At 35.7% G+C, this 1,153,433-nt stretch overlaps 1 protein-coding gene and 1 pseudogene across 1 annotated transcript; both read left to right on the forward strand.

Annotated features, from left to right (window-relative positions):
* Positions 1-260,643: 260,643 nt before the first annotated feature.
* Positions 260,644-265,345, forward strand: DMRTA1 (DMRT like family A1). Its single transcript, XM_069472124.1, has 2 exons — positions 260,644-261,304; positions 264,498-265,345. Exons 1-2 carry the CDS (start codon positions 260,644-260,646, stop codon positions 265,343-265,345), a joined length of 1,509 nt encoding a protein of 502 aa, XP_069328225.1.
* Positions 265,346-982,462: 717,117 nt separating this feature from the next.
* Positions 982,463-983,548, forward strand: LOC138387324 (ribosome production factor 1 pseudogene; annotated as a pseudogene).
* Positions 983,549-1,153,433: the final 169,885 nt, after the last annotated feature.

A 1,153,433-nucleotide genomic window follows, 5' to 3' on the forward strand; every position in this document is an offset into this window, starting at 1 on the left:
AGGTATAGCACCCTGCTTGTCATTCTGAAAGGGCTTAACAAATATTAGCTATTCACCTATTAGTACTAATCTAAATTATAAAATTTTATCATTTAAATCTTTTCTAGTAGTGTTTCTAAATAATATCTAATGACTAGGCTAATACGCTATGTGACTCCTTTAAGGTTTAAGCATTGTGGTTGAGCATATTAGAAACCTTTCCCAAGTCAGTACTGCTTTCTAGAACAAAACTGGAGAGATCTGTTTGGAATGTATCTAACGCCAAAGAAACCATCTGAGGTAACAGGTGAGGGATCGGAAACAACCACCTTTTAGACATGAACCCTAATTGAATAAAAGTTCCCAAGCAGTTCATTGCCACATCTAAAGAATAGCTTTAGTCTAAACAGAATGTCTGGAGAGTGTAGGAAAAGTTCTTCCTGTTCTGCCTGAAAACAAACCTCTGTGGCATTTACCAAAGAAATGCAGTCCTTTAAAACTGAGTATAAGTCCCAAAGATGCTTTCCTCATGAAGCTTCTTTTGCCCTCTGCTTTTAGACTCTTTCCTCACATTGCTTCTCCTATGTCAACCCTCAGTAATCATCCGCTCTTACACAAGGGGCCACACAGGGACTGGCCCACACACCAGCCAGATCACAGGGGCCAACTTTTAACAGCAAAGCAAGATGCTACAGCCTGGGGTAGAAGCAGAAGGGAAACATGACTTCCTTCAGAGAGCTAGTATGGCTCTGACTAAGATCAAACACCCTGAACTGAGACAGACCTGAGTTTGAATCTCAGTTCCAACAATAAGTTTGTTTATACACTTAAGGCACCACATATAATGTTGTTATATAATGCATATTTCACAGGATTGTAACGTAGAGGACACAAAATAATGTCTGTAAAGTGCTTCATAGATAGGCCAGCACATAATAAACAATTAATGATCGGTGGCTATTAATTCTTTTTTCCTCAAAATATTTTCTCTGGCCTCCTAGCTATCATAAAAGGCAGTCTCATTCACACTCCATGACTAGGATGTGAAGAAGAAAAAGAGTCTGAACAATTTATATGATGTCTTTTTCCTTCAAACCAAGGGATGCATTCTTGTTCTAAAATATCCAGATTGTCCATATCATGTAACCAGGTAATTGCCAAATCTACATTTCACTTTTAGGCAGTTAGAAAACATTAAAAAATTACATGTATGTACTGTACACATACACACATATCTTCTATAGCATTTAACTCATCTCTTCTCTCCTATGACTTTCTGTATAACTCTGTGAGCTAGCTTTTACATTATCTTATTTTACAATTGAAGGAAAAGGGAACACAGAGAAGCAACCTGGCTTGGTCAAAGGCCTTGCAGTTGGCTAGGGATGGAACTGGGGTGTTCTGACCCCTTTCCAGTTTTTATCCTCTGTACTGTGCTGATAACTGTGGAAGTGATGAAAGGTAACCAAAGGAGAGGAGTATTTTGAAGCAGCATGGCTGAAATCCAGTTAAGAGGTAAAATCTTGCTGGGCAATTTCTCCTTAACTGATGACAGGAATTGCTGTCACTGCCCTGTCTAGCCATTTTGCAAACAGTAGGGCTGTTAGCAAGAGCTCCCGTGAATGCTTCCTATGGGAGCAATGATTGCTTTGGCTAGATTCTGCTGTAGCAGTGTTCTGGCGGTGAAGAGTCTGTAGTATGTAGTAAGACAATCGGAGGCGGTAACCATTTTCTAACAACCACCTCAGGTGGTTTTGGCACCTAATTCTTTGGCACTGTCTGGGGAAGCTCTTTATGCAAGTTCATGCTCCTTGTCAAGTCTACCTGCTTATCTAATTTTGCTGGGGAATCTGATGCTGCCCTTCAAATATTATAGTTCACCTCAGTGGAACCCAGTGTGTGCCCTGCACAGTGCTCAAGGAGTCCGATCGCCTCAGACAAGCAAAATGGCAGAGACAGGTTTAAAAAACGGCCTCTGTTTTTGCAGCTTTTCCATTGTAGTGTTTGAAATCTGAATGTGGTCGTGAGTTAATGACACAAGGAAACACTCGGATGCTTGTATCATCTACTTGGTTTTCATGACCCTCACCTGGACTGGCTTTATCCTGTTTCAGAGTCCACAGCTCTGTTTTCCTCTCCACTTCCTGTGCGGGCCTTCCTCTGGTTTGTGGGCTCTGCACTTCATCTTGCTCCTGTAAGGGGCACACCCAGCCAAGGGTGAAAGAGACTTTTTATGGCTTCTGCTACCTTCTTATCATCCAAACCCAATCTCACGTTTTCTTTCCCTATTTTAAAAACCTGAATAGCTCTTTTCCAGCTTCTCTATAACTTTTTCTTTCAATTCTCTGCCCTTCATAGTAATTAAGCTGGGGGTAAGCTCCTATTCCAAGCCTTGCTTTTGTAATACTTTTATTTATGCTTTCAGGAATCACATAAATATGTTAAACTCGGTATTTATTTGATGATTTAATAAACTCCAGATTCCTTGACAGTTTACAGGTTTTTCGCGAGGGCTTTCTAAAAATCTCTGCTAATCTAACTGAATTTCCCTCTTAAGGCAGTTATTAATACATACAATGCCTCTTAAAATTAATTCTCTGTATTTGCAGTTTGGCAGCCTCCTCCTACTGGGACTCATGGAGGACTTATTCTGGAGGGTTAATAAGTCATGAAGATCAGGTCTTCATATGGGAAGCATGAAAGCTTGGTGCAGATAAATACTAAAGAAGACCCTAAATTTCAAGGAAGGTTGGAGATTTCTGTGGAAACCTATAAAATGCTTCCTTTATGTCAGTTATTACAGTGAAGTTTCTCCGTCTAGATTATATCGTACTCATATTGAAACACTCCAGGGCTTTTGTTTTCAGCCTGCATATACTATATATGTTTTTCACCTGGGTAGATAAGCCAGCCTTTAAAGGAGATTGCATCAGCTGCTGCTGGGAAGTTTTTCTTGAGTGAGTGAAGATCCTGTGAAACAGCCCTTGACATTTCACCAGCTGAAGTTTGTAATAAAATCGACATTAGTCTGGGGTTAAATGATAGCTGTGGTCCTCACAACATGGTAGGGGACCCTGGTGGCCAGATAAAGAAAAATCCCTTATTCTTATTTCTGACTTCCTTACAAACTTATATTGTGACCTTAATTGAAAGACTTCTTGCCTCTCCTACCAAAAAATTGAAAATTTTAATAGTTTCCCCAGACCAAGAAATAAAATTATAAACATTTTATTATTTTGTTCAGTGCCCTTGAACTTATTAAGTCTGGCCTGGGGGTTTCCTGAGGGAATGAACTGTGTTTGACTTAGTCATTGTTTTATCCACACAGCCCTACCTGGTCCCTAGAGTACAGTAGGCATTTAATAAATGAAATGAAATAAATGAATGGGAAGAGTCACATTTTAGTAGCCTAACTGTATATCTTCAGGGTAATTAGTATTTTAAAAAGGACACTGATAATATGACTTTTTTTCTTTTGAGACAGAGTCTTACTCTGTTGCCCCAGGTAGAGTGTAGTGGCATCACGATAGCTCACTGCAACCTCCAACTCCTGGGCTCAAGTGATCCCCCTGCCTCAGCCTCCTGAGTAGCTGGGACTACAGGCCTGTGCCACCACACCCGGCTAATTTTTCTACTTTTAGTAGACACTGGGTCTCACTCTGGCTCAGGCTGGTCTTGAACTCCTGAGCTCAAGCAATTCTTCTGCCTTGGCCTCCCAGAGTGCTAGGATTACAGGCGTGAGCCGCACCTGGCTGATAATATATTTCTAAAAGGAGATTGATGACAAATATATCTAACACTTCTCAAGAAGAAGGAATTCAACTTCTATCACTTGATCTAGGTTTTCAATTACAGAAGCATTGAGAATTCCCGGAGGCTGAATAAGTGTGAATCTTTAAGGCAAGTTGAGGGCTCAGGCTGCCCTCGTGGACATCAATACTCCCATCGAGCACTTTCCATGAAGGAAAGTGTGGAATTGCTGTCTTTTCATCAAAACTCCCAGAATTTGGCCGACTGCCTGGTTTATCCCAGGACATTAGTCAGCCCACAAATCCCACATTTGTTTATTCAGTCCAGAGCAAGTGAATGCTGCCATTCTCCCATCTCCTTTGTTGGCAAATGCTTTGTTAACCTAAATTTAGTTCTGTAACACAAAATGAAGTGACTAATCTTGTGGGGGTTTCCCTCTCCTAGGTTCTTGTGTGAGCAACTAAATCTCTAGACCACAAAGACCCATGCTGTCGTGTTCTCTCATGCTGCCCTTCTGCTCTGATCCTCCACATTGTACTGCATGAAACCAGTACCTTCCAGATTGTGGTTGAACTGGCGCCACCATTAAGAAAAGAAGGTTCCTGGACTCTTTAGTGTTGTGAGAAAATGTTAGAGGCAAAGGGAGGTTAGGTTGATTATTTATACTTACGTAGTTTTCTGCTACGCATTTGCAGTAGTCATCACCTTGCACTCTCAAGAAGTTTTCTAGCTCTGAATATGTGGTCCTGTGCGGGAAGTGAGAATCTTAACACAAAAACAGCTTGGATTATCACATGGGTTAATATGTGGTGGATCTGGAATATGAACCTAAACAGAATGTATATTCTTTATCATAGGCTATTTGTCTATCTACAAATGTCTAGAAAGACCTGGACTTTTTAGCAAAAGTTTGCGAATCTGTGTTTCTAATGTGTCTAAATTTCTGTTGACCATGAAAGTGCTTAGTTTTGGAAGACAATTGGGATGTAACATAGTGCAAGATAGAAGAGGGGAAAAATAAAATCACAAAACTTACCATTTTTGCCAGAAGCCCCAGCCCACTTTTATGGCACAGTGCACCTAGTAGCTTGGTAAATAATTCTCATTGATTATTAGGCCTGTGGAAATTCTATTTGGTTCATAAAGTTTTGACTCTCACTATGTTTACCATTGTTAACCTGTTTTTTTTTTCCTCCTTCTTCCCTTTTCCTCCAACTCTTAGCCAGAACTACCTTCCAGATGACTTCTTCCTACCACTCTCCTCCTCCCCAGTGTAAGAGAATGCAAGTATGTGCTGATGTTTGAAGCAAGAACATTCAAGAATTTCCTTATTAATATAACTTCTAATGGAAATACAGTATACTGGTATGGAGACTGTAAAGAAGAAATAAAGCAACACATATTCATTTTAGACCTGATAGCTGTCTTTTATTCCTTAGGCCCTCCTTGACGTCTTGTAGACAATTAGTCATTAGCTAATTGTCATAGTGACCAAAAGAAAAAAACAAGGATTTTTTACCTACTACATACATAACAGAAGAGGAGATGGTTTAGTAAACAAGCACAGGCTTTGGAATCAGGCAGCCCTGGATTTGAAAAGAAAGTTAAAGCATGACTAGCTATGTGACCTGGGATAAGTTACTTACCTTCTTTGAATCTGAGGTTCCTAATTTGTAAAATGGAAATAATAATCATTAGCTAGCATTCATTGTGAACACCTTCACTGACATCAGAAATGTAAAGAGAGAAACCAGAGAAAACCATGGGACCAATAGAATTATTAGAAACATTTTCCAGGAGAAGAACAATACTTTGTGGCCATTTGAATCTTTATTTCTTTCTGAATTTGACAGTGAGGGTATCACACAAGCCCAAATGCAAACAAAAAGAAAGAGGTTGAACTGGTCAGGATAAACAGGGTTATGCTGTGATACCAAACAACCTCAAAATCTCAGTGACTGCAAAAGCAAAGGATTATTCTCACTCATTGCACATGCCCGTCCCTGGTCTGCAGGTGGCCCCTGCTCACTGAAGTCACTTAGGAATCTGCATGGTTATAACAATTTACTTAGGAAAGTTCAGCCTTCTAGGTGCCAAGATAGCATTGATCCTGTACTGGGAGTTTGCCAGGTGAGTGCAATATAGAGAGAGACAGGAATGGATTTGAGGGTGCTGGTGAGTGACTAGTTCAGATGTCAACTACTTATAGTCTGTTTTGGGAAAGGCTGATGGCCTGTGAGAAAATGAAGACCCAGGAGCTGGAGCTGGACGTCTCAAAGAGTTTGAAGAGCAGGTGTGTACAAGTGAGGATCCTGAGAGCACAGGAGAGAAGGCAGCTGAGGTAGAGAATGGGATATTTGCAGTTATGGTATTGGGTGTGGAGCCATTCTTGGTGGTGATAAGGTTCAGGATGTATCCCTGGAAGTGGGGAGGGAGGAGTATAAGTTGAGTGGAGGCAAGATCTGTCATTGTGTATTTGCAACCAAGGACAGTATATTGAGGGTGTTAGGTAGATTGCTCATAAAGACACTGAAGTTTTCTAGGATGATGGTAGAAGTTGGAGTTGAAGGGAGAAGAGGATTGTTTTGTCTTGAAGAATGTGACCAGGAGGTATTTCTGATGACAGAAGCATAGAAGTGTACACTGTGGTATAGTCAGCTGGCATGAGTACCAAGGTGGAAGTGTGGTGGTTCCAAAGTGGCATTAAGGAGCCAACGAATTGTCATCCCCACTCTCACTTCTGTGGTAGATGAAATACAAAAATACACAGCATAATGTGGGGAGGAAATGTTGAACTTATTGGGGAGGGGGTCTTTTACATAAGGCAAGAAGATTTCAGAAGATGTAGTGGTTAGAAGAGAGGAGAAGCCGAACAGAGGAAGAACAGAATAATAAGGAGTTAAGAACAGGGGAGGTGAATTGACTTTCTTTTGGCATATGTGATTATAACAATGGAAGCCTTAATTGGAATTAATTGACCACAAATATTCCAAAGATGGAATGAGTCATTCAGTGACAAAGATGTCTGAAGGTCCGAAGTGGGGTCTGGCTCAGATGTGTGGGTGGGTTCACTCTGTGGGGACTGGGTCGTGAAGGGTCTGGACACAGGCTGCCTCCTGTGTGCAGAGTGGAGGGGTCAGGCCTGCTCTCCCTGGGGTGGTCTCATGATGTGCTGAGTGGCCACACACAGGATAGTTTTCATTTAGCATCCTTTTTCCAGCCTAACAATAAACCTAAGAGGTGGGCCGAGCGATAATGTTAATAAAATATCTGCCTTTTTGCCATCCTTGGAGTTGTGAAGCTTCAACGCAATCATTTCTGGGAAAGCACTTTAACAACTGTAAATTACTATATATCTGCGCAAGTTTTATTGTTGCCCACACCTTTGATGTACTTCTCTTTGTGCTCTCACTGTATCTGTAACACATCCCCTAGGATAATTAGGGCTTCCCCTTAACACAGCCAAGATTCCTTATTTACAGTATTAAGCTGGCACCTGGGCCAATTCTCTGCAGTGATTATGTAGTCTTGATGTGGGCTGGCATCTTTCCCTGCAGTGTGAGTACTTCCCTCAGCAGCTTCTCCTGGCCAGAAACTCCATCTCTGTGTTTTTCTATCACAGAGTCCAGACTCCCATCTAGGCCACCCACCAGGTTCCTCTTCCTAGTCTTCAGCTCCTGGCTCAGTTGTGAAGCTGAGCTGACTGACATGCCCTGAGCAAAGATTGCCAACCTGGTATAGTTTTCCAAGTTCCCCTTGATGATTCGACAAGAAGGTAACCACTAGACTCTGAGAATTGCAGTTTTACAATGCCCACAGTTGTTTAGATTTTCATGAAGAGAAGCAGATACGGTTCTAACCAAGAAAAAGGCATTCTTTTATTAATACTGCTGATCTTCTTTGAAATTGAACAGACTTTTCTGGAGTTTTTAGATGTTAGATTTTCTTGGAAAGGGAAAGGAGACTTTTGTGATGGAATAAACTTTTTGTTAAGGTAGTTCCCAAGTAGATTCCATAGCTTCGTTCTATCATCACTTTTCTACTGACATTGATTTTTTTTTTTCCTTTCATGGTCTGGGATATGGAGACTGTCTTTTTGCAGAAACTACATCCCTTGGAGTGATGGGGTGCACCTATCTCAATTATTCAGTGCAGTACAACACCCCTGGTCAGCTATTAAGAAGTGTGTATGTTATTTTTAGAAAATGTGATTCAGTCTTGGGAGGAAAAAACTATGCTATATGTTCTCTTTACACATTTGGTTTATAACACATTGTGATGTATTCTCCTTCTATTCAGCATTTGTTTGTACCCCGTGCCCCTCATTTCTTTATTCTGAACATGAAGCCTACATTTTGGCTTCAGATAGACACTCTGCTTCAGGAGCACCCTCTGGACACAGAAATTCTTTGAACTATGGTGGCTTATGTTTGAGGCTTTACATGTTTCCCTGGAAGCCTGATTAACCTCAGTGCCTACTTTCTCTAATAGCTCATATTGAATTCTCTCCATTTCTCTGATTTAATCCTTTTGAAACACATACTAGTTTTCTTTACATGTCTAGAATTAGCACCATCTGGGCGATGAAGAGCTGAAATCTACTACATAAACATTATCTTGTTTAAAATATTCATTCAACTTACATTTTATGCTTTAATAATGCTGCTTTTCTGGCTTCTTGAGAATTTCCAAAACTCTATGATAATCCTTTATCTTGTCATTCCAAACTCCACGGGGCATCCTATAAAAGCATAAAGATTTAGGAGAAGAAATTTTTGTTATAGCCCCTCTCTACAGAGCCAGCTTCTGTTAGCAAAACTCCAATCATCAAGAATAAACAACTTTTTGATCATCCTCCTTTTCTTTTTCTTGGCCAGTGAAAACTTAAAATATGAGTGTTCTTTGTAGAACTGCACAGTCTGTAATATTCAAGTGGAGACTGGCATGGTTTTTCTTACCATAAGAAAAAAGATCTAGAATATTGTATCTTTTATTCAGGAGACTGGACTTGATCATTCTCATCTTTAGTACTTAGTGGTGCTGCCAAGGTAATGTGGTCAGAATGAGGATGGGATGTTAAAATAAATGAAGCTTCATAGAACACAAGTAGGGCTGAGTCATATAAGCAAATATCTCAGCTTTCTCACCTAACTAAGCACTAAAATGTGTTATTATGATTACAGAGTGCTGATTTAAAGGAAAATAAAAAGGATAAACACACACACACACACACACACACACACCAGCAACTATGTGTCTAGGAAGGATGTGGAGAGCTAAGATATGAAGGCAGGATAAAGCATTTCTTACAGCCTTTAGTGGTTAGCATGGTGGTGGCCACGTAGCATGGGTTTCATAAACATTTATTGATTGAACTCTTTTTAGAAAGAATACGATGATGTACAAAGCAAAGAGCCCAAAATGTTTTCATAAACCTTAAGAAGTAGGCTTGTATATTCTAATTCAGCTACAAAACACAAATCCCAAAGTAGACTGTACATTAGGGTTCAGGTGAAGAAGACATAAGGAATCAATGAAATTGACAAAGTGTTGAAAGTCTGTCTTTTCTCTCCAATTTGTCTTTCTCTCATTCCTTTCTCCCATTTCAGGAATACAACTATCTTGTTTCATCAACCTTTTGTTTTCTGGCTCAAATAAGATAACAACAATAATTTATTGAGAAAGTATCATGATTTCTTGGTTTTTGCAGCTCTTAAGCATCATAGTCCAGTACCTGACACATAAGAGGGGCTTATATATAGTTTAAATGTGAGTTTTATCCTCACTTCTCCTTTCTTTTCTAGACATCTCCCTTTCCCCCTATTTGTATAGGCATAAGGAAAATTTTCTCTTCTTTTCCTCCAAGTTTAATCAGGCTACTCCACATTCCTGCTTCCTTGTTCATAACTGTGAACAAGATAGGATCCTGAACCTCATGGACTTTTCAGTCAATCTGGGAAGGCAAACATTGAACAAATGACTTCCAACGTGATGAGTGTTAGAGAAGGAAAAATTCAGAATGCAAGGGGGTATAATCTAATCCAGGAGATCATGAGGAGTGTCACTGGGAATTGGGAGTCAAAGGGAAAATAAGATTTGACTAGGGGAAATTGAAGGATCAGGGAGCCAGTGGGTGGGAGAAGGGTATTTCAGGCAGATGGGACAGTATGCACCAAGCCTGGGTTTGAGAGAGAGAACATGCTAAAAGGTATAGTTTCCATAGCAGGAGTATAAGGGTATTACTCTTAAGAGGCTTCTATTGGACTCTTTTCCAGTGGCGTAGTGTGTGGTCTCTAAGTGGCTTTGCAATGATAATAGCATCAGTATTGCAGTACTGAATGGGCTCTTTTAGTAAACATGGATACATGCTTTCTGAATCTACTTGTTTGTTTGTTTTTCCCAAGTCATGAACAGTGAATCAAGCAAATGAAACATCAGGCTTGGGTGGTATCTTCTACTAAGTTCCTTGGTCTTAAGCAAGACTGGCAATAAACTGCAGTCAACCTATTAAATGAGCTTTTACAAGTAGTAGCTGCCATATACAAGTCAGCAATGCAGCTTATCAGGGCCCCTGGGCTACAATGAATCATGGGAATTCTCCCAGGGACCCACGTTCTGGGTGCTTTTCCTTGCTGGCAGCTATAGATGTTATCAGAAGTTCGTTTGTACACTCCCGTAAAAAAGACAAGGGCAATGGTTGGCCTCTTGTCATTTGTATGTTACCTTTCTTTTCCCTTTCGAGGCTTTTTCAGATGCCTCTTTTAAATTTTATTTTTCCTGTGTAAAAACAATGAGGTAGGAGACAGGCAGGGCACACAGAGTGCTAATCCCACCTGAGCCTCGGTCCTGCAGCTCCCTAAATAAAGTTTTGCATCTTGTATTCTTCTAGCATAACCCCTGGCAAACCACAGACTAGCAGGAATATTATGATTACCTGATACCTTCACAAAGTTCATAGATTTTTTTTTTCTCAAATTAACCACCATGCCTGAGGAATATTGATTAGTGACAAAACTGTACACTCAACAAACTCTATTAAAAATATTCCAGTATTCTCATCAAAGAACTTTTAAGAAAATGATTCATTTATACATATACATATTAAAATACACATGCATATGATTGTATAGGTATTGGGAAGCACATCTTTCTTTTTCCTTTTTTTTATTTATTTAATTCATACATTGTAGTTACACATATTTATGGGGTACAATTTGATGTTTTGATACATTGCTATGTTGTATAATGATTCCCAATCAGGGTGGTTAGTGTACTCATCACCTCATGCATTTATCATTTCTTTGTGGTGACAATATTCAAAAGCCTCTCTTCTAGCTATTTTGTAATATACAACAGCTTACTGTTAACCATAGTAACCCTACTGTGCAATAGAACACCAGAATTTATTCCTCCTATTTAACTGTAACTTCGTACTATTGACCAACCTCTCCTCATCCTCCCCGCTCTTCTCCCCTCCCCAGTCTCTGGTAACCACTGTTCTACTCTCTGGGGAAGTATATTCTCCATATTTAATGGTGGTGAATCTCACTCATTTTATGAAAACCAAATGAACACTTTGTCCAGACAATTGATAGTGTATGTAGTCCAGTTGAGGTAGGTAGGAAGGTGTAAGTACAATTGGGTGGTCAATTTCACTACAGGGGGAGAGCTGTAATGGGGAAGTTTTGCCAGGGAAAGTAATGCTTGGGTAAATGAGTAAGCATTTTCCAGAGAGACATGGAAGGATAAGGGCATTCCAGACAGAGGAGAGAGTGTGGACAAAGGCAAAATGACATGTGACGACAGAGTACATGAAGGAAACTACAATAAGGCAGAGCTGAAGCATCGGGCACATCGTGAGGGGCTATTGCTATTCCCAGCCATGGCAGTTGTGATGGAACAAATACCTGCCCTCTGGTGCACAGAAAGATACTAAGATTCCTCAAAACAGTTCACATGTTTTTATGAGCTAGGTTGGACATTCATAGGAGCTCACAGAATCAATCAATGCATATGTAAGTTACCTGAGAGGCATTTTGTCCAGCAAAAGCGTAGACTTTGCTTGACTCAAAGAACTTGAATTTGGGAGGATGCAGGCCTAGAATAGCTGGCAGCCATTTTGTGACGCATGAGCCCTGAAAGCACAGCCAAGGTAGAGGAACACAGCAGACAGATGGGAGAAGATTGGGTCCCGATGACATGATTCCAGCCACTGGATTAAGCTACATCTCAAATGTATTTATTTCTGGGCTCTTTAGTTACAAGAGATAAGTCAGTTTGATTTTTTTTGCTTAAATCAGTTTGATTTTTTTTGGCCAATTATAACCTAGTAGACATATCTGACCTTTTCATTTTACGGTTTAGGAGACTAGCACCCAGCATGGCAAAGTGACCTGACACCAAATGGCTAGTTAAAAACTGAGACTAGAACCCAGGTCTCTTGATTCAGAGCTCAGGCCTAGAAATATCCAGCATTTTTTAAAGTATCTGCATGTGAGGGCTTAAGTATATAAGTTCCTAGAAATCTGTTTTGCAATAACCACATAGTGTGGTTAAGTTTAGCATAAAAAATTATATTTCTAAGTGATAACATTGTAGGAAGAACATTGAATCAGGAATCTGGCATTTTGGGCTCATGTCCCAATTTTGCCACTAACTATCTTTGTGATCTTGGGCATTTCTCTCTGGGACTCAGTCTGTTCATTGGATGTGAGTATTTCTAAATCCTCAACTTCTATGATTCTAAATGTAAGTATACTCAATTTTAAGTTACTCATTGTGGATTTTACATACTGCTACATATCCTGAGGAAATCTTCCCTTTGAATTTTTTTATATTATTGTGTTTGACTCCAAAATATGTACTGAATACCAGTTATGGGCGGGGTGTTGCAAAAGTGAATAGTTATTTCTAATTGGTATGGCTTACTTTTGTATTCTACAATGCAGTTTGATATTGTTTGCAGCTTCGAAGAATTAAACAATGCCTTCTATTCCAGGTAATGTGTGATCCCAAATAAGAACAGAATTAGAGAGGGGGTTAGACCATTACTTTACGTCAGTATGAGAGGCAATACCACAAGTGCCCAGCAGTCAGAGGCAGGGATAGAGCGAAGTCCTGAGAAGTGCAGGTGGATTAAGAACCAAATGTGTGTACAAAAGCACATTCCAATCTAAATAGAATTGGTTTGGGATCTTAAGTCTTTAGAAGGTCTGCACCATCACTATGGATAACTTTGGGCTCATTCAGAGTGGTTGCCTCTGAGAGTCATAACCACCTGCTAAAAGCAGTTTTCTCTACATGACATTATAAGCACTTAATTGCTTGATGAGTTCTTTTGAATAATCTTTTTGTAATGTTGCAATTAATTTGATTCACCAAAGCAATTTTCTAGTTTATATAAAGACCAGCTCTGGTCTATTCCTTAGCCTGTCCATGTTTGAATAGTTCCATTGCTGAAAAATGACCCTGGAGCTCTACATTCTCACTTGAAGAGTCTAGGGGAGGGGCAAAGATGCTAGTTCTGCAGTTTATTAGAACCAAGTTTCATTTCCTCTCTAAACATTTTTGCCCGTGTGAGCCTGCACACATAAGCTCTTTAAGCCTTAGTTTTGTCATCAATAAAAGGGGAGTAATAATATCTCCCTCTAAGGATTGCCCAACATGGTGATTATTTACAGCAAGCCTAAATAAGTGTTATTAGGTAATATAGTCTCATTAAAGTTTTCCTTGGGATGTGTTCAAGTGATATATTAGGTTCCAAAGAAGCAAAACGGCAGGACCACAAGATAGCCTAACTTGTAAGGCTAGTATACAGTATGAAGATGTACCACAGATTTATAATTTCAGTTTAACAGAAGTGGTAGAATTTGTCCCTGGTGGACTACTATCTTGCTTTGTAACTCTGGGAAACTTATTTAACTTCTCTAGACTTCTATTTCCTCATGGTTAAGAATAACATTTCTATCATATTTCATATAAACTAAAAGGAGATAACAAATATGAACATCTTTATGAGAGTAGAAAACATGAGTGTGAAAGTTCATGCTGATACGGTACAGTTGACATTGAAAGTTAATATTGCAGACCATTCCTTATTTCCACAGTACAAATTGTTTTATATCCTATTGACCCTGTCAGTTATTTAAACATTATTTTTTCTGCTTATTCATTTCTGTGAGACTAATATTGCCTTCATACTTTATAAAGGGACCTAGGAAACCAATGTTTGTCTGATGTTTCAGGTAAAAGCGTAAAAAGGAATAGCTACATTGTGGAAAATAGATGGCTATTGTCAGTATTTTTTTCTACCAAGAAAATAATCCCTTCTCTATAAAGAACTATAAATATTACTTTATAGAGTAATATTTTCACTATTCAAAAAGATCATTTGAGCATGAGTCCAATAATTACTTACCTCTGCAAAATATTTTTCTAAAAGCATCTGTACATCTAGGCTGGGAAATTAGCAAAAATCCCCTAGCATTTTCGCATCAAGCCACGTATATTTGATATACACCACCTCAAAGGGGAACATTACCACCCTAGCACCGTGCAGTGTAGAGAGAACAGAGAGATTTCTAAGAATATATGGGTGTAATTTTCTGTTAACTGAAAGTAATTGACAATTCTTAGAAATCTGCCTCCAAAATAACCTGCTTAAAACACCCTTAGTTTTATCTGGTATGAAGAAACTGCTTGTTGTTGACCCATTTAATTACCAGAAACTCTGTATTTATGCTGTCTAATTCCCTGTAGTCCTTGGGCAATGACACAGAAGGTGGAAAACCTAAGGGACCACCACCCAGCTTAAATAAAGGAGCAGGAATGTGAAGGAATTTCTCTTTGTATTTAGAACATTCCAGAAATGCTCACATTTTGTTGTCTTGGAGTGTTAGATCAGGAAAACTTTGCATTTCTAAGACTAGGCCTCTGTTCAAATCCTGCAACACAGTACTTCAAGTTGGGAGGGCAGGGAGCAGTGGTGATCCTGTTCTTCTTGGCAGAGTTTGCATCTTTCCTTCTAAAGTTAGGCTGTTTGATAGAAATGTCAAGTACTGGCAGCCTTGGATTGTAGAGGTTTGAGTTCCTTTTCAACATAAACAAAAAACCAAAAATAATATACTGTCTCAAAATAGTATAGAAAAGGGTTGTCTAATAGAAATATAATGTTAGCCACATACGTAACTAAAAAAACTTAAGAGCCACCTTACAAAAGTAAAAAGAAACAGATGGAATTAATTTAATTTTTAAAATAAATTTTATCGTGTATGTTTAAGGTATACAACAGGGGCTGGAGCAGTGGCTCATGCCTGTAATCCCAATACTTTGGGAGGCTGTGGCAGGAGGATGGCTTGAGGCCAGGAATTCGAGACCAGCCTGGGCAAAATAGTGACACCTCATTTCTACAAAAAAAAAAAATTATCCAGGTGTTGGTGGTACATACCCGTAGTCCTCTAAAGTCCCAGCTACTTGAGAGGCTGAGGCAGAAGGATTGCTGGAGCCCAGGAGCTCAAGGTTAAAGTGAGCTATGATTGAGATTGTGCCACTGCATTCTGGCCTGGGTGACAGAGCAAGACTCTAGTCTCACCCACAAAAAAACAAAAACAAGAAAAACAAGGTATACAACATGATGTTATGAGATATATAGAAAGAGAGAGTAAAATGGTTGTTATAGTGGAACAAATTGACATCTCCATCATCTTACATAGTTAACCCATTCCCCACTCCCCCTTCAGTTGGAACGAGCAGCTATAATCTACTCATATGGCAAATATTAAAAATATAATACACTGCTATTAACTTTAGTCCTCCTATATATCTGCTACTTTGTATCCTTTGACCTATGTCTCCCCATTTTCTCCCCCCACCCTGCCTTCGGTAACTTTTGTTTTATTCTGTTTCTGTATATTTGACTTTTGTTTTTAAAAATACTATATATAAGTGAGATAATGCAATATTTTTCTTTTTGTGTCTGGTTTATTTTACTGAGCATAATTTTAATAATATAGTTCACTTAGTTCAATATATTTCAGATATCATTTTACATGTAATGAATATAAAATATTGAACTATTTTGCCCTCTTTTTTCATGTAAATATTAATATTTGATATTCGAGTTGCATTTTCCAGTTACAGCACATGTCCATTAGGATGTTAACTTGTCATTGGAAATAATATTTAGATTTTATAACATTTGCAGTTGAAAAAGCAGATTCATATATCCAAGTTGTTCTCAACATACTCAAAGTTTTCCAATAACTGAATTAAATGTCAGTTTAATATAATTAATTAAGTTAAATGAAAATAAAAACTCAGTTCCTGAAGTCCACTGGCCAAGTTTCAGGTGTAGAAAGTCACACAAGGCTAATAGCAGCCATATTGGATCATAAGGATAGAAAAAAAGAATCAAAATCATTTTCTGGGTCACTTTTAACCTCTTTTCTTCTGAGATGATTACAAAGGTAGGAATTTCATATAGGAAGTCAGGTGATAAAAGTATGTTGAAAAAGGCACAGACAGCTTCATTCTATGCTAGGCTCCATCACTGATAAACTATATGATATTTTTCTCTATTGTAATTTGAGGAGAATGATACCTGCTTATCTGCCTTGTTGGTTTTTGTAGAGGATGCTTTGAAGATCCAGTAAAATCTATAAACAATGAATCTTTGGAGTTTGAATGGTCCTCAAATATCTTGACCAATTGTTCTCAAATGCTTGTCCACAGATTTTTTTTTTCTCTACATGAAACTCCTCTATATTTTTAAGCTTTTTTCACCAAATCTATTGTTTTAAATGGGTTTAACATCTCCAAGTCCTTAAAAAAAATTTTTTTTTCCCCTAAAACACGATTTCAGTTTTACTTTCCTGGCTTCTTCCACTGAGCATATTCTTGTTTGTCTCTATACTTCTTGTCATGTCTTGAACTGATTGTAGTTACAATATCACTTGACCAACGTACCGTAGGGTAGGGCAGTCATCTTTCTTGATCTAGACACCATGCTTCTATCAGGCAGTCTCTAGCTGTTGTATTTGCTTGCTTTCAGTTTTTTTTTTCATTTTTTTTGGTAGCCACAGTCACTTGACTCATATCAAACTTATCAGAAACTACCACCCCCATTTTCCCTCTTCCTGTACTTATTTGACTAGTTTTGTTGCCCTTTTTGAAATGCTTCACTTTTTTTTGACAAAAAAAAAAAAAAAAAAAGAAAGAAAGAAATAGTCGATTCTGTCTCTGTACTATTTGAGGCAGTTAGGGCTTTTCTTAACCCCCCCAACATTTTAAGCAGTATTGCATTCAGTTTGAACCGGCTAAGTAAAGGGACTTGGGGAATCTTAGAAGAGTGCAGTCTCAGGCTTTAGCAAACAAATCTACAGGGGAACTCATTAAAATGTAAATTCTCATTCAGCAGGTTCGGGGTAGGGTCCAAGAGCTTACATTTCTAGCAAGCTTCCATGAATTATATTTTGAGTAGCAAATTATTAGAGAATCTGAAAGGTTTCTTGTTTGTTTGTTTGAGACTGAGTCTCATTCTGTCGCCCCAGCTAGAGTGCAGTGGCGTCATAATAGCTCACAGCAACCTCAAACTCCTGGGCTCAAGCCATCCTCCTGCCTTATCCTCCTGAGTAGCTGGAACTATAGGCAGGCACCACCATGCCCAGCTAATTTTTTCTATTTTAAGTAGAGACAGGGGTCTTGCTCTTGTTCAGGCTGGTCTGGAACTCCTGAGCTCAAGGGATCCTCTTGCCTGGGCCTCCTTGAGTGCCCTGGGTGCCAGGATCACAGGCATGAGCCATCGCACCCCGCCTTTTTTTTTTTTAAATAACTGATCTCCCTTTCACATTTTCTTATTTATCAGTCGAGTATAAATTTTCTCATTTTGTAAACCAGCTCTGAAATCTTTTAAAATCTTAGCTGGGCTTAGGTATGCAGAGTTTTTTTTTTTTTAATTTTTAAATTTTATTTATTTATTTCAGGACATTATGGAGGTACAAACATTCTGGTTTTATGCAGAATTTTGAGACTCTCATCTCCTCAAGAGAAGGAGCCATTCATAATCTTCTTTTGGGTTTCCCCTTGGCCTGGTAAAATGAAGAGTGTTAATAAATGACACTGATTTTTACTGAGTTTGTTTGGATTCCCTGTAAGAACTGAAAAAGGCCACAATTATGGAAGCTTTATCAAGAAGACAGGGGCAACTAACACCATAACAGTTGTCAATCTCTGGAAAATATTTGTCCATTTGGCCTTATATCTAATTTCATTTTTATCTTCCTCAGTTCTGATTCATTTTGTCAAAGCTAAAAAGAAATCAATGAAAAACATAAAACATAAAAACATAAATATTAGACATCATTTAATTTCATTGGAGGGTGGAAGGGAGAGGAAGGCTGAAAGAAAGTTCCTGTCCTAAGTGAGGGAACAGTTTGTGGAAAAGTGGATTTGGGCCTGTTGGAAGATCTGGGGCTCCTCAATACTGTTTACACTCTCAGGTGCAGACCCAAACTGAGGTAAAAAGGAAGTGTTTTCTTTTTTTCAGAGGAGAAATTTACTCTAGGTTTTCTTACTCTTCTCTTGATGTCTTTATCATCCCTTGATCTATATTCCCCTTGGATGCTCCTGTCCCTCCTCCACTGTCATAGCTGGTTTCCTTAATCTTCCTGTGTTCCTCTAGGCTCAATTGTCACATTTCTTTGAAAACCTATCCTTTGTCAAAGTGTCTTTCTAGTAATCCAGATACCCCCTCCCCCGATGCCTTTGATGTGGTTTGGGTAGAGTCATATAGAGCAGCACTGCTTTATGAAAATGAATTTGACCGAATCTGCCGTTCACCAAAGGAGGGATGAGAGGACGTGGGAAAAGCCAGCTGTGCCCCACACTTACAGGTCTCCAAGGAGCCCTTTGGGGTGTCTTGTGTTCTCAACGAAATCTTAGAGGTGGTACTGAGAGAATAATTGCTGAAGGCGTGAGACGTTAAGGAATCCCAGTTTGACTGGCTGTGTGCAGTCAGATGCAGCCAGCCCTGTTTGTGTGTGAAAGGATTGGGTTTTCCCCAAGCTGTTTGGTAATGTTGCAAGAACAGACTTTCCCCTCCCTGGCTCCCTGGAGTAACATGGCTGCCAAAGTATTTTGGAACAGAGACTTAAAAATGTACCGACCACTGGAAGAGAGTAACAAGGGTCCTTTGATATTTTCCATGTTCACTATGATCAAGCTGGCATCTGTTTCCTTCTGAGGTAAGGATTCTGAGCTGTCATTGGCTGTTGCAAGCTTGTGACCTGGCTACTTCTGTACAGAATACGCTGTAGGGAGGCAGCCCTATTTGGATTGGGAGTCCTTAAGAAGCCCTTTACAGATGAGTTCTAGTGGAGCCCATCAGGGAGAAGAAGGAAACCAAACACAACGGGAAATGCTTAACGATTAAAACCAGCCTTTGCCTGTGTGGTCCTGTTTCACCACATCACTCCGTGGAAATTGACTGCTGGGAGGAAGACGGGGTTTCTGACAGCCTATAAAGCCAAAGAGCTTGTTGAAAGCTCTTTATAAGGTGGTGAAGAAAATTGTAAAACCCTCAAAACTTCAGGGAAGTTACTTAATAGGTCTGATGACCACAGGCTACCACACTGCTGGGTCTTGGGATCATAGCTCCATGACAAAGAAAACAGGAGGGTGGGCTGAGCCAGACTCAGAAACAGTTCCTAAAATGTATTAATGCTATGACTTTCCAGGAAGCCAGTTCTTTCTATTTAATTTTTTTTTTTGCATTGAGAATTAACCTATGTTCATGAGGAATATCATAAAATTCCAATAAGCAGAAAAATAAGCAGTTTAACCTCTGCTCCCACTATCTAGGCTCAACCTCTGTTCATATTGTAGCATATTTTTTTCTTTTAGTTTTTTTCTATACTTTAAATAAAAACATAGTTATGTCCATATAGTAGATATAATTTTGACCCCTTTTTAAATTTTAGCTTCTGTCATAAGTCTATTTTATGTTGTTTCAAAGTTGTCATGTATATTGTGTCATGGAAGTTTTAATAGTTGCTTTTGTGGGGCTGTGCCTAAAGTTACTTATTCATTCCCATGTTAGATATTTTGTTGTTTAGCACACACATGCGCACGAGTGCGTGTGTGTGTGTGTGTGTGTGTATGTATTATAACTAATGAGGTAATGTGTCTTGAATATTTTGTTGGATTAAGTCTAGAATTGATTCTAAGGGAGATTATTCACTTTAAGTGATGGGCAGAGTCTAGTGGACTTATGAGCTAACTCGTGTGTAATTTGAAAGGATAGGGTTGTCTAGGCCAGTATCTGAAACTGTCTTGCCAACTGAAGTTGACACTTGAGTCGCTGAAGTCCCTTTCTGCTCCAGCCCCACCTGCAACCAGCAGGCTTGGTCCTGCCTGGCCTGATCCGAGGAAAAGGGATTTTAAGGATTAGAGAAAGGGGAAATGGTTGTTGCTCTGAGCACAGTAGGCATATTGATTCAAAAGAGCCCCTGGGACAAGTCCATAATCAGTGAGCTGAAACTCCCTCTTCAAGTGCTCTTATGATTGGATTCCTGCCTGGGGAGTTTGTTTACTAGCTGTGCAATATTGAGCAAGTCCCTTAACCCCTCCCTCCCCGAGACTCAGTTTCCCTATCTGGCACCCAACCTCTTACAGGGTTGTTGTTACAATTAGACAAAATGTAAAAGGATTAATGTAACACCTAATCTATAATAGATACTCAATAAAAGTTAGCTATCATCATCATTATTGCTGCTCTTGTTGTGTCCTGCTAATTTATTTTCCCAGGAGTTTTACTCTGCCTCTTTCTGTCCTCTAAATACTGCCCACCACGGGCTGGGGTCCTGCTTCAACCACAATGTACGTTTCTGGAATCAAAAGGTTTCATCTACTGTTAAAGATATTGACCTCTTGATCTGATTCTCCAGACTCACCTACCCCCAGAAAATGATCTTTCTTCCAGACTGGTCCCTAGTTAGCTTTTTCCCCTGAATATTTCAATTTACATGATCAATCACCTTCCTTACAGGCAACTTTACTGCAGGGTTGATTTTTATAGTTCTAATCCTATTGCTTTGGTTGTACCTTTCTCTTCCTGCTGGTCTTCTAGGTATAGCATACCTTGAAAGCAGTGATATGTTGTGACATTGTCATGACCATCATTATTGTTTTTTATATAACAATAGCAGTACAACTGTTTGTTGAACATTTCTTGTGTGCCAGGCACACAAATGTGTTAGGGGCTCACTATTAACATTAATCTTATGAAGAAATATTATTTCCTCCTTTTATTGGTAGTGATATGAAGGCTCAGAGACATCAAGTAACTTGCCAAAGATCACACATGTGGAAAGCTGCAGAGCCAGAGTTGGAACTGCTGAGTCTATTATATCTAAATCCCAATGCACTCCAAAATTTGTTTAATGAAGGCATGGATAAACATATCATCATTTTGAATTATAATCTTTATTTCTATCCAAGCTTAACCTTTAGATATTGGTTAAGAATCACTCAGAACTTTATTTGGAGGGAGGAGCTTATAATTACGTATATCATATACCTGTGGGCACTATAAAAATGTAGTAGGATTGTGTAGTGGATTGTGTTTCTTAACTTCATTTAGAGTCAAGACACCTGACTCTAGTTACAGTGATCATCAGAGGTCCAGGATGGAGAAGGGCAATTGAAATCAAAAAGGCCTAACCTTGGGATTTGCTCACTGTAAAGGAGGCTGGTAGCAGGAGGAGGACATGAAACATAGGAATCACATGATTAGATTTGTGTCACCGTGACAAAAACAACAATGACAATAATACTAGTAGCTTGCTATATTCCAGGCCCTGTACTAAGATCTTTACATATATTATCCCATCTAAACCTCATTTAATAGGCTTTTGTTTTCCTGATGAAAAATTGCATCTTACAGAGATGAACTAACTCGCTCCAGGTTATAGACCTGGTCATTAGCAAAACAGGGATTTGGATTTAGATCTGTTTTTCTCTAAAGCCTGGCTCAGATAAATGGATCTGGAGGCACCGGGAAGGATAAATTAATGGGGTGTATGGGGGCACTGGGTGTAGACTGTCCACTGGTGGTGTGATTTCAGCATTCTAGAGAGACAGGAGGGCTGAGGTAAGGGTGCTGCAGCAGGGACAGAGCAGAAGGTACAGATGTAAGATATGGCAAGGTGCTCCACAACAGCAGCTCCCAAATCTTTCTGAGTTTCCAATTCTCATGGAAGTTTTGTTTATTTATTTTTAAAGATTCTCACGGCACACCTTGGCCCTTCTGAATTACAATCTCTGGGATGCAACTTGGTATTTTTACAAAGCATCCTAGGTGACACTGAAGCTCTGCCAGGTTCAAGAACCACAGCTCTATTGGCCTTGACTTCGATGTTTGGGGTGGAGCATGAGAGCGAGGGAGGAATGGGAAAAAATTTGCATGCTACACATCCAATAAAGGGCTGTTAACTAGAATCTATATAGAACTCAGAAAAATCAGCAAGAAAAAAATCAAACAACCCCATCAGAAAGTGGGTAAAGGACATGAATAGAAACTTTTCAAAAGAAGACAGAGTAATGGGCAACAAACATATGAAAAAATGCTCAACATCTCTAATCCTCAGGGAAAGGCAAATCAAGACCACAGTGAGATATCACTTAACTCCAGTGAGAATGGCTTTTATCAAAAAGTCCCAAACAATAAATGTTGGTGTGGATGTGGAGAGATAGGAACACTCATATGCTGCTGGTGGGACTGCAAACTAGTACAAACTTATGGAAAGTAATATGGGCATACCTCAAAGAGGTAAATGTAGAACTACCATTTGATCCAGCAATCCCATTACTTGACATCTACCCAAAGGAAAAAAATACATTCTATAAAAAAGACACCTGCACTAGAATGTTTATAGCAGCACAATTCACAATGCAAAGATGTGGAAACAACCCAAGTGCCCATCAATACATGAGTGGATTAATAAAATGTGTTATATGTATACCATGGAGTACTAGTGAGCCACAAAAGACAATGGCGATCTAGCACCTGTTGTATTATCCTGGATGGAGCTGGAGCCCATTCTATTAGGTGAAGTATCGCAAGAATGGGAAAACAAGCACCACAGGTACTCACCGTCAAAGTAGGATTAACTGATCAACACTTATGTGCACATGTGGTAGTAACATTCATAGGGTGTGACACTGGCGATTGTCTCTGAAGTTCTCTTTCATTGTTTGGCGTCCCAACTTGTTTTGCAGGGTGTATCCAACTTTCAGTTGAAACTAAAATGGGCTCTTGGTAAACCCAGTTTGAAAATATGTCTCAGCACTAACATTGCTTCTCTCAGGTTTGGATAAACGCAGCCATCTACTATGTCTTCTTGATAGTACTAGTAAGAATGAGAAAGGCTGGTGAAAAATATGCAGACCATTATGAAGATTGGCAGGTTAAAATTGATACACTCAAAGAAATTGCATTCTTTTCCACAAGATGAGTCATATAGCTGAAACTGTGTGGTATCATTTGGACCAACAACCATAATAATGACACTTAATCTCCATAAGTGACAGATATCTAAGCTAGCACTGACACACAGATGACAGCTCAGGGCACCACTGTTGGGCATGAGAACAGAAGAAATGTTAATAGAGTGATCATTTCTTGAGGGGGACCTCAAATATGGTAACACTGTCATAACTTTAATAATCCCCAATAAATTGTGGTCACTAAAATTTATGAATAAAAAGAACTTCTATCTATGTATAAAACATGGAAATATTTGGGCAATGATGGATGAGAAAAGAGTTAGTTAATTAAGAGTTAGGTAGCTAGTTTGCCCCCAGTCCATCTGTGTTAGTTAGGTAAGGGAAATTTCACCTAACTGGGAAAAGGCAACCTTACCATAAAGGTATGCTTTCCCAACTCCACCCTGCCTGCATTCCTTATTCCTTATTCCTCAGGTGTGCCTGTTTATCCCCAACTCCCAGCCACACCTGCTCCCTGTTTTGGCTCCATACCAAGGAACATATAAAAAGCCCCTCCCTTTAGATCTCAGGGTATCTTGGAATCACTATTGGTTCTGACCTCCCTCCCTTCCCCCACCATGTCTAGACGGGTATCTCAGGCTCTTGTCTGTTCTATGCCTGATATGTAATAGGTGCTAAATGTGTATTTGTTCGTCTAAATTTGGTTTTGACTCTTGTTTTTCTATTCCTTCATCTCTCTTAGGCCATTCCTTTGATTCCATTTCACAACCTCTTGATTTTTCCCTTAAGTATTGGGCTGCACAAATCCTCAGGAAAGAACATGGGCCTTGGAGGTCAGAAAGGCCTGAGTTCAAATATTTGTTCTACTATTTATAAACTTTGTAAACTCTAGCAAATCACTCTCTTTAGCCCTTAATTCTAAATCTTTAAAATTGGAATAAAGATGTCTATATGGTAGAGTTATTGTTGTGATGAAAATCAGAATAGATACAAAGAAGCTGGCACCCCTTAGGTGCTCAATCAACTGCTGTTGAATGGCTTTTCTTGTCTCCTCATGTATCAGTCCAGATCCTTCTCAGCCATTTATTTAATTACATTTATTCTGGAATAGGCAATAAAGCCAACAATTATGCTTGGAAAGCATTTAAAACAAATAACTTGAGAGAGGTAAATTGGAGGTTTATATCTGGTCTCATTTTTTGGAGCTAAATTTACCTGTCAGAGCCAGATTAAAACATTTACAAGTTATATGCAGAGGTGAGATAAAGATGCCATATCCCTGCATATCCCACATGTAAGTTAAAATAACATAGTGAAAATGTCTAATAAAGTCCAATAATGTTCTTATTTTTTCCCCATAACTACTCTGAAGCTTTTAGAAAATGTGAAATTCTTAAAAAGAATAACAACCACCCTCTTTTTTATTACCCTGGTTTGCCCTATCGTACATTTCCTCCACTCACAGGATCTGAAAAGGCTGGGGTAGAGGAGAAGGATTGTCAGCGAATCAGTGTTTTCTGAACCCCAGAGACTACTGATTTATTTATTTAAGGTTCCAAACTACATCTTCTGTGTGTATTTTGTCCATATGGCCTAGGTTTGCATTACTTATTTGTGACACTAAAATACTATTTTTCTCTAACATTATTTCTTAGCCTTGCTGAATTCCCCAGAATTGTTAAGACCTATGTTAATGCATACTTATGGCAAACAATGGGGATTGCCTCCCCAACTGCCATTTCTGTCATTTTTACTTGCCAAGAGAACCCCAATATTGGTCAGTTGGTCTCATGACCTTCACTGGCCCCTCCTTAGCCCCAGTAGGTGAATCAGGATTAAGCCAAGGCAATCCTGGCAATTCTTTTTTCTTGGCAATGTTTGACTTAGATATGGGCATGAAATGCAACTTTGCTTATGAAATGGGAGGGCAAATATGGGAAACTTTTGGGTAAATTTCCTTTGCTTTTACAAGGGGAAAAAGACAGTGGTTCACATTTTCCTGAATCTGGTTACTGTTGGGTGAGGAACTGGTGCCATGAAAGCCATCTTAAGACCATAAGGGGACAAGTCTGAGGACATGACTGACAGGCTATGGATGACAGAGGAAACTATCAAGAACCTGCGTCCCTGATCATGTCATTGAACCACTCACTGAATCTACACTGGGGCCATCAGGACATAGTCCTTATTGTTTAAGATGCTTTCAGTTGTATTTTCTACTACAAGTAAATGCATCTCTCTTCACTTGCATAATACTTATATTTCAGAGATGCTTAGGAGAAATTTCTATTGCTGATTATATTTGTCCTAAATAGATTAAATTTTCCAAAAGACTGTCAATCTCTTTAAAAATGAAAGCATGACTTGATTAGCAATTGTTTCATGTAGTGTTTTCCAAATTTCTTTTATTTACGTATCACTTTTATGATTTTGTCATATCCTTGTATCACCTGTACTAATAGAAATATTTTTCCTTAGGTTGTGTCTCCTTTTAAAAATTAAACCCATTTATTTTAAAGAGAAAATTTATCACTAACTATAAATTGAGAACCAATATCATTTGCCTTAAATGAAAGATTATCATAAAAAGAAATATGGTGAACAAAATAATGTCATTAAATTCTTGCCAGATGCAACTTCTTGTCAAGAGTCTGAGCTCCAGACTTCCTCTCTCTGTTGAAAGGGGAGATGAAGGACTGTTATAGAAATGGTAAAATAATCCCACCACTAACTGAGACTATTTCCTTGCCATACGCAGAACTAAAAGAAAGGTAGATATCTGTTACTATCTGAATTTATCTAAATGTCATACTGTATCATCTAAAATCACCTGGTGTGCTCTGCTTCCCCCTGGAGCTGGCTTAGGCAGAGAGTCCTCTCAAGGGCCTGGCATCCCAAGCCATATGTACTGGAGTGAAGCTCTGGGTAACCCCGAGAAGAGGAGAAAGGCCCAAGAATCCCAAGATTGCTGGGATTAGAAAAGTCATAAGAAGTGAACATTGCAATGTTTTATTACACTTGCTATTAAAGCAAGGACAAGTAATCATTTATTATTCTCTTTATGTTAGTGGTGTTTACCTTTTTCCAATCATATGCCCCACTGAGAATTTCTAGAATGCTATGGTTCTTCTACTCAGGAGAATGCACAATTGCATACATGCATAAGTGCACACACACACAGAGTTTTCCCAGAAGTTCAGAAGGTCCACGGGCCCTGGGCTAAGAACCAGCATTCTATCTATTTTGCATGTGTTCCATTACAACTCACCATGGGATTCAGTTCACTGCAAACTGCGGTTGAGTGTGAAACATGGTGGGTTTTTTTTTTTTTTTTTTTTTTTTTAATATATCTATCAATGAGTAAGAGTTGTGTGTTAATTTAAATGCACTAAATTGGAGAATTACTCTGCCCTCAACAGCTCCTTTAAACAGACATAAGTTACACTGATGTTACTCCTGAAGCCTTTCAGGAGGCTTCAAGAGATGAGGTCAGGCTCTATAAAAGAAAATCAACCAACCCTATAAAATCATTCTTGTGAACTTTGAAACACCACTGAATGTACCTAGTAAAATTGTCCCTGGGTAGGCAGACTCCCAGGCCTGGGTGGAGTTCACATGGGTTCCTTAGCTAAAATAAACAAAAATGACTGGGAACTTTGGATTGCCTTTGTCTGAGCTTGAGTGTCTGGATGGATTAGCTATAGCAGCATGCCACACACCTGCTTATCAAGCCGAAGAGAAATGCAACTAGGCATTTGTTTTTTACGTTGTCAACTGAGCAAAAATATCACATGATTCTCATTTTTGATGGCCCATTAGTTTTTAAAAACACACCCACGCATTTTTCTAGCAAAGTAATTCTTCCTTTAAAAGGCACAAGATGAGTAACATGATGAAGTAGGCCGTGTCAGTCTCTAATTTAAAAAGATAATATTTAAAAATTCAACTGTAGGACTAACACATTAAATATGTAATTAAGACCCAGAATAGTTTTAAGGACAAATTTCAATGGGCTATGAAATTAAGAAAATCATAAACTTACTAAACTTTTTAAGTTGTTTTTCCCCTTTAAGTTTCGTATTAGATTGAGCCAATGGCAATTTTAAACATTTATAAATGACTAAATTCAAACATGTTGCTTCCAAATATTGAAAGGAATGTTTGAATTAAAAGTACTTGATCAAGGTAATGCTGAAGAGAAAATCTTGAATTGGTTACATTCATCTGATATAATTTTGCATGTGAAAAATGTCAGAAAAATATTAGAAAAATTTTATAGAAGATCAGATGTTCATTATCTCCAAGTGATGTTACTTGTTTTACATTAAGACCCACCCACCATTTTCCTTTAGTTTTTAATTTACTTGTAGCTTGGCCAGAAACATCTAAAAACTATCAGATGTCTGAAATATCAAATGTCTTTTTTTTTAAGGTCATCAAAGATGAAGTTATTTACCTCATTGGATTATGAGCTTAAATATGTCTCTGCAAGGATTTGACATTTAATTTCTTAATAGTACCATGGAGCCATAATAGTAGCCACAAGTGAAATAGGAAAATTTAATTTTTTATCTTTGAAAATTCTTTTCTCCAAAGCAAACACAGATTGACTAAATTTGGTTGATGACGGACATGTTCCAGGGAATTGGGCACAGAATCAGTTTAATGACAATTAAATTATAATGTTGCCTTTCTTTGTGACCTGTGAAAATATAAACTCTTTTTCCTCAGCTTCTTAATCTATGAAATGGTGCTAGCCATGTATAAATTTTCTTTACCAATATTAAAGGTGTTTACTGGGTGAGTTTTGTGAAGTGTAGGAAAACATTCCTGATAAATGTGTGAGAAATATAGTTTGAATAAAGCAAGGTTAGCATTCTCTGGGTTATAGAAAACATCAATTCATTATCTTTTATGTAAAAATGTGTATATATTTAATGTGACTATGTACATTCCAACAGGGGCTGAAATTTAAGATTAGGCTGTATGAGATAACAAAAATAGACTAAAAGTTCATTTAAGGAAATTCAAACTGCTGAGACCAATGTTCTCATGTGCATATATACCACATATCTATATCTACATCTGTATCTATACACACATACATATACTTTTCAAAGGAGTGTCTATTTGGTTATTGATTTTACTCTCAATAATTAAACTGTGTGATATTTGCACAAATGCTTTGAGTTGATGAGCAATGATAAATATTTCCTAATAAATAAGCCCCTTAAAGCAAAAGTCAATCTTAAATCTTACTAAAAATCCCATTTAGATTCTTAGAAATAATGTTGGTTTAAAGCAATAAATATACTAATTTAATCCCAGGGCAGTGTTTTTCAGTGTGGTCTTGGGGTTACCAACTCAAAATCACCTGAGAGCTGGTTCAAAGTCTAGATCTTTGTTTCTCTGGGCCACATGACTTTTCCATTGGCCAGAATTTCTGAGTGGTTCCCTGCTGACATCTTAATAAATACCCCAGGTTGTTTAATGCACTAGAACATTGAAACTGTTGGCCTAGAGGGTTAGTCACTAGGGATTCAAGCCATTTCCTTCCCTCAGCTTTTCCATATCTTATAGCCCTGGAAGGCAGATGGTAGTTTTTTTAGGTGAGAAGGGAGAACTGAGCTGAAAATATTATTGCAATGCTTCCTAATCCCCTCCTCTTCCTTATCATCACCATTGCCATAGTTGCTGCCATTATCGAGCATTTACCATATGCCAGGCACTGTGCTAATTGCCTTTCAAACATGATGTCATTTAATACTCATATTGGGTTTTATGATTGCCAGGCTACAAAGGAAACAGGAGTTTCAGTTCATACAGCTGGTACAGACAGGGCTGGGAAGGAAACCTTACGGTTTTCAATGATGGCTCTTAAGTTACTGTGATGACCTGAAAATAGCTCGACAACTAGCTGGAGGAGAGAGAGAGGCAACATTTGTTATGTGAACACAGAATTCTTTGCCAACTAACTCCAAGGACTCAAGCTAAAGGTAGCCTGAGATGATTTTAGGATATAAAAAGAACTGCTTTGTAGATGATTAGTTAACCATGAAACTAATTAACTTCAGAAGTGATGAAATATAAATAGCTTCAATAAACAGTTAAATTTCACAAAGACATTATGTGAATGTCTGTTATGATTGAGGCCTAGGCTGGAATGTGTGTTGAGGAAGCAAAAGGGAACAGTCCCGGCTCTCTAGAAGCTCAAAATCTATATGCACAAAAAAATTATAATGCAAAATACCGTGAATGCAATAAAAAACATATGAACAAGAAAGTCCATGACTAGAATCAAGGAGCAAACAGGTGAAGAGGAGGCTTTTGTGGGTCAGCAGGGTGGCGGGAGGCATGGGTATTACAAAAGGTGTCCTCCCCAGGGTAAACTCTGAGCGGAGTGTTGAGATACAATTGAAACTCACAAGATAGGAAATAGGGGCAGGGCATTCTAATCAGAGAGGACAGCATATGAAAGGCAAACAATACAGTGCATTTGGGGACACTATACAATTTTATTGTTATAGGACAGGTCTGGGGGAATGTTGGGAGGTGGGAGTGGAGCATGAGGCAGAAGTCAGAATTCATTCCTTTATTCAACAGAGCTTCATCTGTCACCTACATTGGGCTAAGTACAGCATAAACACTAGAGACAAAAAAGATGAATGAGACTGAATACCATTCCTTCATTCATGACTGTCTATTGGGCATTGTACTGGGTGCCGGAGATATAATAATGAGAAAACAGACATGCTCCCTCCCCTCACTGAGGTTACCAGTTTGGTGTGGAGACAGACAAATGCCTAATGTACTGTAAGGGAGGTGCTAGGGACACGGTGCTCAAATCCACAACCTACGTGGCTATGAGAATGACTCTTCTACAACTTAATCTGATCTTGTTATTCCCTGCTTAAAATCCTGCAGTAGCTCCCAGTCATTCTTTTATGCTAAAATTCAATCTATAGCATGAACTCACAAGGTCCTTTGTCATCGGGTTCTGGCCACTTCTCTAGTCTCTCACCATGGTCCTGGTCCTGTCCCACTGGTATTCCATCTCTAGTCACACTGAGCTATCTGGAGTCATTGAAACGCTCTGTGTTATTTTGAGACACAGGGATTTAGTGCCCCAGCATGTCTTGTTCCCTCTCCCTTCTCCAGCTTGCCGTCATCTCCAGCTCACTCATCCCTCTACCAGACTCAGGCATCACCCAGTTGTCCTTTTAACCCTGCCCACCTCCCTTCACCTTGCTGGATCCCATGCCTTTGCGTGCCAGCTACCAGAGCTCCCTGCACTCATTTCCTTTGCCTGCTGGGTTAGCAGTGTTTGTGGCCTGTGCAGTCTGGAAAGCTGACTCAGGCTACTACTTCTCCGGGCTTATATGGTCGTCCTGTCTTCCATTCCTATCTAAGACCATCAGGAAGTTTCTATCCTCTTCTCCAGCCTATTCTTAATCTTCCTGATTAAACTTTCTTCAGTGTGCATACAGGACAAACTGGGTCAGGGTGACAGTAATTTACTGGGCACATGATAGGTGAACTTGCTGCCTGTGCTGACTGAGCCACTGGATTTCCCTGAACCAGTCTGTCCCCCTGCTCACATGCAGAACTTCAGTAAAGGCAGTAGCAGTCAGGGATTTGGGAGTGAGGAGCATAGAGGCTAAACCGGGGCCCTTTGTATGAGAGTTTAAGGACTTCATGTGCCAGAGTCAGGAGATGTCTGAGAAAAAAATCAGAGAAAGGGAGAGAGGATATGAGCAATTTGGGCCATAATTAAACTTGCCAATGAAATGAAGCTCCATTATTCTAATATCCACATTTTGCCAAACATTTAGTAACCTTGTACGTGTAACTTTATCATTTTCTGTGTGTGATCAACAAAATTGAAAGAATAATAACAATTTATAAAGCCCAAAACACCTCCTTATACTACCAGGTCTTGCTTTCTATACAGACATAGCCTTAAAAAAATGTAGATCTTGTTCTGTACCTGAGCCACAGCCCTAAAATGGAACTTGTTTACAATTCTAAAAAAAATATTTTCTTTTAAAGGTGAAGGCTCGCTGGAGAGCATGTCATTCATAGGATGAAAACAGGTAGGAAATGGTAGTGCTAAAGACTTAACTAGATAAGATCTAGCAAGATCTCAGTGAGATGAGATCTTTGCAGCCCTTTCAGCCTGGTTGCTATTTCTTTGACCGTGGTCTGATATAACAGGCAGACTTAATCTTTCACTGTTTTAGTCATGCAGTTTCTTTGTGGTTCCCTTGAGAAAGAGTTGAGGCTCTGAGTCAAAGCTTTTACCTCTTGCTTATAGTTCAGAGTTGTGATGTGAAGCAATAAATAAAATCCTTCTTTCCAAGCACTTGTCTCCTTGACTGGAATCATTCTAGGCAAACTTAAAGGGTCACAAAGTCTATTTAGATACTAAATGAAAAAAACAGCACCCAGATGAGTATATAGATAGATAATAGAATATATGTATGTGTAAATATATATTTTCTGTATAAAAGAGGCTAAAATAATATGTCTTTATATGGGTTTGTATTTATTTTAATTATAAAATATGGGAAGGATCTAAAATCAACTATTACCTACTGGGGTTCAGGGTAATGGTATGGGAAAGAATTGGGTATAAGTGTTTTTTTTTATTACCTTGATTTCTGAAACATGATATGTATCACCTTTTCGAAAATAAAATAAAAACAGAAAAAAAAAATCCACTCAGTAAATACATGTCAGTGGCATGTTTGCTTTCAGGGAACATAACATTCATTCTATGGCATAGGATGTTCCAGTCAATCTAATAAAAGCTGTCCTGTTTCAAGCACCAACTCTGTGCATCTATTTCAGATGCTTTCTCTCATTTAGTGCCTTCAACAACCCTTCTAGACAGGTACTATTTTTCATGCTCTCAGATGAGGAAACCAAGTCTCGGAAGCAAAACTGACTGAACTAAGATCAGAGAGTTAAAAATGTCAGAGTCTATAACTGGCATCTTCTGACTTCAGATCCAGCATACTTTCCCCTATACTGTGCTGATTGCACCACCATTACTGTAGATGTGTTGATTATATCTAGGGGCCAAAGTATACACTCATTTGATAAATGCTTTCTGAATGCTTACCATGTGCTGGGTACTGTGGTGATCCTTTGTAATGCAAGAAAAATAAGAGTAGTGAAGACAGGCCAGGAAACAAAGAAGACTAATACTAGGCCAGAAGTGCTTTTGAAGGAGTTAAGCACAATGAGGGTGGCAGTACAGAAAGGACATTTAATTGAACTGGAAAAGTTCATGGCAGCTTTCCCAGATATGAGTCTTGGAGGACAAACGGTATTTAGCTAGGAGGAAAGGGGGTCAAGTGTATTCCAAGGAGAGGGAACAACATGACCAAAAGCACAGCGTTTTGAAAGAGCACTCCATTTTTGAGGAATAGCCAATAGTTGGGCATGTCTAGAGCATAGGGTAGGGAAAGGGGGCCAGAAATGGGAAGGGTCTTACATGCCAAACTCAGTTATTTGGAGTTCATCCTGTAGCCATGGGAGATCATAAAAGATTTTAAGTAGAGGAATGAAATGATTACATCTAAAACTTAGAAAAATTACTTTAGCAGGATAAGAGACTATGAATTGAAAGGGAGATGGGGTTGATGTTGGGAAACTGGTTGGGAGACTAGAAATAACATTTTATTATTTCTAGATGCACATAGATGTACCTTTTTAACATTTTAATTTTTCTGAAATTGGGATGCATCTTACAATCAAAGGTATGTCATAATTTAATTGGCAGCATTATTTTGTCCCTTAATTGGCCCAGATAACAGTGTGTCATATAACTGATGGCATCTCAGATTAGACAAAATACAGTGGTCCAGGCAAGAGATACTGAGGTTCTCATTCAGTGCCCTGGCAGTAGGGCAGTAAAGCAGGAAAAGATTTGAGATACATCCTGAAATAGTTTTAATTATTAAGTAAAAAGAGAAATGTGCAGACTACTGTGTATAGTATGCCACAAGTTGTGAAGAAAAAGCATGTGTGTGTAGAATATTCATGAATATATTAATGAAATTTATGTTGCTGCATAAAATGTCTCTAGAATGATATACAAGAAACTCATAACACTTGTTGCTTCTAGGTAGGGGTATTGGGTGGCTGAGGAGAGCAGTGGTAGGAAAATTTTTCATTGTGTTCTATTTTGTACCTTTTCTATTTTGAGCTATATATAATGCACTTGAAATATGTAAAAAGATAAACAATAAGGCAATATTTGGTAGGGACAATTGGCAAATTTGTTGACAGATTGGTTATGGGATAGAGGAGAAAAAGCATTTTATGGGTCATATTTTATTCTTTTAATGAGTCTGCTAATTTCTTGAAACAACTTTATGGAGGTATAACTTACATTCTATAATTTCAGCCATTTTAAGTGCACAATCCAATAATTTTTAGTAAATTTAAGGAGTAGTGTAACTATCACCACAATGGTTTTAGTACATTTTCATCATCCCTATAAGATACCTCATACTCATTTAGTTAATCTTAATTCCTACATCTAGCCCTTCTAGACCATACTCTGCTGTCTTTTTTTTATGGCTTTGCCTTTTTTAAATGGATTCATACAATAAGTGGTGTCCTGTATATGTTTTTTAGTTTTATAAATGTTGTGGCAAGTATCAGTATAGTACTTCATTCTGGTTTTATGGCTGAATAATACTCTGTTGTATGGATATAATACATTTTGTTTTTCCATTCACCATTTGAAGGATGTTTCAGCTGTTTCCAGTTTTTGGCTCTTATGAATAATGCTGTTATAAACATTCATGCTCAAGTCTTTGAGTGGAAGTATTTTTTTCATTTTTCTTGGGTGGACACCTAGGAGTAGAATGTTGTATGGAAAATTAATATTTGACTTTTGAAGAAACTGTCAAACTGTTTTCCAAAGTGGCTGTATTGGTTTACGCTCCCACCAACAATGTTGGAAGTCTCCTGCTTGGCCACATCCTTGCCAATACGTGTTGTTGTCGGGCTTTTTGACAGCCTTCTGCCTGGTGGCTGTGAAGTAGTACCACATTGTGGGTTTGATTTGCATTCCTCTAATGACTAATGAAGTGGAACATCTTTTCAAGTGCTTAGTAACCATTCCTATGTCTGCTTTAATGAGTCTATTCAAATCTTTTGCCCATTTTAAAATTGGGTTGTTTGCCTTCTTATTATGGAGTTGTTGGAATTCTTTGTATCCTTAATTTTGATTTGACAGAGGATAATTGTCTATCAGTAAGGAGACTCATTTCTTTCTGTATTCCTAAAAATGTTTAAATTCCTTTACCTTTTAAAGGGATCCTTCACACTCTCCCCTACTTATTTTCAGAGTTATTTTCATAAGAACACAAGGATTTATTGGAAAAATTGATGACAACTTCCCCTCCTCACTGCAGACCCAACAGTTGTAATATAAATTTTTGTATTATTTTCATTTTTGTAATATTTTCAATGCTTATAATAATCTTCTTAATCACTTTCATAGACAGACTGAAAAAGTCAATCTAACTGAGCTATGTTTTGCTTTATAATGCTCTGTAGGACACTTACTGAAATTGAGAAGTAGGTAGGTAGCTCTGAAAAGGTGATAAATGGCCACAGAAGCAAAAACCTTTAATAAATTAAATAGAGAGACTGTGTCAATTTTAAGATGTCTCAGTTTTATAGCTTGTTATCAGACCGAAATACCAAAGCTTTAGTAAAATATCTATTAATGCTTTGCTACAGGAAAAATGGCTTTTGATTTTTAGCTCTCCCTGGTGAATAATTTGTTTTCTTTTATTTTTATTTTATTTTTCCTTTTAAAGTAATCACACATTACATTGCAAAGCCTCCATCTCTAACCTTCTTCAATACACACACAGACACAGACACACACACACACCCCTTCTAGATTCTAAATGGACAGAAGGCATATTAAGTTACTATAGAAAAACTAAGAGGAGAGGCCTATGAGGAAGAATTAGATACACTATCTCAGGTTTCAACAAAGTATTTCTCCCTAGCTACACCAAGGATGGGGAAGAGCTTGAATGTAAGTGGCTTGGGCTGGTAGACTGAAGTTTGAAGGAGGACAAGAGGGCCCTGTTCTTGGTCTGTCATGAACAGTGTATGGCACATGCCTGTGGGAAGGGTCAGTAAGGTCCAAAGGCTGCAACTGACTGCTTATGGTCATAATTCAGCCCTTAAACACATTCGGTTGTGCCCATGGAGTACTGTTTGCCTGTTCGGTTTTTGAACCAACACTTAAAATGTAGGAGATTTAAAATAAAAGTCTGATAAAAATGGGAAGATTTGACCATATTAGACTTACGTTTTCACATGTAACAGTGAGATGGATCTGAATGACGGGCACTTCCTTTCGAGAGCACATTTGTTCTCACTTTTACCGTAGACCACTTTCACTTTCTGTTCTTTCCCTGACTTTGAAACTATCAGTGTTAGTACTGAAAAATTATCTAGAATGCTAAAACCAGAATTTCCCTACTAGACTGCTTGCTTATTGCATTGCATTACTTTCATGATTCCTTATCAGGCATTTGAATTTGTGACTGTATTAGTTTTCTAAGGCTATCATAACAAATTATCACAAAGTCGATGGCTTCAACAGAAATATATTTATAGTTAGCACCAGGTATTTCTTGGCTGTGGCTGGATCAACTCCAACATCTGGTCTTCATAATGTGGCCTTCTTCTCTCCCTTAGTCTCTCCTCTGTGTTTCCTATAAGAACACTTGTTATTGGGTTTAGGGCCCACCCAATCATCTAGATAATCTCATCTTCAGATCCTTAACTTTTTCCAAATAAGGTTACATTCACAGGTTCTGGGGATTGCATACAGACATAACTTTTCTTTTTGTGGGTGGGGGGTAACATTTAGTCCACTACAGCAACCAAACTGGAGAATCCAGGAGGACATTCTAGCAGAATGAGAAGTTGAGGTCAGTGCCATTCATCAAGGTAAAGAAATAGAATGAGAACAAGATTGTAGAGAGTAATTTTATCTCAAATCTTAGTGCACCAAGAGAATCAAACAGCCTTAAACTCTGGGATTTCCACGCTTTAGCAAGTTGAATGAGGGACAACTTAGCTTCTGTGATTCATTGATTCTACTTTGGCTTAACATACTGGTGTCATTGCTTATTCAACCTTGGCCATGGTCCTTAACTGGCTATACTGTTTGTCATCCACTTACTGCTTTCAGTTGCCTAAAACCCCAAGAGTCATCTCAAAGTTTCTGAAAATATGAACATTTTAATGAACTTAGAGCTAAGATTCTTTTTCTGCTAAATGAGGGTGCAGAGAATAGGAGAAATGTGAAACTAGGTAGTTAGTAAAACAGGTATTTGCAGAACTCAGCCTAGCCTTGGTGTGGCAGGCAGCTCTCCCCTGCCAGTTCTCTCAGAAAGCTCCCAGTTCTCTCAGACAGCTCCCAGTTGTCTGAATCCATGGGGTCATAGACTGTTAGAATAGAAAGGATCTCTGAGATGGTCTTAGCTCTCACCTGAGGCTTTAGTTGAAGCAGTCAGAAATATGGGGAAATTGAGGCAGATCAAACAACCAGGAGTACAAATAGCACACAGTCCATCCGGAATCTAGAAATCTTGCTAGTGCCTGTTTATAGACTCCTTTCTGCATTCTGGAGTTTTCCTTCTAGAAAAGACTTGTATGTGTGTGTTGGAAGGGGCATCCAGAAAACCATATCCAGTCTCCCACATATCCCAACCAAAACTGGGCACTTACATTGCTATCACCACTGACATATGGCTGAAATAATTTAGTGTTGCCCTGCTAAGACCTAGATTTTCTTTGCTGGCGCATGGTGTCCAGGGCATTGAGAAGCCCAGCCAGGAGGCTGGTCAGAGACTAATCCCAAATAGCTTGGCTTAACTCTGGGCTACAGCTGGGGGTTGCCAGAGAGAAGTGCCTGACATTCTTGCATGCTGACATCAAGCCTGGAAGCTGCTGCCCTCTGGTGAGTCAACGGCAAAAGGCCCACATCGTTCGAGAGCTGCTGCCCAATCAGAAGATGTGGTGCCACACCTCAGAAATCTTTCTAAACCTCAGCCTTCTGCAAGCTTCAAACAACTCCTTCTGAAAAAGAATGTAGAAATGATTCACGCTATAAAAAGCACAGTAGCTATAATAATAACAATAAGATAAACTCCACATTTGCTTTTAAAACAATTTATGACAGTAGGTAACCAACTTTCTGGATTTTACTCATTCAAAAAACATTTCAAATGTCTTCTTTTATGCTGAGGGAACACACTAAAGGACTAGCTGGTGCACTGAGGTTTTCTGGGTATTGAAATCAAGATGTACTAGAATGGCATTGATGTACTGGAATGGCATTAACTTCCAGTGACAGTTATTGCAACTCAGCTGGCATATTTGTAGATTATTAGCTTTTATCATAAGAATTTTATGTATAAATATGCATAAGTATAAATTCTATCATGAAATTAAATGTTGAATCTTCTCATATTTCTTATGAATTTGTGCTGTTGTCTAGTAATTTCTCTCAGTTTCTCCATTGAGCAGAAATCAGTAGGGAAATATCATGCATGAGGCAAGAGGTAAATTATTTGCTTAGTGCAACTCAAACTTGCTTATCAGGTAAGAGCAGAGTCCCTTCCATAGCATTGCCACCATATGGCATCGCCATATCGTGGAGTCCATAAAGAGGAACTGTAAAGATTAACTGGATTTTACTTGGCAAGGTCAGGCACCTAGATGGCATGTTATAAAATGGTTAGAGGTGGAAAGGGACTCTATAGCTGGAGGCCATGTGAGATTCTGGTACTGGCTTTCCCTATAGTGCTACCTTCTGGTTTCTCAAGAACTAAAAGGTTCACTTGCCCAGGTGAGGATGCTCTCTGCATGGTTTTGGGGATGAAGGAGCCTCAGAAATAATGTCTGTGGTACTGTAGCATCACTCAGAAAAGAGAAAAGAATTGGACCTGACATGAAGAAAAGCATATAGCCAGCACTAAGACTGCTTTCCACAGGACTGGAGATCTCTACCATCTTGCCTCTCCTACATGCTGGGTATAAGAGGTTGAAGGGAAGCTAGGTTATACTAGCCTATTCATTCATTCATTCATCCATCCATTTATCAATTCATCCATTTGTTCATTTATTTGTTCAGTCAAAAAATATGTTTTCCATATCCTAGGTGCCAGGCATTGAGGATATACTATTATTATTCTCTAATGACTAGCAGTTTACAGGAGGAAAGAGAGGAATAAATATATATTTGTGATGCAAAATAATTAGTTCCCTAATAAAAGCGACATATATTGAATACTTACTAAATACCAGGAACTTTGCCAGGAGCTATAAATTAATCTCTACCATACCTCTAAGATGACATTTTTCTGTTACTTCCTTTTGGATGAAACAGAGGTCTGGGGAGATTAAGGCCCATAGCCTGTAAGGTGTGAACAACAGAAACATTAAGCTTAGACACTTGAAGTTTTGGTCCTTAACATCCACTTACCAATTTGTAGAAAGATGATTGAAATTGTAACATCTACAATGACTCTTGAAAGCAAAGTGACACATAAAATGAGGGAATGTGTCTGCCGGCTGGGGTATTGCGGGCTGGTGATGACTTGTAGACAGACGCAACCGTACAAGACCATGCAAGGTGTATCATCAGGGGAAATGAAAGTGATTAAATGGTGTTGGAGGTTTCTGCGGGCATTCTGGTTTTCTATTACTGCATAACAAAATACCAAAATTTAGTGGCCTTAAGTAACCATGATAATTTATTTAGCTCATGAATCTACAATTTGGACAGGGCTTGGATGGGACAGCTCCTCTCTGTTCTATGTGGTGTCTGCTGGGGCTGCTTGAAGGAGAGCTGGGCAGCTGGGGCTCTTCATGCATCTCCATCTTTATGTGGTCTCTTCACATGATCTCTCAAGCATGGCAGCTTCAGGTAGCAGAACTCCTGATGTGGAAGCTTGGGCCTCTAAAAGCGTTATGTTTTAAAAGAGAGAGCCAGGCAAAAGCTACGTTGCCTTTTGTGACCAAGTCTTGGAAGTCATAGAACCTCACTTGTGCTGGACTCAATTAGTTGAGGTGATCATAAGGTCTTGCCCAGGTTCAAAAGAGAACACAGATTCTACCTCTAAATGGAAAAGTGTCAAAATCTTGGAAAAGCATTTGGGACCAGAAATACCATTACAGCAATTTTTTTTGAAAATCAAGTGTGATAAAGGCAGCATAGTATAGTTATAAAAAAAAGATTTGGAGTGTGATGGGCTTTGATTTCCACTATGGGCTCTACTACCTGGGTTTCTTTGGCCAAGTTGCCTAACTCCTTTGAGTCTCAGTTTTCTTATCTGTAAAATGAGGATACTGGTATTCACCTTGCAGAATTGTTAAAGATTAAATGATGTATATAAATCCCTTGGCATTAGAAGCTGGCACAAAGAAGGTATATCATATAAAAGAGCTATAATTATTGGTGTATCAGTAGCAAGACAACTGGAAAGGGAGAAGAGGCCAGATTGTGGGAGGGCCATTGTAGCTATCAATAGTAAGTCAGTGAAATAACAATTGCAGTAATGGCCGAAAATTACTGAAAACCAGATATAGTGCTAAGTTCTTTAAAAGGAATATCTCCTTGATTGTTAACAACAAACCTATGAAGAAGGACTATTGTTATCTCATTTTATAGATGAGGAAATTAAGGATCAAAGAGGTTAAGCAACTTTCCCCCTTTGGTAAGTAGCAAAGATAGGATTTGAACCTGTTTTTGAAGGGAATGGTTTTTATCAGAACCTGTACTAGGATAGTCCACATTTAACCCGAAGACTATCAGAGTCCACTACAAATTTTTAAACAAGGCAGTCCTGAGGCCAAATTGCTTTTTGGAAAGGAGTACGGAGTGTTGATCAGAAGCTGGCAGCAGGGAGAACAGTTAGATGGTTGTTCTAGTTTAAGTGAGAGATACTGAGACATCTGAACTATTGAAGACATCAGTAGTGTGGGGGAAGTGGAGGAGGTCCTAAGAAAGTAGTGGCAGTCATGCTTGATTGTTGATTGGGTGTAGAGAGAGAGAGAGAGGGAACATCAGTACCCATTAGTCAGCTCTGGGTGCAGGTACTGGCATGTGTCTTATTATCCAGGGCTCTAAGTGGAGAAAGAAAACAACCCCAGGGTGTCTTCTAGCCTAAAGCATATTTCCTAAGCCTTTGCACTCTCAGTCTAGACTAAAAACAAACAAAGCAGACTCTTCTGAAATACTGGAAACCCTCCCCACTTGAAATTCTCAGATCTCTTACCTTGCAATTCTAGCTTTCAAATTCCATGCTGAACTTCCTTTCCCACACCCCATGTCCTTGTACTGGGATTACAAAGATCATTTGTGTGTACTAGATGATTGTTCCTTCCCCTTCAGGGGCCTTGTGTGTAGGGGGATGACCTAAAGCTGCTTTCTCCTGTCTTGACTTCCTCCATCCAGCACTGCAACTACACGTGCAATTTGCTGGTTCTTATAGAGGATGACTGAGTGGTCATCCTAGTCTTCCAAAAGGATCAGAGATTGGTGCTATGATGTGGTCTTCAGGCAGCCAGGAGGAACCTCTGGATGAAATATTTACTGACTATGTTATTTAGTTTCATGATGAACTTCCTTTGGAGGGACCATATGTGCTTAGGACAGAGAAGGAACACATGTCCTTAGGTAAGGCATTCCATATCTCAGATCAAGAACTTCAATCTATTGCTGGGTCAAGGTCTAAGAAACAAACCAGCCATCAATGAGAGAGTTAATTAAAACAAGCAAAGAACCCAACAGACAACCCCAAAATCCTAGTTTTTCTGACTATGAAAATATTGGTTTTTACAAATTATTTTCTTAAACTGGAATAATTTCTGAGATTTAAAAAAAGTTGCCATGATCTTGTCTGATAGATGTATGCCCTGTTATTTACTTGTTTGGCTCCTCTGTATCTTTCTTATTGTATTTTCTTTATATTAGAATTAATCTCTGAAAAGTAATTTACCTTATTCTGATGCTGCATTTTGACTAAGTCACTGCCTCTCCCAGAGGGCTATGGAAATTGGAGCTTGATTGAACAGCTTTTTCTTTAGGTGTAGTGGGTGCTTCATTTAACTCAGTGTTCCTGACAATAAATCAGTTGAGAAGAGAGCATTACTCTAATTGTTTGAACGCTTGTCTCTGCATGTTGCTTGATCATTCAATAATGGTTATTGACTCTGCCTCTGGCTGTGCCAGTCTCTGAAGTTACAAGGTGGCTAAGCTATACCAGTGCCTACTCACACAGTTTGGCCATAGTGCTACCCGAGGATCTCGAACCCACCTTCTCCTAATAAATAGGGAGGCTTAAATGTGACTTTGTACACTGCATTATCCCTTTAGAGAAATTATTTACTGTACCTCTAATATTACTCAACATTTTTATTTACAAAGAAAGAAAATTGAGCAGTTTTATGATTTAGAAATTCCCCTGAAATGGATATTTAATTGTGCTTTTCTAATGCAACTCACTAAATTGGTGAATGGCAGTGAGTGAATAACTGATGAGATCATACTTTCTCGTTATGGGCTGCTACGAACACTGTGGAGCAGCAACATATGAGAATATAAAACACAGACAAGGTTCTAGCTTTTGTCTAGAGGCCTTTTTGCTTGTTAAAGAGGTTCCCAAACCACTGAACTTTAGACTAAAAAAAAAAAAAAAAAGAGAGAGAGAGAGAAAATCTCAAACAAAAGCAGTTTGATAATCTAAGCTACTCTCCCTTTAATTAAATTTTGCATTTAGGGGATTATTTTTCTTTTTTTCCCAGAAGGAAACGTCTTGCTTAAGACAGCTTCAGCAATTTAAGCACATTTTCTGAGCATATAGAGCAAATAAGAGGCAATCATTTGTCAGTCATAAAGATAAGCCAAGGAATGGAAATGCTTTTGTAGGTCACGTCACCTGACAGAAACTTTGGACTGATCCTTTCCTGGTTCAAGAGTTCAGCCATAAGACCCACTTTCCCTATCAGCTGGCTCAAGCTGATAAGGTAGTGAAGAAGCAAATGTTCCTGGGAGTTATTTAATTGTCCTTGTGACATAAGGGTTGGGGGATTAGTCTGTACAGAGTTACTTCTGGTTGGTGTATTTTTCTTTCAAATAAAGTGCTGTCTCCCCTGATGGGACAGGGTTAATGGAGTTTGTTTAAGCACTTTTTGTTGAATTCCTAGTGCCTAGTACAGAGCTTTTAGCCCTGCTAGGTTTCCTGTGAGTACTTATTGAAGGAATAATTATAAACTCGGACTCAGATTGGTGATTGACTAGGGATAAACATGATTCAAGAGCAATTAAGTAAGATCAAGTATTGCATTGTATACCCATCACATATATTAGAAGCAGTGATGGAGGTGAGAGTAGGATTGAGGGTGAGTTCTTTGAAACTGCATCTGAGATGTTATCTGTTATTCAGTATTGGCTGGGTCTGTCTTCTCCCAGGAGTTTGGCCTAAAAGGAGTTCACTAAAAAGTATTGCCTCCAAAATGCTCTGTAGGGAAGCTTTGATGAATTGCAGCTGCCACTGTCATTTAAATGGGGGTTGAGCGCTGGATCTCCCATACCTGATTCAACTCTTTTTCCCTTCCACTCCCACAGGCCTCCCATCTTTCCTTCTATTTCCTGGTCTGGTAAACACCAACAGTGGAACAGTTTCTGCAGCTTCCATCCTAACTTGAATTCTAGTCATGTCACTGCCACAAATGTGGACCTAGAAGTCAGCTGACTTCCATGAACCTTAGCTTCTTCAGCTGTAAATAAATAATTGAATAAGATGATGGTCAAGGTGTTTCACTAATTCTAAAATTTTGTTATTTTGTGAACAGACCCTAGTTACAGTAGCTCGAAGTAGATACTTGATCCACTATTATTTTCTCTACTAAGATGTAGTTACTACTTGATCATTATTTTCCTTAAAAGCTGGTCTTTATTCTCTGATGTCTTATATTTATTAGTATAAATATCCACTGGGTGCCTGTTATTTAACCAAGTAGATTCCTTAGCCAAAGCTAAGGAATCTAAATATCCCTTCTGGCCCTATCCCTTGAGTGAGTAAAGTCTGAAAATCATCAAGTTGGATTCTCTAATAGGGCTGTGGATTCAACATAGATCCCCAGAAGTCTTGGAATATATAATAACAGTGTCCACGGACAGAGAAATAGTACTTTTTGGTATTTTCTTCTAAGTAGTACAAATACCTGCATGTCATAATGTTATTATTGTGGACCTTATATTTTCTTGAGAGCTTAGTGTATGTTAGACACTGTCAGTAAGGATGTTGGATATTGTTTAATTTTTTTCAAAATGTGGTATTTAGTTACTATGATTATTATTTTTGTTTTTGAATTATCATATAAGTGCATAAATATGTGTGCAGTTTATACAACAATCAGAATGCAAACATCCTATACACAATTCTAAATTTAAAAAATACAATTTTATTAGTCCCCAGATGTCCCTTTCTGCCCTTTCCAATCTCATCCCCCTCCTGCCCCTAGAATTTTGTGTAAACCATTACTTTGTTTTCTTTAGCTTTGCCATCTACATATGTATCCCCAGATAATAGATAGTTTCATTGTACTTGTTTTTGAATTTAATGTACACAGAACCCTATAATATAAATTCTTCTTGAACTTGATTAATTTATTAATATTTCGTTTTCAGATGTATGTTTCTATAGTTTATTCATTACTATTGCTTAATAATATTACATTGGATGATTTTGCTACAATTTATTCTACTGTTGGTAGATATTTGGGTTGTTTCCATTTTATTTTATTTTTTGCTGTTGCAAACGATGTGGCCTTGAACATTCTTGTATATGACTGATGTATGTATGTTACATATGTATGTATATATGTATGTCTGTCTCTGCCTGTCTGCCTGTCTGTTTTAAAAAGTATTAGAAAACGAAGGCCCAGAGTCACCAAGCCACTTGTTTGAGGTCAGGGTGAGTTGGTGGTGAGGCCAAAGTCTGAACCCAGCAGCCTGTTACCACAGTTTGCTTCCTTAACCACAATACTCTGGATCCTCATTTTAAAGAAAAGCATTTGGGGAATTTAAAACAACCTCCTAAAGATCAGGGATTCAACAAAGGTCAACCTGACTATTGCCTTCCATTATTATTATTTTTTTTATCATCCAAAGAACATATTATGATTCTATTTGTGAAACATTAACCAATCACAAGAGAATGAGTTCACACTTGGCACTATTATCTCTTTCTTACAAGTGAGCAGATGTCAAAATGTGAAAACCACAGATTTCACATTATCCATAGGTATGTTTAACTTGAAGTTATTATAACAATTTTTCCTTTAAGAAAATACATAGAAATAAGAAAAAAGCCAGGTTTTCTCAGTGGAATAGATTTGTTTTCTCTTTCTCTTTTAGCCTGCCAAATCTCTTTAGCAATATGTAACATCTGTAAACTCATTTACTTTCAGCGCCAATTAAAAATGTTCAAAAGTAGATAACTAGATAAGTGAGACAAGTGTCCAATAAGCGTTTATGATTTGACACCGACAAATGACAGTCTGCTATAATCAAGATAGTCTTAATAACTTAAAAATGTTTGTATGTACAAAGCATTTGAGAAGGAGTGTGTGGCTTGCAAAGTGTTTGGTGTGTTCTGGCAATCACAAACAACCCAGTGAGTGTGGCAGTTGGTGTGGAAGCTCTGGTTTTGACATGAAAGGAATGAAAATGGAAGCCCCACCGAATCACCAGTATCCTGGAGAAACTTGGATGGTTTCTTGGCTAGAAGTTTTTCCCACGACACAGTAAGTATTTTCAAGGAAAAACAACACAAAATTTCTCTGCTGCATGAGTCATGTTTCTGTTGGTTGCAAGTGGCTGAAATTCATCTTGAACTAGTTTAGGTAAAAAGAGAAACATACCGGTTCATGGAATACGAGGAACGAACAGACAACGAATCCATGGAAAGGACAGGAGTGTAGCTGGACTCCAGAACAACTGAAATGGGGGTCCATCACTATCAGGGGGCTCTCTCCAACTCTCTTTCCTGCTCTTCTTCTTGGGCTGGCTCCCTTCTCATGCACTATAGATCAGTTTCTTCCACATGACAAGAAACATGGCTTCCAACTCTTTCTGAGTTCTACATCCTACAACATCCACACACTGGTGATAGGTTAACTTATAATTTCTCTGGTGAAAAGTTAAAAATTACTAGGGGAAGGTCTGATTGTCTCAGACTAGAGATATCATCCATCTCTACACCAATATAATATTGTCTGGGAGTGGCAGGGCTATAGAAAAACATGGCTATATTCTTGGAATCACTTGGTTTTATTCAGAAGGAGTGCAATTTACAGAAGGGGTAGAATGGACAGATAAGACCTTTACTATATTGCTCAAATAATCCCCATGACAATTTTAGTATATTATGAAGAGAATTTTAGAATATTTCCAAACTATTATAGCAAAATTAATATTATATCACTTTCTTCTTGGGTTATTTTATTTATAATTTACCTGAAATAGTTTCAAATAAACAATTAACATGAGAAAATGAGAGAGCTCTATCTTCTTGAAAAATGAGTTAAAGCTTCAGGCTTAGAACCAAAGAAAGGAGGTAAAGAGTAAAATAAATCACTCTCAGAAAGCTAAAATTCTAATCAAAAATAAATTAGCAGAACTAGAAGTAACTGTTGCTTTTCAGCTTATTGCTATTTTGTTAAGAGTAAGGGTAGTGCGGTAAAAATCGTGATGAAATCAGAAAACTGGTGTGTTAGTTTTCTGTTGCAGTGTAACAAATCAACACAAACTTAGTGGCTTAAAATAATGCCCATTAATTATCTCACAGGTTCTGTGGGTCAGAAGTCTGGGCACCAGGTGACTGAGCTAGCTTCTCTGCTTAGAGTCTCACAAGATCAAAATCAAAGTATTGGTGGGAGCTGCAGTTCTCACCTGAGCTTGGGTTGCTGTCTAAGCTCCCAGGTTGTTGGCATTATTCATTTCCGTCTCACAGCCGCCACATGGCCCCCTCCATCTTGAGGCCAGCAATGGCCAGTCAAATCCTTCCCATGGTTTGAAACTCTCTGACTTCGCTTTTTGCCATATCTCTCTGTGACTGCTCCTTTTCTCTTCTGCCACCAGCAGAAGAGGCTTTTAAGAGCTTATGGGATTAGATTACATCCATCTGGATAATCTTTTTCTTAAAGGTCAACTATGCCATGTAACATAGCACAGTCATGGGAGTCAATGATGTCTCATCACATTCACACATTGCAGGGATTGGGTATGGAATCTTGGGGTTATTTGTGGGAATTCTGCCTGCTACAGCTTGATTTCTGGGTTGGACTTTACCATATATTTGCTATCTAACTCTCCTGAGCCTCAGTTTTATCATTAGTAAAAGTAAGTTTTAATGTTATTTGCCTTTCTTACCTCATAGAATTTACATGTCAAACAATTCTCAATTCAGTTGTACAAACATTATTAAACCTCATTGGGGATACAAAGTTTCACACACTTGAAAATTTTAAAGGAATATAAAAATTTAAGTTATTGCTTTTATAATAAGTACATTCCTATTGGCTGAAAAATTTCAATATCTGATACAATTAGTCAACTTTCTATTTTACTTTTTTAATTACATAAAATTTTGTAACCACAAACCTAAAAACTACAAGCCACATGCCCCTAAAGCCAAATAAAAATTTATAGAATCCGCTTAAAAGGACTGTATAGAGTCCAAATAAAAACATATAGAGTCCCCTTAAAAGGATCCAACCATTTATATCAACTGAACTATCCATGTTGTCAAAAGCAATAGAACCTTTTCAGATTCTCTAATTGGCCTTTAGAACTAATGTCCCATCAGACAGGCAAATGAACAACTTCAGACCTTGCTTACTCTCACCTCTACCTCTGCTTTCCCCAACACTTCTGTCAAAGCCTAGTTATTTTCAGAATATTCCCCTTATATCTGATCAAACTTCTTCTCTTATGATCACCTGTGACTCTCTCTGTTCATCTTAGAGCAAGTAATCCTAAATACATTAAATGTCCCTTAAATATATCCCTACTTGAATCACTGTGTTAGTTCAGGTTCTCTGAGAGAGGCAGATGCCAGGACAGGATTAGATGTGCAAGAGATTTCTTGGGGAAAATCTTGTGGGAGCTGAAGGAGGCTGAGCAGGCTGTCAGGCCATTGTTCAGGACTGATCGCTGTGCAGGAGACAGGGAAGGAAGGCAAAGAGGGAAGGCCTAATGACTCCAATTCTAAGAGAGAGTCCTTAAGACAAAGTTGCCTGTTAAAGGAGTCCTGCATTTTTCAGGAATGGGCCTGCCTTAGTTTTTCTGTTGCGCTTAGTCATTGGTTGGCAGCAGCCACAGAAAGCACGGCCTCAGAACAAACATGGTAAATTCAGAGGACAGCAGCTAAGACCCTCAGTCTATTATAATTCCTGCAGTAGCCATTGTGGTTACTACCCGAGCGAACTGTTTGGTACATTCATGGGATCATGACCTTCTCTTTCTTGCCTTCAAGAGCCATGCCATTGAAAGGGCTGATTATTCAAATTTATGCTGCATCCCTGAATGAATACTTTCCATTTACCATATTTTATTTTAAAATACTTTAACTAGTTGCCTTGATGGTGGTTAGCCTATCCTTACCATCCTGGTCGCCTTTTCTGTCTTCTCTCTATGTAGACGTTATTGTAATGTATGCAAGGTGGTCTGGATCCTGAGCCCCCAGTCCTCAGTGAGCACCAAATGGTGATGAGAGATTTCAAACTGTAGGAATATATCAGACAAAGGAAACTTCATTAATATACACCAAGTTTGTACCCCAAATGCTTTTGTGATCTCCTTAATGGGTGAATTAGACTACAATCCATCTGAGTCACAAGAATTCCTTTTCCTTGGTGGCTTTAAAGTTAGGCTGAAAGATTTGCATCATGTTGTCTATGACCCATTAGTGTGGTTCCTACTTGCCCTTTTAAGGAAGGAAGAGTGGGGAAGGTGTCCTATGGCGACCATACATTATACAAATGAAAAGAGGGTACTACCAACACTTATGCCAGGACGCATGTGTAAACTAGGATGGCCCCAAGAAAAAACTGGGATATATGTTCACTAGTGTCTCTCCTCTCAGGAGCAAGGGGACTTAAGGACTCTTATCTCACCAAGCACATGGAAAGACAACAAACAAGGAAGTGACTCAAAAGAGAGGTCCGATAAGATAGTGATGCAGAAAGATAGACCCTTTAGCCTTTTTTTCTCCTCAAAACTTTGTACCCCTTTTCATTCTGGGTTCACTTCTGTTGCCTTTGTACCAGAGCTCTTTCTTGGGTAAGTTGGGGGCATGATGGGAGCAAATGGGTGGGGCAAGAGCCTTGGGTGGGACCTGTGCTCCTTTTAGATTCCTCCAGAATCATTTCTAGATGATTGTCAGCTTGGATCACATGTACTTGGGGATTCTTGGTGGTTTTCCAGGGTAAACGGGGCTCATCTTTTTGGAGGAAGTATTTTTTTTCCTCCAGCAATTTTGGGGAAATTTCTTTTATATTAAATTAAACCCAGATATATAATGAATTATAAAACAAAATTCACCTGAATTTCGAAAATAAGTCATGGGACTTCAAAGATATTTTGTCCTTGGGGACCACTTTATACTCCTCTTCAGATCCCTCCCACTAAACATTATTAATTACCGTTTTCAGCTAATAGCTAAAACTTGTTGACAAGTTTGGAAAGAACTGCCTAAGGAATGAAGAATGTGTTCAACATTCTCTTAGCTCTTCTGGCTCTTTCCCAAAATTGGATCAAATGACATTGGACATTATCAACTTCTTGGTGTTTTGACAGCCATCTGAGGATACCATTGTAATTGCATTCAGACTGGATACCTTAATGTGTAATAAGACACATGCAACCAGGACTCTGGAGATAGATGGAGATGAGCTTTAAGTAGGTGTGGAGATGAGCTAGGATTTATTCCTTCAACAAGTATTTATCGGCTGCCTCCTATGTGCCAAACGCTTTTATGGAAACTGTGATACAGCAGTGAACAGATAAAACCCTTCCTTCAACAGAGCATAATGGACCTGACAGAGAATGAATATATATAAAAACTGATAAATAAGAAAACAAATAAAAACATTCAGTTAGTGATATAACTGCTGGGATGAAAATAGAGCAGGAAAAGGGATAACAGCCTGGCTTGGTGTGGGAGACAGGGGTGGCCTCTCTGAGGAGGAGACATTTGACCTGACACCTAAATGAGGAAGAGACAGATGAAAAGGGAGGGTCGGGCACGGGGGCTCACTCCTGTAATCCTAGCACTTTATAAGGCTGAGCCAGGAAGATTGCTTGAGCTCAGGAGTTCAAGACCAGCCTGAGCAAGAGTGAGGCCCTGTCTCTACTAAAAATAGAAAAATTAGCCCGGCTTCTTAGTGTGCACCTGTAGTCCCAGCTACTCAGGAGGCTGAGGCAGGAGGATCGCTTGAGCCCAGGAGTTTGAGGCTGCAGTGAGCTACGATGATGCCACTGCACTCTACCCAGGGCAACAGACTGGGACTCTGCCTCAAAAAAAAAAGAAAAAAGAAAAAGAAAAAGAAAAGAAAAGAAAAGAAGGGAAGTAGCAATGGTGGCAAGTGCAGAGAACCTGAGACAAAGCCAGTGTGGGGACCACAGTGGGCCAGATGGAGGCTGGTTGGAGAAATAGGCAGAGCTGAGGCCATATAAAGCTCTGTAGGTTATGGAAAGACATTTGGATACTACTCCAATGACAGTGAGAAGTTACTGGAGGATTTTGAGCTGGGGAATGTCATAATTATCTAGATTTAGCCCAATAGTAAAACCATTTCTTTTTGAATAACTTGGCTAAAAGAATATTATGGCTATGGATGTGCATAAATATTAAGCAGAACATTTTAAAAATGTGTTTATTGGCCATTTGTTTATCTTCTTTTGAGAAGCTTCCATTCATGTCACTATTAAATTGGAACTAACTGATGAGCACACATGTGCACACAGGGAAGTAAAACTCAGTGGAAATCAAGCAGGGGGCAGGGGGAAGGAAAGGACGGGAGAAAATCTACGTAACAGGTACAATGAACGTTATTTGGGTGCCGTGCACGATTTTAACCCTGACTCATGCATTACAAAAGTGATCAGTGTAACCAAAAACATTTGCACCCCTGTAATACTTTGAAATTAAAAAAAAAGAAAAACTAAGGAAAAGAAAAAGATTAAGCAGAACATGAAAAAAGGCCTCAAATAAAATTGACCTCACTTAAATACAGGAGGAGGACCAAATGCGAGCTGAAGTGTTAAAAGAATGTAAGGGTAATGACTTTTAATAATGAATAAAAGCCTACATTTTATTATGAAGAAAAATGTTATATATGTTGTACACACAGAGGAATTCCCATTCAAAAGAACTGAAAAAACTCTTGGGTGTTTACTATGATACCCCTTTTAAGACACATAGAAAATGCACATACGTAGAGCTTGATTTCTAAAGAGCTCATAGTATATTATATGCTGTGCAATATTGTTTATTTGTAATTTAACCTAGTTGAGTCCAAAAACACATGGAAGTTTAGGGAATACGAATAACCATTTAAAATGGCCATTTAAATATTAATAGATGCAAAGTTAAGAGTATCAGCACAGGGTTTCTTTGATGACAACCCCACCTCCCAGGGCATTTAAAATATGAGGGGGCAAAACCTCAACCTGAAATGGAGAACTCTGAAATCACGTTTCCAAGGGAAGAGAAGTGAAATATGAAAAACAAAAACAAAAAGCAGCAACTCATTTGGAAACTCACAGGAGAGGCAGAGAAGAGTTCACCCATCTGGGGCTGATTTGTTTCATCCAGGGGATCATTTGAATATTAATAGGAAAAACCAGGGACTGACTCAGTAGGAGGAGCCCATTCTTGCTGTCCCTGCTGAGCTCCTCACTTGGTGTGGCCCTCCTCGCTGCTCTGCTCTGTCACTGTGGACAAACAGGAAGTAATATTTATTAACAACACTGACTGGGGTCACACCCAAAGCAATATCCGATTTTCACCTCTCCTGGGCCTGGAAAGAGGTTCAAAGATCAAGGACGAACTTCTGGTTAGAGCGAGAGGCAAGTCCAAACCTCTGAAAAATAGACCCACGTCCAGTGTTTGACACAGGCCCTAGAGTTTACCAGAGCGTGTCTGCCTGTGCGGAGTCTCATCAGTTCCTCCTGCCATCTGGTGCAGTTTTATGAACTAAAATAGTGAGGCAACTAGAACATCAACAGGGAAGGAGCTCGCCCATGGCTACAATGTGAGTAGCACTTGGATCCTGACTTTCTGACTCCCAAGGCTTTGCTGTCTTCAGACCATCACACACCTTCTTGGCAGGTGTTTATAACAAAGGGGAGAATTGCCCAGGGTGGCCTCTCCTAGCTCCCTTGTCATGAGCTGTTCTCTACACATTGCCTTTCAGTTGCACCATATAGTCACCGTAAATTAGCTCTGGTAACAGGGACACCCCTGTGTGACTGAGATGAGCTGCACTAAAAGTGAAAAAGGAGAGAGAGAGAGAGAGAGAGATTAGTTCATATTATGGCATGTTCTCCACCCTACCCCACTCCACTCCCTCTCAACAGGGAGAAAGTATCCAAAGAAAATTATTGCTATGAAGGGCATAACCAGCTGAAGAGTTGTCACCCAGGCTGAAAAAATCTCAGAGATGTCAACAAGCCACTTGAGACAACAAGGCACCTGCTTTTCTGTCCTTATTCCTTATCAGTCCCTGGCTTTGGGAAGAGGAACTTTCTGGAAGAAGAACCTCTGTGGAATTAAAAGTAGGGAAAGGTTTGTTAACTTTAGCCACTGAAACAAGCCAGTGACAGTGGTTACACAGGCTGACAAATTTCCCCTTGCCTTTCCTTTTTAACAGCTGTACATCTTGTAGTCACAGACCTGAAGCACAAGTAATAATAAGAATAAAACGTAATCCCTTAGGTATATTCACCATAAGTCGGCTCAGTGCAGTCCCAACACTAGTGTGGTCTGAGATTCAACGGCTGAGTGACTTTGCTGCCTCATGTTATCACGGCAGCCTTTGCTCTGTGGCATACACCAATCATTGTGTCCATTTTCATCACACCAACTTCTTAATGGAGGATTGTTTAAATGGATTGGGAAATCTTATGAAAACTATTAAATGAAACAGTTCTTGTTTAGGAGCACATACCTGCCTGTTTGATCACTGTCCTGAAGCAATCAGGAACTTGCTTTGAGAAAGCGTGGGCGTTGGAGTCAGGCTGCTGGGTATGAATCCTTATGCTATCTTTTTTTTTTCTCTCTGTGACATTGGGAAAGTTACATAAACTTCTTGTGTCTCAGTTTTCTCATTAAAAATAAGTGTATTAACTGTGCCTATCTCATAGGATTGTTACAAGGCCCAACTGCAATAATGTATAGTGCCTGGCATCTAGTGTCTATTAAGATGACAATGAAGATAATGGAAATGTATCTTAACGTGTGATTATGACTTTACCTATTCAGAGCAAAGTATTCTGATTTAATGGAGTTGACCAAACATAATAAAATCTCTTGGATTTCAAGACTATTGCTTCATTGCTCCCTCATTTTTATGCTACTTCCTTTGAAGAGGCAAAAGGTTCCAATTGAATGACTTAGGGCTTTTTAGCAATGTATAGTATACTGACTTCACTCTCATGTGCTCTTGGGGCCATAATCCATCAAATCAGGGGAGCAAAGAAATGTCTTGGTGGTAAACAAATGAGAAAGAGCAAGGAGGAAAAAAAGAGTCATGAGCTTATTCACTGCCAATATTTATTATATGGAACAATGATCACCCTTCAGATGTGTTTGTTCTCTGTTGTACTGTAGATATGGAAGAATTATCATTATTTAATAGCTGTCTCAGTTACCTACCAGGTAGACTTGGGAGGCATGGCTATCTCAGGGTGCATTTGAAATATAGTGATATTTTTGGATTGACGTTTTCATGATGAACGCCCCTGTAAGGATGATTGAAAGATATCGCCATCTATAGGCTAGTTGCTTAAAATATTAATAAAATAAAGTTCCTCATTGCATCGAATTCTTGGTACCATTTCTCAGGCAGAGTTCTTCAGTAAGCTTGAGGTTTAGCAGCAAAGTTAAAACAATAACCAACATCCCAATCCCAGTAGATCTCAAATCTCAGTGAGGCAGCATGGAACTTTAGCATGAACTTGAGCTTTCAGTTCAGCGAGACTTTCATTCAAATCCTGATTTACAATTAGTAAGCTGTGTGACCTTGGACACTGATATTGAAGCTCTATGAGAAAATTATCTCTGAAATATGGGCAATAAAACCTTCCAGTTAGGTTTTTGTGAGGACTTAGTGAAATTTACATTATAATGATCTATATTGTAGATGTTCCATAAATGCTAATGCCTTTGTTTTATTCTTTCCCTGTCTCTTATAGATAGCAAGTGGAACAATAGGGGAAGCATAAGCTATTCAGGCCTTTGAAGCTTTCTGCTAAATGGAGGGCAGGACCACAGTCAGCATTTGTACTTGCAGCACATTGGTCAGCTGTTTTAGCAAATTAGCTGAGAGCGTGGGAGCTACTAATGAATGTCTCCCAATGGGCTGCTGCATATATATGTGCTTTATAAAGTGTCACAGGCCTTAGGATTACATGGTATTACCATTACTATTGTCATTTCTCCCTTTTTCTTCTCATTTTACAGAGTAGGAAATTAAAACACAGAAAGATGAAAAGCGATTTGCTCAAGCACATAGGTTAAGGCTGTGGCAGAGCCAGGACTAGAACCTATCTATATCTCTCAACTCCCTCCTTTTAAAAAAATAACTTTGTTGTTATTTTAAATTTCAAAAATACTAAAAAGTCACTATTAGAAAGGTAAACATGTGGATAAACAAAATGAAGAAAATAAAAATTACCCAGAAATAACATATTGGCATGTTCTTCTGGTTTTTCTTTCCTATTGTCATCATCATCATCATCATCATCGCAGCAAACACATAGTGCTTACCTAGCGCCATATACTGTAGGCATTTCACATGTGTTATTGGTAACTCATGTAATCCTCATACAAACCTTATGAAGTAGTTACTATTATCCCTGCCTTATAGATGAAGAAACAAGAGCATGGAGAAGTCACATAGCTGTTAAGTGGTTGGGATTTGAACCTAAGCAGTCTGGCCCCAAAGTAATGATTTTAACAACTATGCTATACACATATATGTTTAAAAAATAAAACTGGGCGTAGACAATGAATACACTTCTCTTTTTATGTTGTGATGCTTTTTTTTACTTCATAATACATGTTGATTAATATCTTAGTAAGCCTTTGAGAATGTTTTAAAGATTGAAACAACGCACATAAAATGTATTAGTTACATTAAAAGAGGAAATAGTTACTAAAGTTGACCAAACTAACCTGGAGATATCTTTGAGGTACTCTCCTATGGGGATGATGATTGCAGCGGTGTAGGGTAGGTGGATAGAGGTTGTTTAACAAGAAAAACAGGATATATCTTTTAAAGCCCAGCCGAGGAGAGAGATACAAAGAGTAAAAGTTCAGTAGAAGTTGAGGAAGAGAGATGAGTTCATACTGAGGAGGTGAGAGATGGAACTGAGGGAGGCCTTGATAGGTGAGAGAGGCCAAAGAGTGGCAGGTGCTGCTATTAGGACGGCCAAGGACCTGGAAATAATTGCAGATGAGAAAATGGACAAACAATAACAACAACAACAACAGCAAAACTAAAGCTGTTTAGCTTGGAGAAGAAAAGAGAGAGATATTAAAGCTTACTTTTAATATTGTACAGGCTGTTATGGGACAAAGGGATTAGATTTGTCTGTGTTGTATTAGAGAACAGAAGTAGGGCAAATTGATACAAGGAGAGTGAGGAAGATTTAAAACCCAAATGGGGAAGAACCTTCTAAAATCACCTACACTGACAGTAAACAACACAGCAGAAAGGACTATTTTTCCAGTTCTTGGCCATTACAGATAGATGTATAAGCACAGGCTAGGTAACCATTTACTGGAAATGTTGTAAAGGGAAACACAGCAAGTTGTAGAACAATAAATATTGTATTAGTTTCTTTTGTGTCTTATATATATAAGTTATATGTATCACAACAAACTGACAAACACTTGCCTCATATAATCTTTTTTTTTCAGTTTTCTATGAACATATATAACTTAATTAACTTTAAACAACTTGACATATATATTTTTTTAATTTGGAAAACTTAGGAAGGTTAATTACATTTTCTCAAGTCACAACTAAAAGCCAAGATTTGAATCCATCTCTGTCTGACTTAAAGCCTAGTCTTTTAGTTTTTTAATTTCAGAATATTATGGGGGTACACATGCTTTGGTTACATAATTTGCTTTTGTACAGTTTGAGTCAGAGTTCTAGGTGTGCCCTTCACCGAGATAGCATGTATTATACCCATTAGGTATACATTTACCCAACTCCTCCACTGCCCTCCCACGTGCTTGATTTCCGTTGAGTTATTTCCAGAAGTGCTCATAAGCATTCATCAATTAGTTCCAATTTAGTATTGAGTGCGTGTGGTGTTTGTTTTTCCATTCTTGAGATACTTTACTTAGAAGAATAGTCTCCAGTTACATCCAGGTTGTTACAAAAGATACTAGATCACCATTTTTTATGGCTGTATAGTACTCCATAGTAGACATATACCACAATCCACATATTAAGGGATTAAGAAAGGAATAGGTAGACAAAACATGGAGGAAGTAGGTATAGAGTACAAAGTTGTAAGAGATTAGGCACTTTTAAAATAGCAAACAGACAGTTTGAGGAGTGGTACTGGAAAGTGACAAAGAGGACAGTTCATTCAGTTGGAACCAAATTGTGACCAGACAGGGCTGTTGGATAATGAGCAGCCAGGGTGTGGCCATTCTGGCAAGCAGCAGATGTAGAATAGAGATAGATTTGTTTCTGTTTCTCCCTTTAATTTGAAAGTCCTTTATAACAAACAAATATTATATTTATTTCTTTTTTAAAATAATATTTTTATTTCTTAGTAATTTCTCATCATTTAACAATCTTTTTAAACTCAATTTTATCTTTTATTTTTCTAGTTAAGCTAGAAGTCATCTTTATTGCTAATATATGGAACTAGAGGAGATCCTGGCTACTTGGGAACAGGGTGGAATCCAGCCATGTTGGGGCAGAAGTCTTCTTAGCTAAGTTAGAACCCGGTACCATTGTTTACACAACAAGTGTGGCCTGCCTTCAAGACAAAGTGGGTGTTTTATGACCACAGGCTTTATGAGTTGTAGCTATAAAACAATCAGTCTTTTAAAGCAAATACACACACCACAATGTCTACATCCAAATGGGAGTTGTCCTTGAGAGCCATGACCTTGGAAAACTTTTCATACACATTGGTGTAAAACATATTTAAACTCTTCACTGGAAATATTTTTCAGACTTCATCTCTCTCTCTCTCTCTCTCTCTCTCTGTGTGTGTGTCACACGTGCACACACATTATTTTAAGATAAAACTTATTTTTAATGAAAACCATGTGTCTTGCTGGTTACCAGTCTTATTTCCCAGGCAATTTGGCTATAAATGTCTTCGGTTATCAGGAAAGTCAAATCCATCATTAAAGACAATGTTACAATGTTACCACTGAAAAAGCAAAAAAACCAAACAAAACCAAAACCAACTAACCAAACAACAAACAAAAAACGAGGGCAGCTGACTCTGAAGATCATACCCAAAGGAGAACTGTAAAGATATTTGGAATATTAGCAGTGTCCTTAAAATAAAGAATGACCTTCTAGGATGCTATTTGGAAGGACGTGTTTAAATGTCTAATTATTAAAATACTTATAAAATGAAAATTAACCAAATCTGCTTAATATCCCAACTTGTGCACCACACCTCTTATGTTACTACTTCATTCCGAATTTACAGTCGCTACCCTGCTGTTGCTCCTCATACTGAATACGTGATCAACAGTTTAAAAGCAGCCACACCCGTAGGCAAGGAAGATACATGCTAAGTACTGTGTTGGCAAAAATATGCCATTATGAGTTATTGGAGAAAATGTAAATTGAACAAACTTTTTGGAGGATAAATTGAGAATATAAAAATTCAAAATGCACTTTCTGTTTTACTCAGCAATTGTGATCTTAGCTCTTCGTTCTATAGGTATGATCACACATATACACACATTTGCGCAATTATGTTCATTGCAGTATTGTGATAGGAAAATACTAAAAACAAACCAAATGACCATCAGTAGGGAAATTGTTCAATAAATTATAGTATATCTAAAGAATTAAATAATATACAACAATTGAAAGAATAAAATAGTTTTTATATGCAGATATATCAAGACCTGAAAGACACATAGTTAAATGAAAAAGCCAGGTAAAAAAACTTTATATTTCTCTCTCATACTGTACCCAAAGAAAATCCAGAAAAAACTATATACATCTGTGTTCATATTCCTTGTAAATATCTGAAAGGGTACGTAAGAAAATGTGGTAGTAGCTACCTTTGGAGAATGAAACAAGAGGTCTATCATAGGTGAGAAAGTAACTTTTTATTGTATACTCTCTTATAGGTTTAAATTTTTTATCAGGTGCATGTATTCTTTTCAAAATAATATAAACAATTTAAAAAGATAAAATATATAATAGGGGAATGTATTGGCTAAAATGTAGTTGAGAACAATGTGTGGTCATCTTTCAAAAGAGGTGAACTGACTTTTGATTCTTGCTCTTTGGGTATGCTTAAATGGGGATTGAATGAGTGAATTCTAGGGAGTATTGAGAACAGTGATCAAATAAGAAGGTGAGGGAGACGTCTTTTTAATGTAGGTGAAGTATTAAGCCTAGAAGAATGGCCTTCTGCAAAAAATCTGTCTTTTATATTATTTGACCTCTTTCACTTAAAAACAAAACAAGATACTTTTTTTTTTGTTTGACATTTGACATTAGTAGCCTGTTGGGGCTAAATGTTTTCTTTAAAAGCAAAGTAAGTATACCTAGATGCATTGTCACTTAGTAATTTCTTTTTTTGAGATAAAGTCTTGCTCTGTCTCCTGGGCTAGTGTGCAATGACGTCATCATAGCTCACTGCAACCTCAAACTCCTGGGGTCAAGTGGTCTTCCAGCCTTAGCCTACCAAGTAGCTGGGACTACAGGCATGTGCCACCATGCCTGGCTAATTTTTCTATTTTTTGCAGAGACTGGGTCTTGCTCCTGCTCAGGCCAGTCTAACTCCTGGCCTCAAGCAATCCTCCTACCTTGGCCTCCCAAAATGCTAGGGTACAGGCATGAGCCACCTCACCCAGCCCTCACTTAGTAATTTTTAAGAATGAATTAGCTTCATTACATTGCCTCCCCTTCTTATAGCTGATGGATTAGCAAGATACTGATTTTATGAGAGTGTTAATGAAGGATGGAGGGCAATCATTTTAGAGGAAAGGATGGTTTGGGTGAGCATTTTTGTGTTTTTGGAGGGGAATTTTGAAGGCATTCAGTGTTGTGTAAGAGTCCACTGAGAATTTTGAGGTAGGGAAAAAGGAGGGTAGGAATGAGAATAAGGAAGGGAGACGGGAAGAGCTCAAAGACCAATTTTGACTGCATCACAGTTATAACAAGGGTGGATTCTGGAAGTGAAAGATTGTGATTCATTGTATGAGATGTTGAATCATGAAAACTGTGAAAACTCACTTCAAACTGTTAATCAGGATGGCTTCCAGTAGCAGATGTCCTTTGTCTACTTCTCTAGTACAGAAGTCAATGTAAGGGGAGTAGAATTGTGAAATAACGGTGTAGACTGAACACCTGGGTTCAAAATAGGATTAAGACACTGCAGTTGGTTGGCCTTATATGAATGATTAATCCTTCCATGCCTCAGTTCCTTCATTTGAAAAATGCCAAGTGTATTATTTCATGTGATTTTTGTCAGGATTAGATACAATATTAAAAAATTTTCTGGCTCCTATGAATTTATTGGATCAATATACATTTTGCAATAAGGGATCAACTTTTTATTAATGGTTTAGTACTTGTTTCATAACGTGGGATTGTTTAGTTCTAATTTACTATTATCATTATTATTGTTGTTGTTACTACTATTACTACTCCTTATGAAGTACCTAATATGTTTTAAGCCTTGTTGTAGGTGTTTTCTTATGAAGTATTACTAAACCTAACAGGCATCTATGATGGCTAGGTCTAGCTCATGTCATAGATGGGAAAACTGAAGCCCAGAGAGGTAGAGTAAGGAGTAAGCAGTAAGATCAAGGTTTGACTTGGTCTTCTGAGTAACTAGAAGCATAAGGCAATGGATTCCAGGTTTCCACATGACAGAGAGAGGCATTAGTTTGGCCAATAGGAGGTAGGGCATGAAATTAGGGGACCCCCATAAACTACAGTGGTGAACTACATTTGGGAGCTGGGAAGACCACATGGCTAAAGCATCATTAGACAGGAGCCGGAGAAAGGCAGATATAAGGCTACTGGACTGAGTTAAGAGATACCATGGCAAGTAGAAAGAAGAGCCTGAGAGATTTCTGAAGTTCTTAGCGTTAGAGCAGCTTCACTATGGGGAGACAGGCAGAGGCTGGGGTAAGGGAGGAGGGACCTCTTGAGGATGTGGAGTATGCCTGGTACTTTGATTATTCTTTTTCCTTATTCTTTCTTATTCGTTTCATTATCATTCTACCCAGGTTAGATGTTAAACATTTCTTGTTGCTTAGTCAGGCTTTCTTTTCTAATTATAAGACTAAACAGTAAGATTTCATTTGTAGATATAATTACCAGAGAATTTTGATAAGATTTTCAAACTGTGTTCTCTGGGTTTACCACCATGTTCCCTGTCTTCATTACTTCACAGTTTGGTCCGAAATTACTGCCAATCTTGGAGTTTCCATAGAGAAACTGGGTGCAGGGTACATGGAAAGAACAAATTTTAGGGAGCAAAGCCTTCCCTGTCTGGTTTCTAACTCAGAGAAGCAAACATATCCTACTTTCATATGTATAATATCATAATTAGAGCTGAGCTGCCTTTAAAAACAGATGATTTTTCTCTTTTATCTCTAATAAATACTGGTGCTTAGAGCAATGTGTGTTTACTGGTACTAGATTCCACCAATGGGTGTGGTATAAAGTTGAGCATTTGTGGACTGTGCAGTTTCTGCTATTGTCTACGGCATTTCCTCTCTTGTCTCAGAGGTTCATACTTTCTCAGGCAAGCACACTTTTAAGTTCAGATAAACGTCTGGGTTTTCCTACTCCAAGGATAAGAGGGTGGGGGTGATAGGGTGGTGGCGGTAGTTGTGGGGTTGTCTTTCTGGCAGGGATTCCATTGTGGGGAAAGTCTGTCTTTTTTTAAAAAAAAGTAAACTGGAACAACTAGTCTCATCAGTTAAATGATTTTCTTATTGACACGAGGTAAGGAAAAGAACAATAACTTTTAGGGAAAAAAGTGTGAGGATACAAAGGAAGAAGAAAAATAAGGAGTTGAACATTGAGGAAGACTCATGAGATAAAGTGTAAAGACAGATAATTTGCTTTTTCAGTTTGGCATGGAGATAGTAAGATAATCTTTTCCTAATAAACCAATAAAGCCCTTGTGTCTGTTCTTTCTGGGAGCACCAACAATTATATTGAGCCTCTAAATGAAGATAGCCAACTTCCATAAGTGTTCTAAATCCCGTCTTGTGGAGAAAGCCCTGAAAATTGTAACAACCAGAATCAACGTTAACAGTGTATGCATAAGGGGCTGTGCCTCAAGTAGGATTAGAGGCTATTCTGGCCACCTTCTGTTATGGGTATTGTTTCTCTGCAAATGTTGTTTGGTATCACACCAGTTCACCTGATTTCTTTTTTTCAGAATAAAACTGCAGGTCCTCTTTGAGAAAAACTCAATCTAAACACTGGGAATACACACACACACACACACACACACACATTTAATTTGCACATAACAAAGGCAATACATGATGCATACTGCAGAGTGGGTTAAATACTAACAGCAGTTTGTTCTCTATTCTGATCCATTAGGATTATAATATATGTAGTCTGGAGAAGTGCTTGAACTAGGTTGTTCTGTTTGTGTGTTTGTTTTTTCCTCTCATCCGGGTCACCTGCTGATCTGTGTCTGTGTCAGAGTGCTAGGTCACATCCTGCATGCGTTGTCCTGGTTTTATCGGTCATTTTCTTGAATCAAAGTTGATTTTCCACTTAAAGAGAATTCTGTCTCCTTTTGTAATTGTTCAAAGTCTAGAATCTCAAGTGTAGAATCTTAGCTGTATTTATATGCATTGTGCAAGCCATTTCTTTTTGTAGCTTTGACTTCTCCAGATATGTGATATGCTGGAGGTGTGATTTCTCTGTTACTCAAGGGAGATTTGCCAATTGTCTTGGCTAATGCACCTGCATAAGTTGTCTGCACAGGACTGGGACTGTCGTCGAAAGGGCTTCAGAGACGTTTCTGGCTTTTGATGAATAAAAAAATCAGTTTCCTATTAAGAGCCACCCAGTCCTTGCAGCCCTTTAGTCTGTTCCTGAGTTCCATGTTGCCCCCATGACTGCTTAGCCATACTGAATACCAACCATCCTCTTGCTATTTTGTTAAGATTTGGGGACAGGGACAGCCAGGTGCCTGGTGTCTCTGACACCTGAGATTACACACACTATGCTGGGCTTTGGTTAATTTGCAGGTACTTGTTGCATTACATTCATAATCCTGCTTTCATCATGGTAAAAACAATAATAATCACACAACACAACTATTTACAGTGGCTTCTGCCTAAGGCCATCTGATACAGAGTCAAAACCTCCTATTTGTACAGTGTTTTACTTTGATGAAATCTAATAAGGGTAGTTTTCATATCTGAGGAAAATCAAACTGATCTCTCTCTATTTAATATAGTGACATATCAAATTATTAATTTCATATATTTTAATCAGTCTCTATATCTATCATTCTCTATGTTTTAGAAAGTAAAGAACTTAAAATTACTTTCAAAATTTTCTTCTCCACAACCAAAAAATGATTAGGTGTCCCCTTTCAAAGGCAACAACTTCTTAAGGAGAGAATAGAGATGAGAATTCATGTCCATAACAGGGAGTTCACTGTCCTTTCTAATATACCATGCTACCTGGTGTCTAATCTGTCTAAAGACATGAGTTCCTCACCTATTAATAGTTCTTCTACTAATTGTACAGAGGCTTTGGATATGCCAAACTGTTACTAGTGATTTGGGGAACTAAAAATGTTTCCAGAGTTATATCTAGAAAGTCATTGGAGTTTCTTAAACATGTTATATGATTAGCAACAGAAACTACTATAGGAAGGAAGGAAGTTAGCATGCATCGAACATCTATTATTTGCCAGACATATCAGTAGGCACTTTACATACAATAACTTTGTGAAGCTGATATTAACTTCACTTTCCAAAAATAATAGGTCAGAGAAGTTAGAAATTTCCCCCCAATTGTACAGATAGCAGGATTTGAATCTAGTCTAAAACTAAAGCTTTCATACCTTCACTATCCTGTATCTATCTAGTTTGAAAAATGTATGATATTTCGTGTCTAGACCATCTAAACAAGAAAATTGGGCACTCTCTCACTGAAGTAACTCACACTAAAAACAAGCAACCTCTTCTTATGAGCTTCCCAAGGTTGAAGAAAGGAACTGTAGAGCTCTGCTATGTCTAGGATGCTGCCTGGAGGATTCTGAAATCAAAGGATATCATTCAGAGCTGTAGTCCTCAACCCCTGGGTGGTAGCCCAGTACTACTCCCTGGCCTGTTAGGAACCTGGCTATCCATCACTGCCTGAGCTCTGCCCCTCCCCCACCCCTTCCATGGGAAAGTTGTCTTCTATGAAACTTAGGTACCTGGCCTCACAGCAGGAGGTGAGTGGCCAGCGAGAGAGGGGAGCTTCATCTACATTTATAGCCATTTCCCACCTCTGCATGCATCACCGTCTGAGCTCCGCCTCCCTTGAGCTTGCTTCCCCCACTTCCTGTGGAAAAATTGTCTTCCATCAAACCGGTCCCTGGTGCCAAAATTGTTGTGGACTGCTGATTTAGAGCACTTTTTTTTCTTTTTTGAGATCATCTCTATGGTCACATATAAATTTTAAAATTATTTTTATGACACAAAGTTTCAAGCATACGCTAAGTAGAGAAAATAGTATAATGAACAACTGGGTACCTAAACTTGGCTTCAATAATTTTCTATCTAATTTTATGCTCTGTATGATATTGACATAAATTGTGACTTTTCTGTATTTGGTAGTGATTACATAGTGGGCCATATGCTTTATTTTTTAGGCCCTAGTTTTTAGGTCCCAGTATAGGATGGATGTTTTTTCTTCCAATACAAAGTCTTAATGGGTTTTCAAGTGACATTTTAAAAAGCACAATATGAGATATAACAATAAATAAGCTATCAAAATAAGATAGAGTAGGGCTATAAATATTTCACCTTGGAAATAAAGCAAAGTCAGGAGAGGAGTGTGAAGAGTATGAAGATTAGGAACATGAAAACAGAAGACCATTGGGAGTCATTCTGTACTATTCAAGACTGGGAAGGGCAATAAAAGGGAATAACCACTAGGATAAGAACACTGGATTACCTGAGAAACACAATTGTCCTTTGCCACATGGAGTGTCTGCCCTCAGTACCATAGCTCTGAGAGAAATGATAGGCGGTACATGGGCAACGTATGTAACCTGAACTTTTGTATCCCCATAATAAGCTGAAATAAAAAAAAAAAAAAAGAAATCTGTTACTGTCTTTTTCCAATTATCCACATAAATGCTTGGGAACAGGGGCACAGATTATAAAAGATGGAAGATAATAGCAAGCATTTGTATTTGACTTTGGAATGTATTGTACTTATATTTGTCTATTCTGGCCATCTTTAAAGAAGCCATTCTATCCTGACCAGATCCTGTTGGAGTTGTTTTTTTTTTTTTTGCTCCACCAACCTTCAGCCACACCTTTCTCTCTCTCTCTCTTTCTCTCTCTCATGTTACCTTAATGGCAGGGTTTCAAAATGTTCTAGTCCTTACTTAATATAAATATGCATTTAAAATAGTGACAAAGTTGCAATTCAGCAGATGAGGGTCTAAGAGGTAAGCTGGGATTTTCCAAAACAATCCTGTTAACAGACTTGAAAGCACTTGTCGATTGTCCTCATAACGAAGACATTAGAACACCATAACTCTTCTGGCCCATTTTCCTTGTCAACAGGAGTTCCAGCTCTGTCAACAACTCACTACCAGGTACAGTTTTCACACGGTAGTAAGTCTATTTCCACCCTGATCTGTGGGCCCCTCCCACCTGGGACTGGGAAGGTTTTTCACCCTGATATTGTCCGCAGAACAAATTATGGGAAGTGAAGATAAGGTTTTCTTTAAGAGGACTAAGCTAGTACACTGCACAGGTGTCTGTATTTATGCATCCACACAGGAAAGAGAAAAAAAAAAAACTTGTCTCAACTTGTCCATGAATTCATAATCCTGCTCCAAACAATTCAGTCCTTTTCTTAACTTGTGTAAACCTGGCATACTCTTATCTGAAGACTCAATCTATTAAAAAAGCAAAGCACAGGGCTTATACAGTGATCTTCCCCTCCTGAATCACCTGACAGTGTTTTTATTTCAATGCTTCTGTTCCTTTGCCATGTAAGTGCATTTGATTTGCCAGATCATTTACCCTGATTTTAGTTCAAACAGTGCAGTTGCTATACTTACAGAGTGATACAAAATAATGTAAAATATATTGCTTTTGCACTAGACACATTGCCTCTGTGTGGATGAAATAAATATAATAATAATAATTAATATTTATTGTGTCCTCACTCTCTACAGGCACTGTATAGAATGCTTTACTTTCTTTCTTTTTTTTTTTTTTAAGACAGAGTCTCGCTCTGTTTCCCCGGGCTAGAGTGCCGTGGCGTCATCCTAGCTCACAGCAACCTCAAACTCCTGGGCTCAAGCTATCCTCCTGCCTCAGCCTCCCAAGTAGCTGGGACTACAGGCATGCGCCACCATGCCCGGCTAATTTTTTTCTATATATATTTTCAGCTGTCCATATAATTTCTTTCTATTTTTAGTAGAGACCGGGGTCTCGCTCTTGCTCAGGCTGGTCTCGAACTCCTGACCTCAAGTAATCCTCTCTCCTCGGCCTCCCAGAATGCTAAGATTACAGACGTGAGCCACTGCGCCCGGCCCTAGAATGCTTCACTTTCATTACCTGATTTTGTCCTCACAATATCCCTTTTAGGTAAATTCTGTTATAATTCCCATTTTACAGATGGGTGCACTGAAACTTGATGGGGTTATTTACTGCTTTATAGTAGAAGAGCAGAGCTCGGATTAGAGCACAGGATGACAGAATCCAAGCTCTTACACACACACAGAACAACTGCTGAACATAGATCCAAGGCAAAATATCCTTGAATAGAGGAGCACTGTGTGAGTGGAGCTGTAGGGCTAAGGTGGGGATAGCCATGAACAAGGCTGGCTGGAATTAATCAGGATGATCTCACTGGGCAAGACTAGGTTGAAGGAGGCAAGAGAGATGGGAAATGGTGTGGAGAGGAGGGGAAGTATGGCCAGTGGATTAGGTGGATAAAGGTAGTGGAGGGGATTCAGGTACAAGTAAGGGGTTGAGGACAGGAGATAATAGAAATCGCCACTCTAGAGTACAGGTCACTTTAAGATACGTGGTGGTCTATTGTTTTGCTTTTTAGTAGCAACATACTTATATAATACACTCTTTTAGAGGCTCCCATCTCCCCGGATTAAAATTGACTTCTAATTTCCTTTTCTGATGTTGTGATCTGAGAAGTTTCCTTCCTATTGAACTTTTCTTTTTACACAACTGAAGGTTTAAAAAACCTATGCTTTTTATTTTGGTGACTAATATTAATTGCCATATATTACTAATTATAAGTTCTCCTTTTGTTGAAGACTTGTTTGAAAGCACACTGGGTACATACATAAAGGTAGTGACCTTGAAAGTATGAAGGCATCCTCTATACTCGGTCCTATGACACTTTAACATGTACTTGACCCATTTGATAAAAGGCTTTATCTGTTAAGGTTTTATTTGAGTAGATAACTTATCCTTTTTTAGGGTACATTTTACTTTGTACCAGGGAACTTGATACCAAGGTAAAATGTAATATTTAAAAAAATGCCTATGTAGGCTCTGTCATATATAATTATATTTAGGGTTGATTCATATCTTAAAATATATTCTAAAATATAAAAAACTATGACATTTTAAAATTACTTTATCAAGTAATTACTTTACCAACTCTTTGATAATACTTGTTTACCTTTAAAATCTTGATCTTTTCCACTGAGGACAAATTATTATGTTTTTAATTGTTAAGCTTTCTGACCATATGAATTCTTTTCATGTTTCATTGAAGTCGTATGAAACATTTTACTTCAAAGGAAAAATGCTCTGAATTTATAGAGCTTTAAGAATTTAAAAATCTGTTTCCTATTTTGTTTATTAAGACAGAGAGGCATTGATTGTGAATAAATAACTTGCTATGTTGAAAAGAAAATTAAAGATTCTGATGTTTTTCTGCCAGATAGCACAAAAGCTAAGAACATCACAGGAATTTTTCAACATTATTAACCTCTTGACAATGTGTGGGTCGTATAAAGGACAAATGAATGTTTTGGAGGAACTGAGAATGCCAATTTTAACAGACTGTCCAATCACTGTAGACAAATATTTGTGTTCCTGGGGATTATTTGATTTTTATCAAAGCAAATTGAATTGGAAACATAGCATGTATTAAGTCATTGCTACTTATTGTCTAATTTTTCCCATAGAAGTTTCTATGCACTAATAGAGCACTAAGTCATCAGTTAGACATACCATGTAATGATCTTTATCATATCCAGACAAAATAAAAGCCTTTTAAGAAGCTACTTCACAAGACAACTGCATAGCTTTCCTCACAGGAACTTGTTAAACAAATAATGATTATTGAAGCAATTGGGTCGATCTCTTACACCAAGTTAATAAGAACAATTCCAAGATGTCTAGCCCATTCCACATTCCATGTGACTAACTATGGTATCCAGAGCTTGGAAAACATCCAGGCAACTCACAGTAGCTTTTCTTAAATGGTTTATGGACACTGAAATTTAGGGAAAGTGATAGAATTAGGTGAACAAGAGGAAAATATTCAAGCATACCCACTGCCAAGGTTGTAAATGACCTCAACTGTATCTAAAATATTTCAAAAGTACCCATAGCTGAAATATTATAGATTTAGCTCCTATCTGTATTGAAGTTGGTAAATGCAAAAATCCTAATTGTTGACATGGAGATTTACAGCATTCAATGAGACAGATACAGTAAAAGTTTTGCACAAACTGACAAGTGTCTACTGTGAATTGGAATGATTAACCTTCAAAGATGTTTTCATGTTAACCACCCCTTTATGCTTACAGTCATGCCAGGATAGAAGAAGGAAGGAAGATTTAGAGTGGGGAGACAGGGCTAAGGAATAGGGAAGACAAGAGTTGAGTCAAACAAGGACTGGCAGGCACATGATCAATTCTGCGGTTGTTAAGGAAAGTAGGAGCAGCAGGTATTATATTAATAACATTAAGTACACAAGTGGTCAAGTTCAGAAAGGGAGACCAGTTGATACTCTAGGTTGGTGTTTCTTGTAAGCAAAGTCTGGAATCCAGAACTGTGGAGATAAGTGAAGAACCCAAGATAAGAGACTTTAGAATAAAGTGTAACCCAGGCAAATAAATAATCTGGATAACAGAACCAAGGGCCTAGGGCACCAGCACTAACAGGTGACTGAGGCAGGTGTTTCTGCATTCCCTGAGTCAAGTTCAAACTTGTGAAGATTTCTGGAAGGCTTGAGCCTAAGGGTTTATTTTTCATTCAATTCATATTTATTAGGCATCTTTTATGTGCCAGGCATTGTATTAGGAGCAGGGACTATTAGTGCACTCGATGGACATATTATCTATTTTTATATAGAAGACATACAGAAAACTAATAAAGCAAGAAATGAACCAAAAACTCTAGTAGGAAATAAACAGGGTGATAAGTCTGAGAATCTGGGGAAGTGTTTTAGATAGACCGGTCAGAGAAAGCCTGTCCACAGAAGTGAAGTTTGAGAATAAGAATTAAGTTTGAGAATGAGCAGATATTTGAGTTAGAAGAACACTCTAGAGTCCAGGCCAAGTGGAAAGGCCTGAAGGAGAGAAAAGCCTTGGCATGTTCAGGGATCAGAAAAAAGTGGATTTGGAGAATAGCAAGCAAAGGAGAGAGTAGTGTGAGATAGGGGATACAGTATTTAGCAATAACCAGATCATACAGGTGAAGGGAAAAGCCACTTTGCTAGAGTAAGGGATGGGCCAAGTATTCTGGTCTAAGAACAGATATAAGATTACTCACTGTTCTTATGGTTGTAAACTGGAAAATAGATAACAGGGGCTGAAAATTCTCCCTAAGCAGTCCATACATTGTGAAAAGTTTACTAAGGAAATTTCCTAAAACAGAGATGGAAATAGGAGGCAGACCATTAATGTTAGATCGTGGTGCTCAAATTAGTTTCTGGAGAGCTCAGGGTTAAAAATATGTAGCTTCAGGGCAAAGCATTGAAGTTCAAGAGAGTGGTGGTAGTAGCCAGAGGGTTTTTTCTTTGGACGATAAAGCTGTTCTTCAAAGGACAGCGGACAAAGTAGGGTAGTGAGTCACCCAGCGTGGGCTGATTTGAGGCAGAATATAATGTGGGGAACCTGGTGGGCACATGAATAGCAGGATGGAAGAGACACAAAGCATCATCCTTCTTAGGATTTCCTTCCTTCCACAGAGTCAGCTAAGTCATAGATCCCCTGAGGAGGTCTTTCAATTGGTTAACAACATAGTATGCTATTCTTTTGAATTTTTAAGGTAAATATGAAAAATTGTTAATAATCATAGCCAATCATAGCAGTATCTTGATCCCTCTTATAAGTTTAATTTTGTCCCCCCAAAAGATTAGTTGAAGTCCTAATCCCCAGTACCTTAGAATGTGATGTTATTTGGAAATAGGGTCACTGAAGATGCCATTAGTTAAACTGAGATGAGGCTATACTGGAGTAGCATGAACCTTTACTCCAACACAACTGGTGCCTTTCCAAGAAGAGGAAATTGGACACGGGAACACACACAGTGGGAAGATGGCCATGTGAAGGCACAGAAGGAGAATGCCATGTGATGATGGATGCAGAGATTGGAGTGATGCATCTATAAGCCGAGGGATGTCCAGGATTGATGGCCATCATCACAAGCTAGGAGAGAGGCATGGAACAGTGTCTTCCTCAGAGCCCTCCAAAGGAGCCAATACTGTTGACACCTTGATCTCAGACTTCTAGCCTCCAGAAATGTGCTACAACAAATTTCTGTTGTTTTAAGCCATCCAGTTTGTGGTACTCATTACAGTAGCCCTAGGAAATGAAAACAACTCTTTTACATTCCTCTTGCCTTATTCTCTTCCACCATTCTCCTTCGCACACTACAATCCATGAAAACCAAACAGCCCTTTTCTACTACTTGTATGTGCTCTTTCTGCCCAGAGTAGCCTTTTTTCCTTCTTTGTCACCAGGTACCTATTTTAAAATAGTTAAAAATTTGTTTGTGGAATATTTCAAACACACGCAGAAAATAATATGGCATCTATTCTTCCAAAATCTAGATTTATCAGGTAATTTTTTTGCCGAATTTTCTTCAAATCTCCTCTTTTTACTCTAAAAAGAAAATATTACTGATAAGCCTAAAGTTTCTTCTCTTCCTACTCTCTTTCACTATCATTTTCTTATCCCCAATTCTTTTTTTTTTTGGAGACAGCATCTTGTTCTGTTGTCTGGGCTAGAGTGTAGTGATGTCATCATAGCAACCTCAAACTCAAGCGATCCTCCTGCCTCAGCCTCCTCAGTAGCTGGGACTACATGTGTGCACCACCATGCCCAGCTAATATTTCTATTTTTTGTAGAGATGAGGTCTCACTATTGCTCAGGCTGGTCATGAACTCCTGGCCTCAAGCAATCCTCCAGCTGTGCCTCAGCCTCCCAAAGTGCTAGGATTACAAGAGTGAGCCACTATGCCAGGCCAACACAATTCTTATTTATTTTTAAAGTAGCATCCAGAACATCACTTTGTAAAGTTTTTCCTTTGTCACCCAGGGCTACTTCACTCTATCACCTGTTCTTACAATATTTTATATACCATTTATATTAGAGTAATGATTATATTGTAGTATGATTGTAGTATCTTTTTCTCTATAAGAAAAGAAAATGACTTAGTCATTTTCAGTCCTTATCTGGTGCCTATGCAATTACTAACTCTTGGTTAAACTGAATTTTAGTTTAATTGTGTCTACATAAAACCATTTGACCCTCATAAAAGCTCTGGCACCGTCAAGACTAGAATTGTCATTCTTTTTTTCCAGAAATTGAAACTTTATGAATTTTACTTGTTTAATGTGGTAGATCATATTATTTGTCCAAAATTCTTCCTTCCCTCCTCATCCGTGGTGTATTGCTGGGGGAGCACATTTCCCTGCCCTCCTGAAGTTGGGCTTGGTCATGGGGTTTGCTTAGGCCCATAGAATGCAGGTGGCAGTGACACCGTGCCAGTTCCAAGCTGAGGCTTTAAGAGCTTCATGTGTATCTGCTCTCCTCTTTGTGCTTCTGCCATTCACCATGAAAATATGACCTGATTAGCTGCTGCTCCCAGAAGGAAGATAGATTTAGAGCCAACCTGCACCCAATCTGAGGCTGAATGCCACCAAGCCTAGCAGAGTCACAGCAAACCTGCAGACTTGGGAACAAAATTGAATGCTTGCTGATGCCAGTTACTGGGATGTGGGGTGATGGTGTGCAGCATTATCACGGTAGAAACCTCACTGGTACACCTAGCAAATTGACGATACAGCCAGAACTAGAAGACTCATTGTCTGACTAGTAATCCAGAGTCTTTCTACTAAATTATTTTGTTATTCATCTGTACATCCAACAGATCTTTATCATGTATTTACCGTGGAAAACAAAGTGCAACATAAAGCAGACAGACTATGGTCTCAGCCCTCATGAAGAATTTGTTTCTAGTGAGGAAAACAGACAAAAGCAAGTAAATTTAAACTGTAGAAAATAGCAAACTCTTATACTAGTACAAATGTCCTTTCGAGAGAGAATAATGGGTGAGGTGAAGGAAAGGAGATGAGCAGATGCCACCTTAAAGGTGACAACAAAGCAGAGCAGTGGCTACTAGAAAAAGAAATAAATCTTTCTCTCCCTGGAATGGTCTCAGATAATGGCTTTAGTTTTTCATTTTCCTTTATTTATGCAGTGTCAGCCCAACTGTGTGCCTTTGCTCTAGGCTAGCGAGTTGTCCTTGGTTTGCATCCTGTGTATCCAGAAAGCTAGTGGGTTGTTTGTAAGTTCTTGGAAGAAGACTGAAAAAGGCTTCATTTTCCCTTCTCCAAAGGGAGCAATTACATACTCTCACCAGAACAATAAACTTAAGTCCTAGGCTATGAGTGAAATCTGATTTCTCTCAGGTGAGAGGTATTTTGTATATGGAAAATTAAGAAAAAAATGTGACTTCAGTAATACTGCGGGGAACTGTGGTCAGCACTGAGCTGATAAAGACCTTTGTTTTCCATGTTTTGTTTGGCCTGGTGAGAAGCCTGCAGCAGCTCGCACACCCATCTGTGTCCACACTAGTGGGACAGAAAAGTGCTGACCTAGGATTGCAGATCGGCTCCTGTGGCTTGCCAGGGTAAACTTGTGTAATGCACTGTACATCCCTCCTGACAACAGTGATTCTTTTGTCACTTAAACAGAGGCTATTAAGAACATGAGTCATTTAAAAGGGCTTTAGAAAAGCAGGCAATGTTTTCCAATACCGTGGCTTTAGGCCATCCTCGGAAAGTATTAGAAGCTCCAGACGAAGTGATGCGTTTCATTAATAATTAACAATAGACTCAGAATATAAATCTGATTTGATTAGAAAAAAAGTAATATTTCAAAATGTAATTTCTGGATGTTAAAAAAAGCCCATTAGTTTTTATGGAGAATTGGATGAAGAATAACTGAAATATTTTCTTGAATGTCTATAAATATCACAAATGAGAATACTTTCAAATCTCAAATTGGCCTGGGAATCTCCAGCTTACTGATAAAAACGCATATCAAAGAAACTGGCTTTAGGATTTCTTTTTCTTATTTTTAATACATAAATTCCTGCAGGTGTAGGAACAATCAGGAAAAAAATCTTTATTCCACTATCCAGAGAAAAAGCTGGTTAACAATTTAATGCTGTTTCTGTTAGTATTTTTCTCTGCAAATGCTTTTTATGTAGTTGAGATAATACAGTATATGTAATTTTGTTTCATGTATTTTCTTTCACTTTTGTTATTCTTTATTCAGTGGTTGGAAAACCATGGTTCCCGGTCAACTCTGGCCTACTGCCTGTGTGTTGGAACCCAGCTACACTTACTAATTTGCATATTGTAGATGGCTGCTGTCCTGCCACCACAGCAGAACTGAGTGGCTGCTACAGAGCCTGTGTGGCCCACAAAGCATATAATATTTCTCTCTGGCCCTTTCTAGAAACAGTTTGCCCATCCCTAAAATAGATTATTAGAGTCATAAGTGAACAATAATTTTAAGGATCTTATAAACATATGATAAAAATTTATGCACCCATTGACACTTTCACCACCATTATCTGATGAAACTACCTGTTTTATTTCCTATAACCGTATATATATATGATTATAAATACATAATCATACATATATAATAACCAGCTATACATATTATATGTATCATTTTACATATATAATTTTGGAATTTAATAGACAGAGTAGTACTGTATCTCTTTTCTGCTTTAATATTTTTCTTTGAGTAGCACTTGGACAAAACAATTTTATAATTTTTTAGTACTTTAATTTTTTCTGTTTTTTTAATTGTCTTCTTATGCCCTTTGCCCATTTTTAAACAGAGATATTTTTGAAAAAGTAAATGTGTAAGGGCTCTATATAGATTCAGAGTACCTACTCTTGTTTATTGTTTTTACTTTGAATATATTTTATCAGTTTTTTCTTTTGCCCTTTAATTTGAGAGTGTAAACTTTCTGCTGTGATTTCTTTCCAAGCTTCTAAGTTTAGAAATTTCTTCAATATATCATGTTTAGAAGTACCTTATTATTTTTAATTTTTAAAAAAGTTTATGAGGATTGATATTTTATAAAAAGTTTCTTCAGTGTCTACTTATTTTTAAAAAATGGACTTTGGAACAATTTTGGACTTTGACAAACAAAAAAATTGAGACAATAGTACATAAAGTTCCCATAAACTCCACACCCAGTTTCCCTTACCATTAACATATTTCATTAGTATTGTACATTTGTTACAATTAATTAGCCAAGTTGATGCATTGTCAATAACTGAAGTCCATATTTCATTTGAATTTCTTTAGTTTTTACCTAATATCCTTTTTCTGTTCCAGGATCTCATCCAGATACCATCATTCATTTAGTTGTCGTGTCTCCTTATGTTCTTTTTGTTTGTGACAGTTTCTCAGACTTTCCTCGTTTTTGATGATCTTGACAATTTTACAAAGTGTTAGTCAAGCATTTTGGAGATGCCCCTCTATTAGATTTTGTCTGGTGTTTTTCTCATGGTTATGGGTGTTTGGAAGGAAGACCACAGAGGTGAAGCACCATTTTCATCACATTATATCAAGGGTACATGCTATCAACATGACATACTATTGCTGATGTTGACCTTGACCACCTGATTGGGGTAGTATTTGTCAGGTTTCTCCATGGAAAAGCTACTCTTTTTCCCCGCCTTCCTATTTTGCCCTCTTTGGAAGGGAGTCACTATGAGCAATCCACATTTAAGGAATAGGGAGTTATATTCCCCCAGGTGAAGTAGTTGTGTAAATTATTTACAATTTTTCCTGAATGGGAGATTTTTCTCTATTCCTTCTTTATTTATTTATTCAATCATTTATTTATAACAGTATGTACTTGTGGATATCTATTTTATACTTTGGGTTATAATCTAATACTTCTCTGTTTATTTTGTTGCTCACATTGTTCCAGATTTGACCATTGGGAAGTCTTTCAGTTAGTTCCTGTATCCCTTTGACATACCTTGGTCAATGTAGGATTTTTGTTTGTATTTTTTTTTTAAAGCACATTCTTCATTCCTGGCACTATGAGATAATCCAGGATCATCCTGTATATTTTCTGTTCCAGTCCTAGAAGCAGCTATATCTCCAATGAGTCCTGATACCTTTAATCAGTTTCCTTTTATTAGAAATGAAGATCTAGCGACTAGGTATGCTTATAGTTACTTCTGGGCCCCCTCAGCTGACAGAACAATGAAATATATGTGTGTATGCTAAACTGCATATATACAACACATAGGTGCAGAAAAATATATATATATACACACATATTTGCATAAATAGCCATCTGTACCAATATTGAGCTAAACATGAATTCATACTGAAGTCTCCAACTCTAATCCAGTACCACATATATCATTTTAGCCTCCTCCCGTGCTTATCTATAAACTCCCATTTCAACAGTGAAAAATCTTGCTCCCATCATCTGCCAATTCCAGTATATATGTACAGCAGTATTAGAATTGTTAAACTGCACCCCCATAAGAAATAACTTTATCAACTAGAGTACAGTGCTTATGTTCAGTTTCTTTTACTTTTAATCTCAGAGACTCATTTCCAAAGTTATTTAGGTCTGTCTCCTGATTTTCAACTCTTGCTTTTACTGCATTTATAATCAGGTTTTATTTCCTGTTCCTGGTTGTCAGCCCTAAAGCTGACATGGTGGTAAAGGGAACAGGTGGTATATGTGAGAGATTTTCAAATTCCTTGAGGTCATAAAATATATGTTTATGTGCATATATTTAAAATAAAGCCTTGATCAAGCAGAAAAGCTGATATTACCTTGAAGATAGAAAATGGTATGAAAAATGTTTATGTAGAATTAATCCCACCAAAATATGTAAAGAAGTAAGGTTGGATGAAAGTTGTGGACATTATAATAAAATGTTTCTCTACATTTAAATCTGCTGCTTGTCTGTTTAAAGCAAAATAAGTGCAGCTCTGTACCATTAACTTTCTGCCATGTATATTGCTTGTACTTGGGAACAAATACTATATTATAAGGTAACGATGTGTGGGATTTTGTTTCAAACATTAGGTAAGGCAAGTATAAAAAATCCAGATAATATCACAAACACCTCATGATAAGTCATCTTTTAAGTGTTACCCAGAACTCCAACTTATAAACAGTTTGATTATCAGTGAAGTATCTGGTTTTCTTGAGGTAGTCCTCACACTAAAAGAGTAAATGGAGAGGAGTTTGAGTACATATAATTCCAACATAGTGCAGTTCAAATCATCCTCCCGACTTCTCTGCTTCACTTTCTGTTCTCTTTACTCATTATTTTTTTCTTGGTTTTTAGGCTTTTTTTTTTTTTTTTTTGGTTGAGTGTCTATTTAATTATTTAGAAGTTAAATGCTATCTTCTTTATCAGGTTCACAAATTACTCACTGAATTTAGCCAATCAAATGGTTGCTGTATCTGAACTAGAAAATGACATTTTGGTACTTGAATTTATAGAATATAGTGGCTGAAAAAGCATTATAAACAAAATAAACAAACCAAAGAGAATAAAATTTCAATTTAGTTTATTGTAATCACACGATAATAACTCACGTTACTGGCATATTGCTTTTGGTTCACAAAGCACATAGAGTCTGGTGCATATTAGACATGGAAGGAACTTATTGTTTATTGAATTAATAAATGCATGTGTGAATGAATAATACTGCAACATAATCCTGTAGCATAAGTAATATTCCCCCTACCCCTTTTAACAATAAGGAGGTTGAGGTTCAGAGAGATTACACTGTTAGTTAATTGCTCAAGTCAGAACACAAATCTAGACCCTAACCATCAGAAGGGCAAGTACCACATCCACCTATGTTACTAATGATAGTATTATCAACAGTCTAGCACAGTGGTACGTGGTAGCTACTTATTTAAAATTATTTATATTAAAAAAAGAAAAGCATAGTGTTAGATATTTGGAGGAATAAAAAATTTACAGAGGAGAATAAAGATATGCATACATTCATTTGATAAGTGTTCAAATAATAGCTAAAGAAATGCAGAGGATAGCACAAAGCTCTATCAGAATTGAGAAACTGAAATCAAAAGATAGACTTGTTTCTGTCTTAAATGACTGTTATATGAAGTGACAGACTTTGGTGCTTTCGGCATTTCAGTGGCATTTGGTTTGTTCCAGCAGCTTTTCATACATTATTTTTTATTTCCTTGTAAGTCACTCTCAAAAAAATACTTTTTTCAGGTGTATAGCACCAAATTTTCCGAGGATAAGAGACAAGGTTTTTTTTTTTTTTGCATGTATATATGCATAGGGAGGAAATTCCATTTTAAAAGTTTCCAATGTCTTTATTTTTTCCCCTGATTTTAGAACCTAATGTTAATGAACAGCCTAAGTCCTCCGGTGGTGGTCAGCCACCATCTCTATACATGACATGATAGACAAACACTGATAGAATAAGCTGTAGTCTTCACTGCTACAACTGGTCCTGAAGTTGTTTTATATTTACCATCTCCTTCCTCCACCACCTGTATTATATCTGAGTGGTACAAAGTGTAGGCTGTGTGGGTTGTTTTTGGCTTCCTGACTCATTCTCCTGGCCTCCGCTCTGATTACAGTGAAGATTCAGTGGGTAGTTTGTCTCACATCAGGCTGACATCTTTCCTCTAGCACTGGATGTTTTGCGCTTTTGCACTCAGGTTTTTCCAATGCTGCGATTGCCATTGGGAAGTGCTCTGTTCAAGCTGGTATCCTCAGTCTGGAAGTACACAGGGGTTTACAGCCCCAAAGCAAACCTCAACTAATGTGGTATATAAGCTGATGGATAATAATAGTCAATCCTAGAGGAAACAATTCCAAAAGGCATTCTACATATTAATTAGAAGATTCCAGACAGGACTGAATGCCAGTTGCCTACAGGGGTGATAATAATAATGCATCTGTGTATTTGCCTTTCCACTTTCCCTCACTCTTCCCAGGCTCTCACTCCTGCTCCCTGTTTATAAGTTTTGGACTCAGGCTCTGCTTTTGGGAAAACTCAGGCTAAAACAAAAATCCTAAATCCCGATATGTTTCTATCCTCCATTTTCTACCTGATTTTGTGCTGCTTCTCCTTGCTGCTTCCCTGATACACCCCAAGAAAATAAATGGAGAAATGGAAGGGCGGAACTGTCAACAAATAATTCAATAGAATTTCCAGAAGCACTTAAGCTGTCAAATTGAAAGGGTCCACTAAGTAGCCCAGAAAATAGTTTAAAAATAGTTGAAGGTTTTTCTACCTGAGTAGTCTGTTTTTATCTCTACATCTGGTGTACAGCTGTCCTTTACTATCATTCTCTTATGCCAAAACTTGTTTCTTATACCCCACTCTTTCTTTCTTGGAGTACCTTCTTAATAGTTTTAGAAAGGATGCATGGGAGGTAATTCTTTTTTGAAATCTTGAATGTCTTAAGAAGTTTCTATTTTTTCCTTCTGCATGATTGAATTATTATGGAATTACAGGTTAGAAATTATTTTCTTCAAATATTTGAAGGCAAGCTATTTTGCCAATTTTAGAACCAGACTCTACTCTTATATAGCTCTTACCATGCCATGTATCTAGTTAAAAAACTTTAGTGGCTCTTCATTGTCTATCAAATAAAGAAAAGTCCTTAGACTGCATGCTATTTTTTCATTGTTTCCTATAATGTACCCTACATTCCAGCTAAACTGAACTGGCCTTCAAATATTCTCTTACACTATGTTCCTTTGCTCAACCATTTTTTCCATCCAGAATACTCTTTCTCCTATGTTTGAACGCCCCAAACCTGCCTATTCTTTAAGATCTAACTCCAATGTCAACTCCTCTATGAAAGCTATTCTTATACCCCCAGCTTGAAGTGATCTCATTATCCACTAAACTACCTCTTTATATTTCATTGTTTCACTCATTTAGTAAGTCATTAAGCTTGTCAGAAATAATGGTAAGCACAAGGAATTACAAGATGAATAAGATATAGTCCCCACCCCTGAGAAATCTCTGCTCTTACGGTGGTGGAGAAAGCCAAGTCAATAGGAAGGTGGTAAGTGCTGCAGGTAGAATTTGTTGCAGGAAGCCCTGAAGAGGGAAGGGCAACTCAGTCTAGAGATATCAGGGACAACTTCTTGAGTCAAGTGTTCCTAGACCTGAGTCTTGAACACTGAATTATCTAGATTAGATATGAGGATCAGAAAAGGAAGAATATTCATGAAAAGAAAGAATATTCATGATTTGAAGGCAGAGAGTTATGAGTGAATATTGTCTGTTTAGGGAAATGCAAATTGTTCTATATGATTTGCAAGAAGTGCCTTATTCTCTCTCTTTTTTTCACCCTTTATATCTAATCCATTTGCCATAAATTGATTGCTTCTGTATTCCCCAAATTCATATGTTGAAACCTAATCCCCAATGTGATGGTATTTGGAGATGGGGCCTTTGGAAAGTGATTAGGTCACGAAGGCAGAATTCTCATGAACAGGATTCATGCCCTTATAAAAGAGACTCCAGAGAGCTTCCTTGGCCCATTCACCATGTGAGGACACAGCGAAAAGGCAGCTGTATATGAACCAGGAAGCAGGCCCTCACCAGAACCTGACCATGCTGGCACACTGATCTTGAACTTCCCAGCCTCCAGACTGTGAGAAATAAATTTCTGTTGTTTATAATCCACCTAGTCTATGGTACTTTGTTACAGCAGCCTGAATGGACTAAGACACAATCTGAAAGTACATTACCTTCTTTTTTTTTCTCATTTTACCATCTTTTTCCAAACCACCATCAAGTCTCTCTGGACTTCTGAAATACTCTTGTAACTGGTCTCCTTGTTTCTATTCTTGTGCCCCTTCAAATTTTAGTCTTCACACAGCAGCCTAAGTGATCTTTATAATATGTAAACAAAATGGCATTGCTTTCCTGCATATAGTCAGTTAACAGCTTCCCATGACACTCAAGTAGAACTCTTTCTTTGAAGTAGAGTCCTGGCCGTGATCAATAAGGCACCTTACAAATAATGGGCACTACCTACTGCTTTGACCTCATTTATTACACTTTTCCCTGCCTTAACATGTTCCAGAAGTATTTGGCCTTTTTCATAATTCTCAGACACTCTAAAAACCCTTCAAATGTCTACCTCAGGACCTTTGCATTTGCTATTTCTCTTGCCTAAAATTCCTTCCTAATCTTTACAGATGGCTCCTTCTTATCTGTAAGTTCTTAGCAAAAATATCATCTCCTTAAATGGACTTTTTACCTCCTTAGTCACATCCTTATTTTAAATTCCTCAGAACCCCCATGATTATCTGAAGTTATCTTATTTATTTAATTTTTTTTTTTAGACAGAATCTCACTTTGTTGCCCAGGCTAGAGTGCTGTGGCATCGGCCTAGTTCACAGCAACCTCAAACTCCTGGGCTCAAGCAATCCTTCTGCCTCATCCTCCCAAGTAGCTGGGACTACAGGCATGCACCACCAGGCTCGGCTAAATTTTTCTATATATATTTTTAGTTGTCCATATAATTTCTTGTTATTTTTAGTAGGGACAGGGTCTCGCTCTTGCTCAGGCTGGTCTTGAACTCCTGAGCTCAAATGATCCACCTGTCTTGGCCTCCCATAATTTTTTTAATGTCTCTTTCTGCCACAGAACCATATATATTTTAAAAGCAGTGATATGCTATATATTCTTTATCCTGCTGACCTCTAAGAGCTGCATCAGCTGGGCGCCCCTGACCTCGGGCTTCCAGGTGAGTTCACTTAAGTAGGGGATGAGAAAGAAGGTAGCCGTATGCTTCTATGGAAGGCCATAGCTCCTTAGCTCCTTTTAGGCAGTCCTCGCCTGCAGCTTTTGGGGTATTTCCTCTCCCTGATGATTTAGGGTGACAAAGTTTGGCTACTTGGCTTCTCTTCCTGTCCTTACTGTCGCTAGCCTCAGGGTACTTCAGTTTCCCTTAATGTTGTTCACACCCTTTACAAGTAGACCTTTCATTAAACTCCCTTTAATTATCTGTTTCAAGTATGTCATATCTTTCTTTCTGAAATTTGAATTTTGTTCTTCAAAGTATTAACCAGTACCTAGCACAGAACCTGGTATGCATTGTTGAATTAACTAACTAGTTAATTAATGGGCTCTTTTGTTCTTCAATCAGAATCCATTAAGCTACAAGTTACCTTACCATTTTAAAACCAAGATTCAATTTTTATTTTTTTTATATTTTCAAAAACCTCTGTTATTACTTATAAAACATTTGTTCATCATATTATAATTAGAAGCATACACACTGGAGCCTTTCTTTGAAAACTCTTTTCTCTTTTTAATCTTTCAATACAGAGAAAACTTTCCATCACCTCCTTTGCTTTAAGCTGGACAATTTGAAGGACTCAATTTTCAATGTTATCTGTATTGATGTTCCCAGAGAAACATGTATGGAAGTTCTTTCTTGAGAGCATAGCTTACCTATAACATTTTAAAATCTAAGCCTAAGATTTAGTGAAAACAAGCATAGTTTCTTTTCTTTAAGGAAAGGACTGTATGTTCAGGTTTTTGTGAGGATGATGTGTTATTTTTAATATTTGCCATTTCTTGGAATTTTAATTCTGGAATACATTGTAAACAACATTCACTCTTACAGGTAAAGAAACTGAAGGCCAGACTTGAAGAGCAATTTGTCTAAGGACACTAAGGTACTGGAACAAATTTTCCTTTCCAGTTTTTGCTTTCTGGATGATATCAGTTTTATTAATTACTAAGTAAATTCTTAAGTAAGACTTACCCCAAAGTTACCTTACCCTATTAGCCATCCTTTTCTCCAGTTGCACTAATTTGCCATTTCATTCTGGTGATCAAAGCTCTCTTCAGAAAAGATTTGGGAGGCAGCTGCCTCTGAGTTCAGATTTTGACCAATTATTCTCTCACAGAGGCCCAGTTAAACTATGGATGGCACCGAGCATTCTGTCCTGGTGCTCGGGCCTCCTTGTAGATGGTAGATGCTGTGGCAATTTACCTCAACTTCCTGCCCCTCTGGATCACCTACCACATGATTCCTCACTCCTGGCTTCTACATGGTCTGCCCTCTCTGAGGTCCAGCTTGCTCAACCCACCCTTTAAGGCTGCAAAGTTTAAGTAGATGCTGGAATCATCTATACAGAATCTTTTTTATTCTAATTAATTGGCTGCATGTCTTGTTATGACCTGATTGTGGACAAGGACTGTTTGTTGTATGCTTTGAATCCTTAGAACCTAGCAGAGTGCTTTAGTACTATTACTGAAAGCTTGGCACTTATCCATGAGGTCACATCAGAAGAACGAGGACAGTGGTTGAAGAGAGGGAAAGAGAAGTTTATTACTTTGCTAGCAAAGGAGGAAAATGGTAGACTCTCATCTAAAAAAATCCAAATTTTCCTGAACATAAGCAGAAATACAGAGCTTTTAAAGGGAGGGCCCTCAGTTCTAGGTACTTTGTTAATGACTCCTAATCATCCAATCTCTGCCAAAGACAAAGCCTGTGATCTCTGCTCACCTGGGCCCCCTGGGGCCCACTTGGGAGACTGGTGCTGGCCTGGAATGGCTGAGCTCTCTCCTGTAACAGAAAGAACAAAAGACCTTCTCCCTGCCTCAGGGATGCAAGCCAGGCAGCAGTTCCCAAAAAGAGCAGAGGAAGTTTTAAAGAGACAGAAAATCTCTCTACTGTTTTTTTCAGATCATTCACTCTGTTACAGTACTTAATAGTCAATCATTTAATTCTATTGAATAACAGAGAAAATTATTCTAGCCATAAACTTTATACCAGTATCATCTCTCTCTCCCTCTCTCTCTCTCTTTTTTTTTTTTGAAACAGAGTCTCACTCTGTTGCCTGGGCTAGAGTGTTGTGGTGTTAGCCTAGTTCACAGCAACCTCAAACTAAACTCCTGGGCTCAAGCAATCCTCTTGCCTCAGCCTCTCGAGTAGCTGGGACTACAGGTATGCACCACCATGCATGGCTACTTTTTTCTATTTTTAGTACAGATGGGGTCTCACTCTTGCTCAGGCTGGTCTTGAACTCCTGACCTCGAGTGATCCTCCTGCCTCGGCCTCCCAGAGTGCTAGGATTACAGACGTGAGGCACCACACTTGGCCCCAGCATTGTCTTTATTCCAGCTCATTTAAGCATGTTCCGGGTTGTGAAATTTAAGAGGATATTTAAAAACTTGGAATAAGTTCAATAAAATTATACATCATGGTTACAATGCTAATGATGTATGTATATGTATGGAAGAGGGGCAAGAACAAAAAGAATTGAAAATAAATTGTTTTCATCAGGGAAATACAAATTAAAACCACAATGAGATACCACCTTACTCCAATTAGCATGGCCATTATTAAAAAGTAAAAAAACAATAGACACTGGTATGGATGCAGTGAAAAGGGAACATTTATATACTGTTGGTGGGAATGTAAATTAGTACAACCTCTATAGAGATCAGTATGGAGATTTCTCAAAGAACAAAAAGAAGACCTACCATTTGACCATGCAATCCCACTACTGGGTATCTACCCAGAGGAAAAGAAATCATTATATCAAAAAGGTACCTGTACCTGTACGTTGATAGCAGTACAATTTACAATAGCAAAGATATAGAATGAGCCTAAATGCCATCATGAGTGGAGTGGATTAAGAAAATGTCTCATATATACACACCATGGAGTACTACTCAGTGATAAAAGAGAATGAAATAATGTCTTTTGCAGCAACTTGGATGGACCTGGAGGCCATTATCATAAGTGAGAGCTAAATTATAGCTATACAAGGGCACACAGAGTAGTATAATGGACACTGAGGACACCAGAAGGGGGAGAGTAAGAGAGGGTGAGGTTTGAAAAATTACCTGTAGGGTACAATGAATGCTACTCAGGGTGCTGGGCACACCAAAAGACCAGACTCCACCATCATACAGTACATATATGTAATGTAATTCAACTTGTACTTCCTAAATCTATTAAAATAAATAAAAAATATTTACTGGATTAAAAATAACACGAAGTTTAAAAAATTTATTAATTTATTTAGAAATAATAATAAATAATTCATTACTATATTTTTAAAAAGTTAGTGAGAAGAGTGGCATTGTTTTACATTTTACAATCTTTTTATTGTCTGACTTTTAAATAAAAAATAGTTGACTCTTAAGAAATAACAGAAAATACATTGTTTTAGTGTAGTAAAATTATTGAATAATTTTTATTATTTTTACTCTTTTAAAAAATAATTATTTTTGAAGGATATTTGAAATGAAATACAAGATTGGAGAAATAAGACTGAAGAAAATCATAGGTGAGTAACAACAATGATTGGAGAGCTGTGAACAAAAAGAGTTAGAAATCAAGTGGCTCCTGGTTTGCAGAATTTGGAAATAACCTAGTGTGAGGAGCTTGATCTATGAAGGATGATGACAATCTCCATTAGGGACCAGACAGGAGGCAACAGGCTTAAGTTGCAGCATGAGGGATTTAGATAAGAGAAAAGGAAAAATTTTCAGACAGTGAGGTTTGGTAGACACCGGAATGTGTAACTGGGGAAGCTTGTGGAATTTCCTTCTCTAGAAGTCTTTTAAAAATAGGATAGCGTCTCATCTGCCTGAAGGATGGACTCTATTTGACCTTTCAAAGTGTCTGCTGAACCCAGAAGGTGTTCCACAGCTTGGAGAAGAGAGCTTGAATGATCCTGGGTAGCTTGAGTAATGAATATAGGGTGAAAAATTCATTTTATTTTGATTTATATATATTATATGTAAATTATGTCTGCCATAGTTCTTTCTTTTTCTTTTGGTTGAATGTTTTCATTTTTAAGGCCTAGAGATTAGTTTAAGTAAAAATATTATAGGGAGGGGAGGAGGAACTCTTTTATCTTAGAGAGTATTTTTACAGGGACATAGGCAAGCAGAAAAGGATACTTTGGACATATTTGATTTTGATTTCACTTCCTATTCTAAATTAAAAAAAAAAACACTGTTCTTTCTATTGGCTTTAGTATTTTAAGGGTAAATTTTAAAAAATTAATTTAGTCTAAATATTTCTCACAGTGTTTTTGGCAGAGCAAGTATCCTAAACTGGAAGAGGTTCTCTGTATTTAATTTCCTGTCAGGAAGTTTACCTTCCGAAGTCCAAGTGTGAGGTCAAGCTTTGGGTTGCTGGAAATGGTAATGTCCTTTACTGTCTGAGCACCCAGACAACACTTAATGAAACATCCTACTTTGTGGACATTGGTAAGGATTAAAATGCTCTGTTTCTTCCTTTTTTGATTTGTGATTTCTTTATCCAGTCTTCTAAACCTCAGAAATAAAACTGTATGTAAGTAAGAGCATCTGTATTCTCAGGATTCAGCTATAACTGTAAATTTTCAGTTACAGGTGATATTCATCTTTTTTTTTTTCTCCTAAAAATCTCCTAAAATATACTGCAGGCCAAAATGGAGTTAAGCTTTAGAACTCATTATCTACTTCAAGCAAAACAATTCCATGGTATTCTAAATCTGATTTCTTTCTAAGTCTGTTTTAGTTGACCTGAGGACATTTACGGGTTAAAGCAGTGAATTATTATAATAAATTCCCATATTCATGTAGCTCTTCATGTTTGTCAAAGTGCTTCCTCATCTGATATCTAATTTGATTTCAATAGGAGCCTTGTGAATATCATGATCTTATAGATGGCAAAATATCTCAGTAAGAAGATATAATTTGCTCAAGATGACAAAACTAGAAAATGCAGAGTTGGAACACTTCTGATTTCAAAGCCTGGGTCTTTTCCAGTGCCCTATGCTATGCTGTTTCTGAGAATCTGTGATTTTTCTGGTGTTGTACTTATTTTCACTATTGGTGAGATTTTTGCTTCTCATTTATCCTGAATCAAAATCATATTAGATACTATGACACTAAAGTCATTGCCAAATAGAAAGTCGTGCTAGTATTCTTAGGGAGTAAAACACAAAAGGTTTTCAAAATATTCTGCCATTCCACATAGTAAGTCATGTAAATTTCTGATAGGACAATCTTTATGAGATTACAACCCATTCTAATTCATGCCAGTTATGGATTATGAAGCAGAATTTTGTTTTTATTACAAAATATATTTTAATTATTGCATCTGTCTCTGACAGAATATTGAATATACTTCTGATAGTCCCTGGCACTCTGTCCTGGGTGTCTTTGGGGTATAGTGGCTTTATTTCCTTCCCTAATAGTTCGGAAGTTTGTTTAATACTGACTCAGAGGAAGCATTCTAGCTGAGTCCTCACATGGTCTTGTTTACAGCTCCGGAGTGTACATAATAGATAAGCTACTGACTTCCACAAGACCCCCGCACTTCCTGGGTGCGTGGGTGTGTGTGCTTGCGCTTGTGAATTAAGATTGTGCAATCTCCCTGCTAGCTGTATCAGGTTGCAAAGTCATTTCACATCTTTTAAATATTCTTCTAGTGTGCCTAATTTCATGATCCAAAAACCATTGTATTCCATGGGAGGTATGCTGGTAGCTAATTGTAAGCACTGAAAAGCCCGTAAGTTTATAACAAGATCAAACCTGATATTGGGGCAGGGTGTAGAAAAATTTGCCTAAGGAAATATTGTGAAATAAAGCTGCAAATGGCTACAGATGAACATTGTTCCATCTGTAGGATTTGTTTCCTTGATTGTAATTATAATTACCACTTCTATAGAGCCTAGTCTGTGGCAAGAACTTTGTTGGGCCAACATCATCTTAATTGCGTCTAGTGGTAGCCTTAAAAGGTAAATATGGCTTTAGCACTTTTATAGAAAAAAAGAAGACTGTTGAATTCAAATAATATGTCCTGTGTTGCACTGATGGTAAATGATTGAGTGATTAATGGAGCTAGGATTGTTTGACCCCAAAGACCAACTAGGTTCTTTCTATATATCTCTCTTTGGTTCCTTTTTTTTTTTTTTGATATGAATTTGCATGAAATGTAATTGTAGGTTACATAAGATATTGTAGAGTTCATTAGAAGAACTGTTTCTGAATCTTAAGAGGGTTCAGGCTAACGATGTTTGAAGGATGATGATGGTGTGCTGAGAATAGCTTCATCAAACTCTTGAATGTTTCAGGGAAGGTGGACTCAAGGCACAAATGTCACATAGATCCCAGATCATTCTTGCCTAGAGAAGGAGAATGTACCCATGATTATGTATGTAATCTGTCTGTGACATAGTACTAAAGTGATTAAATTCATCATTAGTGAATATTGATATTAAAAATCCAGATGAAAATTTTCTTCAACTCTTTTCATCAAAACTAAGCAGGCTTATCATCTTAAGATAGTGCTTGCTAAATTTAGGCACTCTTTGTACCTCTTAGTTGTATTAAATAAAAGCCATCATAACTCTTTCTCTTTGTTTTCTCTTTCCAGCTGCTGCTGCTGCTGTTACTACTGTTGCTACTGCTGCTGAAATATGAGGCATGCCTTGCACCACTGTTGCAGAGGACAGCTTTGTTTTTGCAAAATGCATGGAATGGAGTTTGTGGGTATATTGATTGCAGGCAATGAAAGACCTGAATAAATATGTAAGAATGACCACAAGGCACCAGACGTGGGTGTATTTATCCGCTTGCCTCATTACTAAGAGGTTTTAGTTCCAGAAAATATCCGGAAGGATTTAGTTTGGGGAAGTAGGGAGGGAGAGGGAGTGGAATACAAATTTTGAATTTTTACACAATTCATTTGAGCTTCTAATTAAAATATTCTAATTTCTTTGCATTGGAATCAGGATTTCTTATGGAGTAGCTGAGGAAAGATTTTCTTATCTGTGTCCATAGGTATTAGAAATTGATTAGAAAATTTGTTTAGTATGTGAATTAGAAGGCATTTGATTGAAAAGAAAATTGGAAATCAGAAAGTTAAAGATTAGCTATTAAAACAGCAATTAAGAGTTTTGTGGTTCCAGAACTATATTTGTCTTATTGGTATCTGCTTTGCCCCATTTGCAAGCTAAATTGTGTCCATACAATCCTGTCTGGTATTCTACTCCTTAAATATTAAATAGTTCATGTAGTTTCATTGATAGAGGGTAAATGAAGTCCATTTTCATTCTTCAGAGACAGCATAGGACAATGATGAGGATATTTAGCCCTGGAGTCAGACTTGAACTTAGTTAAAAATCAAGTTGCACTGTATTAAGTTTTGCAACCTTGGGCAAGTTAGTTAAGCTCTTTTTGCCTCAGTTTTTTCATCTGCAAAATGGGGATGCTAACGTTACATATTTCATGAGGTTATTATGAGGATTAAAATGAAAGAAATATATAAGTATCTGGCACATATTAAGAGAGAGAGTAAAACCATAATTCTTTTAAAAATTTTAATTTCTGTATAGTAGTATTTGCCTTTTTTGGTCTACAGTTCTATGAATTTTAATATATGCAGAGAATACTATAACTATCAACACATCAACACAATAGGATACAGAATAATTTCAACAGCCCAAAGAATTCTCTTGCTGCCTATTTATAGTCAGACATGCCACCTCCTTCACTGTGCCTCCAGATCCTACCCCTTAGCTAATCTGATGTGTTTTCTGTTCCTGTAGGTTTGCCTTTTTCTGAATGCCATACATAAATGGAATCATTGCTTATATAATCTTCTGAGATGGGCATCATTCACTCAGTATCTATATAATACCTTTGTGGTACAACCTGATTAGCCTACAACCTTATCTGAAGAGCTGACTTCATAGAGAAAGGATTAGATGAGTTTTTTTTTTTTTTGGATCATTAAGGGGAAGAAAAAACTCAGATTGACGTTATCCAAAAGGTGAATTTGGCTCTGTATGAAAAAGGAGTTTTTTCAAAGTTAACAAAATATCAAATAGGATGTATGTTCAAGAGGAAATTATTTTTCTATCATTAGAGCATTGAGACATAAGCTAAAGAGTCACCTGGAATTCAAGGGGTAGAAAAAGAAATGAGTCAAATATAAATTAAATGAGAGAAAAGTATTGATATTGGGGGTGTGTGGTGTGTTTGTAAGGGTGGTAGTGGAGTGGGACAAGGTGTGAAAGGTCACAAATAATCCCAAATAATCCATAAATTTAACCAGAGTAGTTCAGTATTATCTGGGGGCAAGTTAACTGTTGTTGGGGGTCTAGAAGGGGACTTAGACCTTAATCACCTCCCTATGAACTACATGAGCGGGAGGTTAGGCAGCAGCTACTATAAAAGGGGGAGAAGAGGGCTGGGCGCGGTGGCTCACGCCTGTAATCCTAGCACTCTGGGAGGCCGAGGCGGGTGGATCGCTCAAGGTCAGGAATTCGAGACCAGCCTGAGCAAGAGCGAGACCCCGTCTCTACTAAAAATAGAAAGAAATTATCTGGCCAACTAAAATATACATAGAAAAAATTAGCCAGGGATGGTGGCGCATGCCTGTAGTCCCAGCTACTCGGGAGGCTGAGGCAGGAGGATCTAAGCCCAGGAATTTGAGGTTGCTGTGAGCTAGGCTGACGCCATGGCACTCACTCTAGCCTGGGCAACAGAGCGAGACTCTGTCAAAAAAAAAATAAAAAAGGGGGGGGGGAGAAGAGATGGAGTCTTGACCAGGACTAGGAGAGGGAAATGTAGCTGGGGAGGGCAGGAATGAAGTAAGGGAAGGAGCTGAGGGCGAGGCTGGGCAGACAAAGTTGCAATGGGTGCAGTTGGAGCTGTAGGTCAAAACACTGCATGTTTTATCCTGGAAGCAATAATTACCATGATTTTTACTGCATAGTCTCCTAATTTGTGTCTGCGTGTGTATACTAATGAAATATATGGTGTTTTATGTGTAAATGTGTTTTTTCTTTATGTAATAATTATTAATAATTATTAGCCTATTTTTTGTTATTAGTCATTATACCTTGAAGGATTTAATTACATAAAATCATGGTAAAAATTTTTCCATATTTTTTTAAAGGGAGAGTCTTCCTATGGACAAATTTTCTATTTATCCTACAAATTTACCTTAAATTTTTTTTTTATTTCAGCATATTACAGGGTACAAATGTTTAGGTTACATATATTGCCTTTGCCCTGCCCGAGTCAGGGTTTCAAGCATGTCCACCCCCCAGACTGTGAGCATCGCACCCATTAGGTGTGAATATACCCATCCATTCCTCTACCCTCACACCTGCCCGACACCCAATGAATGTTGCTACTATATGTACACATAAGTGTTGATCAATTAATACCAATTTGATGGTGAGTGCAGGTGGTGCTTGTTTTTCCATTCTTGTGATACTTCACTCAGTAGAATGGGTTCCAGCTCTATCCACGATAATACAACAGGTGCTAGATCACCATTATTTTTTGTGGCTGAGTAGTACTCCATGGTATAAGTATACCACATTTTTATTAATCCACTCATGTATTGATGGGCACTTGGGTTGTTTCCACATCTTTGCAGTTGTGAATTGTGCTGCTATAAACATTCTAGTGCAGATATCGTTTTTATAGAATGTCTTTTTTTCCTTTGGGTAGATGCCCAGTAATGGGATTGCTGGATCAAATGGTAGTTCTACTTTTAGCTCTTTGAGGTATGTCCATATTACTTTCCATAGAGGTTGTACTAGTTTGCAGTCCCACCAGCAGTGTATGAGTGTTCTTATCTCTCTGCATCCACACGAACATTTATTGTTTTGGGACTTTTTGATAAAAGCCATTCTCTCTGGAGTTAAGTCATATCTCATTGTGGTTTTGATTTGCATTTCCCTGATGATTAGAGATGTTGAGCATTTTTTAATATGGTCATTGGCCATTAGTCTTATTTTCTTTTGAAAAGTTTCTGTACATGTCCTTTGCCCACTTTTTAATGGGGTTGTTTGATTTTTTTCTCCCTGATTTTCCTGAGTTCTGTATAGATTTCAGTTATGATCCCTTAATCAGATGTGTAGCATGCAAATATATTTTTTACCATTCTGTAGGTTGTCTGTTTGCTCTTGTGATAGTTTCCTTGGCTGTGCAGAAGCTTTTTAATTTGACCACAGGTCCCATTTATTTATTTTTGATGTTGCTGTGATTGCCTCTGGGGTCTTCTTCATAAATTCATTCCCCAGGCCAATGTCTATAAGAGTTTTTCGAACATTTTCTCCTAGAATTCTTATAGTTTCATGCCTTAGGTTTAAGTCTGTTATCCACCGTGAGTTGATTTTTGTGAGAAGTGAGAGGTGCAGATCCTGTTTCAGTCTTCTACATGTGGCTATCCAAATTTCCCAGCACCATTTATTGAATAAGGATGTTTTTCCCCAGTGTATGTTTTTGTCTGTTTTGTCAAAGATTAGATGGCTATATGTGGATGGTTTTATATCTGGGTTCTCAGTTCTGTTTCATTGGTCTATGTCTCTGTTCTTGTGCCAGTATCATGCTGTTTTAGTTACTATAGCCTTGTAGTTTAGCTTGAAGTCTGGTAAATTGATGCCTCCCAATTTATTCTTTTTGCTTAAGATTGCTTTTGCTATACGGGGTTTTCTCTGGTTTCGTACAAAGCATAGAATTATTTTCTATCACCATTTCTATTCAACATAGTGCTGGATGTCCTAGCCAGAGCAATCAGACAAGAGAAGGAAATCAAGGACATTCAAATGGGGGCAGAAGAGGTCAAACTATCGCTCTTTCCTGAAGATATGATCTCATGTCTAGAAAATCCCAAAGATTCTGCCATGAGACTACTGGAATTGATAAACAGGTTCAGCAAAGTCTCAGGTCACAAAATCAATGCACACAAACCAGTAGCATTCCTACTCCAACAACAGTCAAACTGAGAACCAAATCAAAACTCAATACCCTTCACAATAGCAACAAAGAAAATAAAATACCTTGGAATATATTTAACTAAGGAGGTGAAAGACTTCTACAGGGAGAATTATGAAACACTGAGGAAGGAAATAGCAAAGGACATAAACAGGTGGAAAACCATACCGTGCTCATGGATAGTCAGAATCAACATTGTTACAATGTCTATACTACCCAAAGTGATCTATAGATTCAATGTCATCCCTATTACAATATCAACATCATTTTTTGTAAATGTGTTTTTAACTTGATCCATTTTTAAGTTGCGAATTGGTTAACTTGCTTCTGAAAATTTGAGAGTTTACCATATCAGCTACTATTTTCTGGGCAGGTATAGGGTAACTTAAACACTGGTTTACTCCTTGAGTGAATACTCTATGGGAGAAATTATTCTTTCCATTTTATAGTTGAGGAAACTGAGATTTTGAGAGGTGAAGTGACATACCCAGAGACATACAGATAGTAAATACAGGCAGAGGCAGGACTTTTTCTCAGGAATATCTATTCATCTTCAGAGTGCAGGCTTTGTCTTTGCTAGGCTTTTGCCTGTACTCTGCTTTTACCTGGTGGTTAGATTTGTACGCTTTCAAGTCTTCCTTCTAATTCAAAATCTATAATCTGACTTTAAATATGAAGGAAAACAATATCTTAATTTAAAGTATATTCTATAATGATAGTCTCTCCTTATGTGTTTTGTCATTACTAACTGAACTTAGCAGGGAGCTGAGGAAAGGAAGGCCAAGCTATGGAAAGGCCTTAGAATCAGAGCATCTAAGTTAAAATTTCAGTTCTGCCCATTATAGCTGTTTGAGCCCTCTCAGCCTTGTGTTCTTTGGTGAATTTGAGATGATAATACCAACTTCCCAGGCTTATTACATGGTTTAAATGAGAAAATTTATGGGCAAATGCCTTGCCATGCTTATTACATGGTAGACATTTAAAAGGAGCTTGAGAAATTAGCAGAAAATGTAATTAAGATACATGTCTAATTTCAAGACTTAAGTATAAGAGAAAAAGAGTACGGCTTCTTTTTATTTATTTAGACTGTAGTCAGTTTGGGGCTCTGGTTTGTGCTTGGCGGTTTTAGAGACGGATGCACATGACAGTGTTTTGTTTACATCCAATTCAGTCTTCCACATAACAAGTATGAATCTAGCTAGATCAACAGGGAATACATTGACTGAATTAAATTTAGATACGAGATGGTGTGTAGATTCAGTTTTTTTCCATGATAGTTCACATCTAAATAATATACTTTTTATAACATTCCTCCCTTCTTTTAATTGCTCTCAAGACTAATAAATTCCTCTGGAGATTTTACTAATAAAAGTTAAAGAAGCCAAGCTAGGTTGAAGAGTTAATTGTACCTGCTTTATTTTAGCACTTTTTTTTTTTTCTTAAACCTCATCTCTCTGATCTGTGGAAAATGCAAATGCGAGTAGCCAGGGAACTCATGTTTCATTGGACTTCAACCTTAATATAGTTTATTGGCTGGGGCTGCATTATCCTATTTTGAGACTGGTATCTTATATATTTTTTTAATAGCACTTTTTCTGCTATTCACTGAAATTCAGTTCTACTTATCAAATATGTTTTTTGAAAGTTTGCTTCTAGCAACTCACATGCTGAGACTTATTGACATGAGGATAAAGCCAGGCACACGAAGTGAGGACACAGAAGTTTGGGACGCCAGCAAGGAGTGAGCGCCTGGTCAGGCGTGAGAGAAGAAAAGCCAACATGGGTAGGATTGATGATTGACGGTTATGAGAGCACGGAGCTCAGGTGAGGTGGCTGCAAAGTTGTTAAAGCAAGGGGAAGGAGGCAAGCACTCCAAATTACTGCTGGAAGCTTGGCTGCTTCCCCAGGACCTGCTGTGTTTCATTCCTCCTGGCTGTCCCTGCGTGTACTCCATCCATCTTTGCAAGGCACAGATCACAGGTATGATGCCATAGGCCTGGAACCTACAGATTTGTTGAAATTAACAGAGAAGAGAGTTTACGCAAATCTCACTTGTTGAACGTGCTTTTAATGACTGTAAGCATGATATTTGCCCTATTTGTTTATGATTATGGTGAAGATTTATCTCTTCTCCTCACAGTTTCTCACCATACAGGTGAATCCAAGTTGGTCATTGCCAAGGCACAAAGTAACAATGTTAGATTTTACTCCATTCCACGCTTCAGTCAAATTAACCACATAGAAATGAGGTTAACTGTAAAAACTTTTGTTTTTTGCAAAAATTTAACTTTGTTAATGATGCAGAGCTCCCCAAAGCTAAACAAGATCTTTTGTGTGTGTTTTTTAACCCCCTTGGACATAGCTGCCAGGTACCCATTGGCCCAAAAGTTGGCATCTTTACTCCAGAAATTACTGAAAAAGACTTGGCAAACATCTTCAGTGTCTTTTCAGTGAATTCATTGTTACTCTTTCCCACAGTATCCTGGGCATTATCAACATTTCTGTTTTTAATTTTTTTAAATACACTTTTTTATACCTTACAAGGATTTTTTTTAGCTCTCTCTCACCTACATTTGTACCTTACAGGAATATAGATACTATTATCTTCATATAGATATTATTATCTTCATTTTGTGGTGGAGAAGACAGGATCAGAGAAGTCAGAGAAGTGCTTCATCTAAGAACACACAGCCAGTAAATAAATAAAATTAACTTTTGAATCTTTTATACACTGACTCTAGAATTTCTCCTCTCTTTCCTAGAGAATAAAGCTTTTATATAGATGCTGACAAAATATTGGGCGATGATATCTACTGAAATGAATTTATTGCTCATGCTATAATAGACTTTTGCCCTCTCCTTGTATCTCACTTTCTTTTCTAGTTTGTTTAACAAATCTGTCTGTATTAATAAGTTATAGTGCAGGCACAACATTCAATAGATGAAGCCATGCTACCAGGAAGGTCAGAAACATACCAGAGTGTTTAGAGAGATTTATTAGGTCAGGTGGTATCTTAAAGTAGTAGGAAAAAGGAAAAATGATTAGTTTACTATTTGGAAAATAATAAAGTAAGATCCCAACTGACACCATAAGCCATATAACAAAATGAATTCCAGATGTATTAAAAATGTAAAAGTAAAAAGTCATTAAAAAACTATAATAACATGAATATTCATCTCATCTTAGGGGAGGGCAGGACTTTTTAAGCATAAAGATCATGAAAGAAATAATAGATAAATCTCTATAGATAAAATCACATAAAAATTTACTTCTGAATATTTATAACATAATAAAGGTCATATAAATGGAAAAATATTTGGCATCAGATAAATAAAGGGTTGTTATTTTTAATATATAAAAATCTCTTACAAATCAAAGACAAAAAGCACCAAGACTACAATGAAAAATGGATAAAGGATACACTCAGACAATTCAATAAAGAAGAGATACAATTCACTACTTTCTATTAAAGGATTTTCACCCATTTTGTAAAGAAAGGACTAACTATAACATACACTTTATCAAAATAGAATGAATGTTTGATATATATGTTTAATTTTGGTTGTGGTTTAGTGAAATGGACACATACATATTGGTGGGACTATAACTATAAACTTTCTGAAAAATACTTTTAAATTAGTTTTTAAGAACCTCAAAGAAGTTCATGTCTTTTTTTTTTTTTTAGAAGTTCATGTCTTTAACCTCATAATTCTCTTTCTAGAAATAACACTCTGGTTTTAGTGGACATTTCAAACAATGACATATATGTACAAAGATTTTTATTTCAATGTTTTAAAAAGCTTTTTCTTATGGACACATCTTCCATCAACATAAAAGTAGAGAGAATATTATAATAAATCTCTATGTACCCATTACCCAGTTTCAAAAATTATTAATATTAATATTTTTCTAGTCTTGTTTCATCTATTTCTCTCTCACTTTGTGCAAAATTATCTTGAAGCAAATCCAAAGCATCTTATCACTTGATTTATAAATACTTTTGAATGGTACAAAGTTTAAAAAATAACTAAAGGCCATTATTAAGTCTAAGAGAATTGAACAAGTTTATGTTTAAGTTTCTTGATTGTCTCAAGAATGTCTTTTTTGTAATTGTTTTGTTTGCATTAGAATCCAAACAAGGTCTACATATTGCATATGCTATGCATATGGCCTCTTAAATTTCTTTCAATGTATAGCAATCCTCCTTTCCCTCTTTTTCTTGTTATTTATTTGATAAATAAACTTAGTCATTTGTCCTGTAAAATGTCCCATATTCTAGATCTAGGCCATGACTGCTTTATGGTACCATTTGATTTTTTTTTCTCTATACCTCTTATAGCCCGTAAACTAGTATTTTGAGTGAAAGGCTTGGTTAGAGTAAGCCTCATTTTTATTTTTATTTTTGGACAATATGTGTGATATTCTGTACTTCCTGTTGTACCACACAAGAATGCATAGTGATTACTTCATAGTGATTACTTCACTTTTAGTGAGGCTAAGATTGATTAGTAGTTTTTTGAGTCCTCCTTTGAAATTTTACATAGTTGTTATAACATTCATTAGTGATCACTGCCTAGACCTATAATTTCATTAGGACTTATAAAATAATAATTTCTAATTCTGTCAATTATTTTGCATTAATTAGCTGGTAATTTTATATAAAATAGAACTTTCCCTCTCTAACAGTTTGGTTACCCTAAAACAATTATGCTGAAAAAACATGTACATACTTGTTTCTTTTCCTTATTTATCTATTTTCAGAGTAATGAGTTGGTGCCCTTGCAACCTCCATCTTGTTGGTTTATAACATTAATAATAAAAACTGATAAGAACATAAATGTCCAACAATAAAAGCTATACTATGGTATGTCCATGTTATAAAATCATGTTATAAATATTGTGCAGTCTTTACATTTCAAAGAATATTTAAAACATAGAAAAATATTCAGAATAAAACAATAATGAGAAAACCAGAAAGTGTATATAGTGTGGTCCAAATATTATTTAAAATACATACATTGTAAAATACTGTCTTAGCTTCAGATACTCACACGATTACCATAGAATAGTGAGTTTTAGGGTCTTCCAACTTGTAAAACTTGTGTCTTTGTTTCCTGTAGATCCTTCTATAAAATATATTACTTTTATTATTAAAAGAAAATGTAAATTTGTTTAAAAGAAAGGTGTCTGGATAAGTCACTATACTTGGAGCAATTCATGGATGTTGATCTTTGCTCCGGCCTTGACTTCTATTGTAACTTTGGACCTTTCTTCTACCTCTAACTCAGTCTTTATGGTGCAAACCAAACAATCGCAAGGATTGAAAACATGCTAAACTGTGCAGATTCTGAGACATCTTTTTCATTAAACAGAGCCTTCTCTGTTGACTCATAATCAGTAGAATAGTGTCTATTAAATTGAGTCATACTCAACCCAATTTGACCAGTTCAGAAGACAGCTGAAGTGAATTGCTGGTCTTTGGGTCTTTGTTTTTTTCACATGTGTGCATATGTGTATTTTATCAGCTAGCCCATTGGTCCATATCAGATGAACAGATGGACCACAACCTCAAGATTAGGTCTTCTCACCAAGGTCAGTTTAAGACACTATATTTACTTGTTGCTTAGTTTCAAGATGAATGAACATACCGGCTTTGATTTAGACAAATTCTTAGTGATCCCTAAGAAAGTACCTGATTCTCTAGGGACTACCCTTAGGCCTGGTTCCTACCTCTGTCAAATGGGGATTAGATGATTTGAATCATAGGGTTGTTTACAGCACAATGCTTGTAAAATTTCAACCATAATCTCCAACATTCAACAGGTTCTTAACAAACGCTAGTTTTCTCTTGTCGCTTCCAAAGATAAAAGGAAGCAGTCTTTTCCACCTTTACTATATTCTAACATTAGAGAGCCAATTCTGGCATCAGGCTGTCTAGATTCAAGCCCAGCTCCATTCTTGGCCTTGGGCAAGCGATATAAATAAACTCTTTGTGCCTCAGTTTCCTTATTTGAAAATGGGGATACTGTTTATAATAATGCCTCCTTATAGACTGTGTGCACATTAAGTGAGTTAGTAAATGTAGAGTGCTTAGAACTTTTTTTGGCATAAAATAGGAACTATTTGAGTGTAAACTATTATTATCTGCCTAGTGGAATGAAATTTCCAAGCTCAAGGTTCAAGGCACTTCCCCCTTGAGTGATGCATAAGATACACTGACCACTTCTTGCTTTTTAGTTCTCTTTTTCTGGGTCCTATATAAACCTCCTTCCTTCTATTGATACATTTAATATTCACAGCCACACCATCTGGATTTTGATTAAATAGGTCAAGATTTCCTCCTGCTATTATAAATAATTAGGATTATGTGAAGTTTGTTCCTTTTCCTCATTGTCGTTGTAGTGGCTGTGTGTGTGTGTCTGTGTGCACACTCGTGTGTACTGAGGTCCTGAGATATGGTGGTACAGCCACCCTGATGGATTTTGGCCCAGCTACAACTTTTCAGACATCCATTTTCTAATTAGTCTTTTGTTGGGTAATTTCTAGAGAGTTTTGCTTCTGTTATGTAACATTTTACTAGCATATTGCACTATGCCTGGTAAAGGATGGAAATGAGATGACCTAAGCTCTTCCAAAGATGTTGACAGTGAAGGATTATTAGATGGGTTTAGGAGAGGCTGCTGAATGACTCATAGATAGGGACAATCCACATGGCCATATTATTTAAGGAATATGATGCCTAATCAGTGCACAGGGAGCATGAGGTCCTAAATGAGAACAATATTTTCCAATTATAGGGACTGTATCAGAAAACATTTCCCACCCAAACTGAAGAAAATAGATAGAACCAAAGTGGATATAACATACCCTCTGGGGCAGTAAAATGAAAGATAAGTTTCAAAATGTGCTGCTGATGAGACCAAGATGGCCCTCCTATTTAGTCCTAGGCACCACAGTGTTTTTCAAGTTCCACCAAAGTCATCAGGGTGTGTACTTCAGGAAAACAGGACAGTTGTATTCTAGCATACCTGTGGAAATGTCATGTTGTTGAAACAGATCCAATTATAGAAATGGAATTTGAAGAAATGAGTGCCAATAAATACTCTTCTCATTGGGCAGCCCACCATTCTCAGAGTAGAAAGTAATCTAATCTGAGGGCAGGCCCCAGTTGGCTGGATGGAAATACCTACAGAGGAATTGGACAATCCACCCAGATACTCTACTTTACTGAAACTATTGATTAAGAGCATTTATATCCAGCTGTTTTGATTCTGTGTTCACAAGGGCACAGACTGAGGCACCCTTTGTTCTACTGATTGTTCATACCTAACAGGAGAAGGTGATTTGTGCAAATGCCTGATGACAGTGATCCTACTGGATGAAACTTCTATCCCAAGCAGATCACACAGGGCCTTGTATGCTGTGCTAAGGATTTGGGGCATTGGGAAGCCATTTGTGAATTTTAAACAAGGAAGTGAGAGAAAAGTGGGGTGATATTTACAGATCTTAAAAATATGAAATTGGAAAAACCATCTGCTTGAACTATTTTAAATTGAAAAGAGAGGTCACTTATTTTTCATTCACCAAAACTTTAGAAACATGCTAAAATAGGGTATTAGGGTGCTCTAAGACACAGAAACAATAGGATATATATATATATATACACACACACACACACACACACACATATACATACACACACATATATAATAACAATAGGATTTATGTATCTTATTTGGGGTGTGTATGTGTATATATATGAATTGGCTCATGTGATTGCAGGCTGGAAATTCACATTAGAGTTAATGTTAGAGTCTTGACTCTGAATTCCACAGGGCAGCAGCCTGGAGACTCAGCAGCCAGAGTTTCTGTGTTGCAGTCTTGAAGCAAATGTCTTCCTGTTTAGGAAACCTCAGCCCTTGCTGTTATGGCCTTTAACTGATTGAATGAGGCCCACCCACATTATGGAGGGTAATCTGCCTTACTCAAACTCTATTGATTAAACGTTAGTCCTATCTGAAAATAGCTTCACAGCAACATCTGGACTGGTATTTGACCAAACATTTGGCACCATAGCCAAGCTAAGTTGACATACAGAATTAACCATTGCAGATAATAAAAAAATTTACGGTATTACCCTTAGTTTAGAGGTAACTTTGTTAGCCCAGGAAAGTTAATAAACCATTTTTGCTTTAGGCCTGCAATCAATAAGAGAGAAGACCACTCTCCTTATCTGCTTCACACTTGGAAGGGGAAACATAAGGTAGCTAGAGCACTTTATAGCCCCTTGGAAATCTGAGGTGATAAGCACCATGATTTGAACACTTCCCTTTTTGTTCTATTATCACACAATCTTTTTATTACGTGACAACCTAGTGATAAGGGCTAATGCCCCTTAGCTTCATTGTTGACATTACAGACCTACTAATTGATGTTTTGTTAATTAACCGGAATTTGCCACTTTAAAAAAATGAATGTCTCCATTCCTAATGAACAATCTTTTCTTCTTAGAAGGCAGTATTTACCAAATCCCTATGACCATATTTAAAGAAGATGAAAAAGGATGTGGGAAGGGGTTTTGGAAGGTTAACACTTTCATGTGATGACAGAGAAGGGAGAGTTTCCTTCCTACTTTCTAGTTTTAAAAGCCTTTCCCTGTAAGTTTTGGAGCCATAGTGATAAGTATATAATGGCTGGTGATAAATACACCAACCAACAGAAAAACATATATATATATATATATATATATATATATCTCCAAGCTCATTAAATATCACCAAACGTTGACAAGAAAAAAATTTAGTTTCTTAGAAAAAAAATTGTCTTATCATTAAATTACAAAAAATTTAAAGGTCACTTTGTGATTCATTGTGTGAAAGAAAAATAATCATAAAAATGCCTAATAATCTTCCACAAATTTTCATTTAAACTCTGACTGTAAAAATCATTCAGATTAAGTTTCAACAAAACAAATATCACCAAGGGCAAATGATTTATTCCAACTGATAGTGTTCAATGCTAATAAACATGAGTTTGATCTTTACATGGGCCATTTGGTTTCAAGGCCTATGCTTTAGGCTACATATGAAGGTTTTAGCCTATGTCTCTAACTCTCTGAAATATATCTTTAGTCACTAAGGGGATTTAGGAAGAAGTTATGGGTAAATTAATATACACAAATGCTCCTTTGATAAAGAAACTCAGAGGTGCAGGTTACTTGCTCAAAGTAATCACAACTTTGATATCTTGAACACATTTATTTACCTCTGTAGATCTTGGTTTCCTCATCTATAAAATGGGAATATGAATACCTACTATGTCACATAGTTTGATTATTAAATGAGATAATGTACAGAAAGCCCTAGCCTCTGTAAGTGTTCAAAAAATATTGATGCTTTCTAGTTCATGTATTACCAGATTTGGTATGTAAATCTGGACTTCAGAGATTATAATGAATTCAAAATCTTGGTTAAATCAGGATTTCCAATTACAGTATACTTTAGCAAACAACAGAGCATCTAGCACCTGAAAACCTTCGAATTCCATTTTCTTTCCTTTCTCCTCTTCCTCATGCTTTCTCAACTTCTGGAAAAAATGCCAACAAACAATGAAGCATCTATAGGAGGGCATTAATGGCAAGGAACACTCATAAATTCAAACTCTTAGTAAGTGGGAGTTGGTCTTTTGCATCTTTGCTCCTGGGATTAGATATTTGCCTATTTGTGTTTCACATATCATTTATCAGCTTAAAAAATATAACTTATTTTTACAACATTTTAGAATATATCCAAACTTCTATCAACAAGGTTTTTTTTTTTTTTTTTTTTTTAAAGTTTAGAGGGAATTTTCAGTTTAGGGGTGAATTAATAGCAGCTCTATCTCACAGTGTCATTGTGAGGATTCAATAAATAATACATGATAATTGTGCTTAGCACAGAGTAGCACTCAATAACTGTTATCTGTGATTCTTAGGACAGTTATATTTCCAGTATTTTGAACATAACCAATGCTTAGCAATTTTTTTTGAATTGAACAGAGTAGTTAATGGTCATAAGAAAGGATTTCATGGAGTAGGTTAATAATTGAAAAGAAAATGTTTTAAGTTACACAATGTTTGAATGTGAAGTGGAATTCAAATTAAAGGTTTTTTTTTTATCTAATAAACTTTTCTGGTGTGAGATTTGGTTATGGCAAAGTTAAAAATTATTGACTCAAATGAAGCTTTTGGTTTTAGCCTCAAGTTTATGTTTTACTCATTTTCCTTATTACCAGGAATCAATGCCTGCAACCGAGAGTGTGAGAGGAAAGTCATACTTTTGAAGTGTACAAATTTTAAAGGTGTTTCATAGTCCCCACAACTGTAAATGAAACCCACATCCTTTCTTTCTGGCCAAGATGATGGTAAAAACACCCCAGAAAATACATTTGATAAGCATTTATTTTGTACATCTTTGTCAAAGGGACAGTGTTGTGAGAACCACACATCTAAAGCTGGTGGATGAGACAGCAGAGCTCTGCAGGCTTGGCAGCATCAGATACCCATGTTGAGCGCTATCCGTTTGTGGCTGGGGCAGCTGTGGGAGGGGAAGGAAAGTAGGGAGGCTAGAAAGGCTGGGGCGGGGGAGGTGTGTGGAATTCACTGGAACCAAGGCTAAGGCAGTAGAAAATAATTGAAAGCATGATAAATCAAGGTCCATTGGGGGAAATCTAAGGAACAAACATCAGGAAAAGAACTTACAAGCAAGACCTGTGAAGATACAGGCAAGGATGGAGGCTGGGTCAAAGAGTGAAGAATTCAGAACTGAGTAAGGAACATGAGAATGGTATAGAACAAGTCCAATGTCCTCAAATCCCATTGTGTTTGCAGATCAGGCATCGCAAATCCACCACTAAAACACACGAACTAGCTTAATACTCTGAGGCAGGGCAGATTACTTACTGATGCAAGGCTTGGCATATGTTAGCAGAAGACTCCTATCAGTTTAGAAGAGATGAGAGATTTTCAGGGATAAGAGGTTTTATACTTTATAATAAGATATTTCTGTACTGCATCTCAAATCTATAGCAGGATAAAAGATGAAAATTAAAATAGTACAAGAGAAGAATTATTCCACCCCGTCTTGATGGTCTTCTCAATCTCTGTCCCCAACAAAGAACATATTATAGGACATATCATGGTAAGAGCAATTTTTTGGAAGGTACTTTTTTGTGGATTGATGTTGATGACAGTTATACAAAAATTTTTTTCCCATCCACAACTAATGGGAGCACTGCCTTGTTTAACTGAGAAAAATTCTACCGCTTTTGAAGATGTCATTCTGTCTGATTTCTTTAGGACAATGTTTTTCTGTCTGTAAAATGTATTTATTAGTAACTGCCAACACCATTCCATTGACATTTTAAAAATGTTATTGTAAAAAATCTGAAACATACACAAAAGTCAAGAAAAAAGTAACATAAATTCACATGAACCTATCATTCAGCTGCAAGAATTATCAATATTTTGACAATCTTGTTTCATTTAGTCCTCCATTTTTTTGGCTGGGGTATTTAGGCAAATTCCAAACATTGTGTCAGTTCACCCTTTTTTATATGCATTACTAATTGAAAGAATATGTTTTATATACAAACCATGTCATCACAGCTCACAAAATTAACAATATGTTAATGTAATCTAATACTCAATCCATATTTAATTCAATCATCTCTCACATTTTTAGCAGTATATCCCATTTATTATAATTAAGCAATGATTATGTGAGAAGTAAGTGACTGGAAATCATAAAAGACACTATTTAAAGAAATATTTATACTATTGTTAAGAATTTATATTAATGGTAATATGATGACAATGATAATGATAGACTTGTGATCTATTGTAGCAGAAATAATTACTATCTCTGGGATTAAGTTACAAAAGTACTTGGTTTTAAATTAAATATTTTAGAAAGTCAATTTAAAAATTCTTGCTTTTTGATTTTTATAAAACTTTGATTTCTTAATGATGTTGAATAATTCATTTTTCTTTTGTTTTCTATTTTATAATATTTTATTTTTGTTCATAAAAGTAATTCATATTCTTCAGAAAAATCTTGGAAAAACAGTCATAATTCTATGACCCAGTGATGACCACTCAACATCCTGAAATATTCCCTGCTGCCTTCTATGTGGATATGTGTATATGATATATACAAGTGTGTATAATGTACATTAGGATTTCTTTGTAACCCACTTATTTCAATTTACATTTTACTTTATGCATTTCCCAAGTCATTGGACAGCACATAACATTTTCATTAATCTTTGTGTTAATCTATGACTATTTCATAGCATAATTCCCCAAAATGGAATTATTATGTTAAAGAGTATAAATAGTTTTAAGATTTTTAATATCTGTTGCCTGATTAACCCCCAGAAATTGTCTTCTAATTTCCAGAAAATGATTACTTTTTAAAATTCAATTGCATCATTACAAAATATTAACATATTTCTTTTTTTGATTAATTGATGTATGAAATATTGCATCTCAGTTTTCTTTAACTTTGAGAACAAGATCCTTTTTGATGTTTTTTGAAAATTCTTTTTTAAATGTTTATATCTATAATAATAACTCTTTATCTATTCATGATGTTTGCCCAGCTTTCTATTTCAGGGCTCATCTTATGGATTTGTAAAACTTTTGTCTATAGTAAAGATATAAACTATATCTTATATTAAATATTTTTTTTTTTTTTTTTTTTTTTTTTTTTTTTTTTTTTTTTTTTTTTTTTTTGAGACAGAGTCTCACTTTGTTGCCCAGGCTAGAGTGAGTGCCGTGGCGTCAGCCTAGCTCACAGCAACCTCAAACTCCTGAGCTCAAGAGATCCTCCTGTCTCAGCCTCCCGAGTAGTTGGGACTACAGGCATGCACCACCATGCCCGGCTAATTTTTTCTATATATATTTTTAGCTGTCCATATAATTTCTTTCTATTTTTAGTAGAGATGGGGTCTCGCTGTTGCTCAGGCTGGTCTCGAACTCCTGAGCTCAAACGATCCGCCCACCTCGGCCTCCCAGAGTGCTAGGATTACAGGCGTGAGCCACCACGCCCGGCCAATCTTATATTAAATATTTTTTCTAGCTTTTTTTTTTTTTTAATTCCATTTGTTTTTCCTAAAGAATTTTACAGTGGCTTTTATTGTTATTTCTTTCAAACATTTTTACTTCGAAAGTCCTTCTAATTCTAAGATAATAAATATACACTTAAATTTCTTCATGTTCATTTATGATTTTTAAAAATACTTAACTCTTTATTCCCTCTGGATTAATTTCAAGAAGATTATCTGAGGGGAGGCACTGACAACTTTTTCCAATTATTTCATTTCTGTATCATGTAATAAATAATTTTTCCTTTCCCTATGGATTTTTAAGTAGCAACTTTATCACATACAAAGTTTTAGGTTCACTTTGGAACATAACAGTGCATTGATCTGCACATCAATGGGCTGTCTACAGCCTATCTTTCCTCAGTAGACTGTCAGTACCACGTGTGTACTCTTTTGCATTTCCTATAGTACTTTGAACACAGTAGTCAAAAATTTGTTGCATGAAATGAACGATTAAAGAGTCATTGATATGCCTGGGAAAGTATTAACTTTAAGATAAATAAACGTCTGTTTTGACTGGTTTAAATATTTAACTTTTGGAAAAAAGGGCACCGGGCCTGACCGGTGCTTTAATGACCATTCCAGTTTATGATGCTTTTATCTAACATTCAGACAGTCACTTTCTAAGTCAGAGCATCGAGTTAGGTTTTGATGGTCCCCAGGATCAGGACCAATATTTGGATCCAAGAGATTTTAATTGAGTATTTTTCCAAAGCAGTTGTGATGCAGAGGGGTCTGCATTTCTCAAACCCTAGTAATGGACAAACACTTTTGCAAAAAACCTTTGAAGATTGCACTGCTTTGTCAATCCAGCAAGATTTCCGTATATCTTAGATCTAGAGTATCTCTACAACATTCTCCTAAAGAATTTGCTTCTGGGGATTCTTTTTTAGCGCGCGCGCGCGCGCGCGCGCACACACACACACACACACACACACACTCCCCTTCATTGGACTGTAAACTTCATCTCCACAGGGAGCGTATCATCCATCGCCTTTGCAACTACCTGCGTATTGCATGCACTCAACAGACGCTTGCCCGGTGTGACAGCGCCCGCACCTTGCGGAGCTCCTTTGCTCAACCCGCGCGGCGCAGCCCATCTCTGGCCACCTCCCCGCCTCCCAGAGGTCGCTGGGTTCCAAGGGGCCGCCAGTCTTTGGCGCCCTGGCTGTGTGTCTTAACCAGGCTCGCCCAGGCTCGCCCAGGCTCGGCCCAGGGCTCTTAGGGCGCTAGTCAGTGTTGAACGCCGGGACCGCTCAGCGAACAGGTGCGGGGGTAGACCCCCCCCTTCTGGGACTCCCTTCTCCTCCCTCCCTGCCTTCTTTCCAGTGTTGACAGGATGTATTCAGAAAGCTATTTTTGTTTCATTGCTTATTAAGTACCGCCTTTGCCTCATACTGGAAGTCCGCAATATCTGGCCCCTAGTTTCCATTGAATAAAACCAGAGGGCTGAATAGATGGGTGGTTTTCAAACTATGATTGAGTCCCTGGGAATGAAGAGGTGCCGGGGCGGGGGGTGGGGGGTGGGGGGCGCTGTTTAAAACAATCCAAACAAACAAAACCAAGACCAAATAGCTCTCCGACCACCCCAACAGCCTTGTAAAACCACTGAGGTAGGTAACCCTCCAGTGTTCTTTCAGTGTTAACAGATGCTTTCAAATTTTTTTCTTCGTTTTCTCTACTCTCTCACTGACATTACAAGGCCTAAAAAGAACCCATTACTTGCTTCTCTTTTCAGCTGAAATGATTTTCGTAAATTGAGAAATTTACTTCAACAATTTTTTTACACAGTCGTCCCTTGGTTTCTGCATTGGTTCGAAGACTTGCTTCCCTCTTAGATACTAAAATCCACGGATGTTCAAGTCCTTTATATAAAACGGCATAGTATTTGCATATAACCTATGCACATCTTGCCATAGACTTTAAATCACATCTAGATGACTTATAATACAGAATACAATGCAAATGCTATGTAGTTGTTATACAGTATTTTTAAAAATTTATATTATTTTTATTGTTGTATTGTTATTTTAATTCCCCTCCCGAGTATTTTTCATCCACAGTTGGTTGAAGCGTGGATGTGGCACCTAGGGATATGGAGGACCAATTCTGTACTTGATAAATTGTGTTCATATCCATTAGCTGATTAAAGCAGCTTACATAAAAAAAAAATCAGCATCACACAGATTCTGTTTTGAAGAAAATTCTGGAATTTATACCAAAGATTAGAGTTTCAGCCCAATGTGTACCGGTATTTTATATTAAGCAATTCATTTAACCTCACTTTTGATTCTGCAGAATTAGAAATCAAATTAGTTAGAGAATTCCTCCCCCCATCCCTTGGGCTTTGGCTACCCCTTCATTGGCTTTATCACTACTGGGAAGCAGAGTGAGTCACTTGCTGGTTAGTGGGAGTTTGCAGTGCTCCTGCCTGATTCCTAGGAAGAAATCCATGATCCCATCCTATTCTTAAGTGAACAGGTAAAGATCATGTACTTTCTTTCCTTTATGATTATGCCACTCTTCAAAATCTACTAGTTTTCTGTCTGTTAACTATTGTTGGCAAAGAAACTATAAGTTTGGTGCCAAAAAGTTGAATCAAATGAGACAGGATGCAAAACAGGAGGTCACCTGGGATGAACAAAAGTGTACAACTGGAATCTCCTTATATGATCAACTTTCTTGGATTAAAAAAATTCACTTAGTTATTCTAAGAGGTCAGAATGAGTATTAATGGCAAACTTTCCATCTAACCTATAGCCTCGTGATCTTCTTCAATAGCTTCTACCTAATATAGAAAAAGCTTGTTGAAGCAAAAGATAGATATGTTTTCCCCATTAAGACTACTGTTTACAAGTTAATTATTTCCTAAAAAGTTTCTTCAACAACATAAGTATAGACAGAATATTATGTCTTTAAGGATATTGACATTTTTGCTATCCTAAAACCCAATAAAACCCAATCAACAGCTCATTCCTGTTGTGAATTGTAAAATAGGATTCTTTAAAGATTTTAGCAAGTTATTTGACAAGGTACTCTAGGAATTTGATTTGATTTAAAAACATTCAAGTTTGAGGGTACTTATGTGTCATACAAACAAATTTGGAGAGCATTTGGTGATCTTTAAAGATTATTGTTAATAATGATATTCATTTTTTAAAAACTAATTAAAAGTGTTAGTTTGAGCAGTGAAGACTGGTGGCAAGCAAACTGAGATTCCTAGTTCCCTTCAGTGGGGATGGTATCAGGGATTAAAATCTGGACACTAGATATGTTCAATGTCACTATGGTTTCTTTGTCTCTAGACCTTCCTATTGATAGAGCTAAGAAATATATATAGGCATATAGACATATATATACACACACACACACACACCCCTACATGTATACTTGCTACATATGTATATATACATAAATAAATATACATGTACACATATACATGCATATATATGTGTGTACATATATACATATCTATTTAGAAATCTTGAGTCCATGCTGACATCACCAATTCTGATCCATCCTCACTGGGTTCTTATCTTCCCCATTTTATATTAGTTTGTCTCCTTTTTCACAGTGAGAAGACTCTGACTCCCAGCAACTTTGATACATTTACTCATTTGTTCAATCTTACAATATATCTGAAATAATTTCAGAATTGCTTTGCCCATGGCCCTGAAAAACCAACGTACCAAAAAGATTTCAGGATGTGTCTGGTGTTCTCTACCCCTTACCTACACCTTGCCCAAAGCTGAGGGTTTATAGTCAAGTACTGTGATCATAAGCTATGCAGGCTCATGCTTTCCTTGCCACCACCCCTGCAGTGTGGCTACATTTTTCTTTTGAAATAACATTGGGTTCATTATTGCAGTTGCTTTGCTTTCAGTTTTAGTTTTTTCCTTTTCTTATCCTTTTTTGATTTATGGTTATTCTCTGAGTATGTAGAATATTAATATGATTTCATGTTAAAGTTACAAAAATAGGAATTCTCAGAGAAATGTCATACTTTGTGTATTTCTTTTACTGTCTTCCCCTCACCCCTTGTAAGTAACCAAGTAACCAACTTCACGGTTTACATATTTCTTCTTTCTTGTTTGTTTCTGTAAAGATATGCAGGTACAGGTATGATTTCTTCCTGGTCTTTTTTACACAAAAGATGGCATGCTATATATGTTCTTCTGCACTGTGCTTTAAGTCACTTATCATCTCCGGGAAATTGCTTCGCATCAGTTTATAGAGACCATTTTTATTCTTTTTTTAATAGCTGTATGCAACAGAAAGCAATAATGAGCTAGAGAGTCAAAGAGGGAGAGAGACAAAAGCAGAGATAAGGCTACTGTTGTATGATGTGGGGATATGGGGGAGGAAGATGGGTGAAAAACATTTTTTGGAAGTTTTCTCTGGGTTGTGAGGTGTAATTCACTGTACTTCCCCATCCCTTAAGAAAGCTTACAGAAAAGCCCACTTTTCTGTTCTATTGGATAGGTAACTTTGCTGAAGTAGGTTTGAAAGTGGAAAAAGAAGGTTGGATTTATTTGAGTTACAGGAGAACATAAATGATATCATATGGCGACTCATGTTAAAATCCCGTTTCAAGTGTGGCTAATGGTAGAGCGTCTCTCTAAGTCTAGCTCTGCTGCATGAAAAAGGGCAGTGGATGTCTAAATCCCTGTCCTCTGGGGGATTTTGGTGCTATTCCTAGACAGAGAGACTTCTCACTCAGGCAGCGGAGACTGCAAAATTAGCTGATGAGCATGGAGCCACAGAATCAACATGAAATAAAAATTTCAGTAACAGCCTGGGATCCAGAGGGTTAGATGTAGATGTCAGAGCTGGGTTATTGTGCCAGAATCTGAGAACTGAAGATAAAAGGAGGCCCAGACATTTCAAGAGTAAACAGGGAGGGACTCAGGACGATCTTCCAGCTAGAACAAGCACTGCTGTTCATAGCTTCTTTTGAAGTTCTGGTTGGGGTGTGGTGAGTTTAACAGACCTGAGACACAAACACATAAGAATCTAAGACCTAAGATAGAATGGCATAAAGAAGGTCCAGAGAGAGTTAAAGTGGGTGAAATATCAGCATAAAGGGAAAATATTTGAATTTCACTTTTATATTTTGGAAATAGATCTAGGACAAGACGTGGCAAAGTAACTTTGTTAAACAAAGCACAGAATACCCAAACTCAGGCTCTTGTGTGAAAACATTTGAATGCTGAGTTATATTTCAAATGTCAGGTACTAGGCATAAGTAATTTACTTCCCCAGGAGATTGACAATATGTGTAGTTTGCAGTATCAATTCTTAGGTGAGTGGTATAGAATTAACTCAGAGAAAGTAGAGGCATTCAAATAATTTTTTCTCTTTTTTTGGTAAGAAAGGAGATCAAAGCTTGTAGTTTGATCAGTTGCAAAATATCTCTCCCACTTCTTCTTTCTCTTTACTCCTTTCCTCTTTCATTATTGAATTTGTGACAGATATCTATAATAAAACCTGAAAGCCAAGACAAAAATATATCTAGATAAATCTTATTAATGAGCTATATTTAAAGGTTATTTTTACAGTTAAAAAAAAAAGGGAAATTAATTTTGATTTAAATTTTCAGATAGTCATAACATTTTTCTGAGTTTTAAAAAATTTTAAATTAGCAAATAATAATTATATATACTTATGGGGTATAGTGTGATGTTTTGATATGTGTATACATTTCTGAGTTTCTTTTTGTAGTATTGTTTTTAACCTTTCTTGTGCCATGGATGCTTTTGACTGTCAGATGAAGCCTAGTAATGCCTCCAAATAATGATGTTTAAATGGATAAAATAAAATGTACAAGACTACAAAAGAAGCCAATTTTATTGAAACATAGCTATCAAAAAATAAAAAATATTGGGATATAGTAATATAACACTATAAGGTAATCTAGGGAAATAACTATAGGTCTATAATAATGGGTAATATACTGGTTAGTATCAACAGTATTTTGTGATATCTGCAACAATTGTTGTATATGAAAATATATGAGATTTATATTGGTGAAAATGTCAAAGTTATTGTTATCACTACTGTGTTTTGCTGTTTACACTCATAATTGAAAGAAATGCTCCATTCCAGTTAGTGAAAATAAATATGTAAATTTTTCCTATTCAAATTCACAGACCCCTGAATTCTCACAGTTATGGACCCCAGTTAAGAACCTTTGCTCTAAGGGACCATTATATTTTAGGATATCTTAATATGAAAAATAGGGACCAATGATACAATTCTACAAAAATAAACATGTCCTCTTGTATTGGCTGCCCACCACCTTAGTGCATTTCCAATTTCACTGATGACATTTTTCATTCTTAGGAATTTTATTTTATTTAAAAAAATCTACCTGGTAATTTTTGTGCCTTGTTTCCTGTTACATATTTTCATACCTATTTATTTCTTTAAAAATATTTATCACATTTATTTAATATTTTGATTATTTATTAAAATAGTCATTATTTCTACTGACTTTCAACCATATGGCTGGTTTCACTGTATGGTCTATTAATTCTGATTTTGAACACTACATATCTTGCCCCCTTACCTGTAGAAATTCTTTGAGGCCTGAGTTTAAAGTGACTTTTCTCTAGAAAGAATTAATATTTACCTCTGTCTTAGCGTCTAGGGGCACCACCAATCCAGGAACCCTTTAAACTAAATTTCCAGCTTCCTTTTGATTTTTAAGGTCCACACAGGTATTGTGACCAGAACGTCTTAAATCTGCATGAGTGTGGAATTATGGTTAGTTACTTTCTGGGTCTATTTTTTTTTTTTTTTTGGTCCACCCAGATCTAAGGATGAGTCAAGAAAGCATCTCAATGTCCCTTTCATGGTGTGGCCCTTTGTAAATCCCAGCCACAGGGGTCTTTTCCCACTTTATTGGCTCCCTAATCCGGGGTCCTCTGTGGCTCAGCAGAAACTCACAAGGCAAATGCTGTGGCTCAAGCATTTGCTTAGCTCTCCAGTTATGTGTTTTCTCATTGTTTTTGGCTTCTGAGAATTTCCCCAAATTTCTTGCTTACTCAGCCATGCATTAGTTTATAAAAATTACTTTATAAAGCTTTTTTTGAGGGGGTAATATTCTCTGCTCTTGGGATTTCTTTGTACAGCTAGAACATTATATTTTCAGACTTGGTTCTGATTGAGGTTCTATCTTGTTTAACCTTTACAATAATCCTGTGAGGTAACTCTTATGTTACCTTTAATTATAAATCTGGAAAAGAGAGTTAGCAAGAGCAGCTAACCTAGTCAACATTATGCAGCAAGTTGGTGGCAACATTGGGATTTAAAACAGTGTCTGCCAGGCCACCAAAGCTCATGTTCTTTCCTTTTTGCTCCCCTGGTTTTTGTTCCATGCCTTGACATGGCATTTTATCATGCACATTATACTGGAATGTTTGGTCTAGTAAAGATCTTTGTGTTTTGCCCCCTCACACATCCAGCATCTAGAGCAGAGCTGGCACATAAGAGAAAGTCAATAAATATTCAAATAAATACATTTTTATGTTACCAGGTAATCTTCCTGATGCTAATTTTTGAGATTGTGTAACATACCATTGAGTTGATTAAGAATCCCCTTTTTTGGGGAGCAATGTATCTTTAACTTACTTTTTAAAAAAGAAAAAAATGTATGTATACTAAGATATCATTGTAATATCTGTCTTACAAGTGAAAACAATTTCTTAAAAACTGGTTATTTTCTTTTCTTGCACTGCCTCTGCCCCATATTGCCAAAATCCTTTTCAGTGTGTGTTTGTTTTTGTTTTTGTTTTTTATAAATCAAATCAAATCACATCACAGAGTTCCTGCATTTCAACCTGCCACATGGGCTGATAGGTTCCCTGCTCCCAGTTTTGAGATCTTTGGAGGTGGCTCCCTTTCATCTCCTGCACTATTCTTTGTAGAGATTAGTCACAACAGCAACGTGATCTTAGGCATTTCTTCTGCTGTGCAGCTGACCGTGAAGCAAAGTAAAAGGGCAAACTATTTATAAGTCAAGCGGTTACAGGTGCAGAGAATAGATAAGAGTTTAGCTTTGTCCAGGTTGGGAGACCATTCTTACTGAATTTCCTTGTTTGGGCTATTGTAGTGCAGGCTCAAATTTACAGGCAGATCCAGGACTTTTTAAAAAGCATGTAACAGAGCTGAACTTAATCCCACCTAAAATGTTTGAGAAATCTGTCATTGTCAGAGTCATACCACTGGTTGATTTTTTCCAATCAGCAACTGTTTATTAAGTTCTGTACCTGCTATAAGCTAACATCATGCTAGGAGTTGATAAAATCGGCAGGACCAAACAAGGAAATCAGTAATATATAAGAATACTTGCACTGACTGTTCTGCGTGCAGCCATGGGAGCATCCAGTGGAGAACTGCTTCCCTTGGTGTGGACAGAGATGGCCTCACAGACTTGCCTTTAAGTTGGCAAGGAGTCAGAAAAGTATCTCGATGTCCCTTGAGGTGTGGCCTTTAGAAAATCCCAGCTTTGAGGGTCTTTTACCTTCTCTTACCTTCCCCAACTACCCCCAAATGGCCTTTACAGGCTCATTCTTCTACAACATATTTCTCTTCCTTCATCCTTTTCCTCACAGCCTGGATTTGTATCTGCTAATTATGAATAGATATTATCAATTATTGTTTGAAATTCAGTCTTTTATTTCTCCAGGAAGAGAGAGGGACAGCTCTGGTTTTACCTCCTCCTCACCCCTGATGATCACTTGCATTAAGTCATTCAGCATGCACCCCCCCCCCCAGGAAACACCCTTCCCTCTCTTGTCCCTGAAAAGCTCTCTTTTCTGTTTCATATATTCAAGTCCCAACAGTTCTTTGATGCTCCCCTACTTTTGTTTATTTGCTTGTTTATTTATGTACTTGTTTGTACTCTTTCCCACCACTGTCTCTCTTGCCTCTTAAATTACAGGAGCATTAACTATGCCATTCTTTGCTAAATTAGCTGTTTGATCCTACTACAAATTCAGTATTTTTATCTTGAAAAACTTTAAAAAAAAAGTGTGAATCTTTTCCCAATTAATTCTTTTGAGTTCAAGGGTTAGGTGTTATTTATGTATTTTTGCTATTGTACACAGAATTGAGGTTTACAGTTTAGTTTTAGATTTAAAATGTTAATATACACACAAAATAATATTAAACTGCTTAGGTTCATAGAATAAATATTGATTGGCCAGAGGTTTGAGTTTTTTCCCCTTCCTTTTTTATTTCCTGTATTGCTCTCCTATAACCATATATTTATGCATTCTTTATTTCTGTAACAAAAAGATTCCAAAATATCTGTCTTTGTTCCTAGCACTTTGTAGGCACAGGGTGTATACAAACTAGTAAGTTTTCGACTCTGCCATGGAAGATGGGAAGACATGCTATTTGAATATATTAAGAAACAAGAGCCGGTTTATGCTATTTTTGTCCAATATGCATTTCATGATATATTTGACTCTTTCTTTGATGTCTGTAAACCATCTATTACTTTGGGAGAATTTTGTTACTGAGTCAAATTTTCTGCCTAAGGGCCTTGAGATTCTGTGACAGACATCTTGAATTTTTAATAAAGCTTGAGTAAGACAAAGTATCTTTATTGAGGTTTAACGCAGCACATTCAAGAACACTGGTCTTTCTGTAAGGAAACAACCCCTTCACACCCTGATCCCAGACAACAGGTTTTCAGATGCATTTGGGAAATCTGGTGATCTTTGCTACTTGTTATCTCTGAGTGTGACTAAACTGAGTTGAATAAATATTTATTGAGAGGCTACCAGGTAAGAAGAACCTCCCAGCTTCTGCATTAGATTTGATATAGAGGTGGGCTGCAATATGAGAGAAGAGCCGTCAGAGGAGACAGGAGCAAACTCATGGTGGCAAAAGAATACAGGGATTTGTGGTAGCTGGGGTCTTAGGAATATTTCAGGGTATCAAAAAAGTAAGTTGATGGACAATTTTTGAAAGGGCTTTGAATACTTGGCTAGAAACGACAATTTACATCTGACCAACCTGATTATGCTTTGGCTCTTCATGCAATAATGAGTCAGTGTCTGGTGAGGCTCTGACGCACTCGAAGTGTTATGCCAGCAGACATGTGAAACCCTGAAGAATAGTCTCCATCTGATCTTTGGTTGTGATATGATCAGAAGGGGGTAGTATGAATTGTGGTGCCCACTGAAGACTTCAAACAGCATCCTGTTTAGCAAGCTCTCGTCTGGAAGGTGGGAGGGGTTGTGAGGGTCCATCACCTGTTCAGGCCCCCATCTAATCACCAAATCACAAAACATTCCCATGTAGTTCTTCTGGTGCTTCAAGTTACATATGTAGCACAAAGACCACCCAGATACTTTCCTTTTCATTTTGGAAATAATGTCCATTGAGGGTAGGAAATATGGTTTCTGAGGTTCTTTGGCCACTTGGTTTCAATGTGGGATTGCAAATCACTTGCAGAATAATTTCAAGGTAATGAAAAGGCAAAGTATAGTCTATTATTAGAAGAAAAATCAGGAGTCTGGGAGATCTTCTTTATCTATGCCACTGTTGCCTTTCTAACCTTCTTTGAAGGTACTGGCAATTATAGCTAGATAACTCTAGGAGGCCATCAGTGGCTGAGCCTAGATCTGTGATTTCCCAAATTAGGTCCTAATAGGGTAGGAGTATGGATACAGTGGTGTCAACTGGGGGTTGGATACAATAAATCCTAAAGTTTTAATGTGTGTTCCAGCTATTCTCTTAACAAATATGCCTCAAGCACCTACTATGTGAGGGGCTCTGTGCTAATTCTTGTCAAGAGATGTGAAAGCATATAGTTTTGCATGCCCCTTAATCACCTGTCAAGACTGACAAGTTCTTTCTTTCTCTCTCTGGGATTTGAAGGTTTTCTCCTGTTTCTCTTTTCCACAATCTCTTAAAATGAAAGTCTCTGTGTCCTGTGAGTATGTATTAATAGTAAGCAAAGAAAGGAGTTTTCTGACTCTTAATTGTTTCAGAATAGTTTTGAATAAATTAGTCAAAGTATTCTATTCATGATATTTGAACATGAATAGAATATCTTACATTTTATGAAGCATGTCACATACTTGTTTCCACGTAGTGTTTATAATAAGGCAGGCACGGTTAATTGGCCCCATTTTGTAGATGGTGACTCAGAGGTCAAGTAAACTCACTATAGCTGGTCAAGTGGCAAAACCTGAACTGGAAAAGGGAAGCTGGTGCCCTTTCCATTGCATTACATTTCCTTCATAAATGTCAAGGGCAGCTGAAGTTGGCATTCTTTTCAAACTCCCATCAAAGTGACTTTTCAGCAATTGGGGTTATTGTTTGAAATATTTCTAAGTTGTTTGTTTTGTATCTTTCCTTCATAAGAAAAGGAAAATATGACATGTAACCATGGTTGAAGAAAACATGTACCTTGATCTGCAAAGACATCTACAAAGATTCTGATCACTACTAAACTACACCAAATAAATTTTTAAGCTGTTTATTTTTTAAGTTAGGGTTGCTTTTATGGATATAAAAAGTCTGGCATTGTTGACACTTATCTTTCTTTAAAATTTATTTTTGGAAGAATCAGAACTTCCCAATTTTGGTGTAGTTGTATTTTTTGATTAGTTGTTATTTGCCAGGTATGGTTACAGTATTATCTTGTTAAGCTGTCACAATAGCCCTGTGAGAAAAGGACTATTATTGTCTGATTTTTTTGTTTTTATTGGAGACAGAGTCTCACTCTGTTGCCCAGGCTAGAGTGCCATGGCATCAGCCTAGCTCACAGCAACCTCAAACTCCTGTGCTTAAGCAATCCTCCTGCCTCAGCCTCCTGTATTATCTAATTTTTATAGATGAGAAAATTGAAGCACAGAAAAATTAAGTGACTTGCCCAAGGATATACAGCTAGCAAGTAGGAAAACTGGGATTTGAACATGGGCTGACTGGCTCTGGAGCCTATGTTTTGTAATCACAGCATTATAATGCCTTGTCTTGGCACTGCACTGATGAGGGGTATCACCTTCCTTATGTCAAATAATAGCTTTGGTCTTCAGATTTATTATTTGCAAAAAACAAAAAGAATCACTAACTTATTTTTTTGTGCATTACCCCTTGTTTGCTGCATACATGCCTTTATTTAATCTTTACAACAACCCTAGACATAGACAGTGTTATAAACATCCTCATTTTACATATGGGAAATTAGGACTTAGAGAGGTCAAGAAATCGCTAAAGGTGGCGTAAGGACTGGGATTCACATCCAAGATTTTAATCACTATACTTTACTACCTTTCCTGTTTAAGGGCTTAAAATTCGATGCATTAAATCCTGGCTTTTTATTTTAGAGTCATAATGGCCACAGGTTTGTTTCCTAAGGCCTTTCATTTACAATTCTTCCAAGAAGTGACCTAGTCTACTAATGGCTGCAAATGTTGGAGAACCATTGACACAGATAATAGCAGTCTTAACAATGAAACATTGTGCTATTAATATTATATTATTATTTTTTTGAGGAGTCACATGTGTAGCAAACAGGATGTAACCGGACATGTTAGGCAAGCTGTTGCTAACCCTGAAGACAACAAGGGATTAGATTCTCATTATTACTCACAGTTAGTCCCCAAATATCTGTGTATGTTCAGTTTCTCAGTTTCTTCAGTTTGGCAGGAAGTTTTAAAGAACCAAACAGCATGCCCTTCCGCCCCTGGCATATTCATAAGCTATTTTGGGGTGAGTCATCGGAATTCTGTGGTTTGTATATCCTGAAGGGAGAGAGGAGACACTGTATGGGGTTAGCATTTTTTTTGAAGCAACTAGTTGGAAAAAAAATCCTTTGGTAAAAGTTCAACATTAGGTATGACATGTCTGCGGAAGGATCTTTCCATTGTTACGAGATTCTGCTCATATTCACATCTCTTGGAATATCATAAAAATTTAATTCTTCAGCCTGTGCATATTCACGGAATGACCTAGTACATCCAGAAGCTCTGATCTGGTGTTTAGCTGAGGTAATTCACAGGGACTAAATGATTGGTTGAACACATCTTCCGTCCTTGAAGTGTCTGTTCTCTAATGTCAAAGCAATGCTCTAAGCTGGATAGAATTGCAGATATATGAAAACACAGAGACTAAGCCAAACCTCTGAGACCTGTTGGATAATATCAGTAATATTATAATTGTGGATTATGATTTAATCACTGTAACAGTAAAAAATAAGTGCATGAGAATTGACAAGGTTTTTCTCCTTGTAGCTACAAGGGAATCTTAAGGGGAATTCCAGTAATTATATATTTTTTCCTATCATATTAGGAATAGAAACTGATTATTAACAAAAATAGAAAGAAAATATAATTTAGTTGGTAGTTTATGGCAGATGCTGCACTAGAACTTAAAAAAAATCTCATAGAGACCATTCGGAAAATACTACTTTCAAAAGTTGAAGTGAATCTATGGCTTACAGCATCAGTGGTCCATGAAACATGGTATAAGGAAAGGAAGTGGTGGTATTCGACACTTGTGTTCAATTACGGTTACCCATTTGATTATGACCAAGTGATTGGTGACTATAGACAGACACAAGCATGGAGGACTATTACAAGTTGGTCTCCAAGTTGGGAGAGTCAAAATGGTGCCCTGTTTTCTAGAATATAGAGTGACTCCTGTTGGGTTATTAAAATGATTTTAGATGGGACATAAATTGGGCATTAAATAGCATTAAAGTACAAAATGAGAGAATGCTTTCTATTTAATTTCCTATCAATTTTCTGAGTATGTCTAGTAAGAAGTTTCAGTTTGGTGTTAGTGAAATTTTAACTCTGCTCAGAGACAGCAATGGCATCTCTCTAGACCTTAATAAATACTTATTCATAGCACTTGTTCTTAGAGTTACATTTCATTTCTGGAAAGTGAAATTGGCTTTCCATATATGTGAAGTAGACATTAAAAATATACTCATATAAGTTATTAGTTGAGTTAAAAATATAGGCTGGGTGTGGTGGCTCACTCCTGTAATCCCAGCACTTTGGGAGGCTGAGGCAAGAGGTTGCTTGAGCCCAGGAGTTCAAGACCAGCCTGGGCAACATAGTGAGACTCTGTCTCTACAGAAAATTAGAAAAAAATTAGCCAAGCATGGTGGTGTGTGCCTCCAGGCCTAGCTACTCAGGAGGCTGAGGTGGGAGGATGGCTTGAGCCCAGGAGTTCAAGGTTACAATGAGCTGTGATTGCACCACTGCATTTCAGCCAGGGAGACAGAGCAAGACTTTGCCTAAAAAAAAAAAAAAAAAAAAAAATATATATATATATATATGTTGACTAAACAATACATGTAGTGAGCTGAATGGGCAATGGAGGACTGCTCTGGAGAGGTTGCACACCATATAAAATATGTTTGGTGTTTAAGAGGCAGATGGTTTCATAAATGAAAACAGAAAATATAGTTTGCTTAAGACCTATCTGCTTGTCCAGTGCAGTTGTCCTCAAAATGTGGTCTATAGACCAGTGATAGATTGTCTGTGAACTCTTTGCCCATCTGAAAAAAGGTAAGTACAGAAATTACCAGTAATGATTTAGAAACTTTATAGCTTATTGACATTGCTTTGATATCCAATCACATGAAATATTTTAATAATATTTAATAACATAAAATAATAATAATTATTTTTTTTGTATTTTACAAAAGCATTGGTTTGTGATAGGTTAGGGAAAAAGCCTAACAATTTGAGAAACAGTTGTGTTTAGAACAAGAACATAACTAAGAAAAGTGGCAGTCTAAGCAGTTATGAAAAAAATATCTGTTGGTGGAAAGTATGTGATCATAATGAAATCTAGAAGAATGGTAGTAAAAAGACTAAAATAATAGTACATTTGTAAGGGCTGGGTCTATCTCACTTTTTTTTTTTTTTGGTTATATTCCAAGGATTCAGCACAGGTGCTGGGATATAGTAAGTAGTCTATAAATATTTGTGGAGAGAATGAATGAGTAAATGAGTCAATGAATGGCTGGCAGGCAGGTCTAATGCAATCACCAGAGGGGAGGCTCTATTAAAACGCAATAAAATTCATCTTGCTTTTCCAAGTATCTCACAACACTCTCCAGCTCCCTTTTCCCTCCAGTTCCCTTTGTTCTGATCATATAAATATCAAGTCAACTTCCAAGCATGTACTAGTTAGGTGGTCAACGTTTCTTGATTCCAAGAAGGTGGTGCCTGAATTTAAAATAAATACTTTTTGTCCAGGTTGTATATCACAACAGGAAGCATAGACTAGGTTATGTTTCAGTGGGAAAAATACCAACATCTCAGTGGCTTAATCCAACAATCATTTGTTCCTTTCTCACACACATGCCCAACAAAGGTTGACATGGGGCTTTGCTCATTGTAGTCATCTCAACCTATGTTTCCATGATAACTATAACAAAGGATGTGGCAAATAACACGCTGCCTCTTAGAGCTTCTGCCTGGAAGTGACGCATTTTACTTCTATTCACTTTTTTTTTTTTTTTTTTTTTTGCTAAAGCAATGAGTCCACATCAAATATCAACAGGATAGGAAATTGCAATCCTACAACATACAAGGAAGGTGGACAGCTAGGAGTATTTGGTGGGGAACACTAATAACCAGCATATACACCACCTCTTGTGAATTAGAGTAACAATAGTTATTCTACCTCTAACTAGTCCTCTATGATTGTACCAACAGCACTGAGTTTCTGCACTGCCAGATCTCTGGACTGTATCTTGAATATAGTGATGCCATCAACATAGTGCCATTTATACACTTCGGTCTCAGCTCTCTGCTTGCCTACTTTAACAGCTCTGTTTTCTGTTCTTTCTATATTATTAATAGTTACCTCTGCCACAGAATACCAACTCCTTTGGTTTGAATTCTCTATCAACCAAACTTGACATCTGAATCTCTCTTCCCAGGAGAAGGAAGGTGATTGACCTTCAATCTTGGTCAAGGAGATTCCTTCTAGTGAAATTTTAAAATAACTGTGAATATAAACTTTTTGTAAATATTCTTGTGTGAGATTATTAGGTGTCAGGTTCTAAGAGGCTGATCAATCCTGAGAACATTGGGTCTATCAATTTTCTAGACTTTTAAACTTGAGAATGAGGTTTTAGGTCCTAGTGGTCTATGGAGTCATCACGCTATGAGAGCTCAACATTTCCTACCTATTATCTGTCTATCAATCAATCTATCATCTATCTATCTATTTTCTGACACATGACATACCTATGTATCTAAATGGGGCCAGAAAGGATGCTTCTGAAGTATATGAAAACTTTTACTCTGTAAAGGAATATAAAATATCTCCACCCTTTACAAATACTTTTACATAATTTGCTTATAAACTTACCAGGAAAAGAAGGATTTGCTTTAAAAAGATGATCTTTTCATAGACATTGTCAGTATTATTTGAACTTTCAATATTAGTGGAATCCGAATCTAAATGGGTAAAATATGACAACACACTTGAGAAGCCCATAATTTTCAAAATTATAAATAAAAATCAAAATATCAATAACTGCCTCTGTCTACAAACAGACTACAGAAGGAGGTAGAGGTTTGAGACTTCTAAATGTGATTAGCATAAGCAGTAAAATCAGATTACTGAGCTTCTCCAAAGCCACTTCCAGGAAGCTTTGCCCCCAGCTGTCTGTATTGAACACATTAACAGAATGATTTCTAGATATTTGCAAGCTTGTGTTGGTGGACACCGACAAATCACCCAGCCGATGATGAGGAAGGGAGGAATCTTTTATTACTCCTAAGTTAGCTGTTGCACATCTAGAAGTGTAGCTAATCATTTGTTAGCCCCTAATTTTGGAGGCTGGCTTTAGATGATAAACCTCATAAAAAGGTAACAAGGAGATGCCTTTGATAAAGTGGTAAATCATTAAATAAAGAAACAACTAATTGATTTATGACTTATTGAAATACTTTAGACTGTGGAAGATAAACCTCCATTTCTGTTTTGTAAATGATTTCCTGCTGTCCCTTAAAAAAATTAAACTTGGATTACATGATGCAAAAAGAGCACATTTCCCTCTAGTTTCAGAGATTCTAGTTGAGTGGCTAAACTCAAATCCTAATTCCAACTTTCAGAGTCTACTTAAATTCCTTAAAATAGGGTCTGTATCTTTAGATTAATCAGCCTGGCATTGGCATAGTAGGTGCTCTGTTAGTATCTTTTGGTTGTGTACATCAATTTTGTGTTTAAAATGTAAGATTATATGCACAAAATATTACAAAAAACATTTTTAAAACTCCTTTTTAAAAAATCAAACATTTGATCCAGCAATAGCACTATTAGACAGGAACAAAAGACATTCTATAGTAAAGACATCTGCACTCGAATGTTTATGGCAGCACAATTCACTATTGCAAGGATGTGGAAACAACCCAAGTGCCTGTCAATCCATGAGTGGATTAATAAAATTTGGATATGTATACGATGGAATATTACTCAATTACAAAAAACAATGGTGATCTAGCACCTCTTATATTTTCCTGGATAGAGCTTGAGCCCATCCTCCAAAGTGAGGTATAACAAGAATGGAAGAATAAGCACCACATGTACTCGCCATCAAATTGGCACTAACTGATCAAAACTGAGGTGCTCACAAGGTAGTAATATTCATTGGGGGTAGGGGGGATGGGGGTGGGTAAACGCACAACTTATGGATGCAGTGAGCATTGTATGGGGCTGAAAGGGCACGTCTCCAATCCTGGCTTGAGTGAGGCAAAGTCATAACATGTAACCAAAATGTTTGTACCCCCATAATATCCTGAAATAATAATATAAAAAAAAACTGTATGTACTTCCTAGAGTATTTGGAAGAATTTTATGAAATAACACAGTAAAGCACTTATCACAGTTCCTGCACATAGTAAAAAAAAAAAGCCAAACACATTCTTCATGTTTCAGTTTCAAGACCTTTGTATTTCTCATTCCTTCTAGCTGGAATATCTTTCTCTGAGATATTCTTATGGCCTGTTTCTTTATGTCTTTCAGGTCTCTATTCAAATGTTACCTCCTTGGAAAGACCTTAGTTGGCCACCTTTTCTACAGTATCACCTCTCTCACTCTCTAGCCATACTGCTATTTTCTTCATAAAACTGAATTGCACTTAAACACATTCATTTGTCAGTCCATTTATTGTCTTTTTTCTCTAATAGAATGTAAACTCCATGGGATGGGTGGGGTAGTGGTATGAGAAGTACTTCATATCGTTTATAGCTGTTTCTCTAGTGCTTAGCTAGATTAATGCTTACACTGACCTACTGAGCACTTAATAAACACTTTTAAAAATGAAGGAATGGATAAATGAATGGATGAGGTGATTAATCCATAAGACTGGAAAATTGCTACAGCTTCCAGGAGCATGATTTTTTCTCTAAACTTAGTTAATAGGTAGTAAAATCAGAGCTTAAAATAAGTTCCTGTGGTCTGTCTTGCTATAATTGTCATAGAATATAGGTTTCTCTTATGAAAATAATTATTTAGTTCTTTTTTTCTCAATATGCTGTATCCATTTTTGGACTAAAGTGGATTAAAAAGGATTCAATTTGGGGAAAATTAGGGTCTCAGAATAACCAAGTAAATTCTAACAGCAAATGTTACCTCTTATCAATTTGTAGTGAGAAAATCTTAGCCTCTTAAAGTACAAAAATGAGAACTTTAAGACATAGCTAATTGGTGACTGCTAAAACTTTTCAAAGTAAAGCTCTAAAATTCAGATTTTTTTTGCTTGTAAATAGACCTTAGGAACTCATGACAAAGGGATATTTTTCAAAAATAATGTGAAAGTTTGAAAATGAAATCTCTTTTCCAATCCTAAAAGGACTTTTCTACCATGCTGAGAGCTCAGAATCTCAAAAGACTACATCTCTCCTGCTTCTTAGAAAATTTTTATTTTCTGTAAACAAATGGACTCCTATACAGTCTTTCAGAATTCTAATTGCATGTTCACAGAAACACTTTTAAATTGGGCAGGAAAGCATGGCAGACAGTTTTGAACCTGAGGCTGGGAGAAGCACTGAATGCAAGTTGCATGTCATATCTCACAGGGTAACTACCAATTTATGGAAAGAAATTTGAAAAACAAAAACAAAAAAAACCCATATTAGTCAATCTAGTGCCTAGGACTTTAGAAATCCTCAATTAGAATACATGCTTATTATCCAGTTCTGGTGTTTTATTTCCTCTCTGGAACACATAAATAGGCAGTTTGGAAATATTTGTGCCAATATTTCCTTGGGAACAGATAAAAATTGTAGAAGTTATGAAGAATAAGCACATAAAAGCAATGTCAGTTTGTGATAAAATACAATTTATAGCTGTGTTCAGCTGAGAATTTTCTGCAATATGCATAATTTTGTTATAATTCAATTAGGCATACATAGCAAACAATTCCTAGAAGTGGCTGTGATTATTATTTATACTCTCAGGTCAAGTTCTTCAGGGTAACTTCCCCTCAAGGTGTGTGGAGAAGGGGGAGGGATCATGATGTGTGAAAGTGGATTCCTACTGGGGATCTGGAAGACACAATATGTAGACATGAGACAGTGACAAACTAGTGAAATCAGGAGAAGTGTCCTTACTATTAAACAGTCATTAGACCCTGGGAAAGACAATTGTTCTCTCTGGTCTTTTTTGTCTCAAGTGTAGAGTGGGGATTTAACTCTATGCCATTTAACCTGCTATGATATATGATTCACTTTGTGAGACAACAACATTCTTATGTGTGTAGGTTTATGCTGGTAAAAACATATTCCTTCCTACTTTTCCTTTATTTTATAACCAATTTTTTTCTTGTCTTTAATTACAAATAGTATTCACGAATATAGGTGCTTTAACTTTTTATGGAATTAAAAATTTACATTAAGTGTTTTTTAACTTTAATGATTTAAAGCCATTCATATATTTATTTGTCAATCATCCATGAAATCCCTGCTAAACACTAGAATGTACATTCATTAAAGACACAGATATGGCCCTTGTTTTTGTAAATGTTGCAGTCCAGTCCTAGGTATATTCTAATTTTCATTAAGATTTTTTTCTTTCATCCTTCAGTTGTTTAATAAAGTATGTTTATGATTTTCCCTAAATCTATTTTCTCATGATAATTATTTTTACTGATTCACAATATAATTGGATTGAGGACATACAACATGGTATGAATGATGCTTACTGAAATTTACTGAGTTTTCTTTATGGACTAATGTGTGATCAGTTTTCATAAATGTTCCATGTGTGCTTCAAAAGAATGTATATTCTTCAATCATTGGATATACAGGGTTTAATTTGTGTCCATTAGATAAATTATTAATTTTGCTGTTAAAATATTCTTTATTCCTCTGACTACTTTGTTTTGCTTTATCTACTCATCAAGTAGAAGGTGTATTAAAATTCCCGCTATTGATGGTGGATTTTGTCAACTTTTCTTTGCAATTTTGTTAATTTTTCTTTTGCTTTATATATTATGAAGCCATGTTAATAGAAATATACAAGTTTAGAATTTTTATATGATCCTGGTGAATTAAACTAGTCAAGCCCTAGATTATTGCAGCATTGGCTGACAGCATGACAGCCTCATGTGAGACTCTGTCCCAGAACGACTTAGGTAAGCTGCTTCCAGATTCCTGACACTTGGAAACCATGAGAAACAACTATGCTTGATTAAGCAGCTAAGTTTTGGGATGATTTGTTGCATGGCAAGTAGATAACTAACACAATCCCATTTTCTCTATTATTTTTTCTATATTCTCTTTCTGGAACTCTAATTGAACAATTATTAGACTTTTTTCATTCTATCCTCCACATCTGTTAGCCTATCATTTCCAACTCTGTCCCTCTGTGAATTGCTAAGTATAATTTATTCAGATTTTTAAAAAGTTAATTTATTCAGATTTTGCTCCTAGTTCACCAATTCTTTCTTTAGCTCATTATAATCTGCTCTTTAAATCGTCTAGTGAGCTTTTAACATTGGCAATTATATATTTCATTCCTGGAAGTTTCATTTCTTTCTCTCACATCTTTTTGCTCCTTTTTGATAACTTCTTATTCCTCATATTTTGCTGATTGTAATTTTTTTTGACTACTAAGGGGACTAGGATGAGGATGCCCCATGTTTCAGAAAGCATTTGTGCTTCTCTTTGGCAAGATCCCAGAGTGTTATCAACCTACAAGCACATTTAACTTGTTATATTGACTTCAGGGTTCCAGGACGTCTCCAATATAGAAACTAAACCTCCCACTGCCCAAACTTCCTGATGAGAAGCTTAGGATTTCAAAATTCTTAGTGGAGAATTTTTCCTCTCTGAGTAAAGGCATGAGACAAACAGGTTACAAATTACATTTGCTCACACTCTAGTCAGGGTTAGTTGCATTCTGAGAGCAGAGGATTGAGGGGACAGTTGTTTCCACATCCTCTGTGTCTCCAAGAATCCTGGGTCAGTCCTTTTTCATCCAGGCAATAGAGGAAGGGGAGTTCTCGGAGTTGGTCTCTTCAGGTACAATTATAGAAATGCTCACTGGGTTCTTTCTTTTACAAGATAGGCAGGGAATAGCTCTGACACTTATCAAGAATGGCTAGATACTCTGGGACTGGACTGTTTGAGCTTAAGTAACCCACCATTCTTTAAAAAAATATGCAGATAGTGGCCACTCACATTTCTATATTTCATTTCAAATGTAGCATTGGCATCTAAATTCAAAAATTACTATAGTTGCATCAATTAATTTTATTTTCAAAGTCTACAGACTCCAAGTACTTTAGAAGGTAGTATGTTGACTGAAGGAAAATATCTCTTAACAAGTAGCTTTTGCTTAATGATGCTTGGGCTTTATAAAGGAGACCAGAATCACCTGCTAAGATGGTAGTGAAGTAAACTAGTGCTTCGGAAGCTATTTGTAGGGATGGATCAATTTTTAGTTTTTATTAATTCTGTTTCTTCCTTCATTTTGTTTAAATTTAGTACTTCATGATTTTTCTTTTTTCTCTTGGTTTTAAAAAGAACAAAGTTAATCAGATTTTGACTTAATTTATTGTTTCTCTTTTTTTCCCTTCCTAATATAAGCACGGAGAACAATAAATCTCCTTTAATTGGCAGTATCCCAGATTGAGAGGGGGCAATTTTATGATTTTGTTCTTTAAATATTTTATTGCCCCCTAAGCGTCTTCCCTAATAAGGGTTTATTTAAGAGGAATTCACTCTGCTGAATGCAATAAAACACAGAACTGAAAAAGAGGTGCAACTAGAGGGTGGAAACAGAAAAAGATAAATTTTTAGTTGTTGATAATGTGATATTATGCCCAAGATAATCAAATGAAAAACTCTTAAATTAGCAAAAATTTAGCTAGCATGAATAGATAAAAAAATAAACATTCACACATTGTTTTCCTTCTTCTATACCAACAATGAGAAAATAAAAGGATGTGGAAAGACCTCCATACACAATAGCAACTGTAAACATAAAGCAGCCTAGGAATTAGCTTACAATACATATGCAGAAACTATATGAAACCACAAAATTTTACTATGCATTATAAAAGAAGACAAGAAAATAGAGAGGCACGTCATGCTTATGAGTGAGTAGAATTTTGGGGGGAAACGTGCCCAAATAATTCTGAAGCTTATCTGGAAAAATAAGTAGAAATAATTTTCTCACTTTTCCTCCCAGGGGGGTAGAGGGCTGGGCTGGGTGAGGAGGCTGTAGATGGCAGAAAGGAAAAGGGGCAGGTTGGAGGCAGAGGACTGGCCACCACTGGGTCTTGTGGTCTCTGAGCTTTCAAAGTGGTCCCAGGAAACTCCTGGACAATACTTCGGGCATTTCCCACTGAGATGGATGAGTGTAGTTCCATCATTCAACAAATATTTATTGAGCATCAGGCATGATTCTAGGAAGTAGGGATGCAGCAGTGAACAACACAAAGCCCCACCCTTGAGGTACTTACGTTCTGGGTCTAGGTGGGAAGGAAGACAATACACTTGACTTCTGTTGAATGATTCTTAAGCTTTATAAGGGAAACGTGCAGACACCTACCAAGACCCTAATGAAGTAAACTAATGTTTTTTAAACTGTATGTCAGGAAGGGCCAAGTGTTTTTATTTCCAATTTGAGGCACACAGATATTTTGGGACATACAAAATCTTTTGCTTAGATGATTTGATAATATCAAAGGTTTCTACACACATTCAAGTTTTGTCCTTATCTCATTGTTGACTGTTAGTAAACAATTGATGATTGGCAGAGGTCCTTAGACCATGGTTTAAGTAGCTCTAAAATAATCAATCACAGAGAATGTCTTGGGGATGGGCTATAGTAATATAGACAAGCTAGTTTTGGAATGGGAGTTAGCTCTGGAAGTCAATTTTCTTCATTCCATTGCATTTCATAGTTGCTCCTTTCCATTCATACAAGAGCACTCAGATTTTTAAAAGTTTCAGTCTCCCTACCCTTAAAAATTGGCTCCACGGCAGCAGCATGAAGGGCACCAACAGTGGCAAGTCTATCTAGCAGAGTAAAAAACTAGCCTCGTCAAGGCACTGGACTGAACTGCCCTTGGTTCAAATCTTGGGCCTCCGCCTACCAGCTCTGTGCCCACCGATGCTCTGGGAAGATTTCACTCTATGGGAAATGAAGCCTATTGCAACAGAATATGGGTACTATTTTAAAAGAAAGAAAGAGTTAAAAAGAGAGGATGGTCCCTTCTCAGTATAATGAAATATTGGGCATTCTAGTTTCTGAAGATCCAAATATTAATTAAAAGTCTAATTTCCCATATTAACTTTGAATTCAGTTTTCCTAATTCCTGAGTCTCTCAGGCTGAGGTACGTTCAGGGACTTGGTCAAATTATGTCAGAAGAAATTATTGTTCCCTTCAAAGAAAGTTTCAAACCTCTCTGAGCATTAGTTTTCCTATTTGTTAATAGACATAATAATTGTATACACCTTTTAGTGTTGTTGAGTAATAAATGAACTAATGCTTATAGAGCCCTTAGCAGGGGTCTGCAATATTCTAAGTGTTCAATTAATGTTAGCTGTTAATCTTAGAAACTAAAATTGGCCAGGTAGTTATTTGTGTGTATGGTTTACTTTGTGTCCAGGATTTCTAAATTCAGGACTCCTATGCACACTCTCAGAAAAGAGTTTCTTGATTCTGTTTCTTTTCTCATTCTTATATAAAAAGAAGAGGCATGCTGGTATATGATTGTTTCTAGGGTTTGGTTAGCTTTTACATTTTGAATTAAATCCTGTGGACCCAACTTTTCTCTTTTTTCAAAGACTTGCATTCAGTAACTTTAGTTAGAAAAATTATCCTAGGCTTGAGGGAGAAAAAGACATAACATGTTCCCAAAGGGCAACCTAGAGCCAGCTGGGATCAGTGAAGGGAGCGATGGCTTGATGAGCCAGGGGACCAGCTTCTGCAAGGAGACAGGGTACTCCCCCCAAAAACCTCAGTGCTTTGTGGCCCCAAATAAGGTCATCTCTGACTCATTTCAGTCTCTCTCCCTAGGCAGAAGCAAGCCTAAGTCCATGCCCATATTTCCTTTGATTTGGAGATAGTCTCTGGCTGTCAGACATAACTATGTCTGAAATTAAGATTAAGGTCTGTGAGTCTTTGGTGAACAAAATGGAAATAAATGCTGAAAATTCCCCTACCTACCTTGAAAGGGTACCCTGGAGTGAGAGATTGTTTTCTCAGTTAAGGTTTATCTTTCAGGTGTTTTGTAGAAGCCTAAAGACTCAGTCAGTGGGTATTAGTCATCTAGCTGTGGTAAGATTAGAAATTCCTAAAACATGATATAGGAGTCCAGAGTTTGAGGCAGGGATAATGAAGGGGAAGCAGCCTCCACGGCTCTTATCTCCCACCTCCTGTCACCCCATAACCTTTCCTGGCTTTGGTATCACGGTGATACTGGCTTTGTAGAATGAGTTGAGGAAGTTCCCTCCTTTTCAATGTTACGTGACAGTTTCAGCAGAATGAGTGCCAGTTCTTTGTAGGTCTGGTAGAATTCAGCTGTGAATCTGTCTGGGCTGGAGCTTTTTTTTTTTTTTGCTGTTGTTGGGAGATTTTTTTACTGTTTTAATCTCACTACTTGTTATTGGTCTGTTCAGGATTTATATTTCTTCCTGATTCAGGCATGGGAGGTTGTCTGTTTCCAAGAATTTACCATTTCCTCTAGGTTTTCTGGTTTGTGTGGATAGAGGTTTTCATAGTAGTCACAGATGATATTTTGTATTTCCCTGGTATCAGTTGTAATGTCCTCTTTTTTATTTCTGATTGAACTTATTTGAGTCCTTTCTCTTCTGTTTCTGGTTAATCTAGCTAGTGGTCTATTGATTTTGTTTATCTTTTCAAAAAGCCAACTTTTTATTTTTTCATTGTTCCTTTGTGTGTGTGTGTGTTTCTTTTTTTGGTCTCCATTTCATTTAGTTCTTCTCTGAGCTTGTTATTTCTTTCCTTCTGCTAGCTTTGGGTTTGGTTTGTTCTTCTTTTTCTAGTTCCTTGAGGTGTGGTACTAGGTTGTTACTTGTTACTTTGTGATCTTTCTGTCTTCATGATTGAAGCAATTAAGGCTATGAACTTTCCCCTTAGCACTGCTTTTGTTATATTCCATAGATTTTGGAAGCTTCTATTGTCTTTGTCATTCAATTAAAAAAACATTTTGATTTCTGTCTTGATTTCATCAATAAACCAAGAATCATTCCGCAGCAGGTTGTTTAATTTCCATGTATTTGAGTAGTTTTGAGAACTCCTCTTGGAATTGATTTCTGGTTTTATTCCACTGTGGTCTCAGAAGAAACATGGTATGATTTAAATTTTTCTAAATCTGTTGAGACTTGTTTTGTGGCCTAACATACGATCTACCTTGGAAGATGTCCCATGTGCTCATGAGAAGAATGTATATTCTGCAGTTTTTGGGTAGAACGTTATGTAAATGTCTGTTAAGTCCATTTGTTCTAGAATCCCATTTGAGTCCAGTGTTTCTTTGTTGATCTTCTGCCTCAATGATCTGTTCAGTTGTGTGTTGAAGTCCCCAGCTATTATGATGCTGCTGTTTACTTCTTTGCTTGGATCTAGTAGAATTTGCTTTATGAATCTATGAGCTCCTGTGTTAAGTACACTTATACTTAGGACTGTTATGTCTTCCTGTTGAATTGATCCCTTTATCATTATATGATGACCATCTTTGTCTTTATTTACCATTGTTTACTTAAAGTCTATTTTATCTGATCTGAGAATAGCCATTCCTGCTCACTTTTGGTTTCCATTCATGTGGAATATTTTTTTTTTTCCACCTCTTTACCTTGAGTGTATGAGAATGTTTGCAAGTTGAATGGGAGACAGCATATATTTGAGTTGCATTTTTAAATCCATTCAGCCAGTTTATGTCTTTTAAGGGGGGGGCGTTAAGACCATTCACATTCAATGTTAGTATTGATATTGATGTGTGAGACACTGTTCTGTGCATCATTTTGATTGTCACCTAGTTGCTTTGTTCTCTCCCTTGTGTTACTGTTTATAAGAGCTGTGAGTTTTAACTTTTGTGTGTTTTTGCACTACTGGTCATAACCTAATTTTCTTTCTTAAATTTTCAACAGGTACTGATAGAGTCACTTGTTTTCAATCTTTCTCTCCTCTCCTTCTTCCTCCTCCTCTTCCTTTCTTCTTTTCTCTACTCTTCTTTTCCATTTCCTGATTCTCAAAAGCCATGGCAAGTACTTTCTATTTCAGTTGAATATATACAAGACCATAATCAAGAAATTGATTTTTGTGTGTAAAAATGGTGGACTTAGATATTGCTGAAAAGGGAGAAAATGGAAGAGGAGAGACAGAAGAGGTAGAGATGGGAAAAAGACCTGGAAAAGAGAAAGGGACTAGAGGGAAGGCATGGGGTTAGGAGGACAGGGGCCTCTGAGCCTGCAGAGACCAATGGTGGAAAGAGAAGTCTGAGTAGAAAAGACCAACTGGGGACATACTCTGCTAATTGTGCTTTTTCACTTGCTGATGCCATAACTAACAAAAAAACAAGGGCTTTTGCAGCTTCTGTTTCAGGAAAAAGCAATTGCTACAATCTACCTATTTAAACTATTTTTAGATATTTAGATGTTAAAAATCGACCAGAGTACAGTTTCTATACAGTTGAAATTGCTATGCAGCTTCTCGTAGAGGATGCTAAGCAGGCCCCAGGTGTTCTCTTCCCACAGTGCTCCTCAGGCAACTGGTCAATTTGGGTGAGGGCAGTGTTTCCATCACCCATTCAAAGTTTCCTTGGCCTGCTTTCCTGAGAAGAGTAATACAAATTCTAATCAAAAATGAAAACGAGCAGTTACTAAATGCTCTTTCCTTTACAGAACTCCATTTCATTTACAGAGGTTGGATGTTCCTTTTTTAACTACTAAATCTCTGGGAGCTCAGGCTTCAAAGAATCTTGACAGATATGTCAATTTAGTTCCTAAAAGTGGTGAAGTACTTTTTCTCCCGTGATTATTTTTACTTTGAGGACATCTAGTGGCAGTTTATTGGCTGTGTTCTTCAAAGGCAAACTGGGGAAAAGCAAAACAAAACAAAACCTCCAGGATGTAGCAGCCTGGGGGAACCTATTTTTTTCAACACCTTCACACTTACAGCTAGGACCTGTCTTCAGCCTGAAGAGGAAACTGCTAAGGCCCCTGGTGATAAACAGGCTCCTGCAGTTAATTCTCCCTCTCACCTTACACTGTTCTCAGACAAAATTCCCCTGGCCTAACAGTTTCACAAGTGGTTTTTAATGAGCCCATCCTTTATTGACACAAATAGATCTCTTTTAAAGACTGCAGAATGGCCACAATCTGGCCAATTCATCAACTAATTAGCAGATATTTACAGTCTGCTTTGGACAGACATTTTGAGGGGACTAGAAGATAAGACAAAGATCTAGGTAAAAGGGAATTTTTGGCCCCTTTATTCTGTTTGGGCTTGAATTTTATTGGGTAGCATCTTGATTAGTGGAAAGAGGGCAGGTCTTTTTGAAATCCTGGCAGTGAAGGACTTCTTTCCAGGTGTGTCTTTAGAGTCAAGGACCTAATAATCTGAGTTTCTTTTTCCTCATCTGTAAAGTGGAGGTGATTGTACTTAGTTCATAAGGTGGTTATGATGATGACATGAAACCTGGAGACGACTTCATATAGTGTCCAGTATCTGGAAGATACTAAGTAATTGTTAAAATCCCGTCTACTCCCTCACTTCACCCCATGCCTTGGACATGGCCCTTGCTGTAGTTGTCTGGATGGAAGTGTTTACCTCACTGCCTCACCTGACACCCTGCAAAAATGGCATTCTGATCCATCCCCACCTGAATCACAGGAGCTAAATATATCTCACAGCTTTGCAGTTCAGATTTACTGACTTTCCCTGGGTTTTTCTTACAAATCTGTTCTGTAAGGTCAAGGAAAATCACACAAAATTAAAACCATGTAGGCAGAGTTTCTGATAGTTATGATATGCAGCATCAAAACTGGCTGTTTTAGTAATAAATTCCCCAACAGTCATGGGTTCAAGAAGTGACATGGTCAACTTGATGCCATGGAAACTGTTGATATCTATTTTTTTTTTCATTTGGCATAAATTTAGAGAAGATGGGTTCTAAGATCCTCACTGCATATAACACAAAGTGCGAACATTTTAATATGGCCTCAGGGAGCCACATAATTTAGTCTCAGCTCACCACTCCAACTTTACCTTGAGTCACTCTTGTCTTGCTCATTATATTCCTACCCATTCATTTTTTAAATCTTTTTTGAACCGACTGAGCTCTTTTCTGCCTTGTGCCATTAGCTCACGAGTTTTCTTCTTTTTGGACCCCTTGTTCTCCTGCTCTGCATAAGGCTAACTCCTTCCTACTCGTTCTTTAGAATCAGCATAAACGTTGCTTTCCTCAGAGAGATTGTTCTTAACCCTAATCTAAATTTGGTCTCTTTCTTTATTCTCTCTCCTTATACTTCTCCTTCCTAGCACCTATCATAATTTCTAACTATGTGTTTATGTTTTTATTTGTTTGGTTATTGTCTGTGTCCCCACTAGAAATGCGTACTCAATGAGAACAGGGCCATGCCTGCTTTCTTTCCTGTGCCTAGCAAGGTGCCTGGTTCATGCAGGGCATTCAATACTGCATGGCTGAAGCCCAGCCCTTCTAATAAAAAAGTCTATGGCTCCATGACTCATTTCCACACACTACCATGCCCCAAATTTCCCTTGACAAAACTTTTTATTTTATTCAGCAGCCCTCTGGGGAATCCCCTTTGCTGCCTCAGAGATTATTTTTGGTTACTAATAATTTCAAATGAGCAAAAATTGGTTTATAAGAAACATTCTTTATAATAATCTTTATCTTTCTACCATTTAAAATTCTTTTTCTTCTTCTTAAAATAGGCAATTCTATTTATGCTTTTTACACATCTTTTGTGCAAACTTATAACAGCACAGATCCCATTGGGACAAATTCCTATCACAATAGATATCCTTGTGTAATGAAGAGATTTTTCAAGCTCTCAGTTTGTGGGCTGAGAACTAATCCAAAAATCCAAGTCTATTCTTTAGATTCTTGTCAGTGAACAATGCACAATTCCATAGACCTCCCTTTCTCTATGTGACTAAACCTTGCTTACTAGTGAACTATTAAGAGAGGTATTAAGGATTGCTATAATTTGGTAATCATAAACACCAATACATTAATAAAGTTTATCAAGGACTTGAATTTCTTGTTCTTTTAACATATCTGGCTGGCACAATGTCTTGACAATTGTAAAACTCCCAGGTAACTGGAATTTCTAGAAGTACGTATTATTAGTTTTCGTAGTGTAATTTTGAAATTGGTTTTGTTTCATTTCCTATTAACATTGCTTTTGTAAAATTAGAAATTGCTATCCATTGGTTTTGATTCTTTTTTATTTCACTTGTGACTTGTTTGGTTAACCTTAACAGTATGAAGAGAGGTATATTTAGATCACTAACATTTTCAGTTCATAATTTTTCAAAAACTAGTCTTTCAGATTTGTACACATTATAATTCAAATATGAATCATTTTGTCTTGGTTTGGCTTCCCAGAAAGCAGAGCCTGAAACAAAGTCTTTCATGAAGGTAGTTTATTCGGGAAGTGATTTCAAGAGTGAGGGAATGGGGAGAGTGAGGCAGGGAAGGAGGAAAATCCAACATGAGGATGTGTTATTGAGGTTGCTGCCATGGTCATGGTGGCTTAGATTCACCTGAAACTTCTTGAGAATCTTAAAGGTTCACCTTAGGCAACCCTCCTGATGATTCCTCCATACCTCCACCTTCCTTACTTTCTTAAATCAGACTGTGTATGACCCTGTCTTATTTGAGGATTGACCCTACGGGCTTTAGGGCACTTCCAGGCTGCCCAGCAAGTGTCAGTGAAGGTTCTGAGGCAGAAAGTAAGAAGACTCATAGGGCTTTTGGAGGGATCCTTTCAGCATACAGTTGAGTTGGGTCTGAGTTTGTATGGAGCTATCTAAACCACAGCTAGGCTGAAATCAGAGGTGGCCCGAGGACTTGTGCTGCAGGGCACCAGAGGCGACTGCTAACTATCCATACCCCTGTTGATAGAGTAAATGTACATGACTAATCTCATGAATCAGAGCATAGAATAATAATAAAAAATATTACTATTGTTGATTATTATTTTTATTCAACAGGAATAGGAATAGGTCAGTATATGAGTCTGGGAGTCTTTTGCCCTGCCTAAGATGCAGTTGCAATGTGCAGAACCATGTTTTACCTAAAAGTGAAACTAACTGAAATTCCTTTCCTATTGCTGCCCTCACCCCCTTAGTTTGTGCTTACATGATCTCTCCCATCCACGAATATCACATTTCAAGGAAAGTCTTCCTACATCCTTCTAGTCAGAAGGAATTTATCATTTTTGAACTCTTGTAGTCTCTTGTCATACTTTTTAATAGCTTTTATTAGACTCTATCGTTCAGATATTTGGCTATTTCATTCAACTCTCAATTTTCTGCTGATTTTACTTTTTTGGGTGTCTTTCTCCATTTAAAAATTGCCTAACTGCTTTATTCAGTAATCTTCTAATTCCCACTCATCCTTTAAGGTTTAGCTTAGGCAACCCTCCAGGTGACCTCTCTTCTACCCTCTCATCTTCATTGCACATCCAGATCACCCTGTGCATGACTCTGCTGAAACATTTACTATGCTGAGCTGTCAATTTAGTTTATTTCTCCCCACCAGAGGTGATTCTCAAAGGAATATAGCCTGTTTTTCATTAGCACTCAGTACCATTGCCTTAACATAATACATGTTCAATGTAGTTCAATACAGTTGTTTTCCCAACTAGACATAAAACTCCTTTAGGTTAGAGATTATGAGCAGGATTTTATTCAATCCTGTATTTCACCATCTACCATAATCTCTTAAATAACACATACTTTAAAAATATTTGTGCAACTCTAAGGGGAAACCCCTAAAATCTCCCCTTGCCTCTGTAAGAAAATAAGGTTATAAAAACATCTCTGACTCAGTTTTTGGCATCTGCAGATTGCATTTATATTTAAGAAATTCTAGAAATAAAAATATCAATGACAAGTTGCTAGGTGTCTGCAGAGAGCATTTCTTTTGTAAATTTTAAATCAAAATAGTGATTCAAGCTGTATCAACAGAAGTGAAAAATGAGAAAACATGTAGATAATGCACTCATTGAGTCGAATTAGATTTAGAATGAGAAACTAGTTTTGAAAGCAGTCATTGCCTATCTGAAATTCTCCTATCATGTATAGTGGTACGTACAAAACAAAGGTATTTTTTTTTTTTTGAGACAGTCTCACTCTGTTGCCCCAGATAGAGTGTGGTGGCATCATCACAGCTCACTGTAACCTCTAACTCCTAGGTTTAAGCGATTCTTTTGCCTCAGCCTCCCAAGTAGCTGGGACTACAGGTGTGTGCCGCTACATCCTGCTAATTTTTTTCTTTTTTCTTTTTTTGTAGAAATGGGTCTTGCTCTTGCTCAGGCTGGTCTTAAACTCCTGACCTCAAGGGATCCTCCCACCTTGGCCTCCCAGAGTGCTAGGATTATAGCTGTGAGCCTCCATGCCCAGCCAAATCAAGGGTATTTTGATGTGTGTTTGGTTGACCTGAAAAAGTGACCTCAGATATTGTAAAAAGAAGGTTTTGAATTGATTACATTACAATAACTTTTGTAAAGCTTATTATATTTTCACATAATCCTTAATATTTATTTCCCTTTTCCTTTTTCTATATTTATAGCTCAGCTTTGGTGGGATCTAAAATGCTCTCACAATAAAAAAATACATTTCTGTTAGTGGAAAAAGTAATATACAGAGTTTCTTAGGGTCAAACGCTAAATTCTTAGGGTGAAAATTATCATTTTCTTTTTTTTTTTTTTTTTTCAAAATCTGAGTCTTTACTCTCACTTAAGTCTGGCCTCTTGTGTCCTTATAGGAAAAACAATTGTGGGTGTCTGAGGATAGTGAAGATAAGGCTGCAGAAATGAGGTGAGGTGAGGTGTTCTTAAGAAAAATTTAGACTGCTTTATATTTTATTCAGGATTAATTCAAATTAACAACTTTTTCAAAGTCAGATGTTTCTGGGAGGATTAGGTAAGTGTGTGTGTGTTTGTGTGTGTTTGCAGGTGTGAGTGCACACGTGTGCATGAGTATGTTTGGCAGAATTATAACTGTTCTTTATATTAATGCTGACTTGCTCAAACACAAGCACACATATACATACATGCACATGCACAGTTTTTATTACCTAGCTGAATTTAGTTGGTTTGAAAGAACAGCTATTTAGACAGGAGGTCTGGGTAGGGGAAAGGGAGGATAATTCTGAGCATGGAATAGCTCATGGGAAAGCCAAGTGTGGTGGGCCCATCATTCTGAGGGCTGCTAGAAGCTTGAGCGTTCAAGGAAAATGATAAATGTGGTAGTTAAGATGTGTCAGAATTGCAGCTTTTCCACTTAACAGCTATATGACTTTGGGTAAGTTGTTCAATCTCCCTGAGCCAGTTTCTGTTAGTTTTCTCATTTGTACGATGTGAATAATAATAGGACTATCTTATAGGACTGTTGTGCTAATTAAATGCCATTAATACATATAAAATTCTTAAGACATAAGCATTCAATAAATATTAGTCGCTCTCCTCCTCCCCTTTCTCCTCTTCCTCCTTTGTCCTCTTTTTCTCCTCTTCCTTCATTTCCTCCTTGATCCCCAACATATCAGGAGAGGCAAGAAATATCAGAAAATGAAGTCAGATGCAAGAAATAATTCCTCTGAACTGTGGTCTTTTTGTCACACTTCTATCATCCTGTCACCATCCAGTCACTTCTGTCATCGATCACCCTGTCAATAATCCTCTGTCCTAACAATGAGAAAGCAGCAGGACCCACAAAGTCCTCCACTCGGAGACTCCTGGCCTCATGTAATCACAGAGTCCTTGGTCACCTCAAAGACTATATACAGGTGCTGGTAGAGATCCCTGGTGCATCATTTGGTGACTGCCTCCCCTTCCATCCATGTGTGTTTATACTCCAGCCAAAATAGTTACAGCCAATAAATGCTGAACACTTACTATGTACCAGGTACTTTTCTAAATACATTGGGCATATTTTCTTTCATCCTCACAACTACCCTATTTGAGAGATTATTATTTGTTAAACAGTAGTCCTGGTTTAACAAATGTGAAAACCAAGCCACAGAGAAGTGTAATAGAATCAGCACCAGGCCCGTCTGGCTTCAGAGCCTCCCTGTGAACTATTACATCTCTCAGATGCCCCTGCCATACTCATTCCCTCAAAGCCCTCTCATTCTGTGCTTAAAAGCTATCATAAGGTTGTTTATTCTGCAAGACATGCCTTTTCCCCTTGATTCTTCACTTAGGCATCCCTTATTATTCTTAAAAGTCAATTCATTCAATAAACACCTATTATACTCTATTGTATTTGATTACTTATTTCTCCCCTCCACCAGATGTAAAGTCTTGTTTCCTATCCCTAGTCCATAGTACAGTGCCTGGCACAAAGGAGGTGCTCGATTAGGTCTATGGAATCAAAGAATGATTTGTGTATTGGTTTGGATTTCTTTCAGAATGTGAGTATGTAAACATATCCAACCATGTGGGGTTGTCATAAACTTTGAAGTTTACAATGAACAAAACTGCATCACAGCTTCTATTTTTGGAGACAAGGCTAATAATTCCCCAAGTGGTAGCTTGCTTTTCTAAGGAAAAGAAGAAACCAGAAGTACAACTGGATGCCATGACTTCTGTCAAGTTAATGGTGTCATTTTTGATTGGTTGGCACTAGGTGGCGCCAAGGAACCTTGCAGGGAAGCTCAAAGACACATGATAAACTACTGTCACCAACCCTCAGATTGTGCTCAAAATAATTTAAAGATTTTTTTTTTTAAATTTGCAAACTGGTGCATTATTTGAGCCAGTTATTTAATTATATTCATTCTCCAATGCATTTTTTGCTCCACTGGTTATCTTATTCTTTTTGAAGTGGAAAGGTCTTATCCTTTATTTCTTCCAGTTTCCCAATACTTAGATTTTTCAATATTTAGGTGCAGACTCTATTTGGTAGTTGAGACCCAAACCTCAGACCGTTCTCTGCCCCCTACCCTAACCCCTCTACTTTTAAAAAGTGCAATGTGGTTGCAGTCACCAGAGGTCTGGCATGCTGTGAAAAAAGCCCTCGACTAGCAGTGCAGAGTTTTCTTTTTCTTTTTCTCATTTTTAAAAGAATTTTTGTAGGTCAAAACAGTGAATATCAGCAACTGCAATTGGTTCAACATAATAGTTATGACTCTTCCTTTGACTTTCCTTGTGACCTTCGTAAATCACCTGTCCTCTTTGTGCCTCACTTTTTTCATCTGTTAAATGGTAGGAATAGGTTGTCAATTTGAAAGACTTATTTCAAAAATTTAAATTTCTCATAATTTTGGTTCCGGAATTATTCTGATCTGTGTTATTAACTGATTTCTCATAGTTTTGTCCAGCATGTGTTCTTGCCCTTATTAGGTGTTGGTTAATTATGGACTTTTATTAGATGTTTGTTAATTATGGACTACTGGAGACCTGATATAGTCCCTCTACATAGACTTGAGTTCATTGTTAATTTCCTGGCTTAAGTTCTTTACAGGATACAGAGTTACTAAGTCAATTTAGTCCAATTAAAGGAATACGATAATAGAAATTTGTGTTTCATTATTATGTCACCCTAGGTTTTCCCTTTATGATTAGCTTAGTGAGGTAGCTGGTATGGTCTCTAATTATTTCTGTGGAGTATGTGATGATCTCTTTGCAGAGAGGTATTTTACTCCAGTAATTTTAATCTTTCAGCATAAGACTATTACGTGGTTAAGTTGAAGTAAACCTTAACTTTTCATTTTTATCATTCACCGTGGGTGAGATGTTGAACTAAATCAGTTTTAATAGGTTTTCCAAATTTCAGTGTTCATAGCAATTAATAGATGGTTTTTATACTATTTCTATGTGGTACTATACTTAACTAGTAAAAACCAGCTGATGATTCCAATGGCTAACACTGTATTAATAGATGTTTGTAAATAAAAATAATACTACCTGCTAGATCAATAATTCCCCCAATAAGCTCCTTAACATGCAAATCCTAAGAAAACTCCCTAAGGAAGTTATCTGATGATTAAATAGCTTAGGCAACATTGCATATTATATATGGAAGTTCATAATGAATAACATAGTAAAGGCTTTGAGAAGGCCTGTAGTAATGTTTCTTGTTTAATTTTCACCTACCATTTCTAAATTTCTGTGGCTTCCCTCCCCCCCCCCTCCATTATAGTGTGCAGAGTGTAGGATCTATGGAACATATTTTATACTCATTTTTCCTTACTCTTAAAATTTTTTCAAGTCTGGTGTCTGTATTAACTTCCTATATTAGCCAGAGTTAGTATTTAATCTGAGGACCAAGAAAGACCACTCAAAATTTAAATACTCTTTGAAAATTTATTTACTTAGAACTAAGTAAAGGTGAAATTATGGTTGGAAATTATAATTTGAAATTGCATTTTCTTCCATTTTGATGGAGATTTCCATGACCATAATTCTTTACTGGTTATCAGTGGACAAGGTAGACCTGTTTTCTGTACCGAACACGATGGAGAAAGGTGCACAATTTTGAATCAAAATGGTGATATACTTCACTTATGCTTTTCATTTCCCTGAGGGTAAAACTCTTCTCCTTATATCAATTGGAATGGGTCCTCTTACCATCTAAGGTCTCTGCTTGAATTCAAACCCTGACTCACTGCTGTGTGCCTTTTTGCAAGTTAACCTCTCTGTGCCTCATTTTCCTCATCTGTACACTGGAGATAATAGTATCTATGTTAAGAGGTTGTTGTGGGAATCAGGTAAGTAAATACACACAAATGGGATTTTTTATTGAGTTGTTTGAGTTCTTTGTAAATTCTGGATATGAGTACCCTGTCAGATGAACAGTTTACAAATATTTTCTCTCAGTTTGAAGATTTTCTGTTCACTCATTGATTATTTCTTTTGCTGTGCAGAAGCTTTCTGGTTTAGTTAAGTCCCATTTGTCTATTTTTGTTTTTGTTGCTTGTGCTTTTGAGGTCTTAGTCATGAATTCTTTGCTGAGACCAATGTCCAGAAGAATTTTCCCTAGGTTTTCTTCTAGTATTTTTGTGGTTTCAGGTCTTACATTTAAGTCTTTAATCCATCTTCAGTTGATTTTTGTATATAGTGAGAGATTTCGTTTTCATTCTTCTACATATGGCAATCCAATTTTCCCAGCATCACTTATCCAAAAGGGTGTCCATGCCCCAGTGTATGTTCTTATTGATTTTGTCAAAGACCAGTGACTGTAGATATGTGGCTTTATTACTGTGTTCTCTATTCTGTCCCATTGACCTATGTGTCTATTTTTATACCAGTATCTAAAAGTGAGGTTGATGCATAAAAGGCTAAATGCATATTTACTTTTACTAGATGTCTTAGTCAATTTGGGCTGCTATAACAAAATGCCATTGACTGGGTAGCTTATAAACAGCAAAAATTTATTTCTCACCATTCTGGAGGCTAAGTCCAAGATTAAGGCATTGACAGACTTGGTGTCTGGTCAGGGCCCACTTTCTTGTTCATAGATGTTGCCTTCTCTTTGTGCTCACATGGTAGAAGGGACAAGGAATCTCTCTGAGATCTCTTTTTATAAAGGCACTAGTACCGTTCAAAAGGACTTTGTCCTCATGATCCAATTACCTCTCACAGACCCCACCTCTAAGTGTCATACCCTTAGAGGTTAGGATTTCAACATAAGAATCCTGGGGAGATACCAACATTAAGGCCATAGCACTAGATATCACTAAATTCCTCTTCATAGGAGCCAAAACATTTACAATCCTTCCAGCAATGTATGAGAGTGTCTGTCTTCCATCAGTCTTTCTAAAAGAGTATGTTGCCAAACATTTGGATTTTTGTCTATCTGATAAGTTAGAATTTGTATTATAGTGTAGTTTTGATTTTTATTTTGCTTATTATGAGTATGGTTGAATAACGTTCAAATGTTTGGGGCTTTTGTATTTCTTTATCTTCAAATGTTTATTCCTATTTACTGTCCTATTTCTATTAGATTGTTTCTCTCTTTTTGCGAGCTGTTTATTGAGTTATAATTTACATATAATAAACTTCATCCTTTATAGATCTACATTTTAATAAATTTTCACAAGTGTATATGGTCATGTATAATCATTAACTGTCACCATAATATTGAATCCCCAATGGATTTGTTTCTTTCTGATTTTGAAAATTATCAGAATTTTTAATATATTAAGGATATTACCTCTTTGAGATAAAGCTTGCAAATATTTTTTCACAGTTAATTTTGTTCAGGCTCGGTGTGTGACACATGCCTGTAATCCCAGTACTTTCAGAGGCTGAGATGAGGATCACTTGAGGCCAGGAGTTTGAGACCACCCTGGGCAGCATAGTGAGATCATGTCTGTACAAAAAATTTTTAAAAAATGAGCCAGGCTTGGTGGTGCACATCTGTAGTCCTAGCTACTCAGGAGGCTAGGCAGGAGGATTGCTTAAGCCCAGGAGTTTGAGGTTACAGTGAGGTACAACAATTGTACCACTGCACTCCAGCCTGGGTGACAGAGCAAGACACTGTCTCTAATAATAATAACAACAACTTTTGTCTAGTCTTTGCTCATGGTATATTTTGCCATACAAAAGGTTTTTGTTTTAAATTTTATTTTATTGAATTTATCAATCTTCCTTTTTATTTGTTCTAGATTTGGAGCTTTTCTACTCTCTGTTTATAAAGGAAACCACTCATTTTCTTACAGAACTTATAAAATTTTATTTTTTTAAATTTAGGTCTCTGACCCATTGGTAATTTATCCAATGTATAATATGAATTATGGATCAGATTAAATTTTTTCCCAAAGTTCTATTCAATTTTCTGGACATTTTTTAAGGTCTATTTTTTCCTCACTAATTTGAGTTGCCACTTTTATCACATACTGAATTTCCATATGTACTTGAATCTATTTCTATTTTGTTCATTATATTCCATTAGTTTGCTTGCCTATTCAAAGGTCATTCATACCTTTAATTATAAAGAATTTATAGAGATGACACATTTTATGTCATCTCACCTGCAAAGGCGCAAGGCCTCCCTTTGCTCTTCTCATCACTGTGAGTGGTATGAGTGTGTATGTGGGAATTGTACCTAACAGGAAGATCATGGTGCCTGTTTTCTATTTGTATTTTCCTGATATGTGTATATTGAAGGTGTACAAGATTTATTGGGGAACAGTGAGAGACAGATTTGGAAAGGTAGGCAAGAATTTTTTCTAATGTTAAAGACTTAACATTTTGTCCTAAAATTAATGGGGACTACTGAGGGATTTTAAACATGAGAGCATTTGTCATCATGAACATATTTTTTGGAATAATCGCTTTGTCAATATTGTGAAAAATAGATTAGAGATTGGTGAGAGTAGAGACACGAAAAGTGATTAGGAAGATGTTGTCATAGTTAAAGATATTGGGGAGGGGAAAGATAAGTTATATACTTAAGAAGATAGACTTGACAGGAATGAATGACTGATTAAATGTGGGGGCAAGAGAGAAGAAGAGTTCACAGTTGTTTCCCATTAAAACAAATGTTTGGGTAGTTGATGCCCTTCATAAATACTGGGAATGTGAGAAATGTAGGAAGTCTGATGAGGAGATATCTGAATCTGGATTTGGACATATTGAAGTTGAGGTAACAATGGAACACACAGGTGAAGATGCCTTATTGATAGCTGTCATATGTAGGAATTGAGGAAGAAGATTAGAGATGGAGATAAAGATTTGGGAATCATCAAAAGACAGTGCTTGAAACCATTAGAATAGATAAGATTACTCAACAAAATGTATAGACAGCAGCAGAGTCCAATAAGACTAAGGCTGAATATTGATGGAGATCAGAAAAATTCACCCCCAAATATGATTCCTTGGTATAAAGAGTATTTTGAATTAGAGGCCTTAGAAATCAACAGGCTTTGGAAGGGGCTTTCCCTCTATTTGCCTAAACTGGAATGACCCATCAAAAGAACAATGGACTTTTCTTCCCTTCCCTGTTATCTCACTATATTGCGGGAAAGAAAATCAAGAATGCAACCAGACCTGGCCCAAATCATTTTAAGCATAATACCTGTCTCTCAGGTTAATTTACAAGTCAATCTGTTTTCCCCATCCATTCATCCTCCCTGGCAACCATTTATTGCCCCCAAACAGAATTACCTATATTCCTCATCTCCCCCTCCCCTTTAAAAGGAGGGTATAAAAATTTCTGGATGCCATTGGGATATTGGGTAATCACTCTTTGATTCTCCCCATGTGAAAGTAAATAAACCTCTTCCTCTTATTAATCTGCCTTAATTTTGAGTTGGTCTTTCAGCGAACTTTCAGGGGAAAGGGCAAGTTTTCCCTCACCCCCACAATGTATATTCCTGGGCTACAGAAACATTTAAAGGAAAGGAAGAGTAAGGAGGGACCTCAAAGAAGGCTCAAAACTAGCAATCATATGTTAATGAGAATGGTTAACATGGTAACATAGAAGTCAAAGGCTGGAAATTTGGGGAAAGGTTTGATTAAAAGCATGAGATGTTGCAGAGAGAGCAGATATGTAAAGAACTAAAATGTTCCTGAAGGATTTATTAACAGAAGATGGCTGATCACACAGCACAATTCTGATGGTGTGGCGAGGATGGAAGGCACGATGCAGTGGCCTGAATGGTGAACAGGATGTGAGAACCTGGAAACAGCAAATACTAACTACTCTTATTAAAAACTTTGGGTTGAAGATTAAGAGAGAGAGGGTAGAAAATACAAAGCAGTACTGGCATACAGGGAGGATTTTCTCTCCTTCTTGCCCTCCCTCCCTTCTTTCTTCTCTCCTTTCGTTCGTCCCTTTCTCCCTTCCTTTTCTCTCCTCTCTTTCTCATTCTCCTCCTCCTCCTGCTTCTTTTTTCTGTCTCTTTGTCTCTTGCTTTCTCACTCACTCTCTCCCTCACTCCCTCTTTCTCTCTTAGTTGACTATTAAGGCTGAGGGGAATAAGCTGTTGGTGACTGAAGTGTGTAAGTGAGAATGGTTTCAGAGCACAGGTGGAATCTGTTTCCTCCTTTGTAAAATAGGGACAAGGATAACATTAATGTCACATTCTTACTGTGAAAATCAAATGGAGATACAATTTGGGAAAAGTACTTTTCCATGGGAAAGTCCCATACCAATCTTAGTTATTGCTACCATCGCCCCAGCAGTCTGCCATTCTGAAGACAAACATTACATTGTAAAGCTATTTTTCCTTGTATTTAATTTGAAAATATTTTCTTTTTAAAACTTATAGGTTGGAGGTATGATAATAATTTTCAGGCTCTATGAAGTTTCATATATGAGCAAAGATGAAAATACCTTCAAAAGAAAAAGAAGTATTTTTCTTAATCCAAAATGACCTCATTTGCTGCAGTTCCAGAGAATTTTATTTTAACTTTAGTTCACAGATGCTTTAACAAGGTTAAGCTGAAGCAGTGGAGACAGCTTTATTAATTGGAATCTTTCATTATAGTCATGCTTTCTTTGCTAGGGAGGCAAGTAGCTTATATTTTTAAAAATTCATTAAAATGCCAGTGTGCATCAATCAGAGAAATCATTTGAAAAGTCTTTTAATCTTAAAAATAGGGTAAAAAGAGCCTTCACACATATTTCTTTGTGCCAACAAGTAAAAGCTCAATTGAACAATGTCATAAGTTAGAGTCTGGATTGTATACACTGGCTGAAGAACTACTGGTTGATTCAGTTTAATGCATAATTTTTCAACATCACTTGAAATTACAGAGCCAAGGCAAAGTTTAAAAAAATACTTACATAAGAGGAGAGCAGTCTTTGCTGATTGTTTGCCAATTTGTCCTTTACAGGATAAAGGCATATATAAAAATGCAATTTTTACAGGAGTTTTGACAGGCCTGAAATCCTCATTTTTATTTAGCCTAAGGCAGTAGTTCCTACCTTTTCTGGTGTGTCTTAGAGCATCTTGAGAGCCTAAAGACAGAAATTGATCCTCTCTCCAGAAAAATGCTCATATTTACAATATTTTACACACTATTTTGGAGCATTCTTGATATACCACCTCCCATGAAGTCCACAGAATTCAGATAATAAACTACTGGTTTAGGTGTTCAATCCCCAGAGATAGTCATTTGAAGGACAATTCAACTTTTAATCTTGAGTTTGATCCTTTATATTGACATAAAAATATATTACACTTTTATTTGAAAAGATCTGAATCTCAAGGGATGGTGCAATCTATATGTTAATATATCTACTCATACTTAACTGGAATATATCCATTCATACTTATTTTTTATGGTCACTCAGAAAAAAGAGGCAGACTTTCTATTCAAAATTATTTTGTAAAAACCTAATTAATGAAAAAAATCAGACTCTCTAGGGGATGGATATTGGCAAAAGGATGATGTTTGAGATGCATTAGGCCATGGAACATACTTGGCCACTATCCAGAGTGTCCCTCCAGCTCCCAGCTGGACAGTGGACACCTTGAGCCTCCACTTGAACAACAGCAGGTAGAAAGGGCTGGGAAAGGGAGCACTGTGTTCACTCTCTGGAATATATTTTGTGTTTCTAAATGCATGTCCTCTAATTCAGAAATTTAGTTTCCACTTTTTGCCTCAAAATAGGTCCTCAAATTTTATTGATTTTATTTTTAAAATTCAGCACATTCCTTTTCTTCATCAGACATAGCACCATCTGAAGTTTGCTTCAGCAGAATTGAGGGTGAGTACATTCCTAAAATAGGTCTGTGTCAGGGAAACTTGTACTATTTTAAAATAAATATATGTAGTTTCATAAGGAGACACCCAGAATGGCAGCCAGTTTACTTTCCAATGTTCGTATAGCACTTTTAGTTCATAAAAGGTGTTCACATTAAGAACTTGTATTTTGAATAAAGGGCAAACGTTACATTGCCAACCTCAGAGGTGAGGAAACTGAGGCTTACAGAGTCGAGATGTACGGTTGGTAAATGACAGAGCTGAGAGTTCACCTGAGGCTTCCCAACCTGTATTTTGATGCATAAATTCTCAAATGTATTTTAAAAATCCATTTTATTTCCTTATACTTATGTTGGTAAATCGAATGACTATTTAAAGCACGTAACTATTTAGCAACAATATTTGTCATGATTTAATATCACGATGGGTTCATTCCTGGCCTTATTTCAGTCAGTCCTACCAGTAGTTAACCACCTACCTCTTCTGTGGATTCTAAGCCAGAATTAGTCTGAATTAGGATTCAGAACAAGCTTGCTCTCATGAGGAAAGGAGTTCTTTTGTTTTTCATCATTATATGAATTACTGCTCCATTTCATGTTACTTTTCAGAAGAACAACTTGCCTGTGAAAGGTCATCTCAGATCAGCCTTACAAAAGAATACCTTTAATTTCCCATGATCTAGTTGTGTAAAGGGCTACAGTTGCAATAAAAACCCATTACCAAGAATGCCAAAGGGAATGCCTCTTGTGTGTGCACACTGTCATTTCTAAGTTCCTAGTGCCTAGCACAATGCATGACACTGGAATGTCTGTTTACGTGAACGATTTCACAACGTCAAAACACAGGCCTTGTGGAAGTAAGATTTGAATTAAGAAACAATTTCCTAAAGTTCCTAAGCTTTACAGAGTCCTTGGCCTCTGTAAAGGAGAAAAGTCCTAAACTGAAAAAGTTTTAAAACTATAGAACTTCAAAATATACTTAACCCTAATAACATGCACAAAATACAATAAGGAAAAAAAATAAAAGGAAGCTCAGCAAACACTTAAATCTGCTATGCACTCAACTGGACTTTTCATTGAACACGAAAATCAATGCCTCTTTATTCTTATTTTTTGCATCTTTGCTTCTAAATGCTGACTGCCTGCCTGTAGATGAAGTATGTTTTTGCTGCTATATGTTAAAATACACACACCACACACACACACACACACACACACGTGCACACATGTACACATCCTGCAATGCTGACAGCAGAAAATTCATGCCTCCATGGTCTTAACAGCTCAAGCAATACCTTTCTTTCAATTTAATGTAAGATAGTGCTGTACCCTTCTTCTATATCATTAAGCACTAATTGCCCAATTACGGTGCTTTGGGACCCTGTTAAAATTGTGCCTGAGGCTTTTCAGCAAATTCAGCTTTAAAGCAAATGATCCCAGTAGTCAAAATTATTTACTAAACACAGTACAGAGTTTCTTCTAGAAAGATTATTTAAGGCCTATTACACTTGCTAGATCCCTATATTACAAAATACTTGGGTACTTAGTGAGGCTGTTGCCTCTTCTCTTGAGGCCTTTTTATTTTTCCCCCAGCACCAAAATGTGAAAGGAATATTATGTATTTGGGCTGAGCAGACCCATGCAGATATTCTTAACCTGAAAGCAGTTTCTTTATCTTAGGCCATTTTGAATAACAGATAATGAGGTTTTATGCATCAGAGTATCTTTTATAAATACAGAGTTAAAAGGTTTATTTAAAAAAATACTTTTATTTTGTTAAAATTATATATTGCCATGTAAACTACAAAGGATTTGAATATGTTCTAAGTCATTCCATTATTTGGGTGTGCTCCCTTTAAAATCTCTGTGTGGGAAATTTTATCAAACACTTTGCATTATTGACAATAAACAATAACCATTGAGAACTGTGTTAGGCATTTTCTCATATGTTTCTCATTAGTTGTCTCAACAGTTCTCAGCTAGCTATTCTCAACTCCATTTTACAGAAGAGGAAATTGAGGCTTTGGATGGGCAAATAGCGCCCCCAAGATTATACTGCTGGTAAGCAGCAGGAGAGTGAGTATGAAGCATAGGTTAAAACATTAAAAACCATGGTGTAATTTATAATATTTACAGAAGATAGGAACAAAAAAGAAAGTTTCAAATTCTAAAATGGAGATAGCAACAATATACTGATAAAAGTTAGATATATGTATTTAAAAATTTTGGACATATTTTTAATATGATATTTTAAAAATCCTGTAGTGAATTCTTTTTTAAATCACTAATTCATCCTTTATAATAATCTAAGTTTTTAGAATATCACATTTGCTTAAGGTGTCCACCTGCATCATTTGGAATGATAACCATGTGACACTTGAGAAGTGGGCCATCCTTTACCATATATAATCCATACAGTTCACCACTCGTGATCTTTTTAGTTAATGGAGACTGTGGTGGTCTTTATTGTATTGGTGACTTATAATGATATTTACATCAAACCTAGGTGACCTATAAAGTCCTTTTATGCCTTCTTCTGATCTATTTTATTTGACTCTATAGCCAAATTGTACACATAATTATATAGTTCAAATGTAACATTAGAAATATTATTGACTTTTATTATTAAATTTATCCTTTGGGGAAATTTTTTAAAAGCCTGCAATTTTGTTAGTTTATAGAAAACCCAAAAGGAGGTAAATTTACTCAGAAGAAACATCTTTGAGGCTAGTGTCTATTCATATTTAATTCATAAGACCAATGAAACCAAACCAACCAAAGCAAACCAACAACCAAACAAACAACAGAAGTAATTCTCAAAAAAAAAAAAAAAAAACAAAAAACCAAAAAAACCTCAAGGAAAAACTTACTTCAGTGTAGTTTCAGACTTGCCTTACACATAGTAGGACACAAAAATATTTGTTAAACTGAGTTAAATGGGTTGTTTCTTGTGTCAAGGACATTTCTTTTTAGTAATCTTGACAGTGATGTGTGATTTGATACAATTACAGGTTGGATTCTCCAGGAAGAGACTCAGGTTGCAAGTAGTGTATAGGAGGTTTACTAGAGGGTCTTTTCTGGAAAGGAACTAAGGTGGGCAGAGGGAGAAGTATATCTGCAATGCAGTCTCTCCAAAGCCTTCAGCCAACCCCTTGTGGAGCTTTAAGGCTGGTTTGGCCCTTCTGGTTTGTGTCATGTTATGATGAGGAGCACCAGGTCTTTGTAATCCAACATTGAGAAGTCATTGAATGTTGGCTGCTCTCCTTCCTCCATGGGCGAGGCAGCTCTCTCCAGCTGAGGGCAATTTCTCTAGAGGGCTGCCCATAGAGATAGTAGGATTTCTAGAAGCTTATGGAATAAGTCTTGGCACCCTGAATGGAGATGCAAGAGGTGTAGCACTGTATCCATACCCACTACAAATACGGCAGCCAGTAAGTGAAATGAAGCAAAAATGGCAAAAAGGAATATTTTGACTATGCTGTTCCTTTCCCCATATCCCATCTTTCAATCTGTAATTCCGTTAAAGGACGGGCATTTATGTTTTATTTTTCCTTTTTTTCCCCCTTTCATTACTCTCAACTCACAGGTAGACTTGTGAGGTCTGACTTGGCTAATTATTCTGACAATTTCCTATTCACTATTTCACATAGCAGGGAGCCTCTTTGGACCATCAGCCTGTAAATTTATGATTGCACATTAATCAGTGGAATATTATTGCTAGCTGCTGCCTCTAGGCTTGGGGCACACTGTAAATGCCAGGATATATACAATTAGCCCCAAGGTTTGCTTAGGAGCATTTGCCCATCCAACAAGAAAATGAGCATTACAGTAATTGAGAAAATGAACACCTTGGGTTTTTCTCTTGCTGGCAATGGTTAGAAACTCTTATCATTGAATTGCCCTGCTTTGTTTCTTGTTTCTTATTATTTATCAAAAGCATTGTGAGGCAAGAAGCTATTTTGCACACATAGAATTTTAGCTTGTTTGGGGTGAGGAAGGTGAACTATAAGAGGAAAAAAGGGTTGAGTCCTAATGCCTTACAGACTCAGCTGTCAGACTTTTCTCTTTTTTTTATAGTGTTTTTTTTTTTTTTCCGTAGCTGGGCAGGAAGTAGAACTTGACCTGTAACTTCTGGAAATCTTCTAAAAGTGTATATATAATTTTGGCTGTATATATACCTGTACAGTTTACTTTTCATTTTTTCCCAGTCTGTAGCTATCATTAGATGCTCAAAGTGGTCTATGATAGCAAAAGTTTAGGAATTTTTACACCAGAAATGAAACAAAATAAAACAAAAAAGACTCATTTATTCTCTGATTTTAAGCTATCATCTCTATATCTCTGCCTAAACATGTATTTGGACACACCACGTGTATTTGGACACTCATTCAACTTTTTGGCAACTACTTCATCACAAGTGAGCCCAGTCACTTTTTTCTCTATTTCTCTAAATAATATCATATTCATTTAATTTTTCAGTTTAGAAATCTAGGCATTAGTTCCTTCTCTTCTGCTTTGCTCCCCACTTCTGAAATTCATGTACTTACATGGCTGAAATACAAAGTATCTTCTATTCTGGATTTCTTACTTAACCTTGGTGGTTTCTTTGTGTAGCATTGCTAAGAATGCTTCACGAGGTCCCATTTGGTGACAAAATGGTTTTGGGACAGGTAATCGTAAGGGAGGATTAGAAAATGTTTCTTTATATCAGGATAGAAAGAAAGAGCTGGTAGCTTGAGTTTGTGAAAAAATGCTTACATAACCTTACATTCACCTTTTCTTTGAGGTGAATGAATTAAGAGAGCCTTTCACAGACCAGTGTGAATGTTCCTACCTTAGCTGTAGCACAGTGATTATGAAGGGAAAGGTACCTGTGCTGGAATCAACCACATGTAGGCTGGGTCTGGGAGGCCAATAATCTTTGAGGTACTGCTCTGCTCAATAGCAATGCTTCATATCTAGTGGGGCAAAAGGACCAATTCAAATTCATAGTTTTTAGAAAATATAAATAAATACCAGATGAGCAAAGAAAAGGCAGGACACTAAAGCACAGGTTCTTGCCCCTGGTAAAGTGAGGCAGACTTTCCCAGTGTCTTATGAAGTTTGCTACACATTCCTGAATAGGAAATTGTTCTCCTAAGTTCTCCCTTTTCTATTTCCCATGTATCCTGACAGTAGGTTCATCCTTGCAGGCAATTTGTGTACCTCTTCCTTAGAACTCTCAAGAGGCTGACCTGCTGGAACCTCTCTAGCTAAAAGGGAACATTCCCTGACAATGAACTCACAAGTGTTTACTGATGCCTGAAATTCCAGTAACAGCGTACAAAGCCTTTTATTCCACAAGGAAGGATAAGGAATAAGGAAGGAAAAGAAGGAAGTCCACTAACGTTTGCTGTGCATCTGTCATGGCTTAGCACTATGCTAAGCTCTCTATTCAGATGATCTATTTTTGTACTTGATTCTACTTTCTGAGGTAGATGCATTTATTCCAGAAGAGGAAACTAGGGCCCAGAGAGTTTATGCAAATTGCCCAAAATCAGTCACTTTTTCCTTAGGGGAATTTGTCATGACTATGACACCAGCACTTAAGTCACTTAATGTTTGGTGCTTAGGGAAGCCTATCATGATATTTACTTCTATCCTTTTGGTTAGATTAGGACTGGGAGGGTGGGGAGTGGAGCATGGAGCTAGCCGTGGAGGAGAGAGGACATGTGGAGTAGGACTGGTTATTTATCTATTTTCACTCGGCTCCAAGTCAACTCTCCTATGATCCACTCTTTGAAACTGCTGTGAGGCCCTGAAAACTACATTTTCCAGACTCCTTTGCAAAGGTAATTCTCTTATAGAATCTGCCAATAGAGGAGTATAACGGAGAAACTGGAAAGTAGCATGCAGGGGAGAAGGCATTTCTCCGTACTTTTTGCCTGTTTTTACAGTGTTGGGCCAGAGACAGTGGGTGGCCCTAGCAGAAATTGTGGACTCCAACCTCTGATTACTCTCAGTACTTTAAGAATCAGTCTCTGTGTACTCCCTCAGAGGTACCAGCTGTGGCCAATGGTGTGCTTCCTCCTCAGAGGCCTGAAAACCGGCTCCTGGTCCAAGTGCAAAGGTTTTTGTAACCCCATACCTCTTCCCTTTCCTCTTTTAGTCTTAGAGTGGCAGCTGCTTCCTCCTTGTGCTACCTTAAGGCTCCCTTATTGCTCTTCCAGTTTTCAATGCCTATTGTAACAAACTCCCTATATAAATTCCTCTTTATTTTGAAATGCTGCAGTGGTTTTTGTTTTCTTGACCAGATATTGATGGTGTGTGTTTCTGTCTAATGTGGGGAGTGGATAGACAGACAGTTATGAATACCATAGGCTTGAGAAAAATAGAATAGTCTCTGATCTTGTGCAGCCAACTGCTGGTTGCATCAAGGGATTGTTAGAGAAGGCATTGCCTTGACAGAGAAGCCATTGGAAGAAAAATGTCTGAATTCCACATCATACACAATAAGAACATTTCTTAATGCATGGAAGCATGAAGTCCAGATAGAGGCTCTGGCCATTATGTCTCTTTAAAGTAAATGCAAAAGGTCACACAGAGTGTATCTTAGTCTATTTGTGCTGCTGTAACAAAGTACCTTAGACTGGGTAATTTATAAAGAACAGAAATTTATTTTCTGTTCTGAAGGTTGTGAAGTCCAAGATCAAGACGATGAGGCTTGCTCTCTGCTTGCAAGATGGCACCTTATTGCTTCATATTTTGGAGGCGAGAAATGTTGTGTCATCGCATGGCAAAGGGGACGGAAGGGCAAAAAGGGGCAAATACTTTTAGTCAACCCCTTTTATAAAGGCACCTAATCCTATTCATAAGGGCAAAGCCCTCATGACTCAATAACCTGTTAAGGGCCATACCTCTTGATACTGCTGCATTGAAGGTTAAGTTTCAACATGAATTTTGGAGGAAACAAAAACATTTAGATCATAGTACAAAAAATCCAGATTTCCATATTGTAGTCTCTTTTCACTAAGTCAACTGGTAAAAGAGTTACTTGCAATTTAATCTCTTTTACTAAAGAAAACAAAGGAATCTGCTCTCATGTGTCCGATCTGTCTCTCACCTTCAGAGAGTTTGAGATGAGATGGTGTGCCAAGTCTGATCCTCTCTCCACCACAGAATACTTGGGTTTCCTTTTTACTCAAATGTCTGTGAGTGCTTTCAACTGGTTTGTAAAGGAAAAAATTACCTATTTATTGAAATGAGTTAACTGTAGCTTGCTGACAAACAGTATTTCATTTTCAGGAGCAGCTGTCAGACTTTTAAAACATTAAAATCCCATCAAAAACATTTCAGGAAGTACAGCCAAAACCTTACAAGTGACTTTCTAAAATCTGTTTTGCTCAGATGTATTCAAGATAATTGGCATAGTAGTTTTTGTGTTCTGGGCACAAGTATTCTTTTAAGCTAATAAATGTGTTTAGAAGTTTTCATGGATATATTCACCTTAAATTTAACAAATGTGTACCATGTGCAGTGATGAAGATAAAAATGACCATAGTAAAATGGAGACATATAATCTGTCCAAAGGCGATGAAACCTTGTTTCATGCTGGGGTGATGGAAAAGCACCATTATTTAGCATTCTCCCTTGTTTAGCATTCTTCACCCTGGTCTCCAAACATGTTCTCATATACAGCTTTTTTGGGGCTCACCAGATGGAAGGATCAAAAGGCTGCAGGTGGGAGAGTCAAAAGATCCCTAAATCCTAAGCAATCTGAAATGGAAAAGGTCTGAAATTCCAGCTGCATTCCCATTTTCTGAACTGTATTTCATGTAATCTTTTCCCATAGTTACTCAATGAAAATAAGATTTCCACGGCCAAACAAATTGGGGGAGTTAGGCATTTTATTACTTGTCCCTGGAGATTTAGCATGTAAATCACATGTTAACGGTTTTGAGAAGTCCTGAAGTAAAGAAACCAGTTTAACTTTGTGGAAGACAGTAGTTTCCAAATTTATGTGACCATAGAACATCTTTTATTTTTTACATTTTGTATGACTAACACCCCAACTAATTTTCCTTGGACACATTTTTGGGAATAGTGCACATAAATGAAAGGAAGAAGATAAAGACATTTAAAGGTCTTTTAGCAAAATATTAATAGTAAAGCCTAGGGAAAGATGAGATTCTAGTAATATTTACTTTTTTAAAAATATAGGGCATCTTATATTAGGTCTCTTTGTTGAAAGTGATAGAAAAACCATTTCAAAGTGGTTTAAAGCAAAAACGTGAATCGAATGTTTCATATTACTGAAAAAACCAAGGGTAGACTTGGCTTCAGATGCTGCTAAATTCAGGAATTAAGCAATGTTTTATTCTACCTCCAGTATTACCATTGTTCTTAGGGTCCTTGTATAGTCTTTGGAAACCCATCTTCTCCATTTGTGGCTGCACAATAGCTGTAGAATCTCTAGTCATTTACATTTTCAGGATCTAGTGCAGTGGGAAAGAGAGCCCCTCTTTGCTGGAATGAGTGGTAGATACCCATTCAAGTCTCCTAGACTGAGTACATCTACCTGGTCTATTTTTATACTCTGCTGATACGAAAAACACCCTAGAATATCTTTAAAAGTTATGTGTGCTTACTGGAGCATCAGGCAGAGGGGATAAGCTTGGAACATTGACTGGATTCCCATATCGCATCGGAACATGTTGGACAGAAATCCTGTTTAGAAGCAATCATTGGTGGAGCAGAGTATTAGGGTTCTCCAGAGAAATATATATCATATATGCCATATATATATATATATATATATAAAAAACATGTATATCTCATATATATCATAATTATATGAGGAGATATGTTATGGGAATTAACTCACATGATGATGGAGTCTGAGGAGTCTCACAGTATGCTGTCTGCAAGCTGGAGAACCAGGAAAGCCTGTGGAGTAATTCGGTATAAGCCTGAAGGCCCAAGAACAAAGAGCTCTGATGTCTGAGGGCAGGAGAAGATAAATGTTCCAACTCAAAGAAATAGAAAATTCATCCTTCATTCATCTTTTTGTCCTCTCTAAACCCGAAATGGATTGGTTAATGCCCACCACATTGATGGTGGAGGATCTTCTCCACTTAGTCTATTGATTCAAAAGCTAATCTCTTCCAGAAACATCCTCACAGACACACACAGAAATAAAGTTTCAGCAGTTGTCTAGGCATACTTTAACCCATTTATTCAAGCTGACACATAAAATTAACCATCATAAGCAGAAAGGAAAGAGAAGCTCTCAGAAGAAAAAGTGTGTATGACTCTTGAACTCTCCTAGATCGGCAATGTGGCCTTAGTAGTTTGCACTAGCAGGAGCCCTCTGAGCCAAGGAAAGAAGAAAATGAAGAGAGAGAAGGAAGAAGGGAAGCCCATGGCTGACCCTTACTGAAGCTCCTTCCTTTGCTTCCACCATTTCTCCTCATTCTAAGGTCTATTTCCTCACAATTCTCCATTACTTGGAGGGCTATCTGTGTGTGTGTGTGTGTGTGTGTGTGTGTGTGTATGTGTATTTTGATGATTTTGTGGATTGTTGCCCAAAGTACCCCATAGACTGGCTCCTTCCACCCTTCCAGTCTCCCCTCTCATCTCTGCCTGACTTGTACTTTCTGCTGCATCAATGCAGGTCTTCCAAAAGTCCCATGCATTCTCAGGCTGTGTACCACTGTTTTGGGTTGGGTTCCCTGGAAACAGCCTGAGATGGCGATTCTGTGCCAGTGATTTATTAAGGGAGTGCTTTCAGGAGTAATGTAGCAGGGAGTGAGGGAAGCAGGGTAGGACATGGAAAAAAGTCAGGAAAACAGGAGGGTTCAGCTAATCCTATGGGGAGCTTGACAGCATGAAGCATACCACAAAGTTTTTCTATCTTGAGGTAAGGGGACTAGTCTTTTATTTCACCACCATCAGTCAGTCACTGGCTGGGGCCACTTTTGGAAATGATACAGCCTTCCAGGTATTCCCAGGTGATCCATTTCTCATAAGCTGAGAACAATTCAGAAGAGTGAATCTGTGAACTGCTAACAACCAACACTCAGAGCAACTGGAAGATCTACTACAACTATTCTAAGTGTCCAATTATATAATTCACTTCCTGAAAAATCATCAGCCCCTGCCCCTACTCTATTGCCTGAAAACTTGCCTTAAGACAGTGGTTTTCAAACCTTAGTGTGCATCAGAATCACCTGAGGTCTTGTTAAAAGTCAGATTGCTGACTCCTGCCCCAAGAGTTTCTGTTTCAGTGGCTGTAGGGCAGGGCTCAGCAATTTATATTTCTAACAGGTTCCCAGGTCATGTTGATGCTGCTGGTCTGAAGACCACACTTTTTTAGGATAAGTGAAATAATAAATTATCCATATTCTTTATGAATCAATTGAGCTATCATGTCCTTCAGGAAAGCTTTCTATTTATATCCCCCTCATCCTTCTCCATCTTGGGTGAGTACCTTTTTGCTTCACTAACACCTTAGGCACTTATCATACTATTAATACATTGGAACTGCTTACAGAAGAGTCTTTGTACCAGGTACTAGGAAGGTGGTAGATGGAGGGATATGAGGAGTCCACCAGTAGAGTGAAGAATACATGCTTAAACTCCCAAGGAAAAGCTTTGAATGCATTTCCCATAAAAATAAATTCTGTCTTGTTACTGTGTAAGTCCTTGAGGACATCACTCTGTCTTATTCATCTTTGATACTTAGCTCTTAGAACCTCACCTGGTGCCTTATAGGAGTCCAATAACTATTTGTTGACTTAAGCAATATCAATCTTACTTAGGATTAGTTTTATGGGGAAACATGTTTAACTCACGTAAGTTAAACACATGTGTTTAACTTACTTTTGGGAAAATATGTCAACTTACAAATAAACTTTGTGGAAACATAATTTATCTTTTAGTTGAGGGTTGCCTTGTCCAGCACACTCCATCTATCTCTAAATGTGTGTAGAGAGGCATTAACTTGACCTATCATACACACATAAATGAGTCACTTCAAAAATAAGCACCACTTCTGGTCCAACACTTAATTCATGGACCTATAATTTGCTCTTGGAAAAACCATCTCATAAAATGATGATGACTTGAGGTTTAAGAAATCTGGCAGAGCTAGAAAAAAGGTAAACTTTGTGACAACACTGCAAAGAAAATTTAAGCAGCATTTAGTGTCATTAGCTATTAAATGTAAGCATTCACTGTAGCAGACAGTCTTCCTTTAGAAAACACAGGCCAATGGCAGAAGATAACAAATGCCGTTCTCAGTGAAAGTATGAGTGTTCTCTCTAGAAGAAACACGATAATTGGGGAAAAAATTAGCGAAAGGTGACTTTGGAAGATTTGCTAGGGAGTATATAATGTAATGGCTGTTCAGATATACTTTCATCAAAGCTGTTGACATAGTTTTCTTAATAGCTAATATTTAAAATGTTGTTTCAAGGAAATAGTGCATCTGTAAAGTACTAGAAGCAAGAGAGTTTGGAGTGGTTGCCCTTAAACCTCTCTGCTAATTGGACATACCAGCCACTCCTACATTAGTCTGAAGCCTTACCTGACAGGCTAACCCAACTGACTTAACTGAACATTTGAAATTAATGTGTTTACTGTAAGAAATATAAAGTCTGATTCAATTAGCATCCAAAGTCATGGAAGCTGCAGCATTTAATGTTGAATGTTTTCTTTGTCTCTCTCTCTTTTTTAAAATTGTACTCCACTCCAGTGTTCACAGAACCCAAATTAATGACGAGCAGATGTATTTTTTTTTTTTTTTTTTTGGTCTTGGAGGCTGAAAACATAAAAAATTGGATTAAAACTGTGAAGATACTCTGACATGATATATTAAGAACTTTGAATAATGCCTAGGGATGTAGAAGAGGAGAGAAACACTTGAGTAAGTAAACAGAGTTTATGAGACTTGTTTATGCCAGGAAAGCAGGATGAATATTTCTGACTTAAAGTTAATTAACTATTTTGCCTCAGTGAGCCAATTTGTCGTCTTATGCTTTGATTCATTAACTGCAAACTGAGAGGATTGCTTCTTCCTTGGTGTACTTGTAGACTGAGTTTGTGTTAAATGGTGCTGTGAGATATTGTCTGTTCTTTCCAATTCAAACTAACTGAAAAGGCTATTACAGTGAAAGTAAGACTTTTTAAGTGGCAGTAAGTAGATGGGTACTCTTTCAGAGCAAAGCGTAAGAACTATATGGCTTAATTGCAAAGCTAATCAACCCTTATTAAATAAAACAAAAGTAAATCCAGGATTTTTGAGTCTGCACATTTAATAGGGCATGAAAGTTGCCCATTCAGCAATTCTGAAGTTTTAAGACTTGTAAACTTATGAGTGAGTCCCCTTCAAGTTTTTCCATTTGGAGACCGTTACCTTTTTTTTTTTTAATATAAATCTTTTGTGTTGAGAATATAATTATTCATTTGTCATGATATTCACTATGTCTCTAGTTGTTACATGTTTTGTGAAAGCCCATTTGTCAGATAAAGAGCTTCTCTGGGTTCATGAATGGGCAGCTGAAAAGGAAAGAACATAGAAGGAAAGACTCACAACTAGATTCCTAGGATAATGATCTTTGAGATTTTAATCACAGCTAAAGAACATATATGAAGAGTCAGAATACATGTTTTTAAAAGGAAAGTTACACTCATACATGACTAAATCTATATCATTGGACACATCTGTGAAAATTCATGTAACTTAGATAAGTTGAGTCTGTAAATCTTGATACAAATAGAAATAGAGGAAATATTCTTCACAAGAAGTGATCACTTTTTTTTCTACAGCACACTACATGAACTGTCTTGCACTGACTGTCTAATCCTAGTGTGAGAGACAGAGAGCCCTCTGCCTCTCTTTGTGAGAATTCTTCTCATTAGTACAGAAACTAGAGCCCCTTGAATGTGGACTAGACCATAAGTTCCACAAGACTAGGGACGGTGTGCTTATAATTGCACACTTAGTAACTAGAACAATGCTTTTTGAATGAAAAAGGGAATGACTGAACAAATGAATAAATGAATTGGGCATTTTAAAATATACTGAGGAGGTTATAATCTTGCTTTGGTGAAATGAATGAGTTACACCTGGGTTTTCTGCAATGCTCTTGGATAAGCATAGAATTTGTGGTCAGATGAGTTAAAATCTTTGCTCTTCTACTTATTAGGTAACTTTGGGTAAACTAATCTCTCTAAGTCTTAATTTCCTCATTCATAAATTAGGGTTAATAATGATAAGACCTTTCTCATAGGCTTACTATAAGGAATGAAAAAATTAATGTTTGTAAAGTGCTTAGCAGAGTGCCTGATACTTAGGTGTAAGAATTTATGAAGCTGCCATATGCTATGAGGTGATTAGTCCCCAAGTGGAATTTTTCTCAAAAGAGTGTTAGAAAATACCACCATCTATAGTTGAGGCTTTAGAAAGACAGAAAAATTTAATTAGTAGAAATTTACAAAATAACTTTTGCATTTTCAAAGATTGCAGCTTGTGATATATAATGATAATGAATTACATTGATATCTGCTGTTTTGACTCAAGAAGAAATAACAAAAGTTGAGCAATTGGATGTGTTTCTTAATATATAATGAACACAGGCATGTATGACATTAGAACAAATAGCAAGGACATCTACAAAAATGGACAGAGCCATTATACAGATTAACTGTCCAAAAGTTTTAAAGTTATCAGCAGTGTCATCCCAGTGGTGAAATAGAATTTTTTCAAGATTCCTGAGGTGTTTAACTTTAGAATAGGATAGTGCATTGTGTGTGTGTGTGAGTGTGTGTGTGTGTGAGAGGGAGAGAGAGGGAGACTCTGGGGGATGGATGGCTAAGACTTTCTGTTGGACATACTGAGAAATACGGAGCTTGGACTCTCATGGAGAATATAGCACAATAGGAATATTCTTTATCATTGACAAAGCAGTTTCATGTGTTATCACAGGAAATGATGGCTGCAACCTTACATAGAACTTGCTTTTTAATCATTGTAACTTGTAGCAGGCTCCCTATCTTTGGTCCATAGTGGGTACCTATAAGTTCTTTATGGAGGGAGAAAGAGGGGATTGTCCTTCATTTCTTCCAGTTGGGTTATCTCTATGGGTGGATTCTCCCTGCCACTCCATCACCCACATTAAAGGGTCATGATACGCTGCTAGTACTTGGGTTAGTTGTGGTGGCTGTTCATGGCAGTTTGCTCCTCTCAGCCAGAAGAAAACATATACACACACACACACACACACACACACACACACTACTGAAAAAGGTCCAAGCAGTTCTTTTTAAAAAAATTTTCATAAAAAGCACATAACAAAATTTGCCACCCTAACCATTTTTAAGTGTACAGCTAAGTAGTGTGAAGCATATTCACATTGCTGTGCACCAGATCTCCATAACTTTTTCATTTTGTGAAATTGAAATTTTGTACACATTGAACAACTCCCTATTTTCCCCTCTCCTTTAGTCCTGCAGTCCCCAACCCCTGGACCACAGACTGGCACCAATCTGTGGCCTGTTCGAAACTGGGCCGCACAGCAGGTGAGCAGCGGGTGAGGGAAGCATCATCTGTATCTACAGCCGCTCCCCATCACTTACGTTACCACCTGAGCTCTGCCTCCTGTCAGATCAGCAGAGGCATTAGATCTCATAGGAGTGTGAACACTACCGTAAAGTGCGCATGCGAAGGATCTAGGTTACACGCTTCTTATGAGAATCTAATGCCTGATGGTCTGAGGTAGAGCTGAGGCAGTGATGCTAGTGCTGGGGAGCAGCTGCAAATACAGATTATCATTAGCCAGAGAGGTTTGATTGCACAATAAATGTAATGTGCCTGAATCATCCCCCTCGATCTGTGGAAAAATTGTCTTCCATGAAACCAGTCCCTGGTGCTGAAAAGGTTGGGGGCCACTGTTTTAGTCCCTGGCAATTACTATTGTATTTTTGGTTTCAATAAATTTGACTACTTTAAATACCTCATATAAGTGGAATCATATAATATTTCTTTTGTGACTGGCTTATTTCACTTAGCATAATGTCCTCAAAGTTTAACCATGTTGTAGCATGTGATAGGATTTTCTTCTTCTTAAAAGCTGAATAATATTTCATTGCATGTATTTACCATGCAATGACACGGTCATTTATTTGTCAATAGACATTAGATTAGCTATTGTATATAATACTGCAATGAATGTGGGCGTGCAAATATGTTTGAGATCCTGCCCAAGCAGCTCTATATTCAAGATTCCTGGTGAATAAAATTCAAACCAGAATGGAATGGGGTAACAGCATGAGAAAGTTATCATTGCTTGTTTTAATCTAGTGAATTCCTTCATATTCAAAGAGTGTGGGGGGCTCACTGCCTAGATCTCTGTGTGATCCTTAATGGATTTTTATTACTATTATGCAAAAATGGCCCCTCTTTGTTTCTCATACCACCTATACCCATTTTCTTATATCTCAGCTCTTATTCATTATTTTGATGCTTCTAACGTACCTGCTTCATATCCTCCCTTTTTCCCGGAATTTGATCTTTCCTTTTGTATCAGACAACTCCATAGCATTCTCTTATATCCTTGAGATTTTAAATTTTCCCATGAGTATTCTGAGTCATAGGTGTTCACTCCTCTACCCATTTCTGCTGTTTTGAGCCACAGGTGTGGAGATAAGAGATCCAGGATTCAAGACTTGGTACTCATATTCTTGTCTTGTTTTCATACAGGACAAAAAGGTTGAAGCATCCGTGTAAGACTGTCCATGTACTGTCAGGATTAGGAGGTTCAGCTACAGAGATGTGGCAGGGCCAATGATCAAAGCAATGGAAGTCAGCTTGGTGGGGGCAGGGAGGGCGCTCCGTGGGGCATTATTGGTCATTACTTTTGAGGTCCAGAGTGTATGGTGAAAGGCAACAGTGATCAAGAACAAAGACTGAAAGATGAGGACAAAATGGGTGTATGCCAAGAGAGATCAAAAGTAGGCAAGATGTTTGGGTGTCAGGAATAGGACAGAAGCAGCAAGAATGGAAGCAATAATAGTGTTCATGGGTTCATATTAATAGTACTATTAAGAATTACATTTGGTGACTACTTAGTCAATTCCAGGTACTTTTAAGCACTCTTCGTGCATTGTGTCATTTAATCCTTACTACAGTCCTATGAATAAGTTCTACTATTTAATTTTACAAATGAGGAAAGTAAGTCTCAGAGAAGTTAAATAACTTACTCAAGGACACAGTAATTGCAAGAGTTGTTTTTCAGACTAAATACTGGTTTCTGGTTGAAAGAAGATATGATCTAGACTGGAAGAATCAGGGGATAAGTAAAATGTCACTTAGCTCCCTGTAATGAGCCTTGTAATATATTTCCTGGTGTGTAACAGGTATCATTTATCATTTGACTAAGATTCCATCAATGACCTTGTTTGCATAAATGAGATTTCAACCTAGTTTCCTACAAATCTGGTACCTGTTTCTACATAAGCAAACAAAAATGAGTACAGGAGCTAAAATCTTTAGTTTCAAATATTTGGGAGACTCTGTTTTCAAACATTTTGTTCGCAAATGTAGTCCCACACTTACTAAAATTATCTTAAATTGTTGTTCAAAAATATTTTCACTGTGGAAAAAGGTATTAACATTAACTGATGCACATTTTAAGAGTTAGAACAATTGGCTTTTAAGCCAGATTTTTAAAAAATTTGCATTTACTTATCTGGTATAAAGTTTTAAAGAAAGAGACATTGGGGGAGTGATCTGAGACTTTGAAACTTGAGAAAGAATCTCACCCTGGCAGGAGCAACTGCAAGACTGTGCAAGTGCAAGGGCAAGGGTTGGGTGGGATGGAAAAAAATGTTAGATTTACGTTTTTCCCCTGTTGACGCCAAACCTGAAACCGAAGATGGTAAAACCACATTTTCAGAGTTAGCGTGTGATTTAAATGAAATAATGTTATATAAATATAATTTGTAAAATGTAAATTTAGTAAAGCAAATGGTAGGCATTTATTGTTGCCTTATTTATGCTAAGGGGGTCATTGACAGAATCTTAGTCAAATGATAAATGATACCTGTTATATAGCAGGAAATGCATTAGAATGCTCACTACAGGGAGCTAAGTGACATTTTCCTTATCCCTGGATTCCCCCAGTCTAAATCATATCTTCTTGCAACCAGACCCCATATAAATAAACCCTTTATAACACTTTTTCTAATGCATAATAGTGGTTTTATTAATCTGAATAATCATAAGGAGTCTCTGGTGCAACTAAGCATAGCTTTAAGCAGAGATTGTTACCTTGAAAATATGGGACAAGACATCACACTTTCTTTCAGATGCAAAGACTGAATCACAGATTCACCCACCTGGACTTCCAGTGACTGAAGCTTCAAGTTTCAGAAGTGACTTTCAGGACCCACAAGAGGGAGCTCATGCACTTCCTAGACACTACTGGTTAGCTTTTCAATATCATTCAAAACAGGTAGTTTGGGAGATGAGGTGTGATAGAGAAAATGGATCAAGGGAAATGAACTCCTTTAAGAAAATTTATTGGGGGATGCAAACTTAAATCCTTTAGTGGGTTGGGAAGTACTTGAGAAAATTCTGGTCAGAACCTCTTTTCACAAGCTCCCTTAAAGGAAAAGGAACTACTGCTATCATTTCCAGATTAATCTTTCTGAATTAACACCTATTCAAATAGTCTTTTCCTGGAAGAGAGCATTGAGAGTTGATAATCCAGTAGAAATGTCATTCAACTCTATTTAGCCCAGGCTGCTCTGTGAGGCAGCTAGGAATATCACAGTTTTGGCACTTGTGATCAAACTCTGATTCAGTTAAAAATCCAGAGAGCAAGAACGGAGAAAAGGTGAATGCTCACAAATTTAAAAGCATATGAATGCCTGAAGCACTTTTGTAAAAATTGTCAGAGACTAGGGAAGGAGTCGTGTGTGTGTGTGTGTGTGTGTGTGTGCATGCACGTGGGTGTGGTAGGGAGCAGGGTTGGGTAGAAGGCATCATGGAACAATGACAGAGAAGAAGCCCTCAGTTTTGATGTTATTCATTTTATGATGTGGCACTTTTAAGGGGTGGCTATAAACATGACAAAAAATGAACTGTCTAAAAAGCACTAACTCACCTGCATACAAAGCAACATAGTCAATGGAAGAGACAGATTTTTGGCTACCAGTGTTTTATTATAAATATTATATTACAATTGAAAAGTAGGTGTAATTATAAATTCAGTCAATGTATTATAAGCATTAATCATTTCATGGAATGCTTATTTTCCAGAAAAGCTTTTTGTAAATTGAATTGGTATCACATGAAATGGAATTTTCTCATTAAATTTTATAATAAAATTGGAAATGCATTTCGCTGTATACATTTTTGGCTCAATACATAATGAAATTACTAAGGCAGTAAATCTTTTAAAAGGAAACAATTAAAGGAAAATAATGGTTGTTTTTCACTAACCATTAACAAGGAAATATTTTGCTATTCCTTAGTAAACCACTGTCATTGACTAAAATGTCATTATCCGGTACACAACTATACTTTCTAAATTGCCTTCTGTAGATGAGAAAACTGAGGCACAGAGATAATTTATCCAAGAATACACAGCTAGTCACTGGTGGAGCTGACATTTGAAACCAGGCAGTGAGGCTCTAGGACAGCCCCATGTTCTTAACTGCTACACTCATAATTAAATAAACATGAATAGAAAAACTGAGTTCTAATAAATGTTATAAAGAAAATTTAAAAAGTTAACGTGCTAGATTTGCTTTAAAATGCAAGCTGGGAGACAGAGAGTGGGGCCCTTTATGGCAAGGGAACTCCTTGGTGGCGGTAAGCTGGAAAAATACCATTCCATAGATTCCATAAAAGTCCACAAGCAAATTTTATATCTGAGGCAGTATTCTAGCATTGGTTTCTTACTTTTTACTGGATATTTTTAAGAAAGTGCAGGTAGGGGAGTGGGAATTTGGCATTTATTCTTCTCCTCATAGGTCATTTGAAGTTTGGCCATCATTTCTCTTTTAGGGTTATGTTGAGGAAGCAAGTTTTGTGCACCTTTGTGATCTTATTGTTAGTTGTTTCTTTCTTGAGAATAAAATGAGACTGCTACATGGTCACCATTGTCTAGATACCCAGAATTCTTCTCACTTCACTTTATCTGGTACTTTTTGCCTTGGGTTAAATTATCTGTGATATGCTTTTTAAAAGGAAATACCTACTTCCCTTGATAAAATAAAACTTTGTTCCTTAAGTATTGTAATTAGAAGAAAGGCTTCATGTGAAAAGATCAGCTAGACCATCACATCTCAGTTTTGACCTCCAGAGAGTAATCTTTAATTGGGAATATTTTATTGTTTCTGCTATCCCACTTTGATGGCTCAAAGGGGAGAGTCTGCTTCTCCTTTTTAGCACTATTGGCTAAATGTCTTACTAGACCCCTAATTTACTATGCTGGTTCTTAAAATTAAGACTATGTGTGAGATTTAGGTAGTCATAAAATTTCCTGAAATGATATTCAAAATTTTTTGTTCAACCAAATGCAACACATAGATATTATTTGATTTCCGGGTTGAATAAAATAGTTGTAAAAGACCTTCTGTAGTGTAATCATGGAAATCTGAATATGGAATTATATTATATTAGATCATATTTAGGAATTCCACTTGTCACTTTTTATACAAGTGGTATTAGGTATTGGGATATGGTGGAAGATGTCCTTAATTTTTAAGTGATGCACGCTGAATTATATGCTAAAAAAAAGATGTTTCTAGTCTATTTTAGAATATTTGAGTAAATATGGCGAAGTGTTAATCATTGCTAAATAGAAGTAATGAATACATCATTGGCATCAGGGTTCTTGATGCTGTTTTTTCTACTTTCATGATTATTTGAACATAATAAAAAAGTTTTAAAATTGTGTAATTGTGTGATTTGGGGGAGTGGAGAAAATACATGGCTTTTTATAATATGTTTTTCAGCTTCTTAAAAAAAGTACATCAGCAAACAAAGGGCCAGAACTACCGATTTTCCATAATGTAAGTACAAGGCTGGTATATTTTAATGAGGCTGCACCAAAGTCTTAATGCCAGATAACATGACTTATATGATAGCTTGAAGCTTCCATCTACCCTGAGGAAACCTTCCTACCTAACTCTAGATCTCCTCCATTTATTCCTCACTCTATTAACATGGCCTGCTCCTACTTTGTGAGGAGGAGTCCTAAGAAGTAAATGAGAAATGAAAATTGTTCCTGTTTCCTCTAAGACTTGTTGCTGATTTCTGTCTGCAAGATGGTTCAACTTTTCTTTTGATGACCGACTTTAGGGTGTTCATCCCGCATTCAAACAAAACTACATCTGTGACCAAAGTGGCTCTACCACCACAGGTACCAAATAGTTAACTGACATCTAAATTACTCAGTAACACAAAATATAATATAATGAACACTTGGTATCTGAAGGACAATTTTGTGGTCTTGTATTTTTTTTTTTTTTTGAGACAGGGTTTCACTCTGTTGCCCAGGCTAGAGCGCCATGGTGTCAGCCTAGCTCACAGCAACCTCAAACCCCTGGGCTCAAGCAATCCTCCTGCCTCAGCCTCCTGAATAGCTGGGACTACAGGTGCATGCCACAACGCCTGGATAATTTTTCTATTTTTAGTAGAGATGGGGTCTTGCTCTTGCTCAGGCTGGTCTCAAACTCCTGAGCTCAAGTGATCCTCCTGCCTCGGCCTCCCAGAGTGTTAGGTTTACAGGTGTAAGCCACCACACCTGGCTTCGTGGTCTTGTATTTCCTGCTAGCAGGATAACCAATTTTCTTGGTTTCCCTAACAAAGAGGTTTCAGTGCTAAAACTGAGAATGCTGGGACCTACTCCATAGAGTTTACTGGTAGATCCATATTTGATTTTGCATCCCTAGCACCCTGAAGGATGTTAGAAAAAAGAATAGGTCTTTAATAAATGCACACTCAATGCAAACATAAATAATTTATTATTGTGGTTTAGAGATGGAATAAAAGAAGAGCAAGGATTCTCCCACAGACTTTTTACAAAGGATTTCATAAATGGCAGATATTGTCTAACAATGGAATTAGGTTAGCCTCCATGGCTGCTAAGTGATCTGAGAAACTGTCCTCTGAGTCTATGGCCCAACTTTATTTCTTACTCTCTCTAAGCCTATATTTACAAGGGCTTAGAAGGAAGCTTTCTTCTAAGGGCAAGCCCAGAGAAGGAGTGGCCCAGTTTCAACTTGCATTTCAATAAGAGTTTTCTACTTATTTCATAATATATTTAATTACATCAAATAAATGAACATTTGTACTAAATCTTCTATGAAAAAAGAAAAAAATTTAAATTTCAAATAAATATTTGCAGTAGCTTCAATGCATTTGAGTAATTACTAAATATATTTTAAGTTATTTTTTATTAAAGGAAAAAAGTTAGAAAAATAAAAATTCCAGAAATCCTGGACTTAATTGCCAAATGAAAATCTGTTTACAGTAGGCTTCAGATCACATTCACATTATTTACAATTCACTTTGCTCACAGAGAAGGTATTACCTTACATCCTCATATTTACTGATCAGTACAAACAGTGGTACTGGTATGTGACCAAGAATGATTAAAATGAGCTTCTGGTTCTGATTTTCTCAGGATGATCTTATTTATTTCTTCTTGAATGATGATATATGCATATTTGTCATGAGTATGTGCCTTGCATAATAGGAGTACATGAGATGTGTTTCAGAATTTCGAGTTGAAACAAGAAATCTGTTTTTGCTTTCGTTTTGAAATTCCCATTTGAATCAAAATAATTCATATTTAAGAACTAGCACCTAGAAATTAGTTCTTAAATCTCGTTCTCTGAACTCTAATGGTACCATGAATATTACTTAGATATTTTACCCTAGATTATAGTTATTTATTTTCTTTCCCTTCAGCAAGTGGATGGACATATATCAACACCTTTGAATGCCTAAGCCGCTGATTTATAAATCATAAATCATAAATTTAAGAATCAGACTATAAACTTAATTGTGCCCCCCTCACACAAATTCATATGTCAAAGGCCTAAACCTCAGTACCTCAGAATGTGACTATATTTGGACATATGGGCTTTAAAGAGGTAATTAAGTTAAAATGAGGCTGTTAAGATGGGCTCTAATCAATCTGATTGGTTTTCTTATAAGAAGAGGAAATGTGGATACACAGATCAACACCAGGTATGTAAATGCCCAGAGAAAAAGTCCATGTGGATACACAGATCAACACCACGTATGTACATGCCCAGAGAAAAGCCCATGTGGTGGCCATTTACAAGTCAAGAAGGGATCCTCAGAAGAAACCAAACCTGCTGACACCTTAATCTTGGACTTCTGGCCTCCAGAGCTGGGATTGGGTAAAAATAAATTTCTGTTGTTTCAGATACCGTGTGGTTTGTGGTTTCCTATTATGGCTGCTTGAAATGAATAATGTATATCATTTTCTTAAGTGTTGGCCAGTTGTTTCACAGGTAGCTTTGCTTTCTGCATGACTAGTTAAAAGAGCATCTGTTACTTAGAACCATGGCCAGATTTAGATATGTGTGCATCTTGGAATGTCTAGTAACTTGGTGTTCCTTCAAATCAATATCATCTAACTATTTCTCAAACATTTATTTGAGGGAAGACTATTTGGGGGGCAGAGGAGAAGAAAGTGTGGTCTTTACGACTCTTTCCTGACTCTGAATTGGAATAGAACATTCAGGAACAAAGTATAGAGGTCTTATAGTTTACCATTCCATTCCCAAAAGGCAGTTTGGCAGCCTGCTACTATTACTTGAAGATATCCCTGGTGATGGCCTTTTTGATGTATCAATCTGGCTAAGCCACAGTCAATGGTTCTTCAATCAAACACTAATCTAGGTGTTGCTGTGAAGATATTTTGAAGATGTGAATAAAATACATTATCAGTTGACTTTAAGCAAGGGGAATCGTATCAGATAATGTGGATGGGCCTGATTCAATGAGTTGAATAGCTTTAAAACCAGAGCTCTCTTCCCCAAAAGGAAGAGAAAAAACTTCCACATGCTGCCAGCAGCTTCAGCCCATGCCTGCCCTCCCTGAAGGGCCTGCTGTATAGATTTTGGACTTGCCTAGTCAGCCCTCACAACTGTATAAAGTCAATTCCTTGTCACAAACCTCTTAATGTATATCTTCTACTGGTTCTGCTTTTCTTGTTGAAAGCAGAAAAGATACAGTGATACTGTGTTTGGTACTGGAAGTGGTTCTGGAGGAACAAAACCTTAAGGATTAGTTCTGAGTTTTCTGGAAACAATTCTCTAATCTAATTAGATTTGCACTTATGATCCTGTTTTCAGTGGTAAAGAGGGCATTGGCTGCTCAAAGCATGATGTGGCAAAAAAGATATACAAAATATTAGAATAATCCTAATCAAGTACCTATAGAAGGCAAGTTTCTGGGTTATCATGTATTGGCTACGTTAGAATATTTTTGTCAAACTAAAGAGTATTTAGGATTACTGGTTGTTCCTAATGCCTCTGGAGAAAGTGGGTAAAGAAAAAGGATGAACTCAGGGCTTCAAATTCCTAGCTCAAGTTTCACATAGATGACCTAAAATCTTCTATACCTGTTCTGAATGAAACTCTTACCTCCTGAAGCTATGGGGCTGAGATTTCTGAAAAGCAAACACAGAATCTCATTCTGCAAGTGGTTGAATTAAAACACCAGTTGAATTCCCAACATTTCAGGATGTCTTCTATTAAAGTTAGGGCATTGATAAGAAGAACTGGGATCCTGAAAATTAGGATGAGCACATATGTGCAGATCACAGTGAAGCTGGGGACTTTGAACCTCTAAATTCTGCCAAGTGTTCTCTGCCAGTAGAAGTAGCCCTTCAAACCCTCCTTGGAAAGATTAGTCCTCCTTTGCATGAAAAACCTATAATGGCACTGTTCTCCTCAACACCTACTCCTACCACCCCTCTTTGCTTCTAGATCTAGTTTTCTATTGTTGCTATAAGAAATTTCTCTTTTCCCCGTAAGCTAACATATTTGTATGTTCTGGATGTTAGGATGTGGATATCACTGGGGAAAGGGTGTCATTATTCTGCTTACCATATCCCTGTGGAGGTGGAGGTCTGATTCCCCATCCCAAGTAGCTGAGCAATTATTTCTTCCATAAAAAGAAGGCTGATAATTTTTTCTTCATTTGGTTCCATTTTTGTAAAATTTAAATTAAAAATTTTAAAATACCTGGGAATATACTTAACCAAAGAGGTGAAAGATCTCTACAAAGAGAACTATGAAACACTGAGGAAGGAAATCGCAGACAACACAAATATTAATTTATAATATTGTTAATCTTATTTAACCTCAAAAGACTTATTCCTTTTTCTCTTTTTCTTTGCAATACTTTTATCCTTCTGCAAAGCCAAGAGAAAAAGTCATAATTATGGATCCTAGAGAAACAGATAGAATGAAAAAATTTTTTCTATTTCTATTATTTTCAGATTTCCCCAAATAAGTACCAGAAAATAAATCCAACTTTCAAAGTTTCTTGCTTTCCTTGCAGCTGTTAATTCTATTTATCTTTAGAACACAAAGAAACTGAAGCTGTGAGGTTTCTAATCTTGTTCTTGCTTTTAAACTCATCCTTGGTAAAGTATTCTAAATTTTTAAAAGTTAGGCTATAGGCTCTAAGAACTCTGGACCTTAAGGCTAACTTGATCTCAGTATGTAAAAATTTCTTTTCCCCCTCATACCTAGTGAAATTCACACTCAGGGTCTGCTCTAATTAGCTGCATTTTTAAGAGCCTAACATGGGATCATCAAAGTAACAAGTCTCAACTGTACAACTTGACATCTCATTAACACTCACTTTGTAACATATGGTGCTTGGGTGCTCTGAGTTAATGTGGTTGCCAGTAAGGTGGTGGAGGTGGGTATAGACAGTCACATTTTCCTGGCACTTGACATGTTACTTTAAGGAAAATAGTTGTTACATTTTCTGTGCACAGTAGATGATCACGAATGTAATAGAATCTCTGGGTATAACAGTTCAGATAAACTACAGTGTAAATGATCTTGAAATTAAAGTTGAAACATGCCTTAAATCAATATGACTAATAGAGAACAATATAATTTGATGAAGAGCTGTAATGCTTCGACATATTTGTTACAATGGTAACTGGTCTAATCAACTTCATTACTTGCATATACACATATAGTATTTATAGTTATAATTATTTTTAATAGTCTCTACAAAAAACTCACATTCTTTTTCATGCCTTAGAATGGGATATTTTGACAAATTGCCAACCACAAATTTAAACAAGTTTACTGAATAGACCATATGTTTATTTAACCTTAGATATGCCTCATTTTATGGAAGAAGAAAATGAAATGCTCATATTGCTGGTTTTAAAAGTTAGGCCTATATTTGTTAAAATTATACTAATTAAAAATCTAAATGTTTAAAGGCTTTTACTTTTTCAATTTATAAATACTTTTCAATTATTCTGCATGGTAAGTACTTCACTGTATTCTATAGCCTGAGGTGACCAAATGGTAGAATTACGGGATTTGGAGCTCAAGAAAACCCAAAAGTCATTTAATTCAACATCTTAACTTTGCATAGCTAAAAACTAAGCCTCAGAACTGTGGCTTAAATTTTTTAAACATCAGTTTATTCCTTTATGAAAGAGCTTTAGAGAGACCAATGAAACTATAACGAATACAGACAACTGATTTGCTTATGACGTTGTATTTAACATTCAAATGAAAATAGAACCCATGTGAAGAGTTATGATATAGAGTGAATTAAGGCCTCAATGTCACAAGGTATGCAATGACATTGCTGTAGGTAGTGATTTCTAATTTCCAGAGAAGACATATCATTTTCTAAGTAACTACGATTGGTTTTTAAAAATGAGAACTAGGATCTCAAGGTGTATATTCTATACAGTAATATAGTCTACCATGGATTATACTCTATTATGCTTTCTCATTCTTCTTTTTCACTGCTTTACCTGCTTAAAGCTCTATAACTGCTTCTCATAAGATTTTCAATGCTATAGTTTTACTTTTTAGATTCTTTTTTTTCAATCAAGGACTGTTTCCATAAAAATACCTGATAGACTTTCAAAGTAGCCCTTTAAACTCTAGAGATGTTTCACTTAATCAGAATGTTGTCTTATTTTTTGTACAGAAATTATTCTCAGGGATAGATTGTGATCTGGGGAGGAAGAAAAATAGACAGATATCACATGATGTCTTGAATTCTTTAAGATTTATTCATGTAGTGTTTGGTAATATGGAAGTAAGGAAGAAGATCTTAGGACATACAAAAGTTCTGGGAGATTGTTAGCACTCAAATAAATGATACAGGATTTAAAAATATATGTAAGAGTAATCTTACTCTTTCAGTTTTCTTTTAATTCCTTTGCAGTCATTTCTATTTTCCTAATGTTATAAACAGTATATTTTCATTATGAGAATGTTCGGGAAGTACAGAATATAATTAAATATGTTTTCTGTAATTATAAATATCAAGAATAAAATATTACTTAATGATATTACTTCTTGAGTATGAGGAAAACTTTGGTGTGTAATTATTTTATTCCTTCCTTCTGTACCCTCTCAATTTTTTGATGTTAGCTGGAATTTAGGTCCAGGTTGGTGTTATTTCTTTCAAGTGACTCATTTTTAGACACCATTTTGATATTTATTTTAAAGTCTAAGAACCTTACAAATAGTTACATTTGAATTACAATGGTTATAATAGTCATAATTACAAAGAGTATTTGGATCATGTTACTACTATTAATTCTTTTAGACTGAAATTTTCATAGTTGGATTCTTTATATGAGTTTATTTCTTAGTTTGAATATATCTGAGTAATTTCTCAAGAACAGAATATAAGTGTCATCGTCTTTGAGTCTGAGTCTTTGCTCATCTGAGAGAATTTTGGGCTACTTTTAAACATGCAAGACAAATTGGGCATAAGATTCTTGTTTCAGAATCATTTCCTTTCAAAATCATTGATTTCTGGTATTTTGTGCTATAGAGGAACAGTCTAACTCCAAAACAATTCCTTTTTTTGTCCTTTTTTAGGTAAATTTTCCATTCTTTTATTTGCTATAATTATAAGCCTTTGAAAATACAACACTTTAAAAAATACAAGATTAAAAAATTTATTCCTACCCAGTGTATATCTAGGATTTGGCCTCTTGCTAGTACTTGGTAAACCCTTTTTATGTCATATCTTGCTTCATTCTAGTACTTATTTCTTTATTCTTTAACTATTGGTCAGTAACTTGTATGTTATTTTGTTTCTGGTACACATAATTGTCCTCCAAATCTCTTTTCTTTCATTATATTTTTTTATCTATTAATTAATTTTGAGTTTTGAGAAAATTTCAAGAATTCGTCATTTTTTTTTTTTTTTTTTTTTTTTTTGAGACAGAGTCTCACTCTGTTGCCCAGGCTAGAGTGAGTGCCGTGGCGTCAGCCTAGCTCACAGCAACCTCAAACTCCTGAGCTCAAGGGATCCTCCTGTCTCAGCCTCCCAAGTAGCTGGGACTACAGGCATGCACCACCATGCCCAGCTAATTTTTTCTATATATATTTTTAGCTGTCCATATAATTTCTTTCTATTTTTAGTAGAGGTGGGGTCTCGCTCTTGCTCAGGCTGGTCTCGAACTCCTGAGCTCAAAGGATCCGCCCACCTCAGCCTCCCAGAGTGCTAGGATTACAGGCGTGAGCCACCGCGCCCGGCCAAGAATTCGTCATATTTTTAATTGCATTATTTGTGTTCTTGTATGTGTTATATGTGTTACATACTATCTCTATTGTATTTGTTAATTTTACAACAGAGTTTTTAGTTTCCACGCCATTTTATCCAATCTCAGAAAGAAATATATTTTTATGACTGCTTACTTTGGTATCCAAAGCTGCAATGTTTTTTTTGCATATTATTGAGAACACAAATCCAAACTTTCCTTGCATTATCCTGTGTTTCTTGCTGCTCATTGATTTTACTGAAAGCATTTCCTGTGATTCTTTATATCATGATCCTTTTCTGTTGTCTGTTCATCTTGATGAATGGAGATAGCTGCCATTCTAGCTCTCTTCTTGCCTTCTCCTGACCATTGACCCTGAAGGAGGCTTCGCCCTATCATCTTTGGCCTGACATTTTCTAACCCCTCTTAGTCCAAGTTTCAGTTAGAGTTTCCTCTACTCATTGATCTCTGTCTCTTAATCTGTCCCAGTCAGTCTGTATTGTACCTAGAGAAGATCATTATATTTCAGACAGTTGGACAAAATTCTAGTTTTCACAGTTCATAAAATTTATTGCTTATTTTTAAATTCTGTAGCCTTATGTTTAACTATGGATGTCTAGCAAGGCACCTTTCTTCTTACAACGTAGTACATAGAAGTGTCCAGTATTTTCTATAGAAAAATTACTCTTTACTTTTTACATCTGAGTAAAATAAACAATCATCTGGCCTCTGATTCTCTGGCCTGTCAGTTTCTCATGTCCTATAATCCGTGTACTATACTGTCCAGCCATATGGAACCACATGTTGTGGTCCAGCCATATGGAACCACCATTCTCTTGTATCTCTGCCTCAAATGTGCCTGGAACACTCCTGAAAAGACATCCATCAATTTTTAGATCAAAGGCCTTCTGTCGTTTCCTAGGTAGATCTATTCCCCATTAAAATAATTATCCTATTGTTTAGTCATTATTGGTATGCCTGACATGTGGACAGTGCTTGAATGAATGGAGGGATGGATAATTGAATGGAGCAAGCCTATCACAAGCACTTTGGACAAGCCAGTCAATAAATCATGTTTAACTGCTGAATGTAGAATGGTGCACTTTGGTCATTGGGTCACAGAGGAAAATATCTAAAAAAATAAAGTCAACAATTGCAAACCTAATGGTTATTCTTCAATGGAGTAATGGAATAATGCTGGAGATGTAAAGATTTAGTAGCTTACAACCGGACATCTCTCTTACATCTTTCAGAGGCCTCATAACTCTTATAGGACAAACTTGTATGGGATTTTAATTTTAGTGTGTAGTAATTTTAAATGTATATGTATCTATATGTTATAACATTAAATCTATAAATAAATATTATACATCAGAGAGGCACATTGGACTAAGGAATATGATGGACCTGTATTCAAATCCCTCACCCAGTATTTACTGGTTACATGACAGTAGACAATATTTGAGCCTCTCTGATCATTGTTTCTCTTTGCTTTTAAATCTGTAAATGGACACAAACATGATTGATATATGGTACTGCTTTGAAGATTCCTTTTCCCTTAAACCTATAAAATAGGGAAAGTATATTCTTTCTTCAGATTAATTCTGTGAGGAGTTTATATTTGAAAATAAATTAGTGGCATTAATACCACAAAATTAGAAAGATGACTCTCAGTCAAATCTTAAATTTGACTTGTGCTTTTATGATTAATGGCTGGGATAGCATATACATCCCATTAGTTATAGTGCACATACAGTATTCAAAGTTTATCAATCACTAAATATTTATTTATGAAATTTCAGATGGTCTGCCCCCTTGGTGCATCATTTCATGCTAATAATGAAATGACAGCTACCTTGTTTTATAACTTTACAGTTTTCAAAGCTCTTTTACAAACATTTAATCCTTTGATGTCAGCTGGTAATGAAACGTTTTCTAATTATTATGCATCATTGGGCAGGGTGAGCCTGAAGGCCAAAAGCAGTTAACAGGTACTAATTATAACCATTTACTATCCTCTGAACTTTAATTGACATTCCCACAGGTTAAAATCTTAAATCTTCTATACATTTGATTCTTTCAGTTTCTCCTTTATTGATTTATCTTCTAAATATATTACACATTGTTCAATTTTTAGACTTTTGTGGTTCAATACAGGATGTCTCCTATTGCAAGTGATTTAATGCAGATGAAGATTTCTTTGCTTTGTATTGAGCATATAATAATTTGTGATGGAAACAGAATAAACAAATGTCAAAAATGGTTATTGAAACTGAAAACAGTTAAGAAAGACAATTTTCATATAGCCCAGTCTCATAGAGATAGTATAGTTGGCCAACATCATATTGATTTGGAATTTATAGAATATATGAATCATTGCAAATTAAAAATTCAAAACCAAAGAGCTATGTAGGCCTTTGCGAAGCCATCAAGTTCAGAGGCACTCAACCTTTCCCACCGTGTAGACCCTAGTCATACTGTCAAGAACTTTGGGTTTCATCATCATGAGTAAAAAAAAACCTCTTTTTCCTCCAAGAAGATGAATGATCTTATAGTTCATCTTTAATTAAATATTTAGTTTATGGTAAACATAATGACATGCAGTTGAGGAGCAGTAGTATTTGGAATAGATTTTAGTACTATGATTTATGCCAAATAGACAAAAATGCTTATCCTGTTTGAAGTTGAACACTAGAATAAGAGTGCTCAGTATACATTTTCTAATTTATAAGTATAAAACAAAAAATAATCAACAGAAAATGTCAAAAATGATTTTTGCAGATCAACATAAAATAGAATAATGTAGGGAACAGATTCTTTACAAATGCCATGAAAACCCTACATTCTAGCTAGACTACTTTTGTATCTAATTGATAGTACATATCTTCTACTTTGACCTTTCCATTTCCTCATCTCTTATAGTACATTGCATATTGGTTCTAAACCTTCACCTTTACTCTTCTTGGTACACATGCTTTTTGTGTGGGATTGGGGTTCCTCCCATTAAAGAGGCAGGGCCTATTTCTCCGGCCCTCACTTTAGGGTTGGCTGTGTGATGTGCTTTGGCCAGTAGAAAAAGTAAGATGTAACAATGTGTCAACTCTAAGTCTAGCCCATAAGTGAACTTGCATGCTATCCCCAACCATGCACTGTTCTGACTAGCTGATTTCCAGTGGACCCACAGCGGTATGAGTGAACCGATCTAACTAAATACACTATGTATCTGTCTACCTACCTATCTAGCTAGCTACCCATCTTTTTATGTATCTACGTAAACTTTAAACTCTGTTGTGAGTTAAAGCTTGAAATCTTTATGAATCTAGATTTCTCACAGGAAAACAAGAGATTATTTATGCAACACTCTCCTGTGGACTGTGGATAGAAAGCAAGCAGAAAGTGGGACAGTAATCTAAAAGAACGTAAGTACACATATTTCTTTATAAAGATACTTCCCAATTTCAAAGCAACAAGGACTAGAGGAAAAAAATTAATGTTTCAAATGGTTTTGATGTGTTTCACAGTATGGAAAAGAACCTAGAAAAGCCTGTTAGATCTTAGAGTTAATTAAACCAATATTTATTGAGAACCTATTTTGGGAAGAATGTACTAGAGACCTGAATATATAGTGACCAACAAGGGACACACTTCCTGCCATCTCAGTTTGGTGGAGAAGACTGATATTAATCCATAAGTGCACTAATAATATATAATGACTAATTGTGATAAATGACGAAGGAAAAATGTGGAATATCATGTTATAGTATGGGGGGGGGTTTCTTATAGAGTGTAGAGTCAGAGAAGGCTTTTAAAGTGGCCTTCTACCTAAATTTGAAAAGTAAGTGGGAGTTAATCAGGGCAGAGAAAGTGTGGTTGGGAGAAGAGCATTTCAAGCTAAGCGATAAACTGTACAAAGGTCCAGAAGAAGGGAAGCACAGGGTGTATTCTCAAAACTGAATAAATAAGCCAGGGTGTCTTCTCAGTGTCAGTCAAGTGAAGAAGAAAGGCCTGTAATACGGCTGGGTATAGAGGCAGAGGACATATCATATAGAGCCTTGTAGACCATTTAAAAATTGGGGCTTTGTCTTAATTTCAATGAGAAGTTGTTAAAAGATTTTAAGCAGGTAGAGTTATATTCCAATTTGTATTTTAAAAGATCACTCTGGATGCAGTGGGCTAAAAACCATACAGAGAAAAATGGACATAGAGAGACTAACTGCAAAGGGGTGGCAGGTGTTCAGGTGAGAGATGAAGGTGGCTCAGATTAGGATGGCAAAGCAATTTTGGACATAAACTTCAGAATTTTATGGTGGGTTGTGTATTGGAGGTGCTTATATTAACCACTGCTGCATAAAAAACACCCACAGAATCTCAATGGCATACAACAATAACCATTTATTTAGTTCTCACATCTGTGGTTTGGCTAACTATGCCGGGCTCAGTTAGCAGCTGTGTCACGTATGTGCCTTCCTTTTTCTGAATCTTCATACACTTTTATTTATCAAATGCTGGCTGGTTTTTTGTTGTTATTGTTGGTTCCTAGTGTAATCCTTTGTCTTTCTAGTATACCACGTTATGCTTCTTAAGAATTTGAACCATTGTTTATACTTCAAAAGTATTCTTTAATGTAGTTAAGTGTATGACTAAATAAATGGTAAGCGCTTAATAAATATGGCTTGTCTACCAATTTGTATAAAGCTAGAGTAATGCTTCAGAATTTGGAAGGGGTATATTGACTTGGTTTCTAACTGGTTGATTGAGTAATGCATTAATGTATAAATTTGCCCAGCACTTTGTTAAGTAGTCATTGTTTAACTGTTAGTGTACTAGACCTAGTGTACTAGGTCCTGGAGATGCAGAAAATTCCAAAAACCCTATTCTCATTCTCATGAAACTCAGTCTTGCAGGGGAGAGAGACCTATGAAGAACAATGATTATGTGCAGTTCAGAGTCAAAATTGTCACTGAGTACCATTACTCCACCATTATAAAAGTCATATTTAACACATTGACTGTCACACTAGAAAAAAAAGTTTCCTTGGGGCAACAGTGTTTTATTATGAAAATAGAATTAAAACTTTGAAAACAAAATGATCCTTTGTAATTTAATAAAAAAGTTGTTATTTTTAATTGTTTTCTGCACGTGAGTTATATGCAACTTGAAGAATAGTTCACAGGGCTCCCAAGGTGAAGAGACGTGTAAACTACATACGCTTCATGAGGCCCGAGGCTCAAAACCAGCGTGTTAAATACAACTCACTCGGCAGTTAATGTGTTAAAATATGCTCTTGCAAAATAACTACTAAAACCTTAGTCCAATAAGTCTAAATTACATAGTCCAAAGGCAGTAAACTTTGTCCACATCTCAGAGATCAGTTAGCTTCACTCCAAACTCCTGGTCAATAGCTTAAATTTAAATTAGAAATTCTCCCACTTCTGCCTTCCACACATAAACCTGTACCTTGCCTTTGCTCCCATTCATTTCCAAAGACCAACATTCAGTGAGTAGTGTTGAAATTAATTTTATCCTTCATCAGGAGCTCAAAAATCAAAATGCAAGAAGAGAAATAATTTGACAAATTCTACATAAGCTCCCAAATGTTTCGTAATTCCAGGTGTTATATGAGCATTGTGAAGATCCTTAAAGGTAATACACACAAACAAAAAGAGAATTTTATGGATTCTGATTAGAATTAAAGAAGAAAAAAACCTTTCTCGAAAAGATTTTATAATACAAAAGAATGACGATCTCTGTTGTTTCATTCTTCAGTATTATTTAACATCGAGTACTGATACTGAAATCCTACAAAAACTTGCTTTCAACTATTAGTTCTGAAGAGTAATACCAATGTAAAGTAAGAGATTACCTCACCTTTAACTTTTTAAAGAAAACTGTAAGACTACCCTGTTTGTAGTGTTATTTTATAGCACTAGTGAATAAATGGTGTCTACAGAAAAATGTGAAATGCATTAGCTGGCTTGTATATTAGATTATGTTAGAAAATCTTGCCAAGTATGAGTATGATGGTTTTCTGGGCCAAAATAGAGGAAAGATTTACATCAATTATTTTTGTTATTCATACTTTAAATTCATTTGGTCACAAATATCCAAGTAACTGAAGCTAAATTAGAATTTTTATCCATGCAATGAGTGCTAAAATGATTTAAGGTCTAGTAAAGAGCTGGGGTAAAATTTTAAAAGAAACATTTCCATGGCTAAGTGTTTCGAGTCTTTTTCAAATCTCTAGATGAATGTTTTATTTTTTTATTTAAATATTTTACTTTCTTGGTTTTGAAATTTAAGGAAAACCAAAGGAAAGTGATTCTACATAATTGGATTACTGTTGAAGTGCAAATGTTATGCTTCAAACACAATATTGGTCACCTAGATTTAATCCATGCTGTAATTTCTTTTGATGAAATTTACATGAGGGACGGGAGATATAATTTTTTATCTAGGTGAAGATTACTAAATTAGAGAATTTTTATTAGCAATGTTCAAAGGCTTTCTTTAGGCTTATTGGATAAAGTTTATGTACCTTAAATTAGCTGGTAATTGCACACAGAAATGATAACTTAAAAATTTGCTGTATGCCTTATAAAAGGTATTTCCATTATCAAATAATAGCTTGCTATACATTATTTCATTAAGTTCATCAAGGGCATTTGTGTTGTTAAACACAGTGGACATTATTTTACTTCTCAGCCTACTTTATTGTTGATTACTCTCTTCTTGAAACCTTCTCTTCTTTTGGCTCCTGTACCATAGGTTTTTCCTGATTTCCTTCTGTCACCTGGCCTCCTGTTTTCTGCCTCTTTTCCAAGTTCATCTTCTTCTATCTGTCCATTAATATTGAATGGAATACCTTAAGTTTCTCCTCTTTACTCTTTTTATGCAGATGTTATGCATTTATAGACTGCCAGGACTGATTTTTTTCTTTCAGCTGCCTGAACATCATCTGCATCCTTGTCATCACTTCACGGATGCCTCAAAGGCATCTGAAAATAAGCATGTTCACAACTAAACTTATAAACCCTCCCCCCAATTTTATCACCTTTAAATATCAATAAATACCACCACTACTTATGTCAGCCATATACTACACCACCAATCTTATTTTGCCCACTTCCTCATCTCGATATTTAATCTATCACAATGTCCTGTTAATTTAACCTCCTAAATATCTCACTAATCCAGCCATTTCTCTATCATAAAAAGTTTAGTTCAAATGAATCCACAATCTCTTGCTTGGAATACTGTAAGCAGGTTTTTGTGCTCATCATTACCTATGCATTCACAGACACACTCTCTTTCTCATACACACACACATTCACATACATACATATGAAAAGTATAAACGAGATCTTAAAAACATGCATTATGAGATGGGGAATTGTTTTGTTAATAGTTTATCTTGATGACTTCTTAGTGTCAGGCTACATAGACATATAACATTATTTGCTAAGTGCATTGCATTTCATAGAACTGACATACCATGATTTATTTAGCTACTCTCCGGTCCACAGAAATTAGATTGATTTATATATTCTTAAAAGAATATAACAGTAAAATTCCTCATACATAAACGTGCATTTCTATCAGCTAACTATATAGAAGTAAAATTCAAGCACGCAGTTTATAGAAGTGTTAAATTTTGACAGATATTGACAAAAGTGCCCTCTAAAAATGGTTTATGAAGTCAAAGTCCCAATGATGGGTTATAAAAGTGAATGTTTATCCATACTTTCCCCAAAATCTATACCAAACTTTAAACATTTATATAACCTGATGAGTAAAAATATATGACAATATTGTTTTTGTTCAATTTCTCTGATTACTATTAATATGACTGTTTGGCATAATTTCACATATATTTTTAATACTGTCTTCTGTGAATTTTTTCTTTGTATCTTTTATCCATTTTTATTACCTTTTTCTTATTAACATAGGGGCTATTTATATACAATAATAATTACTACTTTTTCTCTTAAAGTTTTTGCAAATATCTCTCCATATTGTCTTTTATTATTATTGTTATTGATGATGATCATTGTCAAAAAAAGTTTTAGGATTTTCACATCGTCAATCTGTTAATTATTTACTTCAGTTGGTGGTTTTTATATCTTATGAAGTCCTTTCCCAATCTTCAAGATTAAAAAGCTAATGTTCTATTTAAATTTAAAATATTTTTATATATAATAGTTTTAATATTTAATCATTCTGTATTTTATTTTGTTTATGGTACTCAGTAGTGTTCTAATTTAATCTTAATTTAAGGGACCAACTGCATTTATTTAATAATTCAGTCTTTCTATGCTAATCTAAATTTTCATTTTTTTGTATATTAATATACACACACATGTGCTTTTTCTTCTGGACTCTTCAGCTTGTTCTAGAGATCTACTCAGCTATTACTGTGCTAATACACTGCTTACATTTTCATACCTTTGCAGTATGTTTTGATATGTTATGACTAGTCACCCCAACTATCCTTCCCATATAGCCCTCTCTAGTTGCATAAAAATTCTGATATAAATTCATTTGGAATTATGTTGAATCTATAATTATTTCATGGCGAATCCTTGTCCCTTTAGTACTGAGTGTAGTGACTCTTGGTTGTGCAATTATCCTTATGCTTGAGATTTCCTGTTTACCTCTTTATTGATACCATTTCTATTTAAGCTGCTATCAGATTATGCAGAAGGTATAAAACATGTTGCTGGGGTTGCCATTAGTTATCTTCTGGGAATGGGGCTTCTTGTAATCACAGCTACCTGGAGCAATGTTCTGCCTATTTTGCTTCAGTGACCATAATCCCAGTTTTCCAGTGGGTGCAAATGTCATTGCTCCCTGTAGTTCTCCAAACACTCACCTGATGCTTTCCCCAAAGCAAATGTGATGTCCTACATCTATTAACTTTGAAGATTTTTCAACCATTCCTATCTCTACAATAATTTTCACCTCTATGTATTTTGAACTGTGCTTTCTTCTGGTTTTGATTTTCTGAGACATAATTCCATCAACTTTCTCTCATTTTTTGTTTCTCAACAATATCATCGTTTTATTGGATTAAAAAATTCTGCCATATTTTTGGTAATTTTCAATAGAATAGTGGGTACCCTTCTTGTCACATTTTCAGAAAGTCACTTAAAATATTTTCTAGAAGAAAGAAATTAACAAGGGCCCTGTCAGATTCAGTTTCTGTATTTGTAAAGCAAAGATGATGATATACAGGGATATTTGGAATTTAGATGAGACACAAATATATCTTAAACTCTTATCATAAAATGTACTCAGTAAATATCGAATAGTTTCCCTTTGCTTTAATCTTAACAAAAACTCAACTTCATTTTTAAAATAATTCAAAGCCAAGGGTTGTGAAAGTGTTATTGCTGCAAAATAGATCATATTTTGAAAGCATCTGCAGTATCTGAAATTTGTCAGGTAGAATCTGCTACCAGAAACACTGCAGGCAGAATGATAGGAAACTGAAATTTAGAAAGTACTACAGATAGGTTTAGCCCCATGGCTATAATCTAATAGTATCAAGAAAACTTCATAAGAAAAATGATATTGGGGTATTCCCAAGAAATAACAGTGGTGCTGTTTGTCCTGTCAAGCTGCTTCTCTGTTGTGTAGCTGCTGCAGTAGCAATTCATTACCTCAATGACATCTCAGTGAAGAGAGGTCCCAGAGCAGTAGTTAAAGTATCATCCCAGAAAAGGCCATAAAATATCAGTCACCTCAACATGATAATATCATAGTAGCCAACTTTTAAAACTCTGATGGTTGATTATTCTAATTAAAATTTATTTTTTAAAAAAGTCATCGGTGTTGTTTGTAATCATAATCAAGTTATTACATAACTACATACATAGAGCTTTTTATTTTTCAGTTTTAAACTCAGACCTGAATGCATGTAAAAAATGGAGGCTTGTAGCAGGTATTAATACGATCATTATCAATGGGAAATAGACAAGGTGAGTGATGGTCCCTGAATAAAAGTGTGGTAAGTCAGGGTAAAGCATGGGTCTATGATGGGTTTTACTGGCGTTTAGACTAGCACTTTCCTCTCTGGTCTGTAAAGCTGTTTTTCTTTTCCCTTTTTGATGTACATGAAGGTCATTTGCTCTGATGCTAAATATTGCACATTCTTTCCCCGCAGAGTTGGCATCCAAATCAAAACATAAATAAATAAAACAAAAAAAGAAATACTGTACGTGTCTGGAAGCATCTGCAGTGAATTTGAAATTTCAAGGACAACTTGGAGGTACCAATGACTCATGAAACAGGAATGTTAGCCAACCCTGATGTAATATTTTAATATGAAGGGCTTTTCATTTACAAAGGTCTCGGTATTTAGCAAACTTAGCTATCCTAAGGCATTCATTTCATCCTCTACAGACTAATGATGTGCAAATCGGATTGGATAGACCAGAGACCAGAGTCATTTAACATACAGTAAGCATTTATAGCCACTGAGCTAAGTGGATAAAAAAGACCTTGTTCTTTTAAAACTACAGGGAAAGGCTGTAAGCTGGCGGCCACAGGGATCCAGCTAAGCTGACTATGTTCAGGACTCCAGGCTGCAGAGACACCACCATGGGCCAACTGTATTTGCTAACCACACATTAAAAGTTATGAAATGTTTATTTTTGGCTCCTTAGGCTAGGGAAAGTTAAAGATCATATCTGTAACCAAATAAGCTTAGGAGCCCTCCATCCTTCAGGCCTTCTCTGTAACCTAAGTCTGTGCAAACAAACTCAGATTTATCCCTTTTATAAGGGAGAAGAGATTATCATTCCTTATTGGTAAGTTACCATAAGTGCTGAATTATATACAGCTGGTAACATCAGAATTATTTTGAGCCTTATGCTTTTGTGAGGCTAATGTTGTGAGGACCATCTGTCTGTCTCTGGGAGACCAAGGTTTGACTTGCTTCTGTAGAAACAGTTCTTTTTCCTTGGAAAATAGCATGCTAGTGCCATATGAGAAACTGCTGATGTCAGGTTTTTAAATCATATCAGGGAACCCACTCTGTTACAACCAATCCCATGTCCCTACAATGTGGAGCACAGGTAAGCTATACAGATGTATACTTTGCTCATATAGCCCATCTGGTCCTCAAAAGAGAGATTTGTACATTTTCAAATTACTCTCTCTAGAAGTATTTAACACATTACCTTTTTGTATTCTTAGTTTTGTTCTGGACTCTATTCCTAACGCCAGATTAAATTGGAATATACAAATGACAAAATCTCATTGACTTGAATTTATGGGAAAGGGAGGGAGGATGTTACTGAGAAGTATAGATTATTTTAAGTGAAATGCAATTTTACTGTATTCAAGTACATATGGCAATGAGAATCAGGCTAACAATATTGCCTATGCATAATTTGATGAAAGAATAAAGAATGCACTGTAATTTACTCACAATTTGACATCTCTGCAAAAGCTATGGTGGAACACAAAACGTAGTCCAGAGTTTTCTGACAGCTAAGACAAAAAGGGAAAACTGTTAGAATATATAGCATTCATTGTCACATAAGTAGGGACACAAAATTTTCTGAGCAGGGACAGCATTTTTACTGACACAGAACTGAAGTTAAAGTTATTGTTCTTTATATATTTACTAGTCCAAATTATTAATAGTTAATTAAATTTCTTCTTTTAACATCTCCTATGTGGTCAGGTATTGTACAAGGTATTGAGGTTTATAGACAAATAAGACAAAGTCCCTATCTTCAAAAAGCTAACAATCTATATAAATAAAATGATACATAATTATTTCATAAAAGTGCAACTTTATTCAAATGGTTTTATTTTTCTTTTTCTTCATAAACCTGAGGACATGATATTGAATCCTAATTTATGTCCATTATTCTTTGGACATTTGAGGCGAAGTTTCAGGACTATACATTTAATCCAGAGCATAGAGAATTGAGAACAACAATAGCTCTAGTGTTTATTATAATGTTTTTCTCATATATCAAATGTATAAAACAAGTGTTTGGCAAAATTTGGGTCACAGACTAGTCACGGTTTATTTCTCAGATACAACCCTTAGTTAGGTCTTGAATATTATGTATTGTTGATTGAAGACTTTAGATACTAATTATTTAGACAGTAAATTTTTAATTTTCTTGTGAAACTTTAAGAACCCAATTGGAGTTTTTTTTTTCTGCCAAGAAATTGGAACAGTCACCATCTGTTCTTCCTGGAACTTATGAGGACCAGCAGAAAGGACAAATATTCTTCTCAAATAGATTTCTGAATCTACTTGAGCCCTTCGACATGCACTTGGTTGACCTTCCAGAAATTTGTGCCACAGAGCACAAAAAAGGTGATTTGAGATAACTCATTGAAATGCTTATTAAGGGAATGAAGCCACAGCTTATTCATACTGCATCCCTATTACATAATGTACTATTTGGTTCATAGTGCCTAATAAACGTTTGTGGAACTAAAATAAAATTAAAAGTAGAAGTTAGCACAGTACGGGACGTACAACACTGAATGTTCAAGTAACTCAATTATTTTGGTCACCAGAGTACAAATGCTCACAAATCCTGCTCATAAGGAATTTCCAATGCTTTCTGGGAAGTGAGCATTAAAGACTACAAAAGGGACTGTACTAGAGCTAGAGCAGCACAAAAGAGATTTTGCCTCAACACACTGGGGAAGGCTTTACACTCTTAAGTAAGATGGCATTTGGATTGTATCTTTAAAAATGAGAGAAAAGTAATCAGGCAGAGAAAGATGGAAACGTATTCATTTGACGCTATTTCAGGTATCTATTGCTGAATAACAAAACCCCTAAAACTTAGTAGCTTACAACAACAATTATTTATTTGCTCATGAATCTTCAATTTGAGCAGGGCTTGACAGGGACAGCTTATTTCTACTCAGCGTGGCTTCAGCAGGAGTAGCCTGGCAAGTTGTTGGCCAGTTGTTGGTTGGCAGATCAAGTAGGGCTGGCAGTTGGAGTTCTTTCCATGAAACTTCTTGGGCTTTCTCACAGCATTGCAAGTGGACTTAAAGAGCATGTATTCCAGCATACAAGAAATGGAAGCTGGGACTCACTTAAGATGTCCCAGAAAGACAACCTGATTGACAAAATTCAAGGAGATGGGAAATAGACCCCCAGAAATTTTGTGGCCATCCTTCCTTAATCTACCAAGATTATATCTGCAAGATAAATCTATCTGCAAGATAAAATACTATTATTGATGACTTACTAAATGCAGAATTTGGTTGGAGAATGTAGAAAAACCAATTGTGACAAGTAGAGGAGCACACAGATGACAATGGAGAGTGTGGAAAGATGATTTTGGAAGTGGCACATTTATGCAAGTTGTGAAGAGATTTTTATACTGTATTTTGAGTTTGCAATCTTTTACCTACAGAGAATTGACCTGATGATTTCTGTATTTAGAGAGGTAGCAGTGTGGAGGATTGACTAGAGGGAAGGGGCATTGCAAATAGTGTGAATGAGCAGGAGCACTTGTAATTGCTTATGAGAAACGTGATGAACTTGGGCAGAAATGGGAGTAAGGCACTAGAAAAATAAAGATGGATTCCAGTGAAAATTCAGATATAAATTTAGATATACCTGGTTGTATAAATGAATGTGTAATTAGGAGATAAGTAAAAACCAGGGTGGCCCTGAAGTTTCCAGCTTCAGAAATGGGAGAAAATATAAAACACAGAAAAAGATAATCATGTTTGGGAAAAGGGAGAGGAGGTGATTGGTTAAATTTAGAACATGCTTTCTTTGAGACACATCTGGCATTATTAGGATAAGAAGTTTAATAAGCAAATGTTTCTATGAATAATAAATTCAAAAGAAAGGTTAGGTATGAAACACCTAAATTTGTAGCCATAAAACTCTAAGTGACTGTTGAAACTGAAAGAATAAATGAGATCAACATGAAAGAAACTATATTTTGACAAGAGAAGAAACTTGAAGGTAGAATATGGAGAATAAAAATACTTGACCATGATGATAACAAGACTGATGGAAGGGGAAAATGCACCAGAAATAGGGAAGTGCCTTATTGATCCCATTAACCAGAATGAGCACATTTCATTATAACTGTGTCATAAAGAAAGTTGGGTAAAAATACCATATTTCCCAAACTACTTTTTATGATCCATATAAAAGCATGAGCAGGTAGGCACGCAACTTGTCTTAGCTTTCCCATCATTGTACATCTGCAGCAGTTTTACAGGAGGTGCTCCATGGTTGCAAATGCAAGGACTTTAAACAAAATTATTATTCTAAAGCTACATCAGCTTTCAAAAAGTCTATAAAATAGAATCTGATGTTTCTTCATATAGGATGTACATGGTTCAACCCTTCTAGAATAGCCATCTTCCACAAATAGCTTCTTTTATTTTTAGCTATCAGGCTCACTCATTTGGCTATGAAGTTACTAATTCATCCTAAGACCTAACATGCAGCCAAAAATTCAGGAAAAATATCATTACTTAAATTAAAGGGCTTTCTCTAAGCTGTGCCATAACTCTTGGATCATACACTATTTGGAATTTAAATATTGACTTTGAATATTAATAATGAAGGCATCTCAAGATCCCCTTTAATGTTTCCTTTACATGTTTTGTGTGGAACTATTTGGAAGTCATGATTTCTACATGGTCCCCTGTGAACCATAGAGTCACAGAAACAAGAAAATCTGCTGGTAAGCTCTCAGTAAAACTGAATGTAAACAACTTGGGCAGAACCTCTAGGTCCTATACCACTGGGAGCTACCCTTACTAAGTATAAAGCTCACTTTGAGTCAGTCAGGATCTTATGCCCAGCTATGGGGAATGACTGAATGTGGCTGGGCATCAGGTCTGATTCCCAAAGGATGGTGTTAGGTAGACTCATCTCTTCCTGACTCAACTTTAGGAACCTATTACCAACAACTAGATGACTGAGCAGGGGCATTGCTGTGGGTAGCTCTTAAAGGGTAAGAGGGAAGGATATATGGAATTTTTGGCTTAGGTGACATGAATAGTTATAGTAGGTCAGGAATATTGCAACTATGAAGGCTAAGGCTGCTATTGACTTCAGCCAGCACTGGCAGCGGTGGAGAGAATGTCAGACTTCAAAGTCTCTATCCTTTTATAGTTCCATTCCAGTAAGTCCATTATCAACTCTTAAAATGAGTACTTGCTGAACTTTATACTTTATGTTCTAGCCATTTATCAATATATTCTTTTCTTTTATCTTCACAGTTATTCTCTGATGGTGTTCATTGTCTCTCTCATTTTACCTATGAGGAAATTAAGACTCATTGAGGTGAAATAAATTGCTCAAGAGCACCAAATTGAGAGGAGATTTAAACTAAATCCATTTGACTTCAGAGTTTATGTTCTTTCTACTATGTGACAATGTCTCTCTAAAGTCTTCCATCCTATATGCCTAACAGAAAGGGCTAACATTTGTCAAGATTTAATTTACATATTATAAAATTCACCCATTTTAAATGTGCAGTTCAGTGATTTTCTAAAGTATATTTACAGAGTTGTGCAATTATCACCATAATTTACTTGGGTGCATTTAGTGCAAGAAAATATTTAGGATTATTTATGCTTTGCACATGGTAAGTGTTTAATGACTAATTTTGAGTAAGTAAATGAAAGATAGGTTAGGAGGCAGAGATTTCAAGTGGGGCCACTTTCAAATATTTTGACTTGAATCAGCACCTCAGATTTCTTCGAAAGGGAGGTGTCTGGGACAAGGTTAAACATATATATCTATAGGATATATACATATATGTGTGTGTGTGCACACACACACCCAAAGTCACAATCCTCTGCTTTATTTAATCTAAACTTTCATTGTACCCTGTATTATATATTTAGTATTAAATTATTCTTTGGAAATGTATAAAGTTGAAATTATTTCTCATATTTACTTCTGCATTTCTCTGAATTATTTTTCTGACAGCCTGAAAAGCTATATAAGACAGTAAATATTGAAGAACATGAATTTAACAACTAACCAGTAACTTGGGAGCAATAATGTCCCCACTCCCACCAGATCTTTAAACTACCTGTTTAAATAAACCCATTTATTTTCTCTGAGCCATACTTTTTTCTCATCAATAAAGTGATGCTATTACAGTTTACTATATGGAGATATTGTGTTTCATACAGGATTTTTTTTTTTTTCTTTTAGTGTGCTCTGGCCATTTTCCCAAAGGAAGCTGTATAATATAGTGGATGGGGCATGTTACTAGTTATTTGATTTTAGGACAGATAATCAGCTTTATAAGCCCCTGTTTTATGTAAATAAACTATGGTCATTCTGAGGCATAAGAGGCTTATGTAGGTGAATCTAGGTGAATCTCATGTTTTGGTACCTGGCAGATGGTAAGTCCTCAAAAAATACTTCTGAATGAATGATTCAATAAGTGAATGAGTGAGGAATTTCTCTGGCTCTATGAGTTATTATAAATACCTCTCTGTACATGGCAGTGCAGCGATTCTGTTACGGGGAGAGGATTGATGGCTGAGGGGAGGAAGCAAAATGGTTTATGTAGAATTAAATTGGATGGAAAAAGAGTTTGGTAAGTGCAAAAGGTGGGAGTAGAGAGAATTGGTTTCACATTCTGGTTCTCTATGAAATGTAAAGACTTACGTAGTTTACTTAACCTCACCACTTTTAACACTTAGTTTTTTGTTTTCAAAGTCGAGATGACCCTGCCTATATTACAGGGTTGTAGTGAAGATTAAATGAGTTAACGAATAGAAAGCACATGACATGAGTTTAGCTGATTGTGGTATTCAGTAACCATGAGTTTCTTTCCTCTCTTTCACCCTCTCCCTTTTTCGCAGGTACTTTGTGACTTCAAAATGAAGAAGTATTTATGACTTTTTGACATGCAGAAGTCATGAACATTTGGAATTTGAAGGAAGCATTAACATTGTTGGTAAGCACTGGGACAGGAGTGGGGTTGTGTTGTGAAATATCAAAGACACTTATGACTTTGGGAAAGTTACTTAAACTCTCATTAGGTTTCTTCTCCTAAAATAGAGAAAATAAAAATGCCGTTTCATAAAGTTCTTGTGAGGATTAAACAAAACACAGCATTGAAAATCATTTCACGAAGAGCTTGGAACATAGTTAAGCCTTCAATAAATAGTAATTTCTACTGTACTTTCCCACGCTGCATTCCCATATTTAGACTGGATTTCCAAAGTTAGAAATGGTTGTTTTTGAGAATAAAATAATGTTGAAACACAGATACTTAATCTGATTGAAAATAACCACCAAATTAAAATCAGTAAGGCAGGAGATTAAGGATCCTACTAGAACCCTTTAAATTAGGGTAGGGAAATATAACTTACGAGTTGTGGCCAATTCATTTTACTTTTGACACTGTGCTGGAGACAGATGAAAGCAGCCAATACTTACGCATTTATTTAAATTTCCCTCCATTCTTCACATTCACCAATATTAATTATTCTTTCATTTTGTTTCATTGTTCATTTATTGAGAAGGGTGATTTTGTACCTGAGTCAATGCATTGCTAAAAGCCATGGCACATTAACCTTGTATAATTTTAAGTGGCAGCGTTTAGAGATAGCATTTTCTCTGAAGTTGTATTATGACAGTAAGTGATGGAAAGTCCAAAAACAATCATAATCACAAATTCATATTCCACATGAAAGGGTTTTGTTTTAATAAAGAGGAAGAGAGGTAAATCTCTACCAAATGTGAGAAAATACGCTATTTCCCCAGAGTATTTCCTGGTAGAAAACATACCAGCAAACCAGCCCTGCGTGATCCAAGTTGTCTAGAAGCCTGTGTCTCTTGTAAAGTGGGAAGAAACCACTCCACAATTCTGCTATTCTCTAAGCTTAATGAAATGCTAGCAGGCTGCCCTGCTGTTCCCCATATCTTATATTTCCAGGCCTTGCCACCTGTGCAACAAAAGCAAGCAATCTATTTAGAAGAGTGTTTTTCATTCTCTTAACTCTGAAGGTCTTTATTCTCAGCATGAGATTATTGCAACAACTTAACAAGCCGTGTTTTCTCCCCCTATTTTCCTTTCTTTTCTTTTTGCACCTATGTCCTTTTAAGTCCATTCAGGCCTTAGGGAAACATTTAGTACTTAAGCTTTGGTTTTTCAAGCTCAATCGGGTAGAAAATCTAACACAGAATGTGTGCACAAACGATAGCTCTGCACAATAGGGACGAACAAATAGCACAAAGAGAAAGGAAGAAAATGAGTGTTCAGGGAGCAGGACTGCACTTGAATTCAATTTTCCAACAGCAGACCTGATGCTTTCTCCCAGGATTCCCAGGTTTCAAATTGGTCATATATTGAGAGCCAGTTACCTGGACAATGAAGGGAAATGGCAGTCAGTAATTATGATCTTGGTTTCTAGGTTGTTAGGAGACTAATATTAATCCTGAAATTGTATGAGGAATGTGTTCATCTGGCCATAATGGTATAGTCTTCTTCAAAGCATTTACCAGCAATGCTAATTTAACACAAATCACCCCAGGGGAGTATTTCTGAGCTAGTGGGGTTGCCAATTTGTTGGTTAACTCAGGACTCTTTCTTCAGAGCAGGAATAGCAACAAGAAACGCACAAAAAGATACAGGTATATATTTTCATTTTCTATCAGGTGAACAATTCAGTGTAAAGATTATCAGAGCATGTATTGTTCTTTGAAAAACATCGTGCCTGTGTTGGTTGGCTGGTAAATGATTGTGAATACTACTAAGTTATATGCAATTAAAAGCATAGTGAGATATTAACACGAGGAGATAAAAAAGCTGTTTCCAGAAAACACATTCAATTTGAATAAACACATCAAAATGTTGTCTTTCACAGGGAAATAGCTATGTGAAAGAATTATTTATTCTATACTATCAATCTCCCTCAAAATCAAAGCACAGATTATAGATGCCTTGTTTTTGTTTTGTTATTGAGAGAAAAGAAGATTACAAACTCCAAGAAATTCCAAAAGCGCTACATCGTTAGAAACAAGATAAAAGAAATGTAGCATTTTCCTAAGCTTGCTTTGTAGGATTATTTTTATTGTTCACAATGAATATTATTTAATTTCTTCTTTTGTTCTCCAATTGTTTGCTTATTTCATCATAGTTATTTGATGGATAAAGTCATATGTACAATTATTATGTATCAATACCAAATACATAAATAAGGACACAAAAAACTCAAGTTTCTAAATTTTGGGGGAAAAGTTAGTAGATTTCATTTTTGAGGCAATGTATTTTTGAGATTTTTAGAGTGTAATATGACATTAGGTAATTTCATTGATTAGGGTCAATTCTGTTGTACATATGGTTGGTTAAGGGGATAATACTCTCATAAATTTTATACAGATTGGATTGGAAGAGGAACATACCAATATCCTCAAAAAACAATTTGCTTTATCTATTGACATGATGTTGCTATTAAGTTTGTTTCTATCACTGAGGATGATGATTAGGCATCTTAATAGTAAGCAAACACCAGGAATAGTAGAGACAGAATATTAACATAACCACCAAAACAAATAATCCAAAAAATGGAAAACATGAAGAAAAGCCTTTACCCCACTGATAAGTTATTTTAAATGTTAATATATATTTGATTAAGGTTATCAAAATAATTTCTGTATGTGGAAAGCTGAATGGTTGCATAGTGGTTTTGTTGGAGGAGAATTAAGTAAAATTCCAAACTTGTTTTCCCTATTAGGAGCAGGTGTGCATAAATACTTGGGAAGGTAGAATTGTCCTAGTCTCTTGGATGTGGTTCATTCATGGTATAATTGGATCCTACCTACTCTGAACAACTTGGTGTTCCTAAAAGACTATATAAGGAGCAGTTGTAATCACATGTGCCTTTGTTATTAAATAATTCAACATGCTGTTTATGGTCAATACTACAAATCCAAATGATAAGAATCAGTTAGCTATTCATCAAGATAGAGTTTGAATCTACATCTGAAATAACATAAGAAGCTATCATAACAATTTTGTGTAATTATGACTCATATTCCTCTTCCCAGCTTGCTAGAAGTGTATTTTTACATGTCAGTATATGTCATTATCATTCACTTGGCCATAAATGCTAGAAATCTAAGAATTATGTTTGACTACTTCCTACCCTCAAGCCACCACTCCCAGTTTGTCATCCAGTTCTCCCAATTTTAACTCAAAACACCTGTCCCATCTTTTCTCCTCCTACCCACACTTAATTTAGTGTCTTATCTCAAAGCAATGGCCTCTTAACCAACCTCCTGTCTTCACTCTATGAAACTCCAACCTATAGTCAACATGCTCCTAAGAATAGCCTTGCCAAAACACAGAAGTTATTTCCTTGATTGTAAACTTTGATGATGCCCCATTCTGTGTACAATCAAGTCCAAACTCCTAATGAGTCACCAAGACCCTGAATCAGGACCAACCCTGCCTTCCACAATCATGAGCTACCATCCCCTTTCATGGACCCTATACTTCAGTTGTATTTCTCTGAACTTACTTTGTACTTTATTGTCTTTGAGTCTTGGATTTACCTTTTACTTATCCTGAATTGACTTTTCTCTCCTTTACCCAGAGAATCAGATTCATCCTTCAAAGCCTTTTAAAACATCACCTCCATATAGCCTATCATCCTTGATTCTCTCAGACAGAAGAACCAATTAATCAGTCTCCTGGGTTAAGTTTATTACCTCTATTATAAAATTTAATCTTATTTTTAAATGTTTGCCACACCATATAACGATGAGATCCTTGAGAGAAGAGACTGAGTTTTATTCGTTTTTATGTCCCTATTACCTAGCTTACAGTCTAGCACATAGTGAATGCTCAATAAGCATTTGTTGAATGGATGGATGAATTAAAAGCAACCAGAATCACTCAACACTAGATGAGGTTATGAAGCAAGTAGCAGAGGCTGCACCGCTGGCCATCCAAATAGGGATTTCAGGCTGCCTTCTAACTAGTCTCGATGTTACTCAAGCCTCTCCTTGGTGGAGAACTCAATTCCTCTTGTTTCTCCAAAATTTAATTGCAGTGAAATGTAGTTAAAAACATGGGTATCAGACTGACTGCAATCAAATCCTGGCTCCATTATTTGGAAGCTGTGTAAATATGTCCAAGTTATTTAATGTTCTTGTGTCTTAGTTTACTTATCTATAAAATGTTTCCTTATATAACCAATATCATATCATTGTGGTAAAAATTAAATAAGTTAATGTATGTGAAGTAGTCATATTTGTGCCTGGCATGCCTTCAGTAAACTTCAGCAATTTTTAGCTGCTATTATTTATTGCTTCTGGGTCTTAGTTTTCTCAGGATTCATTGATCAGTGACTAGTTGGTCTCATAAGTGCACTCCAATTAAGATCTTAATGATTGAGAATAATATGTTGTTCTCTATTTCATCATGATAATGTTTGCACTTAAATAGTTTTAATGAGACATGCTTAAGAATGGTTAATTTGTGGGAATTTTTAGCACTATGAAGTGTGAAGGTTTTTTTTAGGTGACATTACTGAGTTTTTTTTTTTTTTTACATTTGTGGGTTTTTTTTTTTCAGAATATTATGGGAGTACAAATGCTTTGGCTACATAAATTGCCTTTGCACCACCTGAGTCAGAACTACAAGTGTGCCCATCCCCCTTACAACACACACTGCACCCATTGGGTATGAATTTACCTATTTCCTTCACTCCCCCACCATCTGCCTGACACCCAATGAATGTTACTTCCATATGTGCACATAAATTTTGATTGATTAGTACCAATTTAATGGTGAGTACCCATGGTGCTTGTTTTTCCATTCTTGTGATACTTTACTTAGAAGAATGGGCTCCAGCTCCATCTAGGATAATACAAGGGGTAGTTCACCATTATTTGTTTTTGTGGCTGAGGAGTACCCCATGGTATACATACACCAAATTTTATTAATCCACTCATGTATTGATGGGCACTTGGGTTGTTTCCACACCTTTCCAATATTTCCCCATCAAATCACAATTTCCAACTGTGTATGAAGGTAGGTACTGAGGGTAAAGAAGAAAGAATGAAAGAAAAAGATAAGATCCTATCAAACAGTGCAAACAGTTTTTCAATATAAGAAACATATTTCTGTAGAAGGTTGGACTTTAAATGTTATAGAAATTTAGAGAGGGTATATAGCAAGTTTAAGATAGTTGTTGAAAGCTTCTTGGAGGAGGTATGTTAAGAGAGAATCATTACTGATAAATAGAGTTAGGATGGGCGGGTAAGAGACACAGAGAAAAGAAAAGGCACAATACAGGTTGTAGGTGACAATGCCAGTAGAATCTCTTAGGGTGCATTTCAGTTCCTAGGTCTTATTCAAAAGTCTTAAGATGAAATATGATTTCCTACCTACCTATTACCATTTACATATCAAATGGTGGTTACTACAATGTGACTACAGAGAGTGGAAAACATGCGAAGAATATACATAAGATGTATTCATATTTTCTTGGTGGTAGGTAGAGTAGATAGGAGAAGAGGGATAAAGACTCTATAATTTATCTTCAGAGACCCCTTCCAATTCTGAAATGAGTCTCTGATAATAAAGGTTTACAGTACTATGCTTTGATTTTTCTGGACATATATTGCATTTTTGCCTACCAGTTTAAAATAATCTTCATGTGTTCTTTGTTGGGACTTTTATCCTCTTCATTTCCTAAGGATAATCTATCAGTGCAAAATGACTCTGGAAATGAGCATTTATTTCTAAAGTATTACTGAGCAATAAGGGTGAGTGGTCTTTTATATTTCTATAACTCCTAGAAGGTCTTTAATCTTCAGGAAATGCCCTACATCTTCATCATTATTTTTCAAAAAGCTTGATTTTCAAGATAAATTAATGTAGTAAAGAAGCATCTAGATCTTCCATGATTTTGGCCTCATATGTCCAAATGACTCATAACGTCATTCTGTTTATACATTCTTACCAATGTAGAGAATGTTTTTGATGGTACAATGGCTAAATCACATTGCATCATATTTTTTTCTTTCAAATGACATTCTGATTTTCCTTTAAGCATTCTTACTAGCTTGGTAATTAGCATAAACTGATGGCCTTATGTAAGGCATCTTAAAAATCTATTGTAGCGTGAGCATTACCAGTTAGATCAAGCAGGACAGGGCATATGGCCTGCTATCAAAAAGAGACCAGTCACTTTATACAACTTTTAAATTAAAAGAAGGAAATTTAAAGATAATACTTCTCAGTTCTCCATATACAAATATGAGCTTTGAGTTGTTTTTATTATTACATATATATGATAGAAAACTATATGGCAGCCACAGATTTGCAAGTCTGACAGCCCTGGGTTTGAGTCCTATTTCCATTCTTACTGATCTATAGTCTCCCTGCTTCTTCATCTGTAAAATAAGATTAAATAAGCCAATGTGTATTAAGGCTTAGTCAATAGCATTACTCAGTGGAGGTGGGGTGGGAGCCAATATGCAGTGCCTTCTGTCTATAACTTCATAATTTATTTTGTGACTAACGGCAACTACTGATGAAATAATATACTTTTTCAAAAACACTTTTATTCATCTGACCCTCAGGGGCTGAACTCAATGAATAGAACAGAAATGTGATTACTGCTTTAATTAAACTTTAATACAAAAGCCTGATTGAGGACCCTACCTGAGTGTGTCCATTTGGGGCCTCTTCACCATGTGAATAGGAGAGAGATGCCTTCATTGTTTGATGTGCCCCTTTTATCACGTGTATCATTTGGCCAAAAGCCTTGTGGGAATGGGTTTCTACTTACTAGAATTCAATAACTTTAGAATCTGATTAATCTCTCTATGCCCCTATCAGTAAAATTGAAGAAATAATAATATCTATATCATCTACTGGAACATGAGCATAAGGAGAAGATGAGATTATATAAGTGATAGCAAGTAGTTGGAACGTGCCAGTTACAGTTTTGAGTGCTCTGCATGTATTAACTCATCTGTTCTCCCAGAATATTTTAAAGTGGGCACTACTCTACATCCCAATGGGGCAGTTGCAACACCTTTCTTTTCTAATTTGTCCTACATGTCCCACAAAGACTCTTCATGTTTAGCCATTTACAACTTAATAGTAGAGCTGGGATATGGATTGAGGTAGTATGGGTCCACACAACACTGACATTTCAGAGCTTTTGACAACACTTTATAAACAGTAAATAACAAAGAACTGGAATGGTCATGCACACTTAGGCTTTCTACCTATATATAAGAGGAGTCTAGGTGGACTGGGGATTCCCACTTGGAATTCCATGAGGGAAAGAGCCAAAGGCTGGTTTTCTTTTGTAGTAGTCATTTTAGGAGGTCTATGAAATGTAGTCAGCCTGAGAATAAGATGCAAAGAGTATAGAATTGAAAACCAAATTTTATATGCAGCAGAACTTGAAACATATACCTATTTATTCATTCATTAAAATGAATGGTAATGCAGAGATGAATAAGACATAGTTCTTTGCCTTAAGGTGCTCACTGTGTAGTGGAGAAGACAAGTGCTGTCTGTCATTCTGAAGTCTATGGCATGAACTTGAGTGAGTCACTGAATTGCTCTGATCCTTTATTCCCTAATGTAAGGATAAAATCTCTTACATTACAAGGTTTCTGTGTCTACTAGAGACAAGCTGCATAAACTTCCTGAAATAAGCTGCCACTGAATAAATAGCTATTATTGTTATGAAGGTGGCACGTAAAGGGAGTTGAAGTTAGAGAACCAACTTGCATACTCAAGGGCAACAGGGAACCAATGAAGGATGTTTAGCAGGCATATGTGATATCATATTTTCACCTTGGTAGCAGGACAAAGGTTGGGCTACTAGGGAACTAAGTTGAAGGATAAGATATCTATTAGGAAATTATTTAAAAAGAGGGAGAGGGCCTGTAAGGTAAAGAGAGGTTGTGGACATGGAACAAGAGAAATTTTGGAAATAGAATAGATTTTTCTATTTTAAATATTAAATATATCTTAGGCAGAGCTATTTTATGGGATTTAAAAATAGAATCTTTGGGAAAACCAAGCACAAAAACCAGGACAAATCCTATTTAGAACATTTTTCTTGTCTTTGGGATAGCAGAAAGGTAGGTATTCTGGATGTTGATTTTCTGCCTTTGCGCTCTCTCCATCCCACCTTCCTGAGAGTCAGTAGGGATCACCTTATTTTGACCATTCGACACCCTTCCACAAGGTTCTTTCTAGCGCATACCTCCCCACATACGTTGCACTTATTTTTTATGACTGTCTCCCCCAACAAATGGAGAACTCAGTTAATGAAGAGTGCCCTTTTCTGAATCCCCAATATATAGATGACACATGGCCCAAAGAAGGAATTCAGTAAATGTTTGTGGTATACATGAATGAGTAAACAAATGAGAGCATAGAAGTTAAGCATGAAATCCTTGGAGTAAGACTGACAGGTTTTGAATCCCAACTCTACCACCATTTACTGGCAGGACAACAACCTTCAAAGCCCATTTCTACATCTATGAAATGGAAATCACAGTATCATAGACGTGCAGTGAGGTTAAATGACATGAACATATGCAAAGTGTTTAGCTTTCTTCCTGACATACAGTGAACATTCATTTACTTAAATAGAGCTGCTACTATTACTATCAACATTATTATCATGAGACAACTAGACTATTAATCCCTGACTGTTTTCCCTCTTCTCTTTACTCTCTGCTGCCCAATATAACTCTGCTTTGGAAAATCGCATTGATGGAACCAATGACTATAACTAAACCTGATGAATAGTAGGATAGATGGATTTTTATTTTCTTTCATTATTCTAGCTTAGTCTCTCACTCTCTGTCCCCATGCAATCAAAACCCTAGGAGACATAGCTATATATGCACACACACACACACACACACACAAACACACACCCCTTCTGTGTATACAGTCTGCACATCATGTATCTCTATATATTTCCTTGCCCTTGCCATACATAGGGAAATATTAAAGAAGATCTGCTCACTGGGTATCCATAAACAGAAGCAGCTTAACCTTACTGAAGTAGATTGAAGTATTAAGGCAAGAGCTGCCTTTGAAGAATTAGACCAACATAAGCGGGAGTCACTGGGACAATCGGAAAGTAGTTTTCACAGCTTTGTTTTCTTACCAACTGACCAAACATTAAAGATGAAACCCAATATGTGGCAAAGACTCCCTTTATACCCTCTCTCCAGCATCTTTCACATTTCCCAAATTATTTGTTTGAGAAGCACACTTTGTGCTTTTTATTAAACACATGATCAGGCTGGATTTTTCTGTATTAGGAGACTTAATTTGCCAGTGAACTATAGCTTCAGGTTGGCCATCTGGAAAAATAAACTCCTCAATAGCCATGTAATTTGTCTTTTGTCTGGTTTCAGGCAGTGGATTTTGGGGGATTAGTATTGAGCAAACAGCAAGCAGGCGCTTTTCTGGCTCCTTGAAGCCATCTCCCTTCTCAGGGCATCTTGCTAAGTTACAAGTTAACAAATGGTTCTTACTCCTATAATGCTTTTGTCAACACTATGTATACATGAACCTAATTTTCAATAAAACAAAACAGCTTTCCTTTTCTACTCAGGGATGCAATGCCATATGGACCAAAGCCTCAGGTCAGAAAAAGCATATTGCCTGGAAGGCAGGCTGATGCACCAGCTGTGCCTTTGCACCAGAAGGTGAGGGGGTAGTAGGAGGAGACCTTTCTCTCTCAGCTCATAATGCTTACCTCCCACCCCCTCCCCAACCTACCAAGTTACTAGCCTGGTTGTTTGGGAAATGTCACAGGAGACAATTCCCATGTTTTCCTAAAACTAATTGTAATTTTTCCCCAAAGCCTAAATAGCAGGTCGTCTTTACTAGAGCTCAGCATGTAAGAAGTAGAGCTTGACAAGCCAATGTCAAAAACCCTGTGTGCTCGGATAAACACCACAGTCCCTAATAACCTGCACTTGTTACAAGTCCAAGTATAGCTGCAGAATTATTCTCCCCTTTCTTTGACAAAAAAGCAACTAGAGAGACATTCTAAATGTGGTTAAAACATGGGCAAAGGGACCATGTAGACTGGGTTCCTCGCCTGGTTCTGCCACTTATTAGCTAAATGACCTGGGCTGAATTATCTTATGCTCCAAGCCTCAGGTTTTGTATTTGAATAATGGAGATAATATAACTAATAATCATGGACTCCTTTTCAAAGGATTATGATGATTATAGGAGGTCATGTAGGCATATAAAAGTGCTAACATAGGTTTGGCAAAAGTACTCAATAAATTTTAAAAATAAAATTAAGTAGGACAAATTTACATTTGTTAGGCTTTTATCACATACTGCTATACACTGTGCTAGGTTTTTAATCTAATAATCATACATACATTTTAAAGTTGCATTCTGTGTCAAGAATTAGGCCAAGGACTTTATAGCTACTATTTCTATGATATAGGAATTGTTGAAACGCAGAGAGGTTAACTAGTATTCCTAAATTCACTCATGGAGCCAGGACTTAAACCTGGATGCTCAGCCGTTGTTTTTATCATATTACTAAACTCCAGACTATAAGAACAATTATAAAACTACCTTCAATTGCATTAGTGTTTAAACAATGATTTAGTAATTTCATACTATTTCTTATAGTCTTCATCGAACAATGGCCACAGGTACTTTAGCCAGTGCCTTTCCTTATTTTCACTTAATATGTATGCCAAGCATCTTTATCCAAGTCTAGTGCCTAAGAAATCGGTTATCTTCAGATATTTCACCAAAGAGTTTCACCAGCAAAGTCAAAAGTTGTTGTATTCCATAACTTTGTATTACTGTACTAAGGCTGCTATCACAAAGAACCACAAACTAGCGGCTTAAACAGCAGACATTTGTTGTCTCATAGATCCAGAGGCTAGGAGGATGAAATCAAGGTGTTGGCAGGGTTGGTTTCTTCTGGGGGCTGTGAGGGAAGGATCTGTTCAGGCCAATCTCCGTGGCTTGTGGATGGTTGTCTTCTCTGTGTCTCTTCACATTTGAATTCCATTTTGCATATCTGTGTGTCCAAATTTACCTTTTTTATAAGAACACCAGTCATATTAGATTTAGGACCCACTTTAATGACTATACTTTAGCCTGATCACCTCTGTAAAAATGCTATCCTCCAAATAGGGTTATATTCTGAGCTACTGGGGATTAACACATCAACATATGAATTTTGGGGGGACACAATTCAACCTATAACAGACTTATCAGTGGGACTATGCCTTGTCTGTTGACAAGTTTAACATGTGGGTTGAATTAGAATGAAGGACACCATCAGTCTCAATCTTTAACCTCAGGGCCATTTTTTATGGGTCTACTCTCTTAGTTTGTCACCTCCCATCCCACCAAACCCACCAAACTCACCAAACATTAGTTATTTATGTGAAAATTCTTTTTACCTGCGACTTTTCATTTCCCCTTCTAACTCTTAGGAAGGGTTCTTGTTGCAATCTCTAGCAGAGAATGTTGGTTGCTTACCCTAAAGCCATTTTCCCCAAAAGTCTCTTCCTTATTGAGACAGTTTGCCTCCAAAATGCCACATGAATGTTTCCCTTTTTTCCCACAGCCTTTTTTTGTTAATGTCTAGAGGCAAGATTTCTCAACCTTAGCACTATTAACATTTTGGTACAGAGAAGTTTTTGTTGTGAAGGGCTGTCCTGTGCATTATAGGATGTTTAGTAGCATCCCTGACTTCTACTCACCTAGATGATAGTAGCACTCTCCTAGTTATGACAAAATTATCTCCAGAAATTAATAAATATGACAGTGGGGGTGGTGGTGGTGACAGAATTGCTGTTGTTTGATAACCACTGAGCTAGAGAGCTAGAGTATAGGCACATGACATGGTCTAGCAAACTGGAAGAGACATTGACTGAGATGTTTCTGGGAAAGGCTTACGTCCCTATTGAGAAGAACCTCACGAGAGGCAAGGCCCCTTTTCATTTTTGCTAGAAGAGGTTGTGTCTGCCCAGAATGACTACAGCCATTTTGCCATCATAAGGAAAGACCCAGCCATCATACTGAGGATGGGGGACTGGGAAGCTAGAAAACACCTGTGTCCCCGCTGACATTTTTGTGATGGCATTGTCAAACAACTGAACTAACCCTGGAACTGTCCTCTCTCTAGACTTCTTGTTATGGGAGATGACAAATGCTATTATTGTTTAAGCCCAACTTAATTTGAGTATTCTATTAGTTGCAGCCAAATACATTCTAAATGATATATATCCCAACAGGGCAGTTGCAACAACTTTCTTTTCTAATCCATTCTACGTGTTTCAGCTAGGAAACTGTATTTTCTAACCATTTATACACAAAGATATAGCAATCTGTGCTATTTTCACTGATTTTCCAGAATTGGTGATTGATTTCTGCTTACCTACCCAAAAATGTCTTACTTTTGCCCATTAAGCAAGAGCAATCATGGTCTTGATGGTGAGTTTCAGCAGGTTTACAGTCTCCCTGATGCCCTCAGCAGTTTAGTTGCCATAAATAGAAATGAAGCTTTGGGCCTTGGTATTATTGTGCAATATATTAATCACAGCAGGTACTCAACTGTGGACACATCAAACTCTTAAAGTGTGGCTTTAAGACATTATCTTCATTTTGTAACATTTCTGCAGCATTTGACACCATTGGTTGTTCCTTCCCTCAGAATCTCTCTCATCACTAAATTTCATGACCCTGTATTTTTTTGGTTATTTTATTACATTTCTCAACATTCTTTCCTGTTTCTTCTGTTGTCTCTTCTTTGTCCTTTGAAGTAAAGGGATAAAAGGAGAAAGATGATGTGTTTTGGAGTCAACTATATATTCTATGTTATTGTTTAATATTAATATTAATATTGTTTAATATAATAATCTACAGTATTATATTAAAGTGCATACATATTTGGTCTCAACTTTGCTCAATTTTAATTCTCCAATATGTAAGATGGGGGAAAATTATGTCTACCTACAGGCATTCTGTGTGGAAAGAATGGGGCAATACATGACAGATTGTCAACACTCAAGAAATATTTCCCTTTCTAACATTTCCATAACTTTGGATATTCTCCAAGTCTCTGTTTTTAGCTTTTGTTTTCAATAAATGTTTTCACTTAAAATTTAATAATGTCATAGAACTTCAGTTTTATCCTAGTATGGGTTTCAAAGATGTCCTGTTGATCTCTCCTTGAAGTCTTCTCAATGCCCTACTAGACATTTCTATTAGATTGTCCAGTCATCACCTTAAAATAAACACACTAATGAAACCCACAATTTTACTTACTCAGAAACACTTTCTCTCCTAATTTCATTATTTTAAATAATTGAATCACTTTGACAGCACATAAACTTGTGGGGCATAAGTACATACAGCACCTTAAGCAATGTCACCTCTGGTGAACCTGGGTCCATATTCCACCAGCTGTTATGGCCAGGTCATGTAAGCTCTCTGAGCCCATTTGTGCATATGTAAGTGTAGTTGTGAGGCATAGGAATACTATATATTAAGTGAATAACACACTTATTAGGGCATTAATAAATGCCAGATAGCACTGTTTTATTATTAATGAGGTTAACAATTTTATATAGAATAATTTCCTGCTTATCATCTAAAAGTTGACATAATGAGTAAGTTATATACAAAAAAATCAAATCATAGAGGTAAATGGAGACAGAATAAGAAACATTAAGTATATGTGCAATAACATGTACTGGTTATTTATCACATATTTATCATGTGTCAGGAACAAACTGAACCTTCAAGTATAGTATGTCGATGCCTTTGGGGTAATGGAAATAATACAAAATTGGAAGAGCACACCAAGCTCTGACAGTAGTTATATGATCTTGGACACATCACTTAGTCTTTATGAATCTTAGCTCGTTATCCACAAAACTTGAATAATATCTACCTCATCGGGTTTGGTCATGATGAAAACACTGGAAGGACAAAGCATTTTGTATGACTAGCAGAGACTCACCTTTAGCCACATGGTGTCCTGGTTGGATACCATAGATTTCCCCAAACTATGTTGTTACAGAGGGCCCAAACACTTGCTATTACCTATTTCATCAGTAAGATGGTCATGGTAGCATATTTCAGAACTGTCCATGTTAGCCCAGACTGGGGAATCTGAAAATACAAATAGAATGCTAGAAAGCACTCTCTACAGAATGTTTAACACTAAGTCTAGGGGGTTAGGGTCAGCAAATGTGAATTCAGGATAATTCATGAATTTTCTGGGAAAATCTGAAGTATCCTGAAAGCTGACTCTTCCTCCTAACAAGGTGAGCACAGGCCAGCTGGAGCCCAACTCCATGCACCACCCGCCTTTGTTATTCCTTATCACTCACTGGCATTAGTGCTAGTTTGGGTGATGGAAAACCTGCTATTTGCTGCCATAACACTTTTTGAGAACTTTGGTGTCATTTGATACTTCCAGTATGATAAGTTCCACTTAAGTGGAAAAACTCTTCTCCTGTGAATCGTGTATCAACTCTTCTAATTCTAATTTAATTCAGAAACTAGAACGATTGGAGAACTGCTTGTCCTCTCTGAAGTTGGGCACCATCTGGAAACGAGGCCACCATCTGGAGCTCAGAGATTCTCAGCCTAACAAGTGATTCTTCACATCTACAGGGCTTCAAGACATTTTGAAACCCAGAAGGTAGCATTGACCACCCCCATACAGTGCAAGGAAGAACTCTTAGAAGACCACTTCTTTTGTTTGAATAAGCAAGAGAATGACATGGGGTTATTGCCACCACAAGCCCACAATGCATTTGGAGTGAATCTTCAGAGGATTTGCCAGGAGGAAAATTTCATCTGAGGGGTGAAAAGAGTTTCTGAAGGGAGCAAGATTTGTTTGAACCCACATACTGATTGATTTCTCAAATGGCATAGAGGGTGAGAGAGGGTTGGTGGACAGCAGGGAGTGGGAGAATAGAAGAAAGGCTGCCTTTCTTGTACATGCTAAAGCCTGTCACTTAAGGGCATACGCCCATTTTTTTCTATTTCATGCATCAATGCCCTGTTTGCTGAAGGTGTTGTGAAAAGTTGCCAAGAGATAAATTCAACTGTTATGAGAATCATTATGTGGTTCAGTGTTTATTTCCCTGGCACCCTCCAAGATGTATAACTTGGAGCTGAACAGCTGTTTTCTAGTGCTTGTAAATAGAAGTACTTAAATAGGTCTTAACACATTGTTTGAAAAAATGTATACAAACAGGATGCCTTTCTAGCAACAGGGAGCCTATAAGAAGAAGAAAAGGAAACTTTATCATTTGACTACTGCTAACATTTATTGTGTGACTGGGATAGTGTTACATTCCCTTAGTGCTGGTTATAAAGATTGTAATTAAGTGGGCGGTCTCTGTAGACCAACTGAGAAACACTTCTCCTTCTCAGGTTTCAGTTACTGCCTTCTCCAAGTGGGAGTGGGAAAAGCAAAATAAGAAGACCTTTGAAGCCACACAATGTTTGCTCTGTTTGGGCTAACTGGGTTGTGATATAAATGACATCATAACAGGTAGCAGGATAATTCATGTCAGAAACAAAACAATTCCACATTTTATTTATAACAGATAACAGAAGGTGCATTGCCATACTTCTGGGCAACCACTTCCTCACTGACTAGAGAAAATGATGGCTTGGTCAACTATTGACCTGAAAGTAGTATCAAAATAGCTATTGTGTAGTACTAGTTCATCAAAGTAATATTTATAAACCTGAGCCTTTTAATTACAAAGGATAAGTTCAGATGTTCCTCTTTTGCTTTAGCTAAGCTCCTAGAAACATGTCTCATGAGTCCTAAAATGCCATCCAGTCTGGTTCTTCAGCATGTATGTAAATGGCAGCCAAAGCCTACTGATCATCAGGGTGGGGGTAGGGAAGCTATGACTTACCTACCAAGGATGCATCTGTGTTTAGCTGAGAATCCAGTGATCTCCCAACTTCTTTAGAGAGGAATATTTCTATACCTCTCTGGTTAGTTGGGAAGATAGACAAAGAAATGAAAAATGAAGTCAAAATTGCCACTTTTTTTGTATAAGAAAAGGGATTGTTAGGACTGTGAATTTGTGGAATAAAATCGTACTGAGTCAATTCCTCTCTAACAAACTTGTTAAACTCCTGAGGTTTGCAGCAGTGCCCTTTTTGAGATGGACAGTTTAGCTTTGAATCATTTAGCTGGGGTACAGCCTATTCTATATGGCTTTTAGTCTTACAGATTCTTGATACGTCCTGAGGGCATCAGATTACCTTGGGTCCAGAACTATTTGTCAGGACCCTGAGGAAAATTTGCTTAATGACAGTAACAATTTTGGAGGCCTCTGCATCCAAGCCCATTTCAAACCAGTATTCAAGACTGCAAAATGCCAAATGCCAGCCTGACCATGTATTATGCTAAGACCTAACGAAACCCTTTCATTCAAAAGGATGAGTTTAAAAGAATGAAACCAGGGGAAATCATCACTTCCTCAAATCTAATTGAAGGTTGAGGGGATCAAGGGAAATTTCAACAGCTTGAAAGCTAGTCGCCAGGAAAACAATGGATAGGGCCTGGAAGAAAAGAAAGGACGCCTTGCTGATTAGCTTCCCCTGTGGAGAAAGTCTCTGCCACTTGGCTTCCTTTGATGAGATTACAGAATCCTGAAACTTGTTCCCACCAGGAAAGTAGACATGTTGAAAGAACATCCTTTTTAAGTAGGCAGGGAACACATTCTCTGTCCTTGGGAAAGTACCCTGTTTTGCTCTCTGGAATGACTTGATCACGTTGTCAGCCCTGAAATCAGAGCTGTGCTGCAGGAGGTGCCGAACCAATCTAGTCTAAGATGAAGGTTGGGTTTATCTGGGGAAGTTGCAATAATTCCAGACGGCCAAAATCATGGTATTTTTTATCTTCATATAATTTCTCAACAGGGTAGAGAGACATTAATGGTTTTCTTATTAATACATTTCTTGTCCTTGATATTGCTCCAGTGATATTTTTCCATGACTCCCTCTTCCCCCAATGTTCCATCCCTAGATGGGGAAAGATCCAAGCTAACTTTTTATTGATTTGGATACCATAACCTAACTAATCATTTCAGTTTCAGGGGACCTTCTTCCGTGACCTTAAACCTACTTTGGTACGTTCTGTCTTTAATTCACCATCCTCCACATATGCCCTCTCCTCATTTCTCTGCTTTTCCCAACCTCAAACATCTTTCAAAGCCCAGTTTAAATTCTATCACTTCCTTAAACTAAAGATGATGGTATAAACATATAAATTCAGTAGAATCATAGAATCTTAGTCAGTTAAAACCAAAAAAGAATGTACAAGTCTTCTAGTCTGTCTCCTCATGTTACAGATATGAAAACTGAAGATTATGGAGGTCTTATAAGAAAGCAGACCATACCCTATATTTTGACATCCTTTTATTGCAGTCTTGAACAATATATATATTTTTAACACTGCAAGTATACCTGTATTATTTCTCCCAATTGCAAGCTTCTTGAAGGCAAAGATTATGATTTCTGTGTCTATAGTTTGCATGGTCGCTTATATATACTAGGTTGTTCTAACTAAGTGCTGTCCAATAGAACTTTCTATGATGGAATAAATGTTCTATAATCTGCACTGTCCAATGTGGTAATCACTAGCCACATGTGACTTTTGAGAACTTGAAATGTGGTTAGTACAACTGGGGAATTTAATTTTTAAAATTGTTTCATTTTAATTACTTTACATGAAATTTAAATAGCCACATATTGCTAGCTATTACTGTATTGAATAGTGCAGCTCTCATTCATTTGTTGATTCACAGCAAACAGTTAAAAATTAGGGTACATTTGTTGATTTGATAATGCCTTTATCTTTGACTTACAATAATGGAGGTCTAAAGATGGAAGGGGCAAAGTCTCATCACCTCAATTAATACCCCCAGAAAGATGAAAGCATTGGTTCAACGTCACATAGTTAATTAGGGACAAAGCTAGTGTCAGGACCCAGGTCTGGCTATAGTTTTTTAAATTTTTTTTCTTCTTTGTCATAATGCCTCAGGGAAGGTAGGAGGAGGAATCAGGTAGTAAGTGGAAGGGAAACAGAAATTAAAAATATATATATATGGATATATGAAGAAAGAGAGGAACAATGAGGATTACAGAGAAGGAAGAAGAAAAAAAAGTAAGCCACGTATTAGTGGAGAAATTTGTCAATACCAGAGAACAGAGATGAAAAAAGAAAGAAAAAAAGCTTATACTCTCATTCATGAGCCTGTGTATAAATGAAGAATTCCTTTTTAGAGGCAAAACAATGTTACTGTAATAAATCAGGGACTACTGCATAGGTGTATCCAGGATTATACAATGAAGAGAGCTTAGTGGTTATTGAACCATGACAAAGTCTTCATACTAATGAATTACATTCCTCAAAACCCTTGTCAAATCAATCAAAGAACCCTCTCTGAATGAGCATGGAATGTTAACATCTGGTTTACCAAATAGAGATAACAGTTTCATCCATCCCAAAGCCTTAGCTAGTCAAGCCTTTATCCCTCCCTGTTGCTGGTTGATCCTACTTTATCCTTCCTCTTACTTTGCAGCTGCTCAATAAAGGATAGACCTTGCGGAAGAATGGTGAATGCGGTAGCATGTAAGAGGCTGGGGAAGTAGAGATTGCCAATGGAAGTGAATGGTTTGGAAGACTAAAAAGGGCTCCAGATGCCCCTTTTCCATACCAGGTCCTGATGAACTTAATGGCTTCAACAATCTCTCAAGAGAAATCGTGTGGAGACCGTAGCTTATCATGAAATAAGAAAGCAACTAGCTCCCAAAAGCTCAATGGTGTCAGAATAGGATGCTACTTTTGTTTGTTTGTGTCCCAGTATTTTGTGATTCATTAAGGGAAGGAAAAACTAAACTAAAATTTGTAAAATCATGATATGTAACATGCATTTTGTTTCCTTATATATTTTTCCATTCTGTCAGAGGAGTAAAATGACACTGGGATTTTCTCAGAGTGTGTTGACACTTATTTTCTTATTAATTTAACAGTTGTTCAGTTAGGTCATAGGCATAGGAAGCTTCTCCTTTGCATCATGAACACTACTTTATCTGTTGATATGGCGCCATTCTCAAAGTCATTGGCACAGGTTAGGATTTATTCATTTATGATTGCAAGGTGAGGGGCAATCATCAGTCCCTTCCAAATCTCATTATCTCTTTCTTCCTCCTACTCACTTTTTCCTGAGCTCCCCTATTTCTGATTAATACCACTACCCATCCTGATCAATTATATTTGATGCCTGTGGGGTATTTGGCTATCCCTTTTTTCTTATGTCCTACCTCTAGATGATTGCTCCATCAAGCAGCAAAGTGTCTCACATTTGTCCCTCGCCTTTTGATTTCACTGCTACCCTAAATCAGAATGTTGCTGGTTTTCTCTTTCCTGTTACCTTACAAGCTATATACTGTCCCTTAATGAGTTATTCTAAAGATCAGGATTAATTATATTACTCTATAGCTCAACATCTTAAATAGTAGAGATAATTAAAAAGAAGGAAAGAAGAGAAAGGAGAGAAAGAGGAAATGAAGGAAGAGGGGAAGAAGAAACAGGAGGGGAAGAAGGGGGAAGAAAGGGAGGAGGAGGAGGTTGTCACTAGAACAGAATAGAAAGTTAGGAAATTTTGCTATATACAAGAATTGAAACATAAAGTACCAATGACAATTCAGATCAATGAGGAAACTATATTCCATGTAATAGCTGTGAATACTTTAGTTGCTTTAAAATACTTAAGTTGGATTCTTACTTTCCAACATATACGAAAATAACTCTCAGATTAATTAGAATGCTACATGTAAAAAAAATTTTAAATAATTGAAAAAGGTCAGAAATAATTATCTAACATCAAGATTAGACAGATCTATATAGTATGAGAAAATACTTAACATCACTAATCATTAGGGAAATGCAAATTAAAACCACAATGAGATACCACCTTATCCCTATCAGAATGGCCATTATTAAAAAATCAAAAAACAGTAGATGTTGGCATGGAAGCAGTGAAAAAGTAACACTTACATGCTGTTGGTAAGGCTGTAAATTAGTACAGTCTCTATGGAAAACAGTATGGAGATTACTCAAAGAACTAAAAATAGACCTACCATTTGATCCAGCAATCCCAAACCTGAGTATCTATATAAAGGAAAAGAAGTAATCTTATCAAAAAGATACCTTGTACCTGAATGTTTATCACAGTACAATACACAATTGCAAAGATATGGAATCAACCTAAGTGCCCATCAACTAAAGAGTGGATAAAGAAAATGTGGTATATGTATACCATGGAGTACTACTCAGCCATTAAAAGGAATGGACTGTCTTTTGTAGCACTTGGATCAAACTAAAGACCATTATCCTAAGTGAAGTATCTCAGGAATGGAAAAACAGATACCACACGTTCTCATTTATAAGTGGGAGCTAAACAGAGTATATATATAGTCATAAAGAGCCATAATGATATTGGAAACTATGAAGTGGGGGGAGGGAGGTAAGGGATAAAAATCTACCCATCAAGTACAATGTATACTATTCTGGTGCCAGGTACCCCAAAAGCCCTGACATTAGTATGATACAATTTACCCACATAACAATAAACAGTTGTACCCCCTAAAGTTTTAGAAATAAAAACCTGTAAAATAAAATAATTTATTCACTTGAAAAACAAAAAATGGTGAACTAGTATCTCTTGTATTAACCTGGATGGAACTGGAGACCATTATTCTAAGTGAAGTATCACAAGAATGGAAAAACAAACACCACATGTACTCGCTATTAAATTAGAACTAATTGAACAACACTTAAGTGCACATTTGGAAATAAAACTCATCAGAAATCAAGCAGATGGAAGGGGGGGAGAAGGGTATGGGTAAATTCACACCTAATGGGTACAATGCACACCATCTGAGTGATGGGCACACTTATAACTTTGACTCAAACTGTACAAAAAGAATTTATATAACCAAAACGTTTGTACCCCTGTAATACCCTGAAGCAAAATAAAATTTTTAGAAACCGCAATAAAAGAATTCTTAAAAGAAATGACCCATAACATGAAAAGAAAGTCATCAGATCTATTGCACATTTTTTCTCTGTGTTTTTCTGTTGTTTTATGCTTATAAAATTCCTCCTCATTTCAAGATTAGTAATTTTTCTAGCTCATATTTTCTTTTGTATTTAATATTTTAAGTGTCTTAAAATTTATTTAAATGCATGCTCTAAGATAGTAGAGTCAATTCAAAGGTAATCTTTTTCCTCCTTTCTAGATTGCAAGCTCCTTGAGGGCAGGAAAGATGTGCTACATTTTCTTAGACCCTGCAGCATGTAGTAAGTGTATGGGACAAAATCATCAAGTTAGGAGAGGTCAGTTTTGAGAGAGGAGTTATCTTCTGAAGTTAGCCTAAAACATCTAATGTATTTTCAAGATATGTTGTTTTTTTTTTTTCCATTTTGTGTATATCTTTTGAGTTGAAAATGGCTTAGAGGCAAGGTAATACGACATAAGGAAAGGAGAATGGTTCTGAAGAAAGACAAGTGAAGATTTAAATTCTGACACGGTCAATCATTTGTGTCACTCTGAGCCTTGTATTCCTCATCTATAAAATAGATATACTGATTACTACTGGCAAGGTTGTTGGGAAGACAAGAACCCATGCTTGTAAAATGATAAGCATATTGATTTCATTTCCTTCTTACTACTTAATTTTTCTGCTCTTTCCAAGGGACACTTTGCATCCCTTAGCCTCTTCTTTCTGCAGGGAAGTAAAAATGTGGTAGTGTATGTGAAAACATCTAGCAACTGGAATGCTTTTTAATGACATAAAGTACTATTAATTTAATATTTTGGTATATATTTAAGGGTAAATCCCTGGCTATGCTTTTGTTAATGATAGATTGAATGGAAATGATATTTGAGTGAGAAGATTCAGAATAGATCAATGGATGTAAGAAAACAGCAAACTCAAATGTGAAAAACAGGTAATTAAAAAATTCTAATGCATTGGAATCATGTAATAGAAATGGCATGGGGTTTGGGGTCAGAAAAACATGAGTTTGAGTCTCAGCTTGCCACCAACTCTGTTCAACGCTGGTTAAGTTACTTGCCCTTACTGAGACTCAGTTTCTCCACCTATGAAACTGGGATTGATAACATTCCCACAGCAGGGGCATTGTGAGGACCAGTGAGATAAGTAAATAAAAATATATATCACAACACTGACACTTGAAAAATGCTTCTTTTTTGCTTGTTTTCTTTCCTGTCAGACTAAGTAGCCAGTCTGATTCATCATAACACCTCTAGGTATTTAGGTGTTTAAAAGACCTAAATATGATTTCTTAAGTACCCAACCACCAGTGAGTGACTTGGGCCTCAGGGAGAATAGATGCTGCTTTTAAAAATGCATTGAGACTTGATCTCTATGTTTACAAAAGGAATTTTGGGTCCATGTATGTCTTGTGACACACAGTCAAAAGCTCTATGCATATTCAGTGAGTCATCTCAATTTGTCTTGCAGGTACACAGCCGGCATTTTGCTCTTCTGAAGACGGAGAACACCATGTACCAACTTCTTTGTTTTAGAGGGCTATCATTCCATCTTATCAGTGCCTGCTTTGTAAATTTTGTGAGCTGTAAAATGAAGTACTATATATTCCTGGGATGCTTTTTCCCACTGAGAGTATTTAAGTTAAATGTTTTTTTTTAATGTCTGGGAGGGCAGATTCTGGAAATAAGAGGAAGCATTTGAAATTTTAAAAATAAGCAGTACATTTATAGCAATTATATAGGGATGTTATTAGTGATTAAATATAGTGTTGTAGAATAATATATCTAGGGCGAAAAAATGCTAATCATTATATCTCAGCAATTTCTCTAGTTCTTTTGTTTTTTAATAAAAGAATGCTTATATTTTAGGATGAATAAAGCATGACCTACTACATTTGCTTCGGTTTATTTAGTGTAATAGGATATAGTGCAGTGCTTACATTGCTACTTTATCATTCAAGTTGTTAGTTAAGAAATCTGATTCTAGCTTCTTTTTATATTCTCTTTAGATGTGGCTTTGAATGCAAAGAGGTAACACCCCTTTTCTCCAATGATGAAACTCTCCACATACTACTTTCCCTTCCTTTCCTAGGCTGTGGAGATAGGGGTTTGCTGTTTTCTCTACCTGTGTGTCTTGGCTCATAACTTTATCTGTCTAGGAAGAATTTAGTAATTAGCTTATCTGTCTTAACCTCAGATTTGTTTTTGACTATGAAAAAAATTGATGTTTGCTTTGAGTGTAATATGTCCATTTATATGCTTTATAGAAATTATCTCATTTAATTACTTAATTTAATTGATATAGGTTTGATTGTCCTCATTTCCTAGCTAAGGAAAAGGAAGCCCAAAGAGCTTTCATCAATTATCCTACATTCTTATCTTATGAGTGAGTTGAAATTATAACCTGCGGCTGACTAGCTATAAACGTAAATTCTTTCCAATCCAGTAGGCTATTAGAGTTTTACATTTATTTGCTGGAGTTCTTAAATGGCTATTTTTGTGATTAAAATATTATGTAAGGGTAATGATTCTTTTATATCCAAAAATAGGAAACAGAGATGGAAGAGCAGGGTCTTGAAGGGAGAGACAAAGAGCTTGGTTTTTAACACGTTCTTCAGGTGTCTCTCATATACCCAGGTGGAGTTGAATACCTAAAACCTAATCTCCAGAGAAAGCAACCAAAACTGGAGAGAGAAGTTTGGGAACATCAGTGACATGTAACAATAGATGCAAAGCACTTGCAATTTGGCTTCCTTTTGGCCTGTTTTCCCCATTGTTAGATGGTTGGTGGGATTATGGAACTAAGAGAGGACTTATTTGACATGCAGAAGGCTCTGCTGTAAAGAAGACAGATACAGCCAGGATATCTGAGAGGCCATGCCCTTAGGAGATGTGGATGGAAGTCAGTCCATGTTCTTAAAGATTATCTAAGCCAGAGATTCTCAAACTTTGGTGTATATCAGAATCACCTGGAGAGCAAATGAAGAACAGAGGCCCAGTAGGGTAAGGCCTGGACCTCTGTGTTTTTTACCAAGTTCTAGAGAAGCTTCTGACAGATTGTGAAGTTTGAGAAATACGAATCTAAATCATAGTTTGAAACTCCTATCTCATAGTAATGATTATAAAAACAATTATATATCCGTTTTTATAACTTAGAAGGATCTGTTGTTAATTTGAAACTTGAACTAAAAAGCTTTTTAAAATATATTTTTTGCAATTTTTTGAGGCTGATAAATACATTCACATGATGACATCTTCCTAAGATAATTCTATCTTGACCCTTCTACAGAGGGTGAGGATGAGCATGTCCAGACCATCTGAAAAATTATTCTTCTCAACTTGGCTCTCCATATGGGAAAAAGGATGAGGAAAAGGAAATGAATCCCGATCCTTCCTGGGGGCAATGCTTATGTGTATTTTGGAATCTGAGGGGCAGCTGCCATTTTCACCTGTGGGCAGGAAGTACACATCCGTTGGTTACTTGGTTTTTAGAAATAGACTGTATTTGGCCAGATTACAAGGAACACTTGCTATGCCATCAAAGAAGGAAGCTGACTTACATGCAAGTAATCCTTATTAAAGGGGATTTTAGGAAGCCGGACACTTGAGAAAAGGAGGCAACTGTGAAAAGAATATCTCCTGCTTACCTTTGTACAAGCCAACAATTACCCCCAAATTGGGTTGGGATTAGATAAGGCAATCAGTTGTAATAGAGTTGATAGCTGGAAAGGGGGAAGTTTGAGTCATTCAGAGATAAACCTCTTATTATCCTCTTCCTTGATCATCTTTATCCTTCCACTCCACCCCTACCTTTATACCTAGTGGTCACTGGTGGGGTGAGGAAGGAATGACTTTGGAAATGCTCCTTAACCAGGCTTTTGTATGCATTGTCCTAGGCTCACGGCTTTCTCATCAGCAGGCTTTCCTGCCCTGTCATTAGGCCTCGTGGCAAAAGAGCCTCATTCTCATGAACTGACCCATGTTGCGAGCAGGTCACCTCAGATGGAGGCTTGCTGCTTTATTCAGAGGCTTCTGAGATTCCCAGATGTTGAAACAAGATGCAAATATGGAGAAACACTTTCATTGCCCCTGGGTTTGAAATGAGGTTCTATCTGATGACCGAATGCATGGTTTCATAGGGGCATGGTGGAGTCTTACCTTTCAATTGCAAAAAGAGTCTCTTTGTGAGAGCAATAGTTAACTCTCTCTGAATGTTATTACAGTTTAGGGAGAATAAGTATTTTTCCTTCTCCTTTATATTTCCCCTTCACTTATGCTTAAAAACAGGTAATTGGAGCAGGGCTTCGAAGTGTAATCTTGCCCAAAGGCTAAGCTTGCCACCTAATGACACAGGGTTGTTCTTCTTTACTGAAGCAGTCTTGCACTCATTATCTCTAAATTAGTTCCCTTTTCTCCTTTGCTTTATTATTCATCCACCTCCTCCTTTTTCATTTGGATTTTTCCAAGTGAACCATGACAAAGTGTGTCTTTGTGAGGTGTGTGTGCAACAGTGCGTCTGTGTGAGTGAGTGTGCCCCCCTTCCCCATGCCCCTCCTTTACATTAAGTGTTTATTTAAGCCAAGGCCGTGGAAAATTGACAAAAATCTTTGGCATTGATTGCCTCATAATGATCTCACATCAATCTGGAGAGGAAAATCTAGCTGAAAGTGGAAAAAGCTGAAATTCAGTTGCAGGTTTTCCCTTGCCAAGGCCAGATACAAGCAGCTCAAACTCAGAGAAAAGAAGGGAAACTGGTTTTGAATGAAGACTGTGAGAATGTTTGGGTAAAAGTATAATTAAAACTTTAACATCCTGTTCTATCAAAAGAAAAGTTTTATGCACCACTTACGTGATATTTATATCCAGTTGGAAATAGAAAATGAGGTAAAGACAAGAAAATACTGAAATGGCTTTCTTTTCAAACCTGGGTTGGAATTCCTACTTTACCCCAGGTAACCTGGTATTGTGTAGCCTTTCTATGCCTCAGTTTCCTCACCTAAGATAGGGATGATAACCCTGACCTCACAAGTTTGTGATGAGGATGAAAGGAGATGATATTAAAAGTGCTTAATACAGTGCCTGTTATATTGTAGACAACAAATTAAAAATTGGCCATAGTTCTTAATTGTCTTATAATAAACTGAAATATAGCTTGGAAAGTTTTGGCTTAATAGCCTGAGAATATGAGCTCAGACTTTTTTTCCCTCTCTGGGACCATTTCTTTCTTCAGCTTGAAAAGTGACTGGGCATTTCTGCTCCATACCTGGCATTCTACTTGGCAGTGTAATATTATCAAATACTTGTACAAACTCCACAAAGCCTTAATATTATTCCCATCTTGCAGATGAGTAGGTTCAGAGGGGTTAAGTAACTTGCCCAAGGTTTCAAAGTAAGTGGTGGAGCAGGTATACAAACAAGGATTTGTCAAGTCCCAAAAGGGTACAATATAATTGAGAATTAGGGTCTATTTTATTGGTCGAAGTTTGCTTTGAGACAATTATTTCCCCAAATAACAAAATCTTCTGATTCAGAGGGTTAGTGGACTTTTTTAGTCTGTGCAGGGGAGGGAACATTGGCAACTTTCCTGACTGCTTGATTACTAGGGTAAATATGTGAGATATATACACACATACACACATATATTTTTTCAATATAGAAAACTTACTCTTGATATTATTGGATAGGTTCAATTACCTCCTCTTTACCAAGATGATTTCCTCCAGACACATCTATTTCACTGTAATCTTATACTATACAAACTGCAAAGGCTTATTGTTATTTTCATCTTGCAGATGAGGTCTACATCTCATAGATCACATTCTATGCCCACTTCTTTATCCTACTTTAACATTCCAAGGGTAATCATCTCTCCTTGCCTTCACTACATTCCAGCTCAAATCTCCTTTCTCTTCATTAGCCCACGTGTACCTCGGTGTTCTTCAGCCCGTATAGCACCGGTAACCCTGGATTGTTGCTATGCTGTGTTGCTCCTTACACATTATTATCCTCTTTCTTATCCTTCAAAGTCACTTCCTCCTCTACTTTTTATCCTTGTATGAAACCAGAGTTACCTGGGAGCGAATGCCGTAGAGTATCTGGGTGTAATGGGAAACATCAAAGTTCTGGTTCTAGCTGAGTGGCCTTGGTAAGAGATTTAATATCTCTGTGCCTCAGTTTCTTCACCAGTAAAAACTAACGATCCGCTTGTAACTTTCTAGGGTTCTTTCTTTGCCATGGCTCAACAAGCTGCACATGCAGCTTTTGTGCGATGACCCCCAACAGAGGTACAGCATCTTACAAAAGGAGAGAGTTGGTAGCAAAAATAATATGTATAGATAGCCTTTGTATTCATAAGAACAGGGTGCAGACATCATTTTACTTGTTCCTTCCAACACAGTGACTTGGGCCAGGTCACCTAGCTACTCAGTAGCAGAGCAAAGGCCTCTGAATATGGTCCTCTCCATTCTGAATCTTGCATTCTCTGCCCTGCACCTCAGGTGGGTAAGGCAAACTGGCTGGGGCATGAAGAGAGGGAGATCAAAGGGTTTTTGTATGTGTCTCTATGTGAAATATGCTGGGGGAGTGAATGGGTAGTGTGGACTAAGTATAGAAAACTTAAAGGTAGAAATGATGGTAAGAATTTTTCAAAAAGAAAAAAAACTTCCTAATTAATTATTGTGTCAGGCTTTGCAGTTTTCTGTAAACATCTGCAGGACATGATAAGAAGAGAGTGTGCTAAGAGTGAAACACAAAACATAACTTCAGCTTGAAAATCCTAAATTTTTGAGTTAAAGAACTCATAGCCACAGAATGGGTCATTAAAAAAACAAACATTCCCCAGATAGGGGAATGGACACACTTGAAGCTCTGACTTGGGGGGCTGGGAGGGCAAGGGCAATATGCATAACCTAAACTTTTGTACCCCCATAATACGCTGAAATAAAAAAAATTTAAAAGAAAATAAAAATAATAAACAAACAAACAAACAAACAAAAAAAACCCTCAACACTAAAAAATGCAATGCAAGTTACCTTAGTGGCTTAGGGGATTTTCTATGCTTTCTGGGTGATATTTTTCCTAAAATAAAAAATATTCCTTATTTTAAAATCCATTCTATAGTTTCATTCAAAGATTAGATTATACAGTCCCTTGAGTATAAGGCTACAGACTTACAACTTTTTTTCATGTCAAGATCAATAACTCCTTCTCAAATTGACCCTGTCCTGCCCTTGTGAGATAAATCAAATTTAAATCTGTCTATTGTGTGCTCAATAGCCTCTTTTGGCCACAAAATAGTTCATTCTCCATTAAAAGGACAGTGACATATTCCAGATTCTTTGTGAAAGAATCAAATATATTTCTCTTTGTTCAGGAGGTGATTTGTTAGCTGGGAGCTTGAAAGGGGAACAGGGAAATGTTGGCTAGTTTCATCATATGTCATAGAAGTCTAGTGTAACGCATTTGGCCTAGCCCTTTCTCATTTAAGATTTAAACCAATATTTATTTCTGAAAGGAAATTCAACCCATACATATCTGCCTCAGTAGCCTTGTTGGCTTTTATTGCTAGGAATCAGGAAATGAATTTTGCCAACCTTACAAAAGGCCTAAAGATCAAGTGAATTTTAATCTTGACAAATGTAGCTTCCACCCTGAAAGGTGAAACATAGGTTCCAGGTAATAACAAAACAAAGATAAACATTATCCTTAAGTGTCTTCCAAGATAAGAAGGGCAGAGAAGACTGAGCAAGTTCTAAGAATTACTGATTGTTTCAGTTTGTCCCAAAGCCAATGTAATTTGTTCTTTAATGCAGATTCTCACATGTGTAAATGATGGCACAATTTGTCCAAGCAATTCCAGCTATAGATGCTAAAGGTTTAGTGTAAAAAGAAAAGAAATATTGTAATAACATCTTTGGTTTTGATTATTCGTGCCTTTCAAAATAAAAATTATGAATGCCTGCTGTTTATCCCAAGGAGACTCACCGTTTGAATGAATATTTTTTCATATAAAATAAAAGTTTTGGGGAACAGAAGGAGATATTTTTTACATCATCCTGAAAAACAAACAAAAAAACTACCTTATACTATCTTTTAAGTTGATTAATTCAAGAAAAAATGTTTCACAGAACATATGCATTACTTTTTCTCATCTACTATAAAAAGTTGATGCTTTGGATTGTTCTGAATCTGTGTTTACATATTTCAGCCTAAGATTTATCCATGGAAAAGTGTTTTCATACTGACTCTCCTTGGCCCAAATAAGGGCTCTCAGGAGTGGTGGGAATATTGAAAACCAAGTTATGCAGATCCAGTGCCAAACTGATTATATGATGCAGACAGATAGGCACAAAATTTGGTGTCTTTCCAGAGGCAATTTGCGGCACTTAGCTGAAGCAGGAGTCCTAGACCAGATGAAGTTCGGAGGCAAGGTGTTTAGTATCACGAGAACCTGAGCACAGAGTAGGTCTTATTTCTAGTTGGAACTTAGCCAGGATCTGAAAGCCCACTTTGCTCATGTGCTCTTGATAAGTAGACTGTTCACAGGATAGTTCCCTTCTCCCAGATCCTAGAAGCATCCAAGCAAAAGTCACATTGTAATAAGATTTTCTTTGGCTGAAGATATTTCTCTAAGAAGTGGTTCTTAAAATGTGGTTCCCCAGACCAGCAGCATCAGCATTACCTGAAAGGTTGTTAAAAATGGACATTTTTCAGGTCTCACCTAAGAAATAATCATAAACTCTGGAATGGGGTTGAACAATTTACATTTTAACAAGCCATCCAGGTAATTCCAGTGCATGCTGGAGTTTGACAATCACTGCTCTAATGTAGTTGACATCTTTAGGACTTTGGTGTAAAACCACAGTATAACCCTACTGTAGTTGCTTGAACTTATGCATATTTCTATGAACTTAAGCACCAATTCTACGTGGGCAATTAGCTACCAACCACATGTTTTGAAGCAATGTATGACTTACTTTTTCGCTGGGAACCTTAACCTCTAACTCTCTGGTCAGTTTACTCAGCTCAACCTCTAAGCAGTGGTTACCATCTATGTGTGATTAGGGTGCTTAGATCCTGCTACCATATCATTCTCCAAAAGATTCAAGCTAGTTTCAGGTGGCCCAATATGGAAACAGTGCCTGATCTTCTCTTTCTAGAATGTTCTTAGGCAATAGTTCATATAGTTCTGCTACTGTTGCTGCTGTACCTTCTGGGATCCCTAATGGAAGTTCTTACTCTCCTTGGGTAAGAAAGAACCCAGATTTTCAAGAGCCCAAAGCTCTTGGGATAAGGCTCATCGCCTTCTCCACTACCAGATTGTACAGTAAACTGCCTGGAATGTTTGAAAAAAAACCCTGTAACCTTAAATTTCCCTTTCAGTAAAATTTCACTGAATTTCCTTTCCTACTATTTGAAGTAATGGCAAATAGCTTTAAACCTTCTGTTTTGGGGCATTTCTGTGAGTCTATACTTTTAAACAAAAGCCACTCATCTAAAGAGGCACAAAACTATTCTTGCTCCAACTCTTGCGTCAGAGTCAGTCCTGACTTTGGACCCTGATGGATACATATTCTTCAGAGGTCACTCTAGGAAAAGGAATTATTCATGGCCAGTTGGGCCTTACTTTCAAATTCCTACATGGCCATGTGGCTGGAGGAGTTGGGGCAATGCTACCTGTGAGCCCCAGGATTGATTTGTCAGTTCTAGCCCAGGCTTATCTTCTGTTCTCAGAGCCCCACCTTGGCGTCCAGTTCAGCTCACAAGAGGAGAGACATCTCCTTTCAAAAATGTAATCTGAGTGGCAGCCACCAAGTGAGACTGGTATAAGGTAATCATCTGACAGAGGTTTAAATTTCCTGCTGGGAAAGGAGCCAGATCCTACCACTGGCCAGCTTAGGCAGAATCTAGTCAGTGGGTGTACTTTGTTGGAGATGGATATGCTCAGAGAGAGATCCAGGTCCAAAAAATCATCCAAATACTTAACGGATGATTTTCTACCATAACATAAACTCAAAGAATTGATTGTCAAGCATGTATACATTACTCGAGGTATTTAATTTAATCCTGACATCAACCCAATGAGGTAGGAGGGATTATTATAACCCCTAGTTTGCAAGATGAGTAAACTGAGGCTTATAGAGGTTTGGTGAGTCACTGTCAAAGAGCAAGTGAAGCAAAAACTGGATTCCAATCCTGGACTATTCTTTTATAAACTCCATGCTATTAACCACCACATCAGTGGTTCTCAATATATCAGACCCAATACTCCCAATCCCTTTATAGCAAATATCTGAAAGACTCCCTGAAATAAAACGTCATCTATTCACACACAAAACTTTAAAATTTATAAAATGGAATACTGCTCAGCAACAAAAAGGAGCAAACTACTGACACAAAGCAACATGGATAAATCTCAAAAACACTATGCTGAGTAAATTCAGACACAGGAGTACATTCTTTGGATTTCACTTGTATGATATTCAAAAGCAGGCAAAATTGATCAATGGGATTAGAAATCAGAACACTGGTTGCCTTCAAGGGTAGAGAAGGGAAAAGACTGACAATAAGGAAGCATGAAGTGAGAAGAGTAACAGAAATGTTCTATATTTTGATGGGATATTGAATGTATGATATACATATTTGTCAAAGCTCATCAAAATGTGCACTTAAAATCTGTATTTTACTGTTTGTAAATATAGGTCATGAAAATTAAAGTCAATATAATACTGTTAATAGTAATTTATAGGTGAAATAAAGGATTTTAAAATAATATATATTTCAATATATAAATGTTTGAAGACAAAATAAAATAGATACTTTCATCTATTGTTCTGGGAAAAGTTCAAAAAAATTCTTAATCTTTCCTCAATTTATATAGTAGTTTTAATTCTGGAAAATTCAGTAAATAAACTATGCAATAAATATTTTGGGCTTCTGAATAAAACAGAGTTGGATTTAAATAGTAGATACATTGGGTTTTTATTCATAAGAATTTCCAGATTTTAAAAAAACATGTGAATTGCAGGACACATCATCATTGTGCAGGAATCTCCTCTCATGGCAGGAAGTCTTGTATCCCTAGCCCTTGTCCATCAAATGCATATAGCACTCTGGCTAATCCAAATGCCACACATATTCCAAATTCCATAAGGGGAATGGTACTAATTGAGTTGAGACTTCTGCCCCAGACAGTACCACAAACTTAAAGGTCCTTCGCAAGTGCTACCTCTTATGCTAAGTCTTCTTTACCTTTTCCAGGCTCATTAACACATCCTTTTCCATTCTCTTAGAATCACAAGGATATTTCTATCTTAGAAATTATTTTTTTATTTTTAGTAATTGTTAGTCTACATGTCTGTATCTTTTCCTAAATTATAAGGTCCCTGAAGTTGGAAATGTTTTTATCTCTAGCACACAACACAGTTCAGATATGTGTTTGCTGAAAGAATGCATGATGGATTAATAGAATTATGAATGCAGACATTAAATCTACTGAGTCAACATGATCCACAAAAAGGACTGAATTTATTTTTGTTTTGTTTTATTACTTATTACATACATACTATTATGCTAGCTATTATGCTATAAAGTTGGGCTTTTTTAGGATTAGAACAAATTTAGATTGAGAAACAAATAATTCTTTCAATAAGATCTGTTTCTGAACATGGTACTGGCATTAAAAAGGTAAGTAAGTAGGTAATTACATAAAGACATCCTTATTTTCATTTCCTTTTACTGAATATTAAGATGTGATGATAAGTGCTGTATCAGTTTTTAACCCCAAACCATCTCACTATTATGCAATAAACAACAACAAAAAAGGCCAGATTACATAAGGAAATTTGTATTTATTTGAGAAGACAAAATGTAATTCTTAATGTACTGCTGTGACCAATGGGAAAGAGTCCCACACAGACCATTATGCCCAGAAGGGCAGCTCTGCTACCTCTGTACCTGAATCCTTATCTGGGTTCTTATCTGTTGTTATCCATAAACAATCTCAACCAGGCTGGCATTCATAGCTGCTAGGGGCATAGATATGGGACTTTCCTAGTCATGAAACTGTGATTAGACAGACTTACCTAACTTCCAGTCCTTCTTGCTGTTAAGAAGACTGAATGTCCTTTCAGACTTCTCAGCTTTATGGAAACAAAGAGGTACAGTGTAAGTATCCACCAAATCTCAGACATGCTACCATGGCTTTGCTCTGCAAATATGAGAGTTGGATTGTGTATGTTTATTTTTCTCATAAACCAATAAGGCTAATAGAATTAAGATTCCCAGAAAGACTTAGGCTTTGAGATATGTTTTACTATAAATGTGAACAAAAATAAAACACTGGAGAAAGATCACAGTTACACTTCTACACAGTCCCTTTGGAAGATTTTTTTCTTATATATGAAAGCACAGAATTCTGATTTCATTTGGGGAAGCCAAGGCCAGATCTTTTATAATCTTCTATATCATATTTTGGAGTGGTAGGAAATTATTCTTGACTATAATCTGATGAAGTCCTGTCTAGGGCATTTTGGGGACAAATTTAGTGGACCTTTTGGGACTTCCACGTATTTGGACTCAGAGCTAGGATATTCTAATTTTGTCATTCTATTTGGGGCATTTTACTAAGAAGGAATCTTTAAAAATAAAAAATATAAGAGAAAAAGGAAGGAATCTGTAAAAATCTCTTGGGGGAGTAGTTTTAGGGCCAACTAAGAACTTTAACATATACTTAATGTGAAAAAGCCTTTTCTTCCATAGAGTTCAAGGTAGTATTTGTTCAGGCATTTCATTTCTCTGTGCATTTATTCTTTACCCACAAACATTTGTAAAGATTTTTAGAAGGTAGTTTGAAAAAAATATATGGAATCTCTCAAACAAGGGGAAATATTCTTATGATATCTTTATTAATAATATTTCATTGTTAGTAATAAAACTTGTAGGAGAAATAAAAATGATCCCATAAAATTAGATAAGACAAGAGCTGTCAATATACAATTACAGGATGGAAACAAGAAAATAAAAGGTATAAAAATTAACTAAGAATATAAAAATTATTCTAAAGCACTTTCTAGTCACATGACAAACTAAGCTAATATAGACTTCTCTCTCCCGTTACACTACACATGATCAATCTCAAAATAAATAATGGGCAATCCACAGGAGCCAGAAATTAAAAATGAACTTAAAGCCAGAGCTCCAAGTGTGCAAGTTGGTACTTTGACAGGCTAGGATGGTGCCCATGGTCTATACATACCACAAACACTAGAGACCAGGGATTTAATGCTAGGGGATGTGGTCTTGGCCAACAAGAGGTGGGGAGTTGAAACCAAGACCCATGTATAAAGCTGCAAGCCTAAAAGGTTTCATACTTTTAAAAAGATTTCTAGAAAAACTACTCACTGAAACAGAGATTTAGGGGCTTGGGGTTGTGATGGGGAGAAAAGAATTCTTCTACAAGTAATCAAAACCCAAGCCTGATCCACAAATGGAACCCAAATTCACACTACTTGTATTGCATAGGAGTTGCAAGCTGAGAAATCAGCATACATTCCTGGACCAGTGAAACTCCTGGTGTTTCAAACAGAATGAAAAGCAAAATGGAGATGTTTATATGACCCCAAATCATAAAACTTTTAAAAAGAGGTAATCTGAATGGAAGATGAGTCCATAACAACAATAATAAAACACTAATTCACATAAGAAAACAATTAATTGTAAAGGAGAGTCAGTAGACACAAAAACAGGAAAATTAGCAACTCTGAAAACTTGAGGAAATATAATAAATTGAAAAGGTTTGGAAATAAAATTCAAGAGGGAAAGATGGGCCGGGCGCGGTGGCTCACGCCTGTAATCCTAGCACTCTGGGAGGCCGAGGCGGGTGGATGGCTCAAGGTCAGGAGTTCGAGACCAGCCTGAGCAAGAGCGAGACCCCATCTCTACTAAAAATAGAAAAATTAGCCAGGCGTTGTGGCATGCACCTGTAGTCCCAGCTATTCAGGAGGCTGAGGCAGGAGGATTGCTTGAGCCCAGGGGTTTGAGGTTGCTGTGAGCTAGGCTGACACCACGGCACTCACTCTAGCCTGGGCAACAAAGTGAGACTCTGTCTCAAAAAAAAAAAAAAAAAAAAAAAAAAAAAAAAAAAAAGAGGGAAAGATGGACTAGAAACTGCAACAAAATAATAGGATATATACAAAAAAAAGAATTGATAGTTTTGAAAAAGAGCCATACAGAACCTCTAGAAATAGTTTTTGAAATTTAAGTTTAAAAATACTCTTAAAATAATTATATAGCAGACCACACAAAGCTAGAACAAGAACTAAGAGAACTAAAAATAGGTTTGAGAAACATACCAGGATACATAGAAAGAGATTAAAAGATACAAAGGATACAAAGAATCTGCAATACAAGGGATAGAATCAAGAGATTTAATGGCATAAAGGACATTTTTAAAAATAATGGCTGAGAATTTTCCAGAATTGAAGAAAGTCATCAGATTGAAGAAGTACCTTGAGCCCCAGGCAGGAGATTTTATATATATATATATATATATGTATGTGTGTGTATAAAAATAAAGAGAGAGAGCCCTAAGCATGATACACACACACACACACACACACACACACACACGGTCACCTAGAACAATAAGCAAATCTGAAATTTAGCAGAGACAGATTCTACTTAGTGCAGACCACTCGTAAGTGGCAACAGAAGCCAATAGAAAATGAAATCACATCTTCAAATGTTTAAAATTCTATGCACAGCTAAATGTCTCCATATAAATAATGCAGAAATGATGACATCTTCAGACAAAGTCAGAGAGCTGACCACTGATGGGCTCTCACTGAAAGAACTAATAAAAGTTCTGATTCAGGTAAAGGGAAATAGAATCCCAAAAAAGGAGCAAGATACAAGAAGCATATGAGTCTCTATAAAGATGCATTGTTAAAAATAATGGGTCACTTTGTGGGTTTAAAAAGACATTGAAACCAAATATATGTATACATATGTATATTAGAACACAATGTAATAAAGTCTTTAATATTAAAGTTCTAAGGTACTTTATTCAGGAGAAGGGCAGAGATATAGATTACAATTAGATAGTTTTGAATCAACTATGTAGTTAGAAATATAAGCATAAACATTGTGAGGAATAGACTAAAGTCCATAGTTTTTTTATTATTATACAAATAAATAGAGAGTAAAACAAATGAATACAGAAAATGTAATCACAGCAATGGAAAGTAGAAAAGAAGACAAAAACTAAGCAAAGAAAAAATTTGGTAAATTAAAACTAAAACACTTATAGTAGAAACAAATGCAAAATAATAGTAATTATAATAAAAAGCAAATAGATTAAACTGAGTCATTATAAGACATTTTCACTTAGAAATTCTTTCTGAAATCTCAGGGCAGAGATTAGGCAGAGGCCCTATTTGTATGTAGACAACTCATTTTGGAGGTATGAATTTTATTAGATTTGTACTTTTTTGTTTATATGAGTTTTGTATTTGCATTTCAATAAGGAATATAATAAACAAAAAATAAAAGTAAATTGTAAGCTTTGGGCTCTCTAGAAATTTTTTTTTTACCTTGCTCAATTGAAAAGCATTGTCCCAGTCTCTCCAAAACAGGGGTTTCACCTTTTTAAAAGGACAGTTGGAAGGGGTTGGTAAAGCAGATAGATATAAACTATGAAGGTTCTGGGGTACAAGTCAGGCAAGTAGTGTTATTAAATTATAATGGTACTATAAAAATGTTATAAAAGAGTGTTTTAAACCTGAATTTATAATTTTACAGGTCCAGGAATATCTCAGCTATTTTTTTGTTCAGGAAATTCCAAGGAAGTTGGCCTCATTTTCCTACTGAATATTTTCTTTCTCCCACTGAATGAACATCTGCATCTGAGATTTGTTCTCTTAGTAACAAACTTTGTTATGAGCTTACTTTTTTTTCCCCAAATAGTACAACTTTAAACCAATGTCAGATCACTCTAGATTATTTAAAACATGATACAAATGTAACTTCCTTTTTTTCCATTTTAAACTTTTTCTCTTCTTCCTCCAATATCTGATGTGACATTCTTGTACATGGACCCTAAAATAACTCTGAAGAATTAAGTCTTTACCACAGTCCTTTTCAGCTATTCCACTACAAATGTTCTCTCTTACCCCGAATTTAAAACAACAGAGATTATCCTGACTTCAAAGGGAATTCTACATGTTTATTTTAACCTGTAGAAACACAGACTTATTTAGAATATTATGCCTAATTTGCTCCTTTAATTCAAAGGTTACAAATGGATTAACAAAATGTTATAAAACACAATTTTCTCTTTTGCTACCACAAACATTTTCTCTGTGGTCACATAAATATGACTTTATGTTTTCTTAATGAGAAGGAAAAAGAAACTAATATTTACTAAACATAGGCTATTTTACCAGACTGTAGCAGGCACATTACATAAACAATTTAATGTAACATTCTCAACTCCATGAGGTAGTTTTGATTTTCCACATCTTTTAGAAGGAGAAAATGAATATTAGTTACAATATTTTCATCTTTCACATCTCAGTCTAAAAGGTAAGATATATATTTCATTTATGGGATATTTTGAATGAAATTTTTTTTTGCTTTTACTGCCAGCATAGTCGCTTTATAGGTGCTTGACTTTGCAGGCTAGAGAGTTTATTTTTATAATAAGTTGATAGTTAAGAATATTTTCTTATTTCTATATCCTAACCTATTTCTATAAACATTTAGTTTTATACATAGCATTTTCTATTTTGTGATAGTTTACGCTGTAATGTCTTATTGGAAGATCTCAGATGCAGTCATCCAATATATTATAGTATTTTCTAATAAATTATATTATTTTACATGGATAATGCAATGTATTATTTTAGAGAACATAAATGTAGAATCCATTTGTGGTGTATATATATGTATAGATTTTTTCAAGTAAAATTATCATATAACAAACTGCACAAGTTTAAAGAGCACAACTTTATAAGTTCTGATATATGAAGGCATCTGTGAAATCACAGCCACAGTCAAGACATAGATCCTACACAAAATATTATTCAAAATATCCCGTAAATGATTTCCTGCATCTTACCTTATAGACTGAGATGTGGAAGGTAAAAATATTGTGACTAATACTTATTTTCCCCCTCTGGAAGATGTGGAAAATCAAAACTATTTCATGGAGTTGAGAGTGTGACATTAAATTGTTTATGTAATATGCCTGCTACAGTCTGGTAAAATAGTTTCTTCCTGCACCCTTGTAATGATCCTTTCCTTCATCCTGTTCTCTTCTCTCCTTCTCTAGGCAGCCACTGATCTGCTTTCTGCCACCATAGATTACTTTTCATTCCCTAGAGTTTTATATAAATGGAATTCATACACCATGTACTTTTTCAGGGGGAGGACAGATTCTGGCTTTTACCACTTAGCACAATTATTTTGAAATTCTTCTATGTTGTAGCATTTCTCAAGTTTATTCCTTTTTACTTCTGAGTAGGTATTTTATTATATAAATACACCAGTTTGTCCATTTACCTGGCATTAACTGATATTTGGCTTGTTTCCAGTTTTGTGATATCACAAACAAAACTTTAATGGCCATTCATGTACAAGAATTTTTATGGACTTATGTGTACTTCTCTCAGTCAAATAGTTCACCAAAGAGTGGAATGGCTGGATTATATGCTTTGTGTATGTTTACCTTTTTAAAAAAACTCTCAAACTGTTTTACAAAGCAGCTGTATAATTTTACATTCTCATGAGAAGTATATGAGAGTTGCAATTTCTGCAAAATATCACCAAAACTGGTACGATGAGTCTTTTTAATTTTATTCATTCTATTAGATATATAGGGGGGTATCTCATTGTGGTTTTAATTGGCATTCTCCTAATGACAAATGATACTGAGCATCTTTTCATATGTTTATTGCCATTCACACATCTTTGATGAACCATCTATTCAAATCTTTTGCCCATTTTTTTATTGGGTTGTTTGACTTATTATTACAGGCATACCTCAAAGATATTTCATGTTTGGTTCCAGACCACTGCAATAAAGCAAATGTCACAATAAAGCAAGTCACATGAATTTTTTGGTTTCCCAGTGCACATGGGAAAAAGTTATGTTTACACTATACTGTATTCTATTAACTGTGCAATAGCATTATGTCTAGAAAACGTAGTATATACCTTAATTAAAAATATCTTATTGCTAAAACACTAATGATCATCTGAGCCTTCAGTAGTTGTAATATCTTTACTGTATAGGATTTTGTCTCAATAGTGATAGCTGCTGATGGATCAGGCTGATAGCTGCTGAAGGTTGGAGTGGGTGTGGCAATTTTTTAAAATAAGGCATGAATGAAGTTTACCATATCTATTGACTTTTCCTTTCATGAAAGATTTCTCTGTAGTGTTGCTCCTTCCTCCACTGCAGTCTTGAACCCCGTAAAGTCATCCATGAGGTTTGGAATCAACTTTTTCCAAACTCTTGTTAATGTTGATATTTTGACTTTCATGCATGAATCACAAATGTTCTTAATGGTATCTAAAATGGTGAATCCTTTCCAGAAGATTTTCAATTTACTTTTATCTGATTTATCAGAGTAGTAACTATCTATGACGGCTGTAGCCTTAAAGAATGTATTTCTTAAACAATAAGACTTGAAAGTCAAAACTACTCTTTCATCCATGGGTTGCACAATGGATGTTATGTTAGCAGGCATAAAAATGTTAATTTCCATGTATTAATACATCCCCATCAGAGCTCTTGGATGACCAGGTGTATTGTCATTAAGATCGAAGCTCAGACTCGGGGGGATGGGGAGGCATGGGCAATATATATAGCCTGAACTTTTGTACCCCCATAATGAGCTGAAAAAGAAAAAAAAAAAGAAAAGAAAAGAAGCAATATATTGAAAGACATCTTTTTTCTGAGCAGTAGGTCTTGACAGTGAGCTTAAAATATTCAGTAAACCATGCTATAAACACATATGCTGTCATGCAAGCTTTGTTATTCCATTTCTAGAGCTCAGGAAGAATAGATTTAGAATAATTCATAAGGGTTCTAGGATTTTTGGAATGATAAATGAGCATTGGCTTCAACTTCAAGTCATCAGCTGCATTACCTCTAACAAGAGAGTCAGCCTATCCTTTGAAGCTTTAAAGCTAAGCATTGACTTTTCTTCTCCAGTTATCACACTCCTAAATGACATCTTTTTCCAATAGAAGTCTGTTGCATCTTCAACAACATTGAAAATATGTTGTTTAGTGTGGCCACCTCCATCAAAGATCTTAGCTAGATTTTTCTGGACAACTTCTTGAAGCTTCTACTTAGCACTTGCTACGTCACCTCGCACTTATATAGTGTGAAGAGGGTGGACTTGTTTTATTTTGATAAAGTCCAATTTATCTTGAAACTAAGTAATTACTCATATAATTTTTGTTCTTCTTAGTCAAAGTTATTTTGTCCCTCTATATCCTTTGCATTTTTATATGAATTTTTTAGTCAATTTGACAATTTCTCCAAGAAAGAATACTGGGATTGTGGTGAATCTATAAATTAATTTGTGGAATAATTGACATCTTAATAATATTGAATATTCTGACCCCTGAACCTGGTCTATCTCTTCATTTTTTGGCCTTTCTTAATTTCCCTCAGCTAAATTTCATAATTTTCTTTATACATATTTTTGATGCTTTTCAAATTATATATATTTAAAATTTTAACTTCTGATTATTTGTTGCATGTTTCTAGAAATACAATTAAGTTTTATGTACTGATCTTGTATCCTACAACCTTGTTAAACTTATTTGCTATTTCTTGTAACTACTGGTACATGTAGCAACATGGGAGAATCATAAAAGCATTGTGTTAGGTATAAGAAACCAGACACAAACGCCACATGCTCTATGTGTCCATTTACGTGATATTCTGAAAAAGACAAAACTATAGGAAGCTTAACCAGTTAATTATTGTCATAGGTTAGGAATGGGGATACGGGGTTTATTAGGGCCATGGGAGAACTTTTTGAGTTGATGAAAATGTTTTCTATGTGGATTCTTGTGGTGGTTACATGACTACATATGTTTTTCAAAACTTATTGACTTGTACACTAGTTAAGGGTACATTTTACCTTATTGTTATCCTTGAGAAGTTCACAGCTTATTTATATGGATGGAAGAAAATGATGAGACACTTTGATGTACTTTTTATACCACAGTAAGCCTGACAAAGTAAATATCATGAAGGCGCCACCACCTTTTCTTCTCATTTGTTCTAATATAATCGCAAATATTCATTTCAATTTCCCAAGTAATTTCCTGATGAACAGTCAGGAAACTGCATGACTCATATAGTCATGCACTCTCATATAGTCACTTACTAGATTTATATGGATTTGGGAGGGAGGTTAGGGATGTAAGGTCAACAGCTAAATGAGGTGCCAAAGTGCAGGAAGCACAGGAAATGCCACACCTAGAATAATTCATGTCCAAAAGCCCCATTAGGGGCATAGTGCCCAAAAGACAAACACAGGAGACAGTTTCCATTCTGATTTGAAGAAGTACTGAATATCTAGCAGTGTCTTGGTTCTTTCTCCAACACCCTCATGTCCTGAAGCAAAGGAGGTGCCATGTCTGAGGGTTTTTCCTTCCTAGGTTTTGGAGAGGTATATATTGTAGTCTTTATCCAAGGCATCTAGAGTTAGGAGAGCTCTCTACCCCAGTGCAGACAGATGCACTTCTAGTCATGCTTGTAAGTTCACACCCCTGTAGCCTACAATAAATAAACAACCAATCATGATTAGCCTGAATTGTTAGAAAATTCCATATACTGTTTTGAAGTTTCCACTTTGCAAATGTCCCCCAAAGTGGTACAGAATACATCTGATCTATTTTCTGGCTCTCTGAAGAAACTCAATACATCTCAAGCAAATCTTGATCATCTTGCTCTCCAGACATAATCAGTTCAGTTCAACAATTACTTATCGATCCCTTATGACATTCCAGACAATGGAGAGTAAAGGGTTAAGGTTCAAACAATGAAAGACTTGGTCTCTATCTTCCAAAAGATCACAGTTATTACTAGTTTTGAAAGGAAATCTTCAGACAATTTGATATATTCTGTAGGGATATGATTATGTATGTGGCAATTTTTGTTTTGACTCTATTTTTTTATTTTCTTTTGTATTTACAGATAAGAGAACAGAGGCCACAAACGTTTTTATTCATTCCATCTTTGATCATTTTACTTAACTTTCCTGGGTTTTGTTTCTATTTTTCAATAATATATTTATGGAGCACATTCTATGTGCCAGTATTCATGAAAGGAGAGCCTCATTCCACGTTTTTACATTACCATTGAGGGAAGGTAATTTCTGATCCAATCCCCCCAGGTGGAAGTACTAGAATGAACATCTTCAACGTATCTATCCACTCATTAGGAACATGAGTAACTGTTCTTGTTAAATTAGTAAGACCCTGCTATCTATTGGGTAATGTATTCTAGAGGGCAGAGTTAGTCCATTAAAAGGCCATTTGGGGGAGAGGGTCCATCTCTTATCTCTGGCTTTATTGTAATAACTCTACTTGCTCTATGTAAGGCAAACATTTCTGCTTCAACCAACTAAATTATAAGCCTTCTAGATCTAGGCCTTCTGTACTGGAAAAGCCGAATTTTACAGAAGCTCTTTCAGATACTTTCTGACATTCAGAAAGTATGTCAGCTCACACTTGTCCTACAGCCTAACTCTGTCCAGCTCAAGACTGAATTCACCAAAGGAGGTACATTCACAAATTTAGCTCTTTTGGGGGGCACTATGTTTGGGGAACAATTATTCCACAATTAATAAAATAAATACTTTTATTTTTATTAGATTGCTTGTTACTTTTATATTTATTTGATTCATTGAACAAACTTTTATTAAGTATCTATTATGTGCTAAGTGCTGAAAATACAGTGGTGAATGAGATAGGTTTTCTGAAAGATTAAAAAAGTTCCAAAAAACCCCAAGAAAATGTAAAGTAGTAAAAATAGAACAAAGTCATGTGATAGTGAGGTCTGGGGAGCTCTTTAAATTGCATGTTTAGGGAAGTACTCTCTGAGAGGTGACATTTAAGCTGCATCTTGAATGAATATGGAGGAAACATGTAAGGGAAGATCTGGAGAAAGAGTGACATTGGGGGAGAAAACAGACTGTCAAAGCCCATGAGCTTAGTGTACTAGAAGAGTGACCAGCAAGTGTGGGGAAAGAGACAAAGGGCATGGGGGGGGGGGGCGGGGGGCAAGGGCAATATACGTAACCTAAACTTTTGTACCCCCATAATATGCTGAAATTGAAAAAAAAGAACCATAAAAAAAGGGATAAAGGGCATCACCCAAAGTAATTTGTAGTGTCACTGTTCACTCTCCTTTTTGTCCCCCTCTTGTGTTTATTTCCTATTAACATCTCCCCAGATGTTCTGAATCTCAATTTCTTCACATATTATAAAACTCTCTGACATAGCTAATTTTTATATATAACCCTTGCACATAAAGTCAGAATAAGTCATATTTTTCTTTCCTGAAAGATTTTAACAAGAGTGTAACAATACGTATTTTGGGAATTTTATATTTATTTTCATCCATATCACTGAATTCAAAATTATTATCTCTGATTAATTTGAACCTCATATATTTTTTGTTTTAGAATATTTTTGAAAAAGAAGTTTTAAAAACAGCTACACATTTTAAAAGATCTATGGATTATTTTATGAAACCCATGCTCTTCCTTGTACTTTCTATTATATATAACATTTGGGGCTTTCTTTCTTCCTTTTTTCTGTCTTTAGGTTTCTCTGGGTTTTATTCTAGTTCTGCCAATAGTTATTCTTCTCAGCAGTCACTCCACTATACAATTGCAGCAACTGACCCTTAACATACTCATAACATTTACAGAATAATGGTTCTTTATCCAAGTATTTCCCAAAAGAAAACTAATCCTTGGGTGTGGAAGTGGGATTCCTCAGTTAAATGCATGTTTGACATAGCCAGGTACTTAAACAGACAGTTGTTCCACTACAGAAAATTGTCTGAGTGGAATGCCTCAGCGTTCACGGTGGTCTTAAAGGAAAGTAAGAGGCATCTGTCAGGATCTTCCAAGCAGTTCAACTTTCTAATCAGACCATCTGAATTCTTGAGTGAAAGATAAGAAAGAACCCTGCCTACCCATAGGGTAGTCACTCGTCAGTAATAAAGCAGATGTTTAAACAAGGCACACTTAGCCATGTCTGTCAGTCTGTCATTTAGTGAAGAGGTGGAGGTGCAGTGGAGAGAGAAGAGGGAAGAAGGAACAGATGGAGGAAAGGAAGCAGAGTCCCGCCAAGCCAAACCCAAATGCCTGAGCAATTGATATGCAGACATAGAGGCAAAAGCTTAAAATAACAATGTGGCAGGTTAAGACATTGTTGCAGTCTGAAACAGTAGCTGTAATTTATCGATTTTGAAAGATGTCCAGACAAAAAGACCAAGTCAGTGCTAATTAACCTGATTGAGATAGAAGGTATTTTATACTGTTTTTCTTTCATATGCATTACTTTGGTGGGCACTAAGGACATTTAGCCTAGGTATATAAGTTTTTGTGGTGAATATCCAGAAAATAATTTTCCTAAGGAGCTATTTTGATTTGTTTATTTGTTTGCCTGTGGTGTAATGAAAATTATTTGTTTGGTATTTGACAATGGGAAAAATCACTCAGTCTTTCTGAGGTCTGATTTTCTCATCTGTAAAATAGTGGCAATAATTGGGATAAGAGACTGTAACTACAGCACCACTGACCACTGGGGTGTATACTAGGGGATATTTGCATTTAGGGATATCTAAGCAATGTGGTGGACTTGTCGCTCAGTCATTCAGTTCATTTTACCAGGGGGATGCTCAAGTAGGAGGGTTAATGCAGAGGCTCCTGTGTGTGCACACATGAGTGTTTTATAAGTTGATGAATGTGCATAGGGACGGGGCTGCATCTGCCTTTATGCAGGCATCTGTTCTATGCAAACTACCTACTTGTTGATGGGAAATTTCAAATCAAAAACAAAGTAATAGGACAACTTTCAGGTATAATGTCATATTCAAACTCAAGGTTTTAAAATCTGCTGTTAATGTAGCCCTAGAAGATTCATAGGAGGGCTTCAGAGGTTCCTTGGAACTCATGGAAATTGTATGCAACATTTTATATTTGCATTTTTATGGTACTGAATTTTCATAGTTTCTATTTTAAAAAGTTTTTTGATCATAAAAGTTAAAAATCCCTGCATTATGTTATAGAATTAAATACAGTAAAGAAAATTGATTGCCCTCAATAGCTTTTGGATGTCTGATGTTAGTGGACAGGTGTTCTCCTTCAATTGGATCTATTTATGTTCTTCAAATCACCATCACCAGCAAATCAGTAGCACTAATCAAGTTGTAAAAGATCAGCCTGAAATATTCCCTATGGTTTCCATTTAGCACTTTTTTTTTTTCAGACTCCCTTCCTGTTTGGTTCCTCTTTGATTTCTAAATTTTTAAAATTCAATTAGGGTGAAACTGATTAAAGATGAGTCATATAAGAACAAGTGGAATAAAAAGAGAGCTAGCTGGCTGAAAAGATCTCTAGAGAGTTTTGTGGGAATTTATGAAAAATCTGTCACATTAGGCATAAAAATAGTTTGAGAGCTGATGAAATAAGGACTGACTCACAGAAGTTCCTGCCAGGCAAATTGTATGCCAGCTCATTGCTCCTGAAGAATCAAAAGAAGTCATTCCTACACCATGATTTTGGGGGGAATATCTCTTTAAGAATTCAGTCACCAAGTGTAAAGACTTGCAATTTTTTTTTGCCCTAGGAGACAGTAATATAAGACATATATTAAATTATCTTATTTAATCTTCACAAACACATTTGATGAAGAAACTACTACTTTATTCCTATTTTGAAATTGAGGAAATTGATTAGATTAGGCAACTTGACAGATTGTGCTATCATAAATGGTGGAGTCAGAAATCAAACTCAGTTGGCTCGTTACACATAAGTGACTGTAAAACCTCAATTTACATAAGTAGCTAAGGAACATAGTGCAATTACATTGATGATTAATATCAATAATGCCAATGGACAAAGTATTAGCTGTAAGATGGCCACAAAATTAAGAAAACTGGCTAGCAATAAGACGTTCAAATCAAAAAGTCACTAATGACTCTGTGCCTTTGTATGTTTACAGCCATTCTCACCTCCCACTGTGCATACTATATTTATTATTTTTAATTTCTTTCATGGATTTCAATATAGTATTGTTTAATTTTAATCTGCTTAACATCATTTTTGTAAAGCACATTTTAACAATTGTACAGGTAGGTGTAATAAATTTGGCAGGTCATTCTAACCTTTCTTTTTGGTCTGGGGAGGCAGGTATTCTGAAGTCTGTGCAAGTGACTAGTATCACAAAGCAAGAGACATATGGACAATGAAACACAAAGGTAATGAAGTGTCACATTGTTCCATTAGAGGAAAACGAGAAACTATTATCTTTTGCAATTGGGACATGGGCATCTTTCATAAACAAATACTAGTGTATTTTTTATGGAACCAAAGTATTGATTCAGAAGAATATTTTAAAGCATTATTAAATATGAGGAAAATAATATATCTGCAGACTCTATGCAATAAAGCATAGTTGAATATTTTAATGAATATTTTTAATATCAAAGACATCTACTTAATTTATTCTTACACTCACACATTCATTCATTTACTTAATAAACATTTAATGAGCACATGCTATATGTCAGGACCTGTATAAATGTCCAATAATAATGTAAAAAAATAATAATGTAAAAATGAAGTAGAGAAGATCCTTGAAGGAAGGAGTTTATAATTTCTCCCAGTCACAGGAAAATAGTGCACAAATAAGAACATATTTTTATACATAACATTATAAAATGATGAGACCAGAGAATCAGAGTTGTTAAGCTGTTTCTGGGCTTCTGATGGAAACTGGGTATGTTCAAAATGATGCTATGTTACCACATAGCTGAGGCCTTGATCTATCCATTTCTCAAGTGATGCTTCCACAACATACCAAGAAATAATTACAGTACTTCTCTTATTTCTTTCTCTTTCTTTTCTTTGATTTAATAATATGGTAGCACTTATGGCCAGGGCTAAAACTATGAATGAAAAGTACATGTGGTGTTTTGCCTAAATCATCACTAATTTTTTTAAGAATGTTAGTGGAGTGCTGAAGTCCTTGGCAATTACGATGCTACCATTTAACTCTTTGCTTAGATCTAGTAGAATTAGCTTTATGAATCTGGGACCTTCTGTGTTAGATACATATATTAATATATTTAGGATTGTTATGTCTTCTTGTCAAATTTCTCCCTTTACCATTATATAATGGCCATATTTGTTTTTCTTATTCTGTATTCTCAGGTCAGAAAACAATTGCTCTCTTTTGGTTTCTGTTTGCGTGGAATATTTTTTTCCATCCCTTGACCTTGAGTCTGTGAGTCCTTCTGGGCTGGATATGTTTCCTGGAGACAGCAGATACTTGGAGTATTTTTTCATCCTTCAGCCAGCTTGTATCTATCTCTTGACTGGGGCATTCAGACCATTCATTAACTGGGCGTGACAGAATTAATATATGGGATGCTGTTTTGGTCATCATGTTGATTAGTACCTTATTACTTTGTTTACTATCTTGTGCTATTGCTTTATATGAGCTGTGAGCTTTAGCTTTTGGGTGATTGATTTTACACTGATGGGTATCTATTGTGCTGACCCTGTATAATGGAGTTCTGAGTATTTCCTACAGGGCAGATCTAGTCATGACAAATTCCTTCAGTGTTTGCTCAGCTGGAAAAGTCTTTATTTTTTCTTCATATATGAAACTTAGTTTTGCAGGATGCAAAATTCTAGGCTGGTAGTTGTTTTGTTCATGAAGACTAAAGATGGGGCCCGAATCCCTTCTGGTTTGTAAGGTCTCCACTGAGAAGTTTGGAGTTAGCCTAATGGGTTTTCCTTGATGTTTTCATCTAATGACTTGTAGGAGTTCTTCCTTCATGAGGACTTTGGCCAGTCTGATGACTCTGTGTCTTAGTGATTGCCTCTTTGCAATAAATCTCCAGGTGTTCATTAAGCATCTCATATCTGGATGTCTAAATTTCTAGCAAGACCAAGGAAGTTTTCCTCAATTATTCCCTCAACATTGTGCTTTTTCTTCTTCACCCTCAGGGATGCCTAGGATTCTTATATTTGGCCATTTTACATAATCCCTTATTTCTCATACACTTTGTTTGTTCCTCTTGATTCGTTGTTCATTATTTTTGACTGACTGGGTTAATTCAAAAGAGTTATATTCATGCTCTGAACTTCTTTCTTCCACCTGGTCTCGTCTATTCTTAAATCTTTTCACTGTATTTTGTATTTCTTTAAATGTATTTTTCAATTCCAGAAGTTCTATTTTGTTGTGTTAAAATATGTGTACCTCTTTAGTAAACTTTTCATTTATTTCCTGAATTGTTTTTCTGATTTCTTTGAGTTGGTTTTCCAACTTGGATTTCATTGAGCTTCCTTACAATCTATATTTGGAATTCTTTATCTGTTATTTCAATATTTTCATTTTGGTTGGGATCCATTGCTAGAAAGGTGGTATGTTCCTTTGGGGGTGTTCTTTCATTCTGATTTTTCATACTTCCAGAGTTCTTTCTCATCTGGAGCAGCTGTTGTTTTTTTGTTTTTAGATTTTCTTTTGTTTAGATGGGACTCTCCCCCAATCTTAAAGGTGCATTTGTAACATATGTTGAGTAAAGAACTTTGGCTTTGCTTGTGGGCACTTTGATGTGGGTCCAGGTTCTGGATTGGTACCTTGGTTATAGATATCCTTAGTGTGGTGGTTTTCTCAGTTGCTTGTTATTTTTAGCCTGTAGTCATGGTGTACTATATGTATGGACAGATTCCCTGTCTCTTATTGATGAGGGAAGATAGATGTCTTTGTAATCCTTTCTCTTTCCCTAGTTCTATGGTCTTTTTAACAGTATGAATTATATTGCAACGTTCAGTTTAATCTCTGAGCCAGTAGGTGGTGCTTGTGGGTAAGAATCGGCCATGCTCTGTATGACTGAGTCAGTACATGCTGTAATGGGCTGTACAAGTTGCCAGTAGGTGGTGTTTGCCAGAAAGAGCCAGCTACAGTGTTGTTTTCTGGGACCTGTGACTGTTTCTAGTCCCTAGGAAAAGGATTTAAATGCCCCACATGGTGAGCAGTGTCCTGGAGCTCCCAGGGCACTCCTTATTCTCCACCACAGCAGAGGCAGCTGGAGGAGTGAGGCTGGGCATGGCTGGGTCTTCAAGCTCCACAAAGGGAGGCATGAGAGCTGTCTTGATAGGGGTGGAGGGTCCACTCCCAGGTTGGGGAATGGGGAAAGCCAGCAGGGAAGGGCTGAAGTAGCCCCGCTGGGCCAGAAAGTCTGCTCATTGGGGAAGGGCAATCTGGGATTCACTGTCTGGCTGTGGGGAGTGGGTTTCACTCTTCTCCCTCCTCCACTGTCTGTAGGTCTCCTTATGGTGTCTGATTGCAAGCAGAAGCCCAAAATAGCTGAGGTTACTGGAAATGGTGCTTTGGGCTGGGAGCTTCCCTGCCTAAGATTCTGCCCTGGACAGAAAGCATGGCTTTCCTGTGGAGGGAGAGGTGCTCTGTGAGTATGCTGTGGCTTGTACCCACACTGCACTCTCCTTTCAGTTCTGCCCACATGGGCTCCCTTATCTCCCGAGTAATTCACAAATCTCCCCTCTGTGTTCCTTAGGACATGGGGGAGCAACTGCTCTGCCCACTCCCTCCTCAGCCTGTCATGGGTGATGTGAAGCCTACTGCTGCAAATCCAAATGCCATGCTCCTGAGAGCTCAGGATGGCACCAGTCACAGAAACTCAGGCTCAGAAGCCAACAGATCCCTGCTGCACCTGCTCTCCAATGCAATGTCTCTGCCTACCTTCTAATCTTGCTGAACAGATCACCCCAACTCTCTCTCTCCTATTTGGGTGTCTCTAGTCTCTTCTCTGATCATTTACAATGCTCTCTCCAAGATGCGGCATCCATAGGTGAACCTTTAACCACAATCTTTAATTTTCTCCATGAGATCAGCCACTGAAGGCTGCTTCTAGTCCACCATCTTAAAACATTATTATAGATACTTCCAGTTTCTTTCGATTGGTGTTGCCATGGTTAATCTTTCTCTATCCCTTTATTTTTAATTGATAGGTGTTTTTATATTTAAAGTGGGTTTCTTGTAGACAACATATAATTGGGCCTTGTTTTTTAATCCACTCTATCTCTGTCTTTTAATTGTATATTTAGATCATTAAAATTTAAAGTAATTATTGCCATCATTGCATTAATATCTACCATATTTGCTAATGTTTTCCACTCATTGTCCTGGTTCTTGATTCCTGTTTTAGTCTTTAAGTCTTTTTCTGCCTTTTGTGGTTTATTTGAACTTTTTATATGATTCTATTTTCTCTCCTTTCTTAGCACCGTAACTCTACTTTTTTCTACTTATTTTAGTTGTTCATAGAGTTTGCAATATACATTTACAACTAATTCAAGTCTATTTTCCAAGTAACACTGTATCATTTCATTTGTAGTGCAAGCACCTTTCAATAACAAAATATTTCTAATTACTTCCTCCTGTGCTTCACATCATTGCTGTCACTCATTTCACTTACACATAAGCTGTAACTATCAATACACATAATACATTACAGCTATTATGACTTTGAACAAACTATTATCTATTAGATCAAATATGAAAAATAAGATAGATATCAAATATGAAAAATAAGTTTTTATTTTACCTTCACTTATACTTTCCCTAGTGCCCTTCCTTCCTTTAATTAGATCTGAGTTTCTGATGTATAGTATTTTTCTTCTCTATGAGAAACTTTCTTTAGCATTTCATTCAAGACAGATTTACTGGCAACAATTTTTTTAAATTTTTGTTTGTCTAAGTTTTTATTTCTCCTTCATTTTAAACCTTAATTTCATAAGATACAGAATTCTAGGTTGGTGTATTATTCTCTCAACACTAAGTATTTCAATCTGCTCTCTTCTTCCTTGTATGGTCTCTAAGAAGTGGGATATAATTTTTATCATTGCTGGTCTATAAGTAAGGTATTATTTTACTTTGGCTTATTTTAAGATTTTTTATTTTTCTTTAATTTTATGCAATAATTGATTATAGTTTGCATGGAGGAGCCAGTTACCAAAGTAATCTATTGTGCCCGAGGTAGCCTCTGGTCCCCCAGTTGGGGCATACCAATGCCCCAAGCTTTGGAGGGGCCTGGTAGTTCCCAGGGGTTGCCTGGACCCTGCACTCCCTGATGAGGTGGAGGGAGGAGCAAAAAATAATAGATCATAGCTGGGGTGTGAGCCTTGGTGTGGAGCTTTGCTGAGCCTCTATGGGACTCAGAGGTTGCATATTGGCCGCTAGGGAGAGCTGCGGATATGGAGTTCAGGGCTATCTCTCCAAGCTTGGAGTGTGACTCCTGAAAGAAGGGGCCTAATCATGTGACTGGTGAAGACCCTAGCAAGGCTTTTTCCCTTCCTGTACACAAGCCTGGGCACTTTCCCCTCTGATCAATCCACCTGTGTTCCCTCTCTGCCCAAGACCGGTTCTTCAGCTGCCCCACAGTTCATTTGCCTGACCCACTGGAATGCATCTCTATGTGACATTGGTGGATAGGGGATCTCCAATTGTGCACCCCTTTTCTGCCACTAGACCCCAAGGGAAGGCAGATGGGCCTCTCTATCCCCAGGTATCTCTGTCAGGGATATGTCCCCACCAGGGGAATACTGGCGGCTCAAGAAGCTCTTAGATCAAGCTGCACTACAGAAGTGAGTGGTGGGTGGGGCAGCTGCTCTGATTCAGCCTGCCACGCCCAAGGCATTCAGTTGCCATGTGAACCAGTACTTATGCAAATTCAGTATCAGTGCGGCAGCCTACTAGCAAAGTGTGGTTTTCCAGTTTTCCCACTGGCTGAGGTGGGAACTCCTGGTGTGTGTGTGTGTGTATGTGTGTGGTGGTGGGGGGGCACTGGGTCCCGCCCTTCTCTCTGAGCCGCCATCGGTGAGGCTACACTCTCTGAGGCTGGATTGGCTGGGAATGTGCCCCCATTGCAGGGAGCCAAGTCTCTCAGTGCAAAGCACTTTGGCAGTTGCTATGGGAAGGGTGTGGCCACATGGCTACTAGTGGGCTAGAGCCAAAATTTCTTTCTGGGGTGCCAAGAGTGGATAAGTTGCAGAGGAGGTGTCATCCAGATGCAGGGATGCTAGCTCTCTGGTCCCTCCTGGCACTCCTCCACAGGTTGAGAGCCCTGTGTTTCCTTGCTGGCCTGAGGCACCCTGAGGCACCCAGGTGGGGAGGGGAAAGACCACTTCCCCTCCCCTGGGATTCAGAACTCCCTGGAATTCGTTCACACTGCAGATTTCTCTTTTCTATCCTCTTCTCTCTCAACTACACAGTTCCTCCTGCTGGCGTCCCTGGACTCCACTGGTGTCTGTCCCTGTGGTCCACTTCCAAGCAGCAATCACTCTATGCTCTCCTCAGTCCAACGCTCAACTCTTCTGTCAGGATATTACAACAAGCTGTTTCTCTAGTTGTCCATCTTGGCTCTATTTCTAATTTTATGCAGTTTTAAAATGATATAACTAGGTGTAGTTTGTTTTCTTTGGGGAATTTTTTCTGCTTGGTGTTCTTTTAGCTTTCTGGATTTGTGGTTTGTTGTATAATGTTAATTGGGGGAATTCTTGGTCATTTTTCCTTCAAATATGTCTTCTACTTTTCTCTTTCTTCTCCTTCTGATATTCCCATTACCTGTATGTTACACCTTTTGTAGTTGTCCCACAGTTATTAGACAGTCTGGATTTTCTGTTCTATTTTTAAAATTTTTGTTTTGTCTTTTTTTCTTTGCTTTTCAGTTTTGGAAGTTTAAATTGACATGACCTCAAACTCAGAGATTCTTTTCTCAGCCATGGCCAGCCTACTAATGAGTCCATCAAAGACATTCTTTATTTCTGTTACAGTGTGTTTGATGTCTAGTATTTCTTTTTTATTCTTTTTTGGAATTTTCATCTCTCTGCTGACATCTATTTTTGCATGTTGCCTAGTTTTTTCCAGTTGATCTCTGAGCATATTAACTAGAGTTGTTTTAAATTTCCAGTCTCATAATTCCAATGTTCTTACCATATCTGTATCTGATTCTAGTGTTTGTTCTGTTTCTTTAAACTGTGTTTTTCGCCTTGTAGTATGTTTTGTGATTTATTGTTTAAACTTAGACATGATATACTGGGCAAAAGGAACTTCAATAAATAGGCTTTATTAATGTGGTAGTAAGGAGTGGGGAAAGAGGAAGTGTTCTATGGTCCTTTTTTTAGGTCTCAGTCTTTCGGTGAACCTGTGTATCTGGGTGGTGAACTTCACCAGTGCTTCTCATCCTTCCTCCCCTCCCCTCTTAGTAGAATAAGGTGGCTAGAGGGGCTGGAGTTGCATATTCCTCTTCTCCCGGGTTATTTAGTCTTTGATAAAACTTCAGCAGGTTAGGCTCTCATAAAATAGTTTTTCTTGAGGGCAGACTTTGTCAATAAGAACAGAATGCTCTGTTGTGTTTCAAAATAGCTATCCTCCCCAGCCCTCTGCCAAAAACAAGAGAGGATATTTCTCAACTATTCCCTGTAAGAACTTGGTAGAGATCTTAGAAGTAAAACACACAAAAGTGTGGTGCCCTTCTAGTGTATTTAACTCTCAGACTTGTGCACATTGAGCCTCCAGCAATTCATAGAGTTTAGGTTTTTCTATCCTTTCACTGGTTCCTAAGGAAGTTTCTACTCTAGAGTTTCTTCTTTATTAAGCGTGATTCTCTGTGTCCACCAGTCTCTCCAATTTTTGGAGCAGCAGTGTGCTCTGTGATTTCACTTCTCTAATGGATCTAAGACCCTGTCGATTTTTCAGTTTGTTCAGCTCTTTAACTTGTTAAGATAGAGCAATGACTTCCAAACTCCAAACACATGAGACTGGAAACTGGAAGCCTCTGAAAGTAATTTTTATTTATTCACATGCAATGCTCTTTGTGATACTGATGTTTCTAGTTTTTCCAAACTTTTACCATCTTAAAGAATATGGCAAAAAATTGCCTGTGTTTTGAAAAGTTTTGCAGAAGGAACAGGATAACTAGCATTGCTGACATAACTAAGCCAATTCATATTTTCTGAATGCTTAAATATGTCAGGCATTTCTCTAGGTATTTTGACATATATTATCTTATGTAATTCCCATGTACACTATTCATTTTTACATGGGAGGGAAATAGGTTGAGAGGAGTTAAGAGACTTGATAAATTTATGCTATTGCTGGATGATATTTGGGTTTGAACTTGGTCTTTATGACTTATGTTATTTCCAATTGAAAATCATGCTTCTAATCTGAATACTTTTTTCTCCATTTCCTAAAATAGCCACAGTTGTCATTGATCTTTCAGAGGAAAAGAGATTATCTTCAGAAGCTTAAATTTACAGAGAAAGAGAGAAGATTCTTTATAATTCTTACCTTTTATCATGGTTATTAGGATGAAGAATTATAATGGCTACTGAAAACAAATGGCAAAAATTAAAAGTTATTTCTCTAAAATTATGATATCAATGGCCTGTGCACCTTGAGAGACAGCTACTAATATTCTACATTTGTTAACCCCAGTTAATCTAGCTATTCTGCCTCTTTTTATTATTTTTAATCACTAAAGGATTAGTTACTGTATTTTTGTTTTTTAATTGATACTGCTCTCTGCTCTGTAAATCTACTGTGCATTTTCATGATCACAGACTGAAGTAGTTTTATTCTGAGGCGGTTAATAAGAATTCAGAAGCAAAGTGGGCAAGAGGATGTGATCTTCAAACTTTTAGAAATCATATACCAGTTTTTAATTAAAATAAAATAATATAAATTATTATATTAATAGTATAGGAAAATTTTTAACAGATATACCTATTAAAAAGGCAGATATATAAATACAGGTTGATATTTTGGCAGCCAGATTTCATTTTAACTAGTCCAGACCAAAATATAAGTCATTTTGAAACTAATGGAGTGTAAAATTAGAATTTAAATTCAAACCACTCTAAGTAAATCTACAAAATGATAATAGTTGAAAGAGACTGTTACTATTAGTTTTATTTTGGTGTTAATATTATTCCCATAGAATTTTACAAGCATTGAATTTCATTGTTCTAAAGCAAAAGATTCAGGTAGACATCATAATTCTGCCATGATAATATTCATCACACTTTGTTGAAATTTCTGTGAGCTCTGAACACCCTTGCTCAGGATACTTTGTTTAAGAAATATTCTTTTGACATTTGGGACCAAATGGTAAAGTACCGAGATACTTGAAGTAGGAATACCTTTCTAGTCCTAGAATTTCTCCTTGGCTTTAACTGAAGTATGCCTTCTAGCATATTTGATTCCATATTTGATGATACATGAACAACTTCAAGTTGCCCTTCTTCATAGTAAAACTAAACAAATGTGCAGGTCCAATAGAAAGAAATGAGTTTTGACATGAGGCAAATCTGGATTCATATATCAACTTTTTGTATCTGTTTTGTCACTTCAAAATAGCAGGCATGGTAACTATCTCATTGGAATGGTACCAGGATTAAATAAGATCCTGTAACTAAATATCTCCAAGCATGGTTTTTGGCATATAGTAGACATTTGATAAATGTTTGTTGTTTAAACAAATAAATGATAAATTTATATAAAAATTAACACAGCCATCTTGCTCTTAGCAAAGAGAAGATGCAGAGTGAAGAGTTAAATAGCAATACTAAAACATAAAACAAAATAGTAGTTTGAGAAGGACAATAATAGACACACTGACTAAAAAATAGAAGTGTCTAAAACACTCATTGCCAAGTTCATAGGACAGGAAGCTTACTATTTCAATATGGAGTACAAGAATTCTTTGAGAAAGAACTAGTCAGAGAGGGCAGAGATTCTGCCTATATCCCCAATTTTAGTCCAATTTTTGACACACTGATGCTCCACAAACCTTTGAATGAACACTTAGAATTTAGAAAACAACCGTGCATTGCCATAAAAAGAGCTACTATATATGTATTTGTGATTTTTGAAAAAAATCTTATAAATTATTTTGACAGATAGTTATGAGGTCAATTCTAAGAATGTACCTCTTGTCCATAGAGTAATGTTACAAGCTATCTCATTCACATATTTAAATGTGACTTACAGAAATCTTCAGACCGAGGAAGCCACAAGAATGTGTTACTCAGCTCTCCCTTTAAGAGATAACCTGTTGCAGGGAAGGCTCCACACAACAGTCACACTGACTTCACACTCTGCCCAGGCTTCTCAGCAAACGACCAGAGTCAGGCCATTTCTGCTCAAAGCAGGATTCCTCTGAGAGGCAGTCTTGAGGATCCCTACTGGCCTGGCTGAGACTTTCTCAGAGCTACACTACAGTCAAAGGCTCTTTCTACCCAACCCTCCTTCCCCTTCTCTGTTTGCAGGTGTCAGACCTGCATCTGGTAGAAGGTCTGATGTTTTTCCACCTACTGTTGTTGCCACTCCCCTTTATTCTTCGCGGGTGTTACTCCAATGAATGTCTTGCCCTTTTAAATCTGTCTTGATGTCTGTTTCCCAGGGGTTCTGAATTGACCACAGATAGAATGCTAAATAAATATGTTTCTATAGAATTAATTATTACATAGCAGTAATTAATGTTATGTTTTTAAAATTTTCCATATATACCCTTTTATATCAATAGAGTTTACATTGTTACTAAATTTAAGGTGTTTTTTCCAAGATCACACACTTAAAGCATTCTGCAGTGAAATGAACTGCTTTTCCATAGTCCCCTAAAATGACCCCAGATGCCCATGAGAACTGTCACATCTTGATTTTTTCCAGGCCTTTTCCATTTATTTCACTAACTCATGTTTAGTGGTTATAAAGTAGGTGATCAAGGCACTGAGAACACAGTGGGAGACAAAACAGTCCTGTTTCCCATTCTTATGGGAGGAGACAGACATTAAATAATCATAGCCACAGAAAGCAACTATGACAGGTTTATAAATGAAAAAGGAAAAGAAAAGGATTGAGCAAATAAGATTGAGAAGTAGGAGGAAAAACCCAGGAAATTATGATGTCATGGAAGTCAAGAGAAAACTCTAAGTACTCTGAACTCAATCGTGTTGAATACTCTCCTGAGAATATTCAACACAAGCAAGATAAAGACTTTAAAATGTCCTTTGATACAACAGCATGGTAGTTGTTGGTGACCTTACCAAATGTGTATTGGTGGACAGAGGGATTAGCGACCTATTTGATATGAGTGGGGAGTTAATATGAGATGAGGAAGTGGAGACAGGGTATGCAGAAAACTCTTCTGTGATTTGGCTATGAAGGAGAGAGGTAAGAAGGAATGACATATGAGCATTGAAGGACTTTGCAAGATACAAGATAGCATGTTGGTGGCTTATGGCAAGGAATCATTCAAAAGCAACAGACTAAAGAGATAGTAAAGAGAGGCTACCTGTTTTGTTTTGTTTTTTTCCCATCAGAATCTCTCCTCTTGCTTTTCATCCCAAAACAAATTTCAAATGTCCATATCTCTGTTGAGAATCCCAAAATCTCAGAAATTATTGACATAAAGACATGTCTCTCCATCTGCAGAGTGTGTGAAGTCTGATAGACTTTTCATTTTGTTGAAGAGGTGAGCAGGCATTTGAACAAGGCAGAAACTGCCCCCAGATAAAATGAAATTGGACATATTTTTAACAGAACACAAGCTCAAATAATTTAGTAATAATTAGTGTCTAAAAGTTTATGCCATTCAACTGATTATTTTAAATTCTACAAATACAGAAAACATTAAGAAAGAATCCCTGGGAAGCTTGGAATTTGAGACTAGATCGTGTCCCTCTACTGATTTTAAGATTTCAAATGGTTGTAGCCATTATTGATAATAATGTGCATTTTGCTCTTAAAATTAAAGCTTTGTGTTTTTCAATTCATTATTAATGCCTGGAAACTTGAATAATCTCTGAGGAGTTCAACATTTGCAGTGTGGTGAGCACCAACTGGGGAAAACACACTTATTTTGTCTCCTTACTTGTTAAACAGTTTTCAACTCAATGAGAATTTTGAAGATGATATAAGAAGACTATGAATTCAAGAATATGAATTATTTTTATTGAGCCAAAATGGATAGGTGTTACTTTTTTTCAGACTTATTTTCTCATTTTGTTTCAGACCATTGGTTTTTTATTAAAATACAAATGTGGATATTACTAATTGTCATCCAGCAATGAGAAAACTAACCAATACTACGGACACTTTGAACTCTAATATACCATGCTGTGTTGAATCCCATCCATAGTAGGCCTCGAAGACTTGGTCTCAGTTTTGCACATGTGCTTTATGAGTTAGGAGGTTTTGTATTGATAGAATTTTAGAAATTTAAACCAGGAAGGGACTTTAGGAATCCTTTATTTTATGGCTCTCAATCTCAAAGTGGGCTTAAAATGCTATGTAAAATTTTGTTTATATGTGCATATCTTCATATTTTCATGGCTTTCATTAGATTCTTATAGTTCCTGACATTAATAAAGCATCTAAACCTACGTTTTACAGAATAAAAAATCAATGCCTTGAGAATCAAGGCCTTTCTCCAAATCATACAAAGATTTAGTGGAGTGATTTATATTATTATGACATAAATTCTGCTCTTAAGCCCATAAAATCAAACCAGACATATTTAGACTTTCTTTATTACTCAAGTCATTTATCAGTTTCAATTTGTCTGCTGCATGCTCTACTGGACTATTTAGGTACTTTGGCAAAGCTTTAATGTTTTCATGAGAAAAATTTAAAGTTAGAGGAGATAGGCATCTTTGCATTTACTGGGAAAAATAAACAAAGGCTGTTAAACTAGTTTGTCAAATTAGATACTGAGAAGATGTATTCACATTTTGCATTGCACTGATCCCATGCTAACATGATCAGTTCAAACCTGAGAATAAATGGAATGTGTCCACTATTTTTGTTTTTTCTATTTCAAAAGTGGAGTGAATAGACATTCTGATAGAGTCCAGCTGCTATTCTCATTGACTTAATGAATTTCTTAATGCATCCCATTGTGCCTCAGTATCAAAGAAACATATGGCACATGTAACTTTTAAGTATGAATTAATTGAGTTTTTATTGTGTTGTTTACACCTATGATTTTATAGTTTCTTTAACAAATTATCTTATATATATACATATGTAGACAAATATAATATGCCAATTGTGCCCTTTTAATGCATATATGAATAGCTTTATTTTCTTAGATACTACCAATAACTTCATGTTATAGAGTAACATAAAAACACCCTAATTCTAACACAATTGTAAATATTGAAGACTTTTTGGTAAAGTACTAAGAATATTTAAAAAAGGGTACATCAGAAAGGTTTAAGGTCAGTAACTTTATTAGGCACAATGTCATGAAATAATTGCATAAATGGCCTAAAAAATTAAACATGGGCATTGTTATAAAAATAAGAGATGTCTTAAGTGGCCAATAAAAGACGTCTTAAGAGGGAAATGCAATCAATTAGAGATTCAGAAAAAATGGAGAAGAGAAACATCAATAAATAGATCGGCTTTTTAATTTTTCTTCTGGTAATGATTTTTTCTGAACACCATTTGATAATGAATTTCAAGTTATATGTCTTCACATAAACCTTACTACACTGTTATAAATGACTAATTATGGTAAAGCTTACCATGAGAATTAAGTCATTCCCTGGGGCCACCTGAAAGAGTCCAATGTTAACTGTATTATGGCACTGGGTTTTGATGTGCAGCTATTATTTTTCCAAGCTTTGACTTTGAAGACATTGATCAAAAACTACCACCTTCTACCATGCACAATAACCCTGTCAGAGGCTTGACAACACCTCATAACAACCACCTTATGCTCACAAAGAAATGAATTTCAAAACCAAAAGATGTGAATGGCAAGGAGCCAGGGAGGAACTGATTTAGCAAACGTACCTCTTATTTAGAATCCTTGTTGTGAATGGAAGCCATTTTTTACTCACACAGCTTTTTAATTGGGACACTTCTAATAAAAGCTTCGGAAGACAGACTCTGCCATGGCAAAAGACAGAAGACAAAAAGGCAGAAATGTGTAACATCTTTCAAAGTCAGTTTCATCATATTTTATAACAAAAATGAGCAAAAATTATTGTTTTAGCTCCTATAGCAATTCCTCCTGAAGAAATAAGGATTTGAGGATATATGACGAATTGATTTACATAACTTGCATATGTTTAATCAATAAAATATAGTAGGACGTAACACATTAAAATACATCTTTTGCTTTAAGTTAACCAATTTGGTTTCCAAAATGGGCATTTATGAACTTCTCTTTTGCAAATTTTTATTTTATGAAAGACTTTAACTATTTTTCTAATGCTGATCGGCAGGGTCTCACAACAGTTACCTTGAGAGGGAAAAGTTACCTTTGAACTCAGTATTAGGTTTTGAAAGGAGTGAAATGTATCTAATCTGGCTTTCTTTACTCTTGAGAGTAAAAGGAAAACATGTTTCAAATTTCTAGTTGTATAAATACCAGCACAAAGTATTGATTTCTCTTTTACTATAATATTATTTACATGGAGTATGGGGAAGAAAGAGAAAAACGGAAAAAGAACTCTATGTTTACTAAGAGAAGATATGCAAAATATAGAGTTTTGAATTTCTCTCTCTTTTTCCTTTTTTTAAAACTTCATACATTCTTTTAAAAATGGGACTGTTGTTAACTGAAAGAATAGATGCATTTTTAAGGTTGCTAATGAGTCAGCCAGTAAGTGCCTTTTCTGAGTAACTCTGTCATAAACAACACTACCTAACTGGTTTCTTTGTCAATCTGTATTACAGTGGGAGCTCGTCTGATTTCTGGGGAGAAGCATGAGTTTAGTAAGGAGTCTGAATGTTAGACTACCTTGAGGACTTATTCTCTTTGAAAATCTGTTTTCTCATTTGTAAAATCAGGATAATATAATTGGTTTCAATAAGGTGACTGTCAGGATTAAGTGACACAATATATCTAAAGCCCCAAAGAGAGTGCATGATGTATAATAAGCAGCTCTTAAAAGTTAGCTATAATAATTAGAGGGATATCCATCATACATAGAAGATCTTTTAAGATGGTAACATTTTATGAGAGAAGTTTATTGATTAGTAGCTATTTTTTATTCTTTTTGATTAATTCACTTAGGAAGCAATTTTTAAGTAAACTTCTTACTAAAATACTTCAATGTTTAATATGTGCTATTCATTCTGTTACAACCTTTAACAGTCAAATAAAGGCTTTTAACATACATTCAGATTGAAACTATGCTGCTGTCTGTTTGTTTAAGGACTGAATTCTGAGGAAATGTTTTTGCATATATTAATTTATGAAGGTGGATTCTATTCAGTGTAAGACAAATCTCAAAGCTTACTTCAATGCCTAGGCATGAATTTACTTTAAATATCCTACAAGTTAAAAAACAAAACAAGCATTTCATAAGTTTTGAGCCATTTACACAGTAGACTTAGATCCATTAGAGTAAACTAAACACAGCTTTTGAACATGTGGATATGCAATTAAGCACAATGGCACCAAGGTTTCTTGTTATAATCTTTAGGTCAATAACACTGCTTTATAAAGAATTGTTTAAATCAGCAAGTTCACAATGGTCTGTGTAATTTGCTCAAAGAAAGATCTGGGTATGTTTCAATGATTGGACCTTTTGCCATGCTTTACTTCAATTTCTCCCAATCATACTTGACCAGAGATTTGCAAAATGGTATTATCCTCCTATGAATTGATACCTTATATAACTATTTTCTTTGTGGGATTTTGGGTTATCACTGTTATTTCAGAAAGCAGTACCAATTTCCTGGTAGGGAAACCACTGCCATTTATGATAAAAAGAAAGAATACATGGGATAATGATGGAATGAACTGCATATTAGAATTATAATTCATACCACTCTGTCAGTAAAAAATTGATAACATAAATCAAAATCTTTAAAAATATTTACACCTTTAATTCAGTACTTGTATGCATAGGGATTTATCCTAAAGAGATACTTTGAAATATAGAAAGTGTTTTGTGCACATCTATTCATCACCTTCTTATTTAAAACAGAGAGAAAATAAAACAATATAAATATCTAAAACAAGCAGAATTAAGATATGACTAAATAATGAAAAATTAGATAGCTATCAAAGTTGATGTTTGAAAAAAACCTGTTAAAAATGGGAAACATTTATGTTGTAAAATTAGGTTAATGTATTATATATAATGCTACTTTTATATGCAGAAAAACCATAGAAGTAAATACACTAACATGTTAATCCATCATATTCATAAGCAACTTTATGTGCTTAGATCTAAACATTCTGAAAAAATACTGGAATACAATCATTGGCATGAAAACTGTAACTGTAAAGTTTCATAGGACTTTTCCTTTAAGAAAAAAATTGTCCTAAAATATCTTATTTAACTTTAAATAAAACAAAGTAAATGATAATCCATATTTAAAAAGAAATCATACTCCAGCTCATATAAAATCAAAGGAGGAAAAATAAGAAAAAATTAATTTTTAGTGCACTAGAAATTACTTCTCAAACATTTCGGAACATAAAGAAAAAATAGTGATATTAATGTCTATTCAGTCAACTTATAAGTAAGTACTGTGACATCCATTCTTATTTTCAAAGGTATAGGGAGCATTTACTATATACTATATATTTATAAAAGGATATAGAAAGAAAGGGTACATGTGCATTTCCTATATTTGTTAGTTGCTTAGGATTCCAGGTAAGCATCTTTAATTTGTGTCAAAAGAGCTTGTAAAGCAACAAAACACATTCTACTCTATTTTACAATTTGTATCTCCTTGATAGTCAGAGAAAAATGCCTATGGTCTCCGTCTAATTTCTAGTCATCCCAGAGCAAGGCATCAGAGATAATGTCCTCCAAGGAAGTCCTATTTCCTAAGGGCCAAAATGCTATGGTTAGTTGCAGTTTTGGTGTAATGAATACTCTCTTCCCAGTCTCATGGTATCCTAGGAGACTGTGTTTACTGGTAGGAATTGGTTCTTCAGGAGTGACACTTCTGGGCCTATTATGTATATCACCAAACATGGCCATCCTTCCTACAACAGCACCCCAGGAGAGGATATATCCCAGAGGAGGCCTATTTCTTCCCAGACCTATGGTGTCTAGCCATCTGATGAGCCACAGTCCAAGGGCTAAAATTTATTTCATCAAGCAAACTATGGCTTCCTCATCTTGATGATGTTCAATTGCATCTTGAAGAACTTCAGGAAAAGAGAAATGTAGTTCAAAATTCCTCCAGAACTGACAAACCGTAACATTAGCATATGCATTCTGGCTCTGGAAAGTCTGGCATTAAATGGACCTTATAAGGTGTGCTTTCATATATTCTGAAGCCATGGAGTGAACTGTACATGTTTATGTTTGACACAATAGGCAATATAGAGCCATTCCTTCTAAATCCTCAGTCCTCTTGCAAAAATCTTCCACCAAACTAAGCATATACACTTTATTTTTCCTTTATCAACAGGTTAGCTGTGGATATTCTACCATCTTTCTTCTTTCCAAGTCTTCTTTCTGTCAATTGCCTTCTAGGCTCAATTTCCTGTGAAATTCTGCTTTTCACATTCAGTTATATCTAGAGGTAGGCCTTCTTTGTATCTAGGCCCGTTTTCATTTTCCCAAGGTTGTCTATAACTTGCTTTAAAATATTCCCCAAATCTAAGAAGTATTTGGCAAGTGACCTGGGAGTTGAACAACAGTTAAGTGAAGAAATATCAGAACACTATTTCTTTACTTTTAATTGTAGGTTGTGGAGATAGAGCTAATATTAGAAGTCTGGGCAAAACAGCATGAAAACTTTATAGACAAACTATAGGCAGAGAGAGAAAATAGAAGTCAGGGTGTTTTGTCTTCAATGAGGCCCTTACCTAGGAAAGAATGAACCTGTGACAAGAAAAAATGTAGTTGAGACAATTTCTCCCAGGAGAACCAGGATATTTCTAGTTTATTGGAAGTTCAGGTAGCTATAATGACAGATGCTTTGACTGAGGCTATAGAGGGGTAGCAAGGAGGTTCTTTAGAGGACAAGAACATTAATGAAAAATAACTTCAGACTAGATTTGACAAATGAAATGATCCACAGACTTAGAAATTTCCTTGAAGATAACTTAATGTTTTCACTTGCCAATGGGGAAAGCGAAGCTGAGAATAAATGACTTGCCTAAGATCTAATAGCTAGTGAGCATCAGAGGCACGCCTATGTAGCAGGTGCTCGAATAACTCATTTCGTTTAATATTGTTTCCTTTTAAAGTTGATGAGAAAAAAATAGATCCCTGGCCTAGGCTAACTTGTGTGGAGTTTTCATGTTTTCTTCATGTCTGCGTGGGTTTTCTCTGGGTATTGCAGTTTCCTTCCACATCCCAAAGATGTGCACATCAGGTGAACTGGCATGTCTAAATGCTCTCCGTCTGAATGAGTGTGGATATGTGTGTGTGAGTACACCCTGCAATGAACTGGTGTCCTGTACAGAACTGGTTTCTGCCTGGTGCTCTGAGCTTCCAGGGCCTATCTGGCCACCTGAGACCCTGAACTAGAATAATTGGCTAAATAATGATCTTGTCCTTATTAATCTTTCTTAAATGTATGTATAGCTCACATTTAAAGTTTTAATATTAGAAGTATTTGTGATTTTTATTTAAAAGTTTGGTAATGTTTTTGTGACTAGAAATATACTATAGGAACTTACCTCTTGTTTATATCAATTAGCCTATGATAAAATTGGTTTCATTATACATTGTTTTGCTTAAAGTCCAAGAACCTATTGATGATGGTAAGTGAGGACTTACTGTATTTACAAATGTAGATTCACCCTTCCACTCTTCTATGCCGAACGGGTGGTATGGTGGGCCAACAAAAATATGGCAGTTGACTCCAAGAATCTGGGTGGACAAGAGGTTAGAGTAGAAATGAATAATATATATATATATATATATATTTAAAAAGCAGTACGCAGATGTTTTTGAACTTGGGAAGAATTATATTTATTAGCCTCCTTTCCTTCCTTCTGATACACCTCTACATTTCCCATTTATCAAATGAGTCTTTTTTTCTTTATTTAGAACAAATTTGGAAATGATACATTTGTGATACTTGCACGCAGACTAATTAAAAATATGTTTCTTCTTTCGCATTACCTTTTCATTTGATGAAACGATTGCTACTGCTAAATTGCAGCTGTTAACATCTTCTCAGTGACTTATAGGAATAGTCACAGTATTCAATTGTTATTATATGGAGTAAAAGGAAAAAAAAAGTATACATATTTTGAGAAAAAGAGAGTACAAAAAGGACTATTATTAGAAGAGATGAGATTCGGGCTTTCCACTGTATTTGAGAAGAAGATATACAGGTGTTAAAAATCATTGCTAAAATCATTACCACAATTAACTGATACATTCATCATCCCCAAATATTGTCTTCTGATCCTTTGTAATCTTTGCTGCCCATCTTTCCCTGTCCCTCCACAACTTGTTCCACGGGACCACTGATAGGCTTTCTATTGCCATTGATTTCTAGGGTTTTATTTCAGAAAAACTTGTTTTAATTATTTTAATTCAATTCCATTATACTCAGAAAACATGACTTCGTATCACTTGAATCCTTAAGCCTTGTTTTTATGGCCCAGAGCCCCAGAATAAGGTTGAGTGGTAAATGTTCCATATACACTTGAAAAAGATAAGCATTCTGTAGTTGTTGGGTTGAATGATCTATAGTTCAGTGGGTCAATCTAGCTGACAGTGTGGTTCAGATCTTTCTTGTCTTTACTCGTTTTCTGTCTATACTATCAATTATTAAGAGAAGAAGTTGACATTTGACTATAATTGTAGTTGTGTCTATTTCTCTTTACAGTTCTGTTTTTGCTTCTTGCATTTTGAAGCACTGTTATTAGCTGCATAAGTATTTAGGTTTGTTATGTCATCTAAAGGCGTTGATGTCCTATTATTATGAAGTGAATATTATCCCTGGTAATATTCTTTCCTTTGACATCTACATTGTCTTGTTGTACTATATCGCTACTCCAGTGTTAGGGTAGATAAAATTATTTTTTCATTTTATTTTATCTTGTTCATTGTGCTGTTTATTTGAACCTTTCTATTTTATTTCCAGGGCAATAATCTTTCCTCCTCAAAGCACTGTCACTATTTAGGCCAATAAAACAAAATTTAAATTGGGATATTAACTATGGAAATAGTTGCATTTATTATACCAATCTAACTTTAGTTTACCAACAATTTTGGATACCTATTTTACCTTTTTCTATATTAAGGTAGGAAAGTTTTTCTAAAATAAAATAAAATTCTAATTTAGCATTTGAAATAGGATTCCTAAATATTTATTTTACATTTTTATTACTAAAAACAATAAACATTTTATTTAAATACATTTACTTAAAAATATTTTCACTTCCTTGGATGGAAACCAATATTACTTGCCATAATTGTAAGAGTACTTTAAAAATCAAATAAAAACAGAAAAATACTGCTAAATTCTAGGTAAACACTTTACTTGCTGGGCCTCTTTGTTGTTATTATTGTTGGAAAGCATAATTAACAGATCTTAGAAAAATTTTAAAAATATACTTGCACCAAGATGAACATTTATTTCTCTTTGAGTAACTAGAAGATCTTTAAAAAGAACAGAAGAGGGGATTGCTTTTCTACTAGGTAATTCATTGTACTTTAATGATCATGTAGAACTAAAAACTCATCTGTTATATGATGAATTTGAGTTCCAGTTACAAAGTCACTAGATTTTAGGCAGGAGTGACTTGAGCAAAGATAAAGAGGTGAGAAAGTTTGGGTTAGAATCCACAGAGGTTAGAAGTTCCTAAGGTGGTAGTTCTAAACCTTGGTTGTACGTAGTCATCACTTTGAGAGTTTAAGACTCAGACCAAATGAATTAGAATATATACCTAGATTGGAGTATCTATATTTTTAAAAGTCCTCTGGGTTGTTCCAATACTTGGGAAAGGTAGAAAGCCTCTATGATAGGATGTCTGTATGGGAATTTGATGGTGGTGGTGATGGTGTAGATGGCCAGGCAGGAGAAAGTCCCGATAAAGTAGCAATGTCTGCTCTGAAAGTGAATAGGTGGAGTGGTAAAAATACCACTAGCCATCTTTGGGCTAGAATATGAATTGCTTGTCAAGGCAGTTGGATATTATCTTGAAGAGCTGACAGAGTGCTGACTCACTTTTCCATGAAGAATAAATTCCATGAATTTTCTGTTTCAGATGCTCTTTTGGTTTAAAAGCCTTATGATCTTTTCTTACAATTAGGGGCATTAAATACATATTTCTAGAACATATTTTATGACAGCATATTTAAAGAATGATCTAAACCTGAGGTCTCCAACCCCCGGACCACATACTGGTACTGGTCTGCAGCCTGTTAGGGACTGGGCGCAGACCTCCGCTGCCCACCACTCCCCATCTCCCTCCCTGCCCTGCCACCCGTGGAAAAATTATCTTCCATGAAACTAGTAAGGGAGGGGATGCACAGCAGGAGGTGAGCTGCAGGCAAGTGAGTGAAGGTTCATCTGTATTTACAGCTGCTCCCCATCGCTTGCATTACCACCTGAGCTCCGCCTTCCCGCCCCCAACCCCTCCATGCCTGGAAAAATTGTCTTCCATGACACCAGTCCCTGGTACCAAAAAGGTTGGGGATCGCTGATCTAAACGACCGTTCCCAATACTTCACAATAGACATGTGAAGTATTCTGGAAACAGCTTTAACACAATTGCTGCCTATAAGTAGTTCCAGAGAAGATACTCACAACGACTTCTTCAAGCAGCACCATTTCAAAATATAATACACACAATCCAAATTTGTATGTATAAAGAGAATGCACGAGAGAAAAATCTGACTGTGACTCAATGATTTATCCCTTAATAATTTATCCATTGTTTTGTTGCATTCCTAAAACCCATTTAAAATAAGGCATCTTTCCTGTGGGTAACAAATTTGTAGCCTGCCATACTGTGGTGATGAAGACTTCATGTGGGAAACCAAAGGACAGGGAGAGCTCAACATGTAAATCTTCAAACTTGCTTAGGAGAAGCATAGAACTGGGGAAAGGAGAACTTCAAATCTTGCTTCATTTAAGAGGGGCCGTAAGAGAGAGAGGCTTCGACGACTATTTCATAAAGTTATAGTTGAGGAAGTCATGAGGAAGCAAATGGGAGAAAAGGGCATCTTTGGGGGGAGAGATGCATCTTTGCAGCCCCTCAGGACGGTGTCTGGCGTCTCCCACCGCCCTCCTCCCCGAAGGCCCCCACTCTCCGCCCCCGGCCCTCCGTCGGCTTCAGCGCTTGGCCGAGACACTGGGTGGGCGGGGTGGCCTCTCCCGCCGCGCCTTCTGGGGCTCAGAAGCCGCGCAGAGCTTAGGGGCATTAACGTAGCGCTTCGGGACTCTAAGAGGCTCACCGGGCAGCTGCGGCTTTTAGCGTCTCCTGTTCGCGGTCGTCCCAACTCTGGGCGGGAAGGGTGTAAAACTTTTGTCGGTGTGTGGGTGGGGGGCGCAGCGGGACCACAGCCCGCCCTCACCGCCCCCCTACCCCTCCGCAGACCCGCAGGGTTAGCTGAGGACAGCGCACTTTCTAGTTGCTACCCCTCGCCAGAAACTTCTCGGGAATGGAGCAGTCACCGAGTGTCAGCAGGGACCGCAGCGGTAGCGGCCGACCCCACCTGGCCCCCGGGCTGTTGGCTGCAGCCCCTGCGGCCCCGTCCCCGGCGTTGCCGGTACCTTCGGGGATGTCCATTCCTCCAGCGTTCCTGCGGCCGCCCAGCCTCTTTCTGAGAGCGGCAGCCGCCGCCGCTGCCGCTGCCGCAACGTCCGGCGGCGGAGGCTGCCCGCCGGCTCCCGGGCTGGACAGGGGCGTGGGCGCGGTGGGCTGCGGCTACCCGCGGACGCCCAAGTGTGCCCGCTGTCGCAACCACGGCGTGGTGTCGGCGCTCAAGGGCCACAAGCGCTTCTGCCGCTGGCGGGACTGCGCGTGTGCGAAGTGCACGCTGATCGCCGAGCGCCAGCGCGTCATGGCCGCCCAGGTGGCGCTGCGCAGGCAGCAGGCGCAGGAGGAGAGCGAAGCCCGGGGGCTGCAGAGGCTCCTGTGTCCTGGACCCCCTGGGCCCGGGGCTCCAGCCTCCGGAGGCTGCGGCAGAACTGAAAATCCCCAGGCCACCGGCGGCACTGCGACGGTGGCTGCGCTGGGACGGTGTGCGTTGCGTCAAGCTTGTGGTCTGGCGACCCCCGCTTTCGAGGTTTTCCCGCAAGAGTATCCTGGGGCAAAACAAGGTGAGTTGATCCTTCATTTTGCTCTTTGCACAAGAAAATGGTTGTTCTGAAGAGAAACATTTTGAAACAAGCAGCCGCACCCTCGAGGCGGGCGGGAAAAGTTTTTTTTTTTTTTTTTTTTTAATTTATTTTTATTTTTAAAGAAGCACTTATTTAAGTTCTGGGAGACTGTTCTGTAACATGGACGCTAATGAGGGTGTCAGAGACCCATCACCTTCACTTTGGAAGGGCTCAGTGTTCCCTTAGGGGATAGGATAAGATAACGTAAAAGTAAAGCATGGGTGATCACAAATGAGCATCTCGCCTGAAGCATGGAGTTATTTGCACGCAAGTTGATTTAACTTTGTGTGTGTAGAACTTCAAACGGGCATGAGCGAGAAACTTAGTGAAGGTGCTCTGTTTTGAGCTCTGTGCTGTTTTCAGCTCTAAAACCAGAGTTAATCTGATCTTGCCTAGAAACTCACTGACGGTTGGGGATGCAGCTCTTTACCTTTGGGGCAAACCTTTGGCGCCAGCTACAAGTTAGGGAAGAGAGTGAAGTCTACCAAAGCATATTTCCCCCTCCAACTTTCCCTATAAATCTTTTTGTAAAATTTATTTTGTAATACCATTGATGAGAATTTCAGAGTTCAATATTGGATATTTCTTTTCCAAGGAGTTTTAGTTTTTCTCTTAATTATTGACTGCAAAGCAATTGGCTATGTAAAAAACTATCTCAAATTAACTTTTCCTATCAATGTAAATCCTACTGTATTTTAGTGAATTTCATAGTCTTCCTCAGGGCCTTCTAGCAGTGAAAATGTCATTTCAATATTTTTGTATAAGTCCAAGCCAGGTTGTACTAGGTGAAATTATATGACAATGATACAGTAAATTATTAATTACTATAGAAACATTCCTTGAATTGTGAAAATTGCAGCTTAACACTACAGATGTACTTTTCAAAAAAGACTATTCTTTGTATTGAAATGAAGTACATATAATTTTGTGCTTGCCTATGCCAACTTTTTGCACACGTTCTAGTTTATTTAAGTAGATGAAATAGACTTTAAAAGTTTCTCATGAAAGATCGAGGAGTGCTGAAGAGTAAAGTTTTAAGTAAAACTGCTATAAAAGGGAAGTAAAACTTAGAATTCCTTAAACTACACCAATAATAAAATCTGACTGACAGCTCCCTGCAAAACATTGATTTTTGTGGGTTTTTTTGTTACTAAAGTGTTCTGTTTTATAGGGCTAATTATTTTATTTTATTTTATTTATCTCAGATAACGCTCTATAAAAAGCAAACCAATTTTTGAAAGGCTACTTCAGTGGCTTTCTAAATTGACTGCCTCCTTTTACACAATAGCAATGAACTGTAGTAAGATAGTCTGTTTACTCATTCATTAGACAAAGACTAACAGTGATTCAGAAGTGCATAAGATATTCCTACATAAAATGACCTTATATTCAAAATAAGACAGACTACACGTATCCAAAAACTACAATACAAGGCATAATATACAATGATAAATGCAATAGAAGAAGTAAAACAAGCTATCGAAGTAGAGAGGACAGAGAGGATATAAATGGTATATCACAGTATTTTAAAGACACCTTATTTTCTGATACCTTATGCAATTGGTATTTCACTACATGTGTTGTACTGTGGGTGCAATATAACAAGAAATTATTCTATGTATAAATTGCTATAGAGATGAAATTTCCATACTTTACATGTCCAGGGGGCATTCTTAGTGAATCATATTTTTAAGTAAAATGTAATGGAAGACCAGTGGCAATCTATCTCCACTTGGCACATTTCATTAGGAAAGTTTTATTGTATTGTTTAAAGTTGAAAATACTATAGAGTCTATAATTTTACAGTAGCAGCATCCTTTCTTTCAACATATACTTGATATAGTGACATTTTGACCCTCAAAGTGCTAAATTGTACATACATTAATTTTAAAATAAACTATAGATATGTCTTTAGAAGTTAGGACTGGTTCTTAAGAAAACCGGAGGGAACATGAGAGTACTGCAAATCATGGTGAAAATCACTGCTTTAGGCAGTATTTGTCCAAAAAAAGTTGGACAGAATACCCCCACTTAACAATTTACCCTTACCTCTAGATATATAAAATATATCTATACGGTAAGAGGAAATGTAAACCAAAGTAAAAGTTATTTAGTGAATATGTGCCTTGTTTTTATTTTCCTGGTGTTAGCCTGGCAAAAGAATATTAAAATATTTTTGTTTCATTAATATGCTCAATGTGTTGGGATAGTAAAACCAGATCTTCATGTAAAAATATTTTTAGAAAATGCCCTTAATATTGGAGGACGGGTATGATTTGAAGCAAATGCCTAATAGGTCCATACAGATTGTAATAGTGGCGTTTATAATTTTCTTTCAGAAACAATTTTGTTTTAAAATCTTTTCTTGATATTTCTTAGGGGCTGTAAAAGAAAGTGCATCCTTCGTGAAGGATTATGAAAAAATACCAAGTCTATATAAATATAATCTCTCACATAAAAAAAATTATGCAAACTCTAGTATGATTTGAGATCGATACAGCAGTAGTCATTACTGGTTTAAATTTGAAATGAAATTAACAATTTTGGTCTTTTGTAACATTATTCAGGTAACTTAATTGAAACTTGATATGTGAGCATAAAAAACCAATTGTTGAAATTTGGCATTAGCAATTAAATAGAATATTCATTTCAGACTAAGATTATTCTTTTTTTAGATTATCTAAACCTAACCATTTTATTGAGTTCTTTTTAATAGTGTCATTGTGAAAAAATATCACTTAGATAACAAAAACTTGGGTGACATTTAGGAAGATCCCAAACTGCCAACATAGGGCAAACAGTGTGCCATATTGGTGTTTCTTAATGTTAACACATTTGGGTAACAATTGACTCTCATCTTCTAATTCCTAAATGCAACTGCATTTGTATATTGTATATCTTTGTGATTCTGAAATGATATAAGATATAGCATTTTCCCACTATTCTAGTACCTGCATTTCTGAATTATCTTTTAAATTTGAGTTATTCATTAAAATGTCTTAGAGAGTATAAATATTACTATTATATTATGAGTGAAAGAACTATTTTATCCAGCATTATTTTCACATGAGTAGTACCATGTTCTAGGAAATTTTCCCTATATTTGATTCTTTTTTTCCCCTCTCTTCTCCAGGACAAAAAGAGAGGATATGTGAGTCATGCCAGAGTGGACAAGAAGAACTGATCTCCAAATCCCATCAACCTTCCCTGGGATCATCTCCTAGGTCCAATGGTGTCATTGGGAAACAAAGCATCAAGTCATCTATTTCAGAATATTCAAAGAAGCAGGATAGCATCCTATCTCCTTACCCTGGGGAGCAATCAGGAGGTGAAGAGAGTCCCAGGTCCTTATCATCCTCTGATCTGGAATCAGGAAATGAAAGTGAGTGTGGCAAAGACTTTACTGCTACCAGAACCAGCCTTCCCACAGTGTCCTCAAGACCAAGAGATCCTCTAGATATCCTTACTAAGATTTTTCCAAGTTACAGGCGCAGCCGGCTAGAAGGCATTCTACAGTTCTGCAAAGGGGATGTGGTCCAAGCCATTGAACAGATTTTAAATGGGAAAGAACACAAGCCAGATACCAGGAATCTGGCAAACTCAGGGGAACTGGAAAATACAGCCTTTCAGAGAGCTTCAAATTTTAGTTTAGCTGGAATTAGTTTTGGAACTCTAGGTAGTAAATCAGCTTTCTCTCCTCTTCAGACCACTTCTGCTTCTTATGGAGGTGATTCAAGTCTCTACAGCTTAAATCCTAGACTAGGTATCAGTCCATTACGGCTGGCATATTCTTCTCCAAGAAGAGGGCTATCTGGTTTTATGTCACCCTACCTAACGCCTGGGTTGGTACCTGCCTTGCCTTTTCGGCCAGCTTTGGACTATGCCTTCTCAGGGATGATTAGGGATTCTTCCTACCTTCCTAGTAAAGATGCAGTAACTGGTGGTAGACTGTATTCCAGACTGAATCAGGACAATCTGTAATATATCTGCCCATTTTCCCTTTCTGGAGTATTTCTGTAAGCATGCAACACACACACACACACACACACACACACACGCATACACACATCTATTAATGTACTTCAATATGTATGTAAGTGGATTACCAGGACTTGAAAATGCTATTTTTTTAGAAGCAATATAATAGACTTTAGATCTCAAGATCCTTCTTTAGCAATTATTAAGTGAAAGAAGCATTTGAACATTGTATAATACGTGCCTTGAATAAAGCTACTTCAGGAAATATTTTTACTTGAATGAATTTTTTTCTCTAACTTACCATTTTAAAAATTCCTATTTTGAAAGTATACTTGTTTTTATTTTATTGAAAAGTGGGGTTTATTGTTATAAAATATATCTGTGAGCGTAAAGCAAAATGAACCAAAAGTAAGAATTGAAAAATTTAGGTAATTCTAGGTATTACTATTTTAAAACTTTTTCTTCCATTTTGTTCCTTGTTCACAGAAAAGTTAATTCAAATTTTATTTAAAGATACGTGATGAGTAATAAGTGAGACTTTTGAGAATTTTTAAGTTTTTATTTTTTATGAATGTCTTATTTTTCATTCTTACCTGCCATTTTTGAAAACAAGTGTCATTAAATAACATTTCTCTTTAAAGATAATGTGATTTACACAAAGGCCTGGAAAGTAAATCTTAGGAAATGAAACTTCGCCCTCTTCTGGTTACTATCACTAATTGCAACTCAGTTCGGCAGAGTACATGAATTAGAAATGCAATGTTTCCTAATAGTATAAGCTAACCGTTTTTTGAAATAATCACTTTGGATCATGCTACATTAAAATTTTCATGTTGCAAAGTGCACATATACTGTAGATGAAAATTTTAATCTTTAAGTGTGCTTTCCCCTGTACCTGGGGAAATATCCCTATCCATATATGTTTGGGACAGGAATATGGCAGCCATTCTCAAAGGTAAAAATAATTGTATTCAGAAAACTAAAATAGCTGCTCACATAAATAGTGACTGAATATAGACAGATAATGCTGAATGCATTGAGGAGAGGTACAAGATTTCTAAAGGGGAAAAATTGCCATTAAATTTTAGAGGTATCCTTGAGATTTTAAAAATACCTTGTGTTTTCCATCTGGAACATTTGAAAGCTATTTATTTCAGTCAGTGGAAAGTCCCTGAGGAAACTGCTTACAAACAAGTTTATGAAATTTTCTTTATATGCCATCATTTTTTTGAAGGACAGTTGCTTCATTGTTATTGTTAGGAATAAATGGAAACCCAGCTGTGGTAAAAGACAGTTGACAAATTAGAGGTGGTTTAAACAACTTGAGCAGCATGACTCACTAAATATTTCTTTAATTACTATTACTTTTAGAAGGATTTCTTTAATTATATATGTGTACTTCTGTGTATATATATGCACATATATAAGTATCTATGTAGACATACACTAAAGCCATATTGGTTCTATTATCATGAAGGCTTTTCTATGAAGCCATTAAAAATATATTTCCAAAGCATATTTTACCAGAAAATGTCATATTAAATTACTGTAGAGTAATTGATGTTGATTTAGGATGTAAACATGTTTAGTAGATTATGGATTAATTTTAAAGGCGTGGATGTGAGAAACCAGATCTTGTAAAATTTTGATGCACTCAGTATTCATTTATTACAAAAACGTTTTAGATTCTAAACCTAAATAGTACAATGCCTGGCAAGTAGTTGATATTCAATTAACATATACTCAGTAAGAAACCATTTTATATAATAGATCTCTTTGAGACTCTGATAAAACTGAAGAACTCTACAAAATGGCCTACAGATACACAGTTTTGCATACAATTTCATGGGGTTCTTGCATCTCCTAAATGCTATTCAGGTTAAAATCCTTGGTGATTCCTAAGTTGTTTCTATTGCATTAATCTGTTTACTGAATGCTATTCTTCTGAAAAGTGTTAGATCCCATAGAGGATACCGAGGGTAAAATATTGTGCTCTAAAGGAAGTTACATTATACAATAGAGATCTGGTTTAAGACAAGAATCTTAGAGCTGTTAGATTATTTATGTGGTTTATATAATGATATGCATGTATCTGTTTGAGAAACTGAACTACTTTTGAACTGGAAAGAACATCCATTTGGGCAGTATTCAAATTATTGAAAATAATTTTATGATCTTAAAACTTAATTTACATGATGCCTTATACATTCCATACCCGTTATAATAATTTAAGGACTTATTAAATAATTTTATAGGTCATTTGTCCAACCACTAAGTAGTGTGTGAGGAAACTGAGGCTCAGCAGTAGTGTTGTCCATCTCCAAGATTAACAGTATGGGTCATCCGGAGTGGAATTACTGTACTGACTTCAGCAATTCCAGATGATAAGGTCTGAGGAAGGATTCATGTCTATTTTGTCCATTCTCAGCTTTGTACAGTGGGTGTCTGACACATAGTGGGTGCTCAAATAATAGGTTTCCACTGACAGAATTAAATAAAAGACAGAAAAGAAAGAATTAGCTTAGGAATTCAGTCATCCAACATCTGTTTATTAAACATCTACTTTGTGCCATGCACTGTGCTAGATACAAGGGATAAAAAGATTAAAAGATCTCGCCTCAAATTGTTCACAATCTTTATTGTCATGTGTATAAAAGCAACCAACTATTTGACAATGTTGGTATATCAGTGAGGTCTTTGTAATCTTGACATTTATGCCCCTGGGTGCTGCTTGAAGCCCGAACTCCTAAGCCATTAATTAGGGGTGGGTAGGAAGAGGGGTAAACATTTTGAGAGCTACCACATGACAAAAATGAATTAGGTTTATTCTGTATCATGTAGAGGGCATAGAAGATAGAAATTTTATGGAGAGAGAATTCAAAAGAACATAAAGAATGATTTTTTTCACAGTTAACAACTGTCCAAGAGTGAAATGGGCTGCCTTGTATGATAATGTATCCTGTACTCATTGAAAATACCAGGTAGAAAATATCAATCAGAGACACAATTGATGGAATTTTTCATTACTTCCTCAGTATTAATACTGAATAGTTTAGTAGCTAATTGGAATCATGATAAATATTTCTTAAATAAATGAATGAATGAATTTCAATTCTAAGACCATGTGAATGAAAATACACTACCATTATTCGTCAATAAAACACAGTACAGCTTTGCTCATCAGAATTTTTTTAATGTGATAGCCTCCTGGGAGTAAGCAGAAATGGAAAAGAGAGAACACAGTGCATGATTTACAAGAGATTCAGACTGGTCGAGGTTCATGTGAAATATATATGCATGAGGAAAAAGAAGAGGGCTCAAAGAGAGCATAGAAGAAGGATATCAACTACATACCAATATATATTCCTGGAAAGAGCACTTGCTTTGGACTTCAGGAGACCCAACATGGACTTACCAGCTGTATGACTTGGGCAGGTTACTTAAATTCTCTGGACGTTGGTTTCTTCTCAGAAAAACAGGATAATAATAACTAACTTGTGAGATTCATAGAGATAAAAGATAGCTTACATAAACTGCTGGATACAGCAATGCTTATATACTGAATGGTAAATAAATAACTCTCACTGTTAGTACTTTGTATTAAAATATCTTTGCCCCCTGGTGGCAATCCTTCAACACGGAGCATTATAATTGCATTTAATCCAGTTAATGGACGTGGAACCCAGGAGCTGCCATCACCAGAGGAACATGCAGGCTTAGGTACAGACTTCCTGTTTGTTCATTTCATAGGTGAGCCACCCTTTCATAACATTATTGTATATGTTACTTGGATTCTTTCAAGGGCTCTCTGAAGAAAATGAACAGCAAAACCATAGTTTTGTTCATGCTACATTTACCAATCAGAATTCAGTCAGTAAACAGAGTCCCTGTCAGTGTATATGGAAATAAGGGAGTTATAGAAATTTGAACTAACACAAGTAAAGGAGGAGCTGAGAAATGAAAGTCTGGAAGAGGGAAATTGCAGATCAGGGAAAGAGACACTAACTAATCAGCCGGAAGCACTGGTGTGGGTGGACAAGTGGGAACTTGCAGAAAAGCTGTGAAGTCCAGCATGCCCAGTCACTCAAATATTCCCAAGGGGTCTGTGAGAAGCTAGTGTCTGTGTGGCTACTAGCTCTGTGGGGGTGCGAGTAAACACCTGGTAGTGGGTCTGCACCACTGTGGGTCAGTGGGGTCTGCAGGCACGAAGAAAAGTGGGACGTGGAGTAAGAAAAAGTGAGGACAGCCCGGAAATCACTGGGTATCTGATTTTGATGACTTCTGTCTCGTTTCTACCTTACAAATCTCACCATAATTCCTGTTTGGGCCAACTCTCACTCTGAAAAAATACAGGAAGGGGAATTTTGGGAAATGTATTAATAGTTCCTAGTCAGCCAAACTGACTTAGTGTGGTCCAGTACAGGTACTCCTTGCCAGCGTGGCTTTCGTACTCACTTTTATTAATCATATTTATTTTGGAATATGTGCAAAAACAAAGTCATTCTTTTACCTAAGATTGTTGCATCAATAATCCTCTGTATAATAAAAACATGCTAACCCTCTCCCCAAAAGAGGACCCACAAAGTGATTTATCTATGTTGGGTTTTGCTCATTCCTCTTTTACCTAGTCAAATTGTCCTTTGAATATCATATAAATTTAATCCTGAGATACAGGTAACCACTATAAGAACAGTTCTGTTATAGTAGGGAATTGGGAAAAGGGGAAACACACACACACACACACACACACACACATACACACAAATATATATATACTTACTTTAAAGCAAGGAAGAAATAAATGTTTCTATTTACTAGTGCTGTCATGTTTGGTCATGGGACCATAACTTGTCATGGGATCAGAGATGGTATTTATAACTTCCTTCTTCTACTACCCATTTCATGTTTTCTTTGCTCCCAGAAAGTCTCTTGGTTAATTGTGGTTCCTTACTGGGTAGAGCAACCCAAATCCTCATTCCTGAAGAGTCTGTGCCATTGACAGTCCTGCCTCTAGTAGATTGATGTGGTTTTCCACTAACTTTTACCATGAAATATTGAGAGACGAAATGACACTCTAGGGGCTCTCCTGCATACTGGAGATTCTACCACCTACCTCTTTCCTGTGGTTTCAGTGACTTGAGGTGCTCAAAATAGCCAATAGTAGTTCCAGGTTCCAGTACAATGTATGCTCTTATGGAATCATTTCTCCTTTGGGAAGTAAGACCTCTAAACCAAAAAAAGCCACAAATTTTAGAGAAAGAAAACAAAAATATTTATCAGCAAATCGTAAGGATTAATATGAAAGGAGTCATTCCTGTATCTACCTGTGATTCCCAGACTCATGAATCCTGGGTATAGGAGAAACATCACCACATATTTATTACTGATTCAAAGCCTATCTTCCATCCAGAAAAACATTATTCTGGCCCCATAAAGTGCTTTCACCAGCTGGTGCCATAACTGAGTTCTCCAAAGGCCATTCCATAATTTTATTAGGCCAGCTGTTTCAGGATGAGGAGAACATGATGACACCAGTGAATACCATGAGCATGAGTCCAATATTGTACTTCATATGCTACAAAATGAGTTTCTTTGTCAGAGGTAATGTTGTATGGATTACTATAAAGGTGAATAAGCCATTCTGTAAGCCCCAGATAGTGGTGGTTTTAGCAGAAACATTAAGAGTGGGAAAGGTAAAATCATATCCAGCATAAGTGTTTTTTTTTTTTTTTTCCAGTGAGAACAAAGAGATGTTCCACCAATGATGGAAGTGATCCAATGTAATCAACCCGTCACTGGGTGGCTGGCTGGTTCCTCCAGGGAATGGTGCTATTTCAGGAACTCAGTGTTGATTTTTGCTCTTGGCAGTTTGAGTATTAAGCAGTGACTTTTGACAAATTGGCTTTGGTGAATGGAAGTCCATGTTACTGAGGCCATGCATAAGCTCCATCTCTGCTTCCATGATCATTCTCTTCATAAGCCAATTGGGCAATTACAGAAATAAAGGAATGGGTTACCTAGTGCATACGATTATTAAGATACTCTTATTTGGAGGTTGCTCTTTGGTGAGAATTTATATAGTACAAAAATATCTTCATATTTTGTATTTTGTGCCTATCTGGAGAGAGCTCTTTCCACAGACCTTTTCTCCAGACCTTGTTACTGATTTTCCAATCATATTTCTTCCAAGCTGCTGACCATCCAGCCACACTGTTAGCCACTGCTTATGACTCATTCTAGATATGTACCTCTGTTCTTTCCATTGGAAAAATTTTCCTTACCACTATACTTCAAGGCTACACCTGTAGTGGTGCAGCTGCCTACTTCAGATAGTCCCAGAATAGTGCTCAGAACCATTGTGAAGAAGCATCAGATTGTTCTTTTTTATTCTGTTGTCATAGACAACTCTACATAAGAGAGAGGAGACAATGTGGCAGGAATAGGAGCCATGGGCATTTAAGCCACTTTTCATGCAACTTATTTGTGACTTCAAAACCTTTGGGGAAAAGCCCATCTATTGCTTCCACTTTATGGTGTGCTGCTACATAAGGCTCGGCGAGTCAGACAACATCCTGTGAACCTGAATAAGGTCACATGGTTATTTGATGGCCAATACTGAGTGTTAGAACTCTATTAGGACACTGTAAGAAGGGGAAGCTGTTTCTTAAAAGGAGAATAATTTTCTGCAGAGAAAGCAAAACTTTTCTCCGAAGTCCAAGAGGGGTGCACTGTGATTTACTTATAAGGGTCTGCCAAAGGTTTCCCTAAGGATTCCTAAATGCCATAGACACTTCAAGCTCTAATGAGTCTGCTGGATTATGTTGCCCAGGTGGCAGGACAGGTTGAATGGCAGTCTGGTTCTGTTGCAGAACCTCCTTTTGATCTGGGCCTGACTCAAAACTGACAGCTTATTTGGTAAATGGGTTGAAGTAAGATGCCCAAATCAGGTACTTATAACCAAAATACAGATGTCCACCTCTAAGAGGTAGTAGACGCTGTGCGCAGAAATGTTCTTCATCTGATAAGAGATATTTCACTATGCACCAGACCACTGATCCCTAGAAATTTCATAGATATGGCATACCCCTGAAATTTTATGGGGTCAATTCTTCCAGCCCAGGCATGCATATGTTTTGACATATCTTCAGCGGTCCCAACCTTTTTGACACCAGGGAGCAGTTTTTCCACGGATGTGCGGTGGCTATGCGGCTTCAGATCCGCCTCAGATCAGGCGTTGGATTCTCGTGGGGAGCGCGCACATCCTGGATCCCGCGCATGCGCAGTTTGCAGTGGGGTTCATACTCCTGTGAGGGTCTGATGCCGCTGCTGATCTGACAGGGAGGCGGGGCTGGGGCGGTGAGGCAAGGGATGGGAAGCGGCTGTGGGTGCAGGTGGGGTTGAGCTCACTCGCTCGCGCTCACCTCCTGCTGTTTGGGCAGGGTGCGGGGGCGGGGGGGTGGAGATTGAGGACCACAGATCGGGAGTATTTGCCACTTTCTGTTTATCAGGTTCAATAAGCATGATATCATCTATGTGGTAGGCTTGCCTGCTTGATGTCCTGTAGAGTGGAGAAGCAAACACTTTCCTGGTAGACTACATTTTAGCAGAGGGATGGAGAGTTGATACAGCCCTAAGACGGGGTATTACACTGTGTTACTGCTGCTGGTGGTTCTTACTAACAAGTATAGAGAAAAAAAATGTTTATGAGATCAATCGTCTAAAACTAGAAAAAAAGAAGCTTTGTTGATTTGCTCCAATGAAGCAGCCACATCTTGTCATAGTCTTCAATCCATAGGTCAGGGTCCAGTGTGGGAATTCTACAAGTTGTTGAGTATGGCTCTTCACACTATCCTTTTAAGAAATGAGGAAATAAACATAGGATAATTTTGGAAACTCATTGGTCTAACTTTATGATGAACCTGAACCAAAATGTCATTGATGATTAGACCTTAGTCTCCTCTTGAAGCTCTATCCAGCCTGGTGGACCACCATGGCAATTTAGGTTTCCAGGGATTAGTTATTTGTCCCATAAACTCTGAAAAAATATGATTATTTTCCTTTCCTCAATGCATAGTCAGCTGGTAAATTGGTTTAGGTAGGAGGAATATTTACATTGTAAAGTATTGAAAGCAGGGTCTCTACTTAGAAGGACCTATCCTCATTTTCTACAAGAGGCTCTGGGCCTATAAACAGGTTCAAGGCTAGAAATATGTTGAGGGGCCATGACTTTCTCTTGTGGTAATTCAAGACAGACTTAGTTTCATCAAACCTATTGCTTTTCCACTTATACAAATTAAGTATGACTTTGACAAGCTGCCCACCTATTTCAGTCCTAGAAACACAATTATACATTAGTCAATGCCAAAGGTCTCTGCAAGTCAAATCATTCTGATTACTGCTTCAGCTCAGTTTTTTTTTTTTTTAAATAGAATTCATCCCCAATCTTATATCTAGCATATAAGTGCCACTACTTTCATTTCATGACTCCTGGATCTCATTATCCCCTTTGAATTCAGGGAGCCTATTTTACTGGCAGGAAGTTTCACAGATATCCCAGGCACAGAGAAGAGCCACAACTGAGGACTCCAGTGATGTTGGCGCTTTCCTCATCAAGGGAGTGCCATTTTTTTTAGAGTACCTTGGGGAACATAATTAAGATGTGAGTGAGCAGTTAATGCATAATAAATCCACATCAACATTTTAATCTCCAAAAACCATTGCAGTTGATCTCACCACAATGGCGTAATAGAGGGACACTTATGGAGGCATCTGTAGATAGCAGTTTTCTCTATGTAGCTACTACTTCTGTGAGTGCTCAGCCAAGCACCTGCTGGCAGGAATGGGGTTGCTCTTGGTCATCAAAAGCAGCAATCAGGAATATAAGCTCATTATGGAGTGGGGGAAATCGAGGACAAGTTAAGACCTTCTGGGCACATCTGAATCTGTCATTGTGTTTTACTGTAATACTTTCTCTTGTAATGACTTCTGCTTCCCTTCTGCCTTGTAAATCTTGTAGAGTTCCTCTTTTGGCTGACTCTAACTTGGAACCACACAGGGAAGGAAATTCTGGGAAATTTAGTTTCTAGCCTTAGCCAAGTTGACACAACACAAATGAGCATACAACATGTTGTAAAATTCGTATGTTGTCAATTTTTTTCAATTTTACAGCTTTATGAAATTATATTTTTTCTCCCTCTAAATCAAAGCTTGGGCATATGTTAAATATGGGGAACCAATAATAGTAAATGCCTAGTTTGTGTCTTTAATTACATGTCCTATTATTGATTTCACTCTCTTTAAAAATATATTTATTATGGGATAATTTAAAAATCACATGCCATTGTGACAAATGATATAGAAACATCTAATATACGCTTTATCCAGTTTTCCCCAGTGGTAACATCTTACCTGATTTTAGTACAGTGTCACAACCAGAAAATTGAAATTGACATAACCCATAGATAATGCATGGATTAAATTCAGGATAACATATAAAGTCGAGGGGATCTTTGGCACAGGAAAACATCATTTGACATACATTTTTAAAAAGATAATTCTAGTCGTGTTGTGGGGAATCCACTGTAAGGAACAAAGAAAGGAGCCTGAAAGCAAATTTGGAGGTTATTGCATAAGCCAGATAAGAGATGATTGTGGCTTAGAAGAAATTGGAAAAAGGAATTAGAGGTGATAGGTAGTGGTTAGATTGTACATAGAAATTATAGAATTTGCTTATGGATTGGATGTGGGCTATAAAAGAAAGAAAGGGACCAAAGGTACCTCCAAAGTTTTAGTCTAAACAACTTAGTTGAATGGTGTTCCCATTTACTGTGATGGGAAAGAGTGTAAAATTGTTCATTTTTATGCCACTCAGGTAGTCTGAAAAATTTCAAAGAATGATTATTATAATGGCCATTTTTCTGGCCACAATGGGGTTACACTAGAAATTAAAAAAAAAAAAATTAAGGAAAAAATTGTCATCAACTTTCTTCCTCTTACCTCCTCTTTACACATGTTAAGAAAGTGAAAAAAAAAAACCTCAAATAATTAGTAAAAAGTAAAATTTCATTGAGTATTGTGAAAATACTTAGAAGTGAGTGATAGCTACAAATTATTCTACAGCGTAATGCAGCTTAAGAGGGTGAGAGAAGAAAATTAGTAGCTTTAAGTAAATTAATTAATTTTAAAAAGTTTAAAAAATAATCAAATAATTTAACTTAAGAAGCTAGCAAAGCATATGAAATGAATTTAGGAAAAGGAAATAGGATTATACAGGTAGAAGTAGGAATTAATACGATAGAAAAAACTAACTAAAGTGCAGATCAAAAAGGCAAAACCTATGTTCCATGAAAAGATTAATAAATAGACAAATCTTTATAGAAAAGCTCACTAAGAAAGAAAGAGAGAAGGCATAAATAAATAATTTTGCAAATGATACAGGAGACATTAGAGAAGAATTACATCATGTCAATATGATGAACGCTATTTTTTTTGAAAATTTACATTAATTGTAAACATTTCTAAAAATTAATTAAAAATTGGTGGAGTTGAGAAATCACCATTAAAGAAATAGAATATGTAGTTAAAAAAAATGCAGCCCTTTATTCTCATGAGAACATATCAGATCCACAGAGTTTCTGGCAAGGTTTACCAAACATTCAAGAAACACATAATCTCTATGTTATGCAAACTCTTTAATAACAAAGAACAAGAGAGAACACTTGTTAAACTTGACATCTGAGGTATATCTTGATACCAGAACATGATAAGTGCTGAAAGGGAAAATTTCTTTATACAGAAATCTTAAAGGAAATGAGGAAATCAAATTCATGTGTGTATCAAAAAATCTAAAAGTACACTGTAGCCATGTATTTCAGGAATTCATAGATAGCTTAAATCATTAAATTTATCAATATAATTTTCCACATTAACAAATTAAGCAAAAATATTATTCATATATGTAGGAAAAATATAATGTATTTCATGCTAATTTATAAGAAATCTTTAGATAAGTAGGGATGGAAACTATGAGTAGGTTCAGCTACTAGAAACAAATTTAAACTAACTTTTACCAAACTTTGACTTTAAAATTATTGAATGGGGGGAGGCAAGATGGCATATGGGAAACACTTGCAGCCAGAGTGTCTTTACAAGAAGGAAAGATTTTAGATGAAAGTGAAAAAAACAAACAGGCAGACAAACATAGATCGGATGAAGGTCAGAAATAAGGGTGCCTGAACCTACAGGAGACTCCATGGGAAGAGCTTTTGGAGCAGAAGTGGAAGAACAAAGGCACTGGCAGGGTCTAAACCCTGAGAGGCTTGGAGACCAGAGACAAGGGTAGGTGGAGCAGTTAAATTTCCCCTCCCTTGCATCTCGGACTGCTGGTGGGCTCCTGAGCTGCTGGAGAGACCTGCTGACACCAGCCCAGAGACAGCTGCTGCCAGTGAGCGGTGAGCCTCTTGTGGACAGGGCACCAGACTTCCAGCTTCCTTGGGGCACGTCCCACCCCACAGACCAGAGCTGATGGGCAGGCGCCATATTGCTTCATTCTCTCCTTCCCCTCCCCAACCGGAGGCTGCTGAGACAGACAATTTAGCCACCACCTGGAGACATCCACAGGGAACAGAACCTTTCCTTTTGGGGCCCTGCAGTGGACTGAAGGGTACTCAGACTGTGAGCTCCCTACTCCCCAGCCCTCCCTGGTGTTGTTTGCCTGGTGACTCCAGCAGAGCAGCGCAAACCCTGAAACAGAGACATTGCTCCAGCTTGGGCACATTGTGGGTGACTTGAGACCAGCATTTTTCTCCCTGGCAGGGTCAGAGATTGATCTCCAGGTCCCAGGGGAAAGGCCTGCAGGCCAGATCCTGTACACCCAGGTCTCCATCGCCGGTTGGGGGTGGGGGGCGGGTGGCAGAAGAGGGGACTGAGGTGTGTGTGCCTTTAGGGGCAGATCAGAGTGGGTCCTGCTGCAGCGTGCTTGAGGGGCAACTCTCCCCCCCACAGGAGGGCCGAGCTCCCAGCTCAGGCTGTGATCTTGGGTAGGGAACCTCCCAGCTTGCATCACAGTCAGAGGAACTCTGCTGGCTTGAGGTCCTGCTTGCTGGCAGAGGCAGGGGAGAAACCACGGAATAGGGGAGAGTAGAAAGGAGCGAGGGTTGCTCTAGACTGCAGATCTCAGACTGCCCCACCTCCACACACAGACTTTTGGCTGAATGGGGCCATTTCAGCCCTTCCCTGACAGCTTTGCCCAGAAGCAGAAAACAGTCCTTTGACCCCTGCTAATAGCATTGTGGCAGGATCCCCCAACCCAGCCCCACCCAGTCCCACTCCCCCACTTCCCCCCACTGAAGTGGAGAATAAGGACACAAATGGAAGTCCCAGGGCCCTACCCACCACTGAGGCACTAGAGTGCTTCTCCAGAGGAATGAGAGCTGGTTACAGGACCCAAAAACAACACTGCAGCCTGCCCCTCCTGGCAAGCACCACCTAGTGACAGTGAGGTCAACTGCACACTCTTTTACTGCATTTTCTGACTCATCACACAGGGTGTGGTCAAATCTCACCCACAAACATCGCCTACTGGCTGAGAGACTAAACTGGGCTTATCATTATGTAAATGCAAATCTAAAGGTAAGAAGTAACAGCTGCTCCAGAGGGGAAGGAATCAGTGAAAGAACTCTGAAAGCATGAACAATCAAAGTGAAAGCACACCCCCAAAGGGGAACACTAGCTCTCTAGCAATGGATATCAACCAAATTCAGAACACCAAAATGACAGAAGAATTTCAAACATGGATTATAAGAAAACTCAATGATATGTATGAGAAAATGGATACTCAACACAAAGAAACCACACAAAAAATCCAGAACTTAAAGGAAAACTTCACTAAAGAAATTGGAATATTAAAGAAAAATCAAACAGAACTTCTGGAAATGAAGAATTTATACAAGGAATTACAAAACATAGTGAAAAGCCTAAAAGCAATAACATATCTTCATTAATCAATTTAACAATGAGCAGCATTAAGGCTCTGTAACTGAAACGTATGATTTTTAAAACATTTATAATTTAGATGATAAACTCATTTTTTATTGGAAGATGGCACTACACCACACAACCTTGTGCTTCATATTTATAGACGGAGACGGCTGCAGGTCTGAAACAACTTCAGCTGTGTCTCTTCCTAGCTGTGCTCTCATAGTTGTACTATGTTATTTACACTTACTTGCTCAGAAGAATGGGTCAACTCTATAAAGCGTGATTTTTGAAATTTCCACTTGGGGGCGCTGTCTACTTCTGTGCAAATTGAAATACCACAAATGTCCAGTTACACAAGGAACCTTTTTCAGGAGCTCAATTTAACTTGTACCATATTTTCAATTTATTCTGGTGACGTGTTAGCTTTCCTTATTGATTGGTGCCTCAGGTGTATGCCATCCTTACTTGTGCTGAGCACTTTATATTAGACATTTCATTACATTTCATTAATCCTCTCAAATATCTTGAGAATACTTATCCCAATTTATAAATGAGTAAATAGCCTAAGAAAAGTTAAGTAATTTTCCCAAGTTGTGCTAACAGTATGTGATATAAAACCTAGACTTAAGTCTGGATCAATCTAACTATAAAATTAGTTTATATCTAGTTTACATTTTTCCATGCTGTTTCTCTTTCTTTTATATATATATGTATATGTATATACACACACACACACTATAGACGCACATTTATATATGTGTGCATATATGCACATGTATATATACAAATTTATATATGTCTGTGTGTATGTGTATATGCATATATGTGCATGTGTATGCATATTTATATATATAATTATAAATGTAGATTTATAATGCAGTAGGCAAATATATATCTTTAAATATTATATGTGAATATTATTTTTATATAATATATAAATGCTTAATTGGAGAAGGACAGAAGATATTTTTGTGTGTAATATTATATGTAAATATTACATATAAAAATAGTTGCCCACTAAATTGTAAAATTATATTTAGATTATATTTTAAAACAAGTCCAAATCAAATATCTTAGTGAAGAAAACACACAGATACAACTGTTTGCCTGCAGAGGAAATTCTGTTTTCTTTCTGTATAATGTAATAAATGTGCTAAAGCAGAGCCAGCATGCCCAACTGTTGTATCACATTGGCAAGCTATAATAAAACACCAAATTACTGTCAAGAGACAAAATACAGTTTTGTTGTTACCAAGAGTTGCTTTAACTAAAAGGAAAGCACCTCAGCACATTTAATAGGTAACTCCCCCCTTCTATTTCTTAAAAAATTGAATTAGGTAAAGACTACATTATTATTTGCATTTATAGGGAATCAATTCCCTGAGCACATTAAGCCACTAATTTACATAAAGTTACTAGTTTCCAACATAAGGAAAAGCAAAAGAGATAGTATACATTATTATTCCAATTATGTGTAAATATATAAATATTCCTCCAAGTAACTCCATTGGTGTTTGCTACACTGCCCCCTTTTCAAATGGTATCCATATGTGATGCACTTTTTTCAAACTTTCAAACGTGAGTGATCTTATGAACAGAAAGATAACTGAAACATACACTGGGGAAAAGAATCCTTATTCAATAAATGATGCTGGGAAAATTGGATAGCCACATGTAGAAGACAAAACAGGATCCACACCTTTCACCTCTCACAAAAATCAACTCACGGTGGATAACAGACTTAAACCTAAGGCATGAAACCTTAAGAATTCTGGAAGAAAATGTTGGGTAGACTCTTACAGACATCAGTCTAGGTAAAGAATTTATGAACAAGACCCCCAAAGCAATCATAGCAGCAACAAAAATAAACAAATGGGACATGATCAAATTAAAAAGCTTCTGCACAGCCAAGGAAACTATCATTAGAGTGAATAGACAACCTACAGAATGGGAGAAAATATTTGCTTTCTACACATCCGATACAGGACTAATAACAAGAATCTATATAGAACTTAAGAAAATACACAAGAAAAAAATCAAACAACCCCATTAATAATGGACAAAGGACATGAACAGAAACTTTTCAAAAGAAGACAGAATAATGGCCAGCAAACATATAAAAAGTGCTCAACATCTCTAATCATTAGGGAAATGCAAATCAAAACTACAGTGAGATATCACCTAACTCCAGTGAGAATGGCCTCTATCAAAAAATCCCAAAATAACAAATGCTGGCGTAGATGTGGAGAGATTGGAACACTCTTATGCTGCTGGTGGGACTGTAAATTAGTACAACCCTTATGGAAAGTAATTTGGAGATACCTCAAAGAGCTAAAAATAGAAATATCATTTGATCCAGCAATCCCACTCCTAGGCATCTACCCAAACGAAAAAAAGACTTTCTATAATAAAGACATTTGCACTCGAATGTTTATAGCAGCACAATTTACAATTGCAAAGATGTAGAAACAACCCAAATGCCCATCAATACATGAGTGGATTAATAAAATGTGGTATATGTATACCATGGAATACTACTCAACTACAAAAAACAGTGTTGAACTAGCACTCTTATGTTATCCTGGATAGAGATTGAGCCCATCCTTCGAAGTGAGGTATCACAATGATGGAAAAACATGAACCAGATGTACGCACCATCAAATTGGTACTAATTGATCAACACTAAGGTGCTCACTTGGTAGTAATACTCACTGAGTGCCAGTCAGGTGAGGGGTAGAGGGAGTGGAAGGGTAAACCCACAGCTAATGGAAACGGGGTGCACTGTATGAGGGAAAGACATCCTTGTAGCCCTGGCTTGAGCGAGGCAAACACATTTCATATAACCAAAATGTTTGTACTCCCATAGTACTCTGAATTAAAAAGAAAAAACAACCACCACATGTATTCACCATCAAATTGGTGTTAACTGATCAACAGTTAAGTGCACATACAGTAATAACATTCATTGGGTGTCTGGCAGATGGGAGGGAGGTGGAGGGGATGGGTACACATCTAATGGGTGCAGTGCACACTATCTGGGGGATGGACATGCTTGAAGCTCTGCCTCAGGTGGGCCAAAGGCAATATATTTAACTTAAACATTTGTACCCCTGTAATAAGCTGAAATAAAAAAATAAAAAGAATCACTAGATCAATCTAAATCAGTGATCCTTAGCTGTGATTGTACATTAGCCTCACCAAGGGAACTTTCAAGATCGCCATGACCATGACACACCTAAGACCAATTAAGTCACAAATCTTAGGGCTTAGACACCAGAAATCAATAATGTTTAAATGTCTCCAGGTGGTAATAATGAGTGGCCAAGGGTGAAAACTGTTCTTTTCTGTGCCATCTTTAGCATATCTGAGAGTGCCACCACCTGCATTTCTAGTCTTTTGTTATGCATTAATATCATTCCAATAATATTTAAAAGGATTGAGGAAAGAACATTTATTTCCTTCTACAAAGATGGCTTGGGTAAGCAGGACTATGTCAGGTGCGTGGTCATAAGTGTTTGCTGTGGTCTTGTGGCCTTGTAAAAAAATTGCACATCTTTATTCTATGCTTTGAATGGCAAAATTAAATAATTAATCTTTCACTTACCCAGCAAAATAAATAATGTTTATAAAAGCCAAAAAAATAAAAGAAAGATAACTAAGAAAAGCATCAAAATAATTTTCTTTTGAGCTTTGTGTAAGTGATCACTTTTTCATCACAATCAATAGAAAGCAACTATTAGATGGCTGTTGTGTCTGGGGCATTGTGCTGAGCAGGTATAATGCCCTTTTTGAAAGTAGGGCTTGTGGGGGTGGAACAGAAGTTATCCTTATCTGAAGGGCAGGCTGTGGGCTGAAGGGAGGTGGACACCACAGAAAGGCTCAACCTTGACCTGGATGTCCACACTTCATATAATATTGGCAGTATAGTGCTTTGTTATATCCAACAAGACATTTGAAGGAGAGAAAATGGCCTTGCATGGCAATGGAGGTGCATTTCGTCTCACCTTTTGCTAGTTTAACAGGCAGCTGGCTCAGTAAGTCTGAGTTAATTCAAGAGAAGAATAGGCTTATACCAGAGGCTGAGTCCTCTCCACCACCCCAATTATTTCTAACAGGGCTACTTCCCTCTCTGGAAGACCACTGTTGGTTTTGGGGAGCCTAGGTCTTCCCTGTAGTACTGCTCTGAGCCTTTTAATCTATGTAGAAGGTTATGACTGTAGACACCTTGCCTGGAGCTTTTCCTTGTTGTATGTAATATTGCTATGCCCAACCTAAGCATAGTCACCATGGTGGAACAGATGAGACTTTGAGGGATTGCATACGCTATACTACTTCTTTGTTTTTAATTAAAAAAATACATCGTAGCTTTAATGGTATGTGTGATCATAGCCCTTTACATGACAGATTTATTTATAAGATTCTAAGTGTTAGTAAGTAAGGAAAAGACTACCAAATCAGTTATAATTAGAGTAACAGCAAAAATAATATTTTCTCCAAAGTCTAGTACATCATCTGTGCTCAGAACCGGAGAACCAACTAATTCATAACCTGTGGATGTGTCTGCATAAATATTTCAATAGATTGACTACTCTGTGCTTGCTGTGAAGGGACACATTTAAGAACCCAGATCATGAAACAAACTTTGATTCAGACACATCAAAGTGGAAATTTTTTTGAAAGTATATCACTGGAAGTGTTAATGTTAGATAACAATATGTTATAAATTTTAACATTGACCTTTAACATTTCAAGAGCAGGAATTGCCTGAGGCTTGCTACTGTCATTGCCTCTAGTTCTAGCTGAACAAGTTTCATTTGGCCCTCCAGAGGCATTACTGATAAAATCACTTTGAGAAGTGTCAGAATTGGATAAAACATTTTCACACACATTGGGAATGACAGGCAAACCTGGTGGGCTAATGTCAAAAACATAAAACCATATCATGAACTTGTTTGAAATGCCTTTCCTTTCCTCTCTGCAAATATAGAGCCATATAAGATTTAACTTCCTGACTGACACCTTACACTTCAAAGGAATATAGGATTGATATCATCGATGACTGCTGGGGCTCTTGGAAGGAGATTTTGCTTTCAAAAATCTGGAGAGCAAAAGGGAAAATTACGATCTTCTTTTTCCGTAAACAGAATTGTATAGTTCTATGAAAATTGTAATCAGAGGACTTCCAGTTCTAAAATGGCAGTGTAAAGGAAAACTGGCTTCTCTCCCCTGCTACAAAAAACAAAAACAAATATGCAATGCTGAGATCTTCTCCAGCAACAAAAACAGACCTCAAGTGTGAGGATGAGACAGTTTCTGGGACCACAAAGAAATGAAAACATTCAGAGCAGTTGGTCAAATAACCAGACTTCCCCATCCATGATCTCTCTCCCCTCAATTCTACCAGGCGCCAAATGTGAGAAAAATCTTTCCTCAACTCATGATTCCTACGTAGGGAAAAGTGAAATTGAGATGGTCAACCAGAAATAATAATTCAAATAGTTCAAAGAAATAATTGCCAAAAACTTTCCAAAACTTGAAAAATATGTAAATATTCAGCTACAGGAAGAGCTTAGAACATCAAACAGATTCAACCCAAATAAGACTAGCCCAAGGCATTTAATAGTCAAATTCTCAAAGGTTAAGAACAAAGAGAAGAGCCTAAAAAGCAGGGAAGGATAAGAAGCAAAGAATATATAAAGGAGCCCCAATTTGTCTGCCAACAGACTTCTCAATAGAAACCTTACAGGCCAGGAAGGAATGGAATGATATTTTCAAGGTACTCAAAAAAAAAAAAACAAAAAACCTGCAACCCCAAAATATTGTATTTGGCAAAATTGCCATTCACATTTGAAGGAGAGAAAGTCTTTCACAGGCAAACAAAAGCTGAGAAAATTCATTACCACTAGACCCATCTCTTAAGAAATGCTTAAAGGAGTTTTTCAATTTGAAAGAAAAAGCACTAACATGCAAAAGAAGATTTTTCAAGGCATAAAATCCACTGGTAAAATTAAGTACATGGACAAACCCAGAATACTCGATATTACTACATTTGTTTTGTGCAATCCACCCAGAACTCTGATATGAAACCCAGCAGACAAAGCTATCAAAAGCAATAATAGCTACTGCAAACTGTTAAGAGACAGATATTTCACAAATATGTGAATTGAGACAACTAAGAGTCAAAATATGTGTAGAGGGTGGAGTTAAAATGATTATTTTGTGGAGTTTTTTCTTGCTTTTGTTTGTGTCTATTCCTTTATTTGTGTGGGGTATATTATCATCTTAACACTGTTAAGTATCTGATGTGTGAATATGGAATGCTTTCCTATTTGTTTAGATTTACTTTTATTTCTTCAACAATGTTTTATAGTTTTTAGAGTGTAAGTTTTACATTTCTTTTGTTAAATTTATTCCTATTTTATTCTTTTTGATATTGTTACAAATGATATTTTTGTTTTTGGATTATTCATTGCAAATGTATAAAAATACAATTGATTTTCGCATATTGATCTTGTATCCTGCAAACTTGATCATTAGAAACTATTAGTTCTAAGATCTATTAATCCTTTTTAGTGGATTATTTAAGATTTTTTTCTATACAAGGTCTTACTGTTTATGAACAGAAATTATTTTCCATATTTTTTCCCAATCTGGTTGCCTTTTATTTCTTTTTTCTTGACTAATTGACTTAGTGAGAATGATCAATACAATGTTAAATAGAAGTGTTGAGAGTGTTTGCTTTGCCTTGTGTCTGATCTTAGGGGGAAACATTCAGTCTTTCATCACTATGATGAAAGTCTTTCATTAGTATGATGTTAACTGTGGATTTTTTTGTAGATGTCCTTTATGAGGTTGAGGAAATTCTCTTCTATTTCTGGTTTATGTGGTGTTTTTATCTTGAAAGAGTGTTGGATTTTATCAAATGTTTTTTTCTGCATTTATTGAGTGTCTATGTAATTTTTTTATATGATGTATTACACTGATTGATTTTTGGATGTAAACCAACCTTGCATTTTGGGATATTAAAAAATCTCACTTGTTCATAGTCTATAATTCTTTTCACATGTTGCTGGATTTGGTTTGTTAGTATTTATGTGAGGTCTTTTGCATCTATAGTCATAAGAAATGTTGGTTTGTAGTTTCTTTTCTTGTAATGTCTGTCTGATTATGGTATTAGGGCTATACTGACCTTAAAAAGGGAGTTGGGAAGTGTTCCTTCCTCTTTTGTTTTCTAGAAGAGTTTGAATTTGTATTAATTCTTTCAACGTTTTGTAGAATTCAGCAGTGAAACTGTATTTGCCTATGCTTCTTTGTGATTAGATTTTTTATTATAAATTCAGTATCTTCACTTTTTATAGTTTTATTCAGATTGTCTATTCATGAGTCAATTTCAAGAGTTTGTGTCTTTCTAAGAATTTGCCCATTTCTTCTAAGTTGTCCAATTGTTGGTCTACAATTGCTTACAGTATTCCTTTATAATCCTATTTTTTACGTAGGGTTGGTAGTAATGTCCACTCTTTTATTGCTGATTGTAATAATTTGAATCTTTTCTATTTTTCTCTTTGTCAAACTAGGTAAAGGCAGCCAATTTTGTTGCTCTTTTAAAATAATCTATTTTTCTATTCTCTATTTCATTAATTTCCACTGTAATATTTAACTTTCCTTTTGCTTACTTTAGGTTTATTTTGCTTTTCATTTTCCAATGTCTTAAGGTGGAAGTTTAAGTTATTGATTTGAGGTATTTCTTCTTTTTAATGTAGATATTTAGAGTATATTTTCCTCTAAGCATTGTTTTAGCTGTATTCCATATGGTATGATATATTGTGTCTTTATTTTCATTCATCTCAAAGTGTTTTTTGATTTTCCTTTTGATATTTCTCTCTTGACCCATTGATTGAAGGTATTGTTCAATTTTCACATATTTATGAGTTTCTCTAATTTCTCCTTATTGATTTCTGTTTTTTTTTTGTTGTTGTTGTTATTGATATTGTTATGGATAGAGAACATACTTTTAAATTATCCTTTTAAATTTACTTAAGTTTGTTTTATGGTCTAGTGTATGGTTTTTTGGAAAATGTTTCATTTTCACTTGAGTAGAATGTCTATTCTATTGTTGGGTCAACTGTTATATACAAGTTTGTTAGGTCTGGTTGGTTTATGCTGTTGCTCAAATCTTCTATTAATATTTCCTTCTTGATCTTCTGTCTAGTTGTTTTATCTATTATCAAAAGCAGGATATAAAATTTTCAACTATTATTGTTGAGTTGTCTGTTTTTTCTTTCATTTTGGTCAGTTTTTGCCTTATATATTTTGGTACTCCGTTATTAGGTACATATACACAGATAATTGTTACATATTCTGCTAGATTAAAATTTTATCATAAGGATTCTCTCTATCTCTGGTAACATTTTTTTTTTTGTTTTGAAGTCTATTTTGTCTGATATTAGTATAGCTACTCCAGTTTTCCTATGGTTGTTGTTTGTATTATGTATCTTTTCCATCCTCTTACTTTCAATCTGTCTGTGTTTTTGAATGTTGTAGATGACATAAAGTTGGATCTTTAAAATCCAGTCTAATAATCTTTGCCTTCTGGTTGGATTAGTTAATGCATGCAAATTCAATGATATTATTGATGTAGGTAAATTTATGTCTATCATTTTATTTTTGTTTTCTATATGCATCATATTTTTTGTTCCATTTTAACTTCATTAATGATTTTCTCACTATTCTTTTTGAGTTATAATTTTTAGTGTTTTCTCCAAGGTTTATCATATACAATTAAATTTATAAGAATCAGTCTCAGATTATTCTAGCCTAATTTCCATCATATATAGAAATGTTATTTCTATATAACTCTATTCCCATTTCCACCCTTTTTGGTATTATTATTATTATACATGTTACATCTATCAATGTTACAAACTCAATGATATATTATGTTAATTATTACTTTACCATATCCTATTATTTCTTAGCCTATTATAGCTTTGCTTTAACCAACTTCTTCTGTACTGCTTTTGGCAAATATATTACTCATATATTACATTTCTATATGCTATAACACCAACAATACATTCTATACATATCATTTTATATAATTGTTTTTTAAAAATCCATTAAGAAGAGAAATAAGAAAAAATATACAGCTATAGTATGTTTTATAATTACATAATTACTTCTACCAGTGCTCTGTGTGTCAATTGAATTGCTTTCTGAGGTCACTTGCTTTCAGCCTGAAGAACTTCTTTTCATATCTATCGTAATGAAAGTCTACTAGCAACAAATTCTGTTTTTTTTTTATTTGTTTGTTTGTTTTAATATGGTATAGTCTTCATTTCACCTTCATTTGGGAATGATAGTTTTGCTAGGTATAGTATTCGTTGTTGACAGTTTTGTTTTTCATTGATTACTTTGAATATGTAATCTCATTGCCTTCTGGCCCCCAATATTTCTGCTGAGAATTCAGTTGTTAATCTTATTGGGGTTCCATGGTAAATTGTGCATTGTTTTCCTCTTGTTGCTTTCAAGATTTTCTCCTTGTCTTTGTCTTTCAGCATTTTTACTATAGTGGATTTGTTTGTGAGTCTCTGCATGTATCCTACTTAGAGTATGTTAAGCTTTCTGGATGTGTAGATTATAGTTTTTTAAAATAAGCTTGGGCAGTTTTCAGCCATTATTTCTTTTTTTTTTTTTTTTGAGACAGAGTCTCACTTTGTTGCCCAGGCTAGAGTGAGTGCCGTGGCGTCAGCCTAGCTCACAGCAACCTCAAACTCCTGGGCTCAAGCGATCCTCCTGCCTCAGCCTCCCGAGTAGCTGGGACTACAGGCATGCGCCACTATGCCCGGCTAATTTTTCTATATATATATTTTTAGTTGTCCATATAATTTCTTTCTATTTTTAGTAGAGACGGGGTCTCGCTCTTGCTCAGGCTGGTCTCGAACTCCTGACCTTGAGCGATCCACCCACCTCGGCCTCCCAGAGTGCTAGGATTACAGGCGTGAGCCACCGCGCCCGGCCGCCATTATTTCTTTAAATATATTTTATTATTTCTTTTTCCTTCTCCTGGTATTGTAAGTATGTTGGTGTACTTAATGTTGTCCTACATCTCTGTGAGTCTTTACATATTTTTCTTCATTTTTATCCTTTGTTTAGGCTTGTGTAATATCTGTCAATCTGTCCTCTAGTTTGCTAATTCTTTGCTTTCTGCAAATCTATTAAGCCTCTTTAGTTATTTTTTTTTTTTAAAAAATTCAGTTACTGTAGTTTTAACTATATATTTTCTATTTGGCTTATTTTTTTAAAAAGGCTTCTATCTCCTTATTGATATTCTCTAGTCAATGCGGCATTGTTATCATATCTCCTTTTATTTCTTTAATCATGCTTTCCTTTAGTTCTGTGAACCTATTTATAATGGTTACTTTGAAATAATTTTCTCTTAAATTTGACATCTGCTGGTCACTTTGCCCTCCTCCCCAGTGTATGGATTATTTTTTTCTGTTTGCTTGTATATCAGATAGCAGATTTTTGGAAAATGGGCATTTTAAATAATATATTGTATGAATTCTGGGTAATCTTCCCCTTTTTCCAGGGCTTTTGTTATTTGCTTGTTTATTTGGTTAGTAAGTGGCAGGATTATTTTAACAAAGTCCATTCTTCCTGCCTTTCAGTGTTAAACCTCTGATGTTGCTCTTCAGGAAGGCACAGGTTTCGGTATGCCCATGGTTACCCTGAGATAGCAATAGTACTGGTAGAATTCTCTTCCACTCTTTTCCTGACCACATCAACCTATTAAACTACACTGATTTCCATTTGATTGCTTTATTGTTTTCAGCAATACTTTGGGAACATACATTCCTTTAAAAGCTAATTAAATAAAATTATAGCTCCTTCAATGGTTAGAATAATTTCTGAGGTTACTGTTTGGATATTTGTTCTGGCCTCATAAGGACTTATCCCAGTTTTCTTATTTCTCAGTTGTTTGCTGTGGGATTGCCAGCCAATAGTCTAGGCTGTACCTTCATTAGATCCATGCATCTCCTTTTACCACAACCTCTATTGTTTATGAGAGTGCCTTCAGGTTTAAATTTCTCCATGTTCTATTGGAAATGAAGCCAGTTCCTTTGGGAAGAGATTAGGAGCCATCTGTTTTACAGTTTGCTGGCAAAATTTCTGAGCCATGGCTCTAGAGCTGGCAGTAGGGACAGTGGCAAATATTTCTCTAAGTGACACCCCTGCTCTTGGAGCTGAGTGCTTGGTGAAGGGGATGCAGATAGACTAGAGATGAAAATAAAGATTATGGAAAAGTAAGGAGGAACCCTGTGGTATTGGCTTAGAATCATATCATCTCACACACACACACACACACACACGCAAACACACACACACACACACACACACACACTCCTACATATAATTGTTCATTTATTGGGTTTTTCTGGCTTCTTTTCTGTTTAGGGTGCTTTGGTGAGACAGAAGAGCATCTGTATAGTTGTAATAGTTAGGCTAATAATATATATGGCTGACTTACTTATTGTATTTTGCATTAAACCAGAAACAAAGGATCATTCCCTCAGCATGCAAGTTGATTTTTCTTTGCCATAGGATGTATGCAAATGTATTTCCTCATATGCACAGAAGACCAAATAAAAAGCATAAAATGAATTTTTATTAGACTACTTAAAGAGGATACAAACTCTATCTTCTCCCTGACAACTTTCAAAGATCAACAGAGTATAGTTTCAAAGTTAAATATAAGTTTAATCTTAAAAGAGTTACAAGATTTTCATGGATATGAAATTTGCTTTTTGTGCAGGATGGATGATTTGCATGAATCCCAATTTGACATATGTTTTTCACTACATTAATGAACCATTCACACTATATGTGGCAGGAAGCAGTGAAAAATAGAAAGCAAATGATGTTAAAATGAAGGGCCTTAAAAAATCTTTGGTGGATATAGATTTGCATTATTGACCTTGTATGAGAAATGAAGGTTACCACTTCCTTTTTTTTGAGAAATTTTCAAAAACCTGGGTGAAAGGAGAGAGAGAGAGAGACAGAGAGACAGAGAGTCATGAACCAAGCAAAATTTTTGTGTATAAATGGTTGAGGTAATAAAGGAAACATTTAAAAAAAATCTAATTGATAGCTTGATTTTTGTCACACAGATTATGTAAAACAGGTACTTCAAAATGAAATATGATACATAATAAATATTGCTAATATTATTCCTCTATTTTAATTAACAAATAATCTACATGTGTTAATTATATAAAAATGCAATCATATCAAACTTGTCCTTGAGGAATTTATTCATCCCCAAATATTTCTGTGTATCAAAAGAAAAATAATGAATAAAAATAATTCTCTTTAATACGGAACCATGTTCATTGCTTGGAGGAATTAATTTACTCCTTAACCATATCCCAGAAATATTTTGGGTTTAAATTTGGAGTAGCAAATTTCTATCCAAAGAAAAACTGTGGAAGTCTATGAAGTACGAGAGAAGAAAACCAAGGTTTTTCAGTAGAAGTATTTCCATCATTAAACCTTTAAAAATGTCAGTCAAAATCTAGTTATTATTTCTGAAGCTGGAAAAACAGAGTGTGGCAAATTCCCCATAGTACATATTCTAAACTTTGGCATTCAGGTGGAACTGTTTGAACACCCACATTTTGTGCTTCACTTCCTTCCTTTTCCTGAGTTCATTCTCTTTTATTTCTATTGGTAGCTCTCAGACTGATCCTCCCTGCTTTGAATAATTCACCATCTAAATAAAAGTAACAACATCAAAGAATCCCAGACTTAATACACTCCATTCCAGCGTGGGCTCCCACGGGTTGATCTAAAGGAGACTGAAGAATTAATCACCCAGGATAAGAGCCTCAAGCTTTTCATACGTTTAATGCTCAAGTCACTTTCACAAAAAAACACTCTCCTTCCCTTTTGTTTTGTGTTTAGTTTTCTAAACACTGTCATTCTGTTTCCGCTTCAGCTCCAGATCCCCAGGATGTCTTGGCACCAAACACATGTAAAACAAATAAACACCTTCTTGCACACTCTAACAAGTGCAGCAATTAGTCTCTGAGCACAGCTTGCTCTCCACCATGGCAACTCATTTGGTGCTGGTTGTTATCATAGGAGAGCAACTTTGAATTAGCAACATTTGTTAGATTCCCCAGTTTTCACCCCTGTTGGCATTGCTGCTTCTGTACATCCTCTTTCTATCTCGAGTTCTGTGCCCCTACGAAATGAGCGGCCACCTAGCTTACAGCACTTGACTCCCGCATGCCACCTTGCCACACTCTCACAGAACTTTCAGCTGTGGGTGATCTTCACTCCATATGGACTGTAATAACGACTTGCCATGGTGTGAAATACAGATGATTTCAGTCTGGACGTTGTCCCCCTTCTTTTTGTTATACAATAGTATAAACTTAAAATATTAATAACATTAATAATCTTTGGTATGTATTTATGAGCAGCCTGCATTCTAAGATGCAAAATGTTGTATGTTAAGTACCCAAGATGGTATGTTAATATTTAGTAGATAAGTGAGAAAACATTTTGCTTCCATTTTCTTGATGCCACAGAGACGCTAAAGATTTTCTCTGAGTCGATGCAGAAATTGGAAAGTTAGACATAAAACCTTTATCTGTGGTTTATTTGTTATACTACCATACTTTCCCAAATCTTTCATTTCAGAAGTGCTAGATTTTTGGAGGAAGTCAGGGGGACTAAAGCACGTTTTAAAATGCTTTCTATTCTGATAACATGGTATAATAAATTATGAAACAGAATGCCTGCTTTCATCAGTGATATATAGTGAACCAGATTTTCTTGTGTAAATTAGTATTATTTGGAAGCTAAGTCAAGTATTTCAAACTATAAGAAAAATTGCCATTGAACTTTGTTTTAATGTACTAACTTCTGCCTTCTCTCAATATTGTGGTCAATTTCCCTAGATCCTTTGTTCAGTAATGAGGGATACAACTAAATAAAGTTAATAATGCTCAGTCAGTTCTAGTCCCAGCTCTGTGGCTAACTGTGTGACTTTGGGTAAGCTGACTAACCTCTCTGGGATTCAGGGGGTCACTGGCTATACAAAATGGTTAAACTAAATGGTTTTCTAAAGCCTTTTCCAGTTCTAAAATTCCAAATTTTTATTCCTACTGAATAATTTGAGCACTTGGAGGATTTGATTCTAAGTGATATCACAACAAACTCTGCTTGATTTTTCTGTGTAAATTACAAAGAAAATTAACTAGTTACACATTTAGCAAATATTTGTGGCAACTCTACTATGTGCTAGGAATTGTGCTAAAAGCTGGGTAAAGTGAGTGCCATAAACAAGACATGCATTGTTCTGCCCTCAGAGAGATTATGTTCTAGTGTATAAATAGACAAGTAAGTAACCAGAAAAATATTATACATTGTGGTAAGTGGCAAGAAGGAAATAAAGAGTTGAGACTGAGCACAGTGGGGATAGATGGGAGGTACTTTATATAAGGTAATAGGGGCAGCTTTGCAGATTTAGGTTTCTTTAGAAATTGTGGTCACTAGAGAAAACCACACTGACTATTCTTGCTTGTGTTATACTCTCATTCTTTTCAGAGGAGAGGATAGTAGTATGGGAAGAATGTGAGGTTTCATTTTAGAAAATGTCAGTGGAAACATGCCTTTGCCTTGTGCTCACCGGGTATCTTGGACAAGTCTCTTAGTCACTTTGGACTTGTTTTCTGCTCTGTTATGATCCTTATAGAGGTACCTATTCACTAAACTGCTAAGAGGTACAGTTGCAATGGCAGAAAAACTCCTTCCCTGCACTTTTAAATGAGTGCTGAGTTCTCAGATTTTTTAACGTATATTATTGAGAGAAAAATTTAAAAATCAGCAGGCAAAATTTTTTCCTTTTTTCTTAATTTTAGCAAGAAGCAAGAAAAGCCACACACTAGAAAGGCACAGTGAAAAAGGCCAAGAAGGAATACAGAAAAGCAGGCAGGTGAAGGAAAATAGGTTTGCTGTGGTCAAGAGATAGTTACCTTTTTTTTTTCCCCCTTCTTTAGTCCAATTTCTACCACTATACCCACATAGTGCTCCTTTTCTGATGTAGGGAAATTTTCCTATTTTATTCCGTAAGTTGTGAATAAGGATTTCCTTATGGGGATAAGTTAGACTTGAAGTAGAATGTCTTTCTGCATTAACATTGCAAGGCCTGTAAATATCACTTGTGAAATAGTTGTATGAATGAACAGGCCTTCAACTGGAATTACAGCACAAATTCAGAAACAGCTTACAGTGTTCTTTTCCCAGAGTGAGAATTTATCATGGATGCCATCTCTTAGGTTTCTTATGTTACAAGCAAGCTCCATCTAGTTTTTTTTAGTTACTAAACCAATAAGAGATGCTTCTTATTTATTATCCATTTACCATATAAAGAAGAATCCCATCTTGTCCACTTCCTTGAAAATGTTATTATTAAAACGCCAAGCCAACTGTTCAGTGCTGATAGGACTGCATTTGATAACAGCATTTAGCAGATCCTTATTGCTTCTGCATATGGCAAAAGCTAAACGTGCCTTGACAAGACTTAACCAGTTTAGCCTATGATAACATTAGAACGTCTGCATCTATAAATGTGTAAGCCAGGCTTAGGCTTTCAAAGATGCTGATTAAGAGGTACAGCCATATTTGCTTTGAGAAGAACAGAATGAATTTTGTTGGTATGTGATATAAAGTCAAACCTACAAATGTGTGGGAATGTGTAATAAAGCCAAGTTATTTCCATAGTCTTGGTTCCATCCTGGTGGGTTCAGCATTCTCTAAACACACACTAGTGTTTCAGCATACTATGCTGTTAGATGATGTTAACTGGTTGAGGATATTAGATGAATACCTCTCAAATGCTATGCACAGAGGATTGCATGATAAATATCTGATCTCAAAGATGATAGGAAACTTGAAAGCATGGGCCCAACAGTTATAGACAGATGAACACATTTTCTAGATTACAAGTATTTATCTGCTTGTATTTATCTGGTTGTCTTAAACAAATGTCCAGTATGGCAATCACAGTGTACACATTGGTACTCAGCTCTACCTTCAGTGATATTTTTTTCCATTCATTCTTCTTCTTCATTTCCAGTAAAATGATTCTATGATAATGTTGTTCTTTTGGTGTTAAGAGATCAAAAGAGGGATTCTACCAAATGCTCTGAAATGTGCAAAAATATGATTTACATTTTCTAAAGCATCCTTGGGAGCTTTTTACATTTATTTAGTTCTTTAAAAGGTATCTGTTACACACAGATGCCAAATTCTGGCTCCGTATATTACTGTAGAATATCTGTAAAAGACTTATGAGAAGAGAAACAAAAGATTAAGTTAACTATGTACCAGGTATTATGCTAAATTTTTTACATTACTTCTTAATTTTAAACACTCCTTGGTATCTAAGAATAAGTTACTTTCCCAAGATTTTACTACATTTAATTATTTATTATTTTTTATTTTCAATTGACATACAATACTTGTACATATTTATGGGGTACAGAGTGACATTTCAATACATGTATATAATGTGCAATGATAAAATCAGGGCAAATATCATATCCATCACCACATTTATCATTTTTTTGTGGTGGGAACATTCAAAATCTTCGCTTCCAGCTATTTGAAAATACACAATAAATTATTGTTAACTATAATTATCCTACAATGCTATGGACCATGATCTAGCTGTTAATATAATTTTAACTACTCTTTTTCCTGACAAAATTCTTCCCTTCCTGGAGAAAAGCTGAGATTTTATCATTTCTTGGGGAGCTGTTGGGTGAGGAAGGGATTGAAGAGACACTTGAAATAAAACAAGAATCAGACCTCTTCTTAGTTTTAAGAAATTTTGATAAAAGCCAAATATATATACACTTGTATATTTGTATGTTCTAGTACTTAAGACTAGGAGAAACTATCATCTTGAGATTTTGGTTCCTAAGTTGGCACTCTCTAGAACTTTAGATGTGAATCTGAACTCAACTTTTCAATGTGGAGAAAAGCTCCATCTGCAAACTGTCAACATAAATAGCAAACACATATAGGCTTTCAAAAATAAAATGATACTTATTCAGGAATAGGGCATTGCAGTGGGTACATGTGTGCTATAGGAAACTCTGTGCATATTCAGGGAGGTAAATGAAGACCAAGGGTTTTAAAGGAAAACTAGGAAGGATTACTATGTAATTGTTTTAGTGGCTTTGAAATGATTATCCTTGGCTATAAAGATCAGTAACAAGGGTGACTCCAGTCTGAAGTTGGATAGGCCATTGCTGAACAGATGTCTTCGCAGAAGTATTTTTTGTGCAAGATTGTGATGGCCTTTGTGCCGTAGAGTTTTTTATGATAGTTTTTGTTATCAGGTTCACAGAACATATTCTTTACTCCCAGAACATTTTTTTTTTTATAAACTCAGGACTTTTTTGGAAAATAAAGTTTATGAGAATGTATTGTTCAATGTAAGTTTTATATGTATATATATGTAGTGAATTTATCTGTATGTTAAGCATAAGGTGAAGACTAAAATTTCCCTCCCTACTAAGCATTACCAAGTCAGAGGGCAAGAGTAGTACAGAAGGTGAGTGAGGAGGTCCTATGGACAAAAGAATTGAACATATACCTTAGCTCATTTCTCAGAAGGAGTCTTAGAAATTAATTTTGAATACTCAGGAGGATATTTGAAGGCATACACGTGGGGAAGGACATTACAACCAATTCTACACATGGATATTAAGGAGTAAATATGAGATAGGGTTGTAACACTCCATGCATTCAATGACACATAAATGTCTTTTAAGTTTGCGATAGCAATTGTTTCTTATTTATAAAATATCTTCTGAGATTCCACAGCCCCAAATTTAGACATAGGAAATTAAAGATCTTTTAGGCCAAAGCAGAGGAGATATGTATGTGTATGTGTGTGTGTGTGTATGATTTATGCTGGTTTGCAGGATAACTATCTCAGTTGGTTCTATTTTTTGTTCAAATAAAAGTAGAGATATAGACCTACCATTTGATCCAGCAATCTCCCTACTGGGTATTTACCCAAAGGGGAAAAAAAAGACATTTTACCAAAAAGATGCTTGTATTCAAATGTTTATTGCAGCACAACAATTCACAATCGCAAAGGTGTGGACTCAATTCAAGTGCCCATCAATTCATGAGTGGATTAATAAAATGTGGTATATGTATACCATGGAGTACTACTCAGTCATAAATAATAATAAATTAATACCTTATGTAACAACCTGGATGGAACTGGAGACCATTCTTCTAAGTGAAGTATAAGAATGGAAAAACAAACACCACAAGCACTTACTATTAAGTTGGAACTAACTGATCAGCATTCATGAGCACATAAGGAAGCAAAATTCAATGGAAATCAAGCAGGTGGGAGTGGGGAGAAGGAGATGAGTGAAACCACACCTAATGGGTACAATAACCTCTATCTGGGTGATGGACACACTTATAACTTTGACTTAAGCTGTAAAAAAGCAATACACATAACCAAAACATTTGTACCCTCATAATATTCTGAAATAAAAAAGCAGAAATAAATATTGCTACCATTTATTGGACACCTACTATCTTCCAGCTACCTTGCTGTGACTTTTTCAGGGGTGTGTGTAACTTTCCTTGTTGAAATGAGGAAATAAAATTTGTCCACATAGCAGAGACACTAGGACTAATCAAGCTTTTACAAGATAGTACAGAAACACTATTAATAAATTAAGATACTTAATTCAACCTGTACAAATTTATATTGTCTTTGCAGATTCCAAAATGGGGAGTGCAGATGTTATAGGAGGAGAAATGTCTTGATAAAACTCAATTTTAATGCTCTCGTGGCATTTCCTTGGCTTTGGTAAAACTCTATTTTATGACTATTTTTCTCCCTTCTGACTGTAATTTGCTTACCTTGGATTTGGATGGTTCTTATTTCCAATATTTCTACCAAATCTGTATATTCCCAACTATTCTGCAAAGGACCCAACCTATTTTATGTCTTTCATTATCAGTACATGCATATTATTTTAAAAGTTCTTTTCCCCATTCTTGGCTATCATCTGTGCTGATATTCTTTCCTTACCAACTGTCTGCATAATAAGTCATTATTCTAGCAGCTTCTCAAATACAGTAAGTGCCAAGCTAAATATACCATTATCATGTGCTTTCTTTCCCCAGTAAAAGTGTTCTCTTTCTGAGTTTCTCTACTTTTGTCTCCGATATGTAAAGTTTTTTCCTGTCAGTAAAGTCATTTTGGTTTTTTTTCTTATCTTCACATTTATTATCAAATCTGTTCCTAAGTGCTATTATTTTTTTTAAATCAATTACATCTCTAATTTACTCCATTTACTTTCCACTTGTGGCTCCATACTTTAGGGCTTCCAAATCTATGTCCAAATTATTTTTCAATGAGTACTTTTGATGCCTTTCCTCATTCTGTTTCTTGTACTTAAAATACTATCCTCTCTTCTCTGAGTATATCTACATACATTCATCTTCCAAAACTCAACTTAATGCTGTACTCTTCTCTGATGATTCCTATCCCTCTAAACCTCTGCTTTGTGTAATTGAATACTGAATCTTAGACATGAGATCCATTTAATCCCTTGGGGTCCTTATTTCAATGTTGCATTCTCAGAGAAATTGTGACTTCCAGGAAGTCAGGAACTGTACTTCTTTTGAGTCCCTTTGAGTTGCAGAAAAGCATTAGGACATGGTAGAAATTAATAAACATAAGTTGGCCAAAGCCCTTTCTCAAGACTGCAGAGAAAGACTAAGACATCTATCCAGGCCTCAACATTAGTCCCCACTTTGATTCAGTGTGGTGTGGCAGTGAAAAACATAGGTTTTAGAACAAGGTAGACCTCAGATTTTATATCTTGGCTCCACTACTTGGCCAAGGTAGTTAAATGCCTTAAGCCTAAATTTTATTATTTGTGAAATGAGGGTAATTTTATCAACCTCCTGCTGTTTTATAAGGACTAACTGAGGTAAAGATACAAAATTGCTAACTAACCTTTATACATTGCTAATACTATAACTGAATATTTCACATGGGTACTTAATGCCTATGATTAATTTAATGCCTATGATAATCCCTTGAGGAACACTGAGGCAGGGGCCATTATTATCTTCATTTTATGAGGAAACTAATGTTTAGGTATTAAGAAACTTGCTCAAGATTATGTAGCTCATAAACAGTGGGATAAGATTTGAACTCACTGTAGAGTTCAAAACTTATGTTCCTAACCAGTAAATGATAATGTATGTAAGCTTTTAACATGATACTCAACTTATATTAAAAATTTGATATAACAGTTTTATTAGCATGAAAAATGCCTTTGCTTAACATTTGAGGGCTTGCTGAGTGAATAAATTACACATTCTAGTCTGTCTTTCTATTATTGTCACAGACATTCAGAAACTCTATACTACTATTTAGCAAGGTTTTCCTTTTCTATTAATGTATTCTTCAGTAAATGAAAAAAATTAGAAAATTACATATTCTTAGTCCTATGTTCAAATAGTAAATCAAACATATCCTCCTCTAACAACTTCATAGCATTTGGAATAAGTATTCCATATTCTCATTTGATTTCTAAAAGAAGAAATACTACGATATCTAAATCTTAGCTATGGAATTAGCTAATGTTGTGACCATCTCTTTGAACATATTATTTTGGCACTCCAGGTCTTCTCCCCATTTTAAAAACATATGCTTGTGTTATTGCATTATTTTTTATTGTCTTATTATCTCTTACCTCCCCCAAAGGTTTTAGATTAGGTCTAATTAAAGAATTAGGACTTTGGGTAATCACATATACTTTTGTTTTTGAAAAAAGAAAGATCCCCTATGGGAACATTAGTTTTCAAGTATTGTAACAGTTTATGGCTCTTTATTATCTGTCTCCACCAACATTTTACTTTTTTAGTTATTCTAACTGAAAGCTTTTCATTTTATTTTATTTTTTCTGAAAATAACCTGCAATCTCTCAGAGCAGGGATTGCACTTCTAACAGTGATTTACACCCCATCTCACTCTTCTTTTTTCATAGGTAAATGAAAGAACAATTTCAGATGAAGAGAATGAGAGAACAGAATGCAAGTGTTTGGCAAGATTGCCATATTTACGCTCATTGCTGTTTGTAGTGTAGTTCTCCAACCTGTTTCAATAACAAAATTATTAATAATTCATTAGAACCTTTCCTTTCATGAGTAATTAGTCAAGCAGCACTGAAAGAAGGTTCTAAGGGGATGGCATTCATAGACCAAGAAGTCTAGGTGTAAATGATGATTATGATTATTTTGGAAAGCAACAATATGAATTTCTTATTTCCTCCACTCAGAGGCCAACAATGGCAACATTGATGGTTTACCTGAGCTGTACTCAGGTACACTTTTACATTCAGTTTTACATTCAATAAAACTGTGTAGTTACTATGGCAACTGGAAGTCTATAGGGTCTGTTTCAAAACCTGTTCTTGGCAGTATATGTGCATAAATCCTCTACACATTGATATGAGGTTCTAGTCCTGTGTTTTATTAATTTGTATTTTCTTTGTACCTCAGATGATGTTTTATTTTATAAACTATGAAGTAAAAAAGAAATTGGCTGAAGAAATAATTTCTCTGGAGAGTCTAACCTTGGAGCTTTAGAAAAGCCCGGCGTACTAGTGTGAAAACGAAGCACAAAGCTTGGCAGTCCAGAAATCTTACATAAGCATTAACACTAATTTCTTTTACAAACTAGGGCAAAGCATTGGATCTTTTGCAATTCAGGTTCCTAAGCAGCAATAATTACTTCTCTCACATGGAAGGTAGAAAACCAAATACTTGTTTCCTAAGAAGAATGAGCAGCAACGGAATGTGTTTTTCCTCTTCATATTGATAAATAAGACCTTACACTGAGAGTTCTTTGGAACGATAAACTCTTCTCGTACAAGTGTACTGAATCTTTGCTGGCCCAGAAGAAAAAATATTAGAGAAAAAACTTCACTAACACTTATGGTCAATACAGCATTAATAAACTGAACTTTCTTAATACATTCCTATATGTTTCACAATCTCTTATAATACTTTTCAGTATTTTCTCCAAAAGATACTTGAACCATGCTGAAGAAGTGTTGTTGGTGTGGGTCATTTTTCTCTCTTTGTACATGCGAGTTTTTAGTGTGAGACAGAAATGGGTCTGAAACGTGATGCTGCTTCTCGTTAAGTATATTACCTTTCTGACCTTCCTGAGCCTCAGTTACTTCATCTGCAAAAATGCAAATAAGAATATATATTTATATTTACTGGGTATATTTGCTGTACATATTATTATTTTAATTGTAAAATATATGTAAGATAAAATTTATCATTTTTACCATTTATAAGTGTTAGTTCCGTAGCATTGAGTTCATTCACACTGTTGGGCAACCATGATCACCATCCATCTATAGAACATTTTTTTATTTTGCAAAATGGAGACTTTTGTAGTTATTAAGCAAAAACAAAAACTCATTTCTTTCTCTCCCCAGTCCCTGACAACCACCATTCTAATTCCTATCTTTGTGAATTTGACTATTCTAGGCACCTCATATAAGAGCAATCATATAGTACTTATCCTTTTGTGACTAGTGTATTTCATTTATCACAAGGCCCTTAAGTTTCACCCATTTTTTAGTATGTGTCAGAATTTCTTTCTTGCCGTATTTTTTTTTATCCATTAATCCATCAGTGGACAGTTGGTTGCTTCCACCTTTTGGGTATTGTGAATAATGTTACTACAAACATGGATGTAGAAATATCTCTTCGAGTCCTTGATTCAGTTCTTTGGGGTCTATCTACAGAAGTAGAATTGCTGGATAATATGGTAATTCTATTTTTATTTTTTTGAGGAACAACCATATTCTTTTCCATAGTGATTACACCATTTTACATCAGTCATGTATGAAGGATCCAATTTCTCCACATCTTCACCAACACGTTTTATTTTTTTTTTCAATTATAGCCATCTTAGAGGGTATGAAGTGATATCTCATTGTGGGTTTGACATGCATTTTACAGATGATTAGTGATGTTGAGAATCTTTTTATGTGCTTATTGGCCATTTGTACATCTTATTTGCAGAAACATCTATTCAACTCTGTTACAGACTAAATTATGTCCCCTTAAAATTCATGTATTTAAGCCCTAACCCCTAGCACCTCAGAATATAATCATATTTTGAGATAAGGTCTTTAAAGATGTAATTCAGTTAAAATGAAGTAACTTTTAGAAAACTGAGTTTTCAACTGAATAGCCTTCTTTGCCTGCTTCCTGCTCATGAAGTTTAGAATCTAAAGGCCTATTTTTATTTTGCACTGTCTTCATATTCCTTATTCCAACTTGGTGGTGCTTCTGCCAGACCAATCTCTTAAAAAACTTTGTGGGTTTTCTATAACTCTTGTTAATGTTCACTCTATTAGACAAAAACTACTCCCATCCATCTTTTTGAGATAAATCTTTCTCTACCTTGAGGTTCCTGTGAGGGGTCTACAGGATAATTCTGTTAAGATTCTTAGAAACCCTATTGTTTAATGAAGAGGATCCAGGAAGCACACCCTTAAGATGCATAAGGGGCCTTTTGTGAAATCTGTATGCTGCTATGAGAGTGTCTTAAAGTATATTGCAGTTTCTCTTGACATTTGGATTTTGGTTTGAGTCATTTTCTTAATTTGAGAATAATTTGGTGTTTGGAGAATTTGTGAAAGAGAAACAGTTTTATTTTCTAACTCAGTATGTCCTAGATCCTTTATGTTTAGCACTTCATTCTTTGGTTTATCTCCTTCTTGAATTTTATCATAGGAAGCAGAAAGAATCTAGGTAGCACTTTCAATGTTCTTCATGAAAATCTCCTTAGCTAAACCATTCAGTTCAACAGGCATCTAAATTCCATTTTTCATATTCCTGTGGGCATTTCAAAGTTTTCTGCTAAAGGTTCCTTTCCTTTTGTTTCCCTTAATATTTTTTTCCACTCTCCTTTAGACCTTTACCAATAGCCTTCCTGAAGCTGAAGCTCTTTAAGCTTTCACTAGTAGTCTTCTTAAGGCTGCCCAGCTTCTACCAATCTATTGGTTCCAAAACCAATAGATGGCACATGTTTGACTTTTTATTATGGCAGTATCTCATCTGCCATATCAATATTTTAATAGCTATCTTTCACTAAGTAACAAACCAGCACAAAAGTTAGTGGATTAAAAAAACTACAGAAATTTATTTTGTTTATTAATCTAAAATGTGGGCAAATCTCTGTAGGGAAAGCTTTTCCCTTCTTCACCAGTGTCAGCTGTGATTACTTAACTGGGGCAGGACAATTCCAGGTGGCTCTTGCATAAGCCTGGCAAGCGGTGCTGGCTTAATTCAACAAATCACATCACTAAACCATTACTTTTTCGTATACATATGCTGTGACACTAATAATAATAGATAATAGTGGTTGAGAGCTTACTTTTTGATAGATGCCACACACAAATCATCTCATTGAATCTTAAAATCAGTAAGGTAGGAGATGGTGTCTTCATTACACCTGTAAGAATACTGCAAGTTACTGCAGTAAATAATTTTTCTGTGGTCGTGTAACTACTGAGGGTAGAGTTGGGATTTAAAAGTAAATAGTTTGACTCCAGAGAATGTTCTCTTAACTACTGTGCTAAACTGTTTCCTATTTGTATGTATCAAAGTCTTGAACCAAAACCAAGTGTAAATTAGACTGTACTTGTTTTATTACAATTTTATTTCTTGTCAAAAAAGATAATTGATTTTTGTTTCTCTCTTAGACATGAATTGGTCTCAGCTGACAGCAAATTTTAACTCATCTCTACTTTATAAAAAAATAAAAGATGTGAAATAAATAAGACAATTTGAGAGGATAAGAGGTTTGCAGTTGGAGTACCAGAGAGAGGGCTGAATTTGGGAGCACAGAAAATAAGATCATTCTTCTCACATTCCTTTAGATTCAATACAAGCCAAGAATTATTTCTTAACTATAAAGTATGTGTCTACGATCAACCTCCTGGATGCTGTGAGGGATGTAAAGACCCAAAGGATACGATCTGAGCACGTTTACACAAAAAATAATTAGTTTAGAACTTAAGACAGTCTAAATCAGATAATTCATATTGGATTAAAATCCTGACTTTGTCACTTACTAGTTATGTGACACTGCACGTGTTTCTTAATTTCTCTGTTTCTGTTTTTTTCACATGTAAAATGGAGATATTTATAACCCGTAGCTTGCATGGCTGAGGTGCAAATAATATTATTCACATAAAGCTTTGAACTTGAGGTCTGGCAAATGAAAAGTGTGAAAGAAATTTTAAGCATTATTATTGTTTAAAATATTCAAATACTTCAATGTATGTTCTATGAGAAGTCAAAAGTGGAGGCAATCAATATGGGCTTGAATATGATGGAAAGTTTCACAGAGGAGGTGGCCCTTGAAAGATCTAGATAGTTGGCATTGGAAGGAGATATTTCAGGATGATAGAGTTAAGGTATGAAAAACATAGTAGTAGGAAAGAGCGTGATGTTGGGTGACAGGCTCTGTTGGATGATGATGTTGGATTCTTAACAGTGCTATTCTGAATGGTTCTTCTAGGTCATTCATGTTTTTGTGAGAGAGCCCAGGTTGTCTGTCAGTGATGCTGTGTTTTGTGTGTATTTTTATTCATATAAGGGTTAAATTAATCTAATGGTTAGAAATATGTATTTATGCTATTTATTGTTTTAGGTTATTGTTGGTCAAAATTTAGTGAGGCATTATTATGTTTTATTGTTATGTTGTAAATATTTCTTTCAGCCTGTTTATACAGTTCTCTAAAACTGTTTGATTTACATATGCCTTTCTAAGTTAGGACTGCATAATTGATCATAGATGACAAATTGATTTCATTAAGATATTTTAACATGTGGTAAATTGATTGCATAAGAAGTATGATTGATTTTCTTTCCATCTGAGAGGCAGTTCAGTCTACTAATCATTGAAACCATTGCTGAAATGAGTTAGCCTGCTTTGTTTTTTCTTGTCTATATGCACTCTGAGGTTGCATATTCACTGACAGGAGGTCTGCTGTACATCAAGTATGTTTATTGGGTTGTGTATAAGTCCATTAACCACACTCTTACAGAGCAGCTAGTGAATATCATCTCTTTAGTAACTACAAAGACTTAGAATCTAGAAAAAAATAATTTAAAGAAATGTATAGACTGAGATAGATTTGATAAAACATGAATTTTTATACATGTGCAGATCATTTTAAAAAGTACATTTGGCTTTGGTTTTTGAGATTTGATTCATGGTAAATTTATTTTAATACAGGTTTTAGTAATGCTTTTAAAAATATTAGATGGAATAAAGGGAAATCTACTTCATTCATTTTAAAGATTATTTTAATTTCAAATGATAACAGTGATAATTTGATATCATAACTATATAATAGTGATAGTGAATTGATAGCAAAAGAAAAAAAATTCTCATTTAGGTTTTCTCTTGTTATCACAGTGATGAAGCTCTGGCCTGAAGTTGATGTGTTGTATTTACTGCAAAATAATTGGTGATCATGTATATCATAGATGCTATACATAATAAATGTGAGAATTTTTATAACTTTAAAATTCTGTGAGATAATTCTGTGGAAATTTATGAATTTATTTAGAATGTAGATATTCAGTAATTCAGGTTGTAGATATTTACCCAATTCAGAACTGGGTAAATTCTAAGTAAAAACAAAATCTCTCAAATTCAAGGGCTATAAATCTAACACTTATAAGTGTGGAAAAAAATTATTCTACTGTCTTGCTTTGTTTTTGCTGTCGTATTGCCTTTGCCATCTCCTGGTAATGTTTGAAAGAAATAGGCTAATTATTTAGAAAACCATTCATTTTGACTATAATATGCTAAGTTCCCCAGAGGTAAAACACAGTTAGTTATTTAGACCAAATAACACTTAGTTTTATCATATCACTGACATATTGTGAAATTTCAGTGGTTATACATTCATCTTCTCAAGATAGGAAGAAAGTAATAATCTATTAATTGTACCATTAGGAATTTGACCTCTAAACGTGTGATTAATGTGCTCTAGCTAAGGTCATTCCTGGAGAATGCTACTCAATTCTATACTCTCTTTGTTGTATTAATAGTTACTTCTCTACAGAGAAGAAACATAGCCTTCATCTCAACCCACTTTTCTCTCTAAGACAGTAAACCTCCCAGCATTATCTTATTTTAAAGCGATAGGTGATTCAATAATCAGTAGCACTAAAGATATCTGTCCCAAATTGACTAATCTGAAGCTATATGAAGAAGTCAACTCCATCTGGAGTTCAATCACACTTTCCCATATGGTTAATCACCAGCTGCTTATGAAAGGGAGTGTTGTCAGGGGTGGTAGGCCTGAAATTAGCTGTACAGCTGCATTTCAGCTTTAGGCAAACCCTGTAACAAGATGAGAATGCATGAAGGCAAAGATAGCTTTGACTACTGTACTCATTTTTTTCCATTTCTAAAAGTGCTATATTAATTTTAAAAAGTATCTAAACTTGTAAGAGGCAGTCTGCATAACTTTCTGAACTCCAAAGTAAAGCCAAATATTATCAGCATGTACCTAGACTTGAGGAATATTAACACAAGTCCGAAGACTTTATAGCTGGCAAATGAAAGTTTCTGAATTTTATTTTTGTGATTCATTTTACTCTAATACATTTCTCCTGATTAGAATAATATAGTTTGTTTTTTAGAAAAATTTTTCTGTTTTTTTTTATAATTCACAAGCACTGTCTTATACATTTTGAAAGTTAACTTAGGGGGACAATTGTTAGATTAGCCTGCTGTAGAATGCTTTTGTGTATGTGCTGCCTAAGTGAGCACCGTAAAATGCTTTTGAATGCCTGGAATTTAAAAGTTAGTATTAGCAATGATTGTATATTTTGGTTGATGTCTAGTTACTTGAAGATATTTAAAATGTATAGACCCTTCAAATGACAATTGCTGAAATTATCATTAATTCTCTATTTTGAAGTTTTAACATTTCTTTTTGAGTGTTTTCAGAAGTCTTACCCATAAATAGGAAGAGAAGACAAACAATTATTCCATTTTACCCAAGCAGAAAATTGAATTTAGTATCTGGTGTGTGTTACATAGTGACTATTTGGTTAGGGATATTGGACCTTGCTTTTGTCCAGTGAAGCATTATGGGAATTAATGCCTTCAGACATTTGCTACTGAATTTCTTATATTAGAACACTGCTCCAGATCTTTTGGGGATCTTTCTTATATTGAAACATTGGACCAGGTCTTTTGGGGGACTCTTTCTCCAAAGTGGCTATGGGACAGGGATCATTCACTTCCATTGTGACCAATAATCAAGGTCTATGTTTGTTGATTATATCTGGGAGGTTTTTCCCCCTTTAATGCTAAACAATTGCCTGTAAAGGAACTACATTGAAACTGTAATGACTTTTGAAATAAGCTTTTTCCTATAGCAGTATAATTTAATGCAAAAAATACACAAATCTTTGCATATACAGCTTGATGATTCAGAAACTGATGGTTTTAAGTACCTGTAGCCCATTACTGATTTGTGAAATAAGCACAGGAGACTGGAGAAGAAAAGTTTCAACAAAAATTATCATAATGGAGTAACATATTTTTAAAATGAGAATAATTTAGGGATGCATTTTGGCACAGTTTAGGTAAACATACACATGTTACAAAAATGACATCATATACTTGTCACACGTATGCATATTGTTAGGTTAAAACATTTCACCAAAGGATCCTTCTCTTCCAATTGTTAACCTTCCTTGCCAGAATTGAATATTACTCCTTGACCATTTAAGCTAATAGAAGGATGTCCTGTTGAAAAGTATTCTTTGAGTGCTACTTGCTTTGGAAACACCTATAATGATTTAAAAAAATGAAGATTCTGATCACATTCCACACCATCCACATCAGATGCTCTGGGGGTTTAGACAATGTATTTTAATTAACTTCTAGGTGCTTCTTAATGAGAACTGTTGTGTTACAGAATAGTGATTTGATAGTAGATCCTGGCATGAAACATTAGAATGCCATAGTCTCAAAGTTCTCAATTATTAATATAAAACTATTTTTCAGGAACTATAAAACAGAAGTCCTGTTGAATTAAATAAAATCCTAACAATTCAAGAAAATGAGCAGACAAGCCAGAGTGGGGGAAAATATTTGCAAAAGACACATGTGCAGCAGTGGTCCCCAACCTTTTTGGCACCAGGGACCAGTTTCATGGAAGACAATGTTTACACTGACAGGAGTTGGCGGGGTGGGGGGGGGGGGATGGTGAGGAATGGGGAGCGGCTGTAAACAAAGATGAAACTTCACTCACCCCGCCACCCACCTTACCTCCTGCACCATACCAGTCTGCAACCTGGAGGTTGGGGACTTCAGTGACAAAGGACTGTTACTCAGAATATACAAAGGACTCTTAAATCCCAACAATAAGAAAACAAACAGCACAATTTAAAAATGAGCTACAGATCTGAACAGATACTTCACCAAAAAAGATACACAGATGACAAATAAGCATATGAAAAGATGCTCCACACTACCCATCATCAGGGAATTGCAAATGAAAACAATGATATACCAGACACACCTATAAGAATGGCAAAAATCCCAAACTCTGACAAAACTAAATGCTGACAAGGGTATGGATCAACAGGAACTCTCATTCACTGCCTGTGGGAATGCAAAATGCTAAGTTATTTTGAAAGACCGTTGGCAATTTCTTACAAAACTAAACATACTCTTACCATATGATCCAACAATTGCACCCTTTGGTATTTACCCAAAGGGGTTGAAAACTTAGGTCCACACAAGAACTTGCACATAGATGTTTATTGCAGTTTTATTCATGATTGCCAAAACTTGGAAGCAAATAAGATGTCCTTCAGTAGGTAAATGGATAAATATAAACTGTGGTACATACAGACAAGGAATTATTCAGCACTAAAAAGAAATAAGCCATTGAGCCAGGAGAAGACATAGAGAAACTTTAAATACATATTACTGAGTGAAAGAAGCCAATCTGAAAAAGCTACTTACTGTATAGGACATTCTGAAAGAGGCAAAATTACAGACTGTAAAAAGATCAGTGGTTACCAGGGGAAAGGGAGGAGAGAGGTATAAATAAACAGAGTGCAGAGGATTTTAAGTCAGTGAGACTAGTCTGTATGATGCTACAATGGTGGATACATGTCATTATACATCTGTCCAAACTCATAGAATGTACAATATCAAGAGTGAACCATAATGTAAACTATGAACTTTGGACAATAATTATGTGTTAAAGTAGGTTCATGGATTGTAAAAAATGTACCACTGTACTATAGGATGTTGCTCGTGGGTGAAGTTGTATGTGTAGGGTGGTAAGGGCTATATGAAAACTTTCTGTACTTTCTGGTCAATTTGCTGTGAACCTAAAACTATTCTAAAAAAATAGAGTCTCTGACATAAAACCCTGATGATTGATTGGTTTCTTCATTTATTTATTCATTCAAAAATATTAGTTGCATGCTCCTTGTGTGTTTGGCATTCTGTTTTCCACCAGGCATACAAAGATAAGTAAGCCAGTTTAATTGAGAGACAAATCAATAGATTATAACATAATGTGATAAACAGTGAACTGAAATATTAAAAAATTGCTTCGTGGTCACTGAAAAGAAAGCTGCTCACTCAGTTTTAATCAGTTATTTGGAGAAGAATTTCAGAGGATGTGAGAGTGGAGTTAGGTATTGAAGTATGAGTTTTCCAGTTAGTCTTTCAGGAAAAGCCAATAGAGGCATGTGAAGAACTAGAGCAAGCATGAAATATGATTGATCAACTCCTAAATGTCATCCACTGGACCACTATCATCATTCTAATTATGGTGTTATAAGGTTATTTTCTTGATGATGGCTCTACATATGTAGTGGGAAAATGAAAATACTGATGATTACGAAAATTACTATTATCTAGCTCAGGTGTACTGAAGGAGTTTATATTAAGAGATCTACTGAAATATTGTCAATTTTTCTTTTAACAAATCTGAAATATGTCTTTTTCTAGCTCTTCTAATTCATTTACCTAGTTTATATTTAATTAGGCTAGCATGGAGTATAATAGGACTTCTGCATTTGTTCAATAAATGAATGTTTTAGTCAATAGATTGTTTTTTAACAGGGTGTTTGCTTATAATGCTCTTTATATCAGTGATTAATCCAATCTAACATCCTAATGGAGATGTCTGTTTCCTTTCCAGGTAATGTGATAAATACCAACAGTTCAGCATCAACACCTTAATTACATACACTGAAGGCTAATATTAGGCAAATTGTATTCTGTTGACTACCTTCGGTTCAGTAAACTTCAACAACTGAAATAAGCTCTTTAAAGACAAAGAAATGGTGCACCTGCAAAGTACATGAACATTATTATTGCCACAGAATTGGACATAGACTTTTCACACAATCATTCAGTATGGCAAAGGCTTTAGATTTGAGAGCAGTTAACATTTGCTGCTACGTGCTTGGCTGTGTGTTAGGCACATACCATAATCTTTACTCTGTTTTACTATGTGTTATCAGTAGGCAGCTGGTATTTTTATATTATGCAGCCTTACTTTGTGTTTTGGGAGGTCAGTATGTGCAGTCATCTTCCTTTAAAGAGTAAGTTCATCACCCTCAAAAAACACTCTTCCCACATCTTCCTAGGCAATAGCTGATCTATGTAATGTCATAAAGACTGTGATCAGAGGGAAGACTATTTTCCATAATGAAGTTTTTAGTAAATAATGCACGTGATATGTGTTTTAAAAATGATTAGAAACTAAATGATGAAACAAGTCATAATATATTAAATCTAGGAATTTAGGGCAAGTTGCTATGTAATAACAGAGAAAAAATAACTAATGAAGCCTCAGTATATATCTAGAAATTTTAAAATCCAATTTTACTGAGGCAGCATCTTTTTTGCAAAATTATAAAACATCTTAGGCTTTTAAGGATCCACTATCAAAACAGTAGTAAACTGAGGAATTTAGCAATATTTCTTTCAAATGAAGCATGAATGCCCTCAACGAATTTTACAAAACATTTTTTAAAGGGTTGTTTTAACCCATTCACAAAAACATCTGTTGAGTCCTCATTGTGCACCTGGCACTGTGTTTCGGAGGTGAAGGTCATGCACCTGGGCTTCAAGGAGCTCATAAAAAAGTAAGCCAATCATTACAATAATAGCAACAACAACAGATTACTGTGCACTTTGAATATGCCAGGTTTTGTTATAAACATTTTCCATGTGTTATATCATTTCATCCTCACAATAATCTGAAATTATGGAAACTCTTAATTTCACTTTGCATATGAGAACACAAAGGCACAGAGAGGATGAGAACATCTGCCCAAGATCTCACAACTAGAATGAGGAACAATTGAGCATTAAACTAGGATCTGTGTGCTCCCAGAACCCATGTGGTTTACCAGCTTATTATTCGACCTTGTCCCAGTGTGTAGGGTTAATGGCTATGGTGGAGGAACTCCCAGGGTAATGAGACCACCTAAAAGAAAGATAACTAATTTTAGACAGAAGAAATAGCATGGAAATATAAAATAAATTAGAACATAAGGGGAACTATAAGTAGTTCAGTGTGGCTTGGGTATAGAGTTCATGAAGGTTAGGAAAGGAAGAGAAGTTTGGGATGGATTGTAAGGTTATGGGAAACTGTGAAAGAAAATTGTGAGAGTAACATGTTTGAATTGTATTTTAGATAAAATAGAAAAGGAATAAACTGTGAACAGGTGAGTCAAGTTGGGACGTTAGTAGCACAATCCAAGCAAGAAGACCTGAGGGCCCAAGCAATGGCAGTAGAAATAAAAAGTACAAAAATTTTCCAGAGATATTTCAATGGTAGAGAGGACAATTCTTGATGACATATTTGGTTTGCGGTGATGAGGGAGAGAAGTATAGTCTAACTTCCAGGTTTCTGGATTGGAAGACTGGGTAGAATGTGATATCTAGACAGTGAACCTGGAAGCAAAGCTAGACTTAATATAAGGAGAGGGAGGAAAAGGTGTTGTTTAAAATCGAGATTCACTGATTTGAGTTGGCTAATTATGGGAATCCAGAACAAAAGAATATCCTGGCCATCAATAGCATATGGGAATTGGGTAAAGCCAAGGATTCATATGAAGTCATCAGGGAAAATTCATAGTATACCAAATATTGAGATCCAAGGTAAAACCCTGCATAATACTAAATACTAAAGAGGGGCAGAAAAATGAAAACCCCAGGAGAGTGGTGTAAAACGAAGAAGGAAAACCAGGAGAAAGGGGTATTAAAACAATTTCTCTTGGTTGAGCATAATGGCACATAGAGAAGAGGTGCCAATTCAACGACCTTAAATACTAGTTACATGAACTTGTCTATGTCTAGTTTCTCTAAAACTGCTTTCCCAAACTTTCCTGTACCTACTCATTAAAATACCTCTGATCTTAAATCCTATAAGATTCCCCCCAAGTCAAACTCTGGATTCATAGGAAGGTGAAATTATGCATTCATATGTGGACGTGCTATAAGCTCCGAGTAAAAAATCTGGCAACACACAGCATTCTCTCGGCATTCTGTATCAGATACCCAGAAATATTAATCTTAATTGCTATCCAATCATCCTTGCACATTTCTAACCCCTTCTCCAGCTCATTGATATACCAATACCACCTTGTTAAGTGCAGACAGAGGATGATAGGGAGGAACTATCTCACTTCTCAAGAGAGAAAAAAAAGATGAAAGGCAAAGTTGGGCATAATTTTCTTTTGGAACCTGCACGTGCTACATTTCCTGAAGCCTAAAATGGCCTCTGCTGCTTCGGCTACAGCTCTAACCATCTGCTGAGCTGCAGAGAGGTGATCGGCAGCAGCTGAAAAGCTCTACAAATGCTTCAAGTCAGGCTTGTTGGCATGGTGAGGAAGCCAGGGATGTATTGATGCCAAATGCTGGTCCTACTTCTTTCCCTTCGCTGCCATGAAAAAAATTAACCAAGGCTTTAAGAGCTGCCGTTGACATAAACATGATTTAATGGCTCTTTAGCCTTTCCAGGACCACAGCATTAGCAAGAGTCTTAGAGATGTTTAAGAGTGGAATCTCGAAACTAGTTCGCTGGCAAGCTATTTTAAAAGCAGATGTCATGAGCGTACTTCAGTGCAGCTGCCTATTAGGTGGCAGTACTTCAAACACATAGAACGTGAAGGAAATGTACTTGCTGTTTTCTTTGTAGAATGGCAACTGTCACCTGCCTCTCTTAAGTGCGGGAATAGATTTTCCTGGTTGCTGCCTGCTCTCCCTTCCCTTTTTCATGCTTCTCTTAAGCATGGTGTAGAAAGACCTGGATAAAGTAGGAGAGCTATCAGTATGAATCTATAGATGCAATAATCTATGCAATTATTTATTTGCATAATCACCTCTTTAATTATATAGGGAGCTTCTTGGGAGGTAGGGCCTGGTCTTATTTAGTTTAAATCCTGATTATACTTTTTACTAGTTTGTAAACTTGAGCAAGAAACTTAGCTGCTCTGAGACTCAGTTTCCTCATGTGTGTCTCACTGGGTGTGTGACGCTAAAGAAATTAGCTACCTTTTTCAGAAGTACCTAACTGGGTGCCTAGCACATAGTGCTGAATAAAAGAGTTACGTGATTGTTAAAAAAGATTATCTTTAAATTGCAAAAGTATATAATAATTTTTTTTGCATTTTATCCTGCTCTTTATGTTACAGGCAACCAATTGCTATTCATTTATAGTCTTTCTAGAAGTTTCCATTGTCATGTGAATGTGATAATATGCATTACATGCTTGCCTCTTAATTGTGTAATTGTATAATGGTTCTTCCTTCACCTATAAAGTAAATCTGTGGTTAAAATCTGAAGGGATATGCTTACTTGCTGGCTACGTTGTCACAGTCATTCAGAGAATTCAGAGGAGTCTTACCCTGCCACTCCCTTGAAGAATTGGAGAGTTTGGGCATGATCCTTGTTTTTAGGTTCTACCTATATCCCTGTTCCCCTGTCTTATCAAAATATACTTCTTTTTTTTTTTTTTTTTTGAGACAGAGTCTCGCTTTGTTGCCGGGGCTAGAGTGAGTGCCGTGGCGTCAGCCTAGCTCACAGCAACCTCAAACTCCTGGGCTTAAGCAATCCTCCTGCCTCAGCCTCCCAAGTAGCTGGGACTACAGGCATGCACCACCATGCCCAGCTAATTTTTTTCTATATATATGTTAGTTGGCCAGATAATTTCTTTCTATTTTTAGTAGAGACGGGGGTCTCGCTCTTGCTCAGGCTGGTCTTGAACTAATGACCTTGAGCGATCCACCCGCCTCGGCCTCCCAGAGTGCTAGGATTACAGGCGTGAGCCACCGCGCCCGGCCCAAAATATACTTTTGTTTTAAGACGCTGCTCACAGCTAGCTGTTTCTTAGAAAGTTGACATAAAAACTAATTCACGTGTAGCTAAAAGGGCTAAAAAGGGCTTGGAGAGGTGCTTTTTAACTGTGTTCTAAGACTTCCTAGCGATTATTTGACGGAATCTGATGAATAGCTGCAGAGATCTGGAGCTTTAAACCATTGAGACTCTGGGTACTCCACCCCTACCCCTAATTTTAATCAGAAACATTCTACTTTAAAAAATAAATTATAGATATAAACTATTTATTTATATGTTACATATGTATTTTTTTAAATTTCAAGAATAGGTTTTACCATTTAAAAAAAAAAGTTAGGATTCCAGACTGGTATACCACCTTTCAGCACCATTACACTTTTGTCATGAGACTGAATAACTGAAAGAAATTCTTTAAATCTAGAATCCTAGCTAGTGATAGGAAGTGCTAGTCACTAGGGATCACCATGTGGTCACCAAGCAAATGAAGCAGAGTTACCTCATCTCTTTCTTTGATAGAGTTATTAGATTGGAGATAAAGCATTTTGACATGGAGTATTTGTACTCCAATTATTTATTTAGCAAAGTACATCATGTATTTTCTTGGATAAGAAGGGTGAGTATGAAGTGAGTGTCTTTACAATTAAGTGAATTAGTTAATGACAGAACATTAACCAAACAATCTGATTTATAGTTATATATCTGTCTGGAGAGAAATTTCTATTGACAACCTCAGGACTGTGTCATTCTATTCATTCATTTTATAATTAGTGGCTTGGATAAAACTGTAGAGAGAAGTCTCATCAAATTGCAGATGACAAAGCTGGGAGGGATACAGAATGTGTTTGATGGCAGAATTAGAATTCCAAAATATCTTGACAGGCCAGAACATTTTGAGCTGAAATAACATAATGAAATTTAACAGGGATAAATGTGAGGTCCTGTACTTGGGTCAAAAAACAAATGCAACTGCAGAGGGTGAGGGAGTTATAGCTTTTGAGCAGAATGTGTGAAAATGCTTAGAGGCATTAGATGACAGTCATATCTTTAGAAATCAACAATGGGATGTGGATGTGCCCAAAGCTAATATGGGCTTAGGAGATGTACGTGTCGATTGAATAAATAGAATTTAGAATGATGGGCACCAGCCCACCTTTTTAAAGACTGTTTAGATTTTACAGTGAGAATGTATTGAGAGGTAATTAGATAAACTAAAACACATCTAGAACAGACTGGAGAAAAAGAGGCTTCAGGTTCTGTTGCATGAAGAGGGTTCAGGCCCTGAACTTCAGGGAATACATTCCATACGGCCTACAGACAAGAATAGGGTACACCAAGTTCATGATCTAAAAGTATTTAAAATTTTGTTATTTGAAAAATTTTGGCATAACCCTAGAAATCATTAGATTAGTAGGTAAAAGTTAAAAAGATATTATCTAAATATAAGGAAGAAATTTTTAACAATCAGAACCATGCAAAAAGGGTGCATTCTCCACAAGGTGATTTGTTCTTCTCAATGAGGATGCCAGATTAGATTTAACTCCCATTGACAGAGATATTGTAAATACAACATTTTTAAAGATAGCTTAATGGGATAACTTGTGATATATCTTCTAGTCTGGGATTTTATTATGATTTTTAAGAGAATTTAAGACACAGTAACAAATGTGTGGGATGATGTTTTAAGGCAGAATGGCATTCCATTCGTCCAAGCTTCCTTCCAGCTTGGAAGTAACTTTATCATTATCTCTTCACCATATTAGCTAAAAATATACTCAGATTTTAAAGTTAGAATATTATCAAAATTGTGTTGCCTTTTTTTAATTTAAATTTTTGATTCCATAATGGAAAAATGTGACTGAATAAAATAATATACCCAGACTCCAGGCAAAGCCAAATGCTTTAGAAGGCCCACAGTTATAAAATTTGAACAGATTCTTTCATTAAAAAATCTCAGTAATTAAAAAAAATAAAAACAAACCACAATAACATTGCCTTCTATAAAAGTTTCATTTTACAGACTCAATTTGGAATAAAAGGTATTGAAAAGAAATGCATTTTGATTTTTTTCATTTATGTCTATGTAAAAGATACTCTGACCTCCTCTAGTTTTTCTTTGAATCTGTCAAACCATATGAATCTCTTAGTACTAGTATTGGCCTTTAATTAGGTAGCCCAGCAAAATACAGCTTCCTGATAAAAGCAAATAGTGATTGGTAGATATACCAATCAGAGCCCTTAATTGCAAATAGCAGAGAAGGGATTCTCAAATTTGATCATGTATCAGAATCACCTGGAAAGCTTGTTTAACTACAGCTTGCTGATCCAGTAGGTCTAGGATAAGACCCTATAGTGGGAATTCCTTACAAGTTCCCAGTGATGCTGATGTTGCTCGTTCTGGACCACATTTTAAGGATCATATATTAAAAGATATCAGGGTGCTCTAAGAATTGCTGGGAATTCTGGAGGAACAGACTTGACACCAAACTTTTAAGAACAATGTCCCCTACTATACTGGGCTTGATGAGGAAAACATTGCCTGTTCTGTTGACACTTTCAAGCGGTACATTTCAACAACTAGATTTTATGAAACTATTAGTAATACCAGCAACAAATGCCAACGTTTTATTTGGAATTCAACTTGCATCCAGATGCTTCTGATGTTACCCACATCATGCTCATGTATGAATGAAAAGTCTTCCATGGACGACCTGATCAGTGGAGCCTGGATCACATTTTCATGTTAATTACGTGGCTGAGAGAGAGGCTGAATATCTTAGTTATTTCTCTTACTTTGGGGAAACAGGACTCACATTTGCAGAAACTTATGCGCTAGTATTAGAAAATTCCACTGCTAAATTAACATCACTGGTACATTTTAAAGCTTAGTTTAATTTACTGATTTTCAGATTTCTCCTCCTATGGAACAGCTGAACTCAGGGAGGACAAATCTCATTTGGAAACTGCCATGTGTGATGCTGTGAGAAGAAAAACAGTGAAGCTATGTGAGTTCTTCTAATGTGACCCAATTGGGGTTCCATAAAAGCATTTCTAAGGTGGTTAGAAATACTCTGCATACCAGGAATTGTGCTGGGTGCTGAGATATAAAGAAAAATAAAACATGGTATCTCAAGTTAAGGAGCTTGCAGTTTTATAAGGGAAATAGTCAAGCAAATAGAATATTTCAATATAGACACTTATTTTTTACTTATAAAAATAAGCTCTAAGGAATATATTGCTTACATAAGTTCATTTGTTCAAAACAACTTATATATACATATCTACAGTTATTGTGAGAACTGTAAATGTTGATTGAACTTAACTTCTTTTCCATCTTCTATAAAACTGTAAATATAGATGGTTGTACTTTGAATTTTACTTTTCATTACAAACAAATGTATAATAAAACAACACTCAAATACGATACATATGCAGCAGACCAACAACCTATTCAAAGGCCATATCTAAACTAAGAGGACAATCATTGCTGCTGTGGAGATGATGGGCCAACTTGACATTCTTTTCCTTTGTCCTGTCCCTTTTCTTGAATTATTGAATCCTTGTAACCTGGACATTTGTTAAGAAGAGGAGCATCTTTATAATATGCAGAATGTAAAGACAAAGATAAGACAAGTGCTAATGGAGCAGAGAAGGGTCTTGTCATTTAGTCTGGAAAATGAGGGATGTTTTCTTGGAGGATGAGGCACCTGAACCTAGTTTTCAATGAAGACTGTCAATTAATCAGGAGAAATAAGAGGACAAGAAATTCACAGGCAGAGGCCTAGAGGTGTGGAATGGTGTGATACATACGGAGGAAATACTGGTACATGAGAAACTTGTATTACGGGGGTCAGAAGAGGAGGTGAGGTGAGATTGTGGAAGTGAGTGGAGGCCAGATCACAGAAGGCTTCTCTTATGAGTGCGCCTCCATGCGATGGTAACTGTAGCAAAGACTGCTAGGTGTCCTCTGAGATCCAGTTCCCCTCTGGCAGGGAGAGCAGTGACACCAGAGAGGTGAGCAGAGGCAGGTCATGCAGGGCCTCCTATGCCACACCAGACAGTCTGTGTGTCCTCCTTGTGATGGTGGATAATTGTTCTCTAACGTCTCTTGCCCCTTATTCTTTTTGGTAATCAAACCCTCAGAGCTTTAGCTGGACATGTGGCTGCTCATTGAGAGACTACGTTTTCTGGTTTTCTTCGAAGCTAGGTGTGGATTGATTAAACAATAAACTTTGTCAAGTGCCCACTTTATGCGGGGCTTAAGCCACAACAAATGTTTCTTTGTGCCACAAGGCTATGTTTCTCTATTTCCATCACCCTTTTTCTATTTTTTTCTCTTTCCCCTCCCTCCTTTTCTACCTCCTTCCCTCCCTTCCTTCCATCTTTCCTTCCTTGCTCAAGAGACAGCATTTACAAAGAAAAAATAGACAGAATGACTAACACTATATTCTTCATCCTAATGACTGGACTGCTTGGAGTTGCCTCCATATACTCATTAGTAAAATTGGCTTTATGAGATTACACTATGAATGTCTCCAAGGCAATACTACCCTGCTCTATAATTTCTTTTTAGTTACTTATTTAGTACTTAAGATTCTAAGAATTGAACAATAACGAAAAGAATGTAAATCCACTGTTTCTCACTGTATACATTATCAATGCCATTTTAATGATTTTTTCATGCTCAGGAACATGGGTTTCTGTAAGTAATGAGTTAGTCATTCTTTATATTAAAAGCTGATGCTTTAAAAATTCTTTCACCTTTAGCATTTTCTGAATATTTAGAAGCTTTTTTGCAGTGGCAGGATTTATTTAAACATAGTATACTCTTATTAATAATCATTTATGTTGCTGGGTTAATGTAGATTATTTCTATTATTTCTATTCAGTTTTAAAACACCTAATTTATAAACGGAGAGACCAAGTGAGCTTGATGTGGCCTTCCTTCTTCATGCTTTGTAAGGAAGTTCTGTGATGCCACGCTTTTGCCACAGAGGGGCATTACTGGACTTCTCTTTTGTGCCAGCCCTCTCAACAGCAAGAAAACAAACCCCTAGAAACTCATTTTTCATCGCCTTTAAAAGGAAAAACAATACATTAATACATTAAAAAAAACCCTCAGAGCTAGTGGCCACTTACGAGTTATACGTGATTTTTAAACTAGAGAAATAGCTTCCTGAGTAGATTATCTCAGGCAGCGTAATCCTTTACATTTTCTCATGATAGAAGTAATTATTATTTTTTTTCTAGCCATACCAAATTTCCTTATGTAAAATACTTCAATTTTTCAAGAAAGGCTATGACCTTTATTTGAATAGAATTCTGGGCTGAATAGGACTGGTGGAAACAATGCATCTCATGGGTAGCAACGGCCACCTGAAAGAGAATGCGACTTTCATTAGAGCACAGTGGAGTTAGAAATATGTTTTTAAAATGTGGTCTCTATTCCCATGCTACCACCCTGTCCCCCTCCCCACCACCTCCCCAAATTGCTGGTACCTGTACAGGGTGCTCTTGCTGCCTCTGTACGCCCATATCAGGTTTCAGAAAAGGGAAGGAAACCAGGAGGAGGCAGAAAGAACACACCACTAATAAGGTCCTGTGTTTGTACAAAGCTCCCAGTACCACTGGCACAAACTTGATGCCTCATATCAAACACTAGGTAACGGAAATGATTATTCAGTCCAATTTGAGTCTGACTCTAAATATGATCCTAATTAAGATCATGTTCACAAGATCCACACATGTATAATACTTTCAAGCAGAGCATAATTAAAATAGCACTAAAGAGATAGTCTTTTGATATTTTCCTCTAGAAACAAAAGAATTAACACAGCTGTGGAGTTGTTCATTGTAAGTTCCTGTGATAGGAACAGCAGTGCAAAGGTCATCGTGTAGCAGCTAAGCGGTAAGCTCAAATAAAATGGGCAAATATCTTCTTTCCCTCCAATTTGGTTTGGGTTAATCAGGCTTTGATACTTTCATTCCCCTTCTTCCAGACACACAGTGAATGAGCAGTTGATTATACATTCAGTATCAGTTTGCTGTAGCTGGTTAATTTCATTTCATGACCTCAAATTAAGTATTATACTTCAAATAAATTAAAATATTTTCACGCCAATTGTCTTTCAAAATTCATGAAAATTACAATTTCTTCTTGCTTCATTACCTTTTCTTACCTCGTCTAGATAATCTTTCCATGAGCACTTCCCTTTTCAGCTGTTTGCCTTCATTTCCCTTCCAAAGGATTCCTTCCCACTTATGCTGGTCATCATTACTCATCTCTTCTTGAAAGAAGCAGCAAGAAACTTACCCCAGGTGCCAAATCTTTTGGCACTTGTTAGGGCCACCAAGAAGTTTACAGCTCCTTGATGTCTGGTGACCTTGTATAGGAATGTCTGTGGGTTTAATCCCAGACAGACTTGGGGAAGCCTGGGGCATTTATGGAAACTGTTGAATTCCAGTTTGATATCATGATGAACCTGGAAAACTCTTTGATGTTGGAATGAGCTCCCAATCTGTAAGCTGGGAATCAGCTCTCTGGCATTCCCTGGGGATTCAGAGGTGACCAAAGGCATTTTAAGGGGTTGATTCTTCGAATTGGAAAAAAAAAATATATAACTCTGTTCTGAACTTTGGCTCCTTCCCAGGAATTCTTGGACTTTTCATAATGCCTGATTCTGGACCTAGATTTCTCAGCTTTGAGCCTTTATCTTGTTTCTCCCATGTGTGATTCTCCCACATTCCTACTGCAACCTACACACAAACTGCCCCCAGATATAGGCTCAAACAGGCTTTGGTTCCAAGCCCATGTAGGTAGACATGTTTATAGCTTAATCACACCCCAGCCACCCCAGCCACCTTGGGATTAATTCATATGCCCACATTCAGAATCTGGAAGCAAGTCTATATTGCCAGGCATCTGTGTTACTCTTCTCACTTTATTTCACTGCCAACAAACATTGGAGTTGTCTTCCAATTTGCAGTACTCCCTTCTTCCCCACTTATCCCAGTATCTTCTTGGACTTATGACACAGGATGAGGCTTATGTCTAGGTGCTCCTTCTTCCTGTCTAATACCCTACCTTCTCTTCTACCCCACCTTCTTCAAAGACTGAACCCTACGCTGAAAACTGAGCGCAAAGTAATCAGTGTTGGGACCACATGTCCATTCTCCCTTCTTTCTTTTTCTTTCTTTCCTTCCTTCCTTCTTTCCTTCCTTCCTTCCTTTTCTTCACAGATCTGTAAGAGAGTAGTCACCCCTCCACCCATAGATATAGAAGGGTAATATTGACGGTGGGAGGTGGGGTGGGCAATGTAACAGAACAAATGCCTTGAAAAAATGGCAAAAATGTTTTATGTCTCTTTAAAACATCCCCCACTCCTTTTGGAGAACTCATTTATACATTTTAGAACTTGAATTTCCAGTATAGTGCCTTATACAAACTGAGACGTTGAGAATTATCTGCTAATTGTAACTTAAACATAGTGACAGGTATTCCTGGTTTCATGAGAGAAAAGAAGAAAAAAAATACAATACAGTAGTAGTCAGCCATTCCAATTAAATCATATTAAGCTATAAGGGATATAAAACCATAAGGTTTAAACTTATATGTGTGCATATATATATAAAATAAAGACAAAAAATGTGTATTTATGTGTTAAAGTCATTATTGCTTTTGTTGAGTTTTAGCGGGAGGAGTGTAAATTTTATTGTTTTAAAATTTCCATATTTTCTATGTGAACATAGCTCACAGAACAAAGTTAAAAGTATTTATTAAGTTATTATTAAAATCATATTTATCTAGTACTTACTAAATGCCAGACAATGTACTTAGCCCTGATGAACTTTGAGAAGACAAGACAGACATGAAATTCTTGATTGTATGAAACATGTAGTTTTTATAGGGGGAACTAATGTTAAATGAATATTTAATTAATTAAAATTCACACAAACACAATACAGTTCCATCAGAACATATATCTGATCTATCAGGAGTAGCTTCTCTTAGGAAATTATTTTTAAATGGTGATCTAAAGAATGAGTAGAATTTAACCAAGCTGAGACTTGGGGTAAGAAGGAAGAAGCATTCCAGACAGAGGAAACAGCATGCTTCAAAATCTAGAATCAGAAAGGAAATGTATTCAAGAAACTAACATAACACCTTAATGTGGACAGCCAGAGAGTGCCAGAAGATCTGCCTGAAGAAGTTGGCAGGGACGGAGTCCCATAGATCAAGCTTAAGAGCAATAGGAAGAAAGGAAGGACTTTTGTCTGCTTGTTTGTTTGTTTTTGACTAGGGTGTACCCTGCCTAGATTTTGATGATAGAAAGCCTATCTTGGTTACAATGGAGAATACATGTGAGGTGGGCATAAACAAACAAACAAACAGCAAAAAACAAAGAGGCTAAGTAGACAAATTACGACACTATGAATAATCTAGGTAAGAAATTTACAGATATGAAAGTTTCACGCTATCTGAACATCAGCAACTTCTAAGGATGCTTTGACACCCTCTATTAGCTCTTTGGGAATTTCATGTTCTGGTGTTAAATCTGGCTAGGGTAAAAATGGTAGCAAAGTGATTAATAGCATGGGACCTTGAACCAGATTACTTGGGTTCAAATCCTGCCTCCACCAGACCAGTTTGGCTACTTTGGTCAAATTATTTAACCTTTTTCTCCTTTAAGGTTCTCTTTAGCAAAATAGGAATAGTAACAATAATAGTACTTACCTGGTAGGGTTACTGATAGGATTAAACGACTTAATATATGTAACATGCTTAGGATGGGCTTGATATAGGGTAAATGTTGTGTATTTGCTTTTATTATCATCACAGTTGTAGACACATCTAAAACATTTAGACAGCAGAATATGTGGATTCGGTGATGAATTAGATAGAAGCAGGAGGCAGGGTGGTTTTGTAGAAGGGGAATCAAAGACAACTGTGGAGACTATGCTGAGAAGGTAAGTGAATGTGACACCTGTTCATAAACTGATGAAGCCTGGAGGAGGAACAAGCTTGGGAATCAAACTCATGAACTCAGTTTGGGGTACATTGAGTATAAAGTGCCAGCAAGACATCCAGGGAATACAGTTGAGTAGGCAGTGGAGTATATATGGTTAGGATTTTGTTTATAAGTAGAGCCTAGGTTGGAGATATACTACCAGAAAATAGATTGTAATTTAAGTCAGGAGATTACAAGAGAATTTCCAGAGAGAGAAAAAGAGAAAGAGAGACTATAGAGGGACAAATAGCCTGGGATTTAGCCCGGGTTTTAGCACCCAGAGTTTGAACTATAGCCTGGGATTTAGTACCCAGAGTTTGAACAAATAGGATTATATCTTTAGAAATAAAATAAATTCTGACACAACTAGCATGGATTTATTTCTGGAAATACTTCATAGAGCTTTAAATTCTATATTATTATTTAAAAACATTTCATGGGGGAAATGTCTTAAAATCCCTTTGCATGTGATTTAATTTATATTCCCTAGCTACCTAGGATTTAAGATGTACAGTTACCTTTCCACAAATGTGCTACCTGTAAGTCTCACAGAGATCATGACTTTGGACATAGGCGCAGTGAACTCTCCATGGTGGTTTACCTTGTGTTCTCAGCTTAATTGTGGGCGTGACAAATAACTTGTACAACTACCCATTTTTCAACAACCTTGGGGCATTTTGAATGCTTTATCTAAACAATTGTATACTCCAAAGTTTAGCTGAATGGTTACTATATTATGACTTTTTCTTGTAGTTTTTCTCAGTTGCTAATTATATTGGGAACGTTCAGTGTTAGCTTACTTTTAATTTTTATATTGTTGTAACTTTCCTCTGAAGAACTCACAGCACTGCACACACTTTGCCTCAATTATCTGGTTCTATACTTGCACTTGTAACTAATCCTCTCATTCTATTCTCCAGCTTTCAGATGCTTGTTATTCTCTTCCCAACTGCAATTTCCTTATGAATCCCTTTGCCTTGAAATTTTCCAAGACTGCTTAACAGGAGTGCCATATTTAGCTTCTAAATGTGTCTAATTCTCCTATACAAGATTGTTCTCTTTTCACTTGGCGTCAAGGGATTGACTCAAAATAACTATCCTTTTGTTACAAAGAAAGAGGAGCAGAACCAAAGAAATTCACTAAAATGGAGGCTTCACAATCAGTTTAAAAAGAAAAGTCATAAAATGTCTGAACACAGCAGCTTCCAAGGATGATAGTTTTGAGGCCCTCTATTTGCTCTTTGGGTATTCCATTTTGAAGAACTGATTTGATTTATGATGTCACATTGTGTGAGAAGGGAGAGAGGTTAAGTACTAGGCTTCACATTTAGATTGGAGTCATAGAGACTAAAGCTATTATTAATATAAGGCTTATTTTTAGTATACACTATTATATAGCTTTCTTCTTCAGCACTTCGTACCACCAATGTGGCATTTATCATATATTTTGATTCTTATACACCTGTTTTGTCTTCCTTACCAGATTTGAAATATCCTCTTTTAAGACAACTTGTGTTTTTTTTATTTCTCAAGTGGCCTGATAGGGCTTTTAAAAAATAATCTATCAAATGAATAAATATGAATTATGTAACAGCAAACCTCAGTTTTGGCTTTCAAAATCAGAACTAATTCAGATCTAGGAAAAGAACCAATGTAGATTGTTCCTCTAAGCATGCCTTTTTTAAGTAGGTGAAAAATGACCTTCTACTTACCAGCCCATCTCTACCAACAAAGGGACTCCTGAAATTGCGGTATGAATAATTGATTTGGGATGTTTCTCTACTGGCCGTGTAAGATAATGCCGCTGCTAATAATGAACACAATAATGGCTGGTATTTATGAGCAAGCACTATCTATGGCTTAGTGCCTGGGTGGTAGTAGGAACTCAATAAATATTTGTCAAAAGAATAAATACAATGTGGTTTATTAAGTGCTTTGTAGAAATGATCTCATTTAAGTATCACAATAAATTTGCATAAAAATACGATTTTTATTCCCATTTCTCACAATAGGAAAATAAAGCTCAGAGAAATTAAGTACTTGTCCAAGGTCACACTGCTGGTATGTGACAGAAATGGCTTCATAGACTCCAGTGACTCTCACCACAAAATCAGAGAATCTGGCAAAATATCACATACAGGCAGAGTACTTCTCAGCGATCAAGAAAAATTAAGTGGGTCTGGTGCTCCATCTTACTCCAATCCTATCCTGTTTTTTTGGGAAGCAAACCAGGTGATTTGTTGTTCAATTTCACCCCCCTCACCCTCCAAAAAAAAATCAAATATGTAAGGAGAAAACTAGAGAAGAAACTAAAGCTACAGAATAAAATCAGACTAAGAGCATACTGGGCTGTGTAATATATCTCTCCATTGTACTTTACCTACAATGAAAATATTAAAGAATGTGTCAGATAAATTGTAAACATTATTTCCATCATGACTCACCTGTAGAATCTGTCAAATTCTTTCCTTTGATTAGGTTATAAGCTACATACTGTGACCCAAGGCATCTAGAGGGTTTATTACGTTTTCATTTTGTCCCTGTTTAAATAAATATGCTAAGAAGTGCTTGACTAATTATTCTGAACAGTCTTTTTAGATTATAAGTCTCCAAAAGGATCTGTGATTTTCTGTTGTTTGTTTCAAATTTCTGGGTACCACTTAATATTTCTTAAACTCTCAAAATTAAGTGTTTTGTATGTGTGGGTTATCTCAATATCTCATATATGTTTAATTGAACATTTGTCATGGTGTTACTGGACATAAAATATTTAATTTAGCACTTGATTCTTTCAATTGATCAATGAAAATAAATCCATAATCAAGAGAATTTGATAAAAAATAATTACTATTTTTCCCAATGAGCAAAAAGGGGGTAAAAATTAGAATCATATGGATGACAAATTAATTCTAGCTAAAAAAATACAGCACAATGATACTATAACTTTTCAATTTACAACCTATGGTTATTAGTTATGGCTATTACTTTTCTTTGCATTGACAAAATTTTGAAAATTGGAAAATGTCTCAGAGGTCATATATTCCAACTTTGTAATCTTATAAATAAATAAACAGCAAATGCTAAAATCACATAGATAATAATTGGCATAACAAGAATCGAAGCTGAGTCCTTTGATGACTGGTATTGCCATGAATATTAAATTTTACATGATACACATATTACATATGTATTATCAGTAATTTCATCAAGAAAATACTGGCATAACTCAAATTTCTTTATATAGTTCTCCTATGGCAAGAGAGGTCTCTTGGTAAGTAATATCATCAAGTGGCCAACTAGGAAACTATAAGTGTAGAGTTACCCAAGTAGTGTGACTGTGAAGAGATATTTAACCCGTCTTACACTAAAATACAAACTTAATGAGGGTTGGGACAACACATTTTGTCTACTTCTTTATACCTAGTTCTAGGACAGAGAAAAACACTGGAGTATAAAAAGAGATATTTTTCAGCCTAAACCACAGTTACAGAGAATTTCTCCTTTTTGAATGCCTCTGTCTCTTCTTTTTCTTTTACATTTCTAAATTAAAATACCCCTTTTATTTGGAGTAAAGTTGCCTTTTATAAAAAGCTAAATTTATTCACTCTGTAAAAAAATAAGAATGCTATCCTGGAGAAAGAGGATATTATAGATAATTTTCTATATTTATCTGAAGAAAAATAATAAACATGGTGGTAGTCCTGTGATATCATTTGATTGGTAGATACTAAAAATTAGATATTGTTGCTTTTGGAAACCAAGGATGGTTTGCTTTCAAAGAGTAATCATAAAGGTTTGAGGTAAATGAAAACCTGAATCACATAATAGTACTGACATCTTAGATGAAAGAACATTATTATTTTAGATGTTTTATAGACACAAGATCCAAATCTTATGAGAAGAATCTCATTTTTAGAAGCCACAATATGAATTTTAAAATGTCACCAATACAACAAAAATAGACTAATCAGAAAATTTATTCTAGCTTTACAAACCTCTGTTGGGTTTGATAGGTGGTTTCCAATGCTTACAAAGTTTTTAAAAAATATTATATCATTATCCTCAAGTGATAATAACTTAAAAACAGGCATGGCTAGGCTAGTGACTTCTGTCTTTATCTCACTGGCCAGGACAGTCAAATATGTGTGCCTAACCCTGAAACTGGATATTTTTAATTGCACTCCTTTGCCTTATAGAATAAAATTGAGGTTGTTAGTAAGGAATGGGAGAATGGTTATTGGACAGGCAATTATCTATATTTGTTGTAATATCTCTTATTAATAAATAATTATCAATACCAATAGAAAACACTAATATGTGTTATAAATGATTTATTATTTATTAAACCAATCTGTGCAGTGGCCTAAGAAAGCAGACACTATTACTATTAACCCATTTCATAGATGAGAAAGATGGATGCACAGAATGATTAAGTAACTTGCCGTAAGTTACACAGCTAGCAGGTGCTACAACCATGCTAGTGTTTGAACCTAGCAGTCTGGCTCCCAGCAGTGCTCTTAATCACTACCCTAACAAAGTTTAAAAGTATGTGAAGACAAATCTTAAAGCTCATGCATGTGCATTTGTATACTTTAGCGCTAAAGATCAAGCTTCAACTACTGTCAAGATGCAGAACACATTGGGAAAATGCCATTATGTTTTTATTTACTTCTTCACTGTTTTTAAACCTTTTAAGATTATTTTTAAGAACTTTTTTAATTTCAAAATATTAAGGTGATACAAATGTTTTTGTTACATGGATACCTTGAATAATGCTGGAGTTGGGACTTCTAGTGTGCCCCTCACCAGAATAGTGTTCATTGTACACAATTTTTATTTCTCACTCCTCTCCCACCTTCCCCTCATCTTGGTTTTCAATGTGCTTTACATCTCTTTATACCCATGTGTGCCCATCTTTTAGTTCCCAGTTATTAATGAGAACATGTGGTGTTTATTTTTACATTTCTGAGATACTTCAGTTAGGATAATAGTCTCCAGTTCCATCCAAATTGCTGCAAAAGACATTATTTCATTCGTTTTAATGACTGAGTAGTACTCTATGGGGCATGTGTGTGTGTGTGTGTGTGTGTGTGTATCACATTTTCTTTATCTACTCATATATTGATGGACACTTAGGTTGATTTAATATCTTTGCAATTATGAATTGTGCTGCAATAAACTTTTGAGTGCAGATGTCTTTTTGATAAAATGACTTTTTTTTCCTTTGGGTAGATAATGAGTAGTGGGATTGCTGGATCAAATGGTAAGTCTACATTTATTTCTTTGAGGAATCTCCATACTGTTGTCCATAGAGGTTGTGCTAATTTACAGTCCCACCAAAAGTGTATAAGCATTCCTTTATCTCTACATCCATGCCAGCATCTATGGTTTTTTGACTTTTAATAATGGCTATTCTAACAGAAGTAAGGTGGTATCTGATTGCATTGGCTATTTGGGGTTTTTTTGTTGTTGTTCTAAATGAAAGATAGAATTGTTTTTTTCTAGATCTGTGAAAGATGACATTTGTAGTTTGATGGGGATGCACTGAATCTGTAAATCACTTTGGGTTGTATGACATTTTAACAATATTGATTCTACCAGTCCATGAGCATGGGATATTTTTCCATTTGTTTGTGCCATCTATGATTTCTTTCATCAGTGTTTTGTAGTTCTCCCCACAGAGATCTTCCACCTTGTAGATTAATAAAATACATTTTATTTTATTTTATTGTATTTGTAGTTATTGTAAATGGTATTGAGTCTTTGATTTGACTCTCAGCTTGACTGTTATGGGTATATAGAGATAGTACTTGATTTGTGTCAATTAATTTTGCAACCGGAAACTTAGCTGAATTTATTTATCAATTTCAGGAGTCTTTTGGTGGAATCTTTAGGGTTTTCCAGATACAAGATCATATAATTGGCAAAAATGGATAGTTTCACTTCCTATTTCTTAATTTGGATGCCCTTAATTTCTTTCTCTTCCCTGATTGCTCTAGGTAGGACTTCCAGTACTATGTTGAATAGAAGTGGTGATAATGGGCACGCTTGTCTTATTTCAGTTCTTAGGGGGAATACTTTCAACTTTTCCTCATTTGATATGATGTTGGCTATGGGTTTGTCATATATGGCTTTTATAATTTTGAGGTATGTTCCTTCTATGCCTAGTTTGTTGAGGGTTTTTATCATGAAAGGGTGCAGGATTTTATCAAATGCTTTTTCTACATCTACTGAGATGATCATATGTCTTTGTTTTTGCATCTGTTTATGTGTTGAATCACACGTACTGATTTACATATGTTGAACCATCCTTACATTCCTGGGATGAAATTTGCTGGATCATGGTGGGTTATCTTTTTGATGTGTGGTTGAATTCAGTTTATTAGTGTCTTATTGAGGATTTTTGCATCTGTGTTTTTAAGGGATATTGGTTTGTGGTTTTCTTTTTTTGTTGTGTCCTTTCCTGGCTTTGTTATCAGGGTGATACTGGCTTTGTAGAATGAGTTAGGGAAGATTCTTTCCTTCTTGATGTTTTGGAATAATTTCTGTTGGATAGGCACCGGTTCTTCTTTGTAGGTCTGATAGAATTTAGCTGTGAATCTATCTGATCTGGGGCTTCTTTTTATTGTGAGATTTTTTAAATTGCTGCCTCAAATTTGTTGCTCATTTTTGATCTGTTCAGGATTTCTGTTTCTTCCTAATTCAGGCTTGGGAAGTTGTGTGCTTCCAGGAATTTATTTTTTCCTCCAGATTTTCCACTTTGTGTGCATAGAAGTTTTTGTAGTATTAATAGATGATATTTTGTATTTTTGTGGTATCAGTTGTAATGTCTCCTTTTTCATTTTTGATTGAGCTTATTTGAGTCCTTTCCCTTCTATTTCTGGTTAATCTAGCTAATGGCCTATCAATTTTGTTTAACTTTTCAAAGAACCAACTTTTTGTTTCGTTGATGCTTCATATATATATATATATATATATATGTATATATATATATATATATATATATATTTGGATTCCATTTTATTTAGTTCTGCTCTGAGCTTTGTTAATACTTTTCTTCTGCTGGCTTTGGGTTTGTTTACTCTTCTTTTTCTAGTTCCTTGTGGTGTGACACTATGTTGTTAATTTGTGATCTTTCTGTCATTTTGATATAAGTATTTAAGACTATGAACTTTCCCCTTAGCAATGCTTTCACTGTATCCCATGGATTTTTGAAAGCTTATGTCCCCTTTGTTATTCAGTTCAAAGAATCTTTTGATTTCCATCTTAATTTCATCATTGACCCAAGGATTGTTCACCAGCAGATTGTTTAATTTTCATTGACTGTGTGTGGATTTGAGTGTTTCTCCTGGAGTTGATTTCTAGTTTTATTTCACTGTGCTCTGGGACCACAGTGGTATGGTATGATTTCAATTTTTTGGCATTTGCTGGGACTTATTTTGTGGCCAAGACATGATCAATCCTGAAAAATGACCTATGTGCTGATGAGAAGCATGTGTATTCTGTAGTTTTTGGGTAGAATGAAGAACTTATTTTTTAAGTAAGATATATTAATAAAATAAAAGTTGACATGGTATAAAATGGAAACTATAATAGATAATATATACAGAACAAACTGTGTGCAATGATAATCAATTCTTCCCCCTACCCTAAATGCCAAGTCTTTAGTCTCCCTTAAGAAAGGTAATCAGTCTCCTGTCAAAGTCTGTTATTATCACTCAGTATACAAATTTGCTTTATTCCTTTCAGTTAACTGACATCTAAATTTTATTTGATTGCATGGATGCTTGGCTCAGCAGTACTCTTTTCAGTCTTCCTTGTAGCCAGGTGTGGACATCTGATTAAACTCTAGCCTATAGGATGCTAGAGATGTGATGTGTGTAAATACAAACTTACATGCTTTAAAAAGGAATATTACTTAAATTCTCTTTTATCTTTTTCCCTTTCCATGGATGGTGAAGTAGCTGAAGTTGGTGGTGGTTCACCTAAATTATTCAGGCAATGGCAGAGCAAGTGGAACTTTTCCTAGAGTGGAGCAGAATTCACCCATTTCCTCCTTGTAGCTCAACCCTGGATCATTATTGAGGAGAGAAATTAATTTCTCCTGTTTGAGTTAATATGCAGAGTAAGTTGATGTAACAATCACCAAAACAAAAGTTAACATTTTTTTTTGTTCGTAATTCTCTAAATTATTTATCAATTCATTTTGCAAAGACTGATGACAATATGTAAATACATGTTTTGGTTTAATAAATATCTTTGAATTTCTTAAGCCTTTAATTTCCACCAGAAAATCCTGTTAGTCAAATTTCTCATATGTCAACACTCTTTTTCAAGAGATAAGGTGTATTTTAACATGTTCATTTCTCAAAAATAAAATGTGAAGAAGCAAGAAATAAGAACTTTGATTTTCCTTTATAGCTGAAAGTCTGCCTTTTTAGAGTAGATTTTATAATGTGGACTTTAAGGATTGGACACTGTTGTTGTTTTTTTTTTAATCTTTGCACATGTAGTAATCAAAGGCTCTGATATTATCCAAGCAGAGAGGAAATTGGCTTTGTGTGGCGTGTGTGTGTGTGTGTGTGTGTGTGTGTGTGTTTGTGTGTGACTTCATAGATACTTTAATATCAATTGACCAAAACAGGTCAAATGTGTCCCACATTAAGAACTTGTTTCTTCTTATTGTCATCAGTTTTAATATATTTATGAAGATTATTTTTCAGTTTAAATAATTTTAAAAGTAGTAAATTGACTGACAAAGTTTGAATTGGTTGGACTTATATTTGTTACTAAGCGCTCACTTCCAAGCCAGCTGGATCTGACTTCTGTTATTTTCTACCTTTCTATGCTCAGAAAATGCAAGCATTTACTCTTTTTTTTTCATTGTCCTTTTTTTTTTATTCTTATTTCAGCATATTGTGGGGGTACAAAAGTTTAGGTTATGTATATTGCCCTTGCTCCCCCGCCCCCCAAGTCAGAGCTTCAAACGTGTTCATCCCCTAGACAGTACACATTGCACTCATTATGTATGTATACATCCATCCCCTCCCTACTCCACATCTGCCTGACACCCGATCAATGTTATTCCTAAATGTGCTCTAAGGTGATGATCAGTGAAACCAAGTTGATGGTGAGTACATGTGGTGCTTATTTTTCCATTCTTGGGATATTTCACTTAGTAGAACGGGTTCCAACTCTTTCCAGGAAAATATAAGAGGTGCTATATCACCATTGTTTCTTATAGCTGAGCAGTACTCCATGGTATACATATACCATATTTTATTGATCCACTCATGTATTGATGGGCACTTGGGTTGTTTCCACATCTTCGCAATTGTGAATTGTGCTGCTATAAACATTCGGGTGCAGATACCTTTGTTATAGAATGTCTTTTGTTCTTTTGGGTAGATGCCCAATAATGGGATTGCTGGATCAAATGGTATGTCTACTTGTATCTGTTTAAGGTATCTCCATATTGCTTTCCACAGAGGTTGCACTAGTTTGCAGTCCCACCAGCAGTGTAAGAGTATTCCTGTCTTTCCGCATCCATGCCAACATTTGTTGTTATGGGACTTTTTGATAAAGGCCATTCTCACTGGAGTTAAGTGATATCTCCTTGTGGTTTTGATTTGCATTTCCCTGATGATTAGAGATGTTGAGTATTTTTTCATATGTTTGTTCCCATTCTTCTGTCTTCTTTTGAAAATTTTCTGTTCATGTCCTTTTGCCCACTTTTTGATAGGGTTGTTTGATTTTTTTCTTGCTGATTTTCTTGAGTTATAAATACATTCTAGTTGTCAGTCCTTTATCAGATGTGTAGCATGCAAACATTTTTTCCCATTCTGTAGGTTGTCTATTTACTCTCGTGACTGTTTCTTTGGCTGTGCAGAAGCTTTTTAATTTAATCAGGTCCCATTTATTTATTTTTGTTGTTGCTGTGATTGCCTTAGGGGTCTTCTTCATAAATTCTTTGCCTAGGCCAATATATATAAGGGTCTTTCCCACATTTTCTTCTAGAATTCTAATAGTTTCACTCCTAAGGTTTAAGTCCACTGTGATTTGATTTTTGTAAGTGGTGAAAGCTGTGGGTCCGAGGAGAATCAAGATGGCGGATGAGAAAAACCGCCAGCCAGAGTGTCTCTGTGAGAAAAACAGATTTTAGAAGAAAGTGAAAAAAATAGTCAGGCAGACGAACATAGATCAGACGAGGGTCGGAAGGGAGAGTGCCTGAAACTACAGGAGACTCCACACGAAGAAGCTGCGGAGAACTCTGAGGAGAAAGGCCCTGAGAGCTTGAAGACCAGCAACAACGGTAGGTGGAGCAGCTACATTTCCCCTCCCTTGGGTTTCGGATTGTGGGTGGGCTCCTGAGCGGAGAGACCTGCCCACTCCAGACCAGAGACGGCCACGGCCAGTGAACCTGAGCCTCTTGCGGACAGGGCACCAGGCTCCCATCTCTCTCAGGGCACCTCCCGGTCTGCAGACCCCAGCTTATTGGCAGGCGCCATATTGCTTCATTCTCCCCTCCCCCTTCCCTACCGGCTGCTGCCGAGAGAGACAATTTAACCACCACCCCGAGGCATCTGCAGGGAATGAGACAAAGCATTTACTCTTAATGATCTCTGAGATCTTGCACCAACACCATAGGGAACAGGGGAGAAAATAAAAGACAGGGATCAAAATACGTTCAAGGTCTTTTTATACGCAATTTTATATCCTTTTTATCTCTATTTCTTTACAGTTTTTTCTATTTGTTACATAAGTCTGTGATTATTTTTCACAGGGGTAGCAATTGTTTTTTATATACAACCAAACACCTAGAAAAGAGAAAAGTAGTTCAAGGTCGGTTCAGGAATATGAGGACTAATTAAAGAAACTATAAGGAAAATAAGAACCTAAAGGCACATGGCTATTTCATATTAAATGCAAAGGGTGAAAATTTCTTTTAGTTTCTCAGTATATTGTTTGTTCTGTTTATAATTTACTAAAATTGATTGGCAAGGTTGGTACAAGGAAGTAGGGTTAAATTCATTTTACTTGTCCATGGATTCATATTTATTAGAGAGTAAAATGTCTATATTTGATGGGCATAACAGTCAATGTTCCAAAGCTCCAGAATGTGCTGTACAGAACTGAGTCATTTTCACATCCACTGATTCTGCTGGTAGTTGAATATACAAGGTTGAGAGAGAGAAGTCAGTCATATTGAAGCTTCTGAAACAGATGTCAGTCTCAAATTTTGAAGTTACTATAAACATGTATTTAAAAAGGAAAATTAAAAAAAGATTTCAATAGTCTTTCTTGATATATTTTGGCTCCAATATGGAAATTTCTGGGTGAGCTTTAAGTTTTCTTCTCCTGTTGCCGTGGAGGGGCCATGAACTTATTACTTATAAATTTAGCCTCTACCTGGTTTCCACTAATGTCAGAAAGCTAGCATCTTTACTCAGAGGGTTAGTTTTGCAGAGTAAGGAGAAGTTGACCTACCACCTTTAGTTTCTCCACCATCTGTTCACCTCTTCCTCCCTCCTTTCTGGCCACTGCCAGCAACCCCTGCCATGCCCTGCAGCACCTCTTAGAACTTTTAAGTGAGTTTGAGAGAGCTATTTGCTCATAAACCAAAAGTTAGCAGTAGTGCATGTTAGTAAATGAACATTTTATAAGTATGCTCTGTGATTTTGGTATTTTTAAATAATTCTTTCTAGATTTTTCAGTATTTATGTCTTAGCAGTATTGGTATGTATTCACCTCTCTTTCTTTCCCCTTCCTTTCTTGTTCTGTAATTTAGCTGTACTGTATCTGTAGCTATAGTGCCTCCTTTTATCAGTGTTTCTCAGTGGAGGTTCTATTGGCAATTTGGGTTAGATAATGCTTTATTGTGAAGAATATTCTTTCTCCTTTTTTTGATATTTAGCAACACTGGCTCCCACTCACTAAAATGCTGTACCAGTTCCTAACCATTGTAAAAAGTAAAAATATTTCCTTGTAGTGCCAGTACCTCCTAAGGAGTTGTATCAGCCCTTGTTGAGAATCACAGACAGATTGAAGCTCCACAAGGACACTTGTGAGGGCATGTGCATTTCTGTTAATCAAACATTAATGTTTACTTTGTGGCTAACACTGTGCCAAATGAAAAAGCATATCAAAGACAAGATATGCATGCAAGACAATTAATGAACAAGCTGAGGCTCCAAATTTATTCACACTATAATTCTCACATGGAACAAATATATAGGTTATTTACACTGTCTGCAAGTGCTCTGATTTTCCTTAAGAACTTTAATCCATTGGATAACAGAGAAGGCATTCAGTCCTATCTTATGATCTCATGACAAAACAACACTATTATTATTTTTTTATGAAACTCAAAACTCTTTTTAGATGTCTCAGAAAGGGACTCAGTCTTTCAGATTTGCTCCATTCCCAGATAGTGTTTGGGTACATAGGGAAAAGGAAGTTTATTGTGTCATGATGGCACAGAGAAGATGGAGCCCTCCAATCATCCCACTGTTCTTTGGCTACTTATTCAAGTGTAGTCTGGCCCTGGAACAGGTGCCTGCTGCACTGCTACTGGTTGTTTCTAGCTATTTGAATAAACCTGCAGTCTTCCTTGTGGAGCCCCAGGGCTCTGGCACCATTGGTCTTAGAGCTTATCTAGAGACTTGCTTTCTCTTTGCTACTGTGCCACTTCCTGGATGTGCTTGGCCACTCCTCTACTTATCTAGCAGTTTCTAAATTTTACCCCTGTCCCACATTTTACCCTCAATTCTCTGGGACTGCAAGGGCCAGGAATTTCCCTCCTTCCTCTTTCTTTCTGGACCACTCTAATATAAACTAAGATGTATACCAAATTTATTTCAAATATGCCAGGATTTCAAAACCTATTTCTTGCTGCAAAATCTTATTTTGAGTAAGGGAAGCTGAATACTAGCTATTCTTTCTATTTTTATTCTTCTCAGTGATTTTAATAAGCTCATCCATGGACAGATGGCTATATTTGGCTTTCAGGGGAGAAATTTGTACGTAGGGAAATACATATATATGTAAATGCGTATAGGGAAACTTGTACATAGGAAAGAACACACTGTTTTATTTTTGTTATTAGCATCATGTAACAGCCATGTGATGCATAATTATATGTATACAGTGAACGAGATCAGGTGAGATTTGCTGGTGTTATCTGGAAGTGCTATGGAGCATGTGAAATTGAATTAAATCTGACACATAGGTATTGAATAAATGTAAATAGAAGGGAGAGAGGGGAGGTAACAAAATGAGTGCTGTTTATATTCATTGAGCATCTCTGGTAATGTAACTTAAATAATCTGAAGGGTAACTATATAAAGAGATATAAAGGCATAAAATTAACTATTATAGGGCCTAATTATTTTCTCTCTCCAAAATATCATAGAAAACCTTTACAACCATGTAAAAATAAGAAAAACTGGATGTTAAAGTAAGGAAGATATGTTCCTGATAGTGGTTTATTTTACTATTTCTTAAAAAATACTAATTTTTCAATTATTCAGTGATTTTGTTGTCTGCTAGCATTTAATAGGAGAAATGTGGCAGCAGGTGCCAAAAGATTTTCTAAAGGGAGGAAAAGTTAAAATTGGAAAAACATGTCTTCAAATAACTTACATTTTTACCCCCTGAAAATTTAAAAAAAAAGAAAAGATCATTCTTATTCAGTGTTAAGATCAGAAAGCCTCCCTAGAGCTTGGGAAATACTAGAGTTTCCAGAGAATAGATTGAAAGTCACCACACACTGTAAAGTTTATTCTCAACAATTGCTTATTTTAAATCTAAGAACATTATTTTTTTTCTTTTTCTTTCCACTTAATTTGGTTCTAATCTTGTAGAATAATGTTTATCCCTTGATTTAGGTGTAAATTTTGACCTAGGAAATACAATTTTTCTTAAGAATTTTTATATGTATGCTTTTTAATTTATGTGTTTATAAAGTAAAGGTATTATATATTAAAGTATTATATATTAAAAGTATTACAGATTTTCAGGACTATTTCCGTATCCCAGATGTTTACTTATTAATTCATTGAAGTTTAAGTAGACCATGTTAAGGTGTGTGTGTATGGTAGGTAAAATAGTGTCATCCCCAAAATGTCTATGTCCTAATCCCCAGAAACTCTGTATATTTTACATTGCATAGAGATAGGAGAATTAAGGTTACCAATCAATTAACCTTGAAATGGGGAGATTATTCTGGATTTTATGGATGGCTCCAATGTAATTCAAACGGTCCGTAAAAGTTAAGGAAGGAAGCAGAAGAGTCAGAATCAGAGTGGTGCTGTGTGAGAAAGACTTGATCAGCAATTGCTTGTTTTCGAAATAGAAGATAGACCCAAGTCAAGGAGTATACACAGCCTGCAAAAGATGAGAACAGCCAGAAAATGGATTCTTCCCCAGAGTCCCCAGGAATGAATGCAGCCTTGCCAAAAGTTGATTTCACCCCAGTGAGATATATTTTGGATTTCTGACCTCCAGAACTGTAAAATGATAAATTTATGTCGTTTGCAAAAACTTAATGGTTTTTGTAATTTGTTACAGCAGCAATGGAAACTAATGCAATGTATTATTCAAGTAAGATCATTTGACTTGGGTGGGTATCTAAAATTGAGTTGCAATTCACTTGTTTTTAAATCTGAACTATATGTTAAACACTTATTATGGGCTAGACGCAATTCTATAAACTCTTGAAACCAAAATTATTGAGAAAAAATTAAAGTCCCACTTTTTCAGGAGTTTATATTCAAATCTAGAAAACAGATATTTGAAATGAACACATTAAAATAGAAGCCCAAGGGCACAATCAATAGAGCAAATAGATAACCTATAGAATGGGATAAAATATTTTCATTCTATATATAAAGGGCTGATAACTAGAATCTGTATAGAACTCAGAAAAATCAGCAAGAAAAAATCAAACAACCCTACTAAAAAGTGGGCAAAAGACAGGAACAGAAAGTTTTCAAAAGAAGATAAACTAATGGCCAAGAAACACATGAAAAAATGCTCAATGTCTCTAATCATGGAGGAAACGTAAATCAAAACCACAGTGAGATATCACCTAACTCCAGTGTGAATGGCTTTTATCAAAAAGTCTCAAAACAACAGATGCTGGTGAGGATGCAAAGAGAAAGGTACACTGATATACTGTTGATGGGACTGCAAACTAGTATAACCTCTATGGGAAGTAATATGCAGATACCTCAGAGAACTAAAAATAGACGTACCATTTGATCCAGTAATCTCACTTCTAGCTATTTACACAAAGGAAAAAAAGACATTTTATAAAAAAGACACTTGGACTCCAATATTTATAGTAGCACAATTCACAATTGCAAAGATGTGGAATCAATCCAAATGCCCATCAATACATGAGTGGATTAATAAAATGTGGCATATGTATACCACGGAACACTACTCAGCCATAAAAAAAATCAACAATCTAGTATTTTTTGTAACAACCAGGATGGAACTGGAGGCCATTCTTCTTAGTAAAGTATCACAAGAATGGAAAAACAAACACCACATGTACTCAATACTAAACTGGAACTAATTGATCAATACTTATGTGCACATATGGAAGTAAAACTCAAGGGAAATCAAGTAGGTAGGAGGGGGAAGGAGGGCATGGGTAAATTCACACCTAACGGGTACAATGAACACTAACTGGGTGAAGGGCACACTTAAAACTTTGACTCCAACTGTACAAAAGCAAATTATGTCACCAAAGCATGTGTACTCCTGTAAAATTCTGAAATAAAAATAAATATACAAAATAAAAAGATATTATTATTATCATTCTTGAAATAATGGAAAATTCTTAGACAGTACCAAAGGATGTACTAAAAAAATTCTTTGGAGAGGTTGTATATTAGATGGGTCTGGAAAGTTGAATAAATTTTGCATGGTGAATATTAATAATAAATATACACATCTGCAGAAAATATGCCAGACATTTTTTTAAAAAGTTTACATAATATTTGTCATACAAATTGGCTGTCTCAATATATTTTTACTCAACATTGGTTTTGAGATCAATTCATGTGGAGATGGTCTTATTCCATTGATAAATTATTGAGAGATGGTAAAAGTAAATTTAAAATTTAGAAATTAATATAGCATTTCATATAGCAATGAAGAAATGATTTACAATACTGGAGAATATTTAGTTGTGGTAGCAGAGGATACAATAAGAAATAGCAATTTGTTTTAATTCAAATCAGCAAAAGTCTTGAAGATATTTGGTTCATTAAGTACCAATAGAGTTGATACATAAGTTCAAAAAGAAAAAACATGCAGTAAGTAATCTATAGCTTCATTAGTCTTGGCCATTATTTCTTAATCTTAGGCACAGGAGAATATTCACAATCATGCTGGAGGGCTGAGGCTAAGCATAATAAAGGGATTTTCTTCTCTATAACAGTACCAAAATTAGAATGTAATTTCTCAGTTATGAATTATAAACAAAATGAATTATGTTTTGAATAATCGTGGTATTTCTGTTCTTGGTACTTTATTATTGTTCCTAGGATTTTATTCCTTATTTTTTTCATTTAGACTTTTAAATCTGGACTTTCTTTTCCTATGCATTTTATTGAACTTTTATTCATGTATACTGAACTGATTTAAGTCCACATGGCTTCAAACAGTGTTTCTTCTCCTAGATGATTATTTCCTCAAAATTATTTCTTATTTTTTCAATCTTCTGATTCTTAATTGGAATTGAGCTTATTATATTTTCTCTTTTTTTGCCCCTTTCTCTTTCCTGGTACACTATCTTCTGTTTCTTAAGGGTAAAATAAGTTGTAGGATCATACTAACTGTCATATGTTTACCTCTAGATAAATAACAAAATAACACTTTAGGACTCTCATATTTGCCAAATGTTCAATGTAAAATAATCTAGCAGTTGGAATGGAATTTCTCACTCTCCTTCTGTATGTGTTTGTATTCATTAGTTATGGGATCTGATCATGTTTTCCTTAAGTGTATGCCTTATACTCATATATTAGTGAAGACCAAGATAGAAGTTTGAATGATCATAAGATAGATAGAATGGCATAATAGTAAAAACAGAATGGAAATAAATTGACCTGGATGTCCAAATGCTTGGTGTCCTTTCGAATCAATGACCATTTATTAGAATCAATTTCTTCCTAATTGTTTATGCTAACATGTTAGTTTGGCATTACCTTGGTCTTCCACACACAGATTGGAAACGACCAACCATCACAATCTCAATAAACTTCAATTTTGGTTCTATATTGAGGTGAATTGAAGAGCAATAACTCCTAATATGATAAAGGAGGAGTCACCAATCAATTGGAGACAGATGTGGCTATTTTAGTGTGGGTCTGGCATTTCATTTATTGCAAAAATAATACACACACACACACACACATACACACACAAAGCTGGTTCCTTCTTTTACAACTTAATTTTGTGGTCTTGGAGTAAATATTTAGTTAAGACATTACCTAACATAACTAGTTGTAACTACCTACAGATAAATTGATTTTTTCAACAACAAATAGTATGCAGAGCTTAAGAATCCTTACTAAAACTCAGGCTGCCTTGGTTTTAATTCCAGCTCTGCTATCAATTACCCCAGTGTATAACTTCAGCCAAGTAAATTGCTTAATCTCCCTTGGCATCAATTTTTACATGTTTAAAATGAGTTTGCATGAGATAATTTTTTCATTTTACATTCCAGTTTAATTTAAGTATTCATACTGAAGAAGTTATTTTATACCCAGGAAAATATGTCTATTGGCTAACAGCTGGGGCACAGCAATGCTGGGGCTAAGCACAATGAGTTATGGCAACAACATTATTTTAACACTATTTTATAAAATGGATTGGATGTGGATACAAATTAGCAAATTCTCTCAATATTTCTTGTGAACATAATATGAAATCTCAACTAGGAAGCAGCTATCATCACAAGTAGAAAGGAATTGATGTGAAAAATTGTGAAGAAAACCCACTAAGTTTTTTATTCCTTTTTAAGTCACAACTGTGTGTTAATACTTCAATAAAATTTGATATTTAAAGAGAAATACACTCCCAATTTAAAATCAATAGCATATGGCATGTTATACAAAATCTGTATTCTGTTTATACCTTGTAGAAGTTTACCCTAAAATCAAAAACATATGTGTTTCACAGTTTGATAGAATACATATACTCTGGGAAGTATAACTTATATTTTAAAAGCATATAATTTTAAAAGTACATTTCCCAGTGCTTTATATATCACTTTTAAATATTTCCTTTTTATTTAATATTTTTAACAGCTGTCTAAAATATTTCTTTTTCCACAGATGAGGAAACTAAAACTGAGGGAGGTTAAGTAGCCTCACAAAATTGATAAGTGGTAGAGCTATGACTCAAACTGGTAAGAATCTGTTTCTATATCTGATTCTATATCACATGAACTTCCAATACTCCACACTGTCAATTAATGTGAGAAACATCCAGCAAAATTTCATCCCTAAAACTAATGCCCATGAATAGAAGCATCCTGCTCCATATTTCCAAATAAACAGCTTCCACCAGAATCTTGGAGCATCTTAAAATATGAATACCTATAAAAAGGAATTTAACCATCTCTGGAGATATAAAGGCTATGTAGGACCGAGGGAGCACTCTAGATATCAGGAAGAGGTAACCAGAACTGTGACTATAAAGAGATATAGGAGATAAGCATCATCATTGAGGAAACAGTCATTTGTATGACATAATCTCTTGTTTTGTTTTGTTTTTTTAATATCATTGAAGACAGCATGTCTATCTAAATTATTTGACTCTCAGTTTAATATTATGATGGGCAGAATAATGGCACCACAAAGATGTCCACATCCCCATTCCCAGGACTTATGAGTATGTTACCCTACATGGCAAAAGGTAGTTTGTGGATATAAAACGGGTTTGGACCATGAGTTGGGGAGATTATCCTGGATTGTTTGGGTGGGCCCAATCTAATCACATGAACCCTTAAAACCAGAGAAACTTTCCCAGCTCTGGCCAGAAAAAAACGTGACTACAGAAGAATTGTCAGAGAGATGCAATATGAGAAGGATTCAACCCACTGTTGCTGGCTTTGAAGAGAAAGGAAGAGGGGCCATGAACCAAGGAATGTGTATAATCTTTAACATCTGGAAAAAGCAAGCAAATGGATTGTAATCTAGAGAATCCAGGAAAAAATGCCAACACTCACCTTAATCCAGTAGACCCATGTCAGACTTCTGATATCTAGAATGGTACGATAAATTTATATGGGTTAAGCTGCTAAATTTGTGGTAATTTGTTATAGCAGCAATTGAATGTTAATACACATGCCATGTGTATTTGGCTCTTAAAGTTATTTGTGGTAAATATTTTTATCAAATAAAGAGAGAAGTGGCATGGTGCGTTAGGAATAGTTTTTGTCTCCTCCAATTTTGTAAACATGGGACCCAAAAAACTGACTCAGTTTGAAAGCTGAACTTGGAAACAGTAACATAATATTGTCACCATTTAATTTTACTGAGGATAATTTGTTCTGGTCTCTATCCATGATAAAATGATCATGTGTAATGCACCATGATGAGTGATTCTTCCAATTCTTTCTTTCCTACTTCTCATAGACGTTTGTCTTTGGTTACATTCCATCCACAGAGTTCCCTTACCAGCACCCGCCACATCTCATCATGGTTTGTTGTTTGCAATTAGATTATGACCACAGATAATTCTTTTTAGCTAATCATAAAGAAACACTGATTCTCTGAACTAGAGGCAGAATGAGTAACCCAGGCCAGTTTTCCTTATATATCCTAATATAAATTCTACCGCTCATTAGCTCAAAGGAAATCATTCTCTAACTAGGAGTTATCAACCATTTTATCTTACACAACTCATGTTTTGGAGAACACAACCAAATTTTAAAGGGGAAAATTGATGGAATAAAGCAGATTGAGAAAGAGACAATGCATATTCATCAGAATGATTTGTAATCAGAAGTATTAATTTATCATTTCAAACCATTCAACAAGTCTTAGAGAAAACATAAGATACAAGAGTAGGGTAACCATGATGGTAATTTATTTTGAAAATTGTGACATTTTGAGAGTTAAAGTGGGCACATTAATAATAATTCTGCTAGTATGGAAGACAAATCAAGATATGTAGTCACATTAGTAATATAAAATTTCCACTTTGTAAATATTGTATAATAAAAATTTTTTCATTCATAAAATGGGAAATATATATAAAAATTCAAAGTTTATGTCTTTTAACAAAAACAAAAACAACATACTTGCCACCTACCTCCAAACTGATTTCAGTGCATCACTATTGAGGATCAGAATCAAGAGACTTCTGAAGATTGGCTCTGGAGTCAGAAGGCTTGAGTTCCACCTCCTTGCTTTATGATATTTGGTGGCAAAGGTCCAGATTAAATTTTATTTCTATGAAAAAAAGATATATTTGCTTGTATTTAAGTTTTCTATAAGTATTGATATAGGTTTCTGTAGAAATAAATATCAGGAGAGCTATTGTGGTTCTTACCATTATTGCCTGGGCTTTGGTTTTCTATAAGTGCAGTTCTCCTCCCTTGGGATATTTTGGAAATTTAGAGGGATAATATTCATTGTTCTGCTAAATGGAGGCAGCATTACTGATATTTAGTGGGTTGCACTAGGGACACCAGATGCTTTTAATGATCAAGAGTCTTCAGCAATAAATTGTGTTCTTTTCCCTCACAACTTCTAAATGTTTCACAAGACATCAATGTACATGAAACACCTGTTTATAGTTTTTGAGCTGAGAAACAAACTTAATTTGATATATAAATGCAAAATAATTTCACCCAGTTTGAACATAAGTGAATTTCCTGGGAATGCTACTATTGTGAAAGTTGTATTGAAAATGTATTTTATTTCATTCTTTACCTGAAGTTATTCGTCATTTTAAAAATGCATGTCACTCTCTGTAGTGCTGCTCATGATATGACAACACACCTGAGTCAGCCTGCACCTGTAGCTGTAACATTCACGGTTATTCTATGCACATGTGCAGACATTTTACTAATCTGGTGTAGCTATGCCCAAACGTTTATACTGAAATACACAATATTTTAAAATATATTACTTTATATCACAATCACTTTGCTTTTTTAAAGTTATGTGTGTAGATAGGTTGTATTATCCATGAATTTCATTTTAGGAGAGTAAAAGAGAATTAAAATAGTTCTTATATAAGAGGATATGAAGTCTGATAGGATTGATAGCCACAGCCTTAGGGTATGGAAAACCAGCTCAAAGCATTTCAGTAGTGAGAAGAAATTTAGAATTCAGCCTAGTATAGTGGATAGAGTATTGGACTAAAGTTTGAAGGCTTGAGTTGTAATCCCAGTTCTGACACAAGTCAGATTACTTTTACAAATTGTAGTTTCCTTGTATATAAATTCAAAAAGTTGGATAACTTATAATGGAGGGAATAGACTTTTTCTGTGTTTCTTTGAAACAAAATTAAGTGGCTAGAAAATACAGGGAAATACAATATTAATTGGAATAAATTATTTTTGGAAAAATTCTCAAATAATTACAGCTATGCAAAAATGGAACTAGCATATATTTAAGGTATTCAAGCTATGTATGGTTAATCAATTGCTGTGGCCAGTGTGTTAGGAAGAGGTTGGATTTGATAAAAGGTACTCAACTAGAGGTGTGCATCAAAGTCATCAATGGAGCTTTTATAAATCAGGAACCAAGGTGGTATATAGATATTCCTAATGTTTTACATATGTCTCTGGTACCCTTTCCAGCTTAAAAACAAAGGAGTTAGATGATTTCTGGTATGCGCTCTAGTTAAAAAGTTATTTCCTACCATATATAGAGTTAGCTCTAAACTTAGAGATCTTGTTTTGAAGATAGACTAGCAATAAATAACTCATCAAGTACTATTTAACTCATGTATCTCACATAATTGCCAGGCCTAGTTTTTACCTCCAAGTTATTCTTTATCTCAGAAAGTCTGGATTTTTTTTCATATATATACATTTATTTTATTTTATTTTATTTTTTATTTCAGCATATTATGGGGCTAAATATGTTTAGGTTACATATATTGCCTTTGCCCCACCCAAGTCAGAGCTTCAAGCATGTCCATCCCCCAGATGGTGCGCACTGCACCCATTAGGTGTGTATATACCCAGCGCCTCCTCCCCCCGCCACCTCACCGACATCTGATGATTATTACTACTATATGTGCACATAAGTGTTTATCAGTTAATACCAATTTGATGGTTCTGATTACTCTTTATTAAGCATGTTCTTATTTTATATTATTTTTTTAAAAAGGAGAACGAAAACTACTCAAGTATTTCTAGTTTGTGGGTATTGGCAAGGTCATATTATTAATATTACTTGAAACTTATTGTTAGCCCCTGTTGTGTGACAATACTTCAGTCCCCAATTCAGAGCACTGTGTTATCTCAAGTAATTTGGGGACTCCCTGGGACACGTCACATATTCTACCAACTGAGTCTGAGGCATTGCTCACCCTGACCTGCTTCTCCCTCAACATTTATTTATTTCAAAATCTTAGGGGCGTTATCTCAAGTAATTTGGGGAATCCCTGGGACGTTATCTCAAGTAATTTGGGGAATCCCTGGGACATATTCTACCAACTGAGTCTGAGGCATTGCTCACCCTGACCTGCTTCTTCCTCAACATTTATTTATTTCAAAATATTAGGGGCATACAAATGTTTTTGTTAGATGGATACCTTGTATAATGCTTAAAATGCTCAATTTGGGGCTTTTAGTTTGTCAAGCACCAGAATAGTGTTCATTGTACCCAATAGGTAAGTTTTAACCTTCACTTCCTCCCATCCTCCCTTCTTCTTGGTTTTCAATGCCCTTTACATCTCTTTATGCCCATGTGTAACAATAATTTAGCTTCTAATTTTTTTTTTTTTTTTTTTTTTTTTGAGACAGAGTCTCGCTCTGTTGCCCGGGCTAGAGTGCCGTGGTGTCCTCCTAGCTCACAGCAACCTCACACTCCTGGGCTCAAGCAATCCTACTGCTTTAGCCTCCCGAGTAGCTGGGACTACAGGTATGTGCCATCATGCCCAGCTAATTTTTTTTTCTATATATTTTCAGTTGGCCAGATAATTTCTTTCTATTTGTAGTAGAGATGGGGTCTTGTTCTTGCTCAGGCTGGTCTTGAACTCCTGAGCTCAAACGATCCACCCACCTCGGCCTCCCAAGTGCTAGGATTATAGGCGTGAGCCACCGCGCCCGGCCAAGCTTCTAATTATTAATGAGTACATGTGGTGTCTGTGTTTCCATTCCTGAGATACTTAGGACAATGGTCTCCAGCTCTATCCAAGTTGCTGTGAAAGACATTATTTCATGGCTTTTTAGGTCTGAGTAGTACTGCATGGTATATATATATACACCACATTTTCTTTATCTACTCAAGAATTTATTGGCACTTAGGTTGCTTCCACATCTTTGCAATTGTGAATTGTGCTGCAATAAACATTCAAATAAAGGTGTCTTTTTGATAAAGTGACTTCTTTTCCTTTGGATAGATACCCAGTAGTGAGATTGCTGGATCAAATGGGAAGTCTATATTTATTTCTTTGAGGAATCTTCACACTGTTTTTCATGGAGGTTGTACTAATTTGCAGTCCTACCAACAGTGTATATGTGTTCCCTTCTCTCTGCATCTATACTGGCATCTGTTGTTTTTTGACTGTTTAATATGGCCATTCTGACAGTGGTAAGGTGGTATCTCATTGTGGTTATAATTTGCATTTCCCTGATGATTAGTAATGTTCATTTTTCTTATGTTTTTTGGCCATTTATCTATCTTCTTTTGAAAAGCTTCTGTTCATGTCTTTGCCCACTTTTTGAAGCGGTTGTTTTGCTTTTTGTCTTACTGATTTGTTTCTGTTCTTTGTAGATTCTGGATATTAGCCCTTTGTTGAATATATAGTTTGTGAATATTCTATCCCATTCTGTATGTTGTCCATTTACTTTGGTGATTATTTCTTTTGCTGTTCAGAGAGCAGGAATAGCTATTCTCATATCAGATAAAATGACTTTAAAGCAATAATGGTAAAAAAAGATAAAGATGGTCATTATATAATAATAAAAGGAGCAATTCAGCAAGAAGATATCACAATCCTAAATATATATGTGCCTAACACAGGAGCTTCCAGATTTATAAATGAAATACTACTAGATCTAAGCAAAGAAATAAACAATAACACCTTATTTGCAGGGGACTTCAACACTCCATTGACAGAACTAGACAGATCATTGATGCAGAAAATCAACAAAGAACCACTGGATTTAAACAGAACTCTAGAAAAAATGGACCTAACAGACATCTACAGAATATTCTACCCTAAAACTGTAGAATATACATTATTCTCATCAGCACATGGAATATTTTCCAAGATAGATCATATATTAGCCCACAAAACAAGTTTTAGCAAATTCAGAAATTGCAAAATCATTCCATGTGTCTTCTCACATCACAGTGGAATAAAACTAGAAATCAACTACAAGAGGAACTCAGAAATCTACACAAAGTCATGGAAATTCAGCAATCTGATGCTGAGCTATCCTTGGGTCTATGATGAAATTAAGATGGAAATCAAAAGACATTTTAAACTGAATGACAATCATGGCACAAGTATCCAAAATCTATGGACTACAGAAAAAGCAGTGTTAAGAGGAAAATTCGTAGCCTTAACTATCTACATCAAAAAGACAGAAAGATCACCTAATGTCACACCTCAAGGAACTAGAAAAAAAAGAACAAACCAAGCCCAAAGCTAGCAGAATAAAAGGAATAACAAGCTCAGAGCAGAACTAAATGAAGTGGAAACTAAAAAAACAAAACAAAACAAACAATATCATACAAAGGATCAATGAACAAAAAATTGGTGCTTTAGAAAGATAAACACAATTGATAAACCTCTAGCTAGATTAACCAGAAATAGAAGGGAAAGGACCCAAATAAGCTTAATCAGAAATGAATAAAGAGATATTACAACTGATACCACAGAAATACAAAATATCGTTTATGAATACTACAAAAATCTCTACATGCACAAACTAGGAAACACAGAGAAAATACATAAATTTCTCAACCTTTAATCCTTGTTGCTCAGTTCTAATCATTGTGCCTGATATTTTCATCACATAGGAAAAGTTATTGGAAGTTGGAAGGAGACATTCTTTAATCTCCCCTGGCAATTTGGTGTCTTTGAATGTCCATATTTTTGTCAGATATTGCTGTGATATTATAGTCCAGCTACGCATGTGACTGAGTCATTCATCCAGGAGAGTCCCCTACCTTCCTTTAAATCATGGTGTAAATGTGGGTTGAGCAGTACTACTTAACATCACTCTATCCAAATCTCTGATCTGCCTTGAGACAGGACCACCCTTGCACTCTTACCCTAGCCCAGGCATATAACTTACCATGGTAAAGTGTGGGAAAAATGAGTTAAGGTTTAAAGCAACAACTGAATTTTAGACCAGACTTTGCGGTAAATTTTGTAATCTTAAATAAATATTTTTATTTCTGTGACCTTCATTTCTTCATCTACAAAATATCAAAGGTCTGAGACAGGTCTGTAAGTGTCCATCCAGATCTAAGAGTGCATCATTTTAGGTATTAACTCATTGACATTGGAAATTTATGCTTCTTTCTCATTGTCCTCATTCCAAACCAACAGTGTTTTTTATCTTAGATCTTTCATTGTGGAGTGGTTAAAGCTCTCAACTGTGAGTACAGAGGCTTCACTTTGAGTTTCAGCCCTACTCACACTGTTTTGTGACTTCAAGCAAGTCGCTTATTCACTCCATAATTTTTACCTGTAAGAGAATGCTCTTGAAGGTGCTTTATATCTCTGTTATTTATATGCCAAGATAAGAAGATAACTCTTGGACATTTTTCCTTTGTTTAGCCTCTTAGCTTGTCAAAGGATATCTCTAAAGGAGATTTACTCAGGTATCAAATCTCCACTATTTATTGTCAGTGTGATATCTTCTTCCACTGAGTGGGAGAAGAGAAATTTTAAATTCTGAGTGTGAATTATGTTTACTTAGAAAGGCTTTACCTTTTTTTTTTCCTGGTTGTTTTCCCCATGTCTCTCTGTGATGCACGCAGGGGGCTTGCATTAAGCTTATGATGCCCGGCATGATTGATTGTATTTCCAGTGGCTGGACACTTTGCTGGGAGCTGAGATTATGTCTTGGAAAATCACACTAATCGAATTTGAAGACACTGATGTGCATTCTCAAGTAAGAGCCTGGCTCTTGGGGGTTTCATCTAGGTCAGGCTTTATAAATTAAGTGATTTTTCCCCCCTTAAGTCAGTAAGTAAAATTCATCAGTGGCCTTACATTGCCTTCACACTTCTGCAGTTCATCCAACCTATGAGTCAAGCAGCATTTTATCCACTTTAAAGCTAATGTGTTTTGGTAGTTGACAATCCATTTATTAAAGGCAGAAGACGGGAACACAGGGTAATTTGAGAACTATTTCTGAGATCACTGAAAAACTAGAGAAAAATTATCTTTAAATTTGTGTCTCAGAAATTGTTAAGGAACATATGTTTTACTATGATTTCTTTGGTACAAAAAGTAATACAAAATTTTCAAAGATCTCAGATCAAAAGCAGTCTCAAAATGGCAAAATGATGGTATCTTTTATTTATTTTTTTTTTTTTTTGTTGAGACAGAGTCTCACTTTGTTGCCCAGGCTAGAGTGAGTGCCGTGGCGTCAGCTTAGCTCACAGCAACCTCAGACTCCTCGGCTTAAGCGATCCTACTGCCTCAGCCTCCCGAGTAGCTGGGACTACAGGCACGCGCCACTATGCCCGGCTAATTTTTTCTATATAGATTTTTTTTAGTTGTCCATATAATGTTGTTCTATTTTTAGTAGAGACGGGGTCTCGCTCAGGCTGGTCTCGAACTCCTGACCTTGAGCAATCCACCCGCCTCGGCCTCCCAGAGTGCTAGGATTACAGGCGTGAGCCACCGCGCCCGGCCGATGGTACCTTTTAAATTTTACTTTATTTATTTGTCTATTTATTAAACATATAAATTAAATAACTACTTTGTGCTAGGCACAGCATTACATGATATAGTGGAAAGCACATGGGCACTGGAAACAGACATACCCATATCTGAATTGTCTTGCCACTTATTAGCAGAGTGATAACACATAAGGAAAATAACCTTTAAAACCTCAGGCATTTTTTAAGGCAGTAGAGTTGGAGGAAGCAAAGCAGATATGAGAATCAATCCATAGGGAGGATAAAAATATTAGGGTAAGAAGTTGATGTCTTCAGGTATGCTTCTCATATAGTAATACCGAGAAGATGTAAAAAACTATGAAAATTAAAATGTGTGGTGCCTGGCTTAAAACAGGTGCTTGTATATGTTGGTATCTTTTTTCTAATGAGAGATAAAGCTAAAAAATGTAGATCGATCTCAGGTCACAGAGGATTTTGAATGCTGTGGGACCATGTTTGTATTATTGATTGCTGAATCCTAGAACAGGGCTTTACTAAGCACAGTGGGTACTTAATAATTTGTTTGTAATGAGTGACAATGAATAAATAAGCAACAGGGAACCATTAAAGATACAAAAAAAATCTGTTGAGATGTAATAGGCAGAGATCTTGTATTAGATGGGTTGTTGGTCTGGGTGATCTTTATGGGAAAAACATTTGCAGAGCCAGAGGATATGGACAGATGATCAAAGAGTGAAGTGTGATTTATTGAGGAAGACAAAAGCAAAGACTCAGCAGGACTCCCAGGCTCTCATTATCTCATGGAGAGATGTGCTTGGCTGGAGCGCAGATAGATATCAAGTGGAAAGTACCACAGCAGAGGGATCCTATTCCTATCCTGATTTATGCTCTGGTAGAGGAGCTGAGGGAGGGGCCACGAGCACCTGACCTATACTGTAATAAAAGTCAGGAAGAAGCAAGCTTGGAGCTTCTGGAACTCACACAGCAGTAGCCTAGGTTAGATTCTACAGAGATGGAGTGCTTCTAGACTACTCAAAGGAGAGAGGGAGCCAGAAAGGTTGCCCAGAAAATAGAGTGATTGTCTCCTCAATGTCATTGTTTCTGCTTTAAAGCTGTTATAGAGTCCTTGATGTTGCTGGGACCCAGAACTCTTGGTATTAAGGAGGACCTTTAGGTTTGCCTCTCCTTAGTCACTCTTTTAATGATTGTGTGGAAAACATGACTGTGAAAGACTGCTATTTATGGGGAATTTCTTGATATAATCTGACTTTAGACAAAAAACATAGGAAGGAGTTCTTAGGAAGTCACTATGTGAGGATGGAGAAAGCAAAGTGGATGTTGAGAGGACATCTACAGAAAGGATGATTATATTAAAATTTCACATTTTAAAAAATACTTGATGTCTACGTTAATATAGAAATAAAGAACAGACTACAGAATGTTGGCTACATTGAGGATGGATTTGCCTGGGTCTGAGGTGCCTACAAATATTAGGAATATATATGTCTGTGTGTCTATATATGTGTGTATGTGTATTTATGTGTGCGTGTGTATGTATTTGGAGGCACCCCTTAAAGTTACTACTATTTATATACATGGACTCACTATGTAAAACATGGATTAGACCCTAATGGGTTCCCTCTGTGTGTTGAATTTATCTTCAATTCTGGGAACTTTTCTGCCGGTGGAAACCCAAGGAAATTAGTGATATTTCAACATTTTCACATAATAGATTCAGGATAATCTTGGACATGATTTGTTTCTCTTGGCTAGCTAAAGCTAAGTAAAACTAAAATTTCTACTGTCAGACACTTTTTCTCTTAATTATAAGTGCTCGTATGGAAAGTTAATTTGTGTGGGTTTAATTTATTTACATATATTTACATTTGACTCATTAAAATGTTCCTTCCAAGTGTTGTTTGCAACTGTTTGAGCATTTTAAGTCCTGTTGAAAAATGAAAATATTCTTTTTGCCAATTGAGAATAAATTTAGAAACCCCAAAGTTTGGGTTGTAGCTTACTAGCTTCTAAATATGGAAAAAATATTTTATGTTGTCCACACAATACATAGCCACCAAACAAAAACAGAGGTCCAAAGTAAGCAATCAATCCCTTCTGTCGTATCTGTATTCACATCAAAACTTTATAAAAGTGGTAGATTCAATGTGAAACGTCATCACCACACAAAAGCTTGCAAGAAAACTTCAAGATGGGCACTGAATTTCAGCTTCATATTTGTAAAAATTCAGTCACTTAACAAGCATTTATTAAATACCTACTTTGTACAAGACATGGAAGTTGCTCTAAAACATCCCAAAATTGTATGAACCACTGTCCTTGCTCTCAAAAAAACTTATTATCAACTAAAATGTCAAAGGGTTATCTTTAGATCCTAATACAAATCTATCACCCCAGACATTCCTGTTTTATTTTTTATCAGTCCTATCATGAGCTAGTAGCAGTTGTCATTTGTTGAACAATTACTTATCACTAGGGACACAGCTAAAAGGTGTTATATGCATCTAAATGATGTTATATGCATCATCTCATTCAAATCACCAAATGGTCACCATTTGTGGTAGATACTATTATACCTGTTTAACAGACTGAAGAAAGAGACTTTGAGCAATTGATTAACTTTCCTAAGGTCTGTCTGAAGTGAAGCCTTAACATATTATCATTGTCTTCTTTCAAGTATTTGGATGAGTTAGCATATCCTAGGAATGAGGTCTAGATATTAGAGGATTTTAAAGGACAATTTTTCATATCTAGAAAATTGTATTTTTTAATAAGAAAACAATATGATAGAAGATTCTCAGTGAAACACACAAAAAAGATTCTAGTTATAGAGCAGAGGCTATGGGTACAAAAAACCAAATATTTAGAAGAAAAGATAAAGTTTGATTGCTTTGTTTGGGATATCTTTATGAACAGTCTGATGCTGCTAGATGATTTTTAGCCTACATCCAAAGAGCATTGAGCTGATTGAATTAAATCGATCTTTGTTTTTCTGGCCACTTTATAATGGCCAGGTAAGAAATTCAAATAATTAAAAGATCTTTGCTTTTATCTAAACTTCCATGTAAACCACCTCATTGGCTCACTGATGGGTGAACATTATGATCTAGGGGAAAAAAAAATCAATCCTGTTAAATTCATTATCTGCCTTTTTGCCTGAAACTGGATTGAGCAGAAAGCTGATTGTTTTCACCCACATTGTTGACTTCTGAATCAAGGATGATTTAGGCTTTAGAAGTTAGATCTCAAAACACAAAATTCAAAATAGGCTCTAGGGAATGAGGCGAAGCTGTCACTTTCCACTAGCATAAAAGAAATAGTATTAGGCGACATAGTTCTTAAGAGACTCAAATAATTTTGGCTGCCCCAAAGGGTTTCAGTCTTTGTAGTTTCATCTATTTCCTTCTCAGCAATGATGTTTATTGAAATAAATTCATGATCTTAAGTCCAAAGAATATCTGCAGTCTGTGGTTATGTTGATCTTTCTTTGTTTTCACTACAGTTTTCATTATGTTTTAAATTTTGCTGGTATAATATTTTAGAAGGAAAACAGATTGCATGTCAATCTAAGCCTATGACTATTCCAAATAGAATTACTTTACTATTGTTGAATTACTTGAAAGAAAGTTTCTTTTGCAGTACAGCAAACAGATACCTGTCTGGTTAACATTTATCAGTGGTGCTGAATCATTTTACCACTTGATCATTTTATTTTGTTTTTCTGAAGAAAAAAATAGTCAATAAAAAGGTACAAATTTTCGTAAAAGTAAAAACAGAGGGATCTCATAAGAAATTAATGCCTTCCATTAACCTTGACTTAACCAATCATACTATCTATAAGCAGTAATAAAAATAAATAAAACATAATTTAATTACAGGAGAACAAATAACTTGCAACAAATATTGAGATGGAAGTGTTTCTTTCTATATCAGTCAGCACAGGCATATTAAGGTTGTGGTAATAAACAACCTCCAATTTTACTGGCTTAAGTAACAAGTTAATTTTTTGCTCACCATAGCTTTCCACTGTGGGTAAGTGAGTGACTCTATCCTTATAATCACTTAGGGATCCAGACTGAGAGAATAGCCACCTTTTTGAAAATTGCCAATCCTCAGGCAAGAGGGAGAAAGGATAGTCTTGCACTGGTGATTAAATTTTTGCCCTATAGTGACATGCATTACTTCCACTCAGATCTCATTAATGAACATTCATTATCCCTCTCTTCCTTCTCTGACACACTACTAAGGAAACTAGAGGGGAAATCATGCCAATGATCTAAAAGAGGAAAAAAATTTGTGGATATAGAACTGATGACTAACACAAACACCCTTCTTGTCACCAAATATTTGATTCATCTTCCTTTTTGCACGTGAAATTCACTACTTCCTTTCCAAGGAAGACAACTCCAAATCACCATTCTACTCCTTCAAGCTCAAAATCCAGGATCACTAGTTGATGCAAGATAGTTTCTAAAGTAAATTCAAATATGGCTCCTCCGGATCCAGGGTCCTATGGACTAGGGAGAAAACTTTCCCACTCTCAAAAATCTAATATGCCCTTGAGGAACCACAATAAGTATTTTCATTGAGAAAGGAAAAGATTAGGAGAAACACAGAAATTTTTCTGCTTTGCTGAATATAAAATCCCACTGAGGAAATATTTTAAGCTCTCCTTTCCTGGGGATCAAGAATGCTGATTAATTAGGTCCTTCATCACTCCCCAGTTCAACATTCTTTATGACTCGTAGCTCCATGATCTGGGGTTTTTCTTTTTCTCTTTTATCCACCTTGGCCATATTTTGGCAGGGGGCAATGGAGGATATGCTTTTATTGATGACAGAACAAGTTTCTCATCCTGCTTCCTGCCTGTAAAAGAGTAGGTACCTATGAGTCATTTTAGATTTTAAGTAGTTGCAGTATCTTCTAGTTCAGACTGATGGCCCTTTTTACCAGAATAACCCATTCAGAAATATATTTAGTTTTTCCCTATTTTTTTCTAGCCAATAGCCAAACCCATGGTCCTCTTTGTGAGATCTCTTTGCTTATCTTCTCAACTTAATGGCAGGTATCTTGAGCCCATGAGGCTTTGGTGGGAGAAGCACATTTCCAGGGCCCATTTTGCAGAACTACTAGGATTTTCCCAGTACCACTTTACTACATTCAATCTGTTTATTCATTCAGAGATTTTAAAAAAATGGCTATGATGATCAGGCTCTTGGTTTGATCCTTGCCACAGGCTGAGACTGGATTGGCCTTTGTCACCTAAAACATTTTATAACTTTTCATTCACTGTTTTCTTTTACAGTTGTTCCTTTAGGTGATACAAATCCCCAGATTTTGGAACTGTCCCATTCTTTTTCATTCCCCTTTGTAAACTGGTCAGTTTTTAAAAAGCAATTCTTATAATACTCTGTCAAATGCTGCCAATGACAGCCACTACATATTATTCCATGTTCCATTTTTCCTGTAAATCTAAAAGTTCATTGGGTTTAATTATCTGCTTTTCAAGTAACCATAGGTGACACTTTTGTATAAGATAAACTATCATCTTTTTACTCTTCAGTATTACCCTTTCTTCTTTGCATGCCAGCCAGTCATCACCAATGCCATACATTTTAGGTTTTATTAGAGCAGCCCTGTATTTCTAGGGAACATTTTTTTAATCAATAAGGAAGTCTAGGTTATTCTCCTATAAGAATCAACCCCCAAATCTCAGTGCTCTAAACAGGCAAGCGTTCTCTCTCTCTCTCTCTCTCTCTCTCTCACTCATGTTACACGTTCACCAGGAGTCATATAGAGTCTTGGGGTCTTTCCTCATTTGGTGAAGGAATCACCATCCCAAACCTTGTTGATCTCTGTCCTAACTGAGGGGAACAAAACAGGAACTCTGGAGGGCAACCAGCAATTAAATGGTCACCCCACGACGGGCTTCCACTCATTGGCCAGAATTAAAAAAAATCTGATCACAAGGGAAATTTTACTGTGTGCTCTGAAAAATGGAGAACAGAAATATTTGGGGACCATTCTGATGACATTCACACTCCTCTCATACTTTATATCCAATCTCTCAGCAAGTCCTGTTGGATTTTGATTTTAAAAATATCCGTAATGTGACCATTTTTATCACTGCTATTACTGTCATCCTAGTCCTATCTTATTTCAATATCCTTCTGACCTTCCCTTCGTAGCATTGTTATATAATTTCCCTTCAATTTAATTGGACAAACTTTTAATGCTTCTTAGATGCAAGCCATTATTCTATCCACTGGGAGAAAGATTGATGTTAGAGAAAGGAGAGAAGAAGGCAAGGTACAAAAATGAAGAATACAAAGGACCTAACATCTAAGATTTTATAGTAATATATAGAAAGTGCTTTTATAAGTTTCTTCTTCCAAGCCTTACACTTTCTATGTATTATAAAATCTAAAGAAACATTTGGAGTCATTTATTAGGTACATAATTCATGGTTGTGAATGAATTTCAGAGTTTAAGGAGGTTTTTTTTTATTATTTTGCTGACTTTTCTTATTATTAATAAATAGGTGGGGAACACAGGGCTCAAAGCACAAAGTTATCATAAAGTAGATGGGCTCCACGTGGGATGTGCTGGCTTAGCGGCAGCAGGCAGGTGGGGAAGGGGAGAAAGTACATTTGAGGAGTGAACTGCATTGGAGGAAATAGCATAGCTCACAGCTTTGGTATAGGATACACCACAGAGGGGGTGGAGAGCGGGGACACGCTTTTATCAGGCTACGGAAAACAGACAAGGAAGTCAAATATGGTAGAAAAGGTATGTCATCAGGAGATACATTTACGTAGTATATCCTCATGGGCAGGTGAGTGTTATTAATTTGCCATAGTTCGTCAGGCCACAGGAGCGTGATCTTAGAGATCTAGGGGCAGAGGCACGATTTTTGGTCTGCTTGTGGGGTAAAGACAGGACAGGGTAGACGCTAAGCAGGGATTTAGAGCTTGAGCTAAATTCAGTAGGCTGCCACTGTCAGTAAGACCTTCACGCCAAGTAGTTTCAGCCACACCAGGAGCCAAGTTTAGGATGGAAAGGCCTCCAGTAAAGCTGCAGTTCCCAACCTCCAGGCACAGCAGACCACTACCGGTCCGTGGCCTGTTAAGGTAGGAACCTGAGCTCTCCCGCTCTCCCTTTCCCCCATGGAAAAATTGTCTTTCATGAAACTTAGGAACTGCCTGAGCTTTTCCCCTCCAACCTCCCCCCTCACCCTCCGTCAGTGGCAAAATTGTATTCCACCCATGCCAAAAATGTTGGGGATCGCTGCCTTACGGCAGCCTACACATACGGCTGATTCTGCAAGTTGAAGCAAAGAACTGAAGAAGTTGAGAAGGCAGTGACTGGCACACTCATTTGTCCCAGATTATATAAAGAGTTGGTGAGATCAAAAGAGGAAAAACCTTGTTTTTCTGACTATAATTTAGTTTGGGCACTTTCTACTCTACCATGCTTTTCAAAGACATTTAAAAGAGAGAGACAGCCAAAACAAAGGAGAAGGTAAAATAAAAATTATTAATAAGCTTAACTCTTTCATAACCTTTTCAAGTCACCTTAAATATGAGGGAATGGAGTCCCTGTGGGTTCCAGTGTTTTGCCCGGGAAGGTCATACCACACAGAAGACGATATGCCTGACTCTCCTGCTTGCCAAGACTGAACATTCACCCACTGTGCTGCCTCTCCCAATTTTAATTAAATGCACATATGTTCTTGTTTTGCTTTTGTTCTTTCTGCCTGAACTCATCATTCCCATGTTTTGACCCTATTAATTACTCCAAAATGTCCTTAGAGTGGCATAACTTTAAAATATCCTATTATGGGATTTGAACTCATATATGTTTGAATTCAACCCACTTGGGCAAGATATTTAAGATTTCTGATGTATTTTTCTCAAATGCAGATAATACTACTGGTGGGTACTAAAGTACCACAGAGGGGAGGGGGCTCTACTGCTTAAGGAGCAATGGTGTCAGGGCCACTGTCTGCTTTCTTTTTCCACATCTTACTCCATTAATGGAGAAGCGGGAATAGGAACATTTTCTCTCTCTTTTGATTGGAGAACAAACGATCTTCAAAATTAACTTCTGCTTTTTTAAAAGTTTGATGTGGCCTGGTCCTTGCATCCTGATTTTCATCTGTTTACCAGGCAAGTCACAAGAAATTCTAGTCTTTACCCCTGGAGTGAAGAGATGGGCGGGGAACTAGGGGGAAATTGTGGTGGATCAGATACTGGGACCTGGGGGGTAACACAGATCCAGAGGGAAGGAGTAAAAAGACCATATTCCCTTGGTAGTCATCATTATTATTACTATGGTAGTGACTTAAATACCTCTTCTGCAGGTTATTGAACTTCTAGTTATTTTGGTGATTTCTAAGCTTTATTGGTCTTGCTGTATCAATTCTAATTGGTTCATTTATTTTCTCCTTGTTTTGTTGTGCTCCCCAGTACTGTCCCCTTTTTGATTTGCTTATACTCCCTTGCTGTATGTTTCCATGAAATCCTCTGTTTTTTATTTTATTGTGCTTTACAAATATTTATCATATGTATTTATAATACTTATCACCTGTGTTTATCTTCTCCGTCAAATGTAAGCTCAAAGAGGGAAGGGACCATGTCTACTGTATATCTTCATAGCATCACCCATGCATAGCATAATGCCTGCAAAACAGTAGGGGTTCAACAAATTCTTATTGATTTCAATCATATTTCTCTGTCACTTTTTCTACTCTGCACATTGCACATTCCTGACTTTACCTTATTTTGAGTGATTTTTGTAGCTTTTACTCCCTTAAATCTACTGTTTCTCTACTCTCTTTATGCTATAATTGCATTCCATTGTTCTGAAATTCTTGGTTATTATTATAAATTCTTGCAGAAGCTGGCCCCTAGGAAACTTTGTTGTTTGAGTGGGAAAGGACTGATTTTCTGCAGTGCCACTAGGAAGGGAGTCATCCTCAAGAAACAAACCAACAAATAAAAGCATTTATCTTGGATGCCCACTCTTCTGTCACTTTAAAAATGTTTCCAAGTAGCTGCCCAAGAGGAACACAAGATTGACTATAGTCTGAGTCGGACTGCTGCCTCAGCACTTTCATTTATAACCCTTTACTGCCCACTGTATGAGTTACACTGGCACGTTATGATCTTAACTGCCTTTTAATGGTAATGATACAGTCCTGCAAATTGAGAAAAAAAGAGGTTGGCTGTTAATTCTTAGGAGATTATAGGCCCAATAACTGCTGTTATTAGTTCCAGGATGATTGCCAATAATGTAGTATCACTTTGGCTCCATTATGTGCAATCTTCAGGGCTTTAAGAACCATCTAAATTTGCTGAACCTTTATGTTTAACTTAGACCAGGACAATGATGATGACATACACAACTGGGGTTCCATCAATGGATATTTAAATTGGGAAATAATTGTCTTTTTAGTAAAATGTCCTTTTCAAAAATAAGTTAGAAAGGGTTTCTAAGGGTTAATAGTGGTAGGAAAACAAATGCTACTTTTTTTCCTCCTGATAGTCCATAAGCCATTTTTACACAAGCAAGACTGAAGGAGGTTCAGCATGCTGTCTTATTAGTGACTTTAACATTAACCTTGGGAGCCTCACAGTCACTCTTACGTATGGAGTGTGGAGATTTCTGTCTGTTATATGGATTGCATCAAACTCAGTTCATATAAAGCATCAGTGTGAATGTGGATGATCCTCCTGATGTGAAACAGCATCTTTTGGTTATTCTAATTGGGGACTTTTTACTTTAGTTTCAGCTAAAGAACACTAACTCATACATGTATGAGATGATGCCACTACCTATTCAGAAGGAAAAATGTCTGAAAATCAAAAAAATTCAGCTTTTTCTATAAAAGTTTCTAGGGTTTTTTTAATGTATAAAACTGGTAGTGTGGTATACCAGAAAGAATATGGTTTTGAAATTAGATACATCTACTTTGATAGTTTCTAGATATATTTTTTTTTTTTTTTTTTTTTTTTTTTGAGACAGAGTCTCACTCTGTTGCCCGGGCTAGAGAGTTTCTAGATATAAAGCCTTGAGCAAGCTGACCTCTCTGAGACTAATATTTACCTTGCCATATTATTATTAGGGCTAAATAAAAAAATTTATGCAAAGGTTTCAGAGCTTGGAAATTCAGAACAATAAAGAAAAGTGAAGAGAAAGGAGGAGAAGGGGTATATGGGTTACGGATAGGGGTGAGTGTTGCAAAGACTTTGGAAGTTTTGAAGCATAGGAGCAACAGTAGCATGAAATGAAAATTAGAGGCAAAAAAGACATTTTAAAGAAGCGTGATTATGGTTTGCAAATACCCTTCATTGTGCTAGAAAAATGAAAGTAAAGATTTTAAGTTGTTTTGAATTTCTTTTATTTCTAAACTCTGTTCCTAGAGTGAGACTTTGCCTTGAGGTTGTATTGTTGAGATTGATATAAACTTTTACAAGACCATAAGTGTTTCTCTCTTCACCTCCCCAAATATTGGTTGGTTTACAGGATACCCAATGCAAAAAACATGGTGTACAGCTACTGGTTTGGTTTCATAAGGTTCCAGGCTCAAGTTCTTACTTTTTCACTTTCTCACCTAATATCTTAAAAACGTTATTTCGCCTGTCTGATTTTTATTGTCTATTCCATAAATTAAGGAAAATAATACCTCACTCAGTTTTCATAGTGATTACGTGAATTCATGCATCCAACAATGCAGCATGAAAATGTATTTTATATAATTTGATAATATGGATGTTGTTAAATTCAATCAAGAAAGAGGGTACCAGAGGAATAGACTGAAAGCAGCCATTTCAACTCCTCATCGCTGCTGTGTGGAAGATTTGCTACTCCAGAGACTAAGTTGACAGGGACCCTATCTTTTCTGACCTTGTGTTTCCATTCTATTATTTTTCTCTCTTGTTTTATATAATTTTTTTTTAAAATGTCTGTTCCCAGCTTCCTTCATCCTTAGGCACATAAGGTATAATGTACTAAAAATGAAAGTAAGAAGATAGTCACATTTTGATAATTTTGTTCCAATCTGGAATATTTTCTCCATTAATCTCAACATTCTAATCTATTTTGTATGTATCCAAAATTGTGTGATATACTCTATACAGTAAGACAACACAGAATCAGGACTATTTTCTTAATTGATTCTGTTTGTAATAGCACAGCCTACTAATAGTACTGTGAAGATAATCACATTTATTAAGAATGACCAGTAATTGTAACATAATTGTTATATTAATAAAATAAAATATATATCTGAAGATTGCTAAAGATAGGTGTTTCCCAAGGGAAGAAATCCAGTTGTAAGAAGCTGCTGACTCCAGCATTCTACTCTGAACTGACATTGTAAACCCAGCTCTACCAACTACCTCAGTATTTCTCATTGGTCCTGTCCTTGGGTGGATTTCTTATTGTACCTCAGCCTCAGTTTCCTCATCTATTAACTAAATTGTGTCATAATTTAATCTAGATCTTGCTAACTAAGAGGAAAAATCCATAATTGCCATGTTTAGGGAAAGCATAGGGAGCAAATAGCATAGGGGAACCAGATTGTTAAACTGAAACAGAAATAAAAGGTAAAGTACTAAGAATAACACAGACAGGAGCCCAGGCATGCTTGAGATGAATTTACAGTGTTGCAATCATGTGATGCAGTCTTGAAAACAATACAGATGGGCAAGGTTTTGACAGCAGCTTAGGCTCTCTGAAGGCTTGACTTGGTCCATTCATGGCTACTCCTTTGATCACAAATGTAAGTCTGATTTCCAAGCAAGAGTCTGATAAATTGTTTATACTATTTCCTCTAACTTTCCAAGTGCTGTGATTCTGAAAAACAAACAAAACCCAGGACAAAACATATGTTAAGTGGAAGGTCATTTGATGACAACATATGGTGGATATGAATGAGTGAGAGTTAAATGGTTGTCAAACAAGTAAAAGTCCTGGAGCTCAAAGAATTCTTGAGTTAGTTATTCCTTGACTCTGAAGGAAAAGCTTAACTAGATAGAGGTAGTTTCCCAGAGTGAATGATTCTTAACTTGGGTATACCAATTTAAATGCAAATCTCATTCAAAAACATCCTCACAGAAACATGCAGAATAGTCCCAGCCCACAATAAAACATATAATATACAATGACCCAATCTCAATTTTTCTTTATCCATATCTATCTCTTTATCCATCTAGATGATATCAATAAACCAATCTCATAAAATATTTAATATAACAACCAATCTTATATGTGGATGCCAATCATAATCTTGAGACATAATCTCGAACACCATAATCCTGCAGGTTGAAATCCCTAATGATCAATATCCCTAATATCTAAAATCCCCAAAATTATAATTCCAAAAGATTAAAATGTTGAAGTCCTGAAAGCCAAATCCTGGGGAAAGGATTAGTGAGTTTTCAGCTGTATGCAGGATAGTTGCAAAGGAGATGCACATGGGTGCCAAGTTGACAAGGGATGGATTTGTGGACTTAATTTAAGGTGTCAATTTGACTGGATTAAAGAATTACCAGAAACCTGGTAAAGCATGATTTTGGGTGTATCTGTGAGGGTGTTTCCAGAGGAGATTAGCATATGAGTCTGAATGAACTAGGTGGGGGAGATCTGCCCTCAATGTTGGTGCCATTCAATTGTCCAGGAGCCAAAGAGAACAAATACAGAAGGTGATCTGGTCTCTCTCTGAGAGCTGAGACAGACTTTTCTCCTTCTGCCTTGGAAATCAGAACTTCAGCCTTTAAACTCTAGGACTTAAATATCAGTGCCTGCCTGGGTCTTGACGGTTTCAGCCTTAGATTGAGAATTACACCATTGGCTTTCCTAGTTCTGGGGCCTTCAGACTTGGATTAAGCCATGCAACCACCTACCCACGATGTCTAGCTTGCAGACAGCCTGTCAGAGACTTCTTGGCCACCATTATCACAAGAGCCAATTCCCCTAATACATCCCCTCTCATATATCTATATATGCATATCTTATTGGTTCTGTCTCTCTGGAAAACCATGACCACTACAGGTTTGATATTGGGGAAGATGAATATCATTCCTTTTTACTGTATTCATTACAACACAGTGGAAGAGGTCTGTGAAATTGTTTCTTCACAAAAAGGCTGTGAAAAGTTTAAGTGTACAAGACTACTTAATGGCGAAAGATAAAAGTTTAAAAGCTAATTATTATTGGCACTGTGAAAGCAGAAAATAGCTTAATTGCAATGGCTGACAAACGACCAGACTTTCAAATAGATGGCATATACTTGCAAAATTTTTACACCCAGCCACTCTCCAAAGCAGCAAGTGTTTTGAAGATCATAGAAGTGAAATCACAGACAAAAAATACAAAACTCTCCTCCGTCAAATTATTCTGTCATGTATGACTTCTGCTCCTTCACACAGAGCACCAGTTTGCCATGCTATGACTTTCATCTTTGTATCATTTCCAGTATTGGAGTTATAAATTGTGTAAAGACTTTTAGAGCATTCTAATTTGTTTTATGCATTTTTTTGCAAATTTGACTCCACAAAAATACATTATCACAACATTGACTTTATGTATAAGCATTGTGCTTATATGTAAAAATGTTGAAACTTTCTTACTAACTGAAGAGTTGTTGTTTTTGTACATCTACATTTGTGAAAGATCAAACTTCTTGAGATTTGGGCTCTTTGGGCAATTGCATATGCCATGTGACACATCACAATTTTTAATTGATCTCCTCAAAACACTTAGGTGATCTTTTGTATTATTTTAGATAACTGCCATTATAAACCTGGGTGCACACAATTACCAACCATAGTGATGTGTATTTATACATTTCACTTTTTGACCTATTTCTCTATGAGTATGTTTCATCTGCTCATAACTGTTATATTCATGACTACCATTAGTATACCTGAATGTTTATGCTTGCAAACATATGCATGCATGTTATTATTACCTATTTTAGTCTGTAAATTGGCCTATAAAGTGTTCTGTTGTGTTTTTATCTGTTTCTGAAATAAATCCCCTTTTAAAAATGTAAATAGATATCTTTATTTACATGTATGATCTATTTTATTTCATTTTTATTGATACATAATAGTTGTACATATTTTTGGGATATCTGTGGTATTTTGATATATGCATACAATGTATAATGATCAAATCAAAGTATTTGGCACATTCCTCACTTCAAAAATTTATCATTTGTTTGTGCTGAAAATGTTTCAAGTCTCTTCTAGCCATTTTGAAATATAAAATAAATTATTGCTAACTATAGTCACCCTACTGTCCTATCAAGCCTAGAACTTATTCCTTCTAGCTAACTATGTCTTTGCATCCATTAACCTCTTTTCGTCTCCTCCACCGCCTCCCTGCTCCTTCCCAACTTCCGGTAGCCATCACTCTACTCTCTGCCTCTGTGAGATCAAATTTTTAGCTCCCACATACAAGTGAGAATATAAGATATTTGACTTTCTATGCCTGATTTTAAATAAATGTCTTTTAAAAAATTTTTAAATTATTTTTTTCAGAATTATATTTTCAGAATTTTGATCTTTTGAGATTGTAATTTTCAGGATTTTAGACTTTAGGAATTTTGACCATTTGTGACTTCAACATTCAGAATTATGGCATTTGAGATTGTATACATATATATGTATGTACATATCAAATTTCATATATATAAATATATAATGAAATATTTAATGTATACATTTGTGTGTAAGAATTCATATATAATGTTATTTTATATTAATTTTTCATTTTTTCACTAATAATTGGTAAAATCTCTAGCCAAGTATTCTGATTTTCTTTGTATCCTCTTTTTGTGTTGTCTTGGGATGGCACTATCTTCTAATCTTTTTTCTTTTTTCAAATACCTCCCTGTCTTACATTGAAATGATTTATTTATGTCAAGCTCTAAATTTGAGCATTATACCATAGTGGGCTGTGGACTTCATCTGTTTGTTTTCAAATCTGGCTTTAAAGAGGAGATTGCTTACAAGAGGAGATTGTGTGCATCTCTTTCTAACTCTGTGTTCAGAGACTTTATGCTTGTTGGTACCTTGTAATTGGCCTTGATGGGGGTATTTATAATACAAAAATTGGTAAATGCTACAAAGCAAGTTTTTTTTTGTTTGTTTTTTTCCTAGGGAGCCAGTTAAATGTTAACTAGTATATTACTGGCCTTAATGTTTATAAGTGATGTAATCTTAGACAAGTAACGATTGTATGAGTCAGTTTCCTGTGTTGGAAATAAGAAAATTATAATTCTTTCTTTTTTATATTATGATAATGTATATTAAATATAATGCAATGCCTTGTACTAAAAAAGCTTAATAAATGCTTTCTTTTATTAATGGTAGAGAATGTTAGGCTTCTATATTTAATTATTTAAAGTTAACACTTTAAATACAAAGTCTTCATCACTCTATTTATGTATCTTTTGTTTCTGTTGCCTGCATCAAATTTCTTGCTTCCTAGACATATGCAATGCTGGAGCTTAACAATATTCAGGTTTTTTTCTAGTAGATTCTTTCTATACAACCAAAATATAATGATCAAAATCAGGAAATTAGCATTATTTATTACTGACATCTAATTTCCCATTCAAGTTTTAACTGTTCTCTTAATAATGTCCTTTATAATAAAAAGACACTTGTGTTTAGTATTTTTGACACTTTAGTTTCTTTAAATTCTGGAACACTTTCTCAGACTTTTCTTAATTTTCATGACTTTGTTGATTTTGAAGATTGCAGGCCATTTGTTTTATAGAATGTGCCACAATTTGGATTTGGATTTGTGCTGTATTCTTATAAATTACATTTAGATTGTGTCTTTTTGGCAAGAATATGACAAAAGTAATGCTATATTCTTCTTATCCCATCAAATGGAACATATGAACATATTTTTTATTTATTGCATTACAAGTGATATTTATTTTGATTACTAGATTAAGGTAGGATCTGATAGACATTTCTACTCTTTTATAAATTTATTCTTTTGCCCTTTGTATTATAATTACTGTTTTGTGAAGAAATACTTTTAGAGGCTTTGCAAAATTCTGGTCCTCATCAAAAATTTCAATATATTCATTTATGTTTTTATATCACTACAGACTCCTGTAATTCAATTTTATTCAACGGTTTATAATATCATTTATTATGTATACCCAAATTGTCCCAGATTTGTTCAGTAGAAACCTCTTCAGTCTTGGTTTTGTGTTCTTTTGACCTGTCCTCATAGTTCTTTGAGCACTCATAGTCCTTACTTTCTGGCACAAAAATGATGTCTCGGAGTCACCTGGTATTTGCCTGCTCCCACACTGGAATCAGCTATTTTCCCAGGGAACCATGGTTTCTTCATGTGGAGAATAGCATTTAGAAAGCAAGATTTTGGAAGCAGGCATGTTTATTGTTTGGGGGTATTGCTGATTTTCTCTCTCAGTAGGCAGAACTAGAAAATATTCTATCTATTCATATATATCTAACTATATTTATTTGTCTCTATGTATCTTTACACAGTTCTACATCTACATGTTTTACACCATGAGTTGACTCCAGTATCTGCAATTTAAATCCAACACTGAAGGGTTTGTTCTAGGTTTCTGCTTTCTCTGACATAAGAAACTTGGTTCCATTTATCCCCAATATAGTTACTTACTTGAGTCATTTTTCGTTTTGGTTACATATTCAAGCAATTATCCAAACTGCCGTTGCCATTGCTTCATCGACTTTACCTTGCCCCTAAGATGTCCTCCTTAACACTGTTTGGGCTCTGGCTCCCTGCACATCTCCACTTGAGGAACACTCTACTCACCTCATTCAGGCTTTGAACACAAGGCCACTTGCACTACTTCTCTTTGAGTGGATACCCTCCTCACTCTACTTGGGCTCTGCCACCTCCCCCTAGGATGTCCTTCTGCATTGGTACCCACCCCCTTTTCTTTTCTTGGCTCTGGGGCACTTTTCTACACAAAGATGATAGCTCTCTCTCTTGGGTCCCAGCACCCATGCCAGGCTGCTTTGACTTCCCTTCCTACTATGTGGATGACCACCTTGGCCACCTTGTGAGGTTCCACTGATGCCCTTTGGACTGAATTATTCAAGAAGGGGAGGGAAGGGAAGAGGAGAGAATGAAATGGAAGGAGGAAGAAGAAGAGAAAGAGATATATTAATTCTTAAGAATATTGACCATCAGAATTAGAATGTGAAAAATGATGACACTCTTTTATTTCCAATTATTTGGCAGTTTGTTTTTACATTGTTTTTAATGCATTTAATTAAGGGAATTGGCACCATGGGTAAAGTAAATCTGACAGGCAAAATTAAGTCCTGTTGACTAAATGCTTCCTGATACAGGTAGCATTCTAACACATGTTAAAAGATGTCAAAATTAAGATTTTATTGGATAGAGTGCTTCTAGAAAACGGTTTCCTTGGTCACTATAATCAGTAAAACTTCAACCAGTCAATATTCTGGGAACAAAACTGGATCTATACCTTAATCTGTGCACAGATGGAGTTGGCCAATGTTTTGGTTCTCCTGGAGCGAAGTGTATGGGGGCCCAGGCTAATATGAAATCCTTGGTGCTCTTTTAGCTACAGCCTATAGTACAATCCAGGTCAGTTTTTCAGCCCAGCTCATCTTTCTCTGATAGACCTAGGAAGGACAACATTAACACCAAATTACTTAGACTCCCTGACCATAGCTAATCCAGCAGGAGTTTACCCTTTGGCTTGCAAGTAGCTAATTAGATTCTTTATCCCAGGAATTCGGAGCTGGGGTACAGTAACTCTGGTCATTCTTTTCAGGACACTTAACAAATTGCTGAACTAAGAAAACAATTTTTTTGCTTGGGGCCACGGTGTTTTATTACAAAAACAGAATAAAAACTTCGAAAACAAAATGATCCTTTTTAATTTAATGAAAAATTTATTATTTTTTATTGTTTTCTGTGCGTGAGTTATATGAGACTTGAAAAATAGTTGGTGAGCAGACGTCTGAGTTACATATGCTTCACAAGGCCCCGGGCTCAAAACCGGGGTGAATTAAATAAACTCACATGGCAGTTAATGTGTTAAACAAGGTAGACGCGACCAGCAGTGATTCATAAGAAAGTAGATCAGAAAAAGCTGGTCTGTAGAGAAAAATAGAGAATAACAAAGAGATGTTTAGAAAAAGGCAGGGAAAAAAAAAAAAAAAAAAGAGAGAGAGATCATGTAGCTGCAGAGTGTTGTTATTTTGATTCCAGCCGTCTTTCAATTCCTAGTTCACTCTCTCTTTCTGGGGTTCATTGAGATTTTTGTGGAATTTTCCAACAACTCCCTTTCTCCCTCCATTTAACTTAGTTGGTGTGTCTGTGTTTCTCTTCCGTGCAACCAGATAATTACCACTGAAGAAAACCCTTTCAGGCATGGGCAAGACCTAAGCCATGTTTAAAGGGAGGTCATGTTCACAGTGCTCAAACACCATTACTTACAGCACTTCCACTCTGTTTCTTTTATGCATGGAGAATTGTTCCAAGAGAAGTGGGAGAAAGCTAGAAGGCTGCTGGTGTGGGAAGGAGTGATCCCTTCTCTTCCCTCTCCTACCATGCTTGCAGTTCTAATGTTTTACTTGTTCCTCTAAAATTAAATGTCCTAGTAATTAAGCATTTTTAAAAATTTTACAATTTTTAGGCATTTTTTATAAATATTCTTCAGTTTCTCTTCTATTTACTCCAGTAAAAAAGCTTTAATGAAAAACTATCATAAAAATTCTTATGAGACAAAGGTTTAGTAAATTAACAATTGATAGAATAATTTTAGGCTGCATTTGAAGGTAGATATAATAAATGCTTATTAACAGAAAAAATATAGGCAGAGAAAAGCAAGGGTAAAGCAGTTTCAGTTCTTTGTCTTTTCTGTGCCTAATAGCCAGGGTTGCCACAACCTCTTAAGCTTAATCTCTCATTATTTATTGTTTTCTCAATTCCACAAGCATGTTTCCTCAGAAACAAATGAAACAATAATTTCTTGTCAGACTTAACATTTTACCAGTTTCACAAATATTTACTAATTAGTTATATGTATTTCAATAATATTGGGAAGTGCGATCTTTGTTTAGTTACCTACATTATTCCAGCTACTTAGATAGAAATGGTAAAGCACTAGACTGTGAGTGAAATATTAATAAAACAAGCATAATATCAACAGCAGCACAAAAGTCCATTATGCTGTGGTGCATAAGGTATTTCATTTTCACTTTAATAAATCATCACTTTGGCAACATGGTGAATTTGTTGTTCAGGAAAAGCCTAAATCAGATTTTAGAAAAATCGTTTCCAGATATCATTTAACGAAAAGAATGTGCTGTGGAGAGTGTTGATATTTAGGTGTCTGGGGATTTAAAGAGGGAAATGCTAGAGAGCCCAACATAGAGTTTGCAGAGCAGAGATGGTCCAGTGCGCCCCTGCACTTTCCCTCTATCTTTTCTAATACAGAGGGTTAAATAAGGGAAGAAAGGATCTCATTTTGGAAGAGGAAGATTTGGGACAGGGCAGTATTGCGGAGCAATAATGCTTGATTCCTTCTACCTCCTCTCATCTTTCAGAAAAAAAAGATAAATGTGAGTTTGTATTTCATCAAAATTTGAAGTCATATCCAAGATGACGAATCTGGTAAGCTATTCCCTGACCAGAGTTTTCTGACAGTCTGGAGATGCAGACCCATTTCAAAAATCTAAGACCATGGGGAAAAATGCCAGAAAGACGGTGAAAGAGCATAACATATGGGAAGGAAAAAGAAAACTTTCCTCCCCTTCCCTCCTTTCTCCCTGATTCCTTACAATTTCTCTGTGGCAAGAAAAATGATCCCACCAATTCTTATATATCTCCCAATGGGGCTATAGACAGCAGATGGGGGTTTATAGGTTTATCAAAGTCCACCTTAGTGAGGGGTAAATAGGCACTTCCATTAGAAGAATGCAGAATTATGGATGGGCAACCTGTGGCCTTGGGGCCTCATGTGGCCTTCTGGATCCTTGAGTGCAGCCTTTTGACTGAATCCGAATTTTACAGAACAAATCCTTTTATTAAAAGTGGTGCAGCAGAGAAAGATGAAGCTTTTCCTGCCTCCTTTGGTGCTTAAAAAAGAAAAATCTTGAAATCAGAAGGCTGCAGGTCCCCCACCCCTTATCCATACTTATTCTGTGGACAAGACAGTGAGTTGGACTAGGATCACAAGCCAGCAGGGAAAGATATGGAGTACACTCTCCCCACAAAGAATGTAAAATATCCCACTCTGCTCTCATTTGTTTACAAACATAAGCAAGAATATGAGAGGAGAAAAGGAAGGAAGGAGAAGGAGTAGATCTTTCTACTCCAATCCATACTCATCTCTGAGGTGATTCACTGCAGATGTTTGCAATTTCTTCCTGATGGGAACTCAGAAATGACAATAAGAAACAGCACAGTTATTGGGACTGACATATTACCAGCCCAAATCTTTAAGATACATGTGTTATAGGGGTGTGGAGGATCTCTGCCAAAAAAAATGATATAGATTAAGAGAAATAAAACCTATACATGTTTGTGTATGGCTGAATTGATACTTTTAATTTTACCTCTGACATTAGGTTTGGATCTGCTGTGGTTTGAATGTGTCCCCCAAAAAGTATTTGCTGGAAACTTAATCCCTACTGCAACACAGTGTTGGGAGGTGGGGCCTAATGGGAAGTGTTTAGGTCATGAGAACTCCACCCTCAAGAATGGATTACTGCTGATCATAAAAGAGTTTGAGGCTTTGAGGTCAATCTCTTGCTCTCTCTTGACCTTTCTTTGCCCTTTCACCATGGGATAACATAGAAAAAGGCCCTTGTGAAATTCCAGCCCCTTTATCTTGGAATTCTCAGTCTCCAAACCATGAGCCAATAAATTTCTGTTCATTATAAATTATCCAGTCTGAGGTATTCTGTTAGAGAAGCAAAAGAATGGTCAAAGAAAATTGGTACTGAGAAATGGGATGGGGATGTTGCTATAAAAATATCCGAAAATGTGGAAGTAGCTTTGAAACTGGGTAATGGGTAAAAGCTGGAAGAATTTGGAGGAGCAGGTTAGAAAAAGCCTAGATTGCCATAAACAGAGCACCAAGGACAATTTTGGTGAGAGATCAGATGGAAAAGAGGAAGAAAGTATCGGAAACTGGAGTAAAGGTCATCATTATTACATTGTAGCAAAGACCTTGGCTGAATTGAGTCCATGCCCGAGGGCTTTATGGAAGGCAGAATGTGAGAGCAATGTACTAGAACACCCAGCGGGAGAAATGTCTAAGCAAAATATTGGAGGAGCTGCATGGGTTCTTTTAACTGTATACAGCAAAGTGAGAGAAGAGAGACATGATTTAAAGACAGAATTATAATTAAAGGGAAACAGCATTTAGAGATTTGAAGGATTCTCAGGCTGACCATGTGGTAGAGAATGAAAAGAACACTTTCGGGAGAGGAAGCCAAACGTGTGGCCAAGCAATAGATTGATAAGGAGATCAGTATGGACAAGAACAAAGCCAGAGGCTATTCATCATGAGAATGGGAAAATGATCTCTGGAGTCACTTTGGAGATGACTGGTGTCTGTCTTCTCATCACAGGCCTAGCTAGGGAAAGAAAATATGTTAAGAGAAAGGCCAGGGGGTCACGGCACAAGAGCTGCCTCAAGTCTTTGCTCCTTGCATTCTGGCTCAGCACTCCTTAGTTCCCCCTTAATAAGGCTCAGGTGTGGCTGAGGCCTCAGCTTTAGACGGCACGAGCAGCAAATCTTGGCAGCATCCACGTGGTATTAAGTCTGCGGGTGGGTGTGTAGAATGCAAGAATTTGGAGCATGGCTTCCTCCACCTAGATTTCAAAAGATGTCAGGGATATCCTGGGAGTCCAGACAGAAACTTGTTGCATGAGGTGGGGCCACCGCAAAAACTAGGGCAATGCCTAGAGGAGACATGGAGGTGGGGCCACCCTCAAGACCCCACAACTGTAGAGCTACCAGTGTGCAACAGCAGCCTGGGGAGCTGCTGCATGGGCTGCATCAAGTAAAGCCAAAGGACAAGGCTGCCTGAGTCTTTAGGTGCCCAGCCCCCACCCTAGTGTGCCAGAAGGTAGGACATGGATTTTAGAAAGATTATTCTGAGCCTTATAATTTAATGTTTGCCCTTTTGAGTTTTGGACTCACTTGGGGCTAATGATCCCTTTCTTCTTGCCTATTTCTCCCTTTTGGAATGGGAATGTCTATCCTATGCCTGTCCCACCATTGTATTTTGGAGGTAGATAGCTTGTTAAATTTCACAGGCTCACAGCTAGAGGGAAATTTGCCTCAGGATAAATTTTGTCTTGACCACCCATAGTGATTTAGATGAGACTCTGGACTTCGGACTATTGAGTTGATAATGGAATCAGTTAAAACTTTTGGGACTATGAGATGGAAGAATATATTTTGTATATAAGAAGGACATGAATTTTGGGGAACAGGGCAGAATGATATTGTTTAAATGTGTTCCCCCAAAAAGCATGTGTTGGAAACTTAATCCCCAATGCGACAATATTGGGAGGTAGGACATTCTGGGGGGCATTTAGGTCATGAGGGAAGAACTCTCCTAAATGGATTAATGCCACTACAAAAGGGGCTGGGGGGTGGGTGTTGCTCACTCTTGCCCTTTGGCCTTCCACCGTGTGTGGGTGCAGCAAGGCAGTCACCAGACGTGGGCTCTCTGATCTTGGACTTCCCAGTCTCCAAAACTGTGAGAAATAAATTTCTATTCTTTATAAATTACTCAGTCTGTGTTATTCTGTTATAGCAGCACAAAACAGACTGAGACACACATTTAAATGCACACAAACAAGTTATAAAATAAAAAATCATTCTAAATTGAGTTGTCTTGATTTATATTTATTTTTCTTATCTTCAGTACTACAGAGTGTTTCTGTTTACCTGTCCTATAGGAAATCATCAGTGATTTGAGTCATCTTTAGAAGAAATCTTGGTGTATTGTTTGCCTTGGTAATTTTTTGTGGCTCTTTGGATAAAGAAAAGAAACTTTTTGTTTCAGGATTATTTCTTATAGAATTTATTTTCTTCTCTACATAACTCAAAAGAAACATGTGAGCAGCAATTGACAGAATATCCCAATTATATTGTGTTTAAAGCATCTGCAGACTTGGTCCTGGAGGCTTGGGCAGGGGAAACCACAGCTGTGAAGCTTTGCTCCTGTTTCTAGCACAGATGCCAAAGCAGATGGAAGGGCAGGGATCATCTGCAGAAAGACTTCAGATCTCCAATGCGAGTAAAGAGTGAAAGGCATAGCGGGCATTGCTGAAATCGCTAGATTGATAGGCTCTACACTCCCAGGAGCAGCAGAAGCGACAAACTCTCCCCACTTGGTGCCTCAGACAGAAACATGATGGATGGTGTGCGTGCAGTCGTCTTCAATCCTTTTACAGCTTGTGCTCCTCTATTTCGACAGGCTCTCATTTGGTGCTTTGCCTGGAAATTGTTCTGATGCTGTTTGTGTTTCAAATGCTTAGAAAAACAGTTCTATCAAGGTTGCATGCCAAAATACCGGCTACTCTGAATAACAGGAAGGATGGAGTAAATTTAGGGCTGCTAATCTGCAAAAGAAAATATTAAATATGCTATCTCTGGAGAATAATAACGCTTTGCATGTTGCTGTGCTAAATTTACTTCAGGACTATGAGTGTTAAAACACCAGCCATGTAAATGGGCTATGGGGTGGTGAAAGGTTGACAGGAGGATTGTGCTTGAGGGGCCACTGTTACGTATGTCCTTTGGACAGTAGTTTGGAAGAGCTTCAGAGACACTAATTAATTCTGCCCCACAGTGAGGGGTGGTAACCAGTAGCCCAGTGGGAGGCTGAGCTAGAGAGCTCTGTCTGAGGTCAGAGGACCAGGAAAACACTTCAGGGTCTGTCTAAGTTGATCCTCTAGAGAAAAGCTCTTTAATCTTACTTAAGGTTACAAAGTCTTTGGCCTCATGCAAAATATTTCATCTTGTGCAATTTTCAGCTGTTCTTATCATTTGAATAAAGTAATAGGATAAATCAAGCAGCTCAAAAAGACCAGTGGAATCTTATTCTTTTAAAATGCTAATTATAGCCTAAGAATATCAGTTCCTAGTCTCTTCTAATCATCAAATCTCTTTCTTGAATACAATTTATATTCCTCTATTGAATTTCTTAAAACTCCAATCATAGGACTCATTGGATTTTTTTTCCCCGAAATTCCCAAACAGGGATAGTTCTAATTCTTGAAGGAAGTAATGAAAAAACTCTAATTTTCTGTGCAGAATACAGACATTTCTGGATTTATGATAGGATTACATCCCAATAAGCTCACTGTAAATTCAAAATATTGTAAGTTGAAAATGTATTTAGTACACCTCACGTGCTAAACATCATAGCTTAGCCTAGTCTCCCTTAAATGTGCTCAGGACACTTATATTAACCTATAGTTGAGCAAAATCATCTAACACAAAGCCTATTTTATAATGAAATATTGAATATGTCAAGTAATTTAATGAAACAGAATGGTTGTATGAGTACTCAATATATAGTTTCTGTTGAATGTGTATCACTTTCCCACTATCGTAAAGTTAAAAAATTATAAATTGAAACATCAATAGTTGGAAACTATCTGTAGTGCTATCTATAAGCTACACTGGACACACAGCACTTAAGAATAAGGAGCAGCATAGTTTTTCAATGGGTGAGTCTTTTGGTTGAAAATTTTATTCTAGATTTTATGTATTTCAAGTATAACTTGATTAACACATATGCACTATTCTTATAACAGTTAATAAAGACAGCTAATATTTATTGAGCATTTTGTCAAGGCATTGTGCTAAGTACTAAATATAAATTATCTGATTTATTTCTCCCTTGACTAGTAGCAGTGTGTATGAGGATAAGTTGGTAAAACTTTCATAAGAAATACTTATATAATTGAGGTATAGTATTGTAATATGTTTTGCAATATTCTGGCATAAAGTTAGGTTGGATATAGTTGGGTTTCAGTGATAGTAATACTCTTTTATTTGATATAGGCATGGGTTTTATGGCAATAGAATTGTTGGTACTTAAGCCTTTTCTTCTTATCTATTTATATCTTTGAGGCAGTAAGATAAGTCAGGGTAAAGAAAAAGAAAGGAAAAAATGGAAGGAAACAATAAAAAATGAGACAGGGAGGGAGGAAGTTCCAAGTACCAAATTAATAAGGCAAGAATAATTTCAGTGGAATGAATGATTCATATCTGGTAGAACATAATAATTTCTAGGTAATGATTAACATAACAATAGGACAAAGGATTCCATGTCATTAACATGTACTACACATTAACCTTTACAAATAAATTTCCATTATGTACTCTTTTACTGATTAATAGTACCCTGTCTTCAATAATCTGAAAAAATTTAAAACTCTTTATTTGAAATTTGAGTAAATGGACTGAAATTATAATTTTGTCTATCTTTTCCATAACATAGATACATAGATGAATATTTTAAAGTGGATATAGTCCAACGAGTGAAATTTTGGTGTGATATATCACATTGTACTGATTTGATCTCTCCATGAATTTGGACTAACCATTTAAGTATAATATGACAGAATTTCATTATCTGTAAATTGGGGAGGGGATTAATAATTTCTTCCTATCTTCCTTTAACTTTCTTCACAGTGATATGGTCAGAATATTAATATGGAAAAAAACAAAACAAAACATAAGCCCTCTCAAATAAACTATCCCCAGGGACTATTTTATGATCTTTCTGAAGAGATTTTTACTCTTTGGGGCTTCATGAAAATAGTTTTCAAAACATTATAGAAATTTTTTAAGTATGGTTTATTGTGTCAACATGGTATTAACCACAAACTTTAAAGAGTGGAAAAGTGCTTGTGATATAACATTAAATAAAATCAGAATACAAGTGTAATAAATACTATAATTACATCCCAAGTATTCAGCTGATGTTCCCTTTTCCATAGTCCTCTGTGTCCTTTGGGGACTCCATCTAGATACAATGGTGAAACATGGATCTAGATCAAGCCAATCATGTGTCCCATCTTAAGAATTTTCATAGAAGTTCTGTTACACAAATGACCTTTCTTCCCCTGGTATGGTGTGATACATACATGTAATGCTTAGAAATGCTGTAATCATGTTTCCAACATAAGGAAAGTCAACCAGGCAATGAAGCTGACACACAGAAAAAGAATTAAACCAAGAGAATCGCAGAGCCAGAACCCTGATCAAACATGGTTGAAGCTCATCCTTCTTGTAGGCCTTTAACATTACATGAAATAAGCTTGCTTTGAAATCATATTTATCTGATAGTGAAAAGAGAAGAAAATGTAGCATTTCTAAGAGCAGTCTTTTCAATTTGAAGCCTGAAATTCACATTGACTGAGAGGCTGTTGATTTAGAGCTTGGAGATTTGGAAAAGCCAAATTCCCTAACCCAAGTTAACAGTACTAGCAGTTGCAGGGAGATGGAAGATAAAGTAGAATGTTAAGATTGAGGTCCTTATCAATCCTCTCTGAAGTAATTTCTTTTAAATATTTACTTGAAAAAGGGAACAATCACTCTCTTTGTAGAGATTAAGCTGCAATTCAATTTTGAGAAGAAAATAAGCCATCTATCCTATGATTTAAAATTGCATTACAGTGTCACTTCTGCTCTGCCCATGCTGGAATAATGGCTAACTTCTCTAGTCCTCCTGACATAAACAGCTATAAAAGTTGGACAAACTATTAATATATGAAGCTATAGTTTCAGGAATTTTACAATAGGTAGTGGAGAACTATGATGATAAGAAAAGGATGAGCTTCATGATTTCCCAGGATTTAATCCTGGATTCAGGTTCTGGACCACAGTGCAGGAAAGTAAGAGCCCAGGTACATCATGGTGGTTTCACTGAATTGAGAAGTTGGAGATCTAAGTTTGGAGTTTTGGGTGCAGCTCAATTTGGTATGGGCAGATTTCTAGAGAGATGAAAAGTGCACAGAATGAAAGCTTCAAAATTGTCATAGAAGTAACATTAATTTTTTGGATTACAGAAGAAATTTTGATAAAGCATGGCAGAGAACAACTAGAAGGGAGATGAGTTGAAAAGAAATTCCAGAGGTCCCAAAGTACTTGAAAATGCAGGAGGACTGACCAGCCAGCATGGTGAGAGCTGGAAATTTAGTTGAAAGCCCCTTAAAAGCCATGCATTATGAATAGGACTACTCCAGCTCTCGATGATGGGCCATAATAAAACTTCCTCATTAAAGTTTAAAAAACATTTTGATACACTGGTAGATTAACTGTTCTCAAAAACAAAACTCAATATTTTTGAAAAAAGACAACAGAAATCGATACACTCATCATTGTGCTATTTATAATGTTCAAAATACATTGCAAATTACTAGACCTATATAAAAATGTGACCCCAGAAAATGTGATCTAAATTCAGAAAAAAAAAATAAAATAGGATAGAAGAAATGTTAGTATTAGCAGAAAGAAATGAATTTTAAAAGTTTAAAAACAATTTAAAGGAAAAAATGTACATAATAAGTGAACATATGGGTAAGTTGAGAGAAAGATAAAAACTATAAAAATGATTAAATTAAAATGTTAGAATTGAAATGTGTAACATGTGAATTTAAATAATCACAGATATGTTTAATAACAAATTGAACACTGCAGAAACTAAGGATCAATAAACATGGAGAGAAATAGGAATTGATACACAAACCAAAAAAGGCTATTAAAAATAAACCAAGCCTCAGTGATATGAAAAAAAACAAACAACAACAATAAACCAAAAATTCTAGCATATGTATGCAATTAAAATCCAAGAAATATAGGAAAGATTGTGGAAGAAAAATTTTAAAGAAGTAATGGTTGGAAAATTTCCAAATTTGATAACTATTAAGGAAAGCTAAGAAACTCAGGTAAAACCAAGCAGAATAAACATAAAGAAACCCACACTTACACACATCATAGTCAAATTGTTAAAAATAAAATATAAAAAGAAAATCATAAAAACAGAGAAAAAGACACATTGTATGTAGGGGAACACTAATAAATAATTATATTTACTTTTCATAAAATCAATGCAAGGTACAAGACAACGGGAAGGCCATCTTTAAAGTGTCAAAATTAAAAGCTAAATTTGTCAACCTAGACAATGTCTTCAAAAGTGAAGGCAAATTAAAACCATTCTCAAATATATAAAAGTGTCAAGAAATTTTCATAAGCAAAACTATGCTACAATGAATACACAAGAAATTTTTTGAGGCTGAAAGGATGATACCAGATGGACACTTAGATCCATGAAGAGGAATAAATAGTGTCAGAAATGGTAACTATGGGTCAATATTTTTATTGTTTCTTAATTTTAATAGGTAATAGGCTGTCTGAAATAAAAAGTACTATGGAATTTATAACATAAGTAGAAATAAATGACAGCAATATTACCAAAAGTAGAAATATAAGAGAAAAAAATATGACTTTGTTTCATCTGCCTATGGTTTATTGAGTTTCTTGGATCTGTGGCCTTCTAATTTTCATTAAATTTGGCAAATTTTCCCCATTATTGCTTCAAATACTTTCTTTTGTCCCTTCTTCTCTGCCTCCAATTATTCTGTTAGATTGCTTAATATTGTCTTCATATCATTGTTGCTCTGTTAATATGTTTCTGGTAATTTTGTTTATCCTGTATGTATTTAATTTTGGATCATTTCTTTGTATCTTCAAATTCAATAGTTTTTCACTTCTCTGATCTGCTGTATATCATATCCAATGTAGTTTCTCTGCAGTTATATTTTTCATCTCCATAATGTCTATTGGAGACTCTTAGCTCTTCCATTTCAGTCCCTATAATGACCACATTTTTCTTTTTATATTTGAATATGTTGTTTATAATAGCTTTCTTTCATAATTAATTTTGCCATATATGACATATTGGGGATCTTATTGTTTGTTTTTCACCCTTGGCATTGTCATATTTTTTAACTTCTTCACATTCCTAGAGAATTTATGGTATATTAGGTATTATGAAATTTATATTATTGGGTGTTGGATGTTGAGATACTCCTTTAAATATTGTTTAGTTTGTTTTATTCTAAGACTAATTTGGGCTCACTTTTAATGCTATTACACTCTGAAGAGTTTACCTAATGTCCCCTGTATTAGGAGGTCTTTCCGCTTTGACTGGTTGGAAACACAATGTATTTTCAAGTCTGTGTGAAGTCCAGAGATATTTTAGCCTATTCCTCTTTGTTGATTCTTTCTCTAATGCCATAGTTTTAAATATGTTGGCCCAGATCTGTGCTCAGCCAGTGACTCAAGGGTTTCCCTCTGCCTCAGTCTGGAGCTCTTTCTCTTCTTATTGCTACATTTCTCTGGTATTCTTTGAAAAGATAAAGAAAATTGACACACCTCTCACTAGATGGCTCAGAAGCAGAAAAGAAAGGACTCTAATAAGCTCAATCAGGAATGAAAAAGGAGGAATTACAACTGATACCACAGAAATACAAATGCCATCTCTGAATACTACAAAAATCTCTATGCATATAAACTTGAAAACGTGGAGGAAATGGACAAATTCTTAGAAACACACAATCACAAATAAATAAGCACATGAAAAGATATTCGATAACCTGTTCATCAGGAAAATGTAAATTGAAATCACAAAGATATGTCCCTAGAATAAAAAGACTGAAGGCTGACATTACCTCGTGTTGGCAAGGATGTGGTGCAACTGCTGTTAGGAATATAAAATTATACAACCACTTTGAAAAATAGGTTGTTATTTTCTTATGAAGTTAAACATACACTTATCATATGATCCCTCAATTATACTCCTAGGCATTTACCCAAGAGAAATAAAAATACATGTCTGTACAATATGGTACTTAAAAATTAAAATGAAATAAACAATACTATATATAATAACATCAAGAGTCTAATAGCTTTATTTATAATAGTCCCAAATTTGAAACAAGTAAAACACCTATTAACTGATGAGTGGGTAAACAAATTACGATATGTCCATACATTAAGACACTACCAGCAATAAAAAGGAAAGATCTGCTGATACATGCAACAAGAACATAGATAAATTGCAAAAGCATTATGCTAAGTGAAAGAAGCCAGGGACAAAATACTATACACTATATGACACAATTGTTGTGAACTATATAAAAGGTGAAACAACAGTGATAGATAGAAAACAGATCAATTGATGCTAAAGGCTATATTGGGGGAGGGCTTAGCTTCAAAGGGGCATGAGAGAACTTTTCAGGGGTAATGAAAATGTTCTATATTAGCACTATCCAACAGAACATTCTGTGATGATGATATTGTTTTATGAATCTTCACTGTCAAAATGCAATAGCCACTAGCTACCTGTAGCCATCGAACATTTAAAATGTGGCTCATGTGACTGATGAAATGGATTTTACATTTCAATTTTAATTAAAACATTTAAATTTAAATAGCCAGTATTAATTAATTTAGGTACACCACTTCTTACATTTGTCAAAATACATCAAACCATACTATTAAAATTGGTAAATTTTATTATCATATGGTAATTATACTTCAATAAAGATGACTTGAAAAAACATTTTGAATATTTACTAATTCTAGTTTTCTAGTTAGTGATTGCTTGCAATCTAAAAGGAAATCAATCTCCAACCATTCTGTCTTCTAGTCCAGTGATTTTCAACTCGTGGGTGTCTAATCACTAGTAGTGAAGCAAATACTCCTTATGATACATGGTTTTCTGATCACATTCTAATCAGAATGTGTTATTACTCTATCCTGATTTTGGAGCTCTGTTGTCCCACATTATTCATTTTGCTCCATTTGTTTTAACTAAGGAATCAGATTTTTTTTTTAATTTGTTCTGTCATATCAAAGTGTCTTTAATATGTTTATCCCTATGACCATTTGCCTGCTTCCATTTCAGGTATATTTCTGTATCTTCACAGGGGTAAACACTATATAAGGTAGACCATAATATTCTGTGGTAATAAACAACCATAAATGACACAAATTTATAAGCAATTTAAATTTTTTATAAGCAATTGGTTATAAATTTATAAGCAATATAAATTTATTTTTTTTACACTAAATACCTATTTCAGTTCAACTGAGAGCTCTGTTCCATGTCTTCTGACATAGAGATCCTGGTTAACGGAGACTCCATCATTTGGAGCATTGGCAATTGCTGTGACAACAATAAAACAATATATGGGGAGTCACACTACATGTTAATACCACATTTTTCAAGAGCACTATGTCAATCACAGCAATCAAACCTCTAAGCAACCTCATCCCTGACTTTTGCTAACCAGATCCCTGGACCTATCAAGAGGTAAGAGAATAATTAAAATTCTGAAGGCTCTAGTTTCCATGTTGCCCTCAGTTCACCAGATTTTACTAAACTGGTATAAATAGACATAACATTTACTTACTGTTTTGTCAATACCCCTACCACTTTAAAACTCAATATTTGATGATATAAGAAAGTACCTGAGCAAGGTTGATATTTAAGTGCCATTTTATGTTGCTGCAAAATGTATTCAGGTGAGTTTATACAAAGACAAGGTATGTATCATATCATATCTAATTGTTATATTTGGTTATTTTTAGGTTTGAAATTTGAAAAAAATTACTTTTATTATTATTATTCTTTTTGTGTCAGCGCACTCTTACTGAGATAAATGTCCTTCTACTGTTTTGGGTTGAGAATATCTATTCTATTTTAATAAGCTGATAAAGGACGTGGTATTTATTTTCATAAAAGCCTTTCTTGGAAAAATCAAAATTTGGCAACTAGAGGTACACAATGGTTTTTGGTTTATGTTGAAATTTTACAAAAACTTTTTTTTAAGCATAATATCTTGGAGCCCACACATTTTGTGGCCCATAAAATGGCCTCTTTGTGCTTCATGTCTTTCTGGGCCAGTCTTAGTCTAATGCCACAGAACTTGTAACTAGTAACCTGTAACTTGTGTATCCTATTGAGTGAATATCTTTATATCATGACTCATTATATTTTATAAGTCCTTATGAGACCTCATGGAGAATCTATGATGCACCTTGAAAGATATAAAATATGAGAGACTCCAGTTCTTGAAGCTTTTGATATAAAATTTATACTCCACAAACTTATTACAAATTTAAACTACTAATTGCATTAATTTTGTTTTCAGTGTGCAGCATAGCAATTTACTCCTAACCATATTATGTCTTCATAACTTAAATTGATGTGAACTTGAATTTACTTGAACTTTCCATAACATTTGTCATCCAAAATGGATACTTTCATTAGTTATTGGGGTATTGTTTGAAATCAGTCCAGACAGCTGCATAAACTGATATGGTCCTGGGTAAATTGTACCCTATGGTCATGGTAGTTATAAATCTCATTATAGAATGTTTATGAATACATATAATCTAAGGATATATACATATATATATTCTAAGATGACTATACACACGCATATACACATGCAGTATGCAGACTACTTTTATACATACATAGACACGCAGTGGATTCTTATTACGTGTGTGTGTTCTGAGTGTATGCATGCATGGTGTATAGCCATCTTAGAAATGTGGGCTTTTTATTTTCCCATGGTGAAATAGTGTAATAGTGGCATCTATTGTGAATAGTTGAGAAATATTTTTCTTATAATCTTTCCCTTCACATCCTTCAACATTGGACTCTTAATCTCCTCTTTAATATTCTAGCAGACTTCATAGACTGGGCTACAGTGGCCAGGGATGTGGGTACAGCTGAATCTTATGCTTCACAGAGTTGTCATTTCTCTGATAACCACCATTTGATCAGAGCTTGAGTACTGTGAATGATTTGGGCATTCTATTTCTGATGTCTTAAGAATAGAAGAAAAATATTTGAAACTGGCTTAAGCAAAAAAAAAAAAAAAAAGTTTAAAAAGAAAGGATCCTGGGAATCTTACAAAATTCAAGGACAACTGAACTGTCAGGAATCCAGGAGGCTCTGTTCTTTCTATCCTCTGTATCTATTTCTCACTGCTTATCAGATGTATTTTTCCCAAATTTGCTTCTCTAATTTTTCGTATACACAACTATCTCAAATATGTCTAGTTTCTGCCATAGAAACTTGAATCCATCCAAGACTGACATATTTTTTTTCTGAACCATAATTCCAAGTTTCTAAGAGAGAGAACATGTTTGGCTCAATTTGGGTCCAATTTACTTCCCTGACTCAATAGAAGGTGAGCAGAATCACATAAAAGGACACAACTCTCAGAAAAAGGGGTCACTGTGAGCTGAAAAGTTACCACCAAAGGAATGTTCAACAACAGCCCAAACTGAAAAACATGAAAACATGAAGCTAGATTCTCATAACTTAAATACAAGCTTTCAAAGTATAGGAAGGAGGTGACTACACAATAAGTAATACTCTTCTGTTCTTTTATTTAGCGTTCAATATATGCTGGCATAATTTTTTTGTACTGTAAAAATTAAAAAAGTAAACAACAAAATATAGTCACACATATTGGATTCAGTAACAAAAGAAGCACCAAAATCATATAATACCCACCTAAGTATCTTTTGGTACTAAGAATGGCAATCACTGTACTTAAAAAACAAGTTCAGGACCTTAAAAACTGCATTTCTATCGCAAAAAAAAAAAAAAAAAAAAAATAGACCGAAGTAAATCCACTACACAGAAGAATGTGAAGGAATAAAAAGACCCGAGAAATGTGTCACTCCCAACATCAGTCAACCGCATTTTTTAAGGTTTAAATCCTGATGCCCAGCTGACAGAGATTGTGTGATTACATTTGGTACAAATGCCATTTATATTTCCCGGTTACTAAAAAAATTCTTTGGGGAATGTGGCTGAATAAATGTTTTGGGTATGGCAGCCTTCTCAAATAAATTAGCACAGGATTCTTATTTCAAAATGGAGCACCAATAATAACCTAGATGATGTGAATGTTTTTACATTTATGTTGGTCCAGTTTGTAAGTGACCCCTGGGACTGAAGGCAATATGCCTGAGAAATAGCAGTTAGACACTACTGTGAGCACATAGATTGACTACTAAGCATTTATATTGCATTGTCCAATGGAGAAAGCAGAGAGCTAAGAAATTTGACCAGTATGCCTATGATTATAACTACAAATACAAAAAAATAAAAAGCCTAGGGATTGCTATTGGGAGGTTTGTATAAGGGAAGTACTGAATTTTTCCCATTTCATGAAGCACTAATATATTTCAGAATTTGCTATAGAAAACTCCCTTTAAGATGAACCAAGAAAGTATGTAAACTAAAAAAAAAAAAAACAAGACATAAAAAAAGATTAAAGGACAAAAGGAATAGGGTCTCAGAAATTAATGATAAAAAGTGGGAGTCATAGGCCTACAAGCTGCTCCATGTCACTGGATACATTACCATATTATTTGGTATAGCTTAATTTGCATAATGACATCAGCCTTACAAAATCATCTCATGTTCATCATAATACAAAGCTCCGTGACTTACTATTTAAGGCAAAATCGTTAATGATACAATATTTTGTTTTTGGTAGAATACATGGCATTTAAACTTTTTTTTTTAAACTTACACCAATATATCTGTATTTTAACCACTTTGTTGAGGTATAATTAATATACAAAGAACCACACATACTTAACATGTACAATTTGATGAGTTTGGGCATATGCAAACATCCATGGTTTACTTTTTAAAAACACTTCTATTTCAAAAACATCACAAGCTTAAAGAACGTTGGAAGCACAGGGCAAATAACTTTTTTCTTCTGAACCATCTGAGGGTAAGTTGCTGTCTTAGTTCATTTTGTGTTGCTATAACAGAATGCCACAAACTGGTATTCTGTTTATAAAGAACAGAGATATTATGGTTCTGGAGCCTGGGAAGTTCAAGGTCAAAGGGCCCACATCTGGCAAGGGCCTTCTTGCTGTGTTACCTTTTGGGGGAAGGTAGAAGGACAAGAGAACACAAAAGAGCAAGCAGAGGCTGAACTCTCTTTTATAACAATCCTCCTTTAAAGAACCTCCTCCTGTATTAATGACATGAATCCACTTATGAGGGCAGAGCCCTCATGACCTAATCACCTCTTAAAATTCCACATCTCAATACTATGGTATTGGGGATTAAGTTCCTAACACATGAACTCTGGGGTATGCATGCAAACCATAGCATTTCTCTCGTGGCTTCACCAAATTCACATCCTTCTCACAATGCAAAATATACTCATTTTATCCCAGTAGTTCCAAAAGGGTTAACTTGTTTCAGTACCAACTCAAAAGTCCAAAGTCCATGATTTTCATCTAAATAAGATATAGGTGAGATTCAAGGCACAATTCATCCTAAGGCAAATTCCCTTCCAGTTATGAGGCTGTGAAATCAAAACAAATTAAATGCTTCCAAAATACAATGGTAGGACAGGTATAGGATAGACATTCTCATTCCAAAAGGGAGAAATGGGCAAAAAGAAAGGAGTAACAGACTCTAAGTAAGTCCAGAACCCAACGGGGAAAAGCATATTAAGTCTTAAATCTGGAGAATAATCTTTGATTCCATGCCCCACATCCTGGGCACAATTGGGTGGCAGTTGGGCCCCCAAGGCCTCAGGCAGCCTTGCCACTATGACTTTGCTGGGCTCAGTCTACAGAAGCTCTGATGGTTTGGACTGTTGTGCCTGTAGCTTTCCCAGGCTGTAGTTGCACACTGGTGGCTCTATAGTTATGAAGTTTCTGAGGTGACCTCACTCCCATGGCTCCACTAGGCATGGCCCTAGTGGGGACTCTTTGTGGTGGCTTCACTCCTGAAACAAGACTCTACCTGTGCCCAGAGGCTGTCTGTGACATCCTTTGAAATCTAGGTGGAGGCCACCATGGCCTCACAGCTCTTGCATTGTGTGCACCTGCAGAGTTGGCATCATGTGGACACCACCAAAGTTTGACACTTGTGCTCTCTGGAGCAGCAGCATGACTGTACCTGGGCCAAAGAGCACTGTGCTGAAATTCAGGGAGCAAAGACTTGAGGTGGTTCAGGGTAGGGAATCCTGAGGTCCCTCTCTGATCTCCCTCTCTGAAATACCTTCAGGGTCATTCTCCTTTCGTATTGGTGAATAGCACCTGGCTCCCTTCCACCCATACTTCTCTTAGTGAATGGTCATTTGGCCATACCCTCGTTTACTCTCCTAAACACCCTTTTCACTGTTTATATGGCCAGGATCAAAATTTTCCAAATTTTTCTACTCTGCTTTTCTTTTAATTATAAATTCCATCTTAAAGCCATATCTCCATTTTACATCTTAGTGCATGCAGTTAAAAGTAGCCATGCAGCTCCTTCAATATTTTGCCTGGAAATTTCTTCCATCAGATATCCTCATTTATTGCTTTTAAATTCTGCCTTCCACAAAGTCTTAGGTCACAGACACAATTCCACCAAGTTGTTTGCAAATATACAACAAAGGTGACCTGTACTCCAGTTTCCAGCATCTTGTTCCTCAATTCCATTTGAAACCTCATCATAATGACCTTTCCTGTCCATATTTTTACCAACATTCTGATCAAGATCACTTCCTTAAGAAGATTTAGGCTTTCCATTTAGTTCTTGTATTCTTCTGGGCATCATTAGAATTGCCCTTAATATTCCATTCATGGAAATCTGAGCTTTTTTTAGTCATCTGCTTCTCCAAATTCTTCCAGTGTCTACCCATTACATAGTTCCAAAGCTGTTTCCACATTTTCGGGCATTTGTTATAGCAACAGCTTATTACTCAATACCATTTTCTGTCTTCATTTTGTCTTTCTATAGTGGAATACAACAAATTTGGTAATTTATAAAGAACAGAGATTTATTTCTTGCAATTCTGGAAGCTGGGAAGTTTAAGATTAAGGGGCTGGAATCTGGTGAGGACCCTGTTTTATCCTATGGGGGAAGTCAGGAGGGCAAGAAAGCCCAAGAGAGCAAGTGGGGGCCTAACTCACTTTTATTAAGAAAAACAAAAAACCTTTCCTCATAACAAACCCACTCCTATGATAATGACATTAATCCATTTATGAGGGCAGAGAACTAATCACCTTTTAAAAGTCCCACCTTTCAACACTGTTGCATTGGGGATTAAGTTTCTAATACATGAACTTTGGGGAATATATTCAAACATTAGCACTGTCAAATAGATGTCCCAATCACTTCTGATTATTTACTACACACAAATAATTCTTCTACATAACCACAATACAAACATAAAATCAGATAATCAAAACTGATGCATTACCACTGTTTAATCCCCAGACCCTATTTGAGTTTTGCTAACTGTCCCACTAGTATTTTATATAGCAAAATGATCTGGTCCAGACTCTTCGCATTACATGAAGTTGTCATATCATTTTAGTCTCTCTTAGTCGGGAAAATTTCTCAGTCTTTCCTTTTATGACCTTGACACTTTTGAGTTTGACTGGTGTTGCCTCATGATTAGATTCAGGATACACAATTTTTATAGGAAAATATGACAAAATAGATGCCACACTTTTATTGCTCCTACTAAGTGGTTTGTGCTTTTCAGTTAACAAATATTTGGTAGGGTTTCATTCTGAAGCTATGTAAATATAGTCTTCCTTTTCATCAGACTTTCAATGGGTTAATTAATTTAATTATACTTGCATGGATTTGTGGTTTCTAATTTTATTCACTAGGTTATAATCTGTTACTATTGTTATTTACAGTTTATTCTCATTATTCGTGGTAGTTTTATGTCCTATAAAGTCACTGTGAACACTGAATTAGCAAATACTCAAGCATCGCTTCTAGGGGAAAGATGAGGTTAGTCTTCTCTGAGCCTCAGGTTATAACATTTTAATAAACTGATTAATAAATAACCTTGTTTTATGTGTGTTTCTGTTTAAAGAGAAAAGAGCTTATTTAATACATATTGTTGATTTATTAACACTGAACTCATACTCAATGCAGCACCATAACTCATGATTGATCAAAGCTTATCTAACATATATCTTTCCTCTCTCAGGCAACATCACATACTTCTAGTGCCTCGGAACACTAGACCGAGCTCCAGCACTATGTTTGGGGGCCATTTTAAATAGCAAATTCACCAACAAAAAAGCACAAAATTGCAAAAAACATGTCACTAAATAAACTGTGGAGAGGACACTTGTTTATAGTATGAAAACTGAAACCAAAAGTCAGAGAGTGTTGCCATGTTGGATCTCAGTTGGGAACACGTGCATCGGACAGCTCAAATTTTTTTGCTGCTCTGTGTATGTTTGTGAATGACCATGACAATGCCATGAGTATTGATTTGGGGGTTACAAATAAATTTTAGTGAGTATGCAAGTTCACAAATATGGAATCTGAAAATAAAGAAGATTGACTATATTTGGATATCCAAAAGAGAACATTTAGCAATGGGAGCTGATGGAAGTTGATTTTGAAGTTCTTACAACATGCTTTCACAATTTTTTGATTATTTCTTTGATTCCTGATGTAAGAAGATATTCCAAGTGCATATTATCTTATAAAGCGCTGAAATTAGGCATGTATCCAACTATGATTTCATTTAGTGTAAAATTGTATTAGGAAACCGAAATCTACAAGCTTGTTGTGCTCATTGATAGTGCTTATAGCTATTCCCAACCTTCCTATAGGACAGTTTTAGGGAAGATAGTGTTTAATTGTGGTGTAGGTAATATGATTATACCCAAGGAAATCAATTCTAGGAACACTGAAGTTATTCATGGTGATGATGGGAGTTAGGATAGAGAGAAAGTATGGGGACCAGATGCCATCCATATCCTTAATAAATATAAGGAAATAATGAGGCACTGAAGGTAATAAAGGTAATAAGGTAATAAATCCTGATTTCATAAACCCCTATAATGGAGGATAGATTAGTTAGAATTTGATTCAAGATAAGAATCATAAAGCCAGGATTATAAGACTTTGATTGTTATTATTACAATAATAAACACGACTGAGTTTACTTCACTTTTGGGTAAAATTTTAAAGTAAGGATTCTAGGGAAAATAGGGCAATCCATTGTGTGATACTTCATCAGTCTTATTGAGCTTCCTTATGTACCCTCCACTTCCAAGGTCACTTCATGGTTCTAGGTACTGGTCCAGTTCCACTTTCTAGCTACTAGGAAAGAGGAAAGAGAAGGGGTATACTTCCCTTACCAAGAAAACTTTCTGTAAATTGTACACACACTTCTATTTACATTCCATGAGCCAGAAATGATTCACACTGAAATTTAGTCTCTATTCCAGGTAGTCATATGCCAAACTAAAACAACACAATATCTATTTCTGTTGAAGGAAAAACAAACACTGAGATAATTGGCAGTGTCTATCACAGAGAGGGATTCAGGCAAGATGAGGAAAATGAATAGCTTGAAAAGGGAAGGGGAACTAGAAGCATGTGTAACAACTTTTTCTCACTCCATGTTAGGCAGAATGAATATTACTCTCCCATTTCAAATTATCCTTTCTCTCATTTCTTTTGTCTTTTGCTTGACTTGTTTTGTTTTACACTTTGTTTGCAACTGTGATTTGCTATCTTCATTAACGTTTTGTTTGCCTCTATGTCTGTACCTATCCATCTCTTTTATTGAAAATGAGCTTGTAGGCAGAGAATATAACCTTATTGTTTGTTATTTTTCAGGAAAGCAGTATTAGAGTAGCACTTAAGAAGCCAGCCCTGCAAAGAAACAGTTCTATGTTCAAATCCTGGTTCTGCCACTTGCCAGCTATGTTACTTGGACAAGTTACTTAACCTCTATAAAGCTTCATTTCCTTATCTGTGATGACACATGTAAAGTTGCTAATATAGTACCTAGAAGATAATATGCAAAATTAGTATTAGCTATTATTTTTGGTATTCACAGAAAATCACACAAAGTGCCTTTCAAATATTTATTTGATTGGATAGAAAGCTTCACTGTTGTTTTCAGATGTAACAGCCTGTAGAAGTAAGAGGTCTGTTGCCATTTAACTAGAAATGTTATTAAAAAATTAACTTTACAGCTCAGGAACTCAGACTCACTGTTAACAGATTTCACATCATTTTTGCTGCTAAGCCAAGTGCTTGATTATTACTAGATTTCTTTTTCCAGTTAGCTTATTTCACACTGTGATGAAGCAGTGGACAGGAGTGTAATGGATAATTTCAAGGAATTTAAGATGAGAAAAGGAGACACCATGTACACATCATGGACCAGTGATCAGAAAGTAATTTACATGCTTGTCCTGACACACTTGGTCATATTCTAATCCGACAGATCTTCCACCCTAAGTTATATGGTTAACATTATCAGTGTGCATGGAATTCACAAGGATAACTGTGTTCATCGGTAGTTGAGGTGAGGTAGAACAGGGCAAAAGTTTTTGTTTTGCTTTTTAATTTCCTTTGGAAATGTTTAAATTTTACACAGCAATCTTGATCAGATGAAAATAGCTCAGGTCTCCCATTTATGGCAGGATGGGCCAGATCATAAATAGCTTAGTCTTTACCCTACTTCCCTTTTCTTGTTCACAGTTCCTGCATTGGGGACTTTTTGATCCTGACTACTTGCCTGTTTGACTGGCACAGAAAACCAGACATTTCTGAGAGGACTTGCAAGAGAATCCAGATATGTTAAATTCAAAAACATGAATAAACATTCTAAACATGCAAACAGCAACAAAAAAATTCCAAAATGGGGAGCTATAGACCAAATACGAGATCTGAGATAAGGGTGCTAGATCATGTGTTAAGTGTAAATAAATTATAATCTCAGCTTCAGGGGAACTGGGATTCCTAGGAAGGACTTGAAGTGTTTGCTTGAAAACTAGAGGTTGAATATATTAATTAAATTCATGGAATCTGGATTACATATTACTCAAAACCATGTCTTTTTTTTTTTTTTGTAAAAATAAACTACTTCATTTTGTTATGTCTTTTTAGTTTTAAATGAAAGATTATTGAGAATCTATTATTAGATTAAGCAAATTATAATTCATTTAGTCTAAGTCATTGTTCCTCATTTGTGAAATAGAGCAATTTCAGTTATGTCTCATAGTTGTCAAGAAGATTAAATGGGATGATTTATGTAAGGCACCTTCCATGGTACCTGGCACACAATAGGTCTGCAGAAAATGTTTGGTTATTAGTTCAGCTAGACTTTACCTAGTTGTTTTATTGCATGTGTGTATTAATTGCATGGGTAAATCCTAGCTGAATTAAGTTGAAATGGAAGGAAAGACTTTTTTTAAGAGGTGAAAGAAATGGCTTCTCTAAGGTCAACATGTGAAATGAAAAAGAGCCATGCGGTTTCTTAAAATCATCTAGTAAGCAGAAAGCATACACCTAAAATATTTCTAATCAGCCTATCATACTAGAGTAATTATATGGCCTGGTAATCTGCTATGTAAATTAAAACACTTACCTTCCAAATAGCCAGCCTCCTCAGATCACTTTACAAGAGTGATATGTTGAACAGTGCACATGATTCCAATTTTAGCAATTATACAGCTTTTAAGAGAAAGAAAATTGAAAATGCTGCCTAATATTACTATAATCAGGGTTTCAAACAGAAGTGAAGCATGAAGGAGGAAAAGAGACCCCACTTGTGAGACAGACTCTGTAAATTCTCTACAGCGTTGGCACCCCAAATTAACTTATTTACTGTATTTTGAGCAGTTTCTACATCTCCCAGTGGATCTTAAAACAGACTGCCTATACTACAGAGTTGAGTGCAGGATCTGAAATACAATTTTCAAGTGTCTTTTTCTGTAAAGAAACAGAAAACACAGCACAGTCTGGTAAAAATAAGCAGCAGTTTGCTGTGAGGCAAGGAATCCAGAGGTCTGCATCAGGCGTGCTGTTGTCTCCTCTTCTTTTTAATAAAGTCACTTTAGAGTTATATCCTGCATTGCAGAGATATGACACTTTTCTCATATCCTGCATCATAGAGAAATAACCCTTTTTCTTAGAATTCTCACAAAAAGCATATAAAGACAGATAAGGAGGATCTAGAAAAGTACTTTAACTCTTTGGAAAACACCTATGGCATGCATTCCTCTCAATATTTAATATAGGAAAGCTTTGAAATATCACAAGATTTTCAAAATGTTCCCAACAAAATTGAAAGCCATACATTGTTACATTATGTAAAAATGGGACTTGAATACCAGAGAATAATTTTCTAGGTCATAAAAATATCCACAGTCTTACTTCTTCCTCATTAAAGTAACCCTACCAAACCTTTCAGTCTCAGACAGACCTGGATTCAAATCTGATTCATTTAGCTCCAAGCCTCAGGCATATTACTCTGTCTCAGAAAGTTGCTGTTCCTCATTTTGTCCTCACTTGTCAAATGGGACAACTTTAGTTATATCTCATGGCTGTTGGGATGATTAAATGAGATGATGTATGTAAAGTACATTGCATGGTTTCCAGTATGTAGTAGATGCACAGCAAATATTTGTTTACTAGGATTTACACATGCAATTATTAGACCAGTGCATTGAAAGTTAAATTCTCCACTGACCTATCAAATCTCTAAAATTCTAATGGAAGCAGAGAAATTCAAAACACAGGGTGCTATAACTTGCTATACCCAAAAAGTAAATATTGATATTAAATGTTCCAATATCCAATTCTTTTATTTTTTTCATTTTTAAATTTATATATACACACACACATTTGCTTTTGTATGTAAATATAAATATATATTTATATATTTCAATGTTATTTAAAACTACATTAAATATAATATATATATATTAAGTAAAATATATAAATATATTAGAAATTATTAATTTAAATTTGGATGCTACTAGCCATTTCAGTGATCAGAACTTGAGATTTTCACATTTCAACCATCAGGCTTTTACTGCTTTATTCTCTGATAATATAATCTAACAATTTTGTTTCAGGAAAATAGTATTACGTTTACCACTACTAATTTGTGACCTCCTGTCTGGCAGCTAGTGCCTCAGAATCATGTTTATAATCATCGGGGATCAGAACTCCAGCCAAGTCATTCAAATTCATTTTTAAAACTGCTCCTTTTCTAGGCTTTCCAAAAGATGCTAATAAATGATAATTAACTTCAGTTATTAACCAAAAATTCCAATTATGAAATTTGGGAACATATTTGTTACCATTCTAGGTACTAAGTTCCCTTCCCAATCAAAATGATAAAATCTGTATTTTTTTTCCATTTTGTAATCAATTTGTTCATACAAGAAAGCTATTAAGTTTGTTCTAGTGAAAATATAATAACATAGACTAGTATTTCGTGAGCTATCATGAGCTCACCACTGACTAAAGCAGTTTACGTGTATTCTCTCACTTAACTTCAAATTATTTACTATTTTTCCCTCTTCTCAGAGAGGTGAGAAGTGAGACCAACATCACACATCTATGGTTGCTGTAGAGCTGGCACTCAAAACCAGGTATTCTCACCACAGAATCTCTGCTTTTACATAATTTTTAAAAAGCAAGAAATCCTTAGGGACTCCAGTGAGACCTGTCTAAGAATATCTTCTTTGACCACATTCTCTTAATGTTAATGTTTCTTCAGGATTCTCACCCCCCCCACCCCCGCCACCACTGACTCTTACCTCTCACACTCAATTTCCTACCCATACTCAATTTCTTTATCACTTCAAATATGCATAGTTTCCCCTTCTTGGGTAGAAGCCATGGTGTCCCTAAGTAACAACAAACAGTGCCTTATACAAGCAATGGTATAAATAACTTGATACTTGTTATGGAAGGAAGTCAAATAACTCAGAAACACATGAAATCTTACTTTTAATATTATAAAAGGGCTGTTATATAGAAAACAGCAGACTAGAACCCACTGGAGGAAAATAAAGGAATGAACATTTTTCATTCAATTCAAGAAATACTTTTTAAAAAGAAATGTAATTAGTATTATCTAAATCATAATTGAGCAGTCTTGGAAAGCAATGAGCTCTCTATGAATCAACTCATAATCTGGAAGGCAATAATGCAAGGATGACACAGAAAATGATGTAGCAACAGATGGGACTAGAAAAATATAAGCCTATAGTTACACAGTGAGTGCTAATTTCCTACTGATTATCAAGGGTTGGTAGAGAGGTAGAGAAGAGGACATCACAGGATGCTATGGACTAAATGTTTGTGGCCTCCAACCCCCAAATTCATATGTTGAATCCTAATCCCCAAAATGATGGTATTTAGAGGTAGATCCTTCAGGAGGAAATTAGGTCACGAGGGTGGAGCCTTTATGAATGGGATTAATGCCCTTACAAGAAGGGACATGAGACAGCTTGCTTCCTCTCTGCTTTCCTCCATATGGGGATACAATGAAAAAGTGGCCATCTGCAAACCAGGAAACAGGCCTTCAGCAGACACAGGATCTTCTGACACCTTGATCTTGGACTTCCCAGCCTCCAGAATTGTGAGAAATAAATGTTTTTCATTTAAGCCACCTAGTCCATGGTATATTATAGCAGCCCAAACTAACACATAGGATATCCAAAATTTCAAATAAGAGAGGGCAACACAATGAAACACAATGAAAACATAAAAAGAAAAGAATAGGGAGTATGAAGCCAAACTTCAGGGACTTGACAATTATACTTGACAATGGACTCTTTTTGTGTCTCTGATCATACGTTGACAGAATCTGGAAATACTTTTGTCATATCCTGCTACACTAGGGCAAATTTCAATATAGGCACCATAATTGAGCTTCTGATAGGAGCAACCATTCTTTGTTTGACTTGTAAAACTTTCTCTTAGTGAGTTTTTCCTTAGCATGGATGATTTCCTAAAAAAACAAAATAAAACAAAACAAAAACAGTAAATAATGTTACTGATAAGGTATCTAGAATTCATCTTATTTGAGGTTTTATCACCAAATAGTTGACTATTAATTCCCTTTTCTAAAAAATGCTTTATAATGAAAGGCCACAATATTTATATCTCAAGAAATTTCTCAGGTTCTTTTTCTAATAACTAAACTTATTTTACTCTTGAGCAGCAGTATTTTTAATTTGCAGATATTCATTATATTGCTTATTTGGCTGTTTCATTCCAGAGAAGCCAATAAACTTAAATCTAAGCTAAGAATAAATTTTATATTGACATGTACTAATAGTAATATGCGGAAAAGTTTTTAGCTTTAGCTACCACAAGAACACCAACTTACTAATTAAGAGTTGAAACTGTCGGGAACAAGTATTTTGTGAATCTAACTTAGTGCAATACAGATTGGTTATCCCTTATCCAAAATGCTTAGGGCCAGAAGTGTTTTGGATTTCAGATTTTTTGGGGATTTTGGAATATATGCATATATATTGTGAGACATCTTGGAGATGGCACCCAAGTCTAGACACAAAATTCATTTATATTTTACATATACCTTATATATTAATACATAATATGAAAGTAATTTTATGTAATGTTTTTAATAATTTTGTGCATGACACAAAGTTTTGATGTGTTTTGACATGGCCCATCTCATGAGGACAGGTGTGGAATTTTCCACTTGTGGTGTCCTGGCTCTCAAAAAGTTTCAAATTTTTGGAGCACTTTGGATTTAGAATTTTTAAATTTGGGCTGCTGACCTGTATTTTCTACAAATTGTCATTACAGAAAATCAGAGGCTTGATTATGGCTTAAATTTTACAATCTAGAATTGCTAATATCATTCAGTATTTTCAACATTTTTTCTAATAGTTTCATATTGGACTGCTTGCTCCAAATGCATGCATTCACCTAATAATTGAAAGCTGGTGGAAAGAATGATCATATTAAAGCCTTAATTTTCACTAAGCATAAGTTAATAGAGAATAAGGAGTGCAAAGAGAGGCACCAGGTGGTTCATAGGACCTTCAGGTAAAACAAATGAGATTTTATTAGGCTTACAGATACAATTTTTGCCTGTGTGTCAAGGGATAATAGGAGTGTTGATTTGAGTGGCTTATTAAACAGGCATGTTTAGCTCAGCAATGTTACTCATCACTCTGCTTTTTAATCTGCCAAGAAATGGGTACCATTTGCACTTATGAACTGTGTGTAATTATGGTGATTCAAGTTTTGGCTTATAATAAATCTTCCATCACAGCCTGCTCTCTCCTTTTTTTTTGTTTTCTGTTCCTCTAAGTGAGGAGAGACCAAAGAGAATTCTACTTTGACTCTGGTTTAAGAGTGGAATCTATAAAATATGTGGTTATATGAATTTTTAATATTTTTAACTTGCATTTTCTCTAGGTTTTATATTTTTGGTGATAAGAGAGTATCATCCAAGATAAATGGATGAAGGAAGTTCACTTCTTTTTAATTATTTTATACTGATAGGTAAAGCAAAATAGGAACAAATCCTTATTTAACCTTAACAAGCTGGGACTTCCTAGAAAAATGGAAAATAGGTTCTGTGCATCTGATCATGCTATACATTCTTTTAAGCTGCAATCTCTGCTGTTAATACCCACAACTGAGACTACAGCCCCGTATCTGAATTTACTTCCAGTTAAACCATAATTGGTAGGTGGTATTGGATAGAGCCCTGTATCTCATCAAGTTCAAACTCTAATCTTTGCAGTTGAGATAACTAAGTTTCTGAACAGTTAGGAAAGTATTAAAACCAGTAGTAGGGTTCCTGACCCAGCCTGTGATCCAGTTATTATAATACTTCATCTGGTCTTGGCCAGTAATCTAGTCCTCTTTTCTCTTCTCCAGTCTAATCTCTCTCTTTCCTAAGGCTGCTGTAATTTCTGTTAATGTAGTAAAGGATATAGGACTTAACGGTATTTTGCCTCCTGGGGTCTCATATAATTAAAAAGAAACTCTATTCAAAAGAATGATCTTCACTACTGGATTTTTCAGAAACCATGATAGAACAGCGGGTAAAACTTTTGCACGTGGGGATTTTTTGGGGGGAATTTTTTTACCCCCAATCCTGATATTTCTTTCTAAGTGAATGTGGCCGTACATATGCTATACTCCTGTCCTCTCTCTGCTCCTTTTTTCATGACCCATTGGGAAGATGGGGTGACTTACTCTGATTAATGAATTTGGAAAAAGAATAAATTAGACATGCTTGGATTACCTCCATCCATTTTGTCTTGGGAGACAGCTGCCCTCAGAGAGCAAGATTTTACTTGAAAAATGGGTATACTTGTCCTGGTTCAGTATTGTCTGTAACTGGAAGGCATCATCTGCATAATTCTTGAATTATTATCATTCCAGTGAGTTCTCATACTAAACTTTGTCCTCCAAAGTAATCTTTTTCATAATAAAATTGATGTTTTTGTTTGCATCTACTATGTGTTAAATTGATAGGTGAAAAATGATACTTCATTGTGGCTTCTAGATAGCTTTTTTGTTACTCATAATATTTTTTCAAATATATTGCCCGTTTGTGGTTTTCTTATGTAAATTGCTTTCTCATGCCCTTTTCCTATTTTTCTTTTCAGGCTGTTTTTAAAAGTACTTTGAAATACAGTTTGGTGATGATGGAAAAGTATTCCAATTGGACAAGGGACAAGGATTAGTTCTGGTTGACATTAGCATATATATGTAGGAATGTCGTCTCTCATAGTAACATAATGAATATGTTTGTGTGTGTATGTTTGTAGAAGAGAGAGAGGAAATAATGCTAATATTAAGAGAATTACATAAAAATTATTTTAGGTTTCTGACAAAAGGATTGGCATGAACAAATGGACACTTTAAAGAAAAGATTGCTACTTAGCAATGTATGAATCAAACAGATAGAAACACCAGAATTTGATGTGAGATGGCTAGAATGCTGGGAAAGCATGAACTAAATAGTGCTGTAGAGCACAAGTTTTAACATCAACCCCATATGCTCACTCTTACCCCTCTACCTGGTGCAAACGTTTTTTTTAAAGATGATACATTCTGGAAACTTTGTATATGACATATACAAGTGAGCAATAGTGCTTTTGGTGTATGAGGTAATAGATTCCCTGCCCCTTGATTTCCTCATTTCTCCCCTTTCTGCCTCCCTCACGTAGCCAATAATGCAATCACGAAGAAACGTTAGGAGTATACAGTCCTCAAAAATATACCACTGCAGTAGAAGAATGGGTTTGCTTTTTCAATCAGTTCCTGAAAAGTCTGTTACATAATCACTTTGTCTCAAAGCAGTGACTCTTGCGTACATCCTGTCCTTGGGCCTGACCATAATTCATATTACACCGTATTACATTCTTTTTGTAGTCCCTGATTCTAAGATGGATACTATTGGTGACCCACATTTCATTACATTTTGAGAATTGTCAATAAATAAACTTACTCATAGGCACCATGAAGAGGTTCTTAGGAAGAAAGATCTAGTCTTCAGAAAAATATCATTGACATTTCATAAAATATTTATACAAAGCTTAGGAGGATAACTTTCTGACTGTTAAGCCTTATTCAGCTACCACTGAATCAAGCTCACACGTCATTTTCCTTTTGGTTACAATTATTCTATAGATTCTGCACTCCCCCTCAAAGCCTAAAGAAAAAAGTTTTAAGGAGCTATAACTTAAAAATATATATATATGAACCTTCACATGGGCTTCCAGCCTTTATTGAAGATACAATAAAAAAGTAACGGAATCTGATTGATAAACTCAGAACCTTTTACATTTTATAATGAAAATTTCTACGTATAAAGATTCAAGCTCTGTGGAGACTTAGATTTTAAGGAAATTCTATTTCTTAGGCACTGTAATTTATTTATAGCCAAGAGAAAGAAGATATGTTTAACTGAAAACATTTAGTGACAATGTTGTGATAGGAGTCAGAATGTCTCTAGTTGACATATGCGTAGAAAAAGAACTTTGTGGCAAAACACTTGCAGCTCTGTTTGCAAAAATAGATGGCTAGCGGATATTTTTGTTCTCTGTGTTATACTAATGGATAAAGGCATGCTGATAAGTCAATGTAGCAGTGTGAGGTTAATGCCAGAATGGAATACCAGAACTGTACACTTCCTTAGGAAATATCAGATTCTTATGGACGCTATTACAGCATATTTTACAGACAAACTACATTCCCTCTAGAATATATACTGTAGCCACTATTTTCTGCTTTTGAGTTCTATGACACTTTCTCCTAGAACTTCCCAATTTCAATAAAGCTTACCATGAAAACTTTGGAGGGTCTTATACCCTTTCTTATAACTATTCCTCTGCTTTTTCCTTTCTTTTCTGGCATTTCTCTTCTATTTCTGTCTGGAGAATGCATATGCTTTAAAGGCAGTTAGCCTGAACTGAGATCAGATTTTATGTTGGTCACATATAACTCAGGAAAAAATATTTCTTTTCTAAAACATCTCTGCTTCCTCATATGGAAAATGGAGATGATATATAGTCTACAGGGTTAGAATTAACTTAGATAATGTATGTAGAACATCTAACACAGGGACTGATATGTAGAAGTCCCTGGCATATTTTCTTCACCTTTTTTTTTTTTTTTTTTTGCTTCCCAATCAGCTCAGTTCCCTGTAGTATCCAAGGCAGCTATTAATAGGAAGAAGGTAGGAGTTTTCAACTTATCAATTTAATACTTTCAAGGACTATACAATTATGTCATACACATACAGGTACCTAAGCAGCATATAGAACAAGAATTCCAATTAGATTGGTCTGTCACACTTTTGCAATTTCCAATAATTTTGTTTTTATTAATAAAAGTGCTACCCTGAAACTCCAAATTGACAGTGAAGCCCTGGTTCCACTACTACATGCCAGAACCAAAACACATAACATGATTACAGATCCTGAACAATAATATCTGTCTTCACTGGCACTTTGAAATGGGGCAGGGTTTCATTTTACGTTACATTCTTAAGGCATAAGAGTGTGCCTCCAGAATTCAGACTTGTAGACAAAATACTAGATGTGTCTATATTATAGAGCAATGATCTTGGAAGTTTCTCCAAGCTTCCTTCTTGGACTAAAAAGTTGGGGACTCTTCTAACTACATGAATTTCAGATCCATCTCTTTCAAATGGGGTACCCTTACAACTTAAAGAGCACAGATATTAAGTCACCATTTCATAGTGATCAATCCAGAAGAAAAAAAAAAAAAACAGTTAAAGAAAGCATTGCCCCGATGGATCCCCAAATATCTGTCATTTCTGTTAAATTGGTAATTCTCAAATTTATGAATAAACAAAAATCATACAAGCTTTTTAAAATGCAGATTATGAGCCTCACTTTTAGAGAGTCTGATTCAGTAGCTCTGGAGTGTAGCCTAAGACTATGCTTTCTAGGGAATCCTGATGTAAGTAGTTGAACTTTACTAAAAACTTTGCCCTACACCCTGCCTTATAAATAAGTTATACAAGTGCTTCTTGGGGCTGCTATGCAATGGAGTCTAGTGAGATAGTTGCAATTTCTCGTGCCGAGAGAAAGAAATCCAATTAAGAAATGTAAATTCTTCTTCATGCTGAGAGAATATGAGGCAATAAAAATATGAATTTCTTTATGTTGCATAGAAGCTTCTGAGAGCCCATAAAGGGCGAGCAATCCTTACCAAGCAGCTGGACTGCCATCATCTTCTCTGGCTTTTATGGGAGAGGATGAGGCACTTTGGGCACTTTTCTGAAAACAATCTCTTCAAGAATTTCTCTGTAGCCTGCAAGGCTTTTTCCTTTAACGCTTAAAATTCATAATTAACTATTTAGAATGGGTGAGGAATGTTAAAATATGCAATGAGTACAATCCTTTTTTAGGATGATTATCTGATTTCTAATTGTGCAAAAAGACTGGTGGCTGAGGATGAAGAAAGGGGTTTCCAGTAAGTTTAGAGGGGACTCATTAGTGCTTTAAAAAAGAGAGAACAATTCTAATCACTACTTATGTTCTAACATGGTTGTGTGACCCTGAAGCAGGCCATGGGACAGGGCTGGAGCCCATGGGATACCACTGACAAGAGCAGAGGGAAGGAGGAAGATGAAAAAGTGGGGATTTGGTGTGAGAGATTCTATTGCCTTGATATTCCCATGGAAGCAGAGTTGAGTGAGGGAAGCTGTTTTTATCATTGGGAGGTTCCTTTCATTTGGTTTCCTGAGAGAATTCTATGTGAGCGTTAAGATCCTATCTACCTCTTCAAATACTATCTTCCTTCCCATTTTTCTGTTACATGTAGTGGACTAGTTCAGATAACCTTTGCAAGTATATTTCTGGTTGTGTTTTCTTCCTCATTCCCTGGCTTTTGTAAATTCAGCCTCTGCCTCAATGATTCTAAATCCACATCAGCCATTTCTTCCATAAGCAAATATATTTTGTTCAAGATGTATCCCCAGGAAGCATCTTCTATATCCCTTCTCTCTGTTTTTCATTATGTTCTTGATTCTTGATTTAAAAGATGCTATTTTGGGAAAACTAATGTGCTCTAGGATTAACAACAATCCCCTTTGTAAACCAAGCCTGTTAAAAAATGCATTTCTAAGAGCCCAGTATAACCTGAACCAGCAAATCTGAGCTATTGCTTCTGTGTGCAGAGAATGCTAGGCCCCTGTATCCCAGGATTGCTTTATTAGCCACAGAGAAACAGCCAACTGTGGAGATTCCCAGAACAATTGTAAATGAATCATTGAATTTAGAACATGATTTTCAATCATTGAACAGACTTAGTAAGTACAAAGACAACTCAATTCTGGTGTGTATCTCGGCCATTTAAAGATATTCATAGGTTTAAAATTTAATGTTTTCTTTTTATTTAGAGTGAATTTATGGCTGGCAGAAAATGCATGAGAATCCAGCATTGAGAATTAAGTCTTCTTTTCCCTACATAATGGATCTAGCAGAAATGGTTAGCTATTTAGGATTCACTAGGGCTACTCTGCCAGTCTACATTAGACATGATTTGGGAGGGCAGACTGAAGCCAGGATGTATTGAACTTTGCAAAGTATATAAAACCATCTTGTGTCAGGGCCTTGTTTCGGGAAGGAGAACTATGAATTTGGCTAAAAGCACAACAATATAAGGATTGAATATCTCAGCAATTTATCTCAACCATAATATCTCATGTCTTTTGTTCCTTAGGTTAGGGCCCATTACCTGGTTTAGCGACTCCAAATTACTTTTTTTGACGGGCTCTAGTTGTCCGACATATTGCTTATTTCTGTGAACAACCACAGAAATATTCTAGCTGCTATGTTCTTTCCTAGAGGAGGCATCTTCAGTGTAAAAGTAAGAAAATCCCACCATATCTGAGATCCAAAGCAGTGCTGTTCCTGGCCTAAGGTCACCTCACTAGTTTGTGGAAGAGTAAAGACAAATTTAGATTTTAGGAAAAAGAAGCAAGGTAAAATTCAGACAAATGTTGGAATATGTGGTGTAGACTTGGCTTGTGAATTCAGATTAGGTATGGCTTTCTCCATTAGTTTCTATGGAAAAGGTGAAAGGGAAAATTTAGGGAGCACACAGATTCTGAGTCAGACAAGAGAGGGCTCAAATTCTGTCCCACTACTTAAGAGATGAGTGATTTGGGGGAAACTAATAAACCTCTCAAAGCCTCATTACCATAATTTATATAATAAAATGGGAATAATAATAATATTATACACCATAAGGATTTGCAATGCTATTTATAAAGAGGTTGGCAGAGTGCCTGCGCAATGGTAGACATAGTGAGGGCTCACCTATAAAGCCTGTACTCTCTCCACCGTACTATCCATCTTTCCTATTGGCAACATCACTATATTTGTCATTGTATATTGCCCCATCCACTCTAACAATAGTCATGAGACAATTTCCATTATGAGATATCAAAATTTCTGAGACTGGGTTATTAGTTTGACCAATAAAGTTACACAGGAACATAAAAAATACTGTTATATTTTTATAAAGTAAGATTTTAAATGAGATCATTGAAAGTCTACTTGTTTATCTTTAGGGGACGATTGGTGAGTCTTTTTTTCTTCCCAAGTAATGAATTGTTATATATTTAATTGCTATTTTGAGAAAGGAATTCCTCCAAATGGCCATTAGGGAAAGAGGACAGATTTTAATTAAACCATTTAATACACACTGAATAACCCCACCAGGAGGCATGATAAAGGTATGCTTAATTGGCACAGAAAGATGGTAGTAATGTGAGAACTTCAAACACAAAGTTAACTGCAGAGATAATTTTACATCTATCTCCTAATCAACAGCAAAGGAAACTACTGAAAATTAAATAGGCAATGCAAGGAAATCAGAGACTAGGCCAGACTTTCATCCAATTTGTCTCCCAAAGGAGTTTTCTCCAGGTGTGTACGTATGTTCTATTTTGGGAGTAAGTCTACATGAGGAAGGGACTTTTTTATTCCTAAGGCTGTCTGATAGCATGTTTCCTTGAATACTCTTTACAATGTGTCTGGCAGTGTTTCTCCTTCTCTCATTCCGTTTATTCTTTCCTCTATTCAACCTACAAATTAATACTTTTCTAAATGTCAATGCCAGCATATGGGCACATAAAAACAGGGTGGAGAGCTAAGATTGGGTATCCCATGTACCTATTTGTCACCATCAGGCAATGTAACAGGTGAGAAAGTCAGGTAGACAGGTCAGAGAATGGGACAGCATTAGGACCAACTGCAGGACAGTTAAACAGCTAGACAAATAGATGGCAAAGTAGCTACCTGAAGTCAACTATGTCCTCAAGTTTGAAAACCAGAAGACTGCAAGAGATCAACTAAAAGAGCAATAGAATTGAGAGAAGAAGGCAAAAAACAATTCAGTTCTATTTAATCAGAATGTAGAGAGTGGCCATTGTATGCTAGGATTTGTGATAGATTATAAAGCCTTTGAATAAACTTTGGAATGAAAGGTAAAATAAGCTTAGACTTGTTCTTTTAAGAGATATTATTGACTACCAGAAGAGACATGTGTATGAGCAGATTAAATAGAAAGAGGATGGCAAGTCATGTCGCAGAGGTTTGTATAAGGTGTTAGGGAGACACACAAAATGGCCACCTACTCCACATTTTTTAATTTTAACTTTCATGATGATTGTTATTTTGGGAATAACAAAAAACTTGATGACATCATTCTTTTATCTTACTTGAGCTTTTCTAGCAAGAGTGTTTTTAATGTGGATCTTTCTATAGTAAAACTTCTGACGTCTGTATATCATCATTTCTACTTCTATTTTTCATATATTTTAGCTTTGATTTTATAGCCTCCCTCTTTTATTTTTTTTCTTTTACCTTCTCAGAGTTTTCAATATAATCTTCCAGTTCACATATTTATTCTTAGGTTTTATTATCTTCTTTTATCAGCTCTTATATTCATCTTTTCCACCAGTTTATTTTTAAAATATCTTTTTGTTATATTGCTAATATCGTTTCTTCTCTTCTAAAGTGTTACACATATTGTAAATTATTAATCCATCCATTCCATTGTTCAGAGGGGTTACTAAGTTTTGCTCTCTTTAAATGTCCTTATAATCTTCATATGTCTAGTTATTAATATCTTCCCTGGGTACTCATTTTACCTTGAAGGTATAGTTACTTGGTCTACTGATGTATATTGTGGAAGGCCTAAAGCCATACCCCTCTCTGTGTTCATCCAAGTGAATTAAATAAGAGAGGAAGGGCTGAGCTTCAGGGTTATTTCTCTTTGCTGATTCTCCACTAGACAACTCCTGTTATTGGGATTTATTATTAATACCTTAGGAAGAAGCAACACTGAGAAATGGTCATTTATCTAGTGTGTCATCTACTATCTTGAAGTTTAGAGAAAGAGGGGATAGAAAAGAGAGCAACTCAGTTGGGCTGATCTCTTCACATGAATAGGACTTTTTAAACTACACAGGTATTATCTAGATAACGATACAGTGACCGCCTAGACCAACATTGTGAGTGAACTTGTAAGCAAATTCTTATCCAAACTTCCAAATGAGAATGTGCACTCCCTGATACTTTGTTGTCAGCCTTGTGAAACCCTAAGTGCAGGACCCAGAAAAGCCATGCCAGGACTCCAGATCCCCAGAAACTATGAGATAATAAACGCGTTCGTGTTTTTCTCAAGTCTCTGAGATTGTGGTAATTTGTTACACAGCAATAGATAACTGAATCATCAGCATTCCTTGGAGAGGGAATGGCATGTAAAGGAAAGAGATGTGAAAAATCATGACTGTCTTCTGAATTTTTAAGGAGCTTTATATAGGTAAACCGCAGACGGCATGGTGGGGGAGTAATGGAGAATGTACTGTGTTGATCAGTGTGCCACCTGTTTTCCACGCATCTTTCTATCTTCTCTAAAGGAGTTTGGAATCATTGTTGCCTTTTTACAAATTGGGAACTTTGCTTAGAGTAGATCTTTCTTACTTCTATGCTGTAGCATGTGCAAATAGGCATGTGCTGAGATGTTGATTTCCATCAGCAGAAGGAGCAGTAGAGTGAGAGTTGGAGTGTCTGGCTACAAATTCCCTTTAGTGAGCCATAAAAAACACCATTAATTGCTGTGACCTTTGTTAGAGTAGCAGACTAGGAGACAGGGCTGAGAAGGGATGCAAAGGCTTGAAGATTGGGTGCAGGTGTTAAAGTAAACAACCCTTAGGCAGAAGCTAAGTAGGAAGGGCTGATAGCCACAGGCAAGAGCCTACTTCAATGGACTTGTTAGCTATCTCTGCCAATTTACATGAACTTTGGCTAATTATAACATAATTTACATTTTGGTTTTTAAATTTCTCTACCATTGAAATGGCTATGATAATCCCCAAACAACCATATAAAGTGTGAAAATGGGAGGGAAACTAATTCTAGAAATTACTGTCCAAATTCTTAGTAAAAGGCAGCCCCTTAGCATTGAATATTCCTCCCCTCAATTGATACGACTTCAAAAGACCAAAGCCACTTCCTTTCGGAGCAGCTGCTCTTTTGAGCCTGTCCACTCTCTTCTCTTGAGAGCATACTTTTACTTTCAATCAATAAAAAGCTTCTTGCTTGGGTTATGTTATGTTCCCTGATGATCACCAAGAACCTGGAAAAACCTCCACTAGGTGAAGAAGTTTTAGAAACACTTAGAGAGAGGCTAAGAAATTTATCCAATTTATCTAAGCAATTTAAAATCTTGCAAGTAGATGGCAGGTCTTTCAAACCTAGACAGTTGACTCCAAACTTTGTGTTCTTTGCATTATATCGTACTTTCTAAAGTGAAAGATGAGCTTGATAGGTAGGAAGAAGCCAGCTCATTTAGGAACTATTAAGGCATATAAATAATACAATACAACCATTGAACTTGTATTACAAGTTAGGTATTGAGTTCAGTGTTTTACATCCGTCCTATCTCATTTAATTCTCACAACAAAGCTGGGAGGCAGGACAAGGTCACAAAGTCAGAGGCAAATTAAATAAATTTCATGAGTTTTCCATCATTTATTTAAGTTATTAAATGGTGGAAAATAATTTAAATACATTTCTGTCTAACCCTAAATACAGTAAACTTTGAGAAAACAAAGAACAAAGATGCACATTAGAAGATAATGATTTCAGGAGGAAATATAAACAATCTCAGCTATCCAAACTACATCTATTTTTACAGTTCCTTTGCAATACATGAAACAAATCTTGTGCTTATTTTAAAAACAATAGAGACTAAGAGAGGTCCAACAGTTTGCTTGGCTACTAAAAGGAGATAGTAAAAATTCAAAGAAAAGAAACTGGAATTTGAAACCTAATGAAGAGAAATTTCTTTTCCAGTTTTGTGTGGAAGGCCAATATTTAAAGATTGAAGGGCCAATAGCACATTTCTACTTGAAAAAGAAACAGTGACATCAGGAAAACATGATTTATAAACAAAAGAAAATAGGCATAATTTTTCATGAGTACTGTAAATATAGTAGTGAAATAGAAACTAGAACAAAGATGTAAAAATACTGAAGGAACTGCAGTGATAAAATAAATTAGTAATAGAAAATACCTATGCTCAACTCATTAATAGAGTTTAGATCTGTGACCTACTTAGAAAGAAAGGTTTTCTCTCTTAGTGTTCAGAACCCACTGAACAGGCTGAGATCGGCATGTATAACTAGGACTATATTTCCTATAGTAAATCATTTAAGCTGTATGTTGTGCCTGCTATCAAAAGGCAAGTGAGGAATTCATTCATAGGATATGCTGGTTAGGGATCTTTACAGAAGCCTGATTTTCCTACCACTAAGTTTATATGCCTTCAGCATTTGTTGTTCTCAAATTCAAGAAGCCATGCTAATGCTAACAAGGTGGCTGGCTTGGTAGATCAATCGAAGAGGGAGCCTGGAGTATTATCTACTTTGGAAAGGTAATTTAAAACTAAATCCACCTCTACAAGTGAGTGTCCTCTTTGGGCTTAGAAGCTTTCCTACAGGGGAGCACTACATTTGTTTGCTAACAGCAGGGAAGACTAAGGCTAAAACCCAAAAGGATAAGACTTAGACAAGAATGAGCATATGGCTCTGAAGTTTTAATCACTAAGAAAGGAAAATATAGTTGCAGCTGGTAGATAAACAATTCTGCTTTATAAAAAGCTCAGATGAGTATAAACTTGGTTATAAGATAATCTAGTTAAAAACATCAGCCATTTAAAGGAGCAAATCAGTTTTACATGCTTACATGACAACAGCAACACTCAACTAAGGAGAGGTGAGACTAAAGAGAAAAATTCAAACGATAGAATAAGTTGGTGCAATAATCAGCTATAAAGTAGGTTTCCTGAAGTATTTTATTAGTATCTGTGGTAAAGCTAAGAGGCAGAATTTCAGGCACCAAGTTTAAAAACAGTTGGGCACAGTCATTGCGAATGATATTAACAGTTCTGAAGGTATAAGGAAACAATTTCTTGCACAATCTTGGAGCATCATATGATTCACATTCTAATGGAATTTTCATGGTAAAACTGACAACCCGTTGGTGATTTTTCTCACTTTCAACATAAGATTTCAGATCTCTATTTTTACATAGGGGTAAAGTGCAACTTGTCTTTACAAGAAGAGCTATTATAAAATATTTTCAATTTTCAAAATGTTATCTTATTGCCTGACTATACATGTTCCTTTGGGAGCTTTGACCAAAATCCATTATCCACTTGTAAAAAGTTAAGGTTCAGTAATAGAATACACAGTACTCCTAAATGTGCTGGTCAAATAAACTTAAGAAAGGTTGATATACATTTGTTTAACAAAAATAACTACTTAAACAAATGTAGATAGTCTTTCAGAAAATACATAAAGGATATGTACTTTAAAATAGGTAAGCATTGTTCATTTTGTGAAGTTATAAACTTTTATTTATTTATTTATTTATATTTCAGAACATTAACAGGGTACAAATGTTTTTGTTACATGGATACCTTGGCTAATGCTCAAGTCAGGGTTTTTTTTTTAGTGTGCCCATCACCAGAATAGTGTTCATTGTATCCAACAGGTAAGTTTTTACCCCTCCCACCCTCCCCTCTTCTGACCTTTACACCTCTTTATGCCTGTGTGTGCCCATAATTTAGCTCACAGTTATTAGTGAGAACATATGGTGTTTGGTTTTCCATTCCTGAGATACTTCACTTAGGATAATGGTCTCCAGTTCCATCCAAGTTGCTCCAAAAGATATTATTTCATTCCTTTTCATGGCCGAGTAGTACTCCATGGTATAAATATACTACATTTTCTTTATCTGCTCATGAATTGATGGGAACTTAGGTTGATACCACATCTTTACATTTGTGAATTGTGCATTTGAGTGCAGGTGTCCTTTTGGAAAAATGACTTTTCCTTTGGGTAGATACCCAGTAGTGGGATTGCTAGATTAAACTTCATTATATATTTACCATCATATCTCTCCACATGCCTTAGCTTCATAGCTTGTGCCACTCGTTCCTTCTGTCCTTCCTTACTTTTCTTCCTTTCCCCCTTATTTCCTATATATCTTAAGTTTCTTTTATATGCCAGGCAATAAATGAATAAAAGTGGACTTGGCTATCTCAGAATTCACAGAAAGTGGGAATTGATAATGTAAAGACCAAATTACGGCCCCAAACATCTGAAAGTTTGACTCATACGCTAAAATATTAACAACAGACTAAAAAGCAAGAAGCATAAAACAGAACAAACACACACAGAAAACCCCACTTACACTTTTCTTCATTAAATACTGTGCTACATGCTCTAGGTTGAACATATTCAAATGATTAAGTCAACCTTACCCACGTGAAATACACATATATTAGAGGGGAGGTGTGGATACTGATGCTATACTGGAGGATATTTATAAAAAAGTTCCCAAGGGTGTTGTATTAATTTTCTGTCATTGCTATAACAAATGACCATGGAACTATTGTCTTAAAAGAACCTGCATATATTATTTTATAGTCTATAGTTCAGAAGTTTCACATAACTTTCCCTGAGCTAAAATCAAGACACTGTCAGGGATGTGTTGCCTTTTGGACATATTTCATTTCCTTTGCCTATGAAGGGGTGTGTATGTGTGCGTGTGTAAATATATATTCATACCTAACTATCTATATCTATATCTACATCTATATCTATCTATCCATCTTCTATCTATATCCCCAGTAGCGGGATAGCTGGATCATATGGCATTTTTTCATTTATTTTTTGAGGAAGTTCCATACTGCTTTCCACAGTGGCTATCCTAGTTTACATTTTCACCAAAAGTGTGCAAGTGTTCCATTTTCTCCACATTCTCACCAACACTTGTTATCTATTGTCTTTTTATTTTTTAATTTTTTAGAGATAGGGTCTTACTCTGTCACCCAGGCTAGAGTGCAGTGGTACAACCGTAGCTCGCTGTAACTGCCAACTCCTGGGCTCAAGTAATCTTCCTGTCTGAGCTTCGGGAGTAGCTAAGACAACAGGTGCATATCGCTAATTTATTATTATTATTATTTTTTGTAGAGATGGAGTCTTGCCATATTGCCCAGGCTGGTCTCCAACTCCTGGCCTCAAGAGATCCTCTTGATTCTGCCTCCAAAAGCACTGCAATAATAGGTGTGAACCACCACCTGGCCAGGTGCTTTTGTCTTTTTGTTAACAGCCATTCTAATAGGTATAAGGTAATATGTCACTATGGTTTTAATTTGCATTTCCCTGATGTTTAGTGATGTTGAGCATTTTTTCATATATGTGTTGGCCATTTTTTTGTCCTTTTGAGAAATGTCTTTTTAGGTCCTTTGCCCATTTTTAATCAGGTTATTTGTTTTCTTGCCATTGAATTTTTAAAATTTCTTATATTTTTTGGATATTAACCCCTTATCAGATGTATAGTTTGAAATATTTTCTCCCATTCTGTAGATTGTCTCTTCACTCTGTTGATTATTTCCTTTGCCATGAAGAAGCTTTTTAGCATGTTGTAATCTCATTTATCTATTTTTTGCTTTTGCTGCCTGTGCTTTTGGAGTTATATCTAAAAAAGTCATTGCCCAGAGCACTGTCATAGAATATTTCTCCTATGTTTTCTTCTAGTAGTTTCAGTTCTTACATTTAGTTCTTTAATCCATTTTGAGTCTATTTTTGTATATGGTATGAGTTAAAGATCTAATTTCATCTTTTTGCATGTGGATATCCAGTTTTCCCCACATCGTTTATTGAAGAGACTGTGTCTTTTCCCCATTATGTGTTCTTGGCATCTTTGTTGAAATTCAGTTGTCTGTAAATGTGTAGATTTATTTCTGGGCTCTTTATTCTCTTCTACTTGTCTATGTGTCTGTTTTTATGCTGGTATCATGCTGTTTAGGTAACTATAGGTTTGTAGCATATTTTGAGGATAGGTAGTATGATGCCTCCAACTTTGTTTGTTTTGTCTAAGATTAATTTGGCTATTCAGGGTCATTTGTGGTTCCACACAAATTTTAGGACTTTTTTTTTTCTATTTCTATGAAGAATGTCATTGTTATTTTGATGGGATTGCATTGAATCTATAGATTGCTTTGGGTAATATGGACATTTTAACAATATTAATTCTTCCAATCCATGAACATGGCTTATCAGTCCACTTTTTAATGTCTTCTTCAATGTCTTTCATCAGTGATTTATAATATTCAATGAATAGTCTTTCACTTTCTTGGTTAAATTTATTCCTAAGTATTTCAATTTTTGTAGCTGGTAGAATTGTTTTCTTGATATCTTTTTCAGATAGTTCTCTGTGAGTGTATACAAATGCTGCTAATTTTTGTATGTTGATTTTGTATTCTGCAAATTTACTGAAGATGTTTATCAGTTCTAATTTTTTCTGTGGAGTCTTCAATGTTTCTTTATGTATAAGATTCCATTATCTGGAAACAGGGACAATTTGACTCCTTCCAGTTTGGATGCTTTTCATTTATTTCTCTAATTGACAAATTGCTCTGGCTAAAACTCTGCCTGAGACTTTCTAGTCCTCTCCTTTAGTATTCATCCAATGTCACTTCATCAGAATAATATTTTCCATCTAATTCAATTAGAAAAGAATTCTCTAATTGAATTCTTATATAATTCAAAATAATCTCCCCATTCAGTCCCTATCACTTCATTCTTTTAAATTTTCCTCATAGCTTTTATCACTCTTTTGTTTACTTATTTATTCTCGTGCATACTGCCATCCCAGCTTCTTCTTCAATGTAAACTCCATGAGGACAAGGCCTTCACTGCATATCTTGTTCATTATTACACTTCAAATAATTACTATTATATGGTTGACAGTCAATCAATATTTTTTTTAAATTAAAACATGGCATGTATGTAGGAGAAGTTGAGCCAGATGTTGGATGGCATCTGGTGGGTGCTGTACCAATAGTAATATTTTGATGTAATATCTGAAAGTAACATTGTATCAGCAAGATTATATTATTCTCCAAAAGTATGAACAAAGATATGTTAATGATAATTTTATTCCTGAACATATATCTTCCTCTCTACCAATATTAGAACAGAGAGTTGCATTTCATAGGCACTCCTTTAAAATTTATTTATTAAGTGAACATGAGACTTATTGCTTGAGTTGTTTCTGACCAGGGTAAACAGAGGACAGTTATAATCAATCCTTTCAACCACAATATAACCAAAATAGAACCAACCTTCAAAAATAGAGGAAGATGATCACATTTGTCTAGGGGTTGTAAAGTTAGATCAACCTTAGATAAAATCCAATTTTGTGTATAAATCGGTATGGAAGCTTAGTGTAGGAGAAAAAGCAATGGTTTTAGTGTTAGAAAAGGTGATTTAAAGTTTGAGGTTCACTTATTACTAGACCTATGACCTTAAACAAGTTGCTTTTTGTTTGTTTTTATGTTTCTGAACTTTGGTTTCCTGAGTAGATTATAGTAACATATTTGGGTGACATCAGTGAAAAAGGGAACTGTGGGGGCCACACACAGTCAGATTTGAGATACTAGCTATTCTGAATGAAGCCAGAAGACATGGATTTGCTAAGTTTAAATATTTCCAGTTATGTATGTAACATTATATGCCAAATACTACTTATTGTGGTCATATTCATTTTCCATTTGTGGCATTGGAGAACCTGAAGCACAGAATCCAAGGAGTAGGTTAACAATGTTAATCCATCCGAATTCTAACCTGATGTTTGTTCAGTGCCCTTCCAAAAGGATACAATGTGATTGTTACCACAGCATGGAGCTGTTCTGAGCTCTTTGCCAGAATATCAAATAGCCTTCTCTGTTAGAAGAAGACTTCTGGTCTAAAAACCCAAGTAGATGATACAAGTAGAAGTGTGGTATTACACCAGTAGCATATTTGTATCGGTGCCGCATTCATGGTGGGCATTTGTACCCAACTCCTAAAACCTATTAGAGATAAATTATGTTTTAATCCAACACACTTAGATAGAAAGATATTCTGAAACTTCTCAACTGTTTCCTCTATATTGTTGAAAATGATCTTTGTAGACTGTAAAGCCTCTTTAACTTGTAAAATATATCATTATACTTTGCTTTGAGTAATGTGCAATTTAATATCCCTCCCATCTCAATCATAACAATCCCTCAGCCAACTGTAAAAGATCCTTTAATGATTATTTTCTCTGCTTAATGCCTTTTTTTCATCTGGGGTTAGACAACTAGAGCTGGAGTGCCTTGCCTATGCACTATCATTTGAAGGGAGTTCACATAGTACTAACCAATAAATTAAAAGTGCAATGCAATAAAAATAACATTTCAAATTCAAAAAGGCTTATCTCATGAAAAGATGTTCTAAATTTTCACTCTATATAAAACTGTACAATTAACAAGGAACTCAATATGCTAATGGCTTTAAAATATTCATTTTAGGCTTATAGTTTCCAGTTTGTACATCTTTTGGAGAGCTTCAAGATATAAACACTACAACAATTCATTTAAAATGGTATTTTTTAGTTTGCTAAGTGATTTGGATACCCAAGTCATCTTGAAAAGAATTTCTTAGTATGATAATTAGGCAATGGTTCAATTTATTCCAAATATATAGTAAAATTCTTCCTATTAATTACATCTTAATAAAAGCTTCCAAGTGAATCAAAATTTTAATGTTTCAAAGGGTTATAATTTTCCTGGTCTTATAAAGAGAAGCTAAAGTTAAAGAGAGTAAATCTGATAAAATGAAATTCTGACCTCATTCTCCTTTGTGCCTAAGTTTACACCAGGGCATGGGTGAGAACAATGAGGCCACCAGCACTGGTGTTAGGGAAAATGGTTTTATTAGTGGGCATCTGCTGGGTTGATCTTGATCTTTTCCATTTTACTTGCCTTTTCCTCCTGAATTTTGGTGTTACTAAATATCCTGGTAGCATTCCACCCTCACTCTATCTCAGTAATCAGCCTCTAATTTCCATAAGTTTAGAGATTGTTTCTTATTCTCTCAGTATGTCCAATAGTATATATAATATAACATAGCTACTGCTTAACTGCTTGACATTTAAGTAAATGTGTACATATGTGCATATGTGTATGTGTATTGTAAAATAAAAAATTTCTGGTCTTTGTCTCAGATTCCTGAGGTAGAACTTCTAAACCCTTGGAATTTCCCAAGGGATAAGAGTGTCTTTGTTGTTCATGATGGTCCCCTGGGATCACATCTGAGTTTACGATCATGAGGTGATTTATGGTGGACTTCTAGATAACTTATGGTAACAAGATGACTCAGGATGGGGGCATGTTATGCCAGAAAGACAAACTATGTAATAAGATAACTGGGATTTTGAACCACATGATATGAGACTGACCACATGATATGAGGGAGAGAGGCTGGAGATTGAGCCCAGTTATGTGGCCTATGATCCAATCAATCACACCTAAATACTGAAACTCCAGTAAAACCTCTGGACACTGAGGCTTAGATGAGCTTCTTGGTTGGGAACACTTCAGTGTGCTAGGGGCATGACATGTCCCAATTCCATGGAAAGAGGACCTTCAGGACACTTCCAGATCCTATGTGTCTCTTATTTTGATTTGTCTTGGTTTGTATTATTTATAATACTCTGTAATTTTAAGTATAGTGCTTTCCAGAGTTCTGTGAGTCATTCTGGTAAATCATTAAACCTGAGGGAATCATGGGAACTTTCAAATATACAGCAAGTTGGTCAGAAATGTGGGTGGCCTGGGTACTCCTGAACTCACAGCTGGCATCTAAAAGGAGAGCAGTCTTGTTGGGGACACTGCCCTTAACTTGTGGAATCTGCACTAACTCTGGATAGGTGCTGCCAGAATTGAATTGCAGTATTACAGTATTATAGTGCGTGTGTGTGTCCATGTGTGTAAAAATATATAAATATTTCTATCTTAGAGTCTCTAATTAATGGTGGCGGCAAAGACTCTCAATCCTTAACTTTTGAAGTAGAGATTTAAACCTTTACTGTGAAGTGCTTTTATTGTCTTGCCCAATCTTAGAAGAGTCAATACACAGCTGGTACTATTAATCCCCTCAGTAAACTATCATTCTGGAGTTTCAGGAAGGCTTTAAAATGTTCTACTACTCTATGTCTGATGAAAGTACAAAATAGAGAGACTGCTTTCACAGACAGAGGACTATGAATAGACTTTTGGAGAAGACGAGAAGGCTTTATCATGGTCTATTAATATATTCTGTCCTTCCTATGTCCTTTTCCATTTTGTGACTTAGATTTCTTACTTTCCATTACCTTTTCTTCATATCATTTCCTTTTTAAAAGAATGGACATTATATGCTCATTTCCACTAATGTGTAAACAACTAATGGGGTTTTAAGTGTTCTCTTTCCTCTAGGCAGAGTTCTCAGTTCCCTTACCAATATGTCAAGAGACCTCACTCCCTATACTGACCCCACAAAATTGATTCTTATGACACAGTTGGACAAAACAGACTTGCCTTCTCTGAATCCTGTCCCCTTTGTTCTTTTTATAAAAGTAGCAAAACAGTTTATTATGTCAGACTCTCTTTTTTTTTTTTTGAGATAGAGTCTCACTCTGTTGCCTGGGCTAGAGTGCTGTGGCGTCAGCCTAGCTCACAGCAACCTCAAACTCCTGGGCTCAAGCGATCCTTCTGCCTCAGCCTCCTGAGTAGCTGGGACTACAGGCATGCACCACCATGCCCGGCTAATTTTTTCTATATATATTTTTAGTTGGCCAGATAATTTCTTTCTATTTTTAGTAGAGACGGGGTCTTGCTCTTGCTCAGGCTGGTCTCGAACTCCTGAGCTCAAACTATCCCCCCGCCTCTGCCTCCCAGAGTGCTAGGATTACAGGCGAGAGCCACTGCACCCGGCCTCAGATTCTCTTTTAAATGTTTCATATGTGTTAACTCTTTTTAATCTTCAACAAACTGTGAGATAGGTGCTGCTATTTTTTTTTTTTTTTATCATTTTATGGATGATTATGTGTGAGTCAGTGAGTTAAAAGCATTTACCCAAGACCACTTGTCTATTAAGTGGAAGAACCAAGATTCCAGTCAAGGCTATTTTATTCTGGAGCCCATACTCATTGTCGCTGAGCTCTGCTGCCTCACTAATTAATAGTACGCTTTTCAGTGTGTGGAGAACTGTGCTCTTGGTCTGTCCTAGGAAGAGTAGTAGTTCTTTAAATATGTGAGGGTGTTCTTCCTATTTCCATAGTCTTATTTCTCAGGACTTTCCCACATGCACTCTCTTGCCACCACATTGAATTCCTTGCTATTTCCCAAATGCCCAGTATTTTCTGCACCTTCCCACCTGCTGTTTTCTTTGCTTGAAGATCCCTTCCCAATTTCTCCTCACCATGTACACCTATTAACTCTTCAGCTCAGCATGCAAGCTTTCCCTGATGTCCGGTGTGGGGAAGTAGCCACTTCTCTGTCCCCTCAGTATCTGCAGGCTTTCTCTGCAGCACTTATTACAGCCTGTGGTGATCTTTCCTTTACTTCTGTTTTTCTCAGAAGATTAAAACCTACTTGGAGGTCTTTTTATCTTATATATCTCTATTTCTCAGCCTAGCATGAATTCTAGAACATAGTAAGCATTCATTAAAATTTATAAAATAAACAAATTAATAAAACTAGATAATAATATTGCAATGTTTCTGAAACTTAAGTTTGTAACCAAAGATTTTTAATTTGTTATATCCTATGCATTTCTAGGGATTGCAAGAAAAAAGGTCATACTCGTGGTGGACTCCCTTGGTCTGTGCTTATGCCATTGCACCTGAAAGTTTATCTTTATCTCAGACAATGGACTGAGGTTACAGTGGAAGAAAAAGTAGGTAAATAATCTCATCTCCTTACCCAGACTTTCTCAACTTTATCTAGTCTTCATAGAGTTTTAAGATTTCTCAAGTCAAGCCATTACAATTGTCAGATTTTAAATATTTCATATATACACTCATATCCACACACACACACTATGGATATATACCCATTGTGTCTGTGTGTGTGTATTGTGTGTGTGTGTATTTCCCCATACTCCCATGTAGAATGTTTTAATATCATGATAAAATTACTGTTTTAATATCATGATAAAATTAAAATTAATTGTCACTTTTAAAGCTTTGTAATTTTTTTACCCCATCATTTTAACAGCTGTAATTCAGAGATTTGGGGGAGTTTTTTTTTTTTTAATGACTTCATCTTTGATTTGGAAATTCAGTGAAAAAGTCAAAAGGAAGAGATGTATCCATGATTCCAGAAGAACAATTTCCTTTATAAAAATATTCACATTTATCTCTGTCTGTATATCTTGATCTGTATCTCAGGATGTAAGACTCTGTTTGTAGAATGAAAGGCTCTGCTGTATGGTATGAGTGAACTATTCTAATAATGAAAGAAGATTCATGCTAACATTAAATCTGTAACTTCATGGCACTGACCAGGGCAAGCCAACTTGATGGATTCTGACTAGAAAAGCATGACAGCCTCTATTTTGTGGTTGTTTTTTATCATTTTTTGCCTGAGAAGTGACCGGAGCAACTGCTAAATAGTTTCTCTATGTCTATGAATTCCCAAAGAATGCCCAAAACTAGTACTTCACAGTTCATGCAGATCATAATATGGCTGGCTTCTGTAAACCACAGAAATAGTCAAACCCTAACATAGCCAAAAGTTACTTTTGACCTAATGTGGCCCAGAATTACCTACTGTTGCTCTGAAGACAGGCCTAAATTTTTCCTAGGACACTTAGCATATAGCTAGTGATTAGTATTCCTCTAGTTACCTTGTAGTTGAAATTCTCTTATACCTTCTTTGTAGGGTATAAATTCAGATTTTATGTAAATGCATATCAGTAGGGATATTAATTTAAATTTGGGTTTGGTTATAGAACAGTGGTTATATGATGTTACTACCTCATTAGTTTTGTAAATTGCTAATAACTTTCCATTTACATAGTCTTTACATAATGGATGGAAGTTATCTGGCACTGACAACAAAAAATAACAAATGCCATCATTTCTTGAGGACTTAGTTGATAGCAAACTTTGTGCTAAGTGTTTTAAATGTAATTGTTCATAAAATTATTATCCCAATTCTCAGATGAGTTTGATGAGATTACACAATTTGTTAACCTACCTAGGGCCACACAGCTAGTAAGTGGCAAAGCCACACTTCAAACTCAGGGCTTGCTGAATTCCTGTACCTGTATTCATAAATGTTATGTACTATAGAAATGGGAGGCCTTTATATTACAAAAAGTAAATAACAGACAATTAATGATGACTGCATAGTGGAGAAGCTTTTTTTTTTTTTTTAATTTTTGTGAACGGTACTCAATCAGGTAGTTCTTTATTTGCCAAAGAACAATATGATTTACAAATCCATTCCTGTTATTTCAAGGAAAACACAGTATGGTTTCCAAAAGTAAGGGGACAATCATTTCTGAGAAATATGTAGATGGTTTTGGCAGAGAATACTTCTGAAGAATGGACTTTCTTGAATATTAGTGTTGTCTAGATCTGTATTGTAGAAAATTAAGAATAGCTAATGTTTCAGATATGCAATCAATCAAGCGCAAATCTGAACATGAGTAAAATGATGACAGAGACACCAAAAATTATGTTTAAAAGCTGTGATAATAAGGAAGTGATGATTGGAATACAAATTGGAACCATATGGATCATTGAAGCAGATTCATGAATAATGCAAAACTATGACGATGAAAAATGATTTAAACAGGGTGATGACAGAGATGATTTTGTTATCCTATCCTGGCAAGGGATTAAAATTAGTGCCTGAATTTAACTGTACACATTTTCAGCTTCTGATTATATATGTGTTTACACATATGTGTCTACACACACTTTGTTATAAAACTGAAATTTGCTCTTCAAGATATACTGCCCCTATCTTCAATGTGACCCAAAGTTACCTGCAGCCTAGTCTGAAACAACTGCCAAAGTTTTCTCTAGAATGTCTGTGATATAGCTAGTGATGAATCATTCTACCCATGACTCTAGCTCACTATGCATTAACTCTATGTTTAAACTGCTAATAATTCCTTTCAAAGTATAGTCCTACTCTCAATGAAGCCTTTCTAGTTTGACTGCAAGGTCTGAACAGAAAGGTCTCTTTCAGGTGTTATCAACATAGAGTGGAGTATCCAGGTGACAAATGCAGTCCAATATCCAATACTCAGATGGAGTAGACTATGAAAAGGAGCCCTGTACTAAAAAGGAAGCACATCAAGGCCCACTCCCATCTGGGAATTAGGTTAGTTAATGTATACTGCATCATGAATTTGTCTCCATATAACAATTGTTGTTAGCACCTGTCAGAATTCCCAATTCATTTTTACATTGTCTAACCATAGAATCACTGATGAATAAATTTTTCTAATGGTTCAGCTTTTGTGTGCCTTTTCGTTCCTTGCTCTCTCTCTTTCTCTCTCTCAACTCCCAACAATTCATCTTGCTATAGGAAGTGTTATTAGACCCACTCTAGTTCTGCTTTTCGTACAGTTATCTTCACTTTGGCTTATTCATTCCTTTTTGTGAGGACTCTTAACCTATCCTCCCCTTCTCTTTGTTGTTGGCAATTTATCCCTAAGTCCTATACTCACCCATCCTAATAGCAAATTTTAGCAGACACCTATGCTTTTTCTGTTTAATCCTGTTAAGTTTATTTGTTTTTAAATCAAGGAAACAAAATAATAGGTAAATAGTAGCATCATTAAAAACTGATTTCTAAAGCATACAGCACAAAAGTAACTTACACGGGAAGAGAACTTTAATGTCATTTTCTTATAGCATTTGTATTTTATTTTTTCACGAGCTTTAATTAATAATTATCAATGAATTTAACAATGTCAAATTTCATCTTGTTCAACCCCATATAGAAAAAAATGATACTAAAAATGAATTTTTTTTCTTTTTTTTTAATTCTTATTTCAGCATGTTGTGGGGGTACAAAAGTTTAGGTTACGTATATTGCCCTTGCCCCCCCAAACCCCCGAGTCAGAGCTTCAAACGTGTCCATCCCCTAGACAATGCGCATAATGAATTTTGATTGAAGAGTCGAGCAGCTTCCTGATACTGTTCTATTAAGTTCCAGCATGCCATGAAGAAGGAGAAGGAGAAAAAAACAGAGAAGGAGAAAAAGGGAACTCACATGTAAGTTATGGCTCTTTTTTGTATTCATGTTGTGCATTAAAAAGATTAAAATTAAGCAAACACAAAACATGCATTGGCTATATCACTACCCTTCCTTTTCTTTAAATCACTGCTAAAATTTCTCTTCACCCTTTAATCATTTATTTTAGTTAACCATCAGAATCATTAATTCACCATATTGCCTAAGAACCTTCCTTTAAAATGGTATTTATCTAGCCATATTTTCTATTGATTAATGTTGAATGTCTACTTAACCTTTACTGTGTTTTAGTATACATCATTGTTTTCACAAGTGCCTGTGTTTTTGCCATTTGGGTTATGAAGAAAAGATGAGTCCCATATTTCTATGAGGAATCAACAAGTTCTGATGGCCTGTTGCTAAAAAATCCATTGACAGGTGTGGTGTCATTTCCACAAACTTTGATGTGATTGAAGATAATTACCATTAAGGTCATTGAAAGAAAAAAATACAAAATAAGAGCTTTTGAATAGACAGAAGCCATAAAATCCCAAATTATAGTCTTTAAAAATGTTTAGTTATATATGCTCTATTGTACCTTCTTTGAAAATTAAAAAAAACCATCTTTCATTTTTTATATTCATCTCTGTAATATTTTCAAATAATAGTTCATGAAACTAATAGTCACTGTGAAACAATAACATTTTAAATAATAATTTTTATTAAATGTGCATTCAGATGGAGAAAGATTAAACTTTTTTCTTTAATTATAGTTTCTTCATAGGTAGTTATTGATGAATGATAATTATCACCTTGGTTTTCCACTTGAATTGGCATCATCACATTGGGTAACAGATATTTTAAGTCAACCATCCGAGAAGCCAACTTAATGTCAGCTACAAAACTATCTGATTGAAACATGTGGAGTTCTAAAAGCCATTAACTTTTATGTGCAGAATGAAAAGTTTGCTCCATTGGCATATAATTTCATTTTTATAGTCAGGAGATAACAATAACATAAAAACATTACTACCAATGGAAATATGCTGATGAAAAATAGAGAGTGGAAGAATATGAAAAATTAGTTATTCTGAGATAAGTGGCTTTGTTTACATAATAGAAAACAAGGAAAAAAAATGAATCTACCCAAGCAATTGGATGATGACAGCACTTGAGAATAATAAATATAATATAATCTTTAATAAAAAAGTGAAATGGACAAAGCATTCAAGTTTTTTATCATCAATGCACTTGAAATTCTCTCTTTTTCCATTCATTGATATGAAATGGAGAAAAGAGGACTTTAAAAAGAATAGCTTATTTCTTGAACAATGGGTAGAAGCTAAGTTAAGTGAGTCAACATTGACAACAGTGTCTAAATTAATAGCAAAGTATTCCCCGTTCTGCATTGATCCTTGCAATTATCTGCACTAGATCATTTGCTCTTATTATAGCTTCTTTCCATACCATTAGAGATATTTTACTCTTCAAGTTTTCTTCAGAAAATTAACTTTGTACAGCAAAGCCCTTCAGAATTATTAATTTTTTCTTTTGGTCCACATTTTTATGCATAAAAATATACTGCTGAAAAGTATTATTAGTCCTCAACATTTTTCTTATATTATGCTTTTAAAAGTCTCACTATTAGATAAATCTTTATTTCTTCACCATTAAACACAGTGATAAGAATTCTAATGAGGTATTGTGAATGGTATAAATACCTAATTCAAATTTATGGGTGCTAAGGGTTATAGAGATTTTTCAAATAATGAACTTTGTATAGTGCTTTCCTTTTCACTAATTCTTTCATGTATATTATCTTATTTTATCTCCTGAGCAACAATGAATGTCAGTTTTGTTATTTACAGATGAAGAAATGAAGGTTTTTAGAGATTAAGTGACTTGTTCAAGTTCATTCATTTCATAAGTAGTTCAATTCAAAGGCGTTTATTAGGCACAGGCTATAGAATAGGTGATTTTCTAGCCCACTGAAAAATTGCAAACAATTTTTGAAAAGTACCTACACACATGGGATTAATCTCACATGTGAAGGCAGAGAGGTAGAATCCCAAATATGTACAATTTGAAATATATTCAAAACACAAAAGTAGTAGAAGGAAAGAAGTAATTGTATTGTCTGCAAGGGTCATGGGATACTTTACAGAGGGGTTGGTTCCTGAATCGCATTTTGTTTGGTGAGTATGAGTTTGTCAGTTAAATAAAGGAAGGGAGAAAATGTTCAAAAGTAGATTTCGTAACCTATAATCTAGTACACTGTTTACTATTTGATATCACCACTACACCATGCTGTCTTAGTTTTCTATTGCTGGTATAAAATAATTACCACAAATTTAGTGGCTTAAACAACACAGATTTATTATCGTATGGTTCCGTAGTTCAGAAGTCCAAAATGGATCTCACTGGGCAAAAACCAACATGTTATCTAGGCTGTGTTCCTTTCTGGAGGCTCTAGGAAAGACTCCATTTCCTTACTTTTTCCACTTCTAAAGGGCACTCACGTTGCTTGGTTCAGGGTCCCATTTTCTATACACAAAGCCAACAACAGTGGGTTGAATTCTTGTGTCATATCCCTCTGACCCTGCTGTAATTGCCATCACATCTTTTTCTCTGACCACAGCCAGGAAGTGTTCTCAACTTTTAAGAAACCGTGTGATTATATTGGGCTGATTTTATAGTAGGAAAATCTCCCCATTTCAAGGTCTTTAACATTAATTATGTCAGCAAAGTCCGCTTTGTCTTGTAAAGTAATATATTCACAGGTTACATGGATTAGGATGTGAGTATCTTTGGAGTGGGGAGAATTATTCTGCCTACCACACATGCCATTGGTAATCTTAAATTATTTCTTGTCTCATGTAAATTTAAGCAGACTTCTTTACCTATAAGAACTAAATTATTACATGTTTTTTAATGACACTTCAATAAAGAGGGATGAGGAAAGCTCACATCTGTATATTCTTTCCTGTGATCTTAGATTTTTGAAATATACAACTTTGGAAACACCCAAGGAGATGAAGAAGGGGTTTGACCATTCTATATGGGCTTATTGACTCAGATACTAAATATCTTTCTTGTTTGCCATGTTACTATTTCCTGATAACTAAAAAATCTCTATCTTTAGCTCAGATATTTCTTCTTATCAATCCAAATGCCTACTGATTCTCTATACACTTTTAAACTCAACACACCCCATGTTGGACCATTATTTATGCTCTTGTCCCACTTCTAATTCTACTCTTCTTGTTCTGTTCCTGACATCAGGGAAGGCAAAACTATCCCATCGATTGCCAAAACCATAATCCTAGAAGTCATCCTGTCTTTAATCTCAAGCAAAAACCCACCAAATTCTGGGGATTCTATCAACTAAACATTTATTAAATCAGTCCATATTCCTGTTTACCAATTGTCATGTACTCAATTCATCATCTTCTATTTTAACTGTACAACAAATTACTAACTGGCCTCCTTGTCTCAAACATTACTTCTGTCCATTTAAATATCCAGACTGCAGCCAGAAGATTTGTTCCAAAATAGAAACTCACTATGTTACTTTACTGCGCTACATCAAAACTATATAATGACTTTCTACTCTGTCTGCATAAATTCCCAATTCCCAAATCACTCTGATTAATTGTTAAATTTCCTGAGATTCCTGTATTCTTTCTCACCTTCAGGTCTTTGCTTATATTATCCTTTCTTTTCTCCCTTATCCTCTTTGTTTTCATGCTCCAAAAACTTTCTCTTGTTTTTCATTACAAAATTTGAATTATCACCTCCTCCAGGAAACTCTTTCTCTTTTCCACAGCTAGGTTCTGCCTTACTTCCTTGGGGAAGAAAGTGTATTGGATTAAAAATCTAAAGGAAAAGAATGTTTATTGAGGCTTATTATATGCTAAGGCTTTGCCTAGATGCTTTAAATAGAATATATGCTAAATAACTCTAAAAACAATTTTGTAAAGTGTTTATTAAAGAAGTTACAAATAGAAAAGTTATATGGTACATGACAATGCAGAATGGAGTCATCTGGGAAATGATAGCTGGCTGTGGAGACATAGTTTGACCTTGACTCTTACGCATTCACAGTCAGGGCTTGCCTTTCACCCATGCAGGCTCCAAATGGAAGTTTCATCAAGTTTCCCAATTTGATCATATTCAGAGATGCTAATTCCTATTAACAAAGTTCTCATGAAAATAATACAGAAATATATTAGTTTATAGAGATATTTTCTCAATAATCAAACTATCACAGGAAGTCACATCAGTAGAAGTTTGTACACAACAGAAAAGGAGCCATTGGTTGTAAAATTTAAATGCTCAATGCATTTCAGACTTTGAGGACCTACCATGTTCATTTCTACATGTTTGTTTGTCTAGAAAATCAAATCTTCAGGTCAGCCTGACAAAGTGCCTCTTTTCTTGGGCATTGCATGAATGGTCATTGCTGATGATGGCACAAATTTCTTCTTTTTCCATACCTCTGCCCTAACTAATCTAGGACCAAAAAATTGCTCCCATTCTGTAGCTGTAAGTGATAACCGATTGAGTCTTTCTGAGTGAAGTGATAACTTCACTTTTTTCCAGTACTGATCCATTTTTTTTTTCATATCAGAATTTCAAGAAGGCAAGTTTGTTTGCCTCATTAATAACTTCTATGGGAGCACTCCTTTATCCTATTTTTATACTGTAACTCTTCAAGTTTCAAATATAGGTGTTTATAATTTTGTTTTACAATTGGAGAATTTATATTCGAGTTTAAATAACTTTTCTTAAGACAGAGTTGGTATTTGTAGAGTTCCTCTGACTCCAGAGCCCTTGTGCATTCAGGCCTTGCTTCCTAGTCTTAGCTCTGTTTCTAAGTAAATGTTTGCCACAGGCAGATCACTAACTCTGGCCTGTTTTGTTCATCATAAGGGTGAGATGTTGCCCTGCATTATTTCCAAATTATTTTACTCTTCCAGCTCAATTTGTTCTTATTAATGAAAAGCAATATTATTTTCCTGGTTTCTTAAGTCTACCAGGTAATCTCTTTCACAATGCAAAACAGAAATATACTGCAAACTAAATTCCCTTTTTCCAGGTGCCCAGATATTGGCGTGAGGTTGACTAAAATCATATTTTTCAGTATTGTGAGCTTTCATGTTTTTTTTTTTTATTTTTGCTTCTGTATAGTTAATTTAATGAGAGGTTGGTTGGTCCCATTTCTTATAAAGGAAAGAGATTAGAGTTTGGATGGCTTCTTGAGCTGCTTTTTAATTATCTCAGATTTCACATTTTTTTTTAAGAAGAAATGGCAGTAACTTATTCAAGGGGAAGAAAATTTTGGGATGCACATTATAACTATAGTAGATCAGAGGCCTCATTTTTTGCACTGTGCAGGTGTAGAATTTCTGTGACTGAAGAAGATCCTCCATGGGCAGTAAAAAAGGGGAAAACAAAATTACATTGGTTTCACACATTTCCTTTGCAACATCTGTTTAGGTGGAAGGCATTTTGCCTTCCGATTTATTGAGGAGTTTGGTCATGACAAGCCATGTCTATCTATTTCCCTGGTTATTTTGAAAGCTTTGAGTCCAAAGGGATTGAAGTAGCCTAAATAAATTGCACTGATGCCAGTAAATAGTGACTTTGTAGCAGGGGCAGAGTGAGCATCTGCTTTTCCCAGAATTCTGAAGCCAAGTGTGATGTCTGGGGACAAGGGGTAGAATTGGACTGACAGCTTAGTTTCTCTGCTGCCCTGAATTTACTAAAGTTAGCTGTGAAAATAGCCCAACTTAATCAATGTAGGCCAGTTTGTCATATCATTGTTCCCTGTGACATTGGCTTTTCATCAACACCTGAGACCTAAGTCAGTGCTTCCTCCTCCCCATCTCACATACACATAGCTGATGGATTGCCATCTTTACACAGAGACCTCTTCAATAAAAATTTAACCTCCCTTTAAAGTCCTATATTGACAAAAAGACCATATGGCTGTTTTGCTAACAATTCTGGATATCTCCAGCATCCAGGCAACAATTTTTCTCTCTCAGGAAGAATGAAAGAGAGGGACGTAGGAAGGATTTTTGTTACTGGCTAATGAAAAGCCAAATTACTATTTCACAGAAGGAATCACCATAGACTATAAACAGAAAAAAAAAAAAAAAACCACCCCAGAATTACACAGTCACTGCACTCCTAGCATCCAACCCATTATTTGGTAAATTGCTCTGAGACCAGGGGTGCGTGAACTAAATATTGTAAAGGAACCAGATTCATTGTTTCTACATTCTAAATGATTCATCAATAGCTAAACTCTGTAAAAAAATAGGACAGCTGTGTACATCTTAGGATGCAAGACCAATATTAAAAAATTCAGAGTGTCATTGCTTTTTTTCCCCCCATGCTTTAAGACCAAGAAATTGGGGGTAGAAGGAAGTAGGACTAATTTTTGTTTAATTATTGGCATAAATTCAAGCGCAAATTTCAGCAAAATGATTACCTTAAAGATGTGCTTTGGACTTGTCCTTCTCTACAACCTATCTTCAAACATACTTGGAAGCACTATTTATCCCTAGTGGATCTTCAGAAGGGAGCTGAAAATCACCTGATTCTTTGTAGAAATAGAATCTGACCTCATTACTTTCTAATCAAGGAGTAACCATTATCTTGAACCCAATAAGAAAGCTGATTACTTATTTTCTTAAACCAGTGGGGACACTTGACTCAGGTGCCTTTATTTGCATTGTGTATCTAGTTTTCCAGATGTCTTACCGATGAATAGGCAAATGTGTTCTATAGGTTCTGTGGAGTTACGTGCTTTCTCCATAGAGATACTCAGCTGACTTAGTTACTGGGCATTGTACCTGGTATACACTGGGTCTTTGACATTTATTATGGCAGATACTCTAAGTAGGAAATTGTTTTTTCAGCTCAATTGCTCCCAAATATACAATATCCCATTTGGTATAGTATAAACAAACAGTAAGCACAGCAGGCAGAACAAAACAAAAGAGTAATTGAGAAGTCCTTGTCTTAAGGACAAATTCTATCAGTAAAAGTATGTGATATCTCAATGAGAAATGAAAGTTTTGCTTAGTCTAGTCACTTCCATCAACAAAAATTTAATATCTAGATACCTACATTTTCCATCACAATGCTATGCCTCTTTAGAGGAAATTATGTATTTATTTGTTCAGAAAACTTTCTCAAAATTAATTGTATATAAGTGAAATGAATACAATTACTGCTTATGAAAATTAATCCTGCTGGCTTCATTTCAGAAGTTGCAACAATAAAAAGTGTTTCAGAAAGGAGTCATGAGTAAGGAAGCTGAAAAGAATTGTAGAAGCTTAATACTAAATAAAGAGAAGGAAAGACAGTATGAGTGGAGAAGTTTGTTTAAAAACGTCTATGCTCCTATACCATCATATAGCATTCATCTCCTACTTTAATAAAAGCTTCATGCTTTGTGTAATGTGCATATTTTTACTCCTCAGCTTTGCACTGAGAAGCTAACATTTAGCAAAGAGTTTTCTTATTGATTTGGGGCTTTTGGTATAATCACTTCACATCAGCTGATCACATTTGCTCTTAAATGACAATTTTGTCATTGTTGCTGACCTGAAGCAGGTTGTATTTTTAATAGGGCACGTGAAGAAAAATGGAAAAGATGCAAAAAGGTTATTACCTACTTACCATTTTTAGAAAGTCATTTTCATTATTTGGAAAGCAATTCTATAGGCTCCTTCACTCACTGGTGGTAAGATCTCCGCAGTGAGAAAGTTGTGAGAGGGAAGGATTAAAATTAACCAACTGTTTTACAAAACAATTCTTGTATGTCATTTTGCTCCATAATCTCTTTTTTAGCCATGTGGATTGTCAGTTTATCAGCTCTAATTTTCTTATATTCTCTTTGTTGCAAACAACCTGTATGAGTCATACCTTAGTATAATTTCTGCAGGTCAGTAGCAGCCCTGAAGTCTCAGAACAATACCGAAAGGACATAAGGAGGGCATGATGCATTTGGTAAGTTCCTTATGTAAACCACAGAAGATGATAGAGGCAAAAATTTTTCCTTTCTTGAGGCTGTGAAGTTACTGCATATTTCATGTCACGGAAGAAATAGATAACAGGAGGACAGGAGGAAATTTGCTACTTTTCACAGTGTCCCTTGAAAATAATTCATTGAATTGGGATCCTTTGGAAACACGCACATATTCTGCATACGTTTTTACCAGACACATTTAGCATCTTAATGGGATAATAAAAGCTATCATCTGGGAAATATACACATTGCTCCTACCAGAGTGCACAGTGGTGTTGGTAGGTACTGACGGAGGAACAGATAGATGTGCCCTGAGGAAGTCTCTGTCTTGTCTCCACACACATTTAAGTCTTTCGCACATTTGAGCAAGGACTGGGGGAGGAACATGGGGAAAGGGGGCTGGATGTGGCTGGCATCTTATGAGATTTATGAACTGCTAAATTTAGAAATGTCATTTTGTTATTGCCAGTGAACTGCTGGCGTCTTTGTATGAGTCACTAAGAAAAAATAGCAATCACCTCCTTTGCAAGAGCTAGTATGAATAACACAAAATGGGTTCAATTAATCATTTTAACCACTGAATTCACTCTGGATAAACAAAGTGTGTATCAGATGATATGCCCTAGAAAGGTAGTCATCCTTACAAAATGCTACTGTCTGCAGCTATGCTCTGCTCATTATCGTATTGCAAATAGTTTTCTGAAAGAAAAAACTGTTCAAGCAAAATATTAAACAGCATTCATTTGTCATTTTCCTGCGGGGACTAGGCAGCAACCTGCTGTGGCTGAAAATATGTGGTCATTACGAAGTGGTATTGAACTGTTTGTTTATCTTTAGCAGGGGAGAGAGGTTTCTGTGATGTTACTTTTTGATTGGTAATTTCAGGCACTTCTGCTTTCTAGAGGCATATCCTCCGTCCAGAATTGATATTAATAGATGAGTGTATAAACATGCTGTTTGTGTGTGTGTGTGTTTTAATGTTCATATAATCTTCCGTGCCACAAGCTCTTATCAACATGGGGAGTGATGAAGAGTTTTATTTTCTTGTTAGTGTATGGTGTTCTGTATCACCGTGAGTCAGGTTGCTTGCTCTTTCAGAGACCTGAAGCATTTACCACAAATGAACTGAGCTCGGATGTCTAAGACACCTTGTTGACTGATGTCAGTATGGCTTTGGTAAGGGGCTAAGAGGAGAGTTCAGTGTCTACATGTGGTTCGCTCTCTCTTTCATCCAACCACAGGAAGCAGCAGGCATTTTTTTAAAATGCAGAGATACCTTGGTTCTTTTCTTCTCATTTTCCTGCTTTTCCATCTTTCCTTCTCTTTTCCTACTCTCCTTTTTCCCCCCATAACTTCTTCTTGCTCTTGTTATTCTCTGCACTGATTCATACTAAATTCATTGGAAAAAAAGTAACCTGAGATGGGAAAGGCTACACACATCTACTCAAATCCCCCACACAGATAAGAACCTAGTCCACTTAAAGGTAACTTTAGATATCCTTACAGAACCCATGCCATCATTCAAACCTTTGCCGAATGCTTTATTCTGCCATTTAAATCTGTTTCATTTTATTACATGCTTTGAGAGCACAAGAAAATTATCACCATTTTCTGAAACATTCCTTACTCAAAGACTGAAAAATCACCCTTTTAGCCTGTTTAATTGGAAGGAGAATTACACCTTCCTTAACTTTATCTCTAAACTTTTAATCAATTTGTGGCATTCTTTGGATCCTTCTTTGCAGTTTTTCAGATCCTTTTTAAGTCAGAGAATGAAGAAAGGTACATGTTACTCCAAACGATACTTGCCCAGTGCAAGGAAACGGTAAAGTTCAGAATAATAGGGGGCCGGTTTATGTTCTCCAAACTCTTACCGTCACATATGCCGTGCATAGCATGATGTTTATTAAATGTGAGGGTTTGCTAGTCCAAGATTCTAGTATGGGAGACTACTTGACTGCCAGAAAAGAGTGCAATACATAGAATAGAATAAAAAACTTGACTGTCCTTGGGTGTTAGTTACACTTTTTGCTTCATATTTAGGAGAGCAGGAAAAAGCAAACTTTGCTGAAGAGCAGAAAGTTGAGCATCAATGAGAGAATTCTGTTCATTGAGGTTGTTGCAAGTAACACTTGTTCTTGGAGAAAGTACTCAACCTGGCTATGTCTCAATAATATTGATTTGTGATCTTTTCAATTAAAAAATTCCTTTCAGAGAGTCAGGGGAGGACGGGAAAGTGCAGAGGAGAAGAATTAAAGTTGGATCAAAATCTCACCTGTTCAATAAACTATAAAGTTGTTCTTCCAGGCAGAAAGGAGAGACAACTGTGGGTTTTATTACTGTCTGAATGAAGGGGGTTTAATTGCTCAGATATACTGCTATGCTTCTTTGCCTCATTAAGTGTATTAACAGTCTGATCCTTCAGTGGGAGAAAACAGAAAAAAAATTAAATGGGGTAAAACCATGAGTTAAATAATTAGCTTACAGCAGTATACATCCAAAACGATTGATTCTGACCTGATCTTTTTTCTTTCTCTCTGATATGTGATGTGACTTTTTAAAAAAGCTTTACTTTTTACTCACTGTCTCACAAAAACATTGCTGACCATCCAACACAAGTAAACTAGAGTAATTGATACATAGTAAATCAGCAGCCACCATTTATTCAGTTGCTACTATGTGCCAAATACTTAATGTACTTAAGGTATATTATACTTAATATACTGTACGTAATTACCTCTGTAATTACTTCATCATTCAAAAGTGTTACTATGAACGAATAACTGTATGTCATGTTCTAGGGTAAAGATATGAGCCCTATGATGTAGGCATTTCTGTCCTTATTTTACAGACGAGAAAACTGAAGTGCAGAGAAGTTGAGACTTGCTGAAGTACCATAGTTTGTCTGTGGTAAAACTTACTTTTGAACTGAAGACTCTCCAGTGCTAAAGCCGAGGTTCTTCCCAATACATCCCCATTGCTCTGCTGGACTTGTCAGATTTATCTTGCTTCTCAAAAAAATGCACATAAGAGAGCCAGTTCCTCAGCCTTAGCAATTCCTCTGAGAGAGATGAGGGCACTAAATTGCAATGACATAATTAAATATTTTTGGATTTTTTTTCCTATCAGAGAAGCCCAGAGAGAGTCATTAAAAAAAAAAAAAGCCAAAGATACACAAGAGTTGAGGCTTCTAGAATTTTAATATACAGTCTATTATGAGCACAATGTCATCTTGGCCTATAAGGAATTATCACAATCATTATAGTATTGTTGCAGTTGTTGGTTTTAAAATAAAATACTAAGTCCCAGCTATTTAAATATGATTAAAACATTTTCCTTTATTAGGCTCTTATACTGTGTTTGTGTGTTTCTTTCTTTTTCTCTTTTTTTTCCCCGTCTCTTCCCTTTGGCATTTTATGTGAGTCACAAAATTACAGGTCGTGTCTTATTGTACTTTATGGTTGGGTAAATTAGGCCAGGGTGATAACCCGAGGGAATATTAATAATCCTTGTTTTAACAAGCCTAAATTTATACCATTGTCAGAAGTTAATTGCTCAGTTATACTCCTGGTGCTCAAGATTACTGAGTACTAAGGGATAGCGGTAGAAACAAAGGTTTTCCTTTTTTTGCAAAAGCTACCTCCCTAAGATTTGTGTTTCTGGGAATGAGGAGATAATTACTCCAGAATACTTGACATTTTATTGAACAAAAACTGGAAGGTGTTTTATATAGGTACTAGATAATAATTCTGAGGTCCAATGTCATGTGAGCACATACAGCAAATGTTTATAAACTTAGAAAGTACCTGAGTCTGGATGTCTGGGTGACCTGAAAACACTACTATGTTATTATAAAACTGTACAACAATGATTCTTTTTCAGAACAGCTGCAACCAGGTGACAGAGTTTACCTCCTAGAACATGTTATTTCCTTTGTGAACAGAAAAGGCAGAAAATACTTTGATTTTGATCCTCTCCATGCTTTCTTGGAAGCTGAAATGCATCTGCCTGATATTGGACCCACTTGCCTGGGACCAAGAATATATGTTAGAGTCAGGAAGAGGGACAGCCACAAAAACAGATATCGAGAAAGAGATTATTAGTAGATAGTATAACCCTCTGGAGCCTCTAGGATAGTCATTCAATCACTTTTTCCTTTTGAAAGTCTAATTAGAAGTTTTCTAACTGGTTTGTCACTATTTTCTCATTCAATCATTAGGTTGTAAGAAGGGACCAAGGCTTCAATAACTTTATTTAATTTCGTTACCTGAAAAATGGGAATAATTAAACCTATCTATCAGGGTCTCATGCAAATTTTTAAAGTAGCATTTGTGAATGTCCCTACGATGTCATCTTTAACAAGAATATAACAACAAGAATATGATTGCTTGCTGGGGCTTAGCAACAGGGTCCAGTTCACACTTAGCACTAATTAAATACTTTATTGAATAAATATAATACCAAAAAAAAATGCATTCAAATGCTTCCAAAAAAAGAAAAAAAAAAAAAAACAATTTTAAAGGCCTTTCTAGTAAGGCTAATGACAAACACAATAAATATGCTATTTTAAAATAACTGTCTGATTTTATACAGTACCTATATCTTTTATTCCACAAGTATATTATTGAATGATAGAGAACATCTTAACATAACCATTTCTACAGAACTAGGAAATAAATTTCTGAGAAAGATTTTACAGACCTCATCTTTTATACCCACCCCAACAGTCTAACTCCAAAGAGGATAAAGCCAATGACTTTCCTCACAAGAGCTCATGACTAATGTTGTTTTGCGATCAAAATCTGTATTTCTGATCCATTAAGAGCATTGAGACAAGATTCAAATATTCCCAAAGAAGCACAATGCACATTGTGAATGCCTGTTCAGCAACAGCAAGCACTGTATTCAAAACTATCTCATCCCAGGAATTCAATGAAGTCAGCCACATTCATATGCATTTCCTCCACTGTGGTATGACAGAAAGTCTCAATGTCATGAAGCATCCTCTTGTCTTCTTCAGTAACAAAATGTATAGCTGAGAGGTCCTCCCAAATTGACCTCCTCTGCCAATTCTATGAATATAGTTTTCATAGACAAAGACACTGGTTGCACATCAGTCCCGTGACCCAACAAGTCAGTAGTGATCATAACACGGCTTGACCTTGATTGGAATTCCCTCATGGTAACATCTTTTTCCTTCTGGTCCATGTTTCCATGCAGAGCAGACACTGTGAAGTCTCTGGCATGTCCTATGACCCAATGATTTCACTCTTAGATATATACTCATAACACGTGAGTGCATTTTACACCAAAAGACATGCACACGAATGTTTATAATAGTTTTCTTCATCATAGTTAAAAATTGAAAAAAATAAATCAAAATTAGAATGGATTAGAAAAATATGTATAATATCCAAATAAAATATTATACAGTAATAAAAATGAACAAAATATTAAAAAATTCAACAATATGGATGACTCTCACAAAATAATATTGAATAAAAAATCCAGGTACAAAATGCTGATATTGCCTTCATTCTTCTGAGAATTGTATTCTCTCTGTTTATGAATCAGTTACTTAAAAAAAAAAAAAGCAATGCATTTAAAAATCAGTACTAATAAATGACACTGGAGTCATGCTGTCTGGCTAAAATGAAAAAGAGCAACGTTTTGGAAACTGAAAAAAAAAAAAAAGGCCAGCTACAAAAGAGAACATACTCTAAGGCTGTTTTTATATAATATTCTTTTTCTTTTATTTTTATTTCAGCACATTATGGGGGTACAAAAGTTCAGGTTACGTATATTGTCCATGCCCCCCTCCCAGCCCTGAGTCAGAGCTTCAAGCGTGTCCATTCCCCAGACGGTGTGCATCGCACTCATCATGTAGGTATACACCCATCCCCACCCCCCACCCCCCCCATCTGCGCGACACCCAATTGGTGTTATTCCCAAATGTGCACTTAGGTGATGATCAGGGAAACCAGTTTGCTGGTGAGTACATGTGGTGCTTATTTTTCCATTCTTGGGATACTTCACTTAGTAGAATGGGTTCCAACTCTTTCCAGGAGAACATTAGAGATTCTATATCACTGTTATTTCTTGTAGCTGAGTAATACTCCATGGTATATATATACCAATTTTACTAATCCACTCATGTATTGTTGGACATTTGGGTTGTTTCCACATCTTTGCAATTGTGAATTGTGCTACTATAAACATTCGAGTGCAGATGTCTTTTTTATAGAATGTCTTTTATTCTTTTGGGTAGATGCCCAATAATGGGATTGCCGGATCAAATGGTAGGTCTACTTGTATCTGTTTAAGGTATCTCCATATTGCTTTCCACAGAGGTTGCACTAGTTTACAGTCCCACCAGCAGTGTATGAGTGTTCCTGTCTCTCCGCACCATGCCAACATGTATTGTTTTGGGACTTTTTGATAAAGGCCATTCTTACTGGAGTTAAGTGATATCTCATTGTGGTTTTGATTTGCATTTCCCTGATGATTAGAGATGTTGAGTATTTTTTCATGTGTTTGTTGGCCATTCTTCTATCTTCTTTTGAAAAATTTCTATTCATGTCATTTGCCCACTTTTTGATAGGGTTGTTTGATTTTTTCTTGCTGATTTTCCTGAGTTCTAAATAGATTCTAGTTATGGGTTTCACAGCAACTAATTTTTGACTCTTAAGTTTCACCATCATAAGATGTATTCACATGTGTGTTTGTATATATATGTGAAAGAAGTTACATCTCAGCATGAGGTTGTTTATTAATCTCTTTAAATTCAACTTGACTTAATTGTGACTGAGTGCAATTCTACACTAAAATTGTATGATTGGATAGGAAATTGAATGTTGTCCAAATGGACTATTTTTTCAAGAAATTATAATCTTCTAAGGAAAGTAAGAAAAATAAATACAAATGTGAACAGATTCACATCACAAAAAAGGCATTTATGTAGACCAAAATATGATAGTAACTGGGAATATTATTAAATACTTTAGGAACGGGGAAGCACTTGAAATAGGTCAGAAAGAGTATCTGGTATATAGTAAGTTCTCAGTAAATATTGCCAGCATTACTGGTGCAGGTTTTCCTTAATTGCTGCCTATCTGAATACAAATGGGAAGAGTTCAGTAGCAATGGCTAAACATTGTGCTTTTAAATACTTAATCACTTTTTTCCCTTAAGGCAACATCAAAATGATGAATCTTTTCTTCATTTTATAGAAGGAAAGAAGGAAGGAAGAAAGGAAGGGAAGGAAGGATAGAAGGAGGGAGGAAGGGAGGGAAAAGGAAAGGAAAGGAAAGAAAGAAACATCTCTCAAGGTGATGAAAGCAATTTTCCCAGGTCACACAGTTAGTAGACCTGAGAACAGGGATCTGAAGATAAGTCTTTCTGGCTAGAGAGTACAATTTTATTTTACTATTATCATCCATTATTGCTAAAAATTGCTATAAATTATGAAAAATTACTCTAAATAATTTACTGTGAAAAGAGTAATTGTTTCAGAATACACAGCATTGCTCTTGGAGTAAGATGTTACTGGAGGAAGCTCGCTAGCACAGAGCAGTATAGATATACCAAGCTACTGAAGAAAGAGGAGAGAGAGATATGAAAGAGAAGGTAGGCAAGTGGGCAGAAACTAGAAGCTAACTTCTCTTACTTCACAATTGTATTCAGGGCTATCCATGCTTTTATTTTTTTTTTCTTTTTTACCTTTCAAGAGCGTTATATAACTAGATTTCTCTTCCCAAATGTAGTGGCTTGGTTTCAATGACAGAAGAGGTCATTACATTTTGAAGATAGCCCAACCACTATGCATTTAAATAGATCAGCAACTCAGGAGAATTCAAAAGTTCAAGGGTTTGGGAATGAAGCTTTTTTCCCTTAGTTGCCTTTCAAAGTCATCCTAGCTTACTGATGGCTCCAAAATATTATTTTCTTTCACATATTTAGAGAATGAAAAGAACTATATTGACAATTTCAATGATTTACTTAGACCACAAATAACCATATTATGAAAAGGGTCTAGAAGAACAAGTTATATATCCATCCATAATCATTGATTCAGGGCAGAACTGGCACTTGCTATTGAATAATGATTGCTTCATCACTATGTACTTTGAAATATTTAGGATTTCAAATTACTATTATGTAAACTCGTTGTTATTTACTTAGAAGGAATGAATGCTAAAAATGTCTCTTCTGGGACTTTATGAACTAATCAAGATGAGATATTGATTGTTGAACATTATAGCACTTAAATTTTTAGAGCTGTAGGATTTCAAAAGACTTTTGCACAATAAAAAATACAATCCTGAGAAGTATATCATGAAATGACAATAAAGAATACCCCACAAGATGATACAGTTGTAGGATGGACTGGAAAAAGGGAGAGAATGGGGGAGGGACCAAGAAGTTAGAAACAGAGAGGGAGGTAGTGGTCAGAACTTCAAAGCAAAAATTAAATACCTGACTTTGGAAATGTGTATATTGTGACATATGTACTTGCAAACCCTCAATTTAAAATTATTTCTCATGTTTCATACATTTATATGAAGTAAATTAATGATATTTTATATATATTAATATTATGTAATACTCAATATAATACAAATACAATATAATATAAATATAAGTTAATCCTGGCTATGAGTTTCCGCCTCTGTCATCCAAGATAAAAGTATATTGCAAAGATAATACCAGTCTTGCAAGTAAGATTCTATCCTAATCTATTGATCCATAAATTATCACAATGGCAATCGTGGACTCAAATAATGGACTCAAAAGTCTTTCATAAAACCTTTCAATAGGTTTAAATTATTTTATTCCTCTAGAAAATATGGAGATTTTGAAGTTAACCTAAAAAACAATAGATTAGCTGGAAATTCATATCCATTATAAGGCCAATGCATTGCAAGTTTGTATTCTTTCTTTCACCCAATTCCAATATTTGTTAATCAAATAATATGAAATATTTACTTCAGTACAGAATCACTTAGGCAATATAGCCCTGTCCATTAGCTACTTTCTTCTTAACTCTGCACTTCCTTTGCTCATTAAAGTATTTAAATACTGGACATGGCCATCAACCACTAATTTCTTTTCTTAGTACTGGGTTTACTAAGTGAAACAAATATTAAGTGAAAAAATGGCTCAGCGTTTAATTACTAGAAATTGCTACCAATTGCTAAACATTGCTACAAATTACCTGCCGAATAAATAAATAAGTGCTGTTTTTGGTAATAAGAATTTCAGTGTGTAGCTTTATTTAATTTATTTCTTAGATTCCACTTTGGGCATAGTTTGCTCCTCTTTGGGCAGCTTCAGCAGAAAGCTAAATGAACTCAGAGATTCTGCCTCCAATTTGGAAGGATCTAAGCGAGAAAAAGGATGCATCTTGGGGAGGTAGAGGTAGATTTCTGGTTCTTTTCTCCAAGAAAATTGTGGTATTGGTTTGAATATAAAATGATGAGTATTCCTTTTCTTAATCTTCCATGCCTTTAACAAGCATAGTGCATTATTTAATAAAGGCAATCTGGCATGATGGAAAGAACTAGAAGTTAGGAACCACAGCCTTAATCACAATTCTCTCACTATAATACAGTATTGCACCTAAGCACCTTCCTCTGAACACTAGTTTCTCCATTTGTACAAAGAAGAGTGTATTATTAACTCTTTTAGTACCCAGTTCAGAATAGTTCAAGCCTAAGAATGTAATCTATTTTCTCAGAAAGCCGAAGTTCAAGAATGGCCAGAACAAACCATATTCACCAGAATTCTCTGTCTGTATCTTAATTCTTTCTTTGTGTGTGTGTATATATCTACTATTTCTCATGGCATTTTCTTAGTTTAGGTTAACTTTATTCAAAGTAAGAAATTTACCATGCAGTAGGCTTCAAAATATGTAGGTTTCCTTACAACCAAAAATCCCAGCCTAAAAGGTCTCCCCAAATCCCTGAAATTTAGTTTCTGTAGTTAGAGAGATAGAGTGCACTAATGAGTTAGCACTGAATCACATAGCAAGACATTAATTAAACAGAGGGCAGGGAGTAGAAAATTTGTAGGTCCATTGGGAAAGTAGAAGTCCTGCTATTAGAAAAATGTGGAGAGAATGTTGAGCACACAAAATAATGTATTTTGTAAGAATACTGGTAGATTTTCATTCTTCCATTCAGTTATTTGTTCTCTTAAAGAATTGTAATACAATAATGGTCAAGGAAGACAATGGCTCTTGTTTTCATGTAGCTTACAATAAATGGATGACAGATACATTAAAATGAAAAACTATAAAGCTATATAATTATATGTAAGACTCTTTCCAGATCTCATATTTTATGACACTTAGTTTGGCACACTTTTCAGTATCCAACAAAACCATCTCTCATTTGCCTATAGTATTTTTTCTAATTTCTCACAGACCGTTGGCCTTGTGCTAATTTGTGCTCCTATTTCCAGACTCTGGGTGGAGTCATTTGCCCTGAAGCTGCTCTTTGTCATACATGATCACAGAATACTTTCAGAGAGTGATTTCAATTCCCAAAGCATTCAGCCTGGCACCATTTGGAATAAAATGGGATCCAAAAAATCGTTATTGTTTTGGTGACTATACAACTAAATTATTTCTTTCTCAGAAATTGACATTGTGAATCTTCATTAGCTGTTTTCTGAAATTACTAACAGAGTTGGTTGACTTTCTTAGGAAAGGGTGAATTACAAATTTTGCCTCTTTTGTTTTTCTAAGGACTTGGAGTCTTTTCTTAACATTAGCTTTAGAGTTGCACCTGGTGTCTTTGGTACATTGGTAATTATTTTTGTCATTTTACAATGTTTATAATTTTGTGAACTTTCATAATGGCAAATGCACATTTGGTGGACCATTTTGCTCCTATACTTTGCTACCTAGCATGGTGGATTATTATTTTTGTTTTTTAATCAATACAAATTACCATGCAGATTATTAGAATTACCAAAGGTAGGCTGGAAAAGATTTTTATAAAACAACATCATCCTTCTGGTCAGAATAAGAACATAGGGACAAGCCATAATCCTGATTAGTTACACAGTAGAATTTGCATACCAGTATCTACAACTTTTGATGGGGGATGGAACAAAATGACAAATCATCTGATACAGAGCACTCTTTTAGTTGGTACTTGGCATATAAAAATTGGCAGATGTATTTGGAAATAAGAGTTAATAGAAATTTTTAAAATTGTCCAAACTTTATGAAAATTCTTCAAAGAAGTGATGTTTAAGCCAAGACTGGCACGAATTCTTCCTTCATTAAGAGGACTCATAGTTGGCACACGTGTACCTTTTTGAGAATTTTCAATAAGCACATCCTCTGGTTGGAGGAATTTCAAAAGACATCCCCCCTGTGGTTAGACCCACTCCCTGCAAGCATGTCAGCCCTACTCACTGCCTTCAACTGAATGAATAAAATCTTAGCTTGTGGATTTCAGATCTCGATTTCAATACTTAATTTTTAGTTGAGAGATCTTGGGCTAGTTACTTACTTTCATGAGTTTCACTTTTTCTAATCTGTAAAATGAGTTAACTATACTTAGTTTATAAATTGTGGACATTAAAGAGATAATGTAGGTAAATTGTCCAGTGGATGGCCTACCATAATCTAGACCAAGCATTTGGTGAATACGAGCTTTAATTTTATTATTTGGTTTATAATAATAATAGTAGCAATAATACTAGTATTCTAGTACTAAGACTATTAATATCTTGGTCTCTGCGATCATATATCAAGTGATTATTCATATATTTGGTTTTTCACTTTGCTGTTGCACAGTTGTCAGTTTTATGATTGGGCATTTTAATAATTCTCACTGAGAAGATGGGAGGAATGAAGTGAGACGAAAGCTGTAATTGGTGAAAAAGAAAAAAAAAAAAACCCAACAGGCATTCATATTAGTTAAGACAAAGAATATTTTGTTATTTCTGTGTAACATCTACAGAATGGTTTTGGCTTAATCCATCGTGATCACAGAATGGCTTTGTCTTATTCTGATATTCTGTGAAACTTTTTACATTCAACAGAAGGACACCATGGCCTCACTGTGAGTGCCAGGCCTGGTCATGGCTGAGAGAGGTTGCCTTCCTCTTCCTCACTGTGCAGCACACCACATTGCAATACAGCTATTGTACGTTAAAACCATGTTCCAAGGGTGTGACCAGGGTAGTGAAGGATTTAAAAACAATATTTTATGAATAACACCTTAAAGGATTTGGATTATTTAATACTGAGAATTGAGAACTTTGGTCACAGAGAAGTGGGATCATTGAGTTTGACTGACTGGTAGCTGTTTCCAAATATGTGAAGGTTAGTTACACATATAAGGTATGTTCAGGGTGATTACTAAGATGAAAGGAAGTTTTTCAAAAGAAAGCCCTTATTTATTTTTTATACTATTAGATTTATAAAGGAAGGGAATGAGTATTTCTTTTCCATGATGGGATTTGCTGTCACTGGAAATGTTCATATAGAGTCTGAATGCGCTATCTGCCAGAGCCATTGTTGTAACATAGCCCTGCATCAATAATTGCATTGAATGACACTATTGTATTATGTTTTAACATCTCTGGCTACAGAAACAAGTGAGATGAAATACAAAGATAAACTCCTGGATAAAACTAAGGCTCACACTGAGACTTTTGTTTTATTCCATTAAAACAGAACATTGTCCACTTTTCTCAATGTCTTATCTCCTCCATTCTCCATCTGCCTTTCTCTGAGTAGACACAGATGAGCTATATTTGGGGATTTTTAATTCTTCTGGAATGGCTAGTACACTGACATTCTCTCTGCCAATGATGATATTGCAACTTCATACTTGTCCAAATTTCATTCATTTACTGAAGGGCAAGTTGGAAACAGTCCAAGGAATTAAAACTGTCATAACCATTTGGTTAAGCTGTCAATAAGCTTTCCAGGAACTCTGTGTTCGGCTTAATTGGGGAGAGTAGCTTTTTCCCTGCCTTGCTCTTTGGGTGTCTGGGAATGGGTGACCTTGTGAATCATTTCTTGATCAGTCATTATAAGACTTTCAGGATGGAAACAAATGGGAATGTGGACCTTGAGAGGGAAATTTGAAAGTCTTTTTTTTTAATTCTAAATAACTTTGGGATTTAAATATTTCTTTATATTTCATTCTAAGTTTTAAAGATTAGTTCAAATATTTGGAGGGTCTCTGATGACAGATTTCTCTCTCTGATGAGATCTGTCATCAGAACATCTATCCCTGGTGTTGAACAGGGAATTGGCGATGGAGAAGTGGCAGCAACTCTGAAGGGCTGGTTAATGGAGGCCTTAATGAATCTGACCTTTTTTTACATTGTGCTGTTTGCTTTGGCTGCCATAGCAATTGTATTTTCATTTAACTGCTTTCCTTCCTATTCTATCCATAGTTGTGTTTCCTACATTTCTGATGACAGGGTTACTGAGATAAGACTTGACCTTAGAGGGGGGATTGGGGTTTAATATTAAATGACATTTCATACAGATTCTTTGAGTTCTTTTTGTCCTCAGCCACACCCCTGAGAGCAGATTGAGTGACCAGTTATATACACAGATGACACTCACAAACTCCTCCATCTGAAAGGAATTCCCCAACAATTGATACCACTCTCCCATTGTACCTTGCACAATAATCAGCAAATAGTACTAGTTTAACACATTTAATAAGTCATAGTTAAATGTATTTTGGGATTCTCTGCACAAACAATGTATTTACTCTTCTGATTTTATTTACAGTTTTCTTTGTAAAATTGTAAGACTATCTGAAGAGCTATTTATAATTTTCCTGAGACTTCTCTATTTTGTTCACTTTTTCCTAATCTAAAATTTTAAGATATTATATTAATAAGGTTACTATGACTACTCTTCTATTAATAAAGTCTAAATGCCTTGTACTATCTGGAGAAGGAAGATGTTTGCTGGTCTATAAAGCAGCAAACTGGGAGTCATTACTAGGGAACATAAAGAAACCTTAAATCAAACTGCTTAATTCTCACCAACCATAAAATTAAATGACAATATTTTCTGTATTCCTGAGGACTAATAAGAAGAGCAACTAACCACATAATAAAGCACCTGGCACTTGCTATTTAAATGTTAAACTCCCCACATCAAGCTCACCATGATTACCCAAACAGGCAGCTGTAGAGCAATGGTTAAGAGTGAGGACTTGATGTTAGACCACCAGGGTTCAGACAGCGTGTGACCCCAGATTTCTCCCTGGGCTTCCACTTCTGCAGGTGTACAATGTGGTTAATTCTATCAACTTCACAGAGTCTCCATGGGGATTAAATGATATAATAGTATAAAGTATTTAAAACAATGTCTGGCACATGCTAGGTATTCAATAAATATTAGGTATTGAAAATGTATAAGAAAAGGTTTAAAATTTTAAAATATCCAAACTTTTAGTCATATGACTAAAATGCATCCTCTTTAGAACAGCTGTGGACATGTGGCACCTCAACAACAACAGCAGCAGGACAGAGCTGGTAATTCAGTTCTATCTGAAGACTCCTAGAAACATTATACATCGTGCTCAGAACTAATATATCTGTTAGAGACATTGTGACTACCATAATTAGGTCCCTAGTGTCTATTCTTATAGGAGGAAAAAAAAAATAGATTGTTCCTATTCAGAAAACACTACTCAGCATGGAAAATGTGAAGGGAAAACCAAAGAGAGCAATTTTAAATGGAAGTCGGTGCTTTGTGACTTTGACACGAGAGGGTGTAAATAGTGACCAAAGACGGCATCAAATAGAAGTTATTCTGGGTTCTAGGGAGAAACGAAGTCTGATCAACGTGGGGACATATCAATTAGAAGTGAAATGAATCTGCTTTAGGACAAAACTTAAAGGGATCAAATTCAAGCTCCTAAGGATTTTCCACCTTTTACACTAACAACTAAAGCTGAGATTTACCCTGTTTTTCTCCTTCAGATTGACAATAGGAAGCAAAATTTAGAAGGACATATTATATGTATATCCTCTCACTAGGTCGATTAAATTGAACCTTGATATGGGAAGGAGGCAAAAAGTTAAATCCTAAACCAAACAACTGCAGAGAGCAGAAGAGAAGGAAATAGAGAAACAGAAAAAGAGATATAACATTTTAGAAAGAAAGAGTGGGAAGTGAAGGAAAGAGGTAGAAAGGAAGGGAAGATGTAAGAATAAAGGGAATTAAATAGGAGATTTGGGAAAAAAATGATTCTCTTTTACAAACATGGACAATGAGACTGATGATGTAGGGGAAAATGACAGAACACAGGAAAAAACAAAACAAAACAAAACAAAAAAAACCTTAAGCCTAAATGGCCCACCTGTGCAATTGTACCCAATTGATCTGTCAGATTTTAAAAAGCTAAGGAAAATGTGTTGTGAGTGATTCACTAGGGGGTATGCATCTGAGTCAGTGGTGATTCGCAACCTCAGTGGGGTATTAGTGAATTGAGCTTGTGGGAGGTCCCATCTCTTAGATTAGACATAAAGAATCATGGTCATTAAAGTCCCATGGTATTTTGGTTAACATAAAGGAGTTAAGTTTGTACACTGGGCAGCGTCCAACAGAGAAATTATGTCTATGTTCTGCATGGGGTGTGTGTGTGCATATTTTAAATAAACTGCATTGAAGCTGTAGAAAAGTATCCTCCTCCATCTTCTTGACTTGTCAGGGTATTTTTCTTCTCTTTAATGTTTTAATATTGATAAAGGCAGAAATTCATAATACCTAAAGTTGTACTTGCAAAGAATAATATTCACAAACTCTTTTTGTGGTATTTGGGGTCTAGTCTGTTTGGAGGGCTACTAAAACCAGAATTAGTATTTTCCTCTTCAAGATATTTTAAAACATATAACAGGTTTGCTTTCTTGTAATGTAAAAAAAATACTTCTAATAAAATTTGATTTTAGATTTTATATTTAAAATTATGCTAGAGAATTTAAGCTATATCTTCATATTGTAAAATAAGTGAGCTTTAGTTGATAACATTGTGTAGATTTTCTTAATTTGGTTTCTAAATATTTGCCAAGGTCTTCCAACCAGACACACATTCCTTTATTCACAATTCAAAATATAGTACACTCTGTTAAGCCTTCAAACAGAAAAAAGACTATTTAGGGACAACTTCTGTCCTTTAGAAGCTTAGACTATCACAGATATTTATAGGAATAATTGATGAACTTCTATATTTGATAATATGGTAGATGAGATGCACAAAGAAACTTTTTCTTAGAAAGTACCCATGAAATGTGTAACATAAGCTTTCAAATATGGAGCAGAATGTAAGGGAATCCCTCAAAGGACACAAATGACAAGAAATAATACATAGAGATAAAAGAATGCTGGAGGCAAGTTTACCTCCAGAGATATCTAGCTAGCTTAACAATATTATATATTCTAATCCATAGCAAGATGATATCTTTTCATTTATTTACATCTTTTAAAATTTATTTCCACAATGTTTTGTAGTTCTCAGTGTATGACTCTTGAAACTTCTTGACTAAATTTCTTCCTAAGCATTTTATTCTTTTCAAGGGTATTATACATGGATTTTTTTTTCTTGTTTTTCTTCTTAGATTGTTAATTGCTGATGTACAGAGACACAACTGACTTTAGTATGTGGATCTTATATCCTGACACTTGGCTGAATTTTGATCATGTTTTCTGTGAATAGAAATAGTTTTATTTCTTTTTTTCAAAAGTGGATGTATTTTGTTTCATAAATTCCTTGCAAGAGCTTCCAGTGTAATATCAACAAGAATCGTCAAGAGTCAACATCTTTATTTTGTTCCTGATCTTAAGGAGGAATCTTTTAGTCCTTACCCATTAAGTATGATGTTAATTTTCAGCTTTTCATAGATACTCTAGAGGAGGACAGGTCCCTGAATAATCTGACCCAGCTTGTTCCTTCTCTTGCTTGCAGAATGTACCGAGAACGCAATATTCTGAAGTAAGGAGGAAATATTTGAAACACCTGGGCTATGTCCTTGTTTCTTCCAGAATGGGGTGTTCTGCAATGGTTGAGTTCAGCAATACCAGTTGTACCCAGGGTATAAAACCCAGACCCGAGTGCTTCCAGGATCTCTCAGCTGTAGTGTGACTTGGTACATGCACAGAAGAGACTCTATTTGCCTGAACAGCTTTCCCGAGAGTTGGGGAATTAGCTCCACATGGAACCTACAATTCTGTTTATCCTTGCTGTCTGTCTGTTAGTAATATACTTGCTTTGCCTGACTTGTTACGCCAGTGCTCCGTCTCATCAGACTCATGAAAGTGGTAAAGATATTGGAGCTCCTTCTGCTCCTCACAGCTGTTCTCATGGTGCTGGGGCTGCTGGGTCAGCGGATCTGTTTTGATCTCCTACCAGGCATAAGAATCCTCGCAAAAATTGTTTTTAACCTTCCCATACTCTTTATTGGATTAAGGGAGTTTTCTTCTATTTCTAGTATGGGGTGGTTTTGTGTGTGTGTGTGTGTGTGTGTGTTAATCACAAAGCAGATTTGGATTTTGTCAAACCATTTTTTTATATTTATTGAGGTAATTGTGTGGATTTTTAAAAATTCTATCAATATGGTATATTACATTAATTGACTCTTACATGCCAAACCACCCTTGCATTCCTGAAATAAATCTCACTGGGTTATGGTGTATAATCCTTTTAATATGATGCTGAATATGCCTTGCCGGTATTTTGCTGAGGATTTTTGCATCTGTATTCAAAATGAACATTGGTCTACAATTTCCTTTTCTAATGATGTCATTGCCTGACTTTGGAGTTGGGGGGAACACTGTCTTCATGAATCAGTTCAAGGGTGTTCCTTCCTGTTCTATATTTTTCAAGAACATTAGAAGGATTGGTGGTAATTCTTCTTTAGACTTTTGGCAACATTCACCATTGAAACCATCTTATCCTAGGCTTTTCTTTGTTAGAAGTTTTTGTTGTTATCTCTACTATTTACCAGATTTATTCAAATTTTCTCTATATTATTAAGTCTTTGATAGTGTATGTGTTTCTAGGAAGTTTCCCATTTTGTTTAAGTTATATAATTCATTAGGAACAATTGTTTATAGTATTCTTTAAAATTTATTTTATTTCTTTAAGGTTGGTAGTAATACCCCCATATTCACTTCTGATCAAAGAATCAAATGTTAGTTTTGGGTCTTTTTGATATAATTTTTTAAAGATCATTTAAAAATATTCTCTATTTAATTGATCTTTGCTCTAGCTCTGATCTTTAGTCCTTTCCTTCTGTATGCATCGGGTTTAGTTTGCTCATTTTATTCAGTTTCTTAAGGTTGAAGTTTAGATTAATGAGTTGAGATCTTTTTTAATATAGGCATTTGCATGTACAAAACTCCCTCTGAACACTACTTTTGCTCTATCTCATAAGTTTTGGTATGTTGTATTTTGATTTTCATTCATCTCAACATATTTTCGAATTTCCATTTTGATATCTTCTGTGACTCATTGATTGTTGAAGAGGGAATTGTTTAATTTCCACGTATTTGTGTCTTTCCCAAATTTCCTTCTGTTATTGTTTGTTATCTTTTTTCTTTTATTGTCAAAGAAGATATTTTGTATAATTTTAATTTTGGTAAGTTTACTAAGATTACTTTTATGTCCTAACATATAGTTTATCTTGGAGAGTATTTCTATGTGCACTTAAGAAGAATGTGAATTATGCTGTTGTTGGCAGTAGGTTTTATTAATGTCTGTTAGGTCTAGTTGTTTTATAGTGTTTTTTCACACTGTGACTTAAGACCTACTTGCATCTTTATATTTCATGGGAATCTCTTGTGAACAGCATATAGTTGGACCATTTTTAACCCATCCCGTCCATCTGTTTTTTAATTGTAGTATGTAACCATTTATAATTTAACTAATTATAATGAATATAATTATTGATAAGGAAGAAGTTATTTTTGCCATTTTGTTATTTGCTTTCTACAATATCTTTTTATTTTTGTCCCACATTTCCTCCTTTCTACCTTCTTTTTTGTTAGATAACTATTTTTAAGTGTACCATTTTGATTCCTTTCTCATTTTTATTACTAAGTGATTTTTAGTTATTTCTCAGTGGATCCCCTGGAGATCACAGAAAACATTGTAATTTATAATAATATCCTTTGAATTAGAGCCATCTTAGCTCCAATAACATACATTAATTCTGTTTCTATCCAGCTACCTCCTCCTTAGGTTTTTATTGCCTCACATTACATTTTTATTAATTGTGTGCACATTAACATAGATTTATGGCTATTTTTTCTGGATTGAATGGTAGATCTACTTTTAGTTCTTTGAGAAATCTCCATGCCATTTTTCATAGAAGTTGTACTGTTAATAATTTGCATTTCCATTGATCTGCTGCACAGGTGGGGAGTGGGGATAGGGTCAAGTTAAATTAAAACAAATATTTATTACTGAGACTCAGCTTTATTTTTCTTGATTAAACACTTGCCTGGTTACTGGAAATCCTTGATTAATTTCCAGAATTCCAATAAAGGAGATTCTGGCAATTCTTACCAGTTCATTCACTTCTTTTGTGGAGGGACAGGCTTTTATAGTTCCTTGCCCAGCCATTTTCACTATCTAGAAAAGTTACTTAAATTATAATTGATTATACTTATCCTGGGTTTTTTGTTGTTTTTGTATTTATCCCCAGAAACAACTCTTACCCATTTCTCATTTTATTTTTACTATCTTCAGTCATTGTAACTTATCCCAAATCCTTTTTTAAATTTTTCAATATTTTTGATTTTTAAAATGTTCATCCTTTTTACTATCTACTAATATTTCTATTAAAGCTTCAATCTATTGTATTTACTGTTCTTAAATGCTCTTTAGTTTGGTTTTCATATCTGAGAATATTTTTCCTTTATTTTTAATTATATCTTGAGTTATTTTATGTAATTCTGGATTTTTGCAACTCTTATTTATGTTCTTTCATATTTTAGACCACTTTTTTGATGCTTTTCCAGCTATAGTGGTATGAGCCATGGCTGTTCAATTCTGAAAGGCTACTTCTACCACTTCTCACAAACCCCTGCACTTATCCACTTTTGCAATAGATAAAGCTCTTCTTGAGTTTAGTTGCTGCGCACAAATAGATCTGTTGTGATTTTGAGATAAATACCTTTTGGCTATTTGAGTTTTTTTCTAGTCTGAGGTATATTAGATTTCCAATTACTTTCCTTTGCTTTTTCCCCCACAGACACTGATAGTAGGTGGGACTTCTAGCTATTATTATTTTTTCCTCATTCACTTATATTTTGGGCTCCATGGGAATACCTAATAACTGAATTTTATTACAAAAGTTCCCCATAAATTTCTGGCTTTTCTGTTTATATAGTTGCTGAGTCTGTATTTTGTCTGGGGATCTAGGAGTATTGAAAAACTATGACATACATAACTGCCATCAACTTCCCAGAAACCCTTCAGTCTAATGTTTATCCACACATTTCATAGAATTCATCTTAACTAATATTGGTGAAGTAATACATAAAATAGTTGTTGGTCTGTACGCTAATGTGAATATACCCTCATCACTTTAGCATTATTAACATAAAAGTTTATTTGTGATACTTTGTTTCTGTATCCCACAACAAGTCAATCTTGGTGTCATATGTTATTGTGACACCAACATTGATATATGTGTGTGCATGTGGAGATACATACATATATTTACACACATATATACACACATTAATACATATGTATACACACTTTTATTAATATATATTAAATACAGCTAAATGCTTCCTCAAAGGGGAGTAAAACTTAAAATTATTTTTAAGTTTTAAAAGAAATGTATTTATTCTCATTAATACATTGATGGTTTTATAATTTGAGAATAAATTCCCTGCTTTAAATAGTATCTTCGTATACAAAGTTTTGAATAATGACATATTTTTAAATTCCTAGGCATTCATGCACGCTGATATTCATCTACACACAAAAAAATTAAAGTTCCAAAGAGATCTTTTTAAAAAGTTCAGCTGCTTAGAGAGAATTTTATGGCTTGATTGGGCAGTTTTTTCATTGCTTCCTTAAATTTCCCGTTATAGTTATAAAGCCCAATTTATGGAAAAGCTACTCTAGAGTCAGGAAAGCTACAAGGCAATGACAGAAAAAATTGCATAATTTCCACTTCACTAAACTCAGGAAGAAAGTTAAATATTGTTTTTGTGTTCTAGTCATGTATAAACTTACTATCACAGAGCACACTCTGCCCAGATATTACTGTGCTTTCCTGGTAATGGCACTGGTAATGTTCTCTCTTGAATAGCAAAATATTTCAAAGTCTTTGTAAGAGTAAGATTTTAAACCTCTAGGAACTATTTTAAAGGAAAAAGAAATAACTTTAAATAGTCTTATTAATAGCAGAAAATGAACAGGTTTTGTACTTTAACTTAAGTACTTGAGAAAATGTTTCATATGAGATGATTAACTACTTTGAATACATGTACTCCTGCTTTGATCAGGTATTTATAAAACCTTCAAAAGTATATAACTAAGTTTGATAGTGGATTAACTGTCAAGTAAATCACTTGATTTATTTTGATATGATTTATTTGAAGACCACTATAGTGTCTTTTGGGCAGCAATACTAAGAATGAAAAATATGTAGAAATAGAGATTTGTTAAGAACACCTAAATACTTCTTGAATTAATCAGGTTTTAGAATAGTGTTCCAAGTTTATCATTTTGTATAGTTTGCCATATGTTCTGGTGACATTAGCTAAATTTTTGTTGTGTATTTTTTATTATAGTAAAATAAGCAAATATTTATTTATTCTTCTTTATACTATTACTTGTGAGCAACAAAAGCCTTTGTAGTCAGACTGTGTCACTACTTGTGCTGTGTTGTGCTCACTGAATCTCATTTTTCTCATCTAAAAAAAATGAGGATTAAACATAGAGAAGTAATGCAAAAATGCTCAACAGTATGTCAAGAATAATCTATATGTAGAAAAATATTAGTTTCTTCTGTCTTGTTTCTACATAATAAAATATTTATCACAAACCAATTTTTACACTATAACCTTACTTCATTATATACTATTCCAACACCTTCCCAAAGAGCAGTTAAGTCTTAGTTTTTCAGCAAGCAGGTATTTACCTTTTTTAGACATTGGATTATAAACAAAACTCTCTTTATTTTTACTATCCAACCTTTGGTGCTTCCATAGGCATGTTCACTTCCTTTCAAGTTAGTCAAAGAAAGAATAATTTGGTCAGTCAAATACCTCAGTAAGTTACAAGAAAGTTTAGTTATATGATTTCTACATCACAAATTAATCCATCAAAAACAAGTTTCTTATTTTGGTGAGAAAGATAAAGGAATTATTTTTTTCAGGTGCTAAAAAGCAACATTTTAGAATGTAGTGTTCTGTCCAAAGGAAGATGTAAATATTGTGAATCTATAAATATGTCTTTCACTAACTTCAAGACATTTTTAGCAATTATTTATTTAAATATTTTTCTCCCCTACTCGTTCTCTCTATCCTCTCTTTTAATAATTACAGTTACATGTATATTATAGCTTTTGTTATTGTTTCACATGACTGGACTGACACTTTTTCCCAACAGATTTTATTTTTGTCCCTCACATTTGACTGTTTCTATTCATCTACTTTATGTTCTCTATTGCATGTATAATCTTAATCCTTCTGTAAAGCTTGCCAAGTATACTTTCAATTTAAGGATTTTTTTTATTTCTAAAACTTCTGTTTGATTCTGTTTTATTATTTTTATTTTGTGATGAGATTTTTTATCTTTTCATTTATCATGAGTATATTTTCTTTTATTTCACTAAGCATAATATAATATCTGTTTTAAAATATTTTCCTACTAACTCCAATGTCTGAGTTATCTCAGCCTCAGTCTAGATGCTTGCTGTTTTGTTTCAGGACTAGGTCACATTTTCTTGGTTTGTCTGTGTTTTTAATGAATTTGGATGGTATTCTGGACATTGTGAATATTATGCTATAGAGACTCTGAATTGTGTTATATTCCTCAGCAGAATTTTAATGTTTGTCTTTTCTTTTTTCTCTTCCCCTGCAGTGTGTGGCAACTGCAATCTCAGTTAAGTTCTTTTGTCCTTAATTGAGTTTGCTGCATGCATACATGATTCTGAGGTCAGCCAGAATTTGGGGCACAACATACACAGAAAATTTTCCACTTTCTCTTCCTCTCCTTGTTTCTGGGACTACAGCCAAATTTCCAAAGGCTGTGGTTACCTCTAACTCTGTCTTTTGGTTTCTCTGTCCAGAAATCTATGGGCTTTCTATCAGTATTATATGTGTCTTTCCCAATGCTGAGTTTGGCTTGCATTCAGGATAAAACCTATGAGAAATGGGAAACTATTACGTCAAATCTTCACCAGCACTTTTTGTCTGTCTTATTTATTAAAGCCATCCAATTGGGTGTGAAATAATATCTTGGGGTTTAACATTCATTTCTTTAACAAATAATGAAATTGAACATCTTTTCATGTATTTATTAACCACCTATATATCTTCTTTGGTAAAATGTTGGTATATATTTTTTCTCCATTATTTGATTGGGTTGTTTATCATCTTATTGTTGGGTTGTGAGAGTTCTGTATAAATTCTAAATACACATTTTTATTGGTTTTGTGTTTTACAGATACTTACTCCAGTCTCTTGCTTGTCTTCATTTTCTTAATGGTGTCTTTTGAAATAAAAATAATTGAGTTTTGATAAAGTCTAATTTTGGTTTTTCATTTATAGACTGTGTTATCTGAGATTTTTCCCTGTATTTTTTCTAAAAGTTTTATTGTTTTAGCTTTTTTATTTAAGTCTATGATTCATTTTTATTTCACTTATATATAACTTATACGTTATATATGAAGTGTGAAGTAAGAGTATAAGTTTACATTTAAGCATGTGAACTTCCAATTGTACCAATATCATTTGTTCAAAAGACTGTCATTTCCCTAATGAATTGCCTTGGGATCTTTGTGAAAAACAAAAAAAGGAAAAAAAAAAAAAAACACCAATTGACTATAAATATAATGATTTATTTCTCAACTTTTAATTCTTATCCATTTTCTATCCTTAGGCCAGTAGCACACTATTTTGATAACTGAAGCTTTATAATAAATTCTGAAATCAAGAAGTGAAAGTTTTCCAAATTTTTCTTTCTATTTAAAAATAGTTTTAGCTATTCTAAGTGTTTTACATTTTCATATGTTTAAGATTTGTTTGACAATTTCTGCAAACAAACTTTCTAGGAATTTTATGGAAACTGCATTGAACCTACAGATCAATTAGGGAGAATTGGCATCTTAGCAATACGGATTCTTCAATCCATGAGGATAGAGTGTCTTTCCATATATTTAGATCTTCTTTAATTTCTGTTAGCAAAGTTTTGTAATTTTTGTGTATGTAAGTCTTTAATTTCTTTGCTAAATTTATTCCCAAATATTTTAATTCTTTTTGATGCTCTCAGAAAGAGAATTATTTTCTTAACGTTTTTTTGATTATTTGTTGCTAGTATGCAGGAAGGTAATGATTTTTTTAAAGTATTGTCTTGCATCTTGCAACCTTGCTTAATTTGTATATTAATTAATATTTTTTTATGGATTTCCTTAGGATTTTCTACATATAGGATCATGATTTCTATGAATAAAAACAGTTTTACTTTTTCCTTTTCAGTCTGAATGCCTTCTATTTTTTCTTTTCCAATTGCCCCAGGTAGAAGCTCAAGTACTACATTGAATAGAAGAGTTGAGAAGAGATATCCTTGCCTTGTAACTGAATTTAGGGGAAAACTTTCAGTATTTTACCATCAACAATGATGCTTTCTGTAGGATTTTTGTGGAAGCCCTTTATCAGATTGAAAAAGTTATCCTGTTTTTCCAAGTTTTCTAAGAGCTTTTTTTTTAAATCATGAATAGATGTTAGATTTTTGTCAATTTTTTTTCTCCATTTATTGAGATAATCAAGTGGTTTTTGTCTTTCATTTCCATATTATGATATAATAGATTAGTTGATTTTTGGATGTTAATCCAATCTTGAATTTCTGAAATAAATACTCTACTTTAAAAAAATATGTTTGGATTCAGTTTTCTATTACTCATTTGAGAGTTGTTCAACCTGTATTCATTAGGGGTATTGGTCTGTAATTTCCTTTTCTTGTGATGTCTTTGCTTGGCTTTGGTAACAAGGTGATATGGGGTTCATAGAATGAATTGGGATTGTCTGAATGGATTTTGAAGCTGCTTGATCAAGAGAGCTAGACATAAGATAGAGAAATGAAGATTTTATTTACTTGATAGAACTCTCTCAGGATACAATATTTTTATACCTTTTTTCTTCCTTCCTTCCTTCTTCCCTTCCTTTCTAAGTTATAGCCTTCTAACACAAATTATATTAGCACAAATAAATATCTAAGACAGATCTTGCTAATTGGATCCAAACGGGTTGTTCATTATTTGTAGTAAGTAAAACTTTAAGTCCTTAGAGTTAATTACAATGAAAAAAGGAGGGAAATAAATAGTACCTGGAAAAACAGCATCAGAAGCTGGAAAGCTAAGTTTATTAAAGATTCATTTTACTTATGAAAATAATTTAATTGATAATTATTATTAGCCATAAGTAGATGAAGCTAATATTGAGGACTAAATATTAATATTTACCACATACATTAGACAGTTTTAATTTTGATAATTTCTAGTCTATTTACAGCAACACATAATTTATTAAACACATCAAATTTCTGAACTGCAATATCATAAAACACATTTTACAGAAAATGCCATAAAACTAAAATGAATCATTTCTTAAGTAAAGATAGATGATGACTAATTGCTTCAGAAGGGCTATGAAGGCCAACATAGATAATGTAATTGGGCTTTTAATTAATTTAATTTGTTTTAAAATTGCCATATGTAAATTGCTATTATCACAATTCCTTTTTTATTGTTAAAAATTTATAGTCATATAATTGATCCTTAAAATGTGAGAGATAAAGTAATTAACTTTTATGAAATACATTTCTATCTATTCCCCTAGAGATACTGATAAAAACAAGTGACTTTTTGGAGACTCTTGTATAAATCTGTTTGGGTTATGTAGAATTTTAGTGAACCTTCAGAAAATTATAGATAAAGCGTATAGAAGAGAGTCCTTATTAGGGTAGCAAATATTCTTATCATATACAGCTTAGGAAAAAGTATTCTAGCTCTCTTCCCAATTCAAAAGGTTGCTACTAAAATTCATAATCATAGTTATGGATTGAGGTAAATATGGTTGGATGAGAGTGTAGATACAAATAACCTTAGAAAAGATTGTAGTAATCAGAAATAAGAATAATAGAATCTTCATGCAAGTCCAGCAATTGGCAGAGAAGAAACATTTGCTGTTAGGGTATGTTAGTTATGTAACTCTTGACTGCTGAGCACTATGATTTAATTCAGTAAATCTGTTTGGGCTCCATAAATTTTCTGCAGAGTTATACAGTATTTAATGGTAAACTTATCTTAGAGCTTAATCTAGGACTTTTAAGAATGAATTTTCTATTTTCTAATTTATTATAATGAAGACCTGGCTTTCCTGCATATTTTTTGTATTTAGCTCAATAAGGCAAATGGTAAATGTTTCAGGCACCAGTTTTTGGTTCCAATTACATAAAGGCCAAGAATGAGATTCATGTCTTACAAATGCTCTAAAAAACAAAAACAAAACAAAAAAAGTCCTCTCTGTCTTACATATTCTCTTTACACAATTGGGAATAATGTTCTCATTTTTGTCTACTACTTTAGTACCTAAAGAGAGTTAAAGGGTTTATGAAAAACAAGAAAGAGTGAAACCTTGATTATTTCAACAATCCTAGGCATGCTATTGTTTGAAAATATTACAGGAGTCTAAAGCTGATGTAATTATTATTAGCAATCTATAAAAGGAAACTGTTTAAAAATCAGAATGTCGGTGAACTGTCTGAGTGCCTAAACTATTTCATTTTTCAATCTACAAAACATAGGTAATATTTGCCACCCACGTATCTCAGAGGAATGACATGAGGAAAGTGCTTTGTACTTTTGTCATATTTAGCCTTCATTCTAATCATCTTATTAACCTGCTTCTTAGTCATTACAAAGACATCCCTGACAAAGTGACATGCCATTGTTAAAACACATTCCTTTAACTGTCATACTGCATCTCTTTGCTCCCAGGAAAAATCTGTGCCTAAGCACGGTACTTGGTATTTGATTTAAAGAGACTTTTATTTAGATTTTTACTACCAAGTATTGGAGCCATTTTAACTATTTTATTCACACACACACCCTGGATCAGAAAACTCTATCAATGAAGCAGTTTTTTTTTAAGTACTTATAAATACTTATGGAAGTAGTTTCTATATGCATATATGCAGAAGCTTTATTTTGAACTAAAAGATAAACATCATTTAACAACAATCGTTATAATGCATAAATTATATATACTAAATTTACTGTTCAGGTGCTACCTAAGCAGAAATTTAGGTACCATAAAGAACAAATAGTTATTTTTTACTCTTCTGCATTTTCTCCCTAATAATTAATGTGTATTGTTCATTAATTTTAACTTTAGACTAGGTTGAAAAATGGTTTAGAGTGCCATTTTAGATTTTGGATTAAAAGAGAATTTTGCTTTAACTCTAGATAGTGTTACTTATTGTTGGTTTGGCAGAAAATACCATCTGTTCCAAAAGATCTAATTTCTTTTCTTCTGTTATACAGACTGACAGGCTAAAATTTCCAGATTCCTTTGCAGTTAGGTTTGGCCACATGACTGAGTTCCAACCAAGGAAATATGAATAGAAGGTTTTTGCACCATTTTGGGCCCAAGAGCTTTAAGAAGCAGGTGTGCCCACTATTATCTTTTCTCTTCTACTGGCTTGGATATTAACAAGTATCTAAGAAATGTTAAAATCATAGATAGAAAGGGTTTGGCCACCTGAATCACCATGTGGAAAAGAGTCACTTGCAAGCAAGGGAAACTCATGTTAGGTGGTGAGACACTGTGAAATATATATTTGGTCTCTGTTCCTATTTCCTGGCATACAACTCCTAAAATCCTGGGAATCTCCAAAGTTCTGTCTTTTTGTAGGCTAATGTTGACTGATAGCTTTAAGCTGAGGCTCCTCACCAAAAGACAAAGGCATGATTAGAGGAGTGGGACTCCTAGCCCCAACCCTAACCTTTGGGGAGGAGAAAGGAGCTGAAGATCAAATTGATCACCCATGGCCAATGTTTTAATCAATCACGACTGCGTAATGAAACCTCCATTAAAAAGCTGAGAAGACAGGATTCGGAAAGTTTCCGGATAGCTGAACATGTGGAGGTACTGTACTGTGGTGTGCCCGGGGAGGACATGGAAGCTCCACGCCCCTTACCCCACACCTTGCCTTATGCATCTCTTCATCTGTGTTCTTTGTAATATCCTTTACAATAAACTAGTAAACATAAGTTGAGTGTTTCCCTGAGTTCTGTGAGCCAAACAAATTAATTGAGCCCAAGGAAGGGTTTGGGGGAACCCCAGCTTAAAGCTGGCAGGTCAGAGTTCTGAAGGCTCAGACTTGTGTGAGTCTTTGAAGAAAGTGAGATTTTTATCCAACTTCTTTTATATAAGCACATGACCACTCATTTTATTCTCTGAATCTTTCCCAGATGATAAAAATTAAAAGATTTCTCGCTCCCAGACTCTAGAACTTTGTATTAGATCACATTCCCCTTTGAAATTAATACAAACATGTAGCAGCACTATGACATATGTTTTCACATGCATCTTTTCATCTATCACCCATAACAATTCATGTACTCAAAACTGGCAGTGTAGTCAAAATTAAAAAGAGCATTAGTAAACTGGAATTGGGGTCTGAGGAAGTTATTCAGAATTATCCAGAGAAAACAGTGAACAAAACATGAAAGAGAGGTTAAAACACATAGATGATAAAGTAAGAAAGATTCACATTTGTCTTCTCAGAGTTTAGGATAATAGAAAAAGTGGAACAGAAACAAGATTTGAAGGGTTAATAGCTGAGATTTTTCCAGGATTGTTGCAAAACACTAACCTCAGATCTAGAAAGCCCAATATATTTCCATTAGAGTAAATAGAAAGAAATCCACACATAGACACAGCACAGTGAAGTGACAGAACATAAAAGATAAAGAGAACCTACGTAGTAAACATGTTATATTGATAGTTAATGTCTTTTTAGCCTAATAGAATAATATCTTAAATATCTTGAGGAAGGATTACTGTCAATTTTAGAATTGTACAACCAGTAAAGTATCTTAAAGAATGAAGGCAAAATTAAGATGTTTCTTTAGAATACAAAAACTTCTGGCTTCCAGTATACACTTAGTAACAAAATTTTGAAAAATAAGTTTAAGGCAGAAGAAAAATGGTGTCAGATTGAACTTGTAAAATGCAAAGAAAAATGGAGCCTTGATATTGATAAACATGTTGGTGAACCTAAACAAACATTAACTGCATAAGACCACAATAATAATATTGTCATAATTATCAATTAATTATGTACAAATAAAAAATTAAATGCCAACAACAATGTCATTAAATGGGGGAAGGAATGATCAACTTTAAAGAATTCTAATGTCTTTGTAATTTTAGAGACACTCTGTAAAGATATAAAGTAAAGATATAAAGTAAAGATATAAGTATCTTTACTTTATAATAGTAAAGATATAAAGTATCTTTATTTTTTATTGAATTAGTATATATGATAAATTAGTTAAGGTTAACACCAAATAAATAGAATAGAGAGGATGACTTCAAAAATGACAACAACAAAAAAATATATAATTAAAAAAGTAAAAAAAAAAATTCAAGAGAAGACACCAAAGAAAAAAACCACAAATAAAAAACAATGACATAAGCAAAAAACCCAAAATAGAATAGTAGAAATTTGTACAGATATATTGGTAGTAATGGGACTAAGCTCTCTAGTGGAAAAGATAATTATTTTTCAGACAATTTAAAAAGAAAATCTGCCAATATACTCTTTACATTAGAAATACCTGAAATATAAAGACACAAAAAGGTATATTTTAAAAAGAAATTTCATGTATTTATATTAATTTTAGACAAAGAGAACTTAATTTAAAATCCATTATTAGGTAAGCATGGGATTGATTTCACCAGGATTACATAAATATTCAAACTTGAATTCATGTTCTCACACAGCTTTAAAATATGTGGAAAATTATGAATGGACAATTCTATAATTATAAGCAAATATTCTAAAATATTTAGTAATTGATAGATCAAACTGACAAGTGATAGGCTTCTCAGTGTTCATTTTATAACTTTTTCCTTTATTGCAAACAGAAATTTAAAAGGATATTTACTAAAAATCTCTATGAAATATTGCTGTATACAGCACACTGCATTAGAAAGTAAGTTACAAACTTAAAGCAAATGCAATGACAGTTTGAACTTATGCTCTTCCTTCTACATGAAATACTTCGTCTTTTACACTTCACGTAGCTAAATTGTATTCATCTCAGAGTTCTCAGTTTTCTCAAAGAAGTCCTTTTGAGCCCTTAGACTTAGTTTGGTGCCCACGCACTTGCTTTCATTACACCCTGTAAACCTCCAATTATGACACTCAATGAGCTTGTGATTATTTGTTTAATGTTTTTTTTTTCCCTGACAAATAGATCAAATGCATGAGGCCAGGACCATGTCATTCTAGTTCATTCTTCTCTATCCAGTTCTAGCACAGTGCTAGCCTTATCATAGTAGTGATGGATTGATAATTGCATATATAAAGGAAGGAAGCGAGGGAAAAAGAAGGGATGTGTTCTGTATTAACTTTAGTGCATTATTCTAAAACCTATGGGAATTCTAGCACCTTGGAGGAGTAGGAGTGTTGCCAGAGATAGGGATGCCTAATGCTCCCCAAGGAAGCCAAAACAAGAGAGAAGAAATGATACCTGTCATAGAAGGATGGGACTTATTCAAGAGCAACTATGAGATGCCCACTTAGAGTCTCCCAGAAACGATTGGGTTAGAAAAGGCCACTTTGCGTGGGCCAGAGGCCCTGTAATAAATACCAGGAAAATATACACATTAGTAAAAATAAGGTTATTACTGTTCCTGTGATCCCACACTGACGTGGCATAACCCAATATAGATGACAATATAACCACAACAGGGACGCTCGGGGCATAAGCTATTTGACACCCAGGTTACCATGGATGTATTTTATTACCAACAAGAGAAGAGGCATTGGATATACAGAAACTAACTTAAAAATTGGCTATGTCACCAGCAGTTAGAAAGTAAGGCCACAAAAATAACAAAAAACAGTGCTAAACTTAATCCGAAATACAGAAACTACAGAAGATGGATAGAGGCACATCTGCTCCAGATGAGATTTTCAATGAGAAGCAAGAAAAAGAAAAAAAGCTTTACCCTGAAGACTTTTAAGCCTGGCAGAGAATAAACACAACCATTACCCAAGTTCACAGCTGTAACCTTGGGGAGCTGAACTGGAACATGGAACAGTTGCCACCTGCACAGCTGAAGAAAGACTAATAGCAGGAACTTAACATCAGATCAGTGATTTCTTGGCTGCAGAAAAGGTGGTATCTTTCATAAAGCAAGCTGTTTTCTTGCTTTTAGTGACTCCAATTCTACTGAAGATTGTTGTTTTATAATGGAGAAAAACCCTTGCTGGCAACATTGCCTATATACTGATCTGTCATAACAGACTCTAACAGATGCTCCTGCCCAGTCCCTCTTGTGACAGAACATTCATTGTGGGTAATGTTTGCAGCACATTCTGCCCATGAGAAGCTACCAGTGATGCATTTCTTCAAAACAACAAGCATTGCATGCTGAACATCTAGCACATCTCTGAAGATTGTTAACCCATTACCTTTCATAAAATAAAAGTCACATTCAATAATTTGCAGAATAAAGAATAAAAATAGGAACACATAAATTGGACACTCCTTTTCCTTGGCAAGCAAACTGCTTGCAGTATAGTGATTAGAATTTTCCTTGATATTACTTTGTCGTTTTGGAGAAAACAGCTACTTGTTTTATAGAAGGTCCCATATTCTGAACCATATTCTGAACTTGAAAGATTATTCCCTCATGATTAGGTTTTGAGCATACATTTTTGGTAAGAAAGCTCTCAAGTGAACTATCTTTTAGTGCATTGCATTATGAGGAGTGTGGTCTCAGTTACCCCACTGTTGTTGAAGGATGTGACTGCCAGATTTACATATTTCTTCATTATAAAGATACGTTTCTCTTTGTGACTGATGAGAGGAAGGGTGCCATGGAAGGAACAGTTTAAAGAAGTGAGGATGGAGGGTGAGACTGAGACAGACAGGTAAGTTAGGGAACTAGTGCATCCATGCAGGAAATTATCAGAGGTTAATAGAGTAGTGGCCAGGTGGGGTGGGGTAGAGAGAAAGGACTCCAGAGATGCTAAAGTGGCTGCATCAGCAGGACCTGAGAAGTGATTAGATACATGGAATGGGCAAGATTTTAAGAATGTGACAAGGAGTGTAAGTTGAATCTTGGGTTCAGGGTTGCAGGACAAAGATAGTGGATTTCTTTTTGGACCTGTTGAGTATTAGATTGCCCTGAGAATTTACAATGTAGATATCAGGCAGACATCTGGAAGTAAAGGAGGGTACAATTTAAAAGATATTACTATACACAAAGTATTTGCTTTACTTCCTTCCCTCTTGTTCCTGATGGATCCTATTTCATGCTAGTGGGTGAGAATATTTGAAAAATAATAATAAATAAGACATAAAAGTGATTTAATCCATGTTTGTAGCTCATGTTTATGTATCCTCACAACATTTATATTGTTAATAAATAGCTACAAAAAGAGATATTTTACCACCTTCCTTTGATGACTCATTGAAGCAGCTCTACTTATTATAAAATTACGATTATAATGGAAATAAACTTTTAGTACCTGATTATTTGAATGTCTTTCTACCACTTGATTATCTTCTTAGATAAATCTATGCATACACATGTATTGCATCTCACCCATATAGAAGAATGTTTTGTTCTTGTTGATATCTATATTCCATGAATAAAAACAAAAGGGAAGTGTATGTCTGTTGTCTTATGTCTATTATTCTGTAGATGTTTCACACATTTTATTCTAACAAAATGGTGAAACTTCCAAAACACATGATTTATTTTATGCAAACAAAGCTTAGAACAACACAGTTGAGGAAAGATGTTGTTTTTTTATTTCAAAATATTAAGGGGGTACAAATGTTTTTGTTACATCGATAGCTATTGTAATGCTTAAGCCTGTCCCTATCATTGTACCCGTTAGGTAGGTTTTTACCCTTCCCTTCCTTCCCCCTTTTCCCCTGCTTGATTTCCAAAGACTTTTATTTCTGTCTGTCCTCATGTGTGCCCATGAATTAGTTTCAAATTATTAGAGAGTACATGTGGTGTTTGTTTTTGCATTCTTGGGATACTTAGGATAATGGTCTCTAGTTCCATCCAAACTGCTGTAAAAGACATTAATTCATTCCTTTATATGACTGAGTAGTACTCCATGGGGTGTGTGTGTGTGTGTGTGTGTGTGTGTGTATATATATATATTTTCTTTATCCACTCATGAATTGATGGGTGCTTAGGTTGATTCCACATATTTGTAATTGTGAATTGTGCTGCAATAAATATTTGGGTGCAGGTGTCTTTTTGATAAAATGACTTCTTTTGCTTTCGGTATGTCAGAATTCAGGTTTGGGCACCAAGGATGTCAGGGTGGCAGTCTGCCCTCAGTTCTTGGTGTACTCGTGGCCAAAGAATGACCAATAAAACAGTGTCAAATCCAGACTATTATCCTTTTCCTCTGACTCCTTTCTTGAAAAAATCACCAGCAGAGCCAATGCAACAGAGTAACCACAGACCAAGGAACAGTTTCACAAGAGTAGTTTATGGTAGAATAAAATGGGTGTCTGTATCTGAGAGTGAGAGTGGAGAGAGACAGACCAATTCACTCACTGATCCACTCACTTACTCCTTATTTCTCAGCTTGTTTCCTTTTATTAGCCCGGTCTGGAGGAGGGGTCTCGGGAGGTGTAGGATGTTATCAAATGATCAACAGGTGTCCTCAAAATTCCATCCACATATGAGCTCCCTCTAAGAAAGCCCACCTGGAGAGGGTGAACCACAATGCACGTTAAAACTAATGGCATATTAATTACACTAGGTCACTTTCTAAATCTTAGTATGCCTAGAATGGGGAATTCCTAGATTGATAAAACATGTTCTCCTTCCCCAGGTGTAGCAGTTGCTCAGGATAGGATTAAGGGTGGAGCAACACCAACGTGAAGTGCCCGCCCTTATCCTTATCCTTCTTCCTGGGTGGAGCAATTGCTCAAACAGCACCAACGCCAGGGAACTCTTATCCTGAGAGGAGCCTGAGATCCTAACTATTTACCTAACTGTTAGATATCCAGTAGTGCGATTATTTGGTCGAATGGTAAGTCAGTATTTATTTCTTTAAGGAATCTCCATACTGTTTTCTATAGCGGTAGTACTAATTTGCAGTCCTACAAACAATGTATAAATGTTCCTTTCTCTCTGCATCCATGCCGGCATCTGTTGTTTTTTGACTTTTTAATAATGGCCATTCTGACAGGGGTAAGGTGATATCTCATTGTGGTTTTAATTTGTGTTTCCCTGATGATTAGTGATGTTGAGCATTTTTTTCATGTGGTTGTTGGCCATTTGTGTATCTTCTTTTGAAAAATTTCTGTTCATGTCTTTTGTACACTTTTTAATGGGATTGTTTGATATTTTTATTGCTGATTTGTTTGATTTTTTTTTTTTTGTAGATTCTGGATATTAACCCTTCATTGGATGTGTAGTTTGCAAATATTTTCTCCCATTCTGTAGGTTGTCTCTTTGTTATTTCCTTTGTTGTGCAGAAGCTTTTTAATTTAATACAGTCCCATTTATTTATTTTTGTTGCTGCTGTAAATGCCTTTAGTGTCCAATGATTTAATATTTATCTACTTTTGGAATTAGGTGTTCTGTGATGTTCAAAAAACTTGTAATTTCATTGAAGGTAGAAATCAGGAATTTTACTGTTTACAGAAACAGCTTAATCACACTGTATGTTGAGCTATTTGGGCATAACTTATAGACCACTTAACAGTATCTTATTAAATTTTCATTACAACTTTTTTAAGTAGGCAGTGTAATCCTATTTCAAAGATAAAGAAATTGAAGCTTAGAAGTCTCAATAATCTGGATAAAATGGTAGTTCTACTTTTAGCTCTTTGAGGTATCTCCATATTAATCTATGTAAGGCCAAACAACCAGTAAATCAGAGAAAAAAAATTAAGCCTAGGTCTGTCTCACTCCAATGTCTGGACTCTTCCAATTCTGTCATAACAACTGTCTTCAGTATGCCTTAAGAAATTCCCTTAAGAAATTCATTTAACTGGATCAGATGGGTGTTTGTTTGGAAACATATTCAATACTCAATTCTCCTCAGAAATCTCCAGCAAGACAGTTCTTCTGGCAAAGTAATGTCATGCTCAGCTCTCCACTAATAGTTAATCTCTTAGTCTTATGCTTTGTCACAAATGTTCCTTTGAATTTTACATCTTATGTTAGACTGTGCATCAAAATAATAGATGGAACTTTAAAAAACTAGATTCCTCTATCTCACCCCTAGATATTCTATTTCAAAGTTTTTTTTTCTTATGCTAAAACACATAAAACCGTTTCAATGTAAGAATGTCTTGAAGTACTGAGTAATGAAATTATTTGTAATAACTTCCAAAACTTGAGCCATATTTCCCTAAATTGGGGCAATATTTGTGCTTTCGGAAGATACACCCTGTTTGGCTCATTACTTAAAGCACAGCTTCGTATTTATAGTTTTCAGCTGTGAAATCTCCAGTGGTAGGGATTGTGCTTGCTTCTTGTAATCTCCAGTGCCTGGTATCACCCTGGAGCCTTTGAGAGTCCAATGTTAGTTGAGTCATTGGTAGATGAAGCATTAATGGTAGAGGGTCTTAAAACTAATAGACTAAGGGTATGGATTTGATCATTTATTCTTAAATTTAAGCAGCTATCTTATAGTAGCTTGCTTATGCTCTAGTCCACAGATGTAACATATAACATATTTAGGGATATTCATTATTATACAAACTTATAAGAAGGGAGAAAGAATGAAAAGGAAGAAGGACATTACACCTGTCAACAATTTATTGATGATATGAACAGAAGGTGGCAAAAACACCATCAGGTGGGAAAAGGCTAAGGTTGGTTAGTAAATTCAGAGAAATGCAGTGGTCTATTTAAGATGCTTGTGAAGGGTGTGTGATTTCTGCTGGCAAGAACACTATTTATAAATGTCAGTTTCATTCATCAGTATTGTCAGGAACATAATTAACATTTTTATTAACATTCACTCAAGTAACACTCTATACCTTAGCTAAATTAGAAAAGTAACTTCTTTCTCAAATAATCCCAGAATAATTTCAGGTTGTAGAAACTAGTAGTTAGCAAATTATGTCCTTGTCATAAAATAATAATATATGAGAAGCATACGTGAGCAAAAAGAGGAATAAGGAAGCCAAGGTAAGAGTTTGGCTTAAATAAGTTCTCATCATTTTGGTTTGGAGTATACAAATAAATGCTTGAAAATCTGACAACTTCCCTCAGCTCTACGATTAGATACTCCATTTTCCTGCCAGACTGTTTTTACTAAGTTGGCAGATGCTTGTGTCTCAGACACGAGGCTGCTAGTGAAAGAAGTACCAGAAGAGACAGAACCCTAGGTATCCCATGTGTCCTGGCTAAACAAGAATTTCATTTGGCTTGTTCCTAGAATGAGGAAAACTGGGCAAAAATTGGAGAATAATGGATTGAGCTCATGGGTATACATTAGTGGTCTATAAATCACTTGTCTCTTCATAAAACCAATATGTTATATAGAAATAAGCTATGGACAAGAGTCATATAGAAATATCCTTTCACATTACTCCCAGTCAGAACATTAAGCAGTTGATCTTTCACAACTGAATGTAATTTTCACTGAAAGAAATGAGGACCCATCTTTTTCCTCAATACTTCTGTGCTAAACAGAGAGACAACGTCCCAATTTATTGGTGTACACAAAATTAAATTGAGTTACTTCTTGGGCCCTGCTTCCATTTTATCTGCTATTGAATCATTTAATTGTAGGAAATTTATTTTATCCTTAATCAGATTTTAGATCCTAGATTACTGGGCTTTAAACTTTTAAGGGTTCTCATTTTTTTCTTCTTATTAAAAACCTCAGCATGATACTAGCACACTACAGTAAAAAAGGGCCAAAGCAGAGTTCTCCCTGGAAAGTTTTATTTGGAGCATGTGTTAGGCATAATAAAACGCTCCCACAAGCTTAGAAAAGTTTAAACAGTATACATAACAATTTTATTGTGAGCATACTTCCTAGATTCAAGTTACAGTACCATCTGGCTAAAGGCATTCTCTTCACCTTTAGATCATTCATAAATTTCGTGGGAAAAATATGTTTCAGTGACTACTGCTCAGTCACCACATGAATAGAGAAGATGGGTGTTTCTTCTCCATCTGCCATCATGGAATTACTTAGTAAATGCTATATATTATAATATATAGCCCAATCCATATTTTATATCTATATATTGGACTATATATTATAGCATTTACCAAATAAGCATTTACCAAATTTGAAGCATTTTCAGAAATCTTTATTGACAGTTCTCATTTCCGTTCCAGGTAGAATCTATTCTGTTACATCTGTTTTAATCCTAGTTATTATTGACAACCAGATTTCTGGCTGGCTATTATATTCAACAATGCTGCCCCTCCCATCATAATGATAATGGAAAGCTTGTGGCTAGGTGATAAAGGCGTTGCTTGTGAAATGTAACTCAATACAGTACATTTTGGTTTGTTAGATGTGCTGCTTTGGTCTTTTGACAGTTGTTCTGGGAGTAAATAACATCTGCCATACAATTGGCTGGCAAAACTCATTTGTAGTATAATTAAACAGCCATCATTTTGTTGGAGCGTAAACACGAAGATAAATAGTCCATGGATTAGCAAGTGCAACATCATTTGACAGCTCACAGCTAGGCAGGCACAATATAGATTTTATATATATGCAAAGTGTCTTTACCAAGACAGCTAACAAAATGAAAAGCAGAGGCAGTATCTACAATTTTCAAACTGAAGGTAAGAGTGTTTGGATAGCCTTAGTAATCTTACTTTTACCATATTTTGAGTCCTTTCCTTTGTCTAGCATGGTGACAGGTCCAGGTGACCTTCTTCACCTATAAATTATAGTTTAAAGTTATTTACTTTTGGCATTTTCTTTTCTGGAATTGTTACTGTTTCTTCATTAATGAATCAGTGCTAGAACTGAAACTAGAAGTCCACTCAAGTGAGTTATTATTAGCCAGAGGTATTTATCTTCTCCCTAGGCATCTGGTGGAGTGATTTAATTCATGTAAAGGTCATAAAAGAAGAAAAAACTTGTGGAAGTTTACACTTTATTTCTGTGCTCTTTCCCAAATGGCCAAGGGGATTGCCTATGAATAGCAGGCCATTTTAATGCAGGTTTTCAATTTACAATCAATTCTGTGTTTTAAAGAACTGATTGCACAGTGGAGTAGTGCTAACCTTTGCTGTTCCCCCTTCTCTTTGGTTCTCTGCCTTTCGTCCAATTCACTGGGCTTTACGACTGTTGCTTATAGAAGGGCAAGGAGATAAAATGAAAAAAGTGTTCAAAGCATGGTGAGGAGGGAATAGTGAAGCCAATTGTCAGTGAATTTTTTGTATTCATATTGTCCTCTACAATTACATGGTTGCTGATCTCCCTTTAAATGCAGATACATGAATGTTTGTATAATTGTTTTGTAAGTGAGAAGAGGAACTATTTTGTTCATAGAATGGGATACAGTTAGTAGTCAATAAATATAGGTTGAATAGAAGAAAAACTAATTTATTTCAAGTTGCTTTCTTGGAGAAAATTTTCTTTACTATCACATTGAAGATGCGATCTATGAAATTTAATGATTGTTAGCAATTAAATAAAACGATTTCATATGTGTTGTTATGCTTTTGATCTCATGCATCACTACTCTTAATGCTTATTCAGTGTGTATCCCTGCCCTATGTGTTATAACAATACTCCATTGATCTATGTAAAGATCTATTATTTCAGTATTATTTGTGATAGGAATGTTGTATTTCCAACTTCCATGATTATTATTGGTTGATTGGGTTGCTCTATGCTGTAGTAACCAATAACGTTAAAGCTTCAGTGGCTTCATAGAAATGAGTTTATTTGCTGTTTATGATACATGTATAACATGAGCCACTGGGGCCTTTGGTCCACACAGAGTTTGGGAAAGTGGGCTGAGAATGATGCCACCGTCTTGTAACTGCACCATCTGGAGCAGGAGAACACCACGTTCAATGTTTGCAGGGAAGAGTGAGTGAGCTGGAGGGTTATGCACCAATTCTTTTATGATTTGGCTTGAAAATGGCCCAGGTGACTTACACTCACAGCCCATTGACCAAAAACCTGTCATATAGCCCTGCCTAATTTTAGCAGTGGAGAAGTTGGTGATGAGAACAGACGGACTGTGATGAGCGCTACTGCCCCCGACCCACTGAGCAAAGTTATGTGCCCTCTGGAACCAGACAGGAAAACACAGCTGACATTGCTTTACTGAAATTGGGAGTCCGAATCCAGAAACTTACATTATAGACAAGCGTGACACACATCAAAAGATATTACAGAAGAAAAAGAAACCTACATTATCACAAAGTAGAATTTATCAATAGAGGTAAGATTAGTTTAACATTTGAAATTGATTAACATAATGTACTAATGAACAGAATAGCAGAAAACAATAATGTGGTCGTACTAACAAATCTATAAAAAAGCATCTGAAAATTTTCACATTTTCCTGATACAAACTCTTAGCAAACTAGAAATAGAAGGCAACTTCCTCAACCTGATAAAGGGCATCTACAAAAATACAGAGCTGACATTACACTTAATAATGAAATATTAAATGCTTTTTCCCCAAGATTTACTGAGAAGGTAAATGTGCTCTCTTTTACCGCTTATATTTAACACTGTGCTAGAAGTCACAGCATATGAAGGCAACAAAAAAGTTACAAAAGAAATACTGCTTGGAAATAAAAAGTAAAAACATTTTTATTTGCAGATAACATGACTGTTTATTTGAGAAATCCTAGGGATGCTAAAAAAATACTACAATTAATGCATAAATTTAGCAAGGTCATAAAATATAAGATCAACATACAAAAATCATTTGCATTTCTGTATACTAGCAGCAACTAATTGGAACATAAAATTTTAAAATGATGGCATCAAGAATGTAAAATACTATACTTAGGAATAAAGTTAAAAAAATATCTGCAAGATTTATACAATGAAAACTACCAAAGAATGCTAAGTGCAATTAAAGATCTAACAGACAAATATACCAAGGTCATGAATTGGAAGACTCAATTTTGGGAAGATTTGTTTATCCTCAAATTTATCTATAGTTTCAGTACAATTTGAGTCAAAATAATAACATGGTTTTGAAAGTTGTTTCTAAAGTTTGTATGGAAATAAAAAAGAAAGGCCTAGAATTGCTGTAATAGACTTGAATAAAAGAAGAAAGGTGTGGGGTATAGACTTATGAATAAACAAATAGATCAATGGGCCAGAACAGAGATTTCATACTAGGCAAGAAACCAAGGTAGCCTTACAGGAAAAGGAGGAATGTTTCAGTAACTAGTGCTGCAGTAGCTGGGTGTCCAAACGTAAAGACTAAAACTATAACATGTCTAAAAGAAAATATGAGAATACTTTCATGAACTTGGAGTAGGTAAAGACTTTTTCGAAAGAACACCAAAAATGCTAGCCATAAATAATAATAAACTGAACTCCATTCAAAACAAAAACTTCTATTCATCAAAACATATTGTTAAAATGAAAAGATGAGACACAGGCAAAACAAGCAAACAAAAACCTAAAACGCTTCCCTAAGTATTTTGTGAGACTAATGACAAGGATGACAAAATACTATTAAAACAATGATAATAACATGGCAACAAGGATAAAAGAAATATTAGATCATAATCTACTGGTGCAACTGTGAACATGGAAACCATTTACTATGAATAGAATCATTTGCGTATCCATTTCAGAAACAGTTGGTGAGAAATGCAATGATTAAGATTTTAGAACTGATGAGAAAAACCCAGCGATGGTTTAAAAAAATATATAGTTTCTCAAGTGAGAAGAAAGAGTCTCCTTTCCAAAGCAAATGTGATCATATTTTTTATTCTACTTGTGATAAAGGCAGTGAGGCATTTGTTTGGGGGAATGTCCAAAATATCTATGATTCTACTTTTCCAGCCAAAACAATTCTGCTTTTCTGGCATGTATTAATCAATATGCAAAACATTTTGAAATGTTAAATGTTATTCCACATCACACTACCTTATTCCAGTTCAAAAAGATTCAGAGTGCCAATATTTCTAGTATAATCATATTTTTAATGAGTGAGCATAAAGAATTTCTCTCATGAGAGCATAACATAGTAGAAAGTATATATTAGTTGGGCAAATGGAACAAAATAATATAAAGTTACCAACAAACAAATAAACAAAACAAAATGAGCACTGGGAACTTCTGGGATATAAGTAATTTAATATTTATAGCTGGATATACACTGGCTAGACTATTGATAAAGAAGTCATTTACCATCTGCACAATTAAACAGCCATCGAATAACACTCTGAATTGTCTGCCATGGAGCTCGAAGTCCTTTATGTATCATCCTTTGATTTAACACCTTAGAGTGTTAAAGTCTTCTGACTTTCCACCTTAGAGTGGAAAGTCTTTTGAATCAGATATAAGTCCATGGCCACATTATTTCATGTCTGTGTCATCTTGAAATTAACATATATATCTCTAAATCTTAGTTTTCTCATGTATATAACAATTGGGGATATTAAAACAATTTATTCTATATAAAACTATATACCTTTAATGTAAGAATAAAAGTAAATCATCAAGGTAAAAATACTAAGCACCATGCTTGATGCTTAAGTACTAACAAATCAGACAAATTTTCTGGTGTCACTTATAATTGCGTGAGGTGAAAGGGGATCAAATAAAGGAGATAATTAATAAATTATTTAATTAACTCTTACCTTGAAAATTAGGTGCAAGTCTCTGGAAGAATGATGCATTAAACAAACGAGTTTCAAAACTGAGAAAAAAGGAAATGGGCCATATTAGAATTCTTGGTAGAGAAAGGAAGGGCAGGACAGAAGGCAAGTCATTGCAGTAAATGGTTGTTAAAAACAGAGGAAATATACAGGAATAGAGAATAGTGGAATGGGACAAAACTGGAAAGGAATAGGTTGAGGCAAGAAAAACTAGACTTCTTTCACAATTTTGCCTAGGGTTGACTTTACAGCCTGCATTTCAAAACAAAGGGTCTCTACTACTATACAGATATGGATAAAAGGTATGTTTCCTAAGCCAATGGTATGGATTATTCACATTGATCTAGTTTACAATTTTTGCAATAGGTAAGATCTCTGTCAACATGTAAATGGAATGCTACTTAGTTCTGCTTTCTGACTTTTTGATAATCTAAGAAATTATCCTCATTAGAATTGAAGCATTCAGGTTGGATGTGATTTTTTTTTTTTTTTAATGGGCAAAGCCTACTTCTTTGGGGTGTAAATTTTAGATTATCTATTTACTTCCTCCAGCTAAATTTTGACTGATAATTTTATTTTAAGTAGTAAATTTTACAAAGTGGTTAAATTATTTGTACTTTATACAAGAATGGACCAGAAAACACAATGTCTTATTTAGGCAGACTCTGCCCTTCACTACTTACATGAACTGATGAGAAGAACTTACGTTCAGTGGTTTTTGAGTAGAAAGTTCTGTACATGTCTGTTAAGCCCATTTGTTCTACAGTCCTGTTTAACTCCATCATTTTTTTGTGATTTTCTGTTTGGAGAATCTGTCGCATTCTGTCAGTGGGGTGTTGAAGTCCCCAGCTATTATGATGCTGCTGTTTATCATTTTGTTTAGATCAAGTAAGGTTTGCTTTATGAATCTGGGTGCACCTGTACTAGGTGGATAAATATTTTAGGATTATGTCTTGTTGAACTGTTCCCTTCCCCATTATAAAATGACCATCTTTGTCTTTTTTTACTTATGTTGATTTAAAGTCAATGTTATCTGATATGAGAATGGTTACATCGACTTTCTTTTGGGTTCTATTTGCATGGAATAGTTTTTTCCATCCCTTCACCTTGAGTCTAAGTGAGTCCTTGTGGGTTAGATTTGTTTCCTGGAGATAGCAGATACTTGGTTTGTATTTTTTTATCCATTCAGCCAGCCTATGTCACTTGAGTGGGTAGTTCAAGCCATTCACATTTATTGAAAGAATTGATAAGTAGGGTGGATTTCTGTCCATCCTGTTAGTAGAACTTTATTGCTTTGCTGTACCCCTTGAGCCATTATGGTATATGGGCTCTGAGATTTAGCTTTTGGGTGATTTTACACCAGTGGGTGACTATTGTGTGATCTGCATATCTGTATCAGAACCGTACAATGCAGTTCTGAGTACTTCTTGCATAGCAGGTCTGGTCTTGACAAATTCCCTTAGTGTTTGCTTGTCTGAAAAAGTCTTTATTTCTCCCTCATATAAGAAATGTAGTTTTGCAAGATACAAAGTTCTAGGCTGGCCATTACTCTGTTTGAGAAGACGGAATAATGTTTGGGGGCCCAGTCTCTTCTGGCTTGTAAGGTCTCAGTTGAGAATTTTCAGTTAGTCTGATGGCTTTCCCTTTGTAAGTTACCTGTTGCTTTCACCTTACAGGTCAAAGGAGTGCCTCTTTTATGTTTACTTTGGTGAGTCTGATGATTATGTGTTGTGGTGATTGCCTTTTCAGGATGAATTTCCCAGGACTTCTTTGAGCTTCTTGTACCTGTATATCTAGGTTTCTAGCAAGGCCAAGTCAATTTTCCTCAATTATTTCCTCAAACAGGTTTCCCAACCCTTGTGTATTTCTTTCTTTGCTCTCAGGGATGCCTATGATTCTTACGTTAGGCTTTTTTCATAATTCCATATTTCTTGTAGGTTTTGTTTGTTCCTCTTTTTTCTCAGTTCTTTCTCTTTGACTGACGTGTTTAACTCATCAGAGTTGTCTTCAAGCTCTGAAATTCTTTCTTCTGCCTGATCTAGCCTATTCTTAAGGCCTTCCACTGTGTTTTGTATTTCCTTGAATGAATTCTTCATTTCCATAAATTCTGTTTGATTTTTTTTTGAAATAATTTGATTTCCTTAGTACATTTTTCATTCATTTCCTTCATTGTTTTTATGGCTTCTTTGTGTTGCGTTTGTATTTTTTCTTATATTTCATTGATTTTTCTTACAATCCATATTTCAAATTCTTCATCTGTCATTTCAATCTTTTTGTTTTGGTTGGTATTCATTGGTAAGGAGTTGTTTCTTTTGGAGGTGTCGCTTCACTCTGATTTTTCATGTTTCTGGAGTTCTTTTGCTGATTCCTTCTCATCTGGCCTCTCAGTTGAGATGTGGGGTTGCTAGGCCTGGCTTATGGACTTGTCTCTGGGTCCCTAAAGATCAATTGCTGAGGGTGCCAGGGAGAGGAGTGCTGGTCCTGAGTCACCTGTGGGGTATCCTAGAAGGTTTGGTGTACCTCTTGGGTTACAGCTTACCTGCTGTCTTCACCTCTTCCCAGCAGTATGTATGGCTTCTCCCTGTTTGCTTGATTTGGCAGACACTATGCTTAGCTATGGGGTTGTTGCCCTGTCATTGATTGATGTTTTCATGGAAAGGCCAGCTGCCAAGCTGGTCTTTTGTGCCCATGGTAAGCTTTGGTCCCCCAGGTGGGGCATATGAATGCTCAAGCTTTAGGAGGGACCTTGTAGTTTCCAGGGCTTTGCTTGATCCCTACTCCCCCTGAGGTGGAGGGAGAAGCAAGACAAATCATGGCTGGGTTGCAGGAGTCTGAAAGGTTTTGCAAAGCCTCAGGGGGCTCAGAAGTTGCTCTTCTGGTCACTAAGGGAGTTTCTGGTAAGGAGGGTCAGGACAAGTTCTCCAAAGTGTCAGGACTTTTCACGGAGGAAGGGCCTAAACACATGTATGCTAAGGCCCAGGGCTGGCATCTTTCTGCCCTTATCCAGTAGTGCAGTTTTTCTGTGGGGAGGGGTAGGTGCTCCCCCAAATGGCCATTCCATGTAGAGGAAGAAAGTTTTCAGATAACTCCGTTGTGCACATGAGAAAGACAAGAAATTAAAGGAATGCTAATAAAAGATATATCCCAATATTACATAGTTTATATCCCTGGATTAGAGATTCAAACATGGAAGAAAAATTATAATGGATAAAAAGTTTAAATAAAATAATATATCATTCATAAAATAATTGACTACTAGATTTTAAAATAAAAAAGTACACCACAATCCAGAAAAATTTGACAGTGTTACAAACCCAAATATTTCATCTTTGCATTATTGAACATTTAATGAATTTTATAAAAAATAATGCTTCAGATATTTAGGGAGAACAGGCAACATGGTGGGGGGGGCATTGGAAGTCTACTTTTTTACCTTCTACTTCTCTACAGCAATTTTTTTTAGACAATGGGTTAATATCTATGGGGTTTTTAAAGGAAAACAAGTATAACCCAACTCTCTACAGCTAGTCAAGATGCTTTTATATTCATCTCACTCACCATCTGTATATACATACACATGAAAAAAGAGTTCAGCAAAGATGATCATATCAATGATTTTTTTTCAACCTTTTGGGTTTGTGATTTGAAGCAGATTTTATTTACTTTCTTTCTTGTATTTATCTATCTCATTTAAATCTATTATCATTCTATCTTCATTATTATAAACATTTAACACTTTAATAAAACCAAAGTGACTTTTTTTCTGTTAACCAAAAACTTCATTATTTGATGGTGAGCAATTTCACTATATTCTTCCATTCTAGACTCTCCTTATAGTACGTTTAATCAATAAAATAATCTAATGTATGTAACGTATCAGCTATGTTCTTTCAAGGTCGATAGCATTTATTTTTCTTTGTGTTACTTACTATGGCTGGTACATGGATGCACTTGATATATGATTGTGGAGTGAATAAATGCATAAGTGAATGAATGAATAAAATTATAATCTTTTAAGCAATAATATATACTTTCCCTTTTACTTTGGATTTGGACAAAAGATGTGTTTTTTAAAAAAATAATTATATACCTTGAATTAAAAAAAAACTTTATTACACAAGCCTCTAAGAAATTATTAATAACAAAATTTTGTTTACATTTATAGGTATATCCATTCACCCATTCAAATAGGGAGGTTGAGACATTATAATTTCCACTTATCCAAAGACCTGACATTTGGCCACAATTTTACATAACTGTCCTGATAACAAGTTATTGGATCTAACATATCTTTCATTTGCTATTATATAGTATAATAAGTTTATTTTTGTTATACTTGGTTTCCATATTTCTCTACCTTTTCATGTATTCTGACTTGCACAATTTGTGGTCTTCCAAAAGTTATCTGAACATGTGCGTTCCGTTCTAATCAGTGCGAAAATCATCTTGTATCTTTTCTAGCACTTGTACTGAAGAAAAAGCCCTAGTTTGACTACAATAGAGACAATAACAAGGCTCAAAGGTTGAAGACAAAAGACTATGCAGAAATTAAAGGAAAAGCTGCTAAACGGCATGGCAGCTCTTTTTGTTATTTTCTGGGCTGTAATTTGTGAAATCAGTTTTCATTTTGAAAGTTTCCTAATTTTCTCCCACTTCAATCTAAGATATATCACATATGACTATTGAAGACAGACAGCCCCTCAAAATGGTTCAATCAGGTCGTATTTGTAATGAAGCTGCAGGCTATCACTTGGATTTCTTTGTATTAGTCTTCATAATCTTCTATATTTAGCTATAGAAAACTGTTTGTAACAGTTCCTTAAACTCAGTTCACTAAAATGGATGCAACAAATTCTTTTTGGAATTATGTATTCTCTGTGATTTCTAGTTATGAATGACTTGCTTAAAGCAAATTCCCAATCCTGTATGCTCCAGCTCCTACACAGCTCTCTTTGTACTCTCAAGGGTCCTTAAGAAGGGATAGAGGCTGTCATAATTCCTCTTTGGTTTAAAACAAATGCTATCAAACTTACTGTATTATCAAATGTGAGAATGGCTCAGAGGGAGAGGATGAAAGGAAAAGAGGAGAAGAGAGGAGAGAAAGATCCTTTACTATATTAAGGAAATAATCTATTTCTATTAAATAATTTACAAAGTCTTTTAAACACACTTATTGTGATTAATTCATAGTGTCTTTCATCACTCTATTAATTATGATGATATATTTTCTTCAGGTAAACTGTCCTATTTCTTTAGGATGATATGGTTTTGAAATATTGAATTTAACTTGCTTCAATTTTATTATTTTTGTATATATTTTAAGTGAGATTGTCCTGTAGTTTTATTTTAGGGGGTCTCTTTGTTAGATCTTGGTGTCCTATCATTAATAGTTATATTATGTAGCTTGACATCATTTTATATACTCTGGATCAGTTTGTGTTGGCTGGGAATTATGTGTTCCTTAAAAATTTGAAAGAATTCACAAGTAAATGAGCTTTAACCAGAGTATCCTTTGGAATTTTTTTTCAAATAACTATTTTCCCAGTTTCTTCCATAGGTCTATCGGGTTTTAGTCTTCAGTCTATTTAGGTTTTATACTTTAGTCTATTCAGATTTTTTTGGCTTTTATTCCTCAGTCTTTATTATTGATCACTCTGTATTTTCTCAAAAAATGTCCCACTTCTTGTATAATGTCAAATGTATTTACAGAATTATACATTATATTACTTATTGTTTCCCTATTTGCCCTGTATCAGTTTTAACACATAACTTTTAGTCCTAATTTTAGCTTATTTGATTATGGGAGGTTTGAGTTTTTTAAGTACTGGTATAATTGGTATTAATGTGCCAGTAAGTACCAGAAATATACAATAAAAGAAACTTAAAAAAACAAAGTGGTATTTGTCTCAAGAGGTAGAAAGATCTCATACAGAAGTTACAGCCCAACTTTAAGAACCTCTTTCCTTGCTTTCTATCTGCCATCAATATTCACTTGTTTGTCTTCTCAAAGTCAAAGCAAAGTTATTTTATCTTTAGAAATAATTTCTGAAGAAAGGGGAAGTACAAAAAGCAAAAGGGCTATATTTCAATTGCCAGCTTGTAGCTTGCCCATTTATATTCATTTTGTCCCTTTTTAAAAATTTTTATTTTGAAAAAAATCTGAAACTTATAGAAAAGTTACAAGACCAATATATATATTAATAATTTTCTGTAAGAATAAATTTCTAACCTAATGTCTCATAAACCCCCTAGTAGATTACTGTGCATTTTCTGCAAATAAGTCATTTTCCTATAAAATCCAATACAACAAATGAAATCATGAAATTAAGTCGGATCATTACTAACATCTAATCTTCAGGGCTTGTTTAATTATCTGGCTTGTTCTTGTTATTAAATATAATTAGATTGATGTTCTCATGTTGGTTAAGTTTTATTTTCATGTTGATGGATTCTGTTGCTGTTAGTTTAGAATTCTTTTATCTGGTTTCATCAATTAGATAGACCTATAATTTTCTTTTTTTTTTTTTTTTTTGAGACAGAGTCTCACTCTGTTGCCCAGGCTAGAGTGAGTGCCGTGGTATCAGCCTAGCTCACAGCAACCTCAAACTCCTAAGCTCAAGGGATCCTCCTGTCTCAGCCTCCCGAGTAGCTGGGAGTAGAGGCATGTGCCAACATGCCCGGCTAATTTTTTCTATATATATTTTTAGCTGTCTATATAATTTCTTTCTCTTTTTAGTAGAGATGGGGTCTTGCTCTTGCTCAGGCTGGTCTCGAACTCCTGAGCTCAAATGATCCACCCACCTTGGCCTCCCAGAGTGCTAGGATTACAGGCGTGAGCCACCGCACCTGGCCTATAATTTTCTTTTCTTCTGACCTTGTATAGTTTGATGTCATTGTAATACTTGTCTTAGAAAGTAGGTTTTAGGAGTGTTTACACTTTTTTTGTACTGTAATATTTACTATTGGTGTAAATTGTAATGTAATATTCGATAAAACACAAACTGGCCCATGCTTGTTTTTTGGTAACTTATATTTCTTTTAAGGTTTATTAAAGTTTCTAAATTATAAGGTATATAAAGTCTATTAAAGACTAATTACTTCATTTGTAATGTCAAATTTATTTACAAAGAATTGTAATTTATTCTTCTGTTGGTTTTTACCAGGTATATTGTTTCCGATGATAGTTCATTTCATCTACATTTTCAAATTTATTACTTTAAATTGTTCATTCTGCTCAAATCTTTCTTAGCAGTGTATATTTGCTTATGCCTCTGTCATATCACATATTTCTTGATCAATCTTAACAAAGTTTTCTATTAATCTTTCCAAGGAACATCATTTTTTATCTTTTCCCTTACCTTTTATTTTATTTCAAATTAATTTATATTATTTTTATATATTTTCTTCTGTTTTCTGAGTTACTTTTTTTCCTCAGTAAATAGTATTTCCCTTCTGTCAAATGCTGAATCTCAAAACTCGAAGTTTTTCTTTATTCTCTCAAAATCACATCTAATCCAGTAGAAAACCTGTCAGCTCTGTTTTCAAATATATAGAGTGCAGAACTTTGACTTCTGTGAATGATAGTGTTTTTTATTATAAAGTAGTGCTCCCACTGAGAATAATTAGAAAAACTTGATAAATGACAAAAAAATTAAAATCATCAATGAACTAAAGCCTAATTTGTTTCATATAAGTACAGCCGCATCTATTCTTTTTAATTTAGATTTGCAAGGATCTTTTTACATCCCTTTGTTTCCATCCTCTGAGTGTAGGTTCTTTCAGGTTCTTGGTGATCATCAGAAGAAAAGTATTTCAGGATGAACTACATAAACCAAAGCAAGCAGCTTTTGTTGAAAGCAAAAGTGATCGTACACTCTCTAAAGAAAGAGGGAGCAAGCAGGCTCAAAAAGAGCAGCTGCCCCAGAAGGAAAAGGTTTTTGGTCTTATGAAGTTTTACTAATGGAGGGGAGGAATATTCAAGACTAAAGGGTTGGTTTTTACTAAAAATTTTGGGTAGTAATTCTTACAATTGGATTTCCTCCTATTTTCATATTTTATATAGTTGTTTTGGAAATGTCATGGCAATTTCAAGGATGGAGGAACTTTAAAACCACAGTGCAAATGATATTGTCATTAGCCAAAGTTTATGTAAAGTAGCTAGATAGTGGACAAGCTGGTGGAAAATAATTCTTGTCTGTGCTTATCAGCCCCGCCTTAGACTTTAACAACTTTAGACTTTAACACCCACTCTATAAGCCCCTGCATCTGGCCTCAGCCCTGTCTCTTAGTCTCCTACTCTACCACCTTCACTTTTAGCCTATGTATATTCTTAAAAATAAACTGAGTCTCTTGTAGTTAGCTTATAGTAGATTTTTTTAATCCACTTAGCAACTCTAAGCCTTTTGATGAGAGAATTTAATCCAATTATGTTTAAAGTAATTATTAATATTTAAGGGCTTACTGTCGTCATTTTGTTAATTGTTTTCTGGATGTTTTGTATTTACTTTGTTTCTTTATTTTACTCTTGCTGTCTCCCTTTGAGATTTGATGGGTTATGATAATTCTGTGCTTTGATCTTTTTTGTCTTTATCTTTTCTGTTTCTACCAGAGGCCAGGCATGATGTATCAGGTAATAGAAACTGAGGTGAATAGGCTTTTAGTGTCAAGTTTTATTGTTATTGTTAATCTGTCTCTGACTTTGGACTGTGTTTAACATTTGGTGAGTTATGCTTAATATTTATGTATCTGTAGATGTCAGAGGTTTTAAATTCCTCTAATCCCTTTATTTTTGTCTCCACTATTGACTTGAGCTTCCCTAGATATTCCTCGTTGAAGAATCTGTGTCTTATGGCTCTTTCAGCTGAAATCCAGTGTTATGATTCTGGAGGCTTGTTGTTCTTGTGGTAGGTTGTAGACAAGAGAAAGCATCTTATAATGTTAAGATTAAACTTTAGTCTTTTATTGGGCCTGTGCTCCTGGACTGTGACCTTCACAGCATTTCTTAGCTTCCTTCTCTCACCTTATGTGATACAGGAAGGATAGAGAGGGTGGGATTGTGAGTAAGGCCCTTTCTCCAAGTGAAATAAAGCTATGGCAAAGGCTTGTCTTGTGGACAGTAGCCCTCTGTAATAGAAGATGCTCTTAGTTTACTTTTCTTCTCTTACTCCTGTTAAAGCCACAGCAGGATCTTTCTCCAGTCTTCACTGTGAAGTCCTGGGAGGGTTCCTGAAGGTAAAATGCACACTTGTCCACCCCACCCCCACCCCATTGCAGTACCAGCAGTTTCTCACTCTCAGGATAATCTGTACACAGCCTCTAGTGTTTCATCAAAATAACCATGTAAGTGCACCTATCAGTTTATGGTGCCAGTGGCTTTCACTCCAGGTAAGCAGATTTTGACTGTGACTCTCTTGATTCACCTGTCTGTCTCTCCACATTTTGGGGTGGTGGATTACTTTGCAAACTTGCTTCTCTAATGAATTCAAGAAAACTTGCTGATTTTTAATTTGTTCATTTTTTTTCCTTTGGTGTAAGGGTGAGAATTGCAACTTCCAAGCTCTTTACATATAGGAGCTGAAACCAGAAATCTTTATTTCTTTTGAGATTTTATACCACTGTTTTCTAACAATTTGATTATGACATGATTTAGTGTGATTTTCATTGTATATATCCTCCTTGGAATTTATTGAAATTCTTAGATAAGTGAGTTAGAGTTTTCTTCAGATTTGGAAACCATTAAATGTTATTTTTTTCAAATTTTGTATGCCCCTCCTCCCTTTTCTTGGATTCTACAGACCCATATGTTAGACTACTTGATATTGTCTCACATACCATTGAAGCCATTTATTTTCAGTCTTTTTACCTTCTCTTCTGCAATGTCTAATCTAATGTTAAACATATCCAGTGAATTTTTTATTTCATATTTTTCCATCCTAGAAGTTCTATTTCATTCTTAAATAATTTTCATTCCTATTTACTACTTTCTTATATATGTTTAAATTTTTGAGCATATTAAATATAATATTTGTTTTAAGGTTATTCTGTGATAATTTTATTACATAAATTTTCTTCCTGGATAAGGTTTATATTTTTCCTGCTTCTTGTTTTCTTTATTTTATTGGAATTGGAACATTTTAAGTACATGTTGTTGAGTGTTAGGTCTGTTGTCTTCCTTAAAAGTGTTGGATTTTGTACAGACATGTAGCTGTTACTTGTGGATCAGTTTGATTACTTCCAGGCTTTTAAAGCTTTTAAAAAGGGCCTATTTGGAATTTTCTTTACTCTAAGTCTAGGTAATCCCTACTACTATACCAAAACCCTTCTCTGATCTCTCCTGAATACCCTGGGTGATCAACAAGTGTTCTTCACTCTGGCTTTCCAGAGCTCAAATGACTCTCCGCACTATGTAAGCCATGAGCATTTTTTAGCTTACTGGTTCCTAGGGGTTATTTTACAAGTCTCAGAGTTTCACCCCATCCATGCATAGCTTAGTATTCAGATAAATACGCAAGGGGAATCATATACAGATTTCTAGACTCCGTTTCTTGAGGAATTCCCTTCTATCTACAACTCTGACCCAAAGTTTCTAGCCACCTCAGCGTCCCTCAAATCTGATCCCTGTCTTTTCAACATATCCTCACATGTTCTCAGTACATCTCCTGTGCTCTATTTGTCATCCTCGTTAATTACCATGGTTAAGAATTTGCCTCTAGAAGTAAAGCAGGTGTGATCTGAGGGCTCATCCTGCTTGTTTGCCTTCTTTCAGTGATCACAGTCTTCTGCTGTTTGGCATCCGAATTCTAAAAACTTTCTGTCCTATATTTGTATAGTTTTTGGGTTGTTTTCGGTAGAAAAGTAAATGCAGCCCTGTTACTTCATAATGTCCAAAGCTGATATTTAATTTTACTTAAATTTAGTAAATCAAACTTAAATAAAAATAAAGGAATTATTGACTTCCAATTAAATATTTCTTTACCATATGAGGTTGTATCTTAAAAGCTTTTTCCTCCCTAAGGTAAGAAATGAAATGATAAAGAAAATTGAGTGCTTGTAATCTCATTTTTCTTAACATGGTATTTCAAATTTAAACATTATCTCTTCACCTTGTGATATGAAAAATGAGGACATTAGATCCTTTGCTTCATGTCCTTAGTTTACTTATTCCATTCTATATGTTTATAACATTAACATTTAATTACATAGCCACAACTTCATAAATTATCTCCTATCAGTTCTATATTTAAATGGAATCACACCTCATCTACTATAATTTTATCATAGCTTTTTTCATTCCACTGTTTGTTATTTTGATTTTTGATTTACCTCTTAATTAGCTCAACTTCAGCACCTCTGGGTTATTGTTTTGTTTTGTTTTTTTGTTGTTTTTTAAGAAGGACTCATGCTATATCACTCATTTATGAATTTTTTCACTATTGAGTATCTCCAACTTTATCCTGTACCAGAATGAGGTTTTGTCTGGATATGATGTTGGATCACAATTGGTTTTCTTTAATATTTGGTAATTATTTCTTTGTCATCTGCTATTGATGGTTTCTGTGGCAAATCTGATGCCAGTATAATTTATCCTTTGTTTGATTAATTTATCTTTAATAGCAGCTTAGCTGAAGTATCTTGATGTTGTATGCCTAATTTTATATTTTCCTCGAATCTTGTACCTTCTTGATTTTCAGATTTAGTTCTGTCCTCACTTTAGGTAAGCTTACCGTAAATATTTAAATATATCTTCCATTTCATCTGATGACTTTTCTTCAAACACACCTACTTTCCATAAGTTTATTTATATTTCATATTCATCGGGTTTTTATTCTGAGTGCCTTAATTGATTTACCTTTTACATTTACATTGGTTACAGTTATCTCAATCTTTTTCTCTGTGAAATGATACCAGTTTCAGAAGTAGCTATTTTTTTGGCTATGTTTATTTGTCAATTTAGGATTATTCTTTGTTGGTGAATTTCTATGTTTTTGTAAGTCTGTAATCTTAGTTAAATTACTTTTAATCTTATATTTAAAATCTCAGTTTACTGAATTATACATTTTGAAGTGATTGGGAGTAATTCTTGATTCATGAATTTTTTTTCAGAACTGGGCACTTTGCCTATCCTTTGCATGCTCTTTCTGTTTGTTCTTATTTGATACCTATGGAGCAGAATTGTTATACCATTTTTTTATATTATTTATGTTTGGGCGATAGCTTTTATATTCTCTTTTCTCTAAAGCAGTATTGGTGATTTTTTACCTCTCTTCTCACGGGGTTTGAAACCATTTCCTTGAATGAGCACTGTGTTGTGAATGATTATTTCTGTAGCTTAATGGGAGTGGATTATGAAAAGATGTTAAAGAAAAAGATAAGCATTTATTTTTAGAATATCTTAAACTCTGTTCTTCCTTCTAAGGTTTTTTGTTTGTTTTGCTTTCTAATGTTCTGTACTAGGGTTTAGAACATTTAGTCCAAGAGAAAAATTCCATTATTGTGAGGGGACACTTCCAAGGCCTGGGTCACTCGCACAGTATTGTATGTAAGTCTAAGTCTTTAATTTCATCAGGGAGAAACAGTCTCATGGTTTACTTCTCCCTCTCTTTTACCTCCCTCTCTCCCTAGTAACTATTCCTTTATACCATCATATTACATATACAAAAAAGACTGTGGCTTGGTGAAAATGACGCTGGATTGTGAAACGAGAGTTCTAATTTGAAGATCTGTTTTTGACTCTAGCTACATAACCTGTGGCAAATTCCATTCTCATGTGAAAAATGTTTGCACAGGAAGAAGTCTAGAATAAAGTGACTTGAACAATATGATTTCCACGGTTTATTTCAGTTATGGTATTCCATAACTATGAATTTCTGAACTTCCTGAGTCAATGGCTAAACATAAAGGTGTTGAATCCATAAAAACTTATGTGGGTAGGAAACAAGTTTTAAAAAAGTCTAACCTTCATATATATTATCTATGATAGCAAATGCCTGGATATTTAAATGTATCGGAGTAGGTTCACATACAATACTATGGTCTTAAGTGTTGGAGTTTTTATTCATAGAGATACATAAACACACTAAGGAGTTTTCTGGTATTTTTGTCTCTGTAATAGTTTTACCTGAAATTTAGGCAAATAAACACTGGCAAATACTATTGTCTAAGCAAACCACTTGAGTTTCCATGCTTAGACAAAGTGATGCCTACAAAAAAGCAAATAAACAATTTTGGTAGGATAAAAGTGCAAGCCAAACTACATCATATTCAGATAATGTTTCCCTTTGTCAGCACCTAGACCTCTTTCTTGACATTTTACTCCAGATTTAAATACAGATTATTCTTTTAACTAGCCTGCTCCTTTAGAGTGATGGACACTATGTTGTGAATTAATCCTTTGTGAAGTTTCTTGTCAGATAACTTGGAAAAACTCCATATTACTTCACTTTTAGGAATAATAAAAAGAGGGATTTGGGGGGTTGATTTTTGTCATGTGGTAGTGGCATCACACGCTATTCCCAGTCTGATCATGCCTGAGTGACTTCAGTGGAAGATTTATTCTGGGGAATATTTTCCTTACTTAAAACACTCTGTTCTTAAAGTAAAAGAGTAAGATATGGTTCTATTTGTAAACAACTGAAGCATAATATCTGCAATACATCATGTAAAGGTATAATCACTGTCAAGGTGCCAAGGTACCATCACAGAAAGTGACTGCTGTAATTGACAGAGATGGTGATCAGGCTCCAGAACCACTTGCTGATTGCATATTCATGATTCCACTTTGTAATATGCTACAGTTCCTCTGTGAGTTACTCTAAATGGATGTTTAAACATCACTAGACTGACACTATGTATTTTGAAATTTGCAAGTCTAATCTTTAACACCTCTCTTTCTGCTTTGTCTTGGAATGTCTAACTTATGAAACGGGAGCTTAACTATGGGCCTGGAGAAGAGTTTTGCATGTGTATGCCATTGTCACAGCGTAGTCAGATAAATGCAGCTCTTTTTTGAACTCAGTCCTCCAATTGTGTTACAACTTTAAAGTAAACATTAGCATTCAATTAAAACTAACTTCTAAATGCAATGGTTCTCTTGTCAGCCCCTTTACATGGCCAATTCTTCGGTCTCTCACTGAGAGGTACTTATATAGGTGTGAAAAATAATTACCTTAAATATCATTCCCCCCGTAGAGTCATCTCTGGTGTTTTCAACCTATGCGTCATGTAGGTTGACAAATTGATTTTGGAATGTATTAAGAAAATCTCTAAATTATTCTCAAAGAATATAGAAAGTTGATTTCTAAAATGTAGATATTTCAGTTCTACCATGGGAAAAAAATGCAAATAGCAGAGGGAACAAAATATAATGTGTCCTAATCCTGAACTTTAAGGTTTAATTTCTTTTCCTCAGTATGGTAGGAAAAACTGACTGGATTTATGAAAAAATTCATAAATATTACCAAGACATTTTTACTAGGCTGAAGTGGAGGCTAAGAGGAGATGTGGAAAGCCAAGAAAGCATTTTATGACACTCAAAGGAAAGGAGAAGTAAGTTTTTTTTTTAAAAAATTAAAGTGTTTTCAAAATTTTATTCATGTTACCAATTTAATGTAACACAAGGCATTTCAGACTGGTTAATAGGTTTTAAAAGGAATAGGAATTAGAACAGACACATACTTTCATTAATTTCAAAATTTTATGCAGTATTTCTGATGTGTTTTAATTCTCTAGGAACATACACATAAATAGTACATTCATTTTTAAAATATATATATTTCATTAAAGTATGGTATACACATATATAATTATATAAGCATAAAAGTATATACACAAAAGAATATAAATAAAGAATACATGTCTCAGTACACACAACCATGACACTTTGGATTTCAAAATTATTCTATAAAAAATTACCTAACTTCCAAGAAACTAAGAATACAGGATTATTCTAATTAGGCTGTTTTTACAAACTCCTTTCCCATAACATTAGAGTCAAGGAGTCAGGTTGAAATTATCTTCACGGTAATTTTAGAGTAAAACGAATGATACCTCTCTAGGTCATTTGCCTGTAAGAGACCTGGAGTTTTTTCAAGCCAATAGACTTTTCTGTCTGGCAGTTTGGCAAAGCCATATTGGTAGAAGCAATTACGAGTGAGTCATGTTAATCTTAATGAAACTTGAGAGATAATCCTGAAACCCAAATTATAATTTAATTTCTACAATTACAATTAATCTTCCCAATTAGGTAGACACAGCACATCTTAATGATCATATATTTGCTCCATAGCTTTATGCAGATGCTGCTTTCCAATCTTTATATGTACCTGAAGACTGCCATAATTATTTCAAAAGCACTGAACTCCACTCTGTATTGAAAAGACTACTTCCAAAAAATTACTTGAATCAGTAAGAATAGATTAATTTTTCCTACTTTTTAAGAACAAGCTAATATCATTGGAAGGAGACTTCTCTTTCATTTATTTTCTAGGACCTATTGCTAGTTTTCATTCATTTATCCATGCAAGAAAACTTCTACTGCATGCCCTCTATATGTCTAGCTTTGCATTAGGTGCTGAAAATTTTTTTTTAAATGATAGCAGAGTGCTTCACCTTATAGAGCTTACAGTCGCTATAAAGATATTATGAAGGTCTCCATTCATCTACTTACTCAACAAATAATTATTGAGTTCCTGTTACATGCCAGGCAAACAATAGGCATTTTGAATTAAGCATTTAATAACATAGACAAAATTCTTACCCTTTAAGAGCTTATATCCCAATAAAGGAGATTGATGATAAGCAAAGTGTACAGATAAGCATGTAGCATGATAAGTTGATTACATTTTTGGCTTTAATAATTTTCTGACTATATCCAAGCCCCTCTGCAATGTGGTTTTGCATAGCCCTTGAATCTGGGATAATTTTTGAATTTGTTTTGGAAAATAGAATGAGATGGAAGTGACAGTGTAGTAGTTCCAAACACAGGCCTCAGAAAGCCCTGAACATTTTTATTCTCTTCCTGGATGCTAGCTCTCCCATGAGATCAAGCTGAAGCCATCCTGGACCAGACTTCCCCTATCCAATTCCACAGTGGACCCCAGATTATGTGAACCTAGCTAAATCATTGAGTTCAATGCTAATCAGCAGAGCCATCCAGGTTACCTATAAACTCATAAGTAAAAATAAGTGTTCATTATTGTATGTCATTGAAGCTTTATGATTATTGTGCAGAATTATTAGGGCACTAGATAAATGATATGGACAGTACATAAGATAATGAAGATTACTAAGGAGAAAAAGTAAATCAAAACAGAATAGTTAAAATAAGATTGAAGGAGAATAACTTTGGAGGACCGACACTACCCAACTTCAAAACTTACTATAAAGCTTCAGTAATCAAATAAATGAATGGAGGCAGAATAAGAAGTCCACAAATAAACCTACATAAATACAGTCAACTGATCTTTCAAAAAGGCAATACATTGGAGAAAAGATAACCTTTTCAACAAATGGTGCTAGAACAACTGGACATCTCATGCAAAAAAGAATTAATCTAGACCTTACCTTTCACAAAAATTAACTCAAAATGGATAATAGACCTAAATGTAAAACAAAAAAATATAAAACACCTAAAAGATAATGTAGGAGAAAATCTAGATGACTTTGGGTTTGTTGAGGACATTTTAGATATGACACCCAAGGAACAATCCATGAAAGAAAAAAATCAGTAAGTTGGATTTCATTAAAATTAAAAAGGTTAGCTCTGTGAAAGACACTGTCAAAAGAATGATAAAACAAGGCACATTTACTGGGAGAAAGGATTTGCAAATGACATATCTGATAAAGGACTGTTATTTAATGTATTCAAAGAACTCTAAAACGCGACAATAGGAAAATTAAAAATAAGCCAATAACTTTAACAGACACCTCACTAAAGAAGATATACAGATGGCAAATAAACATATGAAAAGATGATTCACATTATATGTTATCAGGGAAATTCAAAGTTGAAAACTTAAATCCACAAAAAACCTGCACATGGATGTTATGGCAGCTTTATTCATAACTACCAAAATGTGGAAGCAACCAAGATGTCCTTCAGTAGACAGAAAGATCAATACACTGTGGTACATCAAGCAATAGAATTTTATTCAGCATGGAAAAAAAAAAAAAAAGAGAGCGCTAACAAGCCATGAAAAGCATGAAGTAAAAATCAAACATATTACTAAATGAAAGAAGCCAATCTGAAAAGGCTACACATTATATGATTTCAACTATATGACATTCCAGAAAAGGCAAAACTGTGGCGACATTGAAAAGATCAGTGACTTGGGGAAGGGAGGGATGAATAGGGAGAGCACACAGGATTTTTAGGGCAATGAAAATGCTATACATGACACTATAATGGTGGATACATGTCCTTATACATTTGTCTAAACCCACAGAATTTACACCAGAAGTGAACCCTAATAAACCCCTAGTGAACTTTGAGTGACAATGTCAACTGTAACAAATGTACCACTCTGGTGGGACATGTTGATAATGGGGGAGGCTATGCATGTGTAGGGGCAGGAGTTATATATGATATCGCTGTACCTTTCTCTCAATTTTGTTGTGAACATAAAACTCCTCTTAAAGTGTAACATCTTAAAGAAAAAGTAAATCAAGCACAGGGTATGCAAAGATCAGAGTGGGGTGAGGGAATGTGGAATTTTTAAAGAGGATGGCCTGGAATGCTTTAGGGAGACGTTCACTTTTTTTTTTTTTTTTTTGTTGAGACAGAGTCTCACTTTGTTGCCCAGGCTAGAGTGAGTGCCGTGGCGTCAGCTTAGCTCACAGCAACCTCAGACTCCTCGGCTTAAGCGATCCTACTGCCTCAGCCTCCCGAGTAGCTGGGACTACAGGCATGCGCCACTATGCCCGGCTAATTTTTTTTCTATATAGATTTTTAGTTGTCCATATAATGTCTTTCTATTTTTAGTAGAGACGGGGTCTCGCTCAGGCTGGTCTCGAACTCCTGACCTTGAGCAATCCACCCGCCTCGGCCTCCCAGAGTGCTAGGATTACAGGCGTGAGCCACCGCGCCCGGCCCACTTTTAAGTAAAAATCCGAAGCAAGTGAGGGAGTAAGTCAAGTGGGTGTCTGGTGGGGAGCCATTTCAAGCATAGGAACAGAGAGCATAAAGGCCCTGAAGAAATATAATGACTGGAATATTTGAAGAACAGGTGGGAGTTGAATGATGTAACATTAGAATGTACTAAAAAGAGAGTCAAAAGAGATGAGATCAAAATCAAACAGAACAGGAAAAGAAGGCCAGATCATGTAGGACGTGGTAGATAATCATAAGGTATTTTGGTTTTACTTTGAGGTGATATGGGAACTTTTGGGGGGTTAACTGCCTGATGGAATCCAATTTTTACCGGTATCACTCTGCACCTGTTTCAAGATTAGACTATGGAGAAGCAAGGAGGTAGAAAGACCACTTAGGAGGCAATTACAATAATCTAAGGAGAGGGTAGTGGCTTGAATCAAGGAGTTGGCTTTAGCTCTAGTAAAAATTTTCAATTTATTTAGAAGATTAGGCTAATATGATTTTCTCCACAGAGATGAGACTTTGCCTAATTTTTTTTAAGTGACTAGATGTTCTTCATGCAAACATGTATTTGAAACATGTACCCATGGAAAGGATTTTCGAAGTCGGCTAAGAATACAACATAGAATATTCAAAGGATTATAAATTGTTACGTGTGCTTAATGTATGGGTTTCTGAGAGTGGGTAGAGAATGGAGGAAGTAAGAGGACTTAATTTTGGAATATATGAATATCCCTAATCTAAAAATCTGAAATCTTAATTGCTCAAAAATCTGAAACTCTTTGAATACCAACATTATGGTCAAAATAAATGCTTATTGGAGTATTCTGTATTCGAGTTTTTGAATTAGTGAACCAGTTTTGAATGCTGAACCAGTAATATTAATACAAATATTGCAAAATCTGAAAGAATCCAAAATACAAAACACTTCTGGTCAAAAGCGTTTTGGATAAGAGATGCTTAACCTGTATGATACTGAGGTTAGATGATGAAGGACTTTGTAAACCATGCCAGTGAACTTGTAAATTTTATTGTATCTAATGGAGAGACAGAGGAAAATTTGGAATATGGAAGTAGCCAGGTATGATTTGCATTTTTGGCAGTGTGGAGAGTGGAGAGAGGAGTAAGTGAAACTTAAGATGTGAAAAGCATTGAGAGGCTATTTCAGGAGTCTTAATACGGCATAAAGGAGGATGCAGACATTAGCAATGGGAAGGAATATATACACATATAAAATTTAAGATTATCTCTGTTTTTAATTTCTTACTGATTGCCCGTTTGCTCACTCAGTTCCAGACATATGGGTCTCTCTACTGTTGAGAGATATGGGAAGTTTGCTCCTAATTTAGTCTTTATACAGGCTGTGACCCCCGATGTTCATGTGGCTAATACTCTTACCTCCTTTAAAGCTTTGCTCAAATGTTATCTTCTCAATAAGTCCTACCTTAAGTTTGCATTTAAAATTGCATTCTACCATTTTCCACTATGGTATATTGTATTATTTTTTTCAAAACATTCACCTTTCACAACTATTAAAAACTACACACATTTATCCATTAGCCTGTGACTTCAAGTGCTTCACTGTAAGAGGAACAATCATTCCTGCCCCAGTGACCCTGGATTTGGCCATGTGTCTTATTTGGGCCAATGGAGTATAAAAATACATAAAGCATGTTGCATCCTAGGAGAATTTTTTTTATATCCTCAGAAATATTCGGCTCTTGTTCTTTTTCACTCTGCCGTTAGTATAGTATTTAAGCCTGGATCCTGAAATAAACAAAACACATAGGGAAGAACCATAGCAAACTAGAGCTGTTGTGATCTAATTAAATATGAGAGAAAAGTAAAACTTTACTTTTGTAAGCCATTTGTTTTACTACAATAGAAAATACTGTAAGTTGACTGATAGACAAAATGGTAAGGAAAAGTAGATTTCTGCCATAAGAAAAATCCTACAATTTGTGGGATTCAGTGTAGGTCTTGAGTAAGCTCCTGATGAAGGCTCAGAAGAAGGAAACCCATGTTATCCAGTGACAGAATATTTATTAAAACTGTTACCTTTAATATTTTTAAAGGTAAATAATAAGTTGATGACTACAGGGCTCTAGGTTATATCTGATAAGATATTTCAAAGAAGAAGCAAACTCAGAAAAGAATGAACTGGTAGGCAAGCAGGAGGAAAGGGAAAAGAGAATCTGAAAATTTGGAAAGATGTAACTCTAACAACGAATACATAAGAAAAATTAAGAAATGCTTTGAGCAACTAAGACAAATCAAGACAAAAGCAAAGACCTCAAAGCAAAGACCAAATTAAGGGCATGCAAGTCTTCTTATTTGCTACAACCTCTGAATAAATTAAGTTAACCCATGATAAATCCTTTCAATTGGTTAAAATGGCTTACTGGAAAAAAAAAAACAACTAATAATGAGGTTCTTTCACATTATCCTGATAGATTCAAGATAATGAAAATGAAACTTACATAGTATGTCTCAAAAGTAATTTGCGGTATGGCTATTAGCATGTAGAGGTAATTGCCATCAAATAAGTAAAAGGCCAAAGAAATGTTGTCAGTGAGTTGCACTGCCAAATGAGCCATCAGCTAAAAATGAAAGAGACTGTTCTTGTCAAATTTTTAAATAACTCTTGAATTCCTAACCTTCTATGGGCAGAAATATGTTAAGAACTTTGCTCATCCCCATAGAGGATATATCTTCCTTTTCACTTGTGGCTAAGAAGAATAATGAATTTCCCCAGAGGAGAGGCAAGATTCAAGGAGAAGAATTATTTTTAAGAAAATTCCTTTCATCCAGCATACAAAGCTCTTACAAATATACATCTTGCCAGGTTCTAGAATTTTTACCCATCAGTAATGAGAGTGTTGCTCCTATTCTTACCTTTTCTCAAAGGAAGTGTTTATTATCATAAATGTCCTTGTTTCTCCATTATATATTGAGTTGGGGGATATAACTTTTCATTTTATTCATATATCTCTGGACAAGAAAAACCATATCGAAAACATATGTAGAAACTATATTACTCTTGAATATGCAATATAATTTTCCTATTTATTATGGCTATTATTAATTATATGCTGATTTCTACCAGAATATCAGCTATAAGAAGTCAGAGATCCTTTTTTGTCTTGTTCAATTATGTATCTGGAACACCAGGAATGAAATATGCACTCAGTAAATATTTGTGGAATAAATGAATCATGCTGTCATAAGACTTATAGAAAATAAACGCAAGGACAAAAAACATTTCGAATTACCCAAGTTCACCCTCAGAGATAACTTCTACTAAAAATTAGAAAATTTTAATATATAGCTACAGTAATCAAGAGAGTTTGGTATTGGTGGAGGGATAGGCAAATATATCAATGGAATAGAATAAAGAACGCAAAGATAGATCCATACAATGTGCTTAACTGATTTTTGAAAAAGGTGCAAAGGCAATTAAATTGAGGACACATGGTGCTAGAAAAATTGAACATTCATAGGCAAAAAAGAAAAAGAGAAGATATCTTTGACTTTATCTTCACAATTTCTTCAAAAAACCTTACTCAAGATGTTCTCCTGTGAGCACATTTCAGAGTATATCTATTTACTAAAACACTCAACATTCCTATTACCTTGACATTTTAGAGATAAGAATTTATCTCTAAATGAATATATATTCATTTAACCAACATTTCTTAAAAACCTACTATGGGCTGGGGATCAAGGGACAGATACAACTAAGTTTCTGCCATCAGCTTTATAATCCATTGTGAGAGACAAGCATATAAACACTTTAAAATACCAAATGCAGTTTAAAATTTACCAACCCCAAGAGACCTTTCCAGAACCCTCAGATTAGTTGGTTCTTCTTGTTTAACACCACTAAATCACCTTACACTTATCCTTATGGAATCGAGAGTCATTCACTCATTCAGACAATAAATAAGTTTCAAGTACCACTTAGTATATTCTAGACATTACTCTAGCTACTGAGGGGGTGCCAAAAAAAAAAAAGAAAAAACAAACAAAAAAAAAAAAACAAAAACAAAGTCACTGTCTTCATTGAGCTTACCTTTTATTGTTGGAAAAAGAAAAGCAATAAACAGGTGATATAATGTCAGGTAGCACTAGTAGTTAGGAAGAAAAACAAACAGGGCAAGGAAATAGAAAGTAATGGAATGGGGATTGCAGTAGATATGTGTATTCCAAAAGGCCTATTTAAGGAAGTGACATTATTCAGAGACCTGAATGAAATTGAATTACTTTTCTATTGTTGCCATAACAAATTACTACAAGCACAGTGACTTAAAACAACATAAAGTTATTATCTTACAGGTCTGTGGGTCACAAGTCAGACATGGTCTCACTGGACTAAAGGTGTCAGCAGGGCTGTATTCCTCTGAGGCCCTAAAGGAGAATCTGTTTCTTTGCCTTTTCTAGCTTTAGAGGCCTCCCGCATTCCTTGGTACGTGATTCCCCTAATCCGTAAAATGGATCAAGTCTTCACATTGCGTTTCTCTGACCCTTCCGTCATCATACCTTTATTTCCCCTTCTCAAAGTCCTTAATGTTAACCATATCTTCAAAGTTTCTTTTGCCAAGTACAGTATTAATAACATATTCACAGGGTCCAAGAATAGGACATGGGCATCTTTGCTGTGGAGTGCATCATTATGCCTATCACAGAAATGAAAAGGTGATATATGTAAAGATCTAGAGGAAAAACCTTCAAGGTAGAAGAATTAGACAAGTGCAAAAACACTGAGAAACAAATAGATGTGCTAACATTAGACTTAGTTCCTGAAGCAGAGTAAGCCAACAATGAATTTTATTTGGCCAATAAATGAATGAATGAGATGTGTTACACACAGTAGTAATCAATAAATGTCTCCTTGTCTCCCTTCCACCCATCTTTCTATGTTCTCGTCTCCCTCTCTTTCTTTTCTCCTTCTCTTTCACTCTATTAGGAATAAGAGAGCTGTAAACACTTAAAATCAAATGCCTAGGAAATGCCAGTAATGTCTATGGGATAGATGCACAGTTATTTGAAAATAAAACAAGATTCATCTTATTGCCAAGAAATCAGCTCAAATCTGATGATTCTTCATGATGCATGTCTTGCTAGTTTAAAAGTTATGGTTTGGCCAGAGGAAGTACTGCAAAAAACAGATATAGAAGATTCTTTGCTATTCTTTTGATCTACTTCTATGCAGTTTGTAAAATTCACACTTGGATTGATTGGTTCCCTTAGAATTTTCAGTTTTATCGGTTGAAGTACCCTGTAGCCCTTGTCACACTTGTCAAGACTACACATCAAATGTGAAGACAAGGTTAATACTTATCCCTTTCAATTTATCATAAGCCATGTTGAAAATCTCCTTGCATATAAACTTTAACTAACAGTCACTGAATGACCATTATATGCTGGTTAGGCTAGGCACTTTATATGCATCATTTTAGCTAATTTTTATCTAATCCTTCATCAACTTCTTAACAGGAATTCTCATTTTACCCATTGTAGAAAATCAGATATAAAAGGATTAACAAAACAAGATATAGAAGTTATATATAATATGCTATTGTTTACAAAAGAAAAGAATACAAATACGTGTCTGTTTATGGAATAGGCATAACTTATTGTTTTTATTTTACTTTAAGATAGTTTCTTAATACACAAGCTAGTATTTAGGGGAGATAATGTTTCAAAAACAGGAAGGTTTTGAGGTAAAATGGAAATTTAATAATCATATTAATTTCCGTGTACCCATGAATGCAGAGCATGATATCATAGATTGTGAGCTCCCTAAGAATTGCAGGGATACAAATGTTTTGGTTACATGGATTGTTTTTATACTGCTTGAATCAAAGTTATTAGTGTGCTCCATCAATCAGACAGTGTACATTGTACCCGTTAGGTATGATTTCAACCATCTCCTCCTCTTCCCTCCCACTTACTTAATTTCTGTTGAATTACACTTCCATCTGTGCACCTGAGTGCCGATCAGTTAGTTCCAATTTAACAGTGAGTACATGTGGCACTTTTTTTTCATTCTTACAATACTTTACTTAGGAAGATAGTCTCCAGTTCCATCCAAATTGTTGCAAAAGGTATTCCTTTTTTAACAGCTGAGTAGTACTCCATGGTATACATGCGCCACATTTTATTAATCCATTCATGAATTGTTGGGCATTTGTGTTAAATCCAAATCTTTGCGATTGTGAATTGTACTGCAATAAACATCCTAGTACAAGTGTCTTTTTGATAAAATGACATTTTTTTCCTTTGGGTGAATACCCAATAGTGAGATTGCTGGATCAAATGGTAGGTCTGCTTTTAGTTCTTTGAGGTATCTCCATACTATTTTCCATAGAGGTTGCACTAGTTTGCAGTCTCACCAATAGTATGTAAGTGTTCATTTCTCTCTGCATCCACATCAGCATCTATTGTTGGGGGACTTTTAAATAAAAGCAGTTCTTACTGGGGTTAAGTAATATCTCATTGTGGTTTTGATTTGCATTTGTCTGATGATTAGTGATGTTGAGCATTTTCTCATTATGTTTATGGGCCATTAGTCTATCTTCTTTTGAAAAGGTCCTATTCATGTCTTTTGCCCACTTTTTAATGGGGTTGCTTGATTTTTTTTTTTTCTTGCTGATTTGCTTAAGGTCTTTGTAGATTCTGGTTATTAGCCCTTTATTGGATGTACAGCATGGAATATTTTCTCCCATTCTGTAGATTGTCTATTTGCTCTGTTGATTGTTTCCTTGGCTGTGCAGAAGCTTTTTTCATTTAATCAAGCCCCATTTATTTATTTTTGTTGTTGCTGTGATTGCTCTTGGAGTCATCTTCTTAAATTTTTTGCCTAGGCTGATATCTAGAAGAGTTTTTTTCCAACATTTTCCTCTAGAATTGTTATGGTTTCATGTCTTAGATTTAAGTTTGTTATCCATCTTAAATTAATGTTTGTGAGTGATGAGAGATATGGATCCTGTTTCAATCTTCTACATGTGGCTATACAATTTTCCCAGCACCATTTATTGAATAGGGATTCTTTTCCCCAGTATACATTGCTGTCTACTTTGTCAAAGATCAGATGGCAATATGTGAATGATTTTATATCTGGGTTCTCTGTTCCATTGGCCTATGTCTCTATTTTTGTATAAGTCTCATGCTATTTTGGTCTCTATAGCCTTGTAATATAGTTTAAAGTCTGGCAAAGTGATGCCTCTAGATTTATCCCTTTTACTTGATGTTGCTTTGGCTACTCAAACTCTTTTCTGTTTCCAAACAAAGTGTAGAATTAATTTTTCTAGATCTGTGAAAAATGATGTTGGTAGTTTGATGGCAATTGCATTGAATCTGTAAATCATTTTGGGTAGTATGGACATTTTATCAATGCTGATTCTACCTATCATGAGCATGATATGTTTTTCCATTTGTTTACATCAACTGCAATTTCATTTCTCAGTGATTTGTAGTTCTTTTTGTAGAGATCTTTCACCTTCCAGGTTAAATATATTCCTAGGTATTTTATTTTCCTTGTAGCTATTGTGAAAGGTATTGAGACTTCAATTTGATTTTCAGCTTGACTGTTGTTAGTGTATAGGAATGCTACTGATTTGTGTACATTGATTTTGTAACCTGACTTTGCTGAATTTATTTATTGGTTCCAGGAGTATCTTGGTGGAATTTTTGGGGTTTTCTAAATGTAAGATCATATTGTCAACAAAGAGTGATGGTTTGACCTCCTCTTTCCCCATTTGGATACCCTTTATTTCTTTCTCATGCCTGATTTCTCTGGCTAGAACTTTTAGTACTATGTTGAATAGAAGTGACAGTGGGGATCCTTGTCTTTTTCCAGCTCTGAGCAGGAATGCTTTCAGCTTTTCCCCATTCAGTATGGTGTTGGCAGTGGGTTTGTCATATATGGCTTTTATAATTTTGAGATATGTTCCATCTACACCTATTTTGTTAAGAGTTTTTATCATAAAACCATGCTGAATCATGTCAAACGCTTTTTTCTGCATCTGTTGAGATGATCATATGATCTTTGTTTTTGCTTCTGTTTATGGGGTGAATCACCTTTATGGATTTATTTATATGGAACCATCCTTGCATCCCTGGAATGAATCTCACTTGGTCGTGGTAGATTATTTTTTTGATGTGTTGTTGAATTTGGTTTGCTAGAAATTTATTGAGGATTTTCACATGTATATTCCTAAGGGATATTGGTCTGTGTTTTTCTTTTTTGTAGTGTTCTTTCCTGGCTTTGGTGTCAAGGTGATACTGTCTTTATAGAGTGAGTTGTGAAGGATTCTTTCCATATCAATGTTATGAAATAATTTCTGCAGTATGAGTACCAATCCTTCTTTGTAAGTCTGATAAAATTTGGCTGTGGAACCATCTGGTCTGTGCCTTTTTGTTTGTTGGGAGATATTTTTACTGCTGCTTCATTTTCATTGCTCATAATTGGTCTGGTCAGGAGTTCTATTCTTTATGATTGAGCCTTAGGAGGTTGTATGTTTCCAGGAATCTGTCCATTTCTTCAACCTTTTTCAGTTTATGTGCATAGAGATTTTTATAATGGTCACAGATCATATTTTGCATATCTGTGGTAAGGAAAAATTAAAGTCAAAAACAGAAGTGGTTTTCTATTGAGAAAGCAGTTACATATAGAAAAGAAAAGATTGCTGGATTTGGAAAAACGTTAGATTTCTCTAAGTTAATTATTTGTAGATTTGACTCTGGAACTACATAAATCTTTTAAATGATTTTACAACAAAATTAAATGTTATAATAGGAATCTAAAAAGTGATAGCACAATGAAATAAATAAACCTATCTTTTAAGTTATTTATGTGGCGTGACCACAAAGAGAGATGTTATTTCACATGATTTTAAGATATGATAATTTGACTGTATATTCTGAGAATGAATAGAATAGAATAAAAAATCTTAAGCTCTTTGAATAATTATATTATAAGCAGTAGTGTTAGCATTATTATTCTAAAACTTTTATGTGTGCAAAGTAGAAAAGAAAGAATGAGTAATTATGTTGTGTTTCTGGGTTCTTGAATTTCTCACCCTGGAAGAAAGGATAGATGAGATTGGTGAGATTAACTGAAAGTTCATAGTCCTGAATTTGGATTAGAATTACCAGTATGAGCTCTTGTCATATTTTTTTTCTTTAAAAACAAATAAACAAAATAGCTATATATTAGATCTGCTAGAAAAGATCAATGGAATTCAAGCCACTTTTTTGCTTCCAGTAAGTGGTTAGTAAATACAAGCTATTATTCTCTCAGTTTTGAGTTGTATTACTAAAATATCTTACTAAAAAAGAAAAGCTAACATTCAAGCATAACTAGCCGCTATGAAAACATCATTTATGCTTAAACTCTTTGATTAAGAGTACTCTAATTCATAGTGCAATATTACCAACCAGAAACAATAATCTTAATGAAATTAATGAGTTCTTCCTTCTTCATCTCAGTAGAAGCTGGGGCCAGATAATCAGGTTTATCAGGAAATCTTATTTTAGCCAATAAAATTTTCATACCCTTCTATACCTAGGCATTTTCCAAGATCTTTCAGGAGATAGGGTCAATGTATTTTTACTTTCATTTGTAATTCTTTTTCCCACTATCTAATAGAAATTATTATGCAGATTTCCAAGTCCAAATACAGGTCTACATGAGAGAGAAAAACAAAGTTAGCTAAATGCCTGCCAGGTAAGGCAGTCCAAACCACTCCCTGCCAGACCATAAAATGAGCATGAAATAATGAAAATGTCTTACAAACATGTTTTTTTTTGTTGTTGTTGTTGTTCCAGATGTGTTTTTCCCCTGGTCTCATTCTTACTAAATTTTTTCTTATCTCTGAAATCATAATCTGAATCTTAACTCTGATCCACTGTATTTGGTACAATACATGATGTCCCAACAGCTTGATTCTCAGCTATTCTTGCAGATTTTGCTGGATTTTGTTTGAAAATCAAACAAAGCTGTTTTTTCATGTATCTTATGAAAGTGTGTTTATTTCTATCCACAGCCATTTTGTCAGTTCATCCAAATATGTTCAATGTCTATTTCTCTTGAGACAGTTCTAAAGTTCCTATCTTACAACTTTTGGAGAGTACATGGGCATGACTGTGTGAATATACTTGAATGCATATATGCACGTATAGGTGAGCATTATATATAAATGTATAAAGGAGAAGGTTAGGCAGAAGGATAAATGACTGTTTGCATATTGCAGACCAAAGGACTGAAACTTAGAAAGTTTAATGACTTCTCCAAAGTCCAATAGCTTGTAAGTGCTATAACTCAAACTTAGGACTCTGATACCAGAGCTCCACTCAAGTATCATGCTACACTGTCTCCCTTATGCATAAGTATAATATTATAGTAATAATAAAGGTAGGGAAAGAGTGCTAGAATGTTGTCTCTTTTTTTTTGGATCTAGAAATCAAAGAGAACAGTTCTTTCAGGGAAAGGTAAAGTGACATTTAAACTTGGTGTGAAAATGTAGGCAATTGTCAAATGAGAAAAGGGTAGATAGTAAGGTCTACATACAGAAAAGGGAAAAGGGAAAGGATAGTTCAGAGAAAGATAGGGTTAGTGTGACTGGGTTTCAGAATACTCAGACTAGAATGATAAACATGAGGAAAGGATTCTATGTATTAGACCAGAAGTATCAGATTGGGGGAAGAGTGTAAAAAATCATATGTTGTAGTGCTTCTCACATTTTAATGTGCATGTGAGTTACCTAAGGTGCTCGTTTCAGTGAAGACTGTGACTTGAAAAGTCTGGAGAAGAGCCTGATATTTTGCATTTCTAACCAACCCACAGGTAATGATACTGATATTTTAGTAGTCACAATATATACCATATTAAAAAGCATTGATATTATTGAATATTGGATATGCTATTGAATTCTTATGGGCAAGGAAAAAATATAACAAGATTTATATTTAAAAAATCATTTTTTTATCATTTTTCAGGATGACTTTCCTACCTTTCATACAGAAATATATAGTATCAAGTAAGAAATGTTAGGGTTTGAAAGTACCTATTGTCAAAATACACTAGGCATTATTAGTTAGGATGTTCATCCTTCCTTAATATGTAATCTTTTCAACACATACTGAAAGATAAATGAGATAGGCACTCAATGATTCTAACTGAAATCTCAGATACTAAATTGATTCATATCTTTGTATGATTTTTTTAGTTGCCAATAAGCATGATTGGATGATTTTATGCATTGATAGGAGTCTACTGCTTATTTGCCAAATGGGAGAAATTTAGGCTTGTGAAGGAAAAGAAGACTGTTGTGCCTGCCAAATGGTTTAGACACAGCAAGCAGAGACTTAACCACTCAGCAGGGTCTCCATCCAATAACTGTGCCTGCTGTGTATGTGTATGTCCTGCACTTCAAAAAAGCCAAATTTGAAGAAGAGCTCTCAAGATTCATAATCAGTAAGTCCTCCAGGCTTTATAAAGATATGCACCATTTGGTTCAAAAGCATAGCAGTAGCAAAGTTGTAATAGGACAGGATATTTCTTTTCCCCAAAGGGTGATGAGTCAAAGAAACATGTATGAATTATTATTGGCAAGCATACAAGTCTTCTCATTAAAATCTAAAAGGGACTTTGGAAATACATTACTGCTGCCATTTACAAATCGGTCACTTGATATACACATAAAAATATTTGCTCCAAATCACAGATTTTTAACATGGAGGGTTGGGTATAAAAGACTAATTCTTACATTTATGGGAATTTGGCATCCTTGAGGATAGAAATAGCACTGTGATTTCTCCTGTGATATAGGCTTTTAATTTTAAATACTTAATGGATATTTCCACTTTGATGTCTCTTCAGAATACTCATGTTCTCATACTTTCATGTCCTGAATTTAACTTGTTAGACTTCTCATTACACAAAACCAAACATGTTCTCCTTCTTTCATATTCTTCCTCTGATTGCAACATAAAATACATCCAGCTGCCCAAAGCCAGAAAACTCAAAGTAAGCCCTGACCTGCAGATGCATGGATCTGATCTTAATTGGCATACAAATTGAAGAACTGAGCAAACGTATATACCTCCACACAGTTCCCAGTCTGAACTCTGGGATGCATAAGTGGGGAACTGATCTGAATAGCAGGGCAAACTCTTTAAAAATTGAACTGGTATTTGAACATAGCCCACAGAGTTGAGTTTGTGGTCTGAACCTGCAAATGTCTGCAAAAATAACAATATTAATCATAAGATTTTAAAAACCCAGAGTCTCATAATATAATATTCAGAATGTCTAGGATACAATTTAAAATTATTCAGCATACAAAGAATCATGAAAATCTCAACTTGCATGTCGAAAGATAATCAACAGATGCCAATGGCAAGATGATACAGATGTTAGAATTATCTAACAAAGACTTTAAAGCAGCACCTTTAAAAATGTTGAGTCAGCAACTTTAGAACAAATTTAAAATAGTACATGACAGCAAAAATATAGGAAATATAAAGAAGAATCAAATAGTAAGTCAGCAACTGAAAAATACAATAGCCAATATTTAAAAAATGTTCACTGGAAAGACTCAATAGCAAAATGCAAAATGCAGATGATAGTTTGTGAATTTGAAGATAGATCAATAAAAATGTTCAAATCTGAATAACAAAAAGAATAACGATTTTAAGAAATAAATAGAACATCAGAAAACTGTCAACACAATTTTTAGACTTTTCAATATTATTTATCAGGGTCCCAGAAGAAGAGGAAAAAAAAGAGTATGATTCCACAAACTTTTGAAGAAATAATAGCTAAAAGCTTACCAAATTTGTCCAGTGCGTAAACTTATAGGTTCAATAGGCTTAGAAAACCCTAAAGAAGGTAACCTCAAAGAAATTAATGCCTAAATATATTGTAATGATAATGGTGAAACAGAAAGCAAACAAAACATGTTGACATCTTGAAAGCATCCAGAATAATGATACAGTACCAATAGGGGAACAATGATTCAAATAGCAGTATATTTCTCATGGAGACTAGAAGGAAATGGCACAATATTTTTAAAGTGTTGAAAGCAAAAAGCTGCCATCCCATAATTCTGTATCCTTAAAATATTTTTCAGGATGAAGGTGAAATAACATTATCATATGAAGGACAGCTAAGATAATTTATAGCTATCACACCTATTTTAAGAGAACTGCTAAAGAAAATTCTTCAGAGAATAGCAAAAAGATACCAGAAGAACACTTGGAAAATAAGGAATAAAAAAAGAATACGAGAATTATGAAATAAATCAGTAAATTTAACAAACTATTTTTCTCTTAGCTAAAATACATTTGACAGTTGAAAACAAAATGTATAGCATTATCTTATGAGGTTTTCCATGTATGTAGATGTAATGTACAAGACAATTACATCATCAAAATGAAATAGGAGGTCCCCCTGTTGTATCTTCCTACAGAAATAATAATTTAGCAGCCATCCATGAACAAAAGTCTTTGTGGGAGCTTTGGGATGCAGATAAGAGTTTGCAAAAACCCAGTAAAGCCCAACCTAGGAGAGCCATTTTGAGAAGGCAGGCTCAAGTCCAGGTGGCAGGGTCACTGATCATAGTCCTGGCTACATACCTACAAACAACCCTTGCCTCCTATAGACCCAGCTATAGCCCTATTTATCCTTGCTGCTGCCATCAGTGCATTCCACTAAGAAGCCCAGGAGGAGTCACCCCCACTAAGACTTGAGTAACAGGCCTTCCAAGCTCAATCCCTGTTACTGGCTGTGGACCCTGAAGTGGACCAGTAACCTGGATTCAGTTCCTCCCATGGACAATCTAGGAATAGTCTTGCCTGTACAGGGAGCCACTGGGAGACAAATTCATCTGTGCCCATGGAGGCAGACCTGAAAACCATGGTTTGACTGCAGATCCTGAAGTAGACCTGTGGTTCAGTATCAGCCCCTTTCAGCCATGGTCCAGGGCAAATGCTTGCCCAGGGATCTTCCCAGTGAATTGGTAGGAACCCTTCCAGGGATCTGAGAGGAGGCACACCCATCTGTGCATGTGGTAATAGGCTCACCATCTGTGACTCAACTATGGACCCTGACCCTTGTCCCATACCACCCATACCAACAAAGGTGCAAGAAGCAGTCCTTTCTTCCCAGAAACAAGATAGGCTTTACATCTACTCAAGCCCCTCTTAACAACCACAGACTCCACTGCAGAGCAGATCAAGCAAAAGCCACATGACCAACTCCAACCCTACTTGACTGTCATCCCAGAAGTAATCCCATTAGCCCAGGCACCCACCCAATGTGAGAAGATATTTACATGTCAAAACCAAGGTGTAAAAACTAGAAATGGTGTTACCTTCTTCAAATACAGGCACCAATGCAGGGCTACATGGATGACAAAACAACAAGTAAAATTGACACCACCAGAAAAAACTAATAAGGATCCAGTAACCAAACCCAAAGAAATGAAGACCTATGAATTGTCTGACAAGTAATTAAAAATAATCAGCTATTTTAAAGAAGCTCAGTGAGATGAAAGAGACACAGATAAACAACTAGACCAAATCTGAAAAATGAACAAAATGAGAAATTTAATAATGAAATAAAAACCATAAAAAAGGACTAAACAGAAATCCTGGTGAGGAAGAATACCATGAAACAACCAAAAACATTTAAAGTTGAACTTCAAATGCAGATTTTATCATGCAAAAGAAAAAATAAGCAAACTCAAAGACAGGTCATTGAAAATAACCAGTTAGAGGAACAGAAAGGAAGGAAAAAGAATGAAAAAGCATGAAGAGAGTACACAGGACCTTTGGAATACCATCAAGCAAAAAATATATATATATATATATATATATATATATATATATATACATTTTAAAATTTCCAGAAAGAAAAGAGGGAGAGAAGAGGGAGCAAGGCTTATTTAAAGAAATAATGGCTGAAAACTTCTCAGATCTTGGGAGGAATATGCACATGCAGATTTATGAAGTTCAAAGGACTCCAAGCAACATTATCCTGGGACACATTATAATCAAATTGTCAAAGGTAATGACAAAGACAGAATTTTGAAAGATGCAAGAGAAAAACAATTCACTACACACAAGTCTATCAGTGGATTTCTCTGTAGAAACTTTATAAGATAGGAGAGAATGAGGTGATATTCTCACATTGCTGAAAGAAAAAGAAGTCAACCCAGAATACTATTCCCAGTAAAAATGTATTTCAGAAATGAGGAAAAAATAAAGACATTCTCAAAAAACAAAAGCTGAGGGAGTTTATCACTATTAGATTTGTCTTACAAAAATTACTAAAGGGTAATCTTCAAGTTGAAACAAACATAACAAGATGAAAATATATGAAAGCATAAAACTCACTGGTAAAGATTATTATATGGTTAAATTCAGACAATGGTGCATAAATTATTTTTAAATCTAGTAAAAAATTTAAAGGCAAAAGTATTAAAAATAACAATAGCTACATGCTATACTCTGAATGTGACCCCGGAAATTTATGTGTTCAAACTTAATCCCCAGTGTGAGAGTATTAAGAGGTAGGGCCTTTTGGAAGGGACCTGCCCTCATGAATCAGATTAGTACCCTTATAAAAGAGGCTGAGAGGAGGACTTTTTCCTCTTCTACCATGTGAGCACATATAGAAGGTGTCATCTATGAGGAACAGGGCATCACCAGACACTAAATCTACTGATGTCTTGATCTTGGACTTCCCAGATTCCAGAACTATATGCAATAAATTTCTGTTGCTTACAAATTATCTAGTCTAAGGTACTTTGTTTTAGCAGCCAAAATGGACCAAGATGCTATAATAATTTGTTGATGGATTGTTTATTCCATTCATGCTGCTATAACCGAATACACAGACTGAGTAATTTATTAAAAACAGAAATGTCTTTCTCAAAGTTCTGGAGGCTCAAAAGTCCAAGATCAAGACAACAGCATTTGGTGAGGGCTGTTCTCTGCTTCTAAGATGGTTCCTTGAGCAGTATGTCCTTCTGGGGGCAAGAAACACTGTCCTCACATGGCAGAAGGCAAAAGGGCAAAAAGAGGCAAACTTACTCTGTCAGGCCATGTTATAAGGGTGCCTAATCTCTTTCATGAGGGCTGAGCCCTCACAACTCAATTACATACCGAAGGCCACACTTCTCAATACTGAGGCATTGGGGATTGAATTTCAACATGAATTTTGGAAGGGACAAAAACATCCAAGCCATAGCATTCCATCCTGCCCCACCCCCCCCCAAATTCATGTCCTTCTCACATAAAAAGTACATTCATTTTAATAGTCCTAAGTGTTAACTTATTCCAGAACAGACTTTAAAGTCAAGTCCAGAGTCTCATCTAAATCAGATATGAGTTAGATCCAAGGAACAATACATCCTGAGGCAAATTTCCCTCCAGTTGTGAGCCTGTGAATTCAAACAAGTTACGTGCTTGCCAAACACAATGGTGGGACAGGCATAGGGCAGACATTCCCATTCCAAAAGAGAAATAGGCAAGAAGAGTAACAAATTCTACGTAAGGCCAAAGCCCAAGAGGAAAAACAAAATTAAATGTTGAGGCTTGGGAATAATCTTTGACTCCATGTCCCACCTTCCAGACACACTGGAGCAGGGGTTGGGCCCCCAAGGGCCTGGGCAGCTCTGCACCCATGGCTTTGCTGGGAATAATCCATGCTGTTCTCATGAGTTGGAGCTGGTTTCCTGTATCTGTCCTAGGCTGACATGGCATGCTAGAAGCTTTACTGTAATAGGGTCTCAGAGGTACCTCTGTACCTACAGCTCCACTAAGCATTGCCCTAGTGGGGACTCTCTGCAGAAGCTCTACCCCTGTGACAAGTCTCTGCCTGGGCCTAAGGCTCTCCAAGACATCCTTTGAAATCTAAGTGGGGGAATTCATGCCTCTACAGTTTGTGCAGTTTATGTGCCTGCAGAATCAATATTCCATAGATGCCATCAAGGCTTTCTGACTATTTTCTCTCTAGCAGTGGCTTGAGCTGTACCTTATCCCACTTGAGCCACACGTGGGGTGCCAAGGAGTGCTGTGTTGGAATGGGGAGAGCAGAAACCTGAGGCAGCTCTAGACAGGGAGCCCTGAGGTCCCATAAGTACCCTGGGCCCGTCTCCCAAAGCTGTTCTGCCACCAAAAACACTGTACTGTGGGCCTATGATGGGTGTGGCAGCCTCAAAATCTCTAAAATACCTTCAGAGTCATTTTTCCATTGTCCTGATGAATACAGCCTGGCTTCGTATTATCCATACTAATTCCTTAGCAAATCCTGGTCACACCCTTAATTTTCTCTCCCAAACACGCTTTTCTATTCTTTACATGACCAAGGTCAGAATTTTACAAATCCTTGTGTTTTGTTTCTCTTTTGATTATAAATTCAGTTTCTAAATTATTTCTCTCTTCTCACATTTTACTATAAGGAATCAAGACAGGACATGCAGCATCTTAAACACTTTGCTACTTAGAGATTTCTTTTGCCAAATATCCTTGTTCATTGCTCTTAAGATCCGCTTCCACAAGGTCCTAGGATATAAACATAATTTAGCAAAGTTTCTTGCCAATTTATAACAAGTGTGGCTTTTCCTCCAGTTTCCAATACTTTGTTCTTTCTCTCTAAGACTTCATTAAAATTGCCTTTACTACTCATATTTCTACCAATATTCTGATTAGGACAACTTAAGTAACCTCTAAGAAGATTCAGGCTTTCCCCATGACTCTCCTCTTCTTCTGATCCATCACCAGAATAATCCTTTATGGTGCAGCCTCTACCTGCTACCTAGTTCCAAAGCCACTTCCAAATTTTTAGGTATTTGTTATAGGAACACACTACTTCTGTGTAGTGTGTACCCATTTCTGTCTCTGTCCATTTGTGTAGCCATAATGAAATACCTGACACTGGGTAGTTTAGAAATAATAGGAATTTATTTCTCACTATTCTGGAGGCTAGGAAGTCCAAGATCAAGGCACTGGCATCTGATGAGGGCTGCTCCCTGCTTTCTAGATGGCACCGTGAATGCTGCATCCTTTGGAGGGAAGAACACCATGTCCTTACATGGAAGAAGCTGGAAGGTTAAAAAGAGGCAAAATCCCTTTGTCAAGTTCTTTTATTGGTTACCTAATCCCATTTATGAGAGCAGAGCCCTCTTGACTCAATCACCTACCAAAGTCCACACCTCCCAATGCTGCACTGGGGATTAAATTTCAATATGAATTTTGGAAGAGACAAACCAAGCTCAAAGTTAGCAGAAAGAAGGAAATGATAAAGATTAGAGCAGAAATAAATAAAGACCTGAAAGAAAATAGAAAATATCAACAAAAACCTTCTTTTTAAAAAATAAACCAAATTGACAAAGCTTAGGTAGACTAACCAAAAAAAAAAAAAAAAAAAAAAGAGAGAGAGAGAGAGAAACCTCAGATAAAGAAAAATATAAGTGAAAGAGGAAACTTTAAAACTGATACCACAGAAATACCAAGGGTCATAAGAGAGTCCTATCAATGATTATATGCCAGTGAATTGGATAACCTACAAGAATTAGATAAATTCCTAGAAACATTCAACCTACCAAGAATGAATCATGAAAAAATATAAAATCTGAAGAGACCAGTAATGAGTAAGTAGGTTGAATCAGTAATCAAAAACTTCCCAATAAAGCAAAGCTCAGGACAAGATGATATCACAGGTGAATTCTATCAAGCATCAAAGGATAATTAATGTCAATCCTTCTCAAAATTTTTCAAAAAATTGAAGAGGAGGGAACACTTCCAAACTCATTATATAAGGCTAAATTTACTTTAAAAGCAAAGGCAGAAAAAGATACTACAAGGTATATATACAGGCCAGATTCCTGACAAATGCAGATGCAAAAATCCTCAACAAAATACTATCAAACTGAATTCATTAGCACATTAAAAGAATCATACATGGAATATGTAACCTTTAAAATCCAGCAAAATAAGCCACACATAGTTATAGACAGCATTTTTTCTATTAACAAAAGAACACAAGAAGTCACATACATGTGTTTTAAGCTCTACAGCTTCTTCCAACTTCTTCTTTCCTTTAGGTCTCGGTACCATTAGATTTTTACAAAATTACAAATAAAGTCAATACCAATACAACAAAAAAAGTGAGGAATTTGGGAGTAAATGTACCAGATGGAGTTCAAATGGGCCCCATTGCATAAAACCAGAATGTACTCTTTTCTCAAAATTAATCACAACATAAATAATTGTTCAGCAAATTAGAAAAGAAGTAACTGCAGTAGTGATCAGGATGTTGTACAGAATTACAAAATAATTTAGTAAAATCAATTTTGGCTAAAGAATTTGAAGAGTTAAATGTACATTATATGACATTATCTTATAAAATTTTAAAATATATTTTCATTCTTTGCAGAGAAAACAGAAACCCATGCACTTGACCTTCTATTCAAATTATTGTGCTGCAGAGGATTTATGTTACTGAAAACATTCAACCTCAGTAGCTGATTTTATCTTTAATTCACAAGAAATTTTGTTAGGATCATGAACAATAAAAATACAATTGTATTGTAATCTGTAACCCTGAGTTTTAGTATTGGTTTTGATTTTTTACTGATCTGAAATTGAGCAGAAATTTAACTCTTTTGAAATTCACTTTCCTAAAGTAACAATGCCTATACCATAAACCTGTGTGGGGGAAAAAAATAGTATAATGACATAAGAAAACTAATATAGTAGTTATTCAAAATATATGCATTTATGTATGTATGCATACATTCATTCAAGTTTTGCCTTATTCTATAAAAAATTTGGAAGAGCCTGTAGTAATTAAAACTAAAAATAGAATATTAAGTTTGGAGAAACAAAAATGTGGATCAGAAAAATTAGGTCAAGTTGGGGAAAGATGAACAATACACAATTGAACAGATCTTAAGGACTTATATAAGTCACATAGCTGAGTCATGTATTTTTCTCTGTTTCCTGAAAGTCAAAGTAAAAAAGGGAAGTATATTTAGCTACACAGTTTTGATTAGTCATTCAAAGAAACTACATCATTTTCTTGCAGTTAGTTCTAAAATTATTTAGTGTTTTTTACAAAGTCCATCAAAAACAGGGGGAGGCACTAAGCTATATAAGAGACAATGAGAAGTGAGCAATCACCTGACAGGCTGCAACAAGAAAGCATCTTGTAGTAACTCTCCAAGAAACCTACCATCTCACTAAAATGCAAATTATTGAATGAAGTTCTGCAGGGCTCCGACACTAGATGGTTCAACTTTTACCTTTTTGTTGGTATATTATTATCTAACAATGAGTCATAGGCTATCTAGAGGCATAGATGACCTATATGTTCTTAACTCCCACAATTATTACCTTTCTAATGAGGCTTTCAAAAACAGTTGGACCTCAGACACTTTGAAGTACATTACCTGAGATGGGTATTAATGCCTGGAGTACAGAAAGTCTGATTTAGTGTGTTTAGCAAAACTCAGATGCTTTAGAGATCAAAGAATATATAGGAGTTTAGAAAATGCTGTAAGACTCCTAGTGTGATTAAACAGATGCTTTAAAATAAGGCTTAAAAGCAAGGAGTAATTTTATAATTTACAAACAAAAAATTATCAAATTCATCCATGCCTTGGAATTGTCTTATACTGGGAAGCCAGAGTATATGAAATATGATTGATTATTTGAGAGACTAATTTAGTAAATAAAATATATACTACCAATAAATCACTCTTGATAAGTGCATGCATTACTACTTGAATAAAAATTAATACTTTTCTTTTGACACCTGTGCCCTCATTACCTTGCCATGATCAAATACTGTTTCCTGTCATACCACTGAAAACAAAGAGAATGCCTCGTGCTTTAAAAAAAGATACTGGATAAGAACATGTAAAAGCCAACTTAGAGTTCCTCATCTCCCATAACTGTCTGTGTGACTTTGGGTAAGTCAATTACTTAAACCTTAGTTTCTTCGTCAGAAAACTAGGACCTCAAATTTTATTATACCCAATTTTTTTTCTAGGTTTAGCACTCAATGAGTTACTAATCTTATGAAGGCCTAACATAAATATAGATTCATAAGTAAGTCTGAGGGCCAAAGGAGGAAGGATGAAAATATATTTAGAAGACAGTATAATTTGAAGACAGAGTGTTTAAAAGACTCACTGACGATCATAGTAAAGAAGCCATTTTGAGATTTTTCAAAGAATACTGTATAAATGCAATCTTGAGATTGTGAGTAAATATATTAAAATCACATTCAAGAATTATGATAATCATAACCTAATTTATATTTTTTGTCAGTTTAAGACAGCTAGTTCAATTGTTTTCAGCACAGTGGTGAAGTCAAGGTTGTGAGTTAAATCTAAACACAATCCGTTTATATGAATAACCCTCTTTGTCTGTCTTTGTTGGGTTAAAGTCAGTTTGACCTGATAGGACAGTGGCTACACCTCACAATGTAACTAATCATCAGGAAAATGAAAATTAAAACCACAATGAAATATCACCTTATCTCAGTTAGAATGGCTTTTATTAAAAAGTCCAAAAACAATAGATGCTGGCATGGATGCAAAGAGAAAGGAACACTTATACACCGTTGGTGGGACTGCAAATTAGTATGACCCCTATGGAAAACAGTATGGAGCTTCTTCAAAGAACTAAAAGTAGACCTACCATTCAATCCAGTAATTCAACTACTGGGTATCTTCCCAAAGGAAAAGAAGAATTTTCATCAAAAAGACACATGCGCTCAAATGTTTATTGCAGCACCATTCACAATTGCAAAGATGTGGAATCAACCCAAGTGCCCATCAGTTTATGAGTGAATTAATAAAATGTGGTATATGTATACCATGAAGTACTACTCAGCCATAAAAAGATGAATTCATAGCTTTTGCAACAATCTGGATGGAACTAGAGACCATTCTCCTAAGTGAAGTATCTCAAAAATGGAAAAACAAAAACACCACACGTATTCACTATTAAATTGGAAATAAGCAATGAGAATACATGTGCACAGAGGGAAGTAAAACTCAGTGAAAATCAAGCAGGGGGGAGAAGGAAGGAGGGGAGGGGTAAAAACCTATCTAATGTGTACAGTGAACACTATTTGGGTAATAGGCACACCTATAGATGTGACTCAAGCATTACAAAAGTGATCCATGTAACCTAAAACATTTGTGCCCTCTTATTATTTTGAAATAAAAAAACATAAACACATTCCAGTTAGTTTGAAAAAGAATACATAGATGTTCTTTGATTTAAGGGCAGGCACTGTGGAAGCCACAGCAGGGACTGGACAAAGAGTGAAGAAATCGAGGCAAGCTATTTCAAATAAAACAGATAGTCTGTGACTATTAAATGCCTCCACACCTGCGTATCAAGGGTATTGAGGTATCATTAACATGTATAAAGGCTATCATAGGTTAGTTTGCAAAGAAGTAATTTCAGATGAAATATTTGGGCAAAACATACTCTGTGACAGATTACAGAAAACCTCAAAAAATTGATCTCACATTCTTCCCATTTTTGAATACATCCCCTTTGCAATGTGACTTTTTTTGCTTTTCCTGTAAAGTTGTGGAGTCTTTTCCTCTACTTTTTCCTATACCTTTCAATTTGGGCTTGATTATTTGACTTGGATTTGGTCAAGAGGACATCAGCAAACCTGAAACAAGAGGTTTAAAAGTACTTGTGCATTCCCTATTTCCCTATTTCTGTTTTGGGATCCCAGAGTCAGATGAAGGACCAGGGCTGGCCTCGTGGTGCTGGAGACATGTGCCCAGTTTCTCTCGTTGTCCCAGAAAACCACAAACTCATGTCGCTGAAGCCCTTCAGAGCATGACCAGGAAGTATCCAGACAACCCTTAATAGAAAATATAGAGGAATCCGGGACAGCAATTAATATGGGCATAGGCTAGAGAATCTCAATAATTTGAGAACTGTGAAAACAAACATACTCTATTAAGATGTATCTTAACCATCTTGATTCAATTATGATTTCACTAGGTGCATGTCCTTTAACAAACATAAGGAAAGAGATATTGCAGGGACTAAGTAATCAATTAATTTGCAAATTAATCTTAACTTGTTTGTTATAATTTTGGCTATTTAGGCAAGTCACTTAATATTCTAAATCTCACCTACTAACTGATCTCCTGGCACCAAGTCTTGACTTTGAATTTATAATCTGCAAGGACTACTAAAGAGATCTACTTAGAACCTAAATCTGATCGCGATAATCCTCAGGTTTTAAAAAAAAAAAAGGTCTGGTTCCTTCTGTTGACAGCAGAGTTATGAATTTTGCGTTTTAGCCTGAATAGGCTTTAATTAAGTAAAACATTAGACGTCAATGTAAATGAACACGAGTAAGCAGAAACTGCTCTATTTGAATAATAGGTGGGACTAGAAACCAACTCACTATTTTGTTGATGTATTTAGAGAGGTTACCATAAGGCACATTTTGAAAATAATTTGGTAAGAAATTAAATTTCAAGATCTTTTATATGTCCAGTGAGATTTAAGCTCCTCTGTAGCCTCATCTCTAGCAACTTTCTGTCTTGCATCCCACCCTTCACTAGTGCCAAACTACGTGTAGCTCCTGAGAAGCAGCACGCTGTTTCAGACCTCCATATCTGTGCTTTTGCTATATTGATTCTTCTGATTAAATAATCTTTCCCTTCTTTAGAATAATTTCTGTTTGTCTTTTAAGATGAACTTTAGGTGCATATTCCTTTTTTTTACTCTGGATGACTTACATGCATCCCTATAAGCCCGAGCCAGATCTATGTCACACTGTTTTTGAGTTATCTTTTACATATTTGTAAGAAGGACATATATATTATTAAGAGCAGAGCTGTGTGCTACCAATTTCTGGCAAATTTTAGATGACCTATGAATGTTTGAGAATACAACTTTGAGTGAGTGCAAAACAAGTATTATAAGTAAATAAAGTGATCTGAGAAGTATGAGGAATGAAATTTCATAACAAAATAACTACTGTCTCTGCTCTACCAACCTGCCATTCTAAAAAGTGCATTCTATTCTAAGAGATTCATTCTTTTGATAATTAAGGTTTTATTGGCCTGTAAGAATCCATTATGCCACTGGAAGGAGGAATGCTTTGATTCTCCTCTAATATTTCAGTGTGATTTAGTTTATAAGTATGAACTTTTTGAAAATATCAAGATCAATCTGAAATGACATAAATACATGGGAGGGAGAACTAAAGGCTGCAAGGAGAAAAGTATCTATTCCAAAGAAAAATAACAAATTGAATTAGAGATGAAAAAATCTAACAGTTATGTCATACACATTTGAATGACCATAGATTTGGTTAAAAAGTAGAATCTTGTATATCTGCAACCATTAGTGCTCAAATTTATGTTTCTCAGACAATATCATGGCAACTATGTTTCAGCTGTAGGACAGAGATGGGAATTCATTATCAGCATGCAATGTAGAAGTTATGATTCTTGCAAAAGGGAGCATTATTATAAAATCTCCCCATGTGTGGCTAACGACACTGAATGTGGAATGAATGCATGCTCTGATTACACTCAAAGATGTCTCAGTTATGTAAAACAAGGAACTGACATTTTTGAAGTACATTTTGAAGGAAGTAGACCCTACTGGAGGATGAATTTTCTGTTAGTTAAAATAAAAAACTTGGAATTATTGCAGAAAGATACAATTTTAAGTAGAAACGAGGGCCTTATTTCTCCAACTACAAATTGCTATGATACTGGAATATCCTGAAACTCAATGAAGAGATCCAGCAGAATTTGAATAATATAATCAGAAACTAAATCTGGAATACATTGAAACTGAATCAGTTCTCCTAGTTACATTTACCAAAGGGGTTTTTCCAATTTCTTGGAAGGAAAAGTAAGAAATTCAAATTTTTATTGCATCTTATATTTATAGATTTCTGTTAACTGAATATTGAACCATATGTAGTATCATTCAATATGCCTTGCCTACTTATTCTCAATTAGTTTTCTTGGTGTTTTTATAATGCCCTAAATTAAAGAATAGTTTTGATATAGAGCAGTGGTTCTCTCACCACATATTAAGATCACTTGGGGAATGTTTAGCAATTACTAATGCTAACATCAGAATTCTGATTTAATTGATCTACAGTAGGAACTATTCATATGATATATTTATAAATGTTCCCTGTGACTCTACTGTGCCTCCATGATTACACTGTTTTATAGGAATTTTCAGACAAGGAAGATAATGGCAGTTACAAGATTCAGGTCTTAAGCAGAGCACAAAAACTTATAGCATTAGATCTTATGTGATCTTATTTTTATCTACATGCTTTTTAAGTTATAGTAATACTTGATATCCTCCAAGGCATTAAATCTTTGGTCACAGAGCACCTTAGGTTCAAATAGCTATGTTTTTTCTACAACAGAGATTGCACATGCCCAGAATGTGACAAAAAAAAATTTGTCATTGAACAGTTTAGTATTTATAGGGAAAAAAACAGCTAAAATTATATTAGTGAAGAGGATAAGAAATCAAGATGTTTAAGAAATTGGTTCTTATTTAAATAAGAGAGGCAGGATATTGGAATGGAGAGTTGCTAGTGGAGTGTTAGAATATATAAAAGAACCTAAGTAATATAAAAAATGATAAGAAAACAGAATGATTAATAATTAGCAGAACAATTCAACCTTAAGCACAAGAACACTTACAACACCCTATATTGCAAGAGTTAGGAGTAGCCTAATATCTCATCTAATACTGTGGATTTAAATCTAAGGTGCACAGAGGACGTAGATGATCCTCATTGAAAAACCCGCTGGATTTTTCCTTACCTCTTTAAAAATTAACATTCCAATTGTAGGTCTAAAAGAATCTTCATGTTAGATATTTAGGTTTATTTAAACTTAAAGACTTCCACATGGTGGCAGTAAGAAGCTGTTACATTCAAGGAAAAGAACTGGCAAATGCTTTGTATGTCCATGTACTGGAAATCTCTGCTATGATATTCTAGGGAATTCAAAATCATGGTGAAAACCCCATTTTTAAGTTGCTCTCTGAGACCTATGCATTGGTACACATATGTTACAACTCTGAGTATATGGCAAGACCAAGAACATCTGGCATCCACAGTGAGGAAAGACGTCAAGATTCTTATACTTTCTGGCTCTGCCTACCTTTCCAGCGGTGTTATTTGCCAATTCCATGAATAGCACTTGTGCTATAGTACAATAATTTCAGTACCTTGCCTCATCTTTATGACTCTTATTAAGCTTTTTCCAGATCTGGAACATCACTTATTCCTTTCTTCACATGACTAAGTTCTATTCTTCATTTGGGATGATCATAAGGAATCTCATTTCTCTCAATTTCAATTAGGTATTCTTCGTATTAATGTTTGCCTGATCATATACTTAGCACTACCGTAGTGCTTGTTCCCCAGTATTTTAATCATTTGATTCTCTGATATAATAATAATTTGGCTAAGATTTTTTATCTCTGAAATATCTTAGCACCCATCACAACTTCAACCCAAAAATTACTCAATTTACAAACCTTAATTTAGATTTGGTTTTCCCTATTAAATGGTCTAATGGAATCTAGTGATTATTTTCATTATGCCACTTCTAACAATTATAATTATACAGTTTTTCCATCATCACATCTTTTTTTTTTTTTTTTTTTTTTTGGAAACAGAGTCTCACTCTGTTGCCCAGGCTAGAGTGAGTGCCGTGGCGTCAGCCTAGCTCACAGCAACCTCAAACTCCTGGGCTCAAGGGATCCTCCTGTCTCAGCCTCCCGAGTAGCTGGGACTACAGGCATGCACCACCATGCCTGGCTAATTTTTTCTATATATATTTTAGTTGGCCAGATAATTTCTTTCTATTTTTAGTAGAGACAGGGTCTCGCTCTTGCTCAGGCTGGTCTTGAACTCCTGAGCTCAAACAATCCGCCCACCTCGGCCTCCCAGAGTGCTAGGATTACAGGCATGAGCCACCGCGCCTGGCTCATCACATCTTTAATGTCTCTCTTCAGACAGACTCTAGCCTTTGTGAGGTTAAACATCATGTGTGTTTTATTCCTTGTTCTATCACCCACCACTACCACAGTTCCTAACACACAGGAAACATAAGTTTTCTATATGTCAGACATTTACTCTTGTTAAATAATTATATGAATGAACAAATGAAAAATATATGAATCAAAGAATGAATAGGCAATATGAAAGATAAAGTTGAGATGATTATCCATCTGATAATTCAATAAAATAATTATAAATTACTTTAAGTAATTGATAAGGCTTATTTCATAATCAGGCTATTCTTTTCTGCCTCTCATACTTTATCCTTTATTAAGTACATCCACTATGAATTTCCTGGATCCCTACAGAATTTACAAATCCCTGAAGATTATGCATATTTTCAGTGGAGTATAAGTGATCAATAGTTGTTTAATTAGTTTTGAGTGGGCCTGATCCTATCATATCTAAAATTCAGTTTTCTGCCTTCAACAGAAGTTACTTAAAAGTGAAAATACATAAGTGGACAGTCAATTTATGCAGATATCTATATTCTCATGTTCATTTGGATAAACAGAATACATATGTCACATTTCTTGATGCTATGGATTACATGTTCATATCTCTTCCAAAAATTCATGTTAAAACTTAATCTCCAATGCAACAGTATTATAATGTGGGGCTTTTAGGAGGTGATAGGCCATGAGAGCTCCACTCTCATGGATGGGATTAGTGACCTTATAAAAGGGCTTGAGGGAGTGAGTTTGGTCCTTTTAGACCTTCTGTCTTCTGACATGTGAGGACATAGCATTTGCCTCTTCTGCCATTTGGGGACACAGCAACAAGGCACATTCTTGGAAGCATAGACTCAGCCTTCACCAGACACTAAGCCAGCCAATGCCTTGATCTTGGACTTTGTAACATTCAAAACTGTGAGAAATTAAATTTCTGTTCTTTATAAGTTACTCATTTTCAAGTATTTTTTAATAGTGGTAGTAACATACTAATATATTTGAGCAGGAAAAAAACTAATATAATTTGCTGAAGTAAATGTCTTTTTTCTAACTTTTGGTAAGTTAATTAATTAATACTGTTTAGTGGACATTTATAAATGCTTTTGTATTCCAGGCTTAAAACTTATTTTGTCTTAGGTATTGTCATATGTAGCTAAAAGTGGGTGATTGGTGTACAGATGGCAATGTAGCACTGCTTTATCAAGATATGAGCATAAAAGGTCCTGAGTCAGAGGAAGGGGAGTTAGAGGGACTCTTGTAGTAACAGGGGTAATGGTGATATAGCTATGAGAAACATTCTCTCCCACCCCCATCCTGCCAACAAGTACAGTAATCACAGATGCAGTTCGAAGAGAATTGTGATAAACCAACATGCAATTCCTAGAGAGAAGGTCATCTAATTGAGGGAGAAGATTTGAAGGGGTAGGTGGAGAACTTAAGAACTGAGATGTTAGGAGCCAGAAGATCCCAAGAACAGCCTGGAGACAGGACTTGAAGAAAGTAAGAGGGTATAGCTACTGGGCTAGTGTACACACAAGGCTTTCACACAGATGAAAGGACATGAATTTGCAGTTGCACAAACTTCAAATCTCACTGATTTATTGTGCAACTTTAGAAAAAAATATTTATTCCTCTAGGCCCCAATTTCCTCCTTGATAATGTGAGGATAATAGCATTACTCAGAGCTTTTATGACTATATTAATAGTAGGGACATCATGGGTCCTTGATAAAAATTCCATTTCCTTTCCCTGCCATATAAGATAAAAGTCATAACTTCAAGTTTGTTCTTATTCACTCCAAGAACTAAACTGATTCTACAGACTAGTTTTCCATAATTACCTGTGACTGATTTTCTTTCTTTCTTTTTTTTTTTTTTTGAGACAGAGTCTCACTCTTTTGCTGGGGCTAGGGTGCAGTGGCATCATCCTAGCTCACTGCAACCTCAAACTCCTGGGCTCAAGTGATCCTCCTGCCTCAGTCTCCCGAGTAGCTAGAAGTACAGGTGCATGCCACAATGCCTGGCTAATTTTTCTATTTTTAGTAGAGATGGGGTTCTCACTCTTGCTCAGGCTGGTCTCAAACTCCTGAGCTCAAGCAATCCTCTGGCCTCGGCTTCCCAGAGTGCTAGGATTACAGGCGTGAGCCACCCAACCCAGCCTTGGGACTGATTTTCATTGAGAATGTATTCTTAGTCAATGGTTGAAAAGTAAGTAGATCCTTTTACATGATGATGAGGGTTGGAATAAGTGCTGGTAATAATAGCATATGCCTATTTCCCTTTAAGCATGTTGACAGTGTTTTAAAATACCAGGGCTTCATTGTTGTAACACTTCACCTAAATATTGTACAGGCTTTTCACTGAGAACTTATCCTGAGTATGTGCATTACTGATCCTGGAAACAAAGGAAACTGTGATTCTACATTCCCTATCACAGTTGTTGATATCCAGCTTCTTAAACAAAATATTCTAGATGGTAGCCAATCGAGGTTAAGAATGGAGGACACTCAAGGTAATCCGTAAAAAAGAAACTTTAGCAATAAAGGCAGAGTAGCTGATCTTAACACTAAAAAAAAAAAAATGGAAACAATAATGAAGAACTGAGTGAGGTTTTGAAATCCAATATACCCTCTCTATTCCAACAGAGAAAGCACCTAACAACAAAATGTTTCCTTATCTGTACTTTAAACTTAATACAATGCTTTTCCTCAATTTACAAAATATTTCTTGTAACTTATGCACTCTTCAACAAATAACAATGATCTCAAAACGAAATAAATTGCTTAAGGGGGAAATATAGCAGCAACCAAAGTATTAAACTAGCTTGTAAGCCTGCATTCACTTTTGTAGTGATAATCATATTGAAATCCCAAGGACTTGCTGGGGAATTAATGTTTAAAGATTTTTAAAAATAAATCCTATTCTTGGTTATACATCCCATTTCTATAGCTCTTTCTTATACTTTTTCACAACTTAGTAACACATATGATTATAATGTAAGGTTAATCTTGGAAATCCCTGGCTTGTTTATCATTTCTATCATAGAGGAGACATCTGGGAAAAAATGATTAAATTGATTAGGTGGTAGAAATTTACTAACTTAGATTACTGCTCAGGTCCTTGGAGGTAAACTTGAATACACACGGCTAGCCTGAGGGAAACTAAGTAGACAGCAAGAGATAGGAGCACTCATACACTGTTAGTGGGACTGCAAACTAGTAAAACCTCTATGGAGAATAGTGTGGAAATACCTCAAAGAACTAAAAGTAGAAATATCATTTAGTCCAGTAATTCCACTACTGGGTATTTATTCAAAGGAAAAAAAGACATTTTATAAAAACGACACCTGCACTCAAATGTTTATGGCAGCACAATTCACAATTGCAAAGATGTGGAAACAACCCAAGTGTCCATCAATACATGAGTGGATTAATAAAATGTGGTATAAGTATACCATAGAGTATTACTCAGCCATAAAAAATGGTGAACTAGCACCTCTTGTATTAACCTGGATGGAACTGGAGACCATTCTTCTAAGTGAAGTATCACAAGAATGGAAAAGCAAACACCACCATGTACTGGCCAAATTGGAACTGATTGATCAACACTTATATGCACATACGGAAATAACATTCATTGTAAATCAAGCAGGTGGGAGGGGAGGAGGGGATGGAGAAATTCACACCTAATGGGTACAATGCACACTATCTGGGGGATGGGCACACTTGTAACTTTGATTCAAATGGTACAAAAGCAATTTTTGTAACCAAAATGTTTGTACCCCCATAATATTCTGAAATAAAATTTAAAATAGAAACAAAAAAATGAAAATCAAAGACAACTATATAAAGCAAAAAACAAAACAAAACAAAACAAAACTATTACCTCATTTAAAGAAAATAAATTATATAATTGGGAAGAAATCTAACTTCACCCTCTTTAGAATTTTCCCCATAATGTATTGTGAAATCAACAACAACAACAACAAAACAACAAGCAAACAAGAAAACTCAAGAGTTATTTAAACTCAAATCTATAAATGTCTCTTACATGAACACTTGAATGATTTCATGATTTTAAGTCCTAATATTTCTACCTCCTTTCCCTCTTCCTGTACCCATGGCTACTGCCTTAGTTTAGGCTTACAATACATTTTACCTGTGATGTTGAAATATTCAGACTGATTCTCACTGTTTCTATTCTCCCCTGTCTATTTTCTCCACCACAGTGAATTCAAAATGACTATTTCCCAACATCTAGTATGCTACCTCCAAATTCCTAAGCCTACCATACAACTCTGTGATTTGATTTCTACTGATCTCTTTGACTTTGTCTCTTGTCATGGCCACATGTGCACTCCACATTTACTGAACATGTACAGTTATTAAAACACAACTGATTTAGATTATGTTTTTAACCTCAGTGCCTCCAACCTCATGCAACTTCCTCTTTTGGCCTTTCATTACGCAGTCTACATATTTCCTCCTTTGAGAAACAGTCACTGATCACCTCTTAAATAAATCTGTTCACTCTACTTTTTGTGCTGTATACTATATATTATTTTAAGATTTGCCATATCATAATCAAGTCATTTGCTTATCATCTTCTGTATCTGATGATAGCCCACATTGTCCTGCACCTCAATCAATGGTATAAAATGAATCTATTCAATCACAAAAAACTTAATAAAATAATTGAGCTGATCTTTATGCCAATTGTAGAACTGATATTGCATATGCTTATTCTGCTGAGATATCATACTGAATGAGGCAAGAAAATACATTCTGTGTCTTCCCTACCGCTGGTGTAGTTTACCTTTATTTTTCTGAATGAAAGCAGCTGCAATATAGCCAGAGGGTTTAGGAGTATCTTTGTTGTAAAGAAGCTAGTCACCGAGTTCTATTTGTTCAAGGAAAAGCATACTTTAGAGCTGCTCTTTTTGAGTCATTATGGTAACAAGTTGATATTGTTGTTGCATGAATCAATGAAGAATAGTCTGATAATGGCAACACTCAATGGGGATACTTGCATAAATGCTCTGTTTTGTTATATTGATGTGAAAAACTCTGATTCTCTTTCATTAAGGCTATTTTTGTACAGAGCATTATGAATCACACACATGCACACACACACACACAAATCCATTTTCTCTTTCCATTCAAATTTTACTGCATCTCAAGAGCCTAGGATATTTTAGTATGGAAAAAGCAGCAAGAGAGAACCAAAGCTATGGTTGCTAAAATTATAAAATGATCAAAATATGTCACCACTATCAACCAATCTAAGTTACCCTCAGCAACTCCATCTTTGGGTTAAAATAGAATTTAAAGGTTCTGAACATTTTGACATAACAGTGTTAATCTTCTAAAAAATAAAATTTAAAGACTTGTTTAATGTCTTCATGATGCTGTAGAAACCGTATAAAGGAAACAAAATACTTGGAGGGTGAATGTCTGGTTTTGAAACCTGACTTCAGAGACTTAGAAGCTATGTGATGTTTTAGCAAGTCATTTAATATCTCTGAAATTTATTTTCTGTATCTGTATGTAATAAAATTGACTTCACCAAGTTAGCTAGAAATTCAACGAGAGAGGCCGGGCGTGGTGGCTCATGCCTGTAATCCTAGCACTCTGAGAGGCTGACGGGGGAAGATTGCTTGAGATCAGGAGTTTGAGACCACCCTCAGCAAGAGCGAGACCCTGTTTCTACTAAATAATAGAAAGAAATTGAGATGGCCGACAAAAGTAAAAGATCAGGAGAAAAATAGAGAACAAATGAATCATATTGGGAAAGAAAAATATGTAAATATAGATATACACATTTACAAAGTCATGAGACTACTATCTATGACTGTATCCCAATAAAATTAAAATTTTAGATAAAAGAAAAACATTTCTATAAACATAACTCCAAAAAATTAGAAGAGCTAAATAAACATATGGTCTTTTTTTTTTTTTTTTTTATCATTTTCAGGAATTTTATTCATTCAAAACAAATTTTTGTCAAAGCTTTTTTTTTTTTTTTTTTTTTTTATTTCTGCTTACTATGGGGGTACAAAAGTTCAGGTTACATATGTTGCCCATGTACCGCCTATCCCCCCCAAGTCAGAGCTCCAGGCGTGTCCATTCCCCAGACAATATGATTCATTTGTTCTCTCTCTATTTTTCTCCTGATCTTTTACTTTTGTCGGCCATCTCAGTTGCTTGTTTTCAATTTCACTAATTTTTGCTCATAGCTATATCTTCTTTCCTTTGTATTTTCTTGCATTTACACTCATTTTTTTCCAAATTCCTGGATTAGATGTGTTCATTAATTTTCAAACTTTCTTCTTTTTAGATGTGTGTCTATAGATGTGTATGTATGTCTATAATTTTCTTTCTGTAATATTGCTTTAGCTACATCTCATGATTTTGATATTCAGTTTTCTCTTAGTCATTCAGGTCTAGATATCTTAAAATTTCCATTACGATTGCCACTTTGACTCATTAATTATTTAGAAGTGTTTTTAAAGTTCCAAACATGGTTTCTTTTTTTAGTTTCATTTTTATAATTTATTTTCAGTTTAATGGCATTTTGAAAGGGAATGTGGTCTGTATAATTGATTCATTTGTTATTTTTAGATACTTTTTGTGGCTAAGAATGTGGTCATTCAAAAATAAGCTCAATGTGTATTCTCTAATTGTTAGGTACAGGAAATGTTATGTTCAAGTTATTAAATGTGTTGTTTCAATCTAAAAAAAAAAAAAGAAAAAGAAATTAGCTGGGAAACTAAAAATAGAAAAAATAGTGGGGGTGTGGTGGCTCAGGCCTATAGTCCCAACTACTTAGGAGGCTGAGGCAGGAGGATTGCTTGAGCCCAGGAATTTGAGGTTGCTGTGAGCTAGGCTGATGCCCTGGCACTGTAGCCCTGGTGACAGAGTGAGACTCTGTCTCAAAAAAAAAGGAAATTCAATGACAGAACATATGGGGAAGTATTTTGTAGACTGTAAATTGGAAGGGATTACATATTAATCATTAAAAGATTATATGTTAATAAGTCATGATTATCACCTATAGTAAAACAAATTTATAATTAATAGATCAACTATTATGATATTCTGGGTTGCGGTTTCCCACTTTTTCAACCATGCAAAAATCTTTTATAGTAGTATCAAAACTTTTTGTGGATTAACCCTTGAAATAGCATTGATAGAGAAAGAGTATAATGGCAGAAAATATTATAATTTTAGTAATATTGAATTACAAAGCATTTTAATCAAAGTAACATACATATATATTTTGGGTATACAGTACACCAGTGTGTGTGTGCATATATGCTTGATAGATGGAATGGATTTGTAAGCCACAAAGCCACAGTAGCTCAGCTCAGGCATTCTTGATTTGAAAGTCAGAAACAGCAGTCCTAGATGAATATGCATGAATAGATTGCAAAAAATCTATCTGCTTTAATTTTTAACAACTTCCTCAGTGTCCTTTCATGACTTAGTAATAGGTCGGTATGGTTTGAATTCTATCAACCATTGTTTTCTCGATTATTATTGTTTTAATTTCTTGACTGTTCACAGATATAATAATACTTGAAGATTCCAATTTCCTCAATGCAATTAGATTGCTTTTGTTACCAAAGCAAAGTCCTGACAAAGTATTTGATGCTTTATTTGAGATGTTCATACAATGACTGGAGTAGTTCAATTTAGATCAATGGTATGTTTTATAAAGCAAAACTTATCATAAATATGGATTGGATCTGCAACCAGATTCCATTAACTTATCTATGGGGCAGCAATTTTTAGAGATCTTTCTTTAAAATATTCGTCCCACTCTAAAATTTTCAGAATAATTTTGGTATTTGTATGGAAACCTCAAAAGAAAATATGTGACTAATTCTATATGTTAGTATTTTCTTATCTGAAGTCTAGAGAGTGACATGTAATGTCAGGCAATGGCATCTCTATCCTCTCAGCCACCCAGAGTCAAAACCTCAGTCATCTTAACATATTATTCTCTCTCTTACTTTTCATCCACCAGGCTTCTAAATGTATGTTTATGGATGTTATCTCTGATATAGTAGTCAAAGCCATCCTGCATTGAATTTGTAAACTGATTTGAGAATAATTGAAATCTTTACATTATTGAGTCTTCTAATTCATGAAGATGATTCCTCTGTATATTTGAGTTCTCTTAAATATCTGCCATAAACTTTGTGATTTTCACATTGATAATTTATTCCAAGGTACTTGATATTTTTGTGCTATTATAAATTTTTAAAATTATATTTTTGACATCTTTGTGCTACTGCTACATAGAAAAACTTTAATTTTTTATGTTAATGATGTTTTTCATGTCTTCTATATTCTTCCTGGTTATTTTTCTATTTGTTTTATTATATTAACTACCCAGGAATGTGTGTTGAAGTCTCACACTCTAATTGTGGATTTCTTTGTTTGTCCTTTCAGTTTATCATTTTTTTGCATTATACATTTTGAAATTGAATTATTGCCTGCATACAGATGTAATATTGTGTTATTATCCTTGTGGAGTAAATACATTATCATTTATGGCATGACTTTCTTGATATCTAGAAATATCAATTGCTTCAGTTTCTACTTCAATTTTCCTAAAAAGACACCAGTAAACTTTTTTTTGGATAGGGTTTACATTATACCTTTTTCATTCTTTTTCTTTTAATTTTACTATGTCTCACTTTTTAAGATTTAATACTTTAAGAAGCATATCACTTTTTAAACTTGCAACCTTAGCTATTTCCAAGTATATTTTGTTCATTTATGTTTGTTTGTTTGTTTGTTTGTTTTTTGAGAGAGTCTCGCTCTGTTGCCTGGGCTAGAGTGAGTGCCGTGGAGTCAGCCTAGTTTACAGCAACCTCAAACTCCTGGACTTAAGCTATCCTACTGCCTCAGCCTCCGGAGTAGCTGGGACTACAGGCATGTGCCACCATGCCTGGCTAATTTTTTCTATATATATCTTTAGTTGGCCAGATAATTTCTTTCTATTTTTAGTAGAGACGAGGTCTCACTCTTGCTCAGGCTAGTCTCGAACTCCTGACCTCGAGCGATCCACCCGCCTTGGCCTCCCAGAGTGCTAGGATTACAGGCGTGAGCCACCGCGCCTGGCCTATGTTATTTATATATATGCTTATATTTAATATTTCATCTTGCTGTATTTCTTTCTGTTCTACTCTATTGTTATATGTGCTTTTTTTCTCCTTTTTTGCCATATTTTTGGATTGATCAACAAGCTGTCTTACTCCACTATTTTTCATCTTTAACATTTTATGTAGTGTGTTAGTCTGTTTTATGTTGCTATAAAATATCTGAGGCTTGGTAATTTATAAGGAAAAGGGATTTATTTGGCTCACAGTTCTGCAGACTGTACAAGCATGGCACCAGCATCTGTTTATGGTAAGGGCTTCAGGAAGCTTCCAATCAAGGCAGAAGGCAAAGGAGGAGCAGGTGTGACCCGTGCATGGCAAGAGAATAAGCAAGACAGGGAGGAGGTGGTGCCAGGCTCCTTTAAACAACCAGCTCTCACATGAACTAATACAGGGAGAGAACTCATTCATTACCATAGGGAGGGCACCAAGCCACTCATGAGGGATATTTCCACACAACCCAAATATCTCTCACGTGGCCCCACCTCCAACACTGGGGATCAAATTTCCACCTGAGATTTGAAGTGGCCAAACATCCAAACCATATCATGTAGATCTCTTACTTTTCAGTTATTATGCAAAAGATACATCTTTAAATTAGTCTAGTGTTGCAAGTAAAGATGACTTTTTATCTTTTCCTAACAACGTTAGAACCTTGGACTTTTCTGTTTACCTCCTTCTACCCTTCATATTACTGTTGACATGAATTTTATTCTATTGGTAATAACCTCAGAAGAGATTATTACTGTTTTTAAGCAAACATTTACTTATTTTAACCCATATATGCATAGTTTTCTTATTGCTTTCTATGCCTTCTTACAATTTTATTTTTATTTCTGTGACCATTTTTCTTCTGCCTGAAGAACTCTTAGCTTTTCTTTCCATTCAGATATGCTAGCAAAGTTTCTCTCAGTATTTGTCCTCTAAAGTTTCTTACATTATTTTTATTTTTTATGTCACTCAGAAACAGATCACTCAATACCTGGTTACATTTGGGTTCTGTCAGTATAGGGTTCACCCCTAGTCCTGGGGTGTAGATTTCCAGGTATCCAGCTGAAAATCAGGATTGCTCTTGGTTCTTTTGTAAATGAGAAAAAAAGCCACATTAAAACATTATAAAGTCTTTGTAAGTTTTTCCCAGATAGTTAACAGAATAATAAACAAAAAAATTTAGGGGGGGGAGGGGATGGGTGTATACCTACATGATGAGTGCATTGCACACTGTCTGGGGAATGGACAGGCTTGAAGCTCTGACTCGGGGAGTTGGGTGGGACATGGGCAATATATATAACCTGAACTTTTGTACCCCCATAATAAGCTGAAATAAATAATATTAAAAAAAGTACTCATTATTTACTATAATATTACCATATTAAAATGTATAAAGTTGTATTTATTAAAAGTTAATACAGATAACTTTTAATAAAAAGAATAGGTAATCCCCAAAATAAAATATTTCTAAACTGAATTGTATAAAAACAGTAGAATAAATTAAAAAATATTTTAAATAAAGATATTATCTGTATATCTTAATTTTATGTCATATTTCAATGTATTTTCATGATTTCCCATTGCCCTATGGAAACTTTTCTCATTTTACATATCACGTCTTTATTTATTATTGATTTATTTTCCAAATATTTATCAATCTTGCTTTTTTCCATATATATTTAATTTCCAATGTACTGATTTCTTTGTTGTAAAATGACATTTTTTCATACTTAAATTTTTCATTTGGCTTTATTTTTATGATTTCTATTCTTGCTTTATATTAATAATAGCATCTTTATCTTATTAAATACATATATTACAGTATTTTCTATTATTGTTCCACCTGTTTCATTAAATATGGTAGAATACAATGGTATATAATAGTTAATTTATCATTTTTTAAACAATATTTGAACTATTCAGATGTCTAGCTACTTTATCTTGTTGAGGTCATGGTCCCCAATGCTATAAGCTACTTTGTCTCATACATAGTATCTAATGAAAAGAGGCTGATGGTCAACCCTAGTCTGTGTTAGTCTTGGTGAGTTCAAGGAGATAAGAAAGATTAATCTCTAAAGCAGATAAACAAAAGCACAATAAACCCAGTATTAATAATACCAGTTTGCTTTTCTTTAGTCAAAGTCCTATGTTTAAACTCTTATAGAGAAGAAGCAACAGAATGGCAGTGCCTTCTGATTATAATTTACCAATCTCGAGAAATTGGATACAGAGGAAGGCAGAGAAAAATGAATGAGTAAATATTTCTTAGTCATGTTAAGCCTTCACCTTTTTCATTAACTTCCAACTCCACTGTCCAAATTGGCCACACAGATGCCAGCCAACTTGACTGTTGCTGCCAATAGTCGGATGGAAATTACAGACTGTTATACTTTGAGTACAGTGCAGACGAAAGGTTAGAGAAAAAGAATTTTCTTTCAACATTTCCTCTCATTTTTGGTTTCCTCTGACTCTTACTACAATTATTCACCTATCCATGAATTTATCAGACTTCATCAGATTTTTCACAATTACCCCTGTTACATTTTGGAGGGTAAGGAAGTCAGTAATCCATACATGCTTCATAATTTTATAGTTTCTATGGAAGTGTTTATGAGAAATGTCAACAGTCTGTAATAAATCACCATGTTGCCTGAATTACTTGAGTTTTATTTTCATAATTTTATATTTTTGGTGTTTAGTTTATTCTTTTAATAATTATCTAGAATTTTATGTATGTAAAATAACATAGTATGTACTCTTTTTGGTCTGACTCCTTTCACTTAGCGTAGTTATTTTGCGTTTCATTCCTGTTTTTATATTAATACATATCTATATCCCACTCTTTTTTTATTGCTGAGTAGTAGTTCATGGTATGAATATATCACGCTTTATTGATTTACTGTTGATGAGCACTTGAGTTTTTCTCAATCTTTTGGTTGTTACAAATAAAGCTGATATGAACATTTACTTCTAAGTCTTCGTTTGGATATCTCTATTAATTTCCCTTGGGTAAATATTTAGGAGTAGAATGGCTACCTCATATGGCAGGTGCATATTTACTGTTTAAAATAAACTTCCAAATTTTTTTCCAACATGGTTGCAACATTTCACATTCATACCAGCTATGGGTAAGAGTTGTAGTTTATCTGTCTCCTGACCAAGACTTGGTATAGTCAAATCTTTTTGATTTTAGACATTCTAGCCAATGTGTATTATTTTCTTAATGTGGTTTTAATTTGAATTTACCTAATGAGTAATGATGTTGAAGAAATTTCCATGACCTTATTTTCCATCTATATAACTTCTCTTGTGAGATGTTGCTTCAAATCTTCTGTCCATTTTAATGAGGTTGTTTGGTCTTCTTTAATTTTTAATTTAAATCTATTGTTGTCAGAGACTATGCCTAGTATAATTTTAAAGCTTTTAAATTTGTTTAGTCCTGTTTTTATGACCTAACAGATGGCCTCTTGTGGAGAATTTTTGTTGTGTACCTGGGAAGAATGTGTATTCTGTTGTTGTTGGAGGGAGTGTTCTATAGATATCTATTATGTACAATAATACTATATAGTTAATGTCTTCTATTTTCTTGTTGATCTTCTGCATAGTTGTTCTACCTAGTATTGATAGTGGATTCTTGGAGTTTACAGATATTACTGATGTATTGTCAATTTTACCTTTCACTTCTTTCAGTTTTGCTTCAAGGTTTTAAGTCTTTGTTATTGTATGCATATATATGTATAATTGCCATGCCATGCTGTTGGATTTAAACTATTATCATTACAAAAAGTACTTCCTCATCTCTAATAAAAAATTGTCTTAAAATCTGTTTTGTTCGATACTAGAATAGACACTGTAACTCTCTTTTTGCTATGACTTGCATGGAGTATCTTTTCTTTTTGTTCAGGTGAAAATCACATATTAACCATTTAAAAGAGTAAAATTCAGTAGTATTTAATATATTCACAATGTTGTTCAACTACCTCTTTTTTTAATTTCAGAATATTGCGGGGCTACAAATATTTTAGTTACATATAAAGCCTTTCTTTCCCTTGCCCAAGCCAGGGCAGCAAGTATGCCCTTCCCCTATACAGTGTGCTCTGCATCCATTAGTTGTGTATTTATCCAATCCCACTGCCCCCCTGCCACCTGACCAGCACCTAGTGAATATTACTTCCATGTGAGCACCTTAGTGTTGATCAGTTAGTACCAATTTGATGGCAAGTACATGTGGTGCTTGTTTTTCTATTCTTGTGATACCTCACTTTGAAGGATGGGCTCAAGCTCTATACAGGAAAATATATGAGGTGCTAGTTCACCATTTTTTTTTTTGTAGTGGAGTAGTATTCCATGATATACATATATCACATTTTATTAATCCACTCATATTTGATGGACACTTGGGTTGTTTCTACATCTTTGCAATTGTGAATTGTGCTGCCATAAACATTTGAGTGAACATTCTTTATTATAGAATGTCTTTTTGTCCTTTGGGTAGATGCCTAGTAGTGGGATTGCTGGATCAAATGGTATTTCTATTTTTAGCTCTTTGAGATATCTCCAAATTACTTTCCACAGCCATTGTACTAATTTGCAGTCCTACCAGCAGTGTAAGAGTGTTCCAATCTCTTCACATCCACACCAGCATTTGTTGTTTTGGGACGTTTTCATAAAGGCCATTCTCACTAGAGTTAGGTAATATTTCACTGTGGTTTTGATTTTCATTTCCCTGATGATTAGAGATATTGAGCACCTTTTTATATGTTTGCTGGCCATTATTCTGTCTTCTTTTGAAAAGTTTCTATTCATGTCCTTTGCTCATTTATTGATGGGGTTGTTTGATTTTTTTTCTTGCTTATTTTGTTAAGTTCTATATAGATTCTTTTTACCAGCCTTTTATCTGATGTGTAGCATGCAAATATTTTCTCCCATTCTGTAGGTTGTCTATTCACTCTAATGATAGTTTCCTTGGCTGTGCAGAAGCTTTTTAATTTGATCAGGTCTGATTTATTTATTTTGTTGCTGCTGTGATTGCTTTTGGGGGTCTTCATAAATTCTTTCCCTGGGCCAATGTCTATAAGAGTTTTCTTGATATTTCATGCCTTCAGTTTAAGTCTGCTATCCATCATGAGTTGATTTTTGTGAGAGGTGAGAAGTGGGGATCCAGTTTCAATCTTCTGCATGTGGTTATCCACTTTTCCCAGCACCATTTATTGAATAGAGATTCCTTTTCCCCAATGTATATTTTTGTCTGCTTTGTCAAAGATTAGATGAGAATATGAGGATGATTTTATATCTGGGTTCTCAGTCCTGTTCCAAAGGTCTATATCTCTGTTCTTGTGCCAGTACCATGCTGTTTTTATTACTATTCCCTTGTAATAAAGCCTGAAGTCTCGTAGACTGATGCCTTCCAATTGATTCTTTTTGCTTAAGATTGCTTTGGCTATACGAGGTCTTCTCTGGTTCCATACGAAGTATAGAATTATTTTTTCTAGCTCTGTAAAGAATTATGATGGTATTTTGATAGAGAATGCATTAATTCTGTAGATCACTTTAGGTAGTATGGACATTTTAACAATATTGATTCTGCCAATCCATGAGCATTGTAGGGTTTCCCTACAATTTGTTTTCTCAGTATATTATAGTTCTCCCTATATAGGTCTCTCATCTCCTTCATTAAATATATTCCTAAATATTTAATTTTCTTTGATGCTATTGTGAAAGGTGTTACATCTTTGATTTGATTTTTGTCTTGACTGTTATTGTTGTATATGAATGCCACTGATCTGTGTGCATTGATTTTGTATCCTGAGACTTTACTGACTTCATTTATCAATCCCAGGAGTCTCTTGGTTGAATCCTTGGAATTTTCTAGATATGATATTCTATCATCAGCAAAGAGTGAAAGTTTGACCTCTTCTGCCCTCATTTGGACACACTTAATTCCCCTCTCTTGTCTGATTGCTCTGGCAAGGACTTCCAGTAGTATTTTGAATAGAAGTGGAGATAGTGGGAAATATTTTCTGGTTCCAATTCTAAGGAGGAATGCTTTCAAATTTTTCCTGTTAGGTATGATATTGGCTTTGGGTTTATCGTATATGGCCTTAATAATTTTAATGTATGTACCATCTATGCTTATTTTGTTAAGAGTTTTTATCATAAAGGTGTTCTGGATTTTATCAAATGCTTTTTCTACATCTATTGAAAGAATAATATAGTCTTTGTTATTGCTTTTATTTATGTGGTGAATTGCATTTATAGATTTGTGTATGTTAAACCATACTTGCATCTCTGGGATAAAGCCCACTTGATCATCTATTTCTTGGAATGATGGAGGAAAACTTACCTGGGTTGGCCAAAAATCTAGATATCCAGGTACAAGAAGCACACAGAACTCCTGGGAGATTCAATGTGAAAAACCAATCACCACATCATATAATTACTAGGCTGGCAAAAGTAAACATGAAAGAGGCAGTCCTTCCATCAGTAAGAAGAAAACAGCAGATAACCTACAAAGGAAAACATATCAGGCTAACTGCAGACTTCTCAACTGAAACCTTACAAGCCAGAAGTAACTAGGGACCCATCCTCAATCTTCTTAAACAGAATAATGGCCAACCTAGAAGTTTTTACCAAGCAAAACTAAGCTTCATCTATGAGGGAGAGATAAAGACTTTCCTAGTCAAGCAATCACTGATGAAATTTGCAAAGACCAGATCTACCCTGGAGGAAGTACTCAGACCAGCATTATATACTGAACAGCTCAATAGACGCCCAGCAAAGTGAAATCATTCAAAAGTTAAAGTACAGAACCTTGATTCCACAATGGCTTGAGAAGTAAAACAAAACAATAAGAATTTATCCAACAGTATGAACAAATATGTACTCCAAATATCAATTCCCTCAATAAATGTAAATGGCTTGAATTGTCCACTGAAGAGGCATAGACTGGCTGAGTGGATTAAAAAACACAAGCCAAGTATCTGCTGTCTCCAGGACATGCATCTAACCCACAAAGACACCTTCAAACTCAAGGTCAAGGGTTGGAAAACAAACTTGCAGGAAAATGGAAGCCAAAAGAAAGCTGGGATGGTGTTCTTATATCAGATAATGTAAACTTTAAAACAGCGAAAGTAAAGAAAGACCAAGATGGTCACTATATAATGGTGGAGGGAAAAATCCAACAAGAAGACTTAACAATTCTTAATAATTATGAACCCAACGTAGGAGCACCCAGATACATAAAACAAATGCTGTTTGGTCTAAATAGCATGATAAACAGTATTGCCATAATAGCTGGGAATTTCAACACCCCACTGACTGAACTGGACAGATCCTCCAAGCATAAAATGAGCAAAGAAATAATGGACTTAAACAGAGCTCAAATGGGTCTAACAGACATCTCTAGAACATTCCACCCAAATAAAGCCGAATATACATTCTTTTCATCAACTCATGGAACTTTCTCTAAAATTGATCACATTCTAGGGCACAAATCAGATCTCAACAAATTTAAAAAAATACAAATTATATCATGTATCTTCTTAGACAACAGTGGTATAAAATTAGAGATCAATTCCAGCAGAAACATTCACCACTTCACAAAGTCATGGAAATTAAACAATCTCTTGCTGAATGACTATTGGGTCAAGGAAGAGATCCAGATGGAAATCAAAAGATTCTTTGTACTAAGTGATAATGGGGACACAAGTTATCAAAATCTGTGGGATACAGCAAAAGCATTCCTGAGAGGAAAGCTAATAGTATTAAATGCTTACATCCAAAAGACAGAGAGTTCACAAATCAACAAACTAATAAACCATCCCAAGGAACTGGAAAAGAAAGAGCAAATCTATCCTAAACCTAGCAGAAGAAAAGAATTAACTAGGATCAGAGCAGAACTAAATGAAATCAAGAACAAAAGAACTATACAGAAGATTAATAAAACCTAAAGTTGGTTTTTCAAAAGGATAAACAAAATTGACAGCTCTCTTGCTAGATTGACCAGAACTAAAAAGGAAAGAACTCTAAAAAGCTCAATTAGAAATGAAAAAGGAGAGGTCACTATAGACATCATGAAAATACAAAACGTTATCTTTGAATAGTATAAAAATCTCTATGCCCCCAAACTATAAAATGTGCAGGAAATGAACAAATTTTTAAAAACACACAACCTCCCTAGGCTCAATCGGGAAGAAATAGAATTCCTGAACAGACCAATATCATGCACAGAAATTGAAGTAGTAATTAAATATCTTCCAACAAAAATGTCCCAGACCAGATGGTTTCACACCTGAATTTTACCAAACTTACAAAAAAGAACTCATACCTATACTACAGAAATTATTCCACAACATTGAGAAGGATGGTATCCTCCCCAACTCATGCTACAAAGCCAATATCAACTACCTCTTCTCCCTTGTTTCAAAACGTTTTTATCATTTCAGAAGAACATCTCATACCCATTAAGTTTTCACTCTATATCCATTCTCTCCTATCCCTGCAATCACTAATTGGCTTCTTGTCTCTATGGATTTGCCTACTCTGAATATTTCTTATAAAAGGAATAATACAATATATGATCTTTTATACCTGGCTTATTTCACTTAGAAGATGTTTTCATGGTCCATCCAAATTGTAGAATGTATCAGTACTTTCCACCTTTTGGCTATTATGAATAATTCAGCTATAAACATTTGTGTTGAAGTTTTTGTTTAGACATATGTTTTTATTTCTTTTGAGTGTATACCTAGGAGTGGAATTCCTGTGTCAAATAGTAATTCTGTTTAACTTTCTGAGGAATTGCAAAACTATTTCCTACAGAGGCTGCCCCATTTTACTTTCACACCAACAACGTACAAGGGCTTTTACTTGTCTACATTCTCACTAACATCTAATATTTTCTTTTTTTATAGTCATCTATTGGATGAAGAGATATCTCATTGTGGTTTTGATTTGCACTTCCCTAGTGACAAGTAACAGTGAGTATCTTTTCATGGTTTGTTTCCATTTGTATATTTTCTTTGGAAAAATGTCTATTCAAGTTCTTCACCCATTTTTAATTGGGTTTTCTCTTTGTGTTTGAGTTGTAAGAATTCTTTGTATATTCTGGATACTAAACCATTATTAGATAAATGATTTGCAAATGTATCTCCCATTCTGTAGGTTTTCTTTTTCATATCCTTTACAATATCAATGCACAAATATTTTGATTTTGTTAAAGACTAATTTATCTATGTTTTATTTTGTTGATTTGCTTTTCATGTCAAATCCAATGTTGTAAAGATGATTCGTCCCTATGTTTTCTTCTAATAGTTTTATAGTTTTAGCTCTTACATTTAGGTCACTGATATGTATTGAGTTAATTTTGTTTATGGAGTGAGGTAGGACTTGATCTTTATTCATTTACATGTGGTTAGCCAGTCCCAGCACAGATTGTTGAAGAGACTATTTGTTTCCCTATTTAATTGTATCAGTACCTTTGCTGAAAACCACTTGAGCATTGATGTTTGGGTTTATTTTTGACCTCTAAATTCTATTTCATTGGTTTCTGTTTCTATCCTATGGCGGTACCACAGTCTTTTGATTACTATAGGTTTTTAGTAAGTTTTAAAATCGGGAATTACTAGTACATCAGCTTTGTTTATCTTTTTCAATATCATTTTGTCTATTCAAAGCCCTTCAAAATTCTATATGAATTTGAGTATCAAATTTTCCATTTCTGCAAAAATAGGCCATTGGAATTTTGGGGGGATTACATTGAGTCACTAGATCACTTTGTAAAATATTACCATCTTAAAAATGTTAAGTCTGCCATTCCATGAACATGGGATATATTTCCATTTGATTAGGTCTTTATTAATTTTTTTAGTAATGTTTTGTAAGTTTCAGTGTAGAAATATTTCACCTCCTTGGTTAAACTCACTCATAGGTATTTTATTCTTTTGAATGCTATTATAAATTGGATTGTTTTCTTATCTTCTTTTTGAGATGGTTTATTACATAGGATATAACTAACTTTTGCATTAATATGTTGACATTATACCCTGAAACTCTGCTGAATTTGTTTATTAGCTTTTATAGGGTATTGTGAATATGTTGGTTCTTTGGAATTTTCTATATAAAGAATGTCATCTACATAGTTTTTTCTTCTTTTCCCAATTTGGATACATTTTCTTTCTTTTTCTTCCTAATAACTCTAGTTAGGACTCCCAGGACAATGTTGACTAGCAGTGGTGAGAGAAGAAATCCTTGATTTGTTCTTTATATTGGGGAAAAATAGCAGATCTGCTGGTGACAAATTTCTCAGTTTCTGTTTGCAGAAATAGATTAATTTCTCATTCATTTTGAAAGACAGTTTTATCATATTAAAATCCTAGTTGAGTTTTTTCTTTTAGCACATTGAAATTCCATCCTACTATTTTCTGGTCACTATGGTTTTTGATGAGAAGTCTGCTATTTTTCTTGTTGATGGTCTTGATGTTGAAGTTATTTTTCATCTGATGCTTTCCAGGTTCTGTTTTTGCTTTTGTCTTTTGCCTGTTTGACTGTGATGTGTCTATACGTGGATCTCTTTCATTTGGCCTTCGTGATGTGTAGATAAATGTTTTCACAAATTTGGGTTGTCACTCTTTCTTCAAACATTCTTTCTGCAATTTCTCTACCTTCTCCTTCTGGTATTTCTATTATGTGTATGTTGTTACACTTGATGGTGCCCCAAAGGTTTCTGAGGCTGTGTTTATTTTTCTTTTTTTCTATTTGTTTCACAGACTGGATAATCTCCCCTGAGCTATCTCTTCAGTTTTGCTGATTCTATCTTTTGCCACCCTACTTTACCTTTGATCCCCCAATAGTAAATTTTTATTTTAGTTATTGTACTGTTCAGTTCTAGAAGAATCTCTATTTAGTTCTTTTTTTTAAAAAATAACTATCTCCTCATTGATTTTCTCCATTTAGTGAGACATCATTTCCATTCTTTCTTTTAATTTTTAGACACATTTTTCTTTAGTTTTTTGAACATATTTATAATATTGACTTAATGTCTTTGTCTAAAAAATCCAATGTCTGCACTTTCTTAGAAATAGGAAAAAGCAAGTAATAAAAACTATGTGTAGGACCTAATTTTCTAGGGTTTTTCTTTTTTGCATGTCTTATAATTTTATTATTGTTGTTAAGACTAAACATTTTAAATAATATAATGTGACAAATCTGAAAATACTTCCTTCATCTCACATTTGGTTTTGTTATTCTTTATTGTTGTTTTTATTATTGTTAATTTTTTAAAGGGAAATTCCCAAGTCTTTCTGTAAAATCTGTATTGTTTTTGTTTGTGGCCACTGACATTAATTCTTTTAGCTTAATGTCAATTAATAATTGGACATAGTTTTTCTTAAATGCCTTAAACTAGTAAGTTTGTTAGGGATGATCTTCAATGCGGCAGTAGGCAGTTTAATGCTCTGTGCTTGTGCAAAGCATCTAGGTCTGCCAGAGGTGGCATTAAGGCCTTCTCAGCTCATTCTTCCTGGACATGCACACAGCCATGCATATATATATGGTCTTCTAGTTTCTTAGGAATATGTAACAGTCTTTCAAAGTCCTCAAGGGACATTTTACTTCCCAGGTTTTTTTTTTTGGTTTTTTTTGTTATTGTTGTTGTTTAGCTTCTTTTTAGTCCTAACTATTATTGCTGCCTCAGGCGCTTGCAATGTGAAACAATTGCCACTGAGTTCTATCAACAAACACTGTAGGGATTAGGGTTTTCTCTGTAAGTGATTTTTAAGTCAGATCAAGTAAAGTCAAGCCCTGTGAAAGGTGCTTTTCAAGAAAGCTGATAGACAGATCAAATGGTGACAAATATCTCAGAATGTACCTTTTGGGGAACTCCAAACTCATTTTGCCCTCTCCAGTGTGTTCTGGCCTACTGGTTTTCACTGCTGCTATGGCTCCAAGACTGCTGGTTTTCAAGGCTAACATGGAGCTGGGGAGAGGAAAATAGGAATGGAGAAAGTTAAAATACTAGAACTCTATCATTCTTACCAATTTTAGCTATTTGTGAGATGAAGCAGAGACCTTAGGGGCCTGCCTGGCCCCCCAAGCATGGAAATAAAGGAAAATCTTGAGTCCCATCAGGGAATTTCTGGGTACCTAGCTAGTGTTAAAGAGTGAATGGGCAACATGATGAGTAGGAAGATAATAATAACAATGGCCCTTCAGGCAAGCCAGAGTCAGAAGGTGTTTTTGTTTCCAGTGGAAACTAAAGATGGTATCTTAACAGACATGTAATGTAGATAAGAAGGAACTGAAGAATTGAACTCTGATCCCAGTTCTTTGTTTTAAAGTTCTCCCTGAGGGGCCCCGAAGAGAGTCACACCACACCCATCTTAAGATTTCTACTCCATGTACTGATGTACAATTTTGCCTGCAACTTGTGCTTTCCTGAAATGTACCCCTGCCTTTAAAAACTCTTGCTTATAAGCCATCAGGAAGTTCTGGTCTTAAGTGTTGGCTGTCCATTCTCCTTGCATAGCACCATGCAATAAAAATACCTCTTTCTCCCACTGCAACTCTTGGTTCTAATGTCTGGTTTTGCTGTACCGAGCAAGTAGATGCCAGTTTAGTTTGGTAACATCAGTCTTAAATAAATCCAACTCATATTGTTGTAGGGTCTTCTTAATTTCCAAACTTCTTAATTTTATGGCATGTTCTCATTGCTTTTATGGAGAGCAGAGGAACTTATGCCACCGTTCTGAAAGTGCTGTATTAGTTATTTGTTTCATATTAAGTTTTAAGAGTTCTTATGTAATTTGAATGTGAATCCTCTATCACATAACAGAGGTAAAGTTCTGAAAAGGGGTAAGGAAATGTTTTACAAGTTGTCTTTTTAAAATCCCCCATTTAAAAAGCCTTGTTTTTCAGTTTAAAGCACAGAGATGGCAGTCTTTGAGAGAGTCCACTGCCCTCCTCATTTGCCATCAAATTAATAAACTTCTCTTTCCTTTCTCTGAAACCACTTGTCCTCATTCTTTATTCTCACTGATTCGATGTCAGGGAGAAGTATCTGGTAACAAACAGATATGTGATTTGGAAATATATTCTCCGATTCTGTAGGAATCATTCCATTTTTTACAATGTCTTTTTATGAGAGAAGTTATCTTCATGAAGACTTTTTAATAAATTTTTACATGAACCTTGGTTTATATATTACATTTAATTTTTTTTGCCTAACAATGTCACACAGATGTTCAATTCCGTTTCCTTAAAAAAAAAAAATACATATAGTTTTACATTTCACATTTATGTGTTTGGACCATGTCATTTGTTTGTATATTATACAAGGTATAGATCAATGTTTATATTTTTCAATATCGATATGCAATTGTTCAATCATCATTTGTTGAAAAGAGGACCTTTCCCCCACTAAATTGCATTAGCGCCTTTATTGAAAGTCAATTTATCATATATGTGAGTCTCTTTCTGAACTCTATTATCTTCAGTTGCTCTATTTGAATATGTGGATGGCAATACCATACTATCTTTGTTACAGCTTCAGTGTCTGTCTTTGCTGCAGCTTTATATTACTCTTGATATCAGACACTGTAGGTCCTTTCTTTTAAAAGAAATTTCAAAGTTGCTTTGCCTTTTTAAAGGTCATTTGCATTCCCATAAAAATTTTAAAATCAGCTTGTAGGTTTATTTTTAAAAACCTGCTGAGTTTGATTGGAACTGAGTTCAAGATACATATCAATTTGGGAGAATAGACATCTTAATGATATTGAGCCTTTTATCATTCCTAATATTAGTAATTTGTGTCTTTTAAAATCCTGATCAGTCTGGCCAGAGGTATATCAATTTGATTGTCTTTCTCAAGAAACTAACTTTTGATTTTTTAAATCTCCATTGTTATGCTGCTTTTTCTGGCTATTTGATGCTTGTTCTATTTTTCTGTAATTTCCTTTCTTCTGATTATTTTGTATTTCATTTGCTCTCATTTTTCTAGTTTCCATTATAGCAATGGCAAACAATAGAAAATATATTTATAGAATAAAAAATACAAATCTCATTTTCTAATATCAACAAATACGCTAGAATAAATGTAATAAAAATGTTTAAGTCCTTTATCAAGAAAATTATAATTAAAGCACATTCAAGAACACTTAAATTAATTGAAAGATGTTTGTCAAATATTGACCATGTTTTTTCTCATTTCCTGTTTAATAAATTATTTCTTATTATGAGATTATGAATATATATGTGTACATATATGTTCTTTTAAATGTGTATACTTTTGTCATTCACACTTAAATATTTAATCTGTGTAGCAAGTTTTTGTGTTTGTTGTAAGGTAAAGATGAATATATACACACACAGACATACACTCACACAATTGTCTTATTGCTATTTAGTGAATTGTACATAATTTTCTCTACTATTCTACAAGGGCTGTTCTGTCTATATCAATTTTTTTGTTATAAATTAATGATTTTAATTTTAGGGTCTCTATTCCATTTACTTATTGATTCTTTGGACTCTGCACTAATAATGTACTAACTTATTTACTATGGATTTCAGTGAGTTGTGGTACTACAGAGTGTTTTTTGTTATTAGCCTATTCTTTTTCATAAAAATTTAAGAATCAGCTTATTTAGTACCATAAAATATATATGGGATTTTTATCTGAGATACACTAAACTTATTGAATAATTTGAGAAAAAATGACTGCTTTACAATATTGAGGCTATTTATCAAACCACATAGTTTATATTTATTAACTTAAGTTTTCTTAATGTCTTTTCTTTGTAATTGTCTTGATTAACAAAAGCTTAAACAGCCTTTGTTAACATATTCCTGTAATTTACAGTTTTGGGTGCAATTGAAAAGGGTAAGATTTTTTATTATTTAAATAAATTTTCTGGCTAACTTTTGTTTTGTGATAAAACATCAATTGACTTTTTCCTATTGGTTTTATATCCAGAAACCTTGTTAAATTTCCTTCTAAGCTTATCTGTAATTTATTTTGAATGTACTGTATAGAAAAATAATATATAATCTGCAAGTAACTAGCAATTTTTTTCTTTGAAATTCATTTTTTTATATTTGTGAACAAATAGCATTCCTAGAGGAATACTGAATAAGAATAGGTAGCAAGCATCTTGTTAAAGGAAATGATTTTGATATTTCATTATTTGTATCTTCAATATATTTTTTATTAGACACATTTATGCATTTAAAATTTTTCTCTTCAATACTGAGTTTGCTGTGAGGATTAGTATTTTTTTTTAATTTTTATTAATCATGGTTGATTTTGAATTTTATTAAATGCTTTTCTGCATCTAGTGAACAGAACATATGGTTTTTTCCTTTAAATTGTTAATAGTGAATCACAATAATCAAATATGTTCTAATATTCAAGAGTATTGTAGGGAAATTATAGTTTACAATAATGTATTGTATATTTCATAATACTAAAAGAGAAGAATTGTTATGTTCCCAACACAAAGAAAAGATAAATGTTTGAAGTGTTGAATACTCAATTACCCTGACTTAATTATTACACATTATGTACATGTGTTAAAATATCACATGTACCCCCAGAAAATTTATACCTATGATATATTAATAAAAGAGAAAAAAATGTAAAGTAACCAGAGAATATCAATGACAGGAAAATGGTGGTAGTGGGGAGGTGCTGTCAGCGTCTGAGAGTGTACACGCTGTTTCTCTGCTGGAGATGCCATTGTGACTGCGGTAGGTGCTAGAACTACTGACAAATGACCAACTAGGTTAGAGCTCTGACCACTGAGCAGAGGCTACTGAGGCTGAATCTGGGTTCATCAAGGGGATTCAGAAAGTTTGAAACACCCCCAAAGCAAAGGGGTGGGAGGGAGTGGGGGAGAGAGAAAGAAGACTGGTAGTTCCTCTTCCTCTCCTACCTAGTGTTCTCTGCCAGAGCCTCCCACTGAGAAACCAGATAGATGGCAAGGGAACCTGGAAATGTAGTTTTCAGCCTTCTAGTCAGCCCTTACAGAGTAGAGCAAGAGGAATGAAAAAAAATTACCTAATATGATATCAATTTTTCATCGCCAAAACAAATATTGTTATATTAACTTTTGTAATATTTTCTTTAGGATTTCTTTATCTCTTGCATCCATAATCACAAATGAGAATGAACTGTAATTCTCCTATCCTGTCTGTGCCTCTGTGGTCTTGACAATACATTTTTCTGCAACTATTAATGATATAAATAAAAACGATGAAAAATAGTTCCTCTTTTTATGCTCTCTTAACAGTGTGTGTAGTTTTGAAACTGCCTTACGCTTGAATATTTGGTGAAACTCTCTTATAAACTCATCAGGGCCCAGTGTTCTATTGAACCTGATGAAACTTCTGATAGAATTATTTTATTTTGTTTTTATATTTTAAGCTTGTTTGCATATTATAGACAATAACATCCATTCCTAATATCCCCTTACTTTAATCTCTACAATATCTGTGGTTATATAAAATTTGTTCCTGATATTGTTTGTTTATGTCTTGTTTCTTGTTTTCTTGCTTAATTTTGCAAGAAATTATCTATGTTAATAATCTCTTTAGAACCTATTTCTCACTGTTGATCATTTCTGATTTGTGTGATTGGATTATGTAATGTTATTAAAAAATTTTTTCTTACCTATCCTTATTTTCTTACTTAAACTTTCCTTGGATTATTTTGTTATTCTTTTACAACTTGTTAAATTCAATTTTTTGCTTATTAAGTTTAGCCATTCTTTCTATAGAGTTTCTTATTCTCTCAATTTATGTTTAGTAGCATCCCAGAAGTTGTTAAATTCTATGCATTTTCTAATTGCACATAAGACCTCTTGTTTGAGGCATGAGATGTTAGAACTATGATTTTAAATTTCTAAATATATCATTTTAATTAAATTACATTGTTATTTAGTAGTGTTATTTCAATAACAACAATCCTTTGAAATTTGGTAGGATGAGCTCTGTGGCTCTGAATGCAATCATTATTTTTTTTAAATGTGTGTTAAATGTGTGTTGGCATCTTTTATGTTCTTCAAGTTTTGTCTGTCACATTCCATAAAAGTTAAGCTAAATAATTGCTTTGTTTAAGTCATCATGGTAAATTGAATAGCTCTTGAAAACTGAAATTCTTTTTCATTATTAAGTGAACTGCTTTATTTTTAGCTTGTGTTTTTTTCCATATTGTCAACTTATTTCTCAGAAAGTATTGTTTAGCATTTTCCTGACTTACATATGTCCACACACTTTGACTTTTTTTTTTTATTACTGCAACCTTTGTTTTATGTGCATTCCATAAATAACATATAGATAATTTCTAAATATTTATTCTGGCAATCTTTGGTTTTAATTTTCTATGTTCAGAGCTGCATCTGAACATGTTTTTCTACTTTATTATGTGATTTTTATTTCTATTTTGAGTCATTTTTGTTCTTTTTATCATATTGAATGTTTTATTCCTTTTCTTCTCTACACTCTTTCTTTCTTCTATTTTTCCTTTTATTTGTACAGAAGTTCTCAAAACTATGTCTATTTGTATGTAGTCAAAACATTTTAAAATGCTTATACAACAGTGTATAAGCATAATGTCTTTACCCTACATTTGAATAATAGATTTTCAAATTATTTTAATTTAATTTCCACATTCCCATGTATAAAATGTTTCATCCACTAACTGTAGCCTTTATACTTTTATATCAGGGATTATTTTAGCATATAATCAATGCTTGTAGAGATTTATCTAAATAGTTATGGATGTTCTTGCTCTTTGCCACTTTACTTTTTGTGATGTACATCCTTTAGAATTTTCCTAGTGTGGGCCTTTTGGATATAAATACAATTTTTGTGTGTCCTAAGGTTTTTTATTCTGTCTGCTGCTATAACAAACACACACTAAATTTCAAAGCCTGATATCATAGAAATTTGTTTCTCATTCATATTAAGTAGAATTGGGTATTCAGCAGACAGCCATCCATTTGGTGATTTGGGTATCCCTTCTTTGCCTGTGTCTCTGAAATCCCCTACGATATTCACATTTTTTTGCTTTGTAAAAGCATATGAGAAAAAAAAAAAAGAAAGAAAGAAAAAAAAGTAAAGGACTATTCAATCATTTATTGTGCCAGGAAGTTTTATAGGTAAGTCTTACCTACATTCTATTGCCCAGAAGTCAGACAGAGTTCCACCTAATTTCAAGCAAATGCAGGAAAAATAATATAGCTATGTACCCAAGAAGAGAAGGGTCAAAGTTTTGCTGCAGAGCATCTTCTGCCCCATCTTTCTTTTAGACAGATAGGTATGTGTATGGAATTCAAGGTTGACAGCTATTTCTCTCAGAATGTTGAAGATACTATTTCATTGTCTTCTTTTCCCAATATGGCTTTTGAAAAGTCAGTTGACAACCAAAATACCCGTCTAAGTGGCTCATAAGTGTTCTTTGATAGTTTTAATCTCTTTATCTATAAGCCATACTGGGAGATTCTTTTAGTTCACTAATGTATGCCTCTCTCTCTCTCTCTGAATGTATATATGTATAAATACACGCACACACAGCATGTCCATATAAATACATATGCACACGTTATACATACACACAATATGTGTATGTGCATATAATTTTTAAGATACTTAGAAAGATCTTTAGTGAATTATTTTTAATTAACATCTCTAGTAAGGTATAATTCACATACCATAAAATTCACTCATTTAAAATGTATAATTTATTGGCAAAAATTTCAGTATATTAATAATGGATTCCTTTTTGAAGGAAATCCTGCCATTTGTGACAACATAAATGAACCTGGAAGACATTATGCTAGGTGAAATAAATGAGACACAGAAACACAAGTACTATGTGAACTCATATGTGGAATTTAAAAAAGTAAACTGATAGAACAAGAGAGTGGAATGGCAGTTTGCAAGGGGCTGGGACATGGGGGAAATGGGAAAATTTGGGTCAAAGGGTACTAACTTTCAGTTATAAGAGAAATAAATTCTAGAAATCTAATAAAGAGCATATTAATTACAGTTAATAACACTGTATTATTGAAATTTGCTAAAAAAAATATATCTTAATTGTCCTCACCACGCACACACATACACACACAAAGAGTTAACTATATGTGTGTGGTGATGAATATGTTGATTAATTTAATTGTAATCATTTCACAATGTACACATCTGTCAAATCATCACATTGACCACCTTGAATATATATAATTTTTATTTATCAATTATCTTTCATTAAATCTGGAAAAAAATGAGTTCTTTTTAACACCTATTTCATCTATATTTTATTTATATTTTTCTTACTAATTTCCTAATCCTTATAAATGAAACTTATGCATGTATTTAAGAAACATACTTGTTTCAAAATAGTTTAGAATATGTTGGACTGTTAAACTGTATTAATTTTTATTTCTATGGAATTCATAACCCATTTACATTGTGGTCTTTTGTTTTAACATTATATTTCTTTGCTTGCTTTGCAATTGAAGGCTAATTTTGAAAGGGATCTTTTTGGTTCATTACTTTTTAACTCTGTTTTTCCTTCTCCATGTCAAGTAATCCTGACTTTGCTTTTTCATGACACTTTTATTCTCTTTGTCCCATGGGCACTGAAATCCTTAATACCACATACTTCCAAACAACAGTGGTTAGCAAACCAGGGGTTCTGTCCATTTAACGGCTTTTCATTCTTGCTCTAATTCTAGTCTAAGTAGGGTTACTAGGTAGGGTTGTCCCATGTAATATTTGGAACAAGCTTAAACTAAAAAATTTTTGTTATTTATATGAAATTCAAATGTAACCTGGCATTCTGTAATTTTGTTTGCTATATCTGGCAACCGTAAATCTAAGTATATGCTTCTTTCTTTTTCTCTCTTTTTTTTTTTTTCTTTCTTTCTTTCCTTGGCAACCTTCATCTCTTTATCTTTTCTAAATGTTTGAAGAAGGTGAGATGTGTCATCAAATGTAAGATAATTGTGCCATTCTAAACAGTAATACATTACTTTTTTAATCAGAGATATGTAGGCCATATAAAGAGATACAACTATCTAAAAACTGAGGCCAAAAAAGCTAACAGCAAGTGTCCACAGTCACCAGAACAAATAAAAAACATAGACTTTAACCCAGTGGATTAGTGAATAATATTTTCAGGACACTAAATTCTTTAGTGGCTTTTGATATTCCCAGGGCTGTAAAAGCTCATTCACGACGTGCAGTGGTTCAGCCTACTACAGGCATACCTCGGAGATACTGTGGGTTCAGTTCCAGACCATGGCAGTAAAGTGAATAAAGTGAGTCACATAAATTTTTTGGTTTCTCAGGGCATAAAAACTTATGTTTACATTATACTATAGCATATTATGTGTATAATAATATTATGTCTAAAATGAAATGCATATACCTTAACTAAAAATACTTTATTACTAAAACATGCTAATGATCATCTCAGTCTTCAGCTAGTCATAATCTTTAGGTGGTGCAGGCTCTTGCTTTGAATTTGGTGGTTTCTGAAGGCTGGGATGGCTGTGGCAATTTCTTAAAATAAGACAATGAAGTCTGCCACACTGATTGACTCTTCATCTCATGAAAGTATTATCTGTAGCATGCAATGCTATTTTATAGTGTTTTATCCACAGAACTTCTTTCAAAATTGGAGTCAATGCTCTCAAACCCTGTTGATGCTTTATCAACTAAATTTATGTAATATTCTCAATCCCTTGTTGTCATTTCTATACAGCATCTTTACCAGGAATAGAATTCATCTCAAAAAACCACTTTCTTTGTTCATCCATAAGAAGCAACTCCTCATTCACTCAAGTTTTATTATGAGATTGCAGGAATTCAGTCACATCTTCAGGATCTCCTTCTAATTCTAGTGCTCTTGCTATTTCCACCACATCTGCAGTGACTCCCTCCTGAAGTCTTAAACTCTTCAAAGTCATCTTGAAGGTTGGAATCAACTTCTTCCAAACTCCCGTTAATGTTGATATGTTGATCTCCTTCGATGGATCATAAATGTTCTCATTAGTATATAAAATGATGAAGGCTTTCCAGAAGGTTTTCAATTTACTGTGCCCAGATCCATCAGAGAAATCACTATTTATGGCAGCTATAGCCTTATAAAAAGTATTTCTTAAACAACATTTGAAAATGAAAATTGCTCTTTGATCCATGGGCTGCAGAATGGACGTTGTGTTAGCAGGCATGAATATATCAATCTCCTTGTATAACTCCATCAGAGGTCTTGAGCTACCAGGTACATTGTCATAAACAGTAATATTTTTAAAGAAATTTTTTTTTCTGAGCAGGAGATCTCAACAATAGGCTTAACATATTCAGTAAACCATGCTGTAAACAGAACATGCTGTCAATCAGGTTTTGTTGGTCTATTTCTAGAGCATAGGTAGAGTAGATTTATTAATAGCATAATTCTTAAGGGCCCTAGGATTTTCAAAATGATAAATGAGCATTGACTTCAACTTAAAGTCACCAGCTGCATTAACCCTTAACAAGAGAGTTAGCCTGTCCTTTGAAGCTCTGAAGCCAGCCATTTACTTTTCCTTTCTAGCTATGAAAGTTTTAGATGACATCTTCTTTTAATAGAAGGCTGTTTAATCTACATTCAAAATCCATTATTTTGTGTAGCTACCGTCAATGATCTTTTCTAGATCTTCTTGGTAACTTACAGCTTTTACATTAGCACTTGCTGCTTCACCTTGCTCTTTTAAGTTATGGAGATGGATTCTTTCCTTAAACCTCATGAACCAACTCTGCTAGCTTCAGACTTTTCTTCTGCAGCTTCCTCACCTCTCTCAGCCTTCAAAGAATTGAAGAGAGTTAGGGCCTTGCTCTGGATTAGGCTTTGGCTTAAGGAAATATTGTGGCTGGTTTGATCTATCCAGACCACTCAACCTTTCTCCATATCAGCAATGAGGCTCTTTCATTTTCTTATCATTCATGCAGTCACTGGAGTAACATTTTTAATTTCCTTCAAGGATTTTTCCTTTGCATTCACAACTTAGCTAACTTTTAGGCACAAGTGGCCTAGCATTTGGTCTACCTCTACTTTCAACCTATCTCTGCTTTCAACATGCTTTCCTCACTAACCGTAATCTTTTCTAGCTTTTGATTTAAAGCGACAGTTGTATGACTCCTCCTTTCACTTGAACACTTAGAGGCCATTGTAGAGTTAATAATTGGCATAATTTTAGTGTGTCTCAGGGAATGGGGAGGCATGAGGAGAAAGATGTAGAGAATGGCCAGTTGGTGAGCAGCCAGAACTCACACAACAGTTAGTGGTTAAGTTCTCTGTCCTATATGGACATAGTTCAAGGGACCCCAAAACAATTACAATAGTAACATCAAAGATCACTGCTCACAGATCACCATGATAGATATAACAACAATGAAAATGTTTGAAACATTGTAAGAATTACCAAAATGTGACACAGAGACATGAAGTGAGCACATGCTGTTGGAAATAATGCTGCCAATAGGCTTGCTCAACACAGGGTTGCCACAGATTTTCAATTTGTAAAAAAAAAAAAAAAAAAAAAAAAAAACATACAATATTTACAAGTGCAATAAATCAAGGTATGCCTGTATATGAATGGCTAAAACTTGATGTTACTGTGAATTCAGTTTTAGTATTTAAATCAAGCTATGAGATGTGCAAGAAACTCTGTGTAAAAATTGTACCATTTTTTGCAATGGGATTTGTGTTGTACTGGTTTATTTGCAATTTGATTTTTTTTGTCATTTTTGCTCTCTTTATGCTTTCTAAAAAAAATCCGTTGATTTTTTTGCAACGTATTGATAGGTCCTAGAAGAACTCTCATGTGCTACAAATATTAGTTAAGTTTGCTTTTGTGTCCTGATTGGTTGCTTTTCTTTCTTTTCTTTTCATTTTTTGTGTTTTTCTCTTTTGGTGTGTACTTTAAATGTATTGACTTATTCATCATTAGGTTTAGATACTATCTTATTGCTTCTTTTTTCTTATGCTAATATTTTATATCATTTCTGAAAGCCATGAGCTTTTATTATTCCTCAAATAATCCCTAAGATGCGGAGATTTGAAGAGTGCCCTTTATTTTTATAATCTCCGTGACTAGTGCTTTGTCATTTTCACTGTTACAGCAAAATAGCTTTTTGCATCTCCTTGATGTAAGTAGGAATAGAATGAGATGAGATGAACAGATATTGGACAGTCTAACTCATGCAGTGTAGTCATGGTTACCAACAAAATACTATGGCAAATGGACGACCCAATCTTCAAAGAATACATTTATTAAAGAGTATATGTTGGCATTTTTGCTAACATTTCCCTGAAACATGCACATTATTGACTGGAAAATATCTTATCTTATTGACATTCATTGAGAATGATATGGCATAGATGGAAATAAAATGCAGAATATCTTATAGGAAGACATGAAAAGGGAGTACTAAAGATTAGCCTTAAGAGTCTTTCTTTCACAAACACATATTCAAACACTTCCTAATATTATTCGTCACTGCAGTGTACCAAAAGCTTTGTGTGATATAATGTCACTAAACGTTGCTGTTCCCCATGTGTTTAGGCAATACTAAAATCCTAGAAAAAGACATTTATTTTTATATAACTGATGATTACATTTAAATAATCAACAATGTAATTTGTTGACAGTGAAGAATGCAATATATTAAAGTGTAGACCAATTATAATAGCATACTGAATTTAATATGGATAACATTAAGGTAAAACATGCCTTTTAAAGTCAAAATAATATGCATTTTTATCAGTTTAACAAATATTTATAAATGATCTACCTGGAGAAAGAAAACCAACTAATCCAAGTGTATACTATTAATATGTTTTGTGTAGAATTAAGAATGTTATATAATTTATATATTGAATGTCAAAGCCTATCGTATTTAAAAAGTTGTGGACTTCTCTCTATCAGTGTAGGTAATTGGCAACTGAGTAAATATGGGTTAACACATTCTTAACAAATTCTCTTATTTAAAGAAACCATGTGTATATTATATACTCCTGGGACTGTGGTTAAGGGATTCAAAGTAGAGAGATTCCCTGCCTTCGAACTCAAAATCTTCTCCGTTCCTGTTCTCAGGAATGCTCAACTGAAACTGCAGTATTGTCTGCAGGATTAGCCTTCACCTGAAGTAGAACTCAGGAAACACTTTGAGGAAATCTAAGAAGTCAACAGAACAAGTGCCAAAGTGACGTGAACCTATGTTCCTGATCTAAATTACAGGAGCAAAAGAGAAAAGTGATTGCATGTTAAATTTTAATAATGAATTTGAGAAATAAAAATTATTTTATTTCTTAAAATTGATATTCAGAGCAGCAAAAAATTTATACTATATCAAGGTAATATATGAAGATAGTAAAGCAAAATAGATAGATCAATCAAAATCACTATAATCTTTTTCTATGATGCTGCCCTGGGCAATGAGTCTAGGAACTCTTTGATGTCCACTCTTTCAATCCAGCCTACTTTACCTTTCAACCTAGAAATTAGGAATTATTTTGTTGATACTTTCACCGATTTATTTTTTGAGGTGAAGAAGGAATGGTTGAAATAGCTCAGAAATAGACTTTACTTCAACAATTGACTGTGCTTACTTTTTTTGGTACAATACCTTCTTAAACACATTAGTTTGTTTGACTATGTATAGTTTTTGCTGATATAAGTAAAATGTACAGGTTTTGGACATAATTGATAATATTCCAGATTTTTTTTGAAAATATAGTTACAGTCAATATAACACAAATGTATTTAATTAGTACAATATACTCCTGTTTTATAAACAGGAATAAGTTGTTATCATTGTAAGTACAAAGTGCTCAGTAGGCAGTGGTTAAAGTTGGCAGGAAAATAAACATCTATAGAACACCATTAGAACATTTATAGAAATATCTATAGAACATCGATGTGGCTTTATCTTTTAAAATGAAATGGGAATACAAATGTGGAAGCAAATATTCTTAGATGGGGTATGAGAAAAATATTTGGAAATCCATAAAGAGGAAAGGATAATGAAATTGGGTTGGACAGTTGACTAAGTGTTGTATCATATGGGAAAACATAGTGAGCGTCATTCTAGAAGGAGGTGCAGCACTAACAAGGGAGATGCGTAAGGAGGAAACAAAATATCCCTTTGCTTCTTGAGCATACAAGGAGAAAGCCTGAAGTTAAAAGCCATGACCCCAGTAAGTTTTTTAGACAAAATCAAAATATTTGCATTTTTTTCTTATAGCCAATTGAGACTTACTGACTTTTTTTCTTTGCTACTAATGTTACAACATGATCACAGATGTTTAAGAAATCAGAGGTGAAGTGTTGTTGGCACAGATGCACTGAGGAATAAACTAGAGAGACAGAGACCAGGGAGATGATACTTAGACCTTCGGGATAGCTAGAAAACATATGCAACTTTCTATCAGTATGTAATGACTAGGATGCGGTTTATCTCTAAGTTCTGTGAGGGCAGAAACTATGTTCATATTTATTCACTAATGTATCAACAACGTGTAGTACAGTGTGAAGCACATAGTAGGTTTTCAGGAAAGGTTCACTGTCCATCCCACATGAAGTTTTATTGAATGTGAAATGTTCTAAATCTTCTAAAATGGCCACATCACTGGATGCCACTTTTAAATGCACTTTTAAATGTACACTGCCCAGGCCAAGAACCTGGAAATAACCATACTGCATGATAAATTGCAATGATTATGTATTATATTTGGAAGAGGGGTTTGGAATTTTTCTCAGGATGTGGGATACAAGGATTGTCTAAAGCATTTTGAAAATTTCTTAAGGCAGTTCATGAAAAAAAGATCGATAATATGTTTCCTCCTAGTGAGGTGTCAACATGTGAAATTGTAGTCGCTGCACAGCCAGTGGTTCTCAGTTCAGGGAGAAGGGTGAAAACTCATTGCAGAACTCTGTTGCCCACTAGTTTTGTGGGAGAAGCAGAAAGTTAATGAGAAGAGCCCTTTGTGTTCCAAGCAATCCACTGGCTGCTGCCTGGGCGCACAGAACACTATTAACAGAGCCACTGCAGTTCCACCTTTCCCTGGCAATTCAGGGTAGGCGCTTTGATGTGTTTCTTGATTTGCCCCCTGTTGCTTCCTCTTCAAAAGCTTGAGGATGACTGAGCTGCTTTCTCACAGCCACATGTGAACCTCAGTGGAGCAGCATTTCAAGTTTGATACCCATCTTTGAAGTGTAGTGGCTTGTACACATTAAAATTCTTGCCCCCAAAAGACTTCTTTTTTTCTTGTCTTTCCTTCCAAGTAACCATACATCTCCTATACCCAGGTGAATTTAGAGGCTGCAGGGTGAATCAGTAACCTTAATAAAATGCCTCCTACTTTTCCTCATTGCTAGAAGTACCACTAAATTTCCTCCCACCCCAGCATCCAAACATAAAACAAGTGCAGTACAGTATTTGTTGATTCACCCTCTGTTCATTAATTGTATTTAGTCAAGTTTTCCTTTTAAATATGCTTTGTGTCCATCTATCCTTCCTTTCTATCCTTAAAATAGTTGACCTTAGTTAGCTTATACTCAAAAGTAGAATGACGTGACAAGAAGTTGAGAGTTTAAGAAATGATGCATGTCTAATTCTCTACTTAAGCTTGTGACTTTCAAGGAATCTCTATATATTGTATTAACAGATAATGGATGCTTCTATATTAATAAATAGACAATCCATTATCATTTCTGTTCATTTCTTGGTGATCATTTAATAGATTATTGTGTACTTGCTTACTCAGTTTCTTGGGTTCAGAATGGATAAGAAGCTGAAAAAAATATACTAATAAAATAAGCAAAGAAGCATTTAATATATAAGATGAAGAAAATCACACCAAATGATATTAAGAATAAGTCATCATAGTAAAAACAGCTTATTTTTTTCAAAGTATATGAATAAAATAAATATTAGTTAGCTAAAGCCTTGGGATTAGCTATTAATGTAAATGGGTCCAAAATATTCCTCCCTCCCTCCCGCCCTTCCTTCCTTCCCTCTTCTCTTACTTCTTTCCTTTCACCGTTCCTCCCTCTTTCTTCCCTTCTTCCTCTCTCTCTCTCCCCCCCCCCATCCTTCCCTCCCTTTCTCTCTCCTTCTCAGTAAGGAGAGTAATGCAAAAGGAGTAAAAGAGTATACGGTGAAAAATACGTCCACTGTCCATGTCTGCTACTTACCAACCAGGCAGTCCCCAGAAGCAGACAATGGTTGCCAGGTTCTTGTGAATTCTTACAAAGATAGTCTATATATATTCAGGTATGTATGAATAAAATAAATTGTTTTTTAATGATCACATTATAGACTTGGGGAAAACAAGGTTTTGAAAGAGTTAAATGATAATCCACAGGGTTATGCAAAAAGTCAGCAATGGAGTTGGGGATGAGCCCAGATTTTATATTTTTCTCTAGGCTTTGTGCCATCTTGCAAATTTTTATCTTCTATATGCCAATATTTCTGCCTTTTGTATGGATGGGCACATTTCCAAAAGTTTTAAATGTGGTTTTGATTCAATAGCTTACCCTAAGAATAAATGAAGTATGTGAATCTCCTTTGTATGCAACATTTCAAACTAAACAAGTAGGTATGTCAGTTCAGTACTTTGTATTTTGGGGGTTTGCGCTCCTACGAGAATCTAATCCCACTGCTGGTCTGACGAGAGGTGGAGCTCAGGTGGTGATGCGAGCAGTGAGCAATGGGGACCAGCTGTAAATGCAGATGAAGCTTCACTCACTCACCCACCACTTACCTCCTACTGGCAGCCCAGTTCCTAACAGGCCACCAGTCCACAGCCTGGGGTTTGGGGACAGTAGACACATTGTACACATGTCATCAAAATATTATACATACCCCCATAAATATGTACAATTATTATTTGTCACTTAAAATTTTAAAAATATAATTTACTATTAAATAATTAGATAACATAACTAATATAATATAAATATATTTAATTATATAAAAATTAATAATAATTAAAAACTCTGATACAAATGGTTACATAAAAATGTTAAATTTAAAATTTGTATTTAAGAGCACTATGCAGTTAAAGGAAAATCATAAACCAGGAATATTGTTTGCAATATCAGTACCAAGTAGTTGATATTTTACATACAGATACTTTTTTAATAACAATAATGTGTAAATATATATTTATGATATATGTATTATGTACTACTTGACTAATAATCTAGATGTTGGAGCTACTTTTCCATTGAGATTTTTGTGTGCTTTTCTTCATTTTTCTAATATTCTTTTCTGTGCCTGATACGTCCCATATATAATACAATAAATGTTATTAAAGTTAAAAATAATATCTTAGGTGGTTTCTCAAAACAACATTTCCATCAATTATAGATATAGAGATAAATTGGATAAATATGGAATATAAAACAGCAAGGCTTGCATTTATTTGCCTAATGTTACTATATTAGATATATCCTTAGGCCACAATAGCCTGGGGTACAATTTAGCTACAAGATAATAATAAACTCCTTCATACTTGGGAATGCCTGAAAAGCACAACTTTTCTCAAAAGCTTACATTCCTCTTAGATTTCAGGTCACTGTGTGGTATTCTGTGTGCACCTACAATAGTTGAGCAGTGTCAGAGCAACTGTCCAAAAACATGTGATGCATAATATTTCATTTGCTTCTATGTTAAATGCCTGCTTGGACATTATGCCCTCAAGAGAAGAATCTTCCATTCTTCACACCAAGAGCTGTTCTTGCATTTTGATAATGACTTACATATAAATATATATATTCCTTACTCTACAATGTAAACTATATTATAAATGGAGAACTTACTATATACATTTAAACTAACAGAACAACAATGAACATCCAACTAACCACTGTAACAGAGTAGTCGCCCTTCCTCCCATAGATATAGAAGTATAAAATTGAGAGTGGGGAATGTATAACAGAGGGAATGGCCTGGGAAAAAATGGCAAAAGATGTTTTCTGTCTCTTTAGATCTTCCCCCACTCTCTTTGGGAACTGAGGCCTGCATCCCTGCCTTGGGCAGGTGGTAGGGAGGGCCAGGGGAATGTCCTTTGTTCTTTGTGTTAAAGGAAATAGCTCAGCTGAACGTCCTGCTCTGTCCTAGACCTTGTGGCTCCATTCCAGTCCCAGTGCCTGGCAGGCCAAGATCTGGGTGGACCTCCCAGGTGGGCGGAGGTCACAGCTTTGTCTTTGGCAGAGATGGGTTGGCAGAGATGGGACAATTAGAATCATTAACAACAATAGCCTAGAAATGAGAGCCCTCCCTTTAAAAAGTCTGTATTTCTGCTTCTGCACAGGAATTTGAATTTTGAGACAATAGTCTGACATTTTCCTTTTTGCCGGAAAAGTAATAAATTTCTCTTTCCTTTTCCTCAACCACTTGTCCTCATTCTTCTGATGCAGCCTTGTGGGCAAGTGCCAAGCTTTTGGTAACACCACCACAGATGTCAAAAAATGGTATATTGTTTTTACCCCAGCAATGTATCTTATAAACCTTTACAACTCTAATTCTAACTTAAGAAAAAATGCACTATTTTGTCATTGTTGGTAGTCATTTCTTTGCTTTTTTGTATAGCTTTAACCTCTATATCAATTCTCATATAATTTAATTTAAGCTTTCTAAAATCATTGTCGTATATTGTTTTATATACTTGTTCTATATCATTCAATTTTATGTTAGTAAGATTAATGCACTATTATTAGATGTAGCTCATTTTCATTGTTGCAAAGTATTTCTATGTAAAAATATAGATGTTTATCTCTTTTGCTAGTGATAAACATTCATATTATCTCCATATTTAAGCTATCGCTACCAATGCTGCTGTGAAAATTGTTTACAAGAATCCTGGTGCACATGCACATACCTGAAAATATAACTGCTGGGTCACATGAAATGCTCATCCTAATTTAACTATGTAATGACAAACTGTTCTCAAATTCATACCAATTTAAAGCCACACCATTAGGATGATCTACACCTTTAGAATCAATTAGTAAACAATATTAAACTTATTCATGTGTAATTACATATTCTTATATTACTAGTTATAACTGTAATTTCTCCTATTGTTAATGCAGTTGAATACTTTTTCTTATATTTATTTTTCATTTAGATTCCTCTTTTGTGAAGTACCAGGTCAGTCTGTTGTACTTTTTCTAAGCATTTATAAATCTTTGATAATTTTTTTGCTTACTTTTTTTACTTCAAAATATTAAGGGGGTACAAATGTTTTTGGTTACATGGCTTGCTTTTGTAATGCTTGAGTCATGGCTATAAGTGTGTCCATCACCAAAATACTGTTCATTGTACCCATCAGGTAGGTTTTTGCCTATCCCCTCCTCCCCTCTACTGGGTATCTACCCAGAGGGAAAAGAAGGCATTTTGTAAAAAATGACATCTACATTTATATGCTCATAATAGTTGCAAAGATATGGAATCAACCTATATGCCTATCATCTGATCAGTAGATAAAGAAAATATATATACATCATGTAATACTACTCAATCATGAAAAAGAATGAAATTATATCTTTTTTACCAGCCTGAATGGAGCTTGAGTTCATTATTCTAAGTGATGTAACCCAGGATCAAAAAACTAAATACTACAAGTTCTCACTTATAACTGGGAGCTAAGCCATGGAGACACATGGTCATACAGAGCATCTTAATGGACATTGGAGACTCGGAAGAGGGAGAGGTAAGGGGAGTGTAGGATGAAAAATTACCTCTTGAATACAGTGTACACTATTTAGGTGACAGGAAATTAAAAGCCTAATCTTCTCCACTATGTAATCCACCCATGTGACAATAATCTACCTGTATTCCCTAAAGACACTTAAGTAAAAAAATGAAAAAAAGTCATATAGACTGAGTGGTTAAACAACAGAAGTTTATTTTCTCTCAGTTCTGGAGGTTGTAAGTTCAAGATCAGGATACCAGCATTTTTAGATTCTGGTAAGGGCTCCCTTTTTGATGTGCAGATGGGAGCCTTCTCACTGTATACTTACATGGACTTTCATCTGTATATACGTATGGGGAGGGAGAGAGAAAGCTCAAAAGTAAGAGTGAGAAAGAGAGAAAGTGCATTCTGGTGTCTCACCTTGCTTCAGATCTTAGAGAAAAAGCTTATAGTTTTTCACGCTTCAATACAATGTTAGTCACAGGTGTTTCATAAGTTCCCTTTATCTTATTGAGGAAGTTTTCTTCTATCTCTGGTTTGTTGAATGTTTTTGTCATGAAAGGGTAATGTATTTTGTCAAATGTTATTTCTGCATTGTCTTAGTCAGTTTGGGTGGCTATACCAAATTATCATAGACTGGATGGCTTAAGCAATATACATTTATCTTTCAAAGTTCTTCAGGCTAGTATTCTGAGATCAGGGTACGCATATGGTCAGGGTCTGGTGAGGCCCCTACTGCAGGTTGCAGACAACCAACTTATTGTATTCTCACATACCATCACATTGGAATTAGGATTTCAACATATGAATTTTGGAGGGACACATATACTCAGTCTATTGCATACATCAATTGAGAAAATCATGTGGTTTTGTTCCTTTATTCCATTAATGTGTTTTAGTACTTTGATCAATGTTCATATGTTGAAATACTTTTACATTCACCTATTAAAGGACATCTGAGTTGTCCCTAGTATTTGACTATCACAAATAAAGTTTACATAAACATTATAGAGGTATTTGTATAAATGTAACTTTTAACTTTTCTGGGATAAATGCCCATGTATGCAATTGCTTGGTCATATGAAAATGTTTAGTTTTGTAAGAAACTGGCATTCTCTTTACCAGAGCAGCTGTACCATTTTACAACCCCATCAGCAATGTATAAGTGATCCAGTTTCCCCACATCTTTACCAGCATTTGGTGTTATCATTACTTTATATTTTAGCCATTCTGATAGGGGTCTAATGATATCTCACTATGGTTTTAGTTTGCATTTATCTAATTGTTAATGATATTGAATATTTTTTCACATGCCTATTTTTCATCTGCATATTATTTTCAGTGAGTTATTTTTCATGTCTTTACCCATTTTCTATTAAAATTGTTTTTACTGTTGAGTTTTGAGAGTCCTTTACGTATGTTAGATATGTGTCCTTTGTTAGGTATCTGGTATTTCCTCCTAGCCTGTAGCCTGTCTTTTCATCTTCTTCACAAATGTCTTTTACAGAGAATTTTTTAAAATTTTAAAAAGGTCAACTGTATCATTTTTTTCCTCTTATGAATTTTGCTTTTGTTGTAAAGTTTAGGAAGACTTTGCCTAGATCTAGCTTCTAAAGATTTTGTAAAAGTCTTTTTTTTGTTTGTTTTACTGAAAGTTTTATAGTTTTATACTTAAGTCTATGACCATTTTTGATTTAAGCTCTGAAGTTTAGATTGAGTCTCTCTTTTTTTTTTTTTTTGGCCTATAGATTTGTAATTGCTCCACTTGTTAAGATAGCTATCCTTCCTCCATTGAATTGCTTAATAAACATAAGTATATGGAGATAGACAAAAACACTTCTGGAATTCTAGTTGGGACCAAGAGAAGGGCCACACTAGTAGATTTCCACAGTAACTTTTGGTTGTGTTAGAGAAAAGGGAAATTGAAGCTGTGAGAGGCTCAGGAAAGAAAGAGAATAAATAAATTTTGCCCATAGTAACAGAATGGAGAAAATAAGAAATAAATAATTCCTGTTCTTTTTCAATGGTGGGAATAAGGAAGAAACAACAGTGACAAAGCGGAAGGTGGGAGTTGTAAGATTCTGGAAACTGTCCCATGACTACTGTTCTTTATTATCATCTATTACCCGTTGGTGATTAGTGATAAAGCTCTTAACTGGAAAGAGCCTCAAGAAAGAAGGAAGCCAGTTCCACAGAAGAGAGAAATACATGTAAAGTTTGATAAGCTGCAGTTACAAAATAAGAAATGAATGAGAAGCCAGTTTGGGATCCAGAGTGTGATCTGGGAAATCACTTAAATCCTCAGAGGTCCATGGAGGGTGTGTAACCATTTATAGCTCACTAATCTAGATACTTCAGTTGGTTTAATATATATAATAGCATCATTGCAAATATATCAGTGAGATTGCAAATGTTAAAGATTATTTCAATTTTTGTTGCAATGTACTATAAATGGAACAAAAGCTAGTGAAAAAACAATTATATAACAGATGTATATATCCTCAATCCTACAGGAAAAAAAAAATCACAGTAAAAGTTCATTAAATAGATTAGAAAACTTCAAAATATAAAATTGGTATAAATGTAAAGTTTAAAATAAGTGAATGTGAATCTACATATTTAAAATGCTAACATAGAAAAATCTGATATAAACACCCATTTGCATGCATAAGGTTGTTTCCCAAAGCATTTCAAGTGAAAAAAAACAGGACATAATTTAAAATATAAAAACATATGTTTGGATGGAATCTATGATTTTTAGTTATATGATTTTATCTTAGGTTATAAAATATTCAGATAATATAAATTTAAGATTGTCTGAAATATTTGCCTATGTGAGAGGAATCATATATTTGTAATAGAAGTCCTTCATGTGCAATAAATATCCTTAGAGACTCAGTACTTAGAGTCTTGTAATAAACGGTAAAACTTACCATATGTGAAATAGATTCAAGATAGAGATGAAGATAAAATTACAAAGTTTTTGTTATTAATTCTGAGCATAGAGTAATAGTTGAATAATTAAAAAAAGTGAGAAAAGTACTCCTTTCAAATGTCTGTTTTTCTGTAAAGAAATGTAATCAATCATACATTAATGTTTTAATTACATAAAAAAACATAACATATATATTGACAATATAAATGTTTTCTAATATTTAAAAAAATATATTTGGAGGAGGAAATAGCCCCATTCTTCCCAAATACTCCCTCTTACAACTAAAAACCCTTGGACATAACAGCACAAACAAGCAGAATAAGACTCTGAAAGGTGGAAAGAAGAAAGCAGACTGCCTAGAGACTGTAGGACCTGATGAGTGACATGGCAGTGAGTTCCCTGTGTTTCCTTATTGCCCCCCATATATCCCAGAAAGGGTATTGCAGGAAACTCCAACACAACCACCAACAGTCACAGGTAGAAAAAGACTCCAGGGAAAGCCTTTTCCTTCTAATTAAGGGACCAGGAAAAGGGTGGCCTAAGAGAACAAAAAATGTTTGGGCAATATCTATCTTATTCTACCCAAAAAAAATGGAAAAACTGCTCCCACTCCATGGCTTCAGTCAGGGGAATGGGACATAGATATTCTACTTTGTCCACATACCACCAGCCTCTATGAAAATAGAAAGTAGCATTCTCATTTCCCCACTTAGGTGGTATTGAGAGAGTATACAGGAAGCTGATCTGCCCCTGCCCAGAAGAAGCTCTGTTCTGTTTCTTCCACCAGAGTAGCATCCAACAGAGTTCAAGGTGACTTGAACCTTCACCTCCACATAGCAAGGAGACTTAATGAGGCAGTGAGAAGAGTACTAATTCACTTCACTTCTTCTCTGCAGATGTTAGTGGGACCTAGCAGAAAGCCCACTTAAATATTCCCAACTGATTTTTAGAGATAAACAAAGCAATTTAATGGAGAAAGGATAATAATTTTGTTAATAACAAATGAAGCAATTGGAAATGTATAGACGAAACTTTTAAAAAGAACCTAAATCTATACCTCAGACCTTAACTCATAATTCCATCATAAACTTAAATATGTAGGAACTAACACTAGGCAAAGTTCATAGACTTAAACTTGACACCAAATTAGAACAAATGATCAAAAATACTTCATATTAGTTATCTAAGCATTTAAAGAAAAAACAGAATATGAGTATTCATGTATTTTAAACAGTTTGTTGGTCATATCTTTTCAAATAAGGATAGCAATTTTAATATTGAATATTCCCCTAGAATTTCCTGCAAAGTTTTCTTAAAGTTGAAAATTTTGTGTAATAAAGTTGTTTATTAAAAAAATTATTATATTATCTACTGTAAGAAGAACCAATGTCATATTGGCTAATAGGTAAATAGATCAATAAGACAAAAGAGACCAGAAATAATCTTCCACACATATAGAAAATTGATTTTTGTTAAATGCTCCAAGATATTCCAATAGGTAACAGAGTTATTTTTTCTACAAATTTTTCCTGAACTTCTGTATATCCATATGGGGGAAAATATTTATTTTTCTTGACAACTACCTAATACCATACATAAACATCTGGAATAGATCATAAACATAAAGTCTAAATGTGATGACTTTTTTAGAAAACATAGAAAAATATCTTCTTAATCTTGTATGGAAAATTTATTTGACAGGATGAGAAGATACCAAACATAAAATTTAAAAAATAGATAAATTGATCTTCACCAAAATTACATGTTCTGCTCATCAAAAACACTAAGAAAACAAAAAAAAAAAACCTATATATTCAGGAAACTTATTCTCAGTGCCTATATCTCAAAAAGGATTTGAATCCATAATATATAAAAATATATAGAAATCAATAGACAACCCCATTTAAAAGGAGACATGAACAAATACTTTAAAAATAAGTATATGATAAATTACAGTTTCTTTCCTAGGAATTTACTCATAATAAATTAATAATTATGGCTTTTCAAAGACTTGTTTATGAATATACAAATACATGAGAATATTCACAACCATGTGCTAATGTTCATATAAATTCTACTCATATTACCCTAAATGTAGATATAGTCCAAATATTTCTTCAATGGGAGAATAAATAACCTATTTCAGTGTAGAGAAAGATTTCTTTAACCATGTAAAAAAGCAATAACAATCGAAGAAAAAATTAACAATTGGCCTTTATCAAAATTAAAGTATTCTGCATTTTTTCTGATACCTATTAATGTTGGACACCTTTTTATGCATTAATTAGCCACATCAATAGATATCACATAAATGCAAGTTAGAAACAAAATTAAATATTACTTCACATCCAAAAGAAGAGTAAGGATTTGGAAAAACAAACTCCTCAGTTTCTGTTGGGAACATAAAAAGCATGACTACTTTGGAAATAAGTTTGACAGATTTTTGTAAAATTAAACATAAACAGATCTGTGACCCATTAGTTTCTCTCCTAGACATTTACTCATGTGAAATGAAAACTTATGTCCATACAAAGACTTGTAGTTAAGTGTATGAATATTTATAGCAGCTGAACTAACTCATGATACCCCCAAACTGGCCACAATCTAAATGTTCCTTAACAGGAGAATAAGTAGGAAATCGGTGGCACATTATTACTATGGAATACAAAACAGCTTTAGAAACAAAAACTACTGATACACGCAACAATATGGATGAATCTCCAAATTATTACCTTGAGAAAAAGTTAAATATGTACATATATTTATACATGTACATAAGATGTACATACATGTACATAAGAAGTACATACTGAATGATTCCTTTTGTGGAGGTTAAGATCAAACAAAAGTAATTTGATTATAGAAATCAGAGTGGTGATACCTTTGCGAGTGGGGATTAATTGGAAAGGGTATAAGGAAACTTTCCAGTCTGATAGAAATGTTCTATTTCTTGATTAGATTGATGATTACTCACCAATGTGAGTACTAAAATGTGTACACTTTATTTTATATAAATTATGACTTAATGAATAAAAACATCATTAAAATGCTGTTATTTTGTGACATATGCTGTATTTTGCAAGTTATATGATATCTTTTCTCGTTCTAATACATATTTGGTTTGTACCTGTATTTGCAATTTTATATTCTTTTTCTAAAAGATGGTCTCCATAATTACATAAGCTTAAGGGCCCAGAAAACTGAATACAAAATGAGTACAAACCTTTTCCACAAATATACTGTTTAAAGATACTTCTCCTTTCTGTCTTATATACTCAACTCAAAGTCAATGTTGAGGAAATTTTTTGCTTCATTTTGCTTCATCTTTATTCCTCAAAGTCTACCACTCTCGCATACATCTTCTTCATCTAATGAAGTCACTTTTATAAAACTTTCCTTACTCAGAAAATGTTATGTGTTTCAGTTATTTTTTCTTATATCTTCTTTAACATATATCATTTTAAATCATGGCCATAATTACTACACATATTAACCATTCTCTCTCTTCCACTGCAGTGGGGTTTTTTCAAGGACAGAAACTATCTTTTCATATTCCTTTGGCTTTATCAAGCACCGTCTTTAACATCTTCTTCATCTACTTAAAGCAACCTACCACATTCTTCACAGTTGTCTACCATGTAGTAGGATATGATGCAAAATCAAAAGATTATTACGTTCATCTTGTTCTCTTTTCTTGTAGTCCAATGTTCAGAATTATCATCTACATTTATGGCTCCTCAAACTACTTAGATTCACAATTCATGGATTGCTTTATGAATTTATTCAAAAAGTTGAGACTGAAAGGAAAGGAGAAATTTACCAGGTAAATAAGTCAGAGAGAGGCATTTAAGATAGAGGAAATCGTTTGTGTAAAGGATGGAAATAAGAAAACTAAAGTTCGGCCGGGCACGGTGGCTCACGCCTGTAATCCTAGCACTCTGGGAGGCCGAGGCGGGTGGATCGCTCAAGGTCAGGAGTTCGAGACCAGCCTGAGCAAGAGCGAGACCCCGTCTCTACTAAAAATAGAAAAATATTGGCCGGGCGCGGTGGCTCACGCCTGTAATCCTAGCACTCTGGGAGGCCGAGGTGGGCGGATCGTTTGAGCTCAGGAGTTCGAGACCAGCCTGAGCAAGAGCGAGACCCCATCTCTACTAAAAAATAGAAAGAAATTATATGGACAGCTAAAAATATATATAGAAAAAAAAAAAAATTAGCCGGACATGGTGGCGCATGCCTGTAGTCCCAGCTACTCGGGAGGCTGAGGCAGGAGGATCGCTTGAGCTCAGGAGTTTGAGGTTGCTGTGAGCTAGGCTGACGCCACGGCACTCACTCTAGCCTGGGCAACAGAGTGAGACTCTGTCTCAAAAAAAAAAAAAAAAAAAAAATAGAAAAATATTATATGGACAACTAAAAAATATATATATAGAAAAATTAGCCGGGCATAGTGGCGCATGCCTGTAGTCCCAGCTACTCGGGAGGCTGAGGCAGGAGGATCGCTTGAGCCCAGGAGTTTGAGGTTGCTGTGAGCTAGGCTGACGCCACGGCACTCACTCTAGCCTGGGCAACAAAGTGAGACTCTGTCTCAAAAAAAAAAAAAAAAAAAAAAAAAAAGAAAACTAAAGTTGGTTTAAAACACTAAACATGCTTTGTCATGGCTGGCATGCAGGTAGTGTTTAAATAGAGGTGAGAAACTATAGTCAGGACGTTAGTGGCTTTACACATAATAGCAAGGAATTTGGATATTATCCTTGAGATTTGGATTTAGTGTATCAGTACTACTCAGTCAAAAAAGATTAGCTAAATTTATATGAAACAATCTCTGCCTTCTGATACTCACCATTAATGGAAAAGACAGATAATAAATAAATCACTAAAATATAATAAAATTATTTTAAGCATGTAGTTGCTGTGGAAAAAAATATTTATAATATTTCACTGAATACAGTTGTCCTACACCAAGCTTGTGTGTGAAGCAAAGATACTTGTTTTGTTTGGTCAACACTGTTTTCCCAGCATCTATTACAGTGTCTGATGTATAATAGGTACTCAACAATTTTTGCATGAACAAGTAAATGAATATTTGAATTGAGCTTTATTGAATGAATATGAGTTAGTTAAATAAACAGTGGATTAGCATTTAGCTAGGGGTGAAAAGCCTACAGGTATAATAGCCTAGGACAGTCTGGTGAATTTGATATGTTCAAGAACCTGAGAGAAGCCCCATAGAGCTAGAGCGGAGGAAGCAATATGTAGAGTGTTAGGAGATGAGGCTGGAGAGGGAGGTATAGACTCTGTACCATATAGAGTATTGTAATCCATGTTAAAGATTTTGGAATTTTTTCTAAGGCAATGGGAAGTTATTCACCCATTTGTATCATGGGAATTACAAGATAATTTTGCAACTTTAAAAAACAATGTTAGCATTATTATGGAGATTATTTGTGATGATTAGGAAGTGGTTAGAAGTCTATTTGTGCAGTTTAGGAATTGAAGTTGGGAATTGGGGGGATGGAAATGAGGATGGAAAACAGTGGATGAAGTAGGATCAAATGGATCTGAGCATTGATGAGTAAGCTAAATTTAAAAGGGGCCAAGGCCACTAATGGGTTCATATATTGAGCAAATTCAAAGGATAGATGTTTAGGAGAGTTTCAGAAAATGCAGGTTTTGAACATGTTCTTTTGAGATTTCCCATGGGGTTTCAAGATAAAATGTTTGAAATGACAGTTGTATGTAAATACACCAAAGATGGTGATAACCACAAAAATAGATCAGGGAATGTAATGGTGATTCATACTCTAAAAAAAGATGCATTGTCCTAGGAAGAGAATAGAGGTATAAAAGTAAGGGACTGAACAAAGCCTCAAGAAAATACCATATTTAATGAGCAGAGCCTTAGGAGCACAATTGTGGAAGATAGAAGATACAGGAATGTCAGAAATGTCAGGAGGCTAAAATGTTTCTGGGAGAGAGTGATCAAAGATCTTTAAGTAAAAAAGTGCTAAACCTCACTCTAGGCAGGAGATTTTTGTCAGCTGTTTATATAAATCAAACCAAGGGATTTATGGCAAAATCTCTAGAGGAAACCCAGCTATCATGCATTGTCATGTTCAATAACTGGGTAACATTTGCTACTTCTGGTCTTCAAAAACAAAAACAAAAACAAAAAAAGTAAGAAAGAAAAGAAAAAAAGAAAAAGAAAAGAAATACCAACTGTGATTATGATTCTCACATGTTACATAGGCTCCAATATTGGAGCAATACTGAGCTAGTCTGTAAATACATGCCAAATTAGATCTTTTATCTTGCCTTTTTGAAACAAATTGCCTACTTTTTATGACTAAAATTATTCTCCTTCATAAAGATAATAAAAATATAAAATGTATTATATTAATTTGATAATGAGAGTCAAACATTCCCATTGTTTAAAATTTGGCAAACAAAAGAGAAAAAAGAGAAAAACTAATAACGTAGTACCTAATGAAAACTATTAATACCCTTATATAAAAATATATATTCATTGCACACATGTAAAAGCTATATTATAATACATTATATATGCATACATATAATTAATATCATAATGTACACTACATTTTATAACCTGTGTTTAGGAATCTTTGAATATCTCAAAGCTTTATTAGTAAGTAATGTAAGTGAATTTTTAACATTCATAGCATGAAGATAGGAATCATGATATCCTTCCTGAATCAACCATTATAGTGAACAAGAAATCCTCAATAAATTTTACTAACTGGTTGACTGTTATCCAAATAATAGTAATAACAACAAATTATTTTTCACTGACTTAATAAGTCTCAATAAGAGTGTAGCATTTATGTTTCACAGCCCTCTTTTGGTCTCCAACTTTAAGCAGTTTGCAATGAAAAAAAAAAACCATACACACAATAATTGGATGTTCTTCTATAAGCCTGATCCTTTTAAGATTTACCTGTAGTCAATTTCTTTTTTTTTTTTTTTTTTTTTTTTTTTTTAGTAAACGGACTTTTATTTTGTACCATGTCTGTTTTCTATACTACTTACAAGTTCAATTGGGAGTTTCTGTGCTATTTTCTTCAGGAATGAATTTACTAAAACTTCAGGAATTGTCTACAGATAAATTACTTTTAATTGAAAATTGAAGAGAAAAGGAGAATGTATATGGATGTAGAAGAAAATGGCATCATTCTATTTTTATTACATTTGTGTTTTGGAGCAAAACCACTCACTTTGAGTAGATGGTGCAACTGTAAATAAAGTACAAATGGTACCCAGACAGAAGAGTGATCAGGAGGAGGTTGCATCTCAACACAAAGCTGAAAAAGCTGATTCTTTCCAGTAGGGGCATGTGGAGCTTTGTTTGCCATATTAAATATTTTTGAAGACCACATATTCTTGCCATTGTAAAAATAGGTCAAGCTTCAAAGGAGATATTTTTATGCTTAAAGTTACAAAACAAAACAATTTTCATGGGCATTGTTTTGTTTACTTAGTTTTAGCTACATTTACTACAAGTAAAATTTGAAAGATTTATGGGACTAGCTAGAGGCTAAAGTCATTATGGCAACTCCTTCCTAGCAAAAACTGTTTCTCATTGGGTATAAGGTTAAGATTAACGAAAATGTACTATATAGGATATGAGCATTGGGGGACTTTAAAGTTCTTATACTATACTGTGCCCTTTCAGTTCCTGGTCCTTTAAACATCATTGACAAATTGAGCCTGCACCAATTCATATATTGACTCTATAAATGATGATAGTGCTTTTCACAATTATTTCTTGACTCATCAAAAAGAGAAACTAATAGACAACATTAATTTACTACTGACTTTTCTGGTTTGAGCAATGAAATGCAGAGTCTACTCAGCACCCAAAAGTGCTTAGAGCAGAATAAGCACTCCATAAATATTTATATAAAACAATGGATGGCTATTATGATTAAGAACATTTTTTTCTTTTTTATACCTTGTCTATGCAGTTAACAATAACAAACAAACACATGAAATCTATTTGTAGAGCGATATACCAATGTATCGAGGTATGACATAGAACATCTTTTTTTTTTTTTTTTTTGAGACAGAGTCTCACTCTGTTGCCCAGGCTAGAGTGAGTGCCGTGGCGTCAACCTAGCTCACAGCAACCTCAAACTCCTGGGCTCAAGCGATCCTCCTGTCTCAGCCTCCCAAGTAGCTGGGACTACAGGCATGCACCACCATGCCCGGCTAATTTTTTCTATATATATTTTTAGCTGTCCATATAATTTCTTTCTATTTTTAGTAGAGATGGGGTCTCACTCTTACTCAGGCTGGTCTCGAACTCCTGAGCTCAAACGATCCGCCCACCTCGGCCTCCCAGAGAGCTAGGATTACAGGCGTGAGCCACCGCGCCCGGCCGACATAGAACATCTGTGTGTGTAAAAACATAATGGAAGGTATCTTAGTTTGCTTAGGCTGCTATAAAAATACCTTAGACTGGGTAATGTATAAATAACAGAAATTTATTTCTCATAGTTCTGGAGGCCTGGAAGTCCAAAATTAAGTTGCCAGAAGATTTGGTGTCTGGTAAAGTCTTGCTTTCTGCTTCATATATGGTGCCTTTTTGGCATATGCCACGTTTCTCGCTGATGGAAGGCAGCTAGCAGGCTCCCTCACCTTTCTTTATTAAGGCACTAATCCCATTCATGATGGCACTGTCTTCATAACTTAATTACCTCCTAAAGGCTCCACCCATTAATGCCATCAGCTTGGGGATTAGGTTTCAATTTATGAAACTTGGGTAGGCACCAATACTGAGACCATAGCAAAAGGTGTTTCCATCTTCATGAAGTTCCTAGGTTCTTCCTCTTCAACCTCCCATCTGCTCTTCATGTCCTGACATGGCTATAGTACCTATCTTTAAAATGTCCCCACTTGTGCAATCTCTCTATAATTAATCCCATGTATAATCATCTGCCCATTCCCTTTTAAAGCAACGAAAGCTCTTAACAAATTTTTTTTACAAATTTGAGATAGAAAAGAAAATAGACAAAATGCATTGTAAGATAGAGTCCGATGTCCAGGAACTGCCAGCTCTGAACAAGTTTACAGTCTGATCCCATTGTGTGTGGCTCTTCCACTCTCAGACATCTGCCAACATGCCCAAGATTCAGTTTCCTTATTTAAAGAGTGAGTTTATCACAATAGATGATTTCTGGTCTCCTTTCTCAACTGTAAAAATAATCTGGAATTATTTTTACATAAATATTAATTTTTTAAAAAGTCCTTCTCTGAACACCTTTGACAACAACATGGCATAAGCATAGCCCTTCCTGGAAAAAGAGGAGGAGAGTTAAAAATATCTAATTCCCAGGGCTCCTTTTAGACCAAATTTCTTGTTATTATGGTTTCATGAGATGGACACTGATGTTTGCTTCAAGTTCTGTGGGCTAACATTTATATCCAACAGTAATTATAATTCTAGTAGATAAATAAGAGCTACAAATTGTATTTTGTTAATGGACTAGGATGCTGCTCTGAGTAAAACATACTATCTATGACAAGTTATAATTCAGACTTTAACTTTTCAAATCATGCCTTTACAATTCAATAAGCATACCAAGTAAAAACAAGTATACCTTTAACTCTTCTCTAACCTTTGGTAATTTCTTTTTTATGCCCATAGGTTCAAAGCCTTTGGCAAGCAACAGCATCAACGTTAAATTTAATAACACTGTTTGTATTGATTATATTTATTCTTGCAGTTACCTTCCTTTAACAGCAAGTGATGCTTTCTCCCAATTCACAATAGTGATATAAATTTTCCTTCAACAAAAAAGAGTGAAATTGATTTTAAACATAAACTATGTAGTTCATAAGTGGATAAAATAAGAACAGTGAAAATGATAATTAGATGTCTGAAGATTTAAAAAGCATATCCTTGGAAGTGGATGTGATTTATTTGCAGCTCTCCTAATCAGAACGGATCTCTTAGGTAATCACAATAACCTTCTCCTACTTGGCTTCCAATATGATTTGCTTGCCACCCTGCTGTATGAAAGTCTCATTCAGGGACAGCCAATATGTTGAATTTGCATGCTGATATGTTGAATTTTGGAGTTGACTGTTTAACAGTGCTTTTTGTCTTTGGCTTAGTTGAAGATCAGAGATATCTGACCTAATGAGTGTTTGTAAATGGGAAAGCCAGTTCAGGTTACATGTTTCATAACCTCCCCAAATTTCTCTTTTCTTGAAAGGCATCTGGAGCAAGATACATATTTCTCTTTGTGTATAATCTTATACTGAGGATATAAATGTAAATTTATATAATTCCTCTTTTTTGCTAGCAATTGTATAACATATATCAATATTTTAAGTCATCATAGCTTTTTTCTCAAAATTCTACTTTTGGAAATTTGGTCTACCAATAAAAAAACTATTACAGGGGATATCCATATAAGAATGTTTATTTAAGCATTATTTGTATAATAATAATGGGATTTTAAGAAAATTTCCTTCTCTTTAAATATTTCCTACTCTTGATCTCAAGAATACTTCATTCATTCTTCCAGTTTTCCTCCTACCTCCCTAGCCACCACTTCCAGACTTGACTGCTTCAAACTCTTAATGGTCAAGTGCTTTAGGGCAAACTTCTTTCAACTTTTTCTTGGTCTACCCTTTATGCTTTTGTATTTTATCCAGTCTTAAGGTTTTAAATAGTCTTTACACATTGTTGATTTACCTCTTTCTCTCTCTCTTACTTGTTCCATTCCTCTAAAATCAAGGTTTATATATCATTTTGATCCAAAGAGTGGTTCTAGAGGAAGAAAATTTTAAGGATAAGTTTTCTGAATTGACTTTGGGATTTCTGGAATTGGATCTCTAATCCTATTAGATTTAAAGATGCTAATGACTCTATTTCCAGTAGTAAAGAGAAGCTCTGATAGTCCCAGGTGTGAACCATTTATAGAGAGATGCAAAATATCCGCATCAGGCACTTCTAATCAACCTCTTATAAGAAGCAAGGAGCTAAATAGCTCTGTATGTGATATAATTTAAAACATTTTTGGAAAGCTAATGTGAAGGATAAGTTGTTTTCATATGACTCCTCCTACAATCAAGAAAGAGACACAATGCCCAGTGGGCCCATTTGGAATTTGAAAGTTGAGTGTGTTACTCTAGATTAATTTACTGAATGAACTGAAAAGCTGATAGTTTTCAATGGGGCCCAGAACAAAAGAAGGTTCTGCAACAGGTCTAGGCTGCTGTGCAAGCTGCTCTGCCTCTCAGGCCGTATAATGCAACAAATCCAGTGGTGCTTAAAGTGTCAGTGGTAGGTGGTGATGCTGTTTGGCGTCTTTGGCAGGCCCTGTAGATGAATTACAGTGCAGACATTTAGATTTCTGGAGCAAGGCTTTGCCATCATCTGCAGATAACTATGCTTCTTTTGAAAAACAGCTCTTGGCCTTCTACTGGGCCTTAGTAAAAAACCAAATTCTTGACCTTGGGCTGCTAAATGACCATATGACCTCAGCTACCTTTCATGAAGGTACCCACCAAACCATAAAGTTGGGCATGCACAACTTACTCCACCATCAAATGGAAGAGGTAGATATGTGATAGGGCCCAACCAGGCCCTGAAGACACAAGTAAGTTATGTGAAGAAGTGGCCCAAATATCTGTGGTCCCCATTCCTGCTAAACCACCTTCTCTCTCCTAGCCTGCACCTATGACATCATGGGGCATTCCCTATGATCAGTTAACAGAGGAAGAGAAAAATCAGGGCTGGGGTTGGTAAAAGGTTTTGCATGACATGCAGGTTTCATCTAAAAGTGGAGAGCTGCAGCACTACAGCCTTTCTCTGGGACATCTCTAAAGGTCAGCAGTGAAGGGAAATTCTTCCCAATAGGCATAACTCTGGGCAGTGCGCCTGGTTGTTCACTTGATTTGGGAAGAGAAATGGCCATACATGAGATTATATACTGATTAATGGGCTATAGCCAATGGTTTGGGTGGATGATCAGAGACTTACAAGGACCATGATAGGAAAATTAGTGACATTGGCGATAAAGAAATTGAGGGAAGAGGTATGATCTACAAAGACATCTCAAAATAGGCAAAAACATGAAGATATATGTGTTCTGTTTGAATGCTCACCAAAGGGTGACCCTAGTAGAGGAGCGTTTTAATAATCACATGGATAGGATAACCTATTCTGTGCATACCAATTAGCCTCTTTCCCCAGCTACCACTGCCATGGCCCAGTGGGCTCATGAACAAAGTGGCCACAGTGGCAGTGTGAGCTTATGCATTGACTCAGCAACATTGACATCGTTTGGCCATGGCTGATCTGGCTTTAGCCTATACTGAATGTCCGTCTGCCAGCAGCAGAGACCAACACTGAGCTCCTGATAAAACACCTGGGGTGATCAGCCAGGTACCTTGTTGCAGGTTGATTACATTGGACCACTTCCATCATGGAAGAAGTATCATTTTGTCTTTATTGGAATAGACACTCTAGATATGAATTTGCTTTCTCTCTTTGCACAGAATTCTTCTGCCAAAACTACCACTTGTGGATTTACAGAACACCTTCTCCACCATCACAGTATTCCTCAGAGCATTTCTTCTGACCAAGGAACTCATTTCACAGCCAAAAAAGTGCAGTATTGGGTTCATGCTCATGGAAATCACTAGTCTTATCATCTTCTCCACCATCCCAAAGCAGTTGGCTTGATAGATGATGAAAGATTCATCATCTATCAAGCTTGAAGATTCAGCTGTAGCTCTAGCTAGGTGGTAATATCTTGCAGAGCTGAAGCAAGGAGATTCCTTATGATGTTTCTAAGTATTGCCATGCCCTTTGATTAAGGGCAATGGAAAATTACAACAACTCAGTTCAGTCGGGACTACAAATAACCAAACTCCAGAAATGAAAGCAAACGAAATATAGAACAGATAGTAGAAGATGATGATTATAAATATTATAGTAGCTACAATTACATGAGCAGTTATAGAAATGAGGACTATAATAGCCTTGAGTAGTTCTTCCTTTTTTATGAATATATTTGTGTGTATATATTAAGCAAATATCTTTTTTATTTCTTATTTCATTATCATGTAACATAAGATATATTGATTTATATTAGTTTTAATTTCATATCATAGTGTTTAAGTTACAGGATATCAGGAGAAGAGTAAACATCACTCAAAGACTTTACCTTCTCTTCTGGAGAAGAAATTAGTGCATTTTTGGATGTAAGCAGGATAGTTGTAACACAGTAGGTGGAATTATGACCTTGTTGTTGCCTTTATTTGGAGATTAAGTATGGTTTGGAGATGCATATGGATGCCAAGCTGACAAAGGGTGGACTTGTGATGGTTAATTTTATATGTCAACTTGATTGGGCTAAAAGATTCCCAGATGGCTGGTAAAATATTATTTTGGTGTGTATTTGTGAGGGTGCTTTTGGAAAACATTAGCGTTTGATTAACCAGTAGACTGAGTAAAGAAGGTCCACCTTCACCAATGTCAGCAGGCATCATCCAATCAGTTGAGGGACAGGATAGAGCAAAAAGGTGGAGGAAGTGTGAGTTCTCTCTCTTATTGAGCTGAGACAGCCATCTTCTCCTGCCCTTGTACACCAGAACTCCTGGTTCTTGGGTCTTCAAACTCTAAGACTTATATAAACACCTCTCATCCCCCACTCCTGTCCAATTCTTGTGTCTTTGGCCTTGTATTGGGATTTATGCATCAGTTTCCCACTGGTTTTCAGACCTTTCAACTAAGACTAAATTACACCACCAGCTTTCCTGGTTCTCCAGTTTGCATGTAGCATATCATGGGACATCTCAGCCTCCATAATTGCATGAGCCAATTCTCATAATAGATCTTATCTATATATCTGTCTATCTATCCTTTTTGTTGTTTCTCTGGAGAATTCTGACTAATATAATATGTAACTGATTACTCTTCATATCTACTTGTATATCTGTCTCAAACTTAACATGTTCAAAACTGAGCTCTTGATTTTATAGCTCCTCTAATCTCCCTAGCATAGTAACTGCATTCCAGTAAGCTGAAGAGTCATATTTTACTATACTTTTTAACCATTGCCACATCAAATCTGTCATAAAATTATGTTTGTTCTACCTTCAAATAAAACGGAAGCTATTTCAGCACCATCATGTATAAATTGATGTGTTCAAAGCTTTCCCTTTGAGATCAGGAACAAGATAAGGTTTCTTGTTATCAGCTTTCCATTCTTAGGCAGCTCATTAAAGCAAGAACAATAAATAAGAAACAAATATACTGTAGATTATATGCTTGTATATATAGAAACTCCTAAATAAACCGCTAATAAATTATTAGAATTTACAACAGAGTTTTTATCTATGTTACTAAATTCAAACTCCATTTATTCCTGTATGCTAAGAATAAATTTAGAGGAGAATATACCATTTACATAAAAAGTAAATAATACATAAGAATAAATAGAAAAAGATGTATAATTTCTCTTTATACAAAATTATAAAAGCTTATTAGATGCAGTAAAGAAGATCCAAATACAAATTGTTATAAAGATGTCATTTCTTTCCATTTCCATTTCAATATACAGACATTGAAACATCACATGAAATCCCAACAATAATACAAAAGGCCAGATTAGTCAAGAGGCACTTAAATAAGTATCTTAAATAATCTCTTTTATTTAAGAAATACTTAAATAAAAATATAAGATTGTCTAGATAGCAATACTTATAAAGGTTTTATACTTCAGACAAATTATAAGAGTATACTCTGGCATAGATGGACACCCTTGCACGGTGCATCTGGATCCACACATGAGAATTTTCACAGCAGCATCACTGGAATAACCGAACACTGGCAGCTACCCAAGTACACTTCATCTGTAGAATGAATGAATACTTTTAGCATATTCATAAAATGGCAAATAATGCTGAATGTTTATCTCTAGAAAATGAAAGAATAATATGCAAACATACATAGTTACACATTGACTACAAAATTCTTACCAAGAGTAAGTCAAAAGACCTCTCCTTATGATGATTGTCTTGGTTTCCTATTGCCACCGCATCAGATTACCACAAGTTAGTGGTTTAAAACAACAGAAGTTTATTACCTCATAGCTCCTGAGTTCAGAAGTCTGAAGTCAGTTTCACTGGGCTAAAATCCAGGTGTCAGTAGGCCTCCTTTCTGTGGCTAGAGGTCACCAACTTCCTTAGCTGTGGTCCCTTCTTTCATCTTTAAAGCCAGTGGCATTGCATTTTCAAACCTCTCTCTCCTTCCATTGTCATATTGTCTCCATCTCTCTGATCTACTGCCTCCCTCAGGTTAAACCTCTTGTGATTACATTGGACCCACTTGAATAATCTAAAATCTAAAATTATGTTCCTACCTCAAGATCCTTAACTTAATCACGTCTACCATATAAGCAGTCCCTTTTGCCATTTAAGGTAGCATATTCACAGGTTCCAGGGATTAGGACACAGACATTTTATGGGGAGGCATCATTCAGTCTATCACAATGATATACTAGATTATATAGTCTACAACAGCACTAAAATGTTCTTACATTGAAAAGAAAAATTTGTTCTAAAGCAATTGATCAATATCTCTGTAAAACTAGCAAGAAAAAAATTTCTGTTCAAATATTTCCATTTCATCATCACTAACAAATATTAATTAGCACTTCAGCATTGGAGAATGAAAGAACTTTAATAATGTAGGCTCATGTCAGATACTAGCATCTTTTGTGTGAGCAATAATCCCATCAAATAGCGTTTCTAAAAATGTATACAATCCCTTTTACATTTATTTACAAAATCTTTAATGACTTTTTAGACTCCTATACTCCAACTTACTCAGTAAATTTCTTCATAAGCTCAAAATCCCTTACATGTAGAATTCGAGAAAAAATTTTAAGAGCTGTTTCTTTCCAGCCAAGTGTTATGTATAAGCGTCAACATATATTCATGAGCTCTCCTATTATAAAATTCCCAGCCCTATTTATTCATTTTGTCATTTATTTTGTCATTTTTTTCCATAAATATTTATTGAATGTCTATTATGTATCAGGAATTATGGTAGATTCTGGGGATATATCATGGAAAAAGCAACATACCTACCTTCAATTTTTCACTTAAGTGTCATAACAAATGAGGGACAAAGATATTCTTACAAGCAGAAAAAAAGACAATGTATTGTGCTTAGAATTATAACAGAGATATAAACCCACTGTAATGAAAAGAGGGTAAAAGAAGCTCTTACTTGTCCCTGGGTGATTCAATTAAGGCATCAAAGTGGAGAAGACACTTGAAGATAATTCCAGAATGCACGGACCATAATATGCAGCTGAGCAAGGCCAAGGAAAAATTATTCCTGACACAAAGAACAGTAAGTTTATTCTAAGTCAGTGGTTTTCAACTGGGAGAACTTTTGTCCCCAAGGAACATTTGTCAATGTCTAGAGATATTGTCTCTAGACAATGGTTGTCACAATGGGGATGGAGGGACAGGTGCTACTAGTATCTAGTAGGCACAGACAAGAGATGCTGGCAAACATCCTACAATGCACAGAACAGCTCCCCATAACACAGAATTAGCCCAGAATGTCAATAGTGCCAAATCTGAGAAATCTTGTGCTAAGCTGCACAAGAAGAAAATAGCATATCATGTTCTGTAAATCACAAGAAGCCTCCTTTTACTGTTTGAATGTAAGGACAAGTTGAAATGAAGTTAGGGAAATGGGGGGGATCTTCAAAGAAATATTAATAATTAGTGGACATAATGATAAAAACTTTCATAAGGATATGAGGTAAATGATTATACATTATCAATAAAACATTATCATTTAAAAATCCCCCCCAAAACAAATTATTTAGCCATTGAATTAAGCCTAATATACACTGGTATAGGGTATCTTCCCTCAAAAAGTACATTGCAGAGATTATATTTAGAAAAATATGATTTATGCAGTTACTACTATGGAAAGCTGGCTTGGTTGATTATCGTATTCCAAAATTAGGCATCTAGATTCTTGCAATATGAATATTTGTTTTATATTATGACCTGTTTTAGAGATATATTATTTTTAAGATTTGTTTACTTTTGGCATCATGCAGATAGTATGCTAATTTCTTATCAGTTTCTAGAAGATAATTCCACAAACCAAAAGATATTTTCATGATTTAATATCCTCACCATGTTTGTGATCAACTCTTTAGGGATCCAAAAGACAAAGTATTCGAGTGTCTGAGAGTGTGTACAAATCACCAGATATAGCATCAGAAACATGCCAAGAGTATTGTTAATTGTTTTATGTGCTGGGGAAAAGTTTCAGAAGCCACGTCAAGGTTGAAATAAAATTCAGAGACTTTATTATATATTCATAATTGTGTGCGTGCTTGGATATTGCTTTTAAAAAATGCAGGGAAAACTCTATTTTGGTTCACAGTCCCCTTGGAGAAGTAACTTGTCAATTATGCTGAATAGTGGTGTGGTTTTCAATGTGTAGAAAACAGACAGGGACTGACCTTAGACTCCTTGAAGCAATGAGCTCAGCTGGTTATAAACCCAGATCCTTAGGGTGTCAAGGCAACTGTATTACCCTCCGCATTAACTAGCCCTTGTGTGTTTACTTCTATTGATGTCCTATATTGTGCTTTCTCAGACAGAACCCTTAAGTTGCAAGTTAGTGTCCTTGGTGTTAGAACTTTAGAAAATGTCATTGCAATTTAAGCAACAGTGATCAAAAGTAACTATCTCATATCACCAGGAGCCAGTTCTAGTTTTTAAACTAATCCAAAATAAATAAAGAACATCATGTTCAAAGGAACTATTTTGTACAAGATTTGACTTTTAAGTCTGATGAATTTGTGGTAAAAAATATTCCTTTTGATCTGAGTTCAGTGGTTGTTACCTCATATCTGAAAAGAGTGGAATAGATAATAAATTAGATTGGAATTTAAAACTGAGAAGGTACAAGGTAATAATTTCTATAAAAGTTTGGTCTCAGGAAAAGTTACATTCAGAAATTGTCCAGATTCCAAACCACAGGAACCAGGCTGCAAAAGAGAAGGAAATAGAAATTTGACATTTGTGGAAATCCTCCCTTTTGGAAATCACAATTCTGTTTCTTTAGTCATTAGGAGATCTACTTATACATCTAGAATCAGCTTTAGGTCTTTAATTCTTATTTTCTCCTGAGACTTTTTCATGAGTATATATAACCCTTTTCCTGTTAGACAAGCCCTGCTGAGCTGCCAGTCTCACAGGCATCCATCCTAGTTTGATGATGTGCCGCTGACAGAAGTCTGAATATCTGGTTTCTATGATTGGAGTTATATTATACAGTTATCGACTTTCTTCCCTTGAGGTCAATATCAAAATGTATTCGAACAAAAAATGCTGTTCAAACAAATTCAATTTTGACCAAGAAGTAAAAATCAATACATTATATCTCTGTGTGTATCTGATATCAGTTTATATGATAAAATGAAACAATTCTGGGGATAATAGTGAAGTGGTCACACAAGTGCATGTGTCTTTTATACTTGACTGGGAAAAAAAAGATGACTTGATAATACTTTTTGGAAATATTTCCAGTTCACTTACTCCTTTTATTAATAAATTGTAGCAGGACCAATGTGATCATCTAAAAATTAAAACCAAGATCTTTAAAAAAAAATAGGAAGGTAAGATTTGACAAGTTATTTGTGATAACTCAGGTTAGTTTTTACTGCCTTTGTGATTAATCTTCTCTGAAACATTATTCACACACTCTAAGATTTCAATGGCTAGTATGTTCTGAAATGGCCAAGGAAAACATCTATTGATTAGCAGTTTTAAACAAAGAATAGGTATTTAAAGACTTAGAATAAGGGCCCTAGCTCTGTCCTTTCAATCCAGTAGTCATACTGGGATATCACAATGAACTGAAATTAAATGAAAAATTCTATATTTCTTTGCCAGTAATGCCCAGCAATCAGAACAATATGTAGCTGTAAGAAGAGGCTGAGAAATGCAGGCCTACTTGGGCAGTGGTGTTCCTGCCATAATTCATTCACTATGAAAGAAGGGGAGAAAGTATCTAGTTTTAACAGCTAGTGGTTGCTACCACATAACTTGTTTTTAAAATTAACAATTAACTGATCTCTTTTCTCTAAGATGTTTTATTCTATCAAGAAATTCCATGCAAATATACTCCCTTGAATCTGCCTCACTAGCACATCAAAAATTCCCCAGAAATATCACCTATGTTCAAAAATGTTTGTACCCCCATAAAATTCTGAAATTAAATAAAAAATCTAAATAAAAATTTTTTAAAAAGAATTACTAAAAAAAAATCCAATAAGGCAAGACTTGGGTGCAGAACAGTGTGAGTCAGGAGACTTTGGTTGCTTAAGTCTCCTAATTGCAGTATTTTGAGTTTCAATTCTCATCTACAGTGAGGGTGTTACACTAGGTAATCTCTTGGCCTTTTTCTTTGTCTAAACTTGTAGAATTCTTAACAGATCAAGGGAGAATTTACTGTGAAATGAATCAAGCCTAAAATAAAATTGAGAGGGTCTTTAATCTTGTGTGTAGGGAAGGACCCTTGCAATATGTTATATGGTCATATGATTTCTGTGAACTTTGCAAAAGAAAGAAATTTTAATTGCAATAAGTAAAATAGCTGTCTCTGTCACATTTTCCCTTGTGTTGGAAGCAATGGAGAAATGGATATTTTATATTAGTAATTTGGATTTCTTTTTTTTAAGGAATCTCAAAATTTTATGAGCCTCAGGCTCCATAAAAACTGGATGTGCCTCTACTTATGATGTCTATGATTTCTTTCTTCAGATATCTTAAACATAACAAGATGGTTGAAAATTTCAGCCTATCATATAATAATAGTAGCAGTAAAAATTAGAATAAAAGCCTCCCTAAACTCCTTTCAGTCTAAAGGTTCTTCTCACCTTTACATGGCAGGAATGTAAGTTGTTTCAGAGTCTATGGATCAATATTTGTATTCAAATAGCAATTATAATCCTAGATGGAATTGTAAGAATTGAGAATAGTTTTCCTTTGGTTAGCAGTCTATGTTGCTGTATCTAGAAAAAATACAGTATCCATGGAAACTTGATGTTCAACTTGTAACTTTTGAACACTTTGCTTTTTTATTTACCTTGTTATTGATTTATAATCACACTAATGACCTCTCAGTTAGGCATTTTCTGACCATTAATGGCAGGCTCCATTAAGAGCCCCTAGATTCACCTGAGACCACCAATGCTTTCAACTGGCCATTAATGCCAAGAACATAGCCAACCTGAAGGTCATTATTGCTTAAATAATGCCTTGGAAAGTTTGCAAGGCTAACAATTAGGTTGGCTTTTAGATAATTTAAAAAAAAAATCTGTCTAAAACACTGCTATCAGACAAAATAACAATAGCGAAAGTCCAGACCACTGATAAAACTGAAGAAAAGGTAAAACATTTCTTTTCAGGATGTTGGCCTTTTAAAAATAGCTTTGAGACTTTAATGATGTGAATTATATACAGTCTGGAATTATTGACTTCCTTACTCTTCCTTAGTCTCCCATTAAGATTCCACCTACTCTTCTAGGAACTGTCTGCCCTAGAATGCATGTCCTGCTGTGTTAATTACCTTGGGAAGTCAAGGGTATTACTGGCCTGTTTATGTTAATTGCCCTTTGTCGTTTTACAAGTGAGAAGAAGAGAACCAAACATTAATGTAGAAAGCTCTTGAGTTCTATGAACAATCCACTGGGCTCATGTTTTAAAAATTTGACTCATTCAACATGTTTTCTTTCTCCTATACAAACAGCATAAACTACAGCACTGACAAGGGGCCGTTTAGGCCACAATATATGTTTTTTCCTTCCTGCTCTTGTTGAATCTCTTCACTTACTTCGTTGAAACCTCTAATCTGACCCTCACAATTTTCTTTCCAAAATATAAAATGTTTGTAAGTTGTTCTCCTTTTAAAACTGACAACCTTCTATGCCCTGCTCTCTTCGCAGAAATTCCCTTTTATTGTTCCTTTAAAAGCAAACTTATTAAAACTGTAGGCTGCCATCACCATCATGTCCCTGTCCCCCTCATTCCTCAGCCCACTGTAAAATGTCCACCTCCCTTATGGTTCTGCAGCATCACTCCCATTACTGCTACCAGAGATACCCTCTTCAAGTCTTGGCTTATGTGAACTGCAGGATCCACTTTCAACCTCAATCCTCCTTTTTTAATCACATAAGTGTATTAATATTACAGTTCCCTTCTCATTACAAAATTCACTGTGAGTCCCATTCTGATCATCGTTTAAATGCTGGTGTCTATAGAAATCTATCCTGTGGGCTCTCCTTATTCTACCTGTTTTTCCTGGTGATTTATCCTAATTTCATGGGTTAAAATGCCACTTACATTCTAACAATACACAATTTGAACTCCAGCTGCTTTCCTCTGACCCAGTCCTTTATATTCTTCCATTTCCTGTAAATATACATTTGATTTTCCACTATCAACTTAATATCCATTATGCTAAAATTATTTTGCTTGCATATATTCTTCCTCATTGAATATTTCCATCCACCCACTTACCAAAACTAGAAATACAGAAATCATCCTCCATTTTGTTTTTCCCACACCACTCACATCCAATTTTCAAACCCTGTAAATTCTCATGTTAAGATTTCAAAAATCTCTCTCTAAGAGCCATACCACTGATGTGACCTTGGTTACATTTCTAACTAGTCACAAAGTTTCTACCTGTATACACTAAATCCATTCTCAAACATAGTCATCTTTTAAAAATACAAATCTCATCATGTTCCTCTTCTGTATAAAATTTTTCAGTGACTTGATATTTGCCCATATGATAAATTTTAAATTTCTTATCATCATTTAAAAACTAAGTCAAATGTTAGAATATTAGCTCCATGAGAATAAATTTCATGTCTTTTTATTTACCATTTTATTCTCAGTCTAGATCTAACTAGACCTCACAGCAGGTAGAGGTTGAAGAAATGAAAGCCTTTAAACAGGGCTATTATTATTTCATTATCTAGCTCACTTTATCTGTCTCATCTCTTAATGAGCTTTCGTTTATACCCTATTTTCCAGCCATTTTGAACTCTTAGGTCTGAAGTTTCCTGAATATGCCACTTGGGTAATACTTCTGGGTTTTGCCTCCTTTGTTTGGACTACTCTACACATTGGCTCTGACTGCAAATGTTTGTTTAGTTTTTAAGGTTCATTGTATGCAATACAACTCCTATGAGGTTTCTGTGAAATGACAACTCAAGTACAGTCTTTACATTCTTCTTTCTAGTATCTTTAATACTTTATTACACTATTAGAAATGTATCTGTTTTAACTATAAAAGTAGTAGATTTAATTAATTACCTGTCTGTTTTGTTAATAAAAGCACATTAGAACATTCCGATGAACATATTTTTTAATACAAAAAGGACACAATAGAAAATTATAGATTTTTACTAGGCTAAGAGTCATTTTATGAAATTTTGTTTCAGACATACACGCATGTACAACCACACAAGTTATGTATATGTGAACTGCATGGTAAAATGTAATAAAATATATTTCATACCATGGACATGGTCAAAAAGATTTTAAAAAGTCACACTCAACTGAAATTTCCTCAAAAATAGGAACTAGATCTATACAAGTTTTTATTCCTGGCATAGAGAACTTTGCCAGGTACATATTATTAATAGTTGCTGGAAAAATAATTATTATTAAAATGATTATCCCTTAAAAAAGCATGATTTCCAAAGCCTCTAGTGGAGTCATAGTATAAGGCTAAGGTGAGTTCTCCTCTGTGGTACACATAAAAATGGCCCTGCAAAATGTTCACACCCTAATCCCTGGAACCTGTAAATATGTCACTTTACATAGTAAAAGGGACTTTGTTGATGTGATTAAGGATCTTGAGATGGAAAGATTTTCCTGGATTATCCAGGTGAGATCAATATACAGTAATCGGAGGGGTCCTTATTGGAGGGAGGTGAGTGGGTCACAGAGAGGAGGTGTGATGACAGAAGGAAAGGTTTCAGTGATGTGCTTGCAGGTGGAGGAAGGGGCCTGAGCTAAGGGGTGCAGGTAGTCCCTAGAAGCTAGGAAAGTCAGTGAAATGGATTTTCCTCTACAACTCGGGGAAGACACTAGCCCTGTCAACATTTTGATTATAGCCCATAAAATCTATTTTGAACTTCTAACTTCCAGAATCATAAGATAACACTTTTGTATTGTTTTTATTCCACTAACTTTACGGTAAATTTTTACCGCAGCAATAGGACACTAATATACCATCTCACCCAAAGGAACACCCTACACACCAACCACTGCATATTTCCCTATTGTTTGGAAATGCTAAGCTGAATATTCTGGAGTCTAACCCTAAGTTTCAAAACATTTCCTTAGAAGATCTTTTTCCTTAGGGAATCTAGAGGACTCTAGTTGCTGCCTCTGGTTTCACTAGACCCTGATTTATAATACATATGTTATATCATCCCGAAGGACTGATAGAGCCTGAAGAGGAGGGATTACTATTTACACAAATCACAAAGCACTTTCTCTTTGTTGAATGGTCAATTCTACACATGATTTTGCTTCAGAAGACATTTATATTCTCCTGGGCAGTTAGTATTTATAAACCTGGATATGACCTAAAGAACCTTAGAGTTTTGAATTTTGAAATCTGGTCGTTGTTATTTTTAAAGAATTTATATTAATATGTCTAATAACTACTATCTTTTAAATTCATGCATATATGATGTTTGCTTTATTTTATTATTTGAATCCTGATTTAATCTACAGCCACAGCCATTCTGTCTTTGTAATGCCAAGAGGCTCTCAGTTCTGACCTGTGTGCAGAATATTATCTTAGATAAAAAGAAGCATATTCATGAGATAAGCACCACTCATGAAGAAGAATAAAAGTGAAATGAATACCCATAAATGGCAAAAGCCATAAAATGGGGAAGAATCCTGGTATAAGCTTAGAATATCAATTGGCATTTCTCCAACCACATGTTATGCAGGCTACTATTACCTGAGAAAGATAAAAAGTGTATGCTTTCTCTTTATTGCAAGTTTATTAACATATGCTTCCGTGAACTCCAAATAGCTCACCATTTTAAAATCTTGTTTATTATCTGATTGTTTTTGTTTGTGGGTTTTTCCTCCCAGTGTCCAATAGCCCCTAATTTTGTCTGAGGTAGCCACAATCTGTCCTGTCAGCCTGGCCATTATGGGTTCTCATCCCAGAACTGAAAAGCAATGATGAAAACCTAACTGTACCCCTTAATTTTGAGAGAAGATGGTTTTTCTTCTTTTCCTCAATATCTTCCCACATAGCTAATGCTTTTCAAAGAGAAGAGCTGGAAATTTGCCATTTTGAAAGTTATATATGGGGTTATAGTAATATGCTGTTCTTAACGTGGTATAGGAGTATAGGTCTATATACTTTAAGTGTTTCTGTGATTCTTTAAAGCCTAAACAAAGTGCAATTACTAGGATTTAAGAGTGGAATCTGGCATATCTGATTGGTCTTTCTAGTAATAAAAAATTGAATCCTTGTTCTAAAAAGAATATAAAGTCCAAAATAACATTTGCTGAAATAAAAGCTTGGTTGACCTTTTTGACTTCATTTCAAAACTATGTGAGCCCTCTAATTGCTTTGTTAGCATTTCTGGCATGGGTTATATCACTACATTATCCCAATATTGTTTGTTGTACTATGCTTTCTATATTTGCCACTATGTTATTTTTGACATTAATGTACCACACAAAAAATAAGTAGGAAAGAACAGGTCATTTTTGCAAATGTACTGTAATTTGTTAGCTTCTATGAATTATGTATCAGTCTGGCCGTGGTTTTATTAGTATTTGTAGATACAGGGAACAAATGCCTCATTAATTTAAAAAAAATGCTTTTCTGTCCTTATTCTCTACAGTAAGGTTCTAACATATAAAACAATGACAGTAATGTGAGAGCATAGATTATGAGAAAAAAAAAAACTTATTTAAGTCATAGTGGGTTTCATGTAAGCACTGAACTCTGATTTAGGAGCCGTGGGTTTAAGCCTGTTACTAACTGGACATCATTCCTAGGATTTGTAGATATTATCCCGTGGCCCTAAATTTGCTCATGTGAAAAATAAAATAGTGGTTAATTTATAAGTGACATAGCATGGTAGAGTGCAAAACACATAGGCTTTAAAGACTGATTTGTGTTTATACCTTTCCTGACATGTAGGACTTGCATGAAATTGAATGAGGTTTTTTTACTTTTTACTCTTTGAGTATTGACTTCCTCACTTGTTAATGTGGCTCCTACAGTGTATCTATCACTGTGAGAAGTAAATAAAAATGAAACAAAATATGATTATATCCTGTATCCTATGAATTTCCATTATCCATCATCAAAGTTCTTATTCTTTCTAGCTCATACAAATATAATAATGATAATAACAAACACATAGAGCTATTACTATGTGCCAAGTCCTAGGCTAAGCAATTTACATACGTCACGTCACTTACTTTTTATAACAACTTAATGAAGTAGTAACTGTTATTAAAAGCTTAAGTTAATTACCTAAGTCTACTCAGCTGGTAGTGGCAGAGCTGGGACTTGCACACTCATAATCTGGATCTAGAGTCAGGGCTCTTCATTGTTATGCTACGCTGGCAACCATGAAATAGTACCATCTACCATATATTATCATAAACATTGTTTCTAATTTTTAAGTATACATGGTATATTAGAAGTAGAATTTAGATAAATATCAAGAGAACTGGCTTTTGGATTTAGCATGTCAATCATTAGCTATGACATGTAACCGCTCTCTCCATTTGTAAACCCTAATGATACTTGCCCTCTCGACTTCATAATTCAATTTAAATAAAATGAGAAAGATAAAATTAAAATTATTTTTGTGGGTTATAAAACAATATTAAAATAAGGAATTTGTAAATGCAATCATGAAATCAAATCGCACAACTCAGACAATAAATAATTAAATAAATAGATAACCCTTGTTTCCTTCTTAATTATGGTCATTCTATCAGTGACACTCATACAAACAAGTTGGTTATATAAGGGGGAGGGAATGAACACTTTTTTAGCATCTGGATTTGTGGAACTTTGTGTCATCTCATTTAATATTGATACTAAAAAAAAAATATCAGGTCTATATGGTGTTTCTAGAGAAACTCACCTGCCAACTTTCATCAACTAAGGGTTAGACTCAAGATTTGTACTTAGATACTTTCTCTTTATATTAACTATAAACTCTTTGTTGGAGCAGAATCAGGAGAAGACAATGGTATTGAGCTTAACTTTGAGAAAACTTTTCAAGAGCAAACTGGAATAAAATTTTGCCCATTAAAGTTAGATTAACTTTTTTCTCAAAATACATTTTGGAGGAGTTGAATGTTTCTCATTTTATATCATGAACAGAAATAAAACAACAAAATTCAAGGAACAAAAGACTTTTGGGGAAATGTCTCATAACTTATCATCATGCCTCTTATCCAGAAATATTATGGAATTGGTTTCTGAGTTTTTCCCAGAATTCATCAGATATTTTTTCACACATACCATAAAAACTAAAGGCAGGAAGACTTAGGGAGCACATCTAGCAAGAAGGAGAAGTACAAAGAGTGACCTAAGAATAGAAGGGAAAAAAGTTAGGTGACAAAGACAAAACAAAAGGCATAACAGAGTGAGAATTTGTAAGTGATCAAAAGATGTTAAGGTGGGGCAAGAAATAATTAAGTAACTTCATTTCAGAGGCTTAAAATGCTCTTAAACTTTAAAATTGGCTGTGGAAGTTGTAAGGGTAAAGCCAAGTTGTAAGGATAGGAACATGGTATATATAAGAGTCATTTGCCTTTTCTCCCTCATTATTGAGAAGTTTTGATAACTTTGTAAAAATTATTTTATTTAAATAGTGGATTTCTTCCTCAGGGATTATTCTTCAAAGAATATGTTAGGATGATGGCTGTATGCCCTAAAGAAAAATGTGACATTATAGAAAAATAGAATCAACTGACTCTTTAAACTGTATTGAATGCAGTCCCTGCTTCAGTCTGATTATTATTTCTTGTTTGATTTATAATAGAACTTTTGAATCAGTGACAAATATCAGGCTACATCTTGAATCCAATTTGTGGTTCAAGGGGTTGCCATAAAAAATAGTCTCCCAGTTTTTAAATGTGATATTTATTAGTTTTGGTGAAAAATGTTCTGGGACACCTCTGGATCATTAGCAATTGCATAATGTCTGGTATCAAGTATAATTTATAATGTAGGAAGTACAATCGTGGAAGGAGCTAAAAAGAATAAATGAAGAATTGGGGAAAATTGAAATTCAATAGCACTAGAAAACATGGTACCCAACTGGCTTGTTGGACACACATCTGCACATAGTGCATCCTAGAAATATGATGTCCTAGATCTTTGACACCTAGACTAATTCAAGAGGATACTCATTTAAGGGCTACATGGTTTAGGAGTACTGTGAATGCTAGTAGATTAAACCGTTTGAAGTCACTGATATTTGACAGATTTCAACCTCCAAAATAGTTGCATACTCTATAGGCTGGACAGTATTAAACCTGCTTATAGACAGTATATTTTGTTAGCAACAGTTCAGCACTTATCCCCAAGGCTGCATCAGAACAATGAGGACAAATGGTTTAAGGAAAAGGAAAAAGAAGTTTATTAATTTGCTGACAAATGGTTTAAGGAAAAGGAAAAAGAAGTTTTTTAATTTGCTGGCAAATGAGGATAATGGCCGACTCGTGTCTTAAAGTACCATAGTTGTCTCTATAAACAGAAATACAGACCTTTTAAAAGGTATTTTCAGCTTGAGGCTATTGCTGTTTAACTATGGTTGATGGTTGTGATTGACCCCATCTTCTGGCAAAGACAATGTCATGACTTCTGCCCGGACAATTCCATTGAGATTTCTCCTGTGGTACAAAGAACAAAGGTCACTGCCCTGCCCCTTCGATTACTGGCCTCCCACAGGGATGCAAGTTTTAATTCCCAAAAAGAGTGAGGGAGGAGTTTTTAAAAAGACAGCTTGTAATACATTTTATCCTTTTTCAGCCTGTTCCCTCTGTTACACTTTGATTCTAGCTTGGAAGAGGTAGGAAAGCAGAGGCAGAAATAATCTACTCAAAATGGAAAGGTGTTACCTTAGTGTATGAAAAGAAGATGTCATATAATAAAATAAAATGAGCCACTCTTTTCCCCTATTGTACAAGAAAAGAAACCATTTAATTTTGGAATTCTTTATAAAACAATAAAACTAATAACCGTGACACTTGAAATACTCTTGCCAAGGTTTTACTGAGTCTATTCCAACTGCAGCATGTTTTTAAAAAGGAATGATTAGTTATCTTGGTCTACATAAATCAGACCTCTTCTCCTTTCAGAAATATGCACATTCTGACTTGAAAGCAAAAAAGAGAATGTAACTGTTTAGTAGAAGTTAAATGACTGGAGGTAACGATCTGCAAAACACATTTTTACTTAAGGAAATATGACTTGGGGAGATACCACAACATATCCAATCCCATTGTAGGACTCGAAGAAGGGTGTGCTCTCTTTCAGTCTTGTCCTACTTAAAAAGTATAATTGAATACACTAGCTGCCATGTTACAAGGCCCAGTAGAATAGTAGTAATACCACTCAACCAAAATGTTTGCGAACACTGGGAATGACTTCTAGTTTTAATCCTCCAAAAGGATGCTAAAACGGTTTTATGGAAAACATGAGAAATGTTACACAAGGCAAAACATGCTACTTTGATTATCTCAGACATAATAAATGGGCTAATTTGTACTTTAAAAGCTTCCTGTAGCACATTTTGTATTGAAGATTTTCAATTCCAGCCGCCTTTGCATATCAGCTTTGGAAGTGCTCAGGGCTATGGCCATTTTTTCAGATTAGGTCTGTCTTCAGTAGATAAGTCTATCAGGTAATTTGGTACACAAGGTGGAAAACATAATCCTTTTGATGCTCTTAAATTAGGAAATATCTCTTGCCCAATTAATTAATGTTGTTCTTTTTAATTTTCTATTTAAGATTTGTCTTATTTTTCCACATGCGTAGACTCCAATGGGTAGCTTCAAGATTTTTTTCCCCCCAATTGTGCTTGGTAAGAGATACTTCTGAGGAGAAAGCTGCTCTTTGTACTAAATGAGTATCAGGTAAAAGATTTATGTCTGAGATAAAGGAGTGATGATTAAAACCCTAGTCTTGGGGCAATTAGACTTTGGTTACAGTCCCCAAATTCTATTTGCTAATTGTTTAAACTCTCTACACCTTAATTCATTTCCTTGAAGGATTAACAATAGTAACACTTTCATAGAATTTTTCTGAGGAATAAATAAGATTATACATATAAAATGATTAGTACAATACTTGTTCCTTTAGGGGTGAGAGGGAAACTTCTCCTTCCCCCTAAAATTTTGCTGTACAATCAACCACATTTAAGGAAGATTAATAAGAGGAAGAAGTTTATTTACTGTGCACACAGGCAGAATCACAGAGTGATCCCAATGGGATCCAGATATTTTATACCTGTTTTCTTAGAGGGGAGAGGAAGATGAGGAGTATAACTAATTCTGTTTAGGGGTAATAAATAGTTGCTAGGGAGGAGGAATGGATGGGGGAAAACAGATTATCTTGTAAATTAACTTGAGAGACAAGCATTATATTTAAAATAATTTGGGCCAGGTCTGATTGCAATCTTGACCTTCTTTTTCTGCAATATATTGAGATACCAGGGAGTGGAATGGAAGTTGATTGTTCTTTTGATGGGTCAGTCCGGTTTACGGTTTATGCAAATAGAGGGAAAGCCCCCTTTCCTATGCCTTTTGATCTCAGAAAGCCCTTAATTCAAAATATTCTTTATACCAAGGAGTTGTATTTTGTGGTGAAATTTCCTGAGCTCCTTCAGTCTATAGATATTTGTGTTCTTGTTGTTATTATTTAGGTTTATTGGTGTGTCTTCTTACCTCTATAAGGATATAACAAATTCTCCTGGAGGGGAGACAAAGAAAGCTCGAATATAACTTTTAGTTATTGAGAATTTATCCCGAATGAGCTGTTTCGAAATGAAATGAAAGTGTTTAAATCACAGGAAGCTTAGTTTTAGTTAGTTGGAAAACTTTTTGGGAGAAAAGGAAATAAGTCATAGAGCATTAAAAATTGCATTTTATTACCACATTAAGCTTGTCACTATTTAATTTGTGTTCCCTCCTTTTATTTAAAGGAGATTTTTGTATCATTTATTCAGAAAACATTTACAGACATTTCTGTATATTTGGTGGACAATTCTATATTTAATAAAATAGACTGAGGTGATCTCGGAGTTTACATTCTAATTAGAGAATAAGACATGCACACATTCCCTCATCCAAATTAAAGTACACATGGAAAGAAAGAAATAACTTTAATACAAAGAAGCACCAACATTGAAAGCCAACATGAAACAAATGATTCAAAGAACTAAGGTACTCATGAGAAAGTAGTGAACCCTATTCCTTTAGCTTTCTCAAAAAAAAAAATTTGTATGTAGAAATTGATGTAAGACTGGCTACATAGTTACAGTTTAAGAGCTCGGTGCAAAATGAAAATGTAGAGTTCCTTGTTAAAAAATTATGTAGAATTTCACAATGGCATTAGAACATTAAACCAAGCATGGGCTCTTCTGAGCACAGAGTCCTCTGCAACTGTACACGTCTCATACACATGAAGCAGGTCCAGCATTGATCAGGACTCAGAACTTAAGACAAGGCTTGATTAGTTAGAGAGGATATTTCAGGTGGAAAAGAGTGTCAGTTTGAGTCCTCTGAGAATCAGAAACTGAGACAAAGTTATGTGTACAAGAGATGTATGGGTGGGGGTCAGGCGGAGTGGAGAACAATGCCTTTTGTGAAGGATAAAGTAGGAGGAAGCAGGATTGAGCAGGGAAACCCTTCTAATTGTGAAGAGACCTGACACTGTGGAAGGAAAGAGGTTGGAAAGAAAAATTGGGCAAGGAGAGGTTCTGATTGTAATACAGATCTGACAAAGTCTGAGCCAAACCAGCAGAAATCTTCAAAGCAGGTGGCCCATGAGAGGGGCTCTAGGACAGTTGGAAATGGCCAAGCTTAGTCACTGGCTGGGGGCTTCTGGGAAGAACATGGCATTGACTCTAATGCCATGGTGGACACTGAATGTGCTGTAGCTAGAAGCTGTCAACTAACTGCACTTCTCACCACAGAATGTGTTATTGAAAACTTGGCACTTGTCCATGAGGCCAAATCAGAAGAATGAGGATAAGTGGTTTGGGGAGGAGGAAAGAGAATTTTTATTACTTTGCCAACAAAGGAGGAAAAATGGTGGACCTCATCTCAAAATCCAAATTTCCTAAACATAAGCAGAAATACAGAGCTTTTAAAGCCTAGCTCAGTTCTAGGCTATTCTGGTTAACTATTCTAATTATTCCATCTGTACCAAAGACAAAGCCTGTGAACTCACCACCCACCCACCTGGGGGGCTGGCACTGCCTGGAATAGAGTTATCTCCTTTAACAAAAGACTTAACCTGCCTCAGGGATGCAGGCCAGGCTACAATTCCCAGAAAGAATGAGGGAAGTTTTAAAGAGACAGAAAATCTTTTTTTTTTTTTTTTCTTCAGTCCTTTCTCTCTGTTAATATTCCCCACTCTTTTTTTTTTTTTTTTTTTTTTTTTTTTTTTGTTGTTGAGACAGAGTCTCACTTTGTTGCCCAGGCTAGAGTGAGTGCCGTGGCGTCAGCTTAGCTCACAGCAACCTCAAACTCCTGGGCTCAAGCGATCCTCCTGTCTCAGCCTCCCGAGTAGCTGGGACTACAGGCATGCACCACCATGCCCGGCTAATTTTTTCTGTATAGATTTTTAGGTGTCCATATAATGTCTTTCTATTTTTAGTAGAGACGGGGTCTCGCTCAGGCTGGTCTCAACTCCTGACCTTGAGCAATCCACCCGCCTCGGCCTCCCAGAGTGCTAGGATTACAGGCGTGAGCCACCGCGCCCGGCCCAATATTCCCCACTCTTAACTTTCCACTTCCATATCTATGGGAGGAGGGGAGACTACTCTGTTACAAATGCATGTTCTATTGTGAAAGAAAGGAGGTCTGAAACGTGCTCCCCTGCTGCTGTCACAGGGAGCAGCATCAGAACTTTTTAAGTGAAAGAGAATTTAAAAAGGAATTGAAGCTCCAAATCCTGTTTCAACTCTAATAAAAATTTTTATATTTATCTATTACTTTATGATTTTCAAATCCTTTCACATTCATATTTCTAACTTCATCATAAAATTATTTGTTGCCAGAAGGTTTAAAAGTAAATGCCTCAGTTTCAGGTTGCTCTTTGACTCTCTTCTACATTTTCCAGCAGGGAGGGTGACAGTGCTGGGAAAGGGCTATGTCCTATTCAGAGCATTGCTTTGCCATCTCTCTTATCTTATTGGGCTATGCTGAAGATTTCTTTCACATGAATTATACATATGTGCAAATTTCAACAAATTTCAGCAGAAAGGTAATTTAGAAATTGCCCAATCTACATTCTTTAAAAATGTTATTTTTCTCCTCTCTTTCACCTTATAATCAAAAAACCAATCTTGTGGTTGAAAATAATTTTAAAGGTTGCCTAATGCATTCATTCATGCAATCATTTAGTCACACATTTATTCGGGTCTGGTATGCATTAGATATTGGTGATAAAATGATGAACAGTAATAGTACACAGCTTCTGACTTTTAGTACAGTGATTTTTATACTTTAGTTTGTATAATTATGATAGAATCTATTAAAATGCAGATTCCTGGGCCTCAACTTCAGAGATTTTATCTAGTAAATTTGAAATTTGATCTATGACTCTGTACTCACCATAAACACCCCAAGGACTTTTGATAAATATAGCTCTCAGAAAACTGTTTGAATACACTTTACTATTGACTGAAGGAGACATTTTAAAAGATAGAAATTCAGTTAATACTATGCGTGGTAAGCTGAATAATGCCCCTCAAAGAGGTCCATGTCCTGATCCCAGGAACCTAGAAGTATGTCATCTTACATGACAAAAAGGGATTTTACAAGTACAATTAATAAGGATGTTGTGATGGAAAGATTATTCTGGATTATCTGGGTGGGCCCAAAATAATCACAAGCATCCTAATAAGTGGGAGACAATTGCATCAGAGTCAGGACAGGAAGGTATAATTACAGAAGCAGAGGGTCATAGTCAAAGAAGGATTTAAACACTATACTGATGGTCTTGAAGGTGGAGGAAGGAGCCAAAAGCCAAAAATTGAAGTAGAAACAGATTCCTAAACCCTTATGGTCCTCCAAAGGAATATTGTCCTGGGAACACCTTGATTTTGGTACAATGAAGCCAATTTTGGACTTCTGACCTTCAGAACTGTAAGATAATAAATTTGTGTTATTTTAGGCCACTAAATTTGTGGTAATTTGTTACAGCAGCAATATATTAAGAAATACATAAAACAGAATGGGGCCATGGAGAAGGGAATACTTAACTGATTTTAATGAACTCAGAAAGCCTGTGTTTTGCATGTTTGGAGTGAATGACATTAAGAAATTTCAAAATTAAAAAAATTGACAACATTATGTCTTGCAGGAGTTGGAGTTGTTAGGTGTACAAAATAGTAAAAACATATTTAAGGGTAGAGGAAACATTTACAAATGATGGAGGAGAGTACAGGCCAGGAGCTTTTGGAGAATTGTAGTTTGAGTGGCAGGGGCATAGTATGAATGCAAATAAGCCAGGGAAAGTAGACAGATGCCAAATTAAGAAAGATGTGAACAATGTGTTAAATATTTTGCTTTTATTTTACCCTGAAGTGGATAAGATTGAAAGATTTTAAAGATTAGCACAACAGGATCATAGTTGTGCTATAATTATGGACTGTGGAAGTTATCTGGACAATGACTGAAATAGATTAAATTCTGCTGGAGCTCTCCAGGTGAAAAATGTAGAGGAATTAAGACATCCTTGGTGAGGATTGAGAGAAGTAGTTTTAATTTACACTTTCAGAGACCCTACGAACTGTCCTACATGTGAGAAACAAAGTAACACATTCTCAACTGTAAGATAGGAGTCATATCTTTATACTGAATTTTGACTTTCTTTCTAGATTTTCTGATTGCAAAGTTCTGGGTACATTGATAAATCCTGAACTGTGTGTGTGTGTGTGTGTGTGTGTGTGTGTGTGTGCGCGCGCCTGCGCGTGCGTGCATGCATGCACATGCATATGCATATGAGAGAACATACTTGAATATGCATAAACGTTTGATTTTAGCTGTTGTTTTAAAGATATTTAATCTGTCTCTTGGGTAAGGGGAAGTAACAGGAAATATTTAGAAAATGGAGTTGACAGAGTTGGGAAAATAGATTTTGAATGTGAGGAAGTAAAATATGGAATACAGATGTTTTACTTTTGTTTTCCTTCTATGAGGTACCTCAGGTAAAATAAGAGTCAGATTAAAGATTTCCTGCTAGATTTGAATTCTAAAATCATAATTTGTTGAAAACACTTTCAGTGGAAGAGTGAGAAAAGTCAAATTGTATTGGACTGAGAAAAAATTGAGATGAATTGAGAATGTAGTGACTGTGGGCTTATGATAATTAATTTTTTTATGTGTCAACTTGGACGGATCAGGGGATGTCCATATATCTGGCCAGTCATTATTTTGGAGTGTGTCTGTAAGTGTGTTTTTGGAAGAAGTTAGCATTTGAATTGGTAGACTGAGTAAAGCAGATTGCCCTCACCAATGTGGGTGTGGCATTATCCAATCAGTTGAGGGCCTGAATAAAACAAAAAGGTGGAAGAAAGGAGGATTCAGGGGCTCCCTATATACATATCTCCCATATTGCTACTGCTTCTCTGGAAAACTCTCACAAATACTGGGCTCTAATACAGGATTTTCCCTGCCACAATATCAACCTATTTCTGATAACAGTGAACTCTTTCTGTCAATATCTATTCTGTTGCTAGATAGCTTTAATTTTACTGAGTTAAGCTATCCTTTTTAGCTTTAGTAAATAAATTTAATCCCACATTTAAATATATGAATACTTGAGGAGAATTATTATAGCCTCTTTTAGTCACGCTTTAATAGCTTTGTTGAAATATAAATCACATACCATATAATTCACTCATTTAAATTATACAATTAAATGCTTTTTAGTATATTCACAGAATTGTGCAACCAATACTATAATACAATTAATTTTAGAATATTTTTATCACCCACAAATTTCTCTGGTACCCTTCATCTATTACTACCCATCTACCCATCCCTCCGAGCTTTAGGCAACCACTAATCTATTATACTTTCTGTTTCCATAAATTTGCTTATTCTGAACATTTCATATAAATGGAATTATTTAATATGTCATCTTTTGTGACTGGCTTCTTTTTTGTAACAAAATGTTTTCAAGTTTCATCCAGGTTGTACCATACATCGATACTTCATTTGTTTTTATGGCAGAATAATATTCTATCACATGGATATACCACATCTTGTTTTTCCATTCCCCTGATGAATATTTAGCTGTTTTCCACTTTTAATGATAATGAAAAATGTTCTATAAACATCTGTACACAATTTTTTTGTGCAAACATATATTTTCATTTCTCCTGGGTATACGTAAGAATGGAATTGATTGGTCATATGGAAAGTCTATATTTAGATATTTGAGGAATTTCCAGACTATTTTTCCAAAGTGGTTATACCATTTTATATTTCCACCTTCAATAGATGAACTTTCAAAATATTCCATATCCTTGTGAGCACTTCTTAGGATCTGACTTTTTGATTATAGCCATTGTAGTATGTGCCAAGTGGTATTTTATTATAGGTTTGTTTTACATTTTGCTGATGACTAATGATGTTAAGTATCTTTTCAAGTACTTGTTTATCTTCTTTGGAGAAATATCTATTCAGCTCCACTGCCATTTTTAATTGGGTTACTTGTTTTTTATTACTGAGTTGTAAGAGCTCTTTATGTACATCAGATAGAAATTCTTTATCAGATACATGATTTTAAAATATTTTTTCCAATTTTGTGGGTTTTCTTTTTGCATACTTTGTAGTGCTCTTTGAAATACACTAGTTTTAATTTTAATGAATACCAAGTTACCTATTTGTTCTTTTGTTGCTTATGCTTTTGGTGCCATATCTAAAAATTCATTGAAAAATTTAAAGTCACAATTTACTCCTATGTTTTCTTCTAAGGGTTTTACAGTTTTAGGTTTTATATGTAGGTCTCTGACTCATTGGGATCTTTGTATATCATGTAATATAAGTGTCCAAACTCATTATTTTGAACTTTTATGTATACATCTAATTTCCCCAGCACCATTTGCTTAAAAAGGATGTTCTTTCCCCCACTAAATTGTATTGGCACACTTGCTGAAAATCAATTGACCCTAAATATATAAATTTATTTGTGGAATCTGAATTCTATTCCATTTATCTATATATCTATCTTTATGCCAGTACTACCTTTTCTTGATTATCATGGACTATTATTTATGTTACTTCTTAATAATTACTATGAGCTCTTTTCTTATGTGCTATAATTCAAATCTATTTACAATCTTGATTTCTTTACCCAGGAGGTGCTGGAGTTTGTCATTGTCATTGTTAGAATATGGAATCCAAACACAAACCCAATAAAGAAAGTAAATTGAGAGTTAACTCATAATTTGTCATAATTAAGCAGACCTTATTTCCCCAAGGGCATACTCAAGGTACTTAGGCTCAAGTAATAAGGTCAACCTTAAGAGAAGTGGAGATTGATCTTGAAGAGACACAGAATAACATAGCAAAATGGCAAAGGAGAGAAAGTTAAAGAAATAGTAATGCCAATAAGCCATTTCTATTATTTATGACCTGGCCTCTAAGCCGGAGGAAATGGTAGAGATGGAGAAAGGTGGAAGAGAGAGGGGGTAAAGCTTTGGCAAGTTTATAACACAAGGTATTGGTCAATTTTTTTTTATTTTAGGTGCATTTATTTTTTTTTCCAGCATATTATGGGGGTACAAAAGTTTAGGTTATGTATATTGTCCTTTCCCCGACCCCCAGTCAGAGCTTCAAGCATGTCCCTCCCCCAGACGGTGCACATCCCACTCATTATGTATGTATAAATGCATCCCCTCCCCCTGCCACCTGCCTGACACCTGATTAATGTTATTCCTATACGTGCTCTTAGGTGTTGATCAGAGAAACCAATTTGCTGGTGAGTGCATGTGGTGCTTATTTTTCCATTCTTGGGACACTTCAGTTAGTAGAATGGGTTCCAGCTCTATCCAGGAAAATACAAGAGGTGCTATATCACCATTGTTTCTTACAGCTGAGTAGTACTCCGTGGCATACATATACCACATTTTATTAATCCACTCATGTATTGATGGGCACTTGGGTTGTTTCTACATCTTTGCAATTGTGAATCGTGCTGCTATAAACATACAATGATTTTATAATATATGTATATCTTATATCCATACATATACATACATACCTCTGCTCTTATTAAACAAACAAATAGGATCATATTCTACTGTGAGAAATTTTTGCATTGATCAGAATTTTCAAAGAAAACACAAAGTGAAGATTTTATTAGCACACTTGTGATGGTGAATTAAAGTACTATTTGATCCTTTTTCAGCATTGTCATTCCAAGATTAAAACTGCAAACTCTATGAGTCTATGAGAGTGTGATTTACAAATGTCCATAGGACTACATAATTAACAAAAACCGCAAAAATATTTAGCTTGCTAGTTGTTTAATTCAGCCAGTAATTTCACTAACATGGACACAGTGTTTTATCTCCACAAGGAAGTGTAACCACATGCATTACTCTAGACCACATCTCCTTCTGTCGGCAAAATGAATTAGAAACACGTATATTAACAGATTGCAGATTACCTGTAGCCATGAGATTTACTGTCTCCTTTCCAGACAGGCTACAGGGTCAGCCCCTCTATTAACGAAGCCATATTTAACACATCGGGGTATTTCTAAAGCAAAGAATAAGGGCCATCTTACACAGCATTTTTATTGAAGTGATGTAAGCCTTTGATTTAGTTAGAAAATTTTAACTCTATATTGTGGTTTTAAACTATTGAAAGAATACTAAAAACATTCTTGAAATCAATTTTTTACTGAAGAAGAAAACATAGATTTGAAATCTGTTCTTTGTGAACTTATATTTCTCTTGAATATTTTATATATGGAGTGCTAATAAATAAATATTGAAATTATAAAAAAAATTACAAAACTAAATGCATATATGTCAAATACATGTGCTATTCACAGATATATTATACATACATACCTTTGATTTTATTAAACAAACAAATGTGATCATATTCTACTATGAGAAATATGCATATTTGTGCATGTATTTCTTACACATACTTAGGAAAATACAGAAAAAACGTACACAAAATATAAATAAAAATTACTTCTGGATAACATAAATTTAAATACTTCATTTTTTACAGTTCTAAAACTATCATAGATTACTTTTGAAATCAGAAAAATGACATAAATTCCATAAAATAAGAAATAAACATATTTCCCTTAAAAGAGTTTGCAAGCACTTTAATATATATGCTCTTGTTGAAGTAACCAAACAATAAAAGTAAGATTTATTCTAGGCCCACTTTGTGTTAAAGAGGTGTCTTGACAAAATTCAACATGTAGAATCATGATTTGAAGTTTTTATCACCGATATGACAGTCCATGCAAAAACAATGAAAACTGTAGATTTGATTCACTGACATACAATTCTGATTTTTTTGACCTGAAATACTTCCACCAAGAGAACATAAATAAAAATCAAAATAAAACTAAGAAAAACAGAAATTGGGATCTGGTATAACAGAATACATCTAATTTCTCTGGCATTAGTTATACAACTATTTTTATTTGCCATTTTGTAGCCACCTGAGGAAAATTTTATTATATATATTGGAGCATTTTTACATCTTTTAAAAATATTTTGTATTCCTTGTAGAACATGCATGTGTTGAGGGCTTGGCAATCCCTGGGAGGGACCCTAAGTGCCCTTGTGGCTCCATAAGCCATAACCTATACCTTACATCATATACAAAAATAACACAAATGGATCATAAACCTAAATGTACAATATAAGACCATAAAACTTCTAAAAAGCATAGAAAATCTTTGTCACAAAGATTTCTTCGATGTAACATAAAAAGCAAGAAGTACGAAAAGAAGGTAAATTGAACTTTGTCAAAACTAAAACTTTGGCTTTTTAGAAGACACTGTTAAGAAAATGAAAAGACAAAACCACAGATTGGAGAAATGTTTGCAAAACACATGACTGATAAAGAATTGGTATCCAGAATACATAAAGAGCCATTACATCTCAATAATATTATAAAAGACACATAACACAATATAGAAATGGGTAAATGACTAACAGATGCTTAAAATAAATACACACAAAGCATAAATAACTACATAAAGAAGATGCTCATCATCACATCATTAGGGAAGTGTAAGTTAAAATCATAATGAGATATTAATGCTTACCTATTGAATGGCTAAAATAACATTAACATAAAAATAATAATACCTGAAAATATCAAGTGACGACAAGAAGGTGGAGTAACAGGAACTCACATAATTTGTGGAAATACAAATGGTATGGCCACTTTGGAAAACAGATTGATAGTTTCATATAAAGTAAAACATGTTTATCATATGAACCAATAGTCCAATACCCAGATATTTGCCTAAGGGAAATGAATGCCAAAAAATCCTTGCAAATATATGTAGCAGCTTTATTTATAATTGCAAAACTTGGAAGCAACTCAATTACCTATCAACTGATGTTTATGTATAAACAAATGTGGCATATATCTATAGAAGGAAACATAATTCAGCATGGCAATAAAAGACAATGAACTACTGTAACAGGCAATGGCATCATGACCATCAGATGCATTATGATACGTGTAAGAAGTCTGGCTCAGAAAGCATATACTCTATAATTCTGTTTATAGGACATTCTGGAAAGGATTGACTTCAAAGGGTTCTTTTGAGGGTGATGAGAGTGTTCTATACCTTGATTGTAGTGGTGGTTACTCGACTTTGAGCATTTGTCTAAGTTAATTAAAATGAACACACAAAAATATAGAATTTTATTTCATGTGAATTATACCTCAACAAACCTAATTTTAAAATATAGGCTCCAAGGAAATGGATATATGGCTCCAAGGAAATGGATATATCGCTAACTATAAGTAAATATGGTGAAATCATAAATATTCAGTTTTGTTCTGGGGCTTTATCTTACAGTTTATTCTGTAACTCAATTTGGGTGGGGTTTTTCTTTGTTTTTGTTTTGTTTTTTACATTTCCTAGCGATCTGTGAATACACTTTATTTATTTATTTTTGCAACCTCTAGACTCTAAATGATTTATTAATAGCAACTTTCTTGATGGGTCCTTTCTTAGGGGAAATTATCTAACTTAACTTCTTGCTGTCCTTACGTATATGTCAAGTCAGAATGATGTAGACAGATCTTTTTCTGGACATCTTTCAATTTTCTGTGATCACTCTTTCATCTGAGAGAATATATCATAACAGCCTTAGTTTTCATCAGCAAATTTCCAAGATGAAGAAAGCTGATCTGCCATCAAAACTTCTAGAAAGCTCTGGAGAATTACTGCTGAAATAGTCTGTACTTACTTTTATTCATTATAGCTTATATTATTTCCTGTATAAAGGTAGCTTGGAAAATCCACATTATGCTAATGTGTGGGCTGTGAATGAAATTTAATTTTGTCAAACACAATATTTTATCCTGTAAGCAAAAAATGGATTTAATCAAACATTATTTATTCCACACAGGGAACCCATTTCATCATTGAACATATTTTAGATACTTAACATTGTGGTCCCTCAAACCCATGATTTAATATTATGTACAGCCTGTTAAAAAAAAAAAAAAAAAACTCTCATTACATTAAAGTGAAAGTCCACTGCTTCCTTCCACTGAACTAAAAAGAGTATCCAATATATTGCAATCTCAACTAAATATATCATTTCTTTTTTCTTGACATAAAATCATACCTAAAATTTACATTCCAAGTCGACCATTACTTCTGATCTTTAAATTACATAGCAAGCTATATACAACTAAATCAGAGTTGCTTGCATATAACAAATTGAGTACATGCAATATGCAAATATGTATGTGTAGTGACTATTGTGATTTTTTTTCCCTCATATGTTACTCTACAATTAAAAATAAATAAGTTTAAGATTTTCACCCCAAAATGACACTATAGGTTCCTACTCCTGCTTTCAGTTTATATGTCTTTCACATTGACTTCTAACAGAACTTTCTAATCCAAAATGCATTGGTGTGACATTAGGAAGGGGCAACATTTTGGAATGTTGTGGAGTTACACTATAGAGCACATTTCTCATTTTTAGCCTAGGAATAATGTGCCTTCCTGAAATTAGACCAGTTAAGTAAAACAAGCTCAAGGCCAGGTGTAGTAGCTCACACCTGTAATGCTAGCACTCTGGGAGGCCGAGGCAAGAGGATTGCTTGAGCTCAGGAGTTCGAGACCAACCTGAGCAAGAGTGAATGAACAAAAAATAGAAAACTTAGCTGGCTGTGGTGGCGCACACCTGTTGTCCCAGCTACCTGGGATCCCTTGAGCCAAGGAGTTTCAGGTTGCAGTGAACTGTTATGATGCCACTGAACCCTAACCAGGATGACAGAATGAGACTTTGTCTCAAAAAAAAAAAAAAAAAGAAGTTAAACAGGCTAACTATGCAAGCATATGGTAAAATAATACACAATCTGGGGATCTAATTCAATGTAACTTTTAATTTGCTTTTGAAATTTTACTTCTATTATTTAAGGGGCCATATTAACAATGAATAAAATCTAGGACAAATCAGAGTTTCTCTGTCTTTGAGTTTGGGATGGGGTACAGGGTATAAACGCTTAGACCCTTAGGTTGTATGGTCATAAAGAGTTGTAGGAAAAGATGATATACAATTTGAAATCTGAGTGAAATGAATAAGCAACCTTAGGAAAGCCTGAGGTGAAGAGAATACCAAGTGGACAAAATGTCAGTGCAAAAGACCTAATACAAGGACAAGTTTGCTATACGTATTTTATTTTTCAAATGGTTTAGTCAGGAGACAACTGACAGAGGTGGATATTATGTCAAACACCTGAAGTTCAACATCACTGTTTATGAATCAGAAAAAGAGCTTCAGATTTTCTCCCGCCTTTCATATTTATTTTTTAGTGGTTGCAAAGGTCTAATTCCTACTATGTCATAGCAAATGAATCTTATTGTTAGACTCAGAGTCCTAAAGACCTGCATGTGAAGAGGCTTTAGCAAACTTATCTGCTTTTGTGGAGCTTCCAGTCGTTTTAGGTTTTGGAAATCCATATTATAGCCTATAAGGTCTTCTTCTACTAGATGTTTTCCTCTACTCTTTGGACAAAGAAAAGGGAAAAAAGGAAGGAAGGGAGGAAGGAGAGAAGGAAGGAAGGGAGGGAAGGGAAGGAAGGAAGGACGGACGGACGGACGGATGGACGGAGGGACCACTCAAATGAGAACATACAAAGACTATTTATTCAGAGCTTGCTATAGCAAGAGAGCCAACTGCCATCACTTGTATTTAGCAAAGATAAAAAGGTAGGCAGAAGGGTGGGAAAGCTTTATAGTGGTGGAGGTGGAGAGGGAAAGCTTCAGGTATGTCCTGCTCAGAGGTTGCTGACGTGGAGAAGATAGAAGCAGGGTAATTAGAAATGCTCATCCAGCGACTGGTTAAGAGGAACATGTTTGGCTTTTTCTCGTTGATCCTAAATTGGAAGCAGGACAAGGTGGGGGAGGTTAGGAGGGAGAGACTCTGGATTTCCACCTCCACCTGGTTTCTAATCTTCTCCCAGTGCCTCCTATTGGCCAAACTTACGTGGAAACCAGAGAACGTAGGAAGGAGCATGAAAAATCTGTGTCCCTGCAATACAAAGCAGAGTACTGGACGGGCAGAGAGTGGATCTGAGTGTAAACAAAAATATACACACAAATAAAATGGTCTTAAAGTATTAGGAGTGATCGTGAATTATCACGGGTGTTTCAGATTCTCAGTTTTGCTTTTGTTTCCTCATGTTTTCTTTGCCATGTCTCAGAATTCTACCTCTTATTCTTTTAGTTGTGTTTCTATTTGTGATATTTTTAAGTCAGTTTCCACCACAGACTTCAGCAGATATCACAGCAAATGGTCAGTTGCTTTGATTGGTTATCTTATTACTTGTAATTATTCCACATTCTTTCCCTCATGAGACACTAAACTCCAACGTGTATATCCATGGTCCTTTGCTGAGAAAAATTACTTTGGTCATGGTTCCAGGTTATTCATTTCTAGCATTGAACTTTAAAACATCCTGCAAGAAGTGTACCTCAAAAGATATTTTCAAAACTCTGAAAATTTTTAAAGTTTCTGATTCCTGATGTAAACAAATATTACTCTCCTTGCTCCTTACCTACATCCATCCAACTTCCCATAACATTTTTAGACACAGATTAACTCCCAATGTCAAATTAAGTTTTGGGGCCAACTAAAAATATATATAGAAAAAATTAGACAGGCATGGTGGCGCATGCCTGTAGTCCCAGCTACTTGGGAGGCTGTGGCAGAAGGATTGCTTGAGCCCAGGAGTTTGAGGTTGCTGTGAGCTAGGCTGACGCCATGGCACTCACTCTAGCCCGGGCAACAAAGCGAGACTCTGTCTCAAAAAAAAAAAAAAAAAAAAAAGATTAAGTTTTGGTTGCAAAATGTGCCCTTGCTAGGTTTTGCTATAAATATGTACATACTAATATCTAAAATTGAAATATAATTTTAGATAAGCATATGAAATTGTCATTTTTCTTCTCCAAAGGCCAGTATGTGTGCTATCCCTAAAGACACCTATTTCCATTTTTAAAAATCAGTAATTAATATTTTTTTATTTCAGCATATTACAGGGTACAAATGTTTGGGTTACATATATTGCCTTTGCCCCACCCAAGTCAGAGCTTCAAGCCTGTCCATCCCCCAGATGGTACGCACCGCACTCATTAGGTGTGAATATACCCATCCCCTCCTCCTCCCTCTCATCTGCCGGACACCCGATGAATGTTAGTGCTGTATGTGCACTTAAGTGTTGATCAGTTAAGTCAGTTAATACCAATTTGATGGTGAGTACATGTGGTGCTTGTTTTTCCATTCTTGTGATACTTGACTTAGTAGAATGGGCTCCAGCTCTATCCAGGATAATACAAGAGGTGCTAGATCACCATTGTTTTTTGTGGCTGAGTAGAACTCCATGGTATACATATACCACATTTTAGTAATATGGAGATACCTCAAAGAGCTACAAGTAGAACTACCATTTGATCCAGCTATCCCATTACTAGGCATCTTCCCAAAGGAACAAAAGACATTCTATAAAAAAAGACATCTGCTTTAGAATGTTTATAGCAGCATAATTAATATTTTTAAATGATTTCAAGAAGTAAGAAATATTCTAGATGAGGTTGGTATAGTAAAAAGTTAAGTGAAATCATCTCTTTGGCTTAGGAAGTCATGGCTTTAGCCTAGACTTCTCCTTCTACTTTTTTATTATCTGAATTTTTTGCTTCCTTCATAGATATCATGATATATCCCATCAGCAATTTGGAAATACAGTCTACCAGGTCACTTGAAGAATAATAAAAGCTAATATACATAGTTACTACTACGTGTCAATTATATATATTACCATTTAACTCTTGCAGCAATCCTAAGGTAGCTACAATTATCACAATATGCTTAAGACAAAAACCTGAGACAAAGGGAAGTTAAGTAATTGGCCCAAGTTCACACAGCTAATAATTAGCAGAATTAGAATTCAAATGAAGAAAATCTAGCTCCAAATTTGTGCTCTTAATCCCTACATTCTACAATCTCTAACAGTTGGCATTCATATTGTCAAGTTACATGAATCAAGATAGGGACAAGAGTGTAGACAAAATGTTGACCATCAGGAAACCATAACAGATCCATGCAGCTACCGGATAGCTTGAAGGTCAGTGGGTCACTATCAGAACCAGAGAAATGTTCGTCTTATGGTTTTTAAGAGACTTGGTGAGGTGCATATATAAACAAATATGCATGCAAGAAGGAAACTTTTCTCAAGTAAGTTCAAAGAGAATAAGAAAACCAACAATAGCCCTTGCTAAGAAGTTCTATTATAATCAACCCAATCATTTATGGGAACTCCCATTGGACTAGTTTGCTATTCTATTTTCTCTCTCCCACTAAAACTGGCTGTTCATTTTCATCTCATTACTCCCTTCCCACCTAGGCCAATTTATTTTTGCTCCCAGCTCATAGTACCTGATATAAATGTATAAACATAGCCTTCAAAAACACATAATCACAACATCTAATCACTATACAGTACTCTAAAACATTCAAGTCATTTTTAAAACATTAATTTAGAACATCCATGAAGCTTATTGTGAAAGATGCCTTTATCCTCTGCTACTAATGCCTGAAGTGAATAGTATGATGTTTCCTCTAAAAGGTTGGGAACCTCTGACTTACTTTGGATGTCTAAAATTCTGAAACACATAGAGATACGATATAACATTGCCTTCAGTCATATTTAGTCCACTTTTGTTTTCTGTCATCATAATTTAGCTCTTACAGGAATGGTTAGTTGAGTTTTAACTGCTGTTTATAGACCCCCAGCTTTTTCATGGCAACATGTCTAACACCTGTCAAGAAGGAGAGTAGCTCACTGTCTTGAGAGCCCCCAGCTACATTTAGGCTCCAGTACCACAGTATCTAACAGCCCTGCCCTAGCGGGAAATGAAGGGAAGCTGGATGGTGATGTTTACAGTGTGCTTTTCACAGGATATTTTTTTTTACTTAGCTTACCTTGTGGACGGCCTAATGTCTAGTTTTCTGACCCCCAGGGGGCCTCTCACAGGAAATACTTGTTTATACTGACACAGGTGCCTGTGTGGCTGTCTGGCCTATGTCCAGTGTATACCTGCTTGGTCATCACTCTCGCACTGGGAACCTGACTTTATGTTCTCTGTACCATCCCAGGGAAAACCTGCCCTGGGACAGCCCCCATTTCTTCCAATGGAAGGCACGACTGTAACACACCACCACAATAGGAAACAAGTTCAAAGATTTTTACTTACAAATCCTGGGCAATGAGGGCATAATGAGTTGGGAGGACAATCCATCCCCAGGCCAGGAATACAGAGAGAAGTACATGGGTAACTAGCAAAATATATAAGGGAATAGGGTCTGGGTCACTTTAAGTTTGAGGACAAGTGCCTGAATGGTTTAAAAGAAGCAGGGGGAAAGTAGGGAGCCCAGGAGACACGCCACTGAGTTCTTATCTCTGACCACCGGCTTGAGTCATGTCAGTGTGGTACAGAACTGGCAACTGTCGAGGGTGACCAAGCTCTTCTTTGGTATGAGAAGTTAAACTTGTATTCGAAATGGATAGTGAGGCAAAATGAAATTTTAAGAATTCACCACACTCACATTTAAAGTATTTGGGTAATTTTAACTTGGCACAATTCATTCTTTATGAGCGTTGGACCCAGTGTCTTTGCTGCTTCCTGAAAATTACTCTCAGCTCTAAAAGGTAATGCAGTCTGCCGGACTTAGAGGGGCAAGGCAAAGCATTCATTGTCTCAGACTGTGCTCTAGCACTGTGCCAGAGTTGTCACGTGTATGTCAAGATATTTCAGATCAGAACACACATGCACCAAAAATGAGTTCATTTCATTCCTTCTCTTAACTAAGAACTACTGAGAATGTTGGTCTTATTACAAAGTGGGGGAGATTTTTTGCCATGCAGTGTTTTCATAGGCTTTGAGGGGTTTTGTCACCTGGACTTTTTAATATGAATGAAAAAGCCTCCCCCTACAGCACATACCTGTGTGTGTGTGTATGTGTGTGTGTACATATAATTTTTTTCTGTGTGCTTAGCTGCAGTCATTTGAATGTGTTTGACCATCTGGCTGTCAGATTTTATAAGGTTATGGTGAGAGAGCTAAATCCCAATTGTTTTTATCCTTGGTTCGTCAAATGTAAACAGTTGTGTGGCCAGTGAGGAATGGCCTCTCTGGTGAGATAACTACTGCGCAGACATCTAGCGTACTGTGGAGCCAAGGTTAAGAAAACGAAAAAGATACAAATCAGTTTTAGTATCAAAAAACAGCTCTTACGACCCAAAGGGGACTGAGCAGACTGTATAAACATGAAGCAATCCTGTTGTGCCATCCTTGCTGTATGAAGTGAGGTGGCTAATTAAGACAGTAGGCGCCAATCAGGCTGCAAAGAAGTAGTTAAGCAGGGAAAAATGCGTAATGTTGCCATGCAAGTCCTTGTCCTTACTGTGAGCGTTCAAAGACAAAGTGCTAACACTCACTCTTTCTACAGGTTCCCACACATGCTTTCTTTCATCCTCTTTTGAACCCCAGGAGCACACAGTGCTGCTTGTAGCCAAAAGCTCCTGAGAAGGCGGCCTGCTGCTGCCTTCGGTTCTCAATATTTTTATAATTAGGTTGATGCCCAAAATGATTTGAGGACAGTGTCTCTCCAAATGCCTTACTTTCCAGGATGCTTGGAGAATTCTAATCCTTCCCTTTTTTATTATTACATTTCTTACCATTTCCTCTCAAAGGGCACAACCCTAGGTTTCCTCTTAATAAATAAAAGCCTGCCAGTGCCCACAATTACGACAGCAGGTGACATGAAGAGCAAAGGGAGGGGTTAGTTTGACAAGAGACTGAGGCGTGGAATACTTGCAAAGAAATGTAATCCTGGAGCTTGGAAAAAGAATGTGGAGCTTTCAAAAAACAAAAATAGTAGTACTAGTCCCTTTCCAGTCTAGCTAGATCCTGCCTGTGAAGGCCTAGGCAGGCAGGTTCACACACACATACGTAGACACTCAGATCGCCGCCGTTGCCACCACCGCCACCAAGCAACCCCTGTACCTTGATTCTGTATAATTAGAGGGGACTCACAAAATAAAGACCAATAAATTACTTACACTCTACACCTCTGAGTCCAATTGGAAGGCAAAGTTCACATACTGTGACCCAATCTTCCACATTTAATTATCTTTTCATGTTGCCTCACAGAAGAATTTTCAAAATATTTATTTTTTTTCATGATGATGAGATAATTTAAAGATTAAAAGCAACTTGATTTGTTTTTTTTTTTTTTTTGCTTGAAGTTTGACTTACAGAATTGTCAGATTCCTCAATATTTGTAAACTATATCTTTGAGGAGAAAATACTAGCTTTGGAGTGGACTTGAAGGTACGTTAAGTCATAGGCACCAAAGGGCTGCTTTTCAATAAGTGAGGTCCTTTAACTGCATTCATGAGAGTCACTGCTCTTCCAGACTCCCAGTTTGCCATTTTCATTGGTGTTTTCATATTACAACCCAGGCCAGTAAGTACAGCCTCAGTGTTCACTATTTATAACTGCCAAGCACTTGCTACTTAACCCTGACCTTGCCACAAGCCTTCACTGAGCGGCACTCTTCAGAAACCAAGGCACTTAAATCTTCCACGCTGTTTCAATCCTTGGCACCTCTGCTGAAAACGTCAACGGTGGTGACAGCTGATGTCTGTTGTGGTCACAGCCACCACAAACACATTTCAATTAGCCATTGACAATGTACATATATCATTGATTTTCTGAAGCCCTAGATGATGTTCAGCTGAGATTTTCTACAAATGGCTATTCCTTTCATTACTTTTTTAAATCCTATTTCTTCCTCACCATGTCATTATAAATGGTGGCATCAGCAACAGCAGCAGAAACAAGAATAACAGCAATAATTTCTACCATTTACTGAATATCTACTACATACCCAGCACTATTTAGACATTTTTGCTTACTTCAATTACTCATTACAACAATAACATGATCAGTATTACGATAATTTTAATAACCTCTGTCTTTTATAAGGTGGAATTAGTCTTTGCACATTTATTGTGACCCTTTATATGAACTTATTACTGACTTACTATTTTGTGTTTTAAAATTATTTTCCTTGCGTCTTTCTTTCCTCCCTCCTCCACTCTTTTGGAATGATAAAGTTGTATAGACAACTTTATTCCCTTGAGTCCTTTTGCTGATTTGAAGGCTTTTGATTGATTTCTACTCAGTGTTTTCCTTAAAGATATATAATTAACTCTAATTCTGAAAACACAATTTATAGTTGTTAGTATGTCTAACCTCCTCCTGATCTCAACCTCTAAAATCTTACTATAATTATTTCATTTTAGTTTTAGTTTTTTCTTTAATGCACATTTTTTATTACTTGTTTTGTAGTGAATATTTCATCAATTTTCCTGGTCACCATTATAACTTGTTTTCTACACTGTCCTGCTTTGTCATTTCTTCCTGAAATGCATATATTAATTTTTTTGTGAGTTTCAGTGAGCAGTAAGATTTATTAGACTTTGCATGTCAGAAAAATGACTCTATTTGGCCTCTACTTTTCAAGGTTTATTTGGCTGTACATAAATTTCTGTCAAACAGTTATTTTCACTCGGTGTTTTAAAGATATTATTCATTGTCTCTTGGCCTCAATAGTGGGTGGCTAAGAAGTGTACCATCAGCCAAAGTGTTCTTGTAATCCATCTTTTTGCACTATTAGCTTTGGAGACATGTCCTCTAATCATGAAGCTCTTTGATTACATTATAATAATTCTATGTACAGTATGGATTTATTTTTATTTGTTCTGTTTAGCATATTCAGTGTACTTTTAATCTGAAGATTCATGTTCCTTAAACTGTAAAATAATTGTAATCATATTTTGATTCAAGTATTGCTTGTCTACCGTTCATTCTAGTCTCATCTATTAATACCTATTAGATCAGTAGTCAGTAAACTTTTCCTGTACAAGATCAAACAGTAAATATTTTAGACTTCGAAGGTCATAGAGTCTCTGTTACCAGTACTCAACTCTACCATTGTACCATGAAAACAGTAAGAAGCAATATATAAATGAATGGGCATAGCTATGTTCAGATAAAATCTTACTTACAAAAACAAACAGGTGATATGAGAATCAGAGAGGAGTTAGCAAATCCCTGTGTTAGATGAATGCTACAGTATTTTCATCTATACTCCATGTCTCTTAAGTGCTCTTTCACCTCACTTCATCTTTCTGTCTTAGTGAAGACATTCTTAGTGAATCTCTCCGTAGCCTCTTCCCATTCACTAATTTGCTATTTAGCTCCACACTGTCAAAAGTTTATTCCATCTCTTTTTATCTTTTATTTTAATAACTATAATTTTTCTTTATTTCAAAGTTTTCTCATGATTTATTTTGCATATTTTTCTCATAAGTGCTTTTGTTCATTCTATCTTATTTTATTTCTCCATCTTTATTTTATAGTTTCTCTTTCTTCTTAGATATTTGTCCTTCGACCATCTGTAAATGCTGCTCCAGTTATTGATTTTGTTGGCTGTCTTCTTGGAATTGGTCTTCTTAACACAGTTTGAATTTTTGTTTGCAGGACAATCTGTTGTTTTCTTTTCTTCCTATGAACATAATATTGTAGCATAGTTCTTTTTCAACTTCCACCTAGCTCTCTGGGGTTACTGACTCCGTGGGGATATTGGGGTTATGGCAGATCTATTCATAGAGACAGAATGTAATTTAGATCCATTCTCGATATCTCCAGAGTGCAAAAGCAGGAAGCATGCCCCTGATCCCCATTGCTTATACACTAATTTTAATCCCACTTAACCTTCAGTGACAATTTATGACTGCTACTGCTTGCTGCTAAAGCCCAATGAGTAACTCTATCCCTCATTCTTTTATACTTCTGTTCCATTTTGTCACTCCTTGCAATTTTTACCTTTTATACTTGAGCTCAGCTTTGCTATTCTTTTTTTAATTTAATTTTTTATTTTAAAAAGTTATAGCAAAGATGTTTCATAGAGTCCTAACTCACTGCTCAATGTTGACTCCAAATTGGGTATTATTGTTAACATAAAAAAGTAAAACTAAGGTTGACAAATATCTGTATAATTTGTACTTTGCTTCAAGTTACTAAGTGGCTGAGAAGTGATACAAACTACTTAGCTTGTGCCTCTCCAACTTGCTACAAAGGTTACGGAGATAATCAAATCTGTCTCCCTTATTATTTGCAATTAATTCACTTTTCATTGGCAGGTTGGTTCTCAAGTTAATATTATAGCCAATTTAAAAATGGATGCAGCGTATGTCTTTATTACAGAACAAATAAAGGATATTCACCCTGGGAATCTCTATAACGCTATGGTCCCCAACCCCTGGACCATGAACTGGTACCAGTCTGTGGCATGTTAGGAACTGGGCCTCACAGCAAGAGGTGAGTGGCAGATGAACAAAGCTTCATCTGTATTTACAGCTGCTCCCCATCATTAGCGTCACTGGCTGAGCTGTGCCTTCTGTCAGATCAGCAGTGGCATTAGAATCTCATAGGAGCACAAACCCTACTGTAAACTGCATGTGAGGGATCTAGGTTGTGTTCTGGGGAGCAGCTGCAAAGAAAGATTATCTTTAGCAGCGGTTTGACTGCACAGAGACCATAGTAGGTCTATTGTTTGCAGATTCATATCAAAAACTTATCAGTGAGTAGCAAGTGACAATGTAATAATAATAGAAATGAAGTGCACAATAAATGTAATGTGCTTGAATCATCCCCAAACCATACTTCCTCAAGTCCATGGAAAAATTGTCTTTCATGAAACTGGTCCCTGGTGCCAAAAAGATTGGGGACCGTTGCTCTAAGGCATTATGTCTGCCAGTTAGCAATGGCTGGGTGATGTGAAGACTAAAGCAAAAGACGCTGAGTCCCATGGATTTCAGGAAAGGGAACAAAGTGAGGCTGGCTGCTCTCCTTGTGTGCCGATAATTTGTAGATGTAGGTGTCTAAGGTCTCAGTGCCAATAAGACATCTTTATAAGGCTTGTATGTCTTCTTTTGAGAGGTGTCTATTTAGATCTTTTGCCCATTTTTATTTAGATTATTTGATTTTTTTTCCTATTGAGTTGTTCAAGGTCCTTATATAATCTAGTTATTAATCCCTGTCAGATGGGTAGTATGTAAATATTTTCTCCCACTCTGTGGGTTGTCTCTTCACTTTGATGATGGTTTTCTTTCCTGTGCAGGAGCTTTAAAGCTTGGTGTGATCTCATTTGCCCATTTTTCCTTTATTTGCCTGTGATTGTCAGATATTACTCAAGAAATCATTGCTCAGTCCCATGCCCTAGAGCATTTCCCCAATGTTCTCTTTTAGTAATTTCATAGATTCTGGTGATCAATTTATTTCTTTAAGCTATTTTAAATTGATTTTTCTATATTTCAAGAGATAGGGGTCTAGTTTTATTCTTCTGGATGTGGATATCCAGTTTTCCAGCACCATTTATTGAAGCAACTGTTCTTTCCTCAATGTATGTTCTTGGCACCTTTATGAACAATAAGTTCACTATTTATGATGATTTATTTCTGGGTTCTCTATTCTGGTCTGTTGGTCTATGCATCTGTTTCTGTGCCAGTACTGTGCTGTTTTGGTTACTACAGCTCTGCAGTATAATTTGAGGTCAGGTAATGTGATTCCTCCAGCTTTGTCCTTTTTATTCAGAATAACTTTGGCTTTTCTGGGTTTTTTATGGATTCATATAAATTTTAGAAGTTTTTTATTATTTAAATCCTTGCTAAATTTCTCTGATAGGATTCTGAGTTTCTTCCCTCTGTTGTTCTGAAGTTCAGTGAGCATCTTCACAGCAGCTATTTTCAATTCTCTGTCTGAAAGATCACATATATCCATCGTTCTGGGTGCCTTATGAGTTCATTTGTTGAGGTCATGTTTTCCTGGGTGTTCTTGGTGCTTGTTGATGTCTAGGCATGGAATAGTTAGCTATTTATTCTAATGTCTTCAGTTTGGGCTTGTTTGTACCCATCCTTCTTGAGAAGGCTTTCCAGATATTCAAAGGAAATTGAACGTGTGATCTAAGTCTTTGGTCACTGCAGCCATATCATCACTAGAGGGTGCTTCAAGCCTGGAAATGCTGCAACTCTTGCGGGTCCCGGTAGTATCACCTTGGTGAACTTGGGTAAAGTACAGGAAAGTTCCCTGGATTACCAGGCATTCTCCCATTCTCTTCCCTCACTTTCCTCCAAATAGAAGGAGTGCTTGGCTTCCTGGAGTTGAGGGAGGGCTGATGAGAGCACTCCCCCAAGGCCAGCACAGCTGGGACTGCACCAAGTCACACCTGAAGCCAGCACAGTCTCGGTGAAAGCCCATGGCAACTACTGCCTGGCTACCACAGATGTTTATTCAAGGTTCAAGGGGTCTTTAGTCAGCAGGTGGTGAATTCTGCCAGGATTGGGTTTCCTTCAGTGCAGTGGGTTCCCTTCTGGCCCAAGATGTGTCTGGAAATGTCCAGGAGCTAAGGTCTGGAACCAAGGGCTTCGGGAATCTGCTTGGTACTTTATTTTACTGTGGCTGAGCTACTCAAGTTGTAACACAAAGTCCTCTGTACTCTTCCCTTTCCTTTCCCAGAGCAGAAGAAAATTCTCCCTGAGCTGCAGTCTCTGGAGTTGGAGGAAGGGTGACACAAGAACTTGTTTGGACACCACCACTGGTCATGTGCACCCCAAGTCCACTAGCTCTCAGCTCAGCACAGTAGCAGGACTTGCCCAAGGATTGCAGTCTCTGTGGCCTGACTGCCTTTCAAATTTATTCCAGGCCCCTGGCCACTTTCTGGGTGGGGTTGGAGCTAGCCAGTAGTCAGGTTCCTACAGCTGCGGCTGAGGATTCCCCTCTGGCCGGGGCTGCTCTAAATGTCTTTTCTATGCTCTTCAGTCCTTCTTTCCATGATTTTTTAATGTTAAAACCAGGTACTATGACCTCACTTCATTTCTGGTTTTTATGAAGGTATTTTTTTGTATGGATAGTTGTTCAATTTGTTGTTCCCATGGGGGGATGATCCCTGGAGGATTCTATTTGGCCATTTTGCTCCATCTCTTCTCCTGTAATATTTTTGAAACAAGTTTTTATTTTATAAGGGGAATTATTAACCCAAATCTCAGAATTTTGACTTTTAGTTGGATCAACCTGAATCATTTGCCTATTTTGAACAATTCCTCAAGGGTCATTTAACTTAATATTTCACACAAAAGAGGAAAAAAAATCGGGAATAACTTAGAATGGCTTAACCGACACTGTAAAATGACCTATGTGGTTTATTAAACTGTGAACTGAAATATAAATATGTACTGAAAAACATAAACAATTTAAAGTGTGGTTCTAGTATTAATTGCAGTCCTTCCTCTCTAAAGAACTTTTACAACTTTCTGCTATATGTAGTTGATAGAATTGATTCTGTTATGGTTTTATTGGAGCTCAAAAATTCTGGTATATTGTTTTGTGTTATAGTATTTGCTGACCTATCTCAGTGTTTAATACTGTAGTGTATCTCATTTGATTCCAAACAGCATGGTTGATCAATACATTCATACATATACACATTTTATAAGTTTTTGTTGGACACCAATCATGTGTCAAGCAATTTTTTAGTCATTGTGGATATATCAAAAGATAAAAATAAATTCTCTGCCTTCATGAGACTTACATTGTTGTGGGAAAATATAGACTATAGGTGAGTAACTAAAGAAAAAAAATTAGGTCATTAAATACAAAATGTCCGATTTCGAATCAAAAGTGTAATTTTTATATCTCAAACAAGAAGCATTACAATTAATCAAAGTATGTGCCTAAACTGTTGACACAGTTTTGCCATCTTAATGGTAGCTTGTTTATGTCAGCAGGGAGGAAGCCTGGAGAGCAGTGGCAATGAAATTGCAAAAGGCATTTTCCACAGCTGGTTGAAAATTGAATACTTTTCCTTGCAAGAAATGGTCCAAAGCCTGGAAAAAATGGTAGTCAGTTAGTGCAAGGTCTGGTGAATACGGTGGACAACAGAGAGTTTCCAAGTCCAGCTTCTGTAGTTAGAGCAGCGTTGTTTGTGTGACATGTGGTTGAGCATTGTCTTGTAAGAGGACTGGCCTGTCTCTATTGACCAATCTTTGCTACTTAGTTGCAAGCATCCTCATCATTTGATCCAATTAGTTGCAGTAGACATCTGCTGTAATCGATTGACCAGGTTTCATGAAGCTGTAGTAGATAATACCAGTGTTGGACCAACAAACAGACATCATTAGGGGTTTTTTGATGAGTATTCAGGTTTGGACTGTGTTTTGACACTTAATCTTTATCCAGCCATTGTGCTGAATGCTTGTGATTGTCAAAAAGAATCAGTTTTTATCACACATAACAATACAGTGTAGAAATGGTTCACCCTTATGTCATGACAGCAAAGAAAGGCAAGCATAGAGACAATTTCTCTTCTGATGCTTATTTAATTCATCCTGAATTAAACATCTATCCAGCTTCTTTACCTTGCCTATTTATTTCAAATGGTCCACTATTATTGGAAAAGTAACATCAAACTTTGCTGCTAATTCACACATAGTTTGAGATGGATTCGCTTCCAGTATAGCTTTCAGCTCATTATTACCCACCTTGGTCTCAGGTTGCCCAGGTGGCTCATTTTCAAGAAGAAAATTACCAGGATGGAACTTCTCAAACCATTGACATACTATGAATTCATTAGCTACATCCTTCCCAATCACTTCCTTGAAATTTCGAGCTGTCTGCGCTGCATGGGTTCCACCACGAAACTCGTGTTTGAAAATAATACCAATTTTTGACTTATCACATGGTTTCACAAAAAGTGCCCTAAAAAATTTTGAAAGATAATCACAAGCCAAAACATGCGTTTGAAAGACTGAAGATGTACCTTCACGATAGACATAAAAGTGTCAAAGTGAAATGTCAGAGATATCAACTATCAAATTTAGTACTTAAGGAAATCGGACATTTCATGCTTAATAACCTAAGTCCAGATGACCATGCACGTAATGGTGAAAGATGAGCAAGGAAAGGAGATTGGGAATGGCTCTGTGGTGTGTGAGTGTGGGAAGAATTCCTAAAGTTTTACATATGGTTTTCGGGGAAGGACTCACTGGGAAGGTAACATCTGGAGGGACCTGAAGAGAGAGGAAGAAAAATAGGCAATGCAAAGTCCTGCAGGTGGGCATGTGCCTGAAAGGTTTGAGAAATAGCAAGGCATTGATTTGACTCTTGGACTATTTTTAACTTCCATTTATTATTTCAACAAACATTAATTGAATGTTCAGTGTGGCTCAAACACAGTGATAAGTTCTGAGAAAGCAAGTAAGGTAACTACTGTCCTTAATAGTTGGTTGTATGCACCTAGTAAAATCTCTACTGCTAAAAATTAAAACTAAATAAATAACTAGACATAGTAATGACACAAAGAAAGTAGTTTTAGTTATTTCTTCTGGCACTGATTTGTAGAAGTATAATGGCCCATGAGAACCACTTAAAGCAGTAACTACAAGACACTTTGATTAAGTCACCCTTCCCTATACCTAACCCCCAACCAGAACCACTGGAATTTTCATTTCAACTCCCTACCAGTACTCTGAATGGGTTTAATGCTCTTCCCGGCATTTCCTAAAGCTACTCTTCACTCAGGGACACTCTGCCCTATGTTCACCATGTAGAAGATTTTTACAGAAGCTATTTCTTCAGTCACTACTTCACTGCTTCCATGCCAGGCCAAGCCACTGATTTTGTGGGGGTGGAGGCCAATGCTTTAAATTATATTCAATCCTTCTCTCCAGAGGACCTTAGTAAAATTTTCTTGGACTACATTAAGTCTATATGGCCCTACGAGCTACAATATATCAGTGACTGATGTAAATGGGTCATAGAATCTTACCAGTGCAAAAAGAGTAGTTCATCTGCAAATGCATTTGTAGGGGTTAGTATTGCCACAATCCACAGGAGCCCTGATTTTCTGTTAGGAAAAGCAGCTCATCTATTGTAGAGACTAGTACTAAGCATCAAATTTGATCATTTTAAAGCTATCTTGTCAAACACAAGGAAGATTAAGTAATTATATCTATATGATGAATGCTCACATAGTTACTAAGGATCATGTTTTCAAAAATATTTAGTCATGAGTAAATATTTATTTTAATTATGAAGCAAAATATGAAGAATTTAATTTGAATATTTACTATCTTCCCAACCATGTAAAAATTATAAATAAAAAATCTGGAACAAAAACACTAAACTGTTGCTAATTGTTATCTCTAAGTAGTAAAATTTAGTTTTTTTAATATTCTTCAGACTTTTCCAAATGCTCGACATGATCTTTTAAATATTTATAATAAACATTATTTACCCAAAAAAATCCCATAAGAAGCAAAAGGCAATTCCTCTTTTTTCCCTAAAAATGGAAGCTACTACCTCTGTATATATAGAAAATAACAGTGAACTAGATATTCTTTATGGCACTCTTTTTCACCAGGGTATTTTGTGGAAGTGATATTAATCTGAAATTTAGATAGTATACTGACTTTTAGATAGGTTTCCTAACAGTCAGTGCTGAAATTTGCTATTACTTGAAAGAGCTGATTTTGAAAAGCAAGCCCAACATATTTATTTTTTTCTTCTCAGGCATTTTGCCTACATTGGTAAAAGTTTCCATCAGATGAAAAGTGGAACATTGGGATGATTCAAAGTTTAAACATGAAGTTCAGCTTTGGCTATTAATAAAAGATGAGAGCTTAACGTGCTTCCTTTGTTTTGATGTTTGATGCACAATTCATTGTTATAAAAATAATTATGCACTAACACTCTATTCTGCATTTATTTTACAAACAAAGTCAAAATACATTAAGGTTCTCTGTCCCAGATGTGACTGACAAGCCCAGAGCATCAGCATCACCAAGAAACCCATTAGAAATCTTCGCAAATTCTCAGGCCCCAGCCCAGACCCACTCCAACAAAAATTGCAGAGGCAGCTCAGCAGGCCATGATTTAACAAGCACTCCAGGTGAATTACTTCATGCTAAAGTTTGAGAATTGCAGAACTGAGGGAAAGAATTTAAACAAATACAAACAACTAAGCTAATATAGACATTGTTACCCTCTAAGCTCAACTCTTATTAAAAACTGCAGCATAAATATTGACTTTCTGCTCTTAGAAAAATGATCACAAATTTTTCCTTCTATATTTTGAGGTATTGAAAAGACTCCAGGCTCTAAGTTTGTGCTAAACCTTCCCCACTTAAATTTGAGTGTGATAATGGCCTTTACTGATGACCAAACTGAGTGAAACTTCAGGCTGTCTAACTAATAGCATCATATTTACCTGGCAGACCATGGATTAAAGGGCATCTCTCCTGGAGAGAATTATGGGAAGAAATGAGAACCCTGTATGACTCCTAAGTTTTTAGCCTGAAAGACTAGTTTGTATTTCTATCAATAATTTAAATCGACTATTCAGTCTGAGATTTGAGTAAATTAAACACCTTCAATTTCAGCCTCAGTATCGTGAGTCCAAAAAATAACTGGCATCCCTTCTCAGATTGCCTATCTAATACCTAAGATGTTCTCAAGCTGCCTTTTTCTGTATCCTATTTTTCCTTATTTTTTTGTCTTCAGTTCCAGAAACAAAACGAAGATTTTTAAGAGATCATACAGTCCTTTCTGAAAATTACCTTAGCAACAGAATTACTCACTCAATTAACTCGCCCTTCCCTTTTTTATAGGTATTTAATTTGCATTGAATTGCTTATTTCTAAGCTCAGCAGTTACAAGGGCAATTCCTACCTGGATTTTTGTTACTCTTTAAAGGGATTAAATTATTATCATGTAAATTTTAAAAATAATTTAAAATGTATTTGTAAAACCTTCATGTTATCCAAAATTATTTCATAGTAATTTGAAGTTACCTATATATACTATATAGGTGAAAACCTATATGTAATCTCCATGAATTTTAAGTAAAACTTGATTAGCCCTGAAACTACTTTGGGCAATCCATTTATCATTTGTGCCTTTAATTGAAATAAAAATAAATACATATTTCCTTTGGGAATCCTAGAAATACCCCTCAATTTAAAAATATGTAAACTGAGATTCTTCATCAGTTTCCAATATTTTTAAAAGAAAAAATAATCGCACCAAAGAAGATGAGCAGAGAGAAGTTGATTTTATTTCTATGGTATTGTCAGCAAAAGGATAAGTCTGGATACTCAGCTACCCACCACCCTCACCCCTTGCCCCAAAGGGCTGGAGAGTTTTTAAGAGCCGAGTGGGGCCACTTGAGTTTGCTAATTGGAGTTACCCAAAGTAAAACAGTAAAGAGTAGTTTTACAACTGGGAACAAAGGCAAAGTTAGGCTTCCATCCATCCACAGAAACTGAGAGATTAGGGTTTTATCTTCCTTGATGGTTACATGTCAAAGGGATGGCTCTAAGGTCCTTCAGAAAATCATTCCTGAGTTCTAAAACTGCCTAAAAGCCTTTTTCAAAATTTTACATCTCAAAAGGGCAGAGAAAGGATTTACAATTACATGTTTTCTAAAGTAAATACTCTAAGAAAAGGAAGGTCAGGGACCTAGAGTGAGGTAGAAACCTGTCTAAAATTCAGTGAAATGGAGGTGGACCATAAGGCTGTCTTCAACATTTACCCTTTTGGGGGATTATATATATATAAGCATGGAATTATCTCTTTCATGATTTCCGGCATTAGCTCACTAGATAAGGGACAGGTCTTAGGAATCTTTTTACAAAGGAAATATTTTTTTCATAATTGGGGTAAATTTTAATAAATAATATAAACCAAATATTTTCCCTTATAGGAAAATTGTGGGGTTTTTTATAAAATGATGGTTGACTTTTAACCAAATTTAGTTCTAAAAATTTCTAAATTAATGGAGATCCTAAAAAAGGGCTTCATGGGCTTGAATCCTCTCCCTTTCTATCCCCCTTCAAACAAAGTCCACCAGGTGTTTGTTTGTCCAATAACCAAATAACCTGGATCGGATCAGTGGGCTCCCACTTCAAATGCATCTTCTAAACAACCGTCACTCTCATGATCTTCCTCCATGAATTTTCTAACTATATTTTTGCCCTAAGCCCTTCCTACATCAAGATTCTGGGTTATCCATAATTGTCTTATTACCACAGAGAAATTTCCTTTTTTACCCCTTAATAATCACACCCTCTCCCTACTCTAACCTTCAGCAGCCAACAATCTGATTCTGTCACGTGGAGAATATTTTAAGAATGGTATGCACAGTATGTAATCTTTAGAGATTTTTTTCATTCAGTATAATGCCTTTGAGATCTATCCACACATATCGTTTTAATCCTTCAATTCTCAACTTTACAGAGGCTTTGATGAATTACTTTTTTCTCTCTATTCTGAAACAATTTCAAACTTACAGAAAAGTTGTAATTATAATGCAAAGAGTATTTTTCTCCAAATCATTTGAAAGTTACTCACCTTTTGCCTATACCCAAATAATTTAGTGTGTATTTCTTACAAATAAAAGCATTCTCTTTATTTCTCTCTTACATAACCTCAATATAACCATCAATATCAAGAAATAGCATTCCATTTCTACCAAACTATAGACTCCATTCAAGTTTTGTCAATTGTCCAATACTGTCCTTTTTTAGAAAAAAAGAATTAATCTGAATAGGACAGGTTATAGTGCCTGGGGCCCAGTTCAAAATGACTGTGGGCCTGTTCAAAAACAACAATAATCATCAGGGAAATGCAAATCAAAACCACAGTGAGATATCACTTATATCTAATGAGAATGGCCTTTATCAAAAATCCCCAAACAATAAATGTTGGCACAAATGTAGAGAGATAGGAACACTCATAGACTGCCGGTGGGACTGCAAACTAGTACAAATTCTGTGGAATGTAATATGGAGATACCTCAAAGAGCTAGAAGTAGAACTACCATTTGATCCAGCAATCCCATTACTGGGCATCTACCCAAAGGAAAAAAGGACATTCTATAAAAAAAGACATCTGCATTAGAATGTTTATGGCAGGACAATTCACAATTGCAAAGATGCGGGCACAACCCAAGTGCCCATCAATACATGAGTGGAGTAAGAAAATGTGGTATATGTATACCATGGAGTTCTACTCAGCCACAAAAAACAATGATGATCTAGCACCTCTGATATTATCCTGGACAGATCTGGAGCCCATTCTACTAAGTGAAGTATCCCAAGAATGGAAAAACAAGCACCACATGTAGTCACCATCAAATTGGTATTAACTGATCAACATTTAAGTGCATATATATAGTAATAACATTCATCAGCTGTTGGGCAGATGGGAGGGAAGAGGAGGTTTTGGGTATATACACACCTAATGAGTACGGTGTGCACCATCTGGAGAATGGACATGCTTGAAGCTCTGACTCAGGTGGGGCAAAGGCAATATATGTAACCTAAACATTTATACCCCTGTAACATGCTGAAATAAAAAAAAATTAAAAAGAAAAAAGAGACAATAGCAGCAGACCATCAAGCATGGGGCTCTTCCAAGTGCAGGGTCCTTTGCCACTGCACAGGCCACATGCCCATAAAGCCATTCCTGATTTAAGATCATACACTCCATTTCCATGCCCTGTATTTTAATCTATTTGAACCTGCTTTCTGTCTTCTTTTCTCTCATGACTGTGACACTTTTAAAGATTTTAAGCCATTTATTTAGAGAATGTCTTTCAATTTGTGTTTCTCTGATGTTTCCTCTGATTAAATGGTTTTGGCAGGAATATCACAGAAGTTATGTTGTGTGATTACATCTTATCAGGTGGTAAATGATTTGATTTGTCCCATTTTGATGTTAATTTTGAACATTTGATTAAGGTAGTATCTGCTGGTTTTCACCACTGTGAAGTTACTTTTTCCTAACTTAATCAGTAAGTGTATGTGAGAAGATACTTTGAGACCATGTAAATATTCTGTTTCTCATCAAACTTTACCATCCATTAAGGTTTTCTAGGTGAATTAAATATTATGATAATGTATGCCAATAGGTGATTTTCTTCAAATTCCATCATTTTCTTATTTCATTAAAAGACTTTTCCTCTATGTAGGTATATATATATTATAGACAGATGAATTCCAATTTTATTTAATGGGTTAAAATCTGTTAATATCATCATTTATTTAGATGCACAAATTTTTCCTAATCTGGCTCAATTCAAGCCAGCTTTTAACTTTAACTTTTTTATCCTTTTGATATATCCTCATGATATTTGAGTACTTCCTTATTTTTATGGGCAACATGATATTAGTGGCTCATTTTATAGCTTCCCTTTCTTGGCCCTGAAATTAGTCATTAATCCAAGAGGTTCTGTTGTTGCCTTTTAGTGAAGAATGGCATTTAGAAAACACAACCTGGAACTAGATATGCTTATTGCTGTAGTGGTGTTGATGCTCCAAGGCTCTCTCTGTGAGTGGAAATGTAAGCATGCACACACATAGACACCCATAACACCTATATTTCTTTCTGTATCCATCTATATGCATTAAAACTTTGAGTTGACACTAATATCTCCAATTCCAATCCAATACTAATGCTAAAAGTTTCATTCCAGTTTTCCTCCATTTTATATAACTCCCTTACCTGACAAAGGGAAATCTGTCTCTTATAGTCCTTAATATATTACTTATTTGACGAATCCCTCTAAATGTAACCGATCTTCCTTCCTCTCATCCTCACCATGTGGATGCTCCTCTCACCTCATTAAGACTTCAACATTCTACTCTTGTTCATTCTCAAATTCCTGCAACCGTCCTACTTACCTACTTGGGCTACAAAACCCTCCTCCAGGTCTGGAGTAGAACTATCCTTCCTGATCTCAGAACACAGCATCTGTGCCAGGCTGTGTGGATTGTGGATGCCTTCCTCACCACTTCCAGTCTCTGACCTCTCACGCTTTGGTGCTCCTACCTACAAATAATGTGTTCTCACCATTCTTGGGTTTTGACAACTGTGCCAAGTCATAGATATTATTGCTATACCCTACCCCCATGTGTACATCATCTGTGCTATACTTAGGCTGTGACAAATTATGCTGGGGCCACAACCATTCCACATGCAAATAGTCCCTTTACCCACTTGAGCTTCTGATACCCCATAATGTTTGCACTGTTCCCCATGCCTTACATGGGGTCATCCTCACACTTCTTAATATGACTACCCAGAACTTGGCCACAGGAATGCCCTTCTCATCCTCTCAGGCTTTTGCACTCTCTACCATGGTCTTGTGGATGACCTCATCACCCCACCCTCAATCCAGCATCCTAATGGAGATGGCTGCTACCCCCACTCCATCCTTCTCCCTCACCCACCATACACATACAAACATAGTCTGTCTCTCATTGCATCAGGCCACTACACCTGTCTCCTTTCCAGCATGCACTCCTATTTAACACATATTCCACCTAATATCTTTTAGGCTAAATGCTCATGAAGGAAGGAAAAAAGGGAGAAATATTCATGCATTGCTTTTAGATATTCATAACTAAGTTCTTCAAAACCAGCAGATACTTTGCCAAGCTTTGGAAAAATATTTTTCTATATAAATAAATAGTTCAAGAAACCAAGATTTATGATTATTTTATAAAATTAGCTTCTTCACTAGATATGTATGAGTTGGTGAATGAGGTAGGCAAAATAATTCCTTGCCCCCTTTCCCAAAGATGTCCACATCCTAATTCCCAAAGCCTATATATATGTTACCTTACCTGGCTAAAGGGACTTTGTAGATATGATTATGGTTAAAAACTTTGAGATGGGAGATCATTCTGGAGCATTGGAGTGGACTGAATCTAATTACATAACTCCATAAAAGTGGAGAACCTTTCCTGGCTGTAATCAGAGAGAGATGTGATCTTGGAAGAGAAATCCGAGAGATGGAATATCACTAGTTTTGAAGGTAAAGAAAGGGGATTACATGCTAAGGAATTGGGGCTGCCTCTAGAAGCTGTAAAATGCAAGAAAATAGATTCTCATCTAGACCCTCTAGAAAGGAACAAAGCCCTGCCAATACTTTGATTTTAGCATAGTGGACTCCTGACCTACATAATTGTAAGGTAATGCATTTGTGTCGTTTTTTAGGTACAGTTGGTATAAAAAAATAAGATTGAAATGCTCAAAGGATACAGTAGGTGCTAGTAAATATTTAAGGAATATTGAGTATATGAATTATATGATAAGCTCTTTTCTAAGAACTGTTTTTTTTTCCCTTTTAAGTCTTCATATTAAATTCTCAAGATTAAAAAAAGCCTCAAATTTTATTTCTATTTTATTTTAAATACTATAACATTGAAATAATTTTTAAAATTAAAATAGTCATAATTCTACCACCCTAAATCCATTTTTATAAAACTATTTTATTCTACCCCTTTCTCCTTTTAGCTGCATATAGTTAAAATAATTTCAATCATATAGCATTTGCAATTATCTGTTCACTTCTTTCTTTCTAAATTTTATAACTCTTTTCTGTGTGTCTGCAATATTTTTATAATTATCATTTTAATGACTATATGAATCTCATTGAGTTTCTTTCGTTGAAATTTAGTTTGCTTACAACTTTTAAAGATAATTTTTCAATGAACATAGTTGAGAAGATAGATTTTTGTTCTTATTGCTTATTTTGACTTATTTCCTGAAAATGAGTTTATGAGTAAAAATAAGATTACTGAAACAATCTTCATGGATATTTCTAGAACTTTTCTAGTGATACCTAGTAGGTTCTTTTGTTTTTCTCAAGTTACTGCATTATCATTGGTTACTCTTCACATGAAGCTAACAGTGTTTATTGGCATTATAATGTTCTACATAGTTGTTCATCTGTGGTCAAGCCCCCTTTAATGAATACAAGAAACAATATTTATCTAAAATTTATCAAAATTGTACATATTTATTTAAATAAAATTATGATTCTCTGGCAAGAAAAAAGAGAGGCAAAGAAAATTCAGGGTTCTGGGAGAAACACATTCAGAGCAGGGATGATCTTGGGGCAGTAGTAGTAGAGAGCAATGCAGAGTAGTGTAGAGTGTAGTGTGGCAGAAGAAATCCTACTAAGAAAGTCGCCTTTTGAAAGAGAATGCCCAGTTTTGTCAGTAATCTCAGAGTTAGAGCAGGAAAAGGCCTGAGAAGAGGTCCAAATAATATTCCTCTCCAGTCTTTCAAAAACAATAGGTTTTCTTTTTGTTATGCAAAACTTTAACAAAAGCCTGCTGTTCCCTTAACTTATTCTCCTGATCTTTTTTTCCCCCTTGTAGCACCAAATATCTGCAGTTGGAGATTTGTGTTCTGTTTTTCTTTCCTCATCACGATCTTTCATTAACTTTATGAAACTTTTCTCCACCTCCAATCCTTTTATTCCACTGTCCTGTCAAAATGTTTTAAATGACCTGGATATGTGTTCTCCTAACAACACAGAAAATGCAGAACATTCCTTTTAGCATTTTAAACTCAGAAGCAGTGAAAAAAGACAATTAATCTTGATAGCTATTTCCTACAGAAAGAAGTTATCATTTACTGTAATGTAAATTATGTGAATCATTAATTCAGCGCACATTTACATCTTACCTAATATCTTCCAGGACCAATAATACATACAAAGAAAATGGAAAAAGTCTTTGCTTTCAGCTAGAAGCTCAGTTTGACACTCAAGACAATAAACAAGTAACTGTATTTTAGTGGTAGTGTAAAGTAGGAAGAGATCAATTCTAACGTGGACTCAGGAAAGTATTAAAGGTTTAATATTTGAACTGATTTTGAAAGTTGAATACAAATTCCCTATGTGGATAAATCAGAGAAGAGAATATAGCTAGAGGGATAGTTTATAAAAAGTCATGGATATGTGAAACAGTGTGATCAATTTCAGATAATGTAATGAAAATATATTCTCTTTAATATTATAGTTATAATTGTGTTATGTAACTATACTTGTTGGTATTTTCTTCATATGTTGAACTTTTTTCCAAAACTATTGCCACTGCCTCTGGTGCCTTAATTCTCAGAATTGAATTCACATTCTGAAATTAGCAGTATTAACCTTAACTGAATCTTTTGATAAGTTTCTCTGTGGTCATATTCATTTTATTTCTGCTTCTCTTCCCTCAATTTATACTGTTACCATAGGAAAATTTGTGAACACTTATCTTAAATGATCTGCTTCTTGCTCCAAATTTTGCAAACACAGGAAAATAGTTGCTAAGCTTCAATCTATGGAAAACTATGAAAGATTTTCCTCAGATTCAGGACAACCATGACAATTCTCTTACTTTAAAAGGTTGGTGTATTTTGATATTACATATGACAAAAGTCTTTTGACACTGGCAAAAAGTGGAGGTATAGTTTGTCCCTTGGTTTGGGGAGTTTTTTTGATATCAACTCCAGGTACCAATAGAAAGAATAATTTATAAGGAAAATTTATCAATTATATGAGTGAGTAGTCTATGAAATTATTGTGGAATGTTTTTATTTTACTAAAACTACAAATTCAAAATAATAAATAGCACCAATAGACAGTTAATTACTTTGATTTCTTTAAAATGTTGAGCCACATCTCTTGTTATTATTCATCAAATTTCTGTAGCAGAAAGAACGTATAAAAAAGAGAATTTGCCAGAGACATTTTGCAATTTATCAACGTAGCAGTGTAATTAACAAACAAAACACGCTAGTAATGATATATATTGATATACCAATATTGTCAAACACTATGTATTATTCCAATGTAAGTGTTTACAAAATCACCATTTCAGCTTATTAAATGGCAGTGTTCTATTCAAATTTCCCTGAATAAATATGAAAAATGAGCAAACATAAATAAATTGAATACAAGTTGCATTCTGATGTAAGAGGAGAGCTAGAAACATCAACTTTCTTCACTCTACTGCCTTACATTAATGATATAATATGGCTATTTGGAGAAGACAGATAAATGCAGGAAAATTAAGTGGGGAGGATCAGAATTTGGAGTGTTTAAAAAGCAGGAAACAAATGCAACTGAATTAAATAGAATTAGAGTAATGGAAAGCACAAAAATAAACATAAATAAGCAATTCAATGAAAACATAAGAAATGTAACACTTTTCTACTATTTTCCTTTAATAGAATTGAATTTTTCTTGTAACTGAAATGCTAAGCAAGAAAAGTGTTTTTACATAAAAACAAAACATTTAGAAATATTGCAAAAAATCAGTAGGGGGTCACCAACTGTTTAGTAGTGATTTTTCATTATTTTCTCCTGTGCCTGAGGCTTGGAAGTAAGAAGTTAATTAAATAGGACCAATTCTGCCTCCAATAGTTGTTTTCCTGAAAGACGCTTGGGAAAAAAAAATGTCTTTGTTCTGAGGGTAATGTTTGAGATAGACCAGCACATGTGTGTTTATGCGATAGTGACCAATCCATTGTTATACGTCCCCGGAGTGTGTTAGCAACTGGGCCCTAGCTCTATGTGGATTCAGGATCCTAGCCAGGCAAGAAATCCCTCGTCTCTTCCCTAAAGTTTTTACACAACTAAAACAAGGCAAAATAAGTAAGAGTGCCTGAAATAGGCACAATTTGAGCAGAGGGCCACATGCATCCTGATGGGGGTGGTTAGTGGTTCTCAGGAGATCTGAAACCTCACACTAGGACTGATAAAGGGAGATGAGGCTGATACATGCAATAGAAGTATCCATTGTCTTTTTATTTTCTTTTTTAAATTCTCAGTTTATTGAATCTACTGCCTGTTCCCCCTCCATGTTAGATGTTTAATGCAAAGGAAATTTGACACTCTAGTAATCACACCATGGCCCTTTTGACAAATGAGTTTCCATAGATTTTACCTACAAGATAAATTAAGGAGTAACTAACGATGCTTTGCTGTAAACTGCTGTGACAATAATTTCAGTCCACAGAACTATAAGCTTTGACTGATCTGGGGACATAAATAAATACCAGATTAGAACTAGTGTTTTTCTTTTTGTCTGTCTCTCTAAAAAACAGACAATTGGATGAGAATGCTTGCCTTGCGTGAGATATGTGTGTGAGTGTTGTGCAGGGCTGGGAAGGGGGACAGGGGTGGAAAAGGGAATGCTGTACAAATCCAGAACTAAAGCCATCAATCTACATAATCATATTGGCTGCTTCCCCCTGGCCCATTCCCATCTCCACTCCCCTGGCCCCTCTACCAGGTGTGTGTAGTGTGCATTAATAAGTGCACATCAGGCATTTGTTAATGCTTTTCACAGATATTGGATTCTCATCAGCTTGAGGAATATGGTTGGCTGATCTCCTTGATCTCCTGATTTTAGCCAATGAATTGAGTGGAATGATGTGACAGGGCAAAACCTTCCAGAGCTTTCTTAACCTCAAGCACGACCAGTAATATTCAAGATGATGGCTGCTTCATTAGACTAGGTTGTTGAGTGACTTTATTGAGCAGATTCCCCTCGATAACAGAGATGAAATGTAACTCAGAAATCAGCCTTTGTGATTCTCAGCACCCAGATTTGAGGATTGTCTATCATAATGTATCAGCTTTTTTGACTAATACAGTTGACTCATGCTTATCTGTTTGGGGATATCTTCACCAAACCTTGAAGAGATAGGAAAATAGATGAACATTATTTCCCCTTAGCCTATGGTTTTATAAATTGTTTGAGATAAATAGTTAATCTTTGATTTGTAGAGTATGTACTAGCTGTGAAAATGCTAAGCTTTAAGAAATAATATTTTTCTTGATTTACAAAACACTCACTATTTGTCAGGCACCGTTCTTAGCAAATGACTAGTATTAACTCACTTAATCCTCTTATTTTCAAAGTGAGGAAATTTGGGTACAGAGGCTAAGAAACTTCTCCAAAGTTTCCCAACCAGTAGAATTTCCTTTTGGTACTATCAATATGCCTCTCAAACCAACACCTTATCCTCAATACACAAAGATTGTGTTTCCTCTTAATAAATAACATTGGAGCTTCTCACATGAGCAAATGATAATTTTTATACTTAAAAGAAGCAGTGCCAATTTCACCAGCTATTGATTTTTAGAGCCTCCCATTACCATGTACTCTATTTTTAACTGTATAGTTTTCCATGGGTGTGTCCTCCCTATCTGACATGCCACTGAGAGAATAAATGCAGAAGCTGATATTTTGAGGGCGGTGTGAAATACAGAACTTTATTTCTGGAATGCTAAAACTCCAATAATTTCTTTGTTTGTATCAGATTTATGTTGTTTTGCAAAAGTGGAGAATTGCCTGTCAAAATGAGCTTTGGCCAATTTTTCATCATTTAATCCAAACATGTGATGCAATTTTTCCTTCAATTTCTAATCAAGAAGAAGGAGCTGAAAAAAAAATCAGCTATTAGTTGGAATGTAGACAGCAAAGAGAGGATTGTATTATCTCCCTCCTTTTCAGCAATAGTTGGAACGCTTTTGAGAGGAGAAATATTTATCTTCTGATGATATAGCTGCAGATATATTTTGGGCTAGGCACAAGGACCAATTCCTAGTTACAAAGCAAGTGTATATGAAGTTCTAGGCATTTAGGACTGTGGATACCAAGCTTTTGTGTATTTATACTCATGTGTGTTCTAAGCTTCATAAAAAGGCTTTATCAGCATCTAAAGCCACTAAAACTGTTGAGTCTTTATGTATATATTTTGAAAGAATGATACTATCATACTACTCTAGAGTGTTTTTGTGATGATCAGTTAAAAGAAGTTATAAAAGTATTCTGTAATTACTAAAGGACAATACAAAGGTAATGGCTATTACTTTAAAAAAATTTTATATTATTTTCTGTGACTGTAATGGTCATCACATTGTTATAATCTGTTGCTGATGAATATAACATGATAGGAAACTTAAAGAGTTCTTGGAGGAAAGAGAGTACTATTCTTTGTATAAAAATAATACCTTTTATACCTTATATAAGGTAATATTAAATATTTTATTCTTTAATGTACATGCCATCTACTAAGACATTCTGCAGTTAGTCTCTTAGCTTAATGAATTTTGTCTTTTCAAAAATATTCAATGAATGATAAGAATCACTGAAGCAAGTCATAACACATTAAACCGGAGAAAAACTACAAAGGGACACAAGTAGAATATTCAATAAATAGCAATCAGTAAACTTAAGATATGAGAAAAATTAAAAAATTGAATATAAATATAATAAAAAGAGCAAATACACATTATTATTATTAGAAAACCAAAATAATTTGCTAGTGAATGAAAAATTTCTCAGGTTTCAATATTAAAGAAAATTATCTACTAATATAGAAACTAGATTAAGGATAGTAGCATCTGAGCATTGGCAAAAAACAAATGTATCTTTAAAGATTTCTTTTAATATAAGATAATAAGCACAATACACTTAGGGACTTAATCTTTTCTGTAACAGAAACACACCACCTTACAAGGAACTGATTTTATTAGTAAATATCTGTATGTTTATTTCTCCCATGTTGTTGCAAAAGGCAGGATTTTCTTGCTATTGTGTTAAGTGAAATAAGCCAGTTACAAAAGTACAAAAACTACTTGATCACTCTTGCAGGATGTATCTAAAATAGTCAAGCTCATAAAAGCAAGGAAGGGCTGGGGAAAAGGGAATTGGGAGTTGTTCAATGAGTATAATGTTTCAGTCATACAACATGAATGAATTCTAGAGGTCTGCTGTAAAACACAGTGCCTATAGTTAACAATACCATATTGTACACTGAAAAATTTAAGAGGATAGATCCCATATGGTAAGTGTTCTTCTCACAAAATAAAAAAAAAACTGGGGGTGCAGAAGGAAATGTTGGAGATGATAGATATTCTTATTACTTTGATTGAGGTGATGGCTTCACAGGTGTATGCATGTGATCCAACCCATCAAACTGTATACATTAGATATGTGCAGGGTTTTGTATTATACCATAACAAAGTTGTTTTTAAAAAAGTTTCTTTTCTTCTATGTATCTTCTGTTTGTCATCTTATACATTTTGCTGTTTTTGTCCTAATCCAATTTTCTGGACCCACACAAAATAAGTCACATAACACAAAATCCAAACCCACCTTTTCAAATTTATATTCTAATTGCCCTTTCCACATCTACCCAACTATAGAGGGCACCTATACTTTCCTTATACTTCCTATGTCCCTTCATTCACTCTGAAACCCCTTTATGAAACATATTTGGAATACTATGTATCTTTTAAAATTCAGTTAAAATGTTATGGCAGCAATGAAACTTTCTCCATTCTTTCCAGCTGGAATTATCTTTCTCTAACCAGTTCTCAAATAACAATTTATTCTTATGCCATCCATGCATTTCTACTTGGTTTTTATGTCCCTCTTCTGAGTCAGGCAGTAAATAAAGAAGTGAACTCTGATGTGTAGTATGCAAAAATTTTTTCCCATTCTGTAGGTGGTCTGTTTATTCTCTGGACTGTTTCTTTGGCTGTGCAGAAGCTTTTTAATTTAATCATGTCCCATTCATTTATTTTTGTTGCTGCTGTGATTGCCTTGGGGGTCTTCTTCATAAATTCTTTGCCTAGGCCAATGTCTGTAAGTCTTTCCTACATTTTCTTCTAGAATTCTGATTGTATCACGCCTAAGGTTTAAGTCTGTTATCCACCGTGATTTGATTTTTGTGAGAGGTGAAAGCTGTGGGTCCTGTTTCAGTCTTCTACAAGTGGCTAACCAATTCTCCCAGCACGATTTGTTGAATAGGGATTCTTGTCCCCAGAGTATATTCTTTCCCGCTTTGTCAAAAATTAGGTGACTATATGAGGATGGTTCTATATTTGGATTTTCTGTTGTGTTCCACTGGTCTGTGTCCCTGCACTTGTGCCAATACCAGGCTGTTTTAAGAACCACGGCCTTGTAGTATAGTTTGAGGTCTGGCAAATTAATACCTCCCATTTTGTTTTTGTTGCTTAAAATTGCTTTTGCTATACGGGGTCTTCTTTGATTCCATACAAAGTGTATAATTATTTTCTCTATGTCTGTAAAGAATGATGTTGGTAGTTTAATAGGGATGGCGTTGAATCTTTAGATCACTTTGGGTAGTATAGACATTTTAACAATGTTGATTCTTCCGATCCACGAGCATGGTATATTTTTCCATCTATTTGCAAGTTCTGCTATTTCTTTTCTCAGTGTTTCATAGTTTTCCTTATAGAGGTCCTTTACCTCTTTAGTTAGATATATACCTAGATATTTTATTTTCTTTGTTGCTATTTTGAAGGGTATTGAGTCTTTAATTTGGTTTTCCGATTGACTGTTATTGGCATATATAAATGCCTCTGATTTGTGTATATTAATTTTGTAGCCTGAGACTTTGCTGTATTCGTTAATCAATTCCAGGAGTCTCTTCGTTGAATCCTGGGGGTTTTCCAGATATAACATCATATCATCAGCAAAAAGTGAGAGTTTGATCTCTTCCTTCCCTATTTGGACTCCCTTGATTCTGCTCTCTTGCCTGATAGCTCTCGCAAGGACTTCCAATACTATGTTGAAAAGTAATGGAGACAATGGGCAGCCCTGTCTGGTTCCAGTTCTAAGTGGGAGTGCTTTCAGTTTTTCCCCATTCAGTATGAGGACTGATAACAAGAATCTATTTAGAACTCAGGAAAATCAGCAAGAAAAAATCAAGCAACCCTATCAAAAAGTGGGCAAAGGACATGAATAGAAATTTTTCAAAAGAAGATATAAAAATGGCTAACAAACATATGAAAAAGTGTTCAACATCTCTAATCATCAGGGAAATGCAAATCAAAACCACAATGAGATATCACTTAACCCCAGTGAGAATGGCCTTTATCAAAAGAACCCAAAACAACACATGTTGGCGTGGGTGTGGAGAGACAGGAACACTCATACACTGCTGGTGGGACTGCAAACTAGTGCAACCCCTGTGGAAAGCATTATGGAGGTATCTTAAACAGATTCAAGTAGACCTGCCATTTGACCCAGCAATCCCATTACTGGGCATATACCCAAAGGAAAAAAGGTCATTCTGTAACAAAGGCACATGTACCCAAATGTTTATAGCAGCACAATTCACGATAGCAAAGATGTGGAAACAACCCAAATGCCCATCAATACATGATTGGATTAGTAAACTGTGGTATATATATACTATGGAATATTACTCAGCTATAAGGAATGATGAAGATACGACATCTCTATGGTTCTCCTGGAGAGAGTTGGAACCCATTATATTAAGTGAAGTATCCCAAGAATGGAAAAACAAGCATCACATGTACTCACCAGAAAATTGGTTTCCCTGATCATCACCTAAATACAAATCTGGGAATGACACCAATTGGACATCAGACTGAGGTGGGGGGTGGGGGAGGGGATAGGGGTATGCCTACACAATGAGTGCATTGCGCACCGTTTGGGGAGTGGTAACATTTGAAGGTGCTGACTCGGGAAAGGGGGGGTGGGGAAAAAATATGAAACTATTGTTTTTAACTTGAAAAAAAAAATACATTGGAATGCTGTACAATAAAAAAAAAAAAAGAAGTGAACTGTGTTACTTACTCATGGCTTACAATGATTTGCATATAAAAGCACCTGGCATACTTTTGCTGAATAATGGCTACATACTTTACTACTTCATAACTCTGTGATTTTAGACAAGTACTTAATTTCTTTGAGCTTTTATTTCCTCGTCTATAGAATGAGAACAACAATAGTGCCCCCCTCATAAAATTGTAGTGATTATTTGGTAAGCTATTCTATGGAAAATCACTTAGCACAGAGCTCTATGTCATAAAAAAATGTCTCATTCATTCAAAGTATGTTTCTGACCACGATGGAATTAAATTAGAAAAATTATGAATCAATAATAAAAAGGCACTGGGGCAATACCCAAATATTTAGAAATTAAATGAAAGATTTATAAAACCAGTGAATCAAAGAAGAAATCAAAAGAGACATTCAAAGTATTGTGAATTAAATGTAAAAGAAAAGTCACATATCAGAATTTGTGGTATGTCTCTATAGCAGTTAAAGGCAAATTTATAGTGCAAAATGCCCGTGTAAGAATAGAAGAATGATAGAAAATCAGTGACCTTATCTTCCAACTTAAGAAACTAGAAAACAAAAAGGAAATAAAATTCCAGGTGAGAAGAAAGAAAATAATAAAGTGAAAATAAAGAAAATTCAGAGGGGAGGCAAAAAAATCTTTCTTTATGTGTAAAGCACAGATTACATACATAAATAGACATACAATATATCTGTGGAATTAAAATTTTAATTGGGGACCAATTAAGAAAAAATATCTAAAAAAGCTCCTAAGGAAGAGATTGAAATAAAGCTTGAGAAATACTTTTATACAGATATTAAAAGACTAATAACAAAAAATCACAAACAACTTTACAGGAATAGATCCAAAAATTTAGATGAAGTAGACAAATTTCTTAAAAGACCCAAACTGCCAACGTTCTCTCAAGAAAAATAAATAAAAATAGCTTTATATATTAACTACATAATAATATTAAGTAAAAACCTTCCTACTGGGAGAGCTTCAGTCCCATATAACTTCACTGGTGAATTTTAAAAATATAAAGAAAATAAATTTCACCTATTCTATACAAATCATCCAGAAAATTGAAGATACAGGAATACCTCCCAACTCATTCTTTAAAGCCAGTATTACAGTATTACCAAAACCAGCAAAAACATTACAAGAAAAGAAAACTATAGAACAATATTCCTCATGCACATAGACAATAAAATCCTCATTGAAACATTAACAAATCAACTCTAGGTATATATAAATAGATAAAACCTCATGAAAAGGTGAGATTCATTCCAATAATGCAAGGCTGGTTCAACAGTCAAAAATTAATCAATGTAAATCATTAAAAAACTAAAAATTAGCCATGCACAGTGGCTCAGACCTGTAATCCTAGCACTCTGGGAAGCCAAGGTGGGAGGATTGCTTGAGGTCAGAGTTCAAGGCCAGCCTGAGCAAGAGCGAGACCCTGTCTCTACTAAAATAGAAAAAATGAGCTGGGCATGGTGGAATGTGCCTGTAGTCCCAGCTACTTGGGAGGCTGAGACTGGGGAATCACTTAAGCCCAGGAGTTTGAGGTTGCAGTGAACTGTGATGACATCACTGCACTCTAGCCAGGTTGACAGAGCACGACTCTGTCTCAAAAACAAACAAACAAAAAAAAAACCAACCCTAAAAGTTAAAAATATATTATCTTAGTAGACACAGAAAAGTATCTGACAAAATCAAACATTCATTCCCAATTAAAAACAAAAACAGACACAAAACATAGCTAACTAGAAAGAGGTTATTTCGTCAACCTGAAAAAGACAATCTCTTATAAAGCTAACTTATTGGTGGAACACTGAAAACTTTCCCCCTAAGTCAGTAAAAAGACAAGGATATCCACCTTACCACTTCTATTAAACTTGTCTTATATGTTCTAGCCAGTGCAAACAGGGAAGGAAAATAAAGAAATAAAAGGCATCCAGACTGGAAAAGTAGTAAAACTGTTTTGATCCACAGATGGCATGATCATTTGTATAGAAAATCCAAAGGAATGTACAAAAAAGCTACTAGAACTAATGGATAAATTTAGCAAGGGTTGTAGGATGCAAGATCATCATGCACAAATCAATTGCATTTGCATATATTAATATTAACAATGCACAATATGAGACTGAAATTGAAATATACCATTTAAATTGACATAAAGATTAAAATACTTAGGAATAATTCTGACAAAATATGTAACTTACTTGTACACTGAAAACTGCAAAACACTGCAGAGTAAACATTTAAAAACCTAACTCAATGGAGTTATATTTTTAGTTCATTAGTTGGAAGATGCAACAATGTTAAGATACCAGTTCTCCACAGACCGAACTATATATTTAGTGTAATCCTTTTAAAAAAGATTATTTTACAGAATTTGTCAGGATGATTCTAAATTCATATGACAATGAAAATCTAAATAACAATAATGGCAAAAAACACTTTGAAAGATATACCACATTTTATGAAGTATCACAAGAATGGAAAAACAAGCACCACATGTACTCACCATCAAATTTGTATTAACTGATCAACACTTAAGTGCACATATAGCAATAACATTCATCGGGTGTTGGGCAGATGGAAGTGGGGAGTAGGGTATAGATATATACACACCTAATGGGTGTGGTGTGCACCGTCTGGGGGAAGGACATGCTTGAAGTTCTGACTTGGGTGGGGAAAGGCAATATACATAACCTAAACATTTGGAGCCCTGTAATATACTGAAATAAAAAAAAAAATTAAAATCTTTGAAAGAGAAGAAAAGTTTATAAGTCTATAGTGTTAGTTTGGACTGCTATAGCAAAGTTTAATAGACCAGGTGACTTATGAACAACAGAAATTTATTTCTCACAGTCCTAGAGACTAGAAGCCTTAGATCAGGGTGTCAAAATGGTCAGATTTTTTTCAGGGCCCTCTTCCCTATTGCAGATTGCTGACTTCTTGTTGTATTCTTACATGGTGGAAAGAATGTGACCTAGCTTTCTGGTCTCTTCTTGTAAGGGCACTACTTCTATTTATGAAGGCTCCATCCTTATGACCTAATCACCTCCCAAAAGCCCCACCTCCAGATACCATCACATTGGAGATTAGATTTTAACATAGGAAGTTTGTTGGAACACAAACATTCAGTCCATAGCATACTGTAATCAGAACAATGTGCAATTGATGTACAGATAGATTTATAGATCAACGGAACTTGAGAGACCAGAAATAACCCCCACTGTGTATGAACAACTGATTTTTGGCAAAAACACAGTCTTTGCTGAGGAGCTGAACGTGCATACTAGGGCATATGTTCAACAATAAGCCTGGTTTTTGTCAGCTCTACCTTGGCTTTCACTTCCTCTTTGCACAGAGCCTCAAGATTAGTCAGAGATGAGAGCTGAGGGCCTTCTTATGTCTTTTCTGAGAAGGAGAGAACATTGTCCCCATGCATGTGTCATTTTAGATTCCCAGTTATACTACTAAGTTTTTCAAAGCCCTATAGACATCTCATTTACAGCTTTCCCTTTTAAGTTTTTTGTTTATACTATTGTTTGCCAGAACTCTTGTCCACTGCTTTAGGAAAGCATAAAGTTAAAAAATTGCCTGTAATTTTTTTGACGCCCCCTCCCCCCAGGTAAAGGCTGTTCTTATTGGGTGAGCTCTAAGTCATGTCAGTATAACTGGCTTTGTAAGTGGGATCTTCCAGGGAATCTCCAGGTAAGTCAGATAATGGCAATTATTTGGTAATGAGTCTTTAAAAGAGCTCTAACCCCCTTCTACTCCACCCAGTGGCTGCCCTATTGTTGTTTTTTACTGCAAATGTGGGCTTTTATTTTTCAAGGCTACCACAGAGTTGGAGAAAAAGCAATGGGAATAGAGAAAGCTAAAATGCCACAAAAGCTAGAACTTCTTACTAAGATTTGGCTAATTTCCTTTAATAAATGCTCCCTGAGTTACTACAAGCCTTTGGTTAATTTCTAGAGTTCTGAAATAGTTGGATTTGGAGGTCTTTTGGTTTTTTTTCCCCTGGCCAGTTTTCTTATTGCTTTAATGGAGAGAATATTTTTTTATTTTTTTTTTCAAGATAAATTCAAAAAGTTTATTGCACCAAATTCCACAGAATAATGGATCAAAGTAATACATGAACACATTTTTAAAGAAATTTCCTATATAACATTGGTATCTATTCAACTGATCAAAACTATAAAGTCCTATCAATAGCTCTTAAAGAAGCTTCAATGAATAACAAATCCCATAATTTATGGAAAGAATTTTTAGAGGTCTCATTTTGACCCCACATTTTCTTCCAACATTTCATTGCCTCTTTTCCCTCTCCATCTTCTCTCCACATTTCACTTCCTCTATTTATCTTCCTTTTCATTTTAAAACTGCGTTCCATTATTTTAGTCAGATTATACCCAATAATATCAATTTCCATATTTCTTTATCTGTCTATTCTGCCTCCCCTTTCCAGAGCACTGCTGTTAAAAACCTAGATTTTAGTGTTACCATGCAGATGTCATTGCAGATTCCAATGGACTCTCAGTTCAGCCAGAAAAATCTGTTCCCTTTTCCTTGACTACATTCTTCTCTAATCATTTTGGTTTAGATGTTTTCCCAATTTTTTGCCACTCTTCTAAATATTTACAGCTACTTTGCTGTACCTTTGAGCATTTTTCTACAATTTTTGGAGAAAATGGAAACCACTGTATGGGAAATATTACAAGATTCCTGTACTTCATTCCTCTTTAGGCAAGAATTTATCTTTATTAAAACATATAATCCATATTGCTTCTTTCCATACACAAGCCATAACTTGTCCCTTTGCAAATCCAAAGCCTATTCCTTTTCCTGTGCTCTAAATCTCAAGGTCTTCTGTCACAAGAGTAAGGTAGGATAAGGACACAAAAAGTGGGTATGGGAAACTGATTAGGAACTAGCATTTCCATTTGGGAGAATAGTTCTGGGTGACCTCCAAATCTGCATAGATTTGGCTGAGTATAATATGGCAGAAAGAATCCATCAGCAGTTATTCTAACAGTCCATTTTTATTATTGTTGTTGAGGGGCAGTGGGGTAGGTAATACGTAAAATAGTATGCTGCCACTCTTTCATCCTCTCTCCATCATCTCCTTTTCTTCTTCAAAACCTTTTAATGATTATAAATGCCCCTAAACCAGTTTCAAACTTTTCATGTTGGTGTTTGAGTCTATGCAGCTCTTAGTCCCTACTTATATTTCCTCACTACTATTGTTTTAATATGTCTCTCAAATTTCATGTGTTGAGGACTTAATCCTGATGCAACAGTATTGGGAGATGGGGGCCTTTAAGATGTGATGAGTCCACAAAGGCTCTGTCCTCATGAATGGATTAATGCTGTTATCATGGGAGCCGGCTAGTTATCATGGCAATGGGCTCTTGATAAACTGATGAATTTGGCCTTCTTGCTCTGGAATGCTCACTTGCCATGTGCCGCCCTTCCATCATGGGATAACACAGCAAGAAGGCCCTTACAGGATGCTAGCACCATGCCTTCAACTTCCAACCTACAGAACTGTGAGCCAAATAAACTTCTATTCTTTTCAAATTACCTAGATTGTGGCATTCTTTTATGGCAACAGAAATTGCACTAGGATTCCCACTTACATATCTTTTCTCATTTTATTGTCTTTTTAATCCTGTGAAACAGAATTTTTTAGTTAATTTAGTTATTATTACATTAGGCTTTTCCAACTATAAAAGAATGAGTCCTTACAATGTACTTTGTTGATATTATTGAGTTGTGAATGTGTAATGAGTGATGAGCTTTAAGGCTTCTGAATTAATCCAATTGTTTTTCTACAAAACTATTGCAGATAACTAAATCACTGAAGAAATCAAAACATGAAAGTTAAATCACAAAACATCATTTTGTTTTGATGATCTTCTATTGTAGCTATCTACCTCAGCACATCAATAAAAGTAAAACAAAGGAACTCATTATTAGGATATAAAAACCAATGACATTAAAAGCAGCATCAATGTTCAGCAGACTAAAGCCAAATAATCCAGTATAATGAAATGGTTATATTGAAGTCTTACTAGATTGTGATTTTTAGGTGTATAAATCATAGCTAAAATGTTTCCCCATGTATGAGGTAAAAATTGAAAATAGTTTTAAAATACAAAGACCTCAACCCTAAAGATAGAGAATATTTCCTTTCTTATTAGAGTACTAAATAAAAGCAAATGAAATGAATATAACTAAACTATCCTTCTTTTTTCTATGTTGAGTGTTTTGCCATATACACATAGAAAGAAAAAATTAATGTTTCAAATTCCTTCAGAGAATGAGCTAGGGATGAAGTTAATTTGCAAACATCTTCATTGTTCATTACCTAAAATAGATTCTTCTATGGTATAAAATAACTAAGATGACTCAAGTAACAAAAATAAGTTATTTATTAGAATATTAGCAAGTGTTAAGTAGATCAATTGAAAAAATCAATACAACTGTGAATAATCCCACCATCCAGACAGCATACACTGAGGGAAATCGTCTAGCCAAGGGTATCAACTGGACTGAGGGCAAAGGAAAGTAGACAAAACAAAAAACTGTTCCTCAAAGACAGTTAGTCATTCTCTGAAAAATACAAATCTAGTCTCAACTCCTATTCAGAAAAACAACTGCACCCCTACAGATAAACAATACAGATGGGTCTCTGGTTTCTCATTTTCTGTCCATATATCTGTAGTTGTGTAACATCGGGGATACAATGGTAATTGGTAGGAAAAGGTATTTAATAGCCCATAGCATACACTTGTGTCAGTAAAACTTGGCTACAAATGCCAACAGTGTCATTTACTAACAATGCCACCTTGGGCATGTCACTTACTGTTTTCTGTTCTGTGTTCCATAAACTGGTGATAATAATAGTTCTTACCTCAGAGAAATACTTCTAGGATTGAAGTGAGATAATATATGCAAAGCACCTAGTACATGGTAACTAACTTTTATATAAGTATTAGCTATTATTTTGTTATATATAAATACAGAAGGACTAATAAAATATAAATCCTGATGTGCTTCTCAAATATTTATTTATTTATAAAATGATTTTTCTTCCCACCATCTGCTAACATTTCTGGATTTCCTAGAGTTGGGATTCTTTACTAACCTATTGGAACAATCCCATCAATGATATTTATTGAAAGCTCCCTCCCTCCTTACCACTGCTTCAGGATAAATGATTTTTATGGATTATCACTCAGCTACCTTCATACATTAACTTTCATCCCTGGCATGGTGTCAGTTGTTTTTTTGTGGGCAGGGAGAATAATAGGTTTGGCATTCTGGTCTGAATTTCTTATATGCCTGCTTCTAGTTCAGTTTCTTCAGCTTTTGGCCCCCTCTAAATGACTAGATCTAGTTGTCTCAGATCCTACCCACTGGGACCATCTCCTCCAATTATCTGTGTATAGGGTGATCTTATTATATTATATAATTCTTACAATCTTAAAGGCTTTCTGTAGCAAACAAAAGATTTGGAACTCTTTTGAACACAGGAATCATTTAAGTTGCTTTAGCACAGGAGTGAAATAGAACTTTAGCAAACTCAGATGCGTTGAATGTACTAGAAGCAAGACTTACCCATTAGAAAGCTGTTTTAATAGTCCAAAGAGTAACTTTAGGAGGATGACACCCAGACATGGAAAGGATATAAACATCAAAGAAATTTCAAAATATCTTTGATGGAGAAATAGTTTTGCAAAAAAAAAAAGATCTTCTAGCATCACCTTTATTCAGTGGTCAGTAAATATGTAGCATAATAGAATGTAGGAATAGAATAAAATTACTTCAAAAAGGAGAAATCTAATGGTTTTCTTTAAAGTCTTATCTACTACCTTAATTTTATTTAAAAAAATTAAAATTTCCCTAAGCAAAATATTAGTATTGCTTATATCACAGAAAGCTTTCGCATTTATTTTTTTAACTTTAAAATGTACTCTAATAGCATACATTTAAAACTTTATGTTTATAATATTTTCAAAGTACATGTAAAAGCAAAGACTGCAAGTTAGTCCTAGAAGTTCTCATTAATTACAACTCATTTTAGGCAAAATTCCTAGTAGGCAAACTAAACACAGAAATGAATATATTGTGTAAATATATACCTCCTAGGTCCTCAAGGAAGAAATGTTACAAATATAGCTCCCCATCTGAGAGAAGATGGATTATATAAATGTACTTAACTTTTAAATATATCTGCAATTTAGACACATAATTTATGTTTTACATACTTAAGTTAAAGGATGTTTTTCTTCTTAGACAATTCACTCTCCAATGTATTATAGATATGGTATATATCATATATCATTAAGATTACCAGGTGATTTTAATATAATATACACAAGTAAAGTTAGGTAAATGAGTTGTCTTACCAAAATTTTTGAATCATATTGTCCAACCTCTTTAGACAATCTTGTTTGGGATAGAGGAGAGTTAGACAAAACTGGTTTCAGACAAAATTGGTTTCAAAGCAAATTGGATTCTGCCAAAATTGGCTGGGAGATTTGTGTTAAATTTAACCTCTTCAACAGTTTCCCATTACTCTAGATAAACTCATGCCCTCTAAGGTTCTTTACAGTCAAACTCTCCTGCCCCTTCATCAGCCTGATTACTGCCCAAGACTAGCATGCACTCTCTACTCACTCTGTCTCTTTCTTTTATTGTGGTTGCTTGATATTATTTCAATAGCACAAACAATGGTAAAATAAAATAGTTCTAAAATACATTTTTAAATTGGGCCTTACTCTTATTTTAGATACCTTGTTTCACTCCCTGCAATATGGCAACTATCAATATCATTTTTTTGTTTTATTCGTCCTTTACGTAAATGAAAACAAATTATACACATTGGATTTTTTTATTGCTTTTCTTTCTTCACGCTGGTCATTTTCATAACAGAATTATGAATCTACTTCATTCTTCAAAAAACTGTTTGCTATATCACTTTTTGGTGGTCAGTAATTTGTTCAATTGGCCTCAAATGGACATTTAGATTGTTTTTATTTTTATTATTACTAATAATACTAAAATTCACTTATAGTTGTATATACATATATTGGTTTTGGGTGAGTTCTTATATCTGTAATTTCTGAGTGAAAAGTTAAAAAGTGAATTTTGGTAGAGTGTTTTACATCATTCTCTCGTGAAATTTTGTTTCCATATATTTTCTAAAGCTGTGTGCCACAAAAATGTTAATTTTTTTGCACTGTGATAAACACAAACATGATGCTCTTATTCACAAGAACTTTGAGACTAGTCAGGAAAATTGACAATAAATACATAAATAAAATCTTGCCAGGCAGTAATTCTGTTGTAGAAACAACACAGAAGAAAATAAAGAGTGACAAGAGTGCTAATGTGGCTATGATAATCTCAGGATAGGTACCTAATAGGAATGTATCTAAGGAGGGAATATATGAGCAGAAACTAAGAGATTTGGGTACATGGTACGTGGATATCCAGAAGAAACATGTTCTAGTTGGAGGCAACAGAAATTCAAATGCCTTGAGATGGGAGGGTATTTGGAGTATTTAAGGGAAACAGGAGTCATGATATGAAAGGAGCGAGTAAGGACATGTGTATTAGAAATTGATATTGACAGGAAGCTCTGGGTCAAATCACAAACTTTTTTTTTTTTAAGAATATGAATTGTTTGTCTGTAAAATGCATTGCAAATAATTGTCTTTTGCCTTGTGATTATTTTTTAACAATTTTGCTATTCAGAAGCATACAATTTTGCATAATCAGTCATTGTTTTACTATCTGTTTATGGCTTCGGGGATTTTATTCCAAGAATATTAAACCCTCTTCCTTTACTTTTATTACTTTCACGGCTTCTCTATTTCATATTTAAACTTCTGCAACACCTGGGATATATTTTGGCTCACAGAGTGGGGTAAAGATGCGGTTTATGTTTTCTCACATGGCTAATCAGTTGTCCCAAGGGAACAAATTATATACGTACACACACACACACACACACACACACTTATATATGTATATATATTTAGTAAACCAACTTTTGACCACTAATTGAAAAGCCATCTTTATTACATATTAAATTCCTTTAAAAAATTTCACTGGACTCTATTCACTCGATTGAAATACTTACAATACAATAAGACTAAGTGTCTACTGCAATGATTGTATGTAAATGATGAGCTAATCAAGTCTCATCATTCTTTTTTAGAATTTTTCTTCCTTTCCATGTTATTTTTCCAAGTGATCTTTACAATCATCATATCTAGTTTTAAAATAGTTGGCATTTTTTAGTGGTTTAGCCGTTTAACTGTATGTTTACTTTAAGAACAAGTTCTTCATTTTTATTATTAATTATACTGTACTTCTGTATTCATTTGTGAATTGAATTTTCCTTTACTTTATAAAATTATTTCTTTTGCTTTCCTTAGTTTCACATTATTACATTTTGACTACCTCTTTGAATTTAATACATAATATTCATTTTTCTTGTTTGATAACTTAAACATTAATGCCATGAAATCAATTTGAAGATCTATTAAGAATAGTTTTCCTATCCAAAACTGAACCATCTGACAAATTCTGGTTCCAACACTGAGTGTAATACACTGTTGCACACTAGGTTTTGATTTTTCTAAAACCTTGTCTGTATTAATGCTTTCTTATATTTATAAGTTTCAGTCTATACGTGTTTTCCGTATTGTTTTAGGGATTGTGAAAAGCATTTCCTTTTTTTCACAAGTTTATTCAAAGCATAATACAATTAGTAAAGCCTTTCTTTGTTGTCAAGAAGAAAAGAATATGGCTTTAACTTATTCAATTACCATGATTACCAATTTATCTTAAATATTAATATCTGCTGGTTCTTCAATCAATTCCCAAATGAATATTGGGAGCTCATTTGTTCTCCTCTGTGGAAAAAGGAATTTCTCAGAACCCAGAAAGCATAATTTTAATAAGCAAAATCAGTGATATAATTAATGTTATACTTTACTGTTTGATAGCCACACATGTGTGATTCTTTTACTTTAACTTTTTATTTTGAAAAAAATTAGATTCACTGGAAATTGCAAAAATAGTACAGAGAAGTTCCTTGTACCTTTCACCCAGTTTACTGCACTGGTTACACTTTACAAACAAAAAATATAGGCCGGGCGCTGTAGCTCACGCCTGTAATCCTAGCACTCTGGGAGGTCAAGGTGGGAGGATCACTTGAGCTCAGGAGTTCAAGACCAGCCTGAGCAAGAGTGAGACTCCATCTCTACTAAAAATAGAAAAAATTAGCTGGGCAACTAAAAATAGAAACAAACAACAACAACAACAAAATAGCCAGGCGTGGTGGCAAGCACCTGTAGTCTCAGCTACTTGGGAGGCTGAGGGAGGAGGATCGCTTGAGCCCAGGAGTTTGAGGGTGCTCTGAGCTAGGCTAGCCTGAGCAACAGAGCGAGACTCTGTCTCAAAAAAAAAAAAAAGAAAAAGAAAGAAAAGAAAAGAAAAAGGAAAAATGTATAATATCTCATCTAGGAATAATTTTCTTAATAATGATAGTAAATGATATTATTCTAATTATACTATTTCCTCATTTTGTATACATCCCAAATGATTTTGTGCCATTTTAGTGTTTACATTAAAATAGGAAGACTAGTTCCTCTAGACTTGAGTTTTCAATAACATTCTTTATTGTTATTCTGTTTTTCTTTTCTCTCTGTATCTTTTTTTAAACATACTCCTACACATATAAAATAGGTCTTTTTCCCTGGAGTGTGAAAGTTTTTACACACATGATTTGATCTAATTTTAATTTATAACCTTACATTTCAGGGGAATTAAGTATGTTCTACCTTTTCTTCCCTTCTAAGTTGTATAACTGAAAAGCTTTTTTAAAAATAGCAAACAATTATCTACCTAGTCTCAAATAGTGGAGATGGATAATATAGCAATGTGATTTAAAAATTGATCTTAGCTCTACTCAGCTGAGCATAAAAGAAAATATATGACCTGCTGAAGAGACATAGTAAGCCTGCAGCATATAGTACATCACTGCCAAAGCTAGAAAATGTTTTAAAAGACCTTTCTGCTAAGGATGTAGTTTGCTATCTGCTGTATAATCCTAGCCAGACTTTTTCTTGACCTTGAAAAAACTAAAAGCATAATCAATGATCATCTAATAGCAGTTGTTCAGGCACTGTATATGGTGCGCATTTTCTGCTGAACCACAGATGATGTTTACGTCATCTGAAGAAACCATACTGTCAGACAGTCAGTAAACAAAGATTTGTCTCTCTGAAAATGCCACAGACTGTGAATACCAAACTGCCCAACCATGGCTATTTTAGAGTCCATTCACATTAAAACCACCATCATACCGTAACTGCAAATTTAACCTATTTGTGATTTGCAGCCATTGGTAGGATTATGGTTTTTGAAAAAAAATATCACTTATGATTTGCCAGTGGAGGCATTTAACACCATATCCAAAAACTGTGTATAGTTGCAAAAATGTTATTTTGCAGCAAAAATACCAATTTTTATGAGCAGAATATTTGTATGCATATTGATGATTAAGATGTGCATGGCGTTATGCAATCAGACAACTAGGAAAAGAAACCGAGAAGGTTGCCTGATCCGAATGTTGATCTTCCAGCTAAATGGCTGTGAAGTATACAAAATGGAGAAGATATTTAATGGTGATATGTATTCATTGAGTCAACAAACTTTTATTGAAAATGCCTATTACGCACAAGACACTGCATTAGGTGCCAGCAATATCAAGGAAGACCTATACCCTGCTTTCAAAGACTTCACAATCTAGGAAAGAATGCAGGGCACAGGTGTAATCAGAGTCAATTATTTCTGCACTCTGGGATAAATTTTTCAAGTAGTGCTCTTCTAAATAGTTGGTTTTTGTCATAAGAAAGCCAGATACGTTGCTAAAAATTAACTAATAATTGCAAGAAAAAGTAAAAGACAGTGGAGGTCAGAAAAACTTTTGAATTATAGGCAGCTGGCACAATGCAAAGCAGCCTCTAAAAGAAGACAAGCTTTTCATAAGCATTGTAAAGATCTTTCCAATAGAAAAATTGCAACAGATATAGCTAAAATTCTAGAGGTACAGTTGGTGAATAACTTTATATACAGAGTAAGATTTGCTAAGTTGCAACCAGAAAGTGAGAATTCACAAAAATAAGTGTAAATGCTAAAGTGCACAGAGATGTTTGTTATAACACAGATTAGGTCATGTTGTGGTTGGTCATGGGCCACAGAAAATAAAGTGTCAACAGAGAACCAGGTAAATGACACAAGGCAAAGAAGGCCTTAAGAGGGCCATGACACTGGCTTGTCCTTTGGTTAAGGCTTCACCAATATATTAATTGCGAGGTATTGGAAGTTTATTTTAAATAAATATTCTTAACCCATACATAATGTTTACAATTTTTTTTTTTTTTACTGAAGGTTTAGCTCTAATCATTAAAGCATTATGTCTGCAGGCAAAGCTTGAAAATGGAGAATGGGGAGGGCAAGGGTAGGGTAGGCAGAACACAGGCTGTCTCAGCACTCACCCCTCCATCCATGAGGCACGTTTCTAATAACCAGGTTTCATTGGACATGATGTGTTCAGCAATAAACTGTTTGTTTTTTCATGCAGAAGTGGGGAATAAGAACACAAGAGGATAAGTTGTTGATATGGTGGATCCAACTAAAACTTAAGCTAACTTTCTGGTGCACAGGTTAGGCAGACTAGAAGAACAGGCTCTCTTCTCCATAATTATTTGCTAGGCTTTTTTTAAAAAAAATTTATAGGTGCAGCACATACAAATGCACATACATCTTTATATAAATTATGATGTTATAGCTGTTTTTAAAAGCAGAGGATACTTTGCCTGGCACATAAGGAGGAAGGAAATGAAATAGTATGTAGGACTCAAAAAGGGAATAAATCTTTAGGGAATTACTTCAAAAGTAGACTACAAAAGAGAACACCGGAAGTCATTTCCTGGATTGAGCAATTCTAAAAGCCAGGATGTTAGGTCTGGTGGGGGGTAAACAAGTAGCAAGGAAGTGGCTAAGGGCAGAAAGAGAGAACTGAATTGTAGCTAGGAACCAAAGTGTGGCTAGGAACTGTTCCCTAGTGGGAACATAAATAGTAAAAATTACTAGTAACCTTTAGCTGACCTAGAGCTCATTACCATCTAATTAGCATGGCATGGGTGGAGCTTCCTGAAGAATCCTGGGGAAGACGCATACATAGAAAAGGAAACTGTCACATAACCAACCTGTTATGTAACTTGTCATGTGATCTGTTATATAACTCCAACCTGTCAATCACTCAAAAAGGTGGGAAATGACTACTAATTCTGCTAGGACAAAGGCAGGACAAAATAGTGAGCATATAAAAGACAGGGTTTGCTCAGACTTTGGTGTCTTTTTCTACTTATGGAGACTGACCCTTTACACTATCTCTGGAATGTGTTTTCACTTTGTGTAGCTTCCTTCTTTACTTTCTTTCTTTCTTTTATGTGATCAGCTGTTTGTATGAAATTGCTCTGTGTCTGTGATCACTCTGTCATTGGCTCTACTCAGTACCAGTACTCATTCTTGACACTGGAAACCAGGGAACACCCAGACAAATCTAACAAGGGGACTGCCAACACTTTCCTTTTTCCGCAAATGTCTTCTTCTTCATAGCAGCTAGCGAAGGAAAAGATTGCAATAGATGATGACAACAACTAGAACTATTTAGAGTCCACACAGTATCTGCGTACTTAAATAATAAAATATTGAAAGATGTATTTTTCATTAAAAAGCTTTAAAGGGAAAATAGAAATGACTGAAGCCCTTGATAGATAATATACAGAATAAATAAGGTACCAAGTCATACCAAAATATAAAATGTGGCTATGTATTAAATCATAAAAGGAATATTTTATAATGCTTTTGTCCACTGTTTTAATATAGTTAAGTAGATACTACATCTATTTTCTTTGTATCTCATTGGCCATACCTAGTCAATTTTTCTTGCTCTTATCTCCATTATTGATTAATTCCTGATGTAATGTTCATAATTCTAAATGAATTAATTATTACTTTATGGTTTGAATAAAATATATTTCTTTCTGCTCTCAGTCTCTTTGTACTATATGTATTCTACAAATTTCCCAGATCGATGTTGTTAAATTCAGCTTTATATGCATCATTCTACTTCTCAAAATTATTTTCATTGTTTTATTATTTCCTATAACAATATTCAAAAAGTGATCCAACTTACCTTTCCAACTTGGTTATTTAATGATTTCCTACATGCTCACTCCAAACCATTTGTTTTACTCATCCTCTCCAAAATGTTCCCTGCCTTTCCCAGCTATGTGATTGTCTATATTTTCATCAACCTTTTAGATATAGTTTATATTTACAATAAATATAACAACCTCATCTCAACTCCACACGTTTATCATTTCATAACTTGAATTATTCAAACAAGTTGCAAGATTGATTACTAAAACGATTTATCAATAGTTTTTATTTCTTGAAAAGTTCTTGATGGTAAACAATTCAAAAACAAAATAAAAGTTTTTCTAATGTTCCTCTTTTTGCATTTGTTTTTGCTTTTCTTCTTGGGAGAGGAAGACATAGCTATTTTTAACTGAACGTGGTCCTAACTATTTGGAGATCTGAATTCTAATCAGATCACAATATTAGCTCCACTGCATTGAAAAAGAAAAAACATCTCATTATTACATTTTCTTAAAAATAGAAAAATTCATTTATTCATTCAAAATAATGTATTGAAACTTACTTATTCTATATCAGGTTGGGAGTTAGGAGCAATGAGAGAAAATATAGTCCACTGTATCTACAAAGTTCTCCCAGGTTAAAAGGGAAGATGGCATATCAGCAGATGAATAAAGTATAGCAGATGTATGATATTATAAACATATGGCTAGAATACTGTGAAACACCAAGAAAGAGGTAAATAACACTGCCTAGTAAAGGTATTGTGCTTATGCTTATATTTCTTTATCTTATCCACAGATAAACTTAAAATATTTGCAAATAATAACTGCAGATTTGTTAATTATGAAATTTACTTTATGCATATGTTTGGAAACAAAAGAGAAAACCCTCAAGTCATTTCCTCTGAATAAATTAACCTTACCTAGAGAGAGTTTTAATTTTTTGGGTTACATAATATTTTCAAACAGGATTTATTATATCAAACACAAAGGAGAACTAAATCAGACTTTGTAAAATGCATGATATTTACACTGACTCATTTTCATCTGGCTTCCTCTAGCTTGCTTTCTTCAAAGAAAAAAATTTAAGACACTAATAATGGTGGGCCTTATTTACTGGAGTTAAAATTCTGGTCAAAACCTTTAAGCACTCATGGCAACTTGAGAACTGAACAATTATATTTCCACCTAAAACTCTTCTTCATATACTATTGCACTATCTGATACTATATTTTGTATAGTCTATGTATCATAATCAAGATCTTATTAAAATTAGATTATAACATTAAAGGTATATGCAGTTATATATTTTTACAAGTTTTAACTCATTTTTTATAATTTTTTAAATTTAACAATGATATTGTGTTATATGTTCAACAAGGCAATGCAAATTTTATACATTGCAATTTTACAGCATGGGGAACTAAGAGACAAAATAACTTCCTCAAACTTATTGGATACATAGCCTAAAAATACATGGCTCATTTTTAGAAGTTTTTTTTACAAGTTAGATGTCCCTGGAACATGCATCAGGATGTCTCATATCCTGACTAATATATAATACATGTGACTAAGCCATATCCTGGAACCAAACCACTGCTCTTCTACCTCTGTTTGGATAATTGATTTTCTCCTTATATTCTTAATATGGTAATTTACATTGGTTGATTTTTAAATATTAACGTAACCTTACATTCCTAGAGAAAACCCAATTTATTCATGATATATACTTCTTTTTATACATCATTGGATTCAATTCGCTAATATGTGTATATAGTATTTTTGCATGAGATATTTTGCCCTATATTCATTGAAATGATTCACCTAAAATTTTTCTTACTGGATATGCACTTGTTAGGTTTTTGTATCAATATTATGCATTGGAAAGGTATTATATCTGTATTTTCTGAGATGGCTATAAATTTAAAAATATTTTTTAAATATAAGTATTTTATAAATTTTATTGTCGAATTTATTCTTATATAAAGTTTCCTTGGGAAAAAGTTTTTATTTTTGTACTCAATCACTTTAACAGATATAGGACTATTTATATTTCTTCCTGTGTTAATTTTAATAAGCTTAATTCTAGGAAATTGTACCCTTCACCTAAGTTGACAAATTTACTGTCATAAAGGTTTTCATATTTTTGCTTTATCTTTTTAATGTCTGTAACATTTTTATAATTATCCTCTTTTAAATTCAGATTCTTCAATTTATATCTTCTCTCCTTTTTCATCAGTCTTTCTAGTCCTACATTAATGTATTAACCTTTCTATAGGGCCATTATTTTATGGATTTTCTTAAATTTTTATGTTATATTTATCTTAGTTTTAGATTACCCAGATCCTCATACAAGGCTTCAAGTGTTAGTACTTTATTTAGAAGATGAAAGAACCACCAGTAGCGAGTAAAAAAGTGAAAGAGAGATAGTCAAAAAGTATGTTATCAAGCTGTGGGTGATAGAGATTAATTCCTTTGGAAACACTTTGGGAACCAGTGCAAAATTCATTTCTTACAGTTTTCTTGCCCCGCACCAAGTATTGAGGAAGCTGTGAAATCTATACATAAATTCTAATCTGTTATTGACTGAAAACTTGTGAAAAATTGTGTAAAGCAGAACAATAGAGTGTGGGAGGTGTTCAATTTCAGACATAGTGTTAAAAGAAGACCTCTATGTGGAAGTGACATTTTAAAAGGGGGAATAAGGCACTTCTACTTTTATGTTTACACCTTATGATATGCTAAATGATCGATGTAATATTCACTATTTCTCTGGGAAAAGGGTGGAGAATCCTTAGAGGTAAGGGCCCTCCCCAATTTTATCCTTATGTGGTAACTTCCGGGGGTTGCCATGACATTTTCATGCTGTCATGGCACTGATGGGTGTGATTTTTACTATATTCATGTATATTAATGAGAAAAGGTTACCTTTGGACATGAGTTCCTAGTCTCTGCGCATGCTCCTGGACGGGAAAAGTCCCTAACCTGAAGTTCTTGCAGTTGTGGGTTAGGTTCTAAATGCTCATTGGCCTCCTCATTTTTGCCCTCCTCCTTTTTTCCTGTGGTTAATGCTGCCAACCTCCACCTGTCCCTAACACTATTGACAAAAGGAATACAAAACATTGTTCTCTATTAGTATATTTATCACAAGAATATAGGTCAGCAATTCTGAAAATGCTTTACATGTATTTTAGGATTGAGTAAATATTTTGGGTAAATATTATATTTGTTTTGAGTTAATATTTGTGGATGAGAGTCAATTTTCTTACTTTCAAAAAGAGTTAGTTATAAATAAGAAAGTGGGAAGGGGAGATTTAACTCTTTATTATAAAATTAAAATTGGAGGTATCATATAAACTAATGATTTCACAAATAGAGACAGATAAAGATGTATGTATCTATATATTCCCTAGCTCTTCTGCTGACAGGGCTAGAAACAATAGCATCACAGTAGCAATGAGCACACCTAGTGCCTAGGTATTTATTTCTATATGCTTCTTTCTTTGATGAAATTTACATATGAAATAAATACCTTCACATTCTATGCTCTTTCAGAGAGGTCTATCTTTGTCACCAATTTTCCAGTTGTGTCATTTCCAAGTCTCTGACCATCCAGCTGAACCACTAACTTCATCCCACAAGTCAGTATAAACCTATACCTCTGGTCATCCACCCTCCTAGGCAAAATGAAAATCCAGATACATTGCTCAAAGTCCTGTCCACAGGAAGAAGTTTACTTCTCCATTGCCCTCAGGGCTGTCCTACTGTAGGGCTGCAGTGTGGTGGAATTCCTCTGTTTCACAAATATTTTCATTTATAGTTATATTAAAACAGTTATATTTCAAAAACTGTTTTAAAAAAGTTAATAGCAGTTATTACTGAGTAGTGGGTTACCAGGGATTAGCATTTTCTACTTTTTAAATATAAAAACAAAATTTTCTGTAATGAATCTGTATTTTAGCAAACATTATCAACAGCATAATGCATATCTCTGAAACCTATGGACATGAAAATTTTAGATTAGCCTGAATTTTGTGTATTCATATAGTTGTGCCTTGGTATACATGGAGTTTTGGTTTTAGGATCCCCATATATACCAAAATCCACACATACTCAAATCCTACAGCCAACCCTGTGGAACCTGTGAAAACCTAGCTTTCCATTTAGGTGGGTTTCACATCCTGCCCGTACTATATTTTCCATCCACATTTGGTTGAAAAAAAATCCTATAAGTGGACCTGCACAGTTCAAACTTGTATTGTTCAAGGGTCAACTATATATGTCAATCCGTATAAAAGCAAACCTAATACATATTCCATCTCGTGTTATTGTTTGGTTTTTCTCTGTCCTTTGGGGGGCTTCAGCTCTTTTGCTTATATCCAGATATGTAACCCTACTGAATTGAAATGTGTGGTAAGTGATCATAAATAGTCAGTGTAAACCAAAGAAATGTTAGTGTCCCATAACTGTGCAATGGAACATGGTATGCCAAATCCCAGATCACTGAGCTTCAACTAAGCAAGCCATCTGATAGCTGTCACTGTCATCAATGTGGAGGTCATTTATTCTATTTTTTCTTTCTGTCAGAATTCTCTATGAATTATTTGGTTTCCTGGGAACATATTTGTTCTTACAATGCACAAGCTAACTAAAATTCTTAATTTTCCTCAAACTAACCTTACTTAGCATCTTATATCTCACTTGCATTTATCTTATTGTCCCCCTTTCTTCTCTGAGGTTGAAAATGTGCATTGTTATTAATGTAAGACCAGGGAGTTTTGGGGTTTTTTTTTTTCCTCAGTGGATTATAATTAGGTCTGCAGATGAAGGTCATGGGGTTGCGGATAAAATCACTGTCTCCTGGTCAATTTAATTGCCAAATACGTTCTAAGCTCTACTTTGCCTGCCTTACAGTCATTTAAAATACTATTTTTCATCTTGGCTATCTAACAAGGAAGCATCCGCTCTGGTCATATTACCTTTTTTAAGAGAGAAAATACGTGCAAAATGCTAAATTGCTAGTAGAATATTCCTAACGTTTTTGTCCCACAGGAAATATTGGATTAAAACTTAGGCCAAAAGATCAACTTTAAATTCAAAAAACTTATTGTTGCTGGGAAAGTTGGTGCATATATACCGCTTCTGGTCTCTATTGCCATCTTAAACAATAGGGTAATTCTTCTTGATATGAAAGTAGTAGTTATAAAAAATTCAAATCACCTAAATTACAGAAGTCATAATATAATATTTTATGCTTTTTCTCCTAGCAGAAATTATTGGTAAAACAAAAATACTTTTAAATATACCTTCATTCTCTGTGTTAGAAAGCAATGTGGGGATAGTTCTTCTATATGTCCCTCTCTATGCTCACTCTTAAACTAAGGTTCATTTATTTACTTATTCTCTTATTTAAGGCATTCCCCATGAGATCTATCCACAAGTATCAGTTACCTTAATATATTTTGATTAAGTTGTTGGAGAAACAAGCTTATTGCATTTCAAATGAAGCTTACTTTACACTTAGATGAACAAAAATCACTATGTACAAAAATAAAACCTATTAGTAAATATTTATTGGTACTGCCTGTCCTTCTGTACTCCACAAAAGGTCTGCTAGGGATTTAAGAAATAATTAGTATAGGCTACACTGAGCTTAGAGAGCTGATATGTCATTGAAATGAAGAAAGTTTTATACTGAGAATTTATTCCTCCATGTTTGCTAAGTTGAACTCATGTTCAATAACAATGTCAAGAGAGGTCAATCAACAGCAAGGCAGCTAGCATCAGGTTCCTGATGATTTTGGAACAAAGATTTTAGCCATTAGAGGCTAGAGTAGAGTAGATAAATTTAGTAAGACCACATTAGTGCAATTATTACAAAAGCAAATAGCAAGTTTTACTTTAAGATCCTTTGAAGGAGTTAATAAAATGCAGAGTTTTGTAATTAAGACAGTGACTGTAATTAACTGAGATTCTGAATGGTTTTTGTTGTGTCTCTCTCCACAGGCTACCAAAAAAAAAAAAAAAAACCCAAAAAACAAAAACCCTGATGACTCTGAAATTAAGTTCTTAAATAAATTATAAAAATAATTAGAAAACACAGAATATTTATAAATGACCAAATCCAAACAGCTGGGAAAGCTAACACCAAGTCTCACAAAACATCACATGTACCAGGGTTATTAGAGTTGTCAATTTTATTTAGTAAGATTGACTGGAGAAGAGTAGCATTCATAGAAAAATGGCAACTGTGCTGAATATATTGTACATATTTTAGAAAAGAAGGAAAAATTGGTATGTTTTATAAGATATTTGTTGATGATTATGTTTGGGGCACAATAGACAATAATGACACAAAGACTAAGGACATATGGTTTTTTACATATGTCAGAATTTATACAGGTAACTTCATTAATAAATATTGTTGTAAAAGGATACACAGAGAGTTATTCAAGCTTAGAGGAATAGGGTTTGACCCTGCCTGAAGGAAGGTTATCAGAGAACTCTTCATGGAAGACATGACACATGAACTTATTCTTGAAGTATGAGTAGGAGGTAGTCAAGTGAAAAAGTAGGAGATAGAGAAAGGGTATTTCAAGCAGCATTTTCAGAGTGCAGACAGAGTATGTGACATGGCTTGGGGCATGCAGTTTCTCAGTGTTGCAGCTGAAGTATGAAGCAGGAAGTGCCATCAAGAAAGCCCAGAGATGTAAAAGAGGTCAGTTTATAGAAGACATTTTATTCTAAACAAAGAAACTTGGATTGCACCTTATAAACAAGAAAGCTCCACTGAAAACTTTTAGCAAACGAGCTCCATGTCAGAGTTTCTTGTTTGATTGATCATTTTGTCAATAGAGCAGGACAGGGGAAGAAAAAGTTGGTTTGGGTGATAAATAACTGTCTGACATAGGTCAGAATGAGTACAGATAGAAGGCATATAGATACAAGAAATATTTAGGAAATTAGCATCATTAGATACTGATTTGGATGTAGGAAACGAGAGAGTAAAAATAAGAAGTCAAGGATATTTTCCAGGAGGAGAAACACACATTTAGAGGTAAGAAAGAGGGGTTTATCATTCTACCTATTAGCCTTGAAGGGTTACTGAGCAAAGCGTACAGGCTACCTTGGGAAGTCTCGCCCTGCTCTTGAGAAAGTAGAGCAAGAAGTAATGCCTGCCTTTGAACACTATGTTGTATTGCGGAACAAGGGATTTTTTTTTTTTTATACTAGGCTGTTTGAGGTCTTGTAAACTAATTTCTTACACTGAAAATAAGTAATTGATTCTGGAAGTCAACATCATATCTTATTTCTGACATTCAGATATATTTTAAGACAAGATAAATGTTCAGTAGGAAAGGACATGGATTCATTTAGAAAAGTGATACAAAGTAGTAGGACATTTCATCCAACTTTACCTTTGCCGCCCCCCCGCCCCTGCCCCCGCCATGTTCCACAGTGGTGTGTAAAGTAACTACATCTCCTGGGTCCATGATGATACCAATCCGTATAAACATGAATAGGACACTAAAATATAAGATCTTTGAGGGAATGGGATATATTCTATGCATCCTTTATCCATAGCACTATACATAGCATTTGGCACATAGTAAGAACACAGCTAATGAAGGCTAGATTTAACTGAAGGACACTGAAATAAACCTGCTTTACTAATGACTTTACAGATTAAGCCCTGTAAAGTGTGTTATAAAGCATTTCAGTGAAATATCTTGACGGTTGAAATTGTTCATAACTGGGTTAAGCAGAAAATTTTTATCACATAGCAACATATCATATAGATAGATAGGAGGCTAAGTGCACAAAAACAATTTTTATGTACTTGCCTAGAAGGACCATGGATCCTTATTATCAAAGAAACCGCTTCTTTATCATGTCGGTATCACGCAACCTTGGAAATAATGCTGCAGAATTCTCTCCTGCTCGACCATAATTAGCTTTATCCTTAATGCAGTCCCTGGCCCCTTTTTCTCTGTGGTGTTTGTATATTTTTGCCCATCATGTTGAATCTGGTTTTATCACAAATGCTTTTTTAAATTCTGCATATTGCAAACACGTCTCAAGTAGCTTTACTGTAGGAAGGAAAACTAACATTTATTGTACACCTAATATGTGACATAAATTGTGCCAGGTGTTTTACATAAATTTAATTAAAAAATCACAGTATTCTATAGAGTAAGTAGTAGCGTTATGCATTTTAGACATGTAAAAACCAATGCACAGAGAGGTTAAGTAACTTCCCAAGGTCACTCAGATACAGAGGTACAGATGGACTGTCAATGGGAGTCTCCGTGCCTCAAAAGCCATGGACTTTCCATGGAACCGTGTTGTCTAGCAAATGCATATTTGAGGAGCTTTCCCATCTTCCATGTGTTAGGCTCCGAATAAACAGATAACCCTTGTACAACTTTGGTGTTTTCAGGTTTAATTTTTTAAAATGGCAGACGTCACCTATTCAATATTTCTCTTTGTTTCACTTTCTCATATCCTTAAATAGCAACATCACTGTCCATTGTATCATTGCATCCTTCGATCATCTCTTCAACATGGCTGATTTCCAAGTCTTTTCTGGCTTTTGTGTTCACTGTTCCCCTAACTACATATCCTTCTGGCCTATTGCACTCCCCAACTGCCCTCATGATCCTTGGATCTCTCTTTTCCATATGCTGCTTTCTCTGTAGTCACCCCAAACAGTCTGCCAATCCAACTGAGTAATAAGATCCTTCTCCCTGCTCCATAGCCTCATCTCTTGGTGAGTCACCTCTGCCTCCATCCTATAAACCAGCCATTCTGAAAGGCTTGTAGTTCCACAAATGGGCCAGGCTATTTTATCTCACTTTTGCTTTTGTTCATGCTACTGTCTTTGCTAAAAACATTTCATTCCTACTCTATGGAGAATATCTGTCCATCATTCAACATTCATTTCAAGTGAAAAGTCCTTTAAAACATAGCATGACCCTGCCAGAGGATAAAAAAACCTATATTCAAGCTACTGATTATAGGACATATAAAAGCGTTGTTAAATGTAAGATATATTTTAGAAAAAGCTTAAAACCAGATATAAAAATAAGGTATGGAAAAGGACTTCTGCTTTTTCAAGACAGTGGCTCTGCCTTCAACTGACTGCATCCTTCCTACCACAAGCAATTAGGTGAAAGAGTTCTGTGGTGGTTTGTGCTTTCTCCACCCCATAAGATTATTTGACGGTTAATGTTTATGCACTCAGTTCTGACTCTGCTGACCTGATTCTAAATATGATACAGAAGATTAATTTTAGGAATTTTCTTCTGTGCTTGCATATTTTCCAGCACTTTTTTCTCTCCATTTGCTTTCATTTTAATAAAAACATCATTACGTAAAGAAAAATGTATAGAAACACAGTTTACTAATTTATTCCTTTTTAGGAAAAATAAAAATACTGAAAGTGCCCTGGGTATCCACAGAACTGTGTGTCTGAAGGTTCAAGATGCAATGCTACAGTGACAGTGAGCTTTATCCAGGGCTATGGCTTCCTTTGAAGATCAAGTGTCCAGCTGATACACTCAGTATCACTTTAGATGTGGCTGGGGGTCCTCTCTGGTTTTAAATTTTGTTAAAAATTCTAGCCAAGGGGGATAAACTGATTCCAATTTAGCTTTTTCTTTAAACAGAATCTAAGCCCAGAAATGAAGCCAGCCACACCTTTGAAGTGTTGTTGAACATGGCAACTGAGTGGGGGGTGGGAGGAAGTAGAGAGAGAGGTGAGAATCGAGCTGAGTTTAAAAAGAACCACAGGATTTGGGTTGCATTTGTTCAACCTCTGGGTTGTTCAGGTAAGGAAAAAATATCATTAAAAATAGTGGGGGACCAACAAAACAGTTTAAACAACATGTACCCTGGGATTTTTTATTTTCAGGCTAGACACTTTAGATTTAGCTCAGCTTCTATATTGAAAATGGTAAGGTCCAGAAAGTATCTTCACCTGTGACTTATAAGGCATTTGATATTTTTAAAAGAATTTTACTGCCATCTACTCAGTTTACTTCTATTTTTTTCTTTTGAAATAACTTCCTGGCAACTAGATCTATGCAAATTTCTAAGTGGTTTTGTGGCATTGCCCAAAAGTTTCTAATACATTCTCCAGAAACACTTGCCCATCAGTGAAATTTCTAATGTTGGAAATTAGCTCAAGGAATGAGACATGGCATGTCCATAATTGCTTTTAAAATGTATATTCAGTCATTGCTTAAGAACAGGGATACATTCTAACCAATGCATCCTTGGGCAATTTTATAGTTGTGTAAACATCATAGAGTGTATGTACACAAATCTAGATGGTATAGTCTAATACACACCTAGGCTGTATGGTACAGCCTATTTCTCCTAGACTTTAAACTTGTACAGTATGTTACTGTACTGAATAATGCAGGTAGTTATAACACAATGGTAATTATTTGTGTATCTAAACCTATCTGCATGTAGAACAGGTACAATAAAAATATGGTATTATAATCTTATGGGACTGCTATCATGTAGGCAGTCCCTCATTGACCGAAATGTCATTCTGCAGCACATGACTGTATGTACCTCTGAGAGGTATAATGGTAATCCTTTAATACTTTAGAATGACTTTAACAGAGATTAGAAAGCAATGACTTGACAAAAGGTTCAGAAGGACCAGGATGGGAGCAAGCAGATATGTTCTGATTTGTGAGGTGAAAGATTGGTAAGCTAAAGACCGTATAGTATCATGGAATTTTTACCACAAGTGAAGCAAGGGAGGTCAGAAGCATGCCAGATGAGTTTACATGCATGAATTCTTGTGAATCTTTGAATGGTGATAAATAGAAAGGGATAGAATGGAAAAATGAAACAGCAGCCCCCAAAACTGTATCTGACTCATTCTGCAAAACTTTTTGTTTTGTAAGTTTATGAACAGGAGCTATGTCATATAACCCCTGAGGGGCTCAGTTTTCCCAATCTATAAAACCAGAGTATTGGACTAGATCACATTTAATGTATATCTTGGGTTAAATATATACATATATGTATATACTTGATATACATATATGCTCTATCCATCTATGCCTGTTTATCATTTTATATCTGTTTTATAAGCTTTAAACAAAGGCCCACAGAAAGAATATTGAATCAAGAATCTGGAGTCCTTTTTTCCCATTCCTAGCTCTAATGATAACTTGTTGAATAGCAATAGAAAAATCAGTTACCAGCTTTTGCCCTTAGTTTTATCACCAGCAAAAGAAATAATTATACTCAAGGACCCTAAAACTCCTTTTCGGCTCTAATCTATTATGGGTCTATACTTTACATAAACAGTTACATTTTCCCCATATCAACTTCAAGAGAAGCAGTCATATTTACCTATGCTCTGCAGTTTTAAAAATGGTTCAATGTGCTGTTGTATCTGTTAGGCCCCTAGATTCATCCGACACGCTTAACTATGTCTCTTTAGTCTTTCCCGCAGACCTACACAAAATCATTTTACTTCCTTTTTATATGGCCAGCTCCCACTCCATTTCTGTCAGACTGCAGAGTACTATGATGCCCTCAAAGCACTTTCTATCCTTTTTCTCACTCCAAAGCACCTACACACAATGCTACAGACATCTTATTTTTCTTTTAGAGTCAGGCCCCTGAAACATAATTCCTAACATAGCTTTTTAATGTATCTAAAAATCATTTCTGCCCTCTTTGTTATGGAGAGAGACATTAATAAAAAATTCTTTTCCTTCAATATCAAACTAGCCAATAAAAGACACTTTTTCAAAAATTAGTGGCAACTTTATCAGACGATATAGTTAGTGGGTACAATACATATAATACATACAATACATACTTGACTACTCTATTGACCCTTATCTCAAGCGGATAATTTATTTGCCCAAAGAATTTTAGAGAGGTGACTCCCTTCTCAGTTTATCCCTTGTCTTATACTGCAAAGACTCATACCTCTCACAGGAAGCAAATGCTCACAATACACAAAAGAATAGCACCATTTGTTATTGTATTATTTTATCTTTCTGTATTCTGAATTAAAAATATTTCCCTCAAGAGAAATATATTTGTTTTCTATATTGTATAATGAAAGACCACAAACTTAATGTCTTAAAGCAACACACGTTTATTATATTACAGTTTCTGTAGTTCAGAAATCTAGGTGCAGCTTACCTTGGTCTTCTCTGCTTCGGGGTCTTATCATGCTGCAATCTCAGTGTTTGATGGGGTTGCTGTCTTCTCAGAGGCTCAACTGGGAAAAGATCTGTTTGCAACCTCTCTTCATTTGTTGGCAGGATTTATCTCCTTATGGTTGTAGGACTAAGGGTCGCTTTTGTTGTTGTTTTCCTGGCTGCTAGCTAAACTGCTTTTAGCTCCTAGAGGCTGCCTGTAGTTCCCCGTCATATGATCCTCTCCTTGGGCCCTCTCACCATGTGGCAGCTCACTGCTGCAAACCTAGCAACAGAGAGAGTCCGTGACCTCGGTAGGACCCTGGTCCCACTTAGGAGAGCTTTCACCTGATTAATTCACACCTGCCCAAGATAATCTCCCTTTTAGTTAATTCAAAATCAACTGATTTAGGAACTTAACTATATCTGCAAATTCCCTTCATGTTTGCCATATTTTATTGGCTAGAAGTGAGTCACAGTTCTCTTGAGCACAGTGGAGGAGAATTACATAAAGGTGCAGACTTTAGGAGCTTGGAAATTAGGACTTACTGGTGGGCAGTTTAGGATCTATTTGCTGTAGGAACTATTTTCATTCCATTTGTATGTCAGGTGCTCATTATTGACCCATTAACAAATAGCTAGCTCTGTTGTTTTATAGGGGAAGACGATTGTAATTGTCTTACCTTGCAAAAGATTAAAACGTGTGTGAACCTTCCTAGAGAAATGACAGACAATCTTTGCTTTTTCTCCTGGTTCATGGGCTTTAGAAGTAACTGAAATACGTAAGTGAATTAACTGGTGACCTTTAAATAGCATAGCTCTTTTGTCCATATTACAAATGTTTCATTTTGTATAACATTTTCAAGCTGTTTTCTTATAAGTATGTTCATGTAATTCCCATTGATAGTTTGTTCATATGTCAAGTGCAGGAGGAATAATAGTAGTTCATCATGACTTACAGATTTAAATAGATGTGTTTGTGTGTGTGTGTATAATCAGTACATATCTGTGTGTAATTGCCTACATGCATGATTAGGTAACTTCCCGTCTGTGCCAGGCATGGCGTTAAGTACTTTGTGTATTAGCATATCAGATCCACACAAACCACTTCAGCTAAGTAATGCTATAATTAATTTTAAAGACATGGAAACTCATGCTTAGATGAGTTAAGTAACTTGCCCATGGTTATACTAAACCAAGATGTGTGTAGAATCTGGGTTCAAGTTCAGAACTATCTGACATTAGTTAGCATGTGTATTCTTTGTTATTAGATTATAGTAATTTGTGAGGTATATATTATTTTCTCCATTTTATGAAGAAGGAAAATGACCTACTAGTCCAAGGTTAAAGGTTTTTATGACTTGCTTGTGAAGTACTTCCAGGCAAGGACTCTTTCTTGATCATCTTATCCTGATCCTAGAACATAATACTCAACACATAGCCTGAAGTTGACCTAGGTTGAGACTTCAATCCAACTTTCCTGCTTTAAAAATTTTTCTACGTTCCCCTTCCAACCAGTATATTTTTACACCTAGCCCGTACTGTAATAAAATGTCACCTTGAATAATCTGTAAATTTATCCAGCAGATCAGGATTCAAATCATTTTAATATATGTTGCTTTGCAAGCATGTTAAAGGAATTAATGGGTTTGGGAGAGATAATTTTCAGAGTGAAAACACTATTTTTTGAGCACTTTAGTAAGCATATTAATTCCTTGAGCCTGTGTGAATGGCACTTCAGGTGAGCAAATGGTGCCCTAGTGGCCTCCAATTTAATGAATTTCCCAAAGATGGTTGACTCACTTCGTCTGGCAAGATCATTGGTAAAATGATTTGAGCTACTCTGGGGGAGAATTGATAAAAATATAAAGTGGTTGAAACATAAGAAAACATTCTAAACTAAAGGAAGTGACCTTCCATGAAGTTCAAGTTCATCTCTAAAAATTTAGCTATTAATCTAAGATAGCTCAACACTTGATTAAGACAAGGCACTAAACTCTTGCCAAGGGAGTATAATGTGATTACCTTAAATAAGAGATTAAAAATGACGATTTTGTTACTAAGTCTTGATTATTTATTATTTATTTATTTTTAGTATTTTTTGCTACAACTGGAATAGCATTCTCAAACAGAGAGTTTAAGGACTCAATTTACCAGTAGTCAAAAGCAACATCCTTATATCAGATTTACAATGATAGACGTTTTTCTACTAGCTTCACATTCCAGTAGGCAGAAATAACAAGACTCTTTTCTTTCCTACTTTTAACAGATTAAAAACATCCTCTTTCTCTTCTTTTCTTTATTTTTAAATTTCAGAATATTATGGGGGTGCAAACATTTTGGTTACATATATTGCCTTTGTACCACCCAAGCCAGAGCTACAAGTATGCCCATTCCTCAGACAGTGCACTCCGCACCCATTAGTTGTGAATTTACCTATCCCCTCTGCCCTCCTCCTCTTTCTTCAAAAGGTCCTGAAAGCAGTGCATTCTTTTTATTTTATTTTATTGTTTTATTATCTCAGAGTACTGTGGGGGTACAAATGTTTTGGTTACATAAATTGCATTTGTACAGTTTGAGTCAAAGTTACAAGTGTATTCATCACCCATATAGTGTTCATTGTACCTGTAAGGTGTTAATTTACTCATACCCTCCTCACCCCTCCCACCTGCTTGATTTCTGGTGAGTTTTATTTCCATATATGCACATAAGTGTTGTTCTTTTACTTCCAATTTAATGGTGAGTACATGGTGGTATTTGTTTTTCCATTCTTGTGATACTTCACTTAGAAGAATGGTCACCAGTCCATCCAGGTTAATACAAGAGATATTAGTTCACCATTTTTTTATAACTGAGTAGTTCTCCATGGTATACATATACCACATTTTAATTATACACTCACATATTGATGGGCACTTGGGTTGTTTCTACATCTTTGCAATTGTGAATTGTGCTGTTATGAACATTTGGATGCAGGTGTCTTTTTAATAAAATGTCCTTTTTTCCTTTGGATAAATACCTAGTAGTGAGATTGCTGGATCAAATGATACTTCTACTTTTAGTTCTTTGAGGTATCTCCATACTGCTTTCCATAGAGGTTGTACTAGTTGCAGTCCTACCAACACAGTAAAAGTGTTACTATCCCTTTGCATCTATACCAGGATTTCTTATTTTGGGCTTTTTGATAAATTCTCACTGGAGTTAGATGATATCTCAGTGTGGTTTTGATTTGTATTTCCCTGATGATTAGAGATGTTGAGAATTTTTTCATATGTTTCTTGGCCATTAGTCTATCTTCTTTTGAGAAGTTTCTGTTCATGTTTTTTGCCTACTTTTTAATCAGGTTGTTTGATTTTTTTCTTGCTGAATTGATTGAGTTTTTATAGATTCTAGTTATCAGCCCTGTATCAGATGTATAGCATGCAAATATTTTCTCCCATTCTGTAGGTTGTCTATTTGCTCTATTGATTGCTTCCTTGGCTATGCAGAAGCTTTTTAATTTGATTAGGTCCCATTTATTTTTGTTTTTGCTGTGATTGCCTTTGAGATCTTCTTTACAAATTCTTTGCCATGGTCAATGCCTGTAAGAGTTTTTACAATATTTTGTTCTAGAATTCTTACGGTTTCATAACTTAGGTTTAAGTCTGTTATCCATCATGAATTAATTTTGTGAGTGGTGAGAGGTACAGATCCTGTGTCAGTCTTTTACATGTGGTACAACTTTCTCAGTACCATTTATAGAATAGGGATTCTTTTCGCCAGTATTTTTTTTTTTTTTCCTCTGTCAAAGGTCAGATGACAATATGAGGATGGTTCTATATCTCAGTTCTCTGTTCTGATCCATTGGTCTGTGTCTCTGTTTTCGTGCCAGTGTCATGCTGTTTTGGTTACTATAATCTTGTAGTATAGTTTGAAGTCTGGTAAGGTGATGCCTCCTGAATTGTTCTTTCTGCTTAAGGTTGCTTTGGCTATTTGGGTCTTTTCTGCTTCCACATGAAGCAAAGAACTATTATTTCTAGGTCTGTGAAAAATTACATTGGTATTTTAATGGGGATTAAATTGAATCTATAAATCACCTTGGATAGTATAGACATTCTAACAATATTGATTCTGCCGTGAGCATGATGTTTTTCCATCGATTTACAGCTTCCACAATTTCTTACCTCAGTGTTTCCTACTTCTCCCTGTATAGGTCTTTCACATCCTTGATTTAAATATATTTCTAAGTATTTTATTTTCTTTGTTGCTATTGTGAAAAGCATTGAGTCTTTCATTAGATTCTCAGCTTGACTGTTGTTGGCATATAGGAATGCTACTGTGTGTGTACATTGATTTTGTAACCTGAGATTTTGCTGAATTTATTTATCAATTCTTAGGAGTCTCTTGGCAGAATCTTTGGGGTGTTCTAGATATACGATAATATCATCAGCAAGAGCAATAGTTTGAACTATTCTTTCCCCATTTGGATAGCCTTGATTTCCTTCTCTAGCCAGAGCCTTCCAGCACTATGTTGAATAGAAGTGGTGACAGTAGGCTACGTTGTCTGGTTCCAGTTATAAGTGGGAACACTCTCAATTTTTCCCCATTCAGTACGATGTTGGCTATGGGTTTGTCATATATGGTTTTCATAATTTTAAGGTATGTTCCACCTATGCCTATTTTGTTAAAAGTTCTTATCAAAAGGCTGCTGAATTTTGTCAAATGCTTTTTTTATTGAGAAGATATTTATATGGTGAATCACATTTATAGATTTGTGTATGTTGAACCATCCTTGCATCTCTAAGTTTACGTAAAGCCCACCTGAGTGTGGTGGATTATTTTTTTGATGTGCAGCTGAATTTGGTTTGCTAGGGTTTTATTGAGAATTTTTGCACCTATATTCATAAGGGATATTGGTCTATAGTTTTCTTTTTTTTGTTGTGTCCTTTTCTGGCTTTGGTATGAAGGTGATATTGGCTTTGTAGAATGATAGGGGAGGATTCCTTCCTTCTCAATGTTATGAAATAATTTCTGCAGTGTAGGTACCAGTTCTTCTTGGTAGGTTTGGTAAAACTGGCTGTGAAATTGTCTGGTCTGGGACTTTTTGTATTGGAAGATTTTTTATTGCTGCTTCAATTTAGTTACATGATATTGGTCTGTTCAGGAGTTCTATTTATTTTTTATTGAGCCTTGGGAGGTTATGGGTTTCCAGAATTTTTTCCATTTCCTTGATGTTTTTAAGTTTATGTGCATAGAGATTTGTATAGTATTCAGAGATGATATTTTATGTTTCTGTGGTATCAATTGTAATATCTCCTTTTTCATTTCTGATTGAGCTTCTTAATGTCCTTTTTCTGTCTCTGGTTAATCTAGCAAGAGGCCTGTTGATTTTGTTTATCTTTTCAAGAACCAACTTTTTGTTTTATTAATATTCTGTATAATTCTTTTGGATTCAAGTTCATTTAATTGTTCTCCAACCTTAGTTATTTCTTTTCTTCTGCTGGGTTTGGTATTGTGACAAATCATTAGATAGTTGCTTTGTGATCTTTCTGTTTTTTTGGACATAGGCATTTAAGGCTATATATTTTCATCTTATTACTGCTTTCGTAGAATCCCACAGATGGTAACCTGTGTCCTCTTTGTCATTTAATTAAAAGAATCTTTTGATTGCCATCTTAATTTCCTCCTTGAGCCAATAATCCTTCAGCAGTAGAATGTTTAATTTTCATGACTTTGTGTAGAGTTGAGTATTTCTATTGGAATTGATTCTAATTTTATTTCCCTGTGCTTTGAAAAGATACATGGTATAGTTTCTATTTGTTTTAATTTGTTGAGACATGTTTTGTGGCCCAGGGTATGATCAATCTTAAGAGAATGTTCCATGAGCTGATGAGAAGAATGTATATTCAGTAGTTTTGGGGTAAAATGTTCTGTAAATGTCTATTAGGCCCATTTGTTCTAGAATCCTGCTTAAGTCCATTGTTTCTTTGTTTATTTTCTGTTTTGAGGATCTATTCTATTATGTCAATGGTATGTTGATGTCCCCACCTATTACAGTGCTGCTGTTCATCATTTTGTTTAGATCAAATAGGATTTGATTTATGAATCTGGACACACCTGTGTTAGGTACATAGATATTTAGGATTGTTATGGCTTCTTGTTGAATTGTTCCCTTTACCATTATATAACGATCATCTTTGTCTTTCTTTACTTTTGCTGATTTGAAGTCTATGTTATCTGTTGTGAGAATAGCTACCCCAGCTTTTTTCAGTTTCCATTAGCATGGAATATTTTTTGCATCCCTTCACCTTGAGTCTGAATTAGTCCTTATGGGTTAGATGCATTTCCTGGAGACAGAAGATACGTGGCTTGTATTTTTTTATCTATCCATTGAGCCTGTGTCTCTTCAGTGGTGAGTTAAAGCCATTCACATTTATTGAAAGTATTGATATGTGGTGTGGATTTCTGTTCATCCTATTACATAGAACTTTATTGCTTTGTTTTATCTCTTGAGCCATTGTGGTATCTGGGGTCTGAACTTTAACTTTTGGATGGTTTTACACTAGTGGATGTTTATTGTGCTGATCAGTGTATAATGCAGATCTGATTACTTCCTGAAGGGCAGATCTGGTCTTAGTAAATTCTCTCAGCAGTTGCTTGTCTGAGAAAGTCTTTATGTATATGAGACATATAAGACACTTAGTTTTGCAGACACAAAATTCTTTCTTGGCCATTATTCTGTTTGAGAAGACTAAGAATGGGGTCCCAGTCCCTTCTGGCTTGAAGGTCTCCATTGAGAAGTCTACAGTTAGTGTGACAGGTTTTCCTTTGTAATTTACCTGTTGCTTTCACCTTACAGTTCATAGGAGTTTCCCCTTCATGTTAACTTTGGCTAATCTGTTGACCATATGTTGTGGTAATTTCCTCTTGGTGAATGTTCCAAGAGTCCATAGTGCTTCTAGTATCTGGATGTCTAGATTGCTAGCAAGACGAGGGAAATTTTTATTAAGAGTTACCTCAAGTAGTCCCTCAAACAGGTTTTCCAGCCTTTGTGTGTTTTCTTTTACCCCCTCAGGAATGCCTATAATTCTTATATTATGCCTCTTTATATAATCCCATATTTCTTATAGGCTTTGTTCATTCCTTTTATTTCTCTGTTCTTTCTTTTTGACTGACTTGTTTAATTCAAAGGTGTTGTCTTTTAGCTCTGAGATTTTTTTCTTCTGCCTGATTTAGTATACTCTTAAGGCTTTCCACTGCGTTTTCTATTTCCTTGAATGAATTTTTCATTTCCAGAAGCTCTGCTTTGTTTTTTTTTTTTAACAATTCTATTTCTTTAATTTTTTATTCATTTCCTGCATCATTTTTGTGGTTTCTTTGTGTTTCTATTTTTCTCTTGTATTTAACTGAGATTCCTTACAACCCATATTAAAAATTCTTTATCAGTAATTTCAATATTCTCATTTTGGTTGGTTTCCATTGGTACGTAGTTACTGTTTTCTTTTGGGGCTGTCCTTTCACTCTGATTTTTCATGTATCCAGAGATCTTTTGCTGATTCCTTCTCATTTAGAGGAGCTTTTCCTTCTTATTTTTGAACTTTTTCTTGATTAGATAATGGCACACCAAGTTTAATCTCTGAGACAGTGGATAGTGCTTGTGGGTGAGACTGAACTATACCCTGTATGGTTCTGCATTCTTCTCTTGTTGAAATTATGGCACATATCCCAACTGCTGCCCACACTTCCTGTCCCACTCTAACACTGGCCTTCTCTCCAATTTACTGTAAAATTAAAACTGTTTAGAGCTACTTTACACTCTCCATTGAAAATTACTTTTATTTCCATTGTAAAATCTTACCTAAATTGACCAATTGTTTTTCCTGTTATATAGATGAAACCCTGAAGCACATAAGCTTCCTTCAAATTATGATTTAGCTACAAATGTGACTACTTTTATCTGTTATTAATATTTAGAATATTTTTTATTGGTTACTTAAATAGAATTGTGCATTATCACTGCTAGTGAATCAACACTCTGTGACAATAAGGCGAGTCGGCATAATAATGTGCTGCTTTGTTGGTGAGTAAGCCGAGGTAAAGAGAAATGATGACTTTCCCAGTGTCAAACATGTTAGCAAAAGGACACCTTGAATTGGAGCACCATCAAATTGCTTGATGTGCTAAGTCAAACTGCTTCTGTCTGTATTAGTTTTCCACATACCTCTAGACACAACAGTAGTTGAGTTAGAACCTGGTGGGTTTTCATTGGACAGATTTTAACATGATGATGACACCAGATATATTGGTAAAACCTTCTTTTTAGAAGAAGCACTTCACATTGACTATCAAAACTTAACATTCTACAGTGGTTTTCTAACTCCTAGAAGCCACAGGTTTCCACGTCAAAGGCTACCAAACGGTACAAGGGAAGGAAGACGAAGAAAAAGAGGAGATGAAAGTAAGGGATGAGAAGTCACTATGTTCTCCTTATACCTTTCAGTGAGAGATGTTTTTAAAGTTTTAGATATGGGAGTTTCCCAGGGGAGTTCTTTTGATAGAAAACTCCTATCCTCAGAAAATGTTTGAATACTACAAATGCATACTAAGGTATAATATCTTTTACATTTTATTCTGACATCTTTAAACTTATATATAATTTGTATAGATCTGGAGGCATGGGGGGATCAAAGAAAAGTTCAATCTGCAAGTTATAATAAAAATCAAGATTTTGTAAAGGAGGGTTTCTTATGAAAATACACAAATCTCCCTTTAAATCTGCACTAACAGATATATTGATGACTGTACAGATTTTAAATTTAAGCAGTCAATAGAAAAGAACACCCAAAAGCCTCTGAACATTAGTACCCAACTAACTGTGGTTAAGGAATCAATGTTATTAAAAGAAAAACAGCATTTATGACTCTAAATTAAAGATAGCATGCTGAAATCTGAGCTTTAGAGAGAAGTTTGTAGTCATTTATTCAATCAACGTATCAATATCTAAAGGAATACTTAACAGAGCACTTATTGTGGAACAAGATGCCATGTATACTTCAGGGATAGGACATGGAAAAATATACAACTCCAAACTTCATAGAGTTTAGATTGTGTGAGAAGAGAGAGCAGAAACTTAGAAGGTGGGTAGGACAGACACTAAGCAGGACATCAATGTTAGCTTTATAATCAAGTAGCACATATCAAGTAGCCTTCAAGAATCTATAACACAAATCTTATGAATATACACATCACTAGCAACAAAGGCCAGCACCTCAGATACAAAGTTGATGAGGCATGTAGCCCTGGATATTCCTCCCTCATCTGTAGTAGCCCTACCTTCACGGGAAATTGCATTCCCTGTACTTTTAATTCCTTCTGCCTAAGCCACTAGTTTAATTTCTTATATACAGTATATTGTCAATGAACTTTTTTAAAATACATGAACGAATTAGTTAATGTGAAAAAATTTTAGTTTATGTCCAGTTCTTCCTCATAAGCTATTAATAATTATTTTCCAATGGTAAATTGGAATAATATGTTGACTTTTCCACATAAGCTATCAGGAAGCTTACATTGGCATTTTGGTTCAAAATGCCAAAATGTTTGCAATTTACCTAATAACAGTTTCTTTTGGGGTTCTTATTTTTCTCACTTCATTTTTTTCTTGATTTTTTCCCCTTTTTTCTTATATTATTTGATTTTGGCCTTATTCATTCTTCATTTGTTTAAGTAAGCTGAATTAAATGATTTTTGAAAGCAGATATGTTCAAATTAATATCATTTAGAAATCACAGAGAGTAGAAAACAAAAACTAATACATGGTGTTTAATCCCCAAGTGTATTTTCTCTTTCTTTGTCAGGAAATAAGTTATGAGTTTCAGTTTTGCCACCAGGGAGGGGGACGAAATATATAAATAATTTACTTACACAAAAGCTTCTTTTCCTGATTATAAAAGCAAAACAAAACATTTTCACTGTGGAAAACATAACAAAAAAGGCAGAAAATTAATACATACCATCGCTAATATTTTTGATATATTTCCTTCTGGTTATCTAGAGAAGGAAAGAAAGAGATGCATATGTTGGACTTACATTGTTAATAAGTTTGTATATCATAAACCATCTCAAAAGTCTGTAAAACTTTGTAAAGATTACTTTTAATGGCTGCAACTCATCCAAGTTTATTGAACCTCCCCTACTGTTGGCCACTTATGTTGGTTTAATCATTGAAAAATTAGTAAGCCTATGTATAGTGATCTACCTGAATTTTGTCTGAATATTATTTTATTTCCTTTGGACTTCTGGAATTATAGGGGCAAAGTATATGCATTTTTATGAAGACAGTAGTCCAGATAAAATATCTTTTTTTTCATATCCCTCATTGTCCTATCACTCTCCTATCCTTAAAATTGATTTCCATTTGTCAAGGTCTAATGTCTGTCGACTACCCTCAGACACAGTCGAACTAATGGAGAGAAACATGGTACTACCATTATCTTTTTTTTTTTTAATATTATGCTTTAGGAATTTCCTAGATTGTACCAACATTAGTTCTTACAACAAGAGCATATTAATAAATCATATTTAACATAAAGTCAACATCTCCTAACACATGCAGAGGCCTTTTCCGCACACGTTACCTACCCTATGTTAACTCCATTTATTGAATGTCTTATTTCGAGAGCTGGAGAATTTAAGGGGTATTTGAGAGTGGGTGCTTTTTAAATTTTCAGTTTTGTACTGTAGCACCATTTTTTTTTTAAATTTCAGCCAGTACTTAAGAATGTCCCAAGGTGTCACCAATTAATTCAGTAACTTATTCTCTCTTTTTAGTCATTTAGCAAATGTTTTTTTTTTTTTTTTATTTATTTTTTTTTTTTTTTGAGACAGAGTCTCACTCTGTTGCCCAGGCTAGAGTGAGTGCCGTGGCGTCAGCCTAGCTCACAGCAACCTCAAACTCCTGGGCTCAAGTGATCCTCCTGCCTCAGCCTCCCGAGTAGCTGGGACTACAGGCATGCACCACCATGCCCGGCTAATTTTTTCTATATATATTTTTAGCTGTCCATATAATTTCTTTCTATTTTTAGTAGAGATGGGGTCTCACTCTTGCTCAGGCGGGTCTCGAACTCCTGAGCTCAAACGATCCGCCCACCTCGGCCTCCCAGAGTGCTAGGATTACAGGCGTGAGCCACCGCGCCCGGCCTGCAAATGTTTATTTACCTCCTAATGTGTAGCAATAACTTTTCTATGCACTGGGGATACAACTGTGAAAAAAAACAATAGTCAATTGAGTTAAAGAGTCTGGAGGTTTTGTATAAAACTTATTCAGACAAGCAATTAAAAAAAATTACAGAAAATAGCAATGCCCTTTGGGGACTATGAAAAAATAATAGAGTAGAATAATGGAATAAAAACAGTAATAAAATTGATGATCAAATATTATATCTCCTTGTGGCTAACAAAGCCAGAAACTGTTCTATTTTAAAACAAACAAACAAAAAAAGATTAGAGTCTGTAAGTTCTAGTAGAAACCACTCAGGGCCAAAAATTGTGAGAATAATGGCATAGTGATACGATATTATATCACAGGTACCTCACTCAGATTGTCGGTAAATAGTGTCATGTCTAAAAGCCCCATAAGTAGAATAAGGAAATATAATGTGAAAACTTTTTCTCAATACTTTATTGAATATAATTGTTGCTTTAACCTTTATGATGGGGAGCTCCTGTTTGAATGCCTCACTTTACCATACAAACAGAATTTTACTTTTTCAGAATTTAATTATTATGATTGTTTAATCTAGAAAGTTAGATCAGGAGGTATTATGATGGAAATCTTCTGTGGTTGACATGGGGATGTGCTACCCCGATCTCATTTCAAGGAAGAACTTGCTGCCCAGCTACAAGGAGGGCAGTCAGGAAGTGGCCTTCAGCTTCCTGCTTCTTCCGGGTCAGCCTCAGCTGCAAATCCCACTTGCTCAGGTCAAGCCCTTCCCGTGGCAACCTGCTTTCAGTGATTTCAGTGGGATGAGAGTATACAGCTACGTCAACTAGATGTGAGATGTTCTCCAAAGCTGGCTGTAGGGTTGGCTGAGGCTTTACTAAACCTGTATTACAGATAGACTTCTTCCTCTCCCCAATCCTGCCTCTGCCCCAGGTCCTTAAAAAGTGTTGTTCCTTCATGAATATTTTGCACCGGATACTCCATCTCTGCTGTGCTTCCAGAGAACTCAGCCTAGGACAGTGACTGACCTAAGTTTTAAATAAATAAACTCCTTAACATGATGCAACAGTAAAGTAAATCTCTTAAACCCCGTTCTAGAGGGGCCAATTCCTGAAGTACATAAAGGGCCTTGATACACTAGAATTGCATCTCCAAGAAAATAACCATTACAAAGATACCAAGGAGTACTACAGGGATCAAACACAGCTTTTTGAATTTTATAAAAGCTTACAGAGTGGGATGAAATAAATAATTCCTAATTCCACAAAATAGCATATGTAAATCACTCATCTGAATGCCTGAATGTGGAAGGTTATTTCAATCCCTTGGTAAACAATTTCCAGGTTACAGGCCCTGCCTGCATCAGTACTAAGGATGCAAAGATGAATGGCAGGCACTTCAGGGAAGGAATAAATTCATAGACAGGCAACAAGATTAAAGTCTTATGTGTGCCCAGTATGTGTTATTTAAAACTGAATGGCAGAGAAATGTAAAGGAGAGTTTCATATCCCCTAAGGTTTCAAGTTTCTGTGCTTAAGGCTATAGATACAGAGCACTACCCAGTAGGAGTCAAGGGCTAACAGGAACAATGCACAGTCCTACCTCTGCAGACTACTAGGAAGAGATTTCACAATTTCTCCAATTCACATAATTCTTTACTCCACAGAACTTGTTCTCCTTAAACAGAGGTACATTACAAACTTATCATTTAAATATGTCACTCTGGAGTCTTGCTGACACAGATGATTTGTGTACATTTTCAAACTGTTCTTTTTTATTTCTGATAGGGACAAGATAATGTGTCAGCAGTGAGTCTTAACAAAGAAGTCTAAATTCATTCATAGGCATAAAAAATTTCAATGCTAGATCCAGAAGAGGCATGAAAAATGTTTGGGGAAATCTGTAAAAGGACAAAGGACAGCCCACCATCCAGGACTAGCTTCCTAAACCATAGGGCACAGTGCAAAATGAAAATGCAGACACCCTTGTTCAAAAATAGTTAAGAATTTCAAGATATCAACAGGACAGCATTAAAGCAAGTGTGGAGTCCGAAGTATGTGGCCACGTGCAACTAACTGCACAGGTCACAAGCCTGTGAAGCCACATTGCCACTGTCTTTCCCACTCTATGATAGAGAAACCAAGTCTATTTTGTCTACACACACAGTGACACAGAATAGGTATTCTACAAAAATTTTCTAAACGAATAAATAAATATGCTGATTATAATATATGTACTTCCAACTTACTAGCGAAAGGGGGGTGTTTAGATGATATCACCAGCATAATGGTACCTGAACTTTCCATGATCCTTCGGGCAATGCTGGTGGCTCTTCTGATCTTGCATTAGTCTCCTTTCCCATCAGTGTTTTGTAGCCAACTAAGAATATATCCTGAAATTGTAGCTCTCTATATATTATGCATAATATATATTTTCATAAAACATATATATTTTTAATAAAATTTATGTAGGCTTATCCCAAAATATTTTGTTTGGCTTATGAAAATACATATATTACAATGAAATAAAAATATTAACATCTATAAAATTAGGAAACTATAGATGGACATGTCAAATAAGATCAGAGAAAAAAGTAAGATGCCAGAATGCACTCCATAAGACCCTACATAGAAAATAAATGAATACACAGACTTGGCTCTGAGAGACCCAAAAATTAAAACCAAGAAAGGTATGATTAGTTAAAATTTTTATTTTTTATAGAAACAAAGTTGTCATAAATATATTGAATAAGCAGGACTTGTAGATTCACTTATGAGCAACATGTTGTTTTGTTTGTTTTGTTTTTCTGTGGGGCAAGTTATTCCTTTTTCCCTGAATGGAATTTAGGACAAAACTCATCAATATTGAAACACTACCAGGTGACAAAAGGTCCTCCAGTCGGTAATTTAAATGTCTAGTCTAGTAATTTAAATGCCCCAAGAATGGAAAAACAAGCACCACATGTACTGACCAGCAAATTGGTTTCCCTGATCATCACCTAAGTGCACATTTGGGAATAACACCAATTGGGTATTGGACTGAGGTGGAGGGTGGGGAGAGGGGATGGGTGTATACCTACATGATGAGTGCAATGTGCACTGTCTGGAGAATGGACACGCTTGAAGTTCTGACTCAGGGGGATGGGCAGGACATGGGCAATATATATAACCTGAACTTTTGTACCCCCAAAATAAGCTGAAATAAAAAAAAATAAAGGCATCAATATGTCAAACTTTCTCAAAGTTATAGCTATTAGTACATCCCTTGCCAGTTTACACAAACCATAGGCCAGCCCCACGCAGTGGGGATGAGGGCATAGTTGGCCTCTGCTCTCTTTCTCCACATGATTTTTTTTTTTTCCTCTTCTCACTCATGCTAATAATAGTCATCGATTCTTCCAGCCTGTGTTACCCTTAGACACAGGTATGAGAGTGCTTACCCTTAACCCTATGCTTTAGAGAGCCTTATGTTGGCTGTTTTCTAGTCATGCCCTGCCACGTGGGGCAGAGAAGTCATCAAAATCAAAGAGAAACACCTCTTCAGAACTAGCTGTCCTCTAACCCCACTATTGTTGGGATACCCAGGACATTCTTTGCTCAAGGGATGCCAGCCCTGATTCCATAATCTACATAGTGCTTCTCTCTGTGATTTGCCCTCCCAAGGAGGAATGGTCTGCTGGTGTGAGCACCCTTTCACTTGAGGGGTGGCCAAGAGCCAGCTGTTCATGGTACTGTGTGTGAAACTTGGACATCTGGTCTGTGGTATTCACAAGTGTGACTGTGAGATTTCTCATGTGCTGAAAGAAGCTGGAGTAGGAAGATAAGGGAGACAGACTACAGGCTCTCCCAAGGGATCAGGAGGCCAGAAGTGGGCTCTCTCCAAGCTGCTAATTTCCAGCATTGGACTAAAAGGCTCTCAAAAATTCTAAATTCAACTCTAGCCTTTCAGATTTTTAGGAAGGCATATTTGTCGGGTAAGAGAGCATAGTTTATTTATTTAATGTAAGACAGTGTGTTACTTTAATTTCATAGCTAGCTCTTTAGACATATGATGTTGCTTGGGTCCCTAAAATATTAGGGGTGAGTCTTGCTCCAAGCTCAGTAGAGGTAGGGATGCTAGAGACAGTGGGAAAAAACAGAATTTCTTACTTGATTAAGTTTGTAATTTTATATTAATCTGTGTGATTCTCACAGGTGTATCAAACTGATATATTATCTTGTGGGACATTTTGTGAGTTCTCAGAACCCTTTCACCACTGGAGAAAGGACAGATGTATTATGGACAGTATGTTTACGCTTTCATTCAAGAAATATCTGGGTTATTTTGCCCCTTTAGGTGATCTTCTTAGCCAATCACTAAGGCAGCTCCATACTGGTTCTCTTTTGTATGTTGTCTACATCTGGTCCACAGCAAATTTTCATATATACTTTGCTCAGAAACATCTGGCCTGATATGGCCATTTCTCTGCTGTTTCCCATTGGAATGATCAGCCTTTCAGTCTCTTGTCCTTGAGACTTCTTGACGAGGTAAAACTCCATTGACTTTTGCCTCCACATTTCAGGGGAAACGTTAATTTCTCACAGAGGTCCCTTAAGATCCTCTTTTGAATCAAGATGAAGAGAAAACCTCATTTATGGGATGGGGTCTTATACAACCAACTTTCTCCAAAAAAATCACCCTTTAACATCTAACTTCCCAATTTCTTTATATCCTTGATGTGATGAGAGGGTTAAGAGTTGCAGAACAGGATTTTTACAAACTTATTTTGTAAGTCTTGTACTTCAATTTAGTATATGACATATATTGCCTTGGGGCCTCACTTGAAACTAAGAATAAAATAGTTTCACTTTAACATTCTTTTAAAAATGCACATGCTTTATTTTTCCGGAGAAACATAGCTTTTTCTCTGACACTAAGATTGAAAGATGTAGCATAGTTCTTCATATAAAGGATCTTACTTAAAGTAAATAACAATGATATTGATAATAGCAGCTACCCTTTAGCCAAGTATATGTTGCAAAAGCACGAGTCAGAAAAAGTCTGAAAAAGTCAACTATGCAGTCTGCAGTGGAGACTACAGTGTTATTTTATCAGGGATGGTCCCAGGGAGTCAGTATAACTGGAAATTCTTTCCAAATTTTGTGTGCAAATGTTTTTATTTTCTGAGGAAAGGACTCTTTGCTTATTGTTGTTCTCATAAAGGCAGTCACACCAATATGGTTAAAAACATTGACTAAAAAGATGACAAGATCAGCATTGCTTATACAATTATGGAGACTCACTGTAATTCTTAATAGATGAAATGGTCATCGATAAAAATGGTCAAAAGATCAATAGATGTCAGAATTCACTGAAGCTAAATTTCTGCCTCTTTTTGCAAAGAGAGTTTGTAATTTTGACTTACCTGTGAAAGTTATTACAGCTCTTTGAATGCTCAGGTGCTAAGCAGAACCCCTAGATCAGGATTTGCTGGTTCCTAGCAATCAGTTCTCTCTCTCTCTCCTCTAAAGTTTTTTAGTGGATTTTGATAAACAAACAGGTTTGATAACCACTCTTTTAGAGCCCTGGTTCCCAATTGAATAAAGTGGGTAAAAAAAAATGCAACATAATTCTTGAGATATTTAGACACATATCAACCCCTTTCCCTAAAAACAAAAGATGAAAATGGCACTACAAGGAGATCAGTTAGGGGACAATAATAAGAATACAAAACACAGACTGTAGGACATAAGGCAGTGAGACTGGGAAAGAAAGGATATGTAGTCAAGATTTTATCCACAGTGTTATTAATCATAGAGACTAACATTTCATGATCCATAACATCCCAGTATATGATCCTAATACTGGAAAGAATAGGTTCTAGCTACCTAGAATATTTGAAATAATCATTTATCTTTAAACCTGTCTGTGAATTTAAAGGGACATTTTTGAAAGGCATTATAAAATTTGTGAAATCCTTAACTTTCTCATTTTGAAATGCCCAAAGATATACTTAACATGTTCATTTTTAGCCTTATACATTAGCTACACAAATTTTTGTTACTTTGTACATTCATGACATCATATTTCAGTATTTGTGGACACCTTATATACTTTTAAAGATTCTTCTTTACATGCATGTAGATATTCACTCCCGTGAAGCCATCAGATGGTTTTCTTACTATTGATTATCAGTGTTTCTACTCCGAGATAATAAGTATAGTATAATTAATTTGAATATATTTAAAGTTTAAAATGGTACAGTTGGAGTAATACTGAAAACTCCCCCCCTTGACTTCAATAACATTTTTATTGACCCCTCCCACTTTATTTCAAATTGAAGCCTTTCTCTTACAATAGCATTAATTTTACCAGTCATTGGAACCCTACTCATGGCCTATAAAGTGTACAAAACTCCTCTTAAGAAAGATACTTTAGGATTTCACTTCATATGCCATGGACATCTGTGTGATATTTTCAAATCAAACAGTTCTTAACTACATACAAAAATCTGATTCATAGGCAAGTATATGGAAGCATAGTGTTTGCTGTCTTGTTGTTTAATTTAATATCACACTGGAAAATATACTTAAAACAGGTAATTAGAAGGATTGTATAAATTCTCCTCAGGTGAGCAATTCAATTGCCGTTAAAAATAGAGGGCTAACCATATGAAAATGCATCTTAATAGGAGGAAAATTCTAGCAGTTCATTAGATGGGTACTAAATGCATATGAACATGTCATTATGATATAAACTCTGAAGTTCCACTGGAATTTTTGGCTCTTCTATAATCACGCATGTTCACTCTCTGAATACCTGATTTTTCCTTATATGGGTGAGAGGTGTGGAGGGAAGTAAATTTCATGATATCTTCTAATTCCTAAAACTCATGCATACTGGCAGCTGCAGGAACACATAGTTTTGGTCCCTGGGTTCTACTAGCCCTATGGAAGTGGTTGGATTTGCACAAAGAACAGTTGTTCAATGCTAACTTTCTCAAATGATAAAACTAAAATCATAAAATGGGAGTGGACTGAACCAAAACAACTTGGTTATTTCCAGTTAAATATTTCATGCCTGATCTCTTGTAGCTCATTCTATGGAAAGAAAAAAAAAATTATTTCTATGTTGAGCTTCCCTTATTTCTTGAGAAAGCATTTCAGGTACTTGTTCCTTGGTTTGTGATATTTGAAATATGAATTCTGAATTTGTGGCTTATCAATAAAAACACATTGACTTTCACAGAAGTTGTCTGGTGAATTCTAGTACAGGAGTAGACACATTTACTTACATTGTGTTCACAGCTGATAAACTGCAGTTGCTAACAGTTTGTTAATGAAATCTTAGTTAAGCTTTGTCCTTCCTGCTTGAAAACAGGAACTCTTAACATTTGAGGTTGCAATTTGCATGCATCAGTCAACACAAATTCTGAACAAAATGCTTGTTTAGGTAATAAGATAAGGAGGTGCCCTCTCCACATTTCAGCTCTAACGGCCTCAGAGGCAACATTTCCCAAGATTCTCAGCTGCTGCTTGTTCAGGCAGCTCTGTGGTTTGCGCTGCATATTAATTTCTGTCCGACACGGGAATTCAATTTGTACTGTACATTTCATTTCTTCACAGATTTAGATTTATTTCATGTTCTCTGCTTTTAATTAACTCTCTGGCACAGCTGCTGGACAGGATAGAAAAACTCATTGCTCTCCCTGTGTCATGAGTACACCACCAATCATTTGCCACTTAGATGGTGGTGCAGGAGCTATCAGTTTCTATGGCAACCAGAGCCGTGGTGATTGATTCTTTGCCAGTATGGCATCACCACAGGGAGTGCAGCTTGTGATTTTTGTATGCTCTCAACATCCATCTAATTAAAACAGGATTATGGAATCATCCCAGTATATGTTCAACAACTACACTGCAATCCGTTTATGTAAATGTCAACACTATTAAATACAGTGGTCAGAGTGTTTATGAAGAAATATTTGTTTTAGTCTTTGGTTTGTGCATTGGAAAGTAAGGGCTCAACCACCTGGTTGTGGCCATTATATTCTCTTAAAGGGTAGCCTTCAAGTCAGCGGTCACTTTGTGTTTGAAAATCGTATAAAGCAAAGCCAAATGATTACTTTTCGATGGATGCAATGCCTGCCAATTCTAGAATGCTATACTAAGCCTGACTTGAAAATTGGTTAATTTAGTGTGTATGAATTATTTATTCATCAAAAGCTCTTAATTCACGTGATTGATTTCTCTTTCATTCATCTCCCTTGAGAGCAGAACATCCTTCTGCTCTTATGATTTCCCTCTGACAGAGCATTCCTCGAGTCCTCTAACAGTTGCTTGGGATTTGGGAAAGCCTTACCTATCAGGTGAGATGAAAGATGCAGTATTCACAGTTGTGCATGGAGGCTCCAGATGAAAAAGGCAGCTCAGGGATTTCATGAAGGGCTAAATGGGCAGGCAAGCCCTTCAGAGAATTGTGAGATGTATATGCAAAGTAAAAAGGAAGGACAGAGGGTGACAGATCTGTTAGCAATGTTGTTTTATACATCAGAGTTTTTGGTGGATAAGGCTGACAAAATATTCTGTTAACATGAAAAATGACAGTCTGCACTACCGAATGGCTTTGTGTCCCTGTGCATTTCATTTTCCAATGTATTTCTATGTTATAGAAGCTGCTGCTATGACATATATAAGTATGTGCTGTATAGTATGTGTATTTGCTGTCAAAACTCTACTCATTTTACAGAAATTTTTTCCCTTGCCTTCACATGTAATATGAAGAAATTGCACATTCAGATGATACTGTCAGAGGTATTTCTGGTTAAATTTTAATTATTAGTACTATACTTTCCAAAAGTTTCATGACATTTCAAAGTTCTCATGAAATGACAGTAAAATTACTCCCAAAGCAGGAAATTCATAAAATGACAAAAAATATATAAAACATTTTGACTAGGGAAAGAAAAAGAATCCTAATATCAGCTAGGATATGATGATTGGCTGAAATAAAATTGATGGAGGCAGGAGTGCTTCACGGAAGGTAACTTTTAAAATACACATTGTTCTCTGGTTGTGGTATCAAGTATATAGAACTCTATAATGGGTGTAATTCATAAAATTTTTCTTTGTCTTAGGCATGCAGTTTATATTACATGTATGTGTTCACAACTAGAGCTGCAATACATGTTACTCACTGCTAACTCTTCAGGTAGTAAACCTGATGAGCATGCATCTTAACTATAATATTGGCAACATCATTCACTGCATTCTACTATACTTTCACGTGTTCATGCTACTTCCTTTCATCCAAAAAAATTTTATTAACAAATAAATCAAAAAATTTTTTCCCAGAGTTTCTATTTTGAAATGGAAGAATCGTATATTACAAAATGTAAGACATTTTAGGATAAATTTGATGATTTTCTCCCAAGTTACTGTGACCAATAAATTAACCTCCTTTTTAGCTAATTATTTTTCCTTCTTTAACCTGAAAAAAAATCCAGGCTTCCCTTAAATTTTCCTTCTTTAAAGTGATGTGCAATGCTCTGTACTACAAACATAACAAGAGTATTTCAGAAATTTGTATTGCTCAATTTGTAGAAATGTTGGGTATTCTCACTAAATACTTCATTGAAAAAAGTATAATTACACAAACTAGAACCAGTAAAATCATAGGGAAATTATCTCATCTGCCTCTACACACACCTTATGTCCTTCAAAATTATATTTTATTGCTGTGTTAGAATAATCAATATCTGTGCTGTGCATAGGCAGAAAATGATATTTTCTTGCATAGTCATAAAGTTCATCTAAAGTGCAGTTAGACACGTTTCATGAAATTTTAAAAAACTGTAGAAAGGGATAATGAAAATATATTTCAGAGCCTAGACTACTCTTGGAAAAAAAATAAAATGTTCACTTACTTTCTGAAAAAGTAACAGTATTATTTAGATATCTGGTTATTTTATATATTCTTAATAGATCATGACATTTGTGATGCCATCCCATAGTTTCCAAAAATAAAACAAAACATGTATTACTTTCAAAGAAAGTCTTTTTTCAGAGTTTATTTTTTAAGCTTCTTATACCAAAAGGGTAATAAGTAAAATATTGAGTCAAGGACTTGGTTATGCTGCATTCCAGATGGCTGGAGACGTATTTGACAGTCCAGGTGTCATATTAATCTGACAGAATTTTTTTCTTTTGGTGTGTTTTAGGTTGATGGAATCTAGGGAGTCATTACCTGACTATCCACATGCGGGGAACAGCGGCCAACCAGAGATCTACACCTTATGAGTGCACTGACTTTATTCGAGCTTTGATAATCTGGAAAAAAATAAGAGATATGTTCTTCCCCTTTTTTTTCCAAGTATAACAATTGAGTGAAAAGGAACATACATTCTTTGCAGTTGAAGTAAGTGTTATTAATGCAAACATCATTACATCACTCCAAATACAGTTCCTTGAATCAGGCCAAACAAAGGAAATGTTTCCAAACTGAAGATCTTCGTGTGTTCTCTGGTCTCCTTCTATATTTCTATATTTCTATAAATATTGGCGTTGAAGCTGAATGGATTGTGGAAATACGAGCCTGAGAGCAGCCTGTCACCTCTTAGGAATCTGGAAAAAGTAGAATAAGACATGTATAGATTAAAACTTGAGTTATATGAATTAAATAAGTAAATGGCAAATAGGTAGATGGATGAAAAATAGAAAGAGAGACAAAGATATTAAGAGATAATAGAAGAACATAGGTGTACGATGAAAACTATATTTTTATTATGATACTACTATTTAATAAAAATGTTTGACTGCCTCTGATATAGATGAACAGGAAAGGATGGGTTCCCAGGTTGGTTATACCAGCCATGACTTGACCAAACACATAATAGTTACTGCTGATATACTAGTTATTGTGTTAGGCACTATAAAATGTTATATAAAATTATCCCATTTAAATGTTACAATATCCCTATAAGACAAATCATTTTTCTTCATTTTACAGGTTAGGAAACTGAGACTTAGGGAAGTGAAGTAACACGTGCAGAGTCCATGGCAAAGTAGGAATTCAAACTCCGAAGGTGTAAGTAAAAACCGTTGTTGTTCCTGTCATAGCACATGAATGTCCAGTATGTGGCATAGACCTGGAACCATTATAAGAGACCCTGGAGTAGGACAAGAGCTGTCAACATGGTTCCAGAAAAATCCTGTGACAATGTGAGAAAACTTAAGTGTTTCTAGCATATTCCCTAAATTTGCTAGCTTGTGCCAAACTCTAGAGGTAACTCATTCTTTTCAGTGTTGTCCCAAACTCCAAAATCATAATCAGGGTGGTTGTGGTCCTTTAGGTAGAATGCGATGAGCCAGATAACACAGATATGGGCCAGACATGAAGATAGTAACTCCTAAGGAAGTAAATAAATACTGTCATAGACAACTCTTAATCAGTTATTTATGTATTTATTTAAGGTGTACAGCATCAACTTTTGATATACGTATATACACACAGTAAAATGATTATTACAGGTAAGTCAATTAACATATTTATCACCTTCCATAGTTTTTTTTTCTAGAAAGAGTACCTAAAATCTATACTCAGCAAATTTTTAAAGTGTATACTACAATATTATTAACTGTAGTCCTCTTGCAGTGCATTAGATTTTTAGAATTATTCATCTTACATAACTGCAAGTTTCTACCCTTTGACCTACATATCTCATTTCCTCCACCTCCCTGCTGCTGTTAACTACCTTTCTACTCTCAGTTTCTAAGTGTTTTATATTTTTTTAGATTATATATATATATATATATATATGAGAGAACACTCAGTATTTTTTGTTCTGTGTCTGGCTTATTTCACTTAGCATAATGTTCTTCATCATGTGGTCTTTGTTTTTGCTTCTATGTGGTGAATTATATTTATACCTTTGCATATGTTGAACTATACTTACATCTCTGATATGAAGCCAACTTGGTTGTGGTGGATTATTTTTTTCATGTGCAGATAAATTTGGTTTGCTAAGATTTTATTAAGAACATTTACATCTATATTTAGAGGGGATACTGGTCTGTAATTTTCTTTTTTTGTTTTGCCCTTTCCTGGATTTGCTATCAAGGTGATACTGGCTTTGTAAAATGAGTTGGGGAGGATTCCTTTCTTCTTGATGTCATGGAATAATTTCTGCAGTATATTTACCAGTTCTTATTTGACGATCTGGTAAAATTCAGGTGTAAAACCTTCTGGTCCAGGACTTTTTTGGTTGGAGATTTTTTTATTGCTGTTTCAATTTCGTTACTTAATATTGATCTGTTCTGGATGTCTATTTCTTCCTGATTGAGCCTATAGAGGCTGTGTACATCCATGAATTTGTCCATTTTCTACATGTTTTCAAGTTTAGAGATTTTAATTGTATTCAGAGATGCTATTTTGTATTTCCATGGCATCAGTTGTGATTTCTCCTTTTTCATTTCTGATTGAGCTTATTAGAGTCCTTTTTTTTCTGCTTCTGGTTAATTCAGTGAGAAGCCTGTCAATTTTGTTTATCTTTTCAATGAACCAACTTTTGTTTCATTAATCTTCTGTATAATTCTTATATTATTGATTTCATTTAGCTCTGCTATGATTTTGGTTATTTCTTTTCTTCTGATGAGTTTGGGACTGGTTTGCTCTTCCTTCTCCAATTCATTGGGATGATTTATTAAATTGTTGATTTGTGATCTTTTTGTCTTTTGGATATAGGCATTTTAGGGCTATCAGTTTTCCTCTCACGACTGCTTTAACTGTATCCCACAGATTTTGGTAACTTGTGTCCACTTTATCATTTAGTTTGAAGAATATTTTGATTTCTATCTTAATTTCCTCTTTGACCCAGCTATCATCCTAGAATAGGTTGTTTAGTTTCCATAACTTTGTGTGTAGATGAGTATTTCTGTTGGAATTTATTTCTAATTTTATTCCACTGTGGTCTGAGAAGATAGATGGTATAATTTCTATTTTTTAAATTTATTGAGACAGCATTGTAGCATAGGATGTGATCAATATTAGAGAATGTTCCATGAACTGATGAGAAGAACATGTATTCAGTAGTTTTTGAGTAAAATGTTCTAAAGATTTCTGTTAGGTCCATTTGTTCTAGAGTTCTGTTTAAGTCTATTGTTTCTTTGTTTATTTTCTGTTTGGAGGATCCATCCCATTTTGTCAACAGGGTGTTTTAGTCCCAGGCTATTACAGTGCTGTTGTTCATCATTATGTTTAAATCAAGTAGAATTTTCTATATGAATCTGGGCACTAATTTGTTAGATGCATAAATATTTAGAATTTAGAATTGTTATGTCTTTGTGTTGAATGGTTCCCTTTACCATTATATAATGACCATCTTTGTCTTTCCTTACTGTTGTTGATTTGAAGTCTATGTTATCTGATATGAGAATGGCTAAGCTAGCTTTCTTTTTGTTTCTATTTGCACAGAATATTGTTTTCAATCCCTTCCTCTTGAATCTGAATGTGTCTTTGTGTGTTAGATGTATTTTCTGGAGACAGCAGATATTTGGCTTGTATTTTCTTTTTTATCCATTCAGCCAAACTATGAATATTGAATGTGGAGTTCAAGCCAATTGATACATGGGGTAGATTTCTTTTCATCCTGTTGAGTAGAACTTTATTGCTCTGTTTTACCTCTTGAGCCATTGTGGTAGCTAGGCTCTGATCTTTAGCTTTTGGGTGATTTTACACTGGTAGGTGTCTATTGTGTTGATCTGTGTATAATGCAGTTCTCAGTACTTTTTGCAAGGCAGGTCTGGTCTTGACAAATTCCCTCAGTGTTTGCTTCTCTGAGAAGGTCTTTATTTCTCCCTCTTACATAAACTTAGTTTTGTAGGATAAAAAATTCTAGGCTGGCTATTTTACTGATTGCGAAGTCTTATATTGGGGCCCCAATCCTTTCTGGCTTGTAAGGTCTCAGTTGAGAAGTTTACAGTTAGTCTGATAGGTTTTTCTTTGTAAGTAAGTTACCTGATTTTTTCACCTTGATGCTTATAGGAGTGCCTCTTTCATGTTTACTTTGGAAGGCTAATGACTATGTGTTGTGGTGATTGCCTCTTTGCAATGAGTCTCCCAGGAGTCCTTTGAGCTTCTTTTATCTGGTTATCTATATTTCTACCAAGGCCAGGGGCATTGTCCTCCACAGTTCCTTCAAATAGGTTTTCCAACCCTTTTGTATTTTCTTCTTCACCTTCAGGGATGCCTTTGATTCTTATGTTTGGCCTCTTTACATAATCCCAAATTTCTTGTAGGCTCTGTTCATTCCCCTTATTTCTCTGTTCTTTCTCTTTGACTGACTTGTTTAGCTCAAAGGTGTGATCTTGAAGCTCTGCGATTCTTTCTTCTGCCTGATATAGCCTATTTTTAAGGCTTTCCACTGTGTTTTGCAAATCCTTAATTTTTCATTTCCAGAAGTTCTGTTGGGTTTTTCTTTAATAATTTAATTTCTTTAGAGAATTTTTCATTAATTTCCTGCAATTTTTTGTGACTTCTTTGTGTTGGGTATCTATTTTCTCTTGTATTTCATTGAGCTTGCTTACAATCCATATTCAAAATTCTTCATCTGTCATTTTAATCTTTTCATTTAGGTTGGTATCAATTGATAAGGAGTTATTTTCTTTTGGGGGTGTTTTTGAATAAACAATTCTATAAATGTCAGTTAAGTCCAGTTGATTAATGGAACTGTTAGTTTACCTATGTCCTTGCTCTTTTCTTCTACTTGTTAAATCTGTTACTGATAGAGAGGTGTTGAAGTCTCCAACTATAATAGTAAATTTGTCTCTTTTTCTTTGCAATTCTACCAATTTTTTCCTCACATATTTTGATACTTTAGTGTTAGGTTCATACAAATTAAGGATTGCTATGCCTTCTTGAATAATTGAGTCCTTTATCATTATATGATGCCCCCATTTTTCTATAATATTTTTCCTTGCTCTGAAGTCTGCTTTTTCTGAAATGAATGTAGTTAATCCAGATTTCTTTTGATTTGTGTTAACATGGTATATCTTTCTCTACTCCTTTATTACCTGTGTCCTTTATATTTAAAGTAAATTTTTTGTAGACTACATACAGTTATTTCTTGTTATTTGTTCCACTCTGACAACCTCTGTCTTTTGATATTTTTAGATGATTGACATTTAGAGTGATTATCAGTATAGTTGAATTAATCCTACCACGTTTATTAATGTTTTTCATTCATTGCCTTTGTTTTATTTCTTTGTTGTTTTTGTTTGCTTATATGTTTTACACTTGTTTTTGTCTCGTTTGATTTTAATTAAGCATTTTATATGATTCCATCTCTTTCCTCTGTTAGCATGTCTATTATATTTCTTTTTTACTGTTTTAATGGTTGCCCAAGTTTGCAGTATACATTTACAGCTAATTTAAACCCACTTTTGAATAACACTAAATTACTTCATAGGCAATACAAGTACTTTATATCAGAGTATTGTCAATTTTTCTTTCTTATAGCAATACTGTCATTCATTTCATAAGCCATAATTACTGACAATATTGGTGTTATCTTGAACAAACTGTTTATCTGTTTGTTCAAGTAAAAATAGGAAAAATAAAATAAAAGATACTATTCCACATTCACTTATTTCTTCTTTAATGATATTCCTTTCTGTATGTAGATGCAAGTTTCTGATCTATATCATTTTTCTTCTTTCTGAAGAACTCTGTTACATTTCTTACAAGACAGGTCTACTGGTAACAAATTCCTTCAGTTGTTATTTTTCTAAGAATGTTTTCATTTCTTTTTTACTTTTGGAGGATAATTTTGCTGGATACAGAATTCTATGTTTTTTTTTCTTTGAACATCGTAAGCATTTGCCTCTATGCTCTTCTTTCTTGCATGTTTTCTGAGAAATTTAATGTAACTCTAATCTTTGCTCTTCTATAGGTAAGCTGTGTTTTTCTCTGACTTCTTTAAAAATTTTCCTTTTTCTTTGGTTTTCTTCAATTTGAATATGATATGACTAAGTATAGATATTTTATATTTAACCTATTTTGAGTTCTATCGTTTATTTCAGAAAATTCCCTGCCATTATTACTTCAATTATTTCCTTTTTCTTTCTTCTACTTCTGGTGTTGTCATTACACATATATTACAACTTTTTTTGTTTCAGTTTTTGAATATTTGTTTCATCTTTTTCCTCCTTTTCCCCCTCTCTTTTTAGTTCAGTTATGAAAATTTCTATTGAAATTTATTCAAGTTCACTGAGTCTTTTCTCGTTCATATTCCATCTATTGATGAGCCCATCAAATTTCTGGTACAGTATTTTTTATTTCTAGCATTTTCTGTGTATTCTTTTCTATAGTTTTCATTTCTCTGCTTTTAGTACCCATATATTCATACATATTGTTAGATTGTGTCTATTTTTTCCATTACAGCCTTAACATATTAATCATAGTTGTTTTAAATTCCCATTCCAATATCCCTGCTATAGCTGAATTTGGTTTTGCTGCTTAGTTAAAAGTATTTTAAAAGTTGCTATTTTTCCTTTGCTTTCCTGGAAATACAAGGATTTTTTCACTAATTTTCACTATGAGAACCTGGTAGGGCTCCTGGAAGTAAACTTCAGGAAAGCGGAGGGCCTCCCTAAGACTAAGTATCCCTAGAATTTTATCTCCCAAACTTGTCCACCATTAGCCTCTACCAATTCATCAGTTACAGTTTAAGTTTTTTTAACCCTGTACTGGCTCCAGCAATGGTTCCTGCTCCTGAACCTTTACTCCAAAAAACTATGATTCCCTGTATCTTCCTGTCTGTCTCTTCAATTTGGGGGACAGCAGTTTGCTCTGTGATCTCATTTTTCTAAAGCATTTAAGAATAGTTGTTAATTTTCAATTTGTTCAGATTTTTATTTTTGTGAACATGAAAGGGTGGCCTTCTAACCTTTTTAAATCCTAGACCAGAAATGAGAATGCTACTATACATTTAAAAAATTTTTAGTTTGAGAAAATAGAAGATTCACACGCAAATGTAATAAATAATACAGAAATATTCCATATACTTTTCCTGGTTTCCTTCAGTAATAACATCTTACAAATCTATAATACCATATCGCTACCAAAATATTGGCATTGATACAATCCACTGATCTTGTTTGTATTTCTTCACCTTTACTTGTACTGATTTGTATTTTTGTGTTTATTTGTTTAGTTCTATGCAATTTTAATACATATATAAGTTAGTGTATCTACTGTCACCTTAGTCAAGACATCATTACTTCCAATAGCACAAGAATTCCTCCTGTTGCCCTTTATAACCACACCCATGTTTCTCTCACTTTATCGTACTCTTAACTCCTGGAAACCATTAATTAGTTTTAATTTCCATAGGTATTACACTTTTTTGATACATTGAATTTGTATTTTGTACCCAAGTCAAACAATATTAGAATATCAGTAAGCAAATTCTCCTTTTATACCATGATTTTATAGACAGAAAAATGGAATTTTATTATACATACATTTTCTATGTAACACATAAAAAGGAGGAATATCTACTTCAAATTGGATGGTAGTATCACTATTCAAATCTTTTGAGTTACAATTCCTAAAATGAAGGTCAGCTGATACCATTTATTTTCACGAAATTTCTTCTCCTTTCACTGAATACAGAATTCTAATGGTTAGAGAAAATAGTACCTAATGTCAAAATGGTCCCTCCCTGTGTGGTTAACAGCAGAATACCCCTATTACATGTCTGCCACAAATAGGAGGCCACTTTCTCTCTTTAAAAATGAATGAAGATGAGAGTGTTTGTGAATAAGTGGTTCAGAACCTAAAGGATTCAGAGGACACCAGGTTAGAAATGGGTATGGTGAGAGGCTACAAGATTTTGGTATTTTCTTTACTGGAATTTCAATTTATTGGTGTACATAAAATTAAAAAATAACAATTTTACATAGTAATATTAAATTTCATGTAAGACTCTGTGTTCTGTTTTCCTTATAGATTGTATATTTGTATGTATATATCATTAAACTAGGTTACCTTAATTGCAGACAACTAGTTTTCTGCAGCATTTTGCCAAGAAAAACCTTAGTGATCTTATGCATGGTTTTAGTACTGAATTGATCTTTATATTGATTATTTATCTTATTTTTTAATTATGCAAAGCTCTAATTAAAATATGAAATGTGAAAGCAGAGAAGAATCAGCTTTTTCAAAATATGCAAATTAGATGAATACACCTTATTTGGGACATCTTTCCTTCGTTTTGTACCTGTATTTTGAACATAAACAGTTACATATTACAAGAATAGACAGATATTTCAGAGAAAGTCTACTTTTAAAATATACTCAGTAACTAGTCACTAATCCTTTCCTCTGAGAGCTTAGTTTGCTAAATATGATACAATGTATTAATATTCTCTTGCATACATTGATTGAATGCCAGAACAAGACTCTAAAGACATCGTAATCTAAATACCCAAGGGTCCTAGAAGAGGAGATTATTTATTCGATATCTGTAACACAAAAGGCTTAGCAAAAAGAAATGTATTTGAACATTATAAAGTCAACATGGAGGATTTAAGTTTATATGATCATATTAATTCGAAAACATACATATCATCTATTTATGTATTATCTTTATATAATGTATATGTTAGAAAGAGAAAGATGATTCATAAACACACATTCCAAAATTAAATCTAATAATAAGCAATATCATGAGTAGCTTTCTATTCATAGAACATTTTATCCTTAAAAAAATACCACTTTCAAAACATAAGAATGTGGAAAACCATGACTGCCTGAAAATAATTGTCCTTGATTCTCATTAACTTAAAAGCCAATGTAAATGGTATATGTGTATATTTTCTTTGTGGAAAAGGTTGAATAACTGGTGAGGGTATTTTCATTATCTGATACTTCTCATCCAAATTTCAATTTTTTTTGAAAATTTCTCTTTTAGAAACTCAGATGAGTCTACGTGGGACAACCTACACAGGCATTTAAAATGAAAAATGAAGTATGTATAAGAGGTAAGCATGTGATGATTCTCATATCCCCTGTCCTTATGTGGGTGATAGAAATAATTATTTCTAGACATGTCATTGCACTGGGCACAGTTGGCACATGGGAGTCGGCCAGGTGTTAGATGTGATAGGAAATGTGCTGCCTGATTAGACGAACTGGAATCCAAGTGCAACAACATTCTCTCTTAAATGAAATGAGGGCGGGAATTTAAAGATGCCATTTAATTTTTCATCTGCGGCCAACACATGCTGGTGTTTCAAGATGATTTTGTTAATCACATGGGACTATTCAGCACATGTGGTAATGAAAAGATAGAAAAATGTTTTTGTCAAACAAGGCAAAAACTGTCCAACTCAGTTCCATTGCAATCAACTTAGCTGAATGTTTTTTTTAAAATTCTTTCAGTTTATTTCGTCTTATGGTTGCATAAACATATTTTGCTTTGTTTTGCTTCTGCTAAGATTTTTACCTACTGTGCCTTTTTTATTGTGATAATTCAGTACTACTCTGAGCCCTACGGGCACATTCATTACCCCCAAAGGTGCCCTGGAGCTCAGAGTTCTTAGCAAGGAAGTTGAAAACCTTTAAAAATATATATCATGGAGGGGAAAAAATGGCAGAGTGGAGGTAACCTCCTGGATTCCTGCTCCCAGAGAGGGAGGTGTAGATCTTGGTCTGCTACACATGAGTGGATCGCTCCCCCACAAGAACAGCTTTGTGAATTGGCGAAGAATCAGCGTGGGACAAAAAGTAGGAAAAAGAAAAGGTGAACAGGAGATAAGATCATGAAATCTGGAGACTGCGAGACAAACAATAGAGAGCAGAGCATGGGACAGCTGCGCATGCCTGGCCTGTGAGTGAGGTGGGATCAGTCCCACAGGAGAACATCTTGATTCCCCACTGACCTCCACATCCACTCAGACAGGAACTTGCCTGAAGTCTATGCAAAATCACCACGGGAGACGTGGGGCTCTGTGGAGAGGAGACATTAGCTGGAAGCATCTTGAACTCCCCGAGCTCTGTGTGAGGACTGCACTGGGCGGGGGAGGGACTGTTCTGGGCTAACGCTGGAGGTAGTTAGGAGACAGGCAAATTGCCTCTACCACTCAACAGGTCCAGCTCGATGCAGGTGAACACTAAATAGGGGACTCTAAACTGGAAACTGCCGCAGGCTAATAGGCCCACTCAGGGTGGATCAAAAAGAGTGACAGCTCCTGCTGGACAGGCATGAGATTGTGGGAGGGTGACATAAAAGAGACAAGGGGGCATCCTGATGACTCTGACCCGGCACCTGCCAACCCCTGAACAGTCGCCCCCAGTGCTAGCACTCTACAGGTGAGCAGTCACCATTTTCGGGGTCCACAACCCAGCCACTGTGGTGTGATACAATGTCCGGCAGCTCCCTTCCCACAGCCTGGGGACTCTCACAACAAGCTCTACCCTTAAAGTGACCTATGGTCAATTAGCCAGACCCATTTTGATGTGTGAACTCTGAGTGCTTCCCTATTTGTGGAAGGCTAACGCTTGTATGACCTACAGGTGCTGGGGCACTGGGCAGACTGTGGTACCACACCCTACCCCTAGCCAGCATCTTTCACACCAAAAGTGGTAGGTGCCACCGCTGGAGGTAGGGAGAGATAAGAAAAGCCGCTGTCCTTCTGCAACTAGCATGAATCCATGGGGCCTTGGTGCAGATCAAAAGTTGACAGCCCAGTGACTTTACTCGTCAGACTGGTTTTGGTCATCCAGTCAGATCAAAACTCTGGGGCTGGATTCCTCCCTCCGATTGGCTTCCAACAGTGGGATCTGAGGCCAGGGAACAAAAACCCTGGCAAGAGGCCAAAACAGGCTCCCCAAGTAACCCCTCCCACCAGAAACAGCCTCCCAACTGTGGTGGAAGAACCCTGAACAACATATTAGCGGCTCTCCCTAGCGACAGATCAAGCAACCGTGAAAGCGCACACATCCAAGCTCTTAGGCAGAAGCTGTGAACAGCCTTGCCCCTACAGCATCCACTGGAACAGAGACTGCACAAGGCATGTTACTTTCCAAATGAAAACTGAAAGGTGGGAAGCACTCAGCGAAAGGACTCTACAAGTATGAAGAATTAAACAGAGAACACACCCCCAAAGAGGAACAATGGACATTAACCAAATTCAGAACACTAAAATGACAGAAGAAGAATTTCAAACCTGGATTGTAAGAAAACTCAATGATATGCAAGAAAAAATGGATAACCAACACAAAGAAACCACAGGAAAAAAAAAATCCAGGATTCAGAAGAAAAATTCACTAAAGAAATCAAAATATTAAAGAAAAATCAAAGCAAACTCCTGGAAATGAAGAATTTATTCAGGGAACTAAAAATCACAGTGGAAAGCCTCAAGAACAGGGTAGATCAAACAAAAGAAAGAATCTCAGAGATTGAAGCTAACACCTTCCAATTAAATAAGTCAGTCACAGAGATAGAGCAAAGAAATAAAAGAAAAGAGCAAAGCCTGCAAGAAATGTGGGATTATGTGAAGAAGCCTAACATGAGAGTTATGGGCATCCCTGAGAGTGAAGAAGATAATACACAAGGATTGGATAAGCTATTTGAAGATATAATAGAGGAAAATTTCCCAGGCCTGGCTAAAAATCTAGGTATCCAGGTACAAGAAGTCCAAAGGACCCCTGGGAGGAGATTCATTGCAAATAGGAAGACACCATGTCATGCAGTCATCAGAATTGAACAAAATATCCACTAAAGCTGTAAGGCGAAAGAAACAAATAACATACAAAAGAAAACCCATCCAAATAACACCAGACTTTTCAACTGAACCTTTACAAGCAAGAAGAGGCTAGGGCCCCATTCTCACTCTTCTCAAACAGAATAATGCCCAGCCTAGAATCTTGTACCCTGCAAAACTAAGTTTTGTATATAAAGGAGAAATTAAGACATTCTCAGGTAAGCAAAGACTGAGGGAATTTACCAAGACAAGACCAGCCCTCCAAGAAGTATTCAAAACAGACTTGTATACAGACCAGCACAATAAACACCCACGAATGTAAAACCCTGAAAAGCTAAAGATCAAAGGCCAGATACCACAATGGCTCAAGAGAGAAAACATAGCAATGAAGTTCAACCTACCAGGCTGAACAGAAATTTGCTCCACCTATCAGTTCTCTCAATAAATGTGAATGGCTTGAACTCTCCACTCAAGAGACATAGGCTAGCCCAATGGATAAAAAAAAATACAAGCCAAGTATCTCCTGTCTCGAGGAAACACATTTAACCTGCAAGGATGCATTTAGACTGAAAATAAAGGGGTGGAAATCAATATTTCAAGCAAATGGAAGCCAAAAGAAAAAATAATTTTATGCTTCATATAGAACCAGAGAAGACCCTGTTTAGCAAAGCAATTTTAGGCAATAAGAACAAAATGGGAGGTATCAATTTACCAGACTTCTAATTATACTACAAGGCTATAGTTATTAAATCAGCTTGGTATTGGCACAAGAACGGGGACATAGACCAGTGGAACACAACTGAGAACACAGATATAAAATCATCCTCATATAGCCATCTAATCTTTGACAAAGTAGACAAAGGCATACACTGGGGAAAAGAATCCTTACTCAATAAATGGTGCTGGGAAAACTGCATAGCCACATGTAGAAGACTGAAACACAGGACCCATACCTTTCACCTCTCACAAAAATCAAATCACGGTGGTTAACAGACTTAAACCTTAGGTGTGAAACTATTAGAATTCTAGAAGAAAATGTGGGAAAAACTCTTATAGACATTGGCCTAGCTAAAGAATTTATGAAGAAGACCCCAAAGGCAATCACAGCAACAACAAAAACATATAAATGGGACCTGATCAAATTAAGAAGCTTCTGCACAGCCAATGAAACTGTCACAAGAGCAAACAGACAACCTACAGAATAGGAAAAAATTTTCACATGCTACACATCCTATAAAGGGCTGATACCTAGAATCTATTAGAACTCAGGAAAATCAGCAAGAAAAAAATCAAACAACCCTATCAAAAATTGGGCAAAGGACATGAACAGAAATTTTTCAAAAGAAGACAGAACACTGGCCAACAAACATATGAAAAAATACTCAACCTCTCTAATCATCAGGGCAATGCAAATCAAAACCACAATGAGCTATCACTTATCTCCAGTGAGAAAGGCCTTTATCAATAAGTCTCAAAACAATAAATGTGGGTGTAGATTCAGAGAGATAGGAATAGTAATACACTACTGGTGGGACTGAAAACTAGTGCAACCTCTGTGGAAAGCAATATGGAGATACCTTAAAGAGATTCAAGTAGACCTATCATTTGATTTGGCAATTCCATTATAGGGCATCTACCCAAAAGAACAAAAGACATTCTATAAAAAAAGCATCTGCATTCAAATATTTATAGCAGCACAATTCACAATCGCAAAGCTATGGAAAGAACCCAAGTGCCCATCAATACATGAGTGGATTAATAAAATGTGCTATATGTATACCATGGAGTACTACTCAGCTATAAGAAACAATGGTGATATAGTACCTCTTGTATTTTCCTGGATAGAGCTGGAACCCATTCTACTAAGTGAAGTATCCCAAGAATGGAAAAATAAGCACAAGTACTCACTTATCAAATTGGTATTAACCAGTTAACACCTAAGTTCACATATAGGAATAACATTAATTTGGTTTTTAGGGGATGGGTATATACATACATAATGAGTGTGATGTGCACTATCTGGGGGATGGACACTCTTGAAGCTCTGACTACAGTGGGGCAGAGAGGGGGCAAGGGCAACATACATAACCTAAACTTTTGTACCCCCCTTAATATGCTGAAATATATATATCATATATATAAGATTATTTAATTTACACTCTTATTTAATTTAAAATTATGTATTGATTTTTGCCTCCTGACACATACTAAGAATTCACTAATAAAACATTTATTGAGAATTTATAATAGGCAAGCACTTTGCCAAACATTTTATATGCATTCTCATCATTTAAATATCATAATAAACTTTGAAATTGATATTATAATCATCACTTTTATAGGGAAGAGAGGCTTGCCTAGAGTGTCTTCACAAACCACTCTAGGTCATGAAGCATATAAGAGGAAGAGCTAAGACTTTTTCTAAAACTGAACTCTATAGTCTCAATCACTCAGACAGATGTATCAGTTTATTTCTTATTTCCTTCATAATGGTTTTCAAGGTCCTTTCAGAGAGCTCATGAGGTAAAAATTAATTTTATAATAACACTGGAATTATTTTTCTATCAGATTCTCACTTTTTCATGAATATTAAAAGCACAGAAAGTTTATTGATTTGTTTTAGATTCCATAATACTAGTAACATTTAAGATACTATTAATAATGAGTTTTAATACAGTATTAAAAAGAACAGAAACCATATGAGCATTTCAACAGGTGTAGAAAAATCATTTGATAAAATGCAACATCACTTCATGAGAAAAGCTCTTAACATATTAGCTATAGAAAGAATATACCACAACACAGTAAGGCCATATATGATAAACCCACAGCTAACATCATACTGTACAGGGAAAAGTTAGATGCTTTTTCTCTAAGATCAGGAACAAGACAAGCATGCCCACTTTCACCACTACTATTCAACATAGTACTGGAAGTTTTAGCCAAAGTAAGTAGGCTCAAGAGAAAGAAATAAAGGGCATCCAAATTAGAAAGGAGGAAGTCAAATTTTTCTTGTTTGCAGATGACATGATCTTATATACTGAAAAATTTAGACTCCACAAAAAACTCTTAGAACTCATAAACAAATTCAGTAAAGTTGCAGGTTCAAAATTAGCATACAAAATTATTACCATTTCTATACACCAATAATGGACTACTTAAATTGAAATCAAGAAAGCAATTCCATTCACAATAGTCCCCCTCCACACACACACACAAACCCAGGAATAAATTTAACTAAGAAAGTAAAAGATCTCTACAATGAAAATTCTAAAACTCTGATGAAAGAAATTGAAGAGGACACAAAATAATGGAAAGATATCCCATGTTCATGGATTGGAAGAGTTAATAATGTTAAAATGACCATACTACCCAAAATGATCTACACATTCAATGCAATTCCTATAAAAATATCAATGATATTTTGTACATAAATATATAAATAATTGTGAAATTCATATAGAACAAAACGTCCTAAATAGCCAAAACAATCCTGAGCAAAAGCAACATACCACTTGATCTCAAAATATACTACAAAGCTATAGTAATCAAAACACCATGATATTGGCATAAAAACAGACACATAGACCAATAGAACAGAATGGGGGACTCAGAAATAAAACCACATGTTTACAACCAACAGATTTTGAACAAAGGTGCTAAGAACATACATGAAGGGAAAGGACAGTGCTGTCAATAAATGACACTGGGAAATCTGGATATCCACATGCAAACGAATGAGTCTAGACCCCTATCTCTTACCGTATACAAAAATCAACTCATAATGGATTAAGGACTTAAATATAAGACCTGAACTATGAAACTGATAGAAGAAAACCTAGGGAAAATGCTTCAGGACATTTTCAGGACAAGTGTTGGTGAAAATTTTTATGGATAAGACCTCAAAAACACAGGCAATAGAAGGAGAAATAGACAAATGGAATTATATCAAAGTGAAAACTTCTGCACAGTAAAGGAAGCAATAAACAGTGAAGTGACAACTTCAGAATGGAAGAAAATATTTGCAAACTGTTTATCTGACAAAGAATTAATATCTAGAATATACAAGGAACTTGAACAACTCAGCAGCAAAAAACTCTAAATACTAAGTGATGTATCACAAGAATAGAAAAACAAGCACCATATATACTCACCATCAAATTGGTATTAACTGATCAACACTTAAGTGCACATATAGTAATAACATTCATCATGTGTTGGGCAGATGGGAGGGGGGGAGGAGAAGATGGGTATATACACACCTGATGGCTACAGTGTGCACAATCTGAAGGATGGACATGCTTGAAGTTCTGACTTGGCTGGGGCAAAGACAATATATGTAACCTAAACATTTGTAACCCTATTATATGCTGAAATAAAAAAAATTTTTCAAAATGAGTAAATTATTTGAATAAAAATTTCTCACATGAAGAAATACAAATGGTGTATGAAAAAATGCTCAATTTCACTAATCATCAGGAAAATGCAAATCAAAACTATAATGATATATCATCTCACTCCAGTTAGAAAGGCTATTATAGAAAAAGACAAAAAGTTACAAATACTGGTGAGGATGCAGAGTAAAAAGAACTCTTAGACACTGTTGGTGGGAATGTAAATTAGTACAGGTATTATAGAAAAAAAATATGGCGCCATCTCAAAAAACTGCAAATAGAACTACCAATTGCTGGGTATATATCCAAAGGAAAAGAAATGAGTATGTCGCAGAGATATCAGCACTTCCATGTTCACTGAAGTACTCTTCACAATAGCCAAAATGTGGAATCAACCTAAGTGTCCATTAACAAATGCATGGATAAAGAAAATGTGGTATGTGGTAACTGTGCATTTATTTCTCTTAAAGTTTTATCTCAAAAGAAAAACATATAGCGCTGTAAACTGATACTGAACTCTAGGTAATATTATGCTGATGTATTCAAGAGGAAAGTGTATTGATGTCTGCCTCTTACTTTAACATGTTCATCAAAACTATAAGACAGGTTGCAGAGAGATCTATAGAAGGATGAATAAGTGAAGAGCTATATAACAAGCTATATAACAAAATAAATATTGTAAAAATTAACTGTAGAATTGAGGTAGTAGGTGTGTATGTGTACACATACATTTGAATGTTTATCATAAAATTCTTTTACTTTGTGAATGTTTGAAATTTTTAATGTATATTTTTGGAGTAAATGTTACCAAAAATGAAGGCAAATCTGTATTATATAACAATGTCCAACGTCATGACCTAGACAAAACACAGCAAGAAACTGTTTATTTTATTTTGTTTTTCAATTTAAGACATTAGACAAATCTATAAACATATGGTGATAAAAAGAACCATCAAAAATGTTTTAAAAGGTTTAAATGAATCTAATGAGATATAGTATCCATAATTTCCTTGCATATTTAATGTACTTATTCCTTGTTGTCACAGAATATGTATTTCCTCACTATGTAAAAGAAAAGCCACCTTGTCTCTCACAATTGGAAATCAGAGTTAGAATGACAGATGCCTCAGTTTTAAACTTGCTTGAGTCTTACAAGTTACTAATTAAAAGTTCCTTAATTTTATACTTGAATACATAAAGTGACGACTTGCCTAAGGTCATTTGCTTGAGTGAAAGAGTGAGTCAAGGACCTATGGTGTTTAACTCCTAGCAAAATGCTCTTCCTTAATACACTATGCTATCTTAGTAAACAACCAAGTTTAAAATGTGTATTTAAAAAAAATTATATAAAACTCAACATAAATTCTTTAATCATTACCACATTTTGGGGTCATGTTTTCATCTTTAATTAAAATTTAAATTAAGAAACAGAACATATTAAATTTTGCTATTCATTTCCTATATTATATCACTCTGTGAACATCATAAATTCTCTTAATATCATTACATTATATATAATGTGTATGTACACATAAGCACACACACATATACATCCTAGAATCAGGAGTGTTTAAATTAGTTCTTTGGTTTCCAGTGAGATTATTAATTAATACAATAACTATAAAAATACCTACCTACCCTTCAAAATGTGGAAAACATTCTATAATAAAGTCTTATATTCAAACAACTTATCAGAAAAAGATACTTTTTTAAAATGCTTGAAGACATAATTATATTTCTACATAAAAAGGCATCTACTTGAAGGTGCTCTTAATATTCTGATCGTTCAGTTATTATTAAAGATCTTAATTGCTTCTTATTGTCTGAATGATAAATGAATATGGCAAAAGGTTAACAACTCAGCTCTCTCCGTTTTCTCTTCTCTGCTTGGCTGACTGAAGGAAACATTAAGAGAATTGAATTCCTGGGAGTGATGTCAGCAAGTCTGGTTTATTTCGACAAATGATTGTTACTGACAAAGAGATATCCACTTTTAAAAATTAGTTAATTAATCATCATTATTATTATTTTTTGAGGCAGGCGCTTGGCTCTGTTGCCCAGGTTGAAGTGCAGTGGAGCGACCATACCTCACTGCAACCTTGAAATCCTGGCTGGCCTCAAGCAATCCTTCTGCTTCAGCCTCCTGAGTAGCTAGGATTACAAGCATGTGTCACTATACCTAGCTAATTTTTTTTTAAATGTTTTGAATAAAAGGAATCTCACTATTTTGACAAGGCTAATCTCAGACCTCCTGGCCTCAAGTGAGCCTGCCACCTTTGCCTCCCAAAGTGATGAGATTACAGACAAAAGCCACTGCACCTGGCCAAGATAGCCCTTTAGATATTGAACACTGTGTTGTCATATTTCATATTTTACTATAAAATATTTTTGTTTGATATTTCATGGAAAATAGAAGAGTTATTGGAATTTATGTAATTTTTTAATCAATTTCATAAACTTCTGTAATATCTCCAGAAAGGAAATGATTGAGTATATTCCATGTTCTTAAAGACTTTTTTTCTCAGATTTCACTATACAATAGAGTCACCTGGGGTAAGTTTTAAAGAATTTTTAACATTGACTCCAAGAAATTCTGATTCAGGAGAAACACCTGCTCAGATGATTTTGAGGCCAGGTTTTCAAAATGTAGACTTTGAGCATCGTTGCTTTAAGAATGCCTACCATTTTTAGAGTTGACAATAGAAGATCAATCAAGTATTATCTGTACAGTCTGTATGACCCTAACCACAGTGATTCTAGACGAACATCCTGCTCTAACAGTAAGTCTCAGAAGAAAACTATTCAAAATCAAGTTTCTGAAAACTCAAGGGACTAAATGCTCTGGATGCCCTGTCATGCTGCTCAACCCCAAATCCCATGATTTGATGGTCACTGCCTGGCTGACCAGAGTTGAGCTTTGGGTCATTAGTTGGAGACTGGATCATTGTGACTCTGCTTCTACCTTCAACCTTCCCCACTAATTATAGAATCAATCTTGTGCTTTAAAAAATATCTCCAGTAGGCTTCTTGTTTTCACCCAGCATTAGCACCGAGAGCTAATACTCTCATGAAGTATCACCATAAACAGAATTATAGAGCCATGCCCCAGAGAGCCTATTTTCCAAGGAAGCTTGAGAGAGCAGGAGAAACAAAATCTAGCACTAACAATGAACAAGTTTAGCAATATAAAAAACCCAAAGACAGCAGAAAAATTAATGATATATTTTTAGTAACAGTGGTGAAAAGCAAGATTTTAGAAAATAGCTGCCATCCATTCTCTGGAAAGAAAAAACACCACTTTCCATGACATAAAAACAGATGGAGGTTTTACATTTATGAAATAAACATGATCATCAGTAGAAACATTAAACAGTGAAACCAATCCTGAAGAAATCTAGGTCAGTGAAACAGCAAATACACTCAAGGTATACGTGTGTGTGTGTGGGTGTGTGTGTGTACACACACTAATGAAAGATAGTGTGATGGAAACATATAAACTTACAGCCTACAATCCAGCCGATGAGGTCAGCTAGCCCTTGATTTGAGTTGTAACTCTGTCACTTACTAGCCATTTGACCTTGCCCAAGTTATTTAATATCCCTATGCCTCAAAATTTCCTTCTAAGTAAAGCAAAAATTATAAACCTACTTGACATGGCCGTTGAGAAAATACTGATAAAACTTAGAAAAAAAATGCCTAGTCTCTGGCACATGCAAATTTCAATAAATGACAAAAGATTGCAAACACTTAAGAGAGAACATTTAAATTCACCATACATTTAGAGTAAATTGCTAAAAGAGAAGTTGAAAGAAACAGAAACAACTCTGATAATACAAAGTAATAAGTAACAGTTAAATTACTTACCATACTAAGTGCTTTCCATATATTAACTCATTTGATCCTCACAACAAACCTGTGAGTTTTATAGATGTTATTTTAGAGATGAAGACACTGAGTCACAGAAGTAATCAGAACTCAGAGAAAGAAACACAATTCGATATTTTGAAAAGGGATTATAACATGCTAGGCAAAATTAATAATTTATGACTTTTAAGGAAAAGATTCTGGTGAAATCCTACAATTCAAGAAAATAATACTTATGTAAATATTTAAACAAGAGAAGAAATGCCACCATTACCATAAACAACAACAACATTAAAACAATATTTTCACAGCTGCTAACACCAAAATGGCTTCAGAAATCCGCATAACCAAAAACTGTTGAAACTAGTTAAGCTAGAATTCATTTGCCAAGTTGAAAGAGAAACATCCATACACTTCCATATAATTTAAAAAATAGCCCTTCCACAGAGAACATTGGAGGAATCACAAGTGGAAAATTCACTAATGGTATAATTTATAAAGTCAAACTTTTATTATAGAAATAAGTTAAAATGACAAAAATAAAAGATTTTTAAATAATATATACAATCATTATATGGTGCCACTAAGGGTTGGCACAAGCAACTTCTCACTGCTATATTAAAATATATTTCATTTGTTCTTGCATAGGTAATGTAAATTCCATGTTGACAATAAAACATACTTACCTGATTTTCCTTGGGAGATATAGAACAATGTTTCTTTTGAAACTATGTACTTACTCTGTAGATTCCTTTATATGTGAAACATTCATTGGAATAGTCTTGTTTTCCACTTGTGTTGCAGATACTTTGTGCAGTGAATGGCCCAGAGTTTGCAGTTTGCTTCAAAGAGTGTGACCTACCAGAACTTCTCTATCCTTAAAAAGAGTCAGTCAGTAGACTGTGGTCGTGCTACAAGAGAGTCAGTAGGCTGTGGTTATGCTTCCAAGATATTTGTGGGGCACTCCAGACTTTATTAACAGCCTTGTTTATTTTTCAATAAAAATATACCATCCCATATTATTTTGACATCTTTTACAAATACAAATTACCTTCTTTTCCACCAGGTTAAATTCCATTCAGGTAGATGATGATGCTTTCCCAATTTAAATTTGCAAATGAGGTAGCATAGTAAGATTTATTATGCAGGACTCTTGGTATTTAGGGGTTCACATTCAAAGCAGTGTGTAGGAAGACCATGAGCTTGTGCAAAGATTAACTCTGACATAATCACTGTTTTTAGATCTGCCGGGTAACAGTTTTCATTTTATTTATGAGCCTCATATTTTAAATTGACGTTTATGCTGGGCAATGTGTGAAATTATTTGACTGTGACCAGACTTATTTATAAATTCAATGTGAAGACTGACACATTTCATATGCTATTTGTATTTTGAATATATTGGAAATGGTACAATTAAAATATCTGAGCTTAAAGAGTGAAGGGGAGAGATACAGATTCAGTTAAGAAATAATGTTTGAGTGCACACATATTTAAAAAGTTATAAAAGGAAAAGAAGCAATATGAACTACTTATCTCAGTGCCTGAAAATATGCAGGAAGCAAAAATAAGACCTGCTAAGGCTGGCATATGAAAAGGACTTCATGAAATGTTAACTTAACACATTCGAAATCATATTATAATTAGTACGGGTGAGCCATAAAATGTTCCTAAAAACACCTAGAAGTTAATAAGGGTTTTTTTCTCTCTCTCATTCTCTCGCTCTCTTACTCTCACTGTCATCTTCATATTATCAAGTATAAAGGTCTTAATTGAAGACTGTGTTCCTAGAGAGTGTGTACCTTGTCAAATAGCAAAATGTTACAACCTCCAATGAAATTCTCATCAGGTACTGTGACACTGAGTGGACTCAGAGCTTTAGCAGAAATTTAAGGGTTTGGGTCAGGTTCTGTGCATGACTACCTGCCCCTCACCCTGATATTTTCAATGTATCTGCTCCCCATATGTACAAGGATACCAACAGGGAAAGCACAATATATGCAAAGGGTTCTAAAAACTTTATCTGATGAATCTTATGATTCTGAGGCATCCAGGGGGAAAAAAATGATACTATAATTACCAGCAAGAAAAATTCTAACAAGGTACACACAATTTGTTCCCTTTTTTGTGACTCAAAATTTCTGACTCACATTTAGCATAATTCATTTCCTTTTAGTGAAAGTGTCAGTACCATTCTTTTCAAAATATTCCTTCAGAATTACCCTCTGCATTGAGAAATGACATACAATAGCAATAATAGCAATAATTATAGTAATAACAATACCATGTATTTAGTGATTCAGGATAGAGTGATTGACACTGAAGACAATTATCTCTAGCATATAGTAAAGAAAAACTGGTTTGTTGGTAGGTAGAAGCATAAGACACTTGGCAGCTAGTGAAATGATGAAATCTGTTACCAAACAGCTCCCTGGAATTAGTGAGTCTATCATGCAGAGGGTGGCAGCAGAATACTGTGGACTTTTGATTTTTATATATCTATCATTTATCTCACTAACGGATGTACAGTAGGCAGTGCATTTTATCAGTTGTCACTGCAGAGTAAGCTTCTGGGACAAGAAGAGTTGAGGAATCCTTGAGAAATTAGGGAAGATTTAATTCCTGGAAAAAAATGCTTTGAATCAGAAACAGGTAGAGAAGACAGAATCAAGGCATATCTCACAAACGAGCAAGTTAAAACAAGTTAAAAGCAGGAGATAAAAAGGCATTAGACAAACAAGAACAAAAGAGTGCATATAGAAGAAAACAAAGTGATAGGTATAAAGTCCAGTCACAAACGCAGGAACTTACCATCAACAGATATTGAAAAAGAAATAAGAGAATGAATATGAAATGCTAGCACTATAGAACTGTGATAAATGTCCCAAGAATCACTCTTGTCTAGTATTTACATGTATTTTTCCAAGGAGACACACAATGACAAAGCCAGACCCTAGAGTGGAGATGGATGTTAATAATGATGGATGATGATAACAACAACAATGCTACTTCTCCACTACTGATAGAAGTAAATAATGCGCATCATAAAGGAGTCAAAAATTATAAAAATTGACAATAGGCATATGAAATTTACTATTATAACTTTTTAAATGTAAAGTTTATCTGATACAATTAGTTGAGAGTATAATTACTACAGTATCGAATAAATTATATAAATGCTCAGAAGTTTTAGTAATTATTAATGCAGTTAAGTTTATGTTTTTCCCTTCTTTCCATGTTAGTAGTTTAATAACTGCAATTACCATAAATTTGATCAGATTTCCCTGAAATAGTCAATGATAACCATCATCATTATCTTAATCCCAAAGACTCAGAATTTATCAACTACTAGTCATTCTCTCCAGAAAAGGGAAATGGTACCAAAAATCTGAGCTCCAATTCCCTTGAAGAAATGATAACAAAAAGTTGATAAAGTGTGAGGAAGGAGACTGATCTCTATATAGAACCATCTCTTTTGTCAGGACTACAAAAAGTAACTAAAACAGGCTTACCTTAGAGAAAATATGATCTCATGGGTGACAAGTAGCTCTTCTCCTTCAATTCCTTCATTAAAAATAAAAAAGAAAACTCAGTCACATTTACTAGTAACACAAATATTTTTAAAAGATCACAAAATATTTAATATAATAAATATAAAAGAGAACATAATTTTCTCTAATCTTCTCTTTTCACCTTGCCTTTCACTAAAATTCCATCACACTTTATTCCTCTTACATAGTCCTAAAAATGCTGCTTTGTACTTTGCAGAAGGCACTAATAAATTATTTAAAATAATACAAAATGAATATTTCACTGAAGCTGAACCCATTAGATGTCAAAAATATAAAAAACAAAAAAATCATAAATTAAGATTCTTTAATGTCAAAATTTTTATAATATATATGAGGATTACACAATATATTCAATTAAGTATATTTGACAGTTCAGGAAAATGCAGTGTTTAATTGTCTCTTTTCACTAAGTGTAAAAGTTAATTTTATAATATTTTGATAACAAAGTAATTTTCATTTTCTTCAAAGAAAAAGTATATACCCTTAAATGTTAATTTCTAATGCTAGTCATTGAAAAACTCAAATAATCTACTGATAAACAGAGTAGTGACAAAAAACAGAAGTCAGATGAGATAAAAATTAAAACAGTAGAATTTACCATGTATTTCTTACCTCATTCTATCTTCCTAGCCCTAATGAAACTGAACACTAAAGGAACATCAATTGAATATTAATAAAGTCTTAATTAATTTTAACGAGTATGGACCTCATTACTTAAAATTCAAGTATACCATTTTGTAATTAAGTATGCTATGAATTTAAATCTAGTGATTTTTTTTTTTTTTTTTACATTCATGGTATAGACTTTTATAAGTCTCTCTGTATTGTCACATCATTTTAGGGGACAATGAATAATTCAATTTCTTTATATCTTTCAAATATCCAGTTTGAGCTAAACTCAATGAGAAATCATCAGAGGAAAAAAACGATCATATTCTAAATAATTGCCACTAATATTTTTGCTAACATAGGAAATTATAGCACAGTGAAAAGTAATGTATTCAAATTTCTTTAAACTTACAAAATTCACATTTCACCTTAATTATTAAGTATAGAGAGTAGTATAATGACATAATATATATTTATTATTTTTATACTGTCTAACATTTAATTTGGCTTTTTATGGATTTATACCTCTCATTGTTTTATATTACATTTGTTATTTTTATATTATTATTTCTTTAATTGCAAAATACAGGTACACAAATAAAGAGACCACTCCCTAGAAAAAATAATTCTATGCTTCGTAGGGAACCAGAGAAGACCCTGTATAGCAAAAGAAATCTTAAACAGAAAGAACAATTTGGGAGGTATCAATTTACCAGACTTCAAGCTATACTACAAGGCTATAGTAACTAAAACAGCATGGTACTGGCACAAGAACAGAGACATAGACCAATGAACAGAACTGAGAACCCAGATATACCACCCTCCTCATATGGCCATCTAATCTTTGACAAAGCAGACAAAAACATACACTGGGGAAAAGAATCCTTATTCAATAAATGGTGCTGGGAAAACTGGATAGCCACATGTAGAAAACTGAAACAGGATCCACACCTTTCAACTCACATAAAAATCATCTCATAGTGGATAACAGACTTAAACCTAAGGAATGCAACTATAAGAATTCTAGGAGAAAATGTTGGAACACTCTTATAGACATTGGCCTAGGCAAAGAATTTATTAAGACCCCAAAGGCAATCATAGCAACAACAAAAATAAATAAATGGGACCTGATTAAATTAAAAAGCTTCTGCACGGCCAAGGAAACTATCACGAGAGCAAACAGACAACCTATAGAATGGGAGAAAATATTCACATGTTACATATCCAATAAAGGACTGATAACTAGAATCTATAAAGAACTCAGGAAAATCAGCAATAAAAAATCAAACAACCCTATCAAAAAGTGGGCAAAGGACATGAACAGAAACTTTTCAAAAGAAGATAGATTAATGGCTAAGATATGAAAAAATGCTCAACATCTCTAATCATCAGGGAAATGCAAATCAAAACCACAATGAGATATCACTTAACTCCAGTGAGAATGGCCTTTATCAAAAAGTCCCATAACAATTAATGTTGGTGTGGATGCGGAGAGATAGGAACACTCATACACTGCTGGTGGGACTGCAAACTAGTACAACCTCTGTGGAAAGCAATATGGAGATACTTCAAAGAGATACAGGTAGAACTACCATTTGATCTAGCAATCCCATTACTGGACATCTACTCAAAAGAACAAAAGACATTCTATAAAAACGACTTCTGCACTCGAATATTTATAGCAGCACAATTCACAATTGCAAAGATGTGGAAACAAGTGTCCATCAATACATAAGTGGATTAAGAAAATGGGGGTATATGTATACCACGGATTTCTACTCAGCTACAAAAAACTATGGTGATACAGCATCTCTTGTATTATCCTGGGTAGAGCTGGAACCCATTCTACTAAGTGAAGTATCCCAGGAATGGAAACACAAGCACCACATGTACTAACCATCAAATCAGTATTAACTAATCAACACTTAAGTGCATATACAGTAATAATATTCATCCAGTGTCAGGCAGATGGGAGGGGGGAGGAAGGAATGGGTATACACACACTTAATGGGTGCAATGCACACCGTCTAGGGGATGGACACACTTGAAGCTCTGACTCGGGTGAGGCAAGGGCAATATACATAATGTAAACATTTGTACCCCTATAATATGCTGAAATTAAAAATTAAAAAAAAATTGTTACTGGAACCAAAGAAAGTCACTTCATAATGGTAAAATAATCATAATGTTTATAAATGTATATACATCTAATAACAATGCCCCAAAATACATGATGTAAAACCAGACTGATTGAAGCAAGAAATTAAAAAAATGATAATAATTGGAGACTTCAATATCCCACTCTCAAAAATGATATCACTTTATACCACTAGAATGGCTACATTTTTTTTTAAAAAAAAAAAAACATAGACAATAACAGATATTGGCAAGAATGTGGCAAAATTGGAACCCTTTTACATTGCTAAGGGATATAAATAGCATGATTGCCTTGGATAACTCTTTTGCAGTTCCTCAAAATGTTAAATGTAAGAACTTAGGGCTCAGCAATTCCACTCCTAAGTATAAGAGAATAAAAACATATGTCTATATCAATATTTGCATATAAATTCTTATAGCAGTATTATTCACAATAACCAAAAAGAGGAAACAACTCAAATGTACATTAAATGGTGAATGTAGTATATGCATACAAAGAAATATTATTTGGCAATAGAAAAGGCAGCAGTACTGATGCATACTACAATATGGATCAACTTTGAAAACATTATGCTAAGTGAAACAAATCAGGCACAAAGGGTACATATTGTATGATTCTATTGACATGAAATGTTCAAGGTTGGTAAATCCCTAGAGACAGAAAGATTATTGCTTGAAAGGGACCGGTGGGAGAAAGGAATGTGGAATAAGTACTATCTGGTTTGGAGTTTTCTTTGGAGTGTTGAAATAATTTTAAATTTGTTAGTGGTAATAGTTGCATAATTCTGTGAATTCACTGAAAATCACTGAATTTGATACATTAAAGGATAATATTTTTTGACATGTGAAATATATTTTAATAAAGCTGTTAGAAAAGTTAGAAAACCTGACTCTACGGGAAAAAGGAAACTCTCTTACACCCTTGGGAACATTTCCACAGTTCCAGAACACACACTTTCTTCTTTAAATATCTGCCAGTAGAGAAATACTTGAAGTATTTTATAGCTGGGAAAAGGCAGTATCAACTGGGACCAAATTCCTCCAACATTTAATTGAATATGTAACGTTGGCTGATATTGTAAATATTTGAATCAGAGGAAATTATAACTGATCAACTGGTTAACTTGGTGTAAAATATAGTCAAAGTTACTTTAAAAATATAATTAGATTTTTAAATGTATCATTTATATTTATTTGATTTAATTGTTCTATTTATCCATAATTTAGGGATTTATAATAAAGAAGTGAAAGTTCCAAGTTCACAAACAAATAAGGGATTTTCTTGATTTGTGCCACAAATCTCTGCATCCGTTATTAAAGATTTCTACATTTTTTAATAGGAAACATCCTACAATGTTATTTTTACTTACAGACTTATATAAAACATGAAACAAGTGATGAAGATATAAAGATATTCATTTTGGTAAAAACAAAACAAAACGCACACTTTCCATGAAATGAAAGAACATTCTATCTGCAATATTCATTCATACAACAGAGTCTCATAAATTCTAAGATTTTAAGAATAAGTGTATGTGAATTTGTCTAAATTGAATGTCTGGTTTCCTCAGAGACTCTACTATGTCATAATAAAAGAATAATAAAGAAAATAATGCTATCCTAAATATTGACCTCCTTTCTTTCAGGATTGATCACAGACACCAGCATTTTAATATTCTAAGATTTGCCGGGAGGGAGGACAAAACATTTTCAAGGCTTAATGTGCATACATTATGAATATCAGCCAATATTCTCAACAGAGGAGGGCAATTGGCAAATTTCTGACTTATATTTCTGCTTATGTGTTTCTACAAAGAGCTAAATGCTAGTTTATCAGCGTTTATGCCTTGATCACAGGTGTTAGCATATGAAAGTGGTGAATAATCTTGACTTCCTGATGTGAAATGCAATTTGTGAAATTCCAACCTACTTGTGCAATTCCATAACTGTTCATACATTAATGATCACTAATGGCCTATACCTGCACAACCTGTTAGTTAAACAAAGAATGTGCCTGTGGCTAGAAATATAAACAGATTTATGACTTTGTCTACTATTTTTCTTACCATGTACTTTACCTAGTCCTGTGGAATCAATTATGGCATATGTTGAATAGTTAATACTCTAGGATGTAACCAAACAGATCAGGGATATTGATAGTCCCGTGAAATTTAATGTTTAGCAAACCAATGCCATAATTAATTTCCTGACTTTGTATTGAATTCATTCTCTAAATATTTTTTGGTTCATGTATAAATTGTTTGATGATATTTTGCATCTGTTTTGAAAACTTAACCAGAATCAGCAGTCACAGAATTCTGAAATGTGATTAAATTTTGGAGCTATTCCCTTTTTGATCATGAATGTTCTATCCCCTATTGAAAGAAAGAATTTACTGTATTACAAGATAATTACCTTAAGAGAGTTTCATAAAGAAGCTATATTTTCTGGCAAGGAGTTAGTCACTCCTTTGATTAATACAATAATTAGGAGTAATATGTCAAGTGCAAGATTCTGTTATATGAGTAACTCTTGTTATGCAGAATCATGCTATAATTCTGATTGAAAGAATACTTTAATGTCTTTTTATTTGCCTTTTTATATTTGCTATATTCTGCTTAAATAGTATTAAGGTAAGAGAGGAGAATGTAATATAGAAACTTCAGGCTATATTAACTCTAATCTTCCACTATTTTTGCAACTTATGATTGCAATATTAATTGCAAAACTCTCTCTAGATTCTTGCTCTGCAAAGTGATATTTATGGGCTAACAGCATTTGTACACCCTGAAACCCTGTTACAAACACAGAATCTCATTTGATCTCAGATATACTGAACCAAAATCTCCATTTTAAAGCGATCCCAATTTATTAAATGGCAATAATCAATTTACATATATATTCATATATATATATACATATGTATACATATGCATATATGTATACATATGTATACATATGTGTATATATAAGGTTCTTATACATATATATACAAGGTCCGTGTATATGTGTGTGTGTGTGTATGTGTGTGTGTGTGTGTGTATACATATATATATATATATATATAGGGTCTGTCCATCTGTCCAGAAGGTATCCAGCCATGTATTAAATTATATGAAAAACAGAGACATTTGTTGAAGAAGATACAGGAAACACTGCACATAGGACAATGATGCCCCATTTCCCTTCAAAGTAGGCATCTTGGGACCTCACTCAGTTCTCCCAGCATCTCTTAACCTAACCCATACATGTTAAACATTCTCAGGTGTTCTGCTTGTTGCAAGCTTTCCAGAATGTGGATCACATTCCACAGGTTCTAGACCGTCTTTGAAGCATTTGTGCCCCACTTTTATTTGCACTGCACTCATTGCATAATCCCTGAAAGCCTGAATTATTCGAATAGTTTCCATGGAGGAATGTTCAAACTTAATGCAAAATTTGATGCAGATTCACTGCTCTACTCACACAGTCATTTTGAATGCTACGGCCACAAAGTGCACTTACATGGTCACTGAATGGCATCTAGTGCCCCACTGACTAGTACAATGAAGTCATCATTGCTCATGCGAGCACATTCTAGTCCACTCTCCTTGGCTTCCAGGTTACATCAAGGTCCCACAAACCTTTCTCCTTGTATTAACAATGGCTGGATACTTTCTGGACAACCCTCGTATATTAATTGACCCCATTCCCATCCTCAAAGTTTTCAATGCAAACTTTAAATCAACAATATGGAGAAAAGATAATCATAAAAGAAGAGGAAAAAGACAAGGAAGGATGTGGCTGTCCTCCTCTGGCCTTCAAGGGTCTTGATCTAAATGTTTTGGATTGATGCTTTATATACCTAATACTTTGCTGCTTGACCTTAGTTTCTTGGGAAAGTTGTCTCCTTTATGACACTGTTCCTGGGGATTCTTGAGAGACTTTCAGTTTTACATTCCCCATTATTATAGAAGTCAAAGACATGGGTGTATGATATTTCTTAAATTAAGAATTGTGAATCCAAGGTTTAATTCCCTAGTTTTTACTTTAAAAAAGCTTTATGTCCCCATGCTCTGGAGTCTCATCTTTCATATATCATTAAAAGAATGGAAACTAAATAACACTTAAATAACACTAAACCAAAACTATTTTATAATAGTAACTGCAGAAATTTATTTTCATAAATTCCTTGTTTGATTAATCTGCATTGGAAGCAGATGTACATAGCTCAACATCATTTTATATCCAGTACAAATAGATATAATAACCAATTTGAAGGATCTGGTATGTATAAAGACTACAGTTATTATAATGAGTGTGCCTACTCAGTATCAATGAAAAATCTAAAATCTATTATTATATTGAATCAAGATTATAGCATGACTTTTAATATTATAAATTGACTGATACATCAATATGTTTTATTAAATAATACTTCATTGCATCTTTGCAAATGCTTTCCCTAGTTCAAAAACTAAATTTTCTAGTTTTCAAATATTAATATATTTGCTTTTACTTCTGTTCTTATTTTTAAAGTTGTTCATAAGAGTTTAAAAACTTAAGAGAAATAAATATCTTCTAGATTTATTGATTTCATAAGTAAGACAAACACCATTGGAGCCATGCTTCCCTCTCTTTGCGAGGAGTAGCAAACTCCTTTATTTGAGTAGGCTTCAAATAAAACTATTATTTTTAACCTTAAATTTACAAAAAATATTCACTTAGAAAAGCGAGGACTCTAACAAAAAGGCAGAATATAGGAAAATACAGAGTTCAATCAGGCTATACAGAGATTGATGGAAAATTTAGCTACAACTTTGGTGATGTGTCTAGTGGAATGAAGACCCTTGTTTATTTAAATTTTGAAAAAAGTAATCATTTAAGGGTCTGAATGGAGGCATTGAATTGTTTCAGAGCCAAATGGAAGTATCTTAAAATGTCTTTGGAGAAACAAAAAATACAAGTGCAATAAAGCAATGAAATAAAATAGCTGAGATTTTAGTGGTTTTAGGGGATTCTATTTATTAATACTCAAAGGAAATAAAATAATTATATAGCCATATATAAACAGACATCAAGTCTATATTGATTTTCAACAGAAAATCAAGTCTATTTAAATAGCATGAAATTGTGTTCCTCTAATGTTATAACAACCACAAAAGTGCCTTAATGTGTCCATCACTGGTGTAGAAGGACTCTTTCTGACAGGTGCAGTATGATTTTAGTTGAAAACAGCATAATGTCCATGAGTAGGACAATGTAATATTGTATTGTACAACTTCTTTACAAAGAGAAACTATGCAGAAGAACAAGAAAAAATGGCATAGCCCTAACCTTCTGACTTGCAGAAATACTCATGTTTTATTTTTAAGTGACAAAAACAAATTGCAGAATAATGTAATTAACATAATGTTATTCAAATAAAAACAGACAACAAAGATAGAATATATAGGTGTCTCAGTGTATATGAAAAGGACACCAGGGATTTTTACATTATGATAAGTGTTGATTATATGCAGCAGGAGTGAGTGATCCTACCAAATCCCTTTGTTTTCCCCATGTTTTCTTGATCATGTCAAATGTATATTATTTCTGCAATTTTGAGAAGAAATATAAAAGTTGTTCTTAAAATTAAGGTAGTAAAAATTATCCTGAATCTAATCCAGCTTTTAGATATAATTACCACTTTATAGAAATATGAGGGATGGAACAAATAATTTAAAAATACTGTTAAGCTAAGTTAAAAGAAGACATTAAAAATGGACAAATACATCATGCTTATATATTAGGAGAATCAATATTGTTAAAATATCAATCTCTGTAAATTTACCTATAAATTCATCCTAGGTGTGTGTGCATGTGTGTGTAAATGGATGAAATGATTCTAAAATGAATTTGGAAATTAACAAATCTTGGATAGATAATGCAATTTTTAAAAAGAAGAACAAAGTTGGAGCAATTTACATTACCAGATCAAATACTTACCACACATAAAATAGTGTCTTTCTAGTGCAAGGATAGACAAATGGACCAATGGAACAGAAGAGAGTCCAGGATCATATATTCAGTTACATATTTTTATGGCAAAGGTTTTACTGCAACTTAATGGATAAAAAGATCATTTTAATAAATGATATTATATTAGTTGGATATCCACTTGGGAAAAAATCACCTCACACAATACACAAAAAATTATTCACAATGAATCAGTTACATAAATGATATGTAAAACAAGGAAGCATGTAAAGAAAACATAGGAGATATTCATAATCATTGCTTGAGAAGATTTTTAAACAGGACACAACAAAAAACTTCACAAAAGCCATTAAATCCATTTAAAAGGCAAATAAGAGATAAGAAAAAAATACTTGCAATACCTATATATGTTGGACCTTCATGCAGATACATAAAGATGTACAAGTCAATGAAAACAACATATGTCATATAATGAAAATGTTTGGATTCCTGTTTTCCACCAAGATGAAATAACAGGGATGGATTTAAACAATTAGAAATATTAAAAAACAACTAGAATATGAAACACTCAACTATATGAAGCAGCTAAACAACTAAAATATATGAAGTAATTGCACCAAAAAATTTCAGGTTTTTGATAATTACACAATACAGGAATGTGATCTCTAAGAAAAGGGAAATAATGTAAGCCTTATGATTGCACCAGCTTATTATTTTTTCTTTTTCTTTATTTTATTATATTTTTGAGACAGAGTCTCACTCTCTCACCCAGGCTAAAGTGCTGTTGCATCAGCCTAGCTCACAGCAACCTCAAACTCCTGGGCTCAAGTGATCCTTTTGCCTCAGCCTCCCCAGTAGCTTAGACTACAGACGTGCACCACCACACCCAGCTAATTTTTACTATTTTTAGTAGAGACAGGGGTCTCACTCTTGCTCAGGCTGGTCTTGAACTCATAACCTCAAGCAATCCTCCCACCTCAGTGTCACCAGAGTGGTAGGATTACAGGAGTGAGCCACCATGCCTGCGGATTGCACCAGCTTAGTGCCTATAGAGTCCCAAGGAGTGGCAAAGACACAGAATGATGATCTGACTGAGTTGATCAGTCAGAGATTGTAAGCCAGGAAGTCCAAGGCATCCAGAATCTGAGATCACAGTTCTAGAAAGAATAACACTTCAGAGAGACAGAAAGAGTTCAAGAGCTCACAGAGAAGTCTCCTCAAGTCTTTGGCTAAAAATTGGTCTGCAAATTGATGTCAGGAAAGTACTCAAATCCAGGGAAAAAACATGAGAAGAATGTTTTAGGAACATTCTTGCAGTAGAAACAATTTTGGAAAATTATTTAGGGCTAGAAATAGTTCATGTTCCTACAAGCCACAGTGAAATCATTACACAAACATATGAACAAAAAGTCAATTTTAAAAAAAGAGAAAAATTTGGATAAAGAAACGAGATGGGACAATAGCAAGTAGCAAGATGGTAGATTTGAATTCAAATATATTTACTATCAGATATAATTAGTCTATACACTACCAATTTTAATGTAAAGACACATAAGTAATGGGAAAAAACATACTATTCAAAAACTAATCAAAAGCTGGGCTAGGTATATTACTTTCAGAAAATATAGACTTCAGAACAAGAATGATTATTAGGAATAAAGAGAGACATTACATAATAATAAAGGCAGCAAGTCATCAAGAGGACATAAAAAATCATAAATGTGCATGCACATATCAGAGTTTCAAAATACATGTCTAGGTATAAAAAATATATATCTTATCTACAAAACTGTAGCTACATAAAACCTTTAACAACTATTATGGTTAACAGTGTGATCTTGAGAGCTTTTTATTTGAAATAGAGAAAGTGTCAAGGATGATAACTATCACTACTTCTACTCAACCTCAGACAGAGTCAAATAAGGCTTTGTAAAGAAGTAATATGTATAAATATTGCAAAGAAAGACAGTTGTCATTATTCATAGATTATATGGTTGTATACACATAGGAATTCCAGAAAGTCTAAAAATAAATCAATAGAAATAATATCTTATATCTCCAATTTGAGGAGAAGAAAAGGAAGAGTTCAGAGGACTCTTTTTTGCAATTTGTGTACCAATTCAGCCAAGGTAAAATAAAGTACCAAGCAGATTCCTGAAGCTCTTGAGTCAAGGTCTTACTTCCTAGATGGCATTTCTAGACCAACCCACAGCCAGAAAGAAATATATTTGTTGCCCTGAAGGGAAGGACCCAACCTGCTGACTAACATGTGCTTGGGCTTTGAATAAACATCAGAGGTAGCTAGCCACCGTTACCACAGCTTTTGGTGAGACTTGGCTGGCTTTAGGTATGACCTGGTGCTGGTGGCCATGAGGAAGTGAACCACATCACTCCTCCCACAACTCCAGCAGCCCAGCACAGAGTGTGAGGAAGGAAAAAGAGACACTTTTCATGCTAATCCAAGCAATTATCCCATATACTACCCAAGTCCTCCAAGGTAGTACCACAGGAGTCTGCAAAAGTCACAGCATTTCTGGGCTTCCAGCACTCTAGTGCTGATATGGATGCAGCGACCAAAAACTTGGATCCCAGCACTCAATTCCCTTTAAATATCTGGAAAGCCTTCTCAAGAAGGAGAGGTTTAAAGAAGCCCAAACTGTGAAGATTAAAATAAATACCTAATTCTTCAATGGCCAACATCAATGAACATGCACAAGCATCAAGAACATCCAAGAAAACATGACCTCACCAAATGAACTAAAAAGGTACCAGTGACCAATCCCAGAGTGATGGAGATATGTGACCTTTCAGACAAAGAATTCTAAATAGCTGTCCTGAAGAAGGTCAATGAACTACAAGACAACACAGAAAAAGATTTCAGAAGACTATCTGAGAAATTTAACAAAGAGATTGAAATAAAAAAAAAAAATTAAGCATAAATTCCCGAAGAATTCAATTGATGAACTAAAAAACACATGAGTCTCTCAAAGCAGAAATGATCAAGCAGAAGAATTAGTGAACTTGAAGACAACCTATTTGAAAGTACACAGTCAGAAGAGAAAAAAAGAAAAAGAATAAAAAAGAATGAAGCATGCCTAGCAGTTCTAGAAAAGAGCCTCAAAAAGGCAAATATAAGATGTATTGTCCTTAAAGAGGAGGTAGACAAAGATTGTTAGAAAGATTATTCAAAGAAATAAGAATGGAGACTTTTCAAACTTAGAGAGAAATATCAATATTCAGGTACAAGAAAGTCATATAACACCAAGCAGATTTAACCCAAACAAAACTACTGCAGGGCACTTAATAATCAAGCTCCTGAAAGTCACAGATAAAGAAAGGGTCCTAAGAGAAGCAAGAAAATAAAAAAAAAAAAAAAACATAATACATAAAGAAGTTCCAGTACGTCTGGCAGAAAATTTCTCAGTGGAAATCTTACAGATTGGCATGATATATTCAAAGTGCTAAAGAAAAAAACTTTAACCCTAGAATATTATGGCCTGCAAAAATATCCTTCAAGCATGAAAAAGAAATAATGACTTTCCAATACAAACAAAAGCGTAGGGTTTTCATCAACACCAGAACTATCTAACAATGCTAAAAGGAGTACTACACTATTAAATAAAAGGATGTTGATGAAAATAAGAAATCATCTGAAGGTATAAAACTCAATGGTAACAGTAAATATACAAACACAGAATACTCTATTGCTGTATTAATGTGTTGTACAGGTTATAACATAAAAAAAAGAGGGCAAAAGAAAATTACAAATATGAAATTATTATAAGCTTATGTTAAATGTTACAAGAGGAGCAATATAGAGAGTCACGAAACAGATGTGTGAATATAAGAAACTTCTAGTGAGAAAAACAATGAGCTATCCAATAAATTCTTAGGTAAATGGCCCTCCAAATGAAGAAAAAAAAAAAAAAGAAATTGCATTCTTTATCTGAACACACATAAAAAATCAATTCTATATGCAATAAAAATCTAAATGTTAACCTGAAACTTTTAAACTATGGAAGAATGCTTTAAACTGTAAAATATATATTATAAATATATAATATAAATGTGTACACATTTATATTATATATAAATCCAAAATATAGAATATAAATCCAAAACAAGGAAAAGACACAACAAAAAAAGAAAACTACAGACCAATATCCCTTATCAATGTAGATGCAAAAATTCTCAACAAAATCCTAGCAAACCGAATCCAGGTGCTTATCAAGAAAATAATCCATCACGATCAAGTGGGCTTCATCCCAGAGATGCAGGGAGGGTTCAACATACGCAAATCTATAAATGTAATTCACCACATAAATAGAAGCAAAAACAAAGACCGTATAATCCTCTCAATAGATGCAGAAAAAGCATATGACAAAATTCAACACCCTTTTATGATAAGAACACTTAACAAAATAGGCATAGACGGGGCCTACCTAAAAATGATACAAGCCATATATGACAAACCCACAGCCAACATCATACTGAATGGGGAAAAATTGAAAGCATTCCCACTTAGAAATGGAACCAGACAAGGTTGCCCACTTTCTCCACTTCTATTCAACATAGTGCTGCAAGTCCTTGCGAGAGCAATCAGGCAAGAGAACAAAATTAAGGATGTCCAAATGGGGGCAGAAGAGATCAAACTCTCACTCTTTGCTGATGATATGACATATATATATATATATATATATACACACACATATATATATATCATATTATATATGATATGATATCTAGAAACCCCAAGGATTCAACCAAGAGACTCCTGAAATTGATAGATGAATTCAGTAAAGTCTCAGGATACAAAATCAATACACACAAATTAAAGGCATTCATATACTCCAATAACAGTCAAACTGAGAACCAAATCAAAGACTCAATACCCTTCACAATAGCAACCAAGAAAATAAAGTACCTAGGAATATATTTAACTAGGGACATAAAAGACCTCTACAGGGAGAACTATGAAACACTGAGGAAGGAAATAGCACAGGACGTAAACAGGTGGAAAACCATACCATGCCCCTAGGTCGGCAGAATCAACATTGTTAAAAACGAATATACTACACAAAGTGATCTACAGATTCAATGCAATCTCTATTAAATTACCAACATCATTTTTCACTGATATAGAAAAAATAATTTTACGTTTCATGTGGAACCAGAGAGGACCCCATTTAGCAAAAGCAATTTTAGCCAATAAGAACAAAATGGGATGTATTAATTTACCAGACTTCAAACTATTCTACAAGGCTATAGTTATTAAATCAGCTTAGTATTGGCAGAAGAACAGAGACATAGACCAGTGGAACACAACTGAGAACCCAGATAAAAAACCGTCCTCATATAGCCATCTAATCTTTGACAAAGGAGACAAAGACATACACTGGGGAAAAGAATCCTTATTCAATAAATGGTCCTGGGAAAACTGGATAGCCACACGTAGAAGACTGAAACAGGACCCACACCTTTCACCTCTCACAAAGATCAAATCACAGTGGATAAATTATATTTCTTTATAAAATCAAGTATATACTCTGTATATATATTAACAAAAATGTAAATAATCGTGATATACTGAGTAAAAGATGTGTATAACATCAATAGACAAAAGGTTAATGTTTATACAATATTAAAATTTCTTTCAAATCAGTAAGAAATGACAAGGTATCCAATTTTAAAAATGGGGAAAAAGTTTGAACACTTCATTCACAGAGAAGGAACTCAAAATGAACATAAACATAGGAAAAATACTCAACCTTGCTAATAGGAAAATACAACTAAAATAATAATTTGTATTTTGTATCTAGCAAGTTGGCATAAATACAAAAGACTGGTAAGATAAGATGTTGATTAGGATGTGGGGAACTTGAGACATTCTCACTGTTAAAATGGGAATTTAAATTGATAACAATGTTATAAAAAATCTGTTGGTATCTAGTAAATCCATGAAGCAAATTCATTATGATACAGAAATTTCATATGTAGATGTGCATAAAAATAATCTATTAATGAGAAAGAAAACACAAAAAAGACAAAAGAAAGTGAATTTCATTGTTTTTGATAAATATGTATATGTGTACATACATATGTATATATATGTATGACTATGTACATGTATGCATGTATGTATATTACATAGATATTCCAAATAATTTAAATACTCAAATAGGCAAATGGGTAAATAAAATATGTTCAAACCTCAGAATTAAAGACTCCAGTTAATATCCTAGATATATATCCTAGATATATAAGAAATCACTGAATAAACTTTAAAACTTTATAATGGCTATTTCTAGAGTATGAGTGAGGTGGATGGGCTCTCTTAGGCAGAACTCTCGCCTTAAATCTATTTTATATCTTCCTTAAAAACCTATCTGAAGCAATTATTGGTAATGGTAATATTTGCCACGTAAGTTGAAAAAAAATTCTTACTGTGTTATGTGACATTTTTAATATTTGGAATATTTTGTTTGTAAGGAAAACTAAGTTTTATTTTTCTCCATTTGAAATAGTTTATAATTTAAAAAGGAAACAAAAAGGCTAGAAGAATTGATTTTTGTTGTTAGATATTTCTTAGGTAAAACCTATGACAAGTTATCAAGTTTGAGAAAACTATTATATAATTACTATTTGTAGCTTTATAAAAACCATGGGTCCTCTTCTGTTTTTGTGTTTGTTAGTCCTTCATTCTCTTTTAGATTGTTCTCTTAGCTATTTTGGTTTTATCACTTTCAAACAATTTTTGTGTTGTATTATTTTTCTTTTTGTTCATTTATTTTTATATTGCTCTTTGACTTAGATGATTTCAACCTATTTTATAGGTTTTATTGTCACTTTTGGCTATTTTGTCTTCTTTCTCAATGTAGATGCTCTGTTATATCTGTGTGGTTATAGTTTGTGTATACTGAAGTTTTGTCATTTTATTTCAGTCTTTAGATGACTGGCTCAATATTTTATTCCTCAATAATACTCCTCCTGCTAATTTTACCTACTTCTTATAGTATTGTTTTGTCATCCTTCTTTGTTATTACCAAGTGGGAAAACCGTTTTGGAACAGTAGTGGTGGGGGTTGCTCATAACCTGAGAGATAATTGTATGCATTTTCTTTACAGATACACCTGCACACTTTTCCAACCACCTAATGTTAATTTCTGCATTCCCCCCAAAAGTGAATCATTTGAATTTAAATTCCTTATGATGAGTAATCTAGTAGAAGTAGACATAAGAACCACCTCCATAATCCTGCTTCCACTACAATGCACTCCATCATTGGAATGTTATTTTCTTTTCAAATTAAAAAAACCTGCTATTTCCTTTATGAAAAATACATAATATTAATCCTTTATCTCATGTTTATTTTTTCTTCTTGTAAATCATTTGAGAATAGCAAACACATGGACATATCTCACCAGGAGAGTAGGGAATATGTGAGGATCCTTTAGAGGAGACTAATATTTAGGAAACTCTCTACAGGCAACCTGACCTAAGAAATGTAAAACTTATACTGAAATTTAATGAACTCCCATAAAGTGAAGGCCCATATCTTGGTCTTTACTGTCTTTATAGTACTTGGCGCAATGCTTAACACACAATAAGAATGCAGTAAGTGTTGAATAGATTAAGGACCAAGAAAGAAATGGTTTGTTTAGTACATCGGAACTAGGCTTGCCCTACACTTCAGTGGTGGGAATGAGTCAAAACCACACAATCTTAAACTATTAAAAGTAAATGGTTGGCCGGGCGCGGTGGCTCACACCTGTAATCCTAGCACTCTGGGAGGCTGAGGTGGGCGGATCGTTTGAGCTCAGGAGTTCGAGACCAGCCTGAGCAAGAGCGAGACCCCACCTCTACTAAAAATAGAAAGAAATTATATGGACAGCTAAAAATATATATAGAAAAAATTAGCCGGGCATGGTGGCGCATGCCTGTAGTCCCAGCTACTCGGGAGGCTGAGACAGGAGGATCGCTTGAGCTCAGGAGTTTGAGGTTGCTGTGAGCTAGGCTGACGCCACGGCACTCACTCTAGCCTGGGCAACAGAGTGAGACTCTGTCTCAAAAAAAAAAAAAAAAAAAAAAAAGTAAATGGTTTAACCTTCTCTGATCTTATAGAGTCCCTGAAATATAACTTTCTACAACTCTCTTCTGAAATGAGTGACAGGTGCTCAAAATTTAGAGAACTTAAACTTTTTACACAAAATTTAATTTTGTGCTATTACACTTCAAGAGGTCAGCCTCTTGTATATCAGAAATTTATTTCTCCAAATAATCAAATTAAATTGCATATATTCTTATTACGATTATGCTTTCAAATGAAGTAACATAGTACCTTATGCAAATGACAAGGGGACTAAAAATCAAAAGAGCTGCATTCTACCAAATCCTGCCATAGCACTTAAGAAAGTGAATTTATTTCTCTGGGATCTTAGTCTGTACTTACAAAATAAATAGCTTAAATTAAGTAAAAGTTTTCAAAACTGATTTTTAAAAGCCTCTTAGTAGATCATAAAATCAATTAGGTGTCACAATCAGCACTTGAACATTTTTAAAATGAAACAGAACAGAAGAAAAATTATTAAAGGTCATCATATAAATAAGAATAAGTAAACTATTAAGAAAATTGGTTGCAAATTAATGTGTGTGCTTATCAATGTGTGTTCTGCATTGTGACAAAACATGCCTTTACTGTGGATTATGATGAAAAGAATAAAAGGCATTGGGCGAGTCAGCCTCTAAACTTGACGAATTCTGATTTGAAGATTCTATCAGTTTTAATCAACCAAATTCATTTGTCCCTCATTTATTTTATAAAAAACATAAAATACCTTGTTTAGAAATCATATTCTCTACATTTTTACTAATTTCATGGATGGAAAATAAAAGTTGATTCGAGTATATTACCTGATTAACTTTCTGATAAATAGATAATGAATAAATAATATTTATTAACTACTAAAATTATAAATAACATTTATTTATTAAATGTTATCTAATGTATGCGAGCCTTCTGCTTATACTTCAATTTGCTTTAATGTTAAAGTTACACATATAGACCCAACAATATGACATACAAAACAAAGTGATGAAATAAATCTTTTAGAAAATTTAATCTTTGTAAAAATCTGATGCATTTTTTATAAAAGTTTAGCAGTTTTCACACTTAAAAGCAATTTTTGAGTGGTGTGAATATCATGGTCAGGAATTATTTATGGTCAGATAATTTATCTATTTCTATACATGAACAAAGTTGATGGTGGAAATATTATGCTAAGATTTTGAAAGGAAAAATGTTGTTTAGACCTAGTAGCAGGAGGTATGAAGATAATTTTTATAATTTTCTATTTTACCTTAACTAAGAGATTTTATTACAAACGTCTGAACTGCTTCTTTACGTTGAATGTTTAATGTTATTTTTATAATTTTTATATTATTCTAAAAGATAATTGTGAAAAATATGTTTTCTTTAGATAGACAACACTTAATTTTGTCATATGGTTTCTGTTTTGTTCTTAATCAAGAGATTTGTTCAGCCTCTATAGAGATTATCAACATTATTTTTCTTTTAAAACATAGATATGGGTTATATTACTGCACTTTTCAATAAAAATCATTTTACATAAGTTTAACATAATTTCTTTGGTCAAAGTTTACTAAAGTTTACCATAACCTTAACTTACTGCAATTTCATTTATTTATCTTTACATTAATATATACTTATAAAATGAAATAAATGAGATTAGTTATTTTTTAATTTTAAAATTTGTACAGTATTTATTTGAAAAGATTTAATTTCACAATTTTACTAGTGTGAGAAAAGTGTTTATATTATGGGATAATGTATATATTATAGAAATTATGTGTTTCTTTAAAGTTTTAGAGACCTAAACTTCTGAGATTATTGAATTTTATAACTTCTATGTAAGTAATAATTTAATAATTACTATCCTAGCTAGGAAAAAAAGCTTTAGTAGGCTAGACAGACATTTGTTTTTTTCTCGGAGTACATCTTAAGTTATTAAAGTTATATTCTTAATTTTTTGTTTTTGTATATCCTGCATGTGTGTGTGTATTCTTATTATTTTGCCCAAAAGTGACAAATGTTATAGGATGATGAACAATAAAGTATGCATTCATATCCATTTTATGTCTTGCTGTTGAATATGTTTTATCAATTTTAAAACAGCTAATCATCATTTACTATCCCCATCAAAGACAGGACTCTTACCATGTTTATTTTTTTCATTGATTTCCTCTTAATCTACCTACTACTATAAAATAATTTATAACCCTCATTTCTATTTTTCAAAGGGTTTAATTACAATATCTCAGTAACCACAGGTTTTTTTTCTCAAAAATCACCATGTGAATAAACTCTGAGTAATGGCATTTCCCTAATCTGGAATATTTTGGAATATGTAGCATAGTTTTTCTGAACAATAAAGCATTAAAAATAAATGAAACTATTTAACTTTCAGCCACATACCAATGATCAATATTGATATATATCGCTTGACTCATTATCTAGCTGTCTCACTAATATGTATCATGTCTTTTTACACTGCATTTTATTTCTATAGATATATTATTATTTACTGTTTATAATTATTGAGTTGTACACAAAATATAATAGCTTAGGTAAAAGCCTTTTAAAATATTCACATTAATCTGTTGATATAAGGGACATTTTCTTGATTTTGAAGACCATATGGTGCTGTGTGGATGACTTTTCAATTGCTCAACATATAGTTTGAAACTAAAACTTAGTTTCTCAGTTGTAGTTTAAGTTCTGACTTTTTGAGAGTTTTAATTCTTTTTATTTTTCTTATTAGTTTTCCAAAGTCAACTTTTCCATTTTCAACAAGTGTTATGCCCCATTTAAAAATAAATGACCCACTATAGGAAATAGTTTTGCTAGTTTTATAAGAGAATCCAATATGGTATGTAACTTTTTCCAGGCTTAGTAGCCAATCTGAGGAAAATAAATGGCCATAAACCCCAACCAACAGATGCCCCAGACAGTCTTATGTACAGACTGCAAACACAGATATTTTATCATATAAGTTATTTACTTTCCATAAAATGTTTATACTTAAATTTGTACTTCTTGCAATGATTGTCTTATGCAGCACTATTCAAAACTTGTGAGGTTTCTAAATACTGAATTTAGACTGAAATAATTGTCAGCACCATGCACAAGTGGGTCAACCTTGGAAGAGAAAAATTGTGCTGCCAGCTTTGAGTAAGACCCAAGAGGCAAGGAACAGAGCATGTCATGTGGGTCAGCCTTATTTGATTATTTTCAATGAAGTTCTTCAGCTAATTTGTGACTTAGCTGAAATCTCCATCTAGGTTGCCTCTTTTCCTGGGTTCATTGTTTTAAATATGCCAAGTTTTAAAGGTAAATCCCAAACAAATATTAAAATGTCTACAGGATTCTTTCTTACCTCTAGTAGCTCATTTGAGTACCTTCATTACAGGAGGCAAATATATCAGTGAGTCTTCTTGATGATTTGAATAGCCAAAAGTGCTATAATACCTAACTTATTAAAATTACTTATTTTTATAAAGTAAGGCTACAATGCCACTTGTATAGCCATGCTGGACTAATTAGTCACCTCTTCCTGGATTTTAGAACTGATTCTCCAAGAATTTCTTGCCAGTTACCAGTAGAAATTCAAGGTCAAAGACTACAGGGTATTCCCCTTACCAACAAGATAATCTCCATTTTGTTCTCTTTTCTTTTCTCTTCCCTTTTCTCTCAAACAATCCAGTTGAAGAATTTTGAACTTTAGTTGATGGTCAAGCCCTAGAAAAGAGGAGAAATCCAAAGCCATGAAAATATAAATATAATTGGTTAGCCACTTGTAGAAGACTGAAACAGGACCCACAGCTTTCACCTCTCACAAAAATCAAATCACGGTGGATAACAGACTTAAACCTTAGGCGTGATACAATCAGAATTCTAGAAGAAAATGTAGGAAAGACTCTTACAGACATTGGCCTAGGCAAAGAATTTATGAAGAAGACCCCCAAGGCAATCACAGCAGCAACAAAAATAAATGAATGGGACATGATTAAATTAAAAAGCTTCTGCACAGCCAAAGAAACAGTCCAGAGAATAAACAGACCACCTACAGAATGGGAAAAAATTTTTGCATACTACACATCAGATAAAGGACTGATAATATTTCTATATCTATTTTAAAAATTGAATTTGTTACTTGAAAAAAATCATCCAACAAAGACCATATAATTTTATTGGTAAATGTTATCAAACTTCTAAGAAATAGGGCCAATTTCACAAAAATGCTTTCAAAAATATAAATGGAGAGAGTGTCTCAATCTTTTTTATGAAGCCAACACAACCATGACACCAAAATCTATTCAAAAGATAAAAAATATTAGAGACCAATATTCCTATGTACATGTATATAAAAATATAAACAATGTATTCACTAATAGAACCCAACAACATAAAAATGTGACATAATGGCCGGGTAGGTTGACCCTAGGAATGCAAGTTTGGCTTAACATTAAAAAATCGATATAAAAATGCACAAAAATCACAAGACAAAATTCAGAAAATGACATGATTGTTTTTCAAACATAAAAGGGAATTTTCTCTTCAGAAAACATAGAGGCAATATCATACTTAATAGTGAAATATAAACCCTTTATCTCCTATAGGAACAAGACAAGGGTATCCACTCACATCGTTTTTAATCAGTGTCATACTAGAGGTTCTAGTCAGTGCAATAAGCAAGAAAATGGAACACAAGGCATAAATATTGAAAAGGAAGAAGTAAACCGTCTTCTATCACATATGATGGCAGTTTATATACACAATGTATAAAATATGTTTATATATTTACATATACATATTTAAATATATATTTAAAGATTCAAAATTGCTAAGATTCCAGTTCTTCCAAAATTGATGTACCATTTTAATTTAGTTCCAGTCAAATTACCAACAGGTTTCTGGGGGTAGTTAACTACAAAATGGAAATGAATAGGATTCTAGTGTAGCTATAAAAATTATGGAAAAGATGGAGAAATTTAGGTGATTCATGCATGCTACTGGATTTCAAGCTTACTGTAATGCTACAAGACAGTATCATATTGACATAAAGATAGAAAAATAGATCAATGGAACAAAGAGTCTAGACATAGATACATCATTGATTGAATTCTGACAAGGTGCTAAGATATTTCAATAGCAAATACAAAGTCTTTTCACAAATATTGTTGAAACAGTTGGATGTAGAAATAAAGCAATCCTTAATTCCTAAGTCATGTCATACACAAAAATTAACTCAAGGTGCATCTTGGACATATATATAAAATCTAAAGCTATAAAGCTTCTGAAAGAAAAGATAAGACAGTATCTACCATTTTGGGGCAAGTAAAGATTTTTTAGCTAAAACAAGGCCATAATCATAAAAGAAAAAAAAACTTGATAAATTAGATGGCATAAAAATTTAAAATATGCTATTAAGGAAACAAAAACTCAAGTCACAAACTGGGAGAAAAATATGTTCGTATACCTTCTTGTGTGACATAGCTTTTAAAATTGTCTATTTTCACTGGGATGTATGTCTTCCTATTGCACTAAAATTGTATTTTCTGCATTTTGTACAAGTACTTTGTTACATGTATATATACTGAATGGCCAAGAATATGTAACAAATATGCAGCAGGTAATGCAAATTAAAACTAAAACAGGCACTACTGTATACCCGCTAGAATAGCCAAAATCAAAAATACTGAGAACAACAAATGTTGGTGAGGAGGTGGAGCAGCCAGAGCCCTCATGCAATGATCATAGAAGTGTAAAGGACGTATTCATGATGGCAAACTTTACACATTCGCTTAAAGTCAAACATACAGCCATCCCTCTGAATGCAGTTTCCCTGTGGGAGAAATGAAAATATATGTCCACAAAATAATTAGACAAAAAATATTTTTATTGCCTTACTCATAGTAACCCCAAACTGGAAATAGTTCAAATATCCAGAAACAGATAAACAGATTGTGGCACCTTTATAAAATAAAACACTACTAACCAATACAAGAGAATGAACTATTGATGCAACATACATAAATCTCAAAAATATTATGTTGAGCAAAGTAAGGTAGACAGAAATATTATTTTATTTATATAAATTTCAAACATAGGCAACAATAATTTAAAGTGATGAAAATAAGATGGAGATTACCTATGGGGGAGGTGAAGATTGACAGGAAGGAGCAGAAAGGAAGTTTTTGGAGTAAAAAATATGTTTACATTGTATGTTTGTGAAAACTCATTGAATTGCATGCTTAATTAGTATTTAAATCAATGAGATGACCTTAAATCAACAAAGGAGTAAGAGCAGATGAAAAAAAATCCACGGATTAAGTGCTGAGGACCCCAATATCAAGAATTCAAGGCAAAGAAGAGGCATCAATAAAAGAGACTGACATAGTGGGGAAACCACATGTTCTAGAAGGCAAAATAAAAGTGGCTTAAGGAGGAAGAATGACACTATGCCAAATGCTTCTAATTGATAGAGGAACTGGCAAAATATTCATCATTAGATTCAGCAATGAAGAATTTTGTCCGGACCATTCTTATCCTCAAAGCACGAAAGCATTTTAAAAAGAAAACATCAGCTGGGTGTGGTGGTTGAGGCCAGGAGTTAAGGCTCCAGTGAGCTATGAGCTATGACTGTGCCACTGCACGCCAGCCCGGGGGGGTAGAGTGAGATCCTGTCTTTAAAAAAAAAAAAGTATCACTAATGATTTAATGTAAGGCAAAACATAAACACATTTCTAAAAACTTTCTCTAATACTATTTAATAATTCACATTCATAAGGAGATTCTACTTTATAATTTATGACTTAGACATCAACCGATGTCACTTAGGTTCCATTCATTCTGAGGTAGTCATAGAACTATAAGGATAGAGTATATCAGTTTTATAACAATTTATAAAAAATCAGTAGGGATGGAAACTTCATAGGACCCAAATTTGTGAGAAGAAAACACATGGGAATATGGTTCAGAAACTTTTGAGGCTAGTATTTCCAAATTATTTGAAGGTAATATTGGCAATATTTCCAGATTATATCTCTTGTATTTCCTCAATTGGAGAGCAAACAGAGAGCAAAAATACATCAAAAATGATGAGAAATTTATGAAGCTGATAAAATAGGACCCAATTCCCCTGTATTAGTAATAACTATTGTCTTTAAAAATAAAACTTAGAAAGTAGTCCTGCACACAACATTTTTGATTAGTCAATGTATTTATGTGAAAATCTGATAAATATATAAAACTCATATTAAGTTATATATAATTATATTTATTTAGCATAACAACTTAAATTTCACCTCAGTATCACTAAATTAGTTATGATTGCCAGTCTTGTGGGACATTACTCAATGCTATACATATGGCAGAAACTCAAAACGTTCGGTAATAATTATAGTAAAACAGCAGTAGTAACATCTTGACATGTAATCGCCTTTCTAGTACCCGATTCAAACAATCGTTTGGTATACATTGCTGTCCATGCTAATGAATCTTTTCACTATTTCCACCTTTTGCCACTGTCTTGTCCTCTCTTTCTCTTGTGATTATTTTTTTTTTCAGTGAAATAAGAATCAAGATCAACAACCACAAAAGTATTAGGTTATTAAGTAGGAAATGTCCGATTTCCCTAAGTACTAAGTTTGAGAGTTGAGATTTCTGATATTTCTCTTTGACACTTCATGTTTCATTTTTATTGTGAGGATACATCCTCATTTTTTCAAGTATATGATTTGCCTTGTAATTATCTTTCAAATTTTTTAGAGCAATTTTTGAGAAACCATGGATTAGTCAAAAATTCATGTTATTTTCAAATATGAGTTCTGTCGTGGAACCAATGCAGTGTAGACAGCTTGAAACATCAGCAAAGTGTTTGGGAAGGATGTGGCTAATGAACTCACAGTACATCAATGGTTTGAGAAGTTCCATTCTGGTGATTTTAATCTTGAAAATGAGCCATGTGGGAGACCTGAGACCAAGGTGGATAATGATGAGCTGAAAGCTGTAGTGAAAACAAATTCATCTCAACCTATGCATAAATTAGCAGCAAGATTTGATGTTAGTATTCCAACAATATCGGCCTATTTGAAACAAATGGGCAAGGTAAAGAAGCTGGATACATGGGTACCACATGAAATAAACAAGCATCAGAAGAGAAATTGTCTTGGAGCTTGCCTTTCTTTGCTGTTACTCCATAAAGGCAAACCATTTCTACACCGTATTGTTACATGTGATGAAAAATGGATTCCTTTTGATAATCACAAACATTTGGCACAATGGTTGGATAAAGTATCAAAACATGGTCCAAAACTGAATACTCATCATAAAAAGCTAATGGTGTCTGGTGGTCTGACACTGGTATTATCAGCTACAGCTTCATAAAACCTGGTCAATAGATTACAGCAGATGTCTTCTGCAACCAGTTGGACAAAATGATGAGGATGCTTGTGGTAAAGCAGCCAAGATTGGCTGGCAAGACAACTCTTGACCACCTGTTGCACAAACAACACTGCTCAAACTATGGAGGCTGGACTTGGAAACTCTCTATCATCTATCGTATTCACCAGACCTTGCACCAACTGACTACCACTTCTTCCAGGATTTGGACCACTTCTTTCAAGGAAATATATTCAATTCTCTACAAGCTGTGGAAAATGCCTTTCGCAATTTTATTGCCACTCACTCCCCAGATTTCTTTGCTGTTGGCATAAGCAAGTTACTGTTAAGATGGCAAAGCTGTGTCAACAGTTTAGGCACATAGTTTGATTAATTGTACTTCCTGTTAGATATATCATAAACTACACTTTTGATTCAAAATCAGACATTGTATATTTAATAACCTAATACTTTCACAATTACTCACCAGTAGTACAACTACTTACCTGAAGCTTCTATGCACATTTTCCCTTCCTCTCCTCTCATAATCATCAATGTTCCTCTCTAGTGCCAACAATTCCTCTTTTGCAATGGATCCTATTTCTCTTGCCTACTCAGGGACATCACACGAGCAATTCTCTTTTAATCTCGTCTATGTCATTAATTTCTCATCAGCACACAGACATGCTATCATTCCCCTCATTAAACAAACCCCTCCGTTGCCTCCATTTGCCCCTTTGGCAACAGCCATTTCTCTGCTCCCCTGTATATCAAAAAATTTTTAAGAGAATTGTATAGACTCACTCTCTAATTTCTCTTCTCCTGTCCATTCTTAAACTCACTCTATCCAAGCTTTTTCTATACATCATAAACAAAACTGCTTTTGTTAAAGGTAAGCAATAAACTCCATATTGTGACTCTCATGGTCAGTTCTCATACAATTGTCCTATCTATCAGAAGAATTTGACACAGCAGATCAATTATTCACTTTGAATTTTTTTTTTTTATTACTTGACTTTCAGGACATGTGGTGGTGTGCTCTTGTACTCTTCCATAGAGGGACTCTGGAATTATTATTGATTCTGTCTGAAATTGTCTTTTCTCATTGCTCACTCACCTCATTTATGTCTTTAGTCAGATGTTAGGGTCTCAATCAGGCTTACCTAGACAACTTTGTTTAAAATTGGATTCAATGTGTAACCATGCCATTGACACTCTCAATCTCCTTTACTGTGTCCCACATTGTTTGGGGGTTTTATTGTCTACTTCCATGAGAATATAAAACTCAACAAGGACTGGGATCTTTGATCTGTTTGCCTTAACTAATATACCACCAATGCCAAGAACACTGCCTGCTTGTGGTAAACACACTCAATAAATACTTTTTAAATTTAAATGGTTTGTATATAAGATTACTTTTTGAACCATGAAAATGAAAAGAAATAGTTTCATCTTCACAAAAGGAATTTAATTAGTGAATGAATTACACCAACTCAAATTTTCTTGCTTAGTTTTAATTATTTTTAATTATTTAATTAATCAGTCTTAAAAGGCTTCAAAGTTAGTTACAGATGTTACCTTGAATCTAGCCTACATGGTCATAGCTTTCTTGATCCTTTTATTTTTTGACTTTGAACATAGAATACTTGCAATTTTTCGCAAGAAAAGCTGGACAATTGTCAGAGAGAGGGAAATAAAGCCTCAAAACAAAATATAGTCATGGTTTCTTTATAGAATAAGTCATCTCATATTTTAGTGTCTATACAATTTCAATTAGTTTTATTGATATTTTCTGATTGACTTTGTTCTGCAGTTAAACTCAGGTTCACTGTATTAAAAAGCTTTAAAATAATATTCAGTAACTATTTAATGTCTTGAATGGTGCTTGATACATTGAATTATTTAAATACAAGGACTTGGTCATTTCTGGGAATCTATTTAAAAGAGAATATGCGTATGTAGCTATGTATATAGGGTCACATAGCTATTTAGAAACAAATTTGTGTACTTGGTTAAATTACTTTCACTTTTAGGTTAAGTTCTCAAAAAAAAAAAAAAAAAAAAAACACATTGCTTTTCCATGAAGATCTATGTAAATTATTTGTTAGTTTTAAGGATTGCTTATACATGAAAATTTCATTGGCATTCATGGTGGACAGTCACAGTGACTACACAGCTGCTACAAAATCTGTAATGGGAATGTCATCCTCGTTGTGAAAGAAGTCTTTAATTTCAAATATAATAGGTTGTTGAGAATGACTGACTTTTCTAGATGCATATATCGTTTGAGATTGGGAAGACAGTGATAAAGAAAAGTTATTTGACTCTTATCAGGGAAATTAATTTGGACAATAAAGAAAAAAATATAAAAGTTGACATGAGAAATATTTGGAAATTTTCAGCAATCTAGTTAAAGGTGCTTTTTGAGCTTCATAGCACCTCTGGTTTTACATTCCTGTGGACAGAAAAAGTTGTATTTTCATGCCAGGCAAATTTCACACATTAAAAATAGTTCACCTATATGATGCAAAATAAAATTCTATTCAACAGACTTCGCACTTCCAAAACCCCTTGCCATTTAGTTACATTTGCACTAAAATGCTTACGTTTTAAATGTTCCATAATTTGAAAGGCATGTAACCAAAATGATAGATCCATGATTTACTAGCAGATTTATAAATGTGACACAAACAATTTACTTTGCCAATGAAATACTTATGCTTTAGAATTATTTTAGTTTCATAATATTTTATCAGACATGAAGTAATATTTTCTAGTTAATTCCTGAAAGTGGTTTGCTGGACTCTTAATCTTAAATTGTTTTCATTCAAAAAAAAATTGTTTTCACCCAGACACCAAGCACAGGCTATAATTTTATTTTTAAATCAACACATGACAATTTTTACTACAGAAATTTATCAATAAACTGTTGAAGTCTGAGGGAAAAAATTCCTTAATCAAGTACCTACAAAGATGAGGTGGAAGAAAAAAGATTTTTAACAATCTGCACACATGAATATGTATGTACAAAATAAATACATATGTCTACAAGCCTGCCTGCTGCCTTTTCATATTGGTATGCTTTCATTATCTTTCAGATTTTATTGTCTTTGCTGTTATCCATTTCCTTAAGAGTGAAAATCTGATGCTCTTAAAATTTACTTGTGATTCATACTATTATTTTTATAATAATCTTTCCCCTACTTCATGAGGGCTATGTATATATTCTTTTCATTTTTGTTGGGCTATTTGTTCAAGAAATATGTCAAGTCTATTTATACTTAATTGAGAATAAGTCTATCTTAGGCAGATGTTTGACAAAAGTAGTTTAAGTGGGTTTTCATTAGGTCTTTCACAATTCACTGAAATGCTGTCAGAATCTGTCAGTCAGATCATAAACCATAGGACTATATGACGTAGTTCTACGTTACCATTTCAGGAATCTCACAGCCCTGGTGGGTTTAGTGTCAAAAAGATGGGAGCATAAGCCATTCTAAAAGGGAAGTCATTCCTACATGATTTCTGGCCTGTGCTTGCTAATCCTGTTACCAGGTAGTACCAGGTTTCCATATTTAGTTTTCAATATGGCCTTGGATCTATGCTGGGCCCCATTGTGCTTGAGACTGACATTCTCCCTAGTGCTATTGCCTCATTAACTGGAGAATCCCTGCCTCATCTAGAAAGGACTACCCTCCGTTGGGAAAAATTAAAATGTGGTTATTCAAAATGAAAAAGCTGCATTTTGAAGGGAAACCTTGAAATCTGAGGACTGTGTGTTTAATGAAGTTATTCGCGTGTTTCAATCCCAGGTACGGATCTCAGCAAACGTTGTCAACCATCACTACAAAGGAGGATTCAAATGAAATAATACTCCCCTTAACTCATTCAGAACTCTAATCCTTGATTTTCTAAACTATAGGATGATCGGTAAATTCTGCTAATGTTTTTACCTGTAATCCATTAATTTCACTTATTCATTGCTGTTTCATTCATTTAGTAAGTGGTTTAGTAAATCAACAGTATTTTTTATTGCAATAGGTTTGGGGGTATAAGTGGTTTTTTTGTTATATGGATGAATTATATAGTGGTGAAGTCTTTTATTTTACCTGTCACTCAAATAGTGTACATTATACCTGATAGGTAATTTTTGATCCCATCTCCCCCACCATCCCTCCTTTTGAGTCTCCAAAGTCCATTATACCATCTGTATGACCATGTATACCCATCGTTTAGCTCCCACTTACAAGTGAGTACATGTGGCATTTGTTTTTCTATTCTTCAGATCCCTAACTTAGGATAATGGCTTCCAGTTCCATCCAAGTTTTTGCAAAAGACATTATTTCATTCTTTTTTATGGTTGAGTAGTGCTCCATGGGGTGTGTGTATGTGTGTTTGTATACATATGTGTGTGTATATATATCATATTTTATTTATCCAATCATCTGTTAATGGACACTTAGGTTGATTCCGTATCTTTGCAATTGTGAATTTTGCTGCAATAAACATGTAAGTACAGGTGTATTTTTGATATAAAGACTTCTTTGCCTTTGGGTAATAATTGGTAGTGGGATTGCTAGATCAAATGGTAGGTTTCCTTATAGTTCTTTGAGGAATCTCCATACTGTTTTCCATAAAAGTTGCACTGATTTACATTCCCACTAACAGTATATAAGCATTTATTTTCCAGTGCATATGTGCCAATACATTTTTTTTTTACTTTTTAATAATTTTCATTCTGATAGGAATAAGGTGATATCTCATTGTGGTTTAAATTTTCATTTCCCTGATGATTAGTGATAGTGAGCATTTTTTTTCTATATTTGCTAGCCATTTGTCTATATTCTTTTGAAAAAATATGTTCACGTCCTTTGCCAACTTTTTAATGGGGTTGTTTTGTTCTTGCTGATTTGAGTTCCTTGTAGATTCTGAATATTAGTCCTTTGTTGGATGCACAGTATAGTATAAATGCGAATATTTTCTCTCATTGTTGCAGATTATTTACTCTTATTGACTTTGCTGTGCAGAAACTGTAAGACTCATTTATTTATTTTTGTCTTTGTTTGCTGCTGGGGTCTTAATCATAAATTCTTTGCCTAGGCCAGTGTCCAGAAAAGTTTTTCCTAAGTTTTCTTTTAGAATTTTTATAGGGTCAGCTCTTACATTTAAGCCTTTACTCCATCTTGAGTTAATTTTTTTGTGTATGGTAAGAGACAGGGATCCAGTTTTATTCTTCTGTCTGTAGCTCTCTAATTTTCCTAGCACTATTTATTAATCAGAGTGTCCTTTCCCCAGTGTATGTTTTTCTCTGCTTTGTTGAAAATCAGTTGATTCTAGGTTTTATTTCTAGGTTCTCCATTTTGTTCCATTGATCTATGTTTTCTGCTTTTTTACCAGTACCATGTTGTTTTGGTGACTATAATAACTTTGTAGTATAATTTGAAATTGGGTAATGTGAAGCTTCCAAATTTGTTCTTTTCATTTAGGATTGTTTTGGCTATTTGAGTTTTTTTTTTTTTTTTATTCCATATGAAATTTAGGATTTTTTTTTTTATAATTCTGTGAAAAATTATGTTGGTGTTTTGATTGGAATTGCATTGAATTCATAAATCACTTTGGGCAGTATGGGCATTTTCACAATATTGTTTCTTTCAACTGAAGATAGGACATCACTAAGGCACATAATCATCAGTTTGGCCAAAGTCAAAATGAAAGAGAAAATCCTATAAGCTGTGAGATGACAGCATCAAGTAACTTACAAAGGAAAACTCATCAGACTAACAGAAGCCTTCTCAGCAGAAACCCTTCAAGCCAGAAGGGATTGGGGTTCCATCTAATTAGCCTTCTTAAATAACTGTCATCCAAAAATTTTGTATCCTACAAAACTAATTTTCATAAATGAAAGAGAAATAAAATCTTTCGCAGACAAACAAACAGTAAGGGAATTTGTCACCACTAGACCTGCCCTACATGAAATACTCTAAAGAGCTCTAAACGCCAAAAAGAACAATCAATACTCACCAGTGTAAAAACACTTGAAAGTAAAAACTCACAGCCCTTATAAAACAGTAATGCAATAGAGAATACAAAGCAACTAGGTAACAATCAACGTGATGACAGGTACATATCTCACTTATTAATATTAACATTGAATGTAAAAGGTTTAAGTGCCCCACTTAAAAGATATAGATTAAAAGAATGGATAAAATAACACAACTTAAATATCTGTTGTCTCCAAGAAACCCATTTAAGTCATAAAGAGTCTCATTGACTCAAGGTAAATGAGCGGGGGAAAAAAAAATCCACACAAACAGAAACTGATACTGAGCAGTGGTAAGTATTTTTATATCAGATAAAAAAGACTTTAAATCAACAGCAGAAAAAAAAACAACCCAAAGATGGTAATTATATAATGATAAAGGGATCAATCAATAAGAAGATATAACAATCCTAAATATGTATGCACCTAACATTGGAGCTCCCAGATTCATAAAACAAATACTGCTATACCTAAGAAATGAAATAACTAGCGCAATAATGCGGGACCCCAATACTCCACTGACAGAACTAGACAGATCATCAAGGCAAAAAATCAGCAAAGAAACACTGGACTTAAAGGGGATTCTGGAAAAAATAGGACCTAAATCAACAATTATTAATTGAATTATTACCATGTTGACTGGAGATACAGTAGTGAAAGAAACAGACTAAATCCCTGTTCTCAAGTGCTTGCTTTCTAGCAGGAATATTGGCCTAATTCCTTAGCAAGGGTAGTTATGAGTCAACTTTAAGTTATGTGTTTAATCTGGCCCCAACTGCCCTATATCTAGTAGTAAATAATTAATAATATTTTTGTTCATCATACTTTTCTATTGTTATAGTGCTAATGTAAGATTTTCTTTGTGTTTGATGCTTTAATTATTTAAATAGTTTACAGAGGCCTTATTCTGGAGAAATAGACTTCCATTTTTTCAGAAGAAAGAACAAATATCATTTGAAATTAATAAAGTAATTAGAGTATGTAGAATCACTTTCTGTATATACTTAATTGGATCACAAATTTACTATGTATTGTGCATGAATAGACGAAAGAGTAGAATTGAATAAAAATCCAGAAATAAACCCCACCTACATAGATAGTTAAGCATTGTTAAAGATGACATATCTTATTACTGGGGTAAAGATGAAATTTTTGCACCAAGGCAAATGGTTACTATTGGGGAAAAAAAGATGAAATTAGATCGACACCTCACATCATACACAAAAATAAACATTAAATGAATCAGATATCTAAGTATAAATTAATATTAATAACAGTAATAAAACCCTGCCAGTACTGGAAGAAAATACAGGCAAATTCTTTGATAACATAGGTGTAGGAGACAGTGTTCTATGACCCAAAATGCAGATACAATAAACTAAAAGATTAATAAATTTGACACTGTAAAATATTTTAAGAAAACTCTCCTTAGCAAAACACACAAGAAAGGCAAAAGGCAGCTGAAAGACTAGGAGAAATTTTTTACACTGTATATCACATATAAAGAGCTAATATCATTACAATATGAAGAAAACATTGAGGTTAAAAATGGGCATATCCAACCAAAAAAAAAAAATGGTCAAACTCATGAACAAACAAGTCACAAAAATGTATACTAAAATGACCCTTAACCGCATGAAAATACGTTAATTCCAATCATAATGTTTTAAACTATAAATTAAAACTACAAGAAAGTCATTTCTAAGATATCACATTAGTAAAAATTAAAATGCATAAAAATAAATTTAAAAAAAACACTAAAAACATAGAAATTTTCTGTTGGAGTAACTGTATGTAGGGAGACAGGGCCTCTTACATATCTACTTTTGATTCTATATTTTCACTTCTTGGAGTTTATCCTGAGGATATACTTCCCACAATATGGAAATATACATATGTATGTATATTTGCATACACATTATATATACACACAAGGTTATACTTGCAAAATACTGAAAATAAAATGAATAGAAATACATGGGAGAGTAGCTGAATAAACTTTGGTGCACATATCTAAGTACAATAGAGCTATATAAATGTGGAAGTTATATGTCTGTAAACTACTATGGAGCAATTTTCAAAATATATATTCTTAGGGGAAAAACACAAAGGGCAAAAGAATACCTATAGCTTTACCTTGTCTCTCAGAAATAAGAAAATATATGTATATATTTTCTTATATACAAATATATACATATATAAATAATGTATGTGTAATTATAAATAAACCTATAATATGTATTTTAATATATGTATGAAACTATGTATATATTTGCTCACTTATGCAAAAAGAAATAACAGAAAAAGTAAACAGAAACAAACATAAAGAAATAAATGAGATTGGCTTCCTGTGGAAGGTAGGTAGAAATGGATTGACGAGAAAGAGAGATTAAAATGAGAAAGAATGGATACAAGAAAGTGACATTTAATATAAATATGTAAGATACAATTTTCTGAGGTACATTTTAAATCAGCCACTCTGACTACGTATAAGCAGCTTTGGAAAACAGACTTATTTAAGAAAAGATCTTAAAACTAGAAGCTAAAAGGAATTTTTTGGATTATCTATGGATTTTATATCATCCTTGATAATCAAGAGCTCTGTGTCCTCTAGAGATATAAAGAAACAAGCAAAAACTCTGAAAGTCAGAAGTCAGCTTCTTTAAAGGTGGCTGTATATATTTATTTTAGATTTTTCAAGAAATTTAATTTACCGTATTTTCTAATATTTGCCATTATGAATTGGTTATGTTGCGGCTCAATTTTCTAATTTTATTTCTAAAAACTACAAACATACATAAATGTTTGATTAAATGAAGTTTGCATTAAAACATTTTCTCTTTACCCAATCTCCAGAGACAGTGTAACCTGTGAAGGTAGTGATTTAGGTAAGTCCAAAAAAAGACCAATGAAACAAACAAACAAACAAAAACACACCACGATTTCTGCTCAAGATCTATTCTAGGTAAAAGAGACAAACTTCTTGAAGGGAGAATAACGTTATTCACAAATATTTTTGTAAATGAAGATGGTTAGGCCAATGACAAAAATTATAGGAATTGTTTTGAACTAATTTTACTCTTCTTGGAATTTAAAAATCAAGCCACTAAAATTAACAGTTGTAGTGTTAACACTGAATGCCTGCTAAAATGAAGCAGTTAATCACCAGGAACAGCATATTAAAACTGTTAATTTGTAGGTTTGAAACTTCCTTTTAATTAGAGCTGTAGGAAAAGTTTCCTGTTCAAAGCAAATCTGAGATCTCATGGCTTTCTGTCATGCTTGTGAAATATTACAAAGAACAGGTCCTTTTGGAGGGGAGGATTAGGGCGATGAAGAACAATTTGAGCACTTGATTTGGGAGGATTAATTTCCCCCACCCCTTACCTTTTAAAAATAACCTATAACAAAAACTTTTGATTTCTGGAAAGTGACAAAAGCCACTCAGACTGGGTTAGCACTCTGTAGAGTGAGTGGGTTGCATTGAGAAGATTTAAATATTAAAAAAAAAAAAAAAAATCAAAGAAGGCACCTCCAAAAACAAGATCTAAAAACTAGCATTAAAGAGGGAGATTTGGGGATAGGGACTTGTCCGTAATAATGTATTTGGTGTCGACAAGCTTTAGTCCCTGAAGCCAGCTTCCCAGACCAGTCCCTCTCTGAATCTAGTACTCTCTGTGGGAGGCTTGTAAAATGTAGGTTCCTTGGCCATTGCAAATACCGACTCTGATTCAGTAACTTTGAAATGAGCCAGGAATCTGCATTTTAGTGTACATCTTAGGAGCTGTTTATGCAGGTGCTTCAGAGGCTGACTTTGAGATACGTTTCCTTTGACTCACATCCTCATGAATGCTTTTAGCCTCCTATTTTGGTGATTTCTCTGGATAAATGAGAAGAACCAGCAGTGCCCAGAAAACACTTTAGAAACTGCATTTATAAATAAATGACAATCACAACTATTTTGAAATTTTTAAGCACTAAGAAGTGAAAATAATAAGCAAAAGAGATAAAACAATTTCCAATATAGGTATATTTATAACAACTAATTAAACATATACTGTGAAAATGAACAACCAAAAAAACAGTAACCAGGGTAAGTTACATCACACTTCCTCTTGCTATTGAGTCCAAGCTTGGATTTCTAACTCTATTTACAAATAAAATAACAACAATTTTTAGGGTGGCAGTTTTCCCTCAGTTCTTGATGTGCTGTTGGCCAAAGAATGACCAGACTTACCAAAGTGTAAAATCCAGGCTATGATCTTGGAAAAATCACCAGCAGGGCCAATATGACAGAGTAGCCCCAGGCAGGAAGCAGTTTCACACAAAGAGCTCTTTGTTATAGAACAAAATGGGTCTGTCTCCGCAAGTGGAGAGAGTCAGATCAACTCACTGACTGACTGACTGACTCACTCACTCACTCACTCACTCTCTCACTGAACTCTTGGATTGTTTCCTTTTATTAGCCCAGTCTGGAGAAGGGATCTTGGGAGGTATGGGATATTATCAAATGATCAACAGGTGTCCTCAAAATTCCACCTGCAGGCCAGTTTCCTCTCTGAAAGCCCACCTGGAGGTAAACCACAATGCAGATTCAAGCTAATGGCATAATAGTTACCTAGATTACTCTAGATCACTTTCTAAATCCTATCATGCCTAGGCTGGGGAATTCCCAGACTGATAAAGCTTTCCCTCTTTCTTCAGGTGTAGCACTTGGTTGGGATAGGATTAAAGGTGGAGCAACACAAAAATGGAGTGCCTGCCCTTATCCTTCTTCCCAGGTGGAGTAATTACTTCAGACAGCACCAAAGGAACACTTGTCCCAAGAAGAGCCAGAAATCCTAACTATTTACCTAACACAATGACTAACATTCATTGGGTTTTTACTATATACTAGGTACAGTTAAAAGAACACTCAATATATTAAATTTGAGTGCTTACAAAGTGATGAAGAAACTACTATTATGATCATTTTGAAAATATTAAAGACTGACAGATAATGTGAAAAACTTTTCTGAGGCCTCAGATTTATTATTTTGTGGTATCAGGATTTGAGTAATTGCCTATCTGATAAAAAAGCATTCAAATATTTTGTGCATATGTATGTTGAGCATTTAAAACTCATTCTGTGCCTGGCCAGATGATATATTTTAGATCCTCTGATCTAGCACAATATACGGAATATATCACACTCTGTAAATGTTTCTTGAATATGATCAATTTCTGTTAATATTTCATGCTTTTAACTTCTTTCCCCATTTTACTAGCCAACTAATACCCAAATGTGAGTACTCACCTTGGCAGTGATGGCAATATAGGTGACTAAAGATGCAAGCCCTGAGTCCACAAGATGTAATTGCTAATATTTACCAGCTCCATGGCCACATGTAATTAGTTCACTTCTTAGTCTCATTATCTTCAATTATAAAATTTGGCAATAAAAATAACTACCTCAAACGGTGTTTTATAGATTGAGTTAGCACTGTTTGCATCACATCAGTGACCAATAAATATAAATTATTCACTGGAACAGCTATATGTACTAATGAAATTTTTCTTTCATTTATAAAAACATAATGTTTCAATGACATCAATGTTGAAATATTATGTTGCTGACTGTCAAGTCAAAAAAACTAAAAATTCAAGCTATGCCAGTACATTGTAATATGTAATATGATTATGATAATTAAGGTAAAAGTATTATTGGTAACCATAGGCAAAGATCATTCAGAAATAAATGCTAGGAGTAACTCTTAGAGAAATTGCTATGTATATTTGTTGAAACACACAACACTCACACACAGATATACATGTACATATACACACACCAAAAAATGTCCAGGAATACTTTTTTAATATATAGGAATAATTGTTAATGTAATTGTTAACAGCTTACATGGGATGTAATTGACAATGAGCTGAACATATTTAAAGTTTATAATTTTATAAGATTTAGCAGAAGTACACATGTATGAAATCCAGCAATCAAAATAATGAATATGTGTACTATGTTCAAAAGTTTTCTTGAGCTCCTTTGTAACTTCTTCCTTTCTTATTCTTTTTTTAATTTTATATTTCATTGTATTATGGGGGTACAAATGTTTTGTTTACATGGATTACTTTTGTATTGCAAGAATCAAAGTTGAAAGTGTGTCCATCACCCAGATAGTGTGCATTGTATCCATTAGGTAGGATTTCACCCATCTCTCCTCCCCCCTCCAACGTGCACAATTTCTGTCGAGTTTTACTTCCATCTGTGCACATGAGTGCTGATCAGTTAGTTCCAATTTAATAGTGCATACATGTGGTGTTTGTTTTTCCATTCTTTAGATATTTCACTTAGGAGAATGGTCTCCAATTCCCTCCAGATTGTTACAAAAGATATTAATTCATTTTTTATGGCTGAGTAGTACTCCATGGTGTATATACATACACACACACACACACACACACACACACCACATTTTATTAATCTGCTCATGAATTGACGGGGACTTGGGTTAATTCCACATCTTTGCAATTGTCAATTGTGCTGCAATAAACATTCTAGTGTAAGAGTCTTTTTGATAACATGACTTTTTTTCCATTGAATAAATACCCAGTGGTGAGATTGGTGGATCAAATGGTAGGTCTATTTTTAGTTCTTTGAGCAATCTTCAAACTCTTATCCATAGAGGTTGTACTAGTTTGCGGTCCCACCAACAATGTAGAAGTGTTCCTACCTCTGTGCATCCACACCAGCACCTATTGTTAATTTTTTTGTCTGTAGAATCTGTAGTGATGTCTCCTCTTTCACTGCTGATTTTAATAATTTGTATATTTTTTATTCTCTTAAGGTTAGTGTGACTACAGAAGTATTCATTTTAGGGATCTTTTTAAAGAATCAGCTTCTGATGTCACTGATTTTTTTCTATTGAATTATATTTTATATCTCTTTGATTTTTGCTTTTATTTCATTTCATAAGTTTGGTGTGTTTTGTGTCTAAAATATCTTTTTTAAAGTTAGTTCTTAAGGTAAAAGTTTGGATAAATGATCTTTAGATCATTCTTTTTTAATTTAAGCTTTAAATGCTATCAATTTCCCTCCAAACATTTCTTTAGCTGGATCTCACAAATTCTAAAGTACTTTTTTAGTTTTGCTTCATATATATGTGTATATATGCATATATATAAAAGTTTTTTCTATATTTTTCTTTGTCTTCATTGATCCATTGATTTTTAGAAATGTATAATCTCATTTTACATGTTTGAGAATTTTCAGATATCTTTCTCTTACTGATTTTCAATTTAATTTCCTTATGGTAAAAACACATACTTTGTATGATTTCAGTACATTATACTAATTGAAAATATATTGAGATTCATTTATGGTCCAAATTATGTTCTGTCTTGATGACTGTTTTATAGGCACATGAAAGAAAAGTGGATTGCTGCTATGGTTGGGTGGAGAGTTATACAAACGGCAATTATATCATGTTAGTTGACAGTGTTAAGTTCATGTCCTTATTGATTTTCTGTCTTTTGCTCTATCAATTATTAAGAGACGAATGATATAAGGGTATTTGACTGATTTAAATTTTGTTAGTTCTTGCTTCATGTATGTTGAAGATTTTTTTGATGTAGATACACTTATAGATCTTATGTATCCTTTTAATGAGTTGATCCATTTTATCTTTATGAAATGGATTTTTTAATATTTCAAAGTCTACTTTGGCTGATATTAAGATCTATTTCTGATTTCTTTTGATTTTTCGTCACATGGCATGCATTTTTCATTCATTTTACTTTCAATCTATCCATGTCTATATATTTAATGTATGTTTCTTGTCAAAAGAATACAGTGAGACCTTGCTTATATAATCGCAACATTTTTTTGCTTATACAATCTCTACTTTCAAATATACTTTAAGCCCCTCTTTATTTAATTATTGATATATGTGGTTTTAAATCTATATCTTGATATCTTATATTTAAGCTATATGTTCTTTATCTCTTTCCTCATTTTCTTATCTTCTTTTGAATGAATTGAGCATTTTTATTCTATTTTATCTGGTCTTTAGTGATACTCTTTTGTTTATTTTTAAACTGTTGTTCTAGGCTTGCATTACACATCTTTAAATTATTATAGTCTACTGTATAATAATGTTATGCCATGTCACATATAATGCAATATCCTTACAACAGCATAATTTCATTCTCTCTTTCTCATTCTTTTTGCTATTGTCATGTATTTTACTTCTGCATATGTTAGAAATTTAATTATCTTTAAGAGATTTTAATATAAAGACAAGATCATTTTTGTGTAGCTAAATATTTACCATTTCCAAGGATCTTCCAAATCTGTGCTGTTTTAATGTACATTTCTATATGGTTTCATTTTTCTACTTAAAGTAACTTTTCAGTATTTGTTATAGGGCACATCTGATGGTAATGAAATCTTTTAGCTTTTATTTCTTAAAAATAGTCTTTATTTTGCCTTATTTTTCATTTTTCCATATATATTTGCAGGATACATATTTCTAGGATGAAAGTTTTCTTTTAGTGCTTTAATAATGATTTATTTCTAGTTTGTATTGTTTCTGAAAAGAAATCTAGTGCTGTACTTTTCTATATTCCTCTATATATAATGCATCTTTTTTCTCTACTTTCAATATTTTGTTTTCATCATTCCTTTTCACACATTTAATTATTACACAGGTCTGGTGTTGATAAAATCCCTCAGCTTTTACTTAGTTGGGAAAGTCTTTATTTTTCCTTTGTCTTTGAAGGATATTTACATAGGATATAATATTCTAGGGTTAAAGTTTTATTCCTTCAGCACTTTGAATATGTCATGTGACCCTGTCTGCTGCTGGACCTATTGGAGCCCCTCCATTGTCTACTTTCTTGTTTCCTTGAGGACCTTTTCTTTATCTGTTATCTTTTGGAGATTGATTATTAAGTGCCTTGAGGTAGCCTTGTTTGGGTTCAATCTGCTTGGTGTTCTATGACTTTCTTGTAACTGAATATTGGTATCTTTTTCTAGGTTTGGAAAGTTTTCTGTTATTATTTCTTTGAATAAACTTTCTACCCCAGTCTCTCTATCTCCTCTTTAAAGCCAATAACTCTTACATTTGCCCTTTGGAGGCTAGTCTCTAGAACTTGTAGGCATGTTTCATTTTTTTTTTTTTTCCTCTTCTGGTTGTGTATTTTCAAACAGCATGTCTTCAAGCTCACCAATTCATTTTTCTGCTTGATCAATTCTGCTTTTGAGATACTCTGATGCATTTTTTAGTTTGTCAGTTGAATTCTTCAGCTCTAGAATTTCTGCTTGATTTCCTATTATTTCAATCTCTTTGTTAAATTTCTCTGATAAGCTTTTGAATTACTTCTGTGTGTTGTCTTGAAGTTCATTGACCTTCTTCGAGACAGCTATTTTGAATTCTCTGTCTGAAAGGTCACATATCTCCATTACTCCAGGACTGATTACTGGTACCTTATTTGGTGCATTTGGTGAGGTCATGTGTTCCTGGATGTTCTTGATGCTTGTGGGTGGTCATCAATGTTTGCCCATTGAAGAGTTAGGTATTTATTTTAATCCTCACAGTCTGGGCTTCTTTGAAACCTGTCCTTTTTGAGAAGGATTCCCAGATGTTAAAAGAGAATTGAGCGTTGTCATCTATGTCTTTGCTGACTGCAGCCATATCAGCAATGTGGATGCCCCAATGCTGTGAGTCTTGTAGACATCCCTACCACCTTGGAGGGATGAATGACTAACTTCCATTCTCTTGAAATTCCCTGGGTTACCAGGCAAAATATCTCTTTTCCCTCTCTTTCTGTGCTAGGCTGCTGGAGTTGGAGAAGGAGTGATGTGAATGCTCCCTTGTGGCCACCAGTGCCAGCTTACACCTGAAACTAGCCAAGTCTCACCCAAAGTCATGACTTCTGTCTAGCTACCTCTGTTCTTTATTTAAAGCCCATGGTCTCTTTAGTCAGCAGGTGGTCAATCCTACTAGGACTGGGTCCTTCCCTTCAGGGCAGCGTGTTTCCTTCTGTCCCATGATGGGTCTAGAAATGTTGTGCAGGAACTAAGGCCTGGACTCAGGGGCTTTAGGAGTCTGCTTGGTACTTTACTTTACTATGGCTGAGCTGGTACTCAAGCTGCAAAGCAGAATCCTCTAAACTTTTTTCTTTCCTTTCCCCAAGTGAAAGAAGATTCTTCCTGAGCCACATTGCCTATTGTTAGTGGAGGTTTGACACAGGCACTGGCTTGGCTACCCCCACTGGTGTCTCACTACATCACACTGCATCCCAAGTCCACTAGCTGAAATCAGTACAGCTGCAGTAATTTCCCAAAGACTGCAGCCTTTGTAGCCTGACTGCCTTATGAATTTAGTCCAGGCCCTGGGCTACTATTTGTCAACAGGTGGTGGGTCTAGCCAGGACTTGAAACCTGGGCTTCAGGGTAGAGGATTTCCTTCTGACAGGGCTGGTCTAAATGCTCCCTCCATGGGCACCAGCAGAATTCTGCCCAGTGCTGTGTTCCCCTATGCCAGGGTGGCCCTGACTTTCAATGCTAAGTCTTCTAATCACTTCATTGTCCCTCCTCCAGGCACATAGATTCTCTCTCCATTCTGCATGCTGGAGTGGCACAAAGGATGTGGGAGGGGTTCTGTGGCAAGATTGTCTTTTTTGCCACCTTCAGTGCTTTTTTCCTTGATATAATTTTAAAACCAGGTAGTATGACCGCTCACCTAATTTTTGGTTCTTCTGAAGGTGCTTGCTTGCTTGAATGGTTGTTGAACTTCATGCTTGTGCAGAAGGACGATTGCTGGAGGTTTCTATTTGGTCGTCCTGCTCTGGTCCCTCCCTTTATTTGCAGTTTTAAACTCAACACTTCCAAGGATGAAATCATGTCTCCACTTCGTTCCACAAAGCTCACATACACCTCTTTACTATTTTCTAATTCTTCTAACATCACCATCTAGTCATTTACTAAACTATGAGAAATGGCCTCACCCTCTCTATCCCTCTTGCCATCTCATCATCACTTCCATATAAGGTGGTTATCAAGTCCTAAAGTGTCTTTTTTCTCTTCTCCTGTGTCACTACCACAGTTCACATCTCTTAACGTTTTCACACCTCCAGTCTCTTTTCCTCCAATTTACCCTCTTCATGATTATGCTAGATCATAAATCCACTTATGCTATGCTCTTCAAATATAGCCTTTAAAGGCTTGCCTTTTGTTATAATATTAATAAAAGCCCTTTAAGACTGTATCTGTGGTAATGTTGACCAGACTGTCATTTTAATTTCATTGTACAACACTTCTGTAAACATCCTTTATGTTCTAACCATATCTAAATATATCAGAAATTTTCTGTCATTCCAAGTACAATATATATATTCTACCATATTATGTCCTGACATTCTTTTTTCCCTCTACTGCATGAATTCTTTCTTATTTATTCTTAAACAATGAGTTAAAGTGTCAGTATCCTTCTAAGAGAAGGTACACATTTCACTAGCAAATAAAAAAAAATAGCTGCTACTTCTTAATTTATTCACTTAGAATCTATTAAAGTCTAAAAATCTCCCAAATGACAAGTTGAATTTCTTAGATTTAGTTATGTTTCCTACCAACCCATAGTATATTGAAGAGTGAGATGACTAGGAATTCAAATTCTGTGGTATGTCACAGGCCTGCACCTTACCATAAAATGGGATCTGAATATTTCTGTCTTGGTGCCCTTTAGTATCTATAAACAAAAGTTGCTGATACAGCAGCCATTTGTGGAGAAAGTTAATGACTTTGCTCTGGAGATGCACATTTAAGAGAAAGGATTTTAAACAGATTTGCAAGGGCAGCAGAGCACTGTAAGCTCCAGCATATGCCTGGAGAAGATTGAGGTTATGTAGCAGATTGCATTGGGGAATATTTGCATTTGGCTTAAAGACTTACCTTCAATAGGCTTAGAGAAATAGCAGAAAACATCCTACATGAAGAAGAGTCAGGCAATAAAAGGAAATATTGATTCACTTTCTGAGACCTGAGAATCCAAAGGGAATTAATGCTCCATCAAGAAAGTCAAGAAGGGGGGGTGGCAGGGGAAAGGGAGGGGTAAAAACCTACCTAACAGGTACAATGAACAATATTCAGGTCATGGGCACATTTATAACCCCACCTAAAGCATTATAAAGGTAACAATGTAACAAAACATTTATAACCCCTAATATTTTAAAATAAAATATTTTGAAATTTAAAAAAAAAGTCAAAAGGCCTGCTGAATAACACATAGCTTCAGAAGGACCAAATACACAACTAGGACACCCATGAAAAGGGAGACATAAGCCAACTAAAGGAAGAGCATAAGCTTGAACCAGAAAACTAAGGAGATATTTCTTCCAAGAGGAATTAAAATAAACAAGAAAAAGTTTTTTTTTCCTAGATAGCTGAGCTAGAAAGAAGATAATGATTTTCCGAGTTTTATGGGGATCACAAGAGGAGAAGAAGTAGAAAGATCAGAGCCCAACAAAATATTAGAGCCACAAGAAACATATCTAATTCAGTCAAACCACATCACTTTACAGATGAGAAAACTGAGGCCCAGAGAGCGGAGGAGCTTGCTCTAATTCACACTACAGTGTTTGACTCCAATAAGGATTTGTGCCCAGCCCTTTAATAACTAATCTGGGGTTTTATATTGGTATGTCATCATAAATTGAGGGCTTTAGAAAATAATGCACCATATTTCTGAAAGAATTTCTTTCATGACCACATGAGTCAAACTCTTTTAGTATGAATATCATTGTTATTTTGTTCTCCTGATATATTGCTATCTTGATGATTCGTACAAAATTTGAAAGATCATTCATAAAATTGTGTGGAGGCTAAAATAATTTGTGATCTTTCTTGGCCTTCCCTAATGGATTTAGCTATCTAAGAACACACCTTAGAGGTGAATTTGATGGTTAGTATTTATCCCATGAGTAGAGAGATGAAGAACTGGAAAGTCAGTATTGTGGGAAATCTTTTTTTCTTGTTTTATGTAAACAAAGATCTGTATGCTTCATAAAATAAGTTATATCTGCAAGTCCAGTGATTTATGGATTGTCATCATTTATTTTTTCTTTGCTCTGCTAAGTCTTTAGCAATGTGTTTTTCCTTCTATAATGTATCATTGTTTTCTCAGTCATGTTATGGATGATACAAAAGAGATTATGTCCATACCTCAGCATAGGCTTAAAAGAGAAGCTGCATCACTACTATATTATACAATGTATAAGGATATAAAATAAAAAAATAACTAAAATACAAATCTCTGTGATCTACAAGGGTTATTACATCACTAGTTAGATACATGAAGAGTACAAATTGGGCTGCAATAAACATACAAATGCAGGTGTCTTTTTTTTTTTTTTTTTTTTTTTTTTAATAAAATGACTTCTTTTCCTTTGTTTAAATTCCCAGTAGTGGGGTTGCTGGGTCAAATTATAGATCTGCTTTTAGTTCTCTGAAAAATCTCCATACTTTTTTCCATAGAGTTTGTACTAATTTATATTCCCACCAACAGTGTATAAGCATTTCCTTTTCATCGCATCTGCATCAATGTCTATTGTTTTTTTTTTTTTTTTTTCTTTTTACTTTTTAGTGATGGCCATTCTAGGGTAAGGTGATACCTCATTGTGGCTTTAATTTGCATTTCCCTGATATTAGTGATGTTAAGCATTTTTTCATACATTTCTTGACCATTTATATATCTTCTTTTGAAAACAATCTGTTCATGTCCTTTTGCTTACTCTTTAGTGGGATTGTTTTTTTCTTGCTGATTTGTCTGAATTCCTTATAGGTTCTGGCTATTAGTCCTTTGTCAAATGTACAGTTTGCAAATATTTTCTTTCACTATGTAGGTTCTCTGTTTACTCTGTTGATTATTTCTTTTGTTCTGCAGAAACTCTGACATTATTCCTGTCATTCATTATTTTCAAATTTCCTTAAGATGAATTCTAGCATTTCTCAGTCTATCTTCCATATCTCTTAGATATTCTTTTGTGTTTAAAAAAATCTTTCCATGCTCAAATTCTACTCACTGGATCATTTTCTCCTAAGTCAAGATATATAAGTATAATACAAATAAGGATCTCAAGAATTAGAGTTATAGATATCTTGGTAGGTTCAAGGGAAATAATCTAGTAATAAGGTACTATTTTTTGTCATTTCCCTAGAAGGCCACCTTCTTCATCTATACGTATAGTGTTAACACTTCCCTAAAGAATGTGAAAATAATTGCTTATTTCATCATAAAAGTTAGCAATAGAACATATATTGAGAGCTTACTATGTGCTAGTGCTTTAAGTGTTTAAAATTAATTAATTAATGCATTGAATCCTCACAACAATATTAGGAGTAGATCTCATTATCATCCTTCTTTTAAAGATGTAAAAATGAGATCCAGATTGGTTAAGTACCTTTCAAATATCATATATCCAGTGAATTATAGAGCTGTTATTTCTTATGCAGCAATAGACAACTAATATTGCAATGCAGACAGGAGATTGTATTTAAGCCGTGATGATGTTTTCTTTTACTGGAGCTTTAATTGCCCCCTAAGGGGGCAATTGTTATTGTTATTTTGGCTTATTATTGTTGCATCACTATTAACAGTGTTAATAATAATAAGGCACTAAAAAGCACTATAACAGAGCTTAAAAATGCCAAGTCTCTATTCGTTTTCACACAGCAATGTTATTTAATGCAAAAATTCCTGTTAGAAAAGCAGTTAAAAAGAAAGCAAATATAAATAAATACACTGTATAGCACAAAACTTTTGAATTCAGGTTAATTTTAGTTGAAGCTACCTCAGAGGTGGAAAAATAATAATGTCTATTTTGAAAGTGCTAGATTACACAAAGTGTGCCCCAAATTCTTATACAAATGAGAATGCCCACAGAGAACTAAAACCCATATCATATACAGAAAGGATCATCTGCCAGAATTAGCAAACTGATGACATGAATAAGCATTTCTTCGTGAGGATGAATATGAGGGAAGGAGCACATTACCTTCAGCAATGAATATATTCAAATGTCTTGTTTCTGAAGATACTGCCACTTAATGGGCATAATCATTGCACACAACATATTGCCTCAACTCAGAAATGTATATGCAACACACAATTCTGAGCTCTTAGCAGTTGTAAAGAATCTTCACCAACTACAACTGGTCATCTCCTTTCTAGTACTCCCAGATGCGTTAGTGTTGGGGTTAGATGTGTGAATGCAGGCATATATTATCACCATTTTCCCTAATGCATTATACGTGTATAAGCTTGTGTTACAGCCATTTCCATTAACCTTATATCTCACTCTTAACCCAAAGAATGGCAGCTTACAAACAAACCTCCCAATGTATGGATAATTCCACACAAATAATTGTACTGTTTAATTAAACTAAACTGTCATCAACAGAGGTCAGCTTTCAACAACCAAGTATCAGGAGCTTTATCTGTTGGAAATTAACTATAAGATTGGCTTGACTTTTAAAGACTGTATGTGAGTTTCTCATTAGCCTTATTATCATTTTTGAATCATAAATATGTAAATGATGAGTTTCACACAGGAGATTTAATTCTGCACTCTTATTTCTGATTAGCTGGAAATACACTCTGGCTCTGTCAGATAATTGGTAACATTGCACACCAATAAGGCATTTCCCTACGCTTCATCAGAAGCAGTTGAAATTAAAGAAGGCAAGGCTGTTACGTTTTTGACAGTTTTGTAACACCAAGTTGTTAAAGTTTTAACTCAGCCATTAATATAGTCCATGAATTATTAATATAATTTTTATGTCAAGGTTCTTTTCTAAAGTTGAGATCTAAGACTGAAGTAAAATGCTCTGGGAAAGCATTTCATTTTATGCTTATTTTTAAAAATTCTATACTAAACAATAAACATCAATGTAATTTGAGTACAGGTTAAAAAAAAATTAACCAGTTACTGTGAACCATGTATGTACTCCCTATCTCACAGTGCCAAAATATTTGTAAACCTTTAGATGTTTAGAAATAGATGAACTTTTATATTTTAATGTATGATGTTTGTTTTGAATATATGAAATTTAGTTTAGCTGTTTCTATTAACAATTTATATTGTTGCATATAAGGAAAATCCTTTATTAATTATTCTCAAGTTGCCCTGTCATCCTACAAATGAGAAGCATTCAGTTTGCTTCAACCTGGAGAAGTCTAAGCAGTTTTCATTCATAGATTCCAGTTTTACCTGAAAAGGTGATGCTTATACCCCCCAAAATATAATAAACTCCTATGGCTAAGAAGTAATTCTCTTTATCGGTGCTCTGTCTTCCCTGCTAGTACACAAAAAAGGTATGCATTAAATCTCTGTTAACTAAATAAATATGTTGCCACTTGAAGAAAAGTAATATTTGTAAGTACCCTAGTCACAAACTATAGTGGAAATTTTTGGTTTTGCACTTCTTTATGTTGGCTTTTAAAAAATAATTATACTTCTTTAATAAGAATATCTTATGTCTAATAATTGGCCATATGTAAATCTACCAGATACATTAGTCAAAAGACTGCAATATTTGGTTGGCTATTACTTTATTATTTCTATTTCTAAACTGAAGATTTTTGCTACATATGATCATAAGAACTTTCAAAATAATTGAATTTTCTCCAAAGTTTTCCTGTGGGATAAATCCTTTATTATCACCTTCACCTTATAATGAGAACAATCAAAGTGTAGACTGATTAGGTAAAAATTTTTAGCAGGTAAACTAGAAAGGCCTCCCAAGTGCTCTCCTTCCAGTAAGCAGCATTTATGTTACTGCTGACATTGCATTCATTCAACATCATTTTTCCTAACTGCTTTTCTTGATTTTTACCACTTTCTTTCAGAGTTGATCACTACACAGCATCTCTATATAGGAGGATCAATGTCCTATATCAAGCCCAAAACAAAGAGTATTTCAACGTCAGCTAAAATACAGTTTTAAAGTCAATGTATATTTACTTAAAGTGGGTTCATTTTTTTCCAATAAAATTCATAATATTTATTTTTAAAAAGAAAGACATGTTTACAGTTGAATGAACATGTGTGGTATTGGTAAAATAATGCACATCTGTTTTTATAGACCTTCATTATAGACTTTATCTAAGTCTAATTTATTCACAGCTGATTTCTTAGCATAAGTAAATTTTCTCTTAAAAGAAGTGAGCTATTACATAGAATAGGATTTGTGTGAAATTTAATTCCAATTGTCAGCACGTACAATTGAATACAGTACATTGTCCTTAATCAATCCTGTGGCTTGTGTGCTTCTACACATTTGTTTGATTTTACAGTAAGTTATTAAACAGAACAAAAAGAGTAGAAAATGTGCTGAATATTACAAAATTGAAAGATGGCTAAATGCACAGAATGCTATATCCAAGACATTTAAATCAATCATATAAGGACTATATAGAAGGCAAGACATCAAACCAAATAGTAAAATTTCCACTGAGATAGGAGTGTGGCTGTTAGATGTGAAGGAATAGTTTTATGATTATAAAAATATGATACTAGCTATTCTTGCTAATTAGAAATGAGTGCTCATTGCTGATACGAGAACTGAGCTCAGGTGCACTTATCTTCACACATGGACCAGTCATATAAACATAGAGTAAAATGAGAAATGAGCCATCAATTCCCAACTTAATTATCAGCCATCATGAGCTGAACAGTAAGGCAGTATAACACCATGAATAACTATATGGACTATGGGCCCAAATAGACCTAAATTGAAATTCTGGCTTCATCATTACTTGGGAACAATATCCCTGAGCTTGGGTTTCCTCATTAATTAAACAGGGAAATAAGAGTTATCTCACATATTGTTAATAGGGTTAAATTAGATGATGTAAGGTTTATTACATAATAAGCACACCCACTGAATATCATCTGGCATTTTTCTTTAATCTTCTTTTCCTGATCATGTAGTTATAAAAATTTATAGACAAAATCTCTCTTTCATACATACACACATGCATATATACCTATATACATGTATATACATACATATATACATATACATATTGAAATTAGCCTAAAATCTTACCCTTCAAAGAAAAGCAATATTGACAGTTTTGTGTATCATCTTTTACATTTATTTTTACACACTGACTAGTATAGACAACTTATTTTTAGAGGGTACTGCTCTAGAAGACCTTAAGAAATTATCAACATTGGGGTTTGAAGGGGCCCAAAAATAGCACTACTCTTACCGTAATAAGGAAGGGCAACAAGGAGCAAAATTTGACTTCCTAATAAGAAATCCCATCATTAGACAGATATGCCTATCCAGCAGCAGGCAGCACTGAATCACCACAGACCTTCCCATGTAGTGGCCTTTTCCTGACAAGCTTATAGCCAGGAAGAGCAGAGCCAAATGTCTCTTGCTGTCCTCCTGGCTTCTAAATGAAAGGGGGCAGATAGGTTGTGTGATACATGCCTCATATATTTTCCTCACTTTCCAATTTGGTAACTAACTCACCATCTACAGGTAGGAGTAAGAGCAAGGGCAGGGCAAGAGCCTAAGAGTGTTTTATTACTGGATGGCAATCAATGTAAAAACACAGTTCAACGAAAGTGTGACCCCCACTTTAAAACAAAGAATCAGCCGTTCTGTCATAGTGAGGTCACTTAAAAAAGGCTGAAGGAGTCTAAGCATTGGCTTCTCTTTCATTTTACAATTCAACCTAAGTTTTTATTATATTATTATGTTAAATAAAAGGAAAATATAAAAGAGTATAAATAAAAAATAAAACTCAATTAAGTGACTACAACATACACATATTTTTGTATACATCTTTTTCCAGTGGTTTTTAAAATATGGCTATAATTAGATAGATAGAAAGAGAAAATATGCAATTGGTATGTGGCCTTCCTTTACCTCAAGACACATGAGGATTTGTTCTTTGGTTGAATTCTCCTTACAACCGCAATTCAAAGAACATATTAAAGTATAGCAAGACCCTAGAAAAAATGAAAATGTGGCCAAGGTACCATGTACAGGATCAAGCACCAAAAAATTGTTGCCCATATTGTTTATTGAGTAATGATATTTATGAAATGTTGTTATACTGGAGAATGGAAGTTAGTCATTTATCCCTCAAAAAGCTAAGTAACCATAAAGTGTGCTATGGTTTGGATGTGGTTTGACCCCGCCAAAACTCGTGTTGAAGTGTCATTGCCAATGTGGCAGTATTAAGAGGTGGGACCCAATAGGAGGCATTTGGATCATAGAGGCTCTGCCCTCATGGGCAACTTGGTACCATTCTCACAGTACTGAGTGAATTCTTGCTTTTGTGAGACTGGATTAGTTCTTGCAGAAATGTATTAATTCCTGCCATAATGGATTATCATAAAGTGGGGCTCCTCCTCATATTTGTTTCCTCTTTACACATATTTGCATCCCCTTTGTCCTTCTGCCATGTTATGATACAGCTTGAAAATCTTAACGGGAAACCAGCACCATGTTCTTGAACTTCCCAGCCTTAAAAACCATGAGCTAAACAAACCTCTTTTCTCTATAAATTACCCAGCCTCAGGTATTCTGTTATAGCAACACAACTTGTACTAAGACAAGACAGAAAAGCTGAAGGTACCCCAGAGATCCCTAAACTGAGTGGTTTATACCCAACCAGTCTTGAACCCCGTGACTTTGCAGTATCAAGTGCAAAGTGGCTGTAACATTCAGAAGTCACACCGAGTATTTGGATCTCACCTCCATTATGGAATTATCCTTTGTTTTGGTTCCTTATTGCTGTGTAACAAAACTCAGTGGTTTAAATCAGCACCACTTTGGTTTTGATTTCTGGACAAGGCAAAAAAGAAACAAATCTCTACTCCATGTGACATCAGCTGGGCTGACTCAAATGGGCTGATGCTGATTGCCCTGGAAGCTCAGTTAGGCTTGTCACCTTGGTACCTAGATTCATCACATGGATCTATCCCTGTGGTTTCTTAGCAATTCTGGGGCCCAAGAAGGAAAAAGGATAAACTTTCAGGCCTTCATAGAGCTTGGACTCAAAAGCCCCAGAACATCACTAAGCAGTTAAAGGTCCAGCACAGATTCAAGGGGAAGGAACATAAGATCCACCTCTTGATTGGAGAAGCGGTATGTATATACCTACAAGGAGGAGAATAATTTTTTCCACTTGGGTGGAAGAGAATCTTTGGCTTCTAGGCACACAGGGTTTATTGTGTTACTTGGTTTATAGCCTTTCTTTCTTTTATAAATTTTATTTTATTGTGGTAAGAACACTTAACATGAGATTTACCCTCTTAACAAAATTTTAAGTGTACAATATATTGACTATTAGTACAAAGTTGTACAGCAGATCTCTAGAGCTTACCTATCTTTCTTAACTGAGATGTAATGTTTGTTGATTAGTAACCTCCCATTCCCTGTTTCTCCAGCCCCTGACAACTACCATTCCAGTCTTTAATTCTATGAATTTGGCTATTTTAGATAAATCATAGTGATGGAATCACACAGTATGTGTCTGTCTGATTAACTTGTTTTCACTTAACATAAAATATTCCAGGTTCATCTGTCATTGCATAATGTATAATTTACTTCCTTTTAAGGCCAATATCTCATTATATGTATATACCACATTTTCTTTTTTCATCTATATATGGACATTTATGTTCTTTCTACATATGGGCTACCGTAAATAGTGCTGCAGTGAACATAGAAGTGATAATATCTGTTTTATATCCTGCTTTCAATTCCTTTGGATATATACTCAGATGTAGGATTACTGGATCATATGATAGTTCTATTTTTAATTTTTTGAGGAACCCTTATCATATTTTGCATAGCAGCTATACCATTTTGCATTCCCACCAGCAGTGTGTAAGGGTTCCAATTACTCCATATCCTCACCATTACTATCATTTGTATTTTGTTTTTGTTTTCTGACAATTGCCATCCTGACAGGTATGAGGTGGTATCTCATTGTGGTTTTGATTTGCATTTCCCTATCATTAGTGATGTCGAGTATCTTTTCATATTTCTATTAACCATTTGTATATTGTCTTTGGAGAAATGTCTATTTAAGTCCTTGACCCATTTTTTAACTTGGTTATTAGTTTGTTATTACTGCGTTTTAGGAGTTCCATATATATATATAAATATAAATATATATAAATACATATACATATGTATTTAACCCCATATTAGATAAATGGTTTGCAAATATTTTCTCTCATTCCATAGATTGTCTTTTCACCCTGTTGATTGTTTCCTTTGCTGTGAAGCAGCTTACACAATGTAAACTTGGTGTTGGGAGAACCGATCTTGCCTCATGAGTTTGGCTGCCAATATAAAACAAGGACCATCTGTGTTGGCTAAATAGAGTGAGTGTTGCAATAGATGTTTGCTTTTAATACATTGATGTTATCATGCATATGTTGTTGTGTATGCTTTTTATTTACTTAATATTATATTTTGAACAATCTTTTATGTCATCAGTGTTTTCAAGCCATGATGTTTATGTGATAAATAGCAGTACTTTAGACGAATTATTATAATTTCTTGACCATTGTTACTATTTGATATTTTGTAAGCTTTTAGTTTTTTAAATAAAGCAGTCTTTATTGATGATAATGTTATATAAATCTTGGTGCATACTTGGGTTATATTTTTAAGCTAAGTGCCTAGATATAGAATGTCTGGGTATTTGTAAGTTAGTTTAACAAAATGTCTTTTAGAAAGGTTTTCCATTTCATTATTTTTTTCCAACCAATTTTGATTTATAACTTAAAAATTCTTGTCAATACCTACTAATCCTATCTCATTTGTTTTTTTTTTTTTTTTTTTGAGACAGAGTCTCACTCTATTGCCCGGGCTAGAGTGAGTGCCGTGGCGTCAGTCTAGCTCACAGCAACCTCAAACTCCTGGGTTTAAGTGATCCTACTGCCTCAGCCTCCCGAGTAGCTGGGACTACAGGCATGTGCCACCATGCCCGGCTAATTTTTTGTATATATATATTTTAGTTGTCCATATATAATTTCTTTCTATTTTTAGTAGAGACGGGGTCTCGCTCTTGCTCAGGCTGGTCTCGAACTCCTGACCTCGAGCGATCCACCCGCCTCGGCCTCCCAGAGTGCTAGGATTACAGGCGTGAGCCACCGCGCCCGGCCTCTCATTTGTTTTGTTTTGTGTTTTTCCTGCTACTTTGAATAGTGTATTGCTTACTAAGCACATGTATTCTTTCTAAATATATCTTATCTTTTTCAAATGTGATAAGTCTGTCTTTTTTTTTTCCATTTTACTCTAGAAGATAACCTTCTAATTTTTAAAATTTAGCGATGTATACAATATAAGTATTCAATACAAGCATCTTGCATATCATGGTCCCTCCTGGACTGTCCTTTCTCTTTCTTAGTTTTTAAATAAACATCTCCTTCTGTAAAACTCAGATCAAGTATCTTCTTCCCTGGGCTGCCTTCCTTGACTTCCCTAAGTAAGACAGTAAACGTCTTTCTCCATGTCTCCATCATTTTTTATACATACTATTGCAGATGTTTCTTAACATTATTATACTATTCCCTCCTATTTTCAAACTAAGACTTTTTATTAAATTCAACAAAATGTAAGTGCCTACTGTATGACAAGCAGTTTGCCAAGTACACAAGATGCAAAGGTGAGAATCTATTGTCCTTTATTAATAGACAAAACAGACACCACATGTTTTACTTGTATCTTTCCCAGCACCCTCCTTGAATACAGTAATAGCAATTGTAAAATGTTCCTCAATATTGAATTAATGAATTACAAGGGGGGAAAAAAAAAACTATTCTCAAATCATTTTCAGAGAGATGGCTGAGAAAATGTCCTTTTCTAAAAGGATTAAAAAAAAATAGATCTGCATCATCATAAACAAGACTAAGTGAAGATTTGCTTTCATCTTCCATTATTTTCATTTAAAAATCACAAAACACCAGGGGACCTTTCTTTCTATGTTGCTGGTTAGATGTTTCTATTCCCTGCTGCTATTAGTCCCAAGGATAAAAATGTGAAGTTTCTATAAATGACTTTGTCAATTTTATTTAGAAATCTAAAGTTTCAAACTGACACCAAGTCAGGCAATTCTAAATTTTATTGAACTTCACCCCTCATATGTATACCTTCAGGGGAATTTTCTTGCACAAAGAAGAGAGAAAGCAGTAGTTGAGAATTGTTTTTTAAAGCACAAAATGATTTCCCTTGTTGCTGGTGTCACCTATGAAATGACAACAATTTTAAAATAGATATTTGAGACTTTCCATTTTGTTTTTGTTAAATCAGTCCTCAGAAGAGATAGCTTTTCAATCTGTTAGATAAAATAATTTTTCTTTATTATCATACTTACCAGGTTTTATTTATGAATATCTACACAACCTGCCAGAATACAGTACGCTAAAGCACCTGAGATAATTAACATATTAAGTGTGAATATATAGAGTATGGTAGTAAACGGTAGTAAACAAATGAAGCAATATTTTTGTCTGGGTTAAATAAATTTCATATCCAATATTGTAAGCAAGAATAATATGACCAAAGTTTGACAAAGCAATATAGAACAAGTGGTGGGAACTGGAAGCAATCAAGAAAGACTAAGGGTCTTTAAAAGTCAAAAGGGGGGAACAGGGGATGGGTATATACATACATAATGAGTGTGATGTGCACTGTCTGGGGGATGAACACGCTTGAAGCTCTGACTTGAGGGGGGAGCAAGAGCAATATACATAACCTAAACATTTGTACCCCCAAAATATGATGAAATAAAAAAAAATAAAATGTTATAAAAAAAGTCAAATTGAAATCATAATAGAAATATGAGGAAGTTATAGGGTTTTTGAAATAGTAGCACCTGTTGGAGTTATATCAAAGTTATTAGAGATTCAAATCAAGTAGCAAAAACAAGCTAAATGACAGAGGAGAAACTTCAAATTACCTTCTGAATAATTTTAATGTGTTCGTATCTATTTACAATATTTACTATTTGAGTCTTCTGGGATATTAGATTTATTTTGAGAGAAAGGCAAAACAAGTAATTTTATGATGTCTTATAGTAATATTTCATTGCTTACAGCTACGGTTATTCAACCTGTAAGTTTATTCCAGCCCTGCTCTCACTTTCATTGGAATAGATTTAATAGCTCCTTCCCAGGATTTTGGCACTGCACAACCAGATTCTTTTGCTTTAGAGGACCTTGTCCTCCAGATCTATAACTAAACTATGACAACGTTCCTGAGACACCAACTTCATTTTATGCTCCAATTTGGGTAACTGGGTCTCTGTCTTCTTTCCTCTGCCTTTAGTTCCTATTTTTATCATCTAAGCAATTCCCTAATGCCATCAGGACTGTACCTCTGCTATGGTCACAATAGTCTCCTAACCCAGGGAAGGAACAGGGCCTGTGGATCCCAGCTGAATACTCAAGCACTGATATTTGCTGACAGCCCAAACTTTGCTTATGTTTATATTACCGTTGCCATGTTGCACTGGTTTGTTTTGTCCACTCATTGAATTATTTTTGCTGGAATGATTTTTTTATTATGCCATTAGCCTACATGGAAGAACATTATAAGAATCAGCCAGCTCTGTGAAATCCATTTTTGTATGCATTATAAGGCTGCTCTTGAGTGTATTTCCCATCACCTTGAGCAGTGAGTTCTTTGTGAGAATCCAGAGGAAGACTTTCTCTTTTGAACCTGGATACAGGAATCATTATACTTTAACTAAAATGCATTATTTTTTATTTATTGGCCTGCTTGTTTTTATTTTTCAAACACTCTGAATTATGTAACTATTTTCCACCTTTTGATAACTGTTAGAAAAATTCAGCATCCACCTCTACCAATTATGCAGGACCTCACAGCCAATGTTTGTTTGCAGTAATTTCATCCCTGACTTTCCCTACAAAGTTCATCTCTACAAAGTCCAGAAAGGCTCAACTAATTACTTTTAGTTTGCTTTTATCTTGTTGGATTGAGTGTATTTTTATAAGCTGTTTATAGTTTTGGAGAGGATAAAGATTGGGTAAAATGAATAGGTACTACAAAAACAGTTTCCTGTTCCGGCTTGCAATCACGTAATGCCAGTTATGTCATGGCAGAGGTTCCCCACTTCTAAGATTATGACTGTTCCACACCATCCGGACAGTGTACTCTGACTGCCAATTTTCAGACGCTACACATATGTCTGGCATCCCCAGTATCTGCCCTAGGATCTGGGGGAGACTAGTGCCAGGGTCTAAGTCTTTTCAGTCTGCTCTATATTTCTGAAGGTGACTTATAAAAACCAAGAACTTTCATCCCTGGGCCTTCCCATATAATCAGCTTCAAAAGCATACTTTTGACCTTTAACAGTTTCATTTTTGAAGTTCTTCTAAGAAGGAAATTCTACTACCTCCTTCAGTAATCCATTTTGACTACAAATTATTCCTTATTGGGGAAATTCTATTTGTCTCCAACCAAAGTCGTATTGCTTTACATTAAGGTTATTAAGATTCAAGCGTGGAAGAGAAAAACCTATTCATTCTCTTCTTATTTTCTTGAAGATGATTATTAACCATCATCTTGGGACCAAATATTTTAAAAATATTAAACTAAAGAATTCTTTAAGTTTTAAATAAGTCACCAAGAATCCATCAGACAATGTATATGGAGGAAGTACATATAAGGTTAACTAGTTTTATTATTATTGGCTGTTGGTTATTTTGCATACACTCATACATATGTAATCCTCAAAAATAGCCTTGTAAGATAAAAGCTGTTATTATTCCTCTAGCGCAGATGTGGAAACTGAGGTGCAGAGAGATTTTTTAGAACTCTTCCAATGGTCACAAGCTTTCTCTAGTAATGGAACCAGAATCTAAACCTGGGGCATCTGACAAAACAGCTGTGGAAGCTTCGCTGCCTCTAAAGCCGAAGGCCTATGCAAATGGCCAAATGTCCCCAATCTTTGCAGAAGTCTCTTTTTATGTCTATTTACCATCTTCTAAGTAATCAGGATTTTACTCAAACAACTATATCTAATACAACACTGCATATTTTATATGAAATCTGCATATTTTGATTTAATGAGTGCTATTATAATCACACAATTTTCTATTGTTTTCAGTGAAAAGGGCCAGTATGTTAGCTTTAGACTTGTGTGAGCTTGCCTAGACTCAGCTCTTCATAATTATGATTTTGTTTCTATGGAAAGAGGGAAAAATAAAAACAATTTCCACTTTCTATATATCTGAACTTAGGACTACCAGTAAAACAACAATATTCATAATTCATAAAATAAATCTAACTCCATTTTATATACAAATATTCACAACTATTATTTACAACTATTAGCTCTCATTATACCAATTATGCTGATAGAGTGATATCATCATAGTAACTATCATATCACAACTGTCATTTTCAATAGTCATTTCTCCAGCACTACAAAATCATGGAGCTAAGCCTTTGTAATACATTATCTTATTTGTTGCATCCAAGAACTCTATGACCTAGCTAAAATTATTAGCCCAATTTTACAAGGGAAAAAAATTAAGGATCAGAAAAGTTAAGTAACTGGCATAAGTTTAACGCTGAGGCAGGATTAAAACGTTTTTCTCCCAAGTATGTCAGACAAAAAAGGGTATGGTTTTATTATAGTGCCCTGTAACACAGATCCTGGGTCCAAGTGCAATGATTTCCAAAGATGCCACCCTTGTCAGACCCTCACTGCATGATTGCCACTTTACATCAAAGTTTATTAAAACATTTTTCAATCTCTCATTGAACCAATTTTGCCAAACCAAAAAGAAGGATGATGAAACACGGCCTGTTGGCCACCAGGGGGTGCAAGTTCCAGTGTCATCCTAAATCATGTCCTCAACACTGCAGGCCTTTGCTTGTGGTATATGAAAAAAGGGACTCTCTTAGAAAAAGCACAGAGTAAACCTAAGGGGTTTTGTCAATGAAAGGTCAACATCTCTTTGAATGACACCTAGTGGTAAATGTCTGTCTTTGAGTTAAGAAACTTGATTGAGGACAGAACGTGATAAGAAGAAATCGAAGCAATAGGATCTCTACTTTCTAGGCACTATTTTCAGCATTGTGGAAATTTTAAAGTGTCTGGCAGACGAGTTAGCCACAAGACTTTTAGGTATTGATTCCTGGGAGACAGTTTCTCTTGATAGACAGCCTGCATTTTAATGATGACCACTTCTAAAGGTGGTCTTGCCTGTCTTCATGTCAACTCATGCAAATTGCTCAGAGTGGGGTAGATATGCTCAGCAAGGCAGGCTGTGGATTTAACTGTGTATCTTTATTTCTGGAAGCACTGTTTGTATATCTAAAATTTATTTGAAAGCTTGTTTCCTTGCAGGTATAATGCACCTATTGTCCTATACCTGGGTCAGTTTTGTTTGAATCTTTCCGTTGTCATGCAGATTGTCAGCATGGTCCACAATTATGAAAAGTCCCTGATTGTAAAACAAAATAATAAAGAGAAAAATCAGTAGGAGAGTGCCTGGGGTGAATTTATAATGCATTTAAAGTGTGAAGCTGTCCATTTAACCCTTAACAATATTCATTTTCTTCACAGTGTGCAAACCTTGTCAGTAGTTTGAAAAGCTATGAATTTAAATAACCTTAAGCAGCCTGAGAAATGAATAATTTGATAGGTATATCTGGCAGATGGTTGAAATGTCGAAGTTTTTTTTTTTTTTTTTTTTCTTTTTCCCTGAGAATATGCTCAGGGTTTCTGCCAAACTTAGGTTGTAAGAAAGACAAAAATCAAACAATAAATACTTCATACTTTCAAACTATCAGCACTAAGGTAGCATTTAAAAACAGTTGCCAGTCCCCGTTAGTGGAATGACCTCAAAACCAGATTTATTTTTTGTTTTCTTCAAGATAAATTTTTTTGGAGTGTAAGAATAAATATTTAATCTAAGATTAAAATCAATGACTTGCTGGTGCCTTTTCACGTTGTCTTCATGGTTTTGTAAAGCTTAATGCTTATTTTAGTGTTAATGTGGGTACTGACAACTGGACTAACATACTTTGATTGACATTTCATTGAAGGGACTCTAGTGAGAAACAGAACATATCTTCTTTCCTCTGGCTGTTGTTGATATATGTAGACATGCACCTTATCTTGTGCAAATACCTGGAAAAAAAGAGCTGAAAAGAATATTGTAGACCAAGTCAACATACACCTTTAACAGGATCTATTTATTACAAACCACTGTCTTTATCAGAGGTATGTTCTGGATGTAGAATACATATCCCAATAGCACCTCCTGTTGTAAAAGAGAATCCTGATATAAGAATACCTAGGAATGATCTGATTCATATTCAGAACAAAGGAATATATGCCCAAGGCTCCAAAAACAATAAACTAAACAAAAATTGCAACATGGTAGCATTCTTTGGAAAGTGTCAAGGCAGAAAAAGACACTTTTGAGTAAAAATCAAGATAATAATATAATAATATAAAAGGCCATTAACTTTATTAGCCCAAAGTTATGTTGGTCTTCAGAGGGTATGTGTAAATCAGAAATGTTTGAGGAAATTTTAGACTATTACAGAGTAAATTAATTATTGCTAAAGTACTATGAAATAGAGTTGCAGGCTATCAGAGGACATAATAGTCTTTCCTGAAGTTATTAAATGACGAAATCAGAAACTGCTTTTTAGAAAGGTAGACTTTAGCTGAGATCTGAAGAATTAATTAGTTTAAAAAATTTTGAGAGTAGGGTTTGGCAAAAGGAACAGCATATTCAGAGGCATGAGGATATTCTGAAGGAGGAAAGGCACGTTTGGGGAACTTAAGAGCTGTGAGCTAGACTGTGTATAATAAAGGAGGAAAAAATCAAGAGTTCATCTTTGTGCAGTAGACAGAGATCACATGCAGATCCATATAAGGATAGGTTAAGGATTTTTTTTCTTATTCTTGGAGATGTGTATTATGCAAAGAACTACCATGTTTCAAATTACGTAGCTTGGTCTCAATTTACTTGCTTCATCTTCCACTATTTTACTTCTTGAATCTTCGGTATAGCCAAATTGATCTACCCACTAACTCTTAAATATATTATTTGGTCTCCCATCATATTTCCATTGCTGCTATCATTTTCCTTGCCTAAAATTATCAGCACATCTGGCCCACAGCCTCTCTTTGGAAATATAATCAGGCTTACTAGGCTGAGTGTTTGTAAGTCCTTAGCACACGTATCGTTTCACATACTATGGTTACACCACTTTGAATAACTATGATAGCACATATATGCTGAAATATACCCTGGAGAGTAAATCTTTGTAAACAGGGAAATTTCTCCAGTTCTCATCAAGAGAGATCCTGAGAAAGACTCAGCAAAAGAGAAAGGCCAGGGAATGAACCAATTAGAATGCCTGAGTACATGGGCCTTCCTTACATCTAAAATTCTTAACAATAAAGATAGGTATTAAAATTAATAAATACTTAGTGCTAAAAGCAGAGAATACCATCTGAGGGATAGAATGTTAGAAATTCCTACAAGATGGGAACATGTGTACCAGATATATAGAAGTGACTAAATCCAAAAACATACATACAAGAGTAATTCTGCAGAGGTGGGAATGTTTCCATGATATTCTAAACCCAGAAGGAATGGATAAATGGCATAAAAAGAAGCTCTGGGAAATGTTCAGGTTGACAGTTTCAGAAATAGCACTTGGAGCAGGTTAGAAATTTGGCCTCTCAACGAGTGGGTAGCAGAAGCATTTACCTGTAAGTATGGATAACTGTACCTAAGAAATAGGGCAGCGCCCTGGGTAAATAGCTTTCTGAAAGAATTAATAATGTATGTACTTGAGCAAAATAAAAACCAATTTCATATAAACTCCTCAGCATCAGCTATATCACATTAATTACTGCCCACTCATCAATCACAAGTTACTCAATGAACTAATTTAAGAATGAGTGTCAAATGCTACATATAGTATAGATAGCAGTATATATCATTTTTGTTGGAGCCAACATACTCCTGTAAGATCTTCGATTTTACAGCATGGGTAGTATTCTACCAAGGATCAAATATTCATGTGTTTCTGACGAGAACAATCACAGACCACCTTTTATACTTTTTCATATTATTGATCTAATTTACATATGTAAAACATTATAAATAAGTGCAGATTATATATCATTTTCAAGTACACATGAAATATTTCCAAATATTTACAATATGTGAAGTCAAAAATTCCAGTGAAAAATACCAATGAATTGTAATTATACAGAATATGTTCTCTGACCAAAATGCATTGTTAAATCAATGTAAATAGATAACCATCAAAATACCCATGTCAGAAGTAGTTAACTATATACCTACATAATCTAGGGTCATATTAGCAATTAAAATGAAAATTAGAAAATATTTTTAACTAAATGATAATAAACTGCATATAAAAAGTATACAAAAAAATTATCTGTCTCTGTTTATAGAGCAGCAGTTGGTACTGCAACCTCAATTTTCTGATTTAAGAAGAGTTGTTGATTTTCAGTTTGTTCAGTTTTTTTCTTGTGAGGATGGGAGTGTAGACTTTTAAGCTTTTCACATGTTGGGCCCCAAACCAGAAATCTATTGGCTTTTCAGAATATAAATATCAATAGTATTATAAAAACATTTCTAGAAAACATAAAAGCTACAAATCGCTCAACTAATTTTATGAGGACAGCATATCCTCATATACTTAAACCTGACAAAGACATTGGAAAAAATTGCAGACCAAAAACACAATTTATATATACGTACACATTAAAAGAGCAGAAAAAAATTCAGCAGCATACAAAAATGCTAACATAGCACAACTAAGTTGGATTCAATACCAAAATTGTAGGATGTTTTAAGATGTAAAAATAAATTTGATTTGGCACATTTACTGAACAGTGAAGGAAATATCACATGGGCACTGCAGTAGATGCAGGAAAACATTGATAAAATTCAGTGTCTTTTTATGAAAAAAAAGTGCATGCAAAATTAAGAATAGAAAGAAATTTCCTTATTATGGGTTAAAAAATCTATAAAAATTCTATTGCATGTATTATTAAATCTATCAATGACATATGTCAAAGCATCTATAGCATATATTAGTATTATACTTAATTGGAAAATATTGAATGCTTTCTCTTTCAGATAGAAAACAAAACAAGCTGCTCAGGACCACAATTTATTTTCAAGACTCAAGTGAAGGTCATAGCAATGCAGTGAGACAAAAACAAACATGCAAGCAAATAAGGAAGTGAGCAAACTAATACATAGTATAAGTATTAGAGAGGGGAGAATTGAAACTGTCATTATTTGCAGATGATAGGAGTGGGTTTAGAAAATCCAAAAGAATCCAAAAGTACATTATTAAATTGAATTAGTGAGCTTAACAAGTTTACTCAACACAATTTGTTTTTATCACACTAACTAAAAGTTAGAAAATCAAAGTTTATAACAGAAACTTTTTACTATAGCATAAAAATTGATCAAATACCCAAGAATAACAGAAACAGTATAAAATACATACATATAAAACTATAAGGCATTTGGTAATAACAATAAAGAACTAAATAAATGAAGGTATATATCACGTTCATAGAGGAAAGCCTTAATAATATAAGAACAATTCTTCTCAAACAAATCCATAAACTCTAATTAACCCTTATTTTTTAAAAGTCAACACGTTGGTTGAAACTTTACAAAATACTTCTAAAGTTTAACTATACTAGAAGGGAGATTAACTGCAGAAAAGTTTGCTTTGCCAACTTTTGTTTTTGTTTTTGGTTTTGGTTTTTGAGATGTTCTCACTATGTCACCTGGGCCAGAGTGCAGTGGTGTCATCATGGCTCACTGCAACCTCAAACTCCTGAGCTCAAGCAATCCTCTCGCCTTAGCCTCCCGAGTAGCTGGGACTAGAGTCACGTGCCACCTTGTAGACTATTTTTTTCTATTTTTAGTAGAGATGGAGTCTTCCTCTTTCTTACCCAGTCTGGGGTCAAACTCCTGAGCTCAAATAATCCTCCCACCTAGGCCTCCCAGAGTGCTAGGGTTACAGGCGTGAGCCATCACACCTGCCCCCATCTTTTCTTTTTTCTATAATCTTATTGATTGCCTGTCTGTGATGAGGGGACTCTAATTCCATGCGATTGTTTTTAGGCTTCAAATTGTTCATGTTGTTTAGGATAAACTACATGCTTTGCATGTGACAGAAAAATTCTGCATTGGGTGTTAACATTTCTCTTACTTCTCCCAAGCAGCTATTTTCAAACTACTGCTAATAAGTAAAGGGGTGTACATTCTCTACATTTTCCCTTTATTTGAGGGAAACTGGCAAATTCTTTTCTGAACTTAGTGGACTCACCTTTCCCCGTTTGACTATGCCTTTGAAGCATGAAGAGGATCCTCACCAAACTATACAAAAATTTCTGTGGATTTTTGGATACTACTTTCTCTGTGTTTCAAACAAAACTTTTCAAAGATTTTTGGATAACATTGTGATCTACCTTTTGTTTGATAACTGTTGGTATATTTTGCTGGTTCTAATTTATTTTAGATCACTGAGAAGGGGTACAATTCCAGATCTGCTCTCTTGGTGTAGTTTACATCCAAAAGTATGAACTCTGATAGTTTAACATTATTTATTAGTTAATTTATTGTGCTAATCTTCTAAGCATAACTAATAAATAACAGTTGTATAACCAGGCCATGTTAAACATGCAGAAGATTCAAAATGAACAGCAAAATCATGCTTTTATCTTTGAGTAATTTTGAGTCATTGCTGTGACTAATTAAATCTATCTTTCTGCAATACAGATGCTCCTTGACTTACAATGGAGTTATGTCCTAATAAGCTCATCGTAAGTTGGAAATATTGTAAGTCAAAAATTATATTTAATACACCGAGCTACAGAACAGTTTAGCTTTATCCTAGGCTACTTTAAACGTCCCCAGAACACTTATATTAGCCTATAATTGGGCAAAATCATCTAACAGGAAGCCTATTTTATAATAAGGTATTGAATATCTCTTTTAATTTATTGAATACTATACTGAAAGTAAAAAACAAAATGGTTGTTGTGTATTCAAAGTATGGTTTCTACTGTTTATTGCTTTCACACCATTGTAAAGTCAAAAAAATCATAAATCAAAACAGTCATAAGTGGAGATTCATCTGTACTTTCCATCACAATAAAAGGAGAGACAGAGAGGGGAGGGGGAAAAGAGGGAAAGATAGAGGGTGAGGGAAATAGAAAATGGCAAGGCAGAAAAAAGAACACAGTGGGGAAGGAGAGGGAGAGAGAGAATAAGAGAGGAAAAGAGATAAAAGGTCCATGGGGTTATTTAGACTACGAAGATGTCATTCTATATGTAATTTTATTTTATTAATCAATATTCAGATAGTTACAATATAGTTATTTTAGATGGAAAGGGCTTCTCTAGCTCATTTCACAACTGAAGAATTAAAGTTCTGCTGTGATAAACATGATTTGAAAGTCATTCTGCTTGCTGTAATTGTGAGGTTGGAAGTGACAGGATGTTTATAGTACTTATTTGGTTGCTTTACACATGAATTGAGCCTGTGTTAAATAGACAATAATATATATTCTGCATCATTTAGCAATCATTAGAAAGAATAAGAAAGACTATAGAAATAGCTTTGACATTCCCTCTTCCCCACCCCAAAAAACTAGTAGATGACAATAAAATGCACAAACAAATTTAACTGTACACACATACCAAAAACAGGGAAACTGGTCTCTTAAAATCTTCAACATCTCTAATCATCAGAGAAACGCAAAATCAAAACCACAATGAGGTTATCACTTAACTCCAGTGAGAGTGGCCTTTATCAAAAAGTCCCAAAACAATACATGCTGGCGTGGATGCGGAGAGACAGGAACACTCATACACTGCTGGTGGGACTGTAAACTAGTGCAACCCCTGTGGAAAGCAATGTGGAGATACCTTAAACAGATTCAAGTAGACCTACCATTCGATCCAGCAATCCCATTATTGGGCATCTACACAGAAGAACAAAAGTCATTCTATAAAAAAGACACCTGCACCCGAATGTTTATAGCAACACAATTCACAATTGCAAAGATGTGGAAACAACCCAAATGCCCATCAATTCATGAATGGATTAGCAAAATGTGGTATATGTATACCATGGAATATTACTCAGCTATTAGAAATGATGGCGATATGGCATCTCTTTGGTTCTCCTGGAGAGAGCTGGAACCCATTCTATGAAGGGAAGTATCCCAAGAATGGAAAAATAAGCACCACATGTACTCACCAGCAAACTCGTTTCCCTGAGTGCACATTTGGCAATAACACCAATTGGGTATCGGACAGAGGTGGGGCTGGGGGGAAGGGATGGGTGTATACCTGCTTGATGAGTGTGATGTGCACTGCCTGGGGAATGGACACGCTTGAAGTTCTGACTGGGGGGGATGGGGGTGGGGGGGAGGGGATGGGTGCATACCTACATGATGAGTGCGATGTGCACTGTCTAGGGAATGGACATACTTGAAGCTCAGACTTGGGGGGATGGGGAGGCATGGGCAATATATGTAACCTGAACTTTTGTACCCCCATAATGAGCTGAAATTAAAAAAAAAAATCTAGAAGCAAATGGTTAATAGAAAAGGGAGAAAATGGATTTAGGTGTATTTTATAGCACATTCACTTCTACTTCCATATTATTATTGTTTACAATAAGGTACTGGAGGACTACCATATCTAAGGTACACTTCCCAGCACAAAAGCAAATTATTCTTTTGCATTAATTTAATACTTTAGAACAGTATGCATTGCACTGAGACCTTGTAGAGCACAGTGTTACATGTGAAACTTTGATCTCCAAAAAAATACCAAGATCAAAGTTTTTCATCATTTGGACATAAATCTCAGCTAAAATAAAGTGATAATAGTCTAGTCAAGAAAAAGCAACCTGGTACAAATGCCTTTGAATTGGTGTTACTCTACGTGGTTGGTGCATGACTGAATTAATTAATCATTTCTTTGAACTTCAATATTCTACTGTCACTAGGTTAGAAGTAAATGCCAGTCACTGTAAATCTATTTGAAATTCATTTTCACTACTTGTATTTTGTAAATAGAAAGAGAAAAGAGTGAAACTTTGTGGCTCGCAAAAACATAGTGTGGAAAAAGTTTATGATGTAAAGAAATACATAGACAGGATTTACCATCTTAATTAGAAAATTATCATCCTGAATAAAGGACTGATTGAGTTCGCAGTTGTTTTTTTTTTTTTGTTGTTGTTGTTGAAGTTAATTTGAGTGTCAACTGCTGTAATTAATGTAGTTATTAACGTGAATTTGAGCAGGATGAGTGGATCACAGATCCTCCAATTACCAGCTACTTGAACTTGAGCCAATTATATGACCTCCTTACCACAGTTGCTCCATTTGCAAAATGGGAATATTAATAATAACCAGCATATAAGATAGTCCACAGCATTAATAAGATAATAGTTGCAAAGAGTTTCCCACAGGGATTGATTGTGTAATATTTACTATTCATAATTAGTAAGTATATCACTGAGATTTTAAAAGTATTCATCAATGGGGGAATTTTAAGCTTGTTCTAAGGAATTATGGGAAGTCTATGGAAGAGCAGCTAAGTTGACCAGTTGATAAGCCTGGGATTCAATCAGTGAAGGTCCACTCATCTCTCTTATGCATTTTTTAAATGCAGAGTTTTAACATATTCAAAGGTAGTGAGAACATTATAAAAAACTCCCATGTACCTATCATCTAGTCTTATATAATGAACTTTTAAACATGTTTTATGTTGTGTTTTTATTCGTAAGATTTGGCTTGCAAAAGATTTTTGATGCTACAAAATAAATAAATTTGAAAACCACTGACCTAAAGGCTAAATACATTCCAGCAGAAAAAAAAAATTTTTTTTCTTTGCCATTGATTTTGAGTTAAGGCACCAAAATAAATGTCATTTATATAAAGAGCACTTCAGTTTTTTTGAATGTACTTCTTTTCTTTCCCATTTTTTATTCATGTATATAGTTGTACACATTTTGGAGGCACATGTGATATTTTGATACACATGTACAATGTGTAATGACCAAATAAGGGTAATTGGAATATCCATCACCTCAAACATTAATCTTTCATTGGTGTTGGGAATATAACAATTCTTCTAGCTATTTTGAAACATACAATAAATTATTGTTACCTATAATTTTGCTACTGTACAAATAGTACAACATATTCCTTTTAGCTAACAGTATTTCTATACTCCTTAAATGATTTCTCTTCATTCCCCCACCCCCTACCCCTTCCTAGCCTCTGATAACTATCATTCTACTCTCTACCTCCAAGACATCCACTTTTGTAGCTCCCACATATGAGTGAGAACATGTGGTATTGTTTTTCTGAGCCTGGATTATTTTACTTATTATAATGACCTCCAGTTCCATCCATGTTGCTACAAATGACAGGATTACACTCAATTTTATGGCTGAAAAGTATTCCTTTGAATATATGTACTATGTTTTCTTTATCTATTCATTCACTGATGGACACTTAGGTTAATTCTGTATCTTGGCTTTTGGGAATAGTGCTGCAATGAACATGACAGTGCGGATAACTCTTCAATATACTAATTTCCTTTCTTTTGGATATATATCCAGCAGTGGAATTGCTGGATCACATGGTAGTTCTATTACTAATTTTTTGAGGAAACTTCAGACTCTTTTTCATGATGACTATACTATTAATAATTTACATTCCCACCAACAGTGTATAACAGTTCTGTTTCTCTGCATCATCACCAGAATTTGTTATTTTTTGTCTTTTTTTTTTATAGTAGCCATTTTAACTGGTGTGAGATAATGTCTCATTGTGATTTTGATTTGAATTTCCCTGATTTTTTCATATACCTGTTAGCTATTTGTAAGTTTTCTTTTGAGAAATGTATATTCAAATCTTTTGCCCATTTTTAAATTGGATTATTTGGGTGTTTTTTTGGGGGGGTGGGGTTTTAATTTGTTTTGGTTTGTTTGTTTTTGCTATAGACTTCCTTATATATTCTTGTTATTAATCCCTTGTCAAATAGATAGTTTGCAAGTATTTTCTCTCATTCTGTAGGTTGTCTCTTCACTTTGTTAGTTGTCTTCCTTGCTGTGCAGAAGTTTTTTAGCTTGATTTAATCCCAGTTTTTAATTTTTGCTTTGGTTGACTATGCTTTTGAGGTGTTAGCCCCAAAATTTTTGCCCATACCAATGTTATGTAGCATAGCGTTTCCCCAAAGTTTTCTTCTAACAGTTTCATAGTTTCAGGTCTTACATGTAAGTCTTTAACCCATATTTAGTTTATTTTGTGTATGGTGAGAGATGTTTAGTTTCATTCTTCTGCATGTAGGTACCCAGTTTTGCCAGCACCATTTATTAAAAAGACTGCCCTTTCCCAATGTATGTTCTTGGTACCTTTGTAGAAAATGAGTTGGCTACAAGTGCATGGATTTACTTCTGGGTTCTCTCCTCTATTCTACTGGCAGTACCATGCTGTTTTGGTTAATGCAGCTTTGTAGTACAATTTGAAATCAGGTAGTGTGATATCTCCATCTTTGTATTTTTGTTCAGGATTGCTTTAGCTATTTGGGGTCTTTCATGTTTCCATATAAATTTTAGATATATTTTTTATATTTCTGTGAATAATGTCATTGGTATTTTCATAAGGACTGTATTGAATCAGTGGATTGCTTTGGGTAGCATAGACACTTTAAAATTTAATTCTTCCAATCCATGGGGTATCTTTCCATTTTTTGGTATCCTTTTTAATTTCTTTAATCAGCGTTTTATAGTTTTCCTCATACAGATCTTTCACTTCTTTGGTTAAATTTATTTCTAGGGTTTGTTTTTTTTTTTTTTTGGAACTGTTGTAAATGGGAGTGCTTTATTTCTTTTTCAGATATTGGCTGTTATTATATAGAAATGCTACTGATTTTCGAACGTTGATTTTGTATCCTGTGACTTTTCTAAATTTTTTTTATCAGTCTAAGAGTTTTTTCATCTTTAGGTTTTTCTAAAGATAAGATCATGTCATCTACAGACTCTGGGGGAATCCAGATCAGGTGCCTGCACCCCAGCTATGAGCCTATGAGTGAGACCAGGAAGCAAGTGCTTTAGTGTTTGCAGCAGCTTCTGTAGGCTCTGCCTTTCCCCAAAACTAACAAGCTAAGTGATTTTTCATACACAGGGTGGTGACTAATCTACTAAGCAGCAAGATCAAAGAAAAAAGATTTCCACTCTGGTCCATCCTTTTGATTCCCCCATTATAAACTTTACTCTTCACCCTTTATTTAAATGTATATATCTGCTCCTGTGTAACATAATGCAACTCTCCCTACTACAAAAACATTTGCAGTCTGCAATCCCTTTCCCAAAGGGGGTACACCAAAGCTTCTTATCATTGTATCCACATCCTTGTGCAGGATTTTTTGGTGATAACCAGTTCTTCTGTAGTGAAAATGTCTGCAAACATAAGGAGAGGCTTCAAATATTCAGTATTCAAAAAAATGATAGAAGTCCTAAAACCACATCCAATCACCAACCTAATATCCAAGACCTTGCTGCGTCACCGTGGGTGCTTTTTAAAACTACTGCTGTAAAACTGTAAACGTGAGGCATGTGAGCAGTTGTTCACTGATCACTCTAATCATTACTTGTAATTCATTTTTTCTGTGTTACAGTGTTTTATGGTCTTTGTGGCAAAATAGTATTGTATCATTAAAAATATGTTACTTGCAAAAAAAGAAAAAGATTATATCATCTGCCTACAAGGCCAATTTGATTTTCCTTTCCCATTTGCATTCCCTTTATCTTTTTCTCTTGTCTGGTTGCTCTGGCTAGGACTTCAGTACAATGTTGAGTAAAATAGGTTGACCGTGGTCATCTTTGTCTTGTCCCAGGTCTTAATGGAAAGGCTTTCAATCTTTCTCCATTTAGTATGATGTTAGCTGTGGGCTTCACATATATGGCCTTTATTTTGTTGAGTTATGTTCCTTCTATACCCAATTTGTTGAGAGTTTTTTTTATCATGAAGGGGTGTTGAATTTTATTGAATGATTTTTCTGCATCTATTGAAATAATCGTATGATTTTTATCCTTAATTCTGTTGATGTGATATATCATGTTTATTGATTTATATATGTTGAACTATACTTTCCTCACTGAGATAATGTTATCAAACCCCTCCCAGAAAGGGTCCAGCCTAGGCCATGTTGCTCACTGCACAAGAAGCCAATAATTGAGACAACAAGGATTGCCAAGGATGAAAGGAATTTTAATGAGAAAAAGGTCTGTTAGGAGAATGAGGGAAATAGTCTCAAATCCATCTCTCTGACTAAGGTCAAGGGCTTTTATAGTGGATTATGGAATGCAGGTCAGGTGCTGTGAGGTTTGAAGTCACAGGGTCTTCAGGTGTTCAAATTCAAGAATCAGCTGCTGGTGATGCATGGTGAGTGCTGTGGAGAGGCTAAGTCTAGTCGTTAGGCTTGACTAGTAAAGTCTGAGGGAACAAAAAATAACTTAGGAAGGGGGTCATTTTGCAAGATAGATTACAACAAATCCCACTTGATCATAGTAAATGATCTTTTTAATGTGTTGTTGAATTCTGTTTGCTAATATTTTCTTAAAGATTTTTGCCTTGATGTTCATTAGGGATAATGGCTTGTAGTTTTATGTTTTTGTTGTGTTTGTCTGATTCTGGTAACAGTAGAATGCTGGCTTCATCGAATGAGTTTGGAAGTAGTCTCTCCTCTTCATTTTTGTAATGGTTTGAGTAGAACTGGCATTAGTTCTTCTTTAAATGGCTGGTAGCATTCAGCAGTGAAGCCATCAGGTTCTGGGTTTTTCTTTGATAGGAGACTTTTTATTACTACTTTGATCTTGTTACTCATTATCAGTCTGTTCAGGTTTTCTATTTCTTCATGGTTTAATATTAGTAGGTTGTATGTTGCCAGGAATGTTGAGTTCATTGTATACTCAGCCTTCTCATCTTTGTCTACACTCTCTCCCTTGGTGATCCAGTCAAGCCCTGTGGTTTTAAACTCCACTGATACACAAGTGACTGCAGATTTTGACTCTAGCACTGACCTCCCCAAGTGCATAAGAAATCCATATGGGTATCTAATAAGTATTTCAAATGTAAAAGCACAAATTAGTACTCTGTATTTTCTCACCCATGACCATCTCAGGTTTCTTCATCTCAATAAAGCATAGTGCCATACATCCAATTATTCAAACCAAAATCATAGTGATGTTTTCTTTATTCCCCCTCTTTTTTTTAGTATTTATATCAGAATATTGGCTCTAAAAATACACCTTGAATCTATTTACTCCTTACCATACTCACTGATAGAACCTTCATGGATCTCCATGCCTGTTCTCTTGCCTTGTTATAATCCATTCTCAATGCAGCAAACTAAGAGACCTTATAAAAATGTAGGTCAGATGGCATCATTCCCTGGCTCAAAACTCTCCAATGGAGTTGTGTTGCTCTCTGAATGCAACCCCAGTTCATCTCAGGGTCCTGTGTCATCTCACCTCCACCTCCTTCTGCATTCCTCTTCCCCCTTATTCACAGCACTCCAAACACATGGCTTTGCCACTGTTGTTGCTATTCTTCAAATAATCACACCACCCTTGTTCCTGTGTTAGGCCTTTTTTTGTTTGCTATTCCCTCTGCCAGAAGCACTTTTTTGTGTGCCAAATTTTTATTCTTCGTAGCTTCTCCAAATCCTATAGGACTCCTTGGAGAGTCTTTTCTTCACCAGCCGGTCCAAAGTAGTTGATCTCCTCTTCCAGTCACTGTCATGGGAAGACCTTATTGCAAAGTTATCACAGCACTTATCACTATCTGAAATTATATTTTCTATTTATTGGTTTTATCTTCTGTCTTTTTTTTTTTTTTTTTAGCAATTATACAAGTTTAATGAGAGCATGGACTTTGACTCTCCTGTTAAGTGAATTTTCCCCAGTGTCTAGGTATATGCTGACATAATAATTTGTTGTAATAGTAGTTCAATAAATAAAAATATTATTAAATAGTGGGGTGTTGGCCATTGTTCTTATAGGTCAATGACTTCTCCCTAATTGTAGCTCCACCTATTTTTAAATGAGCTTTAGCTACTCATTTTATTTCCTTGAGTAATTTTTCCTATCCTTTAAATAGAGATAATTACTAAGATGTATCATTGAGAAGATGGCATGAAATGATATGCAGCTTATTCTCCATTCTTTTCCACTCTGATCCATTCCCCACCCTACTCTGTGCTGTGGCCTGGCATTCATGACCTCTATCTCCTAGATCCATTTTTTCTCAAGCTTCTCTTTGAGATCCAACCATGGGAGAACTCTTCTCTACCCATTATCTTCCTGTCCAGCCATGGTTTCTTTACCAGCCAACTATGATAATAGCTTCTGCCTGGCTGCTCCTATTCCCTTCCAAGCCCCAGCTCTTATCAAGCACTGATAATGCCATTCCTTCTTCTTGCCTTTTCAAGGATCGTAAAAACTTCCCACTATTTTTAGTACCTGGATGCCTTATTGCCCATACGTTTGTAAATAGTTCTTTCCTTAATTAACTTTAGCTAAACCCTTTCAGATGAGCATTTGTTTCTTGCCAAGACCATGATTGACACTGATATTATATGTGGGCACTTTCCTGCACTTCCTAGCAATGATTTAGTTCAACAATATTTATTGAGTGCCTATTGCATATTAGGAACTAAGTAGGCACTCAACACTACATGTATCTGACATATATACGTGTCATGCAAATGTTTTAATTAAAGAAGAGGGCAAGGCCTTAGGCATAATTAAAATTCAAAATAAACCACAACCAAATTAAAATATGAGTTAGGAAAATGCAGAAGATTTGTGCACTGGTGTGTTGCTATTGCTCTTGTTAGCATTTCTGTTGATTTTATGCACGTATTATGGAATAGAAAATACATACATATATACATACATACATGCATATATACATATATAAATAGGCTTATTCATGCTTGATTTGTACTCATAGCTGCAGCTTATCAATCTGTAGGAGTAAGTTTATACACAGGCAGTTATATATTCCCTGGCATGATCTACAAATGCAGTACTGAATCAGATGAGGCAAATACAAAAAATGCTTATTTATTTTCATTTTATCAAGCAGAAGTCACTAGTAATCAGCTATCTCTAGATACATACTGCAGTGATGTTTCTATTAATACATATTCATGGCAGGCATGAATTAGGTCACTGATTCTCAAGGGTTCTGACTTTGGGTCAAAGTTTTAGGTTCAAATCCCAGATCCACATTTTACTAGCTCTTTGACCTTGGATAAGCTGCTTAAGCTTTTCAAATCTCATTTTCTCACGTGTAAAAAGGAGATAGAAATAAATAATAGTGCCAGCCTCATAAGACTGTGATCAGAATAAGCTAAAATAATTCATGCTAAATGCTCATGGAAACAGCATGGTGAATGCTCAAAAAGTAGTTGCCAGTAGTGTGATTATTATTAGCGATGATCCTGAGACTGTGTAAGACTCTGAAAGATATTCAGATACATAAAATTTCTGGAGTGTCCATATTTGTGCTAGCATACAGCACTTGGTATCTTTTCTACATCAAACATTCCATGAACTATTCTATAGAATCATTTTGTGTTCTTTGTAAACTGCACACACACACACACACACTTCTATAAAATATATAAAAATATAATTCTAATTATATATAGGGATTTGATTGACCAAGTCTAGTGTACTCTACATCTGTACTAATCCAGCATAATTAGCTAAACTCTGTAGCTCCCAATCAAGCCTGTGAATAATCTAAATATTAGGAAAGTAACAATAACTCTGAAATGAAAGTGAGGCTAACCAAGTAAGCTCACCTCTTCCACAAAATCATCAGGAAACATGAACAGATCTATTTTCTGGTCTTCATCCCTCACCAAAGCAAAAAGTGAGTCAGACATTGTGATTTTCAGAATTGTCCATGAAACATTTCTATAAGGATATAACGTAATTCTTATCTAAGATATTCTAAGTGCTGAATACTACTACTATAGAAAAGGATCTAAACAGTATCTTCCAACTGAATTCCTCAATGAAGCATGTCAAACCATTGCCACTATACTTGAGATATATTCCGAAACTGGTGACTATCCACATGCATGAGTGTGAAAATTGACACTGGTATAAAGCACACAGATCTTTCTTTCTATGTTAAAACTATTATAATCCACCTTGTCTTTTAACTGATGTTTTTGCGTCACCAAAATTTTAACATCCACAAAAAAAAAAAGCATAGACTTAATGGACTGTGAAGCAGTAAGCCCATCTAAAGGCAACACAAAATTCAATCACAAACACCTGCAACTCATTACAAATTTAGCAGCACAAATGCCAGAGGCTGTAATGGGTCTCAGTCTCTGCAACTCTGCCAATACTCACCTATAATTTGGACGTGACATTTACAGAAAAAAGACAACATTTACAAAAATAAAAGGGCAAAGAGTTTTACCAAATAGCCCCATTCTTTCAACTTCCCCCTCCCTGCCAAGACACTGCAGGAAAAAAAAAAAAATCAATTCTAAATACAGATGTTATTTGTATTCCTTCCGGAGTGCTTATGACACGAAATTAATGAAGAATTTAAAACAATATTCACTAAGGAATTGTGAGGTATTATATTTTTCCCAGAAAGTAACATTATCTGTAAGTGTCTCTGGTGTAAAAAAAATAGGGACAGAGGAAAGAAAGCAGGAAGGGGGAGTGCAAATACAAAATAATGTCAATTTTATTTTTAGTTTTTCTTTCTATTTTGATTTAAGGATTAGGTATAGTCAGTAAATGTAGATTTGAAATCTCACAAACGAAAACTGTCACATTTGAACGTATGGAACGTTAAGGTTGTCATTGTATGGAATGCAAAAAAAAAAAATGAAACAGGCATCTAGAGAGTTGAATTCTAGTTCTGGATTTGTCACTTAGCTGTATAACCTTGGAAAAGTTGTTTAACTCCCTGCGCTTCTGTTACCTCTATTTAAAGTTTTGAAGATTGCAAACTCTGCCTTGCTATCCCCCTCAGTAGCCTCAATTCCTGAACAAGAGCACCCCATAAGCTGTAGACAGTTAATTTTCCTCTGCACACTCCCTTTGCCACTGACTTTCTTCCCTATTTTTTCACAGCATAAGCCTAATATACAGACATTGTCACTTGGAGCAGCTCCTTTAAAGTGCCTACTGCTAATGCACCTGCTATCTTAGGAAGAATTCCACTTTGTACCTCCTTCTGGAGTGTGTTTTAAAATCTTAGTTTTTTTTTTTTTTTTTTTTGAGACAGAGTCTCGCTTTGTTGCCCAGGCTAGAGTGAGTACCGTGGCATCAGCCTAGCTCACAGCAACCTCAAACTCCTGGGCTTAAGCAATCCTTCTGCCTCAGCCTCCCAAGTAGCTGGGACTACAGGCATGCGCCACCATGCCTGGCTAATTTTTTCTATATATATTTTAGTTGGCCAGATCATTTCTTTCTATTTTTAGTAGAGACAGGGCGGGGGGTGGGGGGGTGTCTCACTCTTGCTCAGGCTGGTCTCGAACTCCTGACCTCGAGCAATCCACCCACCTCGGCCTCCCAGAGTGCTAGGATTACAGGCGTGAGCCACTGCGCCCAGCCAGTATGATTTTTCTTTTCCCATTCTTGCAGCACATTTTGGAAATTGCTTCCCTTCAATGCTATTCGATGTAAATTGAGGAAAGTAAACTCATTTTAATATTTGAAACATAAATAGAAACCAAATAATAGGTAAATAAAATATTTGAGTGCTACTCTTGGCTCTGCAGCCTACCATTTATAAGCATTATGGAAAGTTTTGTAACTACCATTTGTTTCCTACAAACACGCGATTTCCCAACTGAAGTCACTCTCATTTCCTTTCGCACATGTTCCATAATCTTTTTTGTCATTTCTCCATACTTAAACTAACAAATGTGTTTAATGTTAACAAATAAACACCTTTCTTATCTTTTGCTAAGTATGTTGCTGAAAGCAAGGAGCCCTGACCATCTATGAGTTAGGAGTCTCGCTGTCATGTTTTAGGTACCATGTCAAACATCTGTACCTAATCTAGAGGATTCACAAACACAAGCCATTTTCACAGAAGTTCCCAAATTGCCCTTTCTTTACCTCAGGCAGTTTGGAAAGGTCCACATTTTGAGAAAGAGAATGCACACAATATCCAAGTATTCAGGACAGAGCGTGACAGTCAATTATGAAGGGAAGAAATGGAAAGAAAAAGAGGAGATGACCAAAGATGACTAGAGGCTATATGCAAATTAGGTCTGTTTATTTTTTTAGTCTATTCGGACTGCCGTAACAATATACCATAGACTGCGTGACTTAAACAACAGAAATGTATTTTCTCATAATGCTGGAGGCTGGGAGTCTGAGATCAGGGTACAAGTATAGCTGGGGGCTGGTGAGGACTCCCTTCCAAGCTTGCCTTCTTGCAGTGTGGCAAACAGATGGAGAAAGAGATCTCAAAGGGCACAGACCTCTTGGGTTAAATCCCCACTTTTATGACTTCATTTAACCTTAATTACCTCCTAAAGATCCTCTCTTCATATATTGTCACAGTGGGGGCTTGAACATATGAATTTGGGGAGGACACAATTTAATCCTCAGCGCTATTATTATAAAAGTAACAAGGAGGAAAAACATTGACAACAGCACAAACTGTATTGAATTAAGACAACAGTTTACAAACAATATGCATTAATTATGTGAGTCTGTGTCTATGTATATATATTTACATGCATGTATATATTCATGTAGAAATTACCAGAAATATATGCTCAATATAGTTGATACTTGCTTCTGGGAGGTCAGATTATGAGTGATACCTCATTCACTTTAGTTTTTACTTACGCAATTTTCTATAATTAGGAAAAATGGTATTCATAAATGTTACCTGAGTGAAACATACTCTGGAAAATAATCTGCTAACTTTTATAGTGTTTCATAACCTTTAACTCAGGTCACTGTGAGTGAAACTATTTCTCTGTTCCAGTGAACTCTCAACCTCAGAATGCTTTTGTGAGTTCTCCTGGAGTGTAAATTATGAGATTATTTCTAACCTTGTCAGATTCTGGTGACATACTGCCTACTATAATATAATAGAAGCAATTCATAAAATATTCTTTCACCTGAACCAGTTTCAAGTTCTGTGGCTTTACAACTGCCATTGTTCTTGTTCCACACAGAACATTTAGTACAGGGGATACTTTATAGAACTAATTTTACTTGCTAATTCTCCATTGTTATTCTGGCATTAAGGTGGCATCAGAAGGATGCAAAGATATTGATGAAAGAAATCTGTGCTCATGTTTGCGCTCTGCAAATGCTTTAAAGGTGTGGCATGTGACACTGAGCCAGTACATTCAGGTGGGGCCTGGGGCAGACATAAAACCCTAGATTGATAAACACCTGTTACCAGAAGCCTCAAGGAATTCTTGGAGAGTAGAACAATGGAGCACCCTGCAGTCTTCACTGGCAGCAGCCACAGTAAGCAATGTTCAGCACTTGCTGTGCCTTTGGGGTGCACACAGCGTGACCCTACTTCAGCAGTTCACAGAAGGTGAACCATCTTCCACCATGCAAGGCAGTCCAGAGTTTCCTAAAGGAAGTTGTGTTCCGATCCAAAGAAGCACTGCACCGAGCCCCAGGTGTGGGCCATGGGATTCAGGTGTGAGGCACAGAAAGCAGCAGCGGAGGACTTTTGGTGTACACTATTCCATGCAAAAAGCTTTGCATAATTTGGACATTTCATTTTGCAGTTTATAAACTCTTTCAGTGACATCCAAACTTGCTTCATGAGTGACTTCTGGAATAATATGTGCCTTTTTAAATACGAAATATCTGTGCTTACCATGACATTAAAATGATTGTGAGGCAATGAGTTAACCAAATAGCATTTTGCTGTCATCTAAATTCAACCCAATTATAAGAATGTAAAGCAAAGGATAAAAATTTAAGATATTTGTTATTAAAGTAAAAATCATTAAATATGCAGAGTCAGTGTGTCTCTGCCCACTTAGCTGCCTTTTTGAATAATGGTCTAATCTGAAGATGGCTTAAAATTCAATTCATTTAGTACTTCCTCTGCTGCTGAGCAAAACCTAGTGCACATGGCTGTCTCAGATACTCTGCTTAGCTGTCTGTGTCTTCAGTCACACACCACTCTGACTGGCAGCTTACCCATCACAGGGCCAAGAGACCTTGAAGAGTGTTTATTTCACATCCCACTAATTAGGCTGCATGTTTGCCCTTATTAATCTCTTCAAAAGAACCTGAAGAGAAATAATGCATATTTTTCAAATAATACTCTCTGAGAGAAAGCTAGTATGAAAGGTAAAATTGAAGCCCTAGACAAGGTTTTTCAAGAGCTGCACATACCCTTACCTATTTACATAATCTTAGGACCTCTTATTTTCTTGATCTGAAAATTAGACTTAAAATTTGCCCACCAAAGGTTCTAATGGTCACCAGGGAGGGTTTGTCTAAATGATACCATCAAGTTCATTTTTGAAACATCAAATGTTATCAACAGTGCTAATATTCGAGGACCGCACACTGGAGAATCTTTTAATGGTTTGCTTGGCTTTCTCTATAAAAATATAAATACTTACCAGCATATTCAATTACATCAATATGTTTTGCTTCAAAACACCCAAACTCTTTTTCTGTTTAGTCTATTAGTTTCTATTTATAATATGTGTTTGTTGTTCTCTTTAGACTCAATTACCTCAGAAAGCTGTGAGGGCAACAGAAAAAGACTTTGTTGATATCAAGATTTGTTTCTTTATAAATGATGACCTTATCTTTACTGCCTTTCTTGGTCTTATAAAAAGCAGAACAGAAACATCCAGAAATCTCAAATTCTTCCCGAGTTTTATTCATTTTTCTTCTCCTACCCTCATAGCAGTCTACAATTTTAAATCTGATGAAGGGAAGAAAGCTAATATCATGGTTCCCAAGGCTTTATTTTTGTTTATCGGGTTCAGAAAACAATACCCCAAAGTATGGTACTTTGGTGTGCTGAACACTTTGAATTAAAAAAAATTAAAAGGCCTTAGAAACTGCCTCAGAATCTAGGCCTCTCTGACCTTCCCTTGTTTCTCCCCTCAAGTGCAGGGAGGGGCTCTCTCTAAATTTCCCTCATTTGACTGAGGGAAGTTATTTCAAAGGAAATGCAACTGTCTGTCGTTGACCCCCCTCCCTAAAATTTACACTAACCAGAAAAGACTCAGTCTTACTACAAGAAAGGAAAATAAAAGTGTCCATGCTTAGGACATCATGCCTGGACAGACATTTTCCTTATTCTGTAAGCTATTTTTCTAAGAGTTGTTACCTGAGAGACTTTATTTGCATAATAAGGCAACCTTTGACCACAGTGCAGTTCTGCCTTCACCTGCCCATAACTTGTTGCTACCACTCCCAGAACCCGGGGAAACTTTGTTCTAGACTATTGTCTACTCTTTGGGTTCATTCATTTCCCCTAAAAATCATTTACTCTTCCTGCAAAATTGCCTACATTCCTCGCTTCCCTCCCCCACTATGGAGAGGGTATTTAAACTCAACCATCTGGCTCTCCTTTGAGTCTCATATTTTGTGTGGCTCCCATGTACATGTGTGTGTTAATAAATTTGTGTGCCTTTTCTCCTATTATTCTGTTATTCGTCACTTTATGTCAGCAGACTCACTTAAACCTTCAGAGGAAAAGTTTAAACTTTCCTGCACATTCTCTACATAAGTAGAAATAAGGATGTGGTTGAGAATCTGAGTTCAAGAGTTAACAAAACCAGAGTTCAAATCCCATTCTCTCTGTGTAGCCTGAAGCTTATTTAACCTGAATTTCTTCAGCTTTAAAATAATGTAACAATTCTCAGAGTTCTGTTTGAGGACGAAATTACCAGCAAATAACAAGCAAAACATGAGGCATCTAGTGACTACACAATAAATCTTACATTACTATTATCTACAAAAGTTCTATATGACATAGTTATTATTATTCTACTTTACTATAGAAAAATAAAGACTGAAAGTATTAAATTCCATATCATAGTTAACTTGGCTGAGAAATCACAATATATTCTTATTTGACTCCAAACTGTATTTTTCCTACATATGGAAACATAGATATATTAGGTGTTTTATTTTTAAATTTTAGCAGTCTAGGTCATCAAGCTCTGGAAAGGAATTAAAAATAAACACAAACAAAAAACCTGATGGTTACTCTTTGGTCTTTGATAGAACATATATTAATAGTTAATGAAATCTAACCAGAATGGCCTGCCTCAACCTTTTCATCTTCAAATTCATCTAGTCCTGGCTGTCAAACACTAACAGGAAATATTCAGGCTGCTTCTCTGCTAACTGAATTTGTTTATTTGTTTGTCTCTTTCTCCCCTACTAGGCCTACATTAACATTTTCTTTCTTTTATGAAAAAAAATTTCAAATGCAAAGAGGAAGCAAAACACTTAATCCACTCTAGTAGGTTTGTGAGACATATGGCCTGTGGAGTAATTTAATCCAGCCCACCACGGAATCTGAAAATTGCTTCTTCTGTCCCCTGCTGAACCCGAATCTGAATGCCGGAAGAACAGTCTCAAAAACAAGAGCTCCTGAGTGCTGTTTCTAAGGGGCAAGGCCACAGAGGTGTGCAACAGTGGGGGGTTATGAATTCAATTCACTCATATTCAGAGAAAGGAAGAGAAATAACTATAGTTCCACTCTCTTTTACAGAGCTCTGGATTAGAATAGAACGAAAAGCATTCAAAGCTTCTGACTCATTTAGAGAAAATACAGAACCAGATCTGACCTCAGAAGGGGAATTTCTGGAAATTCAAATAGCTCCCATTGATAAACTAATCCCTTGATGAGACAAAACTGATATTGTCACCTTTTTAGTAATGATGGTGCTTCATGCAAACTGTACCCCACACGCACTTTAAAAGCCGCTGATTTATGCTGCTTGATGCACACACTTTAAGAACTGCTGATTTTTGAGATTCTTTAGGAAAAATAATAACATAAATTTGCCTAAGCCCTTTTTTAAAAGGTCCATGGATATTCTTCGAGTACACTTCGTTAAAATACTTGATGCCCCTTTGCAAAAATAAAACGCTCTCCATTTTGAGGAGTTATACCCCCTGTAATAGTCTCATTAATTTGTTACCTCATAAGGCCTACTCCAATTTATTTTATTTTATTATTTTCTCTTTGTTGGGTTCCTTAGCTGGCTTTCATTACCCATAGGGCTGGAGCATGTCCAAGCATGAACATCACAATTACATTAAGTTAATCCCGTGGCCGAGAAATGTAATTCTTCATAAAGTATTAGACTTCTCCAAGAAACACAATTTGGTAGAGATATTTTCAAGGATTAAAATAGTTTCTTTTTTTCCAGCAAATTATCATCATTATATCCCAGAACATAGCCAGGCACACACAAGTTGGCGTGAAAGCCTCCTCTAACTACATGGCATTTCTAAATTTGGAATCAGAGGATCTTTTGCTTTACCTTAGTTTTGTCTGTTCATCCAGCTGTTCATTCAGCTAATCTATTTAACACATAATTTTGAATATTTTTATATCTGTAAGGCCTGTGACATAGGCAAAGATGAAAAGCCAAAGTCTCTGAGAGCTAGTTTAATGCACTGGTCATGTCCTATATACTCTCTGAACCTGGCCAAGTCACTTAAGCTTCCTGAGTTTCAGTTCTTGCATTTATTAAATGGGGATACTACTATATCATAACCTTATTGGGAAGATTAAATGAAATTACCTATGTAAAAGTGCCTGGTACATACCAGGTGTTCAAGGAATATTAGTTGGTGATGATTTCACTCCAGATTTAATATAAATAGAACACAGTTAATATAGAATTATTACTACTGCCTCTGTTAGTCTTCCCATGACCAGAAGGACCTTTTCCCTGAGAAATGACCTTTCACCAACCTCCGTTTTTTGTCCTAAAACTATGCTGGGCCCTGTACGCCCAGTCTGGTGTATTTGCCTTCCCATCTCTTCATTCTTGGGGAAAAAAAAAAAAAAAAAACAGTGCCCCCGTAATGGGAATCTTCTCTATACATTTTCAGCATCTATACTTTTCAGAGCCAAGGATTGACCAATATCATTCACATTAATCTCATCTTTTTAAGGATTTAACTTAGTGGTAAAATGGGGGAATTGCCCAAACAGATGCCTAGTGACGATGATCAAGTTCCTTGATACTTTTTCTCCTTACCTGTAAAATATGCATATCTTTTAAAATTAATAAAACACCTAATTCAGGGTTTAATTATGGAAATTCAAAAGTAATGATGCACACCTCACCCAGGTGATCAAAGTCAACATCAGTAGTGATAAAGCATGTTCAAAATATGTACACTTGGTAAAATATGATGAAAATGGCACTTTACCTCTGTGGTTTTACTCTCAAAACCCCATAATCCCTGTCTAATGATGAGAAAAACACAAGACAAATTCAATTAAAGGACATTCTACAAAATACCTGACCTGTCAAAGTCATCATAAACAAGGAACATTGGACAAACTTACAGCCAAGAAGAGTCTAAGGAGACATGGCTTTTAAATGTAATGTGATACCCTGAATGTGACCCTGAAACAAGAAGAAAAGGCCACTGGATAAAAACTTAGGATGTCTGAACCAAGTATGGACTTTAATTAATGGTAATATATCAATATTGATTCATAATTATAGCAAATGTACCATGGTAATGTAAGATGTTACTAATAGGAGAAATTGCATGCAGTGTGTGTGTGTGTGTGTGTGTGTGTGTGTAGAAAGAAAGAGGGACATCAATATATTGGGCTAATGTAGGCAGCTATGTCAGCTATTTCTACTACTCTCAAGCAAAATACACATTTTGCTAGGTCCATTTACCATGATCTTATTTCCCGTGAGCATTTAGAGTGAGATTAACATAGGTTCTTTAATATAGTTAGTAACCTGAATAATTTATTGAATGGGCTAAAATTTTGATTTCTTCTTCTTTCAAAAGTTTATAATAGCATCTACCTCATAGACTTGTGAGGGTTAAATGTAGCAATCTGTAAAAACACCTGATTGTATAGTTTAAATACAAAGGTACTCAAAAATTTCCTTGGCATTTTTTTTTTTTTTTTTTGGCTTGGAAATGCAGACATACTTAATTTTGTATGCATATAGCTCACACACTCATATGCACACACACATTTATTTTCTACATTTGAGAAACTCCTGAAATTCTACTTTTTCTAAGAAGTCTTCCCTGGTTAATCTGAAAAGACACAGAGATATTTTTCAGCACTCTACTAGAAATATGAAGTGTGAACATTGACATTAATAGGCTTAATAGACATTAGTGTTTGCATATACTTTACACAAAAATATTCAGCCATCCACTGCACAAGCATTTCAAGAGGGGCTGCTATGTGTCAGAAGCTGCTAGGTGACAGTAACACAGAAATAAATAGACTACATGTTCTGCCTTAAAAGGACCTCAATTATAGGAGTAAATAATATCCAAACACAGGAGATAGGTTCAAGAAAAACTAAGGTACATACATACAGAGTGGAGTAATATTCAGCTATAAAAAGGAATAAGGAAAATATCTATAATTTAATATAGAGTGATATGTTAAGTAAAAAAGGATGGGAAGGCAAAGTGCATATATAGTATGTTATTAATTTTATTTTTTTAATTTTTAATTTTTATGAATACATAATGGTTCTACACATTTATGGAGCACATGTGGTATTTTGATATAAGCAGGCAATGTGTAATGATCAAATTAGGGTAATTACCATATCTATCACCTCAAGCATTTATCATTTCTTTGTGTTAGGAACATTCCAATTTCATTCTTCTAGTTTTTGTGAAATATTGTTAACTATAGTTGGTTGCCCTATTGTGCTACTGAACATTAGATCTTATTCTTTCTATCTAACTGTATTTTTCCACCCATTAACCAACCTCTCTTTATCCTCCCTGCCCACTACCCTGCCAAGCCTCTGGTAGTCATCATTCTACTCTCTATCTCTGTAAGATCAATATTTTTTTTAACCCCACATATTAGTGAGAACATGTGATATTTGACTTTCTGTGCCTGGCTTATTTCAAATACTTAACATAATGTCCTCCAGTTTCATCCATGTTGTTGCAAATGACAATATTTCATTCTTTTTATGGCTTAATATTCCATTGTATATATGTACCACTTTTTCTTTATCTGTTTTTTCATTGATGGAAACTTAGGTTTATTCCGTATCTTGGTTATTTGGAATAGTCTTGCAATAAACATAGGAATGCAGGTATCTCTTCAATAAACTGATTTCCTTTCTTTTAGATATATACCCAGAATGGAATTGTTGGATTATATGGCCATTCTGTTTTTAGTTTTTTGAAGAACCTCCATACTGTTCTCCTTACTGGCTTTCTAATTCTCCTTCCAACTAACAGCAAGGAGGCTTCCCCTTTCTCCATATCCTCACTGTAATTTGTTATTATCTGTCTTTACATGGAGCCACAAAAGACCCAGAATAGCCAAAGCAAGCCTGAGCAAAAAGAACAAAGCGAGAGGCATCACACTACCTGACTTCAATATTAATGCAAAGCTATAGTGACTAAAGCAGCATGGTACTGGAATGAAAACAGGCACATAGACCAATGAAACAGAATAAAGAACCCTGAAATAATTCCATGCATTTACAGTCAACTCATTTCCAGCAAAGGCACCAAGAACATATGTTGGGGAAAGGATAGTTTCCTCAGTAAATGTAGGAAAACTGCATATCCATATGCAGAAAAATAACCCTATACCCCTATTTCTCATTGTATATAAAAATCAACTAAAAATGGATTACAGACTTAAATGTAAGACCTGAAACTATGAAACTTCTAAAAGAAAACATTGTGGAAACATTTGAGGACATTAGTGGGAAAAGATTTCCTGAGTAAGACCTTAAAAGCACAAGTAATCAAAGCAAAAATGAATAAACAGGATCACATTAAGTTAAAAACCTTCAGTACAGCAGGGTAAACAATCAACAAAGTGAAAAAACAACCCACAAAATGGGAGAAAATATTTGCAAACTACCCATCTAATAATGGATTAATAACCTGAATATATAAGGAACTCACACAACTCAATAGAAAAAATACAAATAATCTGATTTAAAAGTGGGTAAAAGATCTGAATATATAGTTCTCAAAAGAAGACAGACAAATGGCTATCAGGTATTTGAAAAAATGATCAACTTCACTAATCATCAGAGAAATGCCAATCAAAACTACAATGAGATATATCACCTCAGTTAAAATGACTTTTATCAAAAAGACAATATTTTTATGGAGCAAAGCAGAGGAAAAGAAAAAATATGAATATATCTGCTACTTTTATTTAAACATCAGAGAAATGATAAACCACAAAGCAATAAAATGTGTTCTCTCCATGAAGTTGGAGAAATGGTGTGGAAGGCATATGGAAAAGGACATTTCTCTGAGTGTTTCTGTATAGATTTAACTTTTATTAAGTATGTTAATAGCCTACATATTTAAAAAATAAAATTAAATCAACAAGGATGCAAAGAGGGAAAATAATTGAAACCGAAATAAATGAATCTACCTGTATTCCAAATGAAGAGCATAGCCACATTGAAGGGAAGGGTTATGAGACCAACAAAGAAAAAAAATGAAAGAAAAGAATAAGAACAAATACAAGAAACTTATGAACACAGTATTAGATGGTATTCCTTCAGTCTTGACAGGAATTGGGAGTAGGGATTACAGCAAACCAATCAAACCAATTCTAAACCAAATTCAGTAGATTTGATTATTGTAGTAGTGTATGTGAAGCAATTCTGAAACTATTTTAGATGAATTATGTAATTTTGCATATAGGTATGTGTTACTCTTACTGGGATCCAAGATTCTCCCTCTAGCAGAACAGAATTACAAATATGGAAATAGAATGGCGAAAGGCAATAAAACACCCTGTGTGAATAGATTGGAATTGGAGGTATTGGTATGAACTTGTGATTTTAAATATGTGTTTATGTGTGTGCATGCATGTATACATGTACATATATACACATATACATGTATGTATAAGTGCACATATATATACATATACATGTATGTATATGTGAGTTCACTGGAGGAACCTAGATGCAAAGACACATCAATAACAATAAGCATACAAGGTAGGTCTTGGTTTGTGATACCGTTCCCCACTAAAAGGATACTCAGAGAAATGACTGTTCTCAGGACTAGCACAAGGAAACTGCAAGATCAAAGTTTATACCAGAAAGCAAATAAGTGCTAAAAAAGTCATTAGAGTATGTCATAAATATACAGGAGTTATGTTGAAGGGGCTCTTACTAGCCAAATCTAGGAGAACTGAGAATCAAAACAAATAAAGGCGGTAATGGATTATAAGCTACTGGGGGCGAGGGGGAAGTGAGTCACTGAAATTGATACGAGTCCACACTGATACTATTTCTTCCAATGACTGAATCAATAAATAAACAAACAAAGACTAAAGAGGATTCTTGGTCACAGTAGAATTCCACATGAATACAAAGGAAGTTTCAACCATCCTGGTAAAGATTGTTTTATGCAAGAATTATAAAATAAAGATGCTAAATCTAGGGGTGAAATTTTGATAAGGATCAAAATATTTGCACAATCTTCAAGAGTCGACTCATCAATTACCTACTATTTGAAAGGGAAAAACAGTAAATATACTACAAAGAAAAAATGAAAACATAGATTGAATGAGCAAAATTAATATCAACAATGAGGGGCAGGTGGACATCATGTGCTTATGGGTGCAACACACTAAAGGACTCACCATTACCTACAAAGCATTCCAGGTGGGAATTTATAATCTGAAGAAACATCTGAAAAACCCCAAATAAAGAAAATTCTACTAAAATATATAAAGGACTGTATTCTTTTAAAATGTTATTGTCATAAAAGACAAAGAAAAGCTGAGTACTCCAGATAAAAGGAGACTAAATAGACATGATAAAACAATACATGATCTTAGACTGATTCTTTGCACTAGAGGAAAACATGCTATAAAGAACATTACTGAATTAACTGACAAAATTAGAAATGCACACTGAAGTACTTAAGATAAAGGGTCATAATGTATACAATTTACTTTCAAATGGTTCAGGGAAAATTTATACATGTAAATATATATACACATATACAAATCAATACATAGGTAAACAGCATGTAGATAACAAATGGGGAAAAATAGTAACAATAGGAGAATCTGGGCAAAGAGTACATGGATTTTTTTATGCTACTCTTGTAACTTTTCTGTAAGTTTGAAATTAAGCTTACAAATAAAAAACTAAAATAATTAAAGTACTAAAGACAAACGGTGTAAGTATGACACAGATCAGCAGTTCTCTAACCAAGAGTGGGGAAAAATGGTGGGAGGTTCTTGGGGTGTTAAGAAAAACCTGTGGAAAATTTGAATTTATCCTAAGGATATACAGAATGTATAAGATGAATAAATTCTCCCTTGTCGCTTGTAAAATATATAGAAATAATCAGATAAAATTGTTTTTACAGAGCAGAAAGAAAACTAAAGAGATTTATTATTCTCCTATAGGTGATACACTGAAATATAGTATGTTCAAATAGATTTAGCTAAGTTCAGAGCTGAGAAATCAACCAACAGTGGGCTGTGGGAATTGCTGTGCTGATTCTCTAACCTACTTTAGAATAATAATCCGGTGCATTAAAAGAAAAACTTTATGTAAATATAATGTAACAGAATTTATTAGAACAAAGAAGAATTCATGGATCAGGCAGCACTCAGAACCAGAAGAGGTTCAGAGAGCTCTACCTAGCGTCATGTGCAACAAGCTTTTATAGGCTAACCAACAGGAAAAAAAATAGAGAGATCATCTGATTGACTAGAGCTTATTTAGGCATGATGTGATGAGGCATTACCATAGTAGAGCATAGTCTGATCAGTTAGATGCTTGTCATTGGCTGAAGCTTAGCTGTTTGTGATTGGTGGAAACCTGGTTTTGGTTACAAAAATGTACTACTAAGTTTTGCTTTATTTGTATACTAAATTAGGTTGTAGTTTGTTACCTAGGAACTCAAAGTACAGAGACAGCCTGAGGCTATGGCCTACTGTGTATATAATTTAACAGGTGAAATGCTCTGGAGGGAAGTGACTGTCAGGTTTGGGAAACACTGCACGACAGTCTGGTTTCAATAATTCACAATGTATAAAGATATGTTAAGTCTTTAAGAATTTCAGAAGTGGGAAAAAAAAAGCCCAGATGATTGTATTTAATCCAGTGTTTCTTAAACATTTAATAAGGATTCAATTTTCTGGTGGTGGCAGTTGTGCTCTCTGGAGCAGATGTTGAGATGGAGTTTGGGGTGCTGAGGGGAAACAGTGTCCATCAGAGTGGCTCTGCTTGGCCCAGGTCCTTTATACTATCTTCTCCCTCAGTCACCAAATAAGGAAGACCAGGAAGGTGGCTCTCTGCAGCCAAGGCCCACGCTGAAGGAGCAGGGAGTGGGAGGCAGTCTGTTGACTACAGTCTGCTGACTGCTTGTCCTGTACCTGAGCAATAAGTCGTTCCTTAGAGAGGGTGCATCTCCTTGTTGGTCACGTTTAGCCTCACTGGTTTCTATCCTGCATAATACACTTTAGAAAATGATACCCTAAACCTTTAAGAGCAAGCAAGTTATCTCTCAAACCAAACATTAATTAAACTGCCAGAGGCAGAACACTGAAATATAAGATTTATTGCTCTCCAGTGTAACTTTTCTTCTTCTGTGTATGTACCTGCTGGTGTGGTCCTGGGTAATATATGTTATTCAAGAACTGTATTTGCTTGGCATGGCATTTACAAAGAAAGCATCAAAGAAGTAGACAGCTGATATTTTTGATGATACCCTCTTCTTTCCTAACACCTTTCTTTAAGCAAAACTTAACGTGTTTTACATCACAACCCCCCTGTATTCGTAATACTTTACAGTTTAAGGTGATGCATTATGGTCACAGTTTAATATAATTAAAGAAGCACTAGAATCAGTGACAAAGAGACATACCTGAATAGGAGTTACCTATACAAACCACCTATGGAAACATGAGTGAATTCAACTAATCTTTCATTTTCTGTATGAAAATTGGTTAAGTTATTTGATATGAAAGTGTTTCACAAATTGCAAAACACTCTAAAATGCAGAGAATTTTGTTATTATCATTATCATCCTCATCAAATCTGGCAATACTGTTATTATAAAGTAATGGAATATATTCAACAAATACTCTTTTTTCAGCATCTATGGTGGATCAGGCATGTTCCATGCATAGTATTTTGGTACTTATACCATAGGGTGAGTGTGTTATTGTAGAAAAGATTACTGAGGCATCAGCAATAAAAGGTTTAATAAGCTGTGTGTGTAATTTGTTATTTTGGGGAGGACTGTGACATCAGGCACAACAACCTATTAATTAAAGCTGATTATTGGTATTACAAATTTGTGCCAAAGTACAAGCCAAGAGAAGAATTCCCTATTGTTAAATATTTACCATTTGTATCCTGTACTCTCCTATCTATCAGGGCACAAGCAGAGGCTACTTTGAAAACTACTTGACAGCCAATTCACCAGGTCTGCCTCCCCTCAAAGAAAATAAAGTCCAAAAACACATGGTATATTCTGGAATTGTACTACAGAGACAATAAAAGTAGACTACAAGAAGACTTTACTTGATCTCAGTAGGAAGGTGTTTTCTTCAATCTCTATAGCATCATTAGTAGAACGGATTGGGGAGCAGATGGCAAAGAAATAAAAGAGAGAGAGAGTTATATTCTTTTTTTTTTTTTTTTAAAAATGAGCTTTGTTAAAAACTTCCTGGGGCTTTAAACATATGAATCATGTATTTCACTCGTCTAAAATGTTCTATCTATTCTGACACTGTTATATAACACAGAATAAATTAATAACATTTTAGGTATACTTCAGCCCCTCCTATTATCATCTCTTGGAGCTGCAGAGAAGTGGGTAAGAGGAGAGGAGGGTGGAATAGGAAGACAGGAGGGAGGGAAAAAGAGAAAATGAGTTTGATGTATTTTATTTCATTGACTGTCAGGAGATTTTATAAATTATCGGGGAAAGATACTTAGACAAAATTTAAACTAAATGAATTATTTAATAAACAGATGCCAAGTGGAAATGCATAATTTATTGCTACTATGCATAAGCTAGTTTAAGGATTCCACAGCTTTTTCTTGTTTGCCTAGACTAAAATATTTTCACATACAACCTTGTGTACAACCAAGGGAAAAGTATATAGTCATACTCAATCAATCATCTTTCAGTTTAATTCAGCAAATATATATATGATGTATAAATTTTGTTATATATTTTGAGGGGTAGGGGAATAATTGAAGACATGGGAATTTAAAGAAGAAAAATACTTAGGCACCAAAAGTTGTTTCCAGATTCATCTCTTTCACCAAATATCTTACCACGCAGGCCTTGCCCGATTGAGCGTATTTTGGCGACATCTCCATAACTATGGGGCCTGGAATGCTCCTCCCCACTTCTGAGTCCTGTAAATATTTCCTTCAATTCACAATTCAAGAGTATTTTCCCCATTTCCCCAACGTGTGAGTAGATTCATTTATTGCATTTCATATATATGTTTAATAAAAATCTTTATAAAATGTGTTAGTTATCGGTTTAGGGAAAAGTGTCAATCAGTAGACTATGAGCTCCTAGGGCCTGGGCAAGATGTCTTATTCTGCTCAAGAAATGGACAATGTAGTGTTATGGAAATAGTAAACACTGTGAGAATTAGCAAACGAAATTATAAGAATATAAATATGTGCAGAAAAGTCTGAAGAACAAAGATTCTTAAACTTTAGTATCCATCCCTCTGTGCCTCAGATTCTTCAACTTTAAGAAAGGTACTAATGACATGATTTACCTCATAACATTGTTATAAGAATGAAATGAGTTAAAACATAAGAAATTAATTCAAAAAATGGTCTGGAATTAGTTGAAGAGTTGAAACATGAAAGAACAGTACTAACACATTACTCAGAAAGTGTAATAGTACGATGATGATGATGATGATGGCATCTGTAAACTCTCTGATAAAGCTGTTTGGTAACAAATTATTTGATTGGGTGGATGTTAAGAGAATTCAGTTTTAGTATCTGTTCTGTCATGAGCTAAGTGTATTACTTGAGTAAAATATTACACTTCCAAAATCTTAGAATCTCTGTCTATGAGAGTTTTAGGAAATGTTTTTGTTAAGGTTTCTTCCATTCTTTGGTCTCTTTTTTCATTATATAGGTAGAAATTTCCTACATTGAATGTAGCCCATTTATTTGTGGTTTTAAGGTAGAATACCCCTGATGTGATGTGATTTTAAAATTATTATTCTTTATGCCTTGTATGATGGTCACTCGGTAAGGAGTATTCTTTTTTGATTTTTCAGGCCACATTGTCATTTTTGTCTATCTTTAAGCATGTATCAATGTACTCTTTTCGTACTTTCTTTGGATTACCAACATGAGTCCTTCTCTGAAGTTGTGAGATGTAAATATTTAAGCCAATATTATTCAGAATAGATTTTCATGTTATTTGGATATGAAAAAGATACCATGTTAGGGCTCGCATTTATGGTGATGCCAATCATCACAATTACTACTCATTGATTGACATTCATTTGTTCACTAAAGAATACTCATTGACCAAAAAAAAAAAAAAAAAATTATTATTCTTTAAAGCAGGGTTAGGATAAATAATAAAGCTGTCACTTAATATGGAAACCAATGATAAAACAAAACAGTAGCAGTGAGAGAAACAGCTTATCTAGCCGATAAATTGCACCCCACCCCCCACCAACAGGGAAAAATGGCAATTATTTGCTAACAATAGCAAATGTTAGTACAACTGTTACTGCTAGGGCCTGAACTACTACTTTGTTAAATGAAGTGAGAGCTGCAAGCTGACCTCAACATTTTCTTTCTACAGATTGTCAAATGCTCCATTACAGGTGGAAATGTGTTCTTCTGGTAACTATATTAGAGTAAGAGCAATTCCAGATAATTATGATGATCTCCATAAAATCAATCAATTAATTGCTTTACTTTGTTTCTCTTTCTTCGTTTGTCTCTATTCTCCCTTGTTTCTTTCAGAGCAGTGAACTTAGAAACCCTGGATTTCAGGAGACCACATGCCTGCATGGTAAAAGCTACACATTCCCATCTGGCCCACTACTGCACCTTCATCTGACCTGTTTTTCTTCTTTCAACAATAGTTATGAACTTTCAGTTCCCTTCTACATCTTTCACATATAGCTGCTTCCTATAGCTGATCAGTTTTCAAGACCTGACCATTTTTCTTTTCTGATGTCTCATGTCCCGTCCATATACACTTTTTCTACCATAGCTGTTGGCTTTCAGTTTAGGTCACTGCAATATCACTTATGGTTTTCTGCACTGGTCCCAGTTGAATTCAATTCAGTAAGCATTTAATGACTACTACTGTAAAACCAGCCCACATATTAGCCGAAATAAGTTAACTGACAAATAACAATATAAGCCCACTATGCTTTCTACTAGGGTTCCTCAATGATTAAATGTTTTATCTAGAAGGGCCTTTAGAAATATTCTAATTGAGCACATTCTAATAGAGCTTTGTGAGACAATGGAAATACTCTATGTGTGTGGCTACTGAGCACTTGGAATGTGCCTAATACCACTAATGAACTAATTTTTTAATGTTTAATTTCATTTAATTTTAGTTAGTTTTAATTTTAATGTAGATAGCTTTATTCAGGAAGTGGCTACTATAAAAATGGATTTTATACATGAGGAAGCACCCCTAGAAAAGTTAAAGTTACTAGCCCAAGGTCTCAGAGTTATAAAACTCCTCTAAGTAATCTTAAATCTTCTTTTTCTTTCTAACCCCATAATCAACCCAATAGCAAACTCTAACTTCAAAATATATCCAATATCTGAAAGCATCTCACCATTTCCACTGTTACCACTTTCCTCTGAGCCACTGTGTTCCTTCCCTACTTCCATCCTTAGTAAGGCATACAAGACCCTTTACAGTTGAACTGGCCCCTGGTGCTTTTCTGACATCATCTCACCAATTTCGCACTCATTCCCACTATGCACTATCCCCAGTGGGCTCCTCCTTGCTGCTCCTTTAATACCTCAAACATACGACCACCTCAAGGTCTTTACACCTGTAGTACCCTTGTCTGCAGAGCCTTACCCTGGGTTTCTGTGGAGTAAGTTCACCCACTGCTTTCTTCTCAACTGTCCCTTATCAGAAAGAAATAGGCAGAATTGTATGTCTGCTTATTACCTTTCCATCATTTAGAATAAAAATTTTGTGAGAGAAATTGGCTAAATTCTACACATATGGAGATGGAAATTGGGCCACCTGAAAAGAATTGCCAAAGCAATGCCGTAGCATGAGATCTGAATTCGTACTACTCATGCCAGGATAAAATTAATTTAAAAACTGGCCCAGAACCACTAAAAACACTTCAGTTCTGAAAGGGGAAATTTGGAAAGTGCTCTATAGAGATACTTTGAAATTATAAGGTACAAAAAAATCTGCACAAGAACTACTGCTGAAGATGAGCTCACAGTCAGAATTTCTGAAGAACTCAAGGAAGGAAGAAGTCATAAAGGACAGGGAGCCAACGTGGCAAATGGAAAGATTTATATCCAAGAATCAGTGATAGCAGAAAAATGTGTAACAGACTTTCAGAAGTTTAATTCCATTCTGAAATATGGGCAATAACAGTTACAGGTACTAGAGAAGCACAAAACAAAATAATCAAGGCTACAAGAGGGTGAAGCAAGGCTGAGGATTAAAGCAAGCTTCAGAGAGAAGGTGGATTTGGGGGCTAAAAATATGAGTAGAAATTTTCAGGCAGACATGAACAGGAAAACAATATGAAGAAAGAGAAAATAACATACACACCTCACAACAAGGCTAACAACTCTGGTAATTCTCTTGATTGAAATTAGGTTCCTTAAAGAGTCCTGTGTGAGTCAACATTCTCCACAGAAACAGAAACAATACAATGTATTTGTATATACATACATATGTATGTTTGTGTGTCTATGTCTACATATATACCTATATATATGTAGATACAGATATATAGACAGAGAGAGAGAGAGAAAGTGATGTTGCAACTTGAATCTGAAAGCAGTTTAAAGTCAGAATTCCTTCTTCCTCTGGAGATTTCAGTCTTTTTCTCTCAAGGCCTTCAACAGCTTGGATGAGACTCACCCACAGAATGGAGGGTAATCTGCTTTACTCAAAGTTTACTGATTTACATGTCAGTTTCACCTAAAAAAAAAAAAATACCTGCCCAGGGATATCTACACTAGTGTTTGACCAACTATCTGGGTACCATTGACTAGCCTAGTTGACACATAAAATTAACCATCACAAGCTCCAAAATGGAGGCATATTACCTAAATACAAGGCAGCAGTCCACGTTGTAATGTCCCACGATTTCAGCAATTTTGTTTCAGTATGTGGCCTTATAAATACAATATTGCAATTTTATGTATTTATCTTGAGATTTCCATTGCACAGCTAAAGACAACACAAGACACCTCAGTGTGGACACATTGTTATGAATGTGGGTATTTATTTAGCCTGCAGTGATTATTTCTTTTTGAAAAGTTGCATCATCTGCTCCTAATTTGTTTGCATGACCTAATGTTACTCTCTGATTAAGATATAAATCAGAATGACATTTGAAAAGAGATTGAACTAAATTATATTTGTGAATATGACTATAATATTTGTATGATTTGCCCTCCTGCCTTCCTCCTTCCCCTATAAGAAAATAAATCATATGAAAAAGAATATCCCCACCTATGTTTTAGATCATCTTCATTATTTTTCCAACTGTATCCCTTTTCATCACCAAAACAAACCACAAACATAATAAACATAATGTTTCTCAAGAAAAGCGGAGTAAAAAATCCTTTAAGATTTCTTTGAAAGTTTCCATTTTATGGTTTTTTTATCCTTTTTTTTTGTGAACTTTTAGCATCTCAATATTTATAGCATTACCAAGAAGAATATAAATGCATCTGGCTTTTCCAAGGCACCAGAGTGCGGTATGTCCAGTTTTCATGTCAAAAAGCATAAGAACCTACCCTACACAAATAATAAAAATGAATTCAGAGAATCAATATTTTATGATAACCTAAACACACTCACATAAGCTATTTTGAACTCTTTTTCAAGCCACCCTAAGGCGTCTATTCAGATGCAGAAAATACAAAAGATGAGAGGATATTTTTTCTATCAAAAATAACTATCCTTTTTAGTAACATTTTGAGTAATGACTACATTAGGCATCATCACTCATAATAAAAAATGAGAATGGAAAGTTTCAGTCTATGCCATCATGGAGATTTTAGTCAAGTAAACCACTTTTAACAAGGAAAATAAAGACAGTAGAAGACCTTCAAGTTTCTAGAAACGGAACTAATCTTGTGGGTAATTCTTTTCACCACAAGCACTTGTGGCTCAGAGAATAAAGATAAGAGAACCTGGGCAGGTTTCATAATTGTTTTCTTCCTCAAACTAGATCCTTGGCAGACAAATCATGCCCATTGTGTTGGAATATTTGGCCTCCTTAATAGGATACATACACCACAAAGTCTCCTGGAGAATTAGATTGTCAGAATGATAAGAGATTTTTTTCCTGCCCCAGCAGGAATCCTCCTGGTTGAAATAGTGTATTTTCTCTGCAGCAAGAGCTGCAGAATGTTACTTCCCATGTACTCTGCATGGCTTCTACTGGATGTTTAATGTCTCTGTATGTCCTTCACCCAGATTCTTGCCTACATGTGTTCTCATATGCTTGCCTGTGTTATGAGCACTCTTAATACTCTTAGTGTTTGACGGTTTGGACATTGTAGCCTACATCTACTTGGTTTCAGCTCACTGCCCTTCCTAAACTATCATAACTTCTTAAAGATCTCTTCTTAAAGATCTTCCTGACAACACACCAAGCCTAGACTAACAAATCTGACTTGTTGCCATGTTCTCTTAGGTCAAATTTCCAGCATTGTTGCTTGCTAGGCTCTACTTTTTATTATTATTATTATTTCAACATATTGTGGGGGTACAAAAGTTTAGGTTACGTATATTGCCCTTGCTCCCCCACCTCTCTGAGTCAGAGCTTCAAACGTGTCCATCCCCTAGACAGTGCGCATGGCACTCGTTATGTATGTATGCACCCATCCCCTCCCCACCTACATCTGGCTGACTCTTATATTATGGTACTGACACAGTGGGTTTGGTTTGCTAATGACTTACTGTAAAACTACAGGTAAAATAATTTTTTTTCTTCTAAATTTTCTCTATTATTAAAATGCATAGACAGGTTGCTGGAGTTTATAGAAAAAAAGGTAATGTGATCAATGATTTATAACTCTGGATGCATAAATAGTAGGAGAGAAAGAGAATAATATTGTTTTATTATATCAGATATATTTTAGGTACCACTGAGTGATTGAGCAAAAGATAACATGATCCCTGACTCTTAGCAACATATACTTAAAGGAGATATTATGAATTCCTTGGAATTTGGGAAATTCAGGTTATTTGCATAGACTATTGAGGTTTATTAAACCTCAAGTATTGCAACTATTTCTATTGTTGGAACTAAGACTTTACTTGATAAAATCTTGCTACCCTGATCTTTTGAAAGCTAGTACTTAAAACATGTAAAATTAGCATGAAAATATTTTTCTATCATGGATTTCACATTTTTGTGGATATATTTTCTTTTGCTAGAATATCATAAATTTTTGTCTTTAGTAACAAAAGGAAGGGAGCTAACAATAAGAACTTACTAAGAATCAGTTATCCCACTATGCTCTTTATGCATATTAGCACATTTAATCCTAATAGGCATCTGATAATCAAAACATTTTAACTAAGTTTGCACAGTTGGGAAAATGTGGTTCAGTAAAACTGAACAAACTTCTAAAAATAAAATAACTAGTAGATAGAGCAGAGTCAAAATTTGAATGCATGTCTATTTGACTTCAAAATCCATACTCCTTAAATTGAACTCTAAGAAAAAAATTATCTTCCAAGAACTAAACAATGTGGAATTAAAATTTTGAGAGTTTTCTTCCACAAATGTTATGAAATTTTATTGGGTGTTTTTCCACGGTACTCTACTTACTCTAATATATCCATGTGAGGAATATTGTTGGTTTCTATAGTTTCTAAATTTTCTGCAAATTTGCCATTGAGTGGGCATAAGAAGTGAGTCTGCATAGGCTGTTACTGTGTTCCCTATTAAGCAATCCCTAGAGCATTATAGGTGGTCAATACACATTTATTGAATAAATGACTGCAAAGTGAAATAAATCTTTTTTAATAACACATATACTTTGGTTTTATAGAAATCTAATGATTATCACTAATCATCTGAATTATAGATAATTACTTATATTGATATATTTCTTCTCTTCTTTAAGCTAGTAATGTGATGTCTTAAGAAACATTTAATGGAAAAATGTCTGATTTTTGTCATTCTGAATTTTATAATTTTATATTTTAGCATGTTTACTACCAGGTATCATTGGGGAATTCAGTTTTACTCCCTGGGTTTAATATCTGGTTTCAGTAATACTACAGTAGAAAAAAATGTATTGAGCACCACTATTAAATGTTGTTGAACACTAGGAGATCTATATTTTACTGTGTCTTTGATGTTATTATCTATGTCTCTTGAGGGTATTGGGTTTAGTGGTTAAGTATAACATTTCTTTGACCATAATAATTGTTTATGGTATATTGACAGGGACTCACAATACGCACATAAATTTTAGCTGTCATCTTCTTTTCCCCTTACTAATTTCCACATTGGGATATAATTTATTTCATTATCACTCTCTGTATTTTTTTTCTTTATATATTATACTTCATTTCTTCCTTTTATTTTGCTTCCTTTAATAGCCTAATAGTTGGATATAAGAGAATGTCACTTTTATTTATTCTCTTTTTCCTTTTCACTGAAGGCAAGGAAATTAGCAACTCGATGGAAGGCACACTGTATAGAACATATAAGCATTCTAGAACCCTTAAATCTTAAAGACCTCTCAGCATATTATTACTACAAAACTTAAAGGAACCATTACAATTTTCTACTTGTTTTAGCTTCCACCGCAAGTACGTTAGTCATATAAAATGACAACAATAAAAATATGATTGTTGGAAAGCAAAACAAACTTCTTCAACATTGTTATCTACCTATGTGAGAAACAAGGATCAAATGTAGGTCTCTGTGCAAAGGTGAACTAAACGAGAACTGGTAAGGGCAATTATATTACCATATATTTTTCCTTAGGTAATCTAGCAACTTAATTTGCCCTTTGCTGTCAAAAGAAGTTCTAGGATATTGAATATAGAAATATGAGCCTACAGTGCATTCCTGACTGAAATTTAATCACTAACAGACTTAAAATTTTTTCAAAACAGTTTTATGAGGATAATTTTACTATATTATTTGACTTGCCTTATAGAGTATTTGGCACAGTTCTTATATTTTAAAGGAATTATCACCATCTTCCTCATCAATATACGATAAACAGGCTCCCTCTGTATAAATTAAAGCACAGTAAATGACACATAGAATATACTTCCAGAAAATTTACAATCTGATAGTACCTAGAAAATGTTATGTTTTTGAAAAAGCCAAAATAATTACATTCCTACCACATTTAAAATATTTTTTCCAAACCTCAATTGACAAACAGCTTTGGTAGAAGTCACATTTCATAGCTTACTGAGGTCAGAAACAAAAATTATATTTATGGAATTCTTAAATTAACCATAAAAGAGTTTTGTTATAATTAAGGTAAATGTAGGGCTTCCACGTCTCTGTGGGATAAAAGTGGCTACCTATATTTTAATCCCTTCATACATCCCCCAAAAGTGCTACAAAAGTACAAAGAGAATGAAAAATCAGCTGAAACCCATTCCTAACCAAGTTTAGAAAGCATCATGAGTACATAAATACCTGAAACCAACAAAGCTGGATCCAGAGCCCACACTAGCAGAGAAAATTGCGGAAATTTGTACCAGAAGTAGTGTACATTGGAGTCATAGTGGTCCGTGAAAGATAGCACCTCATAAGTATCACTTCTGAAAGGAACAGATTTTACCTAGAGTGGGGAAATACTGAGAAGAGTCCTAAGACTTGGCAGTATAGACCACTGGCCACCAGGGCCCAAAAAAAAGGTAGGTTGGCGGCAGTGTTAGAAAGGCAGGACATTGAGGGAAGATGGGGGTGACTTTGAAAAGGTAGGTGTTCCCTGCAGGCTTGTTAGTGAATAAATAAAAGATGTGAATGAAGATATAAAGATGCTGAAACAAGTTAGTGTGAAAAATTAGAAAAAAAGATAAAAACAGATTTTTTAAAAATGGTATTTAATTGTGGCTCAGAAGAGAATGCTAAGCAGCAAAGGGACCATCCAAAGCTCTTATGTTATTCCTATTGAATTATTAATTATTGCCTGAGAAAATGCAGTATAAATACAAATAAACAAAAAGGAATCCAGTATCTATGGTAGCCCATATAAAGAAGAAAACAGATAACAGAATAAAAATTTTTTAGCAAATGAAAACACCAAAAAATAGCTATGAAGCAGAGGAAAATACTATGTAGCATTCTGCGAGGAATTAAATAATGTTAAGCAAGCAATTGTAGACATGAAAGAACATAAATTTAGAATTTAAAAAATCAGAATAGTACTACTGGATAAACACTAGGAGGAAATGAAATCAGAGCCAACCCAACTCAAGAAAAAAACTAAAGAATAAGACAACATAATTTCAGAAAGTAAATATAGATTACAAGATCCAAAGGAGACAAATTATAACCAAAGTTACAATAAGGGACATGTGACTATAAGTACAGTAAGGGATCAGAAGTCACTGATATAAAGCACAAGTAAAGAAGATCTATTAATTATATAAATGAAATCCCTAAAGAAGAAAAGCAAAACAAGTGAGATGTTTAATATAAAAATTATAACTTAAGAAATCTTTACTGAAATAAAGGAAGATTTGCATCTCATATTGAAAGCTCCAATCAAATATCTGGAAAAATAAATCCATTACTGTTAAATACAAGCCATATCTTAGTAAACTATTATACTAAAAAAGGAGAAAACTCTTTGGGCCATAGTCAAATATGAAGTAATTAAGAAGCAAAAATAAAGTGTTGGCATCTAACTTTTCTTTTCTTTTTTTTTTTTTTTTGAGACGGAGTGTCACTTTGTCGCCCTGGCTAGAGTGAGAGCCGTGGCATCAGCCTAGCTCACAGAAACCTCAAACTCCTGGGCTTAAGCAATCCTTTTGCCTCAGCCTCCCGAGTAGCTGGGACTACAAGCATGCGCCACCATGCCCGGCTAATTTTTTCTATATATATTTTAGTTGGCCAGATAATTTTTTCCTTTTTTTTTTTTTTTTTTTAGTAGAGACAGGGTCTCGCTCTTGCTCAGGCTGGTCTCGAACCCCTGACCTTGAGCGATCCTCCCGCCTCGGCCTCCCAGAATGCTAGGATTACAGGCGTGAGCCACCGCGCCCGGCCTCAGCATCTAACTTTTCAACAGCAACATACAATGTGGGAAAGAGTAGAACAATATTGTTAACAAAATCAAAGAAATAGGGAAAGAATATATACAGTTGAATTGTATATTAAAGCTATCAAAATACAATTTTAGTGTGAAAACCTTAGGAAACTTTGCACACAGGAGCTTTTCCTGAGGGATGTACTAGAGGAAGAGCTTCAACCAACTGAGATAGAGTTAGAGAAACTATGGAAAAATGAGTGGTGGTGAATATAATAATTATTTAATAATAAATCTAAGATGAAAAGAAAGGTGAGGACAAATATAGAAGAGTATGATGTAAACGCTAAAAGTCAAGAGGCAGGGGAAAATGCAAGCATGCTCCAACACAGTATTAAATTACCACAAAATTACATGGCAGAAGGCACAGATACAGGAACAGGTGGATGATCAGAACTAATAACATTCTACCCACAAACAAACAGTGTAAGGCTAAGTAGAGAAAAAAGGGTCTGTGTTCATTTCATAAAGTTATCACTATGAAAATTAACACTAGAACAAACATACAAATGTTCATAAACACCAAAAGAAATATAAAATCAAAATAAACAGAACAAAAGAAAGCAGATCACACAGTGAAAGAAACATAGTAAATGTAATACATTAAATAATTTTAACTTAAAATGATATGACCAGAAATCAAATATATCAGTGATAATAAAAATATAAATAGGCTTAAATGATCTATTAGAAATATTTTCTAAGTGACTCACCAGATAAGTCTCAAGAAAACTCCATGCTGAATATAAGTGACAAACCTAACGAAAAAGTACTGAAAGTAAAATTAAAGATATGAGTAAAGGAACATTGGGAGAATTCAAGCAAAGTAAAACAGAGGTTGCAGTGGTGCTACCTGACAATGTTAACAATCAGGTAAGATGCATTAAGCAAGACAAAAGAGCAATGCCTCAGAACACCAAATCTACCATTCACAATGAAGACAGAGCAATTATGAATATCTGTATACCAATCAATGCAGCAGCAAACTTCATAAAGAAGACACTGAAGGTCATGCAAAATAAAATTTACAGGGACATGCTGATAATAATACACTTTGACACAAAACTCTCTTTTCCAGACAAAGTAGACCATAGAAAATATAATCAGGATATACAGGACATAAACAACTTAATAAGTTGTAATATATGAATATATATATCAAGTTTTGAAATTTAGAATATATTCTAAAGCTAAAAAGTGTAAAAAAGAAATTGTAACCTTCTCCTAATGCCCACAGCTAAAAATAATCAAAAACACTTATAGTCAAACAAGATATGAGTTTGCTATTTGCTGCAGCAAGGGAGTCTGCACACCAGAGGAAACCATGGGACGTCTCAATAAGAGGATGTTAGGAATGGCTTGTTATAGGATTTGGCCCTACACTAGATAATCCTGGGAAAAGTTCAAAGAACAGGAGTTTTCTCAGGATTGGGTACTATCAGAAAGCAGGGGCAATTCAATGATTAGATTGTTTCATTTTTATTGAGAAGGCAGGAGAAACTAAATAGAGCTTCACTATAATTGGTAAAAACAAGCAGTTGTCACTTATGTGAAAGGGGAGAGAGGGAGGTGCGGTCATTTTTAGGATTGACGCTGTGCTTCTTTGGGGTTCCAACATGATGTGTCTTGGCCCTATTTTGTCCTGTCTCATTATGGTCACAGAGTTACCACAATTGATGTTGGTGTTCTGGTGAAATTTAAACAAATCCACTGTTTAGGGTGTTCTACAAGACTACCACTTTGATTTTCTCAAATAGTCAGTGTGGTAATTTTAAATGCATGTTCATAAATCCTTTGATACTCATCTCCTCAAGTGGAGCTTAATTCTGTACCCCTTTGGCTGTGGGCTGTACTTAGTGACTCATTTCTAACGAATAGAATATAATAGAAATCATGGGATATCATTTTTGAAATTAAGTTATGAAAAGGCAGCAGCTTCCGTCATCGTCTCAGGCTCCCCACCAAAAACCTCGATCATTTGCCCGGGGGCTGTCAGCTGCCATGTTTTCAGAAGTCCCAGGAAGAGCCCCATGTGGTTAGCAACAGAGGACTCCTGCGAAGCCAGCGTGCCATTCACTAACAACCACGTGAATGAACTTGGAAGCGTAGCCTTCAACTCCAGTAGCATCACCAGATGACTACAGTCCAGATAAACATCTAGACTGGAACCTCATGAGAAGCCCTGAGCCAGAAGCACCCAGCTAAGCTGTTCCAGGATTCTTCACCTACTGAAACTGTGATATAATAGTATTTGTTGTGTTAAGCCATCAAATTTGAGAGTAATTTTCTACAGCCTTAGAAAACTCATATAGTTACTGTTCTACAGATTAACTGAAACTAAAGAAATATAGTAATATAGCTAAAGCTAACATAAACTAGGGAAAGGTAAAAAGCAAATGTGATGCATAAAACCCAATTTAGTGGCATAGATACATTTTGAATATGAACTGGAAAAGAGGTGGTATTAGGAACTCTTTCTCAGTTGTGATGATATTATTGTGGTTATGTATCAGGATGCCCACATTTTTAGAAAATGTAAGCTGCAGTATTTAGGAGTTAAGTGACATGATGTCTCTGCAACTAGCTTTTAGATGGTTCTGCCAAGAAAAATGTATACATATATACATACAGCAAATATGGCAATACTTTAACAATTGCTTAGGCTAAGTTACAAGGTATATGGGATTTCATTCCTTCACCCTTGAAAAATTCAAATATTTCTCCAGGTTTGAATTTTTTCATAATAAACAGGAAAATTACATAAAGGTGCCCTGGAAAAAATGTTTATAATATGAACAAAAAAAATCTTAGAAGTTGTGAAATTCTTTCAACCAGTAATTCCTCTCCTTAAAATGTAACCCAAGAAAATAATCAGAGATGTGGCATAGGTTTGTAATCAGGAAACTTATTTCAGTGCAAATTTGGGAAATGCAAAAATTTGGGAACAGTGTAAATTCCCAAGGTAGAGAATGAGCAAATAAATCACAACATATCCATGTGACAGTATATTTTTCTGTGACTAAAAATAATGTTTTAAACATTTAATAAAACAAGTAATTGGTCACTATTAATATTGACTGAAAAGTGGTAAACACAAAATATTCAAGATTTTCAAATTATACATTATGTAAATTACATATGTATATTTACTTTTTATTTATTTCTGAAAGAAATTACAACATAAAATGTTAACAGATTTTTTCCCGTGGTTAATAGAATCATAGTGGGTACACATTAATCTTTGTGTATTTCAACACTTTTTTTTCTAAAATGAGTATAGATTACTTCTGTAGTCAGAATATATTGGTAATGTAACCTTAACATTGATATACAATTATATTAAAATTTTTATATAGTTTGTGTTGTAAAGACTTTAATTCCTCATAATGAAGACACTTTGAGCAAGACTTATGGTATAGCACCCAGGTACATTATGAACACCTGAAATATAAATCAGCCCTTTTACTTTTTTCTCTTTTTTGTATAGCACTTAGCATATTAAAATTCAATATTTACTGATATTTGACAATTCAATTTCATTTTCATGATATTTTATATTTTGTTTCAGTGGAGTGACTTTTTTTTGAATTGCCATAATAAACCTAAATCTGTTGGTGGTACTTTTGCCTTTTATTACTGGCTTTAGCCGTTTCTCAATTCAGGAGGAAATTGCTATCTTTGCATGATTCCTCAGTCTGAGACACTGCAGCTCAAATCCTCTTGAATATTTCAATCTGCTACTATCATCTAATCTGGGAGTTTTGATCATATTTTAGGCAAAAAGTTTTGTTTCATATTTTTTTCTTTTATGCCTTTGCTATGATGGATCAATCTTATATAACATGAACTTTGAGTGACTTTTATAAAGCTTTGTTTACTCAATCTCTTATCAGTTATCTGTGTTTAAAAAAAATGCCTTTGGATGATAGAGGCAGCCTAACTTATGAAATCACCAAGAACATTGGTCTAGTTCAAGGACACCTTATTTAATTACATGTTTCCTCTAGGGCAAGAAAAAATGTATAAGTTTTAAGTGAATTGGTACAAAGGTTGGATCCAGGTAAATTGAAGCCAGTTCCTACTTGCAAATTCTCAGTTATCCAGAATACATTTGGGAAAATCCATTTAATGTGTTGAACAAATATATGCTGACATTTCAGCAGCAATAGGTTGTTGATCTGTTTTTATTCCAACACTCAGGTAGTATTTCCCACTTTCCCACGTATCTATCTCTGTGTTGTGTGTTCCAGATACAAAGATAACTAAGACATAGCTCTGGCCTTCAAAGGAGTCATATGCTAATGGGGAATAGGGACACATAATCTTATATTGCTGATTTTATAAGTACTATGAAAAGGGTTGTATGCAAAAGATGTATGAGAAAAGAGAGGAAAAAATCAAACTTAAACCGAAAAGTTCACATATATTTCAGAACTATCAAAATATTCTCCTTTAGATTATGCTGTATGCTCATCTTCCTTAATAATAGGACTAGATTTATTCTTTTAGAAACCATTATTCACTGAATTTCATTTCTTAGATACAATACAATTATTTTCATAGCCATCACTACTAACAAACTAGGTTCAAGAATGTGGAAAGCGAAGTCTGCATTAGAAAAAGATTGGAAAACATTTAATTCCCCCTAACATAATTATAATTGAACTCTTCTGCCTCTTGCTGCCTATTGTCTTTTTTTATTTATGGCAGGGATGGTTTTGTATACGCATTTCAAACCAAACAATTTTCCCTTTGTTTGGGCTTTTTATTCTTTCATCACTTTGGTCTGCTGCTGGAACATATACTTAATCTTTTATTTAGAGTTTAGATTTTGGAGAATGGCATGGGCAACATTTCCACCAGACTCAGGCAGGACATCATATACTAACTTTTTCCCATGAAAAAGTAAGTTATTTGGCCCTGATAATTATTTTGCTTTTAAAATCCTAAGGATGGTTTTGCGTATGTTCTAAAATCACTTTGAATTTCTACATTATTCTGATTTAATAACAATATTTATAGAATATCAGCCAACATGTCATATGCTGACATGTGTTTGAAGCAGCTATTGAATGTTCCTAGTTTTGGAAACACATGTGCTTGCACATATAGAGACGATGATCAGTAATTCTTTGAAGATGACAGTGATATTTTTTTATATGATTGTTTTATTTGTCATTAAATTACTAATCCAACCAATATGGGATTGGCAGGTTTTGCCATGTTTTGGACAGATGTTTCTTTTTTTGCAAGCCAGATTTAGATGCTCTATTTGCTATTTCAAGCTGTTCCATTTTCATGATTTTATTATAGGAATATATAGTTCCTATACATTTTAAGTGTCTTACCCTTGTTACTTTGTTTCCTTCTATAGTGATCCAAACTCTACCATCTCATGCTAATTAATATATTTTTGCAACTTCAACTATAATGTCCTTATTCAGTTTGGAGAATAATTACCATTCCTAACCCACTACCTATGAGAACCAAGAATATTCAACACAAAATGAGACACTTAGAAAACTTTTCTTCAATTGGGACAAACAGAAAGATTTGACAATAAATTTATTGCATTTTTAAATGATAAAGTACATGAAGTTACTTGGCACATAATGGTTACTAAGAAATATTAGTCTCTCCTATCCTTAATTAAAAAAGAGGTAAGAATCAATGATCTTCAAAGTGGACTATAAGTACCCCTGGGATATGGTGAAACAAGGTTCCATTGTGTTAGAAATTTCACAATTTTCAGATACTACTTTTTATTATTACATTCTATTAAGTTGTCAATTTGTATATATCTTACATTATACATAATATATTTATATAGATTTATAATTATTTTTCTTGCATGCTCAAAAAAGTTTGGAATCCACCAGATTAAATGGACTGTTCTCAAATTTCAGTCCCTCACATACCATTCCATAAATTTTGCTGTATTGACTATTGCTAAAGGAAATTTTAATGCACTGCTAAAAAGAACACAATGAAGAGCTTGGAAATTCAGAAAGTAAAAGCCTATACTAGATAGATGACAGACATATGATAGACAGTCAGATGGACAGATAGATAGATAGAGCTAGATCATCATTCTCAGAAGACTTTCAGCTTAATGTTAACCAAAGCTTGAAACATTCATGGTCTTCTTCAGTCCCACACTAGTAATTTGTGTGTTCTATGTAAACTGGACTACAATGTCCTTGTCTTACTTTTTACTTCATCTTCAAAAATAATATAGCTGGATACAACATTATAGTATGCTAATAATGTTAATTCATATTAAGAGAAATACATAACTAGTAAAAATAATTTGCAGCCAGTACCACCTAAAATATTTTCCTCACTCACACCAGACCAGCTATCCATTCTAGTCTCTGAGTAATTAACACTACGTGCCCATTAGGCTTGATGATCTGAAAGGCAAGTGTGTGCAATGAACATTAGGTGTGTCAGATCTTTCGGTTAACTGTCACATAGTAGCTCTAAGTCACTGAGAAAACAACACACTCTCTGAACCTCAGATTTTGCTGCAAACTAGAGATGACTATACCCTGAAGGAGACTCGTGAGGATTTGATACTATGTTGGGGACCCCCTCAGTGTTAGAAGCATATTAAGCACTCAGTAAATAAGAGCTACTATCTGCCATAACTGTTAGTGTCCTTGTGTTTGTGTATCTACTTGGTCAGAGGAAGTTTCAGTTAATATTACTGCCACAAGTCCAGCCTTCTTAAGCCTTCATATGCTGTCGTACCTTTGCTCTGTGTTGAAAGCTTGGATTTATGACTGTGGCAAACCAGTAAATTAATTTCAGATCCAATTTTTCAACCTCCGATATTCCTTTCTTCAGGTATCTAAATGTTGATTTTCTATATCGATGTTCATACGCCACATATGAGGAAATGATCTGGTATCTATCTCCGAAATTGTTGCTAGATCTCAGTGCTCACAGCTAATATTAAGAGTCCTCACAGACTCATTCTTCCAAGTTTCTGAATTCGTTGAACTTTGTCTAAGGTGGATACACATATCAACCTTTCTCATTCTTCTTTCAAAATGAAATTTCCTTTCAGCCTTCTTCTCTGCCCAAAGCAGGAAATAGCTACCCTGTTCCCTAGCAGTTCTCGCTGTTTTCAAAATATTAGGAGGCACTGTCTGCTATTTGGAATCATTTTGGCTTATTATAAGGGCTCACACTGTACTTCATTAGCAGAGTTGCTGTGAAATCATGGAACATTTTGGTGAAAATTACAAGATATTTAGACTTGTTTCTTGCTGAAAATATGCAAAGCCCTTCAGGGAAAATACAGGCAGATGGTGTTTGAGACATTTATTGTTTTTCCTATGTATTTGTAAACAAATACTATAAATTAAGAGTTTTGGAATGATCTTTAGGAAATCTAGTAGCAAATTAATATATGAACTGATATCAAATTAAAGTTGAAAAACCTGATATGCAATTCCATCTTACCAGTGTATTTCTTTCCTCTCTGTACTCTGTTTTGAAAAGGTTTCAGAATTGATCCAAAATTGATTGTCGAAAAGCTCCAGAAAAAGCAAAAGCAGCAAGCTCTGAGTTTTTCCTCCAAGTATAATTTTGGTAACTCATGTAAGCTCAGTAATTAACGCTACCAAAAATTCCTACTCTTATATGTGCATACCACTGTTGTTTGTATCTATCCAGAAAACCTTAGGCACAAATCCACAGGCATCTAAAAATGAAATGGATTATTCACTTCTTACCATTTAAGAGTCTAAAAATGTAATTTAGATTGTTTGCGGGTTATCTCTAGGGCAGGGCTGTGATTTTTTGGAAGCTTTACAGGTATTACCCTGAAAACCGTATTGGCGCAAGTGGTAGCACATGAGTAACTGTGTGAAGGAAAGAATCCTTAGTTTCTAGCTGCTTCAGTGTTAAGGTAAAACATTATTTACTAGTTGTAATAGTCAGAGTTCAAACTTGGTTCTCATCCAAATCAAGGAGATAATTTTGAAAGTATAAATCATCTATATCCCTCTACTAATTGATTTAGACTTTTCCTTCCTACTTTGCCTAATGTTCCTTCCTCTTGTTCCCATAATAATCTCCCTTCACCTTCTATTTTTCATTTTCCCATTTTGCTTACAGAAAAGCAGAGAAAAGGTCCAAATGAGGTATTTGATCACCAGAAAAATGTTTCTAAGAAGGATGTAGTGGAGATAAAACACCTTTTGGAGCACACTTTTGAAGATACGTTATTGATAAGCAATGCTATTTTTGTGTAAGACATTTATTGTATTTTGACATTCAGATTGATTTTTGCTGGTTGAAGATGAGCACAATTACAAAGAGAAACATTCTACCGTAGTAAAGAAGGTTAAGCTACTGAATCATATTGTTTTTCTGACTTTTACAAATAGACATAGTCATTTCCCCCAATATTCTCATAAGAACTGGAATTAGAAATTGAATTCCCTTTTCTTATTCTTTCTCCCTCTCCTTCACTTGCATTTTCCTCATTCTCTCATTGTTACACAAGGATTATTACATAGAGATATCTTGGAGATTTCTGGGGATGTCTGCAGGGGTATGTTGAATATGAAGATCCTCCTAATGTTATGGACAACAGCTAGGTGTCCCTCTTAAAATGGTTGCACACAAAGAGTGAGCTATGAGGATCCCAGCTCTACATGCTTTACAGACTGTACATATGGATAGTTCAGTGAAAGTCATTCATATCAGATACCAGGCATTTCAACACAAAAAAGAAACAGTCTCTTCTATTGAACAACTCTCTAGTGGGAAGATATTTACAGTATACTCCTCTAGGTCTTTAATCATCATTTGAATTACAAAAATAAAGTTAAATAAAACCAGTTTAAGGGACATAATACTGGGGGCCTCATTCAGGATGGCATTAATCCTTTCATTTGTTTGGTTATACCCTGCTTTCCAAATTGAATGATTTAATTTATTCAAAACCATTCTCTGAATGAACATTTCTTAACTTGCAGAAGAGCCTCCTTTCTTAATCCACAATCCACACTTCTCCATTTCATCCATAAGTAACTAATACAATGTTCTTAAAATATCTTGCACAAACCATGATACATCATGCCACTGGATCGAGGAAGATGAATAATCTTTTTCTAGATCCAGAAGACCGAGACTATAACCCATTTTTCTCTGTCCTTCACAGGGAACATAAATCACCATATCATCATCCTTCTTTGCCTCTTATATACAGAAAATAATTGTAGACATATTGCATATTCTTTGCAGAAAACAATTCCTCTATTGCCTCTCTCCCTTTTTGTTCCTTCCCTGAAGCAAACCCAGCTCTTTAAAGCTCAACCCCTTTAAGTAGAATGAGAGAAGGAATTTTCAGACAGAACCCAAAAAGGGCTAGAAATTAAAACTTGGTTTCTTCACAGAATATATGTCATATGTTAAGAAAGCCCAGAAGTCATGCATGATATAATTACCTATAATACCTGCGGACCAAAACGTGGCTTCTTAGCACCCAGTGGACATGTCCCTAAACACAAGGCATCCTACCCTTGTGCACTTAATGGAGTATGTCAACTCAGACTGTGCGATTTAGAAGCTTAGAAACACCCAGGTACTTTCAGTTGGTGGATTTGTCACCTGACAATTACAATTCTGCTTCAAAAATAAAATTAGCCTGTAGAAATGTGATTGTGACCAAATGATGAATAAGCTCGGAAAAGGAATCGCACCTCCAGCTTTCAGGAATTAGGCTGGACTAAACTGTGCTGAAAGAAAGTGAATCGAGCAACTGAGGCAGAAGGCAGCTCTTCCTGTTGTGTGAAATGATTCACAGTGGACTCAGGGCCAACGAGGGGTGCATAGGAGCACATCCAGGCATCCTGACGTCTTGAGCAGATCCAAATTTAGCCTTCAGACTCTTGCTTTTTACTGAACTAGGATACAATTTCTCATTCCCAAAATATAATGAGGGGGAGATGGAGTGGAGAATTTTAGAATCATGAATATATTGAGTGGAGAAACTTAAAAACAATTTTGAATATCTTCCTTATATAGTGAAAAATAGACCCCAAATCAGTGAGTGCTGTGAGCTGGGTCATATCACTTAATCAGGGACTAATCAGAATCTGGATCATTCATTTGAAGTTTTGGTTTTTAAAATGCATTTTATGTGTTAATTCATTCATTTTTTTTCATGCATTTTTGTGTTTACTCATTCAACAAATTTGGGTTCTGTGAATAGACTGTCTGGGTTTGAAACCCTGACTCTGGCACTTGTTAGCTGAGTGATTTTTATGAAATTGACTTAACCTTTTGTTCCTCTCTTCCTTCATCTGTAAAACAGGCACAGTAAAATATCTACCTTCCAGAGATGTTGTGTGGCTTAAGTAAGTTAATTCATGCAAAGAGTTTAGGACAAAGCCTGGCATACAAGACATGTTCAATGTGTGTTAGCCACTGTTATTAGCCCTTAAATGTCATCTCTTGTAGATAAGACTTTTAAATTAACATCTCACATTTTGAGTTCTGAGATTCATCTTCAAATTTTCTAATTTATGTGGAAGAGGTCTTCCTAAATCAAAACCTAGTACCTCAAATTACCAAGACCCACGTTTCACTATTTATCCTCCTCCAAATCACCATCGTTTCTGTATGCTGTCCCATCACACCATCCTTTTTTGTTACACTGTTCCCTAGACGTAGGAAAAAAGTCTACAACAATGCATGCTTCAAATAAAAACTCTCCCAAATGGGACTTCTTTTTCTTCAGAATTGCCTCAATTTCTCTCTTTTCTTTAAAGAAAGTGATAAACCTAATACATAAATACAATAATTATTAGTGTTTTTACATTAAAATAATATTTTAAAACTCAATCTACAAGCAAGATATGACAGATGAAATATTGAGTCGTAGGACAAGTGAGGAAAGACAGTGCATTACTTTTATTTTGCTTTCATTTTCCCTCTTCCTTTGCTCTATATTTCTGTTTTATTTCATTCAGTGATGGTCGCTAAAGTAAATAAACATCTTTTGTTTCTGTAAATAAATGTTCATAAATCTATATATGTATGTGTATACATCTGTAAAATGAGGAAACATTTTATCTACCAGCGAATCTCCTCAAGAATTTCTAGCAATAGCAACACTCAGAAGGAAAAAATGGTACACGTCCCAGTGGAGGTGCTGTGAAGTTGCCGAGGCCCCAGCCATCACCCACCCATCTACATGACTTGTGAGTTGACAATTGACTTGCAGATTTCCTGGAAGCCACATTCAGCCACATAAGAGATTAAAAGAAACAAAAAGAAGTGAGAAAAAGAGAGAGAGATACTATCATGGTTTCTCTGTGAAACGTAAGTACCTATAATATGTACCTTTGAAGAAGGCCGTGTTATGCTCTGCAAGACTCCTGGACTGGGCTTGTTAGCAGTACCTATAATAATATTAACATTCTCTAGGGTTTTAAGTGGGATTTCTGATTTCTTTAAGAGAAACGCCATTAAAAAACTGAACCATGCGCATCATACTTACAGAGAATGTATAAGAACATAACCTCTTGTAGATATTGTATTGTCTACTCTTATGCCTCACAATGAAACTACCCTAACTAGTGATACTGAGTCACCTGTAAATAATGTTTACTAAAACCATAGTCCAGAAATAAGTATCTAAACACATACATGTAAATATAAACTATATGACCTGCAGATCTCTTATAGTTCTGATTCTAATATGCTCTGACCAGATCTAAACTTCAAAATCACTGCCAGTGACTACAGGGAGACACGTGTTTATCTGGTGCTACAGGTAAGTTTCAAAATCATACTGCTACCGAATAACAAGTGGATGATGCAGGGGAAGTGTATAGGGTGAGCAAAATGACTAACATTAACCTGATTTTCATTTCCTTTCTTCTTTCCAACTTTTGCTATCTTGGAGAACCTGCTAATGTGTCAGCTCTCTATTCTGCTGAGCCTGTCCGTTAGAAATAATATTTCTACACTCAATATCAATAATGCAACTGCCACGGAGAAAATTCAGGCCAGTTACAATGCATGGTACAAAGCTATCTAAGATATAAGTGTGGGCGTTTCAGCTTGGGTCTTATCTCATTTGAAATTGAAATATGTTTGCAGTGCTTGAATGTGGGAAGATTAATTATCACCTCTGTTTCAAAATAAGCAGCAGTAGAAACCCATCACACGAAAATGTGGAAGTGACATTGTCGACAGCTAACAAGAGAAGTTTTCAGCTGGAAAAGGGTGCAAACAGAAACAAATGCATTCATATTTCTAATCTGCAGCCAAACAAAAATGGTGTTTGATACTGGCTGAGTTTGCCTCAGAAAATCAGGGACCCATTTTGATTAAAATGCTAAATGCAGCAAGATGCACCACGGAATTCTGTCTCCCACTTATATCAATGATTATACGTTTCCAAGGTCAAGCTAGCTCTGGCATTTTCCCCCCCAGCAAGAGAAAAGAAAACATAAACACAGTCCCACGGGCCCTCGGCAAAGAAATTAATCTCTCTAAGCTTCAGTTTCCCCATCTACAAAACGGACATAATAAGTACATACTTAACTCGTAGAGTAGGCACAAGTCTATTATGTATTAGTATAAACAATTAACACAGCATCTGGCAGCCAGTAAGGGCTCAATAACTGCTAGCAATTGCTCTTGCAAAACCATCCTACTCTGCTCTAAGACCACAAAAACAAAAACTCTTCCTTCCTGTCTGAATGCAGCTCTATCTCAAATAGTGAGGGAAATAAAAGGTTCAGTTTATCCATTCCTCCTAAACTTCAGTGATTATAAGAGTTCATTTTGGTGCTTCATTCCGGAAAGATACTTCTTTTTTACTGTTGTTTTAAATGCCATGTCAGAACTCCATAGTTAATATCAGGTCTTTCAGAAAGGTCTGTTAGGCCGTTTGAACGCCAGCATTGTGCAGCCCAGGTCTCATTATGGAGCCCTTTTGTTAACAGGAAGGTGTGAAGTTAGTGAGTCTGCTGCCCGTACCATACATTAAGAAAATGAGATGAAAATGGTATAAATTCAAATCATTTGGCCCCTTCTCCATCTCTACTTCTCTCTCAATTTATGTTACACAATGACATAAAGTACCACCTTTAGAGGTGAGCCTGCCCCATGGTTAATCATTCTGATACATGCTAAAATACCTCACACTATAATTTAACATGAAGAACAGCTAGGGGTTGTGTTGAAACTGTCATGACTCACAGGAATCTACTAATTTTGTCCTGTTCACGTTCATTCTATAACTTTGCAAGAATTTCTGCCAACGTTGGTGGGGGTGGCAACCGTGATTAAAAAGAAAAAAAAGGAGAGAGAGAGAGAAAGAGAGAGCAGCTCTTTGTGAAATGGCATCTCGAGTCTATGCCATTGATAGTGTCTTTCTGATTCCCCAGGCAAGCTCTTTCTGAGCCACTCTAAGCCCTCCAGAGACAATTGCTTTTATGAAAGTCAAGCTTCCTTCCATCGGGCTCTCACATCTTCGGCAACAGTCATCATTCTTGAAGCTAGAAGTGTTGTCTGCTATCTTGATGTTGCTGGTGCTGAAAATGGCAAACAAAGTCAGCCTGATTGTTTTAGGTTTGGATTAGTCTGGAGTGCATAGAGAAACATTTTAAAATACTTATTTTGACTATCAAAGTGAGTCGATTTGACAGCAGTCGTCAGGGGAAAAATGTGCACCACGCAGGCACACAAACATTCCACAGCAACCAGCTCCAGCTACTTTGCAGTAGCACATTAGAAGGAAAATTGCTTTCATGAACATCAGTGAAAAAGAGGGCAGTTCTCCAAGTTACTTTGGAGAAGGTACAGCCACAGTGTGGCATCCGGGATGGCATGGAGGTCAAAGGACTTTGGAAGTAAACTCTTACAGCACATAATCTCGTTGCATTGTATGTGTGGTTTGATGCATTATGTGTTTTTATGCAAAATGTAACTATTTATAAATCAGACATAGATTGGCGAATTCTGGTCTGTTATGCCCAAACACAATGGTAATTAACAGAAAGGAGAGTAATTTGGGTAAATAAATTGAGAAAAAACAAACAACTGTCATACAACAAAATAAAAGCAAAAATAAAATGAACTAGTTATGATAAAATTTATCTGCTGAAAGCAGTTTTAGAATTCAGTTCAGTCACCTAAAAATCTGCGTTTGTGAATGGAAAGCTACCCAGACCATTCTGATCGTACTATGTGGTACCTTTTTAGATTAGTTAGTCAAATGAGAAAACTCCCATTTATATGGCAGGGAACTGCATGACTCTTCACAGAAATATATAAAATTAAAGATGGATTTTTTTCTATAACTTTCTAATAATAACAAAGTTTATATTTAATCAATTTGAAATGTCATGATTGCCAATTTCCAAGAGAAATTAAATCATCCAGTATTTATCCCAGTAAAAGATTGATGTCTAACTAAGGGCCTTTCATGATGTATAATTACCAACTCTATTTTTAAGCCAAAAAAACCTACTTACTTTGCCACAAACAAATATTATTTGGAAATAATTATCCCTCAACATGTTTCCAAAAGGTATATACACACTGTCATGTGATGTCTTCCACATTTATAGACATGAAGAAAAATCAGGGTAATTTCTTCATATTATTAATAATTAGAAAAGGAAGTTGTACAGAATACTCTTTCAGATCATCTGGACATAATATATGGAGCCATATTTTCAATATTTTTAAAAGCTAATATTCAGCATACTTTCTTCTATATAATTACATCCTTCAAATCCCTTACCTCTTGGTAGTTAGATTTCTATACTAAGTAATAAACAAATTCCATTTTCATTACAGAGATAAATGTTAAAAAGAGATCATAAAGGTAACAGAAGTAAGATAAGCATTCATCTAGTTTGCGAAGCATTCATGTGATTTTTATGGCACGTGCTCATAAGCTCCCGCCAAGGATGTAGACGTCTCATACGAAAGCTTCGATCTCACTCCCACCTCAAGGTAAGAGCTGGTCTGGGACTAGCTTCCTTTTGACCCCCTCTTCAACACCAGGTTCACGCCTGCCTTGAAGTTCTGGATCTAGTCTTCCAAACAAAAGGAAATGTGTCCTGATATGTTTTAGAGTGGGCCCACTCTCATGCTCTTCTAGATTTATCTCCATTCTCTCCATCTCAAATCAGTTCTGGCCTTCGGTTTGTAAAAGAAGCATTATTATTCATTCTCATTATCGAATAAAATTTGACTTCATATGAACATTTATTTCCCAAAGAACCTTCCTTATCACCACACTGAGACAATCTGAACCCCATGTTTCATTTTCTTCTCCCTAACAATGACTTTTAGGTATAACAGCCCTTTGCAGGGTCAGAGGCACTGTGATTTCTAGTAGAAGAAATTCAACTTGAATTAGTCCGTTAAGAAAAGCTCACAAATACAGGAAGGATGGGACAGAGCTGAGATCAGCAACAGTATGCTATCTCTTGCTCCTGTTTTTCTCGACCCAGTGTCTTCCTTCTCCCCTATATGTAGAAGCAGCTTCTAAACTCATTTCCTTCTACCTCCCCTCCAGAGAGGAAGTGACTCTTCCTAACCCACTTCATTTCCAGATAATTGTAGGAGATAGAAATTGATTATGACTGGCTAAGTTTGAACTTTATCTCAGAAAGGTGATTACAATTTTCAAAACCTCCTATAATGTGGAAAAGGTGGGGAGAAAGAGCTTCCAGAAAGAACCTGGCTAGGAAAAGAAAAGGGTAAAGAAGGTGTGTGGCCATCAGGAGAAAGCCAGGGGAACTGATACGGGAAAAACAACTTATCCTCACTACAACTTCCTGTGCTGTGGACAGATTGTGGCTGTCAGGGAGAAAATTTATCAGATTAAACACATTCATGTGTTTGTCTTTCTCTGCCATTTATCAAATGCACCTATTCCATGGAGAAATATAAAAGTACCTGTGATGGTTAATTTTATGTGTCAACGTGACCAGGCCATGTTGTACTCAGATATCTGATCAAGCATTAGTCTGCATGATGCTGTGAAAACGCTTTTGGATGAGGTTAACATTTAAATCTGTAGACTGAATAAAGCAGATTACTCTCCCTGATATGAGTGGACCTCATCCCCTTAGCTGAAGGCCCGAATAGAACAAAAACCGGACCCACTCCTGAGTGAGAAAAAATTCCTCCTGCCTGACTGCCTTCAAACTGGGACACTGGGCTTTATTCCTGCCTTCAGAATAAAACATCAGCTTTTCCCGAGTCTTGAGACTTCTGGCCTTTGGATTGGAACTACACCATCAGCTCTCCTGGGTCTCCAGCTTGCCGACTCACCCCACAGATCTTGAGACTTGTCAGCCTCCATAATCATGTGACCCAATTGTGTACAGACACAATTGTGTGTGCGTACACACATCCACATACGTCCTGTTGGTTCTGTTTCTCTAAAGAGCCCTGACTAATTTGCTACCGTCCTGTGTGTTTATATTCTCTGTGAGAAATCCTAATGTAAAGAAAGAACACAGAAAGTTCAGAAACCCCACCCAGAGTGTGAGTACCCTCTTTACTGGCTGGAGACAGTGAAAAAGCCAACTTTTACTTCTCAAGGAAAAAGTGACATGCTCTAATGCAGTCAATCTGTAGGAGAAAACATATCCTTAGGTCTCCAGAGTCCTGGAGCCCACTAGGTAGGAATGAGTGACAATTCTACTTTTTTGCCATTGCCACTGTATATAAAATAGAGTCTTAAAACAAGCTTAAGTCTTAAGGGCTGGGACAAAGGCTTCTTATTACATTTCCTCACCCCTCAGTTCCAGCCAGCTCTTCTGCTATTATAACTCACGGAGATTTTGTGAAAATTAAATGGGCTACTATATATTAAAATTCCTACCAAAAATTACAATACAGAAGCATCCAACAAAATTTGTTTCCATATTTTGCCTCTGTGCACAAAAGAATTGACAAAGCTGGCCTGAGACTGCTATCTTTAGAAAGCCCTGTCTGCAAGGTTGGTCCTTGGCTGGCATCTGGGTACTTGGATTTCAGAATCGTTCCCACCATTCCCTAGGTGATTAGATTGGCTCACGCTAAATTGTGCAAATCATAGGTTTATGCTAAATATTTGCTTTCCTTCCCTGAGTCTCAAACTTTTGTTACCAGAGGGTGCCTACATGACCAGTCCCCAGTAAAATCCTTGGGCACTAATTCTCTAATGGGCTTCCCTATAGACAGCATTTTACATTTCTTACCACAATTCAATGCTGGAAGAATTAACCAGGTCTTGTGTAACTCCACATGGAGAGCATTTTTAGAAGTTTGTATCTAAGTTTTCTCCAGACTTGCCCCTACTTGCCTTTTCCCTTTGGTAATTTTGCTTTAATTTAATAAATGTCAGCCATGAGTACAACTATATGTAGAATCTGTGAGTCCCAGTGAATCACCAGGGTAGTGTTGGGGAAACCCTAACCTGGCCTCTAACTTCCTAGCTACTCCCTTCAAATTCAGCTCAATCTTCCAAAATCTGTTATATTTCAGCCTATGCCTTATTTCTGTAGAGTCTACAAAGATTCCACTAGCCCAGGGATGTAAAGCTGAATATATACCCAAAGTAATTTGGGGTTTAGAATAGCAATCTTTCTTTTTATGATAATTTGCTAGTGGGGCTAGTTATGTAGATAAAGAAGATATAACCATATATTATATATATCAGATTTTAAGTCTGCATCCCTAGTTAAGGCAACACATTTGGTTATTTTAGATATGCAATTGAGGCCCAAGGGTTTATGTCATAAGCATAGTAACAACATTTTTAATCTAGGGAAATTTTAAGGCAGATAAAACCAAGATGCCTACCTGAACCACGCAAAAACAAAAAGCAATGAAACAAATCAATAAAAACTCACAGAATACCTAGCTTTGAGCAATGTTCTTTTACAATGAAATCTCCAAGATGAATTAATTGTAAAATCTACATGAAAGTAACTGGATGAGGTAACTTGGTAAATGGGATTATAATTTTTGCTTAGGACCCTTTTTACCTATAGCTAATTATTTCCCTTTAGTCGGTAACATTAAATATTTTATTCTCATGTTTTTAATTTAAAAAGTAGAATCAATTCCTTTATTTCTGAAATATTTTCCTCTTTCTCAATCTGTCAGTAAAAAACAGTTAGAACACCAGGGTTTACCATGAGCAGATAATATTCTTAGAGGGTAATGTCCTTAAGATGGTAGAAATGCTGGTCTTTTCTCTTTCCCAATGAATAAGTTTTATCAGCATAGAAAGTAAAAGTCCCATTAAATACTCACAGACAGGAGTAAATATAGGTGGCTAATTTATGTGGCTCAATGGAGTCTTGAGTACAGTAGGGGACTGTAAAGTTACAAAAGCTACACCCATACACACAACCCTGTTTTCTCTGCCAAGGGTATTATATCATATATGTACTTCCCATGTCTCTAAGAGCCCTCTGATCCTCCCAAACTTCTAAAATTTATTTGCTAAAAAATAAAGCACAGGAAACAACCCACAACAGAAAGCAGGAGTGAAGACATACTGAAACGAGGAGGAATTAGTGAAATACTACCTATTTACTAATGAAATCTGCCATTTCATTGCACCCCCTCCCCTTGGCTCAGCTGCTCTGGCCAGACAGGCTTTTACCCTCCTCCCAGGGAGACAGGACAGTGTCGTTTTCCCTTTAAAGAAACTGGCTGAGTTGAGAGAAAAGATCCAGTCATTTGGGAATAGTCTAACAAAAGAGCCATGTTCCTGCCTTGTTATCCAATAATGGATCCTATCACTCACCCTGTGCCACTCATATGCTCAGAGCTGACAATCTGTACTTTATGTTTTATTAATAAACAATCTTATTTTTTGTTAATAAACGACATTTTTATTTATGCTTTATTTATTTTTATTTTATTTTATTTGAGACAGAGTCTCACTCTGTTACCCAGGCTAGAGTGCCGTGGCTGATGGGAAACTCCTGGGCTCAAGCAATCCTTCTGCCTCAGCGTCCTGAGTAGCTGGGACTACAGGCATGCACCACCATGCCCAGCTAATTTTTCTATATATTTTTTAGCTGTCCAGCTAATTTCTTTCTATTTTTAGTAGAGATGGGGTCTCACTCTTGCTCAGGCTGGTCTCGAACTCCTGAGCTCAAATGATCCTCCCGCCTCAGCCTCCCAGAGTATATCTATGCTTTATTGATAAGACATTTTCAAAATTGTTGACAGTCAAACATTATTAAACATTTCAAAATTCTCAAAAAAATGAAAATTAGAGGCCAAATAACCCCTCCCTAAAAAGGAGCTCAGAGAAAATGCAGACAAAGAAAATTAAAATGAAGATGTAAAAACCTTTAATACACTCAAAAAATAGAGAAAATTAGCAAGATTCTATAAAAAAGAAACCTTCAGAGAACAAAAAATAAATTTCAGATACTAAAAATATAACAGAAATAAGTATTATTTAAGAATTGTTGAAAAATGGAGCTGAAGAAATCTCACAGAATATGAACCCCAAATTCAGAGAGAAAAAATATGAAAAAAAATTTAATTAAAGGAACAACCTTTAAGTCCAACACCCAACTGTACATGTTCTAAAAAGACAAAGTAGCAGATATGTTGGATAAACAAGTCTAGAGACCTAATGTAGGACTTGTGGGTTATAGTGTACATGGGATTCATATCAAACAAGAAGATTTTGGCTAGTCAAGTCACAAAAACAAAAAAGAGTGGGTAACTACATGAGATGATGGGTATGTTAACTTGCTCGAATAGAATAATCTTTTAACAATTTGTACCCCATAACGTCATGTTGTATATCTTAAATATACACATAAAGTCATTTTTTTTTTAAAAAGGGAGATAATGCAGAAAAATGAGCAGGAGAAAAGTATTAAAGAAATGAAATAAGATTTTCTTTCATAACTGTAAGACTCGTATCTCCAGATTTAAAAGGGCTCTCAAGGTGCCTGTCAAGAGATGAATGGAGAAAGACCCACAGTAGGACACATCGATGTAAATTTTCATAACAGCTTGGGTAAAGTAGAAATCCTAAAATATCCTGATTGGCAGAAATAACAGATGAAATACAAAGATTAGCACACTACAGCCCACTTCTCGAAAGCAGTACCAGAAACCAGAAAATAATGGAGTTTAAGACCCTAAAATCATTTAGGAAAATATTTTCAACATAGAATTCTGTACATAATCAAAATTCAATCAAGGGTTGCATAAAGATACTCTTAATAATGCAATGCAAAGGATCAGAAAATTAACCTCCATTTATCCATTCTGTGTTAACTACTGGAGAATGTGCTCAATACAGGGAAAGAGTAAACCTAGGAAGAGAAAGAAACGGGATCTGCAATCAACAGGAAAAAGGCAAAGGAAATTCCTAAAATAATGATGAAAAGAAATCACAGGATAAATGCACAAGGCCTACCAAACCACCAGTCAAGTCTGGAGCAGCAATACGGAAGGCTCTGGAAGGGATATCTTGCAGGAGAATATGGAACCCATAGTTGACTGATGTGTTTGACCCCAATGAGAAAAGTTTGTTTGCTCTGTTAGAGAGCGTGAGGAATATTTTATAATACGTCCGTAGAAAAACTTCACCAGAGGAAAAAGTAAGATCATTTTTAATATTTATAGAAAAAAATTTCATAATAAAGAAACATATTGATAGTTTGCTGTATAGCTTAGCATTGAATTATATTCATATAGTCATAATAAAGTCTGCAATAAATATTGATTTAAACAAAATGTTAGACATTATTTTGAGAGATCTGAAGGAAGGAGTGTGTGTGTGTGTACATAGAAAGAGAGAGGATGTTATCATAAGTGGGTTGATTCTATTTTTCCAAAATAAGGTATCAATAAATTATGCTATTATCTCTAACACTGGAAAATCAAATTATAACAATTAATCACATTATTTGGAATTGGTCAAGTAATCACAAAAAGAAATATCTAAAAATGGTAAGATTGGTATTGTATAAGAGTGATTGAGGGTAGAAGGGGGTAGGAAAGAGAATAGGACTGCAGTTATTTATAATAAACCTTGGCGCTGTGTGTGTATGAAATATAAAGATTACCAAATAATATAAATAATATACACATACATACATGTGTGCCCATGCATATAAACATGTATACATAAATATGTGTATACACATTATGTATTTTAAAGAAATATTTAATTTAAAAAGGCAAAAAGAAAAATTAAATAATGTAAATAGTTTAATTTAGAAAAAATTGTAAGAAAAACCCTAAGAAAAACAGAATTTAATAAAAGATTAAAATACATGTAAAATGGATTACAGGAAAAACTGCAGAGAAGAATTTTTATAAAGAATGTATTTTTTCAATACTTCTAATATAATTATAGAATAATATAATTAATAGTAAATTTGAATGCCTGAAACAATGTAACATTCAAAAGAAATCTCATTTTTTTCTCATGTTTCTTAAAGCAAATAAAGAGATCCAAGTGCACAGTGTTTTTCAACCCTCACTAAAATCCCTTCCTGTCACACATGGAGACTGAAATGCAAGATCACTTGATGTACACAGCAACTACACAGATCTGGTACTTAGGATAATTCATTCAAAGGCCCTTGTCTTTGCCTCAGTATAACTGACATGAATGACTCAAAGCAGAAAACTATTAATTTACAGCTTTTATACATGGTTTACTAAAATTTGGAAATCAAATAACAAAAAAAGAAAAAAGAAGCCAGCTTTCTCATTTGAGTCACTTTGGGCACAATTGTGAATTTCCAAATAGACCACAATAAACAGTTCCTTGCAAGTATTTGTGCCCCCTGCCTGCCACGATTATAGCAAACAAGAGAGGTGATGATGATGAAGCAGAAATATATATTTAAAAACAAAACATATGACTTTGAATTAAATTCAGAGGAGATATTAATAATTTAGATTAAATGATTATTATACACACTGCCACTCCAGGGAATAAAGAAAAGTCAGGAAGCCATATTTCTCATTAATTGGTAGGGACAATAGATAGAAATAAGAAAATTCGTTTTAGTAGCCAGGGTTGAAGTCAGGGTTAATCTGCAGAACCTGATAACCAGGTACCTGTATTGTACCATGATACGGACTCCACTGCACCATTATAGAGACTGTTTATTCACATCCAAGTCTCAGAGAATGGTATCCTCTAGAGGAATGGAGAATATAGCTTGAATGGACATACATGTGTCATTGTTTACAAATTTTCACATTTCTGTAGTGGAACCCTAGATGTATTTCTTCCTTTAAAAAGGAGGAGGTCTTATAAACCTGGAAGAACTGCTTATTTACAGTAGCATGTTCAAATGCACTGAGAGAGTTTGAAGTCAAACACATCCTAATTTGGAGTTTTTTACTCCCATGACTCTCACACTACCATGGATCTTCTCAGGTTTTGGGAGTCTTCCTCTACAGGCTCTAATATTGTGGCTCCAGCTTGAGACCTTTTGTTTGTTGCCCAACGCAGAATATTCAAATTTGGAGAAAAACTTTTTCTATGGTCTCAAAACTTTGCCTTATTTCCCTTCATGTAAGACTGTATGAACAATAGTTTCATGACTATTATAGCCCCTGCCCTCCAAATAGCTTTTTGCAATTGGCATCTTATCTCATAAATATTTAACATTTCCATATTCTTTAAGAATGTTTTGTCATGCATAAATAATAGCTCACACAAAACTTCTCCTAACTCTGGCTTATAAAAAAAGTCACTTGATTGTGTCCTTTATGTGATGAAACAGACGGGAGAAATAACTGTGTAAGTTTACACTGTGAAGACTCAGAACAACCCAAGAAGGATGAAATAATAAATGAACCATTTATCCATTTATCATCTAGTGGAATATAAAGTGATGCTTATTTTTCTTCCCCAGGAGACATGATCTGCCTGTCCACCCAGAATGGCAGTCCTTTGTGAGAACACCTCCACCATATACTCGAATAATGGCTGTAACTGCTTTGACAGTGGATTAGAAGAAACAACGTACAGCACAGCAGCATATGCAATTTCCCTAAGTTGATTCTCCATCACTGGAGCCTCCAAAAGTACTATAACTAAGTTCCATCTAATCTTCCAGTTATGATACACCATTCTTTAGTGGGTGCCCAAGGAAAGCTGGGGATGTTTGCTTCAAACTAGTAGAGCAACACTTTCATTTATTCACCATATACTAAACCATGAACTTGGGATACATTTGTGAACAGAGATCCCTGTCAACATTGAGCTTGCATTCTAGTGCAATTGTCATAGGGGTCAATGAGGTGTTGCCAAACAACAGAAAGACAATAGATATAATAAATAAGCAAATTATAGAGTAAATTAGAATGTGACAAACGTTACAGGAAAAAATGGACCTAAGCAAAGGAGATCAGGAGTGCTGGGAACGATAGTTTACAATATTAAATAGGGTGAACAGAGTAAGCCTCATTAAAAAAGTAATTTTTTAGTAAAGATTTGAAAGCAATAAGGGCATTTTCCAGGCAAATATCTGTAGGAGGAGCATTTGAGGCAGAGAGTACACCAAGTGTGAAGTGTCTACCATGGGAGCCTTCCTAGCATGTTGAATAAAAAGTAAGGGAGACATTTTGATGGAGACATTTTGTTTCAAGGGTCTTTTTCTTCCCTAACCAGAGTTCCCTCTCATAAATTTCTTTTTCTGGCCCACTCTCAGTCTCTAGGGCATATTCTTTCTTTCTGATTCTCTCTAAAAATAGCCAGCATTTTAATGATCTGCAGTTTCACTTATGTTATCCTCTTTTGTTTTCGAATCTCTAAGGAAAGGTGGACATCAATGCTTTCATTGCAAAGATGAAGAACAGCTTATTCCTTATTCAGAGAGCTTAATTCCTTAAAGTCAGATGGCCAAAGTCAAACCCCAAATCTTTCACTCCAAGACCAGTGGTTTTTCTGTCATTGTCTATAATGTCACAGACAAATATTATCTGGATTTTCTATTACTGAAGAAAATTTAGTCAATTCTCTACCATAAGAAGGTGAAGAAAAAAACAGGTAACGATAGAAATCAAGGAAAGAAAGAAGGGAGGTACACACACACACACACACACACGCACACGTGCATACGCATTGGAGTGAAAAACACCACCAATTGTATCATCATCCTGGTATGAAGGATAGACTACTTACCCTAAAAAAATCTAATTCCAGTCTTTTCTTTCACATACCACCGCCCCCCCCCCCACATACACATACATGTTTATGAAACACTCAAACACCTCCACACTTCTCCACCCTGCTCTCTGTGGGAAAGTGACAAACAGAAGTAATCTAGCTGAGTGTACAATACATAAATGTACAACACCATCTTAGCTAAAAGTCCCCACACATTCTGTAGAATGAACATTGTATACCCACAAATGAATGTTTTACAAATTTGTATGTATGTGTAAAGGAGAGGCGGGAAGTTACACTTTTTTGGTTGTCCATACAAAGGTCAATCTTGTCCTCTCTCTCCTGCTGCCTCCATTAATGGTTTCCTCTCTTTGTATCTTCAGGTCGTACTCTTAACTAGCTCTGGAATATGACAGATTCCTTAATTTTGATTCCCTAAACCCTGACAACATCATTTTCAGTGGTCCCTTTTTTAAACCTGCCTTAAATTATTCTAATTTGAGTGTGCCATCTGTTTCCTGCTGGAACCGTGACTGATAAAAGTGCCATCTTCCCTTCGTCTAAGACCACAGAAATGACAAAGTATAAAATGATAAATGTAAAATAAAATATTGATGTTCATATGGGAAGAAGCACTGCTATGTCCTGTGATAAAGGAAGACAGAAAGCATAATCTATCCTGAAAAGCAGATCTATAGAATCTCAAGTTTGAAGTAGGGTGTTCTACTTCTATAGAATAGGAGAGATAAAAAAGCGCCTCATATGAGGAGCGTAAAGAGGGCTGGACCTAGGTTCATTACATGAACTTTGTGGCTAAGGCCTCCCTTCTCTATCTACATGAGGAAACAAAAAACTAACTTCTAAAACTTGCTTTGAATTACGGTTGCCTATGTAAAGCTGAGTCCCAAGGGGAGAAAGTAGGAGACATATCCCAGCAAAAAAAAAAAAAAAAAAAAAAAAAAAAAAAATTGAGACAAGCTGCTAATCCTCAGTGACTGCAACTTCGAAGTCATTATCTCATAAAGCCTCTGAGTTACCAACATATGACCTGGATTTGGATCGGGACCCATAGGAACACAGGCAGAAGCATTTACTGAACTGTTAGACATTGTAAAGGTTGAGTCAAGAGGGAGGAAGAATGAGAAGAAGTAGGAAGAGAAGGAGATTTCCTTTTTGGTGAACAACAAAAAATACACAAGAAAAACTAATAACAGTATTAAGTGAGCCAGTAGATAAAAATCAATGAGAAGATGAATTCTCTCCAGAAAAAAATGAAAATAAAATAAAAAATGGCTTTTTAAATAGTGCATATTAAACAGTGTTATATTAAACATATAAACTGGTATTATATTAAAAGTAGGAAAATCTTACTGAGAGACATGTAAGAATAAATTCATCAGTTCAAAAGTAGACCAGTAAACATAGTAGAAGAGAATAAAGGATGAGGGAAAAATTCATGGAAGGGATATTAGCTAAGAATATTCTTGAATTGAAGAGAGACATTGATCCTCATATTGAAAGTACACACCAAGTGATGAGCAGGATAGACAGAAAAGAAGTCTACATCTATTCCCATAAAAATAAAAAAAACTCAGTGAATAAAATGGTATCTCAGAATTTTACCACAGAGAAATGGAAGGTAATCTATAATGATGGATAAAAGATTTTTCATCATCAGTAATAGTGAGAGAAGAGAACAAAGTATATATTTCTACATGTATAATCAGTACCTCTATTATTTTTAACTATACTTGACTTAGACAAATTTAATTTTCTACAATGCTCTGTCAAATAGAGGTTAAGAACACTGTGTTTGAAATCAACAATCTTGACTTTTAATTCCAGTTCTACTCATACTGATGGTGAAATCATTATCAAGTTACACAATTCCTCTGAGACTCAGTTTTCTTAGAATTCAAATGGAGATAATAATTACTTCAGAAGATTGTTTAGGGATATTAAATTTAAGACAATGTCTGACATATACTAAACATTTAATTTCTGGTAGCCATTATTACTAATTGACCAGATTTTCTTATTTTTTAATAACACTTGAGTCCATCAAAAACCAAACTAAGTTGTATATATATATGCAGAATCATAAAGGTGTTAGAGTAAGAGACTAGGAGACCTGGGACCAGATGCAGATGCTTGAGGATCAGGTGCAGGTGTTAACCCTTAAACAAAGGGACTGATAACCACAGGCAAAACCTGGCTTGTCAGCTATTTCTGCCACCTTACATGAACTTTGGCTAGTTACAATATCATTTGCATTGTGGGTTTAAAATTTCTCCACACTTGAAATCACCATGCCAGTTCCAAAACAACCATATAAAGTATTAAAATGGGAGGGAACCAATTCTAGGAATTACTACCCAAATTCTTAGTAAAAGCCAACCACTAGGTATTCCACCTCTTAATTAGTAAGACTTCAAAAGATCTAAAACCACTCCCTCTCAGCATAGCTGCTCTTTTCCACCCTGCTCGCTCTCCTCCCCGGGAGTGTACTTTCACTTTCAATAAAGCTTTCACTTGCTTGCCTTACATGGTGCATCCCGAAATTCTTTTCACAACAAACACCAAGGAAAACCTTCAGTGGGAGACTGGCAACAAAGGCACAGAACATTTCAGGATGCCCAGATATTCATCAAAAACCATTATCTCAAAGCAGTTTTCATTATATAACTACATTTTTCTTTCACTTGTCTCTCTTCTCATTTTAAGATCTCACATTAGGTTACTTTATCCCCTCCTGTAATTTTAATAATCACCTATACACTGATACCATCCAAATATTAATATGTTACTTTAATCTTACATCTCTTCTTCAAGGTCTGTATTCACAACAGATTACTCTATATATCACCATGGGCAATTCAAATTCAACGGACCAAAAATTGAACTCAATCTCTCTTCTTCCCATTCTCCAAAACTAGCCCTTCTCATATATTTCCTTTTTGAGCAAAATCTACCCAATTACTCAAAAATATTTGAGAAACATTATCCTCTCCATTTTTTCAGATCTTACAAAATTTAGTTACCACATTCTATTAATTTTATTTCTAAAGACAGGAATAATATTAAAAATATTTAACAATCTGGGTAACGAGTACCAATGCATCGAAGGGGATGCCATAATGTTAGGGCAGGATTGAGAATCCCAGGATTGACCATACAGCTTTTGGGTCATAGGGAGATCTGGAGCTTTCAAGAAATGGGCTGAACGTAAGAATATCATGGGATAGCTATTTACCATAGGGTATGGAAGGATGTTGATATTTTCACTATCAGTCTGAGCCTACTGATACATTGCAGTATCATCTCCTGCCTAAACTATTTGTACTAACATGTTCTTTTTTCTCTACTTATGATACAATTGCCATTTCTCTGTTCCTTATGGTTTTCCTGTACAACTGCAATATTCTACTAATTGTAATCCAGAGCTCTGATCCCTTTCTTTGTAGTTCTCCTCTAGTGATGACTCAAATCCTGCCAGTTAGTGTTTTCACTTGCTGTGCTTTTAATAATACCACGACAGCTTTGGCATTACAAAAATAGTTAATACTTGCTTTATTTGTATTTGTTTCCCCTTGAACACTTTGTCTCTTTTATGTATTAGATAGTGTAAACCTTTGTAGTTTGGGAAAACTTTAAAAATAAGCGACATTCTTACATCCTTTCTTTTTAATATAGAGCAGATGTACTTTTGCTGGGTGGAGAGTAGGAAATAGCATTAAAGGCAACACTGAAAGCAGCAAAATCCCTGAGCCAGCTGCACAGAATTAAGAAAACACCTTTAAAAACACATTTTTCTTTAGCTTGAAGATTTGAGGAAGAAAGCATTACTTATCTTTTACAATAAATAATGGATTTGGGCAATCTCATAAGACTAGATCTTAATTGATGACTGCACAGAAAGTCATAAAATTCAATATTTAAGGTAATCTCATTCTGTCATTTTAATTTATAGCATTATATATTTTTACATAACAATAGGTTATATTTAGTGTTTTCCATCACTTCTAGTAGAACTTGAAAATGTTTTTGGCTCAAGCATAAATTCAACTTGCATATTATTGAATCAAATAATAAAACTAAAGAAATAGTCTGCTACTACCAAAATGCTGCAGATTATTTTATATGCTTTCAATGTGCATCTAGCTTCTACCATACCACCATATCAAATTTCTGTTAATTCATGCAGTTTAACACTCATTTGAAAGTGACCCTTTTACACACATCTCAATGTAATACATGGTGGTCAGCTGGTGTTGTGGGGCAGGGGGGACGACCAAATAACTTTTTGCAAAACATCTTAGCATTCTCCTTTCTAATCTAGGGTCCTCTGCAACAATTACATGCTTTTCCTTTTTTAAAAAGTTTTTTTTTTTTTTTTTTATTTCATCTTGTTATGGGGGATACAGAATTGCAGGTTACATACGTTGCTCCTGTGCCGCCTTTCCCCCCAAGTCAGAGCTCCAGGCGTGTCCGTTCCCCAGGTCGTGCGCATTGCACCCATCGTGTAGGTATATATCCCTCCCTTCCCCACCCCCCCCTTCCCGAGTCAGCACCTTCAAGCGTTACCACTCCCCAAATGGTGCGCAATGCACTCATTGTGTAGGCATACCCCCATCCCCTCCCCCACCCCCCACCTCAGTCTGATATCCGATTGGTGTCATTCCCAGATTTGTATTTAGGTGATGATCAGGGAAACCAATTTTCTGGTGAGTACATGTGATGCTTGTTTTTCCATTCTTGGGATACTTCACTTAATATAATGGGTTCCAACTCTCTCCAGGAGATCCACAGAGATGTCGTATCTTCATCATTCCTTATAGCTGAGTAATATTCCATGGTATACATATACCACAGCTTACTAATCCAATCATGTATTGATGGGCATTTGGGTTGTTTCCACATCTTTGCTATTGTGAATTGTGCTGCTATAAACATTCGGGTACATGTGTCTTTGTTACAGAATGACCTTTTTTCCTTTGGGTATATGCCCAGTAATGGGATTGCTGGGTCAAATGGCAGGTCTACTTGAATCTGTTTAAGATACCTCCATAATGCTTTCCACAGGGGTTGCACTAGTTTGCAGTCCCACCAGCAGTGTATTAGTGTTCCTGTCTCTCCACACCCACTAATGTTCATTCATTCATTACTGAAGTTTACTTAGCAATTTCTTCTTGAACAATAATCTAAAACACGGTAACAAATTGCATGATTTCATTAGAGCTTTGTACCTGTCCAATGCCCTATGCCTTATTGTTTTGAAGTAAAGCATCTATTTTCATAAGACCATTTATAATTTTCAAAGTACTTAATGATTTCTAAATACAAATACTAATGTTTTATGACTAAAGATTACATGCATGATTTTTGACAATTCTGATTGTAATTTTTAAACAATGAAATAGGATGTTAAAAATCATGACTATCCAAGAAAATCCAAGATGCATGCTTGATATAAACCTAAAAATGCATTCCTAATTTTTGTTTCTTAAATGTTTAGGTTAGGTAAGCAAAGCTTTTTTACAATAAATGTTACTTCGTCATACGTTGTAGTTCTGCTGGTATTAACTCATATAATAGTTTCAATCATATCTATAATACATTAAATATTATTTTTAAAATGGAATAACATGTATATGTTTCTGGTAATGCATAATATTCATTATAATTATGTCACCATAATTATGTAATAATATTTGTATATTAATAACTAAACCTATTTAGTATGTATTTTCAAAACAGGATATACTATTTCACTTAAAGGAATAAAATTTTAATACTTGAATTTCAAGGGCTAGTTGTAAACCCTTAAAAAAGTTAAGTATCTGAAACCACATCATGTTGCAAGTTCAGTATAAGCTAAAAATCGAAATAGGAATAAGACAAACATTAACCAAAGTGAAAATTATTTTTCTCATGCATTTTTAAAATTCCATATAATAAAGCCTTCTTATATAAGTAGTTTTTTAAAGAAAATAAAAGTTTTAACATCTCCATCAGAATTGTATCCCAGTGAATACAGATCTTATTTACCTCTGTATCACTGGTTCCTGGGAGACACTCAATAAGTATTTGTTGTGTGACACAGAATAGGTATTCAATAAACAATTTTCAACAGAAATATGAATCTTAGAAAGACAATGCTGATGCAACATATAAAACTCCATTTTACACGCATTTATGAGACACAAGGGGTGCTATTTTGGGTACATAAAGAAGGAATACAGGAAACAAACTAAAAGGATGAAACAATTTCACAAAAGAATATAAGCAATTGATAAACCCTGACAAAAAATTCAATCATGCTAACAAAGAAATGTTAATTAAAAAATGCAAACTCTTTATTTATTTTTTTTAATAAAATTGGAATTTTTATTTGTTTTGTTTTTGAGACTGAGTCTTGCTCTGTTACCCCGGGTAGAGTGCAGTGGTATCATCATAGCTCACCACAAGCTCATACTCCTGGACTCAAGTGATCCTCCTGCCTCGTCCTCCCCAAGTAGCTGGGACTACAGGCACACACCACCACACCTGGCTAACTTTTCTATTTTTAGTAGATATGGGGTCTTGCTCTTGCTTAGGCTAGTCTGGAACCCCTGACCCTCAAGCAATCCTCCCACCTCAGCCTCCCAGAGTGCTTAGGATTATAGGTGTGAGCCACCACACCCTGCCAAAAATTGAGAATTTTTAAAAGTGACAATAAATAGTTTGGATATGACCAAGGAAGACCAAATCAGTACAAATTTTAAATAAATATTGATTAAACAATTCCTCTTTGAAATTTTAAATAAAAATCTACAAAAAAAAATTTTTCACAGCAACTCCAAACTACTGTTTTGATCTCTAAGCACTATTCACCATTAAAACGAAGCAGGATAACTAAGCAGGGGAGAAGTGGCTGATTCTAGGGCCATGGCAGGAAATCTGGTCGCATAAAAAAAAAAAAATAGTTTATAAAAGACTACTGGGATCTTGTCAAGGGACACAAGAGCCAACTCAAAGATTCCCACTGATCAAAGTTGGGAAAACTTAATCAATAATAATAAACTGCAAAAGATTAAAACACATTAAGTATGCTTAAATCTGTGAGTTTATCATCTTTTATAATGAGGATTCAGTATTTACCATCCCAAATTTGAAACATGTAGTTCAAAATAATGACTATGAAGTCTCAAAAAGTACAAGTCAGTTTTCACTTACCATTGGAGGACTTTTAAAAAGAACTACTAACTCTAATGAGAACACAAATATCCTTGGGTTACTTTTTAATTTCTATTTTGTATGTTAAGTTTAATTAATGGTTTTATTGAAAATATGTCTCTTTTGATCCCAATTTTGTCTGTTTATCTTTTTCCCTTTATGTAAACGTGTATAATTTGACTTTTTTCTTACATTGCTTAAAATTATATTAACAATGCAGATTATTTTTAAGAATTATACTTTAAATGAGAAAGGCAAAAGTAAACTTTTTTGAGTGGCAAAATGCAGCTTAAAATGTCAGTTAATTTTTGGAGAAACTGGAAAGCAGTTTTCTATAAACTATTTTTTTTCTTTTCACCTGTAACTCTTTTTTTCCTTAAATTTCATGTGGGACTGCAAATTAGTGAACTATTTTTTAATGTGTAGGGTGGTGATTGAATAGGCATTATTTCCTACTTTTTTTTTTTTTTGCGACAATCGCACTCTGTCACCCAGGCTAGAGTACAGTGGCATCATCACAGCTCACCTCAAACTCTTGGGCTCAAGTAGTTCTCCTGCCTCAGTCTCCCAGATGGCTGGGACTATAGGCACATGACACCAGGCCTGCTCTAATTTTTCTATTTTTTGTAGAGACAGGGTCTCAGTCTTGCTCATGCTGGTCTCAAACTCCCGGCCTCAAGCAATCCTCCTGCCTTGGCCTCCCAGAGTGTTAGAATTATGGGCATGAGCCACCACACCCAGCCTTATTTCCTTCACTGATGCACATAATTGTTATTTACTTATGGTAAAACAGTACTATTAGCAATGTGTCATTCTTTAGGAAAAAAAATAGTAATATGTTGATAACATTAAGTTGCTTTAGTTATATATTTAGTTCCTACATGTTTATAAGGAACATAATTGAAATCCAAAGCTGGCCTTTATTATATTGAAAAAATACCATTCATGGTTTCTGGAACTTGGAATCCTCAAGTAACCCTCTATATTTCTAAAATATTTAAATGATTTTTCTGCCTACCAAAATTTCTTCTTTCTTCCCCCCCTGTTTATATTTCACCCTTTTATAGCCTCACATTTCTGGGAAAATTATGTGAGATTATGTTTCTGCATTTTTTTACCTTAAGAATAACTGACAATGTTTAAGGTTATATCCCAAAGAAAAATCTAATGTTTTAAATCAACAGTAATATAAACACAGTCACTTTTTCAGATTAAATTTGTAATCAAATTCATGAAAAATGGAAAACTTTAGTATGTGAATGTTTGTTTAGCTTTTAAATTTGAAATCAATAACCATAGTATCTTATTACAAATGAATTAATTATATTTGTAAAATTATATTTATTACTATAAAGCATAACAAATGCTAAGCATTCACATCTCCAAAATTACTTATTTTGGCCACACTTCCTGTTTTAAACTAAATAATGATTCCTATATCATTTTATTCAAACTTAGATCCTCATAAGAAGAAATTTTGAAACTCCTGCTTTTGGTATACTCTTGTTTGTCAGTCAATTTATAAAAATCTCTCTATCTCTTTGGGTGTTATAAACTGAGAGTCTCATTAGCCCGTAATGGACTATTGCTGATCTAACCAAACAACTAGTACTGTCTGCCTGGATTAAGACCAGCATCCATAGAAGCCTCAGTAAAATGACCCTCTGTCCTCTTATACATAGTGTTACCACACAGACTGCCAGAAATGTTACAGATAAACAAAGAGGACATAGTACTTTTTTTAGAGAAATTGATATTTAATTGCTCAGGGCTTCCTGCAATATGTAATGTTGAATTTGATGGAAATTTTTTTATTTCAGTTAATAATTTACTCAATCTTCAGTAGAATTCTACTGAAATCACTATCTTCTTTTAAATATTTTTTCAACTTTATTGAGGCATGATTGACAAAAATTGTATATATTCAATGTGTACAATATGACGTTTTGATATACGTATACATTGTAAAATGATTTCCACAATTAAGCTAATTAACATATTCATATACTTAAGATTTAGTGAATTTCAAATATACAATACATAACTATTAACTATAGTCACTATGCTGTACATTAGGTCTCCAGAACTTGTTCATCTCATAGCTGCAATTTTGTACCCTTTGGCCAACATCTATTTCTCCCACCCCTCGACCCCTGGGTCACCACCCTTCTATTCTCTGTTCCTTTGCATTTAATGTTGTTAGATTCCATATATATGTGAGATCATGCAACATTTGTCCTTCTGTGTGTGGTTTTTTTAGCACAATGTCCTCCAGGTTCATGCATGTTCTTGACAGGATTTTCTTCTTTAAGGCTGAATCATATGCCTGTGTGTGTGTGTGTGTGTGTGTGTGTGTGTGTGTATCACAGTTTCTTTATCCATTCATCTGTCAACGAACCCTTAAGCTGTTCCCATTTCTTGGCTTTGTGAATAGTGCTGCAATGAATACTGGAATGCAGATATCTCTTCAAGATAGTGGTTTTATTTCTTTTGGATATGTACCCAGAAGTGATATTTCTGGATCATATGGTAGTTCTATTTTTAATTTTTTGAGAAACCTCTATACCATTTCTCACAATGGTTGTGCCAGTTTTTATTCTCACCAAAAATATATAAGGGTTTCCTTTCTCCCCATCCTCCCCTTCACTTTTTTTTTTTTTTTTTTTTTTTTTTTTGTGATAATAGCCATTCTAACAGGTGGGAGGTGATATCTCATTTTGGTTTTAATTTGCATTTCTCTGGTGATCAGTGATGTTGAGTATCTTTCCACATATCTCTTGGCCAGTTGTATGTCTTCCTTGGAAAAATATCTGCTCAAGTCCTTTACCAACTTTTAAATTGAGTTATTTGGGGGGTTCTGCTATTGAGTTGTATGAGTTCCTTATACATTTTAGATAATAACCTTTTATCAGATATATGGTTTGCAAACATTTTTTTCCATTTCATGGGGTGCCTTTTCATTTTGTTGACTGTGTCCTTTTCGGTGCAGAAACTTTTTAGTTTGATGTAGTTTCATTTGTTTATTTTCGATTTTGTTGTCTTTGCTGTTGGGGTCATACTCAAAACATCATTGCTAGAACCAATGTTATGGAACTTATCTCTGTGTTTTTTTCTGAGAGTTTTGCAGTTTCAGACCTTAGTTTAAATCTTTAATCTGTTTTGGGTTGATTTTTTTTTTCATGTGACCAACTCACTCCCAAAGCGGGTACACTAAGGAGATGCTTTTGGTTAATCAAGGAGATTAAACTACAAATCCTGCAAATGTATTTATTTACTTTTGAGACATGGTCTCGATCTGTTGCCCTGACTAGAATGTAGTGGCATCATCATAGCTCACAGCAACCTCAAACTCCTGGGCTCAAGCAATCCTCATGCCTCAGCCTCCTGAGTAGCTGGGACTAGTAGCCACACCATGCCTGGCTGCTAGTTTTTCTATTTTTTGTAGAGTCGGTGTCTTGCTCTTGCTTAGGCTGGTCTCCAACTCCTGACTTCAAGCAGTCCTCCCTCCTCATCCTCCCAAAGTACTAGGATTATAGGCATGAGCCAGCACTCCTGGCCTGGCAAATTTGAAGTAAAATAAAGCAAATGTTAAATTAATTTTGCTCCCTTTTTCTCTTGGATTTTTTAAAGTTATTTTAAAGAGTATGGGTGACTCAAAAATGTATATTTCTTAATGCTTCTCAAACTTGAGCAAGGATAAGAATCACCTGGAGAACATGTTAAAACACAGATCCCTGGGTCCAGCCCACCAGGATTCGGACTGAGTGTGGTTGAGTATGCACCAGGGTAAGCATATGTAATTTGCATTTCTAACAAGGTCACAGGTTATGCTGACGGCCATTTGGCACAGTCAGAAGATCTTAGATTTAAATCTCAGTTTAATTTGTCTTGGTCATTAGATAATTTGGCAATAATCTTTGCCTAATCAGTTTTTCTACTTCCCACAAATCTGTTTTAAACACCTCCTTTTTCAGTTTTTATTTTAAATTGTCCTGGGAGCTACTGTTCACATGCCCTTCCTTCACCCAAGAGATGACCTTAAATAATTCTGCTTATTTCATTGCAGGAAATATTCTAATACTGAGGCAAGTTTAAATGATCTACAACTCTTGGTCATTGCCCAAAACGTTGCTGGGGTTATAAACAATTTTATTTCAACACTGTAAGAAAAACCTGCTGCTTTAGGTGTTAATGTTTATGTGCCACAGTCCAAAAGAAATTATTTTTTCTGATATTGCCTTTGAACTTGAAAAGCCTCACTCCTGTTATAAACTTTTTAGAAGGAAATTAGGCAATATCTATCTTCTAATCATCAAGTCCTATAAGATCATGTTTCATAAATTGAAAATATTATAGCACTTAGGTTGGTTCCCAACTTACCTGTAAGTATCAGCTCCTTGTTCATTGCTGTATTTTAGCACTTGATAGCAGAAAATAATAGCAGACATCAATATTTTACAAATGATTTCTAGGATGGAAACATTTTTAATAATATGAAACCAGTATTCCCTGAACATCTGGTACCAAAATTCCTCTTAGGAAGAAAAAGGTGTTTTGCTGGAAACTATCTTAATAAGTCACTGGAGAGTGAAGATGAGGTGCTGGGGGAGTTCAAGAAACAACAAGAGATCATTTTTGTTGCTTACTCTATGCCAAGCACTATTCTCAGTGCTTATACTTAGTAACAGATTTCACCATCCTAACTACTTTATGACATATGAATTATTTTCTCCGCATTTTACAGATGATAAAACTGAGGTAGAGGCAGGTTAAGTGACTTATCCAATTCATGAAGCTGTAAGTGGCAAAGCTGGCATTTGAACCCACCTACAGTCCAAGCTTCAACCAGCATACAGTGCTACTTTATCTGGTAAAATAAGAATAATTTTGTAGGTGAATTTTGTTGTTGGTTTATTGGTTATTGTAGGAAAAAAAAAGAGAAAATGAGGGGGGGAGGAATGAAGTGGGCAGAGGAAAGAATCAGAGAGATGGCAAAAACCCGGAGGATAATGGCACAATGACTGAAAGGATTTTTTTTTTTTTTTTTAGACAGGGTCTTACTCTGCTTCCTGGGCTAGAGCACAGTGGCATCATCATAGCTCACTGCAACCTCAAATTCCTGAGCTCAAGTGATCCTTCTGCCTCAGCCTCCCAAGTAGCTGGGACTACAGGTGTGCATCACCACGTCCGGCTAATTTTTCGTAGAGATGGGCTCTGCTCAAGCTGGTCTCCAACTCCTACCCTAAAGCAGTCCTCTCACCTCAGCCTCCCAAAGTGCTGGGATTACAGGCATGAGTCACCACATCCGGCCTGAAAAAACTTTTTAGAAGAGCATTTAATGTTACAGCAAAATGTTATGCTTTTTTGTTGAGCAATGCATATTGTGGTTCCTCCTCATGAACCTCCACATCAACAGTCTTGTAGAAATCAGTGACAGGACAGAGTTTCACATCTGGGTTAATGTTGTACAGAACAGAGATTTCACTGGGACTAGGGGTAGGGGGGCAAGAGCCCAGGAAAAGAGGTGATCAGCAAATCATAAGTCCAGGTGGTCTGGAATTGTAGTTCAAATAATGTTTTCTAAATCTCAGGAGGAAGGGAGGTCCCAGCTGATATTTGCATTTCATTTTATAGTAAGAAAATTATTTTTTAAGTTTTCTCTGCTATAAATTGAGGGGGAGAACCTCTTTCTGTTATGTAATTTTAACAATAAAACACCATGTCCTGCTCAAGAAATACCATGGGTACTTGTTTTAGTCATAATAAGAAATTACATGAACACTTCTAGAGTTAAGCTAAGAATAATTGACAAGAATATTTTCAAAAAATTTTCTTCATCGTTGAGCAAGTCATTTTACCTGGATAGACCATTCCTATTCTAGTTTCACTTTCAATCTTTGGGGTATTCTTGAATTATTGTAAAAATATATTTTCATGACATGAAACATAAACAAGTATTTTTCTTTCATATGCAAAGCCAAGATTTCCCTTTCTTTTTCATACATGTGGCACTACCGCCCAAACCAGGACAGGCTGGTTGAAGAAGGGACGTTCCTAGGCTGATGACCTGGTTTACTCCCGCACTGGCTGTTATTGTGCATCTGAGGCCATATGGCCCCTGAGGGTTCCCAGGCAGAGCTGGAGCAGGTGGGCCTCCTGGTAGAGTCAATGAGAGCACTAATAAACTTGTCTCAGCTGGATGATACCCTTTGCATATCTTTGCATTTCCTTGTTTTTCCAAGGAACTGCCTTCAGGAGAAAATTCACCCAGGTCACCAATTACACTGCTCCCCAGTAGGTTTGTGAATGCTTCAGGAGACTTATTTGTTGCACACAGAGCTAACTTTTTTGGTTACATCCTCTTAGTTCTCACAAATTAAAAAAAAAAAAATAGAGTGAGAAACTTAAATGACTTTTTAAAAGAGGACATTTTCATTCATTCCTTCATTTGTTCATTCAACAATCAATACATTTTTATTGAGGGTTCAAGATGAACATAACCCTATGCTAGGTATTTTGGGGTGAAATAAATAATGACATTTTATTTAAATGTTTTCTACATGCCAGCCACTATGCTAAGTGCTTTAAACCCACCATGATGTTTAACATTCATCACAACCATATGAGATATATACCTAGGTACAAATTGGGAAACTGAGGCTCAGAGAATTTAAGAATTTTGCTCAAGTTGATACAGCCTCCATGTTGCAAAGACTAGATATCATCTCTGGTTCGTGTGACTTCACAGTCTATTATTTTAATCCTTCTGCTAGTAACAAATGGTTCTGGCCCTTAAAAAGTTAATAGTTTAGTGATATATAGAATTCAATATAAGAAAAATCAGGGTACATTAAGTGTTATAATAATGGCCTGATCAAAGTCTACAAATAAGAACAAGACAGATTGAAATAATTTACATTTTGCACTTTTCGCTAGGGACACTAGAAATTGCTCCAGGTCCTTCAGATAGTGATGAGAATAGCATTCCAGGAAGCATTAACACTAAACTAACAGGCAAAAGACAAGAAACCACAAAGAGCAAGGGTAGATTTGGGAGAGTCTCTAAAAATTCACTGTTGGAAAATCATAAAGAGTTGAGTATGATGCTTGGAAATACGGGTTGAGGTCAAATCAAGAAGCGCCTTAAGGCCGGGCGCGGTGGCTCACGCCTGTAATCCTAGCACTCTGGGAGGCCGAGGTGGGTGGATCGCTCGAGGTCAGGAGTTTGAGACCAGGCTGAGCAAGAGCAAGACCCCGTCTCTACTAAAAATAGAAAGAAATGATCTGGCCAACTAAAATATATATAGAAAAAATTAGCCGGGCATAGTGGCGCATGCCTGTAGTCCCAGCTACTCAGGAGGCTGAGGCAGTAGGATGGCTTAAACCCAGGAGTTTGAGGTTGCTGTGAGCTAGGCTGACGCCACGGCACTCACTCTAGCCTGGGCAACAAAGCAAGACTGTCTCAAAAAAAAAAAAAAAAAAAAGAAGAAGTGCCTTAGCCAACAGGTACATGAAAAAATGCTTAACATCATGAGTCATCAGAGAAATGCAAATCCCAACTACAATGAGATATCATCTCGCCCCAGTCAAATTGGTTTTTATCAAAAAGATAGGCAATAATGAATGCTGGTGAGGATGTGGAGAAAAGGGACCTCTCGTACACTGCTGGTGGGAATGTAAATTAATGCAACCATTGTGGAGAGCAGTATGGAGGTTCCTCAAAAAACTAAAAATACAACTACCATATGACCCAGAAATCCCACTCCTGGGTATATATCCAAAAGAAGGGAATTTAGTATATTGAAAGGATACCTGCCCTCCCATGTTTATTGCAGCACTATTCACAACAGTCAAGATTTGGAATCAACCTAAATGTTTGTCAGTGGATGAATGGATAAAGAAATTGTGGTACACATACACAATAGAATATTATATAAAAAAGAAATGAAAATAAATAAAAAAGAATGAAAGCCTGCCATTTCAACAACATGGATGAAACTGGAGAACATTATGTTAAGTGAAATAAGCCAAGCACAGAAAGAAAATCTTGCATGTTCTCACTCACGTGTGAGAGCTAAATAATCAAAATACTTGATCTCATGGAGACAGAGTAGAATGATGGTGACCAGAGGCGGGGAAGGGAAACAGGGAGTTGAGAGGGTAGGATAAAGTAGGATAATTAATGAGTGTAAAAACGTAGTTAGATAGAATGAACTATGTATGATAGCACAACAAAGTAAGTATAATCAATAATAAGTTAGGGTATACTTTAAAATAGAAAGTGAAAATTGAAATGTTCTTAACACAAAGACATGATAAATACCTGAGGTGATGGATACCCCATTTGCCCTGATTTCATTAATTCACATTGTATGCCTGTACCCAAACATCATATGTACCCTATAAAGATAAACAGCAATCATGTACTCAAAATAATTAAAAATAAATTTAAAAAAAAGAAGTGTCTTAGGTTTACAGTCATGATCAGAAAATACCAATGTGTACTGGTTACTAGATATGAGCACTAAGGAAAACGAAACCTTTAATAAAGTCTCTTATGTCACTGTGAACGTTGTCTATTAACAAAGACTACCCAGGTTTATTTCTTCTACTTTGTGCAACTTCTTTTCTCCAGTTAACATAGACTGGATTTCACTAAGTCACATGGACCATCCTACATAATTCTAGGTCATGAGTTATATAACAAGCCACAACTGCCCTCTGGCTCTCCCCTCAGGTTCAAAGTTTAGGTTACCTTATTGGTGGTTGAGACGATATTCAATTTCCCTTGAGAATTACGTAGAAAAGCAACTGCTGAAACCCAAGCTTTTTCAGCCTTCTGATTCTTTTTTCATATGTTGAAAGGTAAAGAGGGAAGAAAAGGAAGGAAGTCTAGATAGATCAGAGAGCTCTCTGGTGTACATAAATATTCAGTTATGTATGATACAGAGAGATAGAGAGTGTGGGGTATGGTTTCTCCTTCCCCTTATATTATGTAAGTATGCGAAGCATGTCTATTATAGGATAATCAATACTTTACTCTTTTAGTGAAGGTTTTGTGTTAATCCTTTTGTCCAGAGAAACAACTACATGGTGAGGGAAGAGTGAACAGAAATTAGAATTTTAAAACCAAACATTTTATAATATGGGATTTAAGGTAACTCATTAAAATTTCTGATTGTCTTTTCTTCAAATACATTCCATATTCTTGGCTATTTTGGAATGCTATGACTTTGCTAGGACTTTGTAATGTGCATCTATGTTGGACTGTTTATAGAATTTTTTCATACTTTCAATATTTCCAGTGAAGTGTGGATAAGAAAATGGTTTTTATACTTGCCATCTCTTCATTAGAGAATTTTAATATTTTGCCTTCCAAAATCAATGTATTTCTGCCTCGTTGAGTCCTACCAGTTAGTAAAGACTGAGCAATCATTTTTCTTTGGAAATAAGGGCCAAGACAGGAGATGGGAAATGTGAAGTTTCCTGTTTTTTTCTTGTGCACAAAGCTTCTATACAGAGCAGAATTGTATTCTGCTACTATACGACCTGCCCTTGTCCCTTCCTTGAGGAAAGGCAGTGCCGAATGCAGCCATCCAGGAGACTGTGAATCCCATTTGCCCCATGAAAGAGAAATTAATCATAGTAAATATAATGTTTTCCTTTCTAAGCATTATGTGGACCCTACACTAATAGACATTTTGCTGTTTTTGCTATGGCAATAGCAATGTATTGTCATCTAAACCCTTGTGCATGGGTAGTATCAGAGGCTTGCTGCCAAAAGACAAACCACATCAGAGTGAGAAGTTAAGTTGATGTTAGTTTCCTAATTTTGTTTTCATGTCCTGCTGAAATGTCTCTGAAGTTTTACAAGAGAATTTGCTTTGATCAACATTTCTCAACCTTCAGAGTCATCCTGGAAGTGTTTCTGAGACAGGTGTTTGCTGAAATAACCTTGATTGTTTGTTCTAAGAGTCATTGCTGCATGCCTCATAGATTTGTGGGGAGCCTTTACAAAGGTTGCTGACACTGGCACCCAAGTTCATCAATACTCAATCTCCTCAGCCCCCCACACTATTTTTAACGAGGGTACCTCACACCTTGTTGTGTGCACATATGTGCCTAAATAGAAGTTATCCAAGATATTAATACTACCTATTCTTATTTTAAAATTCACACAATTTTTCTAGTACAAAAGTAATGCATGCTCAATTATAGAAAACTTGAAAATCCAAAAATATGAGAGCAGGAAAAATAGCCTGTCTGAAACCACCACTGACATATAATAAAGTCTTTCTTTCTAGTAATCTGTAATATGAACAAGTTTTTGTTATTTATATTGTTAAATACAGTTATAATAAAAATGTATACAGAATAGAATGTCCTGGTTTAAAGTAATCACATAATGCATGCCTTTTAATAGTAAAGAAAAAAAATCATCCTGGCGTTATACTGACTTTCTAACTAATGTTCCCCTTATTCCACTAGCACACTTTTATTTTTCTGTTCAGTTCCCCAAGCGTTACCGATACTCCCTGTAGTGGAAAAGGAAAAAAAAAAAAAAAAAACAAACGGTTGGACACTTGAGGAATTACTGGTTTGAAACACATAAAAATCAACTTCTGAATTGTAATTTTATTATTATTATTATTTGACAAAGGAACAGACTGGCATTCAAAGTATTCTGAATGCTGTTCTGTGTACAGAGAAAGTGAATTTTACGGTCACTGTTGGACTTCTCATAGAGAAGAGATTTCCAAGGTGCTGGGGAGAGAAACTATTAGCACCCACCAGGGACGGACTGTGGGATACTCATAGACAAATTAAAAACCATATGAAGGAATTAGAAGATATAAAGTCATCCAGTCTTAGAAACTTTTATAAACATAATAGTGAAAGAAGGAGACAGTAACAGGAGGAAGATAAAAAAACTAATATTTTGATTTGCTACTTGGGCCAGACATTGTGCTAGGCACTTTCCACATATTACCTCATTTAATTTTTACAACCATGCTGTAAGGCAGAGCAATCCATGGAAGCACAGAGATATTAACCTACACAACCATTTTCTCATAGTCAGTAATGACAGAAAGCTGTCTGGCACATCTCCAAAGCAAACCGAATCAGAAAAAAATTTAGAGACTATGCACAGACAATGGATTGTCAATGGTTAAGAGTTTGTAATATTTGCTTTAAGTTTTTTGTTTTAAATATTTAAAATAAAATACTATTATCAAGCGTTCTCCTTACCCTCAGCCACTTTCTCATTTTCCTGCCCACAGAAGCTACTGTCATAAATATCTCATATCTTTCCATGTCATTTTTTAAATCTATTACATAATTTTGAAATTTTTGTTTTTAGTCATATATTTTTGTACTAAAAATGGGCAATCATTTTAAAGAAGGCAGCATGAGGAACTCTGATATTTAAACACAACCAGTTACTGAAAAAATGTAGGAGAGCTATTCTACTGGAAATTTGTGTCAAGATAATCTTTGCCAGATCCATAAGTTGAATTCATCTTAGAAAACTCATATATGGCACATCAAGATAACTTTGATGTTTTAAAAAAAACTATGGCAGTATTTCTGTTCTTTTGGAGTTTTAACTTATAAGCAATAAGTACATTAGAAATAAGATCAGAAATCAGAATTCAAAATGATTCACATTGTCAGTAAGAATAAGAATTAGCGAAGAAAAGCATGCAAATAGAGCCTATTATTTTATTATCTACAATAACATATGGAAGTTATATCTTTAAAAAGCATTGGCTTTAAGGTATGATATAAAATATTCCAAACATGAAGCTATGAAAGTAATTTTTATCTATTTTGTTAAAACACATGTTTACCGTATACATAAAAAATTATAAAACATAAGCTTTTCAATTTCTTTGACATCAAGAATACTTTTTAGGGGAATGGACACGCTTGAAGTTCGGACTCAGGGGGATGGAGGTGGGGGGAGGGGACAGGCGTATACCTACATGGTGAGTGCCATGTGCACTGTCTGGGGAATGGACACGCTTGAAGCTCAGACTCGGGGGGATGGGGGGGCATGGGCAATATATATAACCTGAACTTTTGTACCCCCATAATAAGCTGAAATTAAAAAAAAAAAAAAAAAGAATACTTTTTATCTTCCAAACCACAGTGGAGAAAAAAGAATACTTTTTTCTAGAGTGTTTAATATAAATTAACAAACAGAAGAGACAATATCATTTTATATATTGTGAGTATGACTGGATACATTTAATTAACTGTATAGTATTAAATACTATGCTGATATGAAATAAAATATTTTGCTTACCATCCCTTTATATAATTCATACCAGAAGTTAGAAATTAATGAGAATTCTATACAGTTGTTCACAAGATTTTATATTATTATGGAAGAGTTTAGCAAATTGAAATAAAACACAAAACAAAAACAACAAAATCAGAGGGTGAGAAACGCTGGATTGGAGGCTCTCCAAGGGCTTCCTACACTGAAATGCCGTGACTTGCAGATTCTCATCTTTCCTCCACCCACTAACTGAAGGCTGTGACAGAAAGAAATGAAAAAGAGAAGGTATATAATAACTCTGGTGGATCAATTCACTCATAAGTTATAAATCAAAAGGCAAGGTCTAGATTATTTTTAAGAAAATCTATGTACCTCACAACCCCAGATGAACCTTTTGGATAAAACAGTATAAACAACACAATGCGAAACTCAGTAGTTATACGTAATACTGGGTCTCGAAACGATTTTAACTATTACAACCTAAAACTTCCCAGAGAACAACATTTTCTAATATTGTAAGTTATTTTTATTTGTTATTTTCTGCCAATATTGGCTAGTCAACAAAGTTAAAATGTTTAGCATCTAGTAAACCTGAAATGGCATAAAATGACTGATGAATGAATTGAGTATGACCTCTGGCCTTTTCTGGATTGAACTCCTTGTTGTATTTTGGGGAAATTAGTGAAGTGTGCTAGATAAATAATTAGTGCACTTTGGTGTGAGAATTATGAGAATTACGAAGAAACATATTAAAGGGTTGAATTCAGCATTATTGCAAATTAGCTAATCTAGTCTTTTGGCACAAAATAAGCAGCCTGCTTTGTACACATTTGGAAGGTTTTAAAAACAAATCAATATAGCCATACACTCAGGACTATGCTAAACAGAGCTGCTGATACGCACACCGCTTCTCCACAGTGGGCCCATTGTGGAGAGCTGCCACATTCAAAACACCTTCCAGCTGTTGGAGGAAACCACAAGAGGGGTGAGGACAGACGCAGACACCCTCCATCAGATAATTACCTTGATTAAGATTCTCAGAATTAAACGAAGTTTAATCAAGGACCCTGCGAAATTGTGAAAGCGCCAGTTTTCTGGGCTTGCTCTCCTTTTCTGCAGATGGTGAGTTGCCAAACAAAATCAAAGGAGTTTTAATTACAAGGATGAGAGGCAAAGTCAAAAGGGAATGAGAGAATCTGTGCTTTGTGATGGAGATGGACCAGCACCAATCAGCAGCAAACTCAGCTCTCCTCTGCATGGAGTGGGTCAATGCATCAAAGCTGAACACACTATCCACATTCTTGACAATTCAAAGGACTAAATTAATAGCTATGCCAATATATCTAAGGTAGTAGCTAATATTCAATTTTCCTATGATATAATGATATATGTGCACTTTTACGGCAGTATTTGGACTGGTATTAGAAAAAATATCCATGCCATTTCAGCTGTTACTAGGAAAGCATGACCCAGCGTGAATCTAAACTAAACTATTATTACAAATAAATTCCTATATAAATTAAAAGGTTAAAAGAGCAATGATAGAGGGATGTCAACATATTTTTTTCAGGTTTCCTGCTTTCTCTTATTTTGAATTTGGACTACAAATCAAAGTGATTATAAAAATGATCCATTCTATGACATTAGTCAATATTGCCTAAAGTCTACTCACTATAACACTAATGTCCTTTTCTTGCATATTGCTATTAAACCTTTTTCCACTATCTTATATTTCTGATATTTTTTACATACAAGGTCTTATATTTATTTCTATTAGTTTGTTTTATTTTCATAAAATTTGGCCCATTATTATAAATAACATCAATTATCATATAATCATGCTAATTAATTTGGTGAAACCATTTTGAGGGGAATGGAATAATATAAAGATCATTTAATCATCTCTCCAAATATTTGATTATATATCTTCTAATATAAGTTTTATATATTTTATAATATTTTCTAAGTTAAACATAAATCCAATCCATCTCTATTTTTACAAGCCACAAATGTAAATGGTTCATAGATAAGTCATTTCCCTATACATTTTCCTTTTTTCAAAGCTCTACAATTTCTATTTCTAGGAGCTCGTGTATTTTATCATTTTGTTTAGTCCTTCAAATGTTTCCTTTGAATTATCCCTCATACACTCCCTACCCTTTGACATCTAGGGGTTTACAATTTCTCTTTTTCTCAAGTTCCATACCATCACCCTCCTGCACTCTGACATCTAGTAAGTGATAGATTCTTCTATTTTGAGGTTTTTATTCTTATGATTTATTTTTACATTTTGTTCCACTCATGCATCTAAAATGGTCTTTGTGGCTCCCATTCCTGTACCTCTGTGGACTTAAAGCTAACTCTTCTGACCATAACTCAGTATAACAGCAATTGTTATAAATTGCTTTCCCCCTGTAAGACCTATCTCTACACAGCATTTTTGCAACCCTTGCTCATTCTTACTTTGTTTTCATTCTATTTTCTTCTTCCTATACAATTTGAGCTATTATATTTTCTGCAATTCTTCTTGAAGTGCCCTTTAGCAGCCTTTTTTTTCTATTAGAGATAAAGAGACTTCACTCCAATCATACAAACATGTTATAAGCTCAACTGGGTCTTTTCCATACGTGGAAGATGTACAAGTTGAGTGATTTGTCGCCTCTTCTGCATGTCGTGTAGCATGAACACTTTTTTTTTTTTTTAACACTATTTAAACAAGAAATATGACCAGTGGAACACAACAGAAAATCCAAATATAGAACCATCCTCATATAGTCACCTAATTTTTGACAAAGCGGGAAAGAATATACTCTGGGGACAAGAATCTCTATTCAATAAATGGTGCTGGGAGAATTGGTTAGCCACTTGTAGAAGACTGAAACAGGACCCACAGCTTTCACCTCTCACAAAAATCAAATCACGGTGGATAACAGACTTAAACCTTAGGCGTGATACAATCAGAATTCTAGAAGAAAATGTAGGAAAGACTCTTACAGACATTGGCCTAGGTAAAGATTTTATGAAGAAGACCCCCAAGGCAATCACAGCAGCAACAAAAATTAATGAATGGGACATGATTAAATTAAAAAGCTTCTGCACAGTCAAAGAAACAGTCATGAGAATAAACAGACCACCTACAGAATGGGAAAAAATATTTGCATACTACACATCAGATAAAGGACTGATAACAAGAATCTATTTAGAACTCAGGAAAATCAGCAAGAAAAAAATCAAGCAACCCTATCAAAAAGTGGGCAAATGACATCGATAGAAACTTCTCAAAAGAAGATATAAGAATGGCTAACAAACATATGAAAAAATGCTCAACATCCCTAATCATCAGAGAAATGCAAATCAAAACCACAATGAGATATCACTTAACCCCAGTGAGAATGGCCTTTATCATAAAAACCCAAAACAACACACGTTGGCGTGGATGTGGAGAGACAGGAACACTCATACACTGCTGGTGGGACTGTAAACTAGTGCAACCCCTGTGGAAAGCATTATGGAGGTATCTTAAACAGATTCAAGTAGACCTGCCATTCGATCCAGCAATCCCATTATTGGGCATATACCCAAAGGAAAAAAGGTCATTCTGTAACAAAGACACATGTACCTGAATGTTTATAGCAGCACAATTCACAATAGCAAAGATGTGGAAACAACCCAAATGCCCATCAATACATGATTGGATTAGTAAGCTGTGGTATATGTATACCATGGAATATTACTCAGCTATAAGAAATAATGAAGATACGACATCTCTATGGTTCTCCTGGAGAGAGTTGGAACCCATTATATTAAGTGAAGTATCCCAAGAATGGAAAAACAAGCATCACATGTACTCACCAGAAAATTGGTTTCCCTGATCATCACCTAAATACACATCTGGGAACAACACCAATCGGATATCAGACTGAGGTGGGGGGTGGGGGAGGGGATGGGGGTATGCCTACACAATGAGTGCATTGCGCACCCTTTGGGGAATGGTAACGCTTGAAGGTGCTGACTCGGGAAGGGGGGGGTGGGGAAGGGAGGGATATATACCTACATGATGGGTGCAGCGTGAACTATCTGGGGAACAGACACGCCTGGAGCTCTGACTTGGGGAGAAAGGCGGTACATGGGCAACGTATGTAACCTGCAATTCTGTATCCCCCATAACAATAAGATGAAATAAAAAAAAAAAAAAGAAATATGTATTCTTTTATTACACACTCGAAATTTCCCAATTGCATGTTGAATTCAAAATAATGCATACAGTACATCAGTATAGGAGGAATAATATAACACCAGTTTAGAAGTTAAGAAACTAGCATTTTAGTACTAATTCAGTCATTATTTTCTGCAAGATTTTGGACAATTTACTATGGACCACAGTTTTCGTTTTGGTTTGGCATTCACTAGGGAACATAGTTGCTATAGTTTAGATATGTTTTGTCTGTCCTCTCCAAATCTCATATTGCAATTTGATCCCCAATGTTGGATGGGGGGTAGAAGGGGGCATGAGTGAGTTCTCACTCTATTAGTTCCCAGGAGAGCTGGTTAAAAGAGCCTGGCACCTCCCTCTTCTCTCTCCGTCTTTCACTTCTTCTCTTGCCATATGATCTCTGCACAACCCAACTCTCCCTCACCATCTGTGAAGCAGCCTGAGGCCCTCACCAGATGCAGATGCCATTGTCATGCCTGTTGTCTGCAGAACCGTGACTGAAAGAAACTTCTTTTCTTTACAATTTACCTAGCCTCAGGTATTCCTTTGTAGCAACACAAAATGGACTAAGACAACAATCACATCAAATGATTGGTTTGTTATAACACTTGGATTCTAAGTGAATATGTCATCTAATGTAACCTTTAAAAAATGTAACCTTTAAAAATTACTTTCAAAAATAAGCATTATAAATCCCTCCCTACAATTAGAGCTAAAGAAAAAGAAAACATTTTTTAAATGTGTAAATATTCTGCATCTATCTTTTTTAATATTGCTCTCTGTTTAGTTTTTTATGCCCTAAAGTCTATGAAAATCTATTAGATATTCAGGAAAAAAGTTTTTATTTACTTTTAAGTTGGATGTGAAATCCTAACGAAGTACCACTACGCACTTATTAGGAGGCTAAGATCAACCATATCAAGGGTTGGTGAGGATGTGGAAGAACTGGAATTCTTATTCACTGATGACAGGAATGTAAAATGGTACAACCAATTTAAAAAATAGTTTGACAACTTTAAAAATTAAACATGTGCGTGCCATACGATCCAGCCATCCACTCCTACATATTAACCCAAGACAAATAAAGTATATGTCCATTCAAAGACTTGTCATTCACATTCATAGCAGTTTCATTTGCAACAGCCAAAAACTTAAAACCCAAACTCCCCCCAAGCAGTTAATCAACAAAAGATGAATGGTTAAACACACTGTGATATACCCAAACAATGTAACGCAACTCAGCAATACAAAGGATTCTACTATTGATACACAGAAACATCTTGAATCTCAGAATAATTATACTGAGTAAAAAAAACAGACCAATCAGTACAATTCCATTTAAATTAAGTTATAGAAAATGTAAACTATTCTATAGTAATAGCCAATCAGTGGTTGCCTGGGGAGGTACAAAGGGGCACAAAGGAAATTTTGTGGGTAGTGAGATAGGTTCATTATCTTGATTGTGGTCATGGCATACATATGTTAAAACATACCAAGTTGCACATTTTAAAATGTGTGCAGGTTATTGTATATCAATTATATATCAACAAAACTATTTAAAAAGAATTTGGAAGTAAAGAAATATTCCCCTTAAGAGTTAGAAAATGAAATTTAACTTGTGCTTAGAATTATACACTGAGATAAATAGGGAAATTTTGGCTTGCTGACTTTCACTGGATTTCATAAAATTAACTTGTATAAACTCTTCATATATTTGTTTTAGAAATAAAAATAACAAAAATAGGAAGATGGCGGAATGGCGGTGAATGCTTGGATCTGCGCTCCGGCGACGAACCGTGGATCCGGACCTGCCACAACGCTAGAGGACCGCTCCCACACAGGAACAGCGGTGTGAATCCACGGAGAATCAGCGTGGGACAGACAGAGCAAGTGAGGTCTGAGGTGAACAGAAATTGAGATCGCGGAACTCTGCGGAAGGCGCGGAACAGACAGTAGCCAGCGGAGCGCAGGCGGCTGCGCCCGCCCCCAGGTGGGGCGGGGGCAGTCTTTAGGAAAAGCGGCTTGCGCTCCTCACTGACCTCCACCCCCAATTGCTTGGAGACCCCCTCGCAAGCCAGAGCAGAATCTCCGAGCGAGACGTAGGGCATTGCAGACAGGAGGCTTTTTCGGGAGAATAGCTTGGAACCTGGGAAGTCTCGGCTGAGACAGTCCTTAGCGAGAAGGGACGGACCTGTGCCAGGGGGGAGGGGCACGATCAATCCCCGATCAGCGAATTGCGCTGTACCTCTGCGCTACTTTTGTCGGTGGTTCTTCAGCCGGTGGCCCCCGGCGGCTTTGCCCGCCAAACCCCCTGGCAGCGGCGGTCCCTGGTCTCTGCCTGCCGGGGAGCCGGTCCCCCTCCGACCCCGGAGCGCTGCGGGCGCCATCTTGAAAGCAAAGTCGGAACCGCTCGGGAGCCATAAGGTGCCCAGCAGCTCTCTCTCCCCGGCGCCCCCCGCTGGTCTCTGGGCCCGCGCCATCTCCGCCGGCGGCACTCGGCGTGAAGGGGCGGAGCTGCGCTAAGACTTAAAATAAACACTGAGTTGCCGCTCCGGAACCAACGGAGCCGGCGTGAAGGGGCGGAGCCGCGCTAAGACTTAAAATAAACACTGAGTTGCCGCTCCGGAACCAACGGAGCCGGCGTGAAGGGGCGGAGCTGCGCTAAGACTTAAAATAAACACTGAGTTGCCGCTCCGGAACCAACGGAGCCGGCGTGAAGGGGCGGAGCTGCGCTAAGACTTAAAATAAACACTGAGTTGCCGCTCCGGAACCAACGGAGCCGGCGTGAAGGGGCGGAGCTGCGCTAAGACTTAAAATAAACACTGAGTTGCCGCTCCGGAACCAACGGAGCCGGCGTGAAGGGGCGGAGCTGCGCTAAGACTTAAACACTGAGTTGCCGCTCCGGAACCAACGGAGCCGGCGTGAAGGGGCGGAGCCGCGCTAAGACGTAAAATAAACACTGAGTTGCCGCTCCGGAACCAATGGAGCGGGCGTGAAGGGGCGGAGCTGCGCTAAGGCGCAAAAACACGATCATTGAGCCGCTGAATTGTATACTTCAGAATTGTGTATCCCTTCGTCTAGTGATGCGTTGTGGTGTTGTGTAGCTCTGTTTTTGTTCTTTTGTGTTTGTGTTTTCGCTGTTTCTGGGTTAGGTCTCTTTGTGTTATTTGTTAGTTTAGTTTTTGTTTTTGTCTTTGTTTTTTTTTTTTTTATTTTTTTTTTTATTTTTTTTATTTTTTATTTTTTATTTTTTATTTTTTTTATTTTTATTTTTTTTTTTCTTTTTTCCTCTTCTCTTCCCCTTTTCTTTTCTCTTTCCTTTTCTTCTCCTTCTGTTCTTTCTTTTCACTTCTTTTTTTTTTTTTTTCTTTTTTTCTTTTCTTTTCTTTTCTTTTCTTTTTTCTTTTTCCTTATTTCTTCTCTCTTTTTGCCTTCTAACTGGGAACCCACGCTGAGCTTGGGAACGGGCCAGGCCCCTGGCTCTGGTACATACCGGAACCTGAGTAGTCACTCCCAACGCCGGCGATCTACGGGCGCGCAATAGCCATCTTGGGGCCCACAGCCAAGTCACTGCGGAGCAATAGGGTGCCAAGAGGCTCCCTGGACGGCCCCCTCCCCAGGTCCACAGACCTTATATAGGGTCCCCACCCACGTCTAAACACTGACTACTTCTCCAGAAGCGAGAGTGTGGAGCCTGGTCCCTGGGGACATTGGGCCAAGGCAGACTTTTGCCTGTGGGAGTTGCGGCAAATGGGGCGCTGAGCGAGCGAGGGCACCATCCACTCCCCACATCTAGTATTTTTCCTGCAGATAGAGACAGAAACCACCCCTATAGAGGAAGAACCAAAGGGAAACAAACAAACAAAGAGAATTTTGGCCCACTACTAGTGTGGACCCTGCCAGCCCTCTGAAAGACTACAACACAGTGTCCTAACTCACCAAAGCAGTCTTGGATCACTCCAATCCTCTAGGATTGGACCCATCAGAAGCAGTCCCCCAACTGAAATAGAAAAATTTCTAATCAATTCACAACAGTCTTCCCCTCTTGCCAAAGGAAGCAATATACCTAGACTACTCCACAGCCTAAGAATAGAGCACAGAGAGTGCTGTTAACCAGACTAAATCTATAAGTAAAGATCCAACGATTAATCTAGATGGGAAGGGCCCAGCGAAAAAACACAGGAAGCACAAAGAATCAAACAGAAAGCTCACCCCCAAAGAGAAATACCGGCTCTCAACCATTTGACACAAACCAGACTCAAAACACCAACATGTCACAGGAAGAATTCCAATTATGGATCATAAACAAGCTAAATAATATACAAGAATCAATGGACAGACAACACAAGGAAAATGCAAAAAAAATTCAGGATTTGGAGGAAAAATTCACTAAAGAAATTGAAATATTGAAGAAAAACCAAACTGAACTCCTAGAAATGAAGAATTCACTCAGAGAGCTACAAAACACTGTGGAAAGTCTCAAAAGCAGGGTAGATCAAACAGAGGAAAGAATTTCAGAAATTGAAGATAACTCCTTTCAACTAAATAAGTCAGTCACAGAGATAGATCAAAAAAGTAAGAGAAATGATCTGAGTCTTCAAGAAATGTGGGATTATGTGAAGAAACCTAACTTGAGAGTTATTGGCATCCCTGAGGGTGAAGAAGACAATAAGCAAGGGTTGGACAAGCTATTTGAAGACATAATCGAGGAAAATTTTCCAGGCCTTGCCAATACTCTAGACATACAGATTCAAGAAGCTCAAAGGACCCCTGGGAGATTCATAGCAAATAGGAAAACACCACGCCACGTAGTCATCAGGCTGACCAAAATATCCACTAAAGAGTCCCTTCTCCGAGCTGTAAGGAGAAAGAAACAGGTAACTTACAAAGGAAAACCCATCAGAATTACGCCAGATTTCTCAGCTGAAACCTTACAAGCAAGAAGAGCTTGGGGCCCCATTTTCACGCTTCTGAAACAGAATAATGCCCAGCCTAGAATCTTGTACCCAGCTAAGCTAAGTTTTCTATATGAAGGAGAAATCAAGACATTCTCAGATAAACAAAGGTTGAGGGAATTCACCAAGACAAGACCAGCCCTGCAAGAAGTACTCAAAAGAGAGTTACACACGGACCAGCACAAGAAAGATCCACGAATGTAAAACTACTCAAGAGCTAAAGATCAAATTCCAGATACCACAATGGCTCAGGAGAGAAAACATTGCAATGAAGTTCTACCCAACAAGCTGAACAAAAAACCGTCTCACTTATCAGTTTTCTCAATAAATGTGAATGGCTTGAATTCCCCGCTCAAGAGACATAGACTGTCCCAATGGATAAAAAAGCACAAGCCAAGTGTCTGCTGTCTCCAAGAAACCCACCTAACGAGCAAAGATGCATTTAGACTGAAAGTAAAAGGATGGAAATCGGTATTTCAAGCTAACGGTAACGAAAAGAAAGCTGGTGTGGCAATCTTAATTTCCAATAACTTAGCTTTCAAACCAACAAAAATAATAAAAGACAAAAATGGCTACTACATACTGGTCAAGGGCACAATTCAACAAGAAGCCATGACTATACTCAATATATATGCACCCAACCTAGGTGCACCTAGATTTATAAAGCAAACCCTACTAGATCTGAACCAGATGATAGATAATAATACTGTAATAGCTGGAGACTTTAACACCCCACTGACAGTACAGGACAGATCCTCTAAACAGAAAATAAACAAAGACATAATGGACCTAAATAGAATGCTAGAACAAATGGGCATGGCTGACATCTATAGGACATTCTACCCAAAGTCCACAGAATATACATTCTTCTCATCAGCTCACAGGACATTCTCTAAGATTGACCATGTCCTAGGACATAAATCATGTCTTCAAAAATTCAAAAAAATAGAAATTATACCATGCATCTTCTCAGATCACAGCGGAATAAAAGTAACAATGATCACAAACAGAAACCCTCACTCTTACTCAAAGTCATGGAAGCTAAATAACCTTCTCCTGAATAATTATTCTATAAAAGAAGAACTCAAGATGGAAATCAAAAATTTCTTCGAATTAAATGACAATGGAGATACAACTTATCAAAATCTATGGGATGCAGCTAAAGCAGTCCTGAGAGGAAAATTCATATCCATAAATGCCTATATCAAAAAGACAGAAAACATGCAAATAGACAACCTAACGAATAGACTCAAAGAGCTGGAGAAAGAAGAACAGAACGATCCCAAACCCAGCAGAAGGCGAGAAATTACTAAGATCAAATCAGAACTAAATGAAAAGGACAACAAAGAAACTATAAGGGAAATTAATAAAACAAAAAGTTGGTTCTTTGAAAAGATAAACAAAATAGACACACCTCTGGCTAGACTAACCAAGAGCACAAAAGTAAAATCTCTAATAACCTCCATTAGGAACATGAAAGGAGAAATCACAACCGATGCTACAGAGATACAAGATATCATCTATGAATTCTACAAAAATCTTTATGCACACAAACTGGAGAACGTGGAGGAAATGGACAAATTCTTAGAGACACATAGTCTTCCCAGGCTCAACCAGGAAGAAATAGAGTACCTGAACAGACCAATATCAAGAACTGAAATCGAAACAGCAATAAAAAACCTTCCCAAAAAGAAAAGCCCTGGTCCAGATGGGTTCACACCTGAATTTTACCATACATACAAAGAAGAACTGGTGCCCATCCTACATAAACTATTCTCCAATATTGAGAAGGATGGAGTTCTCCCCAACACGTTCTACCAAGCCAATATAACATTAATACCAAAGCCTGGAAAGGACTCAACAAAAATAGAGAACTACAGACCAATTTCCCTCATGAATATAGATGCAAAAATTTTCAATAAAATACTAGCAAATCGAATCCAAGTACTTATCAAAAAAGTAATCCACCACGACCAAGTGGGCTTCATCCCCGAGATGCAGGGGTGGTTCAACATACGTAAATCTATAAATGTAATTCACCACATAAATAGAAGCAAAAACAAAAATCATATGATACTCTCATTAGATGCAGAAAAAGCATTTGACAAAATTCAACACCCTTTTATGATAAAAACGCTTAACAAAATAGGCATTGATGGAACCTACCTAAAAATGATACAAGCCATATATGACAAACCCACAGCCAACATCATACTGAATGGGGAAAAACTGAAAGCACTCCCACTTAGAACTGGAACCAGACAGGGCTGCCCATTGTCTCCATTACTTTTCAACATAGTATTGGAAGTCCTTGCGAGAGCTATCAGGCAAGAGAGCAAAATCAAGGGAGTCCAAATAGGGAAGGAAGAGATCAAACTCTCACTTTTTGCTGATGATATGATGTTATATCTGGAAAACCCCCAGGATTCAACCAAGAGACTCCTGGAATTGATTAACGAATACAGCAAAGTCTCAGGCTACAAAATTAATATACACAAATCAGAGGCATTTATATATGCCAATAACAGTCAATCGGAAAACCAAATTAAAGACTCAATACCCTTCAAAATAGCAACAAAGAAAATAAAATATCTAGGTATATATCTAACTAAAGAGGTAAAGGACCTCTATAAGGAAAACTATGAAACACTGAGAAAAGAAATAGCAGAACTTGCAAATAGATGGAAAAATATACCATGCTCGTGGATCGGAAGAATCAACATTGTTAAAATGTCTATACTACCCAAAGTGATCTACAAATTCAATGCAATCCCTATTAAATTACCAACATCATTCTTTACAGACATAGAGAAAATAATTATACAATTTGTATGGAATCAAAGAAGACCCCGTATAGCAAAAGCAATTTTAAGCAATAAAAACAAAATGGGAGGTATTAATTTGCCAGACCTCAAACTATATTACAAGGCCGTGGTTCTTAAAACAGCCTGGTATTGGCACAAGTGCAGGGACACAGACCAGTGGAACACAACAGAAAATCCAAATATAGAACCATCCTCATATAGTCACCTAATTTTTGACAAAGCGGGAAAGAATATACTCCGGGGACAAGAATCCCTATTCAACAAATGGTGCTGGGAGAATTGGTTAGCCACTTGCAGAAGAATGAAACAGGACCCACAGCTTTCACCTCTCACAAAAATCAAATCACGGTGGATAACAGACTTAAACCTTAGGCGTGATACAATCAGAATTCTAGAAGAAAATGTAGGAAAGACTCTTACAGACATTGGCCTAGGCAGAGAATTTATGAAGAAGACCCCCAAGGCAATCACAGCAGCAACAAAAATAAATGAATGGGACATGATTAAACTAAAAAGCTTCTGCACAGCCAAAGAAACAGTCCAGAGAATAAACAGATCACCTACAGAATGGGAAAAAATTTTTGCATACTACACATCAGATAAAGGACTGATAACAAGAATCTATTTAGAACTCAGGAAAATCAGCAAGAAAAAATCAAGCAACCCTATCAAAAAGTGGGCAAAGGACATGAATAGAAATTTTTCAAAAGAAGATATAAAAATGGCTAACAAACATATGAAAAAGTGTTCAACATCTCTAATCATCAGGGAAATGCAAATCAAAACCACAATGAGATATCACTTAACCCCAGTGAGAATGGCCTTTATCAAAAAAACCCAAAACAACACATGTTGGCGTGGGTGTGGAGAGACAGGAACACTAATACACTGCTGGTGGGACTGCAAACTAGTGCAACCCCTGTGGAAAGCATTATGGAGGTATCTTAAACAGATTCAAGTAGACCTGCCATTTGACCCAGCAATCCCATTACTGGGCATATACCCAAAGGAAAAAAGGTCATTCTATAACAAAGGCACGTGTACCCAAATGTTTATAGCAGCACAATTCACAATAGCAAAGATGTGGAAACAACCCAAATGCCCATCAATACATGATTGGATTAGTAAGCTGTGGTATATGTATACCATGGAATATTACTCAGCTATAAGGAATGATGAAGATACGACATCTCTATGGTTCTCCTGGAGAGAGTTGGAACCCATTATATTAAGTGAAGTATCCCAAGAATGGAAAAACAAGCATCACATGTACTCACCAGAAAATTGGTTTCCCTGATCATCACCTAAATACAAATCTGGGAATGACACCAATTGGACATCAGACTGAGGTGGGGGGTGGGGGAGGGGATGGGGGTATGCCTACACAATGAGTGCATTGCACACCGTTTGGGGAGTGGTAACACTTGAAGGTGCTGACTCGGGAAAGGGGGGGTGGGGAAAAAAATATGAAACTATTGTTTTTAACTTGCACTGTTCACTTAATAATTTATCATGAATATTTCCCATATTATTTCATATCATTGTACAAGAAATAATAAAAATAAAAAAAAAAAAATAAAAAAAAAATAAAAAAAAAAAAAAAAGAAATAAAAATAACAAAAATAAATGAAGTGCATCTTTCTATTCTAGCTAAGGTTAAGAAAATTAGAACTGTGACATTTGCTTAAATAACCACATTTTCTTGGATGCAAACACACACTCCTTTCTGATCAAAGTGCTCATAGGCACAACAGAAGCTCGAGAACACTCTAACCAATTGGTATAGGACAGGCCCCAAAAGAGAGGTCAGGAAACAAGAAGGAAACAAGAGCCAGTACAGCAAAGTGGATGACAGTGTGGTATCTCCAGCAGCATGGTGTATTTCAGCAAGCTATCCTGGGTTTCAATTTTAGCTCTGCTATATAATTAAGAGTATATAACAATTCTCAATATTTATGCACCCAACACTGGAGCACCCAGATATATAAAGCAAATATTATTAGACCTAAAGGGAGAGAGAGATTTTTAACACCATATAGATGGAGATGTTAATACCCCACTCTCAACATTGAACAGATCATGTAGACAGAAAAATCAAACAAAGAAAAATTGGATATAAACTAAACTTTAGGCCTAAACTTTAGGCCAAATGGACTTAAAATATACTTACAGAACATTTCATCTAATAGCTCCAGAATACACATTCTTTTCATCAACACATTAAAGATTATCCAGTATAGACCATGTTAGGCCATAAAACAAGTCTCAAAAAATTTTAAAAATTGAAATCATATAAAGTATCTTTTCAGACCACAATGAAATAAAATCAATAAGAAGAGGAACTTTTAAAACTGTACAAATACATGGAAATTAAACAGCATGCTCCTGAATGACCACTGGTTTAATGAAGAAATTAAAAGGGAAATTATAAAAATCTTTTGAAACAAATGAAACTGAAAACACAACATAAAAAAACCTGAGATACAAAAAAAGTAATGCTAAGAATGAAGTTTCTAGAAATAAATGCCTACATCAAAAAAATAGAAAGATTTCACATAAACAACCTAATGATACACTTCAAGGAACTACAAAAGAAAAAAACAAACCCAAAATAAGTAGAAGGAAAGAAGTAATAAAGATCACAGCAGAACTAAATGAAATATAAACTAAATACAAAGGAACAAAGAAACAAAAAATAATTGTTTTTTCAAAAAGTTAAACAATAGCAATAAACTGCTAACTAGACTTACAAAGAAAAAAGAGAATACCCAAATTAATAAAATCAAAAACAAAAAAGGAGATATTACAACTGATACCACAGAAATACAAAGGATCATTAGAGACTATTACTAACAACGGCATGCTAACAAACTGGAAAACTAAAGGAAATGGATAAATTTCTGGACACATATGCCTTACCAATGTTGATCCAGGAATAAATAGAAAACATTAAGAGATCAATAATAAGAACCAAAATTGAATCAGTATTAAAGAGTATCCCCACAAAGAGAAGTCCAAGATCAAACGGATTCACAGCCACATTATACCAAACATACAAAGAAGAGCTAATACCAATCCTTCTGAAATTATGACAAAAAAATTGAAGGGGAAAGAATTCTCCCTAATTCATTTTACAAGGCCAGCATTACCCTGATACCACAACCAGACAGTGACACAACAAAAAACAAAACCAGAAACCAATATCCCTGATGAACATAAATGCAAAAATCCTCAACAAAACACTAGCTAAGTTAATTCAACACCACATCCAAAAGAAAATAAACCATGATCAAGTGGAATTTATCCCAGGGATTCAAGGCTGCCTCAACATATGCAAATCAATAAATATGATACATCACATCAACTAAATTAAGGGCAAATCCATATAATCATATAAATAGATGAAGCAAAAGCATTTGATAACATTCAACAACCTTTCATGATAAAAACTCTCAAAAACTTAGGCATAGAAGGAATATACCACAACATAAGAAAGGCTATGTATGATAAACCAACAACTAACATCATACTGAATGGGAGAAAGCCGAAAGCCTTTCTACTAAGAAATGGAGTACCCAAAGATGCCTACTTTCACCACACTTATTCAACAAAGCACTGGAAGTCCTAGCCAGAGAAGTCAGGCAAGAGAAAGAAATAAAAATCATCCAAATTGGAAAATAGGAAGTGAAGTTGTCCCTCTTTGCAGATGACACAATATTATATATAGAAAAATATAAATATTCCACCAAGAAACTCTTAGAACCAATAAACAAATTCAGTAAAGTTGCAGGGTACAAAATCAACATACAAAAATCAGTAGTGTTGCTATACACCAATAACAAACCAGCTAAAAGAGAAATTAAGAAGGCAATCATATGTACAATAGGTACAAAAAATAAAATGCCTAGGAGTAATCTTAACCAAAGAGGTGAAAGACCTCTACAAGGAAAACTACAAAACACTGATGAAAGAAATTGAAGAGAACACAAACAAATTGAAAGACATTCCATGCTCATCCCATGGATCAGAAGAATTAATATTGTTTAAATGACCATACTATCCATAGTAATCTACAGATTCAGTGCAATCCATATCAAAATGCCAATGATGTTCTTCACAGAAATAGACAAAAACAATCCCCAAAATTGTATGGAACCATAAAGAGCCAGAATAACCAAAGCAATACTGACAGAAAAAAAAAAAAATCTGGAGGCACTTGACTTCAAAATATACTACAAAGCTATTACAAAACAAAACAAAAGAGCCTCTTATTTGTATAAAAAGACACATAGAACAATAGAACAGAGTAGAGAACCCAGAAATAAATCCATGTATTTACAGTCAACTGATTTTCAACAAAGGCACTAAGAGCATATATCGGGGAAAGAATACTGTCTTCAATAAATGGTGCTAGGAAAACTGAATACCCAATATGCAGAAGAATGAAACTAGACCTCTCTTACCATATACAAAAATCAACTCAAAATGCATTAAACACTTAAACATGAGACCAGAAACTATAAAACTACTAGAAAAAACATAGCAGAAATATTTCATGACATTGGTGTAGGCAAAGAATTTACAGTTACAACTTCAAAGAAACAGGCAACCAAACAAAAATAGCCAAATGGGACTATATTAAATTAAAAATCTTTTGCACAACACAGGACACAATCAACAGGGTGAAGGGACAACTTGTAGAATGGAAGGAAATATTCATCAACTATTCATCCAACAAGGGAATAACATCCAGAATTTACAAGGAACTCAGACAACTTAACAGCAAAAAATCCAAATAATTCCATTAAGATGTGAGCAAATGATCTGAATCTCCATTTCTTAAAAGAATACATACAAATGAGCAAAAAGTATATGAAAAAAATGTTCAACATCACTAATGATCAGAGAAATGCAAATCAAACCCATGTGACATATCATCTCACTCCAGTTAGAATGGCTACTACCAAAAAGACAAAAAAATTACAAATACTGGTGAGGATGTGGAGAAAAGTGAATTCTAATACACTGTTAGTGGGAATGTAAATTAGTGCAGCCATTATGGATAACCAGATGAAGTTTTCTCAAAAAAACTAAAAATAGAAGAAATACCATACAATCCAGCAATTTTACTACTGTTTATCCAAAAGAAAGGATTTTAGTATATCAACGGGATACCTACAACCCCATGTTTATTGTAGCACTATTCATGAAAGCCAATATACTGAATCAACCAAACTGGGCATCAAACAGATGAATGAATAAAGGTGGTATGTATTACACCCCGTAGAATACTATTTATAGCCACTGAAAATCAATTAAATCATGTCATTTGCAGCAACGTGGATGGAACTGGAGGTCATTATGTTAAACAAAATAAGCCAGGCACAGAAAAACCAATATGACAAGTTCTATACTAATATATGGTAAGTAAAAAAGTTTATTTCAAGGAGATAAAACACAAAACGATAGTTACCAGAACTGGGAAGGAGACGGGGGCAATGAGAGTTTGGTTAATGAGTAGAAACATACAGTTAGATAGAAGGAATAAAGTTCCAGTGTTCACAGTAGGGTGACTATAGTTAACAATAATTTATAATATATTTCAAAATACCTAGAAGAGAACATTTGGTTGTTCCAACACATAGAAATGATAAATGTTTGAGATGATGGACATCCTAAATACCCCGATATGATCATTTCACATTATATGCATGTATCCAAATATCACATGTATCTCATAAATATGTACAATTAGTATGTATCAATAAAAATAAATGTAAACATGAATTAACGACTAAAAAGAGAAAAAACATAAATTACCAGTATTACTAATATAAAGGGGCTACCATTACAGAACTTATAGGTATTAAAGGGGTACTAACAGAATATTGTGAACCAATCTTATGGCAAAAAAATCAACAACGTAGATGAATTAAGCAAATTTATTAAAAAAATACAGCATACCAGAACTGACATAGATGAAACACCAAATCTGAATACCGGTATCAATGAAAGAAATTGAATCCATGATTTAAAAACCTTTCTATAAAGAAAACTCCAGACACAGATGGTTTCTCTAAATAACACCAATCCTACATAAATTCTTTCAGAAAAGGGAGTTTTTCTTTTTTTTTCCCTCTCAGCTAAAGTGAATTGCTTAGTGATGGGGTAGGCATATGTTTAGTTTCATAAGAAAATGCCAGAACATTTCCCAGAGTGGTTGTACTGTTTTACAGTATGTATGTATGAGAATGCTGATTTCCCTAATTCTGACTGGAAGCATGAAAAGCTGTGAGAAAGCACTGGTATGCAGTGCGTGAGTGTCCAAGAGCTTAGGCTTCATTTGAATAATATCATTCATTCATCTGCCTACCCATCAACCCATTCATTCACTCAACAAACAGTAAGAATTTCTCTGTGCAACAATTATATACAGTGATGGCCTTCAGAAGCTTACAGTCTAGTAAAGGAAGTACACATCTGTAAACAAATAAATGAAATTTAAGGTTACAGGTGCTACTAAAAAGGTTTGTCTTCAACAGACCTCATGCTTTTGGGATTCACAGCTCATTGACAAGTATTAGAATTTAAGAGTCAGAACAACACTTAAAAGTCAGCAGTAATCACAACACAGTATCACAGTATTTTACAGAACCTCTAAAGGCACTTGCATTTACCTTACTATTCACTTAGCAATCCCACCACCCCGTAACACAATATGATGTCCTGGCCACATTCTCTTGTACTCACAAGGTTTGACTGACCTTGAAAACCAACTAGGCATCATGCTCATTTCAGGCACAAGTGGCAACATGAGCAAAGGGCAGTAGCTGTGAAAGAACATGGTTCATGAAAAAAGAAAAAAAACTAATGGCTTACAATAAGTGGATCAGAAGTTACAAGGTGTAGTGAGAAATGAGGATGGGGAAGAAGAGAGAATTTCGGGGAAATCCTAGTGTGCTTTTCTTGGAGGCATGGATTTACTATAGGAACAATCAGGAATCACTGAAACATAGTGGTAAATTAAAAAAGAATATGAAAATATTTGCATTTTAGAAATATTATTTGTATTTTATTATTATTAAAATATATAGAGAGAAGTAATATGGGCATGAATTAAGGCCTCAGCCACAGAAAGATACAAGAGACAAATATGACAAAATTAAAGATGTATAATGGGAAAGACTAGTCATAATATTTTTATAATAGTGATATCATAGAAAAAACATGTAATACTAATTGTCCTATGCTATGTGGTTATAATAATGTTATAAAATAAAATTTATTAATCATAAACTTTAAATTATTAAGTTAAACTAATTATACATAATTAATAATACATTTTCATGTGATTTTATTTTTACATGCTTATTATAATTTATATGTTTATGTGCCAGATAATTTATATTATTGTTTTTAGCTATGATGACTGGTATAGAATTGTACAATTAATGAGTTTGAGAAAGACTAATAACTAACCACTTTCCATATTTTTGTAGAACGCTTACTATGTGCCGAATAGTGTGTTCTAAGCAGTTTACAATCATTATTATTTACATTTTTCACACCAGCTCTTGGATATGAGAAAGGACAGACTCAAAGACATTAGATAACTACTTTCACTAGGTTATGCAGCTAACAAGTGAGAAAGCTGGAATTCAGACCCATTGACTACAAAGTTTTACATTTTTAACCACTACATTAAGGAAAGATAGTGATTTCAAGTCAAAATATGTGAAATGGCTGCATGTTATCCAGATTAATGGTCTTCTGTTTTGGACCTCAGAAACTAGTTACAGTATTTGAGAACCTTAGCATCTGGGTAGTCACTGAAGCCATATTAATTGGTGACATGCTCCATCCTCACTGTTTGTATAGACAGAATACATATCATTCTATTTTTAGAAAAGTATAGTAACTCTCATGAGAGACATAGTAAAGCTGACAGCAGACCTCCAGAGCTGGCATGCCAACAAATCAAGTTCACCTCTAACCTCTCCAGTAGTAGAACATTCAGCTGAGAGTGAAGAGCTTCATGGTATACAAGTTTGGTTTTTGTGGAGAGGGAAGAAAAAGGGGATAATGTCAAAAGAGAATGTGGTGTCATCTGAATTGTTTTGTGAACTCTGGTCTGGACCTAATAGCAAAGCTCAAAAAAAGATGAAAAAAGAGCCTTCCCTCCTATGTCAATGGGGACACTGAGAAATACAGCCACTACATCCCTAGTATGGGTGCTAGCAAGAGATGACAGTGCAGCAACCCTGGCCAGGCCCAGGGCCCACAATGCAGTGACGATGGATTTGTGCATCCATTTAGGGAGCACAAGGGCATCAAAAGAGGGGGAATGGACACCACTCTGTGACCAAAGGACCACTGATTGCTATGGCTGGGCAAGAGTCTATGGGGTCTTCCAAGAGTCCCAGAGGAAAAGGAGCCTTGGCATCTGTATCAGCAATGGCACGAAGAATAGGAGATTATTGCTTTTTTCCATTATCCCATGCACCTGACTGAATTGCCCTGTCTGCTGTGGCCTGAGCAAACACACATTACTAATTGTTCATTCTTTCCTGTCACCAAGCAATTTTTCTGAGCTCTGCATATCTAATTCCATTGTCATTCGAAAACTAGTTCCAGGAAGCCTGAGCATCTAGCTTAAAACCAGGATTCCTTTTTATACAGGATGTATAGTAAGTTCTGGCTTCATATTGCATTGTTTTCTAATGTCAGCCACTAGTTAATATTTTCCAAATTACATTTATTGGGGTGTTATAATGCTCAAAATGGCCTCTCATCTCATTAGTCTCTTGATATTTAAAAAGTAATAAAGGTATAAGGTATAAAAAATGTTTCTTAAGTAAAAAATAAAATCAACTCACACTCAAATCTACTCTAAGTAAAAAAAAAAAAAAACCAAAAAACCAAAAACTGATAAAGGTGTATGTACATGTGACTAGATATCATACATGTTCAGAGAAGAAGTTAATAGTGCAACCTCTGTGGAAAGCAATATGGAGATACCTTAAACAGATACAAGTAGACCTACTATTTGATCCAGCAACCCCATTATTGGGCATCTACCCAAAAGAACAAAAGACATTCTATAAAAAAGACATCTGCATTCGAGTATTTATAGCAGCACAATTCACAACTGCAAAGATGTGGAAACAACCCAAGTGCCCATCAATACATGGGTGGATAATAAAATGTGGTTTATGTATATCATGGAGTACTACTCAGCTATAAGAAACAATGGTGATATAGCACCTCTTGTATTTTCCTGGATAGAGCTGGAACCCATTCTACTAAATGAAGTATCCCAAGAATGGAAAAAATAAGCACCACATGTACTCACCATCAAATTGGTTCCACTGATCATCACCTAAGAACACATTTAGGAATAACATTAATCGGGTATCGGGAAGATGTGAGGTGGGGGAGGGGAGGGGTATATACATACATAATGAGTGCAATGGGCACCGTCTAGGGGATGGATACGCTCGAAGCTCTGACTGGGGGGGGGGCAAGGGCAATATATGTAACCTAAACTTTTTACCCCCATAATATGCTGAAAAAAAAATGAGAAGTTAAAGTGTCTGTAACCCCTACCCCTGAGTCCCTCTCCACAAAAGGAAACACTATTAACAGTTACTTGTCTATAATTCCAGAAACAGCTTCCATGTATATAGCTGCATACATGTATCTATTTTAAAACACATACATGATCATAATATAGTCACTCTTCTATACCATACTTCTCAATTGTTTATCCTGAAGATTTTATTCAAACCAACATATACTTATCTGTCTGATTTTAGCAGTTTCTATATCATGTAGACGTATGTAACGCACTTAACAAGTGCCTCAATTATAGCAACTTACTGCAATTATGTTTGTTCTTACAGAGGAAGCAAAGCTATAATTACATTAGTGTACTTATGCCTTGGTGTACCCTTATTATATACATTTCAAATTTGGTAAATATTGCAAAATTTCATTTGTGAATAGGTGGCATCAAGTTCCACTTTCACCAACAGTATATAAGAGGACTTTGTTTCTCTCCAGAACTGATATTAACCTATAAAACTTTTGTTTAATTAAAACATTTTTATGCTGGAATAAATAATATTGGTAGTAAGTGACAAAAATTTGAGGCTTTCAGCCTCATAAAAGTAATACTAATAGATGAGTGTACCAGGTTTTTTTTGTTAATTTCAAATAAGGTTTTTAGATTTTATGGATTGTTTTTCCCCAATAATATATTGAGGTATTTAAAAAACGAGAGGGAAAAAAATCACTTGAAATTCCTTTGAAATTAAATGAAAGCAGACAGACTTTCCTGCTATTATAAATTGTGTATTTTCTACATCTCCCTTAACAAATCAGCATGGAATTATCTAAGACTTCCAAATATTGAATTTTCTGGACAACTGAATATTTGTCTTGGAAAAGAAAAGTGACATAGTCACTAACGAAAGTTAAATGAATTTACAAATAAGTAACACATTTTATCACACCATGGGATGTATTTCATTAACATGAAAATTTTATCATATTGATTTTAGGAAATAATTTTTATTTTATGTTTGTACTTTTTCTCCAGCATATTCATTCACTGGAGAAAGAAGAGCCAACGAGAGAGAAGGGTCACAGCAGAGAGAGGAAGAGAGAGAGGTGTAAGAGTGAGGAAAAGGGAGAGAGAAACAAAGAAATACACTGGTGTGAAATGGCCTATTTTCATTTCCTTGTGGGATTCCCTTTACTTAAAAAAGATGCTTCTTTCTGACAAAGAGGATTCACACTAAATAATCCCAGTGCATACTATTACTTCTGAATGGGTTTGATTTTGAGGAAGCTGATCCCAGAACAGACTGGGTTCATGTTTGGGGGATTATCGGGTGTAAGTCAGCAGAAAAGAAAATGCTAAGATGAGAATGGATAATAATGGAATATACCTTAAATAGCTCAGCTTCAAAGAATTCTCATCCAACATGATCACACATGAAATTAACAAAGACTTAATCACCAGTAGAGCTTTGTTTTAAACTCTGCAGGATATTATAGCATTGTGCAGAGGGAGCAGAGACATACATGCTTCGTGGTGAAAATATTAAATAATGTTTATTGGGTAAAGACTTATAAGCAGAGAAATATCAGTGCGCACTTGATCCCTTTAATTACTTAATCTTCCACAGAGATATGTGCTAAAGTGAAAGCAGCTAGGCTGGATGCTTTCCCATTGAGGCAGCTCCTGCCCTCTGAAAACTTCACGTATTTATAAGAAACAGGGTGTAGGGGGAACTTACACAACTAAAGGGCAATGGAAGCACTCTAGTCAAGAACAGAAATGGTGAGGATTGGGGGAGCTCCAGGAAGGGCCTTCAAAGCTAAGCCTCTGGGGTCAGCTCATACCTCCACTAAATTAACCAAAACCAGCTGAATAAGGTCTTTACGAAGCTTTTGTAAGCAGAAGGGGAAATGAGCCTCTAGAGTTACTGAGATTTGTCTTTCCTCTGTTAGTTTGCATATTCTTACACTGAATAAAGGTCATAACAATACAAATTTTGCTACCATTTCACAATATAAACAAGCACTTTGGATTTGGATATAATATAGAATAAGCACAACCCAACTTTTTTGTTCATCCATTCATTTCACCAAACATTTAGTGTTCTGGAATTCTAACTCTGCTATTTATTATATTCATGACCTTGAGCAGGCTTTGAACTTCATTAAACCTCAGCTTCCTTATTAGTAAACCGGAGATAACAATTTCTAACTCATGGTATTGTTTAAGAAAGAAATAGAATAAGTCATGTAAAATATCTATTGAAGTACCTATCTCTTTTGTAAGGAAGGAGAGAAGAGGAATTTCCTAAATTGGTTATCCTGGATGGGAAAGACCATTTCTTTTTCTTTTTTCAATTATTATGGCTACATAATACTTTTATATTTTTATAGGGTCCATGTGATGTTTTGATACAGCAATACAATGTGAATTAATCAAATCAGAGTAATTGGGGTATCCATCACCATTATCATTTCTATTTATCATTATTTATCCTTTCTTTGTGTTAGGAACATTTCAATCCCAGGATTTTAGTTATTTTAAGGTATACCCTAACTTATTGTTGATCATAGTCACTGTGTTCTGCGATCAAATATTGTTCATTCTATCTATTTTTGCACCCATTAACCATTCACACTTTATCCCTCCCCTCCCCACTACTATTTAATACTAAGAACCTTGCTTAATGAAATTCTTAGCTACATAGGACAACTTACATAAACATCTCTTCAAGTTATTACCTCCTAGTTTTTTATTTCTCTGTGCACAACATCTTCTATTTAAGAAAACAATGTGGAGTCTTTAAAATTCATAAATCTTAGAGTAGGAGGTTGTTTCTGAATCAGAGCCCCATCTCAGACACACCATGTAACGAATGGTGTTAAGCACACTTCAGAAACAAACTCAAATACCTGATGTAGCCAAATAAATACAGAGAAATTAATTGTTGAAGGAAGGAAATCCAGGCTATACAGAGAAAGCTGCATTTATTGTGGATATTTAAGAACTAAATGACAGAAGTTCATGATTCTCATTTTCACGGCTCACCACATCGAAACTGGATTGTTTAATTCATCATTTTAATGTGGAAGACAAGGAGGATTTAGAAAATCTCCAGACACTTCTTCATTTTACTTTCATAAAACTAACCTATGCTCAAGCCCCAGTAACCTGAGAATTTTTAATTCCTTTGATTGTAGTTCTTGGTATTTTTTTTAAATAATAAGGTTAATATTCAAATTCAGATTTACTTCAGCTCCTTTCAACCCATAAACACATATTCTAAGTAGAATGTAATGTGTCCTTGTATAATGTGTCCTATTGGTTTTAGGGAAATATGACATCAAATTCCTCTTTGGCTATTCTACAAAGGGCTTTTATTTGAAAGATAGTGTTTCAAGAATGTGTTTGACCTGAGGCATATCTGAAATGGAATAATGGTGACATGTGTCAAAATGGTCTATTCTGTTACCTAAAACATTTCCCAAAATCTCCCACTGGTAAAATAATGATATTTTGGTTCTGAAAAGTAGGTCCACTCTGGTGGGAAAAGGCAGAGTCATAAGATCATTGCTTCTGTATTTTCTAAAATTTTAAAGTACCAGAAAAAAATGTCACATTTTTCCCATTTGAGAACTCAAGTTAAATGTCCTCAAAAATATAAAATAAGTGAAAACTTTATTTTTATTTTTAGATTTGAGAGCAGATAAACATTTTAAAACTTTGTTTTTTAAACTTGGGTCAAGCACAACAGTTAAACTCTTTTATAATGTTTGTCTACATAGGATAAAATGGTTCCATTTTGGTTTACCTTCCGCATTCATGGGCATGATGGGAACATCTGAGTTTTAGAGCTACTCTTAGACCAATTGTCACCCTTGGGCAAACTAATATGTCTCAATTTCTCCATCTTTTCATTACAGATTTGAAATGCAAATTAAAATATGGTCATAAATAGCATGGCCATTACATAGAAGAGCCTCAATAAATGCTTTCACTTTGTAAAAAAATTCCAAAGATGGCATTTCCCCAGAGCCATACAGAATTAATAAAAGAGCAAACAACTATGATTCTCTGCCCCAATTTTGTAGGTTCCTGAAATGTACTGCCAGATGCATTAAGTTGAAACACTTGTTGCATTCATCCACTCAGATAGCTGCTAATTGCTCCCCTTTTCCCTCCTAGGTAGCCTAATTAGAGTAACTTAATGTTAAGAGATTGACTTTTAAAGTCCAATGGTCATGAGTTCAAATTATGACTCCTCTACTTAACTGTGAGTCATTTATAAGTTACCTGTACCCTCCAAAGCTTAGTTTTCTCATCTGAGTTAAGTGCCTAAAACAAAGCCTTGTCTGTTTTAAGCACCTTATAAATGTTATGTTTTCTCCAATATTTTTTTTCTTTTCAAAGAAAAATATCAGCTAACACATGGAGTTTGAAAATTCCTGCTATATAGAAAACAAGAAAGCTAAAAGTATTTATTAGGTAAAAATGGATTAGCAAATTGGCAAATAACTTTAAAACCACCTAGGTCAAAGGAAATGTGTTTTTCTCTACTATCACTGATGTTACAACAAAATTCTATGTCATCCTTAAAACACCTCAAAACATCAGAGTAGGTTTCTTTATTTGTCACAATGAAGTTCTCAAGTTTGATTTCTAGCTGTCAGTCATAACATTACCTTTAATCTTATTAGTTCACGTCACTGAATTTTAAAATGAACCCCATTAAATTTTATTGGAGAGTATCCTTATTAATAGCACAGTTGCCATCCAAAGTTAATGAATAATGGAACATATTTTTCATATTAATTCATAAAATTCATAAATAATGAGACATAATATCTATCAGTACACTTCAGACATAAATGTTTATCTGTAAGGATGATGTGATGAACTATATTAAACTATAATTATTCTTTGGTTAAAAGATTTACAATTTAACCTATATGACATCTGTATCCTGTGCCTTTTAGCTTATTCTCTATGTAGCTAGCTATCTGCCACCAAAATAACATATGGTAGAATTAAACATATGTCACTACTTGTAGAAGAGGCTTCAAATTTTGCAAAAGTGAAACAACTATCTAACTCATAGAAAGTCCAAAGAATTCTAAGTCTCTCTTCTCCAAAATAAGTTATGAGCCAAGTGGAATACAATTCTCTCAGAAAACAATCACTTCCAGGAAATCCCAAGGGGATAAGTTTAATACATTGTTCCATAGCTTCTGTGCATTGCTTTGGCATAAGATAGCAAGAAAATTAAAAGATTGGTTTTGTGTACAGGAGACACCGCCTTTTTTCGATACTTTTAAATGAACTCATCTCATTCTTATTCATGGAAGAATACCACCCACACACTTCTATGAAACCAAAGTCAATAGAAATATCCACATATCCAAAATAAGGATTTTTGTGAAAAAGGAAAGATGTGCTGAAAATATTCCTAACATCAAATACCTACATATATTTTTAATTTGACAATGTTTCTTTTGCTAAAATAAGTGGAAATTCATTCTTCAAATTCATAAGCTAAAAACACTATTTTTCCAGAGCCTGCCCAACTATCCAGAAAGCGGGGACTCCAGACTTTTTCAGGTATCAAGTGAAAGACATTTATCCTTACTTATAACTGAATATATAAAAAGTAAAACAATGTTAGAAAAACATTTTCAATTATAAGAAGGACAAGGATTTAGCACACGGTATCGACAAGTGTACAGAAAAATTGGCACTTTTGTATATTGTTGGCCAGTACGTAAATTGGTGGAACTGCTTTGGAAGACACTTTTTTTTTTTTTTTGGTGACATTTTTGCAACAGGATCTCACTCTGTTGCCCCAGTCTTGAATGCAATGGTCCAATCATAGCTGGCGGCAACCTCAAACTCCTGGGCTTAAGTGATCCTCCCGCTTCAGCCTTCCAAGTAGCTGGGAATACCGGCACTCCCCACCATGCCTGGCTAATTTTTAAAATTATTTTGTAGAGACAGTGTCTCATTATGTTGCCCAGGCTGGTCCCAAACTCTTGGCCTCAAGCCATCCTCCCACCTCAGCCTCCCTGAGTAGCTCGGGATTATAGGCACAGCGGCAGGACATCTTGCCGATATCTATCAAAGTTAATAATTTACAAAACCTTCAAGTCAGAATCTTTACTGCAAGAATTTATTCCATGATTATACATTTTCATGTGTGCACAAAAGTGTTATTTGCCATCTTTCTTGGTAACAGCAAAACACTGGGGGCTCTAGGATGGGCATAAATTTGGTGGCATAAGTTAAGCAGAGGTATAAATCTGGTTAAGCACTCAGTCATCAAAAGAATCTCAGATAATAATTTTGCCTGATTTGGGCTTCCATCTGATGGAAGAGAAAATGAAAGTTCAAAATGCTAAAAAGAAATAAATTGATTGGTTAATTAGCATTTCTTTATAGCTTGTGCTACAAAAATGGCTACTATGAAAGGCTATTTCTCTCTCGCTCCTTCTCAAGCTCATATTTTTACAAATGATTATTCTACACACTGTGATGCCTATAGATTTAAAGTTATTTCCCCTTCAGGACAAAGATCATGGAAATTATTTTTTCAATTAATTGCAATTACATTTAAGAGCAACTTATCTAGTTCACATTAGGCTGATACTCATTTGAATTTAATTTCATCAATAAAATGTAAGCTCCAGGAAAGTTAGACTTGGTTTTGTTTGATGTTGTATTCCCAGTCCCCAGAATCTAAACGAAAGAACAAGTAACACATAATAGGTGAACACTATATAATATTTTCAGAAAAATCAGCAAGTTCCTCTAATGAAGGTCTTCCATTGTAAATATTAATATTTCTTATGTAAACTCCACTGCTTTTCAAAATAATTTTGTCTAGAATGCATACTGGTCTGTGTTCACTTTCATATATTTATTTTAAGAACTTTGGATAATTTGGGTAGTTCACTGATTTAAAGAATTTCTAGAAGTACTGAAAACTGAAAGAATATCCAAGTAACTGGAAGTCAGTTTTATGTAAAAATGGTAGGAAATGTTCTCATTCTGTAGACTTATCAAGATTATGGTGTTTATGGAAAAAGCTCAGGAACATTAAGAAAGAGAACTTTGTTATAGAAAGGGCTCCATTGCTGATTAGTTTTGTAAACCTAACCATACCCTTTACCTGGGTTTTCCTAGTTTTATTCATAAAACTGTGGGATTTGGGTTGGGGAATCTCTAAATTTTTGTCCAGCTTCAAAATATTTCTATGACTTTGTATATACCAATGCTACAAATATTGCTAATAATAATGGAGTTGCCCTGCTGAGGATATATGCCAGATAGAAACTCACCAAAAGGAAAAAAAATAAATTTATTGTTATTCCTATTCTTGTTCTCTTGTGTGAGTACCTCCAAAGATAATGGAAAAAAAAAAAATCTTGGCACGGATGTTCCTCCAATACAATATCTCCTCCCTCTCTTCCTTATCTCTCACTATTCACATTTTCACAGCCTTCCATTTCCAATGCAGAACTTGTTGATTAATTCAGCAAAGAATAAAAATCTCTTCTTTACATGGATTATTCATAGATCACTTGTTAATTGAGCATGAAACAGATATTCACATAGTGCTATACCACTTATTGGTATAAGACGACAATATCAAAAGAGGTTTTCAAAACATGTATAACACTTGACCCCATGATTCTACTATCCAGAAGTACTCTTTTAAATTATTTTGGGATCATTTCAGCATGATAGAAGAGTTGCATAAATATTCCAAAGAAGTCCTCTGTACCCTTCACCTGTTATCCAAATGTTGGCAATTTACCTCATTGTCATTCTCCCTGTCTGTGTCTGTCTCCATAGATATCAAAAGCTATTCACTGGAGCATAATTTATAATGGAGAAAACTGGAAGAAACCTAAATGACAAGTATCAGCAAAATGGCTCCTTTAATTATGGCATGTCTACTATATGGAATATTGAACATAAGTTAAAATATTTAAAGTTATTATTATAAAGTTTAGGGTAAGATGCTTATTAAATATTAGTTCAAAAGAAAGTTATTACATTTTAAAGTGATTATTATAAATATTGTAGTATAATTTATATTAAATACTTCTAAGTGAAAACAATGAATAAGTAACAACATATAAATAGATTCATGTGAAAAAAGATAAGAAAAGAATATGCACCAGCAGTGTATGAGTGTTCCTGTCTCTCCACATCCACGCCAACATGTGTTGTTTTGGGATTTTCAAATGTAGTTATATAGGTTTGATTGGGATTATGGATGAATTTTGTTTTCTAAATAATGTAACTGTTTATGATCTATGCTTTAAGATTTTATGGATGGTTACTTGAAGGTAAACAAGGAGAAAATATTGAATTTGAGAAATTAATTACAAGACTATAAAATAGAAGCCATAATTTAAACCGCGTACTATAAACTCTCAAGTTCATGGGGGAAAGAAGAAAAGTGTTCATTTTTCCCAAATATCATAGAAAATAAGTAGGACTCAAAATAGAGAACATATTATTTGGATTGAGATTGCCAAAGGAATAAAGTTTACACAGGTTTATGATGATTTGTAACAAATGAATGCTGAATTCTGCTACATATCAGTTTAACTTTTCACTGTTACATGATGCAATTGGATTGCTTCTTTTTTAAAAAAATCTTTTTTTTTTTTTTTTAAGTTTCAGAGTAACACTGGGGTACAAACCCTTTAGTTACATAAATTGCCTTTGCAGCCCCCAAGTCAAAGCTACAAGCGTGCCCATCTCCCAGACTGCACACATAGTACCCCTTAGGTGTGAGTTTATCTATCCTCGCCTCCCCCTCCCACCTGCCTGACATCTGATGAATGTTACTTCCAGATAATGTTACTTCTATAACTAATGGATACATTTTGATCAATTAGTACCAATTTAATGGTGAATACATTTGGTGTTTGTTTTTCCATTCTTGTGTTACCTCACTTAGAATAATGGGCTCCACCCCCATCGAGGATAATATAAGAGCTATTAATTCACCATATTTTATGGCTTAGTAGTACTCCATGGTATACATACACCACATTTTATTAATCCACTCATGTATTGATGAGCACTTGGGTTGTTTCCACATCTTTACAATTGTGAATTGTGCTGTTATAAACATTTGAATGCAGAGGTCTTTTTTTATAGAATGTCTTTTTTTCCTTTGGGTAGATACCCAGTAGTGGGATTGCTGGATCATATGGTAGTTCTACTTTTAGTTCTTTGAGGTACCTCCATACTACTTTCCATAGAGGTTGTACTACAAGAATTCTAGAAGAAAATGTTGGAAAAACTCTTATAGACATCAGCCTAGGCCAAAAATTATGAAGAAGTCCCCAAAATCAATCATAGCAACAAAAATAAACAAATGGGACCTGATCAAATCAAAAAGCTTCTGCACAGCCAAGGAAACTATTAGAGCGAATAGACAACCTACAGAATGGGAGAAAATATTTGCATGTCATACATCTGATAAAGGGCTGATAACTATAATCTATAGAGAACTTAGGAAAATCAGCAAGAAAAAGTCAAACAACTCCATTAAAAAGTGGGCAAAGGATATGAACAGAAACTTTTCAAAGAAGATAGACTAACGGCCAACAAGCATATGAAAAAATGCTCAACATCTCTAATCATCAGAGAAATGCAAATCAAAACCACATGAGATATCAGTTAACTCCAGTGAGAATGGCTTTTATTAAGTCCCAGGAAAATACAAGAGGTGCTATATCACCATTGTTTCTTACAGCTGAGTAGTACTCCATGGTATACATATACCACATTTTATTAATCCACTCATGTATTGATGGGCATTTGGGTTGTTTCCACATCTTTGCAATTGTGAACTGTGCTGCTATAAACATTCGGGTGCAGATAACTTTGTTATAGAATGTCTTTTGTTCTTTTGGGTAGATGCCCAATAATGGGATTGCTGGATCAAATGGTAGGTCATATAGCACTTCTTTTATTTTCCTGGAAAGAGGTGGAACCCGTTCTACTAAGTGAAGTATCCCAAGAATGGAAAAATAAGCACCACATGTACTCACCATCAAATTGGTTTCACTGATCATCACCTAAGAGCACATTCAGGAATGACATTGATGGGGTGTCGGGCAGATGTGGGTGGGGGAGGGGAGGGGTGTATACATACATAATGAGTGTGATGCGCACTATCTAGGGGATGGACATGTCTGAAGCTCTGACTCAGGGGGTTGAGGGGACAAGGGCAATATATGTAACCTAAACTTTTGTACCCCCACAATATGCTGAAATAAGAATAAAAAAAAAGAAGTCTATGGAGGAGTTTAGCAACAGAATAGAAACAATGAAAAAGAAGTAGAAAACTGGGAGGCAAGTTAGAAAAATGTTCAGAATGGATCAAAGGGATGAAAAACATGGAGAATATAGACAAGAGCAACTGAAACACAAAGTACCGGTGAGGGAGTCTAAGGTACTTGTAATTCACATTCCTGAGGAAGAGGGGAAAGTGTGTACAATTCGCAGGCATGGGGGTCACTACAAACCCCAGACGCGGAAAATAAAAAGAAAACCGTATTTTCTCACATAGAAGTAAAAGTGGTGGGGCAGGAGCAAAAAAAAAAAAAAAAAAAAAGAAGTCCCAAAACAACAAATGTTGGTGTGGATGTGGAAAGATAGGTATACTCATACACTGCTCTTAGGACTGTGAACTATTACAACCTCTATGGAAATTTGATTGCTTCTAATCTGAAATTTCAGAGACACTTTATTACTGCACAGATATGTGTGATCTGACTGCTAAACTGAACCCAGACCTATAAACTGATAAAACAGGTATTTTTGAAGAGTTACAATAGCTGATAATTGAAATCTAAAAGTGGATGAAGATGAGAATCTCTTAGCAAAAAATATTCCATATATATGACTTTTAAAAGTTTAATTACATATTCAACACAAAAGGGACACATTTCTGAAAACAAAATATTGAACACCCACTGAATTCTGCTATAAGGTGTTTGGGGTATAAGGAGTCCAAGTTTATCAAATAATTTCAGGTGGTATAAAGCAGTGTTTTATTTTAGCATCTTTCGTCTTTAACGTCTATCTGAATGTTGACGTCTGCACAAACCTGTGTTTATGCAATTTTGTTAAAGGAAATAGGGAGGAAGTATTTTCACCTGTATACTGAAGATATAACATTTTATGACAAAGCAGTGATAATTTGGGTTTAGAAATTATCTAGAAGCTCAAAGAACAATATAACGTTAATCATGATCAAAAAGGATTCTATGATATTGGAATGTATTATCCAAAAGTAAGTTGGTTAATATCAGATGTTTTGCTGTTGTTGTCTCGTGAACAGAATAAAGGGAGAGAAGAAAGGAGGGGAGAGAAGAGGCTTGAAGAAAAGAATAAAAAAAAGAAAAGAAAAGAAGGAAAAATTCTGTAATATTTCCCAGTGTGTCACCATCAATCTATTATCTAGTTAGATAAGACTAGTTTATTTTGTATGCACAAGAGAGAGAAGCAGAAAAGAAAGGATCTATCTTATATTCAAATCAATCATATTTAAATGTTTTCATTTTCATTCTATCAATAATCCACCCCTTCCTATTACTTGCCACAGGCTCAAGTATTTGGAGTTAGCAGCACAGTTACAAGGTATAATGAATAAACAGATTTCTTATTTGGCCACTTTTATCCTATCTCCTATTTTCCCAGTGGCATTAAATGCAACAAGACTAAGATGGAATCAGACCTAGGAGGAGGGGTTCATAGAGCTGTTCATTGATTTAAGAACAGCGACTGACAGCAATGCGTATTTTTTAAATGGGTTAATACTAAAATCAATTTACATAAACATTTTATTAGACCACATGAACTTTGAGTTTAATAGCTAAATATGTTAATATATGTTATTATTCTTACGATTAACACACACAACAAATGAGGTTCTGAAATGCCAATCTGGATTATATAATTCTGAGAAGACAGTTCCCCAGTGGTATTGGCCAATATTTTCAAACTCCACAGAAAGCAACTCATTCAACTGTTTTGGGTTCATTTTTCAGCTGGTTCATGAGTTGGGCACACTGGAAAGAAGTATTTCTAGGAACCAGGAGTTAAAGAGTTTGGAAAAGAGAAATTACTATCCATTCAATCCTAAAATGTCTATCATTGGATGAAGGTAGACCACCAGAAACGTACATACTTTTGCACAGGCACTTGGTCCTTCAAAGAAAGAACTTTGGTTAAATATGCTTTAAACAGCAGTTACTAGGATAGGGGTACACAATTCACTTTCACAAGTGGTGCTGTTGGCTCATGACATCATACAAAGTCTATACAAAATCCCACATGACAAACTTATTTTTCTTTTCATGAGAAGTGAATATGACTCCTTATTTCTGATAATAATAATAATATAACCTATCACATTTACCATTTACTCCTAATACCCAGGATGTTCTGAGTCAAAAATTAGGCTCAAAGCTTAATTTATGTTAATGGTTTCAGTTATGTTACCTTTTTTCTCTACTCTTTTATTGTTAATGTTATTATAATAAATATCTTCCTGTATGTCACTTTAATTCCTTCTTGACAAGAAAAAGACTTTTAAGAAGTAATAAGAAATAATTTTCTCTATGTAAGTATTTAACTTTCTATAGAGGGGAGAAAATGTTTAGGGGAAAACCAAAGATCTATTTTGGAGATTTCAAGTATGACATGTATATTAGTCATCCAAGAGAAAATCAATCAATATCAGGTGGGTAGTATTAGCAGTAATACATGGTGGATATCTGAATAAAAAATTCATTATCAGAAAATCTAGTCTACATGTGGCAGAGGTAATCAATCTCTTAGTAGAATATCTAGGTATATACAAACTGAATTCTTTCCCAACACAAGACCACCTAAGCAGATTTAGCACATAATAAACGGGTACTTGGACCCAGACTCTATTAAAGATAATATGTTTCTTATACCCCTTAAATTTATATATTTTTTTTTAAAAGGCAAGATCCTCATTGTACCTAAGATATTCTTCATGGTGTATTAAAATTTTGCAAAAAGAACATTGAAAATCTAAAGCTGATCACAACTCCACAAGAAAACTGACTTTTTTCTTTTGTTTTAAAAGAAAAATATGTTTTTATTCTGCTCACAGCTGAGTTTGTCATCTATTGTTATTTCACAGATGACATAATTCATAAGTTATTAAAGTTTTCACTACAGTCTGAACTTTATATTCCTACACGTTCTGAACACTTTCAATTTTCTCTAACTACTCTCCAAAGTAATTTCAGTCCCAAAGAATAAAGGAGGAAAAAATATACATTGAATATATAAAATAGCGGCAGAGAACTGATCTATTATGACGTTTATCTTTATGAAAGAAAAGATGGGATGACTTGTCCATGGCTATATTATTTATAAGGTATTTCTTCTCACTCATCTTATAAAGACACTTCTTATAAGAAAGGGTTGGGATTTCTTTATATTTTATACTAGCTATCTCTCTTCAATCTTCACGATTTTTATAGTTGTCAAGTTTCAAATGCTGTAAGATCACTTATTTTTTTACAGTTATCCATGCCCCTCAACATATGTGCTACTGTTTAGGATTTATCCTTGAGAAGTAGTATAACTATAGTTTAATATTTATGTATACAAAATCATATCTGAATAAAAATAAATATCTGCAAAATTCAAAATTGTATCCAGACCTGATGGTAGTAACCAATACAAATGGAACCTTCAATCTCTTCAATGGGATATTTATTACTTTAAAATCATATAGTACTAAAGTTTCAGTTATACAAAAAGAATGAATTCTAGAGATCCGCTATCCAACACTGTGCATATAGTTAATGGTAATGAATTATGCACTTAAAATTGTGTTAGGGGGTAGATTTCATGTTAAGTGTTCTTATCACAGTAATAAATAAATAAATAAATAATATACACTATCTATCAAAGTACACATACATATGTGAAAATATAAAATAATACCAACAGTATATCCTTCTATGGGTCTAGAGAGATCATATAAAGTATAAAAATAAACAAATACTAAGTGGTTAACCATTTTCTTTGTGCAGTAGGAATAAGAGCAATATTTACTTTTAATGTTATGCATTTCTATATTATCTTTTATAGCAGGTATGCATTGTTTCAAATCCTGAGAAAAGGTAGGTTTTAAGAAAAAGAATGGAAAATATGTGAAATATAATAAATAATAACAATAAATATCAGTAAACATCAGAGCAAAATCACATTTTTGAATTTGATTCAGAAGCTTAACATAGTATCAAAAATTATAAAAGATAATACAATATATAAAAATTAAATGTATTTAGTATAATCAAGCTTCTGTGAAAATAGGGCAATAGCTATGCCAAATAGATCATGCTCAAATTCTTCTGTTTAATTTATAAAATAGTTATTAAGCCTGTAGTGTATGGAAGGATCCATGGAAAAATCACAGTTTTAAAAATAGTCTGTCTCTCAAAGTGTATCTTAATTAATACTAAATATCACATTATGTACTATAATAGTGTAACTAAACAATACAGGGATTAATGCTACAAATTTGACTGCATTATGACTTTGAGGATATTAATATTAATAGTATAACTATGTTAAAAGAAAAACATTCCTTTACTAATTGGACTTTTAAATTGCCTAGGAAAAATATTACTTTGCCTCTTAAGAAATTAAAAAACAAGTTCTGGGTCATTTTCAGTAACTAGGTTCTAAACTGCTTCTTTCAGTATTTGTTGAGTGATTCTCATGTACCAAGGATACGGGAGTGAATAAAGCAAGCAAAAAAATTGTCCTGGTGAAGCTGACATTCTAGAGGAAGGGCAGAAAAGAAAGAAAATTAATTTTAAAATATGTAGAATTTTACATAGTGATAAAAATAAGGAAGAATACTTAAATAGGAGAAAGAAATAGGGGTTGGGGGTAGTTTTGAAATTAAAGGACCCACTGAGGGGATGTTGGAGTCAAGATTGCACCAATTGGGTGTCGGGCAGATGTGGGGGGGGAGGGGATGGGTGCATATCTACATGATGAGTGTGATGCGCATTGTCTGGGGAATGGACGCGCTTGAAGCTCTGATTCGGTGGGGGGGGAGGCATGGGCAATATACACAACCTAAACTTCTGTACCCCCATAATATGCTGAAATAAAAAAAAATGTAAGGATTAGAGCTAGAGTTACATGTAGTACTGCATGTTTAGCACAGAGCTCACACCAAAAAAGGCTCTTATTATTGTTATAATAGATCAATTTAGCATCAGTTTTTCTTGCTTGGTTTTAATGCCTTTACCCAACCATCATATCAGGAACCCATATTCATGATGAAGCAGAAATGTTCTCATCCCAAAATGTTACATTGCAATATAAAATTATGTCAATACCAATATTAAAAAAAAAAAAAAAAGATTGCACAGAGGTGAGGAAAGAATCATGTCACTGTCTTGGGGAAGGATTTTCCAGGGAGAAAGGATAATGTTTGTAGAGGCCTAAGGCAGTGCCTGATTTTTATGCTTAAAGATTGAAGATACCAGTTCATTGGATCAAACTGGATTGGGAAGAAAGTGGTAGGAGAGGGAGTCAGAGAGATTGGGGCAGATCTTGTAAAATCTCCAATCTCATGATAACAGACTTTGCTTTTATTTTGTGTAAGATAAGACAGGAAGCCAACAGAGGATTTTGAGTAAAGAAAAGACACAACCTGGTTTATGTTTTATTAGCATCCATCTCATTGTTGTGCTGAGAGCATTTTCAAGGGACATAAAAGTGGAAGTTGGGACACCAGATAGGAGGCAACTGCAAGAATCCAGTGAGAGATGACGGCAGCTCAGAGAGCCATTCTGGCATTAGAGGTTGCAGCAGATAATGCCAGTGCCCTGCCCATAGTCCCTGGATCTTTTATTTCAGTACATGCCATTTAACTTCTAACTGGCAGCATTGATATCTCTTTGCTTGAAGGTTGATGCTGGAACTAACTTTTCCCGAGCATGAAGAAGCCCAGAAATTCCCAGTTTGTCCCCTTGGACAAACCCTCCACCAATAACAGGAGTTGATATATAAATACCACAGCTTTATCACTTCTGGAGTGGTATGAATCTGAGGCATGTGTTTTACAAGAGCTCCAGAGTTCCCCGGGGCAATTTAGTACCAGTTCCCTACTGGGGAAACTTGCCTAATGACGCACCTCTTACTAGCTGTTTGCCATTTCCTGTCTCATTTCCCCACTCCCTACTGAAGTTTCCTGGAATCATATCCCAACAAGCTACAGGCATTGAAATCACTGTCCCAGGATCTGAGTCCAGGAGAAATACAACCTGAGATAGAAGTGGTCCTATCCCAAAGAACTATGGCTATTTATCAGAGTAATTTTATACCACAGAGAAAAGAATATCCAGATCACCTGGGGCATATGAGGTGCATGAGCTGGCATTGAGCAACAAATTCAAATCACCCACCCTTGTTAGAATGGGGGTATTCAAAGGCCAGATGAAAAATGAGGTCCTGGTCCAGATTCATCTTACTATGGGAATAAGGGATTCTTGGACTCACTTGTTATTTCCCCAGTCTGTGAGCACATAGTCAAGATGGACACAATAACTAGCAGAACGCTAATGTTTTGTGGTAGATTAGATTATTATTCGAAAATATTCACCACTTCCCCTCTCCTGCATAGCAGAGTATACTTGCCTTTGCCATGTGGCTTGCTTTGGCCAATGAGATATTAGCCAACATGATGCAAGCAGAGACTTGAAATGTGATTGTACAGTTGGGCTGCTCTTTTACACTCTTGTCCATCACCCTGAGAAGAAGTTTCTCTAGGTAGCTGCTGCCACCTCAGGCTGAGCACAAGAAGGAACACATGTGAAATGGACCCAAGCCCAACCAGTACTGTGAAATCAAGCCTACACCATCAGTCAGATTCACAACTTGAAACAAAGCTGCACAGTTCAGCCCAGCTTAAATCACCTCACCCCCAGTCAACTCACAGACAAGTGAGCAAGAATAAATAAGAGTAATAGGAATGAAAAAAGTCACTGAGCTTTGTGGTGGCTTGTTGGATAGTAACAGATAACCAATACCTAAAACATGGGATACTAGTTTTGTAATGAGACATTGGATGGTGAATAAACTGTTACAAGAGGCTGAAAAAAAAAATGGTGAAAACTGTCATATGAGACTAGAAAAATGGTGACCCATGTTATGTAGCAGCAACACTTGGCAGAACTGTAGCTGGCAAAATAAGTGCATTGGAAGGTGAAATCAATGGAAATTTTTAAAAGAATGAGGTGGATGCTACTGGCACATTTAATAACGTACTGTAAGAAGGAAATATATTTAGAAAATAATTGGCTACTCTGCAAGCCTATTTTAGGGAAGATATTGAAAAATTCATAAATTGTGGTATTTAAAAATACAACTATTTTGACCAAAGAGAGGTATGGCTTTTACAACACAAGGTCACCAAATCCAGAGCTTTCCAGTCATATCTTTGAAGTAAAGACCAAAGCAAGGTGTGGCTAGAGGACCCTTGGTTAAGACTTATGATATGATTAGATTGGAGCCTTGTTAATTCTCTCAGCTAGATAAGAGAACTCCTAGAATGATTTAGGGCCTGGTCCCATAAACTCCTGATGTGCTTAACATATATATATATAACTGAGTCTAGAAAGAGATTCATATCCCAAAACAGAATTGTGTAAGTCAATGTGACTTAAATACATTTAAAAAGCTACACAATTCTTGAGAATTGTATTTATAAAAACACTGCTAACGTGGACTAAATATGACTGAGACTGTTTGAAATGTAAAAATACTTCTTAATCTACAACTTTCTGTATGCAAAAAAGTAGGCTAAGAAAGCTGCCTACCCACCAAAAGAATAAATTCAACAATGCTCTCTTTAGAAATGATCAAGGAGGGAAATAGAAAAGCAAAGTCAGAGCTCAGACCTTTAGAAAATAACAGACTGGCAGCCACTGCCAGGTGACAGAACCAGGGGCTACACAAGCAACCCTGCCTATATCCTGGGGAAAGAGCCCTGATAAGTTTCATTCAAACGGTTGTAAGAAATGCTATGAAGCAGTTACTCTGTCTTCCTATTTTTCCCTTTTCAAATGGGGATATTTCTTCTTTCTCTCCTGCCTCTGTTTCACCACTATAGGTTGAATCTGTGTGGGGCAGATAATTTCTTTCTGTCTTTTTTTTTTTTTTTTTTTTTTTGTTCACGGTTCTCCAGATCAAAATGATTCACATCTGGACCATGAATTCTTGGTGACCTGATGCTATGATTCACTAAGAGTTTGGGGAGTCATGACTGGCAGTGACTATATTTAACATTTGGGAGGAGGACCGATATTTATGAGCAAAGTAGAAGACTGGGGAAGATTCAGTTATTCAAAAATATTCACTTGCTACTTCAGTCCAACCTTTGTGCAAAGAGCATATGTCTCAACCTCTTGACTTTTGGCTCAGTCATGTGACTAGATTGGCCAATGGGATGTTATCCAACATGTCATTTAGCAGAGGCTGAAAATGTGCTTCTGCAGTTGATCTTGCTCTCTTGTACCTCTGCAATCATCATGAGAGGATGCTTCTGCAGGGAAACTGCTGCCCCTAGAGTGTGGGCCCCAGGTTAAAACGGACAATAGAATAGACCTCAGCTCAACCAGCAGTCAGGGGTTTACATGAGATCCCTCATAATGTTGCTTCTAATGAGCCACTCACCTTTTAGGTGAAGTAAGTACAATGAGGAGATGACTATAGAATCCACTGGTCCATCCAGACACTGTATTATTTAAAAGCTGAAACCTGATAGAAATTTGAATTGTCTCTTACAGACATGATTAGAGATTAGTTTAGGCATAACACCTTGTAAGATTCAGGTGCTATCCTTTAAGGAGCGTTATGTATTTTGAACTACAGTCATGTCTGTGGCATTCCTGGACATTAAGAACCAAGGGGTATGAGTAGGAGTGTGCTTCTCACCATAAATCTCAGAAACCTGTTGTGGGGAATATGCTTCCCATGCTCACAAATTTAGGCTCTTCCAGATTAGAGGCCCTTGTTGCCAGGAGATGTCAGGGGAGTTCTACCAGGGAACAGAATAAGTATTCCACTAACACTAAAGCTGTAACTACCACCTGGTGTTTTGCATCTTTCCATGCAAGCAGAGCAGCAGTTAAAGGAATTATTATACTGGGTAAGTAAATTAGTCCTGATTATCATGAGGAGACATGGTTGCTGTCAAATAGTGGGGTGGGAGAAATATGTCTCAAACTCAGGAAATTTACTATGGTGGCTCTAGGTGCTTCTATGCCTGGGTGTAACTTTACATGGACATTTTCAAAAATGGTCCCCAAATAACAAAATAACTAAGTCATTTCTCTTTTGGAAGAAGGTCTATACCAGGCAAAAAACTACGCTAGCTGAGAGGAATGTAGAATGATTGAAAGAGAAGGGATATGATGAATATCAATTACTTTAAATCTTTTCTTTGGAAATTCTGACCAGCCAACATTCTTGAATAATCAGTGACAGGATGAAGTGGACTTAATATGGAGTAGAAAGGGAACGGAATAGTGCTAGGGATGATCTGTTACAGACTGTATCAGCATATGGTGCCTCAATTTCCAACTCCTGGCACTTGCATCTTTTTACTTAAGGCTTATCTTTGGTTTCTAAAGCCTACTCTATCTGCACATTTAGCAGGACAGAAGCATCAAGAAATTTATATCCCATAGGAACATCCCTTAACTAATCACAAACAAAAGTCAGTGTATAAAAACCACATTTCCTTCATCATTGAGTGTAATAACAACTCTAAAGTATGTTTTCTACTGGTTGAGATTCAGTTCCAGATATCCATGTTAGTAATTTCTTTGATAATGCACCATTTACTAGTTGCCTTTCCTTCCCTGTCTCAAGTTCCTATTTTTCTGGTTGCAGTTCCTCCAAAATAAACTATTTGCACTCAAATTCTTGTTTCAATGTCTGTCTTTAAGGAAAACTCTACCTAAGATAGAGAGGCTCAGATCATATATTTATTCTAAAGTTGAATAGGGTTTGATTTGCTAATGAACTGAACGTGTGGTGTGAAAGAAGAAGCAGAAGTAGTTTGAACCCAAATTTTTAACATGAAAACCTAGAAGAATGAAATTGGCATTATCTGATATGGTGAAGACTACAATGGAAGCATTTTGGAAGCCATGAAGATAAGAAGTTTAATTGTGGATATGTAAAGTTAGAGGTGCCTGTTGATACACCATTGGAGGTATTGATCAATCAACTAGATAAGTGACTCTGTATTTCAGGGAGAAGTGTTGACTTCAGATATAGATTTGGGTGCCAACAGTGTATAGATGTAATCTAAAGCCATGACACTGGATGAGGTCTCCAAGGTAGTGTCTGCATATTAAAAAGAAATAAAGAGTTCAAGAACTGTGACTTGGGCACTCCAATATTAAAAATCTAGCACGGGAGTCAGCAAACTATCTCCTGTGGGCCATATCCAATCTATGATGTGCTTTCGTCTGGTCCTTAAAAATTATTTTCTCCATTTTAAAGTGTTGTAAACACAAAACAAAAAGAAGAGGAGAGGTAGGAAAGACAGCAGTGGTGGCAGAAGCAGCAAAGGAAGAATCAGTAGAGACAGAAGACATATGTAATCCACAAAGTCTAAAATACTTACAATTAGCCCTTTACAGAAAAAAAAATTGTTGACCCTTAATCTAGAGGAAGAGTGGAAATCAGCAAAAGAAAGTGAGAAGGAGTGAACAAAATGGTAGGAGAATAAAAGAAAAAGCAGTACTATAGAAATCAAGCCACGAAAGATGGTAAAGGAGAAATACCAACTGTGTCAAAATATGTAGATAGGTAGTAGTATAAATTGACAATTGAATTAGCAATGTGGAAGTCATTGAGAACCTTGACAAACATTATTTCATTAGTTGTGAAGACAAAAGTAATATTGTTGTGGGCTTGATTGAGAAACTATATTTTTCCAATTCCAGCCAAGACGGAATAGCATTTTTCAGACCAGATAGCCTACCCAAAAGATCTTTAAAAATTAAATAGTAGAAAAATCATCTAGTTGAGGCTATTGATATATATTAAAGCAGTAAACTAGATCCTGGAAAGAAAGGAACACCAAAATTATGACCCAGATATTTGGTGTCTATTTTCTTTCAAACTATTTGCTAATTTGAATTTGAGTAGCTGAGAAATTGAGAAACTAAGAAACTGAGAAAGTAGCCTCTGAGAGGCTGAGAAATTCAGCAGAATCTTAGTACAAAAAATATTAGCATTCTGAGCTCATCAAGAGGAAAGGTTCCTAGGTAACAGCCAAGGTTTTAGTCAAGAAAGTCAAAGGTCTATCTATAGGTTAGGAGCTGGATAATTATAAAATTAAGCCAGTTCTCATAAATATTTAAGCCACGCTCTTAATCAGACTTATCACTGAATGAACTAGAGTGATATGACTTCAGTCTAAATGATTTCCAGAGCAATTAAATTCTCTAGGAGAGAATAAAAACTACAAATTTAAAATTCTATACCCTGTGAAAATATCCTTCAAAAAATAAAGGTTAAATAAAGGCATTACTAAACAAACAAAACTGAAAGAGTTCAAATCCAATAGACCTGCTCTAAAGAAAATATAAGGAGAGTTCTACAGACTGAAAAAAAAGATCCTGCTTGGATGCTCAGAAATGCAGAAAGAAAAAAATTAAACTGGTAAAAATTGCGAGTAAATATAACAAAATATTGATTTATAAAATACTTTCTTGAGGCATTTAAATGTATAAATTATGTGTTAGTGTTTATAAGTATATGTGATTATGATATGTACAAAAGACAGGAGAGGATAAAAGCAGTTAAGGTGCTCTAAGGTGGTTGCATTTTCTAGGCAGTAGAATGATTTTTAATTTATATTTTATTTAATAACTCAAAGATCCATGCCATAATCTTCAAGGCAGCTATGAAAATACTACTAAAATTGTAGAGATCAAAATGGAAAATGGAATCATAAAACACAGACTAGGTCTTACATAAGAAAAGATAGTAAGATGGTAGGTTTTAAATCCAAATTAAATAAATTACATTAAGTATAAATGGAATAAATCCTAATTAAAATTTAATGGCTGTGTATTAATTAGCCTCCAAGACTCACACCCCTGCCACTTGCAAAATGCACTTATCCCCTTCCAAGACCCCCCAAAGTCTCATCTTATTACATCATAGCTCCAGAGTCCAAAATCTTTTCACTTAAATTGGGTTCTGGTGCAAATGAGATGGTCAAAGCACAGTTTCTCGATATGTGGACCTATGAAACTAAAAGGATGAGTTACCTGCCCCTGACACAACCAACATATAATGGTAGTGTAGGCACACTATAACTGCCTGCTAGCTTTTTATTACTGTATAACAAATTACCACAACTTGGCTACTTAAAATAACTGTCTTAGTCAGTTCGGGCTTTTATAATAGAATAACATTGACTGAGTGGCTTATAAACAACAGAATTGTATTCCTCACAGTTCTGGAGCCCAGGAAGTACAACATCAAGGTGCTGGCAAATCCATTGTCTGGAGAGGGCCTGTTTCCTGGTTTGAAGATGGTCATCTTCTCATTGTATTTTCACATGGTGGAAAGCAGAGAGCAAGCTCTCTGGCATCTCTTTCATAAGGGCACTAATCCTGTTCATTAGGGTTGTACTCGTATGGCCTAATTATCTCTCAAAGGCCTCACCTCTTAATATCATTATATCGAGAGTTAGGATTCCAACTTATGAAGCAGGGGGAGCACATTCAATCCAAAATAGTAACACACAAATTTATTATTTCAGTTTCTGTAGGTCAGGAATTCAGGGATGGCAACTGAGTCCTCTGCAAGGCTGCAAATAAGCACCACATGTACTCATCATTAAATTGGTTTCACTGATCATCACCTAAGAGCACATTCAGGAATAACATTAATCGGGTGTCGGGCAGATGTGGGGGGGAGGGGATGGGTGCATACATACATAATGAGTGCGATGTGCACTGTCTAGGGGATGGACACATTTGAAGTTCTGACTTGGGGTGGGGAGGGGCAAGTGCAATATACATAACCTAAACTTTTGTACCCCCACAATATGCTGAAATAATAAGAAGAAAAAAAGATGTCGACCAGGGATAGATTCTCATCTGGAGGCTCAGCTAGGGAATTATCCTCTACCAAACTCACTCAGATATTGGCAGAATTCTTTTTTTTTTGCAGCTATATGATATCGGGACTCACTTCTTGCTGGCTATTGGCAGGAGGCCATTGTTGGCTCCTAGAGGTTTCTCACAGTCTTACCACATGGCCCTCTACATAGGCAGTACACAAGATGACAGCTTGCTTCTTCAAAGCCAGCTAGAAAATAGGAGAGAATCTTACAGCAATTCACAAATTTTAAAATGTAACATAATCCCAGGAGTGACATCACATACTTCACTATATTCTATCGGTTGGCAGCGAGTCACAGTTCCTACTCACATTCTAGGTACAGAGATTACATAAAGGTATGAACACTCAGGAGGCAGTAATCATGGGACCACCTCAGGGTCTGTTTGCTATAAATGTTACAGACATTTCTGTTCAAAACAGGCAAAATGGTAGGCCAAGGGAGTCACTGATCCATAGCAATTCCAAATCCCACTGGAAAAATGTTGGCGATTGGTTGATTAGGTCTCATAGCCCAGGTATAGTTATCTGTTACTCTTAGCTCCACCTCTGTACTCTTAGTTCTGCACTCCGAGTCATCTTTCCTTCTTCATGAAAAGTAGGGCATGTTTGCAGCTGAGTCATTTTCTCTGCCTTCCTCTTGCCAGAACTTTTAAAAAAATTTTTAAATTTTTTATTTCAGCATATTACAATGGTACAAATGTTTATGTTACATATATTGCCTTTGCCCCACCCGAGTCAGAGCTTCAAGCATGTCCATCCCCCAGATGGTGCACACTGAACCCATTAGGTGTGAATATACCCATCCCCTCCTCCCCCTCCCACTTGCCCAACACCCGATGAATGTTACTACTATATGCGCACGTAAGTGTTGATCAGTTAATACCAACTTGATGGTGAGTATATGTGGTGCTTGTTTTTCCATTCTTGTGATACTTCACTTAGTAGAATGGGCTCGAGCTTGGTCTAGGATAATACAAGAGGTGCTAGATCACCATTTCTTTTTTCGTGGCTGAGTAGAACAACACCTTTAATCATCAGGGAAATGCAAATCAAAACCAGAATGAGATATTACTTAACTCCAGTGAGAATGGCCTTTATTAAAAAGTCCCTGCCAGTAGAATTTTAAAGTTCAATAGCATCACTTTTAAATTTTTATGTTGTCTCTGTCCAAGCCAGCAGCATTTATGTTGATATAATTTTCTCAAAAACTTTGCAGGCATCCTATAAAACTAATGAGGGGTCAATCCATTACAAGAAAGCCACACACACAAATCTCTCTAAGTTTGAAACAATAATTTAAATATAAGGCCAAAAAATTCCAGAGACCTCATTTTCATATGACACGGGGTCAGTAGTCTGAATTAACTGGCAGGATCATTGGATGTTGGATTACATGGATACATTCGTCTGTTTACCCATAGCGCTGGACTACTACCCTAAAGAGTGACTGGCTATAGGAATTATGGGCTAACTGGCACTTCTAGTTATTGTGTATCTGTATACAGAAACACGAAAAGAAAAATCGGACAATTTCTTGCATACTGGAGCAATGAGAATGTGTTCACCTTGTTTGTAAAATTATCTATTCCTAGTCATATAGTATTTATGACTGGAGCAAAGCCAATCGTGGTCACAGGGGAAAGGAGAGAATTGCATATGTAGTGATTTACAAGGTCAGTCCTGGGTTCAAGATGCTTAATGTTGTTATGAATGACTTTGGCATCATACTCTGGTGATGAGGTTTGCATCAGGATTTGAAACTGCCCCATGGAAAGCTATAAGAAGAAGGTAATCAGAAATATGCACAGTGAAATTCATCAGGTATGAGCAACAGAACACAGTAATTCACTTGGAGGAACAAAACCAATTGGGAATTAAAATTAGGTTTGCTTCTGTCAGGAATGATTTAACATGATCGTACCTGAAAGGCAGGAACTCTATGGATCTTTTCCAGTTCTTTGATTCTAAGATCTAAAATGAAAGAAAAACTTTGAAAAAAATTTCTTCTATGACTTGAAAGGCTTTACATTTGTATTTGTATTCATATAAAATTTTACCAACCCATTTCAAATGCACAAGTATTAAAAAATGTAGCACTAATGAGTTGTGAATATCTAAATACTCAACTCCCTACAAATTAATCTCTTAATAGGTTAACACAATGCATATAGGTTAAAATTTTCTAATACACCCAAAACTACTAGCCTAAAAAATTTTCATCTATTTGTCATGCATCTCCAATGCCACAAACTTATCAGAGATGAAGGAAGCTAGGAACCATGGCCTGTTAGACGTGATCAATGTTCAGTGATTTATCTTAAATTTTTGGAAACATTACATAGTCCACAGAAACATTTTCAATTTATTTTACATCAGGAGGGCTACGATCCAGATCAGTTCAATTCAGTGCTGTTCAACATGAATGTTTTGAGCAGTCTCTAATCCTCAAGTAGGCTCTGATGACGACTGTAAGGAAAAGAGACTAGGAGCTCCCTGTTCTGTCTTTGGGTGAGTTCTCCATCTTTAGATGAGTTCCTTGTCTTCAGGGAGCTTAAAAATCAGGATATTATCTTTGGAAATTTACATTTCTTTTTTATTTGATGCCACATAAGATATTTCAGATGAATTATAAAATACAAACACAGAAGAGAAATTTAAAATTATTTAAAACACCACTACCCAGAGAAGCTACCATGATCACTTTGATGTATCTCTTTTCCATTTTTCTATACATATTTAGAAATATTTTTACAAAATTTTAATCATTCTGTAGGTACTATTTTGTGACTTCCCTGTGTTACTTAACAGTGTATCGGAACCACCTGTTCATGTCAGTATACTTAATTCTGCCATAATGATTTTAGTGCTGCCTACTATTTCATGCTCCAGATTATGGCCCTAGTCTGTTTAACAATTTATTTTTGGATATCTATCTATTGTTAATATTTTATCGTAATCCATCATCCCTCATTAATTGTAATATTTTTAATAAAAATGAAATCAGGCTTAAAATTATAATTTAAGACTTCTAATACATTTTGCCAAACTTCATTATTTTTCTAGTAATATTTATAGTATAATCCAATCCTAATATACTTATAACAAAGGGAAAATGCTCAGAATATTATTTCCTGAAAGACATTAGACAAATTTCTTATGCACCCACTTGATGCTTCCCAAGAAAAGAGTTTTGTTCAAAGAAGTTTAGGGAACATGATATTATTTTACATACTTTGATATTCACAGTTTATATTAGCATTTCAAACACTCTGAGAAGTCCAACATTAAAGAAATATGTTCAATTTTGTTTAAGTCAATATTCATTAACCAGGGCATACTATTTTGGTATAATACTTATTGGCATGCTTTAGAACATTCTTTTCTGCTTTAAAAAAATAATTTTAAGATGTCCAAGTTTAAATAAAATGAAGAAAAACTCAAATTTTTACTCAAAACAATATAATTTATATAATTTAGTGATTCACATTTGAAACACAATTCAATAATACCATAAAGAAATCTAATGGTAACCTTGAACAACATTATCATTGGGATGTCTCAGTCTGATACTCTTGTGTTCACATTTAATTGATTGCTATACTCCAAAACAGCATTATATTTTTACTATATCTGAATTCATATAATAGCAAGTTCTATTATAATGAGATCCTGTAGTATGTCTAGGAATGAGATTGAGATCAAGGTTTGTATAATATATATTTTAGTGATCAAGTATTTCTCATATAAGATACTATGAAATGCTCTAAAATCAATCTTAAAGTAAAAATAATTTCTTGATAACTCTGTATTAACCAAAAGAAATAAGATAATGTATAATCAAGTGCTTGTTGATCATCTCATTTTGCTTTTGGATATCAACTCTTACATGGAAATATAAAGATATACTTATAGTTTTCATGTGTCAATCAAATACCTAGTTACACATGGGGATAACATCATATCCATTTGTAAAAAACATCCTTGTCAATCAAATGTCTTGTTATACACAGGTCTGACATCAGATTTAAGTATAATAAGGTATAAGATTGACAACTAATTAGTCAAATGTGAGAAAAATAAATTGTTCTTTGTTTTCCTTTTCTTTTTTAGATGAGACAGTTCTTAGTTTTTCATTTACTCATTACTAGTCTAATTTGTAACATTTCACTCTTTCTTCAATGCCCTTGTCATAATTCCCTTTAATTTTTTGTGTCATTGTTTTACTTTTATTGCCATGTATATATCACATTCCTCTGCATTATATGTTACCAATTAAAAGGTCAAATATCAGTGCCTATATAGTCATAAGAAAACATTAAAAATGAGGAAGGTAGTGCTTCATAGATTATCCTGAATAACAATGAAAACAAAAATTGAATCTTAGAGGAATACACAAATTTCTTACTTTTTGACATTTACCACTAAAACCCATAGCAGTCGTCTATGCCAACCAATGGCACAAAATTCTTCTGCTTACTCTCCTCATCTCCCAGGATCTAAGACATTACTGGCCTTGGCAGGATGTATCCAACCTGCAGTGGAATTTAATGTACTGTATGGCTTAAAACTGCCCCAGCAGTAAGATCTGGCAAAGGGAACACCTGAGCAGTCACACCAGTTTAGCAACTGTGTGTTTCTGAGCTACTAGCAATAGGTCTTTGGATCTGCATATTTTGGAAAAAATTCAGTAAGCTGGGAAGAGACCAAAGTTGTCCCATTACTTTTGTTTTAGAATACCAAAGTATGTAGTATGTCCACATACTTTTCTAGGGTTTGAAGGCAGCCACCAAAAGTTTTTCTGAAGCCACAAGCATTAAGTTATATGGGCTCAAAATTATGGATATAGGACTGAATCAAGGCTGTTTAAACTTAAATAAAAATTGATTGAGCTCTTTCCTAATGCAAGTCACAGTGCTAAATTAAAGAAGGTAAAAACAACAGTTGGCAATATAGAAGCCTTGACTTCAAAATGTTTGTGCTAAGAGGGGGTTTGAGCAAGAGATGAAGAAATTCTAAAACGAAGCTAAACTTTACATATGCCTTAAGAGAAGCCCTACAAATATCATAAGGGATCAAGTAAGGAAGAGCTCATATTTATGGTGTATCATGAAAATGTGTTACGTGAGGTAGGCTTTGGAAGGAAGAACGTAATTTTGACTTAGGAAAAAAAGGAAGACCAAAGATCATGGTGTGGAAATTCAAATAGACTGAAATTTGAAGAAGCAAGGAGAAGTTAAATTTAATAAGAAAGAAGAGGAGTTGAAAAACTGAAAAAGTTGTTTAATCCTTGTAAAGAGACTGAATGAAGGGTAAAGGTCATATACCCAGTTTAGTAGGTATTCAGCAATAAAGTAAAGGACTTTCGTTTTTGGTTTTGGTTTTCATCGGTCATTTTTAGTTTGTTTTGTTTGGGACAAAAACAAGCAGCAAAAAGACAGCAGCCTGGGAAGCTATTACACTATTCTCTTCAGATGGTAATAAAAATATAAATAGAACAGCCAAAAGAAAAGTCAAGGCGATATAGAGGTGAGAGACATTAAAGAGACACACAGACTCAGCAAATAACTGGATATAGGCAATGGAAGAGGAAAAAACCAAAGATCATCCCCAGTTATTGCAGTGAATGATAGACATTGGAGGTAGAACAGAGAGCTGGAGAAGGAACGTGGAGAGTTAAAGACTAGAATAAGATGGAGTGTAGAAAAGTAAGTTAGAGAACATGGTTGTTCATATGATGAAAGGTTCAGAGACAGATTGGAGACAAAGAAAATTTGGTAAGAAAGAAAGCAAAATATAACGTGATGGAAATGACAATATATGATGGGAATAGTATCAATACAAAAGTGGAATTAAAAAAAACAACTCTTCACAATCAATTACCATTTCTTTTCACCTCTTGTTAAGGTACCACTAGCCAGAACTAGAGTTAAGTGATTGCCTGCAGATAGAGGTGCCTCCCAGCTCCATCAATGGGAATCATATTCAAACATCCACTTCCTTTTTTTCACTTTCTACGTTCTGAATGCAAGCCCACAGTGTGTGAATGGCAGAACCAATCCCTCAATTCAGCCATATTCATTTTCCTCTAGCAAGATTTTTAAACTGAAAATCAAAGTTTTCAATGGAAGCATGGAATAAAAAGCTAATCTCTATGGCATCTCTGGAGCATGACACCCAGACTATATTATGGTCACAAAAGATCTTTTCACGCTGAACAAAAATGTGTTTTCTCAGCCTAGCCACAGTTGTGACATCTTGAGACCACATGTCACAAGAATATTCCTTGATAAATTCTAATCATTTTCTAACAGCTGTATGCTCTAAATATTCTTTTCAAAGTTTTGTAACTGAAATAGAAGTTTCCACTAGGGTCTGGTAAGCATTACATTTTAGTAAAAATATCTTTAAATATATATATATATCACTTATTGTCATTCATCTTGTATTAATCTCTCTGCAAACTAAATTATATTTATTACATTTTAGATAAATGGATGATATAGTCTTGTAGGATTATTTTAGGAATGTAAATAGAGAGAGGAAAATGAGAGAAAGAGAGAGAACAAACTGAAAACTGGCAGAAAGCAACATTCTATTCTGACAGATGTGACCTTATCAAGTTTATAAGTGTCATCATTGTCATTTATATGTTCTGTGGAAGAGAGAGTCTGTTATTGTAGGAGGCTGATTCTATTTATTAATTGGAAAAGCTTTTGATGGACTGCTAGAAAAGAGAATTTATAAGAAGTGGAAATGAACACATATGCATGCACACACATGCACATACACAGGGGTATTTCAACAAAACTACAAATTGAATCTTAAAATCCAAGTGCTTAATTGCTATATAGTCTACTTCAATACGAATTGAGGGCATGCAATTACCACAATATAATTCTAGCTTCAAAACACTGTCTATCCAAATGCTAAACACATACTCTCACTTCTGTACATTTTTTACACTAGCCTTTTTGTTTGAACCAAATAATATGATCAGAAAGATGAAAATAAATTATTTTTTTCTTTTTGATTGAAATTAGTAATCTTGCTTTTGTAAAATTACTTACTTTAAGTAATATTGCATACAGACTCATATAAGCCATTTCTCCAAGGCTTTACAAGTATATTGTGTATATGTAAGGATAAAGTTAACTCAATGTATTCATTTATTCAAAACTATGATTATTACAGGGGATTTTATGTTTAAGAAAAAGTACCTTTGTCATAGAATGTCTTTTGTTCTTTTGTGTAGATGCCCAGTAATGGGATTGCTGGATCAAAGGGCAGGTCTACTTGAATCTGTTTAAGGTATCTGCATATTGCTTTCCACAGGGGTTGCACTAGTTTGCAGTCCCACCAGCAGTGTATGAGTGTTCCTGTCTCTCTGCATCCACGCCAACATGTATTGTTTTGGGACTTTTTGATAAAGGCCATTCTCACTGGAGTTAAGTGATATCTCATTGTGGTTTTGATTTGCATTTCCCTGATGATTAGAGATGTTGAGCATTTTTTCATATGTTTGTTAGCCATTCTTATATCTTCTACATGATGAGTGTGATGCACACTGTGTGGGGGATGGACACGATTGAAGCTCTGACTCAGGGGGAGGGGGGGGCATGGGCAATATATGTAACCTGAACTTTTGTACCCCCATAGTAAGCTGAAATAAAGAAAAAAAAAGAAAAAGTACCTAACATCCTACCCACTATTTCTAGCATTTTGACCTGAAAGGCTTTTCAATGTTATAAACTGGTGAGATAAACACTTTCATTTGCTGGGAAGCAGAAGTTTTGATGAAGTCCATAATGACAACAGTGTATCCGTTTTGTTTGCATAAAATAAAAATCTTTAAGATGTAGCTGTCTAGCAAAGGTATTCTGAGATATTATTAGATATGCATCAAATGATCTGGTCTCAGATTCATACAATTTCATTGAACACTTATTATCTGCCATTCTTCTAGATGATAGGGATATATTTGTGAACAAAATAATCAAAAATCTTTTTCCACATTTGAAAATGATAAAGTGCCAAGGCAGAGGTGGGGAACAAAAAGGAGTCAGGGATTGGACAAGATGGGGAAGCAGCTAGGGGATTTCCATTTTAAGAAGAGCAGTCAGATCTGTCCCCTTGAGAAAGTTATTATTGGGCAAGGACTTGAAGGTGATGAGGGGTATAGAGGAAAAAACTGGTACACTTCCTGTGATGGTAACATGCCTGGCATATTCAAAGGACAGTAAAGAGTGGTTAAAGGAGAATGGGGGATGAGGGAAGAGCCAAAGGAAGGTGAAGAGGGAATGGGATACCAGATTCTATAGCATCTTGTAGGCAATTGTATTCTAAATGAAATAGGGAGCATATTGCAGAGATTTAGAAAAGAGTGATATGATCTGACTTTCATTATAAAAGGGTCACTCTGGCTGCTGCTGGAGAATTGTGTGGAAGCAAGAAGGTTCATTAAAAGGCAATTACTCTTAATCTGGATAAAATATGATGGGAGCTTGAAACAGGGTAGAATCAGTGGAGAGGTGACAAGGGTGAGCTTGGGGACATATTTTGATAAAACTTGCTGAAGAATTGAGCAATTGGGAGTTGTTGAGGAAAAGGAAGCTTTAAGGATGATATCAAGACTTTTGTCCTTGCACCTTGGAAAGATGTGTTTTTCATTTACTCCCTTTGGGAAGATTTGCTTTCAGCTGCTATGTGACAAAAGCTAATTTAATACAGAGGAGAAAAGATTCTACTTTGGAGCTAATCATTAAAAATCTATTGATTCAGGCTCAACTAATTCAGAATTTTTGATGACCTATCAGGGTTAGACTAGCTGAAGGCTTCCTTTGTATCAACTATAATCTACAAATTTTTAGGAAGGGAAGAAGGAAACATTAAGTTAACTTGACAAAAAAGGTCTTTTTATGTTTTAGAAGTATCCCTTTTTACAGGAAGATTTTGCATAAGTAGAAATCCCTAGAGAAAGGCTATGTGAAACCCGAGCTTGGCAACACATATTTTTGTGTAACTGTGAACAGCTGCTTTGCCTGAGTCAGCCATGAAGCTAATCTGTCTCTCACAAAGTCTAATACATACATGGGCAGACTAAATTATTAAAAAATGTTCAGCCTTCCTAGTAATCAAAGTCATGTAAATTTAATCAATAGTGAGATTCCATATGACATCTATCAAATTAGTAAAAGTTTGAATTGTTCAAAAGAACATCTGATTTTCAGATTTAAGATGAGTGCATATATTTGTCTGCCCTCTTAGCCAAAATTCCAGTGCAACAGAGTTGAGATGTACACACAGGAATATATAATGGTAATAACAAGGCAAGAGTATCATAAACAGATAAGAGATTTTACAAACTTCCATAGGATGGATTGAAGATGGGATTATTTTTTAAAATATATCCAAACAAAGGAAGCAAAATCTTAGAATTTGCACATGAGAAGGCTTCATCAAAGGTGAAAGCCACCATTTCCATCAATGCCCTGGAGAGAAGCCAACCACGTAGTCAGCAGATCTGTAGAGCAATCATGAGCTACAGAGCTGAAATCAATATAATTAGCAGTAAGGCTGTCTACAGAGCAGCTGGAATATCCCTGCCTACACCATCACCCTGCACACATACAGAATGCTGGACTGATGGCATTTTACTGCTCTTGGAAACTAGAAAACTCTTGTCCAAGGAAAGCATGACAATACTGGGGATGCAGTAAGAGAGAACATGAATAAATTTAAAATAAAGTCACATTATTTATTGAGAAATAGTATCCACTGATAGCACCATTTAACCTAATGGTTATCAAATTTTATTATTTATAAAAAACAGTTGAGATCAAAGGTTCTCCAACTTAAGTATTCATAAGATTACCAGGGATCAAATTAAACAGTAATTCTAAACTGCAGAATGTCTGATTTAAAAGGTTTGCAGTGGGACCTAGGAATATGCATTTGGAACAAGTACTATCTAGATGACTATGTTGCAGGTGATGGAGAATAGAGTAAAAGGGCAAAAAAAAAAATGGGACAAAAACATTAGGCACATTTTGTGTGCTCTATGGTACTAGCACCTTCCTTCTCATCATTCTCTTTTTATGGAAGGCCTTCCCCACTCATACTTATTCCTCTCCTACTCATATATCAAAACCCAACTAAAGCCTTTACACCTTGCCTCTATTGAAATCTCTCTCCTCTAAATGCCTTTATCACTTCCTTTTCTTTCCATTCATGATAACTATGCACTCTTTTAGTATGCTTGCATCATATTAAAATTTTATTGATACATTTCGTTGCTACTAATATACTCCACATGTCTCTCTTGTCTCACTAGAATGTAACTTAGCCAGGTTCTTAGGCTATATTAACTAAACCAATATTTACTCATACATGATGTATTTATCATTTTTATTGACTAAATTAAATTGATATTTCCATCTTTCCATGCTGTCTATAACATCACTCCGCTTGGGGGGAAAAAAGAGGGAAAGAGGAAGGAAAAAGAAAGCAAACATAGAAGCAAATTCCGGAACCATGTCAAAATTTTAAAATACATAATTTTTAACATTCCAGTGTATAATCATTTTGTGAATTTCAAGTTAACAAGTAGAGATGTTAAAATGTAAATCACTGGAACCCAAGAGATTGTATCAGTCCACATGTTTTTCCAAAGTGTCTATTATATACATACATGCAGGACATCATCTGTTCCCCAAAGGAATTTACAATCTGAGAAAGAAAATAAACATCAAAAGTAAAATCCAGCATTAAGTTCACTAATTAGAGTTTAGAAATCTACAGAAAAAGCACTAAATATAATCTTAAAAGGCCTGAATTATTAGATTTTTCCATAATCATAATGATCTTAAACTTGAAAATAATGTGTTCCTTTTAATTTTAAAATACATTAATTAAATTGCAAAAGCAAAACACACTCATGTTAACAGAGACACTGAAGACTAATAAGCACAAGTGTTTCCCAAATTCCCCATCCTTTTGCACTCATTACACTCCTCTTCCCAGGCCAAACTACTATTAATAGTTTATGTAAAGTTTGGTAAACTGATGCCTCCCAATTTGTTCTTTTTGCTTAAGATTGCTGTGGCTATACAGGGTTTTCCCTGGTCCCACACAAAGCATAGAATTAATTTTTCTAGATCTGTGGAAAATGATGTTGGTATTTTAATAGAAATTGCACTGAATGTGTAGATCACTTTGGGTAGTACAGACATTTTAACATGTTGATTCTGCTGACCCATGACCATGGTATAGTTTTCCACCTGTTTACCTCCTCTGCTATTTCCTTCCTCAGGGTTTTGTAGTTCTCCCTATAGAGGTCTTTTGCCTCCTTAGTTAGATATATTCCTAGGTACTTTATTTTCTTTGCTGCTATTGTGAAAGGTATTGAGTCTTTGATTTGGTTCTCAGCTTGACTGCTGTTGGCATATATGAATACTACTGATTTCTGTACATTGATTTTATAACCTGAGACGTTGCTGAATTCATTTATCAATTCCAGTAGTCTCTTGGCAGAATCTTTCAAAACAACGTGGTACTGGCACAAAGACAGAAACATAGACAATGGATCAGAACAGAGAACCCAGATATAAAACCATCCTCATATAGCCATCTGATCTTTGACAAAGCAGACAAAAATATATACCGGGGAAAAGAATCGTTATTCGATAAATAGTGCTGGGAAAATTGGATAGCCACATGCAGAAGACTGAAACAGGAGCCTCACTTCTCACCACTCACAAAAATCAACTCACAATAGATAACAGACTTAAAACTAAGGCATGAAACTATAAGAATTTTAGAAGAAAATGTTGGGAAAAACTCTTATAGACATTGGCCTAGGCAAAGAATCTATGAACAAGACCCCAAAAGCAATCACAATAACAACAAAAAATAAATAAATGGGACCTGATCAAATTAAAAAGCTTCTGCACAGTCAAGGAAACTATCATTAGAGTGAATAGACAATCTACAGAATAAGAGAAAATATTTGCATGCTATACATCCAATAAAGAGCTGATAACTAAAATCTATAAAAAACTCAAGCAAATCAGCAAGAAAAAAAATCTAACAGCCCCATTAAAAGTGAACAAAAGACACGAAAAGAAACTTCAAAAGAAGATAGACTAATAGCTAAGAAACATATGAAAAAATGCCCAACATCTCTAATCATCAGGGAAATGCAAATCACAACCACAATGAGATATAATTTAACTACAATAAGAATGGTTTTTATCAAAAAGTCCCAAAACAACAAATGTCAGTGTGGATGTGGAGAAATACACTGTTGGTGGGACTGCAAACTAGTCCAACTTCTATGGAAAGTAGTATGGAGATATCTGAAAGAGCTAAAAGTAAAGTACCATTTGATCCAGCAATCACACTACTGGGTATTTACCCAAAGGAAAAAAATACATTCTATAAAAAAGACACCTGCACTCAAATATTTATAGCAGCACAATTTGTAATTATAAAGCTGTGGAAACAATCCGAGTGCCCATCAATGCATGAGTTAATTAATAAAATGTGGTATATGTATACCATGGAGTCCTACTCAGCCAGAGAAAACAATGGTGAACTAATACTTCTTGTATTAACCTGAATGGAATAGGAGACCATTCTTCTAAGTGAAGTATCACAAGAATGGAAAAACACACACTACATGAACTCACCATTAAATTGGAACTAATCAACACTTATGTGCACATACAGAAATAACATTCACTGGAAATCAAGAAGGTGGGGTGGGGATGGGTAAATTCACACCTAATGGTTACAATGCATGCTATCTGGGTAATGGGCACACTTATAACTTTAACTCAAATAGTACAAAAGCAATTTATGTAACCAAAACATTTGTACTCCCATAATATTCTGAAATTTTTTTAAAAAGTTTGAATATTATTCTCATTAATTATATCAGAGACAAATGAGATGATATATGATCAAATATGAATAAAGTATATTAGCACTTAAACAATACTTTATGTGCATTATCCCAGAGTAGGTTTCTGTACAGTTATAAAATAATAACAATGATGATAACATTTATGAAGTACTTGCTCTGTGCAGAACATCTGACTGTGTTTCACCTGGACTATCTCACTGATCCTCATAACTACACTGTGAGGTACAGGCCATTAATATTTCCATTTTGCCCATGAAGGAACAGACGTAGAGAAATTAAGTAACTTGTTCAAGAGCAGGAATCTAATAACTAGTGAATCCGCCATTCAAACCAAAGTAAAATGGCTCCAACCTCTGACATCTCCACACCATAATATAACTGCCAATATATTTATCAAACCATACACAGTAAATACATCAATAAGATAGGTTTAAACATATATGACTTTTGTTACATGGGCAAGATCATGTTATATATATTTTGCCATGACTTGTAAGGATTAAATGAGATGGGCTAAGAAAATGCCAGTCATGGCACATGACATATGGTTGCCATTAGTCTCTCTGCTAATTTAACACAGTGAGACATTTGATATGAGTTATTTCTATTCACCACAGCACCTGTCACATACTAGGTGCTCAGTTCTTTCAGCTTTGTTATAGTTTTTAGACAGTCTTCAATTTAGTTTTTAAGGGAAACATTTTCCTTCTCACTTTGTGGCAAATATTTCTTGATTTTTGCACACCTTTCCTTTTTTAAAATAATGAATTAATCCAGGATCTCATGTTTTCAGTTTTAGCCTTAAAGCCAATGAACCATGTGAAAAAATTATTTAATAAGGAACTTGATAACATCAGTAAATAAGAATAGATGGCACCATGGTAATAATCTTTTGACACACATATTTTAGTAAAAAACAAATTTGAATGAAAGACTAAAATTACATATGTTCTGTCAGGCTTTATTTTTAAAAAAGAAATAAAGAAAATCTGCAAAAGTTGGAAATGAGTCAAATTGTTAGGCAAAATACAGAAACGGTTTCTAGATTTTGGAACACAAAAAATGTATAATTTTGAACAAAATAAATATTAGTTGGTGAGCATGCTATTATATCGTATCCTTTTCCAAACAAATTTTGGTTAAAACACTGTTTTATATAGGAGAGTTTATTTAAAGTAAATAAGTAAAACTGAACTGATCAAAGCTACAGGAGATGGCTGATGAGGAGATGGAAGATAGGAACTTACCTGCCTTTTTGATTCATTTCTAATGGGACCCAAAGAGGTCTCTAGAACACCATATTCCTATTTTCAGGGTATCACTTTATATAATCGCCACTACTGTAACTTGGGAAACATCAGATTTTCAATAAAGGATGATTTCCTTTCAGTATTTGGTGATTTTAAATTTACTTGCATATATTATAAAGAATTCAATCTGTCTCAAAGTGTGGTTCATGGACAACTTACAACAACCTATAGTAGAGTCACCTGCAGTGGTTGTTAAAAAAAAAATGTCATTTCCTGGGCAGATGTAGAATATCTCAAGTTTGATATGGTAATCTGCATTTTTAATAAGCATTCTGCTTGAAGCTCATGTTTCTGAAATGTTTTAGAACCATTGATTCAGATTTTACAGTAGAATTATTTTGCTAGAAGCATCAAAATGAATTGGAAAAAAAGTTTAAAAAATAAGCCAAACATTTTCTAATTTTTAATGCAAAAATTTATAAGTATGATTTTTTCCCAGGAATCTTCCTTTGTGAATGAATGACTTCAGTTAGATGCCTTTGTGTTTGGATATAAAAGGGCGTTAATATACATTTTGATGCAACATGTCACAACTCCTCATGTCTGGGTAACTTTGCCAGCAATAACAAGTATAGCCTTCCTTTAAGAAAGTAAATGTTAGATGTTTCACACTTAGTTTTGGTTTCCATAATAGGCATCTTCTTTGCACAGGGAAAATTATCAAGTATGCACTGGTTTGTGTTTTCCTCTATGATGAGAAATTGCAGTTTTGCTTCTCTTACTATAGAATGTGTTAAATCAAGTCCAATTTTTTTTAAGAAACAGTATACAGAATGAATTTGAACTGAGTTTATAAGCAGGAAAGGAGCCCAAATTGAATCAGAACTGAAATTATACTTTGATTTAGTTCTATCACTCTCCCCAGCAAAAGCATTCCATAAATGGTAGGAAACAATGTGTCCAACTTAAATAGGAAATAATAAAGTTTTAGTATTTTGACATATGGGTCCACTGAAGGTTTGATAGAGGGGCAGGTGCACTACATTAAATTACCATAGTAATTGAGCACATACCAAACATTGTGCTAGATGACACAAACCATATCTAGTAGACAAGGCATGGTTTCTACTCTCTAGGAATCAACAGTCTGTACGTGGAGGGAAGGCATGACACAACTTAGAAAATGAGAAATGCTATAAAGAAGATATGCACAAAATGTTGGGGATCTTAGAAAAAAAACAAGGTTATTTTTGAAGAAAAAAGGATAGTGAAAGCCTTCAAATGAAGTTGACATTTGAAATTTACTTTCAATAATTAGAAAAAGGAAAGAGAAGTCCAAGTGTAGGATTTTGACAACCCATTCTATCTCCCCTAACATATTTGGTCATGCTGTAACCTCCTTGGTGGAAGAAAAGGGCCAGAAAACAGAAAATTACTACATTTTATAACTGAAGCCAATTACAAAAATCTTCATACCAGAGAAATAAATTCTACTATTGTATTGCCCAATCCTGGAGCCTCTTCCCATGTAGCAATTGGCAGTAAGCAGAAGAGGTGAAGCAATGAGATATCAACAACTAGATTTTTTACCATCAGTGGAAGACCATAGAAGGTCTACAGAAGCTCTATAAGATCGCACGCTCAGTAGAATCAGTATTATAGATAGATACAACAATTTTTCTGTGTGTTCATCCATTGTCTAATACAGAATCTGCTCCTGAAGGCCTCCCAGACTTCACCTGAAGGTGTGCTCCTTAGATCATGTTCTTTTCCTTCCTGGTTACTGTTTACATACATATGGTTTATGTCTTTCCTTCTCTTTCTCTCTAGATGTGTGTGTGTGTGTGTGTGTGTGTGTATATGTGAGTATACTTCACATTGAAAAGTAACTTGTAAAGAGGCCCTACAACCAGACAATATTTGCACAAGTCACTTTAGATTACATTATTTGCTCTATTTGATCAAACTCCAACTGGGTTGCCAGCCCATCAAACTTCCTTGATAATATGAATGTAAATATTCTTCAGTTTCCTTTCCTTATCTTGTCTTCCTTTGCATAATATCTTTTTGACCTGTCCATCATCTCCTTAATTCAATGATTTTCTCAGTCACCTATTGGTATAATAAAGCTAAGTAACAAACAGCCATAAAACCTTAAGTAGCAAACAACAATATGCACTTATTTAGCTCATGTGTCTGTGGGGCAAATGGGTATTGGCTGATCTAGGCTGGGCTCAGATAAGTAGTTCTGCTGACTTTGGTTAACACATTAACTGCCACATGCATTGTATTTAACTCACACTAGTTTTGAGCCCCGGGCCTCATGAAGCAAAACCTGGGCAAAGCCCTACAGTTGGTTCGTGAAAATCTTACTTGTTAATATTCTTATTGTTACAATTAATATTGACAAATTAATTCTAAAAATGTGGATTAAATGAATATGAGTCAATAAATTTCATTTTTCATTAAATTAGAAAGGATTATTTTGTTTTTGAAGCTTTCGTTCTATTTTCAAAATAAAACACTGTGGCCCCAAGGAAAAAAATTTTTTTTCTAGTGTGGCAGTCAATGTGTTAAACTTGCTCATGCATCTCTTATCCTCCTCCTGAGACCAACAGGATAACCACAGCATGTACTGTTCATGAGATGGCAGAGGTACATGGGAGGAAACAGAAACATGCTATACCTTTTAAGGCTAAGCCTTGAACCCAGCATGCTAGCATGTCTATTAATAGCACATTCTGTTACCAAAAGCAAATCATAAAGCCAAACACACATTCAAGAGGCAAATCAATATACACCACCCCTTTAGTAGGAGGAGCTGTAAAGTCAGATTGAAAAGTGCAAAGAAACACCCCACACATGAATTAGACATCTCACCTGTATACGTCTTTAATACATTGTGCTTACTGCTAATCTAACACTTACTGCCACACAATATAGTGATCTGATGACTTATTTCTTCCAAAAGATGATAGCCCTCTTCAGGCAAGAACCCTGCCATATCCACCATCATGGTATCTCCAGAAACTCCAATAAAGTCTTAATGTACAGACACTAATATTTTAAGACAGACACATGGAAGAAAAGGAGGCAAAAGGGAAGACAGGAAGAAAGGAGGATAGACCATCTTAAACTCAAGATGTAATTGCAATTAAGCTACTACCCTAAAGATACAACATGATTCTACTTTCTAAGTTTCTTAGGTCTGGTATCACTTTTTTTTCCTGCTTTGCAAAAATATCTTAAAACAAGTTTTTAATAATACTTGAACTGATCATAGATAAAATACACACTTAATGGTTCCCCCCCATAATATTCTCTATAAAAACTTGGATTAAAATACACCCTCACTCTAAAAATTTTTTTCCTCGTAGTTGAAGGGGTAATATCAACAGTCATCAATGTTATTGGGCACATGGTATGGCAAAGAGGAGACAGTTTATCACTTGGCAGATATAAGAAATTATATATTTTAAGGGCCATTAATATAACTAGGTTTGGTGTATTCCACAGTAGGGATTTATTGAAAGAGTAGGACATGTAGGATTAAGAAATGCATATTTCTTTACAAGTCAGGCTATTTGGGTAAGCTTCTTAAAACTAAACCTCCTTAAGGCTCCTCCAAGCTTCAGTTGATTCTATATATACAAATTTTATTACTAATTATGTTCAGTTCTTTGTATTTATAGGGCATTTTTTCACCCAAAGAGTCCAAATTATGTAATAGCAGTGGCAATCACTAGATAATTATTATGTAAGTTTTGAATGTTTATAGGGCCTGGTAAAGTGCTACTAGATTTATATAGTTTTTAATACTTAAAATAATCTATTGAAAAAAAACCTCTTTTGTCCCTCTCTACATAAAAAGAAACAGAGGTTTGGAGAATTTGTGACATGCTTAAACCAAAAAAAAAAAAAAAAAAAAAAAAAAGAAATGCCAGAGCCAGAATTTAAACACAGATCAGTATGATTCTGAAAGTTTTGCTTTTCCATATCTTGATTATTAAGGGAAAATGCTGCAATGAACAAAGCAATGCAGATCTCTCTCCAAGATCCTGATTTCAATTTCTTTGGCTATATACCCAGAAATGGGTATTTCTGGATCATATGATTGTTTTAATTTTTTGAGGAAACTTCATACCATTTTTCATAATGGTTGCACCAATTTACATTTCCATGGTATACAAAGGCTCCCTTTGCTCCTTGCTAAAACTTGTCTTTTGACTTTTCGATAGTAGCCATCATAACAGGTATAAAGCAATATCTCATCGTGTTTTTTTCACTTCCCTGATTAGTGATGTTGAACACCTTTTCATATACTTGTTTTCAATTTTTGTGTTTTCTTTGGAGAAAGGTCTATTCATGTCCTTTGTCTATTTTAAAATCAGGTTGCTTCGTTTTGTGCCTGTTTAGTTGCAGGAGTTCCTTAAATATATTGGATGCTAATCCTTTATTAAATATATGGTTTGAAAATATTTTCTCCCATTCTATTGGTTGCTTTTCATTTTGTTGATTGTCTCCTTTGCTGTGCAGGAGCTTTTCAGTTTGATGCAATCACACTTGTCTATTGTTGCTTTTGTAACCTGTGCTTTTGGTGTCATATCCAAGAAATCATTGACCAGGCCAATGTCAAGAAGCTATTTATTTCTCTATGTTGTCTTCTAGAATTTTTATAATTTGGGGTCTTATGTTTAAGTTTTTATTAAATTTTAATTTTTGTGTATGGTGGAAAATAGGCTCTATTTCATTCTTTTGCATGCGTATATTCAGTTTTCCCAATACCACTTACTGATGAGACTATCCTTTTCCCATTGTGTATTCTTGGTCCCCTGTTGAAGATCAGTTGACCATATTTGCATGAGTTTATTTCTGGGCTCACTATTCTGTCTCACTGGTCTATTTGTCTGTTTTTATGCAATATCATACTGTTTTGATGCTTTTTAATATATTTTGAAATCAGGAAGTATGATGCCTCCAGTTTTGTTCTTTTTGATCAAAATTGCTCTAGCTATTTGGGGTCTTTTGTGGTTCCACACGAATTTTATGAATTTTTTCTATTTCTATAAAAGATTTCATTGGCAAAATGCCCATTGATGGGTAGATAAAGAAAATGTGTTGTATACTTAACAATGGAATATTATTCAGACTTAAAAAAGAAGGAAAATCCTTCCATTTGTGACAACATGGGTAAACCTGGAAGACACTGTGGTAAGTGAAATAAGCCAGACACAGAAAATACTATATGATACCACTTATATGACGAATTTAAAATAGACTCACAGAAGCAGAATGCAATGGTGGTTGCTAGGAGCTGGGGGATTGGGAAACATGGAGGTATTACTAAAAAGACACAAAGTTTTAGCTACACAAGATGAATAAATGGTAGAGAGCCCCTCTTCAGCGTAGTGCCTATAGTTAATACTGTATTGTATACTTAAAAATTTGCTAAGACGGTAGATCTTATGTTGTGTTCTTATCAGAAAAAAATAATAAAGAGGGCACGAGGAAACTTTTGTAGGTGAAGGGTGTGTGTATAGCATAGATTGCAGTGATAGTTTCTGGGTTGTATACTTAGCTCCAACCTTATCAAGTTGTATACGTTAAATACAGCTTTTTGTATGCCAATCACACCTCAATAGAGTAGTGTCAAAAAATAGTAACAGGGTTTGTGGTTTGTCTTTATAATATCTGATTAAATTCTGCATTTTAAATGATTATTTATTTAGAAAATAGTATGCCTTTCTCAACCAATGGAATGAAGCCTTGAAGTTTCAGGCAATACCAAAGTTTCCAACTTGCTTCCTGACAACTTGCAGACATTAAGCTCATATGTAGTTGCTGATATTCAGATAAAATAAAGACGGCTTTAATGTCCAGAATTTGAAACAAGATGTAATAGAAAGTCAAAGTGCACTAGCAATACAAAATTACTCTGAAATCTACATACTAGATTACATATACTTCATACAGTATCTCAGGATCTCACATGCTTTTTATGCATTTATTTTTAAAGTTCTAGTTACGTTTATCAGGAAAATAAGAGAAGATATAATAGAATGAAATAGATCTAGAGAATATGATTTTATTTTAGATGGTAGATAAAGAAATCAAATGGTTCATGACTCTTATTTCTACCCAACTCCCAGTGTTCCCATATATAAAAGATTGCCTTTTCATTTTCTTTCACTATCTTTCCCCTTCCTCCCTACTTTGCTTTTCTTTTTCCTTTTGGAGCTGTAAACAACAGCAATCATTTGATTTTTTTAAAGTTCATTTGTCAGCCAGACATTTTAACATCATTTATGATGTTTTAAATAAATGCTGAAAATAACCACAGACAATCTTTTTTTCCCTCCCAATCCCTATTAAAGATAAGAAAATGAGATAACACAGGTAGACTGAAATAAACACCAAATAATTATCTCTGTAATGAATTTTTAAAGTGCACAGAAAGGACAGTGCAAGTCAATGAATACATGTTATCAACACATTAAAAAGGCATTTAAAAGTGAACTGTGATCTTCAGCCACTATTGCTTCAGAATTATAAATAGTGAGATCAAAAACCTAGGGCAGGGAATATCATTAAATTGGAATAAAGAGAAAGATTGGCACTAACTATGTTTTTGTTTGTTTTTTACTTGAATCAGGGCTGCCCTGGTAAGCATTTAATTTGTGTAAATATACACACTGGATTCAAATAGGATTAATTAACATGTAGTCAATGGTATTACAAATGCCTTAGTCCAATATTCAGGAACTTGTACATAAAATTCAAGTTAAAAAGGACTCAAATGGGAAATCTGAGAGGCAAAGCAGTGACTAGACAAAGGTCACTTTGCTACATAGTGACAGAGTCCTCATTAGACGCAATTAAGACAAGAAATCTAAGAAGCAGCAGATAAGAACATAAGTTTTCAATGTGTGTTACTTTAATCCTAAAAACAACTCTCAATGGCACATATTATTAAGCGAAAAAAAAAAAAAAAAAAAATTGTATTTCCTCCAAAAGACAGAGTGAGTATACAGCAAAGACAGGATTCTAACTGTGTCTGTCTGACTTTAGGCTGCCATACCTTTTCAATATCACTCCTTGGAATTTTAGTCTCATCTTCCATTGTATTAGCAAGCCCTCGTAAGTGGTTATCTTCTTCAAATTTGATGATGGAAGTCTTACTCCCTTTATCCAAAATCCTATTGCAGATACTGTATACAATGAATTTCTCACCCAATTATATAGTATCACTGCTGTTCATACTATTGTTCTTGGTTGCCTGATGTGCTTTCTATAATTACTGCCCTTATGCTGGCTACTAAAAAGCATAGTCAGCATTATTCTTCTTGAATATGAGATGAGAAAATAGAGTGAAACCTGTGATACAGAAAAGATTCTTAAATGGGTATGTTGTAGAAACAAGGATGAAGACAATAAGGGATGAAATGCAGATCATGGGCTATGTAGGTATTACTCATCTGATTCAAAGGATAACTTTTTCCTTCACAAGTAGAAAAGAATGCCATGGCAGAAAATCTCCAAGGCATGAAAACACTCTCTTGGGAGAGTCATTTATACCCTGCAACTCTGTGTAGAAGCTAATATTATTCCCAGTTGATAGATGAGGAAAATAAGGATCAGTCAGGTTAGTTAAGTTGACCAATGCCATGAAACTAATAAGATAAGAGAATGAGGATTCCTGAAACTAAAAGCCTCTGCTTTCAATAAGACAAACTGCCTCTCAATCAGCCACTTATGTTGCCCCCTTACAAGTACCTTTTGATCACACACTATATACCGCATTCAGATACAAAAATTTAAATTCAATACAGCCATGCCAAAATAGGAAAATTGATTCTTATACTCAAATTGAAAATCAAGCAAAGTGGAAGTCAATATTACCATATCTTTTGCATTGCCTTTAGTTTCCAAATTGGATTAAGTACCTCTCCTCCATTTATTCTTTCAACACAGTATTTACCTTTTTATACTCAGACTATGTGGTATCTCGCCTTTCTTATCCTACCAGACTTTAGGCAGCTAAAGACCAATGAATTTAGGATATTATTCACATAGGATGATTTCTAGTACATGGGGCACCATGGCATTAATGCTTCTTGACTGAACTGGTTGAATTATCACCATTGGGTTCTGCGATTTGGCCAGAATTTTGGAATTTTCAACATGTTTAGTCCTTGAAAAGCTGAAGGGTATGTGACATAGCAACCATCTAGTAGGGCAGTAGCCATCTATGCACTGGTAGCAGTAGTGGCAGTAGTCATCTCTTCACTGACACTTTCAAAATAATCAGCTCCCGGTTTCTCTTCCATGGTTAAGCTCTCAGCAAAAAGCAAAAAAGCAAGCGAAGTTGGAGAACTGAAGTTGTCATGCATACTAAGGCCCTCTTCACCACACACAACAGGGTCTTTCTGCATACTTGGACAATGGAGAATGGGTACCCTGTGCCTGCAGTCATCAAACCCTATCTCACATAATCTCTGCAGAGGCTCTTTGAAAACCAAGGAAGATACAGAGCCTCAAGGCTCACCGTCACATCACAGACAGATGCGAAATATAACTACCAGCCTCCTGAAATAAGTTCATCAGCTCAGAAAAGAACAAATGAGACTTGACAACATTCTTGTCAAGAGAATTGATAGGAAAGGCCAGGGCTTTGCCACATGAGTACACACTGATTGTTGCTCAGGGCTTAGAGGATGATGAGCAAGTGGAGGCTCTTTGCTGGGAACGTTAGCCAGGAACATTCAGACAAAGAAAAGGGTGATTAGAGGAGAACAGTTGTGCACTCTTGGAGGATGTTGTACCTGAGAACAAACTAACTTTTTCTGTCTGATTTTTGAAGCGGATCTAAAAGGGAGAAGAAGAAAGAGTAAAGGAAAAACCTGCACATTTTTTTTCTCTCATTTGTGATAATGTTTCAATGCCAAAGATAAAATGTGATGAAAATGCCAAAGAAAAGAACTGTAGAATCTATAGCATTCATTGTGTTTATATAGAGATTATGCTTCTGGTTGTTAACAGCCTCCAGAAGGTAAGCAAGTGCTATATCTATGCATTTAAAATAGAGGAGAGCAGGCACAGTTCCCATTTTTTAGTATAGCAAAATGATTTGGGGGCTGAATATAACTCTACAAGAAGTTACTCTCCAACTCAGAGTTCCTTTATTTTTTTCTTTCCTTTCTAAAAAGTCTTCATAGCAAAAAGCCACAGGCAAGCAGTTTTGCTATTTCACTGCAAGATTTCAACCTGAAACTGTGATGCAATTAAAATCTTAGAAAGGATTAGCAAAGATATATTCTTGCTCTTGTCTTTATCTGCTCTGATTAATGCCACAAGTTATCCCCAACTTGTATGCCTTCCCCACCCCCACTCTACGCATGTGCACATATTGGAAAACACATACATTTGCACACATACATGTTATTTCAGCCTTGAGTATAAGTTTATGCCTAATGCGCTCAGAGAAAGGCAGAATGTGCTCCATTTCTCAGGGCTGCAAATAAATCAAGTTGAGAAACACAAAGGAAATACAAATATGAATAAATTATTCCAAATGACTCCATTTACAATATTTCCAATATTATTACATCAAGAATGCACCAACTGTATTGGTTAAATGAATTATGGCACAGTCATGCAACGGGCTACTATTGAGGCCATTAATAATGGTGTCTTAAAAGAATATGTAATGACTTTCAAAGATGTTCATGATACATTGTTGACAGAATAAACTACAAAACAACATCTACAGTTTATTATTTCCAATTTTGAAACTATAAAGTATGATTGTTTTACTACTAATCTTATCTGCATTTAATAGCAAAGAAAAAGGTAGTCTAACCTGAAGTTCTAGAAAGCATATATTTTGAAAAAATGAAGAATATCCACAAAAATGTTAAGTAGAATTTTCTAATAGATTCAGTTTATCTTGTAAACTAAGTTAGTAGATCAAAAAATGACAAACAATAATCTCCGAGTAGCTATATTTTTCCAAAATCAGTAACTTTGATGATTTTTGAAAAACCTTACAACAAATAAGCTATTATTGGATATTTTTCAAATTGAGCTATGTTTTAACTAATAGAAATTTCTTACTAATCACATCTGTCTTCAATAGTAGAGTGATAAAAAAGGCCTATTAATCACTGTCAATATAATAGTTAGACAACTCAAAATGCAGAACATTTTTAAATTTGGAGCAATGAGAAACAGGAAGGGCAAACGAAAATAAAAAAATCCATCCCCCATTACCTATTTTCCATGTTTCTGCTTCTCTGGGGATATTTTTAATAAAACTAATTTTAAAATTACATGATATACACATGTAAATGTAAATCATTTGTGGCCCATAATGTTTCCGCTTTCATCTTCTTCCATAGGCAGGTTGAATTCTCATCTACTGTACTTTTCCATAAACATATTGCCCACTCTGGAAAAACTAAAAATGATTAATATATCTGGAGGGGAACATTATCTGACACCAAGTTCTCTATTTTTTTTTTTCCTTCAGTAAACTTGAGTTTGGGTTTAAGGTTAGTGCTCATGCTTATTTGGCATTCAGTGAGCCCTAAAATCTAAATATTTAATAATAATAAACAATCAAAATGGCAAGAAAAATCAAAGCTGCCAAATACTGAGCCTTTACTCTCATCTCTTTACTATGAATATATGTATATATACGTATGTTTATACATATATATGTATGCATGTATAATCTTCATAATAACCTGAGGTATTTTTATCCCATAGTAAAGATTTAAAGAAATAAAAATGTGAAGCTGTGACTTAGCCCAAAATGCCCAACATCAACTAGAAACCCAGCAGGCAGAAACTGAATCAAGTGCAGGTTTGTCTAACTCAGAGTCTATGCACTAAATACTGATTTTATGGATAGCTTTTTGCAAATAGAGACCTTGTCAGTCACTATCTCTCTAAAGTGTCCTTTAAATTTAATTAATGAGTCTCCCTTAAGGTGAAGATGAAGTTACACAAAAGCTGTGTTTGGATGTACGTTTAAATTACAAATAGGCCTAAAACTACAAATAAGTTTGAGGGTGGCCCTAATAATAAGCTAATTTTGCTAGTGCTAATGCATCATAACTAGATTCAAAGTCAGTACAAGAGTCCTGTCTTAGAAATGGACTACAAGCCACAAAAGGATACTAAATGAAGACCTTTTAATCAGCTATTTAAATTTGTGTATCTCTGTAAACATTTGCATTTAAGGCAGATGAAATATATTTGCACGTGTTTCTACACTGGGAAGAAGAGACAGAGGAAAAAAAGAAAGATGAGATGGGGAAAAGAGAAACAGGCAGACCCATATATTATTGCTTCCTTTTGCTTACAGCATCTAGTTCATTAATTTAAACTTTCTGAGATGTGATCAGTTTTGTCTTTTTTTAAAAAAATTCAGGTTGTCAAAAGTGAAAAATAAATCAATGTTGATGTAACAAAACAAGTGAGAAAATGAGAAAAAAGTGACATCTTTCAAGATCAACTGTTCCACAGAGTACAGAAGAAGCTGGTAATCTGCAGAAGATCATACATTAACTAGCATAAGCACTAAAAACAAAACAAAACAACAACAAAAAAACCAAACCTGACAATCAATGCATATCAGAGTTAGGAGGCAAAAGAATCATTTCTCCCTGGGTACTGATAGGTTGTGCTATCTCTGTAGGTAGGAATTTCTTAACCACATCCAAAGGTCTTATTTTATTGTGTCTCTCTTAGAAGTCACAGCCATAACAGTTCACATAGAAGAATATGAATAAAAATTTGAGATACACAGAGAAGCTGACAGTGCAATTCATTTTTGTCCATTTTTGGATACTTTGCAAAATAATTCAACAGTAGGCATTATGGAAAGAGAAAAAAGGTTTAGAAATTAGATAAAACTTTAAAAAATGATCACTTATACAGGATGTTTACTCAGAAGACCACCATTTATTTCTTCCGTGTTATACATATTTTCTTTGCATTCGTTCTTTTTTTGTTGTTTATTCAACAAATCTGTTCCAATCATTTACTAGATATTAAACATTTTGATAGGTATTAAAAGCACTAGAGATGCAATGATAAACTCGTATTTTACCTAAGGCACTCAGTCAAGTAAAATTTTGATACAAAATGATGATTGATCTTGTAAAACAAAGTTATCTCAGAAATTTGGGGTCGACGGCTACTAAATGAGAATAAAGAAGTAGCAAAGCATGAAATGGGAAGTAGAAACTTTGGAACAAGAGGAAAGGAAAGGAAAGAAGGTGCTGACTCGGGAAGGGGGGGTGGGGAGGGGAGGGATATATACCTACATGATGGGTGCAACGCGCACTGTCTGGGGAATGGACACGCCTGGAGCTTTGACTTGGGGGGACAGGCAGTACATGGGCAACGTATGTAATCTGGAATTCTGTATCTCCCATAAGATGAAATAAAAAAAAAAAATGAAAAAAATGAGAAACAGAACTATACAGAGGAAAACAGAAGGAGTCTAGAACAGATGGAATTGATTAATACAAGGATCAGGTATTGGAAACAAAAACAGGAACATGACAGTAGACATCACTGGGAGATAAAGAAAAGAGATAAGGCAAAAAAATAAAGGTAAGTTAAAGAGATTTAATGAAGGAATAAAAGAGGAATGGATTTCTGCAATTTGATTTTCTAATATTTGACTTAGAATGTTTCTTTAATCATGGAAAAAATTGTCCTATAATTTTTTCTTTTAATTTTTGGAAAAGTTAATGAGTGAAGTTATCTGGATCTGATGATTTCCTTAAGCATAAGTTTTAAACTGCCATAATTATAGAATTTTTTCTTTATAATACAATTCATATTTTTTCTTCCTGTGTCAGCTTTGATAATTTTTTTCAAAAATGTGCTCATTTCACCTAAGTTGTCAAATTTATTTTTATTTATATGATCTGAAGAGGTACCACCCTTTCATACCTGATATTTTATGTTTTCTCTATTTTTTCTTAAGCAGTACTTCAAGAGTTCATCAATTTTATAATCCTTATATGAATCCAACTTGAGTCATTTTTAAGATTTTAAGTTGTATATTCTTTCCATTTCATTGATTTCTGATTTTATTTTTATATTTTCTTTCTTCTAGTTGCTTGATTTTGATTTGTTTCCTAAGAAATTAGATAATTGATTTTCTTTTTTTTCTTTTTTTTTTTTTTTTGAGACAGAGTCTCACTCTGTTGCCCAGGCTAGAGTGAGTGCCGTGCCGTCAGCCTAGCTCACAGCAACCTCAAACTCCTGAACTCAAGCGATCCTCCTGTCTCAGCTTCCCGAGTAGCTGGGACTACAGGCATGCGCCACCATGCCCAGCTAATTTTTTCTATATATATTTTTAGCTGTCCATATAATTTCTTTCTATTTTTAGTAGAGATGGGGTCTCGCTCTTGCTCAGGCTGGTCTCGAACTCCTGAGCTCAAACGATCCGCCCACCTCGGCCTCCCAGAGTGCTAGGATTACAGGCGTGAGCCACCGCGCCCGGCCGATAATTGATTTTCAACCTTTCTTCTTTTTAATATTTCTACTGAAAGCTATATATTTTCCTGTAAATACTGACATAGCTATATTCACATATATTGATTTATATTTTATCATTCAAAAGATCTTTTAAGTTTCCATTGTGATTTCTTAGAGTCATAGTTAGTTTAGAAGTATATTTCTTAACTTCCAAAAACTTAGGAATTTTCTAGTTATCTGTTTTGTTTCAAACATTTAGGATTTTTCCATTATCTTTTAGTTATTCTCAGTTTAATTTTTCTGTGGGGAAAGATTCTATAAATTCAAATCCTTTGAAATTAAGACTCGATTTCTTGCTTCATTTATGATCTAATTATAAAATGTTCCAATTGTACTAAAAAGAACATATGTTCTGTAATCATTTGACTAGTGCTTTGTATATGCAACTATGTAAATTTAGTCACTATTTTTAAAGTTTCTTTATATTTACTAATTTTTCTCTGATTATTCTTTTAGTTACTGGGCACATAGCCATACATTACAGTAACATCAACTTTATTATGTTTTTAAAATATTACTTATCTTTCCTAATTTTTACCTATATATTCTGTTAGTGTGTACAACAAGAAATCTCTGGCTGACTGGGAATTAACAATTTCCCCTTATCTGCTGTCAATTTTTGTTGTATATATTTGGAGTTTATTGATTCTTATACTTGAAGTAGGCCTCTTATAACAGAAAATAGGTGATACCTTTTTTAAATCTAGGCTGACAAACTTTGGGTTTTAAATGAAGCATGTCATTTTACATTTAATGTAATTATTAATATATGTTTGCTTAAATCTCCCATTTTACTATTTTGTCCCATTAGTTTTCTTTTCCTAATTTTTATTTCTTTCATTCCACCTTTGGTATTCTTGTAATTTTAACTTTTGCCTGCTACTAGCCTAGGTGGGAGTGGGTTTTTGTGTGTGTGTATTGTAGGGTACTCTTGAGATTACAGTGTGAATTCCTGATTTATTTGTGTTTAATATAAACAGTATAAAAATAATAATTTATTTTCTTTTTCTGAATGTGTTGAAATTTATCTATGGTATTTTTGGTTTGGGGTATCTTAACATTTCGTTTTTTTCTAATTTGGTTTTCCCTTTATTCTTACTCAGTAAACAGTAAGTCATTTTAATCAAATATTTCCTTTTTAATAAAACTAAGATTTATATTCAGATATTTAAAAAATCTGTTTGAAAATTTATTAGAAATGTTGAAAATTTATACAGTATACCCCAGAATGGAATATTATATGGACATTAATATTATGGGTCCTAATTAACATGTCAAACATTTTAAACAGGAAATAAACAAATAATATGTGTATATAGTTTTATAATAAAGTGAGCATTAAAAATAAAAACAAAACATGTCCACAATTATTTTGTCTGCAAAGTGCATATTTTCTTCAAACTTTTCTGTATTTTTCACTCTGGGAATTTATATATATTATAATGTCATAATATATGTGTGAGTATATATATCTCCCTTACTCAATATAAAGCAAGGATTCATTTCCAGGCAATAGACCTAAATCTACCAAATATTTCTAAATTAGCAATACTGTCAGTTTTAAACTTTGCCTTTTCCACCCACAAACACGGGGTTAAGATTATGGAGAATAGCCCCAATTCACTCTCACATACACTTAGAACATTTGCAGAAACATCCTTGTCATTACAGTCCAGCCTGATTTCCTTTCAAAAGATCAAAAGCATTTCTCCTACCAGAAAATCTCTCAGAAAAGAAATAGGGCATTTGCTGCAAAGCCGCCTTCCTCAGTGGTACTGAGAATGATGCCTTGTGTAACAGAGCTCATTCAGCAGCCCCAGCAAGGGGAAGCAGCCCCAGAACCAACCACAGCAGGCAGATCTGAAATTTACACAAGAGATTTAATGCATTCTGAGCTCATTAGAGAATTTTAGGCACATACAGGGTTATAAGAAAAAAACCCATACAGAAGAACATATAAATTCTATTCTACAGAAGCATCAGAATTCCATTTAAGGAATAAATAAATTATCTTGTTTCATAATGCCAAAAATGTAAAACCACCAAACAATTATTTTCATTTGATCATCCACACTATGTCCAGGTACATATTCTTACTATTAGAAATCTAAATCTATAGCCAAACGGTTATTCATTGTTACTTTTACACTTTTCTTGAAATAAATCTTAAAAATCTCTATATAACTCAAAGTTGACATCACAAACTTTTTTTCCTCTCACAGTCTGTGCACAGTTTCACAGATCTTCAACTTCCAAATTTGCAGAAGCAGCACCAGGCTAGGTAAATAGATACACCTGTGACCCTCCATGACAAGCCATCCCTCACCCAAAACAGAACCAAGTATCATTTTGACCCTAAAATTGTGCATGCCAGTCTCTATACAAATATGTTTTTCACATACTAATTTTAGGAGACCAAGTATCTCTTTAAAATCAAAGAAAAACAAGAAATGAAGCAAGCATCCAAGTAAGCACAGCAAAACATCATTTGGGGATAATTTGTTCAATTTAGGCTTGTATTTTCTTTAGCCTGGATTTTCCAGATGGCCATTCCATTCACTCCCCTATTGTAACAATAAGGCTAGATTTAAAACCTAATTTGGCAAGGATCCACTAATATGGAATAAACAGACATACCAATGGAACATAATAATGAAAATATGGAAACATATAAAATACAAGTGGGTTTCAGTTTAGAAAGGATGTATTACTCAAACACTGGAGAGTAGACAATTAAATAACTATTTGGAAAAGAATAAACTTGAATTCCTACATTATAAAATATGCCAAATGGATAAAAAAATCAAATTATAAAATATACGAAGTATTAAAGTATAGATCATTAGTTTTATAAATCTGAAGTGAAGGCCTATCTAAATGTGATGCCAAACATTTAATTATAAAGATTGATGGGTTTGACTACACATAAAAAATTATTCTCTAGGACAAAATCTCCATCCTAAATAAGTTTAGTTAGTAAGTTAGCTAATTAAATATTTTGTTAGAAATGTCTTTATACTAAATAATATTTGAGGTGATTTAAAAATATATATGCACCTATTAATATTCACTTTTTAAAAAAACATATCCATAAGAAAATTATAGAAATAAAAAATAAGGCTTGAAAATGTGACGATTTAATAAAGTCACAAATCCACACCAAAAGATACTAATTCAATATGGACTAGGTGTATTTGCTCTGTGTTAAGCTCTCTTCTACTTGAATATTCATACCTGTATTGGATTTTGTATTTTAAATGGCCCCAAATCTCTACTGTGATTTAACAGAACTCACACTTGTAAAAGGTCCAAGATGATACACACCTAAAATATATGTCTACATCCTTATGATAAATTCAATTTTGGTCAATATGGTAGCACCCTTTTAAAACACATTTTCTATGGGTTTAGAATTATATGGAATTTTTCTGAACTAATATCCACTGGGGGAAAGTGAAAGTGTTTATAATATACTTAGAGAAAAGCATATGAATATGCTCAACCGTATAAGGTAGAGTAACAAAAATTGATATGATAGATCAGAATAATTTTCAATGCATTCTTCACTTGTTTGCAAATAACTGGACAGCTCACAAATACTTAAAAGTGCCCCCAAATTTCTGGATATTTTGTTTTTCTGAACGTGTATTTTCATCATAAACTAACACACACATTGTGTAAAAATAGGCAAAACAGGGAGAAATTACATAATTCCACCACATGAGCAAACCAAAGTCAAACATTTCACTTACTTTCTTACGATATTTTTCTTCTTTGCATCTGCTATAAGAATTTTAACATCCACTCTGCGATCTTGTTTATAGTTTCCTCCATGAGAAAAAGGATTTTCTAATCTAGCACCAGCTCTATCAGAGTGATCACCAATTCCAAATCAGAAAAAGTCCAAGGTAATGAGGTTTTACCATATCATAAAGAAAATCTTGGGCCCCCAAAGTGTGATACCTTTGGATAGGAAATGCCTCTTAAGATATGCTGAACTCACGATATGGGGGTTAAAATAGTTAACAAAAAATACAATTAAGGTCTCCTACTATATGGCTCTTTTCCTTTGCATCTTAGTGATATCTGTGACTATTTTTTTTTTTTAACTTATTTCTTATCAGGCAGCTTCAGAGATTAACAACTTATCCTGGGCCAATCCAGAAAATAATTCTTATGTTTTTAGATTCAATTTCTTTTTTCTGTTTGCCTAGTTTTAGGTGATGTGATACATGAAGAAAGTAAACCTTTTTAAAATTCGTATGGGCTTAAAAGGCAGAGATACTTATCTAGAAGTCTTCTGAAACCTTTGGGCACCTAAACAGAATTCAGTCATCTGCATGTGAGATCTGCACATAACTAGTAGTGACATTTTACAAATGCAACATGGTCCAAATGTTATAAAAACTGATCTAAGGCTGTGTTAGGGAAAGATTCAACATGGTGTGAGTGAAATAACATGTTTTTTCCCCACATAAAAATACAGTTATACTCCTCCAATACATGAGGAACCATATACAATTTCTGACTTTGAGAAAATGCATATTTCTTATAAAATTGCTACTGTCTTCTACCTTTCTATCATGGTTTCACATGCATATACACGTAGGAATTGTATATACATTAATTTGGATCTGTGTTTTCTGTAAGTTTGATGCCCTCAAATTTTACATTAGTAATTTTCTGGTATTATCAGACAACTCATTCTAAAACTTACTGTCATGTCTTAAAGACATCAACCCTGATTGATTTGAAAATTCAACCAACTGAACACCCAAAGACTAAATTAGATCCCCAAACCAGGCATAAGTATGCAAATCAAAGATGTCCTCACTGACACCTCCTCAAAATTCTTTATTCATAATCGCTGGGAACCTGGCATCGAGTACAGAGAAGTCCTGGTAGAAGCTATAATTACGCTTCACAAGGAGTTGCTGGGAAGAAGACAAGGTACAGCATGGCAATGGCTTCACAGGAGTTAATAGTCCTGGTTCCACCTGATTTTACAAATGATCTTGAACTAGTCCTTTCAAATTCTGCGCTGTGATTCTACAAAAAAATTACGAAATGTAACACAGATTCAGAAACCATTCGAGTACAAGAGCAAAATCAACAACTATTAAGCGTATCAAGAGCTCTGAAAAATGAAAAGTCTGTGGCTTCAGATGCTTTCTGGGTAAGCTTTCTCAAGTAGGAGATGGAGCTGTGCGCAGCGCTTGAAATGAAATTGCTTGCCAATATTTTTCAGTGTGTGTTGGGGGGGTGGGGGGTAATTGTCTTTCAATCCCAATCAGGTGAAAACCTTTCCAGAAATTCCTCCCACAGCACTTCTTATCTTGACCTAGGTTCTGTTTTTCATGTTTCCTTTTCTTCTTTTTTAAAATCACTTTTACTTCATTTTTTGTTTTCTCTAACTCTTCCCATGAAGAAATAAAGCATCTACTAAATCGCTACTCTGCTGTCAAGTCGGACCTTGTACCCCTCGCCCCCGATTCCCCTGTGTTATAAGGGGTTGCTGTTCCAGTTCTGACCCCTGTGGGATGACAAAGGGCGCGGGGGAGCCAGCGCAGAGGAGAGAGGGCATCCTTCTGTGATGGTGCCTACCTCAAGTACCGTCTCGATATTTTCCTGACATTTCAGAGGGTTCCTCTTCTTGACAAGCAACCCTCACCTCAAAAACAAATCAAAAAACCCACTGTGTGAAGCAGTCAGTTTCTCAGAGCTTGCAGAATTATTTGTGACAGAAATGAAAAAACCAACCATCCAATTTTCTGTTCTTCATTCACAGAGATTCTGTGGGCAGTAGAGTTTCTCAGAATGTACTTCAGAAAATATAATTTCCTCACATTTTAAACCATCAATTAGCTCCTATTTCAAAATAGATTTTCTTGCCCTCCAAAAAAAGTCAATACCCATTTACTTTGATATCTTTAAAATTGGTCCTTCCTCTTTAGCTAGAAAGTCTTTCCTTGATGTTAAGTATCTGCCAACTTGGATAGCTAAAGACCCAAAGCTGGCAGAGATACATCATTGTCATCCCTATATTTCATTTCCCCAGAACCCAGCAAAGGGAAAAATAAAGAATAAAAACCTATTTTCACATGCAACTGACACTAGCTCAGTTGCTGAGATTAGCTCATGAGGGTGGGGGAAACGTGTACCAGTTCCCTTTCATATATGTATCCTTTTTATCCTCTTCCATCTGCAACTGAATGGATAGAAAATGTGATGGTTTGGAGAAATCTGTTCATTCTGGTAAAACTGTCTGGAGGTGTCAAGGCTAAGAATAGTCATAGGCTGACATTAAATAGTAGGGACACATGCTGAGCTGGCTCACCCAAAGCTGGTGTCTACAGCAGCACACTAAATTAGAACTTAGATGGGAGACCTTTTTTAGAATATTCTTCGGTCGGATTACTCAAGGACATTTCAGTTTAGAGATACCATGTGGTCCTTGGGGGTATGAATTTCCATGGGCCAGATTGATTCAGGTGCTCTTAAAAATTGTCTTTAAACATAGAGGAGACAACTATCTTAACATTACTGCTATCAATCAGGAGGGCAATTTTCCCAGAGCACAGCATCAGAACCCACATAGCGTAAGCAGGTTAAGCAACAAAGCCAATCTAGAAGAAAGCATAGTGCTTTCTTCTGAGGTTATGGAGCAATTCTGTCCTTTGAAGCCTTCCAGCTCGTAGATTTGTCTCTCTAGGAGCTTAGCTGATTCAAATCTTGGCGACATCCATATTCAGCCTGGATTGAATATATGTCTAAAATCTGTGTCACCATAAATGTCACAATTATGGCAAAAATATCCATTTCCTTTGGAAGCCATATTTCACTTTCAGTCATTGCTCCTTTAAATGAATTGCACATGTTTAGACTTAGATGCCCCAGTGGTTAAACTAGTAGATGTAGAAAAAATCAGATCACTGTTTAGATCGTATTTGGGAAACAATTTGTCTGTGGATATAACTGTTCTACTCTGGAGATTTTCCTGAGTTCTCTATTAAAAACAGTTCTTTCCCATGCCTTTACTTTTTACCAAACTGCTATTTAAGTCTGTTTTCTTTCACAAACTATCAAACAAGTTTGTTCAAAGAGATGTGTTAATTCACAGACTTATGGGGCAAGGAGCCTTAGGCTTGAGAGCTCATGTGGCATATTCAAGTACATAACCCTGCCTTCAGGCACGGCCCTGCCAAAAACCTATCAAGAGGATTGAACGTGTAACTGTCTTCTGGAGCTGGAGGAAAGAAATTTTCAGTAATTCCAATGTTTACACACCCCATGTTGCCTATGTGTATGCCTACAAGGGATTCCTCCCATCTTGTTATTTAAAACTCTCTTTGCATTTTGTTCAACACAGAGTTGGAACACATTTGCTAATAAATCTCTGATAATCATGCTACTTTACAGACATTAGGTCAAACAACCCCCATTCCTTTTTTATTTTCCTGATAGCCACATGTATCATTTTCAGTCAACATCACTGCTCCATGCCCTTACATTGCTGTGGCAAGAACCAGAACAAATATATTCTTCTAAGCAAATAAACTACAATCTGGGTTCATCCATTTGTTCAATAAATATTCACTGAAAGCTCCTATGAGTTAGATTAGTTCTAGGAACTGGTATTAAAATAGTAAACAAAACAGATAAAATCCCTGCCTTTTTAAAATGTATACTCAAATCTAGTGAGTAGTAACAGATAAGCAACAAAATAGCAAATAAAAGTAATATAAATATATGGATTTTTTTTAATTGAGATGAGGAAGCCAATGTCAAATACAGGCTTAGAAGACAAAATTAAGAGTTTGGGTTTGGACATAGAGTCTGAGAAGCCTTTTATATTTCCATTAGAAGTAGGCAGTTGGATATAGGTTTCCAGAGATGACAGCAGATATCTATCTAGGAAATATGAATTTTGGAGGCACCTGTTGATTCAAATTTTACTTAGGATTAACTTGCCTATATCACGTATTTTGCAATGAGGTACCAGTTATTTCCATTTCAACTAATCTCCCTACCCCATACTTCTCTTTCAGTTGGAGCAACTGCCTCATTTTATCAATCTTTCTTCCAATTATCCAATATAATTTGACAAATATGTACCTGACTACATTTATCTTAAGCTTAATAAGAAATTTTACCTTCTCCCAATTCATATTTTTACGAAAAGCAATAAGGTGTTGACTTTGTGCTTTGCATTGTGTTAAGCACGTTCTATGTATCATGTCATTTAATTATACAAAACATTTACAAAACAGGTATCACTATGATCTGTTTGTTGAGGAAGAAACTGAGAAACAGAGACAGTAAGCAAGTTGCCTCAGGTGGAACAGCCAGTGTCTTAAATATAATGTTATACCTGATCACCAACACATAAAAATGTTACCTGACACCAGGTAATTTTAATCCTTTCATATATATATTTCAAGTCTACCAATGTCCATTTGGGCTCCTTGAATGAGATACAAGCAAGCATCTATAAAACTATGCTCAAGTTGAGGAGGCATCCAAGTAAGGCCTTCACTGATGTTTACAGAAATGAGGACGGTTGAAAAAAGGAGGCATTATTAAGTGTTTTTGCAGAATTATCTCATTGAATCTGCACACTAACTATGAAAGGGAGGTAATATTATCTGAAGCCCCAAATAAATTGAATAATTAGTGAGATTCATTGGAAAATCTGAAATCCTAGATTTGACTTAGGGAATGTCTGACTACATTGCCACATTCTCTCCACGGTGATCAGCTGCTGCACCAATGACATAACGGTGCGTCTTTTTAGGCTTCCACTGGAAGAATCTAGAAATTAAGGGCAGTTGACCATGAAGACTAAAATCTTTCTCTCCAGTTCTCTCATAAATTTGTAATTAGATATCACCATTTCTCTATGAATGACAGAAAATAGCTATCACTTATTGAGAAAGTAAGATATATACTCAACTAAAAAGACATCTAAAACGAAGAGCAATTAAGTGATTCACCCAAGGTTGTACATAAAATTAAGGGCTGGACTCAGAATAACCACAGGTGTTTTGCCTCAAATCCTGTTTTCTATGCTGCTATACACGTATAAAAATAAAGCTATTTAACTCAGGTTGTGTAGTGAGACAGAACACTATGGAAACTAAATTAACCTTATCCTTTCAAAGTCAGCGTTAGACTTTATGTTCCTTGCCTATTTCAGCCCCGAAAGCAGCTTTGGAAAACAGGCTCTTCTCTAAAATGGATTAGTTTGTGAAATTTATACTATATAACAAAATTATTTGGAGAGCAAATAAGTATTTCTTCTCCCTCTAACTCTTACATATTTTTTCTAAAATAAATGCACATATTATGCAATTCTCTTAAATTATTATAATGTTTAGAATTGCTCTATTGCTTGGCTTCATGCTGTGAGGACAACTTCCAGGAAGGTTTATTTAGAAGAAGGTCATTTTGAAATTTTCGTAACTAATCCCCTTGGATGTTTTCTAAGACATACCTGCCTTATGATGAATTTTTCTCTATCATGAATAGAATCTCAGAATATAGCAAGGTTGGGTCTAATACATCCCTATTTCAAGATATAGAAACAGATGAATTGAGACTGGACTTTCATATGATAACTAGGACCAAAAAATTCTTCCCCAAGCTGTGAGAAAGCAAAAAGCAAATTGATTGTGGGAACAAAGGCTCTTCTAGAGAAAAGCAGTTATAAAAGTAGTCTATAATAATTTATAGGGATTTATAACTTCAAGTGCTTTTATTACACATTCTAATATTTGGTCCCGACAACAATCTGATGAAGTAGGCTGGTGAAATACTATTAGGTTCAAACTATAGATGAGGAAACTGAAGCTAAAACAGATTTAAGTGGTCTACCAAGAAGCAGCCTGCAAGATGGGATTAGAATTTTAAGAGATGTATTGGAAGAGGACCACAGAAATGAGGAGAACCTTCAGACTACAATGCAAGTATAACACTTATGGAAAGACACAATGAAGGAAAGAGGATTGAATAGAAAGACTCTTGGACTACAGCACAGTTGCAAGAAAGTTTCAGCCAGATTATGTGATGTACTAGAGTTAACAACCTTCATTGGAAGAGCAAGCTCATTGTCTTGGCCTGCCTTAATACCTCCACCATGCTTAGCCATTGGCTGAGAACAGCCCACTTTGAAGCATGGCCTTAAAGTGAACACAGTGGTGGATCCAGAGGGGTAGCAGCTAGGAATGTCAATCAATCATCCTCCTTACAGCAGGAGATCTCCAGCAGCACATTTTCATAACTGCCACAAGTCTCTTATGATCACCCAAACAAGTAAAAACTGTGAGTTTTTACTTGTTTTACTTGTCAGAAGTCTACTGACATTTAGTAGAATATTTTATACAGCCTTTAATATGAATGATACATGATACTTATAAATTTTTTGCTATTAGGATCATGATCATTGAATACAGTTGTATTTAATAAATTGTCAGATTTTGTTCTTTTCTTTAAAGCCAAACTTAGAATAGTTATGCATAGAAGCATAAAGTGATAGAGTAAATCTGCTGAAATGTTTCAGATGCACAAAAACTATCCTGAATATAAGTGGGGGAGAAAAAAAAAAAATCAACTCTTGAAATTTTTTAAAGAAGGCTACCCATAGATTGGTTTTGTCACCAGTTGCCTCTTAGTATATATTGTGTTACAAATATTTTTAAGGCTTGCTAGATGAAATTTTGATAGATGCAAACAGTGCAGAGAAATTAACAATAGATCTTAAGACTCCTAATAAAGTGATGCCCAATTATACCAAATCTTCAAGTTTTCCCTCTCCAAGTGTAATCAAATGGTTTTGTGAGGAAAAACTGAGGTTAACCTTTTATTCCCTTTTATGTTATCATTACCATCAAAACAAAACCATAGAGAATGGTATCACAATTATATTCTCAAGATAACATTCAAAATAATAGATGGTAGAATGATAGATCGCTGGATGGATAGAGTCTGCAAAAAAGTATATTAGTATATTTCTAATACCCTAATGAATTACCAAACTTTTGAAAACTGTTGACTCATATTTCATGTGAATAGAAACAAAACAAAAATTATATACTGAATGTAGCATCAGTGTTTAATAAACTTTGCACTTTGCACTAACCTTGAACTTGGGCTATCTTAACATGTCAAAACATAGTATACTATTAAAATTTCATCCACTAAACAAAATTGATCAGCTGTGTCCTAACTCTTCTGTAAATTATAGTACAGTGGTTTTAACTTTGTAGAGTTTCAATAGAACAATGTAAGTAATCTTGTTTCATCTGCTTTAGTGTTATATAGTTTATGCATCAGTATCTTTTACTAGACTATAAACCTCTTGATCTTAGACCTTCTTATAAAGTTCCCAAGTCTTGTATATAACATACATGAATATATATTCATCAAATTTAATTATAAAAATAAAAATTTAAAAAGAAAATATGTTGAAAGCAAATGAAAAAAATCAATTTGTGGATTCTTTGGTTTATGACAAATATAAAACTACTATTACATCTTAATATAGCTATACAATGGTTTCATTATTTTTGTCCATCACCAAAAAGCATTCATTTATAGAGCATTAAGCTTGTCTGAGTATTATGTTATAATACTAGAGACATAGTACAGAAAATTGCTATGTCCTGCATTCCAGTAATATCCTTGTGGAAGAAAAAAGCAACCTGGTCACCAGGAAAAATCAAATCACAAATCTTTCTGGGAATAAAAAGAAATAAAATGCTTTATATTAATACTTGAAAAAACATGAGTCAGTGCAGTTATAAGTTTACATATTCCAAATGTGTTTGTATGGAGAACAGATTGTTATATGGTAAAACCAGATTGTTATATAGTATAGAAGAAACACAGAGTTGGAAAAGGCAAATCTACCCATCATTATTTATCTATGTGATCTCTCATATGTTCCTTGATCTCTCAGATTCAATTTCTTTTTCCATAGATGCCTAAATCACAGAGTTTTTATATGGAATAAATAGGATAATGTATATTAAACTTGTGTAAGCTCTACATTAGAATACTCAGAAACCATTATTATACCATGTTTATAAATCCCACACAAATGCATAGATGTATAGTATTCATAGAGAATTAAAACATATCCATTGCAGGAGCATATGTGCATTCCACAAGTAGCACTGTGTCCTAACAGATTGCTGTCACATTGCATTTGTATCTGTAAGCATTAGTGCCATTTTCACATACCTGTTAAGCAATCTTCTGTTATTACTTCGCAACACATCATTTATGTCTCTCTCTTTACCAACATAGGACCATTATCTTGCCATTCAGCAATGACAGATGATTCATCCAAGATTCCAAATGACACCTTCTTGATATAAGGGGGAAAAAAGAAAACAAAAAAATATTTTACAGGATATATTTTACATGTGCCTTAGATTTAGTACTGGAGAAAAAGTCACAGAATACATTTGGTAGCACAAACCATCAGAACTTCATTAAATCCTTTCAAAGGGTAGAGGGCAAGAGACATTTCATTATCAAATCCTTGTAAATTTTAACACTAGATACTGCTCTACATGGAAAATCCAAAATGGTACAAGCTTGGCAAAGGGGTTGGAGGGGAGCCAGGGAGTGGAAAAAACTTCATAAATTTAGTCATACAAAATAAACTCACAACCTGTTTTTCCAGTTGTCATCTGGGCAGGATTGGAATGCCAAAGAAGCAAAAAGGGTTTTTCTGCAGCATCTGATAGTGGTGGTCTTAATTTATGTCTCAAGTCAGGATTTTGGTTTCTAACTTTATATATGAATATTTTATTATCAATTATCGCTAACTGGTATTGAAGTTACTTACTATGTACTCACCATTATGTCATCTCATTTAATCATTAAAACATTCCTATATAGCAAGTAGATGTGGGCAAACAATTCTTCGGTCATGTAGAGAATTAAAGAAGACCATGGATTTGAGTCTAAGTGCATTTGAATCCAAAGCTTCAGCTTTTTAATTGCCACTTTATTAGGTCTGTAAAGTCAAAATGAAAAGACTAAATCATACAAAGTCATGAAATCAACCAACATATAAGTGTACAATCATCAAATCCTCTTTATTGCAGAGTTTATTGGTGCCTGTTAATGCCATTCCATTGTAAACATTGACTTAATAAATATGTTTAAAATCTGCAGATACAAAGTCACTGTCTATAAGGACATATGCTTATGCAGGAAGACACAAATGTGAAAAAACACAAGACAATCTGATACATGCAATGAAGGAAGTATATTCCAGTTATTATGGGAGCACAAACATGGCCCGACTGCCTGATGAGGGTAAGGAAAGACTTACCTAAGAAAGTCAACACAGAAAAGAATTTTGAAGGGAAAACTTTCCAGAAATGTGGAATGGGAAGGGGAGGTTTGAGAGAAGGGAGAGCATTTAAGGCAGAAGGAACAGCATGTCTCAAAAAAAAAAAAAAAAAAGGAAGTGTGAAAAATTAGGGTGCATTTAAAAAACAGAACATGAAGTTCCCTCAAAAGGGAATACGTGGAAATGGGATTTAAAAGATAGATGGAGCCAAACGATGGTCTTGTGTGTCATGCAAAGAATTCGGAATTTAGGTTTTAGGCAAGATGGAGCTATTAAAGGATTTTCATAGGGCAATGAATTGAATAGAATTGCATTTGAGATAGATTAGTTAGGTCTTAGTCTAAAAGCAGATTTAATGGGATTAAAGCTGCATACAGGAAGACAAGGTGACCAAAGTTCCCTAAACCAGACTAGGTTTTAAAAATGGATAAATACTGAGAGGTCTGAGAGATCTAGAAATAAAAAAGTCTTTTTATTTAATCGTATATTAGTTTTTGAGCATACGAAGGACAATTTTTTCTAACCAGTTATTGCCTTGGCACCCTGTTGTTTATATTTCTAAGGTCAACATGACAACGATGGTTCCAGGTACAAACTCATAGTCATGTTGTTCTTTAAGCAATTAAGAAAATCTCTTTTGCTATTATAATTTGCAATTGAAAAAAATTTTCCATAAAATAGTGTTTCGGTTTCTTAAGTTATTTAATAAAATAAGACAGATTTGATATCATGAGAACATTGCAATAGAGAGAAAATATGTATTATTTTAATTATTGAGGGCAAATAAAATAATGATGATTTTTAAATAAAATAACAATGATGCCTTTTAAATGATGAATTTGTGCCAACTGAAAACCAATTCAGAAAGTGTGAATATAAAACATATTTTACAGTTTTTTTTAAATGAGAAAAAGTGCTAAAAGGATTTGATTATTGTGTAGCAGACAGTACTATAAGTATAAAAACTCTAGAGGCAATGCTGTAGCACCAAATATACAATTCGCTTTATCATTTGTATTAATACCAATTAGATTATTAGTAAATATACAATAAAAGAACCATTCATTATATCTTGATAGCAATGAAGTGTGTGATACATCCATTAAATTGATAGATCCAACAAAATATTTGGTTAAAATGACATTATTTTTAAAAAGTACCTAAAATGATAATAATGTTAGAGACTATGATATAAATAATGGCTTATTACATTTAGAGTCAGAAGAATTAATTGGACAATAAATAAATTATGACACTCAATGATATGTTTTTAATAGTAAATTTGACTTTGGTACCTCAGTTGCAGTAGAAAAAATATCTGCAACACTAGATAATGATGTTTTGTCATCTTGAACACTATCATTTTGCTATACTTGTTTGTATATTAATTTCTAATTTTTTATTTGAGGTTTAATTAGCAAGTACAAGCACAAGGAATTTATGCCTACTATTATATAATAAAAATAATTTTAAATCAACACTTGGAAATGTTTGATTTTTTTTCCCTACAAGAGGACATATATATTACTGAAGTTTAAGACACCTGCATCAGGGATGGTGAGGATTTAAATTAAGACATTTAGGGAAGAATTGGGAGTGCTCTTGTTTTATTGGTTGGGAAATTAGGTGGACAAATTTATTTATTTATTCCAGCAATACATCTCTCATTGGCCACCCACATAGATCAGCCATTATCTCCAATATGGAGGATACAAAATTAAAAGCTACAGTCCTGCCCTGGAACAACACAGAAGTCCCATACTGGGAGTGATTAAAATGTGGAGCTCAGCCAGCCAATACTGCTCCAGATTTGTATTCTTGGGCTGCATTAGAAATCTCAAATTATTTTAAGCTCAAGAGAATATTTTCATCATTTCCCTCTAAATTAGTGAAAAAAACTTAGCAGTTGGTCACTATTGCCTTTATAACAGCCTTCAGGCAAGTTGACATAGGTACCAAGCCCTAACACTTTCTCCAATCTTGAATCAACCTGAGAAGCATATGTAGCCAAGTACCAGTTAAAATAGCTCTCAGGAGACCCGCTTGTCTCTGTCAAGGCCCTACAGAAGAAGGCACAGTTCCAGTGACAGCTCCAGCAGGAGAAGGAGGAGCTGCTGTACCCCATCCTGGGGCCAATGCCTTGCCTGTCTTCCCTTTGTCCTCTGTCACTCCCACCGAGGTGTATATTATATATATGCAGGAAAAATAGAAAGAATGACACCGAAATGTACACAGTGGCTATCTCTTAATGGTGGAATTGTAAGTAATTTTTAGATTAAAAAAGTACAGAGAAAAGTGCAAGAACAGAAAAATAACAGTTCTTTCTTATTCACCAAGCAAAAATGAGAATTCTACTCAGATAAATGGATGCTTACCTAAAAAATTGATCTAGAGGTGTACGAGGGACATCAAAAAATTTGTGGGCAAATGGAATTAAAAGATAAACATTAAAAATGTAAACTGTATTTCTCAACATAATCTCCAACAAAGTCAAGATAATTTTGTAAGCAATGAAAGAAGAAATTTAGTCTATCCTTAAAGAACTGAGGGTCCTGGGAATTTAACTATGTCAATGTAGTCAATTTACATTATTAACTGAAGAAAAATGGGTGCCTTTTAAAGATTTTTAAGATCAGGAAACAAAAAGAAGTCAGAAGCAGCCAAATCAGGACTGTGGGTGGATGCCTAAAAATTTCCCATTCAAATTTCACAAAAGTGCCCTTGTTTGATGAGAGGAACAAGCAGGGGCATTGTCACGGTGGAAAAGGACTCTCTGGTGAAGCTTTCTCAGGTGTTTTTCTGCTAAAGCTTTGGCTAACTTTCTCAAAACACTCTCATACTAAGCAGATGTTATTGGCTCCCGAAAGTCAAGAAGCATTCCAAAAACTGTTGCCATGACCTTTGCTCTTGACTGGTTAGTTCATTTTTGCTTCCACTGGACCACTTCTACCTTTTAGTGGCCATTTCTTTGATTGTGCTTTATCTTCTGAATTGTACTAGTAAAGCCATATTACTTCTCCTTTTACAATTCTTCAGAGAAATACTGTAGGATCTTGATCCCACTCGTTTAAAATTTCTACTGAACTCTATGCTGATTTGAGTGAAATGGTTTTGGGACCCACTGAGTGAAAAACTTGCTACATTTTTTTAGTCAGAATTGCGTAAGCTGAACCAATTGAGATGCCTACAGTGTTGGCCATTGTTTGTGCTGTTAATCACAGGCCCTCTTCAATATTTTCATTGCAAATTAATGTGGATGGCTTTCTGCCACAGGCCTCACATTCAACATCCTCTTGCCCCTTCTTAAAACAAGTTACCCATTTGTCAACTGCTGATTTCTTTGGGGCATTGTCCCCATAAACATTTTGTAAAACATCAATGATTTCACCATTCTTCCACACAAGCTTTATCGTAAGTTTGATGTTTGTTCTTGCTTCAACTTTAGCAGAATTCATGTGGCCCTCATAGGGGCTCTTTTCCTTATCCTGATGTTTTATTCTTAGTGCCTCAAACTAGATCCTACTGAGACATGTTATAACAAGTTAGTACAAGTTTATTTTGGTGCAAAGAAAATTTGAAATCCATGAACAGCTTTTTTATTAAATAGTCCTAAATACATTTATCAAAGTATTTGGATAAGAATTCTTTGCCTTTTCATTTTACTAAATAATGTGTGCTTTGATAAGCATTTTTAATTATAAGAAAGGAAGAAAGAAGAAAGAGGAAAGAAGGAAAAGGAAAAGAGGAAGAAAATGAAAAAAGAGGAAGGAATAAGCAAGGTCTCAGAGGGAGAAGAAAGATATGAGAGAGAGGCAAAATGCAACATATCAGGAAAGAAAAGTTTTTAAATCTAGATATATAGGTCATAAAAGTGTAATAATATAAATTCCCATCTTCATCTTTGGATTGGCAGAAGAAAGATAAGCACAGTGATTGTGCTTCAAGTTATCACTTGAGACTTTTTTTGGAGCTCATAGTTAGTCAATCTTATCCCAGTTCTTTCATTTATTACCTTCTCTTGGCATTTTTGTTTTCAGTTTTTTAATGAGAAAAAATGGACATGAAAAGGAATCTAACTCATAGGAAGGATGTGAGGAGTAAGAGAGCTAATGCACCTAAAGCACCACCACTGCCTGGCATGCATATGACGAGTGCTAAATTTGAGTTTACTATTACCATTATGTTATTTACTGAGTGCCGATTGTGAACAAGAGCACCATCCTGGTGACTGAGCTCAGCTAGGAAACTGGCAGCCAATGCTGCTACCCCCTTGGGACAAGACACACTGCTTTGGAACCAACAGTGTGATGAAACATTTTAAAGGGTAGCTCCAGTTGAACTAATTATAACCCACACCCATCTGTGCCATTTGGTTCCTTGCCAAAATCTTATGTGCTATTGTATAGATATGGGCATATTTGTTTATAAATTTGCTCTAAAGTTCCCAAGGGCTTATTTGAAAAGTAACTGCATCAGAATCTCCTGTGGAATTTCTGAAAAATATAAATTTCTAGGTCCCATCTCCACTGAATATAGATCTTAGATCTTTGAAGTTTGCAAAAAAATGCCATTCATGTGCATATTATTCATCCTAAAACATAGAATGCAGCATAATGGAAATCATTCCAATTTCCATGCTAAAGAATACCCAAAACAGACATTAACAGTATTTAGTTGGAAAGGAAATGATTCTGTATCATTCTGTGATTCACAGGGCACTGCCTGGCTCAGGCATCAGGAAGCAGCACCTTTTAGTAAAAGCTCTACCACCAGACATGCTGGGTTGAACTCTGGCCCCTCAACTCAGCAGCTATGCAAATTGGGCAAGTTACTTAACCTCTCTGTGCCTCTGACTCCTCATATGTAAGAGGGGTATGATACCCACAGATTTTATCTCATTGGTTGTTGTAAAATTAAGTATAATAGATGTAAAATACCTGAAACACTACCTAGCACATAGAATATATACGATAAATATTATTATTGCTAATATCAGATGTTATTAATTTAATCTAAGTCCACAACATATAATCAGTGAATGCTTGAGTATTAAAGTATCTCCTCTTATTCTACTTGTATTTTCTGTAATTCATTAAATTACAAGTCTTTCTTTTGCAGCTGTCCCTGAAAGTAAGCTTTCAAATAAAAAAGTGAATGGGGAAAATAAAATTTCAATAGCTCAGGAATAAATCTTCCTGAGGTCATGAATATTCTTTTTAATTTGGCATGTTTTAGTGCAACATGAGGAGAGAGAATTGCTTAGCAAATACTGAGCATTTATTACAGTCTATATTAAACAGTCCAAGAAGAACACAAGAGAAATGTATCTATAAGGGTGAAGGAAGATGCAAAATTTGGAGGAAATGGAAAAAAAATAATAAATCACGATTCAGAGTTAATTCCATTTTCTCCATGTAGATTTGTATTAAAAACAAGTAAATAAATACATATTTGCTAAAAATGTGTATGCATGAAGTCTTACTCATCCCTCCCTTGTAGACTCCCAAGAATTCACAGATATTCTTTGTAAATAGAAAATTCATAAATTAGTCAGTCGCTAAGTTAACTAAACTGACTCAGAAATCTGGGGTTACTTTTATGAGATTATACTCTGTGTGAAATGCTCCTTCACAAATGCCCTCTACACTTCAGGCCTATAAATTATTAATGTGTGTTATGGTTGTTAGGGGCAATATATGCAAATTTACCCAGATTCCAAAGTCCCAAATAAAAGTAAATGGTTAAAAATGAAAGAGAGAAGGAAGGAGACAATTATATTGGTTTAGTGAGAGTTGAAGCATTTCTACTACTCCATCAGCATTGATTTTAAAGATCTGAATGACATACAGACTGATGAATAATTCAGATTTCATTTATTAGTCCACTGACCCTACACATGGCTTCATAAAAATGAAAATAGTGTTATTCTCCTGCTTCAACTTCCATAGAATGAAATATGAGTATGTAGCTGGGTAGAATTTCTTGATGTAGTTTGCTCCAGTACATTGTATACACATATATTTGCATGTCATAAATTTAAAAGAAATGTTGAGATGCAAAAAATTTTCAATAACCTGTATAAAAGAGACCATTTTGCCCTCTATTGGCCAATGACTTCAGTCTGCAAAAAACAATGCTGATGATCACGTAACTTGTTACCTGGCAACTAGAAACTAGACAATGTAACAATACAATTCTATGTCCTCATCTAGGATTAACACAAAGGGAATTGTCACCAATACATCTGCAGGGCTACATCCTAGAAGATTATCTGTTTTTTTCCTATGCCCCCCCCATCTCTGTTCTAAGGATTTAAACCCATCACACTAAATTTTCTAGCTTAGGAATTAGAGTAGTTGGTAGTGCTATTTATTAATCAAGACAAAGATACCAAGAAAAGGAACATATGTTTGAGGGTCACATAGATTAAATCTGATCATTCTTAACAGGTTGAGTTTGAGACATCTTTGGGCTACCAATGAGGAGTCTATTGGGGAGTTAAATTTTCTGTTATAAGGGAGGAAAATTACTGTTTATATTGTTGTCACCATTCATTTGAAAGTAATTTATCTCTAGTAATATTAGGTGATCTTTTTTTTTCCTTTATTGGTAGGTACTGCCTCACCATCTTCTTTAGGTTAACTCTGCTTAGCCAATGTTCAATATGTGTTTTCCATCCAATTACATATCAGAATATTAAAATTAAAGTTTTAATTGTGTCCCTGTGACAATCAGTGCTAGATACCGAACACATTTGTAATATAGTCCTATTTTGTAGACCATATTACTTTTTAAGACTTTCAAAACTAGATGTATGAAAAAACATGTATGAGACTTGTTATAGTAGACTTCTCAAAATAATTCTACGCTTCGTATGGAACCAAAGAAGACCATATATAGCCAAAGAAACCTTAAGCATAAAGAACAAATTGGGAGGCATCAATTTACCAGACTTCACACTATCCTACAAGGCTATACTAACCAAAATAACATGGTACTGGCACAAGAACAGAGACTTAGACCACTGGAACAGGACTGAGAATGCAGACGTAAAATCATCCTCATATAGCGATCTTACCTTTGACAAATCAGAAAAAAACATACAATGTAGAAAAGAACCCCTATTCAATAAACGGTGCTGGGAAAATTGGATAGCCACATGTAGAAAACTGAAACAGGATAAACACCTCTCACAAAAATCAACTCATGATGGATAATAGACTTAAACCTAAGGCATGAAAGCATAAGAATTCTAGAAGAAAATGTTTGAAAAAGCTCTTATAGATATTGGCCTAGGCAAAGAATTTATGAAGAAGACCCCAAAGGCAATCGCAGCAACAATAAATTAATGGGACTTGATCAAATTAAAACGCTTTTGCACAGCCAAAGAAACTATCACTAGAGCAAACAGACAATCTACAGAATGGGAGAAAATATTTGCATGCTATACATCTGACAAAGGACTAATAACTAGAATTTATATAGAACTCAGGAAAATCAGCAAGAAAAAAAAAATCAAACAACCCCATTAAAAAGTGGGCAAAAATATGAACAGAAATTTTTCAAAAGAAGATAGACTTATGGCCAAGAAACATGAAAAAATGCTCAACATCTCTAATAATCAGGGAAATGCAAACTAAAACCATAATGAGATATCACTTAACTCCAGTGAGAATGGCTTTTATCAAAAAGTCCCAAAACTACAAATGCTGGCATGGATGCGGAGAGATAGGAACACTCGTACACTGCTGGTGGGACTGCCAACTAGTACAATCTCTATGGAAAATAATATGGAGATACCTCAAAGAACTGAAAGTAGAACTATCATTTGATCCAGCAATCCCATTACTGGCCATCTACCCTAAGGAAAAAAAATACATTCTATAATAAAGACATATGCACTCAAATGTTTATATCAGCACAGTTCACAATTGCAAAGATGTGCAAAAAACCCAAGTGCTCATCAATACATGAATGGATTAATAAAATGTGGCATATATATACCAGCCACAAGAAACAATGGTGGTGTAAAACCTCTTATATTATCCTGGATGGAGCTAGAGCCCATTCTACTAAGTGAAGTTATCACAAGAATGGAAAAACGAGCACCATATGTACTATCAAATTGGTACTAATTGATCAACATTCATGTGCACATATAAAAGTAAAATTCATGGAGTGTCAGGCAAGTGGGAGGAGGGAGGAGGGCATGGGTATATTCACACCTAATGGGTATGGAGGGTGTGCACTATCTGTGGATGGGCACACCTGTAGCTGACTCGGGCAGTACAAAGGCAATATATGTAACCTAAACATTTTACCCCTATAATATTCTGAAATAAAAAAAGATAGACTTCTCACCTCCATTATAAATATAAAAGGGCCAGGAACAGAAATTATATAAGAATTATGCATGGTATCTTTTTTGGACAGGGTGGAACTCTGGTCTCCACTGACCCCCACTGGATGAGAGTGGTGTTGCCTTACAACTTAAGTTTAATATGTATCTTCTACAGTTTTAGAAACCAATGAATTAATTAGGAATGTGGCCTAATGAGCTTATGAGAGCAGACTAGAGAGCTATGACTTATAATTAACTTCACTCCCAAAATTTGTTGAAACCAAGGACCCACAAATGTTTCCTGTGGGTCAGACATGGTCTATATACATAGCAGAGAGAAAGCTGGTGGTGGGCTTGTCATATCCCATGCACAGGACACCTGAAGGTGAATATAGACATCAGAAGAGGAGTGCTATGGGCACTTCCAGATTCCCAGGGGCTGAGGAAGGAGTAAGCAAGAAGCTGAAGATGATTTTACCATCCTCAAAAGAACACTGCAAGTGAGAATTCTCACAGGATAAAGAATACACCTGTGGGAAATGCCCAATTCAAAAGGTTCTACCAAAATTATATGGCCACAACTCTACTAGTCAAATAACAAAGTTCTAGCTCTCTTTAGCTCATCATTTTCCCAGCTTTGACCCCACAGAAGCCATAAATCTTGATTCATAAGATGGGAAAGGAGAGGTAGAATGGCAAACTCAAGGAAACATATCTGGCATTTTTGCCAATGGCAGGCTTTCCATTTATGATAGGCCCAAGATAGGAGAAAAAAACGGAAAGCCTCAATCTTATATTACATTTGGAGTTTACATTTCAACCTGGTAGAGAACACTGTAATTAGGGAATTGGGACTTTGTTCTGCAACTTCAAGTTACTGTGTACCTTTTTAAGTCCTAAAAGTGCCCAAATTTTCATTCAGGGTCAATGGCAAAACTACTCCTAGTGAGCAGATGTAAAGGAACTATGGAAGACCAAATAAATTGCTTTAAGATTATATCACAAGAGTAGTGCTTGTGCAATGCCCCAGTTACTACGACAATCTCCTAACATGGTCAGAAGTCAGAGGACTCTTGAGTGATCCAGCCCGTGGCCCACTCTATGCCTTATCTTCTGTGCTAGCTTTCCCGATTCACCTACCCTTTGCCCATATACATCAAAAATGATACAAGATGAGCATTTTATGCGTGTCCTTTCCATTTTTATCAGTTCTAATTCTGAAAACTGAAATATCCTTTAGTGGATTTAAATATACTTCCGTGAACCTTCTATCATATTGCCCTATTTCTGCCTTTTCTAGTTACACAGAATAAAGTGCCTCTTTCCTATGATAGCTCCTGGGGTCTCAAAAAGAGACTACTGGCCATAGACTATTTTCCCAGCCTGCTATTTCTCCACACCAAACAACTCCAGTTTCATCTGCTCCTGCACAGTTCTTTACGCCATTTCCTCAAAAGTGTCTACATGTAAGGGAGCATTCCACCTCTCACTAAGCAGTATGAACATACTTACTCTGCAACCATGAACTATAATGAACATTCTCATAATTAGACATTGATGTACTTTCCAAATATAAACTTTTTGATAAAGTGGTGGATTGTTAGAGTTGGTAATCACATATTTGACTTAATTCTGAGAGTTCACTGCTATTCCCTCTTTATTCATGTGTCTGTGTGGAGGGGCATCCTCGAATAATACTTCTGGCCTCTTGCCCATCCCTTGTGCATCCCCAGATGATGTGACTTCCAAGTCCATGAGTGACAGCCATTGCTCTAGGTTTATAACAATAATCTATTAACAGGTCATAAGAGATTGGGGATTAACTACTCTCTCCCCTCTCTGCCCAATCCCAAGAAGAGACAATGATTTGCATAGACCAAAATTTTCCCTGGGGTAACCTGTCCCAAGAAGAGACAGCAATGGGGCAGAGGGTGGGAGATGGCAAGCAAAAAGAAGTTGGAACCTGGGAATGGCATTTTCAGAGTCATTTTCTAAGACATATTCTCCAAACAGTTTTATCTTCACTAATGATACTTTTATTACTGTCTCAATTGGTGGTGAAGAAAGGACGGACATTATTTATGCCCTCGAATCTCAGTTTTAGCACTCTGATTTGGTATCTATGGGGAGAAAAAAGCCAATATGTTTATCTGAAGAGTGCTTAAGGACTCAGACTTTAGTAAACTTGGTTATATGGGACTTTGACATTGAATTTTCACAGAAGCTAATCATGGCTAGAATTTGTAAGCTGGGTTTATTTTTAATGGGGTGGGTGGTTGGAAAATTCAAGTTATTAAGGCATTAGTGTGTGTTGTGCAGGAACTGACCTTGAATTATACCAGTGCAGCTTTTATCTAAACAGGCACAGCTTAGGCAAAGATTTAATTACAGAGAAAAGAAAAGTTTTTGTGCAGACAGGGTTTTTAAGCATTGAGGAAAAATAATTTATTCTTTTTTTGTTTCACCATGTGATTTGCAAACAAGGAGGCCAAAACTACAAAGGCAGTTAAGATCTACATGTACCATAGAGCATTGGTATGACTCTAGCTTCAAACTGTTAGTTTCAGACCTAGATACAGAACACTATATATCCACTGTCCCAAAGTCCCTCCTGCTGAGACAAAGGAGAATAAGAAATTGGCAACAGTGAATCTTAGAGTTTAATTTCTTTGGTCTTTTCATGCAAAATTTCAAGAAAAAATTGATTTGGGACTTTAAAGACTTGGACTGCAATTTCTAAGGACTTAAACTTGCAACTTACTGTGTGAACTTCAATTTCTCTCTGGAAAATTCAAAGTAAGAATGAATTTATATGAAAATTTTGAGCACCTCTAAATTGTGAGCTTTTAAATCATTGCTGTAACTTAATAGCGTCATAAACTCATTATAAAAACTATGTTGAGCTATACTGGACTACTTGTCTGGGAATTTTGCAATGGTAATTGAAGAGGGAGTGAATTTTCATCCCTGAATATAGTGAAGCCTTGGTAAGATTTAATCAATATGCTGTTCTAACCTATATCTGAGAATTCTGGAGTCAAAATTTGCACCAACAAACAGCGGTCTAAGGAAGATTCACAGGGGAACAACTGTTAGCATTAGAAGACACACCTCATGCAAATGGAAGCAGGACTTACACAGGATTATTATTTCAGACAAATAGATTAAGAGAACCAAAAGCTAAGAATGTTGTGGGAATGGCTCACGGGAGGATAATTTAGCCCCCATTTCTTAAGATTCCATGTACAGTTACCTTGCCGAAGCAGTACTCCTGACCACTTTTTAACTACTTTCTTGTTCTTTCACACCAGAATAAGGTACCTGGTTGGTGAAAGATAGTCCTTGGTCCACTTTTCTGAGTTCCTAGAATCTAATCTACTAAGAGGCAAAAATGTCAATAATTTGGTCTCTCTTATTTCCTCTCTGCCTGTGACAGAGAAAGTGACACTGGATAAATGTATCTGCTCTGCAAAATCAAAACTTGCTTCAGGTAGGCTGTTTCTACAGCTATAGTGGGAAGAGAAAGGAAGAAAGGATCAATAATACCATTTGATACTAACACCTGAGCCACATTCTCCAAAATGGGACAATATAAATATGCCCTCCAAAATGAGGGCAAAATAAACAAACAAATTAAGAAAACGTGTCCTCAGAAGACATAGTAAAAAAAATCATAAAAGTAGTTCTTCAAGCAGCAGAAAAATGACCTCTAGAGGGAAACATGGAAATTCAGAAAATAAAAAGCAAGCAACAGAAATGTTACCTACATGGAATAAATCAAAATAAACTGACTCCAAGAAAAGTACTATAATCTCCTTAATATCTATAATTAAAATACATGACCATACAAATGTGGTAAATGAAGTTAAAGAGTATCAAAAGAAGTGGTCAAAGTAATGATTTTCTCTAGCCTATAATAAGCCAGGATACATTTTTAATTGCCAGATTAACCAGTAATGTAACAGGAAAAAAAAACAAAAACAAAGAATTTCTAATAAATTGGTCAGGCAGATTGATAAAAATATTTAAATATCAAATAAAGAAGGCAAGAAAAAACAAAAAAAAAGGAAAACATAAAACAGGTATGCTAAATAGAGACAAATAGTAAGATGGTAGGAACAATGAACATATATAAAAGAAAAAGTAAGTAAAAGTTTGATTGTTACATTGGATAAAAGAGCAAAACCTCATTATATGCTGCTTATAAGAAAACTACCTTAAATATACAGATGGCTAAAAGTTGAAAATAACAAGATGGAAAAATGTACCATATAATATTTAATAAATAAGCTTCTGAAGGTACAGCAGTATCAAAAATATATTTGAGGCAATAAATGAGGTAAAGGAAGACATTTCTCAATGACAAAGAGGTATGGTAGACCAGTAAGATATCATAATCCTAAATATATGTGCATCAAATAATATACCTGTAAATTATACATAAAGCTAAATTTAACATAACTAAAAAGAAAAATACACAAATTCATAACTATAGATTTTAACAAACTTCTCTCAACCATTGATAGAATGAGTTATCAAAAATCAATAAAAAATAGAAAACTTGATCATAATTAACAACAAACACAACCTATAGAACTTGCACCCAACAATAATAAACACACATTCTTTTCAGGTGCCTATGAAATATTTACTAAAATTTACCCTACTCTGTATCATAAAGCAATTCCCAGCAAATTTCAAAGGATTAACTTCATTCAGGGTGTTTTCTAATCATAGTTGAAGCAAGCTTAAAAATAATAACTAAAAGGTAACTAGAAATCCCCAAAAGCAATTCACTGACTTCTAGGTAAATAACAAAAAGTGACAATGGAAATTGGTAAATATTTTTAACTGATGATGAAAATATGAACATATGAAAGCTTGTGGGATGTATCTAAAGAATGTTTGGGTGGATTTCTTTAGATTTAAATGCATACAATGAGAAAAAAATAAAAACTAAAAAAATCAGTGATCTAAGCTTCCATATCAAGAAGCTAGAAAAAGAACATGTAAACAAATCCAAATAAAGTAAAACAAATAAAGTAACAAAGGATAAGAAATCAATGAAATTAAAAAGAAAAATCAACAAAGCCAAAAAATGTGTTTTTGAAAAGATTGATAAAGTTAATAAACAATCTAGCCAAGCTGATCAAGTAAAAAGAGGGAAAACATGAATGTCAAATATCAGGAATAAAAAAGTTGACCTCACTATAGAAGCTAGACAAATTAAAAAGATAAGTGGATATTATAAAAAGTATCAATGTCAATAAATTTGACAATAGATACGCAGTAAATTTATTGGTAAACTGATAATACAGAAAATAGAAAATCTGAAAATCCTAACTATCATAAAGAAGTTGAACAGGCTTAACAAATAATAATATTTCCTCAAAGGAAAAAAAATTCCACTCCAGATTGCTTTGATGTTAAATTTATATATATATATGTATACATATTCAATTTTAGACAAAGCCTTTAAGACAATAAAACTTATTTTATGAAGCTAGATAAATGTTGACCAAATCATCTGATGAAGGCACTACAAGAAAGTCAAAATGAAGACTAATCTCTTTCATAAACATAGAGGCAAAAATAAAATATTAGCATTTGGCATTTAATGACATAGTAAAAGATAATGTATTCATTATGGCCAAGTGTGGTTTATTCTAGTAATGCAAAAATATGTTAGCACTCAAAAAATCAATACAATTCAAAACAGTAAGAGGAAAAAAAAGGAGGAAAGAATGATTACACCAGCAGATGTAGAAAAGCACTTGATAAAATTCAATACTTCTTTGTGATAACAAAAAACATCTTATCAAATTAAGAACAGAAAAAAACTGAAATAGGGCAAGATGGTGGACTAGACATTGGCCTAGGCAAAAAATTTATGACTAAGACCCCAAAGACAAACATAGCAACAACAAAAATAATGGAACTTAATTAAATTAAAAGCCTTCTGCACAGCCAAGGCAATAACAGAGTAAATAGACAACCTACAAAATGGGAGAAAATATTCACAAACTATCGATCTGATAAAGAGCTAATATTCAGAATCTACAAAGAACTCAAATCATCAAGAAAAAAACAAGCCCATCAAAAATTGGGTAAAATCCACAAACAGAAGCTTTTCAAAAGAAGATAGACATATGGCCAACAAACATGTGAAAAAATGTTCAACATCACTAACCATCAAGGAAATGAAAATTAAAACCACAATGAGATATCACCTTACCCCTGTCAGAATGGCCATTATGAAAAAGTCAAAAAACAATAGATGCTGATGTGGATGCAGAGACAAAGGAATGTTGATACATTGTTGGTGGGACTGCAAGTTAGGACAAACTCTATGAAAAACAGTATGGAGATTCCTCAAATAAATGTAGACTTGCTGTTTGATCTAGCAATCCCACTATTCAGTATCTACCCAGAGGAAAAGAAGTCATTCCATCAAAAAGAAACCTGCTCTCTAATGTTTATTGTAGCACAATTCACAATTGCAAAGATGTAGAATCAACCCAAGTGCCCATCGATTCATGAATGGATAAAAAATGTGACATACATACACACACACACACACACACATATATATATACACACACACAACCATACACCATTTAGGATTACTCAGTCATAAAAAAGAATGAAATAATGTCTTTTACAAGCAACTTGGATGGAACTACAGACCATTATCCTAAATGAAGTATCTCAGGAATGGAAAAACAAATACCACATATGCTCTCTAATAATTGGGAGTTAACCAATGTATATACATGGGCACAAAGGGATGCAAAATACATTGGAAATCAAGAAGAGGGGATGGTTGGACGGGGTGAGGGGGTAAAAACTTACCTCTCAGGTACAATGAACACTATTCTGGTGATAGGCACACTAAAAGCCCGACGTAAGCATTATGCAAGGTATTTACCTAACAATATTTGTACCTCTTTAATATGTTGAAATTTTAAAAAAAGACAAGAAAGAAGAAGAAAACGTCCTAGGTCTGTTAATCTAAAATAACCTACAGCAGTATCATATCTAATAATACATTGTTGAATGCTTTGCAGAAGCAAAAAAAGAATGTCTCTAACGTACTTTCTAGTTAACATTAAATTTGAAGTTCTAATCAGGGACTTAAGAAATGAAAATGAGGATTAGAAAAAAGGAACTAAAGCTGTAATTTTCCAAAAATTACAAGTTCATTTTAAAAATCCAAAGAAAAGCTCAAACTATTAGAATTAATATTGAGTTTAGCAAGGTTACTAGCTATTGATCTTATGATTACAAAATCAACAATTCCTATATACAAGCACTAATCAACTGAAATTTTGAAGATATTTTCAATAGTATCAAATAAATCAAATACAAAGGAACAGTTAAGATCCAACAAAAGATACAGATTTTACTAGTATAAACTTAAAATTATTGGGAAAAATTAAATACCTAAAAAATAGAAAAAATATACTGCCCATGGACTAGGGAGCTCATTATTAAAGATATATCAATTCTCTCCAGTTGATTTATAGATTCAATGCAATACCAATCAAAATCTCTGAAAGATTTTTTTGTAGGCATTGTCAAGTTAATTGAAAAAATATATATTAAAAATAAAGGACAAAGAATAGCCAAGGTGATATTGAAAAAGAATAAAGCTGTAAAATTCCAAATATCATAGAATGAGAGCAATATAGATAGTGTGCTCTTACTGAAAGGAGAGAAAAATAGATCAATGAAATAAACTTTGGGAAACAGACTCATACATAACACAGAGGAGGGTAGTATAATAATAGGCCCACATGAATTTTGTCCTCTGATTCATAACAAAGGTATTGCTACAGTGCAATAGAGATGGGCTCTTGGTATTATATCGAAGAAATCATACCTAATTGAAGGTCATGATGATTTGCATCTATGTTTTATCTAAGAGATTTATAGGACATTTTAAATAAATGATTATGGATCAGTTGGCTGCCTATATCCTAATTATTAAATCTGTTCTTACACCATAGGCAAGTATCAATTCCAGATCATTTGTAGATCTTCCTGTGAAAGGTAAAACAATAAATGTTTTAGAAAAAAATATTTTCAAACTTGCATAAGCTTTTGTCACCAGGACACATAAAGCACTAATTATAAAAGGAAACTGATATATTAGACTACATTAAAATTTTGAAGTTTTATTTATTGACACCATTAGGAGACACAAAATAATACCACAAAGTAGGAGAAAATATTTTAAGACATACACTGATAAAGGAATAATATATAAAAATACATAGGGTTACTATAAATCAGTTAAGAAAATGGCAGAAATATACAAAAGACTTCACAGAAGACTGTGTCTAAATTTCAATAAGCATATGGAACAGTGCTAAGTATCATTATTCAGAAGACAAAATGAAAATAAAACCATGATAAAATGTATACATTTATGACTAGTTGACCCATTTTAAGATGATTTCTGTATAGAGTAGAATCTGATAGGGTTCCAACTTTATTCTTTCACATATGGATATCGAGTTGTTTCAGTACCATTTATTGAAAAGACTATTCTTTTCCTATTGCCTTTTCTTGGCACTTTGTCAAAAATCAAAGACCTACGTGTGCTATAAAACTCTTAGACAAAGCATAGATGCAAATCATCATGACCTTGGAGTAGGCATGGTTTCTTAAATATGATACCAACAGCCCAAGCAACCACAATAAAGTTTGATAACTTAGAGTTCACCTAAATTAAGAACATTTTATAGCAAAGGACACTACCAAGAAAGTTAAAAGTCAAATCAGAGAATAGGGGAAAATACGTGGAAATCATATATCTGTTAAAGGTCTAGCATTCAGAATAGATAAAACACAATTACAACACAATAATAAAAAGACAACCCAATAAAACAGCAAAGGATTTAAAGAGACATGTCGTTAAAGATACACAAATGGGAAATAAGCACATGAAAAAATATCATCAGCCATTAGAAAAATGTAAATCAAAATCACAATGAGATATCACTTTGTACCCACCAAGAGGCTATAACCAAAAAAGGAAAATAAAATGGATCGGGGGGATTTGAGAAATTAGAACCCTCATACATTGATGGTAAAAATGTAAAATACTGTAGCCACTTTAGAAAACAATTTGGCAATTCCTCAGAAAGTTAAACATAGCATTACCATATGACCCAGCAATTCTTCTCTCTGGTATACACCTAAGATAATTGAAAACATACATCCGCACAAAAACTTGTACATGAATGGTCATAGCAGCATTATTCATAATAACCAAAAGTGGGAACAAACCAAATGTCTCTCAATGGATGAATGGGTAAACAAAATGTGATATAATCATAAAATGAAATATTATTCACTCATAAGTGAAGTATTGATTCATGCCACAACATGGAAGACACTTGGAAACATTCTACTAAATGAAAGAAGCCAGACACTAAAGGTCACAAATTGTATAATTCCATTTATACAAAACATTTAGCATAGGCAAGTCCATAAAGACAGAAAGAACATTATTGCTTTTTACGTTCTAAGGGTAAGGGGAAATGGGGAGTAAGTGCTGATGGTTACAGGGTTTCTTTTGGGATTGATGAAAATGTTCTGGAATTAATCATGATAATGATTGCACAATGTTGTAAATATACTACAAACACTGAATTATACATTTTAAATGGTCAATTTTATGGTATTTGAATTATATTTCAATTTTTAAACGTATAAAATCAGATCACAATCAACGCTCAAAATGTGGATCAACTTGACCTCTCCTGCACTTTTAGTGGGAATAAACTATAACAGTCACATTGAAAACTCTAGCTGTTTCTACTAAAGCTGCCAATATGCAAAAACTGTGATCCTGCAATTCTCTCCTTGACGTATATTCTATAGAGGTATGCATATTCACATAATGTATGCTACAAGAATGTTCAAATCAATGATATTTATAAAATACCCAAACTAGAAACAACCCAAATGTCCATCAATAGTAGAATGGATTAAAAACACTGTGGCAATGTTCATACAATGAAGCACTGTGCAGCAGTAAGAATGAATGAACTATTGCTACGTGCAACAGCACAGATCTCACAAAAATGCTGAGAAAAATAAGCCAGGCACAAAAGAATACAAAGTATATGGTTCCATTAACATAAACTTGAGAAACAGGCAAAACATTTCTATGGTATTAGAAGCCAGGATGCTCCTTAGGACCATGTGGTAATAGAAAAAGCACATCATAGGAAACTTTCTGAAGCTCTGGCAATGTGCTTTTTTTGATCTGGGTGCTGATTACAAGAGTGAGTTCACTTTTTGAAAATCATTTAGTTATTTATTTATGATTTGAGTGCTTATCTCAATCTGTATTATACTTCAATTTACAAAGTTTATGCTAAAAATTAAATAGAGATAGAGAAAACTATGATGAATATTTAAAATATGTTAAAACTAGCATTTCAAATCACTTCATAGCATGAGAATATTTTTGGACTGGAGGTGGCAACAATACAACTTTATGTGAGATGTCATTAAAGACTTTTCTTCAAATTGAATAATTGATAATTAGTTTCAAATATTCATAAGAATATTAGCTATATTTTTCCCATTTCCCTTTTGATTCTTCCATTGCTATGTTCACTATATTCCACATCACTGGCCAACTCCTGCTACAAATTTAGCAAGTCTCTAAACAGAAACTGGGAGTAAGAGACTTATTTTTCTTAGTGAATCCATGCTGGTTTGGGAGGATTATCACAGTCTTTTCTAGATTTTTCTCAATATAGCTTAGAATAGTGAGGAGAACTGAGATCAAGTTTCACTTGCCTATAGTTTTAAGACTCTATTTTACCCTGTTGAAAAAACTAAAGAAGTTATTCTTCTCCAGTTTCAGGAGGTCTCTTAGTCCATTTTCTGTTGCTTGTAAACAGAATACCTAAAACTAGGTAATTTATAGAAATTTATTCTTACAGTTATGGAGGCTGAGAAGTCTGAGGTTGAAAGGCCGTATCTGGTGACAGCTTTCTTGCTGGTGGAGACTGTGTAGATTTCCGAGATAGTACAGGGCATCACATGAGGAAGCTTAGTGTGCTAGCTCAGGTCCTTCTTCCTCTTCACATAAAGTCACCAGTCCCACTCCCATGGTAACCAGTTAATCTAGTCACCCATTAATCCATTAATTCATTAATTCCTGAAGAGATTACCTCTTAAAGACCCCATTCTCAATACTGCCCCATTGGGGATTAAATTTCAATATGAGTTTAGGGGGACAAACATTCAAACCATAGCAGGGAATGTTTTCATGATTTCTCAAATGCTGATAACTAGCATGATTCTATGTCAATTTATATATTTACAAAGGAATTTAAAATTTCATTTAATTCCAGTGTTTATAATCAGCTACTACTTCTGATCATTGATGCTTAGAATAAAATGAATAATTTTGATATTTGTAATATTATAAGCTGTGTATCTCCTTATGGGGAGAAAAAAAATCTTTTTATTAGCTACTAAATTTTTTACGCTTGTAAGAGTCCACAACATTTTTCAAGGCTGAATTCAATTCCAATTCCCTGCCTTCACATTAAAGTCTACACAAACTGCTCCATATGAATAGTTATTTAATATTTTATTACAGCTTTTAATTTTACTATCCCCTCAGTAACTTATTCCCCTGCTTACAAACCTTATGGTCAAGAAATTCTTCCCAACAGCAAATATAAATTTTCCATTCTGTGTTGCTTGGTATTCTAAAAGACTTGTTAACTCTTCCCCACCTCCACCCCCACCCATTCTTCTCTAACAAAACACAATTCCTTTACATTCCCCCTTCCATTGCTAATGCCAGCTTTTGTCATACATTAGCTAGTACTGTATGAGCTGCTCTAAGTGAACATAGCGTATTTGCTAAGATAATCAGAATTAGTATCAGAAAGTAGGATTCAGACTGCCCTTCATTGCAAGCGCAATCTTAGCTAAATTATTTAACTTCTGTCAGCCTCAGTTTCCTAATATGATAAATAGGAGTAAGCGTACACTCATAAGGTTTTTGTGAAGATTACATGATATAGAATATAGGTGAGCCAATGCTTGCTTATGCTAAGAGCTCAATAGTGTTATAATTATTACTGTAGTAGTTGTTTTTGCTTGCAAATAAATGAAATGGCTAAGTTGACTCAAAAAGGAGGAGGACAGGGAAGAGAATTCGAATGATATGGTGGAAGAACTCAAGAATCAACGCTTTGGACACAGCAACTGGGGCCACTCAAGGCCACAGGTGCAGGGGCTCTGCGCCATCAGTATTAATGGCGCATAACCTCAAATGTGCTCCATCTCTCCAGTCCAAATTCAGATTTCTAGGAGGGAACACTTAATTGCTCCAACTTGATTCAGGATATTTTTTACTTCTGGATCAATGAGCCAAGAACAGAACCCCACAGTTATCACCAACAGAGATCCACTCCTGTGCATGAGGCCAGCATCGAGAAAGGAGGTATTGGACAAACCTTTTTAGATTCCACATGAGTGAGATCATGCACTATTTGTCTTTCCGTGCCTGGAGTAGACATTAAGTGTCCTCACCACAAAAATGATAATCCTGTGTGGTAACGTGTATGTTAATTAGTTAGATTTAGTCATTCCACAATACATACACATATATGTACTTTAAAACATCATGCTGTACATGAGAAATACATATAATTTGTCAAAAATAATAATTTTAAAAATAAAACACAGCAGTACTGGGCAGCCTTCCTTCCTGGTGTTGTCTTCTATCACTGATAGCACTGCAATAGCAGTAGCTGCTACTACTCTTACAGCTTCTACTACTGCTGTTGCTGCTTGTACCGCTGCATTTCCCTTTGCTACTGTCAGCAAGCTATGTTAGCCCCTCATCTAAAGTTCGTGAGAAACCAGATGGTAAACACAACAAACATCCTTGCCCCACAAATCACACAGTGTTGGAAATTATCACCATTGCCCCATATGATACCACAAGAAGGAAAAAAAAAAAATCACATTAAAGGTATTTATTTAGAGGAATTTAACTTCATCAATTCAAAGAAGACATAATCTCATTCACAGAGTGAGGATAACTTTGAGGAATCCCTTCCCTCAAACCAGCAATAAAGATGAATAACAATAACAAATAGCTTCCAGAGCTTTGTTACGCTCTCTAATATGCACTTTGTTTTTTACTTTACCTAGCACGAGCTGAACAACATTCAATTTACACATCATTTCTGCCTCTACTTGGCATAGTATTCCAAGTACGTGTTTATAAAATGCGTCAATTAAAATAGATTTAAATTATCCAATTTTCATTAAATTCTTTAAATTGTTACTTAAACAAGTAAATTGCCATGGCTATTGCACTTTGTTGGATAAATATTGCCAAACAGATTCAGGCTTTTAAAAGTAAACAACATACCTTATAATTAGGCAATATGAAATTAACCCACATGATCTAGTATTATCTTTATTATTTCCCCTAATTGAAAGGCAGCTTGCTGGTACACTAAAGAAAAAGAAACCAAGTTTGAAAGGATATCAGAAAAACAAAGAGGGGCCTATGGCTAAATAAATTTATTTTGATGGATCTAATTTATTAAGCACAGCAGCAAAATAGTAGGAATAAGAAATGCGCAATTGATGCTATTGTTTTTTGATGGAAAAACCAAACTCCATAAAATGTTTTAAAGAGGTTTATTCTGATCCAGTATGCCTGACTGTGGCTCAGCAACACCCAAACCCAAGAAACCCAAGGCCCAAGTAAGTAGTCCTGAGTTCAGCTTGCAGTTCTGTTTTATACATTTCAGGGAAGCAGGGGTTACAGGCAAAGTGGTAAATCAATACATGGAGGTTATACATTGATGTGGCCCCAAAAAGCAGAATATCTTGAAGCAGGGGCTTACAGGTCAGAGGTGAATTGAGAGATTCTTTAATTTGTAGTTGGTTAAAGGAGTAAGGCTTTGTCTAACAGCTTTCAGCAGGAAGAAATGTTTAAGTTTAACACACGTTAGGAAAAGAAGTCTTCCTGTGATGCTATGCTACAGTGAGGTTGTGGGAGCAAACCACATCTGTTGGATCAGAGGAACCTGTTAAATAACATCTATGGTCTGCAGATGTGATTTAAACCTTGCCTGGCATGGCCTTAGGGTCTTGCTTATGATTTGGTAAGTTATTGCCACAAAGAGTCTACTCTGTCAGTCTTATGATCCCTATTTTAACACTAATGCTGATCAACTGTTTTGTCTAAACAGCAAAGGGGGAGTGTATAATGAGGTATGCCTGACTTCTCATCCCATCACAGTCATGAATTTGGATTTTAAGGTTTCTCTGGGGTCCCCCTGGCCAAGAAGGGGTCTATTCAATCAGTTAGGGGGCTTAGGATTTTATTTTTAGTGTACACTACGGTTTGATTGTTTTTGTTCCCTCCAAAACGCATGTGTTGGAAACTTTATCCCCAGTGCAAATGTTGGGATGTGGGGTCTGATGGGAGGTGTTCAGTCATGAGGGTTCTGCCCTCATGAATGGATTGATGCCACTATAAAAGGGTTTGCAGGAATGGGTTTCTCTCTTCCACTTCTCTGCTATGTGAGGACACGATGTTCCTCCCCTCTGGAGAACGCAGTGTTCAAAGCACCAGCTTGGAAGCCACGAACAGATCCTCAACAAGACAGTAAACCTGATGGTGCCTTGATCTTGGACTTCCCAGCCTCCACAACTATGAGAAATAAGTTTCTGTTCTTTATAAGTTACCCAGTCTATGGTACTTTGTTAAAGCAGCACAAAATGGATTAAGACAATGGAGTATGTAAGTGTTAGTGTAATAGAAAAAAGCATCAACTTTGGAGCCAAACAACCTTGGAGTAAAATCCTAGTTACTTTCCTGTGAGTTCATAAACCAGTTCCAAAATTTATTTGATCCTCACTTTCCTCATCTGGAGAACAGACACAATAGAATCTACTTTAATTATTACTCTGAGGAGACAATAGAGAAACATCAATGATAAGGGTGTAGTGTGGAGCATGTCACACAATGAATTATTAGGTCACTTCTTTCTCAAAAGGAGGATGGATGCTCACTCCAGTGGAAACCGATGTGTTTGACAGAGGGTCAAATAATATATACAATTTTATCCTTACAGTAGGCACAAAACTTACGTTCAAATAGTACTTAAAGTTTTTCTTCAAATATGTCAAGCAGAGCACCTTATTTGATTCCATAATGAGAATGCCAATTATATAAAGCAGATAAAGACTTAAAGTTATGGAATAGTCAAAGGACTTGCTCAAGATCAAATGGAGGTGTGTGGTCCAAAGTCCAGGCCTCCTGACTTTTAGCTATGGGCTAAAATGTACTCTACCTTACCTTCAGGGAGCATCTGTTCCAGGGTTTGGGGTGTTTGCTATGCATCAGCCACCCTACCCATACTTGAATATCAGCACCAAACACAGTAGGTAGAAAACCAAAGGTAATCACTGTGTTCAGAGCAAATAGAATGTGTTGCTTGTGTCAAAAACCAAATTAAAACTGTAACTAAAGAGAACAAACAGCACACTGAGTAAAGGAATCTCAATAAGGGATTTTTACCTTAGTTGGGAGTGGAGATTATATCTATGAAAAAGAAAAAAAAAACCCACTGGTGTAACTAACTTTGCCAATACAGTATAAGCCAATTATCTCTCTATTCTGATCTCTTTACTAACTGCCCCCAACCCATCCAGTCTCAACAGAATAGTTTAGTTACAACTAAAGAAGCCATAGACTCATGGCATGTTCTAGTTGAAAACATACAAAATGTGGGATGGAGAAAAAAAAACTAGGCTATTTTCCCACAAATATTTATGAAAACTACACTACAGAAAGCTCCTGAAGAAAAAAAACAAAAAAAAAAAAAAAAAGGAAAGGAAGATTGTAAAGTGAAAGAAATCAGGGCAAGGATGAAAGAAAAATAAGCATAGAAAAGAAAGGCCTTTCACAGAATTTGTATCGCACACGTGCAGTTATTTTTATTCAGAAGAGTGTCGCTGCAGAACCCAGCAGGGGTAAACTATTATTTATCTCTGGTTATTAGCCAAGCCTAAATTGTGTAACAAAAATAACAAAAGATTTTCTTTACATCTAATTAGACATAAAGGCTAGAACAATGTTCTCGTGAAAGGATGCTTTTAAGATGCTTTTTTGGAATTGAAATAGTAACAACATTTGTTTTGTGTGGTAAACAGAAGCCTTTTGGCAGTGCAGTTGCTTTCATTTTGGAACTGCCAAGAATTATTTGCTTATCTGTGGAATTTCAACTACTTTCCCCGCCTGAGAGTCATATGGATGCAGATCTAGAATAAACAGGGCTGCACAGAACACTGGTATTTACTGTGGTCATTGGGCAAGTCCCCCCAACACACACACACACACACACACACACACACACACACACACAGAGGCAGGTATTCACGGTACTTCACTAGGAGCAGAGGTTGGAAGAAGAGAAAGCAAAGGGAGAGAAAAAACAAAGACACAAAAGCACCACAAAAAAAGGAAATGCAATGAAGGAGGGAAGGACAAGTGAGAAGAGAAAGGAAGAGCAATGCCAGAGAAGATGACAGAATTCTTAGATGCAAAATTGAGGCAGAAGGGGAAAGTGTTAAAAACAAAATTAATGAAAAGGAAAAAGGAAGAGGAAAAGGGAGAAATGGGAGAAGGTTAGGGAGACAGAATAAGAACATACAAAGTAAAGGGAATAGCAGGGGGAAAGTGGGAAAAGGCTTGCAAAGACTTTGTGAAGCAGGGATAGCCTAATAGAATTTGTAAGAAACTGCAGAGTTGTCTAAATGATAATGGTATTTGACAGTTTGATATGTATTTATAGCTGTTTCCAGCTCTTTCTGAATACTATATAGGATTATCCGGATTTTCTGGGGTTTATCACCACAGGCATGTAGGATTAACAGCCTGATGAAGTAAAGAATTATTTGCCAATCCGATCCTTAGGCTTGGATAGCTCTCTTCCCAAGTTCCCTAAGCATAGTACATAAAACACAAAAACCAAGGGAAAATTGTGTGTGTGCATGTGTGATGAGTAGGTATACATTTATCACTACCTAAAATTCTTCAATCTAGGCTTAAAATCCACAAAAGTACAAGTTTGTAAAAACGCTTTAAATTAGCAAGTACTATTGAGTACCTACTAGGTGTCAGACAATGGGAATTCAGTGGGAAAAAAAGACAGAGCCCCTGACTCGTGGAGATGAGAGTCCAAAGTGTGAGGTACATGCTAAGTGCTATGTCAGAGAAAGTACAGAGCATTAGCTAGAGACTCAGTCCATGTGGGAAGTAATATCTGTTCAAAAACTTAAAGATGGTTGAAAAGTAACCAGGCAAAGACTGAAAGGGAGGGAAGGGTGTTGCAAGGAAACAGAATGGGGGTGCTCAGGGGAGAAGGAATAACAAAGTGGAAGAATGGTCTATTTGCAATACAGTAAGACTTTTCCATGTCTGTGAGCAGACTATGACGACAGCATTGAGATAGGATGTTGTAGGGGAAGCAGAGTTACTTCATGAAGGGACTTATACCTCTGGTATGGATTTAGGACTTTATAATAAGAGCAATAAATACCTATTGAAAAGTTGTTTAGTGAAGGATTAACACTACAAGATTTTTATTTTCTAAATATCACTCCTTGAAAGGTGAATGAGAAGTGGGAAAGATGAGTGCCAAAAAGTTCAGTTAAAAAGCTCTTATAACACATGCAATAGAAGATAGTGATCAGAACCAAGGTAGTGACAGTGAGGAGAGACAGAAGAATCCGGATTCTCAAGATATTAACTTGCAGAATCAATGGGATTTGCCGATTGACTGGATTTAGAGATCAAAGCGATACTCAGAGTCGTCTGCGTAGCTGGGTAGGTGGTATGGCTTTTCCTAATCCAGAAGGAAGGGATCAAAAAGTGAATCACAAGTCAAGAAGTGATAGAGATTTTAAATTCCTTGACATTAAGTTGCATGAAATTCTTAGCAACAGTTTTTGTTGATTGAACTGTATAGTTTTGTGTCTTCTGAGTTTCTCCTTATATAGACATAAACTCATTAAACAAATTCAATAAAAGTTTATTGAATGAATGGTTGAACGTAAGAGTGGATGTGAGAGAATGAATAAATGAATAAATACTAATGAAGGAGTAAGTGAATGAGAGAAAAAAAATCAAGGAACAAGAGACACATTTATGAAAGATTTCCTCATCAGTAAGGGTGGTAATTTTTTTTTTTTTAATTTCAGAAAGGGTGGTAAATTTTACACTCAAAATATAGCCTCCCAGTTTCAGATGATCTCATACCTAAGATGCAAAATATGGTCTGAAAAAAAATGCACAACAAAAGTAACACTGGGGCCTGAGGAATCTTTGTTTAAGAATGTAGAGGCTTGTTGAAACTTTAAAACTATTAGAAGAAAACAGGGGGAAAGCTCCATGACATTGATCTGAGTAATAAGTCTTTGGATTTGACCCCAACAGTATAGGTAACAAAAGCAATAACAGACAAATGGGATTGCACAGAATTGAGAAGGTTTTGCACAGCAAGGAAACAACAGAATGATGAGACAACCTACGGAATGGGAGAATATATTGGCAAACCATACATCTTATGAGGGGTTAATATGTAAAATGCGGCTGGGCACAGTGGCTCACGCCTGTAATCCTAGCACTTTGGGACGGCGAGGCAGGTGGATCGCTCGAGCTCAGGAGTTTGAGACCACCCTGAGCAAGAGAGAGACTCCCATCTCTACTAAAAAAATAGAAAGAAATTAGCTGGCCAACTAAAAACATATATAGAAAAAAAATTAGCCGGGCATGGTGGCGCATGCCTGTAGTCCCAGCTACTCGGGAGGCTGAGGCAGTAGGATTGCTTAAGCCCAGGAGTCTGAGGTTGCTGTGAGCTAGGCTGATGCCACGGCACTCACTCTAGCCTGGGCAACAAAGCGAGACTCTGTCTCTAAAATAAAATAAAATAAAATAAAAAAATATCTAAAATGCATGAGGAATTCAAACAACTCAATAGTAACAAATAAGCTGATTGAAAAATGCGTAAAGGACAAATAGGCAATTCTCAAAAGACATACACATGGCCAACAGGTGTGTGAAAAAGTGCTCAACATCACTAATCACCAAAGAAATGCAAATTAAAATCGAAACCAGCTATTACCTTACACCAGTTAGGACAGCTATTATCAAAAAGACAAAAGATAACAAGTGCTAGCAAAGGTGTGGAGAAAAGGGAACCCTTGTGTAGAGTTGCTGGGAATGTAAATTAGTACAGCCATTATGGAAAACAGTATGGATGTTCCTCAAAAAATTAAAAAGAATTGCCGTAAGATCCAGCAATCCCACTACTGCGGATATGTCCAAAGGAATTGAAATAAGTATGTCGAAGACTCCCATGTTCATTGCAGCATTATTATCAAAGGCCAAGATATGGAATCAACCTAAATGTCCATCAACAAATGGATAAAGAATGTGGCATATATACACCATGGAATAGTAATTCAGCCTTAAAAAGACAGAAATTCTGTCATTTGCAGCAGCTTAGATTCATCTGAAGGACATTACATTAAGTAAAATAAGCCATGCACAGCAACACCATATGATCTCACTTATATATGGTACATAAAAAAGTTGAACTCATAGAAATAGAAAGTAAAATGGTGGTTATCAGAGGCTGAAGGTGGAGGGATTGGGGAGCTGTTGGTCAAATGACTCAAAATTTCAGCTGGACAGGAAGAATAAGATCAAGAGATCCATTGCACATCATGGTAACTACAGTTAACAAAAATATATTGTATATTTGAAAATTGCTAAGAGAGTAATTTTAAGTGTTCTTGCACAAAAGAGTATGTGAAATAATGCATATATTAAATAGCTTGATTTAGCCATCTCACAATGCATATATATACACCAAAACATGTTATACATCATAAATATATATAATTTTGCTTGTCAATTAAGACAAATAAATAAGAGGTAAAAAAGGAATTCAGAAGCCTGCATACTTTATAGGTATTGATCTTTCCCATAGAGATGAACAGGTATAAATAATAGTATCCTCGTTAATTCTTTAAAAGAAGCCCAATTTAGACTTGAGACTCTGGCATATTGAGTGCTGACTTCTGTCTTACTGTATCTTGGAATGCATACATGCTTACTCAATGATCATTTTAGTGTCATTTGTAAAAGACAAAGAAGGGAGCAAAATGGTTTCATTTCACACCTGGAATCAGACCTCTGGGCAAGTTTTAAGATCAAACCAGTAAAACAAATAGCAGGATCTAATAGAAATTAATTCTTAACTTGCTGCATTTTAGCCCTCTCTGGCCACACATACATGCTCACACCTGTAACTGGAGGTAGAAAAGTAGACATCAGCCCATGTATGCTAAATTGTCGGATCATCACATGAATGAGCTCTTCCACCTTTATGAGGTGCTCTCAGTGTAACTCAGAAAAACTCATCTCTTACTCAATGCAATTGTCAGCATACTTTATAATTCACAATGGAGAGCCCTAGTGCTAAAGGAGAGGGTGCTTTGGTTGATGGCAGTATCAATACATAAAACAAGAACATATAAATCTGTTAGAAAAGGGAAAAATCCTAGGAGCTCACTATGGAACATGTACCTATGAGTCAAAAGCAGAACAAATATGATCACACTTATGCTTAAACCATCATGTTAGTTTCTACACAGAAGTAATTTTTTAAGTATTAGTATTTCTAAAATTCCATTTTCTGTTGTTCCGAATTCCCAGAAATTAATAGAAATTTTAGTTCCTATAAGATCATTAGCCATTTGAGAAAACGTTCAAAACACAAGAATGTAGAAAGGATTTACCCCTTATTTCATCATAAGCTATTTAACTTTTACAAATATTTTTCTCTTCATCTTAAGATGAAGATAATCATCCTCGTTGGGACCACTGAAAAGATTAAATGATTTAGTGTAAGCAAATGTTTAACATACCCAATACTGACCCATATTATGTGTGTAACAAAAGCTAACATAACTGATTTTTTAACAGTCCCCCCACCCCTGGATAGCAAACAAAACAGGAACACTTTTCCCTACTGGATCTCCTTTCCGATCCTTGACAACATCTTGAGTGATTCCTTGATCTTTCTGGTTATTTTCATAACATAACATTTTGTTATAAAAACATAATTTCCATTACAAAATCATGTTTTATAACTAAGAATTCACTTTCAGGTATTAGACAGTCTAGTCTAGACCAAAACTGCAATTTCCTACCCAATTCAAACAGTCTACCCTCACATTAATTTATAGAGGAGCCAGGCTTGGAAATCTACATGGGAGAAAGAAGGGCTTTTATGCTTCCTTTTCTTTCATTTTTTCTTCTCTCCTTTATTTGCTCCTTCTTTTCCTCACTATTGTTCCTGGTCCTCTTCTGCCTCCATTGTATTGGTACTCAGTAGGAGGCACGGACAAAGGTGCTGTTATAATCCAGCCATTTGTTCTCTCACTGTGGCAGATGCCTAAATGCTGGCTAGTTCTCCATGAAGCCCATTTCCAGCTCTTTTGTGGGTTCTACAGTGACCTCCCAACCACAGTTTCCTCAGGCAAGCAAAACAATGCCCAGTTGACCTTTTGTGACACCTTTCTGTTCATCTCCTGCCACCAGCACATACTTCTATAACTTCCCACTTCTGGGGACCCTTTGCCTAGGCAAGCTATCCCTCCTGGGCATGGCTTCATAAACATATCTTAAGCCCTGTTATCTTTTCAAGCGCTCAGTTAGCCCACAGGAAATTCATGCAATCTTGTCAAACCAAAAATGGAAGGTTTCATCTGCTTCTTAGTGCCTTCCTCTCTTGTCCTGCTGTCAGCGACCACTCCCACTTGGATTCCCAACTTTAGAATTCTCCACACAGGATCCAAAGACCAGCCTCTTCATTCATATATATTCCAAAACCCTCAAATGCACATCTAACACTTCCAAGAGTTTCCTCCCTTCACCCTGCTCCTGTCTCAAAATAAAGTGAGTGAACAAGCCTCTGCAGCTGAGCAGACAACCAGTGAGGATGGAAAATGCCATTTTACCATCTTGCAACTGCCTCAAATCTCTGAGGGATTCTTGTAGAGCCTCCCTCATTTGAATTGAAGGTAAAAGAGAGGAGAAAAACAAAACCACTTTACCCTTCAGTCAGTGACTCTGTATTCATGATTTTCTATCTTCTAACTATATAGAAGTTTAATAGTGGGTAAGAGAAAAATTTAAAGGACCTATTTATGAAGTCCTGGAAGAGGGTTTCTCAACCACACTTTGGAGAACATTTTGTTTGTTTTGGGAGGCTGATCTGTACACGTAGGATGTTTAGCAGCATCCCTGCCTTCTGCTCCTTACATGACAGCAGCATCCCCTCCCTCCAGGGTGTGGCAACCGGAAATGTCTCCAGCTATTGCCAGATAGTCTATGTGGGGCAAAATTACCCCAGCTGAGAATCCCCGCCCCAGGGGGATGGTAAATGGCTCCAGCCGAGTGCTGTCTTTGGCCTATGAAGGTGTTCTTTGCAGTCCCTTTGCTTTGGGGTTTTAACTGAAATTTTAAGACAACAGAAGAAGTTCCTAGAGTTATATCTGTTCCCCATCCTTTAACTCCATTGATTTAGTGGGCATTCACTCTCTATTTACTGAATAAATAGTCACATTCTACTGTGTAACAGACACTGTCCCAGACCGTGAGTATACAGACCCTACCCTCAGGGACCTTCCAAGGCTGATGATACTTCAGTCATCATAAAGACTTCAGCAAATAACAAATATGATAAAAATGGTGACTGAAAGTTACCTGGACATAATTTTGTACGATGAAAAGAAAGAGAATTTTTGAAGCCACAGAGACAAGTTAGGAAGCAGTTGCAATTAAAAAAAAAAAAAAAAAAGCAATAATGATCTGAATATGATGCCTCAGTATAAAAAAGAAGGAATAAAACTGAGGAAGAATTTGAGGAAAACTGATGGAATTTTGGAAGTGGTTGATAGATGGAAATAAGAGAAAAAAGAATTCTTCAGCTTCAGTTTCCCTAAGAGGAGATTTATCACTGGCAGATATGGGATTACTGGGATTAAAAGAAAACTGCTAGACAGGTGATTATGGCAAAAACAACCATATGTGGAGTTTTGATATTTATATGTGGTAAGTTTGCCTTGAGGATGGGCAATTCAAGACTATTCTGTACACAGAAATCCAAGATAAGGATTTCTCCAGAAGAGATGCATTGTTCTTCATCTCATTTCTCTCTAAAACTCTTAAAATATACACAAGTGGATTGGCTAATCCTTCAATTATATTTTAAGATAAATAGCATATTACCAACTCATACTCTCAAACTAGCATGTAGACTCTATCCAACAATAGAACACAAAACTTAAACTGCTTCCCTGATGATTTTACATAAGCAGAATCAGCCTAAAAAACAAAAAGAAAAATCTTTTATCTTCACGAATAGGAGATATAAATCTTCACAGGTCCTTAAAATGACAGATATTTTAAAAATAAAGACTAATTAGAAATGTAAGAACCATTTATTTAAAATAGTAGGGCAATTGGACAGCACTTGTTAAAATAATCAGATTCCAAAGATAGTGTGAAAATATAACTCAAGTAGCCATAGGATTGCTTAGCTAAAAAAAAATCTTTAAGAGGGACTAAAATTTGAATTATTTCTTCTTCCTTCTATTTTCCCCTTGTTCAATTGCATTTTCTCCAATTTTAAATCAAGGAGGTTAAATTTTGCTCTATGGACAAGAATCCATTACTTCCTGATCCCTTCACCCCTCTCTGCCAGCTACCCCACAGCTCCCACACTGGTTCCTTCATTCTTTAGTCTCTTTTTTTGCTTCTGTTGAGATCTATAAGAATATACTTTTTAAAGTTCTAGATTCCTGGGTTCAGATCTCAGGTACACTCTTACAAGATTACTCTGTAAACTCACCGAAGTACTTCTCTAAGACTTCATTTATTTATTTTAAAAGTAAAAACAACATTTTCCATACATGGTTGTTATAATTAAATGAGTTAATTAAGGAGGCACATAACAAGTACATAGTTCATTTTAGTTGTTTTTCCCTTCCCGTTCCTTTCTGCTAGATGATTTAGTAATAGGAAGCTATGAAAGACACTCTACACCTACTATTTGCTATTATATATGTTAAAACAATAAGGGTAAAAAAGGTACAGAATAATTCATGTACTACAGTCTGAACAATGTCAAAGCAATGAGACAATAAACAAATACATAAATATGAATAGAAAAAGAAAAGAATAGAAAATGTATTTGTAAGAATACACATTTAGTGACTAATTATTTTGGATGGTGGAAAAATAAATCCATATTTATCCTTTTGATTGTTTTCTGTTTCCCAATCTTTGTATAATTAATACTTAATTTCCTAATGAAAAACAAATAAATTTCATAGAAAATAAACTTTCTATATAAAGGAAACTCCAATGCTCTCATTAATGAATACAGAAGTTACTGGATTAACTACTGGCTCAGAAAAATAATCCTCAGACAAAATCATATTCTTCCATAAACGGTTATCCTGCCTACATTATGAGTGGACCAAACTTCAATGGTGCCCATGGAACATACCATTAGTCCTCAAACTCTGGTTATAGCGGTGATTTCGGGCTTTTAAAATTAAGTAAATAAATAAGGTATTTCTAATATGACTCTAGCTATTATCATGATAATAGCATTAATCTAATCAGCTTTTAAATAAGCCAATCATCTTTATACAGATTAATACTAAATAGTATGATAATTAATGCGGCTTAGACATATTTTCCTAGCAAAAGTGCACTGCAAATCTCAATAATTAGGAATATATATTCACTACTTTCCAGCTCAGTTTTGCCCTTTTTTTGCTCACTTCTTTGAGACACTCAAGGTGTCTCTTAAGTACTGTAACAGTGAAAGTCTAATCCACATACTATACTGCAGTATCAATTCAGAATCACATAGAACTTATTTATGTTCTCTCTCTCCCTCACCTTCCCCAGCAGTCACCTTCAAACGGAAAACAGAAGCCTTCAGTCAAGAACTTTCTCACCATATTGCAGTTAGTATTTGCATATCTATTTTCCTCTAAGTAATATGTTCTCCTTTAAGACAAAGGGGGAGTTTCAATCTTTTTTGTATCCCTAAATCAGTTGCTGGAACATAGGATATGTTTAATCATAAACACTTGATGGATGAATGAATGAATATTTGAAATGGAAAGAATCTTAAAGATCAGATAGCCCTAGTTTCCACTGACTTTTAAAACATTTTACATAGTATTACCAACAAATGGTCAGCCAGACTCTTTGGCTCTCATTATTCTGTGACAGGACACTCAGAAATGATTTATAATCCTCTTCGCCTGGTTTCAGAACCCAGGTCCATTCTAAACCTGCTTTTAACTGAAATGCTTAATTCACTGATTATTTTCACTGGGGTCTCTTATTTGTTTGCATTCTGTTTTTCTTAAATAGAACACATCACACTAGTATGGCTCTCTCTATAGGCACTTCCAGATCATAATTCTAATTTGCACCACTTAAAACACATTTCATCCTCATTTGCACTGGTTATCGCTGCACACAAGGCAATGTCCAAACTACTCGGTCTGCAAATCATTCTCATTGCCATACATTGCCATTTATTAATGTGTTCTTACATCCATTAAACATTTATTATACATCTACTCTGTTCCTGGCACTATGCTGGATCTTGAGGAGTAATAATTTTGACTTGCCTACAGCATAGAGCCCAGAGGACAGTATGTAAAACTATTTTAGAACGCAACTCCTCCTGACTTGACTTTCGACTGAGAAACCAAGTGGATATGACGTTACCAACGTAAGTATGAGGCAGATACTACCCCCCATGCAGAATTTATAAAGAAGCTGAAGAAGAAACTTAAGCACCTCACATATAAAGGATATAAAAAAGTTAGACTTCTGCTTTTGACCATGATAAAGTAAGTGATACTAGACATGCCCTCCCACGATATACAACCAGAAAATTGGAAAAAAATATATGAAACTGTTTTTAGACACTGGACAACAGGGAGCTCAGGACTGTGATAAAACCAATAAAGTGAGTCCTAGAGTCACATCAGCTTTATGCCTAGAGGCACTTCCCAAATTTCAATGCAGAAAAGGGGATTCCAAGCAGAGCACTGAGGCCTTCCCGAGTTAAGGAGACAAACTGGAGTTTGGGGAAGCTCAGGTGGTGAACCCTTCCAGGGCAAAGAATGAAAGAGGAGGGAGTTACACAGAGAAAAAGCTCCAGATACCTGCATGAAAATCTTCTTAAGTCTTTGGTTAAACACTATTCTGTGCTTACATAAAGTTCCATGAGGCAAGAAAGCAACAAACACCAGAGCGATTTGAGCTGAACAATTCCCAGAACTCAATTCCCATGGATAGGACAACCGTTTCCAGGGTTGGGAGATATGAGTGCTCTGACTTGCCAAAGTAAGAGAATTTGTTGAAAACTAAGACATTCAGTAGAAACTCTAGACGGGTCACATCTTCAAAGGGAATGAAACTAGAATTCAGGATACTCTAGAAACATCTGAAGAAAGATTTAAAAACAAGCATCAAAATGAGCAAGCTGAGCCATAACTTACTTAGCTGCCCGAGAAATAAATTTCAACACTCTTTAAAATCAGACAACAAATTTGATAAAATCAACAATGTGAGATTCATAATGTATAGTAATCATGAAACAAATTCCATCAAGACTTCTGCTTCCACCCATGAAGGAGTAGCTGCTACAGGAATTTCCTCCCACAGTAAACAAGTAGATATTAAACAACTATATATTAAAAGTATATATAAAACAACTGTTTTTGATACATGTATGGTTTCCAGATAAAATACAAGATGATTAAATTTGAATTTTAGACAACTTTAGTATGTCTCATGAAACATTTAAAACACACTGATACTTAAAAAGTATTATTTATCTGAAATTCAAATATACTAGATGTTCTGTATTTTTTATTTGTTAAACTTAGCAACCCTACATATATTGAACAACAGTCACCAGACTGTGAACGCTGAAAGGAGAAAAAACAATGAGGTCAGGCAATGATAATCCCAGCTTTCAGTTTAGAGGCAATTCTGGAGTATGGTTTAAGGTCATGGAATCCAATTACAGTCCAGAAGTCTGATACAAAAGAAAGCCCACAAATATTAGAGTTCAGGGAAGCCAATGTGGCTAAACTTTATAGGACAGGGTACCACAGAAGAGAAAGGATATGAAAACAGGGTTCTGTAAATTTGCATAGAGATCACTTTGAGTCCTCAGCTGCAATTGCTTAGGATAAAATTTCATGAGGCATAAAAAACAGCTGCTGGAAAAAAACAATAATCAAGAAACTGTAAGTCAAATAATTCCAGGAGTTTATACATGACCAGAGTTTCCAGATCCCAATTAAGTACACATAACTTTCAGTGAAGACCCCAGAAAGATGAAGACTCAAAAGGAGGTAAGTTGTGGGCTATAAACAAAACATTTGAACAAATTATCACTAAAATTGTCCAAACTTGATGAAAAATGTAAACATATACATCCAAAAAGATCAGCAAACCCCACAGACAAAACCACATAATGGCATATCATAATCAAATGGCTGAAAATCAGTGATTAATAAGATTAAAATCAGCCAGAAGAGAAAGGAACACAATACTTAGGGGAAAATAGATAAGAATGTCCTCTAGATTTCACATCAGCAAAATGAAAACCATAATATAATGAAAGAACTTTAACATATTAAGAAAACCAACTATCAACTTAGAATTCTATATCCAGCAACAACAACAATTTTCTTCACAAATATAGATAACCAAAGACTTTTTTAGAAACATAAAAGCTAAGAGAATTCATCATCAAGGAAACTTGTACTATGAAAAACGTTAAAGTTCTGAAGGTAGATAGAATCTTATTCCAGCTATCAACTGAAATCTACACAGGAAATGAAAAACACTAAAATGGTAAGTATGTGGGTAAATATAGACAATTTCTTGTCATTTTAATTTCTTTGAGATTAATCGTGAGGTGTAACTTCCAGAACCGCAGAATACCAAATTCCCTCCCCAAAAAGCAATAATAAAACAGAATAAAATTATCAAGAACAATATCCAGACTCTGGAAACCACCAACAGGTATCTAACAAATTGAGAAGTGTTCATTCAAGAAAAGCTACTGAACCTTGGGTAAGAGCAATGGGAGTTTGTCGTGTCTTAGCCTGGGGTTGTTACACTACACACCTCTTCTATAGCTCCACCAGAATGGTACTTCTACCAGAAGAAGGAAAGTTCTGAAAAATAGAAGCTTTGCTGCCAAAGGGAGCTGACTTGATTTTAAGTAGACTATGAGAAAAAAAATGGCCCCAGACATACTTTACAACCAAATGCTAAAGTCAAGTCACAGCTAATCTAAAATTGCTATCTGACTGTGGCAAACAACGGATCAGAAGATTAGCAAAAAGTTTAACAGGAATACCCAGGTAATTAGAAAGTCACAGTAAGCCTTGAGAAGCCCCCACATATCCCTGTGGCCTGAAATGCTGTGTGCATTTACAAGATTATGTGCATGATCAGGAGACAGTCCCTACCAAAACCTTCTCAAACTAATAAATGATTTTAGCAAGTCACAGGATGAAAGGTTAATGTACAAAAGGCCACTGTCACCCTATGTACCAGAAATTATTAATAATATGTAAATTCCATTTATAACATTTCCAAAAAATAAATCACTCAGATGTAAGTCTAACAAAATATATATAGGATTTGTATATAAAAATTATAAAACATTGAAAAAGGAAATCAAGAAAGAACTAAATAGAAAATACTCTATGTACATTGACTAGAACACTCGATAGTGTTATAATTTGGCTGTGAAACGTAGTTTGCCTTCCCCTGATATAGATGCAAAAATTCTCAAAATATTAGTGTACAAAGTGACCAGCATATGAAAAGAATTACACAACAATGCAATGTGAGATTAGTTCCACAAATTCAAGATTGGTCTGATATAAAAACAACGCAATTTACTGTATTAATAAAGGGCAAAAATACATAATCATCTCAATAGACACAAAATTATTTGAAAAAAGCTAATACTCACTCAGGATTAAAAAGTCTAAAAAAACTATAAGGCATCTTCCTCAACCTGATAAAGACCGTCTATGAAAAATCTACAGCTAATATTATGATGTTAGACTAAATGCTTTCTCCTAAGACTGAGAACAAGGCAAAGCTGTTCACTCTCATCACTTCTATTCGACTTTATACTGAGGTCCTAGCTAGTGTAATAAGACAATATAAATAAGTTAAAGGAATCCACATTGAAAAGGAGAAATTAAAACTATATTTGCAAGTAACAGTGATCGGTATGTAGATGATACTAAGGAATCCACTTTAAAAGAAAAAGCCCTAGAACTAATATATGAGTTCACCAAAGTCACAAGTGATAAGATAAATATGGAAGTATCAATTATATTTCTATATATTGGCAATGACCCACCCACATATGAAATGAAGAAAATAATTCTATTCACAAAAGCCTCAAAAAGAAAAAAATACTTAGGATTAAATTTAATAAAATAAATACAAGTCTTGCATACTGAAAACCACCAAACATTGTTGAGAGAAATGAAGGAAGATGTAAAGAAATGGAGAAGAATTTTATGTTCATGTTCAATATTGTTAAGATGGAAATTCTCTTCAAATTAATCTGTAGATTCAAAGTAGTCTCTAGCAAAATAAAAACAGATGTTTTGGAGTTTGGGGGGAGGGTTTTTTTTTTTTTTTTTTTTCGAGAAATTGACAAGCTTTTTCTACAACTTATATTGAAATGCAAAATATGCAAAATAGCCAAAATCATTTTGGAAAAATAACAAAAGTTAGAAGATTTATACTTTCAATTCAAAACTTGCTATAATTACACAATATTCAAAATAGTGTAGCACTTGCAAAAGAAAAGATACATAAATCAAAGAAATAGAATTGGGAGTCCAGAAGTAAATTCTTACATTTTGGTTAATTGATCTTCAGTAAAGGTGCCAAGGCAATTCAAAGGGGGGAAAGCAGTCTTTTCAACAAATGGTGCTGAGATAATTGGATAGCTGCACGTAGAAAGATGAATTTAGACCTTTACCTTATACCGTACATAAAATAAACACAAAATGAATAATATACCTAAATATAAGTGCTGAAACTATCAAACTTCTAGAAGAATATGTAGGAGAAAGATCCTTATGACCTTGAGTTAGGAAAAGACTTCTTGGATACAACACCCAAAGCATAATTCATTAAAGAAAGAAATAATAAATTGACATCAAAATTAAACATTTTATGCTTCAAAATACACTATTAAGAAAATGAAAAAATAGGTCATGAACTGGGGAGAAAATATTTTCAAATAATATATCTATTAAATGCCTTGTGTTTATAATATATAAAGAACATTTACAACTCAAAAATAAAGATACCCAATAAAAGAAATGAAGGAAAGACTTAAACAGACACTGCATTAAAAAAATACATGCAAATAGCTAATAATCTCTGTCTACTTTTATGACTTCAATACCAAACTGCTCAAGGATCTCTTTCACTTCAAACTCACATAGTGGTATTTATTGCCAGTATCATTCAGATCATTCCTTTGGCACTTACTATATGTCATATGTATTGTTGCTGTCCTTATGTATGTATGCCCTGACTACTCAATTGGTCTCTGGATTTGAAAAGATCACGAAACGGTACTTTATAATTCTTTGAGGATGCAGAGCCTGGTACAGTACATTGCATACAGTAGCTATTACATGGTAGGGATTAAGAAATCAGAAGACTGCAATAGACCCTTAATATAGCTTTTTCTATGGAAGACAGAACATAAAAACTTCTTAAAACACACCTGTTTTATCCCTTATATCTACAAACAGGAAGTTTTCAGAGCTTTGCCAATTCTTCTTAGTGTTAACAACTCTCAGGCAGTATTGACCAGCATTACACACAGTTGGTTTAGCATTTTTAAAAGTTTAGTTCCAGTTAATGTAGGTTTTTTTTTAAAAAAAAAAAAAAAAAAAACAGCAGTTTAATTTGGTCACTCAAATAGGATTAACAATCAACTTCAAATTCTATTTTACCATGCTGAACCAGCTACGACTACCTTCATTAAATTCACAGAACCTTGAGAAAAGCTAGACAAGAACCAGATGTTCTTTAAGTTCAATATCTCAGAAATAATACGACATCCTGGAAACTTTACTATTGGTATGCGTAGGTGTATAGTTTATCAAAACAATAATTATTTCCCAATTTGATTTTCAAAATTCATTTTTTAGTCAAACATTAAAAGATACTGCCTCACTATAGTGAGAACAAATACAAAGTAAATAAGTTATCTTTAATTATGCATGACATTATATGCAAATTTTTGTGAAGCCTGAAAACATTATAAATGTAATCAGTTTTCTCAAATTTTCCCAGAGCTTGAGTAGTCATTATTATCCTTATATTATATTTAAATATATTACATTATCCTTATAGTTGGGAGTCCAGAAATAAATCCTTTTGTTTTGGTTAACTGATCTTCAGTAAAGGTGCTAAGGCAATTCAAAGGGGGGAAAGCAGTCTTTTCAACAAATGGTGCTGAGATAATTGGATACCTGCACGTAAAAAGATGAATTTAGACCTTTACCTTATACCACACATAAAATTAACTCAAAATGAATAATATACCTAAATATACAAATAAAAATTCTACTGAAACTATTTCAAAAAATTGAAGAGGAAGGAATATTTCCAAACTCATTCTATGAGGCCAGCATTAGTCTGATACCAATATCAGACAAAAACACTAAAAAAGGAAAACTGCAGGCCAATATCACTAATGAACATAAATGCAAAAAATCCTCAACAAAATATTGGCAAACCAAATTCAACAACACATTCATATTAGTCTGTTTTGCATTGCTATAAAGGAAATATCTGAGGTTGAGTAATTTACAAAAAGAGGTTTATTTGGCTCATGGTTCTGCAGGCTATACAAGAAGCATGGTGCCAGCATCTGCTTCTGATGAGAGCCTCAGGAAGCCTCTACTCATGACAGAAGGTGAAGGGGGCACAGGTGTGTCACAAGGTGAGAGAGGAAGCAAGTGAGGGGGTGGTGTCACACTCTTTAAAAAACCAGTTCTCACATGAACTACTAGAGCAAAACCTCACTCCCTATCTCAGGAAGGGCACCAAACCATTCACGAAGGATCCGTCCCCTTGATCCAAATGCCTCCACCAGGCTCTACCTCCAACATTGGAAATCAAACTTCAATATGAGATTTTCAGGGGCCAAACATACAAAGCATATCAACATTAAAAAGATCATCCACCATAATCAAGTGGGATTCATCCCAGCGATGCATACAACATACCCAAATCAGTAGAGTGACACATACTAACAGAATCAAGAAAAAAAGCAAATAATCATTTCAATATATGCTGAAAAGCAATAAAATGCAATATCCTTTTATGATAAAAACTCTCAAAAACTGGATATAGAAGGAACATACCTCAAAACCAAAAAGGCCATATATTACAATCTACAGGTAGTATCATATTAAATGTGAAAAAAAATGGAAATCCTTTCCTCTAAGATCTCAAACAAGATAATGATGCCCACTTTCAACACTTTTATTCAACATAGTACTGGAAGTCCTGGCCAGAGCAATTAAGCAAGAGAAAAAAAAATTAAAGGCATCCAAATTGGAAAAGAAGAAATCAAATATTCTTGTTCACAGATGCCATGATCTTATATTTAGGAAAAACTAGGAATTCCACCAAAAAACTGCTAGGATTGATAAATGAATTCAATAAAATTACAGGATACAAAAATCAACATACAAAAATCAGTAGCATTTCTATGCACTAACAGCAAACAATCTGAAAAAGAAATAAAGAACGCAATCACATTTCCAATAGCTACAAAAAATACCTAGGAATAAATTTAACTAAAGTAGTAAAAGTTTTCTACAAAGAAAATAAAACACTGATAAAAGAATTAATATTGTTAAAAATATCCATACCACCCACAGCAATCTAAAGATTCAGTGCAATCCCTATCAAAATACCAATTACATTCTTCATAGAAACAGGAAAAAAAAAATCCTAAAATTTGTATGGAAGCACAAAAGATCCTGAATAGCCGAGGCAATCTTGAACAAAAAGAAAAAAGCTGAGGGCATCAGAGCATCTGACTTCAAATTTTACTACAAAGCTATAGTAATCCAATCAGCATGGTACTGGCATTAAAACAGAGAAACAGACCAACTGAACAGAATAGAGAACCCAGAAATAAATCCAGGCATTTACAGAAATGACTTTAAACCATGGTATCAAGAACATATGTTAGGGAAAGGACAGTCTCTCCCATAAAAAATAGTGCTGGGAAAACTGGATATTCACATGCAAAAGAATAAAACTAGACTCCTATCTCTTACCACATATAAGAACAAAATCAAAATGGATTAAAGACTTAAATCTAAGACCTAAATCTATGAAACTACTAGAAGAAAACATGGGGAAAACACTTTAGGATAGTAGTCTGAGCAAAGATCTTTTGGGTATGACCTCAAAAGCACAGGAAACAAAAACAAAAACAAATGAGATTACATCCATCTAAAAGGCTTCTGCACAACAGTGAAACAGAGTGAAGAGACAACCTACAGAATGGGAGAAAATATTTGCAAAATATCCATTTGAAAAGGGATTAATAGCCAGAATACATACAAAACTCATAAATATGTATCATTTAGTATGTTTTTATTGACACATACATGTAACTAGTATGTATGAATAAGTTGGAAGAAAACAATTTTAGAAATCTAATTAATTAATTATTTTTGCAAAAGAAAAAAGAGTGTTTAGAACAGAGTCCTGGAGAGCTCCAATATTTAGAGGCTAGGAGAGGAAGAGCTGGCAGAAGAGATTGGCCAAGGACAAAATAATGTCTTTTCATGGAATCCAAGGACAGAGAGTGATTCATTAGGAAAATGATATCAGAAGTTCCTGAAAAATCAAATCAGAGTAGGATAGAAACAATAGCATTGAATTTTCTCATTCGTTTACCAATTCAGGGCAGGACATTTCTTCTAGCTTTGATGATTCATCTGATTAATATTTATTTTGTGCCTACAGTAGCCAAAACGGTTCTAGGTGCTCAGAACCTGGTATCAAGTAAGACAGCCATGGTTTCTGGCTCTATGAGGCTTACATTCTTTTGAGGGATACAAGCAGTAAACAAGTAGGTGGATAAACAAGATAATTTCAGACAGTACATGTTCTGTGAAGAATGGTAAATGTTCTAGAGCATTATTGGGCCAACTAATTTAAATCTAGAAATAGACAAGGCCCATCAAATGCCTTGTAACACATTATTATAAACAAAATCTGTTTTTCCTTGAGCAAAATGATTTGGTTTAGAACTTCAAGAGACAACGTGGGCAGAGACAATAGTGGGAGATATGTTCATCAACTGGCAGTAAAAGGCGACACTCTTAATGATCCTAGCATTGGCTCTGGCTCTGTGACGAAAAAGAAAGTAAGGTATTGGGAGTTAGTTTAAAACACCTGGCTGAGCTCTCAATACTACTAACTTCATGGGATATTTTCCATCATGTCACAAGAACTGTGGGCTTTTTCAGATGGATATTAACATGTTTTCTATCAAATATTTTCTAGAGAAGCAAATATATTTTCTGTGTTATCTACAGTTGTGCTTCATATAATTAAGATGTGTGACAACTGTCTATATTTATGTGTTCCAAGAAGACAGTCTGCCAGACAATGCAAGCAAGAAAATGTCATTTGTTCTACATTCTGCCCACCCCCTCCCCTAAATCAGCTGCTCCTGCCCTGCCAAAAAGAAGGTCATTCAGTTCAGAGGAGAACCTGGAGATCCAGGGGCAGGGATATGTGGTGTTTATGTAGCTTGTACTTTCTGCTTTAGCAGAACAAGTTTGCAAAAACTTTTCCACTGAATACCAGGCACAAGCATGTTTTATAGGAACCTCCAATTATGGAAGTGCTTCTCTTACAGTACAAAGGTAGTCTTTCTGCAACCGTCAGTTCCATAGCAGAGTGTAGAGCATCAGCTATTTATTTGAAGTCAAATCTGCACCAATTAAAATTATTTCTTTTGTTTTCTTTATAATTGTGCAATTATAAACTTCCCTGCCACCTAGCCTCAAACAGTCTCAGGTCTGGAAAAGGGAGAGAAAACCACTACGAAGCAACAGATATTTCTAGTTTGTTTTCTAACCCACTACTGACCCAGAGTGTGAAATTCAAGCAAGGTGAATGGGGTAGCCTATCAAGCAAGGCAGAATACTTATGGGCCCCTTAGAGTCTGAACAAGTAATGTACCTTATGAGATGCATTATCGTCTCTATGTTGGAAACAATCAACAGCCCAGATGTCCCTTGTTAAATCTCCATCCGTGTCATCTAAAGATTACCTGTTTGAATTGACCAATGTTCTGCAGGGAAGTATAGCTAAAATTAGAAACAATTTGATTATCATTTTCAGTTTTCTAGCCTCATATGTAAGTCCACATGATGAACTTCAAGGCTGAGGGCGGGAGAAGAGGAATCTCCTAGCCCCCAAATCTCTTCTTCACACTGCCTGAATATATCACGTTGCCTCTTTTCAGGTGTGAAATTCTACCAAATCAAGATTCATTTGGTATTTTGTTCAGGTATTCTTTATGTACTTCCCTGATTATTCCCCCACCTGACAATCCATTTGTCAGGTTCCCTGAATAGAAAGACAATTGCATGAAATCTCTTCTAGTTCCATTGTATTTTATGTCTTTCTTTTCCTTTCTTTTTTTTTTTTTTTTATTAAAGCAAGGAATAGTTTCTCCAAGATCTTATTTTAATGTTACTGCTAAATTAATTACGAACTTTCTCTTCACCAATCTGTTCTTACAGTCAAAGTTTGCACGATGCTACAGTGGTTAAGATTACAAATAAAGAGCCATTTGAGGATTAAAAAAAAAAAAGATTCATTTGGGTTAACAAGCCCATTTCTAAAGGTAAATAACTCTAAAAGAATTACTTTAACAATTAAGTCCTTTATGGAGAGTGAACTGGCTGGCTTAGATTACTTCTCTCCTAAACTGTAGTTGAGATATTCCCGGAGTAATGAGCCCTTTAATAGCAGAGACTTAGAAAAGGAAAGAACAATTCTGGAATATGGGGAGAGAGGCTTTAGTACAGACATGCTTGCTTAGGATATTAAAATAAGGGAAGGGGGTTTAGAGCAGCCAGAAGGGATGGGGTAAGTAAAGAGAAAGGAGGGGTAAGGAAAGAGGATTATGACTACCCTAAAAACAAAAGGTAGATACTTCAAAAATTGGTCCTGGACATGCTTCCAGTTTTCAATGTAATATTGCCTCCTGACTATTCAGATATGCAGTATCTTAGTTTTGGGCCACTATAAAAAAAATATCATAAACTGGGAGGCTCATAAGCAACAGAAATTTATTTCTCACAGTTTGGGAGGCTGGAAGTCTGAGATCGGCCTATTGGCATGGTCGGTTGGTGAAGGCCTTCTTCCAGACTGCAGATAAACAACTTCTCACTGTACTGTCACATGGCAGAAAGAGAAAACACTCTCTGGGGTCCCTTTAATAAGGGCACGAATCCTATTCATGAGGGCTGTTCTCTTACGACCTAATTACCTCCCAGATGCCCCACCTCCTAATACCATCACATTAAGGATTATGATTTCAACATATGAATTTGGTAAGAGACAGAAACATTTGGTCCATTACAAGTAGATAATAATCATCTATACCAAAAGATGAAAGTCAAAAGCAGCCTTTCTCCTTTCATATACCATAAAAACAGATCTCAAAATCCATCAGTTATACGATTTAAAAAAATCTCCATATATATTTATATTTCAAATTTTGTTAATAGCCAAAACGAATAAAAACATTTTCTGATGCTTTTCAATAGCCTTACTGATTAAAAAGGATAAAAGTAGACAGGCATATGAATTCATGAAGGTGGGTTGTCAGTGCAGGAGTCAAATGTGAGGCATTACCTTAATTCACTGTATCATGCAACCATCTTTCCTGGAATATTCTAGAGGTCTGACAGGCCTCCAGAGAAGTTGTACACTGAATATATGAGAGGCTTAAGAAAATCAGTTTTTACCAGGCTCGAGAGTCAAATGAAGGCATTTTAACTCTATTACTTACTCTGCAGCTCAAATATATTTTGCCAAGAGATTATTTATAGTCGTAAACACCAGATAGATGATCTGTAAACTGCCCGTGGCGAGAGTTGCTTTAAGAATCGCAAACCTAGCTGGAGGGAGCAGCATGGCAACTCTCAATTGTACAGCGACTCCACAGGCTGAGAGAGGACTCCAGAGATTCCCGTTTTCATACCAGCTCTGCCCCCACAGCCTTGCCACGTAACCCTGGGCAGTCTTTTGACCTGTTTCAGCTGTAGTTTCCTCCATAGTTTGTGAGCAGCTCTTGGGAGGAAAAACTCATTTAAATAATTTGTAAATAAGAAGTTTTTATGGAGTACAGCTAATAATAAGTTGCAAGGCTTTAAGCCCTTGATAGCATGAGTAAATCAGCTTCCCAGCTCTCATCCTACTCTATCAGAGGTAGTCATCTGGCAGTTTTTAACAGGATGCTCACATCTGCTATCAAGCCAAGACTTCCTAGCCCTGCTCAGTTATCAAATCTGAAGGTTTTAAAATTGGCACCTGAGTTCGTACCCCAAGCCCACCAAACAGGTAAGGTTTGAAGTTAACAACCTCAAGACTTGATTCATCATTCTTGCTTCAGATCACAACTGCTGAATTGATAACTTCTTTACAATCCTTAAGCTTAACTGTAGCCCTAAGTAACTCCCACCTCTTCCCTCATCTCTAGCTTGTACTTGACTCATTAAAAATATCTTACATTTTCTATCCTTCCTTTTAACACTTGCCTGAACTAGAAAGAGAAATGGTTTGTACAGTGCTCAGAAAGAGAGCACAAAAGGAGAACATTTATAAACACATCCTTACCCTCATTCAGGGTACAGCATGCCCCGAAGAGCCAGCAAGCCCTGTTTAGTGTTTGTGGTTTGCTTATAATGCTTGAGAACCTCTAGCTATAGTGTCTTCAAGACGCCAGCCATTTAGATCATAGCACTTATTCTAGTTGGAGGACATATTTTTTCCTACACTGAGCAGTTCAGATGACACAAGTGTATCAATTTGCTTGGAATATAAATATCTCATAAATGTATGCATTGTTCCAGATTTTTCACTCTCTAATGCGTTTGGTTAGTATAAGCTCATCTTCTAGAACAGATCACTTCTGAAAAATATAAATACTCAAATTTCTGGACATGAAATTTTTTGGCCCCGACCTCAGACTTATGGAGATTAATAAAAACTATACAGTAACCCAGGTTTAATGCACAATTCAACTACCTTCTGGAGGTTCCACTCACAACTGGGTACCTGAGTTCTTTCTTATTTTCAACTTCAGTTTCCACAAAATTATATGCTCACACACATGCATGCATACACACAGACCAATGATTTTTCTATTGATTTCACTGGCCTGCCTTAATTACATTGTCTTTGAGTTCATCCATTTTGACCTCTTTGTTATGACTAGCATTATCATCTTTAAAGTTAGGTCCTGAGTCATTTTACTTTCCAGTGGTTTGATAAATTTGGGGAAGTCTTGGTTTCTTCACAAAGTCTAAGATGTCCCCAAAATTTTAAGCCAAGAATTCTTTGAGGAGCTCATTAACATTTTATTAAGGAGAAATCAATACAATGTTTCCTGCTAGCAAGCATAATATACTTCTAATTACTCTTCTTTTGTCCTTAAATCTTCTGTCTTGCATCCACTTTATTGTTTGAAAACTATTTTTCTGCAAGGCATCATCAATTAAGTTAGACTGGCCTGCCATCCTCACATTGGGCTTTATTTTCTTAGCTGTGGATTTTTCTCTAAACCTGCTATATTTATTGAATTCTTTCCACATGGAGTCTTTTGCTGACCCTTTGTCCATCAACATTCCAGCCCTTTGTTGTCATTTAGGAATCGTCAGAAGTAGAGATTTTGACAGACGCAAAGCAGCAGCACCATGGCGAAGTCCGGGGATAAAGAGCGACGGCGGCGGCGGGAAGAAAAGCCGGAAACGGAAAGCGGCTACGGAAGACCTTCAGGAGGCTGCAGTGGCTGAGCATGAGGCGACAGAAAGCGGAGTCCAACCCCCGAAAACGGCTGCCTTTCCCCCAGGCTTCAGCATTTTGGCGATTAAAAACAAACAGCGGCGACACTTACTGTTCACGCGGTGGAAACAGCAGCAGCAGAAGGAAAAGTTGGCAGCTCAGAAAAGGCTTAAAAAAGAGAGCGAGGCTCTCGGTGCTAAGGCTCCACCAAAGCCTATACCCAAGACCACGGATAACCAGCGAGTGTACGATGAAACCATAGTAGACCCTCATGATGAAGAGGTTGCTTATGATGAAGCTACAGATGAATTTGCTTCTTACTTCAACAGGCAGACTTCTCCCAAGATTCTCATCACAACATCAGACAGGCCTCACGGGAGAACAGTACGACTCTGTGCACAGCTCTCTACTGTTATACCAAATTCACATGTTTATTACAGAAGAGGACTGGCTCTGAAAAAATTATTCCACAGTGCATCTCGAGAGATTTCCCAGATCTGATTGTTATTAATGAAGATCGTAAAACTCCAAATGGACTTATTTTGAGTCACTTGCCAAATGGTCCAACTGCTCATTTTAAAATGAGCAGTGTTCGTCTTCGTAAAGAAATTAAGAGAAGAGGTAAGGACCCCACAGAACACATACCTGAAATAATTCTGAATAATTTTACAACACGGCTGGGTCACTCAGTTGGACGTACGTTTGCATCTCTCTTTCCTCATAATCCTCAATTTATTGGAAGGCAGGTTGCCACATGCCATAATCAGCGAGATTGTATCTTCTTTAGATTTCATAGATACATATTCAGGAGTGAAAAGAAAGTGGGAATTCAGGAACTCGGACCACGTTTTACCTTGAAATTAAGATCTCTTCAGAAAGGAACCTTTGATTCTAATTACGGAGAATATGAATGGGTCCATAAGCCCAGGGAAATGGATACAAGTAGAAGAAAATTCCATTTATAAAATGCTGAGAGAATAGTATTAGATTTTGCTGAACAGGACTATCTTGAACTTGGTAAATTATTTTTAACAGAACAACCTTTTCAAAATGTATTTACTGATTTCATAAATCTTCTTTCATGTCTGGACAAATTACCAAATGTCATGGTATGTTTTTGTAGCAAATATAAATAAAAGTCATTTTGGTGACCAAAAAAAAAAGTAGAGATTTTTGTGGTTGTGTAATTCATGTTTGACAATTCCAGTTTTTGCTTTATTTTTGAATACTTCCTTTCCTCCTCCCTCCCTGTTATCTTACTGATCTACTCTGTGCAGTAAGAGGCAGGCATAAAGGTCTGAATTATAAACTTAGGTGTAGATAGACATAGCTACTGGTATCACACCATGCCCGATTCATTTTCTCTATGGACACACACACCCACACACACAACAGTGAAAGATATTGGAGAAGTCCCTGAAGGTAGCCCCACCCATACTCAGCTTTTAAGGAGATTGTTTTTACTACATTTGGATAAACTACTTTAAAGTTCTCTCAAGTTATTTCTTACCAGATTTCTATTGCAGACAGTATGATCTTGTCTAAAATAAACCTTTAGCCTTGCAATACAAAGGCAGTTCAAACCCCTTCTGGCTTTCCTTACACGCAAATTGAAACTCTGAGACAGGCACACAAGCTCTTACCTTTCTCTGGGCCCCTTTCCTTTATTCTGGAGCTTCCTCTCCCAGAGGCAGCTTATTCTGCATATTCCATCTCTAAAAAGCTACTAGCTACTAGTGTTCCCACATGGCCTTATGCCCTGGCACATGTTGTTCCTTCCATGTATAATTCCCTTTCCTCCTATTTCATTCTAAAAATTTATTCATTTTTCAAAGCATATTTTTTGTTACTTCCTCTGCTTAAGACTTTCTGGAATCTACAGTGACTCCAGTCCTTATTCTGCACTCCATTATACTTTATAGAAACCTTTATCAGGACCCCTATAACTCTTTATTTTATTCATTTGTTTACATTATGTCTCTCTTTATAAGCCTCTAAGCTCCTTGAAGGCTCCATGTGTGCATGCAAATTATATTTTATTCAGAATGCCTAAGAATATCTTTATTTTTTAAGAGTATCTTTGGATACAGACATATAGTGCTCCAAGAAATTATATTTGTTTATGCTGTACTGAAAGGCAAATATCATTCCACCAATCCACAAGCATGAATTTGGAATTTGTTCTGAACAATGCAGACTTTTTCTATCCTTTAACAATCTTCGTTCAATTCCCTCAGTGATTAAAAGCATTAATTAGTAAGGATATTAGCAAGGATTATGAATGCAGTCAAGCAGCAATGTGTCCAGCTGGTCTAGGTGAGTCATGCTCCAATAATAACCCTGTGTTCATACTAGCAGAGAAGGGTAACACAGTATAGTCAATATATTAACATAGAGCACTTATGCACACTTGCACGTGTGCACATACACACACATGTATTTCTAGGTGCCCATTCAGATTTGTTTATAAGCTGACATCAAAGTACAAAAAGGGCATTATATTTATCATTTAAAATTGTAGAATTTCTGAATTTAGCTAAAACTGTCTCAATTAGCAAAGAGATACTTGCCTGGAAAACTCAAAGTCAAAAAATTTCTAGTCTAACTCTCTGGGGATCCAGATACAAAGAGGATCAAGAGTAATAGGTTACTTTTATGGAACTTCCTTCAAGTGGTCAGAAATCATGAAAATTTTGCCCAAAATTATATTTTGCACTACCCTATCGGTTAAATGCAAGTTTGACTATAATCTTTTTAAAACCTTTTCTTATTTTATTTGAAATTACTGCAATAATATTGTGATATTTAAGAGCAAAGACAGTGTTGTTTCCATCTTTGACTACCCCCCTAGAACTAGAAATGTACTTTTAAATGTTGTCCTAAATGACAGGACAGGTGAGGTTTATGCACAAAGGTATACAATTAAGCTTCCAATCATCTGCTATAAATCTCAAGTATTTGTCTTACTCCATTTTATTCCTTCTCCAGTTAATTCATCTGAACTCTGGAGCCTGAAACTTCAGAGGGAATACATTTGGGTCTTCTTTACCTAGTCCCATATCATCACCCAAATTACACAGAGGTAGTACAATTGGGCTCTTTAACAAGATACAACATTCTCAGATACTGCACAACTTTACCACATTAATTAACTCTCATCCACAAACTCCCAGAGGAAAAGATGGAACAAAAATTCCAATTACAGAATCCATCAGCTCGGGAAACTCAGTTCCTTGTAAGTGGATTCTATCATATTTTTCTAAACTTTTCCCTTGTGTTTGGCAATTCACAGTTACAGCACATTCTTATGACCAAGTTTTTCTTCTATGACACTGTCTCACTTTATATACAGATGTTCTCTTTGATTTTTATCTCTTTGTTCCTTTTGCTCTGCTATCAAGAGTGACAGTTGTAATAAGCTTTCATGTGACATTGTATGTTTCCAAGCACTTCAGGGATTATATCCATTCACTATTCTGTTCTGAATCATTACCACCACTACCCTTTTCTCTACATGTTTGAGTGTCCAGTGTGTATAAATTGTAGCTTGGTCCTAACCGTGAATGATAAAAATATTGAAAGACATGACACCTTATTGCAAGATACTTACTATCTGAAGAAGATAGGAATGTCATAAATAGCATAAATATTTTAAATAGAAAAACACAAGTAAAGGAAAGACAAATCTGATATAATTTTGAAAAAATAAAAATAATTTTATAACTTAGCTAGGCTCAGCTACAGGACATAGTAAGTAGGACCTATGTGGCTTTAATCAATAGCCCAAGAAGGACTGGGCTTGAGTCCCCCATTTCTTATACACACACATTTCACTGAGAAACTAAGTTGTGCCAATTAGGATGCTGGGGAATTTTCATTTTTATTTCACTGACTCAGTGCTTCAGTTGCCACTTACAATGTTGGGCAGTGATCCGGCAGATCAAATCAAGACCAAAAATTTGAAGGCTTGTTCAAGGTCAAAGAGGAGGATTGGTTCAAAGGAAAACAATTGTGGAATGGCAGTGCTATGGTTATAGGTGACAAATCTATTAAAAGCAGAATATTAAAAGCAAGTCCTTGACACACTGACCACCTACTACCTAATAGAAATTGTGTTAAACTCGGAGATAAAAGATGGTTAAGCCATAGTCTCTGCCTATAAAGAGTATAGATACCACAAGAGAAGTATACATAAGGTCAAGTTTAGACACAAAAACAAAAAAGTCTAGCCCCAGAGGGCAGGTAACTAAGTAAGGTAGATACATAATGTATTCAATGACCCAACAAACTGGATGATAGTTAGGATAGAGCCCCATTCCCCTAACATAAACTGGCCAGTCTAAAACCAAAACTGATACTGATAACAAACAACATAGATGAAAATCAAAAACATTATGGTTAACAAAATAAAGATATAAATGAATACACATATATGACTCCATTATAAGAAGTTTAAGAACAAGGCTAAACTAATCCATGGTGAAAGAAATCATAACAGTGGTTGCTTCTGCAGAGTATTGACTGGAAAGAAGTGCAAAGGAACTTTCTGTTCTTCACATTACACACGTATGTGAACTATATCTTGTTTGAGTGTTGGTTACAAAACAGTACACATTTGTCAAAACATATTAAGTTGTACACTCAAGATATTCTAGTCTTTTAGTCCCTGCTTTGCTTGGCTTCTCAGCCTCTCAGTCCTGTGCACATTACATCAGCAAATTCCTTGAGGGTAAGGACAGCATAGACTATTTGATTCATCACAGTGCACGTCTCTTCTATTCAACAACTGAGCCCCTCAAGTCCTAGAGGACATGATAGCTCAGCAATACCTTCAAACAATTTGTTTTGTAGTATTATCATTTTATTCTACTGTTTCTATTTTGTCTTATCAAGACACAAGCTAGTCTATCCCATCCAAAAGTAGAGGTCTAAAATAGATTTTTTAAATGTTTTGCCAACTCAGAAGCCATATGGAAAAAGTTAAAATTGAATCTGCTCTTCACACTACACACCTATGTGAATATCAAGTGGATCAAAATAAGAAACCAGTTAAGCAGTAGGAAAAAACATGGATGAATTCCTTTATAAACAAAGGGTAGAAAAATTTTTCCTCTGACTTGAAAGTTAAAAGCACCATAAGAACAACTTGATAAATTAGACTACATAAAAATGTTCTAAAACATTTTTACATTATAGAAAATTATGAAAAGTAAAAAAATAAATGATAAACTGAGAAAAATGTTGGCAACTTACATCGCAGAGTTTTGATATCCCTAATATTTAAAGCACTCCTAATAATTGAACAGAAAATGATCAAGTAGCCAAGGGGGGTGGAGAAAGCACAGAAAAAGAAATTAAGATGGCATTAAACATATACATATACACATATATACACATGTAATGTGTGTATAATGCTTACTCTCATTTATAATTAGGGAAATGGAGATCTTAAACTGTATTATTTAGACTTAATTTTAGTACTAATATTCACATTTCTTTTTTTAAACTGTTATGTTTCTATTTTTAAAGGATGTTATAGGATAAAGTGAATAAATAATTGTGTTAATGTCAATAAGAACAAGAATTTTCAGTTTGGAAAAAAAAAATGAGTCCAAGAAATTAAGCAAAATCCCACATCTTAAAATTGAATTGGAAATCATAAGGTAAAAATATTTTTTTTCTCTCATTTTAAAAACACATATTGCCTATTCCTATCTACTGAAAAGTCTGGAAGCAGTTGGCAACCCAAGGGCAATGAGCACCTCTCGCATATGGGTTGTGGTCTCTAATTCCAATTCCCTACTAAAAGGAAAAAGAGTTCTTTAGAAAAAGGTTGAAACTAAATCCATCATGTATCATACTCTTTTTGACCTAGTGAATGAGCGGCAATTTTTCTACACAAGAATAATTGTAGCTAACAAATGCAGAAAGAATGTTAGAAACTCATGAAAAAAAATCTTTTTCAAATAGTCTGGAATTTACACTAAAACTATAAAAATAAAAGTTGAAGTAGTCAATAATCATTCAATGTCACTACCATGAGAAAATTGGATGTTATATGCATCCAGGTGTGAATGTGAAATATACAGTATCAACTATGAAGTTTAAGGGAAAAAAATGAATGTGAATCTAATCAAGCCTTTATGTCTAACTCCACAATTTAATAATGTTGAGCATGGGGGAGCAGGTAAAATTACAACAAAAGCACAGGCAATGAAAGCAAAAATAAACAAGTGGGACTACATCAAACTAAAAGGTTTTTGCATCAATATGAAAACAAAATGAACAGGCAATCCACAGAATGGGAGAAAACATTTGCAAACCATGTAGCCAGTAAAGGGTTAATATCTAAAATACATAAAGAACCCATGTAACTCAATAGTAAAAAAATAATAAACCTGATTGAAAAATGAATAAAGGATCATAATAGACATTTTTTCCAAGGAAGACATACAAATGGTCAATAGGTAATATGAAAAGGTGTTCAACATCACTAATCATCAGGGAAACACAAATCAAAATCACAAGATGTCACCTCACAACTGTTAGGATGGCTATCATCAAAAAGCCAAAAGATAAGAGCTAGTGAGGATGTGGAGAGAGAAAAGGGAACTCCTGTACACTATTTTTGGGAATGTAAATTGGTACAGCCACTTTATACTATGGATAACATTAACAGTATAAAGCTTCCTCAAAAAGTTAAAAATAGAATTAACATAAGATCGTGCAATCCCAGTTCTGGGTTTATATTTAAAGAAATAAAAGAATTATCTCAAAGAGAAATCTGCACTCTCATGTTCATTGCAGCATTATTCACCATATCCAAAGTATGGAAACAACCTAGGTCCACTGACAGACAAATAAATAAATAAATAAAATACATCCCTCCCCACCCCCCCCCAAAAAAAAACACAATGGAACATTATTCAGCTTTCAAAATGAAGGAAATCTTGCCATTTGCAATAACATGGATGAACCTGAGGGCACTGTGCTAAATTAAATAAGCCAGACACAGAAAGACAAATACTGCATGATCTCACATATATTGAATCTAAAAAAAAAAATCAAACTCATAGAAACAGAGAGTAGGAGGGTTACCAGGAATGGGGGCATGGAGGAAATGGGACATGGTGGTCAAAGGGTACAAACTTGTAATTATAAGATGAGTAAGTTCTAGATCCCTAAGTACAGCATGGTGACTATAGTTAATAATATATTATATGCTTTAAATTTGCTAAGAGAGTAGATCTTAAGTATTGTCACCATAAAAAAGTAACTATGTGAGATGATAGATATGTCAATTATCTTGACTGTGGATTTCACTGTATATGTATGTCAAAACATCACATTGTATACCTTAAATATATAAAATTTTGTCTATTATACCTCAGTTAAGCTGGAAAAAAAGATACTTACGAAACATAGCAACCGTATGCAAGAGTAGACCCTTATTAGAGGAAATAAATTCTGAAAAGATATTATTGATATAATGGATGTATTTTAACATGCACTGGGTATTCTAAATTACTAGGAGATTATTAACTTTGTTAGGTATAATAATTGTGGTTATGTGAGAAAATATCTGTTTTAAAAATACATGCATACAGAAGTGGATTTAAATGACATGATGTGTTTATTGTCAGCGTTAAATAATGCCTTTGCCTCATTACATCATTTTGAATAAATTAAAATTTTAAAATATTTTAAATTATGTGTTAGTGAATAATTCTTTTTATGACTTATTTATTTATACTGAACCAATTTCTAGCCAACCTCGAGGTGGGAAAGTTCATAGTTCTGAATAATGAGTTTATAGGAGACAGGAAATAAGTTTACAACGAACTCTTGTTAGGATGTGGGGCCTTATTATTTTCTATATCATACTCCCATTAAATAATGCATCTCTAATAACTTTGATGTTTACCCATGAATCACTGTAAGAGAGAAAACCCTTTCTCCATCTATAAAAGGGGCAGTGCAGTATGCTATCTTTGAACCAAGAAGAAATGAACAGTTTTCAATGGATGGAATCAGAACCCCGGCATAAATGCAATAGTCCCCAAGGATGGTCAAATGTGCCCCTCTGCAGATGGCTGCACACGATGACACTTCATAAAACATCATTTCTCTGCTAAGCTGCGCAGTATCTCTGGTGCTTCAAACATATTGTTTATCTCATCAAGAGGTGCAGGTTCTAAAGGTAAGAACTGAACAAGTGCCACCGCTGAGGAAACAGAGCAGATGGCCCATCTTTGATGGTCTGCCTTCACTTGGTGAGAGGATGCTCCAATCCCAACCGGATCCACTGCTAATTGAAAGAGGTCTTGGCTGAGGGATCTCTACATTCCTGTGACACAGAATTAGCTTATCCATTTTCTCAGACTCCTGCCCACTACCCAGTTTCATCCTTGCCCCCTCCAGATATGAAGGGGCCCCTTATGACCCATTCTGTGATATATTATTCCATAGATACTTGGTAGTGAATGTCTGGATTTCACCCAAACATCTCACTTCAGTTTCGGGCTGCAATTTATTTTAAGACTCTCTATAGCTTTACTGCTAACAAAGCTCTCCATGTTTTGTAAAAGAATTTCAAGGACGAAGATTAAACATAAGAGAATTGTTTGGACTTCCTTCTACCATAAAAAGGGCTTCATTAACCACTCTTTTCAAACAACTTTAGGATTGCAACATTTTAGGTGAATCAAAATTATTTAAGTTTTTACAAAAATAGGTGGAAAAATATTATGATTAAAAAGCATATTTAAACTTTCGAAGCTCAGGATCCTGAGCTCCAATATTGTTGAGGAAAAACAATATGAGTCTGAAGAAAACCATCATGATAAAATGTCCAGTCCCAAGAACCAAGAGTCTATATTGGAGGAAAAGAAAGGTGTTTCTTGTTTAAAAGAAGATTCTGGAACCAGGTCATCAGATCATGATAGTTAACAGACAACCTGAGTTATTTATAGTAAGTTTTGAGCTATGTGGCAAAGAAATGGGCCCAAAACTTGCCACATCTGGAAGTAAAACTGAAGCAAATAGTGAACCAGGAGAAGAGAACAGTGGTTTCAACACTTAAGAGTAGAGAAGAAGTAAGGTATGCAGGCAGAATTACATCAGCCCTGGAAAGGAATCTCATCGAAAGGAGATTCTGTCCCTGTGTTGCTTTGGAACTTAGGTATCTTTTTTCTCAAAGTTGGAGTGCTTTCCTACCACATCCCAAATCTGCTAGATTAAAAACTCTCTGGAGGCAGAGTCCATGGGTGTATCGTTCACCATTCCACTTCTCGTGCCTAGCATAGTGCTTTGTGTCTAGTATGTGCTCAATAAATTCTCTTAACTAAGTATGTCTGCAAGATTGTAGAAATGGAATAATCATTCTTTCAAAGGATAAATAAATGTCGATTAATCTTCTAGACATGATGAAGTTGGAACACTGTTTTATTTTTCTCTTTGTTCAGAAGAAACAGGAGGCTTTCTCTCTAGAACTCAGAGCACTGAAACTGGAATTAACTCATACTGTAACCCAGGCATTGAAACCATTTCAATTTATTAGTAATGTTAATCTCAAGAGGTTTTTTTTTTTCTTATAAAGGAATTTAAAATAATCTGATCCTGTATATTAAAGTATTTGGGACTTGTTATTGAGAATCTCATATTTAAACTTTTTTCCTGTATTTCATAGTAGTTTTCTCCCTGCCTCCCAGCTTTTTTCACTGCATTTCATCTTCTACATGCTTCCAACGTAACCTTGCTAAAACTCAGATTTGACCAGGTCACTTACTCTTCTGTTCCAAAATCCCTTTGTGGTTTATAACTCCTGCCTTTGCATGGCAGTAAACATCCTTCGCCTTTTATTTTCAGCCCCATCCAGACCAGGCCTCTTTACTCACAGAAGCCATCTGTGTGCCCACAATCCTGCCATTCCACGTATTTTACCAATCCTGAACACTTGCACACCTTTTTTCTTGCTCTTTCCTTTGTTTTATATATTCCTTTCTTTATTTTCAGCCTGGCAGTATCCAACTCCTCCGTCAAAATCTAGTTTAAATGCTACCTTCCCCGGGAAGCTTTTCTTGACTCATCCAAATAGAATTAATCACACCTTCTGTGTTCCTATACCTTTAATATAGAGTGTAACAGATGGGAGTGAAAAGCTTTGGAGTCATAAAGATTTCATTTCCAATCCTGGTTGTTCTGCTCACTGTGACCTTGGGCAAAACACTTAAGGTCCCTGAGCCTCATATTTCTCATCTATAAAATGGGTATAATAATATCAACATACCGTGGTTGCCATAAAGATTAACTGTGATCATGTATACTAAGTGCTTAGCATGGGGCTTGACTAAAAAAAAACTCAAAGAAAGGTATTGACATTACCTTTATCATCTTATTATTTCATCATTTATCACAATCTGATTGATATCACAGGTAACAGCATTCTTGAGTAATCCACTAGAGTTTGAATCATTAAAGGCAGGTCTATTATACTCATATATATATCTACAGTGCCTAGTACCGTGCCTGACTCATTGATGGTGCCAGATTAGTGCTTGTTAATGCCATTAGCCTTTGAGACAATTATTTCTTCCTGGGCTTTGTTGAGAAAATGTACTAATATATATGTTGGTTTATGTGTATAAAATCATGTATGATTATCATTATTTTAACAACCCAAATATATGGGTGCTACAAATTGTTCTCTTTGTAGCTTTGCACACAATCTCTAAAAAGCGGCAGAAAAGACACAAACTCTTTTTGTCTCCTCTTCACCCAAAATATAAAATTAACTTGACTTCATAAGTCTTATAAAATATAATAGACTGTCATATGTAACCTATATTTCCAACAACATACCTATTAGAGATTGCTTGGGCTGAAATTGCATTGAAACTCCTGAATGATTCAGTTCGCTCAACTCAATTGTTATTTATGTACCTGCTATGCCTAGTTCATTGGGAAAGCAGTATGGAAAACAAGACAACACAAAAAGCTTTCTTTCTAGTCCAATTAAAATAAACAGTGACATATGTCCTGCTGAAATAACAACTAAACAGTAACATTAAAAGCACCTAAGATATCTAAATGGGACAGGTGTGTGTGATGCCAGTGTATAAGTTTAACCAGATCATGTCTGTGCCTCCAGTCCCCAGGAAATAAGTCCCCACACTGCCACCAGTATAATCCTTCTGGCTGTGTCACTACCCGGCTAACACTCTTCCATGGTTGCACATTTCTGGCCTATAGCATATAGTCCAAACTTTTAGTATGGCACGGAAACCCTTACAGAAGTACAACCACACCTATTTTTACAGCCTTGCTTCTCACCCCTTGTTTGTACCTCTTATATTCCAGCCACATGAATATTGTCTCCTTGGATTCCAGTTCAATTCCAACATGTAAAAATCTTGGAAGTCATTACTTTTATTCTTACAAGAAAAAACCTGAACAAACTGAAAGTCAATTACTTTTCTTGGAACCATCAGAGAACTGAAATCGCAAGACAAACTGCAAACTCTGAAATCTAAAGAAATAGGCTCATCCAGAGAAACACAGCTGAGCTCCTCTTATCTGGAGCAGAAATCTACTGGAGCCATAAACTGGCAGAAACATTTAAATGGTAATTTTGATGAATTGCTCAAAGCTGAGGATAGAGAAGTGGGTGAGAAACTCCTGGAGGCTGGAGACATGGTGGGGGGATGGATTAGGGGAGGTATTTCCATAGGTTTTACCATCAAGAAACCCAGTTTCTCATAATAAAGATCTGAGAAAGAGCCCCTGATGGTTCTGGCAGGGGGAGATAAAGAGTAATTATTGTGAAATACAGCCAGAGATTTCTCCATGATAAAGGCCTAAAGAATATTCTAGAATCTTATCCCTGCTGGGGAAGAACATTCCTCCCACTACAGACTCCTCTAGTCTTCCTATTTCTTCTAGGAGGTAGAAGAATAGATAAGCAAAGTAGTAGGGGAGAGGGAAGCTATACCAATGGAAAAATACTTGTGAAAGTTACAGCTCTAAAACACAGGGTGTGTATAACAGAGATTTAGTCAGAAGATTATAGAATGCGCCCTATCCCCCACAATTTATCAACCCACTAACAGGGCTCCAGTTTGACAATGCATTGCACCTGAAAGAGCAGCAAGACACAGACTCTCTAAGAAGTAGGAAAACAAAAACATGGACACTAGAGGAACTTGTATCCAAAGCTATAGCTAACATTAAAAATAGCCCAACCTCCTAGCCAGATTACTATAAATCTTCACACTAAATGCCTATTTACCTCAGCTCCTATTACCTAATAAAACATGCTTGACTTTTAACAAAAAAAATTACAAAACATGCAGGAGAAAACATGGTCCAAAGAGATAAAGCAATCTCAGAACTAGACCTAGATACGGCACAGATCTTGGAATTAGCAGAAAGAGAATTTAAAATAACTATGATTCGTACATTAAGTACCTTAATAGAAAAAGTAGACAATATGCAAAAATCATGGGTAATGTAAGCAGAAAGATGGAAACTCCAAGAAAGAATCAAAAGGAAATTCTAGAAATCAAAAACAAATTAACAGAAATAAAGAATGCATTTCAGGCCGGGCGCGGTGGCTCACGCCTGTAATCCTAGCACTCTGGGAGGCCGAGGAGGGTGGATCGCTCAAGGTCAGGAGTTCGAGACCAGCCTGACTAAGAGTGAGACCCCATCTCTACTAAAAATAGAAAGACATTATACGGACAACTAAAAATCTATATAGAAAAAATTAGCCGGGCATAGTGGCGCATGCCTGTAGTCCCAGCTACTCGGGAGGCTGAGGCAGTAGGATCGCTTAAGCCAAGGAGTCTGAGGTTGCTGTGAGCTAAGCCGACGCCATGGCACTCACTCTAGCCTGGGCAACAAAGTGAGACTCTGTCTCAACAAAAAAAAAAAAAAAAAAAAAAAAAAAGACTGCATTTCATGATATTGTCAATAAACCTGACACAGCTGAGGAAAGAACTGATGATTTTGTAGACAGGTAAATAAAAATTCCAAACTGAAATGCAAAAAGAACAATAAATTTAAAAAACAGAATAGAACATCCAAGAACTGTGGGACATTTTAAAATGTATAATATATATACAACTAGAAGACCAGAAGGAGAAGAAACAGAGAATGGAGACATTTTCAAGAACTTTCCAAAACTGATGGCCAGATACCAAACCACAGGTCCAGGAAGCTCAGAGAACACAAAGCAAAGTAATTGCAATTAAAAAAAAAAAAAAAATCACCTAGGCATATTATATTAAAACTTCAGAAAACCAAAGACAATGAGAAAATCTTGAAAGATGCCAGAGGAGGGGGGAAAACAAGTTAGAAAGGAGCAGGTATAAGAAAGATAGTGGACTTCTAATCAGAAGCCATATAATTAAGAAGATGGTGGAGTGAAATATTGAAAGTAAAGCAAAATATTTAAAAAGTTGAAAGAATAAAACCATTAACCTAGAATTTTACATCGAGTAAAATTGTTCATTACAAATAAAGGAGAAATACTTTCCTAGACAAATAGTGAGGGAATTCAACAGACCTTCCCTGACATCCTAAAAGAAGTTTTTCAGGCAGAAAGTAAACTACACAGGTCAGAAACTCAGATCTATCTACAGAAAAGACGACTATCAGAGAAGAAATAAATCAATGAATAAGTAATTGTTTTTCTTATTCTTAATTAAAGAACCATTTAAAGTCATAATAGTAACAATGTACTACATTACCGTAGCATATGGCTAAGTGAAATGAATGACAATATTACAAGCTACATAAGGGAGGAATTGGGAATACTCTTTTGTGAAGACATATAATATTAGAAGATGAAATTAAATTGTTAAAGAAAATGTATTTTGTAAACTCTACAGCAACAAAAAAAAATTAAAAAGAAGTATAACTGATATGCTGAGAGGAGATAAAATGGAAACATAAAATATTCAATTAAAACAAAAAAAAAAACCAGAAGCAGAAAAAGAAACCACAAAGGTAATGAATAGAAGACAGATGTAAGCACAGTAAATATTAACCCAATTGTATCAATTATCACTTTAAGTGTGAATGGTCTAAATACAACAATTAAAAATGGAGATCAGAGTGGAAAAACAAAACAAGACCTAACTTCATATTGTTTACAACAAACCCACATGAAACAAAAGACGCAGATAAAAAATTAATAAAAAGAGTGGATATGGAGATGGAGAAAGATATACTATGCTGATACTAATCAAAAATGCTGGAGTAGGTATATTAATGTCTGTCAAAGTTACCTTTAGGAAAAGGAAAATTATTATGGATAAAGAAAAGCATGACATAGTGATAAAGTGGTCAATTCTCTAAGATGGCATAACAATCTTAGATCAAGACAGCATCAAAATACGTAAGACAAAATAGAACTGCAAAGAAAAATAGAGAAATTTACTATCATAGTCAGAAACTTCAACACACTTCTGTCAATGATATATATATAGATCAAACAGGCAGAATATATCAGTAAGGATGTAGTTGACCTGAACAGTACTATTAATCAACTTGCTCTATTGACATTAACAGAATACTTCATCCAATGACAGCAGAGATATACATTTTTCTCCAGCTCATGTTCACCAATATATTAGCCATAAAACACATCTTAATCAATATGGAAACCAAACAAAGTTTGTTTTCAGACAAAAGTTGAATTAAACTAAAAATCAATAACAAAAAGATAGCTGGAAAATCCCCAAATATTTAAAAATTTAACAGTAGACTTCTAAATAACGTAAGAGTCAAAGAATAAGTCTTAAATAGAATTTTTAAAATATTTTGAACTAGATGAAAATAAAAATACAACTTATCAAACTTTGTGAGATTTGGCAAAAGCAGTGCTTAAAGGGAAATTGATAGCAGTAAATACATTCATTAAAAGAGAAGAAAGGTATGAAATCAGTAATCTAATCTTCCTTAGAAAACTAGAGAAATAGTAATTTAAGCATACAGCAATCAGAAGAAAAGAAATGATAACCATAACATGTAGAAATCAATGAAATTTAAAACAGGAAAACAATAGAGAAAAAAATCAATAAAACCAAAAGCTGGTTCTTTGAAAATTTCAGTAAAATTTATAACCAAGAGGAAAGACACAAATTGACAATATCAGAAAGAAGAGAGGGTTAGAGCTGGAGCCTATTCTACTAAGTGAAGTATCACAAGAATGGAAAAACAAGTACCATATGTACTCACCATCAAACTGGTATCAACTGATCAACACTTATGTGAACATATAGTAACATTCATCGGGTGTTGGCAGATGGTGGGGGAAGCGGAGATGGGTATATTCACACCTAATGGATGTAGGGTGCACTGTCTGGGGGATGGACACACTTGAAGCTCTGACTCGGGTGGGGCAAAGGCAATATATGTAACCTAAATATTTGCACCCCCATAATATGTTGAAATAAAAAAAAAGAAAAATTATCACTGCTGATCCTATAGTAAGAAAATAATAAAGGAATACAACTCTATGCCAACAAATTGGGTAACTTAGATTAAATGGGCCAATTCCTTTAAAGACAAAAGCCACTAAAACTATACAAGGAAAAATAGATAACTTGGAAGAGCCAATATCTATTAAAGAAATTGTATCAATAATTAATAAACTTCTTTAGGAAAGCATTAAGCCCAAATGGTTTATTGGTGAATTCTGCCAAACATTTAAGGAAGAAAAATATCAATTCTCCATAATCTCTTCCAGCAAAGGGAAGGCTTTCTTTCTTATTCCATAAAGCCAGCATTGCTTTAATACCAAAACCAGGTAAAAACATTACAAAAAAAGAAATCTATATACCAATATCTCACATGGACTAGACATAAAGTCCTCAATAAATTATTAGCAAACTGAATCTAATAATGGATCATAATAATTAAACACTATGACCAAGTAGAATTCATTCCAGTTGTGCAAGGATGATTCAACTTGCAATATAATCCACTGTATCAACAGACTAAAGAAAAATTGTATGATCATATCAACTGACATCAAAAAGCATTTGATAAAATCCAACATCTATTCATGATTACAGAATAAAAAACACTCTTAGAAAACTAGGAATAATAGAAGAGAACTTTCTCAGCTTCATAAAGAACACCTACCTTCACAAAACCTACAATCAATACCATACTTCATGATAACAGTAGGTGTTTTTCCTTCAAGATCAGAAACAAGGCATGGATATCCTGTCCCACCACTCCTATTCAATATTTTAATGGAAGTCCTAGCTAATGCAATGTAACAAAAAATATATATAAAAGGATGCATATTGGAAAGGAAGAAATTAAACTGTTGTTTGACATGATTATCTATGTAGAAAATCTGAAAAAAAATCTATAGGGAGAGAAGGCCACAATGATCCATGTTGTAATGGATTAGGCTAGGAAACATCAGTATGAACTTATTTTTAGGTCAATGCTAATACTGATGGTTACATATAGATGTGTTTATCAATGGTTGTATTTACACTGGTTAGTTTACACACACGTTTCCTTTCTCTGTAAGCTGACAAGACTTAGAAGCAGTAACATTCCAGTAATGACAAGCATACTTATACCCAGATCTTGATTTCAAATAGTATTCTTCAATAAAAGGAACCAGAAATTCTTGGACAAATGGCTGATTCTAGGAAATATGCAAGATGAGCCTGGAGCATCCAGTAGTACCAGAAAGTAAGTAGGCAAAAAATAAATAAACAAACCAGTGAGGGGTAAGTCAAAGGGACACAGGAGTCAACTGAAGAGCTCCTACTGTCGAAAGCTGGAATAACATAAGCAACAAAATAAAGTAGTATTGGATCATAAGCCAAAGGATAAATTAAGTATCCATGGGTCCATACTGGTATATATAAATGATTGGAAAAATAAATAAATGGGAAAAACAGACAAATCTGCCACACGGAAGAATTCCAGATTATTTATGTAGTTATTTCACTTTCAAGGAGGTTAAACATAATTCCACTCCTCGAGTAGGGCTGTGCATATTGACCTTCTTACAAAGAACAGTATGAAAGCTGGAGGAGGAGTGTGTTAGTAAATTTACAGTTTAAACAAAACCTGACAAACACTACCTCAGCCAGGTGATTAAGGTTAATAACAAGAGTCATATGTCATATTGATTATATATATATATATATATATATACATACCCTTGATATGAACTGAGAAAAATCACTCTAACCTTTGTGATCTTCCTGTCAAAAATCCATAACTCCAGTCAATCAGAGAAAAGTATTGGGCAAACCCCAATTGAGGAACATTATACAAAATACATGACTGGTATTTCTCAAAAATGTAAAGGTTCAAAACAGGGACTCTCAGACACTTTCACAGCCAAAAGGAACCCAAAGAAACATTATGACTGTATGTAATATAGTGTGCTAGATTGGATCCTGGGTCAGAAAAAAAAGCATCAGGTAAAAATTAGGAAAATCAGAATTAATACTGACTTTAGTGAATAACAATATGTCAATATTATTTCATTAGTTGTAACAAGTTTATCATACTAATGTAAGATATTACTAATAGAGGAATCTGAGTGTGAGATATGTAGGGAATTCTGTACTGTGTTTATAATTTTTCTGTAAATAGAAAACTATTCTAAAATAAAAGCCTATTTTAAAAATATCTTTAACTTGTCATCTTTCTTCTAAAACACCATGCTCTTCTCATCTCTCCTTATGATATTTTCTTAGCCAGGTGTGAGCCGCCTCCTCCATTTGACAAAATCTGAGACATCACATCTTCTATAAAGTCATCCTGAACCTCTCCAGACAGTGCTCTTGTGTTTCCTTCTCTTGATGCCATGGCAGTTATCTCATAACCATGTAATCATGTGTTTGGCTCTTCCCTCAGGAGGCTGAGTTCTCTGTGACCTCCACTATGCCTTATTATTTTCTCTAACACTACTCCAGCAAAATGCTGAACATGGTGGAGGCACTCAATTAATGTTTGTTGCCTAAAGGAAAGATCATTTTAGTAATCCTTTGGAATTTTTTAAGTACATTATTTCATACATTTATCCCAGCCAACTTTGTGTTGATAGGCAACTATTTTTGCCATTTAAAACGAATAAATTGAGATTCAGAGAGGGGAAAAGATTCTTCCTAGTTTACACAACTTACAAGTGCTCGAAAAGGCATTTATTTCAGTTCTATGACTCTATATCTACTTTTCTTCCCTGGGTAGATAAAAAATGCTGAGGCTCTTCATGTGGGGAAAATCTTGGCTCCATCCACTACTTTCTCTCTGCTCTTGAGCAAGTCATTCAATCCATGTGACCCTCAAAACCCTCATATATTTTAATGGGAACTAATGATAATACATCAGAGTTTTGTAAGGATTAATGATACAATGTTGGCAAAGAAACCAAGAATTGGTAAGAGTTCAGTAAATTCCAATCACTTTTATTATTTTTCATTCATATTAATAATAGTGTAACTATTTTAGAGTCAACCAATCAGCTACACCAAATGCAAAAAATAAATAAATAAGGGCCACAGTCAATTCAGTTAGTCCAACACACAGGCTTTTTTTTTTTTTTTTGTTATCCTCTTCTTTAAAATATAAGCCTAATGTCAAAGAAACAGTCGTGTATTTGAGATTGCCATTAGGAATGCATGACCTCTAAGTTCTTTTCCACACATACCCTTTTATAGTCTTTATTTTCTTTGCAGTCCCCCACGTAGTGCAGCATGCAACATCAGAGTTTCAATAAAGGTTGGCTGACTGAGGCTTTCAAACTCCCAACACAATCACTTTCATGTTGCCAACTTTTACTCAGTTTGTGATTTATGGGCATATGGAGTGTTTTGCATCCCAGAGTTTCCTCTTTTGAGTCATGATTTGCAAATGGATATAATAACCCATAAACTGATATCAGCATCAAAACAGAGCCAATCCAACTCGAGTAATAAATGGCCTTCAGAGGAAAAGACACCAGCCCATTAGGAAGGGCACACACAACAAGCAAGGGAGTGTGAACAACAGCCTTCATAAAGTCAGAGTTTCTCAGTTCATTCCACACATTCTGTCCATTCTAAGATAATGTGTGTGTGACAAGGGCACAATGCAATCAGGCGCTCACTCTCCCTTGGCAGGGCAGGCTTGCAACAATAGACTAAACCTCAGCCCTGCCAACCCCAAATAGGCTTGCCAGTCTGCCTCATTCCAGATTTGTGGCTTGTCTCCACAAAGTAATAGTGATTCTCTTGTCTGTACCAATTGCAGGCTGCAGATGGGTAGCCTAATGCTGTAATTTCGGACTAAATTCTCCACAGATGAACTGGAAAATTTCCTCACTCATTCAGAAATATGCCTGCCAGCTGTCAGTGCTCCAGGACTCCCTCACTTGCCCAGATCACCAATGAACAGACGGCATTCACCACAATGCTCAGGCTGTGTTTTCAGTTCAAACCTTTTTCTCCTATCTAATGATTTAATCTATTTTTCTTTCTTCAAAGACTCTGGAGAATGGTCATGAAAATTTCTGAACCAGGAGGATTCTTCAAGAAGGCAGCTGAGAAAACCACTGAAACTACCTTGGGATTAGGGATAAAAAGTCTCTGTCTGTGAGCTATCCACTGACCATGACACCATTCCGTGCCAATCATTCTTCCAAGGTGTCCAGTAGAGGACAGACACCCTTTTTGTGCCAACGGAGATAGGGAATTGGGAAGCAGATGCCTGCTCACTAGCTACTTGACTGTCACTACCAATAAAGGATACAACATAATTTTAGGGTACACCAAAAGCCAAGACAAAACATTTAAATGGAACAGGAAACAAGTGGTAAATGTACTACAAACAAGTAAAAAAGGAGGAAAGAACTAATTTCACATGCTGAAATGGATAAAGAGATCCCCTGTGGATGGGCTTTACTGTTTTTGTTTTGTGGAGTTTTTCCTCTAGCATTTGATCCGAGTACAATTGGTTCAAACACATCTGAGAGTATCCATTCTCAAGGTCTTTCTCCATGGAGTAGCGACTTTGAAAAATCCAGAAGTTCTTTCTCAATATGTTTGTCTCAGGGCTCTTCCTCATCAATCATCCATCTAAGTGATTCACTCACAGATACTTTCCAGTAAGCATAAGCTTTAGGGATAAATAGATTGAGGTCCAGCAACTAACTGGCTCTGTCATGTAGAGTGTGCAAGACATTTGGAAACTTACTTAACTTTTCATAGCCTCTATTTCCTCATCTTTCAGAGTTACTGTGAGGCTTCTGCACATGCTGTGAAACCCCTGCCAAAAAACTTCCCAGTGACTTCTCACAGAAACTATATAGAGTCTGCTAGGCCTACTAAGCCCAGTCCCTGCTTCATTCTATCTCTTCCTAAAATGTCAGGGACTTTGGCTTATGTTCAGTGCCTTAAACATACCAAGGACTGTCCGCCTTCTAAGGCCTTAAGCCCTGTCTCTTCCACCTGAATTTTCTCATTCCCTGCTCTTTTCATGGCTGGGTTCTCCTCATCCTTTGGGTTTCATCCCAACTATGGTCCCATACCAGTCCATCAAGGACGTGTCATATATGCAAAGGTGGTCACCTAAGATTGTAAAGGAACTGAAAAACTTCTATCACCAAGCATTTACTACACTATACTTTTTATCATTATTTTAGAGTGTACTCTTTCTACTTATGTTTTTTTTTTTAAGTTAACCGTAAAACTGCCTCAGGCAGATTTAGGAGGTATTCCAGAGGAAGGCATTGTTTTTTTTTTTTTTTTTTTTGTTGAGACAGAGTCTCACTTTGTTGCCCAGGCTAGAGTGAGTGCCGTGGCGTCAGCTTAGCTCACAGCAACCTCAAACTCCTGGGCTCAAGCGATCCTACTGCCTCAGCCTCCCGAGTAGCTGGGACTACAGGCATGCGCCACTATGCCCGGCTAATTTTTTCTATATAGATTTTTAGGTGTCCATATAATGTCTTTCTGTTTTTAGTAGAGACGGGGTCTCGCTCAGGCTGGTCTCGAACTCCTGACCTTGAGCAATCCACCCGCCTCGGCCTCCCAGAGTGCTAGGATTACAGGCGTGAGCCACCGCGCCCGGCCTAAGGCATTGTTATTGTAAGAGACAAGAGCTTCCTGTATGTTATTGCCCCTGAAGACCTTCCAGTGGGACAAGATGTAGAGGTAGAAGATATTAATGATCTTGACCCTGTGTAGGCCCTAAGCTAATGTACTGTTTGCCTCTTAAACAAAAAGTTTAAAAAGTAAAACAGATTAAAATATTTTTAAATAGAAAAAAGGTTATAGTATAATAGTATTAAAAAACAAAATATTTTTGTACAGCTTTACAATGTGTTTGTGTTTTAAGCTAAGTGTTAATACAAAAGAGTCAAAAACTTATAGCCCAGGGCAACACTTTAAAAAAAAAAAAAAAAAAAAAAAAGGGTCAAAAAGGTAACAAAAATTTAAAAGTTTATAAAGTAAAAATGTTACAGTAAGCTAAGGTTAATCTACTAATACTATTGAAGATAAAAATTTTAATAAATTTAGTTAAGTATACAGTGTTTATAAAATACAGTAGTGTATAGTAACGTCTTAGGCCTTCACATTCACTCACCACTCTCTCACTGACTCACCCAGAGCAACTTCCAGTCCTACTGGCTCCATTCATGGTAAGTGCACTATACGGGTATACTAGTTTTTTAATCATTTATACCATATTTTTACTGTACCTTTTCTATGTTTAGATCTATTTAGATACACAAATACCACTGTGTTACAATTGCCTATGCTATTTAGCACAGTAACATGTTATACAGGTTTGTAGCCCAGGAGCAACAGGCTATCCCAGATAGCCTAGGAATGGAGTAGATTATACCATCTAGGTTTGTGAAAGTACACCCTATGATGTTCATACAATGACAAAATTGCCTAACATAATGAATTTTTCAGAATGTAGCACTATTGTTAACTGACATTGTTATATCACTTCCTCAAAGAAGTCTTCCCAGACCAGTTTATCAAACACATCTTCTTCTTTGTCCTGTCATGGTACCTACTGGTTTTCTTTATAGCCATTTTCACAATTTGCATTTGTTTGTTTCTTATTACCTTTCTCCTTCATGGAGGTAGATGCCATGTCTACCTGGCAGATTCCCTTCCTCACAACTCCAATGCTTTGACCAAGAGCGGGGAACCTTTTCATTTTGAAAGGCTGAGTTAATTTAGCTATGATCAAATAAGGCCACATTCAAGAAACTTCAATTAGATATACTTTGAAATGGACTTTATTTTGTAAGAATCTAACTACTATGTACTTAATAATGTCAACAAATAAAAACTATTTGTTAATTTTAAAGTTAACTAACCTTTTAATGACTTTGTTGTGTCTGCTTTTTGTTGGAAAGCATGTGAATATCTTGTTGCAGCATGGAGGTCCAGAGTTTCAGTTGATCCTCTAGATGGGTATCAGCTATTTGTGATCTTAAAGGTGTCTTGATTTGGGTTAGGTAAGAAAATGTAGGTTCACATCAATAAATGGTTGAAAAGCAAGAAAGCATTTTTTGGGCATGTTGCCAAAGATGTGGGTATTCTGCATTTTCCACATTTCAATTGTATCTTTCTTAGGATCAAACAATGACTTGAAAATGTCCTCTACTGAGAGCTCAATCAATTCCATCTGTAGTTCTTGGTGCCTTCATGATACCAGCTAGGTGAGGCTGAAATGTTAATTTGAGTGTGAAGACATGATTCTCAAAGTCAGTGAACCTTTCATTGTATTCTCCAATTACTAGGTCTATGACAGCTATGTATTCTTCAAATGATTCACATATATCATCCTGCTCATCAGTGACCTTTGCTAACTGGGCAAAATGTTCATCTGAAATTTCCTTTTGAAGAAGTGTTTTGGAAAAAGATAGCTTTTTCAAAATGCTTGGATTTTTTGCCACATATCATATATAGATTTAATTTTACCTTGCAACAAAATATTCAAGTCGTTTTTATTTGACATATCACACAAATGCTGCATTCTTATAGAAATCTTCTTTCAATAATTCACACTGCTTATTCTGTTCTTCATGAAATCTATCTGTTCTCTCACAGAAATAAAATTTTGGCTAACACCTGTCCCTGCGATATCCAATGCACTTTAGAATGATATGGCAAATCCACATTGAATACCTCGTTCAATTTTAGCACAGCTGAAAGTGACAATACTGTGTTGCATTTGCATGAATATAGTTAACAGCACTTATAACTTGTTGTAAAGTGTCCCTTAAAATAGGAGCTTTAGCACAGATTTTGCTGATGCAAGATACAATGAAAAGAAATGAGAGCATCTGGATCTGTTAATACTTTTTTTAATCTATGCAATAAACCCTTCATATTTTCCTGTCATGGAAGGTGCACCAAATTCAGTCCAACTTCATGACATTTATCTTAAAAGTTGTCAAAGATATCTATTCCCCAAGTTCTGTTCACAAACAGAGTGTCCAAAGCAAGTAACTCTTCCTAGCAAAGAAAAACTTCTGTTATGACCCAAATGAAGTATAAAACCTGCTCCAAGTCAGTAGTATCAGTTGATTCATCCAAAGCAATTGAATAATACATATGTTCCTTTTGAAGTATTGCATAAAGTTGTTCTGTTAAGTTGAAGGCTAATTCATGCTGCTGATCAGTTATGGTTGCCCTTGAAAGAGGCAGTTGTTCATACTTTGAAATGTTATTGCGGTCTAAGCATCCTACAACTTTGACAATGCATTCTTTCTCAATGTCTACATCACTGAACGGCTTCCCTTTTTTCCCTCAAGTATATAAGCTACTTTATAAAAGTTGCATTAGTGGCATTATTTGCAGGTCTTATTGCTGTTTGAAAGAACTGTCTTTGCTTTTGCTTTTCATCTTTTCATCTCTGCAATACAACCTTTTACACCTCCCTCTAATTTAAAATATTTGTGGTCCTTATGAGTGTTATAATGCTGATGAGCATTGAATTTCTTTAATATTGATATTGCAGTATCACAAAGCAAGCAAATCATCTTATCTTTAGCAGAAACAAAATGTTATAAATATTGCAGTACAACCCTCATTCAAACATCTGTTTTCTTCATTCAGCATTCTCTTGGTCTTCTTTGATATGATAGGCTCTTAAAGCAGACAAAATTAAAAAATATTGTCAAGCTATGCAACTATTCACAAATTCCTCTTCAAACAGAAACACAGTGCACCACTGTCAAAAGCTGATAACAGACCGGCACACTTGACTCCCATAAACTCTTGCCAACCAGCCTAATACAGTAGTGGTGCCAGTCAGGCGTGGGAAGTTAGAATTAAATCACGAGTATAGCAGCTGTTGATTTAGCCTTTATGGCTTACTAATGTTCTACTTGTGCCAATGAATCTGAGAGGATTATTTCTTTGAAATTTATTCTTTGGTATTTTAAATACATTCATTTTAAAAATAAAAATATAAAAGATGAGCAAAACTGTATTAATAAAAATTAAAGGATTTGTTCTGTAAAATTTGGATTCAGTAAAAAGGCTGCACTTAAGACCACATGTGGCCTCTAGGTCCTTAAGGCTGCAGGGTCCCCACCCCTGGCTTTGACTAATTAGCACTTGTTTTTCCTTAGTAACACTACCTAGATTTCCTGGACTAGGCTAAACTCCCTTCATATGTATTTCCTTAGCACCCTGTGCTTTCCTTCTGGAACCCTCAAAACACTTCTAATTACCTGACCATTGTTTCTCTTTCCTAACATACTTACTTGAAGACAGGGTCCAAGTCTGTCTTGTATACTATGTCCACACTGCTCAGTGTAGTGCCTGACACTTAAAAGATGCTCAAGAAATTCTAGCTCTATCCGTCTCCATGTCACAATTGTACATTCCATGAGCCCCTTAACTTCTCTTCTAGAGTCTTCATCTTGCTGGCCTCCTTTACCGGGGATTGAACACATACATGCACAATCTCTTCATTTTCTCTTTCTTCACTCCAGTACTCTCCTCTACTTCAGAACTATTGTGTGAAAATCTAGAATTACTTATTCAGACACATTCCTGGGGTATCAGATTCAAAGAATGTGTAAGAGCAAAGAGCAATGTGTAAAATGTAAAATGTAGAACACACCCCTGATTTGCTTTGATGGTTTTAGGGTGGTTAGGGAATGATTCACATATGCAGTTATTTAGTAAATAAGACAGAAAGGGTTTGTGAGCAGCTTCTGATAAATTATCTCTTTCTTAATTTTACAGTGACATTTTACATCTTGTCTTCTTAAGCATTTACATTTTCTTCCTTGCCTCATCCCCTGCCTCTCCACAGCAGCCTGGTTTTCACTTTCTGCGTTTTCTAGCAGCGGGTATTCTTCCCAAACACCAAACCCAAGGTCACTACACTGGTTTGTCCTTTTCTATCGGAAAGCCTGTGTTCAAAATAATCTCCAATTGGTGAAATGCACACCTAAAGAAATTGTTGTCACATGATCAAATCCAAAACAAACTGTCAAATAAATAAGACCACTAAGTGTTCTGTATGTGCCAAAAATAAATAAAAGAATATGGACATCCACAGACTGCTGATAAAATTTTTGATTATTCTATTGGAGGGCTTCCCACATTCAAAGTCACCCTAATTCTAAAAGCCTTAGGTTTGGCAATTAAATAATAAAGCTATATTATTTATGATCATTTTATTATAACAATAGGTATTGCCTTTCACATACACAATTAGAGTTTTCTACCCCTCCCCCTCCAAAATTATTATTCTATTTAGTAGCAGAATTAAATTAATGTAAAAGTTTGGAAACTTTATGACAATCAATCATAGAAATACTACCCAGAGAACAATAGTAATCTTATAATGGCAAAAAGTTTATTATCTAAACACTTGCAGAATTTTAAGATATCAGAACATTCAACCAAATGTACTAAAATGAAACTGAGCCTTGAAAGGTTTAAGCTTTCTCAGAAGCACAAAAAATATTTAGGTTTTAATAAGTTTTTAACATAATATTTCTTTAAGTATTAACAGCATGTATAATGGCCATGCAACATTCTCAGCTACATGCAAAAGCATCTCTGAGAGGTTTGCTATAGGGAAAAATGCAGACCCTACTGATAAGGAAAAGTGTGGGTATTCATCGCTAACTACAGCAATGGGCAAATAGAGTTCTTTGAAATACAGGTATTGTTCAAGTTACAAAGAATTAGATAATATTGCAATGCTAATTTAATGTTTTCTTGTCTAGAAGACTACATTTTTCTTCCTTCCCTTCCTGTCCTCTGTATCTATCACTTCCACATGGCAAACAACCCTACCATTCCAGTAAAAGAGGCTAGATTTTAATCCCAACAGTGTGACATGATGCAAGGCACTTAAATTTTCTGAACCTTAACTCCTCATCAAAATAGGGATTATAGTTGTCTGATGCTTGTGGATTAAGCAAAGTAAGGTATGTAAAGTTTTTGGCATAAAGCCTTGCACATATGAAGTGCCCAATAATTGATGACTACTACGTTACCACTTCCACCCTTCATTTTAGGAAAACAGAAAATATAAACATCTCTTGTTTCCTTATGACTTTAAATGCACCTTCTTAATCAATCCTCATGGCACTCAGTTGCATAGCCCTCAAACAAATTTCAATATACCAATTCCAAAATATTTTGCAGTTCTCAAAACTGAGAAATATATAGTCGGCATTTAAGAAGGAAAAAAATGTATCATGAATGACCTCAAAATAGAACTGTGATCACCTGAGCACTGAAGTTCACAAAATGCAGTACTAAAAGTAAAATGCTTCCTCTTTTGATGATCATTTGCAACAATGCAATTGCAAAGACAATTGCAAATTTGCTCTCAGATCAATTAGAGGTTTTAAAAATTGGTCATCTAAATAGGCCAGGCTATGTTTATATAATAATAATTTTTAAAATTATTTTGAAAATTAAAGATACTTTCTAGTCCTCAAAATCTTTGTGGATTCTCTAAAAATATATATGTGTGTGTGTGTGTGTGTGTGTGTGTATATATATGTATATCATTAGATGCCAGTTTGAAAAACAAAAATTTCCTAAGAACAGAATTTTGTGAAAGGTTTTCCTAGAGAGCAGATTCATCCACAGAGGCTAGAGGTGAAACTGTATCACATCTTACAGTAAATATCTTCATCCCTATAGAAAATGTATTTTAATCTAGTAAAAATCAGTGCTTTGAAGAAAACAGGGTGAAAGGAATTATGAAAACAAAAATCACTCATATTTTCTTTCTATTTTTGACTCTGTTTAGCATCTTTTTTCAATCACTCCTTGGAAAAATTGTTAAAAATCAATCCAGTATCATAATCAAACCTATAGAGCTAAGTCAAGTAATATTGAAAACTTTATCTAGCCATGAGTAAGAAAATAAAGGCAGGTAGGAACTGTGGTAAACTAAAGAGCAAAGCTCTTTATAATATAATAAGGGGACAAGATCTATCCACCTCCCAATGATCATTGCCATAAAAAGACATGAACCCAGGGTTCCAGATCTTCTAATTCTTCAATACACCAGAAAACTAGAATTTTATATAAAATCTGACATTTCAATGATATAACTGTCTCAATTTTTTTAAAAAAGCCTCTGTGCAAGCTAAACATAACAAATTCATCCCCACATCCCAATTTGCAACCACCAATATTTAGGGACAATTGAGGAGTCTGGGACGGAGAGACCTAATGGAAGTTGAAAGGGATCTATGAGCAACTTAATGCAACTCTACTTTTCCTACATGCTATCACTACTGAAAATATGTAGCCATGTTTGCTTTTTATAGATATGGTTATATTTGCAGGCATTCAATTCATTGTAATAATAATATACAAATGTTTATGGAGATTATTTTCTTTGATTGGCAGGTGGGATGCTTACTAATTTCCACATTTCTGAGTGTAGAATACTAAAAGTTTCAAAAGCTAAGTGGCCTTGGGGGAAAAAAACACAGCTCAGTTGAGAATAAGTCTCAAAAGCTAGAGTTTCAGCCAGAGGCTCTTTCCATGGCATCACTGTGGCATCTGATTTAATCTAACCACCAAATCTCCCATGGACTCACCAGTAAGGCACCACAGTGACTCTATATTATAGGGTGCCAAATGTTTCACAAATCATCCTCTACCACAGCACATTGCCACCACTGACATTAGTATCACTGCTGACAACTTTGGAATTCATACCGTTAGCTTAATCTAAATCTAGGCTAGCACTTCTCTTAGCCTAACTCTGCGTATTTATTTCCAATGGCTAAATAGACATCTCCACTTAGATCACCAATAAAAAATTCAAACTCTATATTCCAATACTGAGTTTTGTGGTTTCCATCACACCTTGATCTCTCCCAAACCCATGGCATTTTATTTATTTACTTATTTTTACCACTGTCACTGTTTTAGTTTAGTTAGGCTTTCTTCATTTTCTCTGCTTCACTGGAAAGACTTGCTAGACTTAAATCAGCTCTCCACCACCTCTAAAGATTTAGCCAAAAGTTCAATTGAAGTACGTCATTCCTCTGCTCCAAACCCACTAACAGTTACCAACTGACCTCAGGTAAAGCCCAAACTTGTGACCACAACCTACAAGATGATTCATGGCCTGGCCTCGGTTTATTTTCCTAGAACACTCTTCATTCTTTTTTTGATGGCCCATTTGTCCTTCAAAAACTTGACTCAAGTATTCCCTGACCAAGGAAATCTTCCTTCCCTCTGGTCTTAGTCAGATGTCCCTCGTGTGAGGTCCCGTAGCACTTGCTGCTTACTTCCATCAGGAATTTTATACGAGGACAAGAGCTTTTGTTTTTCTGGAGTCCTGGGATGGGGATTAAGGGTTCAATGAATGTTTAAAGAATGAAGAAAGAATAAATAGCTGACTTATATATAATAGAAATCAGCTATCAATTAAGATTATCTCATCTAATGTCATACCATTCACCTTCTAATGAAGGGTGTCTATTCCCTCCCTCCCCCACTTTCACTCATTTCCTAACCTTGTTAGGAGCAAATAGAACCAAACTGCTGGGTGGCCACCGAACCTTCGTCTCACCACATTAGTCGGCAAATTGAAGAGTTTGAGACCTACTGCCTCATCATAGTAGCATGAATGATCTCAACAATAACTAGCTGTTCATTTTGACCAAGGGCTATTTACTCTAAATTGGACAAGGGTTAAAATTAGTTACAGCCTTCTTACAGCTGAGTAGCTCAGTGACCACTGCCTGAAATGATCCTTATGTCTTGATGTCTATCTACACATATAAATCATCCATCAAGTCACTAATTGGCATGTTCTACAGAAGTCTCTGGAGAGAAGCCAAGAAACTGAGCACTTGTTAGCTCCCGTGTGTTCCTGAAGCATGCTTTCCCTGGAGATCAGGGCTGTCACAGGACACTTGCATCACTGGAGGCCATTGGGGCTCCTCCTCACTTTTGGGATCTCAGGACTTCAACAGAAATACAATATTGTATTAAATCCAATGTTATCTTTTTGATCCTTATGAGGAAGCAAAATAAAATGGGCAATTAAAAATCTATGAAGGTCAATTGATTTCCACTAGTAGCAATTATGCCTTGTAACTGTTGAAAGAGAAATTGGCATTTTACAAAGCCAGTTATTGGCTGGGATTTTGTGCTTACTGAACCTCTGTGGAGTTAGAGTTTGGGTTTGGATAAAAACCAAGAGTTGAGCAACATTTGAGAAGCCTCTCCAAAGCCTTTCATCTAGAAGCTAGCTGGTGAGCTCACAAGTTTTCTGACATTTCTCTCCTATCCCAACCAGGCTGGAACCCCACTGTAATCAAAATTCACAATGTTCCAGAGCCTAGACTTTGGTTCTCATTAAAAACCCAACAGACAAAAAAGTCCAGGAGGCCAGCTAGCCAAACCTTTTCACACAGCAGGTAAGGTTTGCATTCAGTTTTATTTTTAAGTCAGCAGACCAGGTCGGGACTCATTTTGAAGGCTGATGAAAGACCGAGAGTCCGTGATTTATCTTCTGATTAATCCAAAATTAAACAATTCAGAGATTTTGATCACTTAGTCTTTTTTTTAAACATATGTGACAGATAATAAATAGCCATCTCTGGCACACATAGCAGGATGCATTGTGTTTGCCTGCAGGCTCTTTGTGGGCCATTCTTAAACTTATTCTAAGATCAGATAGCAAATCACAATTTCCTTTTCAAGGAATGTTACAATTTTCACCCGGTGTGTATTTTCTACTACTTGGACATTACTTAACTGCTGCTCATATTCTCAGGAAAAAAAAAAAAAAGAAATCTTACTTTTTAAAAAAGTTTTGATGAAGTAGATATGGGATTTATGTAAGCCTTGTAGTACATGAAAAGGGAAAGGAATTAGCCATATATTTCAAGGCTCATTAGTTGCATTTGAGTTAAACATAAATCTTTGAAGAATAACAAAGTATTTTTAATTTTATAAGTTTTTTTTTCCTTAAATCAAAACTTGGAAATTAAAAGATTTTGTAAATAATAAATAATCAACACTTCAGGAAGTGAATGGGAACTCTATACACCAAGTAAGAGCATGGATATTTCAGGGAGATAAATGGCCCTCTGGTTAACATGCTGTGATCATTCTGTGTGGGAGGAGGGGGGGATGAGGAGGGTCAGAGGAATTTCATCACTCAGGTCCTTATAGAACTTTAGGCTTATCACTCTTTATAATTCATCACAATGTATTCTGATTATTTGCTTCTGTGAATGTCTTCCTCAAAGACTGATCTTCCCCAGGACTAAGACTTAATTGTCTTTTCTTCCCCACCATATAGCAGAGCACCTGGCATGTTTCTTTCACATATGCATTTGTTTATTTACATCCTGGATCTTTGCAAAAGAATATTGTGAGGTGCTTTATAGAACAGAGGTATTTATAATTTGAAGGAATAAAAGATAAAATCATAAATAAAATAGGACAGAGGAAAAATAAGAGGTGATTAGTCAGTGCCCAGGACAGTTGCTAGAGTATGTCAGTCAGGGTCTCAGCAGAAATCTGATGGCACACTCAAATTGAATCCATTAAGGAAAGTTAAATAAAGGGACTATTTGCAAAGGTGTTGGAAGGGTTTAAGAAATGAGAGGGGGGAGAAAAGTGGGTAGTGGAGTGTCTCCAGGAACGTAACAGAGAAAACTTCTCCAGGAGATTTCACTACTCTCAAAGGAGTTGTTAGTGGTACCCAGAGAAAGAAAGGATTCCATGGAGAGGGCTACCTGATAAGAGCTGTGGACTTACTAAAGGAAGCAACCAACCTGCAGTGTCCTAACCTGCAGAGAGCTCAGGGAACAAGTACCTAGTCTCATTCTCTTCTCTCCTTTAGATCTCTTTCTGGTACCTCTCGTGGGCTAAATCTAATGGAAGCTCGAAGGCAGAGAAGTCCCTTGACAGGGTCCTTAGGGATCAGGCCCCAGAGCACACAGCAGGGTGAAGAAAAGAGGGGTAAAGAGACAACATCCAACACACCGTATTGCAAATTCAGTTCTAGACATATTAGCAACCAGCCAGAACAAAATGGGAAGCATAAGTAGTTCGAAATATCAGTGCATTTATCATTAATTGCCTATCAATAGTTTGTGAAAAGGCATACAGGCTTGAGATAAAAATCTGCCCTGGAACTTCTGAGAGTGACTTTCATACAGTTCCTTCATGTAGCATGTACTGAGGGCACAGTGTACAAAAGAGTTGAAAAGTAATTCTATAAGGTCACCATAATGGGTTATAAACCTACGAGCCACGTGGCCTGATGATCTAAGGGTACATTTTAGAGAACTTGGACGAACTGTCAAACTGAATATTCTTTATGTAATTCTCCATGAATATATAAGCCACTTTATTTTTAACAAAGACTTTGATAACAGATGAACAGATAATTAATATTCTCTGGCAAAAATAAGGATTACATGTGAATGATAATAAATGTGTAGGCTTCATTTACCCAATGAATGAGGTAATGAATATCCTAAATACCTGACTTGATCATTACACATTCTGTGTATGTAATAAAATATCACACGTACCCCATAAGCATGTACAAATTCATGTATCAATTTTAAAAAGCATAAATTGAAACACATAATGGGGCACACAACTGGTTTGTGCTTTCTTTATCTATGCTACCAAGCACACCCCACATGAAAGCATTTTCTTAACCTCAGTATACATCCTAAAAGAAACTGGTTGCTTTCTTCCTTGTTGTAGTAAAAAGAACTAACGTACCTTCTGGTGTTCTAATTATCATCAACGCTCAGTTTTAAATTGCTTACTAAGTGCTAGACATTCTACTAAGTACTTTATGTGCATTAACTCATTTAAATCTCACATAAATATCACCCTCTGCATCTTACAGGTAACAAAATTGAGGAACAGAGAGCTTAAGTGACTTGCTCAAGGTTGTCCAGCATGCAAGAGGATTAGAACCTTGGAAGTCTTATTTCAGAGACCTGCCTCTAAACCACCACACAGTTCTAACGCTCTCGTCTAACATTTGACGAGCAAAGTCAATTGGAAAGCCTGCTGGGAATGAGAAACTTGATAGAACCAAGATTTGTTGTTCAAGTAATACTTTTAGCTCAAGACTTCCCAAACTGGAATTCCATAAAACATCTTGTCCTATAAAATACACCAGGAAAAGAGGGATTCCAAGGATAGGGAAGTTGAAAAACCCAACATACTGCTATTCTACTTTATGAGAACTGCAATACACATTACCATATCACAGGCTCTGAAAAAAATATTCATTAAAGACCCCTTTTTTCTCTTTCATTATCCAGATTATGCTAAATTTACTTCATCCATGAATTCATTCATTGCTTCATTCTTGAAAGGTCCACAATGAAATGACCTGTAAATCCCTAAATCCAAAGGACTTCTGAGCAGCTCTAGACACAGTAGAGTAGACCTTGCTCTCCTTTTAGAACATGCTCTTCACATGGCTTTGTGAGCGCCAAGGGAAAACTTCCCCTTTCAATCTCTGACGGTTTGCTAAAAATCAACTAAGAAAAGGCAGATTCATAGGAGAAAAGACATACAAATTTATTAACATGCACAGGAGTCATATAAAACATAAAAACTCAAAGAAATGGCCAGGTGGTTGACATTTTTATACCATTTTTGAGGTTACAAAAAGAATGGGGGCTTGGAGAGTGGCAAAACAGGTTACGAGAGGGGGAAAAGAACAGGGCTGGCTAGCAAAGGCAGTCTTCTATGTGGATGAAACCTCACAAGTAGCTGCCCTCAGAGAGACCAGATGAAAAATGTTTCTTTCAGACCTTTAAATGTGTCAGACTCTCAGTTAATCTTTCCTAGATCTGAACAAGGGAGGGCCCTCAGAGAAAGCCTGGCTGCATCAATGCAGATTCTCTATAGATACGAATCTTCCCCACAAAAGACAGCTTTGCAAGGCTACTTCCGTTTGCAGCTGCTCTGAACAGTCATCTCAAAATGTGTCAAACAAGTGTATCTGGGGTGAAATAGTTGGTTTCTTTCAGCTTTGGCAATATAATTCTCTTGGGTTCTTTCCTTCTATATACTTCTGGGTACTCTTTTACTAGCTCATTAACCATCTGCCACTCAGTAATTTTTGGAGAGCTCAGGACCCAGCCCCAGTTCCTTTCTTCTTATTATTCAGGAGTCTCTCTCTAGGTTATTGCATCCACATACATAGCTTTAAAATCCACCCCCATTTGCAGATGACACCCACATTTATATCAATATTCTAGACTTCATCTCTAAGCTCTAGAACCATTTTTCCAATTTCCTATTTGAATTGTACGTATGATGTTCCAAAGTCCTCTCAAGCACAATATGTCCAAAATGAAGCTTTTTTTCCTCCTTAACTTTGTCCTCCTCCTGCAGTGTGCTCTCAGGAAGTTATGGAGGTAACCATCAGCTTGTTTAGCAATACCTGGGCATCAGCTTGTGACTCCCTCTCCTTACCACCTACATCCAATCATCATCAAACCCTGTTGGCTCTATAGCTAACTGTCTCTCAAATCTATTTTTTATCATCTTGATGACTACAGGCATAGTTCATGTCACCATCATCTCTTTTTTAGACCTTTTGCAACAACATACAAACTATTGTATACAGTAGTCCCTCTGTATCCACGGGGGATTGGTTCCAGGACCCCCACGATACCAAACCAAAATCTAAGGATGCTCAAATTCCATAAATAAAATGGCATAGTATTTATACATAACCTACACACATACTCCTGTATATTTTAAATCATCTCCAGATTACTTATAATACCTAATACAATGTAAATGCTATGTAAATAGTTGTTATACTGCATTGTTTAGGGATAACAACAAGAAAAAAAGTCTGTACATGTTCAGTATAGATGCAACCATCCTTTTTTATTTTTCCCCAATATTTTCAATCCATGGTTGGTTGAATCCATGGATGTGGAACCTGCAGATACAAAGGCCCAAGTGTATGTTTATTTTGCATCAGCCACCTGCGTCCAATCTATTCATCACCTTACAAACATATCCAACATGTCCAAAATGAGTGATGTTTTTTACATACCAAATATAATCATGTCCTTTTTCTACTTAAATGTATCAATGATTTTGGATTTATTTTTTGATAGATAAAACCCTCTTAGGATGGCCATCAATATATTCTATGCATGGCCCCTATCTCTCTCTAGCTTCAACCAGCATTTCTATTTTGTTCAAAGCTTCCACTTGAAAGACTTGGACTTTTGTAATCCAACACACCTGCTGGGCTCACATGTAGAATATTGGCACAAGCTATTTGCTTTACCTGGAATGTGTTTCTCTCTTTTTCTTCTATTTAGTAACCAGTCATTCTTAAAATTTCAGTCAAGCATCACCTCTTCAGTGATGTCTACTTTAACACCTCAATGAGACCAAATGCTTCCATTTTAAACTTTCATAGAACTACATGCCTATCCTTTAGAGCACTGGTCTTATTTGCAATTTTACATTTTCTGGATCGTTATTGGATCAATATCTATCTTCCTACTAGATCGTAAATTACATAAGGGCAAGTGGTGTACTTTTTGTTCACTATTATATTAGTGGTGAACTAGCATAGTGCATTGAACTATATAGGTGCTCCTATACTGTGCTAGGTGCTATAACAGAACATTAAAGAAGACAGACCCCATCTCTTTGAAATTTTTAGTCTAGTGTAAGAAAAATGTAATCAATAAGCAAGTGCAATGCAATGTGTGGTAGAGGTTAAAACAGGAGAGGCTTCAAAGAAAACCCAGATATGGAGTTAAGGAAAGCTTCCCAGAAACAAAAGACCTAATAATAATGATCACTTAATGCACAGTAATTTACACTGATCTTCATCTATGAGAGAGGTAAATAAAGACATTGAGGAGTAAGAAGGGCATGTGACTTGCCAAGTTTACTCAGCTAATTAGAAGGACAGCTCAATTGGAATCTAGACAGTCTGGTTCCCTCTGTGTTCTTAACTCCACACTGCATTCAATCTTTTTAAGTTGCCTAAACAAAGGAGAGTCAAGAGATAGGTAAAGTTCCAAAGAAAGGGTAGAGCAAAGGCAAAGACCTTGAGGCAAAAAAGGACTCTAAGCTTTTTAGAAACTAACTGATTACATTGCTTTCTTTTTTAAGGAAAGAAAAACCCACTAGCTATAATGAGAGGATTGAATTGGAGCAAGGCAAACTAAAAACAGGTAACCCTTTCCACATGCCAACTATTAAAATCCTTTGGGACATGGGTTTCTTGGAAGACTGTAAAAGTGAGTATCGCTCTAAACAAACCAAAGACTGTTGTTATTGGTTTAATTCCTATATGGGTCATCATTTCTTTTCAGGACCACAAACAAAAGACCACAGCAAATTATTTTACAAATATATGTTCTCTAGCCACAAAAATGGCTCAAAGAGGGAATCTAACTTCATCCAAACCTAAGCCGTTTCCAGAAGGTCCACACAACCTCAGAGTTTCAGAACTTGAAAGAATTTTTAACTTATCAAATCCATGTATAATAATGAGGAAAAAAATACAAAGACAATTCTAAAAACTACTCCCCCTAAAAAATATTCAAAGAGGATATAGTTAAAAAATAGCGAGCTGTTCCTTTCATCCTCACATCTTTAAAGGACTGCGTAGGAAAAGATGGTGGTGATGCTAGATCAGGCATTTTTGCGCATATTATCCACAGGGAAATCTAAATCTATAACCATCATCATAAAATGAAACAAGAAGAAAATCAGAAAGGAATGAATGAAGGGCAAGTGATAGCCAAGGGGCTCACAATAATCAATTATTAAAATGTCTTAAAAGAGCAAAGAAAATGCTTATCAGATCAGCAAAGCACCTTTTAATAAATAATATGATTTTGGTTTAATTAATGGCCTAATTACAGTTTTACCCAATAGGCTTAAATGCTCCAAAGGAACAGTTTGAGTCTCTTTGGTAGATAATCTGTGTTTTAAAAAATGTTCTAATTACATATTTGCTTGAGTAAATAATGTGCATTTTACAAAACTGCCTAATGATATATTTATGTGACTATATTTACCCAAATGGCCTCTCATTCTGTACTAATGGAGTTGGGATTACTGTTCCTGGGAGACACAGGAAAATGGGATGGCTTCTACTTTCACCCTAACACCTCTGCTATTTTCCTACTGCTCTTGCTCTCTCTAACCCCAAAACATACCACTGAAAGCATATGACACACTTATTCATCATCAGTTTAAACAGAAAAAAATTCTTCGTCAGCCTTTTGTGTAAACACGTTTTGTAGAAAGGGTATAAACTTGAAAAATGAGTATTAATATTATATCATGCACCATTAAAAGCAGATAATGAGACTGTAACCAAGGCAGGACATTCAAGGTTTATTTAGCTGCATAATTTATTTTGTTCTTTATATAGTATCTTATAATGTTTTACAAAGACTCAGACTCTATGTATTGGAATCAGATTGTTATGATTTGAAGTCACATAATGGTCTATACTAAGAAATAGAAAAGTCATAGAAAAACTGAGCTTAAATCTCCCAGTTTTGCGGCGGCAAGTGTCCATTCATGACTTTTAAGTCATTTTCTTGTGTTTTTAGAGACACAAATCTGGAAAGATTGTATGTGTATCTATTCATAAAGCTGCATGAAGGCAACAAAAGTTCCACTTCATAGTTTTCCCATAAAATCTGACTCAGCAGACATTTACTGTTTGAAATTAGGCGATACTTCATTCACAAAATAACTAAAAGATTTCTTATAAAATACATTGAGATATGGCAGTTCCTCGAAAAATTAAAAATAGAATTACCATATGATCCAGCATTTCCACTTCTGGGTATCTATCCAAAAGAATTCAAAGCAATATCTTGAAAAGATATTTGCACACTTGTGTTCATAGCATTATTCACTATAGCCAAGAGGTGGAAGCTGCCCAAGTGTCCGTTGACAGAGGAATGGGTAAACAAAATGTGGTCTATACATGCAATGGAATGGCATTCAGCCTTAGTAAGGAAGGAAATCCTGACACATGCTACAACATGAATGATCCTTGAGAATATTTTGCAACATGAAATAAGCCAGTCACGAAAAGACAAATGCTGTAGGATTCTACTTATATGAGGTATCTAGAGTAGTCAGATTCATAGAAACAGAAAGCAGAGTGGAGGGTTGTTGAGGCTGGGGGGTGACAAGGAAATGGAGGAGCTGTTGTTTTATAGAGTTTCAGTTCTGCAAGATGAAAAAGTTCTGGAGATTATTGCACAGCTATGTGAATATAATTAACATTACTGAACTGAAAACTTAGAAATGGTTAAGACAATACCTTTTATGCTATGCAGTTTTTACTGCAATAAATTCTTTAAAAAATGCATTGAAATCCTTTAAGGCACACTATGTATCATCAATTGTACCTAATATGTATATTATGTCCTTCATATTTATTAAGTATTTACTATACAAAGTAGCTCTAAAAGTAACACAGAAATGGTTTTCATTCAACTCTGGGTTGCTACATCAGTCATACTTATGTTTGTGTAGGTATACATCATTCAATTCCCATACTCACCCTCTCAGATAGGGATGACTGTCTCCATTTTAAATAACAAGAAGTCGAAGCACAGGGGTGTTAGGAGACAGAGCAGAAACTTCAACTCAGATCCACAGGTCACAAACTCAACTAGGATCTTTACTCATTCCTCAGTAATCCATGTGATAAAGACTAAGTGTAGAAGAATCAATCACTAAAATGGCCCCAAATCATTTTTTAGGCACATTTTTTCTGGTGTCCATATCCAAAAGAAAAAAAAAAAAAGTTTGACTAGAATTCACTCTCATCCTCTCTTGTTATTAAAACAATTTATCATCATGACAACAAACATTTATTGAGAACTTACTCAGTAGCAAACACTGCATCTCTCCTATGCCCTCTAGGAGAATATTATTACCTCCACATTTTACAGATAAAGAAACTGAAGCATAGAGAATCTAAGGAATGGACTCACATTCACACATTTTATAACTAGAAAAGTTAGGATCAGGATTCAAATCTAGACCTATCCAATACTTGAGCCACACTCAATGATTACTCAGTATGACTTTCCACTTGGGAGAGGCAAGAATTACAGCCAGCTGGTTGGAAAGGCCTGAAGCCTACAGAAGGTAGAAGGAAAAGGCCTGGCTATATAACTCCCAAACACTGGACAGAGAGCACCGTTACAGAATCATAAACAGGATCCCCCCAGGGTATCAGACCCTGGGTAGATATGATTTATTTTGACATTTCAGCTTTATTTTGTTCACACTGCCCATACCTCCAGGGGAACATGATAAGAGTCACACTCCAGACATATGCAGCACTATGGTCAAGCTAACACCAAAGGAATATGGATTACAGTTGCTAGTAACCAATAATAGCAGAGGCTAAAACCTCTATAGGGTATTCTTGTAAACAAAACTAGGGGAAACCCCACAAAAATATGAGGCAAATACCAAGCATGAGCTATCAGTTATATACCACAATCACAGTGTAGATAACTCACGTAAAGCAAGATTCCTGCTATCTGGCATGGCCCAGGGAAGGAACACAGAATTTATATTTTTAGTCATTCCATGGACAAGGTAAGACGGTTTACCAAAACATATACAAAAAAAAAAAAAAAGGATAAATCCTTGAGACAACAAAGAATAAGAAAAAATACAGAAAAGAACAAAATTGAGTACGATTAGCATCCCATCCCATGCATTCAGTAATAGCCTACAGACACTAAGCTTCCTAGAGGCCAAAGCAAAGCAGGAAACATGACAGGTTACACATGTCAGTCAAAATCAGATATTCGGGAAGATAGATTTTGCTGATTTTTATATTTAATTTCTCCTGTGATCCTCATAAATAGGATGCTTTATGCACACAATATTTTCAACATCCCAGTAGAGGATATAACAGTGAGTTTCATATGACTATCAATTTCCATTTAAGTCAAGGACAGAGTCCCATACTTTAAAAAAAAAGGAATACATAACAAACATAATATTAACTGGGCTGATCACAGTGACATCCCTCTTGGATGCTTCAGAAGGATGTTTCCAATAATTGCAGGGACTCAGGGCCCTCATTATGGGCACTAATTGTATTTTCCTGTAATTGGGCAAAATTGCTACTTGAGAGTTCAAGCTGATAGAGTGCCAGATTAACTAATTTTCACCTTAATAAATGTCTGATTATTTATTAAAATTTTGAATCCCATTGCTGACGCCCTTATAAATTATTTCTTACTCTGGGCACTACCGCACAGAGCTCAGCTGATCCCATTGCGCAGACTGAAAGACTTGCGATTCTGAATTGTGGAGTAAAGATATTTACAGCGTAGACCCCAAAGCACTAAAACCCGTTTATTGCTTTCTTCTAATCCAACAGCATCGAGGCAGCTTGCCTGCAGGAGTGCAGCGGCAGCACCATCTGTTTGCTCTGGCCTCGCCTTGCCTGCATCAAGTAGAAGATGGAAGGTGCTAGGCTGAATTTTTCAGAAACTTTGCCGTAATTGGGAAAAAAAAAAAAAAAAAGAAGGTGATAAAGAAAGAGAGGGAGAAGCTGCTTGGCAACTTAATTATACTGGTCACTCCGTGGGCTGCCTAACAAAGCTAACCCGTATTTTTGAAATAGCACCGAGTTAAGAGCGTACCTAACTCCCAGCACTTTGTAGAGGAGCCCATCTACTCAAGCAGTCGTTTATAATTAGTATGTGAAACTCAGCCCCGTAGTCATTTATTATTGAAATTGCCTTAAGGTGATTTACTTCCTTCTCCCCTTTCTAAAAGTAGCAAATGAAATTCATGGGATTAGCCTCTAAGGAACAAATAGGCAGAGATGAAATGCAGCCATGAGCTAGCGCCTGGCAGGGCCCAGAAGGGAGGTGCCAAGAGGACATGGGTGGATCATGGGAGAATTGATGGGAAAGATTCTCTGTTCCCGGAAGAGAGCAGGCTGCAACGGCTTCTCTCAAGTTTTACTGCACATTAGCAGAACCATATGGTCTGCTCATGCGGGCAGCACCTGGGGGGACCACATCAACCTTAGACTAAAATGGAGAATTGGGAAGTTTCTGTTTAGAAAATCAAACCTAGTATGACTGCAGAAGCTGCCTCTGTCCTCAGCTTCCACATAATGTATTTCTTCACACAGAGTCTATTTGAGTTGGGTTTTTTCCCATTCCATGTCCACCAAGAGAAGGAAAAAAATACTTTCTATTGCTCTGAAAAACACAGGAGAAAAGATTCTATCTTTTGTATATGAGGATGGTGAGTGGTTAAACAGAGAGGATAAAGGATAGGAGAGAATGTTCTTTTGCAGACTCAAAATCAATGTCTTATCAAACCCAAATCAAATTGTATATGGCAAAGTCATTAGACCCAGAGCCTACCTGTTAAGAATGAATATTTTGCCCTAACATTAAATTCCATTATGTTGCAGAAGCTGAGTGTCTTTCAGCCAACCATAAAAAACGTGAGAAGCAAAACTTGATACAGCATCAACATAGTGGAAGATGCAGGAAGCACAGATTCTGCAGGTTTAAATAGGAAACCCCGCAGTTTGCTGCGTCCCTGCTCAGAACTGCGCCATTTTTGGCGGTCCTGGATTGTAAAACTTAGAGTTGAAACCAGCCTTATTTATCTGGTCCCCACCCTCGTTCCCTGCCCTTTGCTCAGTGTCTCCCCACAGCTGCCACTGTGCTGTCACAAAGCTACTCACAGCTCACCCGTTTTGAAGCCCATCCTCTCAAACTGCTCCTCCTGGCATTACCCCATACTCCAGTCTTTCCTGGCTCCTTTCTCATCAAACCTTGCTGTTTGGCTTGCTACTTTCTCAGGAACTTAGAGACAAATGAGAGAATTTGATTAAATATTGAGATAACATGCAAATGTGTCACACCCTCTAGCAAGCAGATTTATAGTTAACAGAGGCCTCGATGCCTTAACTCGTGGAAGAGCCTACTGGTAGGATTTCAGGAAACATGGCAGCATGGAAGGAAAACTATCTGTAAAGTAGCGTCTCCCAGCCTATTCCAGCAAATCACACTTTATCGGTTATGATGGTTTTGGCTGCAAGTAATGAAATCTCTAACTCAAATGGCCAAAATAATAACAATACTTATCTCATGCAAGAAGTCCCAAGTACTAACAAGGCTGTCCCATCTCTCTCCTCTGCCCACTTCAGTGTGTCCCCCACCTTGTTCCAAGCAAATCCCTCTCATGTTGGCAAGATATCCACCATAGTTCTAGGCATCCTACATTAACACAACCAAGTCCAGAATAAGAGTAGATATCTCATCTTATAGATTATTTATCAGAGAGACATTTTATATTGCCCACCAGCAATCTTCTCACATATCACTGGCCAGAATAAGTTTATATACTCATTCCTAACCCAATTATTGCCACAGGTGATGTGTTAATTACGCCGAGGTTAGACTACTCAGACTTTATCTTATAGTCACTTAAGAGAGGGCAGAACTCCCAAACAAACCTGAGATTCTTTACATATGGAGCCCAGTAGAACTTAAATGTTAACCTGCTCTTGTATCTTTAATGTACTTTGGTTTAAATTCAGTTATCATATCCTTCTTCTGCCAAAGGCCTTGTTATTTTGAGCTTTATGGATTGTAGTATAAGAAAAAGTAACATAAAAGAAGAATCAGAAGACCAGACAAACAGTAGAGTCTGAATTTTGTAGAGTCCAGAAGATTTTATTACATGATTGCCAGTTTCTCATAACCACTGACCTTCCAGGGTAACTCAAAACCCAGAAGTGGTTGTCTTAGACCACAAAAATCAAATTAGGAGCAAGTGAGTATAAACTTAAACAAGGTCCACTGTGTTGGTGAGGTAGGAATCAGAAATGACATTTTAGACAGTGCTGACAAGTCAAAAGCACCAATAACAAACAATGAAGGTGATATTTTTCTGCAAGTTGACAAAGCCAGAAAAAATACACCTTAAGTCTTCATTTCATTGATCCAGAATGAAGAAAGTCACTGCTTTAAATATCAGCTCCACTTTTAAGTGGATTAAAATGACGAAAAGGTAAAGCAAAACCTGAAGCTTTTTCTGGAAAGTTTCATGGGCACACCTGGCCAGGGACAGGATCTCTGGCTCCCATCTATCTGCTAAAGAACCTCATAAAACTGTGAGGTTCTATTACATGGCTTTTCACAGAGTGGCTTATACTATGAAGAGTATTGCCTAAACTTATTTTAAAGAAGGACAAGGTGGTCTTCATCTTTGTTGAACTTCCTACTGCTTGAAAAAGTGCTAATTAGTAGCTATTAATCTAAATTTATTGAAAAACAATGGTTTGGTTTGAAAACATGTAGAAAATAACTGAATTATTTACAGCGTGCTCTGTTTAACAACGTAGGGAAGGGATGTGTCTAAAAAGTTTCTTTAAAATATGTTAAAACAGAAAGTTTAAATGATTAAAGTTTAAAGATTAAACATTAATCCCCGATTAAAAAAAAAAAAAACTAGTTGCCAGAATAAAGGCTGTAAAAGTTATATTTACTATAATGAAAAATTAAGACACATTGTATTAGCAATTTCGGATGAAAAATTCACTTCCTTAAATCAAGTTTCTTGTACAAACATATCTTAATACACTAGTATGAGTCACATGGGGTCTTCCCCATGAGCCAACACTGGAGCCTTGGCTTGGCAACCCTTCACAACAGCCAGGAGCCAAAGGAGAAAACCAAAACACCTGTGCTATTCTCATGGTATCACTGCTTGTCCAGGTAACCAAGTGACACAAAGCAAAACCTGTGGCCAGTAGAACACAATATTTTACTCAGTGGATTTTTAAACAATCACATCCCATTGGTTGTGTAAGTATTCATCCTTTTCTACTCATTTTGACAGGCAATTTTGTCTCCTACAAACTCCAAGTATAATATTGACTTGTAATCATATTTCTATAAGTGAACATCACCAAACAGCTAATATTTGACTTTACCTTTCCTTGAACAACAGCCTTAACCAATGTTTGCCCTTCCTGTAAGCCATGTTTGGCAGGCACCTGTATTGAACCATATGTAAGGCACAAAAATACCTCCCTTTGCTTTAGCCTGCCACAGTGCTTGAAATTCTAACCATCAGTATCATTCAAATATTTCAGTTAAACAACCAATGAGCACTCACTATATTAGGAAAGTACATTGATTAATTTGGGGGAATCAAAAAATTATTAGACATAATCTGTTTTATAAAATACATAACCCATTGTAAGAAATGATGAAATTGCAAATAACTATACCCTAATTCAGTATACGCCAAAAGAAGAGAGCAAACATATCCAATAGAGGATCAAACTAGACAAGATGTAATCTAATCAAGGCAATTGGGAAAATCTTTGTAGACAAGAAAACATGTGCAAAGCACCTTAAAAGACATATTTTTAACAGAAGAAATAGTGATAGTATACAAGCAGAACAGGCACATGAGCAAAAAGCATAAGGACCTCTTGTTTATACATTTCTTTCAAAATAGATAATCCAAAATGGGCAAAACAGTAACCAAAAGACACTGCGGTGAACAATGAGCAGACTAACAGGATTCAGAGAAAATAAGATAATTGAGAGGGAGATTTTGATGGTCAAGAAAAGGCTTTGAAAGGTCCAGAATATGTGGTTCAACAGGAAGCTCCTGAAGCTTCTAGAGGCATAATGGGATCACGGGACAATGCGATGGAGATGCCAAAATTAGTTTTGCCTTCCTTACCATGTATTCCTGGGCAGTTTCTAACCTCCGTGTGCATTAATCGGCTTTGACAAAGCAAAAAGAAAATAAATTCAATGATGCACTTTGCTCAAGAACATGGACTCTGTATTGAGGCCAACCTTAGGGAAAACAGGAAATCAGAGTGAAGGTTACAGCTCTGACAAGGACCTAGGCTGACTGTGCTTTCATTCCTTTCTAGGTCACACTGACATGAAGCCCAGAGACAGCTTTGAAATCTGCTGAGGAAGTCAGCACATGTCAGGATGGAATGGGATTCCACACCCTTTGCTTTAAGTAGCAAAGAGCTCTCATCAGAAAAGTACTTTAAACAAAACACTACTTAGCTTCATCATTCTTAAAATTCTACAAAGGCCTTTTGATTAGCCACAAATGGGTAAGAAAACAATGAAATGACAACAGATAAAAATATGCTATGGATATAAATACTAAATTTATGAGAAAAATACTAATAGACTAATTAATACTAATTAATGAAAACAAAGAGCCAATCAGGAAAATTGGGTACCATTTTTCACTTACTAAATTAGCAATTAAAAAATTATAATATCCTTATTTGATAAAAGTATACTAAAATTCTTTCTTATAGGTCTGGGACATTAGATATAATTATGAGGCTTTGACTCAGTAATTCTATCTCTAAGAATTTATTTTGAGGAAATATATTCTATTTGACAGATCATATTATAATTATTTCTAATAATGTAAAATTATGAACAATATAAACCAAGGAAAATGATCAAATGCTCTGTTTTACAACTAAAATAGTAACTTGAAAACTCTGGAACAGAGAAAATGCTTATGAAATCAGGATACGAAATTACATGCATATTAGAATCACAACACTGTATAGCATGCATGGTGATAGTGTCTAAAAGAAAATATAAAGTAACAATACTTGTTTTATTCGGATATTGGAATTACAAATTGCTTTTTATTCTCTTTTTCCTGAATTTTCTCTAGTATTGATATGTCGCTATAATTTAAAAACATATTTTTAAATATTCTCCTTATTCATGAATTTCTAAATACCATTTGATTTTCAAAGAAATGATTTTACCACAACATTTATTTCAAATAGCAAGGAGGACACACACCCAACAGTGACAGAAAATTGAGACTAAAGTGACCAACAAAGAATCAGCACCCAGGGAGTCTGGAAAAATCTTAGGAAGAGCTTCAGACCTCCACAATTCTTGGTACAAGGTTTCAATTAATCTTAAAAGTCCATCGACTCCCAGCTGACTTTCATGGTAGACAAATTAATGGCAGAGCAAAATCTAAAATTGAGGCCTTTCGACCCTAGGTCAGAGCTTGTGCTACAATTTTATGCTGCCTCTCAATTCCATTTCCTATTCGTATCTGTTCTAAAAAGCTGTATAAAACATAACAATTATAGAACAAAAGAGATAGATAATATGGAGAAAGAGAAATGCTCACTAAACTTTTCAGGTTCTAAAGGAGCCTTCAAATATCTACTAAAGAACGAACTATTACATAGAAATTAAAATGGCAAAGACAGATTATAAAGTAGCCTTTTTCATTGCATCTGTTCTTCCTTTTTCTCTCTCTCCGTTTTTTTTTTTTTTTTTTTGTCTTTTTTTACTAATCATTTGTTATTACACGGGAGATACCAAGTCTCCCAAACTCCAAATCCAGTATCAGTTAAAAAAATATGGGAGCCTTAGCTACCCCACTATTTCTTGATTCATAAGCAAAGAGCCAAGATACACAAGAAAGAATTTGGGGCAGTGAGAAGCTATTGCAGATTTTTGTGCCATTTCTTGCATACATCTTCACTGGGGTCCCACTCTCAGATTCCCCAGGCTCTCCGATATTCTGAACGGGGAGGAAGAGTTGAGAGAGGAGAGGCCACCATCTTTTTCTAACTTATCAATCTGGTGTTGAGGAGCAGCTGTGACAAAAGACTGGCTCTCCACGAACAACCAAAAGGAAAGGAGATTTTTGCGTGAAGTCCTTCCTCTAAAGTAACAACCAGTGAAATCAGTGAAGTTTCATTGAGAAATGAACAATAGCACAGCATGCCAAAGGCAGTTACTGCTGATGGAGGATATGACAGACAAATCTTCACCTTATTTCTATCCTGTTCTTTTTCCACAGTGTCATCAATCTCTCTCCTTTGCCTATAAGGCAGCAAATGTCTCTAAGAGCGGCACCAAGCATGACAGGCATCTGAAACCCACTCTCACAGCTACATTTTCTCCACCTAAGATTTGGCACGGGTTGCTGTTTGGGAACAGTCTGTACGTTATTTTACCTATCTGTAAGGGAAAATGCATTTGTACAGGCAACAGGTTTCTTAGGCCAAACTAAGATGACTACCGCAGTGTTTTTTCTGGCCCAGCCCCCAGCAAGCCGGCCTTCAGGGAGGCCTGAGTCAGCATACTTATGTAACCAAGATATCATCTCCTGTGTGAACCCATGTGATCACTCTTGTTCAGAGCAACATATAAGGCTTGCCATGTTCTCGGCCATGCTTTTCATGGCTGCTGTAATCCCTGCCAACACCCCGACAATAAAAAGCATGTCTCACCTGCCTGCTGCCGCTCGCCTTTTCTTCCAGTTTCCGAAGCCTGCACCGGAGCATGCGCTAAACACAGAGCTTCCTCCTCACACTATCCCAATGGAGAACTTTAACTTCAATGGTTTCTTATGTCTGAGTAAAGCGTGGTCCACGGAGCAGCAGCATTGCCTTCACCTGGGAACTTGTTAGAACAGCGAAAACTCGGGCCTCATGCTGAATCAGAATCTGCATTTTAACAAGATCCCAGGATGACTTTTATGCACATTAAAGTTTGAGAAGAAGTGCTTTAAGAAAACTTAGAGGGTGGCGCACCTTATCAACCTAAAAATTGCCATGTGTGCCACCACTTTCTGTGGTATTCTGAAAAAAGCTAGGGGATTTGCAGTAGCTGTTCCTAGTTTTGACACCTGTGCTCATCACTTAGCAGCTGTGTGCCATTGTGCAAATTACCTAACATCTCTGGTTTCTAGTTTCCCCATATGTTAAACAAAACTTATCTGTACAAAGTTGTAAGGATTAAATGAAACAATGCATCTAAAATGTATAATCCAGTGACTGGGCCATACTAGATGGATATTTGAAATCATCAACTCAAAATATGAGAAGAGACTTTGAAAGCTAATTGTTTGTCAACTACCTGCTTTGCCTCAATAAGCCCAGCTTCAGCTAATACCTGAAGTTGATAAATGCAACCTTTTCTCATTTGCATTCCTTTATATAAAGGATCAACTATCCAAAAACATTTCTCCTAGCAGACTTCCACTGAACTTGAGATTCATTACTAAGTGTTTTGCTATTTTATACTGTTTATACTTTATTGTTTATTTTGCTCAGCTCTCTTTACTTTCCTTTAATCAAGAATCTTCAAGAACAAAATTACGGTAGCACTAGAACATGAATGATGCACACTAATACACCATTGGATGGCAACATATCATGTTCTCAAGACACTATAAGAGAAGGTAAACTATGATATCGGTTTCATAGCCCTTAAGCAGAGCACTGATTGTGCTCAGAATTATGATAGGAATTGGAGATAAGACAAGACAAAAAATAATCTTTGCCCTCAAAAACTTAGTCTATAAAAAGGTAACACATTAAGTGCTACGGAGAAAGGAAACATGGAATTTGGGGACTCACTGGAGGGCATCTAAACTATACTTTCAGGGAATGGAAAGAATATTCTAGGAACAGCTCCTAGTGAAGTCTCATTTAATGTGAGAAAGTATAAGAAAACTGTTCACGAGCCTATCAGTGCAACTCAGGAATAAGAAAAAGCTGGCTGGGTTCAAATCCTAGCTCAGAGATTGAGCAAATTAAACAACCTTTCTATGTTTCCCTTTACACATCAGTATCATAGAAGTAACATTAATACCTACATCATAGATTAGTTGTGATAATGAAATTTTAATTACGTATCTCAAGCTGGTGCAAAGTACACGTTTGCTGGTTTAGTTCTTTCCTTTTGCATGAATTGGTGCAAGAATAGTTATCCTATCTCTTACCAAAATCTCTATGTGAAGCAGGGGTGTCGAGATTATGATAGATTACTGTTATAGTCCCTGAAGGGATAGCTCATTGTGTGAGTATGCGTATCTGAAATTATATATATATAAAATTATGTGTCCATATATACACACTTCAAATCATGTATGTGTATATATGTACACACACTTATGGAAAACCCTTAAAGTAAAATAAGAGGAGGAAGAAATGTTGACATGGGCAAGTAAGCAAAAGCTTCTGAGAAAAGCAGACCTCAAAGATGCCTCCAAATGAAGCTATCCAATAGCAAACTATCAGCACCACCAAACGTTCCTCCAGCATTCTTCATCTAAAGATGAAGACACTCTCCAGCCACAGCCAAGTCAGAAACACAGGAGCCATCCTGGAGATCTTCTCCTGCCCCATGCCCACATCACATTCACCGCTAGACGACTTTGTCTCCTAAGTATCTCAAAAACAACCATCTCAACTTAATTCTCTTCTTCACAACGTAAGCTGGCCACATGGACCTCAGTTCTAGATACAATGTTTGGTATCTAGTATAATTACAATAAAAACTTGCTAAATTAATGAATTCACAATCAAATGGAGATCAAGAAGGTATAGCCATAAGAAAAGGAAAAAATATTTTTTGAATTTGTGATTTAGGAAGTACCAAACTTCAATCCATTGACTTTCTGTGTAAATTTTTTGGTTTGATGATAGGAAAAACTTACAAATAAATACATGGTGATATCTCTAATAAAGAGGAGAACTCATTAAAACATAACATCAAAACCTAATATTCAGAGGTAGAAACAATAAATAAGACAGAGGGATGTCTTTAGAACAAAGGGTCAGCAAACTAAGGCCAGCATGCCAAATCCGGTTTTTATTCTATTGGAACGCAGCCATGCCCATTCTTCTGCTATTGGTTATAGCTGCTTTCATGCTACAAAAGCAGAACAGAATAGTTGCAACAGAGACGACAGGGCACACAAGCCTAAAATATGTACTGTCTGGCCCTTTACAGAAAAAGCTCAGCAACCCCTGCTTTAGAAGATCAGAACAAAGACCACTGTCATTTTATTAAAAGGCATATATTTTTTTTAAGTAACACTAATTGTGACAGAAAATAAGATACTATGTGTTTTAGAAGTTTGTGAAAGAGATTAGAAGAACAGGGAGACTAAAGGCAGTGTCTGAGTTTAGGCCTTGTAGTGGGCTGAATGATGGCCCCAAAGATAATCAGGTCCTAATCCCTGAACCTGGACACGTTACTTTACTTATTTCTATAATAAAAACAGTCTTTGAAGACAGATGTGATAACATCAATAATCTTGAGATGAGATTATCCTAGATTATCTGGGCAGGCCCTAAATGCCATCATAGGTGTCCATATAAGAGAGAGGGAGAAGACTTGACTCACACAGAGAGTGCATGGTGAAGACAGAAGCAGAGATTGGAGTGATACAGTCATAAACCAAAAAGATTAGTGATTACCAGCGGCCACCAGAGGCTGCAAGATCCAAATTAAGGATTCTCCCCCAGAGCCTGGAGTGAGCTTCACTGGCTGTCACCTGAATTTTGAAGTTCTGACCTCCAGAACTTTGAAGGAATATGTTTTTTTGTTTGTTTGTTTTATTCCACCAAAGTTATGGTAATTTTTTACAGCAGCCATAGGAAACTAATATACACCTGGACAGGAAAAATTGGGACCATCTGTGCTCAAAGAAGTTAAAGAGTGAAATGTGATTTCGTCACAGTATTTAAAGCACCTCAAAGTTTGTACTTGGTCCCTTTCAGTTTTGCCAAAGGAACTGTTGCATTAAAAAGTAGCACTTAGAAATGAGTTCTATTTCCCCATTCTACTTGAGCAGGGTCCAGGAGTAACTCACTATGCCTGTTCCACTTTCAGCAACACACCTTCAAATCCAAGGCACTTTCCTTTTCATTTTATGTTAAACTGAATGTGCCTCCACAAATACAATTTTCAAATCTTAGGCTTTTTGAGCACCTATTATGAATTTTAAAATGTATGCAAACTCAGAAAGACATTTTGTTATTAACTCTACCACCAAACAATTTTATGAACTTAGTTGAGACCCTTAATTTTTGGTTCATCAGAATAAGGGAGGAAGGGGAAAATAAGAGATTATTTCATGTTATCTCACATATGTAATGAGATTAGAAAAAAATTATAGTAATACCTGGCATCAGAAGTCTTCTTCGTAAGGAAAATACCTTTGCTTGAGAAAAATACTTCACTGTGAAAGAAAGTGAGACCATGAAGGCATCAGAGATAAAGTGCTCTACCTAAGAAAATCCAAAAAGTTTTTATTTTTGATCTGGTGAATAAGAAGGAAGGAAAAGAAAGGGGAGAGAAAAGATAGAATGGGGAGTTGAGGCTGGAGATCTGAGCAGGTTGAAGGGAAAATATCTGTTGTCCAATGACACTGGCCTCATCTTCCCTAAGAGCCACAAACATCCAGCCTCAAACTACCCTAGTCCAGGCCATCTGCCCACAGTAACAGGCACTCTCAGGCTTATTCTTCTGACCTTGCTCTCATCACACTAAAAAGATGAAATTAGATTAGGTTTTTTCATATCCACCTATGGAGCAGCTAATGTGATTTGAGGGTCCAAACTTAAAAGATACGAAACATTAGTTAATAAAACCAGGACAGTTGGGCTCAAAGGCCCCACTCCTTACATATGACTGATGGCTGAAATTTCTTGAAAAGAAAAGAAAATACATTTTATATAAGCAATTCAAGTATTAAGGGGGAAAATGCAAATGAGCTTCAAACCATAATCCTTCAATAAGTAAGTGCTGTTGTTTGATACGGAAAGGAAGTGCTAGGGCACATGACATGACTAGAGGAGAGGAAGGGGTTTCCTCAGAAGCAAGCACAGCATACCCAGGAGGAGCGTGGGCATGGAAAGCAGGCTGATGACTTCACAGTGTGCCTAAGTCCATCCCGATCTACAACTAGGCAGGGCAGAAAGCAGCCACCAGACATTAATTTGGAAAATATTTGCAGAATCTGACAACTTCTCACCGCTTCCACTATCTCTGTGCAAGCCACCATCACCTCTAGCTTGGACTCAGCTATAGTGTCACCACTGGCCATTCTTAACATTCTTAATGTCGCCACTAGAGGGATACCTACCTAATCGTGTTATTCCTCCACTCAGAATCCTGAAAATATATCCCACTTCAGTCAGAGCAAAAGCTAAAATACCTATAGTGACTTATGCAGCCCTATCTGACCTCATCTCCTCCTACTTTCCACCTCCATTCTCTCAGCTTCAGGAACACTGGACTGATTATTTTTCAGGCTCCTTTCTCAGCCACAACCTCAGCCCCAGTCGTCATCTCTCCCTGCAACTTCCTCCCCACCCATTCACCCCATCAAATCCACTGGTTACCTCTCTTACCTCCTTTGAGTTCTGTATTTCAATCTCATCTAGTCAATGAGGCTTTCCTTGACCACCTACATTAATGATTCTTCTCCTTTCCACCCCCCTGCATTTCTAATTCCCTTCACCCGCTCTAGTTTTATTTTATAACATTTATCATTTTCTAAATTATATAATTTATTAATTATATTTATTGACTATCTCCCTCTATCTTTGACCCCTGGGAATATAAAACTCCACGAGGTCAGGGATTTTTGCTTTATTCACTGATGTCTGAAATGCCTGGCACTTAAGAAGTGCTCAAAAAATATTGACTCATAAAAGAAGGTAAAACAGAAAACTATTTTCTATAACTAATTTTTAAAACAGAAGGATATAATAAGGAAAAAATCTGTTTTTAGTGCACCACTGTGTATCATTGTGCTATGAAACTAGCTTCAATAAGAATTACTATTATGCATTCATTTATTTAACAAATATTTGATGAGGGCCTACTCTACGCCAGGTACCATTCCTGGTTGTGAGGATACAATATTTGGGTAAAAATGTCCTCAAGGAGGTTGAATTCTATCTATGGGACATAGCAAAAGCATTCTTCATGGGAAAATTCATAGCCTTAAATGCCTACATCAAAAAGACAGAAAGATCACAAATTAACAACCTAACATCACATCTCAAAGAACTAGGAAAAGAAGAACAAACAAAACCCAAAGCCAGCAGAAGAAAAGAAATAACGAAGGTCAGAACAGAACTAAATGAATTGGAAAACAAAAAACAATACCAAGGATTAGCAAAAGAAAAAGTTGGTTCTTTGAAAAGAGAAACAAAATTGACAGACCTCTTGAAAGATTAATCAAGAACAGAAGAGAAAGGACCCAAATAAGCTCAATAAGAAATGAAAAAGGTGACATTACAACTGATACCATAGAAATACAAAACATCATCCGTGAATACTACATAAATCTTTACACACATAAACTAGAGAATATAGTTAGAAATGGACAAGTTCCTGGAAACACAATCTCCCAAGACTCAATCAGGAAGAAATAGAACACCTGAACACACCAATAACAGTGATATCAAAACAGTAATAAAAGAAAAACCTCCCAACAACAACAAAAAAGCCCTGGACCAGATGGATTCACAGCCAAATTCTATCAGACCTACAAAGAAGAGCTGGTATCCATAATATAGAAATTATTCCATAAAATTGAGACGGAAGGAATCCTTCCCAACTCATACTACAAAGCCAGTATCACCTTGATGCCAAAGCCAGAAGAGGATTCAAGAAAAAAAGAAAACTACATACAAATATCTCTTAGGAATATATTAATAGATGCAAAAATCCTCAATAAAATACTAGCAAATTAAATTCAATGGCACAGCAAAAAAAAAAAAAAAAAATTCACCAGGACTAAGAGGGGTTCATCCCAGGGGTACAAAGTGGGCAAAAGACATGAACAGAAACTTCTCAAAAGAAAAAAGACAGATGGCCAATAAACATATGAAAAAATATTCAACATCATTAATCATCAGAAAAATGCAAATTAAAACCACAATTAGATATCACCTTACCCCAGTGAGAATGGCTTTTATTAAAAAGTTCAAAAACAATAGATGCTGGCATTGATGCAGAGAAAAAGGAACACTTATACACTGTTGGTGGGACTGCAAATTAGTATAACCTCTATGGAAAACAGTATGGAGATTCCTCAAAGAACTAAAAGGAGACCTACCATTCGATCCAGCTACTACATCCAATCCCACTACTGGGTATCTACCCAAAGGAAAAAAAGACTTTTCATCAAAAATACACATGCATTCAAATGTTTATTGCAGCACAATTCACAATTGCAAAGATGTGGAATCAACCCAATGCCCATCAATTTATGGGTGGATTAATAAAACGTGGTATATGTACACCATGGAGCACTACTCAGCCATAAAAAATGAATTAATAGCTTTTGCAATAATCTGGATAGAACTGGAGACCATTCTCTTAAGTGAAATAGCTCAAGAATGGAAAAACAAATACCACATGTACTCATCATTAAATTGGAACTAGCTGATGAGCACACACGTGCACAGAGGGAAGTAAAACTCAGTGGAAATCAAGCAGGGGGGCAGCAGAGGCAGGGGAGGAGCAAAAACCTACCTAATGGGTACAATGAACACCATTTGTGTGGTGGGCAACCTATAGCCATGATTCAAGCATTACAAAAGTGACCTATGTAACCTAAACCACCTTAATATTTTGAAATTAATAAAATAAAGGAGGTTGAATTCTGATGGGTAAGGTAGACAATTAAGACAAATATGTAAAATATTTAGAATGTTAGATGATCTTAAATGCTAAGGAGATAAATAAGGCAGGCAAAAAGGCTAAAACAGATTATTGCACTTTTTAAGAAAGAAATGAGATTGTATATGATAATAAAAGTGCTTAGAGAAGTGTAAAACAATGGTTGAAATTTTCATACCACTTAAGAAGTTATATTTTTCCTATGTTTTGATTTTACCCAGCGCAAGTTACAGAAGATGTGTCATACAACTCTCACGAACTCACTGTCTAAATGACTACGGATCAGCTTCATGCTCACCACAGACTCTTGCTTCAAACCCACGGAGAGTGCCATCCTTCCTCCAGGCAGATGGTACGTGATCACCAGGCAGGTGCAACAGGCAGGACCTCATGTGCATTCAATGGTTCCCACGCTCTCTGGCAATCCCACGATGCAGCAGAATGTGAGAGGCATGGCAGAGTGGTCCCACCAGCTCAGTTCTACCACTCCAGCTACTCCTGTGGCATTTCACGCTCTTAGTGAGGAGTGAAAGTCCAGATCACTTTACTCATGTGAGAGCATCATTTAGTTACAGCATTCATGTCTATTGATTTGTTTCCTTAGGCTCCCTTGAAAGAAATAATAAATGCTATAAGCAGAAAATCAATTGTGGGAATTCTGGGTTAATCAGGTATACACCTTGCAAACCACTCAAACTTCTTTCCAACCAACTTGCTGGCTAAGCCCTCATTCCCCTCACTTCCAGTATTCCCCAAGATTCCTGGCTCTCCTCCCTTTGAAATTATGTGCAGCCACACGTAACTGACTTTGGCTGATGAAAGTGAACAGATGTGATGTGTATCACTTTCTGATTGAAGCATTTAAGAGTGTGTTCACCTGTTCCCTTTCACTAATGCAGCAAAACCTTAACATCATCGTGAGATGGAGACATCATAAGATCATGAAGTCTTTGTCAGTATGAGCCTCTAAATAACTACAATGCAATTATCTCTGGGCATGTAGTAGGAACAAGAACTAAACTTCTTTTGTCTTAAGCCACCCACATGTTTTGGTTGTTTGTTATCATAACATAACATAGTTTATCCTTAATAATGTCTCAAGTAAAGCCACAGCAATCCTGTTTGTTAGCACCCGGCAGTCTCTTCTCCACTTAGGAACAGCAGTAATTAGGAATGCAGTGTGTCTAACGATGAGAGATTAAGTTGTTTCAAAAAGCTGAGGGAAGTTACACTCACATATGAAAGAGTTGAAGTGCCTGTTTTCTATCCTGGGACCCTGATTTTTAGAGAAGGTTACTTTGAGAAGCAACACAGAATGCCTCTGAAGTATCTTCTAACACAGCCTTGAAGAATGTATTTCAAATTCTCAAGAAAGTAGGAGCCTGACCTAAAAGTTTAATTAAAAAAAAAAAAAGTAACAATGGAAGCCCTCTGAGTAATGGAGGACAAAATTAAACCAGAAAAATTTTATTGGTGCACTTTGTTGTTTCAACAGCTCTTACAGTGACTGTAGAAGCAACAACAACAGGGAAAACACAAGGTCCATCATCCACAGCAACAGGAAGAGCACTGATGCTCATGTGCGTGGCAGCAACATCCTAGCGTGGCCAGGATATCAGCCATGAACACGCTCCACAGTGGCACAGAGATAACACTGGAGCATACAGCAGAATTTCCTTTGTTCCAAGGAGGACTGATAAACTATAAGATATTTCATGGGCATGGGGTGGGGGAGGTGCGGGGAAACTTGGGTCCCAGAATTTGCACCAGGGAGGCTCAGATCCAATTTATTGTAACAGTGATCACTATCCAGACTCTTGACAGTCCTCCCCCAGATTGGACTGGGAAAAAAAATTCATATCTATAAAGATCCTTCCATCCAGAAGGATCTGGAATCAGTTGCAACAATCAGGCACAAAACTTTAAATGAAGTAATGCATTCACTGGATCTTTAAATCAGAGCCTTTAATGACAACTACTTGGAAGCTAAGCCCATAGTTCCCCAAATGGGAGATAAAAATAGCAATAAAATAGCATAAAAATTGAAGTCATGGGATGCCACACCAAAAACGCTTTATACTTTTAAGGATATCCTTATTTATATTTTCACAGTATTTTCTTTGAAGTTTATCATCCAAATGCCACATATACACTACAAACAGCTCTAGAATTCTCAACCCCCTCAGTCTGTAAGTTGCTTCAGGGGTAGAAATGGGTGCAACGTCTAGAACAGTCATTCCAGGAATTATCTCTGAGCTATGGCTCCCACCACGGCTCGTAGGCAGCAGCCTGAATCTGCTTCACTTTAATCAGAAAAGATAGATGGAATGGAGCCCACTTAGTTCGTGGCTGCCAACCCTCCTCGTCTCCCTCCCACAGACATGCATACAGGAAACCTGGCAGCTCCCTTCTCTCTTCCTGTCATTCTCACTAGACTGAGGAGTAGGCAGATGCAGGAGGGAGGAGGAAAGCAAAGGCTGCCAGAGCACTTGCCACATTCAGAGTTGCCACTACAGGCCTCCACGGTGGCCAGCATTTCTCAGGTGCCCTTGCTGAGTTCAAGATGGAGAGAGAGATCTCAGCAACTGAGCAAGGTGTCCCACAAGAAAGGCAGGCTCCAACATCCAAGGCTTTATTTGAAGCAACAAATAAGTGGGATGATTTTGCCCTGATTAAATCCTCTTATTTTTATAGGAGAGAATTGGAAGTTACACAGCATTTTGCACTAAACTCAGAAAATCTCTCTGAATGAGTTCAGAGATGAGTAAGGAAGAGTTAGACAAAGAAAGAGTGAAAAAAGAAAAGGAGAAAATTAATTTAACACTGATGGATTTTTCCAACGTCCCCAATGGGAAGAATCCCATTGTGGAGTAGTGACACATGCCCAGGCAGGCAAGTTTAATTGGCAAGACAACAGACAAACTTGGGATTATGGTCTACTTCCCTTACTAATAAATGTCCCAAATGCTTCCAGCACAAGCTGTCAAAACAAATCTAGCTTTCCTCTGACTTTTGATAGGTGATAACACTCAACTCAACCAAACAAATTATGAGGCTGCTGTATCAATGCAACCTCCACTCTCCCAATAATCAAAAATGTCAGGAAAAATCGAGAGCAGAATCTTCACCCATAAACACATACTCTTAACAGGGAGAGATACAGCCCTCAGTGAAGTGACACAAGGCAAACTAGATGAGCAGTTCAAAGTTCTCACCTAGAGCTACAGAACTGCCTTCTTTAATTTATTCATTTGCACATCCTTACACAGATATACTGCACTCGATATAATGGCTAACAAGACAAATATGCTTCTTGCATTTATAGAATTTGCAGAACAGCAAGAGAAAAAGACAAAGCACTAGGTAATTACAATAAAATGTGATGTGTCCTATGATAGTAAGTTCCTAGTGAAGCCTAAAACCACAAAGCCATAGCAGAATTCTAAAAAAAAAAAAAAAAAAAAAGGTGGAAAAAACTCAAACATCTGTCAGTTGATGAATCAATAAACAAAAATGTAGTCTACCCACACGATGGGATTCTATTCAGCCACAGAAAAGAATGAAGTACTGATATATGATACAACATGGACGAACCTTGAAAATATCATCAGAAAGTTGTCAGACACAAAAGGCCACGTATTATATGATTCAATTGATATGAAATGCCCAGAATAGGCAAATCCATACAGGCAGAAAGCAAACTTGTGGCTGCCAGGAGCTGAGGGATGAGGGGAATGGAGAAGGACTCCTAACGAGTATGCAGTTTCTTTTGGAGGTGCTAACAGTGTTCTCAAATTAGTGGCGATGGTTGCACAACCTTGTGAATATACTGAAAACCACTGAATTATACAATTCAAAAGGCTGAATGTTAAAGTATGTGAATTATATCTCAAAAAATATATAGTTACATAAAGGAGAAAAACTCACAAAACCTTTAGCACAATGAGGTAGGTCACAAAAGACCCACCTGACCTGTACAGAGTAAGCTTTCCTTGTGAGAGTACATACGATGCAGGAGGAGCAACAGCTTCAAAACAAGCTTCTCATGGCCGTGGGTTCTTAACCTACAAATTAAGATTTGTGCAATGCTGTTATAAAGTCTATAAATAACATGTATAAAGCATCTGTTATAAAGTAGGTTCTCAATAAACCACCCAACAATATTACAAAATATATTGGGAGGTTCGCAACTAGGATGAGACTTTTCTAACCTTCTAGGGTAGCATAACACTTTCCAGCTGTGTGGTAGCCAGTGGCATGATTACTAGGTTGCCCTGCCACCAAAACCAAAGTAGAACCATGACAGCACAAGAACGTGTAGTGGAACCTATCAAGCAAGTTGAAATGCCTCTCACCACCACGTCAGCATTAAAAGCTCATTTCTTCCTAATTTATGAGCAACTCAGTCCATCTTAGAGACTCGATAAAACGTATACCATTGGAGAGTTTCAATCTCCTTTCTATCCTCCTCTACTTTGGAAGTTCTGTATTTTGACTAATTAACTGAAAAGCAGAACTACAGGAACTAAACACTTCACAGCTGCTTCATATTGGAAAGACATTGTTCAATTTCAATAAAGACCCTACGTGTATTTTAATTGATTAATTGATTGATAGATAATAGATCTTTCTTTAAAATAGAGAACATGTAATAAGACAAAATATGATTACACTTTAGTATTATAGTTTCTTACATTTTAAATTATGCGTCAAAAAGCCAACCTCAGGTAATTCATTTGAGACCTCCTTATAGAAAATATATTCATCACAAGGCATAGTATAATTGTAGGCACACAGTAAAAAGCTCAGTAAATACTTACTGCAATGAAAAATCATTACATAACAGGCTAGCAGCTACTGGCCAAGAAACAGAAAAGTCTGTTATATAGGTTGTTCTTTCCCGCTAATGAGGAGACATCCAAAGTCCTCTATGATCTGGCACCTGCCTGTCCTTCCCACATCTCTTCCACTCTCACCACTACACAGTGATCTGTCATCACACTGAATCTTGTGGAGTTTTCTAAGAGTGCCATGTCCTTTCTTGCTTTGATGCCCCTATTGATTCTTCCCTTGCCTGGATCTCCCTTTCTCCATTTCTCCACCTGCTGGACTCTCACAAGTTACCTAAAATTCAGCTCCAGTGTTATCTACTCCAGGAAGCCTCCCTGATCTTGCCTAGTCCCACCCCTCAGAGTGGATGAGAGTCCCCTCATACATCCTCATCTAGCAAGGTGTCATATTGGATTATGATTGTCTGTTTATTAATTTTTTTCACATCCTAGACTGTCAGTTTCTAGAAAGTGCAGCCATGGCTTTCACCTCTGTTTTGCTGTCTCCTAATACAGTGCCAGGCATTGAGTAAATGTTAAGTGAGTGAGTGAATGAATTCACCCACTCATTCAGTCATAATTGTATTTAGCATTTCATTGCAACAATTTTATTATCAACCTCTAAAATTTTCTCAAAATTTAAAACTTAAAGTCAAATGATCACATTTGATGATAAACACCACTAACTTCATTTATATAAAGCTCAGCACTACTATCGCATGTAATCTATAACAAAGTTAATCCAACTCATACTTAATGATATGAATAATTGTGATAGTGTCAAGAGTTCATTGGGCATAAAAGTCAGAAGGTCAACATAAACAAATGTAAATAGCATTGCTTTTATTTATGCTAAGCAAGTCGTTCTTGGAATTCACTGACAGAGGAGAGAAAAGAAACTGAGCGGAGAAGGAAACTCTCTGCCACATTCCTTAACTAAAAACTGGAGTTGTTTCTGAGGCAGAAACATCCACTATCTTGCCCTTTCAGGAGCTAAGGGCTACGGAATGTCCTTATTATTATCCCTTGGCTAGTTCACTCACTAACCCTACCACTTGCCCAAGGAAAGAATAGGGAGAAGTTGTTCATCACTTTAAATCTCCCTCCCCAATCTTTTCCCCAATCAATCTCTTTAATGGGCTTTCTTTTTGAAGCCCAAAGCCAGAGAGTTCCCAAGTAGCATTCAATTGCAGAAGAAGAGACAGGGGAATCCATTCCAGCATCAAGAGTGGGATAGGTATCCAGCTGCTTTGATCTACTCAGAAGTGGATTAACCTCTCAACTGGAGAATCCTGGAGCAATTAAGCCATGAAAATCCTATATTGAAAGAAAGCCGTAACATCTGACCCACCGAGAAAGACACTCAGGAATCATGAGAGAAATCAATGCATCGTTCTACTCTGTCCCCATTCTTTCTCTTTCCCTCCCAGATAACGATCAAAATCATACACTGTCTTCACTTACTACAATCCCAAAAGTTAGTTATTACTACGGAGAATCTCCAGGTGCATAGCAAGTTGCTCAAGATTATACTCCTAATTACTAGCTGCCTCCCAAGGAAGGAGCAAAAATTAATATTGGAGTACAGATACTTTAAAGAGAAATAAGAGCATGGAAGTTGGGGACTTTGGATAATGAGAGCAAAAGAATTGCTGGTGGAACTCCTAGAGATTATGAGGGAGCCCCTTAAAATTTGGGAGAGAAGCAAAGAAAGGGAAGGAAAAAGCAAGAAAAGAACTGGGCCTTCTCCCTCTGCATTCAGGTTTAACAAACAGAAGGTGCCTACTTGCAATTTTATATACTTCTCCAGGGGTTGTTTTATGTATTTACACGCCCAGTGGTTGGCAAAAACTAGCGTCACCTTCAGAAATATGTGGGTCATTAAAATTAACAAACCAACAGATTTACTCTCTGTTTAATATACCTATACTGTATTTCAAATTAGGTATAGATATGTCTTTTTTTATGCTTGAAGTAGATTTCAAATTTCCCTACCTTGTTGAAATGTAAGTTTAATAATTATGGTTTGATATGAGTAAAATTATTTTTAGCATATTCATTGTGATTTTTTTGCATTCTTTCTATTAGCACGAAACAGTCATTCTATTTAGTTCATTTAAATTATTTCTAAATTAGCTTTATGCAGGCTTGGTATTTGGGGTATAATTTGGACTCCCACACATCTTAATTCATTTGGGATCCAATTAAATTATTTTGATATTCCAAAATGCTTAGCTCCCACTCACTCACTTTTCCCTTTCCAACAGTTAATCTCTTATTTATATCTACTTTGTAAGAGAGGAAGTTAGGTCAATTAAATACGGTGCTGGAAGTGTAGTCAAATGAATCTGTTCTGTTCCCAACTGACATTCCAATTTGCATGAGCTTGGATTCATCACCAATCCATCTGTGTCTCTGTTTCCTTATTTGATAAAAAGAAACACGGCTCTTAGAGGTCTTATTACAACCTTGAATCAGAGGAAGACACTTGGTACAAGTCCTATTAGACTGGAAACTCCTTGAGAGCCACTCGTTTTTTAACACTGCAAACACTAGTTTTTTATCCTCTCCACCTAATCCAATGCTCTAGAGAACAGAATTGACTAATTTTTTGGCTTACTCGGTTTGCTTTCTAAAACAAGCATAAGGCTTCCTACAGAGAGAGATTGATACAAGTCTTTATTATATGGCATTTCTGAAGTAAACTGTGTTCAAGTAGCCACATATAACACTGAGTTTTGTCTTATTTTATACAAACAGCAACAACATGAAATGTCCACTGAACTATAGAGAAAGAATGACACACTGGTTAAAAGATACTGCTGAAAATATGCCAGATTCTGTATTCTGTTAGAGCTTCAATCTTAATATTTGTATATTAAAGATTACAATAATTTTTGCATTAAAGAAATTATGTTTTCTTTTGTTTTACCCCACATTTTTGGGACCACCAAAAATTTTTACATGGAATAAATATAACATCTTGAGGAACAAGCTTTGGAAAAACTTATCATAGAACAAATATTTAAAAATGGACTATACCATTGAGAATTGGGCCTTTTCTGATAGCTTGGGATAAATAACACATATACCTGCTTATTTTCTTCCAAAAGAGCATTTTATTTTACAAAAGTAATAAGTGTTTTTCAAAAATCTTTTTAAATTACAAATAAATGAAAAAAAACTAAAAATCACCATAATCCCACCTCTTAGAATACAATTATACTTAGCGTTTTTATCTATATCATGAGTGCATCCATATATGCATGTGTATAAATTTTCTTAACCTGGTAAAGGATAGAGAATATCTATCAGGAATCTATAACAAAAATCACATATGAGGATAAGCTTTTGAGGCATTCTATTTAAAATCAGGCATAAAACATGTTTCCTGCTATTATAGATACTATTGAAAACTATGCTGAAGTTTCTATCCAGTTCAGGTAAAAAATATATATTTATGTATATACATATATATAAAACAAAGTTTAGAACAGAGAAAACTGTCATAGCTGATGGATGATATGATTATCCACTTTCAAAAGCCAATAAAACTTCTCATTAATTATTTTTAAAATTAAGTAACTAAGCAAGTAGACAAGATTAAGATCAACATACAAAAATTAAAGACTTACATATTGGTCATAACAATTATAAGATGTAGTAAAAAAAAAATAAGAACCCATTCACAGTACAAACATGATATTATAACTAGAAAACTCCAAAGATTCTTCCAAGAGACTCCTGGAATTCAGGAAAGTCTCAGGCTAAAAAAATCAGTGCACACAAATCAGTATACACCAATAACAGTCAAGCTGAGAATCAAATCAAAGATGCAATACCTTTCACAATAGCATAAAAGAAAATAAAATACCTAGGAATATATTTAACTAAGGAGGTGAGAGACCTACATAGGGAGAATTATGAAACACTGAGAAAAGAAATTTCAGAGGATGTATACAGATGGAAAAACATATCATACTCATGAATCGACAGAATCAACATTGTTATAATAAAATATCTATACTACCCAAATGATTTACAGATTCAATGCAATCCCCATTAAAACACCAATGTAATTATTGGCAGACTTTGAAAAAATAGTTCTACACTTCGTGTGGAGCCAGAAAAGATCCTGAGTAGCTAATGCAATCCTACATAATAATAAATCGTGAGACATCACTTTACCAGACTTCAAGCTATATTACAAGGCTATTGTAACCAAAACAGCATGGTACTGGCACAAAAACAGAGACATAGATCTATGAATCAGAACAGAAAACACAGATATGAATCCATCCTCATACTGTCAACTGATCTTCAACAAAGCAGGGTGTCGGGCAGATGGGAGGAGGGGGGAGGGGATAGGTATATACACACCTAATGGGTGCAGTGTACACCATCTGGGGGATGGACAGGCGTGAAGCTCTGATTCGGCTGGGGCAAAGGCAATATATGTGACCTAAACATTTGTATCCCTGTGTAATATCCTGAAATTTTTTAAAAAATTAAAAAAAAATAAGTAAAATAAAATCTGAGCCCTAACAAAACAATAACAATCCTTATAAAAATCTTCAGATTCCTTTGGCATTTGTACCTAAAATAAAATAGTCCACCTTTAAAGCTCCATTAAAAAAAACAAAAACAAAATATTCTAAAGTTGATGGTAGTGATGGTTTCAAAACTATGAATATACCAAAAAATGTGGCTTTTGAACAGATGAATTGCATCATATATGAATTATAGCTCCATAAAGCTGTTTAAAAAGAGAAAGAGAAAGAGAAGCTAAAATCTGTCCCAGTGCCACACCTTCCATTATTTTCATTGTTAGGTAAAACTAATTTAAAGCAATTCTCTATCCCATTTGTTGAAGTTATGTATTTATATATAAGGAGTTGTATTTTCATTTACCTATTGACCCATCAGACAATCTGAGTTATTTATATATTTGGCTAGGAAAGAAAAGGAAAATTTGAGAAAGTAACAGTGCGTGGCAATTACTGAAAGTACTGCTCTTCTGTTCCAGAGATTGCTCCGGGGGAAAAAAAATTGGGCAAGAACAGAAGAAATAGGCTGAAATTGGGATATGATCCTGCTTCTAAGGACAAAGAAGGTGCCACCTGAGACACATTTTTATTTAGCAATAAAGAATTTGATCCTAAGAAGAAAATACCTCTTGAACTAAACCAAATAACCCTTCCACAAGGAGAGGAGATTCGCCTCCCACTTGACTCCCCAGAAGTGGATTTCAAAAGTTTACATGCAACCCAGAATTGGGCCACATTATCTACTCACAATAAAATTGTGGGCCTTAAGTATCCCATTTTTATTCCTTCATCTTGCCTGCCAGAGATTCTATTGATGAACCAAATAATAGCGAAAAACGTGGACAGCCTGTGGTTGCTTCCTTGTCAAAAAAAAAAAAAGAAAGAAATGATCTCAAATTATACACATTAGCCTTAATTTTGGCCTTTGGATGATCAGATAATATTACTGCCCATGAAATGAATTCTTGTGGCAAGCCCATGCTTTTCAATGTCAAAAATAAAAGCTTCCAATTAATTGTCAAAAGCTTTTCCAGCATCTGGAGACAGGAGTAAATTGGGTCTTTTATATTGGTAGCTTTTGACATTATATTAAACAATCTTCTAAGGTTGTCATAGTCCATTTTCCTTTGTATATATCCCCATTGGTTTGTGTTTATAAATTGTTTTATTAGGCCATCTAATCTTTTAGCTCAATTTTTTTGTATTTCTTATATTTGAGTGAAATCAAGGGACACCTTTGCCACTGTGGAATAATCTGTATGTCCTGTTTCAAGAGGATAAAACCAAGGATATTTTTCAGAGTGTAGGCAGCTATTGTCTTTTCTTCCTCCAAAGTTACTCCTGCATACATGCAGCTGTCTCGGCATTGGTGACCACAGAGAATACTATGTTGACACCTAATCGGATATTGCAGATGGCAGTAATCTTTACCACAAGGTAAACACAAACCTACTGATCCATGTTTAGACTTCTTTTCAAGTCTAAGAGATTTTTCTCTTTAAAATAGAAAATGCTGCATGAAAACACTTTCCATTTCCCAGTATCTTTTTTACTCTCAAGGATTTTCTTTGTTTCATATTTGAAAAGGTAATCAAGTCACATAAATGAGCTAAGGATTTTTTATTTGCTCTTAACTCCAAAACTTTTCAAGACAAGTTGGGCGCAGCGAAGCCTCTTTTTTATTTCTTCATATGTTCATATCTAGGATTATTTTCTCATTTGATTTCTGTTTTCTTTCTTCCTCTTTCATAAGAATGTCTGCGTTTACCAGATTTAACTTGTGTTCCTTTTGGATTCATAAAAGCATATATTTTTCTTTAATCAAAGTCTGTTCCCCAGGAAGCTAGAAATTATTCCAGGCTGAGTGTATTACGTATTAGCAAAAAAAGTAGCAAAATCATTTGTATTCATTTTTCAAAATACTTCTCAGCCCAGTTTAGAAAGTCTTTACTTTTTTGGATTTGTTCATTTGAATTTTTTATCATTAATGCAATTCAAATATGCAGATGATCGACCATATTAGATGGAAAAAGAACTGGAGCAATTGTACCTAGGTGAGGGAGGGAGTGATTCATTTGGAGCAGATGAGTAAAGAAAGGCATTGTGATGATGGAAGCTTCTGGATGCCCTTCCTACCAGTCTCTAGGCATTTCTTGGCCAAGACATATTAATAATTTTCACTTGTTCTGGTCTTCTTGTAGGCCCATAACAAATATTATAGGCATATCAGCCAGCTATTTACACCACGTCTCAAGTCCCCTGCACACCAGGGTGGACACAGGCATGTGTCGCCTGACGAGGGGCCAGTCTGTAGCCAAAAGAAGTTATAGATCCAAGGGCAAGGAAAATTCATAAGTCTAGTTTGGAATAATGTAGCCAAAACCTGAGAAGATTGGAAGGCATCCAGGAACTAACTGCAAAGTGGGTGCAAATTGGCAGGTTAATGCAGAAGCCATGAAAAGGTTGAGATGCAGCTGTATTTGTACATAACTCTGTGTGCATGGCCTCAGGGCAGACGTGAGGATGTAAAAGGACTAGGCAGGATCTGCCCCCACCCTGCCCTGGACCTCTCCTCAGTCCTGACACTCAGGGGGCCCCCTCAGCAGCCACTTGGCACCACATAGCAAAGCAGTCCCAGGGCCTAAGGCTTGCTCTCTCTGTCCCTCTGTCCTGCTCCACAAGAGAGAACCTTTCACACACATTCTGAGCCAAGTTCAAAGATTCTGATCCCTAACTCCAACTTCCTGTCCTCATCAGTCACTTACACCTTGATGGCCATACAATACTAAATTATCACATTTTAAATTTATCTTCTGGTTTTGTTCCTTTGCCCTGGAATTTTTCTTTACATGGCCATTCTCATACTGTTGGTTGAAGGTCTATTCAGTCTCCTGTAACCCTCTCTCCACCCTTTCACACTTCTCCAAGTCCCTAATCTCCCAAAAGTGCCACCTCACTTTCAACCTCCTTTTTTCTTGTAAAGTAAAACAAAAGTGTTAATGATGAGGATAGGCAAAGTTTAAATGATTTAACGTCTCAATAATGATAGCTCCCTCAAGCCTTTTGGATGGAAATATGCAGCATTTCTCTCTAGCAATTTAGGTTATATTTCAGAAGGCTAGTTAATTTCCTACCAGCCTAAATTATTCTTAACCCTAAAGTGCATGAAATCAGGCGGGAACAAATATCACATCTTTCTCTATTTTTTCTCTATATGAGACAGCTCTATGGGAAAATTTTTATATTTCCTCTTTTTTCTCAGTTATACTAGAGTGCTATAAATACCTTCTACATGAAATAAGGTTGTTGAAAATGAAGATGATAAAACAGCTAACATCTATGGAGTACTTACTAGATGGGTCAAGAACTCTGGTAAGTACTACACTACATGGGCTGTCTCATTTAAGCCCCACAACAACTATTATCCTCATGTTATACTTGAAGAAAGTGAGGCTCAGAGAAATTCGTTAATCTGCCCAAGGGAGTGAGTGGGGTAGCCAAAATTCACTTTAAAAAAAAAATGGGAATATGTAAAGAATGCCTGTAAAAGGATATGACTACTAATAGTGATAAGTTGCATATTGTGCTCCAGTGCCCCATGTTAGTAAACTGGAGGCCTGGAAGCCTCTCTGCAGAGTCATAAAGGTAAGTCCTTTGATTTAAGGATGTCCTAATACTGGGCATTGGTAGGCTTCCCTGAGGAAAGTAAATGAATGAGACCTGAAGAGTCTGGCAGCAAGCAGAGCCTCAGTGAATAAGCGTGTGCCTTTCTGCAAGACCCATTTCCACCCCTGAATGCCCCATGCCCTGGATGTGGGCCAAACACTCAGAGGAACTGTAGCTGCAGTCAGGAGCACTGACCTGGTTTAATGCTTTCATATAAGAGTAGACACCTTGCTGGAAGAGCTCGTGTGATCAAGCTGCCTTCACTTGATCTCTCAAGTGGAGACTTCATGTACAACTTTCAATACAGGGTATCACAAAGAAGCCCATGGTATTTGTTCTTAATACCATCCTCATGACTGTCACTGTGGAACAGTGTGGTCTCTGGAGCCAGATTACCCAGGCTTTGAATCCCAAATCTGCTTACCAGCTGTGTATTCTTGGATAAGTTATTAACATTTCTCTGTCTCTATTTACTTGTAAAATAGGGGTAATTATAGCACCTACTTTATCAGATTGCTCTGATGAGCTAATATAAGTAATATTTGTACCTGGCACATAGTAGGCACTTCATAAACATTAGCTAGTATCATCATGATCGTCATTACTGTCAATCATCACCTCTGCCCCAGGATTTGGGGGTGAGGGAAAATCACTAGATGGGGATACGCTGAGGTCCGGCAGCCATGGTCGATGCTGGCCACGGCGATGCCAGCAAAACACTCCCCAGCCAAACCCCACACTCACAGTGTGACGCAATGGTCCCAACCACTTCTCTCATCTCCTTTTCCTTTGTCACCACCCTACAGCAGGCCCCCATTATTTCCTACCTGTGCTGTCGCAAAATCTTCCAGACTGGTCTCCCCAAGACTACGCTCGTCTCTCTCTAATCAGTTGCTGATGCTGCTAGTAGATCAGTCTTTCTGGTTGAGGTCAGAGTTTCTATCTCACATCTGTTCCTGAAGCCTGCCACCCCTTGTCCTAGACCACACATTATGGAGATGCTGAAGGAATGATTTCTGGGATTACTGTGTGAGTTCCTTCATAGGATAGGAAATTGTGCCAGTAATACAACAACAAAAGGGGTCCCTAGCAATAGTTGTGACATATTAGCAGTGGCAAATTCCATTGACACTGTGTTTTACTGTTTACAAAGCAGTTTCACGCAGTCTAGGAGGGAGGCAAGGCAGGTGGTATCTTCATTTTAAAGGAAAGAAAGATTGATTACAACGGTAACATGACCCAGTCAAGGTAAGAGTCCCTTGTAACAAGAATTGTGTCCCAAAGTCTCTCAGATAGTTTCACATTGCCTGTTTTCAATAACTACTCAGAAAATTGGACCATGTTACAGTTCCTGATGAATCACGCTTAGTATGTTTAGAACAATAATGATACAGAGTCCTTCTAAGTGTCAAGAACTATAATAAGCAGTCTACATGGATTATATAATTTGACTCTCCCAATAACCATATTTGCCTGTTTTTCGGATAAAAAAACATGAGATTTGCAGATATTAAAATACCGGCCCAAGGTAACTCAGCTACAGGAAGTGAACAGAGATTGACAACCAGGGGCCTATGCTCTTAACTAGGGTCCCCTCCTGCCTCTATGTTTCTGGCTGAGCCTCAAGCAAATTAACCTAGAGGATGATTTGGGATTTTCCTACATCAGGTATATCTGACAGGAGACTTACGTAATAATTTTAAAATGCATAATATATATATTATGTTTTATAGCTTAAAATCTAGAGCTTAACCAAATTTTTCTTTTCATTTCAGATTTTTACTTTTTAATCTGCGAATTCTTTACCTAAAAATAAACATTAAATATAATTTCACTCTGAAAACATTTGTAATGGGTCTTTTTGTTTTGTTTGCAAACTTTTTATAAACCTTCTAATTAAAAAAAAGCTTCTAATTCCTAATTCTTTCTTATTTTGTGTTTGATATTATAGTTCTAGGACGTTCTTGCCTAAACTATAATTTTTTCTGCTTAATTCAAAAGCTGTCAAAATAATATTCTTATAATACTTTTATCAATTACATTTCTTCTTTGATTTGCCTAGTTTTCCATTTGAATATATTTTTGTACATCAAGGATATTAACCCAGTTTCTTATTTGTGGTACTATTTTAAAAACAATTTGTTGCTTGACATTGAATTTTGTTATGATGGGTTTGTATGTACAAAATATTTAATTTTTGTGGAATAAAACCAACTGATATTTTTCTTTGTGCTTTTCACCATTGCTTTCCTGCTTAGAAAGTCCTTCTCTATCCCTCAAAGAGAAAATCCATCCACACCATCTTTAGTTATTTCTGTGATCTCTCTGCATATCCCTCTTCCTTCCTTCTTCCTCCAGTTTCTTTCTCTCCTCCCTCCTTTCCTGATCTATCATTCATCCTCTATATCTTTCTCTTTCTCTATCTCTTCTTCTCTTACTCTCTTCCTATTTTGTCATTAAACTCTTGTACCTGCATTTTACATAAGTAATGAAATAAGAATCAAAACTTATACATATATCAAACTTATGTAAAGTATAAGCAATTCTACGCATTATTTCTTGAATAACTCCTATTCCCCCCTCACTGATTTCCTTTATCATCTTTATTTTATATCAAATTCCTGGGCATTTTTGGATTTATTTCTAAGTCATAATTTTGGGCCATTTTTCTTTTAAGTCCCAGCTACTCAGGAGGCTGAGGCAGGAGAATCGCTTGAGCCCAGGAGTTTGAGGTTGCAGTGAGCTATGATCACACCACTGCACTCTAGCCCAGGCAACAGAGCTGAGCCCCTGTCTCCAAAAAAAAAAAAAACAACAACAACAAAGAAAACCACAACACTGTATTATTTATTATATTATATTATTATAATAAACCTAATTTGGTCATAATCTATATTCTTGTAATATGTATCTGTTTATGATTTCCTAGTGTTTCAGTTAGGTATTTTGTTTTATATTTATTTATGAGAAATTGCGTATAATTCAGTATGTTTGTGTGAAAAGAGGTCACTTTTATCAAGTTGATTTATTAATGATAGAAAAAAACAACCAAACATCAAAACTTTGCCATTTTTTAAAATAGTTCAAAAACATGGAAATTATATGATCCTTAAAACTTGTAATATGTGTTCCTAAAGCTTTTTTCTCCCATATCTTCGTGGCTTTTACCAAGTTAGATTTGCTACTTCTACCATAATTTTAATAACTCGTACTGTCTCTCAAAAAGATTGCTAAGTGAATTTTTATATGCATCCTTGGTCTTCGTTTTATGAGAAGTATTTGTGTATTGTATTGTCTCATTTATTTTTATTGAAAACACTGTTCATCCATCAGGTTATTTAATAGATGAGTTTTTTTTCCCCAAAGGACCAGATTTTGAAATCATTGCTAAGTGCTACTGTTTTGTGTTCCTTTATTTATTTATTTATGATTTTATTTTATAATCATTCCCTGTGGCTTATTTTTTGTTTTTTCTTATCTCTTCATTTAATATTTACACATTCATTTTCATTTTCTTAGTCATAATAGCATAAAGAATCTACCTGTAGGTATAGATGTGGCTAAAACCTCAAGTTTTGATTTACAGTCATGCAACACTTAAAAATGGGGATACATTCTGAGAAATGTGTCATTAGGTAATTTTGTCATTGTGTGAACAACATAGAGTTTACTTCCCCGAACATAGATGGTATAGCCTACTACAAACATAGGCAATATGGTATAGCCTATTGCTCTTAGACTATGAACCTGTACAGCACATTACTGTACTGAATACTACTGTAGGCAACTGCAACATAATGGTATTTGTGTATCTAATCACATCAAACATAGAACAGGTACAGTAAAAATACTTTATAAAAGATGAAAAATGGTACACATGTATAGGTCACTTACCATGACTGGAGCTTACAGGACTGGAAGTTGCTCTGGGTGAGTCAGTGAGTGAATGGTAAGTGAATGGGACAGCCTAGGACATTACTGTACACTGCTGTACACTTTATAAACACTGTACACTTAGGCTACACTAAATTTACAGAAAAATTAAATAATTGTTCTTTGACATTATAACAGCTACAACATTACAACGCTAGGCAATAGAAAATTCTCAGCTCCATTATAATCTTATGGGACCATCATAGTATATGCAGTTCATCATTGACCAAAATATTATAATATAGCACATGACTGTAAATTAATATTTTTAATGATTTATAATGATAGTTTTGATCCTGCAGTAGTTATACAGAAAAGTTCTCCTTTTATAATTTCTGAAGAAATTGTTTTCCTTAAACTGTTGTGGTCAGAGAATTTGATCAATGGATTTTTCACATTTGAAATCAGTTTTTATAAATTGTCTATAATACATGAATAAAGGTATATTCTCTGTAGGCTACTAAGTTTGATACTGATACTAATCTTATGATAGTGATCAAATTTTCTATAGTCCCATTGATTCAATGCTTTTGCCTCCTTGACACGGGAAAGGCCAAAGGAATCTAATAGATTTAATAACATTCTGTACATCGCTGTGGTATTGATGATTTCTTCTGGTGCTTTCAACACATTTAGCACTATACATTTCAACAGATTTTGCCACTGATAGTATCTTTTATCAGTGTTAAATTATCTTTTTCCATTTAAATGCTTTTATTCTTGGTTTCTACTTTGATTTATGTCAACTTTGCTATTCCTACTTCCTTTTGGTTTCATTCAACAGGGTATATCTTTGCCCAGACTGTTATTTTCTACCTTTCCAAGTTCATTGATTTTAGACATATCATTAACATTATGTAAATTGTCTATGCTTTCTTAATTGACAGCTTTTCTTAAATGGAAGTTTTGTTCTAGGGTATTTTGCCACCATTTATAAGAAGTATGTTTAGCATCACTGCATTATCTTTTTTCATTCATTTTTTTCTTTCTTGCTAAATCCACTATTTTCTGTCTTTGGTTGAAAAAAAGCAATGTAAAGTGAATTAATTTTTTAAATCTGCTAAAGATTAAAATAATCATTAACTTATATTTCTTCATAATAATAAAACTCAAGATTGAAATGGTATCTTTTAACTCCTCTCTAGGTAAGAGGAAGAATTTTGTAAGTTTTTAACTTCCCCTCACCATTACCTGTTTCCTTTTCTAATCTTTGTTACCATAATGTGAAAAATTAAAGCTAACATGTTGTTATGAATTATTTCTATATTAGAAAACTTCTATTTCAAAAATTATTTTGATATCTTCATTCAACTTTTTAAATAAAAGCACAGTTTGCCTCTCTTAAGTAATAACCACATTTACAATTGTTTTTTCATGTTGTACTACCACTTTCCAAATGTTTACTAATGTTCCAGGGACTGTGCTATCCATTTTATAGGCAATATAATTTATTTTTACAATAATCCTATGAGATAGATACTATTCTTCCTCTTTCATAGATGAGGAAACAGAGACTCACTCAGATAATTGCCAAAATCACAAAGTCAAAGTATTTTGTGACTTTGGGCACAAAGCAAACTAAGATCTGACATTTTTCATTGCATTATTCTGCCTCCAATCACGTATTCAACAGTGATTGAATCTATAATGTAGGCATTCACTCTACTAATATTTACTGAGGATTTGCTATGTGCCTGACAGTGCTACACTCTGAGGTTCTAGTTTTCAATACGATATAGTACCTGTTTTTAGTGAGTTCATCTTCTAGTGGGAGTGACTGGCATGTGCGCCAGCGATTTTATTACAATATCTAAGTACTACAATAGAGCAAGGAGGACACAGAAAGGAGTGACTTACACTCCTTGTCTCTCCTTGTTGAGGGGATGGGGAGGACTTCACCAAAGAGAAGATACTTTAGCTGAGTCACGGTGTATGAACTGTTGTCTAGGTGAAGAAAAAGAAAAACCCATTCTAGGGGCTAGAAAGAGCGTCTGTAAAGACTAAGAGTATAAAAAGGGTGTTGATGTGAGACCACTGCAAGCATGTGGCTGGAGTGTAAGTGCTAGTGCTATTCTGGCAACGGCAGGAGGTGAAGCTGAAGTAGAAACAGGGATCAGATTTTGAGGAAGTTTTTATGTCATGTTGAGGAGCTTGAAACTCATCCTGTAAATGATGGGGAGCTGCTGAAGCATATTAAGCAGGAAAATGATGTAATTCCATTTGATTGTTGAAAGATCATTCTGTGCAATACATATAAAGATGGGACTTGGAATGGTCTATAACTGAAAGCAAAGAGGTCTCTGAGTAGGTTATTGCAAGTCTAAATCAGTTTTCACAGGCAGGTCTTGAGTTCTCATTTGGTAAACAAAATTGTCACCTACTGTTCCCCTTTCTGCCTTGACTGCCAAGAAGTTTAAAATAATATTTAATCCTCAATCACAGTAACTGTATTAGACCTTTGAATCAGTATATTTTTGTTCACCTCGATTTCATGGCTTATTAATTCTCCATTGCTGCTATAAGAAGTTACCACCTATTTAGCTGTTTAGAACAACATAAATTTATTCCCTCACAGTTTCCATGTATCAAAAGTCCCACACAAGTCTCACCAGGCTAACATCAGAGTGTCTGCAGGGCTGTGTTCCTTACTGGAAGCTCTGGGGAATGATGTGGTTCCAAGCCCACTCAGGTTGTTGGCAGAATTCAGTTCCACACTATTATAGAACTGAGGTCCTGGTTTCCTTGCCAGCTGTCAGCCAGTTGTTCTCAGCTTCCGGAACCTACTTGTATTCCTTAATTTGTGTTTCCCTTCCTCCTTCTTCAAAGCCATCAACAGCGGTTTGGGTCATTCTCCTGCTTTGACTATCCCTGACCTCTTCTGCCTCTTCTCTCCTGGACATCTCCCTAATTGACTCTTCTTCTATGTTCCTCTTTTGTTTTTAAGGACTCACATCATTACATTGGGCCTACCTGGAAAATCCAGGACATTCTCCCTATTTAAGATCAGCTTATTAGGAACCTTAATTCCATCTTCAACGTCCTCTCATAACAATACCTAGATTAGTGTTTAATTAAATAGCCAGGTGATGGGACTCTTGGAGGGATAATAGAAGCTTGCCTACCAAACATGGTTTTAATTTTCTGTTTCCATTTTAACAGTTTTATTGATAGGACTTGATATAAGGCATCATAAATCCTTTTCAGAAAGAAATGTATTTTTTCTTCATTATATTTACTGTTTGGGACATCAAAATAAGGTATTCTTACTGTAGAAAATTTATAAAATAAAAAATAAAAAATAATTAGAACCAATCATAATTCTATCACTTAGAATACAGAGCCATCACTCTTAGTATTTATATTTTTTGTTTCAGTTCTTTTCTGCATGTAGTCATAAAAGCTGAAGGTTAAAATATATGCACTATTCTAGTCTACTTCTTAAATCAATGTCAAATTGGTAACAATTTCTGGCATGTAATATTTACATAATTGCCACATAATATTATGGTGAATGAATGTATCACATTTTGTCCTATTTAAGAGTATATGGGATTTTGCAAATTTTTCATTATGAATAACATTGAGTTACACATTTTTAAACATAAATCTTTGTTAGCATTTTGGATTTTTTTCTGGATATATACCTAGGTGTTGAGTTGGGTATTATGTCAGTCTTTTTCAAGTATTCCTTACATCCTAAAATATGCTTGCAAACTAATAGGCTTTTAAAATATGAAGTCAGAGTAAGCAGCTGATTATGACTACATGTGTCTATCATTTACAACTTATTGAAAATATGCAAAAATTTTGCAAACTCATCTTTTTTCATATTACAGCACCCATTTCTGAATACATTTGTGTTGTACTATAATACACCTCAATTTACAAAAATTATAAAATGTATAGTAGTAGTTATTGCTATGCCCCAAATATTTCCTGTTCTCTTTACAGGCATATTGTAGGATTGCACTTCTCTGCTACCTTGGAGTTTAATGGAGTCATATTACTTGATTTGACCAAGGAAATGTAAGTGGATGTGTGTGTGTCACGTATTGGTGAAAGCTTATGAGCAGTATATAATGAGCCATTCATCTCTCTTTCCCTCTACCATAGAAACTGGCCAATGTTCCAAACTGTGATTACTCTACTAGCTCAGGTTCTGGAGTTAGGACAAGGCAGAGAAGTGTCCCCCTGATATTCGCAGTGTGATTGAGAAACAAACCTTCCTTCTTAAAGCCAGCAAGATTTTAGGATTATTTGTTACACAGCAAAATTTCTCTCACGTTGGATATACGGAATAGTCTCACCAGTAGAAATTAGTACACAGAAGTGGGCTCCTACCATAACAAAAATGTGGCATTGATTAAAAGTCTTGATGAGAAAACTGTCCATGGAGCTGGAAGAATGGTGATACATGTTATGCAATGGCAGAATATTTGGTAAGCTTTCCATGTGCAATAACTTGGAAGGAATACCATATGCCTAATAAACTCAGACAACTAGGAGAGGAAGATGGAAAATAAAATGTGTAACGTGTTTGCTGCTATTGGCTCTATTTGACAAGGTATTATAGTAGAGATAAGCTGAAGAAAGAACTAGCTGGCTCACAAACTGGATTAAAAAAGCAAACAAAAAGTCCACAAATTCAGGGACTAGTAAGTTTTTTAGAAAAAATGATCACATCTCATACTTAAATACGAAAATACATCATTGAGAAACACTTTTTGAGTAATGGAGGCTGATTAAAACTCAGCCTTGTGGCTAATATTAAATTAAGGACATGGCAATCACACCTAGTGTTAGAAGCTCTGAGCAGATTTAAGATGTATATTAGTTTCCTATTGATTCTGTAACAAATGACTAAAAGCTTGGCTTAAAATAATACAAGTTGACTCTCATAGTTCTGATGGTCATAAGACTTAGATAGGTGTTCCTAAGCTAAAATCAAGTGGTTGGCAGAGCTGTGTTCCATTTTGGAGGCTCTGGGGAGAATCCATTTTCTTGCCTTTTCAGGTTTCTAGAGGTTGCCCACATTCGTTTACTCACAGCCCCTTTCCATACTCAAAGCCAGACATAGCTAGATGAATCATTCTCCTATTGCATTCCTCTGACACTGATTCTCCTTCTGCCTCTCACTTCTGCTTTTAAGGTCCATTGTGATTACATTGGGCCCATCTGGATAATTGAGAATACTCTCCCAATTTTAAAGTCAGCTGATTAACAAACTTAATTCCATCTGCAACCTTAATTCTCCTTGACCACGTAACAGTGTAGTCACAGGTCTGGGGAAGAGGATGTGGACATTTTAGGGGGATCATTATTCTGCCCACCAGGGAGTGATACCAAGAAAATCCTTTAAACTGGACAAAAATGTTTAGGAAAAAGAAATGAAAATTGTTGTTCTGAACACCTGACTGGCACAAGATACAATGAAATCAAGAGAGTGAGGAAGAGGGAGGCCTAGAAGTGAGGAAGCAAAGACACTTAGCAATTATGAGTGTTATATCTAAAAAGGAATTGTCATGAGTTTATGGTACATAAGGCTGACTGAAATCAAAGAGAAATCCAGTGAAGGTTTTGAGAGAATTACATTGCCAAAAGTCAGCCTGAACTGAAAGACAATGTAATGGTTCAGGACTTAGCACTGAGACTTCAACTGTCATTGGATAGGATGTAAGCTAAGAACTTTGCCTAACCCTCAAGGAAGGTATGTTCCCTGACACCCAACTCAAATGTGGCCAAAGAAGGTCACAGAAAGGAAGATTGTCCCAGAGGACAACACCAAGAATCATGCATTGTATGAACCAAGAAGACAGACCCTCCTACTCCAGGGCAACCTCAGGAGAGGAGCCCTTGATAACATTTTCCCAGTAAAGACTTTAGAGTTGCAATGACCTGACCCAGTGATTGTAATATACTTCCAATTTGTACACTTTCTAAACAGCAAATTGAGATTCTCCAGGCCTGATTTCACCACCGCATATTGGGTGTAGGTAGATCGGTGAGCAAAAAGCTTGGTGACTTACCTTTTTAGTTATAGGTCTCTGGGTCATCAGGAGACCTATATCTGGAGCTGATGCAAATATTTTACATCATGTCTGTATATAAGACTACCAGGGATCCTGGAGTGTGTGCCAGATGCTGTGATTGGAAGGTATTTGGGGTTGTCTCCTTTAGAGAAGCAGGGGAGGGAGTGTATTTTTACCTGGAGGAAGCAGAGAGGAACAAATAGTTGGTAACCACAAGGAGAAACTGTAATAGGCATTAGTGCTGCTCATTAATATCCAGTTCTTATTTTCTTCTACCCATACAGGAAACTGAACTTCTTAGCCCTTTTTTGGTTGTGTGGAACAATAGGCATAGTTCTGGCCATTGGATCATCAATTTCAGGTCAGAAGACTTAATTCTTTTTTTTTACCCCTCCCCTATCAGAACACTTAATTCTTAATGATGTGAAATGCCCCTTATTTACTAAACTCTAATTCTAAGTTAAGTTCTTAATTTGTTTATTTCAAAATATTAAGGGGGTACAAATGCTTTTATTACATGGATAGCTTTTATAATGATTAAGTCAGGGCTTATTAGTGTGCCCATCACCCAAATAGTGTTCACTGTACCTGTTAGGTAGGTTTTTACCTCTCCTCTCCTCCCCCTTCTCCCTTCTTGATTTCCAAATGACTTACTTTCCTCTGTGCCCATGTGTGCTCATCAATTAGTTCCAAATTATTAGAGAGTATATATGTGGTGTTTGTTTTTCCATTCTTGAGATACTTCACTTAGGACAATGGTCTCTAGTTTCATCCAAATTGCTGCAAAAGACATTAATTTATTTCTTTTTATGGCTGAGTAGTACTCATGATATATATTAATATATACCACATTTTGTTAATCCACTCATTAATTGAGGGGCACTTAGGCTGACTCCACATCTATGTGATTGTGAATTGTGCTGCAATAAACATTTGAGTGTAGATGTCTTTTTGATAAAATGACTTATTTTCCTTTGGATAGCTACCCAGTAGTGGGATTGCTGGATCGAATGGTAGGTCTCCTTTTAGTTCTTTGAGGAATCTCTATACTGTTTTCCATAGAGATGGTATTAATTGGCAGTCCCACAAACAAGTGTATAAGCATTCCTTTCTCTCTGCATCCACGCCAGTCTATTGTTTTTTGACTTTTTAATAAAGTTCTTCAGTCTTAATTAACACTTAATTCTAATGCTTTTTGATTCATTTTGTTTGAATTTATTTTAATAGATTTAGGGGGTACAGCATTTTTTTTATACGGATGAAGTATATAGTGCTGAAGTCAGGGCTTTTAGTGTACCCATCACCCAAATAGCATACATTGTACCCAATAGGTAATTTTTGATCCCTCGCTCCCCTCCCACCCTCTCTCCTTCTTAGTTTCCAACATCCTTTATTTTACTTTGTTTGACCATATATATCCTTTGTTTAGCTCCTACTTATAAGTGAGAATATGTGGTATTTGTTTTTCTGTTCCTGAGATACTTCACTTAGGACAATGGTCTCCAGTTCCATCCAAGTTGCTGCAAAAGACATTATTTCATTCCTTTTTATGTCTGAGTAGTACTCCATGGTGAATACACACACACACACACACACGTACACACATACACCGTATTTTCTTTATCCACTCCTCAGTTGATGGGCACTTAGATTGAATCCATATCTTTGCAATTGTGAATTATGCTGCAATAAATATCCAGGTACAAGTGTCTTTTTGACATAATGACTTCTGTTTCTTTGGATAGACACCCAGTTGTGGGGGACTGCTGTATCAAATGATAAGTTTACTTTTAGTTCTTAGCGGAATCTCCATACTATTTTCCAGAGAGGTTGTACTAATTTACATTCCCACCAATAGTGTATAACCATTCCCTTTGCACTGCACCCATGCCAACATCTACTGTTTTTGACTTTTTAACAATGGCCATTCTGACAAGGTAGTATCTAATGGAGGTTTTAATTTGCATTTCCCTGATGATTAATGATGTTGAACATTTTTTATATGTTTGTTGCCCATTTATGTATATTCCTTTGAAAAAAATCTCTTCATGTCTTTTGCCCTTGTTTAATGAGGTTATTTTGTTTTTTCTTGCTAAATTATTTGAGTTCCTTATAGATTCTGGATATTAGTCATTTGTCATATGTATAGTTTGCAAATATTTTCTACCATTCTGTAGGTAGTCTATTTACTCTGTTGATTGTTTCCTTTGCTGTGCAGAAACTTTTTAGTTTAACTAAGTCCAATTTATTTATATTTGTTGTTGTTATATTTGCTTTGGGGGTCTTATTCATAAGTAACTTGCCTAGGCCAATGTCCACAAGAATTTTTTCTGTTTTCTTCTAGAATTTTTATGGTTTAAGGTATTACATTTAAGTCTTTAATCCATCTTGAGTTAATTTTTCCATATGGTAAAAGGTAGGGATCCAGTTTCATTCTTCTTCATGAGGCTATCCAGTTTTCCTAGCACTATTTATTGAATAAGGCATCCTTTCCCTAGTGTATGTTTTTGTCTGCTTTTTTGAAAATCATTTAGTTGTAAACATATGGCTTTATTTCTGAGTTCTCTATTCTATTCCATTGATCTGTGTGTCCACTTTTATACCAATACCATGCTTTTTTGGTTACTATAGCCTCGTAGTATAATTTGAAGTCAGGTAATGTGATGCCTCCAGATTTGTTCTTTTTGCTTAGGATTGCTTTTGCTGTTTTATTCCATATGAAATTTAGTATTGTTTTTTCTAATTCTGTGAAATTAATTTTGGTATTTTGATGGGAATTGAATTGAATTTTAAATCAGTTTTGGCAGTATGGACATTTTAACAGTGTTGATTCTTCTGATCCATCAGCATGGGATATTTTTCCATTTGTTTCTGTCATCTGCAATTTCTTTCATCAGTATTTTGTAGTTCTCTCTGTAGAGATCTTTCACCTCCTTAGTAAAGTATATTCCTAAGTATTTTATTTTCTTTACAACTATTGTAAATGGTATTGAGTTCTTGATTTGACTCTCAGCTTGACTGTTATTAGTGTATAGAAATACTACTGATTTGTGTACAATGATTATGTAACCTGAGACTTTACTAAAATTATTTATTAATCTTGGAGTCTTTTGGAAGAAGCTTTAGGGTTTTCTAGATGTATCATTGGCAAACAGGTATAGTTTGACCTCCTCTTTTCCAATTTTGATGCCCTTTATTTTTTTTCCCTGTTTGATCTGGCTAGAACTTCTAGTACTATGCTGAATAGAAGTGGTGACAGTGGGCATCCTTGCCTTGTTCTAGTTCTTAGGGAAAATGCTTTCAACTTTTCCCCATTGAGTATGATGTTGGCTGTGGGTTTGTCATATATGGCTTTTATAATTTTTAGGTATGTTACTTCTATGCATAGTTTGTTGAGGGTTTTTATCATGAAGGAATGCTAGATTTTATTGAATGCATTTTCTGCCTCTATTGAGATAATCATACAGTTTTTATTTTTAATTCTTTTTATGTGGTGAATCACATTTATTAATTTGTGTATGTTGAACCATCTTTGCATCCCTGGGATGAAACCCACTTGATCATGGTGAATTATATTTATGATGTGCTGTTGTATTTGGTTTGCTAGCATTTTGTTGAGAATTTTTGCATCTATGTTCATGATAATTCCAATTCTTAATGGTGTAAGATGCTCCTGAATTCTCTTCTTCCTTCTACCTGCTGAGATGATCCTAGAAGCATGGTAAAGATGGAGTTTCCATCAAACTTCCAGAGCTTCCTTACCAAGCTACTTTGGACATATAGTATGAAGAATAAATACACTTTTGTTATTACCGGGGAGTTATTTGTTACTGAAGCATAAATCAGCTTGTCCTAACTGATAAAAAACATAAGGACTTTTCTTCACATTGTAAAACTTTTATCCTGAGATTTCTTTAAATAGAAGATCCTATAAGATACTTTTAATAAGAATTCATGTGTATGTCCTCTGTTTATGCAACACATGTTCAGGAATACAATTATTACATAAAGTAAGATATATCTGTCTATTACCTGCTTTATGTTTTCAAATTTCAATAATTTAAATAAGTATTTAAAAATGAAAAGAGGTACAGAGTTTGTAAGAAAGTCAGATTCATTATACCAGGAGCAACTCTACCTTTCATTGCATCAGTCAGGGATTTATTAAACATTGATTATTTGTTCTATTTAATTGTGAAACAGAAGTTTAAGACTTGGTTCTATAAATTAACTACTCTTTGAAGGCTGGGGTAGGAGAGATGTGTAGAAATCCATTCCATCAAGCAGCCCCCGGGTTGGGTCACAAGGGTTAAGACTTAATTACATTGTGGATACAGAGAACCAAAGAGTCAATCACAGGAACAAAATCTATTAACAGACCCAACATAGTGAGAGTAAAATAAAAAAGGGGGTAAAAGTTAAAAAAAAAACTAGGTAAATACACAACTGCAGCTAAAAAAAATGTTAAGCAAATGTGGCAACAAGATGAGAAGGTACAGGATTCTTGTTATTATATAAATAGAGCTGAGACAATTGAACCTCTCCATTATTGGGTGCTGATCCAGAGGTTAACTACACAGGCTAGTCCAGATTAAATACACAGGTTTCAGAAAGATAGTGTCCAAGCTTGAGATGTCTTCAAAATAACTATGACCAATAAATTCTACAGTGATTGTTTCAGATTCTTAACTAATATCATGAGAACCTTTATGATTTCACCACAAAAGACTGGTCTTCATCTAAATAGAAAAGTTGATCACAGAGAAATTGAAAGGAGAAGTAGAAGATTATTACAAAGAAGAAAATACAAGGAGAAAGTGAAGGAGGAGGAAGAAGAGGAGAAGAAGGGGAGGATGAGAAGGAGGAAGGGGAGGATGAGACAGAGGAAGAGGAGGAAGAGAAAGAAGAGGAGCAGCAGAAGAAGAGGAAGGGAGGAGAGATGGAAAAGAAATAACTGGGTTAAAAAAAATGAAAAGATAAGATTCCCTGGCTCTGGGAAGTCTGAGGACCAAAATAGGAAAGCTACTGAGGAGGCCAGGGGAAAGGACCCAAATAAAAGCTGAAACAACTGGAAACAGAAAAAAAGAGTTCAGGTTTATGGGTGATGCAGGGCTTAGACCTGGCCTGAAAATGGAATAACTGTAGGTAGTCACACTGGAGTACCCAGAGCAGAAAAAGCTCAGTAAGTTCAGTAAGAAACATTTCCCAGCTGTGCCAGTGTTCAACTTGTCTTTTGGCTCCTAGCATTCCATAGCCAAGAGAATCTCTGGGTGCCCCTGAGCAGCCAGGCATACTTTTCCTACAGATGGGGAAAGGTTTATTACATTTCACACCAAAAGCAACAAAAGTGTTTTGAAGAAAATGGAAAAGAAAATGCTGAATCATTTCCAGAGGTGCCAAATCAATTTCTTTTTGAAAAAGTACAAAACAGGGCAAAATTTTAAAAATGAAAACAATTCATCTTGTGTTTTATTCCAGGTAAAAAAAAAAAAAAAGAATTTAAATAATGCCTTGCTTTCTGATCAACAGTTTGCCTCATCACTAAAGAGTACAACAACCTTAGGAATACACCTAAGGATTTATTCTAAAGCTGGCATAAAACATTTCATTCCAAACCAATATTGTTTGAACTAGAATTCATTTGAGTTCATAAATTGAAGAGATGCAAACACAAAGTTGGCATTCCTTTAACATTTTCAAAGATAATAGAAGTATATAGTGACTTTTTTAACCCAAGTAAGGCTATCAAAGGGTTGGCAATATTGCTTTAATTTGTTTTCTAGCAGCATATCTCATTTGAAATATTTTCCTCAGTTAATTTTTTTCTGTTTAATAAAAGATTTTAGCATTAAAAGCCCTCAAGGCACAAAGACATGTTCTTGGGACCATAAAGCATATATTAAACCTCTCTGCTGATGACTTAAAATAGCTTCAAAACAGCAGCCATGTTTTTGTCATAACTGCATCCTCACTTGTCTATGTTCATTTTTTACTTGATTTGATTTGTGTAGTAAAAGGTGAACTGAGGTCAAAAGATGTGCCAGGTATACAATCTGGAAACTAGATTCATCTCTATGAGCCTAAGTTCTTCATCTGCAAAGTTGGTATAAAAATACCAGTTCTACCCCCTTTACTGAGTTGTCTTGGGCACACAATGAATATAGAAAATCAAAATAATTTGAGAGAAAATAATAATGGAAATTTAAGGCATGTATTAATGTTGGTGTTACTACGATTTCTCTTTTCTAACATAGTTTATGTAACTAGGGCTCTAATGCAAGGGCTCATAAAAAATCTATTGCATATTCAAGCAAGTTTTTGTGTGTCTGGAAAGCCTATGAAGCAGGCACCACAGGGGGCTTATGGCAGTCCAGAGCACTAAGACCTTTAAGGTGCTAAGAGACTTAACCATAACCTCTGAGGCAAGAGAGACAGGTGATGAGAAAGCAATTAGGTGGCAATCATCCAGGAAGAAAGTAAAGAAAGCTGATCTAATCATCTCTCAGTGCTTCTCAGATTTCAGTGTACTACACACAACCTTGGAATTGCATTAAAATATAGATTCTGATTCAGCAGGGCTGGGGCAGAACCTGAGAGTCTGCATTTCCAATGAACAGTATAGAAATAGTATAATATAGTATCTAATAATCAGATGACACCTATATGAATGGTCCATGAACCATATTTTGAGTGGCAAAGATCTACTCTAGGCTGGCCCCAAAGGAAATTTGTGCCAGGGTCCTAGGGATGAATATTAGAGGAATAAAATAACTGCAGTCATTTTAAGAACCTGAGAGAAAAATTCAGGGCTGCATTTTTATAACGGATCAGAGTTGGTAGGTCATTTCCCACAATAGCACAGGCATAGGTGATTCTGGAGAAGAAAGGGCTGACATTGCAAATTCTTGGGTGGGTAATGTCAACACAGATGACCACAAATAGGCACTGGGTTGGCAGGAAAAATATATACACCACTCTGAGGTTGAAGCAGGGGATCGTCACGGCCAATCAAGAGTAAATGAAATTTCCCAGTAATGCACTGAGGACCAGCACAAAGAGGCTTAGGCTGAGGTTCCAGTGATACTGGTGGATGGCATTGAGTCAGAATGTTTGTTGATGTCATCATAAGCGTGGTGAGCCCAGGCTGATGTCATTCGGGGAAATGTGGGTTATGTATCATCTACATCTTATTGTTCTTACAATCATCATCATTATCAGCATCCTTATTGTAACAGGATGATATCCCTGATATGGTCATTGGAAATAACACATTTCCCAAGCCACCTGACTCTCTTGCCACTCAGCTTTCTTGCGCAGGGGTGCTCTCTTGGTGTTTCCTTCATACGGGTGAAGTCCGAGAGCCAGATGGAGCATAATTTTTATTACACAGCAACATTGCATAAGTAGGAAAAATAATTTCTGAAAAGTTGAATTTTCTGGGTAATTAGTCTAATATAACAGATTTTATTAACAGTATTCCCATATCAAGAAACAATTGAGAGAAGGAGAGAATTTGCAAATAATTCAGATGACCAAGAAAACCGAAATAGTAAGCTATGAAAAATTATCCACAAAGGTGTTTTCCAGAGCTTCCCACATATGTCACCTTTCCAAATGGGATCCTAAAGAATCATACTCTCTTCTCTGCTCCCTCATAAATAATACATCCAAATGGTTTTGTATCATGGTGCCTCAACTTGCTAGATCAGTGGTGGGGGAAAGGATGTGAAGTTAGTCTGTGTGCAGAAAATTAAATATAAAGTAAACTACCGTATTTATATATACTCCAGCCAGAGATTAAGTATTACTAAAGAATGTGCCCTACACATGGGCATTATTTATTCCTTTGTTATTGACTTCTATGCATCCAGCACTGTACTAGGCACTGGAGTTACAGGTGTGGACAATAAGAAAGATGCCTGCCATCATGAGGATTACAACACAGTGGGAGAGGCAAGGGGGTAAATGATTATAAGACACTATATGCTGTGATGGGAAAAAAATCCAAGGAGCTAAACCAATAGCAGAGGGGACCTACTTTATACAGGGTGGTGATCCGAGACATCCTCTCTGAGGAGATTGTGAGGACGTGGCTAGCAAAGGACAACAGGGAGAGTTTTTCTAAAAGAGAGAAGTTTGTAAAAGCCTGAGGCAGGAAAGAGATTGGCATGTTCAAAAAACCAGTGAGAAGCCAACCTGGTTAGAGCTACCAAATAGTGTAAGCCAAGTTTGTCACCGTCAAGGATAAAAGACTTTAGTTGTTTTGCAATTCTATAAACACTGACTCATCACCTACTCTGTCAAATACTCTATTAGCACAAGACGATCAAGTCCTCAGGAAATGAGGAAGATATTCACCCCTGATGTGTCATCACAGAAGTGCTGGAAGCCGCTGGAACACATGGGTAAGTGGGGGAGGGGTGCTTTCCAAAATACCGTATTTCTTTTAACATCATTATCCTCATACTATACAATTTTCTTGTGGGGGAAAAAATCAGTTACATTACCTAAAACATTATCTACATTGAAATATTAGATATTTCAACCTTTTGAAATATATTCAATTTGAATATTTCATCATTTGAATGATATTTCCTAATTGAATGATATTTCAAATCATCCAAAAGGTTGAAATATATGTTCCTAACTTCCAATATTTCTATTGCAACTGCTAATATGTATGAAAAGTTCAAAGAAAAGGCAAGTTGTACTGATTTTTGAATTTTGCTCAACATGAGACCTAGAAATGTCAGCCATCCTTTCTGGCCTCCTTTATTATTTCATAACTGACCCATTCATTGGGCAGGTTATACACTTTACGGGCAAATAGCCTGTCTTCATGAACAGATTATGAACTTCTTGAGGGCAAGAATTCAGTGTTCTTACCTTCCAAGTGATGCAAAACAATGTTCTGAATAAAAGGGTCCAGATAAATTTGTTCATTCAGATTTATAAAATATTTTAAAATATCTCCAGGGTCCTTATAGATCAAATGAATGATTAACTTGAAAGAATTTTCACTACTTTCTTTTCAAGTGAGGGTTTCAGATCCAGGCTGTGTTTTAGAAAGAACATAACCTCCTTACCACCCACTTTTCCCCTGGGCTATTGCAGAAATGAAAGCTAAACAGTGAAGCTTCCTCTATCAGGAAATCTGATGCTAAATCGCTCTTCCTTCCATCACCAATGAATTCAGTCATTTCATGCCAATACAATTAAATTACGGCTCTTCAGCACCACTCGGCACACAAGATGATATGATTCCTGTTAAAAGTCAAACCCATATACAGAGGATCTTTTACGGCAAATCTATTTTGAGAAGACATTTTTATGGTTAATAATTTTATCCCATAATTTTACCCTTGTAGCTGAAGGTTTTTGAAAGAATCTGAGCCCAAAGATGATTTTTATTTTCCTCTAAACTTTGGTCAGAGTAATTCATACATACATGAAGGCGACAATCTTCCCCTATTATTATTAACAGGCACAAACACTCAGTTTGAACATTGACTGGTCTGATTATGGTAAGCAATATCTTTCATCTTTCAAACTTCTATTTTCACTAAATATTTTAACTTTTTGCTAAAACAGTTGCACCTTAAAATTTCCATGTAGCCACAGGCAAACTCTTCAGCAAGGTTAAAATGTTTTATATATTAGAAGAAACTTATTTTTAAAAATGAAGAAATGCACATGCAAATTGGGGGCACTAAACAATACCTACTTGCTTTTTTAGGACATCAAACCAAGTGAACAACTTTTGGTAGGTATTTGGGCATTTGCCACTACTCGTTTGAATTTTGCTATGATTGATTTCAGTTCTACACTCCAAATTTGTGAGTACTATTTCTCAAAATAATGTATATAAAATCTTTGAAACTTGACTTTTAGAGACTTCTACAGTTTTCTGTCAATACCATAGTCATTGTAGAAACCATGAGTGTGGGAGATCAATGGCGTGTGTGGTGGCTGCCCCTCTCCTCACCTGGCCATTTGAGTTTGCAAAGCCAGTTCTTGTGTTCAGAGCTAGCAAGGCTAATCTGTCAACGGAGGTAAAGTAACATGGTTGCAGTCTCAGGTCGGTGGTCATGTTTTAACTGGAGCAGCTGCTTCTATGTTTATTTTCACGATTAGATTGTGAGTTCCTTGACATTTGGGGTAATGAATTTTTAATTCTGTACCCCCAATATCTGGCATAGCATTGGGCACATAATATAAACTCAGAAAATATTTAATGGGAGGTGGATAAATGAATGAATGAGTGGCTCAAATTTCATAAAATCTTTGAATTAATCTCCAGGACTAAACTCAAGACATTACCACTATAGCATTTTCTACAGCATGTAGCAAATAGCATTAAGATGAGGTCGATAGCAGTTGTTTCCCTGCTATTATACCAAAGAGTTTCTGGTCTTTTAAACCCACAGGCTCAGGATTAATTGCTCAGCCCCAACCCAGTGTTGTGATACTGCCTACATTTAAAGTTTCCTTATGAGTTTTTGACCAGTCTCACTGCTGGTTTCCTCTAGCCTGACCATCAGCTCCCTCTAGAGGAAAGTCTGGAATTAGTACTGAGCCCTACTCATCTTTGTGCTGATTTCCATTTACAGAGGCTGATCAGAGCAAATGTGGCAACCATTCAACGACTGATTTGATTCCATGTACATTCCTTCTGGAGTGACGAATTCTCCATCTCTAACACATCAGTAGGTCACACACAGATTACTACACATCTCTCAGGCGTCCACCTTCTAAATGATGCAGTTATAATTTAAAAGCTGTAGACTACCCAGATTTGAGGAAGAGAAAGAGAGTGAGAAGCAGAGACAGATCAGAATGAAGAAAGGGAGGGAGGATAGATGAATAGAAGGAAAAAATAAAAATTGTCTCCTTGTTCAGAAGACATATTTGTGTTCATATGTTCACATGCTCATATTTAGAAAACATCGCACATGACACAGCGTTATATAATCTATATGTGGCAAAGTTCCCAGAACAAGGACCTGAAGAACAAATCCACAGCAATGTAGGTCTGCCATGTTGGCCACACCTGGACATACCTGCAGGACAGCAAAGATGGCACAATGGACTTCAGAGAAGAAGCAATATTTGAAGAGGTGGACAATAGTTCCTAAGGTTCAGACTCCAAATTAGTAATGAGCAATAGCTATCCTTTATCTCTGGGTAGAACTGGATGGAGGAGTTCTAGATAGGGAAAGAAATATAATCTCAGGGGAGAGATAATTGGGTACCAACCTATTTGTGGAATATCAGTTGGAGGTTAAAAGGAAGAAAAGATTTGGTGTGCGACCCTTAGCAGTATTTAACAATCTTTCTGTTCAGCCCCTGGGACTTGTGATGGGTTCCCAAAGAAATAAAAGAGTAAATGAGATGGAAAAACTTTACAATATATACAATTTAGGAATATGGGAGGTCAAAGCCATTCTGATTTTAGCTTAATAGCCTGGTTTAACATACAGGAAAAGAAATTATAAGAGAGGCATGCAGGATGTGGTCAATAAAAGTTAATTCCCTTCCACCCCTCATTCCCTTCCTCATTACCATCTGGAGGCTGGAGTATTCACACACACACACACACACACACACACACTTACTCAGGGACAAGATCCTGAGATGAGCAAGTACTGCATCTTTGACCTCATGGATGCAAACTTCATGAGTAGTGACCTCTTTTCAATTCTTCTAAGTAAAGTTCATATCGGTCTACTGAATGTATGAATGAATGAAAGAATAAATGAACAATTTGGTGAATTTCTACATAGTATTCAAATCTACACTTGATAAGACATCTTACCTTATTTGATCCTCATCACAGCAAGGTAAAAAGGAATTCTTATTTCCATTTAGAAATAAACAAACTGAAGCTTATGCAAGCAAGTGACTTGCTTAGGATCACAACATAGGCACTGCAAAGTTAAGATTTAAACCCAGATAATTGGATTTTAAATCCGTTTCCTTTTCCTTTATAACAAAGCTTCAACCTATAGGTGATTTCACTCAGTCACGATATCAGTCCTAGTCATTAAAATACAAATTTAGTGGTAAGAAGTGGCAGGCACTGCCACTAGGAATGGACAGATTTCTGAGCTCTGGCCAATGACTTGTAAGTAGAAGCTTGTTGAAGGATCTGAAAAACTCTGCTTTTTGATAAAAGAAGCATCCGTCTCTAACACTACACCTGCCCCTCAACATCCTACCTAAATATGAACACAATGCATAGAACAGTAGCAACCATCTTGTGACCATCAGGAAAATTGTTTAGATGCTCCTGACATCATAGAGCTGCTCAAACAGGAGTAAACACCTATATCCAGACTCCTTGCTATGTAAGGAAAAAAAACTCCTATTTGTCTAAGGGCATTGTTAGTTATTTTGTAAGTTACAGGTAAAACAGCAAAACTGACACAGGAGAATGTCTAAAATGCCACCTCTAAAGTACTCAGATTAGTGATGCAACAAAGAAAAACAGTTTGAATTTTATTACAATGAATAGCTTTACTTTAAAAGGCATATTTCCAAAGTCATACTTTCGTGCTCTAAAAAAAGATCAAATATCATCCACATTTAGTTGATCCTAAACTCTGATTAATATGAATGATAAAAGAAAACTTTATGAAATTTAAATTATTAAAATAAAGACAGTTACTCTAATTTTTCTAAACCGCATCTAACACATGGTTTATGCTCAATAAAGGCTGAGTGCTAAAAACTATGTATCTTATTAGCAACACATCTCAATCCTATCATTTGGAAAAAGTTCTTTCTCTCACAAATCAATATCACGAAGACTCAGGCAGCAGGTGGAGGATGTAAAAATGAATCATTTTTCAATAACTTCTTTCAGCATGGAAGGTTTCACATGTCTAGACATATTTTGCTGTTGAATCCCACACTGATATTTAAGGGGTTGTTTTTCCCCATTGCATATAAAATTACCCTAATTATAGCAAAGCATTTTGCTCACATGCTGTCAGTCCCAGGCAAAAAGTGGAGTCCATCTGTGTCCTTCCTATAGCTCCAGCCAGTACATCCAGCATCTCACCTCAGTCATCATGTACAAGCTAAGCGAAAAGATATTTCTCTCCAGTTTCATGATGAACAGAGTAAGTTCTTTTAGTTTTAAATTTGAGTGGAAATATTACAATTTCCCCACATGGCATTTGTTACAAATTTAACCTATTGGTAATAAAAATGTGAATAACCAGTAATAAAACTTTGACTTAAAAATTAATATTTAGCAAGACATGAATCTGAAGGCACTTTATGTTCTCATGGTTCTCCATATACCATTCTCAGATAATCAGGTGTCAATGACTTACAGACTTACATCCATGTCTTGTCTGAGAAATTTTCAGAAAGATAAACTCAGCAGGTTAAGAAAGCCCAGATACATAAACACATCAGGGATGCACTTGCATCTGCAAGGAGAAAAAGAAGCAAAGAAAGAACAAAGGGGACCTGAACACTTACTTGGCCTGGATGGTAAGAGTCACCTGGGTAGGACCATTAATAATTGCTCAGATCAAATGATTTCTGAAAATGATTTTAAGGATGTATTATACAGCTAATAAGATGTTCCTTAATGTACAAGCTCACCATCCTCATATATGTAAAAAGATAATCTTCATTAATGAAAAAAGAAGGAATTAGATTTTAAAGCTTCTAAGAGGTCACAGCATTGTTGTTGAATACCTACTCCCAGCCCCGCCACCCTTGCTCTCCATCACACTTCACCTCACTTACTCTTGATCCATACTTGCAGTTACTTTAAGTAAGGATAGAACTCTATGCTGGGTTGTTTGTGGGTGAAAAGGCAGTCTTCATTATTCCACGGAGCCTAGTGGGAGCAGGCAATTTGACACTTTGACTTGTCCAAGCAATATTTGATGATAATCTCTGCTCCCTTCCTAACCAAATCATTGCTCACTCTCTTTTGAGATCATGTATTTCCAATGACTTTTTTGGTCAACAAGGTAGCTGTTTCATCAGGGCAGCCCTTATCACATCCAGACTAGTGTATAATGGCTTTTCTAGAGAAAAGAAGATTTCACGGAGTAATGGAAAAATTTCTAGACCTATCATATGCCATGGGTTTAAATCTTAGCTCTGCAATTTACCAGGTGTGTGAGTACAGGGAATGTGCTTAACCTCCTTGAATTTCGGTCTCCCATTTACAAAACTGGGCTCATGATACCTATTTCACGAGACTGTTAAAGGTTGAATGGCATGGTTTGTTCGAAAGTGCCTGGTATATAGTGAGTCCAAAATAAACCTTCACTAAATCTGAACTGTTAAGCTTTCCGGTAATATGAAAACAAACATCAGGAACCCAGTAACTTCCTAGTGTCCAGAGACTTAAGTATACCACACATGAGAATACAGATTCTTTTTGTTTGTATATGCATTGTTATACGAAAACAAATGCCACATATCCACCTAACAGGATGAAATGATTGACAGCATTGACCTTCTCCCAGGAAATCACAGATTTTCAGAACAAGCACTTTAAAAAATTACATAAATAGGCAGCCTGAATTGGAAAAGCATGAGCCTGTGTTTGTTTGATCAACATTTCATTTTCCATAGCTTCCATCTTCGTTTTGTTGCATGGTGTGCTATTTCCCTCAATAGAAAAGGAAGGCTACGGGGATGTTTGTTATAATCGTCTGCTTAAGGTTCTTTGGCAGATCACATGTTTTACTTAATTAAATAATGTCCCAATTAATTGATTTGTTTGTAGACATTCTTAATTTAGTAAACGCTGAGCAGAATGCTAAAAATACCATTATATTTCTGACAGAGGCACCACTAAAGTCTGATAATTGATAGCTTTGCTGTTTTCTCTGATGGCCTGAAAAGCTTTTAAAGCTAAATTCTATAATCATGTTCATCTTTGGAAATTAGTTTTGTGAAACCACACATTTAGTTCTTGCTGAGAAATCTCATTTTAGTCATTTTAACATAATTTATAATGCATAAACTAAATTAGCTTTTGTAGCTAAGCCAGCACATTTTTCTTTAATTTTTATCTCATCCTAATATATTTTTGACCTTGAAAACTGTAATGTCTGTTGGATATTGAAGCCTCTGAACAAAGAAAATCATTTCCATTCTATCACTATGGTTACACTTTCTTCGCTCTCCAGCACTGAACAGTGCTGAAAGTGTTGAGTCTGGATCCCTCAGGAGGGCAAGGGGGACTTCATGTAATATCATTTAGTTCTGATTAAATAAACACATACACATAACGGAACCCAGGAAAGTAGCAAATTACTTCCCTCTGTTTACATTGCATATGATATGACTGATGGTAAGGGGCAATATATCACCCAGTGTTATCCGTTTCAGGTTCTGCTGTGTGTAGTTTTTCCCTAGGCAGTAACACATACATATTCGCCTCCAAAAACACAGTCAAAATGCCAAGCAGCTCCTAATACCTCCGGTACTCCCGAAGTCAAAGCAGTTTTATCCCTTTCTAACAACAGAGAAAATTCTAGTGTGAAGTTCCCCGTCCACCAGAGATGTATTTCAAATGAGCTGGCAACATGTCTTTCACCATCGTAAAATGGGCTTTGGCTGCCCTACAAAAGGTAGGTAAGAACCTAGTCACTCAAATAAATGCTATACCTACTGCCTCTGATAGAAAAATGCTCTTTTTTACAGATGGCACCATTTGGTAAAACGTTGCTTGAATTTCTTTTATTATACAGCTGGTCTACAATAGGTTTGCTGTTTTTTCTTTGCCTTTGTAGTTCATGTATCAAAGCTATCTTGAAGGAAATTGTTGACAACTTTAAGGAGCACACTGTTTTAAAAAGTACAGTATATCCAATCAGAATCAGTATTGGGGCATATTAAATCTATATAAATTCAAATGAAATGTGATTCCTATAATCCATATTCCCACAGAATACCTTGGTTGGGTTGTGCAAAAGTAATGCAGAGCTATTAGTTTGATTTTTAAAAAGTGAGAGGGAAGAAAGAGGAAACAGTTAGAGCCCAGGTAGGAATGAAATCTGTATCTTGAATAGCTTTCAGGTATAGGGACCACAGTTATGACTTCTGTGGCCTGACATAGTAAATATGTAGTAAATGTTGGTGGCATGGAGGAAAAAGTTGATGGTTGAGGGCTCACTGTTTTATAAGATTTACAGATCTTTCATTGGTGAGACACAACACACTGACACTCAGACTGATCAAAGGCAGAACTCCAGCTCCAACTGAGAAAAGGCTGCCAGGCAGGATCACACAGGGGGTTGCATCTAAGGACAGGGTAACAGCAAACTGGAGCTGGAGGGGGCAACCTACGTATGGCAGATGGCATTGCATTACTTAAGTGTCCTGGACTCCCTGTGGATTGGCTAATTTTAACTATTCTATGAGCTCCACGTCATATGGACTAGTTGTCCAGTACCTGATCCCTGGGTAATAGCGGTCCCGGAGTGTGAGACCCTGATAAGAGAAGAGACTGGACTGTGGACTTCATCAGCTACTCAGGAAGGGAAGCTGACCCACATCTAGCCAGAGCCTCAAAAGGGGATCAAGACAGCATTTTCTAAAAACTCTATTACACTCATCTACCCATAGAAGGAGAGAATCCAGTCAAAATGCAGAAAAGCATTACGTACCATTTCAAAGCAACCAAAATGCCAATGAAGTGTGACAGGGAGTGTTTAATGAAAGCTAACCTGGCTGCATAGTTTGCATGTAGTTTATCCAACCAAAACTCATGTTGAAATTTGATCCCCAATGGTGCAGTGTTGGGAGGGGGGCCTAGTGGGAGGTGTTTGGGTCATGGGGGTAGATCCCTCATGAATAGATTAATGTCCTCCTGTGGGGGTGAGTGAATAAATTAGTTCCCATAAGAGCTGGTTGTTAAAAAACACCTGATTTCCTTGCCATGAGATCTCTTTGCACAAGCCTGTTCAGCCATGCATGGAAGCAGCATGAGGCCCTCACCAGAAGCTGAGCAGATGCTGGCACCACGCTTCTTGAACTTCCCAGCCTGCAGAATCATGAGCTAAATAAACTTCTTTTCTTCATAAATGACTCAGCCTCAGATTTTCTGTTATTGCAACACTAAGCAGACCAAGACACTGGCCTTTACTTGCACTTAATGGAAACATAATTATAAAATAATTTATTAGAAGTCTTTTGGGAAATAATCAAGTATTCATAACTTAGGTTTAGTGGGTAAAAGAAAGGCCACTTGCAAACACTTTTCTTATTTTTATTAGCTGCCAATGTTTTCCCATTTTATGCCAGGGACAATTCTGCACGTGGGCTGGAACATCTATATTTTTAAAACAAAAGTAACTGGTACTGCCTAAGGTCAGTAGGGACTGCCATCATGTAGCATGCTACATCCAAAGTAGAAACTAAAAGCCAACTGTGGTAGGCAGAATAATAGTCCTCCAAAGAGGTCCCTGCCCTAATCTCCTAAACCTGTGAATCTATTATGTTACATGGCAAAATAGAATTATGGTTGCAGATGGAATTAATGTTGCTAATCAGTTGACCTTAAAATAGAGAGATTATCTGGGTGGGCCCAGTATAATCACAAGAGTTCTTAAAAGTAGAAGAGAGAAACAGCAGAAGTCAGAGTGATGAGAGGTAAGAAAAACTAGACCTGCCATTGCCGGCTTTGAAGATGGAGAAAGGAGGCCACAAGCCAAGGAGTGTGGGCAGCCTCTAGATGCCAAAAAGGGCAAAAGAATGAGTTCTCCCTAGAGGCTGCAGAAGGAAACACAGCCCTGCTGATACCCTGATGTTAGCCCTGAGACCCATGTCAGACTTCTGACCTATAGAACTGTAAGATAATAAATTCATGGTGTTTTAAATCACTACATTTGCGGTAATTTGTTGCAGCAGCAAATAGGAAACTAATGACCATCTAAACTCCCAAAGCATAAAACAAATGCTTCTTTTTTCCCATATTTCCTTCACACAAAATTTTGTTTACTAAGGAGACAAATTTTCAAAGAGTTGTCCAGAGACAGATGATTTTTGCTTCTGTTGAAGTATTTGCATGTTCATATACAATACATGACAACTTCATACTGAAAAGCATTTCTGCCAATGTACCATCCTTCATTCTCAAATATTAACTTTTTCTGAATACTTATATTTAAAAATAGATATGAACCTACTTTGATTTTGTAGAAGGCAACCTTAGAACATAAGAAGCTTGCTTCTCAGACTACAGTATTGACTTTGAGGACTTCAACTCTAATGCTGAATAATATTTGAGGAAGATAGCCATACCCTCTGTACCTTACAGTAATAATTTATTTTTTTACTTTCTTTGCCCATATTCATGCTTGCATACTCAAAAGAACATACCCCCAAGTAATCCCCTTAGATAGAAGTAGAGGATACCGGGATTTATACCATGTTCTGAGTGAAGCACATAGAGCAGTGAAGCAGAAGTGGTTCCAATGTCAGGATTCAGGAGTTTGAAGGGACATGACAGTAACTAGCAAAATGCAAGGTGGCTGAGTGGTCATAGCATGAATCCTTCATGAGCAGGCATGATTCTAAGCTGGTTATCAAGCTTATGGGTAAATAGTAAGAGATGATAATCTAGAGAACAGATCACTGAGTGGACAGTGAGAGCAAACTGAACGTCAGTCCCAGCTTCCCTCCTGAGTAACAGTGGGCAGTTTTCATGTAGCCTCCCTCTGTTTTTGTGTGACCTTCTCTGTTTCTACAACTAAACCAAAACGCTTCTGTATCTTGCAGGGATACCCTAGTCCCTTTACTTTCCATTTTATTCCCCTTAATGGAGCTTTGATTCTCTGATACATCTCTTCTGCTTATTTCCTTTTTGAATTCAGAAAGCTTGAGTATCTGATTTCCCTCTCCTTTTGCTCTCTTATCCCCTTCAATCTGGACTTTAAATGCCAGTTTTAGTCAAGGGTTTTCCATTTTTATACTGGGCCTGTCTTTTTTCCTTTTTTCTTGAAAGGAAATTTTCTTTTAAAATCCACTTTGTTACTGTTGTTTATTTTTGTTATTGTTCTCTTTAATAATAAAACTTTGTATCTCGGGGAAGTAGTGATAAGATCTTTTAAGAGGCAAATACACTCCTTCTTTCAGCATCTCTTCATTACACACCAACTCTACCTCGTGATAAACTTCAGGGACAAAAGATGAAAAGATGAGTGAGACAGTCTTCACCCTCAAAGAATTCACCAACTAGTAAATAAGAAAAATAACGATATTATAGAAAATAAATACATGTGATGACAGATGCCTGAAGGTCCTGATATACAGCACTATATCATGCTTTTCTGCTCCTTTCTCACCGTCATTCTTGAACACTCAAAATAGCAGACCTCAGTCCAAATTCCCTTAGCTGAAATATAACCTAAAATAGGGCAAATGTGCAGGCACCCACCCCATCATTGGGCCACAAATCCCTGAACTGCAAATACTTCATGAGAAAGATGATCAAGGAGTGCTAAAGCATGATAAGTAATCTCCTCCCAAGACCATGCTCAGTGCTCATTCTCACAAAGCCAAAGCACCCTTTGAAGACATTGAAAACTTTGCCCAGGAAAGAGACACAAAGAAGCTGAAATATGGAAGCAAGTGGATTCTGACTACCTGGAACCTTCAATTAATAAAGAAATTTTCTCTACGTCACATGGAAAAAAATTTACAATTTTGATTAAGTAGATTTCAGAGAATCATCCTCTATACCTTTATTCTCGTTCCTAAGCCTTTTTCTCCTTCCATGTTTTTTTTCCTTCAATCTTTCTCCTAGACTAGTAGGCTAATCATCTCAAGGGCATCTTCGTTCTTCTCTTCATCTCACATTTCTCTTTAAACCGGTTACTACATAACACTGACTTCACCTTAGCAATGCTCAAATCTATCACTTCCTTTTAATTGCTGAGTTTCATTATATGGCTAAAACACAACTTATCTCCTCTCTTACTGGTGGACATTTGGTTTGTTTCAGTTTGGGGCTATTATTAATAGAGCTGCCACAAACATTTGTATAAAAGTCTTTTGTGGACATATGTTTTTCTTTCTCTTGGATAAATATGTATGAGTGGAATTATTTGATTATAAGCTAGTCATATGTTTTAATTTATAAGAAATTTCCATTTTCCAAATTGACTGAACCATTTTGTATTTCTACCAGCAATATATAAGAATTCTAGTTGCTTCACATCCTGGCCAACATTTAGTGCTGTCAGGTTTTTAAAACTTATGCCATTACAGCAGTGTAATATCTTATTTTCATATTAATTTGCATTTACTTGATGACTAATAACGTATAATATTTAAAGTACTTATTGGCCATTTATATGTCTCCCTTTTTGAAGTGTCTCATTTGCCTATTTGTTACTGAGATATCTTATTGAATTAAAGGTGTTCCTTATATATCCTGTATACAAGTCCTTTGTTTCATATATTTATATATATATATGTATGTGCATGTATGTGTGTGTGTGTATATATATATATATATATATATGCACACACACACACACACACACACACACAGTGAATATTTGCTCCTATGCTTGCCTATCCATTTTCTTAATATATACTTTCAATGAACTGAAAAAACTAATATTGGTTAGGGGCCGGGATTTGCAAACTGTAGACTATGGGCCAAAACTGGCCAACTTGTCTTTTTTAAATAAAGTTTTATTAAAACACAGCCATGCTCATTTGTTTATATATGTCTCTGTCTGCTTTCATGGTACGATGGCTGACCTGAGTAGTTAGGCCTGCAAAGCCTAAAATATTTACTATCTAGCCCTTAACAGAAAAAGTCTGCCAACCCTGGTTATCATATGTTATAATTGTTACATGATTTTTCACCTCATTAAATTTCACAGCCACCCTATAAAATAAGAAATAATTACCATTATCCAGATGTGGACTCTGAGACTCAGAGAGGTACCTGCCCCAGATGGTTCATAAATAGCAGAGGACAAATTTATATTCTGATTTGTCGGACTCTGATGCCTAGATTCTTTTTATTTGGAGTAGTCAGAAAACCTTGAAAAGGAACGGACGATGAAAAATGGATGGGCCCATTGTAGTGATTTGCACATCCTAACACATAGCAAATGGAACTAAAACTAAAGTAAGCTGAAGACCTGGCTTTATATTATATAAGAATAGTTAATACTATTACTATTTATAGGAACTTTTTATATGTCAGCATTTGAGCTGATTGAGAATTATTTCTACATGGTATGTATGTTTTATATACATGGATATAAGCATATAACATATACAAGGGCTGTCCAGAAAATATCCAGCCATATACCGTTCTCATTATATTAACAATGGCTGGATACTTTCTGGACAGCCTTTTTGTATGTTATATATAATTATATACACATATATATGTATATATATTTGTGTGCATATAAACATGTGTGTGTATATAATTTGATTTAAATTTTTCACATTCATTAAAGATACTGTTACAGGTACAGAAAGAAATGCTTAAAAGGATTATATTATTAATACCAGATAGTAATTGGTAAATCAAGGATTCAGCCTGGTTTTCCTAACTCACTAACTCTATCTGCACCTTCTTCCTATTCTTTCTCAACTCAATGCCCTAGGTTCTCACAAACTCAAACATTCTCCAAGGGCATGAGGAAGGACAATGTCTTGGGGTCCTCCATGGTCACACAAACTACCAAAAGCTCACTTGCCGACAGCTGTTCTGGGCCTCCTTGTTAAGCTTCCAACCATCATTCCCAGCACTGTCAAGATGCAATACTTTTCTTTTTTCTCTTCTTTTAAGTGCTTTAAGCTCTGAGCCATCATCATTTAATTTTAAATTATCTTCTGATTTCCTACGTAGGCTGAGAATAAAAGTAGTCTGGGGAAAAATTGGTAGCGACAATAAATGAGAAGGGAAGCATTTGTGAAAATCTTTTTCTTCTTTTCAAGAAGAGCTATAATAGTGTTTTGTATCAACATGACTCCTTCCTTCAGCTGTAACAAAGTTAGAGAAAGTGTTGGTACTATAAATTGAGAGTTCAGGAGGTGATTCTATTGACCCAGTCTTTTCAACAAGATTGGTATTATAGGTTTCCCACGTAGAAACTAGCACAGAAATATTTCTAAAGCAATTTCATCTTTTCCAGTACCCCTTCCCTCCCTCCTTATGCCTCTTCTCTTTCCCAGGGTGTTCCGAGGGTCTTCCATCTCCCGGTGTCTGGCACACATGATCCCCGCCCAAACCTCAGCAACTTCCCATGGTGCCCAAGATCAAACAATTCAGGGCCCAGAGTCAGGGATGTAACTCACCATTTGCCCAACTGGGTTTTCTAATAACTATTTCAAAAGAGAGCTCTTTGATAATAAACAGACCACTAGATATCATATAAATATGAAGAATGTCAAATCTATAGGACAACTAAGAGTCTGATGAAATATAAGATGTCATATTTACAGGTGGTTTTTTGGATGATTTTTGTTCATGTAGAGATAAAGAGATACAGGTCACAGTTATCCCTCATGGATGCTCTGAGCAGGTTGGCTTATTTTTAGAAATGTTCCAAAGGTGAGAAATGGCAGTGGAGTAAGTGTGTAAAACCTAATGCAAATGTGACATCTACAGCCAGCCAGAAAACTCCCAGTGTATTAGGAGCTGTGCAGTCATTTCTCCAGTAATAGACACTGCACTAACATTCTATCCCAAAGGGAGCAGGACTGGGCCTGACAGCCTAGGGGAGACCAAGGAGTCAAAAAATCACAGCAAAGGAGGAGTGAACCACTAAGTGGGACAACAAATCCCACAGAGTCTACAAGGCTAGCCACCATTTCAACTCCATCTTCACCAAAAGTTTTTAATTGAGTCTATGGAGGATTTTCTTTTTTCCTTGTGGGGATACACCCTTGATTTTATAAAAGCAGTTAACAAGGAAAAGTGGGTACCTTTTAGAACCATCAGCTGGAGCATATTCATTCCATAAAGCAAAAGCTAACTGTTTTTATTTCAGTCACCATGTAGAAGCTTCTGTCATGCCCATTGGATTATGTCTATACTGAACCAGCTCACTCATCTCCACCAATATCATCTTTCCTGGCACCCAAACCTTAACTTTGCCTCCCTTTTCTCCTTAATTTCCCCAAATCTAGCCCACTAGTGGATGCCAGCCTCACAGATAAATCAGAAGCTGATTGGAATTACCTAGAGAAGTAGCAATAGTCAAGAGAGGATGACAATAGCCTCAGTTAAAAATTACCTATGGGGTACAATGTACACTTATTTGGGTGATGGATACACTAAAGGCCTGGATACCACCCAACACAATATATACATGTAACAGAATTCAAATTGTACCCCCTAAATATATTAAATAAATAAATAAAGGCATTTATGAAAAAAACAAAAGAGTTATTTGATCTTCACCACTCTTTTTGTTCCTTACCTCACATACCTATGAAAAACAGATAAGGAAAAAAGAGTAAATTAGAAGACCATATTCTTTACTATAAGTCACTCTGGCTATGGTTGTTGGATCTGAGCTGGAGAGAGAAAAGGAAATTAGATCGGAATACATGGGCCAGGCTTGGTTATAACTAAAAAGCCCCAACAGAGCAATGGAGTCTTCTTAAAATATTAGTAGAAGAGAAAAATGGAGTAATTCAGCAGAACATGTTTAAGATAGTAACTGAAAAACAAAAAGGCCCCTACTAAATTGAAAGTGATAAACAGATTACACTGTTTCTGTAACTTAATTTATGTAGCCAAGACACAAGCCTAAACTAATGCAGAAAATATGTCCTTTAGAATCATATAAGTCTGGTTTCAAACCTCTGTCACTTAATGCCTGGGTGAACTGGATTATTTCACATCTCTTAAGTCTTTTTTTACATCTATAAAATGAGAATATCATCCACCTAGTGCACAATCATCATGAGAATTACTTGAGATGAAGCGTAGAAAGTGACTAGCACAATACTGGACACATAATAAGCATTCAACAGATCATACTGTTATTATCACTTTTGATTGCCTATAATGTCTGTTTCTCTCATTTCAACCAATCCAGATGCTATGCTTCTTCTTCAGGTTCCACCTTTTTAATCCATCCCTAACTATCATATTTGAGAGTTTTATTCAAGTATTTGCAAGTGATTGTCAGGAAAAAGAAAAGATGGACATTCTGTACAATTCCCACAGGGCAATTTTATGTAGAAATAAAGAGAAGAATTTGGTTCAGTATCTGAAATTGCTTTCCAACAATTTAAACTAATCAATAATAGATTAGAAATAGTGAACTCCTCATCTCCCCAGATAAGGATGCTGCTGAATGGTATGACATACAACAAATATAAGCTTGGCATCTGATAGATTGAGGTTCAAATCTCAGTGCCACCACCTATAGTGATAAGACCTTTGCAAAGTTGTGTCTGTTCGTTTAATATGAAGATTGGTCCTTATAATACCTACCAGATCAGGGTTTTTCTGAAGATTAAATGTCATAAAAGTCTCTCTCCAACCCCCCCCACCCATCCCCCCCCAAAAAACTGCCTTGGCCTCCCTAGGGACCAGGGTAACAGAGAAAAGGACAGCAACCTGGCCCTGTCTCCTGTCAGGCTCATAAAGCCTTAGGAAAATATAAGGGCAGGACAATGCCTGCCAATATCACAGAGGCTGGAAAGACAATAGCCAGGGCCCAGCTCAAAGGTAGGGATTTTGACACAGGTATTTACAAGACAAAAACCCCTTCTCACTCTTGCAAGGCTTTCATGATATCCTCAGGAATCCCTACTACCACAATATCTCACATCCAATGACCGCAGAGCAGGGGCATTTTTCAGAAAGGATCTTCTTTTTATCTAGCATAATCCTTTAGATGTTGAAAAAATATCCAGGTAGATGCAGATGCTGTGTACCAATTATTTGGAACAATAGTGTTCTCTTGCAATATCATTATTGATATGTCAAAGTGACTACCAATAGTATCAGAATCCTATATATTAAGCAGGGAAAAAAATGAACCAATATGATAGACTGAGTACCCAGGTTTACCTCTCAGTACCCAAAAACACCAGATGATTTTTAAAATGTTTTTATGAATTCTTCATGTATCTGACAAATATCTAGTGCCCTCTTACTATGCTCTGGTGCTACTGTGGTGGACACGATAAGCAAGGTCTCTGAGCCTTTGGAGCTTACATTCTAGCTGGGGATGGGGGGTAAGAGAAAAAAATATAATAAGCAACAAAATGAATAAATAGACAAGATAATTGTAGATCATGATATATACAATAAAAGTAAGTAAACTGAATATTATGATTGAGAGTAACTGGTAGGAGGGAGTTAGAGGACTAGTTCATACCTAGCAGTGAGGGAAATACTTTTAGAGGAGGTAACGTGTGGGCCTAGACTTGAATAATCTAAAGATCCAGACCTGCAGAAGTCTCTGGGGTAGAATATTTCCAATAGAGGACATAGCAAGTGCAAAGGCTTAAGAGTGGATATGAGGGTGGCCCATCCAAGGAGGGAGACCCCATCCATAAGAGCAAAATGACATCCAGGGACCAGGAATTTTAAAGAATGTCTAGAATAGAAAAGGCAGAAGGCGTTGGATTGCCAGGCAGACAAATGTCAATTTTCCTAAGACAAAACATAAATTCAGGTGATACTATCCGTAGTGAGGAAATGTGGGATGCCAGACAAAGGTCACAGGTGAAACAAAGGGCAGGTGTGGAGAGCACATCAGCCAAGGAAGTGTAGATTTTCCCAGCAAGGCTCAATTCACTTCATTCCAGTGCCTTGCCTCTGCGGGCCCCTGGAGAAACAGCAAACTTTACATCCCACAACCCTTTTCATCACTCCCTCTTGGAGAAAGGGAGTCCCATAACGAGAGACCATTCTAGACAACCTCTAACATACCTTCCAGATCTACAATTTCCAAATGTTAGGTAATATTATCAAATAACAGCAAGTAAAATTTCTAAATTTAGGTAAGTTGTTTTCCTGTCATAAATAGAGGAATAATAGAATTTCATGTGGAAATAACTGACAGATTAGCTTTACTTTAAAACATACACACACAAAAAAAATGTTTTGTGGATATTTAGGGACCACTGAATATTCTGAGGGAGAAAATTCATATTTAGAGATTTCTATTTTAAATATTATTCTTTTCAAAACTGGGGCTACTGACCTGCGAGAGAAAGCATGAGTCAGTGTTCGGATACTGGGTTGCAGAAGACAGATCAGTTTCCGGGCCTAATCATGTTGCCAGATAGCTGTGTGACTTTGGGCAACCCACAACATCTCTTTTCCTCAAATTCCTCAGCAGAAAGTAGTATAAATAACATGTTCTACACACCCCAAAGGTTGACTCTTGGGGTCCTATAAAGTTAAAAATTATGAAGTTTTTATAAATAATATGTTACTGAACTGGTTAGATAGCCCTCTCACTCATCCATTCATCCAATTTTTAAAAATTCTTACTATATGCAAAATCCTGAGTTAGGCATTGCAGGGTTTAAGGAGAATGGTAAATACAGCCCCTGAACTGCTTACAATATAGAGAAATAGTCAACTTTTCTGAGCACCAAAATGAGGATGTGTGGGGATCATCTGTGATTTTCTAGCTATGAATGATGGCTGTTATTCAATGTGTTTACGGTATTTTGATTTTGTAAAATTCTGATTTTAGAATATCCTGCCCCCTGGAGAGAATCTTCTAAGTGAGAAGTTATAAAGAGCCCATGGGACATGAGCATATCTGGCAGAGTGAGCCACAGGAAGACTTGCATTCCTGGAATTCATGTGGATCAGTTATCTTGGTTCTGAAAATAGCACAGAGCTAGAAATATCTTCCAAAGAGAGAAGTTACAGGTCCATTAAGGAGGGAAAACATAGCAAGAAGAAGATGCCACATTTTTCTATGAGGTTTGTAATGGCGACAGCTAACATAAATTGTGGATTGGCATGGCAGTAAGGAAAAGAAAAAGGCATGGATACTAGAGTCTTTTCAAAGAAAAATCTCCACAAGTCATAGTGATTGATTGCTATGTGTAATGAAAGATAGGGGATGTCAATGCTGATGGAGTTTTCAAGCCTGCCTAATTGGGGAAATGCTAGTGTTATTAATGAAGGAAAGGAACAGCATGCTGAGCAATGTAGATGGAAGCAAAAAGATGAGCTCAGTTTGGCAAGCAATCATCTGAGGGGAGAAAATAGAACAGCCAAGTGGGATCTTCAGCAGGAATTAAACACGACACAGCTGGAACTTAGGTGAGAGAATAAGGTCGAAGGTATAGATTTGGGCATTATTTTTATAGACATTCTCCAGGAAGCAGACAGAACATTTGTAGCAAGAGAAAGAGGCCAGAACCCAGGCTGAACTTTCAGAAACGCTCAAGAGTTCAGAGTTGGGGACAAGAAGAAGAAGAAGTGAAGCCAGGGTCCGAGACAGAGATCCAGCAAAGAGGTAGAATGCCTTACCTTGGAAATAGGTAAAGGGTGTTTCAAGGTTTCAAGACCGGTAATCAAGATATTCTTGAGCTTCTTATTCAAGAAATGTGTCGGTAAAGGGGAAAAAACAAGATGGTAGCTAGAGAGGGCACCAAGATCAAGCGAAGATTTTCTTTCGAGGTGAAGGAGAAACACACAGGTTGGAAGTTTACACAGAGGGAGAGTTTGAAGATGACAGACAGAGAATAAATATAACAATAGTACTCTCAGGATCTAGTTTTAGAGAAAAATAAGGACACAGATTCCTTTGAGTTGGAGGAAAGAACAAGAGAAGGTTGAAATGTTTTGGAATAAAGTTGGGAACTTCTGAAGTTGCTCATTAAAAATTGAGTAGGAACTCATTCATCACTGAGTAAGAAGGTGGAGTTAAGTAGAATTAAGAGACTCTGGAGGAGATGTAGGGACTCATGTGTTAAGTATTCATCCACAAATGAGAAAAGAACTTGCAGCTAAGTGCTGAATTGGGTAGCAATTACAAAATAAATATTTGCTGAGTTCCTTCTATGTGTTGGGCACATCAGCCAAATACACAGGGCTTCATCTTTCACTAGGAAAACTCTGTGACCTGGGTTCAAGGATGCACAGGGTCAAGGAGAGGACTATTTAGAATGGATGTGGGCATAGCACTGAAGCAAGTGCTGGGCAGGAGTCCAGAGTACTGTGACACTCATAAAGTGCTACCCTAGATCCTAATAATTTATCTAGTCTTGTACTGACAAAACTTACCACCCTCAACATTCCCCAATTACATCTCAATCTTAGATATCATTCCATTCAATGTTAAAAGGGCTTCTGTGAGGTCAGGTGATGAGGTCAAGCAGCTCCATATTTATTGATTTTATATATTTTTGTCTGTGTAGCAAGTCTATACTGGTAAGATTTTGTTGTTGTTGTAACAGAATACCAACCTGAACTGACTTAAGGCAAGGAGGAATTAAATGGATCAAATAACTGATAACAGGAAGAGGAAGGTATGGCAGGGCCCCAGGGATGAATGAAGCCAGGGACATCACCCAGGCTCTCTCCATCTTTCCACACTGTTTCTAGCCACGAGTAAGCTTTACTTTGTCCTATTGCAGAATGACTTCTTCCTCTTAATGGGGAACATGGTCCCAGTCAGTGCCAAAGTCTCTTGTGATCATTCTCTCTGATTCCAAGATCAAAAATCCTAGAGGAGTGCCCTGATAGTGATTATTCCTGGACTTAGGAATTATGGGCATGAGCACAAGGACTATGACTGGCCTGGACTATACACGTGTCCAGCCCTGGCTAATCATGGATGGTTGTGAGAAGGAGACTCAAAGTATGTTAGAAGTTTTCAGCTGAAGTAAGTGAAAAGGAATAGTTCCCAAAAGAGGGGAGGAAATTAATATTCTTAGGATAAATAAATAAATGTTAGCAGGTAGGTCTTTGATCTTTTTGGTGGTTTTATTATGATTCACTAAGTATGGATTTCTTTGTATTTATCCAAAATAAGGGAAAAGGAATAGATCCCAGAAAGAAGGGAGGGAATTAGTATTCTTGGAATAAATAAATGTTAGCAGGTAGGTCTTTGATCTTGTTGGTAGTTTTATTATTATTCACCAGGTATGGCTTCATTTGTATTTATCTAAATATTCATAAATAATTGAATAAATAAATTATAGTCTATTTTTGCTGTGGAATACTATTCAGCAATGAAAATGAATGAACTACAGTTATACAACAGTCTGGATAAATCTCGTAAACATATCATTGAATAAAGGAAGACTTTTGCAAGATAATATATACTAATTTTTTCCATTTATTAGAAAGTTAGTCTTTGACATTAGAAGTCAGAAGAACTTCACATTTGGCTAGGAGGGAGGGCACCAGGTGGCTGATAATGTCCTATTTTTTGATCCGGATGGTGTCACATGGATATGCTTACCTTGTAATAGTTCATTAAACCACATTATATACTTATAATTTGTGTGTTTCTACAGTATATTATACTTAAAAAGTTTTTTCTACAAAAATGCTTGCTAGCAATAGGAGGGGGAAATAAAGAAATCTACTGGGTTTAGTTTGAACTTCTAGGGGTGGGGAACCTGCGGCCCTAAGGCCACATGTGGCCTTCTTTCAAAAGGCCGCATTTAAGAACCTGGAAGGCCACATGTGGCCTTAAGGACACAGGTTCCCCACCCCTGCCTGGCCACGATTAAAAATCAATGATATAATTCTGTTTACTATTTTACAGACTAGGAAACAAAGATCCAGACATATTAAATCCCTGATTCTTGGTCTCAGAGATAATTAGTGACAGATTGAGAAATGAAGGCCGTCTTTGACTTGCAAACCAAAATCCACCAATCTGCCATAATATATGCAATTATTCTAGTTCTAGTACCAAAGACTGTATACATTCATTTCACATCTATCATGGGGCAGCCAGGGAGTCCTCATTCTGCTGTTTTGTGGCCCAGGGAGTGCTGGAATAGAAGTTTGAACAGACTGCTGTACAACACATGTAGGAAGCCATTTTATACTGGTAGATAATGCATGTCTTCAGGGAGGTATATTTATATTTGTAGTAGATATTCCAAGAAGCACATGCTCAGTGCCTAGATGGGTGAACTGGTGCAGTACTGCCCAGAGTAAAACTTAGGACACATCACTTACCTGCTTAAGCAGTACGATCAAGCTATATGACCTTAGTACAACCTTTCTGTGCTTTAGTTCCCTTAGCTGTAAATTAGGGACAAGTTATGAAAGTTAATATATTTAAATGCTTAGTAAGGTGCTGAGCACATAGGATAAGGCTGCCCCAGTGGGAAGGAGTATTTTATCACTGACATTGTTTAGAATCACCAACATATGGTGGTCAGAAAAAGCAGACTCTGTTTTTGGTTTTATTATTGTTTTCTAATTCTCCATACACAATGCAACGCCTATTGCCTGCGCCTTAAGGAGATACTTCCACTTCCCCACCCTCCACCCCCTACACTGCCAGGTGCATGGAATGTACTACATACATGCTTGCTAGTTTCATTGTTATGATTTAGGTATGGGAGGCCATGTAGGAATTCTCCAGAAGAATTAGAGACAGGGAGGTAGAAAGGACCTTCTTGACAGTGGAATCAGCACACGCAAAGAGAAGTAGGTAAAAGGAGTATGTTCATTCAAACTATCAGCTAATACCTAAGCTGGAAGAAAACTGGACCTTCCTGAGGATAGTAGTGCCATCATTAAGAAGAAAAGCGAATCACTGTGAGGTTTTCCTTTGATAGGCATCACTGAAATCCACTTGCAGTTTCATATGAGATTCTTCTGCCTGCAGTTCAATATTTTCCCCAATCCTCAGCATTGTACTTGGTTGACTTTCTGCTCTAGAGAGTTAACGAAGGCTTGAAGATATCCGCCCTTGAGAGCACAATTCTGCCAATGAGCTATTTCTGTGCGGTGCTTCTTACTGCACCAATGTGAGCACCTACTTTAATGATAAGAATAATCAACTGCTTTGTCTTTTAAAGGGTTTTTAATGCCAACACTCTACTTCTTCTCCATGAGTGCAGTCAAATAAAGAGAGTGACAAAGCCCAGTTAAATAATTCATAAAAACACAACTATGGGGAAAAAAAAATCTAGCTTAGTTTTTCCATTAACCAGTGACTGGGCTGTTATCAAGGTAGAGGACTCCTTTACAGTGAGGACCGTGCACACCATTGTAGGAGTCCACATCAGAGGCAAGACTCATTTTACTAAAGAGTCCCAGGAGGACCAAATGGAAGAATTTTAAGAGATAGCTAAAAGAATGCCACCACAACATCATGTAGCAAAAAAATGCCAAAAAAACCCTCTATTTCAGCTAAAATTAAAAATAAGAAATAACTGTAACTTACTCTAGCAAATAAATATCACCTGTAATTATAATCTCCAACTTCTCCTAAGGAGAGGCCCAAAGTAGAAAGCAAAACAAAATAGACCAAAACCAATAAGATCATCTAGAACAAAAATCCAGAATTATTCCCATTGGAGAACATGGACTAGGTTAAAGAATTTTTAAGCTATAGATTGTCTTTATGTATCTACAAAGCTCAGAACACTATGTAACAGAATTTGTACCAAATAAGAATTATTTTTGTCACCATTGTTGATCTTTTTATTTTAAATAGAAGTCATACATGAGCATACTTAGAAAATTCAAAAGACCCCTAGATCCCTAGTAACAATATGTAAAGCAAAAAAGCTCCTGCCTCCCCTCTCTCTGCCAGCTGGTAGCATTTCTGATTTCTGATGCAGATATGCACACACTGCTCACTGCTGGGTGAGGGAAAGACGAAATCGCATGTGTGAGCCCCACTCTGAACAGCGCCTGCTGAACACCCAACACCAACATTCTTAGCACACCTGCAGCTGGGTGCTTTATCCCCATGGCGTCAAGGGATGGCTGGGGTGTGTCCAGCCAGCAGAGCCACAGGAGAAGTCCCATCAGGGTTGACTTTGCTAGCCAGTGGCAGTAGCAGCAGGCTGTAGGTGGGAGGCAAGCCTAGTATTCCAGCAACTGTGGGTGTTAGAGGATCCCCCAGCAGCACCCCCATGTCTGAGCGCCCTGGGACCTACAATGCCAAGGTATTTGCATTGAGTCCCACACCCAAGATGGGAACAGACCCTTCTCAGCCCCCTGCTCCTGCTCAATCAAGTCCTCTTCTCCCATTCAGAGACCTGTGAGGACCTCTAAGCACGGGGACCCATAACCATCTCAGAAGCAGTCCCTGTGACTGGCAAGCTAAGAATTATTTTTAAAACAGTAAAATCCCATTACACTGAACCCTAATAATAGAGTGTACTCTCTAGCCTAGGCCAAATGACACATCCCAACATAGTGCTTAGGAGCACAGTCCCTGGAGCCTCCACCTCAGTTTGCAGCCTGGATCCACCACTCTCTAGTTGCATGACCTTGGACATGTTAATTAACCTCTATGAGCTTCAATCTCCTTGTTTATAAAATGGGGTTAATAGTACTACCCACCACATGGAGTTGCTGTTAAAATTAAATGAGGTTTTGACAGAAAACCCTTGGAACAGTGCCTAAAACATAGAACTCTCTTTATTAATCTTAGCTACTTTTTTTTTTAACTTATTAACCATTACCTCAGCACAGGTACATGACCAGTGTGCTTGGGGAGGCAAAACTCTAGTGAAATTAAACACACAGAATGTAATTCATGCTGTCAGAATGCTTGGGCAAGGATCTCATGAATCCTTGTGACATTCATGAGAACACAACACCTTGCGCTGCAGTCAGAACGGAAACATCAGCCTCTAAGAAAGTCAGAGGAAATGGAAATCGCCCACGCACCTTGAAAGCAACAGGCCCCAAACTTAACTCGTTATCTTCTCATCCCTCTCTCACCCCGTTTCCCATGTGCCTCATCTTCCTCCTCCTGCTCCTTTATTTTCTATATCTCAGGGAATAACATGGCCCCTATCCAGGGGCCCCACTGAAACTGTAGGTAGTCAGGCACCTACAAGTCAACTGACATTTCACCCCCTGCCTTAACCCCCTCATTACTAGGGCCTTGGAAATAGATCATTTCCATCCACACCACTCTAAGCACACTGCTGCCGGCCTGGACTCTGCCCACACTATTTCTCTGCAGTACTGTTGCAATTGACTCCTTATGCATCTCTCTGCTGCTACACTTGCTTCAGGACAATCATTCTCTGCAAAACCTTTACAAGAATGTTTCAAACTTTCAAAACCAATTGGGGCACTTCCCCAATAAAAATCTACATTTCTTTCGAGCCACCTCCCTGTTCCTCTCTCCACCCTTAATTCCTTCCTCTTCCAAGGTCCTATTTTACCCTGTATACACAGACTCACTGCAGGTTCCCCAATCTCCCACTTTCCCTCCCACCTCTCCACTCTGGGCGCATGCCCTTTCCTCTGCTTGGTATTTTTCCATTGATTTGTCTACCCAGAAATCTCCAACTCACCCTACAAGGCCCAGCTCAAACGCTGCCACCTCTCTGTAGCCTTTGCTGCCTTCTGCAGGCTGCAGACACAGATGTTCTACCTTCTGTGCAGCATACACAGCGCTCCGGAAGTCAATGTTCTCACCATTTCGTAATGGCTGGTTTGCAGGAATATCCTCCAGCTCCAGCGCTGTGTCTGGGTATTGTACACCATGATAATGACAGTGACAACAATGTAATAATAATAGTTATTCCTTTTGTTGACAATAGTGGCTATTAGTATTAAGTCTTTGGCAGATTCTAGTCACTTTGCTAAGTCATTTATTAGCTTGAATGGCATAGAATTGCTGTTTTTATTGGTCAAAATGGTCGTATATTGTGGATTTCATGTAGTTCAACCTAAAACGTGCACCATTTTAATCTTCACCACTATCCTAAGAGGTAGATATGTTATTGTCCCCATTCTATGAGTGAGAAAATTGAGTCTCTGAGATTTTAAGTAACTTTGCCCAAAGTGACACAACATCAAGAAAGTAAAGGAACCAAGACTCTAAACCAGGACTGCCTGACTCCCAAGGCTCTTAACCAGTATTATTATTAATATAGTCCAACTCCCAGAACTCTATTTAAGTTAATCAACTAATGAAGTGCTAATATGGGGGTCCCTGAAGATATAATGATGGTCATCTAACATAAAGAGTTAAGCTGGCATTCAGCAAGTCTAAGGAAGGACAAATCCTGATGTTTATGTCTGAGTTAAAATAAAGCAGTCTTCTCAGCAGCAAGCAAAAGCTGTTAAATATTGAAATGAGTTAATGAGGAAGGTTATAGACTCTCCTTCAAGGGAAGGATTTCTTCTCCCAATGGAGAATAGGTTCTCATCTCTCTGAGGTGGCTTAAATATAATCCTTTGTGAAGGTCAATAAATTGGTTCGCCAAGTCCCTTCCAGGCTCCTTATGATACTCGGATACACTGGCTTAATGTGGCTCAGCGTGTGGCCTGAAAATGGAGGGTGCTGATCTCCCAGCCAGAAATAATCTCTTCCTCCTTTAAACTCTCTCAGCCCTCTGACTCCACCTTCTCTGTGACATGTGTAGTGATTTTTGTGTGCTGTTCTGACTTCCGCTAGAGAAAAGCCCATCTAAAGCACAAAGAGTGTATGCTTCATTCTGACATCTCCCACAGTGCCTAACGCAGCGCTGAATGCTACATTTCTTAAAATTTGCTCAAATGGCCCTTCTTTTTCTCTTCTGAAAGAATCCTGTAGTATCAACTGCAAACAAGGCCATGATTTTTGTCTAAAATTTATTGTCAAAATTAAACAACTCACACCCTGAGAACAAAGTTTTCCTAAGTGTGCTGTTGGTCCAAAGATGAACCAGCATTTGAGTTAATAAGAACAAGGTCTAGCTGGATACCTGACAGATGACAGCATGTCCAAATATCTAAGCAAGTGTGTAACAATCCCCAGTCAGAGTCACTACCATCTCCAAATAATTCTAATGGGGAAGTTTTTCTATAATTGTCACTCCATAGAAACATAACTTTTATGATTATAATAAGTACAATAAAAATTGCTCTAGACTTATTCTCAATAAAAATAACAATAACTACACTTGCACAGAACATTAAAGTGGGGAAAAAAAAACAAAAAAAAATCTTCCAAATGGTTTGGCTCATTTGATCCATATCACAGTTCTTACCATTTATATCAGCACTCTAGAGGATATTTACAGGAAACTTGGATCAGAGAGATGAAGAAAATTGCTATGAGTCACAAAGCTAGCAATAGCAGGGTCTAGACTAGAACTCAGGCATTTTCCTCATTCCAAATCTGATAATTTTTCCACTGTGTCTATCTGTCCACATGGCCAATCTTAAAAAAAAAAAAAAAAAAAAAGGAAAGAAAAAAAGCATTTTCAGCTCAGCAGTAAAGAAAATCAAGTTCCAGAGAAAGTGACCAATTTGCTGGAAGACGCACATTTTCTTAATTTTGGTAATTGAGCTGAAACATTAATTCCTCATGTCTTATAAAAAATACCAAAAATGCCGATAGTTAACATCACTGAGCATTTACATCTGGCCACTGTATTAAGTGCTTTCCGTGGAGCATCTCATTTAACCCCTGTAAGTATGGAAGGTTGAGCCTCTTCCCAGTTTACCAAGGTGGAAACTACAGCTGACAGAGATGAAGAAATTTCATCAAGGTCACGTGGTTGGGAGAGTTAAGTGACAGAGCTATGATCTGAACCCATATCAGCTAAACCCAGAATTGAATTCTTAACCACCACGCTAATCTGCTGTGCCACTGGTTCTCAAAGCTTGGTGCCAGGTGTTCAGCATCAGCATCCCTGGGAACTTGTTAGAAATGTAACCTCTCTGGATACACCCCACAGAAGGTCTGGGAGTAAGGCCCAGAAACCTGTGTTTTAAGCCCTCCGGGTGCTTCTGAGGCACAGTAAAATTTCAGAAACACCATGCGAGGCTGCAACAAGAGTAAATGGCAGCCATTTACAAGGCTTCTATACACGCTCCGTGTTGTAGGGGGATGCAAAAAGGAAGTAAGAGAAGTGGGGGACAACTAATGAAGCTGTCGAAAATGAAAATCTTCAGGGGATATTAAAGCCAAAAAAGGGAAGAAATAACCTTAACTAGTGCATGCAGAAGCTGAAAACAGCAATGATGAGCAATTAATCAGGCAATATGTTACACTGTAATCAAAGTTCAGAAAATTCCGGAAGGACTAAATGACACAGAGTTTATTACTGCATGGTAAATGATCATTAATAAAACGTAGCTGTTAAAAGAACTAAAGAGATGAATAATTGTGGAAGGAAATGTCAGCTGTAGAAGGAACAACTTGTGGTCTTAATCACTTGGAGAAATTACAGGTGTGGACTCAGAATCAAAAGAAAAGAATGGAAATTAGCTGTGGTATAAGAGAAATATGGCATGAACTTGATAGCTCTTTTTAAACAAAATCATGGTAGTTGTAGAGACACTGTACATTAGTTAATGACAGTTTGACCTCGCTAACATTTCAGCGGCTAAAAATAATGAATTTACATAATTTTAACAGCACATTGTTTGGCATTGATCCCCACCTCTGGTGTGGAAACAAAAAACTCTCTCGTAGGAGTTGCTAAAATACAGAGATTGCTTGACTTGGAATTTACCTGCCCCTCCCCGCCCCCATTATTCCTTGGATTTAGCTGGCTGGTGACCTCCACTGATCTATAATTTTTTTACAGGACTATGCACACAAATGCCTCTGAAGAGAGAACTAAGAGCAGCTTCCAAGGGCATATCATTCCCATATCATTCATTACATCTCTTTAGAGGATTGCTTTTTCAAAGTGCAATGTGGAGAGACTGAAAAGTGATATCAAGAAGGAAAAACACCTAATAATAACCTGCAAGGGAGTATGAAAATAAAAAGAATTCCAACAGAGACACCAACAGTCATTATACACCAAAACTGTAGGTTATTCCTTTCATTTGATGGCTACTAATGTGAGGTCCATAAAAAAACAAAACAACAACAAAAACTCCATCAGTTGTTTAGGGGGAAGCAAATCAAAGAGAATACATTAATTGAAGTTGTCAAAGAAAATATTAACCAGTAAAATGGTCTAAATGGGCTTTACCAGGAAAAGGTATGCTCTTTAACGCAGCATTTTGCAACAATTCTTCATTCCCACATCAACAAAAATTAACTAAAATGTATTCACTACTTACTGCACGCCAGGAATCACCTCTTATAATTTTCACAGCAACTCTGATGTATGACTTTGTTGCCCTCCTTCCATTTCATATTTTACAGATAAATAAATTGAAGGCAGAAAGTTAAAGTTACTGTGGTATTTAGTCTTCAAAAATGGTCCCAAATAATTCTGCCCCTTACTATATGTACAAGCTGTTCCACCCATAAAAAAATGGAATTTAAATTCCCTCCCTCTTGAATCTGTGCTGAGTCTGAGACTTATTTCATCAATACAATGCAGAGAAAGAAATATCATGAGTCTTCCAAGCCAGTAATTAAGAAGACCTGGCAGCTTCTACATCTTGAAATGTAGCCACCATGCTGTAAGGAAGCCCAAGAAGCCATGTGGAGAGGTTCCTGTGGAGAATAATCAAGACCCCTGGCTGATAGTTTCAGCTGAGCTCCCAGCCAACAGCCAGCAGCAACTTGCCAGTTATGTGAGTGAACCATCATAGATGTTGATTTCCCAGCCCCAGACAAGATACTCCAACTGACAGTGCATGGAACAGAGATAAGCTGTTTCCACCAAGCTCTACCCAAATTGCAAAATCATTACTGTTTTAAGCCACTATGTTTTGGGGTGGTTTATTACATATCAATGGATACTAAACTCTTAGCTACCTGAAGTTATAAAGTGAGATGATCCAACACCAGGTGGGCCATACCTTTCACTCTCAAATATATTAAACTGCAAATGAGGATATGCAATGAAAGGATTCCAATCAGAGGCAGGGGTGATTAAAGACATGCTCATATGGACATTTTATTCAACAAGTATTCACTGAGAATATTTGAGGTGCTAGGCACTGAGGCCAAATACTTTAGATATAAAGGTAAATAATTAGAATCCAGAGCTCAAGGAATTCTCCATGTGAGACCACTGAGACAAAATTAAAATACCAGAGGAAATGATCAAATTATTGCAAAATAATGGGTAGATGCTTGAGAGCATTTGGTAACCTGAATAAATACTACTGATTTTTTATATATACCCTAAGGCAAGGAATTATGGGGGAAAACTTGGAATGAAAAGGGAGTAGGAGCAGGAAGAAAAGTTGCATTTAGAAGTACAAAGTAAACTTGCATGGTTAGAACCACAAAAACCACAAAAACGCTATACACATACACACACAGTATTCCCATGGCAAGGTTCATGGAAATAGTCCGACTAAATTGAATGTCAAAGAGTTCTTTAAAAATCAACTCTTTTTTAAATAACAGGGACCTCCAGTTCCAGCCAAGATGGAGTTGTCCCATTTCTCTTACAAAGGCAAAGGCCCTCCCTCTTATAACCAAAAAAGCATGGCTATAACAGCACCAACAAGCTAAGGTTCTAAAAGGTGAGGAAAAAACAGACTGCCTAGGAATCTCAAGACTTGAGGAAGGACATTGCAGAGTTCCCCACCTATACCTGCTCACCTGCCCCCTATAGATCCCAGACATAGTACTGCAGATACCTCCAATCCAAGACCACCAACAGGCACAGATAAAAAATACTCTAAGAAAAGCCTATCCCCCTAGCCAAAGGGTGGTCTATCAAAAAAAAAAAACTTCTTTTTGGCAATACCACCTTGTTCTGGCCAAATTCCAAAGAGAAAATTGCATTGCCCCCACCCTGTGGTTTTAGTGGGGCTAAGTAGGGAGCCATTCTTCTACCCGACCCTAGGAGACTCCCCTGCCCACAGAAGCAATCAGTAAGGCTCAGATTCCATACCCAGGTAGTATCAATGAGGTCTGGAGTCAAACAGCCTCTCATCCCTACGAGGTAGCAACAAAACTAAACACAACTGTGAGTCCTGTCTAGTCAGCACTTCACTCTCACCTCACCCCTGTGTCAGTGGAACCCAGTGGGAAGCTGAATATGCAGGCACATCCAGCAGTAAGAGGAAATATGAGGCTGGGTTAGTTGAAACTCCTGGCCCCCCCCCCTTCTCACTGACATCACTTGGTGTCAGTGATGCCCAGGAGGGAGGTGGGCTTCTGCCTCACCCTACATACGGCAACAAAGCAGCATGAGTCAGTCCTCTGCTTCCACCCTCTCTTGTGTCAGCAGAGTACAGTCACGCTCATGAGCTGGTATTACTCCCCCACTCAGAGGCAATGAAATAAAATGAGTTGATGCCTCACTTTCTCTGAGAAGGTGTCAGTAGGGCAAAGAGGGGAGTTGAACTTCTACCCCACCCACCTGCAATAAGGCAGTGTGAGTCAGTACTCCACTTCTGGTATTGGTGGAGCTCGTTGGCCAGCTGGATGTTTATACCCTTTCAGTCCTCAAGCTACACAACAGGGGGACTACCCATGAATAAAAGATTAAATAAGACTCAGAGTCTCACAATATAACATCCAAAATGTCCAGGATACAATAGAAAATCACTCAGCATACGAATAACCAGGAAAATCACAACTTAAATGAGAAAAGACAATCTATAGCCACCAACACCAAGATTAATCAGATATGGGAATTATCTGACAAGGATGTTAAAGCAACCATCATAAAAATGCTTCCATAAGCAATTACACATTCTCTTGAAACAAATGAAAAAATTAAAAATAATTATCAATATTATCTCATGTTAGTAAATTTATATACCTGGCAGCTCTGGCTAGGGCATCTTTTCTTTCTCAAGATACAGAAGTTGCTTATTCCCTAACAATAAGGATAACTTGTCCACCTGAAAATATTTGTAGTGCTGGCCGTCATTTTCCCAAAAACCTAAGAAATTATTATTCAATTGAATTTTCTAAAGAACCCACAGCTAACACAATGCACAACATATTGACCATAAGTTAATTTAATTATTTCATATTAGTTTCTTACCCATTTCCCATAAATTTTATCCCATGTATTCATTTGCTTAACATCTATGTCCAAACTTTAAAACTTCTAATGAAAATGCTCTAGAAGATGGTAAATGGAAGAAATAGTGGGTATTTTTGGCTTGACATTGACTTTTATTTACCTTTGACACTGATAAAAATGTACTTTTCTTCTGAGGAACAAAACTTGTCAAATGTTTGCTGTGAGATAAGACCTTAGAGAGACAAATGCTTCCAATGATATTTCTTCATTGAGCTTTAGGTTTGTATAGTATGAATCAAGAGGTGCCTCAAAGTGTACCTTTCCCTAATCCCTGCCATAAAACCTGAAATTACATACAGTCTTTGTGTGTTAAACACTTTTCTATCTTTAGGCATTTTTCTCCTGAAGTGAAAACACTCTGTGAGGAAGTACATCTCGGTGATGAGCATCCCATTAGGATTCAGGACATCTGTCTGAGCTCTCTCTGACTGCTCATTGCCCAGCTGACTTGGGGCAAGTCTTGTAACCTAACTCTGTTTTACTATTTGTAAAATGTGGATAACCCACCTATCTGGTCCACTTGGCAGAATTAACAAGAAAAATAAAATAATACCTATGTGGATGCTTTATACAAAGTGACTACTATTAACAGATAATTTTTTGTAGAAATTAGTAGAATTGTGTAGAAGTTAGTTCTTATGTCAAAAGAAACTCTTCAATAATCAAAACATACGAAAAGGACTTTAGGGGCTTCCAGGGCGCTGATAGGCATATCAAAACTATGAGAGGGAAGGGAGGAGCTTTCCATAAACAAATTTTGCCTGCACCTCAGTTGTCCCTGAGAGATATTTAGTGGTCCTTGCAACAGGTCCAGTGGAATGCACGCTCAGGACCAAGATGAGGCCAGAAGCTAAATGTGCTATTTCTGCATATAACACCTGGATCCAAGGATGTGGGAAACCTCCAAATTTGCCACCAATTATGTACACAGTATCTCCTTGCAGGGGAAGACTGGAAATAATCTGGAGTTAGATAGTCTTTCTCTCTAAGATTAGTAAGTAGGAGGCATTAAGATAGCTAAGAAGGCAAAGCTAATAGGTAAATAACACGGCCTTCAATGTCTGCCATCATCAGCCCTGTTCCTTAAACAAAAAGTATGAATGTTTTCCTGAAAAGAATCTGAAAATCTTGCTGATACTGAAGAAGAGTTCAAGGCAGATAAAGCCTTAACTCTGTAATGTTCATTGTTGTTTCAACTCCAGGGAAGTGCAGGCGTTAATGTTGAACCTGGGTTAGGGAAGCCAAGTGCCCAGCACTGTTTCTATCCAGTTGTCCTCTTCCCAGTCAACTTCAAGTCTTTTATAGAGAATCATACTTTTCTTTTGAAAACTTCTGTGCCTACAGCCATTGAACAAGGAAACATTTGTGTTGTTAGTCCTCCCAAGGATGTCAAATTAGAAAATAGCATCCATCTCCTGATATCTGCATTGCTCTGAAGTTGCAAAGAAAAGGGGGTTCCCTAAAATTATAGACCCTCCTCAGTTACCCCCCCAGAGTGTATCAAACACTTTCCCCCTCCACAATTCATTTTTAAATGAATGTGTTAAAAAGCCATTCTCTGTTCCACCACTCCAATCCCTAGGAGACTACAGAGGTTATAGGGAAAAGTACCAGAATGAAAATCCAAAGGCTGGAGTCTAATATTATTCCATTACTAATTTACTGTGTGATGGACCTTGAGTATACCTCAATCTCTTTAGAATTTTGAACTAAATATTATACATATTTACTATCTATGGTTGGTAGACATTTTTCTAATTTGCTTTACTCTTTTGTTGGCATCTGCTTTTATACAAAAAAAAAAAAAAAAAAAAATTACTGGTCTTGGAAACCATTTCCTGAAATAGAGTTTAATTTTCTTACAGCCAAACTATATGTGACATCACTCAGAGTAGTGACTCGCACTACAGTTTCACAAGTGTGTATATGTGTGGATTCTGATAATTTTGTACTCTGTAGGGGAGGAAAAGAAATACAACTCAAGTTGAGAAGAAAAATTATCCTCAAAAATGTTTCTTTATAACTGCTTTTAGAGACTTTTGTTAAGGTCAGTGTTTGAGATAGCACTAAGCTGGTAAAATGTGCCAGAGAACAATGGTAAAAACTCAGGCTTAGCAGCTAGAAAGACGTGGGTTGAATCTTTGGCTCTGCTACTCATTAGCTATGGGACTTTTACACAATCGGTAAATTGGAGTAATATCTAGCTTGCAGATCAGATTTTCTATGGCAATTAAATATAATGCTAATAAAGTCCTTGTACATATAAGGAAGTCAATAAATGGTGCTTTTATAATGATGATAGTTGTGATTACGGGGGCAGAGAGAGAACACAGAAGGAGGAGCACAAACCTTTGCTCCTGTAGCAGCAAAACCATCTTCATCCCATAAGAGCAAAGCCATCCTTGGTCAGAAAAGGGCTTTCAGTTCAGCTCCGTAGAACCTTCCAGAGCTGAACTGAAAGGGGAACTGGAAGCTGCAATTCACTGCAAGAATTTCAATCCATGTTCCCTGTCTTCTTTGCAGTAGACCACGGCATACCCTCTAAGATGCCAAATTGTCCCCCAGGAGCTTCTCCTGAGAATGATGTTTTCCCATGGGAGTAAGAAAAGGCCCATCTTCCAATTTCTGGGACCTAAAATCATAGCAATGATAATAAAATAATGCTTACCATTTATTGAGTCCTTTCTATATAAGCCAAACACTGTACTAAGTCCTTTACGTATGTTATCTTATTTAACTTCTCATCAATTTTGTGTGGTAGGTATTATTACTCCATTCAAAGATGAATAAGAATCTCAAGGCTCAAAGAGGTTAATAACCCAAAGTGCCAAGATTCCAACACCACTTGCTTATTCACTACTTTATTCTGCTTTAAGTGCTACATGAAAATACTTAGACTTGTTAATACTTAACCCAGGCTCCCTGGCTGCTAGGAATTTATGCTAAATTGTATAATTAGAATTTCAAATTTAGGGCAGTAACTGAGAATAATTATACTTCAATATGTGACCTTACAAAAGTATTTACTATAATAAATTTGTCTGCACTATCTTTTGGAGAAGTCTACAGAATTCTAAAGCAGAGTCACATATACAAAAGAGAAATAGAAACGAGACTGTACCTCAATATTCAAGGTGCTCAAATTAAGTAATAATTGTATATTTTAGTTTTAATTGACACACAATTGTACATATTTATGGGGTATAGAGTGATATTTTGATATATGTATACAATGTGTAATGATCGAATCAGGATAATTAGCACATCCACTACCTCAAATATTTATCATTCCTTTGTGTTGGGAACATTCAAAATCCTCTCTTCTTCCAGCTATTTGAAAATATACAATAAATTATTAATAGTAACTATAGTCACCCTACAGTGCTATATGGCACTAGAACTTATTCCTCCAATCTAGCTGCAATTTTAATTGCAAAAATACATGTAAATACTATGTGGCAGGCACAATTATAAGCATCTTACATATATCATCTAATTTAATCCTCACAACAATTCTATAATGTGGATACTATTAAAATTCCCATTTTACAGATGAGGAAACAAAGGTACAAAAAGTATAAACAATTATTTTTGAAAGAGTTGATTAAACATCCAGGACAGGAAAAAGTCTTTAACAAGAAAAGAACACAAAACAAATGCACCCAAGAATCACTCTTCATTTATAAATCAAAACAACAAGAACAACACATAGGAGTTGTGACTTGATTGAGGGACATTAATGATCAATTTACAAATAAATTGAGTTTGTATCCCAGATACGTTGAATTTCACACTACTAAGCCAAAGTCAGAGAATACGTTTATTTTACTAAGATTTAGTCCTCAGAGATCTAATGCAATGCACAAATTGCTACTGCATGCATATTATCAACATTTGGTCTTAGATCTCTACCATACTTTCTTCTGTATTTCTGGAATTGTTTCACGAGACCCTTCACCTAGGTTTCAGTGTATATTTGATTAGTTCTTGGTTCTTATTTTCTTAAAAAATTCAACAAATGGGTGGTGACACCTTCATTGACAGAATGGACACTTTCATTTATGGAATTAGTGCTACACATTAAATCATCTGACTATTCCATGGTCAACCTTCCTCTTCTCTTTAAGTAAATTGGTATCAACTTGTGTTGCTTTTAATGAGATTAAATGAGCAGAAACCTGGCCTTGTTTTATTACAAAGTTGATAGTTTTGAATATACCCAAAATGATCTTGAATCTGTGAGATCCGCTGTCTGCCTTTTGTAATGCTTAACTGGAACGCTTTATTCCAAGAAAAAAGTGGTGCTCAAGGTCAGCATATCAAAATGAAATTAAGCAGATTTTTAAAAATTTGCTAATTGCCCTTCTCTTTTTTTCCTAGAAATTGTACTAGCCTTAATATATACACATGCCACACATATAAATACTAAATGCATTGTGCTAGGTGCAGGGGATACAAAGATGATTAAGATATACCCACAAAGAACTGATCAAGACAGGACACCCAAGCCACTCAGCTGACTGTCATCTTGAAATTATAGATTCTGTGTCATAATTTATCACCCACATTCTGTCCTAGCCTTTCTGATGCTCAGCATTAATTTTCCTTTTCTGAGCACTGACCCCTCCTCTCCTATTCTATTCTTCCACTGTTGAACCGGAACAAAAGTCACTTAAAATGGAAGCAAAATTTAGCTATTAACAAAGGCGCAAAGATCAAAGTTGGCAGCCACACTGAAGTTCAGGATTAAGAGACTTCCTCTTTAAGATCAAAATTCCAGATGATCCAAATATAGGCAAATGAGCCCCAGTAGAACACTCAGCTTTCTGTGCTGAATCCAGGAAAGAAGCAGAAATCACCATAGAAGCAACTCAGTCTCACTCTTTCCAACCCCGTGGGCTCTATGCTAATTGCCTACCCCAACAGTGAGATCGCATTTCAAAATATGGTCAAACACAAAACAGCCAAGTCAATCAAGCATTAAGTATTCAAGCACAATTATCCCAACACATGCCCAAGGACCAGCAGTGAAGCAGCTTAATTTGGGAGCGGCTCCGTAATCATCTCTCTGGGCAGCTGAGATTTTAACCTCTCCCCTGGGGCCTCCTGTTCGGGGCACTAGGCTGACTCTCTCCCCGTGAGAGATCACAACGGAGGCCGCTGCCCCCCAGTTATGGGCCTCATTTAAATTCATACTAAGGGTGGGGGAGGGGGAGGGGGCAGAAGGTCTGCAGAAGCTCCCATTGTTGGGGAGAGACGTGTGGGAGCAGATGGTCTGGCTGGTCACTCAGTCTGGCTGTCAGATGCTCTCTGTCAAGTTCCCTGGGGACTGTGGGGCTTTCTTTCCACTCTCCGCTCTGGTCATGTGTGTTTGCTCAGTGTGAGCAAGGGGTCTGTTTCTTTATCACCCCTCAGACTTGCCACGTCCTTCCCCCACTCCTTCCCTCTGCTTTCTCTGCTTTTTCTGGACCAGCCAGTGCTGAGCCTCCAAGGGCCCACTCACTGCAGAGCAAAGCAAGCGATTTCCTTTGTCTCTAATTGATGCTGTGCTCTCATCCAGCAGCTTCTGACTGGCATGCTCACTCGGTTATTTAACAAATTACTCCACAGCCCTCATTAGGACTATTGACATGTACAGCTAACCAACCCCTACAGTTAGGGACGATGTGGTAACTGACTTCCATAGTCTATCTTCCCCCTTTTAGCTCGGTCCTGCAACGGGATGAGCAGACAGACCTTCAGAGCTTGGTTGGCCTTATACTCACCTTTCCTATCATGTCAGGGTCTAAAAAAATAAAGCGTGGGTTACAGATGCAACTCTTATTTGCATCAGTAAAGGACAAACACGGAGTCAGCTTTTCTACATATAACTCTGTCTCTAAAGCATTAGCTGTTGAACATAAATCTTGGCCTCAAAACCTGCTCCCTTTTAAGATTCCACACAGCTTGTGCCAAGGCAGCTATTCCTTGCAGTTCTCAGTTAAGATTTCCTCCAGCTCAGGATGCTGTTAAATTTGTTTTAGTTTTTAAACCATACTGGCAGCCCAGTGCACTACAATGATGCCTCAGTCAGCTGGATAAAGTCAACAGCAGCCCACAGAGACTGGTATCTGAGATTGGGTGGCAAAGTTAAAGTGAGAAATATCATTTGATCCCCCTCTCCTGGCTGAGATTAATCTTTCCCTCTCATGGGCTATTCTCTGGACATAAATGCTTGAATGTTTCATTTTTTACTCATCAATAGAATTTCAGCTTCATGTTTCTCTCCCTTCCTCCCCTAAATTGTGAAAGCCTTGAAGACAGAGATTGTAGTAGTCATATTTAATTGGTTCAGGGTCTAATATTATCTCCTACTATATCAGAGCAGCTCAATTAATGTTGAATAAATGAAAGAATTTTAAAAAACAACAAATATTAGAAATTAACAAAAGAGAATATAATAAAATTGGAAAGAAGAAAGAATGTCTAAACTAAATGTCAAACATTTCTTCCATACACACACTATTCCAGATATTCCTGTATGCCACAGTAAAAATCATACCATTTTACTTTGAAGTAAAATGGCTATGAGGAATTAAGAGGGAAGCCTGAATCACTAAATACTCAGGGTCTAAAAGACCAAAAACTCTAACTGCCCAAGTGTTAATGTCCAGCGAAAATCACAAACTAGTAATTTGCACAAGCAGTTTTGTAAGATGTGCAGTTAGCATAGCTGTGGGGGATGGGACAAGACATTAACATGGCCTCTGGACCCCACTCCATCCCCTGTGTTAGCCCATGGCAGACAGGGGCTGCATGCAGAAGCAGAAAGTGTGGATTTATTAAGTGTAGTGCTGTTTTAGTGCCCAAGATACAAAGTATGACACAGACAGGGGCTGGAAGCCATCTTCCCCGAGTAACATGGCCACGGGTGCTTGAGGATTTATAGCTTTTGGAACATCAGGGGATGGAATCCTTGGCACAGACATCAGGCTTCTTCCATGGGTACCTGTAGCAGCAAGACGCCATCAAGTAGCTTCCCAGATGGTAGGTGTAGGTGGTAGGATGGAGAGAATAGAAAAGGAAGAAATGGACACATCCCATTGTAGGAAAGAACACTGCGCAAACCCCCCTAAGGAAAGCCAAAAATTGAAAAATCTGAAGAAACCTGCTTATAAACCCTACTTTAGAAGATAGAGGTAAAAGCCAAGACATGTAGATTATGCACACTGATACACATATTTTTCCTTTCATTGCATATTAGCTTTTCTTTTCATTGCATGTAGACGTTAAGTACCAGAAAACCCATCTTGCACATATAACAATGCACCCTCCGATTTGAAATCATAGAACGCTGTCTTTAGGAAGGGTATCTCCATAGTTTGTATTCTATCATTTTTCTAAGAAAAGCTCCTCTAATCCATTCAATCTGCTATTTTGTATCTTTAAAAAAAAAAGTTATCGTTAGAACATGAATCAAAGAGACCACTTTAAAATAGGATGAGCAAATGTGATACAGGCACACTGCCAGCATCCTTTCCTGTGCCCATTATAGACATTGCTAATCACTCAACGCCTTAACGCAGCCTTCGAATCCTGCTAAAGCACAGGACACCAGCAGCAACCAATCCATCTGTGCTGGTATTTGAGGTTACTCCTGTTTGTCACCTTAGCTTTAAAGATAATAATCATATACTGCAAACATTAAAACACAAGAAATTCATTGTTCAAGAGGTAGTGAGAAGACCCAGTGAGGCAACTTTTATTATAAAAAGGGCATGTCTGCTGTTGCTAGGAAGTGTTCCTGATTTCCACAAGAAGCCATGGAATACAGCCTGTGGAACGGGGGAAGGGATCAGCATGGGAGAATGAGCTTGCAGAGGTGGCAGCTTGATAAACTTGCACTTGCTTTTGTGTGTGTTTCCGTGGAAATGGTAGGTATTCAGTTGCATTGGGGAACCTGAGGAGGCCTTAGAAGGTTTCCAGGGAGGTGGCTTCTCAGGATTAGCAGGACACAGGATAGGAATAGGAAGTCCATTCTCCTTGGCCACCTCTCCCTAGAAGTGATAAGAAAAAGCACTGGATCTCATTTCCTTTGTCCTAGGACACAACTTTCGTAACTGGTGAAGGCCCCTCAGTCAGTAGGCTAATACATAAAGAGTCCATCACAGACACAACAGAAAAATACAACACAGAGTGCTGCTGGCCAGGAGAATCTCCTCAGCCTTTTCTTCACATTGCCAAGAATAAGAAATTTGAAAAGCAAGTTGCCTGTTTTGTGGTTTGGGTTTTAGCTATCATTTCAGTACTATGTGCTTTGCATACATTAACTACCTCATTTGATCCCCACAACCACCCTATGAATTATCCCCATTTTTAAATAACTAAGCTAAGACCCAATGAGGTTAAAGTGCCCACAGTCATAGAGCCTGAAGTGGCCAACCCTGGATTCAGATCAGATCAGATCTGTAGCAACACAGGCAGTGCTCTTTCCCCACATGCTCTAAATCCACCTCGGGATCAATAACCTGCATACCTAGAATACCTTTAAGGACCATCTGTGTTCCTTCCTTCTCTCTCTCAGGCATGAGCTTTACAGGGTCTTCCTTTTTTCTGGCTAACTCAGACTGTTTCATGTTCTATGTCTGGGTCTGACACTGGAGCAACAGAGAAGCCCTATCCCTAGAGTTTAACTTTCTGCAGTAGAAAAGAACTCAGGGAACTCTTCTCTGAAGTTTCACTGCCCTTCTCCTGTCCAGGGAGTATCTAATGAGGCTGTTAATAACCTCATTTGTGGGGTCTATGGTTACTTTAAACCACAATTATATATGATTACATTAAAGTTATAAATATTCCTGGATGGCTATTCTGCTCTGGCTTAATATTAACCATATTTAACAGGTTAGATGAACCAGGTATCAACCAATGGGAAGGAGCAGGCCCTGGGGGCTGCCCAGCTGTGTCACTCATTATGAACCCCTGAATTGCTGAAATGTGGTAGGATGGTAGGGTGCAATGAGAAGACCTGAAGCGGTGACTGTTTACCCACTAGGAAAAAAAGTTTTTCAATATTTTAAAAACTGGTAAGGTCATAAAGGTGGCACAACAGTGGGACATCAGCCCTGGATATGCCTCCTAAAACATGACTGGACTTTAACATGACTAAATGTTTGAACACGTCAAGAAGAGAAGCCACGGAACATGCAACATGGAGGCAAATTCTATCAGCAGCACCCATCCTGATGCTAATCCAGGAGAGATTTTAGTCCACCCAGCAGGATCAAGCAATGGTGGAGAAGAGCCTAGCTGGCTTTCTGAGCCTACGTCCATTAAACATTCAAGCTACCCAAATAAATCCCCTCACTCTGCTTCCATATCTATTTTAAAATTTATTTTGTTTGAACTTCTGTGCTGCTTTTTCTCTGTGAAACAGCTAAGATGAAAATATTTTTATACAATCATGTTGAGCATGTTGAGCAAACTTGGAGGAAGTAGTAGATGTCTATTACATCGCTGCTTTCAGCACCCTTCCCTGATCAGTTTTAAGTATGATAATTAACACAGATATTGGGCAAGAGCATATTCCCAGGAAAAAGTTTGATTTCACCATGCCTAGTATGTTTAACTTGGAAAGTCTTGAAAGAACTGTTTCAGTGATACCAGCCAGGTTTTACATTAAAGATGATAGTTATAGGGAAAAATAAAAGAAGGAAAGTGGAATTATCTCCCAAGTGCTGGTAATGCTGAAAATGTAAACACATGCAAGGAGGGTTTGGTAAGTCCAAGGATGTAAAATCTGAACAGATTAGTGTCCTCTCAAGTCCTTTGAGATTTATGTGATAGAGACTGTCTTTTCCACAAAGATGGTGCTGTCAAAGGAGATTATTAAACTGGCTGAAGGATGAATATGACCAATCTGATGATATCCTATGGATTATGAAGGTTGGTAAGAATCAAAATGGCTGATCGGACCAACCAAACACCCCAGTTCCTAAAACTTCCAACCTCTACATATTTCAGCATGATTGGGAGGACTGCAGCAGCAAGGAACAGGCAAGCCATCACTGAAGACCTCCACCTGCAGCAATGACAGTCATGGTTCCCATGAAGCTGGTACCAATGTCAAGAACCTCCAGAAGGCTCCCCTGCCTATCTCAGCCAGAATATCCAACCAAAGATTAAAACAAAAAGCCACACCTATTACCTCCATTGCCTGGAGCACAAAGCAGGTGGTCCACAGGAGCTTGCTATAAGAGTCTGCAAGCCTCCTCTGCCATCTGTCCACATGTCTGCATACATTGCCTCTTTTCTCTCCACCTTCCAAATCTCACATGAGTGGACTCCACCTTGGAACCACATGGGGAAGAGGATCCTGGGAAATATGCTTTCCAGCTTCTCCTCTCTCAGTCCTTAGATAAGGGTGGACATGATTTTAAGCTGACAACAGACAACCCAGGAAAACATGGAGAAGCCATGCTTACTGAATGAATGAGTGAACATAAAGCCCTGAATACCTTAAAGTAGCTGCATCTTCATGCAGCCTTTTAGAAACTAGTCAGGAACATTCTAAGGTTATGGTGGCTGAGAGATAGAGTCTTATTTGGGCACATTCTAAGGGATGGACCTCAGCTGATCACTAAAACTCAATGGTTCTCAAACTTACGAAAAAGAAGAAGAAGAACCTGGAAGACATATTGCTCTTTGCAAAACACAATGTTCTGTCAAACACCTTAAGATATCAGCATAATGAGCTCTATCACATGAAGCATGAACAATTTTACTGGGAGAAAAATTTTATATGTAGAACTGGGAGCCCACATGTCCACAAAGAAACAAGCTGTCAAACAAAGCATGATCAACTGTTTGAGAATTTTTCCATTAATATTCATTTGCTGCTTGTTCATTTCTTTGGTCGTCTGTTAGTGCTTGCTACCAGACAAGTGGTAGCAGGCATCAAAATTAGAGAATGAATTTTAGGAGAAAATATTGAGAAAATCATCTCCTATAAAATGACAAGTTTTTCCCAGTGCAAATTTTGAAAGGACTGACACTACTTTGGACTAACTGTAGGTCAGCTCAACCCAATATTCCACTGGGTAGTTTGTTATAATGCAATGGGTTTGGAACAACTGCCTGAAAGAGTATTCAAGTGTTGGCCTAACAAAATTGCAAAAGGTAAAGAAAGTGGTAATAACTTCGCACCCAAGAGCCTGTTCCACAACATTTAAGATGAAAATCTTTAAAGATTTTTTCCAAACCTGAGATTCTTTGAACTGCACATCTCTAGAGGTCCTGTGCCAGAAAGTTCTTCTGAGTGCCTCAAAATCATGAAAAATTTGTACAACTTATAAACAAATGTAATGAACCCTATACTAGAAATCCAACGCAAGAAGTAAAAAATCAGAAAAGCAAAAAAATTATTGACATTTAGAGCTGAAAGAGCATGTGTATATTTGTGTGTGCACACACACAGAGGCATGCACACACATACACAAGCACACACTAACATTTTTAGCAGTTCAAGAGTGTGGCCTGGAGTTTTAATGCTGAAATATCATTTATTGGTGTTAAGGGAGAAATGAAGTAGACTCTTTTCCCTAAGTACCTGAAAAATTACCCAGCAATAGCAAAACCCTCTGGAAAAAATAGGAACAGTATTTGGCTCTCCCCAGATAAAGGTCAAATATATTTATTTAAAAACTTGTGTGATGGACTGCCCTGCTATTACTAAAACTAGATGATGGAAAAGGATATCATGCAGCCTCAGAAAAGAAACTCTCCAGAGGACAGGCCTCTGGATTGGGTGACCCAGACCAAACAGCAAGGTCAAGTTCAGTGGAATTACAGGCACTATGTATGTTGAATCTTGAACCATCCCTGACCCCACCAGCCTGGCCAGCCAGTGGATGACTTCTCATCAACCTTAAAATAAAATCTAAGCTCCTTACCATGGTCTGTACATTGCAAATGACTGGGCCTCCACCCACCAGCCTAGACTCCTAGTGTTCTCCTTCCGGTTCACTAAGCTTCAGTCCAGCCACACTGGCTTTCTTACGGTTGCTCAAATACACTGAACTTACTCCAATCCCAGGGACTTTATACATGCTGTTTACTCAATTCTTCACTTGCATAGCTCTTTTGAAACAGAGACCTTTCCTAACCACCCTATCTGAAAGAACTTCCATCATCCCAGCACAGCCACTGTCCTTCCTATCTCCCTCTTTTATATTCTTCATAGTAGTTACCACCATCTGAACTTAAAGTATTGGCATACGTTTTTCTTCTCTCTCACCTACTAGAACATAAACTCCATGAAAATGACGATCTTACCTTTCTTAATAAGGACGTGAGGGAGCTAAAGGAGTTATATCACCAGGAAAGATAACTCTTGAAGTACATTCTCTACTGTTTGTTGATTTGTTCTTTCAGCCATTCAAAAAGCATTTATTAAGCACCTACCCTATGCCAGGCACCATTCTAGATGCTGGGGTAGAGCAATGAACAAAGTCTCTGTCCTCCTGGGGCTTTCATTATAGCACGCAAAGACAGTCAATAAACAAATATAACAATATCTAGTAACCTATGAAAAAAATAGGCTGAGTGTGGTGGGTCCTGCCTATAATCCTAGCCCTGGGAGGCCAAGGCAGCTGGATCACTTGAGGCCAGGAGTTCCAGACCAGCTAGAGCAAGAGCAAGAGCAAGACCCTATCTCTACAAAAAATAGAAAAATTAGCTGGGTGTAGTGGTGTGTACCTGTAGTCCCAGCTACTGGGGAGGCTGAGGCAGGAGGATTTCTTGATCCCAGGAGTTTGAAGTTGCAGTGAGCTATGATAAGGCCACTGCACTCCAGCCTGGGTGACAGAGCGAGCCCCTGTTGAAAGGAAAGAAGGAAGAAAGAGAGAGAGAGGGGGAAGAAAAGAGGGAGAGAGGGAGGGAGGGAGAAAAGAAAGAAAGCTGGATGTGGAAAAAAGATGTGTAAGTTGGTATTTTATATGGGGTGTTCTGCAAAGTCTTCTCTGAGGAAATGACACTTAAGCAGAGACCTAAAAGTAGTGAGAAAGCTACCATGTGATATCAGACAAGAGCAAATATTCCTGCACATAGACTAAGTAGGAAGTACAATGACCTGGAGCTGGGTGTATGCTTGGCATGGTCAGGGAACAGCAAGGAGGCCAGAGTAGCTGAAATAGAGAGCATGAAGGGGGCAGAGAGAGAAAGTGATGCTAGAGGGTCAGTGGGGCTAGACCCAGAAGGAAGCCACAGGGGCTTATACTGAGGTCTTAGGGGATCAAGTAATGTAACAGGCAAGCAGGAGCATGAGCCTGGCCAACCTCGATCTCCTTCAGACTTCCAAGGTTCTGGCATGAATCTCGTCAGACACCCTTATTTGACCAGATGCCCCCTTCAGGGCTGGATCAGACTTTTATTTATTTATTTAATTTCAGAATATTATGGGGGTACAAACATTTTGGTTACAAAAGTTGGTTTTGTACCATTTGAGTCAAAGTTATACGTGTGCCCCTCCCCCAGATAGTGTGCATTGTACCTGTTAGGTGTGAATTTACCCATCCCTCCTCCCTGCCCAACCTGCCTGACACTTGATGAATGTTACTATTCCTTTTTTTAATTTCAAAATATTACAGGGGTACAAATTTTTTTGTTACATGGATCATTTTTGTAATGTTGAGTCAGGGCCATAAGTATGCCCATCACCCAAATAGTGTTCATTATACCTGTTAGGTAGGTTTTTGCTCAACCCCCTCCCCACTTGATTTCCACTGAGTTTTACTTCCCTCTGTGCACATGTGTGCTCATCAGTTAGTTCCAATTTAATAGTCAGTACATGTGGTGTTTGTTTTTCCATTCTTTAGATACTTCACTTAGGAAAATGGTTTCCAGTTCCATCCAAATTTTTGCAAAAGGCATTAATTCATTCTTTTTATGGCTTAGTACTCCATGGCATACATGTGCCACATTTTGTTAATCCACTCATGAGCTGATGGGCACTTGGGTTGATTCCACATCTTTGTGACTGTGAATTGTGCTGAAATAAACATTCAAGTGCAGGTGTCTTTTTGATAAAATGACTTCATTTCCATTGGGTAGATACCCAATAGGGGGATTGCTGGATCAAATGTTAGGTCTACTTTTAGTTTTTTGAGGAATCTCCATACTGTTTTCCATAGAGGTTGTACTAATTTGCAGTCCCACCAACAGTGTATAAGTGTTCCTTTCTTTCTGCATCCACATAAGCATCTATTGTCTTTGGACTTTTTAATAAAAGCTAATCTTACAGGGGTAAGGTGATATCTCATTGTGGTTTCAATTTGCATTTTCCTGATGATTAGTGATGTTGAAGATTTTTTCATATGTTTCTTGGTGCTTTATCTATCTTCTTTTGAAAAGCTTCTGTTCCTATCTTTTGCCCACCCACTTTTTTTAAATGGGGTTGTTTGTTTTTTCTTGCTGATTTGCTTGTGCTCTTTGTAGATTCTGGTTGTTAGCCCTTTATTGGATGTATAGCTTGTGAATATTTTCTCCCATTCTGTATGTTGTCTATTTGCTCTGTTGATTATTTCCTTAGCTGTGCAGAAGTTTTTTTTAATTTTAGCAAGTCCCATTTATTTATTTTTGTTGTTGCTGTAATTGCCATTGGGGTCTTAGTCATAAATTATTTGCCTAGGCAGATGTCTAGAAGAGTTTTTCCTACATTTTCTTCTAGAATTCTTGTGGTTTCATGCCTTACATTTAAGTCTCTTATCCATCTTGAATTAATTTTTGTGAATGGTGAGGGATATGGATCCTGTTTCATTCTTCTGCATGTGGCCATTCAGTTGTTCCAGCACCATTTATTGAATAGGGCTTCTTTTCCCCAGTGTATACATATTGTTGTCTGCTTTGTCAAAGATCTTCCAACTCTTTTAACAGCAGCTCTTAACTCCCTCTAAACTTGAGCAGCATGTCTCAAGTCTTAAAGGGAGCACATTTTGCCCATTTCCTTCCCAATCTGACCTCCCTGCTCCTTCAGGAAAAATTGTTCTTCTTCCTGCTATATTTATTTATTTACTTAAGAGACAGGGTCTCATCTGTCACCAGTATGGAGTACAGTGGCCAGATCATAGCTCATTGTAACCTCCAAATCCGACCCTACTGAGCCTCATGAGTAGCTACGACCACATCTAGATAATTTTTTTTTTTAATTTTCTGTAAAGACAGGGTCTTGCTATGTTGCCCAGGCTGGTCTCAAACTCCTGGCCTCAAGCAATCCTCCCACCTTGGCCTATCAAAGTGCTGGAATTACAGCGTGAGCCACCATGTCTGGCCTCCTCCTACATTTATTTAGAAAACTGCACTACCATGGACACAGTTTCTCAAGCTGCAATTGTTTCTCCTTCACTCCTCATCAAATTGGTGCATCTTTTCAGTTCTCCCTCATGTCTTTCCTTGACTCTACCACTGTTGTCTTGGACTTTAGCTCATCTGCTGCCTTAACTTTAACAATAGAATCCTAATCGTTCTCTCTACCCCTTGTCAAACCCACCTGCAAGAGGCAATAACTCGTCATTATTGACTGACTTCTAGAGAATGTGCCACCGCCTCTGAAGGAAATTCCCAAATAGGAATCAAACAAAGCTCGAACATGAATACTGGTCATGGAATAGCACCTTTCAGAGTTTCTTCTTTGAAGAAGATGATAGTTGAATGTACAAGTACACGTGTGTACTTTCTTCACAAAGAAAATCAACCTCATTAGCTTCCAGGCACATGCTCAATGGAAAGTAAGGAGTGTTAACATATTTTAGATTCAGAGAGATCTTTTGGGGACTCCCTAGTTAGATGGCTTTTAAGCCACATGACCTCTCCTAGCTTCCACCTTCCCATTTGGAAATGCAGATATTAATAGTGCCCACTTGGCAGGGTTGTTACATTATGTGATAGTGTGTGCAATGCAAACCTCTCTGCCTGACGCAAAGTAAATAACATGAGATTCCTCCCTTTTTTTCCCCTTAGCACCACCTGGTTATTTCTTCCTTATCCAAGCTCATGCTTCTCCACAGCAATTTCAGACCTGAGCACGAGATTCTGGACAATCTTGCCAATGTGCTAACCATGAGGGAGCTTTAAGGTGAGCAGCTTTTTCTTCCGAGTCCCTAGCCTGGGTGTCACACAAATGCTTCCACCGGCTGGCTGACATATGTGGCCTGCTCTAGACTAATTTCTTCTGACATGTTGCCTTGAATGCACAGTCACAGAGCATGTGCTGAAGTGCTAAACACCCCGAAACTGTGCACTTCCCAATCTGTGAAAGCTTTTTGGTGGGTCCAGGCTTTTTTTTTCTCGACCTGAGGCATTATAATGGAGAAGCACATGGACGCTTCATTGAGGCAATCTGTCACCCTGCAAATGCTTAATAGCAGCAGCAGTACCTGTGTGTCCCTCTCAGTGAGCCAGACAGCTGCTCTTCTGTTGAAGTTGTTGCTGCATTAATGAGCTTGCAGACAAAGAAATGACTGTGTGGCGTGTGGCGTGTGGCTCTGGGTCTGCACACAGGCTGGGAGGAAAGCACAGAGGGAAACCTACACTGGAAAATACTACTTAGTTCGCAAAAAAAAAAAAAAAAATGAGTTTGGAGCCTAAAGGAACTAATATGTTTCTTGAGACTTCACAACTTGTGAAGGCTAGATCATCCCTCTGCCATCTTCTATGGCAACAGTAGCGCGCTAACAGTTACCTGGCACTCTGGAGTTTATAGTGTTTTCACACTTGGAACCTCACCATATCCTGTAAATGTATTGTTTTACAGATCAGGAAATTTGAATCCTTCAGAGGTTCAACAACATACACAAGTTCATGTGGGTAAAAAAAGGCAGGAACAGCACCTGAATAGATGTCTGTGTGACTCCAGGGGCTTGGCTTTCTGAAGAATTATCACCAAACTTATTCTCAGTTCCTCCATGAACGCTGAGATGTCACTGCAACGACTAGTATAAAAAGGAAGCCTCTGATAGAAGGGGCTTTCAGGGGACAAAGCTTCTCCATTAAGATTTTAAATTCCTTATCTGACAGCATTTTGTTAAGGAGGCAGCAAGGGCATCTTAGGCTTTTTCAAAAGGCCACTGTTACACGCAAAGGAGGGCACTCCTCTACCTGACTGTGATGCTGATATAGGAACCTCGTGCAATACCCCACACCACCAATACAGGAAACAACAATTGAAAAACAACAAAGAATCCACAACAGGTATGGAAATCCCAAACTACCTCTACTACTTCTACTACTACTACTAATAAAATAATAATACAGGTAAAACAGCAATAACAAAAATACTATTATTAAGCAGCATTTCCTTAGCCTCTACCATGTAATAACAGAGTGTACATATATTATCTTGAATTTTCTCAACAATGCATTAAACAGGGGTTGTCTTCTTTCTACAAATGACGACTCTGATGTTCAGAGAGGTCAAGTAACTTGCTGGAGGTCACAGAGCTTGTACAAGGCGGAATGAGGTGAGATGCTCATGGCTCCTGACCCCAAGGCTGTACTATTTCCACTGGTCCATACTTGCCTCATCTAAAGGAGACAGGCAGTCACCAAATTAATGCGTAGTGTCCAGGAGGTTAGGACGTCCTCATAACCCAGTCTAGCCAAGGCTGAAGAACACTAATAGGTGCACTGCTACCCCTTCTGGTTATTGAATAGTAACCATTATCCCTTGGCACCCAGAACATCGGTTTTAATCACCTGCTTTTCACCTTCTGTGTCTGGCCAAGAAATAATGAACAGGACGGGTTCTTAAAAAAATCTGGCTTCAGGTATGAGTTCGATCGGACCCTCTGACGGTGTGTTAAAGTCTCTGTGCATGTGCACATACACCCCTACTCATGTCTCATGGGCGGAGGGCGCGGGCAGAGGATGGTAGGCTGATTACATGTCCTTTTCTGCCTCCTGACAGCTATGAAACTACAAGTGGGTAGATTATAGTTGAAGATAAAAATAGACATTATACTGCCGCTTTCTCTTCCCAGCTTTTTAGTCGCTCCAGCTTGAAAGCATATTGTAGCATTTTATTGTAGTCTGGGCTCTTTGTGGCTTGTCTTGTTTGCAATTCCTTTTTGGAAAACTAGAAACATTCCCTCTCCATGGAGAAATGAACTCGAGTCAGTGAGAGGTGGCAGAGAGTGTGTGTGCGCGCTTGTGTGCACACCCATGTCCCTCCATGGGCTCCAGTGCCTGGGAGAAAAACACGTGCCTGTGTGTGCCCGTGTCACCCTGTCCCAGTGCCTCCAAGAGAAGGGAGGCAGCAGAGTGTGAATCTGAATAGAGCGGAAATTGGAAATTGACACAGCTGTTTTTGTTACACTGTAACCATTTTTAGAACCTCAGGATGCACTAAGCTTCCAAACTAGGCAGCCCACTCAGCCCTGGGATTAAACATTAGCTGGGAGTGGGTAGTGGTGGGCAGTGATTTGAACGCCTCGAACATATCATCCCCGAGTCTAGAGTCGATCCCTCATCCCAGTAGCGCAGGTCACTTGGTGTAACGCACATTCAGCGCCCTGTTTGTCTGATAATGAAACTGAATTCTGCAAGTGGGTGCGTGTCAGGTCTCATCCCAAACCTCTCCTTTGCCCTTACCACCTCCATTCCTTTTCCTGAAATTTTATTTTAAGGTCACTTCAAACACCTTAAAATTAAAAGCCAGGCACAGCGTTCAGTGTTTCACAGCTTAGGTTCCCTGGGCCACCGCGCCTCTACTCAGCGTAGCTGTGTTTTGTAATACACATTCCCGAGCCCACCACAGATCTACTGAATTTGAATCTATCAGGATCTGAACTTTAACTGACTCCCTCTGAGTTATTCTCACAAAACTAAACTTTTCAAATGCCTGGTAAGAAATAAAATAAATAAATAAATAAATAAAGACTGGTGTTACATTTGCCTGGTAGCAACCACTGAGTGACTCAGCCTCTTGTCACCTTCGCTAGTTCTACCCACTTTATACCCAGGAAAAAAATGGGAACCTATTTATAGGCTGTGTGACCTTGGTCAACTCGCAATTTCTCCATTTTTTAATCTGCAAAGTGGAGATGATAATGGTACCCACTGTACAGGGTTGTTGTGAGAATTAAATGAGGAAACATATCTATTAACATAGGGCAGTAGTGATCAACTGGGAGTGGGGTGATTTTGCCCATCAGGGAAAAGTTGACAATGTCTGGAGACATTTTGGTTGTCACATTGGGATGAGGATGCTACCGTCATCTAGAATAGAAGCCAGGGACACTACTAGACATCCTACGATGCACAAAGCAGAACCCCCCATAATGAAGAATTACCAGCCCAAAATGTCGATAGTTGGACATTTTGAGAAACCTAGGTATACAGCACATCAGGCCTGGGTTCGAATTCTGGGTGCCACCAGTCTAGCTGTGTGATCTTGGACAGGTCGCTCAGCCATTTGGAGCTTCAATTTCTCTATCTGTACAATAGGGATAAAAATTCCTGCCTCATAAGGATAGTGAGGGTTCAAAGAAGTACCGTATTTTCAGTAGGGTCCTTTCTTTCAGTTCCTCATCCTGGTCTGGCTTAGAAGGGGCTTTTTTCTACATTTGTAAGAAGCTAGGAAGCCTAAGGCTTCCTTACCTTTAATTTGTCAAGTGAGGTACTTTATGAGTTGGCGCGAGGCAGGGCACAGATGGCCCATCATCTGAGCATGCATGCATGGCCAGGCCCTGTTACTGAGGTTAGGAATCATAGGGCCCCCTATTGAGCCGTGGCTCCAGGACAGCCCCATAGACAGCCACGGGCTGAAACACTTGCCCTGAATGCACTATTAACCCCATGATGCTATTTTAAAATAATGGAGAACCAGCTTATTGGGAAAGGGTAGTACAAAACCCAAAAATAAATCCAGCTAACAAGGTGAGGTTTCTGATCTAGAGAGAAGAAAAACACTGCACCCTTTAACATTTAGGCCATTGGATTTAGGGTCCCCAAAAAATTACCATCAGCTACTTAATTACCCACATGAGTGGAAGACAGCAGAGGTGTGGATAAATCGATGCAGTTATTTAGATTTTATATGTGACCTCAGAATGCAAAGAGCATCAAGGATATGCAAGATCTTGGTGTATACTTCCAAACATACTGGTGTTTCTGGGTGTCCCACACTAGGATACTCTCCAATCAGGCTTGGCTCTACTGTCAGTGGAGTAGGAGAGGCTTGGGATTTCACTACTCTGGGAGCAACTTGAACATATTATGATCACAAACATGGGACAGTTGCCAGACCTGTAACTTGCACTAGGAGAGAGATGCAGAAACCTCCCCCAAACCCCATTTCTCTCTAAGTCCCAAGACCACTCAAGTCATCTTCATTTTCCCACTTTCTAGCACAATCAAGTCCAACTGATCCTTAGTCAAGTAAACACACGTCTTTTCTTCACCTAATATGCTCAAAGCACAAAATGACCATGGGCATGGTTCAAGCCTCAGGGAGCAGTAAAGGAGGGGGAAAGAAGAACCTCCCCACCCCCCGCCAGAAAATTCAGGGCTGCTGTGCCCAAAGGAAAGATACAAATAAGAATCAAGCTTCTTACTCTTTGTTGTTTGAACCCAGTCACCCACCTCCCTCATGGGAAGGGGCGGGAAGGGAGCAGGTGAATGGCTCTGCTATTGGATTTTTGCTGGGAGAGAGATGGAAACGCCAAACAACTGCTGCCACAGCGTGGAGCCTGCGATGCAGTCAGCAGGCAGGTGCCGCCTTGCTCTCCCTCGTCCCCCACAGGCCCTCATGGTTACCACGCACAGCTGCATCAGCTTTTACTTTCATTCTGGTCAAACACACCGTAAATTCATCCCGCTCATCAGGAAGTCTCCCGCTAAGGAAATGAGACTGACATGATCCCAGCAGAGTGCCAAGGACTGAGAAGCCAGAACCCCCAGCCAGCTCTCTGCCCAGGGGGTGACTTGGCCACACAAACGGGAAGCTGCTTTTGTCTTTCTCGAGTGGAAGCAATGCCGCCTTCCAGGGCCATCCCTAGTGTGAGCCCAGAACCCTGTGACTAAAGGACCCTGCCCAGGGCTGGCTCCTCTGCAAGGTCAGCTGTGCCCAGAAAGAGTGTACTCACCATCCACCCTGGGTAGGGACGGTATGCAATGTCGTGCAGGCCTTACAACAGCCCTTGAAGTATGTAGGTAGTATCTTCATTTTATAGTGGGAAAAAATGAGTCTCAGAGAATAGAGAAGGGCCTCTTTTCCCAAGGAGGCCTCCTCAGCTATAAAATTCACTTTACACTGAAATATGTGCAGGAGGTTAAGAAAGAATCTGATCTTGTTACTTCCTTGCTTAAAACCCTCCAAAAGCTTCCCCATTGCCGGAGGCAACACTTCTCAACCCTGGCTGCACCCTGGAATCACCTGGGGAAATTTCAAAAATGCCAATGTCCTGGCCCCCACCCAGACCAATTAAACCAGAATCTATGGGGGTGGAACTCAGCCTTGGCATTGGAAGTTTTTGAAAGCTGCTGAGCAATTCTCAAGTGCAGTCAAGATTAAGAACCACTGCCCTAAGGGATTAGTGTCAGGCCCCTTAACATCTCTTGCCAGATCCTCTGCAGCCGGGCCCTTGCTTATCTCTTCAGCCTCGTCACTTATCACTGTCTCCCACCACTCCCTCCCTGCCTTATCCACCCTGGACCAGCTTGAACGTCTCCAGAGTAGGTACACACTCGTGCCTCTTTGCTTTGGTGCTCTATCATCTACTACCTGACACGCCCCCTCTCTCTTCTCCACCTGACTCATTTCTACCTCTTCTTTCAGATGCAGCTCAGCACTACTTCCTCCAGGAAGCCTTCCAGGACACACCTCTAGTGATCCTCCTAGGTGTGCTCTATGTGGGCATACCTCTATTACTCCAATACGTCACAATTGATTTTTTTTTTTTTTCTTTTCTTTTTTTTTTTTTTTTTTTGAGACAGAGTCTCACTCTGTTGCCCGGGCTAGAGTGAGTGCCGTGGCGTCAGCCTAGCTCACAGCAACCTCAAACTCCTGGGCTTAAGCGATCCTACTGCCTCAGCCTCCCAAGTAGCTGGGACTACAGGCATGTGCCACCATGCCCGGCTAATTTTTTGTATATATATATTTTAGTTGTCCATATAATTTCTTTCTATTTTTAGTAGAGACGGGGTCTCACTCTTGTTCAGGCTGGTCTTGAACTCCTGACCTCGAGCGATCCGCCCGCCTCGGCCTCCCAGAGTGCTAGGATTACAGGCGTGAGCCACCGCGCCCGGCCTACAATTGATTTTTATTTATCTCCCCCCTCACTGGAATGAGTGCCTTGAGCAGATCAGATCCTATGCATGTCCTCATTCTCATTACATAGCATCAGTGCACTAAAAAAGTTTATTGATCCAAAAGAATTGAAAGCAGGGATTCACACATACACTCATCTTTGTATCCTCATGCTCATAGGAGCATTATTCGCAATAGCCAAGAATGGGAAACAACCCAAGTGTCCATCAACAGATGAATGGATAAACAAAACGTGGTATATACATACAATGGAATGTTATTCAGCCTTTAAAAAGAAGGAAATTCTGACACATGCTACAACAGTGATGAACCTTGAAAATGTTATACTAAATGAAATAAGCTTGACACACAAGGATAAAAATTGCATGATTCCACTTAGAATAGGCAAATTTATAGAGACGGAAAGTAGAATAGAGGTTACCAGCAGGCAGGAGGTAGCGGGAAAGGGGCAATGGGGAGTTGCTTAGTGGGTACAGAGTTTCTGTTTGGGATAATGAAGAAGTTCTAAAAAGGGGTTAGTGGTGAAGGTTGGCCATCATTGTGAATGTACTTAATGGCACTAAATTATACAGTTAAAATAGTAAATTTTATGTTATGTATATTTTCGCTAAATAAATCAATCACATTGCACTTAGAAGAGCACCTAAAGCCTTATCCACATGGCCTCTTAGAACCTACATAATATGGCTCCTGCTTTCCTCTCTAATCTCACCTCTACCCTTTCCCCATAAACATTCTACTCTGTCCATATCGACCTCCTGTCTTTTTCTGCAAAAACACCAGACTTGTTCTCTTCCCCAGTTCATTGCAATTGCTTTCCAGTTCTTAAAATTATCTTCTTCTATATCTTCATATGGCTCCCTCCTTCCCTCTTAATTAAATTTCCTGCCTCGGAAGCCTTTCATGGCCACTCCATTCCAAATTGCTAACCGCACCTCAACCATTCAAATTACTCTCTATATTGGTTAAGATGCTGCTGCTGATGTAATAGATAAGCCCCAGAATCTCAGTGATTCAAAATTGTCCTAAGCTTTAGCGTGCATCCAAATCATCTGGAGGGCTTGTTAAAACCCAGATTGCTAGACCACCCCCCCCTCCAAATTTCTGATTCAGTACATCTGGGGTGGGGCCCAAGAATTTCCATGTATATCAAGTTTCTAGGTGCTATGGTTTGAATTTTTGTGTCCTCTCCAAAATTCATGTTAAACTTTAATCCCCAGTGCAACAGTATTGGGGGGGGGGAGGGGGCATTTAGAAGGTGAATAGGCCCTCAGGGCTCCACCCTCAGGAACAGGATTAGCAACCTTATAGAAGAGCTAGAAGGAAATAGCTAGACTCCTTTTATCCGTTTGTCCCTTTTACCCTGTGAGGATACAGTGTCCAAGGTGTCATCTTGGAAACAGAGAGCTTCCACTAGATACTGAATCTGCTATCACCTGGATCTTGGACTTTCCAGTCCCCAGGACTATAAGAAATAAATTTCCATTATTTATACATTACCCACTCTCAAGTATTCTGTTGTAGCAGCACAAATGGACTGAAATCCCAGGTGATGCTGATACTGCTGGTCTAGGGACCCCACTTTGAGAACCACCAGTTTAACACAAAGTTTATTTCTCACACACACAACCATAGCATGTAGGCATTCCAAGCTGGAAAGCATTTCTCCAGGCAGTGATTCGAGGGTCCTCCGGCTCCACTACTTTTAACACAGGTGCCCAAGGTTGTCCCAGGAGCTGCCTCCCTCCAAATCAGTCAAAGTGGAAAAGAGCATGAAGAACCACAGTGGGAAATTTTTATGGGCCATGCCTGGGAGTGGCACACGTCACTTCTCATATTTCATCAGCCAGAACTCAGTCAAAGGGCCACACTGAACTGCAAGGGAGGTAGGGAAATACAGTCTATCTTTATGTCCTTGTGGAAGTGTAAACGCAATTGGTGATTCACTGTATCCTCTGGCCCCTCATGCTACTAGATCTGTCTCCATAATAAGGCTTAGCTCCCCCTCATTAAATCTCATATGTATTTGCTTTCACTTCCTCCCCCCGTGAGTGTAAGCTACACAAGGGCAGGGACTCTGTCTTTTCCACCACTGTATCTTCAGCACCTAGTACGGTACTTGGAACACAGGAGGCACCAATAATGATTTCTTGAATTACTAAATTCATCTTGGGGGGGGGCACTCTACTGATGACCTCATATTTACCACTTCTTTCAGATGTTCCTGGACCTATCTTTCTATCCGTGCTTTTGTCACTGGCCCCTGCCATCAGAGCAGGCCCATGCTTATGCCAACAGATAGGACCATTTTCTCTAATAGTACTAGCAAAGTTGTGAGGCCCTCTCAACTGCTCTATCCTGGGCATATCGGTTATGCTATCTTACCATTCCTGATGTCGATGTCCCTTTCTAGTTTACCCCAGTGGCCCTCTTTGTAAGGGAGAATAAGAGGCCCCAAGTTTATTCCCAGCCAGGCTGAGGACCCAAGAGCTGGTCTAGCACAAAGGACATTCTAAGTGGGATGACGGTAACTAAGATGAAGAGATAGCTCCCTTGTGGAATTTGAACCAGAGGAAGTTGGAAGGTCATCAGAAAGATGTAAAAGGGTAAATACACAGAGAGAAGCAGACATCCCACAACAGAGAAGTGGTGAGAGTAAAGAGCGAGAGAGTAACTCTCTTGGATCCTCACAGCCATCCTGTTTCAATTGCAGGGAGGTACAGGATGTCCTTAAAATACCCTCCCTTATGAGAGGGCCTAAAAGAGTCACTGTTCCTCATTTGGTTAGGAGCCTGACTAACCCAAGCCAGCATGCATTGGCAAGGTGGCTAGCAGTTCAGTAAGGGGGCTCAAGGAGAGATTGTCACATTCATATGCCACTTAGCTCTACAAAGTGAACTGCCCCACCCAGAGATGGCATCTGGGACTACATGTCCCAACCAAGATGTCAGCTGCACCCTGCCCTCACCACCTCACACTAAGGATAGCACAGCAGTTTCTTCACTCTCTTTCTTATGTCTTCCACACCTTGCCACCAGATTCCTCTTTCATAAAGCACAACTTTCACTCTGTCACTTCCCTGCTCAAAATCCTCCAAAGTTCCTCCCAGACTATGGCGATAACATTTAATTTGCATTTGTGTGGTGGGAAATCTTCTAGGGGCTATATATACACTGCCTCACTTAATCCTCAGAACACCCCTGCAATTAGGACTACCATCTTTGTTTTGTAGCTATAGTGATTGAGTCATGAAAAGAATGAATAAAATCACCTACAAACATGGAACTAGGAACCAGCAGAGCCAAAGGAGAAACCCAGATGTGCCTGTTTCTAAAACTTCTCCTGTTTACATTATGCTTTATTTCATTCATTCAAATAGCTAGTGTCAACCATGTGCCAGGACTATGCTAGGTACCAGGATTATAACAGATAATTTACTAGTGGATAATTTTAAGAGTAGGAGCTCTTGCAAGCCTAGCCTCATTGGTCCGGGAAGCCCTTTCCGAGGCAGTGTCATCTGAGTTGCTCTGAAGGCCAAAGAGGAGCAAACAACCTGCTTTTCTATTGGAGAGGTTATCCTGGTGGCAAAGAGGCTACTCAGTGACTTGTCTCTCACCCTGACTCCCCCAGACTGATGGGCCAGGGAGAGAGGGCTTGAGGGCAGAAGGGATGAAGGGAAAAAACAAAAAAAGATCAATTAATTGTCAAATGATATTACCAAAATATGTTTTATATTTCAACAACTCCTATCCCTTGGGTTTACACTAGTTCCTGTGTAATTTGAAACTAAAATCTATTTCCTTCCCCAGCAGCATCTCTTTCTTCTTCCACACAGAGATGCAGTTTCATTGCTGGCCTGTTGGCGGCGCTGATTTTGTTCTCCATAGCACATTCCTGACTGCATAGAATTAAATAAGGCAGGTGTGCAGGTGACAGAACAAAACATAGGATATGACTTATATGGCAGACCATTGGCTTGGTGGGGAGAGGGTAAAAGCAGCAATTGTTAGATTCTATGAAGATTAGGGCAAAAGGCACAACAGAATCACACTTTTATACAGATAAATCAAACTGAAAATAATTTTTAGCAGTTTCTTTTATTATAAATGCAGTCTGAAAACCCTGTCTGTTTTTCAGCCTTTAATAGGCTTCAGATTTACCTTCTATTTAAGATGACACTAAATTAATAGAGAAGACTATTTTGATGGAATATTCAATTTTGCATTTACAATCTGAAGATTGATTCACAATCATCACTTCAACATCAGAGTGAAAGCAAAAGGTATAAACATCTTTACTCTAAAAGTGCTTTACCAAGTGAGGACAAAGATGGAAAACAAATTCTGAATAAGGAACAAAAATAGAAAATCTGGGCAAATAAGCCAGACTCTAAATTCAAACTGAACTAGATAAATTTCATAAGTGATTAAATAGGGCATGGGAAGTCCCCCAACCAGAAAGCCTGACTTGTGGCTTTGGCGATGCCTCCCTCAAAAGGGAATACACTGTAGCTGTGTACGTACCAAATCCCCTTTCTTTTTCTTCCTGGGCCCACCTGCTCTACCCACATCCCCAGCATCCCCTGGATAAGGCGTGGCCTTGAGACTGAGCTCTGGCTGATGAAACGTGAATGTAAGACCTAAGAGAGTCTAGGACCAGGAATGACCGCACAGAGCACAGCCATCCCACCCCTCCACACAGATCTGCCCTGACCTGCACTAGACTATAAAGGAAGGGAGCAAATGCATTAAGAGACTGAGCTCTGGGTGTTGTTTTTTTACAGTAGCCGATCAACCCTAAGTAACACATACCAAAGATAGAAATAAAACAGGGCTCTCCAGAGTAGACTACAATACTGTAGGCCATGAACAAGTCAACTGCGAATGTCCTAAATGGTTCCATGAGACACTGATTGGTGAGAGACTTCTTATTAAGGTATTATTAATATAAGATATTTGAATAATTTTCCAGAGGCCAGGGTATTTAAGAGGGGCCAAGTTATAAAGCAGAAGTGGATGGAAGGAAAGATGAGTAGGGGGTAGTACAACTGGTGAGCTCTTTAAAAGATGTGATTGGGTCTCTCCTTTGCTTAAATGCCCCATGCATGCACCAGCACCTACAGAATAAAGTTCAAAACCTCTGAGGCCAGCGCCTAACACTCTCCACATCCTCATCTTCAACCACTATCTTTCCTATGCTGGACTCACTCAGCATTACATGTATTTCCTGAACACCCCCTACCTCTACACCTTTATGCATAACACCCTTTCCTCACCTCATCTGCCTTTCTAGTTCATAATCACCCTTCTAGGCTGAGCTTAAACAATATCTCATTTATCCACAGCTTTTACTGATACCTGCTCTCCCTAGGAAACATGCTCCTTAAGCTGGGTTCCCATAACCCCTTATAACCACATGCATCACAGAACTTATCAAGAAAGTCATGATTGTTGCTCTTCATTCTTATCCTTGGCTAGACTCGTCAGTCCCTGATGACAGGACCCATGTGTGACTTGGCTCTTTACTCCCCTTGGCCTGTTGAGTATCTGGCATGCACACACATACACACACACTCTCAAAAGGTATCAAACAATAGGTGTATGATTAAGTTGAAAACACGGCACTTTGTGGGGTGTATAGTCCAAATGTAACTAGAGACAGTGGAACACACAATAAAGATTTTCCAGAAAATCTAGGAAATGTGACATCAAAAGAAGCCTACAGCAGCCCTTGAATAAGATTCACTTTACAGACTGTCAGTCAGTCAGTCTTAAGGCTGAATTACACTCTTCTGTAAGTATGGGTGTCAAAGGAAAGCAGGCTTGAAGAATAGAAGCCTTAAAGAATGTATACAAATAAAAAGTGAATATGACAATCTGAAAAAGGAAAATAAATTGGGATCAAAGGACTTCTTGACCTCCAAAATGCCACCCCTTCCTAACTTCACACATTAAAAGCATTCATTTTTCCCCTTAAACAAAATGGGCTTTTGTTCCACTTTTAAAATGTAAATAGCAGAAATATCCTACATGTTCAACAATAGGGAGATTGTTAATTACATCATGGACTGTCTAAAGAAAGAAATTATGATGACATTGGAAAATGTTCACTGAAAACTTTGACTTAAACAAGAGCAAGATACTCTATCTAAAGTATGATCTGAACTACATATATTTTAAAGTATGTTTATATAAAGCAATGGAAGGAAATGCAACAAAATGCTATAACTGTGGTCTTAGAGTAGCAGAGTGGATATTTTATCTTCTTCTGTATGCTTGTTTATATGTTCCAAGTTTTCTACAATCAAGACAGAATACTTTTATAATTAGAAAATAAGGCAAGAATGCTCTCAGGTCAGACTGCCTGGGTTTGAATCCTATTTTCACTTCTCTTTAACTGTGACCTTCATGCAAATGCTGTCCTTCTCCATTGCTTTGGCTCCTTCATCTGTAAATAGTGAAGATAGTTTCTTTTGGGGATTTTTATGAGATAACCATGAGATATTTCACATAAAGCACTTAGAACAGTGGCTGACATATAGCAAACCTGATGACGGTTATCCAGCATGGCGGCATGTGGAGGAGCCCACGTGTGCTCGGGCAACTTGAGCAGTGAGCTCAGGTGGGGAGAGGACAGGCTCAAATAACAAACTTTGTCCCCTACACTGTTTTACTCAAGACTGCTCAGGCAGTCAAATCTGGTTAGTTATCGGTTCCCTGTCTTGCAAGTCTCAGTATCTCCTTTGCTCAACACAGCTGCCAGGAGAGGAAGAAGAAAGGAGCAATTTTCAACTTTATTCTCCATTGTCTTTCCACTTTCTCACTGCGCCTTCTCTTTCATTTGTATTTTGTCTTAACTGCCAATTTTGGGCTTAATTGGTAGAAGGCAAAGAAGCTCAAGTAAAATAAAGCTCAGCAGAATATAAAGAGAAAAAGAACAAAAAAGTGAAGGCATGAATGGCTGCTTCAACTCTAACTATAATCAGAGAAGTAGGATGGCAGGGCATGGTAACATACATGACCTTCTAGTGAGTGGACTGTTTCATTTGCTGCTCCAATTTTCTCATGGCAGAGATAATTTACCTGTGTGGTGATTACATTCTGCCTCCAGTATGTCAGGAACTCTTGCTTGCCATTGTATCTTGAATTTGGGAAATCTGTCTGCATTCAAAGTCCTGAAGCTAACTTGGGAGGTAGGGCAACCTCATTTCCCCCCCAACACAGTTGCAGACTTGGATTCAATCCATTCAAGTCAATTGGTAGATTTGCACAAGTAGTCTAATTAGAGATATTCAGATAACAAGCACAGGTTCCGTTTTCATTCTAGGTTAAAAAAAAAAAAATCAATGTCCACACAGAGGAAGAAAACCAGCACGTATTTTGAAGCCACAAATTACAGCAGTGCCATGCACAGAAAACCAGGAGAGAGGCTAGAGGTCAATACAAAAATACCACCTCATGGGGAAGAATGATTAGAGGGGACAAGTAGAATTTTCACCTCCAGGTCACAAGCTCAGAATGCAGCCCAGCCCTGCCTGTATAATGTTTATAACCCATGTTTATAGTCCATGTGAAAAGGGCTGGCTCCATGACTACATTTTCACCAAAAATCGCCATCCTTTCAGCTGAGAGCCTGAAACAGTAGGACCCCCCAAATGAACTCACCCACTCAGTTCCTAGAGATGTATTCCAGCTGCCACAGCCATGTGAAATTGCACATTACATAAAGTTCATACCCAGCATTCTGGACCCAGGTTCTGTGGCTGCAGGCCCTGAAAAGGCGAGGCCTCTGGGAGGAAACTCCGTCAGCATCTCCTGCCTCATCTCCTGCCTTTCAGCCATAGTCAGAAGGAGGGGACAGGCCGGGCGCGGTGGCTCACGCCTGTAATCCTAGCACTCTGGGAGGCCGAGGCGGGTGGATTGCTCGAGGTCAGGAGTTCGAGACCAGCCTGAGCAAGCGCGAGATCTCGTCTCTACTAAAAATAGAAAGAAATTATCTGGCCAACTAAAAATAAAAAAAAATAAAAAAAAAAAAAATAGCCGGGTGGCGCATGCCTGTAGTCCCAGCTACTCGGGAGGCTGAGGCAGAAGGATTTCTTGAGCCCAGGAGTTTGAGGTTGCTGTGAGCTAGGCTGACGCCACGGCACTCACTCTAGCCTGGGCAACAGAGCGAGACTCTGTCTCAAAAAAACAAAAAAACCCAACAACAACAACAACAAAAAAAAAAAAAAAAAAAACAAGGAGGGCACAGAAAACGTAAAGGCATGTCTGTATGTCCAAATCTCCTTCCTCCGGGATCCCAGAGCTCAAGCTACTGGATCAAACCAGTGACTAAAAACTAGATCTAAAGATGAAGGATTCTCTAATAATTCTTAGGCTTTGTTTAAATAGAAAAATACTATTTATTAAACCATAACCATGTGACAGGCACTCTATTAAGTGCTTACCTAGACTTCATTCATTTCACATTTAATGCAGAGCCACTAGGCCAAAAAGTAAAAATTTAAAGAAAAGTAAAAATCAGGATGTACAGATGAAGAGATATTTCCCTGATATAAGGGAGTCTGCAGGAGTCTTTAATTCTTAAGACTGTGAAGCAATTTCTTGCCTCTGTCTCATTCCCAGAAGTATTTTAGGCAACTGAGAAGTAGTTGGTATCATCATTACCACTGTCATTATCATCATCGTCCCCATTTTATAGAGTTGAGAACTGAGGCTACAAGAATTGAAGTAAATTTCCCCAAGATCACACAGCTAGAAAGTTGAAGAGCCGATAACACAACATCGACTATCAAGTCAGTGGTTTCTGCTTTAAAACATGCCACCTCTTATTATAGTTCAGAAATTCTGTTTCTCTAGCGCACATCTACCCAAGAGCTAGGTGAGATCAAAGGAGAGACAACAGAATACCTGATGCTATTCTAAAAACCAAGGAAAGGAAAAAATAGCTTTTTTGCTTTCAGTGTGATAACATGAGTCACCCAAACTGGTCAGTGCTATCTCTAGGGGTGCCAAGTCTTCCTGCCCTAAGACTTAACTTTCATGTTGGATTAAAAATAATTAGTAGCATTCTGCACTCTACAAAGCAGAATCAGAACACTTCAATCTTCACCATGTGGGTGGCCAGGAAGAAATGCCCTTTCTTTTCAAAGAAAGTCCAGGGATAAGAAGCCTTATGGCAGGGTGGAGGGGGCAACACACTTGCATCAAGCCCACCTGAGTCTGAATCCTGAATCCACACCAGGTGGTGGTATGACTCTGGGCATATTAACATCAGTGTCTGCATCTGTAGAAGAGTGGTAATAAATCCTATTTTTCAGGGCTGGTGACAAAATGCATGTAAAGCACTGAGAGGCATCCCAGGACATGGTGGAAACTCAGTAGGTGGATGCTGTTATTTTTGTTACTAGTCCTCCTAAGCCCCTGGGAATTGATATGCAGCAGAAGAGCAGTTTCACAGCATGCTCCATGGAATTCCCTATTCTAACTGCCTGGGAACGGCATGCTGCTCTCCTCCTAAGGCACACGCACCCTCTTCCATCTGAGCAGTCACTCACTATACATTTCTAGGGCCACCCATAAAAGCTAAAAAAAAAAAAAATCCTCAGAAGTCACCAAGAAGTTGTTCTTTACAGAGTGCAATTCCCTGACCCAAATCAGTCTTTGCCTTTGAATCAGTTTATGTTACTAGTTATTTAACAGACTGATTGCTGCTATGGCAACTACACATCCCTCTGCACAGACACAGGCATAAGTCCTTGATACGATCCCGGCTTAGTCTCTCTGGCTGCATTCAGTACATGCCAGAAATTAGATAATATTGGGAGAATTAATTGCTTTCTGCACTATAGGCACTGGGATTGCATTGTGGTATGAAAAACAAATGAAACTGGTGTGGAAAGTGAGGACTACACTTACCGCCCGGCAGCCTGGGAGGAGAGAGAACTGAAGTCCCCAGCTGTGCTCTGGCCATACTGCTCACCTTCGGTTTCCACGGTTTCGGCCAAGTATCAATGCAGGATGTGCCCAGAGACTGCAAACACCATTTGGCAGTGATTTGGAGTCTTTCAGGAAAGCTTTCCACAAGCGTAGGAAAGTACAAGTTTTCCTTGCATCAGAAAGAGCTGGGTACAGATTCTGAATATACCGCTGCCTAGCTGCGGGACCTCGGGCAAATCCCTTATACTCTGAAACCTCAGTTTCCCTATCGACAACCTGGAGCCAGGAATAGTATCCACTCCTCTTATTTGTTTTGAAGGTGGTATGAGATGAAATCACAACCCTGGCAAGTAAAGGAGTCCGGTAACTGGCAGATCCATTTTTCTTTATTTTCACTCTTCTTCAGTTTTCTTTATTTTTTTTATCCTTTCCCCCTGATTAGCAAGAGAGATTATTAGGATCATTAACTAGGAGTTGGTTCTATGCTGTCCTCTAAATATTTCTGATTTAGGGGCTTGGGTCTCAATAAAATTCTGCGAAGTGTTTCAAATTTGCTGTATGCTACAGGTCAGTGTTTTTGGCTGGTTTCAGCCCAAGAAGACAGGCTAGATCCTACAAGTGAGTTTTGTTCTGTTCTACTCTGTCACCTCAAGCTTCTTCCCTTATCCTGCGGGTCAAACTTCCTTAAGGCGACAGTTGTTTATCACCTAGTGTGTGAGTACAAAAATGGCACCGATTCCTAGAAGAGCCCCTCACCTCGCATATTCCGAGAGGGGCTGAGCACTGTGATCTCTGTTTGCTGAGGAAGCCATGTTATTAGCAGCCAGGCTATTTCTGTATCTGGAGATGCCTCAAGCACTTTGGAAATTCTTCTAAACCATATGTTGTTTTTATGTTTTAACCACTCTGTATGTATATATAATTTGCATAAATACAAAAATAAATAGCTGTCCCATATTTCTCTGAAGATTGTAAACTCCAGAGGAAGAGGGAGAAATATCAGCCTTAATGGCATAGTGGTTGGTATTTAGTGAAGAGTCAGCAAAGTTGCAAGCCCAAACTAACTTTCCAGGATTTCATAGTTAATATTATAATCTATGATACAAATAGTCTCATTTTATGTATTTCTACCATCAAGGGTGAGAAGGTATGGCAGGCTCAGACATAAGACCAGAAGCATTACCACACCATAAACCAAGACCAATTTCATCAGCTTATTCTGAAGCTCCCAGGGTTCAAGATCAGTTGCCTGAGATGAAACAATTCATAGACAGAACTGCTTTGGCCACAAAGTATCACCAGAGGCAGTTGGTGACTGGGCAGAACAACATGACTCTAAAGTCAGAGACACCTGAGTTCTGGGTTCTAAGCCTGTCTACCTCTCAGTTTTTTCTTCTTTAAAAGTGACAATATTGGCCGGGCGCGGTGGCTCACGCCTGTAATCCTAGCACTCTGGGAGGCCGAGGTGGGCGGATCATTTGAGCTCAGGAGTTCGAGACCAGCCTGAGCAAGAGCGAGACCCCATCTCTACTAAAAATAGAAATAAATTATATGGACAGCTAAAAAATATATATATATAGAAAAAATTAGCCGGGCATGGTGGTGCATGCCTGTAGTCCCAGCTACTTGGGAGGCTGAGACAGGAGGATCGCTTGAGCCTAGGAGTCTGAGGTTGCTGTGAGCTAGGCTGACGCCACGGCACTCACTCTAGCCTGGGCAACAGAGTGAGACTCTGTCTCAAAAAAAAAAAAAAAAAGTGACAATATTTATTTATTTACTTGCATGGTTGTAGAATGTAGTGATCAGGAGCGCAAACTCTGCAGTGAAGAGTGCCTGGGTTGGACTCCCAACCTGTTCTCTTAGAGTTGACTGAACCTGAACAGATGACTTTCCCCCTCTAGGCCTGTTTCTTCACCTGAGGGATGGACAATCATGGACCTACTTCATGGTTGTTGTGAAGATGAATTCATAGTACCTGTGTCAAGTGCTTAGCACAGGGCCTGACGGGAAGAGCTCAATCATTGCAGCCCATGGTAGTTGTACAGTAGTAGTAAATGATATCTGATGGGTATAAAGAGTCTGGCTCTTAATAGGTGTTTTAAAAAATGGAAATGTGCATTGTCAAGAAAATTCCAGACCATTGCAAACTTCTTTAGAATCAAAGGTTGGACAGCAACCAATATGACAAGAAAGGAATCCTCTTATAAATCTGTCCTCCCACTGAAACAGTTTCAGTGCTAGCAGAGCAGTAAGGGGGTAGTAAAGCCTGGCCTGTGTGCAGCCCCCAGCCCCCAGTTCTGAAACACATGGACCAGGGGCTTATCGTGCTCCATGGCCCCAGGAGTGGGTCATTACTAGTTACTGCCAAGGATGGTGGGGAGAGGAAACACAAAAGCAAAATTATAAATCCATCAGCATAACAGGGCAGTGCTGGGGGGAAAGAAGCATCAACGGACAGGCTGGGTGACCACCCCCGGAGAACAATGGGGTGGTTTCCTTTGGACACAGGGTCATCTCTGAGGCCAGTAAGGGAGCTCCACAAGAGTTATAGCAATAAAGAAAATAATGATTTTTATAGACACCTAGCCTAGATCAGATTGCTGGTCATGCTTTTTCTGTTTTGTCTCTTCAAAGGTACACCCACACACCTTTGGCAGTGTTATCCTCAAACAACAAGATGTTACTTCTAAGCTGCAAGACCTCAGGTGCTATCTGTCCTCACCCACACCCAACTGTCTGCCATCTTCAGCACCAAACATATCCCTGAGGACAAAAATGGCCCTTCAGTTCCTGAGTTGTTTAAACTGAAAAACCAGTTAAAGTGCCATTCCCAAAATAAAACAGAAACATGGCCACTAACATGAAATATTTACAGCTGTAAGACAAAAAAAAAAAACAAAAAAACCCTTACTTGACCTGGTAGCAGAGGAATGTAGTTACATAGTCCCGTAGAGAAGCATTTTGGCCTAAACCTGTTCCCTCTTCTGGGATCTCTATGGATATCTGTCACTCAAGCTAAAGACCGAGAAGTCATCTTCAGCTGCCTTCTCCCCTCTCCCCCATATCCAATCACTAACACAGTTCCATCTGTTCCATGTCTCACATATTTCCTGAACCAGTGCTCTCCTCGCCCGCTGGACATCCCGCTAGATTTCAGGCTCTCGCATCTCTGCTGACCAGCGCAGCCACACCACTCACTGGTGTTCCTCCATCCCATAACTCCCCCTTTCCCAGGGCTCCTCACACTGCAACAGCATGACTTCAAAGGCCCTTCAAGGTCAAGCCCCTACCTGCATTTCCAGTTTTGCTTGTTACTCCATCCCCAGGGCCCCCTCTCAACCCACCAACCCCCACCCATCCCGAAACACGCTCCTCAGGTGTGTGGCTTCTTGCTGTGGCTTGTGCTTTTCCTTCTGCGTGTCAGCCTTGAGAAAACCCTCCTGCCCATCCTTCACTACTCAGCTCAAACATTATCTTTTCTTTTCATTCCTGGATCCCCTAAGTGAGGTTCAGGGGCTCCCTACACTGTGCTCTCTTTGCCCTTTTACATACTCTCATTATAGCACATTTCACACTGTATGGCCATCGTCTATATGTCTGTCTCCTTGTCCACTCCTGTTCTGTGTTTTTAATATGATGGTCAGTTAGGTGTGGCCACAAGAGGAAACCCAGGAGACGTTCAGGAAAACAACGTTTATTATACTCACAGGTCCTAGAAACAGGAGGCATGCATGCAGGGTCACAGAGGAAGCAGCAGGTTTTGGTCAGGAGGTAGAAGACAGCAGCCAGGGGAAAGTCTAGGCCAGAGACTTTATTGTTTCTTCGGGAAGGTTTCTTCGGGAGAAGCAAGGCAGGGTGGGGAAAACAGATGAGGACTGGCAAAATTAAATGATTCTGGCAGGCTTTGTGTTATAGAGGTAGTCTCTAGTTGCCCGGTACCTGGTCCAGGGATAATTAAGGCAAAGGAATAGCGTTTCCCAGGGTGTATAGCCCAGATAGAGGAGGTACAGCTCTGGACCAGATGATCTGCACATCAAAGGCATGCTCCCTGCTACCTGGGCTACCTCTATGAATTGGCTAGCCCCACCCTCGAGGGAGGCAGGCTCCCTCCAGCCAGAAAGATTTTTAAGATGTCAAAACATCAAAATATATAGAAAGTAAAAAATGTAAACAATACAACTCCCAACCCCCAAACTAAAACCTGTACTCTTCCCTCCTGTGCTCCAGGCCTTGTTGAAAGCAGTGCTTGTATTCCACGGATACGCTGGTATGTACTAGATTACTGGTTTTCTACACCTGGTTCTTCTTGATTTACTAATCATACTGGTTGGCAAATGTTTTGAATATCATCCCAGTTATATTTTGAATATACTTGCTTTATGAACTATTATCACAGCTTTGCAAGGCATGTATTATGTATTATTATCTACATTGTAAAGATCCAGAAGCCAGGCTCAGAGAAGTTAAAGAACCTGCTCCATTGCACAGTTAATAAAGAGCAGAGCCACAATGGGAAGCCACCTCTGCCTGTGCCAAAGCCTCTCTCCTCCCCATCATGCTGCCTATTTGCTCTTTGTTTTTTCCTCTAGACTCAGGCATTCAGCATAGTACACATTCATTAAATGATTGCCTAATGAGTTAAGGCATAAAGAGCAGTGACATAAAATATTTACACTTTTCCCATAGCTAATTTGCTCTATGGAACAAAAAAGGCAAGAGGTCTATAACCTCATTTTTAACTGAAAAACATCTCATAATAAGAATTGCTTACTTCATCAAAATGCAATACGTTCATTATAATAGCTAACATTTATTGAGTGACTCTCACGTAACATGCACTATGTTAAGAACTTTGTGTTCATTATCCTATCTCATTCTCCCACCAATCCTGCAGGTCAAAACCTGTATTTTTTTACCATTTCAGATGACGAACCAGAGGCTCAGAAAAGATACATAATACTAATGGTTCAGAGCTGGTAAATGGCAGAGCAGGACTGGGTCACAAGCTTCAAAATGTCTGCCATTTCCACTGTGCCGCACAGCCATTTTCTTTCTACGTCCACATACCATTTGCAGGAATGAGCATATAAGACAGGAATTGGGACTCCACACTACGTGGAAGTTTCTGAGACAAAAAGGTGCTACATCACCATTAAGTAGCCTTGTCGGTAATGGATTATTGTGGCTTCCGTCTTCCGGGCCCAAGAGGAGGCTTGGTCATGGGCTCAGGACCCATCTCCTGCTGGAATCTTATTAGTGCTTCCTCTGCACAAATAAGAACCGGTGTATTGTGTTAAATTGACTGACACAAACAACCATGCTTTGTCCAGAAATAGAAAATGCAATTTTCTTTAGCAAAATAGAACATAGGAAGTGGTGGGGGTTGAAATGTCATGCACAGAACAAAGGTTTGGCAGAGGAGAAAGGTTAAAATCAATCACCCTACGGGGAAAAAAAAAGAGGTCTGCAGTATTCTGTAGTAATTATCCACCCAAAGTCACACTATAGAATTGGGAGCCATTGCTACTCAAAAATTCTTTTAAAAAGGAAAAAAAAAAAAAAAAGAAAATTTCCATCCTCATAACGTTAATGTTTTACTGTTTATGAACTGTTTGGAAAGATCATAGACATACTACTAAAAATAAATAAAAGAATGCCATTTCAACATTCTCACCTCTAGTGGTAGGAAATAACCTTTTCGTATAAGAATGAGGTAGAGAGAAACTAAAACTGCTCTTTCAACAGAAACTACCACCAAGTATATTACTACTCTCACTTGTATGCTAGAAGAAATTAAGTCGAAAATGAGAGATTATCCACCACTCCAATCTTCTGGCTACTAACCTTCTCTTCAAGACAAATCTCTGCTCACGCTGCAGACAAGTTTCACAAACTTCAAATCATGGCATGACTTCTGGGATTATTTTGTTTTTCTCGATTGCAAGGTTTTCCTATTACTCTATAACTAAGATTACAAATTCTTCCAGATCTTACCACTGTCTGTTGTCCCCATCTTCACTGTTTTTAATCTGATAACATTCCCCATTCCTGCCAAGAAGACATTATTAAGAAGAATCATAAAACAAAGACAGCAAAATATTGGCTTTTAGGGTCAAATACTGAGATACGAAGTCAAAGAGAAAAACAAGGAACGCAGCTGATCAAGGATTCGTCAAGAAAAGTACAAACGAACTACTGGTCTGCCTGTGAGAAAGAGACCTACAGTCTGCCCCTCAGGTCAAGTCCAGGGGAAGACCAAATGGCTTATGGAGACTATGCCCTGTTTTCTGTTCAATTGAAGGCGGAACAGAAGAAACAACTTGCATCGTAGCAAAAAAAAAAAAAAGATAAGAATTAGAGATCAGCCTGTCACATACATATTTATTTATATAGGTAAACATAAGATGGCATATATAAGTATTAAGTTAGAAAGGTGAAGTCATTAAAAAGAAAAAAACATGTATGGCATGGTTTAGCCATGACTTGACTGGAAGCAGGAAGACTGGGGGACGCAAGTAAACCGGCTCAAGGTTCCACTGAGTCAAATACACACAGTGTGATTAGTCACAGTGATTCCCCATATCTCAAGTCTCCTCCCTGCTGGGCACACTCTGGAAAGTACTTCTACTGTTAAATACAGATTTGGATTCCTGTCACTCTCAGCTCTTGGTTTTCAGTTCCTTTTTATCTTGGACAAGGCACAAGACACTTTCTGAGTATTAACTGTCCCCAGGAGCCTGTGTCCCTAACTTAACAAGAACTATGTGTAATTAGAAATAAAGGCTATAAGGTACCCTGATGTCTTAGAAAAATGAGTCAATAAAAACTTTAAGGGTTTTGGTAGGGAAAAAAGGATTTCATCCATGTAAATGGGATGAATCTTAGAGAATCTGAGTTTGTTTTTGGAGGGAAAAATGCTGCAAATACCAGTGAGAAGGGAGCACAGCTCTATTGCCTTGAGTCAGTCGCTATATAGTATTCTCTTGGTGCCTCAATTTGGTCACCAGTAAAATGAGAGGCACGGGGTTCAGCTATGTGAGTATCCCTAAGTTTCTTTCTGGCTATAACATTTATGAATTAAATCAGAGCTGAGATTAGAATTCAGAGTTCAAGATTTTTATTACAGCTGTCTGTTTAGGACATTTTAAAGAGCCATTTTCTCTTAGTAATTGCTGCATGTGTCAGAAATAAATTCAGTATTCAGGAGAGAAAACATTCTGCCTCTTCTTTGCTCCCCCTGCCCCCTTTCAGTCTGATTGTTGGATAATAAAAGTCAAGACAGGGAAGGTCCAAGGCAGACTCTGAGACCAGCCTCTCCATTCAATGGATTCAGAATTATTCTGGTTTCTGAATAAGACGATTCTCTCCTTCACCCCCAGCACTTATCTCTTTGGTCAACCATTAAAAGGGATGAAGCAAAAGCATTGCCCAGCAAGAAACTCCTGCAGCTGGCAGAAATGTAAAGCAAAGATCTTCCCTCACAGGTCAAATCTGACTGACACCACACAGATAAAGCTCAGCTGGCAGAGAAAAGGCACACTCACCCGCAGCTGAAACTAGGGAGGAAACTATTTTGAGTTCCTTTCACCAAAAATTGTAACATATTTGTCCATTGTTATCAAAGCCTCCTGGAACTCTCTGGCTTTTCTTTATTCATATTATTACCGGAAGATTTTTTTTTTCACTTGTAAACAAGCTATTCCTTGATTATATTCTTGCTCTTTTTAAAACCTGCTGTCACACTATAGTGTTTCACCTGAGCCCTGGGGGCAACCTGAAACAGCTTCTTTTTCTGCTTGTGGTCCAGGAGTTTAAGGTCCTACCTGAATAGATCTGGAGTTGTTTGAAAAGTCTCCTGTTTCCCTGGAGCCCCAGAGCAATTTTAGAGAGAAACTGTCCTGAGATCTGCCACTCAGCATACAGCCTGCTCTTGAGAGCACTCACTCCTTGCTTAGAATTGGCTTTCTTCCTGGCAGTCCTGTTTAAAATGGGAATGTGAATGCACATGTGGTCAACAGAAGCATTCACTTTCACACGATAGGCTTATTCAGTAGCCGGGGACATCCCGATACTCAGGGAGTTAGCGCAAAGAAGAAAACCTGCACCCACACACCGAAGTTTCAGTGGAAGAGAGAGGCAAGCTGGACGACGACAGTCAAGGAAAAACGAAGGCCTGATCCTCAGTGTAGGATCCATTTTCAATCAGGAAGGATGACTGGAAATTTTTTGGAAAGTCAGGAGAGTGATAGGCCTCATTCCCGGCCCCATGAAACAGGGGAAGATCAGCCTTCACTGTGGAGCAACTGGGGACAGAGTATCCTGAGGAGGAAGGTTTTTAATTCAGCTGCATTGCATTTTGATAACAGGTTGAGGGTGTAGGGTAATTTTTAATGAAGAAATACATGTTTCTGAATGTTTAACAATAGAAAGGATTCAGAGGAGAGTTCATACTTGATAAAACCAAAAGTGGGAATTGCAGAGCAATCAGGGAATTTGGGTTTCAGAGAAGATGGAAAACTGATAGGAAGGTGAGGGCACAGCTTGTTGGGAGAGACTACCTATAATTGACCTAACTTTGGCCAATTAGCTAAACCTTCCAAGGGTCAAGAGAGAGAAAGACTAGGAACTGTCATGTAGTTGGCAAGTGGATACAAAAAGGTCTGAAATAGTGGCCTCATTTTTAGAGAAAATATAATCCTGATTGGGTTTGGAGGAGATGACCGTGCACATAAACACACACGTACATAAAACCAGAGTCCCTGTTTCTACTGAGCCCTTCCATGCCCCAAAAGTAGTAGCCTGCTGCAGGGGAGCTTGGCACATGTTTGGAAAATAGGGTCAGTGAGCTCTGTAGAGTGGTTGTAAAGATCAAACACTGGTGCTCTTACTAAAGAATATAAAATGAGTATTGTTACACTTTGGTATTGATGGAATTCTGTATTCATGAGACTCTCAATATGCTTTAGTAGAATGAGTAATAATCTATGAGTCAGGAGACTTGAATTCTGGTCCCAGAACCTGCATTTATCCTTGATGGGGAAGACGACCCACATCCAATGCTTGCTGTTCGGCACCTCCCCTGTCCTCCACAAGCTGGCTTCTGGTCCCACCCTTCCAAGTAATGTATTCAAGTGAAGCTCACCAATGACTCTGCTCTGCCACGGTTGCCATCAACACATACTTTCAGTTTTAACATAGGTTCATTTTTTCCCTTGGTTTCCCATGAATAAAGCTTTCCTGCTCTTCCTCCACTGAACCAGTCCACAGCACTAAATGCTGGTATTGCAGCACCCATCACTTAGGATGATTATCTCTGATTATCAAGTAAGAGCATAATGACTGTCAAATAGATAATTGAATAAAATGCTTTTATTGCTAAGCTTTTGTATCTTCGTCTTTTCAAATTAAAAGTTTAGACTTCAAAATCTAAAATATATGACTGCACGCTCTTCTTACAGTGGTTTTATGGATTTAAGAATCAAGTATTCTCCACTTAGGGAAAAGACTCACTTAACAGAAGATCTATCACCTGAAAAGGATAAGTGACAACTATCTTCTCCCTTTTCAAGGTCCCAAAAGCAACACATCAGCATTTTTAGGTTACTGATACCAAAGCTTTGGAAATGTAACACTGCTTAATATACAGATGGGTATTAATACATAGACATACTAAATATAATGGCTTTAATGTTGCCATTATCTCATTCTCTCTAGAATATGACCTAACTTATCGAGTTGTATGTTGTAATAAAATCCAACTTCAATTTGAGTAAATAGAACTGTTCTTTTTAGCAGTATGTGCTTATGATGCTTAATGATAATTATACGGATCTATTTATATAAACACATTAAAAATGGTTCTGCTGTTTCTATGTCAATTCATTTGTCATGACTCCGTACATAATTCCTCAGACTCGTTCTTTCTAGAGTATAAAAATAATGCTTCCTAATTACATAAAATTAGAATAAAGTCAGAAAAGTATAAAGAAGATTTTCTTGATCACACAAAATCCCAACATTCAATGGCATTAGATGAACATTTGGTGTATTTCCTTTTGGGGATTTTTTCCTATTTAAAGATTTTATTTCACTGAGGTTATTTTTAAAGACATAGTTTATATATAGTTTTTGAAAAGAATATATGGATCATTTTCCCTGAAAATATTAATACATGATCATAAAGGTATTCAGGAATAAATTGTCACTTCAAAAATGTGTCTTACAAAGAGCATTCACATGGTTTTTAAATAGAAATCTCTAAATATCTTATTCACAGTTTACAGTGGTAACGTAACTTTTAAATAAATAAAGCTAAATAAAGTACTCAGAAACTTAATGCAATTTAACATGCTCCTCAGACCAGTGTAAACACTACCCATACCTCTTCCCTTTCAACAGCCAAATCAAGTGCAGATGCCACCAAAATCTCAGTGCAACCACCCTCAGAGAAGCACATGACAAGAACAGAGTTCAGGTGCCAAGTTAACCCAGGCCTCTCTTCCCAACACAGCTGTCCTACAGTCATTCTAGGGTATCCATCCCATAGCTCTTCTTCCCAAGAAAAGTAGCGAAAAGAAGAAACAGAACATTTAGATTGCTGCCTGACTTCTCTTAGACATTAGCTGAAGCTAAGATCTCTCTGAAAGAAGGGCCCTTGTCTCATTCCCCTTTGTATCTAATGACTAGCACCCCACAAGGCACATGGCCCAAGCTCTACCAGTATTTTTTGACTATTGAATAAAGGCCATGGGCAATTAGGAACACTTTCCATTGCAAGTGGCAGAAAGCCCAAATGAGGTGATTTAGAGGAAAGGTATTTTTTCCCTATTCAGTAGGATGTTAGCTGCATGTTTATCATATGTGGCCTGTATTATTTTGAGGTATATTCCTTCTATGCCCATTTTGATGGGTGTTTTATCATAAAGGGATGTTGAATTTTACCAAATGCTTTTTTGGCATCTATTGAAATAATCATATAGTTTTTGTTCTTGATTTTGTTAATGCAATGTATCACACTTATTGATTTGCATATGTTGAATCATCCTTGCATCCCTGGGATGAATCCCACTTGATCATGGTGAATTATCTTTTTTGTGTGTAGTTGAATTCAGTTTGCTATTGTGTCCTTGTCTGGTTTTGATATCAGGATAATGCTGGCCTCATAGAATAAAGTTGGAAATACTTTCTCCTCCTTAATTTTTTTGAAGAGTTTGAGTAGAATTGGTATTAGTTCTTCTTTAAATGTTTGGTAAAATTCATCAGATCCTGAGTTTTTCCTTCATGGCAGACTTTTTATTAAGGCTTCAATCTTATTATTTGTTATTGATTTGCTGAGGCTTTTTATCTCTTCATAGTTTAATCTGTTAGGTTGTATGTGTCCATGAATTTATCCATTTTTTTCTAGGTTTTCCAATTCATTGGTGTATAGTTGTTCTTAATAGTCTCTAATGATTCTTTGTATTTCTGAGGCCTCAGTTGTTATGTTTCCTTTTTCCTTTATGATTTTATTAATATTCATTTGGGTCTTCTCTCTTTTTTTCTTAGTTCAGCCAAAGCCTTGTTGATTTTATCTTTTCAAAAAAACAACTTTTCATTTTGTTGATCTGTATTTTTTTAGCCTCAATTTCATTTATTTCTGCTCTGATCTTTATTTCTTCCATTAATTTGATGTTTGATTTGTTCTTGCATTTTAGAGTTCCTTAAGGTGCATCATTATGTATTTATTTGAAGTCTTTCTACTTTTTTGATACAGGTGTCTATTACTATAAAGTTCCCTTTTAGTACTGCTTTTGCTATATGCCACAGATTTGGGTACATTTCCATTTTCATTTGTTTCAAGATTTTTAATTTCCTTCTTAATTTCTTCATTGACCTATAGTGGTTCAGGAGCATGTTGCTTAATTTTCATGTGTTTGTGTATTTTCCAAGGTTCCTCTTATTACTGGTTTTATTCCACTGTGGTCAAAAAAGATACTTGATCTGATCTCTATTTTTTTTTATTTGTACATACTTGTTTTGTGGCCTAAGATATAGCCTATTTTGGAAAATGTTCAATGTGCTGAGGAAAAGAATGTATATTCTGTAGCAGTTGGGTAGAATGTTCTGCATGTGTGACTTAGGCCTATTAGGTCTACTGTGCAGTTTAACTCTGTTGTTTCTTTATTGATTTTCTGTCGGGATAATCTGTCTGGATAACCCCATTACTGAGAGTGGGGTGTTCAAGTCCCCTACTATTATTGTATTACAGTCTATCTCTCCCTTTACATCTATTAATGCTTGTTTTATGTTCTTGGGATCTCTGGTGCTGGGTACATAGATATTTATAATTATTATATCTTTTTGCTGAACTGACCCCTTTATCATTATGTGATGACCCTATTTGTCTTTTTTTCTAGTCTTTGATTTGTGGTCTATTTTACTTGATGTAAGTATAGCTACTCCTGCTCTCTTCTGATTTCCAGTTGCATGGAATATCTTTATCCATCCCTTCACTTTCAGTTTATATGTGTATTTATAGGCAAAGTGAGTTTTTTAGAGGCAGCACATAATTGGGTCTTGTTTTTTCATCTATTCAACCACTCTATGCCTTTTAATTGGAGAATTTAGTCCATTTGCATTCATGTTATTAATAATAAATAAGGACTTACTACTGCCCTTTTGTTGCTTGTTTTATGATAGTTTTGATACTCCACTCTTCCTTTCTTCCTTTTTTACTGTCTTCCTTTGTGGTTAAGTGATTATCTCTGGTAGTGTGTTTTAACTTGTTGATTTTTATTTTTAGTGAATCTATTATAGGTTTTTGTGCCGTGATAACCATGAGGCTTACAAAAAATATCTTATAGATAGATAGAACAAGTTATTTTAAAGAGATAACAACTTAGATCATGAATAAAAGTATAGAAACAAAGGCAACCCCCCCTCATACACACACAATTCTACATTTTAATTTCATCCCCTCCCAACATTTGATTTTTAGTTGTCTCAATTTACATATTTTTATATTACCTAACTCTTAAGAGGTTGCTTTAGCGATTATTGTTTTTGATAGATTTGGGTTTTGGGCTCCATACTAGACTTATGAATGGATTTCACATCATAAATACAGAAATAGAGTATTCTGAGTTTGTTCATGTACTTAATTTTACCAGTGGGTTTTATATATTGAAAATTTTTCTTTTGTACATCAGTGTTTTTTTTCTTTCAGATTGAAGAACTCCCTTTAGCATTTATTACAAGACAGATCTTGTGGTTGTGAATTTTCTCAGCTTTTGTTTGGGAAAGATTGCCTTTCCTTCATATTTAAAGGATAGTTTTGCTGGATATAATAATCTTGAATGGCAGTTTTTCTGTTTAAATACCTCAAAAATGTCATCCCACTCCCTCCTGGCCTATGTGATTTCCCTTGAGAAGTCTATTGTCAGATGCATTGGAGCTCCTTTATATGTTATTTGATTCTTATCTCTTGCTGCTTTTAGGATCCTCTCTTTGTCCTTGACCTTTGAAAGTTTGATTATTATATGCCTTTCGGTAGTCTTACCTGGGTTTAATCTGTTTGGTGTTCTAAGACCTTCCTGTACCTCTATACTTATTTCTCATCATTTTTGGAAAGTTTCTGTTATTATTTACTTGAATAAGCTTTCTACCCCTTGCTCTTGTTCAACTCCCTCATGCACACCAATAATTCGTAGATTTGGTCTTTTGAGGTAATTTTCTATATCTTGTCGGCAGTCTGCTTTCCTTTTTGTTCTTTTTTCTCCTTTGACTGTATTTTCAAATAGCTAGTCTTCAAGCTCACCAATTATTTTCTCTGCTTAGTTCATTCTGCTGTTGAGAGCCTCCAAAGAGTTCTTCAATTTAGCAAACGTATTTCTCAGTTCCAAGATTTCTATTTGGTATTTTTTATTATTTCAATATCTTTGTTAAATTTCTCTGATAAATTTCTAAATTGCTTTTCTGTATTATCTTGGAAATCACTGAGTTTCCCTAAAATTGTATTTTGAATTTTTGGTCAACAAGGTCACAAATGAATATCTCATTAGGGTTAGTCACTGAATTTTGCTTTTGGGAAGGTCATGGTTTCCTGTTTGCTGCTGTTTCTTGTGAGCATGCATCTATGTCTTTGCAATGTAGAATTAGTTATTTATTCCACTTTTCTCTGTCTAGCTTGTTCTGGTTTTTATTGAATATATTTGCTTAGTGTATCTTCACTGATAGGTCACTTTCTCCTTTTTGGCTTGCCTGGGCTCTAGTAAATGGTCAGAGAACTGCCTGTCCCAAATGAGAGAGTTTCTAAAGGGGTTATCCCAGCAATGTGGGAAGGCTGGCTAGGGGTTCCTGCCCAGGGGACTTGGGGAATGTACCTCCTAGAGCATGGTACAGTTGAGCAGGCACTCTAATTTGGTGTTTCCTTTGGCCAAGTTACAAAGCAGAGTCTCCAGTGTAGGATAGGGGGCGTAGTCCCACCTCCCCCATTTGTCTCTGCCTGTCCCCTTAGGGCATTTCTCACTTCAGACCAATCACAATGCTTCCTGTGGGTTAAGTCAATAACAGGTCTCCTGCCAGGGAACCCAAGAAGGTGGGGAAGCTGGTTAACTACCTCAATTTCACTTTTACGAGTATAGAAACCATGAGTCAGGGGCCAATTTTCCACACACTTGGTGCCAGGCAGAATGAGGGGGAGAGGTGTTACAGATGTGAAAGTCCAATTCTCCTACCATCTGCTTGGAGTCTTTCCATTTGTCTGTGACCTAGGCAACTATCTCATATCATACCTGAGCTCTGTATTGTTGCTGGTGTAGATCTCAGCACTGTATGTGCATGTGTGTTTGTGTGTGTATGTGTGTGTATATTTATTTATTTTTGGTTTTCTGTGGCAGGAGGAAAGAAGTCAGTTTGCCTCTGCAACAGCATTTTTGAATTGGAAGTCCCCAAATGCAGTGATTTAAATAAATAAATAGATGTTTTTTTCTTATCTAGCTAGTTCAGAAGAAGACAGTTGTTGATGTTTGTTCAATGTCTCAGCAATGTCAGGGTTGATGTTTCTAAAACTCTTCCAGCCTTCCCCTTATGATCTCAAGATGGCTGTATTAGCTCCAGTCATGAATCCATGTTCAAGGCAAGAATAGGCTTTGAAAAGCCCCCAGGAGATTTCCAGTTAAATCTCACTAGTAGTATCACATGACTTCCCCTCGCCGCAAGGGATTCTGGAAAAGTGATTGTCTTCCCTGGAGCTGGGCATAAAATATGGATTCTGTTAACAAAGAAAAAGGGAGAAATGGATACTCTATAGGCAATTAGCTGGGTCTGCCTCAACAAATATCCTCCTCATCTTTTTTAAGTCTAAATAATACATATAAGTTGAAAACAGAATAACAAAATAATCAAGAAAAAAACAAAGTTATTTAGGTATGATCACTCACTGAGAGCTGCTATTGATAACAGTGATTTGGTGAGTCGGAGGTGGTGGCGGTTCAAGAGTGAGGTTAATCAAGAAACTTGAGAATGTATGGGTCTTGAATAATGTACTCTACTACATAATATGTCACGGTCTCTTGTTTTTGGAAGGTGACCTAATATAGGATAAAACAAATAAATTTGATGTGTCAAAGCTAGCTGAATTATGAATGTCTTTTTTGTTTTTAATGCAGTTCAATATCTTTAAAAATAATTTAGAGAATTTATAGAGTGAGAATTGGAAGAGACTCTTGTTTAGGCTTTCCTTTCCATCACATCATGTAGACTCAACTTGACATTTCCAGCAATGGGTATCTCTCTACTCTGTGAAGCAGCCCATTCACCTTTTAAATTTCTCTAATTATTAGAAAAGCCTTCATAATTTGAACTTGATTTCATTTCTCAGTGTTATAAACCCATTGTTTTTAATACTGTTTTCGAGAGTGACAAGAATTATTAATAGCTTGTGTCTCCTGGCACATGAGAGCCCTTCAAATAAATCAACAAAGTTAAGACACCTGTTCTCTTAGTGAAACAGTTCAGGCTGTGAACTCTTCCTTAGTTGGCATATCTTCCATAGCTCACTTGTCTACTACTCATTCAACCTAGTTGCCCTTCTCTGGGCACCCTGTCCTAGTGAACATCTCTCATTTTATAGCTCTTGCAATGACACAATACTTTGAATGGGTTCTAATCATCCCAGAGAAGAATCTACAACCACCCTTGGCATCAAAACTAGGCATTAAATTTATTCCTGGGAAATTTCACTGTTTTGGTTTGGGTCCACAGCTCTAGGCCTAAGAAGAATTATTTGAGATCCTCGGTGATCAAACACATGTTTTTCCCCCAACATAGTTGCCAAATAAGCCCTCCATAACTTCACCCAAGTCATTAGGAAAAAAAGTTCAATAAGGTAAGGATAATATGCTAAGAGAGCTTTTCCTTCTGGCTATCAATACATTAAATACTTGGATAAATCTGTTGTTCAACTGTCTATTAATGTCCTTCAAAAAATAACCCTATTCCTCCATTTCCATTTCATGCAGTGTTACCAAGATTTTTCTTTCTGTATCTCAACCAGGTAATTTAGAGCCATCATAAATTATTTCTTTACTATGCTCTCCACCACATTTAAACAGTACATCACAGATGTCTGGCACTCCTTTAAACATCAAGTGGAAAAATGAGGGTGGGGTGTTATTAATAACATGTATGTACAGTTACTAAATAACAAACACCAAATTATGTGCATTATTCTCTTTGTTCCTCTTAACTATGTTTTGTGGGCTCATAATACCCCCCTACTTTTTTTAGACAGATTACAAACTGAAGTTCATTGTAGTTAGGAAACTTGCTTTAGAACTATGGTGTTTTTTCTGACACCAAACACATGTTCCTTTTCCACACCAAATTCTCCAAATCTCTGACATCAACTGCATGTCCAACAATTCAATTCAATTCTGACACTAACTACCCAGAGTCAGCACAGACCATACAGGTTAAGGGTTCAGTCTCACAAGACTGTCCCCACTTCCGATGCCAGCTGCAAATGGGGTGCTCAGCACACATACACTTTTGCCCAGCTGACTACCAATTCAGAGGTCCCCAGGATCTCCTCCTTAAGCTTCATAATTTCTAGAGTAACTCATAGAACTCAGGAAAACACTACACTTAACATCAGTAAGGAACAGCCAAATGAAAGAGACAAATAGGACAACATATGGAGTGGGCAGGGGTGATCCAGAGCTTCCTTGCCCTCTAGATGCACCACCCTCTTAGCACATCCATGTGTTCACCACGGGACAAAGACCAAGTCCTTACCTTTTATTATATCACAAGATCCCACTATTAGTAATGGTGCAGCTATATTTCTAACTCAGGTCTGCCTACGGCTGAATCCCATATTCTTTTCTTACAGCAAACTTCCTTCTGATGAATCAAATCTTATAAAAGCTTAAATGAAAGGCTATATTAGTCCAAGATATTTTGAGATGCACACCAAGTAGAAATATCCTGTGTCAAAGTCACATCAATCTGAAAACTGGTAATCAAGAAAATGAGTCTTGAGAAATTTGTTTTTCTTATTCTGAATAATCAAGCTCAGCACTTTCATTGTCATATTTACTCTTCATAGATGAAAGCACGTCAGATAGGTACGGCCTTCATTCCCCACCAATTGTTTCTTACTAACTGCAGGTTAAGAATGCAACTAACATTCCACAGTAACTTTCACATTTATCATTTGCCCATCGATCCACCTATATACACTCACTATCAGGGTTTATATAGTGTAAACATATTCATTTAAAAAGCAAAAAGAAAACAGATTTATCACACACAAAAAAATTTAAAATGCTTAATGTAGGAAAATAAATGTTTATAGTCTGAGTTACTTGTGTACCAAAAAGTAAAGCATGCTCTGTGTGGGTCTGTTCCTATCAGCTGCAAAACTGCATGAAAGATATTCTTGGGTCAGGAATTGGAGCCTTTTTGTGGTACTCCATTTTCTAAGAGTTTCATAGAAATGATAGAACTCATTTTAGCAACAAGAATTGGTTGTAAATTTCCATTCTAAGTTTTTGAGCAACAAAAGAGTCTATACCATTTATTGCACTCTTTGATGCTTTACTAATAATGGCAGGCACTTTTTAAATCTCTAGTGCTTGGAGCTCCATGATAGATAATCATGTCCCCACTTTACAAATAACAAAACTGAGGCTCAAAGTCTGAGAGGCAAACCATGTGGAGCCTGTGTTTTATTTATTTATTTATTTATTTTTTGTTATACTAAAGCCTCAACTCCCATATCCCTGAGAAATCTTTCAGGAAGAAAAGGAAAGAAAAGGAAGGGAAAGGAGTGGATAGCAGGGCAGGACCAGGCAGAGCAAAACAAAACAAGTGTTCTAAACCAGTGCACCTTGAGAAACAATAGCTAAAATCCTGTCTGTTTCTCACTACAGGACAAAGGTCGTACTGACATTGTGTCACCACTCAAAATGTGTTGCCACTCCAATATCTTGGTCATTCAGTCACCATATTCATTGAACACTTCTCTGTACTCAGAATGTTATAATAGGTGCTGTGGGGAAAATACATAAGCAATGAAAGATAAGTTGCCACCCTTATGGCACTCACAGTCAAACAGGGTCAAGAGTATAAACGCGTGGAACAGCAGGAAACTTTTATGGTAATGCCTTAAAGACAGACGTCTCTAGCCCCAGCTATGAAGCCAGAAAGTAGAAGTGCATGAGTCGGGCAGGCTCCTCCATTAGTCAGAGACTCCTTTTCTAATCAATAAATATCTAATCAATAATTTAGAGACTCCTAAAAAGAACAGAAGGAGAGAACATGACTCTGCCAACAATAGAGGCAACACAGAAGGTTTTGACTTCGCACAGTACATGCCAACATACAGACCATGGCAGACTCCACTTCAAGACCATTATAAGAAATAAGCAGTTCCTCCTCTGGCCTCTCACTAGTCTATCTTAGGCCTAAACACGTTGCCCCAACACACTTGAAACCCTGAAACCCTTGGTGATAACAAAACATTCCTCTGCAAATACTTGTCTGTCGAGGTCCTGTGCCAAACGGCGGAATAGTGTCTACTTCTGTTTCAGTAACACAGTAGCAGGCATCTGGGCAAAAATGATCATGAGAATAAAGTCACACTCCATCACCATAAACGATGTCTGGGTATCCATTTCCTGAGGCTGCCATGTCTGTTTCTAAAACCAAGGTGAAAGACAGGATGCAGATCCTCAAACAAAAATGGCTGAAACGAAACCTTCACATGAGTCCCTTTTCAGAATCTGGCAAGGTTTATGCTGATATTTAGAACCCCAATCTCAGGACAGGTTTATAAAGTCCCCATAGGAGGATATTTTTTGTTCAGGTCCCTTTGTGACTGACATGAATGATTTGAGGCATTTTGAGACATAAAGGGTCAGTTTTAAAAACACAGCCTTGCACACAGTTTAAGGAGGACCAGCAGTCCCTGTGCTTTCCGGTATCTCCCCAGGCCTGAGCATACCATGTTTATGGAGTGGATGACTCGGTGCTATGTACCCACATTCCTTTAGGGAAGGTGTCTAACGACCGACACAATGTAAACTTTGTGTTCACACATTTCCATAAAATCCCATTTTAAAAATTCAATGACCTTTTCTGTACGGGCATCTGTAGGTCCATGTGGTTCCATAGAAGTCAAGGAGAGATTTCTGCATCCTAACACTTTGTGCTAAATCCCTGTTGGCCCCCAGCTCCTATACTTAAGTGATCTGGAGTTTATTCATCATAAAAGATGGCTAGTTCTCTGAGTACTTTGATTTTCATCCAACAAACATTTACTGAGCAGCTACTATATTACAGGCCTTGGACCCAGGGTTAGGATAGACAGAAGAACAGGACCCACTTCCCACCCCACCCTTAGGTCAGCCACAGTCTAATGGGGCTGTCAGACAAGTAGGCAGTTACAGTGCAGTGTGAAGAAGGCTGAAGTGCAAGATGTGGAGCAGACGGTGGTAGGAGTGCAAGGGAGAGCCAGCAGTCCGCTCTGCAGGGTTAAGAGAAGCCTCTCTTGAGGTAAATCCTGACCTGAGCCAGGTCAGGAACTAAGGTACCTTTTTAGGTAGTAGGTGACTGAATCAATGTGATCAACTGCTTCTAATCCTAAAAGGCGGTGACTGAGTAAACTATATTCTTTCTTATATTTTTAACTGGTAAAAATAATGATTTATACTATGACTTTAATGGAGCCTTGAATTTATTGTTGGGTGACCTTAGTCAAGTGACTTAGCCTCTCTAAACTTCAATTTCCTCATCTGTGAAATAACCCCTACCTCATATGTTTGTTTTGAGGGTCAGTGTGGAATAATGCACACAAAGCTTTAGCATAGTGCCTGGTGCATAGTAAGTGCCCATTAAATAGTTGAAGTTTTTAATTATGAATTTCATTCATGAATCTCTCTTCTCATCTTCACTCCTAGTACATGGCAATTGTCTGCCCAGCTATATATATCCTGCCCTCTAAGCCCTCTCTATCTCGGAGTTATCCTGTATTCCTCAAGCTTATTTAGGGGAAATAAGCTAATATCTGGAACCAAACTTCTACTTTCTTCAGTGTAAAAAAAGAGCCTCAGTGATCTTTTGGGTGTATGCTTCTGGTTTATATTTTTTCTTAAAAGTCATAGAGGGATTTCTCTTTCCTAATACTCTGGCTCTCTTCCTTTTGGCTCCCAGAAAGCAAGTATTACTCTGAGATGCGCAGACTAGACTAGACACAGATACAGAAAGCCAATGACCTATATCAACTGCCACTAACCATCAGGGTGAGGGAACAGCTACGTCCCCTTTTCTGTCAAGGGCAGACCAATGAATTAGGCACTGAAGCAAACTAAATGTGATCTGATATCTTAGGTCTGTGCAATCAGCTACAATAAAGCTAAATGGTTTAGGAAACCATGGCAAAGCAGTAATCATCCCTAAAAGTAACCAGAGGAATAACTAAGCAAGTGTCTGCTAAAATAGGGTCTGTGCTTTTTCAAGAGGCCTAAGTCTCAGTCTGGTGGTGATTTATACAAAACTCACTTAAGTGGCTACACAAGGTCAGCCTGGTGAACAACTTGAAAGGCCTGCAATCAATATTTCTAATTTGGGGATGATAACAAAGGTACTATGTATCAGATGGGCTTAACGTGCCACTTCATTAAGTATGGGAAGATAATTTTTTTAGAAGGCACTGGATTTCAGCTCATACTCAAAGACTGTGGTTGTGCTGCAGAAAGAAGGGAAGAGTTAATCCCCAATTGTGCCCACATGTGCAGCGGCAGCAGAAACTGGCAGAAAGAACCCTGAACTAGCCTTGAGTACTATTCTTGTCTCCACACTCTCTAACTGTGGGCTCCCTGCCAATAACTGCTTTTGTGAAGCCACTAGAAGCTGCTGACTGGCTGCATTTCCTTGTTCATCCAAATGTTATTTTTAGAGTGACAACCCCTTGAGATTTGGGGACCCTGAGACAGGTCAAGGGACGTGGTCCTGCTCTGATCAACAGTCACCTGAAAGGAAGCCTCTCT

Source organism: Eulemur rufifrons, chromosome 7 (assembly GCF_041146395.1).
Source record: "Eulemur rufifrons isolate Redbay chromosome 7, OSU_ERuf_1, whole genome shotgun sequence".
In the NCBI taxonomy this organism is placed as follows: domain Eukaryota; kingdom Metazoa; phylum Chordata; class Mammalia; order Primates; family Lemuridae; genus Eulemur; species Eulemur rufifrons.

Bases quoted from the DNA above. Each gene is read 5' to 3' on its own strand.
- DMRTA1 (XM_069472124.1), top strand. From the start codon at position 260,644: ATGGAGCAGTCACCGAGTGTCAGCAGGGACCGCAGCGGTAGCGGCCGA. The intron at 261,305-264,497 runs GTGAGTTGATCC...TCTCTTCTCCAG, and splicing joins GTATCCTGGGGCAAAACAAG to GACAAAAAGAGAGGATATGT.